The sequence below is a fragment of the Phyllobates terribilis genome, unplaced genomic scaffold, assembly GCF_046119375.1.
Source record: "Phyllobates terribilis strain yellow unplaced genomic scaffold, ASM4611937v1 Scaffold_1__5_contigs__length_1240528914, whole genome shotgun sequence".
NCBI lineage: Eukaryota > Metazoa > Chordata > Amphibia > Anura > Dendrobatidae > Phyllobates > Phyllobates terribilis.
Window position 1 is genome coordinate 176,452,931 of NW_027362761.1, and position 1,153,433 is coordinate 177,606,363.

General features: G+C 44.3%; 1 protein-coding gene, 1 long non-coding RNA gene and 1 pseudogene across 3 annotated transcripts; 1 reads left to right on the top strand and 2 right to left on the bottom strand.

Annotated features, from left to right (window-relative positions):
- Window positions 1–88,512: 88,512 nt before the first annotated feature.
- Window positions 88,513–93,445, bottom strand: LOC141166201 (uncharacterized). The gene is made up of 4 exons (XR_012251258.1): window positions 93,113–93,445; window positions 91,796–91,894; window positions 91,016–91,164; window positions 88,513–90,186 (listed from the first exon to the last, which is right to left on the bottom strand). It is a non-coding gene; the product is annotated as an uncharacterized lncRNA (long non-coding RNA).
- An 88,341-nt stretch (window positions 93,446–181,786) lies between these two features.
- TRPM3 (transient receptor potential cation channel subfamily M member 3) lies at window positions 181,787–899,726 on the bottom strand. 2 transcript variants are annotated; one of them, XM_073670333.1, is made up of 26 exons: window positions 899,250–899,726; window positions 508,496–508,575; window positions 507,435–507,639; window positions 506,517–506,730; window positions 499,764–499,888; window positions 495,977–496,148; window positions 473,312–473,486; window positions 437,184–437,307; window positions 407,816–407,888; window positions 403,294–403,394; window positions 393,446–393,580; window positions 379,621–379,671; window positions 352,862–353,002; window positions 351,349–351,378; window positions 349,794–350,083; window positions 323,149–323,377; window positions 303,874–304,041; window positions 303,189–303,269; window positions 277,935–278,072; window positions 275,837–275,965; window positions 262,852–263,103; window positions 241,478–241,652; window positions 208,351–208,501; window positions 200,698–200,897; window positions 196,104–196,236; window positions 181,787–193,898 (listed from the first exon to the last, which is right to left on the bottom strand). In XM_073670333.1, exons 1-26 carry the CDS (start codon window positions 899,337–899,339, stop codon window positions 192,479–192,481), a joined length of 5,082 nt encoding a protein of 1,693 aa, XP_073526434.1. In that variant the 5' UTR covers window positions 899,340–899,726; the 3' UTR covers window positions 181,787–192,478. The 2 variants fall into 2 exon arrangements, with proteins under 2 accessions (XP_073526434.1, XP_073526455.1); XM_073670354.1 differs by lacking the exon at window positions 303,189–303,269 and having other exon boundaries at window positions 899,250–899,725.
- A 245,406-nt stretch (window positions 899,727–1,145,132) lies between these two features.
- On the top strand, window positions 1,145,133–1,147,936 carry LOC141176026 (uncharacterized; annotated as a pseudogene).
- Window positions 1,147,937–1,153,433: the final 5,497 nt, after the last annotated feature.

The following is a 1,153,433-nucleotide window of genomic DNA, read 5'->3' on the forward strand; positions in this document are numbered from 1 at the left end:
TTGCATTTTTTGTTATTATTCTTTTCTATTTATATCTAAATTTATAAACAGATTCACAAGCAAGAGGCCAGTGTCCAGCTCTATATGGTGAAGGATGGCAAAGTACAGTATAGGAAGCAACAAAGAGCACAAAATACACACAAAATAGGATACAGTTACAATAACAATCAATAAACTGGAGAAAAAGGAGGCACAAAGTACAAAATAAGGGAAGCTTTTTTGAGTCTATAATTACATTTTTTAATTATATCAATTTTGATTGATACCATTGATTAATTTTTAAATCATGTATTTATTTTTTTTCTGCCAAGAACAGAAATGTTGCTTTTGTTTTTATTTTATTTTACCTTTTTACGATGCACATTAGGTTTCTACCATTGCAAGGTAGCTATAGTGACAGCTTGTGCAAAAATAAAAGCATTTTTCATGGCAAAAAACATTTGGCATCGCCACAAGTTGTAAGCCGTAACTTTTTATTGTTTTTCAATTTTTTTATTCATACAATTTTTTCTAAAGGATAATTGAACATCATAACCAGATATGAAAAATGATAGATTTAAATAATATAATTAAGTATTATGGTAACACTGCAAGACAAGAAAATCAAAGCCATACAAAATACATTGAAAACATAATACCAGTCTTACAGGAAAGGATATGGCTTCTCAGAATTAATCACATTATCCTCTTATAAACCATTAACAGTAACAAATCGTATCATGAGGGAAAAGGGTGTATTGGAAAAGGGTGAGAAGAATAAGTCCATGGAGCTGTACAGGGGGATGGAGTCAAACTGATTGTATACAGGACTTATTATAAGATTATTATTAAGCTCTTAAAGAAGCACTCCCACAACACTTTTTATTTCCTTAACCCTTCACGACTTTGGGATGTTCCATTTTAGCATTTTCATTTTTTGCTCCCCTTCTTCCCAGAGCCATAACTTTTTTATTTTTTTGTCAATATAGCTGTATGAGGGCTTGTTGTTTTTTTTGCAGGATGAGTTGTACTTTTGAATGACACCATATAATGTATGGAAAAATGGAAATAAATCCACAATAGTTTTTGGTGTTTTTTATTTGCCATTTCCATTAAATGCTAAAACTGACCTGCCATTGTGATTCTACAGGTCATTACAAGTTCATAGATACCAAACATATATAGGCTCTTTTATATTTAAGTGGTGAAAAAAAAATCAAAAGTTTGTAAAAAAAAAAAAAAAAAAAAAAGTCACCATTTTCTGAGACTCCATTTTTCAGGATCTTGGGCCGGGTGAGGGCTTATTTTTTGCTCCCCGAGCTGACATTTTTATTGACACCATTTTGGGGTAGATGCGATGTTTTGATCACCTGCTATTGCATTTTATTGTAATGTTGCGGCGCACAAAAAAACGTAATTATGGCGTTTTGATTTTTTTTTGTCGTTACGCCGTTTACTGATCGGATTAATTTACTTTATATTTTGAAAGATCTGACATTTCTGAATGCGGTGATACCAAACGTGTATTTTTAATTTTTTTAATTGTTTTATTTTGAATGAAGCAAAAGGGGGGTGATTTGGACTTTTATGTTTTTTAATTTTTTAAATACATTTTTTTGCTTCAATAGTCCCTTTAGGAGACTTGATGCTGCAATCATTCGCCTATACTACACATAGCAGTGCTTAAGCTGATCAGATCACCTGTCATGTGCAAGCAAAGATGCCGGAGCCCGCATCAGATACAGGGACATGACCTTGGACGTATCTATACGTCCAAGGTCTTGAAGGGATTTAACCTGTGTAAGGCCTCATTCACACCTCTGTGTGGCACGTACGTGTTCTATCCATTTTTTTCACAGATACAACATGTACAGTACCCATTATAATCTATGGTGCTATTCACATGTCTGTGTTTTTCCACCAACCGTGAGTTTGTGCAAAACAAATGGAGACATGTCCTTTTTTTTCCGGATAGGAGAAGCTTTGTATTTTATTTATCCATCCGTGAAAAACGCTGATGACATATTGCTGGTAAAAACGAACACACGGACCATACACTAATGGTAAAAACAGACACATGAACCATGCACTGATGGTAAAACAGACATACAGACCATACACTGATGACACCGATACCATTTTTTCACTTACGTGTTTAAACATGGACGTGTGATTGTGTATATAATGTAGTGTAAGTGCATTAATATACTCACCTATTACTTTCTTCCCCAGTTTCCTGCATTTTTACCATGTAAGGCCTCCTTCACATGTCCTGGTGATTCCTGTACAGGAGAAAACAATACTGGTGAGATCGGTGGTCCGTGTATGTGTACCATCCGTATGTACATATGTGACATCTGTGTGACATTCGTGTATCAGTGTGTCTGTGTTACACATCTGTGTGCTGTCCATATGACATGTACCGGCACCTGGGAAAAGCAATACAGTTTGCACAGATCCCAGGCACTGGCTGCTGAAGGCAGATCTCATCATTGTCCCCTGGTCGTGCTGAGATCAGCTGACCAGGAGACAATGATGGGAGTTGTACTTAGTACCCGCTGTTTACATCCTATGTAAAATGACCAATTAAATAAAAAGAATGGCGTGGGCTCCTGCCGATTATTCATAACCAGCAGAAGGAAAGCCGCCCGCTGGGGGCTGATATTACTAGTCAGGGAAAGGGCCATTAGCTAAAAATGTTCCCTGGTTATTAATAACAGATCACAGCTGTTTGATTAGCGTTTACTGGCTAGATTACAGGGGTACCCCAGAAAAAATTGATGTAGGGTCCCCTTATAAATTGTAACCTGCAAAGGCTAAACAGACAGCTGTGGGCAGATATTAATAGCCAAGGAAGGGGCCATGGATATTGGCCCCCTCCGAGGCTAATAAGATCAGCCCTCAGCGTCCCCAGAAAAGGCGCATCAATAAGATGCATTCTGGTGCTTAGCCTTCCTCTTCCGACTTGCGTTGGTGCGGTGGAAGTGGGATAATAGGGTTGGGGTTGATGTCAGCTTTGTATTGCCAGCTGACATTAAGCCCAGCGTCTTTAAGACGCCCCCATTACTAACCCCATAGTAAGTTTTGAAATAAACACTAAGCAAGAATAAAATCCTTTATTTGAAATAAAAGTCAACACCCTGTTTTACACATTTATTAAAAAATAAAAAAAACAGTTATACTTACATTTATGCCTAATCCTGCTAAACCAATGTCCCCTGTAAAAAAAATAAAATAATAAACAACCATATCCCTCACTTGTCCGATGTGAAGATAGCCCATACTGTCCCATGTCATAATCCATCTGTGGATTTCAAAATGAATGGTGGCATGATGCGACCGGTTATGTTGAAAACCAGGGGAGAATGAGCTGCTGCGAGCAGGCCCCTGAACTGGGGTGATTTCAGTGAGATCACTGCTAGCACAGTGAAAAAATCTCATGGTACTTGTGCTGAGCTCAGTGAGATCACTTCAGTTCACGGTGAGAAAATTCTCACAGTGCTAGCAGTGAACTCCCTGAGCTACCTGACCATGTTATTTCTTTTATTTAATTCTTCAATTTACACAGGATGTACACAGTGAGTGCTTAATACAACTCCCATCATTGTCTCCTAGTCGCGCTGATCTCAATGATGAGAGCTGCCTACAGCAGCCGGCGCCTGAGATCAGCGTGAACTGTACCGCTCTGTACCGCTCTTTCCCAGTCGTCGGTACGTGTCATGCTGATGACACACGGATTTCATTTTGTCTGTGCTGCGCAAAAAAAACGGACATGTCTGCGAGTTTTTCACACGGACACACGGTTTGTGTGAGAAACCTGGCATGTGCGCACACCCATGGAATACAATGGGTGTGCGTATGTCTGTATTTGCGGTCCTTAAAAAACTGACTCATATTTCCAGGACGACCTGGAGTGGTCTATTTAAACTTCTGTCTGTAAATGGCCAATGAGCCACTCTGTGGCATTTCAAATATCCTTTGTCTCCTTATTCAGACAATAGGAAATATTCTGACTAGTACAGACCATTTGCTAATCCCTTGGAAGCTCATGGTCCAGGAGCTAAAGTGCCCGATTTGACACCTCCAACAAAAGCCCCTTTGTGCTTACAATACTGATATATCCAGTTTCACCCTTTTTTCAACGAAATGTAACTCTACTGCTGTTATGGTTTCCCTTATTGATTCTATATTTTCCTTCACAGTGCACAAAAATACGGACAGCACACAGATGCATTCCGAGTTGCTAGGTGACGTTTGGGAGAATTCCATCTGCTTTTTTTCTGCATATGACAAGAAATGGTAACGCACAGATGGTAAAATCTGACATTCTGATTAAAAATGAATGAAAACGGATCTAGCGCATTGATAAAAAAAATGGGGCGCTTTTTGCACATAATAATTAAAACTGGCATGTGAACTAGTGTTGAGCGAACATGCTCGACACTGCTCGGTACTCGCCCGAGCATCACGCTACTCGGGATGTTCGGCGAGCACCGAGCATTTCCGGGTTACTCGGGCGGGAGCTCGGGTCTCCGCCCTGCATGTTTGGCGCTCTTTACAGAGCCAATGAACATGCAGGGATTGCCAGCCAGTCACTGTAATGCTGCAGCCATGTTGGTTGTGGGCATTACAGTGATTGGCTGGCCGCACAGCGTCACCTCGAGTATTTAAAACCGGGCGCCGCCATCTTGGACACAGTCGCTCCGGATTAGACAGTGTAGGGACAGCACTGCTGATTTAGGGAGAGATATAAACTGCGAAATAGTTAGTGTAGGGTCTGTAAAGGCTGCCAGAACAAACAAACAGTCCTTTTCAGGACTAATATCCATCCCAGACACCAGGCAGGCAGGCTGTATAGGAGACACAGTGGTTATACCAGCAAACGCTGCATTACAGTCCTGTCTGCTCCTGTTGCTCAAATTGCTGGACTTAGCACCAGGTGTCGGGGGCCAGGAAAAATCCTTTTTTTTCCATCTAAATCCTCCTTTTTTTTCCCTCCTTCACACTGTACAAATACACGTCTTATTAACCTTTTGGTGTGTACCCCCTCCCCCCCCCCAAAAAAAGCGTGTCTCTGATTTTTCAGACACAAATATAACTGTTGAAAATAGTCTGGCGTAGGCTAGAGAAACAGAAGTGTTGTTTTGCACTTCCACGGTTCAAACCTCTGTATTATCCATTTTGGGCCATTTGTATCTAAAAAAAAAAAAACAGTTTGAGTGTGTCGCTCACTGTTCAGCCGCAAATATCTCTATTTAAAAAAGTGTAGTATACCCCAGTAAACAATAACTGTGGTTTTGCCATCCCACGGTAAAAAATCTCTATTATTCAGGTTTTGGTAGTTTTTTCCGTAAAGAAAAACAGTAGTGTCTCCTGACTGTTGTGACACAAAAATATATCTGTTGAAAATAGTCTTGTGTAGGCCCGACATCCCAGTGTGGTTTCGCAGTTCCACGGGTCAAATCGCTGTACTATCCAGTTTTGGGCCTTTGGTATCTAAAAAAAAAGCAGTTTGAGTGTGTCGCTCACTGTTCAGCCGCAAATATCTCTATTTAAAAAAGTGTGGTATACTCCAGTAAACAATAACTGTGGTTTTGCCATCCCACGGTAAAAAATCTCTATTATTCAGGTTTTGGTAGTTTTTTCCGTAAAGAAAAACAGTAGTGTCTCCTGACTGTTGTGACACAAAAATATATCTGTTGAAAATAGTCTTGTGTAGGCCCGACATCCCAGTGTGGTTTCGCAGTTCCACGGGTCAAATCGCTGTACTATCCAGTTTTGGGCCTTTGGTATCTAAAAAAAAGCAGTTTGAGTGTGTCGCTCACTGTTCAGCCGCAAATATCTCTATTTAAAAAAGTGTGGTATACCCCAGTAAACAATAACTGTGGTTTTGCCATCCCACGGTAAAAAATCTCTATTATTCAGGTTTTGGTAGTTTTTTCCGTAAAGAAAAACAGTAGTGTCTCCTGACTGTTGTGACACAAAAATATATCTGTTGAAAATAGTCTTGTGTAGGCCCGACATCCCAGTGTGGTTTCGCAGTTCCACGGGTCAAATCGCTGTACTATCCAGTTTTGGGCCTTTGGTATCTAAAAAAAAAGCAGTTTGAGTGTGTCGCTCACTGTTCAGCCGCAAATATCTCTATGTAAAAAAGTGTGGTATACCCCAGTAAACAATAACTGTGGTTTTCCTCTTCCACGGTTCTAATCTACTCTTTATTACCCTTTTTCCATTGACAGTGCAAGTGTAAGCTATTTTACTTCATTTACAATGGGCAAGGCGCGTGGCAAGGGACGTGGAAGTGGACGTTCTGGTGATGGTTCGTGCAGAGGACGGGGCCGTGGCCAAGGTGAAAATGTGCCACAACCAACAGCCACATCTTCTCGCTCCCACTTCTTGACCGAATTACTAGGGAAGCACAGAACAACACCAGTATTGAGAACTGATCAGTGTGAACAGGTTATTAATTGGATAGCAGACAATACTTCCAGTTACCTGGGCACCACCACCTCCGGTCTGTCTTCCACACGGTCAACTCTTAGTAGCCGTGAGTCTCGACCGCATACTCCTCCTCACCCTGATGCTCCTTCCTCCCACCATGCCGAGTGTCGTCAGACAGCAAGTGATCCCACACTTGGACACTCTGAAGAGCTGTTCACTGGTCCATTTCCATATTTGGGCCCCTCGCCTGATACGCTTGAAGTGGTGGAAGAGGAGATCCCATGTTGCGATGCCCAAATATTTGAACAGCCACGGCCACAGGAAGTCGACGTTGGCAATCTGTCACAAGAGGTGGACGATGACGAGACACAATTGCCAGGAAGTGAGGAGGAGGATCGTGGTGCGCAAGTGGAAGAGGAGGAGGTGGTGGATGATCTAGTAACTGACCCAACGTTGAAGGAGGACATGCAGAGTGAGGCCAGCAGCACACAGGGGGAGGGAGGCAGAGTACCCCAACAGGCAGGAAGAAGCAGTGTGGTGGCCGCACACAGAAGGCAGGCAACCGTTCCCCGTAACACCAACACGAGGGACGTTGCCAGTACAAGCGGTAGGTCTTCCAGAGTCTGGAATTTTTTTAAAGACTCTGCTGATAACCCCAAAAAGGCCATATGTTCCACCTGCCATGCCAGCATCAGCAGGGGTGACAAAACTACCAGCCTGACCACCACCAGCATGATCAGGCACATGGCAGCAAAGCACCCGACTTTGTGGGGCGAAACCCAGGGTCCACGACCAGTGTCAGCGGGTGTCACCACTGCTTCTTCCACTGTTGTGCATGCAATAGAACCCCCTGTTGTGTGTGCAAGGCAATCCCCTGTCCATACTGCATGTAAAGATGCCCCCTCCTCTCAGTCTTCACTTGTTATGGCAGTTTCTCAAGAAACAGCATCAACGTCCACGTCCCACCGCAGCGTTCAATTGTCCATATCCCAGACCTTTGAACGAAAGCGGAAATTCGCAGCTAACGCCCCACAGGCCACAGTCCTAAATTCGCACATTTCATGACTGCTTGCATTGGAAATGCTGCCTTTTAGGCTGGTGGAGACGGAATCCTTCCGCAATCTTATGGCGGTGGCCGTCCCTCGGTACTCGGTCCCCAGCCGACACTATTTTGCCCGGTGTGCCATCCCCGCACTACACAAGCACGTGTCCCAAAGCATCTGCCGTGCCCTCAACAACGCAGTTACTGGGAGAGTCCACCTGACAACGGACACGTGGACAAGTGCTTGTGGCCAGGGACGGTACATCTCTCTGACGGCACACTGGGTAAACATAGTGGAAGCCGGGACCCAGTCGGACCTTGGGACGGAACACATCCTCCCCACACCGAGGATTGCGGGCCCTATGTCAGTCAGAGTTGCCCCCACAGTGTACAGCTCCTGCGCATCCGCCTCCTCCTCCTCATGTTCAGCCTCCATCTCAGATATCACCACATCAGTTACAAGCTGGAAGCATTGCAGTACTGCCTCCGCCAAGCGGCAACAGGCTGTGCTGAAACTCATAAGCTTAGGTGATAAACCTCACACTGCTTGTGAGTTGTGGACAGCTGTGAAAGAGCAGGCAGATCTGTGGCTGAGACCGCTGAACCTACATCCCGGCATGGTCTGAGGCGAGGTGAGGCTCTGAGGCGAGGTGAGATCACACACGTACCATGCCTGGCTCATGTGCTTAATCTCGTGGTTCAGCGGTTTCTTAAATCGTACCCCGAGTTGCCAGATCTGCTCGTGAAAGTACGCCGCCTGTCAGCTCATTTTCGCAAGTCGGCTACAGCTTCCGCCGCCCTTGCTGTGTTGCAGCAGCGTTTGCAGCTTCCGGCACACCGACTGGTGTGTGATGTCCCCACATGTTGGAACTCTACCCTCCACATGTTGCAAAGGATTTGTGAGCAGAAGAGAGCAGTTGTGGAGTACCAGCTGCAACAAGGCCGTCGATATTCAGGTCAGACTCCACACATAAGACCTCAGGAGTGGACCTGGATGTCTGACATATGTACCATCCTGACAAACTTTGAGGAGGCCACCAAGATGGTGAGTGGCGATGATGCCATCATTAGTGTCAGCATCCCACTTGTCTGTCTTTTGAAACGCTCTCTGCAGAGAATTAAAAAGGAGGCATTGCAACCAGAGTATGATGAGATGGATCAAGAAGCCGTAGCAGGCGATTACACACAGCCCAGCCTCATCTCATCCCAACGTGCATTGGGGGACAATGAGGGAGAGGAGGAGGAGGAGGAGGAGGAGGAAGAACAGGAGCTGCTATCATGCGTTGTAGACGGTAGTACCTGTACAAGTGTCATACCGTCGGTTCAGCGTGGGTGGCCTGAGGACAGGGGGGAGGAGGAAGAGGAGGAGGAGAGCATGGTCAGTCGTCATCTTGGTGAGGACACGGAAATCTTGCCCGTTACCAGTCTGGCACGCATGGCTGATACGCTGCCTTAACCGTGACCCTCGCGTTGTCAAAATGTTGGGTGACAGTCATTACTGGTTAGTGACACTTGTAGACCCCCGCTACAAGGAGAACTTTCACTCTCTTATTCCTGAGGTGGAGAGGTCTACAAAAATGGGGCAATACCAGAAGGCCCTTGCTGCAGAACTATTAAAAAAATTCCCATCTGAACACGCTAGCGGCAGAGGTCACAGTTCGTTGCCCAACCAAGGCGTACAGGCGAGAGAGATGCAACTCCAATCCAGCAGAGGCAGGGGAACACTGTCAACGTTCTGGGACAGTTTTCTGACACCCGCCCAGCTTACAGGCCCTGAGGCGCGGGGTACTCTCACAAGGAGTGGAAAGTTTCAAAAGATGGTGAGGGAGTACCTTGCCGATCGTACCAGCGTCCTCCGTGATTCCTCTGTGCCTTTTAATTATTGGGTATCCAAGCTGGACACTTGGAATGAACTCGCTCTGTACGCCTTGGAGGTCCTGGCCTGCCCTGCCGCTAGCGTGTTATCGGAGCGTGTTTTTAGTGCCGCTGGGGGAATTATAACTGATAAGCGCACTCGCCTGTCAACTGACAATGCTGACAAGCTGACCCTTATCAAAATGAACAAGGGCTGGATTGGGCCAGACTTCTCATCACCACCAAATGACAGCAGAGTAACATAAAGTCAAATCCACTGTGTTATTTCGGGAGGTGTATTCACATGCACCGCTTCACACCCACACATGGGTATAAGCTTCCTCGTTTCGGCTGTTTAATCTTCTTCTCCTTATCCTAAGCCTCCACCACCACTATACCACCAGGGTGCCAGCATTGCAAGTTCTTCCGTCCTAATTTTTGGCAGCTTTTGCTGGGAAAGCATAAGCAAATACTATGGGACACCCACTCCCCAATAATGGGACTTATGTTTGTAATATGCTGTACTGCATGGCTCTTGTAAGGGGCATTGCAAGTTGCTCCGTCCTAATTTTTGGATGCTTTTGCTTGCAAGGCATAAGCAAATACTATGGGACACCCACTCCCCAATAATGGGACTTATGTTTGTAATATACTGTACTGCATGGCTCTTGTAAGGGGCATTGCAAGTTGCTCCGTCCTAATTTTTGGCAGCTTTTGCTGGGAAAGCATAAGCAAATACTATGGGAGACCCACTCCCCAATAATGGGACTTATGTTAGTAATATGCTGTACTGCATGGCTCTTGTAAGGGGCATTGCAAGTTGCTCCGTCCTAATTTTTGGCAGCTTTTGCTGGGAAAGCATAAGTTAATACTATGGGAGACCCACTCCCCAATAATGGGACTTATGTTTGTAATATGCTGTACTGCATGGCTCTTGTAAGGGGCATTGCAAGGTGCTCCGTCCTAATTTTTGGCAGCTTTTGCTGGGAAAGCATAAGCAAATACTATGGGAGACCCACTCCCCAATAATGGGACTTATGTTTGTAGTATGCTGTACTGCATGGCTCTTGTAAGGGGCATTGCAAGTTGCTCCATCCTAATTTTTGGCAGGTTTTGCTGGGAAAGCATAAGCAAATACTATGGGAGACCCACTCCCCAATAATGGAACTTATGTTTGTAATATGCTGTACTGCATGGCTCTTGTAAGGGGCATTGCAAGTTGCTCCGTCCTAATTTTTGGCAGCTTTTGCTGGGAAAGCATAAGCAAATACCATGGGACACCCACTCCCCAATAATGGGACTTATGTTTGTAATATGCTGTACTGCATGGCTCTTGTAAGGGGCATTGCAAGTTGCTCCGTCCTAATTTTTGGCAGGTTTTGCTTGCAAGGCATAAGCAAATACTATAGGACACCCACTCCCCAATAATGGGACTTATGTTTGTAATATGCTGTACTGCATGTGACGCGCCCCCTGGGCCATGTGTACACAAGTGTGGGATACCCGGTGCCGGGTCTCTGGGGTCTCCGTGGCGGTGACCCGGTCCCGTGGCTCAGGCTGGTCAAACCAGTGGCAGTCTTTCTTAGGTTTTGAGGTTAATTGTCCGACTGCGCCACCCGTGGATTGCGGTCAGGGAGTACCACCGCTGCGAGGCAGACCGCTGAGGCTGGTGTTGTGTGCGCAGCATAGAATGGGATAACTCCCCTCGGGAGGAGTATAGCCTCAGGGCAGTGAGTGTGGATGATGGGGGTGATGGTGCACGAGCGCAGCAGAAACGACTCAGAGTCTTTGCAGTGCAGTTCAGGGTCTTTACTGATGATTATAAGGTAGACCCTCCCGGGAGTACTGGCTAGCATAAGAGGCCTGGTCAGTCTGTGAGCAAGCAGGAGTTCCCCTGGCCAGGTGGAGTTGTAGGCCTCCCCATCTGTCTGTACTCTTCCTGGCTATCTTGCTGTAAGCAGGTAGAAGTAGCCCACATCCCTGAGTGTACCGTGTAGTGCTCACCCGTATGGCTGGTGACTTGGGGCCTTCTGTTAGCCTCCGCTCCACGACGGCGGTGCTGGTCCCTTGCTTGTGACTGAGCCTCCGGGCTTCTATGGCCAGAGGACCTGAAATCCCCTGCTGGCTGGTTTCTGCTGCTGGATATATAAGTCCTCACAGCTTCGGACTCCTGTGTCCGGTTCCTATTGCCTTCTGCCAGGGCGAGCTCTGCTCAGCTTCCAGCCCCTGGTCTTTAGCTCCTAGCTCCTACAGAGCTCCTTGCTGTTACTTTCCCTTGCTCTCACTCTGACTCTGACTGTTCTCTGACTCACTCAAACCCGCCCCAGATCCAGTTTATAAGGGCAGAATTCTCCCCTCCCAGGACTGGGGCAGGAGGATGTTGCATGTTTAAGGGATCCTGACCAGGAAACCTCCCACTTGCTCTCCGACGTAATATCTCTATTACTGTGGTGACCAGACCCCTCGGGTGCCACACATGGCTCTTGTAAGGGGCATTACAGTTCCTCATAATTTTTGGAAAGCCTTCCATTCACTGCTTAGGCCAACAGTGCACGGGAGACCCAGTTGCTATAAATCGAAAAAAAGGTTTAGTTAACGCCCTCTGACCTCCATGTCATTTCCAAGGGGCATTGGAGTGGCTCGAAATTTTTGGTAGGCATTGCACTCACTGTATGCCCTATAACTGTGTAGCCGAACCGCTCCTTTTGTTACAGAAACATATCCTACAAGACATATCTGGTTGACTGGCCTGATATTGATGTGAATGGTCCCTGTTCCTCCTGCTCTTTCTCCTTTGCCACCACCTCATCCATCATTTATCACCTGAAGCTTTTTTTTAACGGGAGTCATAGAACTGAGATAGTAGCAGGAAAACATCCAGCAATCCTTGGAGGAGGTAGGATATGCGCCAAAACGCGGACCACCTCAGGCCTAGCCGCTACTACATACATGCGCTTGCATTCCAAGAAAGCAAAGCAGATGCTAACTTCTATCATCATCATCATGCTCCTCACCTAGGCACTCTCAACTCCCCTGATGGAGAAGCCAGGGCCCACCGGAGGAGTCTGGTTCTCTGGTGGGCTCGTCCAATGCTGCCCTAAAGCAGGCCAGGCTAAGAAAAGTGTGGGGGAAGGTGACAGGAGAAATCAGGACGGCTGGGGACCGAGTATGTACACCTGGCCGCCACCTGGCAGCTGGGGACCGAGCGTGGACACCCGGCCGCCGGGCGGCTGGGGACAGAGTATGGATACCTCGCTGCCAAAGCGGCCATGAGGTAGTGGCCAGCTTCGGCCTCCTCCAAACTAAAAGGCCCCATTTCAAGTGAAAGCTAGCAGTATGATATTGCAGCCTGCGGGTGGGTGGGTGGTTGGCTGCATATTTTCGCTTGCATTGCAAGGAATGGGGGAGGTACAATTGAACACTGCCCTGGGACAAGGACTTGCACGGGGATAGTTGCAAGTCTGCATCTTCTGATGCGGCAAGGATCACTTCTGATGGGCACACTTTTAGACAGTGACCTGGGGGTCAGAGATGCTTCCAGGGGTCTTCCCCATGCTGATCCCTTGTCTTTTCAGCACTGTATGCATGTGTCACAAGCACATGGCCAGATAAGGTTGTAAAATGTTAAAATGACATTTCCCGGTGAACGCATTTGTCACGGTTGAAAGCAATACAAAAGTGCAAAAACGCATGAAAAATGCTACTTGTGAACATAGCCCAAGGTGTGGAGGAGTATTTATGTTTTTGGTTATTTATTTTACCTTATACACAAGTTTTTATCCTGGAAATGAAATTCCTTAACAAATTTCACAGGAAAACCGTTTCAGTTTAGTTTTTGAACGTTTTATTGTGAGCCCGCAAAAGTGGTTTAATACCTCTGACCACGTTGTTGACAGCAGTGACCTGGGGGTCAGAAATGCTTCCAGGGGCGATCCCCATGCTGCCCCCATGTCTTTTGAGCACTGTCACTATCGTTTTGGGCACTTTTTAGGCTTTCTACAGACTGCCGGGGGTGCTGCCGCAAAAATGCTCGGGTCTTTCATAGACTAACATTGGGCTCGTTGCTCGGGTCGAGCACCCGAGTATCACGGTAAGCTCGGCCCGAGCTTCGAGCACCCGAGCATTTTAGTGATCGCTCAACACTATCAGTCGTCATCTTGGTGAGGACACGGAAGTCTTGCCCGTTACCAGTCTAGCACCCATGGCTGACTTTATGTTACGCTGCCTTAACCGTGACCCTCGCATTGTCAAAATGTTGGGTGACAGTCATTACTGGTTGATGACACTTTTAGACCCCCTCTACAAGGAGAACTTTCACTCTCTTATTCCTGAGTTGGAGAGGTCTACAAAAATGGGGCAGTACCAGAAGGCCCTTGCTGCAGAACTATTAAAAAAATTCCCATCTGAACACGGTAGCGGCAGAGGTCACAGTTCGCTGCCCAACTAAGGCATACAGGCGAGAGAGACGCAACTCCAATCCAGCAGATGCAGGGGAACACTGTCAATGTTCTAGGACAGTTTTCTGAGACCTGCCCAGCTTACAGGCCCTGAGGCGCAGGGTACTCTCACAAGGAGTGGAAAGTTTCATAAGATGGTGAGGGAGTACCAGCGTCCTCCGTGATTCCTCTGTGCCTTTTAATTATTGGGTATCCAAGCTGGACACTTGGAATGAACTCACTCTGTATGCCTTGGAGGTCCTGGCCTGCCCCGCCGCTAGCGTGTTATCGGAGTGTGTTTTTAGTGCCGCTGGGGGAATTATAACTGATAAGCGCACTCGCCTGTCAACTGACAATGCTGACAAGCTGACCCTTATCAAAATGAACAAGGGCTGGATTGGGCCAGACTTCTCATCACCACCAAATGACAGCAGAGTAACATAAAGTCAAATCCACTGTGTTATTTCGGGAGGTGTATTCCCATGCATCGCTTCACACCCACACATGGGTATACGCTTCCTCATTTTGGCTGTTTTTTGCTCTTCTCCTTATCCTCAGCCTCCACGACCACTATGCCACCAGGGTGACCGTGGTCCATGTTGCCAGCATTGCAAGTTCCTCTGTCCTAATTTTTTGGCAGCTTTTGCTTGGAAGGCATAGGCAAAGACTATGGGAGACCCACTCCCCAATAATGGGAATAATGTTTTTAATATGCTGTACTGCATGGCTCTTGTAAGGGGCATTAAAATCGTCTTGTTAAGCTACTGTGACCTCCACGTCTCTTCCAAGGGTCGTTAATATTGTCTTTTTATTCCACTGCGACCTCCACAACTCTTCCAAGGGGCATTAAAAGCGTCTTGTTAAGCTACTGTGACCTCCACGTCTCTTCCACAGGGCGTTGATATTGTCTTTTTATTCCACTGTAACCTCCACCACTCTTCCAAGGGGCATTGATATTGTCTTTTTATTCCACTGCGACCTCCACCACTCTTCCAAGGGGCATTAAAACCGTCTTGTTAAGCTACTGTGACCTCCACGTCTCTTCCACGGGGCATTGATATTGTCTTTTTATTCCACTGTAACCTCCACCACTCTTCCAAGGGGCATTAAAACTGTCTTGTTAAACCACTCTGAACTCCACGTCTCTTCCAAGGGGCATTAAAACCATCTTGTTATGCTACTGTGACCTCCACATCTCTTCCAAGGGGCATTAAAACTGTCTTGTTAAACCACTCTGAACTCCACGTCTCTTCTAAGGGGCATTAAAACCGTCTTGTTAAACCACTCTGAACTCCACAGCTCTTCCAAGGGGCATTGACATGTTGTTTTTAATTACCTCTAACCTCCACGACTCTTGCAACGGGCATTGCATTTCCTCCTAATTTTTGTCAGCTTTTGCTTTTCAATGCATAGGCGAACACTAAGGGAGACACACTCCCCAATAATGGGTAGAAGGTTTTTATTACGCTGTAATCCACGTCTCTTTCAAGGGGCATTGCAGTGCCTAATAATTTTTGGAAAGCCTTCCATTCCCTGCTTAGGCCAACAGTGTACATAAGACCCAGTTGCTATAAATGGAAAAAACGGTTTAGTTAAGGCCCTCTGACCTCCATGTCACTTCCAAGGGGCATTGGAGTGCCTCGAAATTTTTGGTAGGCATTGCATTTACTGTATGCCTTGTAACTGTGTAGCTGAACCGCTCCTTTTGGTACAGAAACATATCCTACAAGACATGTGTGGTTGGCTGGCCTGATATTGATGTGAATGGTCCCTGTTCCTCCTGCTCTTTCTCCTTTGCCACCACCTCATCCGTCATTCATCACCTGAAGCTTTGTTTTAACGGGAGTCATAGAACTGGGATAGTAGCAGGAAAACATCCAGCAATCCTCGAAGGAGGTAGAATATGCTCCAAAACGCTGACCACCTCAGGCCTAGCTGCTACTACATACATGCGCTTGCATTCCAAGGAACAGAAAGCTAAGGAGGTGGATGGCCTCATGATCATGAATAATTTACTCGTTGTGTAGGAGGCCGACCACTGCTGCTGTCTACCTTCTGAACTTTGTGTTGAAGCCTGATTGACCCAGGACCCGCAATCCTCTATGTCTGGAGGACGTGTTGCATCCCAGTGTCCAACTGTGTCCCGGTTTCCACAATATTAACCCAGTTTGAAGGCATCAATGAGATGGACCATTCCTGGCCACATTCACTTGTCCACGTGTTTGTGGTTAGGCTGTCCTTCCCACTAAATGCACTGGGGAGGGCACAGGTAATGTTTTGGTATGCGCGCTTGTGTATAAGGCGCACCGGGACAAATAGGGGCGGCTGGGGACCGTTTATGGACACCCGGCCACCCCCACGCGGCTGGGGACTGTGTGTGGGCACCCGGCCGCGGGGCGGCTGGGGACCAAGCGTGGACACCCGGCGGCTGGGGACTGAGTATGAATACCAGGCTACCGACGCAGCCATGACGTGGTGGCCAGATTCCACCTCCACATGCCTAAAAGGCCCAATTTCAAGTGCAAGCAAGCTAGCAGTAAGGTATTGCAGCCTGGGGGTGGGTGGGTGGCAGGCTGCATACTTGCGCTTGTATTGCAAGTTATGGGGGAGGTACAATTGAACACTGCCCTGGGACAAGGACTTGCACGGGGATAGTTGCAAGTCTGCATCTTCTGATGCGGCAAGGATCACTTCTGATGGGCACACTTTTAGGCAGTGACCTGGGTGTCAGAAATGCTTCCAGGGGTCTTCCCCATGCTGTTCCCATGTCTTTTTAGCACTGTATGCATGTGTCACACAGCACATGGCCAGATAAGGTTGTAAAATGTTAAAATGACATTTCCCGGTGAATGCATTTGTCACGGTTGAAAGCAATACAAACGTGCAAAAACGCATAAAAAATGCTACTTGTGAACATAGCCCAAGGTGTGGAGGAGTAGTTTTGTTTTTGGTTATTTATTTTACCTTATACACAAGTCTTTACCCTGGAAAGGATGTTCCTTAACTCCTTTCTGACCTGGTCAGTAATAGTACGCACCAGGTCGGGAAGGCCGGTTCAGCGGGGGCTCCGGCGGTGAGCCCGCACTGAAGCGAGCACATGTCAGCTGATTATTGGAATCCCAATCCACCCGCGGCTGTTAACATGTTAAATCTCTGACAGTGGCATTTAACTCGCGCTTTCGGGAGTCATAAGCCCCGCCCATCAATCGCGGGTCACCAATGGGCGGGCATGACAACTCAGGGTCTGCAGCAGACGCCTGTGGTTGTCATGTCTCAATTGCTATGAGCGCCACCTAGTGGTCAGCGCTCATAGCAAGTGAGCATTTCTCCTGCATACAAGCGATCTGCTCATCGCTTGTATGCAGTAGAAGCAATCAGACAACTGCTGCTTCTAGTCTCCTCTGGAGACTATAGAAGCAAGCAGAAAGTGTAAAAAAAAAGTTTTTAAACAAATAAAAAATATATAAAAGTTTAAGTCACCCCCCTTTCGCCCCATTCAAAATAAAATATATATATATAAAAAAAACAACACATACACATATTTGGTATCGCCGCGTTCAGAATCTCCCGATCTATCAATATAAAAGAAGAATTAATACAATCAGTAAACGGCGTAACGAGAAAAAAATTTTAAACGCCAGAATTAAGTTTTTTTGGTCGCTACAACTTTGCAATAAAATGCAATAACGGGCGATTAAAACATCGGATCTACCCCAAAATGGTATCAATAGAAACGTCAGCCCGGCACGCAAAAAATAAGCCCTCACCTGGCCCAAGATCCCGAAAAATGGAGAAGCTAAGGGTCTCGGAAAATGGCGTCATTTTTTTTTGTTTTTTTAGCAAGCTTTGGATTTTTTTTTCACCACTTAAATAAAAAAGAACCTATACATGTTTGGTGTCTATGAACTCGTAACGACCTGGAAAATAATGATGGCAGGTCTGTTTTAGCAATCTGTGAACGTGGTAAAAAAAGGACCCAAAAAACAACTGTGGAATTGCATTTTTTTTGCAGTTTCACTGCACTTGGAATTTTTTTCCCATTTTCCAGCACACGATATGGTAAAACCAGTGATGGTGTTTAAAAGTACAACTCGTCCCGCAAAAAATAAGCCCTCACATGGCCATATTGAACGAAAATTAAAAAAGTTCTGGCTCTGGGAAGAAGGGGAGCAAAAAAGGAAAACACAAAAACAGAAAGACCCATGGTCGTTAAGGGGTTAACATATTTCACAGGAAAGCACTTTCACTTTCGTTTTTGAGCGTTTTATTGTGAGCCTGTAAAAGTGGCTTAATACCTCTGACCACGTTGTTGACAGCAGTGACCTGGGGGTCAGAAATGCTTCCAGGGGCGATCCCCATGCTGTCCCCATGTCATTTGAGCACTGTCACTATTGTTTTGGGCACTTTTTAGGCTTTCTACAGACTGCCGGGGGAGCCGCCGCAAAAATGTTCGGGTCTCCCATAGACTAACATTGGGCTCGTTGCTCGGGTCGAGCACCCGAGTATCACAGTGAGCTCGGCCCGAGCTTCGAGCACCCGAGCATTTTAGTGCTCGCTCAACACTAATGTGAACCCATTCGGAAGAATAGAAGGAACAAGGCAAAGAGGAAGACCAGCAACCCGATGACTTGATACAATCAAGATAACAGCGGAGAAGACCCTGGTGGACCCATCTAGGCTTGCACAAGATCAATTTTCCTACAGAGCGTCATCCATCAAGTCTCTTTGGCTCGAGATCAAGCTGAAGGCCATTAAAGGGGTTGTCCACTACTTTTTACAATGCCCCCAATGTATTTAAACTGTGCAGATAAGTCTTTATGTAAATACCTTTCATTGTCTTTATTGCCTGTGAGCGGCGCTATTGCTGGCCGCTCACAGGCATCATGTGAAGAGATTAGTGAGGAGGAAGTGTAGCCAAAGCGCGGCCAATAAAAGTGCCGTCAAGTACAGCAAAATTATACTCCAGTCTGACAGTGGAGTGCATTTCGTATGCAGCTGAAAGATAAATTAAAGGGGTTGTCCACTACTAGGACACCCCCTTCTCATACCCCTTGCTTGGCCCCGATAAAATAAAAAAGCTTATACTCACCTGCCGTGCTGGAGCCGTTCCAGCGGTGTCGGCACTCGCTCTCCCCGGGACTCTCGTGCGGTTGTTGTGACATGTGACACCGGAGCCCAATCAGTGCTGGCGTTACTGTCCCCACCTCCTGCCGAATTGAACATGAAGAGAAAGTCCAGGCTGCAGCTGATCTCTGACTTCCTCTTCATGTTCAATTCCTACGAAGGCGGGATAGTGACACCAGCGCTGATTGCGTGCCGGCGTCTCGTGTCACAACACCGCACGAGAGTCCCGGGGAGAGCGAGTGCCGACACCACCGGAACGGCACCAGCACGGGGGGGTGAGTATAAGCTTTTTTATTTTATCGGGGCCAAGCGTGGGGTATGAGAAGGGGTTCTCCAAGTAGTGGACAACTTCTTTAAGGGGAGCACACCTCTGGATTTGGTGCATCTGACTCCAGTGCACCCTGCATTCATCAAGATTAACCTGCAAAAGACCAGTCTTGATGAATGGGGGCCTATATGGGCCTATATGTTTTTATTCACATTGTCCTGTATCGGGTATAATGCATTTTTTATGTGAGTGTTGTGCACTAAATACAAATCCTCCATTCACATGCTCCACTCTTAATACTTCTACCTAAACTGCTCCGTTTTAGTTGGCACTGTGCTTTTTCACGAATACGTTTCCCATGTAATAAAATCCAGTAATATTTCAGCTTGGCCTTTCCAGGCTCAGATGCAATAACTCAAACCAGAAACAGAGGAAAGTAAAGCATCTTATAGGAAAGTTTTCTGTGCACGTATTCACCTCATTTGACCCACAGATTGGTTTCAGCAGAGTCTGGAACATTACCTTGTGTGCACGGGGAGGATAAGTGCTCTGCTTTGTCATCACATGTGCTTGTGTTATGATCGCGCTACCTTAGATAATGAAACACAATTGCACTGTTTATTTCCGGTGTTTATGTCTCCCCATGGCATTCTGAGATGTCTGTGCCGATCACTTACAGCTCACATGGCTGAAGACTGTGGAAATAACGTTCTGACTTATTACCGTAATGCATGTTCTTAATTGCTTAGTCTATGATTGCCAATGCAAATAGTCTAAAGGATAGCAGCAATAATCATGTAGTGATCTTCAATACCCGAACATAGTAGGGGAGATGTGTCAAAACTGATGCAAGGAAAAAATGAAGTCGTAGGACAGCCAAACAGATCTTACCTGTCATTTTTCTTTAAAAAATAAAAGCAGCAACCCCATTGGTTTCCAAGGGCCCCAACTCCACTCTTTTATGACACCAGTTTTGATACATCTTCATGAATAATCACTTGGCCCATGCTATGTGGATTTCACCCCTTCACCACCTTGGGTTTTTGCCGTTTTCGTTTTTTGCTTCCCTTCTTCCCAAAGCCATAACTTTTTTATTTTTCTGTCAATATGGCCATGTGAGGGCTTGTTTTTTGCGAAAACGGGAAAAAACCTCCAAGTGCAGTGAAATTGCAAAAAAAGTTCAATTCCACAATCTTTATATTTTTTTTTACCATGTTCACTAAATCCTAAAACTGACCCGCCATTATGATTTTCCAGGTCATTGCAAGTTCGTAAATACCAAAAATGTATAGGCTATTTTTGATTTAAGTGGTGAAAAAAAATCCAAATTTTATTAGAAAAAAAAAAAAAATGGCGTCATTTTCCAAGACCCGTAGCATCTCTATTTTTCGGGATCTAGAGCTGACTCAGGGCTTATTGTTTTGCACGCCGAGCTGATGTTTTTATTGATACCATTTTTGGATAGATACGATGTTTTGATCACCCATTATTGCATTTTAATGCAATGTTGCGGCGACCAAAAAAACGCAATTCTGGCATTTGAATTTTTTTTCTTGTTATGCCGTTTACCAATCGGATTAATTATTTTTATATATGGATAGATCGGGCAATTCTGAAGGCGGCGATACCAAATATGCATTTTTTTTATTGTTTTATTTTGAATAGGGCAAAAGGGGGGTGATTTGAAATTTTATATTTTTTTAATATTTTTAAAAACATTTTTTTTTTTTACTTTTTACATGCTTCATTAGTCTCCATGGGAGACTAGAAGCTACGATCATCTGATCGCCTGTGCAACACATAGCAGGGCTCCAAATGGTGCTGCTTCCCTTCCAAGCCCAGTCGTGCACCCAAACAGTAGTTTTCGCCCACATATGGGGCATTGACATACTCAGGAGAAATTGCAAAACATTTTTTTTCTCCTGTTACCCTTATGAAAATAAAAAAAACTTGGGGCTAAAGGAAAATTTTTGCGAACAAAAATTAAAATGTTTATTTTTTCCTTCCACATTACATCAAGCATTACGTGAAGCACTTGAAGAGTTAATAAACTTCTTGAATGTGGTTTTGAGCACCTTGAGGGGTGCAGTTTTTAGAATGGTGTCACATTTGTTTTTTTTTTGTCATATAGGTCCCTTAAAGTCATTGCCAATGTGATGTGGTCCATAAAAAAATGTTTTTGTAAATTTTGTTGGAAAAATGAGAAATTGCTGATTAACTTTTAACCCTTCTAACTTCCTAAAAAAAAATGATGCTTAAAAAGTGTTGCAGATATAAAGTCGACATGTGGTAAATGTTCTTTATTAACTATTTTGTGTGACATAACTCTCCGGTTTAAGGGCATAAGAATTAAAAGTTTGAAAATTGTGACATTTTCAAAATTTTTGCCAAATTTCTGATATTTTCACAAATAAATGCAAGTCATATTGAACAAATTTTACTACTCTCATGAAGTACAATATGTCACGAAAAAACTTTCTCAGAATCACTGGGATCTGTTGAAACGTTCCAGAGTTATTACCTTATAAAGTGACAGTGGTCAGAATTGTAAAATTTGGCCTGGTCAGGAAGGTGAAAATTGGTTTGGGGGAGCAAGTTTTGCTTGATGTTGTGAGTCCCCACGTATATGCTGCTGCATCGTAGCTTTTCAGGGGCAGTCACTCCTAGACCACCCCTGACGAAGCTACGATTCAGTAGCAATATGCATTGGGAATTAACACCATCAGGCAAATCTTGTGGGCAAAATGGATTAGCTGTGTTAAAGGTGTTTTCCAGGCTTACTATACTCATGGCCTATCTTTAAAATACCCCTTACTGATCAGCTCCAGCAGTGAAAAGATGTAAACAATCAAAGAAGACATATAGTACTGCCCCATTCATTGCTTATTTGCCATTCCTGGGTAATGTAGATCAACTTCTATTCAGTTCAATAGAAGGTTAGCTGGAGTAACTGAGAACAGCCACTACGCTATGTTGTTTTGCTCCAATCACTGTTTACACTGTGCTGAAAACAGCTGATCAATGGGGGAATTGAACCATCACCAACCTGAAGCCATTGACTGGTCTCTTCCATATCTAGAGACTTGTCAATTATCTGTCGCGGTGCTGGGAAAAGCTGGCCAGGAGCAGCGCCGGACTAGTCTCATCTTTGGATATAGTCTAAGGCCAGTTCTTCTAAGGATATTTTCTCTGAAATGCTAGATAGTTGCAAGTGACAGATTCCTTTTAAGCCTTCCAAAAACCTCTAGAAGTTACTTTTTTATATTTTTGTTGTTTTTGTTACATTTTTCAATGGTTGATTTATTATTACTATTTTGTTTATTTTTTTTTTCCAGTTTTTGATTTATTATTATTTTAAATCCTACCATTAACATTGTCAGGACCGAGTTATATGGATGAGCCTGTCTTGTTAGAGTATTATAGAAAATTGTACAAAGAATAAGAGAGTGGATAGATTAGGGTCTAGGTACTTGCATTAAGTCCTTTCTAATTCATGCAACCCAACAATCAGTCACAGTAATTAAGATAAGAAAGAAGAATAAATAAGACAAATGGTTAATGTTGGCCAAAGGCTGACCATAATAGATGCATAGCATATTGTTCTTATCATTTTCTGGCATGAATGAGCCATGGATGTCCTAACCTAGCCACTATAGTGTAGAATATTAGTGTCTCTGAACACAAGACATGTCACAAACTGACAAAGATCAGGATATTGCTCACAGCTGTTTATACAGATATTCCACATATGCATGTATTTAACTCAATACATCTTGGGGCTGACAATCTCTCAATACTTTTGTTTACTGACCCATAAGAGCAAAAAGACATCAAGTTAAAATAAAGGCAAAGGTCTTCTACGCTAGTAGATTTCTTCTTCAAGAAGAATCCCATTGAGATTGCTTTTTACCCATAGTTAAACCGTGTCAAACAGAGCCTCTGGAGGAAACCAAGCTACAGTTCACTACCTTGCTCAGAGCTGTGGATCATATAGAGTTGTTAAAAATCAAAGTTAGTGATTCAACCATTTAGAATTACCTGAGAGGAGAATACTTGTTAAACTATGCCTGATGAAGAGACCTGACTTGTCTGGAAAGCTTGTATTTGTTACCATCTTTTCAGTTAGCCAATAAAAGATATCAACCACTGAGGGCTATTTTCCTCGCTGAGCAATCAATTATTGGGGTATAAATGGAGGGTGGAGAGGTGGGTCAGGAAGAGTAGGCAAGCAGCTCTGTTAATGTGGTAAGGGGGAATGGAAAGGGGTCAAAGAAAAGGAAGGCCACTCCTGTGTTACGCTCGCAGGTGGCGCACGTGGTTCGTGGACCCACTGTGCCACAGACTGGACTTACCCTGGAGGGGCATGACTTAGCAGCTACCTTGGTGTTCGCTGGAACCTCTAGTGGTGAGGCCAGGCTTGTGTGGCAGGTAACTGCCAGGTGCCACTCCAGGGTGGCATCCGGCAGTAGCAGCTGACCCCAAAGATCAACAACATATAGACAGGGATGAACGGCCATTGGGACAGGTTCAGACTGTGCAGACAGGACGGACACTGGGACAGGTTCAGACTGTGCAGACAGGACGGCCACTGGGACAGGTTTAGACTGTGCGGACAGGAAGGCCACTGGGACAGGTTTATACTGTGCAGACAGGATGGCCATGGAGACAGGTTCAGACTGTACAAACAGGTCAGCCACTGGGACAGGTTCAGACTGTGCAGACGAAACGGCCACTGTGACAGATTCAGACTGCAAGGTCTCAGGATAGCAGGCAGGTACTGCGGATGCGGTTTCAGGATATGGACACTGCCAAAGCGGTCACAGGAACTAGGATAAACTATACTGGACTAATGGGACACAGGATATGGGAATGAGTTTAACAGACTAGGGACAGGGGACCTTGCAACATACAGGTGCACACTAAATCACCTGTGACAAAGTCACTGGCAGAATACTGGAGGGGAGATATGCTTCACTGAGGCTGTTGACTTCAGTGATGTGAAACATGGAAGTTTCTCCTGCATGGTAGGTGCAGAGAGGGTTAAGCAGCTTTATTTAAAAGGGCATGTTTTATACGTGAATGGCTAAAGTGCGGGCGGGAGGCCATTCACCATATCTTCACCCCAGGGAGTGTTCTGGGCTTTAAATTGCCAGACTTGGGACTAAGGTGTGGTTCAGTATCTGGAGAGGCTTGCTCCAGAGAAGAGCTTGCATGTGTTGTGCTGAATCGTGTGTGGCTAACTCTGAGTGGCCGGACCCCGGCCGATATACGGACTGTGCTGCATCTTTGTATTCTGTTTTGCCGTTATGCCGAATGGGCTGTGTTTACTTTATGGACTCCAGGTTGGTTTATGACGTTTTTAACCCTAGAGCGCATGACCATAAAAATGGGTATTTTCAAAAAAGAGTTGTTATACCGAAAATGCCTGTAACATAAAAATAAATGAACAACTGGAAATGACAAACAACTATATTCCTGAGGAATACCTAGAGTTTCAAAATTCTAACTAAAGTAATCTTGCAGAAAATAGAAAACAATTAACAGGGCGGGCCTGCGAGGCCCCAGGTATGCGTGCTAGGGTTAATAAACCAACCCAAAATTTAAAGAGACAGTGGTCTGTGTCTACCTCCACATACAGCCGAGCAAGCTGCTTTACTACACACCTAACATAACTATTGGGTTTGCTCAGGCACCTCCCCGTTGGGGAGGGTGCCTTATATACAAGATGCCTCCCAGATATTGGCTGGGAGACACCTTGCAGATGAACACATTATTTAAATGGCTCCCAGCTGTTAGCTGCGGGCATTTACCAGCAGCAGGAAACAGGAGGCAGGAGCACACCGGGGGCCGCGCTTAGGACCAGGGCAGTGAGTAAGGCGGCATCCCTGCATGGAGGGGGAAGAGGACACCATGCAGGGGCGCTGGTAATAGTGCTACATCCTGTTTCTGTACTTCCAAGCAAAAATAAATGCCAAATTAAGTGATGATGCAAGGGTATGAGTCTCAGAAATGGCCGCCATAGTGGATACTGCTCTCTATAATAGCTGGAAGAACAGCCCACATTTTTGGGGAGGGTAATGTAGATAGAATTATACAGTTAGTGGTTATAGAGGATTCTATAATTAGGAAGACGCAATAATTTGTCACCAAGATCGCTTCAACCGAATGGTTAGTTGTCTCCCAGGTCTCAGATTTTGCATGTGATGGAAAGGGTTGATAAATTACTACTGGTTGCCGGAGATGATCCAGCTGTCATGGTCCTCGTGCGAACCAATAAGAGAACAAGTGATAGGTGGAGGATTCTTAAGAATAATTTTAAAGAATTAAGCTGCAAGCTGAAGGGAAGAATCTCCAACATAGTATTCTCCAAGAATGCTGCCTGTGCCATGCACTATAGAGGAGAAATAGCCGCAGATAAGGGAGTTAAATGAAAGATTTCGGTTATAGAGCACTGGGCTGACTTTTTATTTTGGTACAATCTGTACAATGCTAAATAATGTATCACATACAGTACAGACCAAAAGTTTGGACACACCTTCTCATTTAAAGATTTTTCTGTATTTTCATGACTATGAAAATTGTACATTCACACTGAAGGCATCAAAACTATGAATTAACACATGTGGAATTATATACTTAACAAAAAAGTGTGAAACAACTGAAAATATGTCTTATATTCTAGGTTCTTCAAAGTAGCCACCTTTTGCTTTGATGACTGCTTTTCACACTCGGGGGAAATGAGAGAGCAGCAGCTCACTTCCTCTGGATATACAGTACAGACCAAAAGTTTGGACACACCTTCTCATTTAAAGATTTTTCTCTATTTTCATGACTTTGAAAATTGTACATTCACACTGAAGGCATCAAAACTATGAATTAACACATGTGGCATCCACTTGCATAGCCAGCACAGAGGCTGGCATTTGACTCCGGCTTGCCCACCATGGGCGGTGCATGACATGACTGCCTTGTGCCACTGACGTCAGCTGCTGGCTTTTGATTGGCTTGTGGCATGAATTTCAGTGCAGGGAGCCGGCGGGTCTCTGTGCCGCAATACATTTCAGCTGAATGTGCGTCATGGGACACACATCCAGCTGAAAAAAGAGCTGGCTAGCCCCCCTCCAGCAGAGACCTGGTCGTGGTTGCACCCTGCACAACTGCGATCAATACGCCTTGTAAGGGATATAGTCCATTTAAAAAAATCACACATTTAAGCCCCGATTCATCAAGATCGGCAAGAACAACACTAGTCTTGATGAGGGGGTGTGCTGGAGTCAGACGCTACAGACTCATAAAGAAGCAAATGCCTCATAATGAATCAGGAGTGTCTGACAAGCAGCGCATGTCTCTGTGCACGTTGTCATTAATCTTGCTCCAGTGAGTGGGTGGAGTAAGATTTCTGGCATAAGGTACACCATGGTTCGTCATGAATTAGACTAGCTGTGGTGTCATGCCAGATTCCACCCTGTCCCACCTCAACTCCTCCCATTTTGATGAAGCTAGGCAAAACTAGTGGAAAACTCCAAAAGTTGCTAAATTGTTTGTCAAATTCAAGTTGCGCAAAGATTTTGTGACGTATCAAAGTGTTTTACGCCAGAAATCTGTCAAAAACACTTTGACGAATCAGGGCCTATGCACTTCATTTACACAGTCAGGTTAGGCTGGCAGACTCCCTTTAAGTTTGCATTTTCCATAAATGCTTCTATTGTAGGACCAGTGAAATCTGCCAAATTCACCCCTCTTTATGTCTGCTAAAGCAGGTATGGTATGGATTTCACTGCTGATCTATTATATAGCATCTTCTTGGCCTACAACAGTCCTCCATTAAAAATGAAATCTTACCTTGATGGTACAGGCTTCCCTATCATAGGGCCCTATAATAAAATTCAGGATGGCCCAAAATGCAACTATATTGCTATATGTGTTTTTTTGTCAAGGAATCTCCATTTTGGATAGCATTTCATATATTTACTAATCATCAATACAGTTATATTTAATTCTGGACATCTTACATATAATTGTCCTCACACCCAAAGAACTCAAAACAACCTGATTTTACTCTGAACATGTCTAAAAGCTTTGAAACCATGTGATTCGGAAACTTGCAGAAACTTTTTCTTCTGGTCTAGACACTGGTTACATGATTTCTATGTATGCCCCTGTAACTTGCGGTCATGTGCCGACTATATTCTCATCCTCTTGTCTCAATAGAAAATGGAGCACAATGTTCTGCTGCACGAGTCATAAACGATATGAAAAAACTGCGAACATTGCTGAAAAAATACAATTATGCCCATGTGAATGCTGAAGGACAAACTTTTTCTTGATATAGATAAGGCCGATATTTGCTACATCATGAGAGCTCATATATACTAAGAAGACTGAAATTATGGACCAACTTTTGCATCAGACATAAATTAAGTGTTTAATTTAACAAGAAGTGATAGGTTGGCTTCAGGTTAATGCTGTAATGAATATTTAGCTATAATGTGCCTGTGCCAAGGTGTGCGAGAACGTTGTTTATATCATTCTCCTTCATCATAAACCTTCAGCTTGTAACAGTGTCTAGTATCTAAAGAAGACAATAAATCAGGTAAAGATATTCATGAGGTCAGAATATACTGTGGGAAACTTAAAGTTCTGTGCTTTTACTGCAGAATGTCATTCAATGCACCTTAGTCCTTGCCCCATCTAAAGTAAGGGATGTGGAGAGTTTCCCCTCAGGTTCTGCTCCAAAAGTTCCTCAAAAAACTGATTGTACACACCCTTAGTGGCAGAAAGAGGACATGTGCCCCTTAGATCTGCTAATTGCCTTACGTCGGAAGCTCGGCCACTCCTGCCACCCTACTAAAATGTGACTGAACTAGTGAGCACCTTGTTTTTTTCATGTGAGGCCTGCAGAGGCTGGGTCAACTATGGCAACTCGTAATACCAGGACTAAGAACGCTTTAGCATTCGAAAAGCGTTGGTTTTTATTGAAGGTATTCACTTCAACCTTTTGTAAAGTATGTATATTTTTTCACTTTTTTAATAGATGAAATAAAATGTGATATTTTTTATATATATACTGGAGGTTGGATGATTCACCGTTCTTGACCATAATAGCTTGGCACATTGAGTCCTTGTGGCCCTTAATTTCGCTTCTTCAGAATCAAGCACTTGCAGAAAGACAAAAATCTCAGTGCATTCCCCATTCATGTGATCATAATGTTCTAAGGGAACATGTAAAGAGAAATACTTAAAGATGTTGTCCTATCTGGGATATTTAAGGAATACCACATGAACGACCACGACTCCATTCCTGAGAGCGCATGTTGGGGCTATGTTTTTATGCCAGTCCCTGTGGTGGGACCGAATGTATTGGACATTTATGGCATATCCTGCCAATATTCCATAAATGTCACAGATGGGGACCTCTTTAGCTTGAATGCAGAAAAATAAACTATCTACACACTGCTTGATACATCACACCAGGGATATCCTGACCCTAGGAAATAAATTCCAAGCACATTATGAATTATCTGTAGTTTTAATTGGCTAGAATTCATAAATGATGTGTGAGTTGTAAAACTGGGCCCAGTAATGCAGGCTGAGGTGTGACAACACATTACACTAAACAGCATCTCTACAAATTTTCCATGTTCATAGTAGAACTTTTGGCTTACTTACTGGCAAAGCATAGTAGTATTCATAGTTCATTGCTATATGTAGAGTTGGAGATTTTGGATTTTTACTCCAACTCTCTTATTATGACACAAACATACTACATCTGGCCTTTGTATTCACAATTAAACTGTTGCAAAAAGATTTTCAGGAACTGTTGTGAAATCTAAAGTTTTCCTAGCATTTCGGCTTGGCAATAAAAATGTAAATATAAAAAAAGCTAACTAAATCATAAAAAATGTGAGGTTTGCACATCCTGTCCCTGCATCTGATGTTTACTCTAGGTTGTTCCCGTTTGGTTCTAATTGCACACAGATAATTAATGCAAGATATATAGTACTTAAAGGTACACTTCCTATGTTTTGAATATTTATTAAAGACTATTGCACTTAGCCGAGCTCCCAGGGTATATCTTACCACTGCTACAGACTCCTATTCAGGCTCGGACTGATCAACAGGGGACCAGGTGAATCTCTCAGTGGGCTGGAACAGGTGAATCCCCCGATGGGCACCTTTGCAGGAGTGGGCCACCCACTCCCTATATAAATTGTATACTATGTACAGACAATGGCAGCATCTCATCATTAATTTAACAACTACTGAATTTATTATCTATAATATATACTTACTTTGTAATGTCTTCACATCCTGTTCCGTCCAGATGTGTCCGGATCCCAGAATTCCAAGCGGTGGAAGTTCGCCGACCGCCATATTGGGACACTCAAGTGATGGGTGTCTCAATATGGAACATCGTCGCACCACACACACACACACACACACTGTATACGCCGTACGCACCACACACACACACACTGTATACGTCGTACGCACCACACACACACACTGTATACGCCGTACGCACCACACACACACACTGTGTATACGCCGTACGCACCACACACACACACTGTGTATACGCCGTACGCACCACACACACACACTGTATACGCCGTACGCACCACACACACACACTGTGTATACGCCGTACGCACCAACACACACACACATTCTGTATACGCCGTATGCACCAACACACACACACTGTATACGCCGTACGCACCACACACACACACTGTGTATACGCCGTACGCACCAACATACACACACATTCTGTATACGCCGTATGCACCAACACACACACACTCTGTATGCACAGCCTCTTACGCGGTACCACCAGTGGAACACCGTCGCGAACACGTCGCCGCCGGGATCAGCTAAATGATTCACTGACCGCCGCCATCTTTGTACAGGAGGAGCGCATGCGCAGTTTTAATGTGGCCGCCGCTATCTGCCTGCACAAAGATGACGGCGGTCTGATTTACTGTGCGGGGAGACAGCTCAAACGAGAGAACACATGAGGGAAGAAGACAGCACAGGGGTGGAGAAAGAGAGCAGACAAGGGGGAGAGCACATGGGGTACACAGGTCAAAGAAGAGATCGCATGAGAGGAGAATACAGCAGATGGGAGAGAGAGAAAGCGCACAGGGGGGAGAGAGACAGAGCACAGGGGGGAGACAGCTCAAATGGGACAGCACATGAGGGGAGAACACAGCGCAGGAAGGAGAGAGACAGCAGACAAGGAGGATAGTATATGGGGTAGACAGGTCAAAGAAGAGAGCACAGACGGGAGAAGTCAGCACATGGGGGAAAGAGAGAGTGGATAGGTGGGTGAGCACATGGGGGGGAGAGATTCTCAACACTGCAAAGCCTGCCCCCAAAGTGACATTACCACCCTCCCGATGCGATAGCATTGGGCCTCCATCTAGTTATAGTATAAAAGCTAAGAAAAATTTGTGAATGACGGTAATATAATATTTACATGTAGTTGAATATTGGGTCATTGAGTCAATATTACCAGTGGACCTTTGGTATCCCAGTCTGACACTGCCCCCATTCACCAAACAGTGGACAAAAATGTGATCTATTGACCTCTGGCAGGAGAGCGTCTACATACCATTTATTTATCTACATTTATATTGGAAAGTGCGGTAGACTGCACTTTCCAATACCGTGGGGTATACATTTTTGTTTGCAATGTGGCCCTATGGTGAAAGGAGCAAGCAAAATTCATCCATATGTGACCACTGAAGGGCATGTAGCTCCTCAGAGTATACACAGTACAATGGCCACAAATGCAGTTTAGTAAAGTTACAGCATATTATAAGACAAATGTGATTCATAGCGTATGTATTTTTTCATCTCTACTGTGGCACCTATTCCTGGCCTGACTGTTGGTCTTGTGATCCAAAGTAAAAGGCTATAATGGAGTTAGTTCATCACACTTGTAGTCCGGCCTACAGATGAGAAAATATAACCACTCTATGGTCATGTGAATTGGTCCTAAGACCTTAGGACACGTTCACTGCAGTGTTTGTAAACAGGGTTTCATTAGGGGGAAACAAACTGGGCAATTGCACAGGGCCTGTATCCTGAGAAGGACCCTCAGGCTTTACAAACCAAAATGTGTAACATGTAATGTGCATATATGTAACATGCAGTGTGTATGTGTGTGTAACCTTCAATGTATGCAAAATGCAGTGTGTGTGTTTAACATGCAAAATATGTGTAATCTGAGGAATGTTTAACATGTTGTGTGTGTAACATGTGGAGTGTGTATGTATAACATGCAATGTGTATGTGTGTAACATTCAGTGTGCATGCATATGTGTGTGTAATGTAGAGTGTGTTTGTAGTATGGTGTGTGTAACATTCAGTGTGTGTATGTAACATGTAATTTGTGTGTAATATATAGTGTGCGAATGTGTATGTAGCATGGAGTATGTGTGTAGCATACAAGGTGTGTGCAGCATTCTCATTTAAAAATATCAGCACTGTAGACAAGTGTTCGTAGGTGTAAACTTGTCGTCAATCACCCAACGAATGAGCAAAATTCTAATTCATCGAGTGATTGTAACTAACACAGGAAAGTAGAACTGAACTTTTTCTCATTACAAACACATCCGCAGCTACAGCTCTCACAGCTTTGCTGTATTGCAACATTGGTGTCTGTGAGATGGAAGCTGAAGCACTGAGAGGACACCTATAACCATACACAGCTCTGCAGTGAGATCAGGAGAGCAGTCATTACATATCACACTGGTAACTCATCCTTCATTTAAAATAAGCTCCGCTTGCAGATTCTCATACAGATCAGTGTCCGGTCCGTAGTTCTTAAAAGGGTTGTCCAGTCTTATTCTTCAAGTCTGCAGTCACTCTACGTGACTGCAGACTTGTGAATCCTCACATTCCGAGTAATGCACACTGTGAGAATTTTCCAGTGCCAACGTTGGGAGCAGCGGGCACGTGACCGTAAGTTTGTAATTTGCACACATGAGGCTGATGCGCCCCCTGGGCCGTGGGGTACTCGGCAGCCGGGCCTCTGGTTGCTGGGGGATATCACGGTAGCTGGCCCGGTCCGTGACCCAGGGCGGTCAGTAAAAGGGGGAATAGTTTATAGGGGATTTGGGAAAGTGTTCGTGACGCCACCTGTGGAATGCGGCTAAGGGGTGCCGCCGCTGCGGAGCAGTCCTCTGGAGCTGGTGTTACGGCAGCAGGGATGGTGTGGCTCTCCACAGGTAGAGCTAGCTCCAGGGCAGTGTGGGGTGTAAAGGATGGTGGTGCAGGGGAGAGACGGCAGGACGGTCTCGGAGGAAAGACGGACACTCACACGGGGGTAAGCTTCAGTACCTTTACTGGTGATGTTGCAGGCACGGTCCAGGGTACTCCAGGCGAAGGGCGCACTTTTGGACTCTCCCCAGTGAGCGGGTATAGGGCCTTCTGATCCGTTACTTTGTTCTCTAAGCTTCTGACCTGCCTGGAGCTAGGTCTAGCTTGGTTACTGTCTCTCTTTGCACCTGCTGAACTGGTGGTAGGGCCTTCTCTGTGGAGATCACTCTCCCTGGACGCTGGGACCTCCGTGACTCCTAGCCCCCCTACTGTAATCAGCGTTTGGTGAACCTGGAACCTGTAGTCCTCCAGGGGTTCCAGTGGTTCCTACTGGGTGTAAAAGGTCCCTGTAGGCGCGGACCCGGTGTCCGGTATATATATCGGGGTGAGCCTGGTATGCTCCTCTGCCCAATGCTACTTCTTCCTTCTCCTCTCGCCTTCGGCCACTCAGGGCCCTCACTAGGCCTTCACACGTGCTGTAGGCCTCGGCTCCCCTAAGCACTGCAGCCAGCTTGCTGCTCTCTGAGCGTCAGCACGCTCTTCTGCTCAACTCTGAGCTCTGTCCCTCTCTGTGTCTGAGAGACTAACTAACTGAGCTGCCTGGCTCCACCCTCCCTATATATATCCCTAACGGCCTCCCTCTGCTGGTCTGAGGTGGTAGGGTGGAGGTGTGTGAATGTGTGAGGGCCTCTTGTGGAGAAGTCCATCCATGCACCCTTCTGGGTTCTGTGGCACCAATGCGCAGCAGGGCGCCACACGGTCATGTGCCGACAAGATAGGTGCGGCCTTGCTCAATGCAAATGTATTGAGAGAGGCCAGAAACAGTCTAGTTGTAATATGGCTAGAAGTATGCAAATCGCTTACTTGCGATTTTATTCAGCTTGCTATGCCTATAGAGACGGGTTGGAGGGTTGATCTTACTGACAGATGCCCTTTAAAATGTTATGGACAATCCTTTTAATGCTATACAATCTGATAGGCTGAACAAACGATTCTCATGTAAAATCCCTAGCTAAAAGGTAATATAAATAGGTGAATTGATTGCCTGTATTGTATTTTTACTTTTTCAGAATTATTGGCTTGTGTCAATAATTAACAATTGCTTGGCATTAGTTACATAAATAACCCTAGAGTTTTTTCTTGGAGACATTGCATAGTGAAGATATAATTTTTTTTCTTGGAAACTCTGCATTCTGAAAAAATACATTGTTCTTAGAAACCTTGCATAGTGGAATTGTGATTTAAAAAGGACCTGTCAGCAGGATTTGGGACTCTAAGGGCAGGTGCAGATGATCGTGTATTCTCTCTTCCGAGAGAATCGGGTCAATTATGCAAATCACACTAAATCACACTATGCTCAAACTCTGACATGAGTGTGAGCGTAGTGTGATCCGATTCTCTCGGATGAGGAGAAGATGGAGAATTTTTTTTTCTCTATTTTCTCCATTCTGTCAGTCCAAGGAAATCAGACTGCACTCAAATGACATCCTAGTGCAGTCTGATGGTTTCCACACACTCGGATCAGACTCGGGCTTTTTTTCCTCAGATGGTCCAAGGAGAAAAGCTGACATTTGCATGGCTCCATAGACTAACATTGGTCCGATGATCCAATGTTGAATGTGATCCGATGTATTGTCAATTTGCACTCGGACCGAAAATACGCTCATCCGCACCTGTCCTTAAGTAAAGATATTTAAGTAATTTGAAGCTGATTAAAATTATACTTTTTTGAAGAAATACATTTTGCTGTTTTTTGCTAATGAGGCGCAAGTGCAGCAGGGCTGGACATTGCACTTGGTCTTCTCCTGCCTATTTAGGTACTATCCACCTCCTGCCCGTCTGCAGTCTATAACTGACAGGTCACTGCTTTTTCAGTGACCTGCCTCCGCTGGCCAAAATTTTGCACAGGTGCCAGCTTTGCCAGGGGAGGCACATGTGCAGATTGAGTTCTAGGCACAATGACATCACTAGGAAGTTACTGAGCATACCCAGCTCCTGGTAATGATGGAGCCTGTGTGAGATTTTGGCCAGAGAAGAAGTAGTGATCTGTCAGTCTGAGCAAGTGCCGGGTCCAGCGCAACTGCATTTGTGCCTTATTAACGGCTGATTACAGAGAAATGACAACATGGATGTCTTTAAAAAAATGTCATCTTCAAAAGGCCATTACAGCCATGTTTTTAGTTAAGAGTCCAACATCCTGCGATTAGTGATGAGCGAGTGTATTCCTTACTATTCGCTATTCGCACGGATAGTACTGTATTCGAGTTACTCTCTATATTGGGAGTATTTGTGTACTCGCCTCGCTTTATTCGGATGTTCCGCCCTGCAGTTTTGGCGCCTTCTTTGCAGCCATTAAACATGCTGGGCTTCTTAACCAATCACAGTAATGCCGCAGACATCTTAGTTGTAGCATTACTTTGATTGGCTGTCCGCCCAGCGTCAGAGGGACTATTTAATCCCTGCCGCCGCCATTTTGTGTACATTGCGTCCGGAGCCTGAGTTCTATAAGCATAAGGAGAGATCGCTGAGCAGCTAGGGAGAGTGTTTAGGCCTGTTGATCAAACAAAAGCCCTTGTAAGGGCTACCTGCAGTGTATACTAGTTCTGTGTTTAAAGGAGCCGCTCACTAGCTCCGTAATACCACCAAAAAATAGCTCTTTTCAGAGCTAAAGACTCACAACAAAGTCAGAGTACAGGGGAGAGCTTGTGTATTAGCTAGGGAGAGGATAAAGTGTTCTTCCAGTGACCATCTTAAAACAAGTTCTATGCCCATGCTGCGGATTTTTCCGCAGCGTTTATGCTGCGTTCAAAAATCCGCAGCATGTTCATTCATTTTGTGTTTCCGCATGCGGAATTGCCTTATTCAATGCATGAAAAAACGCAAGGCAATTCCGCATGCGTTTTTCCGGGAGAGGACATGCGGAAATGAAGCAGAAATTTTCTGCTTCATTTCCGCAACGTGGGCACATAGCCTTAGAGGTCAGAGCCTGGCTTCTGCTGTCCACATTAGTCCACTTAAAAAGGTGTTTAATGCCCTACGCAAAGCAGTAGTCCAAACATTTCCTACTGCCTGCTACCAAGCCCGCACCAGTCCATTTTCCCCGCTGTTTTTGGGGTGACAGCCTGCATTCTGTCGACATTAGTCCACTTAAAAAAGCGTTTACTGCTATACACAAAGCAGTATGCTAAACATTTCCTACTGCCTGCTACCAAGCACGCACCAGCCCATTTTCCCCACTGTTTTTGGGGTGACAGCCTGCCTTCTGTCCACATTAGTCCACTTAAAAAAGCGGTTAGTGCCCAACGCAAAGCAGTAGTCCAAACATTTCCTACTGCCTGCTACCAAGAACGCACCAGCCCATTTTCCCCGCTATTTTTGGGGTGACAGCCTGCCTTCTGTCCACATTAGTCCGCTTAAAAAAGCATTTAGTGCCCTACACAAAGCAGTAGTCCAAACATTTCCTACTGCCTACTACCAAGCACGCACCAGGCCATTTTACCCACTATTTTGGCTGTGACAGCTAGCTTGGCTTGTGTCATCAACATCTGAAAATCTGTCAAAAAAAACCCCAAAATGCCAAAAAAGCCTGTTGTTAAGGGACGTTGACGTGGACGTGGTGTTGTCAGTGGTGCGCGAGAAGGCACTCAGTCTGTGTCAGGTCACAAGAAGCTTGATGCATCCACTATGTTCCTGTAAAAATTTCCCTGTCTGGAACGTAAACGTGTGTGGAAGCCAGAAGAGCAAGAGCAGATTCTGTCTTGGATAGCAGACAAGGCCTCTACGCATTTACCAAGCAGCAACAAATCTTCCACGACCACACAGTCTACTGTCGATACACAGAAGGCTGGCCCATCCAATCCTGAAGCTGGTTCTCCTTCCTCCCGCCATTATCAGTCACAGGAGACATATGACCCCAAGCTTGGCCACTCCAAGGATCTGTTTGGTACGTATCCTTTGGTTGGCTCTGGCCTATCACCGTGCAGCATTGAAGAGGGACAAGAGAAGGTGGCGTGCGTTGATGCTCAAGTATTTGAGGACCTACGGCCAGAAGAAAGCCACTTGGGGGAATGTCATTTACTGTCTCCAGAGGTGGAGGCTGATGATGATGAGACACAGTTGCCATCAGGTCAGCCTAAAATATCAACTGGGAAGGAGGATGATGGAAGATTAGGTGGTCGATGATGAGTCCACTGATCCGACCTGGACTGTTGGCACGCATAGCCATGACAGCAGCACAGAAGAAGATGGATATGTAGCACCAACACAGGCACCAAGGGGTCGTGGTTTACCCAGAGTGAGAACTGGGTCAACTGTTCGCAAGAGCACCCCCACTGTGTGCCAAGCCAGGGCAAGGGGCGTTCAGCTGCTGTGTGGAATTTTTTTTCTGAAAGTCCTTCAGAGAAAAACATTGTAGTCTGTAGCATCTGTCATATCAAGTTGAGCAGAGGCCAGGGCAAAGACAACCTGAGCACAACCAGTATGTGAAAGCACATGTCAACCAAGCACCCCAGTAGGTGGGCGGAACACCAGGGTACCAAATCTGCGTCTGCGGGTCAAACCAATGTCGCCTGGGCTATGTCCTTCAGATTCTGGTGTTAAGGAAGCAGGCGCTCATACCTCCTGCCCACAAGCTGCGGTTGCTCACACACAACAAACATCAACCACATCCACTTCCTTGTCCCAGCAAAGCGTCCAATTGTCCGAGCCTGAGAGCTTGGAAAGAAAGCGTAAATACCCAGTCACGCACCCACAGGCACAAATACTAAACTCGCACATTGCCAAATTGCTAGCTGTGGAGATGTTGCTGTTTAGGCTTGTGGGAACACAGTCTTTCCATGATCTCTTGGCTGTGGCTGCCCCACGATACAGTGTTCCCAGTCACCACTATTTTGCTTGGTATGCCGTCCCTGCGTTACACAAGCTCGTGTTAAACAATCTGAACCGTGCTCTCACCAACGCCGTAACCGGGAAGGTCCACCTAACAACAGACACCTGGACAAGTTATTGTGGACAGGGAAGATACATTTCTGTTACGGCACACTGGGTGAACCTGGTGGAGGGTGGGACAAAGGCGCAAACTGGAACATCACACATCCTACCCACGCCAAGAATAGCGGGCCCAACTTCTGTCAGGGTTTCCGCCTCTTCATATTCCACTTCCTCTCTCCCCTCCTCCTGCTCCTCATCCTCTGCTGAATTACCCTCCCCATCACTGCCAAGCTGGGACCTGTGCAGCAGCGCATTGGCAAAGCGGCAACATGCTCTGCTGAATCTGATCTGTTTAGGTCAGAAAGCACACACTGCAGTAGAGCTGTGGCAAGCTTTAAAACAACAGACCGATCAGTGGCTCTCCCCGCTGCACCTCCAACCCGGTCTAGTCATCTGCGAAAATGGGCGTAACCTGGTGGCGGCTTTAAAGGTCGGCAAGCTGGTACATGTGCCATGCATGGCTCACGTGCTGAACCTAGTAGTTCAGAAATTTCTGAAAACTTACCGTGACTTTCTGTACCTACGTAAGAAGGTGCGCAGTATTAGCGCCCATTTCCGCCATTCCTCTACCGCTTTTGCTGCTCATACAGTGCTGCAAAAGCGCTTGAATTTGCCAAGTCACCGACTCATTTGCGACCTGCCCACGCGGTGGAACTCAGCATATCATATGTTTGTGAGGATTAGTGAACAGCAGAGGGCAGTAGCTGAATACCAGCTTCAACTTGCCCGTCAGACTGAGAGTCAGCCACCACACTTAACAACTGTCGAGTGGGTGTGGATCGCTGACATTTGTGAGGTTCTTGAGAACTTTCAATACTGCACCAACCTCGTGAGTGGTGATCAGGCTATTATCAGCGTAACCATCCCGCTGCTGTGTCTCTTGAAACAAGCATGTTGATATGGAGCCAGATTTCCCAATGGGTGAAACTACCCAGCCCAGCCAATATTCTGTGGCAACATTGGGTGATGAAGAGGAAGATGAGGAGGGAGAGGACTTGTTTTCCTGTGCTACCGAGGGGACTCATAATGCTACAGAGGGGACACCCAACCCAAGCTCCATGTCTGTCCAGCCTGGATGGGCTGGAGAGGAGGAGGTGGAGGAGGAGGAGGCGAGTCAGCATGAGGAGAGGATTGTTACTGTTTCTAATGTTGGGGACACAGAACATTTGCCTTTTTTGCAGCTTAACACACATGGCACAGTTCATGTGTAAGTGTCTGTGGCAAGACCCTGGCGTGATACACATTTTATTCAACAACCTATACTGGTTGGCCACCTTTCTCGATCCACGGTACAAGGAGACATTTCCTTCTCTCCTTTTGGAGTCACCAAAGTGTTTTACAATGGAATCGTTCAAGAGGGCCGTTGTAGATCAGTTGCTGAAAACATCACCCTCAGACAATGTTGGTGGCAGAGGTACAGTGGTGGCCAAAAGTATTGGCACCCCTGCAATTCTGTCAGATAATACTCAGTTTCTTCCTGAAAATGATTGCAATCACAAATTCTTTGGTATTATTATCTTCATTTAATTTGCTTGCAAGGAAAAAACACAAAAGAGAATGAAGCAAAATTCAAATCATTGATCATTTCACACAAAACTCCAAAAATGGGCCAGACAAAAGTATTGGCACCCTCAGCCTACTACTTGGTTGCACAAATTTTAGCCAAAATAACTGCGAACAACCGCTTCCGGTAACCATCATTGAGTTTCTTACAATGCTCTGCTGGAATTGTAGACCATTCTTCTTTGGCAAACTGCTCCAGGTCCCTGATATTTGAAGGGTACCTTCTCCAAACTGCCATTTTGAGATCTCTCCACAGGTGTTCTATGGGATTCAGGTCTGGACTCATTGCTGGCCACCTTAGAAGTCTCCAGTGCTTTCTCTCAAACCATTTTATAGTGCTTTTGGAAGTGTGTTTTGGGTCATTGTCCTGCTGGAAGACCCATGACCTCTGAGGCAGACCCAGCTTTCTCACACTGGGCCCTACATTATGCTGCAAAATTTGTTGGTAGTCTTCAGACTTCATAATGCCATGCACACGGTCAAGTAGTCCAGTGCCAGAGGCTGCAAAGCAACCCCAAAACATCAGGGAACCTCCGCCATGTTTGACTGTAGAGACCGTGTTCTTTTCTTTGAATGCCTCTTTTTTTTTCCTGTACACTCTATGTTGATGCTTTTTCCCAAAAAGCTCTACTTTTGTCTCATCTGACCAGAGAACATTCTTCCAAAACGTTTTAGGCTTTCTCAGGTAAGTTTTGGCAAACTCCAGCCTGGCTTTTTTATGTCTCGGGGTAAGAAGTGGGGTCTTCCTGGGCATCCTACCATACAGTCCCTTTTCATTCAGACGCCGACGGATAGTACGGGTTGACACTGTTGTACCCTCGGACTGCAGGGCAGCTTGAACTTGTTTGGATGTTAGTCGAGGTTCTTTATCTACCATCCGCACAATCTTGCGTTGAAATCTCTCGTCAATTTTTATTTTCCGTCCACATCTAGGGAGGTTAGCCACAGTGCCATGGGCTTTAAACTTCTTGATGACACTGCGCACGGAAGACACAGGAACATTCAGGTCTTTGGAGATGGACTTGTAGCCTTGAGATTGCTCATGCTTCCTCACAATTTGGTTTCTCAAGTCCTCAGACAGTTCTTTGGTCTTCTTTCTTTTCTCCATGCTCAATGTGGTACACACAAGGACACAGGACAGAGGTTGAGTCAACTTTAATCCATGTTAACTGGCTGCAAGTGTGATTTAGTTATTGCCAACACCTGTTAGGTGCCACAGGTAAGTTACAGGTGCTGTTAATTACACGAATTAGAGAAGCATCACATGATTTTTCAAACAGTGCCAATACTTTTGTCCACCCCCTTTTTTAGGTTTGGTGTGGAATTGTATCCAATTTGGCTTTAGGACAATTCTTTTTGTGTTTTTTCATTGAAGACAAATTAAATGAAGATAATAATACCAAAGAATTCGTGATTGCAATCATTTTCAGGAAGAAACTGAGTATTATCTGACAGAATTGCAGGGGTGCCAATACTTTTGGCCACCACTGTACCGGCTCTTTTCAACACCAAGGGATAATGGGGAGAGACACGAACACCAGCTCCAACAGAGGTGGGGGGAAAATGTGCACAAATTGGGCAATTATTAATAAACTAGCACAACAGCAAGGGCTATCTGTGCCTGTAACAATGCCAAGGGGGGATAAGTTGCAGAACATGGTCAAGAGGTACTTAAGTGACCATACGTGCGTCCTTTCTGGCGCTTCAGTTCCCTTTAATTATTGGGTGTCTAAGCTGAACACTTGGCCTGACCTCTCTTTATATGCCTTGGAGGTGCTGGCCTGCCCGGCTGCTAGTGTGGTTTCAGAGCGTGTTTTCAGTTCTGCTGGGGTAATTATCACTGATAAGCGCACACACCTCTCCATGGAAAATGCAGACAGACTTACTCTGATTAAATTCAACAAGGACTGGATATCTCCACAGTTTGTAATCTCTCCAGATGACAGCAAGCCAACCTAAATTCACCAAAAATGCAATTCATGCTACTGCTTTTAACGTCACCCCCTTCCCATAAAAACCCGTTTCCTTCCTTCGTCAACCATGACTCAGCCCATAGGGCTAATTTTTAAAAAACCCTGTGCACATTGTGCAGTGGACAAATCTGGAATGTACAGTGGTCCTACCAAACTAATATTTGTCAAGGGAGGCCCTTGTCATGGAACCTATGACAGCCCCCAGGAGTAATTTTTGGAAATACGATGCACATTCTGCACTGGACCAAGTAGTACAGTATCAAGAAGTCTTCTCTTGCTATGTAATCAGGGGAATATTGACGATCAAATCTCTGAGCCATTTGGAGAAGCTTCTCAAACCCATCCTGGAGGGGGGGCACCATATATCCTTTGTCCATTGACTTGCACAAGTGATATATTTGAGCTCGTCATCCAGTTGACTAGTGCAGCTTTATTTTCCGGTTCACAGAATTCAGCCATACCTGAGGATCGCAGGCCACACTCACTACTGCCTTCTAGTACTCCATGTCTCTTGGTTTTCTCTCTGTAGTCTCTGCCCTTAAATGAGTTAAATAAAAGAGTGAGGGCCCTACAATATGAATAAGTGAGGGCACTCTCAAATGTACACAAGAGGCACCTCCAAAATTTCTAGAGGAGGGCACTTCAAAAGGTATGTTACAGGGCCACACGAGGGCTCTCACAAAACTCAGCTTTCCTGCCTACTGCAGGCCCTCTGAACATTTGAATTTAGGACCGCAGTATCACATGGTGGTGGAGGAGGAGGAGGGTCAAGCCCAACGCTACAATGGGCACATTGTAAACTACTATGGAATATGTATTCCACTATCTGAGTGTGAATGATGGAGGGACCACCCAAATGTCTAGGTAACAGCTGTCACTCAAAGACTTATGTTACAGAGCCACCTGAGGCCTCTCGGGTCAAAGATCAACATACCTACTGGTGCATTCTAGCTGTGCTTGTAAAGTGCTGGGGAATAGAGAACTAAAAATGATGTATAACAGAGGGACCTACAAAATGTATGTCACAACAGTATGTGTGAACAAATGTAAAGGGGATATTTTTTTGGGTTTCTCTGGTTTATTTAGCCTTATATACAAGTGATTATGCAGGAAAACTGTTTCTTAACCTTTTTGGCCTGTTAAATGCAATTTAGGTAAGGTTTGGTAGTTGTTCTTGTGTGTCTGTAAAAGTGGCGTAATACTGAGACAAACTTATTCCCAGAAACCATATGTGAGTCAGAAGTGCATGCAGGCACATTCTCCCGGCTCTTCCCATTCTGTTTCATCACTTTCCCATCCATTTCAGCCTTTTCCTCAGGCCCCCAGACCTCTTAGTAGGGTCCAGCAGAAAATTACTCGCATTTCCCATTGACTTATATTGTACTCGCTATTCGGAACGAATACACGATTATTACAAAGTACTCGTTACGAGTATAGCGATTACGAATATTTCAGTACTTGCTCATCACTACCTGCGACATGTCCTCTTTAACAGCCTGTGGTCGGCAGTGGTCTGTTGAGTCTCTTATTTGGCTTGTGATACCTTGCATGGCCTCTGTTGATTCTGCTCTATGCATTTACATTTGCTGCTGAGTATTACTCTGCATTCTTTTGACTTCATGGATTCAGTAATGCTTGATCAAAATCATTTCAAAACAAGTTACGTATGAGAACAGAGAGGTCAAACAAGTACAAACCGTTGTTCCTGCCTTGGGCAAAATACACCTAAAGATTAGACAAAGAAAACAAAGCTTGTGCTTGTTATCGAGTCAGTTATGGAAAAGTTGAAGTGCTTAGTAAGCTAGGGGCAAGGGCCTTAATGTTAATACCTAAATGTAGGAAGGAGGGATTGCGGCAGATGCAAAGCTCGGATCATTTTTTTGGGAAGACACAGTTTATTCTAAATGCAGTTGAATGGAGTTCAATGGGGTCAGCAAAATGCAACAATAAATCTTCGTGCACATTTATAGCTCGGAGTAGTTGACTGCAGATTTGGGAGACGCCTTCCTCTTGACAACAGGCAGACTTACCATGGGGGGTGTGCTGAGCACTTGACATAAGTATTATACACAGGAAAATGGCTGTGACGTTAATTGTAGCAGTTGTATCTGCCTATACTGGCAGCAAATGTTCCTTAAGGTTAAAGTAGGATCGTCTTCCCACAAGTTTATAATTATTGCTGTGCAAAAAAGAACACTATGATGATTCCTGCAAATATCAACTGAATATTAAGTGTTATATAATGTATTTTATATTACTATTTACAGTTACACGTGTAATAATGATACTGTGAGGAAGTTATCTGCTCAAAATAAAAAAAATAGGTTTATATCACTACCACGCGAGTCACTCTCTGACCCAGAAAGCTCAGTTAGGGCTCATGCAAACATCTGTGAAATTGGTCCAAGCACTGACTGCAATGCATGGACCGTCCGTGGGTCTCCCGACCCCAAACTTGACAGCCTTACATATGCCTGTTGAGTTGGGTTCAGGGGACCCCTAGACAGTTGGTGTCTTGTGGTCTGTGCTTGGACTGAATTTCACAGATATTGGCTGAGCCCTCAGGGATGTCTTCACACACAGCATTTTTTTCATATACTTTTTGTGGTGTTTTGTTCCTTTTGTTTTTGGCTGTGTTTTTTATGATAAAAATACCACCATGGCCTACAGTGCATTTCTTTCTTGTGACATTTTTTTGACTGACTTGTGTTTGCCAAGTTTTTTGGCAGTTTTTCAGGCAGTTTGAAAAGAGAGTTAAAAATGGGTCCAACTCCTGCTTACAAAATGACTCATGCCACCTGTAACCCACTGCAAAAGTGACATATTCTCTGCTGTTGCTATGAGTGAATAATAATTCTGTTAGGGTGAGGGTACCACCTGTTACCAAAGTTGCCTTATTAGTATATGCCATATCCTATGCCATATTATCTGATACATTATGTTATGTTTTCTCTGCTGCATACTCCCAGCAATGTGCATTATTGCTAGATAGTGTTCTGCCATTACAAGTAGGTAACCCAGTGATGCCTATTCAATGTCCCTCTAATAGCATTTATGCATGTGAGTGCTGCTACTGAGATATTACAGATGTGCAACAAGATGTTTGACAAATTTATTAGAAACACTGCATGAACCAAGTGAGTGAGTTATTCTGTGAGAGACATGTCCCTGTCAGTAAGACTGATGGAGTGCTACTGGTAGCGGTAAGTAGGTCTGAAGGATTATTCAGTGGGAGCAATGGTTGTGCCTTAAAAATAAAAATGCACTAAATTTCTGGTAACACGGCTTGGTCAAAGGGCAAATTACATAAGTGCAGCCAAACCCCAAAAAGCATAAAGGTTCCTGTTTTCCACCAGTAGAGGTGTGACACAATCAGGCAGTCAATAGCAGCAGAGCGGTGCAGAAATAGAGAAAAAGTCTGCACCATCTCTAATTAGCAAGTGGGGATGAGTACCATTTAACATATACAGTACAGTTCACTACTCCAAAGGGCTTAGATAGAGGAGAATGTAAGAAACTGCCAGCTGAATTGCAGTTGGTGCAACTATCCACTATCCAACTTTCTGAATAAGGGCACCCCTTCTCAGCCTTATAAGGATCTTTTGAAACATACAGTACTTGTTAAAGAATTACCTATTTTTTTGCTGTTTTTGTAATGCTGCAAAAAATAAAAATAAAAAAAGGAATAAATATACAAACAATTGATGTCTATGGGCTAAAAGCTGTACCCTTCCGTAATCATTGGACCATGCCAAATATTAATAAAAGACATGTGCATTAAAAAAATGTAAGAAAGGCGAAGTGAATAATGCCGCTTAAATGTATTGGCAATGCATTTTCAATGTAAAAATGGAATTAATACAAATGAACCCCTTTAAGTAAAATGAAATACCTGAAAATCCACATAACACGCTGATCAAAAAAATTAAGGAGGCACTTAAATAACACATTGGATCTCGATAAGCTAAAGATTCAAGCTGAGCATTTTTTTTTTCTTTTATAAATTGTGTAATTTGCTGCAAACAAAATGACTTTTCAACAGTAAATAAGGATTCCAAGATTGCTCTGGTAATCAAACTAAAAAACTGAAATCACTGGCATCAGTAAGCTCCTGGATGGCGCTACTTGGCAGCATTGGATGCACTCATACATAATGTCCCACCCGGGGGTTCTCAATTAGATTCAGGTCTGATGAATGTGAGGGCCAATAAATAGTAAAAATGAATTAGCCTTCAAGGGACTGCCTAGATTCTGGCCACTTGAGGCTAGACATTATCCTACACTAGGAGGAACACAATGCCCACTGCACCTGTATAATGTCTGACCGTGGTTCCTAGGATTTCATCTCGTTACCTAACAGCAGTCAGGTTACCGTTAACTACCACATGGAGGTTGAGGTGAGCCCCAAAAGATATACCTCCTCAGACCATCACTGACCCACTACCAAACTGGTTATACTGGATGATGTTAAAGACAGCATAAGATTCATCACGACATCTCCAGACTTTTCCATGACTTTTCCAAATGTGCTCTGTTGGAATCTGCTCTTATCTGAGAAAAGAACAGAGCGCCAAAGGTAGACTTGCGGATTCTGATGGCACCTGGCGAATGTCACCCTCATGAAGTCTGTTTCTGACAGTTTGGACAGAAACATGCAGACCTGTATCACCCTGGAGGTAATTTTATAGGTCTCTGGTAGTGTTTATCGCACAATGCAGCAAAAACTGGTCCTACTGCTGTGTTAATGCTCTTCTATGACCCTGTCAGTGTCTTCTAGTTTAAAAAAAAACATTTCCTAGTATCTGCTTCATGCTCTTGAGGCTCTACAGGGAGAAATAGCAAACATTCTTGTGATCGAGTATGTTCTATTAACCCTTTCGCCGAGTATGCTCGGGCCGAGCTCTGAGTATTTATAGCTGCTCGGTGATATGGTTGAATCGCTCCCGTATGCATGATTTGCAACTGTTTGACAGTTTTATTACATGTGAGGAATGTGTAAGAAATAGACATTCATCACATGTAATAAAACTGTCAAACAGTTGCAAATCATGCACTCGGGAGCGATTCAACCATATCACCGAGCAGCTATAAATACTTGGAGCTCGGCCCGAGCATACTCGGACAGAACATACTCGCTCAACACTAATTATCATGCTTCTGGGTTCGAACCCTTAAGCCTGTGCTTTGTGGTCGGCTTCTTTGTCCACTGAGCCACAGCAGATACACCTTTTCTTTGCATGTTTAGATTCTGTTATCCTTGCTTCAGTCTTTCTAGGGTAACAGGTACTCATTTGTCTGCCCAATCACCTTTCGGGTGCGGCTTTATATACTTTCCACCTGCTTGTATTGCCATACTGCTGTAGTTAAAGCCAGTCAGTGAAAGACCAACTAGAATTTATCTCTCTGCTGTTTATGTTCTTCACTCTGCACCTATCTTCTGTTTTTTTTTTAGGTAGCAGGCGGCATATTCTCTAACAGTACGTACTTTATCCTTTATTTTGTATTTCGTGGTTTGTTTTACTCACTCTGGGATCTCTCTCTATTTCAACACACTTTCCCTTCTGTGGCTATGTGCGCACGATGTGGATTTGAAGCTTAAATTTCCTGAGCGTTTTTTCCTCTCCCTGGCAGAAAAAACGCATGCGGATTTTACATGCATTTTTGACACGTTTTTTACATGTGTTTTTTGAAACGTTTTTGTAAAATCACCCCTGTCAGTATACATGCTGCAGGAGGTCACTGGGGTTGATCAGCTGATGATCTTGCAAATGTTCCCAGGGTCAGGTAACCATCAGCTGATCAGTCATGAGACCGATCAGCTGATTGCCGGCGTCTGCAATCAGCTGATGGTCATGTGACCATCAGCTGATTGCCGACATATGCGATCAGCTGATGGTCATGTGACCGTCAGATAATTGCCAGCGTCAGTGATCAGCTGATGGTCACGTGACCATCAGCTGATCAATGACGTCAGCGCAGGTCCTGGAATCACTATAAAAAAGTATACTGTGCTTCCAGTACCGCTGGCCACCGGGCTGAAGAAATCGCCGCCGGGGACCAGGAGGACACCGGGGGCCGCCGCACAGGTGAGGTTTTTTTTTTACTTTTCTTTTTTTTTACTACCGCGGGCACGAAAGAGCAGACTGCTGCTCCTCCCATTCACGCTGCTCTTGCTGTTATCAGCCAGAGCGGCAGTCGGATGAGAGGAGTAATAGCCTCCTCTCGTGACCTGGGTACCACCCACAGCGCGTTTCTGGCGCGAATTCGCGCCCATTGACTTTTATTGAAATGCAGCAAAATCCACAGGTATAGATATTATACCTGCGGGTTTGCTGCGATTCAATGCAAGTCAATGGGTGCAAATTTGTGGCGGAATGGCGCAATAAATGGTAATGCTGCGATTTTTGCCACAATGGTAATTTCCGCATCATGTGCACAGCACATCAGGATTATCATTGCTATACATGGCCTATTAACAAGCAGTTTTAATGTTTTTCTGCGGCGGAAAAACAGCCGCGGAAACGCATTAAAATCGCATCGTGTGAACTTAACCTGCAGGTAATTTAAACTCTGTTCTGCCCTCCGGTTCTTTAGGAGGAATGTGATGCGCTCGACAGCCTTTCAGGCAGCATAGGTTTGGCTTGCCATCATCTAGTCTGTGGTTAGGTTTATCGCAGTTCACTCAGGAACCACTAGGGACTGCTTGGTTAGGATCTCTAGTTTGTACAGGAACTGGCAGGGTCAGTTGCTGTTATTAGTGTGTTACCTATTTTCTCAATTGAGTTGCTACACTATCATAACAGGCAAGCGTCATCCAGGAGGATATGGATTAACTGTGCAACCTTCATGCGATACAGATACTGCCTCTTGCTACCAGTTGTGACAAGAAAAGAAAAAAAAACTTAGAAAACAGCTAAACTAAGGAAGAATCATTCAGGAAGTATAAGGAGAAAGTAATTAGCAATCACCTGTAAAACCTTTCCCTTTTTGGGGCTTGTCTTGCTGTTGTCTCTCCGTTGTTACTTTCAGTTGCACCAAAGCAGATGAAATGGATTCACAATTGCTTGTGCTCCTGAGCTGGGCAGATTGATAGCCCTAGAGTTTTAATGACTTTGGGGTCATACAGTGATGTGCAAGTGGTCCCTTAACTTTTTGAGCCACGTAGTTACAAGAATCTAGTCAGCTTTTATGTTTTTGTTTTTTTTTTTCCTAGCTAGTTAAGTGGAAAATAAGATTACTAAGCAATCTGCTCATACCATACAGTATAGCCTAGCAAAAGAGAAAACATGTTGCACAACATGTGAGCTTACAGAGAACGTGTGCTAATTCTGGTAACAGCTGTGTTGTGTATAGGAAAGAAGTAGGGGGTTTCTTAGAAAGTGCAATATAAGTCATTGCTGTCCTTGTGTCACCATGGACGTGTGCCAGAAGTAAAATAAATTGGAAGTACATCCATAGTAAATGGTGATGATTAGGAAGTTGCTCCGGATCATGTCCTGCTTACACAGATGCATGGCTTGTTACAGAACAGAAGAGAACTTTAACGAGCCATATACCTGTGTGACTGGACCATGAACAGGATAGTTGTTAGTTATCTGGCCAGTTTTGCATGAGCGTATTACAGGTAGATATCCCGGATACAGGTTTAATGACACATAGATCCTTATGATCAGGGGCGGACACAGACTGTAGTGGGCCCCTGTGCAAGAATTTTTTTGCCCCCCCCCCCGCCCTTCATAGGGCAACAAAGTTATGTAAACACAACCCCCCCATGTGCATCTCTCACCCCCCCCATGTGCATCTCTCACCCCCCCATGTGCAGCTCTCATCCCCCCCATGTGCAGCTCTCACCCCCCCCCATGTGCATCTCATCCCCCCCGTGCATCTGTGGTGCCCCTGAGGGTTCAGTCGCCACAGAGGTACTGCACCTCAACCAGAGGTGTGGTGTCTCCCTTCTCTCAGGTAAGGAGGGAGTGCTGCACGGAACCCCAAACACTTGCATCCAACACTACACTGCTCCAGGCTGGCTGGAGGGGCAAGACGCAATGTATGTTTCTGCTGAGCCCTGACCCTGGCTGGAGTGGGGGGAACCAAAGGTAGGTGGAACCTGTAGTGAGTGTGGGTGGAGGAAGTAGTTAGAGGAAGCACTTGTAGAAGGAGATATAAATAGGGAAGCCATCTTAGAGAGTGTGTTCAGTCAGAGGAGGAGAGTGAGAGGAGCAGAGGCTCTGCAGGAGCTCTGCTCCAGAGACAGGCCTAGCCAGTGAGGCCCAAGTCTGAAGAGATCAGTCAGAGATCAGAGTTCTAGGGAGCAGTTCAGAAGAACAGTCCGGGAGCAGAGTCTCATTAGGAGATCTGCTCCACAAGTAGGGCCAGGTCAGAAGGCCCCGGAGGGGTGCAGGGAGTAGGCTCCGTTCTACAGAAAGGATCCCAGGGGGGTACGGCGCGTGTAGGACCGCACCCATTCGCCCCGCATCTGTCAGAAGACAGAGGGATCGCTGCGGCATTCTAATCCCCCAGGAGGGTCAAGTAGGTCCCGGATCCGACGTACTGGAAGGACTTCAGAGCACCCGAGCGGGATTGAGAGTGGGCAGCGCAGAGCAGGAGGGAGAAGGACCAGAGTAAAGACGGTCAAAGTAGGAACACGAGAAAGTGGGGTTCTGCCAGGTATTCCCAAGTTGCCTGAGGAAGGATTGAACCTCTGCCCGGTGAACGCAGCGCGACGCGGGAGGCCTTTACCTGTATAGTGCACCTGTGAAGTGTCTAAAGAACTGTGAGTAAAATCTTGGATTGACTGCACTGCACTGCCTCTGTCCATTCTTCATCGGCACTATCGTTCCCCCTGCACTACAACGCCCAGCGCGACCCACTCTCCTCTACTACACTGCCCTGAGGCCTGCTCCACCTGTGGGGAGCCGTCCCATCTCAAGCTGCCCTAACATCTGCCTCAGAGGACTGTTGCAGTGCTGGTGATCTTCACCAGGTACCACAGGTGGCGTCACAAACTTTCCCAAATCCCCCATATATATAATATCTCCCCTTTTGAGTGACCGCCCTGGGCCACGGACCGGGCCAGCCACCGTGATATCCACCGGCTATCGGAGGCCCGGCTGCCGAGTACCCCACGGCCCTGGGGGCGTGCCACATATCTCACCCCCCCCCCCATGTGCAGCTCTCATCCCCCCCATGTGCAGCTCTCATCCTCCCCATGTGCAGCTCTCACCCCCCCCAGGGGAATCATGAAGGCGCTGCTACAGCAGCGCTGCTCTGCTACACAGAGGAAAGTAGCGCTGAGATGTCCCGGCGCTTAGCGCTCAGCATGGGGCCGGGGGCCCAGGGCCGGCTCCAGGTTTTTGTGGGCCCCGGGCGAAAGAGTCTCAGTGGGCCCCTTTAACACATACCACAATTCATGATGCACAGATACCGAAGAGAAATCTATATATAGTACAATGCAAAGATTTCACTTCTTACATTACATGAGTGATATCTATTGTAAATTCCACAATAGCTCAGAAACCAGCGAATCGCTCCACACAGTATAGTGGCCCCCATAAAATGCTCCATACAGGAGACTGGCCCCCGTAAAATGCTCCATACAGAATACTGGCCCCCATAAAATGCTCCATACAGGATACTGGTCCCCATATAACGCTCCATACAGGATACTGGCCCCCATATAACGCTCCATACAGAATACTGGCTCCCATATAACACTCCATACAGGATACTGGCCCCCATATAATGCTCCATACAGAATACTGGCCCCCATAAAATGCTCCATACAGAATACTGGCCCCCATATAAAGCTCCATATGGAATACTGGCCCCCATATAACACTCCATACAGGATACTGGCCCCTATATAACGCTCCATACGGAATACTGGCCCCCATATAACGCTCCATACAGGATACTGGCCCCCATATAACGCTCCATACAGAATACTGGCCCCTATATAACGCTCCATGCAGGATACTGGCCCCCATATAACGCTCCATGCAGGATACTGGCCCCCATATAACGCTCCATACAGAATACTGGCCCCCATATAACGCTCCATGCAGGCTGTTCCCCACACATAATGCCCCACACAGGCTGTTCCCCCCACATAATGCCCCACGCAGGCTGTTCCCCCCACATAATGCCCCATGCAGGCTGTTCCCCCCCATATAGGATGTCACCCCCCTTATAATGCCCATGCAGGATGACACCCCCCCTTCCTTATAATGCCCCATGCAGGATGTCACACACACACCCTCCCTTATAATGCCCCATGCAGGATGTTACACAAACCCCCCTCCCTTATAATGCCCCATGCAGGATGTCACCCCCCCTTCCTTATAATGCCCCATGCAGGATGTCACACCCCCCCTTCCTTATAATGCCCCATGCAGAATGTCACCCCCCCTCCCTTATAATGCCCCATGCAGGATGTCACACACACCCCCCTCCCTTATAATGCCCTATGCAGGATGTCACACACACCCCCTCCCTTATAATGCCCCATGCAGGATGTCACACACACCCCCTTCCTTATAATGCCCCATGCAGGATGTCATCCCCCCCTTATAATGCCTCATGCAGGATGTCACACACACCCCCCTCCCTTATTGTGCCCCATGCAGGATGTCACACACTCCCTCCCTTATAATGCCCCATGCAGGCTGTCACCCCCCCTCCCTTATAATGCCCCATGCAGGATGTCACCCCCCCTCCCTTATAATGCCCCATGCAGGATGTCACCCCCCCCTCCCTTATAATGCCCCATGCAGGATGTCACACCCCCTCCTCCCTTATAATGCCCCATGCAGGATGTCACACCCCCCCTCCCTTATAATGCCCCATGCAGGATGTCACACCCCCCCTCCCTTATAATGCCCCATGCAGGATGTCACACCCCCTCCTCCCTTATAATGCCCCATGCAGGATGTCACCCCCCCTCCCTTATAATGCCCCATGCAGGATGTCACATCCCACCCCCTTATAATGCCCCATGCAGGATGTCACACACCACCCTCCCTTATAATGCCCCATGCAGGATGTCCCCCCCCTCCCTTATAATGCCCCATGCAGGATGTCACCCCCCATATAGGATGTCACCCCCCCTTATAATGCCCCATGCAGGATGTCACCCCCCTCCTCCCTTATAATGCCCCATGCAGGATGTCACCCCACCCCTCCCTTATAATGCCCCATGCAGGATGTCACACCCCCCCTCCCTTATAATGCCCCATGCAGGATGTCACACACCCCCACCTCACCCCCCTCCTTTATACTGCCACAGGCCTCCATACGATAAAAAAAAATCAAATACTCACCTCACGTCTCACCTGCTGCCGCTGCTCCGGCTGGACTCCAGCGTCTCCGGCCTCATCCCACTCTGCACTGTGACTGCTCAGAAGAGAGCGCGCTGTAAAGACGTCACCGCGCCCTCTGACCTGAGACGTCACAGTGCAGCAGCCGCGGAGGATGCAAGAGCTGCTGCGGAGGCACGGGGAGAGGTAAGTATTGTGCCGGGTGCTGGGGCCCTGAGCAAGCGGGGGGAAGAGGGCGCTGACACCGCTCTCCTCCGCTCAAGGGTCCCATAGCGCGTGGGGTGCACGACGGTGAGGGCCCCCCCGCCTGCTCAGGGCCCCGGCATTTGCCCAGGTGCGCCAGGTGCTGACGCCGGCCCTGCGGGGGCCCCATGAGGAGACACACAAGAGGGGGACCCCAACGGGGCTCCGAGGCCCCATACTGGAGTCAGGACAGTCATGCCCTGATGGCGGCCCTGCTGGAGGGGCCCCCTCTCCCTCGGGGCCCCTGTTCAATGAACGAGCTGCACGGGTGGTAGGTCCGCCCCTGCTTATGATGTCAGTTCGGTCAATAAACGGTTGGGCTGAGGCACCGAGCTGTAACATGGGCACATCTAATACACTTGTGTGTCACTGGCTTCTTGATGTAAACAAAACTGTTCTCCTTCACTGATAGTAATCCTTTAAGGGGAAAATCTCTCACTCTCACACAGGTCCCACTCTATCTGACCCAGACCCTTCTCAAAAGGGCACTGTCCACTCCTTCACTGACTCAAACATTTTGCATCTCAAAATGGGACAATTAAGCCATACATCAAGCCACTCTACTTCCCACAGCCTTCCCACCTTGGCCTTAAATCTCAAGGGATTCCACCTCTCTAACTGTCTACCCCACCCAATCTAGTATAGTTCTAGACTAAACCACATGGCCACATCTCATGGTTACAGGGAATGCAGGCCTCATTGTAGTGATCCTCTAAACCTCTCTCAAGTACAAAAATACAGGCAGTCACACCGCAGGTGGCGCACATGGTTCGTGAACCCACTGTGCCACAGGGTCGGGCCTGCCTAGGAAGGGGCATAGCTAAGCGGCTACCTGGTGTTCACTGGATCTCCTGATGGTGTAGACAGACAGGGCAGTCTCCACCACTCCTAGGCAGTCACCTGTACTACAGCTGCCGATCTCAGAGGTCGGGTTCGTTGACATGAACATGGGCTACGTTCAGACTAAGCTGCTTCGGAGACTGGTTTTAGCAGTCTGGATACACAGATAATTCGGAAGCACATGTACAAACACACAGGTCTCAGATTCAGGTACTGGCACCAGCCGCACAAGGACTGAGGGACAAGGTTTAGGCACTGGCCATACTAAGACCAGGAACTTCGGGTTCAGGACTAGTGGCACATGGACCAGGAGTAGGATACCACCGTAGCGGCCACTTGTTTAGAAACATACTAAACTATACTAAAGGAACGACACAGGAAAGGGATTAATTATAACAGACTAAGGATGAGGACCTGGCAAAATACAGTTGCACACACCAACACCACTAACACTAAAATATAGGGGTTCTCAGGCACCTCCCTATTGGGAAGGGTGCCTTTTATATTAGTTGCCTCCCAGCTATTGGCTGGGAGCCATCTTGCAGGTGTACTATTTTACTAAAATTCCTCCCAGCTGTTGGCTGGGGGCATTTTACTATGTGTGCGGTGCCCCTTTAAGAGCAGGGGAGAACTTTCACTAGGAGTGCCGCCGAAAGACAGTTCGGCGTGCACAGAGAGGGAAGGAGGAGTGCGAGGATGCTCCTATGGCTGAGGCAGTGAGTATGCCGATGTACCCGCATGAAGGGAGGAGGGGAACCATGCGGGGGCGAAGGCCATGGACATTACACAGTCTCTTGTGGGTTTGAGTATACCACCCCACCCAATACTGGTTTCCCAACTGGGCTGACTATTTACAAAGCCTCAAGAGCTAACTACTCAGGCTGATGGTACACTCCACTTCTGTAGTGGCCCACACAGAAAGCCTTATTGGCCCAACTTTTTCATGTTCAGTCTTAACTCCAAGACCACCAACGGACTTTGTTAGCTTATAGTTCACCATGTGACATGCACTGGGCATTGCTTTGTAGAGGAGCCACTCCAAAGCTCACTCTCTATCAGGCGTTCCTCCTCCTCAGCTCCATACCAGTGTCATGCTAGGTATGGGAAGGACCCAGCGTACGACGACGGGAAAAGGGGGGAAGCCCAGCAACTAGGGAAAGGGACAGTGGAGACCCCTAGGCTAACAACACCCTGACTCCCCTATCGTCCCTAAATAGGTTCCACACCTATTGCCAAGCAGGATACTTTAGCCCTAGCTGTCCCTAGAGCTAGGCCCTAGGAAGGGAGGAGGAGAGGTGAGCACTAGTCAGCACCACTGCAACTAAAGACAAACAAGGGAAACAGACAAGGGGATACACTAAGCTTTGAGAAGACACCAGAGAGATCACAACTACAATCCACAAAGGAACTCCAAGAAGAATCTATCCGACTGCTAGAACTCCAGACCTGAACAGAGTAATTTACTGTATCACCAGCACTTCTATGGAGAAACTGAGGGTATTGAAAGATCCAGCAAGGCTGTGTTAATTAGCAGCAGAAGGTGTAGATCACCGCTGGGTCCTAGAGAGGGAGGGATGATGAAAGGATCAAGAAGGTGTCTGCAAGGCCAAGCGCAGCGACCTTCTACAGCCGGATCCAGAATGACTGTCTGTCAAACCTGATAAACCCGTGACAACAAGCCTCACTGTCACAACTTCCAACCTCCAGTTCACCTCCTCAACAGCTACAGATTTTTAGTCACTGTCGCCTAACCACAGAGGTGCAAATTTGCTCTTTGCAAGTGGCCAATAAACCTGTCTAAATACTGTGTAGACCTTTATTACCAATGTCTAACACCTCACATGGTAATTCTACAAGCTCCCAAAATGGTTCCAAAAATCTAAGCTCTTCTTTGCTCCCGCATACAATTTTGATGTACCATTCCCAATCTTCTAGCTGACATGCAAAACTAAATATAAATACATTTCAACATAAAATAGGAATAAATGAGAAAAAAAATTCGGCACTACTGGGACCCCTCCCTGTCGGGCATAGGACACACGCCGCAGCAGCTTTAAAATGTGGGGCACAACTTGGCTGAGTGGCTAGAACTGGAAAATGTAAGAGAAAACAAGTGGCACTCACCAACCATAAAATCTTTGTTTTATTTCCAAAACATTAAAACATGAATGGGGGGAAGCGGGGTGCTTTATGGACGACGACCGTTTCATGTATCACAACGCTTCTACTGGTCCCAACCAACTGATCCATACTTTGCAACATATTAAGTGTAAATAGCATAACCAATCGCATCTAAGAAGTACCATACTTGTAGTAACATAGCAACATAGTTTTTAAGGTTGAAGGAAGACTAAGTCCTTCTAGTTCAACCCATAGCCTAACATGTTGATCCAGAGAAAGGCAAAAAAAGCCCATGTGGCAAACACTAAGCTCAACATTGGGGAAAAAAATTCCTTCCTGACTCCATACGGCAATCCGACTAGTTCCCTGGATCAACTCCCTATCAAGGAGTCTAGTATATATAACCTGTAATATTATACTTTTCAAGAAAGGCATCCAGGCCCTTCTTAAATTTTAGTAGTGACTCACTCATTACAACATCATGCGTCAGAGAGTTCCATAGTCTCACTGCTCTTACAGTAAAGAATCCGTGTCTGTGATTATGATTAAACCTTCTTCCTCCAGACGTAGAAGATGCGCCCTTGTCCCCGTCTCAGGCCTCAGAGTAAAGAGATCAGCAGACAGGTCTTTGTACTGTCCCCTCATATACTTGTACATAGTAATAAGATCACCCCTAAGCCTTCTTTTTTCCACAGTAAATAACCCCAAGTGTAATAACCTGTCTTGGTATTGCAGACCCCCCAGTCCTCTAATAACCTTGGTCGCTCTTCTCTGCACCTGCTCTAGTTCAGCTATGTCTGTCTTATACACCGGAGACCAGAACTGTGCACAGTATTCTAAGTGTGGTCGCACTAGTGACTTGTATAGAGGTAAAATTATGTTCTCCTCATGAGCATCTATGCCTCTTTTAATGCATTCCATTATTTTATTTGCCTTTGCAGCAGCTGCCTGACACTGGCCACCAAACATGAGCTTGTCGTCCACAAATACACCCAGGTCTTTTTCAGTGACAGTTTTGCCCAGTGTTTTACAATTAAGCATAGAATTATAAATTCTATTTCCTCTGCCCAAGTGCATTACCTTACATTTATCCCCATTAAAGCTCCTTTGCCATTTATCAGCCAAAGCTTCTAGTTTACATAGATCCTCCTGTAATATAAAATTGTCCTCCTCTGTATTGATTACCCTGCAGAGTTTAGGGTCATCTGCAAATATTGAAATATTACTCTGTATGCCCCCTACAAGGTCATTAATAAATATGTTAAAAAGAAGCGGGCCCAATACTGACCCCTGTGGTACCCCACTGTTAACTGAGACCCAGTCTGAGTGTGTTCCATTAATAACCACCCTTTGTTTCCTATCACTGAGCCAGTTCTGAACCCACATACATATATTTCCCCTATCCCCATTGTTCTCATTTTATGTATCAACCTTTTGTGTGGAACCGTATCAAAAGCTTTTGAAAAATCCATATACACAACATCCACTGCTTTCCCTTGGTCCAGTCCGGAACTTACCTCTTCATAAAAGCTGATCAGACTAGTTTGACAGGAATGGTCCCTCGTAAACCCATGTTGATAGTGGGTCATGAGGTTATTTTTCTTCAGATACTCTAGTATAGCATCTCTTAGGAAACCCTCCAGGATTTTACCCACAGTAGAGGTTAAGCTTACTGGCCTATAATTTCCAAGTTCGGTTTTTGTCCCCTTTTTGAATATTGGCACTACATTTGCTATATGCCAGTCCTGTGGTACAGATCCTGTTATTATGGAATCTTTAAAGATTAAAAATAATGGTCTATCTATGACTTTACTAAATTCCTGCAGTACTCGCGGGTGTATCCCATCCGGGCCCGGGGATTTGTCAACTTTAGTGATTTTTAGACGCCGCCGTACTTCCTGCTGGGTTAAGCAAGTGACATTTAATGGACAATTTTTGTAATCACTGATCATGTTTTCTGTCATGCAATTTTCTTGTGTAAATACTGTTGAAAAAAAATCATTTAGCATATTGGCTTTTTCCTCATCCTCATCCACCATTTCACCCAGACTATTATTAAGGACGTCAACACTATAATTTTTTAGTTTCTTACTATTTATGTAGTTAAAGAATATTTTGGGATTATTTTTACTTTCTCTGGCAATGAGTTTCTCTGTCTCAATCTTTGCTGCCTTGATTTGGTTTTTACAGAATTTATTTAATTTTCTGCATTTATTTAATGCCTCATCACTACCTATTTTCTTTAGTTCCCTAAATGCTTTCTTTTTGTCACTTATTGCGCCCCTTACAGCTCTATTTAGCCATAGTGGTTTCCTCCTATTTCTAGCCTGTTTATTCCCATAGGGTATATATTGCGCACAGGTCCTATTTAGGATGCTAATAAATATCTCCCATTTGTTTTGTGTAGTTTTATGTCTCAAGATATCATCCCAGTTTATTGCACTAAGATCATCTCTCAACTGTTGAAAATTTGCCTTCCTGAAGTTTAGTGCCCTTGTAACCCCTCTACTACACATCTTATTAAAGGATACATGAAAACTTATTATTTTGTGATCACTATTACCCAAGTGACCCCCAACTCGTATATTTGATATGCGGTCTAGCCTGTTGGTTACTATTAGGTCTGGCAGTGCCCCCTTTTTGTTGGGTCCTGAACCAGTTGTGAAAGGTAATTGTCTCTCATAGTTGTCAATAACCTATTACCTTTGCTGGAACTACAGGTTTCTGTGCCCCAATGTATTTCAGAGTAGTTGAAGTACCCCATAATAATGACATAATGACTTCTCCTTGAATCACTGCTTCATCTATTTGCTTTATGAGGATATTCTCCACTGCTTCCATTATTTTTGGAGACTTGTAACAAACCCCTATCAGTAATTTATTATTTTTCCCCCCTCCCCTTATCTCCACCCACAGGGACTCTACATTTTCATTAGATTCACATATATTCTCACGCAAGATAGGTTTTAAGGATGATTTTACATATAAACACCCCCCCCTCGCTTGTTTGTACGGTCATTTCTAAACAGACTATAGCCCTGTAAATTAACTGCCCAGTAATGGCTCTCGTCCAGCCATATCTCAGATATCCCCACCATGTCATAATTATTTTCCAACAAAATTAATTCTAATTCCTCCATTTTGTTGGTGAGGCTTCTGGCATTAGTGTACATGCATTTTATGTATCTCTCTGTACCTCTATTCCTTCTTACCATACTGACTTTTCTAACCCCACCCCCAGTTTCTTTATTTGTGCCCCGGTCACTATCTGCACTATCTTCCCCACCTATAAAATGAATACCCTCTCCCCCAATCCCTAGTTTAAACACTCCTCCAACCTTCTACCCATTTTCTCCCCCAGCACAGCTGCATCCTCCCCATTGTGGTGCAGCCCGTCCTTAGCGTAGAACCTATAGCCAACTGAGAAGTCGGCCCAGTTCTCCAGAAACCCACACCCCTCCTTCCTACACCAGTTCCTGAGCCACTTATTTATTTCTCTAATCTCCCGTTGCCTCTCTGGTGTGGCAAGTGGTACAGGCAGTATTTCAGAGAATACCACTTTAGAGGTCCTTGCTTTAAGCTTGCAGCCTAATTCCCTGGCATCATCTTTAAGGACCTTCCACCTACCTCTAACTTTGTCATTTGTGCCAATGTGCACCATGACCGCTGGGTCCTCACCAGCCCCTCCCAGTAATCTGTCAACCCCATCAGCGATGTGCCAGACTCGAGCGCCAGGTAGGCAGTACACTGTTCGACGATCCCCGTCTTTGTGGCAGATTGCCCTATCTGTTCCCCTAATAATTGAGTCCCCCACTACCACCACCTGCCTGGCCTGCCCTTCTCTCCTATTTCCCCCCTTACTGGAGCTGACACTCCTCCGGCTTTCAGAGGACATGCCTTGCTGCAGCAGTCCTACCTTTGTACTGACACCCCCCTCATCTGCCAACTTTGCAAACTTATTGGGGTGTGCCAGATCAGGACTAGCCTCCCTGGCACTCTTCCCTCTACCCCCACCCCTTCTAACTGTCACCCAGCTATCTGCCTCAATGTCCTGCAGCTCCCTATTACCACCCTCCCCCACATCTACCCCAGTGAGCAGCTGCTCAGTGACTCCTTTCCATATTGTCAATGGATCTCAGTGTTGCCAGCTGCTCATTTAGATCCAGTACCTGGGCTTCCGAACGCTCAACGTGCTCACATCTCGCATTGCAGTATGCACCCATGACCGGCTGTTCAATGTTTGCATACATGTGGCAAGATGTACACTGGATAGCCTTGTCAATAATGGAGCTCATTTCCTAATGGGGATTGCCCTAGACAGAAATGTTAAGTTAAAAGAAATGTAAAGAATTAATAAAATACAGACAGCAATTCGGTCCAAATTCCTCACTTCCAAACTTCCTGAATCCAAAGTCACTGAATCACAAGTCACACACTTACTTTCGTTTGCACTTACGCTCCGGTCACACTCAGCTCGTTCACACTCGCTAAAGAAGAAGATTTAAAGATTCCCCCCCCCCCTTTAGCAGCAATTCAACCTCAATGCACTTCCAAAAAAGTCTCCCAGTAAACTACACTGCAACTTATTGTAACACCACTGATTAATTTTAACTATTTACTGTAGCTACAGCTGCAGTCCACAACAATACATTGAGTTTTATGCAATTGGGTGGACTGTAAATCAATCAGTAGTGCTAGAAAAGTTGCAGAATAACCCATGCCTTATAGAAATAATCAATAATATACATAAGATACATAGGCAGACCATAGGATGCAAACAGAGGTCACATACTTCCCTCCTTCCATCTTGATAGGCACCTGTGCAAATTTCTGTGAACAGGCACAATATTCTTGCATGCAGAAGTAGCAATGCCAGCTTATTAATGATAGTACAAAAGTATCAAGTTATATGGAACCTGTCACATTGTATACAGTGGGTATGGAAAGTATTCAGACCCCTTGAAATTTTCACTCTTTGTTTCATTGCCGCCATTTGGTAAATTCTAAAAAGTTCATTTTTTTTCTCATTAGAGTACACTCTGCACCCCATCTTGACTGAAAAAAAAACAGAAATGTAGAAATTTTTGCAATTTTATTAAAAAAGAAAAACTGAAATATCACATGGTCATAAGTATTCAGACCCTTTGCTCAGTATTGAGTAGAATCACCCTTTTGAGCTAGTACAGCCATGAGTCTTCTTGGGAATGATGCAACAAGTTTTTCACACCTGGATTTGGGGATCCTCTGCCATTCTTCCTTGCAGATCCTCTCCAGTTCCGTCAGGTTGGATGGTGAACGTTGGTGGACAGCCATTTTCAGGTCTCTCCAGAGATGCTCAATTGGGTTTAGGTCAGGGCTCTGACTGGGCCAGTCAAGAATGGTCACAGAGTTGTTCTGAAGCCACTCCTTTGTTATTTTAGCTGTGTGCTTAGGGTCATTGTCTTGTTGGAAGATGAACCTTCGGCCAAGTCTGAGGTCCAGAGCACTCTGGAAGAGGTTTTCATCCTGGATATCTCTGTACTTGGCCGCATTCGCGTTTCCTTCCATTGCAACCAGTCGTCCTGTCCCTGCAGCTGAAAAACACCCCCATAGCATGATGCTGCCACCACCATGTTTCACTGTTGGGATTGTATTGAGCAAGTGATGAGCAGTGCCTAGTTTTCTCCACACATACCGCTTAGAATTATCACCAAAAAGTTCTATCTTCGTCTCATCAGACCAGAGAATCTTATTTCTTATAGTCTGGGAGTCCTTCATGTGTTTTTGATCAAACTCTATGCGGGCTTTCATATTTATTGCACTGAGCAGAGGCTTCCGTCGGGCCACTCTGCCATAAAGGCCCGACTGGTGGAGGGCTGCAGTGATAGTTGACTTTGTGGAACTTTCTCCCATCTCCTTACTGCATCTCTGGAACTCAGCCACAGTGATCTTGGGGTTCTTCTTTACCTCTCTCACCAAGGCTCTTCTCGCAGGATTGCTCATTTTGGCTGGATGGCCAGGTCTAGGAAGACTTCTGGTGGTCCCAAACTTCTTCCATTTAAGGATTATTGAGGCCACTGTGCTCTTAGGAACCTTGAGTAATGCAGAATTTCTTTTGTAACCTTGGCCTGATCTGTGCCTTGCCACAATTGCCACAATTCTGTCTCTGAGCTCCTTGGACAGTTCCTTTGAGCTCATGATTCTCATTTGATCTGACATGCGCTGTGAGCTGTGAGGTCTTATATAGACAGGTGTGTGCCTTTCGAAATCAAGTCCTTTCAGTTTAATTAAACACAGCTGGACTTTAATGAAGGAGTAGAACCATCTCAAGGGGGATCACAAGGAAATGCACAGCATGTGACTTTGCAAAGGGTCTGAATACTTATGACCATGTGATATTTCAGTTTTTCTTTTTTAATAAATTTGCAAACGTTTCTACATTTCTCTTTTTTTCAGTCAAGATGGGGTGCAGAGTGTACTTTAATGAGAAAAAAAATGAACTTTTTAGAATTTACCAAATGGCGGCAATGAAACAAAGAGTGAAAATTTCAAGGGGTCTGAATACTTTCCGTACCCAGTGTATGCAGTCCAATCTATGAACAGCATGGTATAGAGAAGGAGAAGCTGAGCAGAATATATATATATAGATTATATAGAAATCCCTGGTGTTTGTATTCAGTCCAGTGGGCGGTCCTACTCCATGATTGACAGCTATCTCTGCATGCACAGTTATACAGAGAAGACTGTCAATCACTGAATAGGACCATCCACTGGACTCATGCATATAAACACCAGGGATTTCAATGAATAAAACACAAGCTTTACTGAAACTTTTCCCACAAAAATGTATATCAATCTCATCAACTCTTCCTGCCTCAGATCAGATACCATTTTCAACATGGCAGGTTCCCTTTAGAGCCCCTATATGGAGTGGGGTGGGACAAAAATAATTAGAAATAAAGATCTGCCCTCCTTGAAGCTTATCATCAGTGGAGTAGTTGAGTGCAGCACTTTCTCTGCCCTCTTTAGCACTAAGTGAATATGTATAGCATGGAGAGGGATCAGTTAGTCCATCCGGGGCACGTCTGGGACTACTATAGCTACAGGACTTACTGACAGTGACCGCTTGCTATAAAGGTGTTTGTTATTGCATGGAGCAGCACCGAAATGAAGATGACAGTGGAAAATGTTCCTCTGTTAATCAATATATATTAAGATGCATTAATTGACCAAAAGCAGAGGTTTCCATTAAGTGATCGTGTTTAGCAGGCTCTGCCAGTTACCCTGTTGTGGTGCTGTCTTTGGGCTGGTGTTGTTGATCTTGTTTTACAGCAGTGATAGAAGCTTCAGCTCTGCCTCTTGTCATCAAGAACAGAATGTTCCCTTCCCTGAACTGAGACTGAACTTCTGCAACCTCACTGTGTCACAGGAACCACAGAGGTACAACACAGCTAAAAGCAAGAGCAGGATTTAAAGACAAGGTTCAGCTGCCCTCCTGTGCACAGCCCCTTCACCCTGAACTATAGTTACCCAGGTCTGCCTCTGCGTGTTAGGAGGAACAGAATGCGAACATACAGAAGCCAGAGATTAATAGGTTTACGTCTGCGGTGATTTCTTATAGCACATGACTTCTCTGGAAAATAACCTTCTATATTTTATACAATTAGCAACCAAGAAAGAACAGAGAGTGAAAAACACAGTTCTTCCAGGAAGTGGTATGTTTCAGATAAAAGCTGCACACGTTGCTACATCCAATCCTGTAGCAATACTTGAAATCACACATATTAGTTTATGAAATCTTGTCAACATGGGGTTCACCCTTGCCCTGGGCATAGATCATATAGCTTTACATAAGGCCTATAGGCAAGGCCAGATATTCTCATTAGACACAGCGGAAGTCCTCACGGTCAGGTCTGGACTATAGTTCATGTAGTGGGAGTTAGTGCAGTGGACTCAATACTTAAACGGGTTTTCCCAAGAACAAAAGTTCATTTTAATCAATAGATCTTGGAATACTAATAACTTCCACAATTGGATGTGTTTAGATAAATTGTCCCTGTGCTGAGATAATCTTATAAATGTGCCCCTGCTGTGTACTGTGTAATGGCCGTGTCTGACCGTGCAGGGACATGGTCTGATCATACCACAGCTCCTGGGCAGGGGGAAAGAAAAAAAGTATACAGACAGGACAGCATGGGATCACAAATGATTCTTTCTTTGAAGTAAAACATTGTTTAAAAACAGGCAGGGAAATGCTTTACCTCTCGAAAAGAATCAGCTGTGATCCCGTGCTCTAATGTCTATTGTGAGGCAGTGACCGGGATTGTATACGAGGGACGTTATATATCCCCCAGAATGTGTACAGAGACCTATTAAATCCATTGGAGTGCATTGCAGTCACAGACACAGCTGCGGCTGCAATGCAGGAATGAAAGTGAGCAATGACCTGGTCAGACTATCTGGCTAAGGCAGATTAAGTAAAACCTGGCAGGGCCTTCATTTCTTGGAGGAGGTTACAGGAGGCAGTGGGGCGTCCTCCTCCCTCCACAGCTGCATGACCACAATCCGGCCTGCCACCTTTCAGTTCCACCCCGTGGACAAAATGGACGAGCTGTTAAAGCATCTGAGACTCGCTCTGCAGCAGCAGCAAAAAACAAACGAACTGTTGCTGCAACAGATGGCTGCCCTGCGGGAGACACCGACGGCGCCAGCACTGGAACGTCGAGAGGCCCGGGACAAGGTTTGCTCAGCGTTGAGGAAGATGGGACCGGAGGACGACGTGGGAGCCTTCCTGACCATCTATGAGCACACAGCAGAGCGGGAAAACCTACCGGCCGGCCAGTGGGCAGAAGTGGTGGCTCCGTTTCTCGTCGGCAATGCCCAAAAGGCCTACTTCGACCTAAGTCGAGAGGACGCCCAGGACTACCAGAGACTCAAAGGTGAAATCATTGCCCGGCTGGGGGTCAATACATACGTGAGGGCTCAGCGTGTGTTTTCGTGGGCCTATGTGGAGACCCGACCTGCCCGGTCTCAGGCTTATGACCTCCTGCAGCTGATAAAGAGGTGGCTCCAGCCTGAGACTTTGTCTCCAGCCCAGATGGTGGAGAGGGTGGTGGTTGACCGCCTGGTGAGGACTCTGCCAGCCGCTATCCAACGTTGGGTGGGGCAAGGGGACCCCGGCACACTCGACCAGTTGGTCAGCCTGATCAAGCGCTGCTCGGCCACTCAGGACTTTATCCGGGACTCTGCCCCCTCGCGGCTGTCACTCCGATCCCTGCCAACCCAGGAGTCGGGAAAGGGGTCGCGTTCCTCTGCTGGGGACAGTCTGCACCGTACCTGTGCTGAAGGAGAACCTCGGAGTGAGAGTGGCAGGAGACCGATTCCCTCCCAAACTGTCATAAAACCTAACAGTACCTCCACCCTTAGGTGCTGGCGATGTCAGGGGCCGGGACATGTGGTTGCTAATTGTCCCCTGACTACGGAACCCATGGACTGCGGATATAGCCGCCGGGTCTCAATGTATGCCCAGACCGTCTGCACGGCGAGCGCCGACCTCCGGGACAGTGAACTCAAACTGTGCCAGGTACTGGTTAATGGGTACCCCACGGAGGCCCTCCTGTACTCAGTGATCCTCATGACTCTGGTACATGGGTCGCTGGTAGCAGGAGACAACCCCAGTGGACGGCCAGTCGGGGTTGTGTGTATCCATGGGGACCTCCGAGAGTACCCAACTGCGGAGGTAGTTTTGTCCATGCCATGTGGAGAGATAAAACATGTGGTGGGGGTGGTAAAAACTCTTCCCTATGGGACTGTGTTGGGAAGAGATTTGCCCCTGTTCTGGACTCTGTGGAAAAACAAAATCCACTCTCCCCCGGTAAAATGTATTACAGACGCTGTACCCGACGAACCTGCCGTAGGGGTGTCCAACCTAGGGACAGAGTGTGACCCCGATAGGTTTCCCTTAGAGGTGCTGGCAGGAGAGGTTGAGGAGACCCCATCGATCCCCGAGCTGGAAGTGCCCCGGGACACGTTTGGGATGGCTCAGCTACAGGATCCCACCCTGACTCAGTCGCGGGAAAGGTTGGTAGAGGTAAACGGCGTATCCCAACAGCCTGGTGCAGATACTGTATTTCCACGCATGGTAGTCAACGGTGAGTTGCTCTATAGGATAGATAAGATCAGGGACGAGGTCGTGGAACAGTTGGTGGTACCTCAGTCGTACCGTCGGGTGGTTCTAGATTTGCCACACACACACTTGCTGGGTGGACACTTAGGGGTAAAAAAGACGCAAGAACATATCTTGCAGCGGATCTTTTGGCCTGGGGTTTACGCGGAGGTCAAAAGGTACTGCGAATCCTGCCCTGAATGTCAGTTGACCACACCCACTGCAAGTTTCCGTAGCCCATTGGTACCCCTGCCAGTGATAGAGGTAGCTTTTGAACGGATTGCAATGGATTTGGTAGGGCCCATTGTAAAATCCGCCAGTGGCCACCAACATATACTGGTGGTCTTCGACTATGCCACCCGGTACCCGGAGGCTATACCACTACGCCACACCTCGGCAAAACTGATTGCACGGGAGCTGTTTGCCATGTTCTGTCGCCTTGGACTACCTAAGGAGACCCTGACGGATCAGGGGACCCCTTTTATGTCCAAAGTGACAAGGGAACTGTGCAAATTGTTAAAAATTAAACAATTGCGCACCTCGGTGTACAACCCTCAAACCGACGGGCTAGTAGAACGGTTCAATAAAACCCTCAAGTCCATGTTAAAAAAGGTGGTTTCTAAGGACGGAAGGGATTGGGATATGTTGCTACCCTATTTGATGTTCGCCGTCCGTGAGGTACCCCAGGCTTCCACAGGGTTCTCTCACTATGAGTTATTGTACGGCAGACATCCTAGGGGTCTGTTGGACGTAGCCAAAGAGACATGGGAGCAAGAGCCGACTCCACATAGGAGTATAATTGAACACGTGGCTAGTATGCAGGACCGGATCGCTGCGGTCATGCCCATAGTGAAAGAACATCTGTTAGATGCCCAGGCAGCCCAGAGGCGCACATACAATAAAAGAGCCAGAATCAGGTCTTTTAACAAGGGCAATCGGGTGTTAGTACTGGTACCCACTGCCGAGAGTAAGCTCATGGCCAAGTGGCAAGGGCCATATGAGGTTCGAGAAAAAGTGGGGGAGGTAAATTACCGGGTGTATCAGCCCGGAAGGAGGAAACCTGAGCAGCTTTACCATGTAAACCTGCTAAAGCCTTGGAAAGATCGAGAGTGTTTAGTTACAGACGTCACCCCGGGCATATCGCCAGAGAGTTCTTTACCTTCAGCCAGGGGAGCGTCCGAGGGGGAGGTCAGGATAAGTGACGCCCTCACTAAACAGCAGTGACGGGAGGCTTGCTCGCTGGTGCAGCACAATACCGACGTGTTCTCAGAGCTACCCGGTAGGACTACGGTTATCCAACATGACATCGTCACCGAACCTGGGGTAAGGGTGCGAATAAGACCGTACCGGGTACCCGAAGCCCGGAGGCAAGCCATCACGGCTGAGGTAAAACAAATGCTTCAGTTAGGCGTCATAGAGGAATCACGGAGTGAATGGGCTAGCCCCATCATACTGATTCCAAAACCAGACGGATTGTTAAGCTTCTGTAACAATTTCCGGAAATTAAATGAAGTGTCAAAGTTTGACCTCTATCCAATGCCCAGGGTGGACGAGCTGATTGAGAGACTGGGGCAGGCCCAGTACTTTACCACGCTCAATCTCACCAAGGGTTACTGGCAGGTACCTCACAGATTTGGCGAAGGAAAAGACCGCCTTCGTAACTCCAGAGGGTCTATACCACTATGTGGTCTTACCTTTTGGGTTACATGGGGCCCCGGCTACATTCCAGAGGTTGATGGACATAGTGCACAAGCCTCATCAGGAGTACGCGTCCGCGTATGTAGATGATATTATCATCTTTAGCACGGACTGGCATACGCATCTATCCCAGGTACAAGCAGTGCTGGATTCTCTCAGAGCCGCAGGGTTAACGGCAAACCCAAAAAAATGTGCGATAGGGCTAGAGTTAGCCCGATATTTGGGGTATGTGATAGGCCGAGGAGCTATCAAGCCCCAAATCAATAAAGTTGAGGCCATAAAAAACTGGCCTAAACCGGCAAGTACAAAACAGGTGAGGGCGTTCCTTGGCATCCTTGGGTATTACTGCCGGTTTATACCTAATTTTGCTGGGCGAACGGCGGCCCTGACAGATCTCTTGAAAGGAAAAAAATCGGTAATGGTTCGGTGGAACCCTCAGGCAGAAGAAGCTTTTCAGTCCATGAAGTTGGCCCTGTGTGGACAGCCGGTCCTCATCAGCCCCAACTTCAAGGAAACCTTCATTGTACAGACAGATGCCTTGGAGGTAGGCCTAGGGGCGGTATTGTCACAAAAAGTAAATGGTGAAGAGCACCCGGTCACTTACTTGAGTAGAAAACTTGTCCCGGCAGAGAAAAACTATAGCATGGTAGAGAAGGAGTGTTTGGCTATTAAGTGGGCCTTGGAATCGCTACGTTATTATTTTTTTAAATCAAATATTTTTTATTGTTAAAACTTTTTTTGTAACACAACAGTAAAACAAATAAAACAACCCAACCAAAGAAGGGACCCAGTCCCTATTCTATCCCTCCCCCCACAACACATCGCCCTTTCAAAAACATTTTGAGTTAAATGTTCCACAGTTCTGTCCACAGCAAATTAACAATCTTGCAGTATGAATAGTCACAATTGTATTAAGGGGTATCTAACTCTTGCTTTGGAGCAGTTATATACATGTCTAAAGCAGCCCAATGTAGGATTTTGCACCTGTCAAGTAATCTATACATCAATCATAGCAAACCAAGTCGAAATCTATGCAGTTCTCTGGATGCTAGGCCGGAGCCGTCAATCCATGGAGCCCATATTTTTTCAAATTTAGAGATGGCCTTCCTTTTCAGATATATACTTTTTTTCCAGATTTAATAACCAATTAATCTTATTTATAAATTCTGTCACCGTGGGCGCCTGCTCTGATAACCAATGTTGGGCTATTCGTTTCCTGGCCATGTATAACATGCGTGCCACCACTACGTTATTATTTACTCGGGCGTCAGTTCCGCTTGGTGACGGACCACTCACTCTTGGTATGGATGAGGAATGCCAAGGAGAGGAATGCGCGAGTCACCAGGTGGTTCCTGTCACTGCAAAATTTCAGTTTCTCTGTAGAACATCGCACTGGGAAGTTGCAAGCAAACGCGGATGCCCTGTCCCGGGCACCCTGTATGGTGGCAAATGTTCAACCCCACAAGTTTAAACAGAGGGGGGGGGATATGTGAGGCAGTGACCAGGATCTTATACGAGGGACGTTATATATCCCCCAGAATGTGTACAGAGACCTATTAAATCCATTGGAGTGCATTGCAGTCACAAACTCACCTGCGGCTGCATTGCAGGAATGAAGGTGAGCGATGACCTGGTCAGACTACCTGGCTAAGGCAGATTAAGTAAAACCTGGCAGGGCCTTCATTTCTTGGAGGAGGTCACAGGAGGCAGTGGGGCGGCCTCCTCCCTCCTGCCCGGGTTTTCCAGTGGCTCTTGCCACAGGTCCTTTAAAACTCCTGCACTAAGGATTAGTGTTGTTCTATGTTGGAACCTGCTAGGAGCATAGCAGGAAAGCTCAGCAGGATTGAGTGTGGCTGAACCCCCTGCCTGGGAAGGCTCTGAACCTGTCAGGCTCTGAGCGGCCCGGCACGGCCTTTGCCCCCGGCAACCGTTGTTTATGGACTCATGTTAACCCGGCTGTGAACCGGAGGACTTTCTGTTTACCCGTGAGTTGCTGAATAAAAGCTGTTTATGTTGGACTTGCTTGGGTCACTGCCTCAGTTACTGCACGGTGTGAACACCGCCGCCCTACACTATATAATCTTTTGCTTCCTTCCCTGCCAGGATATGTGGTATAATCAGACCATGTTCCTGTACGGTCAGACACAGCCATTATACAGCAGGGCACATTTATAAGATTATCTCAGCACTGGAACATTTTATTTAAACCTATCCAATTGTACAGGTTATTATTATTCCAAGATCTATCAATTAAAATGAATTTTTGTTTGTGGGAAAACCCCTTTAAGGCCTCTGTACACATTAGACTAATGTACACCAAACATACCGATATCGACGGGTTCGGCCTATAGTCAGGGAAATTTCGGACTGTGACTCAAATTGTTGACCCTGAGATAAGCCTCCGTTGGCTTTCTCATAGAGAATCGTTCGGCCTACAACCATCTAATATGTCTGGGGGTCTCTAAAGTATGTTCAAATTTTCTACCACCAGACCATTTATTTATTTGCCCCACTTCCTGTTTTGGTGGATTCCGGTATTCTTTTCCTGCCAAGCCCATGATATTTTTCTGCAAGGCTCACTTGTAACGTAACCGAAAAAAAAGAGTCCTCACATTTCTCGGTATGTGATCGGATTTTCTAGAATCAGGAACGTGATGCATAGTCATGAGCGAGCATGCTCGCCACTATTCGTTACTCGCCTGAGCATCACAGTGCTCGAGATGCTCGTTACTCGGCGAATATTTTTTTAATGTTCAGGGGGAGCTCGAGACCCCGCCCCGTATGTTTGGCGCATATTAGGCAGCCAATTAACATGCAGGGATTGCCTGACAGTCACTGTAATGCCGTAGCCATGTTGGTTGTGGCATTAGTGTTGGCTGGCCGCATAGCGTCATCGTGTCTATATAAGACCCGGGACCCCATGCTCATCACAGTCTACCCCGTCAAACAGGCAGAGTAGGGAGAGGTGCTGCTGAGCGAGGGAGAGAATTGGCACTTATTTTAAATAGTGATTCCACACCACTATTATTAATTTCATCTACACAAACAGTCCTTGTAAGGGCTCATTCTGATGATTATTAATACTGCTGATAGCAGTAGTTAGGCAGAGTTTGTGGAGACCTAGTATAGTACAGAATAGGTCCCATTGCACGTTCTTTCTGCTGCTGGAACTCATATCATTAGCCCTAGATATCAGGGCTAATAATATTCTTTTTGCTTTTAATCCTGATAATTTTGGTGAAAAACAATATAATACACAATTTTTACTGCTCCATTTGCTTGTTAACAGCATACATCCAGATTTGGTTGATTTGAATAGCATTGCTGTATTGTGCAAGCAGAGAAACTTGTCCATCATCTGAGGTGGTCAAATATTACTTCGGTAATACACTGTGTTCTGAATTATTAGGCAAGTTGTATTTTAGAAAATTATTTTTATTATTGATCAACAACTATGTTCTCATTACAACCCAAAAGACTCATAAATATCCAAGCTTAATATTTTTGGAAGTTGGAGTGGTTTTTTTTAGATTTGGCTATCTTAGGAGGATATCTGTTTGTGCAGGTAACTATTACTGTCCCGAATTATTAGGCAACTTAATAAAAAACAAATATAATCCCATCTCACTTGTTTATTTTCAACAGGTAAACCAATATCAGTGCACAAAATTTAGAAATAAACATTTCTGACATGCAAAAACAAAAACCAAAAAAATTAGTGATCAATATAGCCACCTTTCTTTATGATGACACTCAACAGCCTTCCATCCATAGATTCTGTCAGTTGCTTGATCTGCTTTCGATCAACATTGCGTGCAGCAGCCACCACAGCCTCCCAGACACTGTTCCGAGAGGTGTACTGTTTTCCCTCCCTCTAGATCTCACATTTTATGATGGACTACAGGTTCTCTATGGGGTTCAGATCAGGTGAACAAGGGGGCCATGCCATTATTTTTTCTTCTTTTAGACCTTTACTGGCCAGCCACGCTGTGGAGTAGTTGGATGCATGTGATGGAGCATTGTCCTGCATGAAAATCATGTTTTTCTTGAACGATACCAACTTCTTCCTGTACCACTGCTTGAAGAAGTTGTCTTCCAGAAACTGGCAGTAGGTCTGGGAGTTGAGCTTCACTCCATCCTAAACCCAAAAAGGTCCCACAAGTTCATCTTTGATGATACTAGCCCATACCAGTACCCCACCTCCACCTTACTGGCGTCTGAGTCGGAGTGAAGCTCTCTGCCCTTTACTTATCCAGCCTCTGGCCCATCCATCTGGCCCATCAAGAGTCACTCTCATTTCATCAGTACATAAAACCTTTGAAAAATCAGTCTTAAGATATTTCTTGGCCCATTCTTGACGTTTTATCTTATGTTTCTTGTTCAAAGGTGGTCGTTTTTCAGCCTTCCTTACCTTGGCCATTTCCCTGAGTATTGCACACCTTGTGTTTTTTTTATACTCCAGTAATGTTGCAGCTCTGAAATATGGCAAAACTGGTGGAGAATGGCATCTTGGCAGCTTCACGCTTGATTTTCCTCAATTCATGGGCAGTTATTTTGCGCCTTTTTTGGCCAACATGCTTCTTGCGACCCTGTTGGCTATTTACCATGAAACACTTGATTGTTTGGTGATCACGCTTCAAAAGTTTGGAATTTTCAAGACTGCTGCATCCCTCTGCAAGACATCTCACAAGTTTGGACTTTTCAGAGCCCGTCAAATCTCTCTTTCGACCCATTTTGCCAAAGGAAAGAAAGTTGCCTAATAATTAAGCACATCTTATATAGGGTGTTGATGTCATTAGTCAGCACCCCTCCTCATTACAGAGATGCACATCCCCAGATTTACTTAATTGGCAGTTGGCTCTCAAGCCTATGCAGCTTGGAGTAGGACAACATGTATAAAAAGTATCATGTGATCAAAATACTCATTTGCCTAATAATTCGGCACACAGTGTAATCCTGACATTTTTTGCAAGCTGCAAAATATTATACTCTATTTAAAGTCTGCCAGTTGTGTGTTCAAAACATATCCACACTTGGTCGCTGACCAATAGCATTGTTATATCGCCACTGCATAAAAAATTGATCATAAGACGTGATTAAATATTACTGCGGTAACAATCCTGACATTTTTTTGCAAGCTGCAAAATATTATACTCCATTTAAAATGGGCAAGGCGCATGGTAAAGGACGGGGAAGTGGAAGTGATGCTGATGGTGCACGCAGAGGCCAAGGCCGTGGGCAAGATGAAACTGTGCCTGCTGAGGGAGCACAACAAGCACCCACATCATGTCGACCTACCTACCTGTCCCACTTTCTAGGGGGCCACGGAACACCGCTCTTGAAGCCAGTGTGAAAAGGTTGTTGGTTGAATAGCCGATAATGCTTCCAGTCAGTTTGCAACCACCACCACTCTGTCTTCCACACGGTCCAGTCTCAGTAGCCATGAGTCTGGACCACATATTCCTCACCCTGATCCTCCTTCCTCCCACCATGCCAAGTGCCTGGAGACAAGTGATCCCACACTTGGACACTCCGAAGAGCTGTTCACATTTCCATTTATAGATTCTGGCCTCTCGTTCTGTCTATATCTAGCGGGGCATGAGGAGATCGTGTGAAGCGATGCCCAAATATTTGAGCAGCCACGGTCACACAAAGGCGACGATGGTAAAATGCAATTACTGTTGCAAGAGGTGGATGATGATGAGACACAATTGCCAGAAAGTGAGTGTAGCGTCGGCGTCCCTGCCTCCTGCTAGGCAGGGACGCTGTTGCCCTCACCTCTCTGCTCCGTGCCCGGCGTCCTCCTCCCGCTCTGCTGGCAGCGCGCGCTGCTTCCCGGCCACTGTGCTTAGGGCGCGCGCGCTCCCCCTCTCTTAAGGGGGCCGCGCGCGCCGTCCTAAGGAGTCCCCGGCCAATGGCCGGAGGACCTCACCATATATAAGGCACCTCCTCCAAAATGGAGGTGCCCGAGCAATGTTGTTGCAAAGCCTTTCAACTCTGTTTCAGCCCTCAGGTCCCGTTACCAGTTACCTGCCAGTCACCTGCCAGATTCCTGCCTGTTACTTATCTATCTGCGGTCCGACAGTCTGCCTACCAACCCGGCCAGTCTGTCTATGGATCAGTCTGCCCGCTCACCTGGGAGCGCTCACCTACTACCTGTCTGCTAGCCTACCTGGAGGCTCCGCCGTCACATGCTGTGACCACCTGCCTGTCCAGAGACTCTTGCCCGCTCACCTGGGAGCGCTCACCTGCTACCTGCCTGTTAGCCTACCTGGAGGCTCCGCCGTCACGTGCTGTGACCTCCTGCCTGTCCAGAGACTCTTGCCCGCTCACCTGGGAGCGCTCACCTGCTACCTGCCTGTTAGCCTACCTGGAGGCTCTGCCATCACCTGCCGTGACCACCTGCCTGTCCAGAGACTCTTGCCCGCTCACCTGGGAGCGCTCACCTGCTACCTGCCTGCTAGCCTACCTGGAGGCTCTTCCGTCACGTGCCGTGACCACCTGCCTGTCCAGAGACTCTTGCCCGCTCACCTGGGAGCGCTCCTCTGCTACCTGCCTGCTAGCCTATCTGGAGCCGTCACTTGCTGTGACCACCGGCCTGTCCAGAGACTCTTGCCCGCTCACCTGGGAGCGTCCACCTGTTACCTGCCTGCTAGCCTACCTGGAGGCTCTGCCGTCACTTGCCGTGACCACCCGCCTGTCAAGAGACTGTCCCCGTCACTTGCCGTGACCTCCTGCCCTTCTACCCAGAGACTGTCCCCGTCACCTGTCGTGTCCTCCTGCCCTTCTACCCAGAGACTGTCCCCGTCACTAGCCGTGACTACCTGCACGCCTTCCCTGGGAGCCACCTGCTTCCTTACAAGGACTGCCCCCTTGTATAGTTGCTCAGAGGTTCCACCTCCCAGACCCGTTACAGTGAGGGGGAGGACCAGGGTGCGTACGTGGAAGACGAGGTGGTGGACGAGGAAGTCACTGACTCAACCTGGGAAGGTGACATGCATAGTGAGGAAAGCAGCGCAGAGGGGGAGGGAGCTGTAGCATCACAACAGGCAGAAAGAAGCAGTGGGGTGGCCACAAACACAAGGCAGGCAACTGTTCCCCAAAGCACCAATATGAGGGAAGTTGCCAGTCCAACTGTTAGGTCTTCCCGAGTCTGGCTCTTTTTTAAAGACTGTACAGTTAACCCAAAAAAGGCCATTTGCAACACCTGCCAGGCCAGCATCAGCAGGAGCAGCAAAACTACCAGCCTGACCACCACCAGCATGCTCAGGCACATAACAGCAAAGCACCCGACTAGTTAGGCCGAAAGCCAGGGTCCAGAAACAGTGTCTGCGAGTGACACCACTGCCTGGTCCGCTGTTGTGCGTGCATGCCAATCATCTGTCCATGACACGGGCGAAGATGTCTCCCACCTAGCACCTGTCATTCCACACTTGCAATCACCACCGTCAGCAACCACGTCCATGTCCTTGTCCCAGCGCTGCGTTCAGTTGTCTCTACCTGAGTCCTTGGATCGCAAGCGCAAATACGCAGCCACTCACCCACAGGCCACAATACTAAACTGCCATATTTCTAGACTGCTTTCACTGGAAATGTTGCCTTTTAGGCTTGTGGAGACAGAAGCTTTCCGAAACCTCATGGCGGCTGTCCCTCGTTACTCGGTCCCCAGCCGCAACTATTTCTTCCGGTGTGCTGTGTCCGTCTTACACAAGCACGTGTCCCATAACATTATCCGTGCCCTCACCAACGCAGTTACTCGGAAGGTCCACCTAACCATGGACACGTGGTCAAGTGCTTGTGGCCAGGGACGGTACATTTCACTGACAGCACACTGGGTGAATATTGTGGAAGCCGGGACCCAGTTGGAACCTGGAACAGTACACATCCTCCCGACGCCAACGATTGTGGGCCCCGGGGTCAATCAGGGTTGCCCCCACATTCCACAGCAGCTTCTGCACCTCCTCCTCCTCCTCTTCAGACTCCATCTCCAAAATGACCACATCAGTTGCAAGCTGAAAGCACTGCAGCACTGCCTCGGCCAAGCGGCAACAGGCTCTGCTGAAGCTAATCTGCATAGGTGACAAACTGCACACCAGGTTATTCCCCTTGAAGAAGGTGCTGTGAGCACCGAAACGTGCGTAGGGGCACAGAACCGGGCGGTGTGGCACATAGGGAAGGTAATTATCATGATGACATTTTGACTATTTATGACTATTTGTCTTTTCTATCACTTGATGTAATTACAGGGATGACAGGCGATTTGTACATACATTTTCTATGTCACAGGTGGTGTTTCAGCGATATGATCTCAATACCATAATTCTTGCTATTGCACACAGCCCTCTTTTTAATAGATGTTTGTATGTTTATTGTTTAATAAAATTATATTTCTATTTTTCATGACAAATTGTTTGGATCTTTTTATGACTCAATGGTGCTTTGTAGGATTTATAAACCGCACACCACTGCAGAGTTGTTTAAAGCTGTAACAAAGCAGGCAGATCTGTGACTCTCACCGCTGAACCTACAACCAGGCATGGTCCTGTGTGACAATGGCCGGAACCTGGTGGCGGCTCTGAAGCTTGGCAACCTTGCACACATACCATGTCTGGGCCATGTGCTCAACTTAGTGGTTCAGCGGCTTCTCAAAAACCTACCCTGATCTGCCTGAGCTGCTTGTAAAAGTATGCTGCGTGTGTGCCCATTTTCGAAAGTCAGCTACAGCTTCCGCCGCCCTGGCAGTGCTTCAGCAGCGTTTTCAACTTCCAGCTCACCGACTGGTGTGCGATGTCACCACGCGTTGGAACTCAATGTTGCATATGTTGGGAAGGATTTGTGAGCAGCAAAGGGCAGTTGTTGAGTACCAGCTTCAGCACGCCAATCGGTATTCTGGTCAGCCTCCGCACATAAGAGCTGATGAGTGGGCATGGATGTCTGACATCTGTGTAATTCTCCAATACTTTGAGGACTCGACCAAGATGGTGAGCGGCGATGACGTCATAATTAGCTTCACCATCCCTCTTCTCTGCCTACTGAAATGCTCGCTGCTCACAATTAAAGAAGAGGCTTGGCAGACAGAGCACAAAGAGATGGAGCTAGGAACTATTCAGGCTGATGCTACACAGCCCAGCCTCATCACATCTCAATGCGGGTTGGGTGATAATGAGGAGGAGGAACAGGAGCTGGGTTCCTTTGCTACAGACGATACTACAGACGGTACTACCCACACCACATTCATACCATCTGTTCAACGTGGATGGCCTGAAGAGGGGGAGGAGAGGGAGGAGGAGGACCAGGAGGAGGATGAGGAGGAGAACATGGACAGTCGTCTTCTTGGTGGGGACAGGGAAGTCTTGGCTGTTGGCCGTCTGGCACACATGGCTGAGTTTATGTTCGCTGCCTTTCCCATGACCCTTGCGTTGTACGCATTTTTGGCTACAGTAATTACTGGTTGATCACACTTCTAGACCCACGCTACAAGGAGAACTTTCTATCTCTCTTTCCCGTGGCAGAGAGGTCTAATAAAATGTTGCAGTACCAGAAGGCCCTTGTTGAAGAATTATTAAAAAAATTCCCATCTGACAACGCTGGCGGCAGAGGTCACAGTTTCATGGACAGCCAAGGAGTACAGGCGAGGGAGACACAAACAAGATTCAGCAGAACACTGTCAAAGGTCTGGGACAGTTTTCTCAGACCCTTCCAGTGCCCAGGCCCTGATGCGTGGGGTACTCTGACAAAGAGGGAAAAGTTTTGGAAGATGCTGAAGGAGTACCTTGGTGACCATACCAGCGTCCTCCGTGATTTCTCTGTGCCTTACAATTATTGGGTATCCAAGCTAGACACGTGGCATGAGCTGTCTCTCTACGCCTTGGAGGTTCTGGCCTGCCCTGCCGCTAGAGTTTTGTCAGAGCGGGTTTTTAGTGCCACTGGGGGTATTATAAATGATAGGCGCATCCGCTTGTCAACAGAAAATGCTGACAGGCTGACTCTTATCAACACGAACAAGGGCTGGATTGGGCCAGACTTCTCAACACCACCGGATGATAGCAGCGGAACATAAACTCAAATCCAGTGTTTTTTTTTTTTTTTTTTGGGGGGGGGTCTATTCACATGCACCCCTTCACACCCAGACATGGGTATACGCTTCAGGATTTCATCTATTTTATGTTTTCCTCCTCTTTCTACACCACCAAATCACCATGGTGACCATCATGCAACACCCACATAATTTTTTTAAGGGTGTTTATGATGCCCAAATGAACTATTTTTAAAAGCCTACCTCTAATATTCTATAAAATATATATGTATAATCCCCAGGGGTAAATGTTTTTCAGCCCATGCACTAGCATTACCAGTCTAGGAGACCCACTCCTTAATAATGGGAAAACATTTTTTGACTGAGGCCCTCCACTATGTCTCTTCAAAGGGGTATTGGAGTGCGTCCTAATTTTTGGCAGCCCTTGCACTTGCTGCATACGCAATAACAGTCTAGGAGACCCACTCCTTAATAATGGGAAGGCCAAATCAAATCGATTCTATATTCTACAATATTACCTCTCTTATCTGCAATTCGTATAGGGGTGAGCTATCGCACTATGGTTAGCGTATTACACGCATCTAGACAGGGATTATTGCCTAATACTCTTGATGCTTCATGCAAACAAAAAAAAAATAATTCCCTATTGATACTGTTGTTAGCTGCATTTAGAATAGGGACAGGTGCTAGGTAATAATAATAATAATTTTTATAGCGCCATCATATTCCGCAGCACTTTACAATTTTAGAGGGGACTTGTACAGACAAAAAGATATTATAGAATAAACATAACTCATATACCAAAAGGAGTGAGGGCCCTGCTCGCAAGCTTGCAATCTATGAGGAAATAGGGGAGACATGAAAGGTAAATGGTAAAATGTGCTTATATTGTACAATACAGCCATAATATACTAAATAGGGTATGCACATAACGCTGCATTAACAGGTTACTATCTAGTATGTGTACGTCACAGACACAGAGGCTATTAAGTTCATGGACGGTGTGTGAACAGATGCTACCAGTATCATGATTTTTAGGAAAATTTTTGTATGGGCCAAAAATGGGATAGTTAGATAAGTGAGGTGAGGCGATAGGGCAGTCTAAAGAAATGCGTTTTTAGACCACACTTAAAACTGTGGGTATTGGGAATTAATCGAATCTTGTCATGCATTCCAAAGAATTGGTGCAGCACGCGAGAAGTCTTGGGGATGAAAATGGGAGGTTCGGATTATTGAGGATTTTAGTTTTTAGTCATTAGCAGAACGGAGGGCACAGGTAGGGTGGTAGACTGTGATGAGGGAGGAGATGTAGTGGGGGTACTGAACTGTGGAGAGCTTTGTGGGTGAGAGTGATAAGTTTATATTGAACTCTATATCGGATGGGCATCCAGTGCAATGACTGTCATAGGGTAGAGGCATCGGTTGGTTGGCAAGGAATATGATCCTGGCTGCTGCATTCAGGATGGATTGGAGAGGGGAGAGTTTGGTAAGAGAGACTGATTAGTACAGAGTTGCAATAGTTCAGACGAGAACTAATAAGAACTACAGTAAGAGTTTTTGCAGAGTCAAAGGTAAGAAAAGGTCTAATTCTAGAAATGTTTTTGAGGTGTAGGTGACTTGAGCGGGTGAGTGATCAGATGTGGGGAATGAAGGAAATATCTAAGTCTTACATTACAGGAGTGAAAAGAATTAGTTGTCCAAAAGCCATGGACCACCTGTGGAGGGCTACAAAAAGACCTGGAATCAGCAGGTACAATTGTTTTAACGAAAACAATAGGCAATGCTCTCAACCTCCATGTCCTGTATGCACACTCACCATTCAAGACTCAATTGCTGAACAAAAAGCATGTTCAAGTGCATTTAAAGTTTGCTCAACAACATTTAGACAAGCCTGTGAAATACTGGGAGAATATAGTCTGGTCAGATGAAACCAAAATTGATCTCTTTGGATGCCATGTGTACTTAGAAAATTGGTGACGTGTTCAATACTTATTTCACCTGCTGTAACTAACTCCTATAAAAATTATACTAGCACTGTACATTTTAGTGGTGCAAAATAGCAAATGAGGGGGCTTTGGTACGCCCTTAGCCTTGGCAAGGACTCAGTGCACCATTATGCCCCTTCAATTTACATTTTGCGGACTTCCCCGCTTCTGATTGTCAAAGCTCACTTCTCCAGAGTGAGCATTTCCTAAACTCAGTATGACATGCAGAAGTAGCGCTGTTGCTTTAAAAGCATCCAGCAATTATTACAAGTAACACAGTCACAGGAGAAGGGGAGTGTTTTAGCAGAGCCCCAGGGGGATTGTGGGGATGTTGTTTACTGTCTGGCTGGAGCCAAAGCGAAAGGTGGTGTGTGTGTTCTGCATCTCACAAAAGTGCCCCTGCAAGTGAAAAAGATTCAAGTCAGGAGTGAAGCTAAACACAGGTCAGGTAGAGTTCCTGAACTAGCAGTGCAGAGTATTGTCAAGCAGAAAGATAAGGACTGTAAAAAATGGTGTCACAGGGATCATCTCCCTCAGCAAACTCTCCCCCCTCCTCCATCTCACTGTGCTGTAAAGAATGCTGTGTTCATTAATGTGCCTTTGCATTAGAACTTTGCTGTCCTGTACTACTGGGAAGACAGTGAACTGCTGTGCTGCTAAGGAAACTGTACTGTTTGTCACTGGAGCCTGTTGCTCATAAGACTTAACCTGCACTGGCTGTGCGGCTTCTTATTAAATGCTACTGTTCTACTGTTTATGAGGACTCTTGTCAAGTGTGTCCGGTCAGCAAATTAAACAACCTACATGTCTGTGCCTGAGGGTCAATACCCCTGTGTGCCTGAGAGAAGCTGCAGCACATGGTCTATGGTTGCCCTGAGTAACGGTTCCCCCAGGATTCCAAAGAATTCATGTAACCTGTCTCGCCCCTATCTGAACCTAGCGGAGTGCGTGTAACATCAGCCCACATGTCTGCACGTACGCACTGACACTGCCTGAGCCTGGCAATGTAGTCAGTGCTCAGTGCAGGCGTGCACACAGTGTGGTAGGGGCATTCTCCTTCTTGTTTCCTATCTGAAGCCGCTCACTTGCTAGACTTCTGGGTGTATCATTGTAGTGTGCATGATGCAGAGAGGAGCCAGGGAGGAGAACACGCCTGCCTGCACTGACGCTGTGGCCAAAAAACAAATAAATCCCTCACTACCAAAAATGTAAGAAGAAAATTCAACCATATGTATTAATGTAAATATAACTGGGCAAAAAAAAGACAGAAATGCATACAAAAAAATTTAAGTTTCTTAAATGATTAGATACTTTTATTAACAAGAAAACATACAAAGAAAATAAAAACCTTGAAATCTCTATCAAGTGCAGTAAGACTGGGTACAGTCACACTGATACTGTGTGAGGCCGTGCTCAGGCAGTGTCAGTGTGCACAATCAGACACATGGGCTAAGTTCAGCTAGCGCTTGCTTTGACCAAGAATTATCTTGAAAACTGGGGCCCATCTGCAAGCTGATTTCAGTGGAGAGGTGGTCGGAACTCCTATATAAACGAATTAGAATTCCAACTACCTCTCCTCTGACAAAGGTGTATGTCAGGGTCATATTCTTGAGAAAGATGCAGAGAAAGGTTTCATTGGTGGGACCCAGGACCACCATCACTGCCCTTACTGCTGTATGGGGCCCTGTGAGCAGTGGGGGCCCAGCCCAGTCAGAACCCCCCCCTCTTGTGCTACTGCTCCAGGATGTAACAAGATGGTGTGCGCCGGGTCACCGCCTTCGGCGGCACACACCACGGCGCTGGGAGCTTTCCCGGAGCTCTGCGGCCGTCAGAGTACCTGAATGACTGCGCAGCTCCAGCTCCCTCCGCTTTTTCCGGACTTCTGGTCATGTGACGGTGCATACGTGATGATGTCATTGCATACGCGCCGTCATGTACGCGCACCACTGGCCGTTGCCAGGACAGCACAAGTGGAGCTGCGCCTGCAGGGGATCGTGAGGTAAGTATGAAAATCTTTTTTTTAATAAAATTAATTGAATGGGTGAGGGGGGACACTACAAATGATGAAGTGAGAGGGGGGGAAGGGGACTGCAAATGATGGAGGGAGATAGGGAGCTGAAAATGATGGAGTGAGGGGAGAGGGGGCTGCAAATGACGGATTGAGAGGGGGACTGCAAATGATGGAGAAGGAGGGGGACAGGGGACTGCAAATGATGGAGTGAGGAGAAGGGGGGGTGAAAATGATGGAGTGAAAGGGGGAAGGGGACAGGGGACTGCAAATGATGAAGTGAGAGGGGGGGGCAGTAAATGATGACGTGAGAGGGGGAGGGGGACTGCAAATGATGAAGTGAGGGGATGGGGACTGCAAATGATGAAGTGAGGTTGGGGGATGTGGAACAGTTATTGAATTGAAGGTGGGGGGTGGGGAGAGCAAATGATGACTTGGGGGGCTGGAGGAGAGCAAATAATGATACATTTTGAAGGTGGGGGGATTAAATGATGATGTATTGTGACTGAGGAATGGGGGACAGTAAATGTTCATGAAGTAAGGGCGGGGGAGAGCAAATGATGATATATCGGGGGTGGGGCAGCAAATAATGATAAATTGAAGGTGGAGGAGAGTAAATGATGTATTGAATGTGGGGGAGAGCAGTTGATAATGAATAGAGGGTGGGGGTGGGAGAGAGAGATGACATGACAATGAATTGGGCAGGAGGGGGAGCATGTAAATGTAATGAATCGGGGGAGCCGGAGGTACAAAGTGGGAGTCGTTGAGGATGCAGGAGTGTGACTGGTAATGAATTGGGGGAAACAGTACAGGTGCTAATTAATTTATATATTTAATAGGTGGGGAAAGTGGCTATTTATAGTTAATGGCGGCACAGTGGTAGATTACAATTTATATTTGGAATTGTGGGTTGCATAATAACTAATTACACTGTGTTCCAAATTATTATGCAAATAATATTTTCTCAGATTTTCCCAAATTACCTATATGAATTGCAGTCATTGTAATTTTCCAGTCAAATAACTATTAGAGTACAATTGAAAGGTTTTTGTACAAACTGCCTATGATAACAGTATATTTTTAAAAAATAAAAAACTCAAACTGCACTCAAAATGCATGTTCCAAATCATTATGCACATCAGAGTTTTCAACCTTTTAATTTTAATAAAGAACAAAAAAATGGTCATTTTTGAAATTATAAGCATTAGCAGGTTATTACAAATTGAAATCAAACAGTTTACAACTCAAAACTTTATTCTAGGTGATGTTACATTTGCACATAGGACCCCTTGTTCGAAAGGAGCTTCTGAACTCTCTCGTCCATTGAATTTGTCAGGATTTGGATGGTTTATGCTTTAATTGTATTGCATGAGGACAGAATACCCTCCCAGAGCTGTTGCTTAGATGTGAACTGCCTCCCGCCATCATAGACACTCCTTTTGATGATGCTCCAGAGGTTCTAAATGGGGTTGAGGTCAGGGGAGCATGGGTGCCACACCATAAGTTTGTCCCCTTTTATGCCCATAGCAGCCAGAGATGCAGATGTGTTATGTGCAGCATGAGACGGGGCATTATCATGCATGAAAGTGATCTTGCTGCGGAATGCACGGTTCTTCTTTTTGAACCATGGAAGGAAGTGCTGTTTGAGAAACTCAACATACATTATGGAGTTCATCTTTACCCATTCAGGGATCCTAAAAGGGCCGACAATCTCTCTCCCCATGATTCCAGCCCAAAACATTACTCCACCTCCTCCTTGTTGGCACCGTAGCCGTGTTTGCATGGGGTGTCCATCAACCAGCCATCCTCCACTCCATCCATCTGGACCATCGAGATCATTTCATGCATGATAATGCCCCGTCTCATGCTGCACATAACACATCTGCATCTCTGGCTGCTATGAGCATAAAAGGGGACAAACTTATGGTGTGGCACCCATGCTCCCCTGACCTCAACCCCATTGAGAACCTCTGGAGCATCATCAAAAGGAGTGTCTATGATGGCGGGAGGCAGTTCACATCTAAGCAACAGCTCTGGGAGGGTATTCTGTCCTCATGCAAAACAATTAAAGCAGAAACCATCCAAAACCTGACAAATTCAATGGACGAGAGAGTTCAGAAGCTCCTTTCGAACAAGGGGTCTTATGTGCAAATCTAACATCACCTAGAATAAAGTTTTGAGTTGAAAACTGTTTGATTTCAGTTTGTAATAACCTGCTAATGCTTATAATTTCAAAAATGACCATTTTTTTGTTCTTTATTAAAATGAAAAGGTTGAAAACTCTGATGTGCATAATAATTTGGAACATGCATTTTGAGTGCAGTTTGAGTTTTTTATTTTTTTAAAAATATACTATTATCATAGGCAGTTTGTACAAAAAAACTTTCAATTGTACTCTAATAGTTATTTGACTGGAAAATTACAATGACTGCAATTCATATAGGTAATTTGGGAAAATCTGAAAAAATATTATTTGCATAATAATTTGGAACACAGTGTATATATTAATGGTGGGTGCACATCTGTATTCAGCTGCGTAGTGTAGAAGATGGGGAATGTGCTACAGATAACTGTGCTATTTTATGCAGAGACGAGTCCTGGCTGGAAGAAGTGATGGCGGTTTGCGCTGGATGAAAAGTGAAGATGAAATTCTTCAAATTAGAGATGTCACCGTTGAGTCAGTGTGTTATCTTTACACTGACACTATATACTATGTACAGAGCTCCTTTGTATAATATCACTGGTGATCCCTGTATTACCTGTACACTGACGCTATATACAGAGCTCCTGTGTATAATATCACCAGTGATCACTGTATTACTTGTACACTGACACTATATACAGAGCTCCTGTGTATGTCACTGGTGATCACTGTATTACCTGTACACTGACACTATATACAGAGCTCCTGTGTATAATGTCACTGGTGATCCCTTTATTACCTGTACACTATATACTATATACAGAGCTCCTGTGTATAATGTCACCGGTGATCAATGCATTAACTGTACACTGACACTATATACAGAGCTCCTGTGTATACTGGCACTTAGAATTGTGTTTTTTTAATAATGATCAGTATTGTAATATTCGGTCACTATGTGGTGATAATATGTGGTCTGGTCATGGTGTGGCGGTATTTGTCCCTTGTATGTGGTATGATTCAGCCACTATGTGGTGGTAATATGTGGTCTGGTCACGGTGTGGCTTTATTCCTTGTATGTGGTATTATTCGGTCACTATGTGGTGGTAGTATGTGGTTCGGCCATGGTGTGATGGTATTTGTCCCTTGTATGTGATATCATTGGTCATTTTAAAAAATTATAGTGACACATTCCCTTAAAGAAAAAAAAAGAAAAATATACCTAAAAAGATTATTGAATATTTTAAGAAATGTTTAATAGGTTAGAGTAGAGTAGGGCCCGGCCAGAAGAGTCTACCTTGTCCTGGTGGTGGCTTAAAAAATCTTTTGGCCAAAACAAAAGCTCCTGGCTATGAATGTTATCTGGTGTTCAATGGGAACTGTTATTATGTGATTGATGAGAACGTGGTGCAGAAGTGGAGTTTTTCCAAGAGTAGGCGGTGGGACTGTGGAAGGTTCAAGGTGTGGAGGCGGAGCCTGGGCAGAGTGTCAAGGGGGCCCGAAATTTTTGCCAGTATGGGGCCCTGAAATTCCTGGTGGCAGCCCTGGTGGGACTTAATGGTATATCTTGTGGATATAAGTGATGGTAGCACCCCTTTAAATCCATCTGCTGTCCTGAATGTATTGAATGGACCTCATAGTGACTACAATGGAAGAAGAGGCAAATCTAGTGGGGAAAATTAGCTCAATCTCTGCCAATAACTTACTCTAGAAGTGTCATCTAATAGCTGCTTCACAGAAACGTTTATTAAATAAACCCAGGAACCACTAACCTCCACAAGAATAGGTTATTAACAATTCACCATTTCTTTAGTCAGATGTGAGCAAATCAATTTTGATTGGGCCCTTTTTTTAGACTGAGAAAACCTCTCAGACTTAGAGAAAACCTTAGACGCTTCTGAGAAGACTCTTAAAGGGAATCTTTCAGTAGGATCAACCCTCCTAAGCGGTCTACATGGGCATGTAGGTCATAAGAAGCTGAATAAAATAATACCTTGATATCTGTGATCTGATGTCTTATTCCAGAGAAATACAAGTTTTTCTTATATGTAAATGAGCTGTTCTGGGGTTATGGGCCAAACATTAATCTGCAAGATAATCTGCTGGTATACAGACTGGCACGGCAGATGCTGGCAGGTACGGCTCATATACAGACAGGCATGGCAGGTGCAGGCAGGTACGGCTGATATACAGACAGGCACGGAAGGTGCAGGCACGTACGGCTGGTATACAGACAGGCACGGCAGATGCAGGCAGGTACGGCTGATATACAGACAAGTACGGCAGGTGCAGGCAGGTACGGCTGGTATACAGACTGGCACAGCAGGTGCAGGCAGGTATGGATGATATACAGACAGGCAGGTGCTGGCGGGCACGGCTGGAATACAGGAACACAAGGCAAGTAAAGACAGACAGGTACAAGACAGATAAACTGACTGGCGGGTACATGGGACCTGAGAACTAGCGAGCGTGCAGACTACTGACAAAACACATTGCTCAGGCACCTCCCAACAGGTGGACGTGCCTTAAATAGGAAGTGTCTCTCAGGCATTAGCTGGGTACACTTTAGGATTGTGCGTTCTGTCCCTTTTAGAGACCGGGAACACGCGCGCCCTAAGCACAGTGCCCGGGAATCTACGAGCAATGTGCAGACCCCAGGCAGCAGGAGGAGGAGGAAGTGCGGGATATGAGCCTCGGCATTGAGTGAGTCGCCTTCCTTGCCGGGGAATGGGAGAAGCGTGCAGGGACGCCGGCGCTACAGATATGTTTCAACGTTGGATTCAAACCAGATAATCTCCAGATTTATTATCAAACTCATTGTGTGAAAGCAGGAAACAAATATTCAACTTTACAAATATTGTCCTTACATCAGTTACTGTCCCTTCTCAGTGGCTCTCACAATATAAATACACTATCTCAAACATACACAAGGATCAATTTGATAGGAAGTAATAGTTAACATTAATTTTTTTCACTTGATAAGGACACCAGTACAGCGTTGAAATGCGCTGTGAATAAAAAAAACCTTATTCTCATCATCATTTCTGAAGAATTTATTTACTCCAGCAGCGCAGCTTACCTATATGTTCATACAAATGGATAGAATAGTTAACATCTAGGTATTATTTGTGAATTGAGGAAGGAAACTAAAGAAAACAGTCACAAACATGGAGAGAAAATACAAACTCCTTGCAGATGATTCCCTTGGTCAGTTTAAATCCAAGACCCCAGCTGAAGCCACTGTGCTGTCGCCATAATAACATCTAATCTTATCTTTGCAATAAATATGAAGCTACAGAACAGAGTTGTATTGCAGCTGTGTTTTCAGGTTAAAGAGAACCTGTCAACATAATTATGTAAGGCAAAGTAAAGACATGGCTGTAATGGCGCTTTAATACTGATTAAATTGATACCTTTGGTGAAGAAATTAGATTTATGAAACTTGGTGGGATGATACACATGATTGGAATGCAAACCTTGAAGGCTACAACTTATTTATAAGAAACAGGCTTAACAAGAGGGAAGGAGGTGTTGCACTGTGTTACACCATGGCTGGCGCCCCTGCACAGTGTTCCCTTCCCCCTCCATGCAGGGACACCGGCTTACTCACCACCATGGCCCTCCAGCGTGGTCCCGGCATGCTCCCTATCTTCTCCTGTGCACGCCACACTGGTTCCTGGCGGTGTGCACGCTCCCCTGCTCTTAAAGGGGCAGCACGCACATGGTAAACCGCTGGGAGGCATTTAGTTAAAGTGTTCACCTGCAAGATGTCTCCCAGCCAATAGCTGGGAGGTACCTTGTATAAAAGGTACCCTCCCCAATTGGGAGGTGCCTGAGCAACCCCTATAGTTTAGTGTTAGGTGGTTTGGTGTGTGCAACTGTATGTTGCAAGGTCCCCCATCCCTAGTCTATTAGTAATTTTCCCATATCCTGGCGGTACCAGAACTGTTTCCCAAGTGGCCGTCCTGTCTGTACAGTCTGAACCTGCCTCAGTGGCCATCCTGTCAGCACAGTCTGAACCTGTCCCAGTGTCCGTCCTGTCTGCACAGTCTGTTCCTGTCCTAAGTGGCCGTCGTGCTCTGTATAGGAATCTGTATTAATGTCTCTGACACTTGGGGTCAGCTTCTACTGCCGGGAGCCGCCCTGGAGAGGCACCTGGCTGCTACCTGCCACACAGGCCTGACCTCACCACTAGAGGCCCCACTGAACATCAAGGTAGCTACTTAGTTACACCCCTACAGGGTAAGTCCAGTCAGTCACACAGTGGGTCCACGAACCACGTGCACCACGTGCACCACACATTGTATGTTAGGAAAGCGTATATCTCCACAGAGATCCAAGCTTCAGAGAATGGTAGCTCTGTAGAAACTATTTAGGTAAGAATACCCGGAGAGAAGAACAGAAAGGACATTATTGTAGGTGTTTACTATAGGCCACCTGGACAGACTGAAGATATGGATGAACTCTTTTTACATCAGATGTCTTTGTTCTCAAAAAGTGGTCATGGGAGATTTTAACTATCCAGGTATTTGTTGGGAATCTCTCTCAGGCAAAAGTAATGAGTCCAGAAAATTCTTATCTTCTCCCGTTACCAACTTTATCTTTCAAAAAGTAGAAGAGAGAACAAGAGGATCTGCCATCTTGAACCTAATTCTTACCAACAGGGAGATAATGGTTGAGGAAGTAAAGATGGCTGGGAATTTAGGAGACAGTGATCATGCTATCCTTGAATTTACGATTACAAGAGGAGGAAGACCTGCGAGGACTCAGACTTTAAGGTTCGACTTCAGAAAAGCATATTTTAATGGAATGAGAAGAGGGTAGGAAAGGTCCAATGGCTGGATGTTCTAAAGAACAGAAATGTCCAAGAAGGATGGGAGCTTTTGCTAAATGCTACAATAAGTAACAATATGTACAATAATGCTACAATGAGTGACAATCCTGAAAAAAGGAAGATTTGGAAGCATTTAAAGAGACCAGGATGGATGAACACAAAACTTAAACAGAAATGTATATAAAATGGAAAGAGGGAGGGCATATCTAAAGAAGAATATAATGCTGTCTGCAGGGAATGCAGGATAAGCGTTAGAAGAGCTAAAGCCAGTAATGAAGTGAGGCTTGCAAGGGAGGCCAAAAGCAATAAAAAAGGATTTGGGGGGTATGTCAAAAGCAAAAGAAAAGTCAAAGATGCTAAAAGATTTTTACAGATTGAAAAGGGTGAAGTGGTCAAAAATGATGTTGAGAAGGCCAAACTTTTAAATTCTTATTTTGCATCTGTGTTCTCTAAGAAAGCAAATGTAACATTAAGTGATCTTCACTGTTCTATCAAAGTAATAACAGAATCCACACTATATGTAAACAGAGAGATGGTGAAGGAACACTTAGCTAATTTAAATGAATTTAATTATCCTAGTCCAGGTGAATTACATTCTAGGGTACTGAACGAGATAGCAAAGGAAATTGCAGAACTACTAGTTAGAATGTCTGAAAATTCCTGGAGAACAGGATAAGTCCTAAAAGATTGGAGAAGGGCAAATATTGTCCCTATCTTCAAAAAAGGAAAGAAGATGGATCCAGGAAATTACAGGCCAGTGAGCTTTACTTCTAAACCAGGAAAGATCTTTGAACAAATTATTAAACAGCATGTATGTAAGTACTTGGATAAGAATACAGTAAGTAACCAGAGCCAGCATGGGCAAACAAGTCATGCCAAACTAATCTAATTTCCTTCTATGATGGATTCACTGACTGAGTGGATCAGAGAAATGTGGTAGATTTAGTATATCTCGACTTCAGCAAAGCATTTGATAAAGTATCTCATACTATCCTTATTGAAAAAATTGCCAAGTATGGGATTGACAAGGTTACTGTTAGGTGGATTCATAACTGGCTCAGTAATCGTACTCAAAGAGTGGTAATAAAGGGTTGCACATCCAATTGGAAGATTGTTTCAAGTGGGTACCACAAGGCTCTGTCTTGGCCTCAGTGTTATTCAACATTTTTTATAAATGATCTAGATAAGGAAACTGAAGGTTAACTAATTAAATTTGCAGACAATGCAAAGCTAGGAGCGATAGCTAACACTAGAGAAGACAAAGAAAGGATTCAGAAGGATCTAGGTAAGCTTGAACAATGGGCAGTGACAAATAGAAGGGCATTTAACAGGTAGAAATGCAAGATTCTACATCTGGGCAAGAAAATCGAAGATTACATCTACAGAATAGGAGGACTAGAACTAAGCAACAGCATGTGTGAAAAAGACTTGGTACACTAATAGATCACAGACTGTACATGAGTCAACAGTGCGATGCAGCAGCAAAAAAGGCAAACAGTTCTGGGAGTATTAAGAAACGCATAGAGTCTAGATCATGTGACGTAATTATCCCCCTTGGTCAGACCTCATCTGGAATACTGTGTCCAGTTCTGGGCACCACATTTTAAAAAATATATTGAAAAACTGAAGCAACTCTCTTCTATGATTCTATGATTTGTGGTTCTTCTTTAATCATCATTTTAAGCTTCTCTGCTATTTAGATTTCGGTGTGTGCACAGGGGCTGGACTCCAGACTGTGCAATGGGTCTTCTCCTCCTGTCTGTGATTCCTCAGCCTCTCTGTCCGCCTCCGCAGTCGTATAGTCATCTTGGCATGCAAGTCCTAGAAAGTTGAATAAAATGATACCTTGATATCTTTTTCTTATATGTAAATGAGCTGTTAAGATCTATGGACTGGACACAGATCTGTATGAAAATCTGCCTAAAGAGATTATTTTAAATAAAAGTGGGCATTATCTGTGTGAGACATGAAATGACTGATACTTTGCTCTCATAATGACACACAGGTCTACAGTGAGATCAGAACTAACACAGTATAGCAGAGATGACACTAAAATTAACTAACACAGTACTGCCAGAAGTGAACTTTGCTGTCAGCTCTGCTGCAGAGCTGTGCCTGATTATAGCCAACACAGTACAGTAGAGTTGAACCTTGTCTCATTATAAACACAATAAACACATTAGCAGGATGTCACTCCCACCCCATGGAATGCCCCATGCAGGATGTCACTTCCCCCCCATATAATGCCCCATACAGGATGTCACTTCCCCCCCATATAATGCCCCATGCAGGATTTCACGTCCCCCCCCATATAATGCCCCATGCAGGATGTCACTTCCCCCCATATAATGCCCCATACAGGATGTCACTCCCCCCCATATAATGCCCCATGCAGGATGTCACATCCGCCCCCCCCAGTCATATAATGCCCCATGCAGGATGTCACTCCTTCCCCCATATAATTCCCCATGAAGGATGTCACGTCCTCCCCCATATAATGCCCCATGCAGGATGTCACTCCCCCTCCATATAATGCCCCATGCAGGATGTCATCACCCCCCCATCATATAATGCCCCATGCAGGTTGTCATCACCCCCCCAATCATATAATGCCCCATGCGTCCATACATAAAGAAAAAAAATCAAATACCTCACTTCTCCTGACCTGCTGATGCTTATTCGGACTCCTCACCCGCGCCGGCGTCTTCCCGCTCTGCTCTGCCTGTGACGGCTCAGCAGAGGGCGCGGTGGAAAGACCTGAGATGTCACAGTCAGAGGACACGGAAGACACAGGAGCTGCTGCGGAAGCACGGGGAGAGGTAAGTATTGTGCCGCCGGCTGCTGGGGCCCTGAACAAGCGGGGGTGGTGTGCGCTGGCACCGCACCGCTCACGGGTCCCATAGCGCGCAGGGGTGCCTCACAGCGAGTGGGCCCCCCACCTGCTCAGGGCCCCGGCACGTGCCCGGGTGCGGCGGGTGCTGACGCCGGGCCTGGTGTCAATGACTGCCTTTTGGACATCTGGCAAGTCAGCAGTCTTCCCCATGATTGTGGAGCCTACTGAAACAGACTAAGGAACCTTTTTAAACGCTTAGGAAGCCTTTGCAGGTGTTTTTTGTTAATTATTTTAATTTATTGAGATAATGACTTTTGTGTTTTCATTGGCTGTAAGCAGAGGCGTAGCTAGGGTTTTGGTTCAGGGGGGGCGAAACTTCTGAGTGGGTTCCTAACCAGGTAACCCTGATTACAACTATAGTGGCGCACCCAGATAGTGGATGTAGGAGAACCTCAGCAGATGACCGCGCTGTTACTAAAAATAATCTCTATGCAAAGACCAGCACTGATATTACTGCCATATGGTGACATATATTGATAGATGTCAGTCCTGCAGAATATATAAGAGATCACACCACAGTTATATATATTAACTTACAGCTGACGTTCTTTCTGATTAAATTGTTCACTTTTCCAGTCTTTTCCATCTGGCCCAGACTGACACGACAACGCCTCCATCCAGGACTCAGTCTCAGGTCTGCAGAGATCACAACAAAGACACATTTGACTCCTTACATTTCAGGCATCGTCCCCATCTATTACCAACCTGCACAAACCCCTCATCCTGTTGATAATCCAATACTGAGCCTCTGTTGCTGTACTTGTCCCTATTACTGCACCTACTATGTTCCCTCTAAATGGTAAAACAAACCTCTAGAATATAGTAATGGACTATGCAAGTGCCCTAGAAAACAGTGCCCACATTTTGCCCCCTAGAAAGTAATAGTGCCCTCTGTGTGCCCCTTTGACAGTCACAATAACCTGAGTTCCCCTATAACGATAAGTGCCCACTTAACATTTAATAATGTCCTGAGTCTCCCCCCATGTACAGCTCCCCTATACACAGTATAATGCCCCCTCACTGTATAGTACCCCCACACACAGTATACTGACCCCTTAGTAGCCCCCAAACTGATGTCTCCAACACTGTATGATGGCCCTCACACTATACAAAGACCCCACATAATCTCCCACACTGTATGACCCTAACTGTAATCCCCACACTGTATAAATAGCCTCCATATAGTATAATGCACCAGATAGTCCTCAATATAGTATAATCCCCTCACCCCCCATAGGCAGTCTGTAGCATAATCCCCTCACCCCCCATAGGCAGTCTGTAGCATAATCCCCTCACCCCCTATAGGCAGTCTGTAGCATAATCCCCTCACCCCCCCATAGGCAGTCTATAGCATAACCCCCTCACCCCCATAGGCAGTCTGTAGCATAATCCCCTCACCCCCCATAGGCAGTCTGTAGCATAATCCCTTCACCCCCATAGGTAGTCTGTAGCATAATCCCCTCACCCCCTAAGGCAGTCAGTAGCATAATTCCCCTCACCCCCCATAGGCAGTCTGTAGCATAATTCCCCTCAATCCTCATAGGCAGTCTGTAGCATAATTCCCCTCAATCCCCATAGGCAGTCTGTAGCATAATCCCCCCCCCCACCCCTCCATAGGCAGTCTGTAGCATAATCCCCTCACCCCCATAGGCAGTCTGTAGCATAATTCCCCTCATCCCCCATAGGCAGTCTGTAGCATAATTCCCCTCAATCCCCATAGGCAGTCTGTAGCGTAATCCCCCCACCCCTCCATAGGCAGTCTGTAGCATAATACCCTCACCCCCCATAGGCAGTCTGTAGCATAATCCCCCCCTCCCCAATAAGAAAAAATAAATAAATAAGCACAATGCTCACCTCTCTCTCCTCCTCGTTCCCCTGCTGCTCCGAGTGCTTGGCCCGCACAAATCTTCAGCACAGCTGGCCGGGCGCCAAGTGATGATGTCAGTGACGTCAGACACAGAGGACGCTATGGACACTGATGGGAGAGAGAGCGTTGCTCCCTCTCCCATCACTGAGCTTGCGGTGACGTGCAGAGAAAGGGGGCGATGCTGGCATCAGGGGCCCCCCATCCTGCTCAAGGGCCCCATAGCAGCCGCTGGGCAGTGCAGGGACATCGGGTCTCCCTGCTCTGCCCAGAGTGTAACTGTAGCGGCGTGCTGCTACAGTTACAATAGCGTAGCTCCGGATGGGCCCCCTCAGAGCGCGGGGCCTGGGTCGACCACCCCCTCTGCTTCCCCGGTAGCTACGCTACTGGCTGTAAGCCATAATCATCAACATTAACAGAAATAAACACTTGAAATAGATCCCTCTGTGTAATGACTCTATATAATAGATCACTCTGTTTGTAATGACTCTATATAATATATGAGTTTCACTTTTTGTATTGAAGAACTGAAATAAATTAACTTTTTGATGTTATTCTAAGTTTGTGAGATGCACCTGTACATGATGACTGCTCAATCTGCTTAAGCTGTGTATAGGAGGGTGGTGCCAAGCTGACTTTTTGCCTGGGGTGCAGGAAAACCTAGATTCGCCTCTGTCCATAGTTTGCAGCCTCCAGTTTAAACTCTGAGATTTCGCAACCCGCTAATGATAGGGTGAAAGGGTGAAAAGCAGACATAAACAGAGACGCTCTCAGTAATCATCTCACATTCTTCTATTACCAAACATTACGTAGGATATTTCTAGTGTTTGTGTCACCGAATGCCCTACACTAAGTGACTCAGCGTTCAGCATTGTCCCTATCCTGTACCTGGTGTGACAGGGGTGCTGCGAGGACTTTATTATGTCTGCAGTGTTTTCTGGGGCTATGTCACTGGGAAGGTTTGAGGACAGCAGAGAGGCAGATAGCAGTAGTTTTCCAGTTAATGTTGATCCTGTAACGTGATGTTACTCAGACCAACGAAAAACTCTGTAAATCATTAGCTTGACCTGAAATCATCTCTATATACAAGCATGCATATATTCTTTCTGTTACAAAATGTTTAGGTTCATAGTGTAACACTTCACATTCTTCCACGTTTTCCACACAACACTGAGGAACTGCCAAATAATAAATGCTCTAATATAAAAGGGTGGGAAATATTTTGATGGGTCACAGAATGTTCCTGAATGGCAGCTGCTCACAGCAAACAGAGAACCACAAATAACTGCTCAACCACCTGCCATCATCTACTTTTATTATATAACCTTGTAATAAAAAACCTATGAAAGGTCATTATGGGCCTGAGAAATAAACCTCATATAGCAATCAACTCCAGACTGACCTCAAATGGCATGTGGAAGATATTAGTCAACCTATAGAATTGGGTGGATCACCTTGGCCTAGTATGTAATCTCCTAAAAACTAGAAATGCATCATACTTTTCACTTGCATGATAAAAATGAACCCATTACTGTAGGCTGAACATAATTTAGTGTCGAAATGGAAGTGTCCTTTTAATAAGGGGCATGTGGTGCCTCTGATGTCATAAGTCAGTAGGAGCATGACATGATGATGTAATGTTACATTTACTACCCTGTAGTCCTCCATATTCATGAGCTCTGTATAACCCCACCCAAGCTACTGATTGGCAGATTTCTGCCAGTACAGTAGTGTGGGCGAGGTTATACAGCTCAGCATTCAGAGAACTGGTAGATCTGCAGCACAGAAAACTGTGATTTTATAAAAAAAACACATCACATAGCTCAGTAAGGAATACATCCCAGAGACATAACTATAGTAGCTGCAGACTTTGGAGTCGCACACGGGACATAGAGCATAGGAGGGCCTAAAAGTCCCTTTGGCCTGTTGAGAAGACCAATGCTATTAATGCAAAACCAAAGAAAGGAGCCGGTGTAACAGGCCAGAGTATACCCCATCCAGACTATACCCGGGTTTAAAACAGCCTAAATTGGATTATACCCTGGGGTATAAACTGGCCAGGGCAGCCACTTGGAATTTCAGGGCTCCATACTGTCAAAATTTCTGAGCCCGCTTGAGATTTCGTCCAGTCTCCATCCCAGCTCCGCCTCCACCCCTTGAACCTTCCAAAGTTCCACCACCCACTCTTGAAAAAACTCCACTTCTGCACCATGACCTCATCAATCACTCATTAACAGTTCCCATCGAACACCAGATCACATACATAGCCATCAGCTTTTGTTTTGGCCAAAAGATTTCTTAAGCCGCCACCACAACAAGGTAGACTCTTCTGGCCGGGCCCTACTCTACTCTAACCTATTAAACATTTCTTAAAATATCCAATCCTCTTTTTTAGGTATATTTCATTTCTTTTTCTTTAAGAGAATGTGTCACATACATTTTTTTAAATTAATTGTAACCAGATTGTGACAATTTTTTTTAGAATCTGTATTTCTGATTGCTGATTTCATCAATCATTCCCTCCCCTCCCCAACCAAAATGTATAAGCTCCTAGAGAATCCTGAGCGCGGCCGCCTGATGTTGTAATTCGGCATTTGGTTTTGCAGCATCGCTCAGGATCATCCAGTAGCTTAGAAATTTTGGTTGAGGGTTGGAAGGGGGGAGGGGAGGGAATGATTGCATCACAATCACGTACTGAAATGGTGGACAAGTTAATACATGGACTTTTTTTCACTTAAAAACCTATAAATTATAGAATATAAATATACCTCAAAACATAACTCAAAGTGATAATATAAAAAAATTGTCCCTACCTGTCTGCAGAGGTTGGCACCCTCTTGAAACAAAATTGGCGCCCCGCTCCGCAGTCACTCACCAGAGTCCCCTCAGAAGCCTCCCTCTCACCAGCCTCCCCCTCACCAGCCTCCCTCTCACCAGAATCCCCCTCACCACTCTCCCCCTCACCAGAACCCCTCAGCAGCCTTACTCTCATCAGCGTCCCCTCAGCAGCATCTCCTCAGCAGCATCCCTATCATCAGCCTCCCCCTAGCAATCTCTCCCTCACCAGCCTCCCCCTCACCAGCATCCCCTCAGCAGCCTCCCTTTCATTAGCCTCCCTCTCATCAGCCTCCCCTGAGCAGCATCCCCTCAGTAGCCGCCCTCTCATCAGCCTCTCCTCAGTTGCCTCCTTCTCATCAGCTTCCCCCTCACTAGCCTCCCCTCAGCAGCATCCCCTCAGCAGCCTCCCCTCAGCAGCCTCCCTCTCATCAGCTTCCCCTCAGCAACATCCCCTCACTAGCCTTCCTCTCATCAGCCTCCCCTCAGCAGCATCCCCTCAGTAGCCTCCCTCTCATCAGCCTCCCCTCGGTAGCCTCCCTCTCATCAGCCTCACTAACAAACACACACACAATGCCTTGCCTAACACACACAGGCAGACACACACAATGCCTTCCCTGAGACACACACACAGACAGACACACAATGCCTTGCTTGAGAGACACACACACACACCCACACTTGCCTGACCGGCCGCTGCTGTCCCCGCAACAGATTGAAGATGAGGCCGCACAGCCACACAGCTTGTCACAGGACCATGGTGCACCCGGCCGCGGATTAAAGGTACAGCACTCATTTCCGTCCACCAGGTTCATCATGCGACAAACTGTTGCCACTAAGAGGCCCGGTAAGCAGAAGCAAAGAAAGGGGGGGCAACGGGCCATGGGCTTGGGGCCCCCGCTGGTGGGGCCCCCCTTTTTGCTTCTGGTCACCGGGCCCCATGCAGTAGTAAGGGCAGTAATGCCCTGATGGCAGCCCTGAAACTGGCCTAGGCCAAACTATATCCGGGGGTATGAACTGGCCTAAGCCATTTCATACCCCCTCAGGCCAGATTATACCGCCCAGTATCCCAGGCTGCAGTGCTTGCTGCCTTTTCAGTGGTAAACCTTAGTGTTAAACTCTTAGAAGCTTGATGACAGCTAACTGGGCTTGCAGGCAGAAGGTGAGATGGGGGTAACACTGGTTGCCGCAGTAGGAATATTGTTAGTTTGTTGTGACGGCCCCCAGAGTCACAAACAGGTGTGTGGGTGGGGGAGGGGAACATTAGGACCAGTTAACATTTGTTCACTCATATTAATGGCCTTTGTGCTAAATACAAAAATTACATTTCTGCAAAGTACACAGTAAAGTCGATTTGATACTTCCTGGGCGAAAGCTTCAACTTTACAATACCCAGCTGACTTGAGCAGCCAATGGTTTTTATAGCATGTGGGGGGAGACAGAAGAGCTGGACAGAAAAAACAAGAATGACCATTGGAGCAGCATTTGTCAGAGGAGCATAGACACATTTGGTATTTTTGGTGTGTCATCTACATCTCTGGATAAAGGTTTTAAATGCTTAAGTTTCCTATGAAAAACTAAAAATAATCATGGACTCACGTAATGCATTGCTGCTGTTCCAGCGATGTAAGCGCTGTGTCTACTAGTGCTCGCATTGCATTGTTAGGTCAAGTGAGCGCTGGCGCGTTCTTATTTTAGTTTACATCTGTCACTTTAGCATTTAAAAAGGGTTTGACTAGACCTGGACAATTCTTTTTGAATTCTTCCAGTATGAAAACCAAACAAAAAGCACACTTATCTCTCAGACTTGTGTCTCTCCTCTGTACCAAGCGATGTGTCCCCCCCAGTGATCTCGTGACTTAGGCTGTGTGCCCACGATGCGTTTTTTAAGCGTTTCCGCAGCATCAAAATTCTGCAGAAACGCTTAAAAAAGCATGGTAGATGGCCTGCCATGTTCCCCAATGATAATCCGCATGTGCTGTGAACATGCTGCGGAAATTTCCGCTGCAGATTATCATTGCGGAAAAAAACGCAGCACTACCAATTATTTTGCGGAAGCGCTGCGTTTTTGCCACCATTGACTTTCATTGGAACGCATGGAATCCGCATCACTGGATCTGTACATGCGCATTCCATGTGTTTCAATGTGCGGATGGTACCTGGGTCTGGAGGAGAGGAGATTCTCCTCTGGACCCGGGTACCATAGAACCTGTGAAAAAAAGAATAAAATAAAAAATAAATATTATACTTACCTTCTGATGGCCCCCGGTGTGCTTGTCTTCGCTTGTCGGCAGCTCGCGGTGGACTGAAGGACCTGCCGTCACATGACTAAATGACGTCAGCGCAGGTCCTTCAGTCCACCGCAGGTCCTTCAGTGTAGTGTATCGCGAGCTGCCGGCAAGCCAGGACGGAGCGAAGCAAGACTCCGGGGGCCATCAGAAGGTAATTATATTTTTAATTTTTATTTTTTACCATTCTTTCGGTCACACTATATAAATCCATGCCGTTTGCATGGATTTATGTAGTGTGACCACGTTGTCAAGCACTTTCCAAGTAATGCTAAAATCGCTTGGAAAGCGCTTGACAACCCGCATGCGGAAATGCATGTGTAGAACGCTTCACTTCCGCATGTCCCTGGCAGGAAAACGCATGTACAATCTGCATGTACAATCCGCATGCGTTTTTTCTGCCAGGGAGATGCAGAAACGCTCAGGAAAAAATCCTGAGCATTTCTGCATCGTGGGCACATAGCCTTAGTTTACATGTATGAGTACTTCCTGACATCCACGAATAGGCTGCAGCACTCACGTGACATAAGCAATGTCACAAGATCACCAGGGGGACACAGCGCTCGATGCGGAGGAGCAACACTTATCAGAGATAAACTGGGGACATTCAAAAGCGAATGTCCAGTAGTGTACTGTAACTAAACTATTGTATTTTTTTTTATTGCTGCCTCATAAAAACTCTCAAGATCTGTGGGGGTTTGGACTGACAAGCAGCAGCATTTACTCAAAACTGTACATTAATAGTTTGCAGAATTTACTCCAACTGTGGACTTACAGGCAGACAAATTTGCACCAGACTGTGCACTGACTGGTGGCAGCATTTACACTAGAGTGTCCACTGACTGGTGGCAGACTTTACAATAGACTGTGCACTGACTGGTGGCAGACGTTACAATAGACTGTGCACTGACTGGCGGGAGCATTTACACTAGACTGTACACTGACTGGCGGAAGGATTTACACTAGACTGTGCACAGACTGGTGGCAGCATTTACACTACAGTGTGCACCGACTGGTGGCAGCATTTACACTAGAGTGTGCACTGACTGGTGGCAGCATTTACACTAGAGTGTGCACCGACTGGTGGCAGCATTTACACTAGACTATGCACAGACTGGTGGCAGCATTTACACTAGACTATGCACAGACTGGTGGCAGCATTTACACTAGAGTGTGCACTGACTGGTGTCAGACTTTACAACAGACTGCGCACTAACCGGTAAAATTATTGTATAGGGGCCTAGTTATTTGTATGTGGGATACAAAGCTTAATAATTGTATAGAAGGTATAGAGGTACATAATTATTGTATGCGGGCACCAAAATGAAGATAATTATTGTATGGGGGCACAAAGGGGGAGATAATTATTTTGTGGGAGCATTATTACTGCCTAGAAGAATAGAGTGGGCACTATATGTTACTGTGTGGGCACAAAATAGGGGTACGTGAAAGGGGGTTGGAATTATTGCCGTGTAGGGCACTATAGAGTTTGTTTAGAGGCTGGTAAAAGTGAATAGGGTACTGAAAAAGTGATTAACCTAAAATTCCTGTGTGTTGTATTCTGCAAAAACAAGAAAAATTAGCCAGGGAGTTCTGGGCCAGATGGAGAAGAACAGAGAAAATGAATGAGTACAATCAGTGAGAACGTCACTGGTGAATCACTAGATTTACCTGTACAATATATACAGTACAGACCAAAAGTTTGGACACACCTTCTCATTTAAAGATTTTTCTGTATTTTCATGACTATGAAAATTGTACATTGCACACTCTTGGCATTCTCTTGATGAGCTTCAAGATGTAGTCACCGGAAATGGTCTTCCGACAATCTTGAAGGAGTTCCCAGAGATGCTTAGCACTTGTTGGCCCTTTTGCCTTCACTCTGCGATCCAGCTCACCCCAAACCATCTCGATTGGGTTCAGGTCTGGTGACTGTGGAGGCCAGGTCATCTGGCGTAGCACCCCAACACTCTCCTTCTTGGTCAAATAGCCCTTACACAGCCTGGAGGTGTGTTTGGGGTCATTGTCCTGTTGAAAAATAAATGATGGTCCAACTAAACGCAAACTGGATGGAATAGCATGCCGCTGCAAGATGCTGTGGTAGCCATGCTGGTTCAGTATGCCTTCAATTTTGAATAAATCCCCAACAGTGTCACCAGCAAAGCACCCTCACACCATCACACCTCCTCCTCCATGCTTCACGGTGGGAACCAGGCATGTCCATCCATTCACCTTTTCTGCATCGCACAAAGACACGGTGGTTCCAACCAAAGATCTCAAATTTGGACTCATCAGACCAAAACACAGATTTCCACTGGTCTAATGTCCATTACTTGTGTTCTTTAGCCCAAACAAGTCTCTTCTGCTTGTTGCCTGTCCTTAGCAGTGGTTTCCTAGCAGCTATTTTACCATGAAGGCCTGCTGCACAAAGTCTCCTCTTAACAGTTGTTGGAGAGATGTGTCTGCTGCTAGAACTCTGTGTGGCATTGACCTGGTGTCTCTAATCTGAGCTGCTGTTAACCTGCGATTTCTGAGGCTGGTGACTAGGATAAACTTATCCTCAGAAGCAGAGGTGACTCTTGGTCTTCCTTTCCTGGGGCGGTCCTCATGTGAGCCAGTTTCTTTGTAGCACTTGATGGTTTTTGCAACTGCACTTGGGGACACTTTCAAAGTTTGCCAAATTTTTCGGACTGACTGACCTTCATTTCTTAAAGTAATGATGGCCACTCGTTTTTCTTTACTTAGCTTTTTTCTTTCCATAATACAAATTCTAACAGTCTATTCAGTAGGACTATCAGCTGTGTATCCACCTGACTTCTGCACAACACAACTGATGGTCCCAACCCCATTTATAAGGCAAGAAATGCCACTTATTAAACCTGACAGGGCACACCTGTGAAGTGAAAACCATTTCCGGTGACTACCTCTTGAAGCTCATCAAGAGAATGCCAAGAGTGTGCAAAGCAGTCATCAAAGCAAAAGGTGGCTACTTTGAAGAACCTAGAATATAATACATATTTTCAGTTGTTTCACACTTTTTTGTTAAGTATATAATTCCACATGTGTTAATTCATAGTTTTGATGCCTTCAGTGTGAATGTACAATTTTCAAAGTCATGAAAATACAGAAAAATCTTTAAATGAGAAGGTGTGTCCAAACTTTTGGTCTGTACTGTACATACATAATATACAGAGCACTGTAGTACACCTGGTATCTATTATGCTATAATCACTGTATGATGGACCTGTATGTTTCGTCTTGGTACAGTTTTTTTTGTTATTGATTAATATGGTTGTATTATTTGATCACAATTTGATGGTAATATATGGTCTTGGTGTGATGGTATTTGTTTTTTATACAGCGGTATTCATGCTAGTACAATGGATTTTGTATGGTGATATTTGTTACTTGTATAAGTCGTATTATTTGCTAAGTGTAAGATTGTGTTGACTGTATATCTCTGTGTTATTTTTTTTGATGGAGAAGAAACTTATTTTTATATACCCTAGCAGAGCCTGAAGAGCGCACCCCCAGAGCTACGAACTGGTGGTTATAGGGGATACAGGTCCAAACGTTTCCCCCGAGTCCATAGGACATTAGTTATGCCACTATGGACAGCCCCAAATTTTTATGGACATAAGCTATGCCCTTTTTCAAAACCAAGCCTCACTGTCACATGCTGAACATAATGCTATGAATCAGGGGTGGAGTAAGAGTAGCAAGGGCCCCGGGCAGTTTAGAAGGCGCGCCCCCCCCCCCCCCCCACACACACACACACACCTGATGTATCACATGTCACATGATCCCCTGTGATAGATCATGTGATAGTTCACGTGAAATTAATTTGGCACAATATTAATTATAATAATTTTTTTTAGGCTGTGTGCCCACTATGCATTTTTTAAGCGTTTCCACAGCGGTAATTCCGCTGCAGAAACACTTAAAAAACGCTTGGTAGAAGGTCTGCCATGTTCCCCAATGATAATCCACATGTGCTGTGCACAACCTGCGGAAATTTCCTCTGCGGATTATCATTGCGGAAAAATCCGCAGCATTACCAATTATTTTGCGGAAGCGCGGCGCTTTCGCCGCCATTGACTTGCATTGGAACGCATGGAATCCGCATCACTGCATATGTACATGCAGAATCCATGCGTTTCAATGTGCGGATGGTACCCGGGTTTGGAGAAGAGGAGACTCTCCTCAGGACCCGGGTACCATAGGACCTGTAAAAAAAAGAATAAAATAAAAACTAAATATTTCACTGTGTTCCAAATTATTATGCAAATAATGTTTTCTCAGATTTTCCCAAATTACCTATATGAATTGCAGTCATTGTAATTTTCCAGTCAAATAACTATTAGAGTACAATTGAAAGGTTTTTGTACAAACTGCCTATGATAACAGTATATTTTTTAAGAAATAAAAAACTCAAACTGCACTCAAAATGCATGTTCCAAATTATTATGCACAGCAGAGTTTTCAACCTTTTCATTTTAATAAAGAACAAAAAAATGGTCATTTTTGAAATTATAAGCATTAGCAGGTTATTACAAACTGAAATCAAACAGTTTTCAACTCAAAACTTTATTCTAGGTGATGTTACATTTGCACATAGGACCGCTTGTTCGAAAGGAGCTTCTGAACTCTCTCGTCCATTGAATTTGTCAGGTTTTGGATGGTTTCTGCTTTAATTGTTTTGTATGAGGACAGAATACCCTCCCAGAGCTGTTGCTTAGATGTGAACTGCCTCCCGCCATCATAGACACTCCTTTTGATGATGCTCCAGAGGTTCTCAATGGGGTTGAGGTCAGGGGAGCATGGGTGCCACACCATAAGTTTGTCCCCTTTTATGCCCATAGCAGCCAGAGATGCAGATGTGTTATGTGCAGCATGAGCCAGGGCATTATCATGCATGAAATGATCTCGATGGTCCAGATGGATGGAGTGGAGGATGGCTGATTGATGGACACCCCATGCAAACACGGCTACGGCGCTAACAAGGAGGAGGTGGAGTAATGTTTTGGGCTGGAATCATGGGGAGAGAGATTTTCGGCCCTTTTAGGATCCCTGAAGGGGTAAAGATGAACTCCATAATGTATGTTGAGTTTCTCAAACAGCACTTCCTTCCATGGTTCAAGAAGAAGAACCGTGCATTCCGCAGCAAGATCATTTTCATGCATGATAATGACCCGTCTCATGCTGCACATAACACATCTGCATCTCTGGCTGATATGGGCATAAAAGGGGACAAACTTATGGTGTGGCACCTATGCTCCCCTGACCTCAACCCCATTGAGAACCTCTGGAGCATCATCAAAAGGAGTGTCTATGATGGCGGGAGGCAGTTCACATCTAAGCAACAGCTCTGGGAGGGTATTCTGTACTCATGCAAAACAATTGTAGCAGAAACCATCCAAAACCTGACAAATTCAATGGACGAGAGAGTTCAGAAGCTCCTTTCGGACAAGGGGTCCTATGTGCAAATGTAACATCACCTAGAATAAAGTTTTGAGTTGAAAACTGTTTGATTTCAGTTTGTAATAACCTGCCAATGCTTATAATTTCAAAAATGACAATTTTTTCGTTCTTTATTAAAATGAAAAGATTGAAAACTCTGCTGTGCATAATAATTTGGAACATGCATTTTGAGTGCAGTTTGAGTTTTTTATTTTTTTAAAAATATACTGTTATCATAGGCAGTTTGTACAAAAACCTTTCAATTGTACTCTAATAGTTATTTGACTGGAAAATTACAATGACTGCAATTCATATAGGTAATTTGGGAAAATCTGAGAAAATATTATTTGCATAATAATTTGGAACACAGTGTATACTTACCTTCTGATGGCCCCCGGTGTCTTTATCCGATGCGTCCTGGCTTGCCGGCAGCTCACGATGGTCTGAAAAGGACCTGCCGTGACGTCATTTAGTCATGTGACGGGTCACACGACCTCTGACGTCGGCAGGCCATCAGAAGGTAAGTATATATATATTTTTTTTTACCATTCTTTTACGTTCACACTATATAAATCCATGCTGGTTGCATGAATTTATATAGTGTGACCAAGTTGTCAAGCACTTTCCAAGTGATGCTAAAATCGCTTGGAAAGCGCTTGTCAACCCGCATGCAGAAATGCATGTGAAGAACGCTTCACATCCGCATGTCCCTGGCAGGAAAAACGCATGTACAATCCGCATGCGTTTTTTCTGCCAGGGAGATGCAGAAACGCTAAAAAAAAATCCGGAGCATTTCTGCATCGTGGGCACAAAGCCTTACATTAATTGTATGACTCAGCATGAAGCACACATAGCCATCTATACACAGCAGGAGGCCGCACGTAGCCATCTATACACAGCAGGAGGCCGCACGTAGCCATCTATACACAGCAGGAGGCCACACGTAGCCATCTATACACAGCAGGAGGCCGCACGTAGCCATCTATACACAGCGGGAGGCCGCACGTAGCCATCTATACACAGCAGGAGGCCGCACATAGCCATCTATACACAGCGGGAGGCCACACGTAGCCATCTATACACAGCAGGAGGCCGCACGTAGCCATCTATACACAGCAGGAGGCCGCACATAGCCATCTATATACAGGAGGAGGCCGGCCGGTGCCATCTATACATAGCAGGGGGCCGCACGGTGCTATCTATACACAGCAGGGGGCCGCATGTGGCCATCTATACACAGCAGGGGGCCGCATGTGGCCATTTATACACAGCAGGAGGCCGCACGGTGCCATCCATACACAGCAGGGGGCCGCACGTAGCCATCTATACACAGCAGGAGGCCGCACGGCGCCATCTATACACAGCAGGGGGCCGCATGGTGCCATCTACACACAGCGGGAGGCCGCACGGCGCCATCTATACACAGCAGGAGGCCGCACGGCGCCATCTATACACAGCGGGAGGCCACACATAGCCATCTATACACAGCAGAAGGCCGCACGTAGCCATCTATACACAGCAGGAGGCCGCACATAGCCATCTATATACAGGAGGAGGCCGGCCGGTGCCATCTATACATAGCAGGGGGCCGCACGGTGCTATCTATACACAGCAGGGGGCCGCATGTGGCCATCTATACACAGCAGGGGGCCGCATGTGGCCATTTATACACAGCAGGAGGCCGCACGGTGCCATCTATACACAGCAGGGGGCCGCACGTAGCCATCTATACTCAGCGGGAGGCCGCACGGTGCCATCTATGCACAGCGGGAGGCCGCACAAAGCCATCTATACACAGCGGGAGGCCGCACGTAGCCATCTATACACAGCGGGAGGCCGCACGTAGCCATCTATACACAGCGGGAGGCCGCACGTAGCCATCTATACACAGCGGGAGGCCGCACGTAGCCATCTATGTACAGCGGGAGGCCACACGTAGCTATCTATACACAGCGGGAGGCTGCACGTAGCCATCTATACAAAGCGGGAGGCCACACGTAGAGATCTATACACAGCGGGAGGCCGGACGTAGCCATCTATACACAGCAGGAGGCCGCACGTAGCCATCTTTATACAGCGGGAGGCCGCACATAGCTATCTATACACAGCGGGAGGCTGCACGTAGCCATCTATACACAGCGGGAGGCCGCACGTAGCCATCTATACACAGCGGGAGGCCGCACATAGCTATCTGTACACAGCAGGAGGCCGCACGTAGCCATCTATACACAGCGGGAGGCCGCGCGTAGCCATCTATACACAGCGGGAGGCCGCACGTAGCCATCTATACGCAGCGGGAGGCCGCACGTAGCCATCTATATACAGCGGGAGGCCGCACGTAGCTATCTATACACAGCAGGAGGCCGCACGTAGCCATCTATACACAGCAGGAGGCCGCACGGCGCCATCTATACTCAGCAGGGGGCCGCACGGTGCCATCTACACACAGCGGGAGGCTGCACAGCGCCATCTATACACAGCAGGAGGCCGCACGGCACCATCTATACACAGCGGGAGGCCGCACGGCGTCATCTATACACAGCAGGAGGCTGCACGCAGTCACGCACACACACAAACATATACAGACATACACATACATACACGCATAAACACATTTAAAACACAAAAATACATATAAACAGACATCACACAATGATATCTGCCTGCACACACACACACACACACACACACTCACACACTCACACACTCTCACACACTCTCACACACACTCACCATCCCCCGGCTTGGCTCCAGTCCTCCTGCTCCTCTCCGATGCAGCAGTGCAGGCCGGACGCGCACTGCGTGACGTCACAGCTAGGAGACACGGCCGTGCACAGGGCCGTGTCTCCTAGCTGTGACGCAGCCGGGCCAGCACAGGGAAGTCAACTGCTGCAGTGCTGGCCCGGCCAAAGAAGAAGTAGCGGCCGTGCGCCGCTGCTGGGGGAGCGGTCCGGGGGCCCCCCGCCACTGTCTGCCGGTATGTGCCATGGTGCCGCACATATAATGATGGCAGTCTGGCCATAGACACCTCGGAGCCCCGGCCCCCCTGGAGGCACGAGTCCCCGGGCGGTAGCCCAGATTGCCCTCATTATAATGAGCCTATGCTATGAATCACTAAAAAATAAAGTTACACAGATAAACAAGTAGGGTATACATAGACTACTCTGCCCATCAGGTGAAATTGAAACCTATGAGATCCCTGAATCCAGTGTGCACAGAGCTAGTACATCAGATTACTGTGCTTTATACAATTCAGACATGGAGTAGGTGATAAATTAAATTTCTATGAAAAGAAATTGGGGATTGAATTGTTACATAGGGCAGTGTGGCAGTACACAGGAACGTTAGGCAGTATGTCAGTACACTGGAACATTAGGCAGTATGGCAGTACACAGGAACATTGGGCAGTATGGCAGTACACAGGAACATTAGACAGTATTGCAGTACACAGGAGCATTGGGCAGTATGGCAGTACACAAGAGCATTGGGAAGTATAGCAGTACATAGGAACATTGGGCAGTATTGTACCACACAGGAACATTAGGCAGTATGGCAGTACACAGGAACATTAGGCAGTGTTGTAGTACACTGGAACATTAGGCAGTATGGCAATACACAGGAACATTGGGTAGTATTGCAGTACACAGGAACATTGGGCAGTATTGCAGTACACTGGAACATTAGGCAGTATGGCAGTTAACAGGAACATTAGGCAGTATGGCAATACACAGGAACATTGGGGAGTATGGCAGTACACTGGAACATTAGGCAGTATGGCAGTTAACAGGAACATTAGGCAGTATGGCAGTACACAGAAACATTTGGCAGTATGGCAGTACACAGGAACATTGGGCAGTATAGCAGTACACAAGAACATTTGGCAGTATGGCAGTTCACAGGAGCATTGGGCAGTATAGCAGTCCACAAGAACATTTGGCAGTATGGCAATTCACAGGAGCATTGGACAGTATAGCAGTACACAAGAATATTGGGCAGTATGGAAATATGCAGGAATATTGGGCAGTATGGCAGTACACAGGAGCATTGGGCAGTATTGCAGTACACAGGAGCATTGGGCAGTATAGCTGTACACAAGAACATTGTGCAGTATGACGATATACAGAAACATTGGGCAGTATTGCAAGATACAGGAACATTGGACAGTATGACAATACACAGGAACATTGGGGAGTATGGCAGTACACAGGAACATTGGGTAGTATGGAATTACACAGGAACATTGGGCAGTATTGCAGTACACTGGAACATTAGGCAGTATGTCAGTTAACAGGAACATTAGGCAGTATGGCAGTATACAGGAGCATTGGGTAGTATGGCAGGGCACAGGAGCATTGGGCAGTATGGCAGTACACTGGAACATTGGGCAGTATGGCACTATACAGGAACATTAGGCAGTATGGCAGTACACTGGAACATTGGGCAGTATTGCAGTACACTGGAACATTAGGGAGTATGGCAGTTAACAGGAACATTAGGCAGTTTGTCAGTATACAGCAACATTGGGCAGTATGGCAGTACATAGGAACATTGGGTAGTATGGCAGTACACACGAGCATTGGGAAGTATGGCAGTAGACTGGAACATTGGGCAGTATAGCAGTACACAAGAACATTGGGCATTATGACAATACACAGGAACATTGGGTAGTATTACAGTACACAGGAACATTTGGCAGAATGACAATACACAGGAACATTGGGCAGTATGGCAGTACACAGGAGCATTGGGCAGTATGGCAGTACAGCGGAACATTGGGCACCATGGCAGTACACAGGAGCATAGGGCAGTATAGCAGTATACGAGAACATTGGGCAGTATGACAATACACAGAAACATTGGGCAGTATTCCAGTACACAGGAACATTGGACAGTATGACAATACACAGGAACATTTGGCAGTATTACAGTACACAGGAACATTGGGCAGTATGGCAATACACAGGAACATTGGGCAGTATGGCAGTACACAGGAGCATTGGGCAATATGGTAGTACACAGGAACATTGGGCAGCATGGAAGTAGACAGGAGCATGGGGCAGTATAGCCATTCACATGAACATTGGGCAGCATGGCAGTACACAGGACCATTGGGCAGTATATCAGTACACAAGAACAATGGGCAGTATGACAATATACAGAAACATTGAGCAGTATTGCAGTATACAGGAACATTGGACAGTATGACAATACACAGGAACATTGGGGAGTATGGCAGTAGACAGGAACATTGGGCAGTATGGCAGTACACAGGAAGATTGGGTAGTATGGCAATACATAGAAACATTGGGCAGTATTGCAGTACACTGGAACATTGGCAGTATTACAGTACACAGGAACATTGGGCAGTATGGCAATACACAGGAACATTGGGCAGTATGGCAGTACACAGGAGCATTGGGCAGTATGGTAGTACACAGGAACATTGGGCAGCATGGAAGTAGACAGGAGCATGGGGCAGTATAGCCATTCACATGAACATTGGGCAGCATGGCAGTACACAGGAGCATTGGGCAGTATATCAGTACACATGAACAATGGGCAGTATGACAATATACAGAAACATTGAGCAGTATGGCAGTTAACAGGAATATTAGGCAGTTTGGCAGTACACATTAACATTGGGCAGTATGACATTACACAGGAACATTGGACAGTATGGCAGTACACAGGAACATTGGGCAGTATTGCGGTACAAAGCAACATTGGGCAGTAGGGCAATACCGGAAGATATAACAATATAGCAGTATAGAGGGCAGAACGATTTGGGCTATATGACAACATAACTAAGTACTGCAGTCACTGGACCCATCTTTTCAGGCATGCAGTTGAAACAACTGTAGCTGATCAGTCATTACTACTGTATATGCATATATACTGCAATGTAATGACAGGTTACTGACCCAGGTGCCATTACTATACAAACGCCACAGTGTAATGTTAGGCTGCTGTATGTACTATTGTATATAAACTGAAAGTTAGCACAGTGCCATGCAGAACAAGATGCTTGTGAGTGACTCACTGACCAATTGTGAGTGTGCTCTGACCTGGCGCCTGGAAAGAAAGTTGGAGTTGAAGACTCACAGGGCAGGCTCTCTAGAAGAGAGGGAGAGTGAGCCTGAAGATGAAAGGAGGGGCAGTGAAATGAAGACCTCCCAAAGGTTTGATTGGCTGACAATCAAATGCTCCTTCTAAATGTCTACTTTGTCTCCTTCTTATGCCAGTATGTTAATTTGACTCTGGTTGTGTTGGTGTGCCTGTATTGTGCTTGTCTAAACAGACTTAAGAAAAAAGAAAACATTTCATTGCATTTTTCCACTGATTATACTTGTCTGTACTGTTTTGTTGACTTGTGAATTTATGGATGGATGTCAACCCTGGAATGAAGTAAGACATGCTTTATGCTTCTAATCTCTCCTCACACAGTGGCATCTCCCGGCTTAGAAGCAGGAAGTCTCACATAATTGTTAGAATAGTGAGACAACAGAGACCCTGACTTTATCCAACTACTGTCCCTCTTCTTTAAATGGTCAGAGAATCTATTACTAAATTAAACCGAATTTTCCTAGTATTCCTAAGTACATATATTTGGGATTTGTTTTGCATTTTGGTCTCTTTTCCTTCATGGGGTTTTCCAGGAGGTTTTAGGCTTTCTTTAGGTTAGCTAGTGGTTAATTTTAATTTTATGGTTATGTTAAAAATGATTTCTAAAAGTGAAAAGCCAGGAGATCTTCCTGTTATATTAACCACTGTATATTCTCCGTGAAAAATCTATTTATTCAGCCTTTATTTATTCTTAAAGTTTCTGGTTTAAAGTATTAATTTTTGTTGGCAATTACGAAGCAATATAATGATTGCAGACATGGTCAAGACCAACATTTTAGAATCTAAGCACTGGTCACTTGTTACCATATGTACTAAGCTACTTTGGTATAAGAAAGTAGTTGATTGTCTTGTTTTCCTAGCTCATTATCAAACCTGAAAAAATCTATTTCTTTTCTAAGCATATGAGCATAAATGATAGTACAATATTAAAAGCTACTTCTTCTCAGACTTTCCATATAATTAATACTATCCCTACTGGGCAATATATCTGACTTGTTCCTCCTTAGAAGAATATAAATTATATGCTAAATACTTAACCTATAAACTGAGTTTATGAGGTTATAAAGGATAAAATGAGAAAAGAGTATGAAACACCCGTATGCAAGAAGCGATTTGAGTTAATTCATGGTAAACGCAGTTGGAGAAGTCATAATAATAAATGTCACCCCATTACCTTAGTCCTTGGGTGATCACAAGCTGTAATGGATTAAAAAGAAACAGTGACGCACTCTTTCAGGTAATCCTTTTATTTAAATGTTTTAAAAAAGGAATCTTGAGGCAAGCTATAACTAAAAATAGACAAACTCAACAAACATTAATATGTAGATTTATTCTGCTACCATTATGTGACTGAATTAGATGTGTTCCCTATATTTGTTGCACCACTAGAGGGCATTCATATTTATTAGATATAAGTGACTTGCAACCTTATTGGGCAGGTTCATATGGGGTGATAGAGGTTCAGCTGATACACTCTGAAATTCAATAAATGAGAATAAATAATAAAAAATGGTTTCTGTTTAACTTATCAGAGCATTTACACTGTAAACTTCATAAAATGCACATAATAAAAGCCATTGTAATATAGCTTTTGTAAAGAATACATTTAACATGTATTAATATAAAGGAAGTGTCTGAGTCTAGTTAAGGCTATGTTCCCATGATGCGTTTTTTGTGACTTTTTTACTTTGCGTATTTTCGGAAAAAAAATGTAAATAACCTATTTTACTTAAAGAGCACCTGTCACCAGAAAAAAATGCTATTATCCTGCAGGTATGGGGTTAATCTGCAGGTTAATAGCGTTAGTATGTGCCCAATTGAGTATATTATGAATAGGTTCGACTTGAAACAAATAGTTCATATGTAGAATGCAAAACCTCTACAAATTTGTAGATACATTATGTTGCACTAAGCACTTTTTTTAATTTTGGCATATGCACTAAGCACTTTTGTAACATATTTTGGATATGCAAAATTAGGTACAGTATACCTGTGTTTTCCAGCCATAGGTTTTATTCTTTCATTCCATAATTGTTGACCCTACCACCATGGATGATGCCCTCTATCTTTTTGTACTAAATCTTGCATACTTGTACTTGCATACTTGCATGTGTAGAGCAATCAAATGTATTTAATCACTATAGGAAGAACTTACTCCTATCAGTTTGTAAGATAGAATATTGTATTGTGTCCAAGGCTGCCACTGGGAATTTCTGGGCCCCCTTGAGACTCCGCTCAGGCTCCACCCCAGCTTCGCCTCCACCCCTCGAATCTTCCACAGTCCCACCGCCCACTCTTGGAAAAACTCCACTTCTGCACCACGTCCTCACCAATCACACATTAACAGTTCCCATCGAACACAAGATCACATTCATAGCCAGCAGCTTTTATTTTGGCAAAAAGATTTTTTAAGCCGCCACCACGACAAGGAGATTCTTCTTGCTGGGCTCTGCTCTACTCTAACCTATAAAACATTTCTTAAAAATATCCAATAATCTTTTTAGGTATATTTTATTTATTTTTCTTTAAGGGAATGTGTCACACACATTTTTTTTAACTAGTTGTAACCAGATTGTGATAATTTTTTTATTTATAATCTGTATTTCTGATTGCAGATTTCATCAATCATTCCCTCCCCTCCTCAACCAAAATTTATAAGCTCCTGGAGAATCCTGAGCACGGCCGCCTGATGTTGTAATTGGGCATTTGGTTTTGCGGCATCGCTCAGGATCATCCAGTAGCTTAGAAATTTTGGTTGGGGGTTAGAAGGGGGGAGGGGAGGGAATGATTGCATCACAATCATGTACTGAAATGGTGGACAAATTAATACATAGACTTAAGTTAGCTACTCATAGCCAGTGGAACCTCCGCGCCCGTCGCCCAGTCAAGAAAAACCTAATGGTCGCCTCAACCTGCCCACCACTGCTGCCGCCTCAGCTGGCCCACCGCCGCCACCTGCTCGCCACTGCCTCTGCCTGCGATCACCGAATGAATAAATGTAAACAGGGTATATTATTGCATATATATTCACCGATTATACAATATTAAAAATATCTTTATTGGTATTCATTAAAAACCTATAAATTCTAGAATATAAATACAAATACACCTCAAAACATAATAACTCAAAGTGATAATATAAAAAAATTATCAAGTAGTCAAGAGTAAAGGGGGAGGGAGGCACTCGATTTAGCAACTACTTGTCTCTACCTGTCTGCACAGGTTGGCACCCTCTTGAAACAAAATTGTCACTCCCGCTCCGCAGCCACTCAACAGCCTCCACTCAGCAGCATCACCTTACCAGATTCCCCTCACCAGCCTCCCCTCCCTCACCAGCCTTCCCTCCCTCACCAGCATCCCCTCAGCAGCCTCCTCTCCATTATCAGCCTCCCCTCCCTCATGAGCATCCCCTCCCTCATCAGCATCCCCTCCCTCATCAGCATCCCCTCAGCAGCCTCCCCTCCCTCATCAGCCTCCTTCACCAGCCTCCCCTCCCTCAACAGCATCCCCTCAGCAGCCTCCCCTCCCTCATCAGCATCCCCTCAGCAGCCTCCCCTCCCTCATCAGCATTCCCTCAGCGGCCTCCCCTCTCTCAACAGCATCCCCTCCCCAGCCTCCCCATCAGCATCCCCTCCCCAGCCTCCCCATCAGCATCCCCTCACCAGCCTCCCTTCCCTCATCAGCATCTCCTCAGCACCCTCCCTTCCCTCATCAGCATCCCCTCACCAGCCTCCTCGCCCTCATCAGCATGCCCTCACCAGCCTCCCCTCTCCCATCAGCATCCCCTCACCAGCCTCCCCATCAGCATCCTCTCACCAGCCTCCCCTCCCTCATCAGCATCCCCTCAGCAGCCTCCCCTCCCTCAACAGCATCCTCACACCAGCCTCCCCTCCCTCAACAGCATCCCCTCAGAAGCCCCCCCTCCCTCAGCAGCCTCCCCTCCCTCATCAGCATCCCTTCAGCAGCCTCCCCTCCCTCATCAGCATCCCCTCACCAGCCTCCCCTTCCTCAAGAGCATCCCCTCAGCAGCCTCCCCTCCATTATCAGCCTCCCCTCCCTCATCAGCATCCCCTCCCTCATCAGCATCCCCTCCCTCATCAGCATTCCCTCAGCCGCCTCCCTTCCCTCATCAGCATCCCCTCAGCAGCCTCCCCTCCCTCATCAGCCTCCCCACAGCAGCCTCCCCTCCCTAAACAGAATCCACTCAGCAGCCTCCCCTTCTTCACCAGCCTCCCCTCCATCATCAGCATCCCTTCAGCAGCCTCCCCTCCCTCATCAGCATCCCCTCAGCAGCCTGCCCTCCTTCATCAGCATTCCCTCAGCGGCCTCCCCTCTCTCAACAGCATCCCCTCCCCCGCCTCCCCATCACCATCCCCTCACCAGCCTCCCTTCCCTCATCAGCATCTCCTCAGCACCCTCCCTTCCCTCATCAGCATCCCCTCACCAGCCTCCTCTCCCTCATCAGCATGCCCTCACCAGCCTCCCCTCTCCCATCAGCATCCCCTTACCAGCCTCCCCATCAGCATCCTCTCACCAGCCTCCCCTCCCTCATCAGCATCCCCTCAGCAGCCTCCCCTCCCTCATCAGCATCCTCACACCAGCCTCCCCTCCCTCAACAGCATCCCCTCATCAGCCTCCCCTCCCTCAGCAGCATCCCTTCAGCAGCCTCCCCTCCCTCATCAGCATCTCCTCACCAGCCTCCCCTTCCTCATCAGCATTCCCTCAGCAGCCTCCCCTCCCTCATCAGCATCCCCTCAGCAGCCTCCCCTCCCTCATCAGCATCCTCTCACTAGCCTCCCCTCCCTCATCAGCATCCTCTCACCAGCCTCCCTCCCTCATCAGCATCCCCTCACCAGTCTCCCCTCCCTCATCAGCATCCCCTCAGCAGCCTCCCCTCTCTCAACAGCATCCCCTCCACAGACAACCCATCGACATCCCCTCACCAGCATCCCTTCCCTCATCAGCATCTACTCAGCAGCCTCCCCTCCATCATCAGCATCCTCTCACTAGCCTCCCCTCCCTCATCAGCATCCCCTAACCAGCCTCCCTCCCTCATCAGCATCCCCTCACCAGCCTCCCCTCCCTCATCAGCATCCTCACACCAGCCTCCCCTCCCTCAACAGCATCCCCTCAGCAGCTTCCCCTCCCTCACCAGCCTCCCCTCCCTCATCAGCATCCCTTCAACAGCCTCCCCTCCCTCATTAGCATCCCCTCACCAGCCTCCCTCCCTCATCAGCATCCCCTCACCAGCCTCCCCTCCCTCATCAGCATCCTCACACCAGCCTCCCCTCCCTCAACAGCATCCCCTCAGCAGCTTCCCCTCCCTCACCAGCCTCCCCTCCCTCATCAGCATCCCTTCAACAGCCTCCCCTCCCTCATTAGCATCCCCTCACCAGCCTCCCTCCCTCATCAGCATCCCCTCACCAGCCTCCCCTCCCTCATCAGCATCCCCTCACCAGCCTCCCCTCCCTCATCAGCATCCTCACACCAGCCTCCCCTCCCTCAACAGCATCCCCTCAGCAGCCTCCCCTCCCTCATCAGCCTCCCCTCCCTCATCAGCATACCCTCACCAGCCTCCCCTTCCTCATCAGCATTCCCTCAGCAGCCTCCCCTCCCTCATCAGCATCCCCTCAGCAGCCTCCCCTCCCTCACCAGCATCCCCTCCCTCAAGAGCATCCCCTCAGCAGCCTCCCCTCCATTATCAGCCTCCCCTCCCTCATCAGCATCCCCTCCCTCATCAGCATCCCCTCCGCCGCCTCCCCTCCCTCATCAGCATCCCCTCAGCAGCCTCCCCTCCCTCATCAGCCTCCCCACAGCAGCCTCCCCTCCCTCAACAGCATCCCCTCAGCAGCCACCCCTTCTTCACCAGCCTCCCCTCCCTCATCAGCATCCCTTCAGCAGCCTCCCCTCCCTCATCAGCATCCCCTCAGCACCCTCCTTCCACTCATCAGCATCCCTTCACCAGCCTCCTCTCCCTCATCAACATCCCCTCACCAGCCTCCCCATCAGCATCCTCTCACCAGCCTCCCCTCCCTCATCAGCATCCCCTCAGCAGCCTCCCCTCCCTCATCAGCATGCTCACACCAGCCTCCCCTCCCTCAACAGCATCCCCTCAGCATCCTCCCCTCCCTCACCAGCCTCCCCTACCTCATCAGCATCCCTTCAGCAGCCTCCCCTCCCTCATCAGCATCCCCTCACCAGCCTCCACTTCCTCATCAACATTCCCTCAGCAGCCTCCCCTCCCTCATCAGCATCCCCTCAGCAGCCTCCCCTCCCTCATCAGCCTCCTCTCACTAGCCTCCCCTCCCTCATCAGCATCCCCTCACCAGCCTCCCTCCCTCATAAGCATCCCCTCACCAGCCTCTCCTCCCTCATCAGCATCCCCTCACCAGCCTCCCCTCCCTCATCAGCATCCCCTCACCAGCCTCCCCTCTCTCATCAGCATCCCCTCACCAGCCTCCCCATCAGCATCCTCTCACCAGCCTCCCCTCCCTCATCAGCATCCCCTCAGCAACTTCCCCTCCCTCATCAGCATCCCCACAGCAGCCTCCCCTCCCTCAACAGCATCCCCTCAGCAGCCTCCCCTCCCTCATCAGCATCCCCACACCAGCCTCCTCTCCCTCAACAGCATCCCCTCAGTAGCCTCCCCTCCCTCTCCAGCCTCCCCTCCTTCATCAGCATCCCTTTAGCAGCCTCCCCTCCCTCATCAGCATCTCCTCAGCAGCCTCCCCTTCCTCATCAGCATCCCCTCACCAGCCTCCCCTTCCTCATCACTATCCCATCACCAGCCTCCCCTTCCTCATCAGCATCCCCTCACCAGCCTCCCCTCCTTCATCAGCATCCTCTCACCAGCCTCTCATCAGCATCCCTTCAGCAGCCTCCCCTCCCTCATCAGCATCCCCTCAGCAGCCTCCCCTCCCTCATCAGCATTCCCTCAGCGGCCTCCCCTCTCTCAACAGCATCCCCTCCCCAGCCTCCCCATCAGCATCCCCTCACCAGCCTCCCTTCCCTCATCAGCATCTCCTCAGCAGACTCCCTTCCCTCATCAGCATCCCCTCAGCAGCCTCCTCTCCCTCATCAGCATCCCCTCACCAGCCTCCCCTCTCTCATCAGCATCCCCTCAGCAGCCTCCCCTCCCTCATCAGCATCCCCACACCAGCCTCCTCTCCCTCAACAGCATCCCCTCAGCAGCCTCCCCTCCCTCTCCAGCCTCCCCTCCCTCATCAGCATCCCTTCAGCAGCTTCCCCTCCCTCATCAGCATCTCCTCAGTAGCCTCCCCTTCCTCATCAGCATCCCCTCACCAGCCTCCCCTCCCTCATCAGTATCCCATAACCAGCCTCCCCTTCCTCATCAGCAACCCCTCACCAGCCTCACCTCCCTCATCAGCATCCTCTCAACAGCCTCTCATCAGCATCCCTTCAGCAGCCTCCCCTCCCTCATCAGCATCCCCTCAGCAGCCTCCCCTCCCTCATCAGCATTCCCTCAGCGGCCTCCCCTCTCTCAACAGCATCCCCTCCCCAGCCTCCCCATCAGCATCCCCTCACCAGCCTCCCTTCCCTCATCAGCATCTCCTCAGCAGCTTCCCTTCCCTCATGAGCATCCCCTCACTAGCCTCTTCTCCCTCATCAGCATCCCCTCACCAGCCTCCCCTCTCTCATCAGCATCCCCTCAGCAGCCTCCCCTCCCTTATCAGCATCCCCTCACCAGCCTCCCCTTCCTCATCATCATTCCCTCAGCAGCTTCCCCTCCCTTATCAGCATCCCCTCACCAGCCTCCCCTCCCTTATCAGCATCCCCTCTCCAGTCTCCCTTCCCTAATCAGCCTCCCCTGTCTTATCAGTATCCCCTCACCAGCCTCCCCTCCCTAGTCAGCATCCCTTCCCAGCCTTCCCTCCCTCATCAGCATCCTCTCATCAGCATCCCCTCAGCAGCGCAGCACACACACAGCAGCACAACACACACAGCAGTGCAGCGCAACACACACACAGCAGCGCAGCACACACAGCAGCGCAACACACACAGCAGTGCAACACACAGCCTTACCGCCCGCCGCCGTCCGCGCAACACATGTGGCACCCTGCTGCTCTGCTCCGGATTGAAGATGAATGCGCGGCGTGTCACATGACCAGCGCCGGCGTCAGGACCATGATGCACCCGACAGGGGATTAAAGGTACAGCTCTCATTTCCGTCTGCTGGGTGCATCATGCGCCGAACTGTTGTCCCTAAGAGGCCCGGTAAGCAGAAGCAAAGAGAGGGGCCTAGGGGCCTAGGGCCCGGGTTGGCCGGTCCCCCCCCCCCCTTTTTTCTTCTGGTCACCAGACCCCATACAGTAGTAAGGGCAGTAATGTTCTGATGGCGGCCCTGATTGTATCTAGTCTATGGAGTGTTATATATCAACTGGTTTTCTGGCTAATTCTGTTTGTCACAAACCCCGCCTACTTGTTTTTTATTGAGAATTTTTATGAGTTGTTTGATCAATAAAGATTTTTTTTTATTTTTCTATGAATTTTGAATGGAGGTCTTTCTCTTTGGATTTATATAATTGTGACAGACCACATGTGCATGGCCCTATAGGCATTGTAATAGCGTTACTAACCTGCCTGGCGCCTGCACTTGCCCGATTGCTGGGAGGAGATAATTAACTTTATTTTCCCTGGCAGTGTTCGGGTTTCAATCACGGGGGCGGCGCTGGCACGGGTTCTGTCACCTCTGAGATTACAGAACGGTAGTTGTAACCGTGCCCCCAGCCCTGACTGGCACTGGCTCTGCATTAGGGCCGGCTGTCAGTCAGGGCCAGGGGCGCGGTTACTACTACCGCTCTGTATTCTCAGAGAGGTGACTGAACCCGTGCCGGCGCCACCCCCCGTGACTGAAACCTGAACTCTGTCAGAGAGAATAAAGTTCATTTTCTAGCCGCAGTGTTCGGCTAAGTGCGGATTAACCCCACCTCTGCAGGTTAATAGCGTTTTTTCTGGTGATAGATTTCCTTTAACCCCTTCAAGCTCCAAGCCTGTTTTCAACTTCATGACCAGGCCAAATTTCACAATTCTGACCAGTGTCACTTTATGTGGTAATTACTCTGGAACGCTTCAACGGATCCCGGTGATTCTGAGATTTTTTTTGTGACATATTGTACCTCATGATAGTGGTAAAATTTGTTTGATATGACTTGCGTTTATTTGTGAAAAAATCGGAAATTTGGCATAAATTTGGAAAATTTCACAATTTTACATTTTTTTAATTTTTATGCCATTAAATCAGAGAGCTTTCTCACACAAAATAGTTCATAAATAACATTTCCCACATATCTATTATACATCAGCACAATTTTTGAAACATTTTTTTTTTGTTAGGAAGTTAGAAGGGTTAAGAGTTGACCATCAATTTCTCATTTTTCCAAAAAAATTTCCAAAACTATTTTTTTAGGGACAATATCACGTTTGAAGTGACTTTGAGGGGTCTACATGACAGAAAATATGCAAATGTGTCACCATTCAAAAAAGTGCACCCCTCAAGGTACTCAAAACCACATTCAAGAAGTTTATTAACCCTTCGGGTGCTTCACGGGAATTAATGGAATATGGAAGAAAAAAATAAACATTTAACTTTTTTTTCACAAAAATGTTACTTTAGACCCAATTTATTTTACTTTCAAAGGGTAAGAGGAGATAATAATGGACCCCAAAATGTGTTGTGCAATTTCTCCTGAGCACGCCGATACCCCATATGTGGGGAAAAAACACTGTTTGGGCGCATGGCAGGGCTTGGTAGTGAAGAAGTGCCATTTGACTTTTTGAATGTCAAATTTACTGGAATAATTAGCAGACACCATGTCGCGTTTGAAGAGCCCCTAATGTGCCTAAACAGTGGAAACCCCGCACATGTGACACCATTCTGGAAACTAGACCCCTCGGGGAACTTATCTAGATGTGTTGTGAGCACCTTGAACCCCCAGATGCTTCACAGAAGTTTATAACGTTTATAACGTCGAGCTGTGTAAATAATAAAATCACATTTTTCCCACAAAAATGTTTTTTTTTAGCCCCAAGTTTTTTATTTTCATAAGGGTAATAGGAAAAGGAAAAATTGCACGGATCAATTTGTTGTGCAATTTCTCCTAAGTAAGCCAATACCCAATATGTGGATGAAAACTACTGTTTGGGCGCACGGCAGGGTTCAGAAGGGAAGGATCGCCATTTGACTTTTTGAATACAAAATTTGCTGGAATAATTAATGGACACCATGTTGCATTTGCAGAGCCCCTGATGTGCCTAAACAGTTGAAACTGGCCACAATGACACCATTCTGGAAACTAGACCCCTCAGGCAAGTTATATAGATGTGTGGTGAGCACCTTTAACCCCCAGGTGCTTCACAGAAGTTTATAATGTAGAGCCGTGAAAATAAAAAAAAACACATTTTTCCCAAAACAATGTTCTTTTAGTCCCAATTTTTTTATTTTCACAAGGGTAACAGGAGAAAGTGGACCCCAAAATTTGTTGTGCAATTTCTCCCGAGTACGTAGCTACCCCATATATGGGGTAAATTACTGTTTGGGTGCATGGCAGGGCTCAGAAAAGATGGAGTGACTTTTTGAAACGCAGACTTTGCTAGAATGGTCTGCGGGTGTGATGTCATGTTTGGAGAGCCCCTGATGTGCGTAAACAGTGGAAAACCATCAGAAGTGACCCCATTTTGGAAACTAGACCCCTCAAGTAATTTATCTAGACTAGTTGTGTGGTGAGCACCTTGATTCCACAGGTGCTTAACAGAATTTTACAACATTGATCTGTGAAAAAGAAAAAAAAATATTCTTCCCACAAAATGTTGTTTTAGACCCAATTTTTTTAATTTTCACAAGGATAGCAGGAGAAAATGAACAACAAAATTTGTTGAGCAATTTCCACTGAGTACGCCGATACCCCATATGTGGTCGAAAACTACTTTTGAAGCACAATGCAAAGCTCAGAAAGGAAGAATTCAGATTTTACTTGATTGGTTTGATGGTGCAGAGCCCCTGAAGTGCCAGAAGAGCAGAACCCCCCATAAGTGACCCCATTTTGCAAACGACACGTTTTAATGAATTCATCTAGGGGTGCAGTGATCATATTGGCTCCACAGGTGGGTCACAGAATTTTATACCATTGGGCAGTGAAGAAAAAAATAATTAAATTTTTACCACCAAAATTTCGCTTTAGCCCCAGATTTCACATTTTTTTCACTGGGAAATGGGTAGAAATAGCACCAAAATTTCTCCCACAATTTCTGTTGAATGTAGAAAAACCACATATGTGGCTGTACAGTACTGCTTAGCCACACAGCAAGACTCGGGAGGGATGGAGCGCTATTTGCCTCCTGGAGTGCAGATTTTCCTAGCATAGTTTGCGGACTCCATATACAGAGCCCCTAAGTGCTAGAAAGCAGAATCCCCCTCAAGTGACCCCATTTTGGAAATTATACTCCTTTGGGAATTTATCTACCGGTGTACTGATGATATTGACTTCATGGGTGTTTTCCAGAAATAAGCAGCAGCAGATGTTACTAAGTGACAAATTACAAACTGCTGTTGTAGTGACCAGCACATTGTAATGACCAGTATGTTGTAGTGACCAGCACGTTGTAGTGACCAGTAAGTTGTAGTGACCAGCTCATGTTTCTGGAGACATGCACCTGTAAATTAGATGGGTTTTCATCACTACAGAAATGCCAAACATGTGGGCACTAAATGTGGTTTAGGCACACTGGGGCTCAGAAGGGAGGGGGGCATTTGGATGTGGGAGCGCAGAATTTGCTGAATTTCTTTTGGAGGGTGAGGGCCATTTCGCTTTTCTATAGCCTTTATGCTACCAGTAATGTGGAAGCCCCCTATATTTCTGGTAACAGATGATGGACCTGAGTGGGGGCTTGCTTTTTTTGTGGATTGAGTTGAAGCTTTTGCTTGGAACATTTTACATAGCATTTTGGATCACATTTATCCTGCGCTCTATGCCAAGCACTTACATTGGGGTTTTCATCTAAATCTCTGAGTGATGTGATTCAGACGAAACCGCAGAGGATCCATTCACTATGGTGAGGCAGCAGAGTTACTCTGGATTCCGTCTGGCCTCTGTTCAGCGTTGCCATTTTTTTAAAGAGGTGCACAAAACCGTGGCCAATGGCGCTTTTATGCACTCCTAAAAAGACGGACACCGCCAGATCACAGGTTAGACGCGCCCACAGTGCCTCCATCTGCCTCATAATAGAGAATCTTCCGTCAGGGGTTCCGTCTGAATCACATATTTCAGAGCGCAGGATGAATGTGAGCTGAGCCTTAGGCTATGTTCACACATGTTGGGTTTTTCAGCATCACAAATCTGCAGCTAAACCTAATCTCTGGCAGGAAATCAGCTGTGTCAAAAACGCAGGTTTTGCTGCATTTTTTGATGCGTTTTTTTTGTGCATTTTTTTCACTGTCCTTTTGGCTCTATTTATGCATGTACATAAAGTTCTATGAAAAAAAAGAACCCCATTCTATTTTGCCTTCAAAAACGCTGAAAAAGGATGCAAGTTTTGGTGTGTTTTTTTCAGCGTTTTTTTCACCACACATTACTTCCTATGGGTGAAAAAACGCTGAAAGAAGTGACATGCTCTATTTTCCAAAAACCCAACCAAGGCACAAAATACGCAGCAACAAAAAAACATGATGTGTGAATAGAGAATTCTGGTTTCTCATAGACTGCAAAAACACAGCTGAAAATTTGCATAAAAATCTGCAGCAAAAAACGCTGTGTGAACATAGCCTTACTGCGATCTTTGGGAGTCAGAATGAACAAATAAAAAGCAGGTGAAAAATTGATTTTATTTATTTTTTATGCTGTTCCTCATGCGGTATAAGTGATTAGATGACTTTATTCTTCAGGTACGTGCAATTACAGCAATACCAGATTTATAGCTTTTTTTATATTTGGCAGCTGTCACACACTAAAAGACGCGTTTTTTTGCAAAAACTAGTTTTTGCATTGCCATATTCTGTTAGCTATAATATTTCCATATTTCCGCCGACAGAGTCATATGATGTTTTTTTTTTGTGGGACGTGTTGATGTTTTAATTGGTATAATTTTTGGGCACATGACATTTTTTCATTGCTTTCTAGTGCTGGGCGAGCACTAAAATGCTCGGGTGCTCGATGCTCGGGTCGAGCAAATTGGAACGCTCGGGTGCTCGACTCTAGCAACGAGCCCAATGTAAGTCTATGGGAAACTCAAGCCTTTTTCAGGTGGCTCCCCTCGGTGGTCTGCAGAGGGCCAAAAAATTGAATTGCCCAAATCGATGGGAACAGTGCTCAAATGACATGGGAACAGCATGGGGAAGACCGCTGGAAGCATTTCTGACTCCCAGGTCACTGCTGTCAACAACGTTGTCAGAGATATTACGCCACTTTTACGGACTCACAATAAAACATACAAAAACAAAATGAATTTTCTTGGGGAATATCTTAAGGAACATCCTTTCCAAGGTAATGACTTGTATATAAGGCAAAATAAATAACCCCCAAAAAAATACTCCTCCACACCTTAGGCTATGTTCACACGTAGCGTTTTTGATGCGTTTTTGCACTTTTGCATTGCTTTCAACCATGACAAATGCATTCACCAGGAAACGTCATTTTAACATTTTACAACTTTATCTGGCCATGTGGTGTGTGAGACATGATCAGACACATCCTGTTTCATTAATGAAGGAGGGACTCTGAAAGTCACAAAGCCTATTTTTATAGACCAATCAAGCGGCCTTTACTATTCTTAAAGGGCCAGCAGTTGGCCCTCACTATTGTTAGAGAGCCATCAGCTGGCTATGCTTTGTTGTTCCCATTAATAAAGAGTGGGTCTCCTATACTGTTATTGCGTATGCAGTGAGTGGCAGGACTGACCAAAATTTGGACGCACCCCAATACCCCTTTGAAAATTTGGATGCATCCCAATACCCCTTTGAAGAGACTTAGAGAAAGGCCTCCTGAAAACAATGTCCCCATTATTAGGAAGTGGGTCTCCCATACTGTTTGCCTATGCAGTGAATGGAAGGGTTACCAAAAATTTGGAGGCACTCCAATGCCCCTTGGAAGAGATGTAGAGGTCAGAGGGCCTCCTGAAAACAATGTTCCCATTAATAGGAAGTGGATTTCCATTGTGTTTGCCTATGTAGTGAATGCAAAGGTTGCCAAAAATTTGGAGGCACTCCAATGCCCCTTGGAAGAGATGTGCAGGTCAGAGGGCCTCCTGAAAGCAATGTTCCCATTATTAGTAAGTGGGTCTCCCATTGTGTTTGCCTATGCAGTGAATGCAAGGGCTGCCAAAAATTGGGAGGCACTCCACTTCACCTTGGAAAAGACGTGGAGGAGGGCCTCATAAAAAATGTTCCCATTAGAAAGGAGCGGGTCTCCTATACTTGTAATGCCCATGCACTAATTGTATGGGCTGACAAGCATTTACCCCTGTGGGGTATACATGAACATACTGTATAAAATTTTTTTTTACGGGCATCATAAACACTAGTGATGAGCGAGCACTAAAATCCTCAGGTACTCGTTGCTCGGGTCGAGCAAATTGGAATACTCGGGTGCTGGACCCGAGCAACGAGCCCAATGTAAGTCTATGGGAAACTCGAGCATTTTTCAGGCGGCTCCCCCTGGCGGTCTGCAGAGGGCCTAAAAATTGCCCAAATCGAAGGGAACAGTGCTCAAATGACATGGGAACAGCATGGGGAAGAACCCTGGAAGCATCTCTGACTCCCAAATCACTGCTGTCAGCAACGTGGTCAGAGTATTACGCCACTTTTACGGACTCACAATAAAACATACAAAAACGAAACAAAAATGGATTTTCCTGGGAAATATGTTAAGAAACATCCTTTCCAGCGTAATGACTTGTATATAAGGCAAAATAAATAACCAAAAACAAAAATGCTCCTCCACAACTTGGGCTATCTTCACACATAGCGTTTTTGATGCATTTTTGCACTTTTGAATTGCTTTCAACCAAGAGAAATGCATTCAACAGGAAATGTCATTTTGAAATTTTACAACCGTATCTGGCCATGTCGTGTGTGACACATCATTAGACACATGCATACAGTGCTGAAAAGACATGGGAACAGCATGGGGAAGACGTCTGGAAGCATCTCTGACTCCCAGGTCACTGCCTAAAAGTGTGCCCATCATAAGTGATCCTTGGCGCATGTGAAGATGCCTCCCGCCATGCACCTGTCGTTGCTGACTTGCAACAATCACTGTCCACGTCCTTGTCCCACTGTCGCGTTCAGTTGTCCATACCCCATTCCTTGGAATGCAAGCACAAGTATGCAGGCAGCCACCCACTCACCCACAGGCTGCAATACTATACTGCCAAATTTTTGACAGCTGCTTGCACTTGAAATGTGGCCTTTTAGGCTCGTGGGGACGGAAGCTTTTCACAACCTCATGCCAGCGGCGGCCGAGTGTCCATACGCGGTCCCCAGCCGCCACTATATTTCCCGGTATCGCCTCCGCCTTCCACAAGCACGGGTCCCACAACATTACCCGTGTGCTCCCCAGTGCACTTACTGGGAAGGACCGCCTAACCACAAACACGTGGACAGTTGAATGTGGCCAGGGACGGTACGGAGCCAGTCCACAACTTTTTTTGCTGAGAGTTGTATTTAGCTCGGTGAAAGGACTGACATAGAGGGAAACCGTATGTACCCAGCATGTCATTTCTCCCAGGAAGTCCTGTAATTGAGCTTGTTGCAGAAGCAATGGCAGTCTGTCCAACCTCAACTCTCACTTGTCGGTGGTGCTTTGACACACACACTTGTTTCTTTGCGCATTTAATTTCTTGAATACAGAGTTGGACAATGGCCTGATCTGTAATGCGTTTTGAGAAATAACATGCATAAGCATGGCCGATCTACATTAAAAAAGCAGCCATAGAGTGTCCAGGAACCTTCCCCCACACTTTTCTTAGCCAGGGCTGCTTTTCGGCAGGGTTGGACGGGCTCACTAGAGAACCGGAGACTCCTCCGGCGGGCCCTGGCTTTTCCTTCAGGAGAGTTCATACTGCCGAGGTGAGGCCATGATGATGATAGAGGCCACCATCTGCTTAGTTTTCTGTTACTTGGAATGCAAGTGCAAGTATGCAGCCAGCCACCCACCCACAGGCCGCAACACTAAACTGACAGATTTCTGGGCAGCTCTTTCCACTTGAAATATGACCTTTTAAGCTCGTGGAGGCGGAAGCTTTTCATAACCTCATGTCGGCGGCGGCCGGGTGTCCATACTCGGTCCCCAGCCGCCACTATATTTCCCAGTATCACCTCCGCCTTCCACAAGCATTGGTCCCACAACATTACCCGTGCCCTCCCCAGTGCACTTACTGGGAAGGACCGCCTAACCACAAACACGTGGACAGGTGAATGTGGCCAGGGACGGTACGGAGCCAGTCCACAACTTTTTTTTGCTGAGAGTTGTATTTAGCTCGGTTAAAGGACTGGCATAGAGGGAAACCGTATGTACCCTGCGTGTCATTTCTCCCAGGAAGTCCTCTAAAGCTGCTTGCACTTGAAATGTGGCCTGAACATTACTGCTGGTACTTTTCTGTGGGAATTTGCTTGCCTCCTACCAGCCTGGAATATTTCCAGCAAACTATGGTACGACGCCATGGTATTAGCACTGCCCCCAGTACCAGTAGCGAAGCCATCCCCAATTTCCTTCTCAGGAATTTTATTTGGTAGACTGAGTGGCTGTCCAAATACATTTTCTCACAAAAGAGCTGAAGATAGAGTGGCAGTAGGTGCAAGTTTCTCCAGCCTGTTAGATATTAGAGGGTGAACGGCAGCACATTGGATCAGTGGTTAGCACTGAAGCCTTGCAGCGCTGGGATCCTGGGTTCAAATCCCAGCAAGGTCAACATCTGCAAGGGCTTTGTATGTTCTCCCCGTGTTTGCGTGTGTTTCCTCCTCAGTAAAAAAGCAGCCATAGAGTGTCCGGGAACCTTCCCACACACTTTTCTTAGCCAGGACTGCTTCTCGGCAGGGTTGGATGGTCCCACCAGAGAATCCTCTGGTGTGCCTTGGCTTCTACCTCAGGAGAGTTCATGATGGCGCTAACTTTGCAGCTGCTATGGGGCTCTTGAGCGGGTGAGAAAGGTTAGCCCTCAGAATCAAATCCTCTGGTGGGCACAATGTTTTTCAATCTGAAACAGCTTCTCAGTGGGAGTTGTATTTCACCACAGCCATATTCTTTAGCTCGGTGAAAGGTCTGGCATAGAGGGAAACTGTATCTACCCCGGCTGTCATTTCTCCGTCACCTGGTTCCGCCCATTGTCACACACGACCATGCCTGGCTGTATGTTCAGCGGTGAGAGCCACAGATCAGGCTGCTGTGCTACAGCTTTCAATAACTCTGTAGTGCTGGGCGGTTTGTCAACTAAGCATTAAGCATGTTATCTTTAGCACAGCCTGTTGCCACTTGGCCAAGGCAGTGCTGCAGTGCTGTCAGCTTGTGACTGATGTGGTCATTTCGGAGATGGAGGAGGAGGTGCATGAGCTGAACAATGTGATTATATTGAGGTTAAATTGGTGTCGCTGTTTTTTATACTAAAGAAAGATCCTATTGTTTTTTGTTTTTTTTAAGACAAATGCATTCACCGGGAAATGTCATTTTAACATTTTACAACCTTATCTGGCAATGTGGTGTGTGAGACATCATGAGACACATCCTTTTTTATTTGTGATGAAGGGACTCTGAAAGTCATAAAGCCTATTTTTACAGGGACATCAGATGGCCCTTACTATTCTTAAAAGGCCAGCAGTCGGCCCTAGCTATTGTTAGAGAGCCATCAGCCGGCTATACTTTGCTGTTCCCATTATTAACAAGTGGGTCTCCTATACTGTTATTGCGTATCCAGTGACAGCAAGGGCTGCCTAAAATTTGGACGCAACCCAATACCCCTTTGAAGAGACATAAAGGAGGGTCTCAGTAAAAAAAATGTTCCCATTATAAAGGAGTGGGTCTCCTATAGTGGTAAAGCCCATGCTGTGACTGCAAGGGCTGCCAAAATTTGGGAAAAACCCCACTAAGAATTTAAAAAACACATAGAGCAGGGCCACAGTAACAAGGTACGACATGTTCCAATTAGAAAGGAGAGGGTCTGCTATACAGTTATAGGGTATGCAGTGAGTCCAACGGCTGACCAATTTTAGGAAAAACCCCACTAAGAATTTAAAGACACACGGAGCAGGGCCACAGTAACAAGGTATGACATGTTCCCATTAGAAAGGAGAGGGTCTGCTATACAGTTATAGGGTATGCAGTGAGTCCAACAGCTGACCAATTTTAGGAAAAACCCCACTAATAATTTAAAGACACACAGAGCAGGGCCACAGTAACAAGTACGACATGTTCCCATTAGAAAGGAGAGAGTCTGCTATACAGTTATAGGGTGTGCAGTGAGTCCAACGGCTGACCAATTTTAGGAAAAACCCCACTAAGAATTTAAAGACACACAGAGCAGGGCCACAGTTACAAGTACGACATGTTCCCATTAGAAAGGAGAGAGTCTGCTATACAGTTATAGGGTATGCAGTGAGTCCAACGGCTGACCAATTTTAGGAAAAACCCACTAAGAATTTAAAGACACACGGTGCAGGGCCACAGTAATGACAAATTTCCATTAGAAAGGAGAGAGTCTCCCATAGTGTTGGCCTATGCAGTGAATGCAAGGGCTGCCAAAAATTTGGAGGCACTTCAATGCCCCTTAGAAAGGAGCGGGCCTCCTATACTTGTAATGCCCATGCACTAAGTGTATGGGCTGACAAACATTTACCCCTGGGGGGATATATATGAACATACTGTATAAAAATTTTTTTTTACGGGCATCATAAACACCCTTTAAAAAATTATGTGGGTGTTGCATCACGGACCACGGTCACCCTGGTGATATGGTGGTGGAGGATGAGGAGAAGGAGGAGGACAAGAGCAAATAGGCAAAATCAGGAAGCGTATATGACGCGCCCCCTGGGCCTGTGCTGTGCAGGGGAATACCCGGAGCCGGATCGCTGAGATGCTGGGGGTTGTAGTCTCCGTGTGGCGGTGACCCGGTCCGTGCCCAGGGTGGTCAAACCAGTGGCAGTCTATTTGTATTGTAATAAGTGTCCGACTACGCCACCCGTGGATTGCGGTCAGTGGGGACCGCCGCTGCGCTGCAGACCGCTGAGGCTGATGTTGTTTGCGCAGCTGAGTATGGGATGACTCCCCACAGGAGAAGTATTGCCTCAGGGCAGCTAATGTGGAAGATGATGGGAGTGATGGTGTGAGGGTCCCAGTGCTAATGGTGCTGGAGCGGCAAGGAATCACAGAGACGTGAGGTGCAGTTCAGGGTCTTTACTGATGGTACAAGGCAGACCCTCCCGGGAGTACTGGCTAGTATAAGGGGCCTGGTCAGTCTGCGAGCAAGCAGGAGTTCCCCTGGCCAGGTGGAGTTGTAGGCCTCCCCGTTTATCTGCACTCTTCCTGTCTACCTTGCTGTCAGCGGTTACAAGTAGCCCACGTCCCTGAGTATACCGTGTGGTGCTCACCCGTATGGCTGGTGACTTGGGGCCTTCTGTTAGCCTCCGCTCCTGGATGGCGGCGCTGGTCCCTTCTTTGTGACTGAGCCTCCGGGCTTCTATGGCCAGAGGACCTGGAATCCCCTGCCGGCTGGTTTCTGCTGCTGGGTATGTATCAGTCCCCACAGCCTCGGACTCCTGTGTCCGGTTTTAGTAACTTCAGCCAGGGTGAGCTATATCTCTGCTCACAGCCCCTGGCCTTCTGCCTCTGCTCCTACAGAGCTCCTGTTCTCACTTTCCCTTTCCAGGCTCTGACTGCTCTGCTTGTTCTGCAGGCTCTGTCTCTGTCTGCAGCTTCACTCACTAATCCCGCCCCAGACCCAGTTTATAAGGGCAGATTCCTCCCCTCCCAGGTCTGGGTGGGCCATGTTGCATGTTTAGGGCTCCTGACCAGAGAAACCTCCCACTTGCTTTCAGACATAATATCTCTATTACTGTGGTAACCAGACCCCTGGGGTGCCACATATACCCATGTGTGGGTGTGAAAAGGTGCATGGGAATACACCGCCCAAGAAAAGACACTGGATTTGAGTTTATGTTATAGTGCTATCATTCGGTGGTGTTGAGAAGTCTGACACAATCCAGCCCTTGTTCATTTTTATAAGAGTCAGCCTGTCAGCATTTTCAGTTGACAGGCGGATGCTCTTATCAGTTACAATTCCACCAGCGGCAATAAAAACCCGCTCTGATAAAACGCTGGCGGCAGGGCAGGGCAGAACCTCCAAGGCGTAGAGAGCCAGTTCATTCCACGTATCCAGCTTGGATACCCAATAATTATAAGGCACAGAGGAATCACGGAGGACGTTGGTACGGTTGGCAAGGTACTCCCTCAGCATCTTCCCAAACTTTGCACTCCTTGTGAAAGTACCCCGTGCCTCAGGGCCTGTGCGATGGGAGGGTCTGAGAAAACTCTCCCAGAACTTTGACAGTGTTCCCCTGCTTCTGCTGGATTGAAGTTGTGTCTCCCTCGCCTGTACTCCTTGGTTGTCCAACGAACTGTGCCCTCTGCCGCCAGCGTTTTCAGATGGGAATTTTTTTAATAGTTCCGCAACAAGGGCCTTCTGGTACTGCCCCATTTTTGTAGACCTGTCCACCTCAGGAATGAGAGATATAAAGTTCTCCTTGTAGCGTGGGTCTAGAAGTGTCACTAACCAGTAATAACTGTCACCCAAAATTTTGATAATGCGAGGGTCATGGGAAAGGCAGCGTAACATAAACTCAGCCATGCGTGCCAGACTACTAACAGGCAAGACTTGCATGTCCTCACCAAGAGGATGACTAACCATGCTCTCCTCCTCCTCTGGCTATCCACGCTGAACAGACGGTATAACAACTGTGCAGGTAGTATCGTCTATAGTGCATGAAACTAGCTCCTGTCCTTCCTCCTCCTCCTCTTCCTCATTGTCACCCAATCCACGTTGGGATGAGATGAGGCTGGACTATGTGTAATCACCCTGTATGGTTCCTTGCTCCATCTCATCGTGCTCCGCCTGCAATGCATCCTCTTTGATTGTGAGCAGAGAGCGTTTCAGAAGACAGAGAAGCGGGATGGTGACACTAATTATGGCGTTATCGCCGCTCACCATCTTGGTGGAGTCCTCAAAGTTTTGGAGGATGGTACATATGTCTGACATCCATGTCCACTCCTGAGGTCTTATGTGTGGAGTCTGAACTGAATACCGACGGCCTTGTTGATGCTGGTAGTCAACAACTGCCCTCTTCTGCCCACAAATCCTTCCCAACATGCAGTGTAGAGTTGCAATGTGTGGGGACATCACACACCAGTCTGTGAGCCGGAAGCTGCAAATTCTGCTGAAACACTGCAAGGGCGGCGGAAGCTGTAGCTGACTTTCTAAAATGGGCACACAGGCGGCGTACTTTAACAAGCAGATCTGGCAGCTCCGGGTAGGATTTGAGAAACTGTTGAACCACGAGGTTAAGCACATGGGCCAGGCATGGTACATGTGTGAGCTCGCCTCGCCTCAGAGCAGCCACCAGCTTCCGGCCATTGTCACACACGACCATGCCTGGCTGTAGGTTAAGTGGTGTGAGCCACAGATCTGCCTGCTCTTTCAGAGCTGTCCACAACTCTTCAGCATTGTGCGGTTTTTCACCTAAGCATATTAGCTTCAGCACAGCCTGTTGCCACTTGGCCGAGGCAGTGCTGCAGTGCTTCCAGCTTGTGACTGATATGGTCATTTCTGAAATAGAGGCTGAAGAGGAGGAGGAGGCTGAGGAGGATGAGGTGCAGGAGCTGTAGACCATGGGGGAAATCCTGATTGACCTAGGGCCCGCAATCCTTGGCGTCGGGAGGACGTCTTCCGTCCCAAGGTCCGACTGGGTCCCGGCTTCCACTATGTTAACCCAGTGTGCCGTCAGTGAGATGTACCGTCCCTGCCCACAAGCACTTGTCCACGTGTCCATGGTTAGGTGGATTTTACCGGTAACTGCGTTGTTAAGAGCACGGCTAATGTTTTCAGACACGTGCTTGTGTAATGCGGGGATGGCACACCGGGAGAAATAGTGGCGGCTGGGGACCAAGTACCGAGGGATGGCCGCTGCCATCAGGTTGCGGAATGCTTCTGTGTCCATGAGCCTAAAAGGCAACATTTCGAGCTCAAGCAGTCGTGAAATGTGAGAATTTAGTAGTGTGGCCTGTGGGGCATTGGCTGCATATTTGTGCTTGCGTTCCAAGGACTGGGGAATGGACAACTGAACGCTGCACTGGGACAAGGACATGGACGTGCTTCCTGATGCTGCTACTTGAGAGTGTGCAACGACAGGTGCAGGGCAGGAGGCGTCTTCGCATGCACCATGGACAGGGGATTGGCTTGCATGCACAACAGTGGAAGAAGCAATGGTGCCACCCGCAGACACTGTTCCTGGACCCTGGGGTTCGGCCAACAAAGTCGGGTGGTTTGCTGCCATGTGCCTGATCATGCTGGTGGTGGTCAGGCTGGTTGTTTTGCCACCCCTGCTGATGCTGGCCTGGCAGGTGGTGCAAATGGCCTTTTTGGGGTTATCGGCAGAGTCTTTAAAAAACAACCAGACTCGGGAAGACCTAACAGTTGTACTGGCAACTTCCTTCGTGTTGGTGTTACGGGGAACGGTTGCCTGCCTTCTGTCTGCGGCCACCACACTGCTTTTTCCTGCCTGTTGGGGTGTTCTGCCTCCTTCCCCCTGTGTGCTGCTGTCTTTGCTCTGCATGTCCTAGTGCCAGGTTGGGTCAGTTACTATATCATCCACCACCTCGTCTTCCACTTCCGCACCCTGGTCCTCCTCCTGACTTTCTGACAATTGTGTCTCATCATCGTCCACGTCTTGTGACACTTTCCCACTGTCGCCTTCGTGTGACCGTGGCTGCTCAAATATTTGGGCATCGCTACACGCAATCTCCTCTTGCCCCACTTCAAGTGGACTGGGCGAGAGGCCCGAATCTATAAATGGAAAAGTGAACAGCTCTTCAGAGTGTCCAAGTGTGGGATCAGTATTCTCAGGGTACTCGGCATGGTGTGAGGATGGAGGATCAGGGTGAGGAATATGCGGTCCAGACTCACGGCTACTGAGACTTGACCATGTAGAAGACAGGGTGGTGGTGGCTAAGTGACTGGAAGCATTATCCGCTATCCAACCAACAACCTTTTGACACCGCTCTGGGTTCAATAGTGGTGTGCTGCGGTCCCCTAGAAATTGGGACAGGAAGGTCAGGCGAGAAGATGTGGGTGTTTGTTGTGGCACAATTTCGGCTTGCCCACGGCCTTGTCCTCGGCCTCTGCATGCACCATTACCATCACGTCCAGTTCCCCGTCCCTTGCCACGTGCCTTGCCCATTTTAAATGGAGGACAGTATCTTCCACGCTCACTACAAATGACTGAGTTTGGAGCGAACTTATATGTGATCCGTGTGATAGAGAAAACAGAGTTCTAAATACCTGGCCTGTAGGTAAGTAGTTTGAACAGCAAACTGCGGTGAATTGCTTCAATGACACACTAAAGGAAATTTTTAATGGAGGCCAGAAATGGCAGTATTTTCTGACAACGTATATGAGATCCGTTTGATGGAGAAAACACAGTTTTAAATAGGTGGATTTCTAGCGCTCTAATATGGAAAGGACCTGGCTGTATTCTGAAGTGCCAACAAGCAAATGGCGCAGAAAAAATGGTGTTCTCTGGATTGCTTTTTAAGCAAATAATGAGGATTAAGATCCAAAGAAAGGTATTCCTGGCCCCTGAGATCTGGGCCTTTGTATAGAAATATCTAACAGCAGCAGAAGGCAGAATTGGAATGGAGCCTCTTGTGCTATATGCACTGCAGTCTGCTATATACACTGCCTGCCTATACACCCTGCCTGCCTGATATCTCTGCAGATGGATTAGTCCTCAGAAGGACTGTTTGTTAAGATGGATATGTGTAATGTACGGTTTTTCTCCCTACACTACCTAATACACGATCAAATCTCTCCCTGACACAGCAGCAGCTCTCCCTACACTGTCTGATCCGGAGTGACTGTGACGAGCATGGCGGCGCCAGGTCTGATATAGACCTGATGACGCTGTGCGGCCAGCCAATCACTGTAATGCCCACAACCAACATGGCTACGGAATTACAGTGCATGGCAGGCAATCCCTGCATGTTCATTGGCTCTCTAAGGAGCGCCAAACATGCAGGGAGGGGACCTGAGTTCCCGCCCGAGCAACCCGGAAATACTCAGAGAGCGCCGAGCATCTCGAGCAGTGAGATGCTCGGGCGAGCACCGAGCAGTAGCGAGCATGCTTGCTCATCACTAATAAACACCCTTTATAAATTATGTGGGTGTTGCATCATGGACCACGGTCACCCTGGTGATATGGTGGTGGGGGATGAGGATGAGGAGGAGGACAAGAGTAAATAGCCAAAATCAGGAAGCATATACCCATGTGTGGGTGTGAAAAGGTGCATGAGAATACACCTCCCAAAAAAAGACACTGGATTTGAGTTTATGTTATGCTATCATTCGGTGGTGTTGAGAAGTCTGGCCCAATCCAGCCCTTGTTCATTTTTATAAGAGTCAGCCTGTTAGCATTTTCAGTTGACAGGCGGATGCGCTTATCAGTTGTAATTCCACCAGCAGCACTAAAAACCCGTTTTGATAAAACGCTAGCTGCAGGGCAGCCCAGGACCTTCAAGGCGTAGAGAGACAGTTCATTCCACGTGTCCAGCTTGGATACCCAATAATTATAAGGCACAGAGGAATCACGGGGGACGTTGGTACGGTCGGCAAGGTACTCCCTCAGCATCTTCCCAAACGTTTCACTCCTTGTGAGAGTACCCCGCGCCTCAGGGCCTGTGCGATGAGAGGGGCTGACAAAACTCTCTCAGAACTTTGACAGTGTTCCCCTGCCTCTGCTGGTTTGGAGTTGTGTCTCTCTCGGCTGTACTCCTTGTTTGTCTAACGAACTGTGCCCTCTGCCGCCAGCGTTTTCAGATGGGAATTTTTTTAATAGTTCCGCAACAAGGGCCTTCTGGTACTGCCCCATTTTTGTAGACCTGTCCGCCTCAGTAATAAGAGATATAAAGTTCTCCTTGTAGCATGGGTCTAGAAGTGTCACCAACCAGTAATAACTGTCACCCAAAATTTTGAGAACGCCAGGGTCACTGGAAAGGCAGCATAACATAAACTCAGCCATGCGTGCCAAACTGCTAACAGGCAAGACTTCCGTGTCCTCACCAACAGGGACGACTGACCATGCTCTCCTCCTCCTCCTCCCTGTCCTCAGGCCATCCATGCTGAACAGATAGTAAGACAGTTGTGCAGGTAGTACTGTCTATAGTGCATGAAACTAGCTCCTGTTCTTCCTCCTCCTCCTCTTCTTCTCTTCCTCATTGTCACCCAATCCATGTTGGGATGAGATGAGGCTGGGCTGTGTGTAATCATCCTGTATGGTTCCTTGCTCCGTCTCATCGTGCTCTGCCTGCAATGCATCCTCTTTAATTGTGAGCAGAGAGCATTTCAGAAGACAGAGAAGCGGGATGGTGACGCTAATTATGGCGTCATCGCCGCTCACCATCTTGGTGGAGTCCTCACAGTTTTGGATGGTACAGATGTCTCACATCCATGTCCATTCCTGAGGTCTTATGTGTGGAGTCTGAACTGAATACCAACGGCCTTGTTGATGCTGGTAGTCAACAACTGCCCTCTTCTGCTCACAAATCCTTCCCAACATCTGCATTGTAGAGTTCCAACGTGTGGGGACATCACACACCAGTCGGTGAGCTGGAAGCTGCAAACGCTGCTGAAGCACGGCAAGGGCGGCTGAAGCTGTAGCTGACTTTCTAAAATGGGCACACAGGCAGCGTACTTTAACAAGCAGATCCGGCAGCTCTGGGTAGCTTTTGAGAAACAGCTGAAGCACGAGGTTAAGCACATGGCCAGGCATGGTACATGTGTGAGCTCGCCTCAGAGCCACCACCAGGTTCCGGCCATTGTCACACACGACCATGCTCAGAGCATGATGTAGCTAGTTTTCTAGCTCTGGTCACTCGGATGTCGGGTCACCATAGCAACAATCGCCCTCTCCTGTGATGACGTCGCGGGGGTGCCAATCCAAGGGCAGATGGGCTTCCTCCCTCTGTATACTTTTATTGCTTTTTCCCCTGTCCAGGAGATGTGGCATGATCAGACCATGTTCTTGCATGGTCAGACGCGGCCATTACACAGTACAGAGCAGGGGCACATTTATAAGATTATCTCAGCACAGGAACATTTTATTTAAACACTTACAATTGTGGAAGTTATTATTATTTCAAGATCTATTGATTAAAATTGACTTTTGTTCATGGGAAAACCCCTTTAAGTTGCTCATATATTTTGTGTTTTGAATTCAATAAATATAATTCTAGAGTATTTATTTACCCTAAGTGTAGTTAAATGTTTGTAAAGGTTCTCCTGGTGAGATGGATCCACTAAAAGGTTAACACACGGACTGAGGGCGATGTCACAGCAGTGAGGACCTGGACAATGCTGGACGGCAAGTAAGTGGAGTTGGACACATCGGAAGCCACAGAGCCAGGGATGCGAATCACAGGAGACTGGAGAGCACATGCAAGGTCAATGGAGTGTCTGAACCAAGTTTTAGATGCAGGCTGCAGAACCACAGGAGATGACTGAAGTGATGATTGCAATGTAATGTGAACAGTCTCTAAGAATCAGTGCAGCAATCGATGAATATTCAGGTCTGCGAAGCATTAGATGCACAGAGTACAACCCAGATCTAAATCACATGAAGTAATTATCCCCCTATACTCCTCCTTGGCCAGACCTCTTCTGGAATACTGTGTCCAGTTCTGGGAAACCCATTTTAAAAAAGACATTGAAAACTGTTCAGTTCAGAGAAAAGCTACCAGGATGATGAGCAGACTGCAAACTATGTCCTATTACGTACTGTTAAAAGATCTGGGGATGTTTAGCTTGTAAAAAGAAGGCTAAGAGGAGACTTAATAGCTGTCTACAAATATCTAAAGAGATGTCAGTGTAGAGGGATCATCCTGATTCTCATTTTCATATAGAAACACGAGAAGAAATGCAACGAAACTGAAAGGGAGAAGATACAGATTAGATATTAGAAAAAACTTTTTGAAAGTGAGGGTGATCAATGAGTGGAACAGGCTGATACGAGAGGTGGCGATTTCTCCTTCAATGGAAGTCTTCAAACTGAGGCTGGACAGACATCTGTCTGAGATGGTTTAGTGAATCCTACATTACGCAAGGGGTTGGACACGATGACCCTGGAGGTCCTTACCAATTCTAACATTCTATGATTCAACCTAGTGGAAGTTAGGCTGTGTGCCCTCGATGCTTGGGAAACGTTTGGTAATCCGCCCCCCATGGTCCCCAATGACAAGCCGCACTTTCAATGCCCATGTTGCGGATTTTTCCGCAGCGATTATGCTGCGCTCAAAAATCCGCAGCATGTCCATTAATTTTGCGGACACGCAGCGTAATCGCCGCCATTGACTTGCATTGAGACGCATATAATCTGTGTCAGTACATTTCTACTCACGGATTATATGCGTTTCAATGTGCGGATGGTACCCAAGTCTGGAGGAGAGGAGACTCTCATCCAGACCTGGGTACCATAGAAAACTGTAAAAAAAGAATTTAAAATAAAAAATAAAGTTTATACTCACCTACCGATGTCTTCCCGGTGTTTTGTCTGCTCCGGGACGGTGTCTTGCAATGTTCGCGTTGATGTGAAGGACCTGCCATGACGTCACTGAGTCATGTGCTCAATGACATCACCGCAGGTCCTTCACACTACCGCAAGCAGTGCAAGACACCGGACGGAGCAGACAAAACACCGGGAAGACATCGGTAGGTGAGTATAAACTTTATTTTTTTTATTTTTCACCATTCTGATTCTTTTTTTTAACTAACTTGGTCACACTACTATAAATCCATGCCGGTTGCATGGATTTATATAGTGTGACCAAGTTGTCAAGCACTTTTCCAAGTGATGCTAAAATTGCTTGGAAAAGCGCTTGATAACCCGCATGCGGAAGTGCATGCAAAGACGCTTCACAAACGCTTCTACCTGGCGGGAAAACCGCATGTAAAATCCGCATGCATTTTTCATGCCAGGGAGAAGTGTAAAAAATATGCTTCATTTCCGCAACGTGGGCACTTAGCCTTACAAAGATGATCACAATGTAATGTAGACACTCAGTCAACAAGAAGCAGTTCGTAATGCATATAGTAAACAATGGGATAACCAGTAGATTTTGTGGAGCAGCATGTGGAAATTGTAGAAATCACAGGGGTCTGATGACATAGTAGTGACAGAAAATACTGTATGGTGGCAAACTCCAAACAAATAGCCACTGAACACATTACAATATCTATACTCAGATGCAGGGGTATGTCTGAGTGATCCTTAAAAGTCCTTGGGAGATGATGCCACTAAGAAATGCATGGCCATTTGTAAGGCCCGATGTGGAGCACAGCAAAGAGTGGTGATCACAGGGGAGGGACCAGAACTTGGCCTAGAAGATGAGACAGATGCGTAGCAGGGTTATTCCCACAATTGCATTATTTCACAAAGTACTGTAGGTGTATCATTTTTATTAATATATTGACTAAACAGAAAATAAAGATTATTTTATGTACCTTTGTGTCTGTCTTCATCTGTCCCTCTGTGCACCCAGCTTCACGGAGATGAAAGATATACGTTTTGAAGGCACAGCAGAGCTGATTTGACAGCTCAGTTTGTAAAATAGAAAAAGACTGCACTGCACATGCTCAACCAGCAGCAGTAGAACTACAGCTGGACAGATCAAATGGCAAGTATAGGGGAAATAGAGGAGGGGGAAGTACGGCACTGCTTGGAGTATGTCAGGTGCACGGATAGGGTCCCGATCCCTTCAATACAAACAATGTAGAATCCGGCACTCTTTTAAAGATTTATTGCAAAACAAAGCATGATGTATGAAAACAATTTGATGTTTCGGTCTTAATGACCTTCTTCAGAACGTACACTAGTGACATATATATATATACAAATGTGCACAAGTAGTGAGAGATTCCAGCTCATCAGAATTCGGTTGTCTGGCCCAGACCCTGGTAGATTTAGGATTACAATCAGCAGCGCGGACATTGCGACCGAGGTCGCCACGCCTTATAGCCACAATTTGGCCCATACCTGGGAACAGGATAAATAGAGGGAACACTTTCTGCTGCATTACCCATAATAGCAGCCCCACGTCACCCGGATTGTAATCCTAAATCTACCAGGGTCTGGGCCGGTCAACCGAATTCTGATCAGCCGGAATCTCTCAGTACTTGTGCACATTTGTATATATATACAGTGGAGAAAAAAAGTATTTAGTCAGCCACCAATTGTGAAAGTTCTCCCACTTAAAAAGATGAGAGAGGCCTGTAATTGACATCATAGGTAGACCTCAACTATGAGAGACAAAATGAGAAAACAAATCCTGAAAATCACATTGTCTGATTTGGAAAGAATTTTTTTTCAAATTTTGGTGGAAAATAAGTATTTGGTCAATTACAAACAAGCAAGATTTCTGGCTCTCACAGACCTGTAACTTCTTCTTTAAGAGGCTCCTCTGTCCTCCACTCATTACATGTAGCACTGGCAACTGTTTCAACTTGTTATCAGTATAAAAGACACCCGTCCGCAACCTCAAACAGTCACACTCCAAACTCCACTATGGTGAAGACCAAAGAGCTGTCGAAGGACACCAGAAACAAAATTGTAGCCCTGCACCATTCTGCGCGCGCATTTTGAAGCTTTTTTTTTAAGCTTTTTTCACTGTTTTCAGAACATTAACAATAAGAACATGGAAGAGTCCAGGAACCATTTGGTGAGCTGCATATCCTGCTACATGTTCACAGACTTGCCAGTGGAAAAGCCAAACTTCACATGCCAGAAATGCAAGCTTGTGTCCCTGTTGGAGGAAAAGTTGCGAAATCTAGAAGAGAGGTTAACTACCTTGAAAATCATTAAGGAAGGTGAAGAGTTCTTAGACAGAGCAGAATTATCTCTTCATGATTCAGAAAGAGAAGAAATTCAAACTGCACCTGACGAAACAGAGGAATGGAAGCATGTGACCCACAGAAGCAGGAGGATCGAGAGGCAGTCAGCACCCATACTGATCAGGAACCAGTACCAGGCTCTCACGCAGGAGAACCATGAAGAAATACAGCAAAATAAGACTTTGCCAGCAATGAATAACCTTGTAAGCCCTCAGAATCCTCCTGGATGGAGAAAGAAGAATGTTGTGAAGAAAAAACGGAGAGTGGTGGTCATGGGGGATTCCCTGTTAAGAGGAACAGAGGCCGCTATCTGCAGACCAGACATAACCTCAAGAGAAATGTGCTGTCTTCCAGGAGCAAAAATTAAAGATGTGTCTGACAGGATATCAAGACTCTTCAGACCTACAGATCACTACCCATTCCTGCTAATACATGTGGGGACAAATGACACCGCAAGAAAGGACCTGGAAACCATCTGCAGTGACTTTGAAGACTTAGGCAAGAAAGTGAAAGAATTGAGAGCGCAGGTGGTCTTCTCATCCATCCTCCCAGTGGATGGCCATGGAACAATGAGGTGGAATAAGATTCTACAGGTGAACAACTGGCTACGTCGATGGTGCCGTCAACAAGGATTTGGATTTCTGGATCACGGAATGAATTACCTATACGATGGACTACTTGCTAGAGATGGGGTGCACCTTACGAAGACTGGAAAACATGTATTTGGAAGTCGCCTTACTACACTCATCAGAAGAGCTTTAAACTAGAACAATGTGGGAAGGGAAGCAAAAGGCCAGAAAAAGCCATACAGCTGACAAATACTATTGAGATCTCTGCTACTGGAAGTGGAAAGGAAGAACAAAGACAAAACAATTTAAATAATAAAAATATGGGAGGAAGAGAAACCAATCACAAACTAAAATGTTTTTATACAAATGCACAAAGCATGGGCAACAAACAAGGAGAATTGGAACTACTAATGCAGGAAAAGGAATATGATGTCATTGGAATCACTGAAACTTGGTGGGACGATACACATGATTGGAATAAAAGGCTAAAAGGATACAACTTATTTGCAAGAAACAGACTTGATAAACGAGGAGGAGGTGTCGCATTGTATGTTAGAAAAGCGTATATCTGCACAGAGATTGAAGCTTCAGAGACTGAGAGTTCTGTGGAAACTGTTTGGGTAAGAATACAAGGAGAGAACAACGGAAAGGACACCATTGTAGGCATTTACTACAGGCCACCTGGGCAAGCTGAAGATATGGATGAACTCTTTATGTATCAAATGACCAAGTTCTCCAAAAAATATGACGTAGTGGTCATGGGAGATTTCAACTATCCAGACATTTGTTGGGAATCTCTCTCAAGTAAAACTAACAGGTCAAGCAAATTCTTATCCTCTCTTGCTGACAACTTTATCTTCCAAAAGGTAGGGGAGAAAACAAGGGGATCTGCTACTTTGGATCTAATCCTTATAAACAGGGAGGAAATGGTTGAGGAGGTAAAGGTGGCTGGGACCCTAGGAGGCAGCGATCATGCTATTATAGAATTTTGGATAACTAGAGGAGGAAGACATGTGAAGACTCAGACTTCAAGGTTAGATTTTAGAAAGGCAGATTTTAAGAGACTCAGAAAGAGAATAGGAGGGATCCAATGGCTGGATGTCCTTAAGGACAAAAATGTCCAGGAAGGATGGGAAATTTTTAAAAATGAGATTCTCAAAGCACAATCGTTAACAATCCCGAAAAGTAGGAAGAATGGGAAGCATTTAAGGAAACCAGGATGGATGAACACAGAACTTAAACACATGCTAAAAAGAAAGAAAGAAATGTTTATTAAATGGAAAGAGGGAGGCATATCTAAAGAAGATTATAATGCAGTCTGCAGATCCTGCAGGGCACGTATCAGGTTAGCTAAAGTTGACAATGAATTAAGGCTTGCAAGAGATGTCAAAAGCAATAAAAAAGGATTTTGGGGGTATGTTAAAAGTAAAAGAAAAGTCAAAGATGCTATAGGATTTTTACAGGATGAAAATGGAGAAATGGTAAGAGAGGATGTTGAGAAGGCTGAACTTTTTAATTCCTATTTTGCATCTTTTTTCTCTCAGAAAGAAAATGTAACATCAACTGATCTTCACTGTCCTTTTAAAGGAATAGAGGAATCCAAGTTATCTGTAAACAGAAAGATTGTGAGGGAATATTTAGCTAACATAAATGAGTTCAAGTCTCCAGGTCCAGATGAATTACACCTAAGAGTACTGAAGGAGATCGTAGAAGAAATTTTAGAACCACTCTCCATAATCTTTGAAAATTCTTGGAGAACAGGAGAAGTCCCAGAAGACTGGAGAAGAGCAAATGTTGTTCCTATCTTCAAAAAGGGGAAGAAGGTGGACCCAGGGAACTATAGGCCGGTGAGTCTGACTTCTATACCAGGAAAGATCTTTGAACAAATTATTAAACAACATGTATGTAAGTACATGGATAAGAATGAAGTGATTAACCAGTCAGCATGGGTTTGTAACTAACAAGTCATGTTAGACTAACTTAATTTCCTTCTATGACAGAATCACTGACTGGGTGGATCAGGGAAATGCTGTAGATATAGTATATCTTGACTTCAGCAAAGCATTTGACAAAGTATCTCACACCATCCTTATTGAAAAAATGACCAAGTATGCAATGGACCAGGCAACTGTTAGGTGGATTCATAACTGGCTTAGTGATCGGACTCAAAGGGTGGCTGTAAATGGCTTCACGTCCAGCTGGATGAATGTCTCAAGTGGGGTACCACAGGGCTCCGTCCTGGGACCTGTATTGTTCAACATCTTTATCAATGATTTAGATGAAGGAATTGAGGGTAAACTGATTAAATTTGCTGATGACACAAAGCTAGGAGGGATAGCTAATACTAGAGAAGAGAGAGAGAGGATTCAAAAAGACCTAAATAAACTGGAGCAGTGGGCAGCAACCAACAGAATGGTCTTTAACAGGGAAAAATGCAAAGTACTACATCTGGGCAATAAAAATGAAAAAAGCATATACAGAATGGGAGGAATAGAGCTAAGCAACAGTACATGTGAAAAAGACTTAGGTATACTAATAGATCATAGACTGAACATGAGTCAACAGTGTGATGCAGCAGCAAAAAAGGCAAATACAATTCTGGGATGTATTAACAGAAGCATACAGTCTAGATCACGTGAAGTCATTATCGGTCTTTACTCCTCTTTGGTCAGACCTCATCTGGAATACTGTGTACAGTTTTGGGCACCACATTTTAAAAAAGACATAGACAAACTGGAGCAAGTTCAGAGAAGAGCGACCAGAATGGTGACTGGTCTGCAAACCATGTCCTATGAGGAACGGTTGCAGGATTTGGGAATGTTTAGCTTGCAAAAAAGAAGACTGAGAGGAGACTTAATAGCTGTCTACAAATATGTCAAGGGCTGTCACATTGTAGAAGGATCATCTTTATTCTCATTTGCACAAGGAAAGACTAGAAGCAATGGGATGAAACTAAATGGGAGGAGACACAGATTAGATATTAGAAAAAACTTTTTGACAGTTAGGGTGATTAATGAGTGGAACAGGCTGCCACGAGAGGTGGTGAGTTCCCCTTCAATGGATGTCTTCAAACAGAGGCTGGACAGACATCTGTCTGAGATGATCTAGTGAATCCTGCTTTGAGCAGGGGGTTGGACCAGATGACCCAGGAGGTCCCTTCCAACTCTACCATTCTATGATTCTATGATTAAGACCGAAACGTCAAATTGTTTTTGTACATCATGCTTTGTTTTGCAATAAATCTTTAAAAGAGTGCCAGATTCTACATTGTTTGTATTGAAAGGATAGGGGAAATAGAGCCTGGATGGGCATTGTTAGGATGGGGGTGATATATTTAAAAATGAGTTATATTGGCACAATTCAATAAGTATATAAGTACATAATTATAACACCACATTGTGATTATGGGAATAACTCTTTAATTAAACAATAATTGTGTGCCTGTTGTTAGTACAATGTGTTTTTTTATAACCTCAGTACTCACTTTTGCCATCACTGTGTGTGTCAGATACAGAAAATAAAGCTTTATAGACATTCATAAGTATGTTGTTTAGTCTTATTCTGCAAAGATTGCTTTTAATATAATTAAATCATTTGGTCAATTAGTCATGGGTATAGCTCAGCGTGTATCGCTAACTATTGATATGGTCCAAGAACCAGACATGTCGACAGCTGAAAGTCAGATAAAATGAGGACTAAAAGAAAAGCATATGCAATAAAATCAGGACATCTACCCTCCTTCTGAGATGTTAACCTTTTACCCCTCTTTCTTGCTGGTTCTCCAAGTTAGGCTAAGTTCACATGTCCAGTAATCATCCTTTACACTGTGTGCAGAATTATTAGGCAAGTTGTATTTTAGAGGATTATTTTTATTATTGATCAACAACTATGTTCTCAATCAACCCAAAAGACTCATAAATATCCAAGCTTAATATTTTTGGAAGTTGGAGTGTTTTTTTTTTTCGATTTGGCTATCTTAGGAGGATATCTGTTTGTGCAGGTAACTATTAATGTGCAGAATTATGAGCCAACTTAATAAAAACCAAATGTAATCCCATCTCACTTGTTTATTTTCACCAGGTAAACCAATATCAGTGCACAAAATTTAGAAATAAACATTTCTGACATGCAAAAACAAAAACAAAAAACATTAGTGATGAATATAGCCACCTTTCTTTATGATGACACTCAGCAGCCTTCCATCCATAGATTCTGTCAGTTGCTTGATCTGTTTTCGATCAACATTGTGTGCAGCAGCGACCACAGCCTCCCAGACACTGTTCCCAGAGGTGTACTGTTTTCCCTCCCTGTAGATCTCACATTTTATGATGGACCACAGGTTCTCTATGGGGTTCAGATCAGGTGAACAAGGGGGCCATGTCATTATTTTTTCTTCCTTTAGACCTTTACTGGCCAGCTATGCTGTGGAGTAGTTGGATGCATGTGATGGAGCATTGTCCTGCATGAAAATCATGTTTTTCTTGAACGATACCGACTTCTCCCTGTACCACTGCTTGAAGAAGTTGTCTTCCAGAAACTGGCAGTAGGTCTGGGAGTTGAGCTTCACTCCATCCTCAACCCGAAAAGGTCCCACAAGTTCATCTTTGATGATACCAGCCCAAAACAGTACCCTACCTCCACCTTGCTGGCGTCTGAGTCGGAGTGGAGCTCTCTGCCCCTTTCTGATCCAGCCTCTGGCCCATCCACCTGGCTCATCAAGAGTCACTCTCATTTCATCAGTCCATAAAACCTTTGAAAAATCAGTCTTAAGATATTTCTTGGCCCATTCTTGAAGTTTTATCTTATGTTTTTTGTTCAAAGGTGGTGGTTTTTCAGCCTTCCTTACCTTGGCCATGTCCCTGAGTATCGCACCCCTTGTGCTTTTTGATACTCCAGTAACGTTGCAGCTCTGAAATATGGCAAAACTGGTGGCGAATGGCATCTTGGCAGCTTCACGCTTGATTTTCCTCAATTCATGGACAGTTATTTTTGCTCCTTTTTTGGCCAACACGCTTCTTGCGACCCAGTTGGCTATTTGCCATGAAACGCTTGATTGTTCGGTGATCACGCTTCCAAAGTTTGGAAATTTCAAGACTTCTGCATCCCTCTACAAGACATCTCACAATTTTGGACTTTTCAGAGCCCGTCAAATCTCTCTTCTGACCCATTTTGCCAAAGGAAAGGAAGTTGCCTAATAATTAAGCACACCTCATATCTGGGTGTTAATGTCATTAGTCAACACCCCTCCTCATTACAGAGATGCACATCACCAGATTTACTTAATTGGTAGTTGGCTCTCAAGCCTATGCAGCTTGGAGTAGGACAATATGTATAAAAAGTATCATCTGATCAAAATACTCATTTGCCTAATAATTCTGCACACAGTGTAGTATGGATCCAGCAGCAACCTGTTGAAAAAAATGTTGTGCAGACATAACTTTTTTGTCCACGTGAAAAAAAATGATTTCAACTGGATCTGTTTTTTTAGTATTGAAGTCTATGGAAAATGGATCCGTTAAATAGCCATCCTTTTTTTTCCCATTTGAAAAGAATCCGTTTTTTGCTTACTGGAGGTGGAAAAATAACTTTTAACATACACTACTGGACATGTGAACTTCCAAGTAATCATCTATTTAAAACTGATCTGGTAAGCAAAAAATGGATCCTTTTCAAATGGGAAAAAAACGGATGGCTAATTATTTAACTGATCTGTTTTCCATAGACATCAATATTAAAAACACGGATCCAGTTGAAATCAGTTTTTTTCAAGTGGATAAAAAACTTGTGTCTGCACAACTTTTTGTCAATGGATTTCTGCTGGATCTGTTCTAACTGATGATTACTGGACATGTGAACATAGCCTTAGCTGACCACTGTCATTGAAGAACAATATTTGCTCTATTCTGTTGAGTTTAGTTTTTTTTTCCTGCTTCAGATTACATCTTCCCCCTTTTACTTCACGATGTAAGGCTTTTTTTACATTATTTCATACTGTATATGCTGTATGTACAGTATGTTACATGTATGTATGGTACATGAATGGTAAATCCCCTCCTATAAAACTATTGGTTTCTAGAGTGGAATATTGGTACCTTGTAGAGCCTCTATACAGTGTCTTAAGCTCCTTAATACAGAACTGAAGAGACATTTTGTGGGTCGCAATACAGGCTTTGTGCACAATTTTTTAGTATTAGGAAAACGCAAGAAACCTTTACCATGAAATTAGACTAAGGGACAGTCTTGAAAATGGGGGTATGGTGAAGTCTGAGGCACCTGATTCATTAGGAGGTGCACACCTCTTTTAAAACATACTGTACATTATTGATTAGGCATGTGTTAAAACTGTGCACATCACCACAAATCTTACTTGGGTTGTGATGAGCTTACACTACAAATCTTCTCCATTTGAAGAATGGAATAAGATTTGTAGCATAAGGTATGCCACAACTCGTCATGAATTAGATAAGACTCACATTGCGCAATCATTATGCATCTTTTCAAAGTGTTTTACACCAGATTTGATGAATCAGGGCCTTAAGGCCCCGTCACACTAAGCGACGCTGCAACGATCCCGACAATGATACGACCTGTCAGGGATCATTGCTGCGTCGCTATGTGGTCGCTGGTGAGCTGTCAAACAGGCAGGCTCACCAACGATCAGGGGAGCAGCGACATCGTGGAAAGAATCTTTCCACGATGTCCTGCTCCTGGTTACCAGCCTGCTGATGCAGGAGCAGGCTGGTAACCATGATAAACATCGGGTTACTAGGGGCACACGCGCACCTAGTAACTCGTTGTTTATCATGGTTACCACTCTGCTACGGTGAGCGGGAGGTTACCGTTCACTTTAGCAGGCTCGTAACCATGATAAACAACGGGTTACTAGGCGCACGTGTGCCCCTAGTAACCCAATGTTTATCATGGTTACGAGCCTGCTAAAGTGAGCGGTAACCTCCCGCTCACTGTAGCAGAGTGGTAACCATGATAAACAACGGGTTACTAGGTGCGTGTGTGCCCCCAGTAACCCGAAGGTTACCTGATCGCTGCTCCCGCTGGTCACACACAGCAATGTGTGCTGACCAGTGGGAGGGCAACAACCAAAAAATGGTCCAGGACACTTTGCAGCGATCAGCGACCTCACAGCAGGGGCCTGATCGTTGCAAAGTGTCACATATAGCGACATCGCTGGTGAGGTCGCTGTTGCGTCACCAAAACCGTGACACAGCAGCGATCTCACTAGCGATCTCGCTATGTGAGACGGGGGATTTAGTATTCAAGCAGTTCCATTTATCCCCCATTCCTGACCAGGCACATTTTCAGTTTTTTTCCTTCATATAGTTTAAAGAGCTGTGACAAATTTTTCTTATTCGGATATTCAAGTAATTTTTGCTTCTCTTTTTTCAGGATACATGGGGCTTCATTCTTACGTCACTGACATATTCTCCTTTTTTTTGCTGATATCGAGCAATATCGGTGGGAAAATAAAAGAAATGAGTGACTACTTTTCACACTTTTTAATTTTTTTTATGATCATGAAGGATCACTATAAGGGCTCTTTCACACGTCACTATCTGTGGTACGAGTGGTGACAGTTTCCACACGTACCGGAGACACTGACACACGCATCTCAGGGTGATTTCACGGACCGTGTGTCCGTGTGCTCCACACGGAGACAAGTCCATTTTTTTGCGGATACAATGTCCGCAAAAGTGCCTCATGCCGAACACACACGGATGACATCTGTGTGTCATCAGTGTGACACGGACCGGCGCCTAGGAATCAGCGCTACAGTTAGTGCTGTTCCCAAGCGCCAGGTGCTGAACACTGCCCTCATCATGGTTCCCTGCCAGTGCTGCCATCAGCACCAGCAGGGACTATGATGGCCCCACATAGTGATCCATACAGTATAATGGCCCCACATAGTCCTCCATTCAGTATAATGGCCCCACATAGTTCTCTATACAGTATAATGGCCCTACATAGTCCTCCAATCAGTATAATGGCCCCACATAGTCCTCCATACAGAATAATGGCCCCACATAGTTCTTCATACAGTATAATGGCTCCACATAGAGTTCCATAGAGTATAATGGACCCCACATTAAAAAATATAAATACCTCTCCCAATTCCCCACCCCACACTCCGGTCTCTGCAGCTCATCTTCTGATCCTCTGCATAGCTTGGCACAGCAGGCACGTTGTAATGACATCATTGCGCAAGCTGTGTCGAGACATCAGACACAGAAGGGGGACGATGGGAGAGGGAGCATTAGCTGAATTCCCTCCTCCATTATTGCTTTCAACTGTATCGACATCCAGAATGCCGATACTGTTGAAAATGTGATGCTGGGCCAAATATACTCACCCTGCTGCCAGAATTAACCCGCAGGCCAGAGTTTGAAATATGTGATGCAGACCATCTAAACAAACCTTTACAAATATGTCATCCCATCAAAAGATGTTCCAAGTATGTGTATGGGTGCCTCTAGACACTCGTCTGACAGAGTGTCTGACAAACAGAAAGAGCATCCATGTGTCTGGCAGTGGATGAGCCAAGCATTCATAGGTATAGGGGAGGTGGGACAGATGTCAAATATCCAGTTTCAGGAAATGTCAATGTGCAGTTGAAAAAGCGCATGTGTAGCGCCCCGAGGGTTCGGCCGCCACAAGGGTATTGCACCTCTGCCAGAGGTGTGATATCCCACTCCCGGGTGAGGATAGAGTGTAGACCAGGGCTCGGCAAGCTGCATGCATCACACACACCCCATTTCCGGGGGACAGCTCAACGGTGCTCCCATTAGACAGTAATGCAGGCACAACAGAACATGTCCCTGGCTGGAGTGGGGAGGGGGGAGGAAAACCCAGTGATGTAGGAGCAGATAGGGGTTGGGTTTCTGGGCATAGGTAGGAGCCCATTGGTTGCAAGTCACCTGGGCTTATACACTAGAGGGAGGTATATAAGGTGGGCACCATCTTAGAAGTTCAGTCAGAGTAGAAGAAAGTCAGTTCAGTCAGGAGGAGAAGAGAAGGAGTTCAGCCAGGAGGGCTGACAGGGAGCTGTGGCTCAGTCTGGGCCCAGCTCCACGAGGCAGGCCTAGAGTGAAGGCCAGGGCCAGAAGGAACAGAAACAGAAAGGAACAGAAACAGAAAGGAACAGCAAAGGAAAGAGAAGCACCCAAAGTGTAGAAAGGCCCAGAGACACGAAGGCAGAAGGAACCCTAAAGGCCCAGGAGATTGCGGGTGACGGGTTGGCAGAACAGGGTACCGGATCCCAAGTTGGTAGAGGCGACTAATCCTTAACCAAGAACCGGAGGTCGTGATCATCTCTTGGTGCGACCCCTCGCTACACCTACTAGAAAGGCACACCACATAGGGTCAGGGAGGTGAGCACGAAGCCCTCCCAAGAGAAGGCCCGCGGGAGCTGGACAGACGTAGTGTCACTGGTGGGGCACGGCCAGAGAAAGGAATAGAAGGGAGTCCTGTGACACACTCTGGAATTGCCTGGGGGTTGACCGAGCCCCGCATCTGGTGGACGCAGCACGGCTTGGGCAGTCATTGTCGGAGGAGTGATTTGGAATATAAAGAACTGTGAGTAAAGAACTTGAACTGCAACCCCACGTCTCTGTGCTTCATCGCCGCACCAGCACTACTAGTGCTGGGATGCCCGTGCACTACCACTCCCACCATCTACTACACTGCCCTGGGGCTGCACTCTTCCCGTGGGGAGTTACACTACCTCAGCTGCATACACCATCAGCCCCAGCGGTCTGCCTTGCAGCGGCGGTTCGCACTGACCGCGATCCATGGGTGGCGTAGTCGGACAATTAACTTAAAACCCATAAAAGACTGCCACTGGTTTGACCACCCTGAACCACGGGACCGGGTCGCCGCCACGGAGACTACAACCCCCCCCCAGAGACCTGGTTCCGGGTAACCCACTACATGTGTACGCTAGGCCCAGGGGGCGCGTCACATGCGCAGACTAAGTTAACTGCCTGGTCTGTATATGCACATTGGCAACAAGACATTGACAGTCTTTGAAGTGAGAAGTCATTGATGATGTCCCAAGGAAAAGGGATTTTCGATACACCTTATGACTGGTAAACAAAGCCAGATCACAAAACAGGAATGGGCATGACCTAACCACTAAAAAAGTGGGCAAACTTCATTCTGGAAAGGAATGCTTCTTCTTAAAAGATAAAGATTTCATTTTTGGAAAATCCTTAAGGTTTATATGCAGTTTTCTGAAAATGTAATAACTTGTATTTAACGTTCATTTTCATTACTGAAAATTAAATAAACTAAAGATGCTTTGATCTGAGTTATGAATAGTTTTAATATGATTTTTATCTCCCACCCAAAAAAAAACAAAAAAACCCTGTTGTTATTACAGTACATCATGTTACTGTTTATCTTCATTGGCAGGATTGGCAGCAGTAAACTTTCCTTCTATCCACAATTTCAACATAGAAAAAACTGGAAATGTGTTTGTTTTGTGGTAAATTTTTGTTGTTTAGATGTAATATAATTAAATATAAAATTAATATTTTAAAAAAATCACAAAACACTAGTGATGAGCGAGCACACTCGTTACTTGAGATTTTCGAGCATGCTCAGCTATTTTCTGAACATCTTCAGGGTACTCAAATGTTATGTTTGAGTCACTCCCTCCGTGTGCATGATTTGCAACTGTTTGACAGCTTTAATACATGTGAGGAATACCTGTTTGTTAGCCATTCCTCACATGTATTAAAGCTGTCAAACACACACAGTCACTCAAACATAACATTTGAGCAGCTGCAAATACTCATGCTCGCCGAAAGGGTTAACAGAATACGCTCGCTCATCACTACAAAACACCCTTTTTACAAGAATGTCAAATGAAGGGTACATTGTGCAATGTAAGGCACCACTATATCTCCCAACTTTCCAAGAAGACAAAGAGACACAAAGTTCTAGCTCTTCTAAGTCCACATCAGGCCGTCTCTGCCGGTTCCTCTTTGCCCTCAGGACGAGGCACATCACAACTTTGAACCTCACAATATGCCCTGGACAAAGGGCAGAGAGGAGCATTTTAAAAGGGGTTGTCTTTATAGTTCAGTCTTAAAGGAGGTTTTCCCTCTTTCAACCTTACTCGTGTGTACACTATCAGGATTACGGTATTAAAAGTAATTATAATCCGTGTTGCTCACCTTCCCCTGCTCCACTGTCTACGCTCTGCTACTGCTTCAGTCTTTGGTTACAGGCTGTAGCCGAGATGTCATGAATGAAGTGCATGTGACCACTGTAAGCAATCACTGGGCTCACCAGCTAATGCCAACTAAACCAGCATTAGTACTGAGCCTTCTGACTTCTCAGGGGACAGCAAAACAAGGACACTGTGGCTGCTTATACTTGGAGTGAAGATTCTGGGTCATACTGTCGTATGTATAACATTGCACAGCATGAATTTATGCTCACGTTGCGCAGGGCTACACTAACTATAGTAGCAGATGTCAGAAGTGGAATGGTGGTAGTGAGGGAAACTTAGCAGACTGCCCCGAACAGTAGGGCAGAGACTCAAATATCAATGATAGTTAGGATCTGCATGAATGATTGAATTTATTTTTTGTTCATTCATTCATTCGTAGTTGTATTAGCCATAACATTTTTAATTCCCTCACTATATGAGGTCTTGCTTTTTTGGTAAAGGAGCTGTTGTTTTCTATTTTCATTTTGCTAAACACATATGGAAGTGTTATATTGTTGTAAAAGTTTTTATGGGTTCAATGGAGAGAAAAAAACAAGCACGCCATTTTTTGCACCATTTACCGATCACCATAAAAATCTGTTTACTCTATTGTATGGTTTGATACGAATAAAAGGGTTCCAAATATGTCCATATTATTTATTGATTTGTGATATTTATCTTTAAGAAAGTAACTTTAATTTTACTTTAAATATGGAAGTATATAGAGATGTACTGGTATATAGAGATGTGTCTCTATATACTAGTACAATGTTCCTGTAAAGACAAAGAATACCAGTTACATAGTCATGCAGATAATATTCTCCTACACTTGTCAGTGCAGCCCGTGGCTCACAGCTAAAGCTGCTGTTAGCTGTGCTAGTGGATGTGAGTTTGAATCCCAGGAGTGAAAAATTAATTAAATGAAGGTTTGTATGTATTGTGGTAGATCAGCTCACTCGGCTGCACATGGAGATAAACACAGGAACTCTGTCTCTTTAAATCTTTCACTGGTTTTTATATACAGGTAATATTAAACCAGTAAAAATAAACATGGCCCTTCGGGCAAAACAGAAAGGCACATCAAAATGGTATACAGTCTGTGTATCTGCAGGGATCCCCCCCCCCGCTCAGGATTACCAAAACTGGGTTCAACACGGTTTAACGTGAACACTTCTTTGGAGCTGTCGCCTCCAGACACACTGAACACCTAATGACTCAAAAGGTTGGCTATTTATCTTCTAGACCCCACCCAGGGGTGGAGATATGGTGAACAACCTCCCACCCGCTCTTTGGTTGATCACATAAAACCTACCCTTAAAATGACCTATTAACCCTCTCAGTACTTAGTGTGCTGGAGAAAAATTCTAGGTTTCAGATTACTGAAACTAACAGCCTCAGTGAAACATATTTTCCCCTCCAGAAGTTTGCCAGTGACATTTTCACAGTATGTAATAACACCAGCCCCTCCCACAGTATGAAAGGGGTAACTGAACAATCACAGCTGTATCCTCTCCTCTGTAACACCTGCATGATCAAGAGACATTGTAGACATAGAGTGGAAGTCAGGAAAAAATGTGGGAAATCACTCCCAATTCGGGACTGTCCTCCTGGACACGGGACTGTTGGGAGATATGGACTAGTGTGCCTTAGCTACATCACTCTCTGGTTTAAATATCTGCCTTCACAGATTGTGCCTTTAATTATTATCAATGTATTAATTGAAGCCCATGCACTTTGGTGGTTATAAGTGGTAAAAAACTAACTCAAAAATTGGAACTAATTATTTGGCCTCAGACTATTGGATGATTTGATAGAGGTTAATCAAGTAATGCTAGCTGATCAATCGGTGCAACAAGTTTATGGTATTTGTCTAATTACTACTTCTTCCAATTTTTGTTCTTCAGCAATAAATTTTTATGCCTGTGGTTGAGTAATGCTTAAAGGGGTTGCCCAGGCTTGGGGCTCAAGTCTGCAGTCACTTTATGTGACTGCAGACTTGTGAATCTTCACAGCGTGCACAGCGCATGCTGTCAGGGTTCTCTGGTGCTGGTGCTGGGAGCAGGTGGTTATGTGACCGTAAGTATGCGATCCACAAGCCTGGACAACCCCGTTGAAACCAGAATATTTTCGCGCATAGCAGTACCCACTAACCTGCAGTTTTGGTTCATATTCTTGAAAAGACACCATCTATTCAGATGCCAGCCTTAATTGCTTTGACTGTGTTATCCTCCCTGTTGCTACTGTCATCTGCATACTCTACATTAGCCCTAGTGATCGCTGGTTTTGGGAACAGAGAATTTAGCATGTCTAGATCATGGAACTAGACAAGCTGTTGTGAGTTCATTGAATTATACAGTAAAAGTCGTAATAAGCAGTTTTATTCTCATCATCTGGTTGTTTGCGGAGAACATAACTGTTTTAAATTTGTATCTTTTATGTCTATATATTACATTTTAAGTCATGAATATGTTACTTTATTAAGACATGTTTAATGGCTCTACTTTCTACATAGGCCTGAGTCATCTGTAGTTAATTCGATATCACACCCTTCAACTCTTTGGCATAAATCTACAATTGTCTGCATGTTTATAATTATATTTTATATTCTTACTTTATTTTCCCAGTGAGTTAAAAATCATAGTCACGCAATATTTGACAAGGGGATAAGCCAGCTAAGTGCAGTAAAAATTATCTGTAGGGGTGGAACATTTTGGCACTCAGTCAGTGCCCAAGGGCCTAGGGTGAAAAGGTTCTTGTGTCCTTTCAGTCTGATTAAAGATTTGTTAACGTTTAGGTACAAAGATAACTAATGTAATGTAGTGACCTGTTTTAGGTGTATTTTAGCTGTAGTGTATTCAGGGCCAGCGTCCGCACCCGGGCAAGTACGGGGGCCCTGAGCAGGTGGGGGGCCCACTCACTGTCGGGCACCCCGGCGCACTATGGGACTCGTGAGCGGTGCGGTGCCGGTGTCAGCGCCCGCTCCCCCCGCTTACCTCTCCCCGTGCCTCCGCAGCAGCTCCGGTCTTTTCCGTGGCTGCTGCACTGTGACGTCTCAGGTCAGAGGACGTGGTGATGTCTTTACACCGCGCTCTCTCCTGAGCCGTCACAGGCAGCGCAGAGTGGGAAGACACCGGCGTGGGTGAGGGGTCCGGAGCAGCAGCAGCAGGTGAGAAGTGAGGTGAGTATTTGATTTTTTTTATATATATGTGGAGGCATGGGGCATTATATGGTGGGGGAGAACAAGTGACATCCTGCATGGGGCATTATATGGGGGGGGGGCAAGTGACATCCTGCATGGGGCATTATATGGGGGGGAGGTGACATCCTGAATGGGGCATTATATGGGGGGGAGAGGTGACATCCTGCATGGGGCATTATATGGGGGGGAGAGATGACATCCTGCATGGGGCATTATATGGGGGGGAGAGGTGACATCCTGCATGGGGCATTATAAGGGGGGGTGACATCCTGCATAGGGCATTATGTGGGAGCCAGTATTCTGTATGGAGCGTTATAAGGGGGCCAATATCCTCTATGGAGTGTTATATGGGGGCCAGTATCCTGTATGGAGCCTTATATGGGGACCAGTATCCCGTATGGAGCATTATATGGGGACCAGTATCCTGTATGGAGCGTTATATGGGGACCAGTATCCTGTATGGAGCGTTATATGAGGACCAGTATTCTGCATGGAGCATTATATGGGGCCCATAATACTGTATGGAGGACTATACTGTCCAGTCTGCACTGTGCGTTGAGAGAATTCGCCAGTTTCTGAGCTATTGTAGAATTTACAATAGATATCGCTCATGTAATGTAAGAAGTGAAATCTTTGGCATTGTACTATACCTATATTTCTCTGCGGTATCTGTGCATCATGATTCGTGGTATGTGTTAAAGGGGCCCACTGAGACTCTTTCGCCCAGGGCCCACAAAAACCTGGAGCCGGCCCTGAGTGTATTGATGGTAAGGCTCCTATGAGCGTTATTCCTCAGGAGTCCAAATATTTTTAAATCAGGGTTAAAGCACGGTTAGCATACATCAGAGCTTGGCTACACCTTGGCAGTCAGGTGTATATATATTTTAAAGATCTGGCTGCAGACCGTATTTTAAAGATGCAGGGAACATAGCTGCAAAGATTGAGGCAGAGCGACTCATTGCCAGAGAAAGTAAAAATTATCCCTAATTATTTTTTAACTACATAAACAGTAAAAAACTAAAAAATGATAGTGTTGGCCCCCTTAAAAATAGTCTGGGTGAAATGGTGGATGAGGATAAGGAAAAAGCCAATATGCTAAATGATTTTTTTTCAACAGTATTTACACAAGAAAATCGCATGACAGAAAACATGATCAGTGATGACAAAAATTCTCCATTAAATGTCACTTGCTTAACCCAGCAGGAAGTACGGCGGCGTCTAAAAATCACTAAAGTTGACAAATCCCGGGCCCGGATGGGATACACCCGCGAGTACTGCAGGAATTAAGTAACGTCATAGATAGACCATTATTTTTAATCTTTAAAGATTCCATAATAACAGGGTCTGTACCACAGGACTGGCGTATAGCAAATGTGGTGGCAATATTCAAAAAGGGGACAAAAACCGAACTTGGAAATTATAGGCCAGTAAGCTTAACCTCTACTGTGGGTAAAGTCCTGGAGGGTTTCCTAACAGATGCTATACTAGAGTATCTGAAGAAGAATAACCTCATGACCCAATATCAACATGGGTTTATGAGGGACCGTTCCTGTCAAACTAATCTGATCAGCTTTTATGAAGAGGTAAGTTCCGGACTGGACCAAGGAAATGCAGTGGATGTTGTGTATATGGACTTTTCAAAAGCTTTTGATACGGTTCCACACAAAAGGTTGATACATAAAATGAGAACAATGGGGATAGGGGAAAATATATGTATGTGGGTCAAGAACTGGCTCAGTGATAGGAAACAAAGGGTGGTTATTAATGGAACACACTCAGACCGGGTCTCAGTTAACAGTGGGGTACCACAGGGGTCAGTATTGGGCCCCCTTCTTTTTAACATATTTATTAATGACCTTGTAGGGGGCATACAGAGTAGTATTTCAATATTTGCAGGTGACACTAAACTCTGCAGGGTAATCAATACAGAGGAGGACAATTCTATATTACAGGAGTATCTATGTAAACTAGAAGCTTGGGCGGATAAATGGCAAATGAGCTTTAATGGGGATAAATGTAAGGTAATGCACTTGGGCAGAGGAAATAAAATGTATAATTATATGCTTAATTGTAAAACACTGGGCAAAACTGTAACTGAAAAAGACCTGGGTGTATTGGTGGACGACAAGCTCACGTTTAGTGGCCAGTGTCAGGCTGCTGCTGCAAAAGCAAATAAAATAATGGGATGCATTAAAAGAGGCATAGATGCTTATGAGGAGAACATAATTTTACCTCTATACACATCACTAGTGGGACCACACTTAGAATACTGTGTACAGTTCTGGTCTCCGATATATAAGAAAGACATAGCTGAACTAGAGAGGGTGCAGAGAAGAGCATCCAAGGTTATTAGAGGACTGGGGGGTCTGCAATACCAAGACAGTTTATTACACTTGGGGTTATTTAGTTTGGAAAAACGAAGGCTTAGGGGTGATCTTATTACTATGTACAAGTATATGAGGGGACAGTACATTTTAAAAAAGACATCAACAAACTGGAGCAAGTTCAGAGAAGAGCTACCAGGATGGTGACATGTCTGCAAACCATGTCCTATGAGGAACGGTTACAGGATTTGGGAATGTTTAGCTTGCAAAAAAGAAGACTGAGAGGAGACTTAATAGCTGTCTACAAATATCTCAAGGGCTGTCACACTGTAGAAGGATCATCTTTATTCTCATTTGCACAAGGAAAGATTAGAAGCAATGGGATGAAACTAAATGGGAGGAGACACAGATTAGATATTAGAAAAAACGTTTTGACAGTGAGGGTGATCAATGAGTGGAACAGGCTGCCACGAGAGGTGGTGAGTTCTCCTTCAATGGATGTATTCAAACAGAGGCTGGACAGATATCTGTCTGAGATTATTTAGTGAAGCTTTGAGCAGGGGGTTGGACCAGATGACCCAGGAGGTCCCCTCCAACTCTACCATTCTATGATTCTATGACCTTTCTACTGATCTTTTTACTCTGAGGCCTGAGATGGGGACAAGGGGCATCTTCTACGTCTGGAGGAAAGAAGGTTTAATCATAATCACAGATGGGGATTCTTTACTGTAAGAGCAGTGAGACTATGGAACTCTCTGCCACATGATGTTGTAATGAGTGATTCACTACTAAAATTTAAGAAGGGTCTGGATGGCTTTCTTGAAAAGTATAATATTACAGGTTACATATACTATATTCCTTGATAGGGCGTTGATCCAGGGAACTAGCCTGACTGTCGTATGGAGTCAGGAAGGAATTTTTTCCCCAATGTGGAGCTTAGTGTTTGCCACATGGTTTTTTTTTGCCTTCCTCTGGATCAACATGTTAGGCTATGGGTTGAACTAGATGGACTTAGTCTTCCTTCAACCTTAAAAACTATATAGCTGGAGAATGGACCTGATCAGGTCTGCTTTTCCCAGCACTGTTAGAGATGAATGACAGGTCTGTCCCATGGGCCTCCTTCACATGTTCTGATGATTTTGGTACTGGAAAAAACAATAGTGGTGAGATCCGTGGTCCGTGTCCTTGTGACATCTGTGAGACATCTGTATGACATCCGTGTCTCCGTGTGCTGTCAGTGTTCTGTCATTGTGACCTGTATGGAATGAAATGCATCATAGAAATTAAAAAGTGTTATGTATTAAAGATGGTCAATGATAGAGATAGCAATCCAATTAGGAATATGATAGATAGATAGTGTGATATATTATCAGTGCTTTGCTTGTTTTTTATTTTTTTGTTTAAATAAATAAATGAAAAAACAGACAGCATGGGATCCTGCATAATTTTCATAAACAGCAGAGGGAAAGCCAATTGCTTGGGGCTAATGTTAATATTCTAGGAAAGGGGCCAATAGCCCTAAAGGTTCCCAGGCTATTATTAACACCTCACAGCTGTTTGGTTTGCTTGGCCTTTACTGGTTAGTTTACAGAGTGACCCCTGAAAAAATGACGTAGGGTCCCCCTATAATTACTAACCAGCAAAGGCTAAACAGACAGCTGTGGGCTGATATTAATAGCCAGGAAAGGGGCCCCTCACAGGCTAAGAACATCAGCCCTCAGCCACCCGAGAAATGGCCCATCCATAAAATGCACCAAATCTGGCGCTTAGCCTCACCCTTCCTACTTGTCCTGGTGCTGTGGCAAGTGGGGTAATAGGGTTAGGGTTGATGTCAGCTGTTTTATGGCCGCTGACACCAAGCCCAGGGGTTAATAAGAGAGCTGTCGGAGAGGCGTCTATAAGACATCCCCATTACTAACTCCATAGTGAAATGTAATAAAACACACACTGAAAAAGACCGTTAATTGAAATAAACACAGAGTCTTTTATTTGAAAGAGACACCCCCCACCCTCTTTTACCTATTTATTAGTGTAAAATTAGAAATAAAAAAACACCATATTCCTCACCTGTCCAACGATAATCCATTTGTCCAATGATGAATCCAGCTCTGCTTCATCTGGATTTCATGACTGAGTGGTGGCAAGATGCGACCACTCAGCCGTGTATCCATGCGACACTGAGCTGCTGAAAGCGCAGCTTCGGTGACCTGCGGTGACTCATTGAGGTTACCACAGGTCACAGCCAACTGTTCCCATGGTCAGCTCAATATGAGCCAGCTGATGATCTGTGATAACCTCAATGAGGTCAGCGCTAGCACCGTGAGAAAGTTCTGACAGCACAAGGACACACGGATGTCATACAGATGTCTCACGGATGTCACGTACACACACACATCTCACCAGTACTAGTTTTTCTAGTACCAAAATCACATGGACGTGTGAAGGAGGCCTATCAGCTATTGTATTTTTTTCCTATTTCCCATCATCAGGGGGCAGACTTTGTAGTCACTATCACATCCACCTAAGGTTTCTGAGGTTTCATTTTAGCATGTTTTAGGTTTTTAACTATTTTTATGTAACACCTGCACAGGGAATTGTCAGGGCAGCTACTGGCATACTGGAACTTACAGAAGAGCTTTGCAGCTGCTGTTAAACAGGGACCTACAGACATTAACCGTTTTTCCCCTGAGCTGCAGTGGACTACAATTCCCAGGGACCCTTGTTTCAGTCAGATGACACAGCCTGGAAGGATAGAAGGAGAGAGAGTGGATTGGATGAGGAGGGACTTGGGGCAGGGAGCTGGGCAGGAAGTGAAAGTTCAGAGAAAAAAAGAGCGTGGCAGCTTGCTGTGAGGGACGGAGCGGTGTGGATCTGCATTCCTCTATGCTGCCGAGTGTGGCGGCCCTCTCTGAGATACCCGCGCTGCTGGAGAGAGTGCGGTCTTGTCACCCTCTGAAGCAAGTTACATCAAGGACTCGGGAGAGTTCTACCGGCACTCCCACCATATAAAAGCCTGAATCCTGCCACCCCCAGCTGGTGTCTAGAGAACCATCCGACCGTTTGAGACACACAGTGAGAGCCCTTCTGAGACTTGTGGTTCTACCAGTGCTATTTACAGTGAGTACACTATAACCCAGACTATTGACATTAATATTCATCTAAGTGCACCAATGGTTCTCATTTGCGCGCCAACATCTGCGGCAACTGGGCCCCAACATTTCGACTGAGTTAATACACAAAGGGAAAAACTGTTATATTTGCAGGGTCGGAGTAGAAGTAGATTGTGATGTGTATATGACTTTTATAGAGCACTGTTACTTGTATTGTATGTTATTCCTTTAAACCCACCTCAATTCTGCTGCATAGCAATAAACCTGTTAAACGGCTTTACTCCTATTCCCTGTGAGTGTGTACTGAGCTGTGGCAGGGGCTTCCCGAATCAGCCCCTGGCAGAAGATAACAGTCCTTCTGCAGTCCCAGAGAGAGAGCTCCAATCAAGATTCGGGTGGAGGCACTGCGCCCTAGAGAGGTGATACCCCCCCATAACACCCAGTGTACTGTGGTAGCCCTAAAGGGGTGTTACAGTGGAGGCACTGCTGAGATCCTGAACTAGCACAGGAGTATTTACTATGGAGACTTTAACAGAGCAAGAAGTGTATTTGTGGTGTGAGGAGATGGATGTTACAGCTAAACAAAGCTTTGCAGTAAGTGGTGAGCTCTGTGATGAGTCTGATGAAGAGATATTGAAAATTGTTAACCGACTCACTGAACTTGCCCACCCTAAAGTGGTTTACAGCAGGAAGGAAAAGGGGGGACAGTTACCCACAGCCCTGATCTCAACCGGGCAGATCTTGAGGAAAGAATACTTCCCATCCATGGTAGCCATGTCCCCCATGTCCCCAGAGTATGGTCGACAATGTAACATCACTTGGCCTACTGAGTCCGAAGTTGAGACCCGGCAACAGGAATCAACCACTCAGCCTATAAAGACTAGTATATGTCCGCCCTCTACTCCACTTAGAGCCAGTCCTGAAGAGACAGCGGCCCCTGCTGATGTGCTTATGACAGCTATGAAAAAGTTAGTCAGTCAGTTTGCAAAGATGCAGCCAGAAGGGAACTACCAACGTCTAAGAACTTTCTCGGGTGCCCTCCCCACCCCTGCTGGAGAAGAAGGATATGATACTTGGAGGGATGTCACTTTACTGTGCTTAGAAGAGTGGCAGTGCACTGATGCCGTAAAGAAGCAGAGAATAGTAGAAAGTTTGAAGGGTACTGCTATGGAAGTGGTGCAGGCTGTTTGGTGGAGCAAGCCACTAGCAACTTATCAAGATTATATGAGTGCTTTAGAAGATGCTTTTGTATCCCCTGAAGATGCTACTGATCTACTCTATAAACTCCGTACCACCTACCAACAGCCAGATGAGAAGATGTCCGACTATCTATACCGACTAGATAAGCTGGTTCATAGAATAGTATCTAAAAGTGGAGTCAGCCCTAAAGAAGTTGATCAGTGTCGTCTGGAACAAGTACTCAGAGGAGCTCTCACTCATGATCCAATTGCCCAGCGGATGAGGTCTTGTGATAGAGAGAAGACTCCTGGTTCTTTTCATGAGTTGCTTAAGGAAGTTCGCAAGGAGGAGGTTATTTTGGCCGCAAGAGAGAAGACATCCCCTCGGGTGACTAATGTTGCCCTGAAGCCAGCAGCCGACTGCTGAGAGATGGAACTGTTGAAAGTCATCGAGAAACAGGGGGAGCAGATTACACAATTGTTAAGTGCCCAGGCCAAGACAATACAGCGGCTACAAAGTGCTGTGGAGGTAGCCGAGAAGAAAACCCTGGCTTCGGGAAGCAAGAATGATGACCTCTGTAGAGTAGAGAGTAGGAAACCAGAAGGGTGCTTTGTCTGTGGGAGTCCAGGCCATATAGCTCGTCAGTGTCCGAAGAGGTGGAGCTCAAAGAACTCTTCACATTTTCCCCATCACACTCAGAGGCAGTCAGGAAACGGGAAAGGGGGCCAGTAGAACCCCATACTGAGCCCCCATCAGCAACTAACACCTACTCTACTGCCCCATCCAATAGTGCCTCATCGAAAACACTGCCTGAAGGTTTAGTGGGACCAGCCCCACATTTCCCCGCATATATCAATGGTCAACCTTGTACAGTATTGCTGGATAGCGGGTCTCAAGTATCCATCATCTTCGAAGGATGTTATAAGAGATATTTATCCAACGTGCCTCTGAAACTGTTGTCTGGACTCATGGTGTGGGGACTGATTGAGCACAGCTACCCCTACAGAGGGTACGTGTCTGTGACACTACGATTCCCAAAGACTGTTGTTGGAGTGGATAAAGAGATACCCATCATAGCGCTAATCTGCTCGGAGACAGAGGCAGATGAGAGACCAACACCTGTCATAGTGGGAACAAATGCCAGCATCTTCCGTACATTAGCTCAGTGGTGTCGGGAAGTTGGGGGAGAAAATTACTCGCAGACCCTATCCATCCACCCAGTCTGTCTGGAAGCCTATGTGAGAACGGAGGAGGAGAAGAGGGAACTACAGCCTGAAAGCTTTGACCCTTGTTTTGAAGGAAGTGAGCTGAAAGGAGAAGAGAGGGGGCTGGTCATCGACGGCATGATGATGCGGGGGGCAGCTTTCTCTTTAGGCGAATGGGACATGGGCCTTGCCCAAGGAGTAGAGCATCGCATTCGGTTGAAGGATCAAAAGCCTTTCCGAGAGAGATCCCGAAGATTGGCCCCGGTGGATGTCGATGATGTCAGGCAGCATCTACGTGGTATGTTAAACACAGGAGTCATCATAGAGTCTAGTAGCCCCTATGCTTCCCCCATCGTGATAGCTCAAAAAAAAAAATGGAGCTATTCGGATGTGTGTGGATTATCGTACCTTGAACAAACGTACGGTCCATGACCAGTACACTGTGCCCCGAATCGATGAAGCTTTGGATTGCCTGCAAGGGAGCCAATGGTTTTCTGTGTTACATCTCCGGAGTGGCTACTATCAGATACCCATGTCAAAAGAAGATCAAGAGAAGACCGCTTTTATCTGCCCCATTGGGTTCTTCGAGTTTCAGAGACTGCCTCAAGGACTGACAGGTGCTCTGGCCACTTTTCAGAGATGTATGGACAAAGTAGTGGGGGACATGCACTTACGTGAGGTCCTGGTTTATCTAGATGATCTTATTGTTTTTGGGAAGACTCTGGAAGAACACAACCAGCAGTTGTTCAAGGTGCTGGATCAGTTGAAGAAGGCTGGGTTGAAGTTGTCCCTTGGCAAGTGCCGGATTTGCCAGACGACTGTGAAATATGTGGGGCACATAGTCAGCAGAGAAGGAATTTCCACCGACCCCGCCAAAGTGGAGGCTGTTGTAAACTGGCCTAAGCCCACCAAACTGAGGGAGCTTAGGGCCTTTTAGGACTTTGTGGATATTACCGAAGATTTGTACCCCAGTACTCTCGGATTGCGAAGCCGTTAACTGCCCTTACCCAGGGGTATCCCCCTTCCGGGAGGACAGCCCACTCCTCAAGGTCAGGAAAGAGAGTCTACTTCCGAGTTAATGAACTTTTTGGGAAAAGATGGACACCTGTATGCGATGAGGCATTCGAGAAACTGTAGTCATGTTTGACCCAAACTCCAGTGTTGGCCTATTCAGACCCCAGTAAACCATATGTGTTACATGTAGATGCTTCTCTCGATGGACTAGGAGGGATTCTTTATCAGGACCATGATGGGTGTCTGCGTCCCGTTTACTACATTAGTCGAGGATTGACTCCCAGTGATCGCAACTACCCAGCTCACAAACTGGAGTTTCTGGCTTTGAAATGGGATGTAGTGGACACGCTGCATGACTACCTCTATGGGGTACACTTCGTGGTTCATACTGACAACAATCCATTAACCTACGTGAGAACCACAGCAAAACTGGATGCCTCGGGGTACTGGTGGCTTGCCGCACTCTCTTTGTACGATTTCAGCTTAAAATATCGACCAGGGATCAGTAACATTGATGCAGACACACTCTCTCGCCTGCCTAGGGAACCCTTAAACGAGGAAGAAGAAGAAGGATGGATAGAGGTCCCTGCCCCTGAGGTGAAGACTCTGTGCCATAGACATCAAACTAATGCCCTCCCTATGCAGTGCTGTGCTAAATTCTTAGGAGTATCCAGTAAAGTACTCCCGTTGTTGTACTGCCGAGTGACAAATGTAACACCAGACTCTCTCCCTCAACTGACTCGTAATCAAGTCAGAAAGGCGCAGCAGGAGGATCGGTCAGTGGGGGTAGTACGATGGTGGGTTAAGAGGGGCTGGAGGCCCGAAAAGAATGCATTAAGAACAGAGGAGTCTGTCCTGCTGACTCGGCAGCTAGAGTCTCTAGTAGTAAGAAATGGACTACTATACCGGGAGGCAAAGCGCCAGAAGGGAGGAGTCCACAGACAGCTGGTGTTACCCACCCGATTTCGGAGGATGGTCATGAAGTCCCTGCATGATGATCATGGACATCTTGGCATCGAAAAGACCACGAGTCTTGTGGCCGATTGATTTTACTGGCCTCGGATGGAAGCGGATATTGAAGAATACTGCAAATCATGCTCCCAGTGTGTGTTGAGAAAAACCTTGCCTTGAGAACAGCCCCCCTTGTGAACATTACCAGTGATGGCCCACTTGAGCTAGTGTGCATTGATTTGCTCTCCATCGAGCCTGATGAAATCAATGTCAGTAATGCGTTAGTGGTCACTGACCATTTCACCCGATATGCCCAAGCCTACCCCACTAAAGATCAAAGGGCAATTACTGTGGCAAAAACACTATGAGAGAAGTTCTTCGTACATTACGGGCTGCCAGCCCGCATCCATACCGATCAAGGAAGAGATTTCGAAAGTAGACTAATCAAGGAGCTATGCGCCATCTGTGGGATCAAGAAATCCAGAACCACACCATATCACCCCCAAGGGGACCCGCAACCTGAGAGGTTCAACCGTACCCTTTTGAACATGTTAGGCACTTTGGATCCCAGGAAGAAGGGACACTGGAGCAGGCATGTGAGTCAGTTGGTACATGCCTACAACTGCACCACAAATGAGTCCGGCTACCAGTGGATATTAGTTTTGGGACATCCTTTGACAGTTCTAATGGGAAGACCTACTTAAAATATGTGTCCCAGCTACAAGAAGATTTGAAAAAAGCTTACAGATTGGCAGAGCAGGCCTCTGGTTGGTCAGGTAAGCGCAATAAGACTTGCTATGACTGTAGAGTTCGAGAACAAGTTTTACTGCCTGGAGATAGAGTCCTTATCCAACTTCTGGGCCTTCCCGGGAAGCACAAACTTGCTGATCGGTGGTGTCCTGATCCTTATGTGGTGATGGAGAAGCTGCCCGGTGTCCCAGCCTACAGAGTGAAGCCTGAGAAAAGGGGCGGAGCTGTCAAAACCTATCATCGACACCATCTGTTGTCTGTGGGAAAAAACATCCCTTTACCACCATTGCCAACCCAAGGAGGTCATACAACCCTTCCGTGCAATAGGAGAAGTCGTAGGTGTCAAAAACCACCCCAGCCTGGGGTTGCCTCAGGAGGAAGTGACAGCGAGTCTGGGGATGAATGGGGACCCGACGGTCAATGGAGCTACAGATGGACCGAGGACCCATGCCCCATAGGCGCGGACCCTGTAAACCAGACTCCTGAAGCGGAAACACGAAAAAAGGACATTTGTCAGGAGGCGAGTGCGCTCTGCCCACAATTGGGGGAGAGTTCAGAAGAGGGACATTTATTGAATGAAGAGATCCATCTGGAGGAGCCCGTTCTTGAGAGACAAAAGTCGGGGGCTGAGGAGGGGGCCCCTTCGGTACACACTCATCCCAAACGGGACACTAGGCCACCCATGATGCTGACCTATGATAGAATGGGACATACCACTGAGGTCCCCAGGTTGATACACCCTAATTCAAATTCTGTTTGGCCTTATTTCCCAGTATCTCGCCTGTGTCCAGGTTGTGGTTTGTGTGCATTTAAATTTGGTGTTAGTCAGGATGCCTTAACCCCCATTCATGTTTCAGGTGGTGAGTCCTCATGTAGTGATGGGACACTTTCAATGACTCACCAGGGGGAGAATGTAACACCTGCACAGGGAACTGTCAGTGCAGCTACTGGTATACTGGAACTTACAGACACTAAGAAGAGCTTTGCAGCTGCTGTTAAACAGGGACCTACAGACATTAACCGTTTTTTCCCTGAGCTGCAGTGGACTACAATTCCCAGGGACCCTTGTTTCAGTCAGATGACTGGAAGGATAGAAGGAGACAGAGTGGATTGGATGAAGAGGGACTTGGGGGAGGGAGCTGGGCAGGAAGTGAAAGTTCAGAGAAAAAAGAGCATGGCAGCTTGCTGTGAGGGACGGAGCGGTGTGGATCTGCATTCCTCTATGCTGCCGAGTGTGGCGGCCCCCTCTGAGATACCCGCTGCTGGAGAGAGTGCGGTCTTGTCACCCTCTGAAGCTAGTTACATCAAGGACTCGGAGAGTTCTACTGGCACTCCCACCGTATAAAGGCCTGAATCCTGCCGCCCCCAGCTGGTGTCCAGAGAACCATCCGACCGTTTGAGACACACAGTGAGTGCCCTTCTTAGACTTGTGGTTCTACCAGCGCTATTTACAGTGAATACACTATAACCCAGACTATTGACATTAATATTCATCTAAGTGCACCAACGGTTCTCATTTGCACGCAACATCCGCGGCAACTGGGCCCCAACGTTTGGACTGAGTTAATACAAAAAGGGAAAACCTGCTACGTTATATTTGCAGGGTCGGAGTAGAAGTAGATTGTGATGTGTATATGACTTTTATAGAGCACTGTTACTTGTATTGTATGTTATTCCTTTAAACCCACCTCAATTCTGCTGCATAGCAATAAACCTGTTAAACGGTTTTACTCCTATTCCCTGTGAGTGTGTACTGAGCTGTGGCAGGGGCTTCCCGAATCAGCCCCTGGCAGAAGATAACAGTCCTTCTGCTGTCCCAGAGAGAGAGCTCCAATCAAGATTCGGGTGGAGGCACTGCGCCCTAGAGAAGTGAGACGCCCCATAACACCCAGTGTACCGTGGTAGCCCTAAAGGGGTGTTACATTTAATTATTTCCTGTTGGATGTGTCGGTGGATTTCCCTTTTCTTTTTCATTTGCTGAAGAAAAACTTGCTCTATACTCCACATATATTCAGGCTTATTGAAAATTCCATAGTTTTAGCCAACATGGAGATCAAGGAAGTGAGCACTTGTGCAGGGGGAGAGAATGGGGTGCACTTGCGCAGATTTAGTCTATGTCCCATACAGTATATGTTAAAGTGTGACACAGTTAAACATGAGGTGGCTAGAGACAGATAAGCCATGCAAGATACTCAAACAAACTTATCTCTGGTTCACTTGTACTACAAGATGTATTTACCATATCTATTTGCTTCAGCTATGTTCTAGCTGCTGCAATCTTTCAAATCTACTGCCCTTTCACATACTCTGTGCACTCCATCCATATCAGTCCTTCTCCCCTTCCCTCTCCCATGTACGTTTCATGTTCTTCTGACATTCTTAAAAAACTCAATACCATCCAATCCCACTGTATGTACAAAACAATAGATGCTCTCACAAATCACTGAACCATCTGCTCACTTGAAGGCTGAGAATACAGAAATAACATTTCAGGAGTATAAAGATCTCAATAAGAAATGTAAAAAAGAAATCAAGCTAGCAAAGTTATCTACAGAGAAACAAATCGCCAGCTATGTTAAAATAAATCCCAAATTTTTTATAAATACATAATTGTAAAAAATAAAAAAATGGATGTTATCGACCCCTTAACACAGATTTATAGAGCAGACCTGGGAAAACTGAAGCCCCCAGGCCACATCCGGCCCTCTGGCTGCTCCAATCCGGCTCGCGGACCAAAAGTGTCAGAGGACTGAAACAGTGGCCCACTGGCTGTACCATGCCCTCCCCTTCCTGCTGTCCATCCGCCACTGCTCGCTGTCACCGTTCTCCACATCCTCAGGACGCAGACAGCTGTGTATACATTGGTGGAGTACAAGTCTGCCGGCTCCATCTTCCATCAATCAGTGTTTGAGACAGCAGACGTAATGACGTCATTTCATCTCACTGCTGCTGAGACTCAATGCTTAGGATCAGAGCGTCGGGGGAACGGGAGCAAGGTGAGTATGTGTTGATATTTTTTTTATGTGTATGGGATATTTGTAGGTATATAGGAGGCTATGTGGGGCTCACACTGTTTATAAGGAGGCTATGTGAGGGGCTCATGCTGTATATTGGAGGCTATGTGGGGAGCTCATACTGTATATAGTTAGGCTATGTGAGGGGGTCTCAAGCTGTATATAGAAGACTATGTGGAGGGCTCATACTGTATATAGGAGGCTATGTGGGGGCTCATACTGTATATTGGAGGCTATGTGGGGCACATGCTGTATATCAGAGGCTATATGGGGCTCACGTGGTAAGTGAAAGTCTATGTGGGGCTCACACTATATATAGTGAGGCTATGTGGGGGCTCACGCTGTATATAGTGAAGCTATGTGTGGGCTCACGCTGTATATAGGGAGGATAAGTGGGGATCATACTGTATATAGGAGGTTATGTGGGTGCTCATACTGTATATAGGGGGCTGAGTGTGGGGTCATACGGGATATAAGGGGCTGTGTTCGAGCTCATACGGTATATAGAGGGATGTCAACATCCTTAATTCTGCTCAATATTAAGTGATACGATTAATACTAATATAAATAATGATAAATAATATGTTAATTTTAATGTTGAGCAGAATTAATTTCAGACTATTGGTTCAGCCCTCCACAACAGTCATAGTCTCTCATGTGGCTCCTCAGAAAAATTAATTGCCCACTCCTGCTATAGAGGATAAAGAAAAGGCTGAGATATTAAACAGGCACTTTTCATCCATGTTCACCAATGACTTGACTGTCCCAGGGATCATTCAACAAGGTAAAAATCAAAGTTCACAACCTGATATAAGTAGTTTAACACAAGAAGCAGTATGCCTGCGTCTAAGGAAATTAAACATTGGCAAATCCCTCAGGCCAGATGGCATTCATCCACGGATATTGAGGGAATTGAGCACAGTAATTGACAAACCGCTGAATCTCATATTCTTAGACTCTCTTATAACAGGGATGGTGCCACAGGATTGGAGGATAGCCAATGTGATCTCGATATTTAATAAAGGTAAGAAGGTGGATCCAAGCAACTACGGTCTGGTAAGCCTGACATGAGTAGTGTGCAAAGTTTTTGAGGGCATCATAAGAGATGACCTGCAGAGTTATATCACAGAGAGTAATATAATAAATGATAATCAGCACGGATTCATGAAAAATAGGTCATGTCTAACCAACATGTTGGGGTTCTATGAAGAGGTAAGTGCAAATTTGGATGTTGGTAATGCGGCTGATGTGATTTATCTGGACATTGCAAAGGCATTTGATACTGAACCACATAGCTGCCTTATACTGAAGCTACAGAAGCAAGGACTTGGGGGAACTATATGTAGATGGGTAAGGAATTGGCTAAATGATAGGAAACAAAGAGTCATCATAAATGGTAAGTTCTCTAAATGGGATATAGTCAGCAGTGGGGTGCCGCAGGGATCTGTGCTAGGACCGATTCTTTTTAACCTTTTTATTAATGACCATGGGGATGGGATTGAGAGTAAAGTGTCAGTTTTTGCTGACGACACCAAACTATGTAGGATATTAAAATATTATCTTGACATTACGATATTGCAGAACGATCTGGATAAGATGACTGAATGGGCAAACACTTGGCAGATGAGGTGTAATGTAGATAAATGTAGAGTAATGCACCTAGGACGCAGTAATCCTATTACTACATACACATTAAATGTGAGTATACTCAGGACTACAGAACAGGAGAAGGACTTGGGTATTCTGGTTACTAGTAAGCTGAGCAGCAGTACTCAATGTCAAGCACCTCTCAACTGGATTTTGGACCACTTCATATATGAAGGGTGTCTTCTTCCAACAGCAATTTTAAGATCTCTTAAATGGGATTAAGTGCTTCTTGAAGTATGTTTGGGGTAATTGTCCTGCTGGAAGACCTATGACCTAGGACGCAAACCCAGCTTTCTGACACTGGGCACTACATTGCAACCCAAAATCCTTTGGTAATCAGATATCACAATGCTTTGCACACAGTCAAGGCACCATGTGTCAGAGGCAACAAAGGTGCCCCCAAAACATCTTTGAACCTCCACCCTATTTGACTGTAGGTACTGTATTCTTTTCTATGTTGGCCTCATTCTGTTTTCAGTAAACAGTAGAACGATGTGCTTTACCAGAAAGCTCTATCTTGGTCTCATCTGTCCACAAGACGCTTTTCCAGAAGGATTTTGGCTTATTCACGTACATTGTACATTTTGGAAAACTGAAGTCTAGCTTTTTTATGTCTCTGTGTCAGCAGTTGGGTCCTCCTGGGTCATTCATTCAAATGTTGATGATAGTTTGCGCTGACACTGATGCAGCCTCAGCCCGCAGGACAGCTTGAATTTCTTTGGAACCTGATTGAGGCTGCTTACCCACCATCTGGACTATCCTGCATTGCAACCTTCCATCAATTTTTCTCTGCTGTCCACGTCCAGGGAGATTAGCTAGAGTGCCATGAGTTGTAAACTTCTTAATTATGTTGCGTACCGTGGATAAAGGAACATTAAGATCTCTGGAGATGGACTTGTAACCTTGAGATTGTTGATATTATTCAACAATTTTGGTTCTCAAGTCCTCTGACAGTTCTTTTCTCCTCTTTCTGCTCTCCATGCTTAGTGTGGCGCACAATGCAAAGATTGAGTTAACTTTCCCCTTTTTATCTGGTTTCAGGTATGATTTTCATATTGCGCACACCTGTTACTTGCCACAGGTGAGTTTGAATGTGCATCACGTGCTTGAAACAAAGTTGTTTGACCACAATTTTGGAAAGATGCCAACATTTTTTTTCTGCCCATTTTTGGGGTTTTGTGTGTAATTATGTCCAATTTGCCTTTTTTCCTCTATTTTTTTGTGTTGTTCCAATGCACACAAAGGAAATAAACATGTGTATAGCAAAACATGTGTAACTGCAATGATTTTCTGCGAGAAATATTTCATTTTCTGTAACAATTTCAAGGGTGCCAACGCTTTTGGCCATGGCTGTATATGTCAAATAATCATACTATCAATTAATGTTGAGCCATTTGAACCATGCATCCCAATTTGGAAAAGTAAAGTGAAAAGTGAGAGTGGCTGCTTGTCCAAGATTTAGACACATTTATAAAATGTGACTTTTTACGAAAGTAACACACAAGGTCAGAAATGAGTCAAATCTCTTCTTTGCACAGATTCTGAAGTAGAAAAAGTGACATAATTTTAGCCATTATAAAAGTGACAGATTTATCAACTAAGCACGCCGTCATAAATTTGCCACAATGTGTCAATAAATTAACCTAACGTTTAGACTTTAGGAAATAAATGTGGGTCTTTATCTTTATTAATCATGCAAATTTTCTACATTACTATATTAGGAAATCACATTCTGTACTTGTACCCACATAACTATAATAGAGTTTCCCCTTGTTTTATCTTATTGTACGTTAAACAGGGAGCCAAATTGGTGGCATTCAGAATAAACCTGTTCTCTTGTGCATGTGGGCTGAGTTCTCCAAAAATCGAGATTATGGAATACTACCAGTGGGTTTATTCAGAGATTTCTGTAACTTCTACTGCCTACATATACTATGTTTAAAATCAAATTTTATTATTAAGTGTTCATATGATAATGGTCAGTCTGTCACATAGGGTCAACAAAAATCATATGCCACCATGGTACCATATATAATTGTATATATAATTATTTAATTTTTTTTTTCAATATAAAGTGTTAAAGGGAAACTGTCAGGACCCTAAAACCCCACTTCCTTCCCTAAAACTATAATTTTAGTAGAATGCATTTGCCAACCAGTCTCAGATAATCCTGCATCGAAAGTTTATTTTTTCAAAGCTTTCACATTGAAATATTAGATCTACCTCTTAAATTCACTACAGCCCTGGTCTGGGTGTATATCATTCTTCAGTATACAAAGAGTTTCTGCTTTTTTGCATGAAATATTCAGCAGGTTCTGCACCAAAGTTTGTGTAGAGAGTGATTTACACAGACAAGAAGGGAGAACAGTTGGTGGTGGATTTTATATGCTCACATTTTGTCTTTCAATTTAGAGGATTTCTTTTTTATAGTGGCAAGCTTTAACACATATATGACCTATATAACTATGGCTCTCTTGAGCCTTACAATATCATGCTGTAGTAAAACATCTTGTTTAAGTAACAAGAGGACAATAGTTCAAAGTGCTGCTCTGAGAATGACATTATCAGAGGGCCTATCATGTGCAAAGTGTATTAGAAGACTCAACTCTGGCTATAGGGTTCTGCTTGCGTGATTTGTGTTAATGGTTATAAAGGACAACAACTCAACCTGACCATAGGTGTACACTTCACAGTTTGTTTTAGCCAGTTTGAGGCAAATTTCACCAGTTTATTACCAGGCATATTTTCTTAGGAACCCAATTGTTGTCTCTTTTTATTATTTTTATATGCTTTTTCTTATTTTTTTTTACAATACCAGGAGAAATTGTACAGAAGGAAAATATATGATTATTTTTCAAATTTTTTTCTATTTCTATTTGTTATTTTTTCTTTTTTTTTAATCTTTACTTTTTCTTTTATTTTACACTTTCTCCACTATAAGGCCATAAATGGCCACATGGGGGCATTGAAACATTTTTTATTACTTATTTAACCTCCTGAGTGCACAGGAGCTACAGTGACATGTAAAAGTTTCGGCACCCCTGGTCAAAATTATTGTTATTGTGAACAGTTAAGCAAGTTGAAGATGAAATGATCTTTAAAAGGCCTAAAGTTAAAGATGACACATTTCCTTTGTATTTTAGGCAAAGAATAAAAATATATTGTTATTTTTTACATTTTAAAAATGACAAAAAGAAAAATAGGCCAATGCAAAAGTTTGGGCACCGTTGGAGATTTGTGTGCTCCGATAACTTTGACCAAAGTTTCAGAACTTAATTAGCCTATTAGGGTTATGGCTTGTTCACTATCATCTTTAAGAAAGGCCAGGCGATGCAAATTTCCCAGCTTTTTAAAAACCCAGCCTCCTCTAGCCAAAAAACAGCAGCCATTGGTTCTTTTAAGCAGCAAACAAGCACTCTGAAAATGAAAATGATGGAGGCTTACAAAGCAGGAGAAGGCTATAAGAAGATAGCAAACCGTTTTCAAGTTGCCCTTTCCTCAGTTCAAAATGTAATTAAGATATGGCAGTTAACAGGAACAGTGGAGGTCAAGATAAGGTCTGGAACACTAAGCAAATTTTCAGTGAGAGCTGCTGGTAGGATTGCTAGAGAGGCAAATAAGAACCCCCTTTGACTGAAAAACAACTTCAGAAAGATTTAGCGGACTCTGGAGTTGTGGTACATTGTTCTACTTTTCAGAGACACCGGCACAAATATGGCCTTCATGGAAGAGTCATCAGAAGAAAACCTCTCCTGTGTCCTCACCATAAATTTCAGCTTCAGAAGTATGCAAAAGAACATCTAAACAAGCCTGATGCATTTTGGAAATAAGTTCTGTGGACTGAAGATGTTAAAATAGAACTCTTTGGCCACAACGATCAAAGGCATGTGTGGAGAAAAAAGGAATTTCAGGAAAAGAACATCAGCCAACCATTAAGCATGGGGGTGGATTAATCATATTTTGGGGTTGTGTTGCAGCCACTGGTACGAGGAACATTTCTCAGGTAGAGGGAAGAATTGACTCCATGAAATTTCAACAATTCTTGATGCAAACATAACACCATCTGTAAAAAAGCTGAAGTTGAAAAGAGGATGGCTTATACAAATGGATAATGATCCTAAACACACGTTGTAATTCACAATAGACTACCTCAAAAGGTGCAAGCTGAAGGTTTTACAATGGCCCTCACTGTCCCCTGATCTGAACATCATTGAAAATCTGTGGTTAGCCCTCAAAATAGCAGTGCATGTACAGTACAGACCAAAAGTTTGGACACACCTTCTCATTTAAAGGTTTTCTGTATTTTCATGACTTTGAAAATTGTACATTCACACTGAAGCTATCAAAACTATGAATTAACACATGTGGAATTATATACTTAACAAAAAAGTGTGAAACAACTGAAATTATGTCTTATATTCTAGGTTCTTCAAAGTAGCCACCTTTTGCTTTGATGACTGCTTTGCACACTGTTGGCATTCTCTTGATGAGCTTCAAGAGGTAGTCACCGGAAATGGTCTTCCAACAATCTTGAAGGAGTTCCCAGAGATGTTTAGCACTTGTTGGCCCTTTTGCCTTCACTCTGTGGTCCAGCTCACCCCAAACCATCTCGATTGGGTTCAGGTCTGGTGACTGTGGAGGCCAGATCATCTGGCGTAGCACCCCATCACTCTCCTTCTTGGTCAAATAGCCCTTACACAGGAGGTGTGTTTGGGGTCATTGTCCTGTTGAAAAATAAATGATGGTCCAACTAAAGGCAAACTGGATGGAATAGCATGCTGCTGCAAGATGCTGTGGTAGCCATGCTGGTTCAGTATGCCTTCAATTTTAAATAAATCCCCAACAGTGTCACCAGCAAAGCACCCCCACACCATCACACCTCCTCCTCCATGCTTCACGGTGGGAACCAGGCATGTAGAGTCCATCCGTTCACCTTTTCTGCGTCGCACAAAGACACTGTGGTTGGAACTAAAGATCTCAAATTTGGACTCATCAGACCAAAGCACAGATTTCCACTGGTCTAATGTCCATTCCTTGTGCTCTTTAGCCCAAATAAGTCTCTTCTGCTTGTTGCCTGTCGTTAGCAGTGGTTTCCTAGCAGCTATTTTACCATGAAGGCCTGCTGCACAAAATCTCCTCTTAACAGTTGTTGAAGAGATGTGTCTGCTGCTAGAACTCTGTGTGGCATTGACCTGGTCTCTAATCTGAGCTGCTGTCAACCTGTGATTTCTGAGGCTGGTGACTCGGATAAACTTATCCTCAGAAGCAGAGGTGACACTTGGTCTTCCTTTCCTGGGGCGGTCCTCATGTGAGCCAGTTTCTTTGTAGCGCTTGATGGTTTTTGCAACTGCACTTGAGGACACATTCAAAGTTTGCCCAATTTTTCGGACTGACTGACCTTCATTTCTTAAAGTAATGATGGCCACTCGTTTTTCTTTACTTAGCTGCTTTTTTCTTGCTATAATACAAATTCTAACAGTCTATTCAGTAGGACTATCAGCTGTGTATCCACCTGACTTCTGCACAACACAACTGATGGCCCCAACCCCATTTATAAGGCAAGAAATCCCACTTATTGAACCTGACAGGGCACACCTGTGAAGTGAAAACCATTTCCGGTGACTACCTCTTGAAGCTCATCAAGAGAATGCCAAGAGTGTGCAAAGCAGTCATCAAAGCAAAAGGTGGCTACTTTGAAGAACCTAGAATATGACATATTTTCAGTTGTTTCACACTTTTTTGTTAAGTATATAATTCCACATGTGTTAATTCATAGTTTTGATGCCTTCAGTGTGAATGTACAATTTTCAAAGTCATGAAAATACAGAAAAATCTTTAAATGAGAAGGTGTGTCCAAACTTTTGGTCTGTACTGTATAAGTTTCACAGGGTGGTAGTCATAGGTGAGTGGCTATTGTTCTCTCACACCCTGGCACCCCACAAATAAACTGTGTCCCAGTTCCCATGTGCTGTGGGTGTAGGGCATAACACTTACATTTCGGCCAGAGGCCTCCGCTTGCTCCACGATCACGGATCCAGAAGCAGCCACACACAAATCAGGGGACACCTGCTTCATAACCAACAGTTCAACTTTACTTAGCAGTCCATTTTCAATTGATGTTACAGCACAGTACGTTTCCATATTTTCTGTTCGTTCGGTCTGAGCTATCCCTTCGCTCGATGGCTCCCGTGGTCCCTGGGATACTCTATCTGGCCATCCATAAGTCCCGTTCCATTTCCTTAACATGTCTCCCCATCTGGCTTCCTCCTGTGGGAAGGGAATAAGACACACTTCCCAGTGTCTAGTTTTGGCCGTAGACCCCCAACTTTGCAGGGATATCCACAGAAAACAGTGGCCGACGTCCTCATGCTGCTCAAACAATCTGTACTTTTTGTGCCCTCCAGCCCTCTGGTTTTGAACTATTGCTATACTTATATCTAATCTCACACACCAACTAATCAGGAAATGCTCCCCTTTTCATTTAAACCTTCCCTTCCCATGTTGGGGCTGTTGCCAAATGTTTAATTGTACATTAACTGCGCACATTAGTGCCTATAAGATTCAATGGAGTTTCACTTTTTACATTAGTCATACAATACAATAAAACCATATGCTAACATGTATTCCCATACAGTTCCTGCAGATGTTGTCTTTATGGGGAGAGGCGTATGACAGCTCCTGTCACAACCTTACATATGCAAGATGACCCAGGAATCTCACAAAACTGGAAGAATTTTCCAAGTAAGAATGAGTGAAAATCCCTCAAAAAAAGAATTGAAAGACTCTTGGCTGGGGTGCTACTAGGTATTAACCATACAGGGTGCCCAAACTTTTGTATCAGCCCATTTTCCTTTTTGTAATTTTTAAAATGTAAAAGGTTAAGAAAATATGCATATACAGTATATTACAAAAGTGAGTACACCCCTCACATTTTTGTAAATATTTCATTATATCTTTTCATGGGACAAAACTGAAGATATGTCACTTTGATACCATGTAAAGTAGTCAGTGTACAGCTTGTATAACAGTGTAAATTTGAGTTATTTAGAAGGCACACCAACACACATCCATTAATGTCTAAATCACTGCCGACATAAGTGAGTACACCTCTAAGTGAAAATGGACAAAATGTGCCAAATTAGCCATTTTCCCTCCCCGGTGTCATGTGATTCATTAGTGTTACAAGTTCTCAGGTGTGAATGGGGATCAGGTGTGTAAAATTTGGTGTTATCGCTTTCACACTCTCTCATAACGGTCACTGGAAGTTCAACATGGCACCTCATGGCAAAGAACTCTCTGAAGATCTGAAAAAAAGAATTGTTGCTCTACATAAAGATAGTCTAGGCTATAACAAGATATAAGAAGATTGCCAACACCCTGAAACTGAGCTGCAGCACGGTGGCGAAGACCGATACAACGGTTTAACAGGACAGGTTACACTCAGAATTGGCCTCGCCATGGTCAACCAAAGAAGTTGAGTGCATGTGCTCAGTGTCATATCCAGAGGTCGTCTTTTCAAAATAGACGTATGAGTGGTGCCAGCATTGCTGCAGAGGTTACAGAGGTTTGGGGTCAGCCTGTCAGTGCTCAGACCATTCGCCATTGCACACTGCATCTGACTCACCCCCTGGGCCGTGGGGCACCCGGGACCGGACTTCAGGGCAATGCTGGGAGTAGTAGTGGCGACCCGGTCCCGTGGCTCAGGGTGGTCAGACCAAGGTTGTGGCAGTCTCTGTATCAGTATAATGCAATGTCCGACTACGCCACCCGTGGATTGCGGTCAATAAGAACCGCCGCTGCTGAACCGACCTCTGAGGCTGATGTTGTGAGGGCAGCAGAGTGTAGTATAACTCCCCACGGGAGGAGTCTAGCCTCAGGACAATGTAGAGCGATGATGGTGGTTGTGGTGCGGGGCGTTCCAGTACTAGTAGTGCTGTAGGCGGTGAGAAAGCACAGAGACAAGGTGTTGCAGTTCAGGTTCTTTACTCACAGTTCTCATCCAGGTCACTTGTGCACAGGTAGGACTGCCTGAGCCGTGCTGCGTCCACCATGCAGGGGGCTCGATCAACCCCCAGGTAATTCTGGAGTGTGGCACAGGACTCCCTTCTATCCTTTCGTCAGCCGTGCCCCACCAGTGACACTACTCCTGTCCAGCTACCTCGGGTCTTCTCCTGGGAGGGCTGGGTGCCCACTTCCCTGACCCTATGTGGTGTGCCTTCCTAGTAGGTGTAGTGAGGGGTCGCACCAGTAAATGATTACGACCACCGGTTCTTGGTTAAGGATTAGTCACCTCCACCAACTTGGGATCTGGTACCCTGTTCTGCCAACCCGTCATCCGTAATCTCCTGGGTCCTTAGGGTTCCTTCTGCCTTCGTGTCTCTGGGTCTCTCTTGGTGTTCTGTTCCTTCTTACTTTCCTTTCTGTTCTCCTCTCTTCTCTCGGGCCCCGGCCTCTACTCTAGGCCTGGCCCTGGAGCAGAGCTCCTGCAGAGCCTCTCCTCACAGACTGCACTTCTTCTCTGAACGACTGAACTCTGTTCTAAGATGGTGCCCACCTCTTATACCTCCCTCTCTGTGTATGAGCCCAGGTGACCTGCAACCATTGGGCTCCTACCTACGCCCAGAAACCGTCCCCTCCTGCTCCTACATCACTGGGTTTTCCTCCCCCCTCCCCACTCCAGCCAGGGATATGATCTGTCGTGCCTGCATTACTATATAAATGGGAGCACCGTTGAGCTGTCCCCCGGAAATGGGGTGTGTGTGATGCATGCAGCTAACTGAGTCCCGGTCCACACTCCATCCTTACCCGGGAGTGGAATATCACACCTCTGGCAGAGGTGCAATACCCCTGTAGCGGCCGAACCCTCGGGGCGCTACACATCAAATTGGTCTGCATAGCTGTTGTCTCAAAAGAAAGCCTCTTCTAGAGATGATGCACAAGAAAGCCCACAAACAGTTTGCTGAAGACAAGCAGACTAAAGACATGGATTTCTGGAACCATGTTCTGTGGTGTTATGAGACCAAGATAAGCTTATTTGGTTCAGATGGTGTCAAGTGTGTGTGGTGGCAACCAGGTGAGGAGTATAAAGACAAGTGAGTCTTGCCCACAGTCAAGCATGGTGGTTTAAGGCTGCATGAATTCTGCTGGCTGTGGGGAGCTACAGTTTATTGAGGGAACCATGAATGCCAACATGTACTGTGACATACTGAAGCAGAGCATGATCCCCTCCCTGCAAAAACTGGGCCGCATGGCAGTATTCCAACATGATAACGACCCCAAACACACTTCCAAGAGGACTACTGTCTTGCTAAAGAAACTGAGGGTAAAAGTGCTGGACTGGCCAAGCATGTCTCTAGAGCCAAACCCTATTGAGCATCTGTGAGGCATCCTTAAAAGGAACGTGGAGGAGCGCAAGTTCTCTAACATCCACCAGCTTCGTGATGGCGTCATAGAGGAGTGGAAGAGGATTCCAGTGGCAACCTGTGAAGCCCTAGTGAACTCCATGCCCAAGAGAGTTAAGGCAGTGCTTAAAAATAATGGTGGACACTAAAAATATTAACACTTTGGGAACAATTTGGCCATTCTCACTTAGGAGTGTACTCACTTTTGCTGCCAGTGGTTTACATATTGCTGTGTGTTGAGTTATTTAGAGGGCACACCAAATTTATACTATTATACAAGTTATACACTGACTACTTTACATTTTATCAAAGTATCATATCTTCAGTGCTGTGCCAGGAAAAGATATAATAAAATATTTACAAAAATGTGAGGGGTGTACTCACGTTTGTGATATACTGTAAATATATATATATATATATATATATATATATATATATATATATATATATATATATTTATTTTTTTGTGCCTAAAATACAAAGAAAATGTGTCATCTTTAACTTTAGGCCCTTTAGAGATCACTTCATCTTCAACTTGCTTATCTGTTCACAATAACAGTAATTTTGACCAGTGGTGCTCAAACTTTTACATGCCACTGTAATCTGGCTCAGCTAAAACCCAACTGTTCCTGCACCTTCCAGACAACCAGCGATCTTGTGATTGCTTGGACGGGAGGAAGAAGCATCATAGTTGCAACCTGAACAGTAAACACAGCGATCATTCAGCACTGTGTATACAGTATGTCTTTGTCTTCTATATGGGAAGTTTCAGCTGTCAATGAAAGCTGTAGCGGCATGTTCACGGTGCGGCTGTTGACTCTCCAAGGACATTCTAAAATATCTTTGCCCATATGTTTGAAAATGTTTGCCAGTCTGCATGTAGTTTAATGAAAAATTTGCATAAGATGGTCCACCTAAAAATTCCTAGTACAATATTTATTGAATAGCTGTAGCATTCTTTGAAAAAGCTCAATAAACATAATAACTTTGAATCATGAAAAGGTGGGGCAATTACTTAAGAGAAACATTCATATGCCAGTCTTAAAGAAGCACACCCATTAACTTTTTTATGCGTGTGTACATGCATGTAATGTAATGTGAGTGTATTAATATACTCACCTACTTCCGCTTTCTCTGGTGTTCTTCTCTGCTTCTCTGTGACGCCACCGCTCTGCAGACTGGCCAGGTCGTGCTGCACTCAGTGTGACCCGGAAGACTCTTTTACAATGAAACAATATGGAGCGTCAGAATGAGGTGCCATAAGTTTTCTTTGTAAAATAGACTCCCGGCTCATGCATAGAGTATAGAATAAGCCGGCTAGTTAGAATTGGGATGATGTCATAGAGAAGAATGACTCTGGACAGCAGAGAAAGTGGTGGTGGGTGAGCATATTATTAGTGGGAGAGATTCTTTAATCAAAACACATCTGGGGAAGATGTACCTTATGTCTTAGTGGGTGAATGCCTCTTTATAGATTTAATAGCATTGTCAGAAATCAGATACAGTTGAAAACTATAGAAAAGCAGGGAGTGATCGGCTCTTTGCCCAACCATTCTCTGTAGTATGCCACAGACATCTAGGCATGGGACAGGTGGTGAGATAGGGGCTGTACTGCGCCAAACTTCTCTAGGCTACTGAAATTGAAAAAGTCTGTGGAATATGGGGCTACATAGGGGAACATTATTGCTGTTTGGGGCATAAGGTGGTAATTAGTGATGAGCGAGCATTCTCGTTACTCGAGATTTATTCGCATGCTCTGGTGTTTTCCGAGTATCTTCGGGGTACTCGAATGTTATGTTTGAGTCATTCCGTGTGCAAGATTTTTGACTCTTTGACAGCTTTAATACATGTGAAGAATGCACACAGTGACTCAAACATAACATTCGAGTACGCCGCAAATACTCGGCGAGCACCCGAGCATGCTCACTGAACACGCTCACTTATCACTAGTGGCAATGTTATTGAGTTGGCGCCGAAAAAGGGCAGTACTTGTGTTGTGACCTAATAGGAGACACTATTAGGGTATTGGGCCATTATTATATTTCTGTCACTACCTGGGATTACTACTTTCAGAGGCATTATCATGTCACGACTGAAAGAAGTTTTTGTGATGGTCTGGGCCACACAGAGAAGAAAAGAGAGAGCTTGTTTAATAATATTGTTTATTAATATGTCTTAAAATTAATAAGCTTCAGACAGTGAGAACATTTTAAACACATCCTTTTATTGCAAAACATTTGTTACATAAAGTCCCGAAATGTCTACAGCGATATTATTCATCTCTAAACACATAACCTAAAAGTGCATTGTGAATCCAGTAAACCATTTCAAAGTCATTCTCTGTAAAATATTTCTATATTTACACAGTCATTCCATGAAGCAGTTTACAGCTTGCCACAGTCATATGTTACAGCATTTTTTGAGCAATATAATACACATGGCACGGACTGCTCTGTGGAATAACTGCATATGTACATTACATGGAGCTATTCAACACAACAAACAGCTAGAAATATTGTCAGGGGATGCCTTTAAAACATCCTCTGCTCCCTTTTCCTTAAAATCTATTGATCATCATAATATGTATAAATAAAATCCTAGTTATCTTCTATGAAATAGTATTGCAAACACTGTTCCAGACAGCAGTAGCAGCAAAGGTTCTCCTCGTCTATGGCCAAGGAGAACAAAACACTCATACCTTGAAGCATTACTCCATAGTCATTGACTCAACAGGTTATGATTGAGCACACGCTGAATGGCCAATAGCTCATAGTGTCACATCTATCACCCACATACAACAGCTCTTTGCTTTTATTCCCTTGCTGATATATTTCATGACATAAGTACAACTTAAAAATATTACACAGTAATAGAGGTGAGAAGTAGTCCCAGTTTTTGGACAACCTCTCTACGGATAATTACATTTCCCTTTGTTAAATTCTATTTTTTAGTACTGACTGGTTAAAATGTTCTTTTATCCAACCCTAGGACCGAAATTTTGTAGGACTATGTAATAAAAAATATCATTGCTGACATAGCCACCAAAACCACAAGATTAAGGCCTTGTATACATGGCCGTTCTGCGTTGTCCAAGGCCGTAATATGGCATCTATAGAGCAGTACCAGTGTATGCCACTGATCCATACACAATATTGTGCCATGTTCCATTGCATGCCATTTATGTAATTATTCTAGGTAACATAGTGATGTACGGAGATTGTGCAGTGTGCATGAGGTCTTATACTGACAGTCATCTTTTACAGAATTCAGTCTTGTTATGTTTGATATCAGCTCTCTGGAGAATACGGGAGCAGCTTCCCCTCTTTCCCTTATATATAAGCTTCTGGCTCCTATTTTATGCCTATTTTATCATTAGTCGCACAATTAAGTAGTTTTGGTCTCTGTTTCATAGGAATGTGGTTTATTGTACCTTTTAGCTTAAAATGCTTCAAAGTGCATTTCCTATATGTATATATATAATTTGTCAAATCCAGTGAATGTTCAAGATCTTGTATTAAGGATATAAACATATTGGTGATTATGTTACTACCCTTGCTATAAGGCCACGTTCACACTATCAGTATTTGGTTAGTTTTTTACATCAGGATCTGTAAGCCAAAACCAGGAGTGGGTGATAAATACAGAAGTGGTGACGTGTTTCTATTATACTTTTCCTCTGATTGTTCCACTCCTGGTTTGGGCTTATAAATACTGAGCTAAAATACTGACCAAAAGCTGAACGTGTGAACATGGCCTTAAGAGGATAGATGAAATTGGAAAAAAAAATTCTAGAAACATTTCCATTCTGGTCATTGGACTGTGTTTGGTCCTGCATCTCAAGTGTCGATATCAGACACAACCTGTGGACAACCTGGCAAAGAGTCGCCATTAATATTCTCATTCTACCTGATGTATGATGACATAGATATATATGACTGCTTCTATTCATCGATTCTATTGCCCATATTAACTCCAAATGCATTGACATAATGTATGGATCACGCCATTTTGGTATTTGTACAATGAAAAACAGAAGTTAACAGCGCTATCTTTTTCCGGAGCACTTTTTAGACAAATTATTGTTTTACAGTTTTTTGGACCCTACGATTACATATCTGACAGAAAGACACAAGTACCTTTTACTGCGCATGTCGGAGAGATCACACCACTTGTTTCTGTAAAGATGTAACAAATTGTGAAAGAAATGTTTCTCAAATTAGCATGAAGAAGAGAAAATGGCGTCGATTTTACCAAAAATATTTTTTGAATGCACACTAAATTTATAAGTATTTTATATGTATGTGGAGGGGATATATAAGTGGGGTCTACTGTACACAGTATCAGCTCATCATGCCCAATAAATGAAATGAAGGACACCAGGAAAACAAGTCCAAAACATTACATTGGAAAAATAAGAAAAAAATGAAGCTAAAATAATATAAATGTTGCTTTTAGAATAGAAGGCTTTATACGAGATATTATGGTATACATAACTTCCTGAATTAGAAAAATAATGTGCTCTCTTAAAAGATACAAATTATGTGTAATGCTTCAGGACTATTTCTTAAAGGGAACCTGACATCAGAATATTGCCTAATAAGCTAGTCCCTGGCTAATAAGCTAGTCCCTGGCTCCTGCAGGCGATTACAAGGCGTATACATCTGAGCTCACTGCGCATGACAAAGGCGTCCGGAGCCCGGATCATGCAGCCGTATGCCCTGGATTTCAAAGATGTCGGCACTGACATCACCTGCCGGAGCAATCAATCGCAGGGAAAGGACAGTTTCTCAAACCATGACTTGGCAAGTAGACCGTACTGGCTTGATGACCGTTTTCCACTCATAGAGGTTTTGCAACCACAGATTCACTTTAATTCTTGAAAAATAACCAAATTTCTTTTTAGATTGTTATGTTATATAAATTTGGATATGTCACTGGTTGAATACATTTTACACTGCAATGTCTCTGGTGTTTGTAGATATAACAGGTCAATTTTTAGTACTGTTTATATTTTTACACCAATTGAAATAAATAATATCCTTCCTAATGTACTATTTCTTGTCTACTACTTATTGAAACACAAGCTGGACACAAAAAGGGGTTATCCGGGACTATTTTAGTTTTTAAACATAGGGCTAAGAACTGACAGCCTTTTCTGCCTGGCACCGGCTCACAGCAATCACGGATCAGTCCTACTGGTAATTCTGCGGCTTCACATTAACAGAGCAGCTCTTCCTCTTCCAGGCTGCTCGTGCTGATTGACAGCCGCTCCCTGCAGCTATGCCATGGGGAGCCAGCTGTCAATCAGCATGACATTGCCAGTCACGTCCCTTCAATAGAGCAGAGCGAAGGAGGAAGAGCTACTCTATCAACTTGATGTCACCAGAAGCCACAGAATCACCAGCAGGAGCGGTCAGTGACTGCTCTGACCAGGCAGAGAATGAGCAGAACAGGCAGGTAGTTAGCCCCTACGTGCCTTTAAGTTCTTAGGTCAATAAGAAGAAAAATTGTCCTGGATAACCCCTTTAAGGAATTTTGGGGCTGCCTGCAAATTCTAAGCTAATACAAATGTGAGAGCAGACATGCTAAGAGGCCCATGCATTCCCCTCCTACATAATGTAAAGTTGCTAGAATAGATTGTATGCTTCTATGTAACATATTTTGGTTGTATGCCATTTTATCATTTGAAGTGAACTGTCCTTGAATGCATACCTATTACGTCCATAGCATCTAGCATGTAAATCTGTTGACTTAATAGGTCTCGTTAAACTTATAGACCCGATTCCACAAACAGTTCCACCAGAATTTTGGCAGAAAATGGTTTGAAATGTTGCAAAATTTTTGCACTACTCATAGTTGTGTAGAAAGTTAGCGAAATTTGGACCTTTTACTTTTAGACCCGGACAGAATCCGAGTTTTATTGTGATGTGGATTTCAAGTCTACTGGGGTTACTGAGCATATCAGATATAAAAACCAGGTAGGAGAAGAATGAAGAAAAATTGAAGAAAATACATGAATAAATAGATAAATACATTTAAAACTAAAAAAATATATTTTTTTACGACTATATCTGCACTGTTGTTTAATATTGGAATTTAAGAAATGTCATATCTTCATCAAATCTTTTATTTGTACAGATGTACTTGTCCCTATACAATATTACCACATTATTACTGACAAACTGGTCTTGGGAAGACAATTCCCTATTATCTTATACTATTCTGACTCTGACAACATCATTGCTTTCTAGCAAACCATCTGCATGGGATCACCTTTAGAGCACATGGGGTTCTATTAATGTTGTCAGAAAATGACTGAACATTTGTCAACAGCTGTCCAACTATATAATATTGCTTGCTTGCTATGCCCAAATCATTATTCATTTTGACAGGTATTGTGTATATTTTGGAATAACACAACCTGTGCGATTGGGATTGTTAAATTTGTAATCTCTCATATGAATATATACAGTATTATATATATATATATATATATATATATATATATATATATATATATATATAGATATTTATACATATATATATATATATACATATATACACTCAATATTCACAGTTACAGTAGCTAGCCAGAGATTCTTCTAAAGATAATCAAGACTACAAAGAATTAGAATTGTAAGGTTGGTGTCTTCATTTCTTCAATTATCTATAGTTGGACAAAGAAGTTGTCTCGTGAGGACACTCCCTATCCATATCCTTTCCTTATGAGCCCCGCAATGAGCCAGATTGGAGAGATGCTTAATGATAGTGATGAGAGTGCCTCCTGTTCTGCCAGGCTTGAGTCGCCATGTATTACAAGGACAGTCATTTATTTGAGACTACCACTATAATGGACCACATTCAATCATAAGACAGGTGGAATTTGGTGACGGACCTGTAGGTCTACTAAGAAAAATTTGTAGCTCTGCTTAAAGAGGACCTGTCAGCAGGATTTTTGATTGTAAAGTAAAATATGGCTATACTGGCGCTTTAATGAAGATTAAATTGATACCAATTTTGAAGAAATCTGTCTTCCCACTCTTCAGTAATCTCCATTAAAGTTATATACTAACGAGGTGCCAATGCAGGAGGGCAGGACACTGCACTTGGTCTTCTCCTGCCAATCTGGGATTCATTGGTCCCTCAGCCAGCCTCCAGTCTTTTCATTGACCTGCCTGCTCTGGCCAAAATCTCGCACAGGTGTTGTCATTGGCGGACAGCACATATGCAGATCAATTTCTCAGCTCAATTGTAAGTTACTGCACATGCTCCTCCACTGGCAATGATGTCACCTGTCAAAATCTCACGCAGGCATCATCATTGCCAGGGGAAGCGCATGTCCACTAACTTCCACATGATGTAATTGAGCCAAGAAATCGATCTGTGCATGCGCTGCATGTGGCAATGGTGCTGCATGTGTGATATTTTGGCCCAGGAGGCAGGTTACTGAAAAAGCCCGGAGGCAGGTATAGGGGTTGGTGAATACCTAGACTAGCAGCAGAAGACCAAGTGCAAGAGGAAGCCCCACTGCACTTGCATCTCATTAGCATAAAACATCAACGGATGATTACTGAAGAAAGAGAACATGTATTTCTTCAGAAAAGGTATCAATGTAATGTGCATTAAAGCCCCATTATGGTCATGTCTTTACTTTACAATCCTGCTGACAGGTCCTCTCTAATGTACAATGTTTATGCCAATAAAAGGAATGATTCTTTTTTATTTAAAGGGAGTTTCTCAAGAAAAGAACTTCTTCTCGAAAGACGGCTACCTTGGCAGTCAACTGATCACTGTGGTTTGGCTTCTGGAAGTCATACGTTGCCAATGATGTAAGCTGTCTGGTTAAGTGACTGGTCAGCCATGTAATCCATTGAAAAGACAAGTGCTCTGTGGCTCACCAAGGGGTCTCCAGTGTAAGGGGAATTTTCCTATGACAATAGCTTGCCCTACTAGGGTATATAGACAAGAGTTATCTTAATAAGTGAATGATTATTATGCCGTTCCCTAATAAATTATTTACTGCATTTATGTATTATTTGGTCAAGCTATTAAAATGTTTTATTGAAACTAATAAGTAATAACTAGAAGCTCCTGTGTCCAGCGTTCAGTCTGTACCGGGGCTCTGCACCTATGATATGTCGTTTATAATGCTGGTGACTTCTTTTATAGCTTAGGGGCCTTTGGATCCCCGTAGTCACAGGACCTGAATGTAATTGCTACCTCTCGACCTCTATAGCTACACCGCTACAATAAACCTTTATTATAGAAGAACATATGTCTTCATTTTTGCCTGTTCTCCTATTATAAAGAAATGCTTACTATCGTCACCTGATGCCAGTCGGCAGACTAAAGCGTTCTCTATATAACAACAATGCAGTTTTTATTAAACTCTATTCCAACTAAACATGCCAGCTAGATATTACCCAGTGATGATAACGTGATGGCAAGCTGTTTTATAGAGGTATGCCGGTGTGTGTGAGCCGTGACTTTATTTCTGCCCTGCGTGAATATATGGCCACAACGGTGATTGGTGTCTCCACTGACCTGCGAGTCTTGGATTCACTGACATGATTTGAAGGCAAAGGTTTTTTTTTAATCAAATACTAAAAATAAAAATGGAATTTCTACTGCTGTGCAATTAATAGTAATGTGTGAACAAAGGACAGAGGGAATAGTAACTGTGATTTCCCACTGCTTTCATAAATTGCTACAAGCTATTTACCAAGGTGCGGTGCTACAATTGTGCGTTTACGCTTAAGCATTCAATCTCCTTCCTTCTTTCTACGCTAAACAGAAACCAAGCTTGATGTACGGGCTCCATTTCATAAAGAGGTTGATTTCTCAATAGCCTCATATCAGTAATCTGTACTCTTGAAATAACTGCCCTATATGTCCAATCTGTGATTTCTGCCTACCTGCATTTCTCTTGAAATTTTACCCTTTAAAAACACATCCGTCATTCCTGTACAATGGCATGTTTGGCAATAACTTATCTTCATATTATACTTTATATATTACAGCCCTCCAATTTTATTTTGGGTAGGAAGTGACAGCATTTTAGAACTGAGAATCTTCTCTAGAAATAAAACTGATACATATATTTCACAGGGATCTTAAAGGGGTTGCCTGGTTTAAAGCTACAAGTCTGTAGTCATTCTATGTGACTGCAGACTTGTCAATCATCACATCGCGAGCACTGTGCACTGTAAAGATTCCCTGGTGCTGGTGCCGGGGCTGGCAGTCATGTGACCGCAAGTATGCAATATGCATACTCCCAGCCACATTCCAACTAGACTGTTTCTGGCTTCGCCTGCATTGAGCAAGGCTGCGTCCATCTACTTGGAATGTAGCCAGGAGTATGCATATCGCATACTTGCGGTCCCATTGCCGCTGCAGGGCATGCAATGTGACGATTCACAAATCTGCAGTCATGTAGAGTGACTGCAGACTTGCAGCTTAACACCGGACAATCCCTTTAAGGGAATCCAGTTTTTCCATAATATACCCTTCTAGTCATTTGCAGCGCCCATTACCTGCCTCATTCAAGGTCCAAAAGTTACAGCATAGAGCCATGCATGGTTGGGAAAGTATCATGTTATTATGATATAATGATAAACATATCATATTTTCAACATTTATAGGAAACACAATGTTAAATCTCTAGTCTATGGTCTGAAAATGCAATGTTTTCTGGCCAATTACAATATGATATTGTGGCTTGGGATGCCTCCCATACTATTTCTGTCTTTTTTAGACCTTCTAAATAATGTAGTATTATAACAGTTACAGTTAGTTCTGGACAACTTTATTTCTCACAGTGTTCTGTGGTGGCAGTGACTTAAAGGGAATCTGTCACCAGATTTTTGCTACCCAATCTGAGCGCAGCATACCATAGAGGCAGAGACCCTGATGTGTGGGCTGCTTAGTGTGTTTTAATAAAATCCCAGTTTTATCATCAGGAGATTATCACTAGAGGACTACTTGGCCTGCTACTAGGTAGTCCAGCCATGCCCCCATCACTGCTTATGCACATTATACCCAGAAAGCTGCCAATCAGTGGTGTGGGTGAGGTTATACACGGCTCAGCTTTCAGAAACCTGGTGGATCAGCAGCAGATATATCAGTTTTTAATCAAAATTGTAGCAAGCAGCCCAATAAGTCATACATTGCTGAAATCAGGGTCTTTGCCCCTACATCATGCTGCTCTCAGGTGAGGTAGCAAAAACCTGGTGACAGATTCCCTTTAACGGCAAGCTGCACATTTTTTGATGCCCCATTTTATTAGCCTGTTAAATACAGAATGGCTTTGGTAACAGGTGCGTTTTAGAGTTTGTGACATACTAAAAAATATTTCAGAAATTTAAAAAAAACACACTATTGAGTTCCAGTTCTTTAATGGGAACCTGTCACGTCGTTTTTCACTATTAAACTGGCCCCAGTGTGTTATTAGTGATGCAATGTGCAGCACTAACACATTGTTTTTAAGCAAAATGGCACGGTATTCATTTCAAAAAATCATTTTGTATAGCTATATTCTACCTTGTCTTTCGGTCATAGGGGTGGGCTTCCGTTGGTTTCAGTCACGGTCTCATCACCTTATCCATCCCCATGCACTTTGATTGATCTGCAGTACTGGCCCGACATCACGAAAACCTTCTCTATAATCCCTCGCTTGCGCAGTGACGAGCAGCTCCCTGGACATGTGCACTGAATCTGGGTGATCGTCCCCAGCTTCATTTACTGTGCGCGCGCATGCTCCGGAGCCGCTGCGAGTCACTGGATTTGTGTCGTCGCAATTGTGAGTGGCGCGAATGTGGTACGCGTGCTGTCTCCCCGCCGCACTGACTGTGACTCTTCCGCTCAGAAAACCGCCACTGCTCCGGAGCATGCACACACAGGAAAAGAAGCTGGGGACATACACCCAGATTCATGGCAATAGGGTACAGTTAGAATCGGTTAAATACTATCAACAAATGGCTAGTTAGTTGTAATTTCTAAAAGCTTCTAAAGAGGAAAGAAGGCCCATAGTGTGAACCCTAAATGTACTCAAACCCTTTATGTCCTGGGTAATGCCAACTGGAATAGAAGGGCATGATACTTGTGTGCCCTTCCCTTGATCCTTGTGCTGATTACCACCAATGATCTTGTCTAATATCGCAGTGCCCATATAAAAAACAGCCTTTCAAGTTGGGTGAAGGGCATTTGTATCTTGATTAAAAGTAAAATATGACCAAATCAAATAGCCCCCAATCTTGTCTCTATCTAACAATCATGTATCAAGTTAATTTTATAGTCCTGAATCATGTCAAGCCTGCAATTAAATTGTTCTCTGAGCTTCTGAGTCCCCTAGCAATAGAAAGGTCCCTCTGCAGCGTGCAAGAGCATTGGATAAAGGAAAGATTTTGGTTGGAAACTGAACTGAATCTTCTTACTCTTTACTACGTGATTTATATATGAAATATTTTGGTAATTAATTACATAAGTAAAGGTCTTTTTGAAATACGTAGATGTCTTTAAATGGTGTGTACGATACAGAGCTTGTATTATAAGTATACACATTCTATAGTATACCCAAATTGTGAACGCATGTTACATAGGTAAGCATACAGTGTTCACAAGGAAGGGTACTTTTTTTTTTCGGAGTAGCATGTTTTCAAAACCATAATGATCCTCTTCACAAAATGCACAAAGTGTATTATTGCCCTGTTATATTACTTTATGACACACAAAACATTCTCATTATGCAAGAAAAAAAACAACAAAAAACATAGTTCTGCCCTGTGACTTTACACTGGGTCAGTAATAAAAAAATAGCATTTGTCAACTACAGTGCATTCATGTAAAAATGAATGAAAATCCCAGATTTAAAAGGAAAAGTAGCCACGAGTTTTCTTTTCATTGTCTTTTTTTCATCTTAGAGTGTCGGCACCTTAACAATGATATAAACTGGCAGTGATTGCAAAATACAGAATCTACCATAGAAAAAAACTAAAAACCACTGAAACAAAACAGTGAAGGTTAGCATACCATACTCCTCACATACAAACATGTATCATCATATTATCACAGCTTTTAAAGCATGCGTTTACTGAGGCAACTGCATTGACAACACATCGTAAAAAAATAGATATTACATTACACCATAAAATTACATTCATCCTGAGCTTGCTTGACTGTGCTAGAATGCCCATGAAAGACAAAAAAGGTTTATTTGGATATATATATATATTATAGAATAACTTTCTTTCCTTATTTGTTATACAAAAGGCATATTTTCTTTTAGTTTTGCTCACTTTTGTTAAAAAAAAAAAAGACGCACTGTCATGTGGCACTGGAAGCTAATACAGAACAGACAGGCCAGTAATCATGCCACAATTACGTTGTCATGTTTGTTCCTTCGGTCATGATCAACAGCGTTGTTGGCAGAGCAAGATTCAGACCTGAGAGCTCCTGTGGAATACATTGAACAGGACAAGGGAGGCTTCTGAACAAAGAGTAAACACAAGAGATATCAAGTACATTTTATACAGTGTGTGCTCCAATAGAAAGGTCCCTCTGCAGCGTGCAAATTATTAAACGCCTCCTGTGAAATCAGGGAGGCCTCATATGATCAACTCAACATTTCAATTTAGTATAACAAAAACCTTGAAAAGAGGCTTAATGCAGATTCTGAATGACATGAAATGCAAATGAATCATATTATCTTGTCCAAATCCTTACGTACGAATGCGTTCTACTAAAAATGAGAAGCTATTTTGCTGCCAGATTAAACAAAGTGATTGCTTGGCAAGTGGTTGGTGGTGGTTTCTGTCCATGTTCCACGATGTGAGGTCACGGTATTGTGATAAAAATGCTGCGGGTGGGCAACTGTTAAACATATATTCATCCAAAGGAAAAAATAGTTTTATATCTAACTATGCTTGCTTTCAAAACTACGGAAGGCTGATGTTCTCGAGAGTCTCCTCATGGATAAGGTGTCACCTCGACTTTCAGGCCTCGATGACTTACTCCTTTGGAATGGATTTCTAAGGCTTGTAGTGTTACGCTGCCTATCAAGTTTATCGCTTATTGAATAACTCTTCTTTGCGTGTTGGTACAACACATTGGGCTCTTCTGCAGAATAACTATTGGCCCTTTCTATTTTCGGGAATGATAAGTTATTCAAGAATGTTTTTGAGGTTGAACTTTCATGAGAAGGTAAACATTTGCTTTTTCCTTCTGTGTCAGGATCTTCGTTATCCGAGCTTGGGTGACTTAGTTCAGCTTCTCTTTCTGGATGGCAACCGCTAATATCTTCTACTTTTTCTCGGACACATCCTGGAGATGTTGACCTCTCTGCAGTGGCCTGCGGAGTGTTGTTCACACATCTGGTATCAATACAGTCTGTAATACTTGTGTATTCTGCAGACTTTACAGGTACACAAAGATTACTATAATAGCTTTTAGATGGAGAAAACATAAAGCTTTGTGATTTTACAATTGGGGTCTCTTCTAAAACAAAAGGAGCTGTGGCAAGTAAACGACTGCTTTTTGAACGCTCTAATGTATGGTACATAGGAGGGTCTAAATCCCAGGGATTTGGTCCACTTAGCAAACTTGAGTGTTCTGGAAGATACCCAATTGTGTCCATTGTTGTTCCCTCCTCATAACTAGGATTGCGACTACAACTACTGCCGCAATGGGAAAAGGAACTACAGCCTTGACCTGCTCCTTCAGTGTGATCACCACATCCAACATTCATTGAGCTTTCTCCACAGTCTATACCAAATTGTGCCTCATCCATAGCTGAAACATAAATATCGATGCAGGAGGAAGGTCTTCTAGAATTTGGAGCTACTGACAAAGAATTAAGTGGGGAAGAAGTAGGTTTCATATCTTTTGATATAGAATGTGAGCTTATAGCTCTGTGCAGACTTACTGTCCTCTCTTTAAAAAAACCTTCAAATTTTTCCAACCCACTTTTGTCTTTCAAGTTTGTTGCATAAAATGACTGACTTCTCATTCGAGGCATAAGTGTAGGAGATGTAGGAGACAATGGTTCTTCTCCAACCGGGTCTATAATATCATGTAATTTGTAAGTATTCCCTTCTTGGCTGTTAAAGCTGCTCTGTCTTATAATATAGGCTGCATCAGTACAATCTGAGGAAGTTCTGGATCTTGCTTTAGTTGTCTCTACTCTTTCGACTCCAGAAAGCTTTTCCATGGCTGTAGCCATTCTTCCCAGCATCTCTTCAAGTTGAGCAAGTCTTATATCAACTGTTTGAAGCGATGCCTTCATGAAATGCTCCCGTTCATTTACTTCCTCGAGGCGCATGGACATATTTTCCACTCTAAGTAAATAAAGTAAAATTGCAGACTAAATCAGAGTGAATAACATGAAATATAGCATCAGCAACATACAGCTTATTATTCTTATCTAAATGATTTTACTGAAGGAGTGTTTCATAGAGAACATGTATCAGACTTTTTAGATGTAAATTCTTGTCGACAGATAATGTACCCATTGATGCAGAATCCAAATAACTATAAATAAGAATTCCACTTTTATTAAATAGATTACATCTGTCATTGGCATTATTCTGTAGTCTGGTAAAAGCATTTCAATACAATTCTTACATTGTTGTTAAAATTCAATTCATCCCTCTAATTGCAAACGCTGGCTTTTCAAAGCTTGTCAATAAGAAAACTTCAGCAAAGGCATTTTACTAAATACATTACCTATTATTAAAAAGAAGGAGAATGACATATATGTTTTAGGTTCTACGGAGGCATTGTTGTTGTTTCCATTACTTGGTGTAAAAAACTCAGCTTAATTTTTTTGGCCAAGTTTACGGTGGGGAAAATTTTGAAATATTTCAAAATATTTTGTCAGACAGAGAAAAATGTTGTCATCTTTACATCTTTTACATGGAAAGGCACTTCCATTATCAATATAATTCAGTAAGAGTTGAAACTCTAAAATGCCGGATTAAAAGAGATTCTAATGGCAAAAACAATATTAAAATTGAAAACTAGATGGGAGAATTTAGAATGACAAAGCATATTGAAAGGTAAGTATGTAACTCGGGAGAGAATTTGCAGATTTCAATAAAGCAATGCAGTTTGTATTGTTTATGAACTATACTAATCTACTGCATGTGTTTTACATCTTTTATTTTTTACAATGCATGTAGCATGGTACCTGTACCTGAATCAATTAATAATTGAATTATATCAGCTAACCATAGATAGATTATACATGCTTGATACTTAGATGTTTTAGTATCAAGGATCAACATCAGAATTGGTTTTCCATTTATGTAAAAAGTCTCCTAATTAATATGGCTGTAAGGAACGGGAAAGATAATACAGCTGTTACGCATTGAAACCCTATGAGTCAAATTGCTATGCTGTGCACATCAAATGATTGTCACTTAGCAGTCAAGCCTGGCCATTCCCAACCCAATTTGTGTTATTAATACAATATTTTGTAGATAAATTTAGAGAGAGGCAATTATTTTACTGAAATAGTTGAAGATGCAGTAAAATAATTACTATGACTAGAACCATATACTGTAAGACTTTTTCCTTGAGTCTCCATACATTTTAGAAATAAAAAAAAACTCTCAACAAGATGGATACAATCACAGGAATTATTTGCACATCATTAAAAATGTTAAAAAGACACTTTGGTCAAAATAGGTTTACTGCATATTAATAAGCAATATGTGATGTATATACAGTACAGACCAAAAGTTTGGACACACCTTCTCATTTAAACATTTTTCTGTATTTTCATGACTATGAAAATTGTACATTCACACTGAAGGCATCAAAACTATGAATTAACACATGTGGAATTATATACTTAACAAAAAAGTGTGAAACAACTGAAAATATGTCTTATATTCTAGGTTCTTCAAAGTAGCCACCTTTTGCTTTGATGACAAGAACACTATACCTTCACTATTTGCACAGCCCTCATATGCTGTCTCTAATGACTTTTTGCTCATACCTACCGAAGGCACCCTCTCCACTTTCACTAAGAGATCCATGACAAGCAATTAATTTAACTCTATGATAGTACAATACCCACAGCCAATCCAGAGCTTCGACTCTCAGGATTCCCACACTACTGAAGAGCTTTCTTATGAGCATATTGATAATAAAGCCCGGGGTTCTCCACCATAATGCTGTAAAAACTGGGGAATGATTGTAGACTGATGGCTGATGCTAATACAGCTATAACAAGAACGTGGCCTGGGGTACCTGCGGACACCAGAGAAGCTGTGGACCATCAGTCATTGCATGTGTTTCATAGAGCCAGGGAGTCCTCTCTTGATTTAAAAATAAAGAACAAAACACATTATGATTTGTGTCTCTTTAGGTGAATAGAAATTGATAGATCTGATCATTATGAATATATATGTAACTACTGATTATTGCTGTAATGTAACATTTCTAGTCAGACCACAGAGAAAATTGATACTTGTAAACCCAGCCTAACATTTAATTAGAAAAGTGACTAATTGAAGCATTACAAAAAAATGTCTCACCTTTCTGCAGTGACTCGAATTCTTTCATCGTTAGAAGAGTTAAATCGATCATCTTTTTCTCTAAAATACTCTTCTATGCACTGTTCTTCAAAATCATGTACTTTCTTAAGCTCGTCCTCTGTGATAAACAGCTCTGTTGAGGAGAAGGCACAGACAACGCTCAGAAACATTGTGTTAAAAGGTTTAGCCTTTTAGAGAAGTAAATGTATCCTTGAAGAAAATAAATAAATCTTATTAACAGTGCATCGACACGCTAAAATGTTCTATGTCATCTAGAAGTGTTTATCTTATGACGATAATGACTTTTTATACTCAAGCCAGCCAGTAGTCAACTGGTTGCCGCAGGTTTGGTTACAATTGACCACACATTTCACCTGTTGATCATTCAAATTAATGACCATCCATGTAGTATATAGAAGAATGAGGGGGCACTGGCCCATAAAGGAGGGTCCCTAGTAAGAGGTCCAGTTCTATCACAATGAAATGTTCCATTTTCTTCACTCTATAGCGTGAGCATTTTCAGAGATATGAGAAGTTCATGTGCACTGCTTGATGATAAAACAATGGCTCATGGTGGAAAGAGAATTGGTCTTAAAGGTGTTCCTTTTATTGCCACATAGGTTTTATAACATATTCTAAGGTTAGGGTCACACAAGAGAAATCGGGCCGATTATGCTAATCAACTCTGATCAAACTCTGAAAATATCAGATTTTCTTGGATGTGGAGAATAAAAAAAATCTTCACAAACTCTAGGAGCAAAACAGTCCCTGATTTTTAAAAGGAATTGACCGCTCTAAACTTGTTGGAAAATAAAGTATAAATGGGCCACGATGCCACTCATTAGTTTATCTTTTTTTTACCTTTTTACCCAGTTTTATAGTGAACAATTGTTGCTGTCAGTATAAAGAAAACAGGGCTCTAATGTCCTTATCCACTTGTCTTAACAGAGAAAGAGCTGAAGCTGAAGTCTGTTCAAATAGAAATAGTATTTCATGGTGATGGTCCCTAATTCTGTAAATGTAAAGGGTTATTTCCATCCTGGTCTTTAATAGCCAAGAAAGGAATAAATGCTTCTAGGTTCCAAGCACCAGAGGCTGAGCTACGGAAACAGCCTAGCACAGCTGCCCTGTACTGTTTGCATAACTCCTGTAGAAATGAATGGAAGTTATGGAAACAGCATAACTAAGTGAGCACCACTGTTGGCGTAATTCGCACGGTGCAGAAACACAAGGCTCCTATGCATTGCTATGGACTTACAGAAAGAGAGGCTGGAAGCCTAGATAGATGATCAACAGAGTCCATTATGGTGTAAAAATAGAGAACTTTATTATTAAAATACATGAAGGTAGGTGGGGCGATGTGAGGAACAAATGCATTATGTTTACATGTAAAAAACACGCACACAAGGAAGAGTACCCATATATAGCAATTATATCAGATGACAAATGTCAAACTCAAGGCAAGGGTGACCCCTTGATAAAGACTCGTGCCGAAACGCACGTCGGGGGTCGCACACAGGTCTCAGTCCCTGCAGTTGCTGGCATTCGCCTCAGGTATGCCCTCCATTAAATTCATTAAATAGTTTTATCTATGTGATACATGATGGGTGTTTATACATCCCTGACCACATGGGTCTTGGGCCCTGTTATCCACTTGATATATGCTTTGAGTTTGACATTTATCTGATATAATTGCTAGATATGGGTATTCTTCCTTGTGTGCGTGTTTTTTACATGTAAACGTATGAATTTGTTCCTCACATCGCCCCACCTACCTTCATGTATTTTAATAATAAAGTTCTCTATTTTTGCACCATAATGGACTCTGTTGATCATCTATCTAGGCTTCCAGCCTCCCTTTCTGTATATTATATATGATGATTGGTCCGTATTGTAGTTTTACAGTTGGCAGTCTAAAGCGATATGGATAAAATAAAGGTATATCTTTATATCATTTACATACTGCTTTTGTCTGAAAGCCACTTTCTCAATTGCTATGTACTTGTATGAGCAGCATAGCAGAACTGCATCTGGCTGTTTTTGCAACCCACTTTTTGGTGGCTGGCACCTAGAAGCAGTTATTACCGTCTCGGCCATTAAAGGCTGAGATGGGAATAGACCCTTTAAGAACACAGAGAAATATATTAGTGGAGACTAGAAAAGCTGTTCAGTGCACCATTCCCAGCTCAGAAATCTTCCCTGTTTTCCATCTTGTCTACAATATATTCATGTCCTACCTATGCACTTTCTTTATGACCATATCCATTGCTGTACATGCTGTCACAAATATCCATTGAAAACAGACTATAAACAACTCAGTCTGTTCTTCAGAAGAAAGTGGAGACAAGGTCAGAATGACAATTAACTGCGCCATCATACTTGTTTCTGAGCCACGTGTGACACCTGTATTCAGAGTCAGTACTAATGGCAGAAAAGAGATACTTTGTGTCTGGATATTATCCAATCTACTCATGTCCTGATGACAAAATGATTAAAGCTGCTTTAGCTGCTCTTCAAAACTCTCCTTCTATTAGGCCTCTCGTATGTGATATTAAAGCTTCCAAAGCTGCTGGCTATTTAAACATGGACTATAGGAAATGTTATGTATGTACAATAAACATAACAGTGTCATATGGCTGTGGGCCTCTAATTTCTATGATTATTTATCAGTGCCATCAAGATGCCATATTATGGAGGTATGAAGCATAATAGCGCTATGTAAATATATCAAAGGTCAAACCAGAGATCTGTTAAGTGATCTATTTATACATAGGGTTGTAAATATAACAAGAGGCATTCACTATTTCTAGATGAAGAAGGTGTCTACATTAACACAGTAGAGGGTTCTTTACTGTAAGGCTATGTTCACACATGTTGGGTTTTTTCAGCGTCACAAATCTGCAGCAAAACCCAACTCTGGCAGGAAATCAGCTGCGTCAAAAACGCAGGTTTTGCTGCATTTTTTTGTGTGTTTTTTCAGCGTTTTTTTCAAAGTCCTTTTGTCTCTTTATGCATGTGCATAAAGTCCAGTGAAAAAAAAAATCTCATTCTGGTTTTGGCATAGTGGGGGAGGTGAATTGTTTTGGAATAGTTTAGACACTGGCAATGTATTGAGTTTGTATGACACTATTTTCTTTCACACTATGGGGTCTGCCATTCAGTTACACAGGCATTGTTCAATTTCACACCTCACTGGGCCACAGGTATTGTTCAATCTAATATGTAGCTCAGCTAATGTTTACACTGTACTCATCACTAATTTAATTAAACTCTCCTAATACAAACTACCATCTCAGTGACCAAGACAAGATGGTTAATCACAAAAATAAATTACCTCCAATGGGTGAAAATCGCTTAAAAAAAGCTGAATAAAGTGACATGCTCTATTTTCCAAAAACCCAGCCAAGGCACAAAATACAAAAAAAAAAACTAGATGTGTGAACAGAGAATTCTGGTTTCTCATAGACTTTGCTGCTACTGCAAAACGCTGCTGAAAATTTGCATAAAATTCTGCAGCAAAAAACGCTGAAAAACCCAACATGTGTGAACATGGCCTAAGAGCAGTGAAACTATGGAACAATCTGCCAGAGAAACACACCAAGACACTTTTGATCTCTTTTAGTTATTCAGTAAAAGAGAGTAAAAGTGTCTTGGTGTGTCGCTTTAGAGTAATGAAATTATAAATTACGGTCAAGAGATTATTGGAAATGAGTCCTTAATAAATGAATTTTGCCATACTTTGAATCGGGAAGATAATAAAAATTGTCTTGGAAGTTTTCCTTGGCTCTCAATTAACATTACCAGAGAATAGGCAAACAGGAGAAACTTGTTCCTTTTTTCAGTCTTACAAAATATAGTATTTTACTATTATCTAAGTGGGCACAAAGGGCAACCTTAAAGGGGTTTTCCAGTTTCTGAAAGCGCTTTTCCTCAGGTGCAGTTTGTGTTATTACAAACAAACTGTGCTTTAGGATTTGTGCATACCGAGTCTTTTTGCTGAGTTTTTGGAGCGCAAACTGAGCAGAAACTCCATGATTTTCAGGACTTTTGAGTTTTTGAGGAAGATATGGAAAATTTCTGCTCAGTTTCTGTTCCAAAAAATTAGTGTGTACATCCCTTTACTCACCCTCCCTGTGTCATGCTCTGTGTCTCCACCGCTGCTCCGGGTGTCTGGTATTGTCTGCAGCGTTGACGTCACATCGACAGAACTGCAGCAAATCAGTGAGCTCAGCGGCTCTGTGCTGTTCGCGCCATTTACTGCTGAGCTCAGCTATCCTTATCACTGTGACATCAGCGCTACTGACAATACCAGACACTGGGAGCAGCAGCGGAGACTCAGCGCTGGACCTGGGAAAGAGGTGAATAAAGCACAGCTTGAATTTTTAATTTGGCAGATTAGGTTCAGATGCATTCTTAATAAAATATTACAAATATAATATTAACAGAAATTTCATAACATCCTGTTAATAATGCATATTTTCTATTCCTAAGCAATTCGATAATATTTTCTGAAGACTTTACAGCATTTCTTTGTTTTTCATTATTGTTATATGAACAGTACATGTCTGTATGTGGCATGTTGTGCCAGTCTTACTTAATCCATAGTCTCTTTCATCTTGGTCACTTTCATGTTTCCTCCATCGACAACAAAGATGTTTGCAAATCATAGTGAAATGGCTAAAAATAATTAAAGGAGGTGGCAAGACAGGCCTTTCATGAAATGTCATTATCAGCTGGTATCGCTGGAATTTCCAAACCTGGTTTGAGATGGACTTGACTTCAAAGAACGTGTTACTGGAAAGAAACATAAGAGACATATTCCACATTCAGAAGTTTATAATAACCACAAGAAAATCAATGCACATTCATATTCAATCAACTCACACATTGAAAATTAAATTATTGGGATCACGAGTAACATTACACAGTTTTATTTAAAATTAGGAATGTAAATCTTATATCAGAATGTGTAATGGTCATCCTACACAAACATAAGGCGCTAGTGTAAATAGTAATTCCAGAACATACTATTGCTTGGAATGGTTCATTAACAGTTGGAAACCTTGGAGTAAGCTGCCAGGACTTCATTTGCAGTCACTTGAGACCTCAGGCTGACATAAAATAGATTTTGGAGTGCATGCACACAGCAAAACAATGTACCTTGAACCTACAGAATACAGAGACACATGAGGACCCTTTAAGGGAAAGGTTTATAGTAGGAGGACAACAGTGGTGCTTATCCAAGCACCAATAAGGTAGAGATGTCAAGGGAATGAGCAAGAAATATGTGTCTGGAAGCCCCGGGGCACAGCTAGCAGGGGGCACTGTTGGGCTGTCTGATGTGGCGTTCCAATGTATCTCCCAGTGGCTGCATTCTGCCATCCCTCTCGGAGTGATATTCGGCCATACTCTGAGCTGGATGTCAAACTGACAGTCGGTTCAGAGAAGTTGTAACATGCCGGCTCCCAGCTTTCAACTATACTCATGTTTTTCAGGCGCAAGTACAATTGAAGCCCTGATCACCGGCACTTCCGGGTCAGGGCGATGTCAGCAGCATGATCAGGTGATCTGTTGACATCACTCACCTACGCCGCATAGGCGTTGAAAGTTGGTATGGAGCTGAAGAAACCTAAGCCTTATTACCATGGGGAATCTTGTGATGGGAGAGTATGGGTGGGGTGTACAATAGGTTGTAGAGGAGAGTGGGGGGTAGAGTATGGGTGTGGGGGGGTGGGAAAGAGAAAGAGTTTGATCAGACAGCACAGGGGGGAAGGAAATGTGTGAACAGACAGCATAGGGGGGTGATGTGTGAAGAGACAGTATGGGGAGAGTGGGAGGGGGGAAATGTGTGAGGAGACAATATGGGGAGGGAGAGACAGTATGAGTGGAGAAAAGTGTGATGGGGCACACTATAGACACTGACTAGTGGGTGTGGTGGTGGCATGGGGGGACAGTGTTGGAGGCAGAATAGAGAGAAGGCAGCATTTGGAGACAGTGTGAGGGCACAGTATGGAGGGGACAGTATGCAGAGGGACGTATGAGGAGGGGGCACAGTATAGACACAGATGAGGACACAGTGAGAGGGGACAGTAGGAACAGTGTGAAGAGGGGGCACAGTATGGAAAGGAGAGGGCAGTGGAGAGAGCATGTGTAGCACCCCGAGGGCTCGGTTGCTACAGAGGTATCGCATCTCAGTTAGAGGTGTGGTATCTCACTTCCAGGTAAGGATGGAGTGTGGATCAGGACCCTGACAGCTGCATGCATTACACCACATTTCTGGGGGACAGCTCGACGGTGCTCCCAGCAGCGAGCACGACAGACCATGTCACTGGCTGGAGTGGGAGGGAACACCCATAACAGGGGGAACCCAGTAGTGCAGGAGCAGAGAGGAAGCAGTTCCTGGATGCACAGAGAGAGGAGTATAAAAAGGTGGGGGCCATCTTAGGAGGGAGTTCTGTGAGAGGAGAAGGCAGGGAGCAGAGCTGCTGCATGGGCTCTGCTCCCTTGGCAGGCCTAGCACAGAGGCCGGAGCCTGAGGGAAGAAAGAAGGGGAGCAGGGAGGCTCCAGGAACATGGAGGAAGGAGGGACCCCAGGGGTGCAGAGCGGTCAGTAGCCACTGCACGCCCGAATTCACCTGAGTGGAGGGGTCAGGCCACAGAAGGGGAACCGGATCCCTAAATTGGTGGAGGAGAAACTACACTCAGCCAAGAACCGGAGGTTGCGACCATTCATTGGTGCAGCCCCCTGCTAAACCTGCTAGGAAGGCACCACATAGGGCCCAGGGAAAACGGCCGGCACGTTAACCCGACAAAATCCGAGGCAGCCGGACAGAAGTGAGGTCACTGGTGGGGTATGAGAGGCCAGAGAAAGGACACATAAAGGGGGTCCTGTGAAGCGCTTCTAAATTACCTGGAGGTTGATCGAGCCCCTCACCTGGTGAGCGCAGCACGGCTCGGGCAGTCCTTGCTGACAGAAGTGACCTGGATAACAACTGTGAGTAAAAGACCCTGGACTGCATCATTGGACTCTGTGTGATTACTGCTACGCCTGTACCATCACTCCCATCCTCCCTACACGCTGCCCTGAGGCTACGCTCCTCCCGTGGGGAGTTATCCTACCCCTGTGCTGCACACCAACACCAGCCTCAGCGGTCTGCCTTGCAGCGGCGGTTATCCCTGACCGCAATCCACGGGTGGAGTAGTCGGACATTCAAAACACTGATAAATAGACTGCCACAATTTGGTCTGACCACCCTGAGCCACGGGATCGGGTTGCCACTACTACCCCCAGCATCGTACAGAAGCCCGATTCCGGGTACCCCACGGCCCAGGGGGTGAGTCACATGTACCATAAGAGACAGTGTGGGAGTCATATTTTATGTAGGGAGAATAGTGAGGGTCAACCATTATTCAGGGGCACAGCGTAGAGCAGATATGTTTATTTAGAATCATAATAATTAGATTGTTATTTTTAAGGGCACAGTGTTGGGATGTGCTGCAGAAGACTAAAGAATATGGAAGTCTGCAGAGACAAGCTGTGGATGTAAAAAGTCATTATGGCATTTGGACTAGATAGAGAAGAAAAGAAAGAGAATGACTCCAATCAGAAAATATGCAACCTATAAAGGTACCTGGATGCAAGTGTTTATTTGTTATACTGCCTGCCTTACATGAGTACTGTGCTTCTATCACGCCAGGTGTGGGGAAGACTTAGTGCAACACAGAGGGAAGAGGGAAAGGGAGCCCAGACACTAGGGAAAGGGGGAAATGGAGACCTCCTAGTCTGGTCTAGTATCACCCTGTCTCAACTACCATCCCTATATTGCCTCTTCAGCAATCGCCGCATACGTGCCTCGCCCTTTCTTTCCCTGGCGTATGGCTAAGGCTAGGGATGGGAGGAGATGAGCACTAGTCGATCTCCACTAAACTCTATGAACAACAAGGGTAGACAAACAAAAATGCTTAGCTTTAGACGACTCCAGACAAATGCGAACTCGACCTCAAGCTCCAGACAGGATGAAGAACTGCTCTTGCTAAGCCTTTACAAGTAGAAATGAATATAGCCAGCACCTCCCTCTCAGACACACCAGGTATATATACACCCAGGCAAGGGAGCTAATTACCAGAGGGAGGTAGCTGCTAGGTCCTAGAGACAGCCTCTCATCTAGGAAGATGTCTGCAATGCCAAACGTAGAGATCTCCTGCAACCAACTGCAGGGCGACTGTCTGTCACCTCTGAAACACCCATGACAGCTTCCTTTATGGTCCGCAGTCTAATGATAACTATTAAGGACATACTGTGATTTATTTATTTATTTTACTCACTTACAGTACAGACCAAAAGTTTGGACACATCTTCTCATTTAAAGCTTTTTCTGTATTTTCTTGGCTATGAAAATTGTACATTCACACTGAAGGCATCAAAACTATGAATTAACACATGTGGAATTATATACTTAGCAAAAAAGTGTTAAACAACTGAAAATATGTCTTATATTCTAGGTTCTTCAAAGTAGCCACCTTTTGCTTTGATGACTGCTTTGCACACTCTTGGCATTCTCTTGATGAGCTTCAAGAGGTAGTCATCGGAAATGGTCTTCACTTCACAGGTGTGCCCTGTCAGGTTTAATAAGTGGGATTTCTTGCCTTATAAATGGGGTTGGGACCATCAGTTGTGTTGTGCCGAAGTCAGGTGGATACACAGCTGATAGTCCTACTGAATAGATTGTTAGAATTTGTATTATAGCAAGAAACAAGCAGCTAAGTAAAGAAAAACGAGTGGCCATCATTACTTTAAGAAATGAAGGTCAGTCAGTCTGAAAAATTGGGCAAACTTTGAAAGTGTCCCCAAGTGCAGTTGCAAAAACCATCATGCGCTACAAAGAAACTGGCTCACATGAGGACCGCCCCAGCAAAGGAAGACCAAGAGTCACCTCTGCTTCTGAGGATAAGTTTATCCGAGTCACCAGTCTCAGAAATCGCAGGTTAACAGCAGCTCAGATTAGAGACCAGGTCAATGCCACACAGAGTTCTAGCAGCAGACACATCTCTTCAACAACTGTTAAGAGGAGACTGTGCAGCAGGCCTTTATGGTAAAATAGCTGCTAGGAAACCACTGCTAAGGACAAGCAACAAGCAGAAGAGACTTGTTTGGGCTAAACACAAGGAATGCACATTAGACCAGTGGAAATCTGTGCTTTGGTCTGATGAGTCCAAATTTGAGATCTTTGGTGAACGGATCGACTCTACATGCCTGGTTCTCACCGTGAAGCATGGAGGAGGTGTGATGGTGTGGGGGTGCTTTGCTAGTGACACTGTTGGGGATTTATTCAAAATTTAAGGCATACTGAACCAGCATGGCTACCACAGCATCTTGCAGCGGCATGCTATTCCATCTGGTTTGCGTTTAGTTGGACCATCATTTATTTTTCAACAGGACAATGACCCCAAACACACCTCCAGGCTGTGTAAGGGTTATTTGACCAAGAAGGAGAGTGATGAGGTGCTACGCCAGATGACCTGGCCTCCACAGTCACCAGACCTGAACCCAATCGAGATGGTTTGGGGTGAGCTGGACTGCAGAGTGAATGCAAAAGGGTCAACAAGTGCTAAGCATCTCTGGGAACTCCTTCAAGATTGTTGGAAGACTATTTCCGGTGACTACCACTTGAAGCTCATCAAGAGAATGTCAAGAGTGTGCAAAGCAGTCATCAAAGCAAAAGGTGGCTACTTTGAAGAACCTAGAATATAAGACATATTTTCAGTTGTTTCACACTTTTTTGTTAAGTATATAATTCCACATATGTTAATTCATAGTTTTGATGCCTTCAGTGTGAATGTACAATTTTCATAGTCATGAAAATACAGAAAAATCATTAAATGAGAAGGTGTGTCCAAACTTTTGGTCTGTACTGTATATGCTTTGTGTATATGTGTGTATAATGTGTTTTGCATTAGTGTATTATACAGTATATCAGTATTATATACTGTATGTTACATGTATGTATGGTAGATGAATGGTAAATTCTCTTCTATAAAAACATTGGTTGTAGAGAGGAATAATGGTACATTGTAGAGCCATTATATGAAGCCACTATACAAAGTGTCTTAAATTCCTTCCGAGCCATACTGTGTGCCCAAACAGTAGTCCACCACATGTAGGGTATCGGCGTACTCATGAGAAATCGCACCACAAATTGTATGGTCCATTTTCTCCTGTTCCTCTTGTGAAAATGTGGGATGTAGTTTCCAAAATGGGGTCACTTGAGGTGGGTTTCCACTGTTTAGGTATCTCAACGGCTCTGCAAACACGACATGGCGTCCGCTATTGATACCAGCTAATTTTAGGCTCCAAAAATCAAATGTTGCGCAAACATGCTCGGATAAGGTGTTATCCTAGCATGCTCGAGTCCTAACCGAGTATCTTTGGCGTCAGATATGTTCGCGTTGTCATGGCTGCATGTCTCACGTCTGTTAGACAGCCACAACACATGCAGGGATTGCTTGTTTGTTAGTCAATCCCTGCATGTGTTGTGGCAGTCTAACAGCCGTGAGACATGCAGCCATGGTGACGCAAACATATTTAATGAGCACGCCGAAGATACTCGGTTAGGACTCAAGCATGCTTGGATAACACCTAATCCGAGCACGTTCGCTCAACACTAGTGCTCTTTCCCTTCCAAACCCTGCAGTCCAATAGTTTTCCACCACATGTGGGAAATTGACATACTCAGGAGAAATTGAGCAAAAAATGGTCCATTTTCTCCTGTTACTCTTGAGAAAATGAAAACTTTCGGGCTGAAGCAACATTTTTGCGGGAAAAATATATTTTTTCATTTTCACGGCTCAAGGTTATAAAATTCAGTGAAACACCTGTGGGTTCAAGGTGCTTACTGCACCATTAGATCAGTTCCTTGAGGGGTATAGTTTCCAAAAAGGTTGTCACTTGTGGTGGGTTTCCAATGTTTAGGCACATCAGGGGTTCTGCAAATGCGACATGGCATCTGCTATCAATTCCAGCCAATTTTGCGTTCCAAAAGTCAAATGGCGCTCCTACTCTTCCAAGACCTGCTGTGCGCCCAAACAATAGTTTTCCAACATATATGGGGTATTGGTGTACTCAGGAGAAACTACACAACAAATTGTATGGTCCATTTTCTCCTGTTACCCTTTGTGGCTAAATGAATATTTTGGTGGGAAAAAGTAAAATTTTCATTTTTTCTTTCCACATTGCTTTAATTTTGGTGAAGCCCCTAAATGGTTAATGAACTTCTTGAATGTGGTTTTGAGCACTTTGAGCCGAGTCGTTTTTAAAATGGTGTCATACTTAGGTATTTTCTGTCCCATTGGCTTCTCAAAGTCACTTCAAATGTGATGTGGTCCCTAAAAATATAGTTTTTTAAATTTTGTTTGAAAAATTAGAAATTGCTGATAAACTTTTAACCCTTAGAACTTCCTAACAAAAAAAATATGTTTTAAAAATGATGCTGACGTGAAGTAGACATGTGGGAAATGTTATTTATTATCTATTTTTTGTGGTATAGTGATCTGGTATAAGGGCAAAAAAAAATTTAGTTTGAAAATTGCTACATTTTTAAATTTGTTGTCAAATTTTCAATATTTTCAGAAATAAACACAAAACATATCGACCTAAATTTACCACTATCTTGAAGTACAATATGACACGAAAAAACATTCTCAGAATCAGGGGGATCCGTTGAAGCGTTTCAGAGTAATTACCTCATAAAGTGCCAGTGGTCAGAATTGTAAAATTTGGCCTGGTTAGAAAGGTGAAAATAGGTTCAGGGGTTAAAGAGTTTGTACATGTTTGGGGACATTTATTCCACTAAAAATGCATGTATGTGAGGCTTAAAAATACATTTTGCAATTGAGATTCATTAAAAAAATTTGCTCTGTTTTCCTTTCACAGGTTCAATTTTACTGTAGTTTGTGGCTATAAATCAGCTGAAGGGAGCTCAGAAATAGCCAGATAAAACAGTTGAAAACTCTCCAGTCAGACCGTCAGAATGAGCTCACTAACAGATTCTCAGTAAACTCCTTCTGCAGCCAGCATTAGACAGTGCAACATAGAGTCTATAAAAGGCCAACGGTCCAATATTTTTTTTAAAAAATGGCAAATATGATTTTTAGCCCCAAATATATGCATTTACTTAAAAACAAAAAAATTGTCCCCAAAGGTGGATAAACTCTTAAAGCACAGTACAATATTAAGGGATTATTGACTTACTTGAATACTGCTATGAGGAGGTTTACTAGAAGAATATTGGCCACTAATAGGTAACAAGCCATGATTGCAGGGACGATCCATGCTCCCGTCTTGCATGGAGGAAGCTGAACTATTTTCCCATCTTCTGTAGTCTCATTATATCCGCAGGGAGCTAAAAGGAATTATAACAGAGTCAGTCATAGATTTATAGTGTCTTGTCCAATCAGGCGGAAGAAAATTTTCTGGAGAATGAAGTCCCAAACTGATAGCAAGGCTTACATGCTGTATTCATGCACTAGTCACATTTATTTACAGCTCAGACTCGGAGATGACACTGTAGATGGCCACCTTCTGAATGCAATGTATGAGACGCAGTGACTTATATGAAGAAAATCAGTATTCACCATGACAGACATCTCATGGGATAATCTAAAATAAATGGGATTTCTCCAGCAGACAGCAATATGTTTCCATCTCTACATCGATAAATATTCTTGCTTACATACACCTGATCTAGCATGAAAGAGGACATTGCCATAATTCTCGTATCCTAAAAACATGTACAATCAGTCACTTCAGAGTGTAGAATATTTGATACCGGCTGTATTTCTGGAGGTAAGCAGGCCGCTCTGTGCTGTACTCTTTATTTAATAGCATGTGTTCTTTTTTAGATTTCTCCTAAAAGGACCCTCTGGAAAATGTAGCAAATAAAAAAATATATAATTTTATGTACTTACTGTTAGGTAACATTTCTTCTCTTCCCAACCATGGATTTCCAACATGCAGGGTTGGACTGGCCCACCAGAGAACTGGTGAATCCTCCGGTGGGCCCTGGCTTCTCCTTCAGGAGAGTTCATAGTGCAAACCTTGCAGCTGCTATGGGGCTCTTGAGTGGGGGAGAAAGGTGGGTCCTCAAAATCAAATCCTCTGGTGGGCCCAATGTTCTTCAGTCTGACACTGCCAACATGCATGTCTTCTGACTAGACCACAGTGACCCATAGTGATTCTTCTCAGTGCCCTGGCTATATAGGTCTCTGGCCAGGGAAGAGGGGCTTTTAGCATCCCCCTGGCACCCAGTACACATATCATACCTGATGACCTCACCTCCTTTGCCCTGTGAACTCATGACATAGTCACTCAATCTTGTCATCCAATATGTTTGGTACTAAGAAGCCATTGATGAAGCAGTCACTTGCTGATACATCATTATGGATAAAATGTCACTGAGATCTAGTCATAGAATATGGCCATGAGACACAGATGGAAGTGGAGAGAGGAAGAACTTAACAGTAAGTACGGTAGGTAAGTATTCTTTTTTTTTAACAGGTCTCCAGGGTTCTTAAAAAAATCCCATCAATAGGATTGCTACAAATTTAGCAAATCAATACAGTGTGCAGATCCCCTCATTCAGAATTTAGGTACAGCATACACAAATGACACTATTCCAAACTTGGTTAACAAGTTACAATATTTTTCCTTACTGTATCCCCGTCCGCCTTCCTTTGGTATCACAAAACTTAAATAAAGAAATTAAAAAAATCCTATCAGCGTATTTATAGAAGTTGCTGTCTCTGGAACCATTTATTTTATAGGATTATTTTAATGGTATGATGTACTTAGGGGTGTTGGTTTTTGGTTTTAACCACAAGATAATAGCAATCTTTTAGTTGTTATTCTGCTGGAACACTTTATGGCAAAGCAATGGTTGTGGTTGATCCTGTGCCCTATTTAAAACCCCTATTTTTCTTTAGATTCCAGTTTCTATTAGTAACTTCACAGTACATACTAAACAACAGAGTGTCCTCTGCAGCTTAATACATACAGTCATGGCCAAAAGTGTTGGCACCCTTGAAATTGTTCCAGAAAATTACAGTCCTGTTCATCGTTATTGGCACCCATGAAGTTTCAGTACATAATGTGGAATATCTCCTGAAGAAAATGAATCAAGTGAAACAGTATTTTTGTATAGAGCACTCGTGTTAAATACAAAAGAGCAAATGATAAACAATAATTTAAAACCAAAAACAATGGGAGAGGAAAATAGAAAAACCTAAAACTTGCTGTGACACTGGTATTGGCACCCTTTACATTAGGGTGGAAACACATTTTGACTTGCCTGTGGTAAATCACAAAAGAGATTCTCCTGTGATTGTCAGTGCCCATGTGACATGAATTAGCCAATGAATGATGACTTCAGTGTTTTAAAAGCCACATGGTAGGCCCTATACCTTTGTCACAATGGTGAAGACAAAGGAGCTGTCTGAGGACATCAGAACTGCTATTATTAGCAAACACAAGACTTCCAAAGGGTATAAGGCCATCTCCAAAGACCTTGGTATCCCAGTTTCAACAGTGTGCAATGTTAATAAAAAGTTTGTCAAGCATGGAACAGTCAAGAACCTCCCTGGACGTGGGGGAAAGAGGAAAATTGACAAGAGATGTCTTCGAAGCTTGGTGCGAATGGTGGAAAAAACACCACGTCAATCATCCAAAGACCTGAAGGCCAACCTGCAACAGCCTGGGGTCACGGTTTCAACAAGTACCATAAGCCGCACACTAAACCAAGCAGAGCTTTATGGGCGAAGACCAAGGAAGAAACCATTGCTGAAGAAAACACATAAAAAGGAACAACTGATCTTTGCAAAAGAGAGCAGACGGCGTAATAAAGCTTATAAAGAAAAGAACACCTTACCAACAGTTAAGCATGGTGGAGGATCCATAATGCTGTGGGGTTGCTTTGCTGTGTCTGGAACTGGAGGCCTTGACCGTATCACAGGTATCATGAAATCAGAGAATTATCAAGAGTTTTTAGAGCAAAATGTCCTACCCAGTGTAAGAAAAAGTGGTTTGAGTCGAAGATCATGGGTCCTCCAGCAAGACAATAACCCAAAGCACACATCCAAAAGTACACAGGAATGGTTGAAAAAGAAAAAATGGATTGTTTTAAAATTGCCAGCAATGATTCCTGACCTCAATCCCATTGAAAATCTTTGGGGTGAGCTGAAATCTGCCATTGGGAAAAAGAACCCTGCAAACATTCAAGAGCTTGAACAAACTGCAAAGGAAGAATAGGAGAAAATTCCAGCTGAGAAGTGCAAGAAGCTTATAGGTGGCTACAAGAAACGTTTGGAGGCTGTCATCAATGCCAAAGAGTGTGCAGCCTTTATTGCTGCACATGCTGTTTATTGTGTTTCTTCTTTGAAATTGCAACATGGAAGTTGAAAAACAATGTTTTATTGTTATATTACTTTGGACCACTAATTAAAAAATCCTGAGGATATAACTTTGGTACATTTCCATTTATTTCTGAGGATATTGTACACTATATGAAAAAAATGAAGGATTGGCAATAATGGTAAGCAGCACAGAAAGTATTTCTCCCAGAAATTTATTGCAATTACACATTTTGTTATACACATTATTTCCTTAGTGTGTATTGGAACAACACTTAAAACCTGAGAAAAAAAAGACAAATTGGACATAATTTCACACAAAACCCTAAAAATGGGTCGGACAAAATTGTTGGCATCTTTTCAGAATTTTGAGTAAACAACTTTGTATCAAGCATGTGATGCTCGTTCAAACTCTCCTGTGGCAAGTAACAGGTGTGGACAATATGTAAATCACACCTGAAACTCAATCTTTGCATTGTGTGTCTGTGTGTGCCACATTAAGCATTGAGAACAAAACTGTCTGAGAACTTGAGAACCAAAACTGTTGAAAAATATCAACAATCTTAAGGTTACAAGTCCATCTCCAGAGATCTTGATGTTCCTTTATCCATGGTGGGCTACATAATCAAGAAGTTTACAACCCATGGCAGTGTAGCTAATCTCCGTGGACGGCAGTGAAAAATTGATGAAAGGATAATCCGGATGGTGCATAAGCAGTCCCAATCGAGTTCCAAAGAAATTCAAGCGGCTTGCAGGTTCAGGGTGCATCAGTGTCAGCGCAAACTATCCATCGACATTTGAATGAAATTAAACGCTATGGCAGGAGACCCAGGAGGACCCCATTGCTGACACAGAAACATAAAAAAAAGCTAGACTGCAGTTTGCCACAATGTACGTGAGTAAGCCAAAATCTTTCTGGGAAATGTGTAATTGCAATAATTTTAAGGGAGAAATACTTTCTTTTCTGGAACAATTTCTATGGTGTCAACACTTTCGGCCATGACTGTATATACCTTTTTGATCGCATAGATAAAAGTCACCCTTCCCAAGCATGCAGCCTTTAATCCCTTTCAGATTGGGTAATTTTTCCTTTTTGCAATTTCATTTTCTCAACCCCTTCTTCCAAGAGTTATACATAGAAGCCGGAGTACCTCTTCTTACCTGTCGACAGCTCCTATTCAGATTTTTGCAGAGTTTCACACATGAGATTCACACCAGCCTTGCTAATCAAAGGAAGAGCTTCAGTATTAGGTAGGTAAGAGGCGGTACTCCAGCTGATGCAATGGGTCATGCAGATAAATTTGCACCAACTCCAGTTTTAATAGATTGGACTTTCACACTAATGGTGCTATTTTTTTTATATATATTAAAGTTATGGGGGTAAATTTCATTTTTCTTTTTTTTCTAATCTTCTGTATTATTTTCTTTATTTTTCAGTTCTCTTAGGGTTCTTAAACATGCAATCGCTTGTTCTATATACTACAGAACTGTTGTAATACATAGTAACATAGTTTTTAAGGTTAAAGGAAGACTAAGTCCATCTAGTTCACCCCATAGCCTAACATGTTGATCCAGAGGAAGGCAAAAAAACCCATGTGGCAAACACTAAGCTCCACATTGGGGAAAAAAATTCCTTCCTGACCCCATATGACAATCAGACTAGTTCCCTAGATCAACATCCTATCAAGGAATCTAGTATATATAACCTGTAATATTATAGTTTTCAAGAAAGGCATCCATGCCCTTCTTAAATTTTAGCAGTGAATCACTCATTACAAGATAATACGGAAAAGAGTTCCATAGTCTCACTGCTCTTACAGTAAAGAATCCGCGTCTGTGATTATGTTTAAACCTTCTTTCCTCCAGACGTAGAAGATGCCCCCTTGTCCCCGTCTCAGGCCTCAGAGTAAAAAGATCAGTAGAAAGGTCTTTGTTCTGTCCCCTCATATACTTGTACATAGTAATAAGATCACCCCTAAGCCTTCTTTTTTCCACAGTAAATAACCCCAAGTGTAATAACCTGTCCTGGTATTGCAGACCCCCCAGTCCTCTAATAACCTTGGTCGCTCTTCTCTGCACTCGCTCTAGTTCAGCTCTATCTTTCTTATACACCGGAGACCAGAACTGTACACAGTATTCTAAGTGTGGTCGCACTAATGACTTGTATAGAGGTAATATTATGTTCTCCTCATGAGAATCTATGCCTCTTTTAATGCATCCCATTATTTTATTTGCCTTTGCAGCAGCTGCCTGACACTGGCCACCAAACGTGAGCTTGTCATCCACCAATACACCCAGGTCTTTTTCAGTGACAGTTTTGCCCAGTTTATATAATTATACATTTTATTTCCTCTACCCAAGTGCATTACCTTACATTTATCCCCATTAAAGCTCATTTGCCATTTATCAGCCCAAGCTTCTAGTTTACATAGATCCTCCTGTAATATAAAAATGTCCTCCTCTGTATTGATTACCCTGCAGAGTTTAGTGTCATCTGCAAATATTGAAATACTACTCTGTATGCCCCCTACAAGGTCATTAATAAATATGTTAAAAAGAAGCGGGCCCAATACTGACCCCTGTGGTACCCCCCAGTTTGAGTGTGTTCCATTAATAACCACCCTTTGTTTCCTATCACTGAGCCAGTTCTTAACCCACATACATATATTTTCCCCTATCCCCATTGTTCTCATTTTATGTATCAACCTTTTGTGTGGAACCGTATCAAAAGCATTTTGAAAAGTCCATATACACAACATCCACTGCATTTCCTTCGTCCAGTCCGGAACTTGCCTCCTCATAAAAGCTAATCTGATTAGTTTGACAGGAACAGTCCCTTGTAAACCCATGTTGATAGTGGGCCATGAGGTTATTCTTCTTCAGATACTCTAGTATAGCATCTCTTAGGAAACCCTCCAGGATTTTACCCACAGTAGAGGTTAAGCTTACTGGCCTATAATTTCCAAGTTCGGTTTTTGTCCCTTTTTTGAATATTGGCACCACATTTGCTATACGCCAGTCCTGTGGTACAGACCCTGTTATTATGGAATCTTTAAAGATTAAAAATAATGGTCTATCTATGACGTTACTTAATTCCTGCAGTACTCGCGGGTGTATCCCATCCGGGCCCGGGGATTTGTCAACTTTAGTGATTTTTAGACGCCGCCGTACTTCCTGCTGGGTTAAGCAAGTGACATTTAATGGAGAATTTTTGTCATCACCAATCATGTTTTCTGTCATGCGATTTTCTTGTGTAAATACTGTTGAAAAAAAATCATTTAGCATGTTGGCTTTTTCCTCATCCTCATCCACCATTTCACCCAGACTATTTTTAAGGGGACCAACACTATCATTTTTTAGTTTTTTACTATTTATGTAGTTAAAGAATATTTTGGGATTATTTTTACTTTCTCTGGCAATGAGTCTCTCTGTCTCAATCTTTGCTGCCTTGATTTGGTTTTTACAGAATTTATTTAATTTTCTGCATTTATTTAATGCCTCATCACTACCTACTTGCTTTAGTTCTCTAAATGCTTTCTTTTTGTCACTTATTGCGCCCCTTACAGCTCTATTTAGCCATAGTGGTTTCCTCCTATTTCTAGCATGTTTATTCCCATAGGGTATATATTATGCACAGGTCCTATTCAGGATGCTAGTAAATGTCTCCCATTGGCTTTGTGTAGTTTTATGTCTCAGGATATCGTCCCAGTTTATTGCACTAAGGTCATCTCTCAACCGTTGGAAATTTGCCTTCCTGAAGTTTAGTGTCCTTGTAACCCCTCTACTACACATCTTATTAAAGGATACATGAAAACATATTATTTTGTGATCACTAATACCCAAGTGACCCCCATCTCGTATATTTGATATGCGGTTTGGCCTGTTGGTTAATATTAGGTCTAGCAGTGCCCCCCTTCTTGTTGAGTCCTGAACCAGTTATGAAAGGTAATTGTCTCTCATAGTTGTCAAAAACCTATTACCTTTGCTTGAACTACAGTTTCTGTTCCCCAATGTATTTCAGGGTAGTTAAAGTCCCCCATAATAATGGCTTCTCCTTGAGTCTCTGCTTCATCTATTTGCTTTATGAGGATATTCTCCTCTGCTTCCATTATTTTTGGAGACTTATAACAAACCCCTATCAGTAATTTATTATTTTTCCCCCTCCCCTTATCTCCACCCACAGGGACTCTACATTTTCATTAGATTCACATATATTCTCACGCAAGATGGATTTTAAGGATGATTTTACATATAAACACATACCCCCCCCTCGCTTGTTTGTACGGTCATTTCTGAACAGACTATAGCCCTGTAAATTAACTGCCCAGTCATGGCTCTCGTCCAGCCACGTCTCAGATATCACCACCATGTCATAATTATTTTCCAGCAAAATTAATTCTAATTCCTCTAATTTGTTGGTGAGGCTTCTGGCATTAGTGTACATGCATTCTATGTATCTCTCTGTACCTCTATTCCTTCTTACTATATTGACTGTTTTAACCCCACCCCCAATTTCTTTATTTGTGCCCAGGTCACTATTCTCACTATCTTCCCCACCTATAAAATGAATACCCTCCCCCCGAATCTCTAGTTTAAACACTCCTCCAACCTTCTAGCCATTTTCTCCCCCAGCACAGCTGCACCCTCCCCATTGAGGTGCAGCCCGTCCCTAGCATAGAATCTGTAGCCAACTGAGAAATCGGCCCAGTTCTCCAGGAACCCAAACCCCTCTTTCATACACCAGTTCCTGAGCCACTTATTTATCTCCCTAATCTCCTGTTGCCTCTCTGGTGTGGCACATGGTACAGGTAGTATTTCTGAGAATACCACCTTGGAGGTCCTTGCTTTAAGCTTCCAGCCTAATTCCCTGAAATCATCTTTAAGGACCTTCCACCTACCTCTAACTTTGTCATTTGTGCCAATGTGCACCATGACCGCTGGGTCCTCACCAGCCCCTCCCAGGATTCTGTCAACCCGATCAGCGATGTGCTGGACTCGAGCGCCAAGTAGGCAGCACACTGTTCGACGATCCCTGTCTTTGTGACCGATTGCCCCATCTGTTCCCCTAATAATTGAGCCCCCCACTACCAACACCTGCCTGGCCTGCCCTGCTCTGCTACTTCCCCCCTTACTGGAGCTAACACTCCTCCGGCTTTCAGAGGACATGCCTTGCTTCAGTATACATTACAGTATATAGTCAAAATCACTTTATTCTATAAAGAACAAGCCCAGGCTGGGCTTCATAGGAGGAGTAAGATGGCAAATGGTGTGGCCTCTGCCTTGACAACCTATTGCCATCCTGAGATAGTGTTGCGGGGGAAGATGCAGGCTATCATTAAACAGCAATGATTGGCGCTAACTCCAGTCATTACTGTTGCAGGAAGATGCTGGCTGTATGACACAGTCAGCATCTGCAGGGTATAGTTTGGGCTCAACTCCGGAGTCCACTCCATAAACTACCATCCGACATGTGACGTATGTTAATCACACGTGTGGAAGAGGTTAAACACGCTCCTCACTTTTCCAACCTGTTCATCCCTCATGTCAGATCTACACCGTTGCACAACCTTTCTCAATCCCTGGTATTTTAGTGAATGTGAACCCCTGATTTACAGTGCCATCAAATAAAATCTGGTGAAATGTGTATTAGAAAGCACAGATTATATTAATACCAGACCGTACTTTACAGCTTTACAGTGGGGTTTGAGACAAAGGAACGTTTTGATTCAGTTTAATAATAATAATAATAATAATAACATTGCATTAAGTATTTATTGTAATAAGATATTTTGTTTTATATCCATTGACTTCCATAAGCAGTCACTACAAATTTAATCTTTATATGCTGTGCTTAACTTGACAACATTGGGAGTTCATCATCAGACTTATAGGCTAGGCTATGCTTCCTTGGAAAAAGTATGCAAATTAGCCTATCCTTAAAGGAAGGAATCTGCTCTCTAGTGCCACCTATTGAATGTAGCTACCCTATAAGTAAATGTTGATGCAAAAACAAATAGTTACATAGGTTGAAAAAAGACCTAGGTCCATTAAGTTCAACCTTCCTCCACCAATCATATATTTTGTCACTAAATGAACTGTAAACCACAATATTATTTGTACTGAGGAAATCATCCAGCGCTTTTTTTAATGCTGCTATAGTGTCTGCCATCACTACCTCTTGTGGTCGGTCATTCCACAGTCTGCTCTGACTATAAAGAACGCTTTCCTCTTTATCTTCTGGAATCGCCTTTCTTCCACCTGTAATGAGTGCCCCCTGGTCCTTAGTATGGTCTTTGGAAGGAATAATTCATGTGCTAGTCCTTTGCACTGACCACACATATATTTATACAGTAAATGAGATCTAGCCTGATGCGTCTTTTTTCCTAAACAAGCCCAACTTTTCCAACCTCTCATCATATGACAGGCCTTCCATCCCTTGTAATAATCTAGTTGCCCGACTTTGAACTGACTCTAATTTCTGAATATCCTTTTCAAAATGTGGAGTCCAAAACTGTATCCCATATTCTAGATGTGGCCTCACCAGTGATTTATAGAGGAGTAACAATATGTTGGGATCGTGGGATTTTATCTCTCTTTTTATACACCCTAAAATCTTCTTTGCTTTTGCGGCTGCTGCCTGACATTGAGTACTGCTGCTCAGCTTACTAGTAACCAGAATACCCAAGTCCTTCTCCTGTTCTGTAGTCCTGAGTATACTCCCATTTAATGTATATGTAGCGATAGGATTACTCCGTCCTAAGTGCATTACTCTACATTTATCTACATTAGATCTCATTTGCCAAGTGTTTGTCCATTCAGACATCTTATCCACATTGTTTTGTAATCTTGTAATGTCAAAGTCAGATTTTAATATCCTACATAGCTCGGTGTCATCAGCAAAGACTGACACTTCAAGAAAAGAAATCCATCTGCAGGCAGTAGTTTTAGCTTTTTCAACTTGGTGCTTTCGACAAAGAGAATCTCTACCTGGACCTCTGTCCAAGGCCGCTCACATCTCCCTGTAGTTCAGACAGCGTAAATCAACTGTCAGCATCCCTTTGTCATATGACAACTGGCACTGGCTTTAGTGGCTACATCCAACAGGTGGCACTAGAGAGCCAGGTTTGTTTCTCTTGGAAGAAGCTAATTTGCATACCTTCTCCAGACAATATTAGTACTGAATATCTACACATATATGACTACAATGTATTAGGGAGCAGAAATGTTCAAGAAATGAAAGCTATAAATACATTTACTTTATGGACTGATTATAATATGGCATAAGATAAAGCATTTATTAGATTTTATCTGTTATATTGGAGTGATCAGATCACAGTCATGTGCATGTCACTGTACAGTATACAAAATGTACCACATTTCACAGTCAAACAAATAGTTCAAAATTTTGCTGGATTATGGAAGTTCTCATTATACTGTGATCTACTAAAAATATATGTTTGCTGTAATGGAAACCCGCAGATTTCTCTAGTGGGAATTTCTGGTATTACATATCATAGGCAGAAGTTTACCTTCAATGAACCAAAGATGAACTTATGCTTTAACATGTGTTTCGAGTTAATGATATAAAAATAAAACACTTTAAAACGTTTTACTTTATATATGATACCGCCCAAATACATAGAGCACACTGTCGAGAGAAAATAATACAGTGGTGTGAAAAACTGCTTGCCCCCTTCCTGATTTCTTATCCTTTTGCATGTTTCCCAAACTTAAATTTTTCAGATCACAAAACAATTTTAAATATTAGACTAAGATAAGACAGGGAAGCACAGAATGCAGTTTTTAAATGAAGGTCTTTTATTATTAAAGGAAAAAGAAATCCAAACCTACAGAACCCTGTGTGAAAAAGTGATTGCCCCCTAAACCTAATAACTGCTTGCCCCACCCTTAGCAACAACAACTGGTAATGAGTCTTTTACAACGCTCTGGAGGAAATTTGGCTCACTCATCTTTACAAAATGGTTGTAATTCAGCAACATTGGAGGGTTTCCGAGCATGAACCACCTTTTTAAGGTCATGCCACAGAATTTCAATTGGATTAAGGTCAGGACTTTGACTAGGCCACTCCAAAGTCTTAATTTTGTTTTTCTTAAGCCATTCAGAGATGGACTTGCTGGTATGTTTTGAATCTTTGTCCTGCTGCATAACCCAAGTGTACTTCAGCTTGAGGTCATGAACAGATGGCCTTACATTCTCCTTGAGGATTTTTTGGTAGACAGCAGAAGTAATCGTTCCATGTACCACAGCAAGTCTTCCAAGTCCTGAAACAACAAAACAGCCCCAGACGATCACACTACCACCACCATATTTTACTGTGGGTATGATGTTCCTTTTCTGAAATGCTGTGTTACTTCTATGCTAGATGTAATAGGACATACACCTTCCAAAAAGTTCAACATTTGTTTCGTCAGTTAACAAACTGTTCTCCCAAAATACGTGGCGATCATCAAGATGTTTTCTGGCAAAAATGAGACAAGCTTTTATGTTCTTTTTGCTCAGCAGTGGTTTTTGTCTTGAAACTCTGCCATGCATGACATTTTTGCCCAGTCTCTTTTTTATGGTAGAGTCATGAACACTGACCTTAACTGAGGCAAGTGAGGCCTGCAGTTCTTTGGATATTGTTGTGGGGTCTTTTGTGACTTCTTGGATGAGTCGTCGCTGTGCTGTTGGGGTAATTTTGGTTGGCGGCCACTCCTGGGAATGTTCACCACTGTTCCATGTTTTTGCCATTTGTGGATAATGGCTCTCACTGTTGTTCGCTGGAGTCCCAAAGCTATAGAAATGGCTTCATAACCCTTTCCAGACTGATAGATCTCAATTACTTTGTTTCTCATTTGTTCCTGAATTTCTTTGGATCGCCGCATGATGTCAAGCTTTTGAGGATCTTTTGGTCTACTTCACTTTGTCAGGCAGGTACTATTTAAGTGATTTCTTGATTGAGAACAGGTGTGGCATTAATCAGGCCTGTGTGTTGCTAGGAAAATTGAACTCAGCTTCCCAAAGATGTGATAAACCACTGTTTTAAGAGGGGGGCAATCACTTTTTCACACAGGGCCCTGTAGGTTTGGATTTCTTTTTCCCTTAATAATAAAGACCTTCATTTAAAAACTGCATTTTATGTTCACTTGTGTTATCTTTGTCTAATATTTAAACTTGTTAAGTGATGTCAAACATATAAGTGTGACAAACATGCAAAAGAATAAGAAATCAGGAAGGGGGCAAACACTTTTTCACACCACTGTATATATACGTAACATACCGGTGGATTACTATAATGCTTACTGTTGTCACATCTGTAGTGGCTGAATATATCATACTCTTTTCTTATTTCATTGCTTACTATAACAACATGTACATTTTTTTCTTTTCTTTTTTTTTTCAAAGGATGGAGATTAGTTCTCCTTGTAAGTAATGATGTAATGGTTCACAATGGATTTAGTTATGTGTTTTACTGCCAGGTTCAACATTTGGTTTGGTAAAATCACATAAATTATGTAATGAACTGATGAAAAACTGTATATTTGAAACTGTATTAAAATGTTGTATAGAAATGGAAAAAGCAGACTTAGTAGGGAGTTCAAGCTGTTGGGTATATATATATCCATACACATATATATCCAAAAGTCATAGCAGGTCAGCATGAGTGCATGCTAAGTTAAGATAAAACAAAAATAATGCAACTTTTAGCATACCATATCTGAACTGTACATTTCTCAAATACACAAGGTTTTTATCTGTAACAAATGCAACCACATTAGAAAAACAGATTTACTACAATATAACAGCATTTATTGTATTTGTTTTGTGCAGTGTCATTATTCTTCTGATATCCTTTTACTTAAAGAGGACCCTTCACCAAATTTTCCCTGTTGAACTGGACACACAATGTAATAGTGGCTGCAGAGCAGAATTTTTTTATTTTATTTTTTATTTTGCCTCTTCGTTGTGAAGACATTAACAATCAAAGTATTTGGAACTTAATGAGGTACCTGTTGTCAAGTCCAAATGGGCATTATTAGAGTTTTCACTGGGGGCGTGTACTTCTTCTCCCTGTATGATGCTGACCAATCATAAACAGGCAGCAACACTCAAGGAAAACAGAACATGTCCCACAATAGCTTACTGCAGGGGTTGTCCGGTCTTCAAATAAAAGTCTGCAGTCACTCTGCGTGAGTGCAGACTACTGAATCCTGACAACGTGCGCATACCAAGAGTGACAGTAGATTTTTATCAAAAAACATCAATAAAGAAAGTACCATCAGTAATTTTTTACAATTACTTTGAGACTATTTTTCCAGGTACAAAAACATCTACAGAACATTAAAAGTGGTTTCCAAGCTTACAATACTGATGAGCTAGTATTAGGTTAGATCATCAACATCATGTCTGTTGGGGTCCAACAGCTGATATCTCCACCAATCAACTTTTTTTTCAGTTCTCCAGCAGGGGTGGACTCAGACAGAGGAGGGTCCCCGTGCAAGAACAATAAACGGGCCCTTTGCAGTCTATTAGCTCATCATAATACATAATTCCATCTGCTTTGGAGGTATAAGTGGGTCACCTTACTTCTTGGGCCCCTGTGCGGCTGTACATGTTGCACCAATGATATGTCTGCCTCTGTTCCCCAGGTTAGAAAGAGTTAAATCATTGCTAAGGCTTTGGGCCTCCAGTGAACCACAAGGAGATCCATTATGTTCATATGGAGAAAACTGGTATACTGGTGTATCTTCCCGGGGAAGGCTGGCCTACCAAATTTCACCAACAGCACATCAATGACTCATCCTGGAGGGTACAAAAGAACCCAGATGAGCATATAAAGAACTGCAGCTTTTCTCATAACAGATGGCATTGGGGGTTATAAATAATCTAGAGAATATATAACTGGTGGAGAAAGGTTGAACTTGAAGGCTGAAAGGTTGAACTCTTTTTTCAACCTATATGCAGTGGGGAAAATAAGTATTTGATACACTGCCTATTTTGCAAGTTTTCCCACCTACAAAGAATGGAGAGTTCTGTAATTTTTATTGTTGGTACACTTTAAATGTGAGAAACAGAATCATAAAAAATACAGAAAATCACATTCCATCATTTTTGCATAAATAATTAGCATTTTATTGCATGAAATAAGTATTTGATACAATAGAAAAACAAAACTTAATATTTGGTACAGAAACCTTTGTTTGCAATTACAGAGGTCAGACTTTCCTGTAGTTCATGATCAAGTTTGCACACACTGCAGCAGGGATTTTGGCCTACTCCTCCATAGAGATCTTCTCCAGATCTTTCAAGTTTCGGGGCTGTTGCTGGACAAGACAACATTGAGTTTCAGCTTCCTCCAAAGATTTTCTATTGGGTTCAGGTCTGGAGACTGGCTAGGCCCCTCCAGGACCTTGAAATGCTTCTTACAGAGCCACTCCTTAGTTGCCCTGGCTGTGTGCTTCAGGTCATTGTCATGCTGAAAGACCCAGCCATGACCCATCTTCAGTGCTCTTACTGAGGGAAGGAGGTTGTTGGCCAATATCTCACAATACATGACCTCATCCATCCTCCCTTCAATACGGTGCAGTCTTCCTGTCCCCTTTGCAGAAAAGCACCCCCAAAGTATAATGTTTCACCCACCATGCTTCACGATTGGGATGGTGTTCTTGGGGTTGAGCTCATCCTTCTTCTTCCCCCAAACACAGTGAGAGGAGCTGATAAGAAAAAGTTATATTTTAGTCTCAACTGACCACATGACCTTCTCCCATGCTTCCTCTGGATAATCCACATGGTCATTGGCGAACTTCAAACAGGCTTGGACATGTCCTGGCGTGGGCAGGGGGACCTTGTGTGCCTTGCAGGATTTTAATCCATGATGACGTAGTGTGTCACTAATGGTAATGTTTGAATCTGTGGTCCTAGCTCTCTTCAGGTCATTGACCAAGTCCTCCCATGTAGTTCTGAGCGGATTCCTGATCTTTCTTAGAATTATCCTTACACCACGAAGCGAGATCTTGCATGCAACCCAAGACTGAGGAAGATTGAAAGTTATTGCGTATTTCTTCCATTTTCTAATAATTGTGCCAACAGTTGTTGCCGTCTCACCAAGCTGCTTGCCTATTGTCCTATAGCCCATCCCAGCCTTGTGCAGGTCTACAATTTTGTTCCCGGTGTCCTTAGACAGCTCTTTGGTCTTGGCAATTGTGAAGAAAATGCAAGATAACCTATGTCAATCACTGTGACCTGTTTGGCCGGTTTCAGAGAGATCTGCATGCATGATGTAATCCGACTCTTTTGAATACCTTTGCAGCAAGCCAAAGGGTGGGGGCGGAGGAGCAAAGGGAGGTGAGAAATCCCCCCCCCTAGCAGCTGCAGCTGCTGACAGGATGTCCCTTCCTTTGTCCACAACATGTTCTCTATTGTGTAAGGTACTATATTTCAATACCGAGTTGTGGAAGAACTATATGTCCCAGCTTTTCACAAAATGTATTTTCTAGCTCAGGGGACGATAGCGAATGCCAGACTCCATCCCAGCCCAATCTAGCATGTAAGGACGAGCAGATACCTGCCCCAGCCTTTTGGAAACTCCTCTCCACACGTAGCAGGGGCCCAGCTGGATCCGATGACTCCAGAACCGGCTCCCTAGGGGCATCCAGTAAGGAATTGTAGCCCATTTTGGTTTAGGGCGATAGTAGCAAGCTAAGACCAAGGGTGGAGAGTTAGGTCCAGCCCTGGAAGTGACCCAGAGAGTTTAAAAACTCCTACAGTACTCCTCCCACTGTCTTTGTTCCTGGGGAGCCTGTGACATCAAGACGTGTGGGGCAAGTCCAGCAACCAAGTGAGGGCCTACATCTTCCCCATGTGGTAGCCCTTCCCCCCACAAGCCAGGCTTTCCATCTAAACTGGTAACTGACTTTAAGATCTGCTTATACTTGTTGTACCATGCTTTTATATTTGCAACTCTGACCACTGTATATGTATAACCTTTATGTATATAGTAGATTGTTTAGTGAGCCCTTATGGTGATTAAACATATAATTTAATCTTGGGCTGTTTTTTTATCTCAACCCACGAACCTTATGTCTGTTGTTTGGTCCAAAGAACATGCTACCAGGCTAGTTTCTAGCCCGATATAAGTCTGTTATATCAAATAGAGACTGGTGGCAGCTCTAGCAGGCTGACAAGGCTCTGCTTCACTGGAGTAGTGAAAGAGCCTCTCAGCCTGTCAGGGGAGTGAGTGAGTGTGGGGCCACGTCAGTGACTGAGTGGACCACCTTTTCTCACTTCCTGGTGCTTCTCTGTACCCGTGTGGACAGGAGGTCACGATGTAGAACTGTACCAATCTGACCTTACACATCCTTAAGGGGGGTGGGGAACGTCACGTTGGTGCAAAGGGTAGATCAGTATCACGTGCTCCGTCTGGCGTAGTGTGACATCAGGCGGGTGGCGGGGTGTGGATCCACTGCAAGAAGAGGCAACAGCGGGATTCTGCAGGGCCCCCCTGGTGCCGTTTCTTCACAGCCATGGTGGAGAGGTTGGAGTGTAATTGATTGAGTGTGTGGACAGGTGTCTTTTATACAGGTAACGCGTTCAAAGAGGTAAAATGAATACAGGTAATTAGTCCAGAGTAGGAGGGTTTCTTAAAAAAAACTAACACGTCTGAGAGAGCCAGAATTCTTGCTGGTTGGTAGGTGATCAAATACTTATTTCATGCAATAAAATGCAATTTAATTATTTAAAAATCATACAATGTGATTTTCTGGTTTTTATTTTTATATTCGGTCTCTCATAGTTGAAGTGTGCCTACCATAAACATTACAGACCTCTCCATTCTTTGTAGGTGGGAAAACTTGCAAAATTGGCAGTGTATCAAATGCTTATTTTCCCCACTGTAAGAATGTACAGTTGTGCTCAAAAGTTTACATACCCCGGCAGAATTTTTCCTTTCTTGGCCTTGTTTCAGAGAATATGCATGATAACAAAAAACCCTTTTTCTCCACTCATGGTTATTGGTTGGTTGTGTGAAACCAATACTACTGTTTTCTCTTTTTAAATCTTAATGACAACCAAAATCATCCAAATGACCCTGAACAAAAGTTCACATACCCCAGTTCTTAATACCATGTATTGCCCCCCTCTAACATCAATGACATCTTGAAGTCTTTAGTAGTAGTTGTGGATGAGGTTCTTTAATTTCTCAGATGGTAAAGCTGCCCATTCTTCTTGGCAAAAAAACTCCAGTTCCTGTAAATTCCTGGGCTGTCTAGCATGAACTGCGCGCTTGAGATCTCCCCAGAGTGGCTCAATGATATTGAGGTCAGGACACTGAGATGGTCACTCCAGAACCTTCACTTTGTTCTGCTGTAGCCAATGACAGGTCGACTCGGCCTTGTCTTTTGGATCGTTGTCATGTTGGAACGTCCAAGTACAAATTTGCCCCCAGTATTTGCTGATAACGTGCGGCATTCATCTTTCCTTCAACTTTTACCAAGTTTCCTGTGCCTTTGTAGCTCACACATCCCCAAAACATCAGCGATCCACCTTCGTGCTTTACTGTAGTAATGGTGTTCCTTTCAACATAGGCCTTGTTGACCTCTCTCCAAATGTAACGTTGATGGTTGTGGCCAAAAAGTTCAATTTTGGTCTCATCACTCCAAATTACCTTGTACCAGAAGTTTTGAGGCTTGTCTGTTTGGCGTATTGTAGGCGAGATACTTTGTGGCATTTGAGCAGTCATGACTTTCTTCTGGCGACTCGACCATGCAGCCTATTTTTCTTCAAGTGCCTCCTTATTGTGCATCTTGAAACAGCCACACTGCTAATTTTCAGAGAGTCCTAAATTTCAGCTGATGTTATTTGTGGGTTTTTCTTTGCATCCCGAACAATTTTCCTGGCAGTTGTGGCCGAAACTCACTCAGCTTTTATGCACACAAACTGATTACAAGCAAATAGGTGACAGGTGAGGATGTTACCTTTAGTAGCCATTCAAACCCATTTGTGTCAAATTCTGCGCATGTTATCAGGCCAAAATCACCAGGGTATGTGAACTTTTGATCAGAAAAAAACAATAGTTTGACAATACATGGCTTCACGCAACCAATAACCATGAGTGGAGAAAAAGTTTTTTTGTTATCAATCATAATCTCTGAAACAAGGCCAAGAAAGGAAAAATTCTGCCAGGGTATGTAAACTTTTGAGCACAACTGTAACTTTATATATGGGATCTACGGGGTAACATTACTCCTTGTGGAGAGTGACATGCCTGGTCTGGCACACCAGTGTGAGGAGGATTAAAACATATGCAATGAACCTCTGGGATTATCCTAAGTCATGTGGCAAGGCTCGTTAAAGGGTCGATAATGACTTTTAGGATTGCTACTTCCAATAGGCGGCACTAGAGTTCTCGTTCTCTTCCACTCTCAAGATGTAATTTGCATATTTAACTATATACGTGTAACAGAAAAAATAAAAATAAAAACTAATGAAAATTACCTGGACAAAAATGGTGGCACCCTTAGCTTTGTATGTTGTTCCACAACCTTTTGAGGCAATTACTGCAAAAAACTATTTCTGAAATTCTTAATGAGACTTCTGCACCTGTCTACAGGTATTTTGGCCTACTCCTTATGAACAAACTGCTCCAGCTGTCTCAGGTGTGAAGGTGCCTTCTCCAGACTGCATGTTTCAGCTACATCCACAGATGGTCAATAGGATTTAGCTCAAGGCACATAGAAGGCGTCAGAATAGTCCGATGTTTTGCTCTTAGCCATTTTTGGACCCAGCGACTCAGACCAAGCTTTCTGACACAGCACACTTCCCTCCAGAATGCATTGATAGTCTTGAGATTTCTTTGTACACTGCAAAGATTCAAGACACCTTGTACCAGCTGCATCAAAGTAGCCACAAAACATAACCAAACCTCATCCATATTTCACAGAAAGTACAATGTTCTTTGTATGCTTAGTTTTTTACATCTTTGAACATAGAGCTGATGTGACTTGCCAAAAAGCTCCAGTGTTGTCTCATCTGTCCAAAGGAAATTCTCCTAGAAGCTTTGTGGTTTGTCAATATGCATTTTTGACACATTTCAGTCTTGGTTTTTATGATTTACCTTCAACGGTGGATTCCTCCTCAGTCGTCTTCCTATGAAGTCCACTTTTGCCAAGACAACAAGGGATGGTGCGATCTGACACTGACGTAACGTGACCTTGGCGTTCACCTCTAATTTCTTCAGAAGTTGTTCTGGGCTCTTTGGTTACCATTTGTATTATCGGTATCTTCAATTTGTAACCAATTTTCCTCTTGAGGCCACATCCAGGGAAGTTGGCTACAATACCATTATGAGTTCTGGCTCCTACAGACCAGTTAGACGCTCCTAATCAACTCGTTACCTGCATTAAAGACAGCTGTCTTACATAGTTACCTGTATAAAAGACTCCTGTCCACAAACTCAATCAGTCAGACCCTAACCTCTACAACATGGGCAAGACCAAAGTGCTTTCTAAGGATGTCAGGGACAAGATTATAGACCTGCACATAGCTGTAATAGGCTACAAAACCATAAGGAAGACGCTGGGTGAGAAGGAGACAACTGTTGGTGCAATAGTAAGAAAATGGAAGAAATACAAATGACTCAATCGACATCGATCTGGGGCACCATGCAAAATCTCAATTCGTGGGGTATCCTTGATCATGAGGAAGGTGAGAGATCAGCCTAAAACTTCACGGGGGGGACTTGTTAATGAACTCAAGGCAGCTGGGACCACAGTCACCAAGAAAACCATTGGTAACACATTACGCCTTAAAAGTTTAAAATCCTGCAGTGCCCGCAAGGTCCCCCTGTTCAAGAAGGCACATGTGCAGGCCCGTCTGAAGTTTGCCAATGAACACCTGGATGATTTTTTTAATTATTGGGAGAAGGTGCTGTGGTCAGATGAGACAAAAATTTAGCTGTTTAGCATTAACTCAACTTGCCCTGTTTGGAGGAAGAGAAATGCTGCCAAAGAATACCGTCAAGCATGGAGGTGGAAACATTATGTTTTGGGGGTGTTTCTCTGCTAAGGGCACAGGACTACTTCACCACATCAATGGGAGAATGGATGGAGCCATGTACCGTAAAATCCTGAGTCACAACCTCCTTCCCTCCTCCAGGGCATTAAAAATGGGTCGTGGCTGGGTCTTCCAGCAAGACAATGACCGAAAACATACAGCCAAGGCAACAAAGGAGTGGCTCAAAAAGAATCACATTAAGGTCATGGAGTGGCCTAGCCAGTCTCCAGATCTTAATCCCATAGAAAACTTATGGAGGGAGTTGAAGCTCTGAGTTGCCAAGCGACAGCCTCAAAATCTGAATGATCTAGAGATGATCTGCAAAGAGGAGTGGACCAAAATTCCTCCTGACATGTGCGCAACCCTCATCATCAACTACAAAAAACGTCTGACTGCTGTGCTTGCCAACAAGGGTTTTGCCACCAAGTATTAAGTGTTGTTTGCGAGAGGAATCAAATACTTATTTCTTACTGGAAAATGCAAATAAATGTATCTAATTTATACAATGTGATTTTCTTGATTTTTTGGGGGATATTCTATCTCTCAATGTTAAAATTAACCTACCCTTAAAATTATAGACTGTTCATGTCTTTGTCAGTGGACAAACTTACAAAAGAAGCAAATAATTATTTCCTTCACTGTATATATACAGTTATGCTTAAAAGTTTACATACCCCGGCAGAATTTTTGCTTTCTTGGCCTTGTTTCAGAGAATATGAATGATAACAAAAAACTTTTTCTCCACTCATGGTTAATGGTTGGGCGAAGCCATTTATTGTCAAACTGTGTTTTCTCTTTTTAAATCTTAATGACAACCAAAAACATCCAAATGACCCTGATCAAAAGTTCACATACCCTGATGATTTTGGCCTGATAACATGCACAGAATTTGACACAAATGGGTTTGAATGACTACTAAAGGTAACATCCTCACCTGTGACCTGTTTGCTTGGTAATCAGTGTGTGTGCATAAAACTGAGTGAGTTTCTGCGATCCAGACAGACTCTTGCATCTTTCATCCAGCCACTGACATTTCTGGATTGTGAGTCATGGGGAAAGCAAAAGAATTGTCAATGGATATGTTACTGTAAAAGTCAGAAGGCCGGTAAAACCTAGGGCTTACCGGTCAATCTGGACATTTACCGAGGCCGTCGGTAAAAGCTCAAAATGAAAAGTAAAATTGGACTTTTACCTGTGAAGTCTTGGTAAATGTTAACATTTACCGTCGAGCGTGGTAAAAGTCAGAAATATCAGGTGTGAGGATGGAACATCTGACTTTAACCAAGCGCAGTTGGTAAATGTGCACATTTACCAACACTGCCATTGATGAGTTAGTGATTTTCTTCAGGCAGTGATTGGGCAGCAATCTAAGAAGAGAACCCCAGGAAACTAGGACTTGAGGCAGGAGCTATTTTAGGGAGAGTGAGAGGACTGGTGCTGTGCTGACTAGACTGAGCCCAGACAGGGCTGTTGCGCTGTTTCCTTCCAGCCTTTTCTCGGAATGCGCTGTCTTCCGATTCCCCTGATCAGAGACTACGGTGCTCGGGTGGAACAGACCGTTCATGGCACCCAGCAACTCCGGCTCAGAGCTTATCTGCATATCTTCTGGTTCTACCACATTGGCGCGGCAACGGTAAATCGTGTGAGCGGTGTTAGCGTCCACCTTGCAAGGGGCCCTTGGAAAGACTTTGGACTCTGCGCTCTACAGGAAGCGAAGTACAGGACAATTTATACACTACTACAACGGCAGCGTATGTACTTCTTGTAACTTTTTGTGAGAGGGTGCTGCGGAACACTGATACCCTAAGATTCATAGGACGTTCTCTTTTGCATATTTTAGTGTGGGGTTAGTGGTTGTATGTTAGCGGGAAGTGGGCACTTTTTGTATGATCGGAACAATAATCATAGGATAGTCAGGATTGACATCTGTATATATAGAACGTACATACGTTAAGGATAGTCAGGATTGACATCTGTATATATAGAACGTACATACGTTACAGGGTAGCAGATACCTTACAGGGTAGCAGATTTTGTTCATTGTTATTACCATATTTTCCCCATTTACTCTTATTACATTTATAAAAACTTTGAACACTGTGTCCTCCATTTCCTCGCCATATCTGCCTAATCAGACACCTTTCCCGCGGTGGCTTACACTTTTTATTACACCCTTCTCAGCTACATTTACCAAGAAGCCGTGGTAAATGTGCACATTTACCAACTGCGCTTACACCCTTCTCAGCTACATTTTAATGTGCACATTTACCAACTGCGCTTACACTCTTCTCAACTACAGTTACCAAGAAGCCGTGGTAAATGTGTACATTTACCGACTGCGCTTGGTTAAAGTCAGATGTTCCATCTTCACACCTGATATTTCTGACTTTTACCACGCTCGACGGTAAATGTTAACATTTACCAAGACTTCACAGGTAAAAGTCCAATTTTACTTTTCATTTTGAGCTTTTACCGACGGCTTCGGTAAATGTCCAGTTTGACCGGTAAATCCTAGGTTTTACCGGCCTTCTGACTTTTACAGTAACAGATATACTGGAAAAGGTAGTTGAACTGTATAACACAGGAAAGAGATACAAAAAGATATCCAAGGAATTGATAATGCCACTCAGCAGCATTCAAACTGTGATTAACAAATGGAAAAAACGGTTGCTCTGTAAAAACCAAACCACGGTCAGGTAGACCAACAAAGATTTCGGCCACAATTGCCAGGAAAATTGTTCGGTATGCAAAGAAAAACCCATAAATAGCATCAGCTGAAATTCAGGACTCTGAAAACTAGCAGTGTGGCTGTTTCAAGATGCACAATAAGGAGGCACTTGAAGAAAAATGGGCTGCATGGTCGAGTCACCAGAAGAAAGCCATTACTGCGCAAATGCCACAAAGTATCTCGCCTACAATACGCCAAACAGCACAGAGACAAGCCTCAAAACTTCTGGAATAAGGTAGTTTGGAGTGATGAGACCAAAATTGAACTTTTTGGCCACAACCATAAACGTTACATGTGGAGAGAGGTCAACAAGGCCTATGATGAAAGGAACAACATTCCGACAGTAAAGCATGGAGGTGGATCGCTGCTGTTTTGGGGATGTGTGAGCTACAGAGTTTTTTTGCTATCATTCATATTCTCTGAAACAAGGCCAAGAAAGGAAAATTTTGCCGGGGTATGTAAAGTTTTGAGCACAACTGTACATATACATATATATACAGAGGGAGAAATAAGTATTGAACATGTCACCAATTTTCTAAGAAAATATATTTGTAAAGGTGTTATTGAAATGAAATTCTCAGCAGATGTCGGTAACAACCCATTCAATCCACACAGGCAAAGAAATAAAAACATAGCTGTCGATAAATTAAGTTATGTGTAAAATTGAGAAATGGCACAGGGAAAAAGTATTGAACACACTTACTGAAATTTAATTAATACTTCGTACAAAAGCCTTTGTTGGTGATGACAGCTTCAAGATTCCTCCTGTATAGAGAAACTAGTTCCATGCACTGTTCAGGTGTGATTTTGGCCCATTTTTCCACACAAACACTCTTCAAATCCTGAACTTTCTGTAGTCTGCTTCTATTAACACTGAGCTTTTATGATCCTTTCATAATTTTTTTCCTGGATTCAGGTCAGGTGATTGGCTGGACCATTCTAGCAGTTTTATTTTCTTTCTCTGAAACCAATTGAGAGTTGTCTTGGTTGTGTGTCTGGGATCATTGTCTTGCTGAAATGTCCACTCTTGTTTCATCTTCATCATCCTTGTAGGTGGCAGCAGATTTTTAGCAATAAAGTCTTTGTACATTTGTCCATTCATCCATCCTTCAGTTATATGAAGTTTGCCAGGGCCGTATGCTGAAAAACCACCCCACACCATGATGTAACCACCTCCAAACTTCACTGTTGGTATGTGTATGTTGTTTTTGTGGTGATATGCAGTGTATTTTGGCCTTTAAACATGTTGTGTATTATGACTTCCAAAGACTTCCATTTTGGTTTCTTCTGACCAGACTATATTCTCCGAGTATTTCACAGGATTGTCTAAATGTTGTTGAGAAAACTGAAAACACGATTGAACATGCTTTTTGTTCAGCTATGGAGTCTTGTGTGGTGAGCGTACATATAGGCCATGGAGTTTGAGTGCACTACTTATAGTTTTCTTTGAAACAATTGTACCTGCTGATTCCAGGTCTTTCTGTAGCTCTCCAAAGGTAGTCATTGGCTCTTGCACAACTCTTCTGCTAATTCTTTTCACTCTGTATCTGAAATCTTGCGGGGAGCATCTGGTCGTGGCCGGTTTATGCTGAAATTATGTTCTTTCCACTTCTGGATTATGACCCCAACAGTGCTCACTGGAATCTTCAGTAGCTTAGAAATTTTTCTGTAACCAATGTCATCAGTATGTTTTGCAACAATAAGATTTTAAAGGTCTTGAGGCAGCTCACTGGTTTTACCCATCATGAGATGTTTCTTGTGCAGCACCTTGGTGATGACACCTTTTTACAGGCCATCAGTTGAACAAGCTGATATTATTGTTCACTAAGTGCCAGGATTGCTTTCTAATTACTGATAGAGTTCAGTTGGTGTTATGTCTTTCCACATGTGTTCAGTACTGTTTCCCTTTGTCATTTCTCATTATTACACATACCTTAATTCATGGAGGATATCTATGGTTTGACTTCTTTGCTTGTGTGGGTTGGATGGGTTGTAATGGACATCTGATGAGAATTTCATGTCAATAGCACCATTAGAAATATATTTACTTAGAAACTTGGTGACGTGTTCAATACTTATTTCATCCGCCGTAATTCTATTATATATATATATATATATATATATATATATATATATATACAGTGCCTACAAGTAGTATTCAACCCCTGCAGATTTAGCTGGTTTGATAAGATGCAAATAAGTTAGAGCCTTCAAACTGCAAACGAGAGTAGGTTTTATGAACAGAAGCATAAATCTTACAAACCAAAAAGTTATGTTGCTCAGTTGAATTTTATTAAATTTTAAACATAAAAGTGTGGGTCAATTATTATACAACCCCTATGTTTAATATTTTATGGAATAACCCTTGTTTGCAATTACAGCTAATAATCGTCTTTTATAAGACCTGATCAGGCCGGCACAGGTCTGTGGAGTTATCTTGGCCCACTCCTCCATGCAGATCTTCTCCAAGTTATCTAGGTTCTTTGGGTGTCTCATGTGGACTTTATTCTTAAGCTCCTTCCAGAAGTTTTCAATTGGGTTAAGGTCAGGAGACTGACTAGGCCACTCCAACACCTTGACTTTTTCCCTCTTGAACCAGGCCTTGGTTTTCTTGGCTGTGTGCTTTGGGTCGTTGTCTTGTTGGAAGATGAAATTACGACCCATCTTAAGATCCTTGATGGAGGAGCGGAGGTTCTTGGCCAAAATCTCCAGGTAGGCCGTGCTATCCATCTTCCCATGGATGCGGACCAGATGGCCAGGCCCCTTGGCTGAGAAACAGCCCCACAGCATGATGCTGCCACCACCATGCTTGACTGTAGGGATGGTATTCTTGGGGTCGTATGCAGTGCCATCCAGTCTCCAAACGTCACGTGTGTGGTTGGCACCAAAGATCTCGATCTTGGTCTCATCAGACCATAGAACCTTGAACCAGTCTGTCTCAGAGTCCTCCAAGTGATCATGAGCAAACTGTAGACGAGCCTTGACATGACGCTTTGAAAGTAAAGGTACCATACAGGCTCGTCTGGAACGGAGACCATTGCGGTGGAGTACGTTACTTATGGTATTGACTGAAACCAATGTCCCCACTGCCATGAGATCTTCCCGGAGCTCCTTCCTTGTTGTCCTTGGGTTAGCCTTGACTCTTCGGACAAGCCTGGCCTCGGCACGGGAGGACACTTTCAAAGGCTGTCCAGGCCGTGGAAGGCTAACAGTAGTTCCATAAGCCTTCCACTTACGGATGATGCTCCCAACAGTGGAGACAGGTAGGCCCAACTCCTTGGAAAGGGTTTTGTACCCCTTGCCAGCCTTGTGACCCTCCACGATCTTGTCTCTGATGGCCTTGGAATGCTCCTTTGTCTTTCCCATGTTGACCATGTCTGAGTGCTGTTCACAAGTTTGGGGAGGGTCTTAAATAGTCAGAAAAGGCTGGCAAAAGAGATCTTTAATCCACACATGTGAAGCTCATTATTCTTGGTGCCTGAACTATTTCTTAATACTTTAGGGGGACCAAACAGAATTCTTGTGGTTTGAGGGGTTGAATAATAAATGACACTCTGAATTAACTTTTAACATTTTTAAAAAACAAAAAAAACAAAAACAAAATTTGCTGCAGTGCATTTCCCACTTCCAGGCTGATCTACAGTACAAATGTCACAATGCCAAGTTAATTCCGCATGTGTCAACCAGCTAAATCTGCAGAGGGTTGAATACTACTTGTAGGCACTGTATATATATATATATATATATATATATATACACTACCGTTCAAAAGTTTGGGGTCACCCAGACAATTTTGTGTTTTCCATGAAAACTCATACGTTTATTTATCAAATGAGTTCCAAAATGAATAGAAAATAAAGTTCAGACACTGACAAGGTTAGAAATAATGATTTTTATTTGAAAGAATAATTTTCTCCTTCAAACTTTGCTTTCGTCAAAGAATGCTCCCTTTGCAGCAATTACAGCATTGCAGACCTTTGGCATTCTAACTGTTAATTTGCTGAGGTAATCTTGAGAAATTTCACCCCATACTTCCTGAAGCCTCTCTCACAAGTTGGATTGGCTTGATGGGCACTTTTTGCGTACCATACGGTCAAGATGCTCCCACAACAGCTTAATGGGGTTGAGATCTGGTGACTGCGCTGGCCACTCCATTACAGATAGAATACCAGCTGCCTGCTTCTTCCCTAAATAGTTCATGCATAATTTGGAGGTGTGCTTTGGGTCATTGTCCTGTTGTAGGATGAAATTGGCTCCAATCAAGCGCTGTCAACAGGGTATGGCATGGCGTTGAAAAATGGAGTGATAGCCTTCATTATTCAAAATCCCATTTACCTTGTACAAATCTCCCACTTTACCAGCAGCAAAGCAACCCCAGACCATCACATGACCTCCACCATGCTTGACAGATGGCGTCAGGCACTCTTCCAGCATCTTTTCAGTTGTTCTGCGTCTTACAAATGTTCTTCTGTGTGATCCAAACACCTCCAACTTTGATTTGTCTGTCCATAAAACTTTTTTCCAATCTTCCTCGGCCCAATGTCTGTGTTCTTTTGCCCATATTAATCTTTTTCTTTTATTAGCCAGTCTCAGATATGGCTTTTTTTTGCCACTTTGCCCTGAAGGCCAGCATCCCGGAGTCGCCTCTTCACTGTAGACGATGACACTGGTGTTTTGCGTGTACTATTTAATGAAGCTGCCAGTTGAGGAGCTGTGTGGCATCGATTTCTCAAACTAGAGACTCTAATGTACTTGTCTTGTTGCTCAGTTGTGCAGTGGGGCCTCCCACTTCTCTTTCTACTCTGGTAAGAGCCTGTTTGTGCTCTCCTCTGAAGGGAATAGTACACACCGTTGTAGGAAATCTTCAGTTTCTTGGCAATTTCTCGCATGGAATAGCCTTCATTTCTAAGTACAAGAATAGACTGTCAAGTTTCACATGAAAGTTCTCTTTTTCTGGCCATTTTGAGAGTTTCATAGAACAAACAAATGTAATGCTCTAGATTCTCAACTAGCTCAAAGGAAGGTCAATTTTATAGCTTCTCAAATAAGCCAAACCATTTTCAGCTAGGCTAACATACTTGTGCAAGGGTTTTCTAGGGTTTTCTAAACATCCATTAGCCTTCTTACACAGTTAGCAAACACAATGTACCATTAAAACACTGAAGTGGTGGTTGTTGGAAATGGGCCTCTATACACCTATGTAGATATTGCAATAAAAACAAGACGTTTGCAGCTAGAATAGTCATTTACCACATTAACAATGTATGGAGTGTATTTCTGATTCATTTAACGTTGGCTTCATTGAAAAAAAATGTGCTTTTCTTTCAAAAATAATGAAATTTTGAAATGACCCCAAACTTTTGAACGGTACTGTATATATATATATATATATATATATATATATATATATATATATATACATACACACACACATCTCTCTCTCTCCTCTGTCTACACATATATGTATAAAATATGAATATATTTATAGATAGAGAGAGAGCACAACCTCTGAAATAGCAAAAAGGAAAATTCTAAAGGGAGATCTTGATGATTTGCATGCCCAAGTGCATTCAGTGTGGAAGGACATTCTTCAGATAACCATTAGTAACCTCATTGATAGCATGCTAAGGTGTGTAAGTTTGTGTATTTCTGCGCATTGCACTTATACTCGACACTGAATAAATCAAGAAGTTTTGACAATTTTGTTTCCATTTTTCATCATTTGCATATCATTAACATGTCTAGCGATTCCACGACTTTTCCATCTTGGTGTTGCAATTTCAGTTTCGAGGATTGGAGTATAAATTGCCAGTCTTGTACTCTCCATACTTGCCATCAGTAGAAGAGATCTGTAAAATGGTTGTAAAGATCTGAGTCTACCAGAGTGGGGTAAGTAAGTGCCAAGTGATCTGTACAGGATGCAATACTGAGTAAAAGTGAATACATAATTACATTCTGCTTTCAATCAGAAACTGGCTCCAGATTGAAGACAGAAGGGGGGGTCATGTGAGAATGTACGAGGCATAGAATATGTCTTCAGTGCTTGTTGCTGGCAAGGAACATCACAACGTAATACTGTATCACGCTTACAGCAAGTCTGCCATTTATGAAATATAGGTCCGTGCAAATGTGTTTCTTCTACTTGTACATATTTTACATAATGCAGCCTAGAAAGCTCTGCTTGGTCCATCTGTACCATAATAGCCCACAAAAAGCTTCTGTTTTCACCTCTCAGCACATTGGCTTCCTGCCTTTATTCCCGATCGTCAGTACCAGGTACATTGTGCCCTCTTTTCTTCCAAAGGTCTGCACAGCCTGCTATGATGACCTAGATTAATGTCATAGTTATTATATGTTGACATTTCACAAGTTCTTGCCAGGAGATCTTGTCCTACAGCAAGTATGTGGATCTGAGGAGACCAGGACTACAATGTTAGCACTATATCAATTTCATTCAGATGTTTCTCTTGGAAACGTCTCACTCTTGGTGTGCCGACTGCCTATGTGCAGGTGTTTTATTAGATTCACAATCTCTTACTGTACGGCATGGCGTTTACATGATTTTGTAAGGATCGTTCGGTTTTTCTTGCTGCGTGTAATGCAATAACTCGGGATATCATGCTTCTGAAGCCAACATGTTTACCTCGTAAAAGGCTATTTTAAGAAGAGCTCTTATCATACAGCCATGTTGTAAGACACGGATTTCTTAAAGAGTAACCATTTTTTTTCTTCCATAAATCAATAGTGAAAATAAGCAACATTGTTATATATCTTATTAAAGAAATCCACTTCTTTTTCAGTCACTGATAAGTCACTCTCAAAATTCTCAATTTTCAGATAAAACTTGTCTTCAGTGAGTACAGACTTTCCCATTACTGCGATCGGAGATGATAGTTGGTGCTCATAAAGTACTATGGAGAACTGAAACTGTCGTTTCAAGAGAACTTGCAGCAGAATGTCTGTGTCTGCCTCTAGCTCATCCTTCTCCACATCCATAGAATTTTAAAAGCACAAACTGCCATGTTATACCTCAACAATGTGATCATTTGTCTTCTATGAATACAGATTTTAAAAAAGCTGATTTCTCTAATAAAATATATTACAGATTGACTCTGCCCTGTCCTTCAAACTGCACATCTAAGCTCTCGCCACCTCCTGCCGCCTCCAATGTAAAAAATATTTCCAGAATCCGTCCTTTCTTCAACCCTGAATCTACTAAACTGCTTGTGCATGCCCTCATCATCTCCCGCCTCGACTACTGTAACATCCTCCTCTGTGGCCTACCTGCTAACACTCTCGCACCTCTCCAGTCCGTCCTTAACTCTACTGCCTGACTTATCCACCTCTCTCCTCACTACTCCTCTGCTTCTCCCCTCTGCAAATCCCTTCATTGGCTCCCAATTCCCCAATGTATCCAGTTCTAACTGCAAACACTGACTTATAAAGCTGTCCATATTCTGTCTCCTCTGAACTAATCTCCCAAGATCTTCCAGTCCTCCCATGACCTCCTTCTCTCCTCCACACTCATACGTTCCTCACCGAATTGCCTCCAAGACTTCTCCGAGTATCACCCATCCTCTGGAATTTCGTGCTGCAACATATCCGATTATCTGCCAATACTCTAAACCTTCAGACGGAACTTGAAAACCCATCTCTTCAAGAAAGCTTACAGCATGTAATGACCACGCTGCCTCCTCACCACCACCAGAGCTGCTGCAATCCCCTAATTTACGGTCTCCTTCCCCATTCCTGTAGAATGTAGGCCCGCAAAGGTAGGGCCCTCACCCCTCTGCACCAGTCTGTCATTGTTAGTTTGTTCACCTTATTTTATATTTGTATCTTGTAAGTATCCCCTGGAATCAATCTAAAAATAAATAATAATAATACTATTGATTTATGAAATAAAAATTAAAATAATGGTTACTCTTTAATATATGGCCTGAGAAGTACTCCTTGAGTCTCTAAATCAATCTAAATATCAGCAACTTAATGGAGAACTAATATAATATATTATATTATTATTATATATATAATATGTTCATTGTTAATTGGAGCTCCTTCATGTTTCATAGAGCACCACAGGAGACGCTTTTACTGTCTCATCAGTTCTGCCTGAAACATTTCTATTCAGTTATCAACGTAAAGCCAGACGGCTGAAATAAGATGGGGCACCCTTCACCTTTAGGTTGGCTGTAAGCCATGATGAGGTTAGTATTTTGGCAATCAGGGGGTTGTACTATGAATATGAATGGATTATCACAGTTATAGCTGAGAGCTAATAATGTGATGTCCTCATACACAGGTTAAGTAATACGTCTATGCCATGACTGAATACATTGCACCTCTTCACACTCAATCCTGTGCTTTATTGAGATTCATCTTACACAGGCGTTCCTAGGCACACACTCAACCAAAAGTAATAAAACCAGAAAAAATTCAAGCAATTCGGAGAAGAGTAGCTGCAGCTATAATGAGAGCAATGGGATAAAGCTTCCCTCTTGGCCCATGGACATCTACATTTCTATTTAATACCAGAAGAAAACATGGTGCTTTTATCTCTTGAATATGTCCAAAAATGAAGAAATGGTACACATCATATGTCATACATCATACATCGTTTTTATGTTATATATCCCTGCATATTGATGTACATTATCTTATCACCAAATAGGTGATAAATATTTGACCACTGAAGGACATATGATCACTAGAACATGGATTCTGATAATCCGAATATAGCGGTTGTAAACCATGCATCCTTGTGCTCCATTCAAAATCTATGGGTATGATTAAAACACTTGATCACAGCACTTTCTACTTTTGATTGATGAAAAACGAGTGGAACAGGCTGAGGTGGTGAGTTCTCTCTCAATGGAAGTCTTCAGAGGCTGGACAGGCATCTGTCTGAGATGGTTTAGTGAATCCTGCATTGAGCAGGGGGTTGGACACGATGACCCTGGAGGTCCCCTCCAACTCTAACATTCTATGTTTCTATGTTTATGTTTCTAAAAAGTTGAGTAGGCCCACCATTTCACATATCAATGGGTCCCAAAAATCTAGCAGAAGACAGCCCTTTTCCATACAGAGTTTGGAGAGAATCATTTATGACTGGGGTTTTTGTCTCCCAAGTTAACAACCAATTTGACTGCAATGATGACATGTATAGAGATAACAAGATGGATTCTGCAATTTAACGTGGTCATACACAGGTCATGGGTTCTGTGTAGATGGAAAGTGAACCCTCAGAACCATATCCTCCAGTGTGTCCAAGAAACCACAGTTTGGAGCTGACCCTAAGTAATGAATCTGGCGACAAATCAAACTTAATCTGTCAAAGGGTTTTTGCCAACTAATCTGAGAGCAGCATAATGTAGAGACAGAGACCCTGATCCCAGCGATGTGTCACTTACTGGGCTGCTTACTGTAGTTTGGATAAAATCACTGTTTTATCAACAGCAGATTATTTCTAAAGAACTAGTAAACCTGCTTCCATGTGGTCCTCCACATTCATGAGCTCTGTATTACTCAGCCCCTACCAATTATTGGCAGTCTTTCTGCTTATGCACAGTGTGCACAGAAAGATGCCAATCAGTAGTGTAGATAAGGTTATGCAGAGCTCAGCGTTCAGAGAACTATTAGATCTGCAGCAGATAAAACAGTGATTTTATCACAACTGCTGCACCCAGTAAGTGATATATCACTGGAATCAGGGCCCCCCACATCATGCTGGTTTTAGATGGAGCACCAAAACCAGGTGACAGATTCTGTTCTCCAAGGCAAAATCTGTAAAAGGGCTCCCACCTATCAGATACTCTCTAGATGGTAAGTATAACAAAGACTTTTATAAGAGATTGTTGACAGTAGGTCATTTGAAATAGCTGCTTTCACTTCAAGTCTGCACAATGTGCACTCTTAGATTAATTCTACAAAAATATGGTAAATCAGAGGGCTGTTACTTATGCTAACTGAGATTCAAATACTCTGAAAAATGATCATGTTCTCATAAGTAATAAAACTATTGTGTATATAATACACAAGGAAAGAGGAATATACCTGCTTATGTAATGCTCCTCACACTTATAAAATTGTCCTTTCCATAGCAACTTATTGGGTCCACAGGCCTAATCTTGTAAAAATTTACTTGAACAACTTTAAATTCCTACATAAGTATATAGAGAATCATAAAGGACTTGCTTACGGTCTATCTGGTCAGCAAACACTTCACCATAGATCATCCAATAAGGCATGTAAAAAATGTTTTTCGCCAATTTCCATGATGGTTCTTCGCTGGGAAAGAGAATGGCTTGCCTTGCCACACCGAAACTCATCAGTACTACCAACATGATGATCACAAAGTACATCATGTCTATCATCTGTATGAAAAGAGAACATAGAAAACAACAATAAGCAATCCAATTCCATGGATTTAAATGTTATTATGCTACATACATTATCCATAAAGTATTCAGATCACACCTATCCGTTTCTGTTACCAATAGGTCTCACATTCTAATGTACTTACCATGCACCCACACGTAAAGATGTGTTTCTTCCTTACCTAACTTTGTTCTTGGATCAACATATCCCAAGGTGTATAGCGCAATGTAACCAGTTTTGAAAAAAACCCACTCCATATCTATGTTATATGTGTGGATGTAAATTGCTGTCTATGGCCACGTTCACACAGTCAGTATTTGGTCAGTATTTTACCAAAGCCAAAACCAGGAGTGGAACAATCAGAGGAAAAGTATAATAGAAACACGTCACCACTTCTGAATTTATCACCCACTCCTGGTTTTGGCTTACAAATACTGATGTAAAATACTGACCAAATACTGAATGTGTGAACGTGGCCTGACTAATGAGTCACAAAACCACAGATTTTACTGCACTGTATTTCATATACCCCTGAAGAAGCCACAACTAATGGCGAAACTTGTGAGGCCTCACCTCCTTTTCTGCTTTGCCCATTAGCCTTAGTGGCTCCTCTGTTAGTGATAGTTAATTTTGTTCTCTCAATAACTTTATGTTATTTATTTATTTGTGGAGTGAATCCTAATTACATTCTTCAGGGGTTTTACTGGTAAGAGGTGAAAGGGTCGGGTAGGGGTTCTTGTAATTATTGTCTGCTACCCCATTGATCATTTTTACATATTATGTGTATTTTAAGTGATTTAAATTGTTATGTTTGTATCTTATTTTTTTTAATAATAAACTGTGTAGATGTAATTACTAGTGATGAGCGAGCAATAAACTGCTCGGGTGCTCGAAGCTCGGGTCGAGCACATTGGAATACTCGGGTGCTCGACCCGAGCAACGAGCCCAATGTAAGTCTATGGGAAACTCGAGCATTTTTCTGGCGGTCCCCCCCTGCGGTCTTCAGAAGGTCAAAAATTGCCCAAATCGAAGGGAACAGTGCTCAATTAAACATCAGGCAGGCAGAATATATAGGCAGACAGGCAGGCAGGGTATATAGGAGGGTGCATGAAAAACATAGCAGGGCACTTGGAACACACTAGTGCCCTCTGATTTTCATGCACCCGTCTCTTTAAAAAATCCGGCCGGCAATTCACCAGCGGCATACACCGGTACCCGACAATTTAGAACAGAAAGAATAGAGCATCACACATAGATTAGATAGATAGAAACATGTCAGTCACATATATAATAAGTACAGTGACAGTGTTGGTTACTGTACTTGATATTTAGTGTTAAAATAAAGGATTTATTTTAAAAAAAATAGTGTTTTTGTCTCTTTAAAAAAGCCGGTCGGCAATTCATCAGCGGCATACATCGGTACCCAACAATTTAGAACAGAAAGAATAGAGCATCACACATAGATTAGATAGATAGAAACATGTCAGTCACATATATAATGAGTACAGTGACAGTGTTGGTTACTGTACTTGTCATTTAGTGTTAAAATAAAGGATTTATTAAAAAAAAATTGACGCGGGGTTCCCCGTAATTTTAGTCTCTAGCGGAGGTTAAGCAGATGGCTGGGGGTGATGTTTGAAGCCTGGGAAGGGGGTAATACCCACGGAGCTTCCCAGGCTACTAATATCAGCCCCCAGCTGAATACCTAGCCTTTACTAGCTATTAAAATGGGGGACCCCGAAAAAAAATGACGTGGGGTCCCCCCTATTTTAATAGCTAGAAAAGGCTAGGCAGACAGCTGGGGGCTGATATTAATAGCCCAGGAAGGGTGCCATGAATATTGGCCCCCTCCCAGGCTAGAAACACCAGCCGTCAGCCGCCCCAGAAATGGCGCATCCATAGGATCCAGGTCTCACGGGTCAGTACCAGCCTAAATATGTAACACATGCCCGATCCTTGCACACCATTCTCACCTTGTTCTGTTACTTTTATATACATCTAATATTGTGGGAAGTATACTAGCACATTGCACTTTACCACTGTTTCACTTTATTATCTGCATATATAACATTTCAACACTTCATGTGGAGAATTGGTTGATATATTCATTTTGTGCATGTTTATCCTAGTATTGCTGATACTTACCTCTGTGGCCTTTCTTTTTTGTGACTCCTTTCCCCATCTTTTATTTTTATTATGTACTTTTAAATTATCATTAATAAATGTTATATTTTATACTGCATTTAGTTTATGTGTCATACATATAGGTTCTATGGCTAAATAGACACATCTACATATATAATTTTTTCTTACACTCCTTTCTAATTGTTGTAAATTCTGGCACTTAGCCTCGCTCTTTCCACTGCTCTGTAGCGGTGGCAGTGGGGTAATAGGGCCGGGGTTGATGTCAGCTTATAATGCCTGCTGACATCAAGCCCAGGTTAGTAATGGAGAGGCATCTATAAGACACCCCCATTACTAACCCCATAGTAAAAGTTAAAAAAAAACACAAACACCCAGAATAAAGTCCTTTAATTGAAATAAAGACACAATTCTTTAATGTTCTAAATTAAACTCTACTTACCGTTACGCCCATTCCAGCTGAAGCCAACGATCTCCTGCAATAAAAGTAAAATAATAAACCAACCTCATCCTTACCTTTCCATGGTTCCCAGGACAGCTTCAGCTCTGCTACATTGACATGACAGGCTGGATAGCAGCAGAACACTGCCATCCAGCTTGCCATGCCGCAGACACTGAGAAACTCCTCAGTGAAGCTCCTCAGTGTCTGGCTGTGACGGCATCCAGATGAGCTGAGTTCATGTCCGATGAACTCAGCTCACCTCATGCACGTCACTGACAGCGTGGGAGAATTCTTCTGCGCATGCGGTGCCGGAAATGACGTCACTGCTTGAGCAGGAGAATTCTCCCACGCTGGGACGGCATTGAGACGGCAGAACACTGCCATCCAGCTTGTCATCCTTCAGAGACACTGCAGAGCGCAAGCATGCCTGACATCAACCCCAACCCTATTACCGCACTGCCACCGCTACAGGGCAGTGGGAAGAGCGAGGCTAAGTGCCAGAATTGGCACATCCTATGAATGCGCCATTTCTGGGGCGGCTGACGGCTGGTATTTCTAGCCTGGGAGGGGGCCAATATTCATGGCACCCTTCCTGGGCTATTAATATCAGCCCCCAGCTGTCTGCCTAGCCTTTGCTAGCTATTAAAATAGGGGGGACCCCACATTATTTTTTTTTTGGGTCCGCCATTTTAATAGCTAGAAAAAGCTAGGAATTCAGCTGGGGGCTGATATTAGTAGCCTGGGAAGCTCCGTGGGTATTGCCCCCTTCCCAGGCTTCAAACATCTGCCCCAGCCGTCTGCTTAATCTCCGCTAGAGACTAAAATTACGGGGAACCCCACGCCAATTTTTTTTTTAATAAATCCTTTATTTTAACACTAAATGACAAGTACAGTAACCAACACTATCACTGTACTCATTATATATGTGACTGACATGTTTCTATCTATCTAATCTATGTGTGATGCTCTATTCGTTCTGTTCTAAATTGTCGGGTATTGGTGTATGCCGCTGATGAATTGCCGGCTTTTCATGTTTCACTGTGAGCACTGTTCCCATCGATTTGGGCAATCACTGTAATGCCACAACCACCATGGCTCATTGCAGTGAGTGGCAGACAATCCCTGCATGATTGGTGCTCTAAATAGCGCCAAACATGCAGGAAGGGGACCCGAGCTCCCGTCCGAGCATCTCGAAAGTACTCAGTGAGCTCCGAGCATCTCGAGTACTGAGATGCTCGGGTGAGTACCGAGCAATGGCGAGCATGCTCGCTCATCACTAGTAATTACAGATTTATTGTTTTTGTGCAGCTTATTGTATGTAGCATGCACAACCTCTTTCCTTTCTTTGTTCTAGTTTGTTTGTTGTCTTTTGTATATATAATTATTAGGTTACTTGTTACTTTGACAGTCTATTCTTTCGTCTTTGTATTCCATCTAACAAGTTTATCTGCCAAGCTGCAGGGGGCCTCCACTGGTGCTAGTTCATGCTATCACACCACTTCATGCCAGGACATACAGGAGCTTGTAGATTCTCCCAACATTTTACTCTAGGAGATTAAGATAGCATGAACCTCTAGCTTTTGCCCTCTGCTTATTTGGTAGTGTTCAGTGCCAGATGACTGGGACTGAAATACAGCTGGTCATTTAAAAGCACACAGCCCACTGTGCACCCCCAACACCCAATTCTTAAAGATAGGTTTCTCTATTACAAATATGAGTCTCCCTGATATTGGAGGGAAAAGAAAATTAGCGTAGTTTAACTGTAATGCCAAACTGTATACTAAGCCTATTTTCTCCTGATTATTAGGCTATTGCTCAGGTACAAATGCAAAATGATGCATAGCTTGCCTAGTTCAGTGCCCAGGTTGGAGGGCAGGATCAGGGCTGAGCTTGGCGAGTACAGAAGCTGCTTAAATCAGATGGAATAGTCCTAGGGAACATGCGAGAACATTTGGGCCTTGGTCACAACACCATCCCAGCATGTTGCTCAAAGGTGACTACAAGTACAGTAGTATGTATCTAGAGAGTGAAATGATTAAAGGGAATCTGTCAGCACAAAATGATTGTTCAAACCATACTCAGGCACTCAGTGCACCCCTGGCATAACTAAGCATTTTTTTGCATCAATTTCAACTCCCCTCTTCTTTGTTTGACTGCTCTGGCTTTGCAGGAGTCAGAAGAACATGGAGACTGATGAAAAACATGTAGGTGGGAAACTGCTCAGCCACTGCAAGGGTGTGCCTTGTTATCACCTATCATTTTGTGCTGACAGAATCTGTTTAAAAAGCACTCCCGGGAAATTTTATATTTTTTGATCCCTTAGTTATGCAAATTGTCTCTTCAGAGAGGAAGAGGACTTGAACTATAGCGCCACCTATTGCAAGCAGCGATCCTAAAAGTAAATATAGACCCTTCAAGAAGCCTTGCAATATGACTTAGGATAAAAGCCAGACCAGAATTTGAATTTGCAGACACAGTGTTTCGGGGTGTTGCCCCTCATCAGTGCAAAATATGTGAGCTATGTCATGGCGGTAACTCACATGCCTTCCCAGCGCCCCTCTACTCACAATGAGGTTTCTTCCCGAGTCAGCTATGCTGCCCCATGCTGTACTGCTGTTTTACTTACCCTTAGGGGAGCGTAGCCAGTCTCTGCAAACATTTAACCCTGCTACGTCCTGCAGTGATTGGGTACCCCAGCCTATCCCCTGCTAGCAAGGCCTTTATTAGGTGGCTCCACCTACCACTCCCCTCCAGAACATTGGTTCATAGTGAGTTTGTCTGCCTAGTTTCCAGTTCATGCGTTTAATTGTATTGATTTACCCGTTAACGACCTGGCCTGTTTACCCGTCCTGCCTGACCTCTCTGCTCCTAACCTCGGCTCCATCTACTTATATGGTGCTGCCTGCCCCGACCTCAGATCGTCTGATCATGATTTTGTCTCTGCCCTCCTGTACAGCGAACCAGTGCCTCAGTCCCTCCGGTCAGCTGCTGCAGTCACGGGGATTGCCTTGGAGTGGTAGCAGCCAAGCCTATCCTCACCACCAACGGCTCTAACGAAAACCAGGCAGTCGCTTAGTCACAGCCATCCTGGGTAAGCCCGGCCTGTAGAGCAGTGGATCCACACCCACCAGCATTACAATCTGATTTGGCTATTTGAGAGGCTCTGGACTGGGGTCTAAGGGGTGATGTCAAGTCACTCTCCACAAGAGAAACGGTACCCCTTAGACCTCTTAGTCCCTTATCAATATATATGATGTACAGTGTACAGTACATGTGTTCATACACTTATTGATCACCTTCTATGCATGATATCAGCGTTATTCTGGTCCTCTTCTGTATCTTGAGACCAAATTTCAAATTAGCCAAATCATACAGCGGCTCTGTGTGGATCAGTATTTGATTTTCTCAATGCAATCCTATGAGAACCACATAGAGGATCTCTTAGGATTACATAGAGAAACCGACTTCCGGTCCACACAAAAGACGTGGTGTGAGACACCTAATATATTCAAAAAAGGTCAATTATAAGTCACAACTTCCAAGTCAAAGTACTACCACAACAAAAAAATTATCTAAATAAGTCCAGTTTTTTAGGAAGATAGCCACAAGAATTTTTTTAAAGGAATTTTTTTAAAGGAATAAAATACAAAGTTAGATTGTGGTACCGTGCTAGCCAGAAAAATCAATGTAATATGCCTGATGAAGGAGCCACTGTGCGCTGAAAGCTTGCACATATATATATATATTTTTCTGGTTGTCAATAAAGGTATCACTTCAAGAATACTTTTGTCATTTTTGGGCATAAAAGTATTTACATTAAAGTCATAAACAAACTTTATTTCAATCCAATTAAAACAAAATGGTTAAAATTCAGGTACTTTCAATATCAAGAGCTCAACTATCGCTTGCAGACTTATATCATAATTCTGGGTTTCCTCATGGGTTTGATTGATGATAATGAAATACTTGAACCCATACAAGTATCCATTTCTATTGCACCCATTCCCTGATGGTAAAGTGCTAGTGCAAAAAATGTTCTAAAACATGCTTAAGGGTACTATAGATCCCAACATTATTATAGCGGTTTATTGCCCAAAGTATAAAGTGCAAGTGCCAAGCATTTTTATGCACTGTAGAAATCTACCATATATCATATCCTGTCAATTGTATTCAAGAAATGGTACTATGTGCAAGGACAAAGATGTAGTTTCATGGGAAACATATTGTACAATTAGGGATGGTGTCACTGAGGGTATAATAGTAATGATTCTGGAGGGGGTACTTATATAGCTCAATCTGGCGGTCTGCAGGTGATAGGGCTGAGGTATACCCCGACTACGCCATTTCTCCTTGGGCTTCTTCCAAAATTTTGTTTTAATTGGATTGAGATAAAGTTTGTTTATTCCTTTACAATATTATTGTGGATATCTTCCTAAAAAACTGGACTTATTTAGTTTAGTTTTTTGTTGTGTGAGACACCTAGTCTAAATGAGGGTCACATGGTGTAGCAGAGGATGGGGACATTGCTGAAAAAAAGTTACTTGAACGGTAGCAGCCCTAGGGCCATAACTTCATACCTACCATTCTCTCTCATTCTGCAGAATAACCCTCCTTCTCACTGTAGGATGCAGACAGAAGAGGATCCCAGTGCTAGAACAATATATTGACCCTTTGCTGTCCAATAGCTCATTATAATGCACAATTCCACCTGCTTTGGAGATCGAAATGGACTCCCTTACCTTTTCGGCCCCTGTGCAGTTGCACAGGTTGTACCAATGATATGTCCACTCCTGCTCCCTCTTCATTCAGCCCATTTCAACTCACAGTTCCATGTAAATAACATCACTACCACTTTTGAGTCCTTCCTAACACACATTTCCATGTGCAAAACTCAGTCCTATGTAAATAGACATCACCCCCTGCCTTCAGTACCATCCAACATATTGTCCAACTGAAAAACACATCACTCTCTACCTTTCTACCCCTCCTAACATACAGCTGGATGTAAGTAATATCATTCCTGTCCCTTCAGCCCCCTTCAATACACAGTCTTATATAAATAACTAATTGATGAAAAAAAACTCCAGCACCTTCTCCATATCCAACCCAAGAAATATAAAGTTAAAACGTCCATTTTATTGATTCCATAAAAAAAAACACCATGTGTAAGGCAAACCTTATGCGTTTCGAACCAAACAAGGGTTATTAATCATACCTATGAATAAGAACCCTTGTTTGGTTCGAAACGCATAAGGTTTGCCTTACACATGGTGCTTTTTTTAATGGAATCAATAAAATGGACGTTTTAACTTTATATTTCTTGGTTTGGATATGGAGAAGGTTCTGGAGTTTTTTTCATCAATTACTTACTTCTTATAGCTGGATTTGCTACCAAGGATTTCCGTGGACCAGTGGACCCTCATGGCATATTTATGGTAGGCTGAATTTCCTTGTCCTTTTTTTTATATACCCGTGTTATATAAATAACATCACTCCTCTCCCTTCAGGCACCTCCAGCATACCGTCCCATGTAAAAAATACATAAATCCCTCTTTTAGATTCCTCTAGCATACAGTCCCTTGTAAATAACATTCCCTTCATTTTAGCTCCTTCTAATCTAAAGTCTGACGAAAATTATATTAATTACTACCATTCAGCATCCACCAATCTACAATACCATGCTGACAACATCACTCCGGTCTGTTCAGCCCCCTCCAGCATTCAGTTGATGTAAAAAGACATTACTTTCCTGTAGATTTGAGCAAAATGATTAGCAGGATCCTGATCTGACGGACACTTCAGTATTCCATGGGCCATGGCCACCGGACCAGGGCCCTGTGAAGCTTTTTTAAAGGGGTTGTCCACTACTTTTTATTATTCCCCTAATGTACTGTATTTCCCCGGGGCCCATAAGGGTTTTTGTAAATACCTTGTGTTGCAGTTACTACATATGAGCGATGCTATCGGTAGCCGCTCACAGGCATCACGTGACCCCCGGCTGCAGCCGGCTCTGGCATCCGCTGAGGTCACGTCAAGTTCCGGATGCAGCCAGGGGTGACTTACTTCTGCGTTCCATGGTGTATGCTGGGCTGTGGGCGGGGTCACCCCGCGCGTTACACCCGGCATCCACCGTGCACTGTCCCTCTCCTCATTCATTGGGAAAGCGTGCGGTGGATGCTGGGTGTGACGTGCGGGGAAACCCTGCCCACAACCCAGCATCCACCACGGGGACCGCGTCACTGAGTCACGCCTCACTTGACGTGACATCAGCGGGGGGTCACATGATGCCTGTGAGTGGCCTGCGATAGCGCCGCTCACAGGAAGTTACTGCAACGCAAGGTAATTACAAAAACCCCTATGGGCCCCGGAGGAATACATTGGGGGGATAATAAAAAGTAATGGACATCTTCTTTAAGTAATTTTATTATATAAAATGATATTACTAAGCTGTGTGAATAAAGATGAATCATGAGCTGGTCCCTGGTTAGGGAACAAACCAACTAACATTACAATGACCATATTTTCATATTGTATAACAAACCAATTTAACAATCCCTCTCCTCCCTTTCGCATAAACTTGCCTCATATTCTCTCCAGCATTTTTAAGTATTTTTAAGCACCACTCCGGTGTTTTTTTTTATTTCACCACTGGAGTGGTACCGATAATGTAAGTTCCCTGCTCCGAGTATTTACCATCTGCCATGTTCTTCTCCTCCCACTGCTGTTCCAGTCCCTGCCCACCATCTTGTGACTGCAGCTTCTGACTGACTGGAAGTCAGAGGTAATGGTCACAAGCTCTCAGTGTAAGCCTATGAGAGCCTTGTTCTGGCTCTCATAGACTTACATTGAGAAGTGACTTCCGGATCGCCCAGCAAACACTGGACCTATTCGGCAGGAAACAAACTGCAGAAGAGGATCGGAGCAGCACCAGTAACATAACACGGCGACTGGTAAGTATATTAGTAGTGGCATGGAACTTACATTAGTGATACCACTCCAGCAGTGAAATAAAAAAAAAATGCTGAAGTGGTGTGTGGCACCCCAGGAGTCCGGTTGCCACAGTGGCATTGCCTCCCTCACAAGGGGTGATGCCATGCCTGGAAGCAAGGATGGGTACCCTAAACAGGTTTACCAGCATACAACACTTTCCTGGCTTCAGACCAGAAAGGGGAGCTGGTACAATGAGGATGGTACAATGAGGATGTGTGTTGATTACAGGCAGATTAACCGCATTACACATAAGGACGCCTACCCATTACCCAGAATTGAGGAATCATTAGCTGCACTAAGATCCGCTAACTATTTTTCCACTTTAGATCTCACCAGTGGGTATTGGCAGGTTCCCGTGGCAGAGGCGGACAGAGAGAAAACCGCGTTTACGACACCAATGGGCCTCTGCGAGTTCAACTGCATGCCATTCAGGCTCTGCAACGCCCCGGGAAATTTCCAGCGGTTAATGGAGTGTTGCCTAGGACACAAAAACTTTGAAACCGTCCTGCTGTACCTTGACGACGTAATATTCTATTCAAAAACATACGAAGACCACCTGGAGCACCTGGCCGAGGTGTTCGAAGCCCTATCTGGTTATGGCCTGAAGGTAAAGCCGTCCAAGTGCCACCTGTTGAAGCCCAAGGTGCATTACCTAGGTCATGTGGTAAGCGCCGAAGGTGTAGCACCAGACCCTGAAAAAGTCACCGTGATCAAGGACTGGCCAAGACCCTCCACTATCAAAGAAGTGCGGCAGTTCCTCGGGCTGGTAGGCTACTACAGGAGATTCATCAAGGGTTTCACCAAGATAGCGGCACCCATGCAGGACCTCCTAGTGGGCCAGTCCAAGAAGACCAAGAACCCGAATCCTCCGTTCAAGTGGAGTAAAACAGAAGAAGAATCCTTCACTCGACTGAAAGTGGCTCTTACGAGAGATGAAGCCCTGGCCTACCCCAACTATGGCCAACCCTTTATACTCCATACGGATGCCAGCAACGTGGGATTGGGAGAGGTGCTGTCCCAGATACAGTAAGGCAGAGAGAGAGTGATTGTCTACGCCAGCAGGAAGCTGCGGCCCACGGAAACGAACCCCGACAACTAAAGTTCCTTCAAGTTGGAGTTTTTAGCCATAGTCTGGGCTGTAATAGAGCGCTTCAAACACTACCTCGCCTCCTCCAGATTTACAGTCTTCACGGATAACAACCCGCTGACGCACCTGGAGGCTGCGAAGCTTGGTGCCCTAGAACAACGATGGATGGCTCGACTGTCCAACTACGAGTTTACCATCAAGTATCGGGCGGGGCATAAAAACACTAATGCCGATGCGCTGTCCAGGATGCCCAACTTGCCAGAATGGGGGAGAAGACCCGGTAGAGCTGGAGGAGATAGAGATACCCGCTTTCCATCGTTATGGGGTGACCCAGTGCTCTCACTGTGTGAGGAACAAGAGCTCCGCCAACAGAGAGGCCACGTTTAACCCATTGCCCCACCATGGATGAGCAGAGATGCAGGATAGTGACCCAGCTGTCCACCTAGTCAAGGAGTTGCTGACACAAGTTGACTCTCACCCTGATCCAGATGCTCCACCGGAGACCGAACAGTTGTGGAAGGAGAAGGGCAAGCTGTTCATGTACAAGGGAAAGCTGTGTCAGAGAAGCATCAACTCCCGGACACACAAATTGGTCTGGCAGGTGGTAGTCCCGAGGCGGGATGCGCCAATGGTCTTAGAAGCGTACCACGATGGAGCAGGGCACTTCGGGTGGAAGAATTTAGAAGCCCTGCTACGTGAGCGATTCTACTGGGCTGGCATGAGGAAAGCAATCGAGAGATGGTGTCGAGAATGTGGTCCATGCAACCTGAGACGGAAAGACCGTGATAGCCAAAGGGCTCCCCTGCAGCCCATAATCACCAAACAACCACTTGAACTGGTAGCCTTGGACTACGTGAAGCTAGCCCCAAGCCGGTCAGGCTATGTCTACGCTCTCACGATAGTAGACCACTACTCCCGGTTCTTGGTAGTGGTGCCAGTGAAATATCAGATGGCTCAGACGGTAGCCAAAGTGTTTCAACAACACTTTTGTCGCCCACACGGTTACCCTGAACGAGTGCTGACCGACCAAGGTCCAGCCTTTGAAGCAGAAGTGTTCCAGGAATTCTGTAACTTGTACGGCTGCAAGAAAATAAGGACGACGCCCTATCATCCCCAGACCAACAGGTTGTGCGAAAAAATGAACCAGGTGGTAATAGACCTGTTGTAGACGTTGCCCCTTGAAGAACGTAGCCTGTGGCCAGAGAAGTTACCAGATTTGGTGGACCTATATAACCACATCCCGGTGAACTCCACCAATTGTACACCCGCTTGCCTCATGAGAACAAGACCTGTTAAGCTACCCATTGACTTAGACATAGGAGTCTTAACACCTGAGATGACATCACCAGATGCAGACTGGGATACCGAGCGGCAGCAACAATACCGCAAGGTGCAAGAATGTGTGGAAAGAAGTTTGTCCCAGGCAAGACAGAGGCAGGAGAAAACATGCACCTGCAGTTCCCTTGTCACCTGGAGAACAGGTACTCAAAAGGAAGAGACGAGTCCACAAATTAGATGACCAGTGGGAGGTTGAGCCATACACTGTCTTACCTTCAAATTTCGACAACACCAAGGTGTGCCTCATCAGTAAAGATGGAGGGGAAACTTCAGCGGCAGTCTCAAGAGACCACTTGAAGATATGCCCTGACCAGTTGAAACACAAAGATGAAGACCAAGACAGCCCCCAGCACACAGGAAAGGTGGAAGAAACGGTCCAAACAATTCTTGGAGAATTTCCTCGGTCTTGGATGCAGGTGAACCAAGCAATCGTGGTACCTGTCCTGACCTTACTCCAAGCGGCCTCATGAGAAGCTGCAGAGGCTTCAGAACAGCAGAGAGACCAGTCGGCCCCAGAAACAGATGCTTCATCAGCAGCAGATCAGGAAAATCTACCCTCTGCTAGCGGTGAATCTGTCATACCCATGGTGAGTCAAAGAGTTTGTAGAAGACTACCAAGCTTACCGGTGTTACCTCAGACTAACCGTAGTGTAGTCCACATTGAGCCCACCACACCAGAGGTAGACACTAGAGACCAGGGTAGGTCAGTGGCAACAAATGTGCTGCTTAGATCAACCCGTAGTACTAAAGGTCAGCTCCCTGCCCGCTGGAGGAACTAAAGTGTAAGAGAATAAAAATGTAAAGTATATAGTTGTTAAACTTATGGACAATTGGACCACAGCACTAGATGTGGTCAGGACAATGTTGTAAATAGTTAATAATTGGCCTTAAAATAAACGAAAACCAGCCCCACCGACAGAGTGCCCTGAAGCCACGCCCAGGGACGATAAACAAAGTGGGTTGAGGCGGTTCCCAACAACCAAACTTCAGTTTTCCGGAAAAGGACAATTCCCGGATAGTGGCGTAAAGACTAAGCGTCGCAGTGACTGCTACCAATTTTTGTTGGGTTTTTGTGATTTTTGCTTTTTGAGACTTTGTAAACTATTTGTAATGTGAATTGTTATTGTTGTTAATTGTTAATTCAAAAAGGTATCCTCAGTCCGGGAGTACTGAATTTAACTAGGGGGAATGTGGCACCCCAGGAGTCCAGTTGCCACAGTGGCATTGCCTCCCTCACAAGGGGTGATGCCATGCCTGGAAGCAAGGAGGGGTTCCCTAATCAGGAATACCAGCATACAACACATTCCTGGCTCCAGACCAGAAAGGGGAGCTCCTCCCCTTAGCAACTGGAATCTGGAGGCGGGGTTAGTAAGAGTTAGTGAGAGGAGTTGAAGACAGGACAGCGACGAGGAAAGACCTGGGGAGTGGAGCTGCACGGCAGCTCACCCCAGAGAGGAGCGTAGAAGAACCAGACACCGGAGTCCGAGGTTGTGGGGCACTGAAGGCCCAGCAGCACAAACCGGAGGGCAGGAGACTGCAGGTCTCCTGGCCCCATCAGACGCCCGCAGGTTGAGCAGCACATAGAGCCCAGCACCGCCATGTGGGAGCGACACTCCAGGAAGGTCCGAGCTGCCTGGCATACGGGTGAGGAACAGACGTTTTACTCAGGGACGAGGGCCACAGCATAGCTACAAGCAGCAAGGCCAAGAGATTAGCGCAGAGGGAAGGCCTACAAGTTCACCTGGCGAGGTGGATCCCCAACTTGCTCCCAGGCCGCCCGGACCTCTACTACCAGCTAGTACCCGTGCCCCGGTCTGCCTTACAACCACAAGTAAAGATGAGAGGAAACCGCCCTTAAGTTATGGACTGGTCATTATCTGCGCCATCACCTGCACTACACCGCACCAACAACATCTATCCTATAGTATCACTAGATCCTGCCCTGGAGCTAAGCTCTGCCTGTGGAGAGCTGAACCACCTCTGCTGCCTCACCATCAGCTCCAGTGGATCTGCACCGCAGTGGCGGCCCCATATAGCCGCATACCACAGGTGGCGTCACGAACGTTATCTATAAAAACTTTATTCCCCTTTTACTTTATTCCCCTTTAATTGACCGCCCTGGGTCACGGACCGGGTCACTGCTACCGTGACATCCCCCAGCATCGACCGGCCCGGCTACCGAGTACCCCATGGTCCAGGGGGCCTGTCAGGTGCTTTAAAGATAATTCTACCTCAAATAGATCTATATATTATAAGATAATACAGATATTATGACCTAATATTTTAGATCAATGGAATTAGAGTGATTCCGGCCAATTGTTATCTCATGTACCAACTAATAAACTGAAAACAAGAATGTAAAACTTATCTAATGGTTAATGGTAGATTGATTATGAATTATCTTCATATATTAAAAAAAGCTTGTTTTTTCTCCCCTTTTCTAATAAGGTATCTATTCAATCCATTTCTAATAAATCGATTTTGCTTTTAATAATGGAATTTGAGGGGGGTGACTCCAGCATTGTGGGTAGACGTTTCGGCCACAACATAGACCTTATTTATTATTTTCAGTAGCGACTCATGAATAAGGCCTATGTTGTGGCCGAAACGTCTACTGTCGCCTTCACAAATTGTCGCTTAAACACCTATGGTTTGATTTAGTTTTCTATGCCTGTTAAATAAATACCACTGCAAAATGATCCTATGAGTGTGCGATGAATTAATCTTCTGTTAAATGCCTCTGTCAGAGATTGACAGCACATTTAACAGCTCCGCTCCAACCGCGATTGATAGAGGCAGGTCCTGGCTGTAACTCACAGCCGGGTAGTATGCTGGGCATACACCCGCTTCTGACTTGCGCTGTACATGTACGGCGCATGTCGTGAAGGGGATATAGGATGCAGTTATCTTCTTTACTTAATGAGGTATTTACAGGATCCCTTAAGATGTTAAAAAGGGCTCATTCTGCTGTTGGCTGAATTAAAATATTAAAAGTATTTTTCAGAAACTGGGTAACTGTTTCCCTGCTCTTCTTTTGATTAGTTAGCCTGATATGATGTCATGCCTATGTAGCGCCATAGCTATGACATCAAACCACACCTTCTAATCAAAATCAGAGTAAAAAGTCATGCCAGCAAGAAGGAGGTAAGGAGGTTATCAGGCACTATTTAATCAGCACATGGAATACTGACAAGGCTGGTGGGCCAGGGTCCTGTGATTCATTTTTCTCAACTCTACTCTCCTCCTGTCAGCATCCTCCAGCATACAGTCACATATTACAAAAAAGCACTCCCTTTTTAGAGCACACTACATGCAGTACATCACTCTTTTCATCCCCCTCTATGTACAGCCCCCTCCTGCAAAATATATCACTCCCCTCAGCTCCTCTGTATACTGCCTCCTTCTTCAGTACATCATTCCTGTCAGTACCTCTATATACAGCCCCATCCCGCAGTACATCACTCCTTTCATCCCTCTATACACAGCCCCACCCGCCTTTCAGTCCCTTGTACACAGCTCTATCCTGCAGTACATTGCTCCTTTAAGCCCTCTATATAGAGCCCCGTCCTGCAGTATATCACTCTTTTCAACTCTCTATCCAGAGTCCCCATCCTACAGTACATCACTTCTTTTAGCCCCCCAAATATAGCCCCATCCTGCAGTATATAACTCCTATACACAGTCACATCCTGCAGTACACAGCTTCGTTCAGGCCCTTTATTTACAGTCCCATCCTGCAGTATATCTCTCTTTTTACCCCCTCTATACACAATGCCAACTTAACATTTTAATTTTCAGGTTGATGGTGCTGTGTGAGGGCTTCTTTTTATGTGTGGCAAGCTGACATTTTTATTGATGCTATTTTTGGGGTAGATATGATGTTTTGATCACTCCTTATCAAATTTGTTTGCAACATTTCGCTGATCAAAAAATGTAAAGGCATTTACATTTTTTTATATTATAGTGTTTACCAAACAGGTTAACTATTTTAATATTTTGATTGATCGGCCATTTCTGGACTCAGCAATACCACTTATGTGTATTTTTTTCATTTCTTTATTTTTAAAGTGAAAAGAGGAGTGATTCAAACTTTAAAACAATGTTAAATGTGTTTATATTTTTAAACATACATATATTTTTTACATTATTTGTTAGGACTTTAATCTGTGGTTGTCTAATTGCTTGTACTGTATACTGCAATACAATAGTATTGCAGTATATAGTAAAAAAAAATCATGGTCTCCTATGAAGTTTTCATTGAAGCACAGTCATTAAAGACATGGGGGTAATTACGTCAAGGGGTGGCCGATGGGCTTGTGGAATGACACGTCCCCTGGTCCACATGCTATCAGAGACTGACAGTGGCATTTAAATGGGCACAGATCGGCTCCACACGCAGGTGTTAGAGGCAGATCATGGCTGTGTATGACAGCCATTATCGCCCAGCATTTTTGTAAGATCAGCTTATTAGCTTGCATCAAAGACAGGAAACCGACGTTCCATGTACCTGTACATCATATATTGGGAAAATGCTATTAACCTGCACACTACCCCATATATCTGCAGGTAAATAGTGTTTCTGGAAGCGACAGTTTCACTTTTACCCGATGTAAAGAGGTAGTAGATAGCTGCATAGACTGCCTCTGTAAGTATCTATGCCCTTATTTGAAAGTCTTTCTTTTCACTGATACATTAGATGTCAGTCATCATTGATGGCTAGCAATAAATCATGACAAATAGATACTGAAATAGTAAGGCTTATGCTGTTCCTGAGTCTCTATATGTATTTAGCTGGCAAACAACTTTCTCATTTTTTTCTTATCAGCACAGTCATACTTGTTAAACTGTGTGATTTTATTTTAGCGCTGTGTTCAGGAGACTGGCAGAACTAGTGTAGTGTGGGCTCTGATGACTTTATTAGAGAAGTGTGGGATCTCAGTGATACAGTTTATGTAGGAAGAGAAGTTGATGTCACGCACATAAATCCTACTCCTATCTGATGATCCCTTGTTATTAATGACTGGGTCTATTAGTTCAGAAACTAGAATCTGTGACAGTTGGAAAATTTCTTTGAAGTTAAAGAACTCTTGCACAACTTCATGTAGAAGATAGGCTGTATCAAAGCATTCCATTTGATTCCTAACTACTACATTTATTTTAGATTTTTTAGTATGTGCTTTTTATTAGCCTTAGTGTATGTATAATATTATACTTAAAGAGGTTGTCCACTACTTTTACATTGATAGCCTATCATTAGGATAGGACATTAATGTCTGATCGTCCAAGGTCCGACAACTGGCACCACCGATCAGTTGTTATCGGTGTCGTAGGCGGCCGCCAGCCGGATGTGCTTACTTGCAGAGCTGGCCTTCTACTTGTAATGGCCGGGGCTTGGTACTGCACATCCACCTCCTACTGAAATCAATAGGAGGTGAATGTGTAGTACACTGCAGCAGCCACTATAAGTAGACGGCCAGCTCCGCAAGGAAGTACTTCTGGCAGCCGCCGATAACAGCTGATTAGCGGGGGTGCTGGGTGTCAGACCCCGGCTGATCAGACATTTATGACCTATCCTAAGGATAGGCCATCAAGGTAAAAGTAGTGGACAACCTATTTAACACTGCAGTGCATAGTGTTAACATTTCACATATTTTGTTAAAGGGACTCTGTCAGCAGAGAATGACTGCCCAAACCAATTACAGGAGCTCGGTGCATCATGGACAGACCAATCATTTATATACACTTTCCTACATATCTATCGCCACCCTCCTCTTCTTTGATTGACAGCTCTGACTTCATAGTGCCAGAAAAGGACGGAGATAGATAGAAAATAAGCAGGTGGGAAGGTGTATTAAGCGCCTATCCTTCATTTGAACAGTCATTCTGTGCTGACTGAGTCCCTTTAATGATTCAATACATTGTTGCACCATGATAGTGAAAATCTACAGCAAGCTGCACTTTACATCATTACTGACAGATGGCCACAGTATGCCTTTGGAGCGTGGGAGGAAAAAGGAGAACCCGGAGGAAACCCAAGCAAACACGGGGAGAACATAACGAGACTCCTTGCAGATGTTGTACTTGGTGATTGAAAGTATAGTTTAATAGTTTTATAGTTAACAAACTCTCGTATCATAAGAGGCTTGTGAAATCAATAGGTGTGGAATAATTTCTGTACAGTGGCATGTAAAAGTTTGGGCACCCCTGGTCAAAATTACTGTTATTGTGAACAGTTAAGCAAGTTGAAGTTGAAATGATCTCTAAAAGGCCTAAAGTTAAAGATGACAAATTTCCTTTGTATTTTAGGGGAAAAAAATATAGATTGTCATCTTTTTCATTTTAAAAATTACAAAAAGGAAAATGGGCTAATGCTAAAGTTTGGGCACCCTGCATGGTTAATACCTAGTAGCACTCCCTTTTGAAAATATCACAGCTTGTAAACACTTTTTGTAACCAGCCAAGAGCCTTTCAATTCTTGTTTGAGGGATTTTCATCCATTCTTCCATGGAAAATTCTTCCAGTTGTGTGAGATTCCTGTGTCATCTTCCATGCACTGCTATTTTGAGGTCCAGACACAGATTTTCAGAGTGGTTGGAATGTGAGGCCCATTGTAAAACATTCAGCTTGCGCCATTTGAGGTAGTCTATTGTGGATTTTGACGTGTGTTTAGGATCATTATCCATTTGTAGAAGCCATCCTTTTCAACTTCAGCTGTTTTACAGATACTGTTATGTTTGCATCAAGAATTTGTTGAAATTTCATTGAATCCATTCTTCCCTTTACCCGTGAAATGTTCCCCGTGTCATTGGCTGCAACACAACCCCAAAGCATGATTGATTGGCCCACATGCTTAATGGTTGGCGAGATGTTCTTTTCCTGAAATTCTGTGCCCTTTTTTCTCCACACATACATTTGATCATTGTGTCTAAAAAGTTCTATTTTAACCTCATCGGTCCACAGGACTTGTTTGCAACTGCATCAAGCTTGTTTAGACTACCTCAAAAGGTGCAAGCTAAAATTTTTACAATGGCCCTCACAGTCCCCTGATCTGAACATCACTGAAAATCTGTGGCTAGACCTCAAAATAGCAGTGCATGCAAGACGACCCAGGAATCTCACACAACTGTAAGAATTTTCCATGGAAGAATGGATGAAAATCCCTCAAACAAGAATTGAAGACTCTCGTCTGGCTACAAAAAGCATTTACAAGCTGTGATACTTTTAAAAGGGAGTGCTACTAGGTACTAACCATGCAGGGTGCCCAAACTTTTGCATCAGCCCATTTTCCTTTTTGTAATTTTTAAAATGTAAAAGATGACAATATATATTTTTTTCCCTAAAATACAAAGGAAATGTGTCATCTCTAACTTTAGGCCTTTAGAGATCATTTCATCTTCAACTTGGTTAACTGTTCACAATGACAGTAATTTTGACCAGGGGTGTCCAAACTTTTACATGCCACTGTACCTCACCCAAGGCTACTGCCCCGCACCATGTTACACATGTATCAGGCACTGGCTGTACAATCTCAGCCAGGTATGTTTGACTGTGAAATGCTGCGGTGTTTCAGAAAAAAACATACTTTAATAGCTGCCAGGGACTGAGCTGCACTGTTCACTAGATAGACAGGTGTATCCCCGGCAGTCTTTCCCTGCCCACTGCCCTAGATTGACATGTCTCTACCTACGTGCGCATGTTGCCCAAGACTTGTCAATCCAGGGAAGCAGGCGGGGAGAGGCCCTTGGAGACTAGTCTCCAGTGTGGCTCCGTCTCTGACGGCTATTAAAAGTATGTTTTTCTCTGAAACTCCTCAGTGTTTCAGAGTCAAACGTACCTGGCTAAAATAATATAACCAGTGCTTGATCCCTACTGCCCACGGATTGGGAAGCGTGTATCAGGTGTCAGGTACATTTTAAATGTCCATTGCCTACAAACACTTTCTTTCTGAGCACTTCCAGAGGGCATCCAGTATTGCTGATGCATGTATTCTGAAACTCCTAATCCTAGCCACCTCTGTCTAGTCACATTGTGCTTCTGATACTGCAAAGGATGGCAAGGCTGCCTTGTTTAGCAGCATCAGAAGCGTGATGATGGCGAAGGGCCGATCAGTCACTGAAGTAGAAGTGCCCACCTACCTAGTGACTCAGAAGTTTGGAGGCTAAAGAGTAGAGGGCTCCTGCTTGAGAAGATGAAAACTACCCTCTAAGACAGATTCAATAAGTTTACCACTAAAAAAATACCATTTAAGAATCATGTATTGAAATGTTGCATTTTCCACTAAATTAAACACTAAGAAAAGGTAAAAATAACTGTTTACTCTTAGTTTAGCCACATTACTTTAAAGTTCCTTTCTTTGCTATCAATAAATCTCATGAACCCGTTTGACTCACTTCTATTTACAGAACTGCTAGACCACAGGATATTTTGGAGCTTGAACTGATTGCTTAAGGTTATGTCACTATTTCAGTTGGGAGACAGAATAACTCCACCTTAACCTCAATTATTTCTTTAGCTTAGACCGCTCTTCTGCTTAAATTTCAGCAGAGAGTAGAATGAAGTTGTCCAGGAAAGCCAAAGGCTTTTCTTTTCATGATGACAACTTCATTCCTTGACACTGCTCTGCTGAAATAGGTGCTGGCACCAAAAGGAAAAAAAAAGGCATAAACCTAAGCTGAACCATGTTTTCAATTTTTATCTTCCCATATCCTAGACCACAAGTAAACACTCAAGCCTTCAGGCTGATACACAGATACAGTAACTGGTACACTCAAGAAGTTGAAGTTTTCTTAATGATCTTCAGGCTACTGTATTTCTCTTAGAGTGTAGGGTCACCTACAGTTTCTAAACCAACTAACCCTTTAAGTATGGCATAGGGTCACCTACAGTTTCTAAACCAACTAACCCTTTCAGTATGGCAATAACACAGTCCAAGTATCCCCTAATCATGTTGTGAACCTAATGGGGTGCACCTTCCAAATGTTGGGAACCTAGGCTCCAGACCATTGGTGTGTGCATGGGCTCATTTTGGTTTCTTGATCTTCACTATACAGTATATATTGTATCCTCACTTGTGTTGCAACACTTTTTTTGTGTATATCGAGTACCAGCTTTAGGTATTCCTATACTTTTGACTGGACTGTAAATGTTTAGGTTTCTTAAACACCTTCATGCTCATAAATTCCAAAGATCTGCTCACCATTTTCCCAATCATCATAACATAGGGTCCGAGGTACTTATTCACACCAAAAATGTCTAGCAGACGAATATACCAGTAGATAATGTTAACACAGTATATCACTCTTCCATAGCTGCTGAAGGGCTGCTCTTGTAAGCGAAGTATCATCCCAATGGAGAAAAGCAGTATGGAGATGAGGTCTGTCACATTCCAGTATTCCTGCGACCAGACTTTAAACTTCTGTAACAACTTTCCCGGTTCTGACATCAAGATCTGTAATGTATAAAGATATTAGCAATATGTGAAAAAAATGAAATTTAGATATTACATGTATTACATGTATTAGATATTACATGTATCAGCATTCAAGTGGAGCAGTAGTCCATATCAACCAATTTTATTTGCATAGTCAAGGTGCCATATTTTGCACAAACAGTAAAGTTAGCCCTAACACTACCCTTCCCAACCCTGTCCATTTCTATCATTGTAGATTGAAGAGAAGCTACTCCATCTGATAGCAGCATAAGTAAGAGCAGAAACCCCAATTCTAATGCTGGGTCACTTACTGGACTTCTTGCTGTAGTTTTGATAAAACACCTAACACATAAGTAAAAATATGCAGTTTTACTAGCACAGTGTGCAGTTCTCTTCCTCAACTGTCAAATAGGGCTATGTCCTACATGCGCAAATGATATCTTTTCTGCTGTATGTTTTCTGTATGTTCATCACAGGTGTTTTTACCAAAATATGCAATACTGTTTATTATGTTTTTGTTGTTTTTATATGCGTTTTTGTGTGCAGCATTGTTGAATGCATTTTTTTTTCAGAAACTCTGCTATTCTGCGCTTAAAAATGCTAATATGAGTTTACATGTGCTGTTTCAGATTCTCTTAGAAGTCTATAGGGAAAAATGTACCAAGAAATGTACAGTTCCACAGCATCTTTAAATGCACAGTGGACTTTTCTAAAATCACATCCATTTTGTTTGAACTGTTAAATACAGCAGATTTTCCTTTCACCCATGACAGCTTCATAAAAAAGAGGGAATCCGCCCATCAATGACAGGAAACCGACAGAATAGAAGGGCGGAACCTCCCCCCGCATCAGCTAGTTTCCTGTGCTTGAGGGGAACCTACATCTGAAGAATCTGGTGCATCATGAAGACAGAAGAAAGCTTAATCAGGCCTGGCCCGGTCGCCTGAAAGAGTGTCTGCCAGCCGCTGCATTGTCCCGGGTCTGCGCATGCATGGGACACGCTGATGACGAGGGTGCCGGTGTCTTTTAACCTGGAAGTGTTGATTCACTTCTGGGGGGTCCAGAGGAAGAATCCACGTAGAGGGAGGCGCTGTACCTGGCTGGTCCCAACATGTAATTACGGTTGAGACCACCAGAGAGCGGGTCTTCCTCCAGTGTGGCTATGGAGCAACAGGAGCAGCACCAGAAGCAGAAGCAGCAGTGTCTGCATAGCAGTGGCAAACGTTGGTGACAGAAGAAACATGAGAAGCGACAGTAAGACCAGCCAGCAGATTAACAACACTAACAGAGTGGATCGGAATGGATCCACGGCCTCCGGAGGAGATCACTCGGGGGATATGATTCCACCTTCAAATCCAGTACCCCTGCTAGCCACGGAGTGGTGAGTGATTTTCATGAAAGTTCACCATTGTAAAAGATCCTTTCTCTTGTTGTTTAATTGTTAGAAGAGACCCAGGAAATGTGTTACAAAGCTCAAACATAAAGAGTGTGCGCTTTGCAGTGAAGCGTTACCTGGCTCGTGGAAGAAGAGACTCTAACGTCACCATGGAATTGGGAGTTATTAGGGCAAAGGTGAAAAGCTGCCTAAAATCCTTGATCCACCAAGAGGGTGATAGACGCGGAAAGAGAAAAGGAACTAGAATTCTATCATCTGATTTCGAAGAATCGGTGAAGTCAGAAGGGGAATGTGTGTCTTCAGAATCCTCTTCCTCTTCATCCTCATTTGGTGGTGCAGGAGGTCATCCATGCTTTCTGGTAGAGGACACTGATTGTTTAGTCAAGGCTGTAAGGTTCACCATGGGCATCGTAGATTTTAAGGCCCAAAATTCATTGCAGGACATCATGTTCGGGGGGCTGGAGCAGAAAAATCAGTGAACCTTTCCAGTGAATGAGAAGATCCAGGCCCTCATTAAGAAAGACTGAAAAAGGCTATCCAACTGGATAGTCAGCTGAGGGATAAAGTGGCAAGGGTAAACATCGTGGCTACTATACCATTAATGCAGGGAGAAGCGGCACTCCTAACGGATGCATCTGCAGACTCATGAGATTGGCGGCCAGGTCAGCTGTTCTTTCTAACGCAGCCCGCAGACCAAACTGTGTTCGATCCCATGTGATGGAGAGTATTTATTTGGACCTATGCTGGATGAAATGTTTGGGGATCCCTCCTAGGAAGACAAAAAGTCATCCAAGTGACGCCATTCCATGGGGTAGGGGCTAGGCTTTCCCTCTTCTTCCCTGCCTGGGCAAGAATCTTGTTGAACGTCTGGATTCTCAATATAGTTGAGTCCGTCCTGAAATTGGAGTTTCTGACTGTTCCTCTGCAGACCATTGAGATAACGACTCCTCAGAGGTCTCTGGGGGAAGAGTTAGCCCTGGAAACAGAAGTCTTTGAACTTGTTCAAAAACATGTTCTCATAGAAGTTCTAGTAGGGGAAGAAAAAGAAGGTTTCTATTCTCCCCTTTTCTTGATAAGAAAGCAGCACGGTATCTTCAGAACTATCATAAAGATTTATGATAAATCTGAAGAATCTAAACAAGTTCCTAAAAAACAGTCTTTCAAGATGGAGTCCATAAAATCGATTATAAAGCTTCTGTTTCCAGGCTGTTATATGGTTGGTCTGGACCTAAAGGACGCATACTATCATGTCCCGATTCATACAAAGGATCAGAAGTTCCTAAGAGTGGCTCTACCCACAAACGGAAGAGTCAGGTATTTTAAATTCAGGGCCTTGCCATTTGGTCTGTCAATGGCCTGAGGATCATGAAAATTATAACAGAAATGACGGCTCACTTTTGGGAGGAAAAAAATACCCTCGTTATACCATATTTAGCCAATTTTCTGAATGTGGGCAGATCGGTCGAATATTGCAACTTCAAGTTAGCAAGTGACAGAACCACCCAGATGGAATTGGGCTGGATTCTGAACCTGCAGGAAGCCGACGGCTGCGATTGACAGTGTGCGCTGTTAAAAAGAATGAATATTCACTCCTCTCCACTCCCATGGTCCCGGCGTGGAGAGGAGTGAATATCCCGGCAGCTGATATCAGAGTGTGAGGGCGCATGGCAGTGACATTATGCGCTGCTTTCACGCAGAGATCAGCTGCTGGCAGAACAGGACGCAGCGCTGGATCAGAGGGAAGGAAGGTGAGTAGAATTGTTTATTTTTTTCACATGTGCAGTGATGGGGGGGTCATATGTGGCACCCCAGGGGTCTGGTTTCCACAGTAATAGCCATATTACGTCTGTGAGCAGGTGGGAGGTCTCCTGGTCAGGAATCCTAAGCATACCACACCTCCTGCCCAGTCCTGGGAGGGGAAGAACTTCCCCTATATAAAGCTGGGGCTGAGGCAGGGTTAGTGAGTAGAGTAGAGTGAGAGAACACAGACAGAGACACAGTCTGGTCTGTAGTGGAGCAGCTTTAGGGAAAGTAAGATCAGGAGCTCTGTGGGAGCTGTGCTGAAAGAGATCAGGGGCTGGAAGCTGTAGAGCTCGCCCTGATTGAAGAGTTCTGACCGGACCCGGAGTCCGAGGCTGTGGGGACGAATCCTTACCCAGCAGCAGAAACCGACCGGCAGGGGATTTCAGGTCCTCTGGCCAAGAAACCCGAAGGCACGGTCACACACATGGGACCAGCACCGCCGTCGTGGAGCGGAAGCTACCAGAAGGCCCCGAGTCACCGGCCATACGGGTGAGCACCACACGGTACACTCAGGGACGTGGGCTACTTTTACCCGCCTCTAGCAAGGTAGCCAGAAGAGTACGATTAGTTGGGGAGGCCTACAACTCCGCCTCGCCAGGGGAGATTCCATCTGCTCACGGACTGACCAGGCCCCGATCGCTAGCCAGTACTCCGGGAGGGTCTACCTTTGCCACCAGTAAAGACCCTGAACGACACCGCACCGTCTCTGAGTGTTTCATCATCCACGTCCGCTGCCCTGAGGCCATACCCCTCCCGTTGGGGGTTATACCATCCACGCTGCACAACCGTACCACCGGCCTCAGCGGTCTGCCCTGCAGCGGCGGTCTCATAACCGCATTCAACGGGTGGCGTAGTCGAGCAATATAACATCTTCTGACAAGCACTGCCACTTAGTTTGACTCCCTGGGCACGGACCGGGTCACCGCCACGAAACTACTACCCCTATCAGATCCGGCTCCGGGTAGGCCCCCGCGTGCGCAACGCTACTTGGCACAGGTCCAGGGGCGCGTCACATACATACCAGGATTGGGGATGAGGGGCCATGCCTACCAGGATAGGGATGGGGGACCATGCATACCAGGATTGGTGATGAGGGGGCCATGCATACCAGGATTGGGGATGAGGGGGCCATGCATACCAGGAGAGGGATGGGGAGCCAGGTATACCAAGATGGGGATGAGGGGCCATGGATACCAGGATGGGGCTGGGGGTTAATGCATACCAGGATGAGGATGAGGGGTGCCATCCATACCAGGATGGGGATGGGGGGCCATGTATACCAGGATGGGGAGGGGGGCCATTCTTACCAGAATGAGGGTGGGGGTCATGGATACCAGGATGGGAATGGGGCGCCATGCATACCAGGATGGTGATGGGGGCCATGCATACCAGGATGAGGATGAAGGATGCCATTCATACCAGGATTGGGATGAGGGGTGCCATGCATACCAGGATGGGGATTAGAAGACCATGCATACCAGGATTAGGATGGGAGCCATATATACCAGGATGGGGACATATATATACCAGGATGGGGGATATTAGCACAGCATTGGAGGACATTACCCATATAACAGTGTCAGCAGCACCCCCCCCCCCCCATAACAGGGCATCATGACCACATTTTTTGCTTACATTATTTTTCCTATTTTTCTCCGCTAAAACCTAGGTGCATCTTATGGTCCGGTGCGTCTTATAGTCCAAAAAATATGGTAAATAATGCTGAATAAGTAGTAATAATTTTATTTATGTAGCATCAACATATTGGCTACATTCACACAGCTTAAAATATATAAATAAATTATAAGGAAATATACTACATTTGTTTTAATGGTAGAAACAGATATGTCCTAATATATTTTTTCAACTTATGTGGTGATATTGCAGTTTCTATTTAAATATTCGTGATTTTTTTTTTAAACTGGGTGTTACAGTTGTTACCAAAACACCAGTTTGGATGGAATGGCCCTTCAGTAGTTTTCACTGTGGCACCATCATGATAATCATTTTATCGAGAGCTGAGGGCACATATACTCTCTAATTAGTAATGGGGTGATGATTTGAAGAAAAATTCCAATGGAGGTTGTACAGTATGAGTCACTGACGGACACAGACAGAAAAGGGCCCATGTGCAAGAACAAAATGTCAGCCCTTTGCAGCCCAATAGCTCATCATAATGCAACATTCCACATGTTTTGGAGGAGGAAAAGGGCCCCCTCACATATTAGGCCCCTAGGCGGGCGCACAGGTTGCATCCAGGATATATCCACCCTTGGCATGATTCATCACATTAACACGCTCTTTCTCTTCCTGATGTCACTTGCAGTTTCTGCCCCCACTTCCATCTTTTACAGACAGAAAATCAGGAAGCAAAACTTTTTGTGTTGCTCCCTTACTTTGGATGAGCGATGCATCCAGGATTTTTACTTTGACTTTAATATAAGATCAAGATCTAAATCTACGCCTTAGTTGTTATTAGTAACAAGTTCTTTAAGGGTAAAGCATTTAACCTTCACTGATCAACCAGATGATGAAAACCATCTGCCCAATACTGTGTATGACCTCCAATCAGACCAGATGACCTAGTGTTCGCTCCCCATGAGTATCTATGACCCTGTTACTAGTTTTGTTACGTACTAACTACAGGGAAAACCTTACAAAATCACAATTTAGTCCTTGTCAGAGTCACTCACATCCTTATTGCTGCCCATTTTTCGGTTTCTAACACATCAACTGACTGTTCATTTGCTGCCTAACACATCCACCCCTTGATGGATCCCTTCTTAACAGAATCAATAATATCAGCTTCACCTGAGCTTAATTAAAGTCATGATTAATCCTGATATTTCCTTGGCAGTAAAAGTGTTAGGGCCTCAGAAAGAGAGGTGATGGCAAAAGGGATAGCTTACAGATATAGGTGTATAGGTGTGATGATGACTAGTATTGAGCGAACGTGCTCGGATAACGTGTTATCCGAGCATGCTTGGTCTGCATATTTTCCGGCGGTAGACAGATGCAACACATGCAGGGATTGACTTTTTGTTAGCCAATCACCGCATGTGTTGTATCTGTCTACCGCCGGAAAACATGCAGCCACAGGGAGACAGACATATTAGCCTAGCACACCGAAAGTACTCGGATAAAACCAAGCATGCTCGGATAACATGTTATCCGAGCACGTTCGCTCAACACTAATAGCAACACAACAAAGGGTTTTGGCCCTGTAAATTGAGTTTCTGGGCCTGCAATTGCCAAATACGATTGTTCGAGGGAGCAGTGATGACTCATGAAGGAGTTGAAGTATGTTCCCTTTGAGGCTCCCCAGTGGGTAATTATCTACTACAGACAAGAAGTCACAGTGGTCAGTGTCAAAACTTTGGTTAATGTCATATTTTATGTTAATGTTGGGGAGATTTTCAAGGACAGGTAGTCACGAAATGGACACTTGTGCTTCAAGGTAATGATTTCCAAGGGTTTTGACATCATAATGGCCAATGCCCAATGTTTGCTTTTTATGCCCCAAATTAGGTGGTAATGTCACAGATAATGACTTGACAGGTGGGTGTGATGAAAACTTACAGGCAGTCCAGCAGCAGCTCGAATGACTAGGTATGGTCACTGTTGAACTCTAGGCATGTGTCTATTAAAGTCCTTACTACTCATTCCATTCTACTCTAGTTATTTGAGCATTAACCCCTTTAGTGGCCTATACTAATTGTGATTTTGGTGGGGAAAAATTCCAAGGGCTGATTTATCTCACCTTTATATGTTATATTTATCTGAGCATTGTATAAAACAAATCTTTTGAAAAAGTGCTCAGGTCTCTGACTGCATCAAGTTGGTGTTATTGAAGGGCGATGCCAGGGACATTGATTGGTGGACCTCCTTGCATGGAACATCACAGTGGTGATGACATCACGAGTGATGATATCATACTGCACACTGTTAGTCACATGAGAACAGGTAGGGTGTAGTAGAGTTACAAGGGGTGCAACTTTATATTAGCATTTTGGATTGCTTTGTCAAAGGGCTACACACAAGTATTATTTGCAATGATAAGCAGTAATGTGGCACCCCTGAGGGTTCAGTCGCCACAGAGGTACTACATCTAGTGGTGCCTCATTCTCAGGTGAGGATAGAGTACAGCCTGGGACCCCAACACCTGCACTCAACACTACACTACTCCAGGCCGGCTGGAAGAGCATTATGCACTTCTTCTGCTGCCCTGTACCTGGCTGGAGTGGGGGGAACCAAAGTGAGGGGGAACCAGTAGTGGGTGTGGGTGGAGGACGAGAACAGGGGAGCACTTAGAGAATAGATGTATATAAAGGGTAGCCATCTTAGGGTGGCAGTGCAGTGCAGTAAGCAAGTGGCAGAAAGAGGAGAGGAGGGGAGCAGAGTCTCTTCAGGAGCTCTGCTCCATAAGTGGGGCCTAGTAAGAGAGGCCCAGGAGGGGAGTGTGGCGCCCTGCTACGCCTAGGTGCCACAGAACTCAGTAGGGTGCATGGATGGACTTCTCCACAAGAGGCCCTCACACATTCACACACCTCCACCCTACCACCTCAGACCACCAGAGGGAGCCCGTTAGGGATATATATATGGAGGGTGGAGCCAGGCAGCTCAGTGAGAAGTTAGTGTGCTGGCACTTAGACCAGTGAAGACGCAGCACGCTGGCTGCTGTGCTTAGGGGAGCCAAGGCCTACAGCACGAGTTGAGTTCTGAGGGCCCCGAGTGTGGCCGACGGCAAAGAGGAGAGGAGAGAGGAGTTAAGGGGGCAGAGGAGCGTAACAGGCTCACCCAGAACTATACACCGGACACCAGGTCCGCGCCTACAGGGCCCCTTCCTACTCAGTAGGGATCACCGGATACCTGGAGGACTACAAGTCCCAGGTCGACCAACGCTGACTACCGTACCAGGGCTAGGAGTCACGGAGGCCCCAGCATCCAGGGAGAGTGATCTCCAAGAGAAAGCCCTACCACCAGGTCAGCAGGTGCAAGAGAGAGAGACAGTAATTAAGCCAGGCCTAGCTCCAGGCAGGTCAGAAGCTTAGCAAGTGAAAGCAACGGATCAGGAGGCCCTATACCCGCTCACTGGGGAGAGTCCAGAAGTGCACCCTTCGTACCGAGTACCCTGGACCATACCTGCATCTACACCAGTAAAGATACCGAAGCGAATCCCCGTGTGAGTGTCTGTCATTTCTCCCTGAACTGTCCTGGCCGTCTCTCACCTGTACCACCATCCATTTCCCCACGCTGCCCTGAGGCCCTGTGGGGAGCCGTTTCATCATAAGCTGCCCTAACATCTGCCTCAGAGGACTGTCGCAGCGCTGGTAGTCCTTACCAGGCACCACAGGTGACGTCACGAACTATTCCAAAACCCCATATAAACCCAATTTTCCCTTTCTTTTTGTTGACCGCCCTGGGCCACGGACCGGGCCAGCCACCGTGATATCACCCACCAGAATCCAAAGGCCCGGCTGCCGAGTACCCCACGGCTCTGGGGGTGCGTCAGGAGCAGAGGAGAAAGGCTCCGGTAACTGAAGGGATCCCAGGGGGTATGGTGAGTGCAGGACGGCACCCGTACGCCCGAATCTGTCAAGAGTCAGAGGGATCAGGCCGCAAGAAGGGAACCGGTCCCTGGACTAGTCGTGTTACTTCAGGTATCGACTAGAAAACCGGAGGCTTCTGACCTTTATGGTGCAGTCGCCACACTCTCATCCGAGTGGCCAAGAAAGGTAGCCATTTAGGACCAGGGAACTCTAGGTTGCCCTAAAGGATCCGAGGACACCATCTTGGGACTTAGTTTGCGAGGCGCAGGGCAGGAGGGAGAAGACCCAGCGCGGGAAGTCGGCTGAGGAAAGGAACATAAAGAAAGGGGGTCCCGCCAAGTACCCTTGAATAGCCTGAGGGAGTGCTGAACCCCTGCCTGGCAAACGCAGTGCGACGCGGGAGTCTGACACCTGGACAGTGTACCCGAGGAACCTAAAAAGAACTGTGAGTAAACTCGGCAGACTGCACCCCACTGTCTCTCTCCGTTATTGCCGCTGCGCCATCATCACTCCTGCACTACAACACCCAGCATTCCACCTACAACATCAACACTGCCCTGGAGCTCAGCCCTACCTGTGGAGGGCTACACCAACACTGCTGCTCTAACATCAGCCCCAGAGGACCTGCTCCGCAGCGGCGGCTCCCTTTAGCCGCATACCACAGGTGGCGTCATAAACTCTTTATACCAAAACCATTAATTCCCCTGTAAATAATATCCCCCTTTTGATTGACCGCCCTGGGTCACGGACCGGGTCACCGCCACTGTGACACCTCCCCTAGCAACGACCGGCCCAGCACCGAGTACCCCATGGCCCAGGGGGCGCGTCAGTAAACTGCCATTATGATTCTCAAGCATTTTCTAGAGCGATAGATAAATCATGGCTCAATGACTGAATGTCTAAATGATGACTTTTGCAATACTTTGGAGTGCTACTGTCCAAATGCATATTGCCACTTGTAAATGTGGAGAATGAATAATGACAAGGGCTTAATTTCATAGTTTGGATGAGGATGGTGAAGGAAAATCTTGCAAAATTAATGTTTGATTCCATCTTTGTAGTAGATTCAGAAAAGCCCTTCTTTGTTCAATTTGACAGTTTCCCAGTTCATAAAGTGAGCTTCAGAATTACTGATCTGCCACGTCTGGCATGGAGAGGTTGGCTTGTCGGCAGCGAGTCCTAACCACCACAACACACAACACCTTCTGGATAAACATAGACCAGGCCCAGCAATGCTTTTGTAACTGTATAGACACAAATCTACACAGCCATTTCGTAGTAAACCTGTCTGTTATAGCAGCAAATTTAAAGCCCATGGTTCTAAAATGAGATCTTTTATAAGCCCATGAGCATATAATATTTGGGTGTCTTCATAATTTTGTAGTTGAGGTTTCTTTACTGGCAAGGCGCCTACTGAATCATGCTTGATTTTCTGGAGCCCCCTAGTGGTTAATCTAAAAACTTAAAGAAAGCCTTTGTTACTCTTCAGTTTCTAGGTGATGTATAATTTAAAAGGATAATGATGATACAAAGGCAACAGAATCATCCACGAGTTTTTGGAGCCCCCTGGTGGTCAATATGGAAACTTCAGAAAGCCTTTTCAAATAATGTATACATTTACAACAATGGTACAAAAGCAAAAACTGATTTACTAACATACTATTAAAAAAATACAAGACATCGACTTTGAAATCCAAATAAAATTGTTTAAAAGCATTAAACAACAGCAGTGAAAAAAAATCACTCTTAAACGTCCCGTACTTCAGCTTAGTTAAAGCAAAAGTTATTCTCATTGAACACAGAGATAGTTTTCAGCGATGTACATTAATAAATGGATTTACAACACCACTGATCACCTAGGCATGTGCAGTGCACCGATGATGGGATGTGTACACCCGGCCTCAGTGCGCATATTCCGGAAAGCAAAAATGTGCAAAAAGCCAACGGTGACGTCAGTCTTGTAAATCAGGGTTCCCCAACTCCAGTCCTCAAGGCCCACCAACAGGTCATGTTTTCAGGATTTCCTTAGTATTACACAGGTGATAATTCCATCATCAGCACAGGCAATAGTTACATCACCTGTGCAATACTAAGGAAATCCTGAAAACATGACCTGTTGGTGGGCCTTGAGGACTCGAGTTGGGGAACCCTGTTGTAAATCATATCACTTACATCCACAGGAGCGTGATAATATGATTAGTGGTAGAATTAGTCCAATGGAAAACAATATCTCCAGGACTAGTCACCCACTAATTAGCATGTCACAGGCCACATTGTAAACGATTTTAGGTTAATATACAAACCAAGACGTCACCACTTGTTTTACACCATAGTAAGAGAGGAATAAGGACATTGCAGGGGTTTAGGGACATGGGAAAACTGACAGGTTCACTTTAAATAGTAATGAAAAAACAAACACTACAATTCGGAATCAATTCATATTTTAATGATTTTCTTAGGTTGTTTCTTTAAAGGGTTATTCCCAAAATCACAATGTGGCCTTATAATAATATACATATCTAGTTATTCATTTGTGCCATCATAACTCATTTTTATATCACCCCTTTAAGGATGCCCCTCAAGGCTCTATTTAGCCTCAAGATGCCATTGTGCTTTAGTTCAGTATTCCTGGTCGATCATGCATAGTGCAGTCTCTCTTAGCTGGCTTCCTACATGTCTCTGCTATACCTCCAGTATACCACATTTAGAATGCACCCTATGCCTTGTCCCTGTATGGTCCTGTTCACTCCTTCGTCATTATGCCATCTACATCAACATAACTGTATATGCATCAAAAGAGAGCCATTTGCAGTTTCACATTCCTGGTATGTCAGAAGCAGGCATCAAACAGCTCAGCTCTGCTTGTGTTAGCTCTGCAGTGCTCCGTGGTGCAGTCAGAGCAGAGTACAGGACTGATGATCTCTGCTGGTAAACAGCTACCAGATCAATGATGTAAAATCATGCAGTTATGTTGATGTAGATGGTGGAAGATAAAATACTTCAGACAGTGTACAGAAGAATAGGGTGTATTCCAAACATAGATAAGCTTGATGATGTGCCAAATTACTGTTGTGGATGCAGCTGAGCTGACACAGTATTGCAGATCTGTATTAGAGACCTGTGTTATTTTACACATTCAACAGCCAGCCCACTTTCAGCTCTGATTTGCCATTTCAGAGTGGTGATGGTGAGGTCTGCAGCACTGAGGAGAAGCAGGGTGCTAATAGGAAACTTAGCTTTCCAGTGTAAAAACAGGACCATATATTCAGCCATGTGATGCAGGAAGCAGAAAGGGGAAGATATAGATGAAAAAGGACCAGAGGTACAAGAAAGAAACTTTATATTTGGCTTGGGCTGTATATTAAAGGGGTAGTCCACTGTCATATAAAAAGTCTGCAGTCAATCTATGAGAGTATAGATCACTGAATTATAATAATGTCTGTTGTGCAAACTGTCATGATTCCCAGTATTCCTGTTTGAGAGAGTAATCACATAACCCCATATATGCGAATTGCATGATGTTCATGAACCCATAGACTTGTATGAGTAATTTTGATCTGTGACTCCGATCAAAAATGGAATGTCTCTTTAATTTTTTTTCCAGACACACAAACCTCAAAGAAAGGGGACGTTTGAATAGCACCATGGTCTTTAATGATTATGTGTTCTCTCTGTGAAATTCATGGATGTGTGAATGATGCCTTAGTGTTTTTTTGCAGCACATATCCTATGTATGTTTCAGCGAAATTGATTTTAATCAGAGATCTGTAATAACGTTTCATTTTTATTTAAGACAATTAAATTATCCACAGACTTTAAGGAAAACTTTTAACTAGAAGATCATAGTCTCACAGACTGCTGATAATGAGCCCCATACATACTATAACATATTATAGGCTCAAGGCTTCTAAAAGCCCTTCTGGATAACAATATGTAAAATGTTGCAATGTATCTAACATTAGCGAGGAATTCAGAAAAATCAGCTTTTGTCATTTTAGATTACCTCTCTCATCTTTTCAATCCCCAGTGTGAATATATATGAGATGACAATCCACTCCTGAGTTGAAGGCCACCGTTCCATTTTTACCAGAACAATATAGTTGAAGAGCATAAGGTACCCCATGTAAGCCATCTGTGCAAACAGAAATACAGCAATTATTAGATCTATGTTATTCAAGCAGAGTTTAAGTGATAATCTATTTAGTCAGTACCCTGTATGCTCTTACGGGACAGTTCAGTTATCTAGTCTGTATGTAAGGGGGGTAGGTTCAATTTGGGTTAAAGAGGCCCAAAACCCCTTATAAAGCCGCACTAGATGCTGTGTCCCTTTAAGTATAATGTTGCATATAGTGGCCCAGGTAGAGTTGTTCCTCACTCAGGGATGACAGAAGAATAGAGATATAACCAGATATCAGTTGAGGAATTTTATGCACAAGGTGGCAACAAGATTGGTGATTTCAACATTCTCAAGAGGCAACAAGTTGACTTGAAAGGAGGTAGGTAATATACACTTGTGACAAATGTGAAGTAACTTATTACATTTCACATCACTAGTGGTACCTCAGATATCTCTTACACTACCCAGGGCCACCCTGCGTGATGCATTTCTTGATACAACATGGTAATTATGCAACGTGAGACATACATTCAGGTTGCACATGTGTTGCAAATCTGTGGTATCGTAGAACATAATAAACAGCTTTAGTCATACATAGGCATGGAATTGTTGTGACATGCCTAAGTATTGGCATAATACTAGTCAGCAATAACATCACTGGCGGACACAGACAGAAGAGGGCCTCTGGGCAGTAACAATAGCTCATCATAATGCACAATTCCACCTGCTTTGGGGTTAGAAATGGGCCCCTGTGCGGCCGGAGAGGTTGCACCAATGATATGTCCGCCCCTGAATTACATCTTGCTAGCAGTATGCAGCACATAAGGCAAGGGGTCACCTTACATAATACAACATTGAATGTTGCATTATCAATATGACATCGTATAATAACATGACTTGGGTAACCAGGTCGTATCTTCACCGCAAAAAAAAGTAAATCCCTAGAAACCAACAAAGCAAATAAAAGTGCAGGATACAACCATAGAGGTCGTGTGCAGTTTGAGACCTTTTTTAAGAGAGCAGTGAACCTTCTTTCAACCCTCTTACATGCTGCTCCATACAAACGCTATAGGAATTATAGACCTGGCACGCTCATCTGAGAAGACCCCAGCAAGAGGAGTTTTTCCACACATAGGTATCTTTTTCTGACACAATTAAACAAATGGAATTAAGGGGCACAGGGACTTCATACTGTAAATATACTGTTCAACTAAAATGCCATATTTTAAAGAGAACCTGACAGCTGATGCATGCTGCCCGATCCATATTCAGTATCAGACGCTGGCTGAATAATTTCAGGCATATACAGAATGTTTAATAGCTACTGGCAGGTCCCTGGCGGCTTGTCCCCGCCTGCTGCCTTTGAGTGACAGGTCCCTCCTTGCGGGCGTTTATAGGGAGAGACCTATCACTCAAGGATAGTGGGCGGAGAGAAGCCGCTAGGGACTTGCCTGTCCAACTAGTCTCCTGTACGGTTTGGTCCCTAGCGGCTATTACACTATGTATTTCTCTGAAACACCGTAGCATTTCAGAGTTAAACATATATGGAAGAAATCATGCAGTCAATACCAGATACATGCAGCCCTTGGATTGAGCAATATACATCAGCTGTCAGGTTCCCTTTAAGTGCATTTAGGCCAGAAAACTGGTGTATGTCATTTGTACATCTGTCCCAACCTGAAATTAGAGCAGTATTGTCACAAGACACCAAACAATAAATTATTGGAATCATCAAAGATCTTGAGAATCGGCTCCCATGTTCTCTGGCAGTCGGATGTAAACAGTATACGGAGCAGAACACCACAGCTCCGTCCACTGCTATTGAAGGGAGTTTACTCTACAGTGGACGGACCTGTGGTTCTGCTCCGTATACTACTTACATCTGACTGCCACCAGGAGTAAAAAGGGCTGATCAGTGGGGGTGCCAGATGCCATCAATATATAAGTAGTGGACAACCCTTTTAATAACAGAAAAGTCACTTACTGTATAGAACCAGAATTTAACAATAGGTGCATTGTAGAATTCATAGATCTTTCTCCCCAATGGTATGAGTCGATGCCGCGGATGTTCGTCATCTTCCTTCTTTCTGGCTGTATCACCGTTGCCTCTGGCCAGCATTGCCTATAAATAGTGCAACACTATTATTTGGTAGGACAATAGTTAACAAAAAAATCTTCCTTTTACGTTTGTGTTTTAGATAACTTATTCATTGTTAAAACTATAAGTATATACAGTGCTGTGAAAAAGCATTTGTCTAATTTGTCACATTTAAATATTTCAGATCATCCCACTAATTTTAACATCTGATAAAGACAAGGAACCACAAAATGCAGCTTTTAAATGATTATTACATTTGTTGAATATAAGACTTGGTCAAAACATATATCACCCATGTGAAAAAGTAATTGCCCTTCCAGAAAATAATAACTGGTTGTTCATTTTACTCGTTTAATTTCCACAGCACTTTAAAAACATTACTGTCACCACAATCTAAATTCCCTTTTAATATGTCTTTGTAGTCCGCAAGGAAACCCACTTAAATGCCTTAGAGATGTTGTCCTTGGTGGGATTGAACTCAAGACCCCAGCGCTTCAAGGCCATAGTGGGAACCTAAGGGCCATTGTGCTGTCCAAACTTGCTGTTCCAACCTTGGCAGCAACACAGCAGTCAAACATTTGTGATAGCCTGCGATGAATCTTTTATATCACTGTATAGGAATTTTAGACCATTCTTAGCAGAATTGTTTCACTTTGGCTACATTCTAGGATTTTCTAGTATAAACTTCTTATTTAATGTCAGCATCTCAATGGGATTCAGATCAGATATTTGACTCTTCTCCTCCAAAACCATAATTTTGTTTCATTTCAGCCATTTAGAGGTAGATCATTTTCCCGCTTGATAACCTTAGGTCACAAACTCCTGGGTGGACATTCGCCTTCAGAATTTTCTGATAGAGAGAAGAATTCCTGGTTCCATCAATTATTACAAGTCAGCCAGGTCCGGTAGAAGCATAAACTTCCCCACTTCACCACCATCTGTGGGTATGATGGTGAAATGCAGTATTAGATTTATACCAGATTTTATGGGACACATGTCTTCAAAAAAGTTCTACATTTGGCTCATCAGTACACAGAATATTATGCTAAAAGTCTTGGAGGTCAACCAGGTATTTTTTGAAACATTCAAGATACGCCTTTGTGTTCTTTTTGGTCAGCAGTGGTTTTCACCTTGCAATTCTCCAATGGAGGCAAATGAGGCCTGAAGTTCTTTAGCTGTTCGTCTGGGTTCTTTTGTGACCTCCTGGAGTCGACATTGTGCTCTTAGTGAATTCTGGTAGGTTGGGCACTCCTGGAAAAACGTACTACTGTTCTCTGCTTTTTTTTCATTTGTGGATAAGTGACTCTCACTGGAGGCCAAGAGCCTTAGTAAGTTTTGTAACCAGACTGGTAGATTTCAATGACTTGGTTAGGCATCTGTATAGCAATCTCTTTAGTATATGCTGCATTTTGAGACCTTCTACCCAGTTTCACATTGTCAGTCAGGTCCTATTTAAGTAATAGAAAACACTTTGGCCAGCATATTTAGAGTAGCGGGTAAGTGGTGTGGAGGGGATACCACTTACACCCCATAGCCGCAAAGCAGCGCCTACTCAAAACAATTGATGGAAAAACGAGGAGAGCAAATGAGTAAACTGGCATAAATAAGCTTTATTATTAAAAATTATTTTACATAAATAGTATCAAAACATATAGAGACAATATATAGACTTGCGGATCAAAGAGGTCCCACCATATCCTTAACCCCATAGAAAAGTGGAAAACTAAATGTCTAGACAGTACATAATAAATATAGGATGAAAAGATAAGCACCAAAAGAAATGACTATAAATGCACATGGGTCCCCTAAGGGAAGATGTCCTGAGGGAATCACCAAGATATATAACTGCACAGGATGGGCTCAGGTAAGTGGCTGTGGTATGACACTACACCTAAAGATGCCACCCCAAAAAAAACAAACATTTTTTTGATAGAAAGTGAAAACAAGAAAATGGGAAAAGGAGAGGGCGGGAGAGGTGGTATAAGCAAACATTGGGAGTACTGAAAAATCAAGAGGGAGTCAGGTCAATCCGGTAAGGAAGTGTATCGTTGGATTCATCCTATTAGTATATCACCCATGCGACCAAAGATGACTCACCCACAAAGGTATAAACTGTTGCTCATACAGGGGACAGTGGAGGGCTGGTAACTCCCGTCAGGAACGGGCCTCGACGCCCTCTCCTTTTCCCATTTTCTTGTTTTCACTTTCTATCAAAAAATTTTTTTTATTTTTTTTGCGGTGGCATTGTTAGGTGTAGTGTCATACCACAGCCACTTACCTGAGCCCATCCTGTGCAGTTATATATCTTGGTGATTCCCTCAGGACATCTTCCCTTAGGGGACCCATGTGCATTTATAGTCATTTCTTTTGATGATTATCTTTTCATCCTATATTTATTATGTACTGTCTAGACATTTAGTTTTCCACTTTTCTATGGGGTTAAGGATATGGTGGGACCTCTTTGATCCGCAAGCCTATTTAAGTAATGTATAGATTTAAGATCTGGCAGTAGTTATGGTTGAGTGTTACTGTGAAACTGAACCAAATTGTTAATTAAAATTGGATAATTCGTTGATTTAGTAGCTAATGAGCAAATATTTTTATTATTATTTTTTCACATAGGGCCAGGTAGAACGGGACAGCCTTTTTCATTCAGTAAACAAAATACTAATTTAAAAAAGAGATATTTTATGTTAACTTGGGTTATCTGCATCTTTCTGAAGTCGACTCAAGCTAAGCTACTTCCCCCGTGTCTGTCTCCCCTTGCTGTCTTTAGTTGTCAGTGGGGATCGACTAGTGCTCATCCCCCCTTCCCTATCTAGGGCCAAGTGCTGGCGAAATACAGGGATAGGTTCCTGTGCGGCGATTGGTGAGGAACCAATATAGGGACGGTAGGGGAGACAGGGTGATTGCAGATCAGCCTAGGAGGTCTCCACCTCCCCCTTTCCCTAGTGTCTGGGCTCCCTTCCCCTGATCCCTTCGTGTCGCACTTTGTCTTTCCTACACTGTGCATGACAGTTTGTGAACACGTGTAACGTGACACGGGGCGGTAGCCGTGGGTGAGGTACTCATCTTACACACCTACACGCTACAGGAAAATGGGGTCTCTGGGTGTGTGATGTTGCTGTGAACACCTTCAGGTTCAGCTCCGCCACGCTTGGAACAGCGGCGGACCCCTATAACCTTGTGATGAGGAAACCACACCAGCTAAGAAAAACAGAGTCCTTTTTACTGACGGTCCAGCTAGCATACAAAGGTTAGGTCAGGAAGTACACTTTCTGTTCTCTTCTGCACAATACAGAGGCACATTCTTGGTGGTTACTGACGGCGACACAGTACTTGTGATGACCGTTACTGTAGATTTACAGGTTAAGGAGAGGACCTCCATAACACCAGTGTAGCGCCACCTGGTTCGATGTGTTTCGCTGTGACTACTACACTCCGATTAAACTTCCTGGGAAGAGACGTAAGGGAGATTCGCCACTGTCTTATTCCTATCGTGCTCAACCTCGCTGAGACCGTCTAACTGACCGCAGCTTCCAAAGCCTGTCCAGCACTAGGTACGTTCCCACCAGTCTCTTTCCTAATATGGTCTTGCTGTAGGTCTCCCAACTTGCCTGCTTAAAGGAGAACACTGCCACCATTGAAGCTCTACTGCAGAAACTTCCTTCCTTTGCCACTGGTTCCTTCCCACCTTTCTTGTCTCTTTCTCTGACTCTCCTCTCCAAAGATGGCCACCAATCAGCACTTTCCTGTGATGCATTTCCTCCTAGTGGCTTCCACCGTCCCACAGCCTGGAGCTGTGTATGGTGCTGTCAAAATGCAGTTGAAAGCAGCAGAACATACTCTGTTAGACATGGCACAAGTCTCTGCCAACATAGGAGCTATTTTAATGTCTCCTCACTGAACAAGGTATCTACACTGCTCAAAAAAATAAAAGAAACACTTAAACAACAGAATATAACTCCAAGTAAATCAAACTTCTGTGAAATCAAACTGTCCACTTAAGAAACAACACTGATTGACAATCAATTTCACATGCTGTTGTGCAAATGGAATAGACAATAGATGGAAATTATTGGCAATTGTCAAGACATCCTCAATAAAGGAGTGGTTCTGCAGATGGGGACCACAGACCACATCTCGGTGCCAATGGTTTCTGGCTGATGTTTTGATCACTTATGAATGTTGGTTGTGCTTTCACACTCGTGGTAGCATGAGACGGACTCTACAACCCACAGAAGTTGCTCAGGTAGTGCAGCTCATCCAGGATGGCCCATTAATGCGAGCTGTGGCAAGAAGGTTTGCTGTGTCTGTCAGCGTAGTGTTCAGAGGCTGGAGGCGCTACCAGGAGACAGGCCAGTACACCAGGAAACGTGGAGGGGGTCGTAGGAGGGCAACAACTCAGCAGCAGGACCGCTACCTCCGCCTTTGTGCAAGGAGGAACAGGAGGAGCACTGCCAGAGCCCTGCAAAATGACCTCCAGCAGGCCACAAATGTGCATGTGTCTGCACAAACGGTTAGAAACCAACTCCATGAGGGTGGTATGAGTGCCCGACGTCCACAGATGGGGGTTGTGCTCACAGCCCAACACCGTGCAGGACGCTTGGCACAGAACACCAGGATTGGCAAAGTCGCCACTGGCGCCCTGTGCTCTTCACAACTGAAAGCAGGTTCACACTGAGCACATGTGACAGACGTGACAGAGTCTGGAGACGCCGTGGAGAGCTATCTGCTGCCTGCAACATCCTTCAGCATCACCGGTTTAGCAGTGGGTCAGTAATGGTGTGGGGTGGCATTTCTTTGGAGGGCCGCACAGCCCTCCATGTGCTCACCAGAGGTAGCCTGACTGCCATTAGGTACCGAGATGAGATCCTCAGACCCCTTGTGAGACATATGCTGGTGCAGTTGGCCCTGGGTTCCTCCTAATGCAGGACAATGCCAGACCTCACGTGGCTGGAGTGTGTCAGTAGTTCCTGCAAGATGAAGGCATTGAAGGTATGGACTGGCCCGCCCGTTCCCCAGACCTGAATCCGATTGAGCACATCTGGGACATCATGTCTCGCTCCATCTACCAACGTCACGTTGCACCACAGACTGTCCAGGAGTTGGCGGATGCTTTAGTCCAGGTCTGGGAGGAGATCCCACAGGAGACCATCCGCAACCTCATCAGGAGCATGCCCAGGCGTTGTAGGGAGGCCATACAGGCACGTGGAGGCCACACACAATACTGAGCCTCATTTTGACTTGTTTTAAGGACATTACATCAAAGTTGGATCAGCCTGTAGTGTGTTTTTCCACTTTAATTTTGGGGGTGACTCCAAATCCAGGCCTCCATTGGTTAATAAATTTGATTTCCATTGATGATTTTTTTGTGATTTTGTTATCAGGACATTCAACTTTGTACAGAACAAAGTATTCAATGAGAATATTTCATTCATTCAGATCTAGGATGTGTTATTTGAGCGTTCCCTTTATTTTTTTTGAGCAGTGTATATACCGTATGTATATATTACAGGGGAAACAGTGGCCTCCTGTGTCTAGTAGGTAGTACTGCAGGCAATTACTGTTCTCAATGTCCATGCAGTGTAATGCCATATACATAGTTATTGAAACAGAACAGCAGCTGTAAACCGAATTTTAGTGTAATACAAACAGTTAATGTTGGGTGACAGTCAGCGGCATATTCCCCATCACCTCAAACATGCACAATGTAGCGGTTTCTGGCAATTATATAATTTGTACTCTGCATTTTTCACCAGTTTTTCCCTATAAGGGCTCTATCTCTAAATTTCAGGTCTATCTGGGCTGGAGGAAGGAGGCTAGCTGCAATGATACCTCTCATGCATGGTACACATAAAAAGAGATAGATTCCTACTTTTTCTGTTTAGCACATGTTGAGGATGAGCAGCAGCAGCATGGTAGACAATATATAGCATTACTGATCTGTGTGGCTATACAAAAAAGTAGACTATTAAAATATAAGTTTTATTAACCCCTTCACGACATGCAGGCCTGAGAACGTTTACGCTACAATCCTAACGTGAGCTTCCTTGAAGTAGGAGCAGAAGCTAGGGAGCGAGAGCAAGAGGCTCCGACTGTAGCAGGTCTGGTCTGGCCGGAGCCATGAAGTGGCCAATTCGGGGGCGCACAATGCCAAACCAGACTGGGCCCATGAGTTACGACAGGAGATGCAAAAAATTAGAGGGGAGCTATGGAGCATAAGAAAACTCCTACAGCTACCCTGGAACCAAACACTGCACCCCGGTATGAAGAGCAACCAGCGCGGGGGGTATCCTCCACCCAGAGAACAGCAGTATAGGCCTAGGCACCCACCAGGCGAGTGCAGAGTTGAATGTTGGACCTGTAGAGGTATGGGACATATTTCTAGGGACTGCCCCACTCGAGGCAGCCATCGGTGGAGGTGTCCATTAAATTAATGTGCCCCGTGGCCAGGGAGCACATCGTGGGGGTAGGTCCAACCAGACAAAGGACTGAAGGCTCCGACGACGTTGTTTCTGAGAGTCACTCTACATGGGCTGAGTTAAATGGACGAAGGATTTGTTGCTTAATGGACACCGGGTCCCAGGTGACCACAATGCCAGAAGAATATTTTCGTCAAAACTTCTCCAACGTCGCCCAATCCAGAAGGGGCCCAATTATCTAACTAAAGACTGTCAAACAGTTAACTATCCCAGAGACACGGGTGGTAATGATGGAGATGCATGTCTGTGGGAAGAATTTAGGAAAGAAGGGGATCATACTGGATCATTGGAAATGAATATCCTGAAGGAAGTAGGACAGTTCCTGATGGACAGTGGCGCAGCATGAAGGGAAGACCCATCATGGGTGTCAGAGAAGAGAAAGGGCCCGAAAGTTATGCCTACAGGAGGGAGTGCCGCTCCTGGAAAAGTCAGTTCGTCGTGAGGAATGCCAGCCCCATCGCAGAGCGACCGCAGAGGACAGGCGGAGGCCTGGAAGAAACAAAGGGACAAGGGAGACGTAAGCAGTGCCAGTAACAGATCTTGGAATAAAAATAAACTCCATAATTAGATGTGTTTAAAAGAAATGTTCCTGTGCTGAGATAATCTTATAAATGTGCCCCTGCTGTGTACTGTGTAATGGCTGTCTCTGACCGTGCAGGAACATGGTCTGATCATGCCACATCTCCTGGTCAGGGGAGGAAGGAAAAGAGAGTATACAGACATTATAGCAAAGGATCACAGCTGAGCTGATTCTTTCTTTGAGGTAAAATATTATTTAAAAACAGGGAGTAAAATGTTTTACTCACAAAAGGAACCAGCTGCGATCTCCTGCTGTCCTGTCTGTATTGTATTTTACTTCCCCCCCTGCCCAGGAGCTGTGGTATAATCAGACCATGTTCCTGCACGGTCATACACAGTCATTACACAGTACACAGCAGGGGCACATTTATAAGATTATCTCAGCACAGGGACATTATTTTTAAACACATCCAATTATGCAACTGATTATTATTCCAAGATCGTGGTTAAGAAAAATCTAGCACTGAATAAAAAGGCTCATATCTTTGGAACCGACATATTTAACCCCTTCACGACCATATGTCCAGCCGATTTTGCACGTGCAGAGGCAGTGCGTGTGTGATCGCTGCTGGGTGTTCAGCGATTATGACAGATGACACCCGGCACTCACTGCCAGGAGCTGGTGCCCGCACTGCTTCCGGCACTTTAACCCCCTAAATTCTGTGATTGATAGCGACTGCAGCATTTAGAAGGCAGGCAGAGGAAAGTAGCGGGGCCCGATCATTGCCATAGTGACCCGATGTTCTCAAGATGACATCTGTGTCACCAGGCTCTACCAAGCTTGTTAGATCATGCTCAGTACATGATCTAACAAGTTTGTGTGAGAGCAGCTGACAGTTCTAATGCATTGCAATTCATTAGAACTTCGATTAGACTGCTGCAAGTGAAAGTCTCATAGAGGGATTAAGTAAAAAAAAAAAGTAAAAAAAAATTGTAAAAATATATTTTTAAAATAATAATGAAAATATATATGTATTGTACCCATAAATAAATGTTTTTTCTAAAAAAAATGAACAAAAGAGTACTCATATTTGGTATCGCCGCGTCCGACCCGGCCTATAAAACTATCCCACTAGTAAACCCCTTCAGTGAACATCGTAAAAAAAGGGCAAAAAACTATGCTTTTTCATCATACTGCTGAACAAAAATTGGAATAAAACGCAATCAAAAAGACAAATGTAAATAAAAATGGTATCTCTAAAAACGTCATCTTGTCCCTCAAAAAAGCAAGTCAATATACAGCTTCATCTGCAGAAAAATAAAGTTATAGCAAAAATATATACACTACCGTTCAAAAGTTTGGGGTCACCCAGACAGTTTTGTGTTTTCCATGAAAACTCATACTTTTATTTATCAAATGAGTTGCAAAATGATTAGAAAATATAGTCCAGACATTGACAAGGTTAGATATAATGATTTTTATTAGAAAGAATAATTTTCTCTTTCAAACTTTGCTTTCGTCAAAGAATGCTCCCTTTGCAGCAATTCCAGCATTGCAGACCTTTGGCATTCTAGCTGTTAATTTGCTGAGGTAATCTTGAGAAATTTCCCCCCATGCTTCCTGAAGCCCCTCCCACAAGTTGGATTGGCTTGATGGGCACTTTTTGCGTAGCATACGGTCAAGCTGCTCCCACAACAGCTCAATGGGGTTGAGATCTGGTGACTGCGCTGGCCACTTCATTACAGATAGAATACCAGCTGCCTGTTTCTTCCCTAAATAGTTCATGCATAATTTGAGAGGTGTGCTTTGGGTCATTGTCCTGTTGTAGGATGAAATTGGCTCCAATCAAGCGCTGTCCACAGAGTATGGCATGGCGTTGTAAAATGGAGTGATAGCCTTCCTTATTCAAAATCCCATTTACCTTGTACAAATCTCCCACTTTACCAGCACCAAAGCAACCCCAGACCATCACATTACCTCCACCATGCTTGACAGATGGCGTCAGGCACTCTTCCAGCATCTTTTCAGTTGTTCTACGTCTCACAAATGTTCTTCTGTGTGATCCAAACACCTCAAACTTTGATTTATTTGTCCCTAAAACTTTTTTCCAATCTTCCTCTGTCCAATATCTGTGTTTTTTTGCTCATATTAATCTTTTCCTTTTATTAGCCAGTCTCAGATATGGCTTTTTCTTTGCCACATTGCCCTAAAGGCCAGCATCCCGGAGTCGCCTCTTCACTGTAGACGTTGACACTGGCATTTTGCGTGTACTATTTAATGAAGCTGCCAGTTGAGGAGGTGTGAGGCATCGATTTCTCAAACTAGAGACTCTAATGTACTTGTCTTGTTGCTCAGTTGTGCAGCGGGGCCTCCCACTTCTCTTTCTACTCTGATTAGAGCCTGTTTGTGCTCTCCTCTGAAGGGAGTAGCACACACCGTTGTAGGAAATCTTCAGTTTCTTGGCAAGTTCTTGCATGGAATAGCCTTCATGTCTAAGAACAAGAATAGACTGTCGAGTTTCAAATGAAAGTTCTCTTTTTCTGGCCATTTTGAGAGTTTCATAGAACAAACAAATGTAATGCTCCAGATTCTCAACTAGCTCAAAGGAAGGTCAATTTTATAGCTTCTCAAATCAGCCAAACCGTTTTCAGCTGGGCTAACATTTGTGCAAGGGTTTTCTACGGTTTTCTAAACTTCCATTAGCCTTCTTACGCAGTTACCAAACACAATGTACCATTAAAACACTGGGGTGGAGGTTGTTGGAAATGGTCCTCTCTACACCTATGTAGATATTACAATAAAAACAAGACATTTGCAGCTAGAATAGTCATTTACCACATTAACAATGTATAGAGTATATTTCTGATTTATTTAATGTTAGCTTCATTGAAAAAAAATTTGCTTTTCTTTCAAAAATAATGAAATTTCTAAATCACCCCAAACTTTTGAACGGTAGTGTATATTTTTTCTAAAGTAGTTTTTATTGCGTAAAAGCACCAAAACACAAAAAAATATAAATGTGGTATCGCTATAATCGTACTGACCTGAAGAATAAAGCTGCCTTATCAATTTTACCACATACGAAATGGCATAAAAAAACAAACAAAAAACAATTCCTGAATTGCTGGTTTTCGTTCATTCTGCCTCCCAAAATTCGGAATAGAAAACAATCAAAAAATGTCATGTGCCGAAAATGGTACCAATAAAAACATCAACTGGTCCCACAAAACACAAGCCCTCGCATGACTCTATAACCAGAAAAAATAAATAAAACCAATTCTTCATCTGCTATTGACTTGTTCATTCTGCCTATCACAGTAAGGCTCTGCTCACATTTATCCTGCTCTCTGTGCTGAGCTCTTACACTGCGGATTCTGTGTAAATCTCTGACATACGTGATTCAGATGGAACCTCTGGTGGAAGATTCCCTATAATGAGGCAGATGAAGGCAATGTGGACGCCATCTGGCCTATGATCCGGAAGTGTCTGTCTTTTTATTAGGCGTGCATAAAAATTGTTTTGTTTTCACGGCTCTACGTTATAAACTTCTGTGAAGCACCTGGGGATTTAAGATGTTCACCACACATCTAGATACATTCCTTGAGGGGTCTAGTTTACAAAATGGGGTCACTTGTGGGGGGTTTCCATTGTTTAGGCACATCAGGGCTCTCCAAACATGATGGCGTAGGCTAATTATTTCAGCAAATTTTGCATCCAAAAAGTCAAATGGCGCAACTTCCCTTCCAAGCCCTGCTGTACCCCAACCAGTAATTTTCCTCCACATATGGGGTATCGACATACTCAGGAGAAATTGCACAACAAATTGTATGGTACAATTTCTCCTGTCACCTTTATGAAAATGCAAACATTTTTATTTTCACGGCTCTAAGTTATAAACTTCTGTGAAGCACCTGGGGGTTCAAGATGCTTACCACACATCTGGAATAGTTCCCTGAGGGGTCTAGTTTCCAGAATGATGTCACTTGTGGGGGGTTTCCACTGTTTAGGCACATCAGGGGCTCTCCAAACGCGACATGGCATTCGCTGATTATTCCAGCAAATTTTACATTCAAAAAGTCAAGTGGAGCTCCTTCACTTCCAAGATCTGCCGTGCGCCCAAACAGTGGTTTTCCCCCACATATGGAGTATCGGCATGCTCAGGAGAATAGAACAACATATTTTGGGCTCTATTAACTTGTTACCTTTGTGAAAGTAAAAAAATGTGGGTCTAAAGTAAAATTTTTGTGAAAAAAAGTTAAATGTTCATTTTTTCCTTCCACGTTCCATTAATTCATGTGAAGCACCTAAGGGGTTAATAAACTTCTTGAATGTGGTTTTGAGCACCTTGAGGTGTGCAGTTTTAGAATATTGTCACTTTTGGTTATTCTGTCATGTAGACTCCTCAAAGTCACTTCAAATGTGATGTGGTCCTTAAAAAAATGGTTTTGTAAATTTTAATGGAAAAATAAGAAATTTCTGGTCAACTTTTTACCCTTATAACTTCCTAACAAAAAAAATTATGTTTCAAAAATTGTGCTAATGTAAAGTAGACATGTGGGAAATGTTATTAACTATTTTGTTTAAGGGCATAAAAATTAAAAGTTTGAAAATTGCTACATTTTCAAACTTTTTTGCCAAATTTCTGTTCTCTTTCACAAATAAACGCAAGTCGTATCAAACAAATTTTACCACTATCATGAAGTACCATACATCACGAGAAAACTTTCTCAGAATCAGTGGGATACGCTGAAGCGTTCCAGAGTTATTACCACATAAAGTAACACTGGTAAGAATTGTAAATTTTGGCCTGGTCATGAAGGTGAAAACAGACTTGGGGGGTGAAGGGGTTAAAAAAAGAAAGAAAGAAAATCGGAATTCTCAGGAAAGCAACAAGAATAAAATAAGAGCAAAAACCCGTCGCTTTTAACTTGGTAACAAGTCGTCTTTAACCCCTTCCCAACGTGACCGATTTCTGTTTTTGCGTTTTTGTTTTTTCCTCCTTCTTCCCAGAGACATAACTTTTTTTTATGTTTCCGTCCACATAGACGCATGAGGGCTTGTTTTTGTGGACCTAGTTGTAATTCTGAATGACACCATTCGTTTTACCAGGGAAAAAAATTCCAAGTGGGGTGAAATCGTGAAAAAAACACAATTCTGACATTGTTTTTTGAAAATAGTTATTTTTGAATTATTAAAAAATAATTTATGACATACATTTTGTGGTAAAAATGACATCACAGTATGATTCTGCTCATCAGGACTGTTGTGGGATACCAAACATGTTCAGTTTTCTTTATTATTTTCGTGGTGAAAAAAAATCAGAAATTTAAAAAGATAATAATTTTTGGGTTGTGTCACCATTTTCCAAGACCCATAGTGTTTTCTCGATAGAGGTGTGTGATGGCTAAGTTTTGCGGAGCGAAACAATGTTTTTATTCTTCATTTTAGATAAAATTGATATTTTGGGATAGATGTGGCATTTTGATCGCGTGTTACAGCATATTTTTTGTTATTGCAGCAACCAAAAAACGTAATTTCGGCATTTTTTATTTTTTTCCGTTTACGGTGTTTACCAATCAGGTTACATGTTTTAATAGTTTGACATTTCTGACTGCGATACCACATATGCATATTTAAAAAAAAATGTTTTATCTTTATTTTTAATGGGGGTAAAAGGGCGTGATGTCAACTTTTATGTTTTTTTTTAAAACATTTTTATTTACTTTTCGCTGTATTTTTTAGTCCCCTTAACCTGTGATCGTGTGATTGCTTTTGCTATATACAGCAATGCCACAGACAAACAGCTTTGCTACATATGGTGAAAATCACATTCTCCTTTGAAGCCCGGCCACAGGCAGGTTTCAAGGGAGCTCCGAAAATACAAGCACAGAGGTCTTTAATAGACCCCTGACTGTCATAACTACCCATCGGCGACTCACAATCACGATATGAGCGCGCCGATGGGCTCATTCAATGATACGCCCAAATGTCGGTGGTTGTGAAATGTTACGGTCAGTGTTTGCCAATGGCATTTAACAGGTTAACAATCGAGGATGCTGCTTCGCGCTAACAGCGATTGTTAAAGGCAGGTCCTGTCTGTAACACGCAGCCATAATTCCATTAATTTCTGCATCTTTTTTTTTGTGATGTGTGGGGCTTAATTTTTTTTACTTCCTATTCATATACAGGTGCATCTCACTAAATTAGAATATCATCAAAAAGTTAATTTATTTCAGTTCTTCAATACAAAAAGTGAAACGCATATATTATATAGAGTCATTACAAACAGAGTGATCTACTTCAAGTGTTTATTTCTGTTAATGTTGGTGATTATGGCTTACAGCCAGTGAAGACACAAAAGTCATTATCTCAGTAAATTGGAATAATTAACAAAAAACACCAGCAAAGGCTTCCTAAGCGTTTAAAAAGGTCCCTTAGTCTGTTCAGTAGGCTCCACAATCATGGGAAAGACTGCTGACTTGACAGATGTCCAGAAGGCAGTCATTGACACACTCCACAAGGTCCCAGAGTTCCAATTTTCATTAGGAAATCAAGGTCCCAGAGTCTGGAGGAAGAGTGGAGAGGCACACAATCCAAGCTGCTTGAGGTCTAGTGTGAAGTTTCCACAATCAGTGATGGTTTGGGGAGCCATGTCATCGGCTGGTGTAGGTCCACTGTGTTTTATGAAGACCAAAGTCAGCACAGCCGTCTACCAGGAAGTTTTAGAGCACTTCATGCTTCCCTCTGCCGACAAGCTTTTTGGAGATGGAAATTTCATTCTCCAGCAGGACTTGGCCCCTGTCCACACTGCCAAAAGTACCAATACCTGGTTTATAAACAACAGTATCACTGTGCTTGATTGGCCAGAAAACTTGTCTGACCATAACCCATATATTGTGTATAGCTTTTTTATATTTATTATTTACATTTTCATACAATTTTATCTGTTTTGAATTCAATGTAGAACATAACAGAGAAATATGTGGATGGCCAAGACGTTTACAGTCTGGAAATAGTTAATGATAAATTTGGCGCAAATTATGCCAACTCAGCTTTTTAACTAGCCACTGTTCAATGTCGCATATAAGTTGGAGAGTGTGAAATGTCACACTCTAACCCCTTACCGACATATGACATACAGGTACTTCATATGCCGGCTCAATGACTTTGCAACGGGATTATTCGCAGAGCCCACATCTTTCCCAGCACGTGACGGCTGATTTAATCAGCTGTCATGTCCCTCTAACAGCCATGGATGGAGTGGAGCTCTGTTAACCTGTTAAATCCCGCTGTCAATCTCTGACATCGACATTTAAAGGGAATCTGTCACCACATTTGAGTGATCTGACTTATTAATATGGGCATACAGGTTATAGACTGCTGAAAAAAAGTCCTACCTGTATGTCTATCAGATGCCTTGTTGTGGAAAAATCATCTTCAATCGATTTATGGAAATGAATTCTTCCAGGCTATGGGGCGGACGCTGCCCGGAAGATAACTCTGCCTCAGCACTTTATTGTCCTATGTTTCTCCTCCCATATTGTCACTGTGTCACTGTGACGTTAGGTACGCGGCCGGAAATCCCACGCCTGTGCATTCCGACTGCCGTTGCTCCTCTTCGGTGCTCCGCCCTTCTATGTCCATTGGCTTCACTTTTGTAATGCACAGGCGCCGGACAGTCACTGTAATTTCCACTCCCAGTGTTTTGCAGCGTGCAGAAGAGGTACTGAATCTTTTCTCACAAAACAATATATCAATCTACTCAGCTCCCCCTACCCTATAACATGGGGCCTGCAGATAGGACTGCATTTTCATGGTGACAGGTTCTCATTAAGGCAGGTTTTCACAAATTAGATTTTCATTGTGCATGCATGGCCAGTGATGTTAGGACCATCCTTAGGTCACCTGACCAGAACTCAACAGCCTTTCATAAGCTTATAAGAGTTTGAGGTCAGGAGAACTACCATATTTCCAGACACCACGGTCGGCACACGGACCATGAAAGCAGGGGCGGACCTACCGCCCGTTCATTTAACGGGGGCCCTGAGGGAGAGGGGGCCCCTCCAGCCTCCAGCAGGGCCGCCATCAGGTCATGACTGTCCTGACTCCAGTATGGGGCCCGGACGCTCGGGGCCCCCTGTTGTGCGTCTCTTCATGGGGCCCCGGCAGGGCCGGCGTCAGCACCCGGCGCACCCGGGCAAATGCCGGGGCCCTGAGCAGGCGGGGGGCCCTCACCGTCGGGCACCCCGCGTGCTATGGGACCCGTGAGCGGAGGAGAGCGGTGTCAGCGCCCGCTCCCCCCGCCTGCTCAGGACCCCGGCACCCGGCACAATACTTACCTCTCCCCGTGCCTCCGCAGCAGCTCCTGCATCCTCCGCGGCTGCTGCACTGTGACGTCTCAGGTCAGAGGGCGCGGTGACGTCTTTACACCTCGCTCTCTCTTGAGCAGTCACAGCGCAGAACGGGAAGACGCTGGCGATGCTGGAGTCCAGAGCAGCGGCAGCAGGTGAGATGTGAGGTGAGTATTTGATTTTTGTTTTTTATTGTATGGAGGCCTGTGGCAGTATAAGGGAGGGGGGTGAGGTGGGGGTGTGTGACATCCTGCATGGGGCATTATAAGGGGGGATGACATCCTGCATGGGGCATTATAAGGGGGGGTGACATCCTGCATGGGGCATTATAAGGGGGGGTGTGTGTGTGACATCCTGCATGGGGCATTATAAGGGGGGGTGACATCCTGCATGGGGCATTATAAGGGAGGGTGTGTGTGTGACATCCTGCATGGGGCATTATAAGGGAGGGGGGGTGACATCCTGCATGGGGCATTATAAGGAAGGGGGGGTGTCATCCTGCATGGGGCATTATAAGGGGGGTGACATCCTATATGGGGGGGAACAGCCTGCATGGGGCATTATGTGGGGGGAACAGCCTGCGTGGGGCATTATGTGGGGGGAACAGCCTGCGTGGGGCATTATGTGTGGGGAACAGCCTGCATGGAGCCTTCTTATTGTTCTGTATCTTTTTGATTTTGTTAAATATCTTTTTCTTCTTGTCTTAAGCTGCATTTACACTGAAGGATAATCATGAATGAACATTCTTAAGAATGCTCATTTCACAATCATTGTGTGTAAACAAGCTGCCAAACACCTGATGAACAAGCAAAACAATTGCCCATTACGTACCGTAAAAGATCATCGTTCTTGTCAGTACATTGTCCTGTGTAAACGAGATTTGCACAACCGAGAACAATGGCAAACCATGTGCACTGAACGATCTACTACAGATCAATCAGTGCACTGCATGCATGGCCAGTGATGTTAGGACCATCCTTAGGTCACCTGACCAGAACTCAACAGCCTTTCATAAGCTTATAAGAGTTTGAGGTCAGGAGAGCTACCATATTTCCAGACACCATGGTCGGCACACGGACCATGAAAGCAGGGGCGGACCTACCGCCCGTGCAGCCCGTTCATTGAACGGGGGCCCCAAGGGAGAGGGGGCCACTCCAGCCTCCAGCAGGGCCGCCATCAGGGCATGACTGTCCTGACTCCAGTATGGGGCCCGGCCGGTCGGGGCCCCCTCTTGTGCGTCTCCTCATGGGGCCCCCACAGGGCCGGCGTCAGCACCCGGCGCACCCGGGCAAATGCCGGGGCCCTGAGCAGGCGGGGGGCCCTCACCGTCGGGCACCCCACGCGCTATGGGACCCGTGAGCGGAGGAGAGCGGTGTCAGCGCCCGCTCCCCCCCGCTTGCTCAGGACCCCGGCACCCGGCACAATACCGGAGCAGCGGCAGCAGGTGAGACGTGAGGTGAGTATTTGATTTTTGTTTTTTATTGTATGGAGGCCTGTGCCAGTGTAAGGGAGGGGGGTGAGGTGGGAGTGTGTGACATCCTGCATGGGGCATTATAAGGGGCGGGGGGTGTGTGTGACATCCTGCATGGGACATTATAAGGGGGGTGTGTGTGTGACATCCTGCATGGGGCATTATAAGGGGGGGGTGTGTGACATCCTGCATGGGGCATTATAAGGGGGGTGTGTGTGTGACATCCTGCATGAGGCATTATAAGGGGGGGGTGACATCCTGCATGGGGCATTATAAGGGAGGGGGGGTGTGTGACATCCTGCATGGGGCATTATAAGGGAGGGGGATGTGACATCCTGCATGGGGCATTATAAGGAAGGGGGGGTGTGTGTCATCCTGCCTGGGGCATTATAAGGGGGGGTGACATCCTATATGGGGGGGAACAGCCTGCATGGGGCATTATGTGGGGGGAACAGCCTGCGTGGGGCATTATGTGGGGGGAACAGCCTGCATGGAGCGTTACATGGCGGCCAGTATTCTGTATGGAGCATTATATGGGGGCCAGTATCCTGCATGGAGCGTTATATGGGGGCCAGTATCCTGCATGGAGCGTTATATGGGGGCCAGTATTCTGTATGGAGCGTTATATGGGGGCCAGTATCCTGTATGGAGCGTTATATGGGGGCCAGTATTCCGTATGGAGCGTTATATGGGGGCCAGTATCCTGTATGGAGTGTTATATGGGGGCCAGTATTCCGTATGGAGCGTTATATGGGGGCCAGTATTCTGTATGGAGCATTTTATGGGGGCCAGTATTCTGTATGGAGCATTATATGGGGGCCAGTATCCTGTATGGAGCGTTATATGGGGGCCAGTATTCTGTATGGAGCGTTATATGGGGGCCCGTATTCTGTATGGAGCATTATATGGGGGCCAGTATCCTGTATGGAGCGTTATATGGGAGCCATTTTTCTGTATGGAGCGTTATATGGGGGCAAGTATCCTCTATGGAGCGTTATATGGAGACCAGTATCCTGTATGGTGCATTTTATCGGTGCCAGTATTCTGTATGGAGCATTATATGGGGGCCAGTCTCCTGTATGGAGCATTTTATAGGGGCCAGTATACTGTGTGGAGCGATTTGCTGGTTTCTGAGCTATTGTGGAATTTACAATAGATGTCACTCATGTAATGTAAGAAGTGAAATCTTTGCATTGTACTATATATATATTTCTCTTCGGTATCTGAGCATCATGAATCGTGGTATGTGTTAAAGGGGCCCACTGAGACTCTTTCGACCGGGGCCCACAAAAACCTGGAGCCGGCCCTGGGCCCCCGGCCCCATGCTGAGCGCTAAGCGATGGGACATCTCAGCGCTGCTTTCCTCTGTGTAGCAGTGTAGCGCTGCTGCGGCAGCGCCTTCATGGTTCCCCTGACTTCCGGTCATGTGACGGCGCCGTCACATGGCCGGAAGTCAGGAGAACCTGGTGGCAGAGACGTGGACGAGCGCCAGGATTCTGCAGGGATCACATTGGGGTAAGTATAACAAGTTTTATTTTTTTTAAATACAATTAATTAACTAGGAGTGGGGGGAATCAGAGATGCACGGGGGGATGAGAGATGCACGGGGGGGATGAGATGCACATGGGGGGGTGACAGATGCATGGGGGGTGAGATGCACGGGGGGGTGAGATGCATGGGGGGATGAGATGCACGTGAGGGGATGAGAGCTGCACATGGGGGGGGTGAGAGCTGCACATGGGGGGGATGAGACATGCACGGGGGGATGAGGTGCACATGGGGGGATGAGAGATGCACAGGTTGGATGAGAGCTGCACATGGGGGGGATGAATGCTGCACATGGGGGGGGTGAGAGATGCACATGGGGGGTTATGTTTACATAACTTTGTTGCCCTATGAAGGGCAGGGGGGGGGTCCCAAAAATTTCTTGCACAGGGGCCCACTACAGTCTATGTCTGCCCTTGCATGAAAGTTAGATCTGCATTTGTGACAGAACTGAGGAGCCTGGATGAAAGTGAAAAACTGTTGTCTTACTTTCTTTGGATGAAATCTGGGAGGGATTCCTCGGATTAAATCATGAGGTCTGAGTGGAATGCCTTCTTATTGTTCTGTATCTTTTTGATTTTGTTGTATATCTTTTTCTTCTTGTCTTAAGGCCCCGTCACACTTAGCGACGCTGCAACGATCCCGACAACGATATGACCTGTCAGGGATCGTTGCTGCGTCGCTATGTGGTCGCTGGTGAGTTGTCAAACAGGCAGGCTCACCAACGATCAGGGGAGCAGCGAAAGAATCTTTCCACGATGTCCTGCTCCGGTTACCGGCCTGCTGAAGCAGGAGCAGGCTGGTAACCATGATAAACATCGGGTTACTAGGGGCACACGCGCACCTAGTAACCCGTTGTTTATCATGGTTACCAGCCTGCTACGGTGAGCGGGAGGTTACCGCTCACTTTAGCAGGCTCGTAACCATGATAAACATCAGGTTACCAGGTGCGCGTGTGCCCCTAGTAACCCGATGTTTATCATGGTTACCAGCCTGATCGCTGCTCCCGCTGGTCACACACAGCGATGTGTGCTGACCAGAGGGAGGGCAACGACCAAAAAATGGTCCAGGACACTTTGCAGCGATCAGAGACCTCACAGCAGGGGCCTGATCGCTGCAAAGTGTCACACATAGCGACATCGCTGGTGAGGTCGCTGTTGCGTCACCAAAACCGTGACACAGCAGCAATCTCGCTAGCGATCTCGCTATGTGAGACGGGGGCTTTAAGCTGCATTTACACTGAAGGATAATCATGAATGAAGATTCTTAAGAATGCTCATTTCACAATCATCGTGTGTAAACAAGCTGCAAAACACCTGATGAACAAGCAAAACATTTGCCCATTACGTACCGTAAAAGATCATCGTTCTTGTCAGTGCATTGTCCTGTGTAAACGAGACTTGCACAACCGAGAACAATGGCAAACCATGTGCACTGAGCGATCTACTACAGATCAATCAGTGCACAGGTTTTAAGGAGATCTGCCTGTTTAAACAATTATGGTAGAGGTTTATTGATCGGTGTTTGTGCCGCCTATTGAATAAACTGTATTATTTCACTTGTATGCATGCTTGTGTGTGCAAATTGTCTCTTCGGAGAGAAAGAGAACTAGAACTCTAGTGCCACCTATAGAAAGTAGCAATCCTAGAAGTCAATATTGACCCTTTAACAAGCCTTGATAAAAGTCAGAACCAGAAACTCAATTTGCAGACACTATTTTGGGGTACTGTCCCTCATCAGTGGAAAGTGTGAGTTCTGATTTGGCTGGGTGAGAGGCGTCAGACCGGTATCCAAGAGGTAACGTTTCTCCTTGCAGAGAGTGACATGTTAAGCATGTCAAGGTGAGGAGACTTTTAAAGCCACAGTGTTTGTGTGTGTGCACAGATTTGTGCTTATCTATCTGTTTGCTTCTATATGGAATTAGGTGTGTGCATTTGTATGTACAAGTGCTTTTGTATTACTGTGCATGTGTGTCTCTATTTGTATGAATATTTTGCTGAGTGCATGTGTATACTGCGTATTAGCTGTATGTATTTATTTATGTGTACTTGGGTAGAGATATGTTTGTGTACATACATGTGTATACATGTCTACTTGTCTCAATTGGGAATGAGCAGACCTGTGGAAGTTCGAGTTCTGGTACCCAACCAGAACTTTAGTCCAAAGTTTGGTTTGGGTACCAGAACAGTACCCGAACTTGAACCAGAACCCGAACCCCATTGAAAACATTGGAGATCTGAACTTTGCATGTGGGAAAAAAATCAATCTCTCGCTCTCTCTCCTTCCTGTAGAACAACCGAACATTGCAACGAACTTCTGGGAGAAGTACGTGTTCGGCAGACATTAACTGTCCAACCCCGAACTTTTACTCATCTGTAGTCTCTATTCAGGTTAACCCATATCAGTTTTTATGCTGCCAAAAACGTGTGTGTGAAGGCATCTTTGAGATGGTTTTCCATCTCGGTGATGCAGAGATAGAGAAATGAGACCGCTGCGCTCAGTAATTGGTGTCAACGGGCACATGCTGTAGACTTCATATCATGGCTGCAGGCATGTCAAAATGTCAACCAGAGACAGCAGCGGAGAGGCAGCACTGGCGCAGCAGTTGGCAACTAGAGCTTATTGTGTTATATTTAAGTTGGGTAACCATTCAGAGTATTAAAATGTTAAGGTAGCAAACTCCTTCAAGGGCATATGAATGTCTTACTAAAATGTTTTTACATATATTACACATATCTATAAACTCTAACAGATCACACAGTACTATCTGCTGTCCGCTCAAGGTAACCCATGCAGCATAAGCCTGCAGCTGTTGTAAACTCCAACAAGATACCCAAGATTAGCTAGAGTGGAGATGAAAATACCAGTTTATACCTTGGAGGACTTTGACTGACTACGTATTACATAGCTTCAGAAAAAAGTAGCGACATCAGGACTGCCTCCATTGATACCAACTGTCATATGTTCACACAATGAGATCCCTGGTGATCATCTCAGAAGCATACACTTGACTCACAAAAGAATAGTAAATGACAAATTTCCAATGGTTCTATGTAGTTTGTTTTTGAAAAAGTACTTGGAGCGAGCACGAAATGCTTAAAAGCAAAAAATACAAAATCACTATTTGCATCCTGGAACTACTTCCGCTCTACAGCAGCGCGGTCTGCTATGAAACGTCAATATCCTTTCTCTACTGAAAAATTCCAAACTGTCATCTTTTACATACCTCCTGTATCAGTGCACTGCTACTTACAAATGTGCAAGCAATTACCTTGGTTTTGTGTTTTCAAACTAATAATGTAGATGACGTTAGAATTCAATAAGATTTATTTTAGCATGCAATTTCATGGGGTCATATACAGATATATATGTAATAATAGGATTAGCCACCCCACCCCCTTATAAACATTATTTGTACATATTCTTATATGAACATGTACAGAATATACACTTTTTCTTCTCTATAATAATGATAAAGTGATTTAATCCTGACCAAGGCCGATTTGATTTACTGTGTGAGCATTGGATTAGATCTGTCACACTGCGTCCGACTATGTTTGTTTTTATGACAACATTTCCTGTCTGTTTTGGTTTGTTGTGCTGCCGCTGATCAGTGCAGGATAATATTCATCATTACCTTGTAATTGAGCGGTTTCGGAGTAAACATTGATTTCATTGTCTTTTCTTTTTTCAATCTTACACTGAATGAAAATTCTGGCAAGTATTATTCTACCAAAATTAGCTTTTTGTTCTGCTGAAACGGGTCCATGCATTTCATTAATTTTAATTACTGCCAGACACATCTTTAGTTTTCCAGAATTTAAATTGTAAATCAGCCTGGAAATACTTTTCGAGCACTGACCTGATTTCCACCTTATTTGCAGCTATAATTTTTAGATTTAGTTTCAGTGTCAGCTTGTTAAGTTTGGAATCAAGAAAAGAACTTTAACAACAGCAGAGAACCATGAACTACAGAAGTAACGCTGTACAATTACTGTACATGGTGTATGGTACATTCTGTTCCATTTTACCAGTCAACACAATATTTTGACTTACATGACACCAAAGCTATAAGCAGGTACAGTACAGACCAAAAGTTTGGACACACCTTCTCATTTAAAGATTTTTCTGTATTTTCATGACTTTGAAAATTGTACATTCACACTGAAGGCATCAAAACTATGAATTAACACATGTGGAATTATATACTTAACAAAAAAGTGTGAAACAACTGAAAATATGTCTTATATTCTAGGTTCTTCAAAGTAGCCACCTTTTGCTTTGATGACTGCTTTGCACACTCTTGGCATTCTCTTGATAGTCATGAAAATACAGAAAAATCTTTAAATGAGAAGGTGTGTCCAAACTTTTGGTCTGTACTGTATGTACCAATACATAGGCAAAAATTTGCATCTGGGCTTTGACTCTTGATGAGGCCTCATATCCAAATACGAATATACCATTAATATAAGTGGCATGTGGCAGACTGAGGGCCATGTTATTGATTTTGTATTGACGTACAGAAGATTTATGTTGTGCCATTGGCTATATGTATTCTAAAGGTGTACCCTGTATCAACAGATCATTAATATTTGTCTTGTTCATTGAGTCTCCTAAACACGAATTTGTCTGATTTGGTGTCAAACTTGAACCTGGCTAATCGAGATCTACTTCATCCCTGTTTCTGCTTTGCCATATGACCCATTGATTATGCAAATCTATTTAGGGTTTGCCATCTTCATGGGTAACAGAATATTAGCACGCACGACAGATGCATACTTCGGATATAAAAAAAAAGTATCTTGTGGTGCTAGAGTGTTACTAACGCCTGAATGGATGCAGAACAATATGGTCTACAGACCAGGTAAAGTGCAGGGTCTGCAGTCTATACTTTGTTAAATTTGAGTGGGCAAAAGTGGGATTTAGGGATTAGACAATTCCTGAAAGTTAAGAGAACTTTCAGGATTTGTAAACCATTTTTTGGGGTTGATTGTATACCATATCACTGAGGCAGCCAATCTGTCATGGCTGTGTCATGTGCAATGGAAAGCAACAAGGTTCTCTGTGTGGAGCAGCACAGGAGCAGGGGTAAGTATTAAACATAAATATATTAGACTTTTTTTTTACAGTTTGAAGCAATTTTAAAGTTTTCTTGAAGGATTGGAAAAAATATCTTCAGTTAGGATCAATCAAACAGGGTACAGTATGGAATAGCATGCATTGTTATACACTGTATGCTGCCAATATGTAGCTCTCTCTGGCATCTACAGTATGTAAAGGGTCAAATATTGGCAATTTGACAAAGTACTGTATGGTTCTCTCTGAGCACTGTTTGAAAGTACAGTATGTGTAGGTTATTCAGTGTAATATAGTAACAGTATAGGACTGCAAACATACAGTTTGGGTCTTTGTGAGCATAGTATGGTTCTCCATGGTCACCATATGGCTCTGTGCAGACACAGTATAGAACTGCATGTATACTATATGGCCCTATGTGAACAAACTATGGCACTATTGTGTCATAGTATGATGGTTTCTGGCCACTGTTTGGCACAATATAGTACTATATGGACAAAAGCATTCACATTTTTACTGTGGGGTATTGTTGTGGTCATAATTAAAGGGATATTCTCAATTTGTCTCTGGAGCAGCTCAGAGATATGCAGTCTCTTTATTTCCTAGTTTCTGGCAGGGTGGGCACTCCTTCTTGAGTGACAGTTTGGTAGCAGAGCTGTTGTATTAGTAGAACTATAAAGCTCAGCATAAGGTCTGCTATAACACATTCAGCTATAAGTGGTTTGTTCTGAAATGTATACTCCTGTCACTTTATTTACCTATGAAAATAACAGGGCATTTGAACAAGCACACAGCTCGGGACTGTGAGATGTTTGATTAGAAGAACTGCTCTTGGCGAAGCTGATAATGTAGGTTGGTGATTTTGCAAGATTTAAACAGCAGCTTGTCAGGAGCTAGGAGGAAGAAGATGGGATGTGAGCAGCTAACTGCTGTAGCGAAATCTATGGGCTGGAGAGAGGTGGTTGGTATGTTTGGAGTAAATCACTTTCATGGAATGTAACTACTGCACACACTCAGCCAGGGTTTGGGGAGATACTAGCAGTGGGGCTGAAAACAGCTGTGTACTATGAAAGATAAAAGCTCTCATTGCATCAGAATGACAGCAGATAGAAAAAGCAAGTCGACTGCAAACTTGCTTATTTTCAGGCTGTCTAACTAACTACAACAATTTAATAACTTGAGAAATCCCCTTTAAGTTTGCTTTAGTGTATGAAGTTATGTTTGTGTAGATTAGTTTGTATGCATCTATTTTGAAATTTTTTTGACCCTTTATCTTGCCAAAATCCTGTGTATGCTCCTAGTTTATCTAAATTTATATGGTTGTGATATTGGTATTTGCGTTGCCAGTTTTACAATAATTATCCTATAGAACTCATTTCAAGCGTTTATTCACAGCAAGGTAATTTTCAGCAGACATTTACAAATAGCAGAGTTTAGGTATGTGACAACTGCTAATATCTTGGTATATGCTTATATGCCAATCAAGCTTTCTATAAGATATCATATTCTATTTTTGCAAAAGTAATAATATAATCTAGTTCTCATATAGTGAAGGATGGGAATAAAGGATGTGTAATGAAATGATTAATATCACCAGAACACTGAGGACGGGAGTGAAGGAATGATACAAGGAATTCAGGCAATTATCCATCCTGCTCACCCTCTGGTAATGACCTTGCTCCAAGTACTTACAGCATCTAATTTTGTCTTGAAGTCCACCATTCTTTCTTGAATTGTTTCCTCAGGTGGGCGATTCCACACCCTCACCACTCCCTGCATAAAAAAGGTGTGTTTTAAACTGCCCGTCCCTTTAAGTGATACTTAATATCCTTCATGTAGATTTTGAAATAATATAAATATCTCGACTTACATAAAAACGTATTTTTCTCTAGGGTAAATGTTGAAGAAAAGGGGTTAAAGCTTAGACTGGGGGTATGATCGTCCATAGGGTAAGCATACAAAATGTATAAAAATCGGTGGTCGGGAAATAGTAGAACATTTGCAAACCATTTCGCCTGGTAAATTATTCCGTTGAAAAAATGTACAAAATATATAATTCCGTGTTCAAATTTCTAGAATGTTATAAAACGCAATTTCGATGCATGAAGGGGAATGAATTCAAGACACAGACAGTGAAGGATCCATTATTAGAAGCATACAAGACAATTTGCTTTGAAAGGGTATCAGTAGACTCCAACGAATTCAAGGAGAGAAGTGAAGGACTGAGCAGGATGGGTAAGTGTGGATGAAATCGGACATGTAGATAAGATGACAGAATATATTATAAGCAGCAAACTTTATCTTGAATACCATTTTATTAAATGTCTAGCAAAGATGACCTCTAAATATGTGCTTGCTTTTAATGGCATTTTCATACCGTCAGCTCCATGTCGTCATCTTCTTTGTCTTTCACGGCCTTGTCTGGCTCTTCCACTTCTTTCTCCTGAAGATCTATTTCATTTGCCTGGGACATGTATGGCATCTCATCTTTGTTTTTAAACTCTAGACTAAGAATTGAAGGCGGTAGAAGAATTCCTAAAATCACCTAAATGAAGAAGCATGAATAATAAGAAAAAATTACAATAGTAAGAAAAGAGTCATTGAACAAGTTTCTAAAGTAGTAAACCTTTCAGGTTAATGGAGGTGGCCAGTTTATCTTTCTTAATACTTGTGTTGGGGGCAAGATCTTGCATCACTTATTAATATATGGGATCTATGTGACCAGACCTGTCCATCAGCATCATCCAACGGAAAACCTCACATGAGAAAACTGCTTTTTAGGGTTGAGCGGACCCATGGAAGTTCAGGTACATCAGGTTTGTCCGAACTTTAGTCCAAAGTTTGGTTTGGGTACCAGAACTGTACCCGAACTTGAACTTGAATCCAAACCTCATAGAAATCAATGGGGACCCGAACTTTGGGTGTGCTCATCTCTACTGCTTTTCTATTGGAGTAGGATGATGGACCGGTTTGGTCACATGTTCCTCCACCAGCAGCCATGGTAAGGACAGGAGAGCTGTTCAGTCTGTTAGGAAAGCTACACTAACAAGAGCAGAAGGAGAACCTGTCATACCAATATAATAGTAAATGCCATAAGATCATGTCCACAACACATCTGGTAAAATAAAGATAATGTGGGCAATTCCATTACTTCATTCTGCAGCCAGCAATAATCAGCGTAATACAGCGGTTATAGGAGACAAATGGTACAAAATTTTTAACAAAACACAATTGTAAAAATGATCTTTAGCCCCAAATACATGCATTTAAATAAAAAAAATGTTGTCCACAAAAGTGGGCAACCCCTTTAAGTAAGTGGCACAATTGTGTAAAATGTAGTAACCTATGGCAATCATAGCTCACTTATCCATATGGGTGACAAGAACAGCAATAGCATTGTTAGTGTTTTTCATTTATCACTGTAGATGAAGACAGCTCAGGAACAGATATATACAGTAGTGTTCAAAATAATAGCAGTCCAATATGACTAACCAGATTATTAACTGTTTTTGGTATAAATTATATTACCACATGTCAAACAATTTACTACTTGGTGCAGTAGATTCTAAGAAAACCAACAGACTCAGCATTCATGATCTGCATGTTTTTGAGTCTGTGTATTTGAATTATTAATTGAAAGGGGGTGTGTTCAAAGTAATAGCAGTGTGGAGTTCAATTAGTGAGGTCAGTCATTCTGTGTAGAAACAGGTGTGAATCAGGTGACCCTTATTTAAGGGTGAAGCACATGTTGTACATGCATTTCTCCTTGAAAGCCTGAGAAATATGGGTCGTTCAAGACATTATTCAGAAGAACAGCGTACTTTGATTAAAAAGTTGATTGAAGAGAGTAAAACTTATAGAGAAGTGCAGACAATGATAGGCTGTTCAGCTAAAATGATCTCCAGTGCTTTAAAATGGAAAGCAAAACCAGAGAGATGTGGAAGAAAACGGAAGACTACCATTCGAATGGATCAAAGAATAGCCTGAATGTCAAAGGCTCAGCCAATGATCAGCACCAGGATGATCAAAGACAGTCTCAAGTTACCTGTGAGTACTGTGACAGTTAGAAGACGCCTGTGTGAAGCTAATCTCTTAGCAAGAAGTCCCCGCAAAGTCCCACTGTTAAAAAAAAGACATGTATTGAAGCAGATACAATTTGCCAAAGAACACATCAACTGGCCTGAAGAGAAATGGAGACACATTTTGTGGACTGATGAAAGTAAAATTGTTCTTTTTGGGTCCAAGGGCCGCAGACAGTTCGTCAGATGACCCCCAAACTCTGCATTCAAGCCACAGTACACTCTGAAGACAGTGACACATGGTGGTGGATGCATCATGATATGGGCATGTTTCTCTTACTATGGTGCTGGACCTATTTACCGCATACCAGGGATCATGGACCAGTTTGCATATATTAAAATACTGTCACGGGTGTGTCAGGTTTGACAGTCATTCTAGATCCGGTTGTAGAAGGTCGCTGCGCTTGTCTTGCAGACACCTTCTTGATCCATTCATCATCCCTCCCTCTCTAGGATCCAGTGGTTATCTCCACGTTCTGCTGTTAATTGACACACCCTTGCTGGATTAGTAAATACACTCAGTTTCTCCAGAGAGTTGCTGGTGATAGAGTAAATTCCTTTGTTCAGGTCTGGAATTCTAGCAGTCGGCTAGATTCTTCTTGGATTTTCTTCGTGGATTGTAGTCATGATCTCTCTGGTGTCTTCTCAAAGCTAAGTGTATCCCCTTGTCTGTTTCCCTGGTTTGTCTTTAGTTGCAGTGGGGCTGACTAGTGCTCACCCCTCCCCCTCCCTACCTTGGGCCTTGCTCTAGGGTCAGCCAGGGCTAAGGTATCCTTCTCAGCGATAGGTGCGGAACCTATTTAAGGACGATAGGGGAGTCAGGGTGTTGTTAGATCTGCTTAGGGGTCTCCACTCCCCCTTTCCCTAGTTGCTGGGCTTCCCCCCTTTTCCCGTCGTCATACGCTGGGTTCTTCCCATACCTAGTATGACATTATCACCAGCCATTTAAAAAAAACAAAAAAAAACCTTACTTTTTTTTTTTGTGTTTGTATGTGTGTTTTTTTTCCCCGGGTTATTATGGTTCCTGTTTTGGTGCTGGCAGAGCAGCTTCGGAGTTTGTCGCTGGAGGTGACTGACCTTCGATTAGAGGTTCAGCAGCAACTGCATCGGCTGGAGACTTCTAGTGTTGGAGACTCTGCAGGCAGGCCGATCCAGCTTGAACCCAAAATTGCCCTTCCTGGCAGGTTTTCAGGAGGTAGAGACAAGTTTTTTGTATTTAAAGAAGCTTGTAAGTTGTATTTTAAGCTTCGACCTTACTCCTCTGGAGATGAGGAGCAGCGAGTGGGGATTGTGATCTCACTGTTACTAGGAGATCCTCAATCCTGGGCTTTCTCTTTGCCACAGGACTCTGCTTGCCTTCGATCGGTTGAAAGATTTTTCGGGGCTCTAGCCTCATCTATGATGATCCTGACCGGATCTCCTTGGCTGAATCCAGGCTGTGTCGCCTTCAGTAGGGGAACTGGTCAGTGGAGACTTATAGTTCAGAATTACGTAGATGGGCAACCAATACCAAATGGAATGACCCGGCTCTTAGAAGCCAATTTTGTCAGGGTCTTTCAGAAAGGTTGAAGGATGCCTTGTCAGTTTACGAAACCCCGGGATCCGTGGAGGCTGCCATGTCATTGGCTGTACGCGTGGATAAATGCTTTCGGAATAGATGGATGAGACCACCTTCTCCTGAGCCTCCTTTTTGGGGCAACGCCCCTTTGCTGAGGAGGGGGGGCGGTCTGGGGGTGAACCTGTACTTATATGGAGTTGGAGGAACCCATGCAGCTATGGGGAGCTACTGCATTGCATATTTCCCCTGAAATCTGCAAGAAAAAAGGTGTGTGTTTTTTTGTGGTAAAAAGGAACATTTTATTGGGGTCTTTCACTTGGTTCCTAAGCAAAAAGAAACTCGATTAATCAGGGGGTGTGTTTGTCTTCAACATGCAGTTCTCGGTTTGTCCTGACGGCAGAGGTGGTGCTAGAGAGCAGGACTGAGAAAATTTCAGTGTTTGAGGACAGTGGAGCTGGAGTCAGCATGGTTGATGCTGGGTTTGGAGAACTCATGGGTTTACTTGCTGTACGTTAACTAAGCCCATCCCTATTTATGCCATAGACTCAGTGCCACTTGCACAGAGATCTCTGACTCAGATTGTACATAATATAAGACTGAGGGTGAGGCCCCTTCATTATGAAGTAATTCCTTGTCATGTCCTGGAGGGCCTTCCCACTCCTGTTGTACTGGGTCTACCCTGGTTGGTGAAACATAATCCAATAGTGGATTGGCAATCCAGGGAAATTGTGGAATGGGGAGATTACTGTCATGAAAACTGTTTAAACATTTCCCTTTCTGCGGTCTCTATGGAGACCTTACCTGCGTTTTTGTCTGGTTTTGAGGACGTATTTTCTGAGAAGATGTGTCAGGATTTGCCTCCTCATCGTGCATATGACTGTGCTATTAACCTGACTCCTGGAGCTAAACTACCCAAGTCCAGACTGTATAATCATTCTGGCCCTGAGAGACAAGCCATGAAGGATTTCATTGCTGAGAGTCTGGAAAAGGGACATATCAGACCCTCATCTTCGCCCGTGGCAGCAGGGTTCTTTTTTGTTAAAAAGAAAGATGGGGGTCTCTGTCCCTGTTTAGATTTCCGGGAATTTAATCAAATTACCATCTGAGATCCTTATCTTCTTCCTCTGATTCTAGATTTATTCAACCAGGTTGTGGGAGCTAAGGTGTTTTCCAAGTTGGATTTAAGGGGAGCCTACAAACTGGTTAGAATCAGAGAGGGGGATAAATGGAAAACTGCGTTCAATACCCCTGAGGGGCATTTTGAGAGTCTGGTTATGCCTTTTGGTCTGATCAATTCACCTGCGGTGTTCTAGCATTTCATAAATTATATTTTCCATCATTCAGTGGGCAGGTTTGTGGTGGTCTATCTGGATGATATTTTGGTTTACTCACCTGATTCTGAGACGCATCAGGGTCATGTTAAACAGGTACTACGGATATTAAAAGATAACAAACTATATGACAAACTAGAGAAATGTGTTTTTGCTGATCAGGAGGTGCAATTTTTAGGGTACCTGTTGTTATCATCGGGTTTTCGGATGGATCCAGAGAAGATCCGTGCTGTATTTAATTGGAACCATCCTGAGAACCTGAAAGCATTACAGCGCTTTCTGTGCTTTACTAATTTTACCGGAAATGTATCCAAAATTATTCGGTAATTGTGAAACCTCTCACTGACATGACAAGAAAGGGGTCTGATCTTTTGAAGTGGTCGAATGCCGCCCAGCAGGCTTTTTCCTCCTTAAAGAGATGTTTTGCCACAGCACCTATACTCAGTCAACCCGATGTTTATCAATGTTTCGTCGTAGAAGTTGATGCGTCGGAGGTGGGGGTTGGGGCTGTGCTGTCTCAGGGTCCGTCCCCTGGTAAATGGCATCCATGTGCTTTTTTTTCCAAAAAATTGTATTCGGCCTAGAGAAATTATGACTTGGGTAATAGGGAGCTTTTGGCGATTAAATTGGCTTTTGAAAAATTGCAACATTGGTTGGAGGGGGCTGTCCATCCTATTACTGTTATCATGGACCATAAGAACCTGTCATATCTTCAGTCTGTTAAACATCTCAACCCTAGGCAGGCTACATGGTCTCTGTTTTTTACTAGGTTCAATTTTGTTGTTACTTTCCGTCCAGGGGTTAAAACCATCAAGGCTGATGCTTTATACTGGAGCTTCCCTGGTGGCGGTGACCATGAGAACCCTGCCCCTATTTTGCAGAAGGGTGTAGTCATTTTGGCTTTGTACCCTGACCTTGAGGGAGAGGTGTTAGAGGGCAGTTTCTGAGGAAAAGCCAACAAATGCCAAAAAATTATGGAATGTAGTTAAAGCATCCTGGGCTGGAATAACAGTTGACAGGTGCCAGAAGCTGGTTGACTCTATGCAACATAGATGTGAAGCAGTTCTAAAAAACTGTGGGTATACAACTAAATATTAGGTTAGTGATTCACAGGAATTCTAAATCCTCAAAAAATAGAGTACATATTGTGAGTTTGTAAAGACAAATGCAGACACTGCTATATTTTAGAACAGCCCAATGTTAATTTTTTGTTATTTTCTGTAAAGTAGTTAAATATTATATACATTTCTCTTCATGTTTTGAATTAGAAAACAGTGTGCAATGTTCCCAATGCATGGAAATAAAAACTAGTATAAAGATTTTGTGCTTAGCTCATGTTTTTGAACACACTGCTATTATTTTGAACACTACTGTAGAATAGTAAGACAAAAGAAGAACTATTGATTCTATTTTAGTTAGAAGCAAAAAAAGACCTATTTTTAGGGAATCTGTTTAAAGGGTTGTTCACCTAATCCAAGAGCAGCATAATGTACACACAGAGATCATGATTCCAGTGATATATCAGTTACTGGAAAATCATTGTTTTATCAGCAGGGGATTATCCCTAGAGGACTAGAAATCAGGCTGCCATGGAGTCTTCCATATTAAAGAGCTCTATATAACCACATCCCACCACTAACTGGCAGCTTTCTACCTATGCACAGTGTACACAGACAGCTACCAATCAATGGTGTAGGCGGGGTTATGCACAGCTCAGCACTCAGAGAACTGGTAGAGCTGTAGCAGAGAAAACTTTACTTTATTAAAACTGCAGCAAGCAGTCCAGTAAATGGCACATCACTGGAATCAGGATCTCTGCCTCTACATCATGCAGCTCCCAGATGGGGTAGCAAAAACTAAGTGACAAATTCTATTTAAGGCGACAACAAAATATGACAGTTAAATGGCCTTTTGGAAAGGCGGTCCCTTCATATGAGATGAGCAGTATGTGATGTATATGTTGAAACTAAAATTGGTCACAATAAATCTGGCTTGGTTAAAGGGGTGGGCTTGTCAAAGAGGCGGTCTTTTGGATAGGTTTCACTATGTTTCATCAATTATTTATTACTTCTGTTCTTCTACTCATGATCAAGCAGCTGTCATCTCTAAGATCTTGTTCACCACTAGTTACCTTTCCTTGATTCTTTATGTCTGCAGTGTAAAGAAAGACCATCCTTATTATCCGAATCCCTCTTGTAACACTCTGGTCTTCTTTTTGTTATGCAATAGTTACTGCTTAATCCATAATGCCTTTACAGAAAGCGTAAAAGTAGTCATGGTGTTAAATTCTGTAGAAACATATCCTATTAAAAGGGTAGTTTCCATAATTCTAACTTATCATCTATCCACAGTATAGGGGAGACTGTGCTGGGCCTCCACCGATTAGTAGAACGATGATCTTGTTCCCCCCATAATGAAATGAGCGGCTGTTGCGTATGTACATGTTGGAATAATACATATTAATCTGTATGTGTATTGCAACAACTAATGTGCTGTTTCATATGTTGTGCATATTGTGAGGTTGTTAACAAAGTTTAGTTAAAAAAAAAAAAACTCTGACAGACAGGATGCCCCCTCCTTCTCTTCCTGTGTTGTTGTTATATATGTATTTTGATTTCCTCATGCTGCAGTAACACCAGACTCCATGCTGTGCCTATGCTGGATATGAATAAACCTACATTCTGTGTTCTAAACTCTGGATGTCACGCGGATTAATCCTCTGCTAACAGATTATGGGCCCAGATGTACCAGAGTCACAGATCCCCAGAACACAGAGGAAAGAAAAGAAAGAAAGACAGAAAACTGAGAAGAAGCAAAGATGGCCACCAGCAGCAGCTCCATGAAATTTACAGTGCCAAGTCTCACTAACCAGAATTATCAATCCTGGAAATTCAAAGTGAAAATGCTGCTGATAAGAGAAGGTACGTGGAAATACACACAGGAGCCTAAACCTGACCCAGTGCCACAGGAGTGGACAGAGATGGATCAGAAAGCACAAAGTACCATATCACTCAGTATAGATGATGACCAGATTGTGCATGTGTGTAAATGTAATACTGCAAAGGAAATGTGGGAGCAGTTGCAAAAGGTACATGAGAGGATACATTTAAGCAATAAGCTCTATCTCATGAGAAAGCTGTACCAGTCTAAGCTACAGAAAGGCCAGGATATGCAGGATTACATAAGAAGTGTTCTGGAAATTGTAGAACGCCTGAGAGGCATTGGGGAAGATCTAAAGGACTTTCATGTGGCTGCATTACTGCTTAGTGGCCTTCCAGAGAGCTATGATACGCTTGTAACCGCACTAGATGCGAGTCCAGATGATGAGCTTACACTGGAGTATGTCAGGGGGAAGCTCATAGATGAATATAAGCGAAAGGCAGAAGGTGTAAACAGTAGGACATGCAACACAGAGTCTGCTTTACAGACACAAAACCTAACTGATAACAGGAAGCACATAAAAGAAACACGTGAATGTTTTGTTTGCAAGAAATCAGGACATTTGAAAGCTGACTGCAGAGTCTGGAAAGCTAGAATGAATCAGCTGAAAAAGCAAAGCAGTTATCAAAGGGTTAAAAGTGCTGTATCTGGAGAAAATGATTCTGTGAATACTGAAACTGCATTTACTGTCAGTGCAAATACATCAAAGCATACATGGTGTATAGACTCTGGAGCAACTAGTCACATGACTAATAACAGAGACTTCTTTTCTAAGCTTGACCAAAGTAAATCAGAGAAAGTGATTATGGCTAATGGTCAGTACATGACTTCAGAAGGCATAGGAGATGGTTATATTGATTGTCAAATCTCACCAACACAAAGCAGGAAAATCCCAGTAAAGGATGTGCTGTATGTGCCTAGTCTTGAAAGTAATCTACTATCTGTGAAGAAACTCACAAAACAAGGAAATGAAGTTACATTTAAGCATGATAGCTGCATCATCTCAAAGGAAGGTCACACACTAGCAGAGGGAAACATCACAGATGAACTTTATCAGCTGAAATGCAAAGAGTGTGTGTATACAGCGCAACAAGAAGAGCATAAAAACTGTATTCATGTGTGGCATAGGGGTCTGGCACACAGAGACCCAGAAGCAATAAGAAAGTTAGTCCAAAAGCAACTAGCTGAGGATATTACAATTGATCTATGTAACCAGACAATGAAGTGTACTAGCTGCATCAAAGGGAAAATGTCTAGGAAAGCTTTTCCTAAGAGAATTAGTACAACAACAGCACAGCCACTAGATTTAATACACACAGATGTCTGTGATCCAATGAGCACTCTGACTCCAGGGAAGAAGAGATATTTTCTCACATTTATTGATGATCATTCAAGATATACAGTTGTCCACCTGCTTCACAGCAAGAAGGAAGTTCCAGAGAAACTTGAAATATACCTAGCTGAAGTATATAATAAATTTGGAAGAATGCCAAAGATTCTACGTGCAGATAATGGGACTGAATATACAAGTAATGACACACAGAGCATTTTAAAGAAAAATGGAATCCTATTTCAGACCACTGTACCGTACAACCCAGAGCAAAATGGTGTCGCGGAAAGAAGGAACCGAACACTATGTGAAAGTGGAAGAAGCATGTTATTTGATGCAAATCTGCCCACAGCATATTGGGGTGAAGCAATCATGACAGCTTGCTATCTTCAGAACAGACTACCAGGTAAAGCTACAGAGAAAACTCCATTTGAGCAATGGAATAGCAGAAAGCCAAAACTACATCACATAAGAATATTCGGAAGTAAAGCATTTGTACATGTTCCCAAAGAAAAGCGAACTAAGTGGGAATCTCACGCTAAAGAAGGTATCCTGGTAGGTTACAGAGAAACCCAGAAAGGTCATAGGATTCTACACCCAGAAACAAACAAGATCACAATAAGTAGAGATGTAGTGATTGATGAGAACTTTTTATCACCCAAGTTTTGTGACATCACGCCAGTAGTCCAGCTGAAGTCACAATTACAAGACAGCAACAAGGAGGATGTAGAGGTCTGGCTGGATTCTTCAACAAATGAAGGAACAACAGAAAAATCAGGTGAATCTGAAATCAGGAGATCGTCAAGATCAAATAAAGGTATACCAGCTAAACGTCTATCCTACATTGTCAAGACACTACCTGAGTCAGAGCCGCAGTCATGGGATGAAATGCAAGCACTACCTGTCCATGAAAGAACAAAGTGGATCGATGCCGCTAATGAGGAAATCAAATCGCTTCATCAACTCCAAACTTGGAAACTCACCAAGCTACCACAGGGCAAAAAGGCAATCAAGTGCAAGTGGGTCTTCAAAACCAAATATGACTCTGAAGGTAAAATCCACAGATTCAAAGCAAGGTTGGTCGCAAAAGGATATTCTCAAAAGTATGGCGAAGATTACGATGCTACATTTGCTCCAGTCACTAAACAGACCACGTTCAGAGCTTTGTTAGCTGTAGCTGCTGTACAAAAGATGTATGTCAGACATTTGGATATAAAAACTGCCTTTTTAAATGGTGACATTGAGGAGGACTTATACATGACTCAACCTGAAGGTTATGTAAAAAGAGGTGAAGAGAATCTTGTTTGCAAACTAAAAAAATCTCTCTATGGTCTTAAGCAATCAGCAAGAGCATGGAACACCAAGATGAATAAAGTCTTGTTGGAAGAAGGATTTAAAAGAGGTCAAGCAGATCCGTGCTTATACACAAAATATACAGATGGAAAGTGGATGTATATTCTCTTATATGTGGACGACGTGATTGTTGTTCATCAAGACGACGCAGAAATTGGAAAAATGACTCAAATTCTGAATCAGCACTTTGAAACAAAAGACCTTGGAAGTGTGACATATTATCTAGGAATCCAAATCCAGAGAGAGGAAGATGGAAGTTTTCTTCTAAACCAAAGTGCAAAAATTAATTTGATTCTGAATCAGTTTAAAATGTCAGAGGCCAAAGGTATATCAACCCTAATGGAACCATCCTATCTGAAGCTGGAAGGAGAAGATGACCTGTTGCCTAACAATGAGAAATAACGTCAGGCAGTGGGGGCACTTCTATACATATCAACTATGACTCGACCGGATATCACAACAACAGTTGGAATCCTTTGCAGATATGTGGAAAAACCGCGCCAAAGAGACTGGAATGCTGTTAAGAGACTTCTCCGATATTTGAAAGAAACGCAAGATATAAATTTAAAACTATCTGCAGCAGGAGATCTAGAACTTACCGGCTATGTAGATGCGGATTGGGCTGGTGATTCGCGTGATCGTAAATCGACAAGTGGATACTTGTTTAAAGTTGGAGAAAGTTCAATCTCCTGGTCTAGTAGGAAACAAATGTCTGTTGCCTTGTCATCTACAGAAGCGGAGTATGTGTCCGCAGCCTATGCAAGCCAGGAGGTTGTTTGGCTAAGACAATTGATGGACGATCTTGGCAAACCAACAACTCAGCCGACGGTGATTTATGAGGACAACCAAGGATGCATTAAACTTGCATGCAGTGAAAAGATCAGTGCTAGAACCAAGCACATTGACGTCAGACATCATCATCTGCGTGATTTGATAGATCGTGGGATAATTCAGTTTGTCTATTGTGAAACTGAGAAGATGGTAGCTGACATTATGACAAAGCCATTGCCACGAGCTAGGTTCCAAGAATTGAGAACCACAATGGGACTAAGAGGATAAGTAGTTGTTGAGTGGGGGTGTTGGAATAATACATATTAATCTGTATGTGTATTGCAACAACTACTGTGCTGTTTCATATGTTGTGCATATTGTGAGGTTGTTAACAAAGTTTAGTTAAAAAAAAAAAAAAAACTCCCACAGACAGGATGCCCCCTCCTTCTCTTCTTGTGTTGTTGTTATATATGTATTTTGATTTCCTCATGCTGCAGTAACACCAGACTCCATGCTGTGCCTATGCTGGATATGAATAAACCTACATTCTGTGTTCTAAACTCTGGATGTCACGCGGATTAATCCTCTGCTAACAGTACACAATCACAGCTTTCATTGACTATAGGACTAATAAAAATAGCCTGTAATCAGCTATCTCCATTAGTCCCTTAGACAATGAATGGAATTCGATTCCTGTAGAATGTAAGCATGCAAGGGCAGGGTCTTCTTCCCTCTGTAATAATAATAATAATAATATTTTTTTACGTATATAGCGCCAACATATTCCGCAGCGCTTTACAATTCAGACAATTTACAGACATTATGGGCACTGTCCCCATTGGGGCTCACAATCTACATTCCCTATCAGTATGTCTGTACCAGTCTATCATTGTTAGTTTGTTTACTGTAAGTGATATCTGTATTTTGTATGTAACCCCTTCTTATGTACAGCACCATGGAATCAATGGCGCTATATAAATAAATAATAATAATAAAAAAACACAAGACTCCTGTTCTCCTGAGCAGGGGTAGCTTAAATAGTGGGATCCTGAGCAATCACACACTTATTATCTATCCAGTTTGTAGGTGATAAATTAGATAACCAACTTACTAGGGGGGAAACAAAAGAACAATCTGACTTAATATTTATCGCAGTTTTACTTATTTGTCCATCTTATAACATATGGTTTAAACGCTATTGTCCGATTCCATTCTTCCTTCATGAATTTCATTTACTCTCTGGGTGTGTGCCCCTTGTTTTTAGATGTTTTTACCTTTTTTGTCATTGGTCTGTTTTCCAATTGTTGTTCCCTGTATTAAATAAAATAATTGTTTTTCACCCTACCTGACATATTGGGACTTTTTGGTTGGATTGTTCTTTTGTTTTCTCTCTTCATTTCTTACCGACTGTCCCATGATTTATACTAGTCCGGCTTTCTGATTACAGAGGAATATATACTTTATGCACCATTTAGGATATACGAGTTTCAAATATTTACCTGACCGTTAATCAGGAAACAATTTTCGCTTGCCCTTGTTTTATTATTTACACCTTACTAGGGGAAGTGAGAGTTTCTACTATTATATTTATTATATTTCATGTAGTTGTATATTTTAAAGGGTTGTCCACTACTCTGACAACCCCTTATGAATCCCTGTTTCACCCCAGTAAAATAATAACATATACTAAAAGCTGTTCCAGTATTGTCAGCACTGGCTTTTCTGGGGCTTGCGTGACATTGTTATGTCACGCGATCCCTGAGGCCAATCAGTGGTGGCTTCATTCGCCTCTCCTACAGACTTGATTGAACAGAGAGGCGAGTGAAGCCACAGCTTATTGGCAGCAGGGATCACATGACATAACAATGTCACGCAAGCCCTGAGAAAGCCAGTGCTGACATTGCTAGAATGGCGCCAGCACGAGAAGCGAGTATAAGTGTTATTATTTTACTGGGGGGAAACATAGGTATTCCGAAGCGGTTGTCAGAGTAGTGGATAACCCCTTTAACAGTTATACAACTGTATGTAATAACAGAGAGAGGCTACCAAATACAGAGTTCTAAGACAAATCTAAAATTGTTACCTTATGGGGAATACATGTACAGATGTGTTTTTTTTTACCTTTCCTTGTCCTAAAAAGGAGTAGCTCAGAAAGAAAACATTTGGCTGTATTTTGGGAGGTGATTTTGCTAAATGTTTCTATATGGCGTTGTAATGTGAATTACAGCCTGTTATCCACAGTAATATATTGAATTTGTATTGTGAGAAAGTCATGGAAAGATGAGGGTGTACATGTAGTAAGTAACATGGTGCTACTAAAGCAGACCTTATGGGAGAGCAGTTACACTTTAATTTACAGCACATACGCAAACATATTACAGATGTCAAGTAAATGAATGTTTTTAAAGTTAAGCACACTTTGTTACTTAAGGAATAGAGATGAGCGGTGTTCGACTAGAACTGTTCGCCAATCTCAAATTCGAGCTGTTTTGGGCGGTGTTCGAGTTGTTCGACGAACCCGAACGATTTGCAAAAAATTCGGCTGTTCGAGGTTATGTTCGATAACTGTTCGTGCACCAAAAGCGTGTCCTGCATGTCTGGCGCTATTTAGAGCACCAATCATGCAGGGATTGTCTGCCACTCACTGTAATGCCACAGCCATGGTGGTTGTGGCATTACAGTGATTGCCCAAATCGATGGGAACAGTGCCAACAGTGAAACATGAAAAGCCGGCAATTCAGCAGCGGCATACACCTGTACCCGACAATTTAGAACCGAAAGAATAGAGCTTCACACATAGATTAGATAGATATAAACATGTCAGCCACATATATACGAAGTACAGTGAAAGTGCTGCTTACTGTACTTGTCATTTAGCGTAAAGGATTTATCAAAAAAAATAATAGTGTTTTCATGCACCGTCTCTTTAAAAAAGCCGGCCGGCAATTCAGCAGCGGTACCCGACAATTTATAACAGACAGAATAGAGCTTCACACATAGATTAGATAGATAGAAACATGTCAGTCACATATATATGAAGTACAGTGATAGTGTTGGTTACTGTACTTGTCATTTAGTATTAAAATAAAGGATTTATTATTAAAAAAATTGGCGTGGGGTTCCCCTTAATTTTAGGCTCTAGCGGAGGTTAAGCAGACGGCTGGGGCAGATGTTTGAAGCCTGGGAAGGGGGTAATACCCACGGAGCTTCCCAGGCTACTAATATCAGCCCCCAGCTGAATACATAGCCTTTACTAGCTATTAAAATGGGGGACCCCCCCAAAAAAATGACGTGGGGTCCCCCCTAATTTAATAGCTAGCAAAGGCTAGGCAGACAGCTGGGGGCTGATATTAATAGCCCAGGAAGGGAGCCATGAATATTGGCCCCCTCCCAGGCTAGAAACACCAGCCGTCAGCCGCCCCAGAAATGGCGCATTCATAGGATGCGCCAATTCTGGCACTTAGCCTCGCTCTTCCACGCTGCCCTGGTGCGGTGGCAGGGGGTAATAGGGTTGGGGTTGATGTCAGATTATAATGCCAGCTGACATCAAGCCCAGGTTAGTAATGGAGAGGCGTCTATAAGACACCCCCATTACTAACCCCATAGTCAAAGTTAAAAAAAGCACAAACACCCAGAATAAAGTCCTTTAATTGAAATAAAGACACAATCCTTTATTGTTCTAAATTAAACCATACTTACCGTCACGCCCATTCCAGCTGAAGCCAACGATCTCCTGCAATAAAAGAAAAATAATAAAGCAACCTCATCCTTACCTTTCCATGGTTCCCACGACAGCTTCAGCTCTGCTACATCGAGATGACAGGCTGGACCGCAGCAGAATGCTGCCATCCAGCCTCTCATCCCGCAGACACTGAGAAGCGCAGGCTTGCTTGCGCTGCTCAGCGTCTCTCTGTGACGACATCCAGATGAGCCGAGTTCATGTCCAATGAACTCGGCTCACCTCATGCACGTCACTGACAGCGTGGGAAAATTCTCAAGCTGAAGCGGTGAGTGCAGGAGAATTCTCCCACGCTGTCAGTGACGTGCATAAGGTGAGCTCATGTCCAATGAACTCAGCTCACCTCCTGCACGTCACTGACAGCGTGGGAGAATTCTCCTGCACTCAGCGCTTCAGCGTGAGAATTCTCCCGCTGAAGCGCTGAGTGCAGGAGAATTTTCCCACGCTGTCAGTGACGTGCATAAGGTGAGCTCATGTCCAATGAACTCAGCTCACCTCCTGCACGTCACTGACAGCGTGGGAGAATTCTCCTGCACTCAGCGCTTCAGTGTGAGAATTCTCCCACGCTGAAGCGCTGAGTGCAGGAGAATTTTCCCACGCTGTCAGTGACGTGCATGAGGTGAGCCGAGTTCATTGGACATTAACTCGGCTCATCTGGATGCCCTCACAGAGAGACACTGTGGAGCGCAAGCAAGCCTGCGCTTCTCAGTGTCTGCGGGATGACAGGCTGGATGGCAGCGTTCTGCAGCGGTCCAGCCTGTCATCTCGATGTAGCAGAGCTGAAGCTGTCATGGGAACCATGGAAAGGTAAGGATGATGTTGCTTTATTATTTTTCTTTTAATTCAGGAGATCGTTGGCTTCAGCTGGAATGGGCGTGATGGTAAGTATGGTTTAATTTAGAACAATAAAGAATTGTGTGTTTATTTCAATTAAAGGACTTTTTTCTGGGTGTTGTGTTTTTTTTAAATACTTTACTAGAAATTCATGGTGGTCATGTCTAATATTGGCGTGACCCCATGAATTTCGGGCTTAGGGCCAGCTGATAATGCCAAGCTGGCCCTAACCCCTTTATTACCCAGTGAGCCACCGCATCAGGGCCCTGGATGAGTTGGGTACAGCGCCAGAAGATGGCGCTTCTATGAACGCGCCATTTTCCGGGGTGGCTGCGGACTGCAATTTGCAGCGGGGGTGGCCCAGAAAGCTTGGGCCTCCCTGCGCTGCGGATTCCAGCCCCCAGCTGCCTAGTTGTACCTGGCTGGACACAAAAACAGGGCGAAGCCCCACGTCAATTTTCTTTAAATTATTTCATGAAATAATTAAGAAAAAAAGGGCTTCCCTATATTGTTGTGTCCGGCCAGGTACAAATAGGCAGCTGGTGGTTGGGGGCAGCCCGTTCCTGCCTGCTGTACCTGGCTGGACACAAATATAGTGCGAAGCCCCACGTCAATTTTTTTTAAATTATTTCATGAATTTCCTGAAATAATTTAAAAAAATTGAAGTGGGGCTTCGCACTATATTTGTGTCCAGCCAGGTACAGCAGGCAGGAACGGGCTGCCCCCATCCACCAGCTGCCTATTTGTACCTGGCCGGACACAACAATATAGGGAAGCCCTTTTTTTCTTAATTATTTCATGAATTTCATGAAATAATTAAAAAAAATTGAAGTGGGGCTTCGCACTATATTTGTGTCCAGCCAGGTACAGCAGGCAGGAACGGGCTGCCCCCATCCACCAGCTGCCTATTTATACCTGGCCGGACACAACAATATAGGGAAGCCCTTTTTTTCTTAATTATTTCATGAATTTCATGAAATAATTAAAAAAAATTGAAGTGGGGCTTCGCACTATATTTGTGTCCAGCCAGGTACAGCAGGCAGGAACGGGCTGCCCCCAACCACCAGCTGCCTATTTGTACCTGGCCGGACACAACAATATAGGGAAGCCCTTTTTTTCTTAATTATTTCATGAATTTCATGAAATAATTAAAGAAAAAGTACGTGGGGCTTCGCCCTATTTTTGTGTCCAGCCAGGTACAACTAGGCAGCTGGGGGCTGGAATCTGCAGCGCAGGGAGGCCCAAGCTTTCTGGGCTCCCCCCCGCTACAAATTGCAGTCCGCAGCCACCCCGGAAAATGGCGCGTTCATAGAAGCGCCATCTTCTGGCGCTGTACCCAACTCATCCAGGGCCCTGGTGCGGTGGCTCACTGGGTAATAAAGGGGTTAGGGCCAGCTTGGTATTATCAGCTGGCCCCAAGCCCAAAATTCATGGGGTCACGCCAGTATTAGACATGACCGCCATGAATTTCTAGTAAAGTATTTAAAAAAAACACAACACCCAGAATAAAGTCCTTTAATTGAAATAAAGACACAATTCTTTATTGTTCTAAATTAAACCATACTTACCATCACACCCATTCCAGCTGAAGCCAACGATCTCCTGCAATAAAAGAAAAATAATAAACCAACCTCATCCTTACCTTTCCATGGTTCCCACGACAGCTTCAGCTCTGCTACATCGAGATGACTGGCTGGACCGCAGCAGAACGCTGCCATCCAGTCTGTCATCCCGCAGACACTGAGAAGCGCGGGCATGCTTGCGCTCCTCACTGTCTCGCTGTGACGGCATCCAGATGAGCCGAGGTCATGTCCAATGAACTCGGCTCACCTCATGCACGTCACTGACAGCGTGGGAAAATTCTCACGCTGAAGTGCTGAGTGCAGGAGAATTCTCCCACGCTGTCAGTGATGTGCATGAGGTGAGCTCATGTCCAATGAACTCAGCTCACCTCCTGCACGTCACTGACAGCGTGGGAAAATTCTCCTGCAATCAGCGCTTCAGCGTGAGAATTTTCCCACGCTGTCAGTGACGTGCATGAGGTGAGCCGAGTTCATTGGACATGAACTCGGCTCATCTGGATGTCGTCACAGAGAGACACTGAGCAGCGCAAGCAAGCCTGCGCTTCTCAGTGTCTGCGGGATGACAGGCTGGATGGCAGCGTTCTGCTGCGGTCCAGCCTGTCATCTCGATGTAGCAGAGCTGAAGCTGTCGTGGGAACCATGGAAAGGTAAGGATGAGGTTGCTTTATTATTTTTCTTTTATTGCAGGAGATCGTTGGCTTCAGCTGGAATGGGCGTGATGGTAAGTATGGTTTAATTTAGAACAATAAAGGATTGTGTCTTTATTTCAATTAAAGGACTTTATTCTGGGTGTTTGTGTTTTTTTTTAACTTTGACTATGGGGTTAGTAATGGGGGTGTCTTATAGACGCCTCTCCATTACTAACCTGGGCTTGATGTCAGCTGGCAATATAAGCTGACATCAACCCCAACCCTATTACCCCCTGCCACCGCACCAGGGCAGCGTGGAAGAGCGAGGCTAAGTGCCAGAATTGGCGCATCCTATGAATGCGCCATTTCTGGGGCGGCTGACGGCTGGTGTTTCTAGCCTGGGAGGGGGCCAATATTCATGGCTCCCTTCCTGGGCTATTAATATCAGCCCCCAGCTGTCTGCCTAGCCTTTGCTAGCTATTAAATTAGGGGGGACCCCACGTCATTTTTTTTGGGGGGTCCCCCATTTTAATAGCTAGTAAAGGCTATGTATTCAGCTGGGGGCTGATATTAGTAGCCTGGGAAGCTCCGTGGGTATTACCCCCTTCCCAGGCTTCAAACATCTGCCCCAGCCGTCTGCTTAACCTCCGCTAGAGCCTAAAATTAAGGGGAACCCCACGCCAATTTTTTTAATAATAAATCCTTTATTTTAATACTAAATGACAAGTACAGTAACCAACACTATCACTGTACTTCATATATATGTGACTGACATGTTTCTATCTATCTAATCTATGTGTGATGCTCTATCTTTCTGTTCTAAATTGTCGGGTACCGCTGCTGAATTGCCGGCCGGCTTTTTTAAAGAGACAGTGCATGAAAACACTATTATTTTTTTAAATAAATCCTTTACACTAAATGACAAGTACAGTAAGCAACACTATCACTGTACTTCATATATATGTGACTGACATGTTTCTATCTATCTAATCTATGTGTGAAGCTCTATTCTGTCTGTTATAAATTGTCGGGTACAGATGCTGAATTGCCGGCCGGCTTTTTTAAAGAGACGGTGCATGAAAACACTAATATTTTTTTTAATAAATCCTTTACACTAAATGACAAGTGCAGTAACCAACACTGTCACTGTGCTTCTTATATGTGTGACTGACATGTTTCTATCTATCTAATCTATGTGTGATGCTCTATTCCTTCTTGTCTAAATTGTCGGGTACCGGTGTATGCCGCTGCTGAATTTGCCGGCCGGCTTTTTTAAAGAGAGTGTCTTCTGAGCAGTTTGTCAGCTTTTGGACACCTTTGCAGGTGTTTTCTATGTGTTTCTATGTGTTTTTGTTTGCCTGCCATTGGTTTTAACGGTGTTCGACGGTGTTCTAAGGTGTTCGACGAACAGTTCGACGAACAGTTCCTCGAACATCCCGGTGTTCGACGAACCGAACCGAACCCGAACACTACGGGGGTGGCTCAACACTATTAAGGAAGCTAACCTTAAGACCAGAATTCTTACGCATCCGGAGTCTGCCCATCCACATATCTGTCAGAAGCATTTGGCTGCATGTGTGTGCAATGAAGTCCCGATGCTTGGCCGCCACTGCAAGCTGCAGGCATGTGGCATTGCTCCAATTCTTTAGCTCGTAGGTCAGCAGTTTCATTGCCAGCTGCTCGTCTTGCTTGTATGACTGGTCCAATAACTCCACCGCCAGCTGCCCAAACTCCCTGAAACAGAATGGCCTTGTTTACTAATTACAGGTAATCACAGGAGGCTTTCTTGTCAATGCCTTTTGTTATAGAGCGAGATGTACAGGATGCAAATAAAAACAGATTAGAAGCAGGTACAAGACAATAAATACGACCAGGATTAGCACATCGCTTAATCAGTAAATATAATAAATATTAATATACCTGAAGACATACAATGCCATGAAAGTATTTGCCCCTTGAATATTTATGCACTTCTCATAAATATTTCAGATCCTCAAACAAAATGCAGTTGAAGTCAAAGATAGCCTAGATAAACTGGAAATACTACTTTCCAATGACGAATACTTTCTCTCAGAACTCTATAGTCTGATTAACCAGTAATGAAGATTGCAGTCATAGTAAAAGATGAAGACCATTGTCAACCCGATCAATAGATTGAATAATAGAAGTGCTGTCATCAACATACTGTAGTGTAAACATTCAAATGTGTTAGTCATGGTCGACCCAACACATTATGGGGCATCGCAAAACCATATCAGGTCCCCACATTGTACAGTATATCATGTGCAGTGAATTACAGCATCTCTAGCATGTGCCATTATTATCCATTAAGATAAAAAAACGATTTATGGGAATAGTCGCAACTCAGGGAAAGGGGCAAAGTACTTTTTGATTTGCCTAAAAGATCATCATTCTCGACAGCACAACGTCCTGTGTAATCAGGGCCTATGCTGTCTAAAAAATTGGTAGCCTATGTGCACGATGCAACGATGTATTACAGGTTGCTCTGTGTGCATCGGAAGCATAGTTTGTGTATCCAACAGATTCATCAAGACCGGTTTTCCTGTTGGAGTCAGACGCTCCTGATTCATTAAGGGCCTGCACCTCTTAATTAGGGATGGGCAGACTGGTGGAAGTTCGGGTTCCGGTACCTGCCCCGAACTGTTGAGAAAGTTCAGTTCAGGTACCAGAACAGCATCCAAATTTCCACCAGAACCCGAACCTCATTGAAAATAATGGAGACCCGAACTTGTAAGAAAAGAAAAAAATCTCTCTCTCCCCCCAAACACTGCACCGGACTTCAGGAGAAAGTCCGGGTTCGGCATTCAGACCCGAACAGTGACTGTCTGGTGCGAACGCCGAACATTTCTGTTCGAGTTTGCTCATCTCTGCTCTTAATGAATCAGGAGTGTCTGACAAGTGGCATGTGCCTCCGTGTGCACCTCACAACAAATCTTACTTTAGATACAGACTGGAGTAAGATTTGTGGCATAAGAAACATCAATGTCCATCATGAGTTTGACATACCGGGTTGCCACACCCTCACCCGCGTCCGTCCGTTTTCTTGGAGCTGGTGAAATTGGCATGAGAATGGCAAAAGTCATTTTAGTGCAGCCTCACGTTGTACCAAAATTTTGCGACTTTTCAAAGCTTTGTACAACAGAATTCTGGCATAAAAGCTTTGATGAATTTGGCCTTTAGTGTCTATTTTTAGGTGCTATTGCTACACTCTGAAGAGAGCTAGACATAGAATGAAAATAAAGCCACAGCACCGCATATATAGCAGCAATAATGACATGCCCCATATACAGTGAAAACTACAAACCTCCCAAATACAGAGCCAGCTACATGTGCCCCGACAAATACACACGTGGGCAAAATTGTTGGTACCCCTCGTTTAATGAAAGAAAAACCCACAATGGTCACAGAAATAACTTGAATCTGACAAAATTAATAATAAATTAAAAATCTATGAAAATGAACAAATGAAAGTCAGACATTGCTTTTCAACCCTGCTTCCACAGAATTTAAAAAAAATGAAACTCATGAAATAGGCCTGGACAGAAATGATGGTACTCTTAACTTAATATTTTGTTGAACAACCTTTAGAGGCAATCACTGCAATCAAACGATTCCTGTAACTGTCAATGAGACTTCTACACCTCTCGACAGCTATTTTGGCCCACTCCTCATGAGCCAACTGCTCCAGTTGTCTCGTGTTTGAAGGTTGCCTTTTCCAGACGGCATGTTTCAGCTCTTTCCAAAGATGCTCAATAGGATTTAGGTCAGGGCTCATAGAAGGCCACTTCAGAATAGTCCAATGTTTTCTTCTTAGCCATTCTTGGGTGTTTTTAGCTGTGTGTTTTGGGTCATTATCCTGTTGCAAGACCCATGATCTGCGACTGAGACCAAGCTTTCTGACACTGGGCAGCACATTTCTCTCTAGAATCCCTTGATAGTCTTGAGATTTCATTGTACCCTGCACAGATTCAAGACACCATGTGCCAGATGCAGCAAAGCAGCCCCAGAACATAACAGAGCCTCCACCATGTTTCACAGTAGGGACACTGTTCTTTTCTTGATATGCTTCATTTTTCTGTCTGTAAACATAGAGCTGATGTGCCTTGCCAAAAACTTCCATTTTTGTCTCATCTGTCCATAAGACATTCTCCCAGAAGCTTTGTGGCTTGTTAACATGTAGTTTTGCAAATTCCAGTCTGGCTTTTTTTATGATTTTTTTCAACAATGGTGTTCTCCTTGGTCGTCTCCCATGAAGTCCACTTTGGATCAAACAACGATGGATAGTGCGATCTGACACTGATGTTCCTTGAGCTTGAAGTTCACCTTTAATCTCTTTAGAAGTTTTCCTGGGCTCTTTTGTTACCATTCATATTATCCGTCTCTTTGATTTGTCATCAATTTTCCTCTTGCGGCCACGTCCAGGGAGGTTGGCTACAGTCCCATGGATCTTAAATTTCTGAATAAAATGTGCAACTGTAGTCACAGGAACATCAAGCTGCTTGGAGATGGTCTTATAACCTTTACCTTTAACATGCTTGTCTATAATTTTCTATCTAATCTCCTGAGACAACTCTTTCCTTGCTTCCTCTTGTCCATGTTGAGTGTGGTACACACCATGTCACCAAACAGCACAGTGAGTATCTGTAGCCCTATATACAGGCCCACTGACTGATTACACGATTGTAGGCCCCTGTGATGCTAATTAGTGGACACAACTTGATTTAACATGTTCCTTTTGTCACATTATTTTCAGGGGTACCATCATTTCTGTCCAGGCCTATTTCATGATTTTAATTTTTTTTAAAATTCTGTGGAAGTAGAGATGAAAAGAAATGTCTGACTTTCATTTGTTCATTTTCATAGATTTTTAATTTCTTATTACTTTTTTCAGATTCAAGTTATTTCTGTGACCATTGTGGGTTTTTCTTTCATTAAACGAGGGGTACCAACAATTTTGACCACGTGTGTTTACAGAGTGTAGTCATATACCCTGAAAACTATCTCCTCCTGTACAAAGTGCAGCGACATGTGCCCCACATACAGTGCAGCCTACGGCTTCACATTTACAAAATCCACTTCATTGAGTAGATTTGTCAACGTGCACTAGAGGACAGCACATTGTGACCATGACCATATATTTTCAGTCAGAGCTTACACTTTCTCTTTCTCAGCAACAAGCGAGGGCGACAATTTCCCTGCAATGATGTACACAATGGCCATTTATACAGTTAGTATGGGTTGAAGAATGAACCCCAGTAATTGTTTACTCCTTAAAGGGTTATACTCATGTTATTTAATTGCTTTAGTTAGCATGAAAATAATCAAGTTTGCTATTTACTTGCTTTTTCTATCTGCTGAGGAATTAACTCATGAGATCCCAGTCAACTCTCAACAGCCCATTGATTTCTATACACCAGTGAGCTGCTCACCTCCCTTCCCCTCCCTTTCAGCTTCTGAGTTGCTTTTATCAGTACTGCAAAATCACTGGCTCCCAGCATACATATTTTCCAGCGTAGCTTTCCTAATCACTGCTGTCTTGCTCAAAGGCACTGTTTTCTCTATATGCAAATATAGTGATTACAGTGTAGACTCCAGAACAAATGCAGTGACAGGCATTAAAGTGTCATGGTAGCATAAGCTCCTTTGAAAGGAACAGGCCAGAATGCCCACTAAGGCATGATTAAAATCCCTGAGCCTTCCTAACAATGTCCTCCCAGAACTTTGGATCCTGCTCAGGCTTGTGAACACTGGGACTTGGGGTATGCACAGTAGATTTCTGCCTACAAGTTAAAGGCTTGTGGTTACACTACACATGCCCCATAAGTCTGTCGGATATGTGTTTTCCCTGGAAAGTACACATCACAACACTGCATTCATTCCATGCAGGTCCATGAGCACTTGGGCAGCAGTGACCATAATATATTATTTATATAATTTCAAGATAATATTCAATTAAACATTAAAAAGAGGAAAAAAAATTTGAACTTTAGAAAAGCTAAACTCAGTAGACTAAGGAAAAAGATTAGCCTTGTAGACTGAGATTATGTCCTGCTATATGGGGAAACTGAAGCTAAGTAAGATGGTGTTTAAACATATATTAATCAGTTAAAGACCAGGCCATTATACCCCTTTGGTGACCAGGTACATGTATTTTTATTGTACATGTGGTATAAAAGTTCTAAAATGTTTCTCATTCAGATAGTTAAATAATTTTTCCCTCTTTTTTTTGATAAATGTGCCTAATTTTAATTGTTGTAATTTTGAAATGTGTTTTTAACATTTTTTTAAATATTTTTTTTAAGACCACAATGCACCACTAAAATACAATTTTAATTGTGTTCCCCTTTCTGTAGAAATAATTTTTATGCATGGGACACGTGTTTTATGGGGATGGGGCTAGAAAAGGGATGTTTAAAGGGATATCTACAGGAGAATTATTATATAATATTAAAATTATATCACCCAACTGCTCCTGCTCCCTCCCAGGACCCGGCGATCACATGATTGCTGGGACAAGGGGAAGACACATGAGTGCTATGTATACAGCAATTAGGGGAAGACAGAGATAGTACCTAAGCACCTCTGTGGGGAACATGGCGGTCTCTGACAGCCAGCTCCCCACTCTTGCAGCTGCTTACCCTGCCATGATGTTCTTAAATGTAATTGAAGAGCAGCGTGCCCTCTATGTGGTTGAGTTTGGATGTCTCTGACAGCCAGTTCTTTGCTCCTGCAATTGCAAGATCTCCATTCAGCTGCTTATTCTACAATAATATGTACAATGTCATAGTACAGCAATATGACCTGTCTCTGACAGCCCCCCGCTTCTGGAACTTTACAATCTTATTACAGCTGCTTACTCTTCTACGTCATTAGAACACGGACCGATTGGACATTTATATTATTTAGTGGTCCGCAAGCATTTAAACACTATTATGGTTATTTAAAAGTAAGTTTCATAAAAAAACATCTGATGAAGATCTTAATAAAAAATGTAAAAATGAAACCATTGCTGTCTATATACGGATCGTGAAATACGCTCGTCTGATCACAACCCACCCACAAGGAAGGAGATATAGAGGTTTCCTATAATTATCAACAGGTTTGCTGTTAGTAAAAAGCAATGACTTTTATTTTAGAACTCATCCAAAAATTATCTGTAATTGCCACAGGTTTTCTATTTGGAAAATGAATAAGCAATGGGTTTTTAACAAGCTGTCAAAAAAAAATCCCTTTTTTGGTAGCTGTTTCAGGTTAATTTAGGATAGGTTTACCAGCATTGGTACAGTATAGCTATAAAACACATTGGACATGCAGGAGATCTGTGTGGCTGGCTATTGTAAGTGGCAGTGGGAGTGACAGCAGCAACAACTGCACAGTATAGGATATGATGGGACTGCCAAGGAGATGTCCAGCTGTGTAGGGCCATCACCAGCATCCTCAACAGCATTAGTATAGTATAGCTATAGAAGACATTGGATGGGTAGGATATGTGACAGCAGCATCCCCACAATATAGAATAAGTAGTGATAGTTATGGGGATGTTCAGGTGTATAGGTACCAGCAGCACAGCAAAAATATAACATGATGGACAGACAGGAGATGCCCAGCTATGCAGTGGATTTTGACAGCGGTGGCAGTAGAACAGTGTAGAAAAGTCTGATATACCTGATTCATTTTGACAAATGTAAGATTTTCAACACCTACAAAGGGCAATCTAGTCTCTTTGGGCATGACAAAATTACCTGCCGCGTTTAATCACCTCCTCTGACAGAACATTGGAGGCTAGACAAGACAGTATTCCTATGGCAAACTGGGATAGCTTTTACCACTAGCCCAATCCTCTGACTCAGAAGTCCATGGGGTCGAGGCTCAGGTATCTGCCAGAGAAAGGACACAGTCCAGGAACCACTGAACGATGAATGTCTTTTAGCTTATTTGCATCACGCTGGTGCAGCGACAGATAAAACATTTAATCCATCATGACATATATATTGTAATTGCTGTTGCCGCTGCTGCCTCGGCTAGTTGTTGTAGCCTTACCGCTGGCACAGGCTGGTGAGCTTTGGCTCTGTGGGGAGCAGAGAGGGGTCTTCTAGTCAGATGTTCAGTCAAGAGGCGTCCTTCACCGCAAAAGCTTTGCCAAGCAGGTAACACAGCTTTTCCTGATTATGCGCAAATGTTAACTCTCTTTTGGAAGCTGGGTGGAAAATTTTCCCCCATTTTACTTTTACAGCAGGGGTCTTAAACCATGGCTGTCACAATGGTCATCCTTTTGCTTGAGGATAATGATATTCCTATTATCCCACATGCAATCAAACATGAAGCTTGCCATACTTACAGTAACTATATTGCTGCCAATGCAGAGCACAGCAATTTGAGTTGACTTTGTCATGCTGCTGCACTCTACATAGGCAGTAACCAAGATGACAATGCTCAGAAATAATGATAACACTGAGGGAGAGCTCAGCAGCTGATGACAAAGTAATCTCTATTGTTGTGATCTGCAGGTAGTGCAGTTGGCAGTGGGGTGCCTAGACTTAATCTGATTAAAGTTGCTGATCACCTGGTGCACTGCTATTGACCATAGGGGGGAGAGGGTGAGGCAGCTACTATGTCATTATTGCTTGTTAGTGTAAGGGGGAAGACCGGGGTGTAAGTACTTTCAGAGCAAGGGATCCGGAACTGCCGGGGCCGTGCCTCTGGTTGCAGGGGGGAGACAGACTGCGAGCACAGGAGTCAGGTGACTGGGAAGCTGGGGGCATGTCCAGAGTGAGAGCTGGGAGGTCAGGTGACCGGGGAACTGGTGGCGTGGCTAGACAGAGGAAGAGACGAGGACGTTTGCGCGGAAAAGTGGAGCTGGGTCCTGCTCAGCAGAGCAGTGTGAGAGGGTCCAGGCTCCTGGCTACTGTACTGGGAGCAAGATCCGAGTGCAGTGGACCGGAGGAGTCAAGCTGACTAGAGGGAGAAGAGACGCAGGGTTCGTGGAGCCGAGCACATGAGGTGCCGTGTTATGGACTAGGGGCTCAGCGGGTAAAACCGGAGACCGCCCGCTGCCGCCAGAAGACGGAGCATTGTTTGGGCAGGGACGCCTGAAAAAATCAACTCCGGCATCAGCTGGCAACTGCCTTGTGAGGAGCAAGAGTCAGCTAAGTGAAAAAACTGTCAATTATAACCAGTTTAACTCTGCTACATCTAGTTAAACTGTGAACTGTCAGTAATAGACTTTTACCTGCTATTTCCCCTGTTACTCTCTGTGTGGAGATTGACCCTGTTACCATAAACCTCCCCTGTTTATTAACCCCGTATTGGCTGCTCTGTTTCTGTGTCACTGCATCTAAAGTACCCGTGTTACATTTGGCGTGGTCGGCAGGATGCAGTCGTTAGACACAGAAACTGCGGAGCAGTCCATCCTGGGAGCTCCTAAATCTAGCTTGCTGCATGCTCAGCAATCTCCCAAAGTTCACAGGGGACAATATGATGCTGTGGGACTGGATTGAGAGAGTTAGGAGTATGTTACGTATGCACCCGATGACCCCAGCTATGCAAGCCGAAATAGCCTTACTGGCCCTGGACGGCGAAGCCCGACAGTCCGTGATGTACCGCCCTCCCCATGACCGGGATATTGTAGAAAAAGTGGTGCGGATACTGGAGGAGATGCATGGGGATTCCACCAATGTAGGAGAGCTGAGGATACGGCTGTTTCACCAAGTGCAGCAGGAGGGGGAAACTGTGATGCAGTATGTTAATGCATTACAGAGGGTGCATGCCTATATCACTAGAAAAGACGACATGGGGAATTTGGGAATGGGCCCCCCTGACGTGATCTTAAGGGACCAGTTTGTGGCAGGCCTCAGGGATGTGCAGCTGAAGCAGGCCTTGCGGGAGCGCCTGCGCGCCAACCCACGTATGACTTTTCTAGAGGTGGGGGCAGAGGCACGTGTGAGAGAGCAGGAGATGGGGATGACGGCCCTGGCAGGGATGGTCTGGAGTAACGAGGTACCCACCCCGCCTGCAGCTGAACCGGAATGGGCTCGAGAGATGCGAAAGGAGATACAGGAGATGCGGGATGAATGGTCCAGTCTCAAGAAGACCCTGCCCCGACACCAGAGATACCCAGATCGATTGCCCCAGTTATGGAAAGAATTGAATTCAGGCCCCGCCCTGCAGAAGAGTTCCGTAGAGAAGTGAGGCAGCCCTACACAGACAGAGACACAACCTGCTGGAAGTGTGGAGGCGCAGGACATTACGCCAGGGGCTGTGCTAGCCGAGGGCGGCCCCTGTCGCGGCAGCCGTTAAACTAGGGGGCTCCGTGTTTGGTAGACACAGCCCGGAGCCTGAGGAAGGGGAAAGAAAAAGATCAAGTCCCAAGGACCTGGTTTCCACCAGTCCGACTGTCTGGGCCGAAATAAGCGGTTGGGCTGTTCACTGCCTGATTGACACGGGATCCCAGGTGACTACGATGACAGAAGCCTACTTTCAACAGCGATTTCCAGAGATAGCGCGGCCTGAATGGGGACCAGTAATTAGACTCACGGCAGCTAATCAATTACCCATCCCAGTCGCAGGGGTGGTGTGGATGAAGATCCGAGTGTGTGAAAAAGATGTGGGAAAAAAAGGAGTCGTCCTGGTCACAGGGGGAACCGGAAGTGGACCCCCGGTGACCTTCGGAATGAATGTACTGAAAGAGATCGGGCAAATCCTGCTTAGTGAGCCGAAGGAGACTCCTCTAGACCAGTGGGACCCACGAACTCCCCAAAGGAGGGTCTTTCAACAACTAATCCGAGCTGCCCAGGCTCAGGAGACGTCGAGTGAAGGGAAGATCCTGGGGAAAATAATAGTGCCAGCAGCTACGGCGCTCACCTTACTGCCCGGACAAACTGTACTCACGTTACCCGCACGGGTCTGCACACCTCTTGAGGGGGTCGAAGTTCAGATAGAACCAACATCGATGGACAAAGTACCCCCCGGACTCTTGGTGGCTCGGACACTGGCCACCGTTCAGGGTGGCAATGTTATAGTGCGGTGTGTTAATCTGGGCGATTATGATCTCACACTCCCTCCCAGGGCGGAAATAGCCCAGATTCTGGGAATGCCAGAGAAGTTGGTGCGACCTGATGTGGTACAGCTGTCCGCTGTACGAGGAGACCCCTGGACTCTGGCAGTCACCGTGCCGCCGGAATCCCACCGGGCTAGTGCGGAGGAGGGATGAAGAATCCTAGAACGAATGCGGGCTGAATTGATGGGACTTACACCTCGACAGGTGCAGCAGGTTGAGGAGGTGCTGGAGTGGTACCAGGAAGTCTTTGCTCGCCATGACGATGATTTTGGTTGCACCGAAGCCATTACCCACGAGATTCCCACGGGGAGCGCTGCCCCAGTGCGGGAGAGATACCTCCCCAGATGTATAAAGAGGTTAAGGAGATGCTAACCCATATGTTACAGAATGGTGTGATACGGGAGAGTCAGAGTCCGTGGGCAGCCCCGATTGTCCTGGTCCGGAAGAAAGATGGGACCCTGCGGTTCTGTGTGGACTATAGACGACTGAATGCCTGTACAGTACGGGACTCTTACCCACTACCCCGAATCGAAGAGTCCCTGTCGGCCTTAGGGAAGGCAAGATACTTCTCCTCCTTGGATCTGGCCAGTGGGTACTGGCAGGTGCCCGTGGCCGAACATGACCGTGCTAAGATGGCGTTCATATTACCCATGGGACTGTTCGAGTTCAATCGGATGCCCTTCGGCCTGACTAACGCCCCCAGGACATTCCAGCATCTGATGGAGAGGTGCCTGGGCGATTTAAACTTCGAAGCGACACTGATTTACCTTGACGACATAATTGTCTATGCCGCGACCTTCGAGGAGCACCTCAAGCGACTGGAGCAAGTACTGAGTCGCCTACAGAGTCATGGCCTAAAGGTTGAAGCCCCAGAAGTGCCACCTGTTCCGCAAACAGATCGAATATCTCGTGTTAGAACCCTCCTGTTAGTTCTTTTTCTATTTTGTTGGTCACATGACTTTCTGCCTATATAATCCAGCTCCGCCCTTCTGGCCTTGCTGGACTTCAGTGTTTCATTTACTCTTAAGCTAGCCAGGTACCTTGTACCTAACTCTGTAGTTTGCTTGGTCCTTGGACCACTAGTACTTTTGTTTGTTTGTCTTTGCTTTGCTACAATTTCTGCTAGGAGGTGTCCATCTATATCCCAGTCCTAAGTTCTTGTAGGGACCCCTCCCTTATATCTATAGGTCTGCGTTCAGACTAGCCGAGGACTTAGGCGGGTCTGTTCACAAGGAACAGGTCCCCCGCTGCATCGTAGGGAATCAGCTTAGTCCTATTGTAGGGACAGTTTTCCTATCTTTCCTTAGTGCTTGTAGCAGTTCATAACAGTAAGTCCAGCCCAAAACAAAAATAAAACACTCTAAGGAAAGAAATCCAGATATCAGCATGGTGTCGCTTCAGAAGTTGGCTCAACACCTACAGGGACTGTCTTTGGAGGTGGCCGAGCTCCAGCAACACGTGAGTAGCTGTCCTGGAGCGCATTTTGTGGAACCGAAGGTAGGACTGCCAGATTTTTTTTTATGGTAAACAGCAAGATTTTTTTTCCTTTAAAAACGCTTGTTTATTATATTTTCGTTTAAGACCCAGATCCTCTGGGAATGAATCACAGCGCATTGGGTTTATAATGTCACTTTTGCGCAAAGAACCACAGGGATGGGCCTTTTCTCTCCAACCTAATGATCCGTGTTTTAGATCAGTGGAAGATTTTTTTTCTGCTATGGGGTTGTTGTATGACGATCCTGATCGAGTCTCATCTGCTGAAACTGAATTAAGACGTTTGAAGCAGGGATCAGGTGATGTGGAAAATTATTGTGCATGCTTCAGAAGATGGTCGGCCGAAGTGGAATGGCCTAGGCCTATTGGTTTGAAATCGATACAGAGATTTTTGGGTTTTGCCAATTATTACAGAAAATTCATTAAGAATTTTTCTATAATTGTTAAGCCACTGACCGATCTCACCAGGAAAGGTGCGAATACGGTTCTGTGGACTACGGAGGCCATTGAAGCTTTTGTGTATCTCAAGGAGAGGTTCAGTTCTGCCCCCATCCTTATGCAGCCTGATGAGACCAAGCCTTTTTTGGTCGAGGTTGATGCTTCTTCCGTGGGGGTCAGTGCTGTTTTGTCTCAGGAAAACAAGGATGGAGTACATCCCTGTGCTTTTTTTTCAAAAAAATTTTTCTAAGACCGAACTTAATTACGATGTTGGTAATCGGGAATTGTTGGCTATTAAACTCGCATTTGAACATTGGCGTCATCTCTTGGAAGGTGCTAAATTTCCCATTCAGGTTTTCACTGATCATAAGAATCTGATCTATCTTGATGCTGCCAAGCGCTTGAAGGGTGGGCACTTTTTTTTTCGCGGTTTAATTTTTCTGTTACTTACATCCCGGGTACCAAGAATGTAAAAGCTGATGCTTTATCTCGCAGCTTTTCTCCCATGGTTGGTACCGAGGAGGAGGAGAGCATTTTACAGGAAGGTGTTGTGATAGCAGTATTGGACTCCGTTTTGGAAGATGGGATTCTGAAAGCCCAGGAGGATGCCCCGTCTAACACTCCCCATGGGAGGTTGTTTGTGCCTAGGAACTTTAGGAGAGATTTGTTTTTGGAGTGTCATGAGTCTCGGTTGGCAGGTCATCCAGGAATTTCTGAGACTAAGAGACTTGTAGGTCGCAGTTTTTGGTGGCCTGGGTGGCAGAAGGAAGTCATTAAGTGGGTGCGTCAATGTACTGTGTGTGCTAGATCTAAGTCTTCACATGCTCCTGCTGCGGTGTTGCTTTGCCCTCTGGAGGTTCCTAGTGCACCTTGGACGCATCTTGCTATGGATTTTATTACTGACCTTCCAGCCTCTGAGGGTTTCACTGTCATCTGGGTGGTCGTGGACCGTTTTAGCAAGATGTGTCACTTGGTTCCTTTCATCAAACTGCCCTGCGCTAAGACACTCGCTAAGGCTTTTGTTAAGGAAATTGTCAGACTCCATGGCGTTCCTACCGACATTGTTTCCGATAGGGGACCTCAGTTCGTGGCTCGCTTTTGGCGTGCCTTTTGTGACAGGTTGGGAGTTCATTTGTCATTTTCATCTGGATATCATCCTGAGTCTAATGGACAGACAGAAAGAAAGAACCAGGATGTTGAACAGTTTTTGCGTTGTTTTGTAGCTGACAATCAAGAGGGCTGGTCTGAGTTTCTGCCACTTGCTGAATTTGCTCTTAACAACCATACATCCTCTTCTGCTGGGTGTTCTCCTTTTTTTGTTGTACTGGGAGACATCCGTCGCTTGGGTCATTCTCCAAATTGGTATCGGCTGTGCCGGAGGAGGAGAATTTTTCCGGTGATTTGGAGAGAGTTTGGACTGATGTACATTGTAACCTTCAAGAGGCTAACAAAAAATCTAAGAGGTACTTTGACAGGAAACGTCAAGAGGTTTTGTTTACGGTTGGTGACATGGTTTGGTTGTCCTCTAAGAATCTGCGGTTGAGGATTCCTTCTAAGAAATTGGGCCCAAAATTTGTAGGGCCGTTTAAGGTACTTCAGATAGTTAACCAATCTGCTGTTAGGATGGATGTTCCCACCTCCTGGAAGATTAATCTGGTGTTTCATGTTTCCTTATTGAAAAAAGCTGATGTTTCGGATAGGGACGCCACTGTCTCTGTTCCTCCGGTGGTGGAAGACGGTGAATATGAAATTTCTCGCATTCTTAATTCTAGATGGCATAGAGGGAGATTGCAGTATCTTGTCGCTTGGAAAGGTTTCGGTCCCGAGGATAACTCCTGGGTAAAGGCGGATGATGTCTCTGCTCCTAGACTTGTCGGTGCATTTCACAGGAGGTTTCCTGATAGACCTGGGCCTGGAGGATCCGGAGGATCCTCACAGAAGAGAGAGTACTGTTAGAACCCTCCTGTTAGTTCTTTTTCTATTTTGTTGGTCACATGACTTTCTGCCTATATAATCCAGCTCCGCCCTTCTGGCCTTGCTGGACTTCAGTGTTTCATTTACTCTTAAGCTAACCAGGTGCCTTGTACCTAACTCTGTAGTTTGCTTGGTCCTTGGACCACTAGTACTTTTGTTTGCTTGTCTTTGCTTTGCTACAATTTCTGCTAGGAGGTGTCCATCTATATCCCAGTCCTTAGTTCTTGTAGGGACCCCTCCCTTATATCTATAGGTCTGCGTTCAGACTAGCCGAGGACTTAGGCGGGTCTGTTCACAAGGAACAGGTCCCCCGCTGCATCGTAGGGAATCAGCTTAGTCCTATTGTAGGGACAGTTTTCCTATCTTTCCTTAGTGCATGTAGCGGTTCATAACATCTCAGTCATACTGTGTCCCGTGAAGGAGTCAGGCCCACCCAGGAAAAGGTGGCCGCCGTACAGGAGTGGCCTACCCCGAAGACAGTGAAGGATGTTCGGCCCTTCCTGGGACTTGCCGGGTACTACCGAAGATTCGTGAAGAACTTCACCCGCATAGCCAACCCATTGCTGGAGCTACTTAAGGGAGTGCCAGCGAGCTCCAAGAATCAGGCGATTCGGTTTGGAAGCAGCCAGGAAGAGGCCTTCCGTGCCCTAAAAATGGCCCTGATCGAGGCCCCAATGTAACATACCTGGCGGCGTCCTTGCATAGTGGTCCATCTCCCACTGTGCAAGAGCGCGCACTTGATCTCCTGTCCAGAATGTCTCTCTGGCTTCCCTCCATGCTGTCTATTTGTGTCTGTTTCTGCTGCTTAAGGGCGGCGCCTGATCACTTACTGCTTTTTGTACCTGCTGTGGGTCACACCCCTTGTGCGTCCTCAGCCTATTGCTGTCTGTCACCTGGTATATAGCTCAGCTGCTCCCATCTATCCCTGCCTGAGCATAGTGTTTCATTCAGTGTGTGCATGCACTCTGAAGGTGCCAGGTCCCGTTCTTTGTCTCCTGCCTTGCGGTATCAGTTCCCGTGTCTGAACTGAGTCCTGTCTTTGTCTCCTGCCTTGCGGTATCAGTTCCCGTGTCTGAACTGAGTCCTGTCTATGTCTCCTGCCTTGCGGTATCAGTTCCTGTGTCTGAACTGAGTCCTGTCTGTGTACTCTTGCCTGCTGCCTCTCCTGGAGGCTGTATTTCCAGGCCTGTCTGAACACGCTCCTAGCCTGTTCCTCCTGCCTTCTAGGGGCCGTTTACCTAGACCCGCTCCTGTATCTTGTCTGTCCTGTCTGAACACGCTCCTTGCCTGTTCGTCCCGCCTCTCTGGGGGCCGCATTCCCAGACCCGCTCCTGTATCCCGCTGCAGTGTCGGTCTCCTCCGTACACTCAGTTCCAGTCTGAACTCTCTCCTATCCTTTACCTGTTTTGCCTCTATGTCCGTTCCCTTCCTTTTTCTGCAGAGTCTGAACTCGTACCTAACTCCTGCTTGTTGTCTCTGTACTCCCGTTTGTGAGTTTGTGGTCCACTCGCTACTTCACTGTAAGTACCCTGTGGGTATCTGGCTCTGCCTTTCTCTTCCTGTCTGTTCTGTGTGAACAGAGCCCTGTCCCCCCTGCTCTGCTTTGTTTGCCGCTCTGCGGTTTCCGCTCTGCTCCTGCCTTGTTTACCGCTCTGCAGTTTCCGCTCTGCTCCTGCCTTGTTTACCGCTCTGCAGTTTCCGCTCTGCTCCTGCCTTGTTTACCGCTCTGCGGTTTCCGCTCTGCTCCTGCCTTGTTTACCGCTCTGCGGTTTCCGCTCTGCTCCTGCCTTGTTTACCGCTCTGCGGTTTCTGCTCTGCTCCTGCTTAGCTTTCCGCTCCTGCGGTTTCTGCTCTGCTCCTGCCTTGTTTGCCGCTCTGCGGTTTCCGCTCTGCTCCTGCCTTGTTTGCCGCTCTGCGGTTTCCGCTCTGCTCCTGCCTTGTTTACCGCTCTGCAGTTTCCGCTCTGCTCCTGCCTTGTTTACCGCTCTGCGGTTTCCGCTCTGCTCCTACCTTGTTTACCGCTCTGCGGTTTCCGCTCTGCTCCTGCCTTGTTTACCGCTCTGCGGTTTCCGCTCTGCTCCTGCCTTGTTTACCGCTCTGCGGTTTCCGCTCTGCTCCTGCCTTGTTTACCGCTCTGCGGTTTCCGCTCTGCTCCTGCTTAGCTTGCCGCTCTTGCGGTTTCCACTCTGCTCTTGCCTTGCTTGCCGCTCTTGCGGTTTCTGCTCTGCATCTGCTCGCTGCTCCGGCAGTCCTGTCCTGCTCTGCTTCTGCTTGCTGCTCCGGCAGTCCCATCCTGCTCTGCATCTGCTCGCTGCTCCGGCAGTCCTGTCCTGCTCTGCTTGCGCTCGCTGCTCCGGCAGTCCCGTCCTGCTCTGCTCTTGCCCACCGCTTCGGGCATTCCCTCTCTGCTGTGTTTGGCTACCGCATCTGCGGTTCTGTTTCTGTGACCCAGTCTGTACTGGGTCTTGTCCTCTCTGTGCTCCAGCCCGTCCTTTCGGCCAGTACCTCCCCGCCTGCATACTCGCCTGTATCCACCCGTCTGCATACCTGCCGTGTTCGCTTATATCCACCAGTCTGTGCCAGCCTAACCTGCCTGTTCCAGTAATCCCTGTGTGGGTCAACCCCCGTGTCCGGAGTTTGACCTGGAGTAGCACCTGGTCCCTCTGCCCGATTTCTCCTTGGTGCACTGGCGTCGTATGCCGTCGTGCCACCTTGGTCGGATCGGCCAGATACTTAGTCACGCCCCTCCAGGCACTCTCCGGTTCATGGTCCAGTGGAACCACTACTACCGCACACGCCAGTCAGTCCGGGCGTGTGCATAACAGCATGCTCAGGCCATGGTTCCCGTTGAGCCCCACGGCCTTTGCTCTCTGAGATGTTTTCTAGTGAATACATGCATTAAAAATAAATAATTTTTTTTTTCCCCTTAGCTGAGTTCCAGGCGAATTACGCACCGTCCAGATGGATCTATCAGCTCTCGTTCCTGCGGATCCGCCACGTTACTATGGGGATCCAAGACAGTGTCGTGCATTTGTGGAGCAATGCATGCTACACTTTCAGGCCTACCCTCTCTATTTTCCTTCCGATTGGGCTAAAGTGGCCTTTATGATTGACTACCTAGCGGGTGATGCCTTGAAATGGGTCACCCCCCTATGGGAAGCATGGGATCCTGTCGTCCTTGACCTGCAGGCCTTCCTGGTGGCCTTTCGTATGGTCTTCGAGGACCCTAACCCTGAAGCCCCTGCTGAAGCTTCACTTCCCAATATCCCGGAGCAGCCCCGACGGGTAATGTGTGTGGGTAGCGCAATAGTCCTCCAGCCCAATGAGACTACTGCCCACCCAGAATCCTCACAGGGTGACTACGCTTTCCGGAATACTTCTCCCAACCTCAAGAGGCAGTCCAGACGTGCTAGACGTAGAGGCAAGCCGTCACGCCAGGGTCTGTCCTCCCTGAGACCTCCTGACCCCAACCTTGAAGTCCCTACTGAAGCTTCATCTCCCTGTATCCCGGAGAAGCCCCAACGCGTAATGTGCGTGGGTAGTGCACCAGTTCTCCTGCCCGAAGAGACTTCTGCCCATCCAGACTCCACACAGGAGAACTTCCTGCACCCGGCATCAGATGCTTCACCCACTTTAACCGGTGTGCATGTCCAAGGATGCTCCAAAGCTGTGGTTACCTCAGAGTCTGTGCACCTCTACTACCTGGTGGAGGACCCCCTGTTGCCTCCTGAATCCTCCGGGATACCACTCGATGACAAATGGAGAGAGACTTCTCTACACCCGGTACTCGATACTTTGTCCGCTTCGTCCTGTGAGCCTGACAATGGGTACCCCAAAGTGGTAGTTACCCCCGAGTCTCTACACCCCTCCGACCAGGCGGAGGACCTCCAGTTGTCTCCTGAACCCTTCGGGGTGCTACCTGGTAGCGAAAGGACAGAGACTCTCCTGTACTCTGTACCCGATACCTCGCTCGCTTTGTCCAGTGAGTCCAACCTAGTGTACTCCGAAGCAGAGGTTAACCATGAGTCTCTACACCCCTCTGACCAGGCGGAGGACCTCCAGTTGTCTCCAGAACCCTTCGGGGTGCCACCTGGTGGTGAATGGACAGAGACTTTCCTATATCCTGGATCTGATACCTCGCTTGCTTCGTCCAGTGAGTCCGACCTAGTGTACTCTGAAGCAGAGGTTACCCGTGAGTCTCTACACCCCTCTGACCAGGCGGAGGACCGCCAGTTGTCTCCAGAACCCTTCGGGGTGCCACCTGGTGGTGAATGGACAGAGACTTTCCTATACTCGGTACCCGATACCTCGCCTGCTTCGTCCAGTGAGTCCGACCTTGTGTACTCTGAAGCAGATGTTTTTTCTGAGCCTCTGCACTCTTCTGACCCGGCGGAGGACCTCCAGTTGTTTCCTGAATCCTCCGGGGTACCACCAGATAACAAAGAGACAGTGACTTTTCCTCATCCTGTACCTGATAACCCGTCTATTTCTTCCTGTGAGCTTGACAAGATGTACCTCGAAGCAGAGATTACCCCCAAGTCTCTGTCCCCCTCCAACCCGGTGGAGGACTTCCAGTTGTCTCCTGTACCCTCTGGGATGCCACCTGAAAGTATGTGGAGTGAGACTTCCTTGTGTGCTGTTCCTGGTACTCCACCCATTTCGCCTGTTGCTAAGGGTGGCTGGATGGGAGGTAGCATCCTAGCTACCCAGAGGAGACCAGTTTTTCCGGTGGACAGTGGAAGTGATCTCTTCGAAGGGAAGAATTGGCCCTCAAATTCCCTGCGGGAGATTCTGGCAGGCCTGAAGAAGAGGTGGCGTAAGGGGGGGGGGTACTGTAACACACCTGGCAGCGTCCTTGCATAGTGGTCCATCTCCCACTGTGCAAGAGCGCGCACTTGATCTCCTGTCCAGAATGTCTCTCTGGCTTCCCTCCATGCTGTCTATTTGTGTCTGTTTCTGCTGCTTAAGGGCGGCGCCTGATCACTTCCTGCTTTTTGTACCTGCTGTGGGTCACACCCCTTGTGCGTCCTCAGCCTATTGCTGTCTGTCACCTGGTATATAGCTCAGCTGCTCCCATCTATCCCTGCCTGAGCATAGTGTTTCATTCAGTGTGTGCATGCACTCTGAAGGTGCCAGGTCCCGTTCTTTGTCTCCTGCCTTGCGGTATCAGTTCCCGTGTCTGAACTGAGTCCTGTCTTTGTCTCCTGCCTTGCGGTATCAGTTCCCGTGTCTGAACTGAGTCCTGTCTATGTCTCCTGCCTTGCGGTATCAGTTCCTGTGTCTGAACTGAGTCCTGTCTGTGTACTCTTGCCTGCTGCCTCTCCTGGAGGCTGTATTTCCAGGCCTGTCTGAACACGCTCCTAGCCTGTTCCTCCTGCCTTCTAGGGGCCGTTTACCTAGACCCGCTCCTGTATCTTGTCTGTCCTGTCTGAACACGCTCCTTGCCTGTTCGTCCCGCCTCTCTGGGGGCCGTATTCCCAGACCCGCTCCTGTATCCCGCTGCAGTGTCGGTCTCCTCCGTACACTCAGTTCCAGTCTGAACTCTCTCCTATCCTTTACCTGTTTTGCCTCTATGTCCGTTCCCTTCCTTTTTCTGCAGAGTCTGAACTCGTACCTAACTCCTGCTTGTTGTCTCTGTACTCCCGTTTGTGAGTTTGTGGTCCACTCGCTACTTCACTGCAAGTACCCTGTGGGTATCTGGCTCTGCCTTTCTCTTCCTGTCTGTTCCGTGTGAACAGAGCCCTGTCCCCCCTGCTCTGCTTTGTTTGCCGCTCTGCGGTTTCCGCTCTGCTCCTGCCTTGTTTACCGCTCTGTGGTTTCCGCTCTGCTCCTGCCTTGTTTACCGCTCTGCGGTTTCCGCTCTGCTCCTGCCTTGTTTACCGCTCTGCGGTTTCCGCTCTGCTCCTGCCTTGTTTACCGCTCTGCGGTTTCCGCTCTGCTCCTGCCTTGTTTACCGCTCTGCGGTTTCTGCTCTGCTCCTGCTTAGCTTGCCGCTCCTGTGGTTTCTGCTCTGCTCCTGCCTTGTTTGCCGCTCTGCGGTTTCCGCTCTGCTCCTGCCTTGTTTGCCGCTCTGCGGTTTCCGCTCTGCTCCTGCCTTGTTTACCGCTCTGCGGTTTCCGCTCTGCTCCTGCCTTGTTTACCGCTCTGCGGTTTCCGCTCTGCTCCTGCCTTGTTTACCGCTCTGCGGTTTCCGCTCTGCTCCTGCCTTGTTTACGGCTCTGCGGTTTCCGCTCTGCTCCTGCCTTGTTTACCGCTCTGCGGTTTCCGCTCTGCTCCTGCTTAGCTTGCCGCTCTTGCGGTTTCCACTCTGCTCTTGCCTTGCTTGCCGCTCTTGCGGTTTCTGCTCTGCATCTGCTCGCTGCTCCGGCAGTCCTGTCCTGCTCTGCTTCTGCTCGCTGCTCCGGCAGTCCCGTCCTGCTCTGCATCTGCTCGCTGCTTCGGCAGTCCTGTCCTGCTCTGCTTGCGCTCGCTGCTCCGGCAGTCCCGTCCTGCTCTGCTCTTGCCCACCGCTTCGGGCATTCCCTCTCTGCTGTGTTTGGCTACCGCATCTGCGGTTCTGTTTCTGTGACCCAGTCTGTACTGGGTCTTGTCCTCTCTGTGCTCCAGCCCGTCCTTTCGGCCAGTACCTCCCCGCCTGCATACTCGCCTGTATCCACCCGTCTGCATACCTGCCGTGTTCGCTTATATCCACCAGTCTGTGCCAGCCTAACCTGCCTGTTCCAGTAATCCCTGTGTGGGTCAACCCCCGTGTCCGGAGTTTGACCTGGAGTAGCACCTGGTCCCTCTGCCCGGTTTCTCCTTGGTGCACTGGCGTCGTATGCCGTCGTGCCACCTTGGTCGGATCGGCCAGATACTTAGTCACGCCCCTCCAGGCACTCTCCGGTTCATGGTCCAGTGGAACCACTACTACCGCACACGCCAGTCAGTCCGGGCGTGTGCATAACACCCAATACTTGCCTATGCGGATTTCTCCCAACCCTTCATACTCCACATTGATGGGAGCCTACATGGTCTGGGAGCCGTGTTATCCCAAGTACAGGAGGGGAAAGAGTGTGTGATTGCGTATGCCAGCCGCTCCCTTCACGACTCCAAGAGGAACCCGGATAATTATAGCTCTTTCAAATTAGAGTTGCTGGCTCTGGTTTGGGCAAAGACCGAGAAGTTTGCAGAGTATTTGTCCGGGTCCGAAGTACTGGTGAGAACAGATAACAACCCGCTGGCCCACCTGGAGAATGCGAAATTGGGGGCCCTGGAGCAGAGGTGGGTGGCCCGCATGGCCAGGTACCGGTATAAGATCGCCTACCGGCCTAAGGCAGAGAATACTCACGCCGAAGCCCTCTCCAGAGTGACATATGAATGGCCTAATCGTGACCGCGATGAAGATTTGGAGGCGTATGAGACCCCTAGCTTCCTAAGTTTCGTGGGACTGCTGGCCGCGGCGCAGGGACAGATCAGAGAGACGTCGGAAGAACAAGTGCTAGGGCGGCCATGAGATGACTGGATCTGACTTCAACAGACTGACAGAGAAGTTGCTCAATTACGTCAATGGGTGGCTTTGTGGCAAGTCCCCAGTCGAGAATAGAGGAGTACCCTGTCCCTGGGAGCACTGAAGATGCTGGGACAATGGGAGAGACTGTGTTTGCGAGACCGGCTGCTGTACCGACGGGTGCAGCTACTGCGAGAGTTCGGGACCACCTGGCAAGTGGTGATCCCAGAGAAGTTGGTCGGAGTAGTGGCTAAGGAGGCTCATGAACGAGGGGCTCACTTCGGATCAGAGAAGACGTTTCAGTGGTTGCAGAGGCTGGTGTATGTAGCGCCCTCTGCTAGGCAGGGACGCTGTTCCCCTCACCTCTCTGCTCCGTGCCCGGCGTCCTCCTCCCGGAGGACTTCACCATATATAAGGCACCTCCTCCAAAATGGAGGTGCCCGAGCAATGTTGTTGCACTGTTCACTACTCTGCTTCAGCCCTCAGGTCCCATTGCCAGTTACCTGCCAGATACCTGCCAGATTCCTGCCAGCTTGCTGTCTTATTCCTGCCTAATATTCTGCTACCTGCCTGCTAGCCTGAGGTCCGACGGTCTGCCTTACTACTCCTGTCAGTCTGTCTATGGACCAGCTTGCCCGCTCACCTGGGAGCGCACATCTGCTACCTGCCTGCTAGCCTACCTGGAGGCTCTGCCGTCACGTGCTGTGACCACCTGCCTGTCCAGTGACTCCTGCCCGCTCACCTGGGAGCGCTCATCTGCTGCCTGTCTGCTAGCCTACCTGGAGGCTCTGCCGTCACGTGCTGTGACCACCCGCCTGTCCAGAGACTTCTGCCCGCTCACCTGGGAGCGCTCATCTGCCGCCTGTCTGTTGGTCTTCCTGGAGGCTCCGCCGTCACATGCTGTGACCACCCGTTTATCCAGAGACTCTCGCCTGCTCACCTGGGAGCTCACGTCTACCATCAGCCGCCACAGGTCGTACCAACCCTTTACCCAGAGACTGCCCCGGTCACTTGCCGTGACCATCTGCCCGTTCACCCAGAGACTGCCCCGGTCACTTGCCATGACCATCTGCCCGTTCACCCAGAGACTGCCCCGGTCACTTGCCGTGACCATCTGCCCGTTCATCCAGAGACTGCCCCGGTCACTTGCCGTGACCTCCTGCCCGTTCTTCTAGAGACTGTCCCGGTCACCTGCTGTGACTGCCTGCCTGGTCGCCACCCGCTCCCTTACAAGGACCGCCCCCTTGTATAGTAGCTCAGAGGTTCCGCCTCCCAGACCCGTTACAGTGTATCATCCCCGACTGCGAGCAACAATAGAAGACACTTGTCGAAGATGTCGGAGCTGTGAGCTGGTTAAGCCCCCGGAGCAGCGGGCCCCCATACAAACTATTGTGACTTCTGCCCCCTTGGAGGTGCTGATGATCGAATATTTGACTGTTGGACCGGCGCATCTCGGGTATGAACATTGCCTGGTAATGACAGACCACTTCACAAAGTTTGCGGTAGTGACCCCGACCAGAGACCAGACCGCCGAGTCAGCTGCGCAGGCCATTTGCCAAGACTTCATTCGGGTGTACGGCTGCCCAAAGAGGATTCATTCCGATCAAGCCGCCTGCTTCCAAGGCCGGGTGATGGAAGAGCTGCACCGGTTATACAAGACTGAGAAGTCACGGACTACTCCTTACCACACTCAAGGAAATTGGGCCTGTGAGCGCTTTAATCGGACACTGATCCAAATGCTCCGCACGTTGGAGGAAGATCTGAAGGTACGGTGGCTACAGTTTGTGGCCGAGCTGGTGTGGGTCTATAGTATGACGGGGTTCACTCCTTATACCTTGCTGTTCGGGCGAAAGGGGCGAGAGATTACCGAGTTAGAGCTGGACCCTGAGGAGGACTACCCACGGACGGGGGTGTCTTCCTGGGTCCGGGAACATCGGCATCGACTGCAGACCCTCCGACGGTTCGTACAACAAAAGTTTCAGGAGCTCAAACATCATGAGACATTGCCTCTTCGAGGCCCGGGGAGCGGGTGTTGGTTCGGGACAGGCGGCCCCGGGGCAAATTGAGTAGGCGGTGGGAATGGACCCCGCACCGAGTGAAGCGCAGGATTGGCGCTGAAGGACCTGTGTATGAATTTCAACCCGAGGGGGCTGAAGGAGCCACTACCAGAGTGGTTCATCGTAGTATGCTGCGACCCTGTCTGCCTAAAGATGACGAGGATGGAGAAGAACCAACTGCTTCTAGAGAGGGTCCTGTCACAGTTGCCCCAAGATGAAGAAGAGTTGTTGATACTACCTCCGAGCCCCAGCACTCGATTACCTGCAGTCCCCAGTGCAGGCGGCAAGGGAACAACATCGGTTGAAGGCACCGGGCAGGCGGAGATTGGAAATCCGAGTGACCCTGCACCCCCCATCGGTCAAACTGAGTTACGCCTGTCAGACAACGCCGGTCAGACAACGGACAACAGCAGGAGTGCCTCCTCACCGTTACGAACAAGATCAATTCATATGGTACCGTATTGTCCAGGAAGTCCAAGAATGTGAACGTTTGATGAAGGAACTCTCGCCCGTGGAATGGCGAGTTAAAGGAGAGCGGGAATGTAAGGGGGAAAACCGGGGTGTAAGTACTTTCAGAGCAAGGGATCCGGAACTGCCGGGGCCGTGCCTCTGGTTGCAGGGGGAGACAGACTGCGATCACAGGAGTCAGGTGACTGGGAAGCTGGGGGCATGTCCAGAGTGAGAGCTGGGAGGTCAGGTGACCGGGGAACTGGTGGCGTGGCTAGACAGAGGAAGAGACGAGGACGTTTGCGCGGAAAAGCGGAGCTGGGTCCTGCTCAGCAGAGCAATGTGAGAGGGTCCAGGCTCCTGGCTACTGTACTGGGAGCAAGATCCGAGTGCAGTGGACCGGAGGAGTCAAGCCGACTAGAGGAAGAAGAGACGCAGGGTCCGTGGAGCCGAGCACGTGAGGTGCTGTGTTATGTACTAGGGGCTCAGCGGGTAAAACCGGAGACCGCCCGATGCCGCCAGAAGACGGAGCATTGTTTGGGCGGGGATGCCTGAAAAAATCAACACCGGCATCAACTCGCAACTGCCTTGTGAGGAGCAAGAGTCAGCTAAGTGAAAAAACTGACGATTATAACCGGTTTGACTCTGCTACATCTAGTTAAACTGTGAACTGTAATAGAATTTTACCTGCTATTTCCCCTGTTACTCCCTGCGTGGAGATTGACCCTGTTATCATAAACCTCCCCTGTTTATTAACCCCGTATTGACTGCTCTGTGTTTCTGTGTCACTGCATCTAAAGTACCCGTGTTACATTAGCACTGATCTTAAGGATCACTGGAGTGTTCAATCTGACAATACTGTAGTGTAACTGAGCTCTTAAGATGCTGCAGAGGCAAAACTGGAGAGTGCACAGTTATAGCCAGTGGCATAGCCATGCTTGTAGTCCAAACTGTCAATTATCCAGATAACACCATCACTTGGCAAACTAGAAGCTGGAAGGCAAGAGAGCAGTGTCCTCTTAAAGATGAAACATGACAAAGACCCTTTGACAAGCACACAAAATAAAATGTTAAAATTGCTTCAAAAATAGCCTTCGAATTCCCCTTTTTATGCAGTTGGACTGAAGTAAATGACTCTTTCTATGTGCTACCTGTGCCCATCCTCCCTCTCAGTGACTAAGGTGTCATAAGTGCCCTCTCTTTTCAAGATTGTGTTGCTACTGAAGCCCCCTCCCCAGGATTGTGTAGTTACTGAAGCCCTCTTTTCAGGATTGTGCAACTACTGAAGCCTGTCTTTCCTGGACTGCCATTAACCCCTATTAAAGAAAGCCTATAGTAATATCCAAAACAGTATGAGAAAATGAAAAAATGGACCTCCAGTGCCTTGTGGACCTGTGTATAAAATTACAGAAAACCTAGATAATAAGGTATCATGGGCAAAAATAAGGCAGATGAATGTTTAATGTTGATGCACCGTGGCCATAGTAATCCTATTGCTTCATATACAATAAATTGAAATAAACTCGGGACTACAGAACACGAGAAGGACTTGGGTATTGTGGTTACAATAAAGCTAACCAGCAGTACTCAATGTCAGGCATCAGCTGCAAAAGCAAACAAGATTTTAGGGTGTATAAAAAAGGGATAAAAATGGGTGGTCCCCATAAATAACTCATAAAGCTACATCTTGAATATTTTTGGCCTCAGTGTTGGTCAGCATGTGAGGAAAGTTGCAATTACAAGAAAAAGTGTCCGACTTCTTTATCTAAGAATCTGTCAGTGAGCTCGTTCTGACATTCAAACAGGAAAGTCTGTAACTCTTTTATCTGTATTTTACTGAGCTCCTCTCAGCTGATTTATAACTACAGACTACATTGAAGGGGTGGTCCAAAGGCAAAAGTAATTTTCATCCTAAATTCCTATTAATATAGTGGCATAATCTATAATATATTTTCTAATGTACTTGCATTAAAAATTCCCTATCCTTCCCTAACTACACTATATAACTGCTTTTCTACTTTTTTTCCCCCAACTTTCTTTTTGATGACGCTTCCATTGAGTATCCCAGTGCATGCTGGAATACTCAAATTAAGCATCATGAGGGGGCACAGGCTGTGGTCACTGCTGCAGCCTCTGCCCCCTCCCTAGAATGAAGCGTCATCGGTGATTCTCGTTTCAGTAGCTGGGCTGGTCCCTGTGCGATGTGCAATGTGCACAATGACAGTGCATTCTCTCACCGGCTCAAATCAGCAGTAACCCAAAGACCAGCGCTGCTTCTGCAAGTGAAGTCACTGGTCTCTGCACGCCGTGTTTTCTGACACCGCTTTGTTGCCAGCTCTTTCCTTCAGATCTTAGCTGGAAACAGAGACTGTGCTGTCTGTATGCACATCGCACAGTGCACATAGCGCAGGGACTAGTCCAGCCCTTAAAATGAATGTCACTAATGGCGCTTTGTTTCACAGAGGGGGCAAAGACTGCGGCAGTGACTGTAACCTCTGCCCCCTGATGATGCTTCATTTATGTATCATTGCATGCACTGGGATTCTCAAAGGAAGCATAATCAGAAAGGTAATAGAAAAAAATTGAAAATCAGTTAGACAGTGTGGTTAGGGAAGGACAGGGAATTTTTAATGCAAATATATTAGAAAATAGCTTTATATTATGGCACTAAATAGATAGGAATTTAGAATGAAATTTACTTTGCCTTCGGACCACCCTTTGAAGTTGAATATGCAGGGTAACAAAAAGCCTGTAGAAATGATATGGTACAAAATGATAATGAAACCCAGTAGCAAAATTAGTTAATGCCCAAAATAAAATGATTATTTAGCCGAAAATACATGTATTTTAAATAAAAAAAAAAATTCCCCAAAGGTCTACTCCTTTAAGTAGGTTTGTTAGATCCTTATGTCAATGATATATTTGTCCTTTTATTTGAAAAGTAATATTAGTATATCATAGATAAAAAGACTAGGCAAAACTAACTGTTCAGTTGTGGTCAGGGCAACATTACTGTCCATTCTATGATCTGCATGTTAACAGAACACACAAGGTTGAAATATCACACATACGGTAAGTACGCCGGCCTGCACACATGTACCCTTCTGAGATTTTATATAACTTTAGATATGTTAGAAATATAACAATCTTCATTCTATATTTCTTCACAATATCAACCTGGAGTTGTGATTCAGCTCCTGTGATATGTCATCCACCATATCGTTCTCGGATGCTTCATGTGCCATGGCTTTGCAAAGCTTGCATGCTACTAGGGCTTTGGCCATTGCCTCTTCTCCATGCTGCCAGAAGAACAAAGCCATCTTCTGCCTCTTCATCAAAACCGCCCATAACATCAGCTCATGGAATGGGAAAGGGAAATGATTTATTTCTGGATCATCCAAGTCAATGTCCACCTCCTCTTCTCTCTTTTTAGTAGTCTTTCTTCCTCTTCTTATTGGTATGTCATCCTGTTACACACATCATGATTAATTGCATGGTTTGTAGTTGTATACATAGAAAACATTCAACCCATTGTTTCATTTTTTTAATTTATGCTTAGTGAATGCTGATGCATATGATACTACCGGTAGTATATCATTAGTACCGTAAATGTAGGGCTCTCTTGGAGGGCAGTTTATGTCACCATGTCCCTTTTCAGACCAGTATAGCCTTGAATGTGACATAAATGTTTAAAAAAATTCTAATATACAAATAGCCTCTTCTGAAGAAAGAGGACTTTATCACTGGCACCACCTATTGGAAGTAGCAATCCTGAAAGTCATTATCGACCCTTTAACGAGCCTTGCCACATGACTTAGGATAAGAAGCCAAACCAGAAACTCCATTTGCAGACACTTGTTAGAGGGTGCAGAGCAGGAGATCTGTCAGTCCTGGCAAATTTGGGACTGTTGGCAAAATAAAAAATCAAAGTATAAATTTTTGTATTTTAATCTTTGAGCTTGATTTATAATTAGGCACAGTTTAGGAATGGAAGTTTGGTGCTGATTTAAAATGGATGTCCACTACATATTTTGTACTAAAATGGGTCCATGGGGGTAATGAAACAAAAAAAGGACATAACTTCACTTAGTAGACCAATGCCTGTGTTCCCCACCAGTCTTCTGGCATCCACTTCTGGTGAGGGATGTCACGTGACCACTGCAACAAATCAGTGTCAACCCACTGATTGGCTGCAGCCTTCACAATCTTTCTCTTCAGGCTCAGAAAGAATATGAATGATCATGTGATGTCCCCTGCTAGAAGAGGACACTAAGAGCTCAGAGGACACAGGCAGTAATGTGGTGCAATGGCGGTGATCTGGTAGATAAATACTCCCATGGGTGCACTTTTGTGAAGGGCAATGTAGTGGACAACCCCCTTAGGCATTTTGGGCAGTCAGTAAAAATAACTAAGTATTTGAAAAGGTCATAAAGTATGTATTAATCCACCCCTCAATGTGGGGTTTCAAGAGAAAGAATTATAGATTTTACATTTTTTTAACCCCCCCATCTGCAAATAAAAGATTGCATATAAATTCCCATCTTGTTTGAGTGTTTGTTAAATTATGTTAGTCTTTGTCCCCATTGGGAAGAAAGGTGACAGATTCTACACCTCGTTAAACCATAGTTTTTTTTCACATTTCTTCCTACCACACCATCTACCCAAGAATGTCATTAGCAAAGTGAAATGTTAATGGTTTCATGCAAGAATCCAAAAGAAAGTAGAAACTTACTTCCATCCCGAGGAGCTTCAGGGCTTTCGGCTGTTAGGAAATAGCACATGATTTGTATGAATACAAAGTATATTATTTACTTAGAATACAATTACATTACAATAATAAATTCATTGTATATATATATATTTTTCCATTTATTAAAGGTATAAGGTCACTGATAATTTCGGTTACTTGATAAAGTTAAGCAACATGTAGAGTGTGAATGTAGTTTTGCTCATGAGAAAAAGTAGCAAAAGGTAACGTAAAGTTAATAACCGGAGAGGGGGCAGGTGGAGCTGTGTGTCAGGAGTCTGATAAAAGATTTAATGTGCTCATAAAACATCTAAAACTAGGTAATCATAAGGTGTTAATGTGGCTTGGGAGTTGGGGGAGATTGATTTATTTCTGTAAAAGGAGATGGAAACAAGTGACTTATGGTGTATTCTGTTTTCCTTACTCCCTCGTGTCTCAAGGGCAAAATTGTTTTTAGCAACTGGAAATCTGATATTTGTTTCACGCCGAGATATGCTGCTTTCACAATATATTTTGCTGTCTGTTTCGCTTCACGCAGCTTTATAACTGCTTATTATCCTGAAATGCTGAGCAGCTATGGATGGCTGTCAGTGCCTAATGCTTTAATGGTTAAAGGTTGATACGTCCCTGTGATTACGTAGCGTCATACTTAGGAAATGGAGCATAATAAACATATATAATTTGGAAGCAAAAATCTAAATTAGAGCCAAATTTACATATTTTTAATAAACTAATGGGTTAGTCCATTCCTCTCTGTAGGATAGCTCATCAGAATGAAATTGGTGGGGCACCCAACTGATCGACTGATCTGCAGAAACCAGATCTAAGCACTGCAGCTCTGTACATTGTTTAGTGGCCACTTCTGGGTACTGCACCTAATCACCTTTTTCTTTTTTTTCTTTTTAAGTGAATGGGAGATAAACGGCAGAACTATAAACAATGTATGATGCTGCAGGTGTTGCATTACAAAGATTTCTTAAATGTGGCCGCTGCTGGAGCAGATATCAGCAGACAGGTAAGGGTGTCGGACCTCCACTGATCTCTTATTTATGACCTATCTTATAAACAGGTCATCGATATGTCAGCCATGGACAACCCCTTCAAAGTTAATATTGTTGACCGTTGACCTTACACTAAAAATCACTTGTCACCCATTACAAGATATAGAGCAAAGAAAGAATGAAGAGGTATCAATTAGATTCTTAGTCTTATATTTCAGAAAGCATTTGGAAAATGAAAAGCAACATTTCCACTTTTAATTGTTGTTGAATCCCCTGTCTTATCAAGCTTTGTTATTAAAGGTAAACATTATATATATATATATTTTTTTTCTATACCACAAGGAATCTCGTGTTATTTCCCAATCTGTAGTGATGCTTCACTAGAGAAGAAATTTGAGAAGTAAAAGTGCCTACCAGGTGTTACTGAAAAAAAATCCTGAAACTATATGCATGAATGTAAAAAATATTAAAAAAATATATCTGGACTACAAACGTACCCTTTTCGGTCCAAATAAATTGTGATAAAGAGTTCGAAACCTTTTCCTGGTGTAGTTACAGCGGTACGCTCCTCCCATTAGATACTCAATAACAAGTCCTATATCGATCAAACTTATCCTGTAGTCTGGAGGTAGGTTTCCCTGTGAAAAAGGCACGCACAAAAATGGAGGAATACATACAAAAAAAACAGGAGTGACAACTATGTTTATAAAGAGACAACTACCAAGTATTGTAGCAAACAGTTAGGTAAGTGAATTGAAATGTATGGAAAGAAATTAAATATATTAGGCTATGTAATTCACCTTAAAATAGATCCAACCGAAACCTGGATATTCTCGCTTGGAAAGAAGACATAAATGAAATAAGAAGATGCAGCAATGGATGAACATTACAGATGTTTACAACTTTTTGCCCGATTTACTAGCCCACAAATGCTCAAACCAGCTAAACAGCTTCCTGTAGACAGTGGTGTAGTGGGTACAATGGCACAAAATGTGACAATAAGTTATTAAATACAAATATAATAGAATAATAATAATAATTGATCATGTCTTGTATAGTAATAATAATTGATCATGTCTTGTACTCCAAATTCCTAATATACGGTTTGTGCTTGACACAAGAGAATTGTTGAGATGTAACATTATTTGCATATTTACATGCACTATATGGACAAAAGTATTGGGACATAACTCTTAATTAGAGAGGAGTGGACCCGTGGAAGTTCAGGCTCTGGTACACGACCCGAACTTTATTCCAAAGTTCGGTTTTGGTACTAGAACTGTACCCGAACTTGAACAGGAACCCAAACCCCATTAAAAACAGCGAGGAGCTGAGCTTTTGAGCTGGGAAAAAAAATTCTCTCTCTCTCTCGCAGACTTCCCCCAGAACTCTGAAAATTACAATGGACTTCTGGGAGAAGTCACTGTTTGGCGTTTAGCACCAAACAGTAACTGTCCGGTCCGAATCCCCGGACTTTTAAGTTCAGGTTTGCTCATCTCTACTCTCAATCATAGAATTTAGGTTTTTCATTCAATCCCATTACCTCAGATTTATAAAATCCAGCCCATAGCCATTCTGACTTCCTTTCTTTCTTTTGGGAAAGAATAGAACTTTCTAAAGAGCTCATTGATACTAGTATGGTCCTGTAACAGGATGCTACTGGTGTAATGGCAGTTTATGATATTTCTTCACTCCTAAATATTTCACCGTCAAATGTGAATGGAATTATTGGAAAGTGTAAGTGTCTAGGAAGCAAAGCTATCCAGTCACGAAGTGGAACAACATGTTAAGTTACAGAATGGGATCGCTGAGTGCTGAGGCGCATAGGGTATGAAAGTCACCAATGTTCTGACTCAACAACTACAGAGTTACTCCTCTGACATTAACATCAGCAGAAAAACTGTGCACCAGGAGCTTCAGGGCATGAGTTCCCATGGTTGAGCAGTTGCATACAAGCCTTACATCACCAAGCTCAATGTCAAGATTGGATGTAGTAGTGTAAAGCACAACACCACTGGACTCTGGAGTAGTGGAAACATGTTCTGTGAAGTGACAAATCACACTTCTCTTTCTGGCAGTCTAATAGGTGAGTGTAGATTTGGTGAGAGGCAGGAGAATGTCACCTGCCTGATTGCATTGTGTTTTTTTCAATGCATGAGTGTTTTTCAAAGGTTGTCCTAAGCCCCTTCGCTTTATTGAAGGGAAATATTTATTAAGAATACCAAGGCCTTTTGGACAACTGCATGCTTTATGGGAACAGTTTGGGGAAGGCCCTTTTCTGTTCCTGCTTGTTTGTGCCCCAGTGCACAAAGCAAGGTCTATAAGATATGGTTGGGTGAGTTTGGAGTGGAAGAACTTCATTGGCCTGCACAAAACCATGACTTCAACCTAACACCTTTGGGAAGAACTAGAAAGGAGATTGTGAGCCAAACCCAATCATCCAACATCACTGTCTGACCTGTCAAATGGTTTTCTGGATTAATGGGCAAAGATCCCTACAGGCACGCTTCAAAATCTTGTAGAAAGTCTTCCTAAACAATGGTAACTATTATAGATGTAAATGAGGCATATTACTGCCTATAGATTTAGAATAGCATGTCATAAAAACTGGTATAGGTGTAATGTGGGGGAGTCCCAAAACTTGTCCATTTAGCGCACATACCGATGGCGTGGCATCCATTTTTAATGAACACATTTTATAAAAAGATCTGTCAGTAAGTAACTGATAATTTATTAGTGACCCAATAATAGCACACAGTACAGGAGGAACTTGTAGTGCTATAAAGAACTCTAATTTCTAGAAGGTTCAGAAGGTTCTTTCTATTGTAATAGTTCCCGGCATTGTTCGATCTATCAATCAATAGTCACTACAGTTGGCATTGATGTTCCAATGAAATTGGTTCCACTGTTCATATCTACATTAAAAAAGCTTTCATGTTGAGAGGAACCTGTCATTATATGCATGCTGCCCAAACCATGGGCAGCATGAATCAAATGTTGACTGCACAATTGCAGCTACAGTAGGTAAGTTATACTGTTAAACGCAGCAGTATTTTAGAAAATACATGAGAAAAGTCTGATGCGGTCCCCTGGCAGCTTCTCTTTGCCCCACTCCAGTTGATTGTAGGATGTCAATGTCAGATCTCTCTTTGTACACACTTGGAAGAAACCTATTATTCCACTAGTTTGTGCTGGGAGAAGGTGGTGGGGGACTCTTCCTATTCTCATCGGTGGGCTCTTTAAACCATGTTTTCTCTGAAATGCAACATGTTTCCAGAGTAAATCATTCCTGCCTGGATTCACGCAGCCAGGCTTTGATCCATGTTGCCCATGGTTTGGGCATCACACATCTAATGACAGGTTCCCTTTAAACATGCAGTTTACTATATAGGCAGCAAATTATAAAGCAGGAGGGACCCTGCTGCATGTTCACCCTAAAAAAAATCCCTGCTCGCTGTGTGTCCAACGGAGCGAGTGACCAAATAACTGCCATCTTTTCTATAGATGCACAAACTGTTTGCTGGACGCTGGTCTCATGAGATCAGATATTCTAAATGTATTGCTGCAAAATGATGGATTGATCGGCTCAGCACATAGGACATCATGTTCAAGACAGCTTTTGAAAATCTGTTTGTGAACATTTTCCTTTAAGGTTATGTGTCCTGTGTTGCATGTCAGAAGTTAATAAAATGGAAAAACTTCTTTAATGGGGTTGGCGGCCATATATATAATATTTACATATGTATTAAAATGAGAATATAATCAGCTCATTAGTCTACAGTGAGAAGAGGTTTTGATCTGTATCATTAGGCGAGATCAATGCTATGTTTGTGTCCACTGTCAGGCACATAGGCTGAGGAGAAATGCACCTGAGAGTGGACTCATCCGAGGCATCTATTCACCATAGGGACCCATTGTAAAGAAATGTATATTGTGTGAAATACGTTTCTTTGCAGCTGCTCTTTGGGTAGGAAAGCGCAAATTGCTACATTTTCCTATAAAACAAAGGTAAGCAGGTGCATAGTTGCCAGACGGAGCCCAAAATAACACATTTTTGGCCTCCATTTGGTGAATGGGGGCTCAATCGCACATTACAGTATAATGTCACAGGGATACCACGACAGAGAGGTGCTAGAAGATCAGGGCGTCTGGTTACACAAACTCCTGCACTGATTCGAACTGCTTCACCATCCTATTAAACAGTGCAGGTTTTCCTTGCTCTACCATTGCAAGGGTTAATCAGTTCAGTTGATCTCCTGGAGCTCTCCATCCTGAATTGTCTCAGCTGTTCAGTGTTGGCCACTTCCCTCTGGTATATATGCTCGTCACTGGCACTTGGGAGTTGCCAGTGATAGTTTCACCTTCCTGGTTTGGTGGTGAAGGAGAGTTCTGAATTAGTAGCAGTCATTTGGTGTAGTTTATAGGAGATATCTGCTTGGATTTGGTACTGTGTGTTTATCCTAATCCTCTCCCATTTGGTTTACCCCTCCTACTGTTCCATTGATTTCCACTTGGTTGTTTGGTGAGTGCATTTGTATGATTGTAGTTTTATTTTATCCCTGTCTGTTTCCTCTGTCTGTCAGGTTTGTGTTTTCCTATATACTACTGTTCAATACTGCCCTGGGTGGGGGAGGAAACAGATTAGCGTGCATATAGGAGCATATCAAGGTACGAGACCCCAGCATCTCCACCTTCAGTGGTACTCTGGGGTACAGGGAAATCCTACGGGCCTACTAGCTTGAGGGACAGGGAAGAAGCCAATTGCCCTGGGGAAATCCTGCTACAGTATTTATCGTGACATATAAGTTGGAAACTCTCCTGTTCTATACTGTAGACTAAGTGTACAGACACAATTGCACCCTTACTAGCAAAGTCTTTTCCTCAAAAGCCCACTCCTCCAATCCAGAAAATGGCTTTTCATTGAGGGTCATTAGATGCAAAGTATCCATTAGCAACTTTCTTTGAAACGCTCTGCAGATGTGCTAATTTCCTGTATATCTGCCACATCTGTGCTTGTGTAGGTACTGGACAACTAGTGTAGGTGCAGGTTGTTTAAATGGAGTTTGCTAAAGGATGTGCTGTATTATATGACTGAGTATTAATGAGTCTAATGACCTTTTTTTAGACAGAAGTAGAGGTACTATTGTAAGAAATTAACTATGCTAAGAAGGGAGTGAGTCTTACCAGAATGATAAAATGATGCAAAACTCTAAGTGACTGTATATTAGTGAGTTGTCTATATTCCTATTTCCAGAACATAATGTAAAACATGATACATAAAGCAGCCAACCTCCTTATTAAGTATTCGGCCTTCCTGCAAAGTAATTTCTTTGCAATGGACTGTACTAAGTCATTAAAACTGAGAAATCCTACCATAGGATTTAGCAGGAACTCTCCAAAGACTTTCCCCTCTGTATTTAATCTTAACCAACTACTGTGATGTGACTGCTGTTGGGATCTCACTTACTTGTGTAACGGGAGACACTAGAAACAAATGGGTTAAATTACACTGCCTTCGAAGGATGAAGAGACAGGAATCAATTTCTGCGGTTTATTGGCCAACGCGTTTCAAAGTTTCAGACTTCTTCATCAACGTGGTTTTGGTTTTGTCCTGATGAAGAAGTTTGAAACTTTGAAACGCGTTGACCAATAAACCGCAGAAATTGATTCCTGTCTCTTCATCCTTCAAAGGCAGTGCAGTTTAACCCATTTGTTTCCAGTGTCTCTTGTTACACAAGTAAGTGAGTGCGATCCCAACAGCAGTCACATCACAGTAGTTGGCTAAGACTAAATACAGAGGGGAAAGTATTTGGAGAGTTCCTGCTAAATCCTATGGTAGGATTTCTCAGTTTTAATCACTTAGTACAGTCCATTGCAAAGAAATTACTTTTCAGGAAGGCCGAATCCCTGATTCGAACTGCTTCACCATCCTATTAAACCGTACAGGTTTTCCTTGCTCTACCGTTGCAAGGGTTGATCAGTTCAGTTGATCTCCTGGAGCTCTCCGTCCTGAATTGTCTCAGCTGTTCTCTGTTGCCTCTTGATTTATTCCTCGTGGGTCTACAGCAGCCTAAATCTCTTTCAGTGGTTGTGTGCACACAACCCAATCAGGTGAGCATGCCAGTAGACATTCTTCTAAAACTTTTTACCCAGAAAAAACCCTATTGTGCTTTTTGTCCCATCCAGGTTTTTTCCTAGCTTGCTTGTATAAAGGGGTATATTTCACCATATCTGTTTTGTTTGCATTCAGTCCCCAGTAAAGAGCTAGGCTCTAGCTTACCTTTCCAATATGAATCTTCAGTCAGGCCATAGAGATCATATCCTGACCAACCACAGAGAATCTATTGCAAAATAACTTAAAATCTCTTTGCGTTTTGTGGCACTGATACGAGACAACACAATATCACAACCACAACTCTGAAGGAGAACGTCCATAGAACTGGGCAACTTACATTATAGACAGAAACTGAAACATTAGTAAGGTGGTTGAGTTGAACTCACAGTATGGACTGCAATTCAACTGTAGGTTGGGCAGCAAGAAAACAAATTATCAGATATGTTTTTTATTGAACATATCTGTCATATGTGGACAAGTTCCTATTACAGAAGGCACAATAGCGAAATGTACAAATAATACAAAGAACAAAACTATCAGTTGTATTTTAAGAAAAAAAGCCCTCTGTGAATATGAAGTTCATTTGTAAGCAAAGAAACAGACTTTCCTATATTAGACACAACAATATAATTTTTGCCTCGATTTCCTTCTTTCTGTATCTAAATATCCTGACCAAGGCACATAAAATGCCAGATGCCAATAGGCTGCCGATTCCCCCTTGTTTCAGGTGAGGTTGACATCCCAGTGAATTCTATTGCCAGAAACTAATGACATAATTGCCATCAGCTGCTGGATAGAAGGGAGACCTGTAGAATTCCTGGAAGGCCACGTTCACGCGATCAGTATTTGGTCAGTGTTTTACCTCAGTATTTGTAAGCCAAAACCAGGATTGGGTGCAAAATACTGACTGTTCCATTGCTGCTTTTGGCTTACAAATACTGATGCAAAATACTGATCAAATACTCAACGTGTGAACATGGCCTAACTGTTAGCAAATCTCCAGGGTGCGGCCAAAACCCCATTGGAAAGCACTGGTTCCAGAAGGTTTATTGTACATGATCCCAGATGTTCCATCATCAGATGGAACCTAGGAAGAAGAGGTGTTGAAGGGCATAGAAGAGGTGTGAAAAGGCATGGTCCAAAAAGAATGACATCTGCAGGGACTTTGTATTTTCTTCCCTTGCTTGTGTGAGTTTCCTTCTACACTTTACGGCTTCGCGCACTTGCAGCGGCCGTGCCGCATTTCAAAAGTCGAAGCAGCCCAGTGGTGTTGCAGTTTTTTCACTGCTCCCCTGCTTACTTACTTAATTTTGCAGAGAAACAGTTATTTTCTCTGCTAAATAATGTTATTAGTATTATTTGGCGCAACGTTTTAAGCATGGTAATACACCTCCCAATGTTAGACACAATGGGAAAACCTATATATAATGTCAAATGTCCCTCATCATTGTAGAATTTTGTGCAACTTGCTACTTTTTATGCATGTTAACGATAGTTTTAACATAAAAAGACATAGAATACATTTAGGGCAGCTATGACCTGTCTACAATACGTGACTTTTTAATTTACAAATGCATTCATAAATAAATCGTACTTTATGCCAAAAGGTTAACCACACTCCATTCTCTTGTCATTTTTACATTTTGGAGTAGTTGCTCTAAATAATGGTATATAACATTAATAAATTTAGTGTAAGAATTTAGGACAAGCAAATGTCATACAATGCACAAAAGTTTGGGCACAAATGCACTGATAAGTGTCTAAAATTCGATAAATTTTAGCAAATGTATTTTTTCCAATTTTATGTATATTAAGTAATGCTTATTGGTTGTATAATGTTTGTTTCAAGATCAGTCTCTTATAGGACTTTTGTACTCTATGTACTAGGACTGTGCTTTTGCATTGTTTCCACAAGATGGCGCTCAATGTTCTTTATACTATTCTGCATTTCTTGCCATCTCTGCCAATGAGAGTCTCTGCAAATAATAATGGCACAAAGTAAGAGACATATAAAGCTTTAGTAAACTACTATGTGGTCAACAAATATTTATTTGACCTTTAAGTGCTTACCGCTCTACAACACTGCCAAATCTTCTCATTTAAAGATTTTTCTGTATTTTCATGACTATGAAAATTGTACATTCACACTGAAGGCATCAAAACTATGAATTAAAACATGTGGAATTATATACTTAACAAAAAAGTGTGAAACAACTGAAAATATGTCTTATATTCTAGGTTCTTCAAAGTAGCCACCTTTTGCTTTGATGACTGCTTTGCACACTCTTGGCATTCTCTTGATGAGCTTCAAGAGGTAGTCACCGGAAATGGTCTTCCAACAATCTTGAAGGAGTTCCCAGAGATGCCTAGCACTTGTTGGCCCTTTTGCCTTCACTCTGCGGTTCAGCTCACCCCAAACCATCTCGATTGGGTTCAGGTCTGGTGACTGTGGAGGCCAGGTGATCTGGTGTAGCACCCCATCACTCTCCTTCTTGGTCAAATAGCCCTTACACAGCCTGGAGGTGTGTTTGGGGTCATTGTCCTGTTGAAAAATAAATGATGATTCAACTAAACGCAAGCCGAATGGAATAGCATGCAGCTGCAAGATGCTGTGGTAGCCATGCTGGTTCAGTATGCCTTCAATTTTGAATAAATCCCCAACAGTGTCACTAGCAAAGCACCCCCACACCATCACACCTCCTCCTCCATGCTTCACGGTGGGAACCAGGCATGTAGAGTCCATCCGTTCACCTTTTCTGCGTCGCACAAAGACACGGTGGTTGGAACCAAAGATCTCAAATTTGAACTCATCAGACCAAAGCACAGATTTCCACTGGTCTAATATCCATTCCTTGTGTTCTTTAGCCCAAATAAGTCTCTTCTGCTTGTTGCCTGTCCTTAGCAGTGGTTTCCTAGCAGCTATTTTACCATGAAGGCCTGCTGCACAAAGTCTCCTCTTAACAGTTGTTGTAGAGATGTGTCTGCTGCTAGAACTCTGTGTGGCATTGACCTAGTCTCTAATCTGAGCTGCTGTTAACCTGCGATTTCTGAGGCTGGTGACTCGGATAAACTTATCCTCAGAAGCAGAGGTGACTCTTGGTCTTCCTTTCCTGGGGCGGTCCTCATGTGAGCCAGTTTCTTTGTAGCGCTTGATGGTTTTTGCAACTGCACTTGGGGTCACTTTCAAAGTTTGCCCAATTTTTCAGACTGACTGACCTTCATTTCTTAAAGTAATGATGGCCACTCGTTTTTCTTTACTTAGCTGCTTTTTTCTTGCCATAATACAAATTCTAACAGTCTATTCAGTAGGACTATCACCTGTGTATCCACCAGATTTCTGCACAACACAACTGATGGTCCCAACCCCATTTATAAGGCAAGAAATCCCACTTATTAAACCTGACAGGGCACACCTGTGAAGTGAAAATCATTTCCGGTGACTACCTCTTGAAGCTCATCAAGAGAATGCCAAGAGTGTGCAAAGCAGTCATCAAAGCAAAAGGTGGCTACTTTGAAGAACCTAGAATATAAGACATATTTTCAGTTGTTTCACACTTTTTTGTTAAGTATATAATTCCACATGTGTTAATTCATAGTTTTGATGCCTTCAGTGTGAATGTACAATTTTCAAAGTCATGAAAATACAGAAAAATCTTTAAATGAGAAGGTGTGTCCAAACTTTTGGTCTGTACTGTATATACACTGTACATGGTGTATACAGTGTATTCCTTGCTGGATACTTGTATATGTTTATGTATACCATTTCTTCACGGCTTATTCATTTATATTTATTTGTGTGGCACATTCACTCCTAATATATGTTTAAATGTAAGGTTGGTATATATTTGAAGGAGTTGTCTCATCATCATAAATGGGTAAAATCATAAAAAGCTTGTAAAAATAATTTATCTGTTATTAAAAATTCTCTCCATTCTCAAGAATGGGGAGATTTTTAACTAGTTTCCTAAGGAATCAGCTCAGTGCTTAGAAGGTCTTTTTTGCAGAACTTGAAAGTACTTCACTGAGGCTAAAGTACTCAGAGCTTCAGTGCTGTTGTGCTTCCCCACAAGAAACTGCACTGTTTGCCACCATGCCACTGGTCTGAACTGTCAGTCATCAGGCGTGCCCCTCCTTTCCTTTGATGGTAAGGAGGGGGGCGCAATTTCAATTTTCTCTTCAGTCATCATTCAGTCAACCTATTGAACAGCAATACCTAGACAGTATTTTTTTTAAGAATTTAAAAATATTTGTGCAGTTTGTGTTCTAACATAGAAATATATTATTTACTCTTGGGGCAGTGAGAATTGTTATAGGGACATATTTGGAAATGTTAATTCATGTATTAGTCATTAATTTCTTTCTGATAGAAAAATAGTCTTTAAATTGCTAAATACAACTATTGACTACAAACGCTGCAAAAATATTTGACAGACAATGACGTCACCGAGCAACATAGATAACACCTCTGGACACAACTCGCCAACAATTCTTGACCACGGACCAAACAACTCCAAAAATCATGAAAATCACTTGGAACATGTGAATGTACATTACTCACACATGCATTACTGTTCTTGCTCATAAAGAGCAAAATGGGTTTACAAAAACATAAAATGTTTCAGTTGCCACTAGAAACAACATGATGGCACAACCACTGGGATGACCATAATGTTTTCTGTCTGTACCAATGCCCTTTAATAGTGTCACCACTAGATGGGAAATCTCTGGAGGTGGTCTTGTGATCATATGGTATATGAAGAATATTCTTATTACTAACAAATATTCACACAGACCACTTGTCATAAATCTTGTCATAAGATTACCAGCTGCTGAGGGAAATTATAAGGGTGGATTTGAGGGGCTTAATGGCATCCATGACACACGTTGTTTGAGGTGAAGGACAAATGTTCCTCCTTGTAACAATTAGGGCTAAACTGATTTCTAAGAGTAATTGCTCTTTCTATAGAATAGAAGGTTTGAGCCTACTTCATTATAGTATGTTAGTAGAATAACCCAAGAGTTCGATACATTTTAATGCTTGTCTAGCAAGAACAGCGCATGCATGCTAAGTACCAATACATCTTCAGCAGCAGTTTGACCGCTTACAGTAGCTTTCTCTTTGCGGTACCAGTAGCTGATAACAATGAAAGAATGCATAGACATAGGAGAATAAAATTTGATTGTGTTCCCATCAGTAATAACCTATAAAAGTAACATACAATATTCCAATAGGTACCATAACAATAATAATAGACCATTATTGCATCACGTATCTCATTACACACTTTCACATTGGAACGACGCCCCATTACATAGTCATAGAAGAGTAATAATTGTGATCTGACTATTAATAATGGGGCACAGAGGATGGAAGCGTCTAAAGCCGCAGTGCTTCTTCAGCATGCTCTTCTTCAGGGCAGTACACCAAAAATAGCAAAACCATTCAACTTTAGCCTTAGACTCTCTCCTCATTGAGCTTTTCTATATGACAGGCCTCACTTTTGTAAATACCACAGTAGGAATATCATTTGATATACCTGCAATTGCAAATGTGTCTATGAGGGATCCAGGCACATCACAAAGGAAATCTACTGAACAGCAGAAGTTGTGTATAATTATAGTGTATTATGATGGCAAGTCAGATGACAATTGTAATTTTATAATAGTTATAGAGGTTGGTAACTGTATCTCTATTTTAACAAATATGATGGGAGGATGATTTTGTAGAAATTACTAATATACAGTATAAGTATTATAAGTTCTCCCTCTTCCTCATAGACTGCACAGAGCTCTTGTTTATAAAATGGCTACTGATGAAAGAGCATGTGACCAGACCAGTCCATCAACCTCCTACAATTGAAACCAGCTTTGCCATGTGCAGTGTCTTTAGCTGGAAGACACAGATGAACAGCCCCTGGTCACATGTTACTCTATCAGCAGCCATTTTGTACAGAACTTCTCTCTTCTTCTCTCAAAATGGCTAGTGCTAGAGGAGCATGAGACCAGTCCTGTTTATCAGACTCTTCCAACTGAAAAACCCTGTACATGGAAAAGCTGTTTTTCAAATGGATCTGTTACAGCGAGGGTAAACTAGACAATTAATACTTAATTTTTAATAGACTTAATTAAAAAGTTTTAAGATTTTTAATAAAAAGAAGATAATTATGGTATGGACCCAAACAGAACAAACCATGTGAGGTCAGGGACCTAGATCTCCTAAAGCAGGCCGTGGTCAGTCGGGGATGATCAGTCCCGACCAGAACAATGCCTGCTACAGTGTCTAGCCAATGGGATGGACAAGAGGAAATAGCAATAAAGAGGAGTAAACCAGTATCAGTAAAGATTCTCAATGTTGTCAATGGACACACAAAGCCAGAATACTCACAGATTTAAAAAGATATATACAGTGCTAGATAACTAATAAATAAGGAACGTCCTCACCCATAAATTTGCAGAGCGTCTATGGTATCTCCAGGGAGGGGAGGCAGATCCATTTGCAGGAATGAGGCGTATAAATCTGCCCTTGTTATTTCCCTAAGAGAGCTATACTGCCCCTAACAAGCCATTACTCCTGCCCTTACAAGGACAGTCCACATCTAGCCACTGCACTGTATAACCCTGTGCTTTCCCTATAGTCCCGATGCATTTCTTCCAACCGGAGTCATCAGGGGACTTGAACTATAGCACTAATGGAGCTAGACTAATCACTAACTCAAAGAGCATGACTGTCTCCACTAATCTGGTGAAGCAACTATCAGTCATAATACAGGGTTTATATAGAGATAGGATCTAACAGAAGCATAATGCGCTAGTTTCATTGTCCAAAGAAAAGAGTAGTATGTAAATGGCCACCATTATAGATCGTTAGATTCATATATCAGGTGTCTCTAGCGCTGCACATGGCCCTAGAGTAGCATGTGGAACGCACGCCCAGAGTCTGGACCACACTTCCGCCTGTGAGGAACGCAGGAGCACTACTTCCGGTGACGCAGCATCCGATGATGTCACATCCAGCCGTACATAGCGGCCGGAGCCTGCAGTAGAACGCAAGCCTGCTAAATGATCCCTGACCTGACATGGTTCGTTCTGTTTGAGTCCATACCGTAGTTATCTTCTTTTTTTAAAATCGTAAAACTTTTTAATTAAGTCTATTAAAAGTTAAGTATTAATTGTCTATTTTACCCTCGCTCTAGCAGATCCTTTTGACTGGGTATCTGTTGTGTCTGATTGCAGTCACGTGTGCTGTTTTTCAAATGGAGAAGCAAGATTGACAGGACTGGTCATATGTTCTTCCCTCAACAGCCATTCTGTGAACTGGATTGCTGTGCAGTCTGTGAGGAAGGCAGTACTAAGAAGTGCACGTGGAGAACCTGTCATACTTATATATAGATATATATATAGAGATATATGCCACAAAATTGTGTCTCCCACAGATGTGGTAAACTTAAGATAAAGCGGCCAACCCCTTTAATCAGCAAAACTATATCTATACATCCATTGCTTTTTCCTTCCAGCATGGCAGTGAAATGCCGTAGGGAAGCTGATACGAGAACTTTTTAAATTGCATCTGCTATTGCGCTGGATCCATCTCAGAGCCGGATCAAAACCACTGTATGCTGCATTTTGTGATCTGGATATGGATACGGGAGTGCGGCACAAAGTGCACAACTTGTTCACTGGCTGGACACAACTGATATATGGGAACCCAGTCTTACAGATGCCCCTTATTAACACACATTCATCATGTTGATGGGCTTCTGGTCTTTATAAAAATGAAAAATGAAACAGCCACCATTGTACATGAAAAAAAAATGTTTTTTTTTTTTATAAGAAATTTTCTGCTCTTCTGACAATTCCTGAAAAGTAGATACAGTGGCTGTCAGTGTTGTAAAATACAGTGTCTGTCAGTGTGGTAGAAGGACTGTACCTGTCAGTGTTGTGGATACACAGTGGCTGTCAGTGTGGTAGAAGGACTCTACCTGTCAGTGTTGTGGATATACAGTGGCTGTCAGTGTTGTGGATACACAGTGGCTGTCAGTGTGGTAGAAGCACTGTACCTGTTAGTGTTGTGGATATACAGTGGCTGTCAGTGTTGTGGATACACAGTGGCTGTCAGTGTGGTAGAAGCACTGTACCTATCAGTGTTGTGAAATACAGTGTCTGTCAGTGTGGTAGAAGGACTGTACCTATCAGTGTTGTGAAATACAGTGTCTGTCAGTGTGGTAGAAGGACTGTACCTGTCAGTGTTGTGGATACACAGTGGCTGTCAGTGTGGTAGAAGGACTGTACCTGTCAGTGTTGTGGATACACAGTGGCTGTCAGTGTGGTAGAAGGACTCTACCTGTCAGTGTTGTGGATACACAGTGGCTGTCAGTGTGGTAGAAGGATGGTACCTGTCAGTGACGCGCCCCCTGGGCCGTGGGGTACTCGGTAGCCGGGCCGGTCGGTGCTGGGGAATGTCACGGTGGCAGTGACCCAGTCCGTGACCAAGGGCGGTCAATTGAAGGGAAAGTAAAAGGGAATAAAGTTTTGGGATAATAATGTTCGTGACGCCACCTGTGGTATGCGGCTATATGGAGCCGCCGCTGCGGTGCAGATCCACTGGAGCTGATGGTGACACAGCAGAGTTGGTTCAGCTCTCCACAGGCAGAGCTAAGCTCCAGGTCAGTGTAGATGATTTGTAGAGTAGATATTGTTGGCAGGGATAGTGTGGTGCAGTGCTGAGGGCGCAGGTAATGAACAGACAACACATTAATGGCAGATTCCTCTTAGCTTTATTTGCTGTTTGTCAGAGCAGACCAGGGCACGGGTACTAGCTGGTAGTGGAGGTCTGGGCAGCCTAGGAGCAAGTTGGGGATCCACCTCACCAGGTGAACTTGTAGGCCTTCCCTCTGCGCTAATCTCTTGGCCTTGCTGCTTGTAGCTATGCTGCCGCCCTCGTCCCTGAGTAAAACGTCTGTTCCTCACCCGTATGGCAGGCAGCTCGGGCCTTCCTCAAGTGTCGCTCCCACGTGGCGGTGCTGGGCCCTATGGTGCTGCTGTGCCACCGGGCATCTAGTGAGGCCAGGAGACCTGCAGTCTTCTGCCCTCCGGTTTCTGCTGCTGGGACTTCAGTGCCCCACAACCACGGACTCCAGTGTTTGGTTCACTTGCGCTTCTCTCCTCTGGGGCGAGCTTGTACACAGCTTCCCTCCCCAGGTCCTTCCTCATCGCTGTCCTGTCTTCAACTCCTCTCAACTCACTCTCACTAACCCCGCCTCCAGATTCCAGTTGCTAAGGGGAGGAGCTCCCCTTCCTGGTCTGGAGCCAGGAAAGTGTTGTATGCTGGTATTCCTGATTAAGGGACCCCTCCTTGCTTCCAGGCATGGCATCACCCCTTGTGAGGGAGGCAATGCCACTGTGGCAACCGGACTCCTGGGGTGCCACATCAGAGTTATGGATACACAGTGGCTGTCAGTGTGGTAGTAGCACTGCACCTGTCAGTATTGTGGATACACAGTGGCTGTCAGTGTGGTAGAAGCACTGCACCTGTCAGTGTTGTGGATACACAGTGGCTGTCAGTGTTGTGGATGCACAGTGTCTGTCAGTGTTGTGGATGCACAGTGGCTGTCAGTGTTGTGGATACACAGTGGCTGTCAGTGTTGTGGATACACAGTGGTTGTCAGTGTGGTAGAAGCACTGTACCCGTCAGTGTTGTGGATACACAGTGGCTATCAGTGTTGTGGATACAAAGTGGCTGTCAGTGTTGTGGATACACAGTAGCTATCAGTGTTGTGGATACACAGTGGCTGTCAGTGTTGTGGATACACAGATACACAGTGGCTGTCAGTGTGGTAGTAGCACTGCACCTGTCAGAGTTGTGGATGCACAGTGGCTGTCAGTGTTGTGGATACACAGTGGCTGTCAGTGTTGTGGATACACAGTGGCTGTCAGTGTTGTGGATACACAGTGGCTGTCAGTGTTGTGGATACACAGTGGCTGTCAGTGTTGTGGATACACAGTGGCTGTCAGTGTGGTAGAAATACTGTACCTGTCAGTGTTGTGGATGCACAATGTCTGTAAGTGTTGTGGATACACAGTGGCTGTCAGTGTTGTGGATACACAGTGGCTGTCAGTGTGGTAGAAATACTGTACCTGTCAGTGTTGTGGATACACAGTGGCTGTCAGTGTGGTAGAAGCACTGTACCTGTCAGTGTTGTGGATGCACAGTGGCTGTCAGAGTTGTGGATACACAGTTGCTGTCAGTGTGGTAGAAGCACTGTACCTGTCAGTGTTGTGGATGCACAGTGGCTGTCAGTGTTGTGGATACACAGTGGCTGTCAGTGTTGTGGATACACAGTGGCTGTCAGTGTGGTAGAAATACTGTACCTGTCAGTGTTGTGGATACACAGTGGCTGTCAGTGTGGTTGAAGCACTGTACCTGTCAGTGTTGTGGATACACAGTGGCTGTCAGTGTTGTGGATACACAGTGGCTGTCAGTGTTGTGGATACACAGTGGCTGTCAGTGTTGTGGATACACAGTGGCTGTCAGTGTGGTAGAAATACTGTACCTGTCAGTGTTGTGGATGCACAATGTCTGTAAGTGTTGTGGATACACAGTGGCTGTCAGTGTTGTGGATACACAGTGGCTGTCAGTGTGGTAGAAATACTGTACCTGTCAGTGTTGTGGATACACAGTGGCTGTCAGTGTGGTAGAAGCACTGTACCTGTCAGTGTTGTGGATGCACAGTGGCTGTCAGAGTTGTGGATACACAGTTGCTGTCAGTGTGGTAGAAGCACTGTACCTGTCAGTGTTGTGGATGCACAGTGGCTGTCAGTGTTGTGGATACACAGTGGCTGTCAGTGTTGTGGATACACAGTGGCTGTCAGTGTGGTAGAAATACTGTACCTGTCAGTGTTGTGGATACACAGTGGCTGTCAGTGTGGTAGAAGCACTGTACCTGTCAGTGTTGTGGATGCACAGTGGCTGTCAGAGTTGTGGATACACAGTTGCTGTCAGTGTGGTAGAAGCACTGTACCTGTCAGTGTTGTGGATGCACAGTGGCTGTCAGTGTTGTGGATACACAGTGGCTGTCAGTGTTGTGGATACACAGTGGCTGTCAGTGTTGTGGATACACAGTGGTTGTCAGTGTTGTGGATACACAGTGGCTGTCAGTGTTGTGGATGCACAATGTCTGTAAGTGTTGTGGATACACAGTGGCTGTCAGTGTTGTGGATACACAGTGGCTGTTAGTGTGGTAGAAATACTGTACCTGTCAGTGTTGTGGATACACAGTGGCTGTCAGTGTGGTAGAAGCACTGTACCTGTCAGTGTTGTGGATGCACAGTGGCTGTCAGAGTTGTGGATACACAGTTGCTGTCAGTGTGGTAGAAGCACTGTACCTGTCAGTGTTGTGGATACACAGTGGCTGTCAGTGTTGTGGATACACAGTGGCTGTCAGTGTGGTATAAATACTGTACCTGTCAGTGTTGTGGATGCACAGTGGCTGTCAGTGTTGTGGATACACAGTGGCTGTCAGTGTTGTGGATACACAGTGGCTGTCAGTGTGGTAGAAATACTGTACCTGTCAGTGTTGTGGATACACAGTGGCTGTCAGTGTGGTTGAAGCACTGTACCTGTCAGTGTTGTGGATACACAGTGGCTGTCAGTGTTGTGGATACACAGTGGCTGTCAGTGTTGTGGATACACAGTGGCTGTCAGTGTGGTATAAATACTGTACCTGTCAGTGTTGTGGATGCACAATGTCTGTCAGTGTTGTGGATACACAGTGGCTGTCAGTGTTGTGGATACACAGTGGCTGTCAGTGTGGTAGAAATACTGTACCTGTCAGTGTTGTGGATACACAGTGGCTGTCAGTGTGGTAGAAGCACTGTACCTGTCAGTGTTGTGGATACACAGTGGCTGTCAGTGTTGTGGATGCACAGTGGCTGTCAGTGTGGTAGAAATACTGTACCTGTCAGTGTTGTGGATGCACAATGTCTGTCAGTGTTGTGGATAGACAGTGGCTGTCAGTGTTGTGGATACACAGTGGCTGTCAGTGTGGTAGAAATACTGTACCTGTCAGTGTTGTGGATACACAGTGGCTGTCAGTGTGTTAGAAGCACTGTACCTGTCAGTGTTGTGAATGCACAGTGGCTGTCAGTGTTGTGGATACACAGTGGCTGTCAGTGTTGTGGATACACAGTGGCTGTCAGTGTTGTGGATACACAGTGGCTGTCAGTGTTGTGGATACACAGTGGCTGTCAGTGTTGTGGATACACAGTGGCTGTCAGTGTTGTGGATACACAGTGGTTGTCAGTGTTGTGGATACACAGTGGCTGTCAGTGTTGTGGATACACAGTGGCTGTCAGTGATGTGGATACACAGTGGCTGTCAGTGTTGTGGATACACAGTGTCTGTCAGTGTTGTGGATACACAGTGGCTGTCAGTGTTGTGGATACACAGTGGTTGTCAGTGTTGTCGATACACAGTGTCTGTCAGTGTTGTGGATACACAGTGGCTGTCAGTGTTGTGGATGCACAGTGTCTGTCAGTGTTGTGGATACACAGTGGCTGTCAGTGATGTGGATACACAGTGGCTGTCAGTGTTGTGGATACACAGTGGCTGTCAGTGTGGTAGAAATACTGTACCTGTCAGTGTTGTGGATGCACAATGTCTGTCAGTGTTGTGGATACACAGTGGCTGTCAGTGTTGTGGCTACACAGTGGCTGTCAGTGTGGTAGAAATACTGTACCTGTCAGTGTTGTGGATACACAGTGGCTGTCAGTGTGGTAGAAATACTGTACCTGTCAGTGTTGTGGATACACAGTGGCTGTCAGTGTGGTTGAAGCACTGTACCTGTCAGTGTTGTGGATACACAGTGGCTGTTAGTGTTGTGGATACACAGTGGCTGTCAGTGTTGTGGATACACAGTGGCTGTCAGTGTGGTATAAATACTGTACCTGTCAGTGTTGTGGATGCACAATGTCTGTCAGTGTTGTGGATACACAGTGGCTGTCAGTGTTGTGGATACACAGTGGCTGTCAGTGTGGTAGAAATACTGTACCTGTCAGTGTTGTGGATACACAGTGGCTGTCAGTGTGGTAGAAGCACTGTACCTGTCAGTGTTGTGGATACACAGTGGCTGTCAGTGTTGTGGATACACAGTGGCTGTCAGTGTTGTGGATACACAGTGGCTGTCAGTGTGGTAGAAATACTGTACCTGTCAGTGTTGTGGATGCACAATGTCTGTCAGTGTTGTGGATAGACAGTGGCTGTCAGTGTTGTGGATACACAGTGGCTGTCAGTGTGGTAGAAATACTGTACCTGTCAGTGTTGTGGATACACAGTGGCTGTCAGTGTGTTAGAAGCACTGTACCTGTCAGTGTTGTGGATGCACAGTGGCTGTCAGAGTTGTGGATACACAGTGGCTGTCAGTGTGGTAGAAGCACTGTACCTTTCAGTGTTGTGGATGCACAGTGGCTGTCAGTGTTGTGGATACACAGTGGCTGTCAGTGTTGTGGATACACAGTGGCTGTCAGTGTTGTGGATACACAGTGGCTGTCAGTGTTGTGGATACACAGTGGCTGTCAGTGTTGTGGATACACAGTGGCTGTCAGTGTTGTGGATACACAGTGGTTGTCAGTGTTGTGGATACACAGTGGCTGTCAGTGTTGTGGATACACAGTGGTTGTCAGTGATGTGGATACACAGTGGCTGTCAGTGTTGTGGATACACAGTGTCTGTCAGTGTTGTGGATACACAGTGGCTGTCAGTGTTGTAGATACACAGTGGTTGTCAGTGTTGTCGATACACAGTGTCTGTCAGTGTTGTGGATACACAGTGGCTGTCAGTGTTGTGGATGCACAGTGTCTGTCAGTGTTGTGGATACACAGTGGCTGTCAGTGATGTGGATACACAGTGGCTGTCAGTGTTGTGGATACACAGTGGCTGTCAGTGTGGTAGAAATACTGTACCTGTCAGTGTTGTGGATGCACAATGTCTGTCAGTGTTGTGGATACACAGTGGCTGTCAGTGTTGTGGCTACACAGTGGCTGTCAGTGTGGTAGAAATACTGTACCTGTCAGTGTTGTGGATACACAGTGGCTGTCAGTGTTGTGGATACACAGTGGCTGTCAGTGTGGTATAAATACTGTACCTGTCAGTGTTGTGGATACACAGTGGCTGTCAGTGTGGTAGAAGCACTGTACCTGTCAGTGTTGTGGATACACAGTGGCTGTCAGTGTTGTGGATACACAGTGGCTGTCAGTGTTGTGGATACACAGCGGCTGTCAGTGTTGTGGATACACAGTGGCTGTCAGTGTGGTAGAAATACTGTACCTGTCAGTGTTGTGGATGCACAATGTCTGTCGGTGTTGTGGATAGACAGTGGCTGTCAGTGTTGTGGATACACAGTGGCTGTCAGTGTGGTAGAAATACTGTACCTGTCAGTGTTGTGGATACACAGTGGCTGTCAGTGTGGTAGAAGCACTGTACCTGTCAGTGTTGTGGATGCACAGTGGCTGTCAGTGTTGTGGATACACAGTGGCTGTCAGTGTTGTGGATACACAGTGGCTGTCAGTGTTGTGGATACACAGTGGTTGTCAGTGTTTTGGATACACAGTGGCTGTCAGTGTTGTGGATACACAGTGGTTGTCAGTGTTGTGGATACACAGTGGCTGTCAGTGTTGTGGATGCACAGTGTCTGTCAGTGTTGTGGATACACAGTGGCTGTCAGTGTTGTGGATACACAGTGGCTGTCAGTGTTGTGGATACACAGTGGCTGTCAGTGTGGTAGAAATACTGTACCTGTCAGTGTTGTGGATGCACAATGTCTGTCAGTGTTGTGGATACACAGTGGCTGTCAGTGTTGTGGCTACACAGTGGCTGTCAGTGTGGTAGAAATACTGTACCTGTCAGTGTTGTGGATACACAGTGGCTGTCAGTGTGGTAGAAGCACTGTACCTGTCAGTGTTGTGGATACACAGTGGCTGTCAGTGTTGTGGATACACAGTGGCTGTCAGTGTTGTGGATGCACAATGTCTGTCAGTGTTGTGGATACACAGTGGCTGTCAGTGTTGTGGATACACAGTGGCTGTCAGTGTGGTAGAAATACTGTACCTGTCAGTGTTGTGGATACACAGTGGCTGTCAGTGTGGTAGAAGCACTGTACCTGTCAGTGTTGTGGATGCACAGTGGCTGTCAGAGTTGTGGATACACAGTGGCTGTCAGTGTTGTGGATACACAATGGCTGTCAGTGTTGTGGATACACAGTGGCTGTCAGTGTTGTGGATACACAGTGGTTGTCAGTATTGTGGATACACAGGGGCTGTCAGTGTTGTGGATCCACAGTGGCTGTCAGTGTTGTGGATACACAGTGGCTGTCAGTGTTGTGGATACACAGTGTCTGTCAGTGTTGTGGATACACAGTGGCTGTCAGTGTTGTGGATGCACAGTGTCTGTCAGTGTTGTGGATGCACAGTGGCTGTCAGTATGGTAGAAGGACTGTACCTGTCAGTGTTGTGGATACACAGTGGCTGTCAGTGTTGTGGATACACAGTGTTTGTCAGTGTTGTGGATACACAGTGGCTGTCAGTGTGGTAGAAGCAGTAATTGTCACTGTAGTAGCGACACTGTGTTTAAACCTGTAAAACTGGATTGTGGTTGTCTGGTATGTGTCATTGCAGCTCTTTTTGTTATGGTGGCAGTGAGGCTGGCCTGCTTATCTGGGCATTGGTTACTGTTACTCTGTGGCTTGCCGGCATTATTGAAGCCTTGATCAAGATCATTTGGGTCAAACATACATGTGCTGACTTTGTTCTCTGCTGCACGGAGAAGTAGTAGAAGAATTACTTTGGAAAAATATTTCATCTACTGAGACCTTTGGACCTTGAAGAAGGCACTGTACGTGTCGAAACGCGTAGTCCAGGGGGGGTCTCTGCGTCTATACTGCTCTGTTGTGTGGACTATGGAAAATGTTTTAATGGAATTTGAATACAAGTTATTTCTTTTAATCACCAATGGAGGAATAGCTGGAGAAATGTCTTGTAAATCTTCACATTGGATTGGCTTTGCTCCATCTCGTACTTCGTGCTCATTCGCTCCATGGTGAGGATTACATCCAGGAGTTCACATAAGGTGGAGAGCTGACTTGCATTTTTATGCACTTTTCTATATCTACTGAGACGTAATTATATTTTTGTGGAAAACATACATGAAGTTACACATGACAATAATTCTTCCCTGATAAAGGGGTTGTGTGGGCTCAGAACAAAAGTCCACAATCACTCTATGTGATTGCAGACTGCTGAATCATGACAGTGTGCGGTGCACACACTGTCACTATTCCCCAGTATTCCCAGTACAAGCAGGTAGTCACATGACCACAAGTATGCAACTTACATATACACGGCCTTGTGACCGCCTTCTTGCATCGGGAATATCGGCAGGTATACGGTTCACATACACCTTGTCATTGTTGATTGCTTTTACGCTTTTTCATAAAAAATGTTTACTAAGTACCTGACGTTTTTACCTGTATAGCAATAGTGGAATCCATGTATTCAACAATCGTATTGTGCTAACGTACAGTGTATGTATATATGCTGGCAGTGTGCAGTCACATAGAGTGACATTTATTGTGGGCCTGGACGACCCCTTTAGTAAGCCGTATTTATATAAATATGAAGACCCCTTATAATGTCCATGACTGAATGTAATGTACGGCCTTGACATGAGGCTCGTGATAAGTTGACCACTACTGGTTTAATACTACTTTTCCTTCAAGACCAGAAACCATTAAGTGTGACAAGTATGCAATAAAAGGGACATCTGAAAGATTTCTTCACATCCAGGTTCAAATATATTCTGTATCAATACGGCAGCAGCCTGCAATATGCGAGCTAACAAAGCGCATAGATGCTCACTTCCATCTATGTCTATTCAATGAAGTGCACATTGAAATTAATATTTGATAATGTTTTGAGGAAGGATAAAACTATAGGACATTTTCAGCTTTTCCCAATGGTATTTATCCTAAATATATAGAAGATGAGACAAAACCAAGATCTGAACTAAGCTAAGCCTGACAACTGAACTCATGGCTGTGGCTTATCTTATCATGTGAATATATTAAGTAATAGGTGAATCCTAATGTCAGCAGCCCAAATCCTATGCGCCTCTTCTATGAAATATTTAGACGCACAGACTAGATTTCTAAGACCTGCAATCAGGCATTCAGTAATCTCTGAATCATGACTGTGACTCATGTAGCTCAGCGGATTAGAGGAGCAGAAGCCTGGAAACAGCTTTGGCCCATAACGCGGACACTTCTTTATTCTGTTTTATCTTGGGCAGTTCTGAAAATCACAGCAATTGTCTGACCGAGCTCTCAGCATCTCTTATGATCGCCTCTTTGCCCTTGGAGCTTGGTTTCTACTAATGGATAGATTTTTGGAGAACAATATTAACTTCAAGAAACCTGCTAAATTGGCAAAGATATATATTTAAATATTAATATTACACTAATTAAAAATCTCACTAGTGTGAATTCTCTGAAAATGCCTTTACATGTGGTTTCATCTCAAACTATTTATATGAAATTAAATGGTTTATCCATTTTTTAAAGATTGATAGGCCATTAATATTGGATTGGTTGGGGGCTCACCACCAAAAGTTTCTATGAGCCGTTGATCACCGTTGAATGCGGCACCCCATTCATTGTTCAATGAATTTCAAACATCTGGATAATCCCCTTAATTTACTTACACTTCAACAAATACTACTAAAAGAGTGTGTATATATATATATATATATATATATATATATATATATATATATATGTGTATATATATATATATATATATATATATACATATATGCACACATATACAGTATATTGTCACAACTGACAAAAATATGTGACCATTGGTACCACTGTCTCATAATATATTCTAGGCAGAACCAGGCAGTTTGTGGCAAGGGTAGAAATCTATCTTTCTCACAAGGTCAAAGCCCTTTTTGAAGATCTTGTGCCCGAAAGAACAAGTTTGTAAGGTTTCTGTGGGGTGTGCCCTGTGTAAGACATATGCACCCATTAAGCTCTATGACTTATTGTGGTTCCATGTGACCGACTCACATGGTGCCAGCTTCAATCTCCCAAAATTTTATTGAGCAGAGGTAGTGATGACTATTGCCAATATGCAAATAGCTTTACTTAAAGGGATTGTCCCAACAATGCAGGGTTTCATCTATCAACAGGATAAGTGATAAGGATTGGTGGGGGTCCTACCACTGGATAGGTGATAACTTGCTAAGCAGAATAACCCCTCTAACTACACAAGAGAATACTTGTGTTCTATTAGTAATATACTAACATATTGCAGTTATTTAAATATTAATCTATTAAATAAAACATTGAGTTTTAATAAATATTCTTGTCAGCTGTCTGTTATGACAATGTACATATGCATACATGTGTATATAAAACAATATATATATGTATATATATACATACTGTATATATGCACATATATATATATTTAGTAGTGTCAATATGGATATTTGGCTTTATATATATATCTATAAATATATATACATATGTCTATATATACAGATATATATGTATATATCACTATATCTATATAGCTAAATATCTAATATATATATATATATACACACTGTATATATGTGTGTTTTCACATGTCAAAATAGAAATCCTCATTGACACTATCCACATCTACATAGCACACACAGTAATTCTGAATCTATATTTACATCTGAGATTTGTGAATATCACAGTTCTTTGACAGACCATATGCATTACTGACAATTGGAAGTAAATATAGAATGAAAGTATCGGGATTGTAGATCCTGGATCTCGTTGTCATTTCATTTGCACACTTGACTTTTCTTACACTGAAAGAACTGACGATTTCTTCACAAATCGTGTTTGCTGATGCAAGTAACAACTTTGTAATAAGCTTCTAACTCAGCTGAACAAAAAATCTACAGTATAATTTGATGGTGAATATGTCCAACACATGAAAGTATGTATCAAGATTTTACTTTGCACGTGTTCATTCTTTCTGGAGCATGATCCAGTCCTAGCCAATCCAGTAGCAGTTTCCTCCTATATTATTTTATTCTGCAGAAAGTTTATGTTTGCTATTTTTATTATTTTATAATAATCTAATAATATAGCTCAGCCAATCAGGAGGGACTATCATAACCTTCATAAAATCCTGGGCAAGGAATGCAGCAAACATTTTTGGGCTGATTTAAAATAGTGAAAGGACGTCAAAACTCACAGCTCAACCGAAGGGAAAGGAAGAGAAAGCCCTAAAATACTGGACAAATATTCCAGACAGTAATTTGCTGTACAATTGGAGCAGGGAAGAGGATGAGTGTAGTAGTCCATGAATAATACAGAGAATTAATTGATAGGGGAAGGAGAGCAGAGAAGTGCTAGCAGCAGTGCCAGTCTCAGTGTGATTGATCAGTGATATGGAATCTGTCCTACTGCATTTGAATTACGATTATACATTTTTTTCTTCATTCTTAATTCATTGTTTTTTTGCACATATATCTGTCTACCTAGCTAGCATTTACTTTTATTTTTTTTGCTAAGTTTGAATAATTGGGGGGTTGAAAAGACTGTAAAATGTTGATTATAGTGTTGTACAATAGGTATGGTAAAATAAAAAGTCGCAATGGCAATGGACGGGGTAGTGTAAAAGAAAAAAGCACCCATACCATGGCTATGAATGTGGGATTCGCCTGTAGTAGCAGAGGCACCCTCACCACAATTTGTACCAGCTGTCTTGGCAGTAGTACTACCAAGCACAGACCACAATTGGTCTCCTTTGTCCCGGGCAAGTGTATAAGTGGTGAGGAAGCAGAGGGCATTAAGAAATATATAGCTCATCATTTGTCTCGGTCACAGCAGGATGATGATACCTCTGACAGCGACACCATCAGTTTGAGTCAGTATTCTGCAAAGAATGATCTGCCTGCTCACTAATGACTAAAAGGGACAATATTATTGGACAATTTTAATGGAAAGTTTGTCAGTGGGTTGTGTTTTTTATTGCATGAAAAACAAGTTCATCAAGCGATGAAAATGAGGAACGAATAAAACTTCACATTTATTTACAAACTTTAAAATCTGGTATTTTCGGCAAACCAATGATAATCCAGTAAACCAACTCATTGGTTTACTGGATTATCTGTGGTTTGAAGAAAATACTGGATTTTAAAGTTTGTAAGGAACTGTGAAATTTTATATGTACCTTATTTTCATCACTGGAAAATCTTGTTTTTCCTGCATTTCAATATCGACCCGGACTAGGGCGGTTCTGTTCGGTGTCCTGTCCCAAATAGATGTGGCGAGCTGACTCTCCCCTTTCCTTTCCCGGCTGTTCATGCATTTGTGTTTTTTAATAGGCTCTTGTTTACTACTGTATACCCTCTGTTTCTATAGTGAGGTCCTTTGGACATTACTAAACCTGGGTTTGTATTAAAGTGCTTGAAAAGGGTTGGATAAAGTCGTAGGAGACCTCAGAGTGTTACACACGTCTTTTCGGGGCAATTGGAGGCTTTGTAGTATTGCAATTCATGGTGAATTGATTTTCTGCAAATCAATTTTCTGGAAAAAGTTTGTCAAACCTGGCAAATTCAAATTTCAATACATTCGAACATCTGTACAGCTGACTCATTTCATTAAAAAAATATGCATGAGCTATATCAATAAATGGATACATAGTGAACAGGAAACACTACTTTTTCTATAAAATGCTGTCCTGTGGCACATAAAGTGAGAAGAAATAGAGTACTCCCCTCCCTACTATTAATAATAATGTTGTTAATAATAATAATTATTATTATTATAATTATTATTATTATTCACTTTGAAGGTTCGTAACCTGACTAAATGCACTTGGCAGTGACCATATTATTTAATTTTTTCTTTTTTTTTAATCTTGATACATACAGTAATAACAACAAGATGTATATGGGCGGTAGTGGTAGTAAAGTGCGGCGAAAATATGGTAAATAATACTAACACTTGGAAGAAAAGCTCATGCAAAATAAGAGAGTTACTAAGATCTAAGAATGAATGGAGAATAAAAGTTACCTCTTCTTTTTGTGGTATCTATTCTTACCTTTTTAACATCCCTGACCAAATGGTATAAGGTATTTGATGGCCCATGTCTCTGAAAGATGGAAAAAAGTGAAAAAAAGTACTGAAATTAGTTTAGTAGCATTAGTAATCGTGCACATTGCCCTCACCTTACAATACATAGCTGCTCTCAAATCAAAGTAAATGAGCAAGGCAAGGTATTGAATAGAAAATCCTATATAGCTGGTCAAATAGAACTTTAATTTACAGAAAAGTCAAGTTTTGCCCCTTATCCATTTTCTTCTTTTTTTTCCAATGTGTCACAGTTTAATGTTTCCAATTACACATCTTATTGTAATTTAAAATAAAAAAAAAAAAACAGGAGGAAACACAAAATGCAGCTTTTAAATAATCATCGCATTTATTGAAAATTAAAATGTATTCAAAACCTGTGTTATCTTTATGAAAAAAATAATTGCCCTCTTAAAGGGAACCTATTAGTCAATTTGTGCTGCCCAAACCACTGGCAGCATGAATTAGAGCCTAACTGCACAATTAAAGCCCGGTATGTAGTTCCGTGAAACGCGTTAGCGTTTCAGAGAAAACATAGTTTAAAGATTCGGCCAGGAACCACAAAATGAGACTAGTCCGGTGCTGCCTCCGTCTTCTCCCAGCACTGCTCTAGTCGATTGATAGGTCACCCCCAAGTGTGTACATTTTTAACCCGCTACCAAGATTTAGCTCTAAATGCAATATGCTAATAGCAAATCCTAGAAAATATCACACCTTGGTTCACAATGTTGTGGAAAAAGAAAAGAGGTCTTAGAATCTGATTTATAAATGTGTTTAATTTTTGAGTTATGGATTTACCTTCACGTACCCTGCTGCTATATTACACATTGGATTTGCTAGGCTTGTATAAATCACTGATATTGTAATGCACTACACCTGGGGACACGTACAAGGCAAAGAAACAGATTATTTATAACAAAGATGCTCAGAAGGCTTGTGTTAGGGTTCTCAGCCATTGTGATCTACAAGAGACGTAAGGTCGCAAAAATACATGCAGCCGAATAGGAAACAGAGGCAATCACTTGTATTTGTCACGTTTGATAGGAATTCATTATCCTGAATAAAAATGAATAATTTATAAGGAGTGAGCTTCAGAGGATAACAAGGGATTATTATTTTTTTATTGTTCTATCTTGCAGGTATTTCTATGCACTTAAGGGCAAATATGGATAAATGTGGATGGGGTATAGGGCTTTTTGGAGCAGCCTGGAAAGTTCTTATGATTTTATAAAAAAAAAGATCCTCCATTCTCGTGTCTCACTTGTATTGACGCTTAGTCATCATATCGTACTGACTTAGACATTGTTCACACGGTGCGTTTTCGCAATGTTTTTTCAGCAACCAAAACCTGCTCTCTTTGCAATAAAAATGTTGCGTTCAAAACACCAGTTTTTCAGCGTTTTGGGGGATTTTTGTTTTCTGACTTTTTTTGGTGCAGATTACTTGTGTGATTTGTCTATAGTACATGTTTTATAAAGTTAGTTTTATGTACCATGAAAGGCTGAAAAAAAACCCGCTTAGTTACATTTCCTTATTACTTTTTATGGGTGAAGAAACGCTGCTAAAACGCTGAAAGAATTGACACGCTGTAGGTTTCAAAAACACTACAGTTTTCCAATTCAGTCTGGAAAAAGATTTCTGAAAAATCTCACAGCTTTTGCTGGCACTGTAAAATACAGCTGCATAAAAAACACCACAAAAACATATGAACATGGTCTTATTGTTCAGGTTTTTCTAAAGGTAATAACGCCAATATTTCTGATATATTGCTTAAATATTTTCCCAAACTACTAGTCCTCAGCCATTGACTATGGGGCCACATGGTAACCAGCTGTCTACCTCACCCTATAAACTCTCAGTTTTTGCCCTAGGAACTAGTGACAAAAGAGTACATATCTGTAGTTAAATACCAGTATGCCACATTTCAAACAAAAATATTTGCAAATTAAAATATTTGGAAATTTTAGGGTTACTTATTTCTCCACATTTTATATGAAATAAGTCAGGCTTTCTTCCAATTAAAGAGTGAATGTGACTCACAATTATAAAAATTGGGGTCCCGGGCCATTTCCTATAGGTAGCTTACCAGGATGGATCCCTATGCCTGATTGCACTTTGACAGTCTATGAGAGAACGGCTGTTGCGATCTTTTTTGAAAGTTTTTGAATGAAGGTCATGTAACCATGCTGACATGGATTTTCAAAACAAGTACAGCAGCCTCATCAGGTATAAGAAATATATATAATAATATATGCAATTTTTATTGTGAAATTTGATGACAGATTCACTTTAAGAGCCTCTATGAATACAATAGATGATGGTATTTAGCAGTATAAACCTGTTAGACTTATGGCAGGCTGATACGGTTTTACTTTAGTGTTGATTGCCAATTCTATTGTTTTGTATATAGTACCAAGGTCAAATAGAGTTATGATACCATAGCGTCAGCTCGGGAGCAACATGCAGGGATCTACATACTAATGCATGATGGAATGATTCAAAGACAAATTAATCCATCATGTATTTCCCCCTAAAGACCTGCAATATCATAATGAGGTATCAATTTTGTTCAGCGTGTTCCTTTAAAAGGAACCTGACAGGTGATACATGGTGCCCAAACCACGGCCAGTATGTATCAGTCACTAGCTGTGTGATCACAGCCTTATAAGTTTGTCTCTGAAACACTGCATTGTTTCAGAGAAAACCATGCTTTTAATAGCTACCGGGGACTGAGCCGCATGAGTGACTAGTTGTACAGGCTGGTGCCCGCTGGCTTCTTCCTACCCGCTGACAGCGACTGGCAAGCCTCTGCCTATACACACACACAGGTAGAGGCTTGCCAATCACCGTCAGTGGGCGGGTAGAAGACGCTGGGGACCTGCTCGTTCGACTAGTCAATAGCGCGGCTTGGTCCCTGGCAGCTATTAAAAGCATGTTTTTCTCTGAAACTGTTTGGGCAGCATGCATCAGCTGACAGGTTCCCTTTAAACTGGAAGAGCGCACCCGATTTTGGAGCCATTATGAACACACTACTACTCTTAATGTGGCTTTACTTGCCTATGTGATCTTGAGAGATACCGTATGGCACGCATTCATCTTTTAATTCTTTTTAACTTTTCTTTCTTCTTTTATATATACAAGGGCCAATTAATTAAGAATGGCGTTGTACACGCCAGTTTAATGAAGGACTTGCTGGAGTATAAATAACTGAATCCATTAAGAGTTGAACGTCATTCAGTGATTTCGGTGCGTCTTCTCAGTGGTGGGCCCCTCGCTAGAAAAACTACTCAAGTCAGGGACTAGAGCAGGGATGTCAAACTCAAATACACAGGGGGAAAAATGAAAAACTTGGACACATTTGAGGGCCAACCAGTATACAGTATAATGGGCCCCACAAAGTCCTCCATATAGAAAAATGGGCCCCACATAGTCCTCCATACAGAATAATGGACCCCCCATAATCCTCCATAAAGAACAATGGGCTCCACATAGTCCTCCATACAGAATAATGGGCCCCCCATAGTCCTCTATACAAAATAATGGGCCCCATATAGTCCTCCATACAGAATAATGGGTCCCACATAGCCCTCCATACAGAATAATGAGCCCCACATAGCCCTCCATACAGAATAATGGACCCCACATAGTCCTCCATACAGAATAATAGGCCCCCCATAGTCCTCCATATGGAATAATGGGCCCTACATAGTCCTCCATACAGAATAATGGGCCCCACGTAGTCCTCCATACAGAATAATGGGCCCCACATAGTCCGCTATACAGAATAATGGGCCCCACATAGTGCTCCATACAGTATAATGGGCCCCACAAAGTACTCCATACAGAATAATGGGCCCCACAAAGACCTCCATACAGAATAATGGACCCTCCATAATCCTCCATATGGAATAATGGGCTCCACATAGTCCTCCATACAGAATAATAGGTCCCCCATAGTCCTCCATACTGAATAATAAGCCCCGCATAGTCCTCCATGTGGAATAATGGGCCCCCATAGTCCTCCATACGGAATAATGGGCCCCATATAGTCATCCATACAGAATAATGGGCCCCACATAGCCCTTCATACAGAATAATGGGCCCCACATAGTCCTCCATAAGGAATAATGGGCCCCACATAGTCCTCCATACAGAATAATGGGCCCCCCATAGCCCTCCATACGGAATAATGGGCCCCACATAGTGCTCCATACAGCATAATGGGCCCCACATAGTGCTCCATACAGTATGATGGGCCCCACAAAGTCCTCCATACAGAATAATGGGCCCCACAAAGACCTCCATACAGAATAATGGGTCCTCCATACGGAATAATAAGCCCCACATAGTCCTCCATGTGGAATAATGGGCCCCCCATAGTCCTCCATACGGAATAATGGGCCCCATATAGTCCTCCATACAGAATAATGGGCCCCACATAGCCCTCCATACAGAATAATGGGCCCCACATAGTCCTCCATATGGAATAATGGGCTCCACATAGTCTTCCATACAGAATAATGGGCCCCCCATAGTCCTCCATACGGAATAATAAGCCCCACATAGTCCTCCATACAGAATAATGGGCCCCACATAGTCCTCTACAGAGAATAATGGGCCCCATATAGTCCTCCTTACAGAATAATGGGCCCCACATAACCCTCCATACAGAATAATGGGCCCCACATAGTCCTCCATAAAGGATAATAGGCCCCACATAGTCCTCCATACAGAATAATGGGCCCCACATAGTCTTCCATACAGAATAATGGCCCCACATAGTCCTCCATACAGCATAATGGACCCCACATAGTCCTCCATACAGAATAATGGGCCCCACAAAGTCCTGCATAGAGAATTATGGGCCCCACATTGTCCTCCATAGAGAATAATGGGCCCCACATAGTCCTCCATACAGAATAATGGCCCCACATAGTCCTCCATACGGAATAATGGGACCCATATAGTCCTCCATACAGAATAATGGGCCCCACATAGCCCTCCATACAGAATAATGGGCCCCACATAGTCCTCCATATGGAATAATGGGCTCCACATAGTCCTCCATACAGAATAATGGGCCCCCCATAGTCCTCCATACGGAATAATAAGCCCCACATAGTCCTCCATACAGAATAATAGGCCCCACATAGTCCTCTATAGAGAATAATGGGCCCCATATAGTCCTCCTTACAGAATAATGGGCCCCACATAACCCTCCATACAGAATAATGGGCCCCACATAGTCCTCCATAAAGGATAATGGGCCCCACATAGTCCTCCATACAGAATAATGGGCCCCACACAGTCTTCCATACAGAATAATGGCCTCACATAGTCCTCCATACAGCATAATGGACCCCACATAGTCCTCCATACAGAATAATGGGCCCCACAAAGTCCTGCATAGAGAATTATGAGCCCCACATTGTCCTCCATAGAAAATAATGGGCCCCACATAGTCCTCCATACAGAATAATGGCCCCACATAGTCCTCCATACAGAATAATGGGCCCCACATTGTCCTCCATACAGAATAATGGCTCGACATAGTCCTCCATACAGTATTATGGGCCCTACATAGTCTTCTATACAGAATAATGGCTCCACATAGTCCTCCATACAGTATTATGGGCCCAACATAGTCTTCCATACAGAATAATGGGCCCCACATATTCCTCCATACAGAATAATGGGCCCCACATAGTCCTCCATAAAGGATAATGGGCCTCACATAGTGCTCCATACAGTATAATGGCCCCACATAGTCCTCCATACAGTATAATGGCCCCACATAGTTCTCTATACAGTATAATGGCCCCACATAGTCCTCCATACAGTATAATGGGCCCCACATAGCCCTCCACATAGTATAATGGGCCCCACATAGTCTTCCATACAGTATTATGGGCACCACATAGTCCTCCATACAGAATAATGCCCCCCCCATAGTCCTCCATACAGAATAATAAGCCCCACATAGTCCTCCATATGGAATAATGGGCCCCCCATAGTCCTCCATACAGAATAATGGGCCCCACATAGTCCTCCATAAGGAATAATGGGCCCCACATAGTCCTCCATACAGAATAATGGGCCCCCCATAGCCCTCCATACGGAATAATGGGCCCCACATAGTGCTCCATACAGCATAATGGGCCCCACATAGTGCTCCATACAGTATGATGGGCCCCACAAAGTCCTCCATACAGAATAATGGGCCCCACAAAGACCTCCATACAGAATAATGGGTCCTCCATACGGAATAATAAGCCCCACATAGTCCTCCATGTGGAATAATGGGCCCCCCATAGTCCTCCATACGGAATAATGGGCCCCATATAGTCCTCCATACAGAATAATGGGCCCCACATAGCCCTTCATACAGAATAATGGGCCCCACATAGTCCTCCATATGGAATAATGGGCTCCACATAGTCTTCCATACAGAATAATGGGCCCCCCATAGTCCTCCATACGGAATAATAAGCCCCACATAGTCCTCCATACAGAATAATGGACCCCACATAGTCCTCTACAGAGAATAATGGGCCCCATATAGTCCTCCTTACAGAATAATGGGCCCCACATAACCCTCCATACAGAATAATGGGCCCCACATAGTCCTCCATAAAGGATAATAGGCCCCACATAGTCCTCCATACAGAATAATGGGCCCCACATAGTCTTCCATACAGAATAATGGCCCCACATAGTCCTCCATACAGCATAATGGACCCCACATAGTCCTCCATACAGAATAATGGGCCCCACAAAGTCCTGTATAGAGAATTATGGGCCCCACATTGTCCTCCATAGAGAATAATGGGCCCCACATAGTCCTCCATACAGAATAATGGCCCCACATAGTCCTCCATACGGAATAATGGGCCCCATATAGTCCTCCATACAGAATAATGGGCCCCACATAGCCCTCCATACAGAATAATGGGCCCCACATAGTCCTCCATATGGAATAATGGGCTCCACATAGTCCTCCATACAGAATAATGGGCCCCCCATAGTCCTCCATACAGAATAATAGGCCCCACATAGTCCTCTATAGAGAATAATGGGCCCCATATAGTCCTCCTTACAGAATAATGGGCCCCACATAACCCTCCATACAGAATAATGGGCCCCACATAGTCCTCCATAAAGGATAATGGGCCCCACATAGTCCTCCATACAGAATAATGGGCCCCATATAGTCTTCCATACAGAATAATGGCCCCACATAGTCCTCCATACAGCATAATGGACCCCACATAGTCCTCCATACAGAATAATGGGCCCCACAAAGTCCTGCATAGAGAATTATGAGCCCCACATTGTCCTCCACAGAGAATAATGGGCCCCACATAGTCCTCCATACAGAATAATGGCCCCACATAGTCCTCCATACAGAATAATGGGCCCCACATTGTCCTCCATACAGAATAATGGCTCGACATAGTCCTCCATACAGTATTATGGGCCCTACATAGTCTTCTATACAGAATAATGGCTCCACATAGTCCTCCATACAGTATTATGGGCCCAACATAGTCTTCCATACAGAATAATGGGCCCCACATATTCCTCCATATAGAATAATGGGCCCCACATAGTCCTCCATAAAGGATAATGGGCCTCACATAGTGCTCCATACAGTATAATGGCCCCACATAGTCCTCCATACAGTATAATGGCCCCACATAGTTCTCTATACAGTATAATGGCCCCACATAGTCCTCCATACAGTATAATGGGCCCCACATAGCCCTCCACATAGTATAATGGGCCCCACATAGTCCTCCATACAGTATTATGGGCACCACATAGTCCTCCATACAGAATAATGGCCCCCCCATAGTCCTCCATACAGAATAATAAGCCCCACATAGTCCTCCATATGGAATAATGGGCCCCCCATAGTCCTCCATACGGAATAATGGGTACCACATAGTCCTCTATATAGAATAATAGGCCCCACATAGTCCTCTATACAGAATAATGGGCCCCATATAGTCCTCCATACAGAATAATGGGCCCCACATAGTCCTCCATACGGAATAATGGGCCCCACATAGTCCTCCATACAGAATAATGGGCCCCCCATAGTCCTCCATATGGAATAATGGGCCCCACATAGCCCTCCATACAGAATAATGGGCCCCACATAGTGCTCCATACAGTATAATGATGGGCCCCACAAAGTCCTCCATACAGAATAATGGGCCCTACAAAGACTTCCATACAGAATAATGGGCCCTCCATAATCCTCCATACAGAATAATGGGCCCCCCATAGTCCTCCATACGGAATAATAAGCCCCACATAGTCCTCCATACAGAATAATGGGCCCCACATAGTCCTCCATATAGAATAATGGATTCCACATAACCCTCCATACAGGATAATGGGCCTCACATAGTCCTCCATAAACGATAATGGGCCCCACATAGTCCTCCATACAGAATAATAGGCCCCACATAGTCCTCCATAGAGAATAATGGTCCCCAAATAGTCCTCCATACAGCATAATGGACCCCACATAGTTCTTCATACAGAATAATGGGCCCCACATAGTCCTCCATAGAGAATTATGGGCCCCACATTGTCCTCCATAGAGAATAATGGGCCCCACATCGTCATCCATACAGAATAATGGCTCCACATAGTCCTCCATACAGAATAATGACCCCACATAGTACTCCATACAGTTTTATGGGCCCTACATAGTGCTCCATACAGTATAATGATGGGCCCCACAAAGTCCTCCATACAGAATAATGGGCCCTACAAAGACTTCCATACAGAATAATGGGCCCTCCATAATCCTCCATACAGAATAATGGGCCCCCCATAGTCCTCCATACGGAATAATAAGCCCCACATAGTCCTCGATACAGAATAATGGGCCCCACATTGTCCTCCATACAGAATAATGGCTCGACATAGTCCTCCATACAGTATTATGGGCCCTACATAGTCTTCTATACAGAATAATGGCTCCACATAGTCCTCCATACAGTATTATGGGCCCAACATAGTCTTCCATACAGAATAATGGGCCCCACATATTCCTCCATATAGAATAATGGGCCCCACATAGTCCTCCATAAAGGATAATGGGCCTCACATAGTGCTCCATACAGTATAATGGCCCCACATAGTCCTCCATACAGTATAATGGCCCCACATAGTTCTCTATACAGTATAATGGCCCCACATAGTCCTCCATACAGTATAATGGGCCCCACATAGCCCTCCACATAGTATAATGGGCCCCACATAGTCCTCCATACAGTATTATGGGCACCACATAGTCCTCCATACAGAATAATGGCCCCCCCATAGTCCTCCATACAGAATAATAAGCCCCACATAGTCCTCCATATGGAATAATGGGCCCCCCATAGTCCTCCATACGGAATAATGGGTACCAAATAGTCCTCTATATAGAATAATAGGCCCCACATAGTCCTCTATACAGAATAATGGGCCCCATATAGTCCTCCATACAGAATAATGGGCCCCACATAGTCCTCCATACGGAATAATGGGCCCCACATAGTCCTCCATACAGAATAATGGGCCCCCCATAGTCCTCCATATGGAATAATGGGCCCCACATAGCCCTCCATACAGAATAATGGGCCCCACATAGTGCTCCATACAGTATAATGATGGGCCCCACAAAGTCCTCCATACAGAATAATGGGCCCTACAAAGACTTCCATACAGAATAATGGGCCCTCCATAATCCTCCATACAGAATAATGGGCCCCCCATAGTCCTCCATACGGAATAATAAGCCCCACATAGTCCTCCATACAGAATAATGGGCCCCACATAGTCCTCCATATAGAATAATGGATTCCACATAACCCTCCATACAGGATAATGGGCCTCACATAGTCCTCCATAAACGATAATGGGCCCCACATAGTCCTCCATACAGAATAATAGGCCCCACATAGTCCTCCATAGAGAATAATGGTCCCCAAATAGTCCTCCATACAGCATAATGGACCCCACATAGTTCTTCATACAGAATAATGGGCCCCACATAGTCCTCCATAGAGAATTATGGGCCCCACATTGTCCTCCATAGAGAATAATGGGCCCCACATCGTCATCCATACAGAATAATGGCTCCACATAGTCCTCCATACAGAATAATGACCCCACATAGTACTCCATACAGTTTTATGGGCCCTACATAGTGCTCCATACAGTATAATGATGGGCCCCACAAAGTCCTCCATACAGAATAATGGGCCCTACAAAGACTTCCATACAGAATAATGGGCCCTCCATAATCCTCCATACAGAATAATGGGCCCCCCATAGTCCTCCAAACGGAATAATAAGCCCCACATAGTCCTCCATACAGAATAATGGGCCCCACATAGTCCTCCATATAGAATAATGGATTCCACATAACCCTCCATACAGGATAATGGGCCTCACATAGTCCTCCATAAACGATAATGGGCCCCACATAGTCCTCCATACAGAATAATAGGCCCCACATAGTCCTCCATAAAGGATAATGGGTCTCACATAGTACTCCATACAATATAATAGCCCCACATAGTTCTCCATACAGTATAATGGCCCCACATAGTCCTCCATACAGAATCATTAGTTTTATGGGCCCTACATAGTCTTCCATACAGAATAATGGCTCCACATAGTCCTCCATACAGTATTATGGGCCCAACATAGTCTTCCATACAGAATAATGGGCCCCACATAGTCCTCCTTACAGAATAATGGGCCCCATATAGTCCTCCATACAGAATCATTAGTTTTATGGGCCCTACATAGTCTTCCATACAGAATAATGGCTCCACATAGTCCTCCATACAGTATTATGGGCCCAACATAATCTTCCATACAGAATAATGGGCCCCACATAGTCCTCCATACAGAATAATGGGCCCCATATAGTCCTCCATAAAGGATAATGGGCCTCACATAGTACTCCATACAGTATAATAGCCCCACATAGTCCTCCATACAGTATAATGGCCCCACATAGTTCTCTATACAGTATAATGGGCCTCACATAGTCCTCCACACAGTATAATTGGCCCCACATAGTCCTCCATACAGTATTATGGGCACCACATAGTCCTCCACACATAATAATGCCCCCACATAGTCCTCCATACAGAATAATGGGCCCCATATTGTCCTCCATACAGAATAATGGCTCCACATAGTCCTCCATACAGTATTATGGGCCCTACATAGTCTTCCATACAGAATAATGGCTCCACATAGTCCTCCATACAGTATTATGGGCCCAACATAGTCTTCCATACAGAATAATGGGCCCCACATATTCCTCCATACAGAATTATGGGCCCCACATTGTCCTCCATAGAGAATAATGGGCCCCACATAGTCCTCCATACAGAATAATGGCCCCACATAGTCCTCCATACAGAACAATGGGCCCCACATTGTCCTCCATACAGAATAATGGCTCCACATAGTCCTCCATACAGCATTATGGGCCCTACATAGTCTTCCATACAGAATAATGGCTCCACATAGTCCTCCATACAGTATTATGGGCCCAACATAGCCTTCCATACAGAATAATGGGCCCCACATATTCCTCCATACAGAATAATGGGCCTCACATAGTGCTCCACACAGTATAATGGCCCCACATAGTCCTCCATACAGTATAATGGCCCCATATAGTTCTCTATACAGTATAATGGCCCCACATAGTCCTCCATACAGTATAATGGGCCCAACATAGTCCACCACACAGTATAATGGGCCCCACATAGCCCTCCATACAGTATTATGGGCACCACATAGTCCTCCATACAGAATAATGGGCCCTTCGTAATCCTCCATATGGAATAATGGGCTCCACATAGTCCTCCATACAGAATAATGGGCCCCCCATAGTCCTCCATACAGAATAATAAGCCCCACATAGTCCTCCATATGGAATAATGGGCCCCCCATAGTCCTCCATACGGAATAATGGGCCCCACATAGTCCTCTATATAGAATAACAGTCCCCACATAGTCCTCTATACAGAATAATGGGCCCCATATAGTCCTCCATACAGAATAATGGGCCCGCATAGCCCTCCATACAGAATAATTGGCCCCACATAGTCCTCCATACGGAATAATGGGCCCCACATAGTCCTCCATACAGAATAATGGGCCCCCATAGTCCTCCATATGAAATAATGGGCCCCACATAGCCCTCCATACAGAATAATGGGCCCCACATAGTGCTCCATACAATATAATGATAGGCCCCACAAAGTCCTGCATACAGAATAATGGGCCCTACAAAGACCTCCATACAGAATAATGGGCCCTCCATAATCCTCCATATGGAATAATGGGCTCCACATAGTCCTCCATACAGAATAATGGGCCCCCATAGTCCTTCATACGGAATAATAAGCCCCACATAGTCCTCCATACAGAATAATGGGCCCCCACATAGTCGTCCATACAGAATAATAGGCCCCACATAGTCCTCCATAGAGAATAATGGGCCCCACATAGTCCTCCATACAGCATAATGGACCCCACATAGTCCTTCATACAAAATAATGGGCCCCACATAGTCCTCCATACAGCATAATGGACCCCACATAGTCCTCCATACAGAATAATGGGCCCCCACATAGTCCTCCATAGAGAATTATGGGCCCCACATTGTGCTCCATAGAGAATAATGGGCCCCACATCGTCCTCCATACAGAATAATGGCTCCACATAGTCCTCCATACAGAATAATGACCCCACATAGTACTTCATACAGTTTTATGGGCCCTACATAGTCTTCCATACAGAATAATGGCTCCACATAGTCCTCCATACAGTATTATGGGCCCAACATAGTCTTCCATACAGAATAATGGGCCCCACATAGTCCTCCATACAGAATAATGGGCCCCATATAGTCCTCCATAAAGGATAATGGACCTCACATAGTACTCCATACAGTATAATAGCCCCACATAGTCCGGCATACAGAATAATGGCCCCACATAGTCCTCCATACAGAATAATGGCCCCACATAGTCCTCCACACAGTATAATGGGCCCCGCATAGTCCTCCTTACAGTATTATGGGCACCACATATTCCTCCACACATAATAATGGCCCAACATATTCCTCCATACAGAATAATGGGCCCCCATAGTCCTCCATACAGAATAATGGCCCCACATAGTTCTCTATACAGTATAATGGGCCTCACATAGTCCTCCACACAGTATAATGGGCCCCACATAGTCCTCCATACAGTATTATGGGCACCACATAGTCCTCCACACATAATAATGGCCCCACATATTCCTCCATACAGAATAATGGGCCCACATATGAGTGGTGGTTCTGGTGTTGTGGGCCAAATAAAACCACCCTGTGGGCCAGAGTTGTATGGACTAGAGTAACATTTCTAGTGTAAGAAAAGCTGGCACCTGTGCTGAATTTGACAGACGTCCATCCCACTCAGGCTCCTCTCCAGCTACACCTATCTTGGTAGAGTAGCTATAAAACTCCCATGAAAGCGCGAAAAGTCATAAAACTTTTGCACAACTCTGCATTGTGCAAAAATGTAGTGACTTTCAAATCATTTTGCCATAGCATTTTGGCGAAAAAAATTCGGGTCACAGTGTTTTAAGTTTACTTCTTCTAAATAGATCTGAGTAATTTTTGTGAACAAGCCTTCAGAACTCTCATGCACGTGCCACATCCGGACAACAGAAGGCCAATGATGACGTTAGATGGTGAAGTCTGTCCTCCTTACCGTGTTGTATAGTTCCTCCAGTCTGGAAATTGTGAGAAAACGATGCATGCTGACACCATTTTCTATAAGCAGTTTCACAAAGTCTACTCTGTCCAGCACCAAGGCATCGAGCATTGCTTGTTCCAGAGATCCAACCTGATGGAAAGATAATCAGTAATAGGAAAAAACAGACTGAATTTACAATATTTTAGAATAACATTTAAAGGGGTTTTCCCACAAACAAAAGTTAATTGTAATAAATAGATCTTGGAATAATAATAACTTCCACAATTGGATGTGTTAAATAAAATGTTCCTGTGCTGAGATAATCTTATAAATGTGCCCCTGCTGTGTACTGTGTAATGGCTGTGTCTCACCATACAGGAACATGGTCTGATCATACCACAGCTCCTGGGAAGGGGAGGACACGAGAGTATACAGACATTACAGCATGAGATCACAGCTGATTCTTTCTTTGAAGTAAAACATTGTTTAAAAACAGGCAGGGAAATGTTTTATCTCACAAAAAAAATCAGCTGTGATCCCCTGCTTTAATAACTGTATACTCTTTTGCTTCCTCCCCTTCTCAGGAGATGTGGTATAATCAGACCATGTTCCTGTACGGTCAGACACAGCCATTACACAGTACACAGCAGGGGCACATTTATAAGATTATCTCAGCACAGGAACATTTTATTTAAACACATTCAATTATGGAACTTATTATTATTCCAAGATAAATTGATTAAAATGAACTTTCGTTTGTGGGAAAACCCCTTTAATATGATTTCTCTATTAATAGAATATTTTAATACCTGTCCTTCATAGAAAATTCTGTCTGAAAACATCTTGCATTTATACTGTACGAGGGATGCATTTTTGCATTGCCCTCAACGTTACAGAGATTTTTGACCCATAGTTGTAAAATTGTTGCTGAAATTTGGAGCTAGAATCTCCAATGAAGTTAAAGGATACAGATGCTTTCAGGGGGTATTTATTTTACTTAAATGCATGTATATTGAGCTAAAAAAAAAACAGATTAATTATTGGAAATCATTAAAACATTTACACTGCTTGCCTTCTATAGCAAGCCTTCTGCGTAAAGAACGAGTTAACTGAAAACCTGTCTTCTTTTATCTGTATTTTTCCAAGCTCATCTCAGCTGATTTATGAGCACAGAGAACATTAAAGTTGAACTGGTCATAAATCAGCACAGAGGAACTCACAAAAATACCAGTTGGAAAGCTACAAACTCCCTGGCAGAAAAATCTGCCCGTTGTATTCTCAATTAAAGAGTTATTCCCATCTTTATAAATGGGTATTGTCGGATCGTGCTTGTGCTTGTAAGTACAAGCAATTTTGCAATTTACTGCTTTTTGAAATTGTCAACAAATCTTGATATATTAACCCCTTAAGCCCCGAGGGTGGTTTGCACGTTAATGACCAGGCCAATTTTTACAATTCTGACCACTGTCACTTTATGAGGTAATTACTCTGGAACACTTCAACGGATTCCCCTGATTCTGAGATTGTTTTTTCGTGACATATTGTACTTCATGATTGTGGTAAAATTTCTTCGATATCACTTGCGTTTATTTGTGAAAAAAATGAAAATTTGGCGAAAATTTTGAAAATTTAGCAATTTTCAAAATTTGAATTTTTATGCCCTTAAATCAGAGAGATATGTCACACAAAAGAGTTAATAAATAACATTTCCCACATGTCTACTTTACATCAGCACAATTTTGGAATCAAAATATTTTTTTGTTAGGGAGCTATAAGGGTTAAAAGTTGACCAGCGATTTCTCATTTTTCCAACAAAATTTACAAAACCATTTTTTTAGGGACCACATATTTGAAGTCACTTTGAGGGGTCTTTATGACAGAAAATACCCAAAAGTGACACCATTCTAAAAACTGCACCCCTAAAAGTGCTCAAAACCACATTCAAGAACTTTATTAACCCTTCAGGTGCTTCACAGGAATTTTTTGAATGTGGAAGAAAAAAATGAACATTTAACTTTTTTCACAAAAATGTTACTTTAGACCCAATTTTTTTTATTTTCACAGAGGTAACAAGAAAAAATGGACCCCAAAATTTGTTGTGCAATTTCCCCTGGGCACGCAGATACCCAATATGTGGGGAAAAAACACTGTTTGGGCGCACGGCAGGGCTCGGAAGGGAAGGAGCGCCATTTGACTTTTTGATTGTAAAATTTGCTTGAATAATTAGCGGACGCCATGTTGTGTTTGGAGAGCCCCTGTGTGCCCAAACTTTGGAGCTCCCCCACAAGTGACCCCATTTTGGAAACTAGACCCCCAAAGTCACCTAGCTAGATGCATAGTGAGCACTTGGAACCCCCAGGTGCTTCACAAATTGATTCGTAAAAATGAAAAAGTGAAAAAAAAAACACTTTTTCATTTTTATGAATCAATTTGTGTAGCACCTGGGGGTTCCAAGTGCTCACTATGAATCTAGATAGGTGCCTTGGGGGGTCTAGTTTCCAAAATGGGGTCACTTGTGGGAGAGCTCCAATGTTTGGGCACACAGGGGCTCTCCAAACGCAACATGATGTCCGCTAACAATTTGAGCCGACAATTTGTTAGCGGATACCATGTTGCATTTGGGGAGTCCCTGTGTGCCCAAACATTGGAGCTCCCCCACAAGTGACCCCATTTTGGAAACTAGACCCCCCAAGGCACCTATCTAGATGCATAGTGAGCACTTGGAACCCCCAGGTGTTTCACAAATTGATTCATAAATATGAAAAAGTGTTTTTTTTTTCACTTTTTCATTTTTACGAATCAATTTGTGAAGCACCTGGGGGTTCCAAGTGCTCACTATGCATCTAGATAGGTTCCTTGGGGGGGTCTAGTTTCCAAAATGGGGTCACTTGTGGGGGAGCTCCAATGTTTGTGCACGCAGTAGCTCTCCAAACGCAACATGGCGTCCGCTAACAATTTGAGCCGATTTTCCATTCAATTTGTTAGCGGACACCATGTCGAATTTGAAGAGCCCATGATGTGCCTAAACAGTGGAGCTCCCCCGCAAGTGACCCCATTTTGGAAACTATACCCCTCAAGGATTTTATTAAGGTGTATAGTGAACATTTTGAACCCAGAGGTACGACACAGAATTTGTTTACATTAGGTCATCATATTGAATAAGTTGTCATTAGTCTTGAGCGCAAGTGCTCGCTACTTGAGTTTGCATCGGGTACTCAGGTATGCACCATGTACAGCGTGTGCTCGAGTGACATGCTCGAGTCCCTGCTCCGCATGTTTCACGGTTATTAGACACCCAAAAAAAACCATGCGGGGATCGCTCATGCATGGCAGGCAATCCCCGTAAAGTTTTTTTGGCTGCGAAGCATATGGGGCAGAGACTCGAGCATGTCACTCAAATACCCACGATACTCAATGCATACCAGAGCACCCGATGCAAACTCAAGTAGCGAGCACTTGCGCTCAACACTAGTCGCCATATCGTCATCTTTTTTCTTACTTTTGAAAAAAATCCCAACCCCATCACAACCCTAACCCCAACCCTAACCCCAACCCCAGCCCTAACCGTAGCACAACCCTAACCGTAGCACAACCCTAACCGTAGCACAACCCTAACCCTAGCACAACCCTAACCCTAGCACAACCCTAACCCTAGCACAACCCTAACCCCAAACCCAGCCCTAACCCTAGCCCAATCCTAACCCAAGAGTTTATTTTTGACGCTGTTCCTCGTGCGGTATAAGTGATTAGACGACTTTATTCTTCGGGTTGGTGTGATTAAAGCAATACCAGAATCATATGGGGTTTTTATGACTGACAGCTGTCACACACAAAAAGACGCATTTTTTGTAAAATCTAGTTTTTGCATCGCCATATTTTGAGAGCTATAATTTTTCCAGATTTTGGCAGACAGTCATGTGACGGCTCGTTTTTTGCGGGATGAGTTGACGTTGTTATTGGTGCCATTTTCAGGCACGTGACTTTTTTGATCGCTTTCTATTCCGATTTTTGGGAGGCAGAATAAACAAAAACCAACAATTCAGGAATTGTTTTTTTTTTTTTTTATTCTGTTCCGCGTGTGGTAAAAGTGATAAGGCAGCTTTATTCTTCGGGTCAGTACGTTTACAGCGGTACCACATTTATATAGTTTTTCTATGTTTTGCACTTTTACATAATAAAAGCAATTTTATAGAAAAAAATATTTTTTAGCATAGCTTTATTCTGAGAGCTATAACTTTTTTATTTTTCGGCTGACGGAGCTGTATGTCAGCTTGTTTTTTGCGGGACAAGATGACGTTTTCAGCGGTACCATTTTTATTTATATTCGTCTTTTTGATCGCGTGTTATTCCATTTTTTATTTGGCGGTATGGTGATAAAGCATTGTTTTTTGCTTCGTTTTTTTTTTTTTTTTTTACCGTGTTCACTGAAGGGGTTAACTAGTGGGACAGTTTTATAGGTCAGGTTGTTCCGGACGTGGCGATACCAAATATGTGTACTTTTATTGTTTTTTTTGTTTTTTTTATAATAATATTTATTGATGGGTACATTATATTTTTATTTTTGGTGGATTATTTTATTTATTTATTTTTTATATTTTTGCAATTTTTTTTTTTTTTTTTTCACTTACTGACAGTTTTTATACTTTATTACTTTGTCCCACTATGGGACTTTCACTTTTTTTTCTCTGATCGCCTGCATGGCACAGGAATGCAGCACCATCCCTGTGTCATACAGGCTATCAGCGCTGCACAGTGAGAAGATTGTTTGGAGATGCACTGCGCATGTCCAAACAATCTTCCTGCTGTCTGGTGACCCGGATGTTGTCATGACGACATCGGGTCGTCATGGCAACACCCGAGAAGCCTTTGCAGACAGCACTGGAAGCCGGAAGAGGAGGTGAGTATCTGCGATCACCTCCCCTTGCCCCCGCAATGCTGCGATCGGCTGCGATCGACTTCGATCGCAGCATCGCAGGGGTTAATGTGCTGGGAGCAGTGCAGGACCGCTCCCTGCACATAGTACTGGGTGTCAGCTGTGACAATCAGCTGACACCCGGCGGCGATCGCGCCCGCACAGCCTGTGTGCGCGCGCGATCGCGATGACGTACTAATACGGGTCTGGCTCTTAAGTCCCAGAGCACAGACGCGTATTAGTACGTCAGATGTTATTAAGGGGTTAAAGGGCTTGTCCACCACTTGGACAAGCCCTTCTCGATTCCTATGTTTCCCTCATTAAAATAATAACACTTAGGGCTTGCTCCAACTTGTGATGTGATTAAATCGGACGAATGCAATCCAATAAAAAATCAGATTGCATTCGGTCCAATGTTAACCTATGATGGTGTTCTCATTTGCGGTTTTTTTTTCAGCTCCGATCAAATTGAGATTGTACTGAAATAAAAAAGCAGCATGCTATGGTTTCATGCGAAATTCAGATAGCATGCACCTATATAATTCTATGGGAGCGTGTGAAACATCGCACTGCACTCGGATATCACCCGAGTACAGTACAATATCTGCAGACGCCGGCAACAGAGGAGATGGAGAAATTACTTTCTCCATCTCCTCCGCAGCTGTGCTGCGATTTTCTTATGCGAGAGGATCGGAGCACAGAGGACTGACACTCTGCTCACGCTCGCAGCAGAGCTGGAGCCAAGTGTCATTTGCATATCGCATCAGATGCCATACGCTAATGTGTCTCCGACCTTATAGTCATCTCCAGTGCCTGCACCGTTCCACCGGGGTCGACAGTGGTTCTCTTGAGGATCACATGACATAACAACGTATTTGACATATGGAGGACATGAGATGGCAGCTGCAGCTCTAACTTCTTTCAAGTGTTTTGATTTGTCAGAAAGAGGGGAGAGTGAAGCCCAGTGCTGATTGGCCACAGGGATCTTGAGACATAACTATGTGACGTGATCCCTGGAAGAGCCAATGCACCGGAGATGAGTATATGTGTTATTATTTTTCTGAGGTGTCAGGAACGTAAGTGACGACATCGGGGAGATCACACAATATCTCACCGCTGCCATCACTCTGTCAGGATTTCGTCAGGATTGAACAGGGATTCTCGAGCGCACGATCCCGATTACTCACTATGTAGCTGTCGCAAGCGGGCAGAAAGCATATGGATTCACACCTCTGGATTCCAACGCATGGAATATGTGTATACGCCCCATATGGTTACTGGCAGCTTCACGAAAGCCCAATTATTATTATTCGCTGCCACCACCAGCCAGTTTAAAATATAATACAGGCCTGGTCGGACGTCTGCGTTCTGGTAGCGTATGGCTTCGGGGGAGGGAATGATTACAGGACAAAAGAAACAGAACTATTACATTTTATATTTAATCCAAAAGGGAGACAGTGTTTAGGAAAATATACAAAGATTATACAAAAGGAGACAATACAATACATATGAAGTTACACAAAATAATAAGGATTAAAAAAGAAACTTACTATACGATCACAGAGACGATTCAATATAGCTGGAGGGGAGGCACTTGATTAGACCGTTATCGAAAGGCATTATTTGCTATAATAAAAATATACTTCCGGCAATGAATACTGATCCATCCTCAGTGCGGTCTTTTATGCTGAAGGGGGAGGCCGGCCCACACACCCCCTGTGCTGACATCATGTGGGCTGAGATCCAGCCTTCACATTTTTAATAAAATCGCTAACTTCTGGGATAACTTATCGCTCGTTGATTGCAGAAGCTTGCAAACGACGCCATAATTTCCACTATGAATTTGCCTTTCTTTAGAGACCACACATGACATAGTTGCGGTCTGTTATTTTGTTACTGTAACATACCTGGCGGCGTCCTTGCATAGTGGTCCATCTCCCACTGTGCAAGAGCGCGCACTTGATTTCCAGTCCAGACTGCCACTCTGGCTTCTTTCCATACTGTCTGCTTTGCTCTGCTCTGGCTGCTTAGGGCGACGCCCGCTGAACTTCCTGTTTCTTGTAGCTGCTGCAGACACACCCCTAATGCGTCCTCAGCCTATTGCTGTCTGTCACCTGGTATTTAGACCAGCTCCTCCTTGGAATCCATGCCTGAGCATCTTGTTCTGTCAGTTGGCTTCTTGTCACTGATGTGCCAGGTCCTGTCTATGTTTCCTGCCTTACAGTATCAGTTCCCGTGTCTGAACTGTGTCCTGTCTGTGCACTTTAGCCAGCTGTCTGTCTGCTTTCCTGGAGGCTGTATTTCCAGGCCTGTCTGAACTCGCTCCTAGCCTGTTCGTCTCGCCCTCTGGGGGCCGCATACCCAGACTCGCTCCTGCATTTTGTTGCAGTAACTGTTCTTGTCTGAACTGTCTCCTAGCTTCTTACCTGTTTTGTCTTTATGTCCATTTGCTCCCTTTTTCTGTAGAGTCTGAACCTGCACCTAACTTCTACTTGTTGTCATTGTACTTCCGTTTGTGAGTTGGAGTCCTTTCGCTACTTCTTTGCAAGTACCCTGTGTGTATCTGGTTCTGCCTTTCTTTTCCAGTCTGTTCCGTGTGAGCAGAGCCCTGTCCCCTTTGCTTTGTCTTTGTTTACCGCTTCGGCGATTTATCTCTGTCCTGTCTTACTTACCGCTTCGGCGGTTCCTGCCCGCTCAGCCTTGTCCACCGCACTTGCGGTTTTGCTCTGCTCAGCCCTGTCCACCGCGTCTGCGGTTTTGCTCTGCTCAGCCCTGTCCACCGCGTCTGCGGTTTTGCTCTGCTCGGCCTTGTCCATCGCGTCTGCGGTTTTGCTCTGCTCGGCCTTGTCTACCGCGTCTGCGGTTTTGCTCTGCTCAGCCTTGTCCACCATGTCTGCGGTTTCGCTCTGCTCAGCCTTGTCTACCGCGTCTGCGGTTTTGCTCTGCTCAGCCTTGTCTACCGCGTCTGCGGTTTCGCTCTGCTCAGCCTTGTCTACCGCGTCTGCGGTTTTGCTCTGCTCAGCCTTGTCTACCGCGTCTGCGGTTTTGCTCTGCTCAGCCTTGTCTACCGCGTCTGCGGTTTCGCTCTGCTCAGCCTTGTCTACCGCGTCTGCGGTTTCGCTCTGCTCAGCCTTGTCTACCGCGTCTGCGGTTTCGCTCTGCTCAGCCTTGTCTATCGCGTCTGCGGTTTCGCTCTGCTCAGTCTTGTCTGCCACATCCGTGGTTTCGCTCTGCTCAGCCCTGTCCACCGCATCAGCGGTTTTGTTCTGCACAGCCCTGTCCACCGCGTCTGCGGTTTTGCTCTGCTCGGCTTTGTCCACCGCGTCTGCGGTTTTGCTCTGCTCGGCCTTGTCCACCGCGTCTGCGGTTTTGCTCTGCTCGGCCTTGTCTACCGCGTCTGCGGTTTTGTTCTGCTCGGCCTTGTCTAACGCGTCTGCGATTTTGCTCTGCTCGGCCTTGTCTACCGCGTCTGCGGTTTTGCTCTGCTCAGCCTTGTCTACCGTGTCTGCGGTTTTGCTCTGCTCAGCCTTGTCTACCGCGTCTGCGGTTTCGCTTTGCTCTGCTTGATTACCACATCTGCGGCTCTGAACCCGTCTCCCAGTCTGTACTGGACCCTACCCAGCCTGCGCTCTAGCCTGCCTGTTCCTGTATTCCCCGGTGTGGGTCAACAGCCGTGTCCAGGGTCTGACCTGGAGTGGCACCTGGTCCCTCTGCTCGGTTCCTCCCTGGTGCACTGGCGTCGTATGCCGTCGTGCGACCTTGGTCGGATCGGGCAGATACTTAGTTACGCCCCTTCAGGCACTCTCCGGTTCATGGCACAGTGGAATCACTAATCACGCACACGCCAGTCAGTCCGGGCGTGTGCATAACAGTTACTTTTGCATTACCGCTCCCCGGAGGGGCTCACAGCTACAGAAAAATAAGCATATTGTTCCTTGGCTGACCCTGTCACTAAAAATATAGGTATTGTTATTATCGGACGTATGGAACTTCAGATATTCCATATTTTGCGCCGGTGCCTGCCCGGCTAAAGATTTCTGTTGAATTCCTTTTGAAGCTCTGGGAATACAACCTTCTCAGCTAGATGTACATTTATTACAAGCCTGTGTTAATTGGGTTTGGTAGCACCCTCTGTGCTAGCAGTTGTCTACAGCAACTTCTACTGTGTGTTAGTTTGCATAGACGCCACTGGCCAAAGTGTCAGCTCTTCTCTTGTGACAAATGGTATAGGGGAGGAGGGAAGAGGGGTTTAGAAGAAATTGTTAATATTTTCTTAATATTTTTATGACATGGGGGTAAATGCAGGAATTGAGAAGAAGGTGGCAGAGAATTGGACAACCCCTTTAACACTTTTCTTTTATTTACAGCCCATTGCTTTGGAAGCCGACCACTGCTGCTGGACAGCTGAACATGTGGAGTGCTTTCAAGTTCTTTCCTACTGAGCTTGTAAGCACTGTTTTGAAGCTGTCCAGAATCACTGGAGCACCCTATAAACTCCTAATCTTGACTAGCTTTAGCACTGTGCTTACAAAGTGGTCGATCTCTTAGGCAACAAGCTGAAAACAAAAGAAGTATGTTAATATCTGAAGGACAGCTGCAAATTTTATCGATCAGTAAATTGTAAGAGTGCCTGTTTTTATAATCAACCTCTGACAATATTCATCTATGAAGATGGCAATAACCCTTTAACTCATTTAACAGCCAGCAAAATGCAGAGAAACAAAAAAAGCCTGGAAAAAGCCAAATGGTGCACTATTTTTTATGAAATCCAGTTGCAAAACTGAATACGGTTAGATAGAAATGCCACACTCTATTAAGAAATTACTTATAAAGCAAAGCTCCTACAGATCAAAACGAGTTCTTTACTACAAAATCAACTCTGTCTAAATTTGTAAAAATAAATCCATTTAGTAGCACAAAAGTCAAATATCATAAACATCTAAAACTGTACCGGCCACTGTTGTCCATAAATAAAGATCTGGCTTCTAGCGATATCCACTCTGTTCCAGGCTAATGCGAGGCTCAGCTGGTCCGGAGCCGAGGCATTGGCACCTGATTATCAGTAAGAAAATAGAAAGTCAAATAGTGCGGAAAAAATGCAGTAATGTACTCAGCATCTACACCGTGTCTTCACTATCTGGCATATTTAGGGAACTATTCCCACTTAACTATGCAAATAATAATTCATTAATCATCTTATTATTAATAATATTAAACAATAATAAATAGTTGATCATAGCTTGAAGGGGTTGTCTGGTCTCAGAACAAAAGTCTGCATTCACTCTGTGTGCGGTGGGCATATAACATAATTACGATTGGTGATCATAAGTATGCAAATTACATACATGTGGTCATATGACCGGCCACTCCCACCAGGAATACCGGGGAATCGTGGCAGTGTGTGCACCGCACATTATCGTGATTCTGCAGTCACATATAGTGAATGTAGACTTTAGTTCATCATTCTTCTCTTGCTTTAATAGAAATGAGCTGTCGGACTGGCCCCAGGGTTCTTATTTAGTGTTCCTGATTACAATAAGTAATAGCATTCATCAAAATACATAACAAAAGGTCTACCAGTTGGCACTAATTTTTATTTAAAGTACTGGTTTATACAAATTTATTTTTTAATGAGTAACCTTTTAATATTAGGACTCATGCACACAGCAAAATCTCGGGCCTGTACAACTGTATACTGAGTCTTTCATTAAAGCAATGCTCGTAATTTCCATAACTTGGAAATAGATGACATATGCTACATTTTTTCAATCTTTCAATCGTCCTATTTCAGAGGCATATGGAGGTATCTGTGGCCACCAGATGACAGATCAGTATAACACAGATCGGTAATGTGTTCACATACATGAAGGCTTGCTTAAAGGATATGTACACCTTTTCAAGGAATTTTATTATTTTCTTCCTAAATGAAAAGTTAAGGAACCTTCTCCATAGTCTTTTTTTTCATCTTGTTGCTGTTGATTTTGTAATTTATCTAGCTGAATGCTAGTTGACTGAAAAACAATCAGAGCTCCTGCTCAGTTCTGACGGCTTGCCCTGCACTCCCCTTATTTTTATTCAGTGCTTTATAGCAGGTGTGGAAAAGAAAACAGGCTACAGATAAGAAAAGCACATGAAGAAGAGATGAGTGCAGGATAGAAGCTGTGCTGGTATATGAACTAATGATGATAGTAGCCCCTTAGCTTTACAAATACATCACATCCAGCCTATATTACTGGGAGAGATACTCCTACAAGAGAAAAGTCTGAAACATGGATCTGTATATCAGGGGTCTTAAAACGAATAAATATAAAAACATTGCAGAATGTAATTTAGTGCAATTTTATTATCTAAGGGTAACGACTAACATATTTAAAAATATATTTTTTTCTATGTCAAATGTATCCATATCTTTCAAACTATTTCTGGTTAAAGGGCATGTGTCTTCTCTTTGCTCTGATGGTAGTGCTGTTAAAATTTGAATTACATTTGTTGAACAAACTAATTTGTCTTTAGATAATGAAGTACATGTAAATAATGAAGGACATTTAACCCTTTAAAAACCAACTATTTTTTCTGTTTTTGCACTTACATTTTTTGCCTTCCCTTGTTCCTAGAGCCATAACTTTTTTAACTTCTGTCGACATAGCTGACATGAGGGTTTGTTTTATGCAGGATGAGTTGTAGTTTTGAAAGATAACATTCATTTTACCATATAATGTACTGAAAAACGGTAGAAAAAATTCCAAGTCCAGTGAAATTGCGAAAACAATGCAATTCTGCCATTGGCTTTTGGATTTAGTTTTTATGGTATTGTTTGATAAAATTGGCCTGGTCGCATGATTTTCCAGGTCAGTACAATTACAACGATACCAAACTTGTCCAGTTTTATTGTCATTTTAATGGTGAAAAAGAAATTGAAATTTATTCTAAAAAAAATGTTGATGTGTGTTTGAGACCCCTAACTTTTTATTTATTTGTCTATGGAGCTGTGTGAGGGCTTGTGTTTTGCGCACTAAGCTATTATTATTATTATTTATTTTTAGAGCACCATTGATTCCATGGTGCTGTACATGAGAGGGGGATGTTTTATCCATACCATTTTGTGTACAGATGATATATAGATCACTTTTAGTTGTATATTTTGGGAGAAGTGGGGTGGCCAAAAAGTGACAACTTTGGTGTTCCGATTTTTTTTTCTTTGCAGCTAGTAATGATATTATATGGTATCAATAATTGTATATTTTCAGAAATTTTACTTTTTTGGACAACAATAATATATTTATTATTTTCATTATTTTAAATTTTTTCTTTTTAATCAGAGAAAAAAGAATGATTAGATTTTTTTCATTTTTGATAATTTTTTTATTTTTACTTTAAGGCTGTGATCCAATTGCAAAAGGCAGATATTTATAATAAAATGTCAATTCAGTGTATATACAGTTTTAATGATAAATGAGTACACTCCAACAGATTTGTCAGAAAACCTTTAGTTTCCTTTTAGAATCACAATTTTCTATGGGATACCATACTACAAAATACTCCCAATAAGTGGGTAATTGACTGCAAACATGACTTGTTATTTTGCACACCCAAAAAAGTAATTTTTCAAATTAATTAAAGACCATGTTGTAAATATAAGTACATCCCAATGAAAGCCTATGGAGCAATGCTTCTATATATCTTGTATATCACCAGCGCGTGTTTTCTATCAGTAGTCTACAACCTGCTTTTTCAAATTACTGGTCCTTGCATATCTTGAAAGCCATGAAAGATGTAGATTGACATGGTATCCTGAGACTGGCAATTTAATAACAGCTAGAGCAGGGGTCCTCAAACTACGGCCTGCGGGCCACATGCGGCCCGCGGAGGACTTTCATCTGGCCCGCCGGGCTATGGGCGGAGGAGAGGAGAGCGGTGCCATTGCCCGCCCTTCCCCCCGCTTGCTCAGGGCCCCGGCAGGCGGATACTTACCTCTCCCCGTGCCTCTGCAGATCCGCTGTCTTCCTGCTCTACGCTTCCTGTGACTTCTCAGGTCAGAGGGTGCGGTGACGTCTTTACACCGCGCCCTCCCAAGTGCCATCACAGGCAGCGCAGAGCGAGACGCCGCCGCCGCGATGCTGGAGTCCAGAACAGAGCAGCGGCAGCACTTGAGAAGTGAGGTGAGTATTGGATTTTTTTTTTTTTTATTATATGGAGGCATAGGTCATTATATGGGATGGTGACATCCTGCAAGGGGTATAATATGAGGGGTGACATCCTGCATAGGGCATGGTATGGGGGGTGACATCCTGCATGGGGCATTATATGGGGGGGGTGACATGCTGCATGGGGCATTATATGGGGGGGTGACATGCTGCATAGGGCATTATATGGGGGGGTGACATGCTGCATGGGGCATTATATGGGGGGTGACATGCTGCATGGGGCATTATAAAGACAGGAGAGTGATATCCTGCATGGGGCATTATATGGGGGGGTGACATCCTGCATGGGGCATTATATGGGGGGTGACATCCTGCATGGGGCATTATATGGGGGGTGACATCCTGCATGGGGCATTATATGGGGGGGAAAGGGACATCCTGCATGGGGCATTATATGGGGGGAAAGGGACATCCTGCATGGGGCATAATATGGGGGGTGACATGCTGCATAGGGCATAATATGGGGGGGTGACATGCTGCATGGGGCATTATATGGGGGGGGTGACATGCTGCATGGGGCATTATATGGGGGGTGGCATCCAGCATGGGGCATTATAAGGGGGGAACAGCCTGCATGGGGCATTATAAGGGGTGGAACAGCCTGCATATGGCATTATAAGGGGGAAACAGCCTGCCTATTGGGAACATTTACCTGCCCATTGAGGACCTATGCTGCCTATTGGGGATATTTACCTGCCTATTGGGGACATTTACCTGCCTATTGGGGACATTTACCTGCCTATTGGGGACCTATGCTGCCTATTGGGTACATTTACCTGCCTATTGGAGACCTATGCTGCCTATTGGGGATATTTACCTGCCTATTGGGGACATTTACCTGCCTATTGGGGATATTTACCTGCCTATTGAGGACCTATGCTGCCTATTGGGTACAGTTACCTACCTATTGAAATACCGGTTGATTTCACTTTACTTGTTCTTCATTTTAAATATTGTATTTGTTCCTGTATTGTCTTTTTTACTGCAAAATAAGATATGTGCAGTGTGCATAGGAATTTGTTCATAGTTTTTTTAAAAAACTATATTCCGGCCCTCCAATGGTCTGAGGGACAGTGAACTGGTCCCCTGTTTAAAAAGTTTGAGGACCCCTGAGCTAGAGAGTCGTAGGATACAGACCACAGCTCGTAATAATATCATGTCAGCAATGAATGCATTAGGATAATACAGATAAATGTCTGTACGATGTATATGTCTATGAAGATATTGTTAAAGTATTTTTTCATATTTATATTGATGTTTTATAATCACCTTTTAGAAGAGCTGTCAAGATTGCTAAATCAATATCTTGATGACCTTCTGATCCCATCCGAAACACTGTAATCTGAAAGATAAGGAAATGAAGGGTCGTATGATTGTTATTAAGGTAAGACAAATGATTAGATTAATTCTTGTAATCAACTTGCTAAAATCTAAAACACATTGCAAAATTACAATTATGATAGTAATCTCTGTCACTGTTTTTTTCAGGCATTTAATGACCACTGAATTACTCTGCCAACTTTAAGAACCCTCAAAAACTTTGTAAAATTTTGCTATTGACAATCATGCAGAGATATGAGTTGATCCCAGATCTAGAGTTGGTGAGAATCAATTTGCAGGACATAGTCTAGCGGCCACATCAGTAATTATAATCTTTGCCCGCTGGAGGGAAACCCTAAAAAGCTATTCCTTTCACATGGCATCCCTGGCTCCTCCTTTGATTAGCTGGCCTTGCCTGATGTTATTGTTGCGGAGTGAATGTGACATTGTACCAAACTATCTACTCAAAACAAGAGTCCCAGATGCCATCATGTATGAGGTGGTTCTCAGGACTCCAGTCCAAAAACCACAGACTACTGACACATCTACTGGACGAGGTCCTACAAATTGATTTGCACCAACTGTACCAAGAACCTGATGCTTAGGGGGATTTCTGTATGATTTAATAGGCTGTCTGATGGAGCATACCACAATTTCTACACAATGGAGTCCACAAGACGTTTTGGAATAGTTTTCAGAATCAAATACTGTAGTAGTTACAAAAATAGGAAAACTATCTTTCCCTCTTACACTCCTTTCTTGTGTGGCATTAAAAACTGATACAAAAAACTGCATGTCCGATTTTAAGCTAATTGTGTTATTCAATATGAACGAAAACAGAGATATATAGACAACTGTAGGTGTATATAGAGGACATACAGTGGTGGCCAAAAGTATTGGCACCGCCTGCAATTCTGTCAGATAATACTCAGTTTCTTCCTGAAAATGATTGCAATCACAAATTCTTTGGTATTATTATTTTCATTTAATTTGCTTGCAAGGAAAAAACACAAAAGAGAATGAAGCAAAAATCAAATCATTGATCATTTCACACAAAACTCCAAAAATGGGCCAGACAAAAGTATTGGCACCCTCAGCCTAATACTTGGTTGCACAACCTTTAGCCAAAATAACGGCGAACAACCGCTTCCGGTAACCATCAATGAGTTTCTTACAATGCTCTGCTGGAATTGTAGACCATTCTTCTTTGGCAAACTGCTCCAGGTCCCTGATATTTGAAGGGTGCCTTCTCCAAACTGCCATTTTGAGATCTTTCCACAGGTGTTCTATGGGATTCAGGTCTGGACTCATTGCTGGCCACCTTAGAAGTCTCCAGTGCTTTCTCTCAAACCATTTTATAGTGCTTTTGGAAGTGTGTGTTTGGGTCATTGTCCTGCTGGAAGACCCATGATCTCTGAGGGAGACCCAGCTTTCTCACACTGGGCCCTACATTATGCTGCAAAATTTGTTGGTAGTCTTCAGACTTCATAATGCCATGCAGATGGTCAAGCAGTTCAGTGCCAGAGGCAGCAAAGCAACCCCAAAACACCAGGGAACCTCCGCCATGTTTGACTGTAGGGACTGTGTTCTTTTCATTGAATGCCTCTTTTTTTTTCCTGTACACTCTATTTTGATGCTTTTTCCCAAAAAGCTCTACTTTTGTCTCATCTGACCAGAGAACATTCTTCCAAAACGTTTTAGGCTTTCTCAGGTAAGTTTTGGCAAACTCCAGCCTGGCTTTTTTATGTCTCGGGGTAAGAAGTGGGGTCTTCCTGGGTATCCTACCATACAGTCCCTTTTTTATTCAGACACCGACGGATAGTACGGGTTGACACTGTTGTACCCTCGGACTGCAGGGCAGCTTGAACTTGTTTGGATGTTAGTCGAGTTTCTTTATCCACCATCCGCACAATCTTGCGTTGAAATCTCTCGTCAATTTTTATTTTCCGTCCACATCTAGGGAGGTTAGCCACAGTGCCATGGGCTTTAAACTTCTTGATTACATTGCGCTCGGAAGACACAGGAACATTCAGGTCTTTGGAGATTGACTTGTAGCCTTGAGATTGCTCATGCTTCCTCACAATTTGGTTTCTCAAGTCCTCAGACAGTTCTTTGGTCTTCTTTCTTTTCTCCATGCTCAATGTGGTACACACAAGGACACAGGACAGAGGTTGAGTCAACTTTTATCCATGTTAACTGCCTGCAAGTGTGATTTAGTTATTGCCAACACCTGTTAGGTGCCACAGGTAAGTTACAGGTGCTGTTAATTACACGAATTAGAGAAGCATCACATGATTTTTCAAACAGTGCCAATACTTTTGTCCACCCCCTTTTTTAGGTTTGGTGTGGAATTGTATCCAATTTGGCTTTAGGACAATTCTTTTTGTGTTTTTTCATTGAAGACAAATTAAATGAAGATAATAATACCAAAGAATTTGTGATTGCAATCATTTTCAGGAAGAAACTGAGTATTATCTGACAGAATTGCAGGGGTGCCAATACTTTTGGCCACCACTGTATGAGTATGATCATGAAAGGTAGATAGTCACAGAAATTTTTGCAGAAAATAATTTATGTGTGAACAACATGTTTTAGTACGCCAGTGCGCATGAGCCTTGGAAAATTTCAAGCAACTCCTTTAATTGAAGAAGTTGCAAACAGATGATTGATTCTTTTGAAATTCAAATTCACCTGATTTGAAGATTTTTCAAATAAATTTGATTTGCCGCAAATTGATTTTACATGAATCATAACACTTCAAAATCTCCAATTACTCTCGAAAGTAGTTTACAACATTTAGGTCTCCTAGAACTATATCCAGCTCATATTAATCTCTTTAATACAAACATAGCCTTAGCAATGTCAAATTTACCTCATCATTGAAACGGATGGTATCCCTGTAGTAGCTAACTGCCCATTTAATAATACAGTGCACTGGCAAATTCTTTGTTTTTTGAAATTGAAAAAATGGTCCAAAAATTATCTCTTAGTCATTTGTGATCAGGCAGACTGTTGTGTGCAATACACTGACTCACACTGACATCATCTGGCTATGACTGAGGCGAGTGATATGCCATATATTCCATAATCCCTTCTACATGGTTCTCCTAGTGCGCTTGCCAGAGGTAAAGGAGGCCAATTTGCAACCTACATTTCGCAGTGCTACTACCCAAACTGGTGATGTGGTGGTGGTGTTGCTGCTGCTAGCGACTTCCACATTCTTAACAGTATGGGTCTTTTTTTATTTTACACTAACTAGTTTATTGCCACTGCTACTTTTTCTTATATGATACATTTTGTACAACATTATGATTACGTTTTGATATTATATTCAATCCTAATATTTCAACTCTTGACAAAAAGGATGTAGCAAGAAATGCTAGGTAGGTAGGTAGGTACATGCCCAGAAAGGAAAATGTGGCCGAAGGCTGCAGTATAGATGTGGCATGTATGATTGCCAAACTGAACTATTAAAACAAGTGAGGAAAAACAAAAATTAAAAGTCCATTTTTTTTTCGATTTTACAAAATTGAACCCTGTTCTCAAAAATGACATAACAAGACATGCTAGGTAGGTACACATCCAAAAAACAAGCACCTGCAACAGGGTGCTTATTAGTGTGGTGTGTACGGATGTAAAATTTGATTAGTAAAACAGATGTACAAAAAAAAAATGTTTGCGACATGCACACTTTATGAGGTAGACAGACACCGTTAAATGCCTGTGAAATAGCAGGGCAATGGGTCAGCACTTTGTGCTATATAGTGGTGTTCATGGAAGGGAAATACACGGAAAGAAAGCAGGTCCCGACACTCACGTGTTGAATGAATAACTGCTGTTTATTTCAATGCAGATCCAATTCTCAAGAGGTTGAGAAAAGCCTGTGAGAGGCTGAAGCGTCCAAATTGGATCTGCATTGAAATAAACCTGTTGAGAAAAGCCTGTGAGAGGTTGAAAAGTCCAAATTGGATCAACATTGAAATAAACAGCAGTTATTCATTCAACATGTGAGTGCCGGGACCTGCTTTCTATCACTGCAGCTAAATGTCTGGACTTAGAAGAGGAATTTTCTTTTGTATTTAAAAAAAAAAAAATATTCCACTTTCACAAAATGGATTGCATAAGAAGTGAAAAAACTCAGCACAGTCGCTAGTTACAAGTAAACACACTGGCTTTGATTGACATCGATTTCAGATTTGATTTTATTAAAAAAAAACTATTGTGCTGTATTGTTTCTGCTTTCTAGTACATTAAAAATGAAGAAAAATGTGTGATTGTAATTAAAATGGAGCATGACAAGCTGCCAGTTACACCATATCAATGATCAATCACATTGAGTCTGGCTCTGCAGCTGTTAGCACTTCTCCTATTTCTCTGTCCCACTATCAATTGTTTATATTAATTCTCTGTATTATTCACAGAATACTACACTCATCTTCTTCACTGCTGCCGTTATAGAACACAAGAATGTGTGGAGTTTATGTCCAGTGCTTTAGGACTTTTTCTTCATATATTTATTGTTGAGCTGTAATATCTGATGTCCTCTCACTATCCTAAACCACCTGAAAACGGCTGCTGCATTTCCTGTCTCAGCTTTTATCTAGATTTTCATAGTCCATTCAGATTGACTGCACTATACCATGTGAAGTAATAGCTGCAAGTCATAGGGAGGAAGCCAAGCCTTCTGTGGCTGATGGAATCCTCTGCAATGTGTAAATGCAAGAAGGCACTTTTTGGGCTATTCATGCAAATTGAATTGTAAAGTATTTGAATTTCAAAAAATTTTACATAATCTCGATTAACATTGAATCGATTTGATCATTCCTAGAGACAACTGTCCTGATTTTACTGGTTATTATATTTTATTATAGGGTATATTAAAAATTAATTCAGTAAAAAAGCCACTCAAACCATAAATGTGCAGAAAATATTAATGAATCAGAATATATTAATTTCACCAAAAGTAAAACATGATGAAAGTGTAAATAAAGACTTATAGCTTCTCTACAAAGAAGAATCCAGTACTAAGGACATTAATGATGATGGTAAATGACAAGTTTCTTTAAATATATTCCAGCTATAGAGTATATATTGCATGTAAATACATTCTACTAATAAATAAACAAAGTTCTAATCAAGCGATGAGTCACACACATTGGCATGTATAGCAGCAGAGGATTTCCATTGATATTTATTCATGAAGTGAAGAGATAATTCTGGAGGCGCTAAAATTGACTGCAGAAAATGTGACTGACAAATCTATCTATCTATCTATCTATCTATCTATCTATCTATCTATCTATCTATCTATCTAATATTTACTTATGTACAGCGGGTGAAATAAGTATTGAACTCATAACTAATTTTATATGTAAATATATTTCTAAGGGTGCTATTGACATGAAATTCTCAGCAGATGTCGGTAACAACCCATCCAATCCACACAGGCAAAGAAATCAAACCATAGATGTCCATAAATTAAATTACATGTAATAATAAGAAATGACGCGGGGAAAAAGTATTGAACACGCTTACTAAAATATATTCAATACTTTGTAAAAAAAGCCTTTGTTGGTGATGACAGCTTCAAGATGCCTTTTGTATGGGGAAACTAGTTGCATGCATTGCTCAGGTGTGATTTTGGCCCATTCTTCCACACAAACACTCTTCAAATCCTGAAGATTCCGTGGGCTCCTTCCATGAACTCAGAACTTTAGTTCCTTCCATAAATTTTACATTGGATTCAGGTCAAGTGATTGTCTGGGCCATTCTAGCAGCTTTATTTTCTTCCTCTGAAACCAACTGAAAGTTTATTTGACTGTGTGTTTGGGATCATTGTCTTGCTGAAATGTCCACTCTTGTTTCAACTTCATCATCCTGGTAGATGGCAACAGATTTTTATCAAGAATGTCTCGGCACATTTGTTCATTCATCCTTCCTTTAGTCATATGAATTTGCCAGTGGCATATGCTGAAAAACAGCTCCACACACCATGAGGTCACCTCCTCTAAACTTCACTGCTGGTATGGTGTTTTTGGGGTGATATGTAGTGTCTTTTGGCCTCCAAACACGTTGTGTATTATGGCATCCAAAGAGTTCAATTTTGCTCTCATCTGACCAAACTATTTTCTCCAAGTAATTGATAGGCTTGTCTAAATGTTGTTGAGCAAACTTTAAACATGCTTAGACAAGCTTTTTGTTCAGCAAGAGAGTCTTGCGTCGTTAGCATGCATACAGGCCATGGAGGTTAAGTGCATTACTTATAGTTTTCTTTAAAATAATTGTAACTGCTGATTCCAGGTCTTTCTGTGGTTCTCCATAGGTGGTCATTGGCTCTTGGACAACTCTTCTAATGATTCTTTTCACTACTCTGTATGAAATCTTGTGGGGAGCACCTGGTAGTGGCTGGTTTGTGGTGAAATTATATTCTTTCCACTTCCAGCTTATGGTCTCAACAATTCTCATTGGAACCTTTAGTAGTTTAAAAATTCTTCTGTAATCAATGCCATCAGTATGTTTTGCAAGGTGGCAAAGGTCATGAAACAGCTCACTGGTTTTACCCATCATGAGACATTTCTTGTGTGGCACCTTGGTAATGAGACACCTTTTTTATAGGCCGTCAGTTGAACCAGCTGATATTATTTGTCACTAAGTGGAAGGATTGCTTTCTAATTACTGATAGATTTTAGCTGATGTCATGACTTTCCATGGCTTTTTGCACCTCTCTTTCTTTATGTGGTCAATACTTTTTCCTGTGTTGTTTCTCATTATTACTAGTGTTACTCGCCCGAGCATCACGCTACTCGGGATGTTCGGCGAGCACTGAGCATTTCCGGGTTACTCGGGCGGGAGCTCAGGTCTCCGCCCTGCACATTTGGCGCTCTTTACACAGCCAATGAACATGCAGGGATTGCCAGCCAGTCACTATAATGCCGCAGCCATGTTGTTTGTGGGCATTACAGTGATTGGCTGGCTGCACAGCGTCACCTCGAGTATTTAAAACCGGGCGCCGCCATCTTGGACACAGTCGCTCCGGATCAGCCAGTGTAGGGTCAGTGCTGCTGAGTTAGGGACAGATATATAGTGCGAAATAGGTAGTGTAGGGTCTCTAAAGCCTGCCAAATCAAACAAACAGTCCTTCTCAGGACTAATATCCATCCCAGATATCAGGCAGGCAGGCAGGCTGTATAGGAGACGCAGTGGTTATACCAGCAAACGCTGCATTACAGTCCTGTGTGCTCCTGTTGGTCAAATAGGTAGACTTATCACCCCGGTCTCAGGAGTCAGGAAAAATTATTATTTTTTCCATCTAAATCCTGTATTTTTTTTTTCCTCAGTCAGACTGTCCAAATACGCGTCTTATTAACCTTTTGGTATTTCTACCTCCCCCAAAAAAATTAAGTGCGTCTCTGACTGTTCAGACACCAATATATCTGTTTAAAAGAGTCTGGTGAAGGCCAGAAAAATAGAACTGTGGTTTTGCAGTTCCACGGGACAAATCTCTGTATTATCCTGTTTTTGGCATTTTTTGCAGTAAAAAAACTGTAATAGTGTCTCCCTGACTGTTCAGACACCAATATATCTGTTTAAAAGAGTCTGGTGTACACCACATAACTATAACTGTGGTTTTGCAGTTTCACGGGTCAAATCTCTGTATTATCCTGCTTTTGGCATTTTTTGCCATAAAAAAAACAGTAATAGTGTCTCCCTGACTGGTCAGACACCAATATATCTGTTTAAAAGAGTCTGGTGTAGGCCAGAAAAATAGAACTGTGGTTTTGCAGTTCCCGGGTCAAATCTCTGTATTATCCTGTTTTTGGCATTTTTTGCCCGTTAAAAAAAACTGTAATAGTGTCTCCCTGACTGATCAGACACCAATATATCTGTTTAAAAGAGTCTGGTGTAGGCCAGAAAAATAGAACTGTGGTTTTGCAGTTCCATGAGTCAAATCTCTGTATTATCCTGTTTTTGTCATTTTTTTGCCGTAAAAAAAACTGTAATAGTGTCTCCCTGACTGGTCAGACACCAATATATCTGTTTAAAAGAGTCTGGTGTACGCCACATAACTATAACTGTGGTTTTGCAGTTCCACGGGTCAAATCTCTGTATTATCCTGCTTTTGGCATTTTTTGCCATAAAAAAAACTGTAATAGTGTCTCCCTGACTGGTCAGACACCAATATATCTGTTTAAAAGAGTCTGGTGTAGGCCAGAAAAAAAAAGAACTGTGGTTTAGCAGTTCCACGGGTCAAATCTCTGTATTATCCTGCTTTTGTCATTTTTTGCCGTAAAAAAAACCTGTAATAGTGTCTCCCTGACTAGTCAGACACCAATATATCTGTTTAAAAGAGTCTGGTGTACGCCACATAACTATAACTGTGGTTTTGCAGTTCCACGGGTCAAATCTCTGTATTATCCTGTTTTTGGCATTTTTTGCCGTAAATAAAACTGTAATAGTGTCTCCCTGACTGGTCAGACACCAATATATCTGTTTAAAAGTGTCTGGTGTACGCCACATAACTATAACTGTTGTTTTGCAGCTCCACGGGTCAAATCTCTGTATTATCCTGCTTTTGGCATTTTTTGCCGTAAAAAAAACTGTAATAGTGTCTCCCTGACTGTTCAGACACCAATATATCTGTTTAGAAGAGTCTGGTGTAGGCCATAAAAATAGAACTGTGGTTTTGCAGTTCCACGGGTCAAATCTCTGTATTATCCTGCTTTTGGCATTTTTTGCCGTAAAAAAAACTGTAATAGTGTCTCCCTGACTGGTCAGACATCAATATATCTGTTTAAAAGAGTCTGGTGTACGCCACATAACTATAACTGTGGTTTTGCAGTTCCACGGGTCAAATCTCTGTATTATCCTGTTTTTGGCATTTTTTGCCGTAAAAAAAACCTGTAATAGCGTCTCCCTGACTGGTCAGACACCAATATATCTGTTTAAAAGAGTCTGTTGTAGGCCAGAAAAATAGAACTGTGGTTTTGCAGTTCCACGGGTCAAATCTCTGTATTATCCTGCTTTTGGCATTTTTTGCTGTAAAAAAAACCTGTAATAGTGTCTCCCTGACTAGTCAGACACCAATATATCTGTTTAAAAGAGTCTGGTGTACGCCACATAACTATAACTGTGGTTTTGCAGTTCCACGGGTCAAATCTCTGTATTATCCTGTTTTTGGCATTTTTCGCCATAAAAAAAAACTGTAATAGTGTCTCCCTGACTGTTCAGACACCAATATATCTGTTTAAAAGAGTCTGGTGTAGGCCACAAAAATAGAACTGTGGTTTTGCAGTTCCACGGGTCAAATCTCTGTATTATCCTGTTATTGGCATTTTTTGCCGTAAAAAAAAAACTATAATAGTGTCTCCCTGACTGGTCAGACACCAATATATCTGTTTAAAAGATTCTGGTGTACGCCACATAACTATAACTGTGGTTTTGCAGTTCCATGGGTCAAATCTCTGTATTATCCTGCTTTTGGCATTTTTTGCCGTAAAAAAAAACAGTAATAGTGTCTCCCTGACTGTTCAGACACCAATATATCTGTTTAAAAGAGTCTGGTGTACACCACATAACTATAACTGTGGTTTTGCAGCTTCACGGGTCAAATCTCTGTATTATCCTGCTTTTGGCATTTTTTGCCATAAAAAAAACAGTAATAGTGTCTCCCTGACTGTTCAGACACCAATATAACTTTTAAAAGAGTCTGGTGTAGGCCAGAAAAATAGAACTGTGGTTTTGCAGTTCCACGGGTCAAATCTCTGTATTATCCTGCTTTTGGCATTTTTTGCCGTAAGAAAAACCTGTAATAGTGTCTCCCTGACTAGTCAGACACCAATATATCTGTTTAAAAGAGTCTGGTGTATGCCACATAACTATAACTGTGGTTTTGCAGTTCCACGGGTCAAATCTCTGTATTATCCTGCTTTTGGCATTTTTTGCGGTAAAAAAAAACTGTAATAGTGTCTCCCTGACTGGTCAGAAACCAATATACCTGTTTAGAAGAGTCTGGTGTAGGCCATAAAATTAGAACTGTGGTTTTGCAGTTCCACGGGTCAAATCTCTGTATTATCCTGCTTTTGGCATTTTTTGCCGTAAAAAAAACTGTAATAGTGTCTCCCTGACTGGTCAGACATCAATATATCTGTTTAAAAGAGTCTGGTGTACGCCACATAACTATAACTGTGGTTTTGCAGTTCCACGGGTCAAATCTCTGTATTATCCTGTTTTTGGCATTTTTTGCCGTAAAAAAAACCTGTAATAGCGTCTCCCTGACTGGTCAGACACCAATATATCTGTTTAAAAGAGTCTGTTGTAGGCCAGAAAAACAGAACTGTGGTTTTGCAGTTCCACGGGTCAAATCTCTGTATTATCCTGCTTGTGGCATTTTTTGCCGTAAAAAAAAACTGTAATAGTGTCTCCCTGACTGTTCAGACACCAATATATCTGTTTAAAAGAGTCTGGTGTACGCCACATAACTATAACTGTGGTTTTGCAGTTCCACGGGTCAAATCTCTGTATTATCCTGTTTTTGGCATTTTTCGCCATAAAAAAAAACTGTAATAGTGTCTCCCTGACTGTTCAGACACCAATATATCTTTTAAAAGAGTCTGGTGTAGGCCAGAAAAATAGAACTGTGGTTTTGCAGTTCCACGGGTCAAATCTCTGTATTATCCTGTTTTTGGCATTTTTTTGCCGTAAAAAAAAAAATGTAATAGTGTCTCCCTGACTGGTCAGACACCAATATATCTGTTTAAAAGATTCTGGTGTACGCCACATAACTATAACTGTGGTTTTGCAGTTCCATGGGTCAAATCTCTGTATTAACCTGCTTTTGGCATTTTTTGCCGTAAAAAAAACAGTAATAGTGTCTCCCTGACTGTTCAGACACCAATATAACTTTTAAAAGAGTCTGGTGTAGGCCAGAAAAATAGAACTGTGGTTTTGCAGTTCCACGGGTCATATCTCTGTATTATCCTGTTTTTGGCATTTTTTGCCTTAAAAAAACCTGTAATAGTGTCTCCCTGACTGGTCAGACACCAATATATCAGTTTTAAAGAGTCTGGTGCAGGCCAGAAAAATAGAACTGTGGTTTTGCAGTTCCACGGGTCAAATCTCTGTATTATCCTGTTTTTGTCATTTTTTTGCCGTAAAAAAAACTGTAATAGTGTCTCCCTGACTGGTCAGACACCAATATATCTGTTTAAAAGAGTCTGGTGTACACCACATAACTATAACTGTGGTTTTGCAGTTCCACGGGTCAAATCTCTGTATTATCCTGCTTTTGGCATTTTTTGCTGTAATAAAAAACTGTAATAGTGTCTCCCTGACTGGTCAGACACCAGTATATCTGTTTAAAAGAGTCTGGTGTACGCCACATAACTATAACTGTGGTTTTGCAGTTCCATGGGTCAAATCTCTGTATTATACTGTTTTTGGCATTTTTTGCCGTAAAAAAAAACTGTAATAGTGTCTCCCTGACTGGTCAGACACCAATATATCTGTTTAAAAGAGTCTGGTGTACACCACATAACTATAACTGTGGTTTTGCAGTTCCACGGGTCAAATCTCTGTATTATCCTGCTTTTGGCATTTTTTGCTGTAATAAAAAACTGTAATAGTGTCTCCCTGACTGGTCAGACACCAGTATATCTGTTTAAAAGAGTCTGGTGTACGCCACATAACTATAACTGTGGTTTTGCAGTTCCATGGGTCAAATCTCTGTATTATACTGTTTTTGGCATTTTTTGCCGTAAAAAAAAACTGTAATAGTGTCTCCCTGACTGGTCAGACACCAATATATCTGTTTAAAAGAGTCTGGTGTACGCCACATAACTATAACTGTGGTTTTGCAGTTCCACGGGTCAAATCTCTGTATTATCCTGTTTTGGGCATTTTTTGCCGTAAAATAAAACTGTAATAGTGTCTCCCTGACTGGTCAGACACCAATAAGTCTGTTTATAAGATTCTGGTGTACGCCACATAACTATAACTGTGGTTTTGCAGTTCCACGGGTCAAATCTCTGTATTATCCTGATTTTGGCATTTTTTGCCGTAAAAAAAACCAGTAATAGTGTCTCCCTGACTGGTCAGACACCAATATATCTGTTTAAAAGAGTCTGGTGTACACCACATAACTATAACTGTGGTTTTGCAGGTTCACGGGTCAAATCTCTGTATTATCCTGCTTTTGGCATTTTTTGCTGTAAAAAAAAAAAAAAACTGTAATAGTGTCTCCCTGACTGGTCAGACTCCAATATATCTGTTTAAAAGAGTCTGGTGTACGCCACATAACTATAACTGTGGTTTTGCAGTTCCACGGGTCAAATCTCTGTATTATCCTGTTTTTGGCATTTTTTGCCATTAAAAAAAACTGTAATAGTGTCTCCCTGACTGGTCAGACACCAATATATCTGTTTAAAAGAGTCTGGTGTACGCCACATAACTATAACTGTGGTTTTGCAGTTCCACGGGTCAAATCTCTGCATTATCCTGTTTTTGGCATTTTTTGCCGTAAAAAAAGACTGTAATAGTGTCTCCCTGACAGGTCAGACACCAATAAGTCTGTTTAAAACATTCTGGTGTACGCCACATAACTATAACTGTGGTTTTGCAGTTCCAAGGGTCAAATCTCTGTATTATCCTGCTTTTGGCATTTTTTGCTGTAAGAAAAAACAGTAATAGTGTCTCCCTGACTGGTCAGACACCAAGAGTCTGGTGTAGGCCAGAAAAATAGAACTGTGGTTTTGCAGTTCCACGGGTAAAATCTCTGTATTATCCTGTTTTTGGCATTTTTTGCCGTAAAAAAAATTGTAATAGTGTCTCCCTGACTGGTCAGACACCAATATATCTGTTTAAGAGAGTCTGGTGTATGCCACATAACTATAACTGTGGTTTTGCAGTTCCATGGGTCAAATCTCTGTATTATCCTGTTTTTTGGCATTTTTTGCCGTAAAAAAAAACCTGTAATAGTGTCTCCCTGACTGTTCAGACACCAATATATCTGTTTAAAAGAGTCTGGTGTAGGCCAGAAAAATAGAACTGTGGTTTTGCAGTTCCACGGGTCAAATCTCTGTATTATCCTGCTTTTGGCATTTTTTGCCGTAAAAAAAAACTGTAATAGTGTCTCCCTGACTGTTCAGACACCAATATATCTGTTTAAAAGAGTCTGGTGTACACCACATAACTATAACTGTGGTTTTGCAGTTTCACGGGTCAAATCTCTGTATTATCCTGCTTTTGGCATTTTTTGCCATAAGAAACAGTAATAGTGTCTCCCTGACTGTTCAGACACCAATATATCTTTTAAAAGAGACTGGTGTAGGCCAGAAAAATAGAACTGTGGTTTTGCAGTTCCAAGGGTCAAATCTCTGTATTATCCTGTTTTTGGCATTTTTTGCCGTAAAAAAAGCTGTAATAGTGTCTCCCTGACTGGTCAGACACCAATATATCTGTTTAAAAGAGTCTGGTGTACGCCACATAACTATAACTGTGGTTTTGCAGTTCCACGGGTGAAATCTCTGTATTATCCTGCTTTTGGCATTTTTTGCCGTAAAAAAACTGTAATAGTGTCTCCCTGACTGGTCAGACACCAATATCTGTTTAAAAGAGTCTGGTGTAGGCCAGAAAAATAGAACTGTGGTTTTGCAGTTCCACTGGTCAAATCTCTGTATTATCCTGCTTTTGGCATTTTTTGCCGTAAAAAAAACCTGTAATAGTGTCTCCCTGACTGGTCAAACACCAATATATCTGTTTAAAAGAGTCTGGTGTACGCCACATAACTATAACTGTGGTTTTGCAGTTCCACGGGTCAAATCTCTGTATTATCCTGTTTTTGGCATTTTTGCCGTAAAAAAAACTGTAATAGTGTCTCCCTGACTGATCAGACACCAATATATCTGTTTAAAAGTGTCCGGTGTACGCCACGTAACTATAACTGTTGTTTTGCAGTTTCACGGGTCAAATCTCTGTATTATCCTGCTTTTGGCATTTTTTGCCGTAAAAAAAAACTGTAATAGTGTCTCCCTGACTGGTCAGACACCAATATATCTGTTTAAAAGAGTCTGGTGTACGCCACATAACTATAACTGTGGTTTTGCAGTTCCACGGGTCAAATCTCTGTATTATCCTGTTTTTGGCATTTTTTGCCGTAAAAAAAACCTGTAATAGTGTCTCCCTGATGGTCAGACACCAATATATCTGTTTAAAAGAGTCTGTTGTAGGCCAGAAAAATAGAACTGTGGTTTTGCAGGTCCACGGGTCAAATCTCTGTATTATCCTGTTTTTGGCATTTTTTGCCGAAAAAGAAACTGTAATAGTGTCTCCCTGACTGTTCAGACACCAATATATCTTTTAAAAGAGTCTGGTGTAGGCCAGAAAAATAGAACTGTGGTTTTGCAGATCCACGGGTCAAATCTCTGTATTATCCTGTTTTTGGCATTTTTTGCCGTAAAAAAAACTGTAATAGTGTCTCCCTGACTGGTCAGACACCAATATATCTGTTTAAAAGAGTCTGGTGTACACCACATAACTATAACTGTGGTTTTGCAGGTTCACGGGTCAAATCTCTGTATTATCCTGCTTTTGGCATTTTTTGCTGTAAAAAAAAAAAAAACTGTAATAGTGTCTCCCTGACTGGTCAGACTCCAATATATCTGTTTAAAAGAGTCTGGTGTACGCCACATAACTATAACTGTGGTTTTGCAGTTCCACGGGTCAAATCTCTGTATTATCCTGTTTTTGGCATTTTTTGCCATTAAAAAAAACTGTAATAGTGTCTCCCTGACAGGTCAGACACCAATAAGTCTGTTTAAAAGATTCTGGTGTACGCCACATAACTATAACTGTGGTTTTGCAGTTCCACGGGTGAAATCTCTGTATTATCCTGCTTTTGGCATTTTTTGCTGTAAAAAAACTGTAATAGTGTCTCCCTGACTGGTCAGACACCAATATCTGTTTAAAAGAGTCTGGTGTAGGCCAGAAAAATAGAACTGTGGTTTTGCAGTTCCACGGGTCAAATCTCTGTATTATCCTGCTTTTGGCATTTTTTGCCGTAAAAAAAACCTGTAATAGTGTCTCCCTGACTGGTCAAACACCAATATATCTGTTTAAAAGAGTCTGGTGTACGCCACATAACTATAACTGTGGTTTTGCAGTTCCACGGGTCAAATCTCTGTATTATCCTGTTTTTGGCATTTTTGCCGTAAAAAAAACTGTAATAGTGTCTCCCTGACTGATCAGACACCAATATATCTGTTTAAAAGTGTCCGGTGTATGCCACGTAACTATAACTGTTGTTTTGCAGTTTCACGGGTCAAATCTCTGTATTATCCTGCTTTTGGCATTTTTTGCCGTAAAAAAAACCTGTAATAGTGTCTCCCTGACTGGTCAGACACCAATATATCTGTTTAAAAGAGTCTGGCGTAGGCCAGAAAAATAGAACTGTGGTTTTGCAGTTCCACAGGTAAAATCTCTGCATTATCCTGCTTTTGGCATTTTTTTGCCGTAAAAAAAACTGTAATAGTGTCTCCCTGACTGGTCAGACACCAATATATCTGTTTAAAAGAGTCTGGTGTACGCCACATAACTATAACTGTGGTTTTGCAGTTCCACGGGTCAAATCTCTGTATTATCCTGTTTTTGGCATTTTTTGCCGTAAAAAAAACCTGTAATAGTGTCTCCCTGATGGTCAGACACCAATATATCTGTTTAAAAGAGTCTGTTGTAGGCCAGAAAAATAGAACTGTGGTTTTGCAGTTCCACGGGTCAAATCTCTGTATTATCCTGCTTTTGGCATTTTTTGCCGTAAAAAAACCTGTAATAGAGTCTCCCTGACTGGTCAGACACCAATATATCTGTTTAAAAGAGTCTGGTGTACGCCACATAACTATAACTGTGGTTTTTCAGGTCCACGGGTCAAATCTCTGTATTATCCTGTTTTTGGCATTTTTTGCCGAAAAAGAAACTGTAATAGTGTCTCCCTGACTGTTCAGACACCAATATATCTGTTTAAAAGTGTCCGGTGTATGCCACGTAACTATAACTGTTGTTTTGCAGTTTCACGGGTCAAATCTCTGTATTATCCTGCTTTTGGCATTTTTTGCCGTAAAAAAAACCTGTAATAGTGTCTCCCTGACTGGTCAGACACCAATATATCTGTTTAAAAGAGTCTGGCGTAGGCCAGAAAAATAGAACTGTGGTTTTGCAGTTCCACAGGTCAAATCTCTGCATTATCCTGCTTTTGGCATTTTATTGCCGTAAAAAAAACTGTAATAGTGTCTCCCTGACTGGTCAGACACCAATATATCTGTTTAAAAGAGTCTGGTGTACGCCACATAACTATAACTGTGGTTTTGCAGTTCCACGGGTCAAATCTCTGTATTATCCTGTTTTTGGCATTTTTTGCCGTAAAAAAAACCTGTAATAGTGTCTCCCTGATGGTCAGACACCAATATATCTGTTTAAAAGAGTCTGTTGTAGGCCAGAAAAATAGAACTGTGGTTTTGCAGTTCCACGGGTCAAATCTCTGTATTATCCTGCTTTTGGCATTTTTTTGCCGTAAAAAAACCTGTAATAGAGTCTCCCTGACTGGTCAGACACCAATATATCTGTTTAAAAGAGTCTGGTGTACGCCACATAACTATAACTGTGGTTTTTCAGGTCCACGGGTCAAATCTCTGTATTATCCTGTTTTTGGCATTTTTTGCCGAAAAAGAAACTGTAATAGTGTCTCCCTGACTGTTCAGACACCAATATATCTTTTAAAAGAGTCTGGTGTAGGCCAGAAAAATAGAACTGTGGTTTTGCAGATCCACGGGTCAAATCTCTGTATTATCCTGTTTTTGGCATTTTTTGCCGTAAAAAAACTGTAATAGTGTCACCCTGACTGGTCAGACATCAATAAGTCTGTTTAAAAGATTCTGGTGTATGCCACATAACTATAACTGTGGTTTTGTAGTTCCATGGGTCAAATCTCTGTATTATCCTGCTTTTGGCATTTTTTTGCTGTAAGAAAAAACAGTAATAATGTCTCCCTGACTGTTCAGACACCAATATATCTGTTTAAAAGAGTCTGGTGTACACCACATAACTATAACTGTGGTTTTGCAGTTTCACGGGTCAAATCTCTGTATTATCCTGTTTTTGGCATTTTTTGCCGTAACAAAAAACTGTAATAGTGTCTCCCTGACTGGTCAGACACCAATATATCTGTTTAAAAGAGTCTGGTGTAGGCCAGAAAAATAGAACTGTGGTTTTGCAGTTCCACGGGTCAAATCTCTGTATTATCCAGCTTTTGGCCTGTTTTACGTAAAAAAAAACAGTAATAGTGTCTCCCTGTCTGTTCAGTCACAAATATATCTGTTTAAAAGATTCTGGTGTAGGCCAGACAAATAGAACTGTGGTTTTCCTCTTCCACGATTTTAATCTCCTATTTATTACCCTTTTTCCATTGATAGTGCAAGTGTAAGCTATTTTTTTTTGTTCATTTACAATGGGCAAGGCGCGTGGCAAGGGACGTGGAACTGGACGTTCTGGTGATGGTGCGTGTAGAGGAAGGGGCCGTGGCCAAGGCGAAAATGTGCCACAACCAACAGCCACATCTTCTCGCTCCCACTTCTTGACCGAATTAATAGGGAAGCACACTACAACACCAGTATTGCGAACTGATCAGTGTGAACAGGTTATTAATCGGATAGTAGATAATTTTTCCAGTTACCTGGGCACCACCACCTCCGGTCTGTCTTCCACACGGTCAAGTTTTAGTAGCCGTGAGTCTCGACCGCATACTCCTCCTCACCCTGATGCTCCTTCCTCCCACCATGTTGAGTGTCATCAGACAGCAACTGATCCCACACTTGGACACTCTGAAGAGCTGTTCGCTGGTCCATTTCCATATTTGTGCCCCTCGCCTGCTCCGCTTGAAGTGGTGGAAGAGGAGATCCCATGTAGCAATGCCCAAATATTTGAACAGCCACGGCCACAGGAAGTCGACGCTGGCAATTTGTCACAAGAGGTGGATGATGACGAGACACAATTGCCACGAAGTGAGGAGGAGGATCATGGTGCGCAAGTGGAAGAGGAGGAGGTGGTGGATGATCTAGTAACTGACCCAACGTGGCAGGAGGACACACAGAGCGAGGCCAGCAGCACACAGGGGGAGGGAGGCAGAGTACCCCCAACAGGCAGGAAGAAGCAGTGTGGTGGCCGCACACAGAAGGCGGGCAACAGTTCCCCGTAACACCAACACGAGGGATGTTGCCAGTACAACCGGTAGGTATTCCAGAGTCTGGAATTTTTTTAAAGACTCTGCTGATAACCCCAAAAAGGACATTTGTACCACCTGCCATGCCAGCATCAGCAGGGGTGACAAAACTACCAGCCTGACCACCACCAGCATGATCAGGCACATGGCAGCAAAGCACCCGACTTTGTGGGGCGAACCCCAGGGTCCACGACCAGTGTCAGCAGATGTCACCACTGCTTCTTCCACTGTTGTGCATGTAATAGAACCCCCTGTTGTGCGTGCAAGGCAATCCCCTGTCCATACTGCATACAAAGATGCCCCCTCCTCTCAGTCTTCACTTGTTATGGCAGTTTCTCAAGAAACAGCATCAACATCCACGTCCACGTCCCACCGCAGCATTCAATTGTCTATATCCCAGAGCTTTGAATGAAAGCGCAAATTCGCAGCCAACGCCCCACAGGCCACAGTCCTAAATTCGCACATTTCACGACCTCTTGCGTTGGAAATGCTGCCTTTTAGGCTGGTGGAGATGGAATCCTTCCGCAACCTTATGGCGGTGGCCGTCCCTCGGTACTCGGTCCCCAGCCGACACTATTTTGCCCGGTGTGCCATCCCCGCACTTTTCAAGCACGTGTCCCAAAACATCTGCCGTGCCCTCAACAACGCAGTTACTGGGAGAGTCCACCTGACAACGGACACGTGGACAAGTACTTGTGGCCAGGGACGGTACATCTCCCTGACGGCACACTGGGTAAACATAGGGGAAGCCGGGACCCAGTCGGACCTTGGAACGGAACACATCCTCCCCACACCGAGGATTGCGGGCCCTATGTCAGTCAGAGTTGCCCCCCCAGTGTACAGCTCCTGCGCATCATCCTCCTCCTCCTCATGTTCAGCCTCCATCTCAGATATCACCACATCAGTTACAAGCTGGAAGCACTGCAGTACTGCCTCAGCCAAGCGGCAACAGGCTGTGCTGAAACTCATAAGCTTAGGTGATAGACCTCACACTGCTTGTGAGTTGTGGACAGCTGTGAAAGAGCAGGCAGATCTGTGGCTGAGACCGCTGAACCTACATCCAGGCATGGTTGTGTGTGACAATGGCCGTAACCTGAGGCTCTGAGGCGAGGCGAGATCACACACTTACCATGCCTGGCTCAAGTGCTTAACCTCGTGGTTCAGCGGTTTCTTAAATCGTACCCTGAGTTGCCAGATCTGCTCGTCAAAGTACGCCGCCTGTCAGCTCATTTTCGCAAGTTGGCTACACTTTCCGCAGCCCTTGCTGTGTTGCAGCAGCGTTTGCAGCTTCCGGCACACCGACTGGTGTGTGATGGCCCCACACGTTGGAACTCTACCCTCCACATGTTGCAAAGGATTTGTGAGCAGAAGAGAGCAGTTGTAGAGTACCAGCTGCAACAAGGCCGTCGATATTCAGGTCAGACTCCACACATAAGACCTCAGGAGTGGACCTGGATGTCTGACATATGTACCATCCTGACAAACTTTGAGGAGGCCACCAAGATGGTGAGTGGCGATGACGCCATCATTAGCATCAGCATCCCACTTGTCTGTCTTTTGCAACGCTCTCTGCAGAGAATTAAAGAGGAGGCATTGCAGCCAGAGTATGATGAGATGGATCAAGAAGCCGTAGCGGGCGATTACACACAGCCCAGCCTCATCTCATCCCAACGTGCATTGGGGGACAATGAGGGAGAGGAGGAGGAGGAGGAAGAACAGGAGCTGGTATCATGCGCTGTAGACGGTAGTACCTGTACAACTGTTATACTGTCATTTCAGCGTGGGTGGCCTGAGGACAGGGGGGAGGAGGAGGAGGAGGAGAGCATGGTCAGTCATCATCTTGGTGAGGACACGGAAGTCTTGCCCGTTACCAGTCTGGCACGCATGGCTGACTTTATGTTACGCTGCCTTAACTGTGACCCTCGCGTTGTCAAACTGTTGGGTGACAGTCATTACTGGTTGGTGACACTGTTATACCTCCGCTACAAGGAGAACTTTCACTCTCTTATTCCTGAGGTGGAGAGGTCTACAAAAATGGGGCAGTACCAGAAGGCCCTTGCTGCAGAACTGTTAAAAAAATTCCCATCTGAACACGCTAGCGGCAGAGGTCACAGTTCGTTGCCCAACCAAGGCGTACAGGTGAGAGAGACGCAACTCCAATCCAGCAGAGGCAGGGGAACACTGTCAACGTTCTGGGACAGTTTTCTGAGACCCGCCCAGCTTACAGGCCCTGAGGTGCAGGGTACTCTCACAATGAGTGGAAAGTTTCAAAAGATGGTGAGCAAGTACCTTGCCGACCGTACCAGCATCCTCCGTGATTCCTCTGTGTCTTTTAATTATTGGGTATCCAAGCTGGACACTTGGAATGAACTCAATCTGTACGCCTTGGAAGTCCTGGCCTACCCTGCCGCTAGCGTGTTATCGGTGAGTGTTTTTAGTGCCGCTGGGGGAATTATAACAGATAAGCGCACTCGCCTGTCAACTGACAATGCTGACAAGCTGACCCTTATCAAAATTAACAAGGGCTGGATTGATATTGTCTCTTTATTCCACTGCGACCTCCACGTCTCTTCCAACGGGCATTTAAACCGTCTTTTTAAGCTACTGTGACCTCCATCACTCTTCCAAGGGGCATTAACACCGTCTTGTTAAGCTACTGCGACCTCCACCATTCTTCCAAGGGGTATTAAAACCATCTTGTTAAGCTACTGCAACCTCCACGTCTCTTCCAAGGGGCATTAAAACCATCTTGTTAAGCTACTGCAACCTCCACCATTCTTCCAAGGGGCATTAAAACCGTCTTGTTAAGCTACTGCGACCTCCACCACTTTTCCCAGGGGCATTGATATTGTCTTTTTATTCCACTGCGATCTCCACGTCTCTTCCAAGGGGCATTTAAAACTGTCTTTTTAAGCTACTGTGACCTCCACCACTCTTCCAAGTGGCATTAAAACCGTCTTGTTAAGCTACTGCGACCTCCACGTCTCTTCCAAGGGGCATTAAAACTGTCTTGTTAAGCTACTGCGACCTCCACCATTCTTCCAAGGGGCATTAAAACCGTCTTGTTAAGCTCCTGCGACCTCCATCACTTTTCCAAGGGGCATTGATATTGTCTTTTTATTCCACTGCGACCTCCACGTCTCTTCCAAGGGGCATTAAAACAGTCTTGTTAAGCTACTGCGACCTCCACCACTCTTCCAAGGGGCATTGATATTGTCTTTTTATTCCACTGCGACCTCCACCACTCTTCCAAGGGGGATTGATATTGTCTTTTTATTCCACTGTGACCTCCATGTCTCTTCCAAGGGGCATTTAAACCGTTTTTTTAAGCTACTGTGACCTCTACCACTTTTCCAAGGGGCATTAAAACCGTCTTGTTAAGCTACTGCGACCTCCACGTCTCTTCCAAGGGGCATTAAAACCGTCTTGTTAAGCTACTGCGACCTCCACCATTCGTCCAAGGAGCATTAAAACCATCTTGTTAAGCTACTGCAACCTTCAAGTCTCTTCCAAGGTGCATTAAAACCGTCTTGTTAAGCTACTGCAACCTCTACGTCTCTTCCAAGGGGCATTAAAAAAGTCTTGTTAAGCTACTGCAACCTCCACGTCTCTTCCAAGGGGCATTAAAACCGTCTTGTTAAGCTACTGCAACCTCCACGTCTCTTCCAAGGGGCATTAAAACTGTCTTGTTAAGCAACTGCAACCTCCACGTCTCTTCCAAGGGGCATTAAAACCGTCTTGTTAAGCTACTGCAACCTCCACGTCTCTTCCAAGGGGCATTAAAAACGTCTTGTTAAGCTACTGCGACCTCCACCACTTTCCCCAGGGGCATTAAAACCGTCTTGTTAAGCTACTGCGACCTCCACCATTCTTCCAAGGGGCATTAAAACCGTCTTGTTAAGCTACTGCGACCTCAACCACTTTTCCAAGGGGCATTGATATTTTCTTTTTATTCCACTGCGACCTCCACCATTCTTCCAACGGGCATTGCATTTCCTCCTAATTTTAGTCAGCTTTTGCTTTTCAATGCATAGGCGAACACTAAGGGAGACCCACTCCCCAATAATGGGTAGAAGGTTTTTAGTATGCTGTAATCCACGTCTGTTTCAAGGGGCATTGCAGTTCCTCATAATTTTTGGAAAGTCTTCCATTCAGTGCTTAGGCCAACAGTGCACAGGAGACCCAGTTGCTATAAATGGAAAAAATGGTTTAGTTAAGGCCCTCTGACCTCCATGTCACTTCCAAGGGGCATTGGAGTGCCTCGAAATTTTTGTTAGGCATTGCACTCACTGCATGCCCTTTAACTGTGTAGCCGAACCGCTCCTTTTGGTACAGAAACATATCCTACAAGACATGTGTGGTTGACTGGCCTGATATTGATGTGAATGGTCCCTGTTCCTCCTGCTCTTTCTCCTTTGCCACCACCTCATTCATCATTCATCACCTGAAGCTTTGTTTTAACGGGAGTCATAGAACTGGGATAGTAGCAGGAAAACATCCAGCAATCCTCCGAGGAGGTAGGATATGCGCCAAAACGCTGACCACCTCAGGCCTAGCCGCTACTACATACATGCGCTTGCATTCCAAGAAAACAAATCAGACGCTAACTTCTATCATCATCATCATGCTCCTCATCTTGGCACTCTCAACTCCCCGATGGAGAAGCCAGGGCCCACATGAGGAGTCTGGTTCTCTGGTGGGCTCGTCCAATGCAATGCTGCCCTAAAGCAGGCCAGGCTAAGAAAAGTGTGGGGGAACTTCCAAGGAGAAATAGGGGCGGCTGGGGACCGTTTATAGACACCCGGCCGCGGGGCGGCTGGGGACCGAGTATGGACACCCGGCCGCCCCCTGGCGGCTGGGGACTGAGCGTGGACACCCGGCTGCCGGGCAGCTGGGGACTGAGTATGGATATCTCGCTGCCGAAGCAGCCATGAGGTAGTGGCCAGCTTCGGCCTCCTCCAAACTAAAAGGCCCCACTTCAAGTGCAAGCAAGCTAGCAGTATGGTATTGCAGCCTGGGGGTGGGTGGGTGGCAGGCTGCATACTTGCACTTGCATTGCAAGGAATAGGGGAGGTACAATTGAACACTGCCCTGGGACAAGGACTTGCACGGGGATAGTTGCAAGTCTGCATCTTCTGATGCGGCAAGGATCACTTCTGATGGGCACACTTTTAGGCAGTGACCTGGGTGTCAGAGATGCTTCCAAGGGTCTTCCCCATGCTGTTCCCATGTCTTTTCAGCACTGTATGCATGTGTCACACAGCACATGGCCAGATAAGATTGTAAAATGTTAAAATGACATTTCCCGGTGAATGCATTTGTCACGGTTGAAAGCAATACAAAAGTGCAAAAACGCATAAAAAAATGCTACTTGTGAACATAGCCCAAGGTGTGGAGGAGTATTTTTGTTTTTGGTTATTTATTTTACCTTATACACAAGTCTTTACCCTGGAAGGGAAGTTCCTTAACATATTTCACAGGAAAACCGTTTCAGTTTCGTTTTTGAACGTTTTCTTGTGAGCCCGTAAAAGTGGCTTAATACCTCTGACCACGTTGTTGACAGCAGTGACCTGGGGGTCAGAAATGCTTCCTGGGGTGATCCCCATGCTGTCCCTATGTCTTTTGAGCACTGTCACTATCGTTCTGGGCACTTTTTAGGCTTTCTACAGACTGCTGGGTGTGCCGCCGCAAAAATGCTCGGGTCTCCCATAGACTAACATTGGGCTCGTTGCTCGGGTCGAGCACCCGAGTATCACGGTGAGCTCGGCCCGAGCTTCGAGCACCCGAGCATTTTAGTGCTCGCTCAACACTAATTATTACGCATAACATAATATAATTTATGGACATCTATGGTTTGATTGATTTCTTTGTTTGCATTGGATAGATTGTTACCTACATCTGGTGAGAATTTCATGTCAATAGCACCATTAGAAATATATTTACCAAGAAAATTGGTGACGTATTCAATACTTATTTCAACCGCTGTATCTGTAAATAATAACTAATGTTACCACTACTATATAAACACATTTAATGCACTATGTATTTCGACCTACATCTGTCAGAAAAAGTAGCAAATTCTAGGTGTCTGACAGTAAGATTCTGTGATTTACCTCTCATGAACATTATCTTGTTACAAGGTCATGGCCCAATGCAAGAACGAATCCCGTGATTGGATTCTGAGGCTAGGCCATTAATCAATAAAGCTCTGAGATCTTGCCAGGCATTGTGTTGAAATCTTTTCTATTCTCACTGAAGCAGAAGACATAGAGTAAAACCTTTGTGAAGGATTGTGAAATGGTAACAGACAGGACCAGAAAATCCTTGGCAATTGGCTACTAAGAACAATGTAAGTAGGCGGCTATAGCATCAAACCAAGAATAGTGATTTTCCCCAGTTTACATATAATCAATGACATACCATAGATTGAGACAAGGATTGTCAACGGCTTCTTATCTGTCATTGTAGTTCCAATATTAAAAATGTACAAATTGCACAGGCAATTAAAATAATGGAGAACATAGATCGATACAGCTTTTGGGTGCTGAAAATATCAGATAATGTTTTTTCCTAAAATCTATATATCCAGTATGTGTTAAACATATGTGTGTTACTTTTTTCAGTTAATATTTTTGTGACTATTGTAAATCAGAGATGATCATTGCTATTCTGCGTTCATTATTTTTTGATGTGATCTGTATAAACAGCAGGGAAGAATGTGGGACAAAGAAAAGCTCTGCAAGAAACCATCTTATTTCTTAGAGACACATTAATTTGCATAAGAAAGAAAGCATAAAAAGAGAAATGGTGTAATTATATGGCGCCTGTTCCAACATAGAATGCATACAGCAATGCATTACTTAGTGGCTCTAAACTTTGGCATATAGAGAGGGCATAGGAGCAAGAGTTTTTTTGTTGAAATAAATCTCTAAGGGAATGTTGTCTAAGGGGTAATGTTTCTCCTTGTGGAGAGTGACATACTGGCCCTGGCATGCCAATGTAAGGTGTCTTATTCGCTGTGCAATGCTCCTGTGGGAAATTATTTATGCACATTGCCTCCTCAGAGAGGAAGAGGACTAGAACTCTATAGCGCCACCTTTTGGAAGCAGCAATCTTACAAGTCACTATGGACCCTTTAACGAGCATTGCAATATGACTTAGGATAAAAACAAAATCAGAATCACAATTTGCAGACACAATGTTTCAGGGTATTGCCCCTCCTCAGTACAAAGTATGAGCTCTGATTTGCCTAGGTGAGAGGCTCTGTACTGAGGTCTAAGTGGTAACGTTTTTCCTTGTGGAGAGTGACATACTAGCCCTAGCATGGGAAATATTGGGAAATTAAATATGCAAATTGCCTCTTTAGAGAGGAATAGGACTAGAACTCTATAGCACCACCTGTTGGAAGCAGCAATCCTACAAGTCACTATCAACCCTTTAATGAGCTTTGCAATATGAATCTCAATTTGCAGACACAGTGTTTTGGGGTATTACCCCTTATCAGTGCAATGCATGGCCCTGAAATATCAATGTATTTAATTTCCCACAGGAGCATTGCCCGAGTATTAAGTCTCATTACCTTGGCATGCCAGGGCCGGTATGTCACTCTCCATAAGGAGAAATGTTACCCATTAAACCTCAGCCCAGAGCCTCTCATCTAGCCAAATCAGATCTCACACTTTGCACTGATGAGGGGCAATGCCCTAAAACACTGTGTCTGCATAATGAGATTCTGGTTTGGCTTTTATCCTAAGTCATGTCACAAGGCTCGATAAAGGGTCGATAGTGACTTCTAGGATTGCTTCTTCCAACAGGTGGTGCTATAGAGTTCTAGTCTTCTTCCTCTCTAAAGAGGCGATTTGCATAAGGGAATGTTGTCTTTTTCTGCCATTTCCATTGCATGGGAAACGGCACTAAAAGCATTTTGCTGACAAAACTCTTAAGGAATGGATTTATTTGTTTCCATGTAAAAATGACTGGCTATTCATATGTTCAGGCGTTTGAGCTTTTTTTAAAAGCTTCAGGCTTTCAAAAGACACAAAGCGTTAACAAGAAGTTTAATGAACATTCGTCAGGCATTTTCCGCTAGTTAAAGGAAAGACTAAAAAACAGCTGGAAGGTGTCTTGGTGGTTAATTTTGGCTCATTTTGTAGGCATTTCCACTGCAAAAACTGTTAACACTTCTTTCATTGGTTAATGTATTTAACAAAACATCCATAAACAGCTGGGAAAAAGTCACAAAAAATGCTGATAAAAAAGCTAAAAAAAATGCTGGCGGAAAAAACATAAAAAAAACGCTGTGGAATCAATTAAAAACTGCTAAGAAAAGAGGCTTTGTGTTTACAAACCTCCAGAGAAAAGGAGTTTCCTGAAGCACTTTGGCATGAGAAACAGGAAAAAAACACAGTATAAACATACCCTAAAGCCATGGCCCCACTATCAGTATTCGGTCAGTATTTTTTCTCAGGAGTGGGAGTCAAAACCAGATGAGGAACAATCAGAGAAAAGGTATAATAGAAACAAGTCACCAATTCTGCATTTATCACCCACTCCTGGGGCCGTGGCCTAAAGGTCTTATTCTGTATCAGTTTTTTATGCTTGCAGTGGGCTGGGATGTCATGATTTTTCAGTACCGATGTAATTTTCATAGGATAATGAAGAACTATATTTGGATATTATACTGAGCCATTGCCACCTCAAATTAAATCTTGACTGATAAAACAAGTGATAAAAAAATAACAGACACATCATATCATGTAACATGGTAACAGTCTTATTCCTGTGTGATGAAAATTACACTCTGTGTGCAAGTATTGTACTTCGCGATGGAGCTGGGGAGCAAATAGCGCAAAATAAGGTTTTATCCGTGATAAAAAGGTATAAAAAATGGGGGGTGCTTGCTCACCTTATATTGTTGCAATTGCAACAATTTGAAAGCGTGCACCAGCTGCTGCAAACCACGGGTCATGAAGCAGAAGGTAGTAATAATTAGATTTTAAACCACAAAATGAAACCCCTTTTATTCAAATTCATCTCTAGATTCCATTTGTGGGACATCGCCAGCAGCGCAGGAAAAGCCGCCCATCTCCTTACTACAAGTAGAGTACTTAGCAGCTATCAGGGGGGCAGATGCCCCCGGGGCCATTCCCCTAATAACTAGTGGAATTATTTATTATTCTACTATGTGGGATTATTACTGCAAGGACGTAAATTATTAACGAGGTAAGTGATTGTCATCGGGTGGGATGTGGGAATTCAAATTGCTGCTACTTTCCACTGTATAATTAGAAATGAAGAGCAAATTGCTTATTGTTAATGGCGATATGGTTTTGCAGCTGATAACAATAAGTAAACCATTTGTGATTAATTTCTAATGATACCCCCTCATGAATGATAATTGTATGATTGTCTGTTCACCAGTATTCATCCTCCCCCATACAGCATTATGGCTTCTAGGAATTGGTGCATGAACCTGCTTTGGTATCTGTAATCATGGCTTTCACCAGATTTACCGTGGATAGTGTCATAAAATAAGGACTGTTGGGTAGATTGTCAACACTGCTGAGGCCAGTGATTGGCTGCAGTGGTCACAAGTTGTTGATGGAAATCACAGTTGCAGCTCCATAAACAAAGACTGCCAGGAAGCAGTAGATGTGGCTCTGGAACTGCAGGGGCTTCAGAAGGTCAGTAATGCCTATGTCATTTTTTAAAGCATTACCTATCTCCCGTTTTTCCTGAAGAAATATATAATTTCCCTGGGATTCATTCACACTTTTTTTAATTACTGGATACCACATATACACATTATAGCCTATGGTTTTGACCGGTTTGCGTGCACATTTTTATATATACAGTGGGTACGGAAAGTATTCAGACCCCTTTAAATTTTTCACTCTTTGTTTCATTGCAGCCATTTGGTAAATTCTAAAAAGTTCATTTTTTTCTCATTAACGTACACTCTGCACCCCATCTTGACTGAAAAAAAAACATAAATGTAGAAATGTTTGCAAATTTATTAAAAAAGAAAAACTGAAATATCACATGGTCATAAGTATTCAGATCCTTTGCTCAGTATTGAGTAGAAGTACCCTTTTGAGCTAGTACAGCCATGAGTCTTCTTGGGAATGATGCAACAAGTTTTTCACACCTGGATTTGGGGATCCGCTGCCATTCTTCCTTGCAGATCCTCTCCAGTTCCGTCAGGTTGGATGGTGAACGTTGGTGGACAGCCATTTTCAGGTCTCTCCAGAGATGCTCAATTGGGTTTAGGTCACACGTTTACACTGCATGATTATCATCAACTTAAGAACACTTTTTTCACAATAATCTTGCAGTTTAAACAGGTTGCTAATTATCTGACAAATGAGCAACATTCTCGTTTATCAGATAAAATTATCTCTTGGTTTTCCTAAAAGATCATTGTTCTCGGCAGCTCATCACCCTAAGAACAGGACTTGCGCTGCCGAGAACAATGACAACTTATGCATTGCACTTGTAGAGATTCAGTAAACTAGAAGATGAACACAAATTAACTGACGGAAATATGTCAAATTGTATAGAGTCACTAGATTTTGTAGCTGAAGGCACTCTTCATATCTTCCACAATATTATATTGTTACACTGTACTCTACAGTTTAATCAGCAACAAAGTATATCGCTATGAGGACAGTAATACATCATAATGGCGATGTCTAGCAACAATAATATTGAGATCAATAAATTGGTTTTATAGTGTAATTCTAAGTTCGAGGCCATTGTTCATGGGTTTAGCACTTGGATTCCTACTAATTGCTAAATTGCTTTTCTACACCTATACTTGCAACTTGAAACTATTGGCTAGTAGAGGTGGAGCTCAGCAATTAGCGGCGATCACTCATGCAGGTAATAACTCAATAAGCCACTGTCTATTTTCTCCAATATAAAAAAATAATTAGATTATTTACAAATGTATTTATTATGTTAGATCAATGTGGATATGAATTCAGCGAAAAGATTAACTATTTTTTAATGGGTTTTTATAACACAAAGAAATGGATGCAATGAGCAAATACGTACCAGCTCCTTTTTCTTCATACATTCCATAAGGATCATAAAAAGGTGCTGTGCCTGGGTTCGAGTATAGGTGAAGGTCTTCTGGATAGTAACTAGTAGTTGGTCCCTTAATGATTCATTAATAAGGCTGAAAAGAAACACAAACAATATAAAGAAAATTACATTTACAGGTTACAATATCATTGTGGTTCAAAAACATGTTATTCTCAATCCAAAATTTAGAGTCCTCAGTGGTTTATACTAGAGATGAGCGGATCTATTTGCAGGACTCTGGTCCAGCGTCCAGGTCTGTGGTATCTGGCGGCTAGACGGGAGTCCCATGAATCTTTTACCTTCTGGTGTCCCCAGGGCGGCATTTTATTTGTCAGCGCTAATGCAACATCATCTGTATGACGTGATGCACAGATGACGTTGCGCCAGTCATGGCTAATCAAAAGACTCGATGGGGCAACGGAAGGTAAGAGATTTGCTAGGCTCCTATCTAGCCGCCTGGTACCATTGACCTGGACACTAGACCAGAGTCCCACGTATCGTATTGCTCATCTTTAGTAGATACCTTCTAATGTCTAACTAAAAAGATGAAAACACATAGCAAGCTTTCATTATTATATGGAGGATAACTATTGATCTGGGAAGGCGAGAGACTGTTGTGGCTATAAATATTGGTGCAGTTCATAGATAAAGACTAGAGTGTGAAAGTTTTATTGTCCTCTGATTGAGGTCTGGTCCTTGGTTGTGATGCCCTCATGATGTATGAGGGGCATATTGCTTAATTAATGCAGAATGACATAAATCCATGTAATACAATCATTCCTGCTCTGAGAGCTTGTACTCCCAGACTCTTCTTTCTCTCTGGGATTTAAAGTTACCCTTTAGTATTAATATTTTCACATGATGCTGTGATCAGGGCTACAAAAATGTTTTGCCACAGGTAGATCTGTCTTTTTTTCTTTTATTTTGTGTTGATGAGAATTCATCTGTATTCTAAGCTTTTGTCCTGTTTCCCCTACATATAGACCACAAGGTGAACTTTTGGTACATATGATTAAAGGACACCCCTCTGTAGGATCAACCCTCCTAAGCCATCTACACGGACAGGTAGGTCATATTAAGCTGAATAAAATTATACTTCATATATGTGATATCTGCTATCCAATGTCTTATTCCAGAGAAATCCATGTTTTTCCTATATGTAACTGAGCTGTTAAGAACTATAGACAGGACATAGTGTGAGACATATTACTATCACAGTACAGTAAAACGGAACTTTGTCTAATCTAATCAGGTTAGCAGCTGCAGCTTTCACAGCTCTGCTGTATTGCAACCATTGCCTGTGAGACGGAAGCTGAAGCTGAAAGGAGAAGAGAGGAACCAGCAGATGTGTCAGGTATAATCACACACAGCTCTGCATTGAGAGGAACCTGCAGATGTGTCAGTTATAATCACACACAGCTCTGAAGTGAGAGGAACCTGCAGATGTGTCAGGTATAATCACACACAGCTCTGCAGTGAGAGGAACCTGCAGATGTGTCAGGTATAATCACACACAGCTCTGCAGTGAGAGGAACCTGCAGATGTGTCAGTTATAATCACACACAGCTCTGCAGTGAGAGGAACCTGCAGATGTGTCAGTTATAATCACACACAGCTCTGCAGTGAGAGGAACCTGCAGATGTGTCAGGTATAATCACACACAGCTCTGCAGAGAGAGGAACCTGCAGATGTGTCAGGTATAATCACACACAGCTCTGCAGAGAGAGGAACCTGCAGATGTGTCAGGTATAATCACACACAGATCTGCAGTGAGAGGAACCTGCAGATGTGTCAGGTATAATCACACACAGCTCTGCAGTGAGAGGAACCTGCAGATGTGTCAGTTATAATCACACACAGCTCTGCAGTGAGAGGAACCTGCAGATGTGTCAGGTATAATCACACACAGCTCTGCAGAGAGAGGAACCTGCAGATGTGTCAGTTATAATCACACACAGCTCTGCAGTGAGAGGAACCTGCAGATGTGTCCGGTATAATCACACACAGCTCTGCAGTGAGAGGAACCTGCAGATGTGTCCGGTATAATCACACACAGCTCTGCAGTGAGATCAGGAGAGCAGAGAACGACCATTACATAACTTCCCTTTTTATTAAAAATAAGCTCTGGAGGGAGATTCTCATGCAGATCAGTGTTTGGCCCATAGTTCTGAACAGCTTGTTTGTATGTAACAAAAACGTGGATTTGTCTGGAATAAAACATTGGATCGCAGATATCAAGGTATCATTCTATTCAATTTCCTATGACCTACATACCCATATAGATGGCTTAGGAGGGTTAATCCTACTGACAGATTCCCTTTGAGTACGGTATATTAGGTGTGGTTCAGCTGAAAGTACCTGGAATCTTGTAATCCTGATGTGAGTTGGGAGTCATTATTGTCATTATTTACAAACAGGCTTTACATTTTTTCTGGTTGCTTTTGACAATGATGCTTCTCAGATTTGTGGGCTGTCTAAAAGACAGAACAGTGGGGTCTGGAAATATGAATTTTATTTGGACTTCTTTTTGTAATAATGGTTGTATTTTCTGTGTATGCTCCCGGTGACTAGCTTGTTTAATTCTATAACATAGAAGATGATTTCTTGGTATTATGTTGGCTCTTGCACTTTGGTTTTCAATTGTTCTTACTCAAAAGTGTCTTTCTGAGGCCAAGGTGTTTGTCTCCATCTGTTCAATTGGAACATATTCTTTTGTATCTGATGGTTTTACTACATGTAGACAATAGAGTTTTAATATGTATGTTATGAAAATTGTCCATTATGAGGTATGTTGGATAGTCATTTGGCTTTTGGTACAGGGACATTTCTCTTTTATTGTTCTGTACCTTGATGATGGTGTCCAAAAAGTTTATTTCAGTACAGGAGTAGTTGAGTGTTAAGTCGATTGTGGCATGAAGCTAATTAAAGAAGCACTTCTCCCATCAAAGTTTTTACCCTCTTAATATATTGCAGTCATCAAATTATATAGCACTGTGTACTTACAATTGCTAATTTTTCCTTTCTACCCAGCTAATTCTTTTCTCAGCTCTATGTAGAAGCAGGAAGTTTCTTGTCCCTGCAGAAGTCATTCCCCTCTTCATTCTTGACCCAGCTGCTCCACTGCTTCTCTCCCCCGCCATTGACTTTTGCAGTGACTGGTGAGACATACAGGGAAAATTGACCTCCTGTTTCTACATAGAGCTTAAAAGGATTCAACTAGTCAGTTTTTAATCACATAATGTCATAGACCTAATGAAAAACAGAAGAATTAAGTGGGTAGAAGGGCAACATGAGCAATTGTAAGTGCACAGTATATATAATTCAATGACTAGAATATATTAAAAGGATAAACATTTTGATAGTGCTTCTTTAAAGGGATCATAGAACTCACTCCAGATGACTAAACTATTGTCAGCATACTGATAATAGGCCATATGCCTGATGGGGAAAGAGGACAATCATTCGCCTTTAAGCTTTACCACGAAAAGATTTGAGTATTGTGGTACCATTTTACTTCCCATCGCTGTACCACTGTGCTGTAAACATATGCTGTTACCAAATGCAAAGTAAATATAGGTGAGAATGAATTCTGTATGTTTTACAACAGAATCAGCATTCCTCTATTTTCCATGAAGACTGCACAGGCATTTAATTCATCTTGGTGTAGCATATTAGAATGCAAAGACTCCACATCCTTGGTGGCCAGGATGTTTCCATCTGGTAGAGGACCTACTGTAGTTTAATCAATAGAACAGTTGTGTTCTGAATGTAACTGCATATATTCACACCAATGGTTTAAGAACACCTTCCACCCAGGTAAAAACTTGCTCAGTAAGGGTGCCCAAAAATGAAATGATTAGTCAATTAAGAAATGTACTTCTCAGTCCTCAGTGCTCATCAAAAACCATAGACTAGAGCTCAAACAGTGGACCATATTTATCTATGATCTGCTCCAATGTTTACTGCCACAACTGTTTTCTCCCCTTCCAATAGCTTTGCGTCACATAACTTGTCTTATTTACTGCACTATTCCTACAGTATGTCTAGTTGTCCATAAATATGACTCTTCAGTTATTGTGTTAAAGGGAATTTCCGGGCATTGTTTGTATCTAAGCTGCAGAATGGTAACAGTTTATAATATACTCACTGTCAGCATTCTGCACTGTTGCCTAGATACTACACTTCTGCATGTAACCAGCTTCACACCTGATTTTTCAGCATCTAGTCACATCCTGACTAGTCTTTTCCTGTGCTCTTCAGAGACAAGTTGTAATTGTAACATCACAACTGACGCCATGCCCAGTCTTTGCCTTCTCCTGTCTCCTCCTTCAGCCTCCGAGCCTGCCCAAAATGTAACGCAGCAATGGCATAACACAGCTGATTGACCTGACCTGTCCAAAATGATGTTAGCAGGGACATACAACTGAATCGAAAGGAAGAAAAGGGAACAATCTTAACTACTCTATTACTGCAGTCTATCAATCTATATCTAAGCTGCCAACTCTACCTGCATATGCCAAAAAATACCTTATATACTTCTGGCATAGGGCATAGTTTTGTCCAATATGCATCTTTTTTTTCTCTTCCTGGATTGATTGATGAGGATGACGTGTCCTACGTCATCTACAGATAGTGCAAATCTAGTACCCGTGCAGTTAAAGCTACTTAGGGCATAGCAAAGTCCCATACTGTGCATGCACCAACTTCATTTTCCGGTTAATAGGTGCCGACACATTATAGGACTTTACTCTGCCCTTAGTAGGCTTGTGCTTCAACTAGATACAGGTTCAATTAAGTATAGATTAGATACAGGTCAATAAACTGTAGTAATAGAACATTTAAGGATGGTGGCTTTAGTTTAAATTGGGAAAACCTGGTGACAAAAAAGTAAACCAGCCAAAATTGATAATTGTTTTCTAACTAATGAATAACCTAAAGAAAGGCGAGTGATTTTGGAATCTTTGTGTCATGTACCTCCCTCTCAGGTACTGCATAAAAATGTATCAACTTTACTCTGATTGTTCTTTTAAGCAATTTTAGATTTTGTGATCTTTGATCTTCCAGAGTAACATTACCTGTTCACTAAGGCCAACCTGAAAATAAACTGGACTTTCCAGGCTGGGGCAAAGGTATTATTGTAGTCAGTAATGAACAGATAAAAGGAATGGAGTATTCAAGTCAAGCAAGCCGTATCGCTGAAATGTAATTTACATGAAATACCAGGCAGAAAACGTACTCATGTCTTCATGTGTCTTACACAGAGGCACAGACATATCGGTTACACATGGCAGCACTTTATTTATAAATGACATTTCAGCTATATCGCTTGCCTGATTTTAACACTCTATAACTTCTATCTGTCCATCACTGACTAAAGCCTTCTCCAGTGATATCCTTCCCCCAGGTTGGGAAGTCCAGTATTTATTCACTATGATTCCCAGGTCTGGCCTACAAGTTGCCATATTTTTAGCCCCACTTCCCCTGTGCTGTCTCAAGGTTACTCAATAACCCACAGCAGAAATTCCTCTGGGTCCTGGCCATATCCAACTGCAGCTGAACTCTCTTTCTGTCTCTGATCCACTTCACCGCAAAGGGTCCAGGATGCTCCGGCCATATTACTCTGCCACATCATCCAGTTACAGACTCTTGCTATCTCTGTTCTGCTTTTTCCCATCACACCCTCCTCACTATGGGGCCTGGTCTTTCACACTCCCTGAGGCTGGCTTCACTTCACTGACTGCTGACTCACACTAACCAGGAAGTAACCATCTTCTCACTCCCAAAAACCTCTCTCATCTGTATCTCTGGCTTAATGTTAACGCTTTCTTTCCAAGCTGTCTAATCTACTACAACTGTAATAGGAGACATTATATTAAATTCAGCATACAACAGTGCTCCACGATAATACATTTTATAACAACAAATAGGAGTCTTCAGGGAGGGTGTCAGACATCTTCTCACTTCTTTACAGGGTGTCATTGGGTTGGGGGCACCTAAATACTGTGATTGCTATTGACTGTGGCATTTGAAGGGTTTGCAACAGGATTTTGACTGTACATTACTGCTTGCAACCACTGCTGATCAAGCATGCACAGGTCTTTGACATTCATTACACATAATTGTATGTCGATTTGGGGCAAAAGACCTGCAGATCAGAGGTACAGTTATGACTATCTGGAGGAAGGAATAAGATATAGGCTTATCGTACTTTTATTCAGCTATATCATTTTATAAATAATTTATGGTGCATTACAGAACCACATTTTTTTAAAGAAAATATTTTTCCTGTTGCATTTTTCATGACTTTGATGTGTCCCAGATTTCACATGCCAAAAATCTTATAAGAAAATTACAGGCTTTATAAGTAAGTCATCTATTTTCTTATTCTCCTAGCCAGTCAATGTATCTAGACGTTCTATAGATGCTTCTGGAAATATGGTGACTTTAGTAATCTGGAAAGTTGGTGGCAGGCAATTACATTCTTTTGGAAGTACTATTCTTTAAATCCTCTGTAGGATACAGAAAAATTATAAAACACATGGAAATTAGATATGTATGAAGATTTTTAACAATTTATGTATTTGTTTTTAAAAAAAGCTTTATTTCACTGGCTATTACTTTTTATTATTGTTTCCACATTCATTAGATGTTCAGTTTTCTAACTTCAACTGTATTTGTCACGTACTATGTATTTTGTCAGTAGATTTAGAAAAGCGAAGGGAGCAGTTTCTGAAATCCTTCATATTTAACACGATCCAGTTTTTTTTACAACAAATAAAGCACTGCCAACATTTCTTTACTTTTTTTAGCGATAAATTACATTTCTTCGTACATTTGGCTTAGTCAGAGCATGAAGACTCAATAATATATATAATGATTATGAGGCTAATGAGATCTATTAGTACTAGAGATGGGCAGATCTTTTAAAATTTGAATTTGCTGGCTTCACCAAATTTTCACAAAAAAAAATCTATTTGTGGCAAATTCCAAAACTGGAAAGCTTGGTATTGCTTACTAGTGTTGAGCCACCCCCGTAGTGTTCGAGTTCGGTTCGGTTCGTCGAACACCCGTGTGTTCGCCGAACTGTTCGTCGAACTGTTCGTCGAACACCTTCGAACACCGTTAAAACCAATGGCAGGCAAACAAAAACACATAGAAACACATAGAAAACACCTTCAAAGGTGTCCAAAAGCTGACAAACTGCTCAGAAGACATAACTAACACATGGAAAAGTGACAAGTACATATAGTCATGCGAAAATAAAAGAGGTGGAGGAGTAAAAGGAGGGGGAGACACAGATATAGGCATGTCATGCCCTTCTAAAATCCAAAAAGTGAGAAGCCGACACGGCCAGTCCGCTCCTGCCCGTGCCACCTCCGTGTCGCCGGGTTTGTGCCAGAGCCGCGGTGAACCCTGACGGCCAGCCCCCCTCTCCCAATACTGGTGCCTGTCCGCTGGTGGGTCGAGCGAGCCCCCCTGTGGTGGAGGCAGCTCTAAGCTTTTTAATTTAAATTGTCTCTCTAATTTGAATGAATACACTTTAAATCCATTTACAAGGATCTATTGGAGGGCAAGTCTCATGCCAGCAGCCGCGGTAATTCCAGCTCCAGTAGCGTCCACTAAAGCTGCTGCAGTTAAAAAGCTTTTATAAGGATCGAGCTCGGCTGTCCACTGCAAGGCATCCTACTGCCAGTCCCAGCCCCTATGCCTTGGGGTGCCTCCTGATGCTCTTCACTAAGTATCCCATGGTCCCGAAGCATTTCCTTTGAAAAAATTAAGTGTCTAAACTACAGGTGGTGCAGCTTGCTTAACAGCCGGGATAATCCGCTCACTAGCAGACACTGCTACTAGGCACAAAGTATTTCCTGGGCTAGATGCAGTTAAAAATTTGTAATTAGATACTCTCGTTGGATGCTGAGAAAGCATTCCATAGAGTCTCCTGGCACGCCATATATGATTCTCTTAAAAAGCTTGGGGTAGGGGTCTAGGGGACCCTTTTATAGCCAAAATCACGGCCCTGTATCGCAATACGTCACCTAGGCTGAAGATAAATGGAACTGTAGCACCCTGAGGGCTCGGTTGCTACAGACGTATTGCACCTCACCCAGAGGTGTGATATCTCACTCTCAGGTAAGGATGGAGTGTGGATCAGGACCCGACACCTGCATGCATTACACCACATTGCCGTGGGGCAGGGCGACCAATATGCCCCTGAGATGGGCACGACAGTCCCTGTCCCTGGCTGGAGTGGGGGGAGGGAACACTGAGGAAGGGGAACCCTGTAGTGCAGGAGCAGGGAGGAAGCAGTTCCTGGGTGCATTGAGAAGGGAGTATAAAAGGTGGGCACCATCTTAGTTCAGTGCAGAGAAGTCTGAGCAGAAGTGGCAGGGAGCAGGGGCTCTGCATGAGCTCTGCTCCGGAGGCGGGCCTAGTAACAGAGGCCCAGGCCTGGAAGAGGGAGAAGGAAGGAAGAGGAGCGGAGAAGGCTCCAGGAACGAGGAATGAAGGGATCCCAGGGGTGCGGACGGGCGAGTCGCCACCGCACGCCCGAATCCACCTGCGTGGAGGGGTCAGGCCAAAGGGGGAGACCGGTCCCCGAACTAGTGGAGGCAGGAAACGACCCTCAGCTAGAAACCGGAGGCTCTGACATTTTATGTGGCGCAGCCCCTCGCTACACCCGCTAGGAAGGCACCACATAGGGTCAGGGAAACTGGCGCCAAGTTCACCAAGAGGAGGCCCGAGGCAGCCGGACAGAAGTGTTGGTAAGAAAGGCCAGACAAAGGACACACAAAGGGGGTCCTGTGAAGTGCTCCAAAGTTATCTGGGAGTTGTCTGAGCCCCTCACCTGGTGAGCACAGTACGACGTGGGCAGCCGTTACCTGCAGACGTGGTCTGGATAATAAGAACTGTGAGTAAAGGCCCTGAACTGCATCACTGACTCCGTGTCGTTACTGCTGCTGCCCTGCACCATCACCCCCATGCTCCGCATACACTGCCCTGAGGCTATACTCCTCCCGTGGGGAGTTATGCTACGCTCTGCTGCACCCACAACACCAGCCTCAGCGGTCTGCCCTGTAGCGGCGGTTCACTCTGACCGCAATCCACGGGTGGCGTAGTCGGACATTTAAACATCAAAACCACATAAATAGTTCCGCCACTGGTTTGACCGCCCTGAGCCACGGAACCGGGTCGCTGCCACGAAGACTACAACCACCAGCTTCCACCAAAAAGGGTCCGGCTCCGGGTGTCCCAAGGCCCAGGGGGTGCGTCAGAACATTTTCATCACCTTTCACAATCACCAATGGGACAAGGCAGTGATGTCCTCTGTCCCCTCTCTTATACATCCTAGTGACGGAGCACCTGCTCTCATCAATTCGCCATAACCCCAATATTAGGTGGATTGAGGTGGGAGGCACCGAGTACAAGTGCTCTCTATTTGCTGATGATGTCCTAGTATATATCACTCAATCACATATATCCATCCATGCTGTTATGGCTGAAATAGATCACTTTGTTACATGGTAAAATTTTAAAATCAATGCAGCGAAGTCTGAGGCCCTCGATGTCTCCCTCCCCAAATTCATATAGGATTCCATCCAGTCCAACTTTCCCTTTGCCTGGCCCTCACAGGGTATCAAATACTTAGGAATTCCTATTCATAGAGACCTCTCCCATCTATGTTATCTTAATTTTGGGCCCTTTATTGAACAACTCCATACAGACCACGGTTGGCAAGTTAGAACTGTAAGATTCACTACGTGAACCACTGGTGTTTTGTGGAAAAGCACATGTACACTGCGTTCCAAATTATTATGCAAAAAGTGTTTAGGAGTGATAAGGGAAGAATTTGTTTGTTTGTCAGTTAAACTCATTGATGGTGATGTGTGTCAGGGCTCTTTATATCACTGTAAGCAATTGCAGACACCTGTGCTAATTAGTTTGGCAGGTGTGTCCAATGAAAGGCAAGACTACTTCAGAAGGCTCTCTCACATTATTAAGCAGCCTACATTTTCTGCCAAAATGGGAAAGAAAAAGGATGTGTCGGCTGCTGAGAAGCAACAAATTGTGGAGTGTTTAGGTCAAGGCATGACTACAATCAACATTGTGCGATGATCAGGATGAAGTGTCTTGGCAATCAAGAAGTATGTAGCTGATTCACAGTACACACGTGTGCGTGCTGATAAGGGCAAATTGAGGACTCTTTCCTACAGGCAATTACGTCAGGTTGAAAGAGCAGTGGCAAAAAAGCCTTGTCATAGCAGCAGACAAGTTTTTGAAGCTGCTTGTGCCTCCAACGTCCCCCGAACAACAAGATGCAGGGTCCTTCAGAGGTTTGCAGCTGTGCATGCGCCATCCTGTCGACCTCCTCTATCCACTTCACACAAGCAGAAACGGCTCCAGTGGGCCAAACATTACATGAAGACTGATTTCAAAACTGTTTTGTTCACGGATGAGTGCCGTGCAGCGCTCGATGGTCCAGATGGATGGAGTGGAGGATGGCTTGTTGATGGACACCCCACGCAAACACGGCTACAGCGCCAACAAGGAGGAGGTGGAGTAATGTTTTGGGCTGGAATCATGGGGAGAGAGATTGTCGGCCCCTTTAGGATCCCTGAAGGCGCTAAAGATGAACTCCATAATGTATGTGGATTTTCTCAAACAGCACTTCCTGACATGGTTCAAGAAGAAGAACCGTGTATTTCACAGCAAGATCATTTTTCTGCATGATAATGCACCATCTCATGCTGCACATAAAACATCTGCATCTCTGGCTGATATGGGCATAAAAGGGGACACACTTATGGTGTGACCCCCATGCTCCCCTGACCTCTACCCCATTCAGAACCTTTGGAGCATCATTAAAAGGAGTGTCTATGATGGCGGGAGGCAGTTCACATCTAAGCAACAGCTCTGGGAGGGTATTCTGTCCTCATGCAAAACAATTGAAGCAGAAACCATCCAAAACCTGACAAATTCAATGGACGAGAGAGTTCAGAAGCTCCTTTCGAACAAGGGGTCCTATGTGAAAATGTAACATCACCTAGAATAAAGTTTTGAGTTGAAAACTGTTTGATTTCAGTTTCTAACAACCTGCTAATGCTTATAATTTCAAAAATGACCATTTTTTTGGTCTTTATTAAAATGAAAAGGTTGATCGAAAAGTTTGGGGGATCTAAGAGTGTGGCAACCCAGTAGTCATGATTACTTCGAATTCTGACAATATGAGGGTCATGCTGCAGGTAGTGCAGCAAGAAGGCACTTATGTGCCTTGCGCATCTCGGAGCCCCAAAATTATTTTCCGGGCTAGATGCAGCTAAAAATTATTTTTAATTTTAAATCTGGTGAAGCTTTAGTACAGATGGCCTAATAGGATCAGTGCTGCACACTGCTACAAAGCCCAAATTATTTTCCAGTCAAGATACAGATAAACATGATTAGTAATTTGAAAGCTTAAAACGGTTGGTAGGGTGATTTTAACCAATCATCAAGCTTTTACTCTCCCCAGGATGACACAGGGGTAGAAAAGTCATTTCGGATCCATGATTTGTTCATCTTTATGAACGTGAGTCTGTCTACATTATCAGTGGAGAGCCGCGTGCGCTTATCTGTCAGCACACCACCAGCAGCGCTGAACACACGTTCAGACAGAACGCTGGCTGCGGGGCATGACAAGATCTCCAAGGCGTAAGTGGCTAGCTCCGGCCATTTATCCAGATTGGAAGCCCAAAAAGAGCAAGGGTCCAGTGACACAGTCGTGGCTTCAATGTTTACTTGGAGATACTCCTGTACCATCGTCTCTAGGCGTTGACTATGTGTCAGACTTCTTGTGTCCTGTGGCCTTGCAAAGGATGGGCTAAAAAAGTGGTGAAATGATTCCGCAAAATTGATGTTACCAGCAGATACTGTGGTTCTGTTACGGTTTGAGTGCTGAACACTTGACGGTCCCACGGTTGGCAAGTTGGAACTGTGAGATTCACTACGTGCACCACTGGTATTTTGTGGAAAAGCACATGTAAGATTCTGCAACAGTCTCTGCTGATACTCCTGCATGCGTGCATCCCTTTCTATGGCAGGAATAATTTCTGCAAATTTACTTTTGTACCGGGGATCTAACAGTGTGGCAACCCAGTAGTCAGGATTATTTCTAATTCTCACAATTCGAGGGTCATGTTGCAGGTAGTGCAGCAAGAAGGCACTCATGTGTGTTGCGCATCCAGGAGCACCAAGTCCCTGTTGTGTTGGTGGCGAGGTAACAATCATGCTTCCTTCCTCTGTCCTCTCCCCCCAACCTCGCACAACAGAAATGTGATCAAGGTCTCCCTCATCTGATGAGTCTTCCATCAGTTCGTCCTCCACTTCTTCCTGGGCTCCTGCACCTTCCTCACTAGTTTGGCTGCTACCATGCGCCCTGGTAAAACCATCTCCCCCACCCTCACATGCCTGCCGCCTTGGTGCTGCCGACCGTCTGGACCTTGCAGATGTTAGCCCTTCCGCATACAACTCCTCCTCCTCTACTTCCTCCACCTCCTCTTGTGCCACCACCTGACTCCGAATTCTGTTTAACATGTGCTCCAGCATGTAAATCACCGGAATAGTCATGCTGATAATGGCATCGTCAGCACTAAACATCTTCGTCGCCATTTCAAAACTGTGCAGAAGGGTGCATAGGTCCCTGGTCTGAGACCACTCCTCCAGCGTGATTTGCCCCACCTCTGAATCTCGTTGGCCCAGGCTATACGTCAGAACGTATTGCACCAGGGCTTGTCGGTGCTGCCACAGTCGCTGCAACATGTGCAGAGTTGAATTCCACCGGGTAGGCACATCGCATTTTAGCCGGTGAAGTGGCAGGCCCAACGACTTCTGTAGAGATGTAAGTCGCTGAGCTGCGGGATGCGAACGGCGGAAGTGAGCACACAGCGACCGTGCCCTCTGCAGAAGGCCATCTAGTCTGGGATAGTGGGCTAAAAATTGCTGGACAACCAGGTTCAACACGTGAGCCATACAAGGCACGTGTGTGACATTGCCCCGGCGAAGGGCCGCACCCAGGTTTGCAGCATTGTCGCACACGGCCTTCCCTGGTTTCAGGTCCAGTGGAGACAACCATTCATGAAATTGGTTCTCCAGAGCTGACCACAACTCCTCAGCTGTGTGACTCACATTTCCCAGACATTTCAATGTAAAAACCGCCTGATGACGTTGAGCCCTACTGCCAGCATAGTAAGGAGGTGTGCAGGATCCCTTCTGCGCAGTTAGAAAGCTTGTGGCATGACCAGACAGGCTTTGGGTGCAGGTGGAAGACCGAGAGGAGGTTGAGGAGGCAGAAGCAGTGGAGGAACTTTGACATAAAGAGGATTGACGCACAACTCGTGGGGACGGCAAGACTTGGACAGCAGCCCCTTGTCCTGCTGTCACCATAGTTACCCAGTGCCCAGTCAGCGACATGTAACGCCCCTGTCCATGCCTACTCGTCCAAGTGTCTGTGGTGAAATGCACCCTGTCACACACAGAGTTTCTCAAAGAAGCGGTGATGTTATGTGCGACATGCTGGTGGAGCGCAGGCACACCTTTCTTTGAGAAGTAGTGCCGACTGGGCATCTGGTACTGGGGCACTGCGACGGACATAAGGTCTCGAAAATCCTCTGTGTCCACCAGGCGGAAAGGCAGCATTTCTGTAGCCAAGAGCTTGCAGATGGTGAAATTCAACCTCTTAGCTTTCTCATGGCTAGGAGGAAATGGTCTTTTACTTGTCCACATCTGAGGGACCGAGGGCTGGCTATTGTGCTTAGACGGGGTTGATAAGGGTGTCCCCGGCAAACTGCCGGTCTGTGAGGAAGATGCAGGCGGACATGTTAGGTTGCCTTGATCCAAAGGTGGTGCTATCGATGTCGGACAGCGCTCAACACCAGCTGGTGTTACCACCTCCAAAGAAAATGATGACCTGCCAATCACGCTGGCTGTTGCGGGTAAAGAGGTGGCAGGTCTGCGCCCCAAAACAGGTGTGACTGCTGTCCCCCCAGTCACAGAGGATGAAGAGGCCGCGGATGCACAAGATATGGCAGACGGTGGTTGGCCCGGCCGGCTAGGCCGCATTGTAGCACACTGAGCTTCCCACTGCAACTTATGCTTCATGTCCATGTGCCGGTTCATGCATGAAGTACTCAAACTATGTATTTTTTGGCCTCTACTTAGCTTTTGCTGACAAATGTTACAGATAACACGAGTTGGGTCATCTTTATCGATCTGAAAAAATGCCCAGGCTATGCAAGGCTTAGCACCCATGCGACCTGAAGTGCCACCACGACTTGTGGTGAGAGGCAGAGTTGTGTTTGAGGATGCAGTTGTTGACGTGCTTCCAGTACTACGTCTCTGTCCAGGAAGGCGCAACCTGACCTCGTCGTCACTAGCATCTTCCTCCACCTCCTCTGCTGACCTCATCTCTTGGCTGACTGTGGGTTGACAGTAAGTGGGATCTCCGACCTCATCATCATCACCCTGTGCGTTATCACACCCGTCGTCCTCAGAGCCAACCTGTTCCTGCCCTGACAAAAAACTAAAGTTGTCGCTCCAATCAGGTATTTGAGTCTTATCATCGTCTTCCTCATTGTCTCCACCAACAGGAGTTACAGTTTGGGAATGAGGGTCTACATTATGATCAGAACCTTCTGCGTCTGGTCCTGGATCCGACTCATAAAGATTCTGGGCATCAGTGCAGATCATTTCCTCGTCTGGATTCACAGAAGCGCTGGAGTCGACCTCTGATTCCCAGGCTATAGTATGAGTAAACAGCTCTGCAGACTCAACCATCTGTTCTACCTCATACTCAGACGGGCAGCTGGAGATTTGGGAGCTGTGAGGAAGCAAGTGCGATTTGGGTGACACCTTTGAGGACTGGAGTATTTGTGATGTTGAAGTTGATGTGGAGGAGAGCCCACTTAAAGGAGCACTTGATATCCGTTGAAGCACCTGCTGTTTTTGTGCCTCATCTGGAATTTGTAGGGATTGGCGTGGCCGTAAGAAAGGGATCTTATCACATTGTCCGCTAAAAGAAGTAGACATTTTAGTTTGGCTGGAAGATGGTCTTTCTTCTGCAGATGTTACTGTTGCTTTAACACCTACCCCACGGACACAACCTTTTTTCCCCTTCCCAACACGCCTATTCCCCTTTCCACCAGCAGCAGGCCTTTTTCCACTCATTTTGGTGGTTAACTAATTCACAACTCTGGAGTTGTTTGCACAAAAAAACAATGGATGGTAACCGAGCAGAGCTGAGTGGCCAAACTGTGGTATTAGGCCAAAACTATTGGCTGGGTTAGATGCAGAAAAAAATTATTTTGAATTTGCAACCTGATGGAGGTCAGTATAGATGGATTAATAGAACAAGACCCACACACAGCTAGAAGCCCAATATTTTTTCAGAGGTAGATGCAGGAAAAAAATATATTCAGTTTGCAACCTGATGGAGGTCAGTATAGATGGACTAATACAACAAGTCCCACACACAGCTAGAAGCCCAAATATTTTTTCAGAGGTACTGTAGATGCAGATAAAAATTAGTTTTAATTTGCAACCTGATGGAGGTCAGTATAGATGGACTAATAGAGAAAGTCCGACACACTACTAGAAGGCCAAATATTTTTTCAGAGGTAGATGCAGAAAAAAATATATTCAGTTTGCAACCTGATGGAGGTCAGTATAGATGGACTAATAGAGAAAGTCCGACACACTACTAGAAGGCCAAATATTTTTTCAGAGCTAGATGCAGAAAAAAATTATATTCAGTTTGCAACCTGATGGAGGTCAGTATAGATGGATTAATAGAACAAGACCCACACACAGCTAGAAGCCCAATATTTTTTCAGAGGTAGATGCAGAAAAAAATATATTCAGTTTGCAACCTGATGGAGGTCAGTATAGATGGACTAATACAACAAGTCCCACACACAGCTAGAAGCCCAATATTTTTTCAGAGGTAGATGCAGAAAAAAATATATTCAGTTTGCAACCTGATGGAGGTCAGTATAGATGGACTAATACAACAAGTCCCACACACAGCTAGAAGCCCAATATTTTTTCAGAGGTAGATGCAGAAAAAAATATATTCAGTTTGCTACCTGATGGAGGTCAGTATAGATGGACTAATACAACAAGTCCCACACACAGCTAGAAGCCCAATATTTTTTCAGAGGTAGATGCAGAAAAAAATATATTCAGTTTGCAACCTGATGGAGGTCAGTATAGATGGACTAATACAGCAAGTCCCACACACAGCTAGAAGCCCAAATATTTTTTCAGAGGTACTGTAGATGCAGATAAAAATTAGTTTTAATTTGCAACCTGATGGAGGTCAGTATAGATGGACTAATAGAGAAAGTCCGACACACTACTAGAAGGCCAAATATTTTTTCAGAGCTAGATGCAGAAAAAAATTATATTCAGTTTGCAACCTGATGGAGGTCAGTATAGATGGATTAATAGAACAAGACCCACACACAGCTAGAAGCCCAATATTTTTTCAGAGGTAGATGCAGAAAAAAATATATTCAGTTTGCAACCTGATGGAGGTCAGTATAGATGGACTAATACAACAAGTCCCACACACAGCTAGAAGCCCAATATTTTTTCAGAGGTAGATGCAGAAAAAAATATATTCAGTTTGCAACCTGATGGAGGTCAGTATAGATGGACTAATACAACAAGTTCCACACACAGCTAGAAGCCCAAATATTTTTTCAGAGGTACTGTAGATGCAGATAAAAATTACTTTTAATTTGCAACCTGATGGAGGTCAGTATAGATGGACTAATAGATGGACTACTAGAAGGCCAAATATTTTTTCAGAGCTAGATGCAGAAAAAAATTATATTCAGTTTGCAACCTGATGGAGGTCAGTATAGATGGATTAATAGAACAAGACCCACACACAGCTAGAAGCCCAATATTTTTTCAGAGGTAGATGCAGCAAAAAATATATTCAGTTTGCAACCTGATGGAGGTCAGTATAGATGGACTAATACAACAAGTCCCACACACAGCTAGAAGCCCAATATTTTTTCAGAGGTAGATGCAGAAAAAAATATATTCAGTTTGCAAACTGATGGAGGTCAGTATAGATGGACTAATACAACAAGTCCCACACACAGCTAGAAGCCCAAATATTTTTTCAGAGGTACTGTAGATGCAGATAAAAATTAGTTTTAATTTGCAACCTGATGGAGGTCAGTATAGATGGACTAATAGAGAAAGTCCGACACACTACTAGAAGGCCAAATATTTTTTCAGAGCTAGATGCAGAAAAAAATTATATTCAGTTTGCAACCTGATGGAGGTCAGTATAGATGGATTAATAGAACAAGACCCACACACAGCTAGAAGCCCAATATTTTTTCAGAGGTAGATGCAGAAAAAAATATATTCAGTTTGCAACCTGATGGAGGTCAGTATAGATGGACTAATACAACAAGTCCCACACACAGCTAGAAGCCCAATATTTTTTCAGAGGTAGATGCAGAAAAAAATATATTCAGTTTGCAACCTGATGGAGGTCAGTATAGATGGACTAATACAACAAGTCCCACACACAGCTAGAAGCCCAAATATTTTTTCAGAGGTACTGTAGATGCAGATAAAAATTAGTTTTAATTTGCAACCTGATGGAGGTCAGTATAGATGGACTAATAGAGAAAGTCCGACACACTACTAGAAGGCCAAATATTTTTTCAGAGCTAGATGCAGAAAAAAATTATATTCAGTTTGCAACCTGATGGAGGTCAGTATAGATGGATTAATACAACAAGACCCACACACAGCTAGAAGCCCAATATTTTTTCAGAGGTAGATGCAGCAAAAAATATATTCAGTTTGCAACCTGATGGAGGTCAGTATAGATGGACTAATACAACAAGTCCCACACACAGCTAGAAGCCCAATATTTTTTCAGAGGTAGATGCAGAAAAAAATATATTCAGTTTGCAAACTGATGGAGGTCAGTATAGATGGACTAATACAACAAGTCCCACACACAGCTAGAAGCCCAAATATTTTTTCAGAGGTACTGTAGATGCAGATAAAAATTAGTTTTAATTTGCAACCTGATGGAGGTCAGTATAGATGGACTAATAGAGAAAGTCCGACACACTACTAGAAGGCCAAATATTTTTTCAGAGCTAGATGCAGAAAAAAATTATATTCAGTTTGCAACCTGATGGAGGTCAGTATAGATGGACTAATAGAGAAAGTCCGACACACTACTAGAAGGCCAAATATTTTTTCAGAGCTAGATGCAGAAAAAAATTATATTCAGTTTGCAACCTGATGGAGGTCAGTATAGATGGATTAATAGAACAAGACCCACACACAGCTAGAAGCCCAATATTTTTTCAGAGGTAGATGCAGAAAAAAATATATTCAGTTTGCAACCTGATGGAGGTCAGTATAGATGGACTAATACAACAAGTCCCACACACAGCTAGAAGCCCAATATTTTTTCAGAGGTAGATGCAGAAAAAAATATATTCAGTTTGCAACCTGATGGAGGTCAGTATAGATGGACTAATACAACAAGTCCCACACACAGCTAGAAGCCCAAATATTTTTTCAGAGGTACTGTAGATGCAGATAAAAATTAGTTTTAATTTGCAACCTGATGGAGGTCAGTATAGATGGACTAATAGAATGATGCTATGCCCAAAAGATTTTACTTCACTAGGTGCAGTAAAAAAATTGGTATTCTATACACAGGTGGTATATCTTGCAACACAGATAGGCTACTCCACTGACTAACACACTCTGCAATAGGCCAAAAAGGATTAGCTTTGCTAGATTCAGCCAAATGCTGTGAAAAAAACTTGCACAGCACTGGCACAGACCTGCCTGGCAAAAACTGATAGGAACTGATGTAACCTAGTCCTGAAAAGGACTCCAATTACAATTAGTCTTTACTCCCACAACCTATCTATTTAAGAGCACAGACCTCCCTGATAAAAGTCGTAGGAAATGCTGTAACCTAGTCCTTAAAAGGACTGCAATCACAACTATTCCCTACTCCCAAGCTATCTGTAGATTTGTGCGAAAATTGGCTTGAAATTAACAAGGTATAGCGCACACAGCAACAGCGGTGCCGTCTAACACGCAGCTGCAGCAGTGAGAAAATGGTGGCGATGGGGAAAATGGCTTGGCCTTATAGGGCAAGGACTTGTGACATACACTGCCAATGACACATGCCCTTGCTTGTGTGAAAAAAAGCACTTCGCTCCGTGTGTGCGCTGCTGATAGGCTGACAGATTGCACCTCCCCACTGCAAATGCGGGAAAGAGAAAAAAAAATGGAGATCTTCATTGTTCCTGCAGAGATCCATCCCCTGCCCCTCCCCCCACCCCGCTGTACACTCAAACTGCGTATTAACATTAATTTTCATCATTACTGAGAAAAAATCCAGTTATGATTTTGGTGCACGAACAGTTATCGAACATAACCTCGAACAGCCGAATTTTTCTCAAATTGTTCGTGTTCGCCGAACGGCTCGAACACCGCCCAAAACAGCTCGAATTTGAGATTGGCGAACAGTTCGAGTAGAACAACGCTCATCTCTATTGCTTACATGTGGCAATGAGGAGAGAGAACCCTGCTGACCATAAGATCTTACACTACACTACAGAAAAGAGAGAGGACCCTGTTGATCATAAGATCTCACACTCTACAGAGAGAACTCTACAGGAGAGAGAGAGATAACCTTGCTGACCATCAGAGCTTGCACTCTACACTGCAGAAGAGAGAGAGAACCTTGCTGATCATAAGAGCTTACACTCCACAGGTGAGAGAAAGAGGACCCTGCTAACCAAAAGAGCTTACATTCTACAGGACAGAGAGAGATAACATTGCTGACCATAAGAGCCTACACTCTACAGGAGAGAGAAAGAGATAACCCTGGTGACCATAAGACCTTACACTCTACTCTACAGAAGAGTGGAAGAGAGGACCCTAAAGACCATAAAACCATACATTGTACAGGAGAGAAAGAGCCAAAGGACCTTGCTGACCATAACAGTTTATATTCTACTGGCAAGACAGAGAGAGCACCCTGCTGATCATGAAAGCTTACACTCAACAGTAGGGAGAAAATGAAAGGAACTTGCTGACCCTATGAGCTTACACTCTACAGGCAATAGAGAGAGAGGAATCCGCTGACCATAAGAGCTTATACCCTACGGGATGGAGGGAGAGAGAGATTATATACTACAGGAAGACAGAAAAAGAGAGGACCCTGCTGATCATATGAGTTTACAACTCCACAAGAGAGACTTACCCTGCACTCTGGCTGTGATGGCCCAGGTACTGACCACCACTGTACAAAGTATGATAATCCATAAGATGTCATAGCTGCAGGGCATTTTGGGGAAGCCAGCGTGGCAACACAAAATGACATTAGCTTGCTCCCTGTTTGCAAGGCTCATCCAGTGAGGTGGATCCGCTAAGCTTCTGGTTCGGGGGGGAAACTAAGACATGGACTCTGGGCGTTAGTGCAGCTTCCCAGAAGATATGTGAAATTGAAGATTTGGACTATCTGGGATCTCAGGAGCAGTCAGACAGATGGAGTGGAACCAAGCAGGGATGGATGCAAGTTGAAAACACCAGTAGAGGCAATGAAGCAAATAAATCATGGAACACTAGAGTCTCAATCCTAAGACACAGGTGTGTGGTCTAATGGGCCTTAAATATGATTAGGGAGATGACATCACTGAGCCATGCCATCACTTAACCTGCAAAACCCGGCGTGGAGCACAACAGAAGGCAGTGGACTGAGGTAAAGGAAGCAGAGCCTGGGATACCCGGGACTGCTTCAGCAGTGTGGAAAATGGTGTTGAGCCAGTAAATCAAATTTCAAAATATTCAAATTCACGTGAAACTATGAATTTCAGGAAATTTGACTTGAACATAATACTTCATGGATAGATCCGCTCATCTCTTATAAGAACACCTCAAAAGATGAGCACTTTTTGCATATCGAGACTGATTGATAAAACATAATGGGAATTAGTTGACATGAGTGGTAAAAGTTGGCAACTTTATTGGTTATGTCTTACAATAAAGTAAATCTAAATCAGTGATGGGAAAATAGATCCCATCCTATCTGTATTGGAGGCATTTGGCTGCACTTAGAGTTCTTCAACTTTCAAACCCTGCAACCCCTATGTTAGAGTATATGTACTGGGGCTGGGTGAGGGGGTTCATCTATCTTTTCTCTAAATAGGGGAATTATACCTCAACTTTTTATGGAGGTCACAAATGGCTGCACTAGGTGGGCATATCTGATTGAAAATTCACATGAGTGGTATGTGGCTGTCACTGGATTCTGGAGCTTTGTAGTTATCAGTGTATAGCTTGTGACTAGCTATTTCTGCATGATGAGCTGTATCTTTGATTTTATTTGCACGCTGTACATGGCACCTCAAGACAGAACAGAACAGAGAAACATTTCTCAGAGTGGTGCAGACTTGAATGCTCACAGCAAACATGGTGAAAAGTGACTTAAATGTAATTACAAGAACTCAGAGTCAAGAGCCACAATTCAGGGTCCCAAAATACGCAGGACATAAGTTAGATGTGTGTTAGATTAGGAAATGCTAAATCTATGCGAATATTTACTATTAGATGACAAATTCTTAAAAAAAAAAAGAGAGAATTTACCATTTTTTCTTCTTGGGCATATATATAGGTATGCACTGGTGTACAGTGGGTACGGAAAGTATTCAGACCCCTTTACATTTTTCACTCTTTGTTTCATTGCAGCCATTTGGTAAATTCTAAAAAGTTCATTTTTTTTTCTCATTAATGTACACTCTGTACCCCATCTTGACTGAAAAAACAGAAATGTAGAAATTTTTGCAAATTTATTAAAAAAGAAAAACTACAATATCACATGGTCATAAGTATAGACCATTTGCTAAGTATTGAGTAGAAGCACCCTTTTGAGCTAGTACAGCCATGAGTCTTCTTGGGAATGATGCAACAAGTTTTTCACACCTGTATTTGGGGATCCTCTGCCATTCTTCCTTGCAGATCCTCTCCAGTTCCGTCAGGTTGGATGGTGAACGTTGGTGGACAGCCATTTTCAGGTCTCTCCAGAGATGCTCAATTGGGTTTAGGGCAGGGCTCTGGCTGGGCCAGTCAAGAATGGTCACAGAGTTGTTCTGAAGCCACTGCTTTGTTATTTTAGCTGTGAGCTTAGGGTCATTGTCTTGTTGGAAGGTGAACCTTCGGCCAAGTCTGAGGTCCAGAGCACTCTGGAAGAGGTTTTCATTCAGGATATCTCTGTACTTGACCGCATTCATGTTTCCTTCAATTGCAACCAGTCGTCCTGTCCCTGCAGCTGAAAAACAGCCCCATAGCATGATGCTGCCACCACCATGTTTCACTGTTGGGAATGTATTGGGCAGGTGATGAGCAGTGCCTGGTTTTCTCCACACATACTGCTTAGAATTATCACAAAAAAGTTCTATTTTCATCTCATCAGACCAGGGAATCTTATTTCTCATAGTCTGGGAGTCCTTCATGTGTTTTTGAGCAAACTCAATGCGGGCTTTCATGTCTTGCACTGAGGAGAGGCTTCCGTCTGGCCACTCTGCCATAAAGGCCCGACTGGTGGAGGGTGGCAGTGATAGTTGACTTTGTGGAACTTTCTCCCATCTCCCTACTGCATCTCTGGAGCTCAGCCACAGTGATCTTGGGGTTCTTCTTTACCTCTCTCACCAAGGCTTTTCTCCCACGATTGCTCAGTTTGGCTGGATGGCCAGGTCTAGGAAGACTTCTGGTGGTCCCAAACTTCTTCCATTTAAGGATTTATTGAGGCCACTGTGCTCTTAGGAACCTTCAGTGATGCAGACATTTATTTAGATCTGTGCCTTGCCACAATTCTGTCTCTGAGCTCCTTGGGCAGTTCCTTTGAGCTCATGATTCTCATTTGGTCTGACATGCACTGTGAGGTGTGAGGTCTTATATAAACAGGTGTGTGCCTTTCCAAATCAAGTCCTATCAGTTTAATTAAACACAGCTGGACTCCAATGAAGGAGTAGAACCATCTCAAGGAGGATCACAAGGAAATGGACAGCATGTGACTTATATATGAGTGTCTGAACAAAGGGTCTAAATACTTATGAAGATGCGGTATTTCAGTTTTTCTTTTTTAATAAATTTGCAAAAAATTCTACATTTCTGTTTTTTTCAGTCAAGATGGGCTGCAGAGTGTACTTTAATGAGAAAAAAATGAACTTTTTAGAATTTACCAAATGGCTGCAATGAAACAAAGAGTGAAAAATTTAAAGGGGTCTGAATACTTTCCGTACCCACTGTATACAGGTGCATCTCACTAAATTAGAACATCATCAAAAAGTTTATTTATTTCAGTTCTTCAATACAAAAAGTGAAACTCATATACAGTGGGGTGGTGAAAAAAAGTATTTAGTCAGCCACCAATTGTGCAAGTTCTCCCACTTAAAAAGATGAGAGAGGCCTGAAATTGACATCATAGGTGGACCTCAACTTTGAGAGAAAAACTGAGAAAACAAATCCTGAAAATCACATTGTCTGATTTGGAAAGAATTTTTTTTCAAATTTTGGTGGAAAATAAGTATTTGAAACAAGCAAGATTTCTGGCTCTCACAGACCTGTAACTTCTTCTTTAAGAGGCTCCTATGTCCTCCACTCATTACCTGTAGTACTGGCACCTGTTTGAACTTGTTAACAATATAAAAGACACCTGTCCGCAACGTCAAACAGTCACACTCCAAACTCCACTATGGTGAAGACCAAAGAGCTGTCGGAAGACACCAGAAACAAAATTGCAGCCTTGCACCAGGCTGGGAAGACTGAATCTGCAATAGGCAAGCAGCTTGGTGTAAAGAAATCAACTGTGGGAGCAATAATTATAAAATGGAAGACATACAAGACCACAGATAATATCCCTCCATCTGGGGCTCCACACAAGATCTCACCCCGTGGGGTCAAAATGATCTCAAGAACGGTGAGCAAAAATCCCAGAACCACAAGGGGGGGACCTAGTGAATGACTTGAAGAGAGCTGGGACCAACACTGCAGAGGCTACCATCAGTAACACACTACGCCGACAGGTACTCAGATCCTGCAGTGCCAGACGTGTCCCCCTGCTTAAGCCATTACTTGTCCGGGCCCGTCTAAAGTCTGCTAGAGAGCATTTGGATGATCCAGAAGAGTATTGGGAGAATGTCATATGGTCAGATGAAACCAAAGTAGAACTTTTTGGTAGAAACACAACTCGTCGTGTTTGGAGGAGAAAGAACGCTGAGTTACATCCAAAGAACATACCTACTGTGAAGCATGGGAGTGGCAACATCATGCTTTGGGGCTGTTTCTCTGCCAAGTGACCAGGACGACTGATCCGTGTACATGAAAGAATGAATGGGGCCATGTATAGTGATATTTTGAGTGCAAACCTCCTTCCATCAGCAAGGGCATTATTGTAATTTACTGAGATAATGATTTTTGTGTTTTCATTGGCTGTAAGCCATAATCGCCAACATTAACAGAAATAAACACTTGAAATAGATCACTCTGTTTGTAATGACTCTATATAATATATGAGTTTCACTTTTTGTATTGAAGAACTGAAATAAATTAACTTTTTGAGGATATTCTAATTTAGTGAGATGCACCAATACTACAAGTACTGTGAATTAAACTGTTTATTGTAAGGATATGGTTTAATTTGGGCCTGAATGAATTGTCAAGATTGAGAAAAAAGTTGTTTTAAGGTGTGCAGCGTGAATAAAGAAATATACTTGAATTAAGAATCCTTTGGAACAGCATTTCAATATTTCCAACATTGTTTTATTTGCTATTATAGTGCAGCATAGGTTATTAATTAAGAAAAAGGTAGAGGGTCCTGTTTATGCTTTGTGTATACATGTTTTAGATGACTTGTCATTTCTGGGTTATCTGCCATGTCCATTTCTTCTTCCTAACTTCCTAACTAACATGAAGTGCGAGTCTCAACAAAATTCATCCCATAAGTGTATTTTTCCCTTCATCGTGCATGTGATAGGTTTATCCCTGTCAGCTGTTACCCGCAGGAAGCAGGGGGAAAGTCTGCAGCCGCATCTTATAGGATACACTGGAGATACTGTACAGAGAACACACAGGTAATATGGATAATTCTTCTCTCCTATACTAATAAGAATTGTTATCCTAAGCTGTATAGGGCCTTAATGAAGAATAAGGAGGACCTAGTTTGGTGGGGATGGGGTGTGAGATGATGCCAAGATGGATTTTTTAAATTATTATGTAATCCTGTGAGTTCTTGGAAACTACAGGATTACATAATAATTTATCAAATCTGTCTAGGGATCATCTCAGTCTCCAAATTTGATGTGCACTGGACTGGGGCATGTACTCTACATGTCACATTCCCGGTTGCCATGGTAACTCATTGACACCCTACGATCACTAGTGATGGGCAGACTGTCTCTTTTTGGTGAGTCTCACCAAAAGAGCTTACTCTTTTGGAACCTAAATGGATCTCTATTAAATATGTGATCACCATAGGCAATCACGCATTTCAAATGAAATTAACGCAGCAAAAAACCCAGTCACCCGTGTCCGAAATCCTTCCCAATCTGCTGCCAAAACCCTGCCTATTTGTAACCAGCGAATGAAATTGATGGATTGGTGGGGTTTGGTTTGGGTGGACAGAATTTTGGTCACCGTCATTTTATGCCCTATGAGAGCTATTCAGATAATTTTGTGGTTCTCACTGGGGTGCTTGCTCCAATTGTTCCCAGCAGGAATCTGGCTATGTCATTAAACCAGGGTTTATTCTTCATATTAGAATACATGAAATATTTTTTCTCTTAAAATGAGCACAATTGATCTCTACCTTTTAGAGATTTTGCCTTCTTCTGGATCAACACAGCCAGATAATACTCTGCTCAAAAAAATAAAGGGAACACTTTAACAACACAATGTAACTCCAAGTCAATAACACTTCTGTGAAATCTACCTGTCCAGTTATGAAGCAACACTGATTGTGAATCAATTTCTCCTGCAAATGGAACAGACAACTGGTAGAAATGATAGGCAATTAGCAAGATACCCCCTATAAAGGAGTGGTTCTGCAGGTGGTGACCACAGATCATTTCTCTGTTCTCATCCTTTTTTGGCTGTTGTTTTGGTCACTTTTTCATTTTGCCATTGCTCTCACCCCTAGAGGTATAGTAGCATGAGGCCGTGTCTACAGTACAACCCACAGAAGTTGCTCAGGTAGTGTAGTTCATCCAGGATGGCACATCAGTGCGAGTTGTGGCAAGAAGGGTAGCTGTGTCTGTCAGCACAGAGTCCAGAGCATGGAGCAGATACCAGGAGATGTGGAGGGAGCCATAGGAGGGCAACAACCCAGCAGCAGGACCGTTACCTCCTCCTTTATGCAAGGAGGAACAGGAGGAGCAATGCCAGAGCCCTGCAAAATGACCTCCAGCAGGCCACAAATGTGCATGTGTCTGCACAAACAGTTAGAAACCGACTCCATGAGGGTGGTATGAGGGCCCGACGTCCACAGATGGGGGTTATGCTCACAGCCCAACACCGTGCAAGACGCTTAGCATTTGCCACAGAACACCAGGATTGGCAAAGTCGCCATTGGCGCCCTGTGCTCTTCACAGATGAAAGCAGGTTCACACTGAGCACATGTGACTGACGTCATGTGGCTAGAGTGTGTCAGCAGTTCCTGCAAGATGAAGGCATTGAAGCTATGGACTGGCCCGCCCGTTCCCCAGGCCTGAGTCCGATTGAGCACATCTGGGACATCATGTCTCGCTCCATCCACCAACGTCACGCTGCACCACAGACTGTCCAGGAGTTGGCGGATGTTTTAGTCCAGGTTTGGGAGGAGATCCCACAGGAGACCATCTGCAACCTCATCAGGAGCATGCCCAGGCGTTGTAGGGAGGTCATACAGGCACGTGGAGGCCACACACAACACTGAGCCTCATTTTGACTTGTTTTAAGGACATTACATCAAAGTTGGATCAGCCTGTAGTGTGTTTTTCCACTTTAATTTTGGGGGTGACTCCAAATCCAGGCCTCCATTGGTTAATAAATGTGATTTCCATTGATGATTTTTGTGTGATTTTGTTGTCAGCACATTCAACTTTGTACAGAACAAAGTATTCAAGGAGAATATTTCATTCATTCAGATCTAGGATGTGTTATTTGAGTGTTCCCTTAATTTGTTTGAGCAGTGTATATTGAACCATATTTAACCACTTCGCGCCAGAGCCTGTTTTTGCCTTCGTGACCGGGCCAATTTTTTCAGTTCTGACCACTGTCACTTTATGAGGTAATTACTCTGGAACGCTTCAACGGATTTCCCTGATTCTGAGAATGTTTTTTCGTGACATATTGTACTTCATGATTGTGGTAAAATTTCTTCGATATCACTTGTGTTTATTTGTGAAAAAATCAGAAATTTGGTGAAAATTTTGAAAATTTTGCAATTTTCAAACTTTGAATTTTCATGCCCTTAAATCAGAGAGATATGTCACACAAAATAGTTAATAAATAACATTTCCCACATGTCTACTTTACATCAGCACAATTTTGGAACCAAAATTTTTTTTTGTTAGGGAGCTATAAGGGTTAAAAGTTGACCAGCGATTTCTCATTTTTCCAACAAAATTTACAAAAACATTTTTTTAGGGACCACATCATATTTGAAGTCACTTTGAGGGGTCTTTATGACAGAAAATACCCAAAAGTGACACCATTTTAAATACTGCACCCCTCAAGGTGCTCAAAACCACATTCAAGAACTTTATTAACCCTTCAGGTGCTTCACAGGAATTTTTGGAATGTGGAAGAAAAAAATTAACATTTAACTTTTTTCACAAAAATGTTATTTTAGACCCAATTTTTTTTATTTTCACAGGGGTAAAAGGAAAAAATGGACCCCAAAATTTTTTGTGCAATTTCTCTTGAGCGCGCTGATACCCCATATGTGAGGGAAAACCACTGTTTGGGCGCACTGCAGGGTTCGGAAGGGAAGGAGCACCATTAGACTTTTTGAATGTAAAATTTGTCTGAATAATTAGCAGACGCCATGTTGCGTTTGGAGAGCCCCCCACAAGTGGAAACCCCCCACACGTGACACCATTTTGGAAACTAGACCCCTTAGGGAACTTATCTAGATGTGTGGTGAGCACCTTGAACCCCAAGGTGCTTCACAGAAGTTTATAATATTGAGCTGTAAAAATAAAATTTTCACATTTTTCCCACAAAAACGTTTTTCATCCCTTAATTTTGCATTATCATAAGGGTAATAGGATAAATTGCACCATGAAATTTGTTGTGCAATTTCTCCTGAACACGCCGATACCCCATATGTGGAGGCAAACCACTGTTTGGGCGCACGGCAGGGTTTGAAAGGGAAGGAGTGCCATTTGACTTTTTGAATGTCAAATTTGTTTGAATAATTAGCAGACGCTATGTCGCATTTGGGGAGCTCCTAATGTGCCTAAACAGTGGAAACCCCCCACAAGTGCCACCATTTTGGAAACTAGACCCCTTAGGGAACTTATCTAGATGTGTGGTGAGCACCTTGCACCCCCAGCTGCTTCACAGAAGTTTATAATATTGAGCCGTAAAAATAAAATTTTCACATTTTTCCCACAAAAAATGTTTTTCATTCCCTAATTTTGCATTATCATAAGGGTAACAGGAGAAATTGCACCATGAAATTTGTTTTGCAATTTCTCCTGAGTACGCCGATACCCCATATGTGGGGGAAAACCACTGCTTTGGTGTACGGCAGGGTTCGGAAGAGAAAGGAGCGCTATGTTGGCTGGGATAGGTTGCAGACACCATGTCACATTTGAAGAGTCGCTGACATGCCGAAACAGCAGAAACCCCCACAAGTGACCCTATTTTGTAAACTACACCTCTCAAGGAATTCATCTAGGGAAGTAGTGAGTATTTTTAAATTTTTAAATTTATACCATTGGGCAGTGAAAAAAGCATAATTATATTTTTACCACAAAAAAATGTTTTACCCTCAGATTTTACATTTTCACACAGGGCAATGGGTAAAAATGGTGCTGAAATGTGTCACACAATTTTTTCTAAAAGTAGCAATACCCCATATGTGGCTGTATCGTACCGCTCAGGCATACGGCGAGATCTGGGGGGACGTAGCGCTATTTGACAATTGGAGAACAAATTATTGTAGAATAGGCATTTGGATTTGGGAGCACAACATTTTCTGAATTTCTTTTGGGGGGCAAGGGCCATTTCGCTTTTCCAGAGCCTTTCTGCTACCAGTAACTTGGAAGTCCCTTATATTTTTAACAGATGACGGACCTGAGTGGGGACTAGATTTTTTTGAGGACTGAGTTGAAGCTTTTATTGGGAACATTTTACGTAACATTTATCCGGCGCTCTAGGCTGAGCACTTACATCGGGGTTTCCATCTAAATTTCCAAGTGATGTAATTCAGATGAAACCCCTGCGGGATCCATTCACTGTAATGAGGCAGCAGAGTTACTCTGGACTCCGTCTGGCCTCTGTTTAGTGGTGTCCTTTATTTCAGAGGTGCACAAAACTGTGGCCAACCGCACTTTTATGCACACCTAAAACAAATGCCACCGTGGGATCACAGGCCAGACGGCATCCACAGTGGCCTATATCTGCCTCATTACAGGGAATCTTCCGTCATGGGTTCCGTCTGAATCACGTATTTCAGAGATTTACACGGAAACTCTGGCGTAAGTGCTCAGCGCAGAGCGCAGGATAAGTGTGAGCAGAGCCTTACTGCGATCTTTGGGAGACATAATAAACAAATCAGTAGCAGGTGAAGAATTGGTTTTATTTATTTTTTACGCTGTTCCTCGTGTGATATAACTGATTAGATTACTTTATTCTTCGGGTCAGTGCGATTACAGAGATACCAGATTTATATCGAGTTTTTAGACTGACAGCTGTCACACACTAAGACGATTTTTTTTGCAAAATCTAGTTTTTGCATCGCCATATTTTGAGAGCTATAATTTTTCCATATTTCGGCCGACAGAGTCATGTGACGGCTTGTTTTTTGTGGGACGAGTTGACATTTTTATTGGTACCATTTTTGGGTAAGTGACATTTTTTGATCGCTTTCTATTCCGTTTTTTGGGAGGTAAAATTAACAAAAACCAACAATTCAGGAATTGTTTTTTGACGTTTTTTTTATGCAGTTCTGCGTGTGGTAAAAGTGATCAGGCAGCGTTATTCTTCGGGTCAGTACGTTTACAGCGATACTACACTTACTGTATATTTTTTTATGTTTTGGCGCTTTTACACAATAAAACAATTTTATAGAAAAAATATTTTTTTGCATTGCTTTATTCTGAGCGCTATAACTTTTTTATTTTTCGGCTGATGGAGCTGTATGGTGGCTTTTTTTTTGCGGAACAAGATGACGTTTTCAGCGGTACCATTTTTAATTCCATTTTGCTCGCATTTTTTTCAACTTTTTGTTTGGCGATATGATGAAAAAGCATATTTTTTTGCTCAGTTTTTTATTTATTTTTATTACGGTGTGCACAGAAGGAGTTAATTAGTGTGACAGTTTTATAGATCGGGTTGTTTCGGACGCAGCGATACCAAATATGTGTACTTTTTTTGGTTTTGCATAAATATACGGATTTATTGGTTTAATATTTTATTTATTTATTTTTATTTATTTTGTGATTTTTTTAACAGTTTAAAAACATTTTTTTTAACTTTTTTTTTACATTTTTACTTAGTCCCTGTATGGGACATTAATTTTTATTTTTCTAATCACTGATCTCATCCAATGTAATAGACATGTATTACATTGGATGAGATCTTTTCTGACTGTTTCACAGTCAGTGTGTCCTGCCAGGCTTCAGCTGCAGGCTGAGCCTAGCAGGACACCATATATGGCAGAGCTGGAGGCGGTCATGTGACCTCCAGCTGCCATAGCAACGCCAGGTCCTGGAAGGCATCAGGGGTCGTCGGAGAGGTAAGTAAGACGACCCCCTCTCCTCTGTCTATCTTCTATATGCCGCGATCACTATAGATCGCAACATATAGAACATAGCAAAGGGTTAACATCATTGGGACCTGATCCAATCAGGTCCCGATGATGTCCCCTGTCAGAGCTAACGCCCTGGGGGTCCTGAGCGCTCCGGGACCACCCACCGTTTTTAAACGTCGGCGCTGCACAGAGCCCAGGCAGCGCGGACGTTTATCTACAGTGGGCGGTCGGGAAGCAGTTAACTGTCATTTTTTCAACTTTTCTATGTTACTATGTTGCTGTGATATTGGGGCCTTTCCTACCACTATTTCATTTTACAGTCCTCAATAGATTTACTTCATATTACTGTTAAGACAGTTAGGTCTACAAATATTTGGAAAGTGACCGAATCTTTGTGATTTGGGCTCTGCATGCCACTATTTTTAATTTAAAATGAAACAAATGAGATGCAATAGAAGTGTAGACTTTCAGGTTTAATTAAAGGGGTTAAACAAAAATATCCTGTGAAATGTTTATGAATTGCAACCATTTTTTTTTACAAAGCCTCCTCATTTCAGGGATCAAAAGTAATTCATCAAATTAACTTTACCACACATAAAATGTACATGTATAATACTTTGTGGAGACTCCTTTGCAGACAATGATTGCCTGAAGTCTGGAAGCCATAAACATCACCAAACTCTGGGTTTCCTCCTTTGTGATGCTTTGCCAGGCATTTACTGCAGCTAACTTCAGTTGTTACTTGTTTGTGGGTCTTTCTGCCTTAATTTTTTTATCTTAAGCATGTGAAATGCATGCTCAATCAGATTGAAATCTGGTGATTGACTTTGCAGAATATTCCACTTCTTTGCCTTAAAAAACTCCTGGGTTGCTTTCTCAGTATATTTTGGGTCATTGTCCATCTGTACTGTGAAGCCCCATTCAATCAACCTTGCTGCTTGGTAGAATTTGAGAAATTATTGCCTTGTACACTTCAGAATTCATCTGGCTGCATCTGTCTTCAGTCACATCACTAATCACTAATAAACATTAGTGACCCAGTGCCACTGGAAGCCATGCATGCCTATGCCATCACACTGCCTCCACCATTTTTTACAGAGGATGTGTATCTGATCAGCATCTATGAGGAGATAAGTTCCAGACTGGACCAGGGAAACATAGTGGATATTCTGTATATGGACTTTTCAAAGGCGTTTGATATGGTGCCACACAAAAGGTTGGTATATAAAAAGAGAACAATGGGACTAGGGGAAAATATATGTAACTGAGCTAACAACTGGCTAAGTGATAGGAAACAAAGGGTAGTTATTAATGGAACACACTCGGATTGGGTCACAATTAACAGTGGTGTACAACAGGGATCAGTATTGGGCCCTCTTCTTTTTAACATATTTATTAATGACCTTGTAGGGGGCATACTGAGTACAATTACAGTATTTTCAGATGATACTAAGCTCTGCAGGGTAATCAGTACAGAGGAGGATAATATTACAGAATGATTTACTATATGTAAGCTGGAGGCTTGGGCTGAGAAATTACAAATTAAATTCAATGTAAATAGATGTAAGGTTATGCACTTGGGCAGAGGAAATAAAATGTATAATTATGTACTAAACTAAAAACACTGGGTAAAACTGTCACTGTAAAAGACTTGAGTGTATGGGTGGATGGTAAACTCAACTTTAGTGACTAGAGTCAGGCAGCTCCTGCCAAGGAAAATAAAATAATGGGATGCATTAAAAGAGTCATAGATGCTCATGACCAGAACATTGTTTTGCTTCTATATAAGTCACTAGTGCGGCCACACTTAGAATACTGTGTACAATTTTGTTCACCAATGTATTTGAAGGATATTACAAGTTCAGAGAAGAGCAACCAAGGTTATTAAGGGAATGGGTGGATGCAATACCAGGACAGGTTATTAAACTTGGGGTTATTCAGTTTGGAAAAATGGAGGATTAGGGGCGATCTTATTACAATATACAAATATATGAGGGGACAGTACAGCTATCTTTCTAATGATCTTTGTACACTTAAGCCTGTGATAGGGACAAGGGGCATCCTTTATGTCTAGAGAAAAGAAAGTTTAATCATAATCACTGACACAGATTCTTTACTGTAAGAGCAGGGAGACTATGGAACTCTCTGCCACATGATTTTGTAATGGTGGATTCACTACTAAAATTCAAGAAGGGCCTGGATGCCTTTCTTGATAAATATAAGATTACAGGTTATGGGCATTAGATTCTGTGATTGGCAGTTGATCCAGGGAACTAATCTGATCGCTGTATGGAAGGAATTTTTCCCCTAATATGGAGCTATTAGTGTCTGCCCCATGGGGTTTTTGCCTTCCTCTGGATCAACATGTTAGGCTATAGGATAAACTCGATGGACTTAAGTCTACCTTCAACTTTATAACAATAAAACTATGTGGTGTGCTTTGGCTTATGAGCTGTTCCAAACCTTCTCAATACTTTCTTCTTCCCATCATTCTGACACAAGTCGATCTTAGTTTTACCTGTCCAAAGAATGCTTCATCAAAACTGGCTTGGCTTCTTTAAATGTTTTTTTGGCAAAGTTTTATCTGGCCTTTCTATTTTTAAAGCTGAATAATGTTTAGCACTTTGTAGTGAACCCTCTGTATTTGCTCTCATGGAGTCTTCTCTTTATAGTAGACATAGATACTGAAACACCTACTTCCTGGAGAATGTTCTTCACTTGGGTGGATGTTGTGAAGGGGTTTTTCTTCACCATGGAAAGGAATCTGCGATTATCCACCACTGTTGTCTTTTGTGGATTTCCAGGCCTTTTTGAGTTCCCAAACTCCCTAATGCTCTCTTTCTTTTGTAAAATGTACAAAACTGATTTGGCCAACATTTCTGCTAACGCTCTGATGGATTTCTTTTTTTTTTTTCAGCCTAACGATGATCTGTTTCTTTCCCATTGAGAGCTCCTTTGCCTGCATGTTATGGGTTCACAGCAAGAGCTTCCAAATGCAAATGCCACACCTGGAATCAGCTCCAGACCTTTTACCTACTCAAGTGATGATGGATTAACAAGGGCATAGCCCATTAAAAAGCTTTTGAGATATATGTCCAATTAATTTTGGTCCCTCTAGCTACATATTAAAGAGTTGTAATTCATAAACCTTTACTCCAATTAGGATGTGAATACCCTCAAATTAAAGCTGAGAGTCTACCCTTTAATATCATATTGATTATATAATTGTATCTTGAATATGTTCTGGTAAACAGTTAAAATACTAAAACTTGTTTCACTGTCCAAATATTTCTGGACCTAACTGTATATCAAGATAAGCCATTGGATTAATTAGATTTTTTTACATATGATATTATGTGCATATATACTGTTAAATACTTATCCATAGTAGCATTTTGCTTTCATTAATTATTGTACTTCATATATGAATATTTCATTATTTATTATTTTTTGCTTGATTGCTTCATTTTTTTGTTTCATTTTGTTTCATTCATGTGTATTGCATCATCTGAAGATTTTCACCAGGTCCTCTTATTCAGTACAATAAAATACTTTTACATTTCCTAAAAGGAAGGCAAAAAAAGGATCTTCTTGGTGTATGGTCCTCTCAAATAAAAGGGGCCAGTACACAGAGGATATAAATTGTAAAAAGTGTAAGGCTAGGGCTACAAGGTGACATTTGTCATGCCACACTGAGACACATTGAAATATTGGATGTTATGCTTTCCAATGGTGTTGAGCTGTAAGTTTGCTGTAAATAAAACAGCCAAGTTGTAGACAAGTTGCATGGAAGCCACATGGCACGTGTGACTTGCATTGAAGTCTATGGCAATTGTTTTGCGTGCAACTTGTGACCACTGACCGAAAATCCAACACAATTGGAAACATATGTGACTCTACAATTTCATCGTCACACCCTATTTAGCCCTAGCCTAAGGCTATGTTCCCACGTTTAGTAATTGGTGAGTTCTTCATGTTGTAGATTTTCTGAAACATTTCTGCACCTATTAGGTAAATTAGGTCACTTGTGTTTGTTTCATTGAGTGAATTTTTTAAAATGTGTTTTTAACGCTGTGTTTTTAGTCTCTTTTTGGTGTGTCATGTTTTAAATAAAGCTGGTTTGTTTTTGATACTTCTTGGTATTTGGCTTTGACAAAACTTTATTGATATTGACATGTGCAAATTACAACAGTTTATATTGCATTTCCGCAGTGGAAACGCTCTAACAACATGTACGTTTTTTACCTGGGGATTTTCCACATCCAATAAAATTCTACGGGGAAAATCTGTACATAAAATTCAGCGCACCCACAAGAGAAATTAATATGTTGCGGATTTAAAAACCGCACCGCAGGACAATTTACGCTGAGCAGAAAAGAAGCACAGTGGGCATGAGATCTCTATACATCCCATTCACCTTGCTGGAACTGTAAGACGCTGCCTTTTTGCACAGCGTACATATATAGTATATAGCGTCAAAGACTCAGTCTTTAACAGTAAAACCTGTACTTCACCAAGGCTAGTCTTGATATATTGATAGAATTTACCACAGTTTTAGTTGATTTTGAATAATTTTTATGAAGAATGTCTTTGATATACAACATTGTAATTGCAAATCTTCAGAGATCTTCCATTTCAGTTTCTTCTCATGTGCACAGTCATTATATAGTAGCCATGGGAAGCGTCAATCAGATCAAATGAACACACCTTGTCCTATTAACCTCATAAATGCTGATATTTATTTACTTTGGATATTGCAGGAAGTGATGCAGAGTAGGTATATGTACTGTATATATATATGGTGGTCACAATCACAGTGCTCTATATTATTATAACACATAGAGATAGTGTTCATTTTGGAAGCAGTTTGTAGTTAGGCAAGCAGAAAGCAGTTTCATTGCTGGACAACCTAATTTATCTCAGAAAAAAACAGAAATTTTGCAAAAGTTACTTAGTGTAGCAAGAGTTTAATGACCATAATAACCATGATAGACAATAATAAAACTTGAATATGAATATATCCAGAATATGTTGATCAGCCTACCCTCCATCTTCTGAGTATTTATGACCAAAGGCAAGAATATCAGATGCACGTCCGCTTCCATCGCACACCACAACTGGAACAGGGGGGCTGTCTCGCAGATATTCCAAGACAATTGATATGACATTTGGTCCACCTTCCACAATAAGCGCCACCACTGGAACCCCTTGACCAATTCCTGTAGAGGAAAAACAATAACCACATCCCCAGCTTGGCATAAATACATTGATCAAATCAAATTTTAGGTTTAATCAAGCTACGTATGGTAAATTACTCCACAGTTAATCTATCATTCATGTAAATATTGCAATATTTGACACTTATTTTTTCTATACATTATCTGTTAAATTGAATGTGACAATGAGCACCAACCCTGCGTGGTCATAGAAGAATTATTCATTATAGCTGACGCTGGTCAGATTAGATTAAAACCATATAAACGCATGACAATGTTATTAAGTAAACTACTGCTATATACACAACGCTACATCTGTATACACAGTCGTCTAATAAGTATAAGCGGCATATGGGCTGGAATCAAATATGCTAAACCCCATTTAACTTGATTAAGATAAATAGTATTTCTGTCAAGCATCCGATTCTGTCAGGGTGAATTTCCTGTGAAACATTTGGTAATTTCTCTATCTTAATAGCAATAACCAGCTGTTCAAGCTGCTCATATGTTAAATGATCTTAAAAGAAGGTCACCAGAAAATGACTGAAATACATATCAATTACAGACTTTTTGACATTTAGTATTTTATCATTTAGAAGTTCCACCAGCGATAAAGATAATTTATTTGGTACAGAATTTTAGATCTGAATTTGACAAGGTGGTACAGGGAGAAAAATGTACTTTACGCATAATAAGTCTACAATCCTACCAGTAGAAAGTTGTCATTCATATCCATGTTCATTCCCGGCTATCTGATGGTGTAAACATTCCAACGATTAAACAAAAGGCTTGCTTGTTGAGTGATCAGAATGTTCATGCCGGCGTAAAATCATCACAATCATGAACACATCATCGCACGTAAACAAGAAATGTGCTTGTGATATGGGCGCAGAACGATCATATTAGCATTCATTCTGCTCCCACCATTATTCGTCAGTGTAAACAGGATGGTAACGAGGGCAAGTCAACTTGTGTATAGTTCCTTGTCACTCGTTAATGGTGCAATGAGAGACTGAAATTGGCACATATGAAAGCACCATTAGAGTTTGGTCAGTTACTACCTAAGAAGTTCCAACATGATGTTCTCATTGGGACAGGTTCCATTGTGGGAATCCTAGTGGATTAGCTTATCGCCAAGGTAAATGGCTACAGAGTCATGAGAAGTAAAGTATTACACAGCTCTAAAATCAATGAGCCTTCTGTGTAATGCATAGATGAACAAAGCCCTCTTTTCTCACTTGTCACTGTAACATATAATGTTCCATGCATGAATTCTTCATAAAATTCAAATAGCCATTTAAAGTTCCATTTTCAAGCCTGGCATGTTGCCTTTCTTTAACTTAAAGGGGTTTTCCCACAAATGAAAATTGATTTTAATCAATAGATCTTGAAATAATAATAAGTTCCAGAATTGGATGTGTCTAAATAAAATGTTCAAGTGCTGAGATAATCTTAGAAATGTTCCCCTGTGTAATGGTTGTGTCTGACCGTACAGGAATATGGTCTGATCATACCACAGCTCCTGGGCAGGGGAGGACGCAAAAGAGTATACAGACATTACAGCAGGGGATCACAGCTGATTCTTTTTGTGAGGTAAAGCATTTCCCTGCCTGTTTTTAAGCAATGTTTTACTTCAAAGAAAGAATCAGCTGTGATCCCATGCTGTAATGTCTGTATACTCTTTTGCGTCCTCCCCTGCCCAGGAGCTGTGGTATAATCAGACCATGTTCTATACATGGTAAGACACAAACATTACACATTGGAACATTTATAAGATTATCTCAGCACAGGAACATTTTATTTAAACAAATCCAATTGTGGAAATTATTATTATTCCAAGATCTATTGATTAAAATGAACTTTTGTTCATGGGAAAATCCCTTTAAACACATATAAACTGTAAAACAGATAGGTAGGTAGGTGAAAATGAATGCAATGGATGCAGCAGGGAAGATGCATAATCACATATTACTCCTTAAATATAGAATAAATCTACATAAAAAGATGAGTAACTTTGTAAATTCATTACGTTAAAGGGGCTGTCCATGAGATAGGTGATAGCTTATAAATCGATGTCGGTCCGACCTTTAAGTCCGCACTGAACATCAGAATGAGGAACTTTTATAGCCGATGGGACACTCGTATACGCTTAGAATGGAGCGGCAATGCACATGCCCTTTTGTAGCTCCATTTATTCCCTATAGGACAGCTGAGTACATCGCTCGGTTTTTTGTAGAAGCCCCAGGGAGAATAAATGGAGTGACATTGGGCCAAGAGCACTGCCGCTCCATTCTAATGCAGATAAATGTACCATGTTCCACCAATCGGTGCAAGTCCCAGCCAATATCGATCAAGTAGCTGTCACCTATTCTGTGGATACATGATAACATATTTTCACTGGACAATCCCTTTAAGCTTTGTACACAGCACATTTGAGTCTTTCTTTATTGCACAGTAGATGTATTTATTTCAGATGGCATTCCAAAAAATGTAGTTAACTATGCTTTTATTTATATAGGTAAAAAAAGCCTCTTCCTGGTGAATGGGGCTTATAGATATATTTGCTTTTCTGGCGTATATGTCAATGTTTGTTCAGATCTTGGCAATTCCTGTAGCTTTCCTATCATTTCTCCATAGGTTAAATTTCCACGATGAGTTTTTGGTGATTTTTTGATGTTGCATATTTCTGCTGCTCAAAAAATGCAGCATTTTACAGTTAAAGCAAAGTGGATGGGATTTATAAAAATCCCATGCCCACTATGCTTTTTTTTTTAACACTGCGTAAAAACTTGCAACATGGCAATTTCTTCCCTATAGATTTGCATTAGATGTGGTGAGTCCGCAGGTAAAAAAACACATATGCGTTTCTAGTGCATCTCTGCTGTGGAAATACATTAAAAATGCATGTAATATGCACATGACTTTATCATTAAAGTTTTGAAAAAAAGCCAAATTCCAGGAAGTATCAATAAAAAAGCTACTTTTTTTAAACATGACATTTTAAAAGAGATGAAAACCACAGCATCAAAAATGTGCTAAAAACACATGTAAAAAAAAACAAACTAAAAAATGCAATGAAAAAGCTGAAAATCTACAACATCAAAACGTCAGCATTGTATGAGCTATGCTAAGCTGGTGGGGCATTGCCTGATGTCAAGCTTGATGTCTTTTTTAAATGGCAGAATTGTGAATGTGGCTCTGGAGGTAATAGAGGCTGTAACTCAAGATCAGTACAAGTATTAAGTAATGTATAGACAAAGTAACTTGATTTTTATGTAGATTATATCTATCTGTAAACTGTTAAATGATGCTTAAATTTAGACATGTCTTTAATGAATCATGCATTAAATATATTACATAATTTATTCAGAAAATATGACCTAAAAGAGGACATTTCACCAAACTTTTCATGTTGAACTGAACACAATGTAATAGTGGCAGCAGTGCGTAATGAAACAGTTTTTTTTAAATTACTGACACTTTGAGGTCTCAGTTCTAGACAAACAGTGTGTGGGGAGAGGCAGCACAGCAGAGGTGACATGGCTATGAGAGGAGGAGAACTGTTAGAAGGGTTTGTAATGTGACACAGCTGTACTGTCCTTCCCCTCATGCAGACTGCTGGGATCTTATCTGAATGGTATGAGTCATCTGTGCTCTACTTCACAGTTAGACCAAGAGATCAGACTGGCTGACATTATATGGCTCACACACTGAGAATCCTGCTCTAAGCTATTGTGGGGGCATGTTCTTTTTCTCCTCTGATGTGCTGCTTTTATTGGGCAACATTATACAGGATGAAGAAGTACACGCCCCCAGTGAAAAGTATCTGCTAACACCCCAATAAACAAATTAACTCATTAGGGACGCAAATTAACTCATAAGTGAGCAAATACTTTGACTGCCAATATCTCTGCAATGGAGAGGCGAACTAAAAAAAACGTAAAAATATTTTATTCTGCTCTGCAGTCACTATTATATCGTGTGTCCAGTTCAACATGAACATTTTTGTGAAAGGTCCTCTTTAACAGTGTCAATATATTTAATTTACACTTTATGGCCTACTAACACAGAATAAACTGTATTACCTAAAATCTAGAAAATGTAAATCAATGACATAATGAGTGAAGCTGGAATGATCACCTCTATAACTGTTGATGGATCCCATTAACGCTAGATGCTCCAAATATTTGCTGTCAGCATGCACTTTATATTAACTGTTAGATGACCATAAGGATGAAGTGATGGCTGAAGTAGATGTCAGTAATGACAGTTGAACGTCCCTTTGCCTTCCCAGCCCCCTTCATATATTCTCAGGCATAGGATGACAAAGGGAAGCCCACGGGTCACATGACTTCGTTTATAAATGACAATCCCTTAAATAGTTTATGCATATTTATAATGAATGAGAAAGAAAATGAAGGCATTATCATCAGCATCATGACACGGTAGATTATAGGCGCATAGTGTCTAAATTAAGAAGTTACAAAAAATGGCAGCTGGTTGTTTTTCTTTATTTCTACATATTTCTACATATTGCCAGCAATATCATGGGAGAATATTAATGGTTTGATGGCTTGATAAAAACAGGGAAGAACATCACCGTTTACATATAGCTATACCATATCTAAAAGTAGAACTGTAGATAATGCAGGATTCTGTGAGTGTTTGGTATCACTACTCTGATTAAATTTATGAAGAAGTCTAGGTTCTTTACTGCTGTATTTATATAAATCACAAATTGGTTGTCGACTCCATAACAGAGCCTTCATCGGGTCGGCATACTTCCACTTGGACCCGTAGAAGCGTTGCACCAGACACAAAACAGCCATCGTCCATTGATTTCCCCACACCCCCCTGCATGTCCTATGTATCGAAATAAATGTTATCATGATGACGTCGGGTCACCATGGCAACGATAGCCCACTCACGATGACGTTGCGGTGGCACCGATCGGAGGGGAAAGGGATTGATATTGATTGTAGAATTTAGGGGGTTAAACTGAGAGCCAGGTGTCAGGTGTCAGATTTACTGAACGCCCGGCGGCGAACTTGCGCACAGAGCTTGTGCGCACTAAACTGCCAGGACGTATCCATCTGTCCAAGGTCTGGAAGTCTTTTACAACCTGGACATATGGATAAATCTAAGGTCGTGAATAGGTTAATAAATTTGGTAAATGTTTTTTGTTATCAGTATAAGTAGTGTCATGAATCTCATAGTTTCCTGTTAGTTTAGACTAGCACAAATCCATCATGACTGCTTCCATCCAGGGACTTTCATGAATATTCCAGAACCAAAATATGGCAATTTACAACATTCTTTAATACTACAATAAATAGATGGTAAGACATCACAAATTCTGAACCTTACATTCCAAATTTATTGGGACCATATTCTTAAAATATTATATTAATGATACTAACATCCTGAACACTATAGTAAGCTCACAACCGAGATAAATGTTGCATTTTCTTAGGTTCTGTTTTACACCACAAAATGAATTCTGTCCTAATCACTTCAGACAGGGGGTCCTAGTGAAATCCCCATCCTATTTTCCAAATCTTGTTTGCGGACATTTCAGAATCTGTCAACAGGTTCTTAGTAAACATTAAAATGCAGACAAGGAATCTTAGAATGGTTTCCCTCTCTGCACGGCACTTTTGCACCCACATGTCCTACTTCTAAGTTATACACACATGGTCAAAATTGTTGGTACCCCTCGTTTAATGAAAGAAAAACCCACAATGGTCACAGAAATAACTTGAATCTGACAAAAGTAATAATAAATTAAAAATCTATGAAAATGAACAAATGAAAGTCAGACATTGCTTTTCAACCCTGCTTCCACCGAATTTAAAAAGAAATTAAACTCATGAAATAGGCCTGGACAGAAATGATGGTACCCTGGAAAATAATGTGACAAAAGGAACATGTTAAATCAAGGAATTTGCCAAACTACATGTTGACAAGCCACAAATCTTCTGTGAGAATGTCCTATGGACAGATGAGACAAAAATGGAAGTTTTTGGCAAGGCACATCAGTCCTCATAGACTTTAAGCTTGCGAGCAGGGACCTCACTCCTTTTAATATCCGAGTTATGCTTATTTGGTAATGTCTTCTTGTCTATTCAAGCCCCCCTCCCCCCCTAAAATTGTAAAGTTCTGCGGAATATGTTGGCGCTATAAAAATAAAAATTATTATTATTATTTTATTATTATAGCTCTATGTTCACAGATGGAAAAATGAAGCATATCAAGAAAAGAACACTGTCCCTAGTGTGAAACATGGTGGAGGCTCTGTTATGTTCTGGGGCTGCTTTGCTGCATCTGGCACATGGTGTCTTGAATCTCTGCAGCGTACAACGAAATCTCAAGACTATCAAGGGATTCTAGAGAGAAATGTGCTGACCAGTGTCAGAAAGCTTGGTCTCAGTCGCAGGTCATGGGTCTTGCAACAGGATAATGACCCAAAACACACAGCTAAAAATACCCAAGAATGGCTAAGAGGAAAACATTGGACTATTCTGAAGTGGCCTTCTATGAGCCCTGACCTAAATCCTATTGAGCATCTTTGGAAAGAGCTGAAACATGCCCTCTGGAAAAAGCAACCTTCAAACATGAGACAACTGGAGCAGTTTGCTCATGAGGAGTGGGCCAAAATACCTGTCGAGAGGTGCAGAAGTCTCATTGACAGTTACAGGAATCGTTTGATTGCAGTGATTGCCTCAAAAGGTTGTTCAACAAAATATTAAGCTAAGGGAACCATCATTTCTGTCCAGGCCTATTTCATGAGTTTAATTTTTTTTTAAATTCTGTGGAAGCAGGGTTGAAAAGCAATGTCTGACTTTTATTTGTTCATTTTCATAGATTTTTAATTTATTATTAATTTTGGCAGATTCAAGTTATTTCTGTGACCATTGTGGGTTTTTCTTTCATTAAACGAGGGGTACCACGTGTGTATATGCCTTATTTCTATGTTATATACAGTATAGACCAAAAGTTTGGACACACCTTCTCATTTAAAGATTTTTCTGTATTTTCATGACTATGAAAATTGTACATTCACACTGAAGGCATCAAAACTATGAATTAACACATGTGGAATTATATACTTAATAAAAAAGTGTGAAACAACTGAAAATATGTCTTATATTCTAGGTTCTTCAAAGTAGCCACCTTTTGCTTTGATGACTGCTTTGCACACTCATGGCATTCTCTTCATGAGCTTCAAGAGGTAGTCACCGGAAATGGTCTTCCAACAATCTTGAAGGAGTTCCCAGAGATGCTTAGCACTTGTTGGCCCTTTCGCCTTCACTCTGCGGTTCAGCTCACCCCAAACCATCTCGATTTGGTTCAGGTCTGGTGACTGTGGAGGCCAGGTCATCTGGCGTAGCACCCCATCACTCTCCCTCTTGGTCAAATAGCCCTTACACAGCCTGGAGGTGTGTTGGGGTCATTGTCCTGTTGAAAAATAAATGATGGTCCAACTAAACGCAAACCGGATGGAATAGCATGCCGCTGCAAGATGCTTTGGTAGCCATGCTGGTTCAGTATGCCTTCAATTTTGAATAAATCCCCAACAGTGTCACCAGCAAAGCACCCCCACACCATCACACCTCCTCCTCCATGCTTCATGGTGGGAACCAGGCATGCAGAGTCCATCCATTCACCTTTTCTGCGTCGCACAAAGACACAGTGGTTGGAACCAAAGATCTCAAATTTGGACTCATCAGACCAAAGCACAGATTTCCATAAGTCTAATGTCCATTCCTTGTGTTCTTTAGCCCAAACAAGTCTCTTCTGCTTGTTGCCTGTCATTAGCAGTGGTTTCCTAGCAGCTATTTTACCATGAAGGCCTGCTGCACAAAGTCTCCTCTTAACAGTTGTTGAAGAGATGTGTCTGCTGCTAGAACTCTGTGTGGCATTTACCTGGTCTCTAATCTGAGCTGCTGTTAACCTGCGATTTCTGAGGCTGGTGACTTATCCTCAGAAGCAGAGGTGACTCTTGGTCTTCCTTTCCTGGGCGGTCCTCATTTGAGCCAGTTTCTTTGTAGCGCTTGATGGTTTTTGCAACTGCACTTGGGGACACTTTCAAAGTTTTCCCAATTTTTCGCACTGACTGACCTTCATTTCTTAAAGTAATGATGGCCACTCGTTTTTCTTTACTTAGCTGCTTTTTTCTTGCCATAATACAAATTCTAACAGTCTATTCAGTAGGACTATCAGCTGTATCCACCAGACTTCTGCACAACACAACTGATGGTCCTAACCCCATTTATAAGGCAAGAAATCCCACTTATTAAACCTGACAGGGCACACCTGTGAAGTGAAAACCATTTCCGGTGACTACCTCTTGAAGCTCATCAAGAGAATGCCAAGAGTGTGCAAAGCAGTCATCAAAGCAAAAGGTGGCTACTTTGAAGAACCTAGAATATAAGACATATTGTCAGTTGTTTCACACTTTTTTGTTAAGTATATAATTCCACATGTGTTAATTCATAGTTTTGATGCCTTCAGTGTGAATGTACAATTTCCATAGTCATGAAAATACAGAAAAATCTTTAAATGAGAAGGTGTGTCCAAACTTTTGGTCTGTACTGTATGCCCTTGACTGTAATTCTACACAACACTATTATATTATATAAATAAAAATGCCATTATGTGGTCCATTAACAATATTCTAGGAAGAAGTGATTTATTCTTATATATTTAACCAAGCAATGGAAATTTGTTTGCATTAGGGCTCATACAGGACAACATGTAATCAGATGCTTTTAGGACTAAATGTGATAATCCCCTTATGTAGAGTCTTAGTGTTTCAGAAAAGGGAGCTTCTAGTATCTAGAATTTAACCTTGACTTTGATTTGTTATTTCTCTTCTCATGTGCATTAATATATATTTCATTTTTTTCCAACCTAACATATCAAATGGAAGTTCCATGCAAGTACTTCTGTGACATTTGTCCTGACAAGTAATAGCATAGAAAGCAAGTTTATTGTCAAGATAAATATATCCAGGCATATATTTATTTTAACAGCAAAAAAAAAAATGGTTTGTGGAGTTTTTGAACAAGAGCAAAAGACAATAAGTACAATAACACATTTCCTGCATGTTCTGAATGCCACCTGAATTCACTTGATTAATACAATAACTTGGCAAGTGCTGATGAATTCACTTCTGCCACATTAAACCGTTACACACTGACTGACGCAAAATTGTAAGACTGTAAAATGCAAACAATCTATTTTGTCTTATTGAGAAAAATGTATTCCCTGGCCTCCCACCCTTGTCCTGTACAAAGAAGGTATTTTTCCATTAATTGAACGCCACTACCATTCCGATTTCCTCGGCTTCTTTTGTCTGTCGGAAGTCAAATTATCTCCAGATTATCTTCATTCTGTATCTCTACCTTGAGCTACTGTCACTAACACTGTCACCTTTTGGTAGCCCTTGTCGGTGTCCCCATTAAAGCTGTCAGGATTACGGGGGATATGGTAATGTATTATCTTTGCCTGGATGGAGCTGATTCATCTATGATACTGGATCCCCGTCATCCCTACTCTGCGCTCCCTGCTCTCACTACCCCCGGTGTCTTGTGCTTGCTCCTCTGGGTGTCTCCCCATTTAAGTTGTCTGGCTTGCAGAATTACATACTTATGTTGATGGCAGATTGTATATGCTGGCACGTCGCCATTCTTGAATTACTTGCTATGTACTTAAATAATGAATGCTACTTCATAAAACCGGTGCAGTAACACTTTAGATTGTATAAAATGATTTTGTAGCTTTATTTAGGCTTGTGGCAATAAGATAACAATCCTTTGTTTTCCTGCTTGCTATGCCCTGCTAATAAAAATAATACTATTAAAACTGTGATTAAATGCCATATACTGAGCCTTTATATTCCAAAGGTTTTGTTGCCCATTGGGGCCAAAGTTCAGCTTGAATATTTTTATCTGCTGTATTAAAATGATGACTGCACTGTTATTTGTTGTTGTATTTTCTCGAGTGTAATCGGATCACATAAAGAACATAGGCCCCAATTCAGTAAAGTGTTTTCACCAGTCTAGAGTAAACAGTTTGATAAATAGCAAAATGTTTGCACAACTCAAGGTTATGCAAAAATTTTGTGCCTTTAGGCATTCTCACGCAAGGGTTACACAGCGCTGCCAAAATGTGCAGAGCTAGGGTAGGACGAGGGCGGAATAGGGGTGTGACGCCACAGCTCATCTAATTCATGTACCTCACGCCACAAATATTATTCTATATTCTTACTGGAGTAAGATTTGTGGCCAGGCGCGTCTGATTCATTAAAGGGAATATGTCAGCAGATTTTGATATGTAATCTGACAACAGAATGAGGTAGGGGTTAAAACTCTGAATTAAGCGATGTGTCATTTATCAGGCTATGTGCTGTTGTTTATGTACAACAAAGGTTTTATCACCAGGACATTATCATTGCTTTGACTAGCTGCCTCCTGCCAAGTCACCTGACTCCACCCCCTCCTGTGATAAGCAGCTCCATGTCTATAGAGTAAGTACACAGAGAGCCTGGTGTGGGCGGGGTTAGCTTTCTCAGCTCTGCTTCATGTTACATCTAAGAACTCTAATTGTGTCACAAATGATGCACCCAGTAAACTAAGTGATACATTATTGGATTCAGCTTCTTTTTGTCTACATCATGCTGCTCTCAGAGGAGGTAGCAAAAGCCTGATGACAGATTCCCTTTAAGAATGCACCTCTTAATGAATCAGGCACCTCTGACTTCGGCTCGATCACTCATCAAGGCTGGCATGAACAACGCCATTAACAATTTAGTTCACCATTCTACCATGCCTCTGACAGAAAAACATTTTGTGCACTGCTTACTAAAGTACGTATGGAGAATTTGTTGGAGCATCAGTTCTAGGGGAAAATATATTTGTACATATGGTACCCAAAAGTCTGTGGGGCAGCACACTGGATCTATACTAGGGAACTGTACGCTCTTGTACACACTTTCTGGAATACCTGATTTATGCATACGGCTCTGGAGGTTCAACTCCCAACACTCCATCGATCAGCTGATTGAAGGGGCCATGCAGTTTGCACAATTACTCATGGCCATCATGCAGAGTATGGAACTGTGCCTTGCCTGTTGCACCGCGGCCCATTTAATCAGCTAATTGGTCAGGTTGCCAGACCTCATCAATCTGATATTGATGACCTATCCCGAGACTAAGTCAATAATATTAATGTCTCAGGAAATCCATTCATGGGTTTACTTGATTTTTAGTGCATTATTGAATAAGGAAACTAAAGAGACCACCCACTCGTATGAAAGTAACAAACTTTCTTCACAGAACTCAATACCAGGATAAGCTGATGATGTCCCTTAGTCAACTAGTGAATCTTGTTGAAGAATATTCGCCTCAGAAACGAGCTTTCATTTCTTACATTATAATTACTTGTCATCGTCAAATGTATTCAAAACTTGGACAGAATGTGATAATCAGTCATTGTATCCTTCCTGGCAAGGGAATGGGAATTAATTGTCCAATACTGGTTTTGACATAGCGTGAAATATGGGCATTATATGGAGAAGCTAATTTGATATATAAGCTTTCTTATCTAGTGTTCTCCAGTCTCTGCTTCTAGGGATTGCATCTTTGTCCTACAAGCTGGTATGTAAATGGCTTTTCCCAGTGTGCTGGGTATTTCAAATGGGCTAATTGTATAAAAACCGGTAACAGTGAGCGAGACTGCTTTTCTTACTGTACTTTCTATTAGCCCATAAATGTAATGTGTGATGGGTAGGACAAAAAAGGCAATAGTTAATAATAGTCTTTATGTATACATGGCTACCGCAATCTGATCTAATTGTTCTAATTTTTGTTATGTGGGTTGTAACAGATTAAAGGGACTATTACACCAATGGGACATAATCCTTTTCTGCAATAGGTAGTACAGTTAGGTCCTATTGCAGCTCCCTGACTTTGATGCGGGCTCACAAACCGTGCCCGCATTTTTCCCAGCAGATGATGTCTCTGATATCTAGCCAACATCTGCCTCTAATAGCCACACATGAAGTGGAGTCCCACCCACGGCTGTTAACCTGTTAAATGCCACTGACAGCGGCATTTACAGTGCCATCAGGAGGAGTGCTGTTCTGGCTGCCCATCGGCAGCCCTGTGACATGATTGCAGGGTGCCCATGAGTTGCCATGATGGCCGTGGGTCTCCTGAAGATTCCTATGCCTGTCATGACACTTCTCCTATTAACGCCAGCTTCTATTCATAGGAGACCTTGATTTCTGCTATACACAGCAATACTTTGGTAAGCAATCAGACAATCACAGGTTCAAGTCACCTAAGAGGACTAACAAGTACAGTTAAAAGTGCAAAAAATGTTTTTTAACAGTATGAAAAAAAAAATAAAAATAGAAAAAGAGAGCATATGTACACAATTAACATAATGTGTAACAGTGGCAAATAAAAATGTATTTCTATATGTGAGTCTTGTGTTTTATGTCTCCTGTGTGATTGGTGTTGTCACGCACCGATTTCTAGGCAAGTATGGTATATTAATAAAGTGATGGCTGGAGTGAGGGAATGCCCCATGGTGGAGCACAGTTAATTAATGACTCCTCATTCTTAATAAGTCTCTACTGTGGCCTTCATGGGCTAATAGCTAGAGGCATTATTATTATCACGCTTATTCAATCTATGGCGGCCACAAAATAACAGCGAATGGGACACAGTTCTTATATCTGGGTCTCACTGCAGGAGTGCGTACAAAATAAATAAAAGTATTGTTATTTTTACCAAGTTCATACCATGTTGTTTTTCAGCTGCCAGGTTGAAATCTCTGATGAAATAGTAATATATGCCACTCATTAATTATTCACTTTCATCAACTATTAGGATCTGTTCACATCTGCACTGTCAATTCCATTTTACATGGAAACCATGACACACTGCCAGATCTGTTGCACAATGGACACCCGTTAACTAATATAATAAGTGTTCTTCACAGGTGTCTGTTTATTACACAAAAAAAAATAATAATTCCGCATACTGAACTTTTTTTCCTATCAAAAAAAAATGTTCTTTAACCCCTTAAACCTCTTCTACCAAGAGCCATAGCTTCTTTATCTTTATCCATCCAGAAACTCCAGGACAGTCTGTAAAAAATAGGGCATTTTTTTGGCCTGTCCATAAAAAAATTGAAGGCGTCTGTGATTTTTTTTGAAGCTGAAGAAATGTATACAGTTTATTTTGACTGTAATTATAATTTTACATTTTCCAATTAATACAGCTGATGTTTTCATATCAGTATTATCGGCTGTAGACATATATCACTTAGAATTAAAAATGATTTATGATGGTTTTCCAATGTGTCCATAAAAAAATTGTCTGTCCATGATTTTTGATAAGCTGTTCAGAAAAAAAAGTCCGGTTGACAACACTGGAGATAGCCCAAATGGACGCCCGGGCAGGATCCCTCAAATTAAATGCCACTGTCAGCTACAGCTTGCAGAGGCAGATGCTGTACGCAGGGGTGTAACAATTGCAGTTGCAGAGAGTGCGACCGCGACTAGGCCCGGGGCCCACCGACATGGGTTTCACCTGGATGTGCCTCCTTGGATGCACATTCAGGTAATATGTATTGTGGAGAAGAAAACCACCAGCTCCCTGCGCGGCAATACATGCCACCGGCCAGCCAGAGGCCGACAGCTGACGTTGACTAGCCAGTGACACGTGGCCCACGGCAGTGACATCTTGCATTGCCTGTGCCGACACGCTGAAGTCAGCTGCCGGCTCCTGCCCCAGCTGCAGAAGAGGACCCCGCAAATTGTGGGAGTGGGGGAAGGTAATAATAATCATTTGTTTCTTTTTAAAATGTGCTGGAGAAGAACTGAAGGGGCCCAGGATGAGGGCATTATAGCAGGATGGGGGGCATTATACCAGAATGGGGATCATTACACCAGGATGGGAACACTATTTCAGAATGAAGACATTATACCAGAATAGGTGACATTACACCAGAATGGGGACTTTATACCAGGATGGAGACATTATACCAGAATAGGAACATTACACCAGAATGGGGGGCATTTTATCTAGATAGGGGCATTATACCAAGATGGGGGCATTATACCAGAATAGGGACATTATACCAGAATGCGTGACATTACGCCAGGATGGGGAAAACTATACCAGAATGGGACATTATACTAGGATGGGGGGAGTTATTCCAAGATGGGAGATGTTATACTAGAATGTGGCATTACACCAGAATGGGGACCATTATACCAGAATGGGGACATTAAACCAGAATGGGCACATTATACTAGGATTGGCAAATTATACTAGGATGGGGGGTTATACCAGAATGACGACATTATAGCAGGATGAGAGCATTATACCAGGATAGAAGGCATTATACCAGAATGGGGACATTATACCAGAATGGGGACCATTATACCAAGATGTTGAGATTATACCAGAATGGGGACATTATACCAGGAAGGGGCCCAGGATGGGGGAAAATGTTATAGCCCAGGATGGGGGGCATTATGACTGGAAGGGGCCATGAATTAAAGCACTGGGAAACAATGGTCCGTGTATATCTAAAAAATTCATAAATGGTAAAATGGCCAGAGGAAGAAGACTCTGTACAAACATATGTAATTGATCAGCCAGTATCAATAAAAAAGGGACGCAAAGAATTAAAAGTTGCATAGACTAGAACTGTAATAAAGCACATATGCTTCTTAACCCCTTCACGAGCTTGCGATTTTCCATTTTTGCGCTTTCGTTTTTTGCTCCTCTTCTTCCCAAAGCTATAACTTTTTTAGTTTTCTGCCAATATAGCCATGTGAGGCTTGTTTTTTGTGGAACAAGTTGTTCTTTTGAATGACACCACTGATTTTACCACACTGAAAAACGGGAAATGAATTTCAAGTGCGGTGAAATTGCAAAAAAAGTGCAATTCCACAATTGTGTTTGAGGATTTATATTTACCATGTTCACTAAATACAAAAACTGACCTGGTATTATTATTCTCCAGGTCATTACGAGTACATAGTGTGGTAAAGCGACTTTCTCGGCTCTCACAGAGGCAGACACGGGAAACACATCTCGGGTTAACTACCTGCAGGTTTACTGATGTATGGCATAAACCTTAGCAGGGTTCCACAAAATAAACACATCCTCTCCAGGATAACGAAAAACAAAAAGATAAAGTATAGTCCATAGGCGAGCGGGGTTTCTCCCACTCTGGGTAGCACATAAAGGTGTTACCACAAAGTCCTACTGTGGAGGTCTCTGGCTTCCACACACACACAGTCTGGAGACTTCCTTCCATGGAATTTCGGAGAGGACATCAGCGTTACCATGTAACTTCCCGGGCCTCTGCTCCACGTGAAAATTAAAGTCTTGGAGACCTAAAACCACCTAATCACCTGTGCATTCTTACACTTCTTTTCCCTCAACCATCTCAAAGTGGCATGGTCTGACACCAGTTTAAACTTCCGGCCTAGTAGATAATATCTTAGCGTATCTATGGCCCATTTTATAGCTAAGCATTCTTTTTTTTACTATAGCGTAGTTTTTTTCACAGGATGAGAGCTTGCAGCTCAGATACAGGATGTTCCTCCCCATTTATCTCTTGGGAGAGCACAGCTCCTAGGCCAACTTCTGAAGCATCTGTCTGGACCACAAATTCTTTATTAAAGTCTGGTGCGACCAGGACCGGCTGCTTACACAGTGCTATCTTCAACTGTTGGAATGCTGTCTCCGTTTCATCCGTCCATTTCGCAATTGATGATCTGGTGCCTTTGAGAAGATCCATAAGTGACGTGGCCATCATGGCAAAATTTGGGATAAACCGCCGGTAATATCCCACGATTCCAAGAAACGCTTTCACCTGCTTCTTGGAGAGCGGTTGCGGCCAGTTCTGGATTGCCTCGACTTTATTGACTTGCGGCTTAACCTCGCCTCTCCCAACGACATAGCCTAAGTACTTGGCCTCCTCCTTCCTGACGGCACATTTTTTCAGATTTATAGTAAATCTGACCTTCCTCAGAGCATCCAGGATCGCCTGTACCTTTGGTAGATGACTAGCCCAGTCTGGCTAAAAACAACAATGTCATCAATGTAGGCTCCGGCATACTTCTTATGTGGGGTGAGGATTCGATCCATGACCCTCTGGAAGGTGGCTGGGGCTCCTTGCAGTCCGAAAGGCATTCAAGTGTATTGGAAGCACCCATCAGGTGTTGAGAAAGCCGTCTTTTCCTTGGCCCTGTGGGACATAAGGATCTGCCAGTAGCCCTTCGTCAGGTCGAGGGTGGTAATATAGCTCGCAGATCCAAGCCTCTTGATGAGTTCATCGATGCGGGGCATCGTGTATGCGTTACGCTATATACCTCATTCAGCCGGAAGTCGTCATTGCAAAACCTCCACTCCCTGTTGGGTTTTGGCATGAGAACAATGGGACTCGACCATCCACTCTTTGACTCCTCTATCATGCCGAGGTCTAACATCCTTTTCACCTCGGTTGAGATCACCTCCCAGCATGCTTCAGGAATCCTATAGGGCTTCAGATTCACTCTTACATGCGACTGTTAACACATCATGCTCTACCACCTGCATACGCCCCAGCAACTCTGAGAACAGGTCACGATTCCGCTGCAGCAGTTCTCGACACTGTTGCTTCTGGGCTGTCTGTGGATGGTAAACCAAGGTTCGCAGCTGGGCAATCTGGAGGACCTTACACAGCTGCTTCATCACCTTGTTCATGAATGGGATTCCTTGGTCTGTCAGTATCTCCTTTGGCAGTCCAGTCCTGGCAAATATATGGACAACTTCCCGGGCTATGCTTCTACTAAATGAGTTCCTTAGTGGTACCGCTTCTGGGTACTGGGTCGCATAGTCCTTGACCACCAGGATGTATTGGTGGCACCGTGCCGATTTAACTAAGGGCCCCACTAGGTCCATGGCAATCCTCTCAAAGGGATCAATCCTCTCATCCTCTATCACAGGTAGTAGGATTAGAGGACTACGGAGTGGGAAGAGGGGGCGGTTATCTGGCAGGTGGGGCTGGCCCTACAATAGTTTAGGATCTCCCGGTAACACCCTAGCCAATAAAACCTCCTCAATATCCTCTCCTGAGTCTTCTCGACCCCCAGGTGCCCCCCCAGAACATGTGAATGGGCCATATCTAATACCCTCCATCAGTATGACCCTGGAACTAACAGCTGCTCCACTATCTCATCACCCCTTAGTTTGGTCACCCGATACAGTAGCTCCCCCTGAACTGCAAAGTGGGGGAATCTGGTGTCGGCCCCCGGCTCTTGAGCAACCCCGTTACAGACAGTAACCTGGTCAGATGCCCCCTTTAAGGTCAGGTCCCGAACTTGAGCAGTCCCAAAGTTCTCTCTGGACACTTCTAACTCAGGGAGGTCGGCCTTCTCGGTCACCGTCTCATCCTCGTTGCCAGCAAGGACACACAGTGGGAACTCATCCACTTGCGATTTCGACGGGGGTTCTTCCCGAGGGACCTGGCTTTTGTCCATGCGACTCAGTCCAGTTCCTTTTCCCCACAAGTCCCAAAGCAAAGAAAAATCGTGCCCCAATATGACGGGATGTATCAGGTCCTTGACCACCCTGACCTCATGGGACTGGGCACCACAGTTTGTTTCCACTGTCACTCGGGCCACAGGGTAGTCCTTGGCATCCCCATGTATGCAGCGAACGCCCACAGTTTTGGCAGGGATCAGGTGGTGGGGAAGGGTGGCACTGATTAGGATCACCAGACTCCCAGAGTCCAATAGTCCAAGTACCCTCACTCCATTAATGGACATGGCACATGCTTGCAGCCCCTCGCTGGGTTGACAGTCCACACTGCAGGCCGGAAAAGCATAATAAGAACAACGTCTGCCTAAGCTTCAGTCCATTGGCTCAGGGGACATATGACACTGGGCGGCTACGTGTCCAGGATTGTGACACCGCCAACAGACCACATCCTTAACAACAGTCTTTGCGAGACCCTCAGTGAAATTGGGACGCCCCCCAGTTGTGACTCTAAACCCCCTCCATGGTGAATCCGCCCCCTTTGGGTATTCCAGTACAGTGAAGTGGCTATGTCTATTTTCCCGAGGGATTTCTCGACCACTTGGTACCTCTGTACTAGGCCCACGAGGTCATCCGCGTTCATTGGGTCGCCCTGTGCAACCCAGGTCTGCAACGGCCTGGGAAGGGAATGGATGAATCTGTCCATCACCACATGAACGACTATCTGGGTAGGAGTGGAAGACTCTGTCTGCAACCATTTCTGGACTAGATGTAGAGGGGGCTTGTTGCCAGCATACGTCCAGTGGTGGACCCTTTGTGCTTTGTCACTCCTGAGCGTGCCAATATCTCTGTCTTTAACTTGGCATACTCCTGTGCATCCTGTAGGGCCAGGTCATAGTAGGCCTTTTGGGGTTCACCCGTTAATTATGGGGCCCGAAGCTCCGCCCACTGCTCTGGCAGCAGCTTTTCACGCTCTGCTACCCTTTCGAACACAGTCACAAATGCCTCAACATCATCACCTGGGGTAATCTTTTGCATAGCTCGCCTTACCACCTTCTGGATGTATGAGACATCACCTGGACTTGAGGGAGGGGCGGTATCTCTGCTGTGAACTTCCCCGGCTAGGAGTTCCACCTGTCGTTGCTGCTGTTGGATCTGCTGCATCAGGAGTTTGTCTCCTGCTGTACCTGCTGCTGCTCCCGGTGCTGCTCTTGCATGTGCTGCTGGTACTGCTGCGGCTGCTCTTGTTGCTGCTGTAGCTGCTCTTGTTGCTGCTGGTGCTGCTGCTGTTGACTTTGGACTAGGTGCTTGATGAGCTCTTCCATGCTGCCGGACATCTCTTGCTGGCTGATGGCCTTTATCCAGGACATCCAACGTTCTCTGTGGCAGGTACACGTGTTCCTGGAATCTTGCACACACTCTCACACCAACTGCGGTAAAGCGACTTGCTCTCACAGGTAAAACGTCTCGGGTTAACTACCTGCTGGTTTACTCATTGATGGCATAAACCTGAGCAGGGCTCCACAAAATAAACACATCCTCTCCCGGATAACGAAGAACATAAGGATAAAGTATAGTACAGTCCAAAGGTGAGCGGAGTTTCACCCGCTCTGGGTAGCACATAAAGGTTTCACCACAAAGTCCTTCTGTGAAGCTCTCTGGCTTCCACACACACACACACAGTCTGGAGACTTCCTTCTCCAGGCCACACCAGAGAAAAAAAAACAGTGACTGAGCATTTAACTTGCCCAGCCACACCCTGAGGTGGAGATATGGTGCATGACTTCCCACCCTTCTCTATGTCATATGTCATTCACAAAAAAAACACTCCCTTTTAAAATGGTAGTTTAACCCCCAACACATTACATGCTGGATGATATTTTTAGGTTTAGTTCACTAAAGCTAGTAGCCGCAGTGAAACATATCTCCCATCACATATCACCAGTAACTCTGTCACAGTAGATGCCAAACATGTATAGTTTATTTTCGATTTAAATGGTGAAAAAAAAATCTGAAATTTGTGCAAAAAAAATTTGCTTATGCCGCTATTTTCCAAGACCCATAGCGTCTCCATTTTTCATGATCTAGAGCAGAGTGAGGGCTTATTTTTTTCACCCTGATATGACATTTTTATTCATACCATTTTGGCATACATACAATGTTTTGATCGTCTGTTATTACATTTTAATGTAATGTTGCGGACGCCAAAAAAACGTAATTCTGGCGTTTTGACTTTTTTTTCTCTTTACGCCATTTACCGATCTGGTTAATTTACTTTATATTTTGATAGATCAAACACTTCTGAATGCAGCAATACCAAATATGTGTATTTTTTTTTTTTAATTGTTTTAGTTTCAATGGGGCAGAAGGGTGGTGATTTGAACTTTTGTGGTTTTTTTTTTTAAATATTTGTTTACATTTTTTTTTTAGTTTTTACTGGCTTCAGTGGTCAGACTATTACTACTACTAATAGGAGACTTTAAGCTGTGATCATCTGATTGCCTGTGCCACACATAGCAGGGCTTCAGCATATGTACATGTATAGCAAAAATCACAATCTCCTATGAACACCGGCCACGGGCTGGAGTTCACAGGAGTATCATAGTGACAGGCACGGAGGTCTTCTACAGACCGGCTGTCATGATATCATCTGCACCCTGTGATCAGGTGACAGGGGCACTGATGGGCGAGACTTGTGACGTATTTCCAGCCGGCACATATTAAATGTCGCTGTCAGTAATTGACAGTGGCATTTAACTAGTTAAAAGCTACTGGTAGATTTTGGATCCACCCGCAGCTGTTAGAGGCACAAGACAGCAGAAAAGATCAGGTGTCATGTGCAGGGAAAGATGCCGACTCAGCATCAAAGGCAGTGACACGAACTTTGACATACAGTACAGACCAAAAGTTTGGACACACCTTCTCATTTAAAGATTTTTCTGTATTTTCATGACTATGAAAATTGTACATTCACACTGAAGGCATCAAAACTATGAATTAACACATGTGGAATTATATACTTAACAAAAAAGTGTGAAACAACTGAAAATATGTCTTATATTCTAGGCTCTTCAAAGTAGCCACCTTTTGCTTTGATGACTGCTTTGCACACTCATGGCATTCTCTTTATGACCTTCAAGAGGCAGTCACCGGAAATGGTCTTCCCACAATCTTGAAGGAGTTCCCAGAGATGCTTAGCACTTGTTGGCCCTTTTGCCTTCACTCTGTGGTCCAGCTCACCCCAAACCATCTCGATTGGGTTCAGGTCTGGTGACTGTGGAGGCCAGGTCATCTGGCGTAACACCCCATCACTCTCCTTCTTGGTCAAATAGCCCTTACACAGCCAGGAGGTGTTTGGGGTCATTGTCCTGTTGAAAAATAAATGATGGTCCAACTAAACGCAAACCGGATGGAATAGCATGCTGCTGCAAGATGCTGTGGTAGCCATGCTGGTTCAGTATGCCTTCAATTTTGAATAAATCCCCAAGTGTCACCAGCAAAGCACCCCCACACCATCAGACCTCCTCCTCCATGCTTCACGGTGGGAACCAGGCATGTAGAGTCCATCCATTCACCTTTTCTGCGTCGCACAAAGACACAGTGGTTGGAACCAAAGATCTCAAATTTGGACTCATCAGACCAAAGCACAGATTTCCACTGGTCTAATGTCCAAACCTTGTGTTCTTTAGCCCAAACAAGTCTCTTCTGCTTGTTGCCTGTCCTTAGCAGTGGTTTCCTAGTAGCTATTTTACCATGAAGGCCTGCTGCACAAAGTCTCCTCTTAACAGTTGTTGTAGAGATGTGTCTGCTGCTAGAACTCTGTGTGGCATTGACCTGGTCTCTAATCTGAGGTGCTGTTAACCTGCGATTTCTGAGGCTGGTGACTCGGATAAACTTATCCTCAGAAGCAGAGGTGACTCTTGGTCTTCCTTTCCTGGGGCGGTCCTCATGTGAGCCAGATTCTTTGTAGCGCTTGATGGTTTTTGCAACTGCACTTGGGGACACTTTCAAAGTTTGACCAATTTTTCGGACTGACAGACCTTAATTTCTTAAAGTACTGATGGCCACTCGTTTTTCTTTACTTATCTGCTTTTTTGTTGCCATAATACAAATTCTAACAGTCTATTCAGTAGGACTATCAGCTGTTTATCCACCAGACTTCTGCACAACACAACTGATGGTCCCAACCCCATTTATAAGGCAAGAAATCCCACTTATTAAACCTGACAGGGCACACCTATGAAGTGAAAACCATTTCCGGTGACTACCTCTTGAAGCTCATCAAGAGAATGCCAAGAGTGTGCAAAGCAGTCATCAAAGCAAAAGGTGGCTGCTTTGAAGAACCTAGAATATAAGACATATTTTCAGTTGTTTCACACTTTTTTGTTAAGTATATAATTCCACATGTGTTAATTCATAGTTTTGATGCCTTCAGTGTGAATGTACAATTTTCAAAGTCATGAAAATACATAAAAATCTTTAAAAGAGAAGGTGTGTCCAAACTTTTGGTCTGTACTGTACCTAAACGTCAAGGGTCGTTTAGGGATTAAAAGCAGAAAGGAGCAAAAAATGGATCAAAAGGTGAACTGTACAATAGTAAACCAAGGCTGTATAAATCACATGAAAGTAAGGGAAAACTGTGCCAGCCCCTATGCACATTTTCTGATCGGCTTTATCTGGGGGGTACTACTTAATTACCAATCACCAAACTAATAGATGGCATGCTATGCTATTTAAGATGTATTTGATTCTATTACTAAGACCCCAATGCACTGAGACCGGTGTCATACCCTTAATGAGATGCGTGAAGGAATAACCTGCACCAAATTTATTAAAGGGTTCTCTGAGAAATGTAATAAAATAAATTATACACATTTAGATATTATATATTTTTCTAAATACCTTTATTGAGCAAAACAAATATTTTACAAAATTACTTACTTGTATTTATTTTCTGAAGGGAGATGTGTTTTTCCAGTTGCCGCCGGAGTTTAACTTCTGCACCGTACTTGCCAGTTGTGCCATTGTCAGCCAGAATAAAATGTGAGTGCATACTGTTTAATACCGTTAATTTGCTCATGGGATTAGACATGGTCTGATATGGCCGAACCACCTATAGGATTAAATAAAAAAAATATATAAAATGACTATGTATTGAAAGCAACTCCCCAGACAAACTACAGCATCTTTACATACATGATATGAAGGTATCATGGATTCTTATAAAAAGGCGATTCCATCTTGCTACATAGCAAAAATGACAATACTACAGTTTTCCATGTATCTGTCTACTCATATATGTTTTTATACTTTAATACATATTCTTTCATGCATAAGTATCTTTTGAATTGCATTAAGTATATAAATAGATGTCCTACAAATTTATGTCAAATTTATATTGTTCTCCAACTTTTCCGTACTATAAAGAATAAAGATTACTTAGAAGTGTTGTCCCACAAACAAACTACATTTTAATCAATAGATCTTGGAATAATAATAAGTTCCACAATTGGATGTGTTAAATAAAATGTTCCTGTGCTGAGATAATCTTATAAATGTGCCCCTGCTGTGTACTGTGTAATGGCCGTGTCTGACCATGCAGGAACACTGTCTGATCATACCACAGCTCCTGGGCAGGGGAGGACGCTGAAGAGGGAATACAGACAGGACAACATGGATGACAGCTGATTCTTTTTGTGAGGTAAAACATTATTTTTAAACAGGCAAGGAAATGTTTTACCTCACAGAAAGAATCAGCTGTGATCCCCTGCTGTAATGTCTGTATATTTTCTTTTGCGTCCTTCCCTGCCAGGAGATGCAGTATGATCAGACCATGTTCCTGTACAGTCAGACACAGCCATTACACAGTACACAGCAGGGGCAATAAAAACCTATTGAAACAGAAAACTAACTACCCAAATAATAACGACTGTATATACAGCTCACTACACCATGTTACAACAGCATGTATTGTCCCAGAAGGGTTATTATACTAAACTAGATGGAGGCCCAATGCTATCGCATCGGGAGAGCGTCAATGACACGCCGCGCTCTGCCTGCTCACGCTGTTCTCTGCCTGCTCATGCCACGCTCTGCCGCACTCTGCCTGCTCATGCCGCGCTCTGCCTGCTCATGCCGCACGCTGCCTGCTCACGCCGTGCTCTGCCTGCTCATGCCACGCTCTGCCGCACTCTGCCTGCTCATGCCGCGCTCTGCCTGCTCATGCCGCACGCTGCCTGCTCACGCCGTGCTCTGCCTGCTCATGCCACGCTCTGCCGCACACTGCCTGCTCATGCTGCGCTCTGCCTGCTCATGCCGCTGTGCTGCTCTGCTCTGCCTGCTCATGCCGCTCTGCTCTGCTTGCTCATACCGCTCTGCTCATACCACTGTGCTCTGCCTGCTCATGCAACTCTGCTGCTCTGCTCTGCCTGCTCATGCCGCTGTGTTCTCCCTGCTCATACCGCTCTGCCTGCTCATATCGCTCTGCCTGCTCATATCGCTCTGCCGTGCTGTCCTGCCTGCTGACTCCGCTCTGCCCTGCTCCTTTTCCCTGTTCCTGTATCACGTCTTCTCAGACCAATCATTCAGTATAATGAGGCTATGTTGTATCAGGATCTAGTAGTAAGCTTTCAATTGTACAGGTGCAGAGCTGAGTTTGTCATTTGGTTCTGCGAACTTCCGCTGCTTGGAATTCTGGGATCCGGACACATCTGGACGGAACATGATGTGAAGACATTACAAGGTAAGTATATATTAAGATGTTATTTATGTCTGTGTTAATGGCAGAAATAGATGCAGAGAAATATCTATGGTCGACTCATAGCCATTAATATTAATAAGGACATTGGGGTTTCTAGGAATTCAGGTCCCATGTTTTAATGGGTGGTATCAAAAGAAAATGCACTAAAGAAATTCTTTAACTTTATCTCTTGCAAGTTATTGGCGTTGACAATAGTCACATTAAAAATACATTTGGATCAATACATACAGTACGATGCATTAATTACAATGTTTGAGGATGCAGCTACAGTTATATGAAAAAGTTTGCGCACCCCTATTAATCTTAAGCCTAATGTTTTATAAAAATTGGTGTTTTTGCAACAGCTATTTCAGTTTGATATATGTAATAACTGTTGGACACAGTAATGTTTCTGCTTTGAAATGAGGTTTATTGTACTAACAGAAAATGTGCAATCTGCATTCAAACAAAATTTGACAGGTGCATAAGTATGGGCACCCTTATCATTTTCTTGTTTTAAATACTCCTACCTTCTTTTTACTGACTTACTAAAGCACTTTTTTTGGTTTTGTAACCTCATTGAGCTTTGAACTTCATAGCCAAGTGTATGCAATCATGAGAAAAGCTACTTAAAGTGGCCACTTGCAAGTTGTTCTCCTGTTTGAATCTCCTCTGAAGGGTGGCATCATGGGCTCCTCAAAACAACTGTCAAATGATCTGAAAACAAAGATTATTCAACATAGTTGTTCAGGGGAAGGATACAAAAAGCAGTCTCAGAGATTTAACCTGTCAGTTTCCACTGTGAGGAACATAGTAAGGAAATGGAAGAACACAGGGACAGTTCTTGTTAAGGCCAGAAGTGGCAGGCCAAGAAAAACATCAGAAAGGCAGAGAAGAAGAATAGTGAGATCAGTCAAGGACAATCCTCAGACCACCTCCAGAGAGCTGCAGCATCAACTTGCTGCAGATGGTGTCACTGTGCATCGGTCAACTATACAACGCACTTTGCACAAGGAGAAGCTGTATGGGAGAGTGATGCGAAAGAAGCCTTTTCTGCAAGCACGCCACAAACAGAGTCGGCTGAGGTATGCAAAAGCACATTTGGAGAAGCCAATTTCTTTTTGGAAGAAGGTCCTGTGGACTGATGAAACCAAGATTGAGTTGTTTGGTCATACAAAAAGGCATTATGCATGGCGGCAAAAAAACACAGCATTCCAAGAAAAACACTTGCTACCCACAGTAAAATTTGGTGGAGGTTCCATCATGCTTCGGGGCTGTGTGGCCTATGCCGACACCGGGAATCTTGTTAAAATTGAGGGACGCTTGGATTCCACTCAGTATCAGCAGATTCTTGACAATAATGTTCAAGAATCAGTGACAAAGTTGAAGTTAGGCAGGGGATGGATCTTTCAGCAAGACAATGATCCAAAACACCGCTCCAAATCTACTCAGGTATTCATGCAGGGGAACAATTACAATGTTCTGGAATGGTCATCCCAGTCCCCAGACCTGAATATCATAGAACATCTGTGGGATCATTTGAAGAGGGCTGTCCATGCTCGGCGACCATCAAACTTAACTGAACTGGAATTGTTTTGTAAAGAGGAATGGTCAAAAATACCTTCATCCAGGATCCAGGAAATCATTAAAAGCTACAGGAAGCGACTAGAGGCTGTTATTTTTGCAAAAGGAGGATCTACTAAATATTAATGTCACTTTCCTGGTGAGGTGCCCATACTTATGCACCTGTCAAATTTTGTTTGAATGCAGATTGCACATTTTCTGTTAGTACAATAAACCTCATTTCAAGGCAGAAACATTACTGTGTCCAACAGTTATTACATATATCAAACTGAAATAGCTGTTGCAAAAACACCAATTTTTATAAAACATTAAGCTTAAGATTAATAGGGGTGCCCAAACTTTTTCATATAACTGTATATGTTGAGTAACAATTAAGTTGAGTATACGGTGGTAGAAATGACTTACATCTTTACCGATAAGGTCCTCTTGGTTTTCTACTATACCCCAAGGGGCAATACCAATTGTGCAGATCTTGCCTCTTGACTTGGATGCATGGTCTTTCAAAGCATCACCTACATGGCGAATGACACCTAGAAAATCGTGCGACACATGAAACAGAATAAATACAAGAATTTATGGACAGAGTTATATATGTTTATTTGAAATAGGAACTTTACAGCGGTTGTTTTAGACAATACCGGCTTGTTAGAAGTGTTTGTAGATGATACTGTGGGCTGATCACAGTGGGCCATGCTCCTGAGACCACCTGCAATCTATTGGGGAAAATAGCTCAAAATGTCCTTCAGAGACAAACATGCTCTCTAGCTGCTGTCCCTCCAACTAATTAATGGATGTTCCGAATAAGAGACACCAATCATTCAGCTCAAAAGTCACTAAAATAGTACTTGAAAATAGCTTTGGATATGTGTCTACATACAGGTTTTACTGGATAATCAGTAGACAAAATGCTCAGTAAAGTTTCCCTTTAAAATGTCAAGAATGAATATATTTGGAGATCTATCATCGTTTCCATCAAGTCGCAAAATATCCCTGAGCAAAATAGTTCATTCTGCTATTAGCAATAACAGTGCAGACAACTGCTCCCCTGATAATGGCTTTGTCTTCTTTCCTGTTGTATATCTACGTCTCCAGATTAGTACGAAAGAGAAAATAGCTCACGTAAATCTCAGTTGAGACTATCTGCCATTATGAAGCTGACACTGCAGGTTGAATTTCAGAAAAAAAGTAATATTCCAAAATATCTGACACAGAATAACTGAGGTGTGAGGCCCAATAGAATAGTAAATCCAAATATATGGATGATTTTTATATATATATATATATATATATATATATATATATGTATATATATATATATATATATATATATATATTTATCCTGGCCTTTGGCAAAATATAGTCCAGATGTAACACTCTGAAAAAGTATATATTCTCCTCCTAGATGCCTGCTTTAGTTGTAAATTAGACTTATGCGATGGTTTCTCATCATGCATATAAAAAGCAATATTATACATAGCAACCATATGTAAAACATCTCAGTCATAAGCTTGATAATAGGTTGTATCACATTTGACAAAAATTATTGCAGCAGGACGATCACAAAATATGCCCAGAAAAATATTTAAAAAACTATGGTGCACGTGGAGCAGCCAATCTTGATGTGTACAATTTAAGTGAAGAAATCTCCATAAAATAAATTATAAGCTTCATTTCTTAAAACTCCATTGTGTTATTCCTCTTTTAGTCCACCTGTTAAAGTATGAATAAATTGACAACTTGGTGTTACCAATCCCCTATTAAATGGGATGTGTCCTAGATATCCGGATACTGACACCGGCAGCAGCTTGTTGGACAGTGTCAGACTGTGACATGCAAATTTACAATACCTAGTTGTCAAGTTACATTTACATCTCCTGTAGAAGTGACAGGAAAATAGAACAACCCAGAAATGATGCCCCAGAACTGGTATTTCATGGGGAATACAGGTATGTAATGTCATGATTATGGCTCAAGGAGCGAACTGCCTCCGCATGACAGTCATTAGTATCATCAATGCACGTATCATATCTGTGGGGGGAAAACACTTTATTCCCAAATTGTTAGGCACATTGATGGAATATATTATATCACTCTTTTTCCAATATACAGTACAGACCAAAAGTTTGGACACACCTTCTCATTTAAAGGTTTTTCTGTATTTTCATGACTATGAAAATTGTACATTCACACTGAAGGCATCAAAACTATGAATGAACACATGTGGAATTATATACTTAACAAAAAAGTGTGAAACAACTGAAAATATGACTTATATTCTAGATTCTTCAAAGTAGCCACCTTTTGCTTTGATGACTGCTTTGCACACTCTTGGCATTCTCTTGATGAGCTTCAAGAGGTAGTCACCGGAAATGGTCTTCCAACAATCTTGAAGGAGTTCCCAGAGATGCTTAGCACTTGTTGGCCCTTTTGCCTTCACTCTGCGGTCCAGCTCACCCCAAACCATCTCGATTGGGTTCAGGTGTGGTGACTGTGGAGGCCAGGTCATCTGGCGTAGCACCCCATCACTCTCCTTCTTGGTCAAATAGCCCTTACACAGCCTGGAGGTGTGTTTCGGGTCATTGTCCTGTTGAAAAATAAATGATGGTCCAACTAAACGCAAACCGGATGGAATAGCATGCCGCTGCAAGATGCTGTGGTAGCCATGCTGGTTCAGTATGCATTCAATTTTTAATAAATCCCCAACAGTGTCACCAGCAAAGCACCCCCACACCATCACACCTCCTCCTCCATGCTTCACGGTGGGAGCCAGGCATGTAGAGTCCATCTGTTCACCTTTTCTGCGTCGCACAAAGACACGGTAGTTGGAACCAAAGATCTCAAATTTGGACTCATCAGACCAAAGCACAGATTTCCACTGGTCTAATGTCCATTCCTTGTGTTCTTTAGCCCAAACAAGTCTCTTCTGCTTGTTGCCTGTCCTTAGCAGTGGTTTCCTAGCAGCTATTTTACCATGAAGGCCTGCTGCACAAAGTCTCCTCTTAACAGTTGTTGTAGAGATGTGTCTGCTGCTAGAATCTGTGTGGCATTGACCTGGTCTCTAATCTGAGCTGCTGTTAACCTGCGATTTCTGAGGCTGGTGACTCGGATAAACTTATCCTCAGAAGCAGAGGTGACTGTTGGTCTTCCTTTCCTGGGGCGGTCCTCATGTGAGCCAGTTTCTTTGTAGCGCTTGATGGTTTTTGCAACTGCACTTGGGGACATATTCAAAGTTTGCCCAATTTTTCGGACTGACTGACCTTCATTTCTTAAAGTAATGATGCCCACTCGTTTTTCTTTACTGAGCTGCTTTTTTCTTGCCATAATACAAATTCTAACAGTCTATTCAGTAGGACTATCAGCTGTGTATCCACCAGACTTCTGCACAACACAACTGATGGTCCCAACCCCATTTATAAGGCAAGAAATCCCACTTATTAAACCTGACAGGGCACACCTGTGAAGCGAAAACCATTTCCGGTGAGTACCTCTTGAAGCTCATCAAGAGAATGCCAAGAGTGTGCAAAGCAGTCATCAATGCAAAAGGTGGCTACTTTGAAGAACCTAGAATATAAGACATATTTTCAGTTGTTTCACACTTTTTTGTTAAGTATATAATTCCACATGTGTTAATTCATAGTTTTGATGCCTTCAGAGTGAATGTACAATTTTCATAGTCAGGAAAATACAGAAAAATCTTTAAATGAGAAGGTGTGTCCAAACTTTTGGTCTGTACTGTATGTGCCAACTGTATTTAAGTGACACAACACTTCTGCCCAAAGCAGTTTTTTTCCAATTTTTACGCCACTCCCCTGCTGGATTAAGAATTGCAACTTTTTACAACTTAACGAGTCATAATTCATAAATGAGGCTTAAACCATGTTTGCATAGCTGTCAACAGTACACCTTAAAAAGTGGTGACAGTGGCATAAAGTAACAAAAAAGAATAAATTTTTGCACAAAAACATAATACAACAAAATCTGACTTTTTTGATGCTAAAAAATGGAGCAAAAGTCTAGATAAAAGTCCCTCATACAGTGGTGGCCAAAAGTATTGGCACCCCTGCAATTCTGTCAGATAATACTCAGTTTCTTCCTGAAAATGATTGCAATCACAAATTCTTTGGTATTATTATCTTCATTTAATTTGTCTTCAATGAAAAAACACAAAAAGAATTGTCCTAAAGCCAAATTGGATACAATTCCACACCAAACCTAAAAAAGGGGGTGAACAAAAGTATTGGCACTGTTTGAAAAATCATGTGATGCTTCTCTAATTCGTGTAATTAACAGCACCTGTAACTTACCTGTGGCACCTAACAGGTGTTGGCAATAACTAAATCACACTTGCAGCCAGTTAACATGGATAAAAGTTGACTCAACCTCTGTCCTGTGTCCTTGTGTGTACCACATTGAGCATGGAGAAAAGAAAGAAGACCAAAGAACTGTCTGAGGACTTGAGAAACCAAATTGTGAGGAAGCATGAGCAATCTCAAGGCTACAAGTCCATCTCCAAAGACCTGAATGTTCCTGTGTCTTCCGTGTGCAGTGTCATCAAGTAGTTTAAAGCCCATGGCACTGTGGCTAACCTCCCTAGATGTGGACGGAAAAGTAAAATTGACGAGAGATTTCAACGCAAGATTGTGCGGATGGTGGATAAATAACCTCGACTAACATCCAAACAAGTTCAAGCTGCCCTGCAGTCCGAGGGTACAACAGTGTCAACCCGTACTATCCGTCGGCATCTGAATGAAAAGGGACTGTATGGTAGGATACCCAGGAAGACCCCACTTCTTACCCCGAGACATAAAAAAGCCAGGCTGGAGTTTGCCAAAACTTACCTGAGAAAGCCTAAAACGTTTTGGAAGAATGTTCTCTGGTCAGATGAGACAAAAGTAGAGCTTTTTGGGAAAAAGCATCAACATAGAGTGTACAGGAAAAAAAAAGGGGCATTCACAGAAAAGAACACGGTCCCTACAGTCAAACATGGCGGAGGTTCCCTTATGTTTTGGGGTTGCTTTGCTGCCTCTGGCACTGGACTGCTTGACCGTGTGCATGGCATTATGAAGTCTGAAGACTACCAACAAATTTTGCAGCATAATGTAGGGCCCAGTGTGAGAAAGCTGGGTCTCCCTCAGAGGTCATGGGTCTTCCAGCAGGACCCAAAACACACTTCTAAAAGCACTATAAAATGGTTTGAGAGAAAGCACTGGAGACTTCTAAGGTGGCCAGCAATGAGTCCAGACCTGAATCCCATAGAACACCTGTTGTGAGATCTCAGAATGGCAGTTTGGAGAAGGCACCCTTCAAATATGAGGGACCTGGAGCAGTTTGCCAAAGAAGAATGGTCTACAATTCCATCAGAGCATTGTAAGAAACTCATTGATGGTTACCGGAAGCGGTTGTTCGCAGTTATTTTGACTAAAGGTTGTGCAACCAAGTATTAGGCTGAGGGTGCCAATACTTTTGTCTGGCCCATTTTTGGAGTTTTGTGTGAAATGATCAATGATTTGATTTTTGCTTCATTCTCTTTTGTGTTTTTTTCCTTGCAAGCAAATTAAATGAAGATAATAATACCAAAAAATTTGTGATTGCAATCATTTTCAGAAAGAAACTGAGTATTATCTGACAGAATTGCAGGGGTGCCAATACTTTTGGCCACCACTGTAGCTGATTAGACAGAACTATCTATCTATCTATCTATCTATCTAATATCTATCTATCTATCTATTATCTATCTATCTATCCCATATCTATCTAGCTATCTATCTTTCTATCTCATATCTACCGTATTTTTCAGACTATAAGATGCGCGGCTCCGCTGTGTGCCGGCTATGAAGGAGTGTGAAGTCACTGCTCCCCGCGCACACAGTCCCGGCGTGGGGAGCAGTGACTTCCAGCAGCTTATCTCTCCTTGTGACCTGCGCATAGCAGTGATGTCATGCGCGGCTCACATGGAGAGATCAGTGCAGGCATACAGGATGCAGCGCTGGAGGAGAGAAGAGAGGTGAGTAGGAGTGTTTATTTTTTTTAATGTGCAGCATGATGGGGATTAGGAGGACCATGCATACTAGGACAGGGATTAGGTGTGCCATGCATACCAGGACAGGGATTAGGGGTGCCATGCATACCAGGATAGGGATTAGGGGTGCCATGCATACCAGGACAAGGATTAGGGGTGCCATGCATACCAGGACAGGGATTAGGGGTGCCATGCATACCAGGATAGGGATTAGGGGTGCCATGCATACCAGGACAGGGATTAGGGGTGCCATGCATACCAGGACAGGGATGAGGGGTGCCATGCATACCAGGACAGGGATGAGGGGTGCCATGCATACCAGGATAGGGATGAGGGGAGCATGCATGCCAGGACAGGGATGATGGGTGCCATGCATACCAGGACAGGGATGAGGGGTACCATGTATACTAGGACAGGGATGAGGTGTGCCATGCATACCAGGATAAGGATGAGGGGTGCCATGCATACCAGGATGGAGGGATGCCAGGCATACCAGAATGGGGATGGGGACCACGTATAAAAGGAAGGGGGGCGGCATATATACCAGGATGGGGGATATTGTCAGAATTGGGGGACATTACCCCTATACCAGTGTCAGCAGAAGACCCCCCCCCCCATTAAAAGTGCATCATAACCACATTTTTTTCTTAAATTTTTATTTTTTTATTTTCCTCCTCTAAAACCTAGGTGCGTCTTATGGTCCGAAAAATACAGTATCTATCTATATTTCTCCTATCTATCTATCTATCTATCTATCTATCTATCTATCAATCTATCCCATATCTATCTATCTATCTATCTATCCCATATCTATCTATCTATCTATCCCATATCTATCTATCTATCTATCAATCTATCTATCCCATATCTATCTATCTATCTATCTATCTATCTATGTATCTCATATCTATCTATCTCATTTTCTATCTACTGTATCTATATGATATCTATCTATCCATCTATGTATATATCTCATTATCTATTTATCTCTTATCTATCTATCTATCTATCTACTGTATCTATCTATCTGATATCTATCTATCCGTCTATCTAGATATCTCATTATGTATCTATCTCTCTATCTCATTAGTTATCTATTTATCTGTTATCTATCTATTATGTCACATAATGCATTTTACCAGTGTTGACTCCTCCAGTGAATATCCAAGCCCCTGTAGTCATGGCAGCTTTAATTAGGCCTTTCCCGAACACCTGTTTCAGTTTTGGTTGGAGTTCAAAATTTTGAAGGCCCCCATGGACTGATATGAGAAGCTTTGGCAGTTCTAGCTGCCACTCCTTGGTCATAAGGTGCAGCAGTAAGTCAGGTTTGGTGTCAAAGGAAACACGAACATACTGCAAACAAACACAAGCAGAAGATATAAACATATTTTTTACTTATATATATTTGTATAATCCATAGTATTGTATGCAATAATATGCAAGAAAAAAAAAATCACATTTTAGAAATGTCATATTAAAAAAAACATTGGCCTTCCCTACCCAATCGTCTCCCAGCCTCTTACATTCCTATCCCCTCTCCCAACCTACTCATTGCTGGTGGTTAATTATAAAAGAAAAAGTTAGAAAAAAAAAGGAAAAAGAAATTTAAAAAACATTTTCTCTCTCTTAGTATTCCGAGTCAAACTGGGTCTAATTAAGAAACCCATGGTTCCCGGCTGTGAACAAATAGTGATAATAATGATATACACAGACTTAAATATTTCAATCGCAGATCTGTTTGTGTGATTTTGGACATGAAAATACCTTCTATAAGAGAGATGCTTTAATTCTATCACAGTTATGAAATTAAAGGGGATCTTCAAAATGTCCTGATCGTAATGTTAGTAAGAAGACATTCCTAATATATATATAAGCTATTAATTGGAAATAGTTGCTAAAGTTTAGTTTAGCCCACGGTAATCAATAGGTGCGTTCCACTTACATGTACAGAATCTGAAATGCAAATAAATCCACTGTAGTTATAATAATATAAATGTAGAAATGAAATCATAATAAAGTTTAATACATTTGTCAAGTAAAGTATAAGAGAAATATACCATGGCCTTATTGGAGTGCCCCCCTCCCTGGAATTCAATTGTCCCAAAGGCATCAGTAGGGCTGAGCTGAGTGTGTTTTCCAATCGACCACTTTTCTGATTGAACGTCGTTACGATTCAGCCTGCCTTCGTTCTTCTCATTTTGGATGATGGATATACTTGGAGTCAAGCCAACATGTTGGCCTATGAGTCGCCCACAACAACACCTACAGCATAAAGGAAACAATTTGGTGATTGTCTGCGTGTTACAATATATTATACTGCAGTCCTACACAAGATCTGGGCTTCCAGGACAGCAAATTTGCTGGTTTTCTACAGTATATTGAGCTGAAACACTGGATAAGCTATTACATTTCATATCCATCTGCTGGGAATAAACTTCCCGTCACCTTTACACTCAGGTCAAAATGTTTCTATGTCTTGAGACATGATCCCAAAATAAAGGGAAAACAATCAGGGACTCCAAATAATAGACTTCTTCATTCAACTTGTACTGAGGTTACTGAAATGATTTTGGCTTGGGACTCTAATTCTAAGAATGAGCTTTAAGAGTTTGCTTCATTCCAAATGGCTACACATGTCTGAATAACTCCTCAAATATACAAAAACAGTACATTTGTTACCAGGGATCATGGACGAGGGGTAGGTTGTGTAGTCAGTCATCTAGGGCTCCAAAAAAAGGTTTACATTCAGGTTTTTAGTAGCACAAATTGGATATTGCTGGGGTGCAAGGAGCGCTTCATAGCACTATAATTTATATTAGAGTGTAGGAATCTTCATATCTGTTTTATTTAAAATAAGAAAAAGTGGTATTATAGTAACTGCAATGACTTGGAGAATTAAGGCGTAACGCTGTTTTTATTGTCCTGTGAATGGCACGACATTTCAAACATAAAAAGGGCTGAAATTGCTTTTTCTATCACAACAAAAATTTTTTTAAATAAAAACATCCAATGCACCGTACTGACCTGAATACATAATTGACATTAATTTATTCTAAATTACAACCGTCATCACACTGATTGTGACCGCTCTGACCCTATTTGTGTAGAACAAACGTACCTATGGGGGTCTTTGGTGCTGGGTATGATGTGCACGCACTCTCTCTTGTGAAAAACTCGTTCGATCCATGATTTCTGGGCCTGAATAAATGAACAAAGAACAGAAAAGGTTACAAAATCAATATTAAATAATGTTCTGAAACCAGAAAACAAATGTAGCAATCATCTTGAATACACAGTTATTGATCAACACAAGAATGCACTTGAAAGCTGACAATACATGAACAACAATCGAGTGTGTACCTGTGACTTAATAGTTGACAAGACAGATTTCCTTAAAATACCAGTTTCCCATATTTTTATTAAATATAGCTAGATCAGACCACCATGGCGGTTATACAGGTGATCTAAGTAAATTATTCACGTTAATTAATTGCTTATTTATTTTTGAAAAAACATATTTGTCAGCAAGGTGTGATGAAACTTCTGCCCCAAATTCAATCATATGTACTCTTCTCTCTGGTGTATATGTTAGCCATTAGGGAATGTACTGCAATAGATATGTGGCCATACTATATACTGTTTATAGCCTTGGGAGGTTTGTTGCTAGCCCTCCATGGAGCTACTCAGTTTTTAACAAAATCCGTTATATTTTATATTTAATAAAGTTGATATATTTGTGAGATATTTTGTAGCACCATTTTTCTTTTGGTTTATTTCGTGATACTTAGATGCATCTGTCTTATTCAACCAGATACTTTTTGACTATAGGAATATTGCTTGGCCCCAAATTCAATCATGCATCGTTCTGAAGACTTGAGACCGACTAATATCTAAAGATGTGCTGAACACAACTCTTCTGATTGTTATAGCTGTCATGAGAGCAGTCAGCACTAGGTCCACTGAAAGACACGGGCCCCCCTAAGGTCATTGGGGTCCTGCTATTTTCAGACTCTTCTTTGAAAGTGGCTTTTACACATCTCAAACGCTGGACCTTGTGTATGAGTTGTAGAAACACTATGGATAAACCAGACACTTCTCTTCTATCAGCATTTGGATTTTCTTTCCTTAAATGGCTTAATATTCTTATTATTCAGAAGCAAAATGTACTGGCATATAGGGATGTATTTCACATATGTAAAATAAAATAGCCAGAAAATACAGTGCATGCAAAATTGAAGCATTGTTAGGACCATTGACTCTCTAGTGCCAAAGAGTCCACAAAACTCTGGATGTGACCCTGCCAAATTGTTTGAAGTCTGGGCGCAGTCAGACAGCCATATAAATTGGAACGAGATTGGGTTGGCTGGCGGCTCTCCCGACCTGAGCGCGACAGCTTCATGTATTTTTATGCAGCTGTCACGTTCGGGTCAGGAGAGCAGCCAGCCAGTTGTGCTGTGCGTTCTGATCTCAGTCCGTTTTATACGGCCGTCTGACTGTCTTATTAATCAGACTGCCAGACATAACACTGTGATAACAAGAAGAAATAGGGAAAGTCGGTTTAGTAAAAAATTTTGTTTAAAAATAAATTCAGGTGAAAATCCTTTTAAAAAAAATATTGATAAATAGTATGACATGAGCATCTATATGACCTTATACCATATAATTCTATTCTGGGATACGGAGCCATATTGCACAGAAATACATTGACATGAACCTGAGAAGATTACATTGAGTTTGAGCATTTGCATAGATAAGTCAAGATCAGGTCAAGTGCTCTGGAGGCATTAACTTGATACAGGAAAACACTAGCTTTTGGCTTTCTCTATAAAAACAGAAGGAAGTTAACAATAACCATGTACAAGTGTCATTTTCTGACACTGTGGTTTTGTTTTGCCCGAAGCATTGTAGACCTGAAGGAAGAAAAGATTAAATTCTTCCCACGAGAGATTTATTTCTAGTTCATTTGTTATTGGAGTCAAGGAATGGAAAATGAGAATTTACTCTGAAAAATATGTGTGAAAAGTGTCATGAAGCAATGGAATTTATTTATGTTATTAAAATATATTTAGTTTATACTGTAGAAAACTAATACCGGGACGCTGAGAAAACAGGGTTTACACTATATAATAATTATTTCACACAAGGTACAAAAAGTATAACCAGTGAGTGACAGAGAGGTACAATGGGGAGAGGATTCTGCTTGTGAGGGCTTACAAAGATACAGGGAGGGGGTATTAATTGTGGACAACCTTAAGAAATACTGTATCTTATATTTATTTATTATATTTATTTACTCACTTATACAGCACCATGAATTCCACAGCGCTTTATAAACACCATCATCACTGTCCCCATTGGGGCTGACAATCTAAATTCCCTATCGGTATGTCTTTGGAGTGTGGGAGGAAACTGGAGATCCTGGAGGAAACCCACGCAAACACAGGGAGAACATACAAACTCCTTGTAGATAATGTCCTTGGCGGGATTTGAACCCTGGAGCCCATTGCTGCCAGGCTACAGTGCTATAAATTTTCTTCATTAATGATGTGTAATTATTAAGAATGGCTTTCTTATTCTATATATATTTGTATCCAAACATGTATACTTATAGTAACTAGGAAATTTGAATTGTTTTTCCATATTAATTGTATCAAATAATTTTTAATCTTTATTAAAACATTTACATTGTTTTTCGATATTTGTTGTATTAAATATTTTTTTATGCAAAATGTAATGTTACAGAACGGGAACCTGAGGACACATACAGAACACTTTTGGAGAACGCTTGCCTACAATTCTTCTGCAGTGATATGAAAGACTGGTATCCATGATAGCAATCAGTTTAGTTGCAAACTGTTATCTTGAAGGGGCAGTTACATTATATATTTAATATATTTATTGGTTACATACATACTTAAATTAAGTAATAATAAAATAGTGTTCTGTTGCTACTCATTTATCTGACATTACATTATGTGTAAAAATAAGAAACAGTTTGTTGTCACAAATGTTAAATTATAGAAGAAAAAGAGGAGACAGTATTTCTACCTTAACTAAATGTATTTGTAGTCAAATCTGCCCAATATGTGACATTTCTGCTTACATCCAAAACTTTTTCAAGCTGGAGAAAGTTTGGGATATAATCTGGAAAATCACATATTGAGTAAATTTGTCTACAAATACATTTGATTAAGGTCGAAGTGCTGTCTGCTCTTTTTCTTCTGTACTTTTTTGTTGCTCAAGTGGACCATGAGCCACCGTGGGACGTGCACTTGGATAGCATGGTGGGCTGCTTAAACCTCTTCTCTAGATATTAAATTCTATGAAATATGGAAACTGTGAGTTACATTTCACAGCAGCATCTTAACCTATTGGATTACACAAAAACAAGTTTTTCTCTCCCCTGTTTAGCATTTCCCTTATACCATACTTCTGTTAGGCAGGATGAAACAAGGCTTCTCCAGTAATAGGTCTGAATGGACAAAACCTTTTCAACTTAATAAAGTTCTGGGCTCTACCGATACCATTGTGCAAAAAACGCTTTCCTAATAGAGGCAGCTGGATACAGTAAAAATATAAGAGGTCAGGTTTTGGAAGGTGAGGAGCCTGCTTTGTCCTCTGCCACCTGATTGCTGCTAATTCTGGAAAAGATGTATACAGAGAAAATTTTATTTCTACAAAGACAGAAAATGGATGTTGTAGTTGTACTTGTTTATTAAGTTATATGAATAATTGCCACTGTTTTACCGTTATTAATGTAATTCTAACATTTACAAACAAGTACTGCATATTGTTGCATTTTTCAAGGGTTAGTTGTAATATAAAACCCATGCCACTGTTGACTAGGTCAGTCTTTGGCCTAGTGTACGTATAGAAAATGAATCTCTCGCAGCTAATAATGCCAAAACATAGGCATTTCCAGCTAGTTTTATACACACTTTCATGGTACAGTATGTATTATGATATCCCATTTCAGATATAACCAATAGATAATTTACAGTCATTTTTGAAGTAACGTGTCCTTTGGATGATGACTACAACTGTGCGGTGTCCTTTTTACCAGAATTGGCACCCTCCACCTATAACTGTTTTGACTTTAAACTCATTAGATTAGTAAAGCATGAACGTTATCAATGTAACTGGAATCCTCACAACCGATTGCCCACGTGTTAATCAGATGTCGGTGGAGAGCAGATCTAAACGGTTTGAGTCTCTTTGCAGAGAAATGGTCTACGTAGAGCCATTGTCATATTTCACATGGACCATTGTAAAATTGATTGTAAGACTAATGCTGTGAATTAATTTTTTCCTTTAAAGGTTAGTAATAATGAATCATGAAATTCTTTAATCTTTGCTGAACACCAGGCCCATCAAAGAAGTCGGTTAAAATTGGACCATAAAAATGAAATTTATTTTAATTTGATCTTTGGAAAAACCCTTTCTCTTGGCTTTAGGTATTTAAATCATATTTTTCCCAACTGCAGTAAAAATGGTGGTCTAAATATGACTTGGTGGTCTAAATATGACTTTCTAGTACAGATGAGTAGACCCATGGATGTTCGAGTTCGTCGGGTTTGACCGAACTTGAACCCAAACCCCATAGAAGTCAATGGGGACCCAAACTTTGGTGCTGTAAACTGGTTGTAGTAAGGTCTAGGGGACTGCCAAATGAAGCAGAGCACCCTCACAGACTCAGAACTCCGAACATTAAAATGGACTTCTGGGAGAAGTCCGTGTTCGAAGTTCAGCACCTAGTGTCCTGTACAAACCCTGAACTTTACAGTTTGGGTTCACTCATCTCTATTTTCTAGCCCTTTTCTGGTCTTAGTAGAAACATGGAGTACCTTGAAACAGATTAATTTCTCCAAAATACGTGACCAATCATCTCCAAAAAGTACTCTTACAACTGTCTCCGTATATCCAAAACCATCAGTACAAATAGACTAGTGAATTCCTAAATGTAAAAGGTTTTATAAGTATATATTTTCTGAGCTTTATTTTATTCATCTTCTATTATTTAAAGAAAAACAAAACTTTCTGTGTGAAAATATTTCACATAAGGACGTTGGTTACGTGAATGACAGTATTTAACTGCCTAGGTTAAAAATATGAATCATGAGACACTTAACATTAGTTTCCCGCTGTCTCATTTTCATTATGTTCTCAATTAACACATTACATTAAATATCATTAAAGTTGATTGGGGCAGCAATAATGAATCTACCCATTAGCAGGCATTTACTGTAGCTTGTCTCAATTTAGATTTTTTTTTTAAAGTGAAACATTTTCAGCATGTTATGTAAGTGAATGAATTTACACTAAGTCTAAAGAGGTTAGAAGTTAAAAGCCTATGTGTATTTTTAAATCCCCCAAATAATGACATCCATCCATCATTCGCTCTTGTTTTCCCATCCAAATAAAAAAAACAAAATGTTTACCTGAGTTTCAAGCAAGTTTTTCTGTTTTATAGAGTGTAAAGCTACAAGAAATAACTAGTAGTGGCTTCTATAATTGATACTATCTATCGATCTATCTATCCGTTCATCCATCCATCATTTGCTCTTGTTTTCTCCACAAAGAAGTATAGATTGTTTACCTGAGTTTCAAGCAAGTTTCTCTGTTTTACAGAGTGTGAAGCTCTAAGAAATAACTAGTAGTGGCTTCTATAATTGATACTATCTATCTATCTATCTATCTATTTATCCATCTATCTATCTGTTCATCCATCCATCATTTGCTCTTGTTTTCTCAACATAAAAAATTATAGATTGTTTACCTGAGTTTCAAGCAAGTTCCTCACCAAAGGCAGTCAGTCGTTCCTCTAAAGTGTGTGTTGTCTTTGGTCTTTGCTGCTGACCATTATTCTAATAGCATATTCGTGCATTATGACCGCCCACTGCACAAGCCACTCTTTTCATGCCCAACTGAAGGTAGAATAGGCGCTGAACCTGAGCCCATTAGCTATTTGGAATGTACTGCTGTGGGATTAGCCTCATTAAAAGTTCCAGAAACATTCATTGCAGCCCCCAAATACACTTCATGATTTGAACATCTAATCTGACGCCAAAAGAATAACAAATCCCTTGAGAGCTTGGATTTAACTGGCACAAGCCCTGGCAGGTTTTTTCCCCCTTTTTTTTCTCTTTTTGTACAGAATGTGAAAGTGTGATAAGGTGTACTGGCCTCTGAAAGCTTAGCTCTAAAAGCAAATTCTTCAAAAGACACAGTGTGTTAAAGCACGGAGGAATCTGCACACACAAGAGATATTGTTAATCTGCGAAGAATGAATCCAGTGTGTTTACAGGCAAACAGATGGGAAACGCTATACTATGTCAATGTACTGCAAGCATCAATATTGATGGGGTTCAATCTGCGAGGTTTAAGGTGATGAACTCCAAGTTTACATAGCAAGAAGTCTACAGGATTAACTTCTACCAGTAGATAGAAGAGCTTTGAGTTTATATATTTTTTCTTAAAGGGGTTATCTGGTTAAAACAAGTTATCAGCTATCCACGAGATAGGTGATGACTTGTGGGTCAGTGGTTGTCCCACTGCTGGGACCCTCACCGATTGTTAGATCACGGAATTTATATGCCTGTTATAAGATAGCAAAGCAGGATGGACGCCTGACCACTGCTCCATTAATTCTCGATGGACTAAGCAGCTCCTTAGGGAATGAATGGAGCTCAGGTTGAGCATGCACACTGCCATTCCATTCTGGGATAAAAGTTCCCTGTTGTGCCAATCGGTGCGGGTCAGAGTGGTCTGACTCCCACCAATCAGTAAGTTATTACCTATCCTGTGTTCTGGTAGTAACTTGCTTTAACCAGACAACCCTTTTCATTCTTACATTGTTAGTTAAATTAATAAAACATGTAAAACATTTCTTATCAAGTAGTAAACAGTAAATGTAATGTTACTGTAAAATATTCTGATGTTGCCAATTTCTGAAGCTCCAAATGTCTTTGTCCATGAAATGCCTTTAATATAACATGATGGGCATCAAAGGTGAACAAAAAAAACTTTTCTAGCATTAAGCCAGATTTTCTCAATTAAAGCAATAAAGACTGGAATATAGTCTCCCATTTCAGCATTTCAACCTCCCTTGTGTTCTGTGCTAGAAATATAGCTTTGTGTTGACTTTTAATAAAACATGAACCTCTGAAAGTGGCGTTTGCCTCCGTACACCTTGCCACAATCCTTACTCCAGTCAATGACTTGATTAATATTTCTAGCATAAGGTTCTCATCCCAGCTCCACTCAAGAGACAACAAGAGTCGCAAAATGCTAGTGCAACCTGACGAAAGCTTCAGTTCGGACTGAAAGCAAGTTTGCTGTGTATTCTCATTAACTTCTACTAATAAAACAAGTCAAAAGTTCCACCGTCATGACAAACTGTTTTCCCCTACATGAAAGGACAGCACACTATCTCCTACCTTTTCTTTTTCCATTATTACGTATCATGTTATGAAATTGCTATAGTTAGGTAAACAGCATAAATATAAGCAAGTTTGCAACTGACTTGCTTTATTTATGTGCTGTCATTCTCATGCAACAAGAGATTTTATCTTAGATGATGTACAGCTTATTGCTAATCAGACCTACCCCCAGAGCATGGCCAGTATACACAGTAGCTACATTTCAGGATGAGGAGTTAACTCATGAGATCCCAGTCAGCACTCTACAGCATATTGTTTTCTGCACAGCAGTTAGTTGCTCACCTCCCAACTCTCAGCTCAGAGCTGTTATCAGTACTGCAAATTCACCAGCCCACAGCGTTTTACAGGGCAGTTCTCTAATCACTGCTCACTTGTTCAAAGTCACTGCTTTCTTTATATGTCAATATAGTGATAACAGTGTAGACTTCAGAACAAGCACTGACAGACCGGTAATGAGTCATATTAGCATAAGCTCAGCTAAAGGGTGAAGCTACTGAACCAGAACTGTCATTCAAGAAGGAGTGCCCTCCTCCCAACAATAAAGAAGTAAAAGACACTGGAGAGATGTGCTGAAGAATCAACTTGCGAATAATGATTTAAGGCCACAGAGCAACTTCGGCATATTTTTACTCCTTCTACTTTGCTGTTATTCTAGGACTAAACAGCCTTTTTTTTGCTAATTTTTTGAGTCACAAATGTATGTGAATTGCATATTAAAAAAGTCACAAGGTACCAAAACTACTAAACTTTAAAATTAATTTTAAGCAATTATAGAAGACTAAAAATGATTAACAAAACTCAAAAGTAGTGGCAATAATTTTCCACAGTTAACACCGCCTAAAAGAACATTAAACCAATGCTTAACTAATAGATGTTAGCAGTAATAAAACTTGCCCACACTCCACACTTGGGATGGTCTGACATATGCTGTGCTCAGATGAGACGGTGTCTCTTCAGGCCTTTAGTATTTTTGATCTTTTACATCCTAAAGGGGTTGTCCGGTCCAAATCGATAAGTCTGCAATCACTCTGCCTGACTGCAGACTTATGAATCCCCGCAGCACACGCACTGTGCTCTGCAGGTCTGCGGGGATTTGCCAGGTTCTGACCCAGGACCAGAGGGTATGTATGTGTTATACATACTCCTGGCAGGGCCCGTCCAGTGGGCGTGGCCTCGCTCCATACACGGTCTCAGTTCAGAAACCAGTCAATCCCCGCAGCCACAGTGCCTGCGCTGGGGGGATTCATAAGTCTGCAGTCACACAAAACAGACTTATTGATTTGGACCGGACAACCCCTTTAATGTGGTAAAGGGGTAAAATGAGATTTCGGCAGACCAATCAATAAAACAAGAGGTAAAATAAGGGCCTGAGTATGGGTCTAGCTCAGCTATAGCAAGCACATGAGAGTAACAGACGTGTTGTTTATAGAACGCCACATCTGTCGTGGTATATGTTTATCAGTATATGCTGGAAATGCTCCCAAAATATAAGCCTAAAGTTTCTATAAAGTTTTCTATAATCTATAATGGGCCCAACATACACTGAAACAGTGTCCTTTATACCGTATTTGGCAATATGTATTGGTATAGCCTTTTTTTCTTTGTTTTGAAAAGCCTATCTGGCTATGCTTTTAAATTTAGGGTATCCAGGGCGGTATTTGGTATTCCTGAACAAATAACTGCCCCTCACTGTGCTCCCTGCACAAAAAATGACACCCACACTGTCCCTCTTATGATACATTGCCTCCTCTCCTATAACTACCATCCCTCCCCCATAAATTGTTTCTTATTAACAATAACTGTCAAACAATCCGTCCTTTAGAACGGTGGCCTTTACACTGTCTTTCCTCCTACACACTGTACCTACGGTATGAACTCTAGCCTCCACACTGTCCAAATCTTCAGTGCTCCTCCCCACAATGCCCCCTCTTCACACTGTACTCCCTCCATATTGTGCCTACACAATGTCCCTCCTTTTGTATACCGCCTCCCATACTGTGCCCTTACTGAATCTTCAACTCCTCTAAGGAGCCCTTACCTCCCCCTCCTCTCTATCACACACAGCCTGCACCCCATTTACGCTACACAGCCAGCACCCAATGTAACCCCCAAGCAGCCAGCACCCTATATAACTACCATATACAACCTGCACCCCCATGTACCCGCCATATACAGCTTGCACCCCATGTACTCCCCATATACAAACTGCACCCCATGTCCCCCAAATATAAAATGCACCCCCACATTCCGACTGCACCCCACATACCCCATATACAGCCTGCATACACCTCCATATGCAGACTGCACTCCATATACCACCCATATTTACCCCATATACCACCCCCATATTTAACCTGCACCCCTATATACAACCTTCACCCCCACATTCAGCCTGCACACCATGTACCTCCATATACATCCTGCACCCCCCTCCATATGCAGCCTGCACCCCATGTACAACCATATACAGCCTGCACCACATGTATCCCCATATACAGCCTGCATCCACTTCCATATGCAGCCTGCACCATATGTACCTCCATATACAGCGTGCACCCCATTTACTCCCAATAAATAACTTGCAACCCTATAAACAACCTTCACCCCCACAACATACAGCCTGCACCCCATGTACCCTCCAAATACAGACTGCATTCCCATATAAAGCCTGCACCCCCCATATACAGACTGCATACCCCCATATACAGCTTGCACCCTCCCATATACCTACTGCACCCACCATATAAAGCCTGCACACCATCATAAAGAGACTGCACCAAGCCATACACAGACTACACCCCCGCATATACAGCCTGCACACCGCCGTATACAGCCTGCATACTCCCGTAGACAGCCTGCATACCCCCATATACAGATTGCACACCACCATATACAGACTGCACCCCATTATACAGGCTGTACCCTTTCATATACCTACTGCACCCCTGATATAAAGCCTGCATATCACCATATAGAAACTGCACCCCACAAGACACAGACTGCACACCCCCATGTACAGTGTGCACATCCCCATATACAGACTGCACACCCCCATATACAGAGTGCACATCCCCATATACAGACCCCACCCCCATATACAGACTGCACACCCCCATATACAGTGTGCACATCCCCATATACAGACTGCACCCCCCATATACAGTCTGCACACCCCCATATGCAGATTGCACACCCCCTATACAGCCTGCACACCCCCATATGCAGCCTGGATACCCCCTATACAGCCTGTACACTCCCATATACAGCCTGCACTCCATGTACCCCTGTACCCTGATTACCTGTCACTTGTGCCCCCCATCTTCTCAGGCTACTGCTGCTGCTTCCTGACCTGCATGGGAAAACACTTCACTTCCAGCAATCTCTAGGATACCAGTCACATGGACATGATGTCATCACAGGTCCTTCTTTTTTAGCATTAATTGTCTCTTCCTTCCGGGCAGGGAGTTCATTTGTGACACCTCAGGGGTCTGGTTGCCACAGTGATAGAGATATTACGTCTGAGAGCAGGTGGGAGGTCTCTTGGTCAGGAATCCGATGCATGCCACACCTCCTGCACAGTCCTGGGAGGGGAAGAACTTCCCCTATATAAAACTGGGGCTGAGGCAGGGTTAGTGAGTAGAGAAGAAGTAGAGACAGAGAAAAGAAGCAAATATAGGAACAGAACATCAGGAGCTCTGTGGGAGCAGTGTTACAAGGAGTCAGGGGCTGGCAGCTGCAGAGCTCGCCCTGACTGAGAAGATTTCTTACCGGACCCGGAGTCCGAGGCTGTGGGGACTAACTCCTACCCAGCAGCAGAATCCGTCAGGCAGGGGATTCCAGGTCCTCTGGCCAAGAAACCCGAAGGCACGGTCACACGCATGGGACCAGCACCGCCGTCGTGGAGCGGAAGCTACTAGAAGGCCCCGAGTCACCGGCCATACGGGTGAGCACCACACGGTACACTGAGGGACGTGGGCTACTTATACCCGCCTCTAGCAAGGTAGCCAGAAGAGTACAGTTAGTTTGGGAGGCCTACAACTCCGCCTGGCCAGGGGAGATCCCATCTGCTCAAGGACTGACCAGGCCCCAATCGCTAGCCAGTACTCCGGGAGTGTCTATCTTTGTCACCAGTAAAGACCCTGAACTACACCGTACCGTCTCCGAGTGGTTCCTGCTACCCCCATCATCCACGTCGGCTGCCCTGAGGCCATACCCCTCCCGTTGGGGGTTATACTATCACGCTGCACAATCCTACCACCGGCCTCAGCGGTCTGCCCTGCAGCAGCAGCTCCTTAGCTGTACTCAACGGGTGGCGTAGTCGTCCAACATCTACCGCTGATACATCGCCGCTCAGTTTGACTCCCTGGGCACGGACCGGGTCACCGCCACGAGACTACAACCCTCAACAGATCCGGCTCCGGGTAAGCTCCCGCGTGCGCAACGCAGCGCGACACAGGCCTAGGGGCGCGTCAACTTTTGGCGTAGTCGGCAGGATTTCGTGCCCGCAACCACCGGGTACTGCGTGCCTGAAAAAGACTGTTCAAACTTACCTGTGGTGAAGATTCCCGCCATCCGGCGCCATCTTCAGCCTTCTTCCCGCCATCGGTGAAGATTCCCGCCATCCGGCGCCATTTTCAGCCTTCTTCCCGCTTTCCGTGGAGTTTTCCCGCCGTTGGACGCCATCTTGAAGACGTCGCGCGGGAAGAAGAGGGGCGTGAACTCCGAAAGCGCGCGAGAACTGAAGCCCCGCCTCACGTCCGGACGTCGCGTAAGGTCCTGGAAGGAGCCCAGCAGACTCCGACGTCACAGGAGCGCGACGGAAGGTCCTCAACCCTGACGATCTACTGCGGAGCCGCGGCCTACGGAAGAGGATCATCGCAAGGTAGGCCACGGTCCACTAGGGGGGAGGAGGATGTCGGATACGGAGGAGAGCTTCACTGCCTCAACCCCCGCCAGCGCCACCGCTGCTGCAGTCATGCCTTTCACCATGCCCTATATCCCGGGAGCGGCCTGGCTACCCCAGTACTCAGGGGAGTCACATACCCTGCATGACTTTAGAGAAAAGCTGGATAGCCTCTTCCAGGTGTACCCCCTCACAGAAGAGCAAAAAGTGAGCATCCTGGTGGCCCAATTAACTGGGGCAGCCCGAAGGGAGGTAAAGTCCTGGCCACCTGGGGGGAGGACTGTCGCAGGGATACTAACCCGGCTGAGGGACACCTTTGATACCCGCACCTCAGCCGAGATCAAGCTTAGATTCTACGGGTGCAAGCAGCGAGCATACGAGAGTATAAGGGACTATGCCCTGAACCTACAAGAGGCCCTGAGAGCCATTAAGCAGACCGACCCTGACGGCGTGGGAGACGAGGACAGGCTGTTGACTGAACAATTTATAGAGGGTTTATATTGCAATGCCCACCGAACCCAGTTGCGGGCAATGGCCTTACAGGACCCTCATCTGGGATTTGCACAGTTCAAGGACAGAGCCATCCGGGTGCTCCGAGAACCGGCACCAGGTGGCGTTGTGACCCACAGACGCCCCACTACCACTTACCACCAGGAGGCGGCACCCTTGTCGGCAGGGCCTGTGGGAGCTGATGCGCAGGCTTTGAACAATGACCCGGCTCCTGACCTGCACCATCAGGTCCAAGAGCTAGCTAAAAGCGTTGCTGCGCTAACCCGAACTGTGCAGTCTTTACAGGTTTCCACTCCAGGGAAGATCCAGCTGGCATCCGGACCGGAGGACATCCCGTGGCGTCGACCAAGGAGGACCCCACCGGCCAGAGGGAGACCAAGCGACCGATACAACGAGGACGGACAACCCATCTGCCGCCGCTGCAATCAACCCGGACATATGGCAAGGTACTGTCCTTTAAACTGGCACAACCTGGGGTAGAGGGCCAACCCCCAGGAAAAAGATCACCAGGCCCATCGAACTGGCGCGACAAATATGTGGGAGGACGTCCAGTCTTACCCGTGGTACTGGATGGCATTCCTATGAGTGCCCTACTGGACACCGGGTCACAGGTCACCACCATCCCGTGCGTGCTCTTCAAGCAGTACTGGAATGACTCGGATATCACCCGCTACCCTGACGACGACTTGAGTATCATCGCCAGCAATGGTCAGCCCGTGCTGACCATTAAAATCGGTAGAGTCGAACTGGCAGCACAGGGACTGATCATTGTAGACATTGACAAACACGAGAGTCACCCAAAGATAACTCTAGGAACTAATGTAATTGAAAATTGTCTTGCAGAGGTGATTTTCCTTTTACAGCAGGTTGCCAAGAACGCCAGCTCCGGCGAGCAGCGAGTGCTCCAAAAAGAGATCCGGGCACTGATGCGACGGCAACAGGTGGAACTCTCCGGCGGTGAGATTGGTAGCGTGAGAATGTGTGACCCTTTCCCTATTGCCATGCCCCCAAAAAGTGAAATGATGATTTGGTGCCGGGCAGCTATTGGTCTGAGAGGTAGAGATTACCAGGCAATGGTAGAACCAGTTTACTCAGACAGTAGGCCCACCATCTTGACAGCATGGGGGGTGGTTAATGTACGCCATGGGAGGGTGCCCGTTCGCATAATCAATATCGGGAAGAGGGAAGTGTACCTGCCCCGGTATGCCACGCTAGCCAAATTATATACCATTAACCAAAATGCTATACAATCTGTGGAACCCTTGCCTCCATCTCACCCGGAGGAAGGTAACGGCTCTAAGAAAACAATGGAGGACTGGTGTCAGCAACTACATTTGGGTACTGACTCCACTCCCTCACACCAGAAACAGGGAGTCTATCGGGTGGTTCAAGAGTACGAGAGAGTGTTTAGTAAACACCCGTTAGACTTCGGGCGAGTCAAGGGGGTAGAACACCACATCCCCACGGGAGACCATCCTCCCATAAAAGAGAGGTATCGACCCGTACCCCCTGCACACTACCAACACGCCAAGGGGATGCTTAGAGACATGAAGGAGGCTGGGGTGATCAGGGATAGCTGTAGCCCCTGGGCAGCTCCACTAGTCTTAGTCAAAAAGAAAGACAACACCATGAGGATGTGTGTAGATTACCGGAAAATCAACCGTATCACACACAAGGATGCGTACCCCTTACCAAGGATAGAGGAGTCTTTGGCTGCTTTAAGATCTGCTAACTTCTTCTCTACCTTGGATCTCACTAGTGGGTACTGGCAGGTTTCTGTAGCAGAGGCGGACCGGGAGAAGACCGCATTCACCACCCCGATGGGACTTAGCGAGTTTACCTGTATGCCGTTCGGACTCTGCAACGCACCAGGAACCTTCCAACGATTAATGGAGTGCTGTCTGGGCCACAGAAACTTCGAGACGGTCCTGTTGTACCTGGACGATGTCATCGTATATTCTAAGACTTATGAGGACCACCTGAAACACCTGGCGGAAGTGTTCGAAGCTCTGGCAAGCTACGGCCTAAAGGTGAAACCCTCCAAGTGTCACCTCCTGAAACCAAAGGTGCAGTACCTGGGACACGTGGTGAGCGCTGACGGAGTGGCTCCCGACCCTGATAAGATCACCGCAATTAAGAAATGGCCAAGTCCCTCCAGTGTAAAGGAAGTGCGGCAGTTCCTCGGGTTGGTAGGCTACTACCGCAGGTTCATCCCCGGTTTCACCAAAAAGGCAGCTCCTATGCAGGACCTCCTGATAGGCCAGTCCCGGAAGGCCAAGAACCAGAAGCTGCCCTTCAGATGGGAGAAGTTGGAAGAAGAGTCCTTCCGCCAGCTGAAGATGGCCCTCACGGGGGATGAAATCCTGGCGTACCCGGATTACAGCCAGCCCTTTATCCTCTACACCGACGCAAGTAACATCGGGCTAGGAGCCGTGTTGTCCCAGATCCAGCAGGGGAAGGAGCGAGTAATCGCTTACGCCAGCCGAAAACTGCGACCCACCGAAAGAAACCCTGAGAATTACAGCTCATTTAAGCTAGAGTTCCTGGCAGTGGTGTGGGCAGTCACCGAACGCTTTAAGCACTACCTCGCTTCTTCCCGGTTCGTTGTGTACACGGATAACAACCCGTTGACACACCTGGACACGGCAAGACTCGGTGCCCTAGAGCAGAGATGGATGGCCCGCCTGTCCAACTACGAGTTCACCATCAAATACCGGGCAGGACGCTCCAATACCAACGCGGACGCCCTGTCCAGGATGCCAAACCTACTGGACGTAGGAGAAGATCCAGAGGGGCTGGAAGAAGTCGAACTCCCCGCGTTTCACCGTCATGGGACTATCCAGTATTCCCATCGGGTAAGGAGTAAGCAAGGCGCTACGCTTAACCCCTTACCTCACTACAACTGGGCGGAAACGCAAGACAGTGACCCTGCCGTCCGGCTGGTGAAGGAGATGCTGACTCGGCCAGAGGCTCGCCTTGACCCAGACGCTCCGGAGGAAGCCAAGCAACTGTGGGCAGAAAAGAGTAGACTGTTCCTTTACAAGGGGAAGTTGTGCCGCAGGATGGTTAACTCCCGGACGCATGAACTAATCTGGCAAGTAGTGGTGCCACGACGAGACGCAGCCATGGTGATGGAGGCATACCACGATGGAGCTGGGCATTTCGGATGGAAGAAGCTGGAGTTCCTGCTGCGCGGGCGGTTCCATTGGGTAGGCATGAGGGGAACCATCGAGAGGTGGTGCAGAGACTGTGGCCCGTGCAACCTGAGGAGGAAGGACCGTGCCAGCCAGAAGACTCCCCTGCAGTCCATCGTCACCCGGCAGCCGTTGGAACTGGTAGCCTTGGATCATGTAAAACTGACCCCAAGCAGAAGTGGCTACGTCTACGCGTTAACCATCGTGGATCATTACTCCCGGTTCTTGGTTGTCGTCCCCGTCAAGGACTTAACGGCTCAAACAGCAGCTAGAGCCTTCCAGCAGCACTTCTGCCGTCCACACGGGTACCCGGACCAAGTGCTGACGGACCAGGGACCTGCCTTTGAAGCGGAGGTCTTCCAGGAATTCTGCAATCTGTATGGCTGCCGGAAGATAAGGACGACACCCTATCATCCGCAAACTAATGGACTTTGTGAGAAAATGAACCAGGTGGTAATGGATCTTCTGAAAACGTTGCCCCTGGAAGAACGCAGTCTGTGGCCTGAGAAGCTGCCCGATCTGGTGGACCTATACAACCACATCCCGGTAGGTTCCACCAACTGTACCCCGGCTTACCTAATGAGGGCGAGACCTGGTAAGTTACATGTTGACCTGGAAATGGGAGTCCTGACACCCGAGGACACTTCACCAGAAGCAGACTGGGACACAGAGAGGCAGCAGCAGTACCGGAAAGTACAGGAGAGCGTGGAGCGAAGTCTCTGTCAGGCTAGGGAGAGACAAGAGAAAACTTACAACCAGTATGCTCCCGCTGTTCCCCTGGTGCCCGGAGAGCAGGTCTTGAAGAGGAAAAGACGGCTCCACAAGTTGGACGACCAGTGGGAGAAGGACCCGTACACCGTACTGCCCTCAAGCCACGAGAACCCGAAGGTCTGTACCATCAGTAAAGACGGAGGGGAGACCACAGCCATTGTATCCCGGGATCACCTGAAGAAGTGTCCTGAACAGCTACGGAACCCTGAAGAGGGACAAGAAGACCATCGACCCGTAGAGGAAAGGGAAGATATGGTTAGTACTGTGCTCGGAGACTTCCCTCGGTCTTGGACTCAAGTCAATGGTGCAGTTGTGGTACCCGTACTCACCTTCCTCCAACCAGCATCCCAAGCACCTACGGAGCAACAGGTAGAGCTGGAAGAACAGCCGGTCCAGGAGGCAGAAGACCCCACACCAGCAGATCAGGAGGATCAACCCTCTGCTTGCAGTGAGCCTGCCATATCCCTAGTGAGCCAAAGGGCCCATAGACAGCTGCCCAATTTACCCTTGACAGCTCCTACACCCTGTAGTTCAGGGCCAGACAGTCAGCTCCGTAGGTCCACTAGGGCCACTAGAGGCCAGTTACCCGCACGTTGGAGGATTTGAAGTGTATAAATTGTTTTATTTGTGGTTACCTGTTTTTCTTGTTGCTTGTGTATAATTATGTGTTTCTAGTTGTTTATAGGAGTCTTTGGTGGATTTACCGGGAATCCTGTGTACATAGTTGGAGCGTAACCCAGGACGGACTAAAGACTGTTAAGGACTCGGGGCAGGACAGACCCCTACCTGGTTACGTCTCCCTGTTTTGGTGAAATGGACACCTTGCTTTCTTCAAAGACTGCACCCGGTTACGGACATGCCGTGACCACCTTTATGTGTTTCTTTATTGTATTGTTATTGTTATATCTTGTTATGTTTTTCTAAAATATGTTTAATCCTGGAGTACTAAATTTCACTAGGGGGGAATGTGACACCCCAGGGGTCTGGTTGCCACAGTGATAGAGATATTACGTCTGAGAGCAGGTGGGAGGTCTCTTGGTCAGGAATCCGATGCATGCCACACCTCCTGCACAGTCCTGGGAGGGGAAGAACTTCCCCTATATAAAACTGGGGCTGAGGCAGGGTTAGTGAGTAGAGAAGAAGTAGAGACAGAGAAAAGAAGCAAATATAGGAACAGAACATCAGGAGCTCTGTGGGAGCAGTGTTACAAGGAGTCAGGGGCTGGCAGCTGCAGAGCTCGCCCTGACTGAGAAGATTTCTTACCGGACCCGGAGTCCGAGGCTGTGGGGACTAACTCCTACCCAGCAGCAGAATCCGTCAGGCAGGGGATTCCAGGTCCTCTGGCCAAGAAACCCGAAGGCACGGTCACACGCATGGGACCAGCACCGCCGTCGTGGAGCGGAAGCTACTAGAAGGCCCCGAGTCACCGGCCATACGGGTGAGCACCACACGGTACACTGAGGGACGTGGGCTACTTATACCCGCCTCTAGCAAGGTAGCCAGAAGAGTACAGTTAGTTTGGGAGGCCTACAACTCCGCCTGGCCAGGGGAGATCCCATCTGCTCAAGGACTGACCAGGCCCCAATCGCTAGCCAGTACTCCGGGAGGGTCTATCTTTGTCACCAGTAAAGACCCTGAACTACACCGTACCGTCTCCGAGTGGTTCCTGCTACCCCCATCATCCACGTCGGCTGCCCTGAGGCCATACCCCTCCCGTTGGGGGTTATACTATCACGCTGCACAATCCTACCACCGGCCTCAGCGGTCTGCCCTGCAGCAGCAGCTCCTTAGCTGTACTCAACGGGTGGCGTAGTCGTCCAACATCTACCGCTGATACATCGCCGCTCAGTTTGACTCCCTGGGCACGGACCGGGTCACCGCCATGAGACTACAACCCTCAACAGATCCGGCTCCGGGTAAGCTCCCGCGTGCGCAACGCAGCGCGACACAGGCCCAGGGGCGCGTCACATTACTGCTGCTCTGCCCATGCAGCTCTCACCTCGTCAACTTTCACCACCTTTCCCCTTCCATCCCCCCGAAACTAAAAAGGCGGTATTAAGATTATGTAAATCAGATGAAAATGGGCAAATTTAAAAAATAAAAAAAAATGTTTGTTTACTTCTTCATGATGGCGCCACCCCCTGCAAACTGCCGCCCTAGGCACCTGCCCTCGGGTGCCTAGTGGCAAATACAGCCCTGAGGGTATCCTAAAAATCATACATTAGAAATCAGCTCCAGATGAATTACAAATATAATAGTCATTCGTGTTGAAATAACAGCCACAGCTCCACAATTGAGTAATTTCTATTTGACTACCTGTTGGTTATGGGCTATCCACTAATAGACAACGGCATTGTGGGCTATTATAAGCAATAGATAACATAATTGGTCAGGAAAAATAGAACTTTATGAACCTATGTCTTTTTTTAAACTATATTAGCGTGGAAAAATTGCCCTATTAACTAAATCCCAGCAACACACCTTTTAAATCTCTTAGTTTCACATCATCTATTCTATCGATAGATAGAACACATAGTGTGCTATGTGCACACAAAGCGATTTTAATGCGTTTTTGCGGCGTATTTTGCTGCGAAAACGCCACAAAAACGCATTAAAATCGCTTGTAATAGGTCTGCCATTTACTGCAATGCAAATCCGCATGTGCTGTGCACATCATGCAGAAATTTCAACTGCGAATTCGCATTGCGGTAAAACCTGCAGCAAGACCAATTCTAGTGCGATTTCGCTGTGAAACCGACGCCATTGACTTGCATTGGATCACATAAGATTCGCATGACTACATGTAGTCATGCGGATGTTATGCGATTAATGTGCGGATGGTATCCGGGTCTGGAGAAGAGGAGACTCTCCTCCAGACCTGGGTACCATAGTACCTGTAAGTAAAAAATAATTAAAATAAAAAATAACCTTATACTTACCTTCCGATGGCCCCCGCTCTGCTCCCAGTGTCGCTGCTGACTCCGTGGTGGGTACCGGTAATATAAAAGGACCTTCCATGACGTCAGCGGTCATGTGACAGGTCACGCGACCGCTGACGTTGGCGGTTGCGTGACCTGTCACATGACTTCTGACGTCATGGAAGGTCCTTTTACATTACCGGTATCCGCCACGGAGTAGGCAGCGATGCCGGGAGAAGACCGAGGCCGCCGGAAAGGTGAGCATAAGGTTATTTTTTAATTTTTACATTCTAATTCTTTTTTTTTAACATTATGTTGGTCACACAATATAAATCCGTGCCATTTGCATGGATTTATATAGTGTGACCAACTTTCAAGCACTTTTCTAAAAGCTAAAATCGATTGGAAAAGCGCTTGACAAAAGCATGCGAAATCGCATGTGCAAAACGCTTGACAAACGCTTGTCCCTGGCAGGAAAAACGCATGTAAAATCCACATGTACAATCCGCATGTACAATCCGCATGTACAATCCGCATGTACAATCTGCATGTACAATCCGCATGTACAATCCACATGTACAATCCGCATGCGTTTTTTTCTGCCAGGGAGATGCAGAAACGCTCAGGAAAAATCCGGAGTATTTCTGCATCGTGGGCACATGGGTGATTCCCTTGATGTATAGATTTAGATCTCTTTATTATTCCTTGCCACTTGTGCCATCCTGTGCATTCCTGTGTCAAATAGGAGCAGGATTAGAAGAGAATAGAAGCCCCATTGATTATTTGGAGTATTTCTAGTTTCTGTTTGTTATTTATATATTTTTTGTAAAAAAAAAAAAGTTACGAATGCAGGAAGTTCTAAAAATATAAACAACAAATATAATCAACAAATAGAAAGTGGTTAGGGTATAAGAATAGTTAGAAAATACATTTTAGGTGCTAGATCAACCCTTTCATCTTAAAGGGGTTGTCCACTACTAGGACAACCCTTTCTTGAACTAATTATATGGCCCCGATAAAATAAAAAAACCTATACTCCCCTCCTGTGCTGGCGCCATTCCAGCAGTGTCAGCACTCGCGGTTCCAAAGCTCTGGTGTGGTGGAATGACACGTGGTGCCTGGAGCCCAATCAGCGCTGGCGTCATTGTCCCCACCTACATACGATGACAATGACGCCAGCGCTGATTGGGTGCCGGCGTCACGTGTCAGAACAGCAGCACGGGAGCCTTGGGGAGATTGTGTGCTGACAACGTGGGAACGGCGCCAGCACGGGAGATGAGTATAGGTTTTTTTTATTTTATCAGGGACAAACAATTCAAGAAGGAGACAACCCCTTTAACACATTACTATATTTGAAACGCGTTGGTTTTCCTTCGTGCGCTGCATCACCATGTGTTAATCACAACCAATAATAAACAGTTACTTTTAACTATTGATTTTATCAAACTGGAAACTGGGCCATCTGTGATTTTTCTAACTGTTCAAGACAAGTCGGCATTGATGTGGTTCCTTGCTTCAGAGATATTCATATTACAGAACAGGTGAGCTAGTCTCCTCTTTCTATTCGTTAGACCCTCTGCCCCCTGGTCCAGCCCACCCCTGCTGGTTGATGTCTGGTCTGGTTGATGCAAGTTTACATTACTTTTTTTTTCCATTTTCTTTCAGATGCTTCAGAATTTGTTGGCACTATATGATTGAAGATTTCTTATTATTGCAGTATGAAAACAGACTGATGGACAGAATTGACTAAAAATCTTATTTGGAATAACACTGAACAACTGTTTAAGACAGAATAAAGCTAGAAAGAAATATGGTACAAAATATCTAATGAAGGTCTAATGAAGATTATATTCTATCACTTAAATTGTCTCAAGCACAGTTACCTTTTCTTACGCTGAAGGATCTTACAGTAAAAAGTAAGGTTAAAAATTCTGAACAAAAATACATGTGTATTTACACTTTTTTAAGACACTATTTGATGAAATTATACAAATATTTTAGATTTTACTTAGAAAACTTTACAATTTCGGCAGTTAGGAACAAAGTTAGCCTTAGATGGTGCCAGGGGAAATGTCACATCCTTTTATAATCAAATTGTTGTGTCACCTTAAAGCAATTTAGGTGCAGTCAGAGTTGCCAACTCAATATTTTTTCTGAACAACTTATCCAATAATCACAGATTATGTGATAAGGCTCGTTAAAGGGTCACTATTGACTTTTAGGATTGCTACTTCCTGTAGGTGGCACTAGAGTTCTAGTCATCTTCCTCTGTGAAGAGACAATTTACATATTTCCCAGAGGAGCACTGCGGCTTTAAACGTCTCCTCACCTGACGTGCTTAACACGTCACTCTCCGGAAGGAGAAATATTACCCCTAGATATCGGTCTGACGCCTCTCATCCAGCCAAACCAGAACTCGCACTTTGCACTGACAAGGGGCAGTACCCCAAAACAGTGTCTGCAAATTGAGTTTCTGGTCTTGTCTTTTTCTCCTAAGTCATGTGATAAGGCTCGTTAAAGGGTCACTATTGACTTTTAGGATTGCTACTTCCTGTAAGTGGCACTAGAGTTCTGGTCCTCTTCCTCTCTGAAGAGACAATTTGCAGATTATTAAAAGACACTCTTATGAAAACTATAATAAACCATTGAGAGTATAAGTGATACATGAATACAGGTGTAATAGTGGGGAAGGACGTAGCCTTCCCTAGGCACTGAAGTAGTTAAGGAAAGTGTTCCCTTAATTAATCCTCTCTGAACTGTGGTAGGCCAAGCTAAGGGGTTAGCTCTGGCATAGTTCTTTATGGGCCGCAGTACCTTTAAGCAGCCACAAGATGCCACTGTCCTGGGTGCAGATGTCAGGTTGAGTCTGCCAGCAGTGTCATAGACAGTGATGGGTTAAAGTTCTGTAATGACAGCTCACAGAGGGTGGGCACATTAGCAAAAAGCCTCTGTTTTAGTGTCCGGGGGGGACAGTTGGAGATAGGACAGTGACCATTACAGGCAGCCTGAATATATGTGGCTGCTAGGGTATACGGGAGCTCCATACCCTCTGACAGTGGGATCCCCAGTGTGCAAGTCTCCCCACACAAGAGCACGAGTCCTGTCAGCCAGCCGGAGAAACTCATCTGAGGTAGTGAGGACCCGGGGCACTTCTAGTCTGCAGGAAGCAGAGGAAGAGGAATAGGACTCCAGGCTAAGACATGGGGGAGAGATCGGATCCAGATTACTGACAATACTACAGAAGAGTCTCTTGGGCCAGAGATTAGAGCCACAGAGATGCTTCGAATAAAGAGGGAGCCAGGACTGAAGGAGTTACCAGCACCTGTGAGAGAGATGATAACCTGTCGGGCCTTATCCATTATATCTGCCTGTAAATATTGTACATATTCCTCTTCCCCAAGTAAAGTCCAAGTTCTGGTTAAGAACCTCGTGTCCTCTGAAATTATTGCTGCCCTGGTCCCAGAAGAAAAATGCCTGGAGACAGCCGCGATCGGATGGCTTGAAGTAGGTGAAGAGCACTACATGCACAGCCACACTTCAGAGGGAGGACACGTATTGTCTGTAGGGTGCCATAATTGTCTGTAGGGTGCCATAGCGAGAGGGGGCTACAGCTCGCCCACGACTACCTCGCTGGGGCACCTTACACAGGTTAGAATACTAATATAAAGGCATAAATCACTGTAAATGATGCTAATTACAAAACATAATTATAGTAATCTAATAATTACAGTAATCTGCATAATCATCTCCAGTTTATAAAACAATCTCAGAAGCATAACATTTTTTTATGCACAGTGAAAAATAGTCCCCAGTTTTTATTGCCTGTTCAGCAACTTCTAGATGATTGGAAATGGGTACAATGAATCAGGTACTTCAACTAGTTTAACTCCTTCACAACCTTTGATGCATTTGTACATCAAAAGTTGTGTCCCTGCCTTTGATGCAGTCTCACGTGCTGAGCCCACATCTTTCCCTGCACATGATGGCTAATTTAAGCAGCCATCATGTGCCTCTAACAGCCGCGGGTGGATTGGAGCTTTGCCCGCAGCTGTTAAATACCTCTCTGACAGTGGCATCTAATACACTCCAACAGGAGAGCGCGGCATTCCACGCTGCTACTGGTGCGCCTGTGGCGTCATCGTAGGGCGCCGATAAGTTGTCATGACAGCCTGGGATCTGCTGATGCCACCAGTTCCTGTCATTGCGATCCTCCTGTGAATGCCTGCCCATGGCCAGTGTTCATACGAGATCATGATTTCGGCTATATGCACTGTACACTGTATGCACTGCTATGTATAGCACAAGCAATCGGATGATCGCGCCATCAAGCCCCCTAAGGGGAGAATTAAATTCAGTAAAAAGTAAAAAAAAAGTTTTTAAAAGAAACACAAAAGTTCAAATCACCCCCTTTTGTCCAATTAAAAATAAAACAATAAAAAAAAGAAAAAATAAACATATTTGGTATCACGGAATTCATAAAAGTCAGATCTATCAAAATATAAAATAAATTAATCCGATCGGTAAACGGCATAAAGAGAAAAAAAATCAAAATGCCGGAATTAAGTTTTTTTGGCTGCCACAACATTGCGATAAAATGCACTAATGCGCGATCAAAACATCGTATCTATCCCAAAATGGTATCAGTAAAATTGTAAGCTCAGGGTGCAAAATATAAGCCTTTACACAGCCCCATATCCCAAAAAATGAAAACAGTACAGGTCTCGGAAAAGGGTGACACAAGCAAAAAAAAAATTTCCGAATTTTTTTTCACCAATTAAAAAAAGAAAAATCTATACATGTTTGGTAACTGCGTAATCGTACTGACCTGGAGAATCATATTGACATTCAGTTTTACCATGTAGTGAACATGATAAATAAAAAAAAATAACATTGTGGAATTGCACTTTTTTTTGCAATTTCAACACACTTTAATTTTTTTGCCTGCATTCAAGTGCATCACATGATAAAATGAATGATGTAATTCAAAAGTATAACTTCCGCAAAAAACAAGCCCTCATACGGCTATATTGATGGACAAAGAAAAAAGTTTGCATTTTGTTAGTGGATAACATAAACTAATAAATTAATAACAAAAACACTAGCCAACATTTTTTTTCACACCTGACTAAAACTTTTGCACAGTACTGTGTATATATATATATGTATATATAAATATATCTACGTTACATATATTTTCATATACTGTATGTAAGAAATATAAAATATATTATGATGAACTTACATATTTCTAACTAAGAAAAAACAATCCTGCCACTGTAACAGCGTGATCGCTCTTCACCTTCCTTCGTTACAAGAATCACCTTGTTAAAGAGTCAGAAGGCAACAATCACGCAGGCACACGGATTGTGCAGTGTACAACGCTTGTTAGACAGGATAGCCGCCTGTGTTCCTTAAGTCTTTTGGAATCTGATTACACAGGACATTCCATTACTGTTGCCACAGCGGGCTCTTGCAACAAGGCTTGCTGATTATTACTTACACATTGTTTCCATGTGAATTATTGAAGGATTTCATTTAATACAGATTAGGCTTTTTATTAAGCTGTGGGTAATTGAAGCCTCAAAGCTTCATTAGCTGTCGTTCAATGAAATGAATTCATATAGGCTTTTACCTGCTGGACTTGGGCTTTACAAGGTATTGACTCGAAATGCTCCCCCTCAGTACATAGTACATGACAAGGTACTGTAATAGTTGTACTGTACAACACTGAGGGAATGAACAGAAAGACAAAACTAACAGTACTTGCTAATAGGACATTTAAATACAATGCCCTCCACCAAGATTAGTATAACTTTGAAGGAAAATCTTTCTTTCATTCTTTTGAGAAACACTGAGTATAACTTAAGCTCCAATAAAAATAATCAGTAACAGGCCCCCCTTGAAGTGCATTTACATGAAAAGAATATCATATCATCTTAAGAACGCTTGTTTCACAATAATCTTTCCATATAAACAGGCTGCGGATCACTCCTCACTCATTCGGTGATTGTGCAATGCAAAAGATCATCGTTCTCGGCAGCACATCATCCTGTGTAAACACTGCCGAGAACTATTATAGTCTGTGTGTAATGAATAATCTATTAAAAATCGCTCAGTGCATCATTTACTTTGGTTTGTTTGTGTAAAAAGGCTATTAAATGTCTGCCATCTGTAAAAGTTTGCCGATCGGCAGTCTTTGAGTGCTGCTGGTCAGTCCACTTAAATGGACCCTTACAGTCATCTTACATGGCCGAGGGATGCCCTCAAGCAACAAGTCTACAGTTTGATGACAGATCACACTTAATTGCTCATTGTCATTGCCAAATTCAAGTTGTTAATGTTTGGTGTGATCTAGAGAGGAGCGAATTGTGTATATGTGAATCAAATTGATGTTGAATTTTGGGAAATTTGCTTGACCAGACAAATATATGCGAATCGCCAAAAAATGCTCCCCTCTATTTTACACAATCTGGATGCTTGCATCAACCAGAGAAGGCTCATATGAACTTGGGCGCAACCGAATGGATTTCCCAATAATGGCTTGTAGTTGTCACATCATATATCACTGCCATCACATAGTATAGCACATCACATAGTGCAGCACAGCTTATCAAAGCCTGCATAAAAGCCGAGACAGGGAATCCAGCGCAGCATCCGGTTTGAAGTGAATGTGTTTAGTAAGAGGATGTCACTGCTTACAGGTTAGCAACAAAAATAGGGACAAGCCAAAAAACTATGAATATACCGTACAGATAGTGTGTGTGACAAACCATCAGTGAACAACTATTACCATCCATTTACCCATAGCCATGTATTTTGAAGTCAATATGACATTGCTAAGGCTTTGTTTGCGTCAAAGAGCTTAAGATTGAATACAATCCTAGGAGACCCCAGAGTTTTATACTGTACATGGCTTTTTAAGGCAATTGGAGTAACTGCATTTAGACACAAATCTTTTTTTGCGTTGAAATTCACTGAAGCTAAAGAAGTAGAATTTCAAAAGAATCAATCAACTCTAGTATGATCATTTCCTTGTCAAAAATGCTAGCCTCTTCTTCAATATGATGGGTTTGTGCTCCACTTATTTGCAGTGTTTAATAGATAATTTAACAAGTCTTAAGTTTGGATGCAACTAAATGGTATTGTCTTCCTGGAGTTTTCACATTTGCGTGAGTTTCTTTGAATACTTTAGTTTCCTCCCACGCTGTAGAAACATACTATTAGTTTAATTGGCTTAGTGTGAAATAGGCTTTTTGAGTTTATGTATGTTAGATATATAGGGATAGGGACTGATGTGAGTGATGACAATCTCTGTACAGTGCTGCAGAAAATAGGCATTATGACAGGAAGGAAATAGAAATTCATAAAAAAGTGAATTTATATAAATTGCTTACTATTTATGTAATGTGAAGGAATATTCGATGTTAAATAGCAATTGGGCAAATAATAAAACTATCACTGGCTCCAGGTGCATAGGGTCCCTTTGGCAACACAATTAAATTGAGCTCCCCGTCTGTGACACCGTTTGTATAACATACAGTGGTGTGAAAAAGTCTTTGCCCCCTTCCTGATTTCTTATTCTTTTGCATGTTTCTCACACTTAAATGTTTCAGATCACAAAACATACTTAAATATTAGACAAAGATAACACAAGTAAACACAAAATGTAGTTTTTAAATTAAGGTCTTTATTATTAACGGAAAAAGAAATCCAAACCTATAGGGCCCAGTGTGAAATCATGTATTTCATGTGCTAGTGATAAGTCTATTATGTGTCTTATGTGAGAATGATGTGTGTATTATGTATCTCATGTGCTTGTGAAGTGTGCTTCATGTGCTAGTGATGCGTGTATCATGTAACTCTTGTGCTAGTGGTGTATGTATCATGTATCTCATGTGCTTGTGATGTGTCTATTATGTGTCTTATGTGTGAATGATGTGTGTATCATGTACCTCATGTGCTTGTGATTTATGCATCATGTGCTAGTGATGCGTGTATCATGTATCTCATGTGCTAGTGATGTGTGTATCATGTATCTCATGCGCTAGTAGTGTGTATCATGTGTTAGTGATGAGCGTATCATGTAACTCATCTGCTAGTATAGTGTGTATCATGAATCTCATGTCCTAGTGATGTGTGTATCATGTATCTCATGTGCTAGTGAAGTGTGTATCATGAATCTCATGTCCTAGTGATGTGTGTATCATGTGTTAGTGATGTGTGCATCATGTATCTCACGAGCTAGTATAGTGTGTATCATGAATTTCATGTCCTAGTGATGTGTGTATCATATGTTAGTGATGTGTGTGTGGCACCCTGCTACTACAGGTACCACAGGACCCAAAAGGGTGCATGAACGGACTTCTCCACCAGAGGCCCCATTACATAACAGACACCTCCACCCTTCCACCTCATACCACCAGAGGGAGCCCTGTTAGGGATATATATACTGGAAGGTGGAGTTAGAGTCAGAGAGTGTGCTGACACTTTAGATCAGTGAAGGAGCAGCACGTCTGCTGTTGTGTTGAGGGCCCCGAGTGTGGCCGAGGCAAGGAGAGAGGAGAGAGGAGTTAAGGGGGCAGAGGAGCATCTGAAGCTCACTCCAGGACACAAGTCGGACACCGGGTCCGCGCCTACAGGGTCCTCTACAACCAGTAGGGACAACCGGCTTACCAGGAGGATTCCAGATCCCTGGTCAACCTGAAGCTACCATCATTTTACAGAACTAGGAAACACGAAGGCTCCAGCGTCCAGGGATAGTGGTAGCCAAAGAAAAGTTCTACTACAAGCAGACAGGTGAGAGAGTGAAACAGCATAAAAGCTAGGCCTAGTTCCAGGCTGGCCAGAAGCTTTAGAGAAAGGAAGAAACGGACCAGGAGGCCTACTACCCGCTCACTGGGGAGAGTCCAGAAGTGCACCCTCCTAATAGGTACCCTGGACCATACCTGCCGTTACACCAGTAAAGGTACTGAAGCGAATCCCCTGTGTGCGTGTCTGTCATTCCCCCTGACCCGACCGGGCCACCTCTCACCTGCATCCCTTCCATCAACCCTGCCCCGGGGGCCCGCTCCGCCTGTGAGGAGCAGAAACATCCCAGCTGCCATCCCATCACCCCCGGAGGTCTGCAGCAGCGCTGGTACCCATTACCAGGAGTCACAGGTGGCGTCACGAGACAAAAACTGTTAACAAACCCCCTTTTAAAGAGTGACCCCAGGGTATGGACCCGGGAGCCGACTGCCGTGACATCCCACAGAAGGTCAAGGCCCAGGTATCGAGTTTCCCCCCATATCCCCCTGGGCGCGTCATCTCTTCCTGGCGTCACGAACAGGATTTCGTGCCCTTTGCCACCGGGTACTGTGTACCGTAATTGAACTGTGTTTGAACTGTGGTGAACATTGCCGCCATTACCGTGCCGCCGCGCGGGAAGAAGAGGGGCGTAACCGCGGGAACCAGAGAGGCGTGACCGTTGGTAGCGCGCGAAGCTCAAGCCCCGCCTCACGCTCTGACGCAGCATCAGGAAGCGTCAGGTCCTGGAAGGAGACCGCCGTCTGCAGAGCTGCGGCCTACCTGATAAAAGTAAAGAAGGTAGGCTACGGTTTACTAGGGGGGCGCAACCATGGCCGACGACCAGCAAAACGCCGGAGCACCGGTTAACGCTCGTTGGGTGGCCAGATTGTCGAATTACCAGTTCACAATGAAGTACCGGACAGGTCACAAGAACACCAATGCTGATGCCCTGTCAAGAATGCCCCACCAGTCGGACACTGAGGATGAAGTGGATGACCTAGAGGAAATTGAATTACCTGCTTTCCACAGAAATGGAATGGTCCACGAGCAACGCACCTCCAGAAGATGTCATGGTAAGACGCTAAACCCTTTACCTCATCACAGCTGGAAGGAGACCCAGGACAGTGATCCAGTTGTTGGCCTCATCAAAAGACTGATAACCCAAATACCTGTGGAATGAGAGAAGCCGGCTGTTCATCTACAGAGAGAAGCTGTGCAGGAGGTATGTCAACCCTAGAACCCATGAAATGGTGTGGCAGATTGTAGTGCCCAGGATGGACATCCAGATGGTGCTAGAGGCCTACCATGATCAAGCAGGTCATTTTAGCTGGAAGAAGCTGGAAACCCTGCTGAAGGACCGGTTCTATTGGGTTGGAATGTGGAGTTCCATAGAAAGGTGGTGCCGGAATTGTGTGCCCTGTAGCCTCAGAAGGAAAGACTACGGGAGCCAAAAACCACCCTTGCAGTCCATCAAAACAACCCAACCCCTGGAGATTGTTGCTCTGGATCACGTCAAACTGTCGCCCAGCAGGTCAGGCTATTCCTATGCCCTGACCATGGTGGATCACTATTTTCGGTTCCTGGTGGTAGCCCCTGTCAAGGATCTGACAGCAGAAACTGCAGCAAGAACGTTCCAAGCATACTTTTGCAGGCCCCATGGATACCCGGACAAGGTGCTAACAGATCAAGGCCCTGCCTTCGAAGCTGAGCTGTTTAAAGAATTCTGTCACCTGTACGGATGCAAGAAGATCCGGACTATGCCATATCATCCTCAAACCAATGGTATGTGCGAGAAAATTAATAACATCGCCATTGACCTGTTAAAAACCCTGTCACAAACCGATCGGAGCCACGTGCCCCTGATCCTTCCTCACAACTTCCGTGAGTTCCGGGTTTAGGATAATGTGAAGCGAGCTTATAAATTTTATATATTTATTTACTCAAAAGAGCGATGCTGGGTACAATATATACAAGCGGTTACAAGATATATATATACAGTAGACAGACAGATACAGTAAGGAAGCAGTAATACGATACAGTAAAATTAAAAGGAATAAAAGTGAATATACCACACTTTCATCAAAGGTCTCTGGACACGGCAGGAAGGGTGCTGTCATGGGTCCAGGGCGGTTCCTTGTGTCTTTCTGCACATCTGTAGCGACAGGTGACCCTCAACAGAAGACCCCTCCTCTCTCACAGAGGGACACATTTATACGTAACTTGGGCAGGGCAGAAAATAGGCGATTTACATGTAATCTCCTCTTCCCTTCTATCAGACATTTCATAATCCATTTCCCAGCAATATTCTCATTGTAAGGTGCGCATGGTAATTGATCTAACACAGGAGCTTCCCCTGACTTCAGAGGTAATTCAATTAGCTATTCCTCATTGCCATGATTCAATTAGCTCCCCCATACTCTTGTCAGGAATAGGCGTTTGCACTACAAAGGGATATATCCTAGCTGACCTGTATTCAATTCTCTCCTGGCTTGTCACCCTGGAATCGAACGGAGGCTCCCAGGGGTTGATGTATTGAAGGGAAACAAATGCTGATGTACAGTACAGACCAAAAGTTTGGACACACCTTCTCATTTAAAGATTTTTCTGTTTTTTAATGACTTTGAAAATTGTACATTCACACTGAAGGCATCAAAACTATGAATTAACACATGTGGAATTATATACTTAACAAAAAAGTGTGAAACAACTGAAAATATGTCTTATACTCTAGGTTCTTCAAAGTAGCAACCTTTTGCTTTGATGACTGCTTTACACACTATTGGCATTCTCTTGATGAGCTTCAAGAGGTAGTCACCAGAAATGGTCTTCCAACAATCTTGAAGGAGTTCCCAGAGATGCTTAGCACTTGTTGGCCCTTTTGCCTTCACTATGCGGTCCAGCTCACCCCAAACTATCTCGATTGGGTTCAGGTCTGGTGACTGTGGAGGCCAGGTCATCTGGCGTAGCACCCCATCACTATCCCTCTTGGTCAAATAGCACTTACACAGCCTGGAAGTGTGTTTGGGGTCATTGTCCTTTTGAAAAATAAATGATGGTCCAACTAATCGCAAACAGGATGAAATAGCATGCCGCTGCAAGATGCTGTGGTAGCCATGCTGGTTCAGAATGCCTTCAATTTTGAATAAATCCCCAACAGTGTCATCAGCAAAGCACCCCACACCATCACACCGCCTCCTCCATGCTTCAGGGTGGGAACCTGGCATGTAGAGTCCATCCGTCAACCTTTTCTGCGTCGCATAAGACACGGTGGTTGGAACCAAAGATCTCAAATTTGGACTCATCAGACCAAAGCACAGCTTTCCACTGGTCTAATGTCCATTCCTTGTGTTCTTTAGCCCAAACAAGTCTCTTCTGCTTGTTGCCTGTCCTTAGCAGTGGTTTCCAGCAGCTATTTTACCATGAAGGCCGGCTGCACAAAGTCTCCTTTTAACAGTTGTTGAAGAGATGTGTCTGCTGCTAGTCCTCTGTGTGGCATTAACCTGGTCTCTAATCTGAGCTGCTGTTAACCTGCGATTTCTGAGGCTGGTGACTCGGATAAACTTATCCTCAGAAGCAGAGGTGACTCTTGGTCTTCCTTTCCTGGGGCGGTCCTCAAATGAGACAGTTTCTTTGTAGCGCTTGATGGTTTTTGCAACTGCACTTGAGGACACTTTCAAAGTTTGCCCAATTTTTCGCACTGACTGACCTTCATTTCTTAAAGTAATGATGGCCACTCGTTTTTCTTTACTTAGCTGCTTTTTAATTGCCATAACACTAATTCTAACAGTCTATTTAGTAGGACTATCAGCTGTGTATCCACCTTACTTCTGCACAACACAACTGATGGTCCCAGCCTCATTTATAAGGCAAGAAATCCCCCTTATTAAACCTGACAGGGCACACCTGTGAAGTGAAAACCTTTTCCGGTGGCTATCTCTTGAAGCTCATCAAGAGAATGCTAAGAGTGTGCAAAGCAGTCATCAAAGCACAAGGTGGCTACTTTGAAGAACCTAGAATATAAGACATATTTTCAGTTGTTTCACACTTTTTTGTTAAGTATATAATTCCACATGTGTTAATTCATAGTTTTGATGCCTTCAGTGTGAATGTACAATTTTCAAAGTCATGAATATACAGAAAAATCTTTAAATGAGAAGGTGTGTCCAAACTTTTGGTCTATACTGTAAATACTTTGTCCTCTCGGAGGTGAGACTGCAGGCCCAGGTACCCATTGTGTTAATGCTGATTACCTGGAAGCAGCAGGAAGAAGGGGGGAACACATGGACCTCCAACCCCCTGCTGACCATCCTGTATGCCAACCTCCAATACAGTGTCCTATAGCACAAGCAGAACATCTCACATTGTACATAGTACACATCATATTGCAGGCTGCTATCACTATGGTCTATGTAATAACTATCCCATCAATGACGCAATATATGATGTTGTCCCTCACACCTAGCACTATACCTTTCTCTCGCGGCATATTCCTTACATTGGCCAGCTGCTATGACAATCAGTATTACTCGTTATAAACATTGGTCGTGTCCCTGTGAATGCCATCCTGGGCAATAGCATCCTTTTGGTAATTGCCTTTTGGAGCCGGTATGGTAACGTAATGGTAATTAAGTCATGTCCTGACTGTGGGGAATACACCATTTCCCCTGGGGTCCTTTGAAGTCAGACAGACTAGCATTCCTGCTGGGATCACCCCCAGCTCCAGCATCTCGGCAATCTCCTTCCACACTTGCTCCTGTACCTCCAAGGAGACGCGATATGCCATTCGCCGGATAGGGGCGTGATTCCCCGTGTCCACTCGGTGGACTGCCAGCTTTGTCCGCTCGGGCTTTCCCGAGAGGAGGCCAGGGAAAGGGCGCATGACCTCCTTCAGCTGGGACCGTTGGTCCTCAGACAGAAGGATGTTCATGGGGGCATCCTCCATGGACCCTCCCACATGGGCATGTGCGAGCAGATCCATGAGGTCCTCCTCCTCCCCTTCCTCCGGCAGACTGCAGACCGGAAATGCACAGGCTTCCCTGTCATGATGCGCTTTCATCATGTTGACATGGAAGACCTTCTGCCTGTTCCGGACCGGGTCAATTGTGACCACGTAATTGACCTTGATGAGCTGCTGATGCACGTCATAAGGGCCCTCCCATCTTGCCTGAAGCTTGTCCTGGGGCACAGGGACTAGGACCCATACTTTCTGCCCTTCCTGGTATGTCCTCTCCCGAGCATCTGGTCATACCAGCGCTTCTGCTCTGCCTGGGCCTGGACCATGTTGTCATGCACCAGCTGCGTCAGAGCCTGCATTCTGTCACGGAATCGCAAGACAAATTCCACGACTGAAACGCCCGGGGTGGCTGCTTCTTCCTCCCAGGATTCCCTCACGAGAGCAAGGGGTCCCCGTACCCATCTTCCATACAGGAGCTCGAAGGGGGAGAACCCCGTTGAGGCTTGAGGCACTTCCCGGTAAGCAAACAACAGATGTGGGAGGTGTCCCTCCAAGTCGCGTCCCTGGGACTCGACCAACATTCGGATCATCTGTTTCAACGTGCCATTGCACCGTTCACACAGGCCATTAGTCTGTGGGTGATACGGGCTGGACACCAGATGTTGCACCCCTGTTTGCTTACACAGGCTCTGCATCAAGTCAGACATGAACTGGGTCCCTCGGTCCGTGAGCATCTCCTGGGGGAAACCAACACGGGTGAAGATTTCCAGCAGGGCTTTGGCCACTACGTCAGCCCGGATGGAGGACAGCGCGACAGCTTCTGGGTACCTAGTAGCGTAGTCTACTACCGTTAGTATGTAGCGTTTCCCGGAGCTGCTGGGAATGGGCAGCGGCCCAATGAGGTCCACAGCAATCCGCTGGAAAGGCTCACCTATTATGGGCAGAGGTATCAATGGGGCTTTAGGGCCTGGCCCCGCCTTCCCCATCCTCTGACAGGTGACACACGAACGGCAGTAGGCAGCTACTGCTGTCCCCATCTTAGGCCAATAAAACAAGTGGGCTAGCTGAGCCTTGGTCTTAGCGACCCCTAGGTGACCAGCCAACGGAATCTCATGCGCGAGCTGTAACAACTCAGCCCGGTACGGCTGAGGTACCACCAGGTGCCTCTCGCAGCGCCAACCTTCTTGTCCATCTGTGGTCAGTGTTTCCCTATACAGACTCCCTTGGTCCCAGAACGCGGTCCTTGTCTGTCTCCAGGTGGGGCTTACCTGCGCGTTCCTTCAAGGCTTCCAGGCTGCTGTCGGCTTGGACAGCCATCTGGAACTCCTGGCTGGAGCCCGCTAACAGGGACCTGAAGGCCGCACTCTCACCGGAACCCTCAGGGAACGGCGCTGGGGGGTTAACACCAGTGGGCCCAGTCCCAGACCCAGGTGATGGGGTGGAGGAGTCAGGGTGCAAAGCGGCCTCTGCCTCCTGAGCCCTCCTGCTGTGGGTGACCACAGCAATGCCCGGGGTCTCCTCAAGGAGTCGCGGTCCCCTTCCCTCACCTGGATGGGTTGTGTGGTCACTGTGGGTTGCCCCAACATGTGATACACACTCGACAGGTTCACTAGGTTTTGAGCTGCTGGAGGGATCATGTGCAAGCTGACAGTTGGGAGGGGCAGGCAAGACCCCCACCAGCTCCTCAGCCAAGCCAGAGAGTTCATTAGCACGACAATGAATTACATTAGCATTTTCACTGAAAAGTTCAGAGCTGGACAAGTCAGCTGAGAGAGCAGGAAGGGGGGCTAAATCCCCCCCAGCTGCACTCCTGTCAGCTGGCCCATCACTACAAGGATCAGCATGTATGGTACCACAAAGTATAATATCACTTACAGATGCATTACCACGGGGCAGTGGGGTTGCTCTCTTCCCATACTGAGTGGTGAGAGGCCCCAAGTCTGTCCCCAACAAGACATTAGCAGGGAGACGAGATGTAACCCCGACCTCTACCAGCCCCTTGTCCACACCCCAATCCAGATGCACACAAGCCATGGGTAGAGTTATCTTCTCCGTACCAACCCCGCTGACGGTCAGCGTCTTTCCAGGGATGATACTCTCCGGGGGTACCAGTTCAGGCTGTACTAGGGTCACATCGGCCCCCGTGTCCCTTAGTCCCATAACCACTTTATTCCCCACAGTCACTTGCTGGAGATTGTCATTGGGCCTGGCCCCACCCCTCCCCACCACATAAACTGTTGGACCCGCTGCTGGGGTTTGGGAAGTAGGGGGGTTCCTCTTCCGGCTAGGGCAGTTCGCCCTGCAATGTCCCGGCTGATTGCAGGCGTGACATCGAGGGGGTCCTCCCTGGGGCTTGGAAGAGGGAACAATGGGGCCCATATGTTTTCGGGCGGGGGTAGTCTCAGGGGAAACTGCAGGGTTACCCGCAACAGGATTGGTCTTACCCCCCCTCCAGCCGGTGCTGATGGGTCTTCACGACGTCCGGTTGGCGACGTACTCATCCGTTAGCTCCGCAGCAGTTCTGGCATCTTGGGGTTTCCGGTCCAGGACATATTGTTGCACTTCCTCCGAGCAAATGTTTAAGAATTGCTCCTTGAGGAACAGATCCAAGGTTGTTTCGTCGGGAAAGTCTATCTCTCCCTCTGCCCATCTGTGAAGCTGGACACTCATCTGGAGCAGAGTCTCTAGGTGGCTCTCGGTCGGTCGTTTCCTCAGGCTGCGGAATTTCACTCTGTACACCTCAGGCGTGAAACGGTACCTCAGGATCAGCGCAGTTTTAATGAGGTCATAGTCCTGGTGCTGGGCTGCAGGGAGAGACGAGAAAGCGCCCAGGGCTCTCCCTCTTAGCCTGGTGGACAGGGTGCGTGCCCAGTCTGCCTTGGGTACCTGGTACTGGAGACACACCTGTTCAAACCCTTTCAGGAAAAGGTCCAGGTCTCCGTCCGATTCCAGGACAGGCAGATCCTCTGAGCGCATCTTAGCTTTTGGGGCTGCTGGAGTCTGTGCTGTTTGAGCTGGTGGGTCCTGCCGGCTCCGCAGCTGGGCTAATTGTAGCTGGTACTGCCTCTCCTCCTTTCTTTCCTGGGCATCTCGCTCAGCTTGCCACATGTGGAACACGGCCTGGCTCTGCTCCTGCGCTCCATCTCTCAGAGCATGGAGGTAGGCCTGCATAAGAGCATCCAGAGCCGGGTTACTGGCCCCTCCAGCTGGAGCTGTGGATTGCATAACAGAATGTCCAGGATTTTCGTGGGTGTCGGCACTTCCCCCCTCCTCTGACACCTCAGTCTGGTCAGCGACTGGCACCACACTGCCACCTTCCATCTGCTCAGCGTCCACACTGGTAGCACTCATCTGGGAACCTTTGCTTCTGAGGCAGTATGCCATCCACCAGAGACTGTAGCCAAATAAAGGATAGGACAGAAAACTAAGAGGGGGAAGGGTACAGTATCGTACACACGCTTTCACTGTATACTATGTCTGATCTACTAACTAGCACCGAGCTCAGTTCACAGATATCCATATCCCACCGCTGCCACCAATTGTCACAAACCGATCGGAGCCACGTGCCCCTGATCCTTCCTCACAACTTCCGTGAGTTCCGGGTTTAGGATAATGTGAAGCGAGCTTATAAACTTTATATATTTATTTACTCAAAAGAGCGATGCTAGGTACAATATATACAAGCGGTTACAAGATATACAGTATATATACAGTAGTCAGACAGATACAGTAAGGAAGCAGTAATACGATACAGTAAAATTAAAAGGAATAAAAGTGAATATACCACACTTTCATCAAAGGTCTCTGGACACGGCAGGAAAGGGTGCTGTCATGGGTCCAGGGCGGTTCCTTGTGTCTTTTTGCACATCTGTAGTGACAGGTGACCCTCAACAGAAGACCCCTCCTCTCTCACAGAGGGACACATTTATACGTAACTTTGGCAGGGCAGAAAATAGGCGATTTACATGTAATCTCCTCTTCCCTTCTATCAGACATTTCATAATCCATTTCCCAGCAATATTCTCATTGTAAGGTGCGCATGGTAATTGATCTAACACAGGAGCTTCCCCTGACTTCAGAGGTAATTCAATTAGCTATTCCTCATTGCCATGATTCAATTAGCTCCCCCATACTCTTGTCAGGAATAGGCATTTGCACTACAAAGGGATATATCCTAGCTGACTTGTATTCAATTCTCTCCTGGCTTGTCACCCTGGAATCGAACGGAGGCTCCCAGGGGTTGATTTATTGAAGGGAAACAAATGCTGATGTAAATACTTTGTCCTCTCGGAGGTGAGACTGCAGGCCCAGGTACCCATTATGTTAATGCTGATTACCTGGAAGCAGCAGGAAGAAGGGGGGAACACATGGACCTCCAACCCCCTGCTGACCATCCTGTATGCCAACCTCCAATACAGTGTCCTATAGCACAAGCAGAACATCTCACCTTGTACATAGTACACATCATATTGCAGGCTGCTATCACTATGGTCTATGTAATAACTATCCCATCAATGACGCAATATATGATGTTGTCCCTCACACCTAGCACTATACCTTTCTCTCACGGCATATTCCTTACATTGGTCAGCTGCTATGACAATCAGTATTACTCGTTATAAACATTGGTCGTGTCCCTGTGAACGCCATCCTGGGCAATAGCATCCTTTTGGTAATTGCCTTTTGGAGCCGGCATAGTAACGTAATGGTAATTAAGTCATATCCTGACTGTGGGGAATACACCATTTCCCCTGGGGTCCTTTGAAGTCAGACAGACTAGCATTCCTGCTGAGACCTTCATAGCTGGGAATATGAATTTCCAGTCCCTGGCCTCACCACACCTACCTTTGGAGGAGAGGAACCAGTGGCCAGAAAAGCTACCTGACCTAGTGGACCTGTATAACCACATACCTGTGAGTTCTACTAATTGTACCCCAGCGTATCTCATGAGAGCAAGACCTGGAAAATTGCCCATGGACCTGGAACTCGGTGTGGTAGAACCTGCTGCGGATATGTCCACTGAAGACTGGGACACAAATCGGCAAGAGCAGTACAGGAGAGTACAGGCCTGTGTTGAAGACAGCCTAAACAAAGTCAGGGAAAGACAGGATGACCAGTATAACAAGCATGCACCAGCAGAACCCTTGCCACCCGGAGAAATAGTGCTAAAGCCGAAAAGAAGAGGTAACAAGCTCGATAATCAGTGGGAAAGAGAGCCCTACACCGTGTTAAATTCCAAATTTGACAACACCAAAACTTGCCTGATCAGCAAGGATGGAGGTAGGGCAACCACAACAGTCTCAAGAGACCACTTGAAATTGTGCCCAGGTCTACTGAAGACACAGGAGGAAGAAGTACCTCTTACAATAACGGAAAAACCTAAGGAAGATGTAGTTCTTACAGTTCTAGGAGACTTCCCCGCGGACTGGCCTCAACTCGATGGAGCAGTTATCATACCAGTGATACACTTCTGTCAGCCACCAGAAGAACCTCCACCACAAGAAGAACCTGTGAGCGACCTGGAAGAACCTGCTCAGGAACAGGAAGAGTCCCCAGTAAGAGAAGGATCACCAGTTGAAGCAGAACCTGAGGGTCCAGTAAACAGTGCACTTGCCAGTCCTATAGAGATGTTGAGGCAGCTCTATAACTTACCTGCACGTACACCTGATAGGTTAGCGGATAGTGCATGCACAGACACCAGTATCACCCCAGTGCTACATAGATCCACACGCAGCACACAAGGCCAAATCCCTACCAGGTATAGGGAATAAGGTACAAAATGCCTACAGTGTAAATAGTTACCCAGTTGGGTATTGCCTACTGTTATTTATTGTGCGAACTGAAAAAGTAAAATATGTGTGCCTTTAGTTACCCGTGAGGGTATAAAGACTGTAGGTTATGGACGGTGAATAACCGGAGAACTGTCCCTTGTACATAGTTGCACTTATTAAAGTGCCCTCTATTGGTTTTACATCTGCAACCTAAGACCTTAGAACAAAAACCCGTTTGGCGTGGCCGAAGACGTGGTCCAACACCTGGATCACCTAAGCCCTGCAGCCACGCCCAGGGCCTATGTTGAGGGTTTTCGGACGGGTCCCTCATGCTGCTCATTTTGCACCTTTACCAGTGAGATGGACACCTGGTTATGGGACTCACTGTAACTTTTATATGTGTTATTGTTATCATAATTGTTGTTGTTACCTGTTTAAAATGCTTCAGTCCAGGAGTACTGAGTTGTACTAGGGGGGAATGTGGCACCCTGCTACTACAAAAAAGGGTGCATGGACGCACTTCTCCACCAGAGGCCCCCATTACATAACAGACACCTCCACCCTTCCACCTCATACCACCAGAGGGAGTCCTGTTAGGGATATATATACTGGAAGGTGGAGTTAGAGTCAGAGAGTGTACTGACACTTTAGATCAGTGAAGGAGCAGCACGTCTGCTGTTGTGTTGAGGGCCCCGAGTGTGACCGAGGCAAGGAGAGAGGAGAGAGGAATTAAGGGGGCAGAGGAGCATCTGAAGCTTACTCCAGGACACAAGCCGGACACTGGGTCCGCGCCTACAGGGTCCTCTACACCCAGTAGGGACAACCGGCTTACCAGGAGGATTCCAGATCCCTGGTCAACCTGAAGCTACCATCAATTTACAGAACTAGGAACCACAAAGGCCCCAGCGTCCAGGGATAGTGGTAGCCAAAGAAAAGTTCTACTACAAGCAGACAGGTGAGAGAGTGAAACAGCATAAAAGCTAGGCCTAGTTCCAGGCTGGCCAGAAGCTTTAGAGAAAGGAAGAAACGGACCAGGAGGCCTTCTACCCGCTCATTGGGGAGAGTCCAGAAGTGCACCCTCCTAATAGGTACCCTGGACCATACCTGCCGTTACACCAGTAAAGGTACTGAAGCGAATCCCCTGTGTGCGTGTCTGTCATTCCCCCTGATCTGACCGGGCCACCTCTCACCTGCATCCCTTCCATCAACCCTGCCCCGGAGGCCCGCTCCGCCTGTGGGGAGCAGAAACTTCCCAGCTGCCATCCCATCACCCCCAGAGGTCTGAAGCAGCGCTGGTACCCATTACCAGGAGCCACAGGTGGCGTCACGAGACAAAAACTGTTAACAAATCCCCTTTTAAAGAGTGACCCCATGGTACGGGCCTGGGAGCCGACTGCCGTGACATCCCACAGAAGGTCAAGGCCCGGCTACCGAGTTTCCCCCCATATCCCCCTGGGCGCGTCATGTGTCTCATGTGTTAGTGATGTGTGTATCATGTATCTCACGTGCTAGTATAGTGTGTATCATGTATCTCATGTTCTTGTGATGTGTGTATCATGTGCTTGTGTTGTGTGTATCATATATCTCATGTGTTAGTAATGTGTGTATCATGTAAATCATGTGCTAGTATAACGTGTATCATGAATTTCATGTCCTAGTGATGTGTGTATCACGTGTTAGTGATGTGTGTATCACGTGTTAGTGATGTATGTATCATGTGTTAGTGATGTATGTATCATGTGTTAGTGATGTGTGTATCATATATCTCATGTGTTAGTGATGTGTGTATCATGTACCTCATTAAGTGAGTTATGTGTGTTTCATGCTTCTAATGTGTGTAACATGTGTGCGTTTTATGTCTGATATGTGAGTTATGTATGTTGTGCGTGTTTCTAATGTCTGATTGAGTTTGTGACATGTTTTGTATGAGTGATGTATCTCACCATACCACAGATGTATTTGTTTCTGAAACCGGTCGAAGTTAGTAAATATGATTAAATACTGCCAGCTATTTAACGGTCTATTGTCCAATAGTTAACACATGGTAGTGCCAGCCACAAACTAGCACTTACCTACTGAAGAAAGTGTATCAATAGTTTTGACTCCCCAGAACTGCTGACATGACTTGATGGGTGAGGGGCAAAGTAGGTAAATAATCCCTTTGTTGATGCTAATACTGGTTGGATAAATAAGTTTAAGCTTTGATCTGTCACATACCCCTATGGGAAATGTTGGTGTGGTGTTTCCTTCTTGTGAAGTGTTGGAGGCTCTCTGCACTGAGCCTTCCTCAGCCACATCTGTCTGATCTTCAGTGAAGGCTCTGCGGTCTCCCTGATGGACACTACAGCTGTCACTCAAGAGCAGTCTGAAGGATGACCTTACTTTACAGACCGCCTGTGTAGATGTGCAATATAACGGCTTGGTCAGTATATGGGTGTACTGTTGACTATGTTGCTGCTTGTATAATCATAGCATATTCATACTTTGTTCTGATAGAAAAACTATTTGTACTTTTTTTTTGTTGACTGTCCAGTTCATCGGTTCCTTTATTCACATTTACAGTATATTCCCTCTTGTAAGGTGGTGTAATTTATATACAGTATAAGGGAGTCGTGAGGAGGATAATTTGCTGAAACATGCATGTTGCTCAACTATTTTCTGGGATATGGGGGAGAGCAGCCATGTTGCATGTGGGCTAGTGGAGTTTGTGTGCCATGGCTGCTTTTTATTCTCTGTCCGGCACTGATTTCATTTAACAATTAGACAACAAAATTGTAGAAGATATTAGCAAATTATTGCAGGTTTACGATATAACAAACTCTTAACTGCATAAATCTGATAATCCTAATTAATGTTTATCAGTTATTAGGAGCACTACCTAATATAACTTGTAAAATAACCAAGTGCACTGCAGCAGTAGGTTATCCCACTGGCAATAATTGAAAGAAATGTTCCCATTTAATTTCACTTTACAGTGAGTGAAGAAAATAGATTTACTGCACAGCAATTTACCTGTGAAGCCATTGCCAAACCGCTCAGGGCAGACCCTAGGGCACAGATACACTCAGTGATTCATAGAGCTCCAGCATGCATAAATGACCTACATTCAGCATTGCAACAAGTGGCCCTCTTCCCAGAAGAATAAAAAATATTGGGAAATTATCTTACATTTTTGGTGCATTCAAAATATTTAATACATCTTTGATTTACCTAACTTCCTCCATGTCAAATAATCCATTGGTTCTACGTTCTGCATCCACATATTTAGCGCTACAATTTTTATTTTGCTGATATGCTCTCTACTAGTGATGAGCAAGTATATTTTGTTAACCTTTCGCCGAGTATTCTCGGGCGAGCACCGAGTATTTACAGCGTGCTCGGTGATATTTTTGAATCACTCCCGTGTGCATGATTTGCGACTGTTTGACAGCTTTAATACATATGAGGAATGTGTAAGAAGCAGACATTCCTCACAAGTATTAAAGTTGTCAAACAGTCACAAATCATGCACACGGGAGCGATTCAAAAATATCACCGAGCACGCTGTAAATACTCGGTGCTCGGCCCGAGCATACTCGGCGAAAGGGTTAACAAAACATACTCGCTCATCACTACTCTCTACTTTTAGTCAGGTGTCAGGTTTTTTCAGATGTGGAAAATGTCTGCCTGGGAATCTGCTGCCAGAGGTGGAAGATCGCTGGCTAGAGAACTTATTGGGGACTATATTAATAACTACTACAAGGTTAAGGTGACTGATTGTTGGCAATGTAGTGGTGGCGGACTGAAAAAGGGAAGATACCTGAAGAACGGGGAGGAAACACACGTGTGTGAATGTCTTCGTGCTGATACCTGCTTCCAGCGGCATGTAGTGTCTTTCTACATCACTCTAAAAAGACTTTTGACCTATAAACTTACATATGATGGTAAAAAAGTGGCTACTATTCTATTTTTGCATCCAATGTAAATATACAGAATGGTTGTGATTTTTGATAAAATAAGAAAAAAAATTGGTGAAATGTACAGCAGCATATGTTTTATTTTTTTGCTGGACATGCTGCATCTGTGATGTGATGTGCTATACGTGAGTTTGGACTTTTGATATTTTGAAGAGCTGAGGGAGTGGCACACAATCCCCGATTCATCAAAACGATTACCCCAGTTATGGTGTAAAGCGCTTTGAAAAGTTGCAAAATTTTGATGACTTTTGTCGTTTTCAATTTTACCCAGCTTTGCCAAAATATGTGGAGCTGGGCTGGAATGGAGATGGGATGGACGCGGCATTGTCTGCTCATCTCATTCGTGACGAGTTGTCGTGTGTCTTAAGCCACAAATCTTACTCCAGTCAACAATTAGACTAAGAGCTGTGTTGAGACACACAGAGGTGCATGCTACTTTTAAGATATGCCTGATTCATTAAAAGCCATGTGAGCATCTTGATGAATAAGGCACTTCTGATTCGAAAATGCCCCCTCATCAAGACCAGCGTGAATAATGCTGATCTCTATTATTCGTGCCAGTGAGTCAATGCAAGCGGATTTGGAGTTATTAGCATAATATAGAGAATTAGAGATGTGCATTCAGCACCCCACCCACAATGGGGCAGATTATCAGTTGCACCGAAAGAAACACAGAGCAGAATAAAATCATGAAAAAGATATATTTATAAGTGGGAACTGTTTATTCGTATCCTAGTATTGACTTTACACATACTTCTAGTAGATTTCTGTGCATTTGGGACAGTTTTATTATTTAAAAAGATAGGCATAATTCATGGGACCAAACTTGAATTCATTTTAGAAGAAGAAATACAGCAGAGCAAACCTTTATGTGAGCATTGGATGACAAATGTGAGTGTCTAAATTGGTCTACTGGACCAGAAAGATGAGCTTGTATAGCAATGTCACTTCTAATACATTACAGCAGTAAAGAACAGCTATGCAGCCCATTTCCCACAGATATCTTCAAAGCTCTATAGTCTGCCATTTGAACCATTGTTTAATTACCTTTGGCACAGGCTTGAGCAAGCCGACGCACTGCCAAAGGAAAGGCGTATTAATTGCATATTTCTATATTAACCTCGAATGCATGCCTTTGATGTATAATTTCTAAGGAGCTTGTCCACTGAGAAAACAAAATAATTATGAAATGCTTAGATATTCACATTTTATTTCGGTCTGCTTCAGTCCTAAAAGAACGGCAATTGACTCCAGTGGGAAATTATTCCTGCTGTCTCTCCGTCTCTAGCACTAGAGTATATTGGATTTTATGTGTCGTAGGCAGGTGCTGATCCAGGGAACGTTACTGTATCGCTTACTTGGGATAACATCATATCACACAACATCATGTATAAATGTATCTCTGCTATTTCTTATTCCAGTTTATGACGGTAAAGTAGCACCATACTGTAGATTAATTTTAACTTTAGAAAACCACTCGAATATTTAGGACACATTAAACTTAATGGGCAGTGTCATACACAAGACTTGGCAATGCGCTGCCATAGAATCAACATTCTGGAACGCCAGATGGATAAAGCAAACAGGTTGCTATATCAAAGGAAGCAGAAAAACCCAAATATGAGCACACATTAACTAAACATTTTGTCATTTCACGTCTCATTGTGTGAATTTAGCAATTTTTATAAAATGCAAAATCAAATGTAAGCAACATTGGTGATTCAATTATTGCTTCACGGCTCCTGGCTCTAGTCTGTTTCTGCTTCACAAGCCAGACCCGCACCACTGTTAGCAGCTAAAATCGAATCGAATCAAGCTGTATTATACCAGAGGTAGCATCTCTTAGGATATATTTGTAGTCATTTAAAGCGGGCACGTTAAGCAAAGTACTAGTACCGCAACTTAAAGGGGCCGTATACCCCCTTCAGTTAAACTGTTCTTCATGCGTTACTAATAAGGTCCCTTCTGGCAGGGACCTTTTCACCAGCTCTTCGTAACTGCTGACCCATAATGATTTTGTTTGGTCTCCCCGCAGCTTACATAAAGATCAGTCGAAAACCAGGGCAGCTATATACATTTGTAAATATATCAAACAGCATAACAATTACCTTTAGAAGATTTCCCCAAAAGTTAGATACTTTTCTACGCAAGGTATGACATCAGAGTTCATTCTTCATTAATCTATTAATTACAGCCCAATCAAAAATGGCAAAATATGGCTATAGTATTTAATGATTAAAATAAAATAGTTAAATAATTAATTTCTTTCACCCATTCATCTGTTCTAAAAAAATTGAAAATGAACCGTGTAAACCAAGGAATAGTTAGAAATGATTTCAGGTTATTTTTTTAAACTGTTTCACTGGTATATAGAAAATAGATAGAATAAATTATACAGCAATTGATTAAAAAGAATATTATTAAGGAAAACTGCAAGAGAGATTTTCAACTACTCCAAGGAAAATAGAAAGGCGAAATGCATCTTTGTGAACAATATTTTCTTTTTTACTTAAATGCATGAATGTGGGGCTAAAGATCATTTTTGCAACCGAAGTTCTTTAAATATTTTGCACCATTTGGTTTTGACAAGCCTTTGTTTCCCATTTAAATTTGATAAAAGAAAATAAGGCAGATAAAAGAGTTACAAATTCCCCTTCAGACTGTCATAGAGGGCAGGTTCTCAGTTAACTCATTCTGCGGCCATGCAGGCTATAGAAAGCTAAAGGTGCAAAATTGTTAATGAAATCCAATTGCAAAAAATTATTTTAAGCTCAAAATACATGCATTTAAGAAGGAAAAATTATCCCGAAAGGTGGACAATCCCTTCAAATTAATTTTCTCAGATATGAAAGTGACAGAAAGGCTTATTGTTTGAGCTTGAACTAACAGTGATTTTCTTAAAGCACCACTCCAGTGTTGTTGTTTTTTTATTGCAGCACTGAAATGGTGTTACTAATTTAAGTGCCCTGACCCTAGTCTTATACTTACCAGCCACCATCTTGATCTTTTGTTAGCGCTGCTTCGGTCGGTCTTCTGCCAATTGTGACCCCCCTGATCGCTACAGTGTTTGCTGGGCGAGCTGGAGGTCACTTCTTAATGTAAGTCTATGAGAGCCAGAACGAAGCCTGAACGAGACTGTCATAGATTTATATTCAGATGCCCGAACGAGGCTCTCATAGATTTACATTCAGATGTTGTGACCATTACTTACAGGTGGGATCCTCCATCAATGGCTAAGGAGCAGTGAAGATGGGAGGCCATCTTTGGTGTTGCAGGAGAGAAGTGATTGACTGAGTTTCTGCCCTTTTATTTTAGAAATGAATAGGGATCTCAGATTCTGGTAAAGGACCTCCATTAATCAAAATCTCTGACCTATCTCAAGGACTCATCAAAAGTTTTTGAAATGAGTTACACTTTAAAGAAGTGGTCCAAGAACGGTCACTCTGATAGTCTTCCCTGAAGCCACTGGAGTTTAGGAATCAATTCTCAGGAGGTGATTATATCCTGTTCATTGGTCATCTGACTGCCTGTGATTGGTTGCAGAAAACAGGTGACTGAATGAGACATCAATTATGCATTGGGTGACTTAACTCTCCATTCATCTATTTGCTGCAGCTGATCATGGCCATAGTGTTCAAAGGACCACAGAATTGGACACATTTGAGTCAGACAGTATATATTTTACTTTGATTACTTCACTAAACACCACCATGTAAGATAAAATAAATATAAGATAAGAAGACTGATAATCTATTAAAGGTAGATAGCAATTTGAAATATTTGCTCCTTCAGAGCTAAAGTGACCTAAAGCTAAAGCTTTTTTGTCATCACTCAGGATGCTAATGAAAGCAATGTGGGAATCAGCACCCATGACAAACAATTGAACCTGCAGGAATAAACTGTGGACAGCCAGATACAAAAACCTGAGTTGGCTAGAGTGGAACTTACGCTTAAAGAGAATCTGTCACCAGGTTTTTTCTACATGATCTGAGAGCAGCATAATGTAGGGGCAAAGACCCTGATTCCACATGTATCACTTATTAGGCTGCTAGCTGTAGTTTTGATAAAACCACCGTTGTATATACTGCTGATCTACCAATTCTCTGAATGCTGAGCTCAGTATAACCCCACCCACAACACTGATTGGCAGCTTTGTGTACACTGTGCATAAGCAGAAATATGCCAATCAGTGGTGGGGGTAGGGCAGAGGCGCATCTAGGGGGAGGCAGCTGGGTCATGTGCCCCGGGCACAACCGGCAGGGGGGTGCAGTCGGGCCGCCTAATACGGTGGTCCGATGTGTCTCCGCCTGTGGTTGCGTTCTGCTGCCCCCTGGACTGGGATTCAGCAGTTCTCTGAGCCCACGTGTCAAGCTGACAGCCAACTCACAGAACGTGCTGCTTCCGGCTCCCAGTGGTCAATTGTTCTCTCGTCTTTTGGACGCTAGTACAATTGAAACTTACTGTACCGACCGCCGGGTCAGAGCGACTCCAACAGCGTGATCCGGTCATGTGATCACGCTGCTGACATCACTCATCGGCGCAGCAGCCGCAGAGGTGCACATTGGTGGAAAGTGCTCCACACTGGAGCTGAAGACACCGAAGATGTAATGGAGGGTAAGATTTATGGTATGGCTGGGGGCTGATTTATGTTATGGATGTGGGATGATGTACTATGGAGGGTGATTTACTATGGGGGGTGATTTATGGTATAGCTGGGGGGGTGATATGGGGGGTGATTTACTATGGGGGGTGATTTGTGGTATGGCTCGGGGGTGATATGGGGGGTGATTTACTATGGGGGGGTGATTTATGGTATGCCTGGGGGGTGATTTACTATGGGGGTGATTTATGGTATGGCTAGGGGGTGATATGGGGGTGATTTACTATGGGGGTGATTTATGGTATGGCTGGGGGGTGATATGGGGGTGATTTACTATGGGGGTGATTTATGGTATGGCTGGGGAGTGATTTACTATGGGGGTGATTTATGGTATGGCTGGGGGGTGATATGGGGGTGATTTACTATGGGGGTTGATTTATGGTATGGCTGGGGGGAGATTTACTATGGGGGTGATTTATGGAATGGCTGGGGGGAGATTTACTATGGGGGTGATTTATGGTACGGCTGGGGGTGATTTACGATGAGGGTGATTTACTATAGGGGAAAATTTGTTGTGGGGGGAGATTTAATGTATGGCTTTGGGGGAGATTTATTGTATGGCTGGGGGGGAGATTTAGTGTGGGGGAGGGGTGGGAGACATTTTGTGTGTGGGTGATTGGTGCGGATACAGAATGGGGAGAATGGGTGTGTACACAATATGGAGAGCGAAGGAGGGGAATGTATACGAACACAGTATGGGGAGCGAGGGTGATGTGATGTGTGCAGACACAGTATGGAGAATTGGGGGGATGTGTGAGGGTAAATATATGAGGAGACATTATGGTTAGCAGGGGGATGTGAGAGAAAACAGTATGAGGAGGAGGGGAAGGGGAAATATGGAGGGAGAAAAGTGTGAGTGGGCACAGAATAGAGACTGAGTAGTGTGGGGGTGTAGTATGGGGTGACAGTGTAAGGGCACAGCCAGGAGTGGACAGTAAGCCAAGGAGGCTGAGTGTGATGAGGGGGCACAGTATAGAGAATGGGTCCTATAGGTGGGACACAGCGTGAGAGGACAGTGTGAAGAGGGGGCCCAGTATGGAAAGGAGTGGACAGTGTGGAGAGCATGTACAATAGGAGGGGCAGTGTGTGGGTCATATTTTGTGCAGGGAATATAGTCAGGGGCAATTATTTATTCAGGGAATCAGTGTAGGGCAGATATTTGTATTCAGGAGCATTATAATGACACTCCTATCTTTAAGGGCATCATGTGGGGATGTGCAGAAGAAGACCAGGGAAAATGGAAGTCTGCAGAGACGAGCTGTGGATGAGAAAAGTCATGATGTGTCTGGACAAGATGAAGAAGAAAGGGTAGCTATAAGGTAGCTGGATGTAAATGGCCACTTCACTCGTATGCAATTTTCATACTTACGGTCACGTGACAGCAAGCTTCTCTTCCTGCTTCTCTCAGTTTTTCACTGAACATTGAGATAATTAGGGAGAGCAGCTCATTGGCACATGACTAAGGCCACGGCCCCACTATCAGTATTTGGTCAGTATTCGGTCAGTATTTTTTCTCAGGAGTGGGAGCCAAAACCAGGAGTGACTGATGAATGCAGAATTGGTGACTTGTTTCTATTATACAGTACAGACCAAAAGTTTGGACACACCTTCTCATTTAAAGATTTTTCTGTATTTTCATGACTTTGAAAATTGTACATTCACACTGAAGGCATCAAAACTATGAATTAACACATGTGGAATTATATACTTAACAAAAAAGTGTGAAACAACTGAAAATATGTCTTATATTCTAGGTTCTTCAAGGTAGCCACTTTTTGCTTTGATAACTGCTTTGCACACTCTTGGCATTCTCTTGCTGAGCTTCAAGAGGTAGTCACCGGAAATGGTCTTCCAACAATCTTGAAGGAGTTCCCAGAGATGCTTAGCACTTGTTGGCCCTTTTGCCTTCACTCTGTGGTCCAGATCACCCCAAACCATCTTGATTGGGTTCAGATCTGGTGACTGTGGAGGCCAGGTCATCTGGCGTAGCACCCCATCACTCTCTTTCTTGGTCAAATAGCCCTTACACAGCCTGGAGGTGTGTTTGGGGTCATTATCCTGTTGAAAAATAAATGATGGTCCAACTAAACGCAAGCCGGATGGAATAGCATGCCGCTGCAAGATGCTGTGGTAGCCATGCTGGTTCAGTATGCCTTCAATTTTTAATAAATCCCCAACAGTGTCACCAGCAAAGCACCCGCACACCATCACACCTCCTCCTCCATGCTTCACGGTGGGAACCAGGCATGTAGAGTCCATCCGTTCACCTTTTCTGCGTTGCACAAAGACACGGTGGTTGGAACCAAAGATCTCAAATTTGGACTCACCAGACCAAAGCACAGATTTCCACTGGTCTAATGTCCATTGTGTTCTTTAGCCCAAACAAGTCTCTTCTGGTTGGTGCCTGTCCTTAGCAGTGGTTAACTAGCAGCTATTTTACCATGAAGGCCTGCTGCACAAAGTCTCCTCTTAACAGTTGTTGTAGAGATGTGTCTGCTGCTAGAACTCTGTGTGGCATTGACCTGGTCTCTAATCTGAGCTGCTGTTAACCTGTGATTTCTGACGCTGGTGACTCGGATAAACTTATCCTCAGAAGCAGAGGTGACTCTTGGTGTTCCTTTCCTGGGGCGGTCCTCATGTGAGCCAGTTTCTTTGTAGCGCTTGATGGTTTTTGCAACTGCACTTGGGGACACATTCAAGGTTTGCCCAATTTTTCAGACTGACTGACCTTCATTTCTTAAAGCAATGATGGCCACTAGTTTTTTTTTACTTAGCTGCTTTTTTCTTGACATAATACAAATTCTAACAGTCTATTCAGTAGGACTATCAGCTGTGTGTCCACCTGACTTCTGCACAACACAACTGATGGTCCCAACCCCATTTATAAGGCAAGAAATCCCACTTATTAAACCTGACAGGGCACAGCTGTGAAGTGAAAACCGTTTCCGGTGACTACCTCTTGAAGCTCATCAAGAGAATGCCAAGAGTGTGCAAAGCAGTCATCAAAGCAAAAGGTGGCTACTTTGAAGAACCTAGAATATAAGACATATTTTTTGTTGTTTCACCCTTTTTTGTTAAGTATATAATTACACATGTGTTAAGTCATAGTTTTGATGCCTTCAGTGTGAATGTACAATTTTCATAGTCATGAAAATACAGAAAAATCTTTAAATGAGAAGATGTGTCCAAACTTTTGGTCTGTACTGTACCTTTTCTCTGATTGTTCCTCACCTGGTTTTGGCTCCCACTCCTGAGAAAAAATACTGACCAAATACTGATAGTGGGGCCGTGGCCTAAGTGTGAAAATCACATATGTGTTGGAGGGGGGAGGTGGGGAGAAGGCAAACTGAATTCTTGCCCCGGGTGCCAGAAAGCCTAGATACACCTCTGGGGTGGGGTTATACAGAGCTACTAGATATGAATTATTACATGGCAGCAGGTTTATTAGTTCTCAAGTAGTAATCTCCTGCTGATAAAACAGTGCTTTTATCAAAAATACAGCAAACAGCCCAGTATGTGACACATCTCCGGAATCAGGGTCTCTGTCTCTACATTATGCTGCTCTCAGATTAGCTGGCAAGAGCTGACACCCTGCGGAAATGCCCACGATCGGTGCTAGCGCCGATATTTACCCCATGTGATGTTGCTGTGGCAGCAACATAGATTGGCATAGCAGAGGGAGAGAGCTCCCTCTATGCTCTGATCAACACAACATGATTGCGATCTTGTTGTGCCTATAGTCTCCATGGTGACCCCGGTCCAAAAGATGGCTGCGGGGTCACCCAGGTATGGTAGCCTGTAAGATTCCGCTCAGAGCAGGAGCTGACAAGCCTCCTCCCTGTATGCGAGACACTGATCTAGAGTATTAGATCAGCGATCATGGAAGGGAAAGTTGTCTAATCACTTATACCGCACTGTGAACGGCGTAAAAATAAATAACACCAATTGTTATTGATTTGTTCATTCTGTCTTAAAAAAGATCACAAAGTAGACATGTGGGAAATGTTATTTATAAGTGGTTTTGTACAGCATGACTAACTGGTTTAAAGACATAAAAATTGAAAGTTTGAAAATTGCAAAATTTTGCCAAAATTCCAATATTTTCACAAATATACTCAAAACATTTCAACCTAAATTTAGTACTAACATAAAGTACAATGTGTTTTGAAAATATAATCTCAGAATCACTGAGATTCATTGAAGCGTTCCAGAGTTATTAATTCATAAAGTGACACTGGTCAGAAATGTAAAATTTGGCCTGGTCAGGAAGGTGAAAACTGACTTTAGAGCGAATGGGTTAAAGAGCAGCTCTCCATTTTGGCTCATAATGTGGGTCACAAGTGGAGCACCTCCTGTATAACATCCATAAATCCTATGAGTCGTATGGGTAGGATTGTCTTCATGCGATAAACCTTTTATTAGTTGAATAAATTTTTGGTTAGCTATATAAAGTGTGGGTCTAAGTAAACCATGTAAAATGATCAGTTGAACAGATAAACCAAAGACATGGTGAAAAAGGGTAAAATCCAATTGCAGAAACTATAATCCAAGGCACTCACCACATGTCCATTCAGCTTCCTATATTTATGGATAGCAGGCACATGTAAATATAGTATCTCAAATGCGATCACAGGTAGTTGCTTTTTCAAAACTTTCAGAAAGGGTATTCACAAGCAAGACAGCCATAAGTCACTTTTAGGATACTATATTTCCATGTGCCTGCTATCCATAAATGAAGGAAGCTGAATGGACATTTGGTGAGTGCCATGGATTATAATTTCTGAAAATGAATTATTTTATAGTTCCGCTTTGTATCACTGAGAACCACTGAGAGTTCTTAACCAAGCCACATGGACCCAACATGCACCTTTAATGGGGTGTTTTCCCTGATTGTAATTGCTGCCTGTGCATAGTTCCATTGACTTTTCTTTTACTTTGCTACAAGTAAAAAATAAAATAATAAACCCTACTTTGGTCAACTTACTTTTCAACGATTATTTGTGTTTTACATATATGAGGAAACAGTAGATAAAGAAAGGATATCGAAATTAAGAAATGATATTTACCATCCAAAAATTAAGAGCATAATTCTTTAATTGTGTACTTATATTTTACAGAAAAACAAGCTATGTGCCATATCGTATACAGATCCATTCTCATCCATTCAATAGGTAAAATGTGCATTCACTTTCACATTATCACAAAACAGTAGTGACATATTCTAGAGACACAATTGATGCAAGATAGAAAGAAATTGAAAATCTGTTGGTTTTGACGAGGGACAGTATTCTTGAAAAAGTTCTTGAAAGTTTAAAGAATATCATATGCAAAAAGAAATCGTCTAGAACTGAACTGGAAGTGAATAATAAAGAGTATGAATATACAGGTGCATCACAATAAATTAGAATATCATCAAAAAGTTAATTTATTTCAGTTCTTTAATACAAAAAGTGAAACTCATATTATATAGATTCATTACAAACAGAGTGATCTATTTCAGGTGTTTATCTCTGTTAATGTCGATGATTATGACTTACAGCCAATGAAAACACAAACGTCATTATCTCAGTAAATTAAAATAATCAACAAAAAACACCTGCAAAGGCTTCCTAAGCGTTTAAAAAGGTCCCTTAGTCTGTTTCAGTATGCGCCACAATCATGGGGAAGACTGCTGACTTGACAGATGTCCAGAAGGCAGTCATTGACACACTCCACAAGGTCCCAGAGTTCCAATTTTTATTTGGAAATCAAAGTCCCAGAGACTGGAGGAAGAGTGGAGAGGCACACAATCCAAGCTGCTTGAGGTCTAGTGTGAAGTTTCCACAATCAGTGATGGTTTGGGGAGCCATGTCATCGGCTGGTGTAGGTCCACTGTGTTTTATGAAGACCAAAGTCAGCACAGCCATCTACCAGGAAGTTTTAGAGCACTTCATGCTTTCCACTGCCGACAAGCTTTTTAGAGATGGAAATTTCATTCTCCAGCAGGACTTGGCACCTGTCCACACTGCCAAAAGTACCAATACCTGGTTTAAAAACAACTGTATCACTGTGCTTTATTGGCCAGCAAACTCACCTGACCTTAACCCCATAGAGAATCTACGGGGTATTGTCAAGAGGAAGATGAGACACCAGACCCAACAATGCAGACGAGCTGAAGGCTGCTATCAAAGCAACCTGGGCTTCCATAACACCTCAGCAGTGCCACAGGCTGATCGCCTCCATGCCACGCCACATTGATGCAGTAATTGATGCAAAAGGAGCCCCGACCAAGTATTGAGTGCATTTACTGAACATACATTTCAGTAGGCCAACATTTAGGATTTTAAAAACATTTTTCAAACTTTTGTTATAAAGTATTCAAATTTACTGAGATAATGACTTTTGTGTTTTCATTGGCTGTAAGCCATAATCATCAACATTAACACAAATAAACACCTGAAATAGATCACTCTGTTTGTAATGACTCTATATAATATATGAGTTTCACTTTTTTATTGAAGAACTGAAATAAAATAACTTTTTTATGATATTTAGTGAGATGCACCTGTATTATAAATAGAAGCAGTGAACAATAAAACCATAAGTCAAACCATTAAAATACTGGGTGGATGTATTAACTAGGCAGGAAAAATGGTGCACATTATGGAAATTTTATCAAAATACTGTTACTCAGTAGAAGTATTAGATAGTTTCTTCTTCCTCAAGTCTCATATACTCTATACCAATATTTTTCATAAAAAACCTACACCATTAACAAATTTGATTCCTCGTAGATGTACTCCACTTTTCAAAATTGTACACCAAATAAGAAATTTGCTGCATGCCTCATGCCCCACTATTTTTGGTGCATCTTCTTGCAGAATTATGTCTCATTTTACATATAAAATCTGCCCCAATGTATAATGAGTGTCCTTAAAATGTAGATGCCTCTCTACTCAATGTCACTTTCCTAGTTGACAAGTATGAGAGTTGTAGGGGCAAATACTGAGTTCTATGAATGCAGACGAATGATTGTCCATCCATGTAGAGCAGTGTTCCCCAACTCCAGCCCTCAAGAGCCACAACAGATCATGTTTTTAGGATTTCCTTAGTATTGCAAAGGTGATGGAATTATACTAAGGAAATCCTAAAATGTGATCTGTTGGTGGCTCTTGAGGGCTGGAGTTGTGGAACAGTGATGTAGAGCATCATCTGCAAAGTAACACTCCCAGCAGCTTTTGTGAGCACACCAGCTTTCGTGATCAAAAATAGTTCACTAAGTACCCTATATTTATTATGCAACTTTGCTTTACATTTATATATAATGATGGTAGGGTATGAGATATATTTTTTGTCTTTTGTAGGTTTTGCTTCTTTTTGCTAGTGTGAACATGCTCCTATTTCTTGCATGTCTACCATCTTAGACCTCAGTTCACATTGCTTGGTTTTTTGTCTTGTTTGCATTCTGTGCAATTTAAGGGTGTGGCATCCCCTTTGTTGAGCTGATTAGTATATATGTAGCTTACCACGGGCCTAGGTGGTCTGGAGTTGGGACCCGGTCCTATTTGTCTACCCTTTTATATGCATTACTTCAACTTTGATATACAGTAAGGTTTTTAATATAGACAGTATAGGTACCGTCCCAATTTAGGGTCACCTGGCCGCTGGTGGGACGGCTTATATACTTTTTTTGATCAAAAATAGTTCACTAAGTACCCTATATTTATTATGCAACTTTGCTTTACATTTATATATAATGATGGTAGGGTATGAGATATATTTTTGTCTTTTGTAGGTTTTGCTTCTTTTTGCTAGTGTGAACATGCTCCTATTTCTTGCATGTCTACCATCTTAGACCTCAGTTCACATTGCTTGGTTTTTTGTCTTGTTTGCATTCTGTGCAATTTAAGGGTGTGGCATCCCCTTTGTTGAGCTGATTAGTATATATGTAGCTTACCACGGGCCTAGGTGGTCTGGAGTTGGGACCCGGTCCTATTTGTCTACCCTTTTATATGCATTACTTCAACTTTGATATACAGTAAGGTTTTTAATATAGACAGTATAGGTACCGTCCCAATTTAGGGTCACCTTGCCGCTGGTGGGACGGCTTGTATACTTTTTTTGATCAAAAATAGTTCACTAAGTACCCTATATTTATTATGCAACTTTGCTTTACATTTATATATAATGATGGTAGGGTATGAGATATATTTTTGTCTTTTGTAGGTTTTGCTTCTTTTTGCTAGTGTGAACATGCTCCTATTTCTTGCATGTCTACCATCTTAGACCTCAGTTTACATTGCTTGGTTTTTTGTCTTGTTTGCATTCTGTGCAATTTAAGGGTGTGGCATCCCCTTTGTTGAGCTGATTAGTATATATGTAGCTTACCACGGGCCTAGGTGGTCTGGAGTTGGGACCCGGTCCTATTTGTCTACCTTTTTATATGCATTACTTCAACTTTGATATACAGTAAGGTTTTTAATATAGACAGTATAGGTACCGTCCCAATTTAGGGTCACCTTGCCGCTGGTGGGACGGCTTGTATACTTTTTTTGATCAAAAATAGTTCACTAAGTACCCTATATTTATTATGCAACTTTGCTTTACATTTATATATAATGATGGTAGGGTATGAGATATATTTTTGTCTTTTGTAGGTTTTGCTTCTTTTTGCTAGTGTGAACATGCTCCTATTTCTTGCATGTCTACCATCTTAGACCTCAGTTCACATTGCTTGGTTTTTTGTCTTGTTTGCATTCTGTGCAATTTAAGGGTGTGGCATCCCCTTTGTTGAGCTGATTAGTATATATGTAGCTTACCACGGGCCTAGGTGGTCTGGAGTTGGGACCCGGTCCTATTTGTCTACCCTTTTATATGCATTACTTCAACTTAGATATACAGTAAGGTTTTTAATATAGACAGTATAGGTACCGTCCCAATTTAGGGTCACCTTGCCGCTGGTGGGACGGCTTGTATACTTTTTTTGATCAAAAATAGTTCACTAAGTACCCTATATTTATTATGCAACTTTGCTTTACATTTATATATAATGATGGTAGGGTATGAGATATATTTTTGTCTTTTGTAGGTTTTGCTTCTTTTTGCTAGTGTGAACATGCTCCTATTTCTTGCATGTCTACCATTTTAGACCTCAGTTCACATTGCTTGGTTTTTTGTCTTGTTTGCATTCTGTGCAATTTAAGGGTGTGGCATCCCCTTTGTTGAGCTGATTAGTATATATGTAGCTTACCACGGGCCTAGGTGGTCTGGAGTTGGGACCCGGTCCTATTTGTCTACCCTTTTATATGCATTACTTCAACTTTGATATACAGTAAGGTTTTTAATATAGACAGTATAGGTACCGTCCCAATTTAGGGTCACCTTGCCGCTGGTGGGATGGCTTGTATACTTTTTTTGATCAAAAATAGTTCACTAAGTACCCTATATTTATTATGCAACTTTGCTTTACATTTATATATAATGATGGTAGGGTATGAGATATATTTTTGTCTTTTGTAGGTTTTGCTTCTTTTTGCTAGTGTGAACATGCTCCTATTTCTTGCATGTCTACCATCTTAGACCTCAGTTCACATTGCTTGGTTTTTTGTCTTGTTTGCATTCTGTGCAATTTAAGGGTGTGGCATCCCCTTTGTTGAGCTGATTAGTATATATGTAGCTTACCACGGGCCTAGGTGGTCTGGAGTTGGGACCCGGTCCTATTTGTCTACCCTTTTATATGCATTACTTCAACTTTGATATACAGTAAGGTTTTTAATATAGACAGTATAGGTACCGTCCCAATTTAGGGTCACCTTGCCGCTGGTGGGACGGCTTGTATACTTTTTTTGATCAAAAATAGTTCACTAAGTACCCTATATTTATTATGCAACTTTGCTTTACATTTATATATAATGATGGTAGGGTATGAGATATATTTTTGTCTTTTGTAGGTTTTGCTTCTTTTTGCTAGTGTGAACATGCAGGGGAGGAGTCCTGAGGAGATAATTTGCATATTCCCACTGCATTTTGGGGTAAGTGAAGAGTCTCCGTGAGCTCAAAGAACACTGGATTTTGGCTGTTGGAGCTGAAAAGAGGACATCGGTAAACCAGGGGAGGAGTCCTGAGGAGATAATTTGCATATTCCCACTGCATTTTGGGGTAAGTGAAGAGTCTCCGTGAGCTCAAAGAACACTGGATTTTGGCTGTTGGAGCTGAAAAGAGGACATCGGTAAACCAGGGGAGGAGTCCTGAGGAGATAATTTGCATATTCCCACTGCATTTTGGGGTAAGTGAAGAGTCTCCGTGAGCTCAAAGAACACTGGATTTTGGCTGTTGGAGCTGAAAAGAGGACATTGGTAAACTAGGGGAGGAGTCCTGAGGAGATAATTTGCATATTCCCACTGCATTTTGGGGTAAGTGAAGAGTCTCCGTGAGCTCAAAGAACACTGGATTTTGGCTGTTGGAGCTGAAAAGAGGACATCGGTAAACCAGGGGAGGAGTCCTGAGGAGATAATTTGCATATTCCCACTGCATTTTGGGGTAAGTGAAGAGTCTCCGTGAGCTCAAACAACACTGGATTTTGGCTGTTGGAGCTGAAAAGAGGACATCGGTAAACCAGGGGAGGAGTCCTGAGGAGATAATTTGCATATTCCCACTGCATTTTGGGGTAAGTGAAGAGTCTCCGTGAGCTCAAAGAACACTGGATTTTGGCTGTTGGAGCTGAAAAGAGGACATCGGTAAACCGCGCGCCTACTGGCGCGCGCATTTTGAAGCTTTTTTTTTAAGCTTTTTTCACTGTTTTCAGAACATTAATAGTAAGAACATGGAAGAGTCCAGGAGCCATTTGGTGAGCTGCATATCCTGCTACATGTTCACAGACTTGCCAGTGGAAAAGCCAAACTTCACATGCCAGAAATGCAAGCTTGTGTCCCTGTTGGAGGAAAAGTTGCGAAATCTAGAAGAGAGGTTAACTACCTTGAAAATCATTAAGGAAGGTGAAGAGTTCTTAGACAGAGCAGAATTATCTCTTCATGATTCAGAAAGAGAAGAAATTCGAACTGCACCTGAGGAAACAGAGGAATGGAAGCATGTGACCCAGAGAAGCAGGAGGATAGAGAGGCAGTCAGCACCTATACTGCTCAGGAACCAGTACCAGGCTCTCTCGCAGCAGAACCATGAAGAAATACAGCAAGATAAGACTTTGCCAGCAATGAATAACCTTGTAAGCCCTCAGAATCCTCCTGGATGGAGAAAGAAGAATGTTGTGAAGAAAGAACGGAGAGTGGTGGTCATGGGGGATTCCCTGTTAAGAGGAACAGAGGCTGCTATCTGCAGACCAGACATAACCTCAAGAGAAATGTGCTGTCTTCCAGGAGCAAAAATTAAAGATGTGTCTGACAGGATATCAAGACTCTTCAGACCTACAGATCACTACCCATTCCTGCTAATACATGTGGGGACAAATGACACCGCAAGAAAGGACCTGGAAACCATCTGCAGTGACTTTGAAGACTTGGGCAAGAAAGTGAAAGAATTGGGAGCGCAGGTGGTCTTCTCATCCATCCTCCCAGTGGATGGCCATGGAACAATGAGGTGGAATAAGATTCTACAGGTGAACAACTGGCTACGTCGATGGTGCCGTCAACAAGGATTTGGATTTCTGGATCACGGAATGAATTACCTATACGATGGACTACTTGCTAGAGATGGGGTGCACCTTACGAAGACTGGAAAACATGTATTTGGAAATTGCCTTGCTGCACTCATCAGGAGAGCTTTAAACTAGAACAATGTGGGAAGGGAAGCAAAAGGCCAGAAAAAGCCATACAGCTGACAAATACTATTGAGATCTCTGCTACTGGAAGTGGAAAGGAAGAACAAAGACAAAACAATTTAAATAATAAAAATATGGGAGGAAGAGAAACCAATCACAAACTAAAATGTTTTTATACAAATGCACAAAGCATGGGCAACAAACAAGGAGAATTAGAACTACTAACGCAGGAAAAGAAATATGATGTCATTGGAATCACTGAAACTTGGTGGGACGATACACATGATTGGAATAAAAGGCTAAAAGGATACAACTTATTTGCAAGAAACAGACTTGATAAACGAGGAGGAGGTGTCGCATTGTATGTTAGAAAAGCGTATATCTGCACAGAGATTGTAGCTTCAGAGACTGGGAGTTCTGTGGAAACTGTTTGGGTAAGAATACAAGGAGAGAACAACGGAAAGGACACCATTGTAGGCATTTACTACAGGCCACCTGGGCAAGCTGAAGATATGAATGAACTCTTTATGTATCAAATGACCAAGTTCTCAAAAAAATATGACGTAGTGGTCATGGGAGATTTCAACTTCCAGACATTTGTTGGGAATCTCTCTCAAGTAAAACTAACAGGTCAAGCAAATTCTTATCCTCTCTTGCTGACAACTTTATCTTCCAAAAGGTAGGGGAGAAAACAAGGGGATCTGCTACTTTGGATCTAATCCTTATAAACAAGGAGGAAATGGTTGAGGAGGTAAAAGTGGCTGGGACCCTAGGAGGCAGCGATCATGCTATTATAGAATTTTGGATAACTAGAGGAGGAAGACATGTGAAGACTCAAACTTCATTCAAGGTTAGATTTTAGAAAGGCAGATTTTAAGAGACTCAGAAAGAGAATAGGAGGGATCCAATGGCTGGATGTCCTTAAGGACAAAAATGTCCAGGAAGGATGGGAAATTTTTAAAAATGAGATTCTCAAAGCACAATCGTTAACAATCCCGAAAAGTAGGAAGAATGGGAAGCATTTAAGGAAACCAGGATGGATGAACACAGAACTTAAACACATGCTAAAAAGAAAGAAAGAAATGTTTATTAAATGGAAAGAGGGAGGCATATCTAAAGAAGATTATAATGCAGTCTGCAGATCCTGCAGGGCATGTATCAGGTTAGCTAAAGCTGACAATGAATTAAGGCTTGCAAGAGATGTCAAAAGCAATAAAAAAGGATTTTGGGGGTATGTCAAAAGTAAAAGAAAAGTCAAAGATGCTATAGGATTTTTACAGGATGAAAATGGAGAAATGGTAAGAGAGGATGTTGAGAAGGCCAAACTTTTTAATTCCTATTTTGCATCTGTTTTCTCTCAGAAAGAAAATGTAACATCAACTGATCTTCACTGTCCTTTTAAAGGAATAGAAGAATCCAAGTTATCTGTAAACAGAAAGATTGTGAGGGAATATTTAGCTAACATAAATGAGTTCAAGTCTCCGGGTCCAGATGAATTACACCCCAGAGTACTGAAGGAGATCGTAGAAGAAATTTTAGAACCACTCTCCATAATCTTTGAAAATTCTTGGAGAACAGGAGAAGTCCCAGAAGACTGGAGAAGAGCAAATGTTGTTCCTATCTTCAAAAAGGGGAAGAAGGTGGACCCAGGGAACTATAGGCCGGTGAGTCTGACTTCTATACCAGGAAAGATCTTTGAACAAATTATTAAACAACATGTATGTAAGTACCTGGATAAGAATGAAGTGATTAACCAGAGTCAGCATGGGTTTATAACTAACAAGTCATGTCAGACTAACTTAATTTCCTTCTATGACAGAATCACTGACTGGGTGGATCAGGGAAATGCTGTAGATATAGTATATCTTGACTTCAGCAAAGCATTTGACAAAGTATCTCACACCATCCTTATTGAAAAAATGACCAAGTATGCAATGGACCAGGCAACTGTTAGGTGGATTCATAACTGGCTTAGTGATCGGACTCAAAGGGTGATTGTAAATGGCTTCACATCCAGCTGGATGAATGTCTCAAGTGGTGTACCACAGGCCTCCGTCCTGGGACCTGTATTGTTCAACATCTTTATCAATGATTTAGATGAAGGAATTGAGGGTAAACTGATTAAATTTGCTGATGACACAAAGCTAGGAGGGATAGCTAATACTAGAGAAGAGAGAGAGGATTCAAAAAGACCTAAATAAACTGGAGCAGTGGGCAGCAACCAACAGAATGGTTTTTAACAGGGAAAAATGCAAAGTACTACATCTGGGCAATAAAAATGAAAAAAGCATATACAGAATGGGAGGAATAGAGCTAAGCAACAGTACATGTGAAAAAGACTTAGGTATACTAATAGATCATAGACTGAACATGAGTCAACAGTGTGATGCAGCAGCAAAAAAGGCAAATACAATTCTGGGATGTATTAACAGAAGCATACAGTCTAGATCACGTGAAGTCATTATTGGTCTTTACTCCTCTTTGGTCAGACCTCATCTGGAATACTGTGTACAGTTTTGGGCACCACATTTTAAAAAAGACATAGACAAACTGGAGCAAGTTCAGAGAAGAGCGACCAGAATGGTGACTGGTCTGCAAACCATGTCCTATGAGGAACGGTTGCAGGATTTGGGAATGTTTAGCTTGCAAAAAAGAAGACTGAGAGGAGACTTAATAGCTGTCTACAAATATGTCAAGGGCTGTCACATTGTAGAAGGATCATCTTTATTCTCATTTGCACAAGGAAAGACTAGAAGCAATGGGATGAAACTAAATGGGAGGAGACACAGATTAGATATTAGAAAAAACTTTTTGACAGTTAGGGTGATTAATGAGTGGAACAGGCTGCCACGAGAGGTGGTGAGTTCCCCTTCAATGGACGTCTTCAAACAGAGGCTGGACAGACATCTGTCTGAGATGATTTAGTGAATCCTGCTTTGAGCAGGGGGTTGGACCAGATGACCCAGGAGGTCCCTTCCAACTCTACCATTCTATGATTCTATGATTCATTCTATGATTCTATGCTCCTATTTCTTGCATGTCTACCATCTTAGACCTCAGTTCACATTGCTTGGTTTTTTGCACTTGTTAATTGGTTGAAAGTTGCTAACTATACTACTGCATTGGTTGGGCCTAGAGCCCCTTATGTAGAATGTTACTAAATGTATTTGGTAGTAGCTTAGGTAGAGTATCAGTTCTAAATTACTATCCCTAATATTAGGACTGTGTAGAATTAAAGATATCGCTTGTTTGGACTGAAGCTGTGTGATGTGACTTACAAGATGATTGATGTTCATAGTTCAGATCATTTTTCATAATCCCCTTTGTGAATATCTTAACTTGGCAAACATATCAGCTGTTGTCATCTTGTCAGCAGCAAGCTTACAAATTGATTTGGTCAAATCAATACAGAGTTCAAAACGTAATAAATTGTATTTTTAAGTGTATTACGCATAGAAATATAGAATTAATTCTATGGTTATCAGACTTGCTGAAGCAGTGTGCACACAGTCCATTGCCACAATTTTCCAAACAAATTGTGGCAAATTATAGGCATCAGAAACGCATCATGTGAACACGGCCTGTATGTTACTATCTCTATGCAGTTGGATATATTGTACTAGTATGTAGTGATGAAACTAGGGGTATCATTGCAGTACTAAAACTTGCCACTTGCTGAAGAATCATCCCACTAGTACTTGGCTTCTGGAATTTAATTATATAACATATACTTTACACAAAAGTCGAAGCTATAGAATTCTATGTTCTAACTGCTTTATAGTACTCTTCCAATCCTGAAGGTTCGGTGGGCTCCTTTTATAAACTCTGAGCTTTAGCTCCTTTCTATTGGATTCGGGTCAGGTGATTGTTTGGGCCATTCTAGCAACTTTATTTTGTTTCTCTGAAACCAATTGAGAGTTTCCTTAGCTATGTGTTTAGGATCATTGTCCACCCATCTTCATCATCCTGGTAGATGGCAGCAGATTTTTATGAAGAATGACTCTGAACATCTGTCCATTCATCCTTCCTTCAATTATATGAAGTTTGCCAGTGCCGTATGCTGAGAAACAGACTCACACCACGATGTCCTCCCCTACAAACTTCATTGTTGATAGGGTGTTTTTGGGGTGATATTGTTAGGCGTCGGGCTGTTGCTGAATTCGAAATGGGTCCAGATCCTTCTGTGGTCTTCCATTCCAGTCTAGCTAGGGCTGATGCTGCTCAGCATCGTCATCAGCCCCAACACCTAGCTGGTCCACGAGATGTACAGATTGTCTCTCGGGTATTTGTGCCTAGCAATGTTAAGCATAGGCTGCGGAGGGAGACAGGGCTCTTGGAGTCTAAGTCCAGGATTCGCCGCACTGAGCATGCCCGTGACCTGGCGGACCGTGATTGGTGGTTTGGCAACCACATGACCCGGTGACCTGGCACCGCCTGATTGGTCCACGGGTGACGTCACCAATGGTGCGACGGTGGGCAGGGCTTAGTCTTTAAAAGGCCCGCCCACAAACATGGCGGCGCACTCTGATCATTGAGCAGTGATGCTGTTGTGTGGTCGACTGTGTTCCACGTAGTTTCCATAGGCAGGTGTAGTGGAAATAGGCAGACTAGTGGAAATAGGCAGGTAGCTTCGTCTAGCAGTCTGGCTCTGCCAAAGGGGTCGCCTAACACCCCGAGCAGCCTGCAGATGTCCTATCCACGGCTATCGCCTGTCAGCCACGTGGAGTAGTACCCTTCAGTCCGGTAGCACGCCGGTGTACCCGTTGGCGTAGTCACACACGCATCCTAGCGCTGCCAGTGTAGTCCCTGTGCTGTAACAGGACTACAGATAGTTTTTCACCGCATATCTCTCGTGCTGCTAACGGAGATAGTGCGAATTGCTATACCCATTCCAGTGTGCGGTAACACGGAAGAGTTTATCATTTATCATTTAAGTTGGTTGCTTTCCTTTTCACCTGGAAAGTGTTCGGCAGCAGTCCACCAGGCTGCATCGCGGACCCCGGGGTCGGTTGCGTTCCATTATAATAAAGTTGTCTGCAACCGTCCACCTAACAGATATTCAGTGTCTTTTTGCCTCCAAACATGGTGTGTACTATGGCATCCAAAGAGTTAAATTTTGTCTCATCTGACCAGACTATATTCTCCCAGTATTTCACAAGTTTGTCTAAATGTTGTTGAGCAAACTTAAAATGCACATGAACATGCTTTTTGTTCAGCAATGGAGTCTTGCGTGATTAGCGTGCATATAGCCATGAAGGTTGAATGCATTACCTATAGTTTTCTTTGAAACAATTATACCTGCTGATTGCAGGTCTTTCTGTTGCTCTCTACAAGTGGTCCTTGGCTCTTGGACAACTCTTCTGTTAATTCTTTTCACTCTGTGTCTGAAATCTTGCGGGGAGCACCTGGTTGTGGCCGGTGTATGGTGAAATTTAGTTCTTTCCACTTCCAGATTATGGCACAAACAGTGATCACTGGAACCTTCAATAGTTTAGAAATTCTTCTGTAACCACCAGTATATGTTGCAACAATAATGCTGTGTAGGTTTTGCACAGCCATCATGAGATGTTTCTTGTGTGGCACCTTGGTAATAAGGCACCTTTTTATAAGCCATCAGTTGAACCAGATGATATTATTTTTCACTAAGTTGCAGGATTGCTTTCTATTTACTGATAGATTTCAGCGGGTGTCATGACTTTCTATTACTTTTTGCACCTCTTCTTCTTCATGTGTTCAATACTTTTCCCTGTGTAATTTCTCATTATTACAAGTAACTTAATTTATGGACATCTATGGTTTCATTTCTTTGTCTGTGTGGATTGGATGGGTTGTTACTGACATCTGGTGAGAAATTAATTTCAATAGCACCATTTACTTAGAAAATTGGTGACATGTTCAGTACTTATTTCACTTGCTGTATAGATGCTCTGTAGAGATTTGTGTGCTCAGATAACTTTGACCAAAGTTTCAGACCTTAATTAGACTGTTAGGGTTATGGCTGGTTCACTATCATCATTAGGAAAGTTAACAAGAACAGTGGAGGTCAAGATAAGGCCTGGAAGACCAAGCAACATTTCAGTGAGAGCTGCTCGTAGGATTTCTAGATAGACAAATCAGAACACCCATTTGACTGCAAAAGACATTCAGAAAGATTTATCAGACTCTGGAGTTGTGGTACATTTTTCTACTGTTCAGAAACACCTGCACAAATATTGACTTCATTGAAGAGTCATCAGAAGAAAACCTCTCTTGCATCCTTACCATAAAACTAAGCATCAAACGTAAGCAAAAAAACATCCAAACAAGCCTCATGCATTTTGGAAACAATTCCTCTGGACCGATGAGGTTAAAATAGAACTCTTTGGCCACAATGATCACAGGTATTTGTGGAGAAAAAAGGCTACAGAATTTCAGGAAAAGAACATCTCGCCAACCATTAAGCATTGGGTTGGTCAATCATGCTTTGGGGTTGTGTTGCAGCCAATGGCACAGGGAACATTTCACAGGTAGAGGGAAGAATGGATTCAATTAAATTTCAACAAATTCTTGATGCAAACATAACACCATCTGTAAAAAAGCTGAAGTTGAAAAGAGGATGGCTTCTACAAATGAATAATGATCCTAAACATACGTCAAAATCCACAATAGACTACCTCAAAAAGCTCCAGCTGAAGGTTTTACACTAGCCCTCACAGTACCCTGGTCTGAACATCATTGAAAATCTGTGTCTAGATGACCCAGGAATCTCACAGAACTGGAAGAATTTTACAAGGAAGAATGGATGAAAATCCCTCAAACAAGAATTGAAAGACACTTGGCTGGCTACAAAAAGCATATACAAGCTGTGATACTTTCGAAAGGGCCATTAGGTACTAACCATGCAGCGAGCCCAAACTTTTGCATCAGCCCATTTTCCTTTTTGTAATTTTTTAAATGTAAATGATGACAATATATACAGTGGGGGAAATAAGTATTTGATCCCTTGCTGTTTTTGTAAGTTTGCCCACTGACAAAGACATGAACAGTCTATAATTTTAAGGGTAGGTTAATTTTAACACTGAGAGATAGAATATCCAAAAAAAAATGGATAATAATTTGCCTAAAATACAAAGGAAATGTGTCATCTTTAACAACTTTAGGCCTGTTAGAGATCATTTGATCTTCCACTTGCTTAACTGTTCAAAATAACAGTAATTTTGACCAGGGGTGCCCAAATTTTACATGCCACTATATATATATATATATATATATATATATATATATATATATATATATATGAGTTAATATTAGTAACTCCAGAATAATCTATTGACGGAGAGGTACTTTGTAACGATTAGATGTAGTAGCACTAGTGATATCAATGTATCGAACTGTAATTGAAAATATATTAAATAAAACAATGTTAAGTCAGGTAATTTACTATAACCTTTCAAGAGAATATACTTTCTTGATTAATGTAGATTATTATATTGTCGGGACATTTATAAAAATGCTATAAATAAGAAGCCTTCATTCAATCTATTTGGACTTAGCGTTTTCAATTGGTAAATCCACTTTACTTCAGCCCTGAGTAATATTTTCTCCAAATCATCACCTAGAGGTCCAAGATTGACCTGGCAACTATCCCCAAATTTAATAACTTTGAAGTTGCAACCGTGTATAAATACAATATGAAGTGACAAAGGTGCATTTTCATCGACAATGACAGAACTCTCATGTTTATATATTCTTCTTCTAAATTCTCAGATCATCTTATCCACGTATAGTTTCATTCAGGGTCACTTATCTGCATACTCGTAGATGACTCCTTTACTTCAACAGTTTATGATCTGTTTAATATAATATAGCCTTTCTCAAAGGCAATTTAAAAATATTATTCCTTTTCCACCAATGGGCAAAATAAGCAGTTTCCATATAATCATAAACCAATGGTACCAAGTGATAACCACATTGGTTTAAATTTTATTTCTTTACTGAGATGACTGTGTACAAAATAATCATGTAAATTTTTCCCAAGTTGAAATGTGATAGGTAAGGTATGAGATATTTTTTCAGATCTTGATCTGTTGTCAGCACCGGTGAAAAACCTCCTAAATATTTTATTAGCATCTGTTACATAGCCATGTTTATGCATCTGATTATATCTAAGGAATTATTTTGCTTTGGTTCTTTTAAAGTGTCAATCAATCACTCCTTTTTGCTTTTGTGTATGACCATCTTAATGGACATTTGGAAAAGTCTTGGGGTAAAAAATTAGGTTTTTGTTAGATATATAGTTAAATCCAAAAAATGAATCTCAGTAGGGTGGATTTCAAAAGTATATTTCATACCTAGTGAGTTGTGATTGAGAAGGTACATTAAAGTCTAAAATAATTTATTATCACCTTAGCAGAAAATCATAATACCTTCAATAAATCGTTCCCAAAATAAAATCTGACCGGTGTAAAAAGTCAAATCCTCAGTGAAAACATATTGGTTTTCCCACCAACCTAAAAATAGATTTGCTTAATGTGGTGCACAATCTGTGCCCATAGCGGTCCCTTTTACTTGATGATAAACGGTACCCCAAGTGTCTGTATGAAACTATACATAGGTAAGACCATCCAAGAATTTAGAAGAATATGTAAACATCAGAGTTCTGTTATTGTCTGTGAAAATACACCTTTGTCTCATCATATTCAATTTACACATGGTGGCAACTTCAAGGTTATTAAATTTTGGTGTATTTGTTAGGTCAATCTTGGACCCCGAGTTACTGTTTGATGAATTGACATCATTACATCTAATTGGTAGAAAGTATTTTTCCTTCAATAGACTATTTTGGCGTTACTAGTCACAGCACCTATATATAGAAGCAATTTGTAATACTTTGTCTCCCACTTTCCTTTCCCTTTGTGCCTTCTATATAATGTTGACCATTTGTTGTATTCAGTTAATACCTGCTTATATCCTATATAGAATTTATATATCACCACTTTGAATACATTGAGGTGCCACTGTAAGCTTCAGCTCTGTATAGTGATCATTTAGATATATCTTCAATAAATGATGCTCAAATATATTAATATATGCAGAACTTACATATCACTATTTTGGAAGGATACCATTTAGTTGTGAATACAAGCTCCATTAAATAAACAAATATTATTATAGATTATTATTATAATTACATTTTTATACTTACTTTTATTATCAAAGTCCAAAGTGATAGGCAATATGAAATAGTATGATGGTGATTAAGTCCCTTGAATTGTGTTATTAATTGTCACACAGTAATAGAGTTTTCTGCCAATATTATTTACGTGTTACTTTTATTGACACCAAATCCAAAAGGATGCACAATTTAAACTATTTTGATTGTGATCAAGTTTCTTAAATCGTGTAGTGATAATTGCCACTCAGCAACAGGTTCTATTTTTAATATTATATGAGTGTTATATTTACCTCACTGGTGTTAAGTCTAAAACATGCACAGTGTTAATTAATATGATGGAAACAAAAAAGCCATGCACAAAGCAGCAGAATTTATCGCCAATCATCTAAGTGTTATACTCACTTCATTGAAGTAGAAATATTGGGGAGCAAAAAAAGCGCAAATAGGGTTTTAACTGCTAAAAACAGAAAGTAAATGAAGGAATGCACGCTCACCTGGTGCTGTTGCACATTTGCAACAATTCAATAGCATAGATCAGCTGCTGCAGGACACGGGTCGTCAGACCAAGCGAAATAGCTGTCCAGGTATAGTGTGATTATCCTGCGCTGCTGATGGTTTGCATCAATAAATTATATTTATGAATACATTGCTTCTCAAGATTTCCCTTTTGAGTCCATCAGCAGTGCAGGATAATCACACTATACCTGGACAGCTATATACTCACTTCACTAACACTAAGTCTAGGGACAGGTATCGTCTTAATTACTGGGGTGGAGACTCAGTTCAAAAACAAGCACATAGTAGCAGACTTTATTGGCAATACCATCCACTTGTTATATTCACCTTACTGACAATGCGTACAAAAGACTTTGGATTAAGAATTTATAAATTTATACATGGACTTTATAAATAACTGTGATGGAAATTAAGTCCAAAGACATGCATATAATAGCAGATTTCATTGTCAACATCATCTAAGTGTCATATGTACCTCATTGGTACTAAGTCTAAAGAGTTGAGCAGAATGAATAAATGTGACAGAGTCTAAGTCCAATGACATACACACACAATAGCAGACTGTATTGTCAACATCATCTAAATTTTATACTCATCTCACTGGCACTAAGTCTAATGACATGCCCAGTAAAAGTTACTGCAATAGAGACTAAGTCCAAAGACATGCTCAGTACAAAGTACAGCAATAGAGACTAAGTCCAAAGACATTCTCAGTACAAATTACTGTGATAAACATTAAGCAAAAAAAACACATGCTCAGTACTATGCTTTGGACTATGTCCAAAGACATGCTCAGTGTCAGTAACTGTGATGTAGTTAGAGCAGGCATCTGTTGATGCAGTGGACGGACCTTTGAGACCATTAGACAAGCCTACGCTAAAAGGTGATTAGCTCTGTCATGTGCCAATCTTTCCTGGGAGGTACCATCAGTGCCTACAGCTAGTGCTATTGATGCATATCATTATGGGAGGACCTTGATAGGTTTTAAAAGTCTCTGCAAACTGGCGGGAGCTCCACAACCATAGCCCTATAGTCTCTGGATAACGCCGCTGGTGAGGTGAAACATGTCAGGGGGCTGTGATTTACTGTTTTATTTGCAGTCAAATGGACAATGTTTGTCAATGGCAAAGCAGGCATGCTTACGATTTGCTGCTCACTATCAAACACTGATTGCTTTAGAGAACACATTACATCTATGCATCAGCCGTTAGGCTAACATAAATAGATTATAACCACTTTAGTGGTGTAGTATTATCTATGTACTGGCTCTTCTATTACTTTGACTGCTAATTTGAAATACTGTAGAGAGACATAGATGTTTTAGTTGATATAATAAAAGTTACATTTTATATGTTTATCAGTTTGTGGAAGCAAGGTGTTATGTGTCCAATAGGAAAATTTGTAAATAGTCTCAAAAATTTTGGCCATGACTGTACAGTGCAATACATGCGAATAGGGAGTTCAAATCCTCCTCCACATGTAGCAGATGAACTCCACCTAAAAAGACTATATGAGCATGCTGCAGTTACACGTAAGAGGCATGCTCCTTATGTTATGGAAAAGTCAGAAATTAGCGCTGTATAGGGAAAAATCTTCAGACTTGCAGCTCAATCCACATGTAATACAAAACTGTTTTGGATTGGGAAAGGGAATGAGGTATTTGGGTATAATGCATGATGAATGGGACTCTGGTTCAAAGGTTGCACTGGGACTCATAGTTATGCCACTGACTGGAATAGCAGCTAGTAGTATGTAAAACAAATGGCAGGACATATGTTGGGAAAACCAACTGCCCACAACTTCCATTGTAGTCAATCAGCAAACTATAGACTTTAAAGAGCGGTATTCTGGTAAGACGTTAACCAATGGATAGGTGTTAAATTCTAGAACAGCGGGGCTCTGATAGCTTGGAAATTGACTGATTGCACTGCACTTTTATTCCCTTTAAAATATAACAGCATTACATATAATTGACCACCGCTCTATTAACTTTCTATGGGACTGCTGGCTTGCTATACCCAACTTTCTCCTCCAATAGGAAATGAATGGGCAGCAATCAAGCATGAACACTGCTGTTCCATTCCTATGGGGATAAAAGTACCCCATTCTTATGATTGGTGGGGATCCCAGTTGTTGTACTTTCACCATTCTAGACCTACTGCAATATCTCTTTAAGGGCACATTTATATAGCCTTACGTGTACAAACTGATCATATGCATATAATATTGCTATGAGACTGTATTTTCCTTATGTTCATTGAGCAATGAGAACAGAATGATTTGTTTTTAACAACTTGCCTCTTTTTCACAAGTAAGAAAATCTTGGTTAAAGAGACTCTGTCTGTAGGATCAACCCTCCTAAGCCATGTATATGGGCATGCAGGTAATAGGATGCTGATTAAAATGATACCATGATATCTGTGATCCGATGTCTTATTCTAGAGATATCCATGCTTTTCTTACATATACAGTCATATGAAAAAGTTTGGGCACCCCTATTAATCTTAAGCTTAATGTTTTATAAAAATTGGTGTTTTTGCAACAGCTATTTCAGTTTGATATATGTAATAACTGTTGGACACAGTAATGTTTCTGCCTTGAAATGAGGTTTATTGTACTAACAGAAAATGTGCAATCTGCATTCAAACAAAATTTGACCGGTGCATAAGTATGGGCACCCTTATCATTTTCTTGTTTTAAATACTCCTGCCTACTTTTTACTGACTTACTAAAGCACTTTTTTTGGTTTTGTAACCTCATTGAGCTTTGAACTTTATAGCCAGGTGTATGCAATCATGAGAAAAGCTACTTAAAGTGGCCACTTGCAAGTTGTTCTCCTGTTTGAATCTCCTCTGAAGAGTGGCATCATGGGCTCCTCAAAACAACTGTCAAATGATCTGAAAACAAAGATTATTCAACATAGTTGTTCAGGGGAAGGATACAAAAAGCTGTCTCAGAGATTTAACCTGTCAGTTTCCACTGTGAGGAACATAGTAAGGAAATGGAAGAACATAGGGACAGTTCTTGTTAAGGCCAGAAGTGTCAGGACAAGAAAAACATCAGAAAGGCAGAGAAGAAGAATGGTGAGATCAGTCAAGGACAATCCTCAGACCACCTCCAGAGAGCTGCAGCATCAACTTGCTGCAGATGGTGTCACTGTGCATCGGTCAACTATACAACGCACTTTGCACAAGGAGAAGCTGTATGGGAGAGTGATGCGAAAGAAGCCGTTTCTGCAAGCACGCAGCAAAAAGTCGGCTGAAGTATGCAAAAGCACATTTGAAGAAGCCAATTTCTTTTTGGAGGAAGGTCCTGTGGACTGATGAAACCAAGATTGAGTTGTTTGGTCATACAAAAAGGCGTTATGCATGGCGGCAAAAAAACACAGCATTCCAAGAAAAACACTTGCTACCCACAGTAAAATTTGGTGGAGGTTCCATCATGCTTTGGGGCTGTGTGGTCAATGTCGGCACCGGGAATCTTGTTAAAGTTGAGGGACGCATGGATTCCACTCAGTATCAGCAGATTCTTGGCAATAGTGTTCAAGAATCAGTGATAAAGTTGAAGTTACGCAGTGGATGGATCTTTCAGCAAGACAATGATCCAAAACACCGCTCCAAATCTACTCAGGCATTCATGCAGAGGAACAATTACAATGTTCTGGAATGGCTATTCCAGTCCCCAGACCTGAATATCATTGAACATCTGTGGGATCATTTGAAGAGGGCTGTCCATGCTCGGCGACCATCAAACTTTACTGAACTGGAATTGTTTTGTAAAGAGGAATGGTCAAAAATACCTTCATCCAGGATCCAGGAACTCATTAAAAGCTACAGGAAGCGACAAGAGGCTGTTATTTTTGCAAAAGGAGGATCTACTAAATATTAATGTCACTTTTCTGGTGAGGTGCCCATACTTATGCACCTGTCAAATTTTGTTTGAATGCAGATTGCACATTTTCTGTTAGTACAATAAACCTCATTTCAAGGCAGAAACATTACTGTGTCCAACAGTTATTACATAGATCAAACTGAAATAGCTGCTGCAAAAACACCAATTTTTATAAAACATTAAGCTTAAGATTAATAGGGGTGCCCAAACTTTTTCATATGACTGTAAATTATCTCTTCCAGGCTATGGGGAGGATGTTGCCTGGAAGATAACTCTGCCTCCAGGGCTAATTTTATATCAAAGGGGGCATTACCAGTGTGAGACAAGTAACTAACACAGAACAGGAGAAATGAACGTTGAAATTTTCTTGAAAACACATTTTCTGCTTCTCTCTGAACTCTGCTGTATTGCAGAAATATTGAACACTGGCAGCCAGTGAGATGGAAGCTGAAGCTGAGAGGAACCTGCAGATGTGTCAGGTATCATCACACACAGCTCTGCAGTGAGAGGAACCTGCAGATGTGTCAGTTATAATCACACACAGCTCTGCAGAGAGAGGAACCTGCAGATGTGTCAGGTATAATCACACACAGCTCTGCAGAGAGAGGAACCTGCAGATGTGTCAGGTATAATCACACACAGCTCTGCAGAGAGAGGAACCTGCAGATGTGTCAGTTATAATCACACACAGCTCTGCAGTGACAGGAACCTGCAGATGTGTCAGGTATAATCACACACAGCTCTGCAGTGAGAGGAACCTGCAGATGTGTCAGGTATCATCACACACAGCTCTGCAGTGAGAGGAACCAGCAGATGTGTCAGTTATAATCACACACAGCTCTGCAGTGAGAGGAACCTGCAGATGTGTCAGTTATAATCACACACAGCTCTGCAGTGAGAGGAACCTGCAGATGTGTCAGTTATAATCACACACAGCTCTGCAGTGAGAGGAACCAGCAGATGTGTCAGGTATAATCACACACAGCTCTGCAGTGAGAGGAACCTGCAGATGTGTCAGGTATAATCACACACAGCTCTGCAGTGAGATCAGGACAGCAGAGAGCGGCCATTACACATCACACTGGTAATGCCCCCTTTTATATAAAATAGGTCCTTCTAGGCAGCGTCCTCCGCAGATCCTGCAAAAGATCATTTATAGAAAGTGATAAAAGATAATTTCTCAACAACAAGGCATCTGATATGAGACAATAAGATAGGATTGGAGAGAAAAAGAGGAAAATCTCCAGCATAGGATAAAGTTAAAACATAGTAATTTATTGAGCCCAAGATAAAACAATCTTTGAGTTCATCCGAGAAATACAAGCATCACATCAATCAGCTCCAGTGAGGAATTACATCAGTAAAATCGACGCGTTTCAACTCAGACGAGTCTTATTCATGATCTAAAGTAAAAAAAAAATGAAGGTAGGATTCTCCTCAGCAGTCTGTAACCTGTATGCCCATATTGGCAGTTTAGATAGGTTAAATTTGGTGACAGATTTCCTTTAAATATATAAATCCATCATCTACTAAGATAAATTTATTGAATTCAAAAGTAAAAATATCATTACGAGAATAAAAACCAAAGATCTTGTTTAGAGATTTTTCCTAAGCTAAGATAAAAGCAGAATGAACACAAATTATTTTAATTTTAACTAAATTTCACATTTCCTTTTATACTTTATAAGATTTTTCAGTTCAGCTGTTTTCTATTTCAACTATAGAATAAGAAATAAACCAACAGCTCACAAATTGCAGATATATTTCAGAACTGCCTTGAGAGGAGTAAAAACTTGTACCGGAAAAGTCTCCAGCTCCCTCATGTGGAACCTAAATTAATTTCATTATAAACATAAGGAGAGAGTGCACAAAATGCTAAGGCGTTTGTTAGCCTGTGTATATGATCACTTTTGCTCTGAATTTACTATGCACAAGTACCAAATTGTAGAGAAATCTAATAGATGCATGATCTAATGAATTTCACAATATAAGGGTAAACATGTTAAATGACTGTAGCTGTAAAGTCTGCCTGGGATCATCAATTCAAAATGACTACATCAGACAGACTTGGTGCTAGCCACTCCAATCAGCAGATCCTAGAAGAACCATAATCTTCACCTTTCAACCCTTTATTCAAGGCTCTACTCTTGTAATCTGCTCCCTGAGTTTCATCTATTGAGGAGCGGCTGGCCTAGTGATTGAGCTTGAGGAAAGGTTAGTAAAACTAACTGGTCAAGCACAATACCTATAGTTTTAGTTATAGTTATGAACTCCCAGCAGTGGTACTGCCCCATTGGTCACAGCAGTGAGTTAATTACACCTGCTAAGCTACTGGACAACAGCCCTACAATCTCAGTCCCAATAGTATACGTGTATGGCCAGTGCCTGTGCTGTCCACTGATACTGGTCATGATGTCCTACTACCAGTAATGCCCACAGAGTGAATACAGCAGTGCCTAATGACAGAAGCAGACATCGTTTGAGCAGGTTCAGATAAAAAAGAAAGAGCCTACGGATCCTTTGCACCAGGCTTATCAGGAAAGATTGAAACCTCTTGAGATGAAGATATCATGAAGAGATGGAACCTCTTGACCAGATTACTGACATCAATACCAACAGCTGAAACCGAAGATCTGTCCCCTGAACCATAATCTCTCCAGTGAATTAGAAACTCTCACTGTATGGAAATCAAGAAATTTTTGCATTTCAGTTTTTTCTGGATTAGCACACATTGTACCAAACACCAGCGCTTGACCCAGTAGTATAACTCCAACTAGCAGGGGAGGGCTGTCTATTCTGCTTCCCTCAAGTTCTCTCTGACCTTAGATCAGATCAGCTTTAACTTATCTACAGATTTATCATCCCCCCAAGTGTCCAACTAAGAGGTCAATAAAAAACAAAAATAATACCTAAGATTACAGAAAAAAGGAGAAGTTTTGATGTATTCTTGATATCCATTATTACTGTATTTTGCAAACTATAAGACGCACTTTTCTTTGCCCCAAAATTTTGGAGGCATCTTATAATCTGAATGTAGTGTACTAGGGGGGATGGCGGCGGCAGTGTAGCAGGGTAACAGGAGGCAGGATCGCCGCCCCAGGAAGCTGGCGGCGGCAGGAGTGGGGTGATGCTACCGGCCCTTTGCTGGGAGGAGGGGGTGTCCCGGCAGTGGGATTCAAGAAAATGTCGGAGGTGCAAGGCAGGAATGGAGTCCATTGATCTCTTGGTGGTTGGTTTCAGGAAAATGGCCACTGGAGGCGGCACATGCACAGATTTAGATCTCGGCTCAATGACAAGCAAAGATCTCAATTTGCGCATGTGCTGCCTCCGGCAGCCATTACCCTGAAGCACACCGCCGGGAGATCAATGTGCAGAACTGGGACTAAGATCCTGCCAGCACCGCTGACATTTTCTTCAAAATCTGATGTGTGAAAAAACAAAGCAATTGTATACAAAATGTTGCATGGGTGATTGATATAAATTTGGCAATTATTCTGGGTGCAAAATGGCACAATTTCAAATAAAAAAGTCTGATACCTGTGTACTGTGGGTTGTTTGGCCTGGACAAAACTTTTACTTTTCTATTGACACTGTCTCCTCTCCCTACTCCTGAATCTACTCTTCACACCACTATAAAACTATTTTCTTTTCCACACTTGTTCCTATATCTTAAAGGGAATCTGTCAGCAGGATTTTATCCCATCCAAACTATTTATATGTACATGTAGCTCTATCAAAGACAAGTCTAGTAATACCTTTACATGGCTCGTATATTACTCCGTTACTGAGAAATCAGCTTTTGAATTGATATCCAAATGAAACTGAAGAGCTATTGTTGATCTGAAGTCTCTGTCACTCCAGCTCTATTCCCTGCCGAGCACCCCCTTCCTGTTTTAATGACGGCTCCTTTTGAAGTCTTGAAGTCACACATAATAGAGGCTGTCAGTCAAGCAGAAGGAGGTGGAGCTGGGTAGAGAATAGAGCTGGAGTGACAGAGGCTTCAGATCTACAAATAGCTCTTCAGCCTCATTTGCATATCAATTCAAATACTGATTTCTCAATAACTGAGGAACAGACTGGGCCTGTACAGGTATTTCTGGATTTGTCTTTGAAAGAGTCATATGTAAATTGATTGGGTGGGGATCCTGGTGACAGATTCTCTTTAAGATTGATATTCAGAATCCCTTTATAAAATAATTTGCAATTGAAGCCAAATTACAGCTTCCTAAAGCACCATTCCAGTGTTTCTTTTTAAGTGTATTCCTTTGTTAGGGATTATGGATGTGAGTGTAATGTGTATAGTCACATACTCACCGGTAGCTGTTTTCACCTATTTTCAGCCCTGCTTCGGCACCACCTGACTGGAGTTGTGACTTGCCTAATCACACTGTGGTTTCCGTGTGAAATGAAGGCCACATTTAAAAATCTTTTCCATGTAAGTCTATGCAATTCAGAATGAGGCTTTGTAGCCATGCTCTGAGTCCCATAGACTTGTATTGAAAAAAGTGACTTGCGGAACACACAGCGATTCGGAGGCGTTCAAAAGCCATTACGTAGTGCTGGAGATGCCGACCGGAGAGTATGTGGCAACACATGTATTACCCTCACATACATGTTCTCTAGCAAAGTGGTGCTTTGAAATTGAGCCCTAATATTACAGTTTTAACTCAGGACATTGTATCAGCTCTAAAATATATTGGTTATCATGTCATATCTCTGGTAGCTTATTCATTAATGCTGACTCTGTCTGGAAAGTGCACCACTGTTTTCTTTCATATATATTGAACAATATGAAATTAGATTCATCAGTCCCTATGTTCTTTGCTCATTCCCAAAACAATCTTGTATAGTTTTTTAAGGAACTGACTTTTCACATCTTAACTTTTGTCAAGAGTTTCTATTGTAAGAAAAATGTGGCTATTTCTTTTTTTTCCATCAGCGCATTGTCTATGGAGATCTGTGCAGTATGGTGATGGATAATATTTATACACAGTAAAAGACGTAAAAAGGAAATCATTTAAAGAATTGATTACTTCCACTTTGCAGAACATCTTACTGACATAGTACAAACCACAGTCAACAAAAAACGAAATAGGTGGCAGGAAATAAAATAAAAAATTAGAGTTGTGAACAGATGGCAATTCTTTGAAGAGCAGCCATCTGTAGGTCAATTAAATCACAAAGTTGCTTCCTTGCTGTTAATATGCTGTTTTAGGAAGGGAAAATGGATTATGCACTCTAGGCTTTATTCCAGATTTGGTGCCCTAGGCTGAGTTCCAATGCTAGTTATTTTTTGCCTTTTTTTCCCCATGTTTTCAGGTTCATGTGAAATTCTAACATGCTGCTTTAATAAAGATGGAAATTATATGCATACCTAAACATTAAATAATTGACTGCTGTGCTTAGAAAATAGAGATGACCTAGGCTGTGCTAAACCTAACGTTAGAAGAAGGGGCACAGTTTGCTGAGCAATAAATACATATTACGTCCTATCAGCTTCAGAAAAATGAGGATTTTTGTGCTACATGCAGATTTTTGAATTCCAAATTAATTGAACAAATCTAAAACAAAAATCTGTAACACATCCATTGCATAATGCTACATTTTTGGAAATCTTGAACATTACCTGATTCCATAGCAGGAAAACCAACAAGACAATTACGTTTAGGTGGAAGGGTTAATTAGTAACTGATATTACAGAGAATGGTGTTATTCTTGGAGATCAGAAGATATATGTTAAGCATTCAGTTGTACCTCATACTGTATATAGATAGGTGATCATTCACATGTATTAGCACCTACAGTCACACTCAAAGCATACCTTCATTATGTGATTTGGTAGTTCATGCGAATAATTATAATTAAACCTTTGTAATGCTTCTTAATATGGGAAATGTGGCAACTTCCTTATCTCCTTGCAGAAAGTAATAGCCTTTTCACTGCCTACAGGTTCAAAGCAAATGTTCTTTATGTGCAAAAACTATCAGGAAATAGTTAAAATTAAATAAAAGGAATAGGGAGAGGCCAATGGCGGACACAGACAGAAGAGGTCCATGTGCAAGAACAGTATATGGGCCCTTTGCAGTCCAATAGCTCATTATAATGCACAATTCCACCTGCTATGGAGGTGGTAGTGGTCCCTCTTATCTCTCGGGCCCTTGTGAGGCTGTACAGGAAGCTCCAATGATATGTCCGCCCCTGGGAGAGGCAGGGAAAGACTGATTAGATGGGAGGAGTTGTCAACAGAGGAGCGGTATACAAATAGTTAGAAAACACAGCACATATATGACATCACACCTAGAAGAACCTGCCCAATCCACACAGCTTTGGAGAGAAAATGCACACAAATAATGCTATAGTATGCTGGAGTATGTTGAAGGGTCAAAGCGAAAATTAAATGAATTATTCCTGGCTTCACTATATCTAACACACAGCTACAAGTGCTAAAAGAACAATTTGATAATATAAATGTACAGTAAAATTAAATCTCAGAAGCTAGATTCCCTATCACTTATATAGTGCCATTAATTCCACAGCGCTCTACAGTCATTATCCCCATTGTGGTTCACAATTTAACTCCCTATCAGTATGTCTTTGGAGTGTGGGAGGAAACCGGAGAACCCAGAGGAAACCCACACAAGCACGGGGAGAACATACAAACTGCTTGCAGATATTGTCCTTGGTGGGATTTGAACTCAGGACCCCAGAGCTGCAAGGCTGCAGTGCTAACCACTGAGCCACCATTCTGCCCACCATTTATACATCATGGAGTATGAATCATTGAAAGCCTCAACCAATGTGAGCTGGTCTACACCTGTTTGCAGACGGCTATGTTCATCAGCCAGCACCTGCCTCTAACAGCAGCAATGAGAGGTATCTCTGATAGCTGCTGTTTAACCACATCAATTCTGCAGTCAGTCTATGATGGTGGCTTTTAAGTAGTGTGATCCAAGTGGTGCAATGGATTGCCATGGCAGCCTATGACCTCATTTTAACTTGTGCTATATACTGCAATACTGGGTATGAAATGATCACAAGTACAAGTAGCATTTGGGAACTAAAAAGTGAAAAAATGTAAAAAAAAAAAAGTTTCAAAAACAGTAAAAAAAATGCTCTTTTCAGCATTCAAAAATGAAATAAATAAATAAGTGCATATTCGGCTTTACCTCGTCAGTAAAAGTGCAGTCAAAATTACACTTATTACTTCATCTCATAGTAGCAAACAGTCCCAATGGTAGACAACCAATAAGGTAGAAAAGCGAAGAAAGCAGATACCGATTGACAGGACCCCTCCAGGACCGACCAATTTTTTTATAAAGTTTAGTATCACCACAATTGTACTGACCTGAAGAATAATGGTGCCAGGACATTTTTACCACACAATGAGTTCTGTAAAAATGAAACCCAAAAAACAATTGCGCAATTGCATTTGCTTCACTATTTTATCTCACCTGGATATTTTTACTATTGTTCACTACATTATTTGACCAAAATCAATGGTGTCATTCAAAGTTGAAATCAATCCAGCAAAAAACAATCCCTTATAAGTCAATAGCAACAAAAAAATTATGGCTTTTGGAAGTAGAGGAAAAATAAATGAAAGCGCAAACAAGAAAATTGAGTAATTAAAATATTAAAGTTCTACATACAGTCCATATAGTAAATAACATACATAAAAGTAATTAAAAAATTCAAGGATATGTTTTATTGTCACAATTACTAACTGCATGAGCTTTCATAAAAATAGCTATGATGCGCAATGAAGGCTCTGGAAGCAAAGCCAAGTTGAAGAGTGCTGTGAGGTAAGATAGGCCAACTATATGATGGGTATGACACTAGTCACTACTCAATGTGACACTAGTTACTACTCACAGACTGACAGTGAGGCAGGAAAGTCAAGAGATCCGTGGTCAGGTCCAAAAGGACTCATATTAGACAAAGAGAAAAGACAAACGGATAGTCAGGTAACAGTCTGAGGTCAGAGTATCAGGAAGGTAGCAGATCAAGACAAAGGGGTAAGCCAAACGGATAATCAAAGGTAAATCCAAGGTCAGCAATGGAGATCAGAATACAACTCAGAGCACAGAGCAGACACATACCACTTGAGGAAAGCTACAATTGGCAAAGGTCTGAGAATTGTCGGAGTGCTAAATAGCCCTGTAATCACCCAGAAAAGATGACACCTGAGAAGATCCAATAGACGCGCCCAAATAGGACGGCTGAGCTGTTATTCACAATACTCACACCTCTGCCTTAGATTGGGCTGTAGAGCTGTCACTCACATTCGTGACAGCTCAGCAAGCCCTTGATCCCATAGGGTGGCAGACCTGTCAATCACAGCGACCCTAGGACACCGTGAGTGGTGGAATCATGACAATGGGTCAATTTAAACATACTGTACATATTTCATGATTAATACACATAAGGACCAATCCATCATATCATATCAATTTAGCCTAATTACTACATATACAATGTAGTCAAATTATAGTAACGTCAAAACGTCATTTTTTTTTCCATTTTATGTGTACACAAATATTCAACAAAATATTCATTATATTGTGGTACATGCATAAAGTAGTAGACTTAATGAATTTGACTCAATCAGTGCAGTTGTTATTACATATATGCGATTTTCCATCAGATGTGCCGCAATCCCAAGGGTTAAACTGAGAGCGATTCAGAATTTTTATGGCATGTAAAAGCATCGAGCATTTGCGTATTCCACTCTATGTGTCCTGAATTTTAATGCAGGAGGGTTTTCTAGGAATAGCATTTTCCTACAATACAGACGAGGGGAATGCACATTAGTATTAATGTAAATCATCTTACCCTCATTAAAATTCGGAGGTGCTGTAGTTCCTAGTAGGTATCTCAGCCATGACATTTCACATTTAATAATTTATGTGAATATATTGAAATGTGGCAATCTAATACTCTGCTGTATATAAAGTGTATGAAATCATTACACAGCCACAAGCCTTTCATTTGGAATCATTTCTCAGATATCAATCAATTAAGGATCTTGCCCTTTCATGACATTAGTTATTAGATCATGGACCAGACTTCATTGGAAAAACAAATGATTCATCCTAAGGTTCACTTGTGAATATTCTCAACAAATCACAGAGGATCTAACTGCTCTCCTGACATGCCTAGCTTAGTAAATTCCTGTATTTCCGATACATTAACCACTTAAAGGGAATGTGTAAAAAAATTGAAACAAATGTTAAGTATCGTTTTAATTAAGAAAAAAAATATGTATATATATCTATATCTATCTATCTATCTATCTATCTATCTATCTATCTATCTATCTATATATATATATGGTATAAAACTTGACAAATCCTTTAAAAAATTTTGATATTTTCAATTTTGAAACACTAGGGGGAGAAGCTGCTCACATATGTCATGAAAACCAAGTGTACTAGATCACATTATGACTGCAGCAAATGTGGGCAGGATCTGCTCACGTGTCTGACATTGCTCCTTCACTCCTCTTCTGTATGTTTGCAAAAGGAAAAGTGAGGATGAACTTTAGGATCACAGGTTGGCGACTGTAAAATGATACCAACATGTGGACAGTGTCATCGACGACAGCACCAATTCTGGCTTTTATGCTAAACGAAAATTAAAATTGTGCCCCTTCCACACATTGCAATATGAACGTGTTTGGTTACGGCATTCATTGTATGATTTGTCATCATGATTCTCCAGGTAAGTATGATGTCAGCAATACCATACTTAAAGAGCTTTATCCTATATTTATTTAGGATAGCCTCTCCCTTACTCCTCATTGGGCCAAAGAGACACATTTTTCCTATTTTTTTATATGATTATTAGACAGCCTCCCTGGAATGCCACATTATCATCTAATTATCATATAATCATCATCTTCTGTGCTAATATGTGTATCTTGTATTTATATTTCCTGATAATGTCTTGCAAAAATCTTGATCATGTCTTGTAAATCTGTATTTATTCACAATTAACGATATACATGTACCATTCACACATTATATTTACACGACGTTTTACACAGATAACCTTGACAAAGACCGTTTTGGTCAAAATGTTGGAAATTGATGACTGTATACACCTGTCAGAGATTAATAAAATGTCACTTATGCAACAAGATATATCGGTTCGATCTTCAATGCTGAAGTAAACTTTGAGGATTTTGGACTTAAAGGGGCTGTCCTCATTTGGGGACAATGATTTGTTCTTACTTAAATTAATGCAATTGGGGCTAATAATCATTTTTGCAATTGGGTTTCATCAAAAATGTTGCACTGTTTGCCTCCTATAGCCACTGTATTACTGTCTATTGCTGACTGCAGAATGAGTTACTGGGGTCAGCCACATTATGTTTATTGAAACAGATGTGTTGGGGACATGATTTTGTGGCACTTGCTATTATACAGGTATGACAGGTTCTCCTCCTGCTCCTGTTACTGCAGCTTTCCTCATAGACTGTGCAGCTCTCCAGTCCATAAAATGGCTGGTCCTGGGAAACATAGGACCAGACCACCCCATCAAATTCCTCCAATAGAAGAGCAGTTTTCTCATGTGTAGGTTTTCAATTGGATAAAACTGATGGACAGGTCTGGTCACATGCTCCTCCACCATCAGCCTTTTATGGACTGGAGAGCTGTGGGTCTGTGAGGAAAGCTGCAGTAACAAGAGCAAGGCTGAGGCAGAAAATCACATGTGATCCAGGTCAAGCAGAGCTTATAATTTGAGGATTCAGAAGAATAAATAGTTAGCAGCCTCACACAGGGCTAAGAGCAGGAAGCTAATTCTAACCAAAGATACAAGTTACTCCCTTAGCTTCCTGCCTGGATGGTACCACAAGTCCCAACGAATACACTGGGCATTGCCACACCACCTGCAACAAAGGTGTGGCATTACCTAGTAAGAGAACCTGGGATAGAGGTGACGAGCACCGACATGGATGTCACAAGAGGCTGTGCAGGACAGAGCTCAAAAATCATATGTCAGTATCTACAATGGATGATTAATTACCTTTGAATTTTTTATGTCAAATCTTGCTTGTTGATTGCAATGATTACCATGCTTGCAAGGAGTCTGGGTAGTCTGAGACACACCTCCGTTCTTCCTCATTGGCTCAGGCTGCCCCCCTCCCACTGCAGCGGCACCTCCTTCCTCCTTGGATTGTCGGCTGTTTATAACACAAGTCCGGCACAGGTTCCCCCATTAGTCTGAGCAGGATTATAAAATACAGATTAATAAACCACTCTGGAGGGAAAGATGATTGGCAGGAATTGTAGCACATATCCTCAGGTAAATGAGCCTTATAAGAGGGAGCCTACAAGGTCACTATCGCAGAGAGCACAGTTCAGAATCTCAAAGTTTTGCAGTAAAAACAGTTATATTCATCTTTTGAAAATATTTCTATCCCTTATCATGAACTACGGACCAGAATTTGAGTTAAAACTACAGTGTGAAGATATTGATTGAAAGTGCCAAGAAGTAAAATTGTTTTAGGTAGAGACAAGGTCATTTCTGGTCATCAATATCGCACATATGGAAGCAATGTGAATATTATTCTCTAATGTTTAGCTCTATATCCCAATCTACAAGATGTAAAAGTCATCCATTATGGAGGGATTGCACCTCTGAAATCCTACTGCTCCTGGAATCAAATTGTTCATGGCCCGATGATACGAAGAATGCATCCAAAGATTGATGTATCCACTTCTATATGTAACGCACCCATAACCATACTTCATCACAAGCAATCCCTTTATTAAAAGAGGCCACCAAACCAGAGGCAGAATCAAAACGTGCTGTCATTTCCGCTGCAGTGAACGCTTAAGGGGTGTTGTAGAATTTTGTACAGCCATTTAATCAAATGACAACCCATGTAATACATGAATGAATTGGATCTACCAGGACGAGAGCTGACAGTCATCTTGCTCTTAGATGGGGGAAAGTTCCAAGTAGAGGCATATATGGAAAGAGGTTGTGACAATATTTTAAGAAAAACTTTTAAAAGTGAATATCAATCAGATGTTTATTAAAAAAAATATATTTTGCCCCATGAATCATTAGCGGAAAAATATTTGCGTCAGGATGCAACATTCTTTCCAACGTGCACAACATTGAGAGGGACGTGGCCTGCAATATGTGTGCATTATGGGCGAGAAACAATAGGCTGATTTCAGACAGCCATAAACTGGCCAAATGTCCAACACAACCATATCCAGATCATGGGAGAACCGAGTGATCCACGTTCACTTTGGATGAAATACTGCAGGTCTTGGTGATGCGGATGCTGAATTGTGGCATTGGCCTTAGTTTCGGTAATAACATAGGATTGTTAATAGGAATAACCTTTTGTATTGCGAGAGAGTAAAAGCTATTGCAGAAGCTAATGCATTGTAGCTGAAGAGAGATAAATAGCAATAGAGAGTTAAAAACAGAAAAAAACTATTTCACAGCAAGGCAGACTGCTTTATTCACTCCCAGACAATACACCATCCTAGTAATATTTCACTGATAGCTCAGGCTGTAGTCTTTTATGCATGGAAGATAAAGTACATTGTAGAAATGTATCTATATCCAGATGAAGAGGGAACGTGGGAAAGCACCAGACACATATTTTTTAATTTCCTAGAAAGATTTAGTTGTATTGAATAAAGTGTGTGCTTATTATTCTACATTTATTGCCATTTTCACATTATTTTTTCTCTAATGGTTTGGGAACCAAAAATTGGGATTTGATCGTTTTTCATTCACTATCAAGTCAAATACATGAACAAGACTGAATTTGGAAGAGCAGTGGTTTTCTCTTAGATTACTTATTTAAGAAGACAAATAGAATTTATATTATGAACTATAGTAGAGTGGGATATCTAGGGGCGCTGGTAAATCCGCACTGTGCACCTGCAGCAGGTGGTACAGGGCACCAAAACCTTAGTGTAGGAAAAGTAATGTCAAATGGCGTCCACCGCACTGGTCCACTGAGGCCGGAAAACTTGACAAGCGTAGCAAGTATTTGATAAAATATTATTTATTGAAATTGATAATTAAAATTAATAATTAGAACAATATGTATGTGCACGCTATATTATGAACTACCTGTCAGCACTGTACAGTGCTATAGGATACTAATATTATAGTCCTGGAAAATCCTTGGAAACTGAAAAAAAATGCAAACCTAAATGACAAAGAAGACCTTCCTAGTAGCCTCATACATGAGAGATGCTGAAAGAATATGACATCAGTTTGTATTAAAGGGGCTGTCCTGTCAACTAAAAATAACTTTTTCTATGAGCAGGAATAGGGTAAATGTATGAGTTTTTATTTAAATTGTTTCTGAAGTCTGTTGTGTTCCCTAATCACAAGACTAAAATAGGACAACACTTCCAGTGTTAAGATGAAGTTCTGTTTGCTAGTTACATGATTTATCCTCCTGCTAGCCGTCCCTCCTAGATGTATCATCACTTGTCACATATCAGCTATCTCAATCATCAGGATAACCCAAAGCAGTGTTACGGACATTGATAAATAATTATGCCATTCAAGTGACTGTTGCACACTTGACTCTGCTACACCCAGGTGTCTCACTGCCAAATCAGCTCTCCTGTTCCAAAGTGCTGTTTACACACCTTGGCTCTGCTATGACAAGGTGTCTACCTGCTTTCTCAGTTCTGCTGTTCCCAAGTGATGCTGACAAACTCAGCTCGGTTGGATTGAGGTAATTGTCTTTCTACACATTTCTACTGTTCTAAGGTGATGTCTATATACTCAACTTTACTGTACCAAAGTACCTGTCTGTGTACATAGTCTTGATACTCCAAGGTACATGTACATGGTACACATGTACACTCAACTTGCTACACCAAAGTGCCTGTCTAGGCACATAGCCCCCATCTCTCCATCTCTGCTGGACCAAGGTATCTGACTACATATATTGCCTTACTCCTCTAAGATATCCTCTTCATACATGGGTCAGCTATTCCAAAGTGTCTGTTTGTATCTACTGTCCGAATGATACATATGACATCCAACATATTCAGCTCTACTGATCCACGTGCCGTCCAGCATATCCAGTAGTACTGATCCTTGCTGTTTTATGTGTCACCTGACCAATCCAACTCCACTGCATGAACGCCTCTGTCTCACCAGGTAAGCCATAACGGTTCACATATGTGCTAGTTCCATCCTATTAGGTTGCAATTGTTATATTATAGTGTTGCGGTCTATAATATTGTTATGGCCATTTGTGCTTTTCAGGTGTTTTTAAATGTCTTGTTTGGCTTGTATGTTAATAGTAACATAGTAACATAGTTTGTAAAGCCGAATAAAGACTTGCGTCCATCAAGTTCGACCTGTTAGTTCTGTAATTGCTAAAGTTGATCCAGAGGAGGGCAAAAACCCCAAATGATTTGGCCAATCTTCACCTGAGGAAAAATTCCCTCCCGACTCTTAAACCAGCAGTCAGAATAAATCCCTGTATCAACCTACTATTTTATTTTATTTTTAAGTATACGCTGAAATCTGCCTGGTATCTAGAAATGCATCCAGTCCCCGCTTGAACTGGTGTAGTCAATCTGACATTACCGTCTCCTCACTCAGTGAATTCCATATTCTCACTGCTCTTACCGTAAAGAACCCCTTCCTATGCTGGTGCTGAAACCTTTTCTCTTCCAGTCTTAGTGAGTGCCCTCTTGTTACCGTAATATCCCTCCTTTTGAACAAATCCCGGGCAAGGTCTCTATACTGTCCCCTAACATATTTGTACACATTTATTATGTCCCCCCTCAACCTTCTCTTTTCCAGGCTGAATAGTCCTAGTTTTGCCAACCTCTCTGGGTATTGCAGTCCCTCCATTCCCTTTATTAATTTTGTTGCCCTCCTTTGTACCTTTTCAAGCTCATTTATATCCTTTCTATATATTGGGGCCCATAACTGAGCACAGTATTCCAAGTGTGGTCTGACCAGTGCTTTGTACAGTGGAAGAACAATGTTCTCATCCTTTGCAGCTATACCTCTTCTGATACATCCCATTACCCTGTTTGCCCTTACAGCAGCGGCCTGACTTTGGGCACTCCAATTTAGTTTGCTATCAATCAGGATGCCCAAGTCCTTCTCCATCTCTGAATTCCCCAATGATTTCCCATTCAGTGAGTACTGGTGACTTCCATTTCTCCTTCCCATATGTATGACCTTACATTTCTCCTCGTTAAACCTCATTTGCCATTTAATGCTCCACCTACCCAGCTTATCCAAATCCCTCTGTAGGTCTGCACTGTCCTCTTTTGTATTAACTGTTTTACATAACTTTGTGTCATCTGCAAATATTGATATTTTACTATTTATCCCGTTGACTATGTCATTAATAAAGATATTAAATAACATTGGGCCTAGTACAGACCCCTGTGGTACCCCACTAGTGACGCTTACCCAATCTGAGTATATTCCATTTATAACCACCCTCTGCCTTCTATCCTTTAGCCAGTTAGCTACCCACTTGCAGACATTTTCCCCCAGCCCCATCATTCTCATTTTGTATACCAACCTATTATGTGGCACGCTATCGAACGCTTTTGAGAAGTCGAGATACACGACATCCACTGGTTCCCCCTGATATACTCGAGAGCTAACCTCCTCGTAGAAGTCAATCAGGTTTGTTTGGCAGGAGCGATTCCTCATGAATCCATGTTGGTTCGGGATTAAAAGATTATTAGCATCAAGATGCTCCGTAATTGCCTCTTTAATGAAGCTTTCAAAAATTTTGCCCACAACGGACGTCAGACTCACCGGCCGATAGTTTCCAGCGTCACTTTTCGCTCCCTTTTTGAATATTGGCACTACATTCGCCTGTCGCCAATCAAGTGGCACAGACCCAGTCTCAACAGAGTCCTTAAATATAAGATATAACGGTCTGTCTATCACATTACTTAGTTCCCTTAGTACCCGTGGGTGTATGCCATCAGGTCCTGGTGATTTGTTTATTTTAATGTTACTGAGGCGTTTCTGTACCCCAGCTTGGGTTAGATTTGTCATACTTAGTGGAGGATTAAGTTTGTCACTTCTCATTTCTCCTGTTAGTTCGATTTCCTTTGTGAAAGTTGTCGAAAAAAAATTATTTAATAGATTAGCTTTATCCTCATCTTTCTCTATGATTTTGCCTTCCTCACTTTTTATCGGTCCAATATTATCCGATTTAATCCTTTTACTATTTATATAAGTAAAGAACAGTTTGGGATTTGATCTACTTTCCCTAGCAATACGTCTCTCTGTTTCCTCCTTCGCTATTTTTATTTGTTTTTTACAGGTTCTCATTTTTTCCTTGTAACACATTAGTGCCTCCTTACTGTTTTCCTGTTTTAATCTCTTGAATGCCTCTTTTTTGCTATTTAACGCCCCTTTTACGTTCTTGTTCAACCATTTTGGTTTCCTCTTATTTCTGGCCCTTTTATTCCCATACGGTATATATCTCTCGCACTGAGTATTCATTATTCTTTTGAAGGTTTCCCATTTACTATTCGTATTCCTTTGATTAAGAACTTTGTCCCAGTCAATAAGTTGAAGGCTTTCTTTCAGCTGATCAAACTTCGCCCTCCTAAAGTTTAATGTTTTTGTTGTTCCCTTATTGATAACCCTACTGAAGGGCATTTTGAAGTCGATAATATTATGGTCGCTATTACCTAGGTGCCCCCCTATCTGTACCTCAGTTATTCTATCAGGCCTATTAGTCAATATTAAGTCCAACACGGCCTTCCCTCTCGTTGGTTCCTGCACTAGTTGGGAGAGATAATTATCCTTAATATTTGTCAAGAACCTTTTTCCTTTCTGAGATCTACAGGTTTCTGTTTCCCAGTCAATATCCGGGTAGTTGAAGTCCCCCATTACAATCACTTCATTATGTTTTGCTACTTTGTCTATTTGTCCTAATAGCAGATTCTCATTCTCCTCTGTTATATTTGGTGGCTTATAGCAGACCCCCAGTAATATTTTATTATTATTTTTAGTTCCCTCTATCTCTACCCACATGGACTCGACCCCCTCTTCTCCCTCTCCTATATCTTCCCTTAGTCTGGGTTTTAGACATGACTTTACATATAAGCAGACTCCTCCGCCTTTCCCCTGTTTCCGGTCCCTTCTAAATAAACTATAATCTAATAAATTTACCGCCCAGTCGTAGCTATCGTCTAGCCAAGTCTCTGTTATACCTACGATGTCATACCTCTCCTCCGATATAAGCGCCTGCAGCTCATCCGCCTTATTGGTCAGGCTTCTTGCGTTGGTCAGCATGCAAGATAAAACTTTGGGGTTATTTAGCATCCTATTCTTCTCTAACGATCTAACTGTACTATCCCCACCCCCCTCTCCACCCTCATTATATTCACTTCTCCCCTTCCCCCTTGCTTGCCTCACATCCCACCTATTTCCTTGGTTTCCCCCCCGTCTCTAGTTTAAAAACTCCTCCAACCTATTAGCCATCTTCTTCCCCAGCACCGCTGCACCCTCCCCATTGAGGTGCAGCCCGTCCCTACGGTAGAGCCTGTAGCCGACCGCGAAGTCGGTCCAGTTCTCCATGAACCCAAACCCTTCTGCCTTGCACCAACTCTTTAGCCACTTATTCACCTCCCTAACTTCCCGTTGGCGCTCCTGTGTGGCTCGCGGGATTGGTAGTATTTCTGAGAAAACTACCTTGGAGGTCCTTGCCCTAAGCTTCCTACCTAGGTCCCTGAAATCATTTTTAAGGACCCTCCATCTACCACTCACTTTGTCATTGGTGCCGATGTGGACCATGACCGCTGGGTCTTCGCCAGCCCCACCCAGTAACCTGTCAACCCGATCCGCGATGTGCCAGACTCGAGCGCCAGGGAGGCAGCACACCGTTCGGCGATCCCGGTCTTTGTGACAGATTGCCCTGTCTGTCCCCCTAATAATAGAGTCACCCACTACCAGAACCTGTCTTGCCTGCCCTACACTTCCCCCCTCCCCCTCATTACTGGAGCATACACTCCCCCGGCGGTCAGAGGATCTGTCGTGCTCCAATAATGCCGGTTCTGAACCAGCCTTCCTATACTTCTTCCCTCTATCCCTCCTAACTGTTATCCAGCTCCCTGCCTGTTCAGCCTGCACTTCCCCTCTATGCTCCACCCCCAGTATTGACCCATTGAGTGTCTGCTCGGTGAGCAGCAAACTCCGTTCCATTTTGTCGATGCTCCTCAGTATCGCTATCTGAGCACTTAGATCCAGAATTTGGGCTTCCAAGTGCACGATATGCTCACATCTCTCGCAGCAGTATGGATCCTCGAGCGGTTGCTCACGGAATGCATACATTGCGCAAGATGTACACTGCACGGCTCCGGCCAAAATGGACGTCATTCTAAATATGGGGATACAGTTAGTATATATATACAAGTACAAAACACAATTATTTATATATAGGTGTATGGACGGGGATCAATTAGGGATGTGCAAGTGTATCAATTAGATATCGGCAGGGGATCAATTAAGTATCAAGTATGGACGGGGGAATCAGCTAAGTAGGTCAGGTGGATTAATTAAGTAAAAAGTAAAGTAAAGAAAGAATGAAATACAGTCAGCAATTCAGTCCTAAGTCCTCCCTTCCAAACTCCCTGAATCCAAAGTCACTGAAAAACAAGTCACACACTTACTTTCGTTCGCACTTACGCTCCGGACACACGCAGCTCGTTCACACTCGCAAACTAAGAGATTTAAAGAGTTTTTTTTTTTTTTTTCCTTTTCCAGCAATGTACCCTTCACCTCAATGCACTTCCAAAGGACTTGATGTCCAACCAGCTGCCCCTTATAAACCCTTAATTATAACCCCTTCCCCTTAATTAACCCCTTGTGAGTAAATCTACACCTCAGGATTTTAGTGCAATGTAGTTAACCCTTAAATACACAGGTAGTAAACTAAGAAACTAAAACTGTAGTGAGAAAATAGGTTTTAAAAAGCCCAATAAATCTAAACAGGTAGAAAAGCACTCAGCAGGTCACAATGCAGCACTCACCGCAATTCACACAGGTATTTTCTGCAGGATTCCCAAATACCTCTTCACTGAAAAACAAGTCACACACTTACTTTCGTTCGCACTTACGCTCCGGACACACGCAGCTCGTTCACACTCGCAAACTAAGAGATTTAAAGAATTTTTTTTTTTTTTTTCCTTTTCCAGCAATGTACCCTTCACCTCAATGCACTTCCAAAGGACTTGATGTCCAACCAGCTGCCCCTTATAAACCCTTAATTATGACCCCTTCCCCTTAATTAACCCCTTGTGAGTAAATCTACACCTCAGGATTTTAGTGCAATGTAGTTAACCCTTAAATACACAGGTAGTAAACTAAGAAACTAAAACTGTAGTGAGAAAATAGGTTTTAAAAAGCCCAATAAATCTAAACAGGTAGAAAAGCACTCAGCAGGTCACAATGCAGCACTCACCGCAATTCACACAGGTATTTTCTGCAGGATTCCCAAATACCTCTTCACTAGTGTTGAGCGATACCTTCCGATATCAGGAAATATCGTATCGGATTGGATCGGGCCGATACCCAAAAAGTATCGGATATCGCCGATTCCGATACCGGAAACCAATGCAAGTCAATGGGACACAAATATCGGAATGAAAATAAACCCTTTCTTTCCTTGTAGGTTAATTCTACATGAAGTAAAACAACTAAGAATAATGTAGAATGACATGAAAAGCCGGCAATTCATCAGCGGCATACACCGGTACCCGACAATTTACAACAGAAAGAATAGAGCTTCACACATAGATTAGATAGATAGAAACATGTCAGTCACATATATATGAAGTACAGTGACAGTGTTGCTTACTGTACTTGTCATTTAGTGTAAAGGATTTATTAAAAAAAATATTAGTGTTTTCGTGCACCGTCTCTTTAAAAAAGCCGGCCGGCAATTCAGCAGCGGTACCCGACAATTTATAACAGACAGAATAGAGAATCACACATAGATTAGATAGATAGAAACATGTCAGTCACATATATATGAAGTACAGTGACAGTGTTGCTTACTGTACTTGTCATTTAGTGTAAAGGATTTATTAAAAAAAATATTAGTGTTTTCATGCACCGTCTCTTTAAAAAAGCCGGCCGGCAATTCAGCAGCGGTACCCGACAATTTATAACAGAAAGAATAGAGCTTCACACATAGATTAGATAGATAGAAACATGTCAGTCACATATATATGAAGTACAGTGACAGTGTTGCTTACTGTACTTGTCATTTAGTGTAAAGGATTTATTTAAAAAAATAATAGTGTTTTCATGCACCGTCTCTTTAAGAAAGCCGGCCGGCAATTCAGCATCTGTACCCGACAATTTAGAACAGAAAGAATAGAGAATCACACATAGATTAGATAGATAGAAACATGTCAGTCACATATATATGAAGTACAGTGACAGTGTTGATTACTGTACTTGTCATTTAGTGTTAAAATAAAGGATTTATTTAAAAAAAAATTGGCGTGGGGTTCCCCTTAATTTTAGGCTCTAGCAGAGGTTAAGCAGACAGCTGGGGCAAATGTTTGAAGCCTGGGAAGGGGGTAATACCCACGGAGCTTCCCAGGCTACTAATATCAGCCCCCAGCTGAATACCTAGCCTTTACTAGCTATTAAAATGGGGGAACCCCCCCAAAAAAATAACGTGGGGTCCCCCCTAATTTAATAGCTAGCACAGGCTAGGCAGACAGCTGGGGGCTGATATTAATAGCCCAGGAAGGGTGCCATGAATATTGGCCCCCTCCCAGGCTAGAAACACCAGCCGTCAGCCGCCCCAGAAATGGCGCATCCATAGGATGCGCCAATTCTGGCACTTAGCCTCGCTCTTCCACGCTGCCCTGGTGCGGTGGCAGGGGGTAATAGGGTTGGGGTTGATGTCAGCTTATAATGCCAGCTGACATCAAGCCCAGGTTAGTAATGGAGAGGCGTCTATAAGACACCCCCATTACTAACCCCATAGTCAAAGTTAAAAGAAAACACAAACACCCAGAGTAAAGTCCTTTAATTGAAATAAAGACACAATTCTTTATTGTTCTAAATTAAACCATACTTACCATCACGCCCATTCCAGCTGAAGCCAACGATCTCCTGCAATAAAAGAAAAATAATAAAGCAACCTCATCCTTACCTTTCGATGGTTCCCAGGACAGCTCCAGCTCTGCTACATCGAGATGACAGGCTGGACCGCAGCAGAAAGCTGCCATCCAGCCTGTCATCCCGCAGACACTGAGAAGCGCAGGCATGCTTGCGCTCCTCAGTGTCTCTCTGTGACGTCATCCAGATGAGCCGAGTTCATGTCCAATGAACTCAGCTCACCTCATGCACGTCACTGACAGCGTGGGAAAGTTCTCCTGCACTCAGCGCTTCAGCGTGAGAATTCTCCCACGCTGTCAGTGACATACATGAGGTGAGGTCATGTCCAATGAACTCAGCTCACCTCATGCACGTCACTGACAGTGTGGGAAAATTCTCACGCTGAAGTGCTGAGTGCAGGAGAATTTTCCCACGCTGTCAGTGACGTACATGAGGTGAGCTGAGTTCATTGGACATGACCTCGGCTCATCTGGATGCCGTCACAGCCAGACACTGAGGAGCGGAAGTATGCCTGCGCTTCTCAGTGTCTGCGGGATGACAGGATGGATGGCAGCGTTCTGCTGCGGTCCAGACTGTCATCTCGATGTAGCAGAGCTGAAGCTGTCGTGGGAGCCATGGAAAGGTAAGGATGATGTTGCTTTATTATTTTACTTTTATTGCAGGAGATCGTTGGCTTCAGCTGGAATGGGCGTGACGGTAAGTATGGTTTAATTTAGAACAATAAAGAATTGTGTGTTTATTTCAATTAAAGGACTTTTTTCTGGGTGTTGTGTTTTTTTAAATACTTTACTAGAAATTCATGGTGGTCATGTCTAATATTGGCGTGACCCCATGAATTTTGGGCTTAGGGCCAGCTGATAATGCCAAGCTGGCCTTAACCCCTTTATTACCCAGTGAGCCACCGCACCAGGGCCCTGGATGAGTTGGGTACAGCGCCAGAAGATGGCGCTTCAATGAACGCGCCATTTTCTGGGGCGGCTGCGGACTGCAATTTGCAGCGGGGGTGGCCCAGAAAGCTTGGGTCTCCCTGCGCTGCGGATTCCAGCCCCCAGCTGCCTAGTTGTATCTGGCTGGGCACAAAAATAGGGCGAAGCCCCACGCATTTTTTTTTTAAATTATTTCATGAAATTCATGGAATAATTAAGAAAAAAAGGGCTTCCCTATATTGTTGTGTCCAACCAGGTACAAATAGGCAGCTGGTGGTTGGGGGCAGCCCATTCCTGCCTGCTGTACCTGGCTGGACACAAATATAGTGCGAAGCCCCACGTCAATTTTTTTTTAATTATTTCATGAAATAATTTTTTTAAAAAAGGGCTTCCCTATATTGTTGTGTCCGGCCAGGTACAAATAGGCAGCTGGTGGTTGGGGGCAGCCTGTTCCTGCCTGCTGTACCTGGCTGGACACAAATATAGGGCGAAGCCCCACGTCAATTTTTTTTAAAATAAATCCTTTATTTTAACACTAAATGACATTTGAGGAGTTAATAAAGATGCAGTCCCTAAATTATTATTTATTTTTTAATTAATTTTTCCCAAAACTTTTGACGTGGGCTTCGCCATATTTTTGTATGCCAGCCAGGTACAGCATCCAGCTTCTATGAACGCGCCATTTTCCGGGGTGGCTGCGGACTGCAATTTTCAGCGGGGGGGGGGGCAGAAAGCTTGGGCCTCCCTGCGCTGCAGATTCCATCCCCCAGCTGCCTAGTTGTACCTGGCTGGACACAAAAATAGGGAGAAGCTTCACGTATTTTTTTTTTAAATTATTTCATGAAATTCATGAAATAATTAAGAAAAAAAGGGCTTCCCTATATTGTTGTGTCCAACCAGGTACAAATAGGCAGCTGGTGGTTGGGGGCAGCCCGTTCCTGCCTGCTGTACCTGGCTGGACACAAATATAGTGCGAAGCCCCACGTCAATTTTTTTTTAAATCATTTCAGGAAATTCATGAAATAATTAAAAAAAATTGATGTGGGGCTTCGCCCTATATTTGTGTCCAGTCAGGTACAGCAGGCAGGAACGGGCTGCCCCCAACCACCAGCTGCCTATTTGTACCTAGCCGGACACAACAATATAGATAAGCCCTTTTTTTCTTAATTATTCCATGAATTTCATGAATTTAAAAAAAAAAAAAACGTGGAGCTTCGCCCTATTTTTGTGTCCAGCCAGGTACAACTAGGCAGCTGGGGGATGGAATCAAGCTTTCTGCCCCCCCCCCGCTGAAAATTGCAGTCCGCGGCCGCCCCGGAAAATGACGCGTTCATAGAAGCTGGATGCTGTACCTGGCTGGCATACAAAAATATGGCGAAGCCCACGTCAAAAGTTTTGGGAAAAATTTATTAAAAAATAAATAATAATTTAGGGACTGCATCTTTATTAAGTCCTCAAATGTCATTTAGTGTTAAAATAAAGGATTTATTTAAAAAAAAAATGGCGTGGGATCCCCCATAATTTTAGTCTCTAGCGGAGGTTAAGCAGACGGCTGGGGCAGATGTTTGAAGCCTGGGAAGGGGGTAAAACCCACGGAGCTTCCCAGGCTACTAATATCAGCCCCCAGCTGAATACCTAGCCTTTACTAGCTATTAAAATGGGGGACCCCCCCAAAAAAAATGACGTGGGGTCCCCCCTATTTTAATAGCTAGCAAAGGCTAGGCAGACAGCTGGGGGCTGATATTAATAGCTCAGGAAGGGTGCCATGAATATTGGCCCCCTCCCAGGCTAGAAACACCAGCCGTCAGCCGCCCCAGAAATGGCGCATCCATAGGATGCGCCAATTCTGGCACTTAGCCTCGCTCTTCCACGCTGCCCTGGTGCGGTGGCAGGGGGTAATAGTGGTGGGGTTCATGTCAGCGCCAGCTGCCATGAAGCCCAGGTTAGTAATGATGGGCGTCTATAAGACACCCCCATTACTAACCTACAAAGTGTTAAAAAGAAAAAACACACTACACCCAGAAAAAAATAATTTATTTGAAATAAAACACCATTTTATTTAATTCTTAGTTTACTAAAAAAAAATAGTTACCTGTCCACGTTCCTGCGCTGATCTCCCATGCACAGCTGTCACATCTGGAGATGGTGACAGCTGTGCATGGCTGCTGTAAGCTCACGCTGCCGGGAACACGTCCGCTCCCGGCAGCGGGAGCCACTGACTGAGGTTACCGGAGTGCATTCAGGCAGCGCAGCTCCGGAGACCTCCTTTACGGCAGTGCTGTACCGTGGGAATTTCTCACGATACAGCAGTGCCGTAAAGGAGCTAACCGGAGCAGCGCTGCCTGAACTCCGGTGAACCCTTACGGCCCCGTCATTCTAGCGGCGGCAGCGGTTCAGAGCGGTCACATTCTATGTGGCTGCTCTGAACTGGAGATCTTCGTGGGACACTCGTGGACTGCTACGGAGGGGTAAGGATAAGGTTGTGGTTTATTATTTTATATTTTATTACAGGAGATCGATGGCTTCGGGGAATTAGGTGTCTAGGTGAGTATAGGTGTAGTTTTTTATTTTTTACTTTATTTTAGGTGGCGATCGGCGGGGACAGGTAATGTATAAACTAATTTCTTTTAGGTAACCACTGGCCACCAATGACATGTATCTAACATTTATTGGGGACACAGTAGGGCAATTTATATAGCAGGATCAGGCTGATGGGAACTACTGCTCCCATCGAGCTGATCCTGCTGGCACGAGTGGACGGGGGACAGACATAGGCCGATGGGAGTAGTAGTGTCACATCGGCCTATGTCTGCCTGCACGCACAGACACCCCGCACACACACACACCCCGCACACACACACACCCCGCGCACACACACCCCGCACACACACTAATCATGACGGGCTGATGGTCTGGGAGGTGAGGCTGACCTGTGCGGCCGTGGGAAAGTTGATGTGAGTTCATGCAGTCAAGCATGAACTCACATGAACCCTCTGAGGGCACCGCGGCTACTTCAAATGAACAGCTGATCGGCATCACCTGATACCTCAGCTGTTCATTTGAAATAACCGGCGGGAAAGCGCAGCACAGAACGGGAAAGCCGGCGGTGAAGTCTTTTCACTGCCGGCTTCCCCGCCCGGGTCCTTCGCTCCTTGGTGCTGCGCTCCCCGCCCGGTCCTAATTTACGATTGGGATTGGAGGTGGCGAGGGGAGCGGAGGATCGGGGTGGGAGGCTGCGGGGAAGCAGTATGGGGCTGTGTGATTGTTTAAAAGCCGGCGGCTTTTTACCGCCCGCCGGCTTTTAAACAATCAGGAGAATTCTCCCACGCTGGGATGGCATTCTGATGACAGGCTGGATCGCAGCTGAGCGCTGCCATCCAGCTTGTCATCCTTCACAGACACTGCAGAGCGCAGGCATTATGGGAACTTCCGATTCCGGTATTCGATATTATAAAAGTATCGGAATTAAGTATCGGAATTCCGATACAGTGAATATCTGCCGATACCCGATATTTCAGTATCGGAATGCTCAACACTACTCTTCACTGAAAAACAAGTCACACACTTACTTTCGTTCGCACTTACGCTCCGGACACACGCTGCTCGTTCACACTCGCAAACTAAGAGATTTAAAGAGTTTTTTTTTTTTTCCTTTTCCAGCAATGTACCCTTCACCTCAATGCACTTCCAAAAGTAATACTATGTATCATATTTAGGTGATCCTTGTCTTTGCATACTCTCTTTTTTCCCTTGTTTTTTATGACCTATTATAAGTCAAAAGAGGGACATTTTACCAGATATGGAACTGCAGGGAAATTGAACACTTGTTTCCAAGTTCCCCCATAAATAAAAAATCTTCACGGTAGATCTCAGGTGTAGATACCAAATTGTCAATTTATTTTGGGGAAACCCTTCTAGCAAACGTGAATTGTTTAAAGTGGATAACCTCTTCAGGGCCAGTTTATAGTAATTTAACTGAATGTGTTAATTAGTCTTCATACTCTGCTTCAAATAGTTCTGCCCACGTTACCGTACATGCGTGCAGTATTATTTAGGTGAATTTATATACTAAGGTTAGGTAGACATTGCCCACTGTCAGGCACACACCCTCAGGAGGTATGCATCTAATGGTGGGCACAGTCATGAAGGATGCATTGCTTAGGCATCCATCCATTATAAAGACCCACTGTAAAAAAAAGTATATAATATAGTATACATTTCATTGCAGTAGACCTCTGTAAAGGAAAGTCTACTGTGCCCTGTCCTATAAAGTTAAACAATTGGTATGCAGGTGGATACCTGCATTGCAAATGCCAAAAAAACACACTTTAGGCTTCGGTGAATGGGGGCCTATGACAACCTTACCGTAGACCCCCGGAAAATCTCTAAACGTATACTATAGATTAAGTGTATAGACACAGTGTGCACCTGGCCTCACATATTTCAAGTCTAAATAATCTATGGCAGTAAAATAATTTTTCAGTGAAAAATGGCCAGACCTCGGAGTAGCACATCAATCAAACATGTCAGCATTGCCTTCAGCTTTAGTACATCAATAAGGATAACTGCATTTCTTCAAGGTTCTTGGCATGTGGGCACCTACTTCTAACCCAGTGGTAAAACAAACAAAGGCATTTCAATAAATACTTAATAGAAATGGATGAAATATAAATGCAGCTGAATTAAAAATGAACTTCCCTTGCTTCTATGTATCTATATATATTTAATATTCAAAAGTAAGGCATGCCTGTTTTATACAGGAAGTTCTTAAAATCAGCATCAAAGCTTCAAACTTTTCCTAAAAAAATGATGAAGTATATATGAATACTGCACATAAATTATATATGATAAAATTACACATACATATAGGACAGCATACATCTGTATACATATGGGACAGTAACAAGGTGTGAATGTTGCACTCGCTGTCCGCCTGAGGAAAAGGATAGACTAGCACCCAAATACGAAACAACATTGATCAGACTATCATGTATGTCTATAACACTGGGGATCCAAGAAGCCACATGGATTTTGTGCTTTCAAAAAATCAAATCCCAATACATAATGAATGAACGTTAATCAGATATCCACATGCATCTGGAAAGAGACATACTGTAATATTCCAAGACCACCGAATATAGCTACGTGGATGCGATTGAAAAAACTAGCCATCGTAACTGCAGTATCTCAACTCAAATCATTTCTATAGCTCATTCCGTTTGGAAATTTGGTATTCAGTCTTAAGATTCAGAAGGCTTCTCGCAGAGCAAGTTGTCTCTGCCAGTTGCCTCCTCTGGACGGAAGTGTCACTTTCTTGATACCATAAAACGAGAAATGTGACATGTCACCTTTGTGTATGGTGGTAAAGTGTTTTACTGCTCCAGAATATGCGCCATTGTTGGCTACATGTTCTGCAGTGCGTTTCTTTAGCTTGCACATGTAACACATACTGCATGAGTGACACTCAATGCAGTCTACCACATGGTGTGAATCGCAGTTTATGAATGATCTAAAAGTGTGACTCACACCAAGTGGCAATGGAAAAGATTGTTTTTTGTCTGCTGCGTAGATGCAAACATTGCATCTGCCACCGGAGCACTTGTAGAACCCTTTGCTCATGTGCCAGAAACACGTCAGCTTTTAATCTATCACTGGATTCCATGTTTTTAAATGGATTTTTGAATAAAGTTTGAGAAAATGTATTTTATATCGTGGATTGGATGTGCCAAATTCTTCCTTTTTCCACTGATTTTTGGCTATGCTCCCCCAGCAGGACTGGCACCCGCCAGACAGACCACAATCGGAATCATTGGACTGCACAGCATGGTGAGCTCTTATTTTTTATACTAGGTAATTTCGTCTTACTGTCAGTGCTCTTGTACATAGGAAAGTAGGTGCATGAAGCCTTCTGTATATGGAAGAGGTCCTGGTGAAGCCGTCTATAATACATCCTAGTACACGAGTCTTAACTCTATTTAATAGCACAGTCCAAATAGCATTCATACATCATTCTCTACAATATCTAATCATAATTCTGCATATTACCTAGGAAAATAAGATAAAGATTCTCTGACTGCACAACTTTTTGATTTGTTTGTACTTAATTATAAATAGCACATATAAGGGGGAACCTTAAAGGGGTGTTTCGAAACTAACACTGATTTAATCATAAATGCGTATCTATTTGATATAATAATCTAATTTCTTTTCTAATATACGTTTATTAAAAATTTCCTACCATTCCCTCTTTATCTAACTACTTTATTTTTTTTCAGCAAATTTTCTGTTGTTGACATTTCATTTGAGAATACCCAATGCATGCCTGAATACTCAAATGAGATGTCATCGGGGTGGGGGGGGGCAGATGATGCGGTCACCAAAACAGACATCACTTTTGGGGACATGGCTGGACTCAACTTTTCCTGTCCGCCAGGTTATCTCCTTACAATATGCACTGACAGTGCACTCTCTCACCGGCTCGTCACTTCTCATTAGAGCTGATGAAGGAGCGCATTGTCACTGTGCAATAAAAAGAATATAGCACAGTGACAAGATCCTACTGAGCATATGTCAGAATTGACAACTGACGCATGGTCAGAAGAGCAGGGACTAGTCCAGCCCCTGAAACGGATGTCACTGATGATGCTTTGTTTCAGCATGGGGACAGAGGGTGCTGCAGTGATCAGAGCCTCTGCCCCTTGATGATGTCTCATTTGAATATTCCAGCATGCACTGGGGATTCTAGAATGAAATGTCATCAAACAGGAAGTTGGTAAAAAAAAAGTGGTTAGATAGAGTAGACAGTGAATAGAATGGGTCTTTTAAATTAAAGTATATTACAAAAGCAAATAGAATGTTACATTAATTAGATAGACATTTAGGATTAAATAAGTGTTAGTTTTGGAGCATTCCTTTAACCCCTCAATGACCACCATTATGTATTTTATTGACCTGAGATATAAGAGAATAGCATTCCCCAAAAGGTGAAAAAGGAGCAGCTGACAACTGTACACTATAGATGACACCCTGCTGCATCAGCCACAACAGGGCCATTTAACCCTCTAGATGCTGCTATCATTAATGACAACGGCATTTGGATGTTTAATAGTGTTGAGCGAGCATGCTCGACACTGCTCGGTACTCGCCCGAGCATCTCGCTACTCGGGATGTTCGGCGAGCACCGAGCATTTCCGGGTTACTCGGGCGGGAGCTCGGGTCTCCGCCCTGCATGTTTGGCGCTCTTTACAGAGCCAATGAACATCCAGGGATTGCCAGTCACTGTAATGACGCAGCCATGTTGGTTGTGGGCATTACAGTGATTGGCTGGCTGCACAGCGTCACCTCGAGTATTGAAAACCGGGTGCCGCCATCTTGGACACAGTCGCTCCGGATCAGACGGTGTAGGGAGAGGGCTGCTGAGCTAGGGAGAGATTTATACTGCGAAATAGGTAGTGTAGGATCTCTAAAGCCTGCAAAATCAAACAAACAGTCCTTCTCAGGACTAATATGCATCCCAGATATCAGGCAGGCAGGCTGTATAGGAGACGCAGTGGTTATACCAGCAAACACTGCATTACAGTTCTGTGTGCTGCTTCTCAAATTGCTAGACTTAGCCCCAGGTCTCAGGGGCCAGGAAAAATCCTTTTTTTTTCATCTAAATCCTCTTTTTTTTTTTTTCCTCAGTCAGACTGTACAAATACCCGTCTTATTAACCTTTTGGTATTACCCCCCCCCCAAAAAAAAAAAATTGAGTGTGTCTGTGAGTGTTCAGACACAAATATATCTGTTTAAAAGAGTCTGCTTTCGGCCACATAACTAGAACTGTGGCAGTCCCACGGTTCAAATCTCTGTATTATCCACTTTTTTGTCTTTTTTCCATAAAAAAAACAGTTTGAGTGTCTAGCTGACTGTTCAGACACAAATATATCTGTTTAAAAGATTCTGGTGTAGGCCAGAGAACTAGAACTGTGGTTTTCCTCTTCCACAGTTTAAATCTGGGTGTAATCCACCTTTTTGCCTTTTTTCTATAAAAAAAAAACAGTTTGAGTGTCTCGCTGACTGTTCAGACACAAATATATCTGTTTAAAAGATTCTGCTGTAGGCCAGAGAACTAGAACTGTGGTTTTTCTCTTCCACGGTTCTAATCTCCTTTTTATTACCCTTTTGCCATTGATAGTGCGAGTGTAAGCTATTTTACTTCATTTACAATGGGCAAGGCGCGTGGCAAGTGACGTGGAACTGGACATTCTGGTGATGGTGCGTGCAGAGGACAGGGCTGTGGCCAAGGTGAAAATGTGCCACAACCAACAGCCACATCCTCTCGCTCCCAGTTCTTGACCGAATTACTAGGGAAGCACACAACAGCACTACTATTGCGAACTGATCAGTGTGTACAGGTTATTAATTGGATAGCAGATAATATTTCCAGTCACCTGGGCACCACCACCTCCGGTCTGTCTTCCACACGGTAAAGTCTTAGTAGCCGTGAGTCTCGACTGCATACTCCTCCTCACCCTGATGCTCCTTCCTCCCACCATACCAAGTGTCGTCAGACAGCTACTGATCCCACACTTGGACACTCTGAAGAGCTGTTCACTGGTCCATTTCCATATTTGTGCCTCTCGCCTGCTCCGCTTGAAGTGGTGGAAGAGGAGATGCCATGTAGCGAAGGCCAAATATTTGAACAGCCACGGCAACAGGAAGGCGACGGTGGCAATTTGTCACAAGAGGTGGACGATGACGAGACACAATTGCCACGAAGTGAGGAGGAGGAGGTGGTGGATGATCTAGTAACTGACCCAACGTGGCAGGAGGACACGCAGAGCGAGGCCAGCAGCACACAGGGGGAGGGAGGCAGAGTACCCCAACAGGCAGGAAGTAGCAGTGTGGTGGCCACAGAAAGAAGGCGGGCAACCGTTCCCCGTAACACCAACACGAGGGACGTTGCCAGTACAACCGGTAGGTCTTCCAGAGTCTGGAATTTTTTTAAAGACTCTGCTGATAACCCCAAAAAAGCCATTTGTACCACCTGCCGTGCCAGCATCAGCAGGGGTGACAAAACTACCAGCCTGACCACGACCAGCATGATCAGGCACATGGCAGCAAAGCACCCGACTTTGTGGGGCGAACCCCAGGGTCCACGACCAGTGTCAGCGGGTGTCACCACTGCTTCTTCCGCTGTTGTGCGTGTAAGAGAACCCCCTGTTGTGCGTGCAAGGCAATCCCCTGTCCATACTGCATGCAAAGATGCCCCCTCCTCTCAGTCTTCACTTGTTATGGCAGTTTCTCAAGTAACAGCATCAACGTCCACGTCCACGTCCCACCACAGCGTTCAATTGTCCATATCCCAGACCTTTGAATGAAAGCGCAAATTCGCAGCCAACGCCCCACAGGCCACAGTCCTAAATTTGCACATTTCACGACTGCTTGCATTGGAAATGCTGCCTTTTAAGCTGGTGGAGACGGAATCCTTCCGCAACCTTATGGCGGTGGCCGTCCCTCGGTACTTGGTCCCCAGCCGACACTATTTTGCCCGGTGTGCCATCCCCGCACTACACAAGCACGTGTCCCAAAACATCTGCTGTGCCCTCAACAACGCAGTTACTGGGAGAGTCCACCTGACAATGGACACGTGGACAAGTGCTTGTGGCCAGGGACGGTACATCTCCCTGATGGCACACTGGGTAAACATAGTGGAAGCCGGGACCCAGTCGGACCTTGGAACGGAACACATCCTCCCCACACCGAGGATTGCGGGCCCTATGTCAGTCAGAGTTGCTCCCACAGTGTACAGCTCCTGCGCATCACCTTCCTCCTCCTCCTCATGTTCAGCCTCCATCTCAGATATCACCACATCAGTTACAAGCTGGAAGCACTGCAGTACTGCCTCAGCCAAGCGGCAACAGGCTGTGCTGAAATTCATAAGCTTAGGTGATAAACCTCACACTGCTTGTGAGTTGTGGATAGCTGTGAAAGAGCAGGCAGATCTGTGGCTGAGACCGCTGAACCTACATCCAGGCATGGTCGTGTGTGACAACGGCCGTAACCTGGTGGCGGCTCTGAGGCGAGATCACACACATACCATGCCTGGCTCATGTGCTTAACCTCGTGGTTCAGCGGTTTCTTAAATCGTACCCCGAGTTGCCAGATCTGCTCGTCAGATTACGCCGCCTGTCAGCTCATTTTCGGAAGTCAGCTACAGCTTCCGCCGCCCTTGCTGTGTTGCAGCAGCATTTGCAGCTTCCGGCACACTGACTGGTGTGTGATGTCCCCACACGTTGGAACTCTACCCTCCACATGTTGCAAAGGATTTGTGAGCAGAAGAGAGCAGTTGTGGAATACCAGCTGCAACAAGGCCGTCGATATTCAGGTCAGACTCAGCACATAAGACCTCAGGAGTGGACCTGGATGTCTGACATATGTACCATCCTGACAAACTTTGAGGAGTCCACCAAGATGGTGAGTGGCGATGACGCCATCATTAGCGTCAGCATCCCACTTGTCTGTCTTTTGCTACGCTCTCTGGAGAGAATTAAAGAGGAGGCATTGCAGCCAGAGTATGATGAGATGGATCAAGAAGCCATAGCGGGCGATTACACACAGCCCAGCCTCATCTCATCCCAACGTGCATTGGGGGACAATGAGGGAGAGGAGGAGGATGAACAGGAGCTGGTATCATGCGCTGTAGACGGTAGTACCTGTACAACTGTCATACAGTCGGTTCAGCGTGGGTGGCCTGAGGACAGGGGGGAGGAGGAGGAGGAGGAGGAGAGCATGGTCAGTCGTCATCTTGGTGAGGACACGGAAGTCTTGCCCGTTACCAGTCTGGAACGCATGGCTGACTTTATGTTACGCTGCCTTAACCGTGACCCTCGCAACGTCAAAATGTTGGGTGACAGTCATTACTGGTTGGTGACACTTTTAGACCCCTGCTACAAGGAGAACTTTCACTCTCTTATTCCTGAGGTGGAGAGGTCTACAAAAATGTGGCAGTACCAGAAGGCCCTTGCTGCAGAACTGTTAAAAAAATTCCCATCTGAACACGCTAGCGGCAGAGGTCACAGTTTGTTGCCCAACCAAGGCGTACAGGCGAGAGAGACGCAACTCCAATCCAGCAGAGGCAGGGGAACACTGTCAACGTTCTGGGACAGTTTTCTGAGACCCGCCCATCTTACAGGCCCTGAGGCGCAGGGTACTCTCACAAGAAATGGAAAGTTTCAAAAGATCGTGAGGGAGTACCTTGCCGACCGTACCAGCATCCTCCGTGATTCCTCTGTGCTTTTTAATTATTGGGTATCCAAGCTGGACACTTGGAATGAACTCGCTCTGTACGCCTTGGAGGTCATGGCCTGCCCTGCCACTAGCGTGTTATCGGAGCGTGTTTTTAGTGCCGTTGGGGGAATTATAACTGATAATCGCACTCGCCTGTCAACTGACAATGCTGACAAGCTGACCCTTATCAAAATGAACAAGGGCTGGATTGGGCCAGACTTCTCATCACCACCAAATGACAGCAGAGTAACATAAAGTCAAATCCACTGTGTTATTTCAGGAGGTGTATTCCCATGCACCGCTTCACACCCACACATGGGTATACGCTTCCTCATTTCGGCTGTTTTTTGCTCTTCTCCTTATCCTCAGCCTCCACAACCACTATACCACCAGGGTGACCGTGGTCCGTGTTGCCAGCATTGCAAGTTCCTCCGTCCTAATTTTTGGCAGCTTTTGCTTGGAAGGCATAGGCAAAGACTATGGGAGACCCACTCCCCAATAATGGGAATAATGTTTTTAATATGCTGTACTGCATGGCTCTTGTAAGGGGCATTGCAAGCTCCTCCGTCATAATTTTTGGCAGCTTTTGCTTGGAAGGCATAGGCAAAGATTATGGGAGACGCACTTCCCAATAATGGGAATAATGTTTTTAATATGCTGTACTGCATGGCTCTTGTAAGGGGCATTGCAAGTTCCTCCGTCCTAATTTTAAAATTAAAACCGTCTTGTTAAGCTACTGTGACCTCCACGTCTCTTCCAAGGGTCATTGATATTGTCTTTTTATTCCACTGGGACCTCCACGTCTCTTCAAAGGGGCATTGATATTGTCTTTTTATTCCACTGTGACCTCCACGTCTCTTCCAAGGGACATTAAAACCGTCTTGTTAAGCTACTGTGACATCCAAGGGGCATTAAAACCTGCCTTGTTAAACCACTCTGAACTCCACAGCTCTTCCAAGGGGCATAAAAACCGTCTTGTTAAGCTATTGTGATCTCCACGTCTTTTCCAAGGGGCATTAAAACCGTCTTGTTAAACCACTCTGAACTCCACGTCTCTTCCAAGGGGCATTAGAATCGTCTTGTTAAGCTACTAAGACCTCCACGTCTCTTCCAAGGGTCATTGATATTGTCTTTTTATTCCACTGGGACCTCCACCACTCTTACAAGGGGCATTGATATTGTCTTTTTATTCCATTGTGACCTCCAACACTCTTCCAAGGGGCATTGATATTGTCTTTTTATTCCACTGGGAGCTCCACCACTCTTCTAAGGGTCATTGATATTGTCTTTTTATTCCACTGGGACCTCCAAGTCTCTTTCAAGGGGCATTAAAACCGTATTGTTAAGCTACTGTGACCTCCACGTCTCTTCCAAGGGGCATTAAAAGAGTCTTGTTAAACCACTCTGAACTCCACGTCTCTTCCAAGGGGCATTAAAATCGTCTTGTTAAGCTACTGTGACCTCCACGTCGCTTCCAAAAGGCATTGATATTGTCTTTTTATTCCACTGGGACCTCCACCACTTTTCCAAGGGGCATTGATATTGTATTTTTATTCCACTGGGAGCTCCACGTCTCTTCCAAGGGGCAATAAAAACTGTCTTGTTAAACCAATCTGAACTCCACAGCTCTTCCAAGGGGCATTAAAACCATCTTGTTAAGCTACTGTGACCTCCACGTCTCTTCCAAGGGGCATTAAAACCGTCTTATTAAACTTCTCTGAGCTCCACGTCTCTTCCAAGGAGCAATAAAATCGTCTTGTTAAGCTACTGTGACCTCCACGTCTCTTCCAAGGGTCCTTGATATTCTCTTTTTATTCCACTGGGACCTCCACCACTCTTCCAAGGGGCATTGATATTGTCTTTTTATTCCACTGGGACCTTCACGTCTCTTCCAAGGGGCATTAAAACCGTCTTGTTAAACCACTCTGAACTCCACAGCTCTTCCAAGGGGCATTAAAACCGTCTTGTTAAGCTACTGTGATCTCCACGTCTCTTCCAAGGGGCATTAAAACCGTCTTGTTAAACCACTCTGAACTCCACGTCTCTTCCAAAGGGCATTAAAACCATCTTGTTAAGCTACTGCAACCTCCACGTCTCTTCCAAGGGTCATTGATATTGTCTTTTTATTCCACTGGGACCTCCACCACTCTTCCAAGGGGCATTGATATTATCTTTTTATTCCACTACGACCTCCACCACTCTTCCAAAGGGTATTGATATTGTCTTTTTATTCCACTGTAACCTCCACCACTCTTCCAATGGGCATTGATATAGTCTTTTTATTCCACTGGAACCTCCACCACTCTTCCAAGGGGCATTGATATTGTCTTTTTATTCCACTGCGACCTCCATCACTCTTCCAAGGGGCATTGATATTGTCTTTTTTTTCCACTGTAACCTCCACCACTCTTCCAAGGGGCATTGATATTGTCTTTTTATTCCACTGTGACCTCCACCACTCTTCCAAGGGGCATTGATATAGTCTTTTTATTCCACTGGAACCTCCACCACTTTTCCAAGGGGCATTGATATTGTCTTTTTATTGCACTGGGACCTCCACCACTCTTCCAAGGGGCATTGATATTGTCTTTTTATTCCACTGGGACCTCCACGTCTCTTCCAAGGGGCATTAAAACCATCTTGTTAAACCACTCTGAACTCCACGCCTCTTCCAAGGAGCATTAAAACCATCTTGTTAAGCTACTGTGACCTCCACATCTCTTCCAAGGGGCATTAAAACCATCGTGTTAAACCGCTCTGAATTCCACAGCTCTTCCAAGGGGCATTGAAATGTTGTTTTTAATTACCTCTAACCTCCATGACTCTTCCAACGGGCATTGCATTTCCTCCTAATTTTAGTAAGCTTTTGCTTTTCAATGCATAGGCGAACACTAAGGGAGACCCACTCCCCAATAATGGGTAGAAGATTTTTAGTACGCTGTAATCTACGTCTGTTTCAAGGGGCATTGCAGTTCCTCATAATTTTTGGAAAGCCTTCCATTCACTGCTTAGGCCAACAGTGTACAGGAGACCCAGTTGCTATAAATGGAAAAAACGGTTTAGTTAAGGCCCTCTGACCTCCATGTCACTTCCAAGGGGCATTGGAGTGCCTCGAAATTTTTGGTAGACATTGCACTCACTGTATGCCCTATAACTGTGTAGCCGAACCGCTCCTTTTGGTACAGAAACATATCCTACAAGACATGTGTGGTTGACTGGCCTGATATTGATGTGAATGGTCCCTGTTCCTCCTGCTCTTTCTCCTTTGCCACCACCTCATCCATCATTCATCACCTGAAGCTTTGTTTTAACGGGAGTCATAGAACTGGGATAGTAGCAGGAAAACATCCAGCAATTCTCCGAGGAGGTAGGATAGGCGCCAAAACGCTGACCACCTCAGGCCTAGCCACTACTACATACATGCGCTTGCATTCCAAGGAACAGAAAGCTAAGGAGATGGATGGCCTCATGATCATGAATAATTTACTCGTTGTGTAGGAGGCCGACCACTGCTGCTGTCTACCTTCTGAACTTTGTGTTGAAGCCTGATTGACCCAGGATCCGCAATCCTCTATGTCTGGAGGACGTGTTGCATCCCAGTGTCCAACTTTGTCCCGGCTTCCACAATATTAACCCAGTGTGAAGGCGTCAGTGAGATGGACCATCCATGGCCACATTCACTTGTCCACGCGTTTGTGGTTAGGCTGTCCTTCCCACTAAATGCACTGGGGAGGGCACAGGTAATGTTTTGGTATGCACGCTTGTGTATAAGGCGCACCGGGACAAATAGGGGCGGCTGGGGACTGTTTATGGGCACCCGGCCGCCCCCAGGCGGCTGTGGACCGTGTGTGGGCACTCGACCGCTGGGGACTGAGTATGGATACCAGGCCGCCGACGCAGCCATGAGTTGGTGGCCAGATTCTGCCTCCACATGCCTAAAAGGCCCAATTTCAAGTGCAAGCAAGTAAGCAGTATGGTATTGCAGCCTGGGGGTGGGTGGGTGGCAGGCTGCATACTTGCGCTTGCATTGCATGGAATGGGGGAGGTACATTTGAACACTGCCCTGGGACACGGACTTGCACAGGGATAGTTGCAAGTCTGCATCTTCTGATGCGGCAAGGATCACTTCTGATGGGCACACTTTTAGGCAGTGACCTGGGTGTTAGAGATGCTTCCAGGGGTCTTCCCCATGCTGTTCCCATGTCTTTTCAGCACTGTATGCATGTGTCACACAGCACATGGCCAGATAAGATTGTAAAATGTTAAAATGACATTTCCCGGTAAATGCATTCGTCACGGTTGAAAGCAATACAAAAGTGCAAAAACGCATAAAAAATGCTACTTGTGAACATAGCCCAAGGTGTGGAGGAGTATTTTTATTTTAGGTTATTTATTTTACCTTATACACAAGTTTTTACCCTGGAAAGGATGTTCCTTAACATATTTCACAGGAAAACAGTTTCAGTTTCGTTTTTGAACGTTTTATTGTGAGCCCATAAAAGTGGCTTAATACCTCTGACCACGTTGTTGACAGCAGTGACCTGGGGGTCAGAAATGCTTCCTGGGGCGATCCCCATGCTGTCCCCATGTCATTTGAGCACTGTCACTATCGTTTTGGGCCCTTTTTATGCTTTCTACAGACTGCCGGGGGTGCCGCCTCAAAAATGCTCAGGTCTCCCATAGACTAAAATTGGGCTCATTGCTCGAGTCGAGCACCCGAGTATCACGGTGAGCTCGGCCCAAGCTTCGAGCACCCGAGCATTTTAGTGCTTGATCAACACTAATGTTTAACAGAGCATGGGGACTTCTGTTTTAACCCCATTGGCACCAAGAGATGATGATTTTCGGGTCCTGGTGGTTGCCTTGGCAATCCAATGCCAAGTAATGGCCTTAGAGTCTGCCAGCTATAGTAACCTGTTTAGATGTTTGCAACATTTTAGTAGTAAAAATATACATTTTTCATTACCGTCATTTGAGGTATGTTAATTTCTGGAAAGCACCAGAACGGTTAAAAACTAGCTGACAGAAGTTTTGGATACATTAAAGTGAATCTTTCACCACATTTCACCTATCTAAACTTTTAATACGGGCATACAGGTTATAGACTGCTGAAAAAAGTCCTCCCTGTATGACACATATCAGATGTCTTGTTGATAAATCATCATTTATCACTTTATGTAAATTACCTCTTCCAGGTTCTGGGGAGGACACAGCCTGGAAGATAACTCCAGAACTTATTTTACATGAAGGGGAAGTTACCAGTGTGATATGTAATGGCCGCTCTCTGCTCTCCTGATCTCACTGCAGAGCTGTGTGATTATACCTGACACATCTGCAGGCTCCTCTCAGATTCAGCTTCTATCTCACTGGCTGCCAATGTTCAACATTTCTGCAATGCAGCAGAGAGCTGCAAAAATGTGTTTGTAAGAAGACAAAGTTCATTTCTCCTGTGTTGTGTTAGTTACTTACTTATCTCACACTGGTAACTCACCCTTTTATTTAAATTAAGCTCTGGAGGTGGAGTTATCTTCCAGGCAACATCCACCCCATAGCCTGGAAGAGGTCAATTACATATCAGAAAAACGTGGATTTCTCTGAAATAAGACATGAGATCACAGATATTAAGGTATCACTTTATTCAGCTTCCTATGACCTGCTTGCCCATATAGATGGCTTAGGAGGGACAATCCTACTGACAAATTCTCTTTCAGGGGTGCTGTTTTTAAAATGCTATTTTTGGGGATTTTCAAATGTATAAGTCCCCCAAAGTCACTTCAAACTTAATAGGTCCCTAAATAAACAAATATGTTTTGTAAATTTCCTTGAAAAAAATGAAAAATAGCTATAAAATTTTTCAACCTTCTAACATCCTAACAAAATAAAAGCAAAATAAAAGGACATTTGACAATTTGTATTGATGAAAGGTAGACATGAGGTAAATGTTATTTATTAACTATTTTGTGTGGTATGAATATCTGTATTAAATATATAAACATACAGAGTATGACAATTTTTTAAAACTTTTTTCAAATTTCTGATATTTCCATTCATAAACACAAAACACGTTAACCTAAATTTACTGCTATCATAAAGTATAATGTATCATGAAAAAAAAATTCAAAATCACTGGGATGTGTTGAAACATTCTAGAGTTATTGCCACATAAATTGAGATGTGTCAGAATTTAAAAATTTGGATTTGTCACTTAAAGGTTAGAACTTTTTTAGGTGAGACCCAGGTGCTTCAAGTTATGTCTCTGATGGTTGGTTCGCCTACTGAGAGTTTATACTGTAGTGGATAAATGAAAAGAAAGATATCACTGACACCTCTTCATCTAAAGTGAGATCTTTATTTTATATTACATTCTTTACATGGTTTAGCGTCATGCTAACATGTTCTAAGATCCTCTTTAGTAATTAGACATCAGTAGCAGTACCTAAGATAATATAGTTGCCTGCTTCCCACACCTAAAAAAAGCATGGTGGAGGCACTATAATTGAGCACTACTGGCCCTTTACCCTTCCCACCCTCCTTCTTTCCTGTCGCACTGCCTAAAGGGTGAGAGTTGATTTTACAGATTTTTAGCTTTAACAGTAACAGAGTTATCCTTAAATTATATTTACAATTACACAGATTATAAAAATATCTTTGACAATGATATAGTGATTTTTATGCAGTCAGTTTGCAGGCCTGTTATATCTTTATGCTCGGGTCAGCGAGCTTACAAATTACATAAAAAGAAGTGATGAAAACATGAAGGTTCAATTTTAAACTACATAAAAGTGGAGGATTAGCATGATCAGATTACATTTTATCTTATAAACAGACTTGCAAATGAAACGATTAATGTTATATCCATTAGCTTTTACAGGATTTACTAGTATGAAGCTCATGATATTACATCGATAATATCTCATTAATCTTCCACCTGCCTGGTAGAAAATTAGATTTACCTAAAACTGCAAAGTAACCTTGTGCGTTTAATAAAATGCTAAATGTAAATTAGAATTAACTAACATAAAAATGTTCTTTAAAGTGAAGAAATAAAATAATCTCTTTTTATGCAATACTTTGGTTTCCAAAAACCTGTTAGAAGCTAAATCAACACCCCTGTAAAAGGACATCCATATATACAAGAGAATGAAAAAAAATCACTGTGAGGGCGACTACAGAAAATATAAGGGCGATCAGTACCTGTCAGCAAACCAATGTTTTCTATGGAGTATATGAAATATTTCGATACGTTCTTTTAGTCAAGATGGAATAATATTTGAATTTTTTTTTATACATTCCTGGATGCTGTACCTGGCTGGACACAAAAATAGGGTGAAGCCCCACGTTAATTTTTTTTAAATTATTTCATGAATTTCATGAAATAATTAAAAAAAATTGACGTGGGGCTTCGCGCTATTTTTGTGTCCAGCCAGGTACAGCAGGCAGGAACAGGCTGCCCCCAACCACCAGCTGCCTATTTGTACCTGGCCGGACACAACAATATAGGGAAGCACTTTTTTTTTTTATTATTTCATGAATTTTATGAAATAATTAAAAAAAAATTGACGTGGGGCTTCGCCCTATTTTTGTGTCCAGCCAGGTACAACTAGGCAGCTGGGGGCTGGAATCTGCATCGCAGGGAGGTCCAAGCTTTCTGGGCCCCCCCCCCGCTGCAAATTGCAGTCCGCAGCCACCCCAGAAAATGGCGCGTTCATAGAAGCGCCATCTTCTGGCGCTGTACCCAACTCATCCAGGGCCCTGGTGCGGTGGCTCACTGGGTAATAAAGGGGTTAGGGCCAGCTTGGTATTATCAGCTGACCCTAAGCCCGAAATTCATGGGGTCATGCCAATATTAGACAAGACCGCCATGAATTTCTAGTAAAGTATTTAAAAAAAACACAACACCCAGAATAAAGTAATTTAATTGAAATAAACACACAATTTTTTAATGTTCTAAATTAAACCATACTTACCATCACGCCCATTCCAGCTGAAGCCAATGTCTTCTGCAATAAAAGTAAAATAATAAAGCCACCTCATCCTTACCTTTCCATGGTTCCCAGGACAGCTTCAGCTCTGCTACATTCACATGACAGGCTGGATCGCAGCCGAAAGCTGCCATCCAGCTTGACATGCCGCAGACACTGAGAAGCGCAGGCATGCTTGCGCTCCTCAGTGTCTGGCTGTGACGGCATCCAGATGAGCCGAGTTCATGTTCAATGAACTCAGCTCACCTCATGCACGTCACTGACAGCGTGGGAAAATTCTCCTGCGCTCAGCGCTTGAGCAGGAGAATTCTCCCACGCTGGGATGGCATTGAGATGACAGGCTGGTTCGCAGCTGAGCGCTGCCATCCAACTTTTCATCCTTCAGAGACACTGCAGAGCGCAAGCATGCCTGCGCTCTGCAGTGTCTATGAAGGATGACAAGCTGGATGGCAGTGTTCAGCTGCGATCCAGCCTGTCATCTCAATGCCATCCCAGCGTGGGAGAATTCTCCTGCTCAAGCGCTGAGCGCAGGAGAATTCTACCACGCTGTCAATGACGTGCATGAGGTGAGCTGAGTTCATTGGACATGAGCTCACCTAATGCACGTCACTGACAGCGTGGGAGAATTCTCCTGCGCTCGCCGCATGCGCAGGAGAATTCTCCCACACTGTCAGAGACGTGCATGAGGTGAGCTGAGTTCATTGGACATGAACTCGGCTCATCTGGATGCCGTCACAGCCAGACACTGAAGAGCGCAAGCATGCCTGCACTTCTCAGTGTCTGCAGCATGGCAAGCTGGATGGAAGCTTTCGGCTGCGATCCATCCTGTCATGTGAATATAGCAGAGCTGGAGCCATCCTGAGAACCATGGAAAGGTAAGGATGAGGTTGCTTTATTATTTTACTTTTATTGCAGAAGACATTGGCTTCAGCTGGAATGGGCGTGATGGTAAGTATGGTTTAATTTAGAACATTAAAAAATTGTGTGTTTATTTCAATTAAATTACTTTATTCTGGGTGGTTTTTTTTAACTTTGACTATGGGGTTAGTAATGGGAGTGTCTTATAGACGCCACTCCATTACTAACCTGGGCTTGATGTCAGTTGACATTATAAGCTGACATCAACTCCAGCCCTATTACACCACTGCCACCGCTACAGGGCAGTGGGAAGAGTGAGGCTAAGTGCCAGAATTGGCGCATCCCGTGGATGAGCCATTTCTGGGGCGGCTAATGGCTGGTGTTTCTAGCCTGGGAGGGGGCCAATATTCATGGCACCCTTCCTGGGCTATTAATATCAGCCCCCAGCTGTCTGCCTAGCCTTTGCTAGCTATTAAAATAGGGGGGACCCCACGTCATTTTTTGGGGGGTCCCCCATTTTAATAGCTGGTAAAGGCTAGGTATTGTAGCATCGGCGTCTCTGCCCCCTGCCAGGCAGAGACGCCGTCCCACTCACCTCCTCGCTCCCAGCTCTGCGTTCACCAGCGCTCCTCTTCCTGCTGCCGGAGCACGCAGCTCCCCGGGCACTGTGCTTAGGGCGCACGCGCACTCCCTCCCTCTTAAAGGGGCTGCGCGCGCCGTCCTAAGGAGTCCCCAGCCAATAGCCGAGGGTCCTCCCATATATAAGACACCTCCTCAAAAATGGAGGTGCCCGAGCAATGTTGTTGCACAGTGTTTCTGACCTCTGCTTCAGCCCTCAGGTCCCGCTTCTAGCCTGACTTCCAGTCTTGCCCGCCATCCTGTTACCTGCCTGTTACCTGCCTGTTACCTGCCGTGCCTGCCAGTCCGCTCACCTGGGAGCACTTGCCTGTTGCCAGCCTGTTACCTGCCGTGCCTGCCAGCCCGCTCACCTGGGAGCACTTGCCTGTTTCCTGCCTGTCACCTGCCGTGCCTGCCACTCCGCTCACCTGGGAGCACGTGCCTGTGATCTGCCTGTTACCTGCCGTCACTTGCCGTGACCACCTAGAGACTCCTGCCGTCACTTGCCGTGACCACCTGCAGTCCACCTAGAGACTCCTGCCGTCACTTGCCGTGACCACCTAGAGACTCCTGCCATCACTTGCCATGACCACCTGCAGCCCACCTAGAGACTCCTGCCATCACTTGCCGTGTCTACCTGATAGCCTACCTGGAGCCTTCCGCTCGCCAGCCTGCTTGCTGTGCCTACCTGCTATTCCGGTCAGTCCCTGCCATCTGTACTGTGGGAGTCACCTGCTCCCTTACAAGGTCATCCACAGAGTAGCACCTGGTCCCTCGGCTCGGTCCCTCCCTGGTCACGGAGTCGTTAGCCGCCGTACGACCAGGGTCGGTCCGGGTTGATACTTAGGTACACCCCTCTGGGTCCCTCCTTGCACCGTAGCACAGAGGTTCCACCCCCCGGACCCGTAACAGTTTTCTCGGGGCATGGAACCCGGTGGCCCCCAGGCCCCCGCAATCTCCGACCTGCACCAGGAGGTCTTACATCAGAGGGCTCAACAGGAGTCGGTCCTGTCCTTCCTGCGGTCTGTTAACTCTCACCTAGGTGCATTGTCCGATCCGTCTGTGTCCATCTCTGGTCAGGCAGCGCCTGCTTCCGCGGCACCACAACCTAGTCCTATTATGGCATCCGCCTATGGACCCCTGCTCTCGGCACCTCCACGTTTTGCTGGCAACCCTGCCTTAGCTTGGGGTTTCATAAACCAGTGCACCCTGCACTTTGAAATCTTGGCACATCAGTTCATCTCCGACTGGGCCAAGGTGGCATTCATCATGTCCCATTTCACTGGGGAAGCACTGGCATGGCTAAATCCCCTGTGGGAGAGAGGGGATCCCCTGGCGTCCGACCTATCATCTTTCCTCGCTGCTTTCCGGAAAGTCTTCGAAGAACCAGGACGAAAATCCTCTTCAGCCTCCTCTATGCTACGTCTCCGCCAAGAGAGTGTCACCGTGGGCCAATATGCCATACGGTTCCGTACCCTCGCTTCTGAGCTTGCCTGGGACAACGAGGCTCTGGTGTCCGTTTTCTGAGAGGGTCTTTCCGGTCGGATTAAGGACGAGTTAGCCGGTTGGGACATTCATACCACCCTGGATGACCTAGTGTCACTAGCTACTCGGATTGACATCCGTTTCCAAGAACGTATCAAAGAAACTACCTGGGAGAGAAAGTTTCCTCGCCTTGCTCCTACTTTCCAGAGACCTGCCTCTCAACCAGTCACTCCCCGGGCGCACTCGCCCGAACCTATGCAGATCAACCAGACCAAGATGGTCAAATCTCGCCAAGAGTCACGCCGAGCCGAGGGGAGCTGTTTCTATTGTGGCAGTAAAGAGCACTTCATCCGTTCCTGCCCGGAGAGGCTGGGAAACTCCAGTGTCTAGGATCGCTCGGAGAGGTCGTCCTAGGCAAAAGTAAGCCCTCTCCGTCCCTGACTTTGTCTGTCTCTATCTCCTGGGGAGAGAACCGTCACTTTGAAATTGCTCACCTGGATTCTGGAGCTGCTGGAAACCTCATTTCCCAGTCCCTGGTAGAGAGATACTGGATTCCCACCGAACCTCTGGCTGAACCATTGTCAGTTGCCTCCGTGGATGGAAGACTCCTTCCGGTGACCATCCTGCTCATCACTGAACCCATAACCCTGCAGGTGGGAATGCTGCACTCTGAGAAGATCTCCTTCCATGTGCTGTCCGGACTCTCTTACTCCCTATTGCTAGGTCTACCCTGGCTCCAGACACATGAACCCGTGCTGAACTGGCAATCCGGTGAAGTACTCCGGTGGGGGCAGGACTGCCATAGGACCTGCCTGGTTCCGGTTCGCCCAGCTCGTCCTCCACCTGCCCCGGCTAATTTACCCAGTCTACCGGTACCTTACTGGCCCTATGCCACCTCATAAGCCATATGATTGCCCGATCGACCTGGTACCCGGCGCCACTCCACCCCGTGGGCGTATTTAGCCGTTGTCGTCGGCCGAAACCTGGGCCATGTTGGAGTACATCAAGGAGAATCTGGCCAGGGGATTCATCTGGAAATCTACCTCCCCGGCTGGAGCCATTTCATTACCCTGTATTGACTATAGAGGACTCAACAAAATCACAGTAAAGAACAAATACCCCCTGACGCTCATCTCCGAGTTGTTTGACCGTCTTAAGGGAGCTAGGATCTTTACCAAGCTAGATCTACTTGGGGCATATAACCTGGTCCGAATCCGTCAAGGAGACGAGTGGAAGACGGCATTCAATACCCGGGACGGTCACTATGAATACCGTGTGATGCCCTTCGGTCTCTGCAATGCTCCTGCCGTCTTCCAAGAATTGGTCAACGACATCTTCCGTGATCTTCTTTACTCTTGCGTGGTGGTGTACCTGGACGATATCTTGGTCTTCTCTCCGGATCTTCCCACTCACCAGAGGGATGTTCGTCAGGTCCTGCTTAGGCTCAGGCAGAATCGCCTCTATGCAAAGTTCCAGAAGTGCCTCTTCGAGCAGACCTCTCTTCCTTTCCTGGGTTATGTTATCTCCCAGACAGGCCTACGAATGGATCCCGAGAAGCTCTCTGCTGTCCTAAAGTGGCCCCGTGCGGAAGGGTTGAAGGCGATTCAGCGATTCCTGGGCTTCGCCAACTACTATCGTCTCTTCATCCCGCACTTCTCTTCCTGGACTGCTCCCATATCTGCGCTCACCCGTAAGGGAGCAAATCCCAAGGAATAGTCGCCCGAAGCTGAGGAGGCCTTCCTTTCCTTAAAGCAAGCCTTCTCCTCTACCCCAGTGCTGCACCGTCTGGATAGCAACAAACAGTTCTACCTGGAGGTTGTTGCTTCCTCCTCCGGAGCCGGAGCGGTGCTCGCCCAAAAGTCTTCATCCGGGAGAATGGTAACCTGCGGCTTCTTCTCCAAACTCTTCTCCTCGTCTGAGCGCAACTACTCCATAGGAGACCGAGAACTCTTAGCAATTAAATTGGCGCTGGAGGAGTGGCGTTACCTGCTTGAAGGGGCTCTATACCCGGTGATCATCTATACGGATCACAAAAACCTGGCATATCTCCAGAATGCCCAAAGACTCAATCCGCGTCAGGCCCGGTGGTCTTTGTTCTTCGCCCGCTTTGACTTCGTCCTACATTTTCGCCCGGCGGACAAGAATGTCAAAGCCGACGCCTTGTCCCGATCCTTCCTGTCCTCCGATCAAGAGGAGGAGCCTATGCACATCATCGACCCCTCCAAAGTGATGAATGTGGCCCCCTTGGATCTGACTTGTCTTCCACCCGGTAAGACGTTTGTAGCGGTACCAGATTGTGAGAAGGTTCTTCACTGGGGTCATTCATCTAAACTAGCCAGCCATGCTGGCCAAAAGAAGACCTTCCTACTCATTACCTGGCATTACTGGTGGCCTACCCTGCGCAAGGATGTGGTAGAATTCGTCTCGGCCTGTTCGTCCTGTGCCCGCAACAAAGTTCCCAGACATCTTCCAGCCGGTCGCCTCCTGCCTCTTCCCGTACCTGCTGCCCCGTGGCAGCACATTGCCATGGACTTTATTACTGATCTCCCTGTTTCGGCCGGTTGTACTGTCAGATGGCCCACTTCATTCCTCTGCCTGGTCTCCCGTCTGCATCGGAGCTGGCCAAGGATTTTTTCCGTCATATTTTCCGTCTCCATGGCCTACCCCTCCACATTGTATCGGATCGAGGGGTTCAGTTCACCTCACATTTCTGGAGAGCTACCTGTAAGCTACTGGATGTCACCATGGATTTCTCCTCCGCCTACCATCCACAGTCCAATGGCCAAGTGGAGCGTATCAACCAAATCCTTACCAGCTACCTCCGGCACTTTGTTAACGCTCACCATACCGATTGGGTGGAGCTCCTACCATGGGCCGAATTCTCCTACAACAACCATGAGAGCAAATCTACTTCTAAATCCCCGTTCTTCATGGTCCACGGTCAACATCCCCGAATTCCGTTTCCCATCTCCGCCTCGGTGGACAACCCTGCTGCGGAGGCTCTTGTCAGCAAATTCTCCACCATTTTGGAAAATACTAGGTCCGCACTTCTTCAGTCCTCCGAGCGGATGAAGAGACATGCTGACAAGAGACGTCTGGATCCGCCTCAATTCCGCCCGGGAGATAAAGTCTGGCTCTCTTCCAAACATGTCCGACTCAAAATACCCTCTTATAAGTTGGGTCCTCGGTTTATCGGTCCATTTGAAGTTCTCAAACTGATCAACCCAGTGGCCTACAAGTTAAAACTCCCGACCACCTTACGGATTCCCAACTCCTTCCATGTATCTCTCCTCAAACCAGTTGTGTTTCCGCTGAGGACGTTTTTGAGGTAGAGAACATTCTGGCCACTAAGAGGGTAAGAGGAAAGACCCTTTTTCTAGTGGATTGGAAGGGGTTTGGCCCAGAGGAGAGAACTTGGGAACCCAGGGAGAACATTCATGCCCCACTTCTCCTTGAAAAATTCCTTTCTGGCCTAAAAAAGAGGGGGCGTAAAGGGGGGGTACTGTAGCATTGGCGTCTCTGCCCTCTGCCAGGCAGAAACGCCATCCCACTCACCTCCTCGCTCCCCGCTCTGCGTTCTCCAGCGCTCCTCTTCCTGCTGCCGGCGCGCGCAGCTCCCCGGGCACTGTGCTTAGGGCGCGCGCGCTCTCTCCCTCTTAAAGGGGCCGCGTGCGCAGTCCTAAGGAGTCCCCAGCCAATAGCCGAGGGTCCTCCCATATATAAGGCACCTCCTCCAAAATGGAGGTGCCCGAGCAATGTTGTTGCACAGTGTTTCTGACCTCTGCTTCAGCCCTCAGGTCCCGCTGCTAGCCTGACTTCCAGTCTTGCCCGCCAGCCTGTTACCTGCCTGTTACCTGCCTGTTACCTGCCGTGCCTGCCAGTCCGCTAATCTGGGAGCACTTGCCTGTTGCCAGCCTGTTACCTGCCATGTCTGCCAGCCCGCTCACCTGGGAGCACTTGCCTGTTGCCTGCCTGTTACCTGCCGTGCCTGCCAGTCCGCTCACCTGGGAGCACTTGCCTGTTGCCTGCCTGTTACCTGCCGTGCCTGCCAGCCAGCTCACCTGGGAGCACTTGCCTGTGACCTGCCTGTTACCTGCTGTCACTTGCCGTGACCACCTAGAGACTCCTGCCATCACTTGCCGTGACCACCTGCAGTCCACCTAGAGACTCCTGCCGTCACTTGCCGTGACCACCTAGAGACTCCTGCCGTCACTTGCCGTGACCACCTGCAGCCCACCTAGAGACTCCTGCCATCACTTGCCGTGTCTACCTGATAGCCTACCTGGAGGCTTCCGCTCGCCAGCCTGCTTGCTGTGCCTACCTGCTATTCCAGTCAGTCCCTGCCATCTGTACCGTGGGAGTCACCTGCTCCCTTACAAGGTCGTCCCCAGAGTAGCACCTGGTCCCTCGGCTCGGTCCCTCCCTGGTCAAGGAGTCGTTAGCCGCCGTACGACCAGGGTCGGTTCGGGTTGATACTTAGTTATGCCCCTCTGGGTCCCTCCTTGCACCGTAGCACAGAGGTTCCACCCCCCGGACCCGTAACAGGTATTCAGCTGGGGGCTGATATTAGTAGCCTGGGAAGCTCCGTGGGTATTACCCCCTTCCCAGGCTTCAAACATCTGCCCCAGCCATCTGCTTAACCTCCGCTAGAGACTAAAATTCCGGGGAACCCTACGCCAATTTTTTTTTAATAAATCCTTTATTTTAACCCTAATTGACAAGTACAGAAACCAACAGTATTACTGTACTTATTATACAGTGGTGGCCAAAAGTATTGGCACCCCTGCAATTCTGTCAGATAATACTCAGTTTCTTCCTGAAAATGATTGCTATCACAAATTCTTTGGTATTATTATCTTCATTTAATTTGCTTGCAAGGAAAAAGCACAAAAGAGAATGAACCAAAAATCAAATCATTGATCATTTCACACAAAACTCCAAAAATGGGCCAGACAAAAGTATTGGCACCCTCAGCCTAATACTTGGTTGCACAACCTTTAGCCAAAATACCTGCGAACAACCGCTTCTGGTAACCATCAATGAGTTTCTTACAATGCTCTGCAGGAATTGTAGACCATTCTTCTTTGGCAAACTGCTCCAGGTCCCTGATATTTGAAGGGTGCCTTCTCCAAACTGCCATTTTGAGATCTCTCCACAGGTGTTCTATGGGATTCAGGTCTGGACTCATTGCTGGCCACCTTAGAAGTCTCCAGTGCTTTCTCTCAAACCATTTTATAGTGCTTTTGGAAGTGTGTTTTGGGTCATTGTCCTGCTGGAAGACCCATGACCTCTGAGGGAGACCCAGCTTTCTCACACTGGGCCCTACATTATGCTGCAAAATTTGTTAGTAGTCTTCAGACTTCATAATGCCATGCACACGGTCAAGCAGTCCAGTGCCAGAGGCAGCATAGCAACCCCAAAACATCAGGGAACCTCCGCCATGTTTGACTGTAGGGACCGTGTTCTTTTCTTTGAATGCCTCTTTTTTTTTCCTGTACACTCTATGTTGATGCTTTTTCCCAAAAAGCTATACTTTTGTCTCATCTGACCAGAGAACAATCTTCCAAAACATTTTAGGCTTTCTCAGGTAAGTTTTGGCAAACTCCAGCCTGGCTTTTTTATGTCTCGGGGTAAGAAGTGGGGTCTTCCTGGGTATCCTACCATACAGTCCCTTTTTATTCAGATGCCGATGGATAGTACGGGTTGACACCGTTGTACCCTCGGACTGCAGGGCAGCTTGAACTTGTTTGGATGTTAGTCGAGGTTCTTTATCCACCATCCGCACAATCTTGCGTTGAAATCTCTCGTCAATTTTTCTTTTCTGTCCATATCTAGGGAGGTTAGCCACAGTGCCATGGGCTTTAAACTTCTAGATGACACTGCGCACGGAAGACACAGGAACATTCAGGTCTGTGGAGATGGACTTGTAGCCTTGAGATTGCTCATGTTTCCTCACAATTTGGTTTCTCAAGTCCTCAGACAGTTCTTTGGTCTTCTTTCTTTTCTCCATGCTCAATGTGGTACACACAAGGACACAGGACAGAGGTTGAGTCAACTTTAATCCATGTTAACTGGCTGCAAGTGTGATTTAGTTATTGCCAACACCTGTTAGGTGCCACAGGTAAGTTACAGGTGCTGTTAATTACACGAATTAGAGAAGCATCACATGATTTATCAAACAGTGCCAATACTTTTGTCCACCCCCTTTTTTAGGTTTGGTGTGGAATTGTATCCAATTTGGCTTTAGGACAATTCTTTTGGTGTTTTTTCATTGAAGACAAATTAAATGAAGATAATAATACCAAAGAATTTGTGATTGCAATCATTTTCAGGAAGAAATAGAGTATTATCTGACAGAATTGCAGGGGTGCCAATACTTTTGGCCAGCACTGTATATGTGACTGACATGTTTCTATCTATCTAATCTATGTGTGATGCTCTATTCTTTCTGTTCTAAATTGTCGGGTACTGATGTATGCCGCTGATGAATTGCCGACCTGCTTTTTTAAAGAGACGGGTGCATGAAAACACTATTACTTTTTTTTTTAATAAATCCTTTATTTTAACACTAAATAACAAGTACAGTAACCAACACTGTCACTGTACTTATTATATATGTGACTGACATGTTTCTATCTATCTAATCTATGTGTGATGCTCTATTCTTTCTGTTCTAAATTGTCGGGTACCGGTGTATGCCGCTGATGAATTGCCGGCTTTTCATGTTTCACTGTGAGCACTGTTCCCATTGATTTGGGCAATCACTGTAATGCCACAAACACCATGGCTGTGACATTACAGTGAGTGGCAGACAATCCCTGCATGATTGGTGCTCTAAATAGCGCCAAACATGCAGGACGAGACCCGAGCTCCCGCCCGAGCATCACGCAAGTACTCGGCGAGCTCCGAGCATCTCGAGTACTGAGATGCTCGGGGGAGTACCGAGCAGAGGCGAGCATGCTCGCTCATCACTAATAAGAACCAAACCTGGCCACTTTTGACCTGGTGACAGTTCTCCTTTAGGTCTTGTCTTGTGTACTATGGACCGCATATGGAGGGCACACCCACCCATTATAGCCAATGTGCCAGTGCACATAGCTGCTTTCTCACACGTAACAAGGGTCTATGTGAAAATAAATAGCAGTATGCAATTTTTAGTAGGGCCAACTGAAACTGGACTAAAGCAAAAAAAACAAAACACAACAACCCATATAATATAAAATACCAGCAAGCACATAAACCTCTATGCTTTTGTAGAGTAATATGAGACTCCTCCATTAACGGCTATGATTGCAGGGAATAATGCTAATATTTCTACCTATGTTGCCAGCACATGACCCATGCTGTACTCAAGGAGTCAAATAAAACAAAAAATATCATTGTTGAGAAATCGCTTTCAGCAACTTCCTCGTGAATAATAAAGAAGACGAGACAGTGACAGCGAGAATCCTGTTCCTTCCTGGCTCAGTACTTTTAACACACTCATTGTAAAATGCCTCTAGCAAACAACATATTTTACTGCATGAAAATATCTTGCTGCATGATGCTAAATGGCTTTCTTGTGAATGCTGACAGTCAAGTTATTCGGATAAAATTGAAATTTATAACCTCATCTTGACGGTAACATTTTTCAGTGGCGGATAAGAGCTCCCATCTACAGTACAAACCAAAAGTTTGCACACACCTTCTCATTTAAATATTTTTCATCAAAGCAAAAGGTGGCTACTTTGAAGAACCTAGAATATAAGACATATTTTCAGTTGTTTCACACTTTTTTGTTAAGTATATAATTCCACATGTGTTAATTCATAGTTTTGATGCCTTCAGTGTGAATGTACAATTTTCAAAGTCATGAAAATACAGAAAAATCTTTAAATGAGAAGGTGTGTCCAAACTTTTGGTCTGTACTGTTTGTGCAGAGCCACATCCTATTTAGACTCCTCTGCAGTCTGTGAGGAATTGACAGTTAGGCCACGGCCCCACGATCAGTATTTGGTCAGTATTCGGTCAGTATTTTTCCTCAGGAGTGGGAGACAAAACCAGGAGTGGGTGATAAATGCAGAATTGGTGACTTGTTTCTATTATACCTTTTCTCTGATTGTTCCTCACCTGGTTTTGGCTCCCACTCCTGAGAAAAAATACTGACCGAATACTGACCAAATACTGATCGTGGGGCCGTGAAGAAAGGGAAAAGTGTTATCTGAGTAAATCAATGTGATTGATAGGTAGTGGAAGGACTGGAAGGTAGTGGGCTACAAGGACTCTTATTGGATCTTAAGCCACAACAGAGGTGATAAAAGCTTCTGAATGGCGTTTTTGGGTGCCATTAAGCCTCTGTCCCCTGATGACGCCAGTTAGGCGAAACATGTCGGGGAGGCTTTAACTTTATATTTTATGATCAGGATAGGCAGAGTGAACATGAGATAAGTGGTCCGCGGCCACTAATGTATGATAATAAGAGTCGGTCGGATAATCACATAGTGGAAAAGCAATATTGCAGATTATAATATCCGACCTTACTCTGCTGCCTGTACCTATGCTAACATTTTAATTTTACTATCCTTGGATGAGTTATAAACTTTAATATACTTTAATAATAGTTACGTTTTAGGGCTTTAGTTTGGGGTTCTAGTTGCCGACTAGGCAAAATGTTGTTAATCTTATTACCTCTACGCTGTCTTTAGTTTGAACAGTGTTGGTTAATCGGGATGGATATATAAACCCTGCTTGATGGGAGACAGGTGTGTTCTGTGAGAGAGGCGTAAGGCCTGTTCCCGTGTGTGTGGGACACCGACCGTGTGAGGCCTAGTGAGGCCGAGTGAAGCCTGGTGCCTGAAAGGCAGAGCCTGGATCCTGTGTGGATGCTAGTGGCCTTGGAAGGCAGAGGATTGATGCAGAGCCTGTATCCTGTGTGGATGTCAGTGGCCTTTGAGGGAACGACGGCTGGAGACCCCTACCTGGGAAGCCGCAAAGCCACAGTGGTGGCGGATTAAAGGGACTGCAGCAACTAAACCCGGCAAAGGTAATACACTGTGTTATATGGACATTAATATGGACGTTGCTATGTTATTACCTTGCTGAAGGCTGTACCTGGAGTAAGTGGGCCGGTCTGCCACTTGGTTCGTGAACATTATATATATATATATGTGTGTCGGCATGCCACTGAGTTGGACCCGGTGAACTGTGGTTTATGAAGTGCAATAGACTGCAGCATTGTGAAATACCGGAAGGACATTGCTGGTGTGCTTTGATTTACCCGGTGCAGCGAGTATCCCCCATTATGATGACTAGTGCTGCCTTACAGAGGGTATAGATGTGGTATAAGAAAGTGTCAGTTCCTTACCTATATGTAAAGTGCTATAACTAATGGTTAAAAGCAAAGCCAAATTTTAATTTTTTTCTGCTACCAGATCAGACCTAGGCTTATAAAGAATAAAGCAAGCCTAAAGGCGTTTTGTCTTGTCGTGCGCAATATGTTACGGCAGCTGCATATCATTTGATCATGCCAAATCATACTGAAAATGATAGGACCAATTATTACTTATAATGATTTTATTTCATATAATGAGATTCCTTTGGCTCCCATTAAGTACCGTATTTATATTCTCTAAATGATGTCCTACTGAGGTTATACACTTATTTGTTCACCTGTTATATAATTTTAATGGCTCTAATTGCCTCATCTTCAATGTCTATAGCAAAGGTAAAGATATAGCGCATCACAGCAGCCTTCTAGTAATGCATTTTACAAAAGAGCAGAGAAACTGTGGTAGTCATGGACATATCTCATTATTAAAGGGGTTGTCCACTTTCTCTTTATTTTAGCAAATTTTCTTGAGACATGTTTTTGTGGCACATAAATGTAAGTATTACATGGCTATGTTCACATCGAGTTATTTAAAGAGGTTTTTTTCAGTGGATCTGTTTAAAAAAATTTACCTCTAAAGACTTCAAAAATACTTCATGGTCATTTTTATTGGAAATCCTCTGTTTATATGAGAAGTTTTTCAAAATGTTTTTTTTTCTTAAGTTTTGAAAGCAACTGGTGGATACAAAAAAAAAAGCATGTTATTTCTTTGAGACATATCCTGGTGGAATACGGTCTACCCCGAAATAGGCAGTATTAAATGAAAAGGCTGCAAAAAATGCTTCAGGAAAAAAACTCTTCCAAAGCTCTTCAAAAAATTTTCAAAACTGCTTCAGGAAAAAAAAACACTTTCAAAACAACCCCACATTCCACCCCGCCAAAAAAAAGGAGAATTTACTGAAGCAGTTTCCACTTGAATATTACAGCACCACTCCAGCAGGTTTTTTCTATTGCACCGCAGGAGTGGTGCTTTAAATGTTAGTCCCCTGCCCCCTGACTGATTCTCACCTATCAGCGTTTTCATTGGTTTTTGCCCCGCTCCCATTGGTCTCCGGTGAAAAGTGACCTGCTCGCAGCTGCAGTGTTTCATGGTGCTGCCCGGAGGTCACTTTTCAATACAAGTCTATGAGAGACTCGTTCTGGCTCTCATAATCATAGACTTGTATTGAGAGCTTTTGACTTAGCTTCTGACTTCCGGCCAGTCAGAAGCTGCGTTCACAATATGGTGCCATGGAACTGGAGAGGCGCCGAAAAAAAAGGGAAGACGCTGGAGGGTGAGTATATGACAGGGGGCTTACATTTATAGCGCCACTCCAGCGCTGAAGAAAAAACCCCGCTGGAGTGGCGCTTTAAGTTCTCCTCCTTGTTTACGTAGCCTTCCTCAGATACTTTACAGCTCTCTTATCTGAAAATGGATGCTAATGGAGGAGCAAGTGAGCCAGTGACCAATCCTGTCTATCCACTCCCTCCAATTAAGAACACTGTCTAGTGAAGGCTACTTTTTGATTGGAGGAAACTGACAATCAGGTCTGGTCACTGGTTCCTCCATCAGCAGTCATTTTGCGAACAGGAGTGCTATGCAATCTGGGAGGAAGGTTGTATTAAGAAGTGCTGGAGGAGAAACTGTAATAATTATACATACCTCAAGAATGAAATTGCAACAATTTGCAAAATCATAGAGATTGTAAAGTCGTGGAAATATGAAAATTATAGACATGATAATCATGTTAATGATATGCAAACGGTTAAAAAATGGAGATAAGATTTTCAAAACATCTCAATTTATTCAGTATTGAATATGAGTGCCAAGCACAGAAATACATGCACTTACACACCTTAGCTGCTATTAATGAAGTTATTAGTGGTTGTCTAAGGAATGTTCTGCCATGCTGAATACATTTGGGCACACAAATCATCAAGATCCACTACTGGCAGCTCCCTTGATGAAATTGCCGAACAATGATCCCTCAGATGTTATTGATACTGCAGGCCATGGTAACACGTTTAGGTTATGCAGGCTGTTCAAAGTAGCACAATCAATATGTGGTCAGGCATTGTCATGTTGAAAAATGGCATGTGAGACAATGAGGGCAAAGGGAGCTACCCTCAATGACGGCAGGCCAAGACGTGCAAGTGCATGTATTTCTGTATATGGCATTCATACTTGTTACGGATCCGGGTGGTGGAACCTCTGTGCTGTGATACAAGGAGAGACCAGAGGGGTGTAACTAAATGCCTACCCGGACCAACCCTGGCCACACAGCGGCTTAGTCGACTCCGTGAACGAAGGAGGGACCAGAAGGTGAACCAGGTGCCACTCTCGGGCCGACCTTATGTGAGAGAAGGCGACTCCCACAGGACTGAAGGCCAAGGTCGACAGGCACAGCAGATGAGCACGGCTGGTAGACAGGCAGGTGATGCGGGTAGACAAGCAGGCGGGCACGGCAGATAGACAGGCAGGCATGGCTGATAGACAGGCAGGCGGGCACGGCTGATAGACAGGCAGGTGGACACGGCTGATAGACAGGCAGGCGGGCATGGCTGATAGACAGGCAGTTGGGCAAGGCTGATAGACAGGCCGGCGGGCACTGCTGATAGACAGGCTGGTGGGCACTGCTGATAGACAGGCTGGCGAGCGCTGGAACCTGAGGGCTGGAGAGAGTGTTAGTACATAAACAACAACTTTGCACAGGCACCTCCATTATGGAGGAGGTGCCTTAAATAGGGGCAGTCCTCCGGCCATTGGTCGGGGACTTTTTAGGATGGAAGAGGAGGGGACTTTAAGAGGAAGGGAGCACGCGTGCCCGAAGTACAGTGACCGGGGATCTACGTGAGGTGCGCGCACCCCAAACAGACGCTATGAAGAGGCCGGGGGGAGGAGCAGGGAACACCGGACCGGAGCGCGGTGGTGAGTAGATCGGCGTCTCTGTCGGGCAGGAGGCAGAGACACCAACGCTACAATACTCAGTATGTAATTGTTTTGATTTTTTCATCAATTACATATCATTATCATATGTATCCATCCTGTGATTTCCATAATTCTATCACTTTTCCCTTTTGATGTAGCGATTTCAATATTCACAAATGTATATTAGTAAGTGCCTCTAAGTCATTTCCCCACCATGAATTGAAATAAAGATAAAGCAGCCAACCCCTTAAAATATTTTACAGCAGCTTTGAACATTAGATTTCATTTTTACACTCATTTAATGATTAGAAAATGGCTAATTACAGTCTTTTTTTTAGCTTATAATTATTTTTAGCAGTTTGTGATAACTATGAGAGTTGAAAAAATATTTACGTGACAAATATCAAAGTTAAGAAAAGATTAAGATGGCAACGTGGAGCAGTTTCAAAGTACAAAATCTTTAAAATTACCCCTGATATACCAAAGAGAAAGCAGTTTTGCATCTGTGAATGCCATCTGCTCAACCATTATACTTTAAAGAGGTTGTCTACTACTTTAACATTGTTGTCCTAGCCTTGGGATAAGTCATCAATGCCTGATATGTGTGGTGCTCTTCCAGCCAGCATCTAGAACAGCTGATCAGTGGGGGTTCCAGGTGTTGCACCGTGACCGATCAGATATTGATGATATATCTTAAGGATAGACTATTAATCCAATATAAGGAAAAAAAAGCCGGCATCTCTGATAAAATTTTGGCAGCTCTATTACACTTTCACTAAAATCAGATCACAAATAGGACAGTGTTCTAGCGTTGACACGTTCCGACTTACGATTAAGACTGTTCAAGTCGAAACACGTCAACACCAGAACACTGTCGAGCTTGTGACTAGAGATGAGCGTTGTTCTACTCGAACTGTTCGCCAATCTCAAATTCGAGCTGTTTTGGGCGGTGTTCGAGCCGTTCGGCGAACACGAACGATTTGAGAAAAATTCGGCTGTTCGAGGTTATGTTCGATAACTGTTCGTGCACCAAAATCATAACTGGATTTTTTCTCAGTAAAGATGAAAATTAATGTTAATACGCAGTTTGAGTGTACAGCGGGGTGGGGGGAGGGGCAGGGGATGGATCTCTGCAGGAATAATGAAGATCTCCATTTTTTTTTCTCTTTCCCGCATTTGCAGTGGGGCGGTGCAGTCTGTCAGCCTATCAGCAGCGCACACACGGAGCGAACTGCTGTTTTTCACACAAGCAAGGGCATGTGTCATTGAAAGTGTATGTCACATGTCCTTGCCCTATAAGACCAAGCCATTTTCCCCGTCGCCACCATTTTCTCACTGCTGCAGCTGCGTGTTAGACGGCACCGCTGTTGCTGTGTGCGCTATACCTTGTTAATTTCAAGCCAATTTTCGCACAAATCTACAGATAGCTTGGGAGTAGGGAATAGTTGTGATTGCAGTCCTTTTAAGGACTAGGTTACAGCATTTCCTACGACTTTTATCAGGCAGGTCTGTGCTCTTAAATAGATAGATTGTGGGAGTAAAGACTAATTGTAATTGCAGTCCTTTTCAGGACTAGGTTACATCAGTTCCTATCAGTTTTTGCCAGGCAGGTCTGTGCCAGTGCTGTGCAAGTTTTTTTCACAGCATTTGGCTGAATCTAGCAAAGCTAATCCTTTTTGGCCTATTGCAGAGTGTGTTAGTCAGTGGAGTAGCCTATCTGTGTTGCAAGATATACCACCTGTGTATAGAATACCAATTTTTTTACTGCACCTAGTGAAGTAAAATCTTTTGGGCATAGCATCATTCTATTAGTCCATCTATACTGACCTCCATCAGGTTGCAAATTAAAAATAATTTTTATCTGCATCTACCTCTGAAAAAATATTTGGGCTTCTAGCTGTGTGTGGGACTTGTTCTATTAGTCCATCTATACTGACCTCCATCAGGTTGCAAACTGAATATAATTTTTTTCTGCATCTAGCTCTGAAAAAATATTTGGCCTTCTAGCAGTGTGTGGGACTTTCTCTATTAGTCCATCTATACTGACCTCCATCAGGTTGCAAATTAAAAATAATTTTTATCTGCATCTAGCTCTGAAAAAATATTTGGCCTTCTAGCAGTGTGTGGGACTTTCTCTATTAGTCCATCTATACTGACCTCCATCAGGTTGCAAATTAAAAATAATTTTTATCTGCATCTAGCTCTGAAAAAATATTTGGCCTTCTAGCAGTGTGTGGGTCTTTCTCTATTAGTCCATCTATACTGACCTCCATCAGGTTGCAAATTAAAAATAATTTTTATCTGCATCTACCTCTGAAAAAATATTGGGCTTCTAGCTGTGTGTGGGACTTGTTCTATTAATCCATCTATACAGACCTCCATCAGGTTGCAAACTGAATATAATTTTTTTCTGCATCTACCTCTGAAAAAATATTTGGGCTTCTAGCTGTGTGTGGGACTTGTTCTATTAGTCCATCTATACTGACCTCCATCAGGTTGCAAACTGAATATAATTTTTTTCTGCATCTAGCTCTGAAAAAATATTTGGCCTTCTAGCAGTGTGTGGGACTTGTTCTGTTAGTCCACCTATACTGACCTCCATCAGGTTGCAAATTCAAAATAATTTTTTGTCTGCATCTAGCTCTGAAAAAATATTTGGCCTTCTAGCAGTGTGTGGGACTTTCTCTATTAGTCCATCTATACTGACCTCCATCAGGTTGCAAACTGAATATATTTTTTTTCTGCATCTACCTCTGAAAAAATATTTGGGCTTCTAGCTGTGTGTGGGACTTGTTCTATTAGTCCATCTATACTGACCTCCATCAGGTTGCAAATCGAATATAATTTTTTTCTCCATCTAACCCAGCCAATAGTTTTGGCCTAATACCACAGTTTGGCCACTCAGCTCTGCTCGGTTCCCATCCATTGTTTTTTTGTGCAAACAACTCCAGAGTTGTGAATTAGTTAACCACCAAAATGAGTGGAAAAAGGCCTGCTGCTGGTGGAAAGGGGAATAGGCGTGTTGGGAAGGGGAAAAAAGGTTGTGTCCGTGGGGTAGGTGTTAAAGCAACAGTAACATCTGCAGAAGAAAGACCATCTTCCAGCCAAACTAAAATGTCTACTTCTTTTAGCGGACAATGTGATAAGATCCCTTTCTTACGGCCACGCCAATCGCTACAAATTCCAGATGAGGCACAAAAACAGCAGGTGCTTCAACGGATATCAAGTGCTCCTTTAAGTGGGCTCTCCTCCACATCAACTTCAACATCACAAATACTCCAGTCCTCAAAGGTGTCACCCCAATCGCACTTGCTTCCTCACAGCTCCCAAATCTCCAGCTGCCCGTCTGAGTATGAGGTAGAACAGATGGTTGAGTCTGCAGAGCTGTTTACTCATACTATAGCCTGGGAATCAGAGGTCGACTCCAGCGCTTCTGTGAATCCAGACGAGGAAATGATCTGCACTGATGCCCAGAATCTTTATGAGTCGGATCCAGGACCAGACGCAGAAGGTTCTGACCATAATGTAGACCCTCATTCCCAAACTGTAACTCCTGTTGGTGGAGACAATGAGGAAGACGATGATAAGACTCAAATACCTGATTGGAGCGACAACTGTAGTTTTTTGTCAGGGCAGGAACAGGTTGGCTCTGAGGACGACGGGTGTGATAACGCACAGGGTGATGATGATGAGGTTAGAGATCCCACTTACTGTCAACCCACAGTCAGCCAAGAGATGAGGTCAGCAGAGGAGGTGGAGGAAGATGCTAGTGACGACGAGGTCAGGTTGCGCCTTCCTGGACAGAGACGTAGTACTGGAAGCACGTCAACAACTGCATCCTCAAACACAACTCTGCCTCTCACCACAAGTCGTGGTGGCTCTTCAGGTCGCATGGGTGCTAAGCCTTGCATAGCCTGGGCATTTCTTCAGATCGATAAAGATGACCCAACTCGTGTCATCTGTAACATTTGTCAGCAAAAGCTAAGTAGAGGCCAAAAAATACATAGTTTGAGTACTTCATGCATGAACCGGCACATGGACATGAAGCATAAGCTGCAGTGGGAAGCTCAGTGTGCTACAATGCGGCCTAGCCGGCCGGGCCAACCACCGTCTGCCATATCTTGTGCATCCGCGGCCTCTTCATCCTCTGTGACTGGGGGGACAGCAGTCACACCTGTTTTGGGGCGCAGACCTGCCACCTCTTTACCCGCAACAGCCAGCGTGATTGGCAGGTCATCATTTTCTTTGGAGGTGGTAACACCAGCTGGTGTTGAGCGCTGTCCGACATCGATAGCACCACCTTTGGATCAAGGCAACCTAACATGTCCGCCTGCATCTTCCTCACAGACCGGCAGTTTGCCGGGGACACCCTTATCAACCCCGTCTAAGCACAATAGCCAGCCCTCGGTCCCTCAGATGTGGACAAGTAAAAGACCATTTCCTCCTAGCCATGAGAAAGCTAAGAGGTTGAATTTCACCATCTGCAAGCTCTTGGCTACAGAAATGCTGCCTTTCCGCCTGGTGGACACAGAGGATTTTCGAGACCTTATGTCCGTCGCAGTGCCCCAGTACCAGATGCCCAGTCGGCACTACTTCTCAAAGAAAGGTGTGCCTGCGCTCCACCAGCATGTCGCACACAACATCACCGCTTCTTTGAGAAACTCTGTGTGTGACAGGGTGCATTTCACCACAGACACTTGGACGAGTAGGCATGGACAGGGGCATTACATGTCGCTGACTGGGCACTGGGTAACTATGGTGACAGCAGGACAAGGGGCTGCTGTCCAAGTCTTGCCGTCCCCACGAGTTGTGCGTCAATCCTCTTTATGTCAAAGTTCCTCCATTGCTTCTGCCTCCTCAACCTCCTCTCGGTCTTCCACTTGCACCCAAAGCCTGTCTGGTCATGCCACAAGCTTTCTAACTGCGCAGAAGGGATCCTGCACACCTCCTTACTATGCTGGCAGTAGGGCTCAACGTCATCAGGCGGTTTTTACTTTGAAATGTCTGGGAAATGTGAGTCACACAGCTGAAGAGTTGTGGTCTGCTCTGGAGAACCAATTTCATGAATGGTTGTCTCCACTGGACCTGAAACCAGGGAAGGCCATGTGCGACAATGCTGCAAACCTGGGTGCGGCCCTTCGCCGGGGCAATGCCACACACGTGCCTTGTATGGCTCACGTGTTGAACCTGGTTGTCCAGCAATTTTTAGCCCACTATCCCAGACTAGATGGCCTTCTGCAGAGGGCACGGTCGCTGTGTGCTCACTTCCGCCGTTCGCATCCCGCAGCTCAGCGACTTACATCTCTACAGAAGTCGTTGGGCCTGCCACTTCACCGGCTAAAATGCGATGTGCCTACCCGGTGGAATTCAACTCTGCACATGTTGCAGCGACTGTGGCAGCACCGACAAGCCCTGGTGCAATACGTTCTGACGTATAGCCTGGGCCAACGAGATCCAGAGGTGGGGCAAATCACGCTGGAGGAGTGGTCTCAGATCAGGGACCTATGCACCCTTCTGCACAGTTTTGAAATGGCGACGAAGATGTTTAGTGCTGACGATGCCATTATCAGCATGACTATTCCGGTGATTTACATGCTGGAGCACATGTTAAACAGAATTCGGAGTCAGGTGGTGGCACAAGAGGAGGTGGAGGAAGTAGAGGAGGAGGAGTTGTATGCGGAAGGGCTAACATCTGCAAGGTCCAGACGGTCGGCAGCACCAAGGCGGCAGGCATGTGAGGGTGGGGGAGATGGTTTTACCAGGGTGCATGGTAGCAGCCAAACTAGTGAGGAAGGTGCAGGAGCCCAGGAAGAAGTGGAGGACGAACTGATGGAAGACTCATCAGATGAGGGAGACCTTGATCACATTTCTGTTGTGCGAGGTTGGGGGGAGAGGACAGAGGAAGGAAGCATGATTGTTACCTCGCCACCAACACAACAGGGACTTGGTGCTCCTGGATGCGCAACACAAATGAGTGCCTTCTTGCTGCACTACCTGCAACATGACCCTCGAATTGTGAGAATTAGAAATAATCCTGACTACTGGGTTGCCACACTGTTAGATCCCCAGTACAAAAGTAAATTTGCCGAAATTATTCCTGCCATAGAAAGGGATGCACGCATGCAGGAGTATCAGCAGAGACTGTTGCAGAATCTTACATGTGCTTTTCCACAAAACACCATTGGTGCACGTAGTGAATCTCACAGTTCCAACTTGCCAACCGTGGGACCGTCAAGTGTTCAGCACTCAAACCGTAACAGAACCACAGTATCTGCTGGTAACATCAATTTTGCGGAATCATTTCACCACTTTTTTAGCCCATCCTTTGCAAGGCCACAGGAGACAAGAAGTCTGACACATAGTCAACGCCTAGAGACGATGGTACAGGAGTATCTCCAAGTAAACATTGAAGCCATGACTGTGTCACTGGACCCTTGCTCTTTTTGGGCTTCCAATCTGGATAAATGGCCGGAGCTAGCCACTTACGCCTTGGAGATCTTGTCATGCCCCGCAGCCAGCGTTCTGTCTGAACGTGTGTTCAGCGCTGCTGGTGGTGTGCTGACAGATAAGCGCACGCGGCTCTCCACTGATAATGTAGACAGACTCACGTTCATAAAGATGAACAAATCATGGATCCGAAACGACTTTTCTACCCCTATGTCATCCTGGGGAGAGTAAAAGCTTGATGATTGGTTAAAATCACCCTACCAACCGTTTTAAGCTTTCAAATTACTAATCATGCTTATCTGTATCTTGGCTGGAAAATAATTTGGGCTTTGTAGCAGTGTGCAGCACTAATTCTATTAGGCCATCTATAATAAGCTCCACCAGATTTAAAATTACTAATCATGTTTATCTGTATCTTGACTGGAAAATAATTTGGGCTTTGTAGCAGTGTGCAGCACTGATCCTATTAGGCCATCTATACTAAGCTCCACCAGATTTAAAATTAATAATAATTTTTAGCTGCATCTAGCCCGGAAAATAATTTTGGGGCTCCGAGATGCGCAAGACACATAAGTGCCTTCTTGCTGCACTACCTGCAACATGACCCTCATATTGTCAGAATTCGAAGTAATCATGACTACTGGGTTGCCACACTCTTAGATCCCCCAAACTTTTCGATCAACCTTTTCATTTTAATAAAGACCAAAAAAATGGTGATTTTTGAAATTATAAGCATTAGCAGGTTATTAGAAACTGAAATAAAACAGTTTTCAACTCAAAACTTTATTCTAGGTGATGTTACATTTTCACATAGGACCCCTTGTTCGAAAGGAGCTTCTGAACTCTCTCGTCCATTGAATTTGTCAGGTTTTGGATGGTTTCTGCTTCAATTGTTTTGCATGAGGACAGAATACCCTCCCAGAGGTGTTGCTTAGATGTGAACTGCCTCCCGCCATCATAGACACTCCTTTTGATGATGCTCCAGAGGTTCTGAATGGGGTAGAGGTCAGGGGAGCATGGGGGTCACACCATAAGTTTGTCCCCTTTTATGCCCATATCAGCCAGAGATGCAGATGTTTTATGTGCAGCATGAGATGGTGCATTATCATGCAAAAAAATGATCTTGCTGTGAAATACACGGTTCTTCTTCTTGAACCATGGCAGGAAGTGCTGTTTGAGAAAATCCACATACATTATGGAGTTCATCTTTAGCGCCTTCAGGGATCCTAAAGGGGCCGACAATCTCTCTCCCCATGATTCCAGCCCAAAACATTACTCCACCTCCTCCTTGTTGGCGCTGTAGCCGTGTTTGCGTGGGGTGTCCATCAACCAGCCATCCTCCACTCCATCCATCTGGACCATCGAGCGCTGCACGGCACTCATCCGTGAACAAAACAGTTTTGAAATCAGTCTTCATGTAATGTTTAGCCCACTGGAGCCGTTTCTGCTTGTGTGAAGTGGATAGAGGAGGTCGACAGGATGGCGTATGCACAGCTGCAAACCTCTGAAGGACCCTGCATCTTGTTGTTCGGGGGACGTTGGAGGCACCAGCAGCTTCAAAAACTTGTCTGCTGCTATGACAAGGCTTTTTTGCCGCTGCTCTTTCAACCTGACGTAATTGCCTGTAGGAAAGAGTCCTCAATTTGCCCTTATCAGCACGCACACGTGTGTACTGTGAATCAGCTACATACTTCTTGATTGCCAAGACACTTCATCCTGATCATCGCACAATGTTGATTGTAGTCATGCCTTGACCTAAACACTCCACAATTTGTTGCTTCTCAGCAGCCGACACATCCTTTTTCTTTCCCATTTTGGCAGAAAATGTAGGCTGCTTAATAATGTGAGACAGCCTTCTTAAGTAGTCTTGCCTTTCATTGGACACACCTGCCAAACTAATTAGCACAGGTGTCTGCAATTGCTTACAGTGATATAAAGAGCCCTGACACACATCACCATCAATGAGTTTAACTGACAAACAAACAAATTCTTCCCTTATCACTCCTAAACACTTTTTGCATAATAATTTGGAACACAGTGTACATGTGCTTTTCCACAAAACACCAGTGGTTCACGTAGTGAATCTTACAGTTCGAACTTGCCAAGCGTGGTCTGTATGGAGTTGTTCAATAAAGGGCCCAAAATTAAGATAACATAGATGGGAGAGGTCTCTATGAATAGGAATTCCTAAGTATTTGATACCCTGTGAGGGCCAGGCAAAGGGAAAGTTGGACTGGATGGAATCCTATATGGATTTGGGGAGGGAGACATCGAGGGCCTCAGATTTCGCTGCATTGATTTTAAAATTTGACCATGTAACAAAGTGATCTATTTCAGCCATAACAGCATGGATGGATATATGTGATTGAGTGATATATACTAGGACATCATCAGCAAATAGAGAGCACTTGTACTCGGTGCCTCCCACCTCAATCCACCTAATATTGGGGTTATGGCGAATTGATGAGAGCAGGTGCTCCGTCACTAGGATGTATAAGAGAGGGGACAGAGGACATCCCTGCCTTGTCCCATTGGTGATTGTGAAAGGTGATGAAAATGTTCTGATGCACCCCAAGGCCTTGGGACACCCGGAGCCGGACCCTTTTTGGTGGATGCTGGTGGTTGTAGTCTTCGTGGCGGCGACCCGGTTCCGTGGCTCAGGGTGGTCAAACCAGTGGCGGAACTATTTATGTGGTTTTGATGTTTAAATGTCCGACTACGCCACCCGTGGATTGCAGTCAGAGTGAACCGCCGCTGCAGGGCAGACCGCTGAGGCTGGTGTTGTGGGTGCAGCAGAGCGTAGCATAACTCCCCACGGGAGGAGTATAGCCTCAGGGCAGTGTATGCGGAGGATGGGGGTGATGGTGCAGGGCAGCAGCAGTAACGACACGGAGTCAGTGATGCAGTCCAGGGCCTTTACTCACAGTTCTTATTATCCAGACCACGTCTGCAGGTAACGGCTGCCCACGTCGTACTGTGCTCACCAGGTGAGGGGCTCAGACGACTCCCAGATAACTTTGGAGCGCTTCACAGGACCCCCTTTGTGTGTCCTTTGTCTGGCCTTTCTTACCAACCCTTCTGTCCGGCTGCCTCGGGCCTCCTCTTGGTAAACTTGGCGCCAGTTTCCCTGACCCTATGTAGTGCCTTCCTAGCGGGTGTAGCGAGGGGCTGCGCCACATAAAATGTCAGAGCCTCCGGTTTCTAGCTGAGGGTCGTTTCCTGCCTCCACTAGTTTCGGGGACCGGTCTCCCCCTTTGGCCTGACCCCTCCACGCAGGTGGATTCGGGCGTGCGGTGGCGACTCGCCCGTCCGCACCCCTGGGATCCCTTCATTCCTCGTTCCTGGAGCCTTCTCCGCTCCTCTTCCTTCCTTCTCCCTCTTCCAGGCCTGGGCCTCTGTTACTAGGCCCGCCTCCGGAGCAGAGCTCATGCAGAGCCCCTGCTCCCTGCCACTTCTGCTCAGACTTCTCTGCACTGAACTAAGATGGTGCCCACCTTTTATACTCCCTTCTCAATGCACCCAGGAACTGCTTCCTCCCTGCTCCTGCACTACAGGGTTCCCCTTCCTCAGTGTTCCCTCCCCCCACTCCAGCCAGGGACAGGGACTGTCGTGCCCATCTCAGAGGCATATTGGTCGCCCTGCCCCACAGCAATGTGGTGTAATGCATGCAGGTGTCGGGTCCTGATCCACACTCCATCCTTACCTGAGAGTGAGATATCACACCTCTGGGTGAGGTGCAATACCTCTGTAGCAACCGAGCCCTCAGGGTGCTACAGTTCCATTTATCTTCAGCCTAGGTGACGTATTGTGATACAGGGCCGTGATTTTGGCTATAAAAGGGTCCCCTAGACCCCTACCCCAAGCTTTTTAAGAGAATCATATATGGCGTGCCAGGAGACTCTATGGAATGCTTTCTCAGCATCCAATGAGAGTATCTAATTACAAATTTTTAACTGCATCTAGCCCAGGAAATACTTTGTGCCTAGTAGCAGTGTCTGCTAGTCAGCGGATTATCCCGGCTGTTAAGCAAGCTACACCACCTGTAGTTTGGACACTTAATTTTTTCAAAGGAAATGCTTCGGGACCACGGGATACTCAGTGAAGAGCATCAGGAGGCACCCCAAGGCATAGGGGCTGGGACTGGCAGTAGGATGCCTTGCGGTGGACAGCCGAGCTCAATCCTTATAAAAGCTTTTTAACTGCAGCAGCTTTAGTGGACGCTACTGGAGCTGGAATTACGCGGCTGCTGGCATGAGACTTGCCCTCCAATAGATCCTTGTAAATGGATTTAAAGTGTATTCATTCAAATTAGAGAGACAATTTAAATTAAAAAGCTTAGAGCTGCCTCCACCACAGGGGGGCTCGCTCGACCCACCAGCGGACAGGCACCAGTATTGGGAGAGGGGGGCTGGCCGTCAGGGTTCACCGCGGCTCTGGCACAAACCCGGCGACACGGAGGTGGCACGGGCAGGAGCGGACTGAACGTGTCGGCTTCTCACTTTTTGGATTTTAGAAGGGCATGACATGCCTATATTTGTGTCTCCCCCTCCTTTTACTCCTCCACCTCTTTTCTTTTCGCATAACTATATGTACTTGTCACTTTTTCATGTGTTAGTTGTGTCTTCTGAGCAGTTTGTCAGCTTTTGGACACCTTTGAAGGTGTTTTCTATGTGTTTCTATGTGTTTTTGTTTGCCTGCCATTGGTTTTAACGGTGTTCGAAGGTGTTCGACGAACAGTTCGACGAACAGTTCGACGAACAGTTCGGCGAACACACGGGTGTTCGACGAACCGAACCGAACTCGAACACTACGGGGGTGGCTCAACACTACTTGTGACCTGATTTTAATGAAAGTGTAATAAAGCTGCCAAGATTTTATCGGACGCAATGGCTTTTTTGTCGTTATATTGGATTTATTTGCCTGGGCCGAGGGGCTTGCTGGACTTCCGAAACTTATGCGATGGTGGATACCTACAATGGTGAGCTCATCTAGTTATAAGCCATCAATGTTAAAGTAGTAGACAACCGCTTTAAGTCATACATGGATTTAAAATATTTTTTGGTCTTACCAAAAAAAGCTAAATATTGTTGTACATTCTAACATCTAGCACCGTCTAATGCTTTAAATACTTTATATATGAATGCACACTGTTTAGTAAAGTCATATTTAAATGTTGCTTTCAGTAGGTATTTTTCTCCAGAGGCTACCCATAGGCATGGACCTACAGTACATAGTGGTAAATATGGACTTGTGGTTAAGACTGCTGCTCAGTATTTGTTTGCAAAGGGAATGTGTCAACAGTATTTAAACTCATCGTTTAAGCTATGTTCACACAAGTTGGGTTTTGCAGCGTATTTTGCTGCAGATTTTTATGCAAATTTTCAGCAGTATTTTGCAGTACCAGCAAAGTCTATGAGAAACCAGAATTCTCTGTTCACACGTTTTTTTTTGCAGCATATTTTGTGACTTGGTTGCTTTTTTTAAAAATAGAGCATATCACTTCTTTCAGCGTTTTTGCAGCAGAAAAAGCACATGCGTTTTTGCTGAGTATTTGCAGCATTTTTTCAGGAAGTAAAGGGTGGTCAAAAAAAGCAGCAAAACCGCAGCAAAAAACGCAACAAAACCTGTGCTTTTAACGCAGCTGTTTTCCTGCCAGAGAAAAGTTAGCAACAGATTTGTAGCAGAAAAAAACACGTGTGTGAACATAGCCTAAATCATGTTTTATGTTAAATGTATTTTTAAATTCCTTTTAAAAATCACTGCACAGAAATAGGAACAATGCCTGAATACTACCACAAATATAAAAAACCTAAATCACCAGAATCCACCAAGATATAACTTGGAACCTATTAAAAAACAAATAAAGTGTGGCGCTAGTTACTAGTCACGGACAGACCATGAGGCAGAGAGGTCAGAAGTTCCAAACTCAGTACCAAGAGAGGACGTCAAAAACCAAGGTGAAAGACAAAGGCATAAGTCAGGACACTGTCCAGGGTCAAAACACCAGGAGACAGCAGATTAAAGCAAAAGGACAAGATGAAGAGATAGTCGAAACATGGTCCAAAGGGTCAGGCAGTGGAAGATCAGAACTCAGCACAGCAGAATCAGGCAAACCCTCACCAGGAAGCACAACCTACGTTTGGCAGAGATCAGAGGCAGACAGCTCAGTTAAGTAGCTGGGCAATCTCCAGAACAGAGAACACCTGGGGAAAGCCCAGCACCTCCCAGTCACAGATTGAACTGCCGAGCTGTCAATCAAAATACCGACAGCTCAGCATGCTCATCACAAGATTGGACAGACAAGCTGTCAATCAAAACACAGACAACTCAGCATGACCAAGATTCCATAGGGCAGCAAAACAGTTATTCACTGAGCGGAAGAATTGTAACAGAAAGCTAAGATGAATGTTCTGTACTGAATTCATCCCAGGTTCATACTTTTACTTTATAGATACTTTAACCCCTTTAAAGTCCATGACGTACTAATACGTGTCTGTGCCCTGGGACTTAAGAGCCTGACCCGTATTAGTACGTCATGGCGATCGCGCGCGCACACAGGCTATGCGGGCGCGATCGCCGCCGGGTGTCAGCTGATTGTCACAGCTGACACCCGGTACTATGTGCAGGGAGCGGTCCCGCACCGCTCCCGGCACATTAACCCCCGCAATGCTGCGATCGAAGTCGATCGCAGCATTGCGGTGGCTAAGGGGAGGTGATCGGTATACTCACCTCCTCTTTCGGCCTCCAGCGCTGTCTGCCGCAGCTTCCTGGGTGTTGCCATGATGACCCGATGTCGTCATGACAACATCCGGGTCACCAGACAGCAGGAAGATTGTTTGGTCATGCGCAGTGCATAACCAAACTATCTTCTCACTGTGCAGCGCTGACAGCCTGTATAGCACAGGGATGGTGCTCCATCCCTATGCTATGCAGGCGATCAGAATAAAAAAAGTGAAAGTCCCAGAGTGGGACAAAGTAAAAAAGTAAAAAAAACTCTCAAAGTGAAAAAAAAATGTAAAAAAATTGTAAAAATATTAAACAAAATAAAAAAAAGAATCCACCAAAAATAAAAATATAATGTACCCATCAATAAATATTATTCTGAAAAAAAACAAAAAAACAATAAAAGTACACATATTTGGTATCGCCGCGTCTGTAATGACCTGACCTATAAAACTGTCTCACTAGTTAACCCCTCAGTGAACACGGTAAAAATAAAAATAAAAAACGAAGCAAAAAACAATTCTTTAAAAAAAATGGAATAACACGCGATCAAAAAGACGAATATAAATAAAAATGGTACCGCTGAAAACATCATCTTGTCCTGCAAAAATCAAGCCACCATACAGTTCCATCATCTGAAAAATCAAAAAGTTATAGCTCTCAGAATAAAGCGATGCAAAAAAATAATTTTTTCTATAAAATAGCTTTTATTGTGTAAAAGCGCCAAAACATAGAAAAACTATATAAATGTGGTACCACTGTAAACGTACTGACCCGAAGAATAAAGCTACCTTATCAATTTTACCACACGATGAGTAGAATAAAAAAAAAAAAAAAAACAATTCGTGAATTGTTGGATTTTGTTTATTCTGCCTCCCAAAAGCTGGAATAGAAAGCGATCAAAAAATGTCACATGCCTGAAAATGGCACCAATAAAAACATCAACTCATCCTGCAAAAAACAAGCCATCACATGACTCTGTCGGCCAAAATATGGAAAAATTATAGCTTTCAAAATATGGCGATGCAAAAACTAGATTTTACAAAATATGTGTCTTTTAGTGTGTGAGAGCTGTCAATCATAAAAACCCGATATGATTCTGGTATCTCTGTAGTCGCACCGACCCGAAGAATAAGGTCGTATAATCACTTATACCGCACTAGGAACGGCGTAAAAAATAAACGCTAGCGCTGGGGTTGGGGTTAGAGTTGTTTTTTTTTTCAAAAGTAAAAAAAAAAAAACTAGGGTTGAACGCAAGTGCTCGCTACTTGAGTTTGCATCGGGTGCTCGGGTATGCATTGAGTATCGCGGGTGCTCGAGTCTCCGCCCCATATGCTTCGCGGCCAAAAAAATCTCGCGGGGATTGCCTGCCATGCATGAGCGATCCCCGCATGTTTTTTTGGGGTGTCTAATAACCGTGAAACATGCGGGCGGGGACTCGAGCATTTCACTTGAGCACCCGTGATACATGGTGCATACCTGAGTACCCGATGCAAACTCAAGTAGTGAGCACTTGCGCTCAAGATTAATGACAACTTATTCAATATGATGAACTAATGTCATCAAATTCTGTGTCGTACCTCTGGGTTCAAAATGTTCACTATACCCCTTGATAAAATCCTTGAAGGGTGTAGTTTCCAAAATGGGGTCACTTGTGGGGGGTTTCAACTATTTAGGCACATCAGGGGCTCTCCAAACGCGACATGGCGTCTGCTCTCGATTCCAGCCGATTTTGCGTTCAAAAAGTCACACAGTGCTCCTTCCCTTCTGAACTCTGCCGTGCGCCCAAACACTGTATTTTCCCCACATATGGGGTATTGGCGTACTCAGGAGAAATTGCACAAAAGTTTTTGGGGTCCATTTTCTCCTCTTACCCTTGTGAAAATAAAAAAATTTGGGCTAAAACATCATTTTTGTGGAAAAAGTTTGATTTTTTTATTTTCACGGCTCCAACTTCTGGGGGTTCAAGGTGCTCACCACACATCTAGATAAGTTCCCTGAGGGGTCTAGTTTCCAAAATGGTGTCACTTGTGGGGGGTTTACACTGTTTAGGCACATCAGGGGCCATAGGCGGATTATAATGAGGGCAAAATCTGGGCTACCGCCCGGGCCCCCGAGCCACCAGGGGACCCGGGGCTCCAGGGTGTTGATGGCCAGATTGCCCTCATTATATGTGCGGCGCCGCGGCACATATCGGCAGCCAGCATTTGGCCGCTGCTTCTCCTTCGGCTGGGCCAGCACTGCAGCAGTTAACTTCCCTGTCCTGGCCCGGCTTTGTCACTGCTAGGAGACACGGCCCTGTGCGCGGCCGTGTCTCCTAGCTGTGAATCACGCAGTGCGTACCCGGCCTGCAGTGCTTCACCGAAAAGGGGCAGGAGGACTGGAGCCGAGCAGGGGGATGGTGAGTCTGTTTGTGTCTGTGTGTTTGTGTGAGTGAGAGTGTGAGTGTGTGCAGGCAGATATCATTGTGTGATGTCTGTTTATATGTATTTTTGTGTTTCAAATGTGTTTATGCGTGTATGTATATGTCTGTATATGTTTGTGTGTGTGCGTGACTGCGTGCGTGACTGCGTGCGGCCTCCTGCTGAGTATAGATGGCGCCGTGCGGCCTCCTGCTGTCTCTGGGGGGCGGGCGCCATGCAGCCTCCCGCTGTGTATAGATGGCGCCGTGCGGCCTCCTGCTGTCTCTGGGGGGCGGGCGCCATGCAGCCTCCCGCTGTGTATAGATGGCGCCGTGCGGCCTCCCGCTGTGTATAGATGGCACCGTGCGGCCCCCTGCTGTGTATAGATGGTGCCGTGCGGCCCCCTGCTGTGTATAGATGGCGCCGTGCGGCCCCCTGCTGTGTATAGATGGCGCCGTGTGGCCCCCTGCTGTGTATAGATGGCGCCGTGCGGCCTCCTGTTGTGTATAGATGGCGCCGTGCGGCCTCCTGCTGTGTATAGATGGCGCCGTGCGGCCTCCTGCTGTGTATAGATGGCTCCGTGCGGCCTCCCGCTGTGTATAGATGGCTACGCGTGGCTTCCCGCTGTGTATAGATGGTGCCGTGTGGCCTCCCGCTGTGTATAGATGGCTACGTGCGGCCTCCCGCTGTGTATAGATGGCTACATGTGCTCAATATTGAGTCATACAATTAATGTAAGGCTATGTGCCCACGATGCAGAAATGCTCCGGATTTTTTTTGAGCGTTTCTGCATCTCCCTGGCAGAAAAAACGCATGCGGATTGTACATGCGGATTGTACATGCGGATTTTACATGCGGATTGTACATACGTTTTTCCTGCCAGTGACATGCGGATGTGAAGCGTTCTTCACTTACATTTCCGCATGCGGGTTGATAAGCGCTTTCCAAGCGATTTTAGCATCACTTGGAAAGTGCTTGACAACTTGGTCACACTATATAAATCCATGCAACCGGCATGGATTTATATAGTGTGACCGTAAAAGAATGGTAAAAAATAAAAATATAATTACCTTCTGATGGCCTGCCGATGTCAGCGGTCGTGTGACCCGTCACATGACTAAATGACGTCACGGCAGGTCCTTTTCAGACCATCGCGAGCTGCTGGCAAGCCAGGACGCATCGGATAAAGACACAGGGGGCCATCAGAAGGTAAGTATAATATTTAGTTTTTATTTTATTCTTTTTTTACAGGTTCTATGGTACCCAGGTCCGGAGGAGAGTCTCCTCTTCTCCACTCCCGGGTACCATCCGCACATTGAAATGCATGGATTTCGCATGTACAGATCCAGTGATGCGGATTCCATGTGTTCCAATGCATGTCAATGGCGGCAAAAACGTCGCGCTTCCGCAAAATAATTGGTAGTGCTGCGGATTTTTCCGCAATGATAATCCGCAGCGGAAATGTCCGCAGCATGTGCACAGCACATGCGGATTATCATTGGGGAACATGGCAGGCCTTCTACCAAGCGTTTTTTAAGCATTTCTGCAGCGGAACGCAAAAAATGCATAGTGGGCACACAGACTAAAAAAAATTATTATAATTAATATTGTGCCAAATTAATTTCACGTGAACTATCACAGGGGATCATGTGACATATGATACATCAGGTGTGTGTGTGTGTGTGTGGGGGGGGGGGGGGGGGGGCGTGCCTTCTAAACTGCCCGGGGCCCTTGCTACTCTTAATCCACCCCTGTCAGGGGCACATCCGCTAATTATTCAAGCAAATTTTACAATCAAAAAGTCAAATGGCGCCACTTCCCTTCCGAACCCTGCCGCGCGCCCAAACAGTGGTTTCCCCCCACATATGGGGTATCTGCTTACTCAGGAGAAATTGCACAACAAACTGCATAGTGCAATTTCTCCTGTTACCCTTATGAAAATGCAAAAGTGGGGGCTGAAAAACATTTTTATGGGAAAAATGAGAAAATGTTATTTTTACGGCTCAATGTTATAAACTTCTGTGAAACACCTGGGGGTTCAAGGTGCTCACCACATATCTAGATAAGTTCCCTGAGGGGTTTAGTTTCCAAAATGGTGTCACTTGTGGGGGGTTTCCACTGTTTAGGCACATCAGGGGCTTCCAAAATGCAACATGGAGTCCGCTATTTATTCAAGCAAATTTTACAATCAAAAAGTCAAATGGCGCTCCTTCCCTTCCGAACCCTGCCGTGCGCCCAAACAGTGGTTTTCCCCCACATATGGGGAATCTGCTTACTCAGGAGAAATTGCACAACCAATTTTGGTGTCCATTTTTTCCTGTTACCCCTGCGAAAATAAAAAAAATTGGGTCTAAATTAACATTTTTGTGAAAAAAGTTAAATGTTCATTTTTTTCTTCCACATTCCAAAAATTTCTGTGAAGCACCTGAAGGGTTAATAAAGTTCTTGAATGCGGTTTTGAGCACCTTGAGGGGTGCAGTTTTTAGAATGGTGTCACTTTTGGGTATTTTCTGTCATAAAGACCCCTCAAAGTGATTTTAAATATGATGTGGTCCCTAAAAAAATGGTTTTGTAAATTTTGTTGGAAAAATGAGAAATCGCTGGTCAACTTTTAACCCTTATAGCTCCCCAATAAAAAAAAATTTTGGTTCCAAAAGTAGACATGTGGGAAATGTTATTTATTAACTATTTTGTGTGACATATCTCTCTGATTTAAGGGCATAAAAATTCAAATTTTGAAAATTGCTAAATTTTCAAAATTTTCACCAAATTTCCATTTTTTTCACAAATAAACGCAAGTGATATCGAAGAAATTTTACCACTATCATGAAGTACAATATGTCACGAAAAAACAGTCTCAGAATCAGGGGGATCCGTTGAAGCGTTCCAGAGTAATTACTTCATAAAGTGACAGTGGTCAGAATTGTAAAAAGGGGGGTAAAGGGGGGTAAAGGGGTTAAAGAAGTGAGGTACCCTATAACAGAGTGACCTAGGGAGACACAGTAAAGAAGGAATAAGAAAAGGGAGAGACAGGAGAAAAAAAGAGGGGGGAAGCTGACAGCAGTGTTCATTCAGGGGTTGACAGCACGCTATACTGAGCTCAGTGGACAAGCTGAGCTCAAAGTCTGGCTGAGTAGAGCAGTCATGTCACTATTCTAGCATTCTAAACATGAGCAGAACAGCGTCGAGGAGCCGATGCTGGACCCAGGGAGGTAGAGTACCTGATGAGGTTTCTAGGATTTTTACATACTTTGGGGACCAGTTTGATAGTGGTCCTCCCCTTTATATACTACAATACAATGCAGGAGGGTCTAAGTAAGTCTATTGCTGCTAATGTCCATGTGCCCAACAGGAAGTAGGACTTTATTAGGTCTAGCAGGCAGTGCAAAAATGGCATGATTTTTTATATAATATTATTATATATTTTTATATACTATTATTATATAGTATACAAAAAAAACCTATTTATTTTTATATATTTAAAATAAAAACCTGATTTAAGCAATTTTATGATGCCACTTTCACATTTGCTCTATAAGGGCCCGGCTATGGTAACTGATTACAGCTTATCTGCATTGTCTTATAGGAGACTGTGCCTGGTAGTATCTATATATTGTACCATCACTGATACAGATAGCTGCTCTATCACACCTTCAGGTCTGTCTATATAACTAAACCAAGAAGTCTGTAAACTGAGAGATAATTGATTATCTTTAAAAGTTGAAGTTCCTAGAGTTTCCCAAAACGAAGACAACTATATGGCTATGTGCCCACGATGCAGAAATGCTCCGGATTTTTTCCTGAGCGTTTCTGCATCTCCCTGGCAGAAAAAACGCATGCGGATTGTACATGCGGATTGTACATGCGTTTTCCTGCCAGGGACATGTGGATGTGAAGCGTTCTTCACTTGCATTTCCGCATGGGGGCTGACAAGCGCTTTCCAAGCGATTTTAGCATCACTTGGAAAGTGCTTGTCAACTTGGTCACACTATATAAATCCATGCAAACGGCATGGATTTATATAGTGTGACCGTAAAGAATAGTAAGAAATAAAAAAATAAATCTATACTGATTACTCTATATTCTGATGGCTCCCGCATTCTTTATTCGATCCGTCCTGGCTTGCCGGCAGCTCGCGGTACACTGAAGGACCTGCCGTCACATGACTAAATGACGTTAGCGCAGGTCCTTCAGTCCACTGCGATCTACCAGCAAGTGAAGACAAGCTCACCGCGGGCCATCAGAAGGTAAGTATAATATTTATTTTTTATTTTATTCTTTTTTTTACAGGTTCTATGGTATCCGGGTCCGGATGAAAGTCTCCTGTCCTCCAGACCCGGGTATCATCCGCACATTGAAACGCATAGATTACGCATCTACAGATGCAGTGATGCGGATTCCATGCGTTCCAATGCAAGTCAATGGCGGCGAAAACGCAGCGCTTCCGCAAAATAATTGGTAGTGCTGCGTCTAATTTCCGCAATGATAATCTGCAGTGGAAATTCCGCAGCATGTGCACAGCACATGTGGATTATCATTGGGGAACATGGCAGGCCTTCTACCATGCGTTTTTTAAGCATTTCTGCAGCAGAATTGCCGCTGCGGAAACGCTTAAAAAACGCATCATGGGCACACTGCCTATGAGTTACGACATGGTCACATATTCATCTGCTTGCCTACCATGTAATGTGACCTTAGCAGATACATCTTCCCGTGGCAATTAAAGCTACCAGTTAAAAAAGAGGATGTCTTCAGGATATAACCCCTGTAAAGACTGAAAAGGAAGTTGTCCAATTAATTTTTATGTCACTATAACCACACCATAAAAGCTTTGTATGTTTTTCAACGATGCAGGAGCCATGCAGACTACATCTGATTTATATGGACTCATTATAAAATACTTTTACAAGAATTACTCTTGCTGGTCACTCAAGCCCTACATAAACAGCCCGTAACTGCTCAACTCCCATCAAACTATAGACTTTTTCATGTTTTGTGGTCTGCATTCCATTTGGAGACTACAGACTGTTATAAACAATTGCCTGTATCCTCTTTTTATTACTCGGATGTCAGGAAGAATAATTCCTCTCATATCAATATATCAATGTATGTTTTTTCATGCTGTTCACTAATATGTTATGTAAAATAACTCCAAAATGAACATACTGTTGTAACAAGGAGCCAATAATTTCTTTCCCATCTGTAATGTAAAATTCCAAATGGTAAAAATATAAATGCTCCTAAATCAGCAAAGATATACGGACATTACATTGATGTTAGGGATATTATAAGGGGTAACAATAAAGTGATTTTATGACTGGGGGTGTAGACTAGTACACATGTTTTATTCCTTTTTAACAAATGTCATAAATAAGTAAGTTTAACACTTAACATTTGCAATGGCAGGACCACACTTAAAGGGAACATGTCATGTTGGAAATGTTATCAAATCTGCAAGCAGGGTGCTAGAATAGCTGATCAGATTTATATACATTTTTTTGTGAAAATAATTATGTAAAATTTGCATTTTATTCACTAAAATAGTGTTTGTGTGCATATACAGTACAGACCAAAAGTTTGGACACACCTTCTCATTTAAAGATTTTTCTGTATTTTCTTGACTATGAAAATTGTACATTCACACTGAAGGCATCAAAACTATGAATTAACACATGTGGAATTATATACTTAACAAAAAAGTGTGAAACAAATGAAAATATGTCTTATATTCTAGGTTCTTCAAAGTAGCCACCTTTTGCCTTGATGACTGCTTTGCACACTCTTGGCATTCTCTTGATGAGCTTCAAGAGGTAGTCACCGGAAATGGTCTTCCAACAATCTTCAAGGAGTTCCCAGAGATGCTTAGCACTTGTTGGCCCTTTTGCCTTCACTCTGTGGTCCAGCTCACCCCAAACCATCTTGATTGGGTTCAGGTCTGGTGACTGTGGAGGCCAGGTCATCTGGCGTACCACCCCATCACTCTCCTTCTTGGTCAAATAGCTCTTACACAGCCTGGAGGTGTGTTTGGGGTCATTGTCCTGTTGAAAAATAAATGATGGTCCAACTAAACGCAAACCGGATGGAATAGCATGCCGCTGCAAGATGCTGTGGTAGCCATGTTGGTTCAGTATGCCTTCAATTTTGAATAAATCCCCAACAGTGTCACCAGCAAAACACCGCCACACAATCACACCTCCTCCTCCATGCTTCACGGTGGGAACCAGGCATGTAGAGTCCATCCGTTCACCTTTTCTGCGTCGCACAAAGACACGGTGGTTGGAACCAAAGATCTCAAATTTGGACTCATCAGACCAAAGCACAGATTTCCACTGGTCTAATGTCCATTCCTTGTGTTCTTTAGCCCGAACAAGTCTCTTCTGCTTGTTGCCTGTCCTTAGCAGTGGTTTCCTAGCAGCTATTTTACCATGAAGGCCTGCTGCACAAAGTCTCCTCTTAACAGTTGTTGTAGAGATGTGTCTGCTGCTAGAACTCTGTGTGGCATTGACCTGGTCTCTAATCTGAGCTGCTGTTAACCTGCGATTTCTGAGGCTGGTGACTCGGATAAACTTATCCTCAAAAGCAGAGGTGACTCTTGGTCTTCCTTTCCTGGGGCGGTCCTCATGTCAGCCAGTTTCTTTGTAGCGCTTGATGGTTTTTGCAACTGCACTTGGGGACACTTTCAAAGTTTTCCCAATTTTTTGGACTGACTGACCTTCATTTCTTAAAGTAATGATGGCCACTCATTTTTCTTTACTTAGCTGCTTTTTTCTTGCCATAATACAAATTCTAACAGTCTATTCAGTAGTACTATCAGCTGTGTATCCACCAGACTTCTGCACAACACAACTGATGGTCCCAACCCCATTTAAAAGGCAAGAAATCCCACTTATTAAACCTGACAGGGCACACCTGTGAAGTGAATACCATTTCCGGTGACTACCTCTTGAAGCTTATCAAGAGAATGCCAAGAGTGTGCAAAGCAGTCATCAAAGCAAAAGGTGGCTACTTTGAAGAACCAAGAATATAAGACATATTTTCAGTGGTTTTACACTTTTTTGTTAAGTATATAATTCCACATGTGTTAATTCATAGTTTTGATGCCTTCAGTGTGAATGTACAATTTTCATAGTCATGAAAATACAGAAAAATCTTTAAATGAGAAGGTGTGTCCAAACTTTTGGTCTGTACTGTAAGTCCTGTTCAGTAACTGTCAATCACTAAGTAGGACCGCCCACTGGACTCATCCATACAAACACCAGAGATTTCAAAGAATAAAATACCGGTGATACTGAATCTTTTCCAACAAATATCATTCTGCTCAGCTTCTCCTTCTCTGTACTGTGCTGTCCACTAGAAATGAGTGAATCGATTCGCAGAAGACAAAATTTGAGTTTCATTTCTTGAAATTCACAGTTCCACGCAAATTTGTACTCTCTGTGATTCAATTTGCAAGGATTGAAAATATATATATATATTTATAAAATATGTCTCATGCCATTTCACACACTGCTGAAGAGTCAGTGAGCGTGCAATGGCATCAGACTCGGCTGCGCAGGCTTCCCGATAGTGCAAGACAGTAGTGATGAGCGAGTATGTTTTGTTAACCCTTTCGCAAAGTATGCTCCGGCCGAGCACCGAGTAGTTACAGCTGCTCGGTGATATGTTTAAATCACTCCCATGTGCATGATTTGCAACTGTTTGACAGTTTTAATACATATGAGTAGTGATGAGCGAGTATGTTTTGTTAACCCTTTCGCCGAGTATACTCGGCCGAGCACCGAGCATTTATAGCGTGCTCGGTGATATGTTTGAATCACTCCCAAGTGTGCATGATTTGCGACTTTTTGACAGCTTTAATACAGGTGAGGAATGTGTAAGAAGCAGACATTCCTCACATGTATCAAAGCAGTCAAAAAGTTGCAAATCATGCACATGGGAATGATTCCAACATATCACCGAGCACGCTATAAATACTCAGTGCTCGCCCGAGTATACTCCACGAAAGGGTTAACAAAACATACTCGCTCATCACTAGCCCTAATGAGACTGTGGTGTACTACTTCATTGCTGATATACCAGATTGAAAATAGGAGTGATAGTATCAGTGTGTGAATAATAATCCAAAGATTCAAGTGATATATACTGCTGTAGATGTATAATCACACAGTGTGACTGTGACTGCTGTGTGTGTGTTAAATAGACTACTGGTTATCATTGTTTATCTTCTGTTTACCCCAAACCAGATAGGTTGTGGTCATTTAGTCATTAAAAAGGCTGTGTTTGCATTACAGAGCTCAAAGTGGGTTTAACAGACTCTTAAGGCCCCGTCACACTTAGCGACGCTGCAACGATCCCGACAACGATACGACCTGTCAGGGATCGTTGCTGCGTCGCTATGTGGTCGCTGGTGAGCTGTCAAACAGGCAGGCTCACCAACGATCAGGGGAGCAGCGACATCGTGGAAAGAATCTTTCCACGATGTCCTGCTCCTGGTTACGAGCCTGCTGAAGCAGGAGCAGGCTGGTAACCATGATAAACATCGGGTTACTAGGGGCACACGCGCACCTAGTAACCCGTTGTTTATCATGGTTACCACTCTGCTACAGTGAGCGGGAGGTTACTGCTCACTTTAGCAGGCTCGTAACCATGATAAACAACGGGTTACTAGGTGCGCGTGTGCCCCTAGTAACCCGATGTTTATCATGGTTACCAGCCTGATCGCTGCTCCCGCTGGTCACACACAGCGATGTGTGCTGACCAGCGGGAGAGCAACGACCAAAAAATGGTCCAGGACACTTTGCAGCGATCAGCGACCTCACAGCAGGGGCCTGATCGCTGCAAAGTGTCACACATAGCGACATCGCTGGTGAGGTTGCTGTTGCGTCACCAAAACCGTGACACAGCAGCGATCTCGCTATGTGAGACGGGGGCTTTAGGCTGTGTGCCCACGATGTGTTTTTTAAGCGTTTCCGCAGCGGCAAAAATGCTGCAGAAACGCTTAAAAAATGCATGGTAGAAGGTCTGCCATGTTCCCCAATGATAATCCGCATGTGCTGTGCACATGCTGCGGAAACTTCCGCTGCGGATTATCATTGCGGAAAAAAACGCAGCACTGCCAATTATTTTGCGGAAGCGCTGCGTTTTCGCCGCCATTGACTTGCATTGGAACGCTTGGATTCCGCATCACTGTATATGTAGATGCGGAATCCAAGCGTTTCAATGTGCGGATTTTTTCAAGCACTTTTCCCAGCGATTTTGAGCATCACTTGGAAAAGTGCAAAAAAAAGAATTAAAATGTAAAAAATAAAAAAAAACATTATACTTACCTCTCTGGTGGCCCCAGGTCTACTTCTCCAGTGGCGTGCTCTGTCCTCGGCGTCCCACGGTGTTCTGAAAGGAGCAACTTTACATGCGTCTTTAATGCGTTTTCGTGGTGGAAATAGTGCCGCAGAAACACATTAAATCTGCAGCGTGGGCACACAGTCTTAGGGAAATTTAGTGTGTTACTTTTCAGGCAATTAAAGGCTTTTTGTCAGCAATTTTGGGATCATTTGGGGGAGTTTTGGAAAAATTAGGCAAAGTTGATGAATTTGTAATGCAAAACATCCACTCATCTCAACTGTCCACAGATGAGACTGTATGTACAACGTGACAGGTTCCCTTTAGGATACTCGTATACTCATATTCTGTAATTTCTCTAAACTTCAGTGGGGCTTTAATGTTTGTGAATTCTTCTGAATATTACATATTTTTGCATAAATTTTACCTAAAACTACATGAGATCTTCACACAAGTCCTAAAAATGGATAAATAAAACCAAATCAAACACATGAGTAAAAAATATTACACTTTGTAATTATATTTATTGAGGAAAATAATCCCATATAACATTCCTGTGAGCGACAAAAGTAGGACTTGTTGATAATATGAAAGTGACACTAGCGCATGAACAAAGGAGATTTCTGACCATCTCATCAGGTTGCAAAGGTCACATAACCATCTCTAAAGAGTTCGGACTCCCTCATTCATAAGTCAGACAGATTGTGCACAAATGAAGGAAATTCAATATGATTATTACCCTTCTCAGTAGTGGTCAACCAAAAAAAGATCATGCCAAGGGCAAGGCATATAACAGTCAGTGAGGTCACAATGAGGAGTCTAAGGTAACCTCTAAACAACTAAAGGACTCTTTGACATTAGCTATTATTAATACGTCTACCATCAGGAGGATACCAAACTACAGTGCTGTGCATGGGAAGATTGCAAAGAGAATGCCACTGCTTTTCAAAAAGAACATTGCTGTTCATCTACAGTTTCATAACGATGTCCTGGAAAATCCAGAAAGCTATTGGAACAATGTTTTGTTGACTGAGAAGACCAAAACCCCTAACGACCGCTGATACGCCTTTTCACGGCGGTCTTTAAGGGTACTCATTTCACAGTGCTGCTGTTTAACGGCACTGAGGAATAACAGTGTAGCGCCCCCCCCCCCCACAGCGTGGGAAAATCTCCAAAGTCTCAGCTACTGGGGTAGCTGAGACCCTGGAGAACATGATTAGGGCTGTTTTTTACGGTCCCCTGTCACGTGATCGCCGTTATTCACTGAATAATGGCGATCACATAAAAAAAGTCAGATTTAAAATTCATTTCTCTCTCCTCTGATATGATCTAACGCATCAGAGAGAAGAGAAATGGGGTCCCCGAGCCTCCCACGGTATCTTACGTCCGTGATCCCCTCGGCCCTCCTCTTTCTTCTGCTGAAAGAAAATGGCGGGTGCATGCGTAGTGCACCAGCCAAGATCTACTTCCCTGCGCCCGGCAAGAGCAGGGATTTTTCTCATTGGCTGATGACTTTGATTACTGTGATAGACCTTATCACAGTGATAAAAATCCCCCAATAATAGTTTCAGTAAATCTCCTAAACCTCATTGATCACCCCTTCTTCTGTGTTATCCCCCTTAACAAATTAAATTTTTTTATTTTTTTATAATTTGTATTTTTTTTCTTCTTTGCAGTTAGGGTTAGGGCTACTAGGGTTAGGCTTATTAAGGTTAGGCTTATTAGGGTTAGGCTTATTAGGGCTAGGCTTGTTATGGTTAGGCGTATTAAGGTTAGGCTTCTTACGATTAGGCTTATTAGGGTTAGGCTTCTTACGGTTAGGCTTATAGTTTTTTCAAAAGTAAAAAAAATATATATAAAAAAATACTAGTGTTAGATTAGTTTTAGGTCTAGTAGTGTTCGGTTTAGGTCTTGTAGTGTTAAGTTTAGGTCTAGTAGTGTTAGACTAGGTTTAGGCTTTTTTCTTAGGCAGGCATATAGAAAATACCAATGGCCCGGATAACATTCAGCGCGGAGCAGGTGTACACCCTGCTTTGCTCCGTCCGCTCCGAGCCCTGCCATTTGTCCAAACAGAACTTTTTGACTAAATGTGGGGTATTGCCACGCTCGTAAGAAAGTGGGTAACAAATTGAGGGGGCCACTTTTCAGTGTTACCTCTGGCAAAAGTAAGAAATTTGGAGATAAAGCAAGATTTTATGAAAAAAATGAACTTTTTCAATATGATGACCTAATGTTATCAAATTCTGTGTTATACATGTGGGTTCAAAATGTTTACTATACCCCTGGATAAAATCCTTGAGGGGTGTAGCTTCCAAAATGGGGTCACTTGTGGGGTGTTTCCACTGATAGGCACATCAGGGGCTCTCCAAACCCGACATGGCGTCCATTCTCGATTCCAGACAATTTTCTGTTAAAAAGTAAAACGGTGCTCCTTCCCTTCCGAGCTCTGCCGTGCGCCTAAACAGTGGTTTTCCTCCATATATGGGGTATCGGCGTGCTCAGGAGAAATTGCACAACACATTTTGTGGTCCATTTTTTCTTGTTAACCTTGTAAAAATAAAAAAATTGGGGTCTGAAGTAAAATTTTTGTGAAAAAAGTTAAATGTTCATTTCCACTTTGCTTCAGTTCCTGTGAAGCATTTGAAGGGTTAATAAACTTCTTGAATGTGGTTTTGAGCACCTTGAGGGGTCCAGTTTTTTAGAATGGTGTCACTTTTGGGTATTTTCTGTCATATAGACCCCTCAAAGTCACTTGGAAAAATAAGAAATTGCTGGTCAACTTTTAACCCTTATAACTCCCTGATAAAAAAAAATTGTGTTTAAAAAATTGTGATGATGTGAAGTAGACATAGGGGAAATGTTATTTATTAACTATTTTGTGTGACATAATGCTCTGATTTAAGGGCATAATAATTAATGTAACATCCCTGGCGGCGTGCTTGCATAGTGCACCACCTCCCACTATGCAAGACCGCAATCTTACCTGTCAGTCCAGCCTGCAAACCTTGCTCCAGTTCATGCTGTGTGCAAGTCTCTTGTCTGATTGCTTAGGGCGGCGGCCCGATTACTTCCAGATTCTTATTGCTGCTGTGGGCACACTCCTAATGCTTCCCCAGCCTATTGCTGTGAGTCACTGGATATTTAAACCCCCTCCACCCAGAAGGAGGGGCCTGAGCAACACTAACTTTCAGTGTGCTCCTTGCCTCTGAGTTGCCAGGTCTTGTCTTGTATCTTGTCTGTTTCTGCCACCCTGGGGGCCGCATACCCAGGCCTGTTATCTTGTCTGTTTCTGCCACCCTGGGGGCTGCATACCCAGGCCTGTTATTTCTGTCTTCTAGTCTGTTTCCGCCACTCTGGGGGCTGTATACCCAGGCCTGTTATCTCTGACTTCTAGTCTGTTTCCGCCACTCTGGGGGCTGTATACCGAGGCTCGTTCTTGTATCTCATTGCAGTAGCAGTTTCTGTCTGAACTGTATCCTAGCCTGTTACCTGTTTGTCTCTATGTCCATACCTTCCCTTTTCCTGCAGTATCTGAACCTGCACCTAACTCCAACTCGTTGTCTCTGTACTTCTGTTTGTGAGTTTTGTGTCCACTCGCTACTTCACAGTAAGTACCTTGTGTGTATCTGGTTCTGCTTGTCCCTTTTCCCTTCCTCCGTATCTTCCTCCTGTGTTCTAGCCATCTTCCTGTATTTTTCAGTCTGTTCCATGTGAACAGAGCCCTGTCCTCTCTGCCTACACCTTCAGCCCTGTTCGGCTCTGCTTTCTCACTGCGCCAGCGGTTTCTCTCTGCTCTGACTTGCCCACCACTCCGGCGGCTTCCCTCTGCTCTGCCTTACCCACCATTCCGGCGGCTTCTCTCTGCTCTGACTTGCTCACCACGCCAGCGGTTTCTCTCTGTTCTGACTTGCCCACCACTCCGGCGGCTTCCCTCTGCTCTGCCTTACCCACCACTCTGGCGGCTTCTCTCTGCTCTGCCTTGCCCACCACTCCGGTGGCTTCTCTCTGCTCTGCCTTGCCCACCATTCCGGCGGTTTCGCTCTGCTCTGCCTTGTCCACCGCACCTGCGGTTTTGCTCTGCTCTGCCTTGTTCACCGCACCTGTGGTTTCGCTCTGCTCTGCCTCGTCCACCGCACCTGCGATTTCGCTCTGCTCAGCCTTGTCCACTGCTCCGGCGGTTCCTCTCTGCTCTGCCTTGTCCACTGCTCCGGCGGTTCCGCTCTGCTCTGCCTTGCCCACCGCACCTGCGGTTTTCGCTCTGCTCTGCTTGCTCACTGCACCAGCAGTTCCTCTCTGCTTTGCCTTGTCCTCCGCTGCGGCGGTTTCGCTTTACTCTGCTTGACTACCGCATCTGCAGCTCTGTACCTGTCTCCCAGTCTGTACTGGACCATATCCAGCCTGCGCTCCAACCTGCTATTACCTCCCTGTCTGCACTTCAGCCGTGCTTGCCAGTGCCCACCTGTCTGCATACCAGCCGTGCTTGCCAGTGCCCACCTGTCTGCATACCAGCCGTACTTGCCAGTACCCACCTGTCTGCATACCAGCCGTGCTTACCAGTATCCACCTGTCTGCATAACAGCCGTGCCTGCCAATACCCACCTGCCTGTATGCCAGTCTAACCTGCCTGTTCCTGCATTCCCCAGTGTGGGTCAACAACTGTAACCGGGGTCTGACCTGGAGTAGCACCTGGTCCCTCTGCTCGGTTCCTCCTTGGTTCACGGAGACGACTAAGCCGCCGTGCGACCTTGGTTGGATCGGGTTGATACTTAGTTACGCCCCTCCAGGCACTCTTCGGTTCATGGTACAGTGGGATCACTAGTCACGCTCACGCCAGTCAGTCCAGGCGCGAGCATAACAATAAAAATTTGAAAATTGCAAAATTTTCTACATTTTCGCTAAATTCGCTTTTTTCACAAGTAAACGCAAGTCATATCGAAGAAATTTTACCACTATCATAAAGTACAATATGTCATGAAAAACACTCTCAGAATCAGTATGATCCGTTGAAGCGCTCCAGAGTTATTGACTCATAAAGTGACAGTGGTCAGAATTGTAAAATTTGGCCTGGTCATTAAGGACTTAATTGACTCAGTCACTAAGGGGTTAAAGGAGAAGCATTATGTTTGGAAAAAGAAAACCACTGCATTAGGCTGCGTGCCCACGATGCATTTTTCAAGCGTTTTTGCTTCGGAATTTCTGCTGCGGAAACGCTTGAAAAACGCTTGGTAATACGTGCCCCATGGTCCCCAATGACAATCCGCATGTTCTGTGCCCATGCTGCGGAATTTTCCGCAGCGGATTTTATGTGCGGAAAAATCCGCAGCATGTCCATTATTTGTGCGTTTTACGCATACGGAATTGCCTACTCAATGCATTATAAAAACGCATGGTAAATCCGCATGTCAAAAACGCGTCAAAACGCGTGTTAAAATCGGTACACGTTTTTACTGGCAAGCACATGCAGAAATGAAGCGGATATTTTCCACTTCATTTCTGCATCGTGGGCACATAGCCTTAGAGTATAAAAACCTCAAACCATCTATGAAATGTAGTGGTGGTAGTAACATGGTAGGAATAGTAATGTAATTGATGGAACGATGAATTCTAAATTATACCTGCAAATTGTAATGGAAAATATCAGGACATCTGTCCATGTGATGAATCTCAAGAGAACATGGGTCATGCAGCAAGACAATGACCCAAAGCACACAAGTCATTCTACAAAACAATGGTTAAAGAAGAATAAAGTTAAAGCTTTGGAATGGCCAAGGCCAAGTGCTCACCTTAATCCTATAGAAATATTTTGGAAGGACCTGAAGCAAGTAGTTCATGCGAGAAAACCCACCAACATAATAAAGTTTAAGCTGTTTTTTAGGGAGGAATGGGCTCAAATTTCTCCAAATCAATGTTCAGGACTAGTCAAAAACTACCAGAAACGTTTAGATTCTTTTATTGCTGCACAAAAGAGTCACACCAGATAATGAAAGTAAAGGTTTACATACTTTTTCCACTCAGACATCTGATAATAGATCATTCACCTCAATAAAAAATGACAAAGTCTAATATTTTTGACTCATTTCTATGATTGGACTCTCTTTATCTACTTTTTGGACTTGTGTGAAAATCTGATGTAGTTTTAGGTTAAATGTATGAAGAAATCTGGAAAATTTTTGAAGGGTTCACAGACTTTTATGCACCGCTGCAAAACTATAGACCAATATACAGTCATTTAAAACAAAATGGGAAATTAGTTAATGACACATTAAGAAAATTATTCTAAGAAATCCCAACCACTGAACTGGGCATAAATCATAGAAATTATTTGGAAATTTATGCTAATTGCAGTAGACCCACTGATGGTAAAGGTGGCTGCGTGAGACCTCCCTGGAACTTTGTGATATCTCTATGTCATCATTCTGTCCATTTAGCGGTTTTCATCATAAAAAAACACAAATTAGTAAAATGCTAACACTGTAAATTGAATAGTGAATAAAAGTTTAATATTTGCTGAGCAAAATGCACTTCTTGGAGTCTATTACATGGATTTCAGAATATATTTATATTTCTTACACTTCTTAGCTAGGTTAGCTTAACCCCTTTACGACCTCCAATACGCATTAAAGCGGCAGCCGTTAAGGGGCCTTATTCCTGCACTAGGGGGATTCATACGTAAGTCTGGAGTCACACAAAGTGTCTACAGACTTAGAGATTTGGACAGGACAACCCCTTTAAGCAGTGAAGTTTCCAATATGGGGTCACGTGTGTTGGGGGGGGGGGTTCTGCTGATCTGGCACCTCAGGGGCTCTGCTGATGGTACCCACAATCTATTCAAACAGAATTTGCCTTCTAAAAGCCAAGTAGCGCTCATTCTCATCCAACCCCTGCCACATGCTCAAATGGTGCGTACAACCACATATGGGGTACTGCCATGTTCGATAAAAATTGCACAACAAAGTATGGGGTCCATTTTCTTCTATTAACCCTCGTGGAAATTATAAATTTTGGTGCTAAAATAGTATTTTAGTGAAAAAAATTTAATTTTTTGTTTTCACATCTTATGTTATAAAGTTTTGTGAATCAACTCTAGCTTAAAAATGCTCAGTACACCTCCAGATGAATTCCTTAAGGGGTCTAGTTATCAAAATGGGGTCACTTGTGGGGGGTTTCTAATGTTTTGGCATGTCAGACGCTCTGCAAATGTGACATAGCATTCACAATCTATTCCAGATAAATTTATCCTTCAAAAATCATAATAGCACTCTTTCCTTTTTGAGCCCTGCCATGTGCCCAAGCAGCAATTTCTCACCACATTTGGGGTATCTTCGTGTTCGTTAGAAACTGCGTAGCAAATTACGGGGTTCATTTTTTTCCTATTTTCCATTGTGAAAATTACAAATTTCGTGATAAAACATTTATCAGAAAAAACTCAATTTTTGTTTTCATATCCACAGTTTCAAAAGTTAGATGAATTCCTCAATGGGTCTAATTTCCAAAATGGAGTCACTTGTGGGAGTTTTTTCTGTTTTGGTATCTCAGGGGCTCTGCAAATGAGACATGGTGTCTACAATTTATTCCAGACAAATTTACTAGTGTTGAGCCACCCCCGTAGTGTTCGAGTACGGTTCGGTTCGTCGAACACCCGTGTGTTCGTCGAACTGTTCGTCGAACACCTTCGAACACCGTTAAAACCAATGGCAGGCAAACAAAAACACATAGAAACACATAGAAAACACCTTCAAAGGTGTCCAAAAGCTGACAAACTGCTCAGAAGACATAACTAACACATGGAAAAGTGACAAGTACATATAGTCATGCGAAAATAAAAGAGGTGGAGGAGTAAAAGGAGGGGGAGACACAGATATAGGCATGTCATGCCCTTCTAAAATCCAAAAAGTGAGAAGCCGACACGTTCAGTCCGCTCCTGCCCGTGCCACCTCCGTGTCGCCGGGTTTGTGCCAGAGCCGCGGTGAACCCTGACGGCCAGCCCCCCTCTCCCAATACTGGTGCCTGTCCGCTGGTGGGTCGAGCGAGCCCCCCTGTGGTGGAGGCAGCTCTAAGCTTTTTAATTTAAATTGTCTCTCTAATTTGAATGAATACACTTTAAATCCATTTACAAGGATCTATTGGAGGGCAAGTCTCATGCCAGCAGCCGCGGTAATTCCAGCTCCAGTAGCGTCCACTAAAGCTGCTGCAGTTAAAAAGCTTTTATAAGGATCGAGCTCGGCTGTCCACCGCAAGGCATCCTACTGCCAGTCCCAGCCCCTATGCCTTGGGGTGCACAAAGTATTTCCTGGGCTAGATGCAGTTAAAAATTTGTAATTAGATACTCTCGTTGGATGCTGAGAAAGCATTCCATAGAGTCTCCTGGCACGCCATATATGATTCTCTTAAAAAGCTTGGGGTAGGGGTCTAGGGGACCCTTTTATAGCCAAAATCACGGCCCTGTATCGCAATACGTCACCTAGGCTGAAGATAAATGGAACTGTAGCACCCTGAGGGCTCGGTTGCTACAGACGTATTGCACCTCACCCAGAGGTGTGATATCTCACTCTCAGGTAAGGATGGAGTGTGGATCAGGACCCGACACCTGCATGCATTACACCACATTGCCGTGGGGCAGGGCGACCAATATGCCCCTGAGATGGGCACGACAGTCCCTGTCCCTGGCTGGAGTGGGGGGAGGGAACACTGAGGAAGGGGAACCCTGTAGTGCAGGAGCAGGGAGGAAGCAGTTCCTGGGTGCATTGAGAAGGGAGTATAAAAGGTGGGCACCATCTTAGTTCAGTGCAGAGAAGTCTGAGCAGAAGTGGCAGGGAGCAGGGGCTCTGCATGAGCTCTGCTCCGGAGGCGGGCCTAGTAACAGAGGCCCAGGCCTGGAAGAGGGAGAAGGAAGGAAGAGGAGCGGAGAAGGCTCCAGGAACGAGGAATGAAGGGATCCCAGGGGTGCGGACGGGCGAGTCGCCACCGCACGCCCGAATCCACCTGCGTGGAGGGGTCAGGCCAAAGGGGGAGACCGGTCCCCGAACTAGTGGAGGCAGGAAACGACCCTCAGCTAGAAACCGGAGGCTCTGACATTTTATGTGGCGCAGCCCCTCGCTACACCCGCTAGGAATGCACCACATAGGGTCAGGGAAACTGGCGCCAAGTTTACCAAGAGGAGGCCCGAGGCAGCCGGACAGAAGTGTTGGTAAGAAAGGCCAGACAAAGGACACACAAAGGGGGTCCTGTGAAGTGCTCCAAAGTTATCTGGGAGTTGTCTGAGCCCCTCACCTGGTGAGCACAGTACGACGTGGGCAGCCGTTACCTGCAGACGTGGTCTGGATAATAAGAACTGTGAGTAAAGGCCCTGAACTGCATCACTGACTCCGTGTCGTTACTGCTGCTGCCCTGCACCATCACCCCCATCCTCCGCATACACTGCCCTGAGGCTATACTCCTCCCGTGGGGAGTTATGCTACGCTCTGCTGCACCCACAACACCAGCCTCAGTGGTCTGCCCTGTAGCAGCGGTTCACTCTGACCGCAATCCACGGGTGGCGTAGTCGGACATTTAAACATGAAAACCACATAAATAGTTCCGCCACTGGTTTGACCGCCCTGAGCCACGGAACTGGGTCGCCGCCACGAAGACTACAACCACCAGCATCCACCAAAAAGGGTCCGGCTCCGGGTGTCCCAAGGCCCAGGGGGTGCGTCAGAACATTTTCATCACCTTTCACAATCACCAATGGGACAAGGCAGTGATGTCCTCTGTCCCCTCTCTTATACATCCTAGTGACGGAGCACCTGCTCTCATCAATTCGCCATAACCCCAATATTAGGTGGATTGAGGTGGGAGGCACCGAGTACAAGTGCTCTCTATTTGCTGATGATGTCCTAGTATATATCACTCAATCACATATATCCATCCATGCTGTTATGGCTGAAATAGATCACTTTGTTACATGGTAAAATTTTAAAATCAATGCAGCGAAGTCTGAGGCCCTCGATGTCTCCCTCCCCAAATCCATATAGGATTCCATCCAGTCCAACTTTCCCTTTGCCTGGCCCTCACAGGGTATCAAATACTTAGGAATTCCTATTCATAGAGACCTCTCCCATCTATGTTATCTTAATTTTGGGCCCTTTATTGAACAACTCCATACAGACCACGGTTGGCAAGTTAAAACTGTAAGATTCACTACGTGAACCACTGGTGTTTTGTGGAAAAGCACATGTACACTGCGTTCCAAATTATTATACAAAAAGTGTTTAGGAGTGATAAGGGAAGAATTTGTTTGTTTGTCAGTTAAACTCATTGATGGTGATGTGTGTCAGGGCTCTTTATATCACTGTAAGCAATTGCAGACACCTGTGCTAATTAGTTTGGCAGGTGTGTCCAATGAAAGGCAAGACTACTTAAGAAGGCTCTCTCACATTATTAAGCAGCCTACATTTTCTGCCAAAATGGGAAAGAAAAAGGATGTGTCGGCTGCTGAGAAGCAACAAATTGTGGAGTGATTAGGTCAAGGCATGACTACAATCAACATTGTGCGATGATCAGGATGAAGTGTCTTGGCAATCAAGAAGTATGTAGCTGATTCACAGTACACACATGTGCGTGCTGATAAGGGCAAATTGAGGACTCTTTCCTACAGGCAATTACGTCAGGTTGAAAGAGCAGCGGCAAAAAAGCCTTGTCATAGCAGCAGACAAGTTTTTGAAGCTGCTTGTGCCTCCAACGTCCCCTGAACAACAAGATGCAGGGTCCTTCAGAAGTTTGCAGCTGTGCATGCGCCATCCTGTCGACCTCCTCTATCCACTTCACACAAGCAGAAACGGGTCCAGTGGGCCAAACATTACATGAAGACTGATTTCAAAACTGTTTTGTTCACGGATGAGTGCCGTGCAGCGCTCGATGGTCCAGATGGATGGAGTGGAGGATGGCTGGTTGATGGACACCCCACGCAAACACGGCTACAGCGCCAACAAGGAGGAGGTGGAGTAATGTTTTGGGCTGGAATCATGGGGAGAGAGATTGTCGGACCCTTTAGGATCCCTGAAGGCGCTAAAGATGAACTCCATAATGTATGTGGATTTTCTCAAACAGCACTTCCTGCCATGGTTCAAGAAGAAGAACCGTGTATTTCACAGCAAGATCATTTTTCTGCATGATAATGCACCATCTCATGCTGCACATAAAACATCTGCATCTCTGGCTGATATGGGCATAAAAGGGGACAAACTTATGGTGTGACCCCCATGCTCCCCTGACCTCTACCCCATTCAGAACCTTTGGAGCATCATTAAAAGGAGTGTCTATGATGACGGGAGGCAGTTCACATCTAAGCAACAGCTCTGGGAGGGTATTCTGTCCTCATGCAAAACAATTGAAGCAGAAACCATCCAAAACCTGACAAATTCAATGCACGAGAGAGTTCAGAAGCTCCTTTCGAACAAGGGGTCCTATGTGAAAATGTAACATCACCTAGAATAAAGTTTTGAGTTGAAAACTGTTTGATTTCAGTTTCTAACAACCTGCTAATGCTTATAATTTCAAAAATGACCATTTTTTTGGTCTTTATTAAAATGAAAAGGTTGATCGAAAAGTTTGGGGGATCTAAGAGTGTGGCAACCCAGTAGTCATGATTACTTCGAATTCTGTCAATATGAGGGTCATGCTGCAGGTAGTGCAGCAAGAAGGCACTTATGTGCCTTGCGCATCTCGGAGCCCCAAAATTATTTTCCGGGCTAGATGCAGCTAAAAATTATTTTTAATTTTAAATCTGGTGAAGCTTTAGTATAGATGGCCTAATAGGATCAGTGCTGCACACTGCTACAAAGCCCAAATTATTTTCCAGTCAAGATACAGATAAACATGATTAGTAATTTGAAAGCTTAAAACGGTTGGTAGGGTGATTTTAACCAATCATCAAGCTTTTACTCTCCCCAGGATGACACAGGGGTAGAAAAGTCGTTTCGGATCCATGATTTGTTCATCTTTATGAACGTGAGTCTGTCTACATTATCAGTGGAGAGCCGCGTGCGCTTATCTGTCAGCACACCACCAGCAGCGCTGAACACACGTTCAGACAGAACGCTGGCTGCGGGGCATGACAAGATCTCCAAGGCGTAAGTGGCTAGCTCGGCCATTTATCCAGATTGGAAGCCCAAAAAGAGCAAGGGTCCAGTGACACAGTCGTGGCTTCAATGTTTACTTGGAGATACTCCTGTACCATCGTCTCTAGGCGTTGACTATGTGTCAGACTTCTTGTCTCCTGTGGCCTTGCAAAGGATGGGCTAAAAAAGTGGTGAAATGATTCCGCAAAATTGATGTTACCAGCAGATACTGTGGTTCTGTTACGGTTTGAGTGCTGAACACTTGACGGTCCCACGGTTGGCAAGTTGGAACTGTGAGATTCACTACGTGCACCACTGGTATTTTGTGGAAAAGCACATGTAAGATTCTGCAACAGTCTCTGCTGATACTCCTGCATGCGTGCATCCCTTTCTATGGCAGGAATAATTTCTGCAAATTTACTTTTGTACCGGGGATCTAACAGTGTGGCAACCCAGTAGTCAGGATTATTTCTAATTCTCACAATTCGAGGGTCATGTTGCAGGTAGTGCAGCAAGAAGGCACTCATGTGTGTTGCGCATCCAGGAGCACCAAGTCCCTGTTGTGTTGGTGGCGAGGTAACAATCATGCTTCCTTCCTCTGTCCTCTCCCCCCAACCTCGCACAACAGAAATGTGATCAAGGTCTCCCTCATCTGATGAGTCTTCCATCAGTTCGTCCTCCACTTCTTCCTGGGCTCCTGCACCTTCCTCACTAGTTTGGCTGCTACCATGCGCCCTGGTAAAACCATCTCCCCCACCCTCACATGCCTGCCGCCTTGGTGCTGCCGACCGTCTGGACCTTGCAGATGTTAGCCCTTCCGCATACAACTCCTCCTCCTCTACTTCCTCCACCTCCTCTTGTGCCACCACCTGACTCCGAATTCTGTTTAACATGTGCTCCAGCATGTAAATCACCGGAATAGTCATGCTGATAATGGCATCGTCAGCACTAAACATCTTCGTCGCCATTTCAAAACTGTGCAGAAGGGTGCATAGGTCCCTGATCTGAGACCACTCCTCCAGCGTGATTTGCCCCACCTCTGAATCTCGTTGGCCCAGGCTATACGTCAGAACGTATTGCACCAGGGCTTGTCGGTGCTGCCACAGTCGCTGCAACATGTGCAGAGTTGAATTCCACCGGGTAGGCACATCGCATTTTAGCCGGTGAAGTGGCAGGCCCAACGACTTCTGTAGAGATGTAAGTCGCTGAGCTGCGGGATGCGAACGGCGGAAGTGAGCACACAGCGACCGTGCCCTCTGCAGAAGGCCATCTAGTCTGGGATAGTGGGCTAAAAATTGCTGGACAACCTGGTTCAACACGTGAGCCATACAAGGCACGTGTGTGACATTGCCCCGGCGAAGGGCCGCACCCAGGTTTGCAGCATTGTCGCACACGGCCTTCCCTGGTTTCAGGTCCAGTGGAGACAACCATTCATGAAATTGGTTCTCCAGAGCTGACCACAACTCCTCAGCTGTGTGACTCACATTTCCCAGACATTTCAATGTAAAAACCGCCTGATGACGTTGAGCCCTACTGCCAGCATAGTAAGGAGGTGTGCAGGATCCCTTCTGCGCAGTTAGAAAGCTTGTGGCATGACCAGACAGGCTTTGGGTGCAGGTGGAAGACCGAGAGGAGGTTGAGGAGGCAGAAGCAGTGGAGGAACTTTGACATAAAGAGGATTGACGCACAACTCGTGGGGACGGCAAGACTTGGACAGCAGCCCCTTGTCCTGCTGTCACCATAGTTACCCAGTGCCCAGTCAGCGACATGTAACGCCCCTGTCCATGCCTACTCGTCCAAGTGTCTGTGGTGAAATGCACCCTGTCACACACAGAGTTTCTCAAAGAAGCGGTGATGTTGTGTGCGACATGCTGGTGGAGCGCAGGCACACCTTTCTTTGAGAAGTAGTGCCGACTGGGCATCTGGTACTGGGGCACTGCGACGGACATAAGGTCTCGAAAATCCTCTGTGTCCACCAGGCGGAAAGGCAGCATTTCTGTAGCCAAGAGCTTGCAGATGGTGAAATTCAACCTCTTAGCTTTCTCATGGCTAGGAGGAAATGGTCTTTTACTTGTCCACATCTGAGGGACCGAGGGCTGGCTATTGTGCTTAGACGGGGTTGATAAGGGTGTCCCCGGCAAACTGCCGGTCTGTGAGGAAGATGCAGGCGGACATGTTAGGTTGCCTTGATCCAAAGGTGGTGCTATCGATGTCGGACAGCGCTCAACACCAGCTGGTGTTACCACCTCCAAAGAAAATGATGACCTGCCAATCACGCTGGCTGTTGCGGGTAAAGAGGTGGCAGGTCTGCGCCCCAAAACAGGTGTGACTGCTGTCCCCCCAGTCACAGAGGATGAAGAGGCCGCGGATGCACAAGATATGGCAGACGGTGATTGGCCCGGCCGGCTAGGCCGCATTGTAGCACACTGAGCTTCCCACTGCAACTTATGCTTCATGTCCATGTGCCGGTTCATGCATGAAGTACTCAAACTATGTATTTTTTGGCCTCTACTTAGCTTTTGCTGACAAATGTTACAGATAACACGAGTTGGGTCATCTTTATCGATCTGAAAAAATGCCCAGGCTATGCAAGGCTTAGCACCCATGCGACCTGAAGAGCCACCACGACTTGTGGTGAGAGGCAGAGTTGTGTTTGAGGATGCAGTTGTTGACGTGCTTCCAGTACTACGTCTCTGTCCAGGAAGGCGCAACCTGACCTCGTCGTCACTAGCATCTTCATCCACCTCCTCTGCTGACCTCATCTCTTTGCTGACTGTGGGTTGACAGTAAGTGGGATCTCCGACCTCATCATCATCACCCTGTGCGTTATCACACCCGTCGTCCTCAGAGCCAACCTGTTCCTGCCCTGACAAAAGACTAAAGTTGTCGCTCCAATCAGGTATTTGAGTCTTATCATCGTCTTCCTCATTGTCTCCACCAACAGGAGTTACAGTTTGGGAATGAGGGTCTACATTATGGTCAGAACCTTCTGCGTCTGGTCCTGGATCCGACTCATAAAGATTCTGGGCATCAGTGCAGATCATTTCCTCGTCTGGATTCACAGAAGCGCTGGAGTCGACCTCTGATTCCCAGGCTATAGTATGAGTAAACAGCTCTGCAGACTCAACCATCTGTTCTACCTCATACTCAGACGGGCAGCTGGAGATTTGGGAGCTGTGAGGAAGCAAGTGCGATTGGGGTGACACCTTTGAGGACTGGAGTATTTGTGATGTTGAAGTTGATGTGGAGGAGAGCCCACTTAAAGGAGCACTTGATATCCGTTGAAGCACCTGCTGTTTTTGTGCCTCATCTGGAATTTGTAGCGATTGGCGTGGCCGTAAGAAAGGGATCTTATCACATTGTCCGCTAAAAGAAGTAGACATTTTACTTTGGCTGGAAGATGGTCTTTCTTCTGCAGATGTTACTGTTGCTTTAACACCTACCCCACGGACACAACCTTTTTTCCCCTTCCCAACACGCCTATTCCCCTTTCCACCAGCAGCAGGCCTTTTTCCACTCATTTTGGTGGTTAACTAATTCACAACTCTGGAGTTGTTTGCACAAAAAAACAATGGATGGTAACCGAGCAGAGCTGAGTGGCCAAACTGTGGTATTAGGCCAAAACTATTGGCTGGGTTAGATGCAGAAAAAAATTATTTTGAATTTGCAACCTGATGGAGGTCAGTATAGATGGACTAATACAAATAGTCCCACACACTGCTAGAAGCCCAAATATTTTTTCAGAGGTACTGTAGATGCAGATAAAAATTATTTTTAATTTGCAACCTGATGGAGGTCAGTATAGATGGACTAATAGACCAAGTCCCACACACTGCTAGAAGCCCAAATATTTTTTCAGAGCTAGATGCAGAAAAAAATTATTTTTAATTTGCAACCTGATGGAGGTCAGTATAGATGGACTAATAGACCAAGTCCCACACACCGCTAGAAGCCCAACTATTTTTTCAGAGCTAGATGCAGAAAAAAATTATATTCAATTTGCAACCTGCTGGAGGTCAGTATAGAAGGACTAATAGAACAAGTCCCACACACTGCTAGAAGCCCAAATATTTTTTCAGAGCTAAATGAAGAAAAAAATTATTTTTAATTTGCAACCTGATGGAGGTCAGTATAGATGGACTAATAGACCAAGTCCCACACACCGCTAGAAGCCCAAATATTTTTTCAGAGCTAGATGCAGAAAAAAATTATTTTTAATTTGCAACCTGATGGAGGTCAGTATAGATGGACTAATAGACCAAGTCCCACACACTGCTAGAAGCCCAAATATTTTTTCAGAGCTAGATGCAGAAAAAAATTATTTTTAATTTGCAACCTGATGGAGGTCAGTATAGATGGACTAATAGACCAAGTCCCACACACCGCTAGAAGCCCAAATATTTTTTCAGAGCTAGATGCAGAAAAAAATTCTTTTTAATTTGCAACCTGATGGAGGTCAGTATAGATGGACTAATAGAACAAGTCCCACACACTGCTAGAAGCCCAAATATTTTTTCAGAGCTAGATGCAGAAAAAAATTATTTTTAATTTGCAACCTGATGGAGGTCAGTATAGATGGACTAATAGACCAAGTCCCACACACCGCTAGAAGCCCAACTATTTTTTCAGAGCTAGATGCAGAAAAAAATTATATTCAATTTGCAACCTGCTGGAGGTCAGTATAGAAGGACTAATAGAACAAGTCCCACACACTGCTAGAAGCCCAAATATTTTTTCAGAGCTAAATGAAGAAAAAAATTATTTTTAATTTGCAACCTGATGGAGGTCAGTATAGATGGACTAATAGACCAAGTCCCACACACTGCTAGAAGCCCAAATATTTTTTCAGAGCTAGATGCAGAAAAAAATTATTTTTAATTTGCAACCTGATGGAGGTCAGAATAGATGGACTAATAGACCAAGTCCCACACACTGCTAGAAGCCCAAATATTTTTTCAGAGCTAGATGCAGAAAAAAATTATTTTTAATTTGCAACCTGATGGAGGTCAGTATAGATGGACTAATAGACCAAGTCCCACACACCGCTAGAAGCCCAACTATTTTTTCAGAGCTAGATGCAGAAAAAAATTATATTCAATTTGCAACCTGCTGGAGGTCAGTATAGAAGGACTAATAGAACAAGTCCCACACACTGCTAGAAGCCCAAATATTTTTTCAGAGCTAAATGAAGAAAAAAATTATTTTTAATTTGCAACCTGATGGAGGTCAGTATAGATGGACTAATAGACCAAGTCCCACACACTGCTAGAAGCCCAAATATTTTTTCAGAGCTAGATGCAGAAAAAAATTATATTCAGTTTGCAACCTGATGGAGGTCAGTATAGATGGACTAATAGAATGATGCTATGCCCAAAAGATTTTACTTCACTAGGTGCAGTAAAAAAATTGGTATTCTATACACAGGTGTTATATCTTGCAACACAGATAGGCTACTCCACTGACTAACACACTCTGCAATAGGCCAAAAAGGATTAGCTTTGCTAGATTCAGCCAAATGCTGTGAAAAAAACTTGCACAGCACTGGCACAGACCTGCCTGGCAAAAACTGATAGGAACTCATGTAACCTAGTCCTGAAAAGGACTCCAATTACAATTAGTCTTTACTCCCACAACCTATCTATTTAAGAGCACAGACCTCCCTGATAAAAGTCGTAGGAAATGCTGTAACCTAGTCCTTAAAAGGACTGCAATCACAACTATTCCCTACTCCCAAGCTATCTGTTTATTTGTGCGAAAATTGGCTTGAAATTAACAAGGTATAGCGCACACAGCAACAGCGGTGCCGTCTAACACGCAGCTGCAGCAGTGAGAAAATGGTGGCGACGGGGAAAATGGCTTGGTCTTATAGGGCAAGGACATGTGACATACACTGCCAATGACACATGCCCTTGCTTGTGTGAAAAAAAGCACTTCGCTCCGTGTGTGCGCTGCTGATAGGCTGACAGATTGCACCTCCCCACTGCAAATGCGGGAAAGAGAAAAAAAAATGGAGATCTTCATTGTTCCTGCAGAGATCCATCCCCTGCCCCTCCCCCCACCCCGCTGTACACTCAAACTGCGTATTAACATTAATTTTCATCATTACTGAGAAAAAATCCAGTTATGATTTTGGTGCACGAACAGTTATCGAACATAACCTCGAACAGCCGAATTTTTCTCAAATTGTTCGTGTTCGCCGAACGGCTCGAACACCGCCCAAAACAGCTCGAATTTGAGATTGGCGAACAGTTCGAGTAGAACAACGCTCATCTCTAAAATTTACATTCAAAAACTTATGCTAGTGTAGCTAGCTACGCACTTAGGATAATAGGAAAATCTAAATACTGCAACTGACCCTGTCGATTCCTGTACAGACTAGAGATTGCCATAACCACAAAATAGAAGATGGCAACTCGGACCTATGCTGTCCTAAAAGGCCATCAGGCACATCACGTTCCTCCTAAGCAACCGGAGTCCAATTACCTACAAAAAGGGAATGAGTGCTGAAAAAAAGGAAACATCTCAGAGTGAGTAAAATAAACCACGAAAAGCAAAATAAATTATAAAGTACGTAGTGTTAGAAAATGTGACGCCTACTTCCTAAACCAAATAGAAGCTTGGTGCAGAGCAAAGAATAGAAACAGCAAAAAGATAAAACCTAGTTATAAATACACTGACTGGCTTTAACCTACAGCAGAATGGCTGAACATCCAAATGAGAATATCACCAGCTTGAAATGCCAGCAGGGGAACAGACTATAAAGCAGCACCTGAAAGGTGATAGTGCAGACAAATGAAAACTCCTGTGTTATGCCAAACAGACTGCAGCCAGAATAGCAGAATCTTAACATCTGGAAAAAGGTGTCTGCTGTGGCTCGGCAGACAGAGAAGCCAACAACAAAACACAGGCCCAAGGGTTCTATCCTAAGAGCATGACACCAAATACCAAATATCTCTTCTTTCCTTACGAGCCCTGCTGTGTGTCCAAACAGAATTATTTGACTACATATGGGATATCGTCATGCTCAGAAGAAAGTGGGTAACAAACTTTGTGGTCCACTTTTTCAGGTTAATTCTTGCAAAAGTGAAAAATATGGGTCTGAAGCAACATTTTCGTGAAAAAAATAAAAATTTTCAATATGACGACCTAATGTTATCAAATTTTATGTAGTACATGTGAGTTCAAAATGCTCACTACACCCCTGCATAAAGTCCTTAAGGGGTGTAGTTTCCAAAATGGAGTCACTTATGGGGGTTTTCTGTTTGGGCGCCTTAGAGGCCATGCAAATGCATCATGTTGCCTGCAATCTATTTCAGTCATATTTGTGTTCCAAAATTCAAATGGTGCCCCTTCCCTTCCGAGCCCTACCTTGTGTCCAAACAGAACTTTTTGACTACATGTGGGGTATCGGCATGCTAAGAAGAAGCTGGAAAGGGAGAAGCTGATTAGTCAGCCAAGATACATAGTCCCTAGCTTTTCAAACTGTGCAGACTCTGAAACAGTGAAATTCCAAAAAACTGACTCTGAAACTGTGCAGAGAGTGACTGATTCATGTTGCTGGTAGTTTAGGCAGCATAAATCTGAGTACAGGTTTCCTTTAAAAGAGTTATTTAACGCATAGGAAATATTAGTCACTGAGAATTGGGCACATTCAAGGAAGGTCGGGAAGGTATATTGTCTTTCCATGATCAGAAACTAGTTTGATAAAAACTTGCCATTTGGCCATTATGGTCTAGGAAATGTCATTCAATCATAAGACATACTGTAATTATGGAAACCTGGAAAGTTTGTCATTGGGTTACGAAGAACCAAGAACATAGATATAGGTGATACAGACAGGGGCGGACCTACCGCCCGTGTAGCCGGTTCATTGAACGGGGGCCCCGAGGGAGAGGGGGCCCCTCCAGCCTCCAGGAGGGCCGCCTCAGGGCATGACTGCCCTGACTCCAGCATGGGGCCCGGGCTGACGGGGCCCCCGTCTTGTGCGTCTCCTCATGGGGCCCCCCCACAGGACCCCCCACCGTCACATGACCCCCCGCCGTCACATGACCGGAGATGTCCCAGCGCTCAGCATGGGCCCCCGGCCCCATGCTGAGCGCAGGGACATCTCCGGTCATGTGACGGCGCCAGCACAATACTTACCCTTCCCCGTGCCTCCGCAGCATCTTCCGCGTCCTCTGACTGTGACGTCTCAGGTCAGAGGGCGCGGTGATATGTTTACAGCGCGCGCGATCTCTCCTGAGCTGTCACAGCTGGAAGATGCGGGCGATGCTGTGGAGTCCGGATCAGCATCAGGTGAGAAGTGAGGTGAGTATTTGATTTTTTTTTTTTATGTATGGGGGCATGGGGCATTATATGGTGGGGGGAGAGTGGGTGTGACATCCTGCATGGGGCATTATATGGGGGGGTGACATACCGCATGGGGCATTATATGGTGGGGGGAGAGTGGACGTGACATCCTGCATGGGGCATTATATGGGGGGGTGACATACCGCATGGGGCATTATATGGGGGGGTGACATACTGCATGGGGCATTATATGGGGGGGTGACATCCTGCATGGGGCATTATATGGGGGGGTGACATCCTGCATGGGGCATTATAAGAGGGGGAGGGGGGAATTGACATCCTGCATGGGGCTTTATATGGGGGAGGGGGGAATTGACATCCTGCATGGGGCTTTATTTGGGGGTGTGGGTGTGTGTGACATGCTGCATGGGGCATTATAAGAGGGGGAGGGGGGAATTGACATCCTGCATGGGGCTTTATATGGGGGAGGGGGGACTTGACATCCTGCATGGGGCATTATTTGGGGGTGGGGGTGTGTGACATCCTGCATGGGGCATTATAAGAGGGGAAGGGGGGAAGTGACATCCTGCATGGGGCATTATATGGGGGTGGGGAGGAGTGTGACATCCTGCATGGGGCATTATAAGAGGGGGAGGGGGGAATTGACATCCTGCATGGGGCTTTATATGGGGGAGGGGGGACTTGACATCCTGCATGGGGCATTATTTGGGAGTGGGGGGGTGTGACATCCTGCATGGGGCATTATAAGAGGGGGAGGGGGGAATTGACATCCGCATGGGGCATTATAAGGAGGGTGTGTGTGTGACATACTGCATGGGGCATTATAAGGAGGGGGTGTGTGACCTCCTGCATGGGGCATTATAAGGGAGGGGGTGGTCTGACATACTGCATGGGGCATTGAAAAGGGGGGAAGTGACATCCTGCAAGGGGCATTATATGGGGGGGGAGAGGTGACATCCTGCATGGGGCATTTTATGGGGGGTAGAGGTGACATCCTGCATAGGGCATTAAAAGGGGGGTGTCATCCTGCATGGGGCATTATAAGGGGGGAACAGCCTGCATGGAGTGTTACATGGGGGCCAATTTTCTGTATGGAGTGTTATATGGGGGACAGTATCCTGTATGGAGCGTTATATGGGGACCAGTATCCTGTATGGAGCATTATATGGGGACCAGTATCCTGTATGGAGCATTATAAGGGGGTCAGTATCCTGTATGGAGCATTATATGGTGCCCATAATACTGTATGGAGGACTATACTGTCCGGTCTGCACTGTGAGCTGTGAGGATTCACCAGTTTTTGAGCTATTGTAGAATTTACAATAGATATCGCTTGTGTAATGGGGCATTATAAGGGGGGAACAGCCTGCATGGAGCGTTATATGGGGGCCAATATTCTGTATGGAGCGTTATATGGGGGTCAGTATTCTGTATGGAGCGTTATATGGGGGACAGTATTCTGTATGGAGCGTTATATGGGGGACAGTATTCTGTATGGAGAGTTATATGGGGGCCAGTAGTCTGTATGCAGTGTTATATGGGGACCAGTATTCTGTATGGAGCATTATATGGGGACCAGTATCCTGTATGGAGCATTATAAGGGGTCAGTATCCTGTATGGAGCATTATATGATGCCCAAAATACTGTATAGAGGACTATACTGTCCGGTCTGCACTGTGCGCTGTGAGGATTCGCCGGTTTCTGAGCTATTGTAGAATTTACAATAGATATCGCTCGTGTAATGGGGCATTATAAGGGGGGAACAGCCTGCATGGAGCGTTATATGGGGGCCAATATTCTGTATGGAGCGTTATATGGGGGTCAGCATTCTGTATGGAGCGTTATATGGGGGACAGTATTCTGTATGGAGCGTTATATGGGGGCCAGTATTCTGTATGCAGTGTTATATGGGGACCAGTATCCTGTATGGAGCGTTATATGGGGACCAGTATCCTGTATGGAGCGTTATATGGGGACGAGTATCCTGTATGGAGCATTATAAGGGGGTCAGTATCCTGTATGGAGCATTATATGGTGCCCATAATGCTGTATGAAAGACTATATTGTCCGGTCTGCACTGTGCGCTGTGAGGATTCGCCGGTTTCTGAGCTATTGTAGAATTTACAATAGATATCGCTCATGTCATGTAGTAAGTGAAATCCTTGGCCTTGTACTATATATATATATATATATATATACAGTACAGACCAAAAGTTTGGATACACCTTCTCATTTAAAGATTTTTCTGTATTTTCATGACTTTGAAAATTGTACATTCACACTGAAGGCATCAAAACTATGAATTAACACATGTGGAATTATATACTTAACAAAAAAGTGTGAAACAACTGAAAATATGTCTTATATTCTAGGTTCTTCAAAGTAGCCACCTTTTGCTTTGATGACTGCTTTGCACACTCTTGGCATTCTCTTGATAAGGTTCAAGAGGTAGTCACCGGAAATGGTTTTCACTTCACAGGTGTGCTCTGTCAGGTTTAATAAGTGGGATTTCTTGCCTTATAAATGGTTTTGGGACCATCAGTTGTGTTGTGCAGAAGTCAGGTGGATACACAACTGATAGTCCTACTGAATAGACTGTTAGCTGCTTTTTTCTTGCCATAATACAAATTCTAAGTAAATAAAAACGAGTGACCATCATTACTTTAAGAAATGAAGGTCAGTCAGTCTGAAAAATTGGGCAAACTTTGAAAGTGTCCCCAAGTGCAGATGCAAAAACCATCAAGCGCTACAAAGAAACTGGCTTACATGAGGACCGCCCCAGGAAAGGAAGACCAAGAGTCACCTCTGCTTCTGAGGATAAGTTTATCCGAGTCACCAGCCTCAGAAATCGCAGGTTAACTGCAGCTCAGATTAGAGACCAGGTCAATGCCACACAGAGTTCTAGCAGCAGACACATCTCTACAACAACTGTTAAGAGGAGACTTTGTGCAGCAGGCCTTCATGGTAAAATAGCTGCTAGGAAACCACTGCTAAGGACAGGCAACAAGCAGAAAAGACAAGTTTGGGCTAAAGAACACAAGGAATGGATATTAGACCAGTGGAAATCTGTGCTTTGGTCTGATGAGTCCAAATTTGAGATCTTTGGTTTCAACCACCGTGTCTTTGTGCGACATAGAAAAGGTGAACGGATGGACTCTACATGCCTGGTTCCCACCGTGAAGCATGGAGGAAAAGGTGTGATGGTGTGGGGGTGCTTTGCTGGTGACACTGTTGGGGATTTATTCAAAATTGAAGGCATACTGAAATAGCATGGCTACCACAGCAACTTGCAGCGGCATGCTATTCCTTCCGGTTTGCGTTTAGTTGGACCATCATTTATTTTTCAACAGGACAATGACCCCAAACACACATCCAGGCTGTGTAAGGGCTATTTGACCAAGGAGGAGAGTGATGGGTGCTACGCCAGATGACCTGGCCTCCACAGTCACCAGACCTGAACCCAATCGAGATGGTTTGGGGTGAGCTGGACCGCAGAGCGAAGGCAAAAGGGCCAACAAGTGCTAAGCATCTCTGGGAACTCCTTCAAGATTGTTGGAAGACCATTTTCGGTGACTACCTCTTGAAGCTCATCAAGAGAATGCCAAGAGCGTGCAAAGCAGTCATCAAAGCAAAAGGTGGCTACTTTGAAGAACCTAGAATATAAGACATATTTTCAGTGGTTTCACACTTTTTTGTTAAGTATATAATTCCACATGTGTTAATTCATAGTTTTGATGCCTTCAGTGTGAATGTACAATTTTCAAAGTCATGAAAATACAGAAAAATCTTTAAATGAAAAGGTGTGTCCAAACTTTTGGTCTGTACGGTATATATATTTTTCTCTGTGGTATCTGTGCATCATGAATCATGGTATGTGTTAAAGGGGCCCACTGAAACTCTGTCGCCCAGGGTCCACAAAAACCTGGAGCCAGCCCTGGGGGTAAGTATAACAAGTTTTATTTTTTTTAAATACAATTAATTAACTAGGAGTGGGGGGAATCAGAGATGCACGGGAGGATGAGAGATGCACGGGGGGGGGGGTGCCCTTCATGCCCCCTATAAAGGGCAGGGGGGGGCCCCCCAAAAATTCTTGCACAGGGGCCCACTACAGTCTGTGTCCGCCCCTGGATACAGATGTAGTAGGTCAAAGGCACTGAAGTATTAGGGTATTATGAATATCAGACTTCTGGAAGAATATTTGATTGGTAATAAAGGCTCTTAAACGTATTGGGGAAAAAGTGTCATCCAACCCTCTAAGGCCTCATTCAGACATGTGTTCTGTTCGTGGTTTTCACAGATAGAACACGTACTCACTATAGTCTATGGAGCTGTTCACATGTTTTTTTGTGGACCGTACAAAAATCACGAAGACATATCAGTTTTTTCTAGCATCATGGATGAGAAGTACCAATACAAGCCTATGGATCCATGAAAATATGAGAGGCTGAAAAGCACCGATGGTAAAAACTAACACACTGACCAAACACTGATGAAAACCGGATCCAAAACATTGATTTCCCTTGTACAATTTTTTTGGCGTATGTGAACAAACATGGACTGTAGGAGGACGTAGGTTTTTTTAGGGGCCTCCTGAATCTCCCCTGACGCATTAAGTCTGCAGTGATAAGCATAAGGCAGTTGGAATTCATTCTGCCGATTCTTTGTTTTTGTGGGTAGATAAACCATTGACAGATAATTCTGGCAGCATCCTACCCTGCTCCCCTCTTGAGAACACAAGAACGCTTGTATATTATAACATACACCTCTCTTGTTATTTTTCATACTAAATAAAATTGCCAGAGTTTTTCCAAGCTAGGGTTCAATTCTTTTTCTCACTTGCGAATTTTTGCAATTGTTTATAAGGCTGAGTTCACACGATGCGTTTTTCATGCGTTTCCGCGGCGTTTTTGCAGTTGCGTAAACGCCGCAGAAACGCATGAAAAACGCATGGTAGAAGGGCAGCAATGTTCCCCAATTGAAATCCGCATGTGCTGTGCCCATGATGCGGATTTTTCTGCTGCGTAAATGCTGCGCTCAAAAATCCGCAGCATGTCAATTAATTTTGCGGAAACGCTGCTTTTTTGGCGCCATTGACTTGCATTAGACCGAATGGAATCCGCATCACTGTATATGTTGATGCGCTTTTCATGCGGTCTAATGTGCGGATGGTACCCAGGTGTGGATGAGAGGACTCTCATCCAGACCCAGGTACCATTAAAAAAAAAAGAATAAAATAAAAAATATATATATACTCACCTTCTGACGGCCCGCGCAGCGCTCCTGCTTGGTTCCCCGCACTTCGCGGTTGAATGAAGAAGGACCTTCGCTGACGTCAGAGTCATGTGACGGGTCACGTGACGCTGACGTCGGCAGGTCCTTCAGTCTTCACTGCCGGTAGCCGGGACCGAGCGAAGCAGGACACCGGGGGCCATCAGAGGGTAAAGTATATATTTATTTTTTATTTTTTTGACATTCACACACTATATAAATCTATGCCGGTTGCATGGATTTATATAGTGTGAAGTTGACAAGCACTTTCCAAGTGATGCTAAAATCGCTTGGGAAGCGCTTGTCAACCCGCATGCGGAAATGAAAGTGAAGACCGCTTCATTTCCGCATGTCCCTGGCAGGAAACCGCATGTACAATCCGCATGTACAATCCGCATGCGTTTTTTCCTGCCAGGGAGATGCAGAAATGCTCAGGAAAAAATCCTGAGCATTTCTGCATCGTGTGCACATACCCTAAAAGTGTCTAAATTCTGTCTCGAAAAGTTACAAGTCTGACCATATTACAGCCCACTTTCACATTTTTGGTGCCGTTGATTTTAAATTCTGGTGCGAATGGGTAATAAGTGCATATAAACACATTGCAGATAAAACATAATTTAGAAGTAAAATACTCCTTTCTGCTGATTGGTGGGAATCTTCCGAGTTAATCACATATTAATGGCTTATTCTATATATACTCCGGAAAGGCCTTTTAATTGGAAGTCATCATACTTTAACTGGAATTCTTCTATATAATCCATATAGATTTTATGCAGTTAATGACATTTGTCAGTGAAGAGATAAATACACAGGAAAACTATTTAAAAGTTGCATGCGTGGAAAAAGATTTTGGTCACAGTTATCTGAACATATTAGCTGCCAAAAAAATTGCAAAAGAAACATGTTTGTCCCGGAGCTATAGAATAGAATATGGAACTTGGAGAGTGAAACGCATGTAAAAATGCTGTTATTTTCTAGCATATTATCTATAAATGGAGCATGTTTGCTTTAGGTAGGTTTATTTCTACTTGAAACAGCTCGCTAAGCAGCTTATAGCTTCAAGGTAAATTAGCTAATGTTAATGTAAGGTATTATCAAGTAAATAACACTATCTAAGAAGTCATTAGAGAACCATTACATATACAGTTATATGAAAAAGTTTGGGCACCCCTATTAATCTTAAGTTTATCGTTTTATAAAAATTGGTGTTTTTGCAACAGCTATTTCAGTTTGATATATGTAATAACTGTTGGACACAGTAATGTTTCTGCCTTGAAATGAGGTTTATTGTACTAACAGAAAATGTGCAATCTGCATTCAAACAAAATTTGACAGGTGCATAAGTATGGGCACCTCACCAGAAAAGTGACATTAATATTTAGTAGATCCTCCTTTTGCAAAAATAACAGCCTCTAGTCACTTCCTGTAGCTTTTAATGATTTCCTGGATCCTGGATGAAGGTATTTTTGACCATTCCTCTTTACAAAACAATTCCAGTTCAGTTAAGTTTGATGGTCGCCGAGCATGGACAGCCCTCTTCAAATGATCCCACAGATGTTCAATGATATTCATGTCTGGGTACTGAGATGGCCATTCCAGAACATTGTAATTGTTCCTCTGCATGAATGCCTGAGTAGATTTGGAGCGGTGTTTTGGATCATTGTCTTGCTGAAAGATCCATCCCCTGCGTAACTTCAACTTTGTCACTGATTCTTGAACATTATTTTCAAGAATCTGCTGATACTGAGTGGAATCCATGCGTCTCTCAACTTTAACAAGATTCCCGGTGCCGGCATTGGCCACACAGCCCCAAAGCATGATGGAACCTCCACCAAATTTTACTGTGGGTAGCAAGTGTTTTTCTTGGAATGCTGTGTTTTTTTGCCGCCATGCATAATGCCTTATTGCATGACCAAACAACTCAATCTTGGTTTCATCAGTCCACAGGACCTTCTTCCAAAAAGAAATTGGCTTCTCCAAATGTGCTTTTGCATACCTCAGCCGACTCTGTTTGTGGCGTGTTTGCAGAAACGGCTTCTTTCGCATCACTCTCCCATACAGCTTCTCCTTGTGCAAAGTGCATTGTAGAGTTGACCGATGCACAGTGACACCATCTGCAGCAAGTTGATGCTGCAGCTCTCTGGAGGTGGTCTGAGGATTGTCCTTGACTGATCTCACCATTCTTCTTCTCTGCCTTTCTGATGTTTTTCTTGGCCTGCCACTTCTGGCCTTAACAAGAACTGTCCCTGTGTTCTTCCATTTCCTTACTATGTTCCTCACAGTGGAAACTGATAGGTTAAATCTCTGAGACAGCTTTTTGTATCCTTCCCCTGAACAACTATGTTGAAGAATCTTTGTTTTCAGATCATTTGACAGTTGTTTTGAGGAGCCCATGATGCCACTCTTCAGAAGAGATTCAAACAGGAGAACAACTTGCAAGTGGCCACTTTAAGTAGCTTTTCTCATGATTGCATACACCTGGCTATGAAGTTCAATGCTCAATGAGGTTACAAAACCAAAAAAAGTGCTTTAGTAAGTCAGTAAAAAGTAGGTAGGAGTATTTAAAACAAGAAAATGATAAGGGTGCCCATACTTATGCACCTGTCAAATTTAGTTTGAATGCAGATTGCACATTTTCTGTTAGTACAATAAACCTCATTTCAAGGCAGAAACATTACTGTGTCCAACAGTTATTACATATATCAAACTGAAATAGCTGTTGCAAAAACACCAATTTTTATAAAACATTAAGCTTAAGATTAATAGGGGTGCCCAAACTTTTTCATATAACTGTAAATTGTTGTCAAAGTCAAATTATGCTATAAGGTCAATTATTATCAATGCAGAGCTAGTAGCGACGACTGCATAGTAAGGCACTACTAATACAAGTTTGACAAGGATCTAGGCCTGAACTGTAAATATTGGTCACCTGGCTTACCTTTGACCTTACATTTTCTGACCAATTGTAATCACTCTTTTACCACATCTGTCCCATCTGTCAGATTAAAACGACCACGGCAGACATTTTATTATCAAACTATACACATATATAAAAATAATGCAAAAATATACTAAACATCTTGTTCCCTAATATCCCAACCAGAAGCACAACAATGGGCCAATTCTGCTCCTGTGCACTAATAAAAATTGCCACAGTGTAAATGTGCACCTACGTATTGCACATCCAATTGGAAGAGTGTTTTAAGTGGGGTACCACAAGGCTCTGTTTTGGCCCCAGTGTTGTTGAACATTTTTATAAATGATCTAGATAAGGGAACTGAAGGTAAACTAATAAAATTTGCAGACGATAATAAGTTAGAAGCTAGGAGGGATAGCTAGAGAAGAGATAGCTAGAAAATGATTCAGAAGGATCTAGATAAGCTTGAACAAATGCAAGATTCTACATCTTGGCAAGAAAAACAAAAATTCCATCTATAGAATGAGAGGAATAGAATTAAGCAACAGTACGTGTGAAAAAGACTTGTGCAAATTAATAGATCACAGACTGCACAAGAGTCAACAATGTGATGCAGCGGCAAAAAAGGCAAAAACAGTTCTGGGATGTATTAAGAGAATCATAGAGTGTAGATCACGTGAAGTAACTGTCCCCCTCTACTCCTCCTTGGTCAGACCTCATTTGGAATACCATGTCCAGTTCTGGGCACCACATTTTAAAAAAGACATTGAAAAACTGGAGCAAGTTCAGAGAAGAGCTACCAGGATGGTGAGTGGACTGCAAACTATATCCTACGAGGAACAGTTAAAGGATCTCTTAGCTTGCAAAAAGAGAAGGCTAAGAGGAGACTTAATAGCTGTCTACAAATATCTGAAGGGCTGTCACAATGTAGAGGGATCATCTTTATTCTCATTTTTACGTGGAAACACAAGAAGCAATGGAATGAAACTGAAAGGGAGAAGATACAGATTAGACAGACATCTGTCTGAGATGGTTTAGTCAATCCTGCATTGAGCAGGGGGTTGGACAAGATGACCCTGGAGGTCCCTTCCAACTCTTCCTTTCTATGATTCTATGATTCTATACCACATGTGTTCTGGCTCATTTTTTAGGTTTTGTTTCAGTTTTTTATTTTTTGTTCATACAGGGGTGTGGCTCCCCCTTTTTGGCTGTGCATCTTGTCTATATAGCTTTCCATGGGAAGGTGCAAATCGGTCAAGTTTGGGTCCTGCACTGCCTCCGTCAATTTTGAGGTCTTCTGACACATAGCAAGGTGAACTACAAATGTTAGGGTCCATCCCGATTGGGTATGCTTTCCTTATTTTACTTGGTGGACACGGACATTTAAAAAAGGTTTGTCCAAGTGGTAGAAACCCCCTTCAAGCACTTTAATGTTTTGGTCTACTATAGGCAGCGGGAGTTAGCATTCCTCCAGACAGTCCTTACATTCATTGGAGATAGAGAGATAAGTGTTTATTTTGTGAATAAAGCATTTTACTTAACCTTTGTGTTGTATGTGAAGCTTCACCCCTCTTAGGTTTCACTTCTCACTATATAGACTGAGATCAGTGCTGCTCTACTCTTTTAGCACAGCTTTTGCTTAGTTTCATACTACATTGTATTTACTAGGTATTGATTTTAAAATGTATTTATTTTATCTCGTGGACAAACAAAAACTAAAGAGCCATCCATTTCATGTTAGACATTTGGATTAAATTGGCTGTTAAAATGTTATTGCTCAGATCTCTTATCTATCTAAAACTTCTAGAACTCATTCTAGTTCAGTGTCTTCCACTTTGATGAACCAAGTCTAATCTTGATGGATCAGATTTGCTGCGCAGCTTGTATAGGCTGAATGTTTGGGTCTTGGAGAAGACAGTTATCTTGTAGTCAATTTCGAGTTCCTTGATTCAAGAGGTCCCTCCCTGTGTGACCCTGTTGCTAAATCCCTGTTCTTGTGCTGCTGGTTAGGACATAAGGAAAGCAGATATTTCTAATGTTAATCTGTTTTCCCTAAATTCTAACAGCAGCACAAGTCTCCCACCCAATTTTTTGCTTCATCATAATCACAAGGTAAAAGGAGATTTGTACCCTATTAAGGAGCATTAGTGTTTAGTTGGATTAATTAAAAATTCCATCTGCCCTATTAGTACAACGGAGTAAAATGACCAGATTGTTGTGTTGCTGTTAGGACTAATGCAGAACAAATTAAGATTAGAAATCTACACTTCACTCTACTAAAACACAATGCACTCATTGGCCAATAAAAAACAAGGGATCTTTGGAGGAAAAAAATACGGTGGCATCCTGCCCAAATACTGCATTTGTCGAAACCACTCTCTACAAGGCAAAGGCTTGTAGTCTGTCTGTATAATTTTTTCAAACTCTCTGGTTGACCGGGCAGCAGGAGTCCAAACCAAGTCATATTAACTATTAATTTGTATAACTTAAGTTGGTAGGGACCATATGTCAATGACTTTTGAACTGCCAACTCACTTCCGAGATAAAGCACAAATATCTATTGTCTTCAACCCTAAAAAACAAACACAGTACCAATACTTTCCATATAAGAAGCAGATATGCACCAGAAAAATTAGGAAGAAAGGGCAGAGGGATGACTTTTAATTGGTTATCAATCCAGGTGTAGTCCTTCATGCACAGATAAGATTGTATAGGGTTAAAAAAACAGGGTTTGGTGATTCACTTATTTTCAGTATGTAAGAACGCATTGGCTTTTTATTGGAGAAAGTCACATGTCCCCACTTTGGAGGACTTAGTTGATAAGATGAATCTCCATAGAATATTTGAACTCAGATTTGCCCTTATCAACAATAACTTACTTAAATTCTCTAGGAAGTGGGATATTTGGATCACTAAGTTCCCTCAACCCTCTCATAATGCTGGAACATCTTAATGTGTGTCATGCTTAGCTCATTAATATGTTTAATTTTTGCTAATGATAGTAATGTGTGTTTAAATTGTTCAAGTTTATGTACTATCGTATATACTATTTGACGAACAAATTTCTCCCATCTTTCCTGTTTATCCATTCCCGTTTGTACCCTTTCCCTTCCCCTTCCCTCAGAATTTATCCCTTATTACGAATATTTTTTTGTCACTACTTTTATGCTACGATTGTTATTCCCCTGTTAAATTGTTTATTAAAAATAAAAAAAAAATGGTAAAACAAAAAAACAAAACAAAAAAAAAACAAAACAAAACAAAAAAAAAACAGATACTAAGAGTTGTTCACTGTCCTATCTGTCCCTTCCTGCTATTACCCAGACAACCCCTGCACACAAGCTTGATTATGACCCTATACTTACTAACTATAAGTTAAACAAGAAAAAAAATGATTGTTCAATGAAGGTTCAGGGATGTCATGCTTATCCTGGTCCACAACAGACTCTGCGATGGTTAAACATTTTTTTTCTTTTTATTAATAGATAACAAGTCAACACCTTTTAATGGTCACACCAACACCTTCTACAGGACAACTAATCATACAAATAACATTAAAATCAACCATATTTAAAATATGAAAATCGAGTCAAACTGGCGAGACACTGGGATGACGTGCAACTGGCTTTACTCAGTGGATCAGAATTTACACTGGAGAAAGAATCAAAAGTCATATAAAACTGATAAAAAGTAATCAACATCTAAAAATGATCAGCCTATTGGAATAATATTGACAACTAATTAGAGATGAATGAATATTTTCGAGTCGCATTAAATATTACAAAAATTTGCATTTGACAAAATGCGTTTGTTATTTTTAATTTGCTTCCTTGCAAATTCTTCGAAATCATAAAAGGCCATCACAAGGTTAAAGCGTAACTGTTATTTTCATTTTTATTCAATAATAATGTAGAGAAAGAAACCTTTGAAAAAACCTTTTAGATGTCCCCCTATACTGTTTCTGAAGCAAATCCATATTCAGCTCCGCAGATACTGAATACGGCTGTCTAAGGGTGCGAGCGGAACCTACACAGCGTGCGCACTCCTGGCTGAATCCCATGCACTGCATGTCAGTGCATCAGCAGGTTACCTCAGTCACACACCTGTCAGCAGGTTCCTGTGTGCTCAGTGATGTCAGCAGTTCACCTCAGAGTATAGCACAGACAAAGAAGAATCAGCTGACAGGGCAGAAGGAGCTTAATAAAATCGGCACTTCCCCTCAATGTTTACCACACAATTCCTCTGCCTGTCAGCTGGTTACTGTCGGCTCAGTGATGTCAGCAGTTTTCCTTAGCATATAGCACAGACACACAGGACAATCAGCTGACAGGGCAAAAGGAGCTAAGTAACATCGGCACTTCACCTCAGTGTTTACCACACAGTTCCTCTGCCTGTCAATGTCACGACACAGCTGTCGGGTGACCAGGGACCAGGAGCTCCTACCCTGTCCCTAACACTAGGGGGCACCCTAGCTTGCCCTATTCCCCGGGATTCAGGTTACAATTCCCCAGGATACCTCTGAAGGTGAGAATGCCGGGGCCTCCACCCTTGCCCTAACTCTTGAGTAAGCCCTCCAGCTGTTCACTCCCCCCACCCAGAGAAGGGGGCGCTACTGTGCACCGCAGTACACCAACCCGACAAACAGGGTTACACAGACAAGGGTAAACAGAAAACTCCAGGCACACAAAATATTCACTAAAATATAACAGAGGAAAGCACCGGGGTGTGAAGGTAGGGGAATAAACCAAAAATGGAGAAGGATAAGGAATTACCACGCGTACAAACCAGACTACAGTCACAAATAATTCCTTCAACACTCCTTCTCATAAGAACTCCTCTCCTCCATTAGCCATGCAGCAAAAGCTAGCTCAGACAAGGATTTGTATCAGAGCCCAGTTTATAAAGGGAAACGGAGTGGCTAACCGAGCTCAGCTGTGAACACAGGGAATTCCAACATGGCCGCTTAACACCTGTTCTGCCGGAAGAAATAAACACACATTTAAAATGACGGAGAAGTGCTTCTTCTTGGAGCTGGCATAAGAGCCATCCAATGCTGAGGTCTTCTGGTTCCAGACTGTCGTGGTAACCACGTGACAGTCAACTGGTTCTGTGTGCTCATTGACATCGGCACTTCTCAGTATTATTATATCAACTGCTTGCTCCTGTGCTGTCTGTGAGTGATGACAATTCTAGCAAATGTGTCTCAGGTTGATAAATAACACTGTGAAGTGTTGATGTCACTGAGCACACAGGATCCAGCTGACAGGGCAGAAGGAGCTGTGTGGTAAACACTGAGGTGAAGGGTCGATGTTACTGGCTCCTTCTACCCTGTCAGCTGATTGTCCTGTATGCCTGTGCTATACACTGAGGAAAACTGCCGATGTCACTGAGCACACAGGAACCAGGTGACCGGCAGAGGAGCAGTGTGCCGACAACCTGCTGATACACCGACATACAGTACATGGGATCCAGCCAGGAGACGCACACTGTATAGGCTTAGTCCCCACCCTTAGAAAGCCGTATTCATTGTGTGTGGGGCTGAATATAGATTTGCTTCAGAAACAGAATAGGGGGACATCTTCTAGAAGGTTTTTGAAAGATTTTCTTTCAAATTTAATTTATAAGTATACTTGAAAGATTATTAACCGCTTCGCGATGGCCCACTGTAGATAAACGTCGGTGTTTGCTGGGCTCTGTGCAGCGCCGGCGTTTAAAAACGGTGGGTGGTCTCGCAGCGCTCAGGAACCCCAGGGTCCTGCAAGCGCTGCGATTCCGGTGCAGAGCGTTAGCTCTGACAGGGAACATCATCGGGACCTGACTGGATCAGGTCCCAGTGATGTTAACCCTTTTCTGTCTTCTTTATGCCGCGATCTATAGTGATCGCGGCATATAGAAGACAGCAGGAGGAGAGGGGGTCGTCCACTTACCTCTCCGACGGCCCCCTTATACCTTCCAGGACCTGGCGTTGCTATGGCAGCTAGAGGTCACATGATCGCCTCCAGATCTGCCATATATGGTGTCCTGCCTGGCTCCGCCTGCAGCTGAAGCCTGGCAGGACACACTGACTGTGAAAGTCAGCAAAGATCTCATGTAATGTAATACATGTCTATTACATTACATGAGATCAGTGATCAGAAAAATAAAAATTAATGTCCCATACAGGGACTAAGTAAAAATGTAAAAAAAAAGTAAAAAAAAATGTTTCTAAACTGTTAAAAAAAAATCACAAAATAAATAAAAATAGATAAATAAAATATTAAACCAATAAATCCGTATATTTATGCAAAACCAAAAAAAGTACACATATTTGGTATCGCCGCGTCTGAAACAACCCGATCTATAAAACTGTCACACTAATTAACTCCTTATGTGCACACCGTAATAAAAATAAATAAAAAACGGAGCAAAAAAATATGCTTTTTCATCATATCGCCAAACAAAAAGTGGAAAAAATGCGATCAAAAAGCAAAATGGAAATAAAAATGGTACCGCTGAAAACGTCATCTTGTTCCGCAAAAAAAAGCCGCCATACAGCTCCATCAGCCGAAAAATAAAAAAGTTATAGCGCTCAGAATAAAGCAATGCAAAAAAAATATTTTTTCTATAAAATAGTTTTATTGTGTAAAAGCGGCAAAACATAAAAAAAATATACAGTAAGTGTAGTATCGCTGTAAACGTACTGACCTGAAGAATAACGCTGCCTGATCACTTTTACCACACGCAGAACGGCATAAAAAAACCCCTCAAAAAACAATTCCTGAATTGTTGGTTTTTGTTAATTTTACCTCCCAAAAAACAGAATAGAAAGCGATCAAAAAATGTCACGTACCCAAAAATGGTACCAATAAAAATGTCAACTCTTCCCGCAAAAAACAAGCCATCACATGACTCTGTCGGCCGAAATATGGAAAAATTATAGCTCTCAAAATATGGCGATGCAAAAACTAGATTTTGCAAAAAAAAGAGTCTCTTAGTGTGTGACAGCTGTCAGTCATAAAAACCCGATATAAATCTGGTATCTCTGTAATCGCACCGACCCGAAGAATAAAGTAATCTCATCACTTACACCGCACGAGGAACGGTGTAAAAAATAAATAAAACCAATTCTTCACCTGCTACTGATTTGTTTATTATGTCTCCCAAAGATCGCAGTAAGGCTCTGCTCACACTTATCCTGCGCTCTGCGCTGAGCACTTACACCAGAGTTTCCGTGTAAATCTCTGAAATACGTGATTCAGACGGAACCCATGATGGAACATTCCCTGTAATGAGGCAGATATAGGCCACTGTGGATGCCGTCTGGCCTGTGATCCCACGGTGTCATTTGTATTAGGCGTGCATAAAAGTGCGGTTGGCCACAGTTTTGTGCACTTCAGAAAAAAAGGACACCGCTAAACAGAGGCCAGACGGAGTCCAGAGTAACTCTGCTGCCTCATTAGAGTGAATGGATCCCGCAGGGGTTTCATCTGAATTACATCACTTGGAAATTTAGATGGAAACCCCAATGTAAGTGCTCAGCCTAGAGCGCCGGATAAATGTTACGTAAAATGTTCCCAATAAAAGCTTCAACTCAGTCCTCAAAAAAAGCTAGTCCCCACTCAGGTCCGTCATCTGTTAAAAATATAAGGGACTTCCAAGTTACTGGTAGCAGAAAGGCTCTGAAAAAGCGAAATGGCCCTTGCCCCCCAAAAGAAATTCAGAAAATTTTGTGCTCCCAAATCCAAATTTGTTCTCCAATTGTCAAATAGCGCTCCGTACCCCCCAGATCTCGCCGTATGGCTGAGCGGTACGATACAGCCACATATGGGGTATTGCCACTTTTAGAAGAAATTGTGTGACACATTTCGGCACCATTTTTACCCATTGCCCTGTGTGAAAATGTAAAATCTGAGGGTAAAACATTTTTTTGTGGTAAAAATATAATTATGCCTTTTTCACTGCCCAATGGTATAAATTAAAAAAATAAAAAATACTCACTACTTCCCTAGATGAATTCCTTGTGAGGTGTAGCTTACAAAATGGGGTCACTTGTGGGGGTTTCTGCTGTTTCGGCATGTCAGCGACTCTTCAAATGTGACATGGTGTCTGCAACCTATCCCAGCCAACATAGCGCTCCTTTCTCTTCCGAACCCTGCCGTACACCAAAGCAGTGGTTTTCCCCCACATATGGGGTATCGGCGTACTCAGGAGAAATTGCACAACAAATTTCATGGTGCAATTTATCCTGTTACCCTTATGATAATGCAAAATTAGGGAATGAAAAACATTTTTTATGGGAAAAATGTGAAAATTTTATTTTTATGGCTCAATATTATAAACTTCTGTGAAGCAGCTGGGGGTGCAAGGTGCTCACCACACATCTAGATAAGTTCCCTAAGGGGTCTAGTTTCCAAAATGGTGGCACTTGTGGGGGGTTTCCACTGTTTAGGCACATTAGGGGCTCCCCAAATGCGACATGGCATCTGCTAATTATTCAAACAAATTTTACATTAAAAAAGTCAAATGGCGCTCCTTCCCTTTCAAACCCTGCCGTGCGCCCAAACAGTGGTTTGCCTCCACATATGGGGTATCAGCGTGTTCAGGAGAAATTGCACAACAAATTTCATGGTGCAAATTATCCTATTACCCTTATCATAATGCAAAATTAAGGGATGAAAAACGTTTTTGTGGGAAAAATTTGAAAATTTTATTTCTACGGCTCAATATTATAAACTTCTGTGAAGCACCTTGGGGTTCAAGGTGCTCACCACACATCTAGATAAGTTCCCTAAGGGGTCTAGTTTCCAAAATGGTGTCACTTGTGGGGGTTTTCCACTGTTTAGGCACATCAGGGGCTCCCCAAATGCAACATGGCGTCCGCTAATTATTCAAACAAATTTTACATTCAAAAAGTTAAATGGCGCTCCTTCCCTTTCAAACCCTGCCGTGCGCCCAAACAGTGGTTTGTCTCCACATATGGGGTATCAGCGTGTTCAGGAGAAATTGCACAACAAATTTCATGGTGCAATTTATCCTATTACCCTTATGATAATGCAAAATTAAGGGATGAAAAATGTTTTTGTGGGAAAAATGTGAAAATTTTATTTTTACAGCTCAATATTATAAACTTCTGTGAAGCACCTTGGGGTTCAAGGTGCTCACCACACATCTAGATAAGTTCCCTAAGGGGTCTAGTTTCCAAAATGGTGTCACTTGTGGTGGGTTTCCACTGTTTAGGCACATCAGGGGCTCTCCAAACGCAACATGGCGTCTGCTAATTATTCAAACAAATTTTACATTCAAAAAGTCTAATGGCGCTTCTTCCCTTCCGAACCCTGCAGTGCGCCCAAACAGTGGTTTTCCCCCACATATGGGGTATCAGTGTGCTCAAGAGAAATTGCACAAAAAATTTTGGGGTCCATTTTTTACTGTTACCCCTGTGAAAATAAAAAAAAATGGGTCTAAAGTAACATTTTTGGGAAAAAAGTTAAATGTTAATTTTTTTCTTCCACATTCCAAAAATTCCTGTGAAGCACCTGAAGGGTTAATAAAGTTCTTGAATGTGGTTTTGAGCACCTTGAGGGGTGCAGTTTTTAGAATGGTGTCACTTTTGGGTATTTTCTGTCATAAAGACCCCTCAAAGTGACTTCAAATATGATGTGGTCCCTAAAAAAATGTTTTTGTAAATTTTGTTGGAAAAATGAGAAATCACTGGTCAACTTTTAACCCTTATAGCTCCCTAACAAAAAAAATTTTGGTTCCAAAATTGTGCTGATGTAAAGTAGACATGTGGGAAATGTTATTTATTAACTATTTTGTGTGACATATCTCTCTGATTTAATGGCATAAAAATTCAAAGTTTGAAAATTGCAAAATTTTCAAAATTTTCGCCAAATTTCAGATTTTTTCACAAATAAACACAAGTGATATCGAAGAAATTTTACCACTATCATGAAGTACAATATGTCACGATAAAACATTCTCAGAATCAGGGGGATCCGCTGAAGCGTTCCAGAGTAATTACCTGATAAAGTGACAGTGGTCAGAATTGTAAAAATTGGCCCGGTCAGGAAGGCAAAAACCGGCTCTGGTGCGAAGTGGTTAAAATCGCTTTCACTACATTGATGTTTAAGAAAAATAAAAAAATGACACGCTATAAAGAATAAAATATACTTATACACACCTTACTACTACCCTCTCCAGCCTGTCTACTCCTCACCGTCATGTATCTGGTCCTCGTCGCATCTCCTTATCACCACTGCGAGTTCTGAAATCTTATCTCTCATACTAGGCCAGGATCTTCGGCACTGAGGAGGCACGGGAAGTTTCTGCACTTGCGAGCGCAAGGTCAAGCAGCACGTTGAACCCTCAAGAGCCTCCTCACACTGGGCCGGGATTTCAGAGCCAGCAGTGGTGATAAGAAGATGCGGCCAGGATCAGACTGGTGACAGTGGGAGCAGAGGGACCGGAAAGGTGATCGATGATGTGGGCATAAGTATTATTTCTATTTTCAACATATTTGGTTATTATGCTCTTGGGTCTGAAGAGACACTAGAGCATAATAAGGGACATTAACTTTGTGGAAAAGAACCTCTCTTCCTATCTAATTTTCCGGAGCAATCTATGAGTACAGGAAAATCCAGATTTTGCCTGATCCACTTGAATACATATAATAGCTAAAATGAAGATTAGAATATGTAAACTCATTGTGCACTTACTAACGTAAGTACAGTTTCTATACATGAAAGTATGAGATAAATAACTTTATTTTTAATGTGAAAGCAAATAACCTTATCATAAAATTCCAGTTGTAATTGTATCCCAAGTGAGGATTTTGAGACTTTTTACAGTCATCACCAGGTAACCATGGAAATGTGGCACCCCAGGGGTCTGGTTTTCCACAGTAATGTAATGTTATGTCTGAGAGCAGGTGGGAGGTCCTTTGGTCAGGGATCCTGTGCATGCCACACCTCCTGCCCAGTCTTGGGAGGGGAAGAACTTCCCCTGTATAAACCCGGGGCTGAGGCAGGGTGAGTCAGACAAGGAGAGTGGAGACAAGAAGCAGCATAGGAAACAGCAGAGTTACAAGGAGTCAGGGGCTGGCAGCTGTAGAGTTCGCCCTGACTAAGAAGATTCTTTACCGGACCCGGGGTCCGAGGCTGTGGGGACTAACTCCTACCCAGCAGCAGAATCCGACAGGCAGGGGATTTCAGGTCCTCTGGCCCAGAAGCCCGAAGGCACGGTCACACGCGTGGGACCAGCACCGCCATCGTGGAGCGGAAGCCATTAGAAGGCCCCGAGTCACCGGCCATACGGGTGAGCACCACACGGTACACTCAGGGACGTGGGCTACTTACATCAGCTTCTAGCAAGGTAGCCAGAGGAGTACAGTCAGTTTGGGAGGCCTACAACTACGCCTGGCCAGGGGAGATCCCATCTGCTCAAAGACTGACCAGGCCCCGTTTGCTAGCAAGTACTCCGGGAGGGTCTATCGTTGTTACCAGTAAAGACCCTGAACTACACCGTACCGTCTCTGAGTGGTTCCTGCTACCCCCATCATCCACGTCGGCTGCCCTGAGGCCATACCCCTCCCGTTGGGGGTTATACTATCACGCTGCACAATCCTACCACCGGCCTCAGCGGTCTGCCCTGCAGCAGCAGCTCCCTGGCTGCACTCAACGGGTGGCGTAGTCATCAACTATTTACTACTAATAGACAGCCGTCTAGTTTGACTCCCTGGGCACGGACCGGGTCACCGCCACGAGACTACAACCCTCCACTGATCCGGCTCCGGGTAGGCTCCCGCGTGCGCAACGCAGCGCGACACAGGCCCAGGGGCGCGTCAACTGTGGCGTAGTCGGCAGGATTACGTGCCCGCAACCACCGGGTACTGCGTGCCTGAAAAGCAAAGACTGTTCAAACTTACCAATCCGCGAAGTTTTCCCGCCATCCGGCGCCATCTTCGACCTTCTTCCCGCCATCCGTGGAGTTTTCCCGCCATTGGACGCCATCTTGAGGACGCCGCGCGGGAAGAAGAGGGGCGTGGACTCCGAAAGCGCGCGAGAACTGAAGCCCCGCCTCACGTCTGGACGTTGCGTAAGGTCCTGGAAGGAGCCCAGCAGACGCCGACGTCACAGGAGCGCGACGGAAGGTCCTCAACCCTGACGATCCACTGCGGAGCCGCGGCCTACGGAAGAGGATCATCGCAAGGTAGGCCACGGTCCACTAGGGGGGAGGAAGATGTCGGATACGGAGGAGAGCTTCACTGCCCCAACCCCCGCCAGCGCTACCGCTGCTGCAGTTATGCCCTTCACCATGCCCTATATCCCGGGAGCAGCTTGGCTACCCCAGTACTCAGGGGAGTCACATACCCTGCATGACTTTAGAGAAAAGCTGGATAGCCTCTTCCAGGTGTACCCCCTCACAGAAGAGCAAAAAGTGAGCATCCTGGTGGCCCAACTAACCGGGGCAGCCAAAAGGGAAGTAAAATCCTGGCCACCTGGGAGGAAGACTGTCACAGGGATACTAACCCGGCTGAAGGACACCTTTGATACCCGCACCTCAGCCGAGATTAAGCTTAGATTCTACGGGTGCAAGCAGCGAGCGCATGAGAATATAAGGGACTATGCACTAAACCTACAAGAGGCCCTGAGGGCCATAAAGCAGACCGACCCTGATGGGGTGGGAAACGAGGACAGGCTGTTGACTGAACAATTTATAGAGGGTTTATATTGCAATGCCCACCGAACCCAGTTGCGGGCAATGGCCTTACAGGATCCCCATCTGGACTTTGCACAGTTCAAGGACAGAGCCATCCGGGTGCTCCGAGAACCGGCACCAGGTGGTGTTGTGACCCACAGACGCCCCACTACCACTTACTACCAGGAGGCGGCGCCCTTGTCAGCAGGGCCTGTGGGAGCTGATGCGCAGGCTTTGGACAATGACCCGGCTCCAGACCTACACCATCAGGTCCAAGAGCTAGCTAAGAGCGTTGCTGCGCTAACCCGAACTGTGCAGTCTTTACAGGTTTCCACCCCAGGGAAGATCCAGCTGGCATCCGGACCGGAGGACATCCCGTGGCGTCGACCAAGGAGGACCCCACCGGCCAGAGGAAGACCCAGTGACCGATACAGCGAGGACGGACGACCCATCTGCCGCCGCTGCAATCAACCTGGACATATGGAAAGGTACTGTTCTTTAAACGGGCACAACCTGGGGTAGAGGGCCAACCCCCAGGAAAAAGATCACCAGGCCCATCGAACTGGCGCGACAGATATGTGGGAGGACGTCCAGTCTTGCCTGTGGTACTGGATGGCATTCCCATGAGTGCCCTACTGGATACCGGGTCACAGGTCACCACCATCCCGTACGTGCTCTTCAAGCAGTACTGGAATGACTCGGATATTACCCACTACCCTGACGACGACTTGAGTATCATCGCCAGCAATGGCCAGCCCGTGCCACAGATCGGATTTAAAGAGGTGGCCCTCAAAATCGGTAGAGTCGAACTGGCCGCACAGGGACTGATCATTGTAGATATTGATAAACATGAGAGTCACCCAAAAATAACTCTAGGAACTAACGTAATTGAAAATTGTCTTGCAGAGGTGATTTTCCTTTTACAGCAGGTTGCCAAGAACGCCAGCTCCGGCGAGCAGCGGGTGCTCCAGAAAGAGATCCGGGCACTGATGCAACGGCAACAAGTGGAACTCTCCGGCGGTGAGATTGGTAGCGTAAGAATGTGTGACCCTTTTCCTATTGCCATGCCCCCAAAAAGTGAAATGATGATTTGGTGCCGGGCAGCTATTGGTCTGAGAGGTAGAGATTACCAGGCAATGGTAGAACCAGTTTACTCAGACAGTAGGCCCACCATTTTGACAGCACGGGGGGTGGTCAATGTACGCCATGGGAGGGTGCCCATTCGCATAATAAATATCGGGGAGAGGGAAGTGTACCTGCCCCGGTATGCCACGCTAGCCAAATTATATGTCACTAATCAAAATTCTATACAATCTGTGGAACCCTTGCCTCCATCTCACCCGGAGGAAGGTAACGGCTCTAAGAAAGACATGGAGGACTGGTGTCAGCAACTACATCTGGGTACTGACTCCACTCCCTCACATCAGAAACAAGGAGTCTATCGGGTGGTTCAAGAGTATGAGAGAGTGTTTAGTAAACACCCGTTAGACTTCGGGCGAGTCAAGGGGGTAGAACATCGCATCCCCACGGGAGATCATCCTCCCATAAAAGAGAGGTATCGACCCGTACCCCCTGCACATTACCAACACGCCAAGGGGATGCTTAGAGACATGAAGGAGGCTGGGGTAATCCGGGATAGTTGTAGCCCCTGGGCAGCCCCATTAGTTTTAGTCAAAAAGAAAGACAACACCATGAGGATGTGTGTAGATTACCGGAAAATCAACCGTATCACACACAAGGATGCGTACCCCTTACCAAGGATAGAGGAGTCATTAGCTGCTTTAAGATCTGCTAACTTCTTCTCTACCTTGGATCTCACTAGCGGGTACTGGCAGGTTCCTGTAGCAGAGGCGGACCGGGAGAAGACCGCATTCACCACCCCGATGGGACTTAGCGAGTTCACCTGCATGCCGTTCGGACTCTGCAACGCACCAGGAACCTTCCAACGACTAATGGAGTGTTGTCTGGGCCACAGAAACTTCGAGACGGTCCTGTTGTACCTGGACGATGTCATCGTATATTCCAAGACGTATGAGGACCACCTGAAACACCTGGCGGAAGTGTTCGAGGCTCTGGCGAGTTACGGCCTAAAGGTGAAACCCTCCAAGTGTCACCTCCTGAAACCAAAGGTGCAGTACCTGGGACACGTAGTGAGCGCTGACGGAGTGGCTCCCGACCCTGATAAAATCACCGCAATTAAGGAATGGCCAAGCCCCTCCAGCGTAAAAGAAGTGCGGCAGTTCCTCGGGTTGGTAGGCTACTACCGAAGGTTTATTCCCGGTTTCACCAAAAAGGCAGCACCTATGCAGGACCTCCTGATAGGCCAGTCCCGGAAGGCCAAGAACCAGAAGCCGCCCTTCAAATGGGAAGAGCTGGAAGAAGAGTCCTTCCGCCAGCTGAAGATGGCCCTCACGGGGGACGAAATCCTGGCGTACCCGGATTATAGCCAGCCCTTTATCCTCTACACCGACGCCAGTAACATCGGGCTAGGAGCCGTACTGTCCCAGATCCAGCAGGGGAAGGAACGAGTAATCGCCTACGCCAGCCGAAAACTGCGACCCACCGAAAGGAACCCCGAGAATTACAGCTCATTTAAGTTAGAGTTCCTGGCCGTAGTATGGGCAATCACTGAGCGCTTTAAGCATTACCTCGCTTCTTCCCGGTTCACCGTGTACACGGATAACAACCCGCTGACACACCTGGACACGGCAAGACTCGGTGCCCTGGAGCAGAGGTGGATGGCCCGTCTGTCCAACTACGAGTTCACAATTAAATACCGGGCAGGACGCTCCAATACCAACGCGGACGCCCTGTCCAGGATGCCCAACCTGCCGGACGGAGGAGAAGATCCGGAGGGACTGGAAGAAGTTGAACTCCCTGCGTTCCACCGTCATGGGACTATTCAGTATTCCCACCGGGTAAGGAGTAAGCAGGCTGCTACGTTGAACCCCTTACCCCATTACAACTGGGCGGAAACGCAAGACAGCGACCCTGCCGTCCGACTGGTGAAGGAGATGCTGACTCGGCCGGAGGCTCGCCTTGAACCAGACGCTCCGGAGGAAGCCAAACAACTATGGGCAGAGAAGAGTCGACTGTTCCTTTACAAAGGGAAGTTGTGCCGCAGAATGGTTAATTCCCGGACGCATGAATTACTCTGGCAAGTAGTGGTGCCACGAAGAGACGCAGCCATGGTGATGGAGGCATACCACGACGGAGCTGGACACTTTGGGTGGAAAAAGCTGGAGTTCCTGCTGCGCGAGCGGTTCCACTGGGTAGGCATGAGGGGAACCATCGAGAAGTGGTGCAGAGATTGTGGCCCGTGCAACCTGAGAAGGAAGGACCGGGCCAGCCAGAAGACTCCCCTGCAGTCCATCGTCACCCGGCAACCGTTGGAACTGGTAGCCTTGGATCATGTAAAACTGACCCCAAGCAGAAGTGGCTACGTCTACGCGTTAACCATCGTGGATCATTACTCCCGGTTCTTGGTTGTCGTCCCCGTCAAGGACTTAACGGCTCAAACAGCAGCTAGAGCCTTCCAGCAGCACTTCTGCCGTCCACACGGGTACCCGGACCAAGTGCTGACGGACCAGGGACCTGCCTTTGAAGCGGAGGTCTTCCAGGAATTCTGCAATCTGTATGGCTGCCGGAAGATAAGGACGACACCCTACCATCCGCAAACTAATGGACTTTGTGAAAAAATGAACCAGGTGGTAATGGATCTTCTAAAAACATTGCCCCTGGAAGAACGCAGTCTGTGGCCTGAGAAGTTGCCCGATCTGGTGGACCTATACAACCACATCCCGGTAGGTTCCACCAACTGTACCCCGGCTTACCTAATGAGGGCAAGACCTGGTAAGTTACCTGTTGACCTGGAAATGGGAGTCCTGACCCCCGAGGACACTTCACCAGAAACAGACTGGGACACAGAGAGGCAGCAGCAGTACCGGAGAGTACAGGAGAGCGTGGAGCGAAGTCTCTGTCAGGCTAGGGAAAGACAAGAGAAAACTTACAACCAGTATGCTCCCGCTGTTCCCCTGGTACCCGGAGAGCAGGTCTTGAAGAGGAAGAGACGGCTCCACAAGTTGGACGACCAGTGGGAGAAGGACCCGTACACCGTACTGCCCTCAAGCCACGAGAACCCGAAGGTCTGTACCATCAGTAAAGATGGAGGGGAAACCACAGCCATTGTATCCCGGGACCACCTGAAGAAGTGTCCCGAACAACTGAGGAACCCTGAAGAGGAACAAGAAGACCATCGACCCGTGGGAGAAAGGGAAGATATGGTTAGTACCGTGCTCGGGGACTTCCCTCGGTCTTGGACTCAAGTCAATGGTGCAGTTGTGGTACCCGTACTCACCTTCCTCCAACCATCATCCCAAGAACCTACGGAGCAACGGGTAGAGCTGGAAGAACAGCCGGTCCAGGAGGCAGAAGACTCCACACGAGTAGAACAGGAGAATCAACCCTCTGCTTATAGTGAGCCTGCCGTACCCCTAGTGAGACAAAGAGCCGGTAGACAGCTGCCCAGTTTACCCTTGACAGCTCCTCCACCCTGTAGTTCAGGGCCAGACAGTCAGCTCCGTAGGTCCACTAGGGCCACTAGAGGCCAGTTACCCGCACGCTGGAGAATTTGAAGTGTAAAAATAGTTTTATTTATGTTTATCTGTGTATTGTTGCTTGTGTATAATTTTGTGTTTCCAGTTGTTTTTAGGAAACCTTGGTGGATTTACCGGGAATCCTTGTATATAGTTGGAGCGTAACCCAGGATGGACTAGAGACTGTTAAGGACTCGGGGTAGGACAGACCCCTACCTGGTTACGTCTCCCTGTGTTGGTGAAATGGACACCTTTGCTTTTCTTCAAAGACTGCATCCGGTTGCGGACACGCCGTAACCATCTTATGTGTTTTTTTTTATAGTATTGTTATTGTTATACTTTGTTATGTTTTTCTAAATGTGTTTAGTCCCGGAGTACTAAATTTTACTAGGGGGGAATGTGGCACCCCAGGGGTCTGGTTTTCCACAGTAATGTAATGTTATGTCTGAGAGCAGGTGGGAGGTCCTTTGGTCAGGGATCCTGTGCATGCCACACCTCCTGCCCAGTCTTGGGAGGGGAAGAACTTCCCCTGTATAAACCCGGGGCTGAGGCAGGGTGAGTCAGACAAGGAGAGTGGAGACAAGAAGCAGCATAGGAAACAGCAGAGTTACAAGGAGTCAGGGGCTGGCAGCTGTAGAGTTCGCCCTGACTAAGAAGATTCTTTACCGGACCCGGGGTCCGAGGCTGTGGGGACTAACTCCTACCCAGCAGCAGAATCCGACAGGCAGGGGATTTCAGGTCCTCTGGCCCAGAAGCCCGAAGGCACGGTCACACGCGTGGGACCAGCACCGCCATCGTGGAGCGGAAGCCATTAGAAGGCCCCGAGTCACCGGCCATACGGGTGAGCACCACACGGTACACTCAGGGACGTGGGCTACTTACATCAGCTTCTAGCAAGGTAGCCAGAGGAGTACAGTCAGTTTGGGAGGCCTACAACTACGCCTGGCCAGGGGAGATCCCATCTGCTCAAAGACTGACCAGGCCCCGTTTGCTAGCAAGTACTCCGGGAGGGTCTATCGTTGTTACCAGTAAAGACCCTGAACTACACCGTACCGTCTCTGAGTGGTTCCTGCTACCCCCATCATCCACGTCGGCTGCCCTGAGGCCATACCCCTCCCGTTGGGGGTTATACTATCACGCTGCACAATCCTACCACCGGCCTCAGCGGTCTGCCCTGCAGCAGCAGCTCCCTGGCTGCACTCAACGGGTGGCGTAGTCATCAACTATTTACTACTAATAGACAGCCGTCTAGTTTGACTCCCTGGGCACGGACCGGGTCACCGCCACGAGACTACAACCCTCCACTGATCCGGCTCCGGGTAGGCTCCCGCGTGCGCAACGCAGCGCGACACAGGCCCAGGGGCGCGTCAGAAACACCTAACAACCCCTAGTCTATGGAAGCCAGGCAGGATCAGAAAAGCTGAATTTGCATTTAAACAGAGTAATCAACAGTTTTAATCCAGTCTCAATGAAGAAGGTATATGGGATAAATAGATAGTAAGAAGGAACTAGGGGCTGATATACCATAGGTGCAACCTGTGCAGTTGTAAGGGGGAAGACCGGGGTGTAAGTGCTTTCAGAGCAAGGGATCCGGAACTGCCGGGGCCGTACCTCTTGTTGCAGGGGGAAGACAGACTGCAAGCAGAGGAGTCATGTGACAGGGAAGCAGGGGGTGTGTGGAGAGAGAGAGCTGGGAGGTCAGGTGACAGAAGGACTCCTGGTGTGACGAGAGAGAGGAAGAGACGAGGACGTTTGAGCGGGAAAGCGGAGCTGAGTCCTGCGGAGCAGAGCAGTGTGAGAGGGTCCAGGCTCCTCGCTACAGGACTTGGAGCAAGGGATCCGAGTGCAGTGGACCAGAGGAGTCAAGCTGACTGTAGGGAGAAGAGACGCAGGGTCCGTGGAGCTGAGCACGTGAGGTGCCGTGTTATGGACTAGGGGCTCAGCGGGTAAAACCGGAGACCGCCCGCTGCCGCCAGAAGATGGAGCATTGTTTGGGCAGGGAAGCCTGAAGACAGCGTCACCAGCACCAGCTGCCATCTGCCTTGTAGAGGATAAAACTCAGCTAAGTGAAAAAAACTGTCGTTTGTTACCGCTTTGACTCTGCTACATCTAGTTAAACTGTAAACTGTCAGTTACAGACTAATACCTGCTATTTCCCCATATTTTCCCCTGTTACTCCCAGCGTGGAGATTCATCTTGTTATCATAAACTTTCCCTGTTTATTAACCCTGTATTGGCTGCTCTGTGCTTCTGTGTCACTGCATCTAAAGTACCTGTGTTACACAGTCGCACAGGGGCCAAATAGGAAAGGGGGCCCATTACCACCTCAAAAGCAGGTGGAATTGTGCATTATGATGTCCTGTTTGTTATGCACACGCCCGGACTGACTGGCGTGTGCGGGAGAAGTGGTTCCACTGGACCATGAACCGGAGAGTGCCTGGAGGGGCGTGACTAAGTATCTGGCCGATCCGACCAAGATGGCACGACGGCATACGACGCCAGTGCACCAGGGAGAAACCGGGCAGAGGGACCAGGTGCTACTCCAGGTCAAACTCCGGACACGGGGGTTGACCCACACAGGGATTACTGGAACAGGCAGGTTAGGCTGGCACAGACTGGTGGATATAAGCGAACACGGCAGGTATGCAGACGGGGAGGTACTGGCCGAAAGGACGGGCTGGAGCACAGAGAGGACAAGACCCAGTACAGACTAGGTCACAGAAACAGAACCGCAGATGCGGTAGCCAAACACAGCAGAGAGGGAACGCCCGAAGCGGTGGGCAAGAGCAGAGCAGGACGGGACTGCCGGAGCAGCGAGCACAAGCAGAGCAGGACAGGACTGCCGGAGAAGTGAGCAGATGCAGAGCAGGACGGGGCTGCCGGAGCAGCGAGCAGAAGCAGAGCAGGACAGGACTGCCGGAGCAGCGAGCAGATGCAGAGCAGAAACCGCAGGAGCGGCAAGCAAGGCAAGAGCAGAGTGGAAACCGCAAGAGCGGTAAACAAGGCAGGAGCAGAGCGGAAACCGCAGAGCGGCTAAGAAGGCCGCAGCAGAGCGGAAACCGCAGAGCGGCAAACAAGGCAGGAGCAGAGCGGAAACCGCAGAGCGGCAAACAAGGCAGGAGCAAAGCGGAAACCGCAGAGCGGCTAAGAAGGCAGGAGCAGAGCGGAAACCGCAGAGCGGCTAAGAAGGCAGGAGCAGAGCGGAAACCGCAGAGCGGTAGGCGAGGCAGAAACAGAGCGGAAACTGCAGAGCGGTAAACAAGGCAGGAGCAGAGCGGAAACCGCAGAGCGGTAGGCGAGGCAGAAGCAGAGCGGAAACCGCAGAGCGGTAGGCGAGGCAGAAGCAGAGCGGAAACCGCAGAGCGGCTAGAACCGCCGGAGCGGCGAACGAGACAAGGCAAGGGGATAGGACTCTGTTCACAAAGAACAGACGGAGAAGGAAAGGCAGAACCAGAAGCACACAAAGTACTTACAAAGAAGTAGCGAGCATACGCTAAATTCACAACAGAGGTACAGAGACGACGAGAAGGAATTTAGGAGCAAGTTCAGACTCTGCAGAAAGACGCAGAAAACAGACATAGAGGGAAAAGGGAGAAAAGGCTAAAGTAGAAACGAGGCACAGACAACTGGGAACAGAGGAACGGGAACAAATACAGCAAGGCTGGAACACAAACAGGACACTGTTCAGACAGGAACAGATACCGCAAGGCACAGACAGGCAGATCTAGGAATACGGCCCCTAGAAGGCGAAAGAACAGGCTGGAAGCGTGTTCACAAGAACAGACCACAGTTCAGACATAGAACTGGAAAACAGGCAGGAAAACAGGATAGGACCTGGCACGTCAGAGACAAAAAGCCAACTGACAGGACACAATGCTCAGGCGCCATCTTGAGGAAGAAGGTGGAATAAATACCCAAAGATGGACAGCAATAGGCTGAAGATGCAACAGGGGCGTGTCCGCAGCAGCTACAAGAAACAGGAAGTTCAGCGGGCGTCGCCCTATGCAGCCAAAGTAGAGCAGAGCAGAGCACAAAGAAAGAAGCCAGACCAGGAAGCTGGGCGGGAGATGAAGTTTGCGATCTTGCATGATGAGAGATGGAACACCATGCAAGAACGCCGCCAGGTATGCTACAGTACCCCCCTCCTTACGCCCCCTCTTCTTCAGGCCTGCAAGGATCTTCCGCAGGGAATTTGGGGGCCAATCCCTCTCTTCAAGGAGATTACTTCTATTGTCCACAGGAGGAGACAAAACTGGTCTCATAATCTGGATGGCTAGGATGCGACTTCCCATCCAGCCATCTTTAGCAACAGATGAAACGGGTGAAGTACCAGAAACAGCACACAAAAAAGTCTCTCTACATTTATTTTTAGGCAGCACCCCAAAAAGTTCAGGAGACAACTGGAGGTCCTCCGCCGGGTTGGAGGGGTGCAGAGACTCGGGGGTAGCCTCTGCTTCGGGGTACATCTTGTCAAGCTCACAGGATGAAATGGGCAAAGTATCAGGTACAAGGTGTAGAGAAGTCACTGCCTCTTTGTTATGTGGTGGTACCCCGGAGGATTCAGGAAACAACTGGGGGTCCTCCGCCAGGTTGGAGGGGTACCGAGACTCGAGGGTAACCTCTGCTTCGGAGTACACTAGGTCAGACTCACTGGAAGAAGCGGGCGAGGTATCAGGTACCGAGTAAAGGAGAGTCTCTGTCCATTCGTTATCAGGTAGCACCCCGAAGGGTTCAGGAGACGACTGGAGGTCCTCCGCCTGGTCGAAGGGGTGTAGAGACTCGGGGGTAACCTCTGCTTCGGAGTACACTAGGTCGGACTCACTGGAAGAAGCGGGCGAGGTATCAGGTACCGAGAAAAGGAGAGTCTCTGTCCATTCGCTACCAGGTAGCACCCCGAAGGATTCTGGAGACGACTGGAGGTCCTCCGCCTGGTCGGAGGGGTGTAGAGACTCGGGGGTAACATCTGCTTCGGAGTACACTAAGTTGGACTCACTGGACGAAGCGAGCGAGGTATCAGGTACAGAGAATAGGAGAGTCTCTGTCCTTTCGCTACCAGGTAGCACCCCGAAGGGTTCTGGAGACAACTGGAGGTCCTCCACCTGGTCAGAGGGGTGTAGAGACTCGGGAGTAACTACCACTTTGAGGCACCCATTGTCAGGCCCACAGGACTGAGCAGACGAAGTATCGGGTACCGGGTGTAGGGAAGTCTCTCTCCAATTGTCATCGAGTGGTATCCCGGAGGATTCAGGAGGCAACAGGGGGTCCTCCGCCAGGTAGTAGAGGTGTACAGACTCGGAGGTAATCACAGCTTCGGAGCATCCTTGGACATGCACACTGGTTAAAGTGGGTGTAGTATCTGATGCCAGGTGCAGGAAGCTCTCCTGTGTGTACTCTGGATGGGTAGCAGTCTCTTCTGGCAGGAGAACTGGTGCACCACCCACGCACATCACCCGCTGGGGCTTCTCCGGGATACAGGGAAATGAAGCTTCAGTAGGGACTTCAAGGTAGGGGTCAGGAGGTCTCTGGGAGGACAGACTCTGGCGTGACGGCTTGCCTCTACGTCTAGCACGTCTGGACTGCCTCTTGAGGTTGGGAGAAGTATTCCGGAGAGTGTAGTCATCCTGAGTGGATTCTGGGCAAGCAACAGTCTTTTCGGGCAGGAGAACTTGTGCGCTACCTATGCACATTACCCGTCGGGGCTGCTCCGGGATAAAGGGAAGTGAAGCTTCAGCAGGGGCTTCAGGGTTAGGATCATCGAAAGCCAAAAGGAAGGCCACCAGGAAGGCCTGTAGGTCAAGAACGATAGGATCCTGTGCTTCCCATAGGGGGTTGATCCATTCCAAGGCATCACCCGCTAGCTTGGACATTATAAATCCCACCTTAACCCGATCGGAAGAATAAGCATTGGCATAGAACCGGAACTGCAGCAAGCATTGCCACACAAACGCACGGCATTGTTTTGGATCCCCGTAGTACCGTGGTGGATCCGCGGGAGCAGGTGCAGCTTCAGCAGGGACTCCAGGATTGGGGTCATCGAAGACCATTAGGAAAGCCACCAGGAAGGCCTGCAGGTCAAGGACGATAGGATCCCAAGCTTCCCATAGGGGGGTGACCCACTTCAAGGCATCACCCGCTAGGTAGTCAATTATAAATGCCACTTTAGACCAATCAGAAGGAAAAGAAAGAGGGTAGAACTTGAAGTGTAGCATGCATTGCTCCACAAATGTACGACTTAGTTTTGGATCCCCATAGTACTGGGGCGTATCCGCAGGAACGGGTGCAGAAAGCTCCATCTGGACGGGTGCGAAATTCGCCTGGAACTCAGCTAGAGAAAAAAAAAATGTATTTATTTATTTTTAATGCACGTATTTAGCTGGAAAACGCCTCAGAGAGCGAAGGCCGTGGGGCTCAACGGGAACCATGGCCTGAGCATGCTGTTATGCACACGCCCGGACTGACTGGCGTGTGCGGGAGAAGTGGTTCCACTGGACCATGAACCGGAGAGTGCCTGGAGGGGCGTGACTAAGTATCTGGCCGATCCGACCAAGATGGCACGACGGCATACGACGCCAGTGCACCAGGGAGAAACCGGGCAGAGGGACCAGGTGCTACTCCAGGTCAAACTCTGGACACGGGGGTTGACCCACACAGGGATTACTGGAACAGGCAGGTTAGGCTGGCACAGACTGGTGGATATAAGCGAACACGGCAGGTATGCAGACGGGTGGATACAGGCGAATATGCAGGCAGGGAGGTACTGGCCGAAAGGACGGGCTGGAGCACAGAGAGGACAAGACCCAGTACAGAATGGGTCACAGAAACAGAACCGCAGATGCGGTAGCCAAACACAGCAGAGAGGGAACGCCCGAAGCGGTGGGCAAGAGCAGAGCAGGACGGGACTGCCGGAGCAGCGAGCACAAGCAGAGCAGGACAGGACTGCCGGAGCAGCGAGCAGATGCAGAGCAGGACGGGGCTGCCGGAGCAGCGAGCAGAAGCAGAGCAGGACAGGACTGCTGGAGCAGCGAGCAGATGCAGAGCAGAAACCGCAGGAGCGGCAAGCAAGGCAAGAGCAGAGTGGAAACCGCAAGAGCGGTAAACAAGGCAGGAGCAGAGCGGAAACCGCAGAGCGGCTAAGAAGGCCGCAGCAGAGCGGAAACCGCAGAGCGGCAAACAAGGCAGGAGCAGAGCGGAAACCGCAGAGCGGCAAACAAGGCAGGAGCAGAGCGGAAACCGCAGAGCGGCTAAGAAGGCAGGAGCAGAGCGGAAACCGCAGAGCGGCTAAGAAGGCAGGAGCAGAGCGGAAACCGCAGAGCGGTAGGCGAGGCAGAAGCAGAGCGGAAACCGCAGAGCGGTAGGCGAGGCAGAAGCAGAGCGGAAACCGCAGAGCGGTAAACAAGGCAGGAGCAGAGTGGAAACCGCAGAGCGGTCGGCGAGGCAGAAGCAGAGCGGAAACCGCAGAGCGGTAGGCGAGGCAGAAGCAGAGCGGAAACCGCAGAGCGGCTAGAACCGCCGGAGCGGCGAACGAGACAAGGCAAGGGGATAGGACTCTGTTCACAAAGAACAGACGGAGAAGGAAAGGCAGAACCAGAAGCACACAAAGTACTTACAAAGAAGTAGCGAGCATATACTAAATTCACAACAGAGGTACAGAGACGACGAGAAGGAATTTAGGAGCAAGTTCAGACTCTGCAGAAAGACGCAGAAAACAGACATAGAGGGAAAAGGGAGAAAAGGCTAAAGTAGAAACGAGGCACAGACAACTGGGAACAGAGGAACGGGAACAAATACAGCAAGGCTGGAACACAAACAGGACACTGTTCAGACAGGAACAGATACCGCAAGGCACAGACAGGCAGATCTAGGAATACGGCCCCTAGAAGGCGAAAGAACAGGCTGGAAGCGTGTTCACAAGAACAGACCACAGTTCAGCCATAGAACTGGAAAACAGGCAGGAAAACAGGATAGGACCTGGCACGTCAGAGACAAAAAGCCAACTGACAGGACACAATGCTCAGGCGCCATCTTGAGGAAGAAGGTGGAATAAATACCCAAAGATGGACAGCAACAGGCTGAAGATGCAACAGGGGCGTGTCCGCAGCAGCTACAAGAAACAGGAAGTTCAGCGGGCGTCGCCCTATGCAGCCAAAGTAGAGCAGAGCAGAGCACAAAGAAAGAAGCCAGACCAGGAAGCTGGGCGGGAGATGAAGTTTGTGATCTTGCATGATGAGAGATGGAACACCATGCAAGAACGCCGCCAGGTATGCTACACTGTTGACCTGCGAAGGGCCCATACATTGCTTTTGCACAGGGGCCCTCTTCTGTCTCTGGCCGCTCCTGGAAGGAACACTAAATGGGATTGGGAGAGACACCCAAACATGACAAAAGGGACTCAGGATGTATCATCATAGGCATTTATTCATGGCTGATGGTGCCATTAACAAACATGCTAAATCATAGTTACATAGGTAGAAAATAGACATAGGTCCATCAAGTTCAACCTTTCTCCACCAGTTATACATATACTAGATCATTTATAACACACAATGCCATTTGTTGTGACAAAAGCATCTAGCTCTTTTTTATATGCAGATATCGCATCTGTAAATTGTACCTCTTGTGATATGGTACTCCACAATCTGACTACTCTAACTGTAAAGAACCCTTTCCTATTTAGCTGCTGGAATTTCCTTGCCACTACACATAAAAAAAATGTCACATCACATGCTCCTTTGTAAAGTCAATGTTCTTTGGAAGGAATAAATCATGTGCCAGACCTTTGCATTTATCAAACATGTATTTATACATATAATTAGATAGTCTCTGATGCCTTTTTTTCTAAATTAAACAAGCCCAACGTCCATCCATGTTTAACAATCAAGATGCCCACCTAGCTTTTCAATAATCTTTTTAAAATGTTGAGCACAAAACTGGAACCTATATTCTTTTTTTTTTATCAAATCTGTTTTTATTAAAGATTTAAGAGCAAATGACAAAATATAACCAAACACAAAACCAATGTATCTTGCACTTAGAATAACACGCATATGCGGAAAATGTCAAAATATCAATCAAAGATTAGAGAAATGACAATATGAATAGTTCCATGAGCTATTTTTAAAGAGAAGGTACTCATATACAATTGAAGCTTAAAGTCCATGTAAAATAACCTAAATGGTTAAAAAATGTTGACAGCATGTCTTCAATGCTTAGAAAATAATGACAAACTGGTATCATATTAATTAGCCTAGACTAAATGGTCTACCAACCTAGTAATGAATGGGCAGAAAGAAAGTGTAGGAAAGAGAGTAGAAAAGAAGGATGAAAGAGAAAGAGAGAGGAATAAGAGAGCAGATAGCTCAGGTATGACAACTTGTTAGCTTTTCATACACCATGTCACATAGCAAAGGTGATTTATATTAAAATAAGAAAGTGTCCCATTCTTGGCACTCATTATGCAACCAAAGAGCCAAAAAGCACCCATCCAGGGGCTCCAAGTTATAGAGAATGAATTATGATTGCCGGTTTACCAAGTGGACAGCTCTTCAAGCCTACATATTTCACTAACTATTTCAAACCAAGAAGAAAAAGACAGGATGGTCTAAATCTTAGGAAGGCTTTGCCAATGCTACCATGTCCCATGTCAGAGACAGATTAGATGAGCAGAATTTTATGATAACGTCTACTTTTAACCAAGAGGGCTTAACTAGATGATAATGCCACCATATGGATGATAAAGAGCCCGTTTGCTTTTTACATCTCCAGCATCTCTTATCATTAAATAATCTCAATTTATACCATCTAGTTCAAATTTGATCATGGTTTTCTTTATAATAAATGCTCTCTCATCATCAGATAGTTTAATACCTAATCAGTTTCCCAAGAACTCAAGAACAATGGTATCTCCAGGCCACAGCGTGATACCAGGTGAGGGTAAATCTTTGAGTGTTTGTTTAATTTTCTTGTTGTAAAGCAAAAGCCTCTCAAACCATGAAAGCTTTCTTTTAGTTACATTAATCTTAAGAATCGACAGTAGTTTGCATGGGTGTACCCAGGATCAAAACTAGGGGGGGAAAGCCATGGTCGTTCAGGTTGTAAAATTTTAAAACGAAAAAGGTGAATGAAATGAAAATTTTAAGAAAATTATATGTAATTATAGAAGTGCTTTATTAGTTATTACAATTATTTGCTTGCAAAAAAATTTGATTTTTATTCTAATTACGTCTTATACTAATATCATTTTTCTTGGGTTTGAAGAAAACTTGTTCAAAACTTTAGTTTCAATCCAGTCCTGATTTTCCTTGAAGAATTTCCGATGGACGCTCATCAAACACAATCCAGTCAGTCTGTCCTCTCCCATTGTACTTCTGAGCCAGGTCTTTACCCTTTGACGGGTACTGAAAGATCGTTCAACAGTAGCTGTGGTGGACGGGAAAGCACTTAAAATGAAGAGTGCGTGCCTTGTTGCAGGGAAAAAAATATTAGCCTCCTCAAAAAGTGCAGCCACTTCAATGTCTTTAACCACCTGTCCTTTCTCCAGGTCCGGACCAGTTCCTACTCCCAAGGCCCAGGCCCTTCCAAATTTCAATAATTACACAGTGAGTGAGCGTATTGTGTAGTTTACACTGGCTGGCTGCCACAGTCACTGGCACCCGGCCCACAGTAACAGGACAAGCGCTCCGCTCCGGTGGGATTCTCAGAGACAGGAAACAGTGGAGGCAGGCAGCGTGCTACGTCAGCACGCCTCAGGAGTCAGGACCCTGATCAGGTGACATGCGGCGTGCAGTGTCACTCAGCGTGCGCTAAAGGTAATCCCGGCTGGACCCCATGCAGTGACACTGCGCAGTTCCGGCCGCCGCGTGCAGAGCAGAGCAGTCACCTGCGGCCGGCCGCAGAGGAAACTTTCGCTGGCCACGACCGCCGGTGATCTAAGTGTGTGTGCGGCAGGGCCGGCTCCAGGTTTTTGTGGGCCCTGGGCGAAAGAGTGTCAGTGGGCCCCTTTAACACATACCACGATTCATGATGCACAGATACCGAAGAGAAATATATATATAGTACAATGCAAAGATTTCACTTCTTACATTACATGAGCGATATCTATTGTAAATTCCACAATAGCTCAGAAACCGGCGAATCGCTCCACACAGTATATTGGCCCCCATAAAATGCTCCATACAGGATACTGGTCCCCATATAACGCTCCATATGGAATACTGGCCCCCATATAATGCCCCATACAGAATACTGGCCCCCATAAATGCTCCATACAGGATACTGGTCCCCATATAACGCTCCATGCAGGATACTGGCCCCCATATAACGTTCCATACAGAATACTGACCCCCATATAACGTTCCATACAGAATACTGGCCCCCATATAATGCTCCATACAGAATACTGGCTCCCATATAACGCTCCATACATGATACTGGCCCCCATATAATGCTCCATACAGAATACTGGCCCCCATATAAAGCTCCATACAGAATACTGGCCCCCATATAACACTCCATACAGAATACTGGCCCCCAAATAACGCTCCATACAGGATACTGGCCCCCAAATAACGCTCCATACAGAATACTGTCCCCCATATAACCCTCCATACAGAATACTGGCCCCCATATAACGCTCCATACAGAATACTGGCCCCCATATAATGCTTCATACAGAATACTGGCTCCCATATAACGCTCCATACAGGATACTGGCCCCCATATAATGCTCCATACAGAATACTGGCCCCCATATAAAGCTCCATACAGAATACTGGCCCCCATATAACGCTCCATACAGAATACTGGCCCCCAAATAACGCTCCATACAGGATACTGGCCCCCATATAACGCTCCATACAGAATACTAGAATACTGGCCCCCATATAACGCTCCATACAGAATACTGGCCCCCATATAACGCTTCATACAGAATACTGGCTCCCATATAACGCTCCATACAGGATACTGGCCCCCATATAATGCTCCATACAGAATACTGGCCCCCATATAATGCTCCATACAGAATACTGCCCCCCATATAACGCTCCATACAGGATACTGCCCCCCATATAATGCTTCATACAGAATACTGGCCCCCATATAATGCTCCATACAGGATACTGGCCCCCATATAACGCTCCATACAGAATACTGGCCCCCATATAACGCTCCATGCAGGATACTGGCCCCCATATAATGCTCCATGCAGGATACTGGCCCCCATATAACGCTTCATGCAGGATACTGGCCCCCATATAACGCTCCATACAGAATACTGGCCCCCATATAACGCTCCATGCAGGCTGTTCCCCACACATAATGCCTCATGCAGGCTGTTCCGCCCACATAATGCCCCACCCAGGCTGTTCCCCCCACATAATGCCCTACGCAGGCTGTTCCCCCCACATAATGCCCCATGCAGGGTGTCCCCCCCATATAATGCCCCATGCAGGATGTCACACCCCCCCTCCCTTATAATGCCCCATGCAGGATGTCATCCCCCCGTTATAATGCCCCATGCAGGATGTCACCCCCCTTATAATGCCCCATGCAGGATGTCACACACCCCCACCTCACCCCCCTCCCTTATACTGCTATAGGCCTCCATACAATAAAAAAAAAAATACTCACCTCACGTCTCACCTGCTGCTGCTGCTCCGGACTCATCAGCGCCGCCGGCCTCATCCCGCGGTGTAAAGATGTCACAGCGCCCTCTGACCTGAGATGTCACAGTGCAGCAGCACCGGAGGATGCAGGAGCTGCTGCAGAGGCACGGTGAGGGGTAAGTATTGTGCCGGGTGCTGGGGCCCTGAGCAAGAGGGTGGGAGCGGGCGCTGACACTGGTCTCCTCCGCTCACGAGTCCCATAGCGCACGGGGTGCCCGACGGTGAGGGGTCCCTGGTGTGCGGCGTGCGGCCCTGCTTCTAGGGGGGGCAGCTGCCCCCCCCTGCCCCACGGTGAGTACGCCCATGGTAGTTTGTATCTGAATTTCTAGGAAACTGGGCATTGTTGGGGATAGTAAGGTTCTAATTCCATTCTCAGCTGGTACAGTATTACTTTCTATTATTGTGTATATTGTTATATTATGCAGACCCTCACATAGGGAGCCATAATCCATCTCATGGTTTCCCGCAAGATGAGGGAGCAGAGCAGTAAGATTATACCAAACCTCCATGGTACTGGTGAGTAATTTTTTTTATGCTTTGATGGGATCCATAAGAGTCTACTCCCAATAATGCTTTTTCCAGGTTATTATACCAATTCACTTCTTTTGTCTAGCCAACGTTGTATATATATTAATTTATAGTATAATTCAACATCTGGAACCTTGGCCATTTTTCTCAATAAGTAGCCTACAGTGGGTACGGAAAGTATTCAGACCCCTTTAAATTTTTCACTCTTTGTTTCATTGCAGCCATTTAGTAAATTCTAAAAAGTTCATTTTTTTTCTCATTAAAGTACACTCTGCACCCCATCAGGTCCGGGCTCTGGCTGGGCCGGTCAAGAACGGTCACAGAGTTGTTCTGAAGCCACTCCTTTGTTATTTTAGCTGTGTGCTTAGGGTTAGTGTCTTGTTGGAAGGTGAACCTTCGGCCAAGTCTGAGGTCCAGGGCACTCTGGAAGAGGTTTTCATCCAGGATATCTCTGTACTTGGCCGCATTCATGTCTCCTTCAATTGCAACCAGTCCTCCAGTCCCTGCAGCTAAAAAACACCCCCATAACATGATGCTGCCACCACCATGTTTCACTGTAGGGATTGTATTGGTCAGGTCATGAGCAGTGACTGGTTTTCTCCACACATACCGCTTAAATTATCACCAAAAGTTCTATCTTCGTCTCATCAGACCAGAGAATCTTATTTCTCATAGTCTGGGAGCAGGGGTGGATTAAGAGTAGCAAGGGCCCCGGGCAGTTTAGAAGGCGCGGGCCCCCCACCCCACACACACACACCTGATGTATCACGTGACATGTCACATGATCCCCTGTGATAGATCATGTGATAGTTCATGTGAAATTAATTTGGCACAATATTAATTATAATAATTTTTTTTAGGCTGTGTGCCCACTATGCGTTTTTTAAGCATTTCCGCAGTGGCAATTCTGCTGCGGAAACGCTTAAAAAACGCTTGGTAGAAGGTCTGCCATGTTCCCCAATGATAATCCGCATGTACTGTGCACATGCTGCGGAAATTTCCGCTGCGGATTATCATTGCGGAAAAATCCGCAGCACTAACAATTATTTTGCGGAAGCGCGGCGCTTTCGCCGCCATTGACTTGCATTGGAACGCATGCAATCCGCATCACTGCATCTGTACATGCAGAATCCATGCGTTTCAATGTGCGGATGGTACCCGGGTTTGGAGAAGAGGAGACTCTCCTCCGGACCCGGGTACCATAGAACCTGTAAAAAAAAGAATAAAATAAAAAATAAATATTATACTTACCTTCTGATGGCCCCCGGTGTCTTTATCCGATGCGTCCTGGCTTGCCGGCAGCTCGCGATGGTCTGAAAAGGACCTGCCGTGACGTCATTTAGTCATGTGACAGGTCACGCGACCGCTGATGTCGGCAGGCCATCAGAAGGTAAGTATATATTTATTTTTTACCATTCTTTTACGGTCACACTATATAAATCCATGCCGGTTGCATGGATTTATATAGTGTGACCAAGTTGTCAAGCACTTTCCAAGTGATGCTAAAATCGCTTGGAAAGCGCTTGTCAACCTGCATGCGGAAATGCATGTGAAGAACGCTTCACATCCGCAAGTCCCTGGCAGGAAAAACGCATGTACAATCCACATGTACAATCCGCATGTACAATCCGCATGCGTTTTTTCTGCCAGGGAGATGCAGAAACGCTCAAAAAAAATCCGGAGCATTTCTGCATCGTGGGCGCATAGCCTTACATTAATTGTATGACTCAATATTGAGCACACGTAGCCATCTATACACAGCAGGAGGCCGCACGGAGCCATCTATACACAGCGGGAGGCTGTACGGCCCCCCCTCCAGAGACAGCAGGAGGCCGCACGGCGCCATCTATACTCAGCAGGAGGCCGCACGCAGTCACGCACATAAACATATACAGACATATACATACACGCATAAACACATTTGAAACACAAAAATACATATAAACAGACATCACACAATGATATCTGCCTGCACACACATACATACGTACATACACATACATACACATACACATACACACACACTCACTCTCACACATACACACTCTCTCTCACACACACACTCACCATCCCCCGGCTCGGCTCCAGTCCTCTTGGCTCCTGCTCCTCTCCGGTGGTAAGTAGCAGTGCAGGCTGGGCGCGCACTGCGTGACGTCACAGCTAGGAGACACGGCCGCGCACAGGGCCGTGTCTCCTAGCAGTGACGCGGCCGGGCCAGCACACAAGGAAGTTAACTGCTGCAGTGCTGGCCCGGCCGAAGAAGAAGCAGCGGCCATGCACCGCTGCTGGGGGAGTGGTCCGGGCCCCCCCCCGCCACTGTCTGCCGGTATGTGCTGCGGGGCCGCACATATAATGAGGGCAATCCGGCCATAGCCCCCCCGGGTCCCCTGGAGACCCGAGGCCCCGGGCGGTAGCCCGGATTGCCCTCATTATAATCCGCCTATGTCTGGGAGTCCTTCATGTGTTTTTGAGCAAACTCTATGCGGGCTTTCATATGTCTTGCACTGAGGAGAGGCTTCCGTTGGGCCACTCTGCCATAAAGGCCCGTCTGGTGGAGGGCTGCAGTGATAGTTGACTTTGTGAAACTTTCTCCCATCTCCCTACAGCATCTCTGGAGCTCAGCCACAGTGATCTTGGGGTTCTTCTTTGGTCTGACATGCACTGTGAGCTGTGAGCTCTTATATAGACAGGTGTCTGCCTTTCCAAATCAAGTCCTATCAGTTTAATTAAACACAACTGGACTCCATCTCAAGGAGGATCACAAGGAAATGGACAGCATGTGACTTAAATATGAGTGTCTGAGCAAAGGGTCTGAATACTTATGACCATGTGATATTTCAGTTTTTCTTTTTTAATAAATTTGCAAAAATTTCTACATTTCTGTTTTTTTCAGTCAAGATGGGGTGGAGAGTGTACTTTAATGAGAAAAAAATGAACTTTTTAGAATTTACCAAATGGCTGCAATGAAAGAAAGAGTGAAAAATTTAAAGGGGTCTGAATACTTTCTGTACCCACTGTATGAAGGAGTCTTGGTCTCTTTTGGTTCCAAAGAAAGTTGGAGAAAAAGCACCGCATCTAAGGAAAAAAGGATTTTGGTAGGTATATTGGGATTATAGTTTATGTATAGATTATTATAGGCATGATGTATGTGCATAAGAGATTCTTTCGGTCTATCCATGAAAGGAGGGGTATTTTTATATTAATCAAATCAGTTGGTTACTTCATTTGAGTTTCTGGTGGTTGAGACAGTATAAGTTATTTAGATATTTCGGTAAAGAGATGCCCAGGTATTTATTGTGTGATTTAGGCCACATAAAGGTGAGTTTCTTTCCACATTCTGAGTTAATAATGCAGGAAGAGTAATGTTTAGTATTTCAGAATTCGCATAATTAACTTTAAATATAGAATCCTTACCAATTTCCTAAACTATACTTTAATGTTGTATAGAGCATATTTGGGATTAGTAATTAGCAGAAGTAAATCATCTACGAAAGCTGCAGACTGGTATATTTGATTCTCTAAATTGAGGCCCTGTATGTGGGTAATTTGCCTCCAATTTGGAAAAGGGTTTCCATTTTAAAAAGGAACAGGACACACTAGGCACCCCTGTCTTGTACTATGGCATTGAATGGTGGGGATACAGTACCCTTTACCTTGATCTTGGCCGAGGGAAACTAATATAATTAAAATATAGCAGTGACAAATTGTGTTGGGAATCACATGATTGTGATGCCCCCACATGGGATGTTATTAGTCTAATGAATTGCTTGAGTTAGGCGACCAGTGTTATGCTTCCCTTCACTTCAAACAGGGCTGGCGTCAGTACCCGGTGCACCCAGGCAAGTGCCGGGTCCCTGAGCAGTCGGGGCCCCACTTGTGGTCGGGTACCCCGCCGGGCTATGGGCAGAGGGGAGCGGCGCCAGCGCCCACCCTTCTCCCCCGCTTGCTCAGGGCCACAGCAGCCGGACACTTACCTCTCCCCGTGCCTCCGCAGATCCGCTGTCTTCCTGCTGTGCGCTCCCTGTGATGTCTCAGGTCAAAGGGTGCGGTGACGTCTTTCCACCGCGCCCTCCCCTGAGCCATCACAGGCAGCACAGAGTGGGACGACGCCGGCGACACTGGAGTCCAGAGCAGCGGCAGCAGGTGAAGAGGAGTGAGGTGAGTATTTGATTTTTTTTAAGGTATGGAGGCATGGGGCATTATATGGGGGGTGACATCCTGCATGGGGCATTATATGGGGGTGACATCCTGCATGGGGCATTATATGGGGGGTGACATCCTGCATGGGGCATTATATGGGGGGGTGACATCATGCATGGGGCATTATATGGGGGGGTGACATCCTGCATGGGGCATTATATGGGGGGGATGACATCCTGCATGGGGCATTATATGGGGGGGTGACATCCTGCATGGGGCATTATATGGGGGGGTGACATCCTGCAAGGGGCATTATATGGGAGGAAAGGGACATCCCGCATGGGGCATTATATGGGGGGAAGGGACATCCTGCATGGGGCATTATATGGGGGGAGTGACATCCTGCATGGGGCATTATATGGGGGGATAAGTGACATCCTGCATGGGGCATTATATGAGGGGTGACATCCTGCATGGGGCATTATATGGGGGGAAGTGACATCCTGCATGGGGCATTATATGGGGGGGAGTGACATCCTGCATGGGGCATTATATGGGGGGGAGAAGTGACATCCTGCATGGGTCGGTCATTATATGGGGGGTGACATCTTGCATGGGGCATTATATGGGGGGGAGAAGTGATATCCTGCATGGGGCATTATATGGGGGGAGTGACATCCTGCATGGGGCATTATATGGGGGGAAGGGACATCCTGAATGGGGCATTATATGGGGGTGACATCCTGCATGGGGCATTATATGGGGGGTGACATCCTGCATGGGGCATTATATGGGGGGGTGACATCATGCATGGGGCATTATATGGGGGGGTGACATCCTGCATGGGGCATTATATGGGGGGGATGACATCCTGCATGGGGCATTATATGGGGGGGTGACATCCTGCATGGGGCATTATATGGGGGGGTGACATCCTGCAAGGGGCATTATATGGGAGGAAAGGGACATCCCGCATGGGGCATTATATGGGGGGAAGGGACATCCTGCATGGGGCATTATATGGGGGGAGTGACATCCTGCATGGGGCATTATATGGGGGGATAAGTGACATCCTGCATGGGGCATTATATGAGGGGTGACATCCTGCATGGGGCATTATATGGGGGGAAGTGACATCCTGCATGGGGCATTATATGGGGGGGAGTGACATCCTGCATGGGGCATTATATGGGGGGGAGAAGTGACATCCTGCATGGGTCGGTCATTATATGGGGGGTGACATCTTGCATGGGGCATTATATGGGGGGGAGAAGTGATATCCTGCATGGGGCATTATATGGGGGGAGTGACATCCTGCATGGGGCATTATATGGGGGGAAGGGACATCCTGAATGGGGCATTATATGGGGGGTAAGTGACATCCTGCATGGGGCATTATATGGGGGGGTGACATCCTGCATGGGGCATTATATGGGGGGGTGACATCCTGCAAGGGGCATTATATGGGAGAAAAGGGACATCCCGCATGGGGCATTATATGGGGGGAAGGGACATCCTGCATGGGGCATTATATGGGGGGAGTGACATCCTGCATGGGGCATTATATGGGGGGGATAAGTGACATCCTGCATGGGGCATTATATGAGGGGTGACATCCTGCATGGGGCATTATATGGGGGGAAGGGACATCCTGCATGGGGCATTATATGGGGGGGAGTGACATCCTGCATGGGGCATTATATGGGGGGGAGAAGTGACATCCTGCATGGGTCGGTCATTATATGGGGGGTGACATCCTGCATGGGGCATTATATGGGGGGGAGAAGTGATATCCTGCATGGGGCATTATAAGGGGGAGTGACATCATGCATGGGGCATTATATGGGGGGAAGGGACATCCTGAATGGGGCATTATATGGGGGGTAAGTGACATCCTGCATGGGGCATTATATGGGGGAACAGTCTGCATAGGGCATTATGTGGGGGGAACAGCCTGCATGGAGCATTTTATGGGGACCAGTATCCTGTATGGAGCGTTATAAGGGGACCATTATCCTGTACGGAGCGTTATATGGGGGCCAGTATCCTGTACGGAGCATTTTATGGGGGCCAGTATTCTGTATGGAGCGTTATATAGGGGCCAGTATTCTGTATGGAGCGTTTTATTGGGGCCAGTATTCTGTATGGAGCATTTTATGGGGGCCAGTATTCTGTATGGAGCATTATATGGGGGCCAGTATTCTGTATGGAGCATTTTATGGGGGCCAGTATTCTGTATGGAGCATTTTATGGGGGCCAGTATTCTGTATGGAGCATTTTATGGGGGCCAGTATTCTGTATGGAGCGATTCGCCGGTTTCTGAGCTATTGTGGAATTTACAATAGATATCGCTCATGTAATGTAAGAAGTGAAATCTTTGCATTGTACTATACCTATATTTCTCTGCATTATCTGTGCATCATGAATCGTGGTATGTGTTAAAGGGGCCCACTGAGACTCTTTCGCCCGGGGCCCACAAAAACCTGGAGCCGGCCCTGCCTTCAAACATAGGGAAGGTCCCTATCTTCTTTATGTAAGATAGTTATATGGGTTTCTAATGATTGCGTTGGCCAATATTCACCTTTTAGTAAGGTAATCAAAGCACATGTCAATTGGGGTAGCAATATATCTTGACGTGTCTTATAATAAATGATGGCCAGACTTTCTTGGGCTTTTACCTCGTGGAAAAGACAGAAAATCTTTAACTTTATGTTTAGTGATAGGAGTTAAAAGATCTGCTACTTCTTCACCTGTAAGTGAAAGCAATTGAATGGATTGTCGGAACTGTGTAATTAGATCAGTCCTATGTGGAGGATTCAAGGGGATGCCAGACTAGAGTAGGTTGTAATGACAGAATAAAATCCCTGAAATTCCTTAGCTACTTCAGAGTTGAGAGTGAGCGTGTCTCCTTTTTTGAGTCAGTAATGCATTTTTCTGCTTCTGCTATTTAATAAGGGCTGAAATTAATTTCCCTCCTTTATCACCCTGTGCATACTTTATTAGCTTGAACTATAGCAGACTTTTACCTATCTTTGCATTTACAAAGGTGGTCCAATACTTGTAATGCCCTTTATAAGTATCTATCTTTAAGCCATAACCACTTTTGTACTAAAGATGCAGGTGCCGGGCACAGATGAAGTGTGACAGCAGCTACTGAAGTTGTAGTCACTTTTCCATCACCCCTTTCCCGAAACAGGACATCATCAGGGGATGGTGGTGACAGTGGCCGTGGTGGCTGCATTTTCGCCCCCTGATGACGTTCTGTTTCAGTAGGGTGGTGGTGGGGTGATAGAAGTTGCAGAGAAGTGACGGCAGGGCCATCCTCCTGTGTCATCCTGTTTGAGACTTCCCTCAAATGAAACATCACCACAGTAAATAAAGTAAAAAAATGGCAGATATAGGAAATAGCTGTATAGGGAGACTGGTAGAGAATTTTACAATAAAGAAAATTATAAAAGTAAGTAGGACATAAAGATAGATATTTATAAAGGTCATTATAGGTATCAGACCACCCCTTTAATACCTCTTTCAGTTTGTTTCTCTAAGAGTTAAGAGGTCTTTGTGCTCCTTGTGTTTGATTCTTCTTATGCATTTTTTCTTGGGTCCTGTATTCTTGATGTGGCCTCAGTCTTTATAAGCCAAAACCGGGAGTGGAACAATCTGAGGAAAAGTATAATAGAAACACGTCACCACTTCTGTATTTATCACCCACTCCTGGTTTTGGCTTACAGATCCTGATGTAAAATACTGACCGAATACTGAACGTGTGAACGCGGCCTTAAAGGTCATTCCTGCTGAGCCCCATAATCGTGGTATTTATCGGTTTATATAAACTTCATGCACATGGCAAGGAGTAACTGTGTAAATATAGTTATAACATACACCATAAGAGATTTATGATATAAAGTTTCCTGAAGAACTGCAATGGTACAGATTACCTAGATTAAGAATATTTTGTGATAATGCCTTTTAATTAGATATCACATACATTAGTCTATCCTTTTTCACTTGCATGGTTTAGTACTATTATCTGTTTTTGTAGATTATAATTCAGGCTAAAAGAAAAAATGAGCAGATTATATGGAGTTTAGATGCTTTAGAAACCTACTCCCAGGCATTAACATTCATTTCATACGCACAACACTGTATCTCGTATCATGTAAAGCTACCAGCAGGGCCGACATTATATTTCCCCTGTGTGCAACATGAAAGTTGTCATTATCATAGAATTATATATAAGTTAATGCCAATGGTTATGTTTTGAAGGGTCATTATATAATAAGGCTATAATTGGATTAAAAAAAGACTCCAGAATGCGTCCTTGATCCTAAGCCCCATTTCAAAAGCGTATAATTGGTTCCTCATAAGAAGCAACTCTGGGAATTAAGGATTCTGATCAATATAGAACATTTTTTACAGTGAGCACGAATACTAATAATGAATTGTACATCTGAGAGCTGTTTGGAATAACTAAGCCAATTCAACATTCCCTCTGATATTTTGAACAATGAAACTGGTAAACCCTGTGGCCACAAAACAGTAGCTTTATTTTGTCTTTATCTTTTTCTACCTAGAGACTATCACTGACTAGGATAACTGTTATTGGTAGGTATAGCATGAAAAGTGTGCAGTACGTAAGGCTGAAGCGCACAGCACCTGCTTCATAGCGCACGCAGTGTGGGGTATGGATACAACAGAAAGTCATAGTGACAACAAGCAGCAAACTTTCCAACTGTCTCTTGAGCGATCTTACACTAGAGCAATGTGTGGTGTACCTGGTGTGCCAGGAATAAGATCGCTTTCAAATGAGGTTTTAAAGCAGATCTGTCACCAGATTTCACAATATGACCTACATACATTATTAAATAGATCAATGGCAGAATGTACGTATAATCCTGATACTACAATGCACATTTTATGACTCCAGCTATGGAGTGAGAGACAAAATGAGTAGAAGTATATTCAGTCTCCTCACGCTTAGCCTGACTGCCACTGTGGGTCAGCGGAGCCTGAGGTTGAGCTTTCATAAAGTATTATATAGCCATTATGACATCTACTGAAAAATGTGAAAAAAATCCAAGTGCAATGAAAATGTGAAAAAAAAAATAATTTCTTCCATTTTTTTTGGGCTTTTGTGCTCACTCCAAATCATAATTCTCCAGGTTAGGGTACGCTCACACTGCATTATGCTCTCTCATGCGAGGGTATTGGGCCTATTATGCTAATGACAGTCAGATCAAACGCTGTCAGAGTTTCAGTAGAATGTCTTCTGAGTGTAATCCGATTCTTTCACATGATAGAATTGTATCACTAGCATGGAGAAGATGGAGAACGCAATTTCTCCATCTTCTCCATTATCTTTGTGAGTGTACATTGGATTGCACTGGGATGCCATCTGAGTGCAGTTCGATGTTTCACACGCACCCATATACTTATATGGGTGCATGTGATGTGATTATTGGATGCATGAGAAAATAATCGCAGATCTGCACTGCCCCATTGTATAACATTGGTCCGAGTGCTTTCCGATAAAACATCGCATAGCACTCGGCCGTGTTACACGCTAGCGTGAGTGCGCCCTTAGTATGGTTATGGCAACACCAAACTTGTTTAGATTTTTTTTTCTTAAGTTGTAAATATAAGATTAATTGTAGCAAAATGAGATGGATTCCTGTGTATTATGGAGCATCAGCGTGAGAAGGAGAAGGAGGAGGCTACAAGCTGCAACAGCAAACTTAAAACCTGAAAAGTCTTCTCTTCAGTGTGCTATGGCTGTGTGTATGTAGTGACAGACTTAAAGAGGTAGTCCCATCTTCAAGATCCTATCCCAATATGTAATAGGTGTAATAATAATATTAGTAAATACCTCCAATTAGACATGAAGTATAGTTCTTCTGATTCGCTATGTCATTTACCCAATGTACAAGGCATTGCAGTATCTTAGGTACCAATGGTTACGACCACTTATATAGTGACAGATAGTTAGTTGTAAATAGCGAATCAGGAGAACTACACTACATTTCTAATTGGAGGTATTTGCTAATCTTATTATATCTACTACACATTGTGATAAGATTTGGAGATGAGAATACCCCTTTAAATTAACCCTTTACTAGCCGGTATATTCTTCTATAGATTAACCCTGTAAAAGCAGACATCTGGTCAAGTTTTCTCCTCTATCGCTATGGCTTTCTATATAATGATAATCGTAATAAGTGAACCTTTTACAAGCAGCTATATCCTCCTATAAAAGATGAACCCTTTAGAAGCTGCTATTCTTGAAGATTAATGCCTCATTCACACGTCAGTATTTTTCATCAGTGTCTATATGCCAAAACCAAGAGTGGAACTCACAGAGAAAAACTATAATTGAAAGATTGACACCTGATCTGTGTTTTGGAGACACTCGTGGTTTTAGCATACAAATACTGATGAAATGCTGATCAAAAATACTGATGTGTGAATGAGGCCTTAACCTTTACATGCATCTGTATCTTACTCTTTTATCTGGGCTGCAGAATACACAAAGACATTCTATTGCATGGATAATAAATAACAATACTCTGCACGAAGTAAAATGAAGGCTCCTGGTCGAAGGTGAGAAAAATGTTTGCCTGATTTGCATTTTGCTTATTGAGATGCATTAGTTACTTCTCTTCTGGAGAATTAATGAGAGAAATAGCCACATCAATTCTCCCATTATATTTTAAGGACCAGTGAGTTGATAAAATGGTGAAACAGGCCAAGTCCTGCTAGATCTGAGCACTAAGCTCAACACTGCCATTAAGATGCAGTAAAAAATCACCCCCGTTTCCCAGTTGGTATCGCCCAGAGAAACTAGTCTCTCCAGATTTGGAGCTCACTCAGGTAAACTGAATGTAAAACCTGCGTCCCTGTAGGGTCTCTTTCAGACGTCAGTTTTTTTAACGTACGGGAAAATTTCATCCGTTTTTTTCACTTTTAAGAAAAAATAAAAGTTTCTCTACCTTCTCTGATCAGTCATTGAAAATGGACTGCACACAGATGGCATCCGAGTGCTGTCTGATTTTTTCACAGACACATAGACTTGCATTGCTGATTTTGATCTGACACTATGATCAATATTGGACGTCTCCATGATTTTGCATGGACCACTCAGTCTGAGGAAAGTATGGAAATGTGAACAGCCCCATAGACTATCATATGTACGAGTACTATCCATGAAAAACACGGATAGCACTCATACAAGAAAAACGGACTTCTGAATGAACCCTAATACTGTGAGAAATCATCTAATTTGCTAATGACATATATTTGATAGAAATATTATAATTTCAACTACAATTTCTTTTTGTATTTTTTTTTGTAACAGAAAGGTTCTGTTTAACCTCTTCATGGTATCAAGTAGCCATTTTGGGTAGGCTGAACAATCAGACACTTGCAAAAATGTTCTAATTTAGTTCTCATAAATCCATTCTATCCTAAAATTTTGTGACCTTTATAAAAAAAAAAATTGGTTGCCATTTTCCAAGACCCATAACATTTTTATTTTTTCATTGATGTAGCTGTATGAGTATTTGATTTCTGCATGCCAAGTTTTAGATTTTGTCAGATTAGACTTTTACAGATGTAGTGATACCAGATATGATTATTTAGCTTGTTAATCTCTTTATTTTTGAATAGGGAAATTTAAACTTTTTTTTTTTTTTTTATATATTTTTCATACTTTAAAAACATTTTTCCTTGACAATATTTTTTAGTTTCTCTAGGGGTCTTGAACTTGTCTTTTAATTGCTTGTACTACATACTGCATTTGAGTATTACAGTGTGTAGCAGAGATCTCGGCCTCTTAGACAGATGCTGGTGATCAGTGATGGGGGCCTTCAGCAGAAACGAGACAGCCATGGAAATAAATTGGAAAGCAACGATCGGCATCACAGGAGTGACAATTGGCGCTCAACCGGACACCCCACCAGGATTGCACCACTTAATTGCTACTGACAGAAATAATGGCATCTATTAGATAATGGCAGAGATTAGAGTTAGCACTGGTCTCTGCTGTTATAGACAGGAGCCAGCTGTATAACACAGCTAGCACTTGCCAGCATCAACTCCTGAGCCCGTATCTCCCCCATGGTGTATTGTTACGTACTTTGGAGAGAAGATGTTAAGTTCTGTTAAGTAAAACTGTGGGTGGATGGTTTCACCTTTTCACCATTTATTGGTAAAATAAAGTTATTGGAGACAGAACTGACTCATAACATGGCTCATTTGCCCTTTATTACTTTATGCCTGTGTGAAATAACGATGTTAAATCAAGCACAAGGATTTTAGCTACAGGCAAAGCTTCAATATATTGTTCCAACATAAAGATGCTCAGTCTGTTTGTGATCATAATTTAACACTATATTTTGCAATTACAACAAAACTGATGTTTTTTTTTAAGAACATTACTATGCAAACAAATTGATAATTGTGATATAACAATAGTAAAATCAGTTTTGTACATTTCCACTGATATACCACTCCAAAAATCAATATGGAGCTGCCTGTTCTGTCTCTGCTGCAAAATCATTATGTCTCACCAGCTCAGGAGACAACGGCCCTCCTTTTGATGAACCTTTTCCTTATACCATCCTATAGGGTAACTGTTAGGGATGAGAGGACCCGTGGAAGTTCGGGTTCTTGTAACCGACTCGAACCTTAGTCCAAAGTTCAGTTCAGGTACCAGAACTGTAATCGAACTTGAACCAGAACTTGAACCCTATTGAAAACAATGGAGACCCGAACTTTGGATCTGGAAAAAAAATCTCTCTTTCTCTGCAACAGCCTTCCCCTGGAATCTGAACTTTGCAACAGACTTCTGGGAGAAGTCCGCGTTTGGCACTTAGCACCAGACACTAACTGTCCAGTATGAACCCCGAACTTTTAAGTTCGGGTTTGCTTATCTCTAGTAACTGGGTGACATTATCCTCTACCAACCACTTCTGCTCCTTTTCTTTCAACCATCACTGAAGCTCTCAAAAATGAAATCTATTGAAAGAACAGTTACTGTTTAATTGAGTAATTCAGCCTTAGATTCGATCAAGAATTTTCGATCGGTGGGATTCAACTATCTGCATCCCCTGTGAGTAGTTGCTTGAAGCGGTAGAAACGCTTGTGTGAATGATGCAGCCCTTTTCATTTTTGCAGCATTATAATTTTTTTTAGCAGCTGCTCAAGATATTATCCCAGTAAAATGAATAGGACAATACAATAAATTGAATCATCTTTGTGAAAAGTACAATGCAGACATTGTATATGGGACAGTGCTTGCACTAGAGCTGTTAGAACTGACTGAATGGGGTACAGTTCACATCTAAGCAACAGCTCTGGGAGGGTATTCTGTCCTCATGCAAAACAATTGAAGCAGAAACCATCCAAAACCTGACAAATTCAATGAATGAGAGAGTTCAGAAGCTCCTTTCAAACAAGCGGTCCTATGTGCAAATGTAACAACACCTAGAATAAAGTTTTGAGTTGAAAACTGTTTGATTTCAGTTTGTAATAACCTGCTAATGCTTATAATTTCAAAAATGACCATTTTTTTGTTCTTTATTAAAATGAAAAGGTTGAAAACTCTGCTTTGCATAATAATTTGGAACATGCATTTTGAGTGCAGTTTGAGTGTTTTATTTTTTAAAAAATATACTGTTATCATAGGCAGTTTGTACAAAAACCTTTCAATTGTACTCTAATAGTTATTTGACTGGAAAATTACAATGACTGCAATTCATGTAGGTAATTTGGGAAAATCTGAGAAAATATTATTTGCATAATAATTTGGAACACAGTGCAGTTGCCTACTGCAAGTTGCAGTATTATTCTGTAAATGTCACATTTGTGTAATGTTATGTTATGAACTGTACTCACAGTTGATTATTCACTGCAATGCCAATGTATGCCATGCTAACATACAGTACAGACCAAAAGTTTGGACACACCTTCTCATTTAAAGATTTTTCTGTATTTTCATGACTTTGAAAATTGTACATTCACACTGAAGGCATCAAAACTATGAATTAACACATGTGGAATTATATACTTAACAAAAAAGTGTGAAACAACTGAAAATATGTCTTATATTCTAGGTTCTTCAAAGTAGCCACCTTTTGCTTTGATGACTGCTTTGCACACTCTTGGCATTCTCTTGATGAGCTTCAAGTGGTAGTCACCGGAAATGGTTTTCACTTCACAGGTGTGCCCTGTCAGGTTTAATAAGTGGGATTTCTTGCCTTATAAATTGGGTTGGGACCATCAGTTGTGTTGTGCAGAAGTCTGGTGGATACACAGCTGATAGTCCTACTGAATAGACTGTTATAATTTGTATTATGGCAAGAAAAAAGCAGCTAAGTAAAGAAAAACAAGTGGCCATCAATACTTTAAGAAATGAAGGTCAGTCAGTGCGAAAAATTGGGCAAACTTTGAATGTGTCCCCAAGTGCAGTTGCAAAAAGCATCAAGCGCTATAAAGAAACTGGCTCACATGAGAACCGCCCCAGGAAAGGAAGACCAAGAGTCACCTCTGCTTCTGAGGATAAGTTTATCCGAGTCACCAGCCTCAGAAATCGCAGGTTAACAGCAGCTCAGATTAGAGACCAGGTCAATGCCACACAGAGTTCTAGCAGCAAACACATCTCTTCAACAACTGTTAAGAGGAGACTTTGTGCAGCAGGCCTTCATGGTAAAATAGCTGCTAGGAAACCACTGCTAAGGACAGGCAACAAGCAGAAGAGACTTGTTTGGGCTAAAGAACACAAGGAATGCACATTAGACCAGTGGAAATCTGTGCTTTGGTCTGTTGAGTCCAAATTTGATATCTTTGGTTCCAACCACCATGTCTTTGTGCGACGCAGAAAAGGTGAACGGATGGACTCTACATGCCTGGTTCCCACCGTGAAGCATGGAGGAGGAGGTGTGATGGTGTGGGGGTGCTTTGTTGGTGACACTGTTGAGTATTTATTCAAAATTGAAGGCATACTGAACCAGCATGGCTACCACAGCATCTTGCAGCGGCATGCTATTCCATCTGGGACAGATTTCTATTCTCTGCTACATGCTGCATCTAAGAACTCTGATTGTGTCACATCTTCAGCATCCAGTAAACTAAGTGATACATTGCTGCATTCAGCTTCTCTTTGTGACTTTATGCTGCTTTCAGATGAGGTATCAAAAACCTGGTGATACTGTAGATTCCCTTTAAGTAAGAGTAGGATGATGACTGTGCCTGTGCCTGAGAAAGACAGAAGATGCTGAAGAAACTGATAGCACGCTGTATAGTGTCACAAATGCAAGATCACTGTTTTTGCAAATACCTATGCTTACCTATGTTCAAGCCAAGCTGCTGTCTCTCGTGAGACTGTTGTCATCATCTAGCATGTTGTCTTTTAAAAGACTTTGTAACCATCAAGCTTGTTGCCTCTCTTAGTAAAGCTGTTGAACTGTCTCTTTGTATATGTTTGTGTTCTTCTCACCATCCTTGAGTAAAAAACAATTCCACAACTGCATTGTATCCTACAAATTTGAAGAGCCACAACACCACCCAATGTACATCGACATTCACCAGATTTTGTATTTTTCAAATATATCTTGCTACAGGAAAAATATATTGCAGTGCTGTGTTAGCCAGTAAATAGAAAAATAGTCAAAACTGACAGTCCTGCGTAGTTGATACCTTTTAATATCTAACTGAAAAGATGGTAATAAATAGCAAGCTTTGGAGATTATTCGGATCTACCCATGAGGCATAGTATAACACAAGATCTGAAGTCACATATTTATACACAACAGGACACAGAACAATGCAGTAAATAAGACAAGTGACTTGGGAAGGGGAGAGACAGTTGTGGCATTAAATATGGGTGTAGATCATAAATAAGGAGTGTGAAACTTTTAGTGTCCTCTGATTGACGTCTGGTCTATGGTTGTGCTGCCCTCGCGAGGTCTGAGGGTCACATTCCTTAAATGATTCCTTAATTAATCCAATGGGACACATTCACTCCTGCTCTTGTAGCAAAGGATGCCATGAGCTTGTACTCTGAGACAATTCTATCTTTCTGGGAGTTAAAATGATTTTTCACTAACAATGTAAAAGAGTTGCTAAGGGTGGTAACATAGTTTCCATAGTTATCACTTATTTTCCTTTGTTTTAACGCTACTGTTCCCTTTCACTGATTCATGACACCTAGAGTTGAGAAAATAAAATAAGTTTATAAATTCAAATGAAATATAAATGGTATAATATCAGTATACGTCAATGCATGTGACAACCATCCATATGAAACACAGTCATAGCTGAAAGTGTTGGCAGCCTTGAAATTGTTCCATAAAATTAATTATTTCTCCCAGAAAATTATTGTAATTACACATGTTTTGTTATACAAAAGTTTATTTCCTTTGTGTGCATTGGAACAACAGACAAAAAAACAGAGAAAAAAAGGCAAATTGGACATAATTTCACATGAAACCCCCCAATGGGCTGGGCAAAATTGTTGCCACCTTTCCAAAATTCTGAATAAATAACTTTTCAAGTATGTGATGCTCATGCAAACTCACCTGTGGCAAGTAACAGGTGTGGGCAATAGAAAATCACACCTGAAACCAGATAAAAAGGGGTTAAGTTGACTCAATTGTTGCATTGTGTGTCTGTGTGTGCCACACTAAGCATGTAGAACAGAAAGAATAGAAGAGAACTGTCTGAGGACTTGAGAACCATACAAGTCCATCTCCGGAGATCTTGATGTTCCTTTGATGTTCCTTTGTACACAGTGTGCAGGATAATCAAGGAGTTTACAACACATGGCACTGTAGCTAATCTCCTTGGACGTGGACGGCAGAAAAAATTCATGAAAGGTTGCAACGCAGGATAGTCAAGGCAGTGGATAAATAGCCCAAATAAAGCTCCACCAAAGAAATTTAAGCTGTCCTGCAGGCCCAGGGTACATTAGCGTCAGCACAATCTATCTGTCGACATTTGAATGAAATTAAACGCTATGGTGAAACTCTAAAGCAGTAGACCAAGGAGGACTCCACTACTAACACAGAGACATAATAAAGCTAGACTGCAGTTTGCCAAAATGTACTTGAGTAAGCAAAAATTCTTCTGGGAAAGCGTCTTGAGATGAGACCAAGATAGAGCTTTTTGGTCTTCTTTCTTTTCTCCATGCTCAATGTGGTACACACAAGGACACAGGACAGAGGTTGAGTCAACTTTAATCCATGTTAACTGGCAGCAAGTGTGATTTAGTTATTGCCAACACCTGTTAGGTGCCACAGGTAAGTTACAGGTGCTGTTAATTACACGAATTAGAGAAGCATCACATGATTTTTCAAACAGTGCCAATACTTTTGTCCACCCCCTTTTTTAGGTTTGGTGTGGAATTGTATCCAATTTGGCTTTTTGGACAATTCTTTTTGTTTTTTCCTTGCAAACAAATTAAATGAAGATAATAATACCAAAGAATTTGTGATTGCAATCATTTTCAGGAAGAAACTGAGTATTATCTGACAGAATTGCAGGGGTGCCAATACTTTTGGTCACCACTGTATTTAGAAATAGTTGTAATACAGGGATTGCAGGAGGCAGAGGAGGAAAGGGTTAAAACAACAAAACGATCAGGGAAGATTGGGGTTTAGTGAAGGAAAAATAAAGGGTTAAATTATGCTTTTCTCTAGGAATAGGAGTGGCCGGAGGTATGTGAATATTAAGGGTATGTGCCCACGTAGCGTTTTACAAGCGTATTTGCTGCGGAATTTCCGCAGCGGAAACGCTTGTAAAACGCTTGTCAATCCGCACCCCATGGTCCCCAATGAGAATCCGCAAGTTCTATGCCCATGTTGCACAAAAATCCGCAGCATGTCATTTAATTTTGCGTTTCCGCAAGCGGAATTGCCTTTTCAATGCAATAAAAAATGCAAGGAAATTCCGCATGTGGAAAACGTGCGAAAAACGCGCGATTGACGCTTGCGTAATTCCGCATGCGTTTTTCCGGGAGAGGACATGCGGAAATGAAGCAGAAATTTTCTGCTTCATTTCCGCAACGTGGGCACATAGCCTAAGCCAGCAAGGGGATGCTTGTCACTCAGTTGACGGTCTGGAGCTGCTGTCTGAGAAGTCCTGTCAGAGAGGATTTTGTGAGATCAAGGCCAATGTTAAGCAGTAGCACCTCTTGTGATGGGTTTGATAGTCAACAGGGCTCATGGGGGCATCACAACCATGGACCAGACCTTTTAGTAGGCAATAAAACCTTCACACCCCTTATGTATGAACCGTATTGATATTTACTGACATAATGGTCTCTCCCCTTCCCACATTGATAGTTCTGCTTTATGTCACTTGTCTTATTTACTGCACTATTCTATCCTATATGTGACTCTTCAGATTTTGTGTTATACTACGACTGATGAAGAAACCTGAGTAATCTCAAAAGCTTGCTATTTGTTATCATCTTTTCAGTTAGACACTAAATAAAAATTTTTGACTGATTTTCAAATACATCTGAAATAAAAAGTTATAAAAAGTATCCTGTCAGGTCAGATAACACTATTAACCTGCAAGTATAGGCTTAATCTGCAGTTTAATAGCATTATGAAGGTGCCCAGCCACAGAGAGCAGCAGCTGTAAGCACGCCCCGGCACTCTGACTGACAGGCGGCTCAGCAGTGCATCAGTGCAGAGTCAGTTGCCATGCATATACATACACATTGTAGCATCGGCGTCTCTGCCCCGTACTAGGCAGAGACGCCGTCCCTCTCACCTCCCCGCTCCTGGCGCGGCGTCCTCCAGCGCTTCTCTCGCCGCTGCTTCCGGCACGCGCTCCTTCCCCGGCAGCGTGCTTAGGGCGCGCGCGCGCTCCCCCTCTCTTAAAGGGACCGCGCGCGCCGTCCTAAGGAGTCCCCGGCCAATTGCCGGAGGACCTCCCATATTTAAGACACCTCCTCCAAAATGGAGGTGCCCGAGCAATGTTGTTGCAAAGCCTTCACTCTGCTTCAGCCCTCAGGTCCCGTTACCAGTTACCAGCCAGTCACCTGCCAGATTCCTGCTTGTTACCTGCCAGTCACCTGCCGGATTCCTGCCTGTTACCTGCCAGTTACCTGCCAGATTCCTGCTTGTTACCTGCCAGTCACCTGCTGGATTCCTGCCTGTTACCTTCCAGTTACCTGCCAGATTCCTGCTTGATACCTGCCTGATATCCGTTTACCTGCTTGCAAGCCTGCGGTCCGACGGTCTGCTTTCCGACACCTGTCAGTCTGTCTATGGACCAGCCTGCCCGCTCACCTGGGAGTGCTCATCTGCTACCTGCCTGCTAGCCTACCTGGAGGCTCCGCCGTCACTTGCCGTGACCACCTGCCTGTCCAGAGACTCTTGCCTGCTCACCTGGGAGCGCTCACCTGCTACCTGTCTGCTAGCCTACCTGGAGGCTCTGCCGTCACTTGCCGTGACCACCTGCCCGTCCAGAGACTCTCGCCCGCTCACCTGGAGCGCTCACCAGCCACCTGCCTGCTGTCCTTCTACCCAGAGACTGTCCCTGTCACTTGCCGTGACTACCCGTCCTTCTACCCAGAGACTGTCCCTGTCACTTGCCGTGACTACCTGCCCCTCTACCCAGAGACTGTCCCTGTCACTTGCCGTGACTACCTGCCCGTCTTCCCTGGGAGCTACCCGCTTCCTTACAAGGACTGCCCCCTTGTATAGTTGCACAGAGGTTCCACCTCCCAGACCCGTTACAGTTTGCTCGGGCCATGGAACCCGGTGGCCCCCAGATCTCCGATCTGCACCAGGAAGTCTTACGTCAGAAAACTCAGCAGGAGGTGGTACTGTCCTATCTACGGTCCGTTAACTCTCGTCTAGGCGCATTGTGTGACTAGTCTATGTCTACCTCTGGTCCAGCCGTGCCCATTCCTGCGGTACTGCAATCCAGTCCCTTCATGGTACCCGACTATGGACCTCGGCTTCTGGCACCTCCACGCTTTGCCGGCGAACCTACTTTAGCTCGGGGTTTCATAAACCAGTGCACCCTGCACTTTGAGCTATTGGCATACCAGTTCATCTCCGACTGGGCCAAGGTGGCCTTCATCATGTCCCATCTTACTGGGGAGGCACTGGCATGGCTAAATCCCCTGTGGGAGAGAGGGGATCCCCTGGTGTCCGACCTGCCATCTTTCCTCGCTGCTTTCCGGAAAGTCTTCGATGAACCTGGACGGAAAACCTCTTCTGCTTCCTCACTGCTACGTCTCCGCCAAGGGAGTCTCACCGTGGGCCAATATGCCATACGGTTCCGCACCCTCGCTTCTGAGCTTGCCTGGGAAAATGAGGCTCTGGTGTCCGTCTTCTGGGAGGGTCTTTCCGGTCGGATTAAGGACGAGTTAGCTGGTCGGGACATTCCTACCACTCTGGATGACCTGGTATCACTAGCTACCCGGATTGGCATCCGGTTCCAAGAACGTGCCAAAGAGACTACCTGGGAGAAAGACATTTCTTGCTCTGCTCCTACTTCCCTGAGACCTGCCTCTCAATCAGTCACTCCGCGGGCGCCCTCGCCTGAACCTATGCAGATCGACCAGACCAAGATGGTCAAATCTCACCAAGAATCTCGCCGTGCCGAGGGAAGCTGTTTCTATTGTGGCAGTATGGAGCACTTCATCCGTTCCTGCCCGGAGAAGCCGGGAAACGCCAGTGTCTAGGACCGCTCGGAGAGGTCGTCCTAGACAAAAGTAAGCCCTCTCCGTCTCTGACTTTACCGGTCTCTATTGCTTGGGGAGAAAACCGTCACTTTGAACTTGCCCACCTGGATTCTGGAGCTGCTGGAAACCTCATCTCCCAGTCTCTGGTAGAGAGATACCGTATTCCCACCAAGTCCCTGGCTGAACCATTATCAGTCGCCTCCGTGGATGGAAGACTTCTCTCGGAGACCATCCTGCTCGTCACTGAACCCATAACCCTGCAGGTGGGAATGCTGCACTCTGAGGAAATCTCATTCCATGTGTTGTCCGGACTTTCTCACTCCCTGTTGCTAGGTCTACCTTGGCTCCAGACACACGAACCCGTATTGAACTGGCGATCCGGTGAAGTACTCCGATGGGGTCCAGATTGCCATAGGACCTGCCTGGTTCTGGTCCGCCCAGTTCGCCCTCCGCCTACTCCAGCTAATTTACCAGGTCTCCCGACTCCTTACTGGCCCTATGCGGACGTCTTCGGTAAGAAGGAAGCAGAGACGTTGCCACCCCATAGGCCATATGACTGCCCGATTGACCTGGTACCTGGCACCACTCCTCCCCGTGGGCGTATCTACCCGTTGTCTGCAGCCGAGACCCGGGCCATGTCTGAGTACATTGAAGAGAATCTGGCTAGGGGATTTATCCGGAAATCTACCTCCCCGGCTGGAGCCGGATTCTTCTTTGTCAAAAAGAAAGACGGCTCGCTACGCTCCTGTATTGACTATAGAGGACTCAATCAGATCACGGTTAAAAATAAATACCCCCTTCCGCTCATCTCTGAGTTATTTGATCGTCTTAAAGGCGCCAGGATCTTCTCCAAGCTGGATCTACGTGGAGCGTATAACCTGGTCCGTATCCGTCAGGGAGACGAGTGGAAAACAGCATTTAATACCCGGGACGGACACTATGAGTACCGTGTGATGCCCTTCGGTCTCTGCAATGCTCCCGCCGTCTTCCAAGAACTGGTCAACGACATCTTCCGTGACCTTCTTTACTCCTGCGTGGTGGTATACCTGGACGACATCTTGGTCTTCTCTCCGGATCTTCCCACACACCGGAGGGATGTTCGTCAGGTCCTGCTTAGGCTCAGGCAGAACCACCTCTATGCTAAATACGAGAAGTGCCTTTTTGAGCAGACCTCTCTTCCTTTCCTGGGCTATGTTATCTCCCAGACAGGCTTGCGAATGGATCCCGAGAAGCTCTCTGCTGTCCTAAAGTGGCCCCGTCCGGAGGGCATGAAGGCGATACAGCGATTCCAGGGCTTCGCTAATTACTATCGTCTCTTCATTCCTCACTTCTCGTCACGGACTGCGCCCATATCTGCGCTCACCCGTAAGGGAGCAAATCCCAAGGTATGGTCATCCGAAGCTGAGGAGGCCTTCCTTTCCCTGAAACAAGCCTTCTCCTCTGCCCCTGTGCTGCACCGTCCGGACTGCAACAAACAGTTCTACCTGGAGGTTGATGCCTCCTCCTCTGGAGCCGGAGCGGTGCTCACCCAGAAGTCTTCCTCCGGGAGAATGGTAACCTGCGGCTTTTTCTCTAAAATCTTCTCCTCCTCTGAGCGCAATTACTCCATAGGAGACCGAGAACTGCTTGCCGTTAAATTGGCGCTGGAGGAGTGGCATTACCTGCTTGAAGGGTCCCTATACCCGGTGATCATCTATACGGATCACAAGAACCTGGCATATCTCCAAAATGCCCAGAGACTTAATCCACGTCAAGCCCGGTGGTCTTTGTTCTTTGCCCGCTTCGATTTCATCCTTCATTTCCGCCCGGCGGACAAAAATGTCAAAGCTGATGCCTTGTCCCGATCCTTCCTGTCCTCCGACCAAGAGGAGGAGCCTATGCGCATTATCGACCCCTCCAAGGTGATGAATGTGGCCCCCTTGGATTTGACTCGTCTTCCACCCGGCAAGACGTTCGTGGCGCCTCCAGACCATGAGAGGGTTCTTCGCTGGGGTCATTCTTCTAAACTAGCTGGCCATGCCGGCCAAAAGAAGACCTTCCTACTCATTTCCCGGCATTACTGGTGGTCTACCCTGCGTAAGGATGTGGTAGACTTCGTCTCTGCCTGTTCATCTTGTGGCCGCAACAAAATTCCTAGACACTTACCAGCTGGTCATCTCCTGCCGCTTCCCATACCTGTTGCCCCGTGGCAACACATCGCTATGGACTTCATTACCTATCTTCCTGTCTCTGCCGGGTGTACTGTCATTTGGGTGGTCGCGGACCGCTTTTCTAAAATGGCCCACTTCATTCCCCTGCCTGGTCTTCCGTCTCAACCTGAGCTGGCTAAGGACTTTATTCGCCATATCTTCCGTCTCCATGGCCTACCCCTCCACATCGTGTCGGATCGAGGGGTTCAGTTTACCTCACGCTTCTGGAGAGCCACATGTAAACTGCTGGATGTCACCCTGGACTTCTCCTCCGCTTACCACCCTCAGTCCAATGGTCAAGTGGAGCGGATCAATCAGATCCTTACCAGCTATCTCCGGCACTTTGTTAATGCCCACCATTCTGATTGGGTGGACCTCCTTCCTTGGGCCGAGTTCTCTTATAATAACCACGAGAGCGAATCCTCTTCCAAGTCCCCGTTCTTTATTGTCTATGGCCAGCACCTCCGGATTCCGCTCCCTGTCTCCGTTTCTGTGGACAACCCTGCTGCGGAGTCTCTTGTCAGCGAATTTTCTACTATTTGGGAGAGTACCAGGTCCGCTCTTCTTCTGTCCTCTGAGCGGATGAAGAGATATGCTGATAAGAGACGTCTGGATCCGCCTCAATTCCGTCCGGGAGACAAGGTTTGGCTCTCGTTCAAACATGTGCGGCTCAAAGTACCCTCCTTCAAGTTGGGCCCTCGAGTCATCGGTCCCTTCGAAGTCCTCAGGCAAATTAACCCTGTGGCCTACAAATTAAAACTCCCGGCCACCCTACGGATTCCCAACTCCTTCCACGTATCTCTCCTCAAACCCGTTGTCTTTATCTCTTTTTCCAATAATCCAGGTGCCCCTCCTGCTCCGGTTTCCGCTGATGACGTCTTTGAGGTAGAGAGTATTCTGGCCTCCAAGAGGGTAAGAGGAAAGACCTTTTTTCTGGTAGATTGGAAGGGGTTTGGTCCTGAGGAGAGAACTTGGGAACCCAGGGAGAACATCAACGCCCCGCTTCTCCTTGAAAAATTTCTTTCTGGCCCAAAAAAGAGGGGGCCTAAAGGGGGGGTACTGTAGCATCAGCATCTCTGCCCCGTACTAGGCAGAGACGCCGTCCCTCTCACCTCCCCGCTCCTGGCGCGGCGTCCTCCAGCGCTTCCCTCCCCGCTGCTTCCGGCACGCGCTCCTTCCCCGGCAGTGTGCTTAGGGCGCGCGAGCGCGCGCTCCCCCTCTCTTAAAGGGACCGCGCGCGCCGTCCTAAGGAGTCCCCGGCCAATTGCCGGAGGACCTCCCATATTTAAGGCACCTCCTCCAAAATGGAGGTGCCCGAGCAATGTTGTTGCAAAGTCTTCACTCTGCTTCAGCCCTCAGGTCCCGTTACCAGTTACCAGCCAGTCACCTGCCAGATTCCTGCTTGTTACCTGCCAGTCACCTGCCGGATTCCTGCCTGTTACCTGCCAGTTACCTGCCTGATTCCTGCTTGTTACCTGCCAGTCACCTGCCGGATTCCTGCCTGTTACCTGCCAGTTACCTGCCAGATTCCTGCTTGATACCTGCCTGATATCCGTTTACCTGCTTGCAAGCCTGCGGTCCGACGGTCTGCTTTCCGACACCTGTCAGTCTGTCTATGGACCAGCCTGCCCGCTCACCTGGGAGTGCTCATCTGCTACCTGCCTGCTAGCCTACCTGGAGGCTCCGCCGTCACTTGCCGTGAACACCTGCCTGTCCAGAGACTCTTGCCTGCTCACCTGGGAGCGCTCACCTGCTACCTGTCTGCTAGCCTACCTGGAGGCTCTGCCGTTACTTGCCGTGACCACCTGCCCGTCCAGAGACTCTCGCCCGCTCACCTGGAGCGCTCACCAGCCACCTGCCTGCTGTCCTTCTACCCAGAGACTGTCCCTGTCACTTGCCGTGAATACCCGTCCTTCTACCCAGAGACTGTCCCTGTCACTTGCCGTGACTACCTGCCCCTCTACCCAGAGACTGTCCCTGTCACTTGCTGTGAGTACCTGCCCGTCTTCCCTGGGAGCCACCCGCTTCCTTACAAGGACTGCCCCCTTGTATAGTTGCACAGAGGTTCCAACTCCCAGACCCGTTACACACATGTTTAGATCAAATTATATTCTTGTGTGTGAATTGCACAGTAAAGACCTAAATCCCATGGAGAATCTGTGGCAAGACTTGAAAATTGCTGCTCAGAGACGCCTCCATCCAATCTCCCTGAGCTAGAGCTAGTTTGCAAAGAAGAATGGGCAGAAATTTCAGCCCCTTGATTTGCAAAGCTGGAAGAGAAATACCCCAAAAGACTTGCAGCAGTAATTGCATTGAAAGGTGGTCCTACAAAGTATTGACTCATGGGGGCTGAATGTCACAATTTTCAGATTTATAACGTTACAATATTTAGAAAACCATGTATTATTTATTTTACACCTCACCAATACTTGCTACTTTGTGCTGGTATATCACATAAAATCTAAATAAAATATATTTAAGTTTGTGGGTGTAACATGAAAAAATGTGCAAAAATTCATGGGGTATGAAAACTTTTTTCAGGACACTATATATATATAGCTATATATATATATATATATATATATATATATATATATATACACATGTTCAGTATATATTTATATATATGTATATATACAGTATATGTATGTATATACATATAAAGATACACACATGCGTTCACATATGACTACTAGAAATTATGAATTTATGCGCAAGGAAGGAGGTTTACCAAAGGGGAATACTAAAAGCTTTTACAGACTTACTACGTAGCCAACCATATGTCCCTAGGAGAGAAACATGGCTGTAGATAATGAGAGCTAAAAGTGCACTGATCAGAATTGAAAAAAAATATATATTTAGTAGATCTCAGTTTTTAGATGTAGTAGAACAAAGCCTTATTTTGGCACAATTTATTATGACATTACTTTTCCAATACAAAGAATAAAGACTAGTGTTGAGCGAGCACTAAAATGCTCGGGTGCTTGAAGCTCGGGCCGAGCTCACCGTGATACTCGGGTGCTCGACCCGAGCAACGAGCCCAATGTAAGTCTATGGGAGACCCGAGCATTTTTGCGGCGGCACCCCCTGCAGTCTGTAGAAAGCCTAAAAAGTGCCCAAAACGACAGTGACAGTGCTCAAATGACATGGGGACAGCATGGGCATCGCCCCAGGAAGCATTTCTGACCCCCAGGTCACTGCTGTCAACAACGTAGTCAGAGGTATTAAGCCACTTTTACGGGCTCACAATAAAACATACAAAAACTAAACTGAAACTGTTTTCCTGTGAAATATAATAAGGAACATCCTTTCCAGAGTAAAGACTTGTGTATAAGGTAAAATAAATAACTAAAAACAAAAATACTCCTGCACACCTTGGGCTATGTTCACAAGTAGCATTTTTTATGCGTTTTTGCACTTTTGTATTGCTTTCAACCGTGACAAATGCATTCACCGGGAAATGTCATTTTAACATTTTACAACCTTATCTGGCCATGTGCTGTGTGACACATGCATACAGTGCTGAAAAGACATGGGAACAGCATGGGGAAGACCCCTGGAAGCATCTCTGACACCCAGGTCACTGCCTAAAAGTGTCCCCATCAGAAGTGATCCTTGCTGCATCAGAAGATGCAGACTTGCAACTATCCCCATTCAAGTCCTTGTCCCAGGGCAGTGTTCAATTGTACCTCCCCCATTCCTTGCAATGCAAGCGCAAGTATGCAGCCTGCCACCCACCCACCCCCAGGCTGCAATACCATACTGCTTGCTTGCTTGCACTTGAAATTGGGCCTTTTAGGCATGTGGAGGTGGAATCTGGCCACCATGTCGAGGCTGCGTCGGCGGCCTGGTATCCAAACTCGGTCCCCAGCCGCCCGGCGGCCGGGTGTCCACGCTTGGTCCCCAGCTGCCCCAACACTGGGATGCAACACGTCCTCCAGACATAGAGGATTGCGGGTCCTGGGTCAATCAGGCTTCAACACAAAGTTCAGAAGGTAGACAGCAGCAGTGGTCGGCCTCCTACACAACAAGTAAATTATTCATGATCATGAGGCCATCCATCTCCTTAGCTTTCTGTTTCTTGGAATGCAAGCGCATGTATGTAGTAGCGGCTAGGCCTGAGGTGGTCAGCGTTTTGGCGCATATCCTACCTCCTCCGAGGATTGCTGGATGTTTTCCTGCTACTATCCCAGTTCTATGACCCCCGTTAAAACAAAGCTTCAGGTGATGAATGATGGATGAGGTGGTGGCAAAGGAGAAAGAGCAGGAGGAACAGGGACCATTTACATCAATATCAGGCCAGTCAACCACACATGTCTTGTAGGATATGTTTCTGTACCAAAAGGAGCGGTTCGACTACACAGTTATAGGGCATACAGTGAGTGCAATGCCTACCAAAAATTTTGAGGCACTCCAATGCCCCTTGGAAGTGACATGAAGGTCAGAGGGCCTTAACTAAACCGTTTTTTCCATTTATAGCAACTGGGTCTCCTGTACACTGTTGGCCTAAGCAGTGAATGGAAGGCTTTCCAAAAATTATGAGGAACTGCAATGCCCTTTGAAACAGACGTGGATTACAGCGTACTAAAAACCTTCTACCCATTATTGGGGAGTGGGTCTCCCTTAGTGTTCGCCTATGCATTGAAAAGCAAAGGCTGACTAAAATTAGGAGGAAATGCAATGCCCGTTGGAAGAGTCATGGAGGTTAGAGGTAATTAAAAACAACATTTCAATGCCCCTTGGAAGAGCTGTGGAGTTCAAAGTGGCTTAACAAGACGGTTTTAATGCCCATGGGAAGAGACGTGGAGGTCACAGTAACTTAACAAGACGGTTTTAATGCCCCTTGGAAGAGACGTGGAGTTCAGAGTGGTTTAACAAGATGGTTTTAATGCCCCTTGGAAGAGACGTGGAGGTCCCAGTGGAATAAAAAGACAATATCAATGCCCCTTGGAAGAGTGGTGTGTAACGGGTCTGGGAGGCGGAACCTCTGAGCTACTATACAAGGGGGCGGTCCTTGTAAGGGAGCGGGTGGCGACCAGGCAGGCAGTCACAGCAGGTGACCGGGACAGTCTCTAGAAGAACGGGCAGGAGGTCACGGCAAGTGACCGGGGCAGTCTCTGGATGAACGGGCAGATGGTCACGGCAAGTGACCGGGGCAGTCTCTGGGGGAACGGGCAGATGGTCACGGCAAGTGACCGAGGCAGTCTCTGGGTAAAGGGTTGGTACGACCTGTGGCGGCTGATGGTAGACGTGAGCTCCCAGGTGAGCAGGCGAGAGTCTCTGGATAAACGGGTGGTCACAGCATGTGACGGCGGAGCCTCCAGGAAGACCAACAGACAGGCGGCAGATGAGCGCTCCCAGGTGAGCGGGCAGAAGTCTCTGGACAGGCGGGTGGTCACAGCACGCGACGGCAGAGCCTCCAGGTAGGCTAGCAGACAGGCAGCAGATGAGCGCTCCCAGGTGAGCGGGCAGGAGTCACTGGACAGGCAGGTGGTCACAGCACGTGACGGCGGAGCCTCCAGGTAGGCTAGCAGGCAGGTAGCAGATGTGCGCTCCCAGGTGAGCGGGCAAGCTGGTCCATAGACAGACTGACAAGAGTTGGAAGGCAGACCGTCGGACCTCAGGCAAGCAGGCAGGTAGTTGATGTGCGCTCCCAGGTGAGCGGGCAAGCTGGTCCTTAGACAGACTGACAGGAGTTGTAAGGCAGACCGTCGGACCTCAGGCTAACAGGCAGGTAGCAGAATATCAGGCAGGAATAAGACAGCAAGCTGGCAGGAATCTGGCAGGTATCTGGCAGGTAACTGGCAACGGGACCTGAGGGCTGAAGCAGAGTAGTGAACAGTGCAACAACATTGCTCGGGCACCTCCATTTTGGAGGAGGTGCCTTATATATGGTGAAGTCCTCCGGCCATTGGCCGGGGACTCCTTAGGACGGCGCGCGCGGCCCCTTTAAGAGGGAGGGAGAGCGCGCGCGTGCGCCCTAAGCACAGTGGCCGGGAAGGAGCGCGCGCTGCCAGCAGAGCGGGAGGAGGACGCCGGGCACGGAGCAGAGAGGTGAGGGGAACAGCGTCCCTGCCTAGCAGAGGGCAGGGACGCCGGCGCTACATGGTGGAGGTCCCAGTGGAATAAAAAGACAATATCAATGCCCCTTGGAAGAGTGGTGGAGGTTACAGTGGAATAAAAAGACAATACCAATGCCCCTTGGAAGAATGGTGGAGGTTGCAGTGGAATAAAAAGACAATATGAATGCCCCTTGGAAGAGTGGTGGAGGTCGCAGTGGAATAAAAAGACAATATCAATGCCCCTTGAAAGAGTAGTGGAGGTCCCAGTGGAATAAAAAGACAATATCAATGACTCTTGGAAGAGACGTGGAGGTCACAGTAGCTTAACAAGACGATTTTAATGCCCCTTGGAAGAGACGTGGAGTTTAGAGTGGTTTAACAAGACAGTTTTAATGCCCCTTGGAAGAGACGTGGAGTTCAGAGTTGTTTAACAAGACGGTTTTAATGCCTCTTGGAAGAGACGTGGAGGTCACAGTAGGTTAACAAGACGGTTTTAATGCCCCCTGGAAGAGACGTGGAGTTTAGTGTGGTTTAACAAGACGGTTTTAATGCCCCTTGGAAGAGACGTGGAGGTCCCAGTGGAATAAAAAGACAATATCAATGCCCCTTGGAAGAGTGGTGAAGGTCCCAGTGGAATAAAAAGACAATATCAATGCCCCTTGGAAGAGTGGTGGAGGTTAAAGTGGAATAAAAAGACAATATCAATGCCCCTTGGAAGAGTGGTGGAGGTTGCAGTGGAATCAAAATACAATATCAATGCCCCTTGGAAGAGACATGGAGGTCACAGTAGCTTAAAAAGTCTGTTTTAATGCCCCTTGTAAGAGACGTGGAGGTCACAGTGGAATAAAAAGACAATATCAATGCCCCTTAGAAGAGACGTGGAGGTCCCAGTGGAATAAAAAGACAATATCAATGACCCTTGGAAGAGACATGGAGGTCACAGTAGCTTAACAAGACGATTTTAATGCCCCTTGGAAGAGACGTGGAGTTCAGAGTGGTTTATCAAGATTGTTTTAATGCCCCTTGGAAGAGACGTGGAGGTTACAGTAGCTTAACAAGACCGTTTTAATGCCCCTTGGAAGAGACGTGGAGTTCAGAGTGGTTTAACAAGACGGTTTTAACGCCCCTTGGAAGAGACGTGGAGGTCACAGTAGCTTAACAAGACAATTTTAATGCCCCTTGGAAGAGACGTGGAGGTCCCAGTGGAGTAAAAAGACAATATCAATGCCCCTTGGAAGAGTGGTGGAGGTCGCAGTGGAATAAAAAGACAATATCAATGACACTTGGAAGAGTGGTGGAGGTTGCAGTGAAATAAAAAGACAATATCAATGCCCCTTGCAAGAGTGGTGGAGGTCGCATTGGAATAAAAAGACAATATCAATGCCCCAAGGAAGAGTGGTGGAGGTCCCAGTGGAATAAAAAGACAATATCAATGACCCTTGGAAGAGACGTGGAGGTCACAATAGCTTAACAAGACGATTTTAATGCCCCTTGGAAGAGACGTGGAGTTCAGAGTGGTTTAACAAGACGGTTTTAATGCCCCTTGGAAGAGACGTGGAGGTCACAGTAGCTCAACAAGATAGTTTTAATGCCCCTTGGAAGAGACGTGGAGTTCAGAGTGGTTTAACAAGACGGTTTTAATGCCCCTTGGAAGAGACGTGGAGGTCACAGTAGCTCAACAAGATAGTTTTAATGCCCCTTGGAAGAGACGTGGCGTTCAGAGTGGTTTAACAAGACGGTTTTAATGCCCCATGGAAGTGACGTGGAGGTCACAGTAGCTTAACAAGACTGTTTTAATGCCCCTTGGAAGAGACGTGGAGTTCAGAGTGGTTTAACAAGACGGTTTTAATGCCCCTTGGAAGAGACATGGAGGTCCCAATGGAATAAAAAGACAATATCAATGACCCTTGGAAGAGACGTGGAGGTCACAGTAGCTTAACAAGATGATTTTAATGCCCCTTACAAGAGCCATGCAGTACAGCATATTAAAAACATTATTCCCCTTATTGGGGAGTGGGTCTCCCATAGTCTTTGCCTATGCCTTCCAAGCAAAATCTGCCAAAAATTAGGAAGGAGGAACTTGCAATGCCCCTTACAAGAGTCATGCAGTACAGCATATTAAAAACATTATTCCCCTTATTGGGGAGTGGGTCTCCCATAGTCTTTGCCTATGCCTTCCAAGCAAAAGCTGCCAAAAATAAGGACGGAGGAACTTGCAATGCCCCTTACAAGAGCCATGCAGTACAGCATATTAAAAACATTATTCCCATTATTGGGGAGTGGGTCTGCCATAGTCTTTGCCTATGCCTTCCAAGCAAAAGCTGCCAAAAATTAGGATGGAGGAACTTGCAATGCCCCTTACAAGAGCCATGCAGTACAGCATATTAAAAACATTATTCCCATTATTGGGGAGTGGGTCTCCCATAGTCTTTGCCTATGCCTTCCAAGCAAAAGCTGCCAAAAATTAGGACGGAGAAACTTGCAATGCCCCTTACAAGAGCCATGCACTACAGCATATTAAAAACATTATTCGCATTATTGGGGAGTGGGTCTCCCATAGTCTTTGCCTATGCCTTCCAAGCAAAAGCTGCCAAAAATTAGGACGGAGGAACTTGCAATGTCCCTTACAAGAGACATGCAGTGCAGCATATTAAAAACATTATTCCCATTATTGGGGAGTGGGTCTCCCATAGTCTTTGCCTGTGCCTTCCAAGCAAAAGCTGCTAAAAATTAGGACGGAGGAACTTGCAATGCCCCTTACAAGAGCCATGCAGTGCATCATATTAAAAACATTATCCGCATTATTGGGGAGTTGGAACTTGCAATGCTGGCAACACGGACCACGGTCACCCTGGTGGTATAGTGGTGGTGGAGGCTGAGGATAAGGAGAAGAGTAAAAAACAGCCGAAATGAGGAAGCGTATACCCATGTGTGGGTGTGAAGTGGTGCATGGGGTTACACCTCCCGAAATAACACAGTGGATTTAACTTTATGTTACTCTGCTGTCATTTCATAGAATCATAGAATGGTAGAGTTGGAAGGGACCTCCTGGGTCATCTGGTCCAACCCCCTGCTCAAAGCAGGATTCACTAAATCATCTCAGACAGATGTCTGTCCAGCCTCTGTTTGAAGACGTCCATTGAAGGGGAACTCACCACCTCTCGTGGCAGCCTGTTCCACTCATTAATCACCCTAACTGTCAAAAAGTTTTTTCTAATATCTAATCTGTGTCTCCTCCCATTTAGTTTCATCCCATTGCTTCTAGTCTTTCCTTGTGCAAATGAGAATAAAGATGATCCTTCTACAATGTGACAGCCCTTGACATATTTGTAGACAGCTATTAAGTCTCCTCTCAGTCTTCTTTTTTGCAAGCTAAACATTCCCAAATCCTGCAACCGTTCCTCATAGGACATGGTTTGCAGACCAGTCACCATTCTGGTCGCTCTTCTCTGAACTTGCTCCAGTTTGTCTATGTCTTTTTTAAAATGTGGTGCCCAAAACTGTACACAGTATTCCAGATGAGGTCTGACCAAAGAGGAGTAAAGACCAATAATGACTTCACGTGATCTAGACTGTATGCTTCTGTTAATACATCCCAGAATTGTATTTGCCTTTTTTGCTGCTGCATCACACTGTTGACTCATGTTCAGTCTATGATCTATTAGTATACCTAAGTCTTTTTCACATGTACTGTTGCTTAGCTCTATTCCTCCCATTCTGTATATGCTTTTTTCATTTTTATTGCCCAGATGTAGTACTTTGCATTTTTCCCTGTTAAAAACCATTCTGTTGGTTGCTGCCCACTGCTCCAGTTTATTTAGGTCTTTTTGAATCCTCTCTCTCTCTTCTCTAGTATTAGCTATCCCTCCTAGCTTTGTGTCATCAGCAAATTTAATCAGTTTATTTGGTGGTGATGAGAAGTCTGGCCCAATCCAGCCCTTGTTCATTTTGATAAGGGTCAGCTTGTCAGCATTGTCAGTTGACAGGCGAGTGTGCTTATCAGTTATAATTCCCCCAGCGGCACTAAAAACACGTTCCGATAACACGCTAGCGGCAGGGCAGGCCAGGACCTTCAAGGTGTACAGAGCGAGTTCATTCCAAGTGTCCAGCTTGGATACCCAATAATTAAAAGGCACAGAGGAATCACGGAGGACTCTGGTACGGTCAGCAAGGTACTCCCTCACTATCTTTTGAAACTTTCCACTCCTTGTGAGAGTACCCCGCGCCTCAGGGCCTGTAAGCTGGGCGGGTCTCAGAAAACTGTCCCAGAACCTTGACAGTGTTCCCCTGCCTCTGCTGGATTGGAGTTGCGTCTCTCTCGCCTGTACGCCTTGGTTGGGCAATGAACTGTGACCTCTGCCGCTAGCGTGTTCAGATGGGAATTTTTTTTAACAGTTCTGCAGCAATGGCCTTCTGGTACTGCCACATTTTTGTAGACCTCTCCACCTCAGGAATAAGAGAGTGAAAGTTCTCCTTGTAGAGGGGGTCTAAAAGTGTCACCAACCAGTAATGACTATCACCCAACATTTTGACAATGCGAGGGTCACAGTTAAGGCAGCGTAACATAAAGTCAGCCATGCGTGCCAGACTGGTAACGGGCAAGACTTCCGTGTCCTCACCAAGATGACGACTGACCATGCTCTCCTCCTCCTCCTCCTCCCCCCTATCCTCAGGCCACCCACGCTGAGCAGACTGTATGACAGTTGTACAGGTACTACCATCTACAGCACATGATACCAGCTCCTGTTTTTCCTCCTCCTCCTCCTCTACTTCCTCTCCCTCATTGTCCCCCAATGCACGTTGGGATGAGATGAGGCTGGGCTGTGTGTAATCGCCCGCTACGGCTTCTTGATCCATCTCATCATACTCTGGCTGCAATGCCTCCTCTTTAATTCTCTGCAGAGAGCATTGCAAAAGACAGACAAGTGGGATGCTGATGCTAATGATGGCGTCATCGCCACTCACCATCTTGGTGGACTCCTCAAAGTTTGTCAGGATGGTACATATGTCAGACATCCAGGTCCACTCCTGAGATCTTATGTGTGGAGTCTGACCTGAATATCGACGGCCTTGTTGCAGTTGGTACTCCACAACTGCTCTCTTCTGCTCACAAATCCTTTGCAACATGTGGAGCGTAGAGTTCCAACGTGTGGGGACATCACACACCAGTCGGTGTGCCAGAAGCTGCAAATGCTGCTGCAACACAGCAAGGGCGGAGGAAGCTGTAGCCGACTTCCGAAAATTAGCTGACAGATGGCGTACTTTGACGAGCAGATCTGGCAACTCGGGGTACGATTTAAGAAACCGCTGAACCACGAGGTTAAGCACATGAGCCAGGCATGGTACGTGTGTGATCTCGCCTCGCCTCAGAGCCGCCACAAGGTTACGGCCATTGTCACACAAGACCATGCCTGGATGTAGGTTCAGCGGTCTCAGCCACAGATCTGCCTGCTCTTTCACAGCTGTCCACAACTCACAAGCAGTGTGAGGTTTATCACCTAAGCTTATGAGTTTCAGCACAGCCTGTTGCCGCTTGGCTGAGGCAGTACTGCAGTGATTCCAGCTTGCAACTGATGTGGTGATATCTGAGATGGAGGCTGAACATGAGGAGGAGGAGGAGGATGATGTGCCATAGGGCCCGCAATCCTCGGTGTGGGGAGGATGTGTTCCGTCCCAAGGTCCGACTGGGTCCCGGCTTCCACTATGTTTACCCAGTGTGCCGTCAGGGAGATGTACCGTCCCTGGCCACAAGCTCCTGTCCACGTGTCCGTTGTTAGGTGGACTCTCCCAGTAACTGCGTTGTTGAGGGCACGGCAGATGTTTTGGGACACTTGCTTGTGTAGTGCGGGGATGGCACACCGGGCAAAATAGTGTCGGCTGGGGACCGAGTACCGAGGGAAGGCCACCGACATAAGGTTGCAGAAGGATTCCGTCTCCACCAGCCTAAAAGGCAGCATTTCCAACGCAAGCAGTCGTGAAATGTGCGAATTTAGGACTGTGGCCTGTGGGGCATTGGCTGCGAATTTGCGCTTTCGTTCAAAAGTCTGGGATATGGACAATTGAACGCTGCGGTGGGACGTGGACGTTGATGCTGTTTCTTGAGACACTGCCATAAGAAGTGAAGAGGAGGGGGCATCTTTGCATGCAGTATGGACAGGGGATTGCCTTGCACGCACAACAGGGGGTTCTCTTACACGCACAATGGCGGAAGAAGCAGTGGTGACATCCGCTGACACTGGTCGTGGACCTTGGGGTTCGCCCCACAAAGTCGGGTGCTTTGCTGACATGTGCCTGATCATGCTGGTGGTGGTCAGGCTGGTAGTTTTGTCACCCCTGCTGATGCTGGCCTGGCAGGTGGTACAAATGGCCTTTTTGGGGTTATCAGCAGAGTCTTTAAAAAAATTCCAGACTCTGGAAGACCTGCCGGTTGTACTGGCAACGTCCCTCGTGTTGGTGTTACGGGGAACGGTTGCCCGCCTTCTGCCTGCGGCCACCACACTGCTTCTTCCTGCCTGTTAGGGCTCTCTGCCTCCCTCCCCCTGTGTGCTGCTGGCCTCGCTCTGCGTGTCCTCCTGCCACGTTGGGTCAGTTACTAGATCATCCACCACCTCCTCCTCTTCCACTTCCGCACCACGGTCCTCCTCCTCACTTCGTGGCAATTGTGTCTCGTCATCGTCCACCTCTTGTGACAAATTGCCAGCGTCGCCTTCCTGTGGCCGTGGCTGTTCAAATATTTGGCCATCGCTACATGGGATCTCCTCTTCCACCACTTCAAGCGGAGCAGGCGAGGGGCCCAAATATGGAAATGGACCAGTGAACAGCTCTTCAGAGTGTCCAACTGTGGGATCAGTTGCTGTCTGATGACACTCGGCATGGTGGGAGGAAGGAGCATCAGGGTGAGGAGGACTATGCGGTCGAGATTCACGGCTACTAAGACTTGACCGTGTGGAAGACAGCCGGAGGTGGTGGTGCCCAGGTGACTGGAAGTATTATCTGCTATCCAATTAATAACCTGTTCACACTGATCAGTTGGCAATAGTGGTGTTGTTGTGGGCTTCCCTAGTAATTCGGTCAAGAACTGGAAGCGAGAAGACGTGGCTGTTGGTTGTGGCCCATTTTCACCTTGGCCACGGCCCTGTCCTCTGCATGCACCATCACCAGAACATCCAGTTCCACGTCCCTTGTCATGCACCTTGCCCATTGTAAATGAAGTAAAATAGCTTACACTCGCACTATCAATGGCAAAAGGGTATTAAAAAGGAGATTAGAACCGTGGAAGAGGAAATCCACAGTTCTAGTTCTCTGGCCTACACCAGAATCTTTTAAACAGATATATTTGTGTCTGAACAGTCAGCGACACACTCAAACTGTTTTTTTTTTATGTAAAAAAGGCAAAAAGGTGGATTACATCCAGATTTGAACCGTGGAAGAGGAAAACCACAGTTCTAGTTCTCTGGCCTACACCAGAATCTTTTAAACAGATATATTTGTGTCTGAACAGTCAGCGACACACTCAAACTGTTTTTTATATGCAAAAAGGTGGATTACACCCAGATTTGAACCGTGGAAGAGGAAAACTACAGTTCTATTTCTCTGGCCTACACCAGAATCTTTTAAACAGATATATTTGTGTCTGAACAGTCAGCAAGACACTCAAACTGTTTTTTTTATGGAAAAAAGGCAAAAAAGTGGATAATACAGAAATTTGAACCGTGGAATAGGAAAACCACAGTTCCATTTCTCTGGCCTACACCAGAATCTGTTAAACAGATATATTTGAGTCTGAACAGTCAGCGACACACTCAAACTGTTTTTTTTTATGTAAAATAGGCAAAAAGGTGGATTACACCCAGATTTGAACCGTGGAAGAGGAAAACCACAGTTCCAGTTCTCTGGCCTACACCAGAATCTTTTAAACAGATATATTTGTGTCTGAATAGTCAGCGACACACTCAAACTGTTTTTTTTTTATGGAAGAAAGGCAAAAAGGCGGATAACACCCAGATTTGAACCGTGGAAGAGGAAAACCACAGTTCTATTTCTCTGGCCTACACCAGAATCTTTTAAACAGATATACTTGTGTCTAAACAGTCAGCGAGACACTGAAACTGTTTTTTTAATGCAAAAAGGTGGATTACACCCAGATTTGAACCGTGGGAGAGGAAAACCACAGTTCTAGTTCTCTGGCCTACACCAGAATCTTTTAAACAGATATATTTGTGTTTGAACAGTCAGCGAGACACTCAAACTGCTTTTTTTTATGGAAAAAAGGCAATAAAGTGGATAACACAGAGATTTGAACCGTGGAAGAGGAAAACCACAGTTCTATTTCTCTGGCCTACACCAGAATCTTTTAAACAGATATATTTGTGTCTGAACTGTCAACGACACACTCAAACTGTTTTTTTTAATGTAAAAATGGCAAAAAGGTGGATTACACCCAGATTTGAACCGTGGGAGAGGAAAACCACAGTTCTAGTTCTCTGGCCTACACCAGAATCTTTTAAACAGATATATTTGTGTTTGAACAGTCAGTGAGACACTCAAACTGTTTTTTTTTATGGAAAAAAGGCAATAAAGTGGATAACACAGAGATTTGAACCATGGAAGAGGAAAACCACAGTTCTATTTCTCTGGCCTACACCAGAATCTTTTAAACAGATATATTTGTGTCTGAACTGTCAACGACACACTCAAACTGTTTTTTTTTATGGAAAAAAGGCAAAAAAGTGGATAACACAGAGATTTGAACCGTGGAAGAGGAAAACCACAGTTCTATTTCTCTGGCCTACACCAGACTCTTTAAACAGATATATTTGTGTCTGAACAGTCAGCGACACACTCAAACTGTTTTTTTTTATCGAAAAAAGGCAAAAATGTGGATAATACAGAGATTTCAAACGTGGAACTGCAAAACCACAGTTCTAGTTATCTGGCCTACACCAGACTCTTTAAACAGATATATTTGTGTCTGAACAGTCAGCGAGACACTCAAACTGTTTTTTTTTTTATGGAAAAAAGGCAAAAAAGTGGATAATACAGAGATTTGAACCGTGGAAGAGGAAAACCACAGTTCTTTTTCTCTGGCCTACACCAGAATCTTTTAAACAGATGTATTTGTGTCTGAACAATCAGCGACACACTCAAACGGGTTTTTTTTTATTGAAAAAAGGCAAAAAAGTGGATAATATAGAGATTTCAAACGTGGAACTGCAAAACCACAGTTCTAGTTATCTGGCCTACACCAGACTCTTTAAACAGATATATTTGTGTCTGAACAGTCAGCGAGACAATCAAACTGTTTTTTTTTATGGAAAAAAGGCAAAAAAGTGGATAATACAGAGATTTGAACCGTGGAAGAGGAAAACCACAGTTCTATTTCTCTGGCCTACACCAGAATGTTTTAAACAGATATATTTGTGTCTGAACAGTCAGCGAGACACTCAAACTGTTTTTTTTTATGTAAAAAAGGCAAAAAGGTGGATTACACCCAGATTTGAACCGTGGAAGAGGAAAACCACAGTTCTATTTCTCTGGCCTACACCAGAATCTTTTAAACAAATATACTTGTGTCTGAAAAGTCAGCGAGACACTCAAACTGTTTTTTTTATGCAAAAAGGTGGATTACACCCAGATTTGAACCGTGGAAGAGGAAAACCACAGTTCTATTTCTCTGGCCTACGCCAGAATCTCTTAAACAGATATATTTGTGTCTGAACAGTCAGCGAGACACTAAAACTGTTTTTTTTATGGAAAAAAGGCAAAAAAGTGGATAATACAGAAATTTGAACCGTGGAAGAGGAAAACCACAGTTCTATTTCTCTGGCCTACACCAGAATCTGTTAAACAGATATATTTGTGTCTGAACAGTCAGCGACACACGCAAACTGTTTTTTTTTTATGTAAAAAAGGCAAAAAGGTGGATTACACCCAGATTTGAACCGTGGAAGAGGAAAACCACAGTTCTATTTCTCTGGCCTACACCAGAATCTTTTAAACAGATATAGTTGTGTCTGAACAGTCAGCGACACACTCAAACTGCTTCTTTTTTATGTAAAAAAGGCAAAAAGGTGGATTACACCCAGATTTGAACCGTGGAAGAGGAAAACTACAGTTCTAGTTCTCTGGCCTAAACGAGAATCTTTTAAACAGATATATTTGTGTCTGAACAGTCAGCGAGACACTCAAACTGTTTTTTTTTATGGAAGAAAGGCAAAAAGGCGGATAACACCCAAATTTGAACCGTGGAAGAGGAAAACCACAGTTCTATTTCTCTGGCCTACACCAGAATCTTTTAAACAGATATATTTGTGTCTGAACAGTCAGCGAGACACTGAAACTGTTTTTTTTAATGCAAAAAGATGGATTACACAGAGATTTGAACCGTGGAAGAGGAAAACCACAGTTCTAGTTCTCTGGCCTACACCAGAATCTTTTAAACAGATATATTTGTGTCTGAACAGTCAGAGAGACAGTCAATTGTTTTTTTTTATGGAAAAAAGGCAAAAAGTGGACAATACTGAGATTTGAACCGTGGAAGAGGAAAACAACAGTTCTATTTCTCTGGCCTACACCAGAATCTTTTAAACAGATATACTTGTGTCTGAACAGTCAGCGACACACTCAAACGGATTTTTTTTTATGTAAAAAAGGCAAAAAGGTGGATTACACCCAGATTTCAACTGTGGAAGAGGAAAACCACAGTTCTAGTTCTCTGGCCTACACCAGAATCTTTTAAACAGATATATTTGTGTCTGAACAGTCAGCGAGACACTCAAACTGTTTTTTTTTATGGAAGAAAGGCAAAAAGGCGGATAACACCCAGATTTGAACCGTGGAAGAGGTAAACCACAATTCTATTTCTCTGGCCTACACCAGAATCTTTTAAACAGATATATTTGTGTCTGAACAGTCAGCGAGACACTCAAACAGTTTTTTTTATGCAAAAAGGTGGATTACACCCAGATTTGAACCGTGGAAGAGGAAAACCACAGTTCTATTTCTCTGGCCTACACCAGAATCTTTTAAACAGATATATTTGTGTCTGAACAGTCAGCGAGACACTCAAACTGTTTTTTTTTATCGAAAAAAGGCAAAAAAGTGGATAATGCAGAGATTTCAAAAGTGGAACTGCAAAACCACAGTTCTAGTTATCTGGCCTACACCAGACTCTTTAAACAGATATATTTGTGTCTGAACACTCACAGACACACTTAAATTTTTTTTTTTGGGGGGGGGGGGGATACCAAAAGGTAAATAAGACGGGTATTTGTACAGTCTGACCGAGGGAAAAAAAAAAAAAAGAGGATTTAGATGAAAAAAAAAAGGATTTTTCCTGGCCCCTGAGACCTGGGGCTAAGTCTAGCAATTTGAAAAGCAGCACACAGGACTGTAATGCAGTGTTTGTTGGTATAACCACTGCGTCTCCTATACAGCCTGCCTGCCTGCCTGATATCTGGGATGTATATTAGTCCTGAGAAGGACTGTTTGTTTGATTTTGCAGGCTTTAGAGACCCTACACTACCTATTTCGCAGTATAAATCTGTCCCTAGCTCAGCAGCACTCTCCCTACACTCTCTGATCCGGAGCGACTGTGTCCAAGATGGCGGCGCCCGGTTTTAAATACTCGAGGTGACGCTGTGCAGCCAGCCAATCACTGTAATGCCCACAACCAACATGGCTGCGGCATTATAGTGACTGGCTGGCAATCCCTGCATGTTCATTGGCTCTGTAAAGAGCGTCAAACATGCAGAGTGGAGACCCGAGTTTCCGCCCGAGTAACCCGGAAATGCTCGGTGCTCACCGAGCATCCCGAGTAGTGAGATGCTCGCTCAACACTAATAAAGACCATTGAGGTTGAAAACTTGATTGCCTGGGGAATAGTCACCTTTACCAAAGCTGGAGTCCTGTAGATTTCTACTCTTTTCATGAACAATACTTTACTAGATTTCACAATAGGCTCAAAAAATGAAACAGCTAAATGAAACCTGTCACAGACCACGGGCAGCATAAATCAGAGCCTATCTACGCAATTGCAGCCAGGGATGTTTTTCTCTGAAATGCCATGGCTTTTTAAGAGAAAACTTAGTTTGAAAAGTATGCTGAGGACCTTACTAGTCAATGTGGTCCTTGCACTGCTACATGTGTAAAGAACATATTAACATTGCAGAGAGCTTTCAGAACATGTCATGTTAATTTCTTTTTTTACAGTATTAGTCTAGCCTGTAATGTTGGGCTGGGTGGACATACCATTGGGGCAACTTGTGCAGCAGAGGAAGGGACAACCTCAAAAGTATCAAGCAGCTTCTGCCACATTCACATTATTGGACTACAAAGGGCCCATATACTGTTTTTGTACAGAGGTCTTCTATCTGTGTCTGTTCCTGCTGTTGGGTGAAATACAGCAATCCTTTCAACAAGCAAGGAGTTTGGCCTCAATTCATTAATGTTCTCACTGGTCTTGATAAGACCTTTCCGGATGTACCCTCTGCTTCCTGATCTTCACCTCATTGCATTTCCCACCCATTGTTCACTCTAGGCCCTGACTTCCAGCTGTGAGCAGGCCCTGGAGTTCACTGAGCATGCTTCAAGGCTTACTTGCTGCCAGAAGTCCAGATTTAGAGTGAACACAGGGCCGTGATGAGCTAGTGTGGCACCCTGCTACTACAGGTACCACAGGACCGAAAAAGGGTGCATGGATGGACTTCTCCACAAGAGGCCCTCATTACAAACAAACACCTGCACCCTTCCACCTCATACCACCAGAGGGAGCCCTGTTAGGGATATATATACTGGAGGGTGGAGTTAGGCAATCAGAAAGTTAGAGAGCGTGCTGGCGCCCAGATCAGTGAAGGAGCAGCACGTCTGCTGCTGTATTCTGAGGGCCCTGAGTGTGGCCGGAGGCAAAGAGGAGAGGAGAAAGGAGTTAAGGGGGCAGAGGAGCATCACAGGCACACCCCGAAATACAAACCGGACACCGGGTCCGCGCCTACAGGGTCCTCTACACCCAGTAGGGATTACCGGCAACACAACACAACACAGAAGCTAGGCCCAGTTGCAGGCTGGTCAGGAGCTTAGAGAGAGGGAGAAACAGACCAGGAGGCCTTATACCCGCTCACTGGGGAGAGTCCAAAAGTGCACCCTTCCTACCGAGTACCCTGGACCGTACCTGACATCTGCACCAGTAAAGGTACTGAAGTGAATCTCCTGTCTCTGTCAGTTACTCCTGCTGTGCCATCTCTTCTGCACTACAACGCCCAGCATCACTATCTGCACCTGCACTGCCTCGGGGGCTTGCTCCACCTGTGGGGAGCAGAAACATCCCAGCTGCCATCCCATCACCCCCGGAGGTCTGCAGCAGCGCCGGTAACCATTACCGGAAGCCACAGGTGGCGTCACGAGACAAACTGTACACTAAACCCCCCTTTTTCAAGAGAGACCCCAGAGTACGGGCCCGGGAGCCGACTGCCGTGACTTCCTAAACAAGGTAAAAGGCCCGGGTTCCGAGTCCCCTATATCACCCTGGGCGAGACACTAGCTCTGTAGTTCACTGCGCATACTCCGGGGCTTACTCGCATCCAAAAGCCTATAATGAACACAGGGCCAGGAATGTTCTGCGATGGAGGCGGGAAGGACCAGATAGTAAGCAGGGATTAGTGGGAGCGGCCAGAGAAGTGAGTGGTGAGGTAAGATAAGTATTTTTTTTTTATTGTTTTGATTTTACATTTTTTATGCTTTGAGGTCTGGAGAGAATCCATAACATTGTAAGAGACATTAAACTTGCAGAAAATAACTTCCTTGTGAATCAAATTTCTCGGGAAAATCCATGTGAACAGGCATATTCAAATTTTGTCTCATCCGCTCATCTCTAGTTATCATTAATATATACAGATTTGCCTACTAGGTCTCAGATGATTATTTAATAACACAGTTCAAAGGAAATAGACCACTAAGAGATAGAAAAGGAGTGAGGACTACATGTTCTGAACTTCAAGTGGAGAACTGGAAATAAGATAGACAACACAATTAATGTTCCTTCAATCAATTAATCTTCTACAATGTTAATGACAATGGATTTTAAGACTTCATGTTTCTAGTGCCTCTGCTCCTATCTTCATAGCTCCTCCTTCATAGCGCCTCTGCTCCTATCTTCATAACCCCTCCTTCATAGCGCCTCTGCTCCTATCTTCATAACTCCTCCTTCATAGTGCCTTTGCTCCTATCTTTATAGCTCCTGCTTCATAGCGCCTCTGCTATCTTCATAACTCCTCCTTCATAGCGCCTTTGCTCCTATCTTTATAGCTCCTCCTTCATAGCGCCTCTGCTCCTATCTTTATAGCTCCTCCTTCATAGCGCCTCTGCTCCTATCTTTATAGCTCCTCCTTCATAGCGCCTCTGCTCCTATCTTTATAGCTCCTCCTTCATAGCGCCTCTGCTCCTATCTTCATAACTTCTCCTTCATAGCGCCTCTGCTCCTATCTTTATAGCTCCTCCTTCATAGCGCCTCTGCTCCTATCTTTATAGCTCCTCCTTCATAGCGCCTCTGCTCCTATCTTTATAGCTCCTCCTTCATAGCGCCTCTGCTCCTATCTTCATAACTTCTCCTTCATAACGCCTCTGCTCCTATCTTTAGCAACAATTATTTCTATGGCAGTATAGTCTTGTTATTACAGAGCTAAATAAGCCAGAATTCTGGCCCAATTTCTGGCTAAAGCCTTTTGTACATACATTTATTTTCTAAACACTTTTTTTATACACACTTTTATGTCTTCCCCATCAAGGGTATGAGCAGAAGAGGGTGTGACCTTAGTGACATGGTGCTGGTTTATGCTATAATTTTTTTACTGTTGAAACCAACATGTAATTTCTTGAGGTGTTTCTATTGAAAAAAAAATCCATAAATGTGACTATTGAATCAATTTACCTCATTTTTCAGACTATATGATGCATTGGATCATAAGACGCACCCCAATTTTTAACCTGTCATCAGGATCAGGCATGTCAGGGGTCACAGCTAAGCCTTACAGTCCGAATGTAGCTTACCGGGGGAAGCGGCGGTGGTAGAGTGAGGTCACAGGAGCCAGGAGCAGGGCCACATGTACATCATTTGACAGTAGGACTAGGGCAATGGTGCGGGCCCTGAGCTAGGAGGAGGGGGTGTCCTGGTGGTGCAAGGCAGAAGCGGAGTCCCCACTGTGCACATTGATCTCCCAGCGGGCTTCAGTAAAATGGAACCCGAGGTGGTGCATGAGCAGATTGAGATCTCAGCTCATCATTGAACCAAGATCTAAATCTGTGCATACGTCGACAACCGGAACCATTTTCCTGAAGCCCACCATGATGTCAATGTGTGTAGCGGGGACTGCGCTCCTGCCTCGCACCGCTGGGACACCCCCTCCTCCTAGACCAGGGCCTTCAGCATCGCCCCACTCCTGTCACTGTCGGCTTCCTGCAGCTGCAAACCTGCTCCTGCCTCCTGTGATGCAGCTCCACCGCTGCCGCTATCCCCTGGTAAGCTACATTTGGACTGTAAGACGCACCCCCATTCTCCTCCAAAATTTAGGTGATAAAAGTGCGTCATTTAGTCCGAAAAATATGGTAAGTAGAAGAAAAATCACCATATACACAAAACTAGTGTAAAAAATGTATGCCTTTGGACACTTTTGGTGGCAGAGGTCAGCTTTCAGCAGAATCCTTCAGCTCTCATTGAAGAAGGATAAACTGTTTTACTCAGGATGTTCAGCAACCATTATTTTCATCAACACAACTTGGAGGATACAGAAAAGAACTTAACAAACATAAAACTGAGAGGTCACACAATACCTTCTCAATCAAGGGTGCATAAAGTTTTTAGTCTGAATACAGCAAACGCCACTCAAATATTAGATACAGGCAGCACACACACCATGAATTTTCATCACTGGTACATTGGACAGATATTGGTAAACTGATACAGATCAGGAATAGTGTTGAGCCACCCCCGTAGTGTTCGAGTTCGGTTCGGTTCGTCGAACACCCGTGTGTTCGCCGAACTGTTCGTCAAACTGTTCGTCGAACACCTTCGAACACCGTTAAAACCAATGGCAGGCAAACAAAAACACATAGAAACACATAGAAAACACCTTCAAAGGTGTCCAAAAGCTGACAAACTGCTCAGAAGACACAATTAACACATGGAAAAGTGACAAGTACATATAGTCATGAGAAAAGAAAAGAGGTGGAGGAGTAAAAGGAGGGGGAGACACAGATATAGGCATGTCATGCCCTTCTAAAATCCAAAAAGTGAGAAGCTGACACGTTCAGTCCGCTCCTGCCCGTGCCACCTCCGTGTCGCCGGGTTTGTGCCAGAGCCGCGGTGAACCCTGACGGCCAGCCCCCCTCTCCCAATACTGGTGCCTGTCCGCTGGTGGGTCGAGCGAGCCCCCCTGTGGTGGAGGCAGCTCTAAGCTTTTTAATTTAAATTGTCTCTCTAATTTGAATGAATACACTTTAAATCCATTTACAAGGATCTATTTGTCACGGGTGTGTCGCCACGAAGATCGTCACGATTACACAGCCTGACTTCTCGCAGCTGACTTTTTGGTGCTTTGTGTTTTCGGCAGTGAGGGAGTTAATTCTCTCTCTCTCTGTGCTAGACGAGGTCCAGCCTCGCCCAGCTGCAATCAATGCTGCTGTAGTGAGTCTCCTTCAAATGCCTGCTGGTCTGTTTGGGAAGTGTCGGTGAAAGCATTTCATACAGACTTACAGAGCGGATCGTGGTATTTGGAGTTTCTGAGATAAGTGTATTTGGAGTGTTTTTTCCCTTCCTCGCTTTATCATTTATCTCCTTTCCCGTTGGTGTTCCCTCTGTTGTAGTTGTGTAGTTTTTGTATGCAAGGTGGTTTTGGTTTTTCCCTTGTACTGTCTCGTTCGTCTAAGTACTGTGTGTGGGCATATTATTACTTGTCCTCTTTTGTTGTGATCGGGGTCCTTCTCAGGACTAGATTACTTAGGTGCAGGGATCCTCAGGAGGTAGGGGTTACGCTGGCGGCCTGGACCTCTGTACCTTTAACAGTACCTCCAGGTTGAGGGATTAGTCAGGGCCCCAGCTTAGGGTCAGCTTAGGCCCCTACCTCCAGTATACAGAGACAGCGTGACACTATTGGAGGGCAAGTCTCATGCCAGCAGCCGCGTAATTCCAGCTCCAGTAGCGTCCACTAAAGCTGCTGCAGTTAAAAAGCTATTATAAGGATCGAGCTCGGCTGTCCACCGCAAGGCATCCTACTGCCAGTCCCAGCCCCTATGCCTTGGGGTGCCTCCTGATGCTCTTCACTGAGTATCCCGTGGTCCCGAAGCATTTCCTTTGAAAAAATTAAGTGTCCAAACTACAGGTGGTGTAGCTTGCTTAACAGCCGGGATAATCCGCTGACTAGCAGACACTGCTACTAGGCACAAAGTATTTCCTGGGCTAGATGCAGTTAAAAATTTGGAATTAGATACTCTCGTTGGATGCTGAGAAAGCATTCCATAGAGTCTCCTGGCACGCCATATATGATTCTCTTAAAAAGCTTCGGGTAGGGGTCTAGGGGACCCTTTTATAGCCAAAATCACGGCCCTGTATCGCAATACGTCACCTAGGCTGAAGATAAATGGAACTGTAGCACCCTGAGGGCTCGGTTGCTACAGACGTATTGCACCTCACCCAGAGGTGTGATATCTCACTCTCAGGTAAGGATGGAGTGTGGATCAGGACCCGACACCTGCATGCATTACACCACATTGCCGTGGGGCAGGGCGACCAATATGCCCCTGAGATGGGCACGACAGTCCCTGTCCCTGGCTGGAGTGGGGGGAGGGAACACTGAGAAAGGGGAACCCTGTAGTGCAGGAGCAGGGAGGAAGCAGTTCCTGGGTGCATTGAGAAGGGAGTATAAAAGGTGGGCACCATCTTAGTTCAGTGCAGAGAAGTCTGAGCAGAAGTGGCAGGGAGCAGGGGCTCTGCATGAGCTCTGCTCCGGAGGCGGGCCTAGTAACAGAGGCCCAGGCCTGGAAGAGAGAGAAGGAAGGAAGAGGAGCGGAGAAGGCTCCAGGAACGAGGAACGAAGGGATCCCAGGGGTGCGGACGGGCGAGTCGCCACCGCACGCCCGAATCCACCTGCATGGAGGGGTCAGGCCAAAGGGGGAGACCGGTCCCCGAAACTAGTGGAGGCAGGAAACGACCCTCAGCTAGAAACCGGAGGCTGTGACATTTTATTTGGCGCAGCCCCTCGCTACACCCGCTAGGAGGGCAGCACATAGGGTCAGGGAAACTGGCGCCAAGTTTACCAAGAGGAGGCCCGAGGCAGCCGGACAGAAGGGTTGGTAAGAAAGGCCAGACAAAGGACACACAAAGGGGGTCCTGTGAAGCGCTCCAAAGTTATCTGGGAGTTGTCTGAGCCCCTCACCTGGTGAGCACAGTACGACGTGGGCAGCCGTTACCTGCAGACGTGGTCTGGATAATAAGAACTGTGAGTAAAGGCCCTGGACTGCATCACTGACTCCGTGTCGTTACTGCTGCTGCCCTGCACCATCACCCCCATCCTCCGCATACACTGCCCTGAGGCTATACTCCTCCCGTGGGGAGTTATGCTACGCTCTGCTGCACCCACAACACCAGCCTCAGCGGTCTGCCCTGCAGCGGCGGTTCACTCTGACCGCAATCCACGGGTGGCGTAGTCGGACATTTAAACATCAAAACCACATAAATAGTTCCGCCACTGGTTTGACCAACCTGAGCCACGGAACCGGGTCGCCGCCACGAAGACTACAACCACCAGCATCCACCAAAAAGGGTCCGGCTCCGGGTGTCCCAAGGCCCAGGGGGTGCATCAGAACATTTTCATCACCTTTCACAATCACCAATGGTACAAGGCAGGGATGTCCTCTGTCCCCTCTCTTATACATCCTAGTGACGGAGCACCTGCTCTCATCAATTCGCCATAACCCCAATATTAGGTGGATTGAGGTGGGAGGCACCGAGTACAAGTGCTCTCTATTTGCTGATGATGTACTAGTATATATCACTCAATCACATATATCCATCCATGCTGTTATGGCTGAAATAGATCACTTTGTTACATGGTCAAATTTTAAAATCAATGCAGCGAAGTCTGAGGCCCTCGATGTCTCCCTCCCCAAATCCATATAGGATTCCATCCAGTCCAACTTTCCCTTTGCCTGGCCCTCACAGGGTATCAAATACTTAGGAATTCCTATTCATAGAGACCTCTCCCATCTATGTTATCTTAATTTTGGGCCCTTTATTGAACAACTCCATACAGACCATGGTTGGCAAGTTAGAACTGTAAGATTCACTACGTGAACCACTGGTGTTTTGTGGAAAAGCACATGTACACTGTGTTCCAAATTATTATGCAAAAAGTGTTTAGGAGTGATAAGGGAAGAATTTGTTTGTTTGTCAGTTAAACTCATTGATGGTGATGTGTGTCAGGGCTCTTTATATCACTGTAAGCAATTGCAGACACCTGTGCTAATTAGTTTGGCAGGTGTGTCCAATGAAAGGCAAGACTACTTAAGAAGGCTGTCTCACATTATTAAGCAGCCTACATTTTCTGCCAAAATGGGAAAGAAAAAGGATGTGTCGGCTGCTGAGAAGCAACAAATTGTGGAGTGTTTAGGTCAAGGCATGACTACAATCAACATTGTGCGATGATCAGGATGAAGTGTCTTGGCAATCAAGAAGTATGTAGCTGATTCACAGTACACACGTGTGCGTGCTGATAAGGGCAAATTGAGGACTCTTTCCTACAGGCAATTACGTCAGGTTAAAAGAGCAGCGGCAAAAAAGCCTTGTCATAGCAGCAGACAAGTTTTTGAAGCTGCTGGTGCCTCCAGCATCCCCCGAACAACAAGATGCAGGGTCCTTCAGAGGTTTGCAGCTGTGCATATGCCATCCTGTCGACCTCCTCTATCCACTTCACACAAGCAGAAACGGCTCCAGTGGGCCAAACATTACATGAAGACTGATTTCAAAACTGTTTTGTTCACGGATGAGTGCCGTGCAGCGCTCGATGGTCCAGATGGATGGAGTGGAGGATGGCTGGTTGATGGACACCCCACGCAAACACGGCTACAGCGCCAACAAGGAGGAGGTGGAGTAATGTTTTGGGCTGGAATCATGGGGAGAGAGATTGTCGGCCCCTTTAGGATCCCTGAAGGCGCTAAAGATGAACTCCATAATGTATGAGGATTTTCTCAAACAGCACTTCCTGCCATGGTTCAAGAAGAAGAACCATGTATTTCACAGCAAGATCATTTTTTTGCATGATAATGCACCATCTCATGCTGCACATAAAACATCTGCATCTCTGGCTGATATGGGCATAAAAGGGGACAAACTTATGGTGTGACCCCCATGCTCCCCTGACCTCTACCCCATTCAGAACCTCTGGAGCATCATCAAAAGGAGTGTCTATGATGGCGGGAGGCAGTTCACATCTAAGCAACAGCTCTGGGAGGGTATTCTGTCCTCATGCAAAACAATTGAAGCAGAAACCATCCAAAACCTGACAAATTCAATGGACGAGAGAGTTCAGAAGCTCCTTTCGAACAAGGGGTCCTATGTGAAAATGTAACATCACCTAGAATAAAGTTTTGAGTTGAAAACTGTTTGATTTCAGTTTCTAATAACCTGCTAATGCTTATAATTTCAAAAATGACCATTTTTTTGGTCTTTATTAAAATGAAAAGGTTGATCGAAAAGTTTGGGGGACCTAAGAGTGTGGCAACCCAGTAGTCATGATTACTTCGAATTCTGACAATATGAGGGTCATGTTGCAGGTAGTGCAGCAAGAAGGCACTTATGTGTCTTGCGCATCTCGGAGCCCCAAAATTATTTTCCGGGCTAGATGCAGCTAAAAATTATTATTAATTTTAAATCTGGTGGAGCTTAGTATAGATGGGCTAATAGGATCAGTGCTGCACACTGCTACAAAGCCCTAATTATTTTCCAGTCAAGATACAGATAAACATGATTAGTAATTTGAAAGCTTAAAACGGTTGGTAGGGTGATTTTAACCAGTCATCAAGCTTTTACTCTCCCCAGGATGACACAGGGGTAGAAAAGTCATTTCGGATCCATGATTTGTTCATCTTTATGAACGTGAGTCTGTCTACATTATCAGTGGAGAGCCGCGTGCGCTTATCTGTCAGCACACCACCAGCAGCGCTGAACACACGTTCAGACAGAACGCTGGCTGCGGGGCATGACAAGATCTCCAAGGCGTAAGTGGCTAGCTCCGGTCATTTATCCAGATTGGAAGCCCAAAAAGAGCAAGGGTCCAGTGACACAGTCATGGCTTCAATGTTTACTTGGAGATACTCCTGTACCATCGTCTCTAGGCGTTGACTATGTGTCAGACTTCTTGTCTCCTGTGGCCTTGCAAAGGATGGGCTAAAAAAGTGGTGAAATGATTCCGCAAAATTGATGTTACCAGCAGATACTGTGGTTCTGTTACGGTTTGAGTGTTGAACACTTGACGGTCCCACGGTTGGAAAGTTGGAACTGTGAGATTCACTACGTGCACCAATGGTGTTTTGTGGAAAAGCACATGTAAGATTCTGCAACAGTCTCTGCTGATACTCCTGCATGCGTGCATCCCTTTCTATGGCAGGAATAATTTCTGCAAATTTACTTTTGTACCGGGGATCTAACAGTGTGGCAACCCAGTAGTCAGGATTATTTCTAATTCTCACAATTCGAGGGTCATGTTGCAGGTAGTGCAGCAAGAAGGCACTCATGTGTGTTGCGCATCCAGGAGCACCAAGTCCCTGTTGAGTTGGTTGCGAGGTAACAATCATGCTTCCTTCCTCTGTCCTCTCCCCCCAACCTCGCACAACAGAAATGTGATCAAGGTCTCCCTCATCTGATGAGTCTTCCATCAGTTCGTCCTCCACTTCTTCCTGGGCTCCTGCACCTTCCTCACTAGTTTGGCTGCTACCATGCGCCCTGGTAAAACCATCTCCCCCACCCTCACATGCCTGCCGCCTTGGTGCTGCCGACCGTCTGGACCTTGCAGATGTTAGCCCTTCCGCATACAACTCCTCCTCCTCTACTTCCTCCACCTCCTCTTGTGCCACCACCTGACTCCGAATTCTGTTTAACATGTGCTCCAGCATGTAAATCACCGGAATAGTCATGCTGATAATGGCATCGGCAGCACTAAACATCTTCGTCGCCATTTCAAAACTGTGCAGAAGGGTGCATAGGTCCCTGATCTGAGACCACTCCTCCAGCGTGATTTGCCCCACCTCCGGATCTCGTTGGCCCAGGCTATACGTCAGAACGTATTGCACCAGGGCTTGTCGGTGCTGCCACAGTCGCTGCAACATGTGCAGAGTTGAATTCCACCGGGTAGGCACATCGCATTTTAGCCGGTGAAGTGGCAGGCCCAACGACTTCTGTAGAGATGTAAGTCGCTGAGCTGCGGGATGCGAACGGCGGAAGTGAGCACACAGCGACCGTGCCCTCTGCAGAAGGCCATCTAGTCTGGGATAGTGGGCTAAAAATTGCTGGACAACCAGGTTCAACACGTGAGCCATACAAGGCATGTGTGTGACATTGCCCCGGCGAAGGGCCGCACCCAGGTTTGCAGCATTGTCGCACACGGCCTTCCCTGGTTTCAGGTCCAGTAGAGACAACCATTCATGAAATTGGTTCTCCAGAGCTGACCACAACTCCTCAGCTGTGTGACTCACATTTCCCAGACATTTCAAAGTAAAAACTGCCTGATGATGTTGAGCCCTACTGCCAGCATAGTAAGGAGGTGTGCAGGATCCCTTCTGCGCAGTTAGAAAGCTTGGGGCATGACCAGACAGGCTTTGGGTGCAGGTGGAAGACCGAGAGGAGGTTGAGGAGGCAGAAGCAGTGGAGGAACTTTGACATAAAGAGGATTGACGCACAACTCGTGGGGACGGCAAGACTTGGACAGCAGCCCCTTGTCCTGCTGTCACCATAGTTACCCAGTGCCCAGTCAGCGACATGTAACGCCCCTGTCCATGCCTACTCGTCCAAGTGTCTGTGGTGAAATGCACCCTGTCACACACAGAGTTTCTCAAAGAAGCGGTGATGTTGTGTGCGACATGCTGGTGGAGCGCAGGCACACCTTTCTTTGAGAAGTAGTGCCGACTGGGCATCTGGTACTGGGGCACTGCGACGGACATAAGGTCTCGAAAATCCTCTGTGTCCACCAGGCGGAAAGGCAGCATTTCTGTAGCCAAGAGCTTGCAGATGGTGAAATTCAACCTCTTAGCTTTCTCATGGCTAGGAGGAAATGGTCTTTTACTTGTCCACATCTGAGGGACCGAGGGCTGGCTATTGTGCTTAGACGGGGTTGATAAGGGTGTCCCCGGCAAACTGCCGGTCTGTGAGGAAGATGCAGGCGGACATGTTAGGTTGCCTTGATCCAAAGGTGGTGCTATCGATGTCGGACAGCGCTCAACACCAGCTGGTGTTACCACCTCCAAAGAAAATGATGACCTGCCAATCACGCTGGCTGTTGCGGGTAAAGAGGTGGCAGGTCTGTGCCCCAAAACAGGTGTGACTGCTGTCCCCCCAGTCACAGAGGATGAAGAGGCCGCGGATGCACAAGATATGGCAGACGGTGGTTGGCCCGGCCGGCTAGACCGCATTGTAGCACACTGAGCTTCCCACTGCAACTTATGCTTCATGTCCATGTGCCGGTTCATGCATGAAGTACTCAAACTATGTATTTTTTGACCTCTACTTAGCTTTTGCTGACAAATGTTACAGATAACACGAGTTGGGTCATCTTTATCGATCTGAAAAAATGCCCAGGCTATGCAAGGCTTAGCACCCATGCGACCTGAAGAGCCACCACGACTTGTGGTGAGAGGCAGAGTTGTGTTTGAGGATGCAGTTGTTGACGTGCTTCCAGTACTACGTCTCTGTCCAGGAAGGCGCAACCTGACCTCGTCGTCACTAGCATCTTCCTCCACCTCCTCTGCTGACCTCATCTCTTGGCTGACTGTGGGTTGACAGTAAGTGGGATCTCCAACCTCATCATCATCACCCTGTGCGTTATCACACCCGTTGTCCTCAGAGCCAACCTGTTCCTGCCCTGACAAAAAACTAAAGTTGTCGCTCCAATCAGGTATTTGAGTCTCATCATCGTCTTCCTCATTGTCTCCACCAACAGGAGTTACAGTTTGGGAATGAGGGTCTACATTATGGTCAGAACCTTCTGCGTCTGGTCCTGGATCCGATTCATAAAGATTCTGGGCATCAGTGCAGATCATTTCCTCGTCTGGATTCACAGAAGCGCTGGAGTCGACCTCTGATTCCCAGGCTATAGTATGAGTAAACAGCTCTGCAGACTCAACCATCTGTTCTACCTCATACTCAGACGGGCAGCTGGAGATTTGGGAGCTGTGAGGAAGCAAGTGCGATTGGGGTGACACCTTTGAGGACTGGAGTATTTGTGATGTTGAAGTTGATGTGGAGGAGAGCCCACTTAAAGGAGCACTTGATATCCGTTGAAGCACCTGCTGTTTTTGTGCCTCATCTGGAATTTGTAGCGATTGGCGTGGCCGTAAGAAAGGGATCTTATCACATTGTCCGCTAAAAGAAGTAGACATTTTAGTTTGGCTGGAAGATGGTCTTTCTTCTGAAGATGTTACTGTTGCTTTAACACCGACCCCACGGACACAACCTTTTTTCCCCTTCCCAACACGCCTATTCCCCTTTCCACCAGCAGCAGGCCTTTTTCCACTCATTTTGGTGGTTAACTAGTTCACAACTCTGGAGTTGTTTGCACAAAAAAACAATGGATGGGAACCGAGCAGAGCTGAGTGGCCAAACTGTGGTATTAGGCCAAAACTATTGGCTGGGTTAGATGCAGAAAAAAATTATATTCAATTTGCAACCTGATGGAGGTCAGTATAGATGGACTAATAGAGAAAGTCCCACACACAACTTGAAGCCCAAATATTTTTTCAGAGGTAGATGCAGAAAAAAAATATATTCAGTTTGCAACCTGATGGAGGTCAGTATAGATGGACTAATAGAGAAAGTCCCACACACTGCTAGAAGGCCAAATATTTTTTCAGAGCTAGATGCAGACAAAAAATTTTTTTTAATTTGCAACCTGATGGAGGTCAGTATAGATGGACTAATAGAGAAAGTCCCACACACTGCTAGAAGGCCAAATATTTTTTCAGAGCTAGATGCAGACAAAAAATTATTTTTAATTTGCAACCTGATGGAGGTCAGTATAGATGGACTAATAGAGAAAGTCCCACACACTGCTAGAAGGCCAAATATTTTTTCAGAGCTGGATGCAGATAAAAATTATTTTTAATTTGCAACCTGATGGAGGTCAGTATAGATGGACTAATAGAGAAAGTCCCACACACTGCTAGAAGGCCAAATATTTTTTCAGAGCTAGATGCAGAAAAAAATTATATTCAGTTTGCAACCTGATGGAGGTCAGTATAGATGGACTAATAGAACAAGTCCCACACACAGCTAGAAGCCCAAATATTTTTTCAGAGGTAGATGCAGATAAAAATTATTTTTAATTTGCAACCTGATGGAGGTCTGTATAGATGGATTAATAGAACAAGTCCCACACACAGCTAGAAGCCCAATATTTTTTCAGAGGTAGATGCAGAAAAAAAATATATTCAGTTTGCAACCTGATGGAGGTCAGTATAGATGGACTAATAGAGAAAGTCCCACACACTGCTAGAAGGCCAAATATTTTTTCAGAGCTAGATGCAGACAAAAAATTATTTTTAATTTGCAACCTGATGGAGGTCAGTATAGATGGACTAATAGAGAAAGTCCCACACACTGCTAGAAGGCCAAATATTTTTTCAGAGCTGGATGCAGATAAAAATTATTTTTAATTTGCAACCTGATGGAGGTCAGTATAGATGGACTAATAGAGAAAGTCCCACACACTGCTAGAAGGCCAAATATTTTTTCAGAGCTAGATGCAGACAAAAAATTATTTTCAGTTTGCAACCTGATGGAGGTCAGTATAGATGGACTAATAGAACAAGTCCCACACACAGCTAGAAGCCCAAATATTTTTTCAGAGGTAGATGCAGAAAAAAATTATATTCAGTTTGCAATCTGATGGAGGTCTGTATAGATGGATTAATAGAACAAGTCCCACACACAGCTAGAAGCCCAATATTTTTTCAGAGGTAGATGCAGAAAAAAAATATATTCAGTTTGCAAAATGATGGAGGTCAGTATAGATGGACTAATAGAATGATGTTATGCCCAAAAGATTTTACTTCACTAGGTGCAGTAAAAAAAATTGGTATTCTATACACAGGTGGTATATCTTGCAACACAGATAGGCTACTCCACTGACTAACACACTCTGCAATAGGCCAAAAAGGATTAGCTTTGCTAGATTCAGCCAAATGCTGTGAAAAAAACTTGCACAGCACTGGCACAGACCTGCCTGGCAAAAACTGATAGGAACTGATGTAACCTAGTCCTGAAAAGGACTCCAATTACAATTAGTCTTTACTCCCACAACCTATCTATTTAAGAGCACAGACCTCCCTGATAAAAGTCGTAGGAAATGCTGTAACCTAGTCTTTAAAAGGACTGCAATCACAACTATTCCCTACTCCCAAGCTATCTGTAGATTTGTGCGAAAATTGGCTTGAAATTAACAAGGTATAGCGCACACAGCAACAGCGGTGCCGTCTAACACGCAGCTGCAGCAGTGAGAAAATGGTGGCGACGGGGAAAATGGCTTGGTCTTATAGGGCAAGGACATGTGACATACACTGCCAATGACACATGCCCTTGCTTGTGTGAAAAAAGCACTTCGCTCCGTGTGTGCGCTGCTGATAGGCTGACAGATTGCACCTCCCCACTGTAAATGCGGGAAAGAGAAAAAAAAATGGAGATCTTCATTATTCCTGCAGAGATCCATCCCCTGCCCCTCCCCCCACCCCGCTGTACACTCAAACTGCGTATTAACATTAATTTTCATCATTACTGAGAAAAAATCCAGTTATGATTTTGGTGCACGAACAGTTATCGAACATAACCTCGAACAGCCGAATTTTTCTCAAATCGTTCGTGTTCACCGACCGGCTCGAACACCGCCCAAAACAGCTCGAATTTGAGATTGGCGAACAGTTCGAGTAGAACAACGCTCATCTCTAATCAGGAATTACAAAAATCAGTTAAGACCCATTTACAATGGTCAATAATCAGGAATGAGTGTTACTGGGAGCGCTCATTTCCCAAATTTAGGCTTGTCTAAACATCCTGACAAACACCCATCAAACAAGTAAAATATTAGTTTGTCAGGTAAATTGATTATTAAGCTTACTTAAAAATCATAGTCCTCTACAGCATCTCAAATTTTGTGAAAGTAGGTGATGTGCTGACGATAGCATGATGTTCTATGTGCACAGAACAGTTGTATTAATGATCGTTCTGTGCAAATAAAAGTGCCATTGGCCTGTCTAATCAGGCCATTAAATGGAAGCCAATCAGTTTACATGTAGCTGATTGGTGGTCACTTAACAGACACGGTCTCTAGTTTAAATGGACAAACAATTAGTTTGTCATGCTTACCTGCTTTCTCTTGGAGGTCCGGCAGGTACACCTTCCCTTGGGTAGTATAGTAGCAGGTCTACAATTTTGCCAAGGCACAAGCACTTACCAATAAGCCCTGTCAAATTGTTAAGCTCTGCCTCTTTCAATGGCTGAGAATTTTTCAAGGTGCTTTCCTTGTGCCTTGTTCCCAAGCATGAAGAGGAACAAGGCAGCTTACAAGTGAAGGAGGAACATCACTTCTCTTCTACATTATTGAGACTTCATTGCATAAGCTCCTGTCACATAATGCAGACTGTATATGACTATGTGACAAGAGCCAACAGTTTTTTTTTACTACCAGGAAGAGTTATATTGGTTAATACAGACTCTTATCACACAATGACAGGATTGTGTAATAATCAATGAGAACTCTCCTCTGTAGTGAAGGAAAGTACTCCTTGGTTACTGAGCAGCTCAGTAGTGGCAATCCCTGGGATCTTCACACAGTTTGTGGTCAGCAGTGCCGGGCTGCTAGTTAAGGTCCGCGAGCCATGGGTTGTACTGCCCTGGTCTAGAGGAACTGCGCACATATCAGTAAGCTGTAATTGTAAAACAGCTCTATCTGCAGTCTCCACAGCATAAGCCTGCAGCTGTTGTATACTCCACTATTTCTTTAATGGATTTTTCAGCCTGAAAATGCTAAGTTCTCATCTCCATCTGCACTTTTGTTGGACATTCATAGGGTAGAATAACAAGCCAGTCTTTAATATGCATTATTTAATAAGAATCAACTACATCAACAGCATATTTCATCCATACTTAAAATTCAAATGTTGTATTATCCTATCTACAAAAATTCCTACAACCCATAGCCAAATATCCATAAATGGTTATCAAGAATTTAGCAAGATATAATTATATATTCAAACAATGAATAGCAGCTGATCAGCTTAAAAAAGAATTAGTGAGACATCCTACACTTGAATGTGACAACATTATAATTCCACCAAATATATTACTGTTAACAAGACATAAGAAAATCCCACACACAAATGAACAGTAAAAAGACTACATGCCAAGCGTCAAAAAATGTACATGTATAAGCAGAAGGTTTGGAAATCATAATGGGGAGTAATGAACAGTTTAGTCTGCAGTGAGAAGATATTTCAGTTATTTGGACTGTATTGTGCAATATGAATGTAATTATAGCAAACACATTAAAGAGTACATCAATAACATTTTTAAAGAAGCTAGTGTAGTTAACAGAGATAAGCAAATCGATTCAATACAAATCAAATTCATGTCGCATTTTAAGAAATACGAAATTGCTGGAAAAATTAAACAACTTGCAATTCCATTAATGTAAATCGCCAAAAGGATGCCCTTCGCCATTTACACATTGCAGAAGATTGTATTAGCCACAGAAAGCTCGCATGACCTAAGGCATGGCCACGCCATCTTCCCCTTAATGCCTTGCAGCCATCACATCACATCACATAGTATAGCACAGCCAATCAAGAGTGTCAAGGCACAAAATGTAGCAGCCATTTTAGGATGATTCAGATTAGTGAGAGTAAATCCGTTTACAGCTCATCAATAGAGATGGAAAGACAAATCTCTAAAGCATTGGACAATACAGCCAGCAGCAGTGCCAGATTCAGCGTGATTAATCAGTGACATAGTGTACCTAGCATTTGTCTTGCTGGATTTGAATAATACATTTTTCCGCCCATTATGAATCCACTAGAAAGCAGCAGCAACCCAGCACAATATTTTTTATAAAAAAAAAAATTAAATAGTTATTCAGAAGTTGTGCCTGCCTGTCACAAGTGACTATATTGAGTTTTTGCATTTCTTGAGCAATCTTTTTTGTGAAGGGGGGAATGATTGTTTTTTTAAAATTACAACGTGAAACAGTATCTATTTCACAAGCATTTCTTTGCACACCAGTAAACTTTTTCATCCGTACACCCTATACCACTACAATCCCTTTTGCCATGAAACAATTGAGGTGCAAAAAATAAGAAAAAAAACATTGTAGTGGGCACAAATGTTTATTGCCTAGCAATTGTTTTAATGAGCCGTTCTGACAACTTCAACAGGTGGAGCAGCAATCTATACGGGAAATACCACTTCACTACTACTCTCATCAGAGTTGTGACTGGCCTGCACAACTCCACCAGGTGAGCAGATTCCATCTAACCTTCCCTGTTTCTTATCGCCAGGACTTCACCATGGAGCACTCATATTTTGTCTTCTAGTTTTGCCATGAAAGGAATAAGTTGACAACATATTGCAACATCTATGTTTTTTTCCATTTTTCAAGAACAATCACTTTTAGAGCCTGGATAATGGATGGAGAGGAATGCTCAAGTATAAAACTAATATGGGATAAAGAGACCAAGCAATCATGGCTGCTGGTATAAAATAGAAGTTAGAAATCCATACAATAAATGAATACCAAATAATATAAATAATAAATACCTATTTTAAGGAACATGAATTATACATCAGTTAAGAGAATAATAGAAAAAGGCTTTCACCTTTAGGATTACAGCAAAATAAACTGTGAAATAAATTCCTATCAAATGATGTAGAGATAAAAAACACCTAAATAGGGCAAATAGTAATACACAATCAATATAAGTGTATAACTGCACATGCACATTTCATATCAGAAGGAATTCGAGCTACAGCCAGCAGTAGATAACACGTAAAATAAAGGTATGGTAGCATACTAAGAATAATACAATGATGAATGAACAAAATAAATGTGTATAAAGGTAAAAGATAAATAGAATAAAGGTTAAAGGGACAGTTAAAGGATAGGCTATCAACATTAGAGCAGCATGGTATAAAACCCAGCACTCCCACCAACCAGCCATTCAAAACCCCAGGCAGTTGGATGCAAATTCATCAGACAATCCCTTACTCATTATCTTTGGGGAGCATGGATACAGGACATTATTGCTTACACTAATGGAGTTATTTATCAGTTTAATCTTTGTTTTTGTGGTATGTTCATTTTCTTGTACGTTCTCTTTTGTAAAAAAAAGTTGATGGATTATTTTATGTTTCTGGGTTTGTGCAAATATGTTCTTTGATGTATCTTTTCAGTTGATGGTGTCCAGGTAGGGAAAACTTTGGCATCAACCATGTCATACTGCTCATATTTATCCTGGAAAATACACACGCAAGAATGTAACAAGGGACGGAATAAGAACAACAACTTCTACATGTTTATCACTGCCCGGAAGCAGTTGGAGACTTCAAGATCAATAGAGGAATAGAGCAGGTGAATGTGTAGGGGAGCATAGAATGTTTTACAGCTTTCAAAAGAGATTGGGAATTGGTGCATTGCCAGTAAAATCTACTGATGACACATCTGACCAGGAGACCTGTCTGCGCTCCTTGAAATGCCAACAATTCCCCATCTGTGCCAACATTAAGGCTATAACAAATAGCTGACGCAGCAGCAAACAGTATATACAACATGATGGACTAAATGTTTAATCTCCTGCAGCACCGAAATGATGTAAATCAGAAAACAGAGATGCACTCTCATGGGTGTGTCAGAGGTGACAGACAGTCGCCCTGCAGTGGGTTGCAGGAGATCTCCACGTTTGACATTGCAGACAGCTGCTTAGATAGGAGGCTGTCTTTAGGACAGAGCAACTACCTCTCTTTTGCTAATGGCTCTCTGGCCTGGGTGTAAATATACCTGGTGTGTCTGAGAGGGTGTCGCCGGTTATATTAATTTCTACTTGTGAAGCTTAGCAGGAGCAGTACCTCGTCCTCTCTGGAGCTTGAGGCCGTGTGTACATTTGGAGTTCATCTAAAGCTAAGGCATTTTCCCCTGTTTTGTCTACCCTTGTTGTCTTTAGAGTTTTAGTGGAAGTTGACTAGTGCTCAGCTCCTTCCAACCCTAGCCATAGCCATACGCCAGGGAAAGTAGGGCGAGGCACGCGATCGATGATAGCTGAGGAGGCTATATAGGGACGTTAGTTGGGACAGGGTGACGCTAGACCAGACTAGGAGGTCTCCTCTTTCCCTAATGGCTGGGCTCCGTTTCCCTTTTCCCTCTGTGTTGCATTTACACCTGGCGTGACATTATAACTGGCCGAGCACGTTTAGGGAAAAAAAAACCTGACATTTTTTTTTTTTTTTTTTCTTTATGTGTTTTCGGGCATGCAGCTTTCTTTTTCCTTTCTCCCTTGCTATGGGATCAGTTGCAGAGCTCGCAGAGCAGTTCTGCTGTCTGTCTCTGGAGGTTAATGACCTCCGCTGTGAGGTTCAGCAGCAGCATCAACAGTTACAGGCCACCAATGTAGGGGTCTCAGCAGGTAGGCCTGTCCAGCCTGAACCCAAGGTTTCCCTCCCGGACAGGTTTTCAGGAGGTAGGGACAGGTTTTTTGTATTTAAGGAGGCATGCGAATTGTATTTCAAACTTCATCCCCTACTTCTCCGGTAATGAGGAGCAATGTGTTGGTATTGTGATCCTTTATTACTGCAGGGTGATCCTCAGTCATGGCTGTTTTCGTTACTGCAGGACTCGGTTTGTCTCCAATCTGTGGAGGTTTTTTTTGGAGCTCTGGCCCTCATCTATGATGACCCTGACCGAGTCACCTTGGCTGAGTCTAGGCTACGCCGCCTACAGCAGGGGATTCGGTCAGTGGAAACGTACAGTTTGAAATTTCGTAGATGAGCAACGGATTCCAAATGGAATGACTCAGCCCTTAGAAGTCAATTTTGTGAGGGGCTTACTGAAAGGTTGAAAAATGCCTTGGCTGTATATGACACCCCTCAGTCCTTGGAGGCTGCCATGTCTTGGCCATACGTTTGGATAGGCGCCTTCGGGATAGACGGGTGAGACCACTTTCTCCGGGGCCTTCTGGTCGGGGTTGTGTACCTTTGCCAGGGGAGCGATCTGGGGGTGAACCCAGTACTGGGGACGGTGGAGGAACCCATGCAGTTAGAGGGTGTCTCTACATCATCCCCGGAGATTCACAAGAAAAAAGGCGTATGTTTTTTTGTGGGAAAAAGGGACACTTTGTTGGGACCTGTCCTTCAATTCCTAAACAAAAGGAGACTCGATTAACTCTCGGTAGTCTGGAGTTGGATAAACAGGGGTGCATTTGTGGCTAAACTGCAGTTCCCGCTTTGTCCTGACAGCAGAGGTGGTGCTAGAGAGCAAAACTGAAAACATTTCTGTGTTTGTTGACAGTGGAGCCGGGGTCAACATGATTGATGCTGAGTTTGTGAAAACTCATGGTCTTGCTTGCTGTGCTTTAGCTGAGCCTATTCCCATCTTTGCCATTGACTCGGCGCCACTTGCACAGAAAGCATTTACTCAGATTGTACATAATCTAAAACTGAGGGTGGGGTCAGTTCATTGTGAAATCATCTCTTGCAATGTTCTGGACAATCTTCTCACTCCGATTGTTTTGGGTATCCCTTGGCTTGTTAAACATAATCCGTTGGTGGATTGGCAAGCCGGGGAGATTATTGAATGGGGAGATTACTGCCATGAGAACTGTCTGCATGTTTCCATTGCTGCTGTCTCTACAGAGATATTACCTGCTTTTCTGTCTGGTTTGGAGGAAGTTTTTTTCTGAGAAGGGGTGTCAGGATTTGCCTCCTCATCGTGCTTATGACTGTCCTATTAATCTGACCCCCGGAGCTAAACTACCGAAGTCCAGACTGTATAATCTTTCTGGCCCTGAGAGACAAGCCATGAAGGATTTCATTGCGGAAAGTCTGGAGAAGGGACATATCAGACTCTCATGTTCGCCCGTGGCGGCAGGGTTCTTCTTTGTGAAGAAAAAAGATGGTGGTCTAGGTCCCTGTTTAGATTTCCGGGAATTAAATCAAATTACCATCCGTGATCCATACCCTCTTCCTCTGATTCCTGATTTGTTTAGCCAGGTTGTGGGAGCTAAGGTATTCTCCAAGTTGGATTTAAGGGGAGCCTACAATCTGGTTTGAATTAGAGAAGGGGACAAATGGAAGACAGTGTTCAATACCCCGGAAGGACATTTCGAGAGTCTGGTTATGCTTTTTGGTTTGACCAATGCACCTGCGGTATTCCAGCATTTCATAAAAGATATTTTCCATCATCTGGTGGGGAGGTTTGTGGTGGTCTATCTGGACGATATTTTGGTTTATTCACCTGATTTTGAAACTCATCAGGGGCATATTAAGCAGGTGCTCCAGTTATTAAGGGATAACAAACTTTATGCCAAACTAGAAAAATGTGTTTTCGCTGTTCAGCAGGTGCAGTGTTTGGGGTACTTGTTGTCATCTTCAGGTTTTCGGATGGATCCACAGAAGTTCCGTGCAGTCCTTGACTGGGAACGTCCCGAGAACCTGAAGGCCTTACAATGTTTTCTGGGCTTTACTAATTTTTACAGGAAACTCATGCAAAATTACTCTGTTATTGTGAAATCCCTTACTCACTTGACTAAGAAGGAGTCTGATTTTTCCAAATGGTCGGATGCTTCCCTCCAGGCTTTTTCTTCCTTAAAGAATCATTTTGCCACTGCACCTATACTCAGTCAACCCGATGTTTCTCAACCCTTTATTATGGAGGTCGATGCTTTGGATGTCGGGGTTGGGGCTGTGTTGTCTCAGGGTTCGTCCCCTGGTAAATGGCGTCAATGCGCCTTATTTTCTAAAAAATTATCTTCGGATGAATTTATGACGTGGGTAATAGGGAAATTTTGGCAATAAAATTGGCGTTCAAGGAATGGCGACACTGGTTGGAGGGGGCTGTCCATCCTATTACTGTTATTACTGACCATAAGAACCTGTTATATCTCCAGTCAGCTAAACGTCTCAACCCTAGGCAAGCCAGATGGTCCCTGTTTTTTACTAGGTTCAATTTTGTTGTCACTTTTCGTCCAGGGGTCAAAAATGTCAAGGCTGATGCTTTGTCCTGGAGCTTCCCTGGTGGTGGTGATTATGAGAACCCTGCCCCGATATTACAGAGAGGGGTAGTCATTTCAGCTCTTTATTTTGAAGCCCCTGCCTCCTGCCCTTCAGGAAATTTATTTGTACAATCTGATCTGCGCCGCAAAGTAATCAAGGAACATCATAACTCTGTGCTTGCTGGGCATCCAGGTGGTAAGGCAATCACGGACCTCCTCTCTCGTCGTTTTTGGTGGCCGGGGTTGCATCGGGATGTATTTGAACATGTAGCTGCTTGTAGTATTTGTAGACTTTCTAAGGTTTCGCATACCCGTCCGTCTGGTACTCTTCTTCAGCTATCTATCCCTAGTAGGCCATGGACACACTTGTCCATGGATTTTATTACTGACCTACCGGTTTCTGCAATCAAAATGGTGGTTTTGGTGGTAGTAGATAGGTTCAGTAAAATGGTTCACTTCTTCGAATTACCTGCACTTCCCAATGCCAAGACTCACGTGTTCATAAATGAGATTGTGAAACTTCACAGGGTTCCCTCCGGTGTGGTGTCTGATTGGGGGACTCAGTTTGTTTCCAAGTTCTGGAAGGCATTTTGTTGTCGACTGGGGGTGCAGCTGCCCTTTTCCTCTGCCTTCTACCCTCAGTCGAATGGTCAATCAGAGCTTGGAGACATACCTCTGGTGTTTTGTCTCTGAAAATCAAGAGGATTGGGCATCCTACTTACCCCTGGCAGAATTTGCCATCAATAATTATCATCAAGAGTCCACTGGCATGTCACAGTGCTTTGTTGCATACGGTTATCATCCACAGTTTGGTACCTTCAGAGGGGGAGGAGCTTCAGGAGTTCCTGAGGAGGAACGGTTTGCTTCGTCGCTCTCCTCAGTATGGCAGGGTGTGCTGAGTAATTTAAGGATCATGGGAGACAGGTATAAACGTATGGCTGACAGAAAACGCTTGTCAGGTCCGGACCTGAATGTGAATGACTTTGTGTGATTGTCTACCAGGAATATAAGATTGAAAGTTCCTTCTTGGAAGCTGGGACCTAGGTTCATTGGTCCCTATAAAATAATTGCCGTCATTAACGCAGCAGTATTTCGTTTTGAACTTCCTCAGGCCTTTAACCCCTTAATAACATCTGACGTACTAATACGCGTCTGTGCCCTGGGACTTAAGAGCCAGACCCGTATTAGTACGTCATCGCGATCGCGCGCGCACACAGGCTGTGCGGGCGCGATCGCCGCCGGGTGCCAGCTGATTGTCACAGCTGACACTCGGTACTATGTGCAGGGAGCGGTCCTGCACCGCTCCCAGCACATTAACCCCTGCGATGCTGCGATCGAAGTCGATCGCAGCCGATCGCAGCATTGCGGGGGCAAGGGGAGGTGATCGCAGATACTCACCTCCTCTTCCGGCTTCCAGCTCTGTCTGCAAAGGCTTCCCGGGTGTTGCCATGACGACCCGATGTCGTCATGACAACATCCGGGTCACCAGACAGCAGGAAGATTGTTTGGACATGCGCAGTGCATCTCCAAACAATCTTCTCACTGTGTAGCGCTGATAGCCTGTATGACACAGGGATGGTGCTGCATTCCTGTGCCATGCAGGCGATCAGAGAAAAAAAAGTGAAAGTCCCATAGTGGGACAAAGTAATAAAGTATAAAAACTGTCAGTAAGTGAAAAAAAAAAAAAAAAAAAAATTGCAAAAATATAAAAAAAAAATAAATAAAATAATCCACCAAAAATAAAAATATAATGTACCCATCAATAAATATTATTATAAAAAAAAAAAAAAACAAAACAATAAAAGTACACATATTTGGTATCGCCGCGTCCAGAACAACCTGACCTATAAAACTGTCCCACTAGTTAACCCCTTCAGTGAACACGGTAAAAAAAAAAAAAAAAAACGAAGCAAAAAACAATGCTTTATCACCATACCGCCAAATAAAAAATGGAATAACACGCGATCAAAAAGACGAATATAAATAAAAATGGTACCGCTGAAAACGTCATCTCGTCCCGCAAAAAACAAGCTGACATACAGCTCCATCAGCCGAAAAATAAAAAAGTTATAGCTCTCAGAATAAAGCTATGCTAAAAAATATTTTTTTCTATAAAATTGCTTTTATTATGTAAAAGTGCAAAACATAGAAAAACTATATAAATGTGGTACCGCTGTAAACGTACTGACCCGAAGAATAAAGCTGCCTTATCACTTTTACCACACGCGGAACAGATTAAAAAAAAAAAAAAACAATTCCTGAATTGTTGGTTTTTGTTTATTCTGCCTCCCAAAAATCGGAATAGAAAGCGATCAAAAAATGTCACGTGCCTGAAAATGGCACCAATAACAACGTCAACTCATCCCGCAAAAAACGAGCCGTCACATGACTGTCTGCCAAAATCTGGAAAAATTATAGCTCTCAAAATATGGCGATGCAAAAACTAGATTTTACAAAAAATGCGTCTTTTTGTGTGTGACAGCTGTCAGTCATAAAAACCCCATATGATTCTGGTATTGCTGTAATCACACCGACCCGAAGAATAAAGTCGTCTAATCACTTATACCGCACAAGGAACGGCGTCAAAAATAAACTCTTGGGTTAGGATTGGGCTAGGGTTAGGGTTGTGCTAGGGTTAGGGTTGTGCTAGGGTTAGGGTTGTGCTACGGTTAGGGTTGTGCTACGGTTAGGGTTGTGCTATGGTTAGGACTGGGGTTGGGGTTAGGGTTGGGGTTAGGGTTGTGATGGGGTTGGGATTTTTTTCAAAAGTAAGAAAAAAGATGATGATATGGCGACTAGTGTTGAGCGCAAGTGCTCGTGTGACACCCCAGTGGTCTGGTTGCCACAGTGATAGAGATATTACGTCTGAGAGCAGGTGGGAGGTCCTTTGGTCAGGGATCCTGTGCATGCCACACCTCCTGCCCAGTCTTGGGAGGGGAAGGACTTCCCCTATATAAACCCGGGGCTGAGGCAGAGTGAGTGAGAAAGAAGACAGAACAAGAGTAGAGAAGAGAAGCAGCATAGCAAGAAACATCAGGAGCTCTGTGGGAAGCAGTGTTACAAGGAGTCAGGGGCTGGCAGCTGCAGAGCTCGCCCTGACTGAGAAGATTTCTAACCGGACCCGGAGTCCGAGGCTGTGGGGACTAACTCCTACCCAGCAGCAGAAACCGTCCGGCAGAGGATTTCAGGTCCTCTGGCCCAGAAGCCCGAAGGCACGGTCACACGCGTGGGACCAGCACCGCCATCGTGGAGCGGAAGCCATTAGAAGGCCCCGAGTCACCGGCCATACGGGTGAGCACCACACGGTACACTCAGGGACGTGGGCTACTTATTCCCGCCTCTAGCAAGGTAGCCAGAAGAGTACAGTTAGTTGGGAAGGCCTACAACTCCGCCTGGCCAGGGGAAATCCCATCTGCTCAAGGACTGACCAGGCCCCTATCACTATCAAGTACTCCGGGAGGGTCTATCTTTGTCACCAGTAAAGACCCTGAACTACACCGCACCGTCTCTGAGTGGTTCCTGCTACCCCCATCATCCACGTCGGCTGCCCTGAGGCCATACCCCTCCCGTTGGGGGTTATACCATCCACGCTGCACCATCCTTCCACCGGCCTCAGCGGTCTGCCCTGCAGCGGCAGCTCCATAGCTGCATTCAACGGGTGGCGTAGTCACCAACCATCTACTGCTAGTACATCGCCGCTCAGTTTGACTCCCTGGGCACGGACCGGGTCGCCGCCACGAGACTACAACCCTCAAGAGATCCGGCTCCGGGTAAGCTCCCGCGTGCGCAACGCAGCGCGACACAGGCCCAGGGGCGCGTCACTCGCTACTTGAGTTTGCATTGGGTGCTCTGGTATGCATTGAGTATAGTGGGTATTTGAGTGACATGCTCGAGTCTCTGCCCCATATGCTTCGCGGGCAAAAAAACTTTACGATGATTGCCTGCCATGCACGATTGATCCCCGCATGTTTTTTTTTGGGTGTCTAATAACCGTGAAACATGCGGAGCAGGGACTCGAGCATGTCACTCGAGCACACGCTGTACATGGTGCATACCTGAGTACCCGATGCAAACTCAAGTAGCGAGCACTTGCGCTCAAGACTAATGACAACTTATTCAATATGATGACCTAATGTAAACAAATTCTGTGTCGTACCTTTGGGTTCAAAATGTTCACTATACACCTTAATAAAATCCTTGAGGGGTATAGTTTCCAAAATGGGGTCACTTGTGGGGGAGCTCCACTGTTTAGGCACATCACAGGCTCTCCAAACGCGACATGGTGTCCGCTAACAAATTGAATGGAAAATCGGCTCAAATTGTTAGCGGACGCCATGTTGCGTTTGGAGAGCTACTGCGTGCACAAACATTGGAGCTCCCCCACAAGTGACCCCATTTTGGAAACTAGACCCCCCAAGGCACCTATCTAGATGCATAGTGAGCACTTGGAACCCCCAGGTGCTTCACAAATTGATTCATAAAATTGAAAAAGTGTTTTTTTTTTCACTTTTTCATTTTTACGAATCAATTTGTGAAGCACCTGGGGGTTCCAAGTGCTTACTATGCATCTAGATAGGTGCCTTGGGGGGTCTAGTTTCCAAAATGGGGTCACTTGTGGGGGAGCTCCAATGTTTGGGCACACAGGGGCTCTCCAAACACAACATGGCGTCCGCTAATTATTCAAGCAAATTTTACAATCAAAAAGTCAAATGGCGCTCCTTCCCTTCCGAGCCCTGCCGTGCGCCCAAACAGTGTTTTTTCCCCACATATTGGGTATCTGCGTGCCCAGGGGAAATTGCACAACTAATTTTGGGGTCCATTTTTTCTTGTTAGCTCTGTGAAAATAAAAAAAATTGGGTCTAAAGTAACATTTTTGTGAAAAAAGTTAAATGTTCATTTTTTTCTTCCACATTCAAAAAATTCCTGTGAAGCACCTGAAGGGTTAATAAAGTTCTTGAATGTGGTTTTGAGCACCTTGAGGGGTGCAGTTTTTAGAATAGTGTCACTTTTGGGTATTTTCTGTCATAAAGACCTCTCAAAGTGACTTCAAATGTGATGTGGTCCCTAAAAAAATGGTTTTGTAAATTTTGTTGGAAAAATGAGAAATCGCTGGTCAACTTTTAACCCTTATAGCTCCCTAACAAAAAAAAATTTTGGTTCCAAAATTGTGCTGATGTAAAGTAGACATGTGGGAAATGTTATTTATTAACTCTTTTGTGTGACATATCTCTCTGATTTAAGGGCATAAAAATTCAAATTTTGAAAATTGTAAAATTTTCAAAATTTTCGCCAAATTTCCGTTTTTTTCACAAATAAATGCAAGTGATATCGAAGAAATTTTGCCACAATCATGAAGTACAATATGTCACGAAAAAACAATCTCAGAATCAGGGGGATCCGTTGAAGCGTTCCAGAGTAATTACCTCATAAAGTGACAGTGGTCAGAATTGTAAAAATTGGCCTGGTCATTAACGTGCAAACCACCCTCGGGGCTTAAGGGGTTAAGGTCCACAATGTGTTCCACAAGTCCTTACTCAAAAGGTATGTAGAAACTCTTGAGCCCTCACCTCTACAACCGCCCCCAGAAATGGTTGATGGTAATCTGGAGTTCCAGATTTCGAGGATTGTAGATTCTGGTCTCCAACGTCGTTCTCTACAATACTTGGTGCAATGGAAAGGCTATGGTCCAGAGGAGAGGATGTGGGTTTCAGCGTCAGAGGTGAACGCTCCCAGATTGGTTCGCTCATTCCACACCTCTTTTCCTGAGAAACTCGTTCCTGAGTGTCCGGAGGCCACTCGTAGAGGAAGGGGTACTGTCACAGGTTTGTCAGAGGTGACAGACAGTCGCCCTGCAGTGGATTGAAGGAGATCTCCACGTTTGGCATTGCAGACAGTTGCTTAGATAGGAGGCAGTCTTTAGGACCGAGCGACTACCTCTCTTGCTAATTGCTCTCTGGCCTGGGTGTATATATACCTAGTGTGTCTGAGAGGGCGTCACCAGTTATATTAATTTATACTTGTGAAGCTTAGAAGGAGCAGTACCTCGTCCTCTCTGGAGCTTGAGGCCGTGTGCACATCTGGAGTTCATCTAAAGCTAAGGCATTTTCCCCTGTTTTGTCTACCCTTGTTGTATTTAGAGTTTTAGTGGAGGTTGACTAATGCTCATCTCCTTTCATCCCTAGCTGTAGCCATACGCCAGGGAAAGTAGGACGAGGCACGCGATCGGCGATAGGGATGTAAGTTGAGACAGGGTGACGCTCGACCAGACTAGGAGGTCTCCACTTCCCTCTTTCCATTCCCTAGTGTCTGGGCTCCCTTTCCCTTTTCCCTCTGTGTTGCACTTACACCTGGCGTGACATGCACTGACTAGCAGACAGGTTCAGTTGTACCTGGACTATGTCCTTTCTCCGACAGATATCCTTATTTCTGACCCAATTGAATTCTAGGTTAGAAAATTGGACTAGTGGCCAACACTGTCCTAGTTTGCCATGTGCATATTGCATTGTTCATTCTCCAGTGTATTGTCAGAGAGGTTATTCAGTGTGGCAAGTAGCTTTGTCATGTTCAAGAATACCAGGTTGTCCTCTAGATGTGTGGAAAACCTTACACTTGTCAAAATGAATCAGGCATGGATTAGTATCAATTTCTCTTCACCTATGACTGATGCCAATGATTAGATTGGTTGTAGCATTTGCTTGCCTGACCATTGTGTTCTACACTGTTCTGCTGCCACCAGTGTTGATACCCTCTACTCAGCTTTGAATCTCCTGCCTGTCCATCATGTTATAGCTATACTTTGCTACTGCTTCTGCTGCTACCAGGGCTGCCAGTTTTTGCCTGACATAGCCAGACTTTTCCTTTCCTGCCTCATCATATTCTATACTGTGCTGCCACTACTTCCACCCTATCCTGTATAGGTAAACTAACCTGAAACTTATCCTTTAAAAGGGAAAATTTTTCCATAGTATAGTACAAAACCATTGTTCTTCTTAATTAACAATCAACTAACTTCTTGCCACTCCACAGAAATAATTTTTGGACCTCGTGTCAAAAAAGATTCTTTTATGTATACAGCCTGGGTATAAACACCAGCAAGTAGGTATCTGCTCCCAAAAAGAGATAATTTTTAGACCATTTTGACATTTTAAAAGCAAATATAGTCTATGAGTGTAGTGTGCTATTAAACAGGCAGTCCGGTATGACTGGTTACCATCCATTTACTTATACCCATATTTGTTGAGGTCACTTTCTTAATACTAAGGTTGTATTTGTGTTAAATAGCTCAAAACGGGGTTTAACATAGTCCTAGGAAGCCTCAGAGTATTAGACACGTCTTTTCCAGGCATTTGGAGGTGTTGGAGCATTATGATTCATTGTGAATCAATTTACTGAAAACCACATTTTAGTGAAAAATTCTAAATATTCGACTTTGCATGAAACTCGAATTTCAGAAAATTCAACTGGAACTTGATCCTCCTCGGATTGATCCACTCATCTGTACAGCTGAGAAAAAAATCAGTCCATTCCTCTTGGATGCTAACACTCAAACAGATGTGTGAATGCAGCCTTAGATTGTGAGGACAAATACCCTGTGAGGCCCATGTTTTGACTAACTAAGAAGTGTGAAAAATAAGAACAGAACTGGTATCCAAATCTCTGAGATGTCTGATTCCATTTCTAAAGCCATCAATCTGTCTTTATGTAATACCATCTTACACTAAACACTAATACTGTTTGTGCAGAAGTATATTGACACAAAATGTTCAGCTTTATGACACTGTAAAGATGATCTGACCAGACAAGGTTTTGTTCTTTCAACATTCACTCATTTAAGTCATGAATATTAAAGCAGACACTTACAGCTCAATACATTCAAGCAGGATATTGCGGTTTCTAACTTGATATACCACACAATGACATCCAGACTTGTTTTATGTTCTAGAAAATGATGCCTGTTTTGGTCCAATTTTCTAATAAACTTTGCAGCATAGAAAATATATGGGTCAATAAAATGTGATATTCTATTTCTGTAGGGTTGTCTTCAAAATAAAAGCTTTTAATATGGTGAGAAAGTAAAGAAACGTGTTATACAGTAGTGTCTAAAATAATAGCAGTCCAATATGACTAACCAGATTAATCACTGTTTTTGGTATAAATTATATTACCACGTGTCAAACAATTTACCAGTTGGTGCAGTAGATTCTAAGAAAAGCAACAGACTCAGCATTCATGATCTGCATGTTTTTGAGTCTGTGTATATGAATTATTAATTGAAAGGGGGTGTGTTCAAAATAATAGCAGTGTGGAGTTCAATTAGTGAGGTCAATCATGATGTGAAGAAACAGGGGTGAATCCAGTGGCCCTTATTTAAGGGTGAAGCCAGCACATGTTGTACATGCATTTCTCCTTGAAAGCCTGAGAAATATGGGTCATTCGAGACATTGTTCAGAAGAACAGCGTACTTTGATTAAAAAATTGATTGGAGAGGGTAAAACTTATAAAGAAGTGCAGAAAACTTATAAAGAAGTGCAGACAATGATAGACTGTTCAGCTAAAATGATCTCCAATGCTTTAAAATGGAAAGCAAAACCAGAGAGACGTGGAGGAAAACGGAAGACGACCATTTGAATGGATCGAAGAATAGCCAGAATGGCAAAGGCTCAGTCAATGATCAGCTCCAGGATGATCAAAGACAGTCTCAAGTTACCTGTGAGTACTGTGACAGTTAGAAAACACCTGTGTGAGGCTAATCTCTTAGCAAGAAGTCCCCGCAAAGTCCCACTGTTAAAAAAAAAGACATTTACTGAAGCAGGTACAATTTGCCAAAGAACACATCAATTGACCTAAAGAGAAATGGAGAAACATTTTGTGGACTGATGAAAGTAAAATTGATTATTTTGGGTCCAAGGGCCGCAGACAGTTCATCAGACGGCCCCCAAACTCTGCATTCAAGCCACAGTACACTCTGAAGACAGTGAAGCATGGTGGTGCAAGCATCATTATATGGGCATGTTTCTCTTACAATGGTGCCAGACCTATTTACCAGGGATCATGGACGAGTTTGCACATATTAAAATACTTGAAGAGGTCATGTTGCCTTACGTTGAAGAGGATATGTTCTTGAAATGGGTGTTTCAACAAGAAAACGACCCTAAACACACCAGTAAATGAGCAAAATCTTGGTTCCATTCCAACAAAATTGAGGTTATGGAGTGGCAAGCCCAATCCCCGGACCTTAATCAGATAGAACACTTGTGAGGTGACATAAAAAATGTTGTTTTTGAGGCAAAGCCAACAAATGGCAAAAAATTGTGGGATGTAGTCAAAGCATCCTGGGCTGGAATAACAATTGACAGGTGCCAGAATTTGGTTGACTCTATGCAACATAGATGTGAAGCAGTTCTAAAAAACTGTGGGTATACAACTAAATATTAGGTTAGTGATTCACAGGAATGCTAAATCCTCAAAAAAAGAGTACATATTGTGAGTTTGTAAAGACAAATGCAGACACTGCTATATTTTAGAACAGCTCAATGTTCATTTTTTGTTATTTTCTGTAAAGTAGTTAAATATTATATACATTTCTCTTCATGTTTTGAATTAGAAAACAGCGTGCAGTGTTCCCAATGCATGGAAATAAAACCTAGTATAAAGATTTTGTGCTTAACTCATGTTTTTGAACACACTGCTATTATTTTGAACACTACTGTAGGTATACTTAGGACTAATAACAGAATTAATATAATAAATATTCCATATGCATAGGTCCTGGAGGAGCCTGTTTGCCATTGACAAGCTAAGTTCGAAGTATGGACATTTATCCAAACAATACACTGTGAGTGGATTTTTTAAAAGAGTTTCAGTTTTTTTCTTTTATGCAGTAACGCCTAGTTTGCAACGATGAAACTCAAAATATCATAGCTTAAACACCTCCTGGAAATAAATGGCTTTTTAGAATACTATATCCTATAGAAATCAGAATGGAGAATATACTAGAGTACACATGAAGGAAACTATTTATTTGTGGCAGATAAATAATGCATGTGTTTTTACAGTTTTCATTTTCTGTAATCAGAGGTAACTTATCATAGGATGTGAAAAATGAAAAGCTGCTAATAGAAATGAGCAGACTGATCCATGGAGGATCGAATTGGAGTCAATTATTTTTAAATATATAAGCCCCCGCAAATTCAGACAGTTTGCGATTTGATTTTCAAAGATCGGACAGAACTCAGAGAGTGAGCTCATGGTGTCAGGTGTAGCCAGGTGGGCTTCCCCATAATGCCCTGCAGCTATCACATCACATGGTCTAGCGCAGCCAATCAGGGGGTTATCAGAGGCAGTAGGAAAATTAGGAGACAGAAAAGGAGCGCCATTTTATGCTAGTACAGTGTTAGGATAAGAGGTTCATTCTATCTAGGGATAGAAAAAGACCTAATCTGATTGTGGTGTACTGCTTTCAGTGTTCAAACAGATTGTAAATGGAAGTGCTAGTGTCAGTCTGTGAACATTAATACAATATATAGGGAAGTGCTGTACATGTTGTACTCAGAGTGACTGTGAATTGATTGATCTGAAATATACTGCGATATACTGAAAGTAACAGCGCCTTCAAAGCAGCCTTATTTTTATTCTTCACACATTGTAGGTGTAACCCCTTTAGGGGGAGCCTGGCGTACAGAAATTGAGGCTGATAGGAGCAGACAGTGTTTCTCAGTAAGAGACTTTAATCCGTCCTTAGCTGCATTGCCTTGGTAATCTCAAAGAAGAGGAGCAGCAGCAGAGGACAGGACTGATTGGCTGAGCAAGGTGGAGAAGAAGGGAGGAGTTAACAGCACTAGAGAACGTGGTGGTTGTCGGCCATTACTGGAAAAGGACAGTGGTGATCCAGGAAGAGAGCACAGCATGTGTGCTGACAATTCTCAATCCCTGTGTGAGAGGACAGTAAGCCCTGGAGCAGCACCACAACTTGAGACCACCCAGGTTGCCCACCTCCACCTGGCTTCCGACATAGAATTCTGCCTTCTGTTCCCTGTTTGGCCAAACACCTGGATTCTGCAACCCCAAGCTGGAACCCTGTGTGACTACAGACCTGCTACATCAAAGAGTGAATAGCTACTATAGCATTGATGGGACCTGTGGTTCTATCCGTCAGAGAGCATTGTTGGGATTTGTGGTTCCACGCCCAAGGAGTTTCTAATAGGACCTTCCGTGGAGGGAATTTTGTTCTCATTATATTATTAAGTGCACCAACAGTCCCTGAAAGCGTACCAACATCCACGGCAACCGGGAGCCAACATTGAACTGTGTAGTTTGCATTGCTGCAGCCATTTGTAGTTTACGTGATATTAGTTAGGAGTCTGCCTGTTGTAACTTAAAGGGGAAGCGTCATCTCTAACAATCAGGTTTACGGCAAAGCCCATCTTATATCTGTATTTGTAGATTGTGTAATACTAATTGTTTTATTATTTCTTGCTATTCCCCTTACAATTTTCACCATTTATCCCCCTCTATAAATAAATCTGTACCGTGTTTCAACCTCATCTCTTGTGAGTATGTATAGAGTGTGGACAGGGGTTTCCTGAATCGACCCTTGGCAGAAGAGGAAGACCCTCCTGCATCCCTCTACAGCTCCCAGCAAGATTTGGGTAGAGGCACTGCGCTATATTGAGGTGAGAACTATAGGACACCCAGCACACAGAGGCGGCTTAAAGGGGTGTTACACAAGGAAGGAAGGCAGTATAAAACCCCTCGACACTATTTTTGCAACTAAAATAAAATCTTGAATCCAAAGCTGTGTTACAGAAACTGTGCTTTCAGAATTGTAAGATGCACACGCTATATAGCAATATATATATATTATATCCTAAATAAAGATCTTCATAATCCAGAAATGTAAACAAAACTGTCTACCCCACAATATGTGCGTATTGTAAAAAAATATATATTTTTCATACTTTGTTGTAGTAAGTGTCTAAACTTACACCAGTATACGCCAGACTGTTGAAGGTGATTGCTTTTGGGACGTTAATCTTCCTAGCTTTTCTTGTCTCGTCCTATTACGTAAAGGCAAGTGGTTGTCTTTTTTTTACATCTATCACAGATACAGTAGGTCACAATTTAATTTTTGAATACCTGTTTTAATTGTCCAATTTATCAACTGTACAATGTACACCCATCGAACATACTGTATACTGTTACTGCAGCTTGATTTCTGAGTTTTTCGTATTTTTCCTGGGTTGACTAAGTGTGGTAACAAAGTTTTGGACACAATTGAAACATTATACTTGTATCAAAAATGCATGTTAAACAAAAATGTGGCAACGGACATGATAGCATGATACAAAAAAACCTCGTATTGTGGAAGCTGATAACAGTAGCAACACCACCGGCACTGCAGTCAGAAATCATTCCGGCAGTAATAGTACCAAACACAGGTCACAATTGGCCTCCTTTGCCTCTAACAATTATTTTAGTGGGGAATAAGTAGAGGGTATAATGTAATATCTGTCACACCACTCATCTCAATCATAGGAGGATGGAGCCTCTGAAAGGGACACCATCAGAGTCAGTGCTCTATTCAGTCCACCTCCTTCATCGCCATCACATTTAATGTTATACAGCGCGGAATTTCCATTCCATCAATGATACCTGTTTCTGTCACGATAGGGGCACTGGCAGTGGCCCTCTGAGCCAGAGCAAATATTGAGGTGGGAATAAAGTTGGGCGGTATGGAGCTCAGGCCATTTCCACACAGAGGCAACTCCAGGGATGGCAATGATGATAATGATGATTCTGTGGTGAACAAGACCTAGGAACTGGGCATGTGTACCAAGTAGGTGAGGTCACCAGAGGAGGAGGGTTTTGGCCTTGGCAATACACAGCACTGTCAATGTGTGGCTAAAAGATCCTCTGGGCAAAGTCAGCTGCTTCTGTGGTCTTCTCCAGTAATTTGTTACGCAGTTTCTTACGAACACGAAGATACCCCAAATGTGGTGAGAAACTGCTGCTTGGGCACATGGCAGGGCTCAAAAAGGAAACAGTGCTATTATGATTTTTGAAGCATAAATTTATCTGGAATAGATTGTGAATGCTATGTCACATTCGCAGATCCTCTGACATGCCAAAACATTAGAAACCCCCCACAAGTGACCCCATTTTGATAACTAGACCCCTTAAGGAATTAAGGTGTACTGAGCATTTTTAAGCTAGAGTTGATTCACAAAACTTTATAACATAAGATGTGAAAACAAAAAAATACATTTTTTCACTAAAATACTGTTTTATCACCAAAATTTATAATTTCAATGAGGGGTAATAGGAGAAAATGGACCCCATAATTTGCTATGCAATTTTTATCGAACATGGCAGTAACCATATGTGGTTGTATGCACCATTTGAGCATGTGGCAGGGGTTGGATGAGAATGAGCGCTACTTGGCTTTTAGAAGGCAGATTCTGTTTGAATAGATTGTGGGTACCATCAGCAGAGCCCCTGAGGTGCCAGATCAGCAGAACCCCCCCCCCACGTGACCCCATATTGGAAACTTCACTGCTTAAAGGGGTTGTCCTGTCCAAATCTCTAAGTCTGTAGACACTTTGTGTGGCTCCAGACTTACGTATGAATCCCCCTAGTGCAGGAATAAGGCCCCTTAACGGCTGCCGCTTTAATGCGTATTGGAGGTCGTAAAGAGGTTAAGCTAACCTAGCTAAGAAGTGTAAGAAATATAAATATATTCTGAAATCCATGTAATAGACTCCAAGAAGTGCATTTTGCTCAGCAAATGTTAAACTTTTATTCACTATTCAATTTACAGTGTTAGCATTTTACTAATTTGTGTTTTTTATGATGAAAACAGCTAAATGAACAGAATGATGACATAGAGATATCACAAAGTTCCAGGGTGGTCTCACACAGCCACATTTACCATCAGTGGGTCTACTGCAATTAGCATACATTTCCAAATAATTTCTATAAATTATGTCCAGTTCAGCGGTTGGAATTTCTTAGAATAATTTTCTTAATGTGTCATTAACTAATTTCCCATTTTGTTTTAAATGACTGTATATTGGTCTATAGTTTTACAGTGGTGCATAAAAGTCTGTGAACCCTTCAAAAATTTTCCAGATTTCTTCATACATTTAACCTAAAACTACATCAGATTTTCACACAAGTCCTAAAAGTAGATAAAGAGAGTCCAATCATAGAAATGAGTCAAAAATATTAGACTTTGTCATTTTTTATTGAGGTGAATGATCTATTATCAGATGTCTGAGTGGAAAAAGTATGTAAACCTTTACTTTCATTATCTGGTGTGACTCTTTTGTGCAGCAATAAAAGAATCTAAACGTTTCTGGTAGTTTTTGACTAGTCCTGAACATTGATTTGGAGAAATTTGAGTCCATTCCTCCCTAAAAAAAAACAGCTTAAACTTTATTATGTTGATGGGTTTTCTCCTATAAACTACTTGCTTCTGGTCCTTCCAAAATATTTCTATAGGATTAAGGTGAGGACTTGGCCTTGGCCATTCCAAAGCTTTAACTTTGTTCTTCTTTAACCATTGTTTTGTAGAATGACTTGTGTGCTTTGGGTCATTGTCTTGCTGCATGACCCATGTTCTCTTGAGATTCATCACATGGAAAGATGTCCTGATATTTTCTATTACAATTTGCAGGTATAATTTAGAATTCATCGTTCCATCAATTACATTACTACTACCACTACTACATTTCATAGATGGTTTGAGGTTTTTATACTCTAATGCAGTGGTTTTCTTTTTCCAAACATAATGCTTCTCCTTTAACCCCTTAGTGACCGAGTCAATTAAGTCCTTAATGACCAGGCCAAATTTTACAATTCTGACCACTGTCACTTTATGAGGTAATTACTCTGGAATGCTTCAACGGATCATACTGATTCTGAGAGTGTTTTTCATGACATATTGTACTTTATGATTGTTAGGCGTTGGGCGTTTGCTTGATTTGAAATGGGTTCAGAGCCATCAAGGGATTCTGTGGTCTCCCATTCTGGTCCAGCCAGGGCTGATGCTGCTCAGTATTTTCATCAGTCCCAACGCCTAGCTGGTGTACGAGATGGACGAGTTGTTCCCTGGATCTTTATCCCTAGCAACATGAAGCGTAGGTTGTGGAGGGAAACAGGGCTGCTACAGCCTAATTCCAGGATTCTCTGCACTGAGCATGCCCGTGACATGGCGGACCGTGATTGGTGGTTTGGGAGTCAGCTGATCCGATGACCTGGCACCGCCTGATTGGTCGCGGGTGACATCACCTATGGTGCGACGGTGGGCAGGGCTTACTCTTTAAAAAGCCGGCCAGAAACATGGCGGCGCGCTCTGATCATTGAGGCAGGTTTAGTGGAAATAGGCAGGTTAGTGGAAATAGGCAGGTAGTTTGGTCTGGCAGTCTGGCTCTTACAAGGGGGTCGCCATACACCCCGAGCAGTCTGCAGACGCCGTATTCCCGGTACTGCCTGTGAGCCACGTGGAGCGGTTCTCCTCAGTCCGGTAGCACGCCGGCTGAGAGCACGTATACCCGGCGTGTATCACACACGCATCCTAGCGCCTACAGCGTAGTCCCTGTATAGTTAACAGGGCTACAGCTACTTCCCCGGTCGCACATCTCCTGTGCAGTTAACGGAGATTGAGCGAACCGCTATACCCGTTCCCGTGTGCAGTAACTCGGAAGGGTTTGTCATTTAAGTTGGTTGTCTTTCTTCTCACCCGGAAGGTGTTCGGCAGCAGTCCACCAGGCTGCATTGCGGACCCCGGGGTCGGTTGCGTTCCATTATAATAAAGTTGTTTGCAACCGTCCTCCTAACAATGATAGTGGTAAAATTTCTTCGATATAACTTGCGTTTACTTGTGAAAAAAAACGAATTTGGCGAAAATGTAGAAAATTTTGCAATTTTCAAACTTTGAATTCTTATGCCCTTAAATCAGAGAGATATGTCACACAAAATTGTTAATAAATAACATTTCCCATATGTCTACTTCACATCATCACAATTTTTGAAACACAATTTTTTTTTTGTCAGGGAGGTATAGGGGTTAAAAGTTGACCAGCAATTTCTTATTTTTCCAACAAAATTTACAAAGCCATTTTTTTAGGAACCACATCACATCTGAAGTGACTTTGAGGGGTCTATATGACAGAAAATACCCAAAAGTGACACCATTCTAAAAACTGGACCCCTCAAGGTGCTCAAAACCACATTCAAGAAGTTTATTAACCCTTCACATGCTTCACAGGAACTGAAGCAACGTGGAAATGAACATTTAACTTTTTTCACAAAAATGTTACTTCAGACTCAAATTTTTTTACTTTTACAAGGTTAACAAGAGAAAATGGACCACAAAATTTGTTGTGCAATTTCTCCTGAGCACGCCGCTACCCCACATATGGGGGAAAACCACTGTTTAGGCGCACAGCAGAGCTCGGAAGGGACGGAGCACCGTTTTACTTTTTAACACAAAATTGGCAGGAATCGAGAGTAGACCCCATGTCGGCTCAAACAGCACACATGTGCTGTTTGAGAAGGTTCAAGAATGCCTGAAAAGTCTTGTTGCAGTGGTGGAGTAATACGTGCAGACTTCTCATGTGTGGGATTTATTCTGCACAAAGTCTGCAGGCTTTGCAAGAGAAAAATAAGCCGTGGATGTCCCAGCTCTTACAGGTAGTATGGCTTCTCATTAGCTTATAAAACTACATGACCTGCTCATTCATGCCAGCGATCAGGGCCACCTTTAGATTGCGTTCATCCTATTTCTTGTCACACTCATCTTTCTGTCCTTTAAGTTGAGAAAAGTCATACAGAAGACGAGTTGCTGCAGTGTATCAAGTGGCAAAAACATGCCGGATGTTTCCCAGTGAACTGCAACTTAAAACTGTCATATGTGAAAATGCATGTGTGACACCCCAGGGGTCTGGTTGCCACAGTAATAAAGATATTATGTCTGAGAGCAAGTGGGAGGTTTCTCTGGTCAGGAGCCCTAAGCATGCAACACTGCCCACCCAGACCTGGGAGGGGAGGAATCTGCCCTTATAAACTGTGTCTGGGGCGGGATTAAGTCAGTCAGAGCCTGGAGTAAAGTTCCAGACACAGGAAAAGATACATCAGGAGCTCTGTAGGACCAGAGGCAGAAGGCCAGGGGCTGTGAGCAGAGATATAGCTCGCCCTGGCTGAAGTTACTAAAACCGGACACAGGAGTCCGAGGCTGTGGGGACTGATATATACCCAGCAGCAGAAACCAGCCGGCAGGGGATTCCAGGTCCTCTGGCCATAGAAGCCCGGAGGCTCAGTCACAAAGAAGGGACCAGCGCCGCCATCCAGGAGCGGAGGCTAACAGAAGGCCCCAAGTCACCAGCCATACGGGTGAGCACCACAAGGTATACTCAGGGACGTGGGCTACTTGTAACCGCTGACAGCAAGGTAGCCCGGAAGAGTGCAGATAAACGGGGAGGCCTACAACTCCACCTGGCCAGGGGAACTCCTGCTTGCTCGCAGACTGACCAGGCCCCTTATACTAGCCAGTACTCCCGGGAGGGTCTGCCTTGTACCATCAGTAAAGACCCTGAACTGCACCTCACGTCTCTGTGAGTCCTTGCCGCACCAGCACCATTAGCACTGGGACCCACTGACCGCAATCCACGGGTGGCGTAGTCGGACATTTGCTATACATTAAGACTGCCACTGGTTTGACCACCCTGGGCACGGACCGGGTCACCGCCACACGGAGACTACAACCCCCAGTGTAGCACCCTGAGGATTCGGCTGCTACAGGGGTATTGCACCTCAACCCAGAGGTGTGATATTCCACTCTCGGGTAAGGATGGAGTGTGGAACTGAGCTCGGTAGGCTGCATGCACTACACACATCCCATTTCCGGGGAACAGACCAACGGTACTCCCACTTAGAAATGTGCAGGTACGACCGAGTCTGTTCCTGGCTGGAGTGGGAGGGGGGTGGTACATCCCAAGTAGTGTAGGGGCAGATAGGGGGAGCAGCCTGGGTAAAGATAGGAGCTCATTGGGTGCTGGTCGCCTGAGCTCACACATAGAGGGTGTATATAAGGTGGGCACCATCAAAGAACAGGGTCAGTCTGTGAGAGGTCAGTCTGTCAGAGTCAGGAAGAGGAGCAGAGCAGACCCAGAGAGAGAGAGAGGAGAAAGCCAGAAAGACCCAGAGGGGGAAACAGAAAAGGAACTCTGAGAACCCAAAGTCCATCAGCGGGTGAAGAGTTGGCAAAAGGGTACCGGAACCCAAGCTGGTGGGGGCAAAAGCACACCCTAGCCAGAGACCGGAGGCCGTGGGCAGCGTCTGCCACGGCCACCCACCACATCCACCCCGAAGGCATACCACGTGGAGGGTCAGGGAACCCAAGGCCAAGGGTCTCCCAACAGAAGGCCCGAGGGAGCTGGACCTAGGTGGATCACTAGTGGGGACGGCCAGAGGAAAGGACAGAAGGAGAGCTCAGGGTCACGCTCCGGACTTGCTTAGGGGTTGGCTGGATCCAGGACCTGGTGGACGCAGCACGGCTCGGGTGGTCACTTGAAGCTGGAGTGACCGGAACATCAGCAGTGAGTAAATACCCTAAACTGCACAACCCGACTCTGTCTTCATTTTACATCTACGCTGCACCACCACAACCCCCATCCTCTGCACCTGACCCCCTGAGGCTATACCCCACCCGTTGGGGGTTATACCATCAAACGCTGCACCTACACCATCAGCCTCAGCGGACCCTGCTGCAGCGGCGGCCATAGTGACCGCAATACAACGGGTGGCGTAGTCGACAATAAAGAACTTAATAACATCTGTAGGACTGCCACATACAACTGAGTTTGACACCCTGGGCACGGACCGAGTCACAGCCACTCGGAAGACTACAACTCCCATCTGATCCGGCTCCGGATATTCCCCCTAAAGAATATGGCCCAGGGGGCGCGTCAACTTTGGCGTAGTCGGCAGGATTACGTGCCCGCAACACCCGGGTACTGCGTGCCTGAAGAAAAGAACGAGTTTACCTCAAAAAGAAGTCTCCTGCCGGTTCCGGAGGGTCCCCGCCATCGGACTCCATCACAGGTCGATTCCCGCCGGTTGTCCGCCATTAACAGCTTTTTCCCGCCATCTGCAGAGTTTCCCGCCACTGGGAAGCGATTCCCGCCATTTCCGAAGATTTCCCGCCTTGCCAGAGCGGACGCCATTATGGGCGTGCCAGAGGGTGGCGAGAGGCCACCTCCCATCGTGGGCCAGGACCGAAAATGGCGCCAAAAGTGGAAACCGCCCCCACCAACAGAGACTGTGATGCTAGAGGTGTCTGTCAGCGTGAAAGAACTGCCCCTGGAGCTGACAGTCACCAAGTGGCCCCGGGACCGCCCTCGAGGTGGGAGGAGACGAAAGGAGAGAACAAAGATGGGTGTCGCTTGGAGCAGTCTAGAGCGAGCGCACCCGGAGGCAAGAAGCCTGGAGAAGAGTATCGGAGGAGCTTACCCGGAGATGGCGAGAAAGCAGAGCAGCACCGGCCCGTTGGCCAGGAGCCTGCTAGAAACAGAGGAGGGAGAGCAGAGCAGCACCGGCCCGCTGGCCAGGAGCCTGCTGGAGACAACTGTAGGAGAGCAGAGCAGCACCGACCCGTTGGTCAGGAGCCTGCTGGAAGCAACGACCCCACTAGGCCTAGTGGAGGTCCTAGCACAGCTCCCCCGAGACCGGGAGTGTGCACAGACCGCTCTGGAGGGCCTCGCAAGGAGGATGGCCCGGGTGCAGCGAGAGACGTTGGCGGAGTGGAGCCGAGAGATGGCCCAGCAGACCGAGACCTGTCAGCGGAGCACGCCACCCGAGACGAGGAGACAGACCGCCTCTGAGGATGGCGCGGGAGGACTGAAGGCCGGAGACGGCGCCGAGAAGGGAGCCGAACGAGTGGAGGCAGGTAAAGGGGACGTCTATACCCCAAACCGGGAAACCGCGTACCTGCCCCAGCTCCCCGTCGCAGAGCCCGAAGTCTATCCTGCCGTGCCCGTCGCTGCAACGTCACCGCCGCAGACTAGGCCTCAAACGGGAGCCGCGACCCCTGTGACGTCACACGCCTCGACCCCGAGCGTGACCAAGCAGGAAGTACCACCAGCCTGGTCGCAAGGCCTAGTACCCCCGGGCGCCGCAATACCAACAGCGCCCCCTACCTCCGCGGAGCCCCCGGCCTGGTCGCAGGGCCAAGTAGCCCAGGGCGCCGCCGTCCTTACGGTGCCCTTCACCTTCCAGATACCCCAGGCCTGGCCGCAAGGCCCGGGCAACCCGGGCGCTAACACCACCGCGCCCATAAGACCAAGAGTGCCGCATCTGGGAGAGGACCTGTACGCCCAGCATACGTGCCCGGATGGGCAGCCATTTATATGGCCACCGGAGTTTCACCATCCCCGACTCCGGAAAGAGAGACCCCTGGATGAACCCCTGATCCCGGCTCCAAAGCCCGTAAAGAGGATCTCGCCCCCGCTAGCAGAAGCGCAGTTTGAGTGGGACCCCACCGGAGAAGATCTCATGGGGTTCACTCAGGAGACTCGGGCAGCTGCAGCGGAGCGTGCTGAGTGCTGCCGCCAACAGCTCGAGGTCTTCGAGAGGGAGCGGAGAGAGAGGCGGGCCCGGGAACGGCAAGCTCAAATAAGGAGCGCGGAGCAGAAGAGCCGGGCCAGGAGAGACCCCCGTGCAGCGCATAGTCCCCGCACCACCGGGACTGTGATAAAGTTTAACATGCAGCATGGGTGGGGCTTCATCCGAGACCACCGCACCCTAGGCGACGTCTTCGTGACGAGGAGAGACGTTGAGTCCCACCTACCGGAGGGACACAGAGGTCGTGACCTTTACATCGGGGACAAGGTCACCTTCACCCGGCACAAGTGTGCCAAAGGACCCTACGCCCTCCATGTGCATCGCCTCACGGAGGAAGAGCTGCGGTGTGAGGAGGAAGAGCAAGAGGACCCGGACGGGTCTGAAGCCAAAGGTAACCATAAAGAAAGAGCAGGAGGACGCCGTCGTTAAGTACAGCGGAGCCGAAGCTGTATATAGTTGCCCGTCGGGGCACCGTGAACTGAAACTGTTACTGTTGCTAAATATAGTCCCCGTTGGGACCAGCAAGTGTGAACTGTTACCCGTATTTCCCTAAATCCCACTGACCGAGGACTGAGAGCGGTCATTCCTCCCTAATATCTGGCCGAGGACTGAGAGCGGCCATATCCCCTGTAAATAGTTGCGCGTCCTAAAGCGCCCCTACCGGTTTTATAGGAAAACCATTTTTTTCAAGAAAAGACTGTCGCACTGTACCCGGTCACACGTTGCACAGTGACCGGAGGAGGAGCCAGAGGCGACGAGAATGTTTTATATGAAAAGTTTTATGCTAATATATGTTGTTTTATATGTTTTATATGTTTATGCAAAAATTTGTATGTTTGGTGTTGTTTATGTCTTACAGCCCGAGGACGTGCTGTGATTTACCAGGGGGGAATGTAGCACCCTGAGGATTCGGCTGCTACAGGGGTATTGCACCTCAACCCAGAGGTGTGATATTCCACTCTCGGGTAAGGATGGAGTGTGGAACTGAGCTCGGTAGGCTGCATGCACTACACACATCCCATTTCTGGGGAACAGACCAACGGTACTCCCACTTAGAAATGTGCAGGTACGACCGAGTCTGTTCCTGGCTGGAGTGGGAGGGGGGTGGTACATCCCAAGTAGTGTAGGGGCAGATAGGGGGAGCAGCCTGGGTAAAGATAGGAGCTCATTGGGTGCTGGTCGCCTGAGCTCACACATAGAGGGTGTATATAAGGTGGGCACCATCAAAGAACAGGGTCAGTCTGTGAGAGGTCAGTCTGTCAGAGTCAGGAAGAGGAGCAGAGCAGACCCAGAGAGAGAGAGAGGAGAAAGCCAGAAAGACCCAGAGGGGGAAACAGAAAAGGAACTCTGAGAACCCAAAGTCCATCAGCGGGTGAAGAGTTGGCAAAAGGGTACCGGAACCCAAGCTGGTGGGGGCAAAAGCACACCCTAGCCAGAGACCGGAGGCCGTGGGCAGCGTCTGCCACGGCCACCCACCACATCCACCCCGAAGGCATACCACGTGGAGGGTCAGGGAACCCAAGGCCAAGGGTCTCCCAACAGAAGGCCCGAGGGAGCTGGACCTAGGTGGATCACTAGTGGGGACGGCCAGAGGAAAGGACAGAAGGAGAGCTCAGGGTCACGCTCCGGACTTGCTTGGGGGTTGGCTGGATCCAGGACCTGGTGGACGCAGCACGGCTCGGGTGGTCACTTGAAGCTGGAGTGACCGGAACATCAGCAGTGAGTAAATACCCTAAACTGCACAACCCGACTCTGTCTTCATTTTACATCTACGCTGCACCACCACAACCCCCATCCTCTGCACCTGACCCCCTGAGGCTATACCCCACCCGTTGGGGGTTATACCATCAAACGCTGCACCTACACCATCAGCCTCAGCGGACCCTGCTGCAGCGGCGGCCATAGTGACCGCAATACAACGGGTGGCGTAGTCGACAATAAAGAACTTAATAACATCTGTAGGACTGCCACATACAACTGAGTTTGACACCCTGGGCACGGACCGGGTCACAGCCACTCGGAAGACTACAACTCCCATCTGATCCGGCTCCGGATATTCCCCCTAAAGAATATGGCCCAGGGGGCGCGTCACCAGCATTCTACAACAGGCCCGGTTCCGGGTTCTCCTGCACAACACAGGCCCAGAGGGCGCGTCAACTTTGGCGTAGTCGGCAGGATTTCGTGCCCGCAACCACCGGGTACTGCGTGCCTGAAAAAGAGACTTTTATGCTTACCTGTGGTGAAGTTTCCCGCCGTCCGGAGTCGTTTCCCGCCATCCGGAGCCGATTCCCGCCATCAGACGCCATCTTGGACCGTTTCCCGCCGTCTTCTGCCTTCTTCCCGCCATCCGCAGCTGCTTCCCGCCTTCGGACGCCATCTTCGGGACGCCGCACGGGAAGAAGAGGGGCGTGGACGCCGAAAGCGCGCGAGATCCGAAGCTCCACCCCACCCTCCGCCCCACGCTCTGACGCTGCGCAAGGTCCTGGAAGGGAGGAAGAGCGACGCTGACGTCATCGGAGCGCGACGCCAGGTCCTCAACCCCGACGATCGACTGCGGAGCCGCGGCCTACGGAAGAAGAGCATCGCAAGGTAGGCCACGGTCCACTAGGGGGGAAGGAGGATGTCGGATACCGAGGGGAGCTCCACTGCCACAGCCACCGCCAGCGCAACCGCTGCAGCAGTCATGCCATTCACCATGCCCTATATCCCGGGGGCAACCTGGCTACCCCAGTACTCAGGGGAGTCACATACTCTAAATGACTTTAGAGAAAGACTGGATAGCCTCTTCCAGGTGTACCCCCTCACAGAAGAACAAAAAGTGAGCATCCTGGTGGCCCAATTAATCGGGGCAGCCCAAAGGGAGGTAAAGTCCTGGCCACCTGGGAGGAAGAGGACTGTCAGAGAAATACTAGCCCGGCTGAAAGACACATTTGATACCCGCACCTCAGCCAAAATAAAGCTCAGATTTTACGGGTGTAAACAGCGAACACATGAGAGTATAAGAGACTATGCTCTAAACCTACAAGAGGCTCTGAGAGCCATTAAGCAGGCAGACCCTGACAGCGTGGGAAATGAAGATAAGCTGTTGACTGAACAATTTATTGAGGGTCTACTGTGCAATGCCCACCGAACCCAGTTGCGGGCAATGGCCTTACAGGACCCTGACCTGGACTTTGTACAGTTCAAGGACAGAGCCATCCGGGTGCTCCGAGAACCGGCACCAGGTGGCGCTGTGACCCACAAGCGCCCTGCTATCACTTACTACCAGAAGACGGCGCCCTTGTCTGCAGGGCCTGTGGGAGCTGATGCGCAGGCTTTAAACAGTGACCCGGCTACAGACCTGCACCATCAGGTCCAAGAGCTGACTAAGAGCGTTGCCGCGCTAACCAGAACTGTGCAGTCTTTACAGGTCTCTTCTCCAGGAAAGATCCAGCTGGCATCCGGACCGGAGGACGTCCCGTGGCACTGAATGAGGAGGACCCCACCGGCCAGAGGAAGACCCAGCGACAGATACAACGAGGACGGACGACCCATCTGCCGCCGCTGCAATCAACCCGGACATGTGGCAAGGTACTGTCATTTAAACGGGCACAACCTGGGGTAGAGGGCCAACCCCCAGGCATAAGACCATCAGGCCCATCAAACTGGCGTGATAAATATGTAGGGGGACGTCCAATCTTGCCTGTGGTACTGGATGGCATTCCTATGAGTGCCCTACTAGACACTGGGTCACAGGTGACCACCATCCCGTACGTGCTCTTTAAACAGTACTGGAATGACTCGGACATAACCCGCTACGCAGATGACAACCTGAGTATCATCGCCAGCAATGGTCAGCCCGTGCCGCAGGTGGGATTCAAAGAGGTGACCATTAAGATCGGTAAAGTCGAACTGGCGGCACAAGGACTGATTATAGTGGACATAGACCGTCATGAGAGTCACCCTAGAATAACCTTGGGAATTAATGTGATTGAAAATTGTCTTGCAGGGGTGATTCTCATTTTACAGCAGGTTGCCAAGAACGCCAGTTCCGGCCAGCAGCTTGTGCTCCAAAAAGAGATCCGGGCACTGATGAAGCGGCAACAAGTGGAACTATCTGGTGGTGAGATAGGTAGCGTGAGAATGTGTGACCCGTTCCCTATTGCCATGCCCCCAAAAAGTGAGATGATGATTTTGTGCCGGGCAGCTATTGGTCTAAGAGGTAGAGACTACCAAGCAATGGTAGAACCCGTCTACTCAGACAGTAGGCCCACCATTTTGACAGCACGGGGGGTGGTCGATGTACGCCATGGGAGGGTGCCCGTTCGCATCATAAATATCGGGGAGAGAGAAGTACACCTGCCCCGGTATGCCACGCTAGCCAAATTGTTCACCATCAACCAGAACTCTGTACAGGCCGTGGAACCCTTGCCTCCATCTCAACCAGAGGAAGATAACGGCTCTAAGAAACCAATGGAGGACTGGTGTCAGCAACTGCATTTGGGTACTGACTCCACTCCCTCACACCAGAAACAGGGAGTCTATCGAGTGGTTCGAGAGTACGAGAGAGTGTTTAGTAAACACCCGCTAGACTTCGGGCGAGTAAAGGGGGTAGAACACCACATCCCCACGGGAGACCATCCTCCCATAAAGGAGAGATACCGACCCGTACCCCCGGCACACTACCAACACGCCAAGGGGATGCTTAGAGACATGAAGGAGGCTGGGGTAATCAGGGACAGCTGTAGCCCCTGGGCAGCTCCACTAGTCTTAGTGAAAAAGAAAGACAACACCATGAGAATGTGTGTAGACTACAGGAAGGTCAACCGTATCACACACAAAGATGCGTACCCGTTACCAAGGATAGAAGAATCCTTAGCTGCATTAAAATCTGCTAACTTCTTCTCTACTTTGGATCTCACTAGCGGGTACTGGCAGGTTCCTGTAGCAGAGGCGGACCGGGAGAAGACCGCATTCACCACCCCGATGGGTCTCAGCGAATTTAACTGTATGCCGTTCGGGCTCTGCAACGCACCAGGAACCTTCCAACGGTTGATGGAATGCTGTCTGGGACACCGGAACTTCGAGACGGTCCTGTTATACCTGGACGATGTCATCGTCTATTCCAAGACCTACGAGGACCACCTGAAACACCTGGCAGAAGTGTTTGAAGCTCTGGCAAACTACGGCCTAAAGGTGAAACCCTCCAAGTGTCACCTCCTGAAACCAAAGATGCAGTACCTGGGACACGTGGTGAGTGCTGACGGAGTGGCTCCCGACCCTGATAAGATCACCGTGATTAAGGACTGGCCAAGACCCTCCAGCATAAAGGAAGTGCGGCAGTTCCTCGGGTTGGTAGGCTACTACCGAAGATTCATTCCCGGTTTCACCAAAATGGCAGCCCCTATGCAGGACCTCCTGATAGGTCAATCTCGGAAAGCCAAAAACCAGAAGCCGCCCTTTAGGTGGGAAAAGCTGGAAGAGGAGTCCTTCTGCCAGCTGAAGATGGCCCTCACGGGGGATGAAATCCTGGCATATCCAGACTACAGCCAGCCCTTTATCCTCCACACGGACGCAAGCAACATCGGGCTAGGAGCCGTACTGTCCCAGATCCATCAAGGGAAAGAACGGGTAATCGCTTACGCCAGCCGAAAGCTACGGCCCACGGAGAGGAACCCTGAGAATTATAGCTCATTCAAGCTGGAGTTCCTGGCAGTAGTGTGGGCAGTGACCGAACGTTTCAAGCATTACTTTGCCTCCTCCAAATTCACCGTGTACACGGATAACAACCCGTTCACACACCTGGACACTGCAAGGCTCGGTGCCCTGGAACAGAGATGGATGGCCCGCCTGTCCAACTTTGAATTCACCATCAAATACCGGGCAGGACGCTCAAATGCCAACGCGGATGCCCTGTCTAGAATGCCGAACTTACCGGACGTAGGGGAAGATCCAGAAGATCTGGAAGAAGTTGAGCTCCCTGCGTTCCACCGTCATGGGATTACCCTGTATTCCCACCGTGTGAAGGACAGGCGCTCCGTGACATTCAATCCCTTGCCCCACTACAACTGGGCGGAGATGCAAGACAGTGATCCCGCAGTCCATTTGGTGAAGGAAATGCTGACCCAGGCCGATGCCCGTCTTGACCCAGATGCTCCGGAGGAGACCAAGCAACTGTGGAAGGAGAAAAGTAAGCTGTTCCTCTACAGGGAGAAGCTGTGCCGGAGAATGGTTATCTCTCGAACACATGAGTTGACCTGGCAGGTAGTGGTCCAAAGACGAGACGCGGCTATGGTTCTGGAGGCATACCACAACGGAGCAGGGCATTTTGGATGGAAGAAGCTGGAGTTCTTGTTGCGTGAACGGTTCTACTGGGTAGGCATGAGAGGAGCCATCGAGAGGTGGTGCAGAGACTGTGGCCCGTGCCACCTGAGAAGAAAAGACCGAGCCAGCCAGAAGACTCCCCTGCAGCCCATCATCACCAGACAGCCACTGGAACTGGTAGCCCTGGACCATGTGAAACTGGCTCCAAGCAGATCTGGGTATGTCTACGCCCTCACAATCGTAGATCATTACTCCCGGTTCCTGGTGGTGGTCCCGGTCAAGGACTAAACGGCTCAAACAGCAGCTAGAGCCTTCCAGCAGCACTTCTGCCGTCCACACGGGTACCCGGACCAAGTGTTGACAGACCAAGGACCAGCCTTCGAAGCGGAGGTCTTCCAGGAGTTCTGCAACCTGTATGGCTGCAAGAAGATAAGAACAACGCCCTATCACCCTCAAACCAATGGACTCTGTGAAAAGATGAACCAGGTGGTGATAGATCTGCTAAAAACATTGCCCCTGGAAGAACGCAGTCTGTGGCCTGAGAAACTGCCCGATCTGGTGGACCTGTATAACCACATCCCTGTAGGTTCCACCAACTGTACCCCGGCTTACCTAATGAGAGCAAGACCTGGTAAGCTGCCTATTGACCTGGATATGGGAGTCCTGACGCCTGAGGACACCTCGCCAGAGGCAGACTGGGATACAGAACGGCAGCAGCAGTATCGGAAAGTACAGGAGAGCGTCGAGCGAAGTCTGTCTCAAGCTAGAGAAAGGCAACAGAAGGCTTATAACCAGTATGCTCCCGCTGTTCCCCTGGTACCTGGAGAGCAGGTCTTGAAGAGGAAGAGGCGGCTCCACAAGTTGGACGACCAGTGGGAGAAGGACCCATACACCGTACTGCCATCAAGCCATGAGAACCCAAAAATCTGCGTAATCAGTAAGGATGGAGGAGAAACCAAAGCCATTGTCTCCAGAGACCACCTGAAGAAGTGTCCCGAGCAGCTGCAAAGCCCTGAAGAAGATCAAGGAAACCCTCAACCCGCAGAGGAAAGGGAAGAAATGATCAGTACCGTACTCGGAGACTTCCCCCGGTCTTGGACACAAGTAAACGGCGCTGTCGTGGTACCCGTCCTCACCTTTCTCCAGCCAGCCCCGCAAGTGCCTACAGAGGAAGCGGTAGAGCTGGAAGAGCAACCGGCCCAAGAGGCAGAAGAGTCCACACCAGCAGTACAGGAGGATCAACCCTCTGCTAGTAGTGAGCCTGCCGTGCCCCTAGTGAGCCGAAGAGTGTGCAGACAGCTGCCCAGCTTACCTACAACCTCCCCTACACCCTGTAGTGCAGAACCAGTTAGTGAGCTCCGTAGGTCCACTAGAGTCACTAGAGGTCAGATGCCCGCTCGCTGGAGAATCTAAACTAATGCACTGTGAATTTATCTGTTAACTGTTTATGGTTTATGTTTATTGTCTGTTACTAATTATGTTTCTCAGTTACCCTGCAGATTTATTTGGACTAACAGGTTATGGACGCTGGATAACCGGAACAGTTTTGTAGATAGTTGCACCTTGGTGCCTCTTGCGAAGACGGCCGCGGAAGAGAAAACCTGTCTGGCGTGGCCTCCTTGCGGCCCAAAGTAGTTAGTCTACCCTTGCAGCCACGCCCAAGGCCAACGCAAGGGGTTTGCTTTGGACAGGTCCCCTACTTCGCTTAAAGCTTCACCTTGGGTGATATGGACACCCGGTTGCGGACACGCCGTGACCTTTAAAGAACTAAAGCTTCTTGTAAATATGTTATCGTATTATTGTTTATACCCTGTTATTATGTTTTAAAAATGTGTTTAGTCCCGGAGTACTAAAATTTACTAGGGGGGAATGTGACACCCCAGGGGTCTGGTTGCCACAGTAATAGAGATATTATGTCTGAGAGCAAGTGGGAGGTTTCTCTGGTCAGGAGCCCTAAGCATGCAACACTGCCCACCCAGACCTGGGAGGGGAGGAATCTGCCCTTATAAACTGTGTCTGGGGCGGGATTAAGTCAGTCAGAGCCTGGAGTAAAGTTCCAGACACAGGAAAAGATACATCAGGAGCTCTGTAGGAGCAGAGGCAGAAGGCCAGGGGCTGTGAGCAGAGATATAGCTCGCCCTGGCTGAAGTTACTAAAACCGGACACAGGAGTCCAAGGCTGTGGGGACTGATATATATCCAGCAGCAGAAACCAGCCGGCAGGGGATTCCAGGTCCTCTGGCCATAGAAGGCCGGAGGCTCAGTCACAAAGAAGGGACCAGCGCCGCCATCCAGGAGCGGAGGCTAACAGAAGGCCCCAAGTCACCAGCCATACGGGTGAGCACCACACGGTATACTCAGGGACGTGGGCTACTTGTAACCGCTGACAGCAAGGTAGCCAGGAAGAGTGCAGATAAACGGGGAGGCCTACAACTCCACCTGGCCAGGGGAACTCCTGCTTGCTCGCAGACTGACCAGGCCCCTTATACTAGCCAGTACTCCCGGGAGGGTCTGCCTTGTACCATCAGTAAAGACCCTGAACTGCACCTCACGTCTCTGTGATTCCTTGCCGCACCAGCACCATTAGCACTGGGACCCTCACACCATCACTCCCATCATCTCTCACATTAGCTGCCCTGAGCTGAGGCAATACTTCTCCCGTGGGGAGTTATCCCATACTCGGCTGCGCAAACAACATCAGCCTCAGCGGTCGGCAGCGCAGCGGCGGTCCCCACTGACCGCAATCCACGGGTGGCGTAGTCGGACATTTGCTATACATTAAGACTGCCACTGGTTTGACCACCCTGGGCACGGACCGGGTCACCGCCACACGGAGACTACAACCCCCAGCATTCTACAACAGGCCCGGTTCCGGGTTCCCCTGCACAACACAGGCCCAGGGGGCGCGTCACATGAAACTTTCTGGCTGCCTCATGGTTGGGCAATGCAACTCACACTCAATTCATGGCCTACATTCTGTATTTAATAGTGACACATTTCTGTCAAAAATATAACCGCTTGAATAAGGTGGTGGCTATGGTCAGGAAAGTATCAGCTCATTTCAAATGATCTTATGTGGTAAAGCACATCCCTCTGACTTAGTAAAAAAAATTGGCCTGCCACAACACCATCTTGTTTGCGATGTCTCAACAAGCTGGAATTCGAAACTATATATGTTGTATCATCTGTATGAGCAGCATAAAGCAGTGATGGTCTACATCAGGCAGCAGGCAAACTGGAGTGTGGATTACTTTGAGATCCAACATTGGCAATTGACAGGGGATGTCTGTCAAGCAACTGAAGCCGTTTGAAGAGGCAATAAAATGTGTCAGGAGGGATATGTGTGCAATTAATGATGTTGTTCCACTCATACTTATACTGAAGAAAACACTCATGGGTATGCAAGAGGGGATGGAGAAAGAACAGCAACTTGCACATGTTCATTGCTGAACAGTGTCTATTGACGACCCTCAAGGCCAATGTTAAATGCTGCAGGATTTAGAAAGGGAGAAAGAGCAGAAGTGGATGTGGAGAAGGACACAGATTTGACACAGGCAGGGGATGAGGTTGAGAGTCACAATGAAAAGGATGATGACAACAATGCTGGCCATTAAACTAACTGTCACAGTGGGGTGATGAAAATCAATCAATGGGGTCCTCGGTTGTGCTAGTGAGCATGGCACACTGTATGCTGGAATGCTTGTGAGATGACATGAATATTGTTAACATCACGCAAAGGGATGACTTTTGGATAGCAATACTTTTTAGCTTCTCACTATAAAAACAAAGTAAGGGATTTTTGCCAGCTTCTGATAGGGGGTGCAAATTGGCTTATTATTACCAGGATAAGCTTTGTTACCTGCTCTGCTAAGATTTTGCTGAGTGGATGCATGCCACCCACACAACTGACTAGCAGACCCCCTGCTATCACTGCAGACACAAGGATCACATTCGTGTGCCACTTTTAAAGCTACAACAAATAGCTGAGGCAGCAACAGCTACAATACAGCTACAATATATTTGACATTATGGACCTCAAGCCACAAGAGTAGAAAACCTAACAATTGTCAAAATGAATCAGGCATGGATCAGTGCCAACTTTTATTTACCTACTGCTGATGCCAATGAATAATTTGGCTATACTATCTAGCAGCCTGCCTGACTATCCACTGTCTATCTTCTACACCGTTTTGATTCCTCTAATGCCGATGGCCCACTGTAAGCCTGCTGATGCTGGCCATAAACATCACCTTGCCTGTCCTCTACTATCTCTCCACTGAGCAGCTTGTGATGCTGCCACTGCCACTGCACAGCTACGCCAGCCACACATCTCCTGGCTGCCTGCGCACTATGTTTTATAGTGCTAGGCCATACTGATGCTACCATGGCTGCCATTGCTGGCCCTACACTGTGAGACATCTCATTTCCTGCCCTGTCCTAATTTTCTACAGTGCGGTTTATGTCGCTGCCATTGCCACTGTACAGCCACACCTGACTACTGTATTTTATAGTGCTAGACTGTACTGCTGCTGTCAGTACTGCCATTACTGGACCTACACTGCCAGACATCTCCTTGCCTGCCCCATCCTAATGGTCTATTGTAGGGCTTCAGATTTTTAATTTTAACTGCTTAATTGAAACACCATTTGTCTATTAGCTCCTAGAGAAGTCATAAACACATGCCCAATAAAAGACAAGAGTAGCATTATTGGTTGTATTAGTTTAGTTACATTGTGTTTGTCTATAGTCACGACTTAGATAACAATCAGACCACATTTTATTAGTAATCAATGTAGAAATCCTGGTAATTCCAAAGAGTTCACTGGCTTTATCATGAAACTCTATATCTTATAATCATTCATAAATATATAATGCTGTGACTGTGCTTGTAGTTTTATTTTGATGATTGCTACTGTAGATATTGTAGCAAAGCTAGGTAGGCTAGGGGTTAAATCCTAGCTCTACAGGCTCTGATTATTTTCACCTGGGTGTCTCTGCATATAACCTTGTTCACCTTAGTGAGCTGGGGAAGCTGACCAGAGTGGATTATAATAGGCTTGGGAGAGAGACAAGCCAAAATCTCTCTCTCTGAGAAGAGACTGCACACACCATATGAACCAAACTGCCAGTATCACTGGTTGCTATGGACAATAGCCATTGTGTTTGACCGAACTGGCACTAGCTCAGCCATGTATGACTAGTTAAGGTCTACAGAGGCATGCAAAAGTTTGGGCACCCCTGCTAAAAATTACTGTTATTGTGAACAGTTACACACGTGGTCAAAATTGTTGGTACCCCTCGTTTAATGAAAGAAAAACCCACAATGGTCACAGAAATAACTTGAATCTGACAAAACTAAGAATAAATTAAAAATCTATGAAAATGAACAAATGAAAGTCAGACATTGCTTTTCAACTCTGCTTCCACAGAATTTTTAAAATAATTAAACTCATGAAATTGGCCTGGACAGAATTGATGGTACTCTTAACTTAATATTTTGTTGAACAACCTTTTGAGGCAATCACTGCAATCAAACGATTCCTGTAACTGTCAATGAGACTTCTGCACCTCTCGACAGGTATTTTGGCCCACTCCTCATGAGCAAACTGTCCAGTTGTGTCGTGTTTGAAGGTTGCCTTTTCCACACAGCATGTTTCAGCTCTTTCCAAAGATGCTCAATAGGATTTAGGTCAGGGCTCATAGAAGGCCACTTCAGAATAGTCCAATGTCTTCCTCTTAGGCATTCTTGGGTGTTTTTAGCTGTGTGTTTTGGGTCATTATCCTGTTGCTAGACCCATGACCTGCGACTGAGACCAAGCTTTCTGACACTAGGCAGCACATTTCTCTCTAGAATCCCTTCATAGTCTTGAGATTTCATTGTACCCTGCACAGATTCAAGACACCCTGTGCCAGATGCAGCAAAGCAGCCCCAGAACATAACAGAGCCTCCTCCATGGTTCACATTAGGGACAGTGCTCTTTTCTTGATATGCTTCAATTTTCTGTCTGTGAACATAGAGCTGATGTGCCTTGCTAAAAACTTCCATTTTTGTCTCATCTGTCCATAAGACATTCTCCCAGAAGTTTTGTGGCTTGTTAACATGTAGTTTGGCAAATTCCAGTCTGGCTTTTTTATGATTTTTTTTCAACAATGGTGTTCTCCTTGGTCGTTTCCCATGAAGTCCACTTTGGATCAAACAACGACTGATGGTGCGATCTGAGACTGATGTTCCTTGAGCTTGAAGTTCACCTTTAATCTCTTTAGAAGTTATCCTGGGCTCTTCTTTTGTTACCATTCATACCATTTACTCCTGCGGCCACGTCCAGGGAGGTTGGCTACAGTCCCATGGATCTTAAATTTCTGAATAATATGTGCAACTGTAGTCACAGGAACATCAAGCTGCTTGGAGATGGTCTTATAACCTTTACCTTTAACATGATTGTCTATAATTTTCTTTCTAATCTCCTGAGACAACTCTTTCCTTTGCTTCCTCTGGTCCATGTTGAGTGTGGTACACACCATGTCACCAAACAGCACAGGGAGTATCTGTAGCCTTATATACAGGCCCACTGACTGATTACAAGATTGTAGACTCCTGGGATGCTAATTAGTGGACACAACTTGATTTAACATGTCCCTTTTGTCACATTATTTTCAGAGGTACCATCATTTCTGTGCAGGCCTATTTCATGAGTTTAATTTTTTTTTTAATTCTGTGGAAGCAGGGTTGAAAAGCAATGACTGACTTTCATTTGTTTATTTTCATAGATTTTTAATTTATTATTAGTTTTGTCAGATTCAAGTTATTTCTGTGACCATTGTGGGTTTTTCTTTCATTAAACGAGGGGTACCAACAATTTTGAACACGTGTGTAAGCAAGTTGAAGATTAAATAATCTCTTTAAGACCTTAAGTTAAAGATGACACATTTCTTTTGTATTTTAGCCAAAAAATATATATATATACAGTATATATATTATCATTTTTTACACTTTAAAATTTACAAAAAGGAAAATGGGCTGTTGCAAAAGTTTGGGCACCCTTGGAGATCTGCGTGCTCAGATAATGTTGACCAAGGTTTCAGACCTTAATTAACCTGTTTGAGTTATGGATTGTTCACTATCATCGTTAGCAAATGCCAGGTGATGCAAATTTTCCAGCTTTATAAAAACCCAACCTCTTCTAACCTTGTGCCAAAAAACAGCAGCTATGGGTTCTTCTAAGCAGCTGCCTAGCACTCTGAAAATGAAAATAGTGGAGGCCCACAAAGCAGGAGAAGGCTATAAGAAGATAGCAAAGCGTTTTCAAGTCCCGCTTTCCTCAGTTTGAAATGTATTTAAGAAATAGCAGTTAACAGGAACAGTGGAGGTCAAGATAAGATCTGGAAGACCAATCAAAATTTCAGTGAGAGCTACTCGTAGGATTGCTATAAAGGCAAATCAGAACAGCCACTTGACTGCAAAAGACCTTCAGAAAGATTTAGCAGACTCTGGAGTTGTGGTACATTGTTCTACTGATCAGAGACACCTTCACAAATATGGCCTTCATGGAAGAGTCATCAGAAGAAAACCTCTCCTGCGTCCTCACCATAAAATTCAGCGTCAGAAGTATGCAAAAGAACACCTAAACAAGCCTGATGCATTTTGGAAACAAGTCCTGTGGACTGAAGAGGTTAAAATAGAACTCGTTGGCCACAATAATCAAAGGTATGTGTGGAGAAAAAAGGGCACAGAATTTCAGAAAAAGAACATTTTGCCAACCATTAAGCATGGGGGTGGATCAATCATGCTTTGGGGTTGTGTTGCAGCTAATCGCACGGGGAACATTTCACGGGTAGAGGGATGAATGGATTCAATGACATTTCACCAAATTCTTGATGCAAATATAGCACCATCTGTAAAAAAGCTGAAGTTGAAAAGAGGATGGCTTCTACAAATGGATAATGATTCTAAACACACGTCAAAATCTACAATAGACTACCTCAAAAGGCGCAAGCTGAAGGTTTTAAAATGGCCGTCACATTCCCTTGATCTGAACATCATTGAAACTCTGTGGCTAGACGTCAATATACCAGTGCATGCAAGACAAACCAGGTATCTCACAGAACTGGAAGAATTTTTCAAGGAAGAATGGCTGAAAATCCCTCAAAAAGCATTTAGAAGCTGAGATATTTTCACACTAGATACTAACCATACATGGTGCCAAACTTTTGCATTGGCCAATTTTCCTTTTTGTAATTTCTAAAATTTAAAAGATGACATTTTGTTTTCCTAAAATACAAAGGAAATGTGTCATCTTTAACTTTAGCCCTTTTAGAGATGATTTCATCTTCAATTTGTGTAACTGTTCACAATAACAGTAATTTTGACCAGGGGTGCCCAAACTTAAAAATGCCACTGTATTTCGTGTTGTTAGTACCTGGACAAGGCTAGGGATTTATGTTTCTGGTTTTGTTTTGGTGCTGTGAAAACTCGGGAAAATAAAGGTCACATTATTTTGACACAGGAAACCACATTGCCTGTTTGAACACTGCCTACTGCCAAAGAGCTGATCCCCTACAATATGTTTTTACCTCTGTTTTTGTGTCGTATTGTACAGTAAGAATTTAGATGGATATTGTTGTCACGCACTCTAAATTTCTAGACTCTCTAGTACGATAATACTATTCAATAGACACTACATTAATTTATGTACAAATATTCAGGACTGCAAGCAGCCAGCAGTCAATATCCCTTACTGAATTCTCAGAAGATCCTGGGAAACTCATAACAGCTGGCATATCGCTTCCTTTCCCTCGTAGGACATGGGAGAAAACATGCTTCTGTTTATTTGTTCTAATAAATATCTTAGTACAGAAAAAGCTGCAGACTGCTATTACTCTATTAATACATTTCACTGCAAAGCAGTAATTAGAGCACATAGTATACTCTTCATTACTCTGCCTCCGTGATTCATCTTACCGTTGTATCATTGTCTTATGTGAGAGGACACGATACAAAATGACTCAGCAAACCAGTAATATTTAGCTCAGACAACAGGGAAAGTGTACATGAATATAACACCTTCATCCTACCTCCATTCTGTTGCCTTAAATCAAAATAGTATTAATTTCATTGTGCGTGAGAGAGAACACATTAAAGACTAGATAATTTCATAAAAGCCAAAAACTTGGATTATTAGATTCCATTATTTACTATATTGCCTACTGGGGCCATTCTGTATGAAGACTACATGGTGCCAATATCTCTCACCTCCAAGAACATCTAAAAATTGTGAAGATGAATTCATGACATACATAATTCTGGAAATAAACCTAGGCTTTACACATTTGCCTATTACACATTTATATGCAGGCTTGGACTGGCCCACAGTACAACAGGTAAATCCCCTGGTGGGCCCCTGTGCAAGTGTGGCACCCCAGGCCTGGTTGCCACAAATGTGATTAATCTGCGTCTGAGAGCAGGAGGGAGGTTCCCTGGTTAGGGACAATTAGCATGCAGCACCTCCTGTCCCAGGCCAGTAGGGGGAGCTGGCAGCCCTATAAAAGCTGGAACTGGGGCAGGGTTAGGGAGACCAGAATCCACTTCTGAAGTGACCAGAAGGGTTTCTTAGAGGAAGGGACAGGTCAGCAGCAGCTGAGGAGTCCGTGAGGCAGAGGAGAGACTGCAAGCCAGGGACAGAGGCGACGAGATCCGGTCCTGGCAGAGAATCAATCTAACCGGACATTGGGGTCCGAGGCTGTCCGGGTTATCATTCCCAGCAGCAAAGAACCAACCCGCGAGGGATTTCAGGTCCCTTGGCCTAAGTAGCCTGGAGGCTCCGCCACACAGAGGGACCAGTACAGCGAGGAGAAAGCAAAAGGTACCCAAGGCCCGAGTCGCAAGCCATACAGGCGAGAAGTACACGGCAAGCTCAGGGACGTGGGCTATTACACCACGAAGAGGGGGATAGTCAGAAAGAGCATAGAGAGAACGGTAGGCCTACACACTCACCCTGACCAGTGGGCTCCCCCAAATGTTCTCAGACACCCAGGCCCATTCCTAACCGGTACTACTGTTGGGTTATTAATAACATCTACAATAAAGATCCAGAAATGTTTTGAAACGGACTCTGAACTTTTACTATTGCGGCCGGCACTATCACCCCCAGCATCCACCTACACTGCCCTGAGGCCACACTCCTCCCGTGGGGAGTTATCCTACCCTTGAGCTGCACACCAACACCAGCCTCAGCGGTCTGCCTAGCAGCGGCGGTTATCCCTGACCGCAATCCACGGGTGGCGTAGTCGGACATTCACAAATCTATAAATAGGCTGCCACAACATTGGTCTGACCACCCTGAGCCACGGGACCGGGTTTCAACTACTACCCCCATCAGAACCGTACACCAGAAGACCCGGTTTCGAGTACCCCATGGCCCAGGGGGTGAGTCAGCTTTGGCGCAGTCGGCAGGATTGTGACCAACCCGCCACAACCGGGTATTGCGTGCCTGAAAAGACTTTATATTTACCTGAGTGAAGTTTCCCGCCATTCTGGGCCGTTTCCCGCCAAAAGGCGCCATCTTCGGGACGCCGCGCGGGAAGAAGAGGGGTGTGGACACCAAAACCGCACAAGACCTGAAGCCCCGCCCTATGTCCAGACGCTGCGCAAGGTCCTGGAAGGAGATCCAGCGGAAGCCGACGTCATCACCCCGCGACGCAAGGTCCTCACCCAGAGCATCGCGAGCGGAGCCGCGGCCTACAGAAGAGGATCGTCGGAAGGTAGGCCACGGTTAACTAGGGGGGAGGAAGATGTCGGAAGCAGAGGGACCCTCTACCACCAGCGTCGCCGCTGCAGCTGTGATGCCGTTTTCCATGCCCTATATCCCCGGAGCGGCCTGGCTGCCACAGTATGCCAGCGAGTCGCATACCTTGAGCGACTTTAAAGAAAGACTGTATAGCTTATTCAAAGTTTATCCCCTGACAGAAGAACAGAAAGTAAACATACTGATAGGGCAGCTAACTGGTGCGGCCCAGCGGGAGGTAAACTCTTGGACAGCTGAGGAGAAAAGGACTGTAAGGAGGGTTCTGACCCATCTACGGGACACCTTTGATACCAGTACCTCAGCAGAAATCAAAATGCGGTTCTATGGATGTAAGCAGCGGGCCCAAGATAGTATCAGAGACTATACCTTAAACTTGCAAGAAGCCCTGAGAGCAATCAAACAAGCTGACCCTGGCAGCGTGCAGGATACAGATAAACTATTGACTGAACAGTTCATAGAAGGTCTGCTGTCCAGCGCACACAGAACCCAGCTGCGCCTCATGGCCCTACAGAACCCCGATTTGACTTTTGCACAGTTTAAAGATAGGGCCATCCGGGTGCTCCGGGAACCTGCACCAGGTGGCGCTGTAGCTTCCCGGCGCCCTGCCATCACTTACCACCAGGAGGCGGCGCCCTACCCTGCAGACCTTGTGGGGGCTGATGCGCAGGCCCTAAACCCATCCCCGCCTGCAAACCTGCACCATCAGGTCCAAGAACTAACAAAGAGTGTTGGATTGACCAGGACCGTACAGTCGTTACAGATGGACCCGTCAGGACCAATCAAGCTGGCTTCCAGTCCGGAGGATGTCCCGTGGCGTCGACAGAGGAGGATCCCGTCGTTCAGAGGGAGGCCCACAGACCGCTACGCTGAGGATGGACAGCTGATTTGCCGCCGTTGCAACCAGCCAGGACACATAGCCAGGTACTGTACTTTAAATGGGTCCGACCTGGGGCAGAGGGCCAACCCCCAGGCATAAGGTCACCAGGCCCGTCTAATTGGCGTGATAAGTACGTGGGCGGACGCCCGGTTTTACCCGTAGTGCTGGACGGTATCCCCATGAGTGCCCTGCTGGACACCGGGTCCCAAGTGACTACCATCCCCTATGTACTTTTCAAGCAGTACTGGAGTGACACTGATATAACCCGTTATCCAGACAATGACTTGAGCATCATCGCCAGCAATGGCCAACCCGTGCCGCAGGTGGGGTTCAAAGAGGTGACCATCAAGATTGGTAAAGTTGAACTGCCGGCACAGGGGATGATTATTGTGGACATTGACCGTCGTGAAAGTCACCCTAAAATAACTTTGGGTACTAACGTGATTGAAAATTGTCTTTCAGAGATAATTGTAATTTTACAGCAGGTGGCGATGAATGCTAGCTCCAGCCAACAGAGGGTCCTCCAGAAAGAGATAAGAGCCCTGATGAGACGGCAACAAGTAGAACTGTCTGGTGGTGAGATCGGTAGCGTGAGGATGAGCTACCCGTTCCCCATTGCCATGCCTCCCAAAAGTGAAATGATGATCTGGTGTCGGACTGCAATTAGGTTAAGAGGAAGAGACTACCAAGCCATGGTAGAACCCGTGTACTCAGATAGCAGGCCCACCATTTTGACAGCCCGGGGGGTGGTTGATGTCCGCCATGGTAGGGTGCCCGTCCGCATCTTGAACATTGGGGAAAGGGAAGTACACTTGCCCCGGTATGCTACACTAGCCAAATTGTTTGCTGTCGAACACAGTGCTCTCAGGGTCGTGGAACCCTTGCCTCCATCTCCCCCGGTGGAGGATAATGGCTCCCAGAAACACAAGGAGGACTGCTGCCAGAAACTCCATGTGGGTGCTGACTCCACTCCCCTGCACCAAAAACAAGGAGTCTACCGGGTGGTTCAGGAGTACGAGAGAATCTTTAGTAAGCACCTGCTAGACTTCGGCAGAGTAAAAGGGGTAGAACACCACATCCCCACGGGGAGCCACCCACCAATAAAAGAGAGATACAGACCTGTACCCCCCGCACACTATCAGAACGCAAAGGGCATGCTGAGAGAAATGAAAGAAGCCGGGGTCATTAGAGACAGCTGTAGCCCCTGGGCAGTTCCCTTAGTTCTGGTGAAAAAGAAAGACGGTACCATGAGAATGTGCGTGGATTATAGAAAGGTTAATCGTATTACCCATAAAGACGCGTACCCGTTGCCTAGGATAGAGGAGTCTTTAGCCGCACTAAAATCAGCTAACTTCTTCTCTACTTTGGATCTTACTAGCGGGTACTGGCAGGTTCCTGTGGCAGAGGCTGACAAGGAGAAGACCTCCTTCACCACCCCGATGGGACTCAGTGAATTCAACTGTATGCCGTTCGGGCTCTGCAACGCACCAGGGACCTTCCAGAGGTTGATGGAATGCTGCCTTGGACACAAAAATTTTGAAACGGTCCTACTCTACTTGGACGATGTTATTGTCTATTCAAAGACTTACGAGGACCATCTAAAACACCTGGCAGAGGTGTTCAAGGCCCTGGCAGGCTTTGGCATGAAAGTGAAACCATCCAAGTGCCATCTGTTAAAGCCTAAGGTACAGTACCTGGGACACGTGGTGAGTGCAGAAGGAGTAGCCCCCGACCCTGACAAGATCACAGCATTAAAGAACTGGCCAAGCCCCTCTAATATAAAAGAAGTGAGGCAGTTCCTCGGGTTGGTGGGCTACTACCGCAGGTTCATCCCCGGGTGACAGCCCCTATACAGGACCTTCTGATAGGACAATCTAAGACCAGAAGCCAAAAGCCACCCTTCAAGTGGGACAAGCTGGAAGAGGAGTCCTTTCGCCAGCTGAAGATGGCCCTCACGGGGGATGAAATCCTGGCCTACCCTGATTATGGCCAGCCTTTTATCCTCCACACAGACGCCAGTAATGTGGGGCTGGGAGCCGTACTGTCACAGAACCAACAGGGCAGAGAAAGGGTGATTGCGTACGCCAGCCGGAAACTGAGGCCCACCGAGACAAACCCGGAGAATTACAGCTCCTTTAAACTGGAGTTCTTGGCCGTGGTGTGGGCCGTAATGGAATGTTTTAAACATTACCTGGCCTCTGCTAAGTTCACAGTATACACGGACAATAATCCATTGACGCACCTGGACACTGCAAGACTTGGTGCCTTAGAGCAGCGATGGATGGCCCGGCTATCAAACTATGACTTCACAATCAAGTACCGGGCAGGCCGAGCCAATGCCAATGCAGATGCCCTATCGAGAATGCCCAACTTACCCGATGAGGGAGAAGATCCAGAAGAGCTGGAGGAAATAGAGCTCCCTGCATTCCACCGGTATGGGGCCACTCAGTACTCCCACCGTGTAAGAGACAAAGACTCGACTACCGTCATGTTCAATCCCTTACCTCACCACGGCTGGGCTGAAACGCTGGATAGTGACCCTGCAGTTCACTTGGTGAAGGAAATGTTGACTCAGGCAGATGCCTACCCCGATCCGGATGCCCCTGAGGAAGCTAAGCAGCTGTAGAAGGAGAAGAGCAGGCTATTCATCTACGAGGGGAAGCTGTGCAGAAGGCTTGTCAACCACCGGACACACGAGTTAACCTGGCAGGTAGTAGTCCCAAGGCGAGATGCGGCCATGGTCCTGGAGCCTACCACGACAGAGCAGGACACTTCGGGTGGAAGAAACTGGAGTTCCTGTTACGTGAGCGGTTCTTCTGGATAGGTACGAGAGGGGCCATAGAGAGATGGTGCAGGGAATGCGGCCCCTGTAACCTCAGAAGGAAGGATCGTACCAGCCAGAAGACTCCTTTGAGGCTGATTATCACCAGGCAGCCTCTCGAGCTGGTAGCACTAGACCACGTGAAGTTGGCTCCAAGCCGGTCCGGCTACATCTATGCCCTCATGATTGTGGACCATTACTCCCGGTTCCTAGTGGTGGTTCCTGTTAAAGACTTGACAGCGCAAACGGCAGCCCGCGCCTTCCAGCAACACTTCTGCCGTCCACACGGGTACCCGGAGCAGGTATTGACAGACCAAGGTCCAGCGTTCGAGGCTGAAGTCTTCCAAGAGTTCTGCAACCTTTACGGCTGTAAGAAGATACGGACGACGCCTTACCACCCCCAGACCAACGGGATGTGTGAGAAAATGAACCAGGTCGTCATAGACCTGCTCAAAACGTTGACCCTGGAGGAACGCTGCCTGTGGCCTGAGAAGCTGCCAGATCTAATAGACTTGTATAATCATATCCCGGTGGGATCTACCAACTGCACCCCGGCTTACCTAATGCGAGCAAGACCTGGTAAGCTGCCGATGGACTTGGAGATGGGAGTCCTGACACCCGAGGACACCTCCCCAGAAGCAGACTGGGACACGGAAAGGAGGCAGCAGTACAAGAGGGTACAGTAGAGTGTGGAGAGGAGCTTATCCCAGGCGAGAGAGAAGCAGGAGAGGCTCTTCAACCAACACGCACCTGCTGGTCCCCTGGCACCTGGAGAACAGGTCCTAAAGAGGAAGAGGCGGCTCCACAAGCTGGACGACCAGTGGGAGAAGGACCCGTACACGGTGCCGCCTTCCAACCATGACAATTTGAAGGTGTGTGTAATCAGCAAGGATGGAGGAGAAACCACCACCACTGTTTCCAGAGACCACCTGAAAAGGTGCCCCGAGCAGCTACAGAGTGCTGGTGAAGACCAGGATAGCCTTGAACCCGCAGTGGACAAGGAAGAAATGGTCAGCATGGTCCTCGGAGAGTTCCCCCGGTCCTGGACTTAAATTAACAACGCCATAGTGGTACCCGTCCTTACCCTCCTTCAACCAAACCAGCAAGAACCTACAGGAGAGCAGGAAGAGTCGGAAGAACAAGCAGCCCCGGACGCAGAAGAGTCCATACCAGCAGCCCAGGAGAGTAAGTCCTCTGCTGATAGTGAGCCTGCCATGCCTGCGGTAAGCCAAAGGACGCGCAGACGGCTGCCTGACCTACCTGTAGGCCCGGCAAGTATCTGTACCCCCAATAAGAGTAAAGAGAGCCAGGTTAGACCACCACCAAACAGTGGGTTACGTAGGTCAACCCGGAGCACTAGGGGACAGATACCCTTGCGCTGGAAAATATAGGATGTGCCAATAGTGTGACCTGTATATATTTTCCTGTAAATGATGCCTAATGTTGAAAAAGTTTACAAAAGTTAATTGCATGACCAGTAATTATGTTTTTCTAGTTTCTCCTAGTGACAAATGGACTAACAGGTTATGAACTTTGAGTAACCGGGACTGCTTGTAAATAATTGCACAAGGTGCCTCCTTTTGAAGCTCAACCGCGGAAGAAAGACTGTCCAAGCAAAGACTGTCAAGGACTTGAGGGTTAGGACAGATCCCCACCTGGTTTGAGCCTTACCTGTTTAAGTGACATGGACACCCGGTCACAGACCACACTGTTACCTAAAAAACTCAATTATATTTTGTTTGTTGCCATTTATTAATGTTGTGTTTATGGTCGTGCATATGTTACCCTGTTGTTTTTGCCAAAAAGGCTTAGTCCCGGAGTACTAACTTTTACTAGGGGGGAATGTGGCACCCCAGGCCTGGTTGCCACAAATGTGATTAATCTGCGTCTGAGAGCAGGAGGGAGGTTCCCTGGTTAGGGTAAATTAGCATGCAGCACCTCCTGTCCCAGGCCAGTAGGGGGGAGCTGGCTGCCCTATAAAAGCTGGAACTGGGGCAGGGTTAGGGAGACCAGAACCCACTTCTGAAGTGACCAGAAGGGTCTCTTAGAGGAAGGGACAGGTCAGCAGCAGCTGAGGAGTCCGTGAGGCAGAGGAGAGACTGCAAGCCAGGGACAGAGGCGACGAGAGCCGGTCCTGGCAGAGAATCAATCTAACCGGACATTGGGGTCCGAGGCTGTCCAGGTTATCATTCCCAGCAGCAAAGAACCAACCCGCGAGGGATTTCAGGTCCCTTGGCCTAAGAAGCCTGGAGGCTCCGCCACACAGAGGGACCAGTACAGCGAGGAGAAAGCAAAAGATACCCAAGGCCCGAGTCGCAAGCCATACAGGCGAGAAGTACAACGCAAGCTCAGGGACATGGGCTATTACACCACAAAGAGGGGGATAGTCAGAAAGAGCATAGAGAGAACGGTAGGCCTACACACTCACCCTGACCAGTGGGGCTCCCCTGAATGCTCTCAGACACCCAGGCCCATTCCTAACCGGTACTACTGTTGGGTCATTAATAACATCTACAATAAAGACCCAGAAATGTTTTGAAACGGACTCTGAACTTTTACTATTGCGGCCGGCACTATCACCCCCAGCATCCACCTACACTGCCCTGAAGCCACACTCCTCCCGTGGGGAGTTATCCTACCCTTGAGCTGCACACCAACACCAGCCTCAGCGGTCTGCCTAGCAGCGGCGGTTATCCCTGACCGCAATCCACGGGTGGCGTAGTCGGACATTCACAAATCTATAAATAGGCTGCCACAACATTGGTCTGACCACCCTGAGCCACGGGACCAGGTTGCCACTACTTCCCCCATCAGCACTGTACACCAGAAGACCCGGTTTCGAGTACCCCACGGCCCAGGGGGTGAGTCACAAGAGTGGGCCCCCACCACCTATTAGTTGGCACAATACACTTGATTCACTGTGTACAGGCAAAGATAGCATTCCATCATTCATTTAGCAAACTACCCAGTTTAATATATATATATAGAAGCATAGGTAAATTTGTGAATTATGTTAGTGTTTGCACATAGCTGAACAGTGGACCCTCAGAGTCAATGTTACTGGTGGGCCCTTGGCACTCCAGTCCATTATTTCAAATGTAATTCTTATTACATTCATTTATACCATAAATGTGTATGTAGTCTCTCTGTTGCTTCTTGCAATAAACCGATCAAACAAGATTAATTAATTTAAATAGCCCATTGCAACGGATATAACAAAAGGGTTCAAGAAATTCAACACAAAATCCACTTTTAATGACTACTGCAGTCTCAAAATTATTTAATCCTTCATAACATGTGTCTTTAGTAGAGTTGAGCAAAAACCCTGGTCCAGTGGCTAATTTAGTGGCTACAGGACCAGAACCCTATGAACCTCCTCCTGCATTCCGAGATCCCTGGCGCCTCTTCTTATTAGTAGGCCCGGCACAACGTCATGCAACAACAATGACATTGTGCTGGGCCTACTGATCAGAAGAGATGCCAGGGATGCCAGCAGGTAGGTGGACAAGTGCAGGGCTTTTGTCTTGGGGGCACAGACTACAGACATACCGGCTGGGCCAGGGACTTGCAAATCTTTTTGCTGAACTCTAGACTTTTGTACTTGCTAGAGCAACCTTTGGTTATGAAATGCTGCAAAGGTGATGCATAGCCAGACTACAGCCCACTTCTCATGAGAGATGGCATTCAATTCCCTAATATTCTTGAGTTTGTATGCTGCAAACACCTTTTTCAAATCCCACCTAAAATTTTCTATGGGGTTCAAGTTCAAAGCAAAGCAGCCACAGAGAATCACCTAACCTGCGTCATGCTTCACTGTAGGCAAAGTGTTTTTTTCAGCTTAAGCTTCATTCTTCCTCCTCCACACATGTGATGTCGGGGAAAAGAAAAAACTGGCACATTTTCAATGGCTGATCCTGTTATACTTTAGGAGAGAACACAGGAATGCACAGCCGAGCTGATCGCTCCTGGTGTGTTGGAAGTTCTAAGGGTTATGAGGGCTTTAGCTTTTTCGACCACTCTTGATAACTCAATGATATTAGTGATCAGGAGGCAATTGCTCATGAGAAAAGGACTAAAATACCATAGGAACCCTTCCAGAAGCTGGTGTCTGTCTATGACATTTGTAGCAGGTCATAACAGCTAAAGGAGCCAAAGGGTGCTCTAATAAGTACTAAAAACTTTAAAGAAGGTTTTATCAGCCAGCAATTCTGGTTTACATTTTTCCAACTTTTTTGCTCGTCTTTTTATTGGCGTTTTTTTGATATTTTTTAAATCCATTAAGCAATGAATAAAGCGCTCACATTTTTGGGGTGAAAACGCTTTAAAAACACATAAAAAGGCGCCTGGGCATCTTTTTAACCTTCTTATTCACTCCTATGATATAGTATGTAGCAACGGCCTAGCGGAAAGCACAAAAAACTCAAAAGCCTGAACATATGAACAGCAAGTAGTTTTTTCTCTTTAAAAAATCAAAACTCCTTAAAAACTTCGAGTTTCCACTCAGTTTATGCTCTGAAAACTCTGAAAAAAGACTGACATGCAATTCTTTTTTTTCCACTGGGTGTTTTTCAAAACCCGAAGTGGATTAAAATGCTCAATAACTCTTTATATGAACAACAAAGAGGATTAAAATTGAAACAAATAGGAAGAGTCTGTCAACCAATTTTTAGGCAATTTTTGTGGTGTTTTTTATAAAAACAAAAAAACTGCAGCATGAGCTAGTTTCTTCCATATTTCGAATGAAACTAGTCTATTCAAGTTTATGGGTGCCCAAAAAAATTTGATCCAATATGGATCATCTGTATTGCATCTGATTTTTACGGATACATTGCAATTCCTAACATAGGAAACTGTACTTGGTCTTGTAAAATTCTTTAAATGGTCATGTATAAAAAAACAGATGCTGTATGGATGTCATATGGATGTTAAAAACAGGCACACAGATGATGCATGGATGACATAGGATGGAATACGGATGACTAAATGAATGAAAATCATCAGTTTTTTTCTGGATGAAAATCACCTGCTTTCTCGCATTCTTGTCTGAACCCAACCCAGAGGTTCCAACCCACAGGTTAGCAGAGATCTGGAAAACCAGAAGGATTTTATACAACTGTATATTAAAAGCTTTTCTTCTAAATGAAAGTAAAAAAAACATAATAAGTTATAGGAAAAGCATAACCTCATTCAAATATAACTTAATAAAGATGTTAAAAAATGGATGTGAAAACTCATTTGGAGCACATATATTATTCATTATTCTGCCCTGAACATTAAGGCGTGAAATCGTGATGAGTTATAGGCAGCCACCAGCAGTTTTAATCTCGCACTCAATAGAGAGGAGCGTTAGCTGCATAAGGTTGTGCTGTTTACCTAGTAGATTAAAAATCATGGGTTGCAATATGGCAAGGAGCCACAAACAAGCATTTTGGTGAAATGTTCGATAAAAATGAAAAATGCAATATTCCCAGCTGAAGCTTACAAATGAAACTGCCTCAATTTTGAGCTGGAGGAAGAAAAAAAGTAATTTTCTAGGAAGTAACATGGAATTCAGTGTTTAGAAGAGTGAGCTAAAGCTCAATTCTGGAGCAAAGCTTTCTGATGCAATCACAGCTGCCAAGTCCCTGGCCCAGCAATGTCTTCCTTCCTTTATCAAGCAGCTGGACCAAGCACGGATTACCCAAGCTAATGATTATGCACCATATTGCCAACAGCCTATATTATCTGGACTTGTCCAGAAACAAATAAACAGGGGGAAATGTCAGCTATGTTCAATGCAAACAGCAGGTTTTCTGAATATTCAGATGCAGCACAGCTACATGTTTTACATTAATGTTACTTTTGTTCATGGTGATAACCTAGGTCTGCATAATACTACAGGTGTATTTGTAGCACCCTGAGGATTCGGCTGCTACAGGGGTATTGCACCTCAACCCAGAGGTGTGATATTCCACTCCCGGGTAAGGAAGGAGTGTGGAACTGAGCTCAGATAGACTGCATGCACTACATACATCCCATTCCAGAGGAGCAGGCCGACGGTACTCCCACTTAGAAATGTGCAGGTACAACCGAGCCTGTTCCTGGCTGGAGTGGGAGGGGGGTGGTACATCCCATGTAGTGTAGGGGCAGATAGGGGGAGCAGTCTGGGTAGTGATAGGAGCTCATTGGGTGCTGGTCACCTGAGCTCACACATAGAGGGATATATAAGGAGGGCACCAACTTAGATCAGGGTCAGACGCTGAGAACAAGTCAGTTGGAGAGGAGAGAGAAGGAAACAGCAGCCCTGGAGAGAGAGAGAGTGGAGCAGAGAAAGACCCAGAGGGGGAAGACTGAAGGGACCCAAGAACCCAAATTAGAGCACCGGGTGAGGAGTCAGCAAGAGGGTACCGGAACCCAAGCTGGTGGGGGCAAAGACATTCCCCAGCCAGAGACCGGAGACCGTGGGCAGTGTCTGTCACGGTCACCCACCACATTCACCCCGAAGGCACACCACATGAAGGGTCAGGGAACCCAGGGCCAAGGGTGTCCCAAAAGAAGGCCCGAGGGAGCTGGACCTAGGTGAATCACTGGTGGGGACGGCTGAAGAAAGGACAGAGGGAGAGCTCAGGGCCACGCTCTGGACTTGTTTGGGGGTTGGCCGGATCCAGGACCTGGTGGACGCAGCACGGCTCGGGTGGTCACTAGCAGCTGGAGTGACCAGTACAACATCAGCAGTAAGTAAACACCCTTAACTGCACAACCCGAGTCTGTCTTCATTGCCGGCTGCATCGCACCACCACAACCCCCATCCTCTGCGCCTGTCCCCTCTGAGGCTATACCCCTCCCGTTGGGGGTTATCTCACCAAGCTGCGCACCCACCATCAGCCTCAGCGGACCCTGCAGCAGCGGCGGCCACAGTGACCGCATCACAACGGGTGGCGTAGTCGACACAAAAGAACTTTAGTAACATCTGTAAAGCTGCCACATAACACTTAGCTTGACGCCCTGGGCACGGGACCGGGTCACAGCCGCTCGGAGACTACAACCCCCCATCTGATCCGGTGCCGGGTATTCCCCTCAAAAAGGAATATGTCCCAGGGGGCGCGTCAACTTTGGCGTAGTCGGCAGGATTACGTGCCCGCAACACCCGGGTACTGCGTGCCTGAAGAAAAGTGCAAGTTTACCTCAGAAAGAAGTCTCTCGCCGGTTCCGGAGGGTCCACGCCATCGGACTCCATCACCAGTCGTTTCCCGCCGATTGTCCGCCATTTCCAACTTGTTCCCGCCATCTGCAGAGTTTCCCGCCACTGGGCGACGCTTCCCGCCAAAACCGCAGATTTCCCGCCTTGGAAGAGCAGCGGACGCCATTATGGGCGTGCCAAAGGAGGGCAAGAGGCCACCTCCCATCGTGGGCCAGGACAGAAAATGGCGCCAAAAGTGGAAACCGCCCCCACCAACAGAGACTGTGATGCTGGAGGTGTCTGTCAGCGTGAAAGAACTACCCCTGGAGCTGACAGTCACCGAGCTGCCCCGGGACCGCCCTCGAAGTGGGAGGAGACGAAAGAGAAGAGAAAAGATGGGTGTCGCTTGGAGCGGTGTGGAGCGAGCGCACCCGGAGGCAAGAGGTCTAACAAGGAGTAGCGGAGAAGCTCACCCGGAGATGGAAAGAAAGCAGAACAGCACCGGCCCGCTGGCCAGGAGTCTGCTAGAGACCGAGGAAGGAGGGCAGAGCAGCACCGGCCCGCTGGCCAGGAGCCTGCCGGAAGCCGAGCAGAGCAGCACCGACCCGATGGTCAGGAGCCTGCTAGAGTCCACAACCCCGCTAGGTCTAGCGGAGATCCTAGCGCAGCTCCCCCGAGACCGGGAGTGTGCACAAACTGCCCTGGAGGGCCTCGCAAGGAGGATGGCCCGGGTACAGCGCGAGATACTGGCGGAGTGGGGCCGGGAGATGACCCAGCAAGCAAAGACCAGTCAACGGAGCACGCTACCCTGGAAGAGGAAGCAGACCGCCTCTGAGGATGGCGCAGGAGGACCCAAGGCCGGAGACGGCGCCGAGGAGGGAGCCGAACGCAAGGAGGCAGGTAAAGGGGACGCCTATACCCCAAGCCGTGACACCGCTTACCTGCCCCAGCTCCCCGTCGCAGAGCCCGAAAGTCCCCCTGCTGTGCCCGTAGCCGCCAGGTCACCGCCATGGACTAGGCCCCAACCGGAAGCCGCCGCCGCGACCCCTGTGACGTCACGCGCCCCGACCCGGAGCGTGACAAAGCAGGAATTACCACCAGCCTGGTCGCAAGGCCTAGTACCCCCGGGCGCCGCATCACCAACAGCGCCCCCTACCTCCGCGGAGCCTCCGGCCTGGCCGCAAGGCCAGGTAGCCCAGGGCGCCGCCGTCCTAACGGTGCCCTTCACCTTCCAGGTGCCCCAGGCCTGGCCGCAAGGCCTGGGCAACCCGGGCGCCACCACCACCGCGCCCGCGCCCGCAATACCTAGGGTGCCACACCTGGGGGAGGACCTCTTCGGCCAGCTCACATGGCCGGACGGGCGGCCCTTCATCTGGCCCGAAGGGTACCCTGAGCTGGAGCGGCAGCAAAGACTAGGGCCCTTGTGTGAGCCCCTAATCCCGGCTCCGAAGCCCGTGGCTCGGGTCTCGCCTCCTCTAGCAGAAGCCCAATTCGTGTGGGACCCCACGGGAGAAGATTTGATGGGGTTCACCGGAGAAACTCGGGCAGCCGCAGCTGAACGTACAGAGTGTTGCCGTCAACAGCTGGCAGAGTTTAAGAGAGAACGGGAGGAGAGGCGGGTCAGAGAACAACAGGCCCAAATCCAGAGCGCGGAGCAGAAGAGCCGGACTAGGAGGAACCCCCGTGCAGCGCATTGTCCCCGCACCATCGGGACAGTGATAAAGTTCAACCCGCAGCATGGGTGGGGCTTTATTCGGGACCGTAACAACCGCGGTGACGTTTTTGTGACCCGCAGAGACGTCGAGTCCCACCTGCCGGAAGGTCACAAAGGCCGTGACCTCTACGTCGGAGACGAGGTCACTTTCACCCGGCACAAGTGTGCCAAAGGACCTTACGCCCTCCACGTACACCGCTTGACGGAGGAGGAGTTGCGGTACGGGGAGGAGGAGCCAGAGGACCCGGACGGGTCTGAAGAAACATCATATCAAGAAAGAGCAGGAGGAAGACGCCGTTGAGTGCGGCAGAGCAGGAGCTGTAAATAGTTACCCAATCGGGGTATATAGAAACTGAAACTGTTGCTGCTAAAATAAGTCCCCGTTGGGACCAGGGAACTGTTTACCCGTTAACCCCTTCATCCTACAGGCTGAGGACTGTGAGCAGCCATTCCCTTCCCTCTACCTGGCCGAGGACTGAGAGCGGCCAACTTTCCCTGTATATAGTTGCGCTTCCTAAAGCGCCCCCTACCGGTTTTATAGAAAACCAGTTTTTCTAAGAGACTGTCGCACTTTTCCCGGACACACGTTGCACAGTGTCCGGAGGAGGACTACGAGAATGTTTATATAAAAAGTTTTATATATATATAATGTTTATATGTTTTATATGTTCATATAAAAATTTTGTATGTTTTGGTGTTTTATGTCTTACAGCCCGAGGACGTGCTGTGATTTACCAGGGGGGAATGTAGCACCCTGAGGATTCGGCTGCTACAGGGGTATTGCACCTCAACCCAGAGGTGTGATATTCCACTCCCGGGTAAGGAAGGAGTGTGGAACTGAGCTCAGATAGACTGCATGCACTACATACATCCCATTCCAGAGGAGCAGGCCGACGGTACTCCCACTTAGAAATGTGCAGGTACAACCGAGCCTGTTCCTGGCTGGAGTGGGAGGGGGGTGGTACATCCCATGTAGTGTAGGGGCAGATAGGGGGAGCAGTCTGGGTAGTGATAGGAGCTCATTGGGTGCTGGTCACCTGAGCTCACACATAGAGGGATATATAAGGAGGGCACCAACTTAGATCAGGGTCAGACGCTGAGAACAAGTCAGTTGGAGAGGAGAGAGAAGGAAACAGCAGCCCTGGAGAGAGAGAGAGTGGAGCAGAGAAAGACCCAGAGGGGGAAGACTGAAGGGACCCAAGAACCCAAATTAGAGCACCGGGTGAGGAGTCAGCAAGAGGGTACCGGAACCCAAGCTGGTGGGGGCAAAGACATTCCCCAGCCAGAGACCGGAGACCGTGGGCAGTGTCTGTCACGGTCACCCACCACATTCACCCCGAAGGCACACCACATGAAGGGTCAGGGAACCCAGGGCCAAGGGTGTCCCAAAAGAAGGCCCGAGGGAGCTGGACCTAGGTGAATCACTGGTGGGGACGGCTGAAGAAAGGACAGAGGGAGAGCTCAGGGCCACGCTCTGGACTTGTTTGGGGGTTGGCCGGATCCAGGACCTGGTGGACGCAGCACGGCTCGGGTGGTCACTAGCAGCTGGAGTGACCAGTACAACATCAGCAGTAAGTAAACACCCTTAACTGCACAACCCGAGTCTGTCTTCATTGCCGGCTGCATCGCACCACCACAACCCCCATCCTCTGCGCCTGTCCCCTCTGAGGCTATACCCCTCCCGTTGGGGGTTATCTCACCAAGCTGCGCACCCACCATCAGCCTCAGCGGACCCTGCAGCAGCGGCGGCCACAGTGACCGCATCACAACGGGTGGCGTAGTCGACACAAAAGAACTTTAGTAACATCTGTAAAGCTGCCACATAACACTTAGCTTGACGCCCTGGGCACGGGACCGGGTCACAGCCGCTCGGAGACTACAACCCCCCATCTGATCCGGTGCCGGGTATTCCCCTCAAAAAGGAATATGTCCCAGGGGGCGCGTCATATTTTTGTGCCTATGCTAAGGCAAATAATGCAACAAAACAGCATATAGACCTTTATAATGCAGTAAGCTCCGGAAATTATATCAACGGTTGTGGGGAGGTTTGAAGAAAAATGGGCTTGTATATTGTGAAAAAACCAAAGTGGATAGTCCAAAGGAGCCCATAAGCAGTTAAACCCAAAGTACAGAATAAAGCTCCCTCTAAAATACTCTTTATTAAATATTATTTAAAAATACAAATAATCAAACAGCATAAATAGACAAACAAACACCCAAAAATAATAAACAATATAACAACAGGGACACTTTAATAAAATGAAAGGTCCCTACTAGGACCCTATCTTCACCCCTGCCTGGCTGTGGGGGTAGGCACCCTAGATGATGGTCGAGATTGGCGCCCCCGCTCAGCGTAGGCTGACCCTGTTGGTCCCTACTCCGCCCTATATCCTTATCTCTATATATATCAAACCATGATTGTGGTTGGTGTCACTAACTCTGGCACTGTTTGTGATTGCAGCACTCAGAGAAGGTCAACAGTAAGACAGGGAGATAGATAGATAGATAGATAGATAGATAGATAGATAGATAGATAGATAGATAGATAGATAGATAGATAGATAGATAGATGAGAAAGAAGCAAATGGTTTTTGTCTTAGGGCCTAAATCTATCCCTAGAGAGATCCCTGGCTGTCAGAGGAGGTGGCACCCTAATGTTTCTTTGTACCCCTGCTCCTCTTTGCCTGATCCTAATAAATCCTACAGAGCCCTGCAGTGCTCAGGGATAGGACCAACTAAGAGGAACAGAGACATAGACAGAAATAGTGACCTATCCTGGCTAGAAGTGACACCACATCACCATCATGTATTTGGCGTATAGGGTAAACAACTTAAAAATGCCAATACAAACAGTTATAATTGAGAGATTTGGTATAGGGGTGCAGATTGGTCCACACAGAATATCAAAAAGACTTAATAATCATTGCAGCTCGTATACAGGATACAATGTCCTTATCATAAGCCTATATATTAAATCTACAAGAAGGTGAAAATAGGGGTAGCCACTTATCTGATCATGTCTCATCAAGAAAAACCCGACGCGTTTCCCCCCTTTTTTTTCTGTTAGGAGTTCATCAGGGGATGATAATCAGAGCACAAGTGCTTCAATATGCATCCCAATGTGCGATACAGTACCCAGTGGAACGCTGCGGTGCCAACCCCCGCAGCCAGGCAGGGGTGAAGATAGGGTCCTAGTAGGGACCTTTCACTGTATTAAAGTGCCCCTGTTGTTATATTGTTTATTATTTTTTGTTGTTTGTTTGTCTATTTATGTGGTTTGATTATTTGTATTTTTAAATAATATTTAATAAAGAGTATTTTAGAGGGGGTTTATTCTGTACTTTGGGTTTTACCACTTGTATATTGCGACTTTGGCCGCAATACAGGTCATCCAACCAATGATCACTGTATAACATTTCAACATAGTTAAAAGGGTGGCATTGCATTGTACATTTGGCTTTTTCAAAGTTGCTTGTCGTGGTACCCTGCATGTCGCAATGTGACCAATTCACTTGCACTTTGCTGTCATGTAGCAGCAGCTTACATTGCTCGTTGGCCACTTGGTGACTTGTTTCTATTATACTTTTTCTCTGATTGTTCCTCTCCTGGTTTTGTCTCCCACTCCTGAGAAAAAATACTGATCAAATACTGATAGTGGGACCGTGGCCTTAGCCTTAGTCTGGTGTAAAACTGTTCTTATTAAGTAGGTACAGTAGCTTTACATGCACCCCTATAAAAAATCTTATATACTAAATTAGTTACATTAAAACATTCCAAATTGAAAACTCATTTCTGCTAGAATAATTTTTTTTTTGAACATTCAAATTGAATACATTTGTGTTTAATATTATTTTATATGATAAGACTATAATATATCCAAAGTTATTCTGCTACATGAGATGGCATAAAAAATGTAAAAAAATATATACAATATGCATTTACAAACTATGGTATAAAAATGTTCCAGTTCACTAAGAAACATCAGAGTAACGCTGCAAGAGCTGCATACTCTCCAGAAAGACTGTGCTTAGAGGGATGCAAGAGTCAAATCAGATTAAGGGAGACTACTGAAACATTTTTTATACTTCGCTGCACAGACATCTCTATGAATCTGGCACGGCCTCACATTAGTTGCAGAACTCTCGAAAACAGGTCAGCACTTTTTATATGGGGAATTCAAGAATCAATTATACAACTTTGTAGAGAATACAGCTAGAGAGATGTAAATGTTCTGAAAAGACTCTCACTAAATGAATAAATATACATGGAGCCAATTGTAATTATAACAATACCCTAGATAGGAAGAAACCAATGTCAAGTGTTTAAAGTATTCATTGGAATTTCCTTCTACCTCATATATACTACATGCCCACAACTATATAGACAGCTGCACATCACATCCAACTGTACTGGCTGAACATCTCCCCTTTGTGGCTACAACAATCTTTAGATTTTTATGAAGACTTGAGTTTGGTACAAAGCTACAGACATTTACATCCTTTTATACTGAAGGTTACAACAACAATGGGCGTTATAGACTGTTCTGTTGGATGTTAAGGCCGGCCGAAGGTGTTCGGTACCGTTAAGGTCGGGACTTTGTGTAGAGTAGTCAGCTTCTTCCGCAACATACAAGGCAAAAAATGCATGGGAGAAAGGGTAAAATGTCACCAAATAGTAATACAAAGACTGATTCATACGATTTTCTAAAATGTATTATACTTTGGAGAAATAAGGTTTTCCTGTACTGAAAGTAAGATTGCCAATAGTGATGAGCGAGCATGCTTGTTACTCGAGATTTATGAGCATGCTCGGGTGTTTTCCGAGTATCTTCAGAGTGCTTGGTGTTATGTTTCAGTCACTCCTTGCTCATGATTTGCGACTGTTTGACAGCTTTAATACATGTGAGGAATGCCTGTTTCTTAGGCATTCCTCACTTGTATTAAAGCTGTCAATCAGTCGCAAATCATGAGCACTGAGTGACTGAAACATAACACCTGGCGAGCACCCGAGCATGCTCACCGAAAGGGTTAACAGAACATACTCGCTCATCACTAATTGCCAACCAAATCATAAAAAGAAGCAGAAGCTGACTGTCCTCCATCCAACTTCTGTGCACTGTGTATTCATGAGCTATGACTAGTAATCTCAGACTAGTAGGTGGCTACTTTTTCTTAAAAGTTTAATCCATGAGGCTAAGTGCACAAAGCGACTTTAAGACACTGGCGTTCCCACAGAGAGAAGCCACTTCAGGAAAACGCTGGCGATCATTTTCATGAAGCGGCTTGGCTGGCGCTTTTGCCAACATTGTTTTGGCAGCTCTCTTGCCAGCAACTTTTACTCTATACTTTAAAGCATGGAGAATGAAAACCTATGTAAGGCTCATCAAAATTACAGGGCACTTCCAAAATCCAAAAGATACCAAAAAAATTGAAAGCCACAACAGCCATATTAGAATCAGGTAACAAACTTTATTAATGTAAGAATTAGACAATTATGATAAAATAAATGAACATTATAAAGGGAGTGTGGGACAACAGAAATCCCTTTAATCCAAGGCCAAAGTATGCAGATGTGGCGCCCCTGCGGGTTCAGTTGCCGCAGAGGTACTGCATCTCACCCAGAGGTGTGGTATCCCACTCTCAGGTAAGGATGGAGTACTACCCGGGACCCACCCACCTGCATCCAACACTACACCATTCCAGACTAGCAGGCGGGGCAAGATGCACTGGCTTATGCTGAGCCCTGTCCCTGGTTGGAAGTGGGGGAAACCCAGTGAGGGGGAACCATGTAGTGGGGGTGGGTGGAGGAAGAAGTACAGGGGAGCACTTGAGTAGGAGTATAAAAGAGGGAATCAATAAATCTAAGAGTGAACCAATTTAAGTCTGTCTTAGTATGATATGTCACTCTTAAAGGCAGTATAGAACCACTTCAGTATGTGCAGGGCTATATGTACCCACATACTGGTTAATCATTATAGGGCAAATTGATTGTAAGGCAAATAACACTGCAAACACTGGTCCAAATTTATACCCATATAAATAGAAGGTTACCTATATCAACAAGAGACCTGAAGGTGATGACCAATACGAGGGGATGGTTGTATACTTCCAAGTTGCCGCGTGGCCGCCCCAACGCGTGTTTCGGAACACCCTTCGTCAGGGGGCATGCCCTCTATTAATATTAGTATAATATATATAATTAGTATAATATAGCCCTGCACATACTTAAGTAGTTCTATACTGCCTTTAAGAGTGACACATCATACTAAGACAGACTTAAATTGGTTCACTCTTAGATTTATTGATTCCTGGATATATAGGGGGCGTACACATATATACAAATTATACTCTTTAACTTATTGCTCTCACTATGCATCTTCACTGCTGCGAGTTCTTATGCATAGTTCTTATGCCCATGCCCTGTGATTGATTATTGTTACTAATAAAGATTATTGTAGCTTTACAAAACGGCCTTTGATCGTCTTTCTTCGTTTTTTTGTTTGGTATTATTTATGGCGATTGGCCATGACATCTAGTCCTAATATATGGTAGGGGTTTATTATTATATTATTGTGTTTGATATATGATATACACTGCTCAAAAAAATAAAGGGAACACTCAAATAACACATCCTAGATCTGAATGAATGAAATATTCTCATTGAATACTTTGTTCTGTACAAAGTTGAATGTACTGACAACAAAATCACACAAAAATCATCAATGGAAATCAAATTTATTAACCAATGGAGGCCTGGATTTGGAGTCATCCCCAAAATTAAAGTGGAAAAACACACTACAGGCTGATCCAACTTTGATGAAATGTCCGTAAAACAAGTCAAAATGAGGCTCAGTATTGTGTTTGGCCTCCACGTGCCTGTATGACCTCCCTACAATGCCTGGGAATGCTCATGATGAGGTTGCGGATGGTCTCCTGTGGGATCTCCTCCCAGACCTGGACTAAAGCATCCGCCAACTCCTAGACAGTCTGTGGTGCAACGTGACATTGGTGGATGGAGCGAGACATGATGTCCCAGATGTGCTCAATCGGATTCAGGTCTGGGGAACGGACGGGCCAGTCCATAGCTTCAATGCCTTCATCTTGCAGGAACTGCTGACACACTCCAGCCACATGAGGTCTGGCATTATCCTGCATTAGGAGGAACCCTGGGCCAACCGCACCAGCATATGGTCTCACAAAGGGTCTGAGGATCTCATCATGGTACCTAATGGCAGTCAGGCTACCTCTGGCGAGCACATGGGGGGCTGTGCGGCCCTCCAAAGAAATGCCACCCCACACCATTACTGACCCACTGCCAAACCGGTCATGCTGAAGGATGTTGCAGGCAGCAGATCACTCTCCACGGCATCTCCAGACTCTGTCACGTCTGTCACATGTGCTCAGTGTGAATCTGCTTTCATCTGTGAAGAGCACAGGGCGCCAGTGGCGACTTTGCCAATACTGGTGTTCTGTGGCAAATGCCAAGCGTCCTGTACGGTATTGGGCTATGAGCACAACCCCCATCTGTGGACGTCGGGCCCTTATACCACCCTCATGGAGTCGGTTTCTAACCGTTTGTGCAGACACATGCACATTTGTGGCCTGCTGGAGGTCATTTTGCAGGGCTCTGGCAGTGCTCCTCCTGCTCCTCCTTGCACAAAGGCAGAGGTAGCGGTCCTGCTGCTGGGTTGTTGCCCTCCTACGGCCCCCTCCACGTCTCCTGGTGTACTGGCCTGCCTCCTGGTAGCGCCTCCATCCTCTGGACACTACGCTGACAGACATAGCAAACCTTCTTGCCACAGCTCGCATTGATGTGCCATCCTGGATGAGCTGCACTACCTGAGAAACTTCTGTGGATTGTAGAGTCCGTCTCATGCTACCACGAGTGTGAAAGCACAACCAACATTCAAAAGTGACCAAAACATCAGCCAGAAAGCATTGGTACTGAGATGTGGTCTGTGGTCCCCACCTGCAGAACGACTCATTTATTGAGGGAGTTTTGATAATTGCCAATAATTTCCATCTATTGTCTATTCCATTTGCACAACAGCATGTGAAATTGGTTGTCAATCAGTGTTGCTTCCTAAGTGGACAGTTTGATTTCACAGAAGTTTGATTTACTTGGAGTTATATTCTGTTGTTTAAGTGTTCCCTTTATTTTTTTGAGCAGTGTATATTGCTTTCCCTACTATTGTTCCTATGAATTTCATCTCTCACAAATGAGGTACATTTTTCTAGAATAGAGATTGTTTAGATTCTTTCAGACTAGCCTCTACATTTTCAAGATTAATTCATAAAATTGTTGGAAAATTTTCAGAGACTGATAATCAAATCCATTTATCGGAAACTCATAGATTTCTAAGTCCCATTAAGATGATTCGGACAATTGTACAGATTTCTGCTGCAAAGACAAAGAACTGGGATATTATTAAGCCTAAACATCCCCATACACATTGGACTAAAGTTGGCTGCACCCGCCGATACCCACCAACAGTGTAATGTGTTTGGGGACTTCCCGACTCTCGACATTGAAGTTTCAGTGACTGGTTCTTTTGTTCTGGATAGAGATAAGCTGCTGCTTAGAGAACACAGGAGCTCTAGCCCGAGCCTGTGGATGGTGGCGTCGGGGGAGAAAGCTGTTGGGTGAACCATCATTGGATTGACATTTATCTAATGTATGGAAGCCTTTAGTCTATGGCTCACAGAAAGTTGATCCTGTGGAAAGTTTGACCTCAACACTAAGTTAGGACTTGAGAAATTTTGTTTCTTTGTCCCAGCAGAAGCTTACAGACCGGCCAACATATCCTTACATAGGGATGTATAATCTTCTGGTCTACTTGGTTGTTTATTACAACATGTATGGAGCACTTTTTCCAAGCACACAGAGAAAACAAGTTCATACACAGGGAGCTGGTATAATCATGCTTATATCTAGTAATTTAAGGCCTGGAGAGTCAACAGGTTTAATGGAATAAAAAAAAATCCTGAGATTGTATATAATATTAACAGACTAAATAGACAATATTGTTTGACTTATATCCCTTAAAGGGTAGCTATATTTTCAAGAAACTTTTCACAGTAAGCTGTTCCAGGTGTACATGAGGAATAACTCTATTTATGGCCATTAAATAACTTGTATTCTGTATTTTCACCACTTTTCCCATCTGTCGCTTCTATCTTTAAATTTGTAATTGACTCTAAGCTGTTGGCAGGAGGCTAGCTGCTATGATCACATCACAGCACATAGAGAGGGATTTCCTCTCTTCATTCCTTAGACAGCATACAGAGAGAAGCAGCAGCAGCATGGTATACACTATACAGCAATACTGAGCAGTATACTGTATATGTGAATCCAGCTCTGAGGTGAGGCAAAAGACTTGTTAGAATCTGAAGCGTGATCTTTCTTTGTCTCCCTCTGCCTGTTTTTTCACTCTGCTCCTCACTTCTCTTCCCCTCTACCCTCTCTATACAGTATAATAGGAGATGTATCCTGAGACCTCACTGTCCTGTCAGTCCATCTTGTTTTTAGAAAGGTGGAATTGAGTTGTTTTTCCAGAGTAAATGATAAGTTCAGGAGGCAGGGTGAGGTGGAGTAGTTTATTGAAAGCATGGTTCCCATTTAAATGTGATTTGCTTATAACAACTATTTTTGTGCTACTGTGTTTCGGCTTTACAAACTTTCTTAATAAGTATGTTGAACATTTTTCAACATCTGTACTAAAGTAATTGATCCTTCATGTCAAAATTGGCAACACAATGAAAAATCTAGCTACTTTAATTGCTACCAAAGATATCCATGTCTTGATCCCTCTGCAGGACACAACTGTTCTCAAAAACAAATCAATTGGATTTTGGACATTGGTTTTATTATATGTCTGTCTGCCTCTGCCTGAATTGATTGCCATTCACAGTATTGTGCAAAAGCTTTAAGCGGGTGTGGAAAAAATGCTGAAAAGTAAGAATGCTTTAAAAAATAGAAGGGTTAATACTTTAGGTTTATCAATTAACGAAATGCAAAGTGAATGAAAAAAAGAGAAGTCTAATTCAAATCATTATTTGGTGTGACCACCTTTTGTCTTCAAAACAGCATCAAGTGGAAGTTGCTACAAATATCTTGGAGAAATAACTACAAATCTTCTGTATATGTAGGCTTGTGTAAATACTCCTGTGTCTTCAAGACACAGAAACGGTTGATGATGTTGAGTTCAAGGCTCAGCAAGAACCATATCAAAATATTCAGGACTTCTTCTTTCTCTTTATGATGTAGCTAGTTCTTAATGACATTGGCTGTATGCTTTGGGCCGTTGTCCTGCTGCAGAATAAATTTGGAGTCAATCAGATGCCTACGTGATGGTCTTGCATGATAAGCAAGTATGTGCTTGTATTTCTCATTAATGAGGACACCAATAATGCTGACCAAATCCCCAACTGCATTTGCTGAAATGCAGCCCTAAACTAACAAGGATCCTCGACCATGCTTCGCCAAAACTTGTAAACACTCATTATTGAACCATTCTCCAGCTCTTTGGTGAACAAACGGCCTTCTGTTAAAGCCAAATATTCAAAATTTTGACTCATCAGCCCAGAGCACCTGCTGCCATTTTTCTGCATCCCAGTTCTTGTGCCTTCATGCACAGTTGAGTCGATTGGCCTTGTTTCCATGTTGATGGAATGACTTTTTGATCACTTCTGGCCAAACTTCTCTCCACAGTAGATGAGAGTAGATGGTTCCCACTGGTTGCTTCCAGTTCTGAACTGATGGCACTGCTTGAAATTTTCTAATTTAGAAGGGAAGTAAGCATGATGTGTTTCATCTGCTGCACTAAGTTTCCTGTGTATATCGCCCTCAATATTACCCACTTCTTGGTGCTAATTCAAAAGAACTTGAACAGCACATCATGAAATTCCAGTCTGCTTTTAAATCTGTACCTGGGAGAAACGTTATGATGCAGTATAACTAACTTGTGTCTTGTTGCTGTTCTCTGTCTTGCCAAATCGTATGACCTCACCTTTGTAGCAGTTTGGCTGTTCCTCACACAGTTTTAAGCCTCCTACACAGCTGTTTCCATTTCAGTTAATAACTATGTTTCAAGCCAAATATGAAAAAGGATGATCATTATCACCTGTTTAGTATAACTGGTTATTCATATACCTGACTATAATCCTACAAATATTGCTAACTTTTTGCACATGTATCTAGAAGAATTGATGCTGTTTTGAAGTTTTTGATTTGATTTAGATTTCTCTTTTGTTCATTTACTTTACATTTTGGGACTTGATAAAAATAAACTATTAACACTTCTATTTTTGAAAAATATTTAGATTTGAGAGTCCTCAGTGGTTGATACCTTTTCAGTTAGCCATTAAAAGGTATCAACCACTGAGGACTCTCAAATCTAAATATTTTTCTATCGACTGGCTAACACGGTACAAGAATATATATTTTCCCTATTTTTGAAAGAAATCTTACTTTGCATCATTTTCTCCATACCATACCTACCTAAAACCTTTGGACAGTACTTTATGAACACAGCCATATTAGAACAATTGTAGATGCCTTTTATGATCCCGAATATTAAAGTTTTAATCAACATCACAGACAGCTTTCTGTAGTTAAACAGTTCATATAATATGAAGGCAGCTTAAAATTAGTTCTTTTCAGCTGCCGAATATTGTTATGGAAAATCCTTGCTTTTGAGTAAGAAGATAGCTTTGTTATATAAGCCCTCTTCTTATTTTCTTCATTTTTTGTACAGCAGCTAATCAGAATTGTGATGTTAGACTAAGTTCACATTTGTACATCTGCAGACATATGACATATGCGTAGGACGTATACATCCAAAGCATGTGCAAGTTTATGTCATATGTTGAAGTATGTCTGAGATTTTTGATGTATACGTCATCTACATCCATCTGCGTCTACATACGTTTTTTTTTTTTAAATAAGGTATTCTATTTTTATCTACTTAACTAGCGTTTAATGGCACAAACAGGAAAATCGATGCGTTTTAGACACATAGAAACGTTTTACTATAGGTGTCTTATTAAGAAAAAAAGTTATATTTTTGGGAGGACCAAAAAACATGGTCAACTACGTTTTTTTCCACAAATTACACCGTCAACGTAAAATTATTTAACCCTGACAAAATTAAGTCAAAAGAACACTTTTTTACTATGTCTTGCCCATTTTAGTCTATGGATACACTGCCATATACATCTGCATACAGTTTTTTGCAATTCAGGCGTATTTGTCCAGTGGAATGTATCAACGTGGACCTTGCTCTAAGGTGGCAGATTTCATAAGTGCTCATCCTATATTGTAACTAAATGGTCCACATACAGTATATTAAAGTTTTTTTGCTACCCCGTGTGAAAGCAATGTGATGTAGGATCCTGATTCCAGTGATGTGTCACTTACTGGTTTCTGTGTAGAATTTTATATAAAATCACTGTTTATCTTCTGTAGATCTACCTGTTCTCTAAATGCTGAACTCTGCATAACCCAGCCAATACCACTCATTGACAGCTTTCTGTGTACACTATGCATAGGCAGAAAGCTGACAATTAGTGGTGCAGACAGGGTTGTACAGAGCTCATGAATATGCAGCACTAACTGGCAGCAAGTTTAGTAATCCTCTAGTGGTAATCTCCTGATAAAATGGTGATTTTTGGACACATTATATACTTTGACTTGTTGACAGAAATGCAGCATTTAGTTAGGCTGTAAGGCAATTGATTTAAAAATACCCCATCAGATGCAAATGGTGAGACTCCACCTATGGCTCCAGATTAGAGATACATAGTTATATAGGTTGAAAAAAGACTTGGGTCCATCAAATTTAACCTTTCTCCACCAGTTATACAGGACATGCTCTATCGTTAGGTAGCTTCTATGTACATCTAGCTCAGGAAGTTGCGCAGGAAAGAGAGTTTTGGGTTACTGAAGAACTTGTCTGCCATCTCTGTTGGCTACAGACTCTAGAATACAAGCTCCACCAATGGGGAGGGAGCAGTTGTGCATGAGGAAAGAATAGCTAGAAGGTTGGAGGAGTGTGGACTGGAGGGATGGGCAATTACTGTATAGCTGGGGAAGATAGTGCAGATAGTGACATGGGCATAAGTAATGAAAGTGGAAATTGTATGGATGGAGGGATTTTATATTCTTTATTTTATTCACTTATATAGCGCCATTAATTCCACAGTGCTTTACAGACATTATCCTCACTGTCCCAATGGGGTTCACAATCTAATTTCCCTGACAGTATATCTTTGGAGTTAAAATATTTGTTACAGAGAGGTGGAATAGAGATCAAGAAAAATACATATAATGCATGTATACCAATGACAGTAGCCTCATTAAAAAATTGAGAAATTAGAATTAATAAAGTTTGTAGAAAATTATGATATGGTGGGGATAACGGAGACATGGCTGGATGAGAGCTATAACTGGGCTGTTAATTTACAGGGCTATAGTCTGTTCAGAAATGACCGCACAAATGAACGAGGGAGAAGGATTTGTGTATCTGTAAAATCGTTCCTAATACCCATCCTATGTGATAATATATGTAAGGCCAATGAAAATTTAGAGTCACTATAAGTGGAGATAAGGGGAGAGCGAAAGAATAATAAAATAATAAAATACTAAAGTAACGGGCTCTGTTATAAACCTCCAAGTATAACTGAAGCAGAAGAACATATTCTCATAAGGCAAAGAGATGAGGCAGTGAATCAGAGAAAATTATTATGGGGAACTACCCTGAGAGAAATTTGGGAACAGAAATCTGCAAGTCAAGCAAAGGAAATAGGTTTTTGACAATAATAATAGACAATTACCTTTCCCAACTGGTTCAGGACCCAACAAGACTGGGGGTCTTCAAAAAAGTCTTCAAAAAGGCTAATTTCCATTGGCTAAGAGATGATCTTAATGCCATAGAACACTTTTATAAGCATCCTGAATAGGACCTGTGTTCAGTATATGTGTGGCACCCCAGGGGTCTGGTTTTCCACAGTAATGTAATGTTATGTCTGAGAGCAGGTGGGAGGTCCTTTGGTCAGGGATCCTGTGCATGCCACACCTCCTGCCCAGTCTTGGGAGGGGAAGAACTTCCCCTGTATAAACCCGGGGCTGAGGCAGGGTGAGTCAGACAAGGAGAGTGGAGACAAGAAGCAGCATAGGAAACAGCAGAGTTACAAGGAGTCAGGGGCTGGCAGCTGCAGAGCTCGCCCTGACTAAGAAGATTCTTTACCGGACCCGGAGTCCGAGGCTGTGGGGACTAACTCCTACCCAGCAGCAGAATCCGTCAGGCAGGGGATTTCAGGTCCTCTGGCCCAGAAGCCCGAAGGCACGGTCACACGCGTGGGACCAGCACCGCCATCGTGGAGCGGAAGCCATTAGAAGGCCCCGAGTCACCGGCCATACGGGTGAGCACCACACGGTACACTCAGGGACGTGGGCTACTTACATCAGCTTCTAGCAAGGTAGCCAGAAGAGTACAGTCAGTTTGGGAGGCCTACAACTACGCCTGGCCAGGGGAGATCCCATCTGCTCAAGGACTGACCAGGCCCCGTTTGCTAGCAAGTACTCCGGGAGGGTCTGTCGTGGTTACCAGTAAAGACCCTGAACTACACCGTACCGTCTCTGAGTGGTTCCTGCTACCCCCATCATCCACGTCGGCTGCCCTGAGGCCATACCCCTCCCGTTGGGGGTTATACTATCACGCTGCACAATCCTACCACCGGCCTCAGCGGTCTGCCCTGCAGCAGCAGCTTCCTGGCTGCACTCAACGGGTGGCGTAGTCATCAACTATTTACTACTAATAGACTGCCGTCTAGTTTGACTCCCTGGGCACGGACCGGGTCACCGCCACGAGACTACAACCCTCCACTGATCCGGCTCTGGGTAGGCTCCCGCGTGCGCAACGCAGCGCGACACAGGCCCAGGGGCGCGTCAACTTTGGCGTAGTCGGCAGGATTTCGTGCCCGCAACCACCGGGTACTGCGTGCCTGAAAAGCAAAGACTGTTCAAACTTACCAGTGGTGAAGGTTTCCCGCCATCCGGCGCCATCTTCTACCTTCTTCCCGCCATCCGCGAAGTTTTCCCGCCATCCGGCGCCATTTTCGGCCTTCTTCCCGCCATCCGTGGAGTTTTCCCGCCGTTGGACGCCATCTTGGGGACGCCGCGCGGGAAGAAGAGGGGCGTGGACTCTGAAAGCGCGCGAGAACTGAAGCCCCGCCTCACGTCCGGACGTTGCGTAAGGTCCTGGAAGGAGCCCAGCAGACGCCGACGTCACAGGAGCGCGACGGAAGGTCCTCAACCCTGACGATCCACTGCGGAGCCGCGGCCTACGGAAGAGGATCATCGCAAGGTAGGCCACGGTCCACTAGGGGGGAGGAAGATGTCGGATACGGAGGAGAGCTTCACTGTCCCAACCCCCGCCAGCGCTACCGCTGCTGCAGTTATGCCCTTCACCATGCCCTATATCCCGGGAGCAGCTTGGCTACCCCAGTACTCAGGGGAGTCACATACCCTGCATGACTTTAGAGAAAAGCTGGATAGCCTCTTCCAGGTGTACCCCCTCACAGAAGAGCAAAAAGTGAGCATCCTGGTGGCCCAACTAACCGGGGCAGCCAAAAGGGAAGTAAAATCCTGGCCACCTGGGAGGAAGACTGTCGCAGGGATACTAACCCGGCTGAAGGACACCTTTGATACCCGCACCTCAGCCGAGATTAAGCTCAGATTCTACGGGTGCAAGCAGCGAGCGCATGAGAGTATAAGGGACTATGCACTAAACCTACAAGAGGCCCTGAGGGCCATAAAGCAGACCGACCCTGATGGGGTGGGAAACGAGGACAGGCTATTGACTGAACAATTTATAGAGGGTTTATATTGCAATGCCCACCGAACCCAGTTGCGGGCAATGGCCTTACAGGATCCCCATCTGGACTTTGCACAGTTCAAGGATAGAGCTATCCGGGTGCTCCGAGAACCAGCACCGGGTGGCGTTGTTACCCACAGGCGCCCAGCTATCACTTACCACCAGGAGGCGGCGCCCTTGTCGGCAGGGCCTGTGGGAGCTGATGCGCAGGCTTTGGACAATGACCCGGCTCCAGACCTACACCATCAGGTCCAAGAGCTAGCTAAGAGCGTTGCTGCGCTAACCCGAACTGTGCAGTCTTTACAGGTTTCCACCCCAGGGAAGATCCAGCTGGCATCCGGACCGGAGGACATCCCGTGGCGTCGACCAAGGAGGACCCCACCGGCCAGAGGAAGACCCAGTGACCGATACAGCGAGGACGGACGACCCATCTGCCGCCGCTGCAATCAACCCGGACATATGGAAAGGTACTGTTCTTTAAACGGGCACAACCTGGGGTAGAGGGCCAACCCCCAGGAAAAAGATCACCAGGCCCATCGAACTGGCGCGACAGATATGTGGGAGGACGTCCAGTCTTGCCTGTGGTACTGGATGGCATTCCCATGAGTGCCCTACTGGATACCGGGTCACAGGTCACCACCATGCCGTACGTGCTCTTCAAGCAGTACTGGAATGACTCGGATATTACCCGCTACCCTGACGACGACTTGAGTATCATCGCCAGCAATGGCCAGCCCGTGCCACAGATCGGATTTAAAGAGGTGACCCTCAAAATCGGTAGAGTCGAACTGGCCGCACAGGGACTGATCATTGTAGATATTGATAAACATGAGAGTCACCCAAAAATAACTCTAGGAACTAACGTAATTGAAAATTGTCTTGCAGAGGTGATTTTCCTTTTACAGCAGGTTGCCAAGAACGCCAGCTCCGGCGAGCAGCGGGTGCTCCAGAAAGAGATCCGGGCACTGATGCAACGGCAACAAGTGGAACTCTCCGGCGGTGAGATTGGTAGCGTAAGAATGTGTGACCCTTTTCCTATTGCCATGCCCCCAAAAAGTGAAATGATGATTTGGTGCCGGGCAGCTATTGGTCTGAGAGGTAGAGATTACCAGGCAATGGTAGAACCAGTTTACTCAGACAGTAGGCCCACCATTTTGACAGCACGGGGGGTGGTCAATGTACGCCATGGGAGGGTGCCCATTCGCATAATAAATATCGGGGAGAGGGAAGTGTACCTGCCCCGGTATGCCACGCTAGCCAAATTATATACCACTAATCAAAATTCTATACAATCTGTGGAACCCTTGCCTCCATCTCACCCGGAGGAAGGTAACGGCTCTAAGAAAGACATGGAGGACTGGTGTCAGCAACTACATTTGGGTACTGATTCCACTCCCTCACATCAGAAACAAGGAGTCTATCGGGTGGTTCAAGAGTATGAGAGAGTGTTTAGTAAACACCCGTTAGACTTCGGGCGAGTCAAGGGGGTAGAACACCGCATCCCCACGGGAGATCATCCTCCCATAAAAGAGAGGTATCGACCCGTACCCCCTGCACATTACCAACACGCCAAGGGGATGCTTAGAGACATGAAGGAGGCTGGGGTAATCCGGGATAGCTGTAGCCCCTGGGCAGCCCCACTAGTTTTAGTCAAAAAGAAAGACAACACCATGAGGATGTGTGTAGATTACCGGAAAATCAACCGTATCACACACAAGGATGCGTACCCCTTACCAAGGATAGAGGAGTCATTGGCTGCTTTAAGATCTGCTAACTTCTTCTCTACCTTGGATCTCACTAGCGGGTACTGGCAGGTTCCTGTAGCAGAGGCGGACCGGGAGAAGACCGCATTCACCACCCCGATGGGACTTAGCGAGTTCACCTGCATGCCGTTCGGACTCTGCAACGCCCCAGGAACCTTCCAACGATTAATGGAGTGCTGTCTGGGCCACAGAAACTTCGAGACGGTCCTGTTGTACCTGGACGATGTCATCGTATACTCCAAAACTTATGAGGACCACCTGAAACACCTGGCGGAGGTGTTCGAAGCTCTGGCGAGTTACGGCCTAAAGGTGAAACCCTCCAAGTGTCACCTCCTGAAACCAAAGGTGCAATACCTGGGACACGTGGTGAGCGCTGACGGAGTGGCTCCCGACCCCGATAAGATCACCGCAATTAAGGGATGGCCAAGCCCCTCCAGCGTAAAAGAAGTGCGGCAGTTCCTAGGGTTGGTAGGCTACTACCGAAGGTTTATTCCCGGTTTCACCAAAAAGGCAGCGCCTATGCAGGACCTCCTGATAGGCCAGTCCCGAAAGGCCAAGAACCAGAAGCCGCCCTTCAAATGGGAAGAGCTAGAAGAAGAGTCCTTCCGCCAGCTGAAGATGGCCCTCACGGGGGATGAAATCTTGGCGTACCCGGACTATAGCCAGCCCTTCATCCTCTACACCGACGCCAGTAACATCGGGCTAGGAGCCGTACTGTCCCAGATTCAGCAGGGGAGAGAACGAGTAATCTCCTATGCCAGCCGAAAACTGCGACCCACCGAAAGGAACCCCGAGAATTACAGCTCATTTAAGCTAGAGTTCCTGGCCGTGGTATGGGCAGTCACCGAGCGCTTTAGGCATTACCTCGCTTCTTCCCGGTTCACCGTATACACGGATAACAACCCGTTGACACACCTGGACACGGCAAGACTCGGTGCCCTGGAGCAGAGGTGGATGGCCCGTCTGTCCAACTACGAGTTCACAATCAAATACCGGGCAGGACGCTCCAATACTAACGCGGATGCCCTGTCCAGGATGCCCAACCTGCCGGACGAAGGAGAAGATCCGGAGGGACTGGAAGAAGTTGAACTCCCTGCGTTCCACCGTCATGGGACTATCCAGTATTCCCACCGGGTAAGGGGTAAGCAGGCTGCTACTGTTAGAACCTTGCTGTTAGGTTTTTTTTCCTTTGCTGGTCACATGACCTTGTTGGCCTATTTAGTCCTGCTCCGCCCTTCTGGCTTTCTGGACTTCATTGTATATCTACTTTCTAGCTAGCCTGTGCTCTGTATCTAACTCTGTTAGTTTGCTTGGTCTACGGACCTCTATGTTCTATCTATTTTGTTTGTTCGTCTGTCTGCTACTATTTCTGTTAGGAGGTGTCCCATATTCCTCCCAGTCCTTAGTACTTGTAGGGATTCCCTCCCCACATCTATAGGTCTTCGTACAGACTAGATTAGGACTTTAGCAGGTCTGATCGCAGGATCAGGTTCCCTGTTACATCGTAGGGATTCAGCTGAGTCTTATAGTAGGGACAGATCTCCTCTCTTTCCTTAGCTCTGGTAGCAGAACATAACAGTAAGTCCAGCCAGCAAATTCTCTAAGGAAAGATTTTTCTGTTCCATCATGGTGTCGGTTCAGGATTTGGCTCATCGCCTGCAGGGACTCTCTCTGGAGGTGGCCGAGCTCCGTCAGCACGTGAGTAACTGTCCTGGAGCACATTTCTTGGAGCCTAAGGTATGTTTGCCGGATTTGTTTTTTGGTGAACACCGAGAATTTTTTTCATTTAAAAATGCTTGCTTATTGTATTTTCGTTTGAGACCTAAGTCCTCTGGGGATGAATCCCAGCGCGTAGGGTTCATAATGTCACTTTTGCGCAAAGAGCCTCAGGAGTGGGCCTTTTCTTTGCAACCTAGTGATTCATGCTTCAGATCAGTGGATAGTTTTTTTTCTGCTTTGGGACTATTATATGATGATCCTGACCGTGTCGCATCAGCTGAGACTGAGTTGAGACGTCTAAAACAAGGATCGGGTAATGTGGAAAAATATTGTACACATTTTCGTCGTTGGTCCACTCAAACAGGGTGGAACGATTCTGCTCTGAAAAGTCTATTTCTTGCTGGGCTCAGTGAAAGGGTTAAAGACCTGCTAATTGCTTATCCTACACCTGAAGATTTGCAACAGGCTATGCAATTAGCTATACGGGTGGATAGAAGACTGCGTGCAAGGGTTAATGAGAGCAAATCCTCTGCTATGTCAGTTTCTGGTTATGATAATGTGTGTACTAACAGTGGTGAACCGATGGAGATTGGATCGGTGGCACCTCGCTCTCAAGAAAAAGACCGTCGTTTTTCGCAGGGCTTGTGTTTCTATTGCGGAAAATCTGGTCATTTGATTAAAGGCTGTGAGCTTCGTATGAAGAAAGAAAAAAAAATGGTCAGTCACGCCCGTATTGCCTGTTTAAATTCCAAGGGTATATTTTTAGCTGCTTCCACGATTGCTCAGGGAAAATTAATGGAATTTCGGGTGTTTGTTGATTGCGGGTCTACACTGAATGTAATTGATGGGGGATTCGTGGAAAAACTCAATTTAAAACCTGAACCTTTGTCATCCCCCATTGCTGTGGTTTCTGTGGATGGCTCCCCTTTGAAGAATATTACTCTCAAGGTCAGTGAATTTCCTCTCACTATTAATGGTGTTCACCATGAGAAATTGGATTTGGTAGTGTTGAATAACTTGCCTTCTCCAGTAATATTGGGTTTGCCCTGGTTAAAATTTCACAATCCTGTACTGGATTGGTCTACCAGTGAAATTAAATCCTGGAGCCATAAATGTTATGACAAGTGTTGTAACGGGCGTATTGCAGCTTTGGATAGGGGAGAATTGCCTGTTCCTATTCAGGATTTTTGGAGAGTTTTTTCTGAGAAGGAATCGCAGGTTTTGCCTCCCCATAGAGACTATGATTGTTCTATTGAATTTGTCCCTGGAGCGACTCTTCCTAAGAGTCGTTTATTTAACCTTACTATTCCTGAGAGGAAGGCTTTGGAGGAATACATACAGACAAGCTTGGCCGCCGGTCACATTAGGCCCTCTAAGTCTCCTGTGGCGGTTGGATTTTTTTTTGTAAAAAAAAAGGACGGCGGTTTACGTCCTTGTCTGGATTTTCGTGAGATTAACAAAATTACGGTACGCAATCCTTACCCACTGCCATTGATTCCTGATCTGTTTAACCAGTTATTGGGGGCCAAGTGGTTCTCTAAAATTGACCTTAAGGGGGCATACAATCTGTTGCGCATGAAGGAGGGTGATGAATGGAAGACTGCTTTTAACACTCCTGTGGGTCATTTTGAGAATCTGGTTATGCCTTTTGGTCTTACTAATGCTCCTGCATTTTTTCAGAATCTGATTAATGACATCCTTAGACCTTTGATCGGTAAAAATGTGGTTGTGTATTTGGATGACATTTTGATTTATTCGCCAGATCTGGAGTCTCATTGGCGGAGCGTGTGTGAGGTATTACAGTTATTAATGGACAATTCGCTTTTTGCTAAGCTGGAGAAATGTGAGTTCGCTGTACAGAGAATTAGTTTTTTGGGCTACATTATCTCCAGCAAAGGTTTTGAGATGGATCCGGTTAAGGTTCAGGCTGTGCAGGAATGGCCTAGGCCTATTGGTTTGAAATCGATACAGAGGTTTTTGGGTTTCGCCAATTACTATAGAAAGTTCATAAAAAATTTTTCTAGTATTGTCAAACCTCTGACTGATCTCACCAGGAAAGGTGCTGATGCGGTTCAGTGGTCTTCTGAGGCCATTGAAGCTTTTGTGTATCTCAAGGAGAGGTTCACCTCTGCTCCCATCCTTATGCAGCCTGATGTTACTAGGCCGTTTTTGGTTGAGGTTGATGCTTCCTCTGTGGGGGTTGGCGCAGTATTGTCTCAGGATAACGGGGATGGATTACATCCCTGTGCCTTTTTTTCAAAAAAATTTTCGGAGACTGAATTGAATTACGATATTGGTAATCGGGAATTATTGGCTATTAAACTCGCATTTGAACACTGGCGCCACTTCTTGGAAGGTGCGGAATTTCCCGTTCAGGTTCTTACGGATCATAAAAATCTGATATATCTTGATGCTGCCAAGCGCCTGAATGCCCGTCAGGCTAGGTGGGCACTGTTTTTCTCGCGGTTTAATTTCTCCGTTACTTACATCCCTGGTACTAAGAATGTTAAGGCGGATGCCTTGTCTCGCAGTTTTTCTCCCATAGTCGGTGCTGAGAAAGAGGAAAACATTTTACAAGAAGGTGTTGTGATAGCTGCTTTAGACTCTGTTTTGGAAGATGAGATTCTTAAAGCTCAGGAGAATGCCCCATCTAACACTCCTCATGGGAGGTTGTTTGTGCCTGAGACCTTTAGGAGAGATTTGTTTGTTGAGTGTCACGAATCTCGGTTGGCAGGTCATCCCGGAATCTCTGAGACCAAGAGACTGGTGGGTCGCAGTTTTTGGTGGCCTGGATGGCAGAAGGAAGTCATTAAGTGGGTGCGCCAATGTACTATATGTGCTAGATCTAAGTCCTCACATACTCCTGCTGCGGGGTTGCTTTGTCCTTTGGAGGTCCCCAGTGCTCCTTGGACACATTTGGCTATGGACTTTATAACTGACCTTCCCCCCTCTGAGGGTTTTACTGTCATCTGGGTGGTCGTGGACCGTTTTAGCAAGATGAGTCACTTGGTTCCCTTCGTCAAACTGCCCTGCGCTAAAACTCTCGCTAAGGCCTTTGTCAAGGAAATTGTCAGACTTCATGGCGTTCCTACTGACATTGTTTCTGATAGGGGTCCTCAGTTCGTGGCTCGTTTTTGGCGTGCCTTTTGTGACAGGTTGGGAATTCATTTGTCGTTTTCGTCCGGATATCATCCTGAATCTAATGGCCAGACAGAAAGGAAAAACCAGGATGTTGAGCAGTTCTTGCGTTGTTTTGTGGCAGACAATCAAGAGGGGTGGTCTGAGTTTCTGCCACTTGCCGAATTTCCTCTGAACAATCATACATCTTCTTCTGCTGGTTGTTCGCCTTTTTTTTGTTGTTCTGGGAGACATCCGTCGTTTGGGTCGTTCTCCAAGTTGGGATCTGCCGTGCCTGAGGAGGAGAATTTTTCCGGTGATTTGGAAAGAGTTTGGACGGATGTGCGTGGTAATCTTCAGGAGGCCAACAGAAAATCTAAAGACTACTTTGATAGGAAACGACAGGAGGTTTTGTTCGCTGTTGGTGACATGGTTTGGTTGTCCTCTAGGAATCTGCGGTTGAGGATTCCTTCTAAGAAATTGGGTCCCAAGTTTGTAGGGCCCTTTAAGGTGCTTCAGGTTGTCAACCAATCTGCTGTTAGGTTGGAGGTTCCTACCTCCTGGAGAATTAATCCGGTCTTTCATGTCTCTCTGTTAAAAAAAGCTGTTGTGTCGGATGGTGACGCCTCTGCCTCTGTTCCTCCGGTGGTGGAGGACGGGGAATATGAAATTTCTCGCATCCTTGACTCTAGACGGTATAGAGGTAGTTTGCAGTATCTTGTGGCCTGGAAAGGTTTCGGACCCGAGGATAACTCTTGGGTGAGGTCAGATGATGTTTCCGCGTCCAGACTTATCAGAGCGTTTCACAGGAGATTTCCTGATAAGCCTGGTCCTAGGGGATCCGGAGGATCCTCTTAGAAGGGGGGGTACTGTTAGAACCTTGCTGTTAGGTTTTTTTTCCTTTGCTGGTCACATGACCTTGTTGGCCTATTTGGTCCTGCTCCGCCCTTCTGGCTTTCTGGACTTCATTGTATATCTACTTTCTAGCTAGCCTGTGCTCTGTATCTAACTCTGTTAGTTTGCTTGGTCTACGGACCTCTATGTTCTATCTATTTTGTTTGTTCGTCTGTCTGCTACTATTTCTGTTAGGAGGTGTCCCATATTCCTCCCAGTCCTTAGTACTTGTAGGGATTCCCTCCCCACATCTATAGGTCTTCGTACAGACTAGATTAGGACTTTAGCAGGTCTGATCGCAGGATCAGGTTCCCTGTTACATCGTAGGGATTCAGCTGAGTCTTATAGTAGGGACAGATCTCCTCTCTTTCCTTAGCTCTGGTAGCAGAACATAACAGCTACGTTGAACCCCTTACCCCACTACAACTGGGCGGAAACGCAAGACAGCGACCCTGCCGTCCGACTGGTGAAGGAGATGCTGACTCGGCCGGAGGCTCGCCTTGAACCAGACGCTCCGGAGGAAGCCAAACAACTATGGGCGGAGAAGAGTCGACTATTCCTTTACAAGGGGAAGTTGTGCCGCAGAATGGTCAACTCCCGGACGCATGAACTACTCTGGCAAGTAGTGGTGCCACGAAGAGACGCAGCCATGGTGATGGAGGCATACCACGACGGAGCTGGACACTTCGGGTGGAAAAAGCTGGAGTTCCTGCTGCGCGAGCGGTTCCACTGGGTAGGCATGAGGGGAACCATCGAGAAGTGGTGCAGAGACTGTGGCCCGTGCAATCTGAGAAGGAAGGACCGGGCCAGCCAGAAGACTCCCCTGCAGTCCATCGTCACCCGGCAACCGTTGGAACTGGTAGCCTTGGATCATGTAAAACTGACCCCAAGCAGAAGTGGCTACGTCTACGCGTTAACCATCGTGGATCATTACTCCCGGTTCTTGGTTGTCGTCCCCGTCAAGGACTTAACGGCTCAAACAGCAGCTAGAGCCTTCCAGCAGCACTTCTGCCGTCCACACGGGTACCCGGACCAAGTGCTAACGGACCAGGGACCTGCCTTTGAAGCGGAGGTCTTCCAGGAATTCTGCAATCTGTATGGCTGCCGGAAGATAAGGACGACACCCTACCATCCGCAAACTAATGGACTTTGTGAAAAAATGAACCAGGTGGTAATGGATCTTCTAAAAACATTGCCCCTGGAAGAACGCAGTCTGTGGCCTGAGAAGTTGCCCGATCTGGTGGACCTATACAACCACATCCCGGTAGGTTCCACCAACTGTACCCCGGCTTACCTAATGAGGGCGAGACCTGGTAAGTTACCTGTTGACCTGGAAATGGGAGTCCTGACACCTGAGGACACTTCACCAGAAACAGACTGGGACACAGAGAGGCAGCAGCAGTACCGGAGAGTACAAGAGAGCGTGGAGCGAAGTCTCTGTCAGGCTAGGGAAAGACAAGAGAAGACTTACAACCAGTATGCTCCCGCTGTTCCCCTGGTACCCGGAGAGCAGGTCTTGAAGAGGAAAAGACGGCTCCACAAGTTGGATGACCAGTGGGAGAAGGACCCGTACACCGTACTGCCCTCAAGCCACGAGAACCCGAAGGTCTGTACCATCAGTAAAGACGGAGGGGAAACCACAGCCATTGTATCCCGGGACCACCTGAAGAAGTGTCCCGAACAACTGAGGAACCCTGAAGAAGAACAAGAAGACCATCGACCCGTAGAGGAAAGGGAAGATATGGTTAGTACCGTGCTCGGGGACTTCCCTCGGTCTTGGACTCAAGTCAATGGTGCAGTTGTGGTACCCGTACTCACCTTCCTCCAACCATCATCCCAAGAACCTACGGAGCAACGGGTAGAGCTGGAAGAACAGCCGGTCCAGGAGGCAGAAGACTCCACACGAGTAGAACAGGAGAATCAACCCTCTGCTTATAGTGAGCCTGCCGTACCCCTAGTGAGACAAAGAGCCGGTAGACAGCTGCCCAGTTTACCCTTGACAGCTCCTACACCCTGTAGTTCAGGGCCAGACAGTCAGCTCCGTAGGTCCACTAGGGCCACTAGAGGCCAGTTACCCGCACGCTGGAGAATTTGAAGTGTAAAAATAGTTTTATTTATGTTTATCTGTGTATTGTTGCTTGTGTATAATTTTGTGTTTCCAGTTGTTTTTAGGAAACCTTGGTGGATTTACCGGGAATCCTTGTATATAGTTGGAGCGTAACCCAGGATGGACTAGAGACTGTTAAGGACTCGGGGTAGGACAGACCCCTACCTGGTTACGTCTCCCTGTGTTGGTGAAATGGACACCTTTGCTTTTCTTCAAAGACTGCATCCGGTTGCGGACACGCCGTAACCATCTTATGTGTTTTTCTTATAGTATTGTTATTGTTATACTTTGTTATGTTTTTCTAAATGTGTTTAGTCCCGGAGTACTAAATTTCACTAGGGGGGAATGTGGCACCCCAGGGGTCTGGTTTTCCACAGTAATGTAATGTTATGTCTGAGAGCAGGTGGGAGGTCCTTTGGTCAGGGATCCTGTGCATGCCACACCTCCTGCCCAGTCTTGGGAGGGGAAGAACTTCCCCTGTATAAACCCGGGGCTGAGGCAGGGTGAGTCAGACAAGGAGAGTGGAGACAAGAAGCAGCATAGGAAACAGCAGAGTTACAAGGAGTCAGGGGCTGGCAGCTGCAGAGCTCGCCCTGACTAAGAAGATTCTTTACCGGACCCGGAGTCCGAGGCTGTGGGGACTAACTCCTACCCAGCAGCAGAATCCGTCAGGCAGGGGATTTCAGGTCCTCTGGCCCAGAAGCCCGAAGGCACGGTCACACGCGTGGGACCAGCACCGCCATCGTGGAGCGGAAGCCATTAGAAGGCCCCGAGTCACCGGCCATACGGGTGAGCACCACACGGTACACTCAGGGACGTGGGCTACTTACATCAGCTTCTAGCAAGGTAGCCAGAAGAGTACAGTCAGTTTGGGAGGCCTACAACTACGCCTGGCCAGGGGAGATCCCATCTGCTCAAAGACTGACCAGGCCCCGTTTGCTAGCAAGTACTCCGGGAGGGTCTGTCGTTGTTACCAGTAAAGACCCTGAACTACACCGTACCGTCTCTGAGTGGTTCCTGCTACCCCCATCATCCACGTCGGCTGCCCTGAGGCCATACCCCTCCCGTTGGGGGTTATACTATCACGCTGCACAATCCTACCACCGGCCTCAGCGGTCTGCCCTGCAGCAGCAGCTTCCTGGCTGCACTCAACGGGTGGCGTAGTCATCAACTATTTACTACTAATAGACTGCCGTCTAGTTTGACTCCCTGGGCACGGACCGGGTCACCGCCACGAGACTACAACCCTCCACTGATCCGGCTCCGGGTAGGCTCCCGCGTGCGCAACGCAGCGCGACACAGGCCCAGGGGCGCGTCATATGCTCTAAGGGAGTTAACTAGTTAGAAATTGGAAACCAGTGTGTATACGTAGAGCTGTAAGGGCTACAATAGATGACAAAAGGAAAGTATTTAGAGAACTTAAGCAAGAGGAAAGTGATGAGGGATTAAAAAACTATAGTGAGAAAAATAAATTGAGTAGAAGGCAGTTTAAAAGTAAAAAAGGCAGCGAAGAAGGATATAAAAAGACTAGTGTTGAGGGAGTATGTTCTATTAACCCTTTTGCCGAGTATGCTCGGGCCGAGCTCCGAGTATTTATAGCTGCTCGGTAATATGTTTGAATCGCTCCGTGTACATGATTTACGCCTGTTTGACAGTTTTATTACATGTGAGGAATGTCTATTTCTTACACATTCCTCACATGTAATAAAGCTGTCAAACTGTTGCAAATCATGTACACGGGAGCGATTCAACCATATCACCGAACAGCTGTAAATACTCGGAGCTCGGCCCGAGCGTACTCGGACAGAACATACTCGCTCAACCCTAAAAAAGACCCATTGCAAAAGAAAGAAAGAATAATCCAAAAATATTTTTCAATTACATTAACAGTAAAGAAACTCAAAAATTATAGTGTTGTTGACCACCTCAAAAATAATTTGGGTGAAATTGTGGAAGAGGATGAGGGAATGGACAATCTAGTAGACACCTTCACTACAGTATTTACACAGTGAAATTCAATGACAGATGACATGATCAGGGACACCATAATTTTCCATTAAATATCACCTGCTTAACCCAACAATGAGTGCAGTGCTGCCTCAAAAACATTAAAGTAGACAAATCACTGCTCCTAATGGCATAGGCTTCCCCAACATACCTTGCAGTTGGATGGCAGTCTCTCTGTCTTAATTTCTCCACAGCCCAACATCCTGTAAATAGCTTCTCATTTCTCTACTAAACTCCAAATCTGTCAACTTTTTATCAAAACTATTTTCCCACTTATTTTCCTCTTACAGCTACGTTTACCTTAAAGAAATAGTCTAGAATTTTACGTAATGGCAAACAGACACAGAATTCTCATGTCCATAAGGAACATCATGACTACCATAGATTCTCCAACGTCAGGACTGTGCCTTTTTTCTCTTGCATCTCGCTTCAACTTACTGAGGCTACTTAACCTTAATAAAACAAGAAGCATACTCTCTTAGGAAACCTCTTACTGTTAGCCACATAATTTCTGCACAACACAATTAAACCCGCAATTCACAACAAATTTATTAACCGCAAATCTACTTTTTGGTAAAAATTCTTTGAACCTGGCATATTCAAATTTCAAAAGGTTCAATCATCTCTACTCATAACCCAACCCAGCAACATGGGTTTTATGAGGGATCAAATAAACTTCTATTTGTGGGTAAGGTTCAGACAGTACCAGGGTATTGCCTCTATTTGGGCATTTCAAAGGCATTAGATACAATGCTATATAAAAGACTAGTACAAAAAATGAGAACAATGTGATTAGGAGATTATGTATGAATGGGTTAACAACTGGGTCTGTGACAGGAAACAGAAGGTTATTCATGAAACACACTTGGATTCGATCACAGTTAACAGTGGGTTACCACAGAGGTCAGTATTGGGCCCTCTTCTTTTTAATGTATTTATTAATGACCTTGTAGGGAATATAGACTATAATTTCAATATTTGCAGATGATTAAGTTCTATTCAAGGTAATCAACACCGAGGGATTTAGGTAAGCTAGAGGCTTTAGCCATGAAATAACAATTAAAATTTAATGTTGATAAATGTAAGGTTATGCACTCGGATCAAGGACACAAGATGTACACTTAGGGATTATCTGATTATATGGTACAAAAAGATATGAATGAATAGTATTTTCTAATGATAATTTTACACCTAGACCTGCAATGACCACAGGAGATCATCCTTTATGTCTAGAGGAAAGAAGGTTTAATCATCATCACAGGCAAACAATTTACTTAATGAGCATTGAGACTATGGAACTCTCTGGCACACTTTTTAATGGTTGATTCACTAAACGAGATCATGGAGAGCCTGGATTTCTTGTTTGGTAAATGCAATACTACAAGTTATGAGTAGTAGGTTCTTTGATGAGATTGACATAGTGAACTAGTCTGATTGCCATATGTGGAGTCAGGAAGGAATTTTCCGCTCTAATATGGGTAATCAGCATCTTCCTCATGGTTTTTCTGCCTTCCTCTGGATCAACATGTTAGGTTATTGTTTGAAATTGTTGAACTAATGTCTTCTTTCAACCTTAAAGCTATGAAACTATCTGTAGTTGTGCTACCTGTCCTATGGAGTGCAATATGCTTAACATATTTTGCTCAACATATATATAAATGCACAATTTCCTTTTTTGCTTTGTATACAAATCAAATAAAATGTAGAAAGAATATCATGTAGAATACTAGATCTCAGTAGGCTTCCACAGATATCAAACTCAATCTGTATTACATACGTTACACTATTTTGTGATCCTTATATATGACATGTGTGCATGAACAACACAAAGCAGCAATTGATAAAAATAAATATTATTTTAAATGGCCAATATGATATTAAATTATTCACATCACTGCATTTTTCATCAGGTTTTTACATGTTTGGACACAACACAATGGCCTTTATCATTCCCTTGACTTCTTGTTGTTGAAATCCTAGTGCATTAACCTTTCGCTAACCCAGCAGGCTGCTTTTTTCTAACAATAACACTTAGTTAAATTCATGGAAAATCATTTACAAAAGAAACTTTATTTTCTATCCATTTTGATAAAATGCAAATACAAAGTGTGAGTGAACCGTCCCGAAATGACTTCAGAAAACATTCCCTGCAACAGTTTTCAGATGCGCTTATTAAAGTTATACTTTCCATATCAAAGTGCACCAGAAAACACATATGGTGTATACACTGATAAATTCCATTAAAATGATGCCATATGAAAGAATATTTATTATATTTAGAATGTAACAAAAAACAGGTCATATTGTATAGAGTTGCCTCAGGGTTACCACACAGGTAATTAGCGGTCTTGACTAGCCATTTTTTTTTTACAATAAGTGATGAAAAATTGTGCCATATGGAAGGGATTTTATTCTGTTGTCATAGTCCCCTTTTCAAACCGACCCTGCACAGCTTTACATTGGCCCTTCTATTACTCTTTAATGTTCCCTCATTGGGAGAAATCCTTGAGAAGCTGTGCTTCATTAGAGATAGCAAATAGGCCAAACAGGGTAAATGAACCAAGCATGATCTTGACATTAGGTGAATGTGAAATGTGGAGTACTGAAATACTGTTTAATGTAATTCCCTCATAAAAAAGGCTTTTTTTCATACAAGAGTCCAAGGTGCATCTTCATTTTAATACCTAATTCAATATCCAGTGGTTTTCCAGTAGATTATCAGCCTTTAAGAATACAGTTTTGTATGCAGTTTTAAGTTCCTTGCAGCGTATTTAAACCTTCAGTGTACTAATGCTTAGGAGATCCTTTAAAGAGAACATCTCATACATGCTGCCCTATCCACACAGCACAGAAGTGTGGAACTGTTAGCTGGACCTTATAGCTCTACACTTCTTTAATGTTTACTATATCTTCAGGGCTGGCAGGGCCTTCTACGCTTCTATGTTGCTGCCTGCTTATGATTGGTCAGTGTCATACAAGAGGCAGAAGAACACACCCCCAGTGAAAACTATATAATAACACCTACTTGGACCTAACTAAAGTTAACTTATTAGGTGCCAAATATTTGATTGCTAATATCTCTTCAACGGAAAGGCAAAATGAAAGAAAAAAGTTTTATTCCGCTCCACAGCCACTATTACATCGTAAATCTAGTTCAGAATGAAAAATTGTTGAAAGGTTCTTTTTAACAAAGATTTCCCACTAATACAAGTGGTATCATAACAATACGACATGCAACTGTTTAATGATTGGTTGCAATCCAACTGCCAGGATCCTGAACGATTCTTCAAAGTTGTTCTCCGCACAGCTGCCTAAATAGACCACATCTACAGTATTTGAAAAATGAAAGATCTTTAAGACATTTCTTACTATTGAAGCAGAGCTTCACTTCATCAAAGTTATTTTAACCTTATTGTAAAATTACTTTATTAATCTATAAACAGGCGCTTCAGAAATTTGCAAAACTTTCTTTATGATTAAACTGGAAGATATTAACATGTACTGTATCTTCCTACTTCGTAAACCTCTGACTATCATTTTAAAGTTATTTTTTTATGAAAGACAATTAACTAAAATTAGCTGCTTTGGAGACATTGACTAATCTATTCTCAAATGTTTTGGACTTTAGCCTACATATTTTTTTTAAATCCTAAAGATTCTAACCAAGCGGCATTTCTGAATTGACCAACCTTGAAGAATATGTAGGAAGAAACCAATTACAACCATTCAGTAACTTAAAAAAAAAAGTAAAAAAAAATGTTGAAGTCCATCTTGAGAGAGGAGACAGATAGATTTTCAATTTATTGAGGGATCAAGTTTAGTGATGAGCGAGCATGCTCTTTATTCGAGATTTACGAGCTTGCTCTGATGTTTTCCGAGTATCTTTGGTGTGCTCGAATGTTATGTTAGAGTCACTCCATGTGCTTGATTTGCGACTATTTGACAGCTTTAATACATGTGAGGAATACTTGTTTGTTAGGCATTCCTCACATGTATTAAAGCTGTCAAACAGTCGCAAATCATGCACACACAGTGACTCAAACATAACATTCGAGCACGCTGCAAATACTCGGCGAGCACCCGAGCATGCTCATCGAAAGGCTTAACAGAACACGCTCGCTCATCACTAATCAAGGTGCATCCTGCTCACAGACATTCATATATATAAAGGAAGAAGCTGCAGTGAGATTGGGACACCCAGAGGCACTGTTAATTCCAATAATTGTTTTACTATCTTTCTCTAGTGTTGGATACACATCTACACTGCTCAGTACTGTTGTATAATGCTCTGATGCTGCTTCTGGGGTTGAGCTACAGTGAGATATGGAAGTAAGATCCTTTCTTCTGTGTGAATTTATTATGGGAGACATGGTAAAAGTCAGTCTCCACTCAGAGAAAACTAAAAATTACTGCTAGAGTATGAAAAAGGGAAAACCAGTAGAGAAATGCCATATACAAGTTGTTTTTTTTTGCCTAAAAAAACTCCTGGTCTAAACGTAAACCAATTAATAGATGATGTAAAGTTAGACTAGATAGTCTAAAAATGCATCAGATTTATCATCCAGCATGAGGTACTGAGAGAAATCGTGTGCATTTTAAGTCTGTCTAGTCTAAGTTTACACTTTCAATTGGATTAGAAAAACTCCCCTAATTTATCAGTTTATTTCCTGGAGTTTTCCTTTTTAAAGCAATTTACAAAGCTGAGATTTTACTTTACAGGTATTTTTATAACATTGGATGTTCTTTACTGAGCAAAAACATGACCAAGCAATTTGTAACCAATCTAATTTTTATCAATAAGCTGTCATCCTCTTCTCATCCCCTTGCACTCAAGCTTCCACCAGTAAATGCAATCAAACTTTTTTGCATCCCTGTTTATTTATTGCAATTATTTTCATGGTCAATCTCAATTACTGGAGTGATTGATTGAGCTACACCTTCTGCTGTTAATTAAAGTGATATATGTTACAGAAATAAGTCTATTCGCAAATCAGACGATAAGAAGGCTTATTAAATTTGCATTCCAATTAGGTTGCTCCCACTAAATAAACCTTACTGCAGAACATAGCCGATTTGTGACAATAAAGCCATTTAAATCATGAAGGTTTGAAGGTTGCTTTTCTTAACTCTTTAAATACCAAACAGAATAAATCTATGATAACAGTACGATTTTATTAAATTGAAGCCTGAAATAAGATTTCTCACATTTAAAAAATTTGGACAAAAATTGTTACTTTTGCTCAATAAAACACTTTTCTCCATTGACCAGGTTGTGTGTTTTTCAAAAAATGAGCAACAATTTTTATTAGTACTATTTTGAGTTATAAGTTAATAAGAAAAAATGAACTGTAAAAAATAACATGTTTTAGTGTTCTTTCGCTAGTGGATTTTTTTTAAAACATGAAGCGCAATCTAGGCATGATTTTTTTTTTTATGTTTTTATCTGTAGGCTTCTCAATAGAAGGAGCATGAAAAAATGTATGAACAAAAAACAAAACAAAATTGAAAAAAATGAAAAATAAACCACTCAAATAACTGTGGACCCAATTTATTATGATTGGCGTTTTTTTATGTCTTAATGAGGGGTGAGAATAAATAAGATGCTCCAGATTTATTAAGAGGCTCACGCCACCTAATGAATTCAGTACATCTTATCAGTGGCATATGTGTTTGTGTGTCTCACCAAAAATATTACTCCAACCAGGGACAAGCATAATAATTTTGACGTAAAAAAGTAATGTCGCCACTTTCAATAAATCTGACAGGCGGGCGTAGCCATGCCTTGACCTGCCCCGGTTCCTCCCCAACTTGGTCCATTTTGGCTGAGCTGCGTAAAACTGGCATGAAAATGACAATGTTGCAATTTTTTTGCGGAACTCTGCACTTTGTCTCTTTTCTGGCAAAAATACTTTCATGTATCCACCCCATGTGAGTAAGTAATGTTAAACACATGGAAAGAATATGAAGGGGATGTTACGGGTAGAAAAGTCACTGAATTAAATGTTTTGCTGTGATGCCTGATAATGGTCATCCCAATCTGAAGAATAATTGACAACTCTTCTAGGGAGTATTTCTTTTTTTCGAGAGACGACCACATATTCCAGGGAGGTTGGTAAGCATGGTTATGGTACACCCATTGCATTGTACTTCCCCAGACCTAAAACTAAGATCTGGCTACACAGCCAGTACATCCATCTTTAGTAGCTCCTTAGTACAATGTATTACAGAAATATTCTTCCCTTAGGACCAATTCTTCATTTCAATATGGTATGGGATATGGCTATTTTTTTAATTTTGGATTCCATATGGATCCGGGAGAAAAAAAAAACTTCTGTATGGCCAAACGTGAAATTAGAGAAATACAAACAAACACTATAAACCCATAGACTTCAAAGGAGGGTTGCATTTCAGTAGGTGTAGAGATAGCACTTGTATCAGGGTCTTGGTGCCAGTAAGGTTGCTCTACCACATAAGAAAATATCGAAATTCTAAATGGCAAATAGTACATGTTGATGAGGGGGCCTGATACAGATTTTGCCTTTAGTAACATAATGATACACTTTTGTTTCAATGGGGGCTGTATCATATATCAGTAATACTCAAAAATTCTAGAATCCTGTTCATGAGGTGTCGGTGTTATCTTGCCTTTAGTCTGGTGCATTTAGTTCTAATGGAATACATTGAATTGCAGAATTATATGCTTACAGATGTGTTCATTCATATCTTTTTTTAAGAAAATCTCTATAAATGTATTACAATATCACAACAAGCTAAAAAAAACATATTACAACCACTGGGTGGCCACACAGAAATATATAGCATAAACATCTCACGACAAAGTGCTGTAAAATTTTGTCTTCTATAAAAGCTGGTAATCTCATGTCAAACATCTCAGGGTATGCACAGCCAAGAGTAAGGGTAAGGAAGGGCATATCTGTTTATACTGATTATTTATCATATTCTTGTTCTCAAGGAGTCTTAGAGGGTTTAATTATGCTTATATTATATATACAGGGTGGTCCAAAAGTAGGTGGACAGAAAGTGTAATAAGGTTATGAAGGGGGAGATTTATCAAACATGGTGTAAAGTGAAACTGGCTCAGTTGCCCTTAGCAACCAATCAGATTCCACTTTTCATTCCTCACAGACTCTTTGGAAAATGAAAAGTGGAATCTGATTGCTTGCTAAGGGCAACTGAGCCAGTTTCACAGATCTAGTTTTCACAGATAGATCTCCCCCAAATCTGTTTTCTTTTCAGATAAAAATGGATTTTAACAGAGTATTGGAAATCTCAAAATGCTGAAACCGTTAGAGCAAATTGGGTTGAAACATTTGGAACTCAAGCCCCAAAGAGACAAACCATTTACCGCATTCGTGACAAATTCAATGCCACTGGCTCAATCCTTAATGCTCCAAACACTGCTCGACCCAAAACAGTCTGTACAGAAGATAATAAACAACTTGTTGCTGAAACATTTGTTCAGAGCCCAAAAAAGTCCACCAGAAGAGCCTCTTTGGAATTGGGAATTTTATGAGCTTCTATCATGCGAATCCTGAAATCTATTGGGTGGAAAGCATATCGTCCACGTCTAATTCATGGTTTACTGGAGGATGAACGAGGCAGGCGGCTGCAATTTAGTGAGATTATGCTTAACGAAATTGAAGAAAATCCAGTAATTTTTGATAACATTATGTGGAGTGATGAAGATTCTTTCAAATTATCCGGCCATATTAACAGACATTATTGTATTTACTGGTATAATGAGTACATGCATTTAACATTAGAGCAACAACTAAATGAGCCTGGTGTCAATGTTTGGGGTGGTATTTCAAGTTTTGGTGTTTTAGGACCAATATTTTTGGATGGAACAGTCACAGGAGATAAGTATCTCGAAATTCTAATGAATCAAGTTGTTCCCCAGTTACAGCAACAGCCTAATTCAAATGACCTTTATTTCCAACAAGATGGGGCCCCTCCACATTATTCAAGAGTAGTCCGCGAGTATCTTGATGAAACATTTCCTAATAAATGGATTGGCCGAAGAGGCCCACTTGATTGGCCGGCACGTTCACCAGACTTGACCCCAATGGATTTTTTCTTTTGGGGAGTACTCAAGGACAAAGTTTATAGTCGAAAACCAAAGTGTCAGTGATTTGAAAAATGACATAAGAGATGCATTTCAAGAAATTAATACCCAAAGAGACTTGTGCAAAAAAGTTTGTCGAAGCGTAAGAGGCAGACTTCAAAGCTGTGCAAATTGTAATGGAAAACAGTTTGAGCACCTGCGTTGATAAAATTTAAGGGCTTTTGTATTATTGTTCAGAATAAAATGTAATTGTCAATGTTATGCTTGTGTTAGTAAATATAATTTTATATATAAATCAAAATAAATGTTATTATTTTCTGTCCACCTACTTTTGGACCACCCTGTATATAAGGTGGAACTATGCCTATTTGTTATATATATACACTGCTCAAAAAAATAAAGGGAACACTTAAACAACACAATGTAACCATCCGCAACCTCATCAGGAGCATGCCCAAGCATTGTAGGGAGGTCATACAGGCACGTGGAGGCCACACACAATACTGAGCCTCATTTTTACTTGTTTTAAGGACATTACATCAAAGTTGGATCAGCCTGTAGTGTGTTTTTCCACTTTAATTTTGGGGGTGACTCCAAATCCAGGCCTCCATTGGTTAATAAATTTGATTTCCATTGATGATTTCTGTGTGATTTTGTTGTCAGCACATTTAACTTTGTACAGAACAAAGTATTCAATGAGAATATTTCATTAATTCAGATCTAGGATGTGTTATTTGAGTGTTCCATTTAATTTTTGAGCAGTGTATATAACAAATATATGTAGCAAATAGTCATAGCTCCACCTTGACATATGTCCTCCTGATAAATAAAAGAGTGACACAGAATTATATTGATCCATTCTCAATTTGTGAAATGTCTATAATTTATTCTTTCTCTGAAATCTGAAATTAAACCAGGAAATACCCTTGAGATTCTGAAGCATTTCAGCTTCTTATTCATTTAGGTTCTATTTACTGGGACTTCTATCCATATATAAATCAAACTAAGTTTACTTAATTTCATTCAAGCATTTCTTTTATCGTGTAAGTATCACATTTTTGTATTAGGATGTACGTTGTATTTTATTGTCAATAAGTAGAGATGAATTTCAATAATGCTTCCAACAACTTTGACCAATTATGTTAAGGAAACCAAATTAATTTCCTCTATGCATGTAGAGAGAACAGATGCCAACTTCCTGTTCATGTACTTTACATTTTAGGAAGTGGTAGGAAAAGATAATTCTATGTCTATCTTTGTCTATGCTATATTCACATCCTCAATCCCTCACATACAAGACTTTTTTTGAGCATCTTCTCTTGTGGATCTCTCTCTCAGGACAGCTTCTATTCTTTAACTCTCCAATCCCTTAATCAGTTACTAAAAACTTAGCTTTCCCTCTGCTAAAGTGACCTTGAATCTATTCCGTATGCCTTATATGTTGTAAGTTTCTTTGGTCTGTACTCCTCACTAATTTACCTTGTACAGAATCTGAGTTTGAAGGAATCACCCATAAGAAAAAACAGGAGCCGAGTCCTGAACAAATATGTAACTGATATTTCTAATTCACTGAGGATGAGATTTTCCTCCTGGATATTTTCACCTTCTTGGGTTAAACCACCCTATTTTTCCTACGTTTACTGCACAAGTAATAGATGAAAAAAGTCTGCAATTTTTTCACAATAATCACTTCCATGATTAAAGGGATTGTGCAGGTTCATCATGAAGGTTTGCAGCCCCTCTGTGATTGCAGACTTGTGAATGCTTACAGCATATGCAGAGTGCGCTATGAGAATTCACCGATTCCCGTGGCCTCAAGTATGTGATATGCATTCTCCAGGCCATATTCCAACTAGACGTGCACGGCCTTAATCAATTCACTTGTATTGAGCAAGACCGCGTACATAGAGTGGCTGCAGACTTTCTTGAAAAACCTGGCCATCTCCTTTAATAAATCCTTGAGTGCATTGAAATGTATGGATCATTTCTAAATAATTTTTATGTACAGCATATACAGTGGGTATGGAAAGTATTCAGACCCCTTTACATTTTTCACTCTTTGCTTCATTGCAGCGATTTGGTAAATTCTAAAAAGTTCATTTTTTTCTCATTAAAGTACACTATGCACCCCATCTTGACTGAAAAAAAAACAGAAATGTAGAAATTTTTGCAAATGTATTAAAAAAGAAAAACTGAAACATCACATGGTTATAAGTATTCAGACCATTTGCTCAGTATTGAGTAGAAGCACCCTTTTGAGCTAGTACAGCCATGAGTCTTCTCGGGAATGATGCAACAAGTTTTTCACACCTGGATTTGGGGATCCTCTGCCATTCTTCCTTGCAGATCCTCTCCAGTTCCGTCAGGTTGGATGGTGAACATTGGTGGACAGCCATTTTCAGGTCTCTCCTGAGATGCTCAATTGGGTTTAGGTCAGGGCTCTGGCTGGGCCAGTCAAGAATGGTCACAGAGTTGTTCTGAAGCCACTCCTTTGTTATTTTAGCTGTGAGCTTAGAGTCATTGTCTTGTTGGAAGGTGAACCTTTGGCCAAGTCTGAGGTCCAGAGCACTCATGGTCGCATTCATGTTTCCTTCAATTGCAACCAGTCATCCTCTCCCTGCAGCTGAAAAACACCCCCATATCATGATGCTGCCACCACCATGTTTCACTGTTGGGATTGTATTGGGCAGGTGATGAGAAGTGCCTGGTTTTGTCCACACATACCGCTTAGAATTATCACCAAAAAGTTCTATCTTCGTCTCATCAGACCAGAGAATCTTATTTCTCATAGTCTGGGAGTCCTTCATGTGTTTTTGACCAAACTCTATGCGGGCTTTCATATGTCTTGCACTGAGGAGAGGCTTCCGTGGGGCCACTCAGCCATAAAGGCCCGACTGGTGGAGGGCTGCAGTGATAGTTGACTTTGTGGAACTTTCTCCCATCTACCTACAGCATCTCTGGAGCTCAGCCACAGTACTCTTCGGGTTCTTCTTTACCTCTCTCACCAAGGCTCTTCTCCCATGATTGCTCAGTTTGGCTGGAGGCAAGGTCTAGGAAGACTTCTGGTGGCCCCAAACTTCTTCCATTTAAGGATTATGGAGTCCACTGTGCTCTTAGAAACCTTGAGTACTGCAGAAATTCTTTTGTAACCGTGGCCAGATCTGTGCCTTGCCACAATTCTGTCTCTGAGCTCCTTGGGCAGTTCCTTTGAGCTCATGATTCTCATTTGGTCTGACATGCACTGGGAGGTCTTATATAGACAGGTGTGTGCCTTTCCAAATCAAGTCTTATCAGTTTAATTAAACACAGCTGGACTCCATTGAAGGAGTAGAACCATCTACTCAAGGAGGATCACAAGGAAATGGATAGCATGTGACTTAAATATGAGTGTCTGAGCAAAGAGTCTGATATTTCAGTGTTTCTTTTTTAATAAATTTGCAAAAATTTCTACATTTCTGTTTTTTTCCGTGAAGATGGGGTGCAGAGTGTACTTTAATGAGAAAAAAAATGAACTTTTTAGAATTTACCAAATGACTGCAATAAAACAAAGAGTGAAAAATTTAAAGGGGTCTGAATACTTTCCATACCCACTGTATATATTTATAATGTATAATCTTAATTTTTACCGTAAGGCAATGTCCAAATGGAGATGGGAAAACAAGTACATTCCTAAATAGATATTAATGAAGTGATCCATGAAGGAATGACTTTGAGTTATATTTGCTGAAGTTTGTCAGTCCCCGCATATTCAAACAATCTGTAATTCTATTCACAGGGATTGGCCAAAAGAAAAAGCCAGCCACCATTTCACGCACTGCTGAAGACCCAAGAGCAGGCTCATGGCATCGGGTGTGATTATGGAGGCTTCCCAATAATGACTCCCCCTCTTTCTCTTTCTCTTTCTGTCACTCCCCTCTTTTTCCCAACCATTAGTGGCTTTTCAGTATTGCAAATCGAATTTCTGGTGCAAATTTGGCAAAACTGGTAAAACCGAATTTCCAAAGATTTGCTCATCTCTAGTTCTAAATATTTCGAGTGGTATTTTGGTTACAACATATCTCTTTTTTTTGTTCAGATAAAGCTGTTTATGGTAGCTACTGTAGCTGAGACAGGGGTTGTCACTCGGTTTTCCTAATCCCCTATTATAACAAATTTGGCTTCATGTGGAGCAGGTAGAGGAAATTTAGGCATATTTGCCATTTAGAAATATTGAGACACTTTTTAAAAAAAACACAAAAACTTAAAAAGAAAAAAACATTTGACTGGAACATTTTATAGCCTATTTAGCGATGAAATCCTAAAAGCTTGTCAGTTCCAAAGTTATTCATGTCATGAAGAACTGGATATGTGAAATGTAAGAGAAGAAGCACAAGGTGAGTGTGATTATGAAAATATAGGGTTTGCTTATGCAAATAGCAACATTTTTATGGAACGCTTGTCCACAGCTATAGGTCTCCATGAGATAAAAGTATTATGCATCTGTGGCACCCCAGGGGTCTGGTTTTCCACAGTAATGTAATGTTATGTCTGAGAGCAGGTGGGAGGTCCTTTGGTCAGGGATCCTGTGCATGCCACACCTCCTGCCCAGTCTTGGGAGGGGAAGAACTTCCCCTGTATAAACCCGGGGCTGAGGCAGGGTGAGTCAGACAAGTGGAGTAGAGACAAGAAGAAGCAGAATAGGAAACAGCAGAGTCACAAGGAGTCAGGGGCTGGCAACTGCAGAGCTCGCCCTGACTAAGAAGACTTCTTTCCGGACCCGGAGTCCGAGGCTGTGGGGACTAACTCCTACCCAGCAGCAGAATCCGTCAGGCAGGGGATTTCAGGTCCTCTGGCCCAGAAGCCCGAAGGCACGGTCACACGCGTGGGACCAGCACCGCCATCGTGGAGCGGAAGCCATTAGAAGGCCCCAAGTCACCGGCCATACGGGTGAGCACCACACGGTACACTCAGGGACGTGGGCTACTTACATCAGCTTCTAGCAAGGTAGCCAGAAGAGTACAGTCAGTTTGGGAGGCCTACAACTACGCCTGGCCAGGGGAGATCCCATCTGCTCAAGGACTGACCAGGCCCCGTTCGCTAGCAAGTACTCCGGGAGGGTCTATCGTTGTTACCAGTAAAGACCCTGAACTACACCGTACCGTCTCTGAGTGGTTCCTGCTACCCCCATCATCCACGTCGGCTGCCCTGAGGCCATACCCCTCCCGTTGGGGGTTATACTATCACGCTGCATAATCCTACCATCGGCCTCAGCGGTCTGCCCCGCAGCAGCAGCTCCCTGGCTGCACTCAACGGGTGGCGTAGTCATCAACTATTTACTACTAATAGACTGCCGTCCAGTTTGACTCCCTGGGCACGGACCGGGTCACCGCCACGAGACTACAACCCTCCACGGATCCGGCTCCGGGTAAGTTCCCGCGTGCGCACCGCAGTGCGACACAGGCCCAGGGGCGCGTCAACTTTGGCGTAGTCGGCAGGATTTCGTGCCCGCAACCACCGGGTACTGCGTGCCTGAAAAGCAAAGACTGTTCAAACTTACCAGTGGTGAAGATTCCCGCTATCCGTGGAGGTTTCCCGCCATCCGGCGCCATCTTCTACCTTCTTCCCGCCATCCGCGAAGTTTTCCCGCCATCCGGCGCCATCTTCGACCTTCTTCCCGCCATCCGTGGAGTTTTCCCGCCATTGGACGCCATCTTGAGGACGCCGCGCGGGAAGAAGAGGGGCGTGGACTCCGAAAGCGCGCGAGAACTGAAGCCCCGCCTCACGTCCGGACGTTGCGTAAGGTCCTGGAAGGAGCCCAGCAGACGCCGACGTCACCGGAGCGCGACGGAAGGTCCTCAACCCTGACGATCCACTGCGGAGCCGCGGCCTACGGAACAGGATCATCGCAAGGTAGGCCACGGTCCACTAGGGGGGAGGAAGATGTCGGATACGGAGGAGAGCTTCACTGCCTCAACCCCCACCAGCGCCACCGCTGCTGCAGTTATGCCCTTCACCATGCCCTATATCCCGGGAGCAGCTTGGCTACCCCAGTACTCAGGGGAGTCACATACCCTGCATGACTTTAGAGAAAAGCTGGATAGCCTCTTCCAGGTGTACCCCCTCACAGAAGAGCAAAAAGTGAGCATCCTGGTGGCCCAACTAACCGGGGCAGCCAAAAGGGAAGTAAAATCCTGGCCACCTGGGAGGAAGACTGTCGCAGGGATACTAACCCGGCTGAAGGACACCTTTGATACCCGCACCTCAGCCGAGATTAAGCTTAGATTCTACGGGTGCAAGCAGCGAGCGCATGAGAGTATAAGGGACTATGCACTAAACCTACAAGAGGCCCTGAGGGCCATTAAGCAGACCGACCCTGATGGGGTGGGAAACGAGGACAGGCTGTTGACTGAACAATTTATAGAGGGTTTATATTGCAATGCCCACCGAACCCAGTTGCGGGCAATGGCCTTACAGGATCCCCATCTGGACTTTGCACAGTTCAAGGACAGAGCCATCCGGGTGCTCCGAGAACCGGCACCAGGTGGCGTTGTGACCCACAGACGCCCCACTACCACTTACTACCAGGAGGCGGCGCCCTTGTCGGCAGGGCCTGTGGGAGCTGATGCGCAGGCTCTGGACAATGACCCGGCTCCAGACCTACACCATCAGGTCCAAGAGCTAGCTAAGAGCTTTGCTGCGCTAACCCGAACTGTGCAGTCTTTACAGGCTTCCACCCCAGGGAAGATCCAGCTGGCATCCGGACCGGAGGACATCCCGTGGCGTCGACCAAGGAGGACCCCACCGGCCAGAGGAAGACCCAGTGACCGATACAGCGAGGACGGACGACCCATCTGCCGCCGCTGCAATCAACCTGGACATATGGCAAGGTACTGTTCTTTAAACGGGCACAACCTGGGGTAGAGGGCCAACCCCCAGGAAAAAGATCACCAGGCCCATCGAACTGGCGCGACAGATATGTGGGAGGACGTCCAGTCTTGCCTGTGGTACTGGATGGCATTCCCATGAGTGCCCTACTGGACACCGGGTCACAGGTCACCACCATCCCGTACGTGCTCTTTAAGCAGTACTGGAATGACTCGGATATTACCCGCTACCCTGACGACGACTTGAGTATCATCGCCAGCAATGGCCAGCCCGTGCCACAGATCGGATTTAAAGAGGTGACCATCAAAATCGGTAGAGTCGAACTGGCAGCACAGGGACTGATCATTGTAGATATTGATAAACATGAGAGTCACCCAAAAATAACTCTAGGAACTAATGTAATTGAAAATTGTCTTGCAGAGGTGATTTTCCTTTTACAGCAGGTTGCCAAGAATGCCAGCTCCGGCGAGCAGCGGGTGCTCCAGAAAGAGATCCGGGCACTGATGCAACGGCAACAAGTGGAACTCTCCGGCGGTGAGATTGGTAGCGTAAGAATGTGTGACCCTTTTCCTATTGCCATGCCCCCAAAAAGTGAAATGATGATTTGGTGCCGGGCAGCTATTGGTCTGAGAGGTAGAGATTACCAGGCAATGGTAGAACCAGTTTACTCAGACAGTAGGCCCACCATTTTGACAGCACGGGGGGTGGTCAATGTACGCCATGGGAGGGTGCCCATTCGCATAATCAATATCGGGGAGAGGGAAGTGTACCTGCCCCGGTATGCCACGCTAGCCAAATTATATACCATTAACCAAAATGCTATACAATCTGTGGAACCCTTGCCTCCATCTCACCCGGAGGAAGGTAACGGCTCTAAGAAAACAAAGGAGGACTGGTGTCAGCAACTACATTTGGGTACTGACTCCACTCCCTCACATCAGAAACAGGGAGTCTATCGGGTGGTTCAAGAGTACGAGAGAGTGTTTAGTAAACACCCGTTAGACTTCGGGCGAGTCAAGGGGGTAGAACACCACATCCCCACGGGAGACCATCCTCCCATAAAAGAGAGGTATCGACCCGTACCCCCTGCACACTACCAACACGCCAAGGGGATGCTTAGAGACATGAAGGAGGCTGGGGTGATCAGGGATAGCTGTAGCCCCTGGGCAGCTCCACTAGTCTTAGTCCGAAAGAAAGACAACACCATGAGGATGTGTGTAGATTACCGGAAAATCAATCGTATCACACACAAGGATGCGTACCCCTTACCAAGGATAGAGGAGTCATTGGCTGCTTTAAGATCTGCTAACTTCTTCTCTACCTTGGATCTCACTAGCGGGTACTGGCAGGTTCCTGTAGCAGAGGCGGACCGGGAGAAGACCGCATTCACCACCCCGATGGGACTTAGCGAGTTCACCTGCATGCCGTTCGGACTCTGCAACGCACCGGGAACCTTCCAACGACTAATGGAGTGTTGTCTGGGCCACAGAAACTTCGAGACGGTCCTGTTGTACCTGGACGATGTCATCGTATATTCCAAGACGTATGAGGACCACCTGAAACACCTGGCGGAAGTGTTCGAAGCTCTGGCAAGTTACGGCCTAAAGGTGAAACCCTCCAAGTGTCACCTCCTGAAACCAAAGGTGCAGTACCTGGGACACGTAGTGAGCGCTGACGGAGTGGCTCCCGACCCTGATAAAATCACCGCAATTAAGGAATGGCCAAGCCCCTCCAGCGTAAAAGAAGTGCGGCAGTTCCTCGGGTTGGTAGGCTACTACCGAAGGTTTATTCCCGGTTTCACCAAAAAGGCAGCACCTATGCAGGACCTCCTGATAGGCCAGTCCCGGAAGGCCAAGAACCAGAAGCCGCCCTTCAAATGGGAAGAGCTGGAAGAAGAGTCCTTCCGCCAGCTGAAGATGGCCCTCACGGGGGACGAAATCCTGGCGTACCCGGATTATAGCCAGCCCTTTATCCTCTACACCGACGCCAGTAACATCTGGCTAGGAGCCGTACTGTCCCAGATCCAGCAGGGGAAGGAACGAGTAATCGCCTACGCCAGCCGAAAACTGCGACCCACCGAAAGGAACCCCGAGAATTACAGCTCATTTAAGTTAGAGTTCCTGGCCGTAGTATGGGCAATCACTGAGCGCTTTAAGCATTACCTCGCTTCTTCCCGGTTCACCGTGTACACGGATAACAACCCGCTGACACACCTGGACACGGCAAGACTCGGTGCCCTGGAGCAGAGGTGGATGGCCCGTCTGTCCAACTACGAGTTCACAATTAAATACCGGGCAGGACGCTCCAATACCAACGCGGACGCCCTGTCCAGGATGCCCAACCTGCCGGACGGAGGAGAAGATCCGGAGGGACTGGAAGAAGTTGAACTCCCTGCGTTCCACCGTCATGGGACTATTCAGTATTCCCACCGGGTAAGGAGTAAGCAGGCTGCTACGTTGAACCCCTTACCCCACTACAACTGGGCGGAAACGCAAGACAGCGACCCTGCCGTCCGACTGGTGAAGGAGATGCTGACTCGGCCGGAGGCTCGCCTTGAACCAGACGCTCCGGAGGAAGCCAAACAACTATGGGCAGAGAAGAGTCGACTGTTCCTTTACAAAGGGAAGTTGTGCCGCAGAATGGTTAACTCCCGGACGCATGAATTACTCTGGCAAGTAGTGGTGCCACGAAGAGACGCAGCCATGGTGATGGAGGCATACCACGACGGAGCTGGACACTTTGGGTGGAAAAAGCTGGAGTTCCTGCTGCACGAGCGGTTCCACTGGGTAGGCATGAGGGGAACCATCGAGAAGTGGTGCAGAGATTGTGGCCCGTGCAACCTGAGAAGGAAGGACCGAGCCAGCCAGAAGACTCCCCTGCAGTCCATCGTCACCCGGCAACCGTTGGAACTGGTAGCCTTGGATCATGTAAAACTGACCCCAAGCAGAAGTGGCTACGTCTACGCGTTAACCATCGTGGATCATTACTCCCGGTTCTTGGTTGTCGTCCCCGTCAAGGACTTAACGGCTCAAACAGCAGCTAGAGCCTTCCAGCAGCACTTCTGCCGTCCACACGGGTACCCGGACCAAGTGCTGACGGACCAGGGACCTGCCTTTGAAGCGGAGGTCTTTCAGGAATTCTGCAATCTGTATGGCTGCCGGAAGATAAGGACGACACCCTACCATCCGCAGACTAATGGACTTTGTGAAAAAATGAACCAGGTGGTAATGGATCTTCTAAAAACGTTGCCCCTGGAAGAACGCAGTCTGTGGCCTGAAAAGTTGCCCGACCTGGTGGACCTATACAACCACATCCCGGTAGGTTCCACCAACTGTACCCCGGCTTACCTAATGAGGGCAAGACCTGGTAAGTTACCTGTTGACCTGGAAATGGGAGTCCTGACCCCCGAGGACACTTCACCAGAAACAGACTGGGACACAGAGAGGCAGCAGCAGTACCGGAGAGTACAGGAGAGCGTGGAGCGAAGTCTCTGTCAGGCTAGGGAAAGACAAGAGAAAACTTACAACCAGTATGCTCCCGCTGTTCCCCTGGTACCCGGAGAGCAGGTCTTGAAGAGGAAGAGACGGCTCCACAAGTTGGACGACCAGTGGGAGAAGGACCCGTACACCGTACTGCCCTCAAGCCACGAGAACCCGAAGGTCTGTACCATCAGTAAAGACGGAGGGGAAACCACAGCCATTGTATCCCGGGACCACCTGAAGAAGTGTCCCGAACAACTGAGGAACCCTGAAGAGGAACAAGAAGACCATCGACCCGTGGAAGAAAGGGAAGATATGGTTAGTACCGTGCTCGGGGACTTCCCTCAGTCTTGGACTCAAGTCAATGGTGCAGTTGTGGTACCCGTACTCACCTTCCTCCAACCATCATCCCAAGAACCTACGGAGCAACGGGTAGAGCTGGAAGAACAGCCGGTCCAGGAGGCAGAAGACTCCACACAAGCAGAACAGGAGAATCAACCCTCTGCTTATAGTGAGCCTGCCGTACCCCTAGTGAGACAAAGAGCCGGTAGACAGCTGCCCAGTTTACCCTTGACAGTTCCTACACCCTGTAGTTCAGGGCCAGACAGTCAGCTCCGTAGGTCCACTCGGGCCACTAGAGGCCAGTTACCCGCACGCTGGAGAATTTGAAGTGTATAAATTGTTTTATTTATGTTTTTCTGTGTCTTGTTGCTTGTGTATAGTTTTGTGTTTCTAGTTATTTTTAGGGATCCTTGATGGATTTACCGGGAATCCTTGTACATAGTTGGAGCGTAACCCAGGATGGACAAGAGACTGTTAAGGACTCGGGGTAGGACAGACCCCTACCTGGTTACGTCTCCCTGTGTTGGTGAAATGGACACCTTGCTTTCTTCAGAGACTGCACCCGGTTGCGGACACGCCGTAACCATCTTTATATGTTTTCTTATTGTATTATTAATGTTTTTGCCTTGTTATGTTTTTCTAAATGTGTTTAGTCCCGGAGTACTAAATTTCACTAGGGGGGAATGTGGCACCCCAGGGGTCTGGTTTTCCACAGTAATGTAATGTTATGTCTGAGAGCAGGTGGGAGGTCCTTTGGTCAGGGATCCTGTGCATGCCACACCTCCTGCCCAGTCTTGGGAGGGGAAGAACTTCCCCTGTATAAACCCGGGGCTGAGGCAGGGTGAGTCAGACAAGTGGAGTAGAGACAAGAAGAAGCAGCATAGGAAACAGCAGAGTCACAAGGAGTCAGGGGCTGGCAACTGCAGAGCTCGCCCTGACTAAGAAGACTTCTTTCCGGACCCGGAGTCCGAGGCTGTGGGGACTAACTCCTACCCAGCAGCAGAATCCGTCAGGCAGGGGATTTCAGGTCCTCTGGCCCAGAAGCCCGAAGGCACGGTCACACGCGTGGGACCAGCACCGCCATCGTGGAGCGGAAGCCATTAGAAGGCCCCGAGTCACCGGCCATACGGGTGAGCACCACACGGTACACTCAGGGACGTGGGCTACTTACATCAGCTTCTAGCAAGGTAGCCAGAAGAGTACAGTCAGTTTGGGAGGCCTACAACTACGCCTGGCCAGGGGAGATCCCATCTGCTCAAGGACTGACCAGGCCCCGTTCGCTAGCAAGTACTCCGGGAGGGTCTATCGTTGTTACCAGTAAAGACCCTGAACTACACCGTACCGTCTCTGAGTGGTTCCTGCTACCCCCATCATCCACGTCGGCTGCCCTGAGGCCATACCCCTCCCGTTGGGGGTTATACTATCACGCTGCATAATCCTACCATCGGCCTCAGCGGTCTGCCCCGCAGCAGCAGCTCCCTGGCTGCACTCAACGGGTGGCGTAGTCATCAACTATTTACTACTAATAGACTGCCGTCCAGTTTGACTCCCTGGGCACGGACCGGGTCACCGCCACGAGACTACAACCCTCCACGGATCCGGCTCCGGGTAAGTTCCCGCGTGCGCACCGCAGTGCGACACAGGCCCAGGGGCGCGTCACATCTTTTTCCATGGGTGTAGAATTTCTAATCCAGAGGTGCAAGTGTGATTCATCATGACACCACTGAACCTGGCAGTAATCTTTTTAATTAATTCATTTATTTATTTATCTTTTATGTAAATTTGTGATAGCCATGGCACAGTGTCACATTGTTTAGAAATGATTTACTACAAGAGCTTCATATTATGTTCTAATAGTGCCGTACATGTTTTGATATCAAGTGGTATAATGCGTGTGACTAAAATGTGCAATTTTCCAGTCTAGTGAATTTGAAATATGATTATTAACTCCTGCACATCATAAAATAATGGAAGAAAAAGTAAATAGATAAAATACTATAAAATTTACTAAGCTACATGTTGAGATGTAGAATAGGCATAGTTGAATAATGTAAATTGAGCCATGTTCACAAAGACTGTAGATAAACTGCTTTAAAAATAGAATAATAAAAAAAAAAACACCAATGTATTATATTATAAAAGCAGATAACTTGTCCGTAATCAGGATGTTTATACACTAAATCTCATCTTTCAGATGGAAAACATAGTAAAAAAGCAAAGAGAATTAGAAAAAAATATTGTCAAACTTTTTAAACAGATTGAAGAAAAACAATATCAATATACTTTAATAAATATTGAAGAAAAAAAAAAGGTGGCACTCACCAATCTTTTAAAATCCAACTGGCTGCAAGGGAGAGTGAGGCACATAGGATGGACGACAGCTGTTTCGAGCCTGCCTGTGCTTCCAGGACCTGTTGAAGCACAGACAGGCGCGAAACGGCCGTTGTCCGTCCTATGTGCCTCACTCTCCCTTACAGACAGTTTTAAATGTGATGTCTTGAATAAAACTTTGGATTTTAAAAGACTGATGAGTAGTACCATTTTTTCTTTCTTCAATTTGCATGGACTTGGCTTGGTGAGCACCCAGTACCTATTGGCGTGATTGCTCTGTCCAAGTTTCAGTTGTACATACGGAAACGTACAGGTTTTTGGTGCCGGCTCACACTCTTTGTTTGCATGTCTTTAATAAATATAGTAATAAGTGTAGATCTTTGATAAAATCTGGTACCTTCACATAGTGTTTGGACTCACCAGGTGTAGAAAATATGGAAAAAAAATATTTACTGCGGCATGCACATAACAAAGCAACGTTTTGTTATGTGCATGGAGTAATAATTTTTTTTTTTCCATATTTTCTATCCTCGGTGAGTGCTGTCCATCAATTTTTTCTTTGGGACTATATGTGGATCAGCGGATTCTGTTCTTTCTTGTGGACTGTGACACTCACAATTGAGAGTGCGCGGCGGATATATTATATTATAGTGTTTGGGCTTATCGTCTGCTTCTATATTTCATTGTCATGTAGTAAATGTCATGTACATAGTATTTACAGCACGAGTATTAAATATAGAAGCAGACGATAAGCCCAAACACTATGTGACGATACAGATTTTAAGACTTTATCAAAGATCTATGTATGTAGTATTGATAACATGAGTATTAAATATAGAAGCAGATGATAAGCCCAAACACTATGTGACGATACAGATTTTAAGGCTTTATCAAAGATCTATGTCTATAGTATTTACAACACGAGTATTGAATATAGAAGCAGATGATAAGCCCAAGCACTATAAATGGAAAGCGTTAGAAAAGAGGATCATGACCCAAGAGCTTATCTCTATGGTAAATATGTCTGCCCCCTTATTTAAGCACAGGATACAACAGGAATAAAAAATGTGCATCCCTGTATGTATGAAGGACGCGCGTCCCTTACAGATTGATGACCCTGTTGTACCTGTCATCCTTCCTGTGCAATACACATGTTTACATGCACAGTAGGTATAATGGTTTTGTCTTTATTTTGTGTCATCGCGCTATGTGGGAGAGAGACAGACAGTAATAATGGATGGCTACAACTGCTTCAAAAGAGAATCCTTCCTTTTAAAATATTTATGTAGTTCATTTTTAACTAAAAGAAAAAAAAAAGATCTTCTGTAGAGGTGGAACTTGATGCAATCCTCTGTAGAAACAAGGTGGAAATATTTCCCAGCTCAATATTTTACGAGCAGAATTTTATAAGACAATGTGATATATAGTATATTTCATTATGGATATGGGTGGATTGGCCTCTTGCAAGTAAAAATTGTTGATACAGCTAACCCATCTAGATGAAGTCTAGGTAGACATGGCAAATTTATTGAAGGTTCATGGATTTGTCTTGGGAGACCACATATAGTGAAGCAATCAAACAATGCAAAGCATACAACACATACAGTTAAATCCAAAGCTGTACATCAGCTTAAAATAAAAGCAAGCATCCCATGGCTCATGGTCTGTGTGAGCATGTTGGGGTTAAACAATAATTGCCTGTATTTCATCAGAAATTTTGATGAAAAGAGATTTCTTTGAAATTTTGCAATACAAAACCAGTCATAATGTTTTTCATAGCAGCACCAGTTATGGCTCACAAGAGGCTCTAGTACTACTGCAGTACCTGTGCCAGCTCCGTTACGGTGCCAACCACAGTGACTCCCATATCACTGACACATAAAACTGTGTCCTGCCAATGGTGAATAACTAAGCTCGGTTTTAGCAGCTGGGGCTGGTGATGGAAATGAGCAATCCAGAACACTAAGAAGCAACTAATAAGCAGGTGAGTAGCACACTAAGGGTTAAATGCTCTCTTGTCATGTCAACAAACATATGAATAAATCAATAGTTCAGACGAATATAAGAAACATTGTAATATATATTAGCAAAGAAATCTGCTTCTTTCTCCATTTATAAGATATTTCTTCCCTGCCTCCTGAATTCAGAATCCGCTCTGAAAACAGATTAAATCTGGCTCGGTTAAAGCAAGATGAGATGCCAGCACAGCGAGTTGTCAGGTTGCACAGCCTATTAGTTTCTATGGAGAGAGGAGTGGTGGAGGAGGAGCACTTAGCACAGGCAGACACAGGCAGATCGTGCTGCAGCTTTTATAAAATGTATTTCTCTTCAGAGCTGGACTCACAGCCACAATGCTTAGTATTGCTGTAGAATAATAATAATAAGCCCAAACATGCTGCTGCTTCTGCTGCAGAGAAAAAAACAATTAGGAATCCATCTCCCTGTTTGCTGTGTTTGTAAGACATCTTAGAAGCTATTATAATACCATGCCAGAGAAAAGTAACAATTAAAGGAAAAGACTGTGAAGGGCAAACTGGTGAAAAATGCAGGACACAAAACATATAATTGCCAGAAATAGTGTTATATCTCATATACACATACAAGACAGGTTATTCTGAAAAGATACCTGAACCAACAGGTACACGTTAAGACTTTCACACAGACCCTACACTTATACTTGTATTTTTACCTGTGCTCCAAGTGCCACGATCCACCTTTGAGCTTGGAACCAATGATCAGCCATATAGTCACTCAACCCCTGGAGGTCATCAATAAGGTATCCAGGATTGTGTGGGCAAAAAATCATATAGTCTCTATCTCTAAGGATAAAATGTTGTGTCTATGTGTGCATCCTGCTGTCCTTCTACAACATAAGGTTGTATTTGGAGCTACATTACAATTCAGTATAATGCCTCTGCAGTAAATCCTTAAACTGGACTTTTGTCTTTCTGAAGCACAGAAAGCTGGGGGATTAGAGGTTATCAAGAAAGTGTACTGTAGTGCTTGGAAAGCAATGTAACAGATTTCTTTTTCTGGCAGTGATATCTCCGCAACATATCCGGTTAATTAAATATGAAGCTTGGCTATGTGAAGTAGAGCTCTTGAAACATGGGACTATCACGTGTGATCATGACATAGTGGGAAGTGAAATACTATTCTATCTACAATATTAATGCTGTTGTCTCTATATTTGTCATACTTTTAAGGCAAATCTGTCAATTTAATATATCGCCCTATGAAAGGACAGCATATCACAGCTGGATACATCGGACATCGGAGAGCATTTCTTCGATCTCCAGCCTCCCCTTACTGGAGTGACAGTCATGGCCATTGCCAAATTATGCCTATTATTTGCAAATTCACCTTGCTTCATGCAGAATAAGTTTCACACCACTTATTTCCTAAAGCCAAAAGCCTCATCCAGTCCTGTTTTGGCAATGGAGGATGTTGGAAATCACTGGTGGACACAGACAGAAACAATATATGGGTCCTTTGCAGTTCAATAGCTCATCATAATGCACATTCCACCTGTTTTGGAGGTGGAAATCTGCCCTATTAACTCTTAGGTCCCTGTACGGCTTCAAAGGTTGCACCAACGATAAGTTCGTCACTGTCGTAAATGATAACTGATCTAAAGGTCCACTAATTTTAATGCCCATTGCAATTGAAAGGAAAACAGGTTATCTGATGCAAACATCTAATTGACTAGGGACAGAACGTCACAACGCGAGTGAGATTACATTGTTAAACATCATGGCAACCAAACATGAAAGAAGGAAAGGTTGGGGAGTAGCTTAAAAAAGTGCTGAATATCTGTTTGGATTATACCAAAAATATGCACAAAACATAGATTGGTTTTATAAAGGGTTATTCCCAATATTAAAATTTCTTAGCTTTCTACAGGTTATGTGATAACTTTGTGACCAGTGAAGGGACTTCGGCATAGGAGGTGGCCTCAAATGTGCACCACCACTTTGTTGTCTACAGGACAATCTTTGGCAGTCACATAGACAATAAGAACTTTCAATGTTGAGAATAACCTTTTAGAAATGAAGCAGAGCTATTCAATGCTGGGAATAAGCTAGGGAGTACAACTCAATTATGGCTTTCTTAAAGCACCACTCAAGCATTTTTTTAATTGCAGCGCTGGAGTGGTGCTTCTAATCTAAGTTTCCTGCCCCTAGTCTTAAACTTACACTACAGTGTTTGCTGGAGGGACCTGGTGGTCATTTTTCAATGTAAGTCTATGAGAGCCTCGTTTTGGTTATCTAGACTTACAATGAGAGCCTGTGACTGTTACCTCTGACTTCCGGTCAGTCAGAAGTTGCGGTCAAAAGATGGTGGAAAGGGACTGGAGTGGCGCCAATAAAAGGTGAAGATGACAGCGTAAGTATGAGACTAGGGTCAGGGACCTTAGATTAGTAGCACCACTCCAGCGCTGAAAAACAAAACACTGCAGTGGTGCTTTAACTATACATCCATCTAAAAAATTAAATATTACTGGGATTATTCTTTGAAAATTGTAAAACTCATCATTATTCTAACACTTCTGTTTTAGCAATTCCTTGTGCTCTTCACGATCTCTGCTTGCATTCAATATGGACCAACATCGGATCGCACTCGGACCAATGTCATTCTATGGGGCCGTGCACATGTCCAATTTTTTCCTCGGACCGAGTCTGTCCGAGGAAAAAAATCAAAGCATGCACAATTTGCATCTTTAAATCGGATCACTCTCAGCCATGCAAGTCAATGAGTCTGTGGGGAAGATCAGACTGCACCTGGATGACATCTGCGTGGAGATGGAGAATTTTTTGTTTTTCATCTTTTCCTCATTTGAGATAATTGGATCACACTGTGATCATACACTGATCAAACTCTTATCAGAGTGTGATTAGCATGTGTGGACCAATGTTGTGTGACCTACTCTTATCTCGAGAAAATAATGCTCTATTCCTAGATGAGAACTTCCACATTCAGCTTGAGAAGTGTTGGGCAGAGCATTGCTCTCGGGGGGAAAAGATGGATCTCTAAATGATGAATGTCCATCAGAAATTGCCCCTTATTATTTCACTATAATATGTACATTGAGGTACATTTCTACTTGATTGCACAGCTTTTACAGAATCTGCCGTATTTGCAGGCACCAATACTATAGAGCACTGCATGTGCTGATACTGGCTCCAGGATTTCCCAGTCATTCCTTTCCGCACTGAATATTCCGCAATTATTACAATACATTTTTAGATAATCATTTCTGCTGGCTGTAATACGTGGGGATGATGATAGCTTAGCAAACGCATTTACATCTTAAGTCACAGTGGGAAATGTAGATTTCTTTATAGCCTGTTTACGTGTAGACTGTTCTTCCATCAATTCGCTGCTCAGGACGGATTAGTCATTGTAGTGCTGTAATGATAGATGGGCGATACGCTAATTGATTTGTTGGTTCACTGCTCTGTGTATGCATCTTTGAGCAAGAAGTCATCCAACTGGTAATAATAATAACAGTCAGGCCATAAAACACCACTGGATTAGCACTCGCTGCTATATATTATATAATACATTGCATTATGCGACTAACATCTATATCATCAAAAAAGTAATGAGCGTCTCGTGTGTAAATATTATAGAGCACTGACATTTTATCATAGCTCCTTGCATAGTAATGGTTTCAAGCTTCAAGAAAACATTTGTATGTGGTTCATCCTAATGCTCCCCTGCGACATAACATGACCACTTAGCATGCTTGTAGTACATGTGCGCTACCTAGCCATATGGTGACCAGCGCGCACCATAAGAACCAGAAGAACATATACTAATATTATTTCCATACTTTATTAGTCTGGGATGGATAGTTCCAAAGCAGTTTGGTAAATCCTTACATGGTGTCATAATTATCCTTGCTTCTGCTTGTGACATGGACCGGGGGTGGACATATCATTGGTGCAACCTGTGCGGTCGCAAGAGGTGGGGGGGCCCATTTCCACCTCAAAAGCAGGTGGAATTGTTCATTATAATGAGCTTTTGGGCTGCAATGGTGTGTTTGGTCTTTTTAAGCCATAATTGAGACCTACTAGAAGAACAATCCACATTACTGTACATTCAAAATATGAATCCTGCTTTAAGATAATTCCTCAATGCTAAAATGATCCATTGAAGTTCCAGGACTGAAACCTAAATGAGAGTCTGATGACAATAGCTTAATGCAGTGATGCTATAGAGGCCTCGTGTGTATCTAAATATAAGATAATATCTCTTGTACATCATACCAGGCTAAAATACTTACATATAAATCTGTATCGGAAGAGCAAATACTGTCATAACCATTTCTTTTCACATGCCGTTATATGGCAGGATATAAAAATGTATTTCACATGTTCTAATGAACACTACACGACCTTTATTCTTCTAACACATCAGTCTAAATTATTGACACTTCAAATGTATTTCTATCCTTTAAAATATAGGATATTCCATTTATCTTCTAGCTTGTGTATGAACAGTGTTCAAGTACAATCAAAAGCTGCAAACATAATTTTGGATATATACAAAACTGCTGTCATTAAAAAAGTAGGATGGATACTCCGGCGGGTATGAACTGTCAGATAAACAATAAAGTTAGAATAAAACTCTGTCCTTAGAAACAGCTATTAAAGGCTATTTACCTGCAGATATAGGGTTAATCTGCAGGTAAACAGTGTTACAATGCTGCACTGCAATCTGTCAATCAAGGTGTCGGGGCGTGTTTACAGCCACTGCTCACAGTATAGCGAGTGATGACATAGTGTATGTCCCCATGACGGAGAGCCAGCAGCTCCCAGGAGGAAGTAAGTTCATTTTCTCCCAGTAGCCACACTTTCACTTAAGGCAACATTGTAACAGGGAATAGGGAGAGAGGCAGGAGCGCTGTCCCACCCCACTGCCCATGCAACTCATTTTCATAAGTTTTCAAAGAAGAATTTCTCTAACACAGAAAAAAGGTTTTCTACATGCAAAGTAGGGATTTATTCTGCATTATAGTGCTTTTACACATATGTAATTAACCCCTTTACAACCCAAGGTGGTTTGCACGTTAATGACCAGGTCAATTTTTACAATTCTGACCACTGTCACTTTATGAGGTAATTACTCTGGAACGCTTCAACGGATCCAACGGATTCTGAGAATGTTTTTTCGTGACATATTGTACTTCATGATTTTGGTAAAATTTTTTCGATATCACTTGCGTTTATTTGTGAAAAAATGGAAATTTGGCTAAAATTTTGAAAATTTAGCAATTTTCAAAATTTGAATTTTTATGCCCTTAAATCAGAGAGATATGTCACACAAAAGAGTTAATATTATAACATTTCCCACATGTCTACTTTACATCAGCACAATTTTGGAACCAAAATTTTTTTTTATTGGGAAGCTATAAGGGTTAAAAGTTGACCGGCGATTTCTCATTTTTCCAACAAAATTTACAAAACCATTTTTTTAGGGACCACATCATATTTAAAGTCACTTTGAGGGGTCTTCATGACAGAAAATACCCAAAAGTGACAGTATTCTAAAAACTGCACCCCTCAAGGTGCTCAAAACAACATTCAAGAACTTTATTAACCCTTCAGGTGCTTCACAGGAATTTTTGAAATGTGGAAGAAAAAAATTAACATTTAACCTTTTTCACAAAAATTTAAATTTAGACCCAATTTTTTATATTTTCGCAGGGGTAACAGGAAAAAATGGACCCCAAAATTTGTTGTGCAATTTCTCCTGAGTAAGCAGATACCCCATATGTGAAGAAAAAACACTGTTTGGGCGCACGGCAGGGTTCAGAAGGGAAGGTGCGCCATTTGACTTTTTGAATGTAAAATTTGCTTGAATAATTAGCGGACGCCATGTTGCATTTGGGGAGCCCCTGATGTGCCTAAACAGTGGAAACCCCCCACAAGTGACACCATTTTGGAAACTAGACCCCTCAGGGAACTTATCTAGATGTGTGGTGAGCACCTTGAACCCCAAGGTGCTTCACAGAAGTTTATAACATTGAGCCGTAAAAATAAAATTTTCACATTTTTCCCCAAAAAATGTTTTGCAGCCCCGACTTTTGCATTTTCATAAGGGTAACAGAAGAAATTGCACTATGCAGTTTGTTGTGCAATTTCTCCTGAGTTAGCAGATACCCCATATGTGGGGGAAAACCACTGTTTGGGCGTGCGGCAGGGTTCGGAAGGGAAGGAGCGCCATTTGACCTTTTGATTGTTAAATTTGCTTGAATAATTAGCGGATGTGCCCCTGATGTGCCTAAACAGTGGAAACCCCCCACAAGTGACACCATTTTGGAAACTAGACCCCTCAGGAAACTTATCTATATGTGTGGTGAGCACCTTGAACCCCCAAGTCCTTTACAGAAGTTTATAACATGGAGCCGTGAAAATAAAAAAATCTAACTTTTTCCACAAAAATGATGTTTTAGCCCCAATTTTTTTATTTTCACAAGGGTAAGAGGAGAAAATGGACCCCAAAAACTTTTGTGCAATTTCTCCTGAGTACGCCATTACCCCATATGTGGGGAAAATACAGTGTTTCGGCGCACGGCAGAGTTCAGAAGGGAAGGAGCACTGTGTGACTTTTTGAACGCAAAATCGTCTGGAATCGAGAGCGGACGCCATGTTGCGTTTGGAGAGCCCCTGATATGCCTAAATAGTTGAAACCCCCCACAAGTGACCCCATTTTGGAAACTATACCCCTCAAGGAATTTATCAAGGGGTATAGTGAACATTTTGAACCCAGAGGTACGACACAGAATTTGATGACATTAGTTCATCATATTGAATAAGTTGTCATTAGTCTTGAGCGCAAGTGCTCGCTACTTGAGTTTGCATCGGGTACTCAGGTATGCACCATGTATCACGGGTGCTCAAGTGAAATGCTCGAGTCCCCGCCCGCATGTTTTACGGTTATTAGACACCCCAAAAAAAACATGCGGGGATCGCTCGTGCATGGCAGGCAATCCCCGTGAGGTTTTTTTGGCCACGAAGCATATAGGGCAGAGACTCGAGCACCCACGATACTCAATGCATACCCGAGCACCCGATGCAAACTCAAGTAGAGAGCACTTGCGTTCAACACTAGTTGCCATATCGTAATTTTTTTTTTTTTTTTTTACTTTTGAAAAAAAAAACAACCCTAACCCCAACCCTAACCCTACCCTAGCCCAACCCTGACCCCGCCATGACGCCGTTCCTAGTTCGGTATAAGTGATTAGACGACCTTATTCTTCGGGTCGGTGCGACTACAGAGATGCCAGAATGATATCGGGTTTTTATGATTGACAGCTGTCACACACTAAAAGACACATATTTTGTAAAATCTAGTTTTCGCATCGCCATATTTTGAGAGCTATAATTTTTCCATATTTTGGCCGACAGAGTCATGTGATGGCTTGTTTTTTGTGGGATGAGTTGACGTTTTTATTGGTGCCATTTTCAGGCATGTGACATTTTTGATCGCTTTCTATTCCAGCTTTTGGGAGGCAGAATAAACAAAAGCCAACAATTCAGGAATTGTTTTTTTTTTAATTTTTTTATTCTACTCCACGTGTGGTAAAATTTATAAGGCAGATTTATTCTTCAGGTCAGTACGTTTACAGCGGTGCCACATTTATATCATTTTCTATGTTTTGGCGCTTTTATACAATAAAAGCTATTTTATAGAAAAAATTATTTTTTTGCATCGCTTTATTCTGAGAGCTATAACTTTTTGATTTTTTGGATGATGGAGCTGTATGGTGGCTTGTTTTTTGTGGGACAAGATGACGTTTTCAGTGGTACCATTTTTATTTATATTCGTCTTTTTGATCGCGTGTTATTCCATTTTTTGTTTGGCAGTACGATGATAAAGCATTGTTTTTTGCTTCGTTTTTTATTTATTTTTTTTACCGTGTTCACTGAAGGGGTTAACTAGTGGGACAATTTTATAGGTCAGGTCGTTCCGGACGTGGCGATACCAAATATGTGTACTTTTATTGTTTTTTTGTTTTTTTCACAATAATATTTATTGATGGGTACATTATATTTTTATTTTTGGTGGATTATTTTTTTTATTTTTTTATTTTTTTTATAATTTTTTTTTAAAAAAAATTTCTGAGAGTTTTTTTACTTTTTTACTTTGTCCCACTCTGGGACTTTCACTTTTTTTATTCTGATCGCCGGCATAGCATAGGGATGGAGCACCATCCCTGTGCCATGCAGGCAGTCAGCGCTGCACAGTGAGAAGATTGTTTGGTCATGCACTGCGCATGACCAAAAAATCTTCCTGCTGTCTTGTGACCCGGATGTTGTCATGACGACATCATGTTGTCATGACGACATCGGGTCGTCGTGGCAACACCCGGGAAGCCGCGGCAGACAGCGCTGGAGGCCAAAAGAGGAGGTGAGTATCCCGATCACCTCCCCTTAGCCACCGCAATGCTGCGCAGCATTGCGGGGGTTAATGTGCCGGGAGCGGTGCGGGACCGCTCCCTGCACATAGTACCGGGTGTCAGCTGTGACAATCAGCTGACACCCGGCGGCGATCGCGCCCGCACAGCCTGTGTGTGCACGCGATCGCGATGACGTACTAATACGGGTCAGGCTCTTAAGTCCCAGGGCACAGACGTGTATTAGTACGTCATGGGCTTTAAAGGGGTTAATATAGGTCTGGATAACAGATTCCCTTAGGCTATGTTCACACACGTTGGGTTTTGCAGCGTATTTTGCTGCAGATTTTGATACAAATTTTCAGCTGCGTTTTGCAGTACCAGCAAAGTCTATGAGAAACCAGAATTCTCTGTTCACACATGTTGGTTTTTTTTTGCTGCGTATTTTGTGACTTGGTTGTGTTTTTGGAAAATAGGAGCATGTCATTTCTTTCAGCGTTTTTGCAGTAGAAAATGCACCTGCGTTTTTGCTGCGTATTTGCATCATTTTTTCATCCATAGAAAGTAATGGGTGGTCAAAAACTACAGCAAAAACACAGCAAAAACCGCAACAAAAAATGCACCAAAACCAGCTGTTTTCCTGCCAGAGAAAAGTTAGCAGCAGATTTGCAGCAGAAAAAAACAAAACATGTGTGAACATAGCCTTAGGGCCCCGTCACACTAAGCGATGCAGCAGCGATCCCGACAACGATACGACCTGTCAGGGATCGTTGCTGCATCGCTAATACATCGCTGGTGAGCTGTCAAACAGGCAGGCTCACCAGCGATCAGGGGAGCAGCGATATCGTGGAAAGAATTGTTCCACGATGTCCTGCTCCCGTTACCAGCCTGCTGCAAGCAGGAGCAGGCTGGTAACTATGGTAAACTTCGGGTTACTAAGTGCGCGTGTGCCCCTAGTAACCCGCTGTTTACCATGGATACCACTCTGCTACGGTGCGCGGGAGCCTCCGTGCACCGTAGCAGAGTGGTATCCATGGTAAACAGCGGGTTACTAAGTGCGCGCGTGCCCCTAGTAACCCGATGTTTACCATAGTTACCAGCCAGATCGTTGGTCCCGCTGGTCACACACAGCGATGTGTGCTGGCCAGCGGGAGGCCAACGACCAAAAAATGGTCCAGGACACTTTGCAACGATCAGCGACCTCACAGCAGGGGCCTGATCGTTGCAAAGTGTCACACACAGCGACATCACTGGTGAGGTCGCTGGTGAGTCACCAAAACCGTGACTCAGCAGCGATATCGCTAGCGATATCGCTATGTGAGACGGGGGCTTTATTCTCACAAACTGCACATACTGCCATATTCCATGGGTTCATAATGCCGCTGCAATTAGCTGGGATATTTAGGAATTACATTGTGCTTATGATGGCTGACAGCTTTGTTTACTAGGATACTTATGAGGGATAGATCTGTGCTTATTACTCCTACTGCCAAGTTTGGCCTTGGACATCAGAGTGTCTAATCTGGGCCAGAACACATTTTGGCCATAATCTTACTGAGATTGATTTGGATCTTGCACAATGCTATTTACAGCCACACTAAGTCACTGTGCCCAATTCATTATTCATAGCAGCTTTAAACTGTCAGAATGTGTTTCTTATTCTGCGGGTCAGTGGTTCTCGGCTTTTTACACACCTCCCTGCACACTACAGTAATAATAATGGCCCCTAAGAAAGCAACAGTGAAAACATAAAACAAAAAGGATCTAAAAACATTAGTGCATACTTGTATTCTTCATAAGATGACGGCTCTGGAGCACCTTTTCTTAGATTTGCGTCGTTCCTCTGTTATTCCTGCTAGAAATGTATGAATAAATTGACAACTGGGTGTTACCAGTTGGGGGGGTGTTCATATACACTGACACTATCCAATCAGTGTTTATAGAGAACCGCGTAGGTTGTACAAGTAGAACAAGAGGAATGGTAATACCCGCTGATAAATGAATTCAGACATTTCTAGGAGGAACAACAGTTGAGCAGTACAATGCAAAGTGCCAAGAAAAAAGGCTGCAACATTCTTATAATATAGGTAAGGAACAGTTTACTGCAACATCTATGGCGGGAAAGCTGAAAGTCGTCTTTAAGTCATTTCTTTACCAAATTTCACTCGGTCATAAACATTTGAAGTGAAGGTTAAAGCAAAGTAAAAAGATGTAAAAAATGGAGCTGCCATGTAGGAATGGAGTATGATATTCTCATGGGGGGCACTTTTTGAGAATTCACCTCCAGCTGGTAAAGATCATTGAGCAGCCAAGCATATCCACAGAGAAGAAGAATCAACCAGAAGTCTATGTGGGTCCACATCTAAAGCCCAGACCTTCTGCCGACTATGCACCACCATTCTCTATGTACTCGGTCATGCATTGTGATGCATATAAGAATAGTACCATGCGCACCCGACACGCTAAATATTACTGACAGCTGGTACCCTGTTGTTATGTCCATTCTCAAGAGAACCATTCAGCAAGAGGTTATGTTATAGAGGAACAACTAAATAATGTCTCAAACCACTGATGGTGAACACCAATTCCAGACCCTTCAATCAGGGTTGCCAATGATCCATAAATTCCTGGACAGTCCATAAAAATAGGGCACTTTTATTGACCTGTCCGTAAAAAGAAATAGATTTTTTTTGAAGCTGAAGAAACTTATACAGATAATTTTCACTATAATTTTCATCATTTTACAGTTTACAGTGAATGCAGCTGATGTCTTCAGATCAGAATTATGGGCTGTAGACATGTGTCACTGATAATCATAATAATTTATTATGGTTTTCCAAAGTTGTGCTTTTTAAGCTGTTCATAAAAAAATAAAAAGTCAAGTTGCCCCCCCCTCGCGCCTTCGATGTGCTATATGCAGTGCTGTTTGCTACATAAAGGTGGTGGTCTTTTCTTTAATGCAGCTGCACGCACAGATACACTGCATCATTAGACCTCCACAGGTGTATCGCTTTGTACGCCACATGCTGAAAGGTCCAGAGATGGCTTTTCGATGGTGGTAGCACACAATATTAATTCTTCTGTAAAGGTCATTGGAAAATATGAAAAGCAAATAACAAAACGCACAATATTGCATCAGATAGTATCATATATAAGAAATGATGACTAGTCTATTAAATGCGTTCAGTTCCAGGTTTGGCCAAGCATTCTATGCGATACAGTATGCATTTCATTACTACTGTACATAAGCTTTCACGTCATTGTCGCCCCCGCTCTTAATTCCATGCGTCCCCTGGAATAGCCTCCTGTCATTACTGCGCTGACATCTGTCAGAGACCTGGCACTCACTAGTTTGTCTGGCTGCTGTTCTGGAGATCTGAGGCTTATCAGAATCCCCTCCAAAACAGACTGGCCCTTCATTCAAGTGATACACGTCCCTATACCCCCAGAATGACTATTAGTATACAGTGCAAACTACTCGCGGTATTAAAGGGATCAGCCAGACATGTCTGATGTTGGGCAGATGCTGTGATTACATAATATACAGTAAGAAACTAATCAATTCCCATAGACGCTGCTTGTACTGGGATATGCTGCACTGCAAGCCACAGATCAAGCGCCTGATATGCCCAACTTTTACATTTCTTACTTATTTGTATAGAGCGTAGCACATTTGATACAGGATTTCCATTTTCCAGCACGGTTAAATATTTAATGAGGTGCAAGTTTGTGGCGAGCAGAACAGTATTTATCTGAGATGGAAGTGACTTGACAGTAAGATGCATTACATCACAGGATTAATGCTTGCAAAGAGGCTAGAGATGAATTGAAATGCATCAGAATTGACTTTTAATGTGTCGTCTCTGGGTGATAAAGTGAGATTTTAGCATTTCTGTTCCTTTAATGACTCCAACAAATGGACACAATGCTGGAATTAAAGCATTCACATTCTGAGGCTATTGCTCTCTCCGGGTTATGGAGCGAAATAGGAAATAAGCATTGTATCAAGTGTGACAGCCTTTTGTTCAGTGCCTGAATCCTGGAAGCGTCCTTCTGTGACATAGGTCCCCAGGCAATACAGAAAATACTTATGGAACATGTCTATACATCGGAGCGCAGGGTCTATGGGATGGGAACACAGGATCATTGTTCTGTCTTTTACGCCAGTATTAACCCTAACTTGCATCACAGTAAAGCATCATCTACCTGCCCACAACACCGCTCCCTATAATGTAGAATAACAAACTTATGCTAGACAGAGTCCTAAAACATCAATTCTCCCCAATGACATGCCATCATTTTCCATCCATACCTTTAGAAGTCTGACAGAAGGGAGAAAGGCAGCATGGCAAAGCTTCCGAATGGTCCAGTTTAGAGGCCGGGGAGCATCAATTTGACTCATGACCCTTTGTAATATTCCACTGGGAAATTGCACATTAAACCTTGAGAGATATCTAAAGAACAAAAGAGCCCTTGCAAATCTGACATTCCATGCTCAGCAACATGTCCACACCAGCTTTGTAGCTATTCCGCACAGCTGATGCTCCCGGGAACTTGAAAGGCTGGAAAAGTGGATTTTCTTTTAGCTCCTGATCCTCCTTAAAAAAAAAATCAACCTCCTGTCTTGAAGCAGCAGTGCTCATGCATAGCAAATGTGGCTGAATGGAAGCAATCAGCCTGCTGCTCAGGGGAGGGCTGCCTGTGTACAGACAAGGGGTAGCCTACATGAAAATAGGAATCTACCTCTCTGAGTCTTGTGTGTCTCTCCTTCACCTCCTCCTCCTCCTCCTCCTCTCCTTCACTGCTTCCAGTCACACATGCTGTTTCATTCACTTTCCACACATGCCATTTATTCTGCCTATATCCCACTCTCTGGCTCTCGCTTTATTTGTTTTCATATTTCCACTTGTTTCACAGTGTGAAGTGGATAAGATCCATTTACTTTACAACTGGGTTATATGCTGCATCTCATTAAGTGAATGAAATCCCAGAGAAAATATTTACTCGCACAAATTAGGACAATATAACCTAAAGTAGACGCATGGAATGGAATAGAACATGTCCTGTCATCTATCTATCTATCTATCCATCTATCTATCTATCTATCTATCTATCTATCTATCTATATCTATCCCATATCTATCTATCTATTATCTATCTATCTATCTATCTATCTATCTATCTATCTATCTATCCCATATCTATCTATCCCATATCTATCTATCTATCTATCTATCTATCTATCTATCTATCTATCTATCTATCTATCCCATATCTATCTATCTATATCCCATATCTATCTATCTATCTATCTATCTATATATCTATCTATCTATCCCGTATCTATCTATCTATATCCCATATCTATCTATCTATCTATCTATCTATCTATCTATCTATCTATCTATCTATCTATCTATCTATCTATTGTCCATCTATCTATCTATCTCTCTCTATCTATCTATCTATCTATCTATCTATCTATCTATCTATCTATCTATCTCTATCTATCTATCCCATATCTATCTATCTATCTATCTATCTATCTATCTATCTATCTATCTATCTATATATCTCATATCTATCTATATCCATCTACAGTTATATGAAAAAGTTTGGGCACCCCTATTAATCGTAAGCTTAATGTTTTATAAAAATTGGTGTTTTTGCAACAGCTATTTCAGTTTGATATATGTAATAACTGTTGGACACAGTAATGTTTCTGCCTTGAAATGAGGTTTATTGTACTAACAGAAAATGTGCAATCTGCATTCAAGCAAAATTTGACAGGTGCATAAGTATGGGCACCCTTATCATTTTCTTGTTTTAAATACTCCTACCTACTTTTTACTGACTTACTAAAGCACTTTTTTGGTTTTGTAACCTCATTGAGCTTTGAACTTCATAGCCAGGTGTATGGAATCATGAGAAAAGCTACTTAAAGTGGCCACTTGCAAGTTGTTCTCCTGTTTGAATCTCATCTGAAGAGTGGCATCATGGGCTCCTCAAAAAAACTGTCAAATGATCTGAAAATAAAGATTATTCAACATAGTTGTTCAGGGGAAGGATACAAAAAGCTGTCTCAGAGATTTAACCTGTCAGTTTCCACTGTGAGGAACAGAGTAAGGAAATGGAAGAACACAGGGACAGTTCTTGTTAAGGCCAGAAGTGGCAGGCCAAGAAAAACATCAGAAAGGCAGAGAAGAAGAATGGTGAGATCAGTCAAGGACAATCCTCAGACCACCTCCAGAGAGCTGCAGCATCAACTTGCTGCAGATGGTGTCACTGTGCATCGGTCAACTATACAACGCACTTTACACAAGGAGAAGCTGTATGGGAGAGTGATGTGAAAGAAGCCGTTTCTGCAAGCACGCCACAAACAGAGTTGGCTCAGGTATGCAAAAGCACATTTGGAGAAGCCAATTTCTTTTTGGAAGAAGGTCCTGTGGACTGATGAAACCAAGATTGAGTTGTTTGGTCATACAAAAAGGCGTTATGCATGGCGGCAAAAAAACACAGCATTCCAAGAAAAACACTTGCTACCCGCTGTAAAATTTAGTGGAGGTTCCATCATGCTTTGGGGCTGTGTGGCCAATGCCGGCACCGGGAATCTTGTTAAAGTTGAGGGACGCATGGATTCCACTCAGTATCAGCAGATTCTTGACAATAATGTTCAAGAATCAGTGATAAAGTTGAAGTTATGCAGGGGATGGATCTTTCAGCAAGACAATGATCCAAAACACGGCTCCAAATCTACTCAGGCATTCATGCAGAGGAACAATTACAAAGTTCTGGAATGGTCATCCCAGTCCCCAGACCTGAATATCATTAAACATCTGTGGGATCATTTGAAGAGGGCTGTCCATACTCGGCGACCATCAAACTTAACTGAACTGGAATTGTTTTGTAAAGAGGAATGGTCAAAAATACCTTCATCCAGGATCCAGGAAATCATTAAAAGCTACAGGAAGCGACTAGAGGCTGTTATTTTTGCAAAAGGAGGATCTACTAAATATTAATGTCACTTTTCTGGTGAGGTGCCCATACTTATGCACCTGTCAAATTTTGTTCGAATGCAGATTGCACATTTTCTGTTAGTACAATAAACCTCATTTCAAGGCAGAAACATTACTGTGTCCAACAGTTATTACATATATCAAACTGAAATAGCTGTTGCAAAAACACCAATTTTTATAAAACATTAAGCTTAAGATTAATAGGGGTGCCCAAACTTTTTCATATAACTGTATCTATCTATCTATATATCTCATATCTATCTATATCCATCTATCTATCTATCTATCTATCTATCCTTCTATCTATCGTCTATCTATCTATCAAACATCTATTCATATACATTTTATCTATATATCTATCTATTTATCTATATCAAAAGAATGCAACAGCACTCCATATGTCCAAGATACGTCTTAACAATGAAAATAATGGAAATATTAGATCTAAACTGTTTTGCTTAGCAACAAGTACTTACAAACAATTAAGGTTTTTAGCGCATAAATTGGCCAATTCATGTGTGCCCATCAACCACGGCAAGGTAACCTCCCCCTGATGGGTAACTACTCTGCCTAACATGCCACTTTTGGGCTACAAGCCTACAACTAAACGGACAAACATGTCTTCTTCTGGGCTAAAAACACCTACATTTAAAGGGCAAGCAGAGCTATTTATATAACACCTGCTGGTTAAAGGGAGGAGTGCAGAATCAGGCAAGAGGCAGTTACACCCACTTATAGTTATCTCTGGTTTGTATATCTATTTATCTATATATAATCTTTGTATCTATTTATCATCCATCCATCATCCACATTTTATCTATAGTATCTAAATATCAATTTATCTATCAATCTATCTATCTATCTATCTATCTATCTATTTCTCTATATATATTATCCATTTATCTACATTTTATCTATATATTTATCTATCTATATAATCTATGTATCTATCATCCATCCATCACCCACATTTTATCTACTTTATCTATCTATCTACACAGTATCTATCTATCTATTTATCTATCTATCTATCCATCTATCCCTACTAGTGATGAGCGAGCACTAAAATACTCGGGTGCCCGTTGCTCAGGTCGAGCAAATCGTAATGCTCAGGTGCCCGACCCGAGCAATGAGCCCAATGTAAGTCTATGGGAAACTCAAGCATTTTGCCAGTGGCTTCCCCCCGGAGGTCTGCAGGGGGCCTAAAAATTGCTCAAATCGATGGGAACAGTGCTGAAATGACATGGGAACAGCATGGGGAAGACCCCTAGAAGCATCTCTGACTCCCAGGTCACTGCTGTGAACAATGTTGTCAGAGTAATACGCCACTTTTACATACTGACAATAAAGCATACAAAAACGAAGACAAAATGGATTTTCTGGATAAAATGTTAAGGAACATTCTTTCCAGGGTAATGACTTGTGTATAAGGCAAAAAAAAAAAACAGAAAAAAAATTCCCCTCCACACCTTGGGCTATGTTCTCACGTAGCATTTTTGCACTTTTGCATTGCTTTCAATGGTGAAAAATACATTCACCAGTAAATGTCATTTTAACATTTTACCACCTTATCTGCCTATGTGGTGCGTGAGACATCATCAGACACATCCTGTCTCATTTATGAAGGAGGGACTCTGAAAGTCACAAAGCCTATTTTTACAGGGCCATCAGACGGCCTTTACTATTCTTAAAGGGCCAGCAGTCGGCCCTCACTATTATTAGAGGGCCATTAGCCAGTTATGCTTTGTTGTTCCCATTAGTATAGAGTGGGTCTCCTATACTGTTATTGTGTATGCGGTGACTGCAAGGGCTGCCAAAAAATTGGATGCACCCCATTACCCCTTTGAAGAGACATAGAGGAGGGCCTCAGTAAAAAAAAAGTTCCAATTACAAAGGAGTGGGTCTATTATACTATTATTGCTCATGCAGTGACTACAAGGGCTGCCAAAAAATTTGGACGCACTCCAATACCCCTTTGAAGAGCCGTAGAGGAGAGCCTCATTAAAAAAATTGTTCCCATTATTATTATTATTATTATTATTATTATTTATTTATATAGCGCCATTGATTCCATGGTGCTGTACATAAGAAAGGGTTACAAACCAATACAGATATCACTTACAGTAAAGAAACTAACAATGATAGACTGATACAGAGGGAAGAGGACCCTGTCCTTGCGGGCTTACATTCTACAGGAATGGTGTAACATGCAGAACAGGAATGGTGTGACATGCAGAAGTAGTGCTGTTGCAGAGTGTGACATACAGAAGTAGTGCTGTTGCTTTAAAAGCATTCAGCAACTATTAGAAGTAACACAAGCACAGGAAGTGTTGTGCTCCAGAAGCATCCAGCAACTAGAGGGGTTAACACAGTCACAGGAGAAGGGGAGTGTTTTAGCAAAGCCCCAGGGGAATTGTGGGGAAGTTGTTTACTGTCTGGGAGAGCGGAAGAGAAGGTGGTATGTGTGTTCTGCATCTCACAGAAGGGCCCCTGCAAGTGTAAAGGATTCAAGTCAGGAGTGAAGCTAAGCACAGGTCAGATAGAGTTCCTGAACTAGCAGTGCAGAGTATTGTCAGGCAGAAAGATAAGGACTGGAAGAAATGGTGTCACAGGGATCATCTCCATCAGCAAACCCTCCCCCCTCCTCCATCTCACTGTGCTGTAAAGAATGCTGTGTTCATAAATGTGCCTTTGCATTAGAACTGTGCTGTCCTGTACTACTGGGAAGACTGTGAACTGCTGTGCTGCTAAGGAAACTGTACTGTTTATCACTGGAGCCAGTTGCTCATAAGACTTAACTTGCACTGGCTTTGTGGCTTCTTATTAAATGCTACTGTTCTACCATTTATGAGGACTCTTGTCAAGTGTGTCTGGTCAGCAAGTGTCTGTGCCTGAGGGTCAATTCCCCTGTGTGCTTGAGAGAAGCTGCAGCACATGGTCTATGGTCGCCCTGAGTAACGGTTCCCCCAGGATTCCAAAGAATTCATGTAACCAGTCTCGCCTCTATCTGAACCTAGCGGCGTGCGTGTAACAATGGGGAAGGAGAAAGTAGGTTGGAGGGATTAAGGAGTGGGTCTCCTATAGTGGTAATGCCCATGCAGTTACTACAAGGGCTGCCAAAAACTTGGACGCACTCCAATACCCCTTTGAAGAGACGTAGACGAGGTCCTCATTAAAAAAAATTGTTACCATTGTTAAAGAGTGAGTCTCTTATACTGGTAATGCCCATGTACTAAGTGCATGGGCTGAAAAACATTTACCCCTGGAGGTTATACATGAACATATGGTATACAATACAGAATGTTAGAGGTAGGCCTCTAAAAAAATAGGGTATCATAAACACCCTTAAAAAAATTATGTGGGTGTTACATCATGGTTACCCACGGTGATATGGTGGTGGAAGATGAGGAGAAAGAGGAGGACAACAGAAAATAGACAAAATCAAGAAGGGTATAACCATGTATGGGTATGAAGACGTGCATGGGAATAGACCCCCCCCCAAAAAAAAAACCACTGGATTTCACTTTATGTTCCGCTGCTATCATCCGATGGTGTTGAGAAGTCTGGCCCAATCCAGCCCTTTTCATTTTTATACGTGTCAGCCTGTCAGCATTTTCAGTTAACAGGCGCAGGCACTTATCATTTATAACACCCCCGGTGGCACAAAAAACCCGCTCTGACAAAACGCTAGCGGCAGGGCAGGCAAGGACCTCCAAGGCGTAGAGAGCCAGGAGAGTAGAGAGCCAGTTCATGCCACGTGTCCAGCTTTTATACCCAATAGTTATAAGGCACAGAGGAATCACGGAGGATGTTGGTACGGTCGGCAAGGTACTCTTTCCCTCCTTGTGAGAGTACCCCGCGCATCAGGGCCTGGGCGCTGGGAGGGGCTGAGAAAACTGTCCAAGACCTTTGACAGTGTTCCCCTGCCTCTGCTGGATTGCATTTGTGTCTCTCTCGCCTGTACTCCTTGGTTGTCCAATGAACTGTGACCTCTGCCACCAGTGTTTTCAGATGGGAATTTTTTTAATAGTTCCACAACAAGGGCCTTCTGGTACTGCCCCATTTTTGTAGACCTGTCCGCCTCAGGAATAAGAGATATAAAGTTCTTCTTGTAGCGTGGGTCTAGAAGTGTCACCAACCAGTAATTAATGTCACCCAAATTATGTACAACGCAAGCGTGTACAACAGATCATAAACTCAGCCATGTGTGCAAGACTGCCAACAGGCAAGACTTCCCTGTCCTGACGAAGAGGATGACTGTCCATGCTCTCCTCCTCATCTTCCACCTTCTCCTTGTTCTTCCTCTCATCAGGCCATCCATGCTGAAGAGACGATATGACAGTTGTGTGGGTAGTACCGTCTGTAGCACAGGAAACCAGTTCCTGTTCCTCCTCCTCCTCATCATTATCACCTAATCCGTGTTGGGATGGGATGAGGCTGGGTTGTGTGGCATCACCCTGTATGGTTCCTTGCTCCATCTCATCATGCTCCGCCTGCAATGCCTCCTCTTTAATTGTGAGCAGCGAGCGTTTCAGTAGACAGAGAAACGGGATGGTGACGCTAATTATGGCGTCATAGCCGCTTACTGTAATGCACACGCCCGGGCTGAGCGGCGTGTGCGTGTGATTCCACTGGACCGTGCCGGAGAGTGAATGCCTGGAGGGGCGTAACTAGGTATTCACCCGATCCGAAAAGGGTCGCACGACAGCATACGACGCCAGTGCACCAAGGAGGAACCGAGCAGAGGGACCAGGTGCTACTCCAGGACAGACCCCGGACACGGCTGTTGACCCACACAGGGGAATACAGGAACAGACTGGTTAGGCTGGCACACAGACTGGTGGGAATAGGCAGGCACGACTGGTATGCAGGCAGGTGGGTATGCAGGCAGGGGGGTACAGGCAAGCACGGCTAGAGTGCAGACAGGAAGGCACTAGCAGGTAGGAACACAGGCGGGATAGGACCCAGTACACACTGGGACTCAGGAACAGAACCACAGATGTGGAGGACAAACACAGCAGAGTGAGGCCGCCCAGAGAGGTGAGCGAGAGCAGGGCAGGACGAGACCGCCTGGAGCGGTGAGCAAGAGCAGAGCAGGACGAGACCGCCTGGAGCGGTGAGCAAGAGCAGAGCAGGACGAGACCGCCTGGAGCGGTGAGCAAGAGCAGAGCAGGACGAGACCGCCTGGAGCGGTGAGCAAGAGCAGAGCAGGACGAGACCGCCTGGAGCGGTGAGCAAGAGCAGAGCAGGACGAGACCACCTGGAGCGGTGAGCAAGAGCAGAGCAGGACGAGACCGCCTAGAGCGGTGAGCAAGAGCAGAGCAGGACGAGGCCGCCTGGAGCGGTGAGCAAGAGCAGAGCAGGACGAGACCACCTGGAGCGGTGAGCAAGAGCAGAGCAGGACGAGACAGGGCTCTGTTCACACGGAACAGACAGGAAGGGAAAGGCAGAGCCAGATACCCACAGGGTACTTGCAGTGAAGTAGCGAGTGGACCACAAACTCACAAACGGGAGTACAGAGACAACAAGCAGGAGTTAGGTACGAGTTCAGACTCTGCAGAAAAAGGAAAGGAACGGACATAGAGGCAAAACAGGTAAAGGATAGGAGAGAGTTCAGACTGGAACTGAGGGTACGGAAGAGACCGACACTGCAGCGGGATACAGGAGCGGGTCTGGGAATACGGCCCCCAGAGAGGCGGGACGAACAGGCAAGGAGCGTGTTCAGACAGGACAGACAAGATACAGGAGCGGGTCTAGGTAATCGGCCCCTAGAAGGCGGGAGGAACAGGCTAGGAGCGTGTTCAGACAGGACAGACAAGATACAGGAGCGGGTCTAGGTAATCGGCCCCTAGAAGGCGGGAGGAACAGGCTAGGAGCGTGTTCAGACAGGACAGACAAGATACAGGAGCGGGTCTAGGTAATCGGCCCCTAGAAGGCGGGAGGAACAGGCTAGGAGCGTGTTCAGACAGGACAGACAAGATACAGGAGTGGGTCTAGGTAATCGGCCCCTAGAAGGCGGGAGGAACAGGCTAGGAGCGTGTTCAGACAGGACAGACAAGATACAGGAGCGGGTCTAGGTAATCGGCCCCTAGAAGGCGGGAGGAACAGGCTAGGAGCGTGTTCAGACAGGACAGACAAGATACAGGAGCGGGTCTAGGTAATCGGCCCCTAGAAGGCGGGAGGAACAGGCTAGGAGCGTGTTCAGACAGGCCTGGAAATACAGCCTCCAGGATAGGCAGACAAGAGAAACACAGAACGGGACCTGGCACCTTCAGAGTGCAAGCACACACTGAATGAAACACAATGCTCAGGCAGGGATTGATTGGAGCAGCTGGGTTATATACCAGGTGACAGGCAGCAATAGGCTGAGGACGCACAAGGGGTGTGACACACAGCAGGTACAAAAAGCAGGAAGTGATCGGGCGCCGCCCTTAAGCAGCAGAAACAGACACAAACAGACAGCATGGAGGGAAGCCAGAGAGACATTCTGGACTGGAGATCAAGTGCGCACTCTTGCACAGTGGGAGATGGACCACCATGCAAGGGCGCCGCCAGGTATGTTACAGTACCCCCCCCCTTACGCCCCCTCTTCTTCAGACCTGCCAGAATCTTCCGCAGGGAATTCGAGGGCCAATCCTTCACTTCAAAGAGATCACTCCCACTGTCCACAGGAAAAACTGGTCTCATCTGGTTAGCTAGGATGCTACCTCCTATCCAGCCATCCTCAGCAACAGACGAAACGGGTGGAGTACCAGGAACAGCACACAAGGAAGTCTCTCTCCACATATTTTCAGGTGGCACCCCAGAGGGTACAGGAGACAACTGGAAGTCCTCCACCGGGTTGGAGGGGAGCAGAGACTTGGGGGTAAACTCTGCTTCGAGGTACATCTTGTCAAGCTCACAGGAAGAAATAGACGGGTTATCAGGTACAGGATGAGGAAAAATCACTGTCTCTTTGTTATCTGGTGGTACCCCGGAGGATTCAGGAAACAACTGGAGGTCCTCCGCCGGGTCAGAAGAGTGCAGAGGCTCGGAAAAAACATCTGCTTCAGAGTACACTAGGTCGGACTCACTGGACGAAGCAGGCGAGGTATCGGGTACCGAGTATAGGAAAGTCTCTGTCCATTCACCACCAGGTGGCACCCCGGAGGGTTCTGGAGACAACTGGAGGTCCTCCGACCGGTCGGAGGGGTGTAGAGACTCGGGAGTAACCTCTGCTTCGGATTACACTAGGTTGGACTTACTGGACGAAGCGAGCGAGGTATCAGGTACAGAGTATAGGAGAGTCTCTGTCCTTTCGCTACCAGGTAGCACCCCGAAGGGTTCCGGAGACAACTGGAGGTCCTCCGCCTGGTCGGAGGGGTGTAGAGACTCATGGGTAACCCCTGCTTCAGAGTACACTAGGTTGGACTCACTGGACGAAGCGAGCGAGGTATCGGGTACAGAGTATAGGAGAGTCTCTGTCCTTTCACTACCAGGTAGCACCCCGAAGGGTTCTGGAGACAACTGGAGGTCCTCCGCCTGGTCGGAGGGGTGTAGAGACTCATGGGTAACCTCTACTTTAGAGTACACTAGGTTGGACTCACTGGACGAAGCGAGCGAGGTATCAGGTACATAGTATAGGAGAGTCTCTGTCCTTTCGCTACCAGGTAGCACCCCGAAGGGTTCTGGAGACAACTGGAGGTCCTCCGCCTGGTCGGAGGGGTGTAGAGACTCGGGGGTTACTACCACTTTGGGGTACCCATTGTCAGGCTCACAGGACGGAGCGGACAAAGTATCGAGTACCAGGTGTAGAGAAGTCTCTCTCCATTTGTCATCGAGTGGTATCCCGGAGGATTCAGGAGGCAACTGGGGGTCCTCCGCCAGGTAGTAAAGGTGCACAGACTCTGAGGTAATCACAGCTTCGGAGCATCCTTGGACATGCACACCGGTTAAAGTGGGTGAAGCATCTGATGCCGGGTGCAGGAAGTTCTCCTGTGTGGAGTCTGGATGGGCAGTAGTCTCTTCGGGCAGGAGAACTGGTGCACTACCCACGCACATTACCCGTTGGGGCTTCTCCGGGATACAGGGAGATGAAGCTTCAGTAGGGACTTCAAGGTTGGGGTCAGGAGGTCTCAGGGAGGACAGACCCTGGCGTGACGGCTTGCCTCTAAGTCTAGCACGTCTGGACTGCCTCTTGAGGTTGGGAGAAGTATTCCGGAGAGCATAGTCACCCTGTGAGGATTCTGGGTGGGCAGTAGTCTCATTGGGCTGGAGGACTATTGCGCTACCCACACACATTACCCATCGGGGCTGCTCCGGGATATTGGGAAGTGAAGCTTCAGCAGGAGCCTCCGGGTTAGGATCATCGAAGACCATTAGAAAGGCCACCAGGAAGGCCATTATGTCCAGGACGATAGGATCCTGTGTTTCCCATAGGGGGTTGATCCATTCCAAGGCATCACCCGCTAGGTTAGACATAATGAATGCCACCTTAACCCGATCGGTGGGAAAACATAGAGGGTAGACATTGAAGTGTAGCATGCATTGCTCCACAAATGCACGACTTTGTCTTGGATCCCCATAGTAACGTGGCCGATCCGCAGGAACGAGAGCAGATAGATCCATCTGGACGGGTGCGTAATTAGCCAGGAACTCAGCTAGAGAAAAAAAAATTGTATTTATTTATTTTTAATGCATGTATTCGCTGGAAAACGTCTCAGAGAGCGAAGGCCGTGGGGCTCAACGGGAACCATGGCCTGAGCATGCTGTAATGCACACGCCCGGGCTGAGCGGCGTGTGCGTGTGATTCCACTGGACCGTGCCGGAGAGTGAATGCCTGGAGGGGCGTAACTAGGTATTCACCCGATCTGACCAGGGTCGCACGACGGCATACGACGCCAGTGCACCAAGGAGGAACCGAGCAGAGGGACCAGGTGCTACTCCAGGACAGACCCCGGACACGGCTGTTGACCCACACAGGGGAATACAGGAACAGACTGGTTAGGCTGGCACACAGACTGGTGGGAATAGGCAGGCACGACTGGTATGCAGGCAGGTGGGTATGCAGGCAGGGGGGTACAGGCAAGCACGGCTAGAGTGCAGACAGGAAGGCACTAGCAGGTAGGAACACAGGCGGGATAGGACCCAGTACACACTGGGACTCAGGAACAGAACCACAGATGTGGAGGACAAACACAGCAGAGTGAGGCCGCCCAGAGAGGTGAGCGAGAGCAGGGCAGGACGAGACCGCCTGGAGCGGTGAGCAAGAGCAGAGCAGGACCAGGCCGCCTGGAGCGGTGAGCAAGAGCAGAGCAGGACGAGACCGCCTGGAGCGGTGAGCAAGAGCAGAGCAGGACGAGACCGCCTGGAGCGGTGAGCAAGAGCAGAGCAGGACGAGACCGCCTGGAGCGGTGAGCAAGAGCAGAGCAGGACGAGACCGCCTGGAGCGGTGAGCAAGAGCAGAGCAGGACAAGACCGCCTGGAGCGGTGAGCAAGAGCAGAGCAGGACGAGACCGCCTGGAGCGGTGAGCAAGAGAAGAGCAGGACGAGGCCGCTTGGAGCGGTGAGCAAGAGCACAGCAGGACGAGACCGCCTGGAGCGGTGAGCAAGAGCAGAGCAGGACGAGACAGGGCTCTGTTCACACGGAACAGACAGGAAGGGAAAGGCAGAGCCAGATACCCACAGGGTACTTGCAGTGAAGTAGCGAGTGGACCACAAACTCACAAACGGGAGTACAGAGACAACAAGCAGGAGTTAGGTACGAGTTCAGACTCTGCAGAAAAAGGAAAGGAACGGACATAGAGGCAAAACAGGTAAAGGATAGGAGAGAGTTCAGACTGGAACTGAGCGTACGGAAGAGACCGACACTGCAGCGGGATACAGGAGCGGGTCTGGGAATACGGCCCCCAGAGAGGCGGGACGAACAGGCAAGGAGCGTGTTCAGACAGGACAGACAAGATACAGGAGCGGGTCTAGGTAATCGGCCCCTAGAAGGCGGGAGGAACAGGCTAGGAGCGTGTTCAGACAGGACAGACAAGATACAGGAGCGGGTCTAGGTAATCGGCCCCTAGAAGGTGGGAGGAACAGGCTAGGAGCGTGTTCAGACAGGACAGACAAGATACAGGAGCGGGTCTAGGTAATCGGCCCCTAGAAGGCGTGAGGAACAGGCTAGGAGCGTGTTCAGACAGGACAGACAAGATACAGGAGCGGGTCTAGGTAATCGCCCCCTAGAAGGCGGGAGGAACAGGCTAGGAGCGTGTTCAGACAGGACAGACAAGATACAGGAGCGGGTCTAGGTAATCGGCCCCTAGAAGGCGGGAGGAACAGGCTAGGAGCGTGTTCAGACAGGCCTGGAAATACAGCCTCCAGGATAGGCAGACAAGAGAAACACAGAACGGGACCTGGCACCTTCAGAGTGCAAGCACACACTGAATGAAACACAATGCTCAGGCAGGGATTGATTGGAGCAGCTGGGTTATATACCAGGTGACAGGCAGCAATAGGCTGAGGACGCACAAGGGGTGTGACCCACAGCAGGTACAAAAAACAGGAAGTGATTGGGCGCCGCCCTTAAGCAGCAGAAACAGACACAAACAGACAGCATGGAGGGAAGCCAGAGAGACATTCTGGACTGGAGATCAAGTGCGCACTCTTGCACAGTGGGAGATGGACCACCATGCAAGGGCGCCGCCAGGTATGTTACACTTACCATCTTAATGGAGTCTTCAACGTTTTGGAGGATGGCATAGATGTCTGACATCCATGCCCACTCATTAGCTCTCATATGCGGAGGCTAACATAAATAACAACGTGCGTGTTGAAGCTGGTACTCAACAACTGCCCTCTGCTGCTCATAAATCCTTCCCAACATCTGCAATGTTGAGTTCTAATGCGTGGTGACATCGCATACCAGTTGGTGAGCTGGTGGGCGGTGGAAGCTGTAGGTGACTTTCGAAAATGGGCACTCACGCGGTGTATTTTGACAAGCAGCTCAGGCAGATCCAGGTAGGTTTTGAGAAACCGCTGAACCACTAGGTTGAGCACATGGGCCAGGCATGGTACATGTGCGAGCTTGCCTAGCTTCAGAGCCGCCACCAGGTTCCCGCCATTGTCACACATGCCTGGCTGTAGGTTCAGCGGTGACAGCCACAGATCTGCCTGTCAACAACTATGCAGCGGTGTGCGGTTTGTCACCTAAGCATATTAGCTTCAGCACGGCCTGTTGCCGCTTGGCCGAGGCAGTGCTGCAATGTTTCCAGCTTCCAATTGATGTGGTCATTTCGGAGATGGAGGTTGAGGAGGAGATGCAGGAGTGGTAGAATGTAGGAGCAACCCTGATTGACCCATGGTCGGCAATCCTCGGCGTCGGGAGGACGTTTTCTGTCCCAGGGTCTGACTGGGTGCCGACTTCCACTATATTAATCCAGTGTGCCATCAGCAAGATGTAGTGTCCCTGGCCACAAGCACTTGTCAATGTGTCCATGGTTAGGTGGACCTTCCCAGTAACTGCGTTGTTGAGGGCACAGGTAATGTACTGGAACACGTGCTTGTGTAAGGCGGGGATGGCACACCAGGAGAAATAGTGGCGGCTGGGGACCGAGTACCAAGGGACTACCGCCGCCATCAGGTTGCAGAAAGATGCTGTCTCCATGAGCCTAAAAGGCAACATTTCAAGTGTAAGCATTCGAGAAATGTGGGAGTTTAGTAGTGTGGCCAATGGAGCATTGGCTGTGTATTTGTGCTTGCGTTCAAAGGACTGGGGTAGGGACAACTGAATGCTGCCCTGGGACAAGGACGTGGACGTGGTTGCTAATGGTGCTGGTTGCAAGTGTGCAACGACAGGTGCATGGCGGGAGGCATCTTCGCCTGCGCCATGGACAGAGGTTTGGCATGCACGCACAACAGCGGGACAGGCAGTGGTGTCACCCGCAGACACTGTTTCTGGACCCTGGCGTTCAGCCCAACTAGTCGGGTGCTTTGCTGTCATGTGCCTGAGCATGCTGGTGGTGGTCAGGCTGGTAGTTTTTCTGCCCCTGCATGGCAGAGGTTGCAAATGGCCTTTCTGGACAGTATTTAAAAAAGAGCCAGACTCTGGAAGACCTAACAGTTGGACTGGCAACGTCTGTCGTGTTGGTGTTACGGGGAACAGTCGCCCGCCTTGTGTCTGTGGTCACCCCACTGCTTGTTCCTACCTGTTGTGGTGCTCTGCCTTCCTCCCCCTCTGTGCTGCTGTCCTCACTATGCATGTCACCTTGCCAGGTTGGGTCAGTTACTTCAATGTCCAACACCTCGTCTTCCATGTTCGCACCCAGGTTCTCCTCCTGACTTGGTAGCAATTGTGTCTCATCATCATCATCCACCTCTTGTGACAGTTTCCCACCGTCGCCTTCGTTTGACCGTGGCTGCTCAAATATTTGGGCTTCTTGCCCCGCTTGAAATGGGCTGGGCGAGAGGCCCGAATCTATAAATGGAAGAGTGAACAGCTCTTTGGAGTGTCCAAGTGTGGGATCACTTGTCTCCGGGCACTCGGCATGGTGGTAGGAATGAGGATCAGGGTGAGGAATATGTGGTCCAGACTCACAGCTAGTAAGACTGGACCGTGTGGAAGACAGGGTGGTGGTGGTGGCAAACTGACTGTAAGCATTATCTGCTATCCAACCAACATCCTTTTCCCACTTCTCTGGCTTCAAGAGTGGTGTTCCGCGGCCCCCTAGAAATAGGGACAGGAAGGTAGTTTGACATGATGTGGGTGTTTATTGTGCTCCCTCAGCAGGCACAGTTTCATCTTGCCCATGGCCTCAGCTTCTGCGTGCACCATGAGCATCACGTCCACTTCCCGGTCCCTTGCCACGCGCCTTGTGGATTTTAAATGGAGTATAATATTTGGCATGCTCCACAAAATGTCTGTATTATTACCACAGTAATATGGGATCATGTCTGATGACCACGGTTTTAGGCAGTGGCCTTATAGATGAGGTATTGGTCAGGGACCAAGTGTGAATAGGTTGAACAACACACAGCTGGCTAACTTTAACTGGAGTGTAATATTTGGCATACTCCAAAAAATGTGACGATTATTACCGCAGTAATATGGGATCACGTCTGATGACCACGGTTTTAGGCAGTAGCCTATTAGTATGATATTGGTCAGCGACCAAGTATGAAAAGGTTTGAACAACACACAACTGGCAGACTTTAACTGGAGTGTAATATTTGGCACTCTCCAAAAAATGTCACGATTATTACCGCAGTAATATGGGATCATGTCTGATGACCACGGTTTTAGTCAGTGGCGTTAGAGTTAGGGTATTGGTCAGCGACCAAGTGTGAATAGGTTGAACAACACACAACTGGCAGACTTTAACTGGAGTGTAATATTTGGAACGCTCCAAAAAATGTGACGATTATTACCGCAGTATTATGAGATCACGTCTGATGACCATGGTTTTAGGCAGTGGCCTTATAGATCAGCGACCAAGTGTGAATAGGTTGAATAACGCACAACTGGCAGACTTTAACTGGAGTGTAATATTTGGAACGCTCCAAAAAATGTGACGATTATTACCACAGTAATATGGGATCACGTCTGATGACCACGGTTTTAGGCAGTGGCCTATTAGTATGATATTGGTCAGCGACCAAGTGTGAATATGTTTGAACAGCACACAACTGGCAGACTTTAACTGGAGTGTAATATTTGGCATGCTCCAAAAAATGTGACGATTATTACTGCAGTAATATGGGATCACGTCTAATGACCACGGTTTTAGGCAGTGGCCTATTAGTATATATTGGTCAGCAACCAAGTGTGAATAGGTTTGAACAACATACAACTGGCAGACTTTAATTGGAGTGTAATATTTGGCACTCTCCAAAAAAAATGTCATGATTATTACCGCAGTAATATCGGATCACCTCTGATGATGGACAAGTTTCTCTGCTTCTGCTTCCACAATACTGCAATGTGAATGAAATCAAAAAAATCTGACTGTATTCTGCTAGCAAGCAACTGGAGCAGTAAAATGGTGTACTGTATTGCTTTTTAAGCAAATAATCAGGATTAAGAGCAAAAAAAAAAAATTTGCCCTGATATTGTCACGGGTGTTTCAGATGTGACAGATAGTCGCCCTGCAGTTGGTTTCAGGAGATCTCTTCGTTTGGCATTAAAGACACCTTCTTAGAATCTGTCTCACTGTAGGACCCAGCCGCTACCACCCTCCTGCTCTAATTAACACCCTGGCCTGGGTGTTTAAATACTTTCAGTTTGCTATAGGGAGATGCCCGTGATATTCACATGACCCCTTGTGAAGGTTTGGAGCTGTTGCAGTCTGCTTACTTCCTCTTTGGTGCTAAGAGGCCGTGAGTGTAATCTCTCTGAAGTCGGCTCAAGCTAAGTTATTTTCCCGATGTCTGTATTCCCTTGCTGTCTTTAGTTGTTAGTGGGGACTGACTAGCGCTAATCCCCCCTTCCCTAGCCAGGGCCTAGCTCTAGGGAGATACAGGGTTTTAGGTTCCTGATCGGTGATTGGTGAGAAACCAATATATGGATGGTAGGGAAGATGGGTGATATCAGATCAGCCTAGGAGGTCTCCACCCCCTCTTTCCTTAGTGTCTGGGCTTCTTCCCCTCATCCCTTCGTGTTGCACTTTATCTTTCCTAAATATGCTAGATATCTTTCTTGCGTGACAGATATCTAGGGCTATGGATATCTGTAACAGCAGCAGAGCAGACAGAATGTGCAATGAACCCTATTCTGCTGTATACAGTGTCCACAAACTCAGCCTGCCTAACTCCTGCTATCACCAGTAATAAATATATGCATCTGAATTAGTCCTTAGAAGGACTGTTAGTTTTTATGTATATTGCTGTAGAATACCTAATACCTGACTAAATCTACCACCAATACTCTCCCTCACTCAGCTTCAGCTCTCCCTACTCTGCCTATCTGAAGGGTAGACTGTGACGAGCATAGGGTCACCGGGTATGATATAGACCCGATGATGCTATGCGGCCAGCCAATCACTGTAATTCCAAAACCAACATGACTGCGGCATTACAATGAGTGGCAGGCAATCCCCGCATGTTTATTCGCTGTTAAAACAACGCCAAACATACGGGGTGGGGACTCGAGCTCCCGCCCGAACATCCCGGAAATGTTCGTCGAGGATCTCGAGCCGTGAGATACTCGGACGAGTACTGGGCAATTGCGAGCACGCTTGCTCATCACTAATCCCTACCTATATATCTATCTAAAAATGGTTCATTTGAGCCAAAAAGTCTCCACTCCATATGGGCTAAATAAAGTCCACTTGCTTTTAGTAACTATTGGAGTGCTGCCTACTGTTTCCATTTTTATACAATTTTACAAAGGTTGCATGTTTTGTATGGAAGGCTTTGCACCCACATTGTACTTTTAAGTGTGCTGTTAAAATTTCTATTTTTGATATTATCTATGTCCTATCTATCTATCTATCTATCTATCTATCTATCTATCTATCTATCTATCTATCTATCTATCTATCTATAAAAATCAAGGCAGCAACAGCAAAGAAAGAGTTGGCAGGGGTGCAGAGCATCCCAGGCATAAACTAATCCTCCAATATACGTATAAAAATGAAGGCAGCACTTCCAAGATAGAAAATTAGAAAAAAAATGTACTAACCCATAGTGATGACAATGTTTTGGTCTAAATGAGGACCTTTCTCTAGCTTGAGAAAGGTCCTTATTTGGACCGAAATGTTGCCGTCACTATTGGCTGATAATTTTTTTCCCTCAATTTTTCCTCCTTCCTTCCTTCCTTCCTTCCTTCCTTCCTTCCTTCCTTCCATCTGTTTCTCATATATTTCATAGTAGTTATCATAGTTATACAACTACCTACAAACTGATTTTCAGTTTATCTTATGACTTATGTCTCTATCTTTCCAAGGTTGCGTCCAGTCACATTGCGTCCAGGCACCCGCTTGTTGGCCCCGTTGGGGGCTTGCGTCCGAACCCCCCCCCCCCGCGCAAAAAGGGATTCTGACATATGCGCTGATGGGGCCATAGGCTATACAATTCTGACATTGTTTTTTGGGATTTCTTTTTATGGTATACATAGTGAGGCAAAAATGAACTGGCAGCGTGATTCTCCTCATCAGTACAATTACAGTGATACCAAAGTTGTGCAGTTTTTAAAATATTTTTGTTGTGAAAAGAAAAATTAGATATTTGTAAAAAATTAACGTAATGTTTTTATTTTTCAGTCGATGGAACTCTGTGATGGCTTATTGTTTTTGTGGTTCAAGACAACATTTATTGTCATATGATTTTGAGATAAGATATAGTTTGATCACTCCTTCCACTTGAACCTGCATTTGATTGCTTGCGCTATATACTGTAATACCTCAGTACTGCTGGATGGAGCAAAAGTCTTCTTTGAAGTCTTCTTCCACAGACTCCTAGCTGTCATAGTAACCCATTAGCGCCTCGTGAGCATGTCGCAGGGCAGCCGATGGGCGCACATTGTTATAGAGGTTGTCCAGTCTTTTGGTAAAAGTCTGCAGTCTGCAGCTCTGAATCCTGAAAGCGTGTATGACATCATTACATGCTATGAAGATTCTCTAGTCTTGACAGTGAGGTGGTCATGTGACCACAAATATGATGTTTACATACTTCCGGCCATATTCAGATTAGAGGTGCGTGGCCTCGTTCAATACATGTCTAGATGGAATATGGCCAGAAGTATAGAATTCGCATACTTGTGGTCACTCTTATCATCAACACCGGAGAATCCTCACAGCATGTGATGCACGCTGTGAGGATTCAGAAGTCTGCAGTCACATAGTGTTCACTGTATGGAATAAATAACATGTCTGTTTCATACAGTGGGTACGGAAAGTATTCAGGCCCCTTAAAAGTTTTCACTCTTTGTTTCATTGCAGCCATTTGGTACATTCTAAAAAGTTATTTTTTTTTCTCATTAACGTACACTCTGCACCTCATCTTGACTGAAAAAAACAGAAATGTAGAAATTTTTGCAAATTTATTAACAAAGAAAAACTGAAATATCACATGGTCATAAGTATTCAGACCCTTTGCTCAGTATTGAGTAGAAGCACCCTTTTGAGCTAGTACAGCCATGAGTCTTCTTGGGAATGATGCAACAAGTTTTTCACACCTGGATTTGGGGATCCTCTGCCATTCTTCCTTGCAGATCCTCTCCAGTTCCGTCAGGTTGGATGGTGAACGTTGGTGGACAGCCATTTTCAGGTCTCTCCAGAGATGCTCAATTGGGTTTAGGTCAGGGCTCTGGCTGGCCCAGTCAAGAATGGTCACAGAGTTGTTCTGAAGCCACTCCTTTGTTATTTTAGCTGTGTGCTTAGGGTCATTGTCTTGTTGGAAGGTGAATCTTTGGCCAAGTCTGAGGTCCAGAGCACTTTGGAAGAAGTTTTCATGCAAGATATCTCTGTACTTGGCCGCATTCATGTTTCCTTCAACGGCAACCAGTCGCCTGGTCGCTGCAGCTGAAAAACACCCCAACAGCATGATGCTGCCACCACCATGTTTTACTGTTGGGATTGTATTGGGCAGGTGATGACCATTGCCTGTATTTCTCAACACATACTGCTTAGAATTATTACCAAAAAGTTCTATCTTCGTCTCATCAGACCAGAAAATCTTATTTCTCATAGTCTGGAGTCCTTCATGAGTTTTTGAGCAAATTCTATGAAGGCTTTCATATGTCTTGCACCGAGGAGAGGCTTCCGTTGGGCCACTCTGCCATAAAGGCCCGACTAGTGGAGGGCTGCAGTGATAGTTGACTTCTGCATCTCTAGAGCTCAGCTACAGTGATTTTGAGGTGCTTCTTTACCTCTCTCACCAAGGCTCTTCTCCCATGATTGCTCAGTTTGGCTGGATGGCCAGGTCTAGGAAGACTTCTGGTGGTCCCAAGCTTCTTCCATTTAAGGATTATGGAGGCCACTGTGCTCTTAGGAACCTTGAGTAATGCAGAAATTCTTTTGTAACCTTGGCCAGATCTGTGCCTTGCCACAATTCTGTCTCTGAGCTACTTGGGCAGTTCCTTTGAGCTCATGATTCTCATTTGGTCTGACATGCACTGTGAGCTGTGAAGTCTTATATAGACAGGTGGGTGCCTTTCTAAACCAAGTCCTATCAGTTTAATTAAACACAGCTGGACTCCAATGAAGCAGTAGAACCATCTCAAGGAGGATCACAAGGAAATGGACAGCATGTGACTTAAATATGAGTGTCTGAGCAAAGGGTCTGAATACTTATGACCATGTGATATTTCAGTTTTTCTTTTTTAATAAATTTGCAAAAAATTCTACATTTCTGTTTTCAGTCAAGATAGGGTGCAGAGTGTACTTTAATGAGAAAAATGAACTTTTTAGAATTTACCAAATGGCTGCAATGAAACAAAGAGTGAAAAATTTAAAGGGGTCTGAATACTTTCCGTACCCACTTTAGATCATTCAAGATGTTATTTTAACACAAAGGCTGCATTTTTAGTGGTGAAACAGGTTTTTGTGATTTTTGTACGTTTTGTGTGTTTTTTTTTACTTTTTTTAAACTTTATTTAACATTTTTTTTACTTCTTCACTTAGTCCCACTGTGGGACATGAATATTTTTTAGTTTGATTGCTGGTCTCACACACAGCAATATACGTGTACTGCAGTGCCGAAGACCTGTAAATTCTATAGCTTATAGCTGGGTCTAACAGGCCACCGTACTCTCAGGTCATCAGATGACCTCGGGGTACCATGGTAACGATCAGCCCCTGTGATTACGATCACTGGAGGACGACGGTGTTAAAGGGGCAGATGCCGATACAGTTGAAAGCAATGATGGAGGAGGGAGAGTCATGTGACACTCCCTCTCCCATCATTCCTCCTCTGTGTCTGACGTAGCAGCGCGCGCTGGCCTGCATACATATTACTGGAGGACTGTGGCTGCACTATACCCTATGTAGGACCCGCAAACATATTTCTGGAAGACTGTGGCTGCACTATACCCTATGGGGGGCCTGCATACATATAACTGGAGGACTGTGGCTGCACTATACCCTATGTAGGACCCGCATACATATTACTGGAGGATTGTGGCTGCACTATACCCTATGGCGGTCCGCATACATATAACTGGAGGACTGTGGCTGCACTATACCCTATGTAGGACCCGCATACATATTACTGGAGGACTGTGCCTGCACTATACCCTATGTAGGACCCTCATACATATTACTGGAGGACTGTGGCTGCACTATACCCTATGGGGGGCCCGCATACATATAACTGGAGGACTGTGGCTGCACTATACCCTATGAAGGACCCGCATACATATTACTGGAGGACTGTGGCTGCACTATACCCTATGGGGGACCCGCATACATATAACTGGAGAACTGCAGCTGCACTATACCCTATGGGGGGCCCGCATACATATTACTGGAGGATTGTGGCTGCACTATACCCTATGGCGGTCAGCACACATATAACTGGAGGACTGTGGCTGCACTATACCCTATGTAGGACCCGCATACATATTACTGGAGGACTGTGGCTGCACTATACCCTATGTAGGACCCGCATACATATTACTGGAGGATTGTGGCTGCACTATACCCTTTGGCAGTCAGCACACATATAACTGGAGGACTGTGGCTGCACTATACCCTATGTAGGACCCGCATACATATTACTGGAGGACTGTGGCTGCACTATACCCTATGTAGGACCCTCATACATATTACTGGAGAACTGTGGCTGCACCATACCCTATGGGGGGCCCGCATACATATAACTGGAGGACTGTGGCTGCACTATATCCTATGTAGGACCCGCATACATATTACTGGAGGACTGTGGCTGCACCATACCCTATGGGGGGCCCGCATACATATAACTGGAGGACTGTGGCTGCACTATATCCTATGTAGGACCCGCATACATATTACTGGAGGACTGTGGCTGCACTATACCCTATGGGGGTCCGCATACATATTACTGGAGGACTGTGGCTGCACTATATCCTATGTAGGACCCGCATACATATAACTGGAGGACTGTGGCTGCACTATACCCTATGGGGGGCCCGCATACATATTACTGGAGGACTGTGGCTGCACTATACCCTATGTAGGACCCTCATACATATTACTGGAGGACTGTGGCTGTACCATACCCTATGGGGGGCCCGCATACATATAACTGGAGGACTGTGGTTGCACTATATCCTATGTAGGACCCGCATACATATTACTGGAGGACTGTGGCTGCACTATACCCTATGGGGGGCCCGCATACATATTACTGGAGGACTGTGGCTGCACTATACCCTATAGGGGTCCGCATACATATAACTGGAGGACTGTGGCTGCACTATACCCTATGTAGGACCCGCATACATATTACTGGAGGACTGTGGCTGCACTATACCCTATGGGGGCCCGCATACATATTACTGGAGGACTGTGGCTGCACTATACCCTATGGGGGTCCGCATACATATTACTGGAGGACTGTGGCTGCGCTATTCTCTATGGGGGGCCCGCATACATATAACTGGAGGACGGTGGCTGCACTATGCCCTATGGGGGACCCGCATACATATTACTGGAGGACTGTGCCTGCACTATACCCTATGTAGGACCCTCATACATATTACTGGAGGACTGTGGCTGCACTATACCCTATGGGGGGCCCGCATACATATAACTGGAGGACTGTGGCTGCACTATACCCTATGAAGGACCCGCATACATATAACTGGAGGACTGTGGCTGCACTATACCCTATGGGGGGCCCGCATACATATTACTGGAGGACTGTGGCTGCACTATACCCTATGTAGGACCCTCATACATATTACTGGAGGACTGTGGCTGTACCATACCCTATGGGGGGCCCGCATACATATAACTGGAGGACTGTGGCTGCACTATATCCTATGTAGGACCCGCATACATATAACTGGAGGACTGTGGCTGCACTATACCCTATGGGGGGCCCGCATACATATTACTGGAGGACTGTGGCTGCACTATACCCTATAGGGGTCCGCATACATATAACTGGAGGACTGTGGCTGCACTATACCCTATGTAGGACCCGCATACATATTACTGGAGGACTGTGGCTGCACTATACCCTATGGGGGCCCGCATACATATTACTGGAGGACTGTGGCTGCACTATACCCTATGGGGGTCCGCATACATATTACTGGAGGACTGTGGCTGCGCTATACTCTATGGGGGGCCCGCATACATATTACTGGAGGACGGTGGCTGCACTATGCCCTATGGGGGACCCGCATACATATTACTGGAGGACTGTGCCTGCACTATACCCTATGTAGGACCCTCATACATATTACTGGAGGACTGTGGCTGCACTATACCCTATGGGGGGCCCGCATACATATAACTGGAGGACTGTGGCTGCACTATACCCTATGAAGGACCCGCATACATATAACTGGAGGACTGTGGCTGCACTATACCCTATGGGGGGCCCGCATACATATTACTGGAGGACTGTGGCTGCACTATACCCTATGTAGGACCCTCATACATATTACTGGAGGACTGTGGCTGTACCATACCCTATGGGGGGCCCGCATACATATAACTGGAGGACTGTGGCTACACTATATCCTATGTAGGACCCGCATACATATAACTGGAGGACTGTGGCTGCACTATACCCTATGGGGGGCCCGCATACATATTACTGGAGGACTGTGGCTGCACTATACCCTATAGGGGTCCGCATACATATAACTGGAGGACTGTGGCTGCACTATACCCTATGTAGGACCCGCATACATATTACTGGAGGACTGTGGCTGCACTATACCCTATGGGGGCCCGCATACATATTACTGGAGGACTGTGGCTGCACTATACCCTATGGGGGTCCGCATACATATTACTGGAGGACTGTGGCTGCGCTATACTCTATGGGGGGCCCGCATACATATTACTGGAGGACGGTGGCTGCACTATGCCCTATGGGGGACCCGCATACATATTACTGGAGGACTGTGCCTGCACTATACCCTATGTAGGACCCTCATACATATTACTGGAGGACTGTGGCTGCACTATACCCTATGGGGGACCCGCATACATATAACTGGAGGACTGTGGCTGCACTATACCCTATGAAGGACCCGCATACATATTACTGGAGGACTGTGGCTGCACTATACCCTATGTAGGACCCTCATACATATTACTGGAGGACTGTGGCTGCACTATACCCTATGGGGGACCCGCATACATATAACTGGAGGACTGTGGCTGCACTATACCCTATGGGGGACCCGCATACATATAACTGGAGGACTGTGGCTGCACTATACCCTATGGGGGACCCGCATACATATAACTAGAGGACTGCAGCTGCACTATACCCTATGGGGGGCCCGCATACATATTACTGGAGGATGGTGGCTGCACTATACCCTTTGGCAGTCAGCATACATATTACTGGAGGACTGTGGCTGCACTATACCCTATGTAGGACCCGCATACATATTACTGGAGGACTGTGGCTGCACTATACCCTATGTAGGACCCTCATACATATTACTGGAGGACTGTGGCTGCACCATACCCTATGGGGGGCCCGCATACATATAACTGGAGGACTGTGGCTGCACTATATCCTATGTAGGACCCGCATACATATAACTGGAGGACTGTGGCTGCACTATACCCTATGGGGGGCCCGCATACATATAACTGGAGGACTGTGGCTGCACTATACCCTATGTAGGACCCGCATACATATTACTGGAGGACTGTGGCTGCACTATACCCTATGGGGGCCCGCATACATATTACTGGAGGACTGTGGCTGCACTATACCCTATGGGGGTCCGCACACATATTACTGGAGGACTGTGGCTGCGCTATACTCTATGGGGGGCCCGCATACATATTACTGGAGGACTGTGGCTGCACTATACCCTACGGGGGCCTGCATACATATTACTGGAGGACGGTGGCTGCACTATGCCCTATGGGGGACCCGCATACGTATTACTGGAGGACTGTGGCTGCACTTTACCCTATGGGGAGCCTGCATACATATTACTGGAGGACTGTGGCTGCACTATATCCTATGGGGGCCCGCACTATGCCCTATGGGGACCCGCACTATGCCCTATGGGGTCCGCACTATGCCCTGAGGGGCATTATTTAATTTTTTTTTCTTTTTTTGTGAGGGGGGGCTCAATTAGAACTTCTGCTATGGGGCCCTGTGATTTCTGTGTACTCCCCTGTTCTTGGATATATCTGATTCAAATAGGCGATTGCTAGTCTTAGTGATTTTGTATACGTTTTAGCGGTCTATTTACATAGCGCTCTTCTAGAGGTCGCTCCATTTATTATCTACATTTACTACCTACATTCACATAATAATCTAATTCACCAGGTTTATTTCACTGAACGAACAACAAATGGCGCATGATGACCTTCCAGTGAATTAGAGAACCTATGATGAACACAATACACAGCTCTTCTAAATAATGCTCTTCATTTTATAAATTGCTCTATAGGGAATATTGGAGCCATGATAGCTTTCTTGCTACTAATGCAAATGTTAAGAGTCTCAATTTGTCTTGTGCAGCTTTTGAGACAATTACATGGTAAGTTGGATTTCTTAGAAGAAAATTGCCCCAGAGCTGATGGACCAGTGACTTATCTCTTATTTGAGAGGAAGCTCTGCTGCCTGTCTGATGTAATGACAAAGTATGGAAGAGAATAAAATCGAACACAGCTATAATGTACATGACTTTGGGGATGAATGTTACAGTATGTGGCACTGATGTGAACGCCAAAGTGCTATGAGGCACTAAACTAATTTATCACAATGTGATATCACTATTTGCTCAGTAGTATGGGTAATTGCCGATACACTTTTTATGGTTAGATAAATAGATATGGTGGATACTTAGAAAATGTGATAGATTAGATAGATAGATAGATAGATAGATAGATAGATAGATAGACAGACAGACAGACAGACAGACAGACAGACAGACAGACAGACAGACAGACTGACAGACAGTGGCATGTAAAAGTTTGGGCACCCCTTGTCAAAATTATTGTTATTGTGAACAGTTAAGTAAATTGAAGATTCAATGATCTCTAAAGGCCTAAGGTTAAAGATGACACATTTCCTTTGTATTTTAAGCCAAAAAAATAGATATTTATATTTACATTTAAAAAATTACAAAAAGGAAAATGGGCCAGTGCAAAAATTTGGGTATCCTTGTAGATTTGTGTGCTCAGATAACTTTGACCAAGGTTTCAGACCTTAATTAACTTGATAGGGTTATGGCTTGTTCACTTGTCATTGTTAGGAAAGGTCAGGTGATGCATATTTCCCAGCTTTATAAAAACCCAGCCTCCTCTAACATTGTGCCAAAAACAGCAGCCATGGGTTCTTCTAAGCAGCTGCCTATCACCCTGAAAATGAAAATGATGGAGGCCCACAAAGCAGGAGAAGGCTATAAGAAGATAGCAAAGCGTTTTCAAGTTGCCCTTTCCTCAGGTCAAAATGTAATTAAGAAATGGCAGTTAACATGAACAGTGGAGGTCAAGAAAAAGTCTGGAAGACCAAGCAAAATTTCAGTTAGAGCTGCTCGTAGGATTGCTAGAGAGGCAAATCAGAACCTCCTCTTGAGAGCAAAAGACCTTCAGAAAGATTTAGCATCTTTAATTTTAGGCCTTTTAGAGATCATTTCAGCTTCAACTTGCTTAACTGTTCATAATAACAGTAATTTTGACCAGGGGTGCCCAAAGTTTTACATGCCACTGTATATTTAATAATCCATAACCCAGTTTTTCCAACTTTAGATGTAATCTACGAAATTATCATCACTGAGCTGGAAAGCAGCTTTTCTAGCATTGGCAGCAGTATTAGTATTTATTATTATCGAGCTGCAACCCAGCTTTTCCATTGGTTGCATCTGTGCAGTGACAGCACTGATCCAAGCAGTGGAAAAGCTGGGTTATAGCTACATAGTGTAGTGTGAGCTGCTGTTATCATCTGAGCAGTGAAAAAGCTGGGTTACAGATTAGTAGACAGATATAATCTGCCTTGAACATAGAGCTTCAAATTATTGTAAACAGAGCTTCTTATATTATACTAATCTAATGCACTGTACCTCAGCTGTCTTCAAGATGCAAGGAGCACCCCAAGATACAGTAGAATGCATTAGATTAATAATGAAGGAAAGCTCCTTACATTATGCCAAGAGTTGGACAGTTCCTGAAGGAGTTGCGGTTCTTTCATTGAATCAATAAAAAACGTCCTATGGTTCATGTACACAGGCAGATAACACTTAGAGCACTACTCCAGTGTCTTTTTTGTCACTGCTGGAATGGTGCTTGAAAAGTAAGTCCCCTGCCCGGTCATATATTCACCCTCTGGCATCTTCACTGTTTTTTGGCGCCACTCCAGTTCCTCGGAGCCATCTTGTTAGTGCATCTTCTGACTGACCAGAAGTCAGAAGCTTCTTCACAAGCTCTCAAAGCAAGTCTATGAGAGCCAGAACAAAGTTTTCATAGACTTACATTGATTGGTGACCTTCGGCTCGCTCCATTAACCCCTTTCCGACATGGTCCGTAATAGTACGCACCACGTTGGCACTCCCTGTTCAGCGTGGGCTCCAGCGCTGAGCCCGCACTAAACCGGACACATAGCTGATTTATACAGCTGACATGTGCCCTCAACAGCCACGAGTGGAATCGCAATCCACCTGCGGCTGTTAACCAGTTAAATGCCGCTATCAATCTCTGACTGTGGCATTTAACATCGCCGCACCGGAAGTGCGGCATTAGCCCCGCCCATTGGTGACCCTGTCACGTGATCGCGGGTCACCGATGCATGGGCATGACAACCCGGGGTCTGCAGCAGATGTTGATGTCATGTAAAGATTGCTATGAGCAATAGCACATGAGAATTTCTACTACATAGAGGCGATCTGCTCATCACCTCTATGTGGCAGAGGCGATCAGACAGTTGCTGCTTCTAGTCTCCTATGGAGACTATAGAAGCAAGCAAAAAGTGTAAAAGAAATGTTTTTAAAAATAAAAAATTAATAAAAGTTTAAATCACCCCCCTTTTGCCCCATTCAAAATAAAATAATAAAAAAGAATCCCCACATACACATATTTGGTATCACCGCGTTCAGAATCGCCAGATCTATCAATATAAAAAAAGCATGCCGCAGGTGGTTTTAAATGCATCAGGATCTGTCTTTCCCACACATAAGCAGACGGAGGTCTCTTAGAGAGGTATTCACATTATAGGTCCTGACATCGAGAAACGCCTTACCGCGGCTGTCAGGTACACATGAATTGGCCAATTTATGCGCTAAGATTTCTCATTTATTTACAGCAGTAATGCTATTCATTTTCCATACTTCATATTTACATGCGCAAAAAAATTTTTCAAAAAATTTTTTTCATTTATTTCTATTTTCTACAGCAGTTAAGCTATTCATATTTCATATTTCATATCTATATACTCAGTGTTACAGTGTGCTACTTTATTTGTTCATTATATATGGAGGTAGCTGCTCTTAGTAAGCACCTGTTCACACCTAGTTTTTGTAGTGGAAGTGCCGTCATTTTCTTTGTTACGAACTCTTAATGACCTGGAGAATAATAATGGCAGGTCAGTTTTAGCATTCAATGAACGTGGTAAAAGAAAAAAAAAAACAACTGTGGAATTGCATTTTTTTTGCAATTTCACGGCACTTGGAATTTGTTTCCCATTTTCCAGTACAAAATCTGGTAGAACCAGTGATGTAGTTCAAAACTAATCTCGCAAAAAATAAGCCCTCACATGGTCATATTGAACAAAAAATAAAAAAGTTCTGGCTCTGGAAAGAAGGGGAGCAAAAAACAAAAACGCAAAAATGGAAAATGCTCCGGTCATGAAGGAGTTAAACACTAGAACAGCCGGCAGGTCAAAAACTGCAGGGAATGGACCAGAACGGCGACAAATACAGATGAAAAGGAAAGTGAGTATCAGACAGGGGGCAGAATACTTGGATTTTAAGCACCACTTCAGTGGTGAAATAAAATAAAAAACGCTGAAGTGGTACTATAATGATGCACGTAGAGTGATCCGTATTAGATGCTTCATGGGCTGCCATTGTTTTCAGCAGCTTGAGTCCTGATTATATAGGATTATGGGCTGCCAAGAACAATGATCTTTTGTGCAGCACAAAAAATAATTTCACCCAACAAATTGAGCATTTTGCTCGTTGATCGGGTGACCAGCAGATTATCATGAATCCGCATTCCTAGTAGCGCTCATTCACAATAATCTTCAAGTGTAAACGGATCCTCACTCCACAATCCTAGAGATCCTTACACATTCAAGTAAGTTAAACCTGTCGATATTGGCGGATCGGCCAAAAGTCCAATGTGTATAGAGTCCTGCCGACTCTCTCCTGACAGATGAAGGCGGGGAATAAAAGGATTCTGCCTGCTGAATTTCAGCAGTCAATCCATTTACTCTTCTTGGAGATAAACTGCCACCAGAGGAGTCTGGCAGTGGGTCTCTCATAGAGAAAACATGATGGCTCCCACATCTGAAAGATCTTTCGGACGGCCATAATCTATGGGGGCTTTTAATACTACCAAATCAGACTTTTAGTCAGAGAGCTGTAAAGCAATTCTCTCCCTGTGGAGCTACTAGTGCAAAAATGGAGGAAGGTGAAGACACTGGACAAGATGTAGGTTACATAGAGTGGCTTTAAAAAAATAAAGAAAGCAGAAAATCTAATTTTTAATCCTTTCATGATCATTTACATGTGTTTTATTTTTTTTTTCCTCCTCTTCTTCCAAAAGTCATAACTTCTTAATTTTTCTCTCAATAAAGCCATATGAGGTAGTTTTGCTTGCGAAGCGAGCTTTGGTTTTGAATGACACCATTCATTTTATAATACAATATTCTGGAGATCAGAGAAAAAAATCCAAGTGCTGTGAAATGGTGAAAATAACAACAGAATTCTGACATTATTTGTTTTTTTTTTCTTTTACAGTGTTAATTGTGTGGTAAAAATAACCTGGAAACATGATTCTCTCAGGTAAGTATGATTACAGTGATACCAACACTTGAAACGTCTCTAGGGAACTAACATTTTTATTAGTACCTACCTGGAGTGACCACCACTTATAACTCTGCTCTACCGCTTTCTGTTCTGTAGGCCTACAGTCATGACGTGGGCGGAGAAACATGGTGATGCCCTATATGTGCCCAGCTCAGTAAGGTCACCACGTTGGTCCGCCCACGCTGTAACTCTTACAGTTTTGGTGGACTCATCTGAAATTATGGTTAACTAAGTGATTTTTTTTTATTTTAATAGTCAGTACTTGTAGGGGTGTAGTAGTGGTGAAGGAGGTAGTTTTCCCTCTGACACTAAAAAGGGGTTAAAAGCATGTTCCCAAAAGTTAGAACCCTCTGGGCTGCAGTTTAGTCCAAGTAGGGGTTAACTGTGACTGCCAGCCCAGTTGAGAGAGAGGGAACCCAGTGTTAATGTTGAGTACAAGAAGTGAGTCCTTCAGTAGTTGGCAGTACCTCAGAGAAAACTGACAGGCTGTATTCTGGCTGCTAGGGTAGACGTGGGCCTAGTATCTCTGGCAGTGGATGATCAGACACAGGAATCTCTTCACAAGTCCATTTTAGCTGGCCTGGGAACCTCGAGAGCGAGATGGGCTACAGCTCGCCTACGACGACCTCGTTGGGGGACTGTTGGGACATCATACTATATGGGGATCATACTGTGTGGGTGGGTTATGGGATCATCATACTGTGTGTAGGGAGTTGCGAGAGATCAAACTGTTTGGGTGGGCTGTGGGAGTATCATACTATTCATGGGGATCATGCTGTGTGTGGGGCATCATGCTGCGTATGTGAGATCATACTGTGTGGGGGGTATCATGCTGTGTGTGGACGTCATGCTATATGTGGGTGCATTGTACTGTTTGTGGGAGATCATACCCTGTGTGGAGAATCATGTTGTATGGGGGATCATGGTGTGTGGTTGATTATACTGTTTGTGGGGGATCATCCTGTGTGTGGGGGGGGGATCATGTCGTGTATGGCGGATCATGCTCTGTGTGGAGGTCATAGTATGTGTGGGGAGCTGTGGAGTATCATACCGTGTGGGGAGCTGTGGGGGCATTATACTGTGTGTGGGGGGCTGTGGGGGACATACTGTATGTGGGGATCAAACTGTATGTGAGAGATCATACTGTGTGGGGGAGCAGTGGGAACATCATACAGTGTGTGGATGGCTGTGGGAGATCATCATACAGTGTGTGGGGAGATAATACTATGTGTGGGGGGCTGTGGGAGATCATACAGTGTTTGGAGACATCATACTGTGTGTGGTGGCTGGGGATCATACTGTGTGGGGGCATTGAGGGCCATAAAATTGTGTGGGCTGTTTATGGATTTTATTTTTTCTTATATTTTTGAATTTTCTGGTGAACTATTACTTTTATGTGGGTGACTTATGGCCATTATTATTTTATGTGTGGGAGACTCAGGCGACATTATTACTGTATGTAGGGCACTCAGGAGACATTATTAAATATTAAATGGGCACTTAAGAGGCATTAATACATTTTAGGGTCACTCAGTATATTGTATTGTATATTGTGTATACTTTCTAGGCCACTCACAAAGGGTGTCACTATTTTCTAGGGGGCAATTTTACCATCTAGAGGGAACAAAAAGGGCATTTTTGCTTGGTAAGAGGCACAGAGGTGAGCATTATTATGTGGGGTACTAAAAGGAGCACTAATATCATGCCACACAGAAGGTGCAGTAATAGGGTCAAATGCAGCAGCAACAGGCTCAGTATTGGGGTATCAGTATGATGTCTTCTGTCAAGTCATAGCTAGAAGAAATAGTTATGTCAGAGGTAAAAGATAGGAAAAGTGAATACCTTCAGCAGAAAGAACGTCAGCTTCAAGTTACTATCTATAATTGTACTGAAATCTCTTAATATGTTTTGCAGAACTGGTCTCTACTAGAGATGAGCAAAGATGTTCGAAAAAACATTCGCCAATCTCAAATTCGGCACGAACATTGCTCATTTGGATTCGTGTTCGGATTCCCGAGCCTTTTGTGCAAAAATCAGCAAAAGTCGGCCTGAACACGAACATCCCTGGTTTCCCACGCTGTCATCTGTGTGACAGCACGGGAAACAGGGGCTTTGATGTTACCGCCGGTCACAGCTCTGTGGGATCCCGCAGCTGTGACAGTGACCCGCGGTAAAAGCTTACTGCGAGTCACAGGCGCCGGCTTATGAGACTACTTCTCCCATCAGCCGGCGCCTGCTCTCACTGTTAACAGCGAGCGCAAACGCTGCAGATTAGAGGAGTAGTCTCTCATCAGTCGGCGCTTGTGCAGTGAAAGCATAAAAAAAAGGTTAAAAATAATAAATAAATATTTAAATAAAAAACACATTATACTCACCTACACTTAATCGCCGATGGCCTTGTCCCCTGTAAAAAATAAAAAATGAAAAAAAACATATACTCACTTTAACGCCAAATCCCAGATGCCCATGTCACATGTAATAAAGAAAAAATAATAAACCACCATAATCCTCACCTATCCTCCGTGGTCCACGTAATCCAGATTGTCCCACGGTGATCTGATCATTGTTAGAACAACCAAATCCGGAGATGTGACTGCTCTATCTGGCAGCCGGCGATACACTGATAGGAGCATCATTGCTCCCAGAGTGTATCGCGATGAGCTGCCGTGAGGGAGGTCACACAAGTTCATCAGCTGATGAACTCCTGTCACCTCACTTATGGCACCAGCGCTGTTAGAGAAAATTCTCAGGCAGCTGATGAACTCAAGTGACCTCTCTCATGGCAGCTCATCGCTATACACTGCTGGAGTGATGACGCTCCTGTCAGTGTATAGCCAGCTCTGGATAGAGTAGTCACATCAGTGACTGCTGATGTAACTGTTCTATCAGCAGCCGGCTATACACTAACATGCGCATCATCACTCATGCAGTGTATAGCGCTGAGCTGCTGTGAGAGAGGTCACTTGAATTCATCAGCTGGTGAATTCCTGTGACCTCTCTCACAGCAGATAATCGCAATACACTGCGGGAGCGATGACACTCCTATCAGAGTATCGCCAGCTGCCAGATAGAGCAGCCACATTTCCGAATGTGGCTGTTCTATCAATGATCAGATCGCCATGGGACAATCTGAATTATGTGGACTATGGCGGATAGGTGGGGATTATGGTGGTTTTTTATTTTTTCTTTATTACAGGTGACATGGGCATCGGGGATTAGGAGTTAAGGTGAAAATATGGTGTTTTTTTTATTTTTTACAGGGGACAAGGCCATCAGCGATTAGGTGTAGGTGAGTATAATGTGTTTATTATTTTTATTTAAATAATTATTTATTTATTTTGACTTTTTTATTTTATACTTTCACTGCACAAGCGCTGGCTGATGAGAGACTACTCCTCTCATCAACAGCGCTTGGGCTCGCTGTTAACAGTGAGAGCAGGCACTGGCTGATGGGAGAAGTAGTCTCATCAGCCGGCACCTGTGACCCGCAGTAAGCTTTTTACTGCGGGACACTGTCACAGCTGCGGGATCACGTGGACGTCTGACAGCGTGATCCCGCAGCACTGTGACCGGCGGTAACTTCAAAGCCCGTGTTTCCCGCGCTGTCATGCAGATGACAGCGTGGGAAACGAGGGATGTTCGTGTTCATCATATGGCGGTAATATTGGTCTTGGTGTTTGCATAGTTATTTCTTTTCAGTAACAGAATGGTCATCTACTGAGGTTCCCCTTTGCCCACTACAATATTAAGGTGTGACACTGTAGTTGTAAACATGGTTACTTAGTTTTAGGGCCCGCTTAGATGTGTGTCAGTCATTCCTGAGCTGAACCCTTAGGCCATGGTCCCACTATCAGTATTTGGTCAGTATTCGGTCAGTATTTTTTCTCAGGAGTGAGAGACAAAACCAGGAGTGGGTGATAAATGCAGAATTGGTGACTTGTTTCTATTATACCTTTTCTCTGATTGTTCCTCACCTGGTTTTGGCTCCCACTTCTGAGAAAAAATACTGACCGAATACTGACCAAATACTGATAGTGGGGCTGTGGCCTTACCTACGCCTCTGGATACATACAATATTTTGATTGCTTTGGCATTTTGAAATTCTGGCATTTCAATTTTTGTTTTTGTTTATTGGTGTTCCCTGTATGAGTTAAATAATTTTAGATTTTGATAGATCAGATTTTTACAGAAATACCAAATCTATTGATTTTTTTTATTTTTATATTTTTCAAGGGGGGAGAGGAAGATAATTTTGAAGTTTACATATATGTATATATATTTAAAACTTTATTTTATTTTTTAGTCATTTTATTGGACTTGAAACTGTGATTGGCAATTGACAGTGGCATTTCAGGGGTTAACCCAGGCCCCATCTGTCAAGCATGATTCGGGCTCAGCTTACGAGCTCGCTCCAAACACTGGCACCCGATATAGGAAATGCAAATGCATAGTTTATGTCGTGAAGGGACTAGATCACATGCTGCTTGTTAATATTGCAAAAAATGAAGTAAAGTGTCTATTTAACAAGATGGTGCCTATAGTGTATAAAATGAAATGTGCATACATAAATGAGAGTAATAAAGGGAGATACACAATATGCCTAATGGTGCTTCACTGGGTTTATTTGCTCTGGTAAAAATGAACAAATAATTTTCCAACATTTCAACCAATTAGGTTTTTTTCTAGGATTGTCTGAGTAGAATGCCGGTAGGTGTATACAACGTAACTAAGGATATAAACCGCCAGCTTAGATACTTACATTGTATACTCCTATAGGCATTTTGCTCAGATAATCCTTGAAAAAAACTAATTGGTTGAGAGATTGGAATATTATCTGTTCATTTTTTACCAAAGCAAAGAAACACATTGAAGCATCCTAAAACACATTGTGCATCTTTTTTGTGCTGGGATTATATGGCTTTTGACTACAAGCAGTGGATCGAGTGCATGCCTCCTTTCTGGTATAAATGAGCATAATGTCACAGACCTAATTGTAAAAAGTTACGCTGAATCTTTTCCTACAAGCCTTTATATCAGTCAGCTCAGCTCTTGTGCTCTACAACAAATTGCCTTTGTATCAAAATCTATGTTTATTATGGCAGTTTCCCTTTAACCAACTTCAAGAATAATTGTTAGCCAAAATCATTGCTTTATTGAAGATTTTGGGGGGATTTTTTTTACCTATTTATTAGATTCTTTTGCAGTGCCTAGTGTAAAGAGTAAACCTTTTACACACCAACTTAGCAGAGCAGGCTTTGTACATCCAACCATCACGTGAATATTGCTTGATGTAAAGTCCGAGCTAACGCTCTGTTCACATTTTGTACTCCACTTACTTTTGGCATATACCCCAAAGTTAAAAAACCACAAGTACCATGCAGTACATTCTTTTTTTTTGGAGTGTCCCCAGCATCATCAGGTTATAAAGTTTTCCAGCACCATTCATTTAAAGATAATTTTTTATTTAATATCTGTTTAAAATCACATATTATGCATATGACGCGCCCCCTGGGACATATGCCTTTTTGAGGGGAATACCCGGCACCGGATCAGATGGGGGGTTGTAGTCTCCGAGCGGCTGTGACCCGGTCCCGTGCCCAGGGCGTCAAGCTCAGGGTTATGTGGCAGTCTTTACTGATGTTATTAAAGTTCGTTGTGTCGACTACGCCACCCGTTGTGATGCGGTCACTGTGGCCGCCGCTGCAGCAGGGTCCGCTGAGGCTGATGGTGGATGCGCAGCTTGGTGGGATAACCCCCAACGGGAGGGGTATAGCCTCAGAGGGGACAGGCGCAGAGGATGGGGGTTGTGGTGGTGCGGTGCAGCCGGTAATGATGACAGACTCGGGTAGTGCAGTTAAGGGTCTTTACTTACTGCAGATGTTCCTGGTCACTCTAGCTCCAAGTGACCTCCCGAGCCGTGCTGCGTCCACCAGGTCCTGGATCCGGCCAACCCCCAAACAAGTCCGGAGCGTGGCCCTGAGCTCTCCCTCTGTCCTTTCTTCAGCCGTCCCCACCAGTGATTCACCTAAATCCAGCTCCCTCGGGCCTTCTGTTGGGCAACCTTTGGCCTCAGGTTCCCTGACCCTCCATGTGGTGTGCCTTCAGGGTGAATGTAGTGGGTGACCGTGACAGACACTGCCCACGGTCTCCGGTCTCTGGCTGGGGAATGTCTTTACCCCCACCAGCTTGGGTTCCGGTACCCTTCTGCTGACTCCTCACCCGGTGTTCTTATTTGGGTTCTTGGGTCCCTTCTTTGTCCCCCCTCTGGGTCTTTCTGTACTCCACTCTCTCTCTCTTCAGGCTCAGGTCTGCTCTGCTCCCTTGCTGCAGGCTGACTTCCTCTGCAGCAGACTTGTTCTCTGCAGCTGACTGACTGACTGACAGGCTCCTCTGCGTCTGACCCTGATCCTAGTTGGTGCCCTCCTTATATATCCCTCTATGTGTGAGCTCAGGTGACCAGCACCCAATGAGCTCCTACCACTACCCAGACTGCTCCCCCTATCTGCCCCTACACTACATGGGATGTTCCTCCCCCCTCCCACTCCAGCCAGGAACAGGCTCGGTCGCACCTGCACATTTCTAAGTGGGAGTGCCGTCGGCCTGCTCCTCTGGAATGGGATGTATGTAGTGCATGCAGTCTATCTGAGCTCAGTTCCACACTCCTTCCTTACCCGGGAGTGGAATATCACACCTCTGGGTTGAGGTGCAATACCCCTGTAGCAGCCGAATCCTCAGGGTGCTACATTCCCCCCTGGTAAACCACAGCACGTCCTCGGGCTGCAAAGACAAAAACACCAAAACATACAAATTTTTATAAACATATAAAACATATAAAATATTATATATATATAACTTTTTCATATAGACATCATTATAACATTCTCGTCGTCTCTTTCTTTCTTCCTCCTCTGGTCACCGTGCAACTCGTGACCAGGTAAAGTGCGACAGTCTTTTGAAAAGCAGTTTCTCATAAAACCAGTAGGGGGCGCCTTAGGAAGCGCAACTATGTACAGGGAAGTTTTGGCCGTTCTCAGTCCCCGGCCAAGTAAAGGGAATGGGATGGCTGCTCACAGTCCTCAGCCTGGTTTGGGTAGGGGACACACAGATTAAACTGTTCACTGGTCCCAACGGGGACTAAACTGTAAAGCAGCCACGGTTACTTGGGTACCCCGACAGGTAACTATATACAGTCCTTTGTACTATTTCAGTCATAGTACCTTCTAGCCTTGAACCCGTCCGGGTCTTCTGGCTCCTCCTCCCTACACCGCAACTCCTCCTCTGTCAGGCGATGCACGTGGAGGGCATAAGGTCCCTTGGCACACTTGTGCCGGGTGAACGTTACCTCGTCACCGACGTAGAGGTCACGGCCTTTGTGACCCTCTGGCAGGTGAGACTCGACATCCCGTCGGGTAACGAAGACGTCACCCATGGTGTTCCGGTCCTTTATGAAGCCCCACCCATGCTGCGCATTAAACTTTATTACCGTCCCGATGGTACGGGGACGATCTGCTGCATAGGGGTCCCTTCTGGTCCGACTCTTTTGCTCCGCGCTGCGGGTCTGGGCCCATTGCTCTCTGGCCCGCCTCTCCTCCCGCTCTCTCTTGAAGTCTGCCAGCTGTTGACGGCAACACTCGGTACGCTCTGCTGCAGCTGCCCGAGTCTCTCCGGTGAACCCCATCAAATCTTCTCCCGTGGGGTCCCACACGAACTGGGCTTCCTCGAGTGGAGGCGAGACCCGAGTCACGGGCTTTGGAGCCGGGATCAGGGGCTCACACAAGGGCCCTAGTCTTTGCTGCCGCTCTAGCTCAGGGTACCCTTCGGGCCAGATGAAGGGCCGCCCGTCCGGCCATGTGAGCTGGCCGAAGAGGTCCTCCCCCAGGTGTGGCACCCTTGGTATTGCGGGCGCGGGCGCGGTGGTGATGGCGCCCGGGTTGCCCAGGCCTTGCGGCCAGGCCTGGGGCACCTGGAAGGTGAAGGGCACCGTTAGGACGGCGGCGCCCTGGGTTACCTGGCCTTGCGACCAGGCCGGAGGCTCCGCGGAGGTAGATGGCTCTGCTTTGGATGCGGCGCCCGGAAACGCTAGGCCCTGTGACCAGGCCGGAGGCTCTTCTTCCTGCGCCACGCTCCGGGTCACGACGCGTGACGTCACTGGGGTCGCGTCGGCGGCTTCCGGTCGGGGCCTAGTCGGTGGCGGTGTCATGGCGGTCTCGGGTACGGCAGGGGGACTTTCGGGCTCTGCGACGGGGAGCTGGGGCAGGTGGGTGGTCTTCCGGTATGGGGTATAGGCGTCCCCCTTACCTGCTGCCATACGTCTCGCTCCCTCTTCTGCGCCGTCTCCGGCCTTGGGTCCTCCCGCGTCATCCGCAGAGGTAGTCGGTGTCTTCTTCCAAGGGAGCGGGTTCCGTGGACGGATTCCAGCTTGCTGGGCCATCTCCCGGCCCCACTCCGCCAGGATCTCCCTCTGCACTCGGGCCATCCTTCCCGCGAGGCCCTCCAGGGCACTCCGCGCGCACTCCCGATCTCGGGGAAGCTGCGCCAGGATCTCCGCTAAGCCTAGCGGGGTTGTTGACTCCAGCAGGCTCCTGACCATCGGGTCGGTGCTGCTCTGCTCTGCTTCCGGCAGGCTCCTGGCCAGCGGGCCGGTGCTGCTCTGCTCTCCTCCTTTTTCCTTTTGCAGGCTCCTGGCCAGCGGGCCGGTGCTGCTCTGCTGCCGCTCCATTCCCGGGTCTACTCTTTCTCTCCTCGACTCCGGGTGCTCTCGCTCTGGACACCTTGCCTCCGGGTGCGCTCGTTCTAGACTGCTCCAAGCGACACCCATCTTTGCTCTTTTCTTTCGTCTCCTCCCACTTCGAGGGCGGTCCCGGGGCAACTCGGTGACTGTCAGCTCCAGGGGTAGTTCTTTCACGCTGACAGACACCTCCAGCATCACAGTCTCTGTTGGTGGGGGCGGTTTCCACTTTTGGCGCCATTTTCTGTCCCGGCCCACGATGGGAGGCGGCCTCCTGCCCTCCTTTGGCACGCCCATAATGGCGTCCGCTGCTCTTCCAAGGCGGGAAATCTGCGGTTTTGGCGGGAAGCGTCGCCCAGTGGCGGGAAACTCTGCAGATGGCGGGAACAAGCTGGAAATGGCGGACAATCGGCGGGAAACGACTGGTGATGGAGTCCGATGGCGTGGACCCTCCGGAACCGGCAGGAGTCTTCTTTCTGAGGTAAACTTGCACTTTTCTTCAGGCACGCAGTACCCGGGTGTTGCGGGCACGTAATCCTGCCGACTACGCCAAAGTTGACGCGCCCCCTGGGACATATGCCTTTTTGAGGGGAATACCCGGCACCGGATCAGATGGGGGGTTGTAGTCTCCGAGCGGCTGTGACCCGGTCCCGTGCCCAGGGCGTCAAGCTCAGGGTTATGTGGCAGTCTTTACTGATGTTATTAAAGTTCGTTGTGTCGACTACGCCACCCGTTGTGATGCGGTCACTGTGGCCGCCGCTGCAGCAGGGTCCGCTGAGGCTGATGGTGGATGCGCAGCTTGGTGGGATAACCCCCAACGGGAGGGGTATAGCCTCAGAGGGGACAGGCGCAGAGGATGGGGGTTGTGGTGGTGCGGTGCAGCCGGTAATGATGACAGACTCGGGTAGTGCAGTTAAGGGTCTTTACTTACTGCAGATGTTCCTGGTCACTCTAGCTCCAAGTGACCTCCCGAGCCGTGCTGCGTCCACCAGGTCCTGGATCCGGCCAACCCCCAAACAAGTCCGGAGCGTGGCCCTGAGCTCTCCCTCTGTCCTTTCTTCAGCCGTCCCCACCAGTGATTCACCTAAATCCAGCTCCCTCGGGCCTTCTGTTGGGCAACCTTTGGCCTCAGGTTCCCTGACCCTCCATGTGGTGTGCCTTCAGGGTGAATGTAGTGGGTGACCGTGACAGACACTGCCCACGGTCTCCGGTCTCTGGCTGGGGAATGTCTTTACCCCCACCAGCTTGGGTTCCGGTACCCTTCTGCTGACTCCTCACCCGGTGTTCTTATTTGGGTTCTTGGGTCCCTTCTTTGTCCCCCCTCTGGGTCTTTCTGTACTCCACTCTCTCTCTCTTCAGGCTCAGGTCTGCTCTGCTCCCTTGCTGCAGGCTGACTTCCTCTGCAGCAGACTTGTTCTCTGCAGCTGACTGACTGACTGACAGGCTCCTCTGCGTCTGACCCTGATCCTAGTTGGTGCCCTCCTTATATATCCCTCTATGTGTGAGCTCAGGTGACCAGCACCCAATGAGCTCCTACCACTACCCAGACTGCTCCCCCTATCTGCCCCTACACTACATGGGATGTTCCTCCCCCCTCCCACTCCAGCCAGGAACAGGCTCGGTCGCACCTGCACATTTCTAAGTGGGAGTGCCGTCGGCCTGCTCCTCTGGAATGGGATGTATGTAGTGCATGCAGTCTATCTGAGCTCAGTTCCACACTCCTTCCTTACCCGGGAGTGGAATATCACACCTCTGGGTTGAGGTGCAATACCCCTGTAGCAGCCGAATCCTCAGGGTGCTACACATACAGCATAAAATATTAAACTAGAAATAGAAAGAAAAGAATTACTTATTGGCATATAGATTAGACTTTGTCTTGACAGACACTTAAAGGTGTTTTCCCAGCACACAGATTATTAAATTATTGTTAAGACTATCAAAAATGAAGAAACTTTATCATTTACTCTCTGTTAAAATTATGCTCTGTTCTTGGACTGTCATATGTGGTCAAGAGACCTCCTGCGTCTTACTTCCTGCTGCACTCCATTCAAAGCACAGAGTACAGAGATTTCCTGTCTAAGCACAGAGTACAGAGATTTCCTGTCTAAACACAGAGTAGAGAGATTTCCTGTCTAAGCACAGAGTAGAGAGATTTCCTGTCTAAGCACAGAGTACAGAGATTTCCTGTCTAAGCACTGAGTACAGAGATTTCCTGTCTAAGCACAGAGTACAGAGATTTCCTGTCTAAGCACTGAGTACAGAGATTTCCTGTCTAAGCACAGAGTAGAGAGATTTCCTGTCTAAGCACAGAGTAGAGAGATTTCCTGTCTAAGCACAGAGTACAGAGATTTCCTGTCTAAGCACTGAGTACAGAGATTTCCTGTCTAAGCACAGAGTACAGAGATTTCCTGTCTAAGCACAGAGTACAGAGATTTCCTGTCTAAGCACAGAGTACAGAGATTTCCTGTCTAAGCTTGAATGGCTAAGGCAGCAGCTCTGTAGAGAGCTCTGAACAGTGATGTCATAGAGGACAAAGTGGCCTGTGATCCCGACAAGTGTACAGTGACCAAGGATTTGCGCAGAGAGGGAGATAAAGGAGAAAACATTGCAGGTTCCACACACACATCTTATCAGCTTGTCACTTTGTTCTAAGGGGTAGTGCTGGGAATTTCAAAATGCTGGGTTACATTAGAATAAATGACTACATTACGCATTGCTCCATTACAGTATAATGAGCCAGCCAGTGCCAGCTCTTGTAAAATTACTATGAGGAATAAATCACGGCCCTCCTGGTTGGTGCTCAAGTAGGGTCCAAAACCAATAAAATATATGGAAAAACTTGGCACTAAAATTGAACGTATTTATTTTCCCTACAAAGGAACACACAGGAACTAGTGGTGGATGCCGTGTTCAGCATGTTACTTATTTAGGCTTTTCTCTAAGACAATCCAGAACACTTGCTTCACTAGACACTGTGTCCTCCTCTCCCCTTTCCCTTTTCTACTTATGCAGTCCGTACACTGAAGAAGGTCGATTTGAGACCGAAAGGTCTATTTTTGTACTTGTTATATGGACTGCAATTAAAATCATATACTTGTAAAATTACTGACTGCAAAAGAGTTACACTATAGCATATACTAGGTATAGTGCAAGAAATATTAGGGAGGATAAACTGTGGGGGCAGCAATGTATCCATCTTGAGACTGTATATGAGTCTCTATATGGTGCTTTCAAGTTGTGTGAGCTGTGCGACTGATACAGCTCTGCCTCTGTGGTGTAGAGGAACAGAGGGAGATGGGAGGAATGTAAACAGTAATAAATGACAATGATGGCTGCAGGGACAAAAGGGGAGCTGAAAAACAAAAATAAGGGTAACGGGAGAATTGGGGGCAGCCATACCGTTGATTTTTCATTTGTTGTTCTTTCTGTGTCTGGAAAACCCCTTTAATTACCGCCTGAGTAAAAGGACAAAATCTTTCATAAAGACTAATAGATAAGCTTCTTCATTTTACCTTACTTGTACACTACAGCTACTAGTTTAAAATTTCCATTCACTGAATAATTCAGACATTTAGATTAAGTTTTGATCAATATTCACATATAAAGGAAAACAATAATTGGGGCTGAGATTACAAGGAGTGATTGTACGTTGCAAGCAAAAACATAAAACATAATATATTACTGTAAATTGGATTTCACTGTACCTGGAGTGGACATTCATCAAATGGAAATTCTTTAGAAATAATTATCTAACCAAAACTATACTGTAACAGATGTAAAAATAATGCAGACATACAAGACCTATGAGCAAAGAAGACATTTCTGTTGAGCGATTATGTGTCAGAATTACCCATGAGAAAATCTAACGTCAAGGAGAATTTTACTCTTGTTTCTACTAAAGACTCAAGTGAAATGTCACGGGAATGAGCGCATGACAAGAATAGTCACCGAGTAAAGAAAAACTTCATTGGTCCGGATGCATCTACTGCTTCTGTATTCATGCAATTCACTAGAGTATCAGATGCAGGAGATAAAAAGGAAAGATTAAAGGGGTTGTCCATTTTAAAACAAAAATGGACCATGGACATGTATAGCTTGAAATCAGCAAAAAAAGCTTCTTTAACCATTGATGGCATTGCATCTCTGCTCCTCACCATCATCCCCTGTTGCAAGTTTGCAGTTACTGGTCTTGGCGGCAATGACTAGGTAGACAGCACAAGATTGCTGTGGCCAGTAATTTACTGCAGCAATGCTATGTTGTAGACAGAGTTAAAATCAGAGCCTATCAAGGGTGTGAGTGGGGTTATACACAGATCAGCATTCTGACCATTGCTGCATCTATAAGAGATAAAACAGGGATTCTATTAAAACTGCACCAAGTAGTCCAATATGTGATATATTGTTGAAAATTGGCTCTCTTGTCCTATATTATGCTACTCGAAGGTTACACAGCAAAAAAAACTGCTGATAGATTCCTTTTAGGACAGGTGCAGATGACCGAGTATTCTCTCATCCGAGAGAATCGGCCCGATTATGCAAATCACACTCTCATCAATCTCTGATCAGAGTTTGATCACAATGTGATCCATTCTTCTCAGATGAGGAGAAGATGGAGAAAAGAAAAATTCTCCATCTTCTCCATTCTGTCAGTCCGTGGAAATCAGACTGCACTCATATGTTATCCAACTGCAGTTTGATGTTTTTCACGCACTCATTGACTTGTATGGCCGAGTGCGAATATCAGATCAAACTTTTTTCATCGGGCTTAGTTGGTGCACGGTTCCATAGCATAACATTGGTCCGAGTGCCTTCTGAGGTTTTGTCGGCTTGTACTCAGACTGAAAATACGCTCGTCTGCATCTGCCCTTAAGCCTACAAACTTAGAGGGTAGGTAGAGTGCAGCTCTAATTAAAAACAACCTTGTGCACATGATAGAAATACTCAGCCATAATGGAGGCAGTCACTTACCCCTAAATGCACACTACAAAAAAACGAAATTGACCAAGCACCGCCTAGCAAAATGAAATAAATGTTCAGGTGCAGGCTGCTGTGACTGCATTGCTCCAGCATACAAACTGCATAAGAACAGTTCAAGATTTACTGTTCAATGTTCCCATCTATATTACTGTGCTCTTAGTGGGGTTGTGCTTCTTTGTTTCTGTGCTGGTGTAATGCAGTCACAGCAGCCTGCACTTGTACAGAGGACTGTGCAGAATACAGACTCAGTCTGATGGTGTCATTGTCAGAGGTAACATTATCCTGATGGCACCGGGACAAGTGATTTGCTATATATTCCAGAAGGCCATCCGCTTTCTCCCTATTAATATGTCATCATTCAGCCTAATATGGGGGAGAACTCCAGAATTAGCTGATTTTGTTACACATCACACTTTGATATCAGAAAGTGTTAGCCGAGATGTATTATAGGACTGCAGCTGAGATATCAAGAAGATGCGCAATGGTTACAAGACAAGCAAAATGTGGCAGCAATATGAAAAATTCAGTGTTATATTGTTTTTCAACATCTTTTCACATTTCAGAAATGTTCTTTTCTGACCAATCGAACTGTTAAGTTAACGGTCTGATATAGTATAGTCATATTATAAGAAGAACAGGTCTTTGGCTAATAGTAAGGGCACATACAAATGCCTGTGCACAGATCCACTATGATGTCACAGGAATCTCTGTGGGTCTATCAAAGATACACGTAAGCACTGTGTTTCATGGTATGTTCCCTCCATGGATCACCATATAGTCACCGCATTAGTAGCTATACACAGTGTCGGACTGGGGTCCCAAGGACCCACCAGTAACCAACTCCAGGGCCCCACTTTTCAGATACATGCAAATGTGACATTATCCTTAATCACAAGTTTATATAACAATGAACTGGGTAGATTGATAAATGAATAAGATGCTGCCTTTACATGTACATAGTGATTCAAGTATATAGTGCCAAGTACTGCTCATATAAGAAGGTGGTGGCCCACTCTTACACAGGGGCCCACCGGAGGATTCTCCTGTTCTCCTGTGGCCAGTCCAAGTTTGCAACAGTCTATAATGCCCATTATCAGTGCTTGTTGTAACCTTTTATATAAAAGGATGAAATGTAGCGTTGTACCAAAATCACATTGTCCTAGAAATCTAAAGATTGTTGTAGCAACAAGGGGAGATGTTCAGCCAGTACATTCACCTGTTCTCCTGTGAGCCAGTCCAAGCCTGGTTATACATGAAGAACACGGCATGTGATGCAGCACATATAAAGCTTGAGGTATATGATGGTCCAGTATGGGATTGATGGGTGTCACACTATGGATCAGGACAACATGAATGTGTCACATGGTCAAGTCCTACGGCTAGACACACATGGCTAGCTTCGATCCTAGCTAGTTCAGACAGCCCAATACAGTGATGGTGCTGTGCTACAATCTGCCAGGAGCATTCATTATCTTGCCCTGAGCTTTTCCAACACGTTAGGTCTCTATGCAATGAAACAATTCCCTTACAGAAAATGGAAATATGTTGTTCACAATACGTTGCAACAAAATTTATGGGTCGTCTCTCTTGGTGTAAAAGGATTTTTAATGGGTTATATGCATTTACATTTTTAACATTGGAGATCCATAGCGAGAAAAGGGAGCTCTGATCTCTTCTTAAGTACATCGCTAAAGACACTAATGTATTTATTAAACAGAATTTCTAAGTAGAGACACTCTGTAACTTCCACTTCAGGAATATTTACCCTCCATGAATTCCTAGCAGAAACATTACAAGCAGTAGAATGTGATAACTGAATTTATCTTATCCCCCGGGGAAACCTCCATGATCTGTCAGGTTCATCACACTTTTATGATGTCGTCTTCTGCATGGTTGTATCCATGACAACCTACGTTTTCAGGTTCCATTCAGGACCGCTGTTTCACTACAGCGCTTTAAAAATGGAGCAAGATGAGATAGATGGCTTTCCTTCCCTACTTTATTTAGTACTTTTACAATATTCAAAGCAGAGTCAGGAATCGTGACAGCGTGAAATGCTTTGAAGCCTTGTCAAGTGCGGGGGAGGGGGGATTACCTCTTCTAGAAGTGTCTGTTGTCAGCAAGTGCAGGCTCCGGGTTCACTTTAATGAGTTTATTTTAGAAAATGTCACTTAAGGAGGTACACGGGAGACATGTAATAAGAGTACGATCAGGAAAATGTGCTAACTGAAGTGTTTTGTAAGGTTACCCCCACACAGACACATTTATGAAAACTGTCTACTAGAAAAATTGTCTCTGTCGCCAATAACACCCAATCACCATGTAGCTTTCAGTTTTCAGGAATACTAGAAGCAATGTGATAGCTTATTATGGGTAACAAACACAGTTTTCTCTTAGACAAGTTCATAAATCTGCCTCTGTCTTTTGCAGCCATATGTTATCGGGGTTCAGGTTCTCATTGAGTGAATCTGTCATCAGGTGATTGTCACCCCTTCTGAAAGCAGCATGATAAAGGGGCTGAGACCCCGATTCCAGCTATGTCAGAGACGCACTATCAGTGCTCTGCTCAAGAACACGGAAAACAGAAGTATTGTTTGGCTAATAATCCTGGTCATATTTCAAGACTCTACCTATAAGTGGCACTAAAGAGGATTTTTTTTAAAGTATTGTGGTTAAAGAAAATCTGTCACCAGATTTTTCCCACCTATTCTGAGCAGTATAATGTAGAAACAGAGACCCTGATTCCAGTGATGTGTCACTTATTAGGTAGATTGCTGCAGTTTTGATAAAGTCACTGTTTTCTCTGCTGCAGATCTACCAGTTTTCTAAATGTTGCCCATATGAAGATTGGCATATTTCTGTGTACACTGTGCATAGGAAGAAAGCTGCCAATCAGTAGTGGGGGCAGGGATATACAAAGCTCATGAATATGGGGACTACATGGTAGCAGATTTACCAGTCCTCTAGTGATAATCTTCTGCTGAAAAAATAATGCTTTTATCAAAACAGCAAGCAGCTCAGTAAGTGACATCACTGGAATCAGGGTCACTGTCTCTACATTATGCTCAGCTCAGCAAGTGACATCACTGGAATCAGGGTCACTGTCTCTACATTACGCTGATTGAGAACCCTAAATGTCAAACAACGTGAATGATTTAGTGCTTCACCCAAATTCACATTGTGTGAAAATCTCAGCATTATCACCTTCCTTAATCAAATATTACTTAGTCTAGTATTATCAAATGAATTGATTATATCATTGCAAACAGTGGCCCACGAGCCGCGTCATGCCCTCGCCCGCCGTCCATCCACCGCCGCTGCCTGCTGTCTCTTCTATCCACATCTTCGGGATGCAGACAGTTGTGAATACATTGGTGGAGGACAGGGCTGCCAGGTCCATCTTCCACCAATCAGCGTGTGAGACAGCAGTCGCAATGACATCATTTCATTGCGTCAGCTGTGCACTGCACAGACTGCACAGAGCGGAGAGCAGAGCGCTGGAGGAACGGGAGGGAGATGAGTATGTGTTGTTTTTTTCGTGTATATGGAATGTTTGTATGTATATAGGAGGCTATGTGGGTCTCATACTATACTTAGGGGCTATGTTGGGGCTCATGCTGTGTATAGGAGGTTATGTGGGGCTCATGCTGTATATGGAAGGCTATGTGGGTGCTCATACCGTACATAGGAGGCTATGTGGGGGTTCATGCTGTATATAAGAGGCTATGTGGGGGCTCATATTGTATATGAGAGGCTATGTGGGAACTCATACTGTATACAGGGGGCTAGGTAAGGGCTCATATTGTATATATAGAGAGAGGCTATGTGGAGCTCATGCAGTATATAGGGGACTATGTTGGGGCTCATACTGTATATAGAGGGACTATGTGAAGGCTCATACTGTATATAGGGGGCTCTGTGTGGGCTCTTATGGTATATAGGGGCTGTGTGTGGGCTCATACGGTATATACTTAGGGGTATGTCAGCATACCTAATTCTGCTCAATATTTAGTGATTCAATTAATATTAATATAAAATAATTAATATGTTAATATTAATATTCAGCAGAATTAACTTTTAGCCTATTGGTTCAGCCCTCTACAGCAGTCATGTCCCTTTGGGAAAATTAATTGCCCACTCCTGCATTATATGCATCATAATTTCTTTTAAAACAAAAACCATGATGCTTGGTGGACAAAGGCTTATAAATGTATGTACACTGCTCAAAAAAATAAAGGAAACACTCAAATAACACATCCTAGATATGAATGAATGAAATATTCTCCTTGAATACTTTGTTCTGTACAAAGTTGAATGTACTGACAACAAAATCACACAAAAATCATCAATGGAAATCAAATTTATTAACCAATAGAGGCCTGGATTTGGAGCCACCCCCAAAATTAAAGTGGAAAAACACATTACAGACTGATCCAACTGTGATGTAATGTCCTTAAAAAAAGTCAAAATGAGGCTCAGTATTGTGTGTGGCCTCCACGTGCCTGTATGACCTCCCTACAATGCCTAGGCATGCTCCTGATGAGGTTGCGGATGGTCTCCTGTGGGATTTTCTCCCAAACCTGGACTAAAGCATCTGCCAACTCCTGGACAGTCTGTAGTGCAACGTGATGTTGGTGGATGGAGCAAGACATGATGTCCTAGATGTGCTCAATCAGATTCAGGTCTGGGGAACGGGCGGGCCAGTCCATAGCTTCAATGCCTTCATCTTGCAGGAACTGCTGACACACCCCAGCCACATGAGGTCTGGCATTGTCCTGCATTAGGAGGAACCCAGGGCCAACCGCACCAGCATATGGTCTCACAAGGGGTCTGAGGATCTCATCTCGGTACCTAATGGCAGTCAGGCTAATAATATACAGTAATAATAATAATAATTTTTATTTTTATAGCGCCAACATATTCCGCAGCACTTTACAAATCTTAGGGGGGACTTATACAAACAATACAGAATAAACATATCTCATATTGAAAGGAGTGAGGGCCCTGCTCGCAAGCTTACAGTCTATGAGGAAATGGGGGAGACACAAAAGGTAGAATGTACATATATTGTATAATGTAGCCTTGATATACTATATAGGATAAATAATACATGGACTGGTCACCTGCCAGTATGTGTGCAGTCCTAACCGAGGCTATTATGTGCATGGTTGGTATGAACCTGAAATTGAAGAAGATTTTAATATGGGGGAAAACTGAAACGGAGAACTGGGATGGACAGATAGTGTGTGGAGACGATACGCCAGTCTAAAGAAATGTTTTTTTAGGGTCCGCTTGAAACTGTGGGTATTGGGAATTAATCGAACTGTCCTGGGTAGTGCATTCCAAAGAATTGGCGCAGCACACGAGAAATCTTGGAGACGGGAGTGGGAAGTTCGGATTATGGAGGATTTTAGTTTTAAGTCACTGGCAGAACGGAGGGTACGTGTAGGATGGTAGACTGAGACAAGGGAGGAGATGTAGGGGGGTACTGAAGCATGGAGCGCTTTGTGGGTAAGCGTGATAAGTTTAAATTGAACTCTATATTGGATGGGTAACCAATGCAATGACTGGCACAGGGAAGAGGCATCGGTGTAGCGGTTGGCGAGGAATATGATCCTGGCTGCTGCATTAAGGACTGATTGGAGAGGGGAGAGTTTAGTAAGATGGAGCCCGATAAGTAGAGAGTTGCAGTAGTCCAGATGTGAATGAATAAGAGCTACAGTAAGAGTTTTTGCCAAGTCAAAGGTGAGAAAAGTCCTGATTCTTGAGATGCTTTTGAGGTGTAGAAGACATGAACGAGCGAGTGATTTGATGTGAGGAGTGAAGGAAAGATCTGAGTCAAAAATTACCCCAAGACAGCGGGCTTGTTGCTGGGAAGTAATGGTTGAGCCACAAACGGAAATGGCAATATCGGGCACACATAGCTTAGTGGAGGGAGGAAATACGAGTAGTTCAGTTTTGGACAGATTCAGTTTTAGACAGAGGGAGGACATAATATTAGACACAGCAGAAAGACAATCACTGGTCTTTTGTAGTAATGCAGGGGTGATATCCGGAGCAGAGGTGTATAATTGGGTGTCATCAGCATAGAGATGGTACTGAAAACCGAATCTGCTGATTGTTTGTCCAATGGGAGCGGTGTATAAGGAGAAAAGAAGGGGGCCTAGGACTGATCCTTGAGGAACCCCGACAGTAAGGGGAAGGAGAGAGGAGGAGGAGCCGGCGAAAGACACAGAGAAGGAGCGGTCAGAGAGATAGGAGGAGAACCAGGAGAGAACAGTGTCCTTGAGGCCAATAGTGCGGAGCATAGTGAGGAGGAGCTGGTGATCCACAGTATCGAATGCTGCAGAGAGATCCAGGAGAATCATCAGGGAATAGTGACCATTAGATTTAACTGTTAGTAGATCATTAGAGACTTTAGTGAGGGCAGTTTCAGTAGAATGTAAAGAGCTGAAACCAGATTGTAAAGGGTCAAGAAGAGAGTTGTCTGAGAGATAGCGGATTAGACGGGAATAGACCAGGCATTCCAGGAGTTTAGAGATAAAGGGAAGATTGGAAACAGGTCTGTAGTTGGCCGTGCAGTTCTGGTCAAGGGATGGTTTTTTAAGTAATGGATGTATGCTGGCGTGTTTAAAAGAAGAGGGAAAGATACCAGATGAGAGGGAGAGGTTGAAAATTTTAGTTAGGTGAGTGGTGACAGCTGGAGCAAGGGATTGAAGGAGATGTAAGGGAATAGGGTCACTGGTGCAGGTGGTAGGGCGAGAAGATGCAAGGAGCCTGATCACTTCATCTTCCATGACTGGTTCGAAATCAGAAAGTGAGCAAGATACAATGTGGCGGGGGAGAGCATGCATAACGTTTGGGGATTGGGAGAAAATTTCCTGTCGGATATGGTCAATTTTTCTTTGAAATAATTGGCCAGATCATCTGCGCTGAGGTCGGTGATCGGGGCCTGTGCTGTTTGATTGAGGAGAGAATGAAGCGTGTCAAAGAGTCGTTTAGGATTATTGGAAAGTGAGATTATGAGGTTGTTAAAGTAGGTTTGTTTGGAGAGGTGAAGGGCAGAGTTATACGTTTTCAGCATAAATTTATAATGGAGGAAATCTTCGGGCAGATTAGATTTTCCCCACAGCCTTTCAGCACACCTGAAACACCGCTGGAGAAGACGTGTTTGAGGTGTGTGCCAGGGTTGTCACCGTTTATGCCAAATTGTTCTTTGTGTAGGAGGTGCGGCTTCATCCAGGGCACATAGCATTATTTAGTTATAATGCTTCAATGCAGAGTCGGGACATGAGAGGGAGGAGATTGGGGCCAATGATGATTGCAACTTTTTCATAAATTTCTGGGTGTTAATGGCGTGTATATTTCTATAAGTGTGGAAAGTGGGGGGGTCTTGTGTAGAGTCACAGTTCTTGACAGAGAATGAAAGAAGATTATGGTCAGACAGTTGGTAGGGGAGAGTTAGTAAAGTCATGTACTGAGCAAAGCCGGGAGAAGATCAGGTCCAATGTGTTCCCGTCCTCATGTGTAGGAGAATTAGCAAGCTGTGAAAGGCCGAAGGAGGAGGTTAGTGATAAAAGGTGGGCGGCAGATGGGGAAAGAGGATCGCCGATTGGGATGTTAAAATCTCCCATGATTATCGTGGGGATGTTGCAGGATAAAAAATTTGGAAGCCAGGCAGCAAAGAGATCCAGGAACTGACGGGAGGTACCTGGAGGGTGATAGACAACCGCCACTCGCAGGGAGAAGGGCCGGTAGAGTCTGACTGTGTGGGCCTCAAAAGAAGGGAAGATAAGGGAGGGTACTGGGGGGATAACCTGAAAAGTACATTTTGTTGAAAGAAGCAGACCAACACCTCCACCTGATCTGTTGTCAGGTCTCGGAGAGAGCTGCAGCGGCGGTGGTGTCTGACTGCTGGATCCAGGTTTCAGTGAGAGCCAGAAGGTTGAGGGAATTAGAGAGGAAAAAGTCATAGATGTAAGAGAGTTTATTACATGCTGAGCGCACATTTCAAAGGGCACAGTTGAATGAGACAGAAGATATGCAGGGAATATTAATGAGATTAGCAGGGTTTCTGAATGTAACAGTGAAAGAGTTAGTGTTATTATTACTGGAGGGTCCTGGATTAGGAGAAATATCACCTGCGACTAAGAGAAGGAAGATACAGAGAGTGAGCAGATGGTTGAGTGATTTGTGGGAGCGTTTCCTGTGTTGTATGGTGGGAATGAATGGATCTGTGTGGTATAACATTGTGAAGAGAGCATGACAGCTGTACATAGGAGAAGAGAGGAGTGAGGGGTTAATATGGATGAAGTCTGCAGAATTTGTGGGAGAACGGTGAATGTGGATGATTGTAGCAGCCAGAATATAAATGGCATAGATACAAATGGTGAATACTGTTTGCAAAGAAGATGACCTGGAAGCAAGTTAGTTTAATTGTCTTGCATGTCTTACCTGTCTCCTGCCCTGTCCAACTGCCATATCTAACTGCCGAGACACTACCTCTGGCTACCTCTGGCGAGCACATGGAGGGCTGTGCGGCCCTCCAAAGAAATGCCACCCCACACCATTACTGACCCACGGTCATGCTGAAGGATGTTGCAGGCAGCAGATCGCTCTCCACGGCGTCTCCAGACTCTGTCACGTCTGTCACATGTGCTCAATGTGAACCTGCTTTCATCTGTAAAAGGTGACTTTGCCAATCCTGGTGTTCTGTGGCAAATGCCAAGCGTCCTGCACGTTGTTGGGCTGTGAGCACAACCCCCATCTGTGGACATCGGGCCCTCATACCACCCTCATGGACTCGGTTTCTAACCGTTTGTGCAGACACATGCACATTTGTGGCCTGCTGGAGGTCATTTTGCAGGGCTCTGGAAGTGCTCCCCCTGTTCCTCCTTGCATAAAGGAGGAGGTAACGGTGCTGCTGCTGGGTTGTTGCCCTCCTATGGCTCCCTCTACATCTCCTGGTATCTGCTCCATGCTATGGACACTGTGCTGACAGACACAGCTACCCTTCTTGCCACAGCTCACATTGATGTGCCATCGTGGATGAACTGCACTACCTGAGCAACTTCTGTGGGTTGTACTGTAGACATCGCCTCATGCTACTGTACCTCTAGGGGTGAGAGCAATGGCAAAATGAAAAAGTGACCAAAACAACAGCCAAAAAGGATGAGAACAGAGAAATGGTCTGTGGTCACCACCTGCAGAACCACTCCTTTATAGGGGGTATCTTGCTAATTGCCTATCATTTCTACCAGTTGTCTGTCCCATCTTCACAACAGCAGGAGAAATTGATTCACAATCAGTGTTGCTTCATAACTGGACAGGTAGATTTCACAGAAGTGTTATTGATTTGGAGTTACATTGTGTTGTTTAAGTGTTATTTTTTTGATCAGTGTATATTCCCAGTATTTGCTACTTATAGCATATACTTATGTGTATGAATAGAAGCTTATATATGTTATCAATGGTGTATAGGCTGTGCTTGTACCACAAATAGTTCGCTCACTGACATGCTTATAAAACTAACACATGTCTTAATAGAATGGGTTGTCAATGTCATATACATTGAGCATTTCCCAACTGAAACTGAGGTCAGCAAGATCAGGATATTGACATGTTCCAGCTGAAAAATACCAATTTAGTCACCGTTAGGCCACGTTCACACATTCAGTATTTGATCAGTATTTTACATCATTATTTGTAAGCCAAAATCAGGAGTGAGGGACGTGTTTCTATTATATTTGTTCCACTCCTTATTTTGACTTACAAATACTGATGTAAAATACCATCCAAATACTGAATGTGTGAACATGGCCTGTGGGTTCGCTCACACTTGCATATAGATATTCAGCTCCAGTCTCATACAGAAAAGTAGGATGAATTAAATCTATATGTTATTCCGTATGTCATGTGAGTGCAATGTGAGTGTATGATTATTTTCTCGCATTGCATCCATACGACATCCGTATGCAATACGTACGCAATGCGTTTTTTAACCATCTTTTTCAAATTTAAGAGCCTGTTATTGAAGGGCTTTTTAGATTGGTAACCCTATCAAAACACCCTAGCAAAGGTCAGATGCTGAGCACATCCATATTGTTTCAGAGATCCCCATATCACATTATTCTTCCTGCAGTTGTTTTTCCTAATGGCAGATATGCCCATTTTTAATTTGTTGTTCAATATCACCGAACAGGTCCTGTTTAACTGGGTGATGTCCTGTGAATTTGGCACAAGGTACCCATCCCTCGCTGTTCCGAGGAGGTGGTGCAGAATGTAGGTCCATCCTCTCCTATGCAAACGTGCTACAAGAGGCCATTTTCCACATATGTATAGGGAGCTACGCAGGTACCCAGACAAATTCTTTGCCTCCTGCAGAATGAGCATCCCCACCTTCGATTGGCTATTAGAGCTAATTGTTTGAGGTGATTTATTTAAAGAAGTTGTCCACTACTTTATTCCCCCCCCCCCCAATGTATCCCCCCGGGGCCCCTAAGACTTCTTGTAAATACCTTGTGTTGCTGATAATGCCTGTGAGTGGCGCTATCGGTGGCTGCTCACAAGCATCACGTAACCCCAAGCTGATGTCACAAGTGAGGCATGACTCAGCGCTGGGGTCCCCGCGGTGGCTGCTGGGTTGTGGGTGGGGTTACCCCCCGCGTCACACCCAGCATCCACTGCGCGTTTTCCCAATGAATGGGGAGAGGCAGAGCGCGCGGTGGATGCCGGGTGTGACGCAGGGGATAACCACGCACACAGCCTGGCATCCACCGTGGCATGTACAGTACAGACCAAAAGTTTGGACACACCTTCTCATTTAAAGATTTTTCTGTATTTTCATGACTATGAAAATTGTACATTCACACTGAAGGCATCAAAACTATGAATTAACACATGTGGACTTATATACTTAACAAAAAAGTGTGAAACAACTGAAAATATGTCTTATATTCTAGGTTTTTCAAAGTAGCCACCTTTTGCTTTGATGACTGCTTTGCACACTCTTGGCATTCTCTTGATGAGCTTCAAGAGGTAGTCACCGGAAATGGTTTTCACTTCACAGGTGTGCCCTGTCAGGTTTAATAAGTGGGATTTCTTGCCTTATAAATGGGGTTGGGACCATCAGTTGTGTTGTGCAGTAGTCAGGTGGATAAGCAGCTGATAGTCCTACTGAATAGACTGTTAGAATTTGTATTATGGCAAGAAAAAAGCAACTAAGTAAAGAAAAACGAGTGGCCATCATTACTTTAAGAAATGAAGGTCAGTCAGTCTGAAAAATTGGGAAAACTTTGAAAGTGTCCCCAAGTACAGTTGCAAAAACCATCAAGCGCTACAAAGAATCTGGCTCACATGAGGACCGCCCCAGGAAAGGAAGACCAAGAGTCACCTCTGCTTCTGAGGATAAGTTTATCTGAGTCACCAGCCTCAGAAATCACAGGTTAACAGCAGCTCAGATTAGAGACCAGGTCAATGCCACACAGAGTTCTAGCAGCAGACACATCTCTTCAACAACTGTTAAGAGGAGACTTTGTGCAGCAGGCCTTCATGGTAAAATAGCTGCTAGAAAACCACTCCTAAGGACAGACAACAAGCAGAAGAGACTTCTTTGGGCTAAAGAACACAATGAATGGACATTAGACCAGTGGAAATCTGTGCTTTGGTCTGATGAGTCCAAATTTGAGATCTTTGGTTCCAACCACCGTGTCTTTCTGCGACGCAGAAAAGGTGAACGGATGGACTCTACATGCCTGCTTCCCACCGTGAAGCATGGAGGAGGAGGTGTGATGGTGTGGGGGTGCTTTGCTGGTGACACTGTTGGGGATTTATTCATAATTGAAGGCATACTGAACCAGCATGCTACCACAGCATCTTGCAGCGGCATGCTATTCCATCCGGTTTGCGTTAAGTTGGACCATCAATTATTTTTCAACAGGACAATGACCCCAAACACACCTCCAGGCTGTGTAAGGGCTATTTGACCAAGAAGGAGAGTGATGGGGTGCTACGCCAGATGGCCTGGCCTCCACAGTCACCAGACCTGAACCCAATCGAGATGGTTTGGGGTGAGCTGGACCGCAGAGTGAAGGCAAAAGGGCCAACAAGTGCTAAGCATCTCTGGGAACTCCTTCAAGATTGTTGGAAGACCATTTCCGGTGACTACCTCTTGAAGCTCATCAAGAGAATGCCAAGAGTGTGCAAAGCAGTCATCAAAGCAAAAGGTGGCTACTTTGAATAACCTAGAATATAAGACATATTTTCAGTTGTTTCACACTTTTTTGTTAAGTATATAATTCCACATGTGTTAATTCATAGTTTTCATGCCTTCAGTGTGAATGTACAATTTTCATAGTCATGAAAATACAGAAAAATCTTTAAATGAGAAGGTGTGTCCAAACTTTTGGTCTGTAATGTAGAAGAGAGGGACCCCTGGCTGCTGCCAGCACTTGTCGTGACATCAGCAGATGTCAGAGCCGGCTGCAGCCGGGGGTCACGTGATGCCTGTGAGCGGCCAGTGATAGCGCCGCTCACAGGCAGTATCAGCAAAAGAAGGTATTTACAAGAAGTCTTAGGGGCCCCAGGGAGATACATGCGGTGGGGGAATATAAAGTAGTGGACAACCCCTTTAATCCGAACAGCGGCTGATGGTGACCCTGAGGTAATTAAACAATACATGCTTTTTAAGTTATTGTTATTGCTGTTTATTGCCAAAAATGCTACATCCATGTGGTGCTATTTTTCCTTATATTTTTTGGGGGTTCAGGACAGTAGAAACGACTCGGTGTCCAAGGCAGGACCGGATACAGATGGTACTGACATAGATGCTTGTTCAAATGGGAGAGACTCTGGAAATGGAACTGGCAGTATGGGTTTTAGGCACAGATACCGCTGGAGTGGTTTCAGGATTCTGGTACCACGAGCGCGGTTTCAGGATTCTGGTACCGTGGGTGCGGTTTCGTGTTCAGGTACTACCAGAGTGGTTTCATGTCCAAGTACCGCTGGAGCGGTTTAGGATTCTGGTACCACCGGAGCGGTTTCGGGTTCAGGTACCACCGGAGCGGTTTCGGGTTCAGGTACCACCGGAGCGGTTTCGGGTTCAGGTACCACCGGAGTGGTTTCAGGTTCAGGTACCGCCGGAGGGGTTTCGGTTTCAGGTACCGCACACAGGATGGGAACAGGAAAACAGAATTGGTACTAGAACAGATTGGACTGGACTGGTACTGGGACCTGATCACTAGCTAGCAGCTTGCAGACTAACTACAATTGTTGCTCAGGCACCTTCCAACAGGTGGAGGTGCCTAAAGTATTAAGCGCCTCCCAGCTATTGGCTGGGAACACATTAGGAGTGTGTGCGCTGCCTCTTTAAGAGACAGGAAGCACGCGCATGCCCTAAGCGTTTTGCCAGAAAACCTGCGTAGCGCGTGCAGACCCTGGGACACAGAAGGCGCAGCAAAGTGGTCTGGGCAGTGAGTAAATCGGCGTCCCTGCCGGGTTGGAAGGGCGGTAACATGCAGGGACGCTGGTGTTACAGGGTGCACACCCTGGCAAGAAAATGATGTTGTCTAATTTGTGTCAAATATTTTGTTTCTTTGGGCCTTTAGCCTCCCCACAAGTTTTGACCAAAAAGAGTTGTATAATATCTTATGCACCAAAAAAAAGCCTCTGAATAAAAAGTCACAAGCAAATGTCAAACTAAACAGAAAAATATGTTTATTTATTACACTGTCAAAAAAAAATCCCAAATCAAAAAAAGGCAGCCAACGCCACAACTGCAAAAATAAATAAAGTCTTTCTTCATAACCCCCCAAAAAAAGAATAATTATAAATTATAATATGAAGATGGGGATGTGGAATGGGGTGTGTGGAGTGGCAGAAGGGTTAGATTGGGTATAAGGATGAGGGGAGGGAACATATGACAAGGTGGATAGCCGTGGGTTATAAGAGGGGTGAAATGGGTGTGCCTGTGGCGGCATGCAGCCTCCATGGCCACTCGGATTCCTTGCGGCCTCCTGGTGGTGGTCCATCAACTGTCGTTGGGTCATGTTACCCACATTGTATGGATGTGAGTGTGACCCATGTTGCCATCCTTCCCCTGGACCACTGGGGTGGTGCTGCTCCGACTGGGGAAAATCATGGTGGTGCTGGTGAATGGGAGGCAACATTGCTGGTTGGCAGCTTTGGCCACGTGTCAGCTGCTTGTGCTCCAGCAATTCAGAGACATCATGGGGACTGTTGGGTGGGATAGCTGAATCAATGAGTAACATCATGACCGACTTTAAGTGCAGCCTCATATCTGGGAGGATCTCGCGCAGATGCTGAACCATACTACAGCAAAACACCTCCTCCCCATCATCATTCACAGTGCGAGATAGATTGTCGATGACTACGCTTGTTTGGCAGATAGCTATTCCTCCCAACCTACCATACGTATGTACACTCAGCCAAGCATGCCTGTGTTCTCATTGGGAAAAAGGGAATAATCCCCTGCCAGGAACCCTTGGTTGCTGCTTACCTCAAGTAAAAGAAAAGGATCAAACATGCTGAAACGAAACAGGGCAGATCCAATTTTTCTTATATATTACCTGTTAGAAGAGAGTCAAGACACCCCCATAGAAGTTGTCAAGTTTGACCGATATTCATCTCATGTGCATGGCTATCTTAAAAGAGTTGTCCTGGCTTGGAATGAAAGTCTATGCACACTGTCATGATTCTCCGTTATTGCCAGTCTGAGCAGGTGGTCACGTTATTGTGTTTATACCATTTGCATACTTCTGCTCACATTCCAAGCAGACGTGCTTGTTCTCACTAAGAATACTGACAGCGTGCGCACCATATGCTGCCAGGATTCAGTCACATAGAGTGACTGCAGACTTTAACCCCAAGCCTGGAAAACGTTATGGCTTACAGAAGGCAACATATAAGATATTATTACCAAACATGAAGAAGGACTGCAAACCCCAATCATCATCTCGTACTGTATAATGCCATTTATGGCATAGTCTGAACAGAAGAACAACAAACTCCCTGAGGAAGCGTATTGGTGAAACGCGCGTTGGAGTGTGGGCTATTAACGCACATGGTGCTTGCAGCATGAATCCAGGTATATTACTTATTATCTGATACAGTCATATGAAAAAGTTTGGGCACCCCTATTAATCTTAAGCTTAATGTTTTATAAAAATTTGTGTTTTTGCAACAGCTATTTCAGTTTGATATATGTAATAACTGTTGGACACAGTAATGTTTCAGTCTTGAAATGAGGTTTATTGTACTAACAGAAAATGTGCAATCTGCATTCAAACAAAATTTGACAGGTGCATAAGTATGGGCACCCTTATCATTTTCTAGTTTTAAATACTCCTACCTACTTTTTACTGACTTACTAAAGCACTATTTTTGGTTTTGTAACCTCATTGAGCTTTGAACTTCATAGCCAGGTGTATGCAGTCATGACAAAAGCTACTTAAAGTGGCCACTTGCAAGTTGTTCTCCTGTTTGAATCTCCTCTGAAGAGTGGCATCATGGGCTCCTCAAAACAACTGTCAAATGATCTGAAAACAAAGATTATTCAACATAGTTGTTCAGGGGAAGGATACAAAAAGCTGTCTCAGAGATTTAACCTGTCAGTTTCCACTGTGAGGAACAGAGTAAGGAAATGGAAGAACACAGGGACAGTTCTTGTTAAGGCCAGAAGTGGCAGGCCAAGAAAAACATCAGAAAGGCAGAGAAGAAGAATGGTGAGATCAGTCAAGGACAATCCTCAGACCACCTCCAGAGAGCTGCAGCATCAACTTGCTGCAGATGGTGTCACTGTGCATCGGTCAACTATACAACCTACTTTGCACAAGGAGAAGCTGTATGGGAGAGTGATGCGAAAGAAGCCGTTTCTGCAAGCACGCCACAAACAGAGTCGGCTGAGGTATGCGAAAGCACATTTGGAGAAGCCAATTTCTTTTTGGAAGAAGGTCCTGTGGACTGATGAAACCAAGATTGAGTTGTTTGGTCATACAAAAAGGCGTTATGCATGGCGGCAAAAAAACACAGCATTCCAAGAAAAACACTTGCTACCCACAGTAAAATTTGGTGGAGGTTCCATCATGTTTTGGGGCTGTATGGCCAATGCCGGCACCGGGAATCTTGTTAAAGTTGAGGGACGCATGGATTCCACTCAGTATCAGCAGATTCTTTACAATAATGTTCAAGAATCAGTGATAAAGTTGAAGTTACGCAGGGGATGGATCTTTCAGCAAGACAATGATCCAAAACACCGCTCCAAATCTACTCAGGCATCCATGCAGAGGAACAATTACAATGTTCTGCAATGGCCATCCCAGTCCCCCGACCTGAATATCATTGAACATCTGTGGGATCATTTGAAGAGGGCTGTCCATGCTCGGCGACCATCAAACTTAACTGAACTGGAATTGTTTTGTAAAGAGGAATGGTCAAAAACACCTTCATCCAGGATCCAGGAACTCATTAAAAGCTACAGGAATCGACTAGAGGCTGTTATTTTTGCAAAAGGAGGATCTACTAAATATTAATGTCACTTTTCTGGTGAGGTGCCCATACTTATGCACCTGTCAAATTTTGTTTGAATGCAGATTGCACATTTTCTGTTAGTACAATAAACCTCATTTCAAGGCAGAAACATTACTGTGTCCAACAGTTATTACATATATCAAACTGAAATAGCTGTTGCAAAAACACCAATTTTTATAAAACAATAAGCTTAAGATTAATAGGGGTGCCCAAACTTTTTCATATAACTGTATGTAGTCTCATGAGTTAGGAATCATTCTTGCATTAGGTCACTTTATGTGCACTGCACTTTATATCCATGGATAGATTTATTCTGTATTAGTATGGTTCCTCTATGAGAATTGAAGGCCTGGATAAACGTGGATTAGCACTATGCCACTTTAGACTTGGTCATTCATTAATCTCTTTTTTGTTTGGCCATAGACCTTTATTTTCTTATTGTTTATTTAAGGTCTTTGTTATCTAGTTGGGTTAAATGCACAGCACTGAGTCACTTTAAAGGCCCCGTCACACATAACAAGATCGCTAGTGAGATCGTTATTACGTCACGGTTTTGGGATCGCTGGAGAGTCGTTTCGTGATCGCTGGGGAGCTGTCAAACATGCAGAACTTCCCAACGATTTCGACCACCCCAGCGATCTAACTAACGATCTTGGTGGTCGTTGGGACGCTTTCACACAGCAGCTATTTCAACGATCCACACCTTGATAGGGACTGCACTGTGTCACAAAGGCGTGCATAAAATTACTTTTCCGCGCCCCCTCATCTCCGATTGGTGGACGCTACTGCGTTCTGATTGGGCGGCCTTGGTTTAAAAGAAGGCCACGCTGTAGCAATTCCATCCCTTTGTTCCTGACTGGGTTCTGGTTTCAGATCGTAGTAGCGTTCTCCAGCTGTGACTCTGTATCCATTCATCTGGGCTTTGTTCCTGACAAGCGTTCTGGTTTGTGGATTGTAGTAGTGTTCTTCGGCTGTGACTCCACATATCAGCAACGCGGAGAATTCTGCTAGGATCTGCAATCCAGCACGAGGTCAGAAACAAAGGATGGAATCGCTATTCTGTTGCCTTCTTTATGCACGGCGGAAAATGAGAACACTGTAGCGACCACCAATCGGGGACGAGGGGTGCGGAAAAGTCCAATTTATGCACGCCTACGTGTCTCAGTTCTGAATCGCTAACGAGGTTGTTGATAAGGTGTCAAATACAGCGATGCACACTGCCCAGCAGGAGCGCAACGACCCAGGAATGGTCCAGGAAGCTTTGTAACGATCAGCGATCTCACAGCAGGGGCCTGATCGTTGCTACCTGTAAGACATAACGAGATCACTAGCAAGATCGCTATTGCGTCACAAAAACCGTGACGTATCAACGATCTCGCTAGCGATCTCGTTATGTGTGACGGGGCCTTAAGGTGAATAAATCCCTTATTTGCATTTGCACTTAGTGCTTTGTATTTGTGGCGCCCCTGAGGGTTCGACTGCCACAGGGATGCTGCACTTCTCTAATGGAGTGTAGTGTTCCTCCTCTGAGGTATTGTGATCTCCCTCCCTGAGCCTGGATCCTGTGTGGGCTTGCAGAGGACGGAGACACGGCCCTCGCACTTTAGCCTTGGGTCGAGGGGCAGGTTGCAGATAATGGATGTCTCAACCCGGTCAAGGACCATGACCAAGAAGGCCCGGAGCTCAGGAGTGTAGCTCCACAGCAAATGGATCCCAGGGAGGATGCAGACGGAGCGGTATACGCCACCTGTCCTCGCCAGCCTGATATATTCAGAGGGAGTCCGGCTGCAAGAGGGGTACCGGCCCCCGACACCTGACCTTGCAACTCCACGTCCTGGTCGGGAAAGCCCGGTAGGCCCTGAGGATCCCATCGGGTAACGGAAGGAGCGGAGCTGCCACCCGTACCCTTTTTCTGAGAGGAGTTCAGAGGGAGACCTGGCCTATCTACACACACACAGACAGGAAAGTACCCGGTCTGCAGTCTAGGAACACTCTGGTGCGGGGTCTTGATTGAACACTGGACTTACTCGGAGGTTGTCGGACCCCCCCCCGTCTCTGGTGACCGCAGAACTCCGCGAGGAGCAGGGAGAAACCTTGCAGCTGTACTCTACAATGTGAGTAAAAACCCTGGAAGTTAACCCCTATGGCCTCCGGACTCTTTATTCTGCATTACACCGCGCTACGCAGCACCAGACCTCCTAGACTACTACCCCCGTCATCCTGTCCCTCTGCTCTGGGGCCTTGCTCCGCCTGTGGGGAGGAGTAACGACGACGGCCGCCATAACACCATGCCTCAGCGGACTGCAGCGGCGCTGGTGGCCTTCACCAGGTGCCACAGGTGGCGTAGTCGAGATCAGCCACTCAACCTGGATAAGCCCGTACCATCTCTTTTTGTTTTAGTGTGATGACCCTGGGCACGGGTCGGGTCCGGGCCACGGCTGCACCCCATCTCTACATCAAAGGACTCGACTCCGAGTCCCCCATCTCCCAGGGTAGGGCTTACAGAGGACGCGCGTGAGTCACACATATTTATAATGGAACTTGTTGATTTACCCGTGTCTTGCTTATCATGTATACTTCATTCTGCATACACCGTGTTGCCCCTTTTTAAATTGTCTTTTTCTGTGTATTTATGTATGTTTTATATTTTTTTGTTTTTTGGTATGTTGATTGATTAATAAAATGTAATGATTTCACTGAATTATTTGAGTATATTTGTCTGAGCATTAACTATGTTTATAACATATAAGATATATTTATGAAGTTGAAAGAGAAAATTATGAGGCTGGGTCTGCCAAAGATCAATATGATAACTGCCTTTGGACTTGAGATTAAACTTTAGGAACTCATGTTTATGGAAGGGAATGACTACCATTAAGTTATTAATTGATTAGCTGGCATCACTTATTTTTTAGCAAATTTGTTCGTACAGTAGTCAATATTGGGCAAATAGCCCAAAATAACATCACATACGACTTCTAAATGGCCACCTTGGCACGGATATAAGGTTATTTGAGCTGTCATCTTCTTAAACATTATGCAATGAAGTCTTCAATGATTTGTCTGTCCAATCTAAGAGACTGAAAGCCAGACCTTGTTTATTTAGACTTCTAAGTGAATGGCAGAATGAGAAACTTATTTTGACTACAAAGAGCTTACCTTGTTAAAGAATTCCTAAGATGGCATGATGCTCCTAGGCAACTATTTTGTGAGCTATGTGCTTTATCTCTGGTGTTTAGCTAGCAGCTCCAGTACTTTAAAATTTTCCAAACCAATACTGATATTAAAGGAGATGTCCAGTGAAAACAAGTTATCATCCATCCACAAATGGGTGGGGTGTTAATCGATTGGGGTCATATGTGCGCCCATTGCTCCATCCATCCATTGTGCCATGTGTAGCATTCTTTTTTTTTTCTGGCAGTTCCATAGAAAGTAAATGGAGCAGCGGTTGGGCATCTGACCTGCAGCTCCAGTCTGTAATAGGGATAAAAATGCCCTATTGGGGCTAAAATTTCCCCATTCCGCCAAGTGGTGCGGGTCCTAACGGTGGGAAACCCACCTGTACTATGTAGAGTGGCTTGCGAAAGTATTCACCCCCCTTGGCTTTTTACCTATTTTATTACATTACAACCTGTGTTTAAATATTTTTGTAATCCGATTTGTGTGTGATGTATCAGAACTAAATAGTATAAGTTGGTGAAGTGAGAAAAATAAATAAATTCAATTTATGGGATCAAATAACTAAAAGTTGGCATGTGCATATGTGTGGCGCCCCTGCTGCGCATGAGTGCCACAGATCCTAAAGGGGTGCATAGATGGATTCCTCCTCAAGAGGCCCTCATAGCATACACACACCTCCACCTTCCACCTCAGACCACCAGAGGGAGCCCGATAGGGATATAAATAGGGAAGATGGAGCTAGGCAGTCAGTTCCTCTGGAGAGTTCAGCAAGTACAGGTCTGAATACAGAGTCGAGCTCAGTCTAGAGAACAGAGTTCCTGCTCAGAGCCAGAGAGGGACAGAGTTCTCAGTTAAGTTCCTCTAGTGGAAAAAAGCCTAGAGTGAAGCTCAGTTAGAGCCCAAGGCGTGCCGACGCCATAAGAGCGGTGAAGCGCGGCAAGTTGCCGCTAGTGTGTATAGCCTAGTGAGGGCCTCGAGCGAGGCCGAAGGCTAAAGGAGTGAGTAGCATTGGGGGCAGAGGAGCTGTACAAGCTCACCCCAGAAAACATATACCGGACACCGGCTCCGCGTTTTCAAGGTCGTATATCCCCCTGTAGAGACAACCGGAGACCCCTGGATGACTTCAGGTCCCAGGATCACCCAAGAGCTGATACGTACCAGAGCCAGGAGTCAACGAGGCCCCGCAAGCTGGGAGCGTGTACTCCAAGAGAAGGCCCTACCACAAAGTCAGCCGGTGCAGGACAGAGACCAGAGACAAAGTTAGGCCTAGCTCCAGGCAGGTCAGAAACTTACCACACAAAGGCAAGAAACAGGAGGCCCTATACCCGCTCACTGGGGAGGATCCTGATATGCACCATTCACCCTACAGTGCTCCGGAATGTGCCTGGATTTCCATCAGTTAAAGGTACTGAAGTGAACTGTGTGTTTGCCTATCCTTCTTCAGACCCGGCTGGGTCCCCTCTGTCCTGCATCCCTACATCCACGCTGCCCTGAGGCCTAGCTCCACCTGTGGGGAGCTATACCACCCAAGCTGCCTTAACACCGGCCTCAGTGGGCTGCTGCAGCACTGGTGAACCTCACCAGACACCACAGGTGGCGTCACGAACTTTCACATAATTATCCACCCTTTTAAAGAGAGGCCCAGGGTACGGGCCCGGGAGTCGACTACCGTGACATCCCCAAAACTAACAACAAGGCCCGGGCGCCGAGTCCTCCCCATCCCCTGGGCGCGTCATATGTATTCACCCCTTTTGCTATGAAGCACCTAAAAATTTCTGGTGCAAGCAATTATGTTCATAAGTCACATACTTAGTGAAAGGACAGACACAGAAAACCTTCTTGCCACAGCTCGCATTGATGTGCCATCCTGGATGAGCTGCAATACCTGAGCAACTTCTGTGGGTTGTAGAGTCCGTCTCATGCTACCACGAGTGTGAAAGCACAACCAACATTCAAAAGTGACCAAAACATCAGCCAGAAAGCATTGGTACTGAGATGTGGTCTGTGGTCCCCACCTGCAGAACCACTCCTTTATTGAGGGTGTCTTGATAATTGCCAATAATTTCCATCTATTGTCTATTCCATTTGCACAACAGCATGTCACTTGTCACTTGCTTAACCCAGCAGGAAGTACGGCGGTGTCTGAAAATCACTAAAGTTGACAAATCCCCGGGCCCGGATGGGATACACCCGCGAGTACTGCAGGAATTAAGTAACGTCATAGATAGACCATTATTTTTCATCTTTAAAGATTCCATAATAACAGGATCTGTACCACAGGACGGGCGTATAGCAAATGTGGTGCCAATATTCAAAAAGGGGACAAAAACTGAACTTGGAAATTATAGGCCAGTAAGCTTAACCTCTACTATGGGTAAAATCCTAGCAGGTTTCCTAAGAGATGCTATACTAGAGTATCTGAAGAAGAATAACCTCATGACCCAATATCAACATGGGTTTACAAGGGACCGTTCCTGTCAAGCTAATCTGATTAGCTTTTATGAAGATGCAAGTTCCGGACTGGACCAAGGAAATGCAGTGGATGTTGTGTATATGGACTTTTCAAAAGCTTTTGATACAGTTCCACACAAAAGGTTGATACATAAAATGAGAACAATGGGGATAGGGGAAAATATATGTATGTGGGTTAAGAATTGACTCAGTGATAGGAAACAAAGGGTGGTTATTAATGGAAAACACTCAAACTGGGTCTCAGTTAACAGTGGGGTACCACAGGGGTCAGTATTGGGCCCCCTTCTTTTTAACATATTTATTAATGACCTTGTAGGGGGCATACAGAGTAATATTTCAATATTTGCAGATGACACTAAACTCTGCAGGGTAATCAATACAGAGGAGGACAATTTTATATTACAGGAGGATTTATGTAAACTAGAAGCTTGGGCTGATAAATGGCAAATGAGTTTTAATGGAGATAAATGTAAGGTAATGCACTTGGGCAGAGGAAATAAAATGTATAATTATATGCTTAATTGTAAAACACTGGGCAAAACTGTCACTGAAAAAGACCTGGATGTATTGGTGGACGACAAGCTCACGTTTAGTGGCCAGTCAGGCAGCTGCTGCAAAGGCAAATAAAATAATGGGATGCATTAAAAGAGGCATAGATGAACATGAGGAGAACATAATTTTACCTCTATACAAGTCACTAGTGTGACCACACTTAGAATACTGTGCACAGTTCTGGTCTCCGGTGTACAAGAAAGACATAGCTGAACTAGAGCGGGTGCAGAGAAGAGCGACCAAGGTTATTAGACGACTGGGGGGTCTGCAATACCAAGACAGGTTATTACACTTGGGGTTATTTAGTTTGGAAAAACGAAGGCTTAGGGGTGATCTTATTACTATGTACAAGTATATGAGGGGACAGTACAAAGACCTTTCTGCTGATCTCTTTACTCTGAGGCCAGAGACGGGGACAAGGGGGCATCTTCTACGTCTGGAGGAAAGAAGGTTTAATCATAATCACAGATGCGGATTCTTTACTGTAAGAGCAGTGAGACTATGGAACTCTCTGCCGCATGATGTTGTAATGAGTGAGTCACTACTAAAATTTAAGAAGGGCATGGATGCCTTTCTTGAAAACTATAATATTACAGGTTATATATACTAGATTCCTTGATAGGATGTTGATCCAGGGAACTAGTCTGATTGTCGTATGGAATCAGGAAGGAATTTTTTCCCCCAATGTGGAGCTTAGTGTTTGCCACGTGTTTTTTTTTACCTTCCTCTGGATCAACATGTTAGGCTATGGGTTGAACTAGATGGACTTAGTCTTCCTTCAACCTTAAAAACTATGTTACTATGTTACTATGTGAAATTGATTGTCAATCAGTGTTGCTTCTTAAGTGGACAGTTTGATTTCACAGAAGTTTGATTTACTTGGAGTTATATTCTGTTGTTTAAGTGTTCCCTTTATTTTTTGAGCAGTGTATAATGTTTAATGGCCTTCAAAAGACAAAATTTATTATTAGCAGCCAAAAATGTGCATGGTTACTTTTTTCTTTCTCTTCTCTTGTTAATTCATTCAAAGTGCCGAAGGAAATAAAACATCTTCAGATTTAAAAATTCTTTTACATTTTTCCACTGTACCACTAGTCATTGCAAGTGGGAAATTCAGAATAAAAAAAATATTTTTGTTAACTTACATTCAAAATGAATTGTCAGTTTTCCTATAATGCCTTTTTATTGAGTATTGAAATCTTGGACGTAGAGAAAATAAAAAGGGAATTCATGTATTTCATTTGTATATATTGTAAAACATATTTTTCTCGAAAATTACACTTTTATGATCTTTCTGTCTGTTAGAAGGTTCCAACTGATAGGAGTCTGAAAGCTGTAAGAAAAAAAAAAAGGAATGCTAGGAAAACAAGGTCAACGTTAGCACCTCAAAGAGTTGTTACCTTAATGTAATCAATTTGTAGTCTTATAAATGATGGGTCGCAGTAAGAAATAGCAGGGGAATGGGAAATATATTTTTAGCAATGTAGTATGCAAATTTTTGGCAGCCTTATACACAGAACCATTCCATTTTTTAGTAAGATACATTGTTGTTTGAGCCTGGAATAATATAATGATTTGACACATTTTTGATCACTAGGTATTAGAAGTTTATATAATTCCTCAAAATTTACCCTCCCAGGAGGATGCAGATAATGAGCCCATTTTAAAATGTTTTTGTAACTCTTAAGCTAAAATGTAAATTTTATACATACAGTTGTGCTCAAAAGTTTACATACCGCATCAGAATTTTTCCTTTCTTGGCCTTGTTTCAGAGAATATGAATGATAATAAAAAAATCTTTTTCTCCACTCATGGTTATTGGTTGGGTGAAGTCAATTATTGTAAACCACTGTGTTTTCTCTTTTTAAATCTTAATGACAACCAAAAACATCCAAATGACCCTGATAAAAATATACAAACCGCAATGTAAGTGCTCAGCGTAGAGCACAGGATAAATATGATCCAAAATATTATGTAAAATGTTCCCAATAAAAGCTTCAATTTAACCCACAAAAAAACAAGTTCCCACTCAGGTCCATCATCTGTTAACATAAATATAGGGGTTTCCATGTTACTGATAACACAAAGACTCTGGAAAAGCGATATGGCTCCCACCCCAAAAAGAAATCCAGCAAAATCTGCTCTCCCAAATTTAATTGCCCCCTCCCTTCTAAATCACACAGTGTGCCTAAACTACATGTTTGGTTTTTCTGTAGCGATGAAAACCGACTTAATTTATGGGTGCATGTCTCCAGAAGCCGGGCACAATGTACGAGAACTACAACATACTGGGCACTAGAATGACAGACTTTCAATTTTCACTCAGCAACACCCATTGCTGCTTGTTTCTGGAAAACACCCATGTAGTTAAAATCATCACTACACCCGTAGATAAAGTCCCAGAGGAGTATAATTTCCAAAATGAGGTCACTTGGAGAAGGAGGGGGGGGGAGGTTCTACTGTTCTGGCACTTAGGGTCTCTGCATATAGACTTTGTAAACTATTTTATGAAAATGTATTCTCCAATCGTCAAATAGCGCTCCTTCCCTGCGGAGATATCAGCAGGATACCATTTGTCTTTAGCACCCATTTTTTCTCCTGATGAACCTCTATCACATGGGGAAACATGTCGAAAAATGCTGGGGGAGGTGAGATGACTCCTTTACAAGATAAGTTGCTCAGTTCATCAAAATCTGCTTATATATAATAGCCTTTCTGTTTGTATCAATGTGGGCTTTTACATGAGTGTAATCTATCTACTTTACCCCAGCAAAGGGTTTATGTATTACGGTTTGTCCTCTATCTAGAACAGAGTGTTGAATATAAAACTTGCATTAGCTGAGGTCAATGGACTAGTGGTCACCTAATTATACTAATTGTACCATTTGCTTTCTCCTATAACACCTTTTGAAAATTAAAAACTTGGGGAAAAAGCAACAATTTAGTGGAAAAAATGTAATTTTTCATTTACTCAGCCCAGTGTTATACAATTCTGTGGTTGACCTCAGGGTTGAAGATGCTCACTATACCCCTAAGTTAATTCCTTGAGAGGTGTAGTTTCCAAATTGGGTCACTTGTGGGGGTTTATGCTTTTTTGGCATTTTAGGGGCTCTTCAAATGTGACATGTCATCTGCAATCTATTCCAGCCAAAAGGGCACTCAAAAATTCAAATAGTGGTCCTTCCCTTCCAAGCCCTGTCGTATGCCCAAACAGTAATTTTCCACCGCATGTGAAATATCATACTCAGTAGAAATTGCACAACAAATTGTGTGGTTCAATTACTCCTGCTTCTCTTGTGAAAATGAAAAATTTGGGATTAAAGCAACATTTTTGTGGAAAAAAATAAATTTTTCATTTTCACGTCCCAATGTTATAAAGTCTTGTGAAGCACCTGTGGGACTTGGATGCTCACAATACCCATAAATGAATTCATACTTTCTAAAATGGGGTCACTTGTGTGGGGTTTCCGCTGTTTTAGCATATCAGGGGCTCTTCAAATACAATATGGCGTCCACAAATCTATTCCAGCCAAAATTGCACTTCTGAATTCAAATGGCACTCCGTTCCTTCCGAGCCATGCCGTGTGCCCAAACAGCAGTTTTCAACCACATAAGGGGTATCGGAGTACTCAAGAGAAATTGCACACAAAATTGAGGGGTCCATTTTCTCCTGTTGCCCTTGTAAAAATGAAAAATTTGGGGCTAAAGCAAAATTTTTTGTGGGAAAGATGTATTTTTTAATTTTCACTGCTCAACATTATAAAATTCTGTGAAGCACCTGTGGGTTAAAGGTGCTCACCACACCTCTAGATAAATACCTTGAGGGGGTAGTTTCCAAAATGGGGTCGCTTGTGGGGGGTTTCCACTGTTTAGGCATATTAGGGGCTCTGCAAATGCGACATAGCATCCGCTATCTATTCCAGCCAATTTTGCGCTCCAAAATTCAAATGCTGCTTCTTCCCTTCCAAGCCCTACCATGCGCCCAAACAATAGTTTTCCACCACATGTGGGGTATCAGCGTACTCAAGATACATTGTACAACGAATTTTCTCCTGTTACCCTTGTAAAAATGAAAAATTTGGGTCTAAACCAATATTTTTGTGAGAAAAATTAACATTTTAATTTTTTCCTTCCACGTTGCTTTAATTTCTGTGAAGCACCTAAAAATTTAACAAACTTCTTGAGTGTGATTTTGAGCACTTTGAATGGTTCAGTTTTTAAAATTGTATCAGTTTGGGGTATTTTTTGTCATATAGACCCCTCAAAGTCACTTCAAATTTGATGTGGCCCCTAAAAAAATAGGTTTTGTAAATTTTGTTGGTAAAATGAAAAATAGCTGATAAACTTTTACTCCTTCTAACTTCATAAAAAAAAAAATTATGTTTCAAAAATGATGCTGATGTAGAGTAGACATGTGGTAAATGCCATTTCCTAACTATTTTGTGTGGTATAGCTATTTAGTTTAAGGGCATAAAAACTCAAAGTTTGAAAAGTGCGAAATGTTAAATTTTTTTGTCAAATTTTTGATATTTTCGTAAATGCAAATTATATCGAACTAATTTTACCACTAAGGCTGGAACCACAAGAGTGTTTAACATCTGATTTGATGCTAATGACACTCGGCTCAAACTCTGCCGAGAGCGTGAGTCGAGTGTCAGTCCTCTGTGCTCCGATCCTCTCGCTTGAGAGCATCGTAGCACAGGTGCGGAGGAGACGGAGAAAGTAATTTCTCCATCTCCTCCATTGCCTGTCTAGGCACCGAGTGCAAGTCCGGTGTTTCACACTCACCCATAGACTTGTATGGGTGCGCATGAGCCGAGTCTTGCTGCCAATGGTAGCATGCTGCAATTGTTTTCTCATGCCGAATTGACATGAGAAAATAATTGCTGATCTGAACTACCCCATAGTGTAACATTGGGCCGGGTGCTATCCAATAAAACATTGGATAGCTCTTGGCCGTGTTATATGCTCGTGTGACCTTGGCCTAACGTGAAGTACAAGGTGTCATGAAAAAAAAACAATCTCAGAATCAGTGGGATTCATTGAAGTGTTCCACAGTTATTACCACATAAAGTGACACTGGTCAGAATTGTAAAATTTGGCCTGGTGAGGAAGGTGAAAACAGGCTTGGGGGGGGTGAAGGGGTTAAACAGTGTATCGTCAAGCAGTTAAAGCTATTATGCTCACATTTGGACAACTCCGTTGATGATATTGATGCAGGTACCTTAAACTGCATAACAGTATTCATTAGGGTTTTGAAGTCAATTCCATTGCTTAGAAAATGAAATCCCTTCAACATAGTAAAACATATGGTTCCATAACATTGGTATATGATTAATCCATCCCACACATATCACCTGCATCTAGGTTAAATCGAATTTTCCCCTGTATATAGCACAGCAAATGTCACTCCACTGTGGGAATATGAATATATTACGCTATGAAGCTTGTGGTGAATTATGATCTTCACCAACACAATATTTAATAGTAGTTTATTGCTAGTTTGTGGTCACGTTAGAGTTTGTTGTATGCAATTGTTCAAGTGTTATTCAAGTCCTATACAGAAGCCTATAGGAAAAACAGAAAACATATCCAGAGCATGCTACGTCCTAAAATAAAAACTGCATTTTTTTCACAATCTGAGACACGTTTTAAAGTACTTTTTTTACCCATATTGTCATTAAAATGTAAAAACAATGGATTTAAATTTAGCCCAAATATTCTCAGATCAAACGAAGTGTATAAGACAGTCATACCGGAAAACATGAAATCACAGTGTAGTAGGTGTTACTTAGAGGTCAGATGTGAATCCAATTTACAGCAAAATACAAGCTTGTGAAAAAGCTATAAATATCTTCAGCTGACAATTAACTAATGTAATAAAAACCCTGAGAAATACCAGATTAAAATGGCAGCACATGTTTGACAAAACGTGGATTATTACATTATAAAGGAAAAAATACAATTCATAAGTGTAGCTTTAAGGCTACCAAAAACTTGACTGTAAAAAATGACTGCATAAATTACCAGTGGAAACGCCATGTATGATAATATACAGTAGTTTAAAGGCCAGAGAATCTTTGACATAGAAATAAATTTTTTTCTTGACATATTCTAGTTGTTACATTTAGTTAATTAAATTGCACTAAGAGCAGATACACACATCCCTGTGTTGTGGTCCGAGTATGGACCTTGATGCATGGACTGGCCTAGGTCTCTTGACCCAAATTTGACAGCTTCTCATATACCTATGAGGCTGTTGAGCTGAGCTCAGTTGATTCATTACTGGTCCATGCAACACAGATCACGGCACATGGAGTGTGAATGCACCTCAAGTTTCAGGCTTCATTCTTCATTCCTTTATTCCTTTTAGCCCACCCCACCCCCCTGGTATATACAGTGAAGCCTGATCCAAGTCCAAGTTTCAGATTTTTTTTCCCCTCCCTGTAATACATGCTGAATATGCGGTCTGTGTCCAGAGTGCTAATGTCTTCACTTGCTTTCATGCACCAGCGCCACTCCAGAACTGCACTTCTTTCCTCTCCATATGTTCTCCTTCTTGTCTGTTTTCTCTAGTCTCCATGAAGCTTTAGATACTTCCCCCTCTCTCAACTGCAGACCTGTGCTCATCCCCACTACATTACTACTACCATCTCTAACACTGAGAGAAGGGATGGGGGAGCAGAGAAGCAGAGACAGCCATCAGGAGCAGGAACTCTGACAGAGTTGTATATTTTTGCAGATCACTTAGCTAAAAGACTTACACTCTACAACAGCAAAATAGTAGATTTTTTTTTAATGAAGACTAATTACAAAGTTGCTTAACTCAGCATTTTAGGAACATATGGACAATTAAATTAAATCTGTGCGAATGTGTATACCTTTAAGAGTTTTTTTTCACTAATAATGTGTCACTTAGTCACCTGCTAAATGCTAGGACAGGAGACTCCACTGCTAGAACCCCCATTGTTCACTGTGCAAAATCATAGTGAAAAGAAGCACTGGTTTCATGTTTCCTGCTACTCCATATAACTCTATAGGAGATATACGAAAGCTTGATTGCTGCTCCACAAACCACTGATCTGGATGACCCGTACTACTGATCTTGGCAATGCTACCTGGGGGTTTCCTAGTAAGCCACCTTTTTTATGAAGGCTAATATACTAGGCACTGGGGTCTACAGGTAATCTTTGAGCTCAGATATTAGCATCAGAAATTCACATTTTTTATTACAATAATGATATATGAGAAATAGTTCAGCACAGTGTTATTGTCCCCTTATACTATATCACTAATTCTAACATTAGACCAGTATTTTACACAATTACAATGAGAACTAAACATAGCATCAATACAATATTACTGCCTCTCTGAATTATGGCTGCAAATGTCCAAAAGACAGAATGAAACAAAATCTTCAATGTAACATTGCAATGAGTAATGTAACAATATCATTCTAACCACTCTTGAATTTTTCTTTTCCACTAATCATCTGGCAACAGAACGGCACAATATTTGGTTATTTATGAAGAACGATGCATGGCGAGAGTACATGGTGTGATAAATGTCTGGCCCACGGCTATAGGTGTCTATGTAACATACCTATGCATTGTTAATATGCATTACAGAAAGATCATGGCAGATGGGCATGAATAATAATTAGACATAAATTATTCTATTTGGAAGGAATAACTGCAGATGAGGTTTGTAGGGGGTGTTCAGTAATATTGGCAGGCCTGGCCTTGTGTTTCAGTGGGTACTCATGTATGTTACAGCAGCTATGGCTTTATTGTAGGCTGTTTATGGTGGTGCTCCAAGGTGTTATCCGTGATGATGCATGAGTGATATCTATGAGTTGGGTTTACATTGATTAGTAGATATCAGCGGATCTGACAAAATTCAAATTTGCCTGTTTATGTGGATTTTCTCAGGAAATTCTATTCACATAGCAGTTGTTCTCTCCTAACTTAATGTCCCTTATTATGCTCTCCAGATCCCAGAGCAAAATAAACGCAACATGAAAAAAGTAAAAAAAAAACATACCTATGCTCACCTCACTGTTCACCTCTCTGGTCCCTCAACTCCTACACTTCCCCCATCTGGTCCTCACCACATCTTCTTACTACCATACTACCACCACGCTCATTGAGTCCCTGAACCCCCTTACGCTAAATTGGAACTTCCACCTCTGATGAGGCCTGGGAGAGTCCTGAAGAAGCGCATATAAGGTCACGACATCATGACATGCGCCATGACCTTGTGTGCCCATGTGCAGAACAGCCTTGGGCCTCATCAGAGCCAGAAGTCCCAGTCAAGCGCAAGAAGCTCAGAGATTTCTGCCCTTGCAACTCTGTTCAGGTATGTGACGAGGACTGGAAGGGTGATGATGAGGAGTGGAGTGCCGGAGAGGTAAATAGTAAGATGTGTATAAATATATATTTCTTTTTCATTTTTTACGTTTTGATGGCCCTGGGGGCTATCTGCTGCCATTTTGCTGAATCCACGTGGAAGTAAAAGATGAAAAATCCCTATTTTGGTGGATTTTTATAATATTCAATTAGAATTCAACTCCACTCAAATATATATTGGCTATTCTCTATTAATTATGCTTCATGGTTTATTTATTTTCCATTTTAACCCAAGAATATTGGTTAAAAATGGAGAGAAGCGTACAGTAATAACTGTTCAAGGCCTTAACATTTTGGAAAACTGACATAGGCAGTGTGCCCACGATGCGTTTTTTAAGCGTTTCCACAGCGGCAAAAACGCTGCAGAAACGCTTAAAACACGCATGGTAGAAGGCCTGCCATCTTCCCCAATGATAATCCGCATGTGCTGTGCACATGCTGCAGAAATTTCCGCTGCGGGTTATCATTGTGGAAAAAAACGCAGCACTACCAATTATTTTGCGGAAGCGCTGCGTTTTCGCCGTCATTGACTTGCATTGGAACGCATGGATTCCGCATCACTGGATCTGTACATGTGGAATCCATGCGTTTCAATGTGTGGATGGTAACCAGGTCTAGAGGAGAGGAGACACTCCTCCGGACCCGGGTACCATAGAACCTGTAAAAAAAAGAATAAAATAAAAAAGAAATATTATATTTACCTTCTGATGGCCCGCGGTGTGTTCGTCTTCACTTGCCGGCAGCTCGCGGTGGACTGAAGGACTTGCGCTGACGTCATAGTCATGTGACGGCAGGTCCTTCAGTGTACCGCGATCTGCCGGCAGTCAGGACGGAGTGAATAAAGACAGCGGGGGCCATCAGAAGGTAAGTATAGATTTATTTTTTATTTTTTAACATTCTTTAAGGCCGTTTGCATGGATTTATATAGTGTGACCAAGTTGACAAGCACTTTCCAAGCGCTTGACAACCCGCATGCAGAAACGCATGTGAAGAACGCTTCACATCCGCATGTCCCTGGCAGGAAAAACGAATGTACAATCCGCATGTATAATTCGCATGCGTTTTTATTGCCAGGGAGATGCAGAAATGCTCAGGAAAAAATCCAGAGCATTTCTGCATCGTGGGCACATAGCCATATGGTAATAACTATTTTATTACAATGGACTCCAGTGACTGTTAAGTATACAGCTGAATTCCTTCAAATGTAACAAAGTAGTCACATTGCAGACAGTTTTCATTGTCACGCTCAGCATTATGCTACATAATGTTAAAGTAGGGTAATTCTGCATTTCACTGTGTCTAATCTGCAACAGTACAATATGATCAAAGCTATTTTTTAGGAAGAGATTGACGAGTCTGGCGAATCTATAGATAAATACATTCTTATGCTATTATTTTATTAGGATGGAAAATTTCAATGTGACAGCATCTGTGCTGAAAGCTTAAGTAGAATGTACACAGCTAAAGTCTCAAAGTGTTCTATAAAAGACATACTGTGTACTTAAATGCCAATGCTGCCTATCAGGTAACGGAATATACTGCAGGTGTAAAGCACTTCATACATTTTTATGAACAGTAAAAAGTTGATTAATTCCAAACAGCATGAAAGGAAGTGATATACCTTCTATTCACAAGTTTTCTTCTTCTCTTTTTTATTCTAGATTAGTCATTTGTGGCTGAGGGTACATCATGGTAATGCGCACTTAGACAAAATGAGGCAAAGAAGCGCAAATGATGTGATTATGATTCAGAGTTCTAAGGAGGAGAATGTTACGAGCTTATAATCATCGGGAATTCCAAAATGTTTTATTAAACGTTCTATATCAAAATAATCACCGTAATAAAATATAATCGTACATTATTATTATTTATATTATTATTAATATTTATTATTATTATTATTATTGTTATTATTAATAATAATCATATCTGGCAAAATATTCATTTGTATATCATTGCTTTTCTCTTGTGAAATTATTTTTATCTTCAGTATAGAGGATTGGGTGCTCACTGTTTTTTGATGGTGCTCAGGAGTAAATGCAAAGTACGAAAAAGTCAGTAATAACTTCAGCGCTCAATAGCTTTTAACTTATGTAAATTCCATGCATTTCCACATGGCACACCCGCCTTAGTTCCACTGCGCTGTTTCTCCTGGCGTCTCACTCCTCCAGCTATCCGATACCTTGAAAAAGGCCAGTATAGGCCGAAACGTTGTTTATGGATCCGCTTTCATTTGGGTCTGGCTGACTTATCACCAATAAACTTCTTTGAAATTTACATAAGTTAAAAGATATTGAGTGCCAGAGTTATTACTGACTTTTTATTTTTATCTTCAGTCTGTTTATTAGTCTCCTACACAAGCACTGAAGATTTTCTTAAAAAGCATTTTTCTTACATTTTTTCTAATTTATATTTGTGTCTACTAATGGAGAGTGAAAAGTAACATGACTGTCAATACAAATGCCACAGGACTGCTATTACAAAAGTGACAAGACTGCCATTAGATAGGGTGGACATTTCAATGATGCCCCTCGGGCCCAAGAGGTAAGGGTCCCTGAGGTGGAATTGTGCATTATGATGAGCTATTGGACTGCAAAGGGGCCACATATTGTTCTTGCACAGGGGCTCCATTCTGTGTGTGTCGGCTCCTGCATCAGGTTGTTCTCAATTTTAAAAAGAAGTAGAGAATGACAGAATGCTTGATTTTTTTTTACTCAGTGAGAACATTTTAAGAGTGAATTAGAGGCTCAATAAGTTATGGATATTTACTTTCAATTATCCGGAACTCTGCTATGAGCTCCAGAAGTTACAGGTGTGTCCACCTTTAATTTTCCAGAAATTATGTTAAGAACTCCAATTTCTTATGAAATTCATTACATTCTTGTGATATGTTAGCAAAACCTCAACTGACTGTAACTCATATCTCAACACTGAGTACCCATGAATCATAAATATTTCCTGACAGAGTAACGTGAAATTGTGTCTATTTTCAAAACTGATCACATCGTGACATTCATCTCAGGATATGATAAGATCAGAAGAAAGGAATAAAAACAATATATCTGTACTGTATACCGTATAGGCAAAAACATATACTATTTCAGCTGTATATATGTCCAGCCTTACTTTAAAAAAAAAAATAGTTAAGGACCTAATTTTCACACTAATAAAATTTTAGATAATATGATGACTTGATAGTAAAGTAGACTACAATTCACATCGCACCACTGAGTGAGCACACAAAGACACATACAGCACATATATCTCATGACAGAGTATACAGAATCATGTTTGTTTTTTTATCTGGTAACTTTGTGCTACACAACTTAGTGTATGTTGAGTCAAGAGCAAAAGTGAAGAAGGACATCTCTATAAATGAGCTTGTAAGACATCCAGTTCCAAAACCATGGATGTTAACATGGGGTTGGACCCCCATTTGCAGGTATAATAGCCTTCACTCCACATTTTTTAGTGCGTCTGTGATGTATGGCACCAGAGAGATCATGCAGAATCCCACCGCTGCCGCTACCACCATGCCTCCTATCTGTCGTCGCTATTATGTCAGAAGGATCACGTGATATGGATCTGTGATTTGCACCAATGTGATGTTCCGCACCCCCTCGGGGACACATAAGGTCAGATTGGTACAGTTCTACAAAGACACCCCCAGTCCTCACGGGTTCAGAAAGGTACCGGGAGTGAGAAGAGGTGGCCCACTCAGTCACTGACGTGGCACCACACTTGCACACACCCCTGACAGGCTGAGAGGCCCCTCTGACTGACCCGAGTAAAACAGACCCTTATCAGCCTGGTAGAGCTGCCACCAGTTCCTATTAGACATAAGCCCCAGCCCGTAACTGGAATTATATCAGGCCAGAAACCAGCCTCGGTAGCATGTGAGTTGAACCGAACAACGGATGTGTGGATTCGTGGATCGAGATAAAAGAGCAGTCCAAGGTTAAATTATATATTTAACCACTTCGCGCCAGAGCCTGTTTTTGCCTTCGTGACCGGGCCAATTTTTTCAATTCTGACCACTGTCACTTTATGAAGTAATTACTCTGGAACGCTTCAACGTATTCCGCTGATTCTGAGAATGTTTTTTCGTGACATATTGTACTTCATGATAGTGGTAAAATTTCTTCAATATAACTTGTGTTTATTTGTGAAAAAATCGGAAATTTGGCGAAAATTTTGAAAATTTTGCAATTTTCAAACTTTGAATTTTCATGCCCTTAAATCAGAGAGATATGTCACACAAAATAGTTAATAAATAACATTTCCCACATGTCTACTTTACATCAGCACAATTTTGGAACCAAAATTTTTTTTTGTTAGGGAGCTATAAGGGTTAAAAGTTGACCAGCGATTTCTCATTTTTCCAACAAAATTTACAAAAACATTTTTTTAGGGACCACATCATATTTGAAGTCACTTTGAGGGGTCTTTATGACAGAAAATACCCAAAAGTGACACCATTCTAAAAACTGCACCCCTCAAGGTGCTCAAAACCACATTCAAGAACTTTATTAACCCTTCAGGTGCTTCACAGGAATTTTTGGAATGTGGAAGAAAAAAATTAACATTTAACTTTTTTCACAAAAATGTTACTTTAGACCCAATTTTTTTCATTTTCACAGGGGTAACATGAAAAAATGGACCCCAAATTTTTTTGTGCAATTTCTCTTGAGCGTGCTGATACCCCATATGTGAGGGAAAACCACTGTTTGGGCGCACGGCAGGGTTCGGAAGGGAAGGAGCGCCATTAGACTTTTTGAATGTAAAATTTGTCTGAATAATTAGCAGACGCTATGTTGCGTTTGGAGAGCCCCTGATGTGCCTAAACAGTGGAAACCCCCCACAAGTGACACCATTTTGGAAACTAGACCCCTTAGGGAACTTATCTAGATGTGTGGTGAGCACCTTGAACCCCAAGGTGCTTCACAGAAGTTTATAATATTGAGCTGTAAAAATAAAATTTTCACATTTATCCCACAAAACCGTTTTTCATCCCTTAATTTTACATTATCATAAGGGTAATAGGATAAATTGCACCATGAAATTTGTTATGCAATTTCTCCTGAACACGCTGATACCCCATATGTGGAGGCAAATTACTGTTTGGGCACATGGCAGGGTTTGAAAGGGAAGGAGCGCCATTTGACTTTTTGAATGTAAAATTTGTTTGAATAATTAGCGGACGCCATGTCACATTTGGGGAGCCCCTAATGTGCCTAAACAGTGGAAACCCCCCACAAGTGCCACCATTTTGGAAACTAGACCCCTTAGGGAACTTATCTAGATGTGTGGTGAGCACCTTGCACCCCCAGCTGCTTCACAGAAGTTTATAATATTGAGCCGTAAAAATAAAATTTTCACATTTTTCCCTCAAAAAATGTTTTTCATTCCCTAATTTTGTATTATCATAAGGGTAACAGGATAAATTGCACCATGAAATTTGTTGTGCAATTTCTCCTGAACACGCCGATACCCCATATGTGGAGGCAAATTACTGTTTGGGCACATGGCAGGGTTTGAAAGGGAAGGAGCGCCATTTGACTTTTTGAATGTAAAATTTGTCTGAATAATTAGCAGACGCTATGTTGCGTTTGGAGAGCCCCTGATGTGCCTAAACAGTGGAAACCCCCCACAAGTGACACCATTTTGGAAACTAGACCCCTTAGGGAACTTATCTAGATGTGTGGTGAGCACCTTGAACCCCAAGGTGCTTCACAGAAGTTTATAATATTGAGCTGTAAAAATAAAATTTTCAAATTTTTCCCACAAAACCGTTTTTCATCCCTTAATTTTGCATTATCATAAGGGTAATAGGATAAATTGCACCATGAAATTTGTTATGCAAATTCTCCTGAACACGCTGATACCCCATATGCGGAGGCAAATTACTGTTTGGGCACATGGCAGGGTTTGAAAGGGAAGGAGCGCCATTTGACTTTTTGAATGTAAAATTTGTTTGAATAATTAGCGGACGCCATGTCACATTTGGGGAGCCCCTAATGTGCCTAAACAGTGGAAACCCCCCACAAGTGCCACCATTTTGGAAACTAGACCCCTTAGGGAACTTATCTAGATGTGTGGTGAGCACCTTGCACCCCCAGCTGCTTCACAGAAGTTTATAATATTGAGCCGTAAAAATAAAATTTTCACATTTTTCCCTCAAAAAATGTTTTTCATTCCCTAATTTTGTATTATCATAAGGGTAACAGGATAAATTGCACCATGAAATTTGTTGTGTAATTTCTCCTGAACACGCCGATACCCCATATGTGGAGGCAAATTACTGTTTGGGCACATGGCAGGGTTTGAAAGGGAAGGAGCGCCATTTGACTTTTTGAATGTAAAATTTGTTTGAATAATTAGCGGACGCCATGTCACATTTGGGGAGCCCCTAATATGCCTAAACAGTGGTAACCCCCCACAAGTGCCACCATTTTGGAAACTAGACCCCTTAGGGAACTTATCTAGATGTGTGGTGAGCACCTTGCACCCCCAGCTGCTTCACAGAAGTTTATAATATTGAGCCGTAAAAATAAAATTTTCACATTTTTCCCATAAAAAATGTTTTTCATTCCCTAATTTTGCATTATCATAAGGGTAACAGGATAAATTGCACCATGAAATTTGTTGTACAATTTCTCCTGAGTACGCCGATACCCCATATGTGGGGGAAAACCACTGCTTTGGTGTACGGCAGGGTTCGGAAGAGAAAGAAGCGCTATGTTGGCTGGGATAGGCAGCAGACACCATGTCACATTTGAAGAGTCGCTGACATGCCGAAACAGCAGAAACCCCCACAAGTGACCCCATTTTGTAAACTACACCTCTCAAGGAATTCATCTAGGGAAGTAGTGAGCATTTTTTAATTTTTAAATTTATACCATTGGGCAGTGAAAAAAGCATAATTATATTTTTATCACAAAAAAATGTTTTACCCTCAGATTTTACATTTTCACACAGGGCAATGGGTAAAAATGGTGCTGAAATGTGTCACACAATTTCTTCTAAAAGTGTTAATACCCCATATGTGGCTGTATCGTACCACTTAGCCATACGGTGAGATTTGAGGAGGAAGGAGTGCTATTTGACAATTGGAGAACAAATTATTGTAGAATAGGCATTTGGATTTGGGAGCACAAAATTTTCTGAATTTCTTTTGGGGGGCAAGGACCATTTTGCTTTTCCAGAGCCTTTCTGCTACCAGTAACTTGGAAGTCCCTTATATTTTTAACAGATGATGGACCTGAGTGGGGACTAGCTTTTTTTGAGGACTGAGTTGAAGCTTTTATTGGGAACATTTTACGTAATATTTATCCGGCGCTCTAGGCTGAGCACTTACATCGGGGTTTCCATCTAAATTTCCAAGTGATGTAATTCAGATGAAACCCCTGCAGGATCCATTCACTATAATGAGGCAGCAGAGTTACTCTGGACTCCGTCTGGCCTCTGTTTAGTGGTGTCCTTTTTTTCAGAAGTGCACAAAACTGTGGCCAACCGCACTTTTATGCACGCCTAAAACAAATGACACCGTGGGATCCCAGGCTAGACGGCGTCCACAGTGGCCTATATCTACCTCATTACAGGGAATCTTCCATCATGGGTTCTGGCTGAATCACGTATTTCAGAGATTTACATGGAAACTCTGGTGTAAGTGCTCAGCGCAGAGCACAGGATAAATGTGAGCAGAGCCTTACTGGGATCTTTGGGAGACATAATAAACAAATTAGTAGCAGGTGAATAATATTTGTTTTATTTATTTTTTATGCCGTTCCTAGTGTGATATAACTGATTAGATTACTTTATTCTTCGGGTCGGTGCGATTACAGAGATACCAGATTTATATCGGGTTTTTATGACTGACAGCTGTCACACACTAAAATACGCTTTTTTTGCAAAATCTAGTTTTTGCATCACCATATTTTGAGAGCTATAATTTTTCCATATTTCGGCCGATAGAGTCATGTGACGGCTTGTTTTTTGCGGGACGAGTTGACATTTTTATTGGAACTATTTTTGGGTATGTGACATTTTTTGATCGCTTTCTATTCCGTTTTTTGGGAGGTAAAGTTAACAAAAACAAACACTTCAGGAATTGTTTTTTGAGTTTTTTTTTATGCCGTTCTGCGTGTGGTAAAAGTGATCAGGCAGCGTTATTCTTCGGGTCAGTACGTTTACAGCGATACTACACTTACTGTATTTTTTTTATGTTTTGGCGCTTTTACACAATAAAACAATTTTATAGAAAAAAAAATATTTTTTTTGCATTGCTTTATTCTGAGCGCTATAACTTTTTTATTTTTCGGCTGATGGAGCTGTATGGCAGCTTTTTTTGCAGAACAAGATGAAGTTTTCAGTGGTACCATTTTTATTTCTATTCTGCTTTTTGATCGCATTTTTTTCCACTTTTTGTTTGGCGATATGATGAAAAAGCATATTTTTTTGCTCCGTTTTTTATTTATTTTTATTACGGTGTGCACAGAAGGAGTTAATTAGTGTGACAGTTTTATAGCTCGGGTTGTTTCGGACGCGGCGATACCAAATATGTGTACTTTTTATGGTTTTGTAATAATATACGGATTTATTGGTTTAATATTTTATTTATTTATTTTTATTTATTTTGTGATTTTTTTTTTAATAGTTTAAAAACTTTTTTTTTACTTTTTTTTAAATTTTTACTTAGTCCCTGTATGGGACATTAATTTTTATTTTTCTGATCACTGATCTCATGTAATGTAATAGACATATATTACATTACATGAGATCTTCACTGACTGTTTCAGTCAGTTTCCTGTCTGGCATCAGCTACATACAGGCTGAAGCCAGACAGGAAGGACACCATATATGGCAGAGCTGGAGGCGGTCATGTGACCTCCAGCTGCCATAGCAACCCCAGGTCCTCAAACGAAACGGAGGTCTTCGGAGGTAAGTAAGACGACCCCCTCTCTTCCTGCTGTCTCCTATATGCCGCGATCACTATAGATCACAGCATATAGAAGACAGCAAAGGGTTAACATCACTGGGACCTGATCTAATCAGGTCCCGATGACGTACCCTGTCAGAGCTAACGCTCTGCAGCGGAATCGCAGTGCTTGCAGGACCCTGGGGGTCCTGAGCACTGCGAGACCACCCACCGTTTTTAAACGTCGGCACTGCACAGAGCCCAGGCAGCGCGGACGTTTATCTACAGTGGGCGGTCGGGAACCGGTTAATCACCTTAAGAGTACACTAGACAATACACTATATACATTATTATTATTTATTTATATAGCACCATTGATTCCATATACAGTACAGACCAAAAATTTGGACACACCTTCTCATTTAAAGATTTTTCTGTATTTTCATGACTTTGAAAATTGTACATTCACACTGAAGACATCAAAACTATGAATTAACACATGTGGAATTATATACTTAACAAAAAAGTGTGAAACAACTGAAAATATGTCTTATATTCTAGGTTCTTCAAAGTAGCCACCTTTTGCTTTGATGACTGCTTTGCACACTCTTGGCATTCTCTTGATGAGCTTCAAGAGGTAGTCACCGGAAATGGTCTTCCAACAATCTTGAAGGAGTTCCTAGAGATGCTTAGCACTTGTTGGCCCTTTTGCCTTCACTCTGCGGTCCAGCTCACCCCAAACCATCTCGATTGGGTTCAGGTCTGGTGACTGTGGAGGCCAGGTCATCTGGCGTAGCACCCCATCACTCTCCATCTTGGTCAAATAGCCCTTACACAGCCTGGAGGTGTGTTTGGGGTCATTGTCCTGTTGAAAAATAAATGATGGTCCAACTAAACACAAAACGGATGGAATAGCATGCCACTGCAAGATTCTGTGGTAGCCATGCTGGTTCAGTATGCCTTCAATTTTTAATAAATCCCCAACAGTGTCACCAGCAAAGCACCCCCACACCATCACACCTCCTCCTCCATGCTTCACGGTGGGAACCAGGCATGTAGAGTCCATCCGTTCACCTTTTCTGCGTCGCACAAAGACATGGTGGTTGGAACCAAAGATCTCAAATTTGGATTCATCAGACCAAAGCACAGATTTTCACTGGTGTAATGTCCATTCTTTGTGTTCTTTAGCCCAAACAAGTCTCTTCTGCTTGTTGCCTGTCCTTAGCAGTGGTTTCCTAGCCGCTATTTTACCATGAAGGCCTGCTGCACAAAGTCTCCTCTTAACAGTTGTTGTAGAGATGTGTCTTCTGCTAGAACTCTGTGTGGCATTGACCTGGTCTCTAATCTGAGCTGCTGTTAACCTGCGATTTCTGAGGCTGGTGACTCGGATAAACTTATCCTCAGAAGCAGAGGTGACTCTTGGTGTTCCTTTCCTGGGGCGGTCCTCATGTGAGCCAGTTTCTTTGTAGCGCTTGATGGTTTTTGCAACTGCACTTGGGGACACTTTCAAAGTTTTCCCAATTTTTCGCACTGACTGACCTTCATTTCTTAAAGTAATGATGGCCACTCGTTTTTCTTTACTTACCTGCTTTTTTCTTGCCATAATACAAATTCTAACAGTCTATTCAGTAGGACTATCAGCTGTGTATCCACCAGACTTCTGCACAACACAACTGATGGTCCCAACCCATTTTATAAGGCAAGAAATCCCACTTATTAAACCTGACAGGGCAGACCTGTGAAGTTAAAACCATTTCCGGTGACTACCTCTTGAAGCTCATCAAGAGAATGCCAAGAGTGTGCAAAGCAGTCATCAAAGCAAAAGGTGGCTACTTTGAAGAACCTAGAATATAAGACATATTTTCAGTTGTTTCACACTTTTTTGTTAAGTATATAATTCCACATGTGTTAATTCATAGTTTTGATGCCTTCAGTGTGAATGTACAATTTTCAAAGTCATGAAAATACAGAAAAATCTTTAAATGAGAAGGTGTGTCCAAACTTTTGGTCTGTACTGTACATAAGTGTTTTACATATGTAATGGTCAATGCAAACACAATAGTAGTGGTACAAAAGTATGCAGATATTAAGAGTCAGTTACCAGTCGTATGAAAGGCCTGGCTTGCTGTAGTATCGGCGTCTCTGCCCCCTGACAGGCAGAGACGCCGTCCCTCTTACTGCCGCGCTCCCCGCCCGGTGTCCTCCGGCGCTGCTGCATCTGCTGCTGCCGGCGTGCGCGCAGCTTCCCGGGCACTGTGCTTAGGGTGCGCGCGTGCTCCCTCCCTCTTAAAGGGGCCGCGCTCTGTCCTAAGGAGTCCCCGGCCAATGGCCGGAGGACCTCTCATATAAAAGGCACCTCCTGCAAAATGGAGGTGCCAATGCAAGGTTTAGCTTTGTGTGTTAAACTCTGCTTCAGCCCTCAGGTCCCGCTGCCAGCCTGACTACCAGTCCAGTCCGCCAGCCTGACTACCAGTCCAGCCCGCCTGCCTGACTGCAAGTCCAGTCCGCCTGCCTGACTACAAGTCCAGTCCGCCAGCCTGACTACCAGTCCTGTCCGCCTGCTTGTCTACTCTCCAGCCCGACAGTCTGTCTACAGTCCAGTCCGCCAGTCAGTCTACGGGCTTTGCCTGCCTGCTTACCTGGAAGCACCTGCCTGTTACCTGCCGTGCCTGCCAGCCCGCTTACCTGGAAGCACCTGCCTGTTACCTGCCTTGCCTGCCAGCCCGCTTACCTGGAAGCACCTGCCTGTTACCTGCCGTGCCTACCAGCCAGCCTACCTGGAGGCTCCTGCCTGTTACCTGCCGTGCCTGCCAGCCCGCTTACCTGGAAGCACCTGCCTGTTACCTGCCGTGCCTACCAGCTAGCCTACCTGAAGGTTTCTGCCTGTTACCTGCCGTGTCTGCCAGTTCGTCTACCCGGATCACCCGTCAGCCTGCCTCCCATGCTCATCTGCTGTACCTTTCAGTCCCTGCCTTCTGACCCGTGGGAGTCACCTGCTCTCATACAAGGTCGGTCCCAGAGTAGCACCTGGTCCCTCTGCTCGGTCCCTCCCTGGTCACGGAGTCGATTGAGCTGCCATACGACCTTGGTCCCTCCTTGCACCGCGGCACAGAGTTTCTACCACCCGGATCCGTAAAACTTGCGAGGGAGGGGCTGCCACATGGGGTGCTTGTGGTTCCCTCTGTTGAGTGACTTCTCCCACATGATGTGTTGTCGCGACCTTCCAGAAAAAAAAATCAGTAGGCCAAAAGCTGCAGGAGCTTTTTAACCCCTCTGCGTAACCCCCCTTCTGCCCCCTGGCCTGGATCCAAATCTCCACCCCTTGCTTCTAGCAGCTAGAAACTCCAGAAACTAAGATAGGTCATAACTCTTGAATGAACGGTCCTAGGGAGCTGGTTCTGGTGTCATCAGATCCAGCCGGGCTCCTGCTACATGTGGGGACTAAACACAGTGGTCCTAGGGGTTTTCGAATGGCTGTGCCATGTATCTCCCTATCCCTATATGCTAGACTGCTAGACATATAGTATTTCCATAACTCGATATAGAGTTCCTATCTGTCTAACTAAAGGAAACCCACATGGCTTGGGACCACATGACATGCTAGTCCTTTGTTCCAAGTTGAGCATGCTCAAGGTGTGATATTTGTCACTCACAGTCTCTTGACCTCCCTGCTGCTGCTAGCTGTTTTGTTACAACTGCACACTGAAGGGGGTTATTTAATCCCCTGCCAAATAGATTACAATGATTGACATGGAATTGTATCTCCAATATTCTTCACAGCATCTATAGAAAATGATGATTATTTAGGTAAAAGAGCATTTGTTAGGTCAGGATAGAAAGGTCTGGCTCTAGATTGGCTTTCTAATTTATCTCAAAAGTATTTGATGGTATTCAGGTTAGAGTTTTAGACTTGCCAAACGTGTCTTTACTAGAGTTGAGCCACCCCCGTAGTGTTTGAGTTCGGTTCGTCGAACACCCGTATGTTCGTCGAACTGTTCGTCAAACTGTTCGTCGAACACCTTCGAACACCGTTAAAACCAATGGCAGGCAAACAAAAACACATAGAAAACACCTTCAAAGGTGTCCAAAAGCTGACAAACTGCTCAGAAGACACAACTAACACATGGAAAAGCAACAAGTACATATAGTCATGCGAAAAGAAAAGAGGTGGAGGAGTAAAAGGAGGGGGAGACACAGATATAGGCATGTCATGCCCTTCTAAAACCAAAAAAGTGCGAAGCTGACATGGCCAGTCCGTTCCTGCCCGTGCGACCTCCGTGTCGCCGGGTTTGTGCCAGAGCTGCGGTGGACCCTGACCGCCAGCCCCCCTCTCCCAATACTGGTGCATGTACGCTGGTGGGTCGAGCGAGCCCCCCTGCGGTGGAGGCAGGTCTAAGCTTTTTAATTTAAATTGTCTCTGTAATTTGAATGAGTACACTTTAAATCCTTTTACAAGGATCTATTGGAGGGCAAGTCTGATGCCAGCAGCCGCGGGAATTCCATCTCCAGTAGCGTCCACTAAAGCTGCTGCAGTTAAAAAGCTTTTATAAGGATCGAGCTTGGCGGTCCACCGCAAGGCATCCTACCGCCAGTCCCAGCCCCTGTGCCTTGGGGTGCCTCCCCGATGCTCTTCACTGAGTATCCCAGGGGCCCAAAGAATTTCCTTTGAAAAAATTAAGTGTCCAAACTACAGGTGGTGTAGCTTGCTTAACAGGTGGGATAATCCGCTGACTAGCAGACACTGCTACTAGGTCCAAAGTATTTCCTGGGCTAGATGCAGTTAAAAATTTGTAATTAGATCTACAAGCGGTGGCTACTCCGCTGACTAGCAGACACTGCTACTAGGCCCAAAGTATTGCCTGGGCTAGATGCAGTTAAAAATTTGTAATTAGATACTCTCGTTAGATGCTGAGAAAGCATTCCATAGAGTCTCCTGGCACGCCATATATTATTCTCTTAAAAAGCTTGGGGTAGGGGTCTAGGGGACCCTTTTATAGCCAAAATCATGGCCCTGTATCGCAGTCCGTCAGCTAGGCTGAAGATAAATGGAACATTTTCATCACCTTTCATAATCACCAATGGGACAAGGCAGGGATGTCCTCTGTCCCCTCTCTTATACATCCTAGTGATGGAGCACCTGCTCTCATCAATTCGCGATAACCCCAATATTAGGTGGATTGAGATGGGAGGCACCGAGTACAAGTGCTCTGCATTTGCTGATGATGTCCTAGTATATATCACTCAATCACATATATCCATCCCTGCTGTTATGGCTGAAATAGATCACTTTGTTACATGGTCAAATTTTAAAATCAATGCAGCGAAGTCTGAGGCCCTCGATGTCTCCCTCCCCATATCCATACAGGATTCAATCCAGTCCAACTTTCCCTTTGCCTGGCCCTCACAGGGTATCAAATACTTAGGAATTCGTATTCATAGAGACCTCTCCCGTCTATTTTATCTTAATTTTGGGCCCTTTATTGAACAACTCCATAAAGATCTTACTTCTTGGACGGTGAAGGATTTTTCCTGGTTCGGCAGAATAAGTATACTAAAAATGAACGTCCTACCTAAACTCTAATACCTCTTCCAAACCATTCCCGTGGTAATTCCCTCAAATTTTTGGAAAAGACTACGCAGTAGCTTTTAGTCTCCCCAGGATGACACAGGTGGGGCAGATGGTGGTTGTCCCTGCCCGCTAGGCCACATTGTAGCACAGTGAGCTTCGCACTGCAACTTATGCTTCATATCCATGTGACGGTTCATGCATGAAGTACTCAAACTATGTATTTTTTGGCCTCTACTTAGCTTTTGGTGACAAATGTTACAGATAACACGAGTTGGGTCATCCTTAGCGATCTGAAAAAATGCACAGGCTATGCAAGGTTTTGAGCCCATGCGACTCTGCTACTAGCAATACTATCAAATGATTGGCTGGGTTAGATGCAGAGCGTCTGGGTTTGGTTGGGGGTCCCCACAGTCTGCCTAGGCTAGATGCAGTTAAAAATTCTCATTAGATACACAGGCGGTGCAGCTTGCTTCGCAGCTGGGCTAATACGCCCAAAGTATTGGTAGACTCTATACTAAATAAGGAAGGATTCACTGACTGTGGTGGCCCCTCCGTGGGCCGTGGCGATTGGTGGAGATTTGGTGGATGATTATAGGAGAAAGCTCCTTAATAGAGAAAGTTGGTGGATTTATAATTTAAATGCACATGTACCAGCGGCTTTAAACATCAGACATGATTTGATGTATCATTATGAGTGATCATTTATAGATTATTATTATATATATGTTCCTTTTTTCTTCTTTTCTTTTTCTTTTTGATTATTTACATTTATATGCATTGTTTCTATGCTATACGATTTTAACATGGTATGTGTGTTTAAATTTCTGATTAACTCAGCCTTGAACAGGTGCATAGCAGGACATGACATACAGTTATATGAAAAAGTTTGGGCACCCCTATTAATCTTAAGCTTATTGTTTTATAAAAATTGGTGTTTTTGCAACAGCTATTTCAGTTTGATATATGTAATAACTGTTGGACACAGTAATGTTTCTGCCTTGAAATGAGGTTTATTGTACTAACAGAAAATGTGCAATCTGCATTCAAACAAAATTTGACAGGTGCATAAGTATGGGCACCTCACCAGAAAAGTGACATTAATATTTAGTAGATCCTCCTTTTGCAAAAATAACAGCCTCTAGTCGATTCCTGTAGCTTTTAATGAGTTCCTGGATCCTGGATGAAGGTATTTTTGACCATTCCTCTTTACAAAACAATTCCAGTTCAGTTAAGTTTGATGGTCGCCGAGCATGGACAGCCCTCTTCAAATGATCCCACATATGTTCAATGATATTCAGGTCGGGGGACTGGGATGGCCATTGCAGAACATTGTAATTGTTCCTCTGCATGGATGCCTGAGTAGATTTGGAGCGGTGTTTTGGATCATTGTCTTGCTGAAAGATCCATCCCCTGCGTAACTTCAACTTTATCACTGATTCTTGAACATTATTGTAAAGAATCTGCTGATACTGAGTGGAATCCATGCGTCCCTCAACTTTAACAAGATTCCCGGTGCCGGCATTGGCCATACAGCCCCAAAGCATGATGGAACCTCCACCAAATTTTACTGTGGGTAGCAAGTGTTTTTCTTGGAATGCTGTGTTTTTTTGCCGCCATGCATAACGCCTTTTTGTATGACCAAACAACTCAATCTTGGTTTCATCAGTCCACAGGACCTTCTTCCAAAAAGAAATTGGCTTCTCCAAATGTGCTTTCGCATACCTCAGCCGACTCTGGTTGTGGCGTGCTTGCAGAAACGGCTTCTTTCGCATCACTCTCCCATACAGCTTCTCCTTGTGCAAAGTAGGTTGTATAGTTGACCGATGCACAGTGACACCATCTGCAGCAAGTTGATGCTGCAGCTCTCTGGAGGTGGTCTGAGGATTGTCCTTGACTGATCTCACCATTCTTCTTCTCTGCCTTTCTGATGTTTTTCTTGGCCTGCCACTTCTGGCCTTAACAAGAACTGTCCCTGTGTTCTTCCATTTCCTTACTATGTTCCTCACAGTGGAAACTGACAGGTTAAATCTCTGAGACAGCTTTTTGTATCCTTCCCCTGAACAACTATGTTGAATAATCTTTGTTTTCAGATCATTTGACAGTTGTTTTGAGGAGCCCATGATGCCACTCTTCAGAGGAGATTCAAACAGGAGAACAACTTGCAAGTGGCCACTTTAAGTAGCTTTTGTCATGACTGCATACACCTGGCTATGAAGTTCAAAGCTCAATGAGGTTACAAAACCAAAAATAGTGCTTTAGTAAGTCAGTAAAAAGTAGGTAGGAGTATTTAAAACTAGAAAATGATAAGGGTGCCCATACTTATGCACCTGTCAAATTTTGTTTGAATGCAGATTGCACATTTTCTGTTAGTACAATAAACCTCATTTCAAGACTGAAACATTACTGTGTCCAACAGTTATTACATATATCAAACTGAAATAGCTGTTGCAAAAACACTAATTTTTATAAAACATTAAGCTTAAGATTAATAGGGGTGCCCAAACTTTTTCATATGACTGTATAAATACCACTTCCTTGCTGTTTTTTTGCTATGCAATAATTAAGAACTCGTATATATATTGTGCAGAAAGAAGGGCGAAAGTCCGCCCAGGCAGGAGGAAATTGGAGTTTCATAACACATATTTGAACTGGAGAGGTATTAGAGGCCTGCAATGGCCACAGGTACTAATGGAGGTAATCAAGGTAGGGAGAGAGGCAAGAGGTCCGGTCATCTTAGTTATACAGGCCGGGGGAAATGACATAGCTTATCACAAGAGCGCATAACTAATGGCAATAATGAAACTAGACACTGAGCGCTTCAGAGAATTTTTCACAAAACTAACTATAGTATGGTCAGAGATTGTGCCGAGAACGGTATGGCAAGGTGCGTGAGACATCACGGCCATCGAACAGACAAGGCAGGTAATAAATATTCTGATGGCAAAATTTATAAGAGACAGAGGCTGTGTAGTGATACAACACCGACAACTGGAAGGAGATAAAGCAGGCCTCATACGGCCCGACGGTGTTCACTTAATGGATATTGGACTGGACATATTCCTGTCAGGACTCCAGGACGGAGTGGAACAAGCGTTAAGAGTGATGGATGGGAGTCGGAGTCCTGCATATGAGTAAGCAGGATCTTCCGTGGCCTGGAAATAGAAAGGACATGTTGGAGAGTTACACTTGTTGGCCAACTTGCCGTTGTGGAGACTGGAGACACAGGTCATGCTGCAACAAGCTGAATTACTATGCTGACTAGCAGACACTGAAGCTTTGGAGCAGACCTCTGAGTAAACAGCTCTTCAGACTCAACCATCTGTGTTACCCCAAGCCATAGTGTATGTATTTTCTTACGGTTAAAAGGGGGGGGGGGGACCCAACCCACCTCTAATTGACGATGGCAACGTCACATAAAACAAAGCAAGGGGACTCCAAAAGAGTCTCCATTTTTTCCAAAAATTTGTGGCACAGACACCACTTAAGTGGCATCAATTGCCCCAGAGTTGCTTAAAACGGTTGGTTAGAATGAGTACCACACACTGCTACTATGCCCAAAATTATTTTCCAGACAAGATGCAGCTAAAAATTATTAGTAATTTGCAAGCTGGTGGAGCTTAGTATAGATGGCATAATAGAATGAGTACCACACACTGCTACAGGCCCAAAATTATTTTCCAGACAAGATGCAGCTAAAAATTATTAGTAATTTGCAAGCTGGTGGAGTTAGTATAGATGGCATAATAGAATGAGTACCGCACACTGCTACAGGCCCAAAATTATTTTCCAGACAAGATGCAGCTAAAAATTATTAGTAATTTGAAAGCTTAAAACGGTTGGTGAGGTGATTTTACGAAATCCTCAAGCTTTTACTCTCCTCAGGATGACACAGGGGAAGAAAAGTCCTTGCGGATCCATGATTTGTTCATCTTTATGAATGTGAGTCTGTCTACTTTCACAGTGTACAGCCGCGTGCGCTTATCTGTCAGCACACCACCAGCAGCGCTGAACACACGTTCAGAGAGAACGCTGGCTGCGGGGCATGACAAGATCTCCAAGGCGTAAGTGGCGAGCTCCGGCCATTTATCCAGATTGGAAGCCCAAAAAGAGCAAGGGTCCAGTGACAGAATCATGGCTTCGATGTTTACTTGGAGATACTCCTGTACCATCATCTCTAGGCGTTGACTATGTGTCAGACTTCTTGTCTCCTGTGGCCTTGCAAAGGATGGGCTAAAACAGCTGTGAAATGATTCCACAAAATTGCTGTTACCAGCAGATACTGTGTTTCTGTTACGGTTTGAGTTCTGAACACTCGACAGTCCCACGGTTGGCAAGTTAGAACTGTGAGATTCACTACGTGCACCACTGGTGTTTTGTGGAAAAGCACATGTAAGATTCTGCAACAGTCTCTGCTGATACTCCTGCATGCGTGAATCCCTTTCTATGGCAGGAATTATTTCGGCAAATTTACTTTTGTACCGGGGATTTAAGAGTGTGGCAACCCAGTAGTCAGGATTATTTCGAATTCTGACAATTCGAGGGTCATGTTGCAGGTAGTGCAGCAAGAAGGCACTCATGTGTCTTGCGTATCCAGGAGCACCAAGTCCCTGTTGTGTTGGTGGCGAGGTAACAATCATGCTTCCTTCCTCTGCCCTCTCCCCCCAACCTCGCACAACAGAAATGTGATCAAGGTCTCCCTCATCTGATGAGTCTTCCATCAGTTCGTCCTCCACATCTTCCTGGGCTCCTGCACTTTCCTCACTAGTTTGGCTGCTACCATGCGCCCTGGTAAATCCATCTCCCCCACCCTCACATGCCTGCCGCCTTGGTGCTGCCGACCGTCTGGACCTTGCAGATGTTAGCCCTTCCGCATACAACTCCTCCTCTACTTCCTCCACCTCCTCTTGTCGCACCACCTGACTCCGAATTCTGTTTAACATGTGCTCCAGCATGTATATCACCGGAATAGTCATGCTGATAATGGCATCATCAGCACTAAAAATCTTCGTCGCCATTTCAAAACTGTGCAGAAGGGTGCATAGGTCCCTGATCTGAGACCACTCCTCCAGCGTGATTTTCCCCACCTCTGGATCCCGTTGGCCCAGGCTATACGTCAGAACGTATTGCACCAGGGCTTGTCGGTGCTGCCACAGTCGCTGCAACATGTGCAGAGTTGAATTCCACCTGGTAGGCACATCGCATTTTAGCCGGTGAAGTGGCAGGCCCAACGACTTCTGTAGAGATGTAAGTCGCTGAGCTGCGGCATGCGAACGGCGGAAGTGAGCACACAGTGACCGTGCCCTCTGCAGAAGGCCATCTAGTCCGGGATAGTGGCCTAAAAATTGCTGGACAACCAGGTTCAACACGTGAGCCATACAAGGCACGTGTGTGACATTGCCCCGGCAAAGGGCCGCACCGAGGTTTGCAGCATTGTCGCACACGGCCTTCCCTGGTTTCAGGTCCAGTGGAGACAACCATTCATGAAACTGGTTCTCCAGAGCTGACCACAACTCCTAAGCTGTGTGACTCACATTTCCCAGACATTTCAAAGTAAAAACCGCCTGATGACGTTGAGCCCTGCTGCCAGCATAGTAAGGAGGTGTGTAGGATCCCTTCTGCGCAGTTAGAAAGCGTGTGGCATGACCAGACAGGCTTTGGGTGCAGGTGGAGGACCGAGAGGAGGTTGAGGAGGCAGAAGCAGTGGAGGAACTTTGAGATAAAGAGGATTGACACACAACTCATGGGGACGGCAAGACTTGGACAGCAGCCCCTTGTCCTGCTGTCACCATAGTTACCCAGTGCCCAGTCAGCGACATGTAACTGATAGAACTCTCCTGTTAGGTTTTTTCTATCTTGCTGGTCACATGACCTTTTTTTGCCTATTTAATCCTGCTCCGCCCTCCTGGCCTTGCTGGACTTCATTGTAATTTCTATTCTTAAGTTAGCCTGGTGCTTTGTTACCTTTCTCAGTCAGTTTAGCTAGGTCTTCGGACCTTTATGTTCTATGTTGTGTTTGTCTTTTACTGCTACAATTTCTGCTAGGAGGTGTCCAACTTTATCCCAGGATCAGGTTCCCCGTTACATCGTAGGGATCTAGCTTAGTTCTATTGTAGGGACATATCTCCTTTCTTTCCTTAGTGCTTGTAGCAGATCATAACAGTAAGTCCAGCCCAAAAATATCTCTAAGGAAAGACTTCCTGTTTCCATCATGGTGTCGGTTCAGGATTTGGCTCAACGCCTGCAGGGACTCTCTCTGGAGGTGGCCGAGCTCCAACAACACGTGAGTAGCTGTTCTGGAGCACATTTTGTGGAGCCAAAGGTACTTTTGCCTGATTTATTTTTTGGTGATCAAGAAGAATTTTTTTCCTTTAAAAATGCTTGTTTGTTGTATTTTCGTTTGAGACCCAGATCCTCTGGTGATGAATCACAGCGCATAGGGTTCATAATGTCACTTTTGCGCAAAGAACCTCAGGGATGGGCCTTTTCTCTCCAACCTAGTGATCCATGCTTTAGATCAGTGGATAGTTTTTTTTCTGCTTTGGGTTTGTTGTATGATGATCCTGATCGCGTCTCATCAGCTGAGACTGAATTGAGACGTTTGAGGTAGGGATCAGGTAATGTGGAAAAATATTGTTCTCACCTCCGTCAGTGGTCTGCCCAGGTGGGGTGGAACGATTCAGCTTTGAAAAGTTTGTTTCTTGCGGGGCTAGGTGAAAGGGTTAAGGATTTGTTGATTGCTTATCCCACACCTGGAAACTTGCAGGAGGCAATGCAATTAGCTATACGGGTGGACAGGAGACTGCGTGCAAGGGTTAATGAGAGTAAATCCTCTGCCATGTCAGCTCCGAGTCTTGAGAGGGTCTGTACTGACATTGGAGAGCCGATGCAGATTGGGGCGAAGGCACCCTGCTCTCAGGAAAAAGACCGCAGATCTTCTGAAGGTTTGTGCTTTTATTGCGGGAAATCTGACCATTTTATTAAGAACTGTGTGCTTCGTATGAACAAAGAAAAAAAAAAGGTCAGTTACGCCCGTATTGCCTGTTTAAATACTAAGGGGGTATTTCTTTCTGCTACTACTGCTGCTCAGGAAGAATTAATTGAATTTCGGATATTTGTGGATTGTGGTTCTACTCTGAATGTGATTGATGGGGGATTCTTGGAAAAACTTGGATTAAAACCCAAACCTTTTTCATCCCCTATTGCTGTGGTTTCTGTCGATGGCTCCCCCTTGAAGAGTGTTACTCACAAGGTCTGTGAATTTCCCCTCACTATTAATGGTATTCACCAAGAAAATTTGGATTTGGTGGTATTAAATAATTTGCCTTCTCCAGTAATTTTGGGGTTACCCTGGTTAAAATTGCACAATCCTGTACTGGATTGGTCTACCAATGAAATTAAGTCCTGGAGCCCTAAGTGTTATGACAAGTGTTGTAACGGACGTATTGCTGCGGTGGAAAAAGGAGAATTACCTGTACCTATTCAGGATTTTTGGAGAGTTTTTTCTGAGGAGGAGTCACAAATTTTGCCTCCCCATAGAGACTATGATTGTACCATTGAATTTGTCCCTGGAGTGACTCTTCCTAAAAGTCGTTTATTTAATCTTACTATTCCTGAGAGAAAGGCTTTAGAGGAATACATACAGACAAGCTTGGCTGCCGGTCACATTAGGCCTTCCAAGTCTCCTGTGGCTGTTGGATTTTTTTTTGTTAAAAAAAGGACTGCGGTTTACGTCCTTGTCTGGATTTTTGTGAGATTAATAAAATTACTGTACGCAATCCTTACCCACTGCCATTGATTCCTGATTCGTTTAACCAGTTAGTGGGGGCCAAGTGGTTCTCTAAAATTGATCTCCGGGGGGCATACAATTTGTTGCGCATGAAGGAGGGTGATGAATGGAAGACTGCTTTTAACACTCCTGTGGGTCATTTTGAGAACCTGGTTATGCCTTTTGGTCTTACCAATGCTCCAGCATTTTTTCAGAATCTGATTAATGACATCCTTAGACCTTTGATCGGCAAAAATGTGGTTGTGTATTTGGATGACATTTTGATTTATTCACCGGATCTGGAGTCTCATTGGCGGAGCGTACGTGAGGTATTACAGTTATTAATTGACAATTCGCTTTTTGCTAAGCTGGAGAAATGTGAGTTCGCTGTACAGAGAATTAGTTTTTTGGGCTACATTATCTCCAGCGAGGGCTTTGAGATGGACCCTGTGAAGGTTCAGGCGGTTCAGGAATGGCCTAGGCCTATTGGTTTGAAATCGATACAGAGGTTTTTGGGTTTCGCCAATTATTACAGAAAATTCATTAAAAAAATTTCTATTATTGTCAAACCACTGACCGATCTCACCAGGAATGGTGCTAATGCGGTTCAGTGGACTACTGAGGCCATTGAAGCTTTTGTGTTTCTAAAGGAGAGGTTCAGCTCTACTCCCATCCTTATGCAGCCTGATGTGACTAAGCTGTTTTTGGTTGAGGTTGATGCTTCTTCGGTGGGGGTCGGTGCAGTGTTGTCTCAGAAAAACAAGGATGGAGTACATCCCTGTGCTTTTTTTCAAAAAAATTTTCTGAGACTGAACTTAATTACGATATTGGTAATCGGGAATTGCTGGCTATTAAACTCACATTTGAACACTGGCGTCATCTCTTGGAAGGTGCTGAATTTCCCATTCAGGTTTTCACTGATCATAAAAATTTAATCTATCTTGATGCTGCCAAGTGCTTGAATGCCCGTCAGGCTAGGTGGGCACTTTTTTTCTCGCGGTTTAATTTTTCCGTTACTTACATCCCGGGTACCAAGAATGTTAAAGCTGATGCTTTGTCTCGCAGCTTTTCTCCCATGGTCGGTGCTGAGGAGGAGGGGAGCATTTTACAAGAAGGTGTTGTGATTGCTGCATTGGACTCCGTTTTGGAAGATGAGATTCTTAAAGCACAGGAGAATGCCCCATCTAACACTCCCCATGGGAGGTTGTTTGTGCCTAGGACCTTTAGGAGAGATTTGTTTGTTGAGTGTCATGAGTCTCGGTTGGCAGGTCATCCAGGAATTTCTGAGACCAAGAGACTTGTGGGTCGCAGTTTTTGGTGGCCTGGATGGCAGAAGGAAGTCATTAAGTGGGTGCGTCAATGTACGGTGTGTGCTAGATCTAAGTCTTCACATACTCCTGCAGCGGGGTTTCTTTGCCCTCTGGAGGTTCCTAGTGCACCTTGGACACATCTGGCTATGGACTTTATTACTGACCTTCCCCCCTCTGAGGGTTTCACAGTCACCTGGGTGGTCGTGGACCGTTTTAGCAAGATGTGTCACTTGGTTCCTTTCATCAAACTGCCCTGCGCTAAGACACTCGCTAAGGCCTTTGTCAAGGAATTAGTCAGACTACATGGCGTTCCAACTGACATTGTTTCGGATAGGGGACCTCAGTTCGTGGCTCGTTTTTGGCGTGCTTTTTGTGACAGGTTGGGAGTTCATTTGTCATTTTCATCCGGATATCATCCTGAGTCTAATGGCCAGACAGAAAGGAAGAATCAGGATGTTGAGCAGTTCTTGCGTTGTTTTGTGGCAGACAATCAGGAGGGGTGGTCTGAGTTTCTGCCACTTGCTGAGTTTTCTCTTAACAACCATACATCCTCTTCTGCTGGTTGTTCGCCTTTTTTTTTGTTGTTCTGGGAGACATCCGTCTTTTGGGTCATTCTCCAAATTGGTATCGGCTGTGCCTGAGGAGGAGAGTTTTTCCGGTGATTTGGAGAGAGTTTGGACGGATGTGCGTGGTAATCTTCAGGAGGCTAACAAAAAATCTAAGAGGTACTTTGATAGGAAACGGCAAGAGGTTTTGTTTGCTATTGGTGACATGGTTTGGTTGTCCTCTAAGAATCTGCGGTTGAGGATTCCTTCTAAAAAATTGAGTCCCAAGTTTGTAGGGCCCTTTAAGGTGCTTCAGGTAGTTAACCAATCTGCTGTTAGGTTGGAGGTTCCTACCTCCTGGAAGATTAATCCGGTGTTTCATGTTTCTCTGTTGAAAAGAGCTTATGTGTCGGATGGAGACGCCTCTGCCACTGTTCCTCCGGTTGTGGAGGACGGGGAATACGAAATTTCCCGCATCCTAAATTCTAGATGGTATAGAGGGAGTTTGCAGTATCTCGTCGCTTGGAAGGGTTTCGGACCCGAGGATAACTCATGGGTGAGGGCTGATGATGTTTCTGCTTCCAGACTTGTCAGAGCGTTTCACAAGAGGTTTCCTGATAAGCCTGGGCCTAGGGGATCCGGAGGATCCTCATAGAAGAAGGGGTACTGTTAGAACTCTCCTGTTAGGTTTTTTCTATCTTGCTGGTCACATGACCTTTTTTGCCTATTTAATCCTGCTCCGCCCTCCTGGCCTTGCTGGACTTCATTGTAATTTCTACTCTTAAGTTAGCCTGGTGCTTTGTTACCTTTCTCAGTCAGTTTAGCTAGGTCTTCGGACCTTTATGTTCTATGTTGTGTTTGTCTTTTACTGCTACAATTTCTGCTAGGAGGTGTCCAACTTTATCCCAGTCCCTAGTTCTTGTAGGGATCCCTCCCTTGCATCTATAGGTCTTCGTACAGACTAGCCGAGGACTTTAGCGAGTCTGATCGCAGGATCAGGTTCCCCGTTACATCGTAGGGATCTAGCTTAGTTCTATGGTAGGGACAGATCTCCTTTCTTTCCTTAGTGCTTGTAGCAGATCATAACAGTAACGCCCCTGTCCATGCCTACTCGTCCAAGTGTCTGTGGTGAAATGCACCCTGTCACACACAGAGTTTCTCAAAGAAGCGGTGATGTTGTGTGTGACATGCTGGTGGAGCGCAGGCACACCTTTCTTTGAGAAGTAGTGCCGACTGGGCATCTGGTACTGGGGCACTGCGACGGACATAAGGTCTCGAAAATCCTCTGTGTCCACCAGGCGGAAAGGCAGCATTTCTTTGGCCAAGAGCTTGCAGATGGTGAAATTCAACCTCTTAGCTTTGTGATGGCTAGGAGGAAATGGTCTTTTACTTGTTCACATCTGAGGGACCGAGGGCTGGCAGTTGTGCTTAGACGGGGTTGAGAAGGGTGTCCCCGGCAAACTGCCGGTCTGTGAGGAAGATGCAGGCGGAAAAGTTAGGTTGCCTTGATCCAAAGGAGGTGCTCTCGATGTCGGAGAGCGCTCAACACCAGCTGGTGTTTCCACTTCCAAATGAAATGATGACCTGCCAATCACATTGGCTGTTGCAGGTAAAGAAGTGGCAGCTCTGCATCCAAAAACATGTGTGACTGCTGTCCCCCCAGTCACAGAGGATGAAGAGGCCACGGATGCACAAGATGGGGCAGACGGTGGTTGGCCCGGCCCGCTAGGCCGCATTGTAGCACAGTGAGCTTCCCACTGCAACTTATGCTTCATATCCATGTGACGGTTCATGCATGAAGTATTCAAACTATGGATTTTTTGGCCTCTACTTAGCTTTTGGTGACAAATGTTACAGATAACACGAGTTGGGTCTTCCTTATCGATCTGAAAAAATGCCCAGGCTATGCAAGGCTTAGCACCCATGTGACCTGAAGAACCACCACGACTTGTGGTCAGAGGCAGAGTTGTGTTTGAGGATGCAGTTGTTGATGTGCTTCCAGTACTACATCTCTGTCCAGGAAGGAACAACCTGACCTCGTCGTCACTAGCATCCTCCTCCACCTCTTCTGCTGACCTCATCGACTGGCTGACTGTGCGTTGACAGTAATTGGGATCTGCAACCTCGTCATCATCACCCTGTGTGTTCTCACACCCGTCGTCCTCAGAGCCAACCTCTTCCTGCCCTGACAAAAAACTCAAGTTGTCGCTCCAATCAGGTATTTGAGTCTCATCATCGTCTTCCTCATTGTCTCCACCAACAGGAGTTACAGTTTGGGAACGAGGGTCTACATTATGGTCAGAACCTTCTGCGTCTGGTCCTGGATCCGACTCATAAAGATTCTGGGCATCAGTGCAGATCATTTCCTCGTCTGTATTCACAGAAGCTCTGGAGCCGACCTCTGATTCCCAGGCTAAAGTATGAGTAAACAGCTCTGCAGACTCAACCATCTGTTCTACCCCATACTCAGACAGGCAGCTGGAGACTTGGGAGCTGTGAGGAAGCAAGTGCGATTGGGGTGACACCTCTGAGGACTGGAGTATTTGTGATGTTGAAGTTGAGGTGGAGGAGAGCCCACTTAAAGGAGCACTTGATATCCGTTGAATCACCTTCTGTTTTTGTGCCTCATCTGGAATTTGTAGCGATTGGCGTGGCCGTAAGAAAGGGATCGTATCACATTGTCCGCTAAAAGAAGTAGACATCTTAGTTTTGGCTGGAAGATGGTCTTTCTTCTGCAGATGTTACTGTTGCTTTAAAACCTACCCGACGGACTCAACCTTTTTTTCCCTTAATTATTTGTAATTTGCAAGCTGGTGGAGCTTAGTATAGATGGACTAAGAATAAGTCCCACCCACTGCTACAAGCTCAAAATTATTTTCCGAGCTAGATGCAGCTAAAAATTATTTGTAATTTGCAAGCTGGTGGAGCTTAGTATAGATGGACTAAGAATAAGTCCCACACACTGCTACAAGCCCAAAATTATTTCCCGAGCTAGATGCAGATAAAAATTATTTGTAATTTGCAAGCTGGTGGAGCTTAGTATAGATGGACTAAGAATAAGTCCCACACACTGCTACAAGCCCAAAATTATTTTCCGAGCTAGATGCAGATAAAAATTATTTGTAATTTGCAAGCTGGTGGAGCTTAGTATGGATGGACTAAGAATAAGTCCCACACACTGCTACAAGCCCAAAATTATTTTCCGAGCTAGATGCAGATAAAAATTATTTGTAATTTGCAAGCTGGTGGAGCTTAGTATAGATGGACTACGAATAAGTCCCACACACTGCTAGAAGCCCAAAATTATTTTCCGAGCTAGATGCAGATAAAAATTATTTGTAATTTGCAAGCTGGAGGAGCTTAGTATAGATGGACTAAGAATAAGTCCCACACACTGCTACAAGCCCAAAATTATTTTCCGAGCTAGATGCAGCTAAAAATTATTTGTAATTTGCAAGCTGGTGGAGCTTAGTATAGATGGACTAAGAATAATCACACACACTGCTACAAGCCCAAAATTATTTCCCGAGCTAGATGCAGATAAAAATTATTTGTAACTTGCAAGCTGGTGGAGCTTAGTATAGATGGACTAAGAATAAGTCCCACACACTGCTACAAGCCCAAAATTATTTTCCGAGCTAGATGCAGATAAAAATTATTTGTAATTTGTAAGCTGGTGGAGCTTAGTATAGATGGACTAAGAATAAGTCCCACACACTGCTACAAGCCCAAAATTATTTTCCGAGCTAGATGCTGATAAAAATTATTTGTAACTTGCAAGCTGGAGGAGCTTAGTATAGATGGACTAAGAATAAGTCCCACACACTGCTACAAGCCCAAAATTATTTTCCGAGCTAGATGCAGATAAAATTTATTTGTAATTTGCAAGCTGGTGGAGCTTAGTATAGATGGACTAATAGAATGATGCTATGCCCAAAAGGTTTTACTTGGCTAGGTGCAGTAAAAAAAATTGTATTCTATACACAGGTGGTGTAGCTTGCAACACAGATACGCTACTCCACTGACTAACACACACTGCAAGAGGCCAAAAAGGATTTGCTTAGCTAGATTTAGCCAAATGCTGTGAAAAACACTTGCACAGCACTGGCACAGACCTGCCTGGCAAAAAGTCCTAGGAAATGCTGTAACCTAGTCCTCAAAAGGACTGCAATTACAATTAGTCCCTACTCCCAACCTATCTATTTAAGAGCACAGACCTGCCTGCTAAAAGTCGTAGGAAATGCTGTAACCTAGTCCTCAAAAGGACTGCAGTCACAACTATTCCCTACTCCCAAGCTATCTGTATATTTCTGAGAAAATTGGCTTGAAATTAACACTGAAAGTATAGCGCACACAGCAACAGTGGTGCCGTCTAACACGCAGCTGCAGCAGTCAGAAAATGATGGCGACGGGGAAAATGGCTGGGTCTTATAGGGCAAGGACATGTGACATACACTGCCAATCACACATGCCCTTGCTTGTGTGAAAAAAAGCACTTCGCTCCGTGTGTGCGCTGCTGATAGGCTGACAGATTGCACCTCCCCACTGTAAATGCGGGAAAGAAAAAAAAATGGAGATCTTCATTATTTATGCAGAGATCCATCCCCTGCCCCTCCCCCCACCCCGCTGTACACTCAAACTGTGTATTAGCATTGATTATCAGCATTACTGTGAAAAAATCCAGTTATGATTTTGGTGCACGAACAGTTATGGAACATAACCTCAAACAGCCAAATTTTTTTCAAATCGTTCGTGTTCGCCGAACGGCTCGAACACCGCCCAAAACAGCTCGAATTTGAGATTGGCGAACAGTTCGAGTCGAACAACGCTCATCTCTAGTCTTTACATTACTATTGCCCATCACAGGAAATCAAAATCACTCTCCCCCACAACCAACACAATTTATTTTCCTCCACCAAATTGTACAATAGATATTACACATTCTGGTAGGTGAGTAATTAGCAACATAACAGTCACTCTGAGATGCTTCCACATCTCAATAATAGCACTCATAGCAAATTTGGGCAAATCTGGAAGAATATAAATTGTATAAGCTCTTCAGTATGACCCATACTAATGTTTCCCTATGGAGAATAGTTGGAAGTCTGGCATATGCCTGAATTTATCCATCAGTTTACAATGAGACAAGGTTAATACCGTATTTGCATTGGCTATGGCTGAGCGCAATCAATGGAGGGGTGCTCACCTATTTTTTACCATATCTTGTATCTGACAATCCGATTATATGATCAGTTTTCACACTGTAATTTTATAAAAGATATGAGGATTTGGCTTTAATGTTCTGAAGCAATAGTAGCATGATGAAATACATAAGTCACGCATGGTCGATATTCCTTGGAGGCAACCTTTTTGTTCCATCCATAAAATCATTCACTCGTTTTAATGCTGCAGTGCTAAAGACTAGGATGAAAGTAATAGACCTGAAGATTTATAGGTCTACAATGGCATTTTATCTTTTACAAATATACATTATATGTTGACCATGTGTTTAATGATTCTCTAGCTTTTAATATATTTAGACATCACCTTATTGAAATGCTGGATGTGACCTGTGCACTGAAAGACACAACTTGTCATCTGTGACGGTATGATCACTTTGGAATTTTCTAACTCTGGATTCTATCTTATGCTGTGGATCAAATTTTATATCTATCTTATGCTGTGGATCAAATTTTATAGGACAATGCAAATAAAATGTTGATTGGTTATTATCCAGTCTTAAAGGGGTTGTTCCCTATCAGAAAATCTTTGTCCCTGACTGCAGAGTATTATAAAATATGAAACCATTATTTACAAAAAACTGCAACGAATCCCTGGTATAAATAAGGTGTCCTAGAGGGCATTATTACCTATAAATACATCCAACGAAGAAAAAATGCCAGGACCAAAATACATTCACATTGTTTAAAAAGATGTAATTTTTATTGAATAAAAGACAAAAACAAATATTATAAGAATCCAACAACAGGTGTAATGATGCACAGAAAAGTGAGTGAGCAACAGAGATAGCCCAATACTGTATATACTCTAATTAATTCTGTAGGTATCAAATGACATAGTGCTCAATAAATCTCTGATCATATAAATAATACATCAAATATATATATACTGTATATATGTATATATATATATATTTGGATATATATATATATATATATATATATATATATATATATATATATATTGTAAGGCAGCACTAGTCATCATAATGGGGAATACTCGCTTCGCTGCGACAATCAATGCACACGTGCAATGTCTTTCCGTTTTTAAACAATGCTCAGCAGTTTATTACTTCATAAACCACAGTTCACACAGTCCATCTTAGTCCGCCACCGGCATGTTTACACACTTAACATCCGGGAGTCTCTTAAGTAGCAGACAGGCCCAAGTGGCCCAAGTAACAGCCTTCAGCAAGGTAATAAAATAGCAATGTCCATATTAATGTCCATATAACACAGGGTATTACCTTTGCCGGGTTTAGCTGTCTCAGTCCATTACTCCGCCACCTCTGTGGCTTTGCGGCTTCCCAGGTAGGGGTCTCCAGCCGTCGTTCCCTCAAAGGCCACTGACATCCACACAGGATCCAGGCTCTGCCTTTCAGGCACCAGGCTTCACTCGGCCTCACTAGGCCTCACACGGTCGGTGTCCCACACACACGGGAACAGGCCTTACGCCTCTCTCACAGAACACACCTGTCTCCCATCAAGCAGGGTTTATATATGCATCCTGTGCACACACACACACACACATACTGACAGGACCTTGCTGATGTCACAGTCATGTGATCAGACAGGCATTCTGTGCGCGCAGGATGTCAATGATGACATCGATCGCTCCAATCAGAATACCTGAACACAGATGACAGGGCAGTCACAGGGTGGTGACCGGCTTGTGATCTGCCTGTCTCCTCCCTGTGACCCCCTGTGGTGCATGCCCAGGCCCCAGCCATCTCTGATTGGTGCGATCGATGTCATCATCGATCGCACCAAGCAGAGTACCTGACCAGGAAGTGACCGGGTGGTGACCGGCCTGTGACCTGCCTGTCACCACCCTATCACCCCCCTGTGACCGCCCTGCCGATCCTCACACTTGGTGAGGATTTCTACAGAGCGGTCACATCTGATCTGCGCTGTGCTGGGCCTTGTAGTGCCACATAATTTTCTATGACACTACAAGAAACTACCTGCTCCGGTGTTCGGTCTTCTGGATCTGCTCCTCCGGTGTCCTGCTGCTGCTCCGGTGTCCTGCTCCAGTCCTGCTGCTGCTGGGCTCCTGCTGCTGATCCTGCTACTGACCCTACCCTGCTCCTGCTCCTGAGCCTGCTCCTGATCCTGCAGAAAAAAAGAACAGAGAAGACTTTTTGGTAAGTCCATCTCTGTTCTCCCCCCTTCCCCCCCTCATTTTAACCCCCCTCACCCCTCTCTTTTTACCGCCCTCGCCATCCTTTTTTTCTGCCACCGAGCGCATCTTTTTTCGTGCGTCCTGCAGCAGCTGAGCGCTGACTAGTGACTACGTCACTGATCAACGTCTGTGCTCACTGTTTTCCAGGACTTTTTTTGTCACTGTCCATTTTTCTCCCCCCCTCCCACTTTGCACCACCTCCGTGCGTGCATCCAGCAGCCGCTGAACGTTGATCGGTGACGCAAATCACCCATCAGCACTCGCGTTTGCTACTTTACACTTTTTTTTTTGTAGAGGGCGATCTCGCTGTCTGCCGTGCTGTGCGCCGTGCTGGGCCTTACTGTGCCACAGAAGCCTGTGACACCACAATCGCCGCTCCTGCTACAGAAGACATCTGACAGAAGACATCTGAAAGACGACAACTGTAAGTAGGAGTTTTTGATCCTTCCTCATCCACCCCAATCCCCCTCTCTCCCCTCTCCTCTTCTCCCCTTCCCATCCGCCTTTCTGCCACCAAGTGCTGATCATTACTTGATCAGTACTTGATCGTTCGACTTTTGTCTGTTTTTTTTTTCGTGCTTTCTGCAGCGGCTGAGCGCTGATTAGTGACCACAGATCACTGATCCGCACTCGTGCTCGCAGTTTAGCACTCCCCCTCATTTGCACCACATCCACGCGCACACCCAGCAGCTACCGAGAGTTGATTGGTGACATAGTTCACCGATCCGCACTCGTGCTCGCTGTTTTCACCACCTACGGTTGTTCCTTTTTTTTTCCAGATAAAAAAAAAAGTTCACACCAAGCACACTGACACACACACACTCTAAATAAAGTACTGACACACACGCACCACATACACAACAAAAAATGTCCCGCTCATCCTAAACTCGCTATTCAGCGGAGGAGGCATACGCTCTCCTTGCCTCCGACACTGACAGCGAGGGCGAGGATCCCACATTTCTTTACTTTTCTGATTCCTCGTCTTCCTCCTCTCTTCCTTCTCCTCTTCCTTCTCCTCAGGTGCTGCTGGACCGCCACGAAGACACCCCAGGATAGAAGATGAACCAGCGCCCCCCATTACTGACCCCGTATGGACCTCTCCCCCCGAAAATTATGAGCCCCTGATTCCTGATTTCGTGGCGGAATTAGGAATCAAGTTTGACACCACTGGCCTCACAGAAATAGACTTTTTCAAAGTCTTTTTCTCTGAGGATTTCGTAAACCTCATGGTGGGCCAAACTAATTTGTACACTCATCAATTTTTGGACCAAAACCCCTCTTCATCATTTTCTAACTGGTCTCCTGTAGACGCAGAAGAAATGATGAAGTTTTGGGGCCTGGTCCTTCATATGGGGATCCTGAAAAAAACAGAACTTCGGCAATACTGGAGTGTTGACGTTTTGTATAACACTCCAGTGTTCCGAATGGTCATGACCCGAAAACGTTTTGAGGCCATCCACAAGTTCTTGCATTACAACGATAATGCAAGGTGTCCTGCACGCGATGACCCGAACTTTGATCGTCTTTTCAAAGTTCGGCCGGTCATCGAGCACTTCAACAATAAGTTTGCTGAAGTGTATGTGCCCCAAAGGGACATCTGCGTGGATGAGTCCTTAATCCATTTTAAGGGGCGGCTTCGATTCCGGCAGTACCTGCCCAGTAAAAGGTCAAGGTATGGAATCAAGCTATATAAACTTTGTGAGAGTACCTCAGGGTACACTCACAAGTTTTGAGTTTATGAAGGGAAGGACTCCCGGATTGAACCCCCTGAATGCCCCCCTGTCCTGGGAGTGAGTGGGAAAATTGTGTGGGATTTGGCACACCCACTGCTGGATAAAGGTTATCACCTGTACGTGGATAACTTTTATACAAGTATCCTGCTCTTCAAGTCCCTCTCTGCGCGATGTACCGCAGCCTGCGGTACTGTCCGCAAAAATCAGAGAGGCTTCCCAAAGACGCTAATTGGGCAGCTGCTCAGAAGGGGTGAGAGCAGAGCCCAATGTAGCGACCACCTGCTGGTGGTCAAGTACAAGGACAAGAGGGATGTCCTTCTCTTGACCACCATACATGGTGATGGCAGTACCCTCAGCACTGTGCAAGGTTCCACTACACAGGTCGCCAAACCAGACTGTGTAGTGGGGTACAACAAGTACATGAGGGGAGCTGATCTCTCTGATCAAGTCCTCCAGCCGTACAGTGCTTTGAGAAAGGTCAAGGTATGGTATAAGAAGTTGGTGGTGCACCTTGTACAGATGGCAATGCACAACGCTTTCCTTCTGTCACAATGTGCAGGCCAGACTTCTGCGTCGTACCTTCACTTCCAGGAGACAGTTATCAAGGCCCTGATATTTGGCAGCGGTGACGGAGTGGGCTCCAGTACTTCTGGAACTGAAGGACCTTGAATTGTACCAGGCCAGCATTTCCCGGGAGAGGTCCCTCACAGCGGAAAAAAAGGTAAGTCACAAAAGAGGTGCCGAGTGTGTTCCAAAAGGGGAATACGCAAGGACACCACTTACCAATGCGACACCTGTCCCGACAAACCTGGCCTGTGCATGAAAGAATGCTTCAAAAGACACCATACTTCTATGCACTACTAAATTAATTTCTGACGTAGTGTTCGTCAGGTTGTCATATGTCAGTTGTGTAGTGTTCGTCAGGTTGTCCTACACAACTGACGCATAACACTACATTATAAAATTCACAAATCGGGTATCAGTTCCAAAAAGGGGGCACTTATTGGGCATTTCCACTGTTTAAGCACATCAGGGGCCCTGAGAACGTGACATGACGCCTGCAGACCATTCCATGAATATCTGCATTCCAAAGCATCGCTCCTTCCCTTCCGAGCCCTGACATGCGCCCAAACAGTAGTTTTCTCCAACACATGGGGTATCAGCGTACGCTGGAGGAATTAGACAACAGATTTTAAGGTCCACTTTCTCCTCTTACCTTTGTGAAAATATTTTTTTTTTACATTTTTGTGGAAAAAATGTGTTTTTTTTATTTTCACAAGTCAACGTTATAATTTTCTGTGAAGCACCTGGGGGTTCAATGGGCTCACCACATATCTAGATAAATTCAATGAGGGTCTAGTTTCCAAAATGGGGTCACTTGTGGGGGGTTTCCACTGTTTAGACACATCAGGGGCTATGAGAACGTGACATGACGCCCGCAGACCATTCCATGAAGGTCTGCATTCCAAAGCGTCACTCCTTCCCTTCCGAGCCCGGCCGTGCGCCCAAACAATGACTTTCCCCCACATGTGGGGTATCAGCGTACTCAGAAGAAATTGCACAACAACTTTTGGGGTTCAATTTCTCCTGGTACCCTCGTGAAATTAACAAAATTGTGGCTAAAAGATCATTTTTGTGGAAAAAAAAAAATATTTTTTTTCACACCTCTACGTCATTAAGTTTTGCGAAACACTTGGGGGTTCAAAGTGCTCACCACACATCTAAATAAGTTCCTTAAGGGGTCTAGTTTCCAAAATGGGGCCACTTGTGGGGGGTTTCCACTGTTTAGGCACATCAGGGGCTCTCCAAACGCAACATGGGGTCCGCTGTCAACTCCAGCGAGTTTTGCATTGAAAACGTCAAATGGCGCTCCTTCCCTTCCAAGCCCTGCCGTGCGCCCAAACAATGGCTTTCCCCCACATATGGGGTATCAGCGTACTCAGAAGAAATTGCACAACAACTTTTGGGGTCCAATTTCTCCTGGTACACTATAAAAAATTTGGGGTCTAAAGTAAAATTTTAGTGAAAAAAAGTTAAATGTTAATTTTTTCCTTTCACGTTCAATTAATTGCTGTGAGGCACGTGAAGGGTTAATAAAGTTCTTTAATGTGGTTTTGAGCACCTTGAGGGGTGCAGTTTTTAGAATAGTGTCACTTTTGGGTATTTTCTGTCATAAAGACCCCTCAAATTGACTTCAAATGTGATGTGGACCCTAAAAAAATGGTTTTGTAAATTTAGTTGTAAAAATGAGAAATCGCTGGTCAACTTTTAACCCTTATAGCGCCCTAACAAAAAAAAAAATTTGTTTCCAAAATTGTGCTGATGTAAAGTAGACATGTGGGAAATGTTATTTATTAACTATTTTGTGTGACATATCTCTCTGATTTAAGGGCATACAAATTCAAAGTTTGAAAATTGTGAAATTTTCAAAATTTTCGCCAAATTTCCGTTTTTTTCACAAATAAACGCAAGTGATATTGAAGAAATTTTACTACTATCATGAAGTACAATATGTCACGAAAAAACAGTCTCAGAATCAGGGGGATCCGTTGAAGTGTTCCAGAGTAATTACCTCATAAAGTGACAGTGGTCAGAATTGTAAAAATTGGCCTGGTCATTAACGTGCAAACCACCCTGGGGGGTAAAGGGGTTAAACAATGTGAATGTATTTTGGTCCTAAAATATGAAACCACTCTTTATTCACCGGCCCTGGTTCAAGTGCTGAGTCTCTGGGGCTGGACTCAGAATCATGTCAACAGAGTGACAGCCAATCAGTGATCTCACCCGCTCCGCCCATAATGGAACAACCTCCTCTGATCTATTGGCTGCTTCCCTTTCGTGTGATGTTAGCACTGCAGTCAATAGAACCCGAACCCAATAGAAGTCAATGGGGACCCAAAGTTTGGTGCTTTACAAAGGCTGTAAAATGGTTATAGTAAGGGCTATGGTGCTGCAAAAGGAAGCAAAATAAGGATAGCTGTCCAATACTGGACACCAAGAGCAGCACCAGTATGTGATGGCAGTGGGTGTGGACTCCCCAACATGGTTTTTGTAGGAAAACTCTGACCAGAGAAGTAACTGCATCAAATCATCATGATGGGCAGAGATAAAGTGGCATAGGTAGTTCTCGAGAACCTGATTGACCCAGAAATATAGTTGAACATTCATCAGCTTGCAAAGAGCTCTCCAAAGTGTAGATGTAGACCCCATGATCAGAGACAATGTCGAGAGGAACACCTTGGAGACAAAAACATGCTGAAAGACCTGTGATGCAAGCTTGGGAGCGGAGGGAAGGCCGACCAGAGGAATGAAGTGAGTATCTTGGAAAACTGGTCCACCACGACCCAGATGGTATTGTAAACCTCAGAGAGGGGCAGGTCCATGATGAAATCTATGGCTATGTGTTGCCAGGGGATGGAAGGAACCAGCAGAGAATGAAGAAGACCAGCTTATTTCTGGGAGACTTGTTTCTGGTGCACAGTGGACAAGTGGTTATAAAGTCCCAAACATTGTTGGCTAGCAAAGGCCACCAGTAGCAGCGAGCAATCAGCTAAGTACACTTACGTATGCCCACATGGCCGGCCAGCTTGGATTCTTGTCCCTGGGACAGAATTATCCTCCTCCTTTCTTTAGGAACAAGGTCTTACTCAGAGGGATGTCTTAACTGAACGGATTGTTAATGTGCTGTGATTCCTCCTCAGAATCAGACACACCAAAGGATCGAGTTCTGGCACCAACTTTAACATTCTTCTCTGCAGGACTGAAGCCACCTGGCTTGACGAAGATTTAACCGTTGGGTGGTCTGAAGAAAGGTCAAATTCTTATGCTCTATGGATATTATTACCAGAGAGCTGGTGCCTTCCAGTAGATATTGCCTTTCTGCAAGCGCCATCTTATCAGCCTGTAGTTCACAATTCCCAATAGCATAGTTTCTCTCAGCTGGTGAAAACAGCTTAGAGAAAAAAACACAAGAGACAGCATACCCTGAAGAAGTTTTTGGCAGAAGAACTGCCCCAGCACCGATAGATGAGGCATCCACTTCCAGGAGAATCTGTTGATTAGGGTCGGTGTGGTGCAGCATCAGAGCTCTCATGAAGGCCTCTTTGAAGTGCTGGAAGGCCGACACAGCCGACTCAGACCAGATTCTGACATTAGCCCCTTTTGTTTAAGGTGGAGATGGGTGCCATAAAGGACAAGAAGTGCGGAATAATGTGTCTGTAGAAGTTGGCAAAACCTATGAACCACTGAGGACAAGGCCAGAAGAGAACAGCAGAAACATTCTCAGGATCGATTACAAGACCCTGGCTGGAAACAATGTAGCTGAGGAAAGGCAAAGAGGATTTTTCAAAGACACATTTGGACAACTTGGCAAACAAATTGTTCTCCCATAGACGCTGCAGAACCTGTTGCACATGTGCTCGATGGTTAGGTAGATCAGGAGAGAAAATCAGGATGTCATCCAAATACACAACCAATATACAGAAATATAGAGGGGGTCCTGAAAGATGTCGTTAACAAATTCTTGAAACACGGCGGGCGCATTGCACAGACCAAAGGGAATGACGAGATACTTGTAGTGACCATCACAGGTAAAAAAGGCCGTCATCCATTTGTTGCCCTTACGGATCTGAATCAAGTTATAAGCCCCTCGTAGATCCAATTTGGTGAAAATCTTTGCTCCATGGAGTATGTCAAATAGCTCAGAAATAGGGATGAGCGGATGAATGTTCGGGTTCGTCATGTTCGGTCGACTTTTAGTTCAAAGTTCAGTTTTGGCATCAGAACTTGACCCAAACCCGTACCCAATAGAAGTCAATAGGGACCCGAAGTTTGGTGCTTTAAAATGCTATAAAATGGTCATAGTAAGGGCTAAGGTGCTGTAAAAGGAAGCAAAATGGGAGAGAGAGCTGGACAATTGCCCTGCAAACCAATATAGATAGGAAAATTACTTAAAATAACATGGAATAAAACAAATAATAATAATAATCTTAAACCAGGAGGCAGAGGTCCAAGTGGAGGAGGGGGTGGACATGACGGTGTAGGTGGAAGAGGCAGAGGAGGAGGTAGCCAACACTGTTTTTGTGTTTTTTTTTGTTTTATTTGTTTTTTTTATCTTTTTGTTTTTAAGGGAAATTACATAAAATAACATAGAATCATAATAATAAAAAAGATAACATTTTGCACCAAAAGCCGGAGGTCCAAGTGGAGGTGGACGTGGCGGTGTACGTGGAGAAAGAGAAGGAGGTAGCCAACACTATTTTTTTATTTTGTTTTTACATTTGGGGAGGCCCCAAAACATTGGGAATGGCAAATAGAATGAACAAACTGTGGTGGAGTATAACAATGGCTGGGTGCAGCTGGTCTGCTTTTCTAGTAAGCCAAAGGTATGGACAAGTCCTGTGGGATCCATGCCTGGTTCATCTTAATGAATGTGATCTTGCCCACATCGGCTGTGGACAGGCGCATGTGCCTGTCTGTGATCACACCTCCTGCCGTGCTAAACACAAGTTACGACAGTACACTTGCCACAGGGCAGGCCAGCACCTCCAAGGCTTAGGGCACGCTCAGGCCATGTGTCCAAGTTGGAGATCCAGAAGTTAAAGCGCATCTGTCAGCAGCATTGTGCTCAGTAAACTACATACGCTGTCAGGTGGGCGACATTACACTGATTAATATGATACCTTGGTTGATCAAATCTGTTCTGTGGTACTTGTGTAATCTTTAATTTCAGTAAAATGATGTGTACTACCGAGCTTGCGTTCCAGAAATATGCTCAGTAATAGTTAACACCCTAAGGTAATTAATGCATAAATCTGATAGACCAACACTAAATGTATAGTTTCATTAATAAAAGGATGGTGCTGCAAGTCTCTATGTATGTATGCACAAAGGCTCCTGCCAGAGAGCCTCGAGTAGCACAGGATAGAGTATGTCTAGAAGGCAGATGAAACTTGCTTCTTTATTGGTACCTTTCTGTGAGTCCTTGAGTCCTACTCGATTGCATTTTGATCCTCCTGCTGATTCCACCGGATAAGTCCAAATTGGGAGCGTCCTCCCGAGAATCACACACACCATGCGTCTTCAGGTGGCAGTCAGCTTGCGGCGTGATCCAGCCGGAAGCTGCGCCGCTCGCTCTTGCCGTGCACGGAGAAGTGTGGCTGATGTGATGTCACCACTGAAGGGGCTATGGAAGCCTGGGTAGGTCAAAATCCGGGAAAACAAACTTAAGAGAAAGCCACTAAAATTCACAAGTGAATGTTTTCAGTTTAAGCGTTTCCGTTTTCTAGGTTTTTAACTGACCAATCCATATATACAGTTGTGCTCAAAAGTTTACATACCCCTGCAGAATTATTCCTTTCTTGGCCTTGTTTCATAGAATATGAATGATAACAAAAAACTTTTTCTCCACTCATGGTTATTGGTTGGGTGATGCCATTTATTGTCGAACTACTGTGTTTTCTCTTTTTAAATCTTAATCAGAACCAAAAACATCCAAATGACCCTGATCAAAAGTTCACATACCCCATTTCTTAATACTGTGTATTGCCTCCTCTAACATCAATGACAGCTTGAAGTCTTTTGTGGTAGTTGTGGATGAGGTTCTTTATTTTCTCAGATGGTAAAGCTGCCCAATCTTCTTGGCGAAAAAACTCCAGTTCCTGTAAATTCCTGGGCTGTCTAGCATGAACTACGCGCTTTCGATCTCCCCAGAGTGGCTCAATGATATTGAGGTCAGGAGACTGAGATGGCCACTCAAGAACCTTCAATTTGTTCTGCTGTAGCTAATGACTTGGCCTTGTGTTTTGGATCGTTGTCACGTTGGAACGTCCAAGTACGTCCCATGCGCAGCTTCTGGGCTGATAAGTGCAAATTTGCCTCCAGTATTTGCTGATAACGTGCTGCATTCATATTTCCTTCAACATTTACCAAGTTTCCTGTGCCTTTGTAGCTCACACATCCCCAAAACATCAGCAATCTACCTCCATGCTTTACTGTAGGAATGGTGTACCTTTCGTCATAGGCCTTTTTGACCTCTCTCTAAATGTAACGTTTATGGTTGTGGCCAAAAAGTTCAATTTTGGTCTCATCACTCCAAATTACCTTGTACCAGAAGTTTTGAGGCTTGACTCTGTGCTGTTTGGCATATTGTAGGTGAGATACTTTGTGGCATTTGCACAGTAATGGCTTTCTTCTAGCGACTTGACCATGCAGCCCATTTTTCTTCCAGTGCCTCCTTATTGTGCATCTTGAAACAGCCACACCACTAGTTTTCAGAGAGTCCTGAATTTCAGCTGATGTTATTTGTGGGTTTTTCTTTGCATCCCTAACAATTTTCCTGGCAGTTGTGGCCGAAATTTTTGTTGGTCTACCTGACCGTGGTTTGGTTTCTACAGAGCCCCTGATTTTCCATGTGTTATTCACAGTTTGAATGCTGCTGACTGGCATTATTAATTCCTTGGATTTTTTTTTGTATTCCTTTCCTGTATTATACAGTTCAACTACCTTTTCCCGTAGATCCGTTGACAATTCTTTTGCTTTCCAGAAACATCAGTGGCTGGATGAAAGACGCAAGAGTCTGTTTGGATCCCAGAAACTCACTCAGCTTTTATGCACACACACTGATTACAAGCAAACAGGTTACAGGTGAGGATGTTACCTTTAGTAGCCATTCAAACCCATTTGTGTCAAATTCTGTGCATGTTATCAGGCCAAAATCACCAGGGTATGTGAACTTTTGATCAGGGTCATTTGGATGTTTTTGGTTGTCATTAAGATTTAAAAAGAGAAAACACAGTAGTTTGACAATAAATGGCTTCACCCAACCAATAACCATGAGTGAAGAAAAAGTTTTTTGTTATCTTTCATATTTTCTGAAACAAGGCCAAGAAAGGAAAAATTCTGCCGGGGTATGTAAACTTTTGAGCACAACTGTAGTATTTTTTAAGGTTGAAAACATATCAGCACACAGTAGGCATGGTATTGGACATACACTTGCTTGCATGGTCCTATCCATTTTAACTTTTTATTTCATTACTTTATCTCATTTTATACTGTTTGAGTTTTTAAATTCACATGCTCCTATTTTAGCGAAAATCACAATAAAGTTTTCTATGACTAAGTATAGGTTTTAATTATGCACACTAAGTTTTGTGCATCCCCCCCCCCTTTTTTGCGGGGTTTCTATATATACAAGTAGGCACACATATTATATATATATATATACATATATGTCTCGCAGATCTGTGCCATCAGCTGTGGCAAAAACCCCTTATTCAAGCTCGGGACATTTAGTGCCAGCTGGTAGGGTTCACTATCTAATTCCCCAATAGGTCTAAATTAGTGGAGCTATCTAATCCTGCTTAACCTGTGACAGCCATACCTTGAGGAAGAAGGACAGCGCCTCCTTTGAAACGCGTCGGATTCTGACCTACCCAGGCTTCCGTAGCCCCTTCAGCGGTGACGTCACATCAGCCACACTTCTCCGTGCACGGCAAGAGCGAGCGGCGCAGCTTCCGGCTGGATCACGCCGCCCCAAAGCACGAGCATATCATTATCTCCAAACTGAAAGTAAAGATTACACAAGAACCACAGGATCGATTTCATCAACCAAGGTATCATTTTAATCAGTGTAAAGTCGCCCATCTGACTGTGTATGTAGTTTACTGAGCACAATCCTGCTGACAGGTGTGCTTTAAAAGGGGCAGACCCATCACTCAGTGCATGGAGACTCCACCATTTTGTTGAAACGCTGTCTCCTGCTAATACGGATCATATCAGATGATGCTACCGGATGTTGTGGCGTGCTGAGGAATGTTTTCCACATTTTGCCCATGCTAACCCTCCCTTTCGAGGTGGTGCCGGTGCCCAAGCTGCATTGGCGACTTCCTCCTCCTCCTCTGATTTGTTCTTCCACTGAGCCTCCACTTTCAGGTGGGAACATTGTTAGTAGTGCGTCTACCAGCGTGCACTTGTATTCCTGCATTTTCCAATCATGCTCCAGTGACCAAAGTAAGGATGGTACGTTGTCCTTATAGCGTAGATCCAGCAGGGTGGCCACTCAGTAATCACCAGTGGTAATGATGCGGGAAACTCGGCTTTTGGTACAGGAACCCACCCCCCAAGCCATGTGTGAACGACTGGCTTGATAATGGTGTGAATGGTACAGTACCTGTTCTTCCTCCTCTTCCTCTGGTGCCACCACCTCATCCTTCATCGCCTAAAGCGATTTTTCAAGCAGGCATAGAAGTGGGATACTAATGCTGATGATGACATCATCAGCGCTGGCCATGCTTGTGAAGTACTCAAAGCAGTGCAACATGTCACACACATCCAGCATGGAGGCCCACTCGTTGATGGTGAAGTGGTGTCGTTTCGCAGAGTGACTCAACCGTGCCTGCTGCAGCTGAAACTCCACTATTGCCTGCTGATGCTCGCACAGTCTATGCAGCATATGCAAGGTGGAGTTACACCTTTTGAATACGCCTTTTGAATCGCACATGAGGCGGTGAGCGGGAAGGCAGAAGTGATGCTGCAGCACATACAGGCAAGCAGCAGAAGGGTGAGAACGCCAAAACCGCGCATAGACGGCACGTACTTTCAACAGCAGCTCTGACGTATCTGGGTAATTTTTAAGGAAGCTTTGCACCACCAAATTCAGCACATGTGCTAGGCAAGGGATGTAAGTCAAATAGGCTAGGCTCAGAGCTGCTGCGAGATTTTGTCCATTATCGCACACCACCAGGCCGTGCTTGAGGTTCAGCGGCACCAACCACTCATCGGGCTGTTGTTTGATCCCTGGCCACAGCTCCTCCGTGGTGTGGGATCTTTCCCCCAAACAGATGAGTTTCAGAACAGCCTGCTGTCATTTTCCCCTAGCTGATTGGATGAGGAGGCGGTGGAAGAAGCAACGTAGGAGGAGGCAACATGGACAGAGAAACGTTCAGCAATTCTCCAATGTAGAAAAGTTAGCACCTATCCACGGGATGGGTGATAATTTTTAGAAAGACTGGAATCCGGCCACTGATCAGCAGATTGGGGAGATATGCAATATGTTAGCATTTGGGGTCCCAAGTTTTAATTTTTGCCCAGGGCCACACTTTGTCTAAAACTGACCCTGCTTACCAGTGGGGTCTATTTCAGAACAAATGATTCACAAATAATCTACTTGATCTTTTTGATGATATATCTGCTGTATTTATTATGACTGGAAAGTTGATAATGTTATTAATAATGTACATGATCATATTCTATATAGATGGAGTAGAAGCCTTCAGAATCATTTCCTTTTGTGGACCCATGGAACTTGAGTATTACACTGCTTTCACTAGTATCACCAGATAATAATGGGACTGTACTCCATTATCATACATCCTGCTTGAAAATAAGACACAACATAGACTAAACAAATGGAAGAGAAGTAATTTTTGTATATTTTTTGCACCACTGAAAATATGTATTTTATTTAGTGGGAAATATATATTTTAATGATTTTTTTCTAAGCAAAGTCCATTAGGTCTCTTGCAGAGAGACAGTTTTTCAGTAGTACACTAGACACAGCACAAGACATCAGTTCTACATGGGTACCCTTTGCTTGGTAAATGACTTATACTTTAGTGCCCTCAATCACACATGCTGTCTGTTCTGTGAGTCATTCTTCACATGATACAAATAAAAATCTTTTTTTCCCCCACAGTTATGTACTTACTGAGGTTTTTTCAATGTAATTCCTGCAGGCCATTTCATTATATGTGCTTTTTATTTCCAGATCATACATTGCTTTGCTACGTTTCATGTTGACTATTTTTGATATAAAAGCATTAAATGAAATGTCTTTAGGGAGCTTTTTTCTAAGGGAAATGTAAAGTCAAAATCTCTGAAATCTTTTATAGAATAATATTCACTTCCTAAAACACTCCTGGCAAATATATTGCTTTCAATTTTCTTCCGTTTTAATTAAATAATACATAAGAAATGACTTTTTGCGGAACTGTTCTTTTTTGCGTTTTTTTAATTCCTCAATATAATTTTTAACATAATACCAAAGTGATTGGAACAATATACAGTCATGACCAAAATTGTTGGCACCCTTGAAATTGTTCCAGAAAATGAAGTATTTCTCCCAGAAAATTATTGCAATTACACGTTTTGTTGTCCACATGTTTATTTCCTTTGTGTGTATTGGAACAACACAAAAAAACAGAGAAAATAATGTAAATTGGACATAATTTCAAACACAACCCCAAAATTGGCACGTTTCCAAAATTGTGGGTAAACAACTTTGTTTCAAGCATGCGATATTCGTTCAAACTCACCTGTGGCAAGTAACAGTTGTGGGCAATATGAAAATCACACCTGAAACCAGATAAAAAGGGGATAAGTTGACTCAATCTTTGCATTGTGTGTCTGTGTGCCACACAAGGCATGGAGAACAGAAAGAGGAGAAGAAAACTGTCTGAGGACTTGAAAACTAAAATTGTTGAACAATATCAACAATCTCAAGGTTACAAGTCCATTTCCAGAGATCGTGATGTTACTTTGTCCATGGTGAGCAACATAATCAAGAAGTTTACAAACCATAGCACTGTAGCTAATCTCCTTGGATGTGGACGGCAGAGAAAAATTGATGACAGGTTGCAACATAGGATAGGTGGTGGATCAGCAGCCCCAATCAAGTTCCAAAGAAGTTCAAGCTGCCCTGCAGGCTCAGGGTGCATCAGTGTACACGCAAACTATCTGTTACCATTTGAATGAAATGAACCGCTATGGCAGGAGACCCAGGAGGACCCCACTGCTGACACAGAGACATAAAAAAGCTAGACTGCAGTTTGCCAAAATGTATGTGAGTAAGCCAAAATCCTTCTGGGAAAGCATCTTGTGGACAGATGAGACCAAGATAGAGCTTTTTGGTAAAGGACATCATTCTATAGTTTACCAAAGTAGAAACGAGGCCTATAAAGAAAAGAACACAGTACCTACAGTCAAATATAGTGGAGGCTCAAAGATGTTTTGGAGTTGATTTGCTGCCTCTGGCATTGGGTGCCTTGACTGTGTGCAAGGCTTAATGAAATAAGAAGATTACCAAAGGATTTTGGGTCACAATGTAGTGCCCAGTGTCACAAAGCTGGGTTTGCATCCTAGGTCATGGGTCTTCCAGCAGGTTAACAACCCCAAACATACTTCAAGAAGCACCCAGAAATGAATGTAAACAAAGTGCTGGGGAGTTCTGAAGTGGCCAGCAATGAGTCCGGAACTGAATCGCATTGAGCAGTTGTGGAGAGATCTTAAAATTGCTGTTGGGAGAAGTCACCCTTCAAATATGAGAGACCTGGAGCAGTTTGCAAAAGAAGAGTGGTCCAAAATTCCAGTTGAGAGGTTTAAGAAGCGTGTTGATAGTTATAGGAACCGATTGATTGCAGCTATTTATTCTAAAGGATGTGCAACTAAATATTAAGTTGAGGTTGCCAACAATTTTGTCCGGTCCGTTTTTGGGGTTTTGTGTGAAATTATGTCCAATCTTCCTTTTCTCTCTGTTTTTGTGTTGTTCCAATACACACAAAGGAAATAAACATGTGTATATATGTGCAAGTCTGCATGAGTATATGTGACTGCGTGTTCGTATGTGTGTGACTGCATGTGCGTGGCTGCATGTGCGTGACTTCACATGCGTGACCGTGTGTGTATGACCGTGTGTGTGCATGCCTGCTGGTGTGTGACTGCATGCGTGACTGCGTGTGTGTACAAGACTGCGTATGTGTGACTGCATGTGTGCGTGACTGCATGTGTGCATATGCGTGACTGCGTGTGTGTGCATGACTGCCTGTGTGGTGACTGCATGCGTGACTGCGTGTGTGTACAAGACTGCCTGTGTGTGTGACTGCATGTGTACGTGTATGTGCATGACTGCATGAGTGTATGTGCGTGAATGAGTGTGTGTCTATGTGTGCGTGTGGACAAGTTTACAAAAAACAGATGTACAGTACAGACCCAAAGTTTGGACACACCTTCTCATTTAAAGATTTTTCTGTATTTTCATGACTATGAGAACTGTAAATTCACACTGAAGGCATCAAAACTATGAATTAACACATGTGGAATTATATACTTAACAAAAAAGTGTGAAACAACTGAAAATGTGTCTTATATTCTAGGTTCTTCAAAGTAGCCACCTTTTGCTTTGATGACTGCTTTGCACACTCTTGGCATTCTCTTGATGAGCTTCAAGTGGTAGTCACCGGAAATGATCAACAATCTTGAAGGAGTTCCCAGAGAAGCTTAGCACTTGTTGGTCCTTTTGCCTTCACTCTGCGGTCCAGCTCACCCCAAACCATCTCGATTGGGTTCAGGTCTGGTGACTGTGGAGGCCAGGTCATCTGGCGTACCACCCCATCACTCTCCTTCTTGGTCAAATAGCCCTTACACAGCCTGGAGGTGTGTTTGGGGTCATTGTCCTGTTGAAAAATAAATGATGGTCCAACTAAACACAAAACGGATGGAATAGCATGCCGCTGCAAGATGCTGTGGTAGCCATGCTGGTTCAGTATGCCTTCAATTTTGAATAAATCCCCAACAGTGTCACCAGCAAAGCATCCCCACACCATCACACCTCCTCCTCCATGCTTCACGGTGGGAACCAGGCATGTAGAGTCCATCTGTTCACCTTTTCTGCGTTGCACAAAGACACGGTGGTTGGAACCAAAGATCTCAAATTTGGACTCATCAGACCAAAACACAGATTTTCACTGGTCTAATGTCCATTCCTTGTGTTCTTTAGCCCAAACAAGTCTCTTCTGCTTGTTGCCTGTCCTTAGCAGTGGTTTCCTAGCAGCTATTTTACCATGAAGGCCTGCTGCACAAAGTCTCCTCTTAACAGTTGTTGAAGAGATGTGTCTGCTGCTAGAACTCTGTGTGGCATTGACCTGGTCTCTAATCTGAGCTGCTGTTAACCTGCGTTTTCTGAGGCTGGTGACTCGGATAAACTTATCCTCAGAAGCAGAGGTGACTCTTGGTCTTCCTTTCCTGGGGCGGTCCTCATGTGAGCCAGTTTCTTTGTAGCGCTTGATGGTTTTTGCAACTGCACTTGGGGACACTTTCAAAGTTTTCCCAATTTTTCTCACTGACTGACCTTCATTTCTTAAAGTAATGATGGCCACTCGTTTTTCTTTACTTAGCTGCTTTTTTCTTGCCATAATACAAATTCTAACAGTCTATTCAGTAGGACTATCAGCTGTGTATCCACCAGACTTCTGCACAACACAACTGATGGTCCCAACCCCATTTATAAGGCAAGAAATCCCACTTATTAAACCTGACAGGGCACACCTGTGAAGTGAAAACCATTTCCAGTGACTACCTCTTGAAGCTCATCAAGAGAATGCCAAGACTGTGCAAAGCAGTCATCAAAGCAAAAGGTGGCTACTTTGAAGAACCTAGAATATAAGACATATTTTCAGTTGTTTCACACTTTTTTGTTAAGTATATAATTCCACATGTGTTAATTCATAGTTTTGATGCCTTCAGTGTGAATGTACAATTTTCATAGTCATGAAAATACAGAAAAATCTTTAAATGAGAAGGTGTGTCCAAACTTTTGGTCTGTACTGTATATCCGAGGATTATCAATAACTATCCAACAAATTAATCCACTTAGAAATTCTAAATTTATTCAATTTAGATTAAAACCAAAGAGATATGCGGGGGGCTCATACCGTATCTAGGAGGCTATGCGGGAGCTCATATAGTATCTTGGGAGCCATGCGGGGGCTCATACTGTATCTAAGGAGCTATGCGAGGGCTCATACTGTATCTAGGGAGCTATACAGGGCCCATACTGTATCTAGGGAGCTATGCGGAGGCTCATACTGTATCTAGGAGGCAATGCGGGGGCTCATATTGTATGTAGGAGGCTATTTAGGGGCTCATACTGTATCTGGGAGGATATGTGAGGGCTCATACTGTATCTAGAAGGCTATGCGGGGGCTCATACTGTATCTAGGGAGCCATGTACATGCTCATACTGTATATAGGAGGCTATATAAGGGCTCATACTGTATTCAGGAGGCTATATGGGGGCTCATACTGTATATAGGAGGCTATACAGGGGCTCATACTGTACATAGGAGGCTATATGGGGGCTCATATTGAATGTAGGAGGCTATATGGGGGCTTATACTGTATATAGGAGGCTATATGAGGGCTCCTACTGTATACAGGAGGCTATATAGGGGCTCATACCGTATACAGGAGGCTATATGGGGGCTCATACTTTATATAGGAGGCTATATAGGGGCTCATACTGGATATGGGAGGCTATATGGGAGCGCATACTGTATATAGGAGGCTATATGGGGGCTCATACTGTATATAGGGAGCTATAGGCGTGCTCACACTGTATGTAGGGAGCTGTGTGGGCTCACATTGTATGTAGGGGCTATGTCTGGGCTCATACTGTATATAGGGGGATGTCAGCATACTTAATTGTGCTCAATATTAAGTCATACAATTAATGTAAAAAAATAATTATTAATATGTTAATATTAAAACTGAGCAGAATTAATTTCAGCCTATTGGTTTGGCCTCCACAACAGTCACGCTCTCTCATGTGGCCCCTTGGGAAAATTAATCTCCCACCCCTGCTCTATTTTATATAGCGCTGTTATGCATAGTGCGGTACATAAGAGTCAAATTTGCGTGGCGCACTGTGCGCGGCCACTATCTCTGTTTTTTTCCACAGCAGATGTGCACCAGAGCACCTGTGTGTTACTAACATGACCTATCACATGATTTATTAAAGGGGATCATGTGACATGTCACGTGATACATTTGGTAGCTGGGGGGAGGGGCCCATGTCTTCTAAATTGGCCTGGACCCTGGCTACTCTTAATCCAGCCCTGCCTGCACCCAACATTATAGTAGGGAAACACATAAAAAGTGGTCACTGTGGCATGGCTAGTGGGCTTACACATTTTGTTCAAATTGTATACTAAGAACATCATATTAACGTATTTAACTTATTTCCAGAACGTTTTATTATACAGCAAATAATCTACTGTGACCTTTTATATGATCATGGAACTCCCCTGAGATTCCCAGTAGTCCTACATTTTACAATATGAGATATATAAGTTCCTTAAATCACATTCTTGTATGACCTTTATAGTATGGATTGAGTTCACTACCTGATAGGAATGGAGTTGACTTCCCTACCTGATAAAGCCACATTAAACTGTCCCTGGGTTGCTACTTGGATATGTAAGAATAAAAAGAAGAATCTATATTTTATGATGTAGTTCTTTCTAAAGAAGAGGATAATTTCTACAATACCAATAAGCCAGGAGAAACAAAATGAAGCAAAGTAAAAGGATGATGATACAAGATTATGTCCGATATTTAGCAGATTTACAGCTCACATATCGATCGTCTTTCATTCAGGCAAATCTATAATCCACATTTTAAAGGATTGTGCTGTGAGCTGAAATAAAAACCATCTGAATGCATAATATGCCGGCCTCTCACATAGGGATGAAACGATGTTCTGTCTATATCCTTCTCTCCGCAGTGAGAATAAACCCAGAAGCTTAAATAGATGAACTAATTATAATGAGATAAGACAGCAGCAGTCATTACAGTTTTCCCAGTGTACAGAAATAGAAAGGGAAAGTATTAATATCCCTTAACATGTTAATCCATTTATATAACGTCCAAATTTTTATACAATCAACTGTCCAGAAAGTATTTTTGAACAATTTAGCTGCTTTCTGCTCTGGCTTATATAGGGGGTCCCATATTTAGGACCCTATCCTCCGTGATTTAATCATATTCCCTAATAGACATGGGTGTATTAAAGGGAATATGTCAGCAGGTTTTTGCTATGTAATCTGAGGACAGCATGAGGTAGGGGTTAAAACACTGAATTCAATGATTTGTCACTTATTAGCCTGTGTGTTGTTTTTTACTTACAATGAAGGTTTTATCAATAAGAGATAATCACTGCTGGACTACAGCAATTTGTGAGCCCTGGTCCGACCACGTACCCTCCTGTGATTAGCAGCTCCCTGTCAATAGACAAAGTATATAGAGAGCTGTGGTGTGAGTGGGGTTGACTTTCTCAGCTCTGCTATATGCTACATCTAAGAACTCTGATTGCATCACAACTGCTGCACCCAGTAAACTAAGTGCTACATCGTTGGAAACAGGGTCTCTTTCCCTACATTATGCTGCTCTTAGATGAGGTAAAAACCCGATGACAGATTCTCTTTATGGCTGATGGAAATCTGTAGGCAAAAAATGTTATGTGAGTCCCCACTCCACACCTGGGACTTGAATCCCACATGTCCCACAGCTTTATATAGGAGATGTATTGGCTTATTAAATGCATTCTATGGGAATTGCGACTTATGGAGCCAGAAACTTTCTTATAGTTCAAAAGAGAGAGCAACATGCATGTGTGGTCTTTCATTGGCTGGACACGATTAATAAATCACCAACAATACTTGTTTTGTCAGATTAATTTGTTGATTTTGATGGGCCACCCAGCATTTAATAATCAGGGTGCCTCCTGACACTACCTAGACAGATGATGTAGGGGTCAAGAAGGATCATGCATGTTGAATTATAACTCTTGATCCTTTTGTTCTCATGAGTGATGAGCAGTTACCAGAGAGCTATCTTCCTTCTTATACATGCTCAGCCAGGCCAAGCGTGCGTGTCAGCCTAACAAACATCCTTAAACAGTTGTGGGTAATGCCATCTAAGGGTATGCCATAAATATCAGGTGATTGTGGCTACCACTCCATGACCCATGTTTTGCAGCTGTTGTAACTGTCATAAGTGACTGAGCTAGAAATACCCAGATAATACCCGGATAACTTCTTGTCGCTAGGCCTTTAAAGGAGAATCCTGGTAACAAGAAGTTATCACTCAGCAACATGATCGTTAACTTCTAGATCACTTGAATGTCCAACCACTGAGACCCCCACCAATCACCAGCATAGCAGTGCGCATGCTCAGCCACCTCTCCATTCATTCTCTATGCCAATTTCAAAGAAAAACTAATGCTGTATTCAGACATTTATGGAAATTCCATTCAGATGGGGAACAAAAACATCCCATTATAGTGATCAGTGGGGATCTCACTAGTCGGATTCCACTGATCTGGAAGTTAACACCCAACCTGTGATTGGTGATAATGTCTTGCTACTAGAATATCCCTTTAAAGGGGTTTTCCCAAGAACAAAAGTTCATTTTAATCAATGACTGTGTCTGTCCGTGTATGGAACATGGTCTGATCATACCACAGCTCCTGGGCAGAGGTGGAAGCAAAAGAGTATACAGACATTTCAGCACGGGATCACAGCTGATTCTTTCTTTGAAGTAAAACATTGTTTAAAAACAGGCAAGGAAATGTTTTACCTCACAGAAAGAATCAGCTGTGATCCCCTGCTGTAATGTCTGTATACTCTTTTGCTTCCCCCTGCCGAGGAGCTGTGGTATGATCAGATCATGTTCCATACACCGTCAAATCATTGGTTAAAATGAACTTTTGCTCGTGGGAAAACCCTTTTGAGTAAGATGTAAAACACTGCGAAAGTTTCCCTATCTTATTTACTAGGCTTTGGCTAATATTTATTGTTGATCAAAAAAAGTGATCAAGACTGATTCTTCTATGAACAAATAGGGCCTCATGATGGACATTATGGTTTTGTCAGCGATCCCACCTACAGTACATTCTAATGTCTATAGAGTCACCAGACAATTCCTGAGATCTGGCAAAGGGAGAAACTCTTACAGGTTGAAATAGAAGATGCCTAATTTTTGTTTTCTCCATTGATAAACTTATTTAGGTCCTGTAGATGTGTCATAAATAAATGTTAAGACACAAACCCTTTACATTTTTGTAAAGCTGAGACACTGACCATGGTGATTTTGAGCTTCTGTCTGGCAATATGCAAATTGCCTCTTCAGAGAGGAATCCTAAGTTATATGGCAAGGCTCTTTAAAGGGTCATTTTAGAATTGCTACTTCCAATAGGTGGCACTAGAGTTCTAGTCTTCTTCCTTTCTGAAGAGGCAATTTACATATTTAGTTTCCCAGAGGAGCACGCACAGCATATACTGTATAAGTGTCCTCACTCTGACATGCCAGGATTGTCACTCTCCACAAGTAGAAAGGTTACCCCTTAGAACCCTGTCTGGCAATAAGAATCCATGGAAATCTATGAAATTCACATTACCTGTCAATGTTTTCTCTAAGTATAGCATATTTAAGAGGAAAGAGCATAAATTTGTAAATATATAAGTGAAGTTTATGCAGTACAAATCTTTTGTGACCAAAAGCTGACAACCAATATGGCACAAGGTTTATCCAAATAGGAAACTCCTATATGGTGCCTGGTGTGATGGCAAACTCCTACACCCCTTATATTTATGCTGTTGATTGAATTAATTGAAATGTATGACACCTTTTCAGGTTTTCAGCATTCACTATTATAGTACTGTATAATTAATTTATCTCTGTTTATTAAATGTTATAAGCCAGCAATCAACTTAATTAGTTTCATTAAAGATAAAATGATAAAAAAGCTAAAGATGTTTCTCCTCTTTCATCTCTCCATATTAATTTCTTTGTTAACTACCCTGGCCTGCTCATTTATCAAACCAACAGATATGTTGTTCGCAAAGAAATGGCTTCTCAGATGTTTTATTTAGATTATATCATATTCATTTTACATAGTTCCAAGTTACAATGTATCAATAACTAGTTCAATAAAAAACAATAACTACATCCAGCTAGCGAATAAATTAAGGGTTCACTCTGCTGATCCATGGCAAAAAATAAGCATATATGTGCACTAAATATAAAAGCCTGTATCTCAAAAACCATATGGCATATTATAAAAGTGAACCGGATTTACGGGCAGCATGTATCACACCGTGACTGTATGATCTCAGCCAGATATGTTTGACGCTGAAATTCTGCGGCGTCTCAGAGAAAAATAATCTTTAAAAGAACCCCCAGGGACTAAGCTGCACAAGAAACTAGTTGGACAAGCAGGTCCCTGGTGACTTCTCCCCGCCCGCGGCCCTGTAGTTACAGATCTCTCCCTATACATGACCTCACGAGGGTCACAAAAAAAGTGCTGCAGCCCTAAAAATGTAAAACGTTGCGTGACATGTAAATGACCACCATACAATCTAGACCTTATCATAGGTTTATCATAGAAGCAATATCATTATGATGAACTAGTCCCTGTGTGATCATTTTGAAGTGAAAACCATCAGCTTACACTGTGTGCAGAATTATTAGGCAAGTTGTATTTTAGAGGATTATTTTTATTATTGATCAACAACTATGTTCTCATTACAACCCAAAAGACTCATAAATATCCAAGCTTAATATTTTTGGAAGTTGGAGTGGGCTTTTTTTCGATTTGGCTATCTTAGGAGGACATCTGTTTGTGCAGGTAAGTATTACTGTGCGGAATTATTAGGCAACTTAATAAAAACCAAATATAATCCCATCTCACTTGTTTATTTTCACCAGGTAAACCAATATCAGTGCATAAAATTTAGAAATAAACATTTCTGACATGCAAAAACAAAAACAAAAAAAATTAGTGATCAGTATAGCCACCTTTCTTTATGATGACACTCAACAGCCTCCATCCATAGATTCTGTCAGTTGCTTGATCTGTTTTCGATCAACATTGCGTGCAGCAGCCACCACAGCCTCCCAGACACTGTTCCGAGACGTGTACTGTTTTCCCTCCCTGCAGATCTCACATTTTATGATGGACCACAGGTTCTCTATGGGGTTCAGATCATGTGAACAAGGGGGCCATGTCATTATTTTTTCTTCTTTTAGACCTTCACTGGCCAGCCACGCTGTGGAGTAGTTGGATGCATGTGATGGAGCATTGTCCTGCATGACAATCATGTTTTTCTTGAACGATACCGACTTCTTCCTGTATCACTGCTTGAAGAAGTTGTCTTCCAGAAGCTGGCAGTAGGTCTGGGAGTTGAGCTTCACTCCATCCTCAACCTGAAAAGGTCCCACAAGTTCATCTTTGATGATACCAGCCCATACCAGTACCCCACCTCCACCTTGCTGGCGTCTGAGTCGGAATGGAGCTCTCTGCCCTTTACTGATCCAGCCTCTGGCCTATCCATCTGGCCCATCAAGAGTCACTCTCATTTCATCAGTCCATAAAACCTTTGAAAAATCAGTCTTAAGATATTTCTTGTCCCATTCTTGACATTTTATCTTATGTTTCTTGTTCAAAGGTGGTCATTTTTCAGCCTTCCTTACCTTGGCCATGTCCCTGAGTATCGCACACCTTGTGCTTTTTGATACTCCAGTAACGTTGCAGCTCTGAAATATGGCAAAACTGGTGGCGAATGGCATCTTGGCAGCGGCCCTGTTGGCTATTTGCCATGAAACTCTTGATTGTTCGGTGATCACGCTTCAAAAGTTTGGACATTTCAAGACTGCTGCATCCCTCTGCAAGACATCTCACAATTTTGGACTTTTCAGAGCCCGTCAAATCTCTCTTCTGACCCATTTTGCCAAAGGAAAGGAAGTTGCCTAATAATTAAGCACACCTTATATAGGGTGTTGATGTCATTAGTCAACACCCCTCCTCATTACAGAGATGCACATCACCAGATTTACTTAATTGGTAGTTGGCTCTCAAGCCTATGCAGCTTGGAGTAGGACAATATGTATAAAAATTATCAAAGTGATCAAAATACGCATTTGCCTAATAATTCTGCACGCGGTGTAATTTCTCTCATTTAATTTAAAAATCTATTCAGATGCTCGCTTTCCTTTATCCGTACTTCTTAATTTCTTAGCGAAATCTCATTTATCAAATGGTTCCAAATTCAAGAACCATTTAATAGACCTTGAATTTGGAAATAAATAACTGAATCATTTCTCCAGGCCGAAATGTTTATCTTCATGTAAAGTCTATTATACTATTATATACAATGGATAAAACATATCCATGCTCAGACAGCACAAAAAGTGATATTTTCATATGATTTTTTTTTCCATATGTGGTTCACATTGCATTTGTAGAGCAATGTCTTCTGATTAGTAATGAGTGAGCATGCTCGCCACTGCTCGGTACACGCCCCAGCATCTCACTGCTCGAGATGCTCGGAGCTCGCCGAGTACTTGCGTGATGCTCGGGCGGGAGCTCGGGTACCCTCCCTGCATGTTTGGCGCTATTTAGAGCGCCAATCAACATGCAGGGATTGCCTGCCATTCACTGTAATGCTGCAGCCATGTTGGTTGTGGCATTACAGTAATTTCCCAAATCGATGGGAACAGTGTCAGTGAAACAAGAAAAGCCGGCAATTCAGCAAACGCATACAGTTATAACATCGGTACCCGACAATTTAGAACAGAAAGAATAGAGCATCACACATAGATTAGATAGATAGAAACATGTCAGTCATATATATAATGAGTACAGTGACCGTGTTGGTTACTGTACTTGTCATTTAGTGTTATAATAAAGGATTTATTAAAAAAAAATTGGCGTGGGGATTCCCGTAATTCTAGTCTCTAGCGGAGGTTAAGCAGATGGCTGTGGCAGATGTTTGAAGCCTGGGAAGGGGATAATACCCACGGAGCTTCCCAGGCTACTAATATCAGCCCCCAGCTGAATACCTAGCCTTTACTATTAAAATGGGGGACCCAAAGAAAAATGACGTGGGGTCCCCCTATTTTAATAGCTAGCAAAGGCTAGGCAGACAGCTGGGGGCTGATATTAATAGGTCAGGAAGGTTGTCATGAATATTGGCCCCCTCCCAGGCTAGAAACACCAGCCCTCAGCCGCCCCAGAAATGGCGCATCCATAGGATGTGCCAATTCTGGTACTTAGCCTCGCTCTTCCCACTGCCCTGTAGTGGTGGCAGTGGGGTAATAGGGCTGGGGTTGATGTCAGCTTATAATGCCAGCTGACATCAAGCCCAGGTTTCTTGCGTTTCTCAGTGTCTCTGCGGCATGGCAAGCTGGATGGCAGCGTTCTGCTACAATGCAGCCTGCCATCTCAATGTAGCAGAGCTGCAGCCATTGTGGGAACCATGGAAAGGTAAGGATGAGGTTGGTTCATTATTTTACTTTTATTGCAGGAGACATGGGATTCAGCTGGATTGGGCGATATGGTAAGTAGAGTTTAATTTAGAATATTAAAGTATTGTGTGTTTATTTCAATTAAATGATTTTATTCTGGGTGTTTGTGTTTTTATTTTACATTTGCCGTACACTATGGGGTTAGTAATGGGGGCGTCTTATAGACGCCTCCCCATTACTAACCTGGGCTTGATGTCAGCTGGCATTATAAGCTGACATCAACCCCGACCCTATAACCCCACTGCCACCACTATAAGGCAGTGGGAAGAGCGAGGCTAAGTGCCAGAATTGGCACATCCTATGGATGCGCCATTTCTGGGGCGGCTGAGGGCTGGTGTTTCTAGCCTGGGAGGGGGCCAATATTCATGGCACCCTTCCTGGGCTATTAATATCAGCCCAAAGCTGTCTGCCTAGCCTTTGCTAGCTATTAAAATAGGGGGACCCCACGTCATTTTTTTTGGGGTACCCCATTTTAATAGCTAGTAAAGGCTAGGTATTCAGCTGGGGGCTGATATTAGTAGCCTGGGAAGCTACATGGGTATTACCCCCATCCCAGGCTTCAAACATCTGCCCCAGCTGTCTGCTTAACCTCCGCTAGAGACTAGAATTACGGGGGACCCCAAGCCAATTTTTTTTTTTAACAAGTCCTTTATTTTAAAACTAAAGTACAGTAACCAACACTGTCACTGTACTCATTATATATATATATGACTGATATGTTTATATCTATCTAATCTCTTTGTGATGCTCTATTCTTTCTGTTCTAAATTGACGGGTACCGATGTTATAACTGTATGCGGCAGCTAAATTGCCGGCTTTTTTAAAGAGACAAGTGAGTGAAAATCAGAGGGCACTAGTGTGTTCCGAGTGCCCTGCTATGTTTTTCATGCACCCTCCTATATACCCTGCCTGCCTGTCTGCCTATATATTCTGCCTGCCTGCCATGTTCCCATCGATTTGGGCAATTTTTGAACTTCTGCAGACCGCCGGGGGGGACCGCCAGAAAAATGCCCGAGTTTCCCATAGACTTACATTGGGCTCGTTGCTCGGGTCGAACACCCGAGTATGACGATGTGCTCGGCCCGAGCTTCGAGCACCCGAGCATTTCAGTGCTCGCTCATCACTACTTCTGATATATACATTGACATGTCCATAGACTTTAATAGCCAGACACATGGCATATTTATCCCATAAACTTTCAGAACCCCTAACACCAATAATGCTGATTATTATTTTTTTTAATGTTAGTCAACAGTAGACTTTTTTTATATCCTTTACATTATATATCACAAAATATACACTTAGGCCACCTATAACACAAAACTTGAATGCTGTTTCTAGTGCACCGATGTTTACTGGTTGACCTTCACAATGGCAGGAATTACTCCGCTGCCCACATACAAAACTATCCAGTCTGGACTACTGAGCACATGTGATCTCCATGTTACTGGACACATTAGGTGGCTATTCAGGAGGGAATCAAAACACACAGGGAGCCATAATAAGTAGCAGGAGCTAGACACAGGAACTTTTTTTCTAAATGATTCCAATTGTAAACGTATCATGTCATCACCTCTATAATAAATTACTACACAGTATTATATAATTAAGAAATATCCCCAAAAATGGAACAAAGAGCTTAATATATATGAGCTGATGTGTAATATGCAATTAATAATTTCCCATTCATGAACATTTGGTCAGTGCCAAAACTGGAAGTGACTAAGAAAAAGAACAAAAATCTCATGCATACAGTACAGACCAAAAGTTTGGACACACCTTCTCATTTAAAGATTTTTCTGTATTTTCATGACTATGAAAATTGTACATTCACACTGAAGGCATCAAAACTATGAATTAACACATGTGGAATTATATACTTAACAAAAAAGTGTGAAACAATTGAAAATATGTCTTATATTCTAGGTTCTTCAAAGTAGCCACCTTTTGCTTTGATGACTGCTTTGCACACTCTTGGCATTCTCTTGATGAGCTTCAAGAGGTAGTTACCGGAAATAGTTTTCACTTCACCGGTGTGCCCTGTCAGGTTTAATAAGTGGTATTTCTTGCCTTATAAATGGGGTTGGGACCATCAGTTGTGTTGTGCAGAAGTCAGGTGGATACACAGCTGATAGTCCTACTGAATAGACTGTTAGAATTTGTATTATGGCAAGAAAAAAGCAGCTAAGTAAAGAAAAATGAGTGGCCATCATTACTTTAAGAAATGAAGGTCAGTCAGTCCGAAAAATTGGGAAAACTTTGAAAGTGTTCCCAAGTGCAGTTGCAAAAACCATCAAGCGCTACAAAGAAACTGGCTCACATGAGGACCGCCCCAGGAAAGGAAGACCAAGAATCACCTCTGCTTCTGAGGATAAGTTTATCCGAGTCACCAGCCTCAGAAATCGCAGGTTAACAGCAATTCAGATTAGAGACCAGGTCAATGCCACACAGAGTTCTAGCAGCAGACACATCTCTTCCACAACTGTTAAGAGGAGACTTTGTGCAGCAGGCCTTCACGGTAAAATAGATGCTAGGAAACCACTGCTAAGGACAGGCAACAAACATAAGAGACTTGTTTGGGCTAAAGAACACAAGGAATGGACATTAGACCAGTGGAAATCTGTGCTTTGGTCTGAGGAGTCCAAATTTAAGATCTTTGGTTCCAACCACCGTGTCTTTGTGAGACGCAGAAAAGGTGAACGGATGGACTCTACATGCCTGGTTCCCACCGTGAAGCATGGAGGAGGAGGTGTGATGGTATGGGCGTGCTTTGCTGGTGAGGTGACACTTTTGGGGATTTATTCAAAATTGAAAGCATACTGAACCAGCATGGCTACCACAGCATCTTGCAGCGGAATGCTATTCCATCAGGTTTGCGTTTAGTTGGACCATCATTTATTTTTCAACAGGACAATGACCCCAAAAACACCTCCACGCTATGTAAGGGCTATTTGACCAAGAAGGAGAGTGATGGGGTGCTACGCCAGATGACCTGGCCTCCACAGTCACCAGACCTTAACCCAATCGAGATGGTTTGGGGTGAGCTGAACCGCAGAGTGAAGGCAAAAGGGCCAACAAGTGCTAAGCATCTCTGGGAACTCCTTCAAGATTGCTGGAAGACCATTTCCGGAGACTACTTCTTGAAGCTCATCAAGAGAATGCCAAGAGTGTGCAAAGCAGTCATCAAAGCAAAAGGTGGCTACTTTGAAGAACATAGAATATAAGACATATTTTCATTTGTTTCACACTTTTGTCCTTGTTGCTAAGGACAGGCAACAAGCAGAAGAGACTTGTTTGGGGTAACGAACACAAGGAATGGACATTAGACCAGTGGAAATCTGTGCTTTGGTCTGAAGAGTCCAAATTTGAGATCTTTGGTTCCAACCACCGTGTCTTTGTGCGACGCAGAAAAGGTGAACGGATGGACTCTACATGCCTGGTTCCCACCGTGAAGCATGGAGGAGGTGGTGTGATGGTGTGGGGGTGCTTTGCTGGTGACACTGTTGGGGATTTATTCAAAATTGAAGGCATACTGAACCAGCATGGCTACCACAGCATCTTGCAGTGGCATACTATTCCATCTGGTTTGCGTTTAGATGGATCATCATACATTTTTCAACAGGACAATGACCCCAAACACACCTCCAGGCTGTGTAAGGGCTATTTGACCAAGAAGGAGAGTGATGGGGTGCTACGCCAGATGACCTGGCCTCCGCAGTCACCAGACCTGAACCCAATCGAGATGGTTTGGGGTAAGCTGGACCGCAGAGTGAAGGCAAAAGGGCCAACAAGTGCTAAGCATCTCTGGGAACTCCTTCAAGATTGTTGGAAGACCATTTCCGGTGACTACCTCTTGAAGCTCTTCAAGAGAATGCCAAGAGTGTGCAAAGCAGTCATCAAAGCAAAATGTGGCTACTTTGAAGAACCTAGAATATAAGACATATTTTCAGTTGTTTCACACTTTTTTGTTAAGTATATAATTCCACATGTGTTAATTCATAGTTCTGATGCCTTCAGTGTGAATGTACAATTTTCATAGTCATGAAAATACAGAAAAATCTTTAAATGAGAAGGTGTGTCCAAACTTTTGGTCTGTACTGTACATGTGTCACCCTGGCCTGGATGCCACAAATGTTTAATAAAGATGTGTCTGAGAGCAAGGGGGAGGTTCCCTAGTTAGGGACCATTAGCATGCAGCACCTCCTGTCCCAGGCCAGTAGGGGGAGTAGGCTGCCCCTATAAAAGCTGGAACTGGGGGCAGGGTTAGAGAGAGCTGGACGACCTGTCTCTGAAGTGAGAGGCGTCCCAGAGAAGGGAGAGTCAGTTCAGCTGTAGCTGAGGAGGTCGTGTGGCAGTAGAGGAGCCACGAGCCAGGGACGGAAGGCGAGGTGAGCCTGTCCTGGCTGAGAGAGAAACTGATCTACCAGACTTTGATGTCCGAGGCTGTTAGGATTCCAAGTCCTACAGCAAATAACCAGCCCGCAGGGGATTGTATGTCCCTTGGCCTAAGAAGCCCGGAGGTTCCGCCACAGCAGAAGGGACCAGCAAAGTTGCACCAGGCCAGGAGTAGAAAGGGACCCAAGTTGCAAGCCATACGGGCGAGAAGACACGGCGAGCTCAGGAAGGTGGGCTGTTACACCACGAGGAGGGAAATAGCCAGAAAGAGCGCAGAGAGCACGGTAGGCCTTCACCCTCACCCTGACCAGGAGGGCTTCCCACTTGTTCTCAGACATCCAGGCCCCCTCCTAGCCGGGACTGTTTTTGGGTCGTCTCACCTGTTCCAATAAAGACCCTGAACTGTTCAAGAGGCCTCCGTTTCCTGGCTATTGCGATCGGAATCATCCCCTCCATCATCCACTTACACTGCCCTGGGGCTACACTCCTCCCGTGGGGAGTTATACTACTCAGTGCTGCACACTTACATCTGGCCCAGCGGTCTGCACTGCAGCGGCGATTATCCCTGACCGCAATCCACGGGTGGCATAGTCGGAACTTCCCATACATATAACAAAAGACGGTTCCCCTTTAAGCCTGACACCCTGAGCACGGGACCGGGTCGCCACTACTACTCCCCATCCGCATCCAGAGGCCCGGCCCTGGGTATCCCACGGCCCAGGGGGCGAGTCATACAATTTTCATAGTCATGAAAATACAGAAAAATCTTTAAATGAGAAGGTGTGTCCAAACTTTTGGTCTGTACTGTAGGTCAACTTAATTATTTATAGGATAATCATAAGAATAATCTGGATGTTGAGTTTATCGGAATCAGTATGGAACTTCTTGCATGGACAGAAAAACATACAATCTTTACTTTCTAGCGGGAATGTGTTCCCGTTGTATTGCCTTGTTACAATATATAACACATGGCAAAATGTGAGATTTAAAGGCTTTGAATTTTATACATTATACATGAAGACGAGTCTTATTATTCTGTGGGTGCAGAGATAACGCCAGAGATATTTTGTATTTTCCGTAGGTGATCTTGGATCCTCAGTGGAATATGAATGAGAACCACTTGAATAGTCATTTGTGTTTTCTTTGAATCATCAGCAACCAATGCATTATGTTCCACATGGCTTTCGATAACTGTTTAGTGGTGATATGAAATAGTAACATTTCATGCGTCACTTCTGCTCTTAAGAAATGAAATTGTACATTTTTATTGTTCATCTTTTACCTAGAATCTCCAGATTTTAAAAAGTGTAAGTTTCCAACATAGACATAGACTCATGCTGCCTTAAAGAAGTTGCCACAACTTTTTTTTATGCCCTCAATGTATCCCCCCGGGGCCCACAAGTGTCTTTGTAAATACCTTCTGTTGCAGGTTCTGCCTGTAAGCGGCGCTATTGGAGGCCGCTCACAGGCATCATGTGACCCCGCGCTGACGTCATGACAAGTGAGGCGTGACTCAGCGCTGGGGTCCCCGCGGTGGCTGCTGGGTTGTGGGCGGGGTTATTCCCCACGTCACACCCAGCATCCACCGTGCGCTCTCCCAATGAATGGGGAGAGGGAGAGCGCACGGTGTATGGTGGGTATGACGCACGGGAATAACCCCGCCCACAACCCAGCAGCCACTGGTGGAACGCAGAAGAGGGACCCTTGGCTGCAACCTGGACTTGTCGTGGCGTCAGCGGATGTCAGAGCCGGCTGCAGCCGGGGGTCACGTGCTGCCTGTGAGTGGTCAGTGATAGCGCCGCTCATAGGTAGAAACAGCACTAGGAGGTAATTAGAAAGACACTTATGGGCCTCGGGGGGATACATTGGGGAGGAGATAATAAGTACTGGACAACCCCTTTAACCACAGGCAGGAAAAAGCTGCTGAGATCCGGACTCTTGGATTACTCATCTGAGACACATTGTCCCTGGCCGGCTTTACAAAGTATATTTTTTCTGAAATGCCAGTGTGTCAGAGTATTGCAGGCTATATGGCTGCAATAACACAGTCAGTGTCTGATTCATGTTGCCTGAACCACTGCCGGGCCTCATTTAAAGAAGATAAATCACCAGACTTCACAAAACAAACTGCAAAGATTATTAACCAGATTTCTTAAACCCAAGGAGGCTGGTATACATTGAAAATCCATATCATGCTTGTATCATACTTTGTAAAAGTTTCTCAGCCTAATATTAAAATTAGTTTATTAGAAGTCAATTTCTGGCTCTTCTTGGACTCCAAAAAAGCTAAAAAGCTAAAAAGCCACGTAAAGGTTGAGCGATTGTCATCATATACTGATGACTTTTATGTAGGATTCAAAGACTAAATACATCTACAAATGATACAATTAATATAAATGTTCGTTTTATTGCCAGGGGTGCACAATTTTTTTAGTTAAAGTGCTTCAAGGTGGCCAAAATAAACCTGCTATTTCTTAAACTAGACCTGTCTTCTCTCCTGACATGTCAGTTTTAGTAAATACTTGTCTCTTGTGTGAAATAACAATTCTGGTGAATATTTTCTTAAAACTGTGCATTATTTCACCCCTCTGTTGTTCTTCTTGGCTCTGTACAATTTTACAAGTGTTATCATTCCTTTTCTTAACACTGTGTATATGTTGTGAAGTTGGAGAAAATAGGATATCAGTACTTTTTGTGGTGTGTGTCTATTGGATTTAATAGCAGGAGTGTGACCTATAGGCTACAACGCAGTATAGTATACAGGGGGCAGATATACCATTGGTGCAACAGGGCCCCGGTAGATAAGGATACTCTCTCACCTTAAAAGCAGCTAACTACCATTTATTAAACTGCAGGTAAAAGCCTGAACTAATGAATGTTATGGCTAACAAGTCTTTGTAAAATTTTAATGACATACTGTATATAATGACATAGTATAAACCAAGGGGCCCATATGATGTCATGCACAGGGGCCTCCAGCTTTCTGTGTCTGTCTCTGTAGTGCACTAATGTACATGTGACGGTCTTCTCATACAAGCCTTATCTGTGTACAGTTATAATATAAAAGGGGTTGTCCGTTCAAAAATGAAAAGTCTGCAGTCACTCTGTGTGACTGCAGACTTGTGAATCCTCCCAGAGCATGCACTGTGCGCTGTGAGGATTCGCAGTTGTCTGGCCCGGGAATGGCGGTCAAGTATATGATATGCATACTCCGCATCCAGTGGGTGCGGCCTTGCTCAATACAAGTGTACGGGTTCCGGTATAACCTTTATGGGAGGAGATTTTGAATATGAGCAGCATGGTGCTTTGCAGCACTGGGGTGCTGGGTGCAAATCCCACCAAGGACAACATCTGCAAGAAGTTTGAATATTGTTCATGTGTTTGTGTAGGTTTCCTCCAGGTTCTCCGGTTTTCTCCCATACTCCAAACACATCCTGATAGAGAGTTTAGATTACGAGCCTCAATGGGAACAGCGATGATAATATATGTAAACTGCTTCGGAATATGATGGCGCCATATAAGCAAAGCATAATAAAAATACATTTTGAAGAAGCCCTTGAATGTGGGTCATGAGAAACTTCTTCATCAAGTTTGTCTTTGTTCGGACTGCATAGGCCAGCATAGAATATATCCAGGAAAGTGGCCAGAACAATTCAGCTGACAAGATTTGGTTCTGGAATGCATAATGTTCAATAGATAGTCCCTTGTCTAACCTGGAGTATGGAATCAGCAGCTGAGTGGTCATATCTAGCTCGTCAAAGACAGAAAGTATGTCAGAGAATGCGTGAAAGGATCGTCCCGTACATATAATGACACAGACCACTCCAACGCATTTCCAGATAACATAAAAAATATATTCCTCTTTTGACCAGTCAGAAAAATATAGTTGGGAACAAAGCTCAAAGTACACAGTAAATTGGTTCACAAGACCTGGTAGGCCTTGAGATCTTCATCAAAACAGGCAAGAGCGGGCAAATGTGGGGATGCTCCCCAAGCAGAATGTCCAGGAATTAATGCTATGGCAGTTTTTGAGTAGCCGGATATGTAACTGCATCCATGAGGTCTGAGAGGTCTTGTATGGCTTGGACAACTTCCCGTTGGCTCATACTAAGTTGCATAACCAGGAAAGATAAGTTGCTTATATACAAGTGCAGCAGTGTTCATACCTTTACACCTTTGGAATCCATGATCTGAGTATTCTTTTAGTGCTCATATGGTGAGATGGGTTCACTTAACCACAAGTCAGGGTGAACACATGGACCAGAGGTGATGGTGCAGCAGGCTGGACTTTCCGGGTGGCACGTAGAACAGCGAGCACCAGGACAGGAGGCAGACAAGTGGAGCAGTACACATCAGAAAACACAGAGTCAGGTGTGCAGACAAGTACAGGAACTGAAGATGTATATTCGTCCAGGAATTGCTGTCTAGAGGGGAGTTCGCAATGCTGACAGCAGACAAAGGGTTATGTCTCACCTGGTGAGATGGATCATTGACTCCTCTGGGTCTGGATGAGCAGCTGTTACGCAACATTGACAGATGGCATTGGTGCAGCATAATGGCACAGATAGAACAAGGGAGGCTATTGTGGATGGACAGCAACAGCAGGAGCAGCAATAAAACTGAGGAAACCAATGAAGCAGAGCTGAAACAATGGCAACAGAACTTGTAATCCAAAAGGAAGCAGTGTAGACAGAGCAATGTAGTTGGGCTGAGTTTGCAGCAAGATACAGCAGGTTAGCAGAATGGACTCAGAGTCAGAGCTGAGTTTGTCATATAGTACAAGCAGAACTGGTACAGTGGTATAACAACAATGACTCAGCAGCAGAGCTGAGTTTGTCGCAGAGTCGAGGCAGAACTGGCATGGCTGGATCCCGAATAGATGAGTAACACTGGCCTTGCGCTGTTAGGGCATAATGGGATGTCAGTACCTTGTATCTGTACACATTCTGACATTGTCAGCACTAATTTTCCATTGTCAAAATGTGCAGTATAATGCCGTATAGACAAAACTGTGTCTTAAAACCCAAGGATACAATAGGACATTATAGATTTGACATTAAATTTCTATAGTACTATGGTTAAATAGGTTGAATGAGCAATATCACGGCACTAATTTGGAAAAATCTCATGCTACTTATGTTTTCACCATTTAACCCTTAACTAGAAGCTATTGATTCAACTATATCAAACCTTTATCTTTGACTTTGCTTCTTCTTGCTTTCTCCTCCATGTATATGTGGCACCCCAGGGGTCTGGTTTCCACAGTAACAAGCAATGTTATGTCTGAGAGCAGGTGGGAGGTCTCTTGGTCAGGGATCCTGTGCATGCCACACCTCCTGCCCAGTCCTGGGAGGGGAAGAACTTCCCCTATATAAACCTAGGGCTGAGGCAGGGTTAGTGAGTAGAGAAGAAGTAGAGACAGAGAAGCAGATATAGGAAAAGAACATCAGGAGCTCTGTGGGAGCAGTACTACAAGGAGTCAGGGGCTGGCAGCTGCAGAGCTCGCCCTGACTGGAAAGTTATCACCGGACCCGGAGTCCGAGGCTGTGGGGACTAACTCCTATCCAGCAGCAGAAACCGACCGGCAGGGGATTGCAGGTCCTCTGGCCCAGAAACCCGAAGGCACGGTCACACGCGTGGGACCAGCACCGCCGTCGTGGAGCGGAAGCTACTAGAAGGCCCCGAGTCACCGGCCATACGGGTGAGCACCACACGGTACACTCAGGGACGTGGGCTACTTATACCCGCCTCTAGCAAGGTAGCCGGAAGAGTATCGTTGGTTTGGGAGGCCTACAACTCCGCCTGGCCAGGGGAGATCCCATCTGCTCAAGGACTGACCAGGCCCCAATCGCTAGCCAGTACTCCGGGAGGGTCTATCTTTGTCACCAGTAAAGACCCTGAACTACACCGTACCGTCTCCGAGTGGTTCCTGCTACCCCCATCATCCACGTCGGCTGCCCTGAGGCCATACCCCTCCCGTTGGGGGTTATACTATCACGCTGCACAATCCTACCACCGGCCTCAGCGGTCTGCCCTGCAGCGGCAGCTCCTTAGCTGTACTCAACGGGTGGCGTAGTCGTCCAACATCTACCGCTAATACAGCGCCACTTAGTCTGACTCCCTGGGCACGGACCGGATCACCGCCACGAGACTACAACCCTCAAGAGATCCGGCTCCGGGTAAGCTCCCGCGTGCGCAACGCAGCGCGACACAGGCCCAGAGGCGCGTCAACTTTTGGCGTAGTCGGCAGGATTCCGTGCCCGCAACCACCGGGTACTGCGTGTCTGGAAAAAAAAAAAAGAGACTTTTAAACTTACCATCGGTGAAGATTCCCGCCATCCGGCGCCATCTTCAGCCTTCTTCCCACCATCGGTGAAGATTCCCGCCATCCGGCGCCATTTTCAGCCTTCTTCCCGCCTTCCGTGGAGTTTTCCCGCCGTTGGACGCCATCTTGAAGACGCCGCGCGGGAAGAATAGGGGCGTGGACTCCGAAAGCGCGCGAGAACTGAAGCCCCGCCTCACGTCCGGACGTTGCGTAAGGTCCTGGAAGGAGCCCAGCAGACGCCGACGTCACAGGAGCGCGGGTCCTCAACCCTGACGATCCACTGCGGAGCCGCGGCCTACGGAAGAGGATCATCGCAAGGTAGGCCACGGTCCACTAGGGGGGAGAAGGATGTCGGATACGGAGGAGAGCTTCACTGCTTCAACCCCCGCCAGCGCCACCGCTGTTGCGGTCATGCCTTTCACCATGCCCTATATCCCGGGGGCAGCCTGGCTACCCCAGTACTCAGGGGAGTCACATACCCTGCATGACTTTAGAGAAAAGCTGGATAGCCTCTTCCAGGTGTACCCCCTCACAGAGGAGCAAAAAGTGAGCATCCTGGTGGCCCAATTAACCGGGGCAGCCCAAAGGGAGGTAAAGTCCTGGCCACCTGGGGGGAGGACTGTCGCAGGGATACTAACCCGGCTGAGGGACACCTTTGATACCCGCACCTCAGCCGAGATCAAGCTTAGATTCTACGGGTGCAAACAGCGGGCACATGAGAGTATAAGGGACTATGCCCTGAACCTACAAGAGGCCCTGAGAGCCATTAAGCAGACCGACCCTGACGGCGTGGGAGACGAGGACAGGCTGTTGACTGAACAATTTATAGAGGGTTTATATTGCAATGCCCACCGAACCCAGTTGCGGGCAATGGCCTTACAGGACCCTCATCTGGGATTTGCACAGTTCAAGGACAGAGCCATCCGGGTGCTTCGAGAACCGGCACCAGGTGGCGTTGTGACCCCCAGACGCCCCACTGCCACTTACCACCAGGAGGCGGCGCCCTTGTCGGCAGGGCCTGTGGGGGCTGATGCGCAGGCTTTGAACAATGACCCGGCTCCAGACCTGCACCATCAGGTCCAAGAGCTAGCTAAAAGCATTGCTGCGCTAACCCGAACTGTGCAGTCTTTACAGGTTTCCACTCCAGGGAAGATCCAGCTGGCATCCGGACCGGAGGACATCCCGTGGCGTCGACCAAGGAGGACCCCACCGGCCAGAGGAAGACCCAGCGACCGATACAACGAGGACGGACGACCCATCTGCCGCCGCTGCAATCAACCCGGACATATGGCAAGGTACTGTCCTTTAAACTGGCACAACCTGGGGTAGAGGGCCAACCCCCAGGAAAAAGATCACCAGGCCCATCGAACTGGCGCGACAAATATGTGGGAGGACGTCCAGTCTTACCCGTGGTACTGGATGGCATTCCTATGAGTGCCCTACTGGACACCGGGTCACAGGTCACCACCATCCCGTACGTGCTCTTCAAGCAGTACTGGAATGACTCGGATATCACCCGCTACCCTGACGACGACTTGAGTATCATCGCCAGCAATGGTCAGCCCGTGCCACAGATTGGATTTAAAGAGGTGACCATTAAAATCGGTAGAGTCGAACTGGCAGCACAGGGACTGATCATTGTAGACATTGACAAACACGAGAGTCACCCAAAGATAACTCTAGGAACTAATGTAATTGAAAATTGTCTTGCAGAGGTGATTTTCCTTTTACAGCAGGTTGCCAAGAACGCCAGCTCCGGCCAGCAGCGAGTGCTCCAGAAAGAGATCCGGGCACTGATGCGACGGCAACAGCTAGAACTCTCCGGTGGTGAGATTGGTAGCGTGCGAATGTGTGACCCTTTCCCTATTTTCGGGGGACCCTTTCCCTATTGCCATGCCCCCGAAAAGTGAAATGATGATTTGGTGCCGGGCAGCTATTGGTCTGAGAGGTAGAGATTACCAGGCAATGGTAGAACCAGTTTACTCAGACAGTAGGCCCACCATTTTGACAGCACCGGGGGTGGTCAATGTACGCCATGGGAGGGTGCCCGTTCGCATAATAAATATCGGGAAGAGGGAAGTGTACCTGCCCCGGTATGCCACGCTAGCCAAATTGTATACCATCAATCAAGATTCCATACAGTCCGTAGAACCCTTGCCTCCATCTTCCCCGGAGGAAGGTAACGGCTCTCAGAAAACAATGGAGGACTGGTGTCAGCAACTACATTTGGGTACTGACTCCACTCCCTCACACCAGAAACAGGGAGTCTATCGGGTGGTTCAAGAGTACGAGAGAGTGTTTAGTAAACACCCGTTAGACTTCGGGCGAGTCAAGGGGGTAGAACACCACATCCCCACGGGAGACCATCCTCCCATAAAAGAGAGGTATCGACCCGTACCCCCTGCACACTACCAACACGCCAAGGGGATGCTTAGAGACATGAAGGAGGCTGGGGTGATCAGGGATAGCTGTAGCCCCTGGGCAGCTCCACTAGTCTTAGTCAAAAAGAAAGACAACACCATGAGGATGTGTGTAGATTACCGGAGAATCAACCGTATCACATACAAGGATGCGTACCCCTTACCAAGGATAGAGGAGTCTTTGGCTGCTTTAAGATCTGCTAACTTCTTCTCTACCTTGGATCTCACTAGTGGGTACTGGCAGGTTCCTGTAGCAGAGGCGGACCGGGAGAAGACCGCATTCACCACCCCGATGGGACTTAGCGAGTTTACCTGCATGCCGTTCGGACTCTGCAACGCACCAGGAACCTTCCAACGATTAATGGAGTGCTGTCTGGGCCACAGAAACTTCGAGACGGTCCTGCTGTACCTGGACGATGTCATCGTATATTCCAAGACGTATGAGGACCACCTGAAACACCTGGCGGAAGTGTTCGAAGCTCTGGCAAGCTACGGCCTAAAGGTGAAACCCTCCAAGTGTCACCTCCTGAAACCAAAGGTGCAGTACCTGGGACACGTGGTGAGCGCTGATGGAGTGGCTCCCGACCCTGATAAGATCACCGCAATTAAGGAATGGCCAAGTCCCTCCAGTGTAAAGGAAGTGCGGCAGTTCCTCGGGTTGGTAGGCTATTACCGCAGATTCATTCCCGGTTTCACCAAAAAGGCAGCTCCTATGCAGGACCTCCTGATAGGCCAGTCCCGGAAGGCCAAGAACCAGAAGCCGCCCTTCAAATGGGAGAAGTTAGAAGAAGAGTCCTTCCGCCAGCTGAAGATGGCCCTCACGGGGGATGAAATCCTGGCGTACCCTGATTACAGCCAGCCCTTTATCCTCTACACCGACGCAAGTAACATCGGGCTAGGAGCCGTACTGTCCCAGATCCAGCAGGGGAAAGAACGAGTAATCGCTTACGCTAGCCGAAAACTGCGACCCACCGAAAGAAACCCTGAGAATTACAGCTCATTTAAGCTAGAGTTCCTGGCAGTGGTGTGGGCAGTCACCGAACGCTTTAAGCACTACCTCGCTTCTTCCCGGTTCACCGTGTACACGGATAACAACCCGTTGACACACCTGGACATGGCAAGACTCGGTGCCCTAGAGCAGAGATGGATGGCCCGTCTGTCCAACTACGAGTTCACAATCAAATACCGGGCAGGACGCTCCAATACCAACGCGGACGCCCTGTCCAGGATGCCAAACCTACCGGATGAAGGAGAAGATCCAGAGGGACTGGAAGAAGTCGAACTCCCCGCGTTCCACCGTCATGGGACTATCCAGTATTCCCATCGGGTAAGGAGTAAGCAAGCCGCTACGTTTAACCCCTTGCCTCACTACAACTGGGAGGAAACGCAAGACAGTGACCCTGCCGTCCGGCTGGTGAAGGAGATGCTGACTCGGCCAGAGGCTCGCCTTGACCCAGACGCTCCGGAGGAAGCCAAGCAACTGTGGGCTGAGAAGAGTCGACTGTTCCTTTACAAGGGGAAGTTGTGCTGCAGAATGGTTAACTCCCGGACGCATGAACTAATCTGGCAAGTAGTGGTGCCACGGAGAGACGCAGCCATGGTGATGGAAGCATACCACGACGGGGCTGGACACTTCGGATGGAAGAAGCTGGAGTTCCTGCTGCGTGGGCGGTTCCACTGGGTAGGCATGAGGGGAACCATCGAGAGGTGGTGCAGAGACTGTGGCCCGTGCAACCTAAGAAGGAAGGACCGTGCCAGCCAGAAGACTCCCCTGCAGTCCATCGTCACCCGGCAGCCATTGGAACTGGTAGCCTTGGATCATGTAAAACTGACCCCAAGCAGAAGTGGCTACGTCTACGCGTTAACCATTGTGGATCATTACTCCCGGTTCTTGGTTGTCGTCCCCGTTAAGGACTTAACGGCTCAAACAGCAGCTAGAGCCTTCCAGCAGCACTTCTGCCGTCCACACGGATACCCGGACCAAGTGCTGACGGACCAGGGACCTGCCTTTGAAGCGGAGATCTTCCAAGAATTCTGCAATCTGTATGGCTGCCGGAAGATAAGGACAACACCCTATCATCCGCAAACTAATGGACTTTGTGAGAAAATGAACCAGGTGGTAATGGATCTCCTGAAAACGTTGCCCCTGGAAGAACGCAGTCTGTGGCCTGAGAAGCTGCCCGATCTGGTGGACCTATACAACCACATCCCGGTAGGTTCCACCAACTGTACCCCGGCTTACCTAATGAGGGCGAGAGCTGGTAAGTTACCTGTTGACCTGGAAATGGGAGTCCTGACACCCGAGGACACTTCACCGGAAACAGACTGGGACACAGAGAGGCAGCAGCAGTACCGGAAAGTACAAGAGAGCGTGGAGCGAAGTCTCTGTCTCGCTAGGGAAAGACAAGAGAAAAATTACAACCAGTATGCTCCCGCTGTTCCCCTGGTACCCGGAGAGCAGGTCTTGAAGAGGAAGAGACGGCTCCACAAGTTGGACGACCAGTGGGAGAAGGACCCGTACACCGTACTGCCCTCAAGCCACGACAACCCAAAGGTTTGTACCATCAGTAAAGACGGAGGGGAAACCACAGCCATTGTATCCCGGTATCACCTGAAGAAGTGTCCCGAACAGCTACGGAACCCAGAAGGAGAGCAAGAAGACCCTCGACCCGTAGAGGAAAGGGAAGATATGGTTAGTACTGTGCTCGGAGACTTCCCTCGATCCTGGACTCAAGTCAATGGTGCAGTTGTGGTACCCGACCTCACGTTCCTCCAACCAGCATCCCAAGTGCCTACGGAGCAACAGGTAGAGCTGGAAGAGCAGCCGGTCCAGGAGGCAGCAGACTCCACACAAGCAGAACAGGAGGATCAACCCTCTGCTCATAGTGAGCCTGCCATACCCCTAGTGAGCCAAAGAGCCCGTAGACAGCTGCCCAGTTTATCCTTGATAGCTCCTACACCCTGTAGTTCAGGGCCAGACAGTCAGCTCCGTAGGTCCACTAGGGCCACTAGAGGCCAGTTACCCGCACGTTGGAGGATTTGAAGTGTTTAAATTGTTTTATTTGTGGTCACCTGTCTGTTACTTGTAAATAATTATGTGTTTCTAGTTATTTTTAGGAGTCCTTGGTGGATTTACCGGGAATCCTTGTACAATTGGTTGGAGTGTAACCCAGGAATGGACTAAAAGACTGTTAAGGACTCGGGGCAGGACAGACCCCTACCTGGTTATGTCTCCCTGTTTTGGTGAAATGGACACCTTTGTTTTCTTCAAAGACTGCACCCGGTTGCGGACACGCCGTAACCATCTTTATGTGTTTTTCTTATTGTATTATTATTGTTTATACCTTGTTATGTTTTTCTAAAAATATGTTTAGTCCCGGAGTACTAAATTTCACTAGGGGGGAATGTGGCACCCCAGGGGTCTGGTTTCCACAGTAACAAGCAATGTTATGTCTGAGAGCAGGTGGGAGGTCTCTTGGTCAGGGATCCTGTGCATGCCACACCTCCTGCCCAGTCCTGGGAGGGGAAGAACTTCCCCTATATAAACCTAGGGCTGAGGCAGGGTTAGTGAGTAGAGAAGAAGTAGAGACAGAGAAGCAGATATAGGAAAAGAACATCAGGAGCTCTGTGGGAGCAGTACTACAAGGAGTCAGGGGCTGGCAGCTGCAGAGCTCGCCCTGACTGGAAAGTTATCACCGGACCCGGAGTCCGAGGCTGTGGGGACTAACTCCTATCCAGCAGCAGAAACCGACCGGCAGGGGATTGCAGGTCCTCTGGCCCAGAAACCCGAAGGCACGGTCACATGCGTGGGACCAGCACCGCCGTCGTGGAGCGGAAGCTACTAGAAGGCCCCGAGTCACCGGCCATACGGGTGAGCACCACACGGTAAACTCAGGGACGTGGGCTACTTATACCCGCCTCTAGCAAGGTAGCCGGAAGAGTATCGTTGGTTTGGGAGGCCTACAACTCCGCCTGGCCAGGGGAGATCCCATCTGCTCAAGGACTGACCAGGCCCCAATCGCTAGCCAGTACTCCGGGAGGGTCTATCTTTGTCACCAGTAAAGACCCTGAACTACACCGTACCGTCTCCGAGTGGTTCCTGCTACCCCCATCATCCACGTCGGCTGCCCTGAGGCCATACCCCTCCTGTTGGGGGTTATACTATCACGCTGCACAATCCTACCACCGGCCTCAGCGGTCTGCCCTGCAGCGGCAGCTCCTTAGCTGTACTCAACGGGTGGCGTAGTCGTCCAACATCTACCGCTAATACAGCGCCACTTAGTCTGACTCCCTGGGCACGGACCGGATCACCGCCACGAGACTACAACCCTCAAGAGATCCGGCTCCGGGTAAGCTCCCGCGTGCGCAACGCAGCGCGACACAGGCCCAGGGGCGCGTCATATACAACCACACGGTCTTTTTGAACTGTTAAAGGGAGTTATCTTTGGGCATTTAGCAATAATCAATAAAGTCACTCCTTGTCTTCACCAATACTATAGTGCTAGTGGATTCTTATCTTATATTTTTATTCCTTTATTCCATATTTCAAAACATGTATAAAAAAAAAAATCATTCAGATCGAACACCAGAAATACAAAATAAAACTCATTTATCAGACCCGAGTTACAGTTTTCTTAGGTCTATATGTCTAATATTTAATTTACAGAGTAACGGTGAAAAGCAAAATTACAAAAAGGGACTGCAAAAGAAACATAAAAAGGATATTAGTGGACAGTTTTTCACGGTAATGTCAGCTCTCTTGTCACATTAAATTTTCTAAATGGGGAACAACATTCATGTGCCAAGGTTTCTTGTCAGACGGTTCCTAAACACTAATTCCAGACAGTGGCAGCACTTCCAGACTATGCCAAGTCCTTGTCATTTGTATCAATCCCCCAGCAGCAGGTAAAAGGACCTGGAGTAAGTTTTATTCCTCTTGTTTTGCTGTGATGAAGTTAAGAAAATGGCAAAAAGTATTCTTGTACGTTAGCCAACAGATAGAAAAATATTACAATTTGAGAGTCTTCAGTGGTTGATACTTATTATGGCTCACTGAAAAGATGGTAACAACTAGCGAGCTTTCGAGACTATTCAGGTCTCTTCCTGGGTACTCTCTCAAATTTACTAGGTTACATAGTAAATCTGATTTGATACAGCATTAAAAGGGTTGAAAGGCTATCTACTTAGAATGAAAAGGATGCTTAAAAGCTATCTCTTTAGGCAGTGGATTAGGTGCTACTTTCTAAGGCCATGTTCAGTATTTGGTCAGTATTTTACCTCAGTATCTGTAAGCCAAAACCAGGAGTGGGTGATAAATACAGAAGTGGTGACGTGTTTCTATTATACTTTTCCTCTGATTGTTCCACTCCTGGTTTGGGCTTACAAATACTAAGGTAAAATACTGACCAAATACTGATGGGGCCTAATACACACCCTGCCCTGATTCAGTCTTTCCTATTGATTGGGTCTTGATGGAGAAATCAGCAAGGCAAAAGGGATATTCCTTATAAGAAAGGCTCTTCTATGTGCCTATAAGGAAGCTCCTGAATGGTGGGCTAGGTTCACAGTAGCATTTGGAGTCTTGTTTTTCTGCCCTGTTATAATAAGGTGAAGTAACCGCTGGCAAGGCCGCGCATTGGTATCTATGATCTGGCCCAGCAAGATCCCCACACACAGACTCTATCTTGATAACCGTATCTTTACTCGTATACATTTTTAACACAGCAAAGAAAAACAATAAATGACAACCGTAAATATGCACAGTAATAACGTGTACTGATAAGCTGACCCTCACTGTCCCTACTCACACGTTACCAGTCCTTTACTCCAGAAGGATGTGTCCCCCGTCGCAGGACTGTCTGTCTTTGCAGGAGGGCGTCTCAGCCGGAAAAAAAAAAAAGGAACAGCAGAATTTGCGGAAAGAAAGGAAGGGATACTTCGGCCTCTCGCCAGAGGACCCGCTTACAGTCTCTCTGATCCGGATAGAAGCTCTGGTGGGTCCCCTTATGTAGTCCACACTCCAGTAGCAGGGAGTGTAGCAGCTGAATCCTTCAGCAGTGCAGAAGCTGGGGAAGGCTCCGAGGATAAGGTGTCAGATAGAAGAAATCTCGTTGAGAGTCTCTCCTGTGCCACACACGAGGGCCTGCACACCATCCTGGCTCTTTTCACAGACTACAGCAGACTCTTCGCGCGCTTTTTCCTGCTTCCCACTTTGGTCACGTGACTCTCTAGGGCGGGACACAGGAGGCTCAGTCTTTTTCTCTGTCATCAAACCCTGCGCAGGTGCAACCTCTGGCCACAAGGTGGCAACATCATCCTGAGTAATCACTTCTGTAACAGGCTCTATATCAATTATCACAGAACAGCCAGAGCCGGCCAGCTCACTACAAAGGGATAAAACAAAACTGATGTGAGAAGCCGTTCTAAGGCTATGTGTCCACGATGCAGAAATGCTCCGGATTTTTCCTGAGAGTTTCTGCATCTCCCTGGCAGAAAAAACGCATGCGGATTGTACGTGCGGATTGTACATGCTGTAAGGCAGCGCTAGTCATCATAATGGGGGTTACTCGCTGCACCGGGTCAATTAAGGCACATAAGCAATGTCTTTACACTTTTCTCACAATGTTGCAGTTTATTACATCATAAGCCACAGTTCACCGGGTCCAACTCCGTGGCACGCCGACACACATATCTACAATATTCATGAGACAAGTGGCACACAGGCCCACTTGCTCCAGGTTACAGCCTACGGCAAGGTAATAAATTATCAATGTCCATAACACAGTCCATGTAACAAAGTGTATTACCTTTGCCGGGTTTTAGCTGCTACAGTCCGTTTATTCCGCCACCACTGTGGCTTTGCGGCTTTCCCAGGTAGGGGTCTCTAGCCGTCGTCCCCTCGTAGGCTACTGGTATGTCTTCCACACTTGACATCCAGCCTGCGCCTTTCAGGGTTCTTCACCAAGCCGGCTCTCCCTCAAAGGCCACTGACATCCACGCACAGGATCCAGGCTCGGCCTCTCAGGCTGCCAGGCTTCACTCTCGGCCTCCCTAGGCCTCTCACAAACGGTGTCCCACACACACGGAGCACAGGCCTCACGCCTCACACCGAACACACCTGTCTCAAATTACCACGGTTTATATATCCTGTGCACACACAAAAAAACTGACAGGACCTTGATGATGTCACAGTCATGTGATCAGTCAGCTGTGTGTATAGGTCCTGTGTGCTGTTCCAGTCATGTGTACAGACCTTTACTGTGCATACAGGACCTGTGTGATGTCACAGTCATGTGACCAGTTACCTGAGGGGAAAGGTATATGGTCAGGTAAAACACATCCTAGACCATTACCGTAATGCAAGCACATCGCTGCATTACATATCCCCCACCTCTGTTCAAACTTGTGGGGTTGAACACATAATATACACAATCACCTCATATCCCACAGCTCATACCGAGACCATGTACTTGTCAATTGCGCTGTTCAGCCCCTGGAATATTAGTCAATGACATTAGCCCATTCCTTTGGGACCTACCATTTGTCACTGTCACTGACTTAGTCGGGTCACCTTTCCGGGTCGTAACCTTGTCAGAGCTCCCCCGCTCCCAGCGGTCACTCATACAGCGGTGTGACTCACATACCCTGGTATCTAAGGTCCGGTTCGACTCCGTACTGTCCCATCCTCTATGGGGTCGTTTGTATGGGCTGCTCAAACCTGAGTTACTGGAGGTCTCACTACCTCTAAACCCACGCCCACTACTCTCAGGACATCTTGAAAGGTCCCTAACTCCAGCTGTAGCTGTTCTGGTATTTAGGGGACCCTTTCTCTGTCGGATCTCACTATTTCTAGACGTCTTCCATCTTCTGCTGCTCAGATGATGCTGTCTATCTACTCGCAGTCTAGCGAGATTCAATTGTTCTACCTCCTGCAGGTAGGTCACTCGGTACTCAATCAGCATGCGTATATATTCTAGGCTTTCTTCTGTTCCTACAGCGGAGAAGGACACCATGCCGTCTTCGTCTGGTATCCAGTCCTGATGATCACGTGGACTGCTCACTTTCACCACACCAGACTTCTTGACCATCATCTGCATGGCTCGACCGCTTCTCCCAATGAGCTTTCTCACCAGAACATGAGGCACCCGGATGACCTCTTCACGCATACTGTGAGCTTTCCTCATCAGCTCCAGTTGTTCCGTCTTCAACCGGAGAAACCGCTTCGTGCGAATACATCGCCAATGCATACTACTTAGGATCGCCACCCTCTTCACTGTGACTTCGGTCATGGACAGAACCACCAGCTGTTTAGTTTCAGAGGTCAAGTACACCTTACAGGCTCTCACAGACTTCTTAAACTCTTCATGCACGGACTCACGGGTGCATTCTTCCCTCAAATCCTCGGGTACATCTATGAGGCATTTGTACCAAGACGTTTCGGACTCACCAGTAGTTTCCAGACGATCAACCAGCTCAGGGTTCAGGGATAACTGACTTCCAGCTTCTTCCCCCTGTATGCTTACCCTGAGCTGACTCACAGCTACAAATTCACGTATTTTTGTCTTGACCACTTCCACTTCATATTTATCTTCTGTTACCCTGCTCTTAGCTCTCCTCAGGTCCACCTTCTCATGGCATAAGGGAGTGAGTGCAACGTGTTTGCCCTTTTCCTTCTCCAAGGAGGCCTCGTTCACCGAGTGATACTTTGTCAGGCAACTTTTGAGCCCGGAAACCTCTTCCTCTAGTTCCGTCACTCGCCTCTCAGTGGCCCGTCTCTGAAGCTCTTCCTGCTTCAACTGCTCTTTTAACAGCAGAGTTCTCTCAGACCTCTCTTGCTTCAAATGGGCCTGAAGCAATTCCTTGAGCTCCCTGATCTCGGCTCTTACTTCCACTGAATCATCCAAGCTCGCATCACTCGAGGAGGTATCTGCTTCATACCTCCCCTCACCAGCGGCCAACTCCTGGCCCTGGTCTGTGGCTTCTCCGATGGACTCCTCCATCTTTTTCCGCTCAGCTTCCATCTTGCTGACTGTTTCTTTAAGGCACGTCTCCGCCCTCTGGAGAGTTTCACAGGACATCAGTAGCTCCTTCACCTGAGTTTCCAGACCTAGGGTCTTTCCACTGAGATAATCATTCTCCTCACGGGTCTCTTGCAGAGTGGTCTCACCCACTTGGCGCACGTGCTCTGCACCCGCCTTATCTTCCTCTAGTTTTTCTTTTACATTGAGGAGATCCTCATAATCTCTCTTAAGTTGTTGCAGTTCCATACCGAACTTTTCATCACACTCCATCTTGGAGTCACACAGCTCCTGGTTGAACTGTTCGCGCAATCGTTCTAGGTTTTGTTCACGCCCAGCAACTTCATGCTGCAGCGCCTCTTTGAGGGCAGACAGCTCTAACTGTACCAGGGAGAAGCGATCTTTCACCTCGCATAACTCATCTTCATACACCGCTTTGTCAATCTGTAATTGAAAAACCTCCTCCTTGATTTTACGGCGGTCCTCCTTAATTCCGTAGAACATTTCCTTCCAATGGTTAATTTCCGCGTTGCTTCCCTCCATGTCTCGCTGCCAGTTCCTCATAACCTGGTATATTTTCTGCTGCTCAGACTCTAGGCTCCGCTGGTCTGAGGACACGTTCCCCAGGTTTTCACATAACTGCTGCACGTCAATCTGACACTGCGGCCTGATAGGCTTCCGCTCTTGGTCATGACTGGCCGCCTCCCCTTTCAGGGCTGTCGAATCCTGATCCGTCAGTCTCAGTACCGTACCGGAGGTTGCTACTGGCAACGTCATCTCCTCTTCTACCTCTAAAGGAGGATCCACACTTGAAGCATAGGCACACAGTACTATATTCGCTTTATTTTCATTTTCAGGGAGTACTACCGGAGCAACCTGTTTGTGGCCCTTGTGCCGTCGACGACGAGAGGGGGACTCTCTCCCCTCGTCTAGCCCCTCCTGACCGAACTCACTTTTTACTTTCATAGTGTCACAGTCAGCTACGGGGTCTGTGTCCCTGCCCATGGTGTTGTGGACTAACAGGTCACCTCCCACTTTGACGTCACCCCCTTCCACTGGAGTTACCCCGTTATCAAAGGTCACATTGTCATTTTTAGGAGGTACCAACCCACAACCAGTAACAATTTCCAGTTTTCTGCAGTCCACACTCTTGTGAAAATCCGCCCCTTTTTTAGACTCCACCCCCTTTTTAACAACCACACCGGCAGGGTAATTTTTACACAAAAAATCAGCAGTAGTCTTAGGACTCAGTTCACAACATCTCTTACCACCTCCCCGGGCACTCTGGGACAACACTGGCGCCCCCGGAGAGTCCATAGAATGGTCCACTGCCGCAATTCCATATGGTGTCCACAGCTCCTGCGGTTCCTGCACCATGTCCAGTAAAAGTTTCCCAAATACCTGCTCCGGTCCCAACCGGCCCTTCAACCGCTCAATAGCTCCAGACAGATCTGCTGCTTTGCTCACAGCCATCGCGGTACTCTGTTCACACTAGAACTTCACCGCTCTCCCGGAAAAATATTCGTGGCCCCGCCGAGCCACCGCAAACCAGGTTTGAGTGCGACGATAATCTTCGCAACCCCGCCGAGTTGCAGCCAGATGCTTTTAATTTCGTGAGCCCCGCCGAGCCACAGCAAACCAGGTTTGAGTGCGACGCCAATCTTCGCAACCCCGCTGAGTTGCAGCAAACAACCGGATTTGAGTGCGACGCCAATCTTCGTAACCCCGCCGAGTTGCAGCAAACAACCGGATTTGAGTGCGACGCCAATCTTCGCAACCCCGCCGAGTTGCAGCAAGATGCTTTATCTACACTCGTCGACCTGTGTCGTTGCCCCTAGCAACCGGGTTGTCGTTGCCGCTAGCAACCGGGCTGCCGCTGCCCGCATTCTCCACCATATGTAAGGCAGCGCTAGTCATCATAATGGGGGTTACTCGCTGCACCGGGTGAATTAAGGCACATAAGCAATGTCTTTACGCTTTTCTCACAATGTTGCAGTTTATTACATCATAAGCCACAGTTCACAGGGTCCAACTCCGTGGCACGCCGACACACATATCTACAATATTCATGAGACAAGTGGCACACAGGCCCACTTGCTCCAGGTTACAGCCTACGGCAAGGTAATAAATTGTCAATGTCCATAACACAGTCCATGTAACAAAGTGTATTACCTTTGCCGGGTTTTAGCTGCTACAGTCCGTTTATTCCACCACCACTGTGGCTTTGCAGCTTTACCAGGTGGGGGTCTCTAGCCGTCGTCCCCTCGTAGGCTACTGGTATGTCTTCCACACTTGACATCCAGCCTGCGCCTTTCAGGGTTCTTCACCAAGCCGGCTCTCCCTCAAAGGCCACTGACATCCACGCACAGGATCCAGGCTCGGCCTTTCAGGCTGCAAGGCTTCACTCTCGGCCTCCCTAGGCCTCTCACAAATGGTGTCCCACACACACGGAGCACAGGCCTCACGCCTCACACCGAACACACCTGTCTCAAATTACCAGGGTTTATATATCCTGTGCACACACAAAAAAACTGACAGGACCTTGCTGATGTCACAGTCATGTGATCAGTCAGCTGTGTGTATAGGTCCTGTGTGCTGTCCCAGTCATGTGTACCGACCTTTACTGTGCATACAGGACCGGTGTGATGTCACAGTCATGTGACCAGTCACCTGAGGGGAAAGGTATATGGTCAGGTAAAACACATCCTAGACCATTACCGTAATGCAAGCACGTCGCTGCATTACAATACGGATTGTACATGCGGATTGTACATGCGCTTTCCTGCCAGGGACATGCGGATATGAAGCGTTCTTCCCTTGCATTTCCGCATGCGGGTTGACAAGCGCTTTCCAAGCGATTTTAGCATCACTTGGAAAGTGCTTGACAATTTGGTCACACTATATAAATCCATGCAACCGGCACTGATTTATATAGTGTGACCCCAAAGAATGGTTAAAAATAAAATATATACATTATACTTACCTTCCGATGGCCCCTGGTCTCCATAGCGATCCGTCCTGGCTTCCCGGCAGTATAATGTATATTTTTTATTTTATTCTTTTTTTTTACAGGTGCTTATTTAACCTATGAAACCGTAGTACTATAGAAGGGTGTTCATCATTGTAATGGATAAGGCACACCATGTTGCACTTTTTCTTGAGATAAAAATGACAAAACCTGCAATGGAGCCACCTCACAAAAGCTTCAAAGCAAGTGTGAACCGAGCCGTAGTAAGCTGTTCTCTATTCTAGTTGTATTGTAGAAGCTTGCAGTATATGATAGGACTTTGCCATTCTACATGTGCATCTTTTCTTCATCAGTGATAAGTGGTCCATAGTGTGTTTAGAGATAATTTTAATAATGGCTTCTGTCATCTAATTTCCTGCAGGTAGTGATGTAGCTTGAAGCTAATTGGCCCCAATGCAGAAGCTCCAACAGGGTCCCAATTATTGCAAGTCTTTCATAATAATGGTCTTTTCATATGGGCCAAAGAGACTTTTTGGGCCCCTTAGGCTCCAGGGCCCGGGTGCAATTGCAATCACTGCACCTATTGTAGTTACGCCTCTGCCTGCAGGTAATTATCACAGTGTTCCTGCACGCAAAGAGAATGGCACTACTAAAATTACACAGGAAAGTGATACTTACAGTATTTAATTCTCTTTGTAATTGCCGTATATACCCGAATATAACAATAATAATAAGAAGAAGATATAAGCCGAGGCACCTAATTTTACCACAAAAAACTGAGAAAACTTAATGACTTGAGTATTAGTCTCTGGTGGGAAATGCAGCAGCTACTGGTAAATTTCCCCATCCTGGTAAGCATTGCCCCCTCATCCCCAATCCTGGTATGCATGGGCCCCTCATCCCCAATCCTGGTATGCATGTGGTCCCCCTATCCTGGTATATCCTAGCGAGATCGCCGCCGGGTATCAGCTGATTATTACAGCTGACACCCGGTGCTATGTGCAGGGAGCGGTCCCGCACCGCTCCTGGCACATTAACCCCCGAAATGCTGCGATTGAAATCGATCACAGCATTCCGGTGGCAAGAGGAAGTAAGCGCTATACTTACCTTCTCTGCCGGCGTCTCGCGGCATCTGAGTCCAGTCCCGGATGTTGCCATGGTGACCCGACATCATCATGACAACATCCGGGACACCAGGAGGCAGGAAGTTGCTTTGGTCATGCGCAGTGCACGACCAAAGTAACTTCTCTCTGTGCAGCGCTGACAGACTGCATGGCATAGGGAGCTGTTGCTCTCTATGCCATGCAGCCGATCAGGCTGCAAAAAGTGAAAGTCCCATAGTGGGACAATGTGAAAAAGTAATATAAATGTCAGAAAGTGAAAAAATAAATAAAAAAAATAATTGTAAAAATCTAAAAAAAAATTGTAAAAAATAATAAAAAAAAATAAAAATATATTGTACCCATAAATAAATAATCTTCTGAAAAAAAAAAACATAATAAAAGTACACATATTTGGTATCGCCACGTCTGGAACGACCTGACCTATAAAATTGTCCCGCTAGTTAACCCCTTTTGTGAACACTGTAAAAAAAATAAATAAACGAAACATAAAACAATGTTTTATCATCATACCGCCAAACAAAAAATGGAATAAAACGCGATCAAAAAGACGATTGTAAATAAAAATGGTACCGCTGAAAACGTCATCTTGTCCTGCAAAAAACAAGCTGCCATACAGCTCTAACGGCCGAAAAAAGTTATAGCTCTCAGAATAAAGCGATGCAAAAAACAATTCTTTTTTCTATAAAATAGTTTTTATTGTGTAAAAGCGCCAAAATATAAAAAAATATATAAATGTAGTATCGCTGTAAACATACTGACCCGAAGAATAAAGCTACCTTATCAATTTTACCACACGCAGAGCGGCATAAAAAAAAAACAAAAAAACAATTCCTGAATTGTTGGTTTTCGTTTATTCTGCCTTCTAAAAATCAGAATAGAAAGCGATCAAAAAATGTCACGTGCCCGAAAATGGTACCAATAAAAACGTCAACTTGTCCCGTAAAAAAACATGCCGTCACATGACTGTCGGTTGAAATATGGAAAAATTATAGCTCTCAAAATATGGCGATGTAAAAACTAGTCTTTGCAAAAAAATGCGTCTTTCAGTGTGTGACAGCTGTCAATCATAAAAACCCAATATGAATCTGGCATCGCTGTAATTGCACAGACCCGAAGAATAAAGACGTCTAATCACTTATACCACACGAGGAATGGCGTAAAAAATAAACTTTAGGGTTATGGTTGTGCTAGAGTTAGGGTTGTGCTAGGGTTAGGGTTGTGCTAGGGTTAGGGTTAGGGTTGTGCTAGGGTTAGGGTTGTGCTAGCGTTAGGGTTGGGCTAGGGTTCGGGTTGGGCTAGGGTTAGGGTTGGGCTAGGGTTAGGGTTGGGCTAGGGTTAGGGTTGGGTTAGGGTTGTGCTAGGGTTAGGGTTGGGCTCGGGTTAGGCTAGGGTTAGAGTTGGGCAAGGGTTGGGCTAGGGTTAGGGATGGGCTAGGGTTAGGGTTGGGCTCGAATAAGAGTTGGGCTAAGGTCAGGGTTAGGCTAAGGTCAGGGTTGGGCTAAGGTTGGGCTAGGGTTGGGCCCGAGTTAGGGTTGGGTTAGGGTTGTGCTAGAGTTAGGGTTGGGCTCGGATTAGGCTAAGTTTAGGGTTAGGCTAGGGTTAGAGTTGGGCAAGGGTTGGGCTAGGGTTAGGGTTGGGCTAGGGTTAGGGTTGGGCTAAGGTTAGGTTTAGGCTAGGGTTAGAGTTGGGCAAGGGTTGGGCTAGGGTTAGGGTTGGGGTTGGGATTTTTTCAGAAGTAAAGAAAAAAAATGACAACGATATTTCCACTAATGTTGAGCGCAAGTGCTCGCTACTTGAGTTTGCATCGGGTGCTCGGGTATGCACCGAGTATAGCGGGTTCTCAAGTGACATGCTCGAGTCTCCGCCCCAAATGTTTTACAGCTGTTATACATCAAAAAAACCTTGCGGGGATTGCCTGCCATGCACGAGCGATCCCCGCATGTTTTTTTTGGGTGTCTAATAACCGTGAAACATGCGGGGCAGGGACTCGAGCATGTCACTTGAGCACCTGCGATACTTGGTGCATACCCAAGCACCCGATGCAAACTCAAGTAGCGAGCACTTGCACTCAAGACTAATGACAACTTATTCAATATGATGACCTAATGTTATCAAATTCTGTGTCGCACCTCTGGGTTCAAAATGTTCACTATATCCCTTGATAAAATCCTTGAGGGGTCTAGTTCCAAAATGGAGTCACTGGGGGTAGGGGGGGGTGGTTTCCACTATTTAGGCACATCAGGGACTCCCCAAAGCAACATGGCATCCGCTAATTATTCAAGCAAATTTTACACTCAAAAAATCAAATAGCGCTCCTTTCATTCCGAACCCTGCTGTGCCCCCAAACAGTGGTTTTCCCCCACATATGGAGTATCGGCTTACTCAGGAGAAATTGCGCAACAAATTGCATGGTGCAATTTCTCCTGTTACCCTTGTGAAAATGCAAAATTGGGGGCTGAAAAACATTTATGTTGGAAAAATGTGAAAATGTTATTTTTACGGCTCAATGTTATCAACTTCTATGAAGCACCTGGGGGTTCAAGGTGCTCACCACACATCTAGATAAGTTCCCTGGGGGGTCTAGTTTCCAAAATGGTATCACTTGTGGGGGGTTTCCACTGTTTAGGCACATCAGGGGCTCCCCAAATGCAACATGGTTCCGCTAATTATTCAAGCAAATTTTACATTCAAAAAGTTAAATGGCTCTCCTTCCCTTCCGAGCCCCGCCTTGCGCCTAAACAGTGTTTTTTCCTCACATATGGGGTATCTGCATGCTCAGGGGAAATTGCACAACAAATTTTGGGGTCCATTTTTTCCTGTTACCTCTGCAAAAATAAAAAAATTTGGGTCTAAAGTAACATTTTTGTGACTTTTTCTTCCACATTCCAAAAATTCCTGTGAAGAACCTAAAGGGCTAATAAATTTCTTGAATGTGGTTTTGATCACCTTGTGGGGTGCTGTTTTTAGAATGGTGTCACTTTTGGGTATTTTCTGTCATAAAGGCTCCTCAAAGTCACGTCAAATGTGATGTGGTCTCTAAAAAAAATGGTTTTGTAAATTTTGTTGTAAAAATGAAAAATCGCTGGTCAACTTTTAACCCTTATAGCTAAAAAAACATTTTGGTTCCAAAATTGTGCTGATGTAAAGTAGACATGTGGGAAATGTTATTTATTAACTATTTTGCGTAACATATCTCTCTGATTTAAGGGCATAAAAATAAAAATTTTGAAAATTGCGAAATTTTCAAAATTTTCAGATTTTTTTCACAAATAAACGCAAGTGATATCAAAAAATTTTTACCACTATCATGAAGTACAATATGTCACGAAAAAACATTCTCAGATTCAGCAGGATCCGTTGAAGCGTTCCAGAGTAATTACCACATAAGGTGACAGTGGTCAGAATTGTAAAAATTGGCCTGGTCATTAACGTGCCTCGGGGGTAAAGGGGTTAAAGGAAAAATAATGACGACCCTGCTCGTAAGAGCATTCAATCTACAATGAGGTGGGGATGACACAAAGTACAGGGGCTTATTTACAATGATGGTCCAGCCATCTTGAGGGGATGAGGGATAGATAAAGGCTGCATGAGCTTGTTACTAGCCAGTATTTGTAGTGCTTTTGGGTTCGGTGGAGTTTGGTGGAGACTTATGTTTGGAGAAATAATGAATGGGCTATAAAAATATAAAAGGACTTTGATTAGGGAACGTGATAGGTCACCCTAAACAGGTGTGTTTTTAGGGAGCGCCTAAAACTGTGTAAGTTATAGTTCGTCCTAATTTCTTTGGGGTAGAGCATTCCAAAGAATAGGTGCAGCTCGGGAGAAGTCTTGGAGCCTGGAGTGGGAGGTACGGATTAGTGCGGATGTTAGTCGAAAGTCGCTTGCAGAGCGTAGAGAACAGGTAGGCCGATAAACAGAAATGAGGGAGGAGATATAGGTGTGTGCCGCACTGTGGAGAGCTTTGTGGGTGAGAACAAGCAATTTAAATTGGATCCTGTAATGTATGGGCAGCCAGTTCAATGACTGGCACAGAGCGGAAGCGTCCGACTAACAACTAGCCAGATAGATGACCCTGGCTGCAGCATAAAAGTCGGACTGGAGAGGGGAAAGTCGAGTGAGGGGGATGCCAATTAATAGAGAGATACAGTAGTCAAGGTGGGAGTGGATCAGGGCAACAGTGAGGGTTTTTGTTGTTTCCAAGGTGAGAAAGGGGCGGATTCTAGAGATGTTCTTCAGGTGCAAGCGACAAGAGCAGGCAAGAAATTGTATATGGAAGGCAAAGGAAAGATTAGTGCCAAACACAGCGCCCAGACAGCTAGCCTGCTGGCTTGGCATTATTGTGGTGCCACACACAGAGAGGGAGATGTCAGATTTAGGGAGGTGAGTAGACGACGGGAGCAGAAGAAGTTCAGTTTTGGAAAGGTTGAGTTTCAGATAGAGAGCGCACATGATGTTGGAGACTGCGGCCAGACAGTCACTGGTATTCTGTAGTACAGTGGGGGTAAGGTCAGGGGATGAGGTGTATAGCTGTGTGTCATCAGCATAAAGATCTTACTGAAAGCCAAATTTTCTGATGGTCTGTCCAATTGGGGCCGTGTAGAGAGAGAAGAGAAGAGGGCCAAAGACTGAACCCTGAGGAGCCCCAATAGTGAGAGGAAGGGGGGAAGAAATGGGAGTCAGAGAACGATACACTGAAAGAGTGGTCAGATAGGTAGGAGGAGAACCAGGAGAGAGCAGTGTCCTTTATGCCGATTGAGTGGAGCATAGAAAGTAGGAGGTGGTGGTCAATGGTGTCGAAAGCTGCAGAGAGGTCAAGAAGAATGAGCAGAGAGTAGTCACCATTACGTTTTGCTGTCAGAAGGTCATTGGTTACTTTGATGAATGCAGTTTCTGTAGAATGTAGGGGGCGGAAGCCGGACTGTGATGGGTCTAGAAGAGAGTGAATGGAGAGGTATCCGGTAAGGCGGGAGTAGACCAGGAGCTCCAAGAGTTTAGAGATGAAGGGGAGATTGGAGATTGATTTGTAGCTTTTTGTGCAGGAACGGTCAAGAGAAGGCTTTTTTAATAATGGAGTAATGATGGAGTGTTTGAAGGAGGAGGGGAAGATACCAGAAGAGAGAGAGAGGTTGAAGATTTTAGTTAGGTGAGTAGTAATGACTAAAGAGAGAGACTGGAGTAGATGTGAGGGAATGGGGTAAGTGGTGCATGTAGTGGGATGAGAAGAAGAGAGGAGCCTGGAGACTTCTTCTTCTGTGACTGGGTCAAATGTGGAGAGTGATCCAGTGGAGATGAGGGGAGGGATGCGAGTCACAGCACTCGCTGAAGAAATTGGGTTTGTTGTGTGAGCTAGGGCTGTTTTACTCTGTGGTTAGAGGTTCTGAGGGTGAGGGGCGCTACTTGGTCCAAGGTGCTTCTGAGAGTGTCATTGTAGTGATTTACAGCCAGATCAGGACAGGAAAAAGAGGACATTGGGGACAGTGATGAATGTAGGGAGTCTGTAGGTGTATGAGGGTTAATGGCTTGTAGATTTCTGAATGTGTGAATGTTTTCTAGGAGTGTGCTGGGGTGGGCGAGGATTTGTGAGCTTGAAGGAGAGAATGTTATGATCAGGGAGGGGAAGAGGGGAGTTATCTAGGTAGGGGATTGAACAAAGCCGGACAAAGACCAGATCAAGGGTGTTTCCGTCTTTGTGTGTCTCAGAGGTTGAAAACTGTGCGAGGCCAAGAGAAGTGGTTAAAGATAGAAGCTGGGATGCGGATGGGGAGGTGGGGCTGTTTACGGGGATGTTGAAGTCTCCCAGGATAAGGGTTGGTTAATCTGAGGACATGAAGTGCGGCAGCCAGGCAGAAAAATGGTCAAAGAACTGGGTGGGTGAGCCTGGGGGATGGTATACGACCGCTTCTCTGAAGAAGAGGGGATAGAAGAGCCTGATGGTGTGGACCTCAAAAGAAGGGAATGAGAATGAGGGAACTGGGGGGGCCATAGCAACTGCCATCTCCTGTCTCAGTAATGGGAAAGTCTGTCTTCACTGAATACAGATTTTACCTCAGAAATGAGACTTTTGATAATGACTAGTGTTGAGCGAGCACTAAAATGCTCGGGTGCTCGAAGCTCGGGCCGAGCTCGCCGTGATACTCGGGTGCTCGACCCGAGCAACGAGCCCAATGTTAGTCTATGGGAGACTCGAGCATTTTTGCGGCGGCTCCCCCGGCAGTCTTTTAAAAGCCTAACAAGTGCCCAAAACGATAGTGACAGTGCTCAAATGACATGGGGACAGCATGGGGATCGCCCCAGGAAGCATTTCTGACCCCCAGGTCACTGCTGTCAACAACGTGGTCAGAGGTAATAATAATAATAATAATAATAGTTTATTTTTATAGCGCCAACATATTCCGCAGCACTTTACAAGAGGTATTAATACACTTTTACAGGCTCAAAATAAAACGTTCAAAAACGAAAGTGAAAGTGCTTTCCTGTGAAATATGTTAAGGATAGTGTTGAGCGATACCTTACGATATCAGGAAATATCGTATCGGATTGGATCGGACCGATACCCAAAAAGTATCGGATATCGCCGATTCCGATACAGGAAACCAATGCAAGTCAATGGGACACAAATATCGGAATGAAAATAAACCCTTTCTTTCCTTGTAGGTTAATTCTACATGAAGTAAAACAACTAAGAATAATGTAGAATGTATTACGCGAAAAGCCGGCAATTCAGCAGCGGCATACACCGGTACCCGACAATTTACAACAGAAAGAATAGAGCTTCACACATAGATTAGATAGATAGAAACATGTCAGTCACATATATAAGAAGTACAGTGACAGTGTTGATTACTGCACTTGTCATTTAGTGTAAAGGATTTATTAAAAAAAATAATTGTGTTTTCATGCACTGTCTCTTTAAAAAAGCCGCCGGCAATTCAGCTGCGGTACCCGACAATTTATAACAGACAGAATAGAGCTTCACACATAGATTAGATAGATAGAAACATGTCAGTCACATATATATGAAGTACAGTGACAGTGTTGTTTACTGTACTTGTCATTTAGTGTAAAGGATTTATTTAAAAAAATAATTGTGTTTTCATGCACTGTCTCTTTAAAAAAGCCGCCGGCAATTCAGCATCTGTACCCGACAATTTAGAATAGAAGGAATAGAGAATCACACATAGATTATATAGACAGAAACATGTCAGTCACATATATATGAAGTACAGTGACAGTTTTGATTACTGTACTTGTCATTAAGTGTTAAAATAAAGGATTTATTTAAAAAAAAATTGGCGTGGGGTTCCCAGTAATTTTAGGCTCTAGCGGAGGTTAAACAGACGGCTGGGGCAGATGTTTGAAGCCTGGGAAGGGGGTAATACCCACGGAGCTTCCCAGGCTACTAATATCAGCCCCCAGCTGAATACCTAGCCTTTACTAGCTATTAAAATGGGGGACCCCTTCAAAAAAATGATGTGGGGTCCCCCCTAATTTAATAGCTAGCAAAGGCTAGGCAGACAGCTGGGGGCTGATATTAATAGCCCAGGAAGGGTGCCATGAATATTGGCCCCCTCCCAGGCTAGAAACACCAGCCATCAGCCACCCCAGAAATGGCGCATCCATAGGATGCGCCAATTCTGGCACTTAGCCTCGCTCTTCCCACTGCCCTGTAGCGGTGGCAGTGGGGTAATAGGGTTGGGGTTGATGTCAGCTTATAATGCCAGCTGACATCAAGCCCAGGTTAGTAATGGAGAGGCGTCTATAAGACACCCCCATTACTAACCCCATAGTCAAAGTTAAAAAAAAAAACACAAACACCCAGAATAAAGTCCTTTAATTGAAATAAACACACAATTCTTTATTGTTCTAAATTAAACTATACTTACCATCACGCCCATTCCAGCTGAAGCCAACGATCTCCTGCAATAAAAGAAAAATAATAAAGCAACCTCATCCTTACCTTTCCATGGTTCCCAGGACAGCTCCAGCTCTGCTACATCGAGATGACAGGCTGGACCGCAGCAGAACGCTGCCATCCAGCCTGTCATCCCGCAGACACTGAGAAGCGCAGGCTTGCTTGCGCGCCTCAGTGTCTCTCTGTGACGGCATCCAGATGAGCCGAGTTCATGTCCAATGAACTCAGCTCACCTCATGCACGTCACTGACAGCGTGGGAATATTCTCCTGCACTCAGAGCTTCAGCGTGAGAATTTTCCCACGCTGTCAGTGATGTGCATGAGGTGAGTTGAGTTCATTGGACATGACCTCACCTCATTCACGTCACTGACAGCGTGGGAAAATTCTCACGCTGAAGCGCTGAGTGCAGGAGAATTTTCCCAAGCTGTCAGTGATGTGCATGAGGTGAGCCGAGTTCATTGGACATGACCTCGGCTCATCTTTATGCCGTCACAGAGAGACACTGAGGAGCGCAAGCATGCCTGCGCTTCTCAGTGTCTGCGGGATGACAGGCTGGATGGCAGCGTTCTGCTGCGGTCCAGCCTGTCATCTCGATGTAGCAGAGCTGAAGCTGTCGTGGGAACCATGGAAAGGTAAGGATGAGGTTGCTTTATTATTTTTCTTTTATTGCAGGAGATCGTTGGCTTCAGCTGGAATGGGCGTGATGGTAAGTATAGTTTAATTTAGAACAATAAAGAATTGTGTGTTTATTTCAATTAAAGGACTTTTTTCTGGGTGTTGTGTTTTTTTTAAATACTTTACTAGAAATTCATGGTGGTCATGTCTAATATTGGCGTGACCCCATGAATTTCGGGCTTAGGGCCAGCTGATAATGCCAAGCTGGCCTTAACCCCTTTATTACCCAGTGAGCCACCGCACCAGGGCCCTGGATGAGTTGGGTACAGCGCCAGAAGATGGCGAAGCCCCACATCAATTTTTTTTTAATTATTTCATGAATTTCCTGAAATAATTAAAAAAAAATTGACTTGGGGTTTCGCACTATATTTGTGTCCAGCCAGGTACAGCAGGCAGGAACGGGCTGCGCCCAACCACCAGTGCCTATTTGTACCTGGCCAGACACAACAATATAGGGAAGCCCTTTTTTTCTTTATTATTTCATGAATTTCATGAAATAATTTAAAAAAAAAATACGTGGGGCTTCTCCCTATTTGTGTGTCCAGCCAGGTACAACTAGGCAGCTGGGGGCTGGAATCCGCAGCGCAGGGAGACCCAAGCTTTCTGCCCCCCCCCCCGGTGCAAATTGCAGTCCGCAGCCACCCCGGAAAATGGCGCGTTCATAGAAGCTGGATGCTGTACCTGGCTGGCATACAAAAATATGGCAAAGCCCACGTCAAAATTTTTGGGAAAAATTAATTAAAAAATAAATAATAATTTAGGGACTGCATCTTTATTAACTTCTCAAATGTCATTTAGTGTTAAAATAAAGGATTTATTTAAAAAAAAGTTGGCGTGGGATCCCCCATAATTTTAGGCTCTAGCGGAGGTTAAGCAGACGGCTGGGGCAGATGTTTGAAGCCTGGGAAGTGGGTAATACCCACGGAGCTTCCCAGACTACTAATATGAGCCCCCAGCTGAATACCTAGCCTTTACTAGCTATTAAAATGGGGGACCCCCCCAAAAAAATGACGTGGGGTACCCCCTATTTAATAGCTAGCAAAGGCTAGGCAGACAGCTGGGGGCTGATATTAATAGCCCAGGAAGGGTGCCATGAATATTGGCCCCCTCCCAGGCTAGAAACACCAGCCGTCAGCCGCCACAGAAATGGCGCATGCATAGGATGCGCCAACTCTGGCACTTAGCCTCGCTCTTCCACGCTGCCCTTTTGCGGTGGCAGGGGGTAATAGGGTTGGGGTTCATGTCAGCGCCAGCTGCTATGAAGCCCAGGTTAGTAATGATGGGCGTCTATAAGACACCCCCATTACTAACCTACAAAGTATTAAAAAGAAAAAACACACTACACCCAGAAAAAAATAATTTATTTGAAATAAAAAACACAATTTTATTTAATTCTTAGTTTACTAAAAAGAAATAGTTACCTGTCCACGTTCCTGCGCTGATCTCCCATGCACAGCTGTCACATCTGGAGATGGTGACAGCTGTGCATGGCTGCTGTAAGCTCACACTGCCGGGAACACGTCCGCTCCCGGCAGCGGGAGCCACTGACTGAGGTCACCGGAGTGCATTCAGGCAGCGCAGCTCCGGAGACCTCCTTTACGGCACTGCTGTACCGTGGGAATTTCTCACGATACAGCAGGGCCGTAAAGGAGCTAACCGGAGCAGCGCTGCCTGAACTCCGGCGAACCCGCTTATGCAATGACGGGGCTACTTTACGGCCCCATCATTCTAGCGGCGGCAGCGGTTCAGAGCGGTCACATTCTATGTGGCTGCTCTAAACTGGAGATCATCATGGGACTACTACGGAGGGGTAAGGATAAGGTTGTGGTTTATTATTTTATATTTTATTACAGGAGATCGATGGCTTCGGGGAATTAGGTGTCTAGGTGAGTATAGGTGTAGTTTTTTATTTTTTACTTTATTTTAGGTGGCGATCGGCGGGGACAGGTAATGTATGAACTAATTTATTGTAGGTAACCACTGGCCACCAATGACATGTATTTAAAATTTATTGGGGACACAGTAGGGCAATTTATATAGCAGGATCAGGCTGATGGGAACTACTGCTCCCATCGAGCTGATTCTGCTGGCACGAGTGGACCGGGGACAGACATAGGCCGATGGGAGTAGTAGTGTCACATCGGCCTATGTCTGCCTGCACGCACAGACACCGCACACACTCGCAGACATCGCACAGACACCGCACACACCCGCAGACATCGCACAGACACCGCACACACTCGCAGACATCGCACAGACACCGCGCACACATCGCACAGACACCGCACACACCCGCAGACATCGCACACACTCGCAGACACACGCACAGACACCCACACACACCAATCATGACGGGCTGATCGTCTGGGAGGTGACGCTGTGCGGCCAGCCAATCACTGTAATGCCCACAAACAACATGGCTGCGGCATTACAGTGACTGGCTGGCAATCCCTGCATGTTCATTGGCTCTGTAAAGAGCACCAAACATGCAGGGCGGAGACCCGAGCTGCCGCCCGAGTAACCCGGAAATGCTCGGTGCTCGCCGAACATCCCGAGTAGCGTGATGCTCGGGCGAGTACCGAGCAGTGTCGAGCATGTTAGCTCAACACTAATAATGACGGATCATTTTTGGCAAAGAAAGAAGCAGATTTCTATGATAAGATATATTACAATGCTGCTTATCCTCATGTGTACTATTGATTTATGAAATAAAAATTAACATGATGGTTACTCTTTAAATGTAAACATCAGAGTATAACCACATGCTCATTTTTTTCTTGTTACCCACTTTCATCCGCTGTAAAATCTATAAATGAATACCCAATAGTTTACATAATCTAATAATGTACTATTGCATATCCTGTGCTATAAGATCCTACAAGTCGAATAGGACCCATGGAGGTGGCACGAGGTGTGATCTGAAGCACAATGCATTGACAGAATTGTGTCAAGACTAATTATACATGTCCTGTATCTGCATAATTTCATATGAAATTTTAATTATACATTGTGGTTTTCTTAGAAGGCTGGTGCCTACATGTTGCAGACTGCAGAGGCATAGACGACATTCTGAAAACTGAAGGTATAATATTTCAGTACTTGAGATGTCTTTATAAAACTTAATGATAAAAAACCTCTCAAGTTCATTCTGAGAAGTTTCATATGATCATACATTTTTTGCTTCAGTTAGTAACCCCTAAACCACTGTCAGAACTGCAAATCACTGTATGTGCTGCCTGATTGATATTCAGATAGCACTGACCCACATTCTTTTAATTGTTTGATAACCTTTAATAGCTTAAAAATTAACCTTCATTTTAATTTTTATTTCATATATCAATAATACATAGGAAAGTAAACAACTTTGTAACATATTTCATCAGAGAAATCTGCTTCTTTATCCTTCTGGATTTCACTCTCATTTCAAGGGTAAAAGCTATAATACCTGTATTCAGTGAAGACAGATTTTCCAATTAATGAAATAGGAGATGACAGTTGGTGCTTTTAAGTTCTACGGAAAGGAGAGGGGAGGAGCTAGAGGTAGACACAGACATTCTGCTGCAAGCAGATGCCAATTACAGTTCTCCATAGAACTTTGTAAGCACCAACTGTTAACAGCTATCTCAGTAATAGCAAAATCAGCATTTACCGAATACAGATTTTAGCCATAAACTGAGAATTTGGAGAATGAATGATATATTACAAAATTACTTATTTTCATGTGTGCTACTGATTTATATATACACTGTGTGCAGAATTATTAGGCAAGTTGTATTTTAGAGGATTATTTTTATTATTGATCAACAACTATGTTCTCAATCAACCCAAAAGACTCATAAATATCCAAGCTTAATATTTTTGGAAGTTGGAGTGGTTTTTTTTTAGATTTGGCTATTTTAGGAGGATATCTGTTTGTGCAGGTAACTATTACTGTGCAGAATTATTAGGCAACTTAATAAAAAACAAATATAATCCCATCTCACTTGTTTATTTTCACCAGGTAAACCAATATCAGTGCACAAAATTTAGAAATAAACATTTCTGACATGCAAAAACAAAAACAAAAAAAAATAGTGATGAATATAGCCACCTTTCTTTATGATGACACTCAACAGCCTTCCATCCATAGATTCTGTCAGTTGCTTGATCTGTTTTCGATCAACATTGCGTGCAGCAGCCACCACAGCCTCCCAGACACTGTTCCGAGAGGTGTACTGTTTTCCCTCCCTGTAGATCTCACATTTTATGATGGACCGCAGGTTCTCTATGGGGATCAGATTAGGTGAACAAGGGGGCCATGGCATTATTTTTTCTTCTTTTAGACCTTTACTGGCCAGCCACACTGTGGAGTAGTTGGATGCATGTGATGGAGCATTGTCCTGCATGAAAATCATGTTTTTCTTGAACAATACCGACTTCTTCCTGTACCACTGCTTGAAGAAGTTGTCTTCCAGAAACTGGCAGTAGGTCTGGGGGTTGAGCTTCACTCCATCCTCAACCCGAAAAGGTCCCACAAGTTCATCTTTGATAATACCAGCCCATACCAGTACCCCACCTCCACCTTGCTGGCGTCTGAGTCGGAGTGGAGCTCTCTGCCCTTTATTGATCCAGTCTCTGGCCCATCCATCTGGCCCATCAAGAGTCACTCTCATTTCATCAGTCCATAAAACCTTTGAAAAATCAGTCTTAAGATATTTCTTGGCCTATTCTTGACGTTTTATCTTATGTTTCTTGTTCATAGGTTGTCGTTTTTCATCCTTCCTTACCTTGGCCATGTCCCTGAGTATTGAACACCTTGTGCTTTTTGATACTCCAGTAACGTTGCAGCTCTGAAATATGGCAAAACTGGTGGCAAATGGCATCTTGGCAGCTTCACGCTTGATTTTCCTCAATTCATGGGCAGTTATTTTGCGCCTTTTTTGGCCAACGCGCTTCTTGCGACCCTGTTGGCTATTTGCCATGAAACGCTTGAATGTTCGGTGATCACGCTTCAAAAGTTTGGAAATTTCAAGACTGCTGCATCCCTCTGCAAGACATCTCACAATTTTGGACTTTTCAGAGCCCTTCAAATCTCTCTTCTGATCCATTTTGCCAAAGGAAAGGAAGTTGCCTAATGATTAAGCACACCTTATATAGGGTGTTGATGTCATTAGTCAACACCCCTCCTCATTACAGAGGTGAACATCACCAGATTTACTTAATTGGTAGTTGCCTCTCAAGCCTATGCAGCTTGGAGTAGGACAATATGTATAAAAAGTATCATGTGATCAAAATACTCATTTGCCTAATAATTCTGCACACAGTGTACACTGCTCAAAAAAATAAAGGGAACACTCAAATAACACATCCTAGATCTGAATGAATGAAATATTCTCATTGAATACTTTGTTCTGTACAAAGTTGAATGTGCTGACAACAAAATCACACAAAAATCATCGATGGAAATCAAATTTATTAACCAATGGAGACCAGGATTTGGAGCCACCCCCAACATTAAAGTGGAAAAACACACCACAGGCTGATCCAATGAGGCTCAGTATTGTGTGTGGCCTCCATGTGCCTGTATGACCTCCCTACAACGCCTGGGCATGCTCCTGATGAGATTGCGGATGGTCTCCTGTGGGATCTCCTCCAGGATGGCACATCAATGCGATTTGTGGCAAGAAGGTTTGCTGTGTCTGTCAGCGTAGTGTCCAGAGGTTGGAGGCGCTACCAGGAGACAGGCCAGTACACCAGGAGATGTGGAGGGGGCCAACAACCCAGCAGCAGGACCGCTAACTCCCCCTTTGTGCAAGGAGGAACCGGAGGAGCACTGCCAGAGCCCTGCAAAATGACCTCCAGCAGGCCACAAATGTGCATGTGTCTGCACAAACTGTTAGAAACCGGCTCCATGTGGGTGGTATGAGGGCCCGACGTCCACAGATGGGGGTTGTGCTCACAGCCCAACACCGTGCAGGACGCTTGTCATTTGCCACAGAACACCAGGATTGGCAAAGTCGCCACTGGCGCCCTGTGCTCTTCACAGATGAAAGCAGGTTCACACTGAGCACATGTGACAGACGTGACAGGTCTGGAGATGCCGTGGAGAGCGATCTGCTGCCTGCAACATCCTTCAGCATGGCCGGTTTGGCAGTGGGTCAGTAATGGTGTGGGTGGCATTTTTTTGGAGGGCCGCACAGCCCTCCATGTGCTCGCCAGAGGTAGCCTGACTGCCATTAGGTCCCGAGATGAGATCCTCAGGTCCCGAGATGAGATCCTCAGACCCCTTGTGAGACCATATGCTGGTGCGGTTGGCCGTGGGTTCCTCCTAATGCAGGACAATGCCAGACCTCATGTGGCTGGAGTGTGTCAGCAGTTCCTGCAAGATGAAGGCATTGAAGCTATGGACTGGCCCGCCCATTCCCCAGACCTGAATCCGATTGAGCACATCTGGGACATCATGTCTCGCTCCATCCACCAACGTCACGTTGCACCACAGACTGTCCAGGAGTTGGGGGATGCTTTAGTCCAGGTCTGGGAGGAGATCCCACAGGAGACCAACCGCAACCTCATCAGGAGCATGCCCAGGCGTTGTAGGGAGGTCATACAGGCTCGTGGAGGCCACACACAATACTGAGCCTCATTTTGACTTGTTTTAAGGACATTACATCAAAGTTGGATCAGCCTGTACTGTAGTGTGTTTTTCCACTTTAATTTTGGGGGTGACTCCAAATCCAGGCCTCTATTGGTTAATAAATTTGATTTCCATTGATGATTTTTATGTGATTTTGTTGTCAGTACATTCAACTTTGTACAGAACAAAGTATTCAATGAGAATATTTCATTCATTCAGATCTAGGATGTGTTATTTGAGTGTTACCATTCTTGCACACATTTGTGACTTTTAGAGATCATTTCACATCCCATTCACACCTATATTCCAAACCCCTTCCCTCTTTTTTGTATTTTTCTCTTTTTAGAGCATACAAGTGGATATTTGTAAACCCCATTCAGGTGGATGTGACACATTGATAATACCGTTCCTGTCTAAACAGGATTTATTCTAGTGATTTGCATCCAGGAAAGTCCACTATAAGATTCCAAACTGTGAATGCAGCTGTAGTCACAATGCAGAGTGCTACTCAAAAAGTGTGAGATCCATAATACAATGTAGGTACAAAGTTTGCGAACCGTGGTGCTCTAAGTGCACTTCATTAGATCATGGAGCAATAGGGATCTGGAATGTCCATTGTTAGGAAATAAGGTTAGGGAAATGTATGTGCTAACTTTATCTGGAAACGAAATGTGACTTAAAAGTATATATAAATATTGCAAGAAATACCCACTATTTATGATCTATGAAACTCAGCAATAAAGTAGGTAAAATATAACTTTTAATCATTAATGTAAAATATCTCATATGGGGACCTATTAAAACACACGACTACCATCATTCCAAGTGTATCTTATTGCTTGTACTCCAAGCCCTATAATATAAAAACATCTGGTCTGAGAATTTCCCCCCTTTACTCCCGATGTATTTCCTCAAACACTAGGGGCCTCAGAATAACGTTGACACCAGGGATCTGCCATAAGAACTCTGACCTTACGACAAAATGGGAAAGGGAGTCAATGGTAAGTTCTCTTAGATTGATGCCGTTACTCCTTCATGAGGAATAATTGCTACTACAGAATTGAATGAGAAATTTCAGGACCATGTTGATATTACAAAACAATTCCTGCAGAATCAAATTTTGCTTCTAGGGTGACCAACTTATAAAATACATTGGATGGTTACAGTTTTATTTAAAAGAGAGAAAGCACAAAAACTTCATAAGAGACTTGCGGGACTTTAGAGAGAATAAGATATACTTGTATGTGAACATTAGACTATTAGGTGCAAATATAGAAACAGACCTATCATCAACCGACATAGAAGAATCAAACACGGAGGTTAGGACACAAAAATGCAAGAGGCAGACGGAGAAGGGGTACACGAAGTAGAGGAAATGATAGACAGATATCGCAAAATACTCATTTTATAGAGCAAGGATATCCTTTAAAGAGGTTGTCCACTACCTTTTGATTGATGACCTATCCTCAGAATAGGTCATCAATGTCTGATCAGTCGTCTTCTGGTAGTGGCTGAGCTTTGATACTACACATCCGCCTCCTATTCAAATCAATATGGAGGCGGATGTGCAGTACCCTGCAGCAGCCACTATCAGAAGACGGCCAGCTCCGCAAGTGGGTAGTTCTGGTTGACAGCTTATTCACGGGGGTGCCAGGTGTCAGACTCCAGCCGATCAGACATTGATGACCTATCCTAGGGATAGGTCATCAATCAAAAGTAGTGGACAACCTCTTTAAGGAATCAATCTCTCCTCCTGAGCATGTACATCCCGAAAGAACCACCCAGGTTATATATATATATTATCTTGTATGTAACATCTTTCTGTTGTTTATAAATATAAGTATAGATCAGAACTTTTACTATAACTATATAATGTAGATCTGAACTGTTGTTATCTGCGCAGGTATTTTCCTGAGAATATGGAAACGGCCAAAAATCTTTAGTTGTAGGGCCAGGTTTCGGAAGATTGTTAAACTTAGGCCCTCCCCCTGTATTCTCATTGGCTGTCTGTGTCATTGAATGGAGCTTGAATGCCCCCACATACAAAAATGAGATTGCGACCTAATAATCCCTCAAATTTAGTGCCAAGTCCTTATTTTGCCCGAATATAGGCTTCAATATGACATGAGCTACTGTAAGTGTTTATTAGACTGATGCGGCCTTTTGACTGCAGAACCGAAAGTGTAATCTGGGGTCTCTTGTGTTCCACTGAGCATGGGATGCGGTTGAATGACGTGACTGTTGGACCGGAAGTGACATGCTGCGTTACAGCAGATCGCAGGCGTGCGCTTCAGATGAAGGATAGCACATGAGGGGTGAAAGTAGTAACCCTCAGGTGCATGCTGTCACATTATTAGAGATACTTTATAAGTTAAATGAAAGATTCATAGTGTTAGACTATTGGAACCCTTACCACTGTGAGGGTCCGCTTACAGACAAGGCTGTGCAATATTATCTCCCCGGATGAATCAAGTATTTGAGGAAACGCGTCGGGAATAAAGCGGGGAAAGTCTCGGACAAGGGTTTGAATAACGAGTAACTGCCTCCCTTTCATCTGAGAATTTTCATTGGGAACAGCAAGGATATTCATCTGACAATTTGGTGAGACTGTTCCTATCTTTTTTCTATGGCATAATGTTTTTATATTATAGGGCTTGGAGTACAAGCAATAAGATACACTTGGAATAATGATAGTTGTGTGTTTTAATAGTTCAACATATGGGATATTTTAAAGTGATGATCAAAAGTTATATTTTACCTACTTTATTGCTGAGTTTCATTGACTTAAAAGTACATGCATATCAAATGTCATAATTGACCAAAATGTTCCCAGGAACAAAACGTATATCATGCATGAATCAGAGCGTTGCGCTACCAATTTATATGTATTTTCAGATCAGTGTGCCAGAATGATGTCAGAGGCAGATATTGGAGTGACAAAGTGCGCCATTTCATTTTCACATGTTGACATGTGTGACGCGCCCCCTGGGCCATATTCGTTAGTGGGAATATCCGGAGCCGGATCAGATGGGGGTTGTAGTCTTCCGAGTGGCTGTGACCCGGTCCGTGCCCAGGGTGTCAAACTCAGTTGTATGTGGCAGTCCTACAGATGTTATAAGTTCTTTATTGTCGACTACGCCACCCGTTGTGTTGCGGTCACTGTGGCCGCCGCTGCAGCAGGGTCCGCTGAGGCTGGTGGTGTAGGTGCAGCTTTGGTGATATAACCCCCAACGGGTGGGGTATAGCCTCAGGGGGATCAGGTGCAGAGGATGGGAGTTGTGGTGATGCAGTGTAGACGGCAATCAGAGACAGAGTCGGGTTATGCAGTTTAGGATGTTTTACTCACTGCTGATGTTCTGGTCACTCCAGCTTCGAGTGACCTCCCGAGCCGTGCTGCGTCCACCAGGTTCTGGATCCAGCCAACTCCCAAATAAGTCCGGAGCGTGACCCTGAGCTCTCCTTCAGTCCTTTCTCTGGCCGTCCCCACTATTGATCCACCCAGGTCCAGCTCCCTCGGGCCTTCTGTTGGGACACCCTTGGCCTTGGGTTCCCTGACCCTCCTCGTGGTATGCCTTCGTGGTGGATGTGGTGGGTGATCGTGGCAAATGCTGCCCACGGTCTCCGGTCTCTGGCTGGGGAGTGTTTTTACCCCCACCAGCTTGGGTTCCGGTACCCTGATGCCGACTCTTCACCCGGGGATTTAGTTTGGGGTCTTAGAGTCCTTTTCTTCTGTGCCTCTGAGTCTCTCTCTCTCTCCTCTCTCACTCTGGGTCTCTCTTCTCCTCTGCTCCTGACTTTCTCTCTGCAACTGACCCTGTTCTTAGTTGGTGCCCACCTTATATACACCCTCTATGTGTGAGCTCAGGCGACCAGCACCCAATGAGCTCCTATCTTTACCCAGGCTGCTCCCCCTATCTGCCCCTACACTACTTGGGATGTACCACCCCCCTCCCACTCCAGCCAGGAACAGACTCGGTCGTACCTGCACATTTCTAAGTGGGAGTACCGTCGGTCTGCTCCTCGGAAATGGGATGTGTGTAGTGCATGCAGCCTACCGAGCTCAGATCCACACTCCATCCTTACCCGGGAGTGGAATATCACACCTCTGGGTTGAGGTGCAATACCCCTGTAGCAGCCGAATCCTCAGGGTGCTACATTCCCCCCTGGTAAATCACAGCACGTCCTCGGGCTGTAAGACAAAACACCAAAACATACAAATTTTTATATAAACATATAAACCATATAAAACATTATATATATAACATATCTTAGCAGATAAAACTTTCTCGTCGTCTCAGGCTCCTCCTCCGGTCACTGTGCAACGTGTGACCGGGTAAAGTGCGACAATCTCTCTGGAAAACTGGTTTCCCTATAAAACCGGTAGGGGGCGCTTTAGGACGCGCAACTATTTACAGGGGTATGGCCGCTCTCAGTCCTCGGCCAGTTAAGGAGGGGAAGGGAATGGCTGCTCACAGTCCTCAGCCTGTGGGATTAAGGGTAAACGGGTAAACAGTTCACTCAGCTGGTCCCAACGGGGACTATATTAGCAGCAGCAACAGTTTCAGTTTATGGTGCCCCGACGGGCAACTATATACAGCACCTGCTTCGCTGTACTTAACAACGGCGTCCTCCTGCTCTTTCTTTATTGTTACCTTCGACTCTAGTTTCAGACCCGTCCGGGTCCTCTTGTTCTTCCTCCTCACATCGCAGCTCTTCCTCCGTCAGGCGATGCACATGGAGGGCGTAGGGTCCTTTGGCACACTTGTGCCGGGTAAAGGTGACCTCGTCCCCGATATAAAGGTCACGACCTCTGTGCCCCTCCGGCAGATGGGACTCCACATCTCTGCGTGTGACAAAGACGTCGCCGGGGGTGTTGTGGTCTCTGATGAAGCCCCACCCATGCTGCATGTTGAACTTAATTACAGTCCCGGTGGTGCGGGGACTGTGCGCTGCACGGGGGTCCCTCCTGGTTCGGCTCTTTTGCTCGGCGCTCCTTATTTGGGCCTGTTGTTCCCGGACCCGCCTCTCTCTCCGCTCCCTCGCAAACTCCTCGAGCTGCTGTCGGCAGCACTCTGCACGCTCCGCTGCAGCTGCCCTGGTTTCTTGAGTGAACCCCATTAGGTCTTCTCCGGTGGGGTCCCACTCAAACTGTGCTTCCGCTAGCGGGGGCGAGATCCTTATCACGGGCTTCGGAGCCGGAATCAGGGGTGCACACATGGCCCCAACTCTCCTCTGGTGCTCCAGTTCGTAATATTCCTGGGGCCAGATGAAAGGCTGCCCGTCCGGCCACGTGTGCTGGGCAAACAAGTCCTCTCCCAGACGCGGCACCCTTGGTTTTACGGGTGCGGGCGCGGTGGTGGTGGCGCCCGGGTTGCCCAGGCCTTGCGGCCAGGCCTGGGGCACCTGGAAGGTGAAGGGCACCGTTAGGACGGCGGCACCCTGGGCTACCTGGCCTTGCGGCCAGGCCGGAGGCTCCGCGGAGGTAGGGGGCGCTGTTGGTATTGCGGCGCCCGGGGGTACTAGGCCTTGCGACCAGGCTGGTGGTACTTCCTGCTTGGTCACGCTCGGGGTCGAGGCGTGTGACGTCACAGGGGTCGCGGCGGCGGCTTCCGGTTGGGGCCTAGTCTGCGTCGGTGACATGGCGTTTTCGGGCACAGCAGGGGGACTTTCGGGCTCTGCGACAGGGAGCTGGGGCAGGTAAGCGGTGTCCCGGCTTGGGGTATAGACGTCCCCTTTACCTGCCTCCATGCGTTCGGCTCCCTTCTCGGCGCCGTCTCCGGCCTTGGGTCCTCCCGCGCCATCCTCAGAGGCGGTCTGTCTCCTCATCTTGGCTGGCGTGCTCCGGGTCTTGGTTTGCTGGGCCATCTCTCGGCTCCACTCCGCCAATGTCTCTCGCTGTACCCGGGCCATCCTCCGTGCGAGGCCCTCCAGGGCAGTTTGTGCACACTCCCGGTCTCGGGGGAGCTGTGCAAGGACCTCCACTAGGCCTAGTGGGGTCGCGGTTTCCAGCAGGCTCCTGACCAACGGGTCGGTGCTGCTCTGCTCTTCTTCCAGCAGGCTCCTGGCCAGCGGGCCGGTGCTGCTCTGCTCTCTCGCCATCTCCGGGTGAGATTCTCTGCTACTCCTCTCCAGGCTTCCTGCCTCCGGGTGCGCTCGCTCTAGACTGCTCCAGGCGGCACCCATCTTTGCTCTCTTCTTTCGTCTCCTCCCCCTTCGAGGGCGGTCCCGGGGCCACTTGGTGATTGTCAGCTCCAGGGGCTGTTCTTTCACGCTGACCGACACCTCTAGCATCACAGTCTCTGTTGGTGGGGGCGGTTTCCACTTTTGGCGCCATTTTCGGTCCTGGCCCACGATGGGAGGTGGCCTCTTGCCACCCTCTGGCACGCCCATAATGGCGTCCGCTCTTCCAAGGCGGGAAACCTTTGGAAATGGCGGGAATCGCTTCCCAGTGGCGGGAAACTCTGCAGATGGCGGGAAAACGCTGTTAATGGCGGACAACCGGCTGGAATCGACTGGTGATGGGGTCCGATGGCGGGGACCCTCCGGAACCGGCAGGAGACTTCTTTTTGAGGTAAACTCGTTCTTTTCTTCAGGCACGCAGTACCCGGGTGTTGCGGGCACGTAATCCTGCCGACTACGCCAAAGTTGACGCGCCCCCTGGGCCATATTCGTTAGTGGGAATATCCGGAGCCGGATCAGATGGGGGTTGTAGTCTTCCGAGTGGCTGTGACCCGGTCCGTGCCCAGGGTGTCAAACTCAGTTGTATGTGGCAGTCCTATAGATGTTATAAGTTCTTTATTGTCGACTACGCCACCCGTTGTGTTGCGGTCACTGTGGCCGCCGCTGCAGCAGGGTCCGCTGAGGCTGGTGGTGTAGGTGCAGCTTTGGTGATATAACCCCCAACGGGTGGGGTATAGCCTCAGGGGGATCAGGTGCAGAGGATGGGAGTTGTGGTGATGCAGTGTAGACGGCAATCAGAGACAGAGTCGGGTTATGCAGTTTAGGATGTTTTACTCACTGCTGATGTTCTGGTCACTCCAGCTTCGAGTGACCTCCCGAGCCGTGCTGCGTCCACCAGGTTCTGGATCCAGCCAACTCCCAAATAAGTCCGGAGCGTGACCCTGAGCTCTCCTTCAGTCCTTTCTCTGGCCGTCCCCACTATTGATCCACCCAGGTCCAGCTCCCTCGGGCCTTCTGTTGGGACACCCTTGGCCTTGGGTTCCCTGACCCTCCTCGTGGTATGCCTTCGTGGTGGATGTGGTGGGTGATCGTGGCAAACGCTGCCCACGGTCTCCGGTCTCTGGCTGGGGAGTGTTTTTACCCCCACCAGCTTGGGTTCCGGTACCCTGATGCCGACTCTTCACCCGGGGATTTAGTTTGGGGTCTTAGAGTCCTTTTCTTCTGTGCCTCTGAGTCTCTCTCTCTCTCCTCTCTCACTCTGGGTCTCTCTTCTCCTCTGCTCCTGACTTTTTCTCTGCAACTGACCCTGTTCTTAGTTGGTGCCCACCTTATATACACCCTCTATGTGTGAGCTCAGGCGACCAGCACCCAATGAGCTCCTATCTTTACCCAGGCTGCTCCCCCTATCTGCCCCTACACTACTTGGGATGTACCACCCCCCTCCCACTCCAGCCAGGAACAGACTCGGTCGTACCTGCACATTTCTAAGTGGGAGTACCGTCGGTCTGCTCCTCGGAGATGGGATGTGTGTAGTGCATGCAGCCTACCGAGCTCAGATCCACACTCCATCCTTACCCGGGAGTGGAATATCACACCTCTGGGTTGAGGTGCAATACCCCTGTAGCAGCCGAATCCTCAGGGTGCTACATGTGTCTCTTCACATCTGTCTGCCGGAATAAAATAGTTGCAGAATAAGAGATCCTGCCTTTTTAATTCAATCAGAATTTTTTTTCTCGTAAAACGGCTTTACCTTCTGTAGCTTATTCTGTCGGTATTATTGTTGTCCGAACATCACAAAGGTTAAAAACATAAAAGATCAAAAAGGCTATTGATAAAGGAACACAGAAGCAGTTCTGGAAGCTAAAGGTCCACATCCTGATACTAGACTTAAACAGTAACAAGGACCAGCATAATGGCAGCAGTGGATGCCCAAGATAAAGTATTCAAACTGCGCCTTTCCCCCAGCTCTTGTAACTTAGTGCAACAACTGTCGAATAGAGATAAGCAGGTCAGGCAAAACTCAAATTCATCATTTTCAGAGAAAAGATCAAATTTCCTGGGAAAATCTGAGAACAGGCAAATTCGAATTTTAAGAAGACAGCTCATCATAACAGCCTATTTCTTTCCAGAGCTTGGAGCAGAGTCACTGCCAGGGATGGAAATAGTCATCATTTTTAAATAAAAGATCCAGCTCAATGGATCTAAAATCTTTATCTTTATTTGAAAAGTTATAAAAACATTTTTACATTCAAAAACTGTCCATCAGCGAAAACATCGATGAGTTTCTGGTGCACACAGCACCTTTACTCATGGGAAGATCCTGGCTTCTTCTTACAATTCTAGTTTACCTGTTCGCGCTGATTTTTCCTGCAAAATTGATTCATAGAAAAGTTATTCTGAGCAAATTTAATGTCCCTTGTTATGTTCTGGGGTCGCTTCAGACATGAGAGTGGTGGCCCACCATCACTTTTTCCGATAGCCACCACATGTGCCACCCATGCCTCTTACGTTGGGCTGATGATTTTCAGCTTTGATGAGGTCCAGAAGGATTTTGTACATGTGCATGCAAGGTCACAGCACACGCTATGATGCCATGACCTTTTGTGCACTTACAGTGCGCACAGAAAGTATTCAGACCCCTTTAAATTTTTCACTCTTTGTTTCATTGCAGCCATTTGGTAAATTCTAAAAAGTTCATTTTTTTTCTCATTAATATACACTCTGCACCCTATTTTGACTGAAAAAAAAAACAGAAATGTAGAAATTTTTGCAAATTTATTTGAAAAGAAAAACTGAAATATCACATGGTCATAAGTATTCAGACCCTTTGCTCAGACACTCATATTTAAGTCACATGCTGTTCATTTCCTTGTGATCCTCCTTGAGATGGTTCTACTCCTTCATTGGAGTCCAGCTATGTTTAATTAAACTGATAGGACTTGATTTGGAAAGGCACACACCTGTCTATATAAGACCTCACAGCTCACAGTGCATGTCAGACCAAATGAGAATCATGAGCTCAAAGGAACTGCCCAAGGAGCTCAGAGACAGAATTGTGACAAGGCACAGATCTGGCCACGGTTACAGAAGAATTTCTGCAGTACTCAAGGTTCCTAAGAGCACAGTGGCCTCCATAATTCTTAAATGGAAGAAGTTTGGGACCACCAGAAGTCTTCCTAGACCAGGCCATCCAGGTAAACTGAGCAATCGTGGGAGAAGTGCCTTGGTCAGAGAGGTAAAGAAGAACCCCAAGATCACTGTGGCTGAGCTCCAGAGATGCAGTAGGGAGATGGGAGAAAGTCAACTATCACTGCAGCCCTCCACCAGTCGGGCCTTTATGGCAGAGTGGCCCGACGGAAGCCTCTCCTCAGTGCAAGACATATGAAAGCCCGCATAGAGTTTGCTCAAAAACACATGAAGGACTCCCAGACTATGAGAAATAAGATTCTCTGGTCTGATGAGACAAAGATAGAACTTTTTGGTGATAATTCTAAGCGGTATGTGTGGAGAAAACCGGGCACTGCTCATCACCTGCCCAATACAATCCCTACAGTGAAACATGGTTGTGGCAGCATCATGCTATGGGGGTGTTTTTCAGTAGCAGGGACAGGACGACTAGTTGCAATTGAAGGAAACATGAATGTGGCCAAGTACAGAGATATCCTGGATGAAAACCTCTTCCAGAGTGCTCTGGATCTCAGACTTGGACGAAGGTTCACCTTCCAACAAGACAATGACCCTAAGCACACAGCTAAAATAACAAAGGAGTGGCTTCAGAACAACTCTGTGACCATTCTTGACTGGCCAAGACCAGAGCCCTGCCCTAAACCCAATTGAGCATCTCTGGAGAGACCTGAAAATGGCTGTCCACCAACGTTCACCATCCAACCTGATGGAACTTGAGAGGATCTGCAAGGAAGAATGGCAGAGGATCCCCAAATCCAGGTGTGAAAAACTTGTTGCATCATTCCCAAGAAGACTCATGACTGTACTAGCTCAAAAGGGTGCTTCTACTCAATACTGAGCAAAGGGTCTGAATACTTATGACCATGTGATATTTCAGTTTTTCTTTTTTAATAAATTTGCAAAAATGTCTACATTTCTGTTTTTTTCAGTCAAGATGGGGTGCAGAGTGTACTTTAATGAGAAAAAAAAAGAACTTTTTACAATTTACCAAATGGCTGCAATGAAACAAAGAGTGAAAAATTTAAAGGGGTCTGAATACTTTCCGTACCCACTGTATGATTTCAGTTTGAGTGGCGGCGATCTTAAGATGTGGTGAGTAGTGTTGAGTGAATTTGTTCAGCATTTCAAATTCGTGCTCGTGTTCGGGGTTCTGACTTGTTCGCACCAAAAAATCGGCTCCGCCCATGAACATCCCTGATTTGCCACACTGTCACGCACGAACACAAATTTGAAATGCCAAACAAATTCGCTCAACACTAGTGGCGAGTACTGGACAGTTGAGGTGGAGGGACTGGAGAGGTGAGCAGCGAGGTGAGAAACAGTGTTTTTTAATCTTTTTAACATTCTGATGAGTTTTTACAAAAGAAAAAAACAAAAAAACACATTTTGGCGAATGTGGATTTTAATAGAATTCAATTCCACTCTAATTAATTCGCTCATCTCTCCTGTCGAATAAAAATTTGCTCATGTAACATTTGTGGCACCCAAACAAACATATACACTACACACTCTCTCTCCCAGGGATGGACACTGACAACTTGGGGCCCCTGTGCAAGAAATGTGTCTGGGCCCCACCACCCTGCTCGACACGCCGCTAATGGTGAGGAGAATCTAGCCATGGGACTTTGGAGCCTCGGGATCTGAGCAAGAGGCCTGATTGCCCTCATTATTACTGCACTGCAAAGAGGGGCGTACATAGAAATCACAGAATCACAGGGCTCTAAAAAAAATATATACGCTACCGTTCAAAAGTTTGGGGTCATTTACAAATTTCATTATTTTTTAAAGAAAAGCACATTTTTTTTCAATGCAGCCAACATTAAATGAATCAGAAATACACTCTATACATTGTTAATGTGGTAAATGACTATTATAGCTGCAAACATCTTGTTTTTATTGCAATATCTACATAGGTGTATAGAGGCCCATTTCCAACAACCACCACTCCAGTGTTTTAATGGTACATTGTGTTTGCTGTGTAAGAAGGCTAATGGATGTTTAGAAAACCCTAGAAAACCCTTGGACAAGTATGTTAGTCCAACTGAAAACGGTTTGGCTGATTTGAGAAGCTATAAAATTGACCTTTCTTTGAGCTAGTTGAGAATCTGGAGCATTACATTTGTTTGTTCTATGAAACTCTCAAAATGGCCAGAAAAAGAGAACTTTCATATAAAACTCGAGAGTCTATTCTTGTTCTTAGAAATGAAGGCTATTCCATGCGAGAGATTGCCAAGAAACTGAAGATTTCCTACAAAGGTGTGTACTACTCTCTTCAGAGGAGAGCACAAACAGGCTCTAACCAGAGTAGAAAGAGAAGTGGGAGGCCCCGCTGCACAACTGAGCAACAAGACAAGTACATTAGAGTCTCTAGTTTGAGAAATCGACGCCTCACTGCTCCTCAACTGCCAACTTCATTAAATAGTACACGCAAAACGCCAGTGTCAACGTCTACAGTGAAGAGGCGACTCCGGGATGCTGGCCTTCAGGGCAAAGTGGCAAAGAAAAAGCCATATCTGAGACTGGCTAATAAAAGGAAAAGATTAATATGGGCAAAAGAACACAGACATTGGACAGAGGAAGATTGGAAAAAAGTTTTATGGACAGACAAATCAAAGTTTGAGGTGTTTGGAGTGTTTGGAGTGCCTGACGCCATCTGTCAAGCATGATGGAGGTAATGTGATGGTCTGGGATTGCTTTGGTGCTGGTAAACTGGGAGATTTGTACAAGGTAAATGGGATTTTGAATAAGAAAGGCTATCACTCCATTTTTAAACGCCATGCCATACCCCGTGGACAGCGCATGATTGGAGCCAATTTCATCCTACAACAGGACAATGACCCAAAGCACACCTCCAAATTATGCAGGAACTATTTAGGGAAGAAGCAGGCAGCTGGTATTCTATCTGTAATGAAGTGGCCAGCGCAGTCACCAGATCTCAACCCCATTGAGCTGTTGTGGGAGCAGCTTGACCGTATGCTACGCAAAAAGTGCCCATCAAGCCAATCCAACTTGTGGGAGGGGCTTCAGGAAGCATGGGGGGAAATTTCTCAAGATTACCTCAACAAATTAACAGCTAGAATGCCAAAGGTCTGCAATGCTGGAATTGCTGCAAAGGGAGCATTCTTTGACGAAAGCAAAGTTTGAAGGAGAAAATTATTCTTTCTAATAAAAATCATTATTTCTAACCTTGTCAATGTTTGGAATATATTTTCTAATCATTTGATAAATAAAAGTATGACTTTTCATGGAAAACACATAATTGTCTGGGTGACCCCAAACTTTTGAATGGTAGTGTATATATATATTTTTTTACTGAGATGGAGATAGATCTATATACTGTATATCTGTTAGCATTCAGTTCTGCTGGTTCAAGCGCAGTCATACTTGCAGTCAGGTGACAACTAGACTCAGCTATGTCGGTGAATAGAACATTGTAAGACGTGGCTGACTTTCTACTTGGTACATGACAGCAAGTGTGCAAAGCGCATACTCGTGGTTATGCTGGAACCAGCAGAAGCCAACCACTTATATATGGTAGTATACTATAAATATAAGTATGGAATAGTGGGGGACTGCATTATTGCACACAACGGTATCCTGTAAAAGACATACTTAAAATATTAACATTTTTTTACAATGGATGTTGAAACCACTGTATGGCGTCCATAAGAGGCATCTGTTTAACATTTGTATCATGGTGTATACGTTGAACAGAGGCCATTTGGTCTTAAAGGATTGTTCCTAAAAAAATCAAGTTATCCCGATCCCTATGACAAGGGATAACTTACTGATTATTTGGGGGACTGACTACTGGGACCTCCAGCAATCCTGAGAACAAGATTCTGCAGCTTAGCCATGAATGGATTGGAGGGTTGCATGCTTGACTTCTGCTCTATTCATTGTCTATGGAACTGATGGAAATAGCCGAGCGCAGCGCTCAGCAGCTCTATAGATAATGAATAGAGCAGAGGCCATGTATGTACGACTCTGCTCCATATAGGACGAGACTGCAGAGCTCTGTTCTCAGAATCTCTGGGGGGCACAGCAGTTGGATCCCCAGTGTTCAGCAAGTTATCCCCGATCCTGGAGAGAAGTACATCACAGGAAGCACAGTATAAAAAACACATTAAGGGTTTTGCTAGATTGGGAGAAGTGTAGGGAGGTTACAAAAGTGGTTAGGGTGTAAAGATAGATAGTTAGAAAATACATTTTAGGTGCCAGATCACTCCTTTACGTTTGTGGGTGTATCATGAAAAAAAGTGGAAAAGTTCATGGGGAAATACTTTTTCAAGGCACTGTGTATGTTAAACATGAATGTGCTTGCTTTAAAATGCATCCGTTTGCTTCACTTTTACAGATCAGGGTTTTTTTGTTTTATGTAAAATCGTGCAATTTTCAAAATTAAAAAAACGTGTGATGTGAAGCAGGACGCTCGGGTTACAGGCATGAATCTGCAGCCAAGGAACACTTACCTGTATTTTAGGGGAGGCACTCACTATATTGCACAATGTAATCAGCCACTCAGGTATGGCATGGAGCAAAAAGTAAAAAGCATTTTTTTTCTTAATGAAATTTAACACCTAGATTTGATGTTACATAGCGCCCTAGGCAAGTGCCTAATTTCACCTACCCTTTGTCCCAACCCTGGGCTCCAGCTTTGTGCAGCTGTCTTCAATCTGAAAGGAAGATGACTTCAGAGACAAATTAATTCTTCTATTAATGCTTCCCTCATATACTGTACTTAGATACCAGATGAATGCAGGGAATTTATTTATTTTTTATTTATTTTTCTCACTTATACAGTGCCAGTAATTCCACAGCACTTTACAGACATTATTGGCACTGTCCCCATTGTGGCTCACAATGTATATTCCCTATCAGTATGTCTTTGGAGTGTGGGAGGAAACCGGAGACCCTGGAGGAAACCCACGCAAACACGGGGAGAACATACAAACTCCTTGCAGATGTTGTCCTTGGTGGGATTTGAACCCAGGACCCCAGAGCTGCAAGGCTGCAGTGCTAACCACTGAGTCACCGTGTTTGTTGTCATTTGATTTTCTCTCCTTTTCTTTATACTTTACAATTTTTTTTTTTTATTTCACAATTTTTTTAGTCGAGTTGTTAGCTACCACTCAAGGCAACAAGGAAATTACACAAACTGCAAATTAAATATTGAAGTTCAATGTATTATTTAAAAAGCCAGTGGGATTCTGAGTAACTGTGCTCCTCTTAGTCATACTGTATTTTAACATCATGACTCTCACCATGCCTTCCCTGCATTGCATTTTATTACAATTACATATAAACTATTAGGGTGAACAGCATTTGTTTTGCCCATGTTCCTAATGGTTACTCCAGTATGGTATTATTTCCTACTGAATACAGTGGCTTCACTTTTGCATGGCTCTAGCCATAATTTCTTACCCTTTTGATACAGAGCTGCAAACCACTTGCTATTCTTCACCCAGCCACTGATGTCATGTTCACTGTGTGACAGCCAATCAGTGAGCTCAGCAGCTCTTAGCTGGGTGTTTCCCTTCTGTTTCTTTATAATTGCCTGCAGCCGGGGATTAACTTTTAGGACACGGCTCCACTATCGGTATTCAGTCAGTATCTTTTCTCAGGAGTGGGAGCCAAAACCAGGTGAGGAACAATCAGAGAAAAGGTATAATAGAAACAAGTCACCAATTCTGCATTTATCACCCACTCCTGGTTTTGACTCCCACTCCTGAGAAAAAATACTGACCGAATACTGATAGTGGGGCCGTGGCCTTAAAGGGAATCTGTCACCAGGTTTGAGCTATCTCATCTGAGAGCAGAATAATGTTGGAAAAGAGTCCCTGAATCCAATGATGTACCACTTAATGCAGCAGTTGTGGCACAGATGTAGTATGAAGCAGAGCTCAGAAAGCTAACCCCACCCACGCCACTCTCTATGTACATTATCTATTGACAGTGAACTGATTATCACAGGAGTGGGTATGGTCAGTCTAGCAAGTGAGACCTAATCCGGCAGTGATAATGTCCTGGTGATAAAACCTTCATTGGAAGTAAACAACAGCACAAGCCTGATAAGTGACACATCGCTGAACTCAGTCTTTTAACCCTTACCTCATGCTGTCCTCGGATTACAGAGCAAAGACCTGCTGACAGATTCGTTTTAATTGCTGCTGGCAATCACTGATAGCGGCATTTAAAGCTCGGAGTCCAGGGGTATGTCATTCCACATGCCCATCTATTCCCCAGTGATGCGATAGCAGGGTCCTGATGAGTTCCAAAGGCAGCTGAAGGCCCCAAGACAAAGACAGTGTGCACCTGAAGATCAACCATTGTCTGGTTTCAAAGGAGATGGTAATTTTATCTTATTCTACAATCCTTTTATTGCAGCATATAGCGCAAGCAATCAGACGTTCGTGGTTCACGTCTCCCAAGGGGACTAAAAAGTAACGTAAAAGAAAAAAATTATTTTAAGAATATATAAAATTGTTGGCTCTCATGTTGGAGCCATGATTCATGTCAGTCCACTTGGTGCAACAGCTCTCCAAGGTGTGATCATGCCTTAGATGCAGACTAACGAGCAGATCTAATTTGATGAAGGTGTTAGTTTTGGAAATGAAAATTTACAGGGTGATTCCATATTTTTTTCCTCAGAATTGAGTGATTCCATAATTTTTTCCCTCTGCTTGGCCTGAAAAAAATTACCCTTACTGAGTACCACATTTTTTATCTTGATTTCTTTTAGTGTTTCTTAAAGCCCTAAAGTTGCCATTTGAAATTACTTTAGTTTTGTGCCATGTCTGTGATCTGCTTTTTTTCAACAACATTAAACAACTGAATGAACATCCTCCGAGCCCGGTGATTCCATAATTTTTGCCAGGGGTTGTAGTGAAATTTTTCTCAGGGAAGGAGTAGGGATAAAAATAAGAGCAAAAAACAGCCACTTTTGACCTGGTGACAGGTTCTCTTTAAAAGAAGCATGTGTAGTATTCGGGTATCTCTCATGATTGTTTGTGTTGCTGACTTTTGACAATTTCCCTTCGCAACTGCTGGTATTAAAGATATAGTAACTAGATGGACTACCAATATTATAGAGGAATTCCATCAATCTATTTGATAAGTGACCGTCTAAACCCTTAAATCAGGATATAATTATCTTTATATATTAACTTCTATGCAGCCATATAAGCGATCGGTGATTGAATCATCACTGACTGTGAGCAGAAGAAGGAACCAAATTATGGTGCTGTAATCTTCATATTATCAGGTTTTACACAATACTCCATATTAGACCACGTTCACACGTTCCGTATTTGGTCAGCATTTTACATCAGTATTTTTAAGCCAAAACCAGGAGTGGGTGATAAATGCAGAAGTGGTGACGTGTTTCTATTATACTTTTCCTGTGATTGCTCCACTTCTGGTTGTGGCTTACAAATACTGAGATAAAATACTGACCAAATACTGAATGTGTGAACATGGCCTAAGTGTGTTAATACTGTATACTCACCGATCGCCGTCTTCCCGATTCCAAGTGCCACTCCAGTACTATTCTCATTCATGTGGCTGAAACTCTAGTTCTCCAGATCACACTGGGATTTCACACGTCCATATATTTCTGGTACCAGAAAAATCGGTACCGGAGATATCTATGTCCCGTGTGTCCATGTGTCCGAGTGTGTTTTATGTGTTGTATCCGTGTGCGGCCTGTGTGCCGCATCAGGATCACAGGGACGGCGCCTGGGAATCAGCTGTTCTCGAGCGCCGGGTGCTGAACACTGACTGCACTTGTGACACCCCAGGGGTCTGGTTGCCACAGTAATAGAAATATTATGTCTGAGAGCAAGTGGGAGGTTTCTCTGGTCAGGAGCCCTAAGCATGCAACACGGCCCACCCAGACCTGGGAGGGGAGGAATCTGCCCTTATAAACTGGGTCTGGGGCGGGATCAGTCAGTCAGAGCCTGGAGTGAAGTTCCAGACACAGGGAAAGTGACAACAGGAGCTCTGTAGGAGCAGGAGTGAGTGCCAGAGGCTGGAAGCTAGATAGCTCGCCTTGGCTGAAGACACTAAACCCGGACACGGAGTCCGAGGCTGTGGGGACATCCAGGTCCAGCAGCAGAATCCAACCGGCAGGGGATTCCATGTCCTCTGGCCTTAGAAACCCGAAGGCACGGTCACAAGCAAGGGACCAGCACCGCCATCGTGAAGCGAAGGCTGACGGAAGGCCCCAAGTCACCGGCCATACGGGTGAGCACCACACGGTATACTCAGGGACGTGGGCTACTTCTACCCGCATAGAGCAAGGTAGCCAGGAAAGAGTGCAGATAGTCGGGGAGGCCTACAACTCCACCTGGCCAGGGGAGATCCTGCTTGCTCACAGACTGACCAGGCCCCTACTGCTAACCAGTACTCCCGGGAGGGTCTGCTTTATACCATCAGTAAAGACCCTGAACTGCACCACACGTCTCTGTGATTCCTTGCCACACCAGCACCATTACTACTGGGACGCTCACACCATCACTCCCATCATCCACATTAGCTGCCCTGAGGCAATACTTCTCCCGTGGGGAGTTATCCCATACTCGGCTGCACAAACAACATCAGCCTCAGCGGTCTGCAGCGCAGCGGCGGTCCCCACTGACCGCAATCCACGGGTGGCGTAGTCGGACAATTACAATACCAATAGACTGCCACTGGTTTGACCGCCCTGGGCACGGACCGGGTCACTGCCACGGAGGACTACCACCCCCAGCGATCCGGCTCCGGGTATCCCCCTGCACAGCACAGGCCCAGGGGGCGCGTCACACACATCATGGTTCCCTGCCGATGCTGTGATCAGCACCAGCAGGGACAATGATGAGGGTAGTAGTAGTCTGATCCCGCAGTGTCCCTGTGTAAAAATAGGAATAAAATAATAAAATCCATGTACTCACCTGTCCGGAGGCGTTCCCCGCTGTAATGCTCTGACCGCTGACGCCGAGGAGCCAGTGAGAATGAGCCGCTGCAGTGAGCGACTCTGGAGCTGCACTCAGGAGCAGTGTCCTGTCACTCACTGAGCTCCGCCTGGCTCATTCTCCCCAGCTCCTCGGTGTCAGCGGTCGCATGGATTACAGCGGGAGACACCTCCGGACAGGTGAGTACATGGAATTTATTATTTTATTCTTATTTTTACGTAGGGACACTGCGGGATCAGACTACTACTATCCTCATCATTGTCCCTGCTGGTGCTGATCACAGAGCCGGCAGGGAACCATGATGAGGGCATTGTTCAGCACCCGGTGCTTGGGAACAGCGCTAACTGTACACTGATTCCCAAGCGCCAGTCACACTGATGACACACTGATGTTCAGCGTGAGACACTTTTGTGGTCCGTGCGTCCCCAAAAAAATGGACATGCCAGCGTGTGGAGCACATGGACACACGGTCTGTGGAAACACACTGACATGTGCACAAACCCATAGATTTGAATGGGTCTGCGTGTGTCAGTGTCTCCGGTATGTGTGGGAACTGTCACCACTCATACTGGAGATACTGACGTGTGAAAGAGCCCTTATGTGTCACATTTACAATGTAAGGCCACGTCCCCACGTTCAGTATTTGGTGAGTATTTTACATCAGTAAGTGGTGACATGTTTCTATTATACTTTTCTTCTGATTGTTCCACTCCTGATTTTGGCTTACAAATACTGATGTAAAATACTGACCAAATACTGATCGTGTGAACGTGGCCTAAAAGCGACTTTTGGCTCACACATAAATCCCAGTGTGATCCGGAGAATTGGAATTTCTGTGACGTGAGTAAGAAAAGTATCGGAGAGGTGCTGGAAATCATGGAAGACGGTAAGTTGTCTCACTTACACTAAACTGCATTTACAGTTAAACAGGTTTACAAAATAAAAAAATTGGCATTAGTGATTCTTTAAAACGTATAATTACGTTATAAGCACACGCTTACTTTTATGTTTTATTAAGTAATATTTTATATGCCCGGCAGCATCGGTTTGTTAATACAGGGAGTAAAGCTTGAACTAATATAGAGCCATTAAATTCACGCTCTACATTGACTGACGAGACAAGAATTATAGCCAATTAATTCTGGATTGCATAAATCAGAAAGGAGGTTTATTTTATTGAAATATATCTGGTATTTAAAATAATTTATTTTAATTATGCTTGCATATATAGCACCAACAGATTCCACAGCGCTTTACAGACATTATCATCTCTGTCCCTATTGGGGCTCACAATCTCTACATTCCCTATCAGTATGTCTTTGGAGTGTGGGAGGAAACCAGAGAAGCCGGAGGAAACCCACACAAACACGGGGAGAACATACAAACGCCTTGCAGATGTTGTCCTAGGTGTTAACTGAACACAGGACTTCAATTCTGCAAAGCATCCAGCACATGTGGCCAGCACACCCTTGTCTGTACTCCAAGATGATATCGCCCATAGATAGGTTATGTTCTGCAGATTTTATGAGCAAGTCATGGACATAACATAGAAGGTCCCAGAGTAGAACACCAAAAACCTGTGTATGTGGACCCATGACACCAGTGCAAGCAGAATCTTAGAGAATGCTGCAAAAAACACAACCTCACAAAAAAGTGGGACAAATCTGCCATGTGTGAATGTGCCCTTATATGTATATTAATGGAATTGCTGTATGTGGTTCACTAACATAGAATTTAAGGTCACAAAAATAATTCTGCAAATCAAAATGAAATGTTGAGCTTTTGTGATAAAACATGCATATGTGAGAAGCAGTGAGAGCATAACTTGTTAGTGCTGATTGGAAACTCTGTGCTTCCATTGCCTGTGGCTTGTTCTGTACCATTTCAACTAGGGCAAACAATTGTATCAGATGCATATGCAAAAAAAAACTACACAATGCATATCTGTTGTTTATTATCTCTGTTCACCATGCTCTCCTTGCTATTTATTACTGATATGATCTGTACAGTAATATATTTTGAGGTGCTCAGATCTAAAAATAATATTGGATTTAAACAACCCTTTACGCATATAGATTTCAATGTTGTTGGGCTTTATAATTTACAGAGTATTATTCACAGGCTCTAATGGGTACAGTAAGCCAATAAAGGGAGTCTGTCACCCCAAAACTTGATTTTAACTACTTATAGAGTCCTTTAGGGTACTTCAACCCTATAGAACTCATACCTGTAGTATAGAATTCATTTATTTTTTTTGCTCAGAAAAATGGTTTTAATCCATTTTGCAAAAGAAGAATTCTAGGTGCACCCTCGTCATGGAGCGGACACAGCCAGAAAAGGGCCCCTGTTCAAGATCAATACATGGGCCCTTTGAAGTCCAGGAGCTCATCATAATACTTTCCTTTATGTGTCTGCAACATAAGCTATTTGCTGCTTTGGAAGTGCCCCCCCTACATCTTGGGCAGCACCAACCAAGGGCTCAGTGCATTGTTCCACCCCTCAATCAACATATTGCACACCTCCCCTTAGCTTGATTGACAGCCCAATGTGAGCACTGCCTGAATTCAATCTCTGAATTGAATTGGCCCTGCACGCCAGCACTGACACTGCACATGCACAAGCACAGTGTCAGTGCGGGTGCACTCTTACCCCTCTCTCCTGTCTTCAGCAGCCACTAATACTGTGTGATCCTGTGTGCAGTAAGCTGAAGTTCAGGTCCAGTGATTCAGTTCAGGCAGCACTCATTCTCTACAAGTGAGCCATGTCAATCAAGTAAAGGGGCCGGAACGGAGCACTGAGCCCTTGGCCGTGCACCTGGAAGCTCTTTATCATGGGTTTACCGCGACAGAAAGGAGCCAGAAGACCGCAGTGTCAGATTCCTTCTACTCCTGCACTCATTAGAAGCCTTTTACCTTCACATTAAATGGTACAGGTTTCTTTTAGAAGTGCAGGGGTTAATCTGCTGCTGAGAGCTTTTGGAAGCCTCACAGGGTGATGCTCTCAGCTGTAAACTGTTAGTCACTCCCCTCTCCTATATATTCTGTGCTCTGGCAATTCATCTGGCAAGTCAATGCCAGAGCTAGCTTCATTGCTGCATGGTTAGGAGTTCGGTGGTTTGTTGTAGTTTGAGAAGGCGTTTGGTGGATTTAGCGAAGACTGTTGCATGATTTTGGGGGGGTGTTTATCCCCTCCTTCTCCTACTTTGGTTTTCCCCATCCTTCACTCCCCAGTGTTATCCTCTGTTGTTTGTGTGTATATATTTGTATGATTGGTCTTTTCCTTTATCCCTGTTTGTATTACCTTGTTAGTCTGGTTGGTGTATTGTGATACACTACTACTCCCCTCTTCCCTGAGTGGGGGGAGGGAACAGACTAAGAGCAGATTCAGGAGCTCAGCAAGGTATATGGCCCTGACATCTTCACCTTTAGGGCGACCCCCAGCATTAGGGACAGGGAAGGAACCCCTGGTCCCCGGATACCTGACAACAGAGTCGTGACACCCTTCTTTGCATGTACAATAAAACTGTTTTCAGTAAAATAAAAAAGGAAATCTATACTGCAGGTGTGAGTTTAGTAATGGCTATGTCCCCTATAGGCTTAAGTAAATAGTGTAAATTGAGTTTTGGTGATGACAGATTCCCTTGAAAATCATTAGCTCTGAAATTACTTGAAATGTTTCTTACAGATAATCTAAATACAGGGTGGTCCAAAAGTAGCCAGAAAATAATAACATTTATTTTGATTTATATATAAAATTATATTTACTAACACAAGCATAACATTGACAATTAAATTTTATTCTGAACAATAATACAAAAGCCCTTTTATTTTATCAACGCAGGTGCTCAAACTGTTTTCCATTACAATTTGCACAGCTTTGAAGTCTGCCACTTACTGGTGTTGAGCGAGCATGCTCGACACTGCTCGGTACTCGCTCGAGCATCTCACTACTCGGGATGTTCGGCGAGCACCGAGCATTTCCGGGTTACTCGGGCGGGAGCTTGGGTCTCCGCCCAGCACGTTTGGCGCTCTTTACAGAGCCAATGAACATGCAGGGATTGCCAGCCAGTCACTGTAATGCCGCAGCCATGTTGTTTGTGGGCATTACAGTGATTGGCTGGCCGCACAGCGTCACCTCGAGTATTTAAAACCGGACGCCGCCATCTTGGACACAGTAGCTCCGGATCAGACAGTGTAGGGTCAGTGCTGCAGAGCTAGGGAGAGATTTATACTGCGAAATAGTTAGTGTAGGGTCTCTAAAGCCTGCCAAATCAAACAAACAGTCCTTCTCAGGACTAATATCCATCCCAGATATCAGGCAGGCAGGCTGTATAGGAGATGCAGTGGTTATACCAGCAAGCGCTGCATTACAGTCCTGTGTGCTCCTGCTGGTCAAATTGCTAGACTTATCCCCCGGTCTCAGGGGCCAGGAAAAATCCTTTTTTTTTTCATCTAAATCCTGTATTTTTTTTTCCCTCAGTCAGACTGTACAAATACGCGTCTTATTAACATTTTGGTATTCCCCCCCCCAAAAAAAAAAAAAATTGAGTGTGTCTGTGACTGTTCAGACACCAATATATCCGTTTAAAAGAGTCTGGTGTAGGCCAGATAACTAGAACTGTGGTTTTGCAGTTCCACGGTTCAAATCTCTGTATTATCCTGCTTTTGGCATTTTTTCCGTAAAAAAAACAGTAATAGTGTCTCCCTGACTGTTCAGACACAAATATATCTGTTTAAAAGAGTCTGGTGTAGGCCAGACAACTAGAACTGTGGTTTTGCAGTTCCACGGGTCAAATCTCTGTATTATCCTGCTTTTGGCATTTTTTCCGTAAAAAAAACTGTAATAGTGTCTCCCTGACTGTTCAGACACCAATATAACTGTTTAAAAGAGTCGGGTGTAGGCCAGATAACCAGAACTGTGGTTCTACAGTTCCACGGTTCAAATCTCTGTATTATCCTGCTTTCAGCATTTTTTCCGTAAAAAAAAACAGTAATAGTGTCTCCGTGACTGTTCAGACACAAATATATCTGTTTAAAAGAGTCTGGTGTAGGCCTGACAACTAAAACTGTGGTTTTGCAGTTCCATGGGTCAAATCTCTGTATTATCCTGTTTTTGGCATTTTTTCCGTAAAAAAAAACTGTAATAGTGTCTCCCTGACTGTTCAGACACCAATATATCTGTTTAAAAGAGTCTAGTGTAGGCCAGAAAACTAGAACTGTGGTTTTGCAGTTCCACGGTTCAAATCTCTGTATTATCCTGCTTTTGGCATTTTTTCCGTAAAAAAAAACAGTAATAGTGTCTCCCTGACTATTCAGACACAAATATATCTGTTTAAAAGAGTCTGGTGTAGGCCAGACAACTAGAACTGTGGTTTTGCAGTTCCACGGGTCAAATCTCTGTATTATCCTGCTTTTGGCATTTTTTCCGTAAAAAAAAACTGTAATAGTGTCTCCCTGACTGTTCAGACACCAATATAACTGTTTAAAAGAGTCGGGTGTAGGCCAGATAATCAGAACTGTGGTTTTACAGTTCCACGGTTCAAATCTCTGTATTATCCTGCTTTCAGCATTTTTTCTGTAAAAAAAAACAGTAATAGTGTCTCCGTGACTGTTCAGACACAAATATATCTGTTTAAAAGAGTCTGGTGTAGGCCTGACAACTAGAACTAGGGTTTTGCAGTTCCATGGGTCAAATCTCTGTATTATCCTGTTTTTGGCATTTTTTCCGTAAAATAAAAACTGTAATAGTGTCTCCCTGACTGTTCAGACACCAATATATTTGTTTAAAAGAGTCTAGTGTAGGCCAGAAAACTAGAACTGTGGTTTTGCAGTTCCACGGTTCAAATCTCTGTATTATCCTGCTTTTGCCATTTTTTCCGTAAAAAAAAACTGTAATAGTGTCTCCCTGACTGTTCAGACACCAATTTATCTGTTTAAAAGAGTCTGGTGTAGGCCAGATAACTAGAACTGTGGTTTTGCAGTTCCACGGTTCAAATCTCTGTATTATCCTGCTTTTGGCATTTTTTCCGTAAAAAAAAACAGTAATAGTGTCTCCCTGACTGTTCAGACACAAATATATCTGTTTAAAAGAGTCTGGTCCATAGGCCAGATAACTAGAACTGTGGTTTTGCAGTTCCACGGTTCAAATCTCTGTATTATCCACCTTTTTGCCTTTTTTACATAAAAAATAAAAAAATTGAGTGTCTCGCTCAGTGTTCAGACACAAATATATCTGTTTAAAAGATTCTGGTGTAGGCCAGAGAAATAGAACTGTGGTTTTCCTCTTCCACTGTTCTAATCTCCTTTTTATTACCCTTTTTCCATTGATAGTGCGAGTGTAAGCTATTTTACTTCATTTACAAAGAGCAAGGCGCGTGGCAAGGGACGTGGAACTGGACGTTCTGGTGATGGTGCGTGTAGAGGACGGGGCCGTGGCCAAGGTGAAAATGTGCCACAACCAACAGCCACATCTTCTCGCTCCCACTTCTTGACCGAATTACTAGGGAAGCACACTACAACACCAGTATTGCGAACTGATCAGTGTGAACAGGTTATTAATTGGATAGCAGATAATACTTCCAGTTACCTGGGCACCACCACCTCCGGTCTGTCTTCCACACGGTCAAGTTTTAGTAGCCGTGAGTCTCGACCGCATACTCCTCCTCACCCTGATGCTCCTTCCTCCCACCATGCCGAGTGTCGTCAGACAGCAACTGATCCCACACTTGGACACTCTGAAGAGCTGTTCACTGGTCCATTTCCATATTTGTGCCCCTCTGCTGCTCTGCTTGAAGTGGTGGAAGAGGAGATCCCATGTAGCGATGCCCAAATATTTGAACAGCCATGGCCACAGGAAGTCGACGCTGGCAATTTGTCACAAGAGGTGGACGATGACGAGACACAGTGACCAAACAATCTTCTCACTGTGCAGCGCTAACTGCCTGCATGGCACAAGGATGGTGCTTCATCCCTATGCTATGAAGGCGATCAGAATAAAAAAGTGAAAGTCCCATAGTGGAGCAGAGTAAAAAAGTAAAAAAACTGTAAGAAAGTGAAAAAAAAAAAAAATTGTAAAAATATAAATAAAAAAAATAATCCACAAAAAATAAAAATATAATGTACCCATCAATAAATATTATTATGAAAAAAAAACAAACAAACAATAAAAGTACACATATTTGTTATCGCTGCGTCCGGAACGACCTGACCTATAAAAATTTCCCACTAGTTAACCCCTTCAGTGAACACGGTAAAAAATAAAAATAAAAAACGAAGCAAAAAGCAATGCTTTATCATCATACCGCTAAACAAAAAATGGAATAACATGCGATCAAAAAGACAAATATAAATAAAAATGGTACCGCTGAAAACGTCATCTTGTCCCGCAAAATACAAGCTGCAATACAGCTCCATCATCCGAAAAATCAAAAAGTTACAGCTCTCGGAATAAAGCGATACAAAAAAATATTTTTTTCTATAAAATAGCTTTTATTGTGTAAAAGTGCCAAAACATAGAAAAACTATATAAATGTGGTACCGCTGTAAACGTACTGACCTGAAGAATAAAGCTACCTTATCAATTTTACCACACGCGGAGTAGAATAAAAAATTTAAAAAAAAAACAATTCCTGAATTGTTGGTTTTTGTTTATTCTGCCTCCCAAAAGCTGTAATAGAAAGCAATCAAAAAATGTCACGTTCCTGAAAATGGTACCAATAAAAACGTCAACTCATCCCGCAAAAAACAAGACATCACATAACTCTGTTGGCCAAAATCTGGAAAAATTATAGCTCTCAAAATATAGCTATGCAAAAACTAGATTTTACAAAATATGTGTCTTTTAGTGTGTGACAGGTGTCAATCATAAAAACCCGATATGATTCTGGTATCTCTGTAGTCGCACCGACCTGAAGAATAAGTTCGTCTAATCACTTATACCGCACTAGAAATGGCGTAAAAAATAAACGCTAGGGCTGGGGTTGGGGTCAGGGTTGTGCTAATGTTAGGGTTGGGGTTAGGGTTGGGGTTAGGGTTGGGGTTAGGGTTGGGCTAGGGTAGGGTTAGGGTTGGGGTTAGGGTTGTTTTTTTTTTCAAAAGTAAAAAAAAAAAAAAAAAAATAACGATATGGCAACTAGTGTTGAACGCAAGTGCTCGCTACTTGAGTTTGCATCGGGTGCTCGGGTATGCATTGAGTATCGCGGGTGCTCGAGTCTCCGCCCCATATGCTTCGCGGCCAAAAAAACCTTGCGGGGATTGCCTGCCATGCACGAGCGATCCCCGCATGTTTTTTTTTGGGGTGTCTAATAACCGTGAAACATGCGGGCGGGGACTCGAGCATTTCACTTGAGCACCCGTGATACATGGTGCATACCTGAGTACCCGATGCAAACTCAAGTAGTGAGAACTTGCGCTCAAGACTAATGACAACTTATTCAATATGATGACCTAATGTCATCAAATTCTGTGTCGTACGTCTGGGTTCAAAATGTTCACTATACCCCTTGATAAAATCCTTGAGGGGTGTAGTTTCCAAAATGGGGTCACTTGTGGGGGGTTTCCACTATTTCGGCACATCAGGGGCTCTCCAAACGCAACATGGTGTCTGCTCTCGATTCCAGACGATTTTGCGTTCAAAAAGTCACACAGTGCTCCTTCCCTTCTGAACTCTGCCGTGCACTGTATTTTCCCCACATATGGGGTATTGACGTACTCAGGAGAAATTGCACAAAAGTTTTTGGGGTCCATCTTCTCCTCTTACCCTTGTGAAAATAAAAAAATTGGGGCTAAAACATCATTTTTGTGGAAAAAGTTAGATTTTTTTATTTTCACGGCTCCATGTTATAAACTTCTGTAAAGGACTTGGGGGTTCAAGGTGCTCACCACACATCTAGATAAGTTCCCTGAGGGGTCTAGTTTCCAAAATGGTGTCACTTGTGGGGGTGTTTCCACTGTTTAGGCACATCAGGGGCACATCCGCTAATTATTCAAGCAAATTTTACAATCAAAAAGTCAAATGGCGCTCCTTCCCTTCCGAACCCTGCCGTGCGCCCAAACAGTGGTTTTCCCCCACATATGAGTTATCTGCTAACTCAGGAGAAATTGCAAAACAAATTGCATAGTGCAATTTCTTCTGTTACTCTTATGAAAATGCAAAAGTGGGGGCTGAAAAACATTTTTGTGGGAAAAATGTGAAAATTTTATTTTTACGTCTCAGTGTTATAAACTTCTGTGAAGCACCTGGGGTTCAAGGTGCTCACCACACATCTAGATAAGTTCCCTGAGGGGTCTAGTTTCCAAAATGGTGTCACTTGTGGTGGGTTTCCACTGTTTAGGCACATCAGGGGCTCCCCAAATGCAACATGGCATCCGCTAATTATTCAAGCAAATTTTTCATTCAAAAAGTCAAATGGCGCTCCTTCCTTTCCGAACCCTGCCGCGCGCCCAAACAGTGTTTTTCCCCACATATGGGGTATCTGCGTGCCCAGGGGAAATTGCACAACAAATTTTGGGGTCCATTTTTTCCTGTTACCCCTGCGAAAAAAAAAAAATTGGGTCTAAAGTAACATTTTTGTGAAAAAAGTTAAATGTTGATTTTTTTCTTCCACATTCCAAAAATTCCTGTGAAGCACCTGAAGGGTTAATAAAGTTCTTGAATGTGGTTTTGAGCACCTTGAGGGGTGCAATTTTTAGAATAGTGTCACTTTTGGGTATTTTCTGTCATAAAGACCCCTCAAAGTGACTTTAAATATGATGTGGTCCCTAAAAAAATGGTTTTGTAAATTTTGTTGGAAAAATTAGAAATCGCTGGTCAACTTTTAACCCTTATAGCTCCCCAATAAAAAAAAATTGGGGTTACAAAATTGTGCTGATGTAAAGTAGACATGTGGGAAATGTTATTTATTAATTATTTTGTGTGACATACTGTATCTCTCTGATTTAAGGGCATAAAAATTCTAATTTTGAAAATTGCTAAATTTTCAAAATTTTCCCCAAATTTCTGTTTTTTTCACAAATAAACGCAAGTGATATCGAAGAAATTTTGCCACTATCATGGAGTACAATATGTCATGAAAAAAAAGTCTCAGAATCAGGGGGATCCGTTGAAGCGTTCCAGAGTAATTACCTCATAAAGTGACAGTGGTCAGAATTGTAAAAATTGGCCTGGTCATTAACGTGCAAACCACCTTGGGTTGTAAAGGGATTAAAACCGTCTTGTTAAACCACTCTGACCTCCACGTCTCTTCCAAGGGGCATTAAAACCATCTTGTTAAGCTACTGCGACCTCCACCACTCTTCCAAGGGGCATTAAAACCGTCTTATTAAACCACTCTGACCTCCACGTCTCTTCCAAGGGGCATTAAAACCATCTTGTTAAACCACTCTGACCTCCACGTCTCTTCCAAGGGGCATTAAAACCATCTTGTTAAACCACTCTGACCTCCACGTCTCTTCCAAGGGGCATTAAAACCGTCTTGTTAAGCTACTGTGACCTCCACGTCTCTTCCAAGGGGCATTAATACCGTCTTGTTAAACCACTCTGAACTCCACGTCTCTTCCAAAGGGCATTAAAACCGTCTTGTTAAACCACTCAGAACTCCACAGCTCTTCCAAGGGGCATTGAAATGTTGTTTTTAATTACCTCTAACCTACACGACTCTTCCAACGGGCATTGCATTTCCTCCTAATTTTAGTTAGCTTTTGCTTTTCAATGCATAGGCGAACACCAAGGGAGACCCACTCCCCAATAATGAGTAGAAGGCTTTTAGAAGGCTGTAATCCACGTCAGTTTCAAGGGGCATTGCAGTTCCTCATAATTTTTGGAAAGCCTTCCATTCACTGCTTAAGCCAACAGTGTACAGGAGACCCAGTTGCTATAAATGGAAAAAACAGTTTAGTTAAGGCCCTCTGACCTCCATGTCACTTCCAAGGGGCATTGGAGAGCCTCGAAATTTTTGGTAGGCATTGCACTCACTGTATGCCCTATAACTGTGTAGCCGAACCGCTCCTTTTGGTACAGAAACATATCCTACAAGACATGTGTGGTTGACTGGCCTGATATTGATGTGAATGGTCCCTGTTCCTCCTGCTCTTTCTCCTTTGCCACCACCTCATCCATCATTCATCACCTGAAGCTTTGTTTTAACGGGAGTCATAGAACTGGGATAGTAGCTGGAAAACATCCAGCAATCCTCGGAGAAGGTAGGATATGCGCCAAACCCTGACCACCTCAGGCCTAGCCGCTACTACATACATGCGCTTGCATTCCAAGGAACAGAAAGCTAAGGAGATGGATGGCCTCATGATCATGAATAATTTAATTCGTTGTGTAGAAGGCCGACCACTGCTGCTGTCTACCTTCTGAACTTTGTGTTGAAGCCTGATTGACCCAGGACCCGCAATCCTCTATGTCTGGAGGACATGTTGCATCCCAGTGTCCAACTGTGTCCCAGCTTCCACAATATTAACCCAGTGTGAAGGCGTCAGTCAGATGGACCATCCCTGGCCACATTCACTTGTTTGTGGTTAGGCTGTCCTTCAAATAGGGGCGGCTGGGGACCGTTTATGGACACTCGGACGCTCCCAGGTGGCTGGGGACCGTGTGTGGGCACCCAGCCAATGGGCGGCTGGGGACTGAGTATGGATACCAGGCCGCCGACGCAGCCATGACGTGGTGGCCAGATTCCGCCTCCACATGCCTAAAAGGCCCAATTTCAAGTGCAAGCAAGTAAGCAGTATGGTATTGCAGCCTGGGGGTGGGTGGGTGACAGGCTGCATACTTGCGCTTGCATTGCAAGGAATGGGGGAGGTACAATTGAACACTGCCCTAGGACAAGGACTTGCACGGGGATAGTTGCAAGTCTGTATCTTCTGATGCGGCAAGGATCGCTTCTGATGGGCACACTTTTAGGCAGTGACCTGGGTGTCAGAGATGCTTCCAGGGGTCTTACCCATGCTGTTCCCATGTCTTTTCAGCACTGTATGCATGTTTCACACAGCACATGGCCAGATAAGGTTGTAAAATGTTAAAATGACATTTCCCGGTGAATGCATTTGTCACGGTTGAAAGCAATACAAAAGTGCAAAAACGCATAAAAAATGCTACTTGTGAACATAGCCCAAGGTGTGGAGGAGTATTTTTGTTTTTGGTTATTTATTTTACCTTATACACAAGTCTTTACCCTGGAAAGGAAATTCCTTAACATATTTCACAGGAAAACCGTTTCACTTTCGTTTTTCAACGTTTTATTGTGAGCCCGTAAAAGTGGCTTAATACCTCTTACCACGTTGCTGACAGCAGTGACCTGGGGATCAGAAATGCTTCCTGGGGCGATCCACATGCTGTCCCCATGTCATTTGAGCACTGTCACTATCGTTTTGGGCACTTTTTTCTACAGACTGCCGGGGGTGCCGCCGCAAAAATGCTCGGGTCTCCCATAGACTAACATTGGGTTCGCTGCTCGGGTCGAGCACCCGAGTATCACGATGAGCTCGGCCCGAGCTTCGAGCACCCGAGCATTTTAGTGCTCGCTCAACACTACCTCTTACGCTTCGACAAACTTTTTTGCACAAGTCTCTTTGGGTATTAATTTCTTGAAATGCATCTCTTATGTAATTTTTCAAATCACTGACACTTTTTGGTTTTCGACTATAAACTTTGTCCTTGAGTACTCCCCAAAAGAAAAATTCCATTGGGGAAACTGAGCCAGTTTCACTTTACACCATGTTTGATAAATCTCCCCCCTCATAACCTTATTACACTTTCTGTCCACCTACTTTTGGACAACCCTGTATATAATGTGCATTTTTCCAGGCCTGTAGCTGTGCATATGTGATGTCACTGATCACACACAATGTGCAGGTTATAATTAATAAAATTATCAATTTTGTGACTGGCACCAGTTGGTGATGAAAACGAGATTTTTTTTATTCATGGCTAAATAACAGATGTGGCAAGGATTATTAATAGCTATATTACATCTGTAATCTAGCCATTAGTGTTGATCGACCGTGCATTGTTAACCCTTTTGGCGAGCACACTCGGGTGCTCATTGAGTATCTGCGGCGTGCTCGGCATCTATGTTTGATCGCCGTGGCTGCCTGTGTCACGACTGTTAGACTGTTATGACACATTCAGGGATTGCCTAACAACAGCCAATCCCTGCATGTGTCACAGCTGTCTAACAGCCGTGACACATACAGCCACAGCGACACAAGCATAGATGCCAAGCATGCCGAAAATACTCGGCGAGCACACGAATTTGCTCGCCGAAAGGATTAACAATACATGCTCGATCAACACTACTAGCCATGAATAAAAAAATCTAATTTTCATTACCAACTGGCGCCAATCACAAAATTGATGATTTTATTAATTGTGACCCGCACCATATAGTTTACTGTATTAAATGTACCATCTGTCAGTTGCGTTACGTGGGATGTACCACTAGAAAACTTAAAAGATGCATGGCTGAACATCTGACTAATATTAAAAATAAAGTAAGCTCCTACTCAGGGGCAGTCAAACATTTTGTTAATGTGTATAATTGGGACATTTCCCATTTTAAATGTTATGGAATGGAGAGAGTAAGGTGTCGGAGTAGAGAAATTGGCAGAGACATCTGACCAAACATCAAGCCTTTTGGATACTCACCCTGATTACCAAGTTCCCCAGTGGTAATGATTTTAAAAATGATTTGTTCTACATTTATTCATACACTTATTGTTGTATTCATTGATGGCTTTTGTATGTTTTTTTTTTTTTTTTTTTTTTTACTTTATTGCACATATATTGTTTTTGAGAGTTTAATCTGGGTTTTTTTGGGTTTTTTTCTTCCTTTGGTTTCTACTAATTTGCAACTTATGCAAAATGTTCACGATTGGTTGTTAAATCCCTGTTTGTGATTGGTCCTCCAATTTTCTATTTAAATCTTTGTAGAAGCCATTGTCATTATACTATGACAAAGGGCCGTTTTCCGTCAGAAACGCGTACGTTTTTAAATGTTTCTTGCTCTATTTCCTGTCTTTGGATTTTAATGGACCACTAATAAAGTAGAAATACTTTCTATCAACGGATGGATGTGCTAAAACTCCTTCTACTTACAAGTGTATGTACTGTATGTACCGCCAAGGGCAGATTATAGAGCAGACTTTCCACTAAAGTGAATGGTTACTGTGCTATAGTACTCAAGAATGGTGACTATACCATGTACAAAGCAGTACTGGCCCAGCTCTATACACTGTTTACTTTGGAAGCCCTCATCAGGGTCCCAGATGTTAAGTCCGCACCAATCCGAGGCAATAAATATCCTAAGACCTGGACAACTCTTTTAATAGCACAACCCAAATGTAATAAAATTTTAGTATATGGCAGCATAATGTTGAGGCAACATTTTATTAAAATCTCCATAATACAGTGACTTAGAGAGCTGTACGGAGGAACCATATAGCAGCACTTACTTAGGAGGCATCGTTTCTCCATATATGCTATCTTATTCATTTTCATACAGCGGGTGAAATAAGTATTAAATACGTCACCAATTTTCTAAGTAAATATATTTCTAAAGGTGCGCATATGAAATTTTCACCAGATAACTCTTGAACAATCCTATCCAATCCACACAGGCCAAGAAATCAAACCATAGATGCCCATAAATTAAGTTGTGTGTAATAATGAGAAATGAAAAAGTATTGAACACATGAAGAAAAAGAGGTGCAAAAAGCCATGGAAAGTCATGACACCAGCTGAAATATATCACTAATTTGAAAGCAATCCTGCCACTTAGTGAAAAATATCATCTGATTTAATTGATGGTCTATAAAAAGGTGTCTCATTACCAAGGTGCCACACAAGAAACAACTCATGATGGGTAAAACTAGTGAGCTGTCTCAAGACCTTAGTAACCTTATTGTTGCAATGGCATTTTCTAAACTACTGAAGGTTCCAGTGAGCATTATTGGGGCCATAAACCAGAAGTGGAAAGAACATAATTTCACCATAAACCAGCTACGACCAGATGCTCCCCGCAAGATTTCAGACAGAGGAGTGAAAATAATTATCAGAAGAGTTGTCTAGGAGCCAAGGACCACCAGTAGAGAGCTACAGAAAGACTTGGAATTAGCAGATACAACTGTTTCAAAGAAAAGTATAGCACTCAACCATCATGGACTGTATGCACGCTCACCAGGCAAGACTCCAATGTTGATCAAAAAGCATGTTCAAACACTTTTAAAGTTTGCACAGGTAAATTTAGACAAGTCTGTGTAATACTGAGAGAACATAGTCTGGTCAGATGAGACCAAAATTTAACTCTTCTGATGCCATAATATACACCATGTTTGGAGATCAAAAGACACTGCATATCACCCCAAAAACACCATAACATCAGTGAAGTTTGGAGGTGGGAACATCATGGTGTGATGCTGTTTTTCAGCATGCAACACTGGCAAACTACATATAATTGAAGGAAAATCGAATGGACAAATGTATGGAGACATTCTTAATAAAAATCTGCTGACATCTGCCAAGATGATGACAATGAAATGAGGATGGACATTTCAGCAAGACAATGATCCCAAATACACGGCCAATGAAACCCTCAACTGGTTTCGGAGAAAGAAAATATAGCTGCTAGAATGGCCCAGACAATCACCTGACCTGAATAGAATAGAATAGAATATTTATGGAAGGAACTAAAGCTTGGAGTTCATAGAAGGAGCCCACAAAACTTTCAGGATTTGAAGAGTGTTTGTGAGTAAAATCACACCTAAGCAATGTATGCGACTAGTTTCTCCATACAGGAGGTGTCTTAAAGCTGTCATCACCAACAAAGGCTTTTGTAAGAAGTATTAAATAAATTTCAGCAATCGTGTTCAATAATTTTTCCCTATGTCATTTCTCATTATTACATATAACTTAATTTATGGACATATATGGTTTGATTTCTTTGCCTGTGTGGATTGGATGGGTTGTGATGGACATCTGGTGATAATTTCATGTCAATAGCACCCTTAGAAATATATTTACTTAGAAAATTGGTGACGTGTTCAATACTGATTTCACTCGCTGTATGTAACAGGCACTTTAAGTGCCTGCAGACTGGTGGATGTCTGAGTTCTAAGAAACCTACTGATCACTTAATAGACCCTCAAACAGTGGGCAGGTAGGGAAACAGTAGTGCACGGCTGCTGCCTGAGTGCGCACACAGAGGGGGGGGGGTATGCAGTCAATAGGCTATGCTTTCTATTGGCACACACTCTCTCTATTGACATGTGCACTACTGTCTGCTGAGCTCCTAGATGTTCAGGGGGCGTTTAAGTGATCGGGACCACCAATCTGCAGACAAATTAAAGTGCCTGCTACACAGGAAAAATAGTAAGAAAGTATAGTTACTCTTTAAGTATGCAGAGGAAAACACGTATTTCATTTAATATATACAAATAACGTTACATGATCACTTGATTTATCCTGATTGCAGCTGAATATGATAAATCATGCAGCAAAAAGACATAATCCATATTAATGAAATCTAAAAAAAGATCCTTACAGTGCTTCCTATCAAAAATGACAGTTTCATTTCAGAGTGAAGGTGTCTAAAATGGATGATATGTAATAAAACAAAGTCTCTGCATACTGAATTTCTGCCTATAATTAATGTTTAATTATTGCTCTCTGTTTAGTCTTTTATGGATGTCTCCAGGGACATCTGCCGGTGAATAAAATCCAAGGAAATCTGGCTTACTCAGTATCGCAGCTTCACCGGCCTTTTCCTATTACACCTTTTAATTCTTGGTGTAGATGTTGCTTAGTATCGCTTGGGTCTATTTTTGTCAGTGCAATTATTTCTATACGCTTTTTATTGCATCCTCCCGGCAGACATGCGCTGACAGTTATATTGCTTATGAATATATTAGCACAGAACAAAGCAACATGTCCTGATTCATACAACTTTACGCCAGAATTATGACTCCTGTACAAATCAAACATGCTCGGTGACATTTCTATACTCAGGTAAGTCAGCGGTCACTCAGGTAATTCAGTATTGCTATCTCCAGCTGCAGATGAATGATTGCATGCAAAATACAGAGAAATATTGTAATTTTGTATAATGATGTATAGTAGGTAGGAAATTCATAAAAGTATAATTATCACTGAGCTAGCTAGAGAAATTAGCGCTTTCCGTTAAAATAGTAAAAAGTGCATGCAAGGGAGTTTACACTATAAAACTGTACCCTTGAGCCCCAGTACAATGTATCTACATCCACAAGATGGAGATGGCGTCACAAACTCTTCTTAACAATCTTGTACGCCACATGTCTTCTGTGGGTTTTGAGGAATACCAGGTACACAAGAGCGATAACGAAGATCTGTCCAGCTAACACATTTGTAGTCTGACCTACTCCGGTCATCTTGGAAATGAGGTCAGTTGACTACAGTCATGGCCAAAGGTTTTGACACAATTGTTGGTTTTCACAAAGTTTTCAACTTCAGTGTTTTTACATGTTTTAGTCAGATGTTTCTATGGTATACCAAACTACAATTAGAAGCATTTTGTAACCTTCTGTCCGCATTCCCTGCACGCTGTCCCCTGTGCAGGGACGCCGGCCTACCCACCAACCCGGTGTGCAGTGCAGCCCCCGGCATACTCTTCTTCCTGCCTCCTTACTCCTCCATGCATGTCGTAATGTGTCTCGCCGGTGTGCCTAGGGTGCGCGCACTTCCCTGATTTTAAAGGGACAGCGCGCACATGGTAAATGCCCCCAGCAACAGCTGGGAGGCTTTTAGTCAAATGTTTGTGCCCCTTCAAGATGTCTCCCATCCAATAGATGGGAGACATCTTGTATAAAAGGCACCTTCACCTATCAGGTGGTACCTGAGCAACCATTATAGTTTTGTAGGTGGTTAGCGTGAGCAACTGTATGTTTCCAGGTCCCACGTCCCTAGCCTGTTACAGTTGTCCCGTATCCTGTGTCCCGTGTCCTGCATCCCTTAGTCCAGTCTAGTTTTCCGTCTTTCCTGAAACCGCATCTGCGGTACCTGTCTGCTACCCTGGGGGCTGTATGCCCAGGCCCGAACCCTGGTTCTAAAACTGTGTCCACGGTATCTGTACCCCGGGCCACTTCGGCAGTACTAGAGCTGTTCCCTGTAACCAGTGAGTCTGAACTCTGTCTCAGTGGCCATCCTGTCTACACTGTCTGTCCCAATCCCAAGTGGACCTCCTGTCTGGACTTGTCCCAAGTGGTCGTTCTGCTCCGTAGTAACGTCTTAGCCCTTTGGAGTCAGCTGTTACTGCCGGACAAACCCTGGAGTGGTACCTTGCAGCTACCTGCCTCACAAGCCTGACCTCACCACTAGAGGCTCCAGTGAACACCAAGGTAGCTTCTTAGTTACACCCCTCCAGAGTAAGTCCGGTCTGTGGCACAGTGGATAAACGAACCTAGGAGCGCCACCTAAGAGCGTGACACATTTCATATGTTTTTACACTGTTATTGATAAATACATCAAGTTTATGCAAAGACTTAAAATGTACAATGTAGACCCTTATTTTACAAGACTTATACAATTTGCCCTGGCAGGCTGGGTATCAGTTTCTGTGCCAAATCCTGCCTGATGACAACCCATTCTTACCTAATCAGTTCTTGAATTTTATCCCAATCTCTATGTTTTTCTTTGTCCATCTACTTTTTGAGGATTGATCACAAGTTCTCAATGGTTTTGTGTTGTGATCTGGGGAATTTCCTGGCCATCAACTCAAATTTCAATATTTTGCTCATTAAGCCACGTACTGATTACTCTTATCTTGAGACATGATGCTCCATCACGCTGAAAAAAGCATGGTTCATTCCCAAATTGCTCTTTTAACATTGGGAGAAGTTACTCAGGTTTCCGCAGTAAGAGCCAAGTGCTTTCTGTATAACACAGCCTGCCCCTGCCCTTTATGGAACAGATGAGCCTGCTCCCTAGGGCGCAGTCAGATGGCTGTATAACACAGACAAGGATGGCATCTTAGTGCTGGGACTAGCTGAGGGTTCTCCTCCTGTCCCCAGTTTAATAGCTGCATAGAAATACATCCTGTAACACTTGGGTCAGGAGAGCCACCGACCAGTCAAAGCATTGCGACGCGATCCCCGTCTGTGTTATATGGACATCTAACTGTCCCATACACCTTTATTTCATGTAGGACAAAATGGTATCTTCTTTTTTTTAGCAAGGGATTAATAAAGTAGGAATTCTAATTATGGTTAAACTGACAAATAGACTATTGCTTATAAGCAAAATGCTTAGCCACTATTAATTAATGAACTCAAACTCCCTTTACATTACTACACATAGGTGAAAACTATAGTAAATATAAAAACTTATTTAGATAGAAAAATAGTAATGACAAATGTGTGAAAAAAAGTTGTTTTAATGCATGTAATAAGAAAAAGCGATTATTACTAATATACTGGAATTGACTCCTAATATAATAATAATAATAATTTTTATTTATATAGCGCCAACATAATCCGCAGCACTTTACAATTAAATAGGGACATATACAGACAATATAAACAATACAATGTATCACATTTCAACAGTTACAGGAGGAGCGAGGGCCCTGCTCGCAAGCTTACAATCAATATGGAAATGGGGGGGACACAATAGGAAGAACATGGTCATCAGCCAGTATCTGTTTAAGGGCAGTTACCGTGTGGTATTTGGTGCATGTGTGACGCTCACAGCCCTCACCCTGGGAAGTAGGGTTACTCGGAGCCGGGTCAGATGTTGGGGGGGTTGCAGTCGTGGCCCGGACCAGGTCCGTGCCCAGGGCTGTCACATAAAAGATTTAATGGGCTTTCAGGGTTGAGTGGTAATTTTCCGACTACGCCACCTACAGTTTCCGGTGATGGACACCAGCACTGTTTCAGTCCACTGAGGCCGGTGTTACGGACAGCTAAGATGGGACGGCTCCCCGCAGGCGGAGCAGGCCTCAGGGCAGTGCGAGAAAGGATGGTGGGTGCAGTGCCGTGCAGTAAATAACAGGCTGAAGCGGGGTGTGAAGTCATCCAGGGTTTTTACTCACATTAAGATGAACTTTAGCCGCAAAGCTTCCCTCTGCTCCTCGCGGCGTGCTGCAGCCACCAGGAAGGGGGTCCAGCACTTTCCAGATAGATCAGAAGCACCTGTCAATACCCCGTTGGTGTGTTCCTCTCCTTCTCCCTCTCTTTCACCTTCTCCTCCCGCTTGTGTCCCCCTCTGGGATCCACTAAGCCTCCGGGCTTTTCTGACTGAGACTTGAAGTAACAAAGTCAGATATCGGGGGCCGGTCCCCTCTTGCGGCAGGAATCCCTCTGACTATGCCAGTTTGAGGTATACAGGTGGCGACTCCGCTCCGTCCGTATCCCCTGGGATCCTTTTGCCTGTGGAGCTTGTCTCCTCTACTCCCCTCCAGGCCTTCTTAGGTAGGGACCTTGACCGGGTAGAGACAGCGGTTAACTCTAGCCTGCTCCTCGTCTCAAGGCCAGAGCACGAGGACCGTGTATCTCCAATCAGCTGCAGGTTCTAACAGAAAGCCACGTTCAGTGATGAAGATCACAATCAAAGACCTTGAACTTAAGATGGCTGTTGGTTAAATATGATGCTATTAGTGCATCCGAAAAGTGTGTCCTCCACCCTCACCCGCTACATGGTTCCCCCTATCTTTGGTTCCCCCTCATCTCCTCTATCCCGGCTGGGGTAGCACTCTGGTGCATCTAGGCCCCCCTACAGGACAGGAGTGGTGTAGTGTTGAATGGTGAAGTAGGGTCCTGAGAAATGCTCCATCCTTACCTGGAAGAGGAGATACCACACCTCTGGGTGAGGTGCAGTACCCCTGTGGCGACTGAACCCTCATGGGTGCCACATTCCCCCCTGGTGAAACACAGCACGTCTGCGGGCGGCAATAGAGTAAAAAGTGGTACAGACTTTTCAAATTTTTGTATAACAATAACGATCTTCCCTTTATGGGAGGTAAGAACACTTTATACGTTGCATAAAATATATATAAATATAAATGTAGAAAAACAGTCAAGAGACATTATGCATGTAGACAGATCAGTAGAAAATTATAGAAAAGTGTCAGTTCAGCAGCATGAGGGACCTGTCCCAAACCCCCAACGTAGGCCCTGGGGTGGCTGCAGGGCTTGGAGATCCTGAGTTGGACCTCCGGGAGAGCCACTCCAGACAGGTTTTGCTTCTGAGGTCTGAGGTAGTAGTAGATGCGGTTTTGTATAAAACCAATAGGGAGCACCTAAATAGATGCATAAACTATATACAAGAAGTAGAAGAGTCTGTCTACTGCCAGTCCGCAGGGACAAATGTCTCTTTATACCGGGAGGGCAGCATTATTGAACATAAACAAAAACAATTTAACTGCAAGGTACAGCCTCCGGGGCAGCTCAGTCCAGGTACCTCCACTTGGGAAAAGGCTCATTCTTCCCAACAGAGCCAGACCGGTCCTCTACCGGCAGGTGCGCAGGGGCATCACCCCGGAACACTCTGTGAACGTCCAGGGCGTACCACCTCCGCACCCCGTGATGGCGGGTGTATGAAACCAGATCACCCGGGTAGAGGTTCCGGCCAGGGTGATCCCTCCTCAGTTGTGGCTCCACATCACGACGGCTCACAAACACATCCTGAGCAAACTGGGGGCTCCTGATGAAGCCCCATCCCGCCTCCTGGTGGAAGCAGACAATCACCCCTTCCTCCCAGGGGCTTGGATGGGCGGCCTCCTCCTGGCGGGCCTTGGACTTTGCGGCCTTCGTGCGCACCTCTAGGCGCTCACAGCGGACTCGCCTCTCCTGCCGCTCTTTATCCAGCTGGAGGAGCTCCCTGCGACAGAAGTCCTCCCGCCTCCGCGCTTCAGCCCGGGTCTCCTGGGGGAAGCCCATCAGGTCCCTCCCCTGGTTGTCCCAAGCCATCTCCTCCGCTGCTGGGCAGGTGACCGGAGGCGCTGGCAGCGGCGACAGCAGGGGTTGCTGCAGGTCCTCAGGTGACGTGGACCAGTCCGGGTTGGGGTTGGTGGAATCCCCAGCAGGCACAGGCTCCTCCGGACAGGGAGTCGGGAGGCAATGCAGGCCTCCGGCAGTGACCGTCACTTGGGCCTCCAACTCCGGAGTGTAAGGCTGCTCCCATACAACGGCGCCCGGGGGCAGGGGTGCTGGCATCAGATCCATGAGGGCCTCCGTGCGCCTCGCGCCCGGGACAGGGGCTTGTAGCTTTCCTCCTCCTGGGTTGCTGCTCCGCTAGACTGGCTTGCAGCACCTTGGCGGTAGGACCGGATCTTCTGCACATGGAGGATGTGGAGACAGATGAATACGCAGGGGCAGATTAAGATTAATAATTAGGAGGGGACAGAGGAGAGTTAGGTTGGTGAGTTGAGCTGATAGGCTTGTCTAAACAGATGTGTTTTTAAAGCACGTTTGAAGCTATGGGGGCTAGATATCAGTCGATCGTTTGGGGCAGTGCATTCCAGAAAACTGGTGCGGCACAAGAGAAGTCGTGGAGACGGAGGTGCGAGGTTCGGATTAAGGAGGATGTTAGTCTTAGATCAGTCGCAGAACGAAGAGCACTGGAGGGGTGATAGACAGAGATGAGAGATGAGATATAGGGTGGTGCAGAACTGTGGAGAGATTTGTGGGTGAGAGAGATGAGTTTGTATTGTATTCTGTAGTGAATGGGTAACCTAACCAGTGCAATGACTGGCACAGGATAGAGGCATTGGTGTATCGGTTGGATAGAAATACGACCCTGGCTGCTGCATTCAGAGTGGATTGGAGAGGAGAAAGTTTGGTAAGAGGGAGACCGATCAGAAGAGGGTTGCAGTAGTCCAGATGAGAGGGAATAAGACCGACAGTAAGAGTTTTTGCCGTATCAAAGGTGAGAAAAGGTCGGATTCTGGACATGTTTTTAAGGTGCAGGTAACATGAGCGAGTGAGTGATTAAATATGGGGAAGAAAGGAAAGTTGTATGTCAAATACGACTCCAAGATAGCGAGCTTGCTGCTTGGGAGTTATAGTGGCACCACCCAAGGAAATTGAAAAGTCTGGTATTGGTAGGTTAGTAGAGGGAGGAAAAAATAAGGAGTTCAGTTTTGGAGAGATTCAGTTTCAGATAGAGGGAGGACATGATGTTAGAGACAGAGGACAAACAATCACTGGTATTTTGTATTAGAGTGGGGGTGATGTCAGGTGAAGAAGTGTATAATTGGGTGTCGTCAGCATAGAGATGATACTGGAAACCAAATCTGCCGATTGTTTGCCCAATAGGGGCAGTATACAAGGAGAAGAGGACTGATCCTTGTGGAACCCCGATAGTAAGGGGAAGATTAGAGGAAGAAGAGCCGGCAAAAGATATTGTGAAAGAGCAGTCAGAGAGTTAGGGGGAGAACCAGGAGAGAACAATGTCCTTGAGGCCTATAGAGCGGAGCATAGTGAGGAGGAGCTGGTGATCCACAGTGTCAAAAGCGGCAGAGAGATCCAGGAGAATCAGCAGGGAGTAGTGGCCATTAGATTTAGCTGTTAGTAGATCATTAGAGACTTTAGTGAGGGCAGTTTCAGTAGAATGTGAGGAGCGGAAACCGGATTGTAAAGGGTCAAGAAGAGAGTTATCTGAGAAATAGCGGATCAGATGGGAGTGGACCAAGCATTCCAGGAGTTTAGAGATGAAGGGGAGATTAGAGACCGGTCTGTAGCTAGCAGTGCAGTTCTCGTCCAGGGATGGCTTTTTAAGTAAAGGGGTTAAGATGGCATGTGTGAATGAAGAGGGAAAGATGCCCAAAGAAAAAGAGAAGTTAAATATTTTAGTTAGGTGGGTAGTGACAGCTGGGGAAAGGGACTGAAGGAGATGTGAGGGAATAGGGTTACTGTTGCAGGTTGTAGGGCGAGAAGAAGCGAAGAGTCTGGTCACTTCTTCTTCTGTGACCGGCTCGAAAATGGAAAGTGAACTTGAGGTGCTCCTGACCCTAAAATACTGTATCAGTGCTTGATCCGAGCCCCAGCATCTCTGCTTCCAGTTTTATTTCAATACAGGAGAGAGCTTTCTTGTGTCATGCATGTCAGTGTCCGTTCCTGGTATGATGATACAGTGATCCATGTGCTGTGGCATCACTGTAGTTCTTAGCTATTAGCTGTGATGCTGCATTGTTAAAGGGAACCTGTCACTTGAAAAAAACGCTACTAACCTGTAGATAAAGGGTTAATCTGCAGGTTAATAGCATTCTGAACCTGCCCAGCACTGGCGCTTAGACCCCCCACTGCCGTGAGAAAATTAAGTTTATTTCTCTCGGGAGAGTTCTGGTTTCAGTCATGGGGGTGGTGCTGGTGCGGTTTCAATAACTGCTCTGTGTATAGAGAGCGGCGGCTGAAACTGTGCCCCTTGCACTGACTGACAGCAGATCAGCATTAGGATTGGCGGTAACTGAGTGTCGGGGACCCGATTACAGACGGCGCTCTCTATGCACAGAGCAGTGTGGGCAAGATCAGATTCCTGAGCTCTGTTAATAGTGTTCCCTTTAACTATGACATTACTGTATTGATTATGCCTTTGCTGTGACATCACTGCATTCATGATCATTTCTGTACTGTTCATATAATGTGCTTATAACCTCTGCACTGTGAAATAACTGTATATCCCCGATTTATAATTAAGCTATATTTATTACCCCTTTGCCATGACATCACTGTGATCCCTTCCTTTCAGCTATGACATGGCTTATTTAAATTATTACTATTATTGTTAATCATAAAAGTATGCAGTACACATATTTTGTTGTTGTCACATACCATGCATACGCTCTTTACAATGGTATATCGGTAATTTACACATTTTAGAAAACAAAATACAATTATGCAACCTCAGACTAGTAGACGTATGGGATTATATTAAACAGAATTATTTTAGAACATAGTTTTAATGACTTTTTGACAATACTTCCTATTTTAGTTAAGACCACTAGGGGCCACTAGCTGCATATATTAACACATTTGTACAAGCAACACACGGATCCTACAAATAATGTGAAAATGTACCATAGCTGCTGCGATAGAATCATGAATGTTACATTTACTGTAAATCATTAAAATTGGTTCTTACAAAAAAACTATAACTGACCCACATTCCATAGACTAGACACGTACCACTGTGGGCATGACTCATTCCTATTTCACATTTCAAGAATTTAATTGTAAGTCATAGGATTTCTTACAGTGTTCCTATCAACAGGATTGCATTAAGATTATTATTAAAAGACATTATTTTCTCAATACATACAGTAAAATGTATTTTTAAGTTGTTTTTCTAAATACCTTTTAATATTCCTAAAGGCAGGTGCAAACAGACATGTATTCTCACATCCCAGAAAATCGGGACGATTATGAAACTCTGATCAGAGTGTGAGCATAATGTGATCCGATTCCCTCGGATGAGGAGAAGGTGGAGAAAAAAAATATCTCCATCTTCTCCATTTTGTAAGTGCGTGGAAATTAGACTGCACTCAGATGTCATCCGAGCGCAGTCCGATGGTTTCCACACACTTATTGACTTTCATGGCCAAGTGCAATCTGAATATCAGATCAAACTCGAGCATGCTCCGAAAAATATTGGATATGTGCACAGTCCCATAGACTACCATTGGTCCTAGTGCAATCTAATGTTTTGTCAGATCGCACTCAGACGGAAACTACGGTTGACTGCACCTGCCCTTAGACATACAGTATTTATGATTAGTTTTTGGAACGGGCGTAAAATATACCATTTCCAAATTGGAGAAGTTTGGCATGGCTAGCATAATTTTACCTTTTACATTGGACAAGTACCCAATGCAATGCAAGTAACCCATTTTACTTAATGGTTGCAGAAAATCTGTAACATACAAAACTCACCAAAACCTCATCGTGGGAATGTAGCCTAATGCTCAAAAGAGACAAAAGTATTCTAGGAGTGATGCCTTGATCGGCTAACCAGACAAATTATATTTGCAGCATTCAGAGCACAGAGGCTCCTTCATCAGGCAGGTTTACAAATATATTACTGAGACAAGAGCACATATCTTTTTGGGGCATATAAGTATTTTCATAGATTTTTCTGGTTAATACGGTACCACAATATAATTTTTTACTGTACTTTAATCAAAATTAAGTTTCAATAATGACTTTTTTTTGTCTTTTCTGACACATTTATGACTTTAAATACTTGAAATGGTGGAATAGCTTTGGCCTACCATATCACAGGTTGCTGGTTTGAAGGATGGCATTGACCTTAATATATTGTTTTCTAGAAAATATTTATCTAATTTATACACTGTTTTTGTCCATTTCTTTCCCTATAATTGCATGTACTGAGGCATCGTAGTGCAGAAAAATACTATAGTTAGCTTTGATAAGTTTATTTTATAAGCCTGGTTCACTTTTATTTTTTTCCACAACTTTGTCCGCACTTCAACAATTAATTTTGGTGCATTATACAAATTTTGGTGCAAAATTTTCATAACTATGCTCAATATGTTTAATCATCTCTAATATTATCAGACTGTATAGGAACACAATGGCAAGAGAAATGGTAACAGCCAGTGGACCGTCTGGTGTGGGCTACACCAAGAATTTTAGTCTATGAATAAAAATGCAGACGACATTCAATGTGGTTCAATTAATGTATTATCTTTATTTCTATAGTTTATTATAATTGCAGCGGTACCAAATAAATATTTCTTTATACTATCTCCAAATATAAATAGTTTTTTTAATAAAATAATGCTGATCACAGTAGTCTTACAGATTTAGTACACTTCCTTTGTCAAATGTCATGGCCTTTGTTGACTGCAGTTACTAAGGCAGTAACTAATTAGCTTAGTTATAAAGGGGCATATACAGTCATGGCCAAAAGTATTGAGAATGAGACAAATAGTAATTTTTCCAAAGTTTACTGCTTCATTTTTTGTAATGGCAATTTGCATATACTCCTGAATGTCAAAGAGTGATCAGCTTAACAGCAATTACTGTACTTGCAAAGTCAATATTTGCCCAGAAAATGAACTTTAACCCCCAAAACACATTTCAACATCATTGCAGTCCTGCCTTAAAAGGAGCAGCTAACATCGTTTTAGTGATTGATCCATTAACACAGGTGTGGGTGTTGATGAGGACAGGGCTGGCGATCAATCAGTCATGATTAAGTAAGAATGACATCACTGGACACTTTAAAAGGAGGCTGGTTCTTGGTATCATTGTTTCTCTTCAGTTAACCATGGTTATCTCTAAAGAAACACGTGCAGCCATCATTGCACTGCACAAAAATGGCCTAACAGGGAAGAGTATCGCAGCTACAAAGATTGCACCTCAGTCAACAATCTATCGCATCATCAAGAACTTCAAGGAGAGAGCTTCCATTGTTGTCAAAAAGGCTCCAGGGCGCCCAAGAAAGACCAGCAAGCGCCAGGACCGTATCTTAAAACTGTTTCAGCTGCGGGATCGGACTACCAGCAGTGCCGAGCTTGCTCAGGAATGGCAGCAGGCTGGTGTGAGTGCTTCTGCACGCACTGTGAGGCGGAGACTCTTTGAGCAAGGGCTGGATTCAAGGAGGGCAGCAAAGAAGTCACTTCTCTCCAGAAAAAACATCAGGGACTGACTGATATTCTGCAAAAGGTACAGGGAGTGGACTGCTGAGGACTGGGGCAAAGTCATTTTCTCTAATGAATCCCCTTTTCGATTGTTTGGGACATCTGGAAAACAGCTTATTCGGAGAAGAAGAGGTGAGCGCTACCACCAGTCTTGTCTCATGCCAACTGTAAAGCATTCTGAAACCATTCATGTGTGGGGTTGCTTCTCAGCCAAGGGAATCGGCTCACTCACAGTCTTGCCTAAAAACACAGCCATGAATAAAGAATGGTACCAGAATGTCCTCTAAGAGCAACTTCTCCCAACCGTCCAAGAGCAGTTTGGCGCCCACCAATGCCTTTTCCAGCATGATGAAGCACCTTGCCATAAAGCAAAGGTGATAACTAAATGGCTCATGGAACAAAACATAGAGATTTTGGGTCCATGGCCTGGAAACTCCCCAGATCTTAATCCCATTGAGAACTTGTGGCCAATCATCAAGAGACGGGTGGACAAACAAAAACCAACAAATTCTGGCAAAATGCAAGCATTGATTATGCAAGAATGGACTGCTATCAGTCAGGATTTGGTCCAAAAGTTGATTGAGAGCATGCCAGGGAGAATTACAGAGGTCTTGAAGAAGATGGGGCAACACTGCAAATATTGACTTGCTGCATTAACTCATTCTAACTGTCAATATAACCTATTGGTACTCATAATATGATTGCAATTATATTTCTGTATGTGATATAAACATCAGACAAACACTAATAAAAACCAGAGGCCAGCAGATCATGTGAAAATATAATTTTGGTGTCATTCTCAATACTTTTGGCCATGACTGTACACATAGTGGAGGTGAGTGGACAGGAGAGGCCTGGGTCATAGAGAGGGAGCCCTGGCACTACTTTCCATTGGGAAATGACAAGATGCATATTCACATCCTAATGAAAAGTGGTCATTCCTATTTAAACCCTTCACGCCATGGCCATTTTCCATTTTTTCATTTTTGTTTTACCCCACCTTTTTCCAAGAGCCATAACTTTTGTACCACATAGTGTACTGGAAAAGAGGAAAAAATTCCAAGTGCGTTGAAATTGCAAAAAAAAGTACAAATTGACAATTGTTTTTTGGGTTTTTTATTTACCATTTTCATTATATGGTAAAACTGTCCTGGCAATATCATTCTCCAAGTCAGTACAAGTACGCAGATACCAAACATGTAGAGTTTTTTTTATTTAAGTGGTGAAAATAAATTCAGAAAATTGTAAGAAAAAAAATGATGCTTTTCCTGGCATTTTCCAAGACCGATAACATTTTCATTCTTCGTGATATCGGGCTGTGTGAAGGTTTATTTTTTGCGCCCTGAGCTGACGTTTTTACTGATACCATTTGGGATAGATACCATGTTTTGATCTCCTCTTATTAAATTTTAATGCAATGTTGCAGGGGCCCAAAAACTGATCGGATTAATTTATTTTATATTTTGATAGATCAAATTTTTACGAATGCAGAAAAAACAAATATGCATATTTTTAAAAAAATTGTTTTATTTTTAATGAGGCAAAAAGGGGATGTTTTCAACTTTTGTGGGGGGTTTTTTCATTATTTTTTTCCCTTTTTACTGGATGTAATCGTCCCCGTAGGGGACTTGAAGCTGCCATCATCTGATCGCTTGTACTATGCTACAGTGAAAATCACAATCTCCTATGAATGCCAGCCACAGGCTGGCCTTCACATGAGGATCATAAGGACAGACTTGCGGGTCTTCAGCAGACCCTCAGCTGTCATGACAACCGTGGAATGACGCGCTCCCCTGTCAGCACATGTTAAGTGCAACTGTCAGAGATTGACAGTGAGAATTAACAGGTTAATAGCTGCCAGCAGAGCACCGCTCCACCCACAGCTGTTAGAGGCACATGATGGCTAATTAAATCTGCTATCATGTGCAGCGAAAAATGCGGGCTCAGCGTGCGAGCCTGCATCAAAATCAGGGAGCCGGCATATGACGTACCGATATGTCATATGTTCGTAAGGGGTTAAGAAGTCAAAGCGGTTAAAGAAAGCAAGTGGTTAATATTTTTTTCTATAACGAGTTAGTATGCATTTCTTCTCAGGCATAATCCAGCATATCTTGTCTCTAGGGTCATACTAAAATTAACTTAATTGAAATTAACTTTTCTACAACTTTATTAAGTTTTATTATCTTTTGATAATTTGAATCAAGTAAATGAAATAAAAAATATTAATTTAAGAGCTGAAATACACGGGGGATATGTAACCACTAGAGCATCTTTTGTGAATCGTTACTATATTAAAATGCTCAGATTGATATTTGCTGTTTCAAATTTGTAAACTTTTACTCCTTTGTCCCATCCACTAACATAGGATCGGAACAAAAAAACGACAGTGTCAGATTCGTCCAATGACAAACCATAAGGGCACACAACAAACTTCATTGACTATAACAGGGTCTGTCTTCAACACTTCATTCGCTCCTTTTACCAGACAAAAAATTGCACGACGTGATGCAGTATTTTTGCCCAGATCTGCACCTGATCGTTCAACACAAATGTAAACTGAGCCTCATATTACACTTCCTATTCTGCTATTGCAACTTCCCACAGCAAAATGAGGGTGAACCAGGCTATTTATACTTTAAAAGAAGTTGTCTCTGGTGAAATTACTCTTTTAAACCGAGATTGTATAAGTAAGGCTGTGTGCCCACGATGCGTTTTTCATGCGTTTCCGCTGCGAAATTTCCGCAGCGGAAACGCATCAAAAACGCTTGGTAATCCGCACCCCATGGTCCCCAATGGCATTCCGCAATGTCAATGCACATGCTGCGGATTATTCCGCAGCGTTTCTGCGGCGCTCAAAAATCCGCAGCATGTTCATTAATTTTGCGGAAGCGCAGCGGAATGGCCGCCATTGACTTGCATTGAGACGCATATAATCCGAGTCTGTACATTTGTACAAGCGGATTCTATGCGTCTCTATGTGCGGATGGTACCCAGTTCTGGAGGAGAGAAGACTTTACAGGTACAATTGTACCTGTAAAAAAAAGAATAAAATAATAAATAAAGTTTATATTCACCTGTCCGGCGGCCCCTGCAGCGCTTCTCCTTCCAGGACCTGAGATGACGTCGCGGTCATGTGACCGCAGGCTGTCTCGCGATATGCCGGCAACTCGGAAGGAGCGCGACAACACACGCGGCAGCACACACGGCGGGGTATCGGTAAGTATAGCTTTATTTTTTACGGTCACACTATATAAATCCATGCTGTTTGCATGGATTTATATAGTGTGACCTAGTTGTCAAGCACTTTCCAAGTGATGCTATCGCCTGGAAAGCGCTTGTAGTCCGCATGCATAAACGCATGTGAATACGCATGTGAATACGCGTGTATTCTGCAGGAAAAACGCATGCACAATCAGCATGCGTTTTTTCTGGCAAGGGAGATGCAGAAATGCTGCAGAAATTTTCTGCTTCAATTCTGCATCGTGGGCACATAGCTTAAAGATTTTAAACAACCTTATTCTTTTGCTTAATGCCTCATTCAGATGGCACGTATGAGAAAAATGGACCGATTATTTTGATCAGAGATTGATTAGAGGTTAGCCTTAGTGTCATCAGTTTTTTCTGTACGTGGAGAAAAAGAAACAAAATTTTCCTCACCTTCTCCTATATTGCAGTCCAAAAAAAATGGATTGCACTCAGGTGGCATCCGAGGGCTTTCCAGTGTTTTCACGGACCCATAGACTTGCATTGCCGATTATGATCTGACACTTGGATCAAAATCAGATACGTCTGTGCGATTTTCCGCGAAAACTCACAGACATGTGAATGGCCCCATAGTCTATCATGGGAACAAGTGCTATCAGTGAAAACAATGGATAGCACTTCTACACAAAAATGGATTATTAAAAAAATAAACAGAATTCATAGTCACCTGCTGTCATCCACGTGGACACAGCACATGTGCAATGCGTCTCCGTGGTCAGTGCTGTCTTTAGGGGTGAAGTCTGTAGTTGGCTTTAGATTTTTTTTTTTACATTAGACAATCCCTTTAACTGAAGCTTTAGTTTTGTACTTTTTAAGTTCCTGAAATTTAGTTATGAAAAAAATAATTACATATGAATTGCATCATCCCATTATTGTTGGAATGCCCTACCAGCTACAGCTGACTGAATATATACATGAACAAAACCAAATAAATGAGCCGGAGCATTTTTCTGTGAAATGGCTCTTACGCAGTGCTCATATACCAACTTAAGCTCCGGCTCATTTCTTTCGTTTTGTTTTACTTTTTTGTACTTTACACAAACAGGCTGTGGCCCCTCTTTTTGAGCTGGGCATTCATCTATGTACCTTCCCATGGGCAGGTGTCGAATTAGTCGGGCCCCAGTCCTGCTCTGCCCTTATTCACATTGAGGTCGGTTGACACAAGGTAAGCTTTTAATATTAGAGACAGGACTGTCCCAACCGGGTACACCTTGTCGTGGTATATGATCATTTTGTTTTCTTCTTGTTTTTTTATACATGTATTACAGTATGTATACTCTATTGGTACTCGCTATGGTGTTTTGCATGGTAAAACACATACTTCTCATTCCATGAATGTTTACAATATAATTTCAGGTTTATGGAAGAAAAAATTAGAGGCGTTCACCATGGAACAGCAATTGTCATGTAGCTACACACATGTTTTTGACAATTGTTTGAACTACATAACCTTTTCTGTGCACCGGGCTTACAGATGTCCGTGTAGCTGAATATTTCTAATATTGGCTTCCAACGCTCAGCACCACAGAACAGGATTCTATTAAACATAAATGAAAGACTTTTCTACCCATTGTAGAAAGAAATGTTTTCTCCCAGCTGCCTTGAACACTCACTACCGTATCTCCCACAGTCATTAAATTTACCAATTTTATTTGCCGTGTTTGCAGGAAAATCACATTTTGTTTTCTGTAGAAAAATAATAACCAGACTGTAGATATACCAAATCAGTTACATAACTAGCAGCTAAAATTGCAAATCATTGTCCCCTGCTGTATCATCACTGATATTACCCATCATTACTATAGAAATGTTGTGGATACATCCAGCATTTAACTTTGCGCTGGGCAAACAAATATCATCACAATTATAATCATTATAAAAAAGAAAAATCATTAAATCCCCACAGATCACATTTAATGAGTGATTCTCACATATATATGTCTATGTGCCAGTCACAGAAGCTAATGGCTCCAGAAATAGCCAAGAGGACCGAGTCTTTCTGTGTCCATAACTCTCATTTACTTTTATGGGAATTATGGAAACAGTATAGCATAGCCTACTTTGCTGTTTCTGGAGCCCCAACCATTTGTAACCATGAATAGTTAAGATGGAAATTACCCTATGAACCCAAAATTCATGACAATGTACAATATTTTTTCCAAAAAATGAATGACCTATTCTAGGTTGAGGAAAAGAGCATGGTGGACACATAATATATTTCACAAAATACAGTTTCCAAATGGAAATAGGCAAACCCCAAAAGCTCAAGACTCAGTGCAAGTCAGTAGGTACAAATTGCAGTATAGCCATTCTTGACAATTCTTATTGATCATCCAGGAGGCTTCAGGAAATAGCGGAGACCTCCTGGACTCTTAGAGGAGCTAGAAAATCCCCAGACAAAAACACTATTGCAAGGAGAGAACAAAGGGCACCAGCTGCTCTACCGCTCACTCTGGCAATCCACAGGTTGTTTTAGGCATGTGGCTTGTAAGAGGTCCTGGGTCTACTCCAGACATCAAACAGTGGAATGACTGCACACCAAAGCACCACGTGCACCAAGCACAGACTGCTGCAATCAGGAAGATAGAAGATATCCTGCAGTGTGCAGTAAAGTGACATACACCGTAGGAAGCAGGAAGATCATAGACAACATCACTAGTGTTGCACGAGTGTGTTCGGGTAACCCTTTCACCAAGCACGCTCTGGTGCTGCCTGGGTATTTTTGGCGTGCTTGGCATCTATGCTCAAGCCGCCACAGCTGCATGTGTCGTGGCTGTTAGACAGCTATGACGCATGCAGGGATTGCCTAACAGGCTGGTTCTGGAAAATAGTAGTTTCTATTCTGACTAGGAGGGAATGCAGAGGTACACCTGTAGTAGTGGTGGATAGGAAAGGTGAAGGCCAGAACAGGAAAGTTTAGAAGGTACTCATACACCCAAGTAATCAATTTGTACCATCAAAATGCTGTGTCTGATATATATAAGAAGACCTCTGTATGATACAGAAGAATTGTACCAAAGGTGTATTACCTGCTATCGATTGTTAAAGTTTTATTTAAGGAATTCCAGTAAAGATGTTTTTATCTTTTTACATTGAACTCTGGTCTCCCTGTTTCATTGCATATTATCAAGGTCCCCATACCATCCAACCACTTGTGGACTGAATAGGGGTGGGCAGCAAATCTCCAGGTCATTTACACACACCCAAGGGTAATGCAACTGGGTGCTTTGGGACCTTGAACCAAACTCCACCACGAATGGTTCCCTATACTTTGATTCAAAAATGTTGCCACTAAACATGCCACATTACAAAATTTACCTGAAGGCAGTTCTCGAAACTTGATATGCTGGAGTATAAAACATACAGTACAGTCCCTAGTTAGGTACAGTCCTCAAAATGCTATATGCAAGGTTTACATTACCAAGTACAATGCCAAGTGTCAAAAGGAGTTGCCTAAAGTGCACTGGACTCTGGAGTAGTAGAAACCAGCTTTGTGGGGTGATGAAACACATTTTTCTGTCAGTCTGGTAAATGAGTCTGGGTTTGGTGAAGGCCACTGGAGAGCATTACCTCCCTAACAGCATTGTGCCAACTATAAAGTTAATGGAGAAGTGATAATGCAATGGGGTTATTTTTCTGGGGGCAGCCAAAGCCCCTTAGTTTTAGAAAAGGGAAATCATAATGCTTCAGCATATCAATATATTTTAGATAATTGTGTACTTACAACTTTATGGGAGCAGCTTATGAAAAGACCCTTTTATGTTTCAGAATGATTATGCCCTAATGCACAAAGCAAAGTGCGTGAACTCATGGTTGGGTAGGCTTGGTGTGGACACCTATGGAATGAGTTTGATATTGAAGACAGTTGAAATTAACTAGAAAGGAGATTGCAAGTTAGGCCTGTTTGTCCAACATTAGTGTCTGACCTCAATAACGCTATTCTCGATGAATTGGCTAAAATTCCTACACTCCAAAATCTTGTAGAAAGTCTTCCCAGAATTGTGGAAGCTGTTTTAGCTTAGCTCCATATTAATGGTTGTAGATTTAGAATGGGATGTTATAAAAGCTCCTATGGCTATGTGCCCACGTTGCGGAAATGAAGCAGAAAATTTCTGCTTCATTTCCGCATGTCCTCTCCCGGAAAAACGCATGTGGAATTCCGCACGCGTTTATTGCGCGTTTATCGCGCGCTTAACGCGCGTTTACCACATGCGGAATTGCCTTGCGTTTTTAATGCATTGCACAAGGCAATTCCGCTTGCGGAAACGCAAAATTAAATGACATGCTGCGGATTTTTGTACGCAGCATAAACGCTGCGGAAAAATCCGCAGCGTGGGCATAGAACTTGCGGAATCCCCTTGGGGACCATGGGGAGCGGATTACCTAGCGTTTCACAAGCTTTTCCGCTGCGGAAATTCCGCAGCATAAACGCTTGAAAAACGCTACGTGGGCACACAGCCTAAGTGTAATTTGTAGATGTCCCAATACTTTCTTCCATTTATTGTATATATGGTATTAAAGCCTGCAAAACTCAAAAAACATAGGGCATGATTCATCGAGGGGTTTACTCCTGAATTCTGGCGTAAAACACCTTGAAATGTTGCATGTACTTCAGTCCCTGACTACAGGAACATTTCTGACGGAGGCGCATAGCAGTTGTAAGATGTGCCTTAATTATTAAGTGGCAGGCGCCTATTAATGAATTAGGTGCAACTTACTCCAGAGCTGCCTTCATTAAGACAAGCGTGCACAGTGCCTGTCTTAGTGAATCGTGCCCATAGTCTATAAAGATAATTCAAAGCGACTGATTTTTTTCCAAATCTTAATACAAAAACCGTGAAGTGTAGGTGAGAATCATCTATTTGTGAAGCTGACATCTATCACTATTATGATAACTTGCTGTCTATTTCTGCAGCCATTAGAATGGCATTACATGTATGTTGGTACTATCTTAAGGACAACTTCAGATAAAGTAATGTTAAAGGATTGCATTTGTAGGTATATAGCTCACATGTTGTTGACCTAATTGTAGGGATAGGTCATCAGTATGAGATCAGTGGGAATCCAACACCTGGCACCCCATCCGACCTGCTTCAGCACAGCCACTCGTAGGTACTCATTTGGGTGAGAGTGAACGGGAATACAATTATGTGGGATACGGCCCTTGCTGAACTTATGCTGAATGATGGGGTCTTGAGGGATGGATTTCCACCAATCAATCGTAAATGGCCTACCTTCTGAGGATAAAGCATCAACATTTAAATCGTAGAAAAAAAAATATTAACCATTCCACCAATAGGGTAGAACCAGAGTTCTCCTTTTTTTAGGATCATAGAGATAATAGTATTACTTTGTAAAAAATTCAAAGATATTTCTGACTCCAGGCACTGGAGGGAAAACAGATACATGAAATGCATAATAATTGACATTCAAGAATTTGTCGGAAAGGCTAAAGCTGTAACCTAACAATGCTAGAATGTAAAGAAAACCTTGGAGGATTACCTATTCTATCTGCCATTCAATCAGATAGCCTGACATCAAAGACTGACAAGATTGTGGGTGGAAGCAATTGATTGCCCAGTCTCACATCATTATTCAAGTCTAGCTGTTGCATAAAGCCTTTGCCATTTTCAGAAAAAGCACCTGACACCAGGAGTCTATTATTTTCAAATCTTTCCACTGCTTTCTTTTCTTTGATATTGACCTTCATGAGGTGTCATGTTTAAGTCAAATAGTTGTTGTTGTCATTGTGTGACAGTGGGGAGAGTAATTAATACCATCCCTGTATACCAGCACTGTATGGTATAGCTAAGAAAAGGTTCAGTCATTTGCATTCCCTACTGTTCTAGCATTCCATGATGAATTTTAAGAGATATTTTCAAACATGAACATATAGAACTAAAGTGTTAGCTTTATGAATAACCCAGAGATAGGCGAGCACCCATGTTTCTTCTGCATTTCTTCTGAAATTCCATAATTCTAGCAGACTAAAGAATTATTTCACACTTGTATAAAGGATATGGGCAATTTAAAGGAGGTGTCCACTTTGGAAAATCTCTTTTGCAAGTATGGTCCTCCATAAGCTGACAAGGTTTCCCACTCCCCAGTGCAATTTTTTTGGCAGAATTTTAACCACCACTTCACAGGTAAGCTGGTAATACAATAAGAACTTTGTGGATGAAATTTTACGATATCTCATCAAGATGCTGATAGGTGTTACAGATTTAAACCTGAAATGTCAATTTATGCTGCTTATTTTCACTATGGATTTCATACTCTGCAATGCAAATGGTGAAATCGGTGGTAAATCCACAGGATTTTCTCTATAAATTCTGTAACTAAATTGTTATGGTTGTGTGTGGATTTTGAAATTTCTGCTTGTAGTGCAACTGGTCATTTCTTCATAGTCTTCTCTGGGGATGTACGCTATCACCCTTTCATTCCAGATGTTCCCACACACAACAAAGCTCAGCAGTTGGCATAGCAGTTTCGTACGTTGAGGAGCTGTGATTGGTATAATCTGTGAGGGAGTAATTACAGCGCATGTCTCCGGAGAAAACTCTAAAGATACACCCCGTTGCACTACAAGCAGAGATTTCACAGCCTGCGCTTCAAAATCAACATATACGAATATCTCCGCAATGGATTAATGCAGCGAAAAACAGAAAAGAGAGGCAGAATCAGGGGAGCTCAGAGATTTTTACAAGATATTTATCTTTATTTTTTAGCAAGTGAAAGGTCCTCTTTAAAACAGAAAGAATGGTGTTCATTTACAACATCAAATAGATGATTAGGACTGCACTGACTCTTATATTGGTAAAAATAGCATATGCATTACGTTAACAGACATATTAAGGAGCCCAAGGGACATTCAGCCCATAATTGTAATACATTAACTGGGTATCAGTAGTGGCTTCAAGAGCATAGTGATCAAAAGCACTTTGATATGTAAATATACATTATTATTTATGACAGGAAGAATAATACAATATTTTATTTTGAAAGTAGACAGTGGCTATAATAACAAATGAAAATGTTGTCCTTCTAAAAATAAGAATCAGTGATCCATGTCTAAGACTGTGTGAGAATGTCCCTTTGTTCTGCTCATTTATGTTGCAAAAAACTGTCCCCTTTGTAAATATCATCTTGTTCCTATAAACACCTGAAAATCAAAATCAAAAAAAGAAAAAGATCATCCTACAAAGTAACCAAGCTCCAAAGTTTCTTTTTTTGATCCCTTAAAGATAGCAAGAGAGATACAAACTTGACAAGTGTTATAGTTTCTAAGTCAAACACTAGAACTATCTGTGCACAAATAATATGGATCACATCAGTTACATTATGATATTATAATATAGTGCATCTGAAATAAAGAAAACTGACAGCATGTGAGTGGATACATTGTTCAGCCAATAACCATCTCTTTCATGCTAGTGTCATGAAAATAATGATAATTTTTACAAATATACATCCACTACATTTATCACATGTTCAGCAGCTGACATTGTTTTATAATATGATTATGACAATGATGATTATTATTATTACTACTACTATCATTAGTATAAATAGGAGACACAAAATGTTTTTAGTATTGAATATGCAGTATAATATCTATTGTGTGTCAACAATTTATTTTACAAAGGAATCCAGTAGTGGGTGAAGGTTAAGATAAATGGAAGAATTAGAAGAATAATTCAAATATATTTAGTTAAAAGACAACATAAAGCTCACAGAGATATAAATAGGCAAAGTGCCATATTTGATTAAAATCTTACAAACATCCTTAAGTGCATTTGAAGATTATCTGCTTGTACAGTAAATCTCTAGCACTAATGTTGACTATGATCTCTAGCAGTTTGCCTTGTGTATTGCTTATATTTGTGATTTGTAGCTAGGAAACCCCAACACCGGCACTACATCTATGTCAGAAGTATGGTAGTGAATTGAATAACAGGAAAAACAAGACAACCTCGTTACAATTCTCATAGGAATATAGTGCCAACCTCATGTCCATAATGTTTTCCTCTTTGTATTCCACGTTTTTCATGGGACTGTTCCATGATCCTTACCAAATCTCAAATTAACATGTTTTTTTACCAGTCAAAATCCAGCCTTCCGGCAATCAAAGAAGGCTGGCACCTGATTACAAGTGCTTAATGGGAATGCATGACATTTTTTTATTAATAATTTGTAATTATAGAAACTTTTTTTAGAACACTATAAAATTAACTTAGGTCAAATTTATTCTTTCATTAATTTTTTCCTCATGCACTGTGGTTGTCATTTTTATTTGTTGGTGTGTAAATGTCAAATCACAACACTTGCGCACAGCAAATACAGTAGATAAAGCAGATACAGGGCATAGAAGACTGCGGTCAATGTCCGACCCTATCTCCTAGTTTGCAGCTGCATCTGCTGTGAACTGTGCACACCTGTTGTCAAGCGCAGTTCATAGTTGTGGGGAGAGCCTGGTGACATTTTATCTTAGCCAAGTGCTATGCACTAAGCTGCAGCATACCTCTGTCACCACTACTTACAGCATTTAACAGTGACAGCAAGTCTGGGCATCAGGGCAGTGGTGGCGAGAACAGATCAGCTAGCCCTCTATTGTACTACTAATCAGTGGCGTACCGCCAATGGCGGCAGGCCACGCCACTGCTATGGGGCCTGTGAGCCGGGGGAGCCCGTGAGCCGGGAGGGCCCCGAAGCAGCGAGGGAACGAGGAGGATAGGTGCTTATTGGGGGGGAGGGAGGTTGTGGCGGCAGAGGAGCAGGGCACACGTAGTAGCCACTGCAGCAGCTACCACGTGTGCCCACTGCCAAAGGGACATGAATATTCCCTCTTCTCCACTCCCATGAGCGTGGAGAAGAGGGAATATTCATTCTCTTTAGTACCGGGCATGGAGGAGCGCTGAGTCGCGGCTCCTGCTGACAATGCCCGCTACTGAAGAGAATGCATATTCACTCTTTTCCACGCCAATAGTCTCGGCATGGAGAGGAGTGAATATGCCAGCAGCCTGCATCAGTGTCTGAGAGCGTGCGCTGCTCAGATACCGACATGAGCTGCTGGCAGACTGGACACAGCAGTGCTGGAGCAGAGGTGAGGAAGGAAGGTGAGTATTAGTGTTTATTTTTTTTGTGTGTGCAGTGATGGGGCCACACATACCAGGATTGGGGGTGAGGAGGCCACACATACCAGGATTGGGGGATAAAGGGGCCAGACATACCAGGATTGGGGGATGAGGGGGCCACACATACCAGGATTGGGGGATGAGGAGGCCACACATACCAGGATTGGGGAATGAGTGGGGCCATGCATACCAGGATTGGGGGATGAGGAGGCCATACATACCATGATTGGGGGGTGAGGGGGCCATACACACCAGGATTGGGGGATGAGGAGGCCATACAGCCAGGATTGGGGGATGAGGAGGCCATACAGCCAGGATTGGGGAATGATGAGGCCATGCATACCAGGATTGGGGGACGAGGAGGCCATGCATACCTGGGGATTGGGGGATGAGGAGGCCATGCATACCAGGATTGGGGGATGAGGAGGCCATGCATACCAGGATTGGGGGATGAGGAGGCCATGCATACCAGGATTGGGGGATGAGGAGGCCATACATAGCAGGATTGGGGAATGAGGGGTGTTATGATCTGCAAGAAGTATTAAGGAAAGAAAGGGGAAAGCTATCCCTACAGTAAGACTAAGCTGAATCCCTACGATGTAGCGGGCTGCCTGTTCCTTGCGAACAGACCCGCCTTAGTCTTCGGCTAGTCTGAAAGAAGACCTATAGCATAAACGAAGGGGTCCCTAAAAGAACTAAGGACTGGAACAAAAATGGGACACCTCCTAAACAGAGAAGGTTGTTGCTGAACACAAAAAGATTAACTGACAAAAAGGTACTAGAGGTCCCAGAAGGACCAAGAGAACTGACAGAGATAGGCACAGAAGCACCTGGCTAGCAAAACAGTCAAACAACACTGAAGTCCAGCACAGCCAAAAGGGCGGAGCTGGAATATAAAGGCAGATGGTCACGTGACCGCAAAACACAAAATGGAAAAAACAAACAGGAGGGTTCTAACAGTACCCCCTCTTTTATGAGGATCCTCTGGATCCTCCAGGCCAAGGCCTATCCGGAAACCTCTTGTGTAAAGCTCTAACAAGCCTAGGAGCAGAGACATCATCCGCCCTTACCCAGGAGTTATCTTCGGGACAGAAACCTTCCAGGGGACGAGATACTGTAATCTCCCTCTATGCCATCTAGAATTCAAGATACGAGAAATTTCATATTCGCCGTCTTCCACCACAGGAGGAACTGTGACAATGGCATCTCTATCTGATACATCAGCCTTTTTCAACAAGGAAATATGAAACAATGGATTAATCTTCCAGGAAGTAGGGACATCCAACCTAACCGCAGATGGGTTAACAACCTGAAGCACTTTAAATGGACCCACAAACTTAGGACCCAGTTTTTTAGAGGGAATCCTCAACCGCAAGTTCCTTGAGGACAACCAAACCATGTCACCCACAGTAAACAAAACCTCCTTACGTTTCCTGTCAAAATACTTCTTGGACTTCTTGTTAGCCTCTTGAAGGTTGCAACGTACATTAGTCCAAACTCTCTCCAAATCACCGGAAAAATTCTCCTCCTCCGGCACCGCCGACCTCAATTTGGAGAACGAACCAAAAGACGGATGTCTCCCAGTACAACAAAAAAAAGGAGAACACCCAGCCGAGGAGGATGTATGATTGTTAAGAGCAAATTCTGCGAGAGGCAGAAACTCAGACCACACCTCTTGATTGTCTGCCACAAAACAACGCAAAAACTGTTCTACATCCTCGTTCTTTCTTTAAGTCTGTCCATTAGACTCAGGATGATAACCAGATGAAAATGACAAATGGACTCCCAACCTGTCACAAAAAGCATGCCAAAAGCGAGCCACAAACTGAGGTCCTCTATCAGAAACAATATCCGTGGGAACGCCATGAAGCTTGACAATCTCCTTAATAAACGCCTTAGCGAGTGTCTTGGCGCAGGGCAACTTAATGAATGGAACCAAATGACACGTTACTAAAACGGTCCACGACCACCCAGATGACAGTAAAACCCTCGGACACAGGAAGATCAGTAATAAAATCCATTGTGAGATGCGTCCAAGGCGCACTAGGAACCTCCAGAGGACAAAGCAACCTCGCAGCAGGAGTATGTGAAGCCTTTGACCTAGCACACACAGTATATTGACGCACCCACTTGATGACTTCTTTCTGCCATCCAGGCCACCAAAAACTGCGACTGATAAGTCTCTTAGTCTCAGAAATTCCTGGATGACCTGCCAACCGAGACTCATGACACTCCACAAACAAATCTCTCCTAAAGGTTCTAGGCACGAACAACCTTCCATGGGGAGTGTTAGATGGAGCATCATCTTGAGCTTTCAGAATCCCATTCTCCAAAACTGAGTCAAATGCCACCACCACAACTCCTTTCTGTAAAATGCTCTCCTCCTCCTCGACACCGACCGTAGGAGAGAAGCTGCGAGATAAAGCATCGGCTTTAACATTCTTAGTACCAGGGATATAGGTAACAGAAAAATGAAACCGAGAAAAAAAAAGTGCCCACCTAGCTTGACGGGCATTCAAGCGCTTGGCAGCATCCAGATAGATCAAATTCTTATGATCTGTGAAAACCTGATTAGGAAATCTAGCGCCTTCCAAAAAATGATGGCAATGTTCAAACGCGAGTTTAATAGCCACCAACTCCTAATTTCCAACATCATAATTCAGTTCGGTTTCTGAAAATTTTTTCGAAAAGAAGGCACAAGGATGTACTCCATCCCTGTTCTCCTGAGAGAAAACTGCTCTGACCCCCACTGATGAAGCATCAACCTCGACCAAAAAAGGCTTTGTCTCATCAGGCTGCATAAGGATAGGGGCAGAACTGAACCTCTCTTTGAGATACTTAAACGCTTCAATGGCCTCAGTAGTCCACCGGACCATATTCTCACCTTTCCTGGTGAGATCGGTTAGAGGCTTAACAATTACAGAAAAATTCTTAATGAATTTCTTGTAATAGTTGTCAAAACCCAAAAATCTCTCTATAGATTTCAAACCAATAGGCCTAGGCCATTCCTGCACAGCCTGAACCTTCACCGGGTCCATTTCAAAGCCCTCGCTGGAGACAATGTAGCCCAAAAAACTAATTTTCTGCACAGCGAACTCACATTTCTCCAGCTTAGCAAAGATTGAATTATCACTCAATAACTGCAAAACTTCACATACACTCTGCTAATGGGACTCCAGATCTGGCGAATAAATCAAAATGTCATCTAAATACACTACCATATTCTTACCAATCAAAGGTCTCAGGTTGTCATTAATAAGGTTCTGAAAAAATGTAGGTGCATTGGTAAGACCAAAAGGCATCACCAGATTCTCAAAATGACCTACAGGAGTGTTAAAAGCAGTTTTCCATTCATCACCCTCCTTCACTCGTAACAAATTGTATGCCCCCCGGAGATCAATCTTAGAGAACCACTTGGCCCCCACTAACTGGTTAAACAAGTCAGGAATTAACGGCAATGGGTAGGAATTGCGTACGGTAATCTTATTAATTTCACGAAAATCCAGACATGGACGTAAACCCCCGTCCTTTTTTTAAACAAAGAAAAATCCAACTGCCAGAGGAGACTTAGAAGGTCTAATGTGACCAGCAGCCAGGCTAGTCTGTATGTACTCCTCCAAGGCCTTTCTTTCAGGGATAGTCAGATTAAACAAGCGACTCTTGGGAAGAGTAGCTCCCGGAACAAACTCAATGGCGCAATCATAATCCCTATGAGGAGGTAAAACTTGCGACTCCTCCTCCAAAAAAACCCTCCAAAAATCTTGAATAGGTACAGGTAAATCCCCTTTTTCCGCAGCCGCAATGCGACCATTACAACATTTATCATAGCACTTCTGACTACAAGACTTTATCATATTAGTAGACCAGTCCAGCAAAGGATTGTGCAGTTTTAACCAAGGCAATCCTAGAACGACCGGAGAGGGTAAATTATTTAATACAACCAAGTCCAAAATTTCTTGGTGAAGTCCATTGATAGTGAGGGGAAATGCAGCAAACTTGTGAGTAATACATTTCAAGGGAGTGTTATCAATTGCAATCACAGAAATAGGTGATGACAAAGGTTTGGATTTCAATTTAAGTTTTTCCAAAAACCCTTTATCAATCACAGTAAGTGTTGAACCACAATCCACAAATACCTGAAATTCAATCAAATTTTCCTGCAAAGTAGTACTCCCTGAAAGAAATACTCCTGCAGAGCGTAAACAAGCTGTAGCGTCGGCGTGCCGGGACGCCGTTCCCCTCACCTCTCCGCTCCGTGCCCGGCGTCTTCCTCCTGCTCTGCTGGCAGCGCGCGCTGCTTCCCGGCCTCTGTGCTTAGGGCGCGCGCGCGCTTCCCCTCTCTTAAAGGAGCCGCGCGCGCCGTCCTAAGGAGTCCCCGGCCAATGGCCGGAGGACCTCACCATATATAAGGCACTTCCTCCAAAATGGAGGTGCCCGAGCAATGTTGTTGCAAAGCCTTTCAACTCTGCTTCAGCCCTCAGGTCCCGTTACCAGTTACCTGCCAGTCACCTGCCAGATTCCTGCTTGATACCTGCCCGATATCTGCTTACCTGCTTGCTATCCTGTGGTCCGACAGTCTGCCTACCAGCACCTGCCAGTCTGTCTATGGATCAGTCCGCCTGCGGACCAGGAAGTACCTGCCAGATACCTGCCTGATACCTGCCTGCCTGTCCAGAGACTCTTACTCGCTCACCTGGGAGCGTTCACCTGCTACCTGCCTGCTAGCCTACCTGGAGGCTTAGCCGTCACTTGCTGTGACCACCTGCCTGTCCAGAGACTCTTGCCCGCTCACCTGGGAGCGCTCACCTGCTACCTGCCTGCTAGCCTACCTGGAGGCTCTGCCGTCACTTGCCGTGACCACCTGCCTGTCCAGAGACTCTTGCCCGCTCACCTGGGAGCGCTCACCTGCTACCTGCCTGCTAGCCTACCTGGAAGCTCTGCCGTCACTTGCCGTGACCACCTGCCTGTCCAGAGACTCTTGCCCGCTCACCTGGGAGCTCTCACCTGCTACCTGCCTGCTAGTCTATCCAGAGACTCTTTCCCTGCTGTCACTTGCCGTGACCACCTGCCCATCTAGATACTCTTTCCCTGCTGTCACTGGCCGTGACCACCTGCCCGTCTAGAGACTCTTACCCTGCTGTCACTTGCCGTGACCATCCGCCTGTCAAGAGACTGTCCCCGTCACTTGCCGTGACCTCCTGCCCTTCTACCCAGAGACTGTCCCTGTCACTTGCCGTGACTACCTGCCCGCCTTCCCTGGGAGCCACCCGCTTCCTTACAAGGACTGCCCCTTTGTATAGTTGCTCAGAGGTTCCACCTCCCAGACCCGTTACACAAGCTATATGGGTGTACCTGACCTTAAACGAAGCTCACAATACTTAATCAAATGGTCAGCTTTACCACAATAAAGACACAATCCCTCGGCAAACCTCCGGTCTCTTTCCTGAGAGCGGAGCGATATCGCCCCAACTTCCATCTGTTCTCCGCCGTCTGAGCAAATTTTCTGGGGACTAGGACCTGGCATTACAGGAGTCTTTACCTCATTCTGCCTGGATCTCAGCCTCCTATCCACACGAACAGCTAATTGCATGGCATCCTGCAGAGTCTCAGGTGCGGGGAATACAATAAGCAAATTCTTAACTCTTTCACTCAGACCAGCAAGAAATAGACATTTCAGAGCAGGATCATTCCATTTGACTTCTGAAGCCCATCTTCTAAAGTGTGTGCAATAATTTTCAACATCACCTGACCCCTGATTCAAACGCCTGACTTCTGCCTCAGCAGATGAGATTCGATCAGGATCGTCATATAAAAGACCCATAGCAGAAAAAAATTCTTCCACCGACCTTAAGCATGGATCATTAGGTTGGAGAGAAAAGGCCCACCCTTGTGGTTCATTGCGTAAAAGTGACATAACAAAACCAATGCGCCGTGATTCATTCCCCGAGGATCTTGGTCTCAAACGAAAATATAACAAACAAGCATTTTTAAAGGAACAAAAATCTTGCTGTTTACCATAATAAACATCCGGCAGTCCTACCTTGGGTTCCACAAAATGTGCTCCAGAACAGCTACTCACATGTTGCTGGAGCTCGGCCACCTCCAGAGACAATCCCTGCAAGCGTCGAGCCAAATCCTGGACGGAAGCCATACTGATCCCCGAATTTCTTTCCTTTTAGCTTTTTTTGGGGATGGACTTACTGTTATGATCTGCAACAAGTACTAAGGAAAGAAAGGGGAAAGCTATCCCTACAGTAAGACTAAGCTGAATCCCTACGATGTAGCGGGCTGCCTGTTCCTTGCGAACAGACCCGCCTTAGTCCTCGGCTAGTCTGAACGAAGACCTATAGCATAAAGGAAGGGGTCCTTAAAAGAACTAAGGACTGGAACAATAATGGGACACCTCCTAAACAGAGAAGGTTGTTGCAGAACACAAAAAGATAAACTGACAAAAAGGTACTAGAGGTCCCAGAAGGACCAAGCGAACTGACAGAGATAAACACAGAAGTACCTGGCTAGCAAAACAGTCAAACAACACTGAAGTCCAGCACAGCCAAAAGGGCAGAGCTGGAATATAAAGACAGATGGTCACGTGACCGCAAAACACAAGATGTAAAAACAAACAGGAGGGTTCTAACAAGGGGGCCATGCATACCAGGATTTGGGATGAGTGGTGCCATGCATATCAGAATTGGGGATGAGGGGGGCCACACATACTAGGATTGGGGGATGATGGGGCCACGCATACCAGGATTGGGGGATGAGGGGGCCACGCATTCCAGGATTGGGGGATGATGGGGCCATGTATGCCAGGATTGGGATGAGGGGAGCCATGGATATAAGGATTGGGGATGAGGTGGCCATGCATACCAGGATTGGGGGATGAGGAGGCCATACATACCAGGATTGGGGGATGAGGGGGGCCACACATACCAGGATTGGGGGATGAGGGGGCCACACATACCAGGATTGGGGGATAATGGGGCCACGCATACCAGGATTGGGGGATGAAGGAGGCCATGCATACCAGGATTGAGGGAGAAGGGTGCCATGCATACTAGGATTGGGGGATGAGGGGGCCACGCATTCCAGGATTGGGGGACGATGGGGCCACATATACCAGGATTGGGATGAGGGGAGCCATGGATATCAGGATTGGGGATGAGGTGGCCATGCATACCAGGATTGGGGGATGAGGAGGCCATACATACCAGGATTGTGGGATGAGGGGGGCCACACATACCAGGATTGGGGGATGAGGGGGCCACACATACCAGGATTGGGGGATGAGGGGGGCCACACATACCAGGATTGGGGGATGAGGGGGGCCACGCATACCAGGATTGAGACATGAAGGAGGCCATACATACCAGGATTGGGAGATGAGGAGGCCACGCATACTAGGATTGGAGGGTAAGGGGGCCACGCATACCAGGATTGGGGGATGAGGAGGCCAAGCATACCAGGATTGGGGGATGAGGGGTGCCATACATACCAGGATTGGGGGATGAGGGGTGCCATACATACCAGGATTGGGGGATGAGGGGTGCCATACATACCAGGATTGGGGGATTAGGAGGCCATGCATACCAGGATTGGGGGATGAGGGGTGCCATACATACCAGGATTGGGGGATTAGGAGGCCATGCATACCAGGATTGGGGGATGAGGGGTGCCATACATACCAGGATTGGGGGATTAGGAGGCCATGCATACCAGGATTGGGGGATGAGGGGTGCCATACATACCAGGATTAGGGGATGAGGGAGCAATGTGTACCAGGATTGGGGGATGAGGGGTGCCATGCATACCAGGATTGGGGGATGAGGGGTGCCATACGTGCCAGGATTGGGGGATGAGGGGTGCCATACGTACCAAGATTGGGGGATGAGGGGTGCCATACATACCAGGATGGTGAAATTTGCCAGTAGGTGCTGCATTTCCCACCTTAGGCTTATACTCAAGTCAATACGTTTTCCCAGTTTTTTGTGGTAAAATTAGGGGCCTCGGGTTACACTTGGGTCGGCTTATTTAAAATATACGGTATTTTAAAATCAGTGAGTATGTGGTGCCCATAATACTGCAGGACTGTGGGGTGCATTATACTATATGAGGGCTGCATTTTACCCTATCGGGTGTGTAATATACTGTATGGAGGACTATGGAGAGTGCATTATATTCTATGGAGGACCATGGGAAGTTCATTATACTATATGGAGGATTATGGGGGGTGCATTATACTATATGGAGGATTATGGATGGTGTATTATACTATATGGAAGGCTATGTGGGGCCATTATAATATTTTGAGGGCTATGCGGGGGGCCATTATACTGTATGAAAGCAATTATATGGTGTGAAGGTTTGTGTGGTGTCCATGATACTGTTTGGAGGGCTGTGTGGGGGCCATTATACTGTTTGAAGGGCTGTGTGGGGTCCATCATACTGTTGAAGGGCTAGTGGGGGCGGTTATACTGTGTGTAGGTCCATTATACTGTATGGAGGGCTGTGTGGGAGTCACAGTTGGGGGATCATACTGTGTTAGGGTCACCATACTTTGCCTTGGGAGTTGAAGTAGGGTACAAGAGGGTCATTATACTGTGCATGTGAAGGTTAATGTGGAGGAATGCACCATGGGGGTATCATACTGTGTTTGGGGGCACTTTTATTGGCATCATACTTTATGGGGGCAATGAAAGAGGAATCAAGGCCACAGCAGGAGGAAAATTACTAAGTAAAGGCTGGAAAGTTGTGAGATCTGGTCTTCTGTGACACAAACAAATATTTATTTCTTTTTTTGTGTGTGTGTGTGTGTGTGTGTGTGTGTGTGTGGGGGGGGGGGGGGGGGGGGCAATTAGAGCTTCTGCTATGGGGCCCCATGATTTCTATGTATGCCCCTGCTACTATTGCCAGGTTACCAATCTGTTCTCACTGTTGGAATAAGTCACCACCACAGCACTGGTGCCCGGATCTACTTTCACCGCTCACCCCTATTTAAGTGATCAGAGAGCAGCTGTCTGTGAGCAGTGAGAGCAAGTCCAGTCACCAAGGCTGTGGCAGTAATTTATTCCAGCAGTCAGAACAGGCCAGAAGCCTAGCATTAGTAAAGCAATTGCAGGCTTACCAACATCACAGCCACTTTGCAAGTGCCCAGACCTGCTGTCATTGGTTTTTACAATGTTCAGGGCTGAGTACTGTTATGTCATTGTAACAGCTGTCTCAGCAGAGCACCGCAGACAAGATGACTTTGTCATTATCTACTGCATTCTGCACATTCAACTTCAATGTATGGTAATGCAATGTCAGCTCTTCTACTACTATTTGCCGACATAAAACAGAGCCAAGGCAATGTTTAGTGTGCAGAGTGCAGCAGCACACATGATTTGATTGCAGCACTCAGCAATCAGTAAAAAAAAAGGAGAACTAGTAACAATAATATATATGTTGTAAGAAAACAATAGGTAAGGTCCTGGATGGTAGGTACAGTGGTGGCCAAAAGTATTGGCACCCCTGCAATTCTGTCAGATAATACTCAGTTTCTTCCTGAAAATGATTGCAATCACAAATTCTTTGGTATTATTCTCTTCATTTAATTTGCTTGCAAGAAAAAAACACAAAAGAGAATGAAGCAAAAATCAAATCATTGATCATTTCACACAAAACTCCAAAAATGGGCCAGACAAAAGTATTGGCACTCTCAGCCTAATACTTGGTTGCACAACCTTTAGCCAAAATAACTGCGAACAACCGCTTCCGGTAACCATCAATGAGTTTCTTACAATGCTCTGCTGGAATTGTAGACCATTCTTCTTTGGCAAACTGCTCCAGGTCCCTGATATTTGAAGGGTGCCTTCTCCAAACTGCCATTTTGAGATCTCTCCACAGGTGTTCTATGGGATACAGGTCTGGACTCATTGCTGGCCACCTTAGAAGTCTCCAGTACTTTCTCTCAAACCATTTTCTTGAGCTTTTGGAAGTGTGTTTTGGGTCATTGTCCTGCTGGAAGACCCATGACCTCTGAGGGAGACCCAGTTTTCTCACACTGGGCCCTACATTATGCTGCAAAATTTGTTGGTAGTCTTCAGACTTCATAATGCCATGCACACGGTCAAACAGTCCAGTGCCAGAGGCAGCAAAGCAACCCCAAAACATCAGGGAACCTCCGCCATGTTTGACTGTAGGGACCGTGTTCTTTTCTTTGAATGCCTCTTTTTTTTTCCTGTACACTCTATGTTGATGCTTTTTCCCAAAAATCTCTACTTTTGTCTCATCTGACCAGAGAACATTCTTCCAAAACGTTTTAGGCTTTCTCAGGTAAGTTTTGGCAAACTCCAGCCTGGCTTTTTTATGTCTCGGGGTAAGAAGTGGGGTCTTCCCGGGTATCCTACCATTCAGACGCCGACGGATAGTACGGGTTGACACTGTTGTACCCTCGGACTGCAGGGTAGCTTGAACTTGTTTGGATGTTAGTCGAAGTTCTTTATCCACCATCCGCACAATCTTGCATTGAAATCTCTCGTCAATTTTTCTTTTCCGTCCACATCTAGGGAGGTTAGCCACAGTGCCATGGGCTTTAAACTTCTTGATGACACTGCGCACGGAAGACACAGGAACATTCAGGTCTTTGGAGATGGACTTGTAGCCTTGAGATTGCTCATGCTTCCTCACAATTTGCTTCTCAAGTTCTCAGACAGTTCTTTGGTCTTCTTTCTTTTCTCCATGCTCAATGTGGTACACACAAGGATACAGGACAGAGGTTGAGTCAACTTTAATCCATGTTAACTGGCTGCAAGTGTGATTTAGTTATTGCCAACACCTGTTAGGTGCCACAGGTAAGTTACAGGTGCTGTTAATTACACGAATTAGAGAAGCATCACATGATTTTTCAAACAGTGCCAATACTTTTGTCCACCCCCTTTTTTTAGGTTTGGTGTGGAAAAAAAAAGGTTTGTGTTTTTTCATTGAAGACAAATTAAATGAAGATAATAATACCAAAGAATTTGTGATTGCAATCATTTTCAGGAAGAAACTGAGTATTATCTGACAGAATTGCAGGGGTGCCAATACTTTTGGCCACCACTGTATATGTCACAAAGGTGGCTGGCCTTGGTGATTTAAGTCCCTAGAGAAAGTGCACCAGTAACAATAGGTTACTGAGATTATTTTATTTTTGACTGGATTTTGGGTCCGGGATTTAGGAGCGACCAAAAAAGCCTGGGTGGGAAAGGTCGCTCTCATACTCCAGTCCGGGTCTTACAGGCATAATAACAGGCAGCTGGGTTAGCTCAGTAGATGCTGTTGTGCAGAGACTAGAGAAAGACAGTTCATGGTTGGTAGTCTATGTTAAAGTCTGAGAAGTGCCTGTGACAGCAAGTTGGTGAAACCGTTTGATTTTTTTTGTGCTGAAGAAAGCTGTTTTTCCTGTTTTAATTCAGAGCTGAAAAGTTTATAAACGACAATCTTTACTTTGCTTTGATTAAAACCCTATGGGGATTAGAAAATTAAGTAAAAAAGTAAAGAAAAAATACAAATCATGCACTGCTCCCCTCTCCCCCATTAAAATAAATGTAAAAAATAAACATAACTGATATCACCGCATCCTTAAAAGTTTGGTCTATTAAATTCTAAAACTATTTAACCTCTATGGTAAATGCCATAAACAGAAATATACGGTAATCAAAATACCAGAATTGTGTTTTTTCAGTCATCTCCCCCTCTTTAAAAATAATGAAATAAAAACTAATTTAAACATTGTATGTACGTCAAAATGGTATCAATAACAACATCAGCTCACCACACACAAGAAAAGTCCCTACACATCTCTATTGCCCAAAAATAAAAAAAATACAAAATACGAATTTTGGAAAATGGTCCAAAAATTATTATTTTTTCTCAAAATTAAAATTAAAAGTAAAAGTTATTCCATAGTTTTTACTCTAATAAATAAAATATAGAAAAAAGTAATTAATTGAATGGATTCATAATGAAAAAATACATATCAATGGAAAACTTTATTATAAATAAAATCTCAGGGCATTAATCAATTCATAAAGGAAATCCTAATAAGTAAAAGCTGATTAATATACTACACAGGTGGAAACCAACATGGCACAGGAGGAGTTTTGAGCCGGCAGCCAAACCTCATCAATTTTAATATATGTTATTTTCAAAGCGAAGTCAAATGCCAACAACAACTTGAGTAATCATCGGGCTGATGTTGGTGTCTTTTTAGCTCTGCCCAGCAGCAATATTGTGTAGTTAAGACACTGAGGTCATTGAGCAGCAGGGATTACTCATTAGAAAACTACATTATATTTGCAGACTTGTGTATAATTGGAGAACTACCCCAAGATTATTACATATATGACATTTTTAACTTTTATCTATTCACCATATATTTATATGTATATCCATATGTGGATGTTCAGTTTGATAAAATGTTAGCATCAATACAGTGTATTTTGCGTTACAATCTCCAATCTGGAACACATGTGAGCACTGATTCTTGTACTAATCTTAATAACCTGCTTTCACCACTAGGGGGCTGATAAGTATATAGCTCCTGTACATGATGTATATGTATTATGTCAGATAGGAAATAGGAATAGTGCACTACACCAAACAAGGGAGAATTAACCCTAACCAAATATGTGAATATGATCCCAAACCTAATTAGTTAGATTAGTTCCTAGATTATAAACTTTAGGTAGAGACTGACCAGTTGTTGAAAACAAAAGCCACAAATGATATAATATAAAAAAATTCTATTCAACAGCACAGATTCTACAGTATTCACCAGACAGTATTATTTATATAATCAAGCCTCAGCAGTCTTGTGCTAAACTTAAAGGGGTATTCTCAAATTGTCTGTTGAGCAGTTTAGAGCAATGCAATCTCCTTACAGTTTCCTTATTTTCTGGTTTCTAGCAGGGCGGGCTCTACTCCTTGAGTGACAGCTCTGGTGAATAGAACTGTAGCACTAGTAGAACTATAAAGTCTTGTGCAAGTTCTGCTATAACACATTTATCCATCAGTGGCTTGTTCTGAATCTACACTGTTATCAATGTATTTACATATAGAGACTGCCAAGAGCCGGCATCAGCAGCAGGACATTGCATGATGAGGCAGATTGTATTGACAACATACAACTCTGATTCAGTGTGGCTCCTTCACGGGTGCAACATTACTTTGTGGAAGAAAGGCCAGGCAATCTGCTTCCATATTATGCCAAGAAAACTAGATGGAGAGAACAATTAAAGAAATTCGATATAGTGCTGGGAGAAGCACCCATAGGTCAGAAGGCACTCAACAACCTACTGGGAAAGAGCCACTGGTCAACCTGTGTATGATCAATGCTTATGATGAGCCAGGATCAAAACCGCATGGATGTCATGGTGCTGATGTCAAAAGGAAGATCAAAAGCTGCAGAGATATCATAAAATTCGGAACTTGGAATGTACGAACCATGAACCAAGGCAAACTCGACATCGTTTAAACCGAAATAGACATAACAGGACTCGACTTACATTGAATTAGCAAATTAAGATGGACTCAATTCGGAAATTTCCAGTCAATCAATGTTGGGTCTATTATTCAGGCAACAATAACCGAAGACGAAACGGTGTCATTTTTATTGTCAAACGAAGATTGGCTGGCATTGTCCTGAAGTACAATGCAGTCAGTGATAGAGTCATCTCGATACGACTACAAGGAGTGCCAATCCATGTTACAGTTATAAAAGGAGTGCCAAACCATGTTATAGTTCTACAAGTCTACTCACCAACAACAGATGCCAAGAAGGAGGATGTTGAACTATTCTACAATCAAGTTCAAGAGGAAAACGTCAAGATGCCAAAACAAGACTTACTCATTATCATAAGAGACTTGAATACCATAGTGGGCCATGGCAAACATGGAAGCACTATTGAAAATGTAGGACTTGGTGAATAAAATGAGGCTGGAGGAAGATTCATTGACTTTTGTATGACAAACCAGCTGTCCATTATGAACACCTTCTCCAAAATCACAAACCGAGACTCTACCCATGGACATCACCAAATGGAGCCAGTAAGAATCAGATTGACTATATATGTGTTTGTCACAGATGGATGTCGTCAATCATTACCATGAAAACAAGGATAAAAGCTGACTGTGGAACTGATCATGAACTTTTGACATCAAAGATTAGAGTCAAGCTGCACAGACAGACTAGACAACAGGCCATTTCCAACTTAGATTTGACCCAAATACCTGAAGTTTTTTTTTTGAACACTCATCACAAATGATTTACATCGATGGACACAGATGAAAGAAAACCAGAGGAATTATGAACACATACAGTTATATGAAAAAGTTTGGGCACCCCTATTAATCTTAAGCTTAATGTATTATAAAAATTGGTGTTTTTGCAACAGCTATTTCAGTTTGATATATGTAATAACTGTTGGACACAGTAATGTTTCTGCCTTGAAATGAGGTTTATTGTACTAACAGAAAATGTGCAATCTGCATTCAAACAAAATTTGACATGTGCATAAGTATGGGCACCCTTATCATTTTCTTGTTTTAAATACTCCTACCTACTTTTTACTGACTTACTAAAGCACTTTTTTTGGTTTTGTAACCTCATTGAGCTTTGAACTTCAGAGCCAGGTGTATGCAATCATGAGAAAAGCTACTTAAAGTGGCCACTTGCAAGTTGTTCTCCTGTTTGAATCTCCTCTGAAGAGTGGCATCATGGGCTCCTCAAAACAACTGTCAAATGATCTGAAAACAAAGATTATTCAACATAGTTGTTCAGGGGAAGGATACAAAAAGCTGTCTCAGAGATTTAACCTGTCAGTTTCCACTGTGAGGAACATAGTAAGGAAATGGAAGAACACAGGACAGTTCTTGTTAAGGCCAGAAGTGGCAGGCCAAGAAAAACATCAGAAAGGCAGAGAAGAAGAATGGTGAGATCAGTCAAGGACAATCCTCAGACCACCTCCAGAGAGCTGCAGCATCAACTTGCTGCAGATGGTGTCACTGTGCATCGGTCAACTATACAATGCACTTTGCTCAAGGAGAAGCTGTATGGGAGAGTGATGCGAAAGAAGCCGTTTCTGCAAGCACGCCACAAACAGAATCAGCTGAGGTATGCAAAAGCACATTTGGAGAAGCCAATTTCTTTTTGGAAGAAGGTCCTGTGGACTGATGAAACCAAGATTGAGTTGTTTGGTCATACAAAAAGGCGTTATGCATGGCGGCAAAAAAACACAGCATTCCAAGAAAAACACTTGCTACCCACAGTAAAATTTGGTGGAGGTTCCATCATGCTTTGGGGCTGTGTGGCCAATGCCGGCACCAGGAATCTTGTTAAAGTTGAGGGACGCATGGATTCCACTCAGTATCAGCAGATTCTTGACAATAATGTTCAAGAATCAGTGATAAAGTTGAAGTTACGCAGGGGATGGATCTTTCAGCAAGACAATGATCCAAAACACTGCTCCAAATCTACTCAGCCATTCATGCAGAGGAACAATTACAATGTTCTGGAATGGCCATCCCAGTCCCCAGACCTGAATATCATTGAACATCTGTGGGATCATTTGAAGAGGGCTGTCCATGCTCGGCGACCATCAAACTTAACTGAACTGGAATTGTTTTGTAAAGAGGAATGGTCAAAAATACCTTCATCCAGGATCCAGGAACTCATTAAAAGCTACAGGAAGCGACTAGAGGCTGTTATTTTTGCAAAAGGAGGATCTACTAAATATTAATGTCACTTTTCTGGTGAGGTGCCCATACTTATGCACCTGTCAAATTTTGTTTGAATGCAGATTGCACATTTTCTGTTAGTACAATAAACCTCATTTCAAGGCAGAAACATTACTTTGTCCAACAGTTATTACATATATGAAACTGAAATAGCTGTTGCAAAAACACCAATTTTTATAAAACAATAAGCTTAAGATTAATAGGGGTGCCCAAACTTTATCATATAACTGTATAAAGACTATTATTACTGAAGAAGCCAGTAAGACAGTAAACAAGAGGCAGAAGAGTCCCCAGCAGCCATGGTTAACAGAAGAGGCCCCAAAGATCATTGAAGAAAGAAGAATGGCAAAAGGTAGCAAGCAGGACACAGACAACATCAGTAAAAATCTAAATAAAGCCATTTGAACAGACAAACAACATTACTACCAAAAGATATGTATAGAGATAGAAAGCGAACATCTGTGGGGAAAGACCAGGAAGGCATACCTGAAGATCAAAGACATACCACAAAAGATTCAACCAAGAGTGGGCATGTTGGAAGATGCCAATAGAAACAAACTAACTGAGCAACAACAGATCAAGGAAAGATGGAGAGAGTACACGGAGCACCTCTACAAGGATGACTCAGTAATACGGGAAGAAATTGAGGCTGGATATGACAGAGAGCCGAACATCCTGAAAGATGAAGTTGTTGCAGAGAAAAAGCTTCTGTCAAGCAACAAAGTGCCTTGATGTGACATTATTCCAATAAAGCTATAAAGTCTTCTGAAGCAGCAGTTGATGTCAACACATGCCTGTGTCAACAGATATGGACAACTGGTAAATGGCCCAAAGACTGGACAAGATCAGTGTTTATTCCTATTCCAAAGAAGGGAGATGCTGCCTACTGTGGAAACTATCGGACTATTACGCTCATACCTCATGCCAGCAAAATACTATTGAAGATCCTAAGAAGATGGTTAGAGCCTTACATTAACAATGAGCTGCCAGATGAACAAATAAGATTCAGAAAAGGCAGAGGAACAAGAAATGTGATAGCTAACATTAGATGAACAATGAAGCCATTGGACAAGGTCTTTAAATCAAGGAACATTTCACTGGCGTTGAAGACAAGGCTCATATATAGATTGATGTTTTCTTTGGTAACATACGAATGCGAACCCTGTATGATTAAGAAACAAGACAGAAGAAGAATTGATGCCTTCGAAATGTGGTGCTGGAGAAGGATGTTATCAATACCATGGATGGCAAGAATAACAAATAAATCAATTTTTGGTACAAATAAAGCTAGACATGTCACTCAATGCAAGGATCACCAAGCTACAGTTTTCCTACTTGGGACACATCATACGAACACAGCAATCACTAGGCAAGGACATCATAGTCGGAAGAATGTAAGGAATAAGGCGAAGAGGAAGACCAGCAACCCTATGGATGGATAATGTCAAGATAATGGCGGAAAAAAACCCTGGTGGACCTATCTAGGCTTGCAGAAGATCAATCTTCCTACAGATCGTTCATCCATCAAACAATACGGCTTGAGATCGAGCTGAAGGCCGTTAAAGAAAAAAACACACAGAGATAACAAGGCAATTCAACCAGCACACATATCTGGACAGTCAGAGCAAAGGGACAGCAAGAGTAGAGAAACGTGATTAGGAAATCTGCTGTGAAAGCTGCCAGGCTGGTAATTTATAAATATCTCTTAGAAAGGGAGAGGAGGAAGAGTGATGGAGGTGAGCAGCTACAGTAATTGCTATTTAGAAATCAGTTGATTGAAGAGAGCTGACTAGGATGTTAAGAGTTAACCCCTCTCCTGAAATGTAACTACTGTACACTCTCTGTCAGGCCCTAGAGGCCAGGCTTCATGGAAGCAAGCTGTACACTATAAAAAAGAAAATCTCTCATTGCAGGAGAGCAGATAGAAAAAGCAAGTCAATTGCAAACATGCTTACTTTGATGCTGTCTAATGAAATGAAAGTAATTTTGCAACTTTGAAAATAATTTAGCAACTTTAGAACACTCCTTTAATAGCATTACCAAGTGGCATTAATGGCAGTGATATTTTTGCTGTTAAGATTAATCCACGCTGTAACACCAATATGTGAATGGAGCCTATCTATTACACAAGGCAAGTTTAGTAAGCACAAACATAAAGAGATGTTCAAATATTTATTTTCCAAATTATTTTCAACCTATAAAATTATTTATATATTCTGAAATTATAGAGGATCCTTTGCAAAGGGCCATATTACAGCTTTGTGCAAACGTTGTATATGTTGAGCCAAATTTGATATCACACTGTGAGAAAAAGCTTTCCCAAGGATTGTTCTCACAAAAACGAATGGTATCCCATCATTGGCTCTAAATATATTACTTTAAATATAAGGAATAAAATATATAAATGATTCAACAAAAGAGATAATTGAGATTTCTATAGCTACACCAAGACATCAATTAAACCTTAATTTAAGTTTCCGAAAAAAATGTGCAGAGAAAGTTAAGAGGACGTATCGCTTTTGAAAAAGACACCAAAAGTGACATTCCCTCTGTTGGTGGGTGGTCACAAGACTGCATATATGCTATTTGCATTGCTGCTTATAAAGAGTTAATCTACTAGATGAGGAAATACCTGTTTGCAAAGGGTTAAACTACTATGGGGACATAACTGCTTCTAAAGGGTTAATTTGAATCTCTTAGCATACTTACTTTCTCTTCTCGCCTACTCCTCCCCCTATATGAAGCATAAATCCACAATACAAGCTTCATATATCACTGCATCTAACATGAACAGCAGCACAGATGTCTCCTGTGTTTACATGCAGCACAGTCTCCCCTCTCACAGAGGTAACTCACAGCTCAGAGGCAGAAAGCTCCATACAGCTAAGATAGTGAGACAGTGGAGAGCTGACTTCAGCCACCTTCAGCCTCCCTCTCTAAAAGGGCCAGTGCTTTTGTTACTAAATTAAAGAAGATTTTTTAACATATATATTAGTTTTTTTAATTCATTTATATATATTTTTTGAGAAAGAATTACATTTTACATTATTTGATCGGTCCTCATTAAACATACAAAATCATATAATTATAGGCTATCCTGGAGGAAGTGTTAGGCAATGAAAAGCAATCCTCACACAGCAGGTTGCATTTGAAAACCAAAGCAGCAACTAATCTAAAATGCTACAAGCACATTTCAATTGAAAATGAAAAGAAAGTCAAAATGTGAAATATAAAGAGTATTCTGATAAAATCACCCTCTGTTTTTCAGTAAGGCACGTCATTGTTAATCAGAAAAAAACAACAACTAGTAGTTAACATTTTCCAGGGAATTCATCTATTTATACAATTAGCACGCTTTTGGTAGGTAGAGTATAAAAATAAGAACAGTAAATCCAGCATTTAATCCAAACCTAATTAGAACAATAATAAGGGACATGTGAAGTGGTGGGAATCAGAAAATGTTTTTCCACTGCCACTAATCAGGCTATATCATTAAGATTTCAGACACTACTAGTATAAAAATAGCTCTCCTACCAAAAAAAGGTGTTACTACAGTGAGCAGTCTACATGTGCATTAACACTTTAGCATTTGGTCTACCAGAAAAGTACCGCAATAGTGTGCAATATACCCACGGCTTTAAAGGAAATATCACACCCAAAAACTATTTATATGTCCATGTAGCTCTTTCAAAGACAAGTCAGCAATACCTTTACATGGCCAGTCTGTTATTTTGTCACTCAGAAATCAACGTTTTGAATATGCAAATGAAGCTGAAGAACGAAAGCCTCTGTCACTCCAGCTCTACTCCCCACCCAATGCTTTGCTTGACTTAGGACTCCTTTGCCTGAAGTCACACAGCATAGAGTCAGTCAGTCAATTCAAATGCTGATTTCTCAATAATGGTGAATTGGACTGTCTAAATAAAGGTATTCCGTGTCAGCTCTGACATGGATTTGAGGATTATGATTACCCTATTACATGTCTCTATGGCTGAATCATGAAATAAGCTCTCTATGGGTTAATGGTAATGTAGACTAAGCATAGATGGCTAAGTAGTACCAGAGCAAAAATGTCTGTCTAGTATTACTTATACAGTATTCAGACCCCTTTAAAATTTTCACTCTTTGTTTCATTGCAGCCATTTGGTAAATTCTAAAAAGTTCATTTTTTTCTCATTAAAGTACACTCTGCATCCCATCTTGACTGAAAAAAAAACATAAATGTAGAAATGTTTGCAAATTCATTAAAAAAGAAAAACTGAAATATTACATGGTCATAAGTATTCAGACCCTTTGCTCAGACACTCATATTTAAGTCACATGCTGTCCATTTCCTTGTGATCCTCCTTGAGATGGTTCTACTCCTTCATTGGAGTCCAGCTGTGTTTAATTAAACTGGTAGGACTTGATTTGGAAAGGCACACACCTGTCTATATAAGACCTCACAGCTCACAGTGCAGGTCAGACCAAATGAGAATCATGAGCTCAAAGGAACTGCCCAAGGTGCTCAGAGACAGAATTGTGGCAAGGCACAAATATGGACAAGGTTACAAAAGAATTTATGCATTACTCAAGGTTCCTAAGAGCACAGTGGCCTCCATAATCCTTAAATGGAAGAAGCTTGGGACCACCAGAAGTCTTCCTAGACCTGGCCATCCAGCCAAACTGAGCAATCATGGGAGAAGAGTCTTGGTGAGAGAGGTAAAGAAGAACCCCAAGATCACTGTGGCTGAGCTCCAGAGATGCAGTAGGGAGATGGGAGAAAGTTCCACAAAGTCAACTATCACTGCAGCCCTCCACCAGTTGGGTCTTTATGGCAGAGTGGCCCAAAGAAGCTTTTCCTCAGTGCAAGACATATGAAAGCCCGCATAGTTTGCTCAAAAACATATGAAGGACCCCCAGACTATGAGAAATAAGATTCTCTGGTCTGATGAGACGAAGATAAAACTTTTTGGTGATAATTCTAAGCAGAAAGTGTGGAGAAAACCAGGCACTGCTCATTACCGGCCCAATACAATCCCAACAGTGAAACATGGTGGGCAGTGTGGTGCCCCTGCGGGTCCAGTTGCCACAGAGGTACTGCATCTCAGCCAGAGATGTGGTACCCCACTCTCAGGTAAGGAGGAAGCACTACCCGGGACCCACACACACTCACATCCCACACTACACCACTCCATTAGGAAAGGTTCAGATTGCTCCTAAGCGAGAGCACAGACCCGGTTCCTGTTTGGAAGGTGGAACTAAGTAGAGGAGATGGGTGGAGGAAGTGGTTTAGGGGAACACTAAGGAAGGACTGAAGTTAGAGGGGACCACGTAGAGTGACAGTTTGTGATGTGGGTCACATGACTGAGAATATAAAAGGAAGGGTAGAAACATCTAGAAGGAGTTCAGTAAGTGAGGATCGTGGAGGAGTAGGGTCCAGACGGAGTGGGGGCCCAGTCAGAAGGGCTCCAGTGAGAGAAAGGATCCTAGGGGCACGGGAAGTGCAGAGTCCACCCGTGCGCCCAAGTTCACGCTAACCGTGGAGGGATCAGGTCGCAGTAGAGGACCGGCCCCAGACTAGTGGAGGACTGCAAGCATCAGCTAGCAAACCGGAGGTTGCAGTATCTTCAAGTAGCCAAAAACCATACACATTCGCTGAAAAGTTGGCCATATAGGACAAAGGGAACAGAAAAGACGTCGCCCGACAAGGCCCGCGGCCACTGGCGCGGGACACTGAGTGTGAGGCGCAGGGCAGGAGGGCGAGAGCCAGCGCAGAGAGACGACCTGGAAAGGTACACAAAAAGGGGTCCCGTTCAAGTGCACCCAAGCTATCTGAGAGTTGACTGGATCACTTCCCCGGAGGACACAGGATTCGGTGGGCTGTTATAATCTGGCAGCTGTAACCTGGAACACCATAAGAACTGTGAGTAAAAAGTTGAAGACTGCACCCCGCTGTGTCCTTCACTAAATAGCTGCGTCACTAGCCTTGCAGTACAACACCAACATCCAAAATCTCTTATTTAACTGCCCTGGGGCCTAGCTCTACCCGTGGAGAGCTAAACCATCTCTGCAGCGTCACCAACAGCCCCAGTGGATCTGAACAGCAGCAGCGGCCACCTATAGCCGCATGCCACGGGTGGCGTCACGAATCTTTATTCCCCAATTGACTTCTATTGACCGCCCTGGGCCACGGACCGGGTCACTGCCACCGTGACTACCCCAAAAAGGACCGGCCCGGCTACCGAGTACCACATGGCCCCATGGGGCACGTCAGCAGCATCATGCTTTGGGGGTGTTTTTTAGCTGCAGGGACAGGACGACTGGTTGCAATTCAAGGAAACATGGATGCGGCCAAGTACAGAGATATCCTGGATGAAAACCTCTTCCAGAGTGCTCTGGACCTCAGACTTGGCTGAAGGTTCACCTTCCAACAAGACAATAACCCTAAGCACACAGCTAAAATAACAAAGCAGTGGCTTCAGAACAAATCTGTGACCATTCTTGACTGGCCCAGCCAGAGCCCTGACCGAAACCCAATTGAGCATCTCTGGAGAGACCTGAAAATGG

Bases quoted from the DNA above. Each gene is read 5' to 3' on its own strand.
- TRPM3 (XM_073670333.1), bottom strand. From the start codon at position 899,339: ATGAGTCAAATTGATGCTCCCCGGCCTCTAAACTGGACCATTCGGAAG. The intron at 506,731-507,434 runs GTATATTTCTCT...GTTTGTTTGCAG, and splicing joins GGCACTCCAATAAGGCCATG to TATGTTCGTGTTTCCTTTGA. The intron at 496,149-499,763 runs GTAAGTCATTTC...TTAATCCTATAG, and splicing joins AGGACCTTATCGGTAAAGAT to GTGGTTCGGCCATATCAGAC.